General features: G+C 36.1%; 2 protein-coding genes and 1 pseudogene across 8 annotated transcripts; 1 reads left to right on the forward strand and 2 right to left on the reverse strand.

Moving 5' to 3' along the window:
* Positions 1-78,957: 78,957 nt before the first annotated feature.
* LOC150104805 (TBC domain-containing protein kinase-like protein) lies at positions 78,958-638,797 on the reverse strand. 7 transcript variants are annotated; one of them, XM_090395364.1, is made up of 24 exons: positions 638,701-638,797; positions 627,838-628,039; positions 609,746-609,818; positions 586,928-587,042; positions 549,950-550,023; positions 526,540-526,681; positions 489,862-489,931; positions 484,107-484,168; positions 464,262-464,323; positions 445,431-445,579; positions 393,441-393,570; positions 382,316-382,415; positions 351,765-351,814; positions 320,089-320,182; positions 284,408-284,470; positions 275,829-276,006; positions 266,156-266,239; positions 207,722-207,807; positions 184,066-184,102; positions 163,483-163,644; positions 135,858-136,015; positions 108,756-108,925; positions 89,604-89,766; positions 78,958-79,289 (listed from the first exon to the last, which is right to left on the reverse strand). In XM_090395364.1, exons 2-24 carry the CDS (start codon positions 628,031-628,033, stop codon positions 79,179-79,181), a joined length of 2,529 nt encoding a protein of 842 aa, XP_090251490.1. In that variant the 5' UTR covers positions 628,034-628,039; positions 638,701-638,797; the 3' UTR covers positions 78,958-79,178. The 7 variants fall into 7 exon arrangements, with proteins under 7 accessions (XP_090251490.1, XP_090251493.1, XP_090251488.1 ...); XM_090395367.1 differs by having other exon boundaries at positions 320,089-320,155; positions 638,726-638,766; XM_090395362.1 differs by having other exon boundaries at positions 638,726-638,765.
* On the reverse strand, positions 570,314-571,434 carry LOC150104806 (small subunit ribosomal RNA; annotated as a pseudogene).
* Positions 638,798-651,063: 12,266 nt separating the features above from the next.
* LOC150104807 (NF-X1-type zinc finger protein NFXL1-like) lies at positions 651,064-958,063 on the forward strand. Its single transcript, XM_090395984.1, has 18 exons — positions 651,064-651,697; positions 660,613-660,774; positions 688,419-688,511; positions 701,571-701,686; positions 707,462-707,592; positions 737,266-737,444; positions 767,633-767,794; positions 804,492-804,592; positions 828,621-828,735; positions 845,604-845,719; positions 852,081-852,212; positions 853,345-853,435; positions 877,680-877,800; positions 891,861-892,023; positions 898,670-898,780; positions 927,411-927,542; positions 932,364-932,600; positions 957,603-958,063. The coding sequence occupies exons 2-18, from the start codon at positions 660,624-660,626 to the stop codon at positions 958,026-958,028; spliced, it is 2,577 nt and encodes an 858-aa protein (XP_090252110.1). The 5' UTR covers positions 651,064-651,697; positions 660,613-660,623; the 3' UTR covers positions 958,029-958,063.
* The last annotated feature ends 32,160 nt before the right edge of the window (positions 958,064-990,223 follow it).

A 990,223-nucleotide genomic window follows, 5' to 3' on the forward strand; every position in this document is an offset into this window, starting at 1 on the left:
AGAAACAGAGGTGTATCAGATGTTGGTTGGGTTAGATGTGAATAAGGCTGTGGGAATGGATGACATATCACCACTTATTCTTAAGGAATGTAACGTGCACCACATTGGCTATGCCCTTGACCTGGTTATTTAATGAAAGTTAAATAAGTTAAACGAGTAATCAGTTAAACCTCCTGCAAAATTAAAAAGTTACTCAACTCATCCAAAGAACCACTCCCTCTGCTGGCCCACCCTGTGTATACTGTGTTTATTGCACCTGTAACATACCATATATAGGGGAAACAGGATGCACAATTCCTATCAGACAAAAAGAACATAAACAACACATTAAATATAATAACCATGGTGAAGCTGGCCTTTCTGATCATGCCCTGAACACCTTACATGGAATTGACTGGAAAAGCACCAGTTGTTTACATCACACCAAAACATTATGAACGCAAATTTAAGAAAGCCTATGAGATTATTCTCTGAGTAACTATAAACAGTACTGTAGATAATCCAGGATCCTAAATCAAAAATAACAATTGTAATGCCAAAATAAATTAATTTGTAATTTTTTTTTTCACTAGAGGTCATGCCAGTAGAATAACCTGTGATCAAATCATTGTTTCTCTAGCTTAATGTATGTAATGTAACTCAGCTTGTCCTGTATATGTGTATATGCTCCAGATGATGATCTTAATATGAAGATCAAAATGTCGGGAAATTAAAAGAGTTATTTTATAACACTGTTGTAAAGTCCATAATTTCTAAAGTGAATGCTGAACACCGTGCAACACTAAAAGAAAGGTAAAATGAATTAAATAACCAGGTCTCTTAAGAAACCACATATCTTGTTAAGGTTTCTAAAGGAGTGGAAAGAAGGCAAAAAATTACCACTCCATGAGCATGGTTCTAAGACAGAAGTCTCCAACTATAGGCCAGTCTGTATAACTGCAGTTGTGGTCAAGGTGTTGGAGAGATTGGTAAGGAATAGAATAGAATACAGAATTGGGTTGTTGGACACAGCATTCCTTATGATGGTCAGCATTGATTTGTAAAGGGTAGGTCCTGTTTTATCAATTTATTTGCATTTTATAAGGTAACAGGTGTGTTAGATAAGGGAGAATCATATACAGTGATATTCTTGGGCTTTGCAAAAGCATTTGATAGATTAACACATGAGAAGTTGGCATCCAAGCTGCAGAAGATGGGAGTAGATAGTATATTATCGGATATGGATAGTATAGAGTGTATGGATCAGAGATTGGCTCTCTGAACGATACCAGTGTCTCAAAAAAAGGAGAGTAACCAGTGGCATGCCCCAGGGTTCTGTTTTTAGGAAACTGCTGTTTAATTTGTTTGTAAACGATATATCATGTGGACTGACTGGGGATCTTCAGTTATTTGCTGATGATGCAAAGTTGGGAAGAATTATAAGTAACACTGCCGATGTTAAATCCCTTCAGGAAGATTTCAATAGACTTTTTACTTGGACAAAAGAGCGTGGTTGTAGTTTTAATATCATTAAGTGCAAGGTGTTGCATTTTGGAGGGCAGAAATATAAGGCTGTGTACTATATCAGTGGTGCTGTACTGCAGGAAGTGGATGAGATTTGAGAGTGAGTGTTGACAGTAAACTGAAGTTTAGCGGGCATATTGCTATTGTTGCCAAGGCTGTACATTGTAGTGCTGCTATGATAAGAAGTACTCTAACATGAAGTGGTTGTGCCACTATATAAGGCACTGGTCAGGCCACACTTGGACTATTGTGCTCAGATCTGGTCACCTGGTTTTCAATATGATGTGGAGACATTGGGGATGAGATGAGTGACGAAGACAATATCAGGAGTTTGGAATGCTGGCTATGGAGAGAATTTGAAAAAATGTGGATTGTAGAGTTTGGTGGATAGGAGGAAGAGAGGTGATATGATAGAGACATTTAAGTTAGTGAGAGGATTTTATGAAATTAAACCAGAGGATTAATTTCAAAAAATTAAGGGGAAGAGCCAGAGGTCATTCCTGAAATTTATGTAAAAGTGTGGTGAAGAGTTGTGTGAGGAGTAGATTTTTTAGATGGAGAACAGTCAGTTAATGGAACGCATTACCAGAGTGTGTTGTTAATGCAAGGAGTGTTAAGGATTTTAAGATTCTATATGATAAATATGTTGTCAGTTGAATGAACCTTCCACGATGAGTCTGTCAACTCCATGGAGGGTGTAATAATAATAATAAACTGGTCTATATATAAATTTCCAAGAGATTGATTTAATCTGCCATATTTCTGCAATATTCACCCATCTTAAATGGATACAATCATAATATCAAAAATCCTGAAGACTAGTGTAAAAAACCTGAAAGATTACAAAATAATTAAGAATATCTATCAGCAGTCAATTCTTTCACCATCTGGAGGTCAACCACCTATAAAAAGATTTGGTGAAATTTGTGTTCTTGCTCACTCTTATACATTTAATGCAGTCCAAGCCCACCTAACAAACTATGATCTTCTAGTCTACCTTTTATCCCTTGCATTTGCTTTACCAATTTCCTATATCTGATTGTTCACTGTGTCATGGTGGATAGCTTCCTGTTCTCAGTCTCAGGTGTCTCCATGTAATGCTACTGCTGGTGTATCATGGACTTACTTTGGCCAGTTCTTTTCATCCACATAAATGACATTCTCTTGCTGATGTCGTATACTTGGTGTAGTTTGCTGATAACACAGTGTGTTTCATTTTACCTCATTTAACACATCTTATAGGTTTAAAGAACACTGTAAGTTTAAGATCTGTACCATTCTGTAGTAGAATAAAAAATTGTCTTATCAGTTTTTAATACTATAAAACACTATCTTGTCTTATTTCTCACTAGAAATCTCATTTTCAGCTACTGTTATATATAATATCCACATCTCTGAACAATATCAGATTAAACCTCTGGAGATAACTTATACTTTTGCCTTTCATAGCACAAACACAGCTGTCCCCCCTTCCCCAAAAATCAAAAACTCACCATCTTTTTTTCCACTTTTGTGAAGCTATTAAATTTTTACAAATGTCAAATCTTTCTACCTTAAAATACTGTGTCAAATTTTGAGTAGTGCATCAAAATCCTCTAAAAATGCTCATTGCTATCCAGAAGAGAGCAATCTTGTTAATAGGTCCCTGCACTGAGGTGCAGAGACTAAGGATGGTAGTGAAGTTATTAGTATGCAGATAGGGAAAGCAAGAGTTAATTGTTTGGCAGCCATGATTTGAAAAGCAAAAAAAAAAAAAAAAAAAAAAAAAAATAGAGAAGATATGAAAAAGTTACTGGAAGAACTGAAAGTTGTGAGTTTAGTACCACATTATGAAAGGAGTGAATTAAGAAAGGGATGATTGCAAATTAATTAATTTCAAAGACTCTGCATGATGAATAGTGTACAATTTGTGGATGTTTGAAATAAGTTTAATGAATCAAAGGATGTGTATATGACTGATGAATTGCATTTCAATGGTTTAGAGTTTTTCGATGTTTGTAGAAAGTGTTTGTTCAGTGAGGTTGAAAGTGCAAAATCATGATAGCTCAGAGCAGTGTTTCTCAAACTTCAGATATCTGCATACCCCCTTCTTAAATTTTCATTATTACCAAGTACCCCCCTTATCAAACTAATAAATAAATAAATAAAAATAAATAAAGCATCTTTCATTGTAAATGTCTATTTTACTTAAATGTATATGTTCATGTAAACAAAAAATATGATCTATCTTTAATAGAACAAAATTTATAAAGATACTATAAATGTTTACTTAATTTAAAGAATTTATCATCAATGAGAGAAGTGAAATTGCTTATGGTGGGATAAAATTTCAGCAAAAATTGGCTCTGTGGTTGTTAATTTAAATCTCAGATGCGGTTTGACATCTATAATGTGGTTCCTCTTCTTTGTCTTAATATCTACAAGGGCTGAAATTCCAACTTTGCATAGACATGAACTTAGAAATGTAAAAATGAACCTTTTATCGCCAGGAAGTGAACGTCATGGCGATAGTAACTCACAATTTGAGTAGGAGAATTCATACATAATATATAATTTGAGAAATATATACGTTTAAAATAATTGTTTTTTTCTTAACGATTCCATGCGTTAATAATGCATAACCAAAAATTGCCACGTATCCCCTGAAGACCTTTCGCGTACCACACTTTGAGAAACACTGGCTTAGTGGTATGAGGGGAGACATGAGCATGTGTATAGCACCCCCCCCCCCTCTCAGGATAAATAAGTATGAGTACAGAAATTATATGGAATATTGAATACAGTTTCTCAGATCTTGAATCTGATTGGGTTGATAATTTTGGGACAAAAGCTTTGGATCCAAGGGAATATTGAAATTCATGTAGTATGAGGAACAAGTGCTGCTAAAACTCTTCACAAGGGTGAGGAGTTTTTAGCAGCACTTCAGCTTGGCCGCATTTTAATGACATCATTGACACAAGATCTCGTGATAGAATGTAAATGATATTGTATTTTCAGGGAGAAAATAGGGCTGGAGGGAGGAGTATTACTGATAATAGCCAAATAATTGCAATCAACAAAAGTAGAAGTTCAGAAGGAGGAATGCATAGCTGAGGGACACGGTTAATATGAGGCTATCTGGTGTGACAAAGATCAACAGGAAAAAAAATATATTGTTGGTTGCCACATTAGAACTAAGGGTGCACAGAAAGATGTGGATTAGCAGAGAGTGGCCCAAGCAGTTACAGTGGGGGGGCATTCAACTATTGGTATATAGATTGGAAACAGAGGAAAGGGATGGATGGCAGGATAGAAATAATATTAAGTTGTAATTACTTGAAACAACATGTGATTGGAGGTAATTGAAGGTTTGGGAGTGCCAGATCTAGTAATAACATCAGAAGATGTATTCATAACCAAAGTAGATACTCTGCCTCCATTCAGAGAGAGATATTGATCATATAGTCCTGTCCTGAGAAGCTACTAAACATGTGGAATTCTAGATAAGAAGTGGTATATGCAGAGCCAGTGATTTATGACAAACTTAGGAGGCAGCTCAGAATGGTACCATGACATAAGAAGCTACAAGGGAAAGATGCTAGTGGTGCATGGGATAAACAGGATAAAACATGTGAGAATTAAATGGATGAGAATATCAGGAACTGCAAAAAAAAATCTTGTGGAAAATATATATATAATGCATTCAGCATGCTCATGAGCAATACGGTACAGTCGTAGAAGAGGTGGCAAGGTGAGCAAAAGTAAGTTAGAAGATATTAGGAACACTATGCATTTATTTAGAGGAAGGATGATCATGTTAATGAATGCTAAAAATTAAAGATGCTAAGAAATTATATACTTGTTTTAATCCTATACCCAAATGTGATACACCTTTTTTTTTTCACTTGTAAATGGGAAATATATGACTTCTGCATTACTTCAATCATGGTATCTCTTCTAGTTCTGGCTTCCACTGAAGAGACCTTAATAAAGGGAAAAACTGGTCTGGTAGTGGCCCCTGCCAAAAATGTATAGCATTATACATGTCCAAAGGGGGGGGGGGGGGCTTTGCATTATGGGATACTAAAGCAATTGATGTGAAGTTGTTAGCCTGTATATACAAGTAGCCCAGTCATTAAGATACTTCACACACAAACTTTGTTTGTTTACACTTGGATATAAGATTAAACCAAGAATATAATTTCTTGGCATTTTCAATTTACAGTATAACCAAGTGAAAAAAACGTTAAACATTTAATGAATGCTAATAGTAGGAAAGTGACAGAAGCAGAAGAAATAGTGGAGTTATTAAGTGATCACTTTGCAAGAGTGTATTATCTAGAGGGGGGAGATATCACAGTTGCTGATGTGAGAATAGTGGCAGACAAACTGGAGTGCTCAGAATATTTAGAAATTTCATTGTGAATACGATAGTGGGATTGAATGGGATATTGGTCCATGTTTTAGGAGAATGGCAGTACCTCTGACTACACTGTTTAAGTCTCAACTCTGACAAGATTCTGAGGGAAGTGAAAACGAAGGTAAGATAGTTTCGTTACATAAAGGAAAATCCAAGACAGAAGTGGCAAATTGCTTCTGTCTTAGAAAAATTAAGTTATTGGAAAAGTAGAGAATCAGAAATGGGTTAGGAATATCGTCGTACTCTATGGCAGTGGAATGGATGTGAAACTGATGGCCTAAACAGGATGGTAGCTGACAGACAAGTACCAGAAAGTAGTATATAGCAGAGTAGAAACCAGTCATCCTTAATTATTAAGGATGACTGGTGGAGTGCTACAGAGCTCTGTAGTAGGGTCACTACTGTGTTAAAGTGTATATTTATGGTATAGGAAATTATTTGAGGAGTAAACAGCTGTTTTCTGATGATGCAAAATTGGTGAGGGCGATAGTAAATAAAGATGATGCAGAGATTTTGTAGACTGATGTCAACAGATTGGTAGTGTGGGGAAAAAATAATGGTTATTAGTTTAATATAACAGTGTAAGGTTATGTGGAATGAAAAGATTACATGCTGTGTCTTACACTGATGGCACTAGGTTAGAGCAAACTGGTGAGGCTATGGATTTTGGTGTGATGGTGGACATAGAGTTTAAACTCAGCAAGCATACTGAAAAAGTGGACAAAATAGTTCAATTGATTGCTTGTCGATTGAATTGTTGGTATGTTCAACATCCAAAAAGGACTTTGACATCTGTACCTTGACTACTGAGTATAGGTTTTGTAACTGGTTTCTTGAGGATAAGGAGGTGGCGAATAAATGGTGAATTAGATTCAGAAGCCAGTAAATAAGATGGTGACAGGTCTGGATGATCCCCGTGAACATGGACTGAGATGAAAAGTTTAGTTGATAGGATAACAGGGAACATGACAAAGTTACTAAAAGGATTTTATAAGATTGATGCAGAAGAAATTTTTCAATACATGACAAGTAGGGAAGGGGACAACAATGGATTGTCCATGGAGTTTGCATAAGCGTGTGATTTGTAAAGCTAAGACAAGATTTTGCTTAGGATTGAATGTTTAGAATGGATTTCCAGAGGTAGGCCTGATTGCTGTCAGTGAATGCATTTAAGGAGAAAGACAGTAGATATTGTGCGAAGAAAGGTTAGTATGGGCCTCTGTGATAACTCTTTGTATACAGTGTCGTGAAGATGATCCCTCTTAAGAGAAGACTCATCTATTATTATCAGACTCATTCCAATTGGTTTCTACATTATACCTTTTCTGTAGGTATTTTCATTGGGACAGTTTGGCTAAACTGACTTCAATCATTCTTCCATTTTCCTTTAAGCTTGTAAAAACATAAACAACTGCTGGTCAACAGCAGTCATTTACAGTTCAGCTTCACACCTGCTGAAATGACTTCCCTTTTATTCACCCAGCTTACTCTCGTACATGTCAAAAGTGGAAAGATGAAAAAGAAATACAAAAAATGAAAACAGAACAAAACATATATCAGGATGCAAAAAAAAAAAAAAGCTAGCCACCACCACCACACCTGCTCTGAGATCTTCATCTGCTGAGAAGGTAACAATTAAAAAAAATGCCAACAGCAACTTAAACTCGTATATCTATTCCACCATACCTGAACTTTATGATCACGAGTGCTTCTCTGTTGAGCACATCAATCACATGATCTGTGGCCTTACTCCAGAGAGTAAGGCCATAGATCATGTGATTGATGGTCTGATTGATCATGTGATTTTGGTCTATGGCCTTACTCTCTGGAGTAAGGCCATAGACCAAAAACATCAATGAGAACCCGTTGTCAAAAAAATTATGGCAAATATATCACTTAAAGATAAATCACCAGACATCCCCAAAGAAAAAATGGACACTTCGGCTGAAAGTAAATTAAACTTACCAACTGATCCTAACACATCATACATATTTACTTACCAAAAAGAATTAATAAATATAAACCTGACAAAAGTAACCCCTGAACATCTCAAAAACCAGACAAGTCTATAAAGCCAAAACAATAGGAAAATTTTTACAACGGAACTGTCGTGGGTTTTGCCAGAATATCGATGATATCAAGATTTTGTTGCAGAAACATACACCTTTCTGTTTTTGTCTACAGGAAATATACTTTCCCAATGAGGACCCTACCATTAGGAATTTCACTGTTGCATGCAAGGAAAGAACTGGAGGTGGTCCAGCTCATGGAGGAGTAGATATCCTGGCAGGCAGTTATACTTTTTTCCCTCCATCATGTCCAGCTTAATACTGCTCTGGGAGCAGTACTGGTTCGTGTGTCTGTGAGATTTTGTATTACAATATGTTCAGTTTATTTACCACCTGAGTTAAATGAAATTGATCTTAATTATTAATATATCTTGCAACTGCCTGAGCCCATACTTCTTATTGATGAATTTAATGGGCACAACACTGTGGAGTAGTGCCAACACAAATGGACAAGGTTGTATCATTGAATGAATTCTTGACAATAATGACCTCTCCTTTTTGAATAATAGATTCAATACTTTTTTTCTCTCTGACTACCTGCTCATATTCTGCAACCAATCTTTTAATCTGCTCCCCTGCCATTTTTTCACTGCTCATATGGGATATTAAGGACATTATTATTATTATCATTCAGGCCTCCATGGAGTCAAAAGACTCATCGTGGGAGGTCCTTCCTAAGAACATAAAGTCTGTCAAGACTCATTGAAGGGAGGTCCCCCCTAAGAAACACAAAGTCTATCATACCACTCCTTAAACTCATTGACCGTTCTCGCCCTCACCACTCTATCAGGCAATGCATTCCACAGCTCAACCACCCTCCATGCAAAGAAACCACTCCTCACCCTCTTGTTCACAGTTTCCTTTCGTAACTTCCAGGGATGGCCTCTTGTCATCACTCCTTCCTGCTGTTCAACCAAGTGAAAGAACTCCTCAGTGTCAACCCTGTAACCACCTCTCAACAGTTTAAAAGTCTCAATCATATCACCTCTCCTTCTTCTATCCGCCAAACTCTGCAGTCCACATTCCCTCAGCCGATTCTCATAACTATCCTTGTACAGTCCTGAGACCATCTTTGTCATCCGTCTTTGTATCTTTTCCGCAGTTAATTTATCCCCTTCAAATCCTGGGGTCCAAATCTGAGAACAATAATCCAAGTGAGGTCTGATCAGAGACTTATACAACGGAATGATAACCCTCTTATCTCTGCAGGTCATTGTCCTTCTCATAAGTGCAGCAATCCTCTGTGTTACCTTCACCACCTTTGCAATATGTCCCCTAAACTTCAGGTTTCTATCAATCATCAACCCCAGATCTCTTGTCTCCCCAACTTCCTCCAGTATAACTCCTCCCATAGAGTATGCAGCATCTCATCGATGTTTCCCACACCTCAAGACCTTACATTTTGCTGCGTTAAACTGATACCCCCATTCATTTGCCCATCTACCTAGCTTATTCAAATCCTCTTGCAGGGCTACCACATCTGCACTATTACTAATAATCCTTCCCAGCTTCGCATCATCCGCAAACAACTGAATATCCCCTTGCAATCCACTGGCAATGTCATTGATATAAAGGTTAAACAATATAGGTCCTAGTACTGAGCCCTGTGGGACCCCACTTGTAACCTTCTGTCTCCTTGAAACTGCTCCACCACACACACAACTCTCTGATACCTATCAGACAGCCAATCCTGAATCCAGTTGACCAATCTGATATCCAGACCCATGTGTTGCAACTTAAATATCAGCTTATTATGTGGCACCCTGTCACTTGCCTTTGCTAATTCTAAGAAAATTGCAGTATATGCCTTTCTCTCATCTAATGTTCTTGTAACTTTATTATAAAAGGCTAGCACATTGCTAAAACAAGAGCGCCCTTTCACAAATCCATGTTGACTCTCACAGATAATATTACCCTCATCTGCCCAGTGCTGTATACGGTCCCTCACTACTTTCTCCAAGATCTTAACAACTACTGATTATCTACAGACATTATCATTTTCCCGTTATTTGCACAGAGTCTTCACAGGAACTATGTTCACCCACATCGATACCCATATGGAAAATAGATCAGGCTGACTGGAACACTTTTTCTCATCTTGCAAAACTTAATGCTGATACATTAGTCAAGCACCTATTAATGAAGCAGTAAAGTATATAACAGAGTGCATTGTCCAGCCAGCAACAGCCTTAATCCTGAAAACATCATCTAGATTTCCACTCTATCCAAAAGCCTTTGTGGAACCTAGAATGGCAGACAGCCAAAAAAAGATCAACACAGAGCATTGGGTATATTTCATAGATACCCCACCACATCTAACCTAATAGCTTTTAAGCATGCTTGGGCCAAAGCATATTATGTCAGAGTCAAAAGCAATCATGGATCCAATTTATCACATCAATTAATCAAATGACCAGTACAAAAATTGTATGGGATTGTTTCCAGATTCTTGCCATAAGTCAGTTGTCACTGCTGTCCTACAACCAGGAAAGGATCTAACACAAGCAAATAATTATCAACCTATTGCTCTGATCAGCTGTCTTTGTAAGATAATAGAGAAAATGGTTAATGCCAGACTTCTCTGGTATTTAGAAAGCAACAATTTTCTCTCAAATACACAATGTGGGTTTTGTAGACATCGTTCAACTTTAGACCATTTGGTTTGTTTAGGAACTTGTATAAGAGATACATTTCTGAAGCTAGAACTGAAGGAAAAAACTTATAACACAGCCTAGAGATATGCATATTAAAAGACCTCTATAACCTGGGTCTCAAAAGACACCTTCCTATTTATTACAAATTTTCTGTCCAGAATGGGAAGTACGCTATCTTGACCATATCATCAAGAACAGGACATCCCCCCCCCCTCCTCAAGGCTCTATCTTATATGTGACACTTTTTGCTATTAAAGTTAACTCAGTCACTGAACAGCTTCCTTCCACTGTAGAGAATGCCCTATATTGATGACCTCACAATTTCCTGTCACTCTCAAAAATAGGAATAATTGAAAGACAACTTCAGCAAGCAATTGATCATGTTTCTCTGTGGGCTCTTAGTAATGGGTTCAGGTTTTCAACAGAAAAAAGTGTCTATGTACACTTCTATCAAAAGATTCACCCAGATCCTGAATTAAGAATGGGACAAATTGTTATGCCAGTAGCTACAGAAGTGAAGTTCTTGGGACTCATCTTTGATTTGATTTTTCTCATCGTTGAGAAAACTTGCATTCCTTGCACACATTTGTCAACTAAGAGAAAAGTGCAAGGAACCTTGAACCTCCTTTGCACTCTATCATTTACTGCATGTGGTGTTGATGGATCTTCATTGCTCCATCTTTATCATGCACTTATACATTCAAAGCTGGATTGTGGTTCTGCAAGACAGAGTAACCTGTGATGGTTGGATCCCATCCATCATCAGGTATATGATTAGCTGTTAGTGCCTTTTGCACATCATACACTCAGTCTTTATGTTGAAGCAAATGAACTAACTGTATCACTTAGATGGAAACAGTTGTCTCTTAATTATGCCCTAAAGATAAAGTCTCTCTCAGATCATCCTACATGGATTAGTCTTTTTTTCTCTACATTGGGGAGCTCAATATCACACACACTTTAGACTTCCATATGTCTTTTTTTGATATGTGTGTTAAAGAGACTGTGCAAGCTGTTGGTATGAATGTTGACAACATTGCCTACACTAAACATAACAGCATTCCCTCCATGGCAGGTTTGTATTCAATCCTGCAACATCTCACTCTGTCAGCTACAGAAGTCTCATTCTCCATCTGTCTACCTGCAATTGTTTAACCACGCTACCGGCCAAGATGTCTATAGACGTCAAAGTTATCATGGATGCGAAGTGCATATTAAAGTTATAATACCATTGATATTACATTGAAATATATGATGAATACGAAGCATACGAGGATGCGTATTTGATCCATAACGGCCGGTGAGGAGGTTAATACACACAGAGCAGCCCAATCTGATTTCTTGCCCATCTATACTAATGGTTCAAGAATCAAGGATCTCCAGCCAGATCCCACCTGATTGCAGCAATTGTACAGCAGCGTTGCATGCCATTCAGCTTGCACTTGTGCATATAAGCAAAAACCACTACCAAAAGTGTATAATTTATACAGACTGATTGAGCTCTTTACAGGCTATCTCCTCTCCCATGTATAATCCACATCCAGTGCTGTATGAGGTGTGTGAGGGAAATGAACTGTAGATGTAGCTACTAAATCAGCTTATACTTTCTCCACATACTGTTTGACAGTAGTACCATATACTGACTACAGACAGTTTATAAGATCAAAGCTAATTGCAGGAAGCATTTACGAATTATATGACATTAAGCATTAGCATTCTAGTCAACATATAAAGAGAAGAGAGGAAGTTATTTGTTCTTGCTAGGCTCCACATAGGTCACAGTCATCTTACGCATTGTTATTTACTGAAGGCTGGTGACCCTCCCATCTGTGAAAGATGCAATACACATCTCACTATTTGTCATATTCTGGTGGAGCACCAGCACTTTACACGAGAGAGGAATGAAATTTTTACCTATCTAGCCAAGCCATATACACTCAGGCAGATTGCATGATGTTTTTAATTTTCTATAAAGAATTAATTTGTACACACACATCTGACTGTAATTTTGTTTATATGGAGATACTGCATTGCTTAACTTAACCTTTTGTACATACATATTATTTACTACTTTATTTTTTGACTAATTATGTATTGCTGTTGTAATAGATTTAACGGTATTGATATGAACACAGATCGATAAGAAAATAACTATTAACTTAAAAGCTAATATTTCGCTGGCATTATATCCAGCATCTTCAGAGCACACAACACAAAGTTTGTTACAAATGCAAGACAACCATAATCCGATGTAACAACATCGGATTGTGGATGTGGGGCTAATATAAGTAATTGCAGCGTGCAACACAAGACTAAAGTCCTAATAGGGCGCCATCTAGGTTAAAAAAAAAAAAAAAAAAAGAAGAGTAGTTAAAAGTTTTGAAAGTAGTAGTCCAAATAATAGTCTTAGAAAGTTTGAAAAACAAAAATAAAATAAAAGTAATAATTATTAATTTGGTCTTAGGATAACTGTCTCCCAAATCTTTGGTAGATTTATACAGCCATACTTGTTAAGGTTTAGAGTATGTTTTAAAGCTTCTGTTGATTCCAGGAACAACCTTTCTGACTTGTAGAAGCTTCCGTGCATTACTTTTGTTTTTTTTCCAATTGATCCTGTGTGCTGGGGTAGCCAAAGCATGGTCTGCCAGACCCGACTTGCCATAGCAAAAGTGTCGGATATATTTTTTGTGTTCACTGAGGCAGATGTCCACAATTCTTCCTGTCTGTCCGTAGTAGGCTTGATGGTACTTCATAGACTCCTGGATGTGATAAAGGAGTGCATTTGTCCTTAGGTGAATGGATGAGAGTTGCTAATTTCACATAAGGTTTAAATACAGTCTACAGTTGGTGTTTATTAAGCACCCTAGATATCTTTTCAGATGTACCTTTAATGTATGGGATGGTGATAGTTTTGTTGTAGTCTTCTGTGGTAGATAGAGGGGATTTCTGGGTAGCATTTACTAGGATTATAACCATTAGTTAAGAAGGTGTGACGTAGGTGAGAAAGTTCAGCAGCAAGAACAATGTCATTGAAACAGATTGCTCTAGCTCTATGGGTTAGTGTTTTTAAGATACCATATTGTTGAGAAGGGTGATTGTTTGGGTAAGTACCTTCCTGTTTGTGTGGGTTTTCTATAAACCGAAAATGATAAGGAACCTTCTGGAAGACGTGTGATCAGTATGTCCAGGAAGGGCAGGCAGTCATTGGCTTCCAGTTCCATTGTAAAGTGGATTTTAGGGTGCTGGCTATTTAAATACACTAAAAATGTATTCAGTGGAGTCTGAGCCATGTGGCCAAATAGCAAACACATCATCAACATAGCATAGCCAGAGACTAGGTTTGAGAGTGGCTGTGTTGATAGCTAGTTTTTCCAGATGTTCTATGCAGAAGTTGGCTAAGGGGAAACCATAGCTGTCCCATCTAAGGGGTTTCCCCATAGCTGTCCCATCTAATTATACCATGGAAAGGGAAAATATAGATGTCCCATCTATATATTTTCCCTTTCCATGTAAAATAACCTGCCTGTACTGTGAATTTAAATAGCTGAAATATATCTGGGGGAAATTGTGAATTTAGTAAGTTAAGTGTTTCAATCAGTGGTACATTAGTGAATAATGAGGTAATATCAAAACTCACCATTAGTACTATTTAAGGTGTGGTTTTCCAAAATACTTTTTAGGTGGGTAGAATTTTTAACAAAAGAGGGAGAATTGTTTGTGTAAGTGGCTAGTAATTTGGCTAAATGTTTAGCTAGTTTATATGTAGGACTGTTTATACTATCTACAATAGGATGTAAAGGTGTACCTTGTTTGTGTATTTTAGGAGCACCATATATTCTGGGTGTTTTAACATGCAAGGGTTTGAGTTTTTTTGGCTGTTTCTTTTGGCCAAGAAGTGACTTTGTTCAGTAACTTGCACACCTTATTCTTTTGTGAGTCGGTGGGATCTCGATCTATGATTGATATGCAGACCGGTCTTGGAGCAGTGCATGCATTTTGCTTTCATATTCTGTTGTATCCATTACTACAGTACCAAATTAATAATTATTACTTTTTATTTTTTTCAAACTTTCTAAGACTATTATTTGGACTACTTTTTTTTTTTTTTTTTAACCTAGATGGCACCCTATTGGGACTTTAATCTTGTGTTGCACACTGCAATTACTTATACTAGCCCCACTGTTACACCGGATTGCGGTTGTCTTGCATTTGTAACGAACTTTGTGTTGTGTGCTCTGAAGATGCTGGATATAATACCAGCGAAATATTAGCTTTTAAGTTAATAGTTATTTTCTTATCGATATGTGTTCATATCAATACCGTTAAATCTATTACAACATGTCTGATGAACACATAAGCCTATCCACGCGTTTATGTATTGCTGTAGCCTTTGACCTTGTGTAACCTTTTTGTCATTTTATTTATATGTCGATACTGCATTGCTAAACTTAATTTTTATGCATGCATATTGTATAATAATTCCTTTTTGACTTTTATGTACTGCTGTAATAACATTTGCTGTAATTTTATCTATATGTAGATACTGAATTCCTTGGCTTGGTTTTGTACATGCATTTTGTTTATTAGTTTATAATGTTGACTATTTATGTACTGCTCCAACTTTTGACCTTGTGTGTTGCTGTGACCTCTGCAGTAGTTTTGTTTATATGTAGATGCTGCATTGTGGAACTTAATTTCTATATGACTGTATATGTGCTTCTGTAACCTATGTTGTAATTTTGTTTATATGCATATGCTGCACTGCTTCTTTTGGTTTTTATACATGCATATTGTTTACAATTTTTCTTTGACTCTTAATGTATTGCTGTAACTTTTACTATGGCACAGTATGACTTTTGTTGTTTATGTGGCAATAAACTATAAACCAACCAAATCCCTTTTACTCCTTGCCCTTCTGTAAGAATAGTTAAAGAAACACATCAGCAGGTTACCTTCTTTTTTTTATATGCTATAGATTTGTAATGACCTTGTGTGTTTGTGAAGTCAATACAATAATAGATGTAAATATCAAAACATAAGCAAATGACATAATGATAAAATGGTTATACAGTAACAGAATAACACTTATGTTAGGAAAATATTATTATTAAAATATTATCCTAAGACCGCAGAGAGTCACAGACTCATTTATGGGGGCCCTTTTGTCATATACACAACTCATTATACCATGCCTTAAACACATTCAAATTCTCTGCAAACACTATGCTCTCAGGTAATGCATTCCAATCATTTACAACTCTCCATGCAAAAACCTACTTCTCACTCCCTTGCTCACACATTCCTTATACAGCTTCCAAGGATGACCTCCTGTTCTCCACCATTTTATGAAAAACCTCTTCGACATTAATCCTATAACAACCCGTTATAGGATTAATGTAAGATCTCTATCATATTTTCAAGTTCTTATTTCCCTTCCTCCTATCCACTAGACTCTGCCAATTTCATCATCTCAACCTTTCTTCATATTCAACATTCTAGAGATCAGAAACTATTTTGGTCAGTTGCCTTTGGATTATATGCAGGATTTTCTGCTGGATTTTCTAGTTATTGTCAGTACAGTTGAAAGAGAAATAAGAACTTGAAAATATGCACTGCATTACATCTTTTCTGTAAATATTTTCATGGGCACAGTTTTGCTAAATTGATTTCAATCATTCTACAATTTTCCTTTAAGTTTGTAAAAACATAAGCAGCTGCTGGCTAACATTAATTTACAGTTCAGTTTCACACCCATTGTAATTTCCCTTTCATTCTATAATAAATTTAGTTTAATCCTTTATCCAAGTGTAGGCAAACAAAGTTTGCGCCTGAAGTATCTTCAGGACTGAGGCGACTCGTAGTAAAGGTAGACCAAGCTCTTATCACTCCTTGTCTCAGTATCTCCCATAATGCAAAGCTCATCTCTTTGCAGACATGTATACAAGGAGATGTGCTTTGCATTATGGGAGATACTCAGACAAGGAGTGATAAGAGCTTGGTCCACCTTTACTACGAGTTGCCTCAGTTCTGAAGATACTTCAGGCGCAAACTTTGTTTGCCTACACTTGGATCAAGTATTAAACTAAATTTATTATAGTCTAACCAAGTGGAAATTAAACTTCCAATTCCCTTTCATTCCTTGTCCAACTGCTTTTTTTTGTGTTATAGATTTTGCAATGGCCTTGTATGTATAAAGTTAATACACTAATGCAGTGTTTCTCCACCATTGTTTTCAAATTGCCCCACGTTGAGTGGGGCAATTTGAAAATGTACATATTTATATTATACTTTTTCAGAACTTGGCTGACTATTATGCTGGGGGGCTCAAAATCTTTGAGACATTGAGGTGGGGGCTTGACCCAAAAAAACGTTGAGAAACACTGCACTAATGGATATAAATACTGAAATATAAACAGATGACATAATGATAAAATAACACAACATTATGAAATTATTATATGTAGAATTTTTGGCTAGGTTTTGGCAAAATTATTTTTGTAGTATTATAACCATTAGAGATGAGTGTAGTTCGGATAAATGAGTTCATTATTTAAAAGAGAATCATCAGAACATAGCTTGAGTGCACAGTGAACTAAACTTTTAATCACACCATATTTTTGATAGGAGTTGATGATGAGAAGTAGCATTAATGTATTTACCAGTATGAGTTGGTTTCACACATACTTCCTAGAGAACTGTAGACTGCTATGAGGTTGACATAGAATAAGAACATGCAGAAAAGGGAGACAATTGTTATCATCTACTTAGATTGTAAATTTAATTCTTGGATTTAGTGAATTAATTTTCACAAAAAATTCATGAAGTTCACACAAGGAAGAGTTCCATATAGCAACATCATATCTATGCCAAATAGATGGCTTAGGATGATAATCGCAAATATGCTGTTCAAAATGTTAAATAAAAAATTTGCTAGATTAACAAACCCCATTGCATTTCCTTCTATCTGCTTGTACAATTGTTTAGTCAACTAGTTTTTTTCAACTGTCAACTGTTTTTTAGCTATGTGGCCAGTAGGAGAAGAAATGACTGTGGAAAAATGATATTGTGGGATAAAAATTGGAATAGAGTGACTGATGCAGAGGACATAGTGGAATTGTTCAACGAACACTTTATTGGAGTATTTCATCCTGGAAGAGTCAGTTTTAATACTAGAGGGATAGGGCAGTTCGAGGTTTAGAGGTACAGGAGGAGAGTGTGTTTCAAATACTGAGTACTCTGGATGTCAGCAAAGCTGTAGGATTGGATGGTATTTCACTACGAGTTTTGAGAGAATGTGCTAGGGAACTGACAGTGCCTTTGACCTGGCTTTTCAATGAAAGTCTAGCTGCAGGAAAGGTGCCCATGGAATGAAAGAAAGGTAAGATAGTGCCAATGCATAAGGGTGGTAGCAGACTGGAAGTATCTAATTATAGGCCAGTTTGTGTGTCATCAGTAGTTAAGATATTGGAGAAAGTAGTGAGGGACTGTATACAGCATTGGGCAGATGAGAGTAATATTATCTGTGAGAGTCGACATGGATTTGTGAAGGGGCGCTCTTGTTTTAGTAATATGCTAGCCTTTTATAATAAAGTTACAAGAACATTAGATGAGGGAAAGGCATATACTGCCATTTTCTTAGACTTAGCAAAGGCATTTGACAGGGTGCCACATGATAAGCTGATATTTAAATTGCACCAAATGGGGTCTGGATGTCAGATTGGTCAAATGGATTCAGGATTGGCTGTCCGATAGGTATCAGAGAGTTGTGTATGGTGGAAAAGTTTCAAGGAGGCAGAGGGTTACAAGTGGGGGTCCTACAGGGCTCAGTACTGGGACCTATATTGTTTAACCTTTATATCAATGACATTGTCAGTGGATTGCAAGGGGATATTCAGTTGTTTGCAGATGATGCGAAGCTGGGAAGGATTATTAGTAATAGTTCAGATGTGATAGCCCTGCAAGAGGATTTGAATAAGCTAGATAGGCAAATGAATCGGGGGGGGGGTGTCAGTTTGATGCAGCAAAATGTAAGGTCTTGAGGTTTGGGAAACATCGATGGGACGCTGCATACTCTATGGGAGGAGTTATACAAGGAAGTAGGGGAGACAAAAGATCTGGGGTTGATGATTGATAGAAACCTGAAATTTAGGGGACATATTGCAAAGGTGGTGAAGGTAACACAGAGGATTGCTGAAATAATGAGAAGGACACTGACCTGCAGAGATAAAAGGGTTATCATTCCATTGTATAAGTCTCTGATCAGACCACACTTAGACTATTGTTCTCAGATTTGGTCCCCAGGATTGGAAGGGGATAAATTAACTGTGGAAAGGGTACAAAGGCAGATAACAAAGATGGTTTCAGGACTGTACAATGTTAGTTATGAGGATCAGCTGAGGGAATGTGGACTGTAGAGTTTGGTGGATAGAAGAAGGAGAGGTGATATGATTGAGACTTTTAAACTATTGAGAGGTGGTTACAGGGTTGACACTGGGGAGTTCTTTCGCTTGGTTGAACAGCAGGAAGGAGTGATGACAAGAGGTCATCCCTGGAAGTTATGAAATAAAACTGTGAGAAAGAGGGTGAGGAGTGGTTTCTTTGACATGGAGGGCAGTTGAACCATGGAATGCATTGCCTGATGGAGTGGTGAGAGCGAGAACGGTCAATGAGTTTAAGGAGTAGTATGATAGACTTTGTGTTTCTTAGGAAGGACCTCCCACGATGAGTCTTTTGACTCCATGGAGGCCTGAATAATCATAATAATAACTAAAGTAATCTGAATTTATGACAAATTCGAATACTTTCTAATATCAGAAGACAAATCATTACATAATAAATCTATTGTATCAGTCAGCAGGATATTTGTTAAGAGCACAAAAATAATTAAAAGATCTCTGGGTTGCAAAGATAATCTTGTTATTTCATACTTAAAATTGAGTTTTTTTTTAATGAAAGAGAAAGAATTACCTGTAAATTTGGAGAGAAAATTTGACAGATATTTTCTGAGTTTATAGGTCAGACAATCTATACAATTTACAATAGGCCTTAGTAAAACATTTTCTTTGTGTATCTTGGGAAGATCATAAAGTCAGGGGAGTTCTAGCACAATGAACTTCATCTAGGATATTAAGTTTGCGGATTTGTGACTGAGTAGGATCTCTGGAAATACATCTATAGGTGGTGTGATCACAAAGTAAAAGGTTAAGCTTCCTAAAGTAGTTATTTTTATCATGAACCACAACTTCATTCCCTTTGTAGGCTTTGGTGACTAAGTTTGTAGGACAATCACAAATGTCCATGCCCGTGGCAAGATTCGAACCCACGGCCTCTTGGCTGGAGAGTGCACAAGCTAACCACTCGGCCAACTATTAGAATATCTTTTTTTTTTTTCAATAAGTTGCCATGACGTGTGAATTTATATATATGCTACTTGAAAACAAATTTTACTCACCAATGAGTAGGAAGTTATGAAGGCTTTTGTTAATACTAGACAAAGTCCATAACAGGAAAGGTTTTCAGAGCTACAGCATAATCTAATCCTTTTGACAACACTGAGATTTCTTCCTTTGATAAAGGACAGTATGAAATATTAATAGCAGTTCTTGAAGTGTCAGTTTAAGCCAAGTGGAACTTTTTTATTTAAAAATTATTGAAATTTATGCATATGACATTGTTTTAACAGTCATAAAATTTTTCATGCTGAGCCTGAAGATATTTTATAAACAATATTGTATTCTTCAACAGGGTAAAGTATTATTTTATCCAGCAGTAATATAGAAGCAACATAGTGATCAATAAAAATAAAAATAAAGCTATTTTTTAGCTTCATGAATCTGACTGATTAACAAGAAAAAACTTGCCTGCTAATAAATGTGGCATGGTTGAGTAGAATGAAAAACCTCTGATTTTACAGGCAAGTTGGAATTAACTGCACTGTCTTGCAGTGTTCTGTTTACACATTTACCTAATTTGACTAATTCTTTTCTCAAAATAATGTTGCTGTTTTTCTATGTTCTCTCCATAGAGTATATGAATAGATCTAAATATTGAAACATAAGCACACAACATAATGAAAAAAATGTTGTACAGTAATAGAATAACAGCTAGAAGGAACTGCAATGGGATCTATTTCTCCTGCACTGGCAAATTATTTTATGGAACATTTTGAAAGCATATTCTCAATGTTTTTTCTCCTAATTGCTTAGGAGAAAAAACATTGAGAATATGACCAAACAATTCCATTAATGCATGTTCTTATTCTATGTCGATGTAATGGCACCCTACAGTTATCAGAATACAGGAAACCAACTCATACTGGTAAATAAAGAGTGTCCCATAATATTTCAATAATCCTGTTATAAGTCTCAAAATATTTCAATAATTCATAAAAATCAGAAAAATTGGTATATTAGAGTGCACAAAAAGTGAATTGCAAGAAGGGAGATTTTTTTTTTTTTTTTTTTTTTTTTTGGTGGGGAGAAAAAATTTAGTTCAAATTTTCATTGATAGAGGGTACTGTACCACATGCCTCGTTTGCAAATGAGAGTTCTATAAAACACAGGATGTACTGCTGGCAGCTCGTAATGAATACGTGTGAATTCCCAGTCACTGGGGCAAACAGAATCATTTTTGTGAAAAAAAGAATTTGTTGCTGTGATGCTTACATTTGTGGATAATACATTGTTAATGAAGTTGTTTTATGTAAGTGGGGAATCAGTAATGGAAACTTTACAAAAGTTTTGAATGCAGAAGAGAATGAAGAAAGGTTGAGGTTCTATCATTCTTACCACACTACACTCTCTAATACGACATTTCGATAAAACTGGAAATTTGTCGGATTGCCCTTGCACTGGCAGACCAGTGTTATCCAAAGCCTGTACCAGTGTTGTGGTATCACAAATGAATGCCCTAGTGGCACAATGAAAATGTCCGTATTCTGCATCCTTCATGGTGTGTTAAACTTGTATCCATACAAGCTACAATCTCTTCACCAGCTGTTGCCAAGTGATATCATTATGAAGGAGGAATCTGCAGCATGGGCTTTGACAAAAGTCGCAGAAGATCCACAATGGCTGTACAACATCTGGACAGATGAAGTGCATTTTTCGACAGTTAACATGTATAACTGTCGAATTTGGGCGCAGGACGATCCACATGCCTACACAGAGTAGATGTTTTGCATTCACCGCACTTACTGTTTGGTGTGACTTCACTGCATCTGTCATTGTTAGTCCCTTTTTCTTTGAAGAGCCATGTGCAACAAGGGACTGGAAGACATGCTCAGTAAATGCACAGTGCTACTTGCAACTTCTATGTGAAAACATGTTGTGGGAAAAAAATGTTCTTTATACACTCACATTCATGCAGGACGGGGCACCACCTCATATCGCATATCCTGTGAAGCAGTTTCTCGTCAGAACATTTGGTGAAGAATGACTCATCAGCTGTAATTGCAACTCTGCATGGACCTTCGGTCTCCTGACTTGACATGTAGATTTTTTGGTTATGGGGCTATTTAAAGTCCCGAGTGTACCTGAGCAGCCCATCTTCCTTAGTGGATTTAAAAGATGCCATTTGTCGCTAAGTTGTTTGCATTTCGTCCGGATATGCTCCACACTTCTGTAAATGGTATTTGCACCCACTTGCAAAATTAATATAGCATCCTCTCTTTCCATACCGTGTCGTAGTAGTAAGGTCAACAAACACAACAGAGGTTTTCAAACATCTCTGGAAGCCTGCTTCGATATGAGTAGTAAGGCTTAGTACTTTGTACTTGGTCCATACAACTACGCTGAGTCCTAAAGCCTGCTTGCTCAACAGGGATAACTTCAGATATTTTTGGCCCAATTCTGTTAAGGAGGAGTCTCTTGAGGAGTGCAATTGGGCAATAGCTCTGTGCTTGATCTTGAAGCGGCTCGTTGGGTTTTAATATGGCTATTATTTTGGTTCTCTTGAAGGCTGTTGGAAGGTTTCCGGTCCTTAAAATCTGAGAAAAGAATCTTGATAGCCATTGACAGCAAAGCACCATCAAAGTCTGGTGCTTTGCCGGTTTTCACCTCCTTTAAGGCCTCAGTTATTTCGTCTGTGGTAAATTCTCTTGAAAATTGGGAACTGCCATCTGCACTTTGTCGTAAGTTTCTGAGTGTTTGTTTAACCTCCCGTGTGTGTTGATGATCTCGAGATAGCGAGGTTATTCGACAGGCAATTTGATCTGGAGTCACCAAAGGATCTTTACGAGTGATTGGGTTACTTCCACCTAACTTCTTTAATAGGCTCCATGCTTTTTTAAAGTCCAAGTCCTCTGTAGTTTTTATCCATTTTTCTCTGTGCTCATTATCAAGCTTCTGGAGTAATTCATCAGCTATGTCACAGTCGCCAGATTCTAAGTAGACTTGGTATAGCTCCTCACAGTCTTTATTCCAGCCAGGTATGTATTCCTTTCGGAAACTCCTTGAGATATACTTCTTCGCTGTTGATATGACTACTCCAATGAATCTGTTGTAGTTTTCACTCACAGGAGGTGTCCATCTTACTATTTTATCCAGTTCTTGTGAAAAATCTTCAAGGACTTGTCTTGTTGTGTTTATTGGCTGATTTTGCAAATTTTGGGTAACAAAGCAGAGGTCGGGGTTGTATTCCCTCTTCCATGCTGCAGCCTTAAATGTTCCTTTGTCCTTTGCATCAAATATTAAGCTAATTTTGTTTTGCTCAGCCCAGTTTGTTAATGCTTCACCATTTCCAACATTATTATTGTAACTCCATATGGTGTGATGGCTGTTAAAATCTCCTATGTAAATAGTAGGATGTGGAAATATGGGAATTAAATCAGGTGGCCATTCTACCAGGAGAGGCTTATAGATGTTAACCACTGTGAGATCTTTAAGTTTGGCTATGATAGTGTGTATATTCTGATTAATATATGCTGATATTAAGTGGGCATTCTCTATATTATTGCGTACGTAAGTTGCACAGTCATGAGCTTGGTGATGTGTAGCTCCTAGTATATCATACCCTGCAATATTTCCTCTAGATTTCAATTGTTGTTCATTAGCTGTGTGCATCTCTTGAAATGACAGCTATGTCTATATCATTTTCTCGAAGAATTGTTGAGAGATATTGACTTTTAGCAAAGCTGATTCCTTCAATGTTGAGTTGGCAAATCCAGAAATTAGCACCGTTTTCTTTTCTTGCGGTCCTGAAAAGGACCATTTGGTGATTGTATAGCTTGTAATTTCATGCGTCTATATCCAGGAGATCGTTAAGATAGGTCTGACTGCCAGCAGTCGCTCTATCTCATTTAGCATTACCCAGGGTGCACCACGTGGAGGCGAGCTAGGAATACACCCCCACTCTTATCAAACCCCACCCTTATCAAAAATATGGCATGATGATGTGCATGAACTAAAGTTCACCATGCACATAAGCTATGTTCTGCTGCCTCTCTTTTAAATAATGAACTCATTTATCAGAACTGCTTTCATCTCAAATGAAATACAAAAATAATTGATAAAATAATAATTATGGCCTTTATCCTAATCCTCCTCGAGAAGAAAGTTTCTAGAATTTCAATACCATATGTCAAAGGACTATCAGAGAAAATTGTAAGTCTTCTTCACCAGATTGACCTATGATTTTCTTTCCATCCAGTTTGTAAACTAAATTCTTTTCTAGCCTCTCTGAAAGACAAATATCCTGGAGGGAGGGATTTGTGTGGCCTTTATTATGGGCAGATGGGTTGTTCTGCTCAGATTCATCTAGAAGAACACAAAGAGAATATTTTACTTCAAGAATCTGATTTAGTTAACCATTGCCTTATCCACTAGGCATAGAATTCATTGGAACAAAACTAAAGTCCTACATAAAATTATTTCTTCTTGAAAGATTATATTAAAGGAAGTTGCACAGCTAACCTTCACAGTCCACGCCACAACAAAAACATTTGCCTTGAACTTTCCCAATTTTGGCAATCCCAAGTAACACCCCTCATTCCTTTGTTTCTTAATATTATAGTTATTTAAATTTATTTTTCTGAATTTAACAATTTGTAGATGAAGTTATCTTCCTACAGATGATAGCATATATTGTCATGTGTTTGCAAATTTAAGTGTTGTTCTTATTGTGTTTTTATTCTTTTTAGCTGTATTAATAATGGCTAGGAAACCTAACCAGAAATTCTACATATCAATATTTTCCCAACATAAGTGTTATCCCATTTCTGTATATATGACTGCTAATAATTTTATGATTAATACAGTAATATCCTGCCTTACGCTTATCCTCTCATAAGAAGTTTTCAATTATGAAGAGTGTCCATTTATATAATGCGGCATTCACTCATACAACAGTTTTAGTGACATGCACCCATGAATCAACTGATGCACAGGTTTCACAAACTTTTTATGATGTTTGTGAAAGTTTTAGTGACATGCGCCCATGAATCAACTGATGCACAACTTTCACAAACTCATTACATCTTTTTATTTTGGTATTTCACTACAAATTATAAACTGTTTATTACTATTATTTTATATTACTGTTGTTAAATAAAGACAAATACAATTCTTCACTAGACATTTATGATTAAGTAAGGGTGCTGTTGCTTCCATCGAAAAGAACATATGTAAACCTGTTACATTACATACTAAGATTAACCTCCCATACCGGCCGAGGTGGATGAAATAGTGAGACCAAACTGCACTTCTTTTCCATGTTATTCAATGGAATCATATCCAGATTTAGCTGGATGTCTATAGACATCATGGCCATTTGGGATGGGGGGGGGTTAATATTACTAAATTTAGTGATGTATCAAATACTGAGAGAGGCTGCAGACTAAACTTACCTCACACTGTTGTTGCTACAGTTGTTTAAAACAAAGATCAAGTTCTAAGTGAAATGAAAAGTGTTACACTAGTTAATAATTAGTTTTCCATAAATGTGGCAATCTTATTGTCAAAATGGAAAACTTTCAACTCTGACAACAACAGATTACTGGTTGGCATTTTGCCTTAAGCCAAGCTATTCAGAATAACTTTTTTGTATGCAAATGTGATGTAAATAAATGCTTTATTTATGTCAGTTATGCACATAATATACTATATATGACTGCTTTAAAATGTTATTAAACCATTACATGCATTTACAGGCGAGAGATCAAAAAAAAAAAAAAAAAAAAGGCAGTGATTCGCTATATGACAGTGGTCTCAAACATAATGTATCATATGATCCAGATATGCTTGTATCTTGTATATAATAAGGTGTAGATGGTTTATTTATCTTTAATTTTGGCATTTCATGGTAAGCTTACTGCTTATCTTTATTATTGCAGCAATAGATAAAATTCAACATATCTGTCATTTGTTTCAAAGCAACACACACGCATATGATGGTGTAGCAAAAAATAATGGAATACTTGTTTACAAACATCAGTAGGTGGACTACCTTTGTTTCTAATTAGAGATACTGTCCCACTAGGTGGATGTTCTGCTAAATATGGATAATGTATTTAAAATAACATAGTTACTTAAGTTAGATATGTAAATTCTTATTCTCAGTGTTCTGACGCTTACCAATCCAAATTATGTTGCAGACTAGTGTACTAATGGAATTATGGGTAAAGATATGAGGCAGTGTATTATGTTTGCAGATTGCATGTGTGAGATAAAGCCCCCAACTTCAAGGAGGAAAATTCCTTCCACATCTGTAAGAGACACTGCAGATTAGTAAAAAAATTGTTTAGGTATTATATAGTATTGTGGCCTGGTAATGCCAAGTGTTTCTCTGTAGGATTCAGATCAGAATTCCATGTTAGCCGTCTAATTTGCGATTCCCATTTCCTTCAAATAAATCATATATTTTGGCCCTTGAAGTCTGATGGTACATTACCGATACTGTACTGATTGTTTCCATAGAATAGCATAGGCAACACATATTGCCCAGAATATCAATATAACATTTGCAATTCTGTGAATGGTTTTATACAATTGCACTGTAACTTAGTCCTAGTATAAATGAGGAGAAACATTCCCACACCACTTCATAGTAACATAATTGATTATCACAGCAAAGGAAGCTAGACATTTATGATTATATTGAGTCATATATGAAGAATTTCACAACGTGAAGAAATGAAAAATTAAGAGAGAGTGGAAAGGTATGATCTTTTGTATGAAAAAGCAAGAAACATGAATCACAAGAGAAATGGAATTCGAGCTAGAGGCATAGAAAATAAAAATGTGAAAATCATAACGGAAGAAGATAAAATCATAATGAGATGGAAAGAATACATTGAAGATCTATATGACAAGGAAAATAGATCAAATGAGTTGCCATTAAAAGATATAAAGAAGGTAAATGAAGATGATCTAGGCCCAGAGATTTTGAAGACAAGTATAAATGGCCATTAAAGAACTAAAATGTGGAAAGGCAGAAGGAATAGATGAAATACCTGCAGAATTCCTGAAACAACTTAAGAAGAAAGGTTTATTCCTTTCTTCTGAAGAAATAACCAAAATAATAAATTTAATTTATAACAAAGGAGAATCACCAAAAGATTTTATGACCTTAATATTTATACCTATACCAAAAAAAAGTAATGCAGTGAACTGCAAGGATTTTAGAACAATAAGCCATTTCCCATACATCAAAAATACTAATGAGAATCCTTACATGGAGAATTGCATCTAAGGTGGAAGAATTTCTTGGAGAAGATCAGTTTGGTTTCAGGAAGAGTAGGGGAATAAGAGATGCGATTGGACTGTTAAGAATAAGTGAAAGAAGTCTGGAAGTGAACAAAGAGGTTAATATCTGTTATATAGATTTTGAAAAAGCTTTTGACTCTGTAAAATGGGATAAGATGATGGAAGTAATGGAAAAGATTGGTATAGATTAGAAAGAGACAGAAAACTAATTATTTCACTGTATATGGGACAAACTGCCATAGTGAGAGACATAAAATGGGATAAGATGATGGAAGTAATGGAAAAGATTGGTATAGATTAGAAAGAGACAGAAAGCTAATTATTTCACTGTATATGGGACAAACTGCCATAGTGAGAGACATATATGGTACAACATAACCAGGTATCATTGGACAACGCTGTTCTCTGTCAGTCACCAGTTTTGTTTAACATGTATTCTGAAGCAATGTTAAAAGAAGCACTGGAGAATTGGGAAGAAGGAATAAAGATTGGAGGTAGACAGATATTTGCAATAAGATATGCAGATGACAAGGCATTATTATCAAATACTGAAACAGGACTACAACATCTGTTGAACAGATTACTGGAAACCTGTATCAGTTATGGAATGAAAATTAACATAAGAAAAACAAAGGTAATGAAAATAGCAAAGAAAGAGGAAAATATGGATATCAGAATAAGTGGGGAAAAATTAAATCAAGTAAAGACATTTAAATATCTAGGAAGTGTGATTAGCAGTGATGGAAGATGTAAAAGTGACATAAAAGCAAGAATAGTGATGGAAAGAGATGCCTTTAATAGAAAATGGAATTTATTCAGAAGTAAAATGGACAGAAACCTAAAGAAAAGCCTAATAAAATGTTATATGTGGAGTTGTCCTCTATGCAGCTGAAAATTGGACATTGAAGAAAGAAGAAATGAAGATTTTGGAAAGCTTTGAGATGTGGATTTGGAGAAGGATGGAAAAAATCAAATGAACAGATAAAATAACTAATGAATAGGTCTTAAAAAGAGCAGAAGAAGAAAGAAGTCTATTAAAGAGGATAAAATGAAGAAAGGGAAATTGGATCGGACATATTCTGAGAGGAAATGGAATCATCAGGGATGCCATCAAAGGAAAAATAGACAGAAAAAGATCCAGAGGAAGAGTAAGGAAAACAATGCTAGATGACATGCTGAATGGAGACAGGTACACAACCTTGAAAGAAAAGGCTCAGAACAGGAGAGAGAGAGTGGAAGGAAATACTTTGCTGCTCAATTGCAGAATACTTAAGAAGAGTCATATCCTTGAGTTGTGTCACATCCATTCTCCAGTTCCAGATAGGTGTTGTAACTCAAATGTTCATATGTAAAAGCACTATGTTGAAGTTGGAATATTACTATTATTATGGGCAACTCCAGGGAGTCATTAGACTCATCGAGGGAGGCCCCAAATCATATTCATTACAACTATTCAACATTCATACAGTATCTATCATACCTCGCCTTAAACTCATTCACTGTCACAGCATCCACCACAGACTCAGGGAGCGCATTCCACTCATTCACTACTCTAAAAGTAAAGAACCCAGCTCTAACACCTTTACTAACCACACTTTTGCCCAGTTTCCATGAATGTCCCCTAGTCCTCCCACAACCAGCCCTGTTCTCAAAAATATCTTCTGAATTAATTTTATAGAAACCCTTCAGTAATTTGAATGTCTCAATCATATCCCCCCTCCTCTGCCTATCAACCAATTTTTGCAACCCACAAATCCTCAACCTGTTCTCATAAGGTTCATTCCACAGACCTGCTATCATCTTGGTCACTTGCCTCTGAATCCTCTCCACCTCCTCCCCATCAAGAAGAAACCTAGGCGACCAAATCTGGGCACAGTAGTCGAGATGGGGTCTTATCAAGGCTCAATACAGAGGAACAATAACCTGCTTGTCTCTGCTTGTCAACGTATTCTTCAGCAACCAAGTGATTTGATGAGCTGATTTGGCCACTTTTGCAATGTGTCCCCTAAATTTCAATTCCTTATCCACCAACACTCCTAAATCTCGTGCCTCATCAATTTCCTGGAGCACAGTTCCACCAATGCAGTAAACTGACGCCAATCTTTTCACCCCAAAATGCATAACCTTACATTTTGCCACATTAAATTGACATCCATTCTCCTCAGCCCAGACCTCCAATCTATCCAAATCATCCTGCAAAATTCTGACGTCATCTGCATTCACTATTGCCCTCCCCAACTTCGCATCATCCGCAAACAAATGAACTGTTCCTCTCAGATCCTTTCCTATATCATTAATGAACAAATTAAACAGCAGTGGTCCAAGAACAGATCCTTGTGGCACACCACTAGTCACAGGCCGTCTTGTGGACTCTACTCCTGAGTAAACCACTCTCTGATATCTCTCCGTCAACCACCCTCCTATCCATCTCACCAATCCTATGTCCATCCCCATATGCTGCAATTTACTGATTAGAATTCCATGTGGTATCCTGTCAAAGGCCTTAGCAAGGTCCAGTAGAATCACTGTAAACCCATTACCCTTATCCAGTTCAGCCGTCACTGTGTTATAATACGTGAGCAAGTTACTGAGGCATGACCTACCCTTCACAAAACCATGCTGTCCCCGATACAGTATCCCATTTTCTTCTATCCAATCTTGTATTTTCCTCTTGACTATTTTCTCTAAGACCTTGATAATGATTCCTGTTATGCTAATTAGCCGATAATTTTCAACAGCAGCCTTGGAACCACCTTTGTGCAGCAGAACTATTTTCCCCTCTTTCCACCATATTGGGACTGACCCAGACCCGAGGCTCAAGTTAAACAAAATGGTCAAGGGCACTGACAGTTCTTTAGCCGCTTCATGTACGACACGAGCTGGTATACCATCCAATCCCACAGATGTATTGACATTGAGGTTCTGTAATAGACTAGTTACCTCTACTTCATTAACCACAATTCCCGTATAATCTACTGGTTTATTCGTTTCTGCAAAGTCACCACCTGGATGATATACTCTTGCAAAGTGCTCGCTCAGTAATTCCACAATATCGACTGATTCGGTTACCTCCCTACCCTCAGCATTTTTTAAGATCATTCTACCATGAGCATTTTTCCTTTTACTTGCAACACATTGAAAAAACTGTTTGGGTTTCTCTTTAGCCTGCATGGCCAATTTTCTTTTGTAATCTGCTTTTGCTTTTCTTACCACCCTTGTTACCATCCTGGCCTGAGCTTTATACTGTTCCTGCGCCTGACGGTCACCTTTCTCCTTAAATTCCCTCCACAATTGTTTCTTTTTTTGCAGCTCAAGCTTAATAGTGTTATTCATCAATTTAACCCCTACTTGATTTATTATTTGGACTCTTGGTATACAGTCAACCATTGCCTCCTGCAAACAGTTCTTAACCACCTCCCATGCACTATCAACATCCAGCCCTTGCAGTTTTACATGCCATGGCACTGAGCCAAGCACACACCTAAGCTTGTCATACTTACCAGCCAGTTAATTCCACATGTACCCTGTCTTAATTGTAAATTCCACTCCTTTAGCCACCTCCCAACTCATGACCTTATGGTCACTCTCACCAAGTGGTGGCAACATGGTCATGTTCGTTACAGCCACATTCTCAGTTGCAATTACAAGGTCCAGCACTCTCTGCCCCCTGGTATTTTCCACTACATGTTGCCGTAGATAGTTGTCCCTTAATAACCGCATAAAATCCAATTCCTTCCTCCCATGTGCCCTCTCCTCTTTCCAGTCAATGTTACCATAATTGAAATCACCCATAATAATTACCCTCCTTCCACTCATTTTTTCTATTTGCCTATGCATACTATCCCCACCATCTATTCCATCACCTGGTCTATAGCAGCACCCAATTGTATATTTTGTTCTGCTAGATTCTATCTCACACCAAACAGCCTCAAATGTGCTCTTTTCTCTATCCTGCAGTTCAACTTCTATACTCCTTGGCTGCAGCTCATCAGCTATCATCAATAACACTCCTCCCCCCTTTTTATTCACCCTGTCACTTCTGAATACGCTATACCCGTCGCATTCAATCCCACTAGCGTTATCATCTTCTGTCAGCCATGTTTCACTAATACCAACAACCTGTGGCCGGGAAGTGCCAACCATGGCCAAAAACTCTTCCTTCTTGTTCCTAATACTCCTGGCATTAGTGTACATGAATTGCAGAAGCCCATTTGTCCTATCCCTACTTTGATGCCTTATACTAACTATCCCATTCTGATTTGTTGTCCTTCGTACTCGCTTGGGCATAATATACTCATTCATACACTCAACTGCCTCCCTAAAGTTTGCATATCTAGTTTCCCTGAGTCTGTACATCCACTTCCACATCATTCATCAACACTTTTTCAAGTCTCCGTACACCAACTTCATTCAAATGTAACCCATCCATCTTATATAAGTCCTTTCGCCCATCGAACTCATTCCACAAATTCCACACCACTCTCCATGCATAACCCACGCATAAAGTCATTGGCAATTATATCCCTCCTTCTAAACACTTCGCTGTCATACCGCGGTAAAATACTCACCATCCTAACTCTTTCACTCTTCTCTTTTGCTACCTCAAATAATTCCCTCAGATCCTCTATCATTTCCATTTTGTCCTCTTTCAAATCATTTGTTCCTGCCACGATTATCATCTCTTTCACCCTCTGTTTTTGCAGTCGAATAGATTCGCTGACGTCCTTTATGTTCGCACCCGGCTGGTACGACTTCGTTAAACTCTCAACTATTACGCCTCTTAATAGCGAATCCCCATACAGCACTTGCTCCTTCATTTTATTGACGTTTACAAACATTCTATTATTTGCCGTCACAGACTTTCGCCGGTTATTTGTCAGTACGTTCAGCACACATTTTTCGATATGCTCCAGTTGCCTTTTAGCTCTGTGTATCGCACCGTTCAAACGGATAATTTCACTACTTTCATTTATCTCACCATTTTCATTATCAATCAAATCATCCATTCGTTCTGTATTTCTACCCTCATTTACACTTTCAACGACGCTCTCACACCTATTTGGCACTACCACGCAATTCTCTAGCATACCGTTCTACATTCTGACTATCGTTAACGATATCACTCTCGCCACAGGAAACACGCTTGAAATCCTCATTCTCTTTACACTTTCTGCACATATTAACTCAACTATCACTTTCTAACCAGACTCCCACCGCTCTTCGCAAGGCATACATCTCACAGACAGCACATTGCATAAAATCATTTACATCAAAACTCTTAAACAAACATGGCGACCTGGCTGCCATTTTTTTCTTTATCGGTGCCATATGTATGCTATCTTATCTTAAAATTAATGGTGCAGTTATGACTGAAAAAAAAAATACCAAATAGTGTGAAAACTGGTTTATTGAATGAGTTTGCTGTGATGCCATCCGCTGTTGATTGAGCATAATGTAATAGCCTGATGACTTTTCTTTTCACTTTTATCTGCTATTATACTAAGTTTAATCACAACAAAAATAGTAGAATAAAGGTTAAAAACTGTTTAATATTCACACAATCATGATTGCAACACAAAGACGTGTGACACGAGCTGTGTCTGATACAGCAACAACTTTGAGTGGTAATGTTAAGGTACTAAAAGGTGGCATAAGTCAGGATATGCCTGTATTTATATTTATAAATCAGTTGTATCAAGCTATTAGAAATATGTGATTTTATACTGCATGCATGACTTGTTTTTTTATTTCTTCAAATACTGTAATGCATACATACAATACATTATTATAAAAAATCAAGTATGAAATATACATTGCTAGCCTGGTTGGCCGAGTAGTTAGCATATCCACTCTCAAGTCAAATGGCTGCAGGTTCGAATCCCACAGTGGGCATGGATGTTTATGATTGTCTGTGAAAATACTGGTGGTGGGCAGTAGATAGCATTGGTGTAAATGATGCAGCTCACTGTAGTTGGTGGATTGAGTTGATTGATGGAGACAGAGTTGTATGAGGGTGGTCTGAAAAGTTCTGAGCCTCAACCATAGATGGCAACACTATCAGCAAGATTTTTTTCTAAGTTGGTACGTCTGCCATAAGCATCCATGTGAAATTGCAAGTCATTCTATCAAGTAGTTTGTTTTATACAGCTGTCTGAAGTCTGTATCCCTTGAAATAGATAAAATTGAGTATCGTGCAGTTATAAAATTCTTTGTAAAAGAAGGTTTAACGCCAAAAGAAATTCATTCGACGTTCATAAAAGTTTATGGGCACTCTTCTCCTTTGTTTTCAACAATTAAGAAATTTTGCTTTGCATTTATTTTCATCAACATTGTTTTATTTTTATTTATCCTAAAACCAACTTTTTTGGCTGTTTCTACAAGTGTTGTTGTTTTTTGTTCTATATGTTGGTGCTTCTGTGAAAGTAAGCAGATATCATCTGCAAAATCTAGATCATGGATTTGGTTTTGAAGTAACCATTGTAATCCCGTATTTCCATGAGATACTTTACTCATCACCCAGTCTATGACAATTAAAAACACAGTAGAGGAAAGTGTACAACCTTGCCTTACTCCTGTCTTTGTTTTAAATGGTTCTGAGAAGGTATTTCCGTGTATTAATTTAATTTCAAAATCTTCATACAGTTTTTTAATTATTCTTATTATTTTTTCTGGACGTCCATAATGTCTAAGTAATTTCCATAGGGAAGATCTGTTTATACTGTCGAAAGCTTGTTCAAAATCAATAAAATTTAAATATAAGCTTGCCTGCCATTCCAATGATTGTTCTATGATAATTCGTAAAGTAGCAATGTGGTCAATGCATGATCTATTGGCTCTAAATCCTGCCTGTTCTGGTCTTAGTTGTTTTTCTATTTTGATTCTTTCTAGTATTATCCTTGCTAGTATTTTACTTATAACACTCAGCAATGTTATACCTCTCCAATTTTTGCATTCAGATAGGTTCCCTTTTCTGGGATAATTTAACCAGTATTCCATTCCATTCCTTAGGCCATCTTCTTTCTGCCATATCTCATTTAGTAAGGGATATAATATCTCTGCTATAAGTTTTGGATTTACTTTTAGTATATTGCCTGGTATGTTGTTTGCTCCCGGTGCTTTACCTGTTTTGATCAGAGTTAATGCTTTTGTAATTTCTATTTTTGTTATTTCATTCAAATTTATATCTAATGATGCATTTTGTTCATTTAATTCTAGGCTCTGGAAACCATCAGTCATTTCTTGAAATGACTGATGGTTTCCAGAGCAAATAATAGTTTTCCTTCTTTATTGTATATAGGAACTATCCATTTGTTTCTTTTTCCACTTAATTTCCTTGTAATATCGTACAACTTTCTAGTATCATTTATATATCCAGCATCCTATGCTTCTTGTGCTAGATTCTCTATGTATTTTCTTTTATCATTTCTTACACTTCTTTTTATTTCTTTGCTAATTGCTCTATATCTTTCTGCTTGTTCTTGTTCAACATTTTCAACAGTTCTCTTTTATTCTATCTCTCTCTTATATTTTTAATTTGATGTGCTTACTAGTATGTCTTTAATCTTAGTCCATTTCCCCTCTATGTTATTTCCTTCTCTTTTTTCGAGTTTATCACATTTATCCTGTAGAGTTGTTATAAATTTATTTCTAATCTCTTCGTTTTTGAGTTTTTCAATTCTAAACCTCTTCCTATTGTGCACTGTTTGTTTATTTTTAAATATGTTTACTTTTATAGTAGCTGTTAGCAGAAAGTGATCTGAATATGCCTTGGCTCCTCTTTCAACTCTGACATCTAGGAGTGATTTCCTCCAATTCCTTGATATAAGTACATGGTCTGTTTGGTTCTTTGTCTTTCTATCTGTTGCTATCCATGTCCATTTGTGTATTTTTTTATGTTGGAAGAGACTCCCTTCTATTACAAGCTGATTGAACATACGAAAGTTTATAAGTAACTCTTCATTTTCATTTATTTCCCCTTCTGCATACTTTCCCATAGCAGTTTCTTGGGCGGTCTTGTTCATGGGTGCTCGTTGTAGCAATATGCTAGCCTTTTATGATAAAGTTACAAGAGCAATAGATGAGGGAAAGGCATATACTGCAATTTTCCTAGACTTGAGCAAAGGCATTTGGCAGGGTGCCACATGATAAGCTGATATTCAAGTTGCAGCACATGGGTCTGGATGTCAGACTGGTTAACTGGATTCAGGATTGGCAGTCTAATAGGTATCAGAGAATTGTGTATGGTGGAGCAATATCAAAGAGGCAGACGGTTACAAGTGGGGTTCCACAGGGCTCGGTACTGGGACCTATATTGTTTAACCTTTATATCAATGACATTGTCCGTGGATTGCAAGGGGATATTCGGTTGTTTGCAGATGATGTGAAGCTGGGAAGGGTTATTAGTAACAGTGCAGATGTGGTAGCCCTGCAAGTGGATTTGAATAAGCTAGATAGATGGGCAAATGAATGGGGGGGGTGTCAGTTTGATGCAGCAAAATGTAAGGTCTTGAGGTTTGGGAAACATCGATGGGATGCTGCATACTCTATGGAAGGAGATAAACTGGAGGAAATAGAAGAGACAAGAGATCTGGGTTTGATGATTGATAGAAACCTGAAATTTAGGGGACATATTGCAAAGGTAGTGAAGGTAATGCAGAGGATTGCTGCAATAATGAGAAGGACACTGACCTGCATAGATAAAATGGTTATCATTCCGTTGTATAAGACTCTGTTCAGACCACACTTAGACTATTGTTCTCAGATCTGGTCCCCAGGATTTGAAAGGGATTAAATTAACTGTGGAAAGATACAAAGGCAGATAACAAAGATGGTGTCAGGACTGTAGAATGTTAGTTATGAGGAATTGGCTGAAGGAGTGTGGACTGCAGAGTTTGGTGGATAGAAGAAGGAGGGGTGATATGATTGAGACGTAAACTGTTGAGAGGTGGTTACAGAGTTGACACTGGGGAATTCTTTCGCTTGATTGAACAGCAGGGAGGAGTCATGACAAGGGGCCATCCCTGGAAGTTACAAAAGGAAACTGTGAAAAAGAGGGTGAGGAGTGATTTCTTTGCATGGAGGCTAGTTGAACCATGGAATGCATTGCCTGATGGAGTGGTGAGAGCAGGAACGGTCAATGAGTTTAAGGAGTGGTATGATAGACTTTGTGTTTCCTAGGAGGGACCTCCCTTGATGAGTCTTTTGACTCCATGGAGGCCTGAATAATAATAATAATAGTTTCTTTATTAGTATTATCATTTCAGTCTCCAATTATAAGTTCCATATCTTTTTTATTTGTTGTTTCTATACTTCTCTGTAGTATGTTATAAAAATTATCCTTTTCTTCCTGGAATGCATCATTTGTTGGTGCACATATAGAAGTTATTGTGATGTTCTGCTTGCCGGCTTTAAATCTAGCATTTAGTATTCTTTCGGATATTGGGTTCCACTATTAGTACACCATGAGCTTTCTTTGTCATTATTAGTGCAACTTCCTTTGTGTGGTCATTCGTATTTTGGTTCCCAGAGTAGATTAAGTAGTGACCAGAGTTTAATTTGATTTTTCCAGTTCCTATCCATCTTGTTTCGCTTAATTCCATTATTTCTAATCTGTATTTTTCTAGAACTCTTGAGACTTGGTATGTCTTCCCAGTTTCGAACATGGTTCTGACATTTCAACATTCCCAGTCTAAGCTTGTCTTTTGGTAAGGTGTCTGTCACTTTCTTCCACACCTCTGCTTCCCCAGAAGGGCTTTCACAGAGGTGCCTTATGTTTGTGGCAGATCGTGTTCTATTTTCTTCATCCGGTATCACATTTTGGAAGGTTTCAGTTTGCATAACAAAAATTTTTTTTGAGACTGGGTTGCTAGCCCTGCGCTCAACCTTCCCCATTTATCCGGGCTTGTGACCGGCTTGCCAAGTTTTCACTAAACATGGTAAACATGGTTGACTTTCTTTTAAAATGTGCATGCCTCCTTATGAGTCCATTAGTGTATGATCCGTTACATGAAATATGCTTTGGACAATAACTGCACTGAGCTGCATCCTCATTTTACATTTTTTTAAAGTGTTTCCAAACTTTAGATTGATTTATTTTCATTTTGAAGCTAAAGTGAAAATATTAAAATTTTAAAATGGGGATTTTATCTACCAGCAAGTTATCAAATGTGATTTAAATTTAAAACTAAAAACAAAAAATAACTTCACCATACATTACAGCATGAAGGTGCTGGTTTTGTTTCCATTTAATCTTTTGTTTTTGTTTAACTAATTTTGAGACCAAATTGACTTGGAGTGGCTAAATGTAATAAAAATGTTTATTTGTGTGTGGCATCTCATTGCACTTGATAACGAATAACATTTATTACAGTCATTAAACTTTCATTAAAAAATTTCATTAATTCATAATAAAATTTTAATTATGTATAGTATAATCTATATGATAGAACATTCATTTTAGTAAATTAAAAATTAAATGTATTTAACAGGTTTTTGTTTCAGATTTGTAAATTTATGGCTGGTCTCAAGTCAAGATAGATTAGGGAATTTTGTGCAATCAGAAACCCTAGTTACAAACTTAGTTATTATTATTATTATTATTCAGGCCTCCATGGAGTCAAAAGACTCATCGTGGGAGGTCCTTCCTAAGAACATAAAGTCTGTCAAGACTCATCGAGGGGAGGTCTTGACAGACTTTATGTCAAGACCTCCCCCCCAAGAAACACAAAGTCTATCATACCACTCCTTAAACTCATTGACCGTTCTTGCTCTCACCACTCCATCAGGCAATGCATTCCACGGTTCAACCACCCTCCATACAAAGAAACCACTCCTCACCCTCTTGCTCACAGTTTCCTTTCATAACTTCCAGGAATGGCCTCTTCTCATTACTCCTTCCTGCTGTTCAACCAAGCGAAAGAACTCCTCAGTGTCAACCCTGTAACCACCTCTCAACAGTTTAAAAGTCTCAATCATATCACCTCTCCTTCTGTCCGCCAAACTCTGTAGTCCACATTCCCTCAGCCGATTCTCATAACTTTCCTTGTACAGTCCTGAGACCATCTTTGTCATCTGTCTTTGTACCCTTTCCACAGTTAATTTATCCACTTCAAATCCTGGGGACCAAATCTGGGAACAGTAGGCTAAGTGTGGTCTGATCAGAGACTTATACAACGGAATGATAACCCTTTTATTTCTCAGGTCAGTGTCCTTCTCATAATTGCAGCAATCCTCTGTGTTACCTTCACCACCTTTGCAATATGTCCCCTAAATTTCAGGTTTCTATCAATCATCAACCCCAGATCTCTTGTCTCCCCTACTTCCTCCAGTATAACTCTTCCCATAGAGTATGCAGCATCCCATCGATGTTTCCTAAACCTCAAGACCTTACATTTTGCTGCGTTAAACTGATACCCCCATTCATTTGCCCATCTATCTAGCTTATTCAAATCCTCTTGCAGGGCTACCACATCTGCACTATTACTAATAATCCTTCCCAGCTTCGCATCATCTGCAAACAACTGAATATCCCCTTGCAATCCACTGGCAATGTCATTGATATAAAGGTTAAACAATATAGGTCCTAGTACTGAGCCCTGTGGGACCCCACTTGTAACCCTCTGCCTCCTTGAAACTGCTCCACCATACACAACTCTCTGATACCTATCAGACAGCCAATCCTGAATCCAGTTGACCAATCTGACATCCAGACCCATGTGCTGCAACTTAAATATCAGCTTATTATGTGGCACCCTGTCACTTGCCTTCGCTAAGTCTAAGAAAATTGCAGTATATGCCTTTCCCTCATCTAATGTTCTTGTAACTTTATTATAAAAGGCTAGCATATTGCTAAAACAAGAGCACCCTTTCACAAATCCATGTTGACTCTCACAGATAACATTACTCTCATCTGCCCAATGCTGTATAAGGTCCCTCACTACTTTCTCCAAGATCTTAACAACTACTGATGACACAAACTGGCCTATAATTAGACACTTCCAGTCTGTTACCACCCTTATGCAATGGCACTATCTTACCTTCCTTCCATTCCCTGGGCACCTTTCCCGCAGCCAGACTTTCATTGAAAAGCCAGGTTAAAGGCATTGTCAGTTCCCTAGCACATTCTCTCAAAACTCGTGGTGAAATACCATCCAGTCCCAAACCTTTACAGACATCCAGAGTACTCAGTATCTGAAATACACTCTCCTCCTGTACCTCTAAACCTCGAACCTGCCCTATCCCTCTAGCATTAAAACTGACTCCTCTAGGATGAAATACTCCAATAAAGTGTTCATTGAACAATTCCACTATGTCCTCTGCATCAGTTGCTCTATTCCTATTTTTATCACACAATATCATTCTTCCGCAGTCATTTCTCCTCTTACTGGCCACACAGACTGTGTATTTCTTTCAAACCAAAAAAGAACATCCATCATGTTTGTTTAATTAATCAATCATAATAAATTTTGAAATTATTCATTTTTACTGGCTTTGTATTAAGATAACTTATTTCAGAAACACATTAAAAATTTAACAATATAACTTATCAAAAAAATAAATTCAATTCATACCAAGAATACATTACGAAAAAATGAACTTGAAAAATACATTATGAACTTTTGAAAAAGTAGCAGATTGTCTTAAAAAAAATAATACTGATACTCCCGTTATGACTTGATCAAAAGCTATCTGTTCACTAAAAAATCCTTTTGTTTTGTCTATATTATCATCATATAAGTTTTTGTATACTATATCAAGCAAGCTGTGCTGGAAATGAAAATGTTATGAAGGATGTACAAGACAGTTGGTGGTGATCAGTTCCATGAAGAGTACAAAGTGCAGGCTAGAAAGGTGACAAGCGTGGTAGAGAAAGAAAAGATGCAGTATGAGAGGAGATTGGTTGGTTAGGCCAATGTTTACTCAAGGGAATTTCTCTGCTTCGTGGCAAGCAAGAGGAAGAATAATTATGGCAGATTAACATTGGTGGATAGTCATGTTAGCAGACTAACAGCTGCAAAAGATATGATGAGTGGAATTATTGAATGAGCACTTTATCAGCATATATCATACTGGTGTAAATGATCCGGTGCAATATATAGAAGTGGGGGAAAGTATTAGGAGAATTGGAAGTGAAAGAAACAGAGGTGTACCAGTTGGTTAGGTTAGATGTGAATAAGGCTGTGGGAATGGATGACATATCACCATGTATTCTTAAGAAATGTAATGTGCACCACATTGACTATGCCCTTGACCTGGTTATTTAGTGAAAGTCTTGCAGTGCGTAGATTTCCTAAGGAGCGGTAAGAAGGCAAAATAGTACCACTACATAAGCATGGTTCTAAGACAGACATCTCCAACTATAGGCTAGTCTGTATAACTGAAGTTGTCGTCAAGGTATTGGAGAGATTGGTAAGGAATAGAACAGAATACAGAACTGGGTTGTTGGACATAGCATTCCTTATGATGGTCAGCATTGATTTGTAAAGGGGTGGTCCTGTTTTATCAATTTACTTGCATTTTATGATAAGGTAACAAGTGTGTTAGATAAGGGAGAGTCATATACAGTGATATTCCTGGACTTTGCAAAAGCATTTCGTAGATTACCACATGATAAGTTTCGTACAAGCTGCAGAGGATGAGAATAGATAGTATATTATCTATTCTCATCCTCATTATCGGATATAGATAGTGAACGATACCAGTGTCTCAAAAAAAAAGGAGAGTAACCAGTGGCATGCCCCAGGGTTCTGGTTTAGGGACCCTGCTGTTTAACTTGTTTGTAAATAATATATCATGTGGACTGACTGGGGATCTTCAGTTATTTGCTGATGATGCAAAGTTGGAAAGAATTATAAGTAACTCTGCTGATGTCAAATCCTTTCTCACTAGAAATCTCATTTTCAGCTACTGTTATATATAATATCCACATCTCTAAACAATATCAGATTAAACCTCTGGAGATAACTTATACTTTTCACCTTTCATAGCACAAACACAGCTGTCCCCCTCCTCCAAAAATCAAAAACTCACCATCTTTTTTTCCACTTTTGTGAAGCTATTAAATTTTTACAAATGTCAGATCTTTGTACCTTAAAATACTGTGTCAAATTTTGAGTGGTGTATCAAAATCCTCTAAAAATGCTGATTGCTATCCAGAAGAGAGCAATCTTGTTAACAGGCCCCTCCACTGAGGTGCATAGACCAAGGATGGTAGTGAAACTATTAGTATGCAGAGAGGGGAAGTAAGAGTTAATTGTTTCTCAGCCATGATTTGAAAGGCAAAAAAAAAAAAAAAAAATAGAGAAGATATGAAAAAGTTACTGGATGAAGAACTGAAAGTTGTGAGTCTAGCACCACATTAAGGAGTGAATTAAGAAGAAAGGGCATGATTGCAAATTAGTTAATTTCAAAGACTGCATGATGAATAGTGTACAATTTGTGGATGTTTGAAATAAATTTAATGGATAAAAGGATGTGTATATGACTGATGAATCGCATTTCAATGGTTTAGAGTTCTTTGATGTTTGTAGAAAGTGTTGTCCAGTGAGGTTGAAAGTGCAAAATCATGATAGCTTAGAGGTATGAAGGGGGAAGTATAGAAATGATATGGAATATTGAATGCAGTTTCTCAGATTTTGAATCTGATTGGGTTGATAATTTCAGGACTAAAGCTTTGGATCCAAGGGAATATTGAAATTCATGTAGTATGAGGAACAAGTGCTGCTAAAACTCCTCACCCTTGTGAGTAGTTTTAGCAGCACTTCGACTTGGCTGCATTTTAATGACATCATTGACACAAGATCTAGTGTTAGATCTTGTGTAAAGTGCACAAGATTGCTGAGACTATAGGCATTTCAAATGAATGTGTAGGATATATTTTGCATGTAGAATTGCATACGAAAAAGCTTTGCGCAAGATTGGTGCCACACTTGCTCACAGCAGATCAAAAATGCACTCACATGAAAATCTCTGAACAGTGCTTGGAGCATTTTAACAAGAATAAAACTGATTTTGTGCTTTGATTTATTGCAATGAATGAGAATTGGATTCACTATTACACACCAGAATCCAAACAGCAGTCAAAACAGGGGAGAGAGAAGCCGGTTGTTCAGCACTAAAGAAAACAAGTCGGTTCCATCAGCAGGAAAGGTCATGATATCAGTGTTTTGGGATGCTAAAGGTATTTTGTTTATTAATTATCTTGAAAAGGGTAAAACAATAACCGGGGAATATTATTGCAATCTTTTAACCAAATTAGATGAAAAAATTCGTGAGAAAAGACCTGGTTTGCAGGGAAAAAAAATGATCTTTCATCAGGACAATGCACCTGCCCACAAAGGTGTTTTGGCAGTAGGAAAATTAAGGGATCTGCACTATGAGTTGTTTGAACATCCACCCTATTCCCCAGATTTGGCTCTCTGTCTGACTTCTATCTCTCCCCAAAACTAAAACTCTTCCTCGCTGGTCAGTGTATTTCTTTGAATCAAGAGGTGATTGCAGCAGTAGAGGGTTATTTCGCACATCTTACTGAGAACCACTACAGGGATGGGATAATGCGCTTAATCATCACTGGAATAAATGTATTAGTCTTAAGGGAGATTATGTTGAAAAATAAAAATAATTTTGAAATTATAAATTCGTTTTTTCATTGTTAGACTGAGAACTTTTCAGACCACTCTCGTAGAGTGGGTGCCCTTCCTCCACGAGTCTTTGGACTCCTGGGAGGTTCACGTAATAATAATAATATACGAGGTGTGGCTATTAAATAACGAGACTGGTTGCAAAAATGTGGTTTATTATTACAATCATACAACTTAATTGTTATCCCCTTCAAAATACTCCCCTCTCCTCTATGTATACATCGTTGCATACTAATTTTCCATTGTTGGAGGCAGTGCTGCAAGTCATCGGGTGCTATCTGCTGCAATAGTGCTGCCGGGTTCTCCTTTACCTCATGAAGGTAATGCTGATCGTTTTTCTCCTTTACCTCACGAAGGTAATTGTGATTGTTTTATATATATATATCAATGGCATGGTAATGGTTGAATGGGTACCAGATGGTCAGCCGGCTAACCAACATTATTACCTTGAGGTTCTGGCCAAGCTGAGCAAACGGGTGAGGAAGAAGAGACCCGATCTGTGGAAAAACAATGCTTGGATTTTTCATCAGGACAATGCTCCAGCCCACAATGCACTGTCTGTAAAGCAGTATCTGGCTGATAAAAAGATCCCAGTGTTGAACCATCCACCTTACTCTCCTGGACTTAGCTCCATGCGACATTTACCTTTTCCAAAGTTGAAATCTGCATTGAAGAGCACCCAGTTTCAGTCAGTGGATGAGGTAAAGGAGAAAACATTAGCACTACTGAAGCAGATAACACCTGATGACATGCAGCACTGCTTCCAACAATGGAAAATTCGTATGCAATGCTGTAGTATAGAGGAGGGGAGTGTGTTGAAAGGGATAACAATTAAGTTGTAATAATAAACCACATTTTTGCAACCAGTCTCTTTATTTAATAGCCACACCTCGTATATCATCATCAAGTTCCTGAACACCCACATTGGGTGAAAAGAATATTATGTTATTACTACATGAAAAGTTTACATTATTACCAGCTTCTTGTCGACAGTTTTTCTCCAAATTTATCTGTCAGGATATAAGACCTAATATCATTAAATCTTATATTTCAGTCTTCTAAGTCACCTTTTACTGCATCAGTCTACCTAGATCTGTCTTTTTTTGCTTAAATGTCTGATCCCATTCTGTTTAAGTGACTATATCACCTTAGCTCTGCACATACATTACTTCCTGAATGCTAACAACAGGTTAATTTCAAATATTATTATTCTCAGAAACCTCCAGAGATTTGGACTCATTGAAGGAGGCCAGATGCACTCACTACTTCAACAGGCAAACTGTTTTGCTTGCTCATTGCTGTGTGAGAGAAAAATCTAGCCCTCACCCCTTTCTTAACTGCACACCACAAACTTAATTTTCATGATGCTCTCTTGTACCCCCCCCCCCCATTCTATATAACAAAAAATTTCATCAGCCAGTATCTTACCCTTTTGGAATTTTATAGACCACTATCATATCACTCATCATTCTCCTGTTTACCAGTGTATGCAGCCCACATACTCTTAATATTTTCTCATAATCTACATTCCATAATCTCGATATCATCTCTGTAATTCTTCTATTCACCCTTTTCAGAGCTTCTATATCCATCAGAACCCGGAGATCGAATTTGCACAACAGTAGTTCCTGGAGAAGTTAAGCCACTATAAAGAGGAAAAATGATTTTCTTATCCTTACATGTGACTGTTTGTATCAGCATCACAATTATCCTGTAAGTTGTATTTCCAACTTTTGCTATAGGACCTTTTAACTTCAAATTCGTTTCTGCCATAACCCCAAGATCCCTAGTGTCATCAGTTTCTCTTAGCATAATTCCACATATAATGTGCCATCGGAAATCTCATTATGCCAAAGTGCATAACTTTCACAGTTACAAATACTGAATTCTCAGCCATTATCATTTGTATCATAGTGGATCCATTCCCTTTATTTCCATTTTTCCTACATCCATTTTTGTATGCAAGTTTGCACCATCTTCTCTAAAACTTTCACCACTCCAGAGATACTGATAGATCGATAGTTACTCATTATTTTCACCACCCTTGTATAACACAACTATCATACATTTTTTCCATTCTGCAGAACCTTTCCTGAGACTGAGACTCAAGTCACATAAGCATGTCAAAGGCCCAAGCCAGTTCAGACAAACATTCCTTTATCATACATGCTGATATCCCAACTGTTCTTATTCAGGTAATGCAACAGGCTCTTGAATCTCATTCATCTCTATCTCTTCATCAAATGTAGTGTTAGCACTGTATCCCATATTATATTACACGTGCTTGATAGATCTTAGCAAAGTGAGCACTCATTACTTGAACAGCCTCATCTGTTTCTGACACGAGTACCATCTGCATTTACAAAATTTCCACATTTTTTTTTCTCTCTTACTTGCAGCACAATAAAATTCTTTTGGGTTGCCTTTAGCCTGCAGAGTAAAGTTAATCTTAAGGATAATCTCCATGAGAAGAAGATGGATCTTATGGATCCTCATTTTTAATATGATCTGCCACTATCTCCCTAATTTTTCTCAGTACCCTGTGGTCTTCTTCCTTTGATCAACTCTTGTTTCTAACTCAGCTCTCAGATCCACATGTTAAAATTGGTTTGAGCACTGTCATGTATATAGCTATCTAGTGTTTTAATTAATTTTTCTCTTGTTCCATATAAATTTATTCAGATGACTCTCTACCATATGAGTTTTGCTGATTCTGTTGTCTGTTTCCAAATTTAGTTTGACATCTGGAAGTACAAGGCTACAGATTATGACAAGCTTAGGAGACAACTTGAAGCTATAGCATGGAATGATGAGTTAAGAAGTAAGGAAATAAATACTGGGAACTGACAAACAAATATATAATAGCATCAGTGTGTGAATGTATTCTGAAGAGCAAAAAGTTGAATAAGGTAGGTGTAAAATAGACAAATGAAAGGATTAAGCAGAACATCTGGAAGAAAAAGCCACTTTGGAGGCAGCACAAGATGAATAATGATAATAATCAGTTGCATGAAGGGTATAAAGAGCAGAACATAAGAATGACTCAATTGGTAAGGACAACAAAAGTGAGGACAAGCATAAATTAGCTATTTCTTAAGGATAAGAAAAACCCTCGTGTTTTTTCAATATATTGCAAGAAGAATTATGGCAAGGTAATGTTAATGGATTAAAGTGGGGGATTGGTAACTGCTGCAGAGGACATAGTTGTGGTGTTCAGTGAGCAGTTCATCGACATGTTTTATCCTCAGTGCAAAATCAGCAGTGTTGAGAGAGAATTTAATGAGCAAGCAAGAGTTATATGAGGAATTAATTAAGCTAAATGTCAATAAGGCAATAGGACTTGACAACATATCACAATGTGTTTTAAGAAAATGTTCCAAGGAGTCAGCATCAGCCTTGATCTACCTGTTAAACAAGTATTACAACAACATGCATCTCAAAGGAGTGGAAGGAAGGCAAAATTGTTCCACTTCACAAAGGTGATGATACGACAAAAGCTGAAATGTATATCTTGAGTTGTAGTTAGATGTTGATGAGAGATGAGATATAAAAATGGGCAATAACAGTGATATTCTTTGGGCTTATCAGCATGGGTTTGGTAAAGGGAAGTCATGTTTTACAAACTTGCTTATGTACTATAACAAAGTGATTAATGCATTGGACAAGGAGATTCATATATAGTAGTATACTTAGATTTTGCAAAGGCTTTTGATAGATTGCCACACCACAACTTGGTCACTAAACTGAAGCAGAAGGGATCAGATAGGTATCAGCAAGTTGTGTATGGGAGAGTGAACACTATTTTTGAAAGAGGAAAGTCACTATTGGTGTGCTGCAGGGGTAATTTTTGGGACCATTGTTATTTAATTTATATGTTACTGATATTAGGATGGATTTAATTGTGATATATAACTGTTTGCATATGATACAAAACTATGAAAAGTGATAAGAAATCAAGTAGATATTGTGGCCTTGTAAGGAGGACTTGAACAGATTGTATGAATGGACAACAGTATGGAAGTGTCAGTTTAGTGTTGCAAAGTGTAAGATTCTGAAATTTGGTATGCAACAACTGCATACAAAGTAAGCACAGCAGGAAAATTTCGGAGCAAGTTGAACAGATAACAGACCTTGGAGTGGTGGTGGACAAGGATCTGAAGTTCAGAGGTCACACTGCACAAGTTATGAAGACATCACATCAGATTATTGCAATGATGCAAAGAACATTAACTTGTAGAGATAGAGAGGTCTGGTTACATTGTATCTGGCCTAGTATGGATTATTGTGCACAGATTTGGTCCTCTAGTTTTCATGGTGATGAGGATTTACTGGAAAACGGAGAAGACTAACTAACATTGTAACTGTCTTTGAAATGTGCAATATGAGGGAATGCCATTTGTAAAACTTTGTGAATAGGAAGAAGAGAAGGATATGATTAAGGGTTGTTACCAGGTTGATATGGAAGAAATTTTTTGAAGAATGGGAGAAAGGAGAAGAACAAGGTGACGTACTTGGAAGCTGTATAAGAAGGGTGTGAGCAGGGGCATAAAGAGTAGGTTCTTTGCATGGAGAATGAGGTGAGAGGAATGCATTGCCTGAGATTGTGGTGAATGCTGATACATTGAATGAGTTTAAAGCACAGTTTGATGGGCTTTGTGTGTAACATTGTTTGCATCCGGCGATGAGTCTTTTGACTCCATGGAGGTCTGGTTAATTATTATTATTATTACATATACAGGTGTCTGTGCGGTTAGCTGAGTGGCTATATGCTTCGCAACCATATGCCTGGGAAAGGAGTCTCCTGGGTTCGATTCCCGTCGTCGACTTGAGGAGCTTAAGGATCTTTCTCAGACATAGCCAAGTTAGCCGGTCTTTGGCATGGATTGCAAGATTTTTCCTCCTGCAAGCAGACAAACCAGCCCCATGAACACACGAAGCTACAGACATAGGACACACCAGGAGGCATAGGGTTAACCGCCTTATTCTCGGGACGGGTACAGCTTAGAAGGGCTAAAGATAGCTCCGTAAAAGATAGCTTCAGGTATTAGGTCTAGTGGCCTAATACCTGAAGGGAAGAAGGTCAGAAGACTCACTCTATCCATTAACATGATACCTATCATACATCTCCTTAAGCTTATTCACCGATTGTGCACCTAACCACTACCTCTGGCAATCAATTCCGCTCATTCACCACTCTCCAAGTAAAGAACTTAGTCCACACACACACACACACACACACACTCTCTCTCTCTCTCTCTCTCTCTCTCTCTTAGTTGTATGTATAACTTTCAAGCATGACACCTTCTTTTCCTCCTACTCCCTATGTATTGAAAAATTTCTTTTATGTCATTCTTATAGAATCCCTTTAGTATCATATGTTTCTGTTATATCCTCTAAACCAGGGATTCTCAACCTATGGTATGCATACCACTGGTTGTACATGAGCCACTGCCGAGTGGTATGAAAATGGAGTATAAAATAAAAGGGTAAATTAACATTTTTTCACTCACAACATGAGTTGGAATTAAAAATGTATACACAAATATTTAACAGATCTACTTAAAATATTTCATGCAACTAAATTAAAACAATTAGATTTTACATTATCATTAAAATCTTTTGTATAATAATATACAAAAATAATATGGAAGTTCAATTTGAATTTAATAAGTATTAATCAAATGACAATGACAGAAAATAACTCTAATATATTTGATCAGACAACAATGGGAAACAGTTTGTCCATTGTCATTTGTTTAGCTGCGAGCCGAAGTTATTACAGTTAGGAAAGTAGAGATGTTAGATTATTGTCTTTCAGTGTCAGATTTTATTTGTGAAATTGTCATATTTACATGTAGTTTGTGCCAGAGGATAGAAACCGGAACATGAATAAGTGGTTAACGAGTGGGTCCTCAAAAAAAAAAAGATCAAAGGGAGAAATGAGTGTAAGCGGAGGGAAACAATTCTTCTCTGCCAGAAGCCATTACTTCGAATCCTAACCAACTGACGGAGGACATCATTGTACAAGAATGCAACAAAAAGCCCCATACAGCACAACGTAAATATAATCTTGGCTATTTATCATATGGTTTCACATATATTGGAGAAGGAACCGCACCTGTTCCCCCAGTGTGTGATTTGTTATGAAACGCTATCAAAACATTCAATTAAGCCTTCCCTTCTTAAATGTCATTTTGAAACCAAGCATTGCGATTTAAAACACAAACCTTTGGAATATTTCCAGAGAAAACTGTCTGATTTGTCAGCAAGGAAAAAACGAATATCCTCGTTTTCAGGATTTAACACGAAGGGTCTGGAGGCATCTTATGAAGTAAGTTTAAGAATAGCTAAGGCAGGAAAACCTCACATGATCAGAGAGTCATTAATATTACCTGCATCTATAGATATGGTTAGAATAATTTTTGGGGAAAAGACAGCAAAAAAAACTTGAAATGATTCCATTGTCCAATGACACCATATCATGAAGAATTCTGATTTGTCTTCAAATTTTAAGGAGCAGTTAATAGAAAAAGTTCAGGCTAGTAAATATTTTTCCACACAATTGGATGAAACTACTGACATTACCAGCATGGTCCATCTTCTTACGTATATAAGATTTATAGATGGAGAAAACAGTGAAGGAAGAGTTCTTGTTTTGTAAACCACTGCCTGCTCAAACAACCTCAAATTAAGTATTTTCAAAATTAGACCAATTTATGAAAATGAATGATATAGAATGGAATAAATGTATTGGTGTTTGTTCTGATGGAGCACGTACAATGGTTGGGAAACATGGTGGCGTTGTTGCAAAAATTAAAGAAGTCCACAAGCAAAATTTGTACATTGTAGCATTCATCGCGAGGCTTTAGCCGCAAAAAATATGCCTGTTGCTCTGAAGGTAGTTTTGAATGAAAGCATGAGCATCGTTAACTTCATTAAGTCCAGAGCTATGAATTCACGACTATTTTCCATTTTGTGCAATGAAATGAGTGCTGAACATGATGCTCTTTTACATCACACCGAAGTTAGGTGGCTGTCAAGGGGAAATGTATTGAGCTGTCTGTTTGAACTTCGTTGAGAAGTGCAGATTTTTCTCTCTGACAAATCCTCAGACTCAGACTTGAATTATTTCACTGAACTGTGGCTTGCCCAGTTGGCTTACCTGGCAGATTTATTTTGCCACACCTCAACCAGCTGAACACGAGCTTAAGAAAACTACCAAGAATAAGGAAGTACAGGATAAAATTGTGGATCCATCATTAAAGAAATCGATACTGGAAACACATGTTCCTTTCCATTGTTGGATGCTTTCTTAACTGAGAATGAAATATGAAATTCTTCTTCATAGTGAACTGGCAGTGAATATAAAGAAGCATCTTGGGAGTCTAATCACAGATTTCAAGGAATACTTCCCTGAAAACCTGGCTTCAGAATTTTGGATTAGAGAGCTGTTTTCCATTGATGACACCTTACCAGAAATGTTAACTCCTTCTGAGAAAGATGAACTGATCGAGCTCTCATGAGACGGAAATCTCAGGCAAACGATCAAGAGGATGGATTTAACAGACTTCTGGTTGGTAAGAAGAAATGAATATTCGATGATCTCAGAAAAAGCTGTAAAATTTCTGTTGGTGTTTGCAACTACTTACCTTTGTGAATGTGGGTTTTCTTCTCTCATTTATATCAAAAACAAGTACAGGAATAAGTTGAATGTTGAACCCGATTTAAGACTCAAATTAAGTCAATTGAAACCATACATTAAGAAGCTGTGTTTAGCAAAACAAGCACAACCTTCATTACTGAAACAAGAATGTGAGTTCTGTAATTAAAAATGTTACATTTATAGCTTGTACTGATTGTAAGTTTATTTGAGAACTGGAGTACCATTATCAGGAATACGTGTTTGTCAAAATTTGTTTATGTATTCACTCATTATTATTTTAATTTTTAAAAATTGAACATTTTATAGAACAATCCATTGAATAGATTCAAAGAGTATCTGTTTCTCCAATAAATAACTAAATAAATCACTAGTATTAGAGAAATGCTTATTTTGCCTTTGGGACCAACAAATCAAGCTTTTCCAGAATAAATTTGCTTACTAGTAAATCTAATATCCTGAATTAAATATAGTAGTATGCCACTGGAAAAGGTTGAGAAACTCTGCTCTAAACTCTGCAATCCAGACACTTTCAATCTATCCTTAAGGAACATTCTACAGACCTGTCAAAAGCTTGGTCACTCATCTCTGAATCCTCTCCACCACCTGGTGCCCTAGAAATGCAGGTGACCAAATTTGAGCATGGGTAGCTGAATGGCCTTAGGCATAATAACCTTGCTATCTTTGCTTGTGAATGTGTTCTTCACCATCCAAGTAATTTTCTGAGCTATTCTGCCAACCCTTGCAATATGCCCTCTGAATTTCAAATCTCTATCCACCATCACTCCCAAATCCCTAACCTCATCAATATAATATGAAGCATGAAATTCTTTCATTCCAAAGTGTGTTACCTTATATTTTACAACCATTGTCCTTTACCTACACTGCCAATTTATTTAAGTCATCCTGCAAGATATCTGTATCAAGTATTATCCTCCCAAGTTTTACATCATCAGCAAACTGAATATCCCCTACCTCAAATCTTCCACTGTATCATCATCAAATTCTTGACATGTACCCTCAAAGGGTGAACAGGATATTATGATAGTACTACTTGAAGAACTTACATCATTATTAACTTCCTATCTACAATTTTCCTCAAATCAATCTGTTATCTGTCAAGACTCCAACATTATCAGATCTTATATTTCTGTCTTCTAAGGCACTTTTTATTGTATTGTATCAATCCACCTAAATCTTGGTCTTTCTCTGGATCTTTTTCCGGCCAACCTGGCAGAGAACACTTGTTTTGTTAATCTTTCCTCTCTCATTCTGTTTAAGTGACCATACCACCTGAGATTAGCTCTGCTAATGCATTTCTGGATGCTGACAATGTCAAGTTCTTTCCCAATATCCTCGTTTTTAATATGATATTGCCATTGATGCCATCTGTTCATCTATCCATAATCTTTCTCAAGCTCTCATATCTGTGGTCTCTAGTATTTGGTCAAGTGTTTTATTTCTAAAACAGCTCTCAGATCCATAAGTTAAAATTGCTTTGAATACTGTCTTGTATACAGATGATTGACACCATATAATTGTGGCATTTTGAATAGCTTTTCTCTTGGCACCTTGTCATATGCCTTTTGCAGGTCTACAAAAACTTAAGCACAGATCTTTGTTATATTCCCATGATTTCTCAACTATTTGTTGTAAAGTGAAAATCTGATCCTGACAGCCTCTTGTCTCCCTTCTCAACCATTTCTCAAGTATACTTGCATAAATCTTACCAGGAAACCTCAGTAGACAAATACCTCTGCAATGCTCATATATATATATATATATTCAGTCTTATTTCTCTTTTTTTAGACATGGATACTATGAGAGCTCTGCTCCAATCATCTAGAATTCAACTCTCTGACTAGGCCGTCTGAACTATGCAGCATGGCCACTTGAAGACTTATACCTCCATACTTCAGCATTTCTAGTCAAATATCATATCTGACCAGAAATGCTGAAGCAGTTCCACATTTCAAGCTTTTGATGGCTTTTTCTACTTCAAATATGGATTTGTATTCCTGATTGCATGCCTGTTGATCATTTTTTACCACTGTGCTGTCACCGCTTGTTTCATTTAGCAATGTTTCAAAGCTCCATACATCAAGGATTTTCTCCAGTGTTCATGTCAGCTTTATCATCTCTAATTCCTTTTACAGCATTCTTTCTTCCATTTCTACCAACAGCCTCCAGAATATTTTGCCACCTTCTTGGTATTTATTTTCTATGTTCTTACCAAAGTATTCCCATGTCTTTTGTTTAGCTAGTTTTACAGTGTTTATCTTTCTTACATTTGTCTCTGTATTCTCTAAGAGCAAAAGCTGACTTATTTGCCAGGAACTTTTGATATTTTTTCTTATTTTCCTTTGCTGCCTCTTTAACTTCCTGTGTTCACCATATAGTTCTGATTTTTCTATCCTTGCAGACAATCTCACTACATGCCTCTTGACTGAATCAATCAGTTTTCTTCAGGGCTTGTGACTGAATCTCCAAGGTTTGTTTCCTGTTCTGAAACTCTTTCATTTTTACTTGAATAATTGTTGATATCTACAGTTGATATCTGAGAGCTGTGCAATTTTTTCCTATCCTTCCCACCCATCCCTTAGGATGGGTTGAGTCCCCCTCCTAATGAGGGGGGGGGGCTTATGACAAATTAATGCAGCTGGTTAGTTCACTCCTCTCTGTGCATCCCTTAAGAGATATTCATGACTATATTGAAAGTTTATTTTTCACTTGGTTAGACTATAATAAATTTAGTTTAATCCTTTATCCAAGTGTGAGCAAGCGTTTGCGCCTGAAAGTATCTTCAGGACTGGGGTAAGGTGGTACAACACCGGGAAACTCGTTGCAAAGGTGGAGCAAGCTAACATCACTCCTATCTCAGTATCTCCCATAATGCAAATCACATCTCCTTGTAGATATGTATAATGTTATGCATTAAGGGAAGGGCCACTACCCAGAATAGTTTCGACCTTTATTGAGGTCTCTTCAGTGGGAGCCAGGCCCAAATGGAGATGCCAGGCAGAAGCATTAGCAAGGTCATCTCTACCTATATTTTGCATTATGGGAGATACTGAGATAGGAGTGATGTTAGCTTGCTCCACCTTTGCAACGAGTTGCCCGGTGTTGTACCACCTTATCCCAGTCCTGAAGATACTTTCAGGCGCAAACGTTGTTTGCTCACACTTGGATAAAGGATTAAACTAAATTTATTATTATTCATGACTATAATCTGTGTGTGTGTGTTTTCATGGGGACAGTTTGTCTGTTCTGGGAGACGAAAAACCCAAGTTTCCAGGTGAATCCCACCCCCCAAAAAACCTCTGTATGAGACCAGATAAACATTCTTCCAGTCAGTGACGTGAATCAAGCCCAGGACAGGATTCGTCTATACTGACTGACTGAGCTACAGAGGCTCCGCTCAATTTTTATTTGCTTTAAAACTTTCTTACATATTTTTTTCAAAATGAAATTCAATTTTATTCTGCTTAAGACTAAATGGTGATGACTTCCAATTTCAAATCCTCTGTACACACGTGTCCTGCACCAGTGAGAAAACATCACTATGAACAACAATATAGTCAATGATATGTGATTATAGTTAACTGAGACGGCAGCTTGCGGCAGTGCCTTAGCAGGAGAAAATGCATGGGAATTTGCCAAAAGTAAGCCATATCTGAGAATTCTGATTACATTCATAGAGTTAAGAGAGTCACATTTTAAAGGAAGAATTGCATATCTGATATCAAATTATGAAAAGAATTTCGTCAATTAGGCCAAAGGAAATCCAAGAGAACTTTATTATTATGTAACAAATAAAAAGAGAATAAATAACTATTGTGAAGGCAAATGGTAGAAAAAGTGTCAAATACAACAGAAATAACTGAGTTGTTGAATGTTCACTTTATATATATATATATATATCTATTCGGCAGATTCATTAGCTTCTGATGCTAGAAAGGAACTGGAAGAAAAAATAGACATAGATGATTTAGAAGTATTAATGCTGTTAAGAGCTTTACTCAAATACAGCAGTTGGACTAGATAGGATATCAAAATGGATACTAAAGGAAGAATGAGGAAAACTGCATTGATCCTGGCCTGGTTATTTAACTTGAGTCTTAACACGTACAAGATTCCTTATGATTAGAAGGCAAGCAAGATATCATTATATAGAGGTAGAGCTAAGCCTGATGAAATCAGTTATATACCATTTTGTATCTCTAGTGTGGTTAACTAAGTAGTGAAAAGGTAAGTTGGGAATTGCATCTAAAGGTGGATAGATGACAGTGGGATCTTCTAAAGAACAGCATAGTTTTGTTAAAGGCAGATCTTCATTTAGCAATCTGCTCATGTTATATAATAGAGTGGCAGAAAAGTTGGATAAGGGAAATCTATATATATATATGTATGTTATGGTTAAAGTGATAAATCCGGTTATATTAATAATTACCGATTATTATTAATAATTACCGGTTAAAGTGAATAATTAGAATTAATCACTTGTTTAATTCTAATTAAACAAGTGATTAATTAGAATTAAACTGGTTCTAATTGAATAATTCCTAGAGGAGTCTGGTAAATGTAATAAAAACATGTTTATAGGTTTTCATTCTCAATAGAAATTATAACAGCTTAGGTTTGGTTAGGTTAGTTTATAATGAAAAAAGTAAGGAAAGTACTTCTTTTGCACTCAATGAAATCAGAAATCATTATAACCTAAACTAACCTAACCTTTATTGGTTATGTTAGTTTATAATGAAAAAAGTAAGGAAAGTACTTCTTTTGCACTCAGTGAAATCAGAAATCATTATAAACTAACCTAACTTAACCTAACCTGGATGTTGCATGTCGAACCAGAGTTAGTCGTAGTTTGTCGTGAGCAGATTAATGGGGATGAAAGATAAACATTGTTCTGGGCCGAGCTTAATGATTGTGGGCAGATAAATGGGGATAACAAATAAAAGTTGTTGTGGGCAGATGAATGGGGATAATAGATAAACGTCATTGCTGTACCTCTTTCCTCATCAATGGAGAAAAACACTGATCAGTTCCTCTCTGATTTATCTATTATCCCCATTTATCTGCCTGCAATCATTAAGCTCGGTACACAACAACGTTTATCTTTCATCCCCATTAATCTTCCCACGACAAACTACGACTACACTCTGGTTCGACATGCGACATCCAGGTTAGTTTATAATGATTTCTGATTTCATTGAGTGCAAAAGAAGTACTTTCTTACTTTTTTTTCTTTATAAACTAACCTAACCTAAGCTGTTATAATTTCTATTGAGAATGAAAACCTATGTATAAAACCTATAAACATGTTTTTATTACATTTACCAGACTCCTCTAGAAGTTAATCACTTTAACCGGTTAAAGTGATTAATTCTCGTAAATTATTCACTTTAACCGGTAATTATTAATAATATCCGGATTTATCACTTTAACCATAACATATATACCATAAAACTTGTCACTTTTGCCAAGGCATTTGACAAGGATTCCAAACTGGACGTTTTTATACAAACTCCAAGGAATGGATTTGCAAAATTGGTTTGCGGCATACATAGGACAATAGCTAACAAACATATATCAGAAAGTCGGTGAGGAGGAGGAGGGTAATCAGGAGTACCATGCATTCTCTATTTTTGGCCATTGTTGTTTAACACATATGTATTAATGAAAATGGGGGGGGGGGGAAGGACTTGAATGTGAAACCAGTCATTTGGGAGAGTGATAAGGAATGGAAATGATACAGAATCCCTGCACACTGATTTGAACAGTATAGTTATGAGGGGGGGGGGGGGGTCTGGAAAGTGCTGATAGATATCTAGACAAAAATTATATTAAATATTAAAGCAACTGATACAGCTATAAGAAAGAACATACTAGCAGCATAGTTATGAAGGTAATTTATGTTCTTATATCCTCGTATGTTCTTTTCTATTATATCATTTGCTTTCATATCAATTTTGTTCTAGGTGTTTATCAGAACTTTACAGAACCCCCCCCCCCCTTGTATATGTGAAAATAATTGTAAAATTATGCATTTTGGGCAGAGAACATTACAGGCACCCAATGAAGTTAGAAACTTGGAGTTTTTGTGGTTCGTGAGTTAAAGTTTAAGAGTCAAATGTTAAGTCATCACATTATTATACAGTAACTATCAATGTTTCAGAAAATAATGGATCCTGAAATATTAATTATAAAAGACTTTATTTAATACTGTTCATATATTTTGGCAATGTTACATTGCCATCATCAGGGACCACAAAACAGATCCCCCCCACCCCCAAGTGAGCTAAATTGGGTAGTCTTGACCATTGGGATGACGATCTTAGAATGTATGCTTCACAAATCTGGGGCAGTCGCACCCAAATTTGTTGAGGTTTGGAAAGTTTTTCAAGGCTGGGGCAGATTCAAGGAATAGTCTTTCATTACATAAGCAAAATGGATATTACATCCAGCATTATTTCAAAGCAAAATGTAGAAACTGTGAAAGTTTCATAAGTTGAACATTCCTCGGCATTCCTGAGTTGCCTTAGCGTGGACTACTTAAAAGACATAGGCACCTATATATACTGCTCAAAACAATTAGGGGATATTCTTGTTGTTATTCTTGTTAAAATCATTTCACACTAAAATGTATAATTTGTTAAATTTGTAATAAATATCAATTATTTAAATAATATCTCGTCAATTATACCCTATCCATAAGTAAGAAATATTCATGTATAAAGTACCCAATAGTTATAATTATCTGACAGAAACTAAAATATTCCCTAATTGTTTTGAGCAGTATATTTGCCTTTTATTAGTCCATTTTGATAAGTTTCACTGGCCTAACAACTGTTTTGAACTGGTAAGTTTTCTTCAAAGACCAGACGGAAACCTTAAGAGAGCAAAAACGAGTTTCTGCTTTCGTAAGTAGTACTAAGGAACTTCATAGTTTCTACATTATTTGAAATAATGATACTAATATCCACTTTGCTTATGTAATTTAACATCAACAAACCAAAGCCTTTTGGCTCTTTTCTTTAGTTTAGTAATTACTTTTATGCAACAACCAAGAGTCAGCTTGCAGAAAATACATTTCTCTGACATTTCAAGTTCCTTAGTACTGAACGAGAGTTTTTTTTTGCTCTCTTAAGGTTTCTGCCTGGTCTCTGGAGAAAACCGAATGAGAGTTTTTGCTTCAGAACATTTCTGCCTTGGGAGAACATTTTAAGCATCCAGGAGTTGGTGTTTTCTGGCTTGGTCTATCGGAGCAGTGTTGATGAATGCTTTTCTCTGGAATATGAGCAGTTCTGCTCCATGGTGGGGTGAGCCTGTCACTGAGTAGAACCATTGCTGAGTTAAAAGATCCTTTGGGTCACTCATTGAGTTAAGAGTGATCTGGGGATCACTTAGTTTTTGGAGCAGATCCTTTATTTATATAGTCATCTCTGAAGAGAACAAACCAATTCAAAGCAGCTGTCAGGCCGGTGAAACCATATCAAAATGGACTAATAAAAGACAAATATATAGATGCTTGGGCAGTGCCTCTGTCTTTTAAGTAGTCCACACTATGGCAACTCGGAAATGCCAAGGAATGTATTCCAGCAAGCTCTCGAGTCAACTTACAAAACTTTCATAGTTTCTACATCTGGCGTTGAAATAATTCTGGATCTAATATCCACTTTGCTTATGTAATTTTAGAATGCCGAACTGAAGCCTTTTGGCTCTTTACTTTAGTAATAGTCTTTCATATTTATATTTGCTACAGTGAAATACAACCTTACAACCACTTACAGAACACATAAGAAACTGGCATCTCTTATCTGCTTCACCAAAGACCAGCCACATCCCCAAGGAGAATACCAGGTCCCTTGCAGTTGCAAACTGTCCTATATGGCCAAACAGGCAAGACAGCCAATATCAGAATATCTGAACAAACAAGGACTACATCCAGTTCCACAAATACAGCCACTCAGGGTTTGCTGACCATGCTTTGGAAACCCACCACAAGATATGCTGAAGAAGAACACTTTATTACACTGCAGAGATGTTATTAGGAAGCATGTGTGGAACAAGTTAACAGATATTGTTGTAATTCTTCAGCAATGTGTTTGAAGAGAGAGAGAGATGATAGGTATTTATTTATATATGAAAGTAAACTATGTATTTATGAAAGCACTGCTGTTATATTTATTTGTAACTTTTGTTGATATAAGTTAAGGTATTGCATTTCGCGATGAGTAGATACTGCCATTGAACAGACAAACATCATGTGATGTAAAATTATAATATTGTAATAGCTAAACTGCTTGTCTTGTAAACATACACCTTTTAGACACATTGACCTTTTTTTTTTTTAATGAAAATCTGTTCTTTTTTTCTTATTGTTAATGTTACATTACTATGTATACTGATACTAGTCAAGTTATGACAATGTTTCATTATTGCATAGTGACAAGCATGTACACAATGGCTAAAATATCCAAAAATTGTTACTTTGATATGAAAAATGCTACACAGAATAAGAATTGAGAAGGAAAAATAGTTAACTCATAGGGAAATTCCAAAACCTTATTTTATAGATTTTCTACAATCTGTGAAAAAAAACAGAAACTGACAGCACATAAGTCCTTCATAATTCAGTTGGAGTAATTACATGCTCTGAATTAGTTGCAAACAGAATATATCTTCATTTAAAAAGTAGCAGCAAACCTATAAATGTTTTTTAATGGAAGGCATTGTAGGCATTTTGTAAGGAGGCATGATTTCAATTTTTGTAATAACATTCTCTAGGAAAATTGAGCTTGAAGTTTTTTCATAAAATATTATTATTATTACAGGAGACCTCCATGGAGTCAGGGACTCATCAAGGGAGGCAACATATCATTAACACCACCTGTCATACTTTTCCTTGAATTCATTCATGCTCTTTGTACTCAACCACTTTCAGAAGCAAACCTTTCCAATCACATGCCACTCTGAATGAAAAGTCTAGTTCCCCCTCTCGTCCTCTTCCCTGCCTCCATAAAATGAAAAATTCCATCTACTGGCATCAATCATGTATGACCTTTCAGAAGTTTATAGGTATCAATCCCTCTTTCTCCTGTTTGCTAGCATTGCAGCCCACAAATTCTCAATTTCTCCTCACAATCTACAATCCCAAGATTATCTTTAACACTCTTCTTTGCACCCTCTTGATTATATTTGTATCACCTTGGACACTAGGAGACCAGATTTGCATACAGTAGATGAGATAATATCAAAGCCTTGTAAAGAGACAAAATAATTTCTTTATCCTTACACGTCAATGCCATTTCAGCACTGAAGTTATCCTCTGAGTTATACTTACAAATCTTTGCTAATGGTCCCCGAACTTCAACTTCCTATCCACTAAAACTCCAAAATCTCTAGCCTAATCCTATCACCATAATATACCATTGGATATCTCATTACACCATAGTGCATAACGTTACATTTACTAACATTGAACTGACAGCCATTTTCACATTGTCCACAATTCCAGCCTTATTCAAATTATTCTGCAAGTATTGCCTATCAATCACATTCCTGATTACCTTATCACTGTTTGGTAAGGTTGGCTAAGATGATTTGATCTCTAATCTGCAGGTCACGTTAATCCTATTGTGACATGTATGTTTATAAATTGTTTTAGATTGTAGACACTTCTACTATCAAATGTCTATTCTATTGTCATTATTGTAAATATCGAATAACAATGGACCACGGACTAATCCTTGGGGGTCTACCACTAGTCACTTTAAATCTAGCACTCATACCCCCACCCATTCTCAACTTTTTGATATCTGTCAGTCAGCCATCCTCTTATACAAACTAACAGTTTATAATCCAGTCCCATATCCTCCAACTTATGCAACAGTTTATACTGATAGGTTGATGGTTAGATATGTCAGTTTTTGCACCACCCTTGTGCAATCTTCACTGTACCGAGACTCAAATTATAGTCAGATCAGAGCCAATTCAGCTGAAACTTTTTTAGCATCCATGCTGATTCCATCAGTCCTATTTTCAAATTCTTGTTCAATTTATGCAGCATACCTAGCATACCTCATCCTCCTACACCTGAATTTCTTCACATAGAAGTAACTTTATATTGCATACACCAGGTTTATAGCACTTAAAAGAATGGGTACTAAACATTTCTTCTTCATCTACCACCCACATGACATCTGCATTCAGGAGTGTTGCTCCTTTGCATTCATACTTTTTTTTCTATACTTGAAACATAATGATAGATATTTACTTCTCTAAATAAATATTAATTTTATTTAAAATAAAGAGCCAAGAGGCTTCAATTCGGCGACGTAAAAATTATTTAAATCAAGGGGATATTAAATCCCACATTATTTCAAAGCCGAATAAGGAACTCAAAGATGTTTGCAACGAGTTGCCCTGGCATTGCACTACCAGGTGTTGGCTTATGCTTGGACTCGCCGAACTTTATATAGTTTCTATAGTCGGCATGAAACTCTTAGATTAGATTTCTATCTTTGAGTTCCTTATTCGGCTTTGAAATAATCTGGGATTTAATATCCCCTCAATTTAAATAATTTTTATGCTGCCGAATTGAAACCTCTTGGCTCTTTATTTTAAATAATTTATTTGTACACCTTCTTAGCAATCTCGTACAGCAGAGTATATATGTAAGTTCTGTTCACTACCATCTTAGTATTATTCAGGTCTACCTACTCACTGATGACACCTCAAGAAAGGTCGAAACCAGTCTGGGTAGTGACCTTCTCTCATAATGTAGAACAGTAATACATCTCCTAGGAGCTGCTGTTTTACATTATGGGTAAATAATAAGAACAGTGATCGGAACTTGCTCCACCTTTGCAACAAATTGCCCTGGCATTGCACTACCAGGTGTTGGCTTACGCTTGGACTCGCCAAACTTTATATAGTTTCTATATTCACATGAAACTCTTAGATTAGATTTCTATCTTTGAGGTCCTTATTCGGCTTTGAAATAATGTGGGATTTAATATCCCCTTGATTTAAATAATTAATTTTTATGTTATTCCTTCCTTATATTCTTCGTATATATATATATATATGTATATCTTTAAAACATCAGTAATGCCCTAAAAATTGAATAATAAGCCAATGACATCATTAAAAGAGATACTCCTAAATAAAAATAGGCAAAATAGCCATAATAATTAATAATGATAGAATTCTTTTTGATTGTCCTTAGCTTGCAGAGCCTTTTTTTTTTTTTTTTTTAATATATATATACACACTTAACTTTCCATGTCTCTTCTAGCCTTTATCATTTTTATAACTAACATAATCCTAATGCACATGGTATTCTTTCCACATCATCTTTTTCTTAAGAATCTCTTGCTGAATAAGATTGCACATCCATTTCACTATTTATTCATCCCACCCTGTTTACTCTTCAAACTCTAAACACACATTCCAAAATTACATCATTAATGTATTATTTTAATGCTTCCCATCCAGCAACTCATACCATGTGATCAAACCTATCCTCCTCAGTTGGTTACAATTTCTGCTTTGTAGTTAAACAAGTAACTTTTTTGAGTGGAATATTCAGACACTTCCCATGCCTGTCACTAACTGGAGGTAGAACAGTGAGGTCTAGTACTCTTTGACCTCAAGCATGTAGAAAGGCTTATGTGTTCATCATGCATGTTGATTAATTTTAATGGTATATATTAGAACATAGACTGATAAGTAAATAATTAATTTATTGACTTATTGCTGATATTCTAACCAGTATCTTCAGAGCATAAAAAACAGTTTGTTACAGTGCGAAAGACAACAACAATTTGGTGTATCAATGGGACTAGAACAATTGTAGCTACAACACAAAGACTGAAGTCCTGATTAGGTGCCCTCTATGTTAAAAAAAATGCGAGAGATAACAGGTATTAGTTATGTCTTAAAATGACTTGTCTCCCATATCTTAGGCAAATTTATACAGCCATACTTGTTGAGGTTCAGAGTGTGTTTTAAGGCTTCTGTTAATTCTAAGAACAATCTCTCTGACTTGTAAAAGCTTTGTGCAGTTCTTTACTTTTCCTCCAGTTGATCCTGTGTGCAGGGGTATCCAAAGCAAATGTCTAGCTATGGGCTCCCCCTCCCTCTTAGCCAACTTCTACATATTCTATGTAGAAGTTGGCTAAGCTATCAATACAGCCACTCTCAAACCAATGCTTTGGCTATGTTATGTTGACAACATGCTTGCTATTTGGACACATGGCCCAGATACATTGGATACATTCTTAGGGCATTTAAATAGTCAACTCCCAAAAATCCACTTTACAATGGAACTGGATGCTAATAATTGTCTGCCTTTCCTGGATACACTAATCACACCCCAATGTGTCTGGACCATGTGGCCAAATAGCAAGTATGTTGTCAACATAACATAGCCAAAGCATTGGTTTGAGAGTGGCTATATTGATAGCTAGCTTTTCCAAGTTTTCTATGTAGAAGTTGGCTAAGGGGGGGGGGGTGCGATAGCTAGACATTTGCTTTGGATATCCCTTCACACATTTTCCAGATGGTTCCTTATCATTCTCAGTTTATAGAAAATCCACACAAACAATCACCCATCCCAACAATATGGTATCCTAAAAAAACGCTAACCAGAGCAAGAACAATTTATTCCAATGCTCTTACTGCTGAACTCGCTCACTTATGGCACACCTTCTTAGCCAATGGCTATAATCTTCACAGGATAGACAAAATACTAAAGCTCTCCATAAATATCCCCCACTGTCCACCACAGAGAACTACAGCAAAACAATCACCATCCCATAATTAAAGGCACATTGGAAAAGATATCTACAGTGCTCAATAAACATCAGCTACACACCGTATTTAGACCATATGTGAAATTGGCTACTCTCATCCGTTCACCCAAGGACAGCATCTCTCCCTTATTACATCCAGGAGTCTACGAGGCACCTTATTCGTGTGATCAAGCATACTATGGTCAAAGAGGAAGAACTGTGGACAAACCTCAGTAAACATAGAAAATACATCTGGCACTATTGCAAGTCAGGTCTAGCAGGCCATACTTTGGATACCCCCTGCACAGGATCAACTGTAAGAAAACTAAAGTACAGTACAGAAGCTTTTACAAGTCAGAGCGATTGTTCTTAGAATCAACAGCAGCCTTGACACATACTCCAAACCTCAACAAGTATGGCTGTATAAATTTGCCTAAGATTTGGGAGACAGTCATCTTAAGACAACTAATACCTGTTATCACTTGCATTTTTTTTTTTTTTTTTTTTTTTTTTAACATAGAAGATACCTAATCAGGACTTTAGTCTTTGTGTTGTAGCTACAATTGTTCTAACTACTCCCATTGTTACACCAGATTGTTGTTGTCTCGCACACTGTGACAAACTGTTTTTTGTGCTCTGAAGATGCTAGTTAGAATACCAGCGAAATATCAGCAAAAAAATCAGTAGATTAATTATTTACTTATCAGTTGTGTTCTAATATATACACCATCAAAATTAATCAACATCTTTGACCTCAAGTTCTTTTTTTGTCACATGCGGCTTAAGTTACAACTCATTAAATTTGGCTTCATTCTTCTCATGAGATTTCCTGTCATTCAATCAATGTTTGGATGTTTAAAGTTACCCATGTTGATTAAAAGATTGATATCATTAACATCTCTCTCTTCGCCCCTTTCCTATCTTGTCTATCCTTCGTAAAAATACCATATCCATTACACCCAATAAATGTTAGTTAGTACATTTGTTTCTGAGAGCCAAGTCTCACTAATGCCAGTAACCTGAGGCCACAATGTATTCACTAAGGGAGTAAACTCAACCCCTTTGTTCTTCATACTTCTGGTATTTGTGTAAAGCCATAAGTTATTATCCCCCATGCTTTTTCTGTACACACATCTCTGTAGTTTGCATGACTCGGTTGGACAACTTTAAGATTCCTGTTCATATTTTATGCTTCTCTTATACAGACATTTGTACATATACTTAATAAGTCCAAACTCAATGAACACTCAATCAACTTTTCGTTGTAATAATCTCCATTATTAAGCATTCTTATATATATCATTAATATACTGTAGTTGCATCACTTAGTCACTATTGTGCATATTTTCACCATTCCTCTCATCATAATCTAGTTTCCTTCACTCTTTATTAGGTCTCATACCAATAAATAATTTCTCCAGACCCCTGATACCAAGTGCAGGCTCTCTCTCATATAAATCCGCTCTCCCTTCTAACATCCAATCTACACATCCAAAAAACTTGCAATCATTCTTTTTACAAAGGCTACACATTGAATTGGTTGATATCATAGCCCTTCTTTTTAATTTCATGATATCTTATCTATACTATTTTCACTTTCACTCTCTCTTCACTCCAGCTGCTTCCAGCAATCCTTTCATTCTCATACTAAATTTATTACTGGTCCAATCATTTGTTCCAGAACCACCATCTCTTTTCTTTTCTGCAAGTATATTCGTCAAATTTTTTATTTTAGCTGGAAAAACTCAAAGTAGGAATACAGTCATGAATCATGTGTTTTATAATGAATCTCCATGCCATATAATATCCTTCTTTTTATGACTGACTTTAGCTATCTGATTATCATTATGCAGTGTCTCTCTGTTGTTGCTGCTTTATTGTTCTGGTGAGGGTTTGGCTCCATTTTTCAGTATTCAAGCTAAATATCAGACAATATCCCAAATACTATAAAGACATGAAAATCAGCAGTAATATACTGTAAAAAAACTAATTATTCAAAGAAATAAAAAAAAATAATAAAACAGGTAAAAGGCATGAATTTCACAGGTGCATCAAATAAATCAGCCTTCCACTATTTCTCAAATTAATATGTTTATTAATTTGAGAAATGAGAGAGAATTAACTCTCTTCATACCCTTCTTCTTAAAAGGAATAATCCTGAATGATATGTTCTACAGAAGAAATTTACATGTATATATTTTAAACAAAAGAGTTTTGTTGCATGCTGCAAGATTTATGAAGTGAATAATTCATATTCAGGGTAAAAGATTGAATAAGTAGAAATCAGAATAAAGACACGAAGACAGTGATTAAGAGCAACTTTAATGGGGGTTTTTTTTGGATGAACCATAAAATTGGATGTAACTTTTTTGGCTGAATGTTATTTGTAATGATCTAATGGAGGTGATTACATACAAAAAAAAAATAATAATTAAAAATAAAATTAAATGTCTGTTGTAATTATCAGATGAAGTTACCTTGTGAGAGTTAGAGAGTAAACACTGCCATTCCCTCTCTTAACACTTAAAGTTAAATATGAATAAATTTCAGTAGTGAGCTTAAATGACTTTGTAATTTAAGCTTAGTACTGAATCGGTCAGTAAAAAAAAATAAAATTAATGCTAGCTGCACTGTGGTAACTGTGCTGTTTTTAGAAGCCAATAATTGTAACAATATGATCTGATTTCTAATACTGCAAGAAGTACAAGGGAGCTTAAGTATGACTTATTATCTATTAATTTATTATTGTATATCTTCATTTTATTGACAATAAATATACTTTATTTTAAGATTTTGAAATTAGTGCACTACCAAGGATAGATATAAATTTGATTTATATCCTAAGATTTATCCTAACCAACTGTGAAATAAATTATTATTGTTAGCCTGTAAAAATCTCACATAATCATGATTTACTTATGTTCATTTTTTACATTATTATGCATGATCATCTGCCATTATCGATTGATTGCTGGATGAAGGCCTGTCCAAGTTGACTCCAAGATTGTCTATCAATGGCTTTTCTTCCCCATTTCACCCTTGTATCACAATTTTGGCCAGTGTCGTGGTCATTTTTTTTCTCTTGTGAAATTCAAACAAGTACTTCTTTTTGTCCATCGTTGCTCTTGTCTTCAAGCAATGTGCCCAGCCCATTATTGCTTCAAATGTTTCATCCTTTCTATAATGTCAGTGACCTTGGTTTGAGTTTGTATCCAAGTATTCCTTTTGTGATCCAATGCTGTGATGCCAAACATACATCAACACTAGTTAAACAAATTATTAAATAAATTATTAGTTCAAACATATTCTTTAGACACTCACTCTGTTGAAAAGTTATGAATTCACCATATATTTATGGCCTTCCTAAAATGCACATATCTGATTATCAGTTATATCCAATAGTTGATTTCATAAAACCTCCTCCTCATTATTTGGAAAAATAATCTTGAGTCTTCTGTGAAACTTCCCTGGCAAAACTACTACTTCTATCAAAAACAGTTTTGACTTAATAGAAAAAATTTAAGATCTTTGTCTTCAAGAGTCCGAAATGATAGTTTCTTTTAACATGGTTTCTATGTTTACAAACATACCACTCCAAGAAACCCTACAACTTTTACATGGAGATATCCCTGTTTAAACGAATCAAAAGTACCGCAATGGGCAATCTCCTATATCATCTGCTTTGGCTGATTTCTTTATGGAGCACGTAGAGAACTGAATTTTGAACACCAGTTCTCTTTGACTACATTTTGTTGATGATATCTCTGTGATCTGGTCTCACTCTGAAACAGCACTTCAGTTTTTGGACAAAATTAAATCCTTATTCACTTGCATTAAGTTCACTAGTGAGCATGAATCTAACAACGGTCTTCCCTTTCTGGATACCCTAGTACTTCATAACTCTATTGATAATATTGAATATTCCATTTAGAGAAAGCCATCTTCGCTAGCAGGTATATCCACACAGCTTCATATCATTCACAAAAAACAGGTATTAAAAGTCTTTTGTATCAAGCATGCATGCATGCATGCGCGTGTGCACACGCACAATCCATTCTTTCGACTCTCTTCTGTTAGAAATATTAAATAAAATAAAACTCACTCTGTCACTTAATGGATATAAAACTATGATAGAAAATAATTGATAGTTATCCTTCTGCCAGACTGCAATCTGATGTTTAAAGGATCTGCATACCCTACATTAAAGGTATTTCTGAACAAATAGTGAGGATTCTTCTCAAATATAATGTGTATGCCACATTCAAACTAGCTCAGAAGTTATTTCCTTTCCTACCACCTGTTAAGGATAAATTATCACCTCTGTCCTTGAAGTATTTATCAAATACCTTGTTCCTGTTGACATTGCTACTTTGGACAGACTGGCCATTCTGCTAACGTCAGAATCAAAGAACAAGATTATATAAGATTTCTGGAATCAGAAGGTTCAGGCCTTGGTTTTCATGCCATTGATAAGAGACAAAGTTCAGTGGAATGAAAGATCTTGCATTATAATAGTTTTAAATTTGACTGTCTATTTATTTCTTGAATGGTGTGAAGCCCTATGCCACCTCGTTAATCTTAATCAAACAGACTGTATGCCTATCTCTAAGCTTTGGGAAGTAATTGCAATGAATTGTTTATATATATATATTTTTTAAATTGCATAACTATACCTGATTTCCCTTGAACTTTAATAGTTATTCCTCCTACTTGTTCAGCTGTGACAAAGACATGTGGAGGTATACACATGCTGTATGATCATTCTTGTATTCATATTTTAAATGTAGCCAATTCTTCTTGAATGATGCTTATGTTACATTGAGGGAAATATCTATATAGAAGTATTTAATAAATTCTAGTTTTCACTACATGTGTGAAACTGTCATTTAAAAAAATAATATTATGCCAGTGATGATGAGATCAATTTATAATAGGAACTGCTCTCCTCAGGATGGCATCAAGAAATTTTAGGTACACCACCCCAAACATGTGAGCAGTATTTTAGGAATGGGCAGATTTGGGATTTGAATAGTTAGTAGTTGGGTAGGTGAAAAATAGTATCTTGAGTAAAAGACAATGCCAAGATTTTTAAATACCGGGAAGCTACTGATGTGATGTGTGTATGCCAAGAGAGACCAGAGACAAATGGCAGTTCAAGCAGAGAGATCTGATCCTGTTCAGTGATTTGAGTACTACTGAAAGTAGGTGAGCTGACATCTCTTTTGTGAGAGAAAATGCAAGACTTTGTTTTGTGGCGTAGAAGATCATCAGATTGCTCTTGCCCCATTGAAGGATAATACTGAACATTGTATGGTTTGTCAAATGAGTAGGATGAATGGAGAGTAGGTCATTTATGTATAGGAGAAAGAGAGGAGGTGATAACAGTCATAAGAACACTCCTGCATTTGTGACATTCGTGGTGCATACTATGCCATAGTATGAACGGTTGCAGTTGCAGGGTATCTGGTACACTCCAGGTAAATCCAGTGGCTGCAGTTGGTCTTTGGGAGAGTGGATAAGGGTTGTAAGCCTCCGTAGCTCACTCAATATAGACAAAGCCCTTTGGTCAGAAAGACCTGGGTTCGATTCCCATCAGTGGAATGAGGAACCTTTATCTGGTCTCTTTCGATGGTCTTATATAGAGGTAGAGGGTTTTTCCCCACCTGGAAACCCGGGTTTTTTGTCCCCCAAAGCATGCACACCAGTCCCATGAACACACGCATCTACAGACATAGGACCCACCGGGAGGCATAGGGCTAACCACCTTATCCTAGAGTTCTGGTTGCAAGTTCAAGAATAATTGGAAAAAACCTCAACACTGTAAAGTTAGAAGAGAGAGGATTAAGTAAAGTAAAAGAATAAGGGTAGCTAACTTTCTGTGCAATTTATAAGTAGTCACTAGATTGTGCTTCTTTGTAAGAGCTTGGCCAGGTTTTCTGAATTGCCAGAAATATAAGGGATGGTGATGGCTTTGTTGCAATCAATATTTGGAAAGGTGGAGATGTGGATATGTGGTGATAGAATTCTTTTTATCTGGTGGGAGGTATAGCCATTGGCCAAATGTCTTGATAACAGCCATTGGCTCTTATCCAAGGAGAATCTCCTCCCAATATCTCAGCTATTTTAGTTCACCATGAACTTAGACTATTTTCTTTGGCAAAGAAAATTCTACAAACAAATAGAGAGAACAACCATAGGCTCCCCTCTTTCTTCCTCCTTGGCTATTGAGACATTTGAAAAGAATGCCCTATGCCCTTAATTCTTCCCTCCTTAAACCGACTATTTGGCTATGCTATGTGGATGATGTGTTTACAATTTGGCCACATGGCCTGGACATGTGACACACTTTCCTATCCCATTTGAACAGACAACATCCAAGGATCTAATTCACAACAGAAATAGTAAATAACAACAGTCTGCCCTTCCTAGATGCCCTGGTTACAAGAAAATCAAATGGATCTCTGACCTTCACTGTCTAACAGGGAACCCCCCCCACACACACACACAACACAGAATTATAAAAACCTTAATTCATTGGGCAAAAGTAATTTGCGCTCACCACAGAACTCACCCATATAAAAACACTTTTTTTGGCCAATGGCTATATCTCCCACCAGATAAAAAGAATTCTATCACCATGTACCACCCACCCTCTTACAAACATAGCTTACCAGAAGTCAATCACTATCCCTTATATTCGTATTGTCTCAAAAAAGGTGGCCAAGATCTTAAAAAGCACAATCTGGTGACCACTTATAAACCCTTATCCACTCTTCCAAAGACCAGCTACAGTCACTGTATTTACGTAGAGTGTATCAGGTACCCTGCAGCTGCAAATCATTCATACTATGGCCAAACAGGCAGGACAGCCAACATCCATATATCAGAGCACCAGGACTACGTCCATTTCCATTACTATGACAGCTAAGGATTAGCAGGCCATGCCCTGGATACCCAGCATAAGATCCATTGGAAGAAAACCACTTTACTCCACCAAAGCTAATTTAAGTTTGAGAGACTTTTCCTCAAATCTGCTGCAGCTCTTACCAACTACCTCAACCTAAAAAGATATGGTTTATTAAAATGCCTCTTATATGGGAAACCATCATCAGCAGACATTCAGCCCAACAGCCAAGAACACCCACTAAAGCCAATAGGTGGTGTAATTGTAGGTCATCCTGTATCTCCCCTGTTGCATTTTTGTTACTGAAGTGTGCCTGCATGACCATGTTTGATACCAGTTATTTATCTCTGAAGTTGCTAATTAAACTTTGCCAAAATATAGGAAGTAATAATTAAAATAATTTAGTTATTATCTACTTTATCAATTTCCTGAGACAACACAGTGCATGAGAATCAATGTGTAAGCCTACACACCAGGATTACTATTATCCACAGAGATTTATTTGCACAAAAGTCCCACAAGTTCAGTAAGTAAAATTTAAAGCCAGCAAGAGAACTTAACAGGTCTTCTTTAAACATTGTAAGGAAAACAAAGTCATTCCCAATTGTGTTTGAATGTAACACCAGTTACATTCAAACAAGGCACTCCACATTTACAAGCAGACTAGCTTTGCCTTATTACAAGAATAAATTAGTATGAAGCACACTGTGCTTGCAGACATTAATGAAGCTATCCCTATGGTACAAGAGGTGCTCTTCCCCATGCTGAATGCAAACCTTTGGACAATCCTCTGAGAAGTCTCAAATACATCGGCTGCAAGGAATTCAAAAAAGTAAAAAGTAGCACATCTAAAAGTTGGGCAACCTAGCAAAAAATGTATCACTGCCTGCAAGACCAACTGAAAACAGCATTGTTAACCTATCCACCACTATCCTCAAAGCATACACCATTAACACTTAGTCATGGCCAAAACTCTGCATTGTGCCCAGACACATACTGGCCAATGATTTCATGATCCAAATCAGCGTTGTATATGGAAATATGACTTCTGCATTACTTCAACCTTGGCTACACTTCTGAATTTGGCTCCCACTGATGAGACCTCAATAAAGATCAAAACCAGTAGTGGCCCTTCCCATAATACACAGCATTATGTATGCCCATAAGGATATGTGCATTGCATCATGGGATACTAAGGCAATTGATGTGAAGTCATTAGCCTCTATATACAAGTAGCCCAGTCGTGAAGTTACTTCACTGGCAAACTTTTTTGCAAACTTTATCCTTTGGAGAAAGGATGAAACCAAGAATATAATTTTTTGGCATCTTTAATTTATGCTTGTGAAGTGCTTCTATAGAAATAGAGAAAATGCTGTAGCATCACTTTGCAAGTACAGACACCTAAAGGCTTTGCAAAAAGGCCCAACGACACCAAATGCAGTTAACTCAGTTGAATAGGCAGTTTGCCAATCCAACCAGGAAGAGGGTGTAAATCTGAAATTCCACAAATGACTAAAGATGTTGAGCAGTCAAATGAAAATGCTGTAGGGGGTCATGCAGTGCCCTTGCCATAGCAAGGCTATTATTATTATTATTTATATGGGCATTCCATGAAGTCAAAAGACTCATCAAAATCTTTTGACTTCAAAGATATATGACAGGTATTAACACAATACCTGTCATACATCTCCCTAAACCTATTCACTGTTGGGGCACTCACAACCTCTGACAATCCATTCCACTCAGTCACCACTCCAAGTAAAGAACCAAGTCAGCACTAGGTTCCGGAAAAGTCGCCCCCAGCACATTTTCGCCGCCGACACAATTCTCCCCCCCCCCTGTAGATAATGAGTAGGTTACAAAAATGTAACCCCTTTAGTGGAGATTCAATGTTAAACTTTGTTGATTACTCGAAGTGAATTTCAGATAACTAACTTTTCCAAACAAATTTTCAAAATTACATTCGTGTACAAATTGTCACATAGCTTTTAAACTAATTTCTCCCCTTTTGTATGTCTTCAGGGTTCTCTTTCCATTGTGAAAGTATTAACTGGAACTGTTAATCCTTTCACAATGGAAAGAATCCATACTCAACCACGAGGGCGATAGTCACGTAGTTAGTGACGGACATGGGGGAAGGGAACAGTGGACAGCGCTCGTTTGTAATTTTCGCTGCCTCATTACCGGTGGTGCATCGCGTGAACAAGTTGAGCGTCGCAGGCAGTGTAATATCTACATATTATTTTTCCATCTTGATTAATTAATCCTGTGTGTACAATGGTAAAAATTGTTCCATCATTAAGAGGCAAAAGAAAATTGGTAGATGATGACAACCACATTTACGTGTTTTCAAAGAGAACTGTAGATGAACAACATGGAATTTGGGTTTGTGAAAAACATTCCACCTGCAAAGGGCATGTTTGGACAGATGGTTTGGAAGGCCCAGTTGCGAAAGTCGTAACTAAACATAACCATGCAGCTCAAGCTGCAAGGTCGGAAGCATTGCAATTGATTGGTCAAATACAGCAACATGCAACAACCACGAATGAACGGCCACAGCAAATTTTGCATCGGTAATTGCAAAAGGCTCATGCCAATGTCACGGCATTACTTCCTAAAAAGGATTCACTTAAACCAGTGATTTTCAACCTTTTTCATAATATGGCACACCTAGACTAATTATTAAAATTCTGCAGCACACTAAAAATATATTCTTTTAATTTTTTGACGATCTGGTAAAAATTAGACATACTTTTGATTGATTTACATTCAGAAGATATTGATAATAGTAATTACTTATCCTTTTTGGGAGCTTCAAGGGAATAAATGTGCAAATTACGACATTATTTCTTTCAATTAATTTGTTTTCACAAGTCTCGCGGCACACCAGTTGAAAATCTCTGACTTAAACGAATCATTCGTCATGTTCGGTGCAACAATGGTACTCCTGCTTTACCAAGAAATCTCCAGGACCTAGTAATTCCATAAAATTATCAAGAAATTATTATCAATGGCAATGTACAACAGTTTTTGATGTATGATTCTCAGGACAAACTGCTCCCGGGTCGTATGCTTATTTTTTCCACTAGTAACAATCTTCAGTTATTGCCACATAGCCAGGAGTGGTTTTCTGATGCAACTTAACTTTTAGTTGATTCCGGCATTGGCATTTATTCCTCCTGCTAACGTTATTCAAGCATTTGAAGATTTGGTTGAAGCTTATGACTTCCCCATTGAAGCTATGGTGATTGCAAACTACTTTGAAGATACATATATTGGAAGAAGACAATGGAGAGGCCGGCAATTACCCATTTTTGCCATTGAATTGTGGAATGTTTACACATGAACGCTGAATGATCAGCAACGTACCAACAACAAAAACCTGAAATCCCCTGTGTGGGTGGCACAGGGGATTTCAGGAAACTTGTGCTACTTTATTCCCAAATATTTACCGATTCATTGATTTTTTAAAGAAACAACAAGGGCTGCACAATTTCAAAATTACACAACTAATTGTCGGTAATTCAGGCAATCAAAGAAACAAGAAGTATGCTGCAATTTCTGCTAGAATCAAAATAATAGTCCAAGATTTTCAAAGTCGTAATGTAATTGATTACCTTAAAGGCATTGCATACAACTTCGAGTTTTAAACAATAATAATGTGCATTTATTCTATTAAAATAAATTAGAATTATTAAAAAATTAGGTGTATTATTTACATTTTTATAGCTCACTCATTATCTACAGGGGGCGACTTTTCCATAAACCAGTCAGCACACCTTTACTAACCACACTCTTAGACAACTTCCAAGTGTGACCCCTTGTTTTCTCCCTACTCTCCATGTATTGAAAAATTTCTTCTGTGTCAATCTTATAAAAAAATCCCCATAAGTTTCTATCATATCTTGTTTCCTCTATCTGCCAACTAAATTCTGCAATCCTCACACCCTCATTCTATCCTTACAAGGGAATGTTTCACAGACCTCTCACAAGCTTGGTCACTCGTCTCTGAATCCCCCTCCAACACCTCACAATCCCCAAGAAACACAGGTGACCAAATTTGTGCACAGTAGTCAACATGTGCCTGAATCATAGCCTTAATGACAGCATCCAAGTACTCCTCTGAGCTATTTTGCCAACTCTTGCAATATGTCCTCTGAATTTCAATTCTCTATCCACCATCATCCCTAGATCCCTAGCCTCATCAATTTCCTGTAAACTAGTACCATTAATATGATATGATGTGTAATCTTTTCATCCCAAAGTGCATTACCGAATTACCCAAAGTTGTTGGAAGTTTTTCCACTTGGTTATACTGTCATTTAAAGATACCAAGAAATTATATACTTGGTTTAATCCTTTATCCAAGTGTAAGCAAACAAGTTTGCACTTGAACTATTTTCAGGACAAGGGCAACTTGTATACAGAAGTCATAAGCTTCAATATACCAGTTGCCCCAGTCCTGAAAATAGTTCAGGTGCAAACTTGTTTGCTTACACTTGGATAAAGGATTAAACCAAGTATATAATTTCTTGGTATCTTTAAATTACAATATAACTAAGTGAAAAAAACTTCCAACAACTATCTCTAATCCAGAGATAATAAGGTGTGACACCTTTTGACAACTCGTATATGAAAGTATGACTTCTGCTTTACTTCAACCTTGATATCACCTCAGGGTCTGCCTCCCATTGATGACACTTCAATAAAGGTTTAAACAGGTCTCCGTAAGGATGCTTTGCATCATTGGATACTAAGGCAAGTGAAGTCATAGGCTTCTATATATATATGAGTTGCCCCAGTCCTGAAAATAGTTCAGGTGCAAACTTGTTTGCTTACACTTGGATAAAGGATTAAACCAAATATATAATTTCTTGGTATCTTTAATTTACGGAATTACCCAAAGTGTTTTACAACATTGAATTAACAACCATTGTCCTTTACGCACACTGCAAATTTATTTAAATCATTCTGTAAGATATGTACATCAACTATTGCCCTCCCCAGTTTTGTATTATCGGCAAACAACTGAATATTCACTTTCAAATCTTCTGCTATCATTAATGTACAAATTAAAGAGGAGTAAACTTAGTACAGAGCCATGGGCCATTCCACTAGCCATAGTGGAATGGAGTGATTCCACTCCACTATGCACTACTCTCTGATGTCTATCACCCCCCCCCCCATCCATGCCACCAGACTCATATCCATCCCATTTGTTTCAACCGAAGTAATAGTTTTCCATGCGATATTCTGTCAAATGCCTCTGCAAAGTCCCACAGTATCATGGTGTAGCCATTTCCTTTATCCAATTCTACTATCACCTTATTATAAAATGTGAATAAATTACTGAGGCAGGACCTACCTTTTACAAAGCTGTGCTGCCCCTATAGAATCACACTCCTATCCACCCATTCTTGAATTTTATTTTTAACCAACTATTCCAATACTTTAACCACCACTCCAGAGATACTAATTGATCTGTAATTTGTTACTTGTCTTGGAGGCACCTTTATGTAATGGAACTATCTTATACTCTTCCCACTCCATTAGAATCAGAGACTTAGATCAAACAACTTTGTCAGAGGCACTGCCAGTTCACTTACACATTCTCGTAGCACACAAGCATCCAGGTCCACTGCTGTATTCACATTGATATTTTTCAACATACTGAGTACCTCCAGTTCATCTGCCTCAATGCTCACATCACTCTATCACCTCAGTAAATGCCAGGTCACCACCTGGATGATCATCTAGTAACTGAACTATTTTTTCTGCTTCTGTAACTTTCCTACCATCATCACTGAGTAACATTCTCTTTCCATAATCATTCTTTCTCTTGCTTGCTACGTAGCAAGTAAGACATAAAATCTCTTTCAGATTTACTTTGTCCTGCTTGGCTAATTTTCTCTCAAAATTGATTTTGCTTTCCTTAGTTATGCTTTTTTGCTTGTGCGCTCATGGGTATGCTGATAACCTTGTTTATATACCTTCCACAATGGTTTCTTTCTTTCTTTCTTTTTTTTTTTTTTTTGCAGTTCCTGATTTACATTATTAGTCATCCAGTTAATCCCTACCTCGGTTTATCTTCCTGACCCTGGGTATGCACTCTGATAATGCCTCACTCAAACTTCGTGACCACTTTCATTCCATGTAGTTTCTTATGCCATGGCACTGCTCCAAGTTGCTCAACATGTAGAAATTTCAATCAAGAAATGGTTTATGAATAAACCATTTCTTGATTGAAATTTCCACATGTTGAGCAACCTCCCAGGACAAGACTGCATGGTCACTTTCCCTGATTGGAGGTAGAGTTGCTACTGCAATTATAGATAGATCATCTGATGCTATTACCAGATCCAACACTTAGATTTGCTATACACAACGGTATGGAGAACTTTCCATGAAATGTTGCAATGCTACCCATGTAAACTCTGTCACAGCCATGAGTTGCAAAAAGGAGATGCCAGCATATGAAAAACGTTTGTATTGACACTGCTGGCATGCATAAGGTGCATGAGGATTGGCCTTGGAATATCCTATGGAGAGATGAAGCACATTTTCATGTTTGTGGAACAGTAGACACTCAAAACTGCCACAATCTGTACTACAGAAAATCTCAGTGCATTTCAACATGTTCCCTTATATTCACTAAAGGTCACAGTATGGATAGGATTTATGGTCAAGTTTGTTATCAGGCAATTTATCTTCAAAGAAATCCATGAAACCGGAGCTGTAACCGGCTTGGTCACAACTGCACGTTATCAGGACGTGTCAAGCAGCTTCATCATCTCACAACTTCAGCAAAGAACATGCCTGAACATAACAGTGTTGAAGCAAGATGGAATGCCTCCCAACATGGGACATGAAGTTGAATTATTTCATCAACATTTCACAGAGGACAGAGTAATCAGTTCTTCATTTTCTATGAAATGCCACCGTGTTCACCAGACTTTAACTCCTGAGATCTTTGGCTTTGGAGTTAAAAGCATAAGTACATCAGGGCAAAGTTCTTCACCTGGAATCTTAGATTTGAGAGAGAAAAATGTCACATCATGTATGAAACCTTTCAACAGATCAGTTGTGTTTTGCTGTGGACAATGATTGTATGGCAGTATCAACTATTGGTCCTGCACAACAGCCAACACACTGAACGTCATCTCCATTGATCATCTGCAGCTCCTTGCAGCATGTGAACTCTGTGTAATATATTTTTTGTATCACATAATTTTACGAAATTAGAAAAATAAACATCATGGAATAACTTTATTTTTCATTGACTCTAAATCATTTCTCAATCATATACCATCTAGTTCATATTAATGTAAATTTCTTCCACTAACAGCACCATATTTCCCCTTTTAATCATTTTGAACTTTTTTTTCTTTTTTTTTTTTTGTCAAAATCTCCTCTCCATGATCTGGTTTGGGTACCTACCAAGTTTGAGAGTTTACTGATTGCTCTCAATATGGGTACTTTAATTTGAAAAACCCTGTACTTAATACAGTTATTTTATTTGTTATTTATAATTCTGTAGAACATCAACAGCATCTTGTTCTAGCTTCACAGTGGCAACACAACTTAGTCACATAAGAAAATCAATTTTCTGAGTTAAATAGGTGTAATTACATTTCATATGTCAGTCCTGCTCAGGAAATGTTATAAACCTATAGTACATTAGTAACATTGGTAGGTAAAGGCTAGAGACAAGAACTTTTTCAAGATTCAGCATCCAATAAGTAGAGTGGTGGCCTTATAAGAGGTGATCTGCCATCTATAATAAATTTAGTTTAATCCTTTATCCAAGTGTGAGCAAACAAAGTTTGCACCTGAAAGTATCTTCAGGACTGGGGTAAGGTAGTACAACACCAGGCAACTCGTTGCAAAGGTGAAGCAAGCTAACATCACTCCTATCTCAATGAGATAGGAGTGATGTTAGCAGAGGTGGAGCAAGCTAACATCGCTCCTATCATCGCTCCTCGTTGCAACTCGTTGCAAAGGTGAAGCAAGCTAACATCACTCCTATCTCATTGAGATAGGAGTGATGTTAGCTTGCTTCACCTTTGCAATGAGTTGCCTGGTGTGGTACTACCTTAGGAGCAAGGTGGAGCAAGCTAACATCACTCCTATCTCAATGAGATAGGAGTGATGTTAGCTTGCTCCACCTTTGCAACGAGTTGCCTGGTGTTGTACCACCTTACCCCAGTCCTGAAGATACTTTCAGGCGCAAACTTTGTTTGCTCACACTTGGATAAAGGATTAAACTAAATTTATTATAGTCTAACCAACTGAAAAATAAACTTTCAAGATCTGCTATCTAAAAACATTCACAATCATCCAAACTGGCTGGCAAATTTTCATAATACTGTTCGTGTTGTGAGTTGATATACTAACCTATTTAGGGACCAGTAAATTGAAGGTTTTGGTTATTCCAAGTTACTGGATAATTGAGTAATCATTGCATTTATAAAAGTACTTGTGTAATTTCCTTCCTTTTATTATCATTGTATCTTTTCCTAGGTTGTTTCTCATTTAATTCTATTATTTTCTTTAAGAAATTTAAAAATACACAACTCTGTTCTACTCTATATGCAGTATACACATTATTGTAAACATTACCTTCATTTGTTTTCTTATATTAGATTTCTTTGGCCAATTTATTTTTCAAGTCTCTCAAAGAACAGTAACAATTTCTAATGTCCTATTGTACATAATACTAGACATTTATGTTTTCTTGTAATGCCATATTTTTGAAAATCCTGCACCTCAAGCCTGTCAAATGATAACATGAAGTCCTTTTGAATTGATCCCTGTGCATTTTGAATCCTACTTATAGCAGTGATTCAAATCATCGGTCTCCAGTTCTAACAACAAGTACACGTGTTGTTCTCAAAACATCAATTCCTCCATGAAGAGTACACACTCGCGGATAACCAAGTCGCACGATCTGGCTAGCAAACTGAAATGTAAAAAATAAAAAAAAGTTAAAGAAATTCACCTTCCTAAAGTGATGTAAAATAGTAATGTTGATTAAAGAGCTAAAATCATCAAAAAACTAGACTAAGTTAAGATTTTATATAGCTGTAATAACTGCAATACAATCATAATGATTTAAGTTACTGATTGATAATAGAAAATAAAATAATTTTATTTTGAATTTCACTGGAGTTATCCTGATACATCTAACTACATGTATAAAGCAGAATGAACAGACAGATCACAAATGCATACCACATCTGCGTGACAGGTGTAGCGTGCATTTTTACTTAAAGAAAACCTATTTGTAATCCATAAATTCAGACTTAAAAACTGCTGAGACCTTAGAAATTACTGCAATGAAGACTGAAATGATTTTATACTACTGGATATATGATGAACACACATTCCTCTTATCACTTCCAGGGTTATGTATTTGGGTATAGCAGTATAAAATTTTTACTATGCTCTTTTTTTATTATTGTTGTTTTGTAATACCACTAGTTTTTTTTTATATATATATGCATTTGCCATTTTATGTATCACCAAAAAAAAAGTTGCAATAGTACAAGTAACAGAAAATGGCATCCACATCAAAACCTTAATATAGAGATTGGAACTGATTTTAAAATTACTGAAAAAGAGAGCCAAAAGGCTACACTTCAGCAATGCAAAATTATTCATATTAAGTGGATACTGAATCCAACATTATTTCAAAGCCGAACAGAGAAACTACAAGAGTTGCAGAGAAACTAGAAGGGTTTCATGCTGAATATAGAAACTATAAAAGTTTCGGCAGATCGAAGCATAAGCAAACCTTTCATGACAGGAACAACTCATAGTAAAGGTGGAGTAAGCTCTGATCACTCTCCTTAGTATTTCCCATAATGTAAAACATATCTCCTAGTGGACATGTATGATGTTATACATTATGGGGGGGGGTCACTACCCAGACTGGTTTCAACCTTTATTGAGGTCTCATCCAGTGGGAGCCAGACCCCAAATGTAAATACAATACTCAGGTTGGAGTGATGCAGAACCGATACTTTACCATACAAGTTGCTAAAAAAGGTGTCACATGGTGCTAAAAAAGGTGAAGCCTTTTGGCTCTCTTTTTCAGTTATTCTTGGTGCATTTTGTGATGTGATACCTTTCTTAGCAACTCATATGCTAAAGTATAAGTTCCGAATCATTCCAACCTGAGTACTGTATTTACATTTGGGTCTGGCTCCCACTGATGAGACCTCAATAAAGGTCGAAACTGGTCTGGGTAGTGACCCCCACCCCATAATGTATAACATCATACATGTCTGCTAGGAGATGTATTTTACTTTATGGGAAATACTAAGGATAGTGATCAGGGCTTACTCCACCTTTACTACAAGTTGTCCCTGTCATGAAGGGTTTGCTTAAGCTTGGATCCTCCGAAACTTTTATAGTTTCTATATTCGGCATGAAACTCTTGTAGTTTCTCTATTTGACTTTGAAATAATGTCAGATTCAATATCCACTTAATTTGAATAATTTTATATCGCCGAAGTGAAGCCTTTTGGCTCTCTTTTTCAGTAATTCTTGGTGCCTTTTGTGATGTGATACCTTTTTTTAGAAACTCGTATGGTAAAGTATAAGTTCTACATCACTCCAACCTGAATATTGTATTTACATTTGGGTCTGGCTCCCACTGATGAGATCAATAAAGGTCGAAACCAGTCTGGGTAATGACTCCTCCCCCCTTCCCCATAATGTATAACATCATACATGTCTGCTAGGAGATGTGTTTTACATTATGGGAAATACTTAAGGATAGTGATCAGAGCTTACTCCACCTTTACAACGAGTTGCCCCTGTCATGAAAGATTTTAAAATGTTGTAGAATGCCAGTTCCTGTCTTATGAGTGTGTGTGTGCAAGGTCTGAAAAGCAGCTTCATAATCATTTTGTGAAAGTAAGAAATACTAGCTTACTTGACTGTGCAAGTGGAGAGAGCATTTCTGTCCTCCAACCAATAAGTCATGGGGTCAAATCCCACTATGGACATGGTTGCTTCTGAATGTCATTTTATATGAGAGATCACTGCCTTGCTTACTTTAAATGTGGAACTACATCAATTGCACCTTCACAGTCCTGTTAGCTTTAGGTTCTGTCCACTGGATCAGGATTTCTTGTGTTGGAGTTCTTCCATCGTGTTCTTCTGAATGCTATATGAGTTGCAGCCTTTCAAATTAATTGTGTGACAAGTTTGGAGTACATGGTCAGACAGGCCTGTTTTACCATAGTGAAGGAATTTAATGTGGCATTTGTTTTTCATCTTTTTTTATTTTAATTGTGCATTCTGTTTCCCCTATGTGGGGCAAGTTGCAGCTACACTGGATTTTGAATGAGCTAAACATGTTTTTTTAATTTTGTAGGAGATTAGAATGTTTCCTCAATATTGTATTTTGCAGTGTTCTATCTATTTTTTCTAATATTTCCCTAATGTATGGTATGGCTATGGTATTTTTGTAATCTTTTCATACCTTTTATGACATTATTGTAGGGAATCGTGTTAACCATTTTTTTTTTTTTACTGTACCCATTTTATTGTACCCATTTATAAAGGTTTCGCTAATAATTTCATTTTCATTCTTCAGCAACTGTTCCTTAGAGCAAATTGTTAGGGCCCTGTGTTTGAAGAATGATCCCTATTTTTTGTGTTGGATGGAGGTATGAATCTTTGTGTATATATTGGCCTGTGTATGTGTGTAGGTTTCCACTGTCTAAGTGGTGACTACTTGACCAGTAGAAACAGTTTAAAAGCTGTTACTGCATTTTGCTCGAGCTCGGGCAAAATGCAGAATTTATGGCTTGCCAAAAATACACAAATGGCGACACTCCAGGAGTTGTTAGGTCATTCCTCCTCCTACATAAAAAATATACATTTTATAAACAAAATTAAAAAAATCACACTTGACAATGAAGATTTATTATCAGCTTTGATGTCACTGCCCTTTTCACAACAACCTGATCAATTACATGATTCTTCTCCTATGGAACAAATTTCTGCCTGATATTATGGCCTCTTTGCCCATATACTTCACTCCAAGTATTTTATGTGGCAAAATAATTTCTACCTCTAAAAAGAGGTATGGCCATGGGCTCACCCCCCCCCCATAACGTTTACATTATTATTATTGTTCTGGACAACTCCAAGGAGTCAACAGACTCATCGAGGGAGGCCCTAACATCATGTCAAGAACAACTATTCGACATTGACACAGCATCTATCATACCTTGCCTTGAACTCATTCACGGTCGTAACACCCACAACAGACTCTGGAAGCTTATTCCACTCATTCACCACTCTCCAAGTAAAAAACCTAGCTCTAACTCCCTTGTCAACCACGCTCTTGCCCAGCTTCCATGCATGGCCCCTAGTCCTCCCACCACCAGTCATATTTTCAAAAATATCTTCTGGATCAATCTTATAGAAACCCTTCAGTAATTTGAATGTCTCAATCATATCACCCGTCCTTCGCCTATCGTCCAATCTCTGCAACCCACAAATCGTCAACCTATTTTCATAAGGTTCATTCCACAGACCTTCTATCATCTTGGTCACTCGTCTCTGGATCCTCTCCACTTCCTCCCCATCACGAAGAAACCCTGGTGCCCATAACTGGGCACAGTAGTCCAGATGGGGTCTTATCAAGGCTCGATACAGAGGAACAACAACTTGTTTGTCTCTGCATGTTAAAGTATTTTTCAGAAGCCAAGTGATTTGATGAGCTGATTTAGTCACTTTTGCAATGTGCCCCCTAAACATCAATTCCCTATCCACCAACACTCCCAAATCCCTGGCCTCATCAATCTCCTGGAGTACGGTTCCACCAATGCGATATACTGCTGCTATTCTTTTCGCCCCAAAGTGCATAACCTTACACTTTGCCACATTAAATTGACATCCATTTTTCCTAGCCCAGTCCTCCAAACTATCCAAATCATCCTGTAAAATTTTGACATCCTGTGCACTCACAATTGCTTTACCCAACTTTGCATCATCAGCAAACAAGTGAACACTTCCTCTCAAATCCTTTCCTATATCATTGATGAACAAATTGAAAAGCAGTGGTAAAAGAACAGACCCCTGCGGCACACCACTAGTCACAAGCAGTCTTTTAGACTCCACTCCTGCATAAACCACTCTCTGGTATCTCTCCTTCAACCACCCTCCTATCCATCTCACCAACCCTATATCTATTCCCATCTGCTCCAGTTTACTGATTAGGGTTCCATGTGGTATCCTGTCAAAGGCCTTGGCAAGGTCCAGTAGTATCACTGTAAACCCATTATCCCTATCCAGTTCAGCCGTCACTGTGTTATAAAACGTGAGCAAGTTACTGAGGCATGATCTACCCTTCACAAAACCATGTTGTCCCCATACAATATCCCATTTTCATCTATCCAATCCTGTATTCTTTTCTTGACTAATTTCTCTAAAACCTTGACAATGATTCCTGATATGCTAATCTGTCGGTAATTTACAACAACAGTCTTGGAACCACCTTTATGCAGTGGAACTATTTTCCCCTCTTTCCACCCCCTCGGGACTAACCCAGACCCGAGACTCAAATTAAACAAAATGGTCAAGGGTACTGACAATTCTTTAGCTGCTTCTCGTATGACACGAGCTGGTATACCATCCAATCCCACGGATGTATTGACATTGAGGTTATGCAATAGACTACTCACCTCCACTTCATTCACCACAATTCCCATATAATCTACTGGTTTATTCGTTTCTGCAATGTCACCAACTGGATGATATATACTTGCAAAGTGCTCACTCAGTAACTCAACTATATCAACTGATTCAGTTACCTCCCTACCATCAGCATTCTTTAAATTCATTCTGCCATGTACATTTTACCTTTTACTTGCCACATATCTAAAAAACTGTTTAGGATTTTCTTTAGCCTGCATGGCCAATGTTCTTTCGTAATCCTTTTTTGCTTTTCTTACCACACTCGTTACCCTTCTGGCCTGCGCTTTATACCGTTCATGTGCCTGCCGGTCACCTTTCTCCTTAAATTCTCTCCATAGTTGATTCTTTTTTTGCAGTTCAAGCTTAATGGTGTTATTCATCCATTTAACCCCTACTTGATTTATTATTCGAACTCTAGGTATACAGTCAGCCATTGCTTCATGCAAACACTTCTTAACTGCCTCCCATGCACTATCAACTTCTAGTCCTTGCAGTTGTACATGCCATGGCACTGAACCAATCAAACTCCTAAGTTTGTCATACTTTCCAGCCCGATAATTCCACATGTACCCTGTCTTAATTGAAAATTCCACACCTTTAACCACCTCCCTATGATCACTCTCACCAATTGGTGGCAATGTGGTCATATTTGTTACAGCCAAATCCTCAGATGCAATTACTAGGTCAAGCACTCTCTGACCCCTAGTATTTTCCATTACATGCTGTCACAGATAGTTATACCTTAATAACCGCATAAAATCCAATTCCTTCCTCCTGCTGTCCTCTCCTCACTCCAATCAATGCGACCATAGTTGAAATCTCCCATAATAATAATCCTCCTTCCACTCATTTCTTCTATTTGCTTGTGCATACTATCACCACCATCTTTTCCATCACCTGGTCTATAGCAGCACCCAATTGTATATTTAGTTCTGCTAGCCAGAATCTCACACCAAATGGCCTCAAATGTGCTCTTTTCTCTATCCTGTAATTCAACTTCTATTCTCCTTGGCTGTAGCTCATCAGCTATCATCAACAATACTCCTCCCCCCATTTTATTCTCCCTCTCGTTCCTGAACACACTATACCCATCACATTCAATCCCACTAGCTATATCATCTACAGTCAGCCATGATTCACTAATACCAATAACCTGTGGTCTGGAAGTGCCAACCATGGCCAAAAACTCTTCCTTCTTGTTCCTAATACTCCTAGCATTAGTTTACATGAATTTAAGACCCCCATTAGCCCCAACCCCACCTTGATGCCTTATATTAACTATCCCACTCTGATTTGTTGTCCTTATTCTCTCGGGCATATTATATTCATTCATACATTCAACTGCCTCCCTAAGGACTGTATATCTACCTCCCCCCCCCTAATAAATCTAGTTTCCCTGAATTTGCACTTCCATTACATTCAGCAACACTTTCTCAAGTCTCCTTACACCGTAACCATTCAAATGCAAGCCATCCATCTTATATATATCCTTTCGCCCATCGAACTCACTCCACACATCCACAAATTCCACACCACTCGTCATACATAACCACACATAAAGTCATTCGCAATTATGGCCCTCCTTTTAAACATTTCACTGTCATACCGTGTCAAAAGACTAATCATTCTAACTCTCTCACTCTTTTCTTTTGCTACCTCAAACAATTCATTCAGGTCTTCTATCATTTCTATTTTATCTCCTTTCAAATCATTCGTACCTGCCACAACAATCATTTCTTTCACCCTTTCCTTTTGCTCTCTAATAGACTCAGTTACATCCTTTATGATCGCACCAGGTTGGTACGATTTTGTCAAATCCTCTACTAACACACCTCGTACTAACGAGTCTTCATACAGCACTCTATCCTTCATTTTTGTTCATGTTCACACTCATACGCCTATTTTTCCTGTCATACTTTTTATTATTGGTTGGTTCATTCAGTCGACTTTTGCTCATACGCTCTAGCTGCTGTTTTGCCCTTTGTATCACACCATTTAACAACGCGATCTCACTCATTGCATCTCTCTCGTCTTTTTTATTCTCTGTAAAACCATTAATACTATCATTCACACTTTCTACATTCACACTCTCACAATTCTCTGGTACAACCTCGCCGTTTCTTGTCATATCCCTATTTTCTTCATTCTGAAGTTTGACAAAAATATCACACTCATGATCCGAAATACACTTCAATTCCTCATTCTCCCTACATTTTCTACACACATTCACTCCTTTATTATCATCTAACCACACTCTGACCGCACTCTGCAAAGCGTACATATCGCAGATAGTATACTGAATCATCTCCTTTGCATTACCATTCTTGAAAGAAGATGGCGAACCATCATTACTGGCCGCCATTTTCCTTCGTACTGGAGCCATACTTACTAGTAACGTATTTTATCAAATTATAAATTATAAACACCAAAAACACACAAACAGACACACTAAGATACACAAGGCAAACAAAACTACGCAATATTAAAGTAAATTTATCAACGATAACTGAAAATAGCGCTTATCTTATCTGGAGCTTTCACGAACACTACACACTATGAATCCCTCTAACGGGGACTTCAAAAAAGGCTTAGAAAAATTTCCTCTAGTCGCCGACTAGATTCAAAACAAAGTCTTCTTTCGTGCGGTTAAGCGCCGTGGTGTGCAAACACCACATCCACTGAGCTACACATTCCCCTTATATACATGCAAGACTTCAGGCAACGAGCTCTAGAATCAGCAATGTGAAGTGCAAAATTTGGCTCAGATATGTTGATGATATATTTGTCATTTGTCCCCAAGGCTTCCAAACCTTAAATGCATTCCTAAGCCACCTGAACAAACAACACAAATGTATCCAATTCACCATCCAGATTGAAAACAATAACTCTTCCTTTTCTAGACACACTTATCACACATCATCCCTCAGGCTTTCTCTCTCTCCTTCACAGTCTACTGTAAACCTACACATAGGCCACTATTTATGATTTTTCCATGTATAAGGAAAATGGCTAATGCATTTATTGTCATCATTATCATCATTAGTGTTCTGTCTCTTGACAGGTCGAATGGTATAACAGCAGATTCTCTTCCCCCAAGTTCCTCTGTCTCTTGCTTCCTCCTTCATTTCCTGATATCTTCTTGTTCCCATTATATCATCAAGCATCATTAGTCGTCTTCTTCCCCTTGGTAGCTTTCCTTCAATTTTCGCGTCTATCATTCTTTCCAGTAGGCTGTCTCCTCTTAATACATGTTCTATCCAGTTATGCTTTCTTCTTCTTATGGTCTTTAGTAAATTCCTTTCTTCTTCAACTCTTTGTAATACTTCTTCATTGGTGATTTTTTCAGTCCACTTTATTTTCTCCATTCTTCTCCATAACCACATTTCAAATGCCTCCAACATTTTAGCTTCTTTCTTCCTAATTGTGCATGTTTCTGACCCATATAAGGTCATACTCCAAATATAGCACTTAATCAGCCTTTTCTTTTGATTTATTTGTATTGTCTCACTTGCCCTACACTTTCTCCATTCATCATCACCTAGATACTTCCTGGTTTCCTGGAGCCTCTCATCACTTTTGTTTTCTTTGCGTTAATTTTCATACCATATTTCTTGCATATATTTCAAATTTTTTCATTAGGTGCTGTAGTTCATCTTCGGTATTAGCTAATATTGCTTGATCATCTGCAAATCTAATATTTTGTATTGTTCTTCCTCCAATAGTGATTCCTCTTCATAAAATGCTTCTTTTATAATTTCTTCTGCAAATATATTGAAGAGCGTCGGTGACAGGCAGCATCCCTGTCTTACGCCTCTGCCAATCACACATTTTTTTAGTTTTTCCTACTTTTGTCTTTATTATGGCCGTCTGGTTCATATATAATTCAGCTATTAATGTTCGGTCTCTCCAATCGTAATATTTCCATCAGATTTTCCCATTTCACCATGTCAAATGCTTTTTCAAGGTCGATGAAACAAATATAAACTTCATTATTTACTTCTATATTCCTTTCGCATATGGTCCTCATTACTCCAATTGCATCTCTAGTTCCTCTGTCTTTTCTAAATCCAAATTGATCATCCCCCAGAAAATACGCCACTCTATTATACAATCTTTGATTTAATATTCTTAGCAGTACTTTGTTGTAATAAACAATTATTGACACTTAAGTTTTTAAAACAAATCCATCATAATATATTTTTAAATCATTTGCAATGAAACTCATTTTTGATAGCAGATATGCTAAGTATCATGGCATGGAAGAATTATAGTCATTATTATGATTATAGAAATCTTGGAATTAATTGTCAGAGGCTGTCATTAATGGAATTGATGCATTTATTGTAATAAACAATTATTAACCCTTAAGTTTTTAAAACAAATCCATCATAATATATTTTTAAATCATTTGCAATGAAACTCATTTAGTAGTGTGCACTCCCACAATGAGTCCTTGGACTCATCATGGGAGGGCACACTACTCTACTAAATATATCTCTTCCTCTCCACTACTACTTAATTCTCCAATGACGACACCACTACCATCAATGCCATCTATTGCCCATCACCACCAACAGCAGTATTTTTTGTCTGTAAATTGCATGCATTCTGAAGGTTGATTTGTCTATATGCAGGATGAAAAATCTGAGTTTCCAGGAGAAAAACCTTGCTACCACCATATGAGATCAGCTAACTCACCTTCCACTGAAAAAGCCTATATAAGGATTCCCCTTGTTACGACAAGAATCGAATCCAGGTCTTTTCCAATTGAAGGGCATAGTGTTCCGCTATTCTTACAATTGCACTACGGCAGCCAAAGTAATTATAATGAACAGTTTATTCTCTTCTTCTTCCCTTCACGTATTAGGCCTAGTGGCTTGTTATGGAGCTATCCTTAGCCCTTCTAAGCCATACCCATCCCGAGGATAAGGTAGCTAGCCCTATGCCTCCCGGTGTGTCCTATGTCTGCAGATGCGTGTTCACGGGGCCGATTTGCCTGCTTGTGAGAGGAAAAATCCTGCAGTCCACGCCCAAGACCGGCTAACTTGGCTATGTCTGAGAAAGATCCTTAAGCTCCTGACATTGACAACAGGAATTGAACCCAGGACACTCCTTTCCCAGGTATGGTTATGAAGTGCATAGCCATTGGGCTAACCACGCATACTGAAAAATGTCTTTTGTCTCAACTTTAAATAAACTTCTTTTGTAACATATATTCCCATCATAACCCATTTACAATAGTATATATTTCATATAGTAGTGTAAACATAATAAAAAAAGATAATTGCACTTTTCAGTCAAGTATTAGTATGATAGTGTATTATCAAAGAGATGGTTGAATGTATTATAAATGCAAAAAATCATTTGCTGTCAAAAATAATGATTAGAGCAATCTGAATTATCTTGGAAATTGAGAATGCACTTAATTGACTATATATGCAGATATAAGTTGATATACTATTATTATAAACAACTAGGTATATGAGCTTTGAGTTGTTTAAGGAACAGATCATTGTATTTATTAGAAATAATAAATATTTTTATTCTGGATACTTACATCAGCAGCATTACTACTTTTGCTACTTCCAACTATAATTATCATTTTCCCTTTATGGGCTATGAGGGTACTGACTTCTGGAGTGAGAATTAAGGCACCATCTGGATTAAAGGCTGTCTGGAAAGGAATGTTGATGCTGTCTGGGATAGTACCACGAGCAAAACTGTATGTATATGGTAAAGGTCAAAAACACAGGCTCTTATACCAAAAAAAAATATATAACATTTATTACAAATAAGTAATAAACAGAATTCTAAAACAAATAAACAAATCATAAAATGCAGCAGAGCATTTTAGTATTATTATATTCTTAACATGTGGAGTCATAAGGCTCATTGTGGCTGATGCATGCTATTATACAAAAATCTTATCAAACTGTGCTTTACACTCATTCAATGTGTCTGCATTCACCATGCTCTCAGGCAATGCATTCCACTGACCACTCTGCATGAAAAGAATCTGATCTTTATGCCCATGGCTCCCTTGTTCTAGTCCCTTCTATTCCGTGAAAAATTTCTTCTTCATTATCCCGGTAACAACTCCTTACCAACTTAAACATCTCAATCACAATCCCTTTCTCCTTCCTAATCATGAGACTGGACAAATTGCATTTCCTCAATCTGTCTTCATATCCCACATTCCAAAGACCAGTCACCATGAAAACTAGAAAAGCAAACATATGCACAATAATCCATATTAGGCCTTATCACAATGGAATCATAACCTCTTCTTATCAATGGAATCATAACCTCTTCATTTCTACACATTAAGGTCCTCTGCATCATTGCCATACTCTGATGTGATGACTTCACAAGTTGTGCAGTAGTATCCCTGAACTTTAGGTTCTTGTCCACCACCACTATCCCTTCCAGGTCCTTTGTCTCCAGTTAATGCCAGTCCAATATCAATAATATACAAGTTAAACAACAATGGTCCCAAAACAGTACCCTGTAGCACACCACTAGTGACTTTCTTCATTTGGAATACCACACTATATACAACTTGCTGATACCTATCTGATAATCACTCACCTATTCAACACACTAATCATGCATCCAATCCCATTTTCTCAAATTTAGTTACCAACTTGTTACATGGTAATCTAGCAAACCTTTGCAAAATCTAAGTACTGCTGTATATGCATCTCCCTTGTCCAAAGCATTTGCCTTCTTATAGCACATGAGTTGGTTAAATATTACCTGCCTTTAACAAACCCATGTTGACAATTGCAGAGAATACTGTTGTTATCAGCACACTTCTGTATCCTGGCTCACTCCAACATCTTAACTACAACTACAGATATTTATTAAACATCAGCCTATAATTTGTAGCCTTATCATCACCTTTTGTGAACAATTTTAACTTCCTTCCACACCTTTGGGCCATGTGCTGTTGCAAGACTCTTATTGAAGCCAAGGATGATGCTAACTCCCTGGAACATTCCCTTAAGACACGTGGTAATATATCATAAAGTTCTATTGCCATATTGACATCAAGCTTATTTAATTCATATACCTCTTGCTCACTCACCATTGTCTTCTCCCATTTCCTATACATTTGAGTTTCTCATGATTTTACACTAATGAATACCTTGACTATGCTCTGCAACAGTTACCAATCCAGAATTTTCATCCATTAATATTATTATTATTATTACATGACACCTCCAGGGAGTCAAAAGACTCATCGAGGGAGGACACCAACTCCACAACTCTCCATCTCCACCACTCAATCCACCAACTACGCAAATATCCATGCCCACGACGGGATTCGAACCTGCAGCCTTTTGGCTGGAGAGCGGATACGCTAATCACTAGGCCAACCAGGCTGGCCTAGTGATAGAAGAATGATTATCTTGCCATAATTATTCTTCTTTCTACTCCCATATATCTACAAAACACCCTAGGATATTTCATGACCTCATTTATTAATTTCTGATTACTGCAGTTGTACTGCCCTTACCAAATCAGTCACCTTCTTGGCCTGTCCTTTATACTCAACTGATTATTACTGCTATTATTATTATATGGATATCTCCATGGAATCAAAAGATTCATCACATGAGACCCACACCAACCATTATTCACACAAAACTTATCATATCCCTCCTTAAACTTGTTCACTGTTGAGGTACCCATAACTACCTCTGGCAACACATTCCACTCGCTCACCAAGCAAAGAACCTAGTCTGCACAGCTTTGCTACTCACAATCTTGCACAACATCTAGGGAAGACCTATTGTTCTCACCCTATCACTCATGTGTTAAATTTTTTTTGTGTGTCAATCTTAAAGAATCCCTTTAGTAGTAACTTCTATCATGTCCCCTCTCCTCTGTCTGTCAACCAAACTCTACAACCTACACATCCTCAATCTGTCCTCATGGGGAAGCATTCCACAGACCTGTCACCAGCTTAGTGACTTCTCTCTGAATCCTCTCTGCCACCTCTTGATCTCCAAAACCCAGGTGACCAAATCTGTGCACAGTAGTCAAGATGTGCACAGATTTTTTGTGCACATCTTGACTAGGGAGTTTATTATCCCTCTTATAAAGAGGGATAATAAACTCCCTATCTTTACTCATCAATGTGTTCCTTAGCCTCTTTAAAGTAATCCTTTGGATTATTCTGTTGAAATTTTGATATATGTCCTCTGAACTTTAAATCTCTATCCACCATCACCACCAAATCCCTAGCCTCATCAATTTCTTATAATCCAGTATGATCAATATGATAAAAAGTATGCAATCGTTCATCCCAAAACACATTACCTTAAATTTTGCAAAATTAAATTAATAACCATTGTCGTTTTTCCACACCACTAATTTATGTAAATAATCCTCAAAATAACTACATCACCTTTATCAACTACTGCCCTCCACAGTTTTGCATCGTTGGCAAACAACTGAATATTATCTCTTAAATTTTCCGCTATAACATCACTATACAAATTAAATAGTTGCCCTAGTACTAAGCCCTGGGAGACTCCACTAGTCACCCTCATTTGCCTTGATTCCACTGCACCATACATCACCCTCTGATGTTTGTCTGTCAGCCACCACCTCCCCCATCCATATCACCCTGATGTTCATTCCCATTACTAGGGCATGTCAAATACCTTTGCGAAGTCCAACAATATCATAGTGTAGTCATTTCCGTTATCTAATTCCACTATCACCTCATAAAATGTGAATAAATTATTGAGGCAGGACCTACTTTTTACAAAACTGCTATCCCTTATATAGTATGTTATTCCTATCCACCCATTCCTGAATTTTCCAATTCTTTAACCACCACTCTAGAGACACCTAATTGGTCTATAATATGCTGCTTCTATCTGGGAGCCATCTTAATCTCTTTCTACTCCTTTGGAACCTTGCAAGCTGAGAATCAGAAACAACTTCGTTAGAAGGACTGCACTGTCAGTTCTCTTGCACATTCTTGTATACACAAGCTCATATACAGTCCAGTCCTACTTCTGTATTCACAGTGATATTTTTTAATATGCTGAGCACCTCCAGTTTGTCTACCTCAATTCTCACATCCGTAATTGCAAAGTCTCCACATGGATCACTTAGCAACTCAATTACTACTTCTGCATCTGTCACTTTCCTACCATCAGCACTGAGTAAAGGTATCCTTTCATAATCATTTTTTCTCTACTTGCTACATTGTAAAAAAAAAAAAAAAAATCCTTTGGGATTCGCTTTGACCTGCTTAGCTAATTTTCTCTCAATCTGATTTACTTTTCCTTACCATTCTAGTTACCTCTTCTTAACTGTGTTTTGTATTGCTCATGCACATGTTGACCACCTTTTTCTTTATATTCCTTCCAAAAAGCTTTCTTTTTTTCCAGATCCCGCTTTATATTTCTACTCATTCTCTTAATCTCTATATATTCCCATCACTACTGGCATTCATTTCTTGCAGCTTCTTATGCCATGGCACTGTTCCAAGCCACCACCTATGTTTGGCATTGTAACCAGCTTTATAGTTTTACATGAATCCTTTCTTGGGAGAGAATCCCACATGTTTAACAACCTCCCAGAACAAGACTACATGGTCACACTCCCTGATTGGAGGCAGTATTTACCTTAGTTATGGATACATCATCTGATACTATTACCAGATCCAACACTCTCAAACTCCTGGTCCCCTATATCAGTGGTCTCCAAACTTTTTTGTTCGCTTACTCCCAAGACAGAAAAAATAAATAGCATGTACCCCCAATTGATTGAGCAAAAATCTATTGTAATAAGTATTATAAAGGAGAAATATGCCTTGTATTATCATATAATAATTAAAAAAGCTAGATATTTTTACACATTATTTTTATTATTAACAGCTTACAAACATATTTATTACAATATTTAATGTGAACAATTGCCTTGCATTTCTTTCATAATTTCTTGAAATTCTGGTTTGATGGCGTCTGATACTACGATACAAAGGTCTGGTTCCAAGTTTAATTTATTTCGATATTTGGTTTTAATACCTGCCATTGCAGAAAATGATACCTCACATAAATAAGTAGAACCAAACGGTAGGAGTGAATCATTTGCTGTGTTTACTAAATTGCTATACTCGGACTTCAGTCCCATCCACCAATTGTGAAGAGATTTCTGTTGAAATTTGTTTTTCAAAGATGTGTTGTATCTAATGTCAATTAATTGCTCTTGAAAAATAATTGGAAGGTGGTCAATTTTTACATTTTCTGCAAATGGGTATAAAATCCATTTAAATTCTTCGCTAGGAAGATCTGTGAATAAGTTACAAAAATATGTCTCTAAACTTTTTAAATGTGCAGATATTAGACTTTTTGTTTGTTTTACATTATTTTCTGTAATGAAATCAGATAAAGATGGAAACATTTCTAAACATCACTTTTCAAATTTCTCTCTCCACAGCACCATTTTCTTTCGAAATGCAGTTATTTTCTCATTCATTGTTAAAATGTTACCTTTTCCTTGAAGAGACAAATTGAGCATGTTTACTTTTTCAAAAATATCAGCTAGGTAGCAGAGTATTAATAACCACTTATCATCATTGAAAAGATCTGCAAATTTTTTATCTTTATCCAGTGGGAAAATGTGTAACTCATCTTTTAGTTCTACAACTCTCTTAAGCACTTTTCCTCGAGATAACCAATGAACCTCCGTGTGGTATAGAAGATTTTCATGGATACTGCCCATCTCTTGACATAGTACCGTAAATATTTTACTATTCAAAGGCCTCGTTTTTATAAAATTAACTATATTGATAACATTCTGCAGTGTTTTGTGTATATCAGGCTGCATTTTTTTTGCTGCAGTAGCTTGCCTGTGGATAATACAATGAATGAATTTGACATGTGGTGCTATTTCAGTTACTTTTCCTTTGAATCCTTTCTTTGTACCAATTAAAGCAGCTGCTCCATCTCTAGTTATGCTTAAACAGTTTTTCCACAAAATATTGTTTTTAACAAAGAAGTTATTTACTGTTGAGAAGATAATTGCCCTGTACATCTTTCCTGAAGTGCCTCACAAAAAAGTAGTTCTTTGTGTCATTCATTATTAAAATAATATCTAGTAAATACCAATAATTGAGACATGTTGGCAACATCTGTGCTTTCATCAAGCTGTATAGCAAATTTCCCACATTAAGTCATTTGTTTTAAGTTGCTTCTTTAAATTATCTGCAATGATTTCTATACATCTACCAATAGTATTTGCTGATAAGGGAATACATTTTAGTTTATCTGCATATTCTTTTCCATGGATTATTTCTACCATTTTTATGGCAGTTGGGAGTACAAGTGTTTCCCCAATGGTGTGTGGCTTTTGGTCTTTTGCAATTAAGAATGCAACCTCAAGAGATGCTTCCAAATATTTATCGTTAATTTTAGTGAATTTTTTTAAGTTGTTGGATTGAGAATTACATGTCTTCAAACATCGTTCAAAGAATTGTAAAGATTTTTGTTCATGTTCAGGATGTTTAATTTGTAAGTGTCTTACTAATAATGATGGTTCCATACTTCCATTACATAGCATCTCATGACACAATACACATGTAGGACAAGGTTCATTGTTGACTATCGTTGATGTAAATCCCCATTTCAAGTAGTCTTCTTGATAATTTCGAACTTTCTTGGGTTTTGTTAAGTTTCAGATTACTGTTTTGTTAAGTTTCAGATTACTGTTTTTATCACTTAATTTGACTGATAACGAACTTGTTTGAATAGAAGAATCAATCCTATCTTTTCCTTGTTGTTCGTCTGATGTAGAAGTACTATCATAATTATTTTCAATTCGCGGTTTCTTTGGAGGAAATTTTTTTAACCATTTATCCATTTTGTGAGGGTTAATTTATAAAATTTAAATATAATTCACTATTTCTAGTGTAAACGTAAAAGTAAGCACAAAAAGGCGTTGGAATTGCACAGAAACAATATATACTCAAAATTGTTAAACTTACTACTAATAGTCAAATAATTAATACAACTGTGGTGTCATCTGTAAAGAGTAGGATAACTCAGCAATTTTCCTTCTCTAGTTGGGTTTGTCAACACTAGGATGCTCTACAAACAATGCAATGATAAGAAGTAAGAGATTTACCCTAGTTTTAAAATACGAGACAGCTTTGCCACGGACGATTATGTGTGCAAAGTCGCCCAATGTGCACTACTCGCAAATTTAAGTTTACAGGATCTTTATAACGTCTTTGTCTATATTAGATATATGTTTATATTTAATTGATTAAAGAAAGTAATATTCTTTATTTTTAATTAATTACTTAATTTTTTTCCTATCAGTATAAAACTTTTTTTGATGTACCCCCACATATTGACTCGCATACCCCACTTTGGAGACCACTGCCCTATATCACATGCTCTTTCAGGTAATTATCCCTTAGTAACTGTATAAATTTCATTTCCACCTTGTCATTGCCCATTCCAGTCTATATTCCCATAGCTGAAAACTGCCATGATAAAATTGCTTGGCCTGCAGACATTATGCTAGTCTATCAATGTATCACATCCATATTTCCCCCCATGTCTATACAGCAACCAACAATATATTTTGTCTTATGTGCCTCGATCTCACACCAGGCAGACTCAAATGAACCATCTCCGTCAGATCTACAATCTTCCTTAACCTCTGTTTTTGTTAGTTGTACTTATTCAGCTAACATTAAAATCCTCTTGTCCTATCCTCTATCTTCTCTGAAAATACAAATATACTTACATTCTATCCCTGTAACTACATCATTCTATGTCAACCAGATTTCACTGATGCCAATAATATTTGGCCAAGTCGATCTGACCAATGCCAAATACTACCCTCCTTTATTTCTGATACATCTAGCATTCATGTGCATACATTTCAGCATCCCCTTTGGCTCACAGTTACCCCTTGCATAATGTCCTTAACAGACTATTCAGATTCAAAACCTGGGAAACTGCAACCAATGGTGTTCACAGTCATTTTTGCACACACAAGTTCATTTATCCTGGGGGGTGGCTATTTCTTCATGGTCATTCCTGCACTCATTTGTCTCTGGAATTAGACAATGTTTGATTGCCCCCCCCCCCAAGTATATCTAGTTTATCTAGTTTTGTTGCACTTCCAAATTTTCACAGATACTTGTGCCACGTGAGTTTTTTTTTTTTTTAATTTGCACAAAAAACAAGGAAATAAGTCATAATATATATTTAAAGCCAAATATTTCAGTCTCAATATTTACAGGCCATCATCATTGGCAATGATTGTTAATTACAAGATAGAATGTGTGATGTTATGCCATTGCATTGTTTTATACATAAAACAATGCAATGGCATAACTGAGGAAACGTATTATTAATTATTAATTAACTGTATAAAAAAGTTAGATAGGGCTAAAAACGGCCTCGCCTACTCCCTATATATGGGAATAAAAAGGCATTAGCTGATTTTTTTTTTTTTAGCTGTAGCTTAGCTGTATAAAAAAAAAAAAAAAACTTTATTCGTTACAATGAGGCATAAAACTTTCCCATATCTTAGATAACAAGAGGCAGTTGGTTGTTATGATTTAAGTTCAGACAGCGAAGTAAGGTCTCAGTGCGTTCTTTAAACAAATGTTCAAATTTATAGCAACACAAATGAAGTAAGCATGTTTCAGACCATAGGATAGTGTGGTCTATATCTATTCCATGCTGTGCCAAGCCAGATTTCCCATTGCTAATGTAAGATTAGTGTTCTGGTATTCACTTTTCTGCTGACTGTCCAGTTTGTTGGAAGTAAGATCGATCACAAGGAACTTGGTAGAAAAAGCCAGAGGAGAATGTTTATCTTTGGAAGATGAAAATCATAATTATAATTTGTTGATAGCAAAAAAAGTAGCCACTAAATTGTATTTCCTAAGAATTCTGGAAATGGATTCTGAGATGCCAGAAACTGTACAGGATTGGGACTCAACATGCTGTTTTCTTGTTATCTGAGATAGGGTTATAGGAATTAAAAAACTGTTGTATGGTCCTTTCTAAGAAGACATTGAGTTTCGTATATCTTTTGATGTTTAAGAGTTCTTGCTGTAATTGTTGAGGAATAGAACATATACTGTAAGCACGCCATACTAGAGTTTTTATAATACCAGTCTCCTGTGAAAGATGGTGAAAAGATTGCTCATGAATTTAGTGCCCAGTAAAAGTAAGCTTTCAAATAAATGGAAGTAATTAATTCACCTGATGGTAAATGGAGGAGAGAATATCTAAAAAGGATAATTTGTTGTCTTTTTTTTTTCCCCTACTAAATTTAATTCATGGATGTAGATTGTTTATATTGGATAAAAACAAGTAGGTAATATTTCTTCATATTGGGCCCGATTGCAAAAACATCATATATATAACAAAACCAAAAACACCCTAATTCCAAAACCATTCAAATGTAGTCCATCAAGCATATACAAGTCCTTTAATCCATCAAATTCTCTCCATATATCTAGAAACTGCACAACATTACTTCTGCATAATCTTCATTGATTCATTAGCAATCATGGCCCTTCTCAATTCTGTCCTATCGTACTGAGGCAGCAGACTCACAATCTTTCCTTTCTTACTCTTCATTTTTGCTTCTTTCAAATCCTCTGTCATTGCATATTTCTTACCTTTCAAATTGTTTGTGCCTGCCAAAACATTCAACTCATTCGCTTCTTCCTTCTGCAAACAAAAAGCTTCACAAACATCCTTGATTTTCATACCTGGAAACATGCTTTCTCATTAACTACACCATTTCTCATCAAACTCCCATACAATACATGGTGTATCTGTTAAGTAATGAGACAATTATTATATCAAAACAAAGAACTATATTTGGAATTGTCAACTACATAGATTCAAAATAATCTCCCTCCAACTCCACACAACATTCACATCTGTCATACAACTGTTCGAAGGCACGATGGAAATCCTGAATGAACCTCCTTCAGTGTGTGGTGGTGGGGGGGATTACATGGCATTGGAGTTCCTCAATGTCATTGAAGCGCTCCCCTTTCAATACACACTTCATCTTTGGGAAGAGGAAAAGTCTGCAAGAACCAAATCTAGTGAACTGGAGGGGGGGGGGTCAATCACACAGACTGACTTCAAAGCCAGAAACTATTTCACAGGCAGCACACAGTGTGTGGGCATGTTGTCATGCAATAGAAACCAATTGTTGTTGTTGTGGAACAGTTCTTTCCTGATATATTGCATGTAGGCGGCATACAGACATTGCATTACCCTTAAATAATACTGACCATTCACTGTGGTGCCCTCAGAAACAAATTCAAGATGGATAATTCCAGCAGCATTGAAAAAAAACAAGGATTATTGTGTTGACATGTGATTTTTGCAATCTGACTTTCTTCTTCCAGGGAGAAGATGTTCCATGCCATTCCATGCTCTGGCATTTCGTTTCTGGATCAAACTGAAAAAGCCAACTTTCATCATTGGTGACAATTCTTTGCAACATATCACAATTTGGTCAACTGCTTGGATGAAATTTTGACACCATATAACCCAGTGCTCTCTCTGTGTGTCTACATGAGTGGCACAAACCTCGAACAAATCTTCCTCTTGTGCAGGTCTTTTCTAAGATTAATCTGGCCATTTCCTTACCAACACTAAGCTGTATGGCAAGTAGCCTAGTGGTTATTTTCCTGTCATGGGCAACAATTCCACTTGTTTTCATCACATTTTCATTTATTCATGCATAAACTCCAGAGACTCTGTCTCCACTTTAAACATCGAAAACCAGCAGAACACTTATGCATGGCTCAGCCAGTCATGTAAACTTTTTTTTTAATTATTGGTACATTTCTGTCATTTTTTCCTAATTTACAGTAAACTTTTATCAGCTCTTTGCCCCATGACACAACTTCTGACAATCTTCACTCACACTCTCTCGTACTTCAACGGTTTCCACATGAAAACTACTGCATCATCCGACTCAAAATATGAAGTGGATGAAAGCAATAATGTGGATGATGAGCTGACAGTGCTCAATACCATGCTTAGGTGAACTTCTTCACAGGACAAAACTACACACCAATCGATTCTCCAGTCATTTGAGCTCAAATGACTGGAGAATCGATTGGTGTGTAGGTACAACAGTAGGGAGAATGAAAGAGAAATGAATGGGAAAAGTATAAAAGTGTGCAAAACTGAGATTTAAGAGAAAGTACAGTGCTTCTTCATCTTGTGCTGCTCCACAGTGCCTTCTTCTTCTAGAGTTCATTCTTAATCCATTTGACACCCATCTTATTCAACCGTTTGATCTTCAGAATACTTTCATACATCGATGCAGTAAATTTCCCTTTGTCAATGACCAAGCAGTGTTTGTCTCTTTCCTGCTTAACTCCTAGCTTTCTTCTAATCTTTTCATAATCAGCAGCTTTGTATTTTCACATATACCTTGCCTGAAGTATTCATACAGCTAGCCGCCATCCAGTTGATCACTTCATGATCAATTATCAAATGAAGGGAAGTGTGCCACCCCAGTCACAATAGCATCATCAGATGAAATGCTCAGATCTAAGACCCTCAATCCTTGTGTGCTCTCCTTTACATACTGCTTAAGAGTTTTCTTTCAAGAACTCAAGAAATTCATTTTCCTTATTCCCCAATGCTATCTCTTCCTTCTAATCTGTACTTCCACAATTAAAATAATCTTTCCCTTGTTCACTTACCTAAGTTGTTTATACATTTCTTCATCACTACTCTCCATATTCACTGGCCTACAGAAATCTCTCTTTCTGTCAACTTCCATCTCACGGCTTACTGCCTCAAAACTGTTGCAACTATTTCCTTCTTACATTTTGACTTATGCAGACATAATACTCCTATTATCATCAACAGTCCTCCCCCTTTCCTGTCCTTTCTATTGTCATGAAAAACATCATATCCTTCCATTTCTATTCCTGTCAAGATATTATCCTCACCCAGCCATGTTTCACATATTCCAACAATTTGGACGAATAAACTCAATCAGCAAAACAATTTCATCTCCCTTATTTGTGATGCTCCTCACATTCGTAAATAAACACATCATTTCTTGTAGGTCTATAAAGTCCTACCCCATGCTACCCACTGGTTATCATTTCCCTCCACAAATGCCCATGCCCAATCACCCTTATCCACTTACCCCATATATTTCCTCAGACTCAACAACACCTCTTGCATGCCAGGCCATTCCATTCCTATACTGATCATCCCCATGCACACATTCACTAATAATTCATCATTCACTTTTCTTATGCTATGTCTCCATGTCCATTCCCAATTCATCATGTTTTCCTATGATTCTGCATTCCCATTCTCTCATCATCTCTCACTCCTAATATTTCCATTAACAACTACTTCAGTCTCATTCATTCCACTCTCCTGATCTTTCACTTCATTTCTTACTTCCTGATCTCTTGCTTGTATCACTCATTGCACTTCCTTCTAGCAAGTCTCTCCACAGTTGACTTAAACCAAGCCATTGAAATTCAACCATCACTTTTGCACAAATCCATTCTTCCCTCAAATACATGCCACATATCTACAAACTGCACTCCCTTCTTCACAAATCTGCCAGCATACCAATCATGATTCTCATTCTCTGTTCTCAACACATCATTGTTATATCTTTGCAACAAACTGACAACTTAACTACCACACTATTATCTTCCACTCTCCTCAATAACCTCCTAATATCCATCCTTATATTCTCCTTATGTCCAACCAGATTGTTTGTTCTTCGCTACTAACTCTCTTGCTCATTTACTTCTCACATTGAAAATATCAATTATCTTGCTCATACTTCCTCCTGGAAAACAGACCTTGTGTATCCTCTCATTAAACTAAACCTCTAATATAATGGAATCTCCATACACTGCTATTCTCCAACCATCCTTCACCACTTTTCTCCTCTTTTGCACTTTCTCATTCCTTTACACCAAATGTTTAATATCATACAAATTCCCATTTCATTTCTCATTCTAAACAACTTGTTTTTCAAATTTTGCATTCTGACAATTTCACTCACTGTTGCTCCCACAGTCTCGCTCCCTATTGTTCTGTCATTCCTTTCTTTTGCTTCCCTCACTTTCATTTCTTCATTCCTACCTTCTTTCACTTCAGTAATGTCACTTGCTTTCATTCCTTCATTCATATGTTCACTCCCACAGTCTCAATTGTTTTCATTTTACCATTCACAGTCTTTTAAACCAACATTTACACAGCTTTCCCTCAGTCAGTTTCACATAGAGCAAAAAATCATTTATGTTGCACAAAATAGATTCCGAGGAGTAATGATGCTGTGCAACAGAGATTCTAAAAATTGACACACACACAATAAAATAAAGAATTTACTATCTAAATTATTTATAAGCCAACATTTTGCCAGCTCAAGTTGGCATTATCAATGGCACTTTAGACACACACACACACAAATGAAGACTGAAAATGAAATAAACTCGAGAACAAGGACTATTCACATGTGCAGAGGCACATGTGACAGTAGCACTACTTATGGTGATCTTCTGTGGATATTACTGATGGGATGATAGAGTGGTTATGCCAAAATTTATATAGAATCACACCATACATTCTACTGCAGTTAAATGGATTCTCAGATCTTGAGTCGCTTCCAGGAACAGTATTTAACTGCAAGAGAACTAATGGTGTGATCCTACACAAATTCTGGTGTGCAACCCTATCTTCTCATCAGTAATAACTATAGAAGATCATCAAGAAGTGCACTACTATTGTCCTCCACACAACTGCCCTTGTTCTTAGGTCATTTCATTCTTAGTCATTGCTAAGTGTGCGTGTGTCTGTCTGTCTTTGATAATGCAGCCTAAGCTGGCAAAACATAAGCTTCTAAATAATCAATTTAGGTAGTAAATTATTTATTTTCATTCCAGTCTATATAGTGTTTTATTCCATAAACTTCGACATGTATCAAATTGTACCAAATTGGTCTATTATTTGTTAGGTCATTGATTTGATTATCCCTTAAATTTCAGTCTTCTAAATCATTTCCAACTACATTAACCTACCTATATCTTGTCCTTCATGCTGTTTTTACTTCAAACACTCACTCTGCTAATCTTTCTTCTCTCATTCTGTTTAACATCATATGATATTGCCATTTTAGTTATGATTACACATTCTGGTATGATTTAAATATCAAATTCTTTTCTGTTCATTCATAGAAAGGTTCTGCTTACACATTCTGAGATGGTAAAAATGTCAGATTCTTTTCCGCTATTTTTATCTCATATGCCACATCTAGCAGGAGCTCACTTGACCATGTAACATGTACTTTCAGAAATCAGGCAGTAAAATAATTGAAGCTCTTCATAAATGCATAACTAGTTTATAAGATGTGTAATTCATTCCCTATCACAGAATTTATTGCACTACCCATAACACCACAACTATAAATTTGATATTTATTTATCTGTAAAAAATCTGTTTGCATTCATGCTTAGCTTATTCTTTTTCTTAGACATGTTCATACACAAATGATTCATATGTGATAAAATCATGATTAAATATCATTATCAATACCTCTTAGAAATTTAAACATACCAACCAATTATAGAAATTATCTTAATTACCTGATACTTTAGGGATGGTGGTAGACAGAGAGTTAAAGTTTAGAGGACATATTGCTAAGGTAGCCCATAAGATTACTTGGCAATTGAAGAACACATTAACAGGTAGAGATAAGGAAGTTGTTATTCCTCTTTATAAGGCCTTGATACACCCACATCTGGATTACTGTGCTCAAGCCTGGTCCCCCAGGTTTTCTTGCAGATGAGGAAGTGGTAGAGAGGATTCAGAGGCAAGTGACAAAGATGGTGAATGGCCTGTGGAATGTTTTCTATGAGTATAGATTGAGGCTGTGTGGATTGCAGAAGTTGGTTGATAAGAGAAAAAAGAGGTGATATGATAGAAACATTTAAGTTGCTTAAAGGATTTTATAGGACAGTTGCAGGGGAAATGTTTCAGCACTTTGCTAGAGGGACCAGAACAAGGGGTCATCCCTAGAAGTTGAATAAAGGTGTGCTTAGTAGAGTGTGAGGACTAGATTTTTTGCTTGGAGAGTTGTGAATGAGTGGAATGGGTTGCCAGAGTCAGTAGTGAGTGCTTTATCTGTTAATGGGTTCAAGGAGAGGTATGATAAATGGTGTGGATAGATTGGGTCTCCTGCAATGAGTCTCTGAACTCCATAGAGGTGCCCCGTATAATAATAATAATAATAATAATAATATTTATATATCCTAAAAGCAGCAAATCATTGTCACATGCCTGCCAGAAGGCAAACTGGAAATACAAAATGAACTGTTGCATTCTACTCCACGGGTGAGTACTGAACTATACAATTTGTATGGCTGATTATCTAGAGAAACCTGTGGAGAATTCATGACTAAGTTTAACACACGTGAACCACAGTAGTAGGTTTTTTATTACATAAATATTTCGTCCTAGGTATCTTAGGACATCATCAGTACAGTAAGGCAATACTAAAGAAAGGGCGTGTACATTGTAAGGTGCCCATAATGACTGTATTAATACATGTATGGTGATGCAATTCTATTCATTGCCCATAATTTTGTATAGAATTCTCATATCTGATCTCCAGGTCTCTGAACAACTGTTGGATTTATAAGCCAGCATCTGATTCATATGGAAATATTGGTTTAAACACTGAATCCTGCTAGCTGGGGCTACTGGTTGATATTTCTTTAGCAACTGGCATCTCACTATACTAACCTTATTATTATTCAACTATTTGCCATCTTCATTAAAAATTGTACCTAAATGCTAAAGTGTTCACTGCTTAGAATACAACTGAAGTTTTCTGTTTCCCAGCCTGATTTCATCGTTTTAGTTTTTATTGCTCATTTTCATATCAGATTCGACAGCAGTTATAAATTTGGTTGGAGTCTCTTGAAGACTTGGAGCAGATTTATTATCTGTACAGAGTAAAGAACTAAGTTTAAAATCTACTATGCATATAAATAACAGTGGAAGTAGTGGACAACCCTGCCTTACACCCAAATTAACATCAAACCACCTTCCTGCATCCTTCAGTCCTAAGTGCTGATCTACAAGTCATCATCATTACTATTATTATTATACAGACAACTCCATGGAGACCACAGACCCATTCAGAAAGGCCCTAAACATTATGTCAAGCACTAATTAATATTTACAAACTATCAAAAATAGCATCCATAACAGCTCTGGCAACCCATTCAGCTCATTCACCACTTTCTGAGCAAAAAAATTCTACCCTTGCTTATCACACTCTTGTTCAATTTTCAGGGATGGTCCCTATTTCTCTTTTCTCCCCACCACCACCAATGTTCCCTCTAAGCTGTGCACATGCTCATAGTCAAAAAAGTAGCGCGCGTGCACACACACACACCTACTAACTGCATGCACAAAATTTTTGCTTTCAAAATTTTAATTTGCAGTCAATAATTTTTAATGCACTATATACCATATACCAATATATGGTAGTGGTGGTAGATGGCATTGGTGTAAATGATGAAAGTAGTTGCAGTTCGTTATAGTTGTGGAGTAGGTGCCCTCTCTCGATGAGTCTTTGGACCCCCTGGAGGTGTCTAATAATAATTATGTGGGTGAACTGATACTCATGTTAGTCAGTTGTAGATGCATATTTGTTTAGAGAGTCTACTGTCTAGACAGTACAATCACTTGAACTAATGTAAACAGTGATGGATTTTTGTAGCTACACAGATTAAGCAAAGTAATTTAGTGACTGCAATTTTATTGGTTATAGCTAAAAGAAAAAAGGTCAACATTAAAATGAGAAATATTACATTAGCAGTTTTGGTGCATTAAACCCTAGAATTTCCTATTTCTAGAACTTCACATAATTTGCTTATAAACTGCATGTATATGCAGCATCTAAGTAACAAAAGGATTTATTGCATGTATTGCACAAGATCTATTAACAAAGATGTTTCTTTTCCATTTGATTCTGTGCAAGGTAAAACAGATCAAAATCCCCCCCCCCTCAAAAATATTAATATTATTATGACCCCTCTAGGGAGTCCAAAGCTCATTGAGGGAGGGTACCTACTCTGTGACTGTCTTCACCACTCACATTAATATAATCAAAATCAAAAACTTTCAACATCCACCACTCACAATCCATCAACTGCAACTACACCAAGGCCATCTACCACCCACCACCACTAGTATTTCCACAGAAAATCACAAACATCCATGCCCATAGCAGGATTTGAACCTGCAGCCTTTTGGCTGGAGAATGGATACGCTAACCACTAGGCCAGCATGGTGTCAAAAACACTAATCCATAGAATTTATAACTTTTGTTCCAACGAGACCTCTCTTGCAACAGAACTCAATCATATACACATACTTTTTATCTAATAGTTATAGTTCCCACATTATCAAAAAAAATAATCATTCCTGCCAATTCACGACCTTCTCTTCAGAAAGATTTTAGTAATACTATCACCATCCCCTATGTTGGAGGCACATCAGAAAAAATATCCAGAATATTAAAGAAATACAATCTTTTCACCACTTTCAACCCCCCCCCCCCACTCAAAACTAGCTACCCTTATCTGCTTCCAAATTCCCTCTCTGTTTCAGGTGTATATCGAGTTCCCTGTTCCTGCAAGTTGGCTTACTATCGACAGATAGAAAGATCAGCTTCCATCCAAATGGAAGAACATAAAAAATACATCATACATCTGAAGTCATGACCATGGTCAATCTGGCCTGACAGACCATGCTTTGGATAAAGCTCATACAATCAATTGGAAAAAAAATCATCATGCTCCGTCACAGTAAATTTCAAAGAGAAAGACTATTTTTAGAATCAGCTGCTGCTCTTAAAAATCAGCCTAATTTAAATAAACAGGGTTGAATAAAACTTCCAAAAATTATGGGAAACACTAATACTTCAAGATCCCAGTTTACATCCTAGGCCATTGACAGGCATCCATAGAGGGTTCCCCACCTCCATGGACACCACTCTAGTCCTTCATTCATGTGTTTGAGTTAGTTTTGTGTGTGTGTGTGTGTGTGTGTGTGTGTGTGTGTGTGTGTGTGTGTGTGTGTGTGTGTGTGTGTGTGTGTGTGTGTGTGTGTGTGTGTGTGTGTTACAGGTCTCATTTTGTACTTCCTCACAATGTCTCTATAACAGATGAAATATTGGAAGCATTAAATACTACTTTTAATCATTTCCTAGTGCTGTTTCATTTCATTAAACTTTTATCATGAGCATTATGAACCCAATTCTGAATCCTAGCCCTCGGCAATTTCAACTACAACTCCAATGATGCACACATACACATGTTGGCTTATAATTCAAAGTTTCTGCCTGTCTTTATCACCTCCTTAAAGAGCAACTTCTGCACTATTTCTACTTCTTTTCAACCGTGCTCTGTTGCAAGATAAATAAGTTGGCCTGGGCTGCAATTAACTCACTGGAAGATTCCCTTAAAACATGCAGTGATATATCATCAAATTCTACTCCCTTATTAATATCAAGTTTATTTAATTCCTCATTCACCATCAGTTCCACATCTTCCATTCCCTCTGCACTCAAGCTCTGCATGATGTTCACACTTATGATGAAGAAATACCTAATGAACAGTTCATTACATATCTGATCTATACCCACCTCAGTGCCTACTATTTTTCACCAACTAATATCACTCTCCATAATCATTCTTTCTTCTACTGGGAACATATTGAAAGGATTCTCTGAGATTTTTCTTGGTAAGATGGGTTAATTTCTGCTCATGTTACACCTGGCTATCCTTAAAAATGAGTGTCACTTTCCTAGCATCACCATCCTGAAGATTTGCACTTCAGAGTTGACTCCTATTCTATGCTGCCTTTTTTATGCTCATTTATTTCATTGGAAATTAAGAAATAATGATATTTATGTCATATGATCTAAAGTTTGGATGAAATGACATAGATTTTAGATGAAACAAAGTTTCAAATAAGCCTTCATACTATCTGTATTTTTTTTTTTTTTTTAATGTGATCTCTAGACAGTCCAGATTTCAACAATCTCAGTAACAACACATTTTCATTTTTTTTTATATTTGTACAAAATTTACTTCTTTTTATATTTGGTCAGATGACACATTTAGACTGGTTCTGAGTCTGAGGTGTTCCTACATTTAGAAGGTAAGTTTACTGCAAATCCCAATAAGCAAGCAAACATGAATACTTACAAAACCTTTACAACTAACTTTAGGTGTTAGATGAATTTCACTGTTCATTGTCCAGTCTGAGAGCACCATGATGCTTATTAGATGCTTGAAGTGACTCAAACAAAAGTTCCACATTTGGTTCCTAGAGCAGAGTTTTGGGATTACATGACCCTTATCTCACTGACAGTATGGATGGAATCCAAATAGCCAACCAGTGTACTTTCTATAACAGGAAGTTCAACAAGTACCACAGAGAAGAGCTAGATATGACAAGTATTTCGTAAGTAAGCCAAAAGAGTCTAGACTCTTCAAATGTTCATACCTTTGGGATTAAATAAGAATGATGATAATATTTAGTTATCATATAAATTACACGTTAGTAACTTTAGGCTAATGGTTTTAATAACATGAAACTTAATATAATAAAAACAAGGATACTCCTCATGATTTCTGACATCTACTACCAATACTTTTGGTTTAGAAATCCTGATCTTTACTTTATTATCATTAACTTGAGGAAGAAGGTCAATTAATCCTAGAAGATCTTCTGCTGATATTCTTGGACACAATTCAGACTTCAGTATATTTAATGGAAGGGGTGATTTAGCCTGCAAATGAATACCATTAATCAAAAGTAAAAAACATATGATTATGCACATGTATACACATACAACCATCACATATAGCAGATAAAGTAATTTGAAACTTAGGAAATTAAAATCAGCATTCAATTAATTTGTTCATCTCTATTCCCACCCTTCCCCATTATTCCTATAACACTTAAAGAGCTGACCAAACCCTTGTAAAAACATTGATAAGGTGAGTGGGAGGAAATCAAGATTTATAATTGTGTATCTGTGTATTATGTAATGGACAATCTATATTCATTTTTCTTAATTTCATAATTATAAAAAAAAAATGACTATATAATTATATATCTTGTGTTAGTAAGAACAATTTACATTCATTATGTATTTTGTTATGGGCATTTTTTGCTCATTCAGATGGGAAAAAGACTACATTTTATCTCTATTAGATATAGATGAATAGTTAATACAGTACATATGGTTTATGACCATATTTGAACATAAAGAAATACATAAATATATATGATCAGCCAGAGAATGCAAGTCAATCATTGACCATTATCACAAATTTTAAATTAGTGATAATGTCACTATCACAAGTTAATCCTAAGAGCATATCAAGGCTTTGAATTAAACTCTGATCATTATATGGTATTGGCAAAAATTCGATTTAAACCAAAATGGCTAAAAGGTAGAAAATAACTATCAATCAAGTTAGAAAATTCATTATAAGATCCCGATACTAGGCAACAATATCACAAATGCACTGATTTAAAAACAGAAACCATACATGAATCAAATGAGAAAAGAGGAATGAGAAAATCTGAAACAAATCCAGACAAAGCAGCAACAGAAATCTTGGGAATAAAGAGTAAATTGAATGGGGAAAGAGGCCTACTAAACTGGGACAAAGAAATAGAAAACATAATTAAAAAAAAAAAAAAAAGAGAGAGTTACCAGAAATGGCTCAATTCCAAAACAGGGCAATTGTAAAATGAGAAGTATGGAAAAAAACATAGAAAAAGAGAGAGAGAGATGAAACAATTTTATAACAGAACTAGAAAAATATATATATCTAAGGCAGGGCTGTCCAAAAACACAGCCTGTGGGCTGCATGCAGACTGCAGTATGCATACAAAAAAACATCAAAATGAGACTATATAATGCCCTGTCTAAACCAACTTTATTATATGGAAGTGAAACATGGACCAAAAAAAAAGAAGAATGAAAAACGAATTCAAACAGCAGAAAGAAATTTCTCAGAAAAACAACTAGGTATACCAAATCAAGAAATTTTACAGTCCCTGCTAAAAATACTATATGGATATAAAATAAATGGAAAAAGAGGAATTGAAAGATCCTAGAAAGTGATGGCATGAAACTAGTACAAGCCATTTAACCTAAAATCCATGACAGGAAGAAGGTTTATGACTTAATTCTAAGAATTAAAAATTAACTACCTTGTATAAGAATATGATAATTTCTAGTCATTTGTAATAATTAATTATAATTAATAATACAAAAATTCATAGGCATCAGTTTATAAACTATCCACCACTGGTGAATAGTCATGGCAGTAGAATAACAGTTGCAAAGGATATAGTGGAATTATTGAACGAGCACTTGACCATCTTTACATCATACTGGTGTAAATGATACGGTGCAATATGTAGGAGAGGCAGCAAGCATTAGGAGAAATATAAGTGAAAGAATCACAAGTGTTGGTTGGGTTAGATGTTAATAAGGCTGTGGGAATGGATCACATATCACCACATATTCTTAAGAAAGTCTGCTTCTGAAAATAGTTTCCATAAAGAAATGTATACGTGTTGGATTTTTCACAGTGGATGAGTTACTATATGTATGCACCGAAAAATGTGAGAGATTTGTGGACTGTTTGTGGAATGCATAAAGGTGAGAATGATATAGGTAGGAATGGAAATCAGAGTAAGGATCAGTGAAACGGAAGTGGTTAGACCAAAGAGAGAGGGGTATAGTATAGCAGCCAGAATGGAGAATGTTGGTGCTTGTAGAATGGCCTCAATAGGATGTCCTATTCCCAACATCACATCCTCTTCAGACAAACATGGTTGTCTGAGGAGGATGTGGGAGTGCTGTTAATAATTGCAGAGGAATTGTGTCTGTGAAGTGTGGAAGTTGATAGTGCATGCACAGATTTTGAATCTGTGATGTGAAGTTGAAATAAACAGGTTAGTATATCTGATAGGATGCTGTTATAGGCCAGGGAATACAGAGAATACTGATTGTGAAATGGTTAGGCAAATTAGCTGGGCATGTAAAAAGAAGGTGATCCTGATGGGAGACTAACTATAGGAATATAGAATGGAAGAAGGAGATAGTGTATGGGAACAAGGAGAGTGAGTTTGTTGAATTTTTGAGAGATAAATATCTTAAGCAACATGTGACTGAAGCAAAATAGAGGCTTTTATGTTTTGGATTTGGTGATAACGTCACAAGATGTAGTTGTTAATGAGGTGTTGACACTACTGCCAGTTGGTGAGAGTGATCATGAGGTGCTTGTTGGGAAAGTGATGAAACAAGAAAAGGTTACTGTCAAAAATGGATATATGTGGAAAATGGAAGTTTAAAGTGAGTTATTGGGTAGGTGAGCTGAGCAGAAAATATACTGACAATGCATGGAGACTCACAAAGCAGTATCTGACAAAAGTAACGTATAACTGCTATGAGTTGCCCGGTGTTGTACTACCTTACCTGAAGATATTTTCAGGCGCAAACTTTGTTTGCTCACATTTGGATAAAGGATTAAACTAAATTTATTATTGCATACCAAGGGTAAATAGAGGAGTGAAATGGATGAACAGTAAAATCAAGAAAGCACTGCTGGAAAATAAAATGCTATGGAGGAGGTACAAGGGCTGTTGCTCTAGCCTGCAGCACAGGTTAGTTCAGGCTAGAAGAGTATAAAGTGCAGGCATGGTAAAGAAAAGAAAAGGTGCAGTATGAGAGGAGATTGGCTGATTAGGCAAAGGTTAACTCAAGGGAATTTTTCCGCTATATGGCAAGCAAGAGAAAGAATACTATTCTTGAGAGACACTTATGACATTAAATTAAGAATTATGGTAGGTTGACATTGGTGGATAGTCATGGCAGCAGAATAAGTTGCAAAGGATAATGCAACTATTGACAAGCACTTTATCAGTGTATATCATATCATATTGGTGTAAATGATGTGGTGCAATATATAGAAGAGAGGCGAGTACTAGGAGAATTGGAAGTGAAAGAATCAGAGGTGTTGGTTAGATGTTAATAAGGCTGTTGGAATGGATGACATATGACAATGCATTCTTAAGGAATGTACATCACAGTTGGTTATGCCCTTGACCTGATTATTTAATGAAAGTCTTGAAATGGGTAGGATTCCTAAGAAGTGGAAAGAAGGCAAAATAGTACCACTCCATAAGCATGGTTCTAAGACAGAAGTGTCCAACTATAGGCCAGTCTGTATAACTGCATTGTGGTCAAGGTGTTGGAGAGATTAGTTAAGAATAGAATACAGGATTGGGTCAATGGGCATAGCATTCTTTATGATGGTCAGTATGAATTTGTAATCGTTAGGTCCTGTTTTAGCAATTTACTTGCATTTTATGATTAAGGTAACAAGTGTGTTAGATAGGGGAGAATCATATACAGTGATATTCTTGGACTTTGCAAAAGCATTTGATAGATTACCACATGATAAGTTAGTGTACAAGCTGCAGAGTATCGAAATAGATAGTATATGCCGGCCTGGTTGGCCGAGTGGTTAGCATATCTGCTCTCCAGCCAAAAGGCTATGGGTTTGCCGTGGGCATGGATGTTTGTGATTGTCTGTGAAAATATTAGTGCTGGTGGTCGGCAGTAGATGGCGTTGGTGTGGATGACGAAGGTGGTTGGTGGCAGGGTGGAGATGGAGAATTGTAGAGCAGGTTCCCTCCCTCGATGAGTCTTTGGACTCCCTGGAGGTGTTACGTAATAATAATAATAATAATATTGGTTAGATGAATCAGAGATTGGCTCTCTCTGAACAATACCAGCAGGTTGTGTATGATGAAGCAGTTTCTCAAAAAAAAAAAGGTAACCAGTTGGCATGCCCCAGGGTTCTGTTCTTGGGCCCCCTGCTGTTTAACTTGTTTGTAAACGATATATCATGTAGACTGACTCAGGATCTTCAGTTGTTTGCTGATGATGCAAAGTTGAGTAAAATTAAAAGTAACACTGCTGATGTTACTTCCCTTTAGATTTGAATAGACTTTTACTACAACCTCCACTCTTGACCAAAGGAGTGGGGGTTGTAGTTTTAATATTAATAAGTGCAAGGTGTTGCATTTTGGAGTGCAGAAATACAAGGCTGTGTACTATACTGACAGTGCCATACTGCAGGAAGTGGATGAGATTTGAGATTTTGGAGTGATGGTTCACAGTAGACCTATGTTTAGAGGGCATACTGCTAATGTTGCAAAGGCTGCACATTGTAGTGCTGCTATGATAAAAAGTACTCTAACATGTATGGATAAGGAAGTGGTTGTGCCACTGTAAAAAGCATTGATCAGATCACACTTGGACTATTGTACTCAAGTGTGGTCAACTGGTTTTCAGTGTGATGTGGAAACACTGGAGAGGATCCAGCAACAAGTGACTAAGACAATATCAGAACGTTGGAATGCTGGCAATGGAGAGAGAGGTTGAAGAAATGTGGATTGCAGAGTCTGGTGATTAAGAGGAAAAGATGTGATATGATTGAGACATTTAAGTTAGTGAGAGAATTTTATTGGATTAATCTAGATGAGATAATAAAAAGATTAGAAGGTGAGAGGGGAAAAACTAGAGGTTATCCCTGGAAGTTATATAAGAGTGTGGTGAAAGGGTTGTGAGGAGTAGATTTTTTACATGGAGAATTGTCAGTGAATGGAATGCATTACCAGAATGTGTTGTTAATGCAATGAGTGTTAAGAATTTTAAGATACTGTGATAAATATGTTGTCAGTTGAATGAACCTCTCATGATGAGTTTGCCGACTCCATGGCGGTGGAATAATAATAATAGAGTGTAATGTATTCATAAATTTGAATATCTTTAGCTCAAAGCTGTCAACGAACTCATATAGCATCAGAGGCATCATGTATGATAGTAAGAAAGCTATTACACATTTCATACAATACCTATGTCACGAGTAAAAAGAAGGAATATAACAAACATAAGCTTCTTGAAAGTATTGCAGTTTTCTGATGATAGCAAAGGGTTAACTGCTACGAACAGTAAAATATGATTTTTCCGGTTAAGTTCATGCTATGCTTTATACTAATGCCAGGCATATCCGGAATAAGGGAGAGGAATTGGTGGTGCAGATAGCATCAGCCTGGCCAAAAATTATTGGGATCACTGAGACGTGGTTGACAGAAGGGGATATAATAACAGGAATAGAAGTCGCTGGGTATAGCATTTTTCGTCAGGATAGGAGGGGAAAGCGTGGTGGTGGGTTACTGCTTATGATAAGTGATGACCTATGTCCTCTAAGAGTGGAGACTTTGGAAGGAAGTGAGACAAATGATTTTGAGAGCATATGGTGTAAGGTAGAGGTAGGCAAGACAGGATATTTAGTGGAGTGTTGCTACAGACCCAGGAGCACGGAGGATGGGGGACCAGGAGATGTTTAGACAGTTAAGTTTGGCAAGTGCAAGAAGAATGATTGTTACGGGAGATTTTAACTACAGTAATATAAATTGGAGAGAGGAAGATGCATGTAGCAATAGTGGAATGGAATTTCTAGAATTCTTGAGGGACAAATGTCTTAGGCAACATGTAACAGAGGGAACAAGAGGTTCGAGAGTTTTAGATTTGGTTATAGCATCAGAAGAGTTGATAATAACTGAGATGACATCTCTCCCACCAGTTGGAGAGAGTGAGCATACGGTTTTGACTTGGAAAATGAATAGACATGCAGGAGTATCAAAGAGACGGGAATTTATGTGGAATTTTGCAGGTGATTATAATAGTCTTAGACGTCAACTTCGGGAAGTTTCATGGAGGGAGGAATTGGAAGGCCAGGATATCATTAGTGCATGGAAAATTGTGAAAGAATATTTGTTAGCAGCAATGGTAAGTTGTATACCATGAGTGAAGAAGAGGACACAATTTGGAGTAAAGTGGATGACAAACAATATTAAACAGGAATTGCATGTGAAAAAGAGGCTATGGAAGAGATATAAGGAGACAGGTGAAGAGAGGATGCGTGAAGAATATAAGACACAGGCCAGAAGAGTGAATAGTGTGGTAAGGAAAGCGAAACTGGAATATGAGAGGAGATTGGCCCTAAGATCAAAAGAAAATACTAGGGAATTTTTTAGCTATGTGGCTAGTAGGAGGAGAAATGACTGTGGAAGAATGATATTGTGGGATAAAAATGGGAATAGAGTGACTGATGCAGAGGACATAGTGGAATTGTTCAATGACCACTTTATTGGAGTATTTCATCCTGGAGGAGTCAGTTTTAATGCTAGACGGATATGGGCAGGTTCAAGGTTTAGAGGTACAGGAGGAGAGTGTGTTTCAGATACTGAGAACTCTGGATGTCAATAAAGCTTTGGGACTGGATGGTATTTCACCACGAGTTTTGAGAGCATGTGCTAGGGAACTGACAGTGCCTTTAACCTGGCTTTTCAATGAAAGTCTGGCTTCGGCAAAGGTGCCCAGGGAATGGAAGGAAGGTAAGATAGTGCCATTGCATAAGGGTGGTAACAGACTGGAAGTGTCTAATTATAGACCAGTCTGTGTATCATCAGTAGTTGTTAAGATCTTGGAGAAAGTAGTGAGGGACCGTATACAGCACTGGGCAGATGAGGGTAATGTTATCTGTGAGAGTCAACATGGATTTGTGAAAGGGCGCTCTTGTTTTAGCAATATGCTAGCCTTTTATAATAAAGTTACAAGAACATTAGATGAGGGAAAGGCATATACTGCAATTTTCTTAGACTTCGCAAAGGCATTTGACAGGGTGCCACATGATAAGCTGATATTTAAGTTGCAACACATGGTGCTGGAAGACAGATTGGTCAACTGGATTCAGGATTGGCTGTCTGATAGGTATCAGAGCGTTGTGCAGGGTAGAGCAGTTTCAAGGAGGCAGAGGGTTACAAGTGGGGTCCCACAGGGCTCAGTACTAGGACCTATATTGTTTAACTTTTATATCAATGACATTGCCAGTGGATTGCAAGGGGATATTCAGTTGTTACTGGATGATGCGAAGCTGGGAAGGATTATTAATAATAGTGCAGATGTGGTAGCCCTGCTAGAGGATTTGAATAAGCTAGATAGATGGGCAAATGAATGGGGGATGTCAGTTTAATGCAGCAAAATGTAAGGTCTTGAGGTTTGGGAAACATCGATGGGATGCTGCATACTCTATGGTAGGAGTTATACTGGAGGAAGTTGGGGAGACAAAAGATCTGGGGTTGATGATTGATAGAAACCTGAAGTTTAGGGGACATATTGCAAAGGTGGTGAAGGTAACACAGAGGATTGCTGCAATTATGAGAAGGACACTGACCTGCAGAGATAAGAGGGTTATCATTCCGTTGTATAAGTCTCTGATCAGACCACACTTGGATTATTGTTCTCAGATTTGGTCCCCAGGATTTGAAGGGGATAAATTAACTGTGGAAAAGATACAAAGACGGATGACAAAGATGGTCTCAGGACTGTACAAGGATAGTTATGAGAATCGGCTGAGGGAATGTGGACTGCAGAGTTTGGCAGATAGAAGTAGAGGTGATATGATTGAGACTTTTAAACTGTTGAGAGGTGGTTACAGGGTTGACACTGGGGAGTTCTTTCACTTGGTTGAACAGCGGGAAAGAGTGATGACCAGAGGCCATCCCTGGAAGTTACGAAAGGAAACTGTGAGCAAGAGGGTGAGGAGTGGTTTCTTTGCATGGAGGGTGGTTGAGCTGTGGAATGCATTGCCTGATAGAGTGGTGAGGGCGAGAACAGTCAATGAGTTTAAGGAGTGGTATGATAGACTTTGTGTTTCTTAGGGGGAACCTCCCTTCGATGAGTCTTGACAGACTTTATGTTCTTAGGAAGGACCTCCCACGATAAGTCTTTTGACTCCATGGAGGCCTGAATAATAATAATAATCTTTAGAATTTCAAAATCGTAGCTTTTCTCTAACTACAAAATTCATCAATTAGAATATTTTTCTTTTAAATAAAAATATATTTATGTGTCTACTGTAATTTCAGTATGAGCTTGCCAAACTGATACATTTTAGAAAGAAAACTTTCTTATCAAAAACATCAAAAAAAAGTACTATAAATTAATTTTCTTCTTTCAGAAAACGGAGTGTGACTTACTATCTTTTATGTAAAATTAGACTTTCATTCTTAGGAAAACAACTTACATTACAATTAATATGACTAATATGTTATTCTAAATTTCATATTGAGGTCATCATCTTGAGTAGATATAACAGCGTGCCTGGGCCAAACATTTTTGGAATCAGTAAAACTTGTTTGACACATGATGATATAATAGCTGATGGTAGCCAAAAAACTGCATCCAACAAACAAAGAAGTCAAGGTGAATTTTAGGTCTTGCATATAGGTGACTTATCAGTAAATGTGATAAAGACATGTAATATAAGTAAACATGTAACATACGCCATATATTCTGCTTTGTTTAGAATTAAAGTTCTGAACATATCAAGGTCACAATGACAAAACCTCAACCAAAATTATTATCAAAAGAAATTGTTATTTATAATTCTGTTTTAAGATTTAATCCCTAGTTGTTGTTTTTTTCATAGTTATTTTTAATGATAATAAAAGAAAAAAAATAGACACTACTATATAAATGACACTGCATTGAGTCAATGTAATTAAACTATTGGTATCTAAATCATAACTAAGCAGCTACTTTTAAACAGACATCCCCTGTGCAATCCAGAGGATGCAGGCATACAAGCTTAAATGCTGGATAGACATAGGCACACAATTTGTGTATAGGCATTAAAATAAATGTGCAAAAGGTTAGATCAGGGGTTCCCAACCTTTTTTTAATCAGACAACTCCTTCATAAAAGCATTTCTCCCTTACTGATCCTCCCCAACCCATTATTATATGTACAGATCTAACCAAATAAACTAAATAAACAAAACATGTCGGAATTCCTACAAAAACTTCACCAACATTCATGGCATAAACTTCAACTTCCAACATAAATGATATCCATAATCACTTACAGAGAATTCAGACAAGAGCCCCTACTTCTGATAGAAATCCAAATTGCAGCTAGATCAACCTATAACCCACCTTCAATGTCCAAATTACACATTTCATAATTTGTTTCATACCTGTGTCTTTGTGAGATCCAACACTGCCTACCACAGAATACCTAATTTAGAATCTCTCCTGCAATTGGCCAACTCTGGCTCAAAGTTTCCTTGTCCAGATCTACATTACTTACTGCTTTCCAAATTCCAAAACCACTCTGATCTCTTCACCTTCCTATCCATAAAGTTCAACCTCCTCATAGTGTAGTTATCTTCCTACATGATCTTAATGCCCACAACTACAAACAACCTTTACCAACATCAGAGACCAAGCTAGATGAGATGCAGAAGTTTTTGCTATGAGCCATGATCTAATACAAATCATACATCTACCTACCCAAATTCTTGATAACTTTTTTCCCTCTACCAATACCCTTTGATATCTGTTTTTAGCTAGTCCTCTTTCCATATACACTGTAGAGATCACTCTTCTTGACAACTCAGATCACAATTTTGTGCAAGTTTCCTTTCATATAGAATGCCTTATTCCCCCCCCCCCCCCTGCAAAAACCTATGTCCTTTGGCACTATAAAGTAGGATGACCTCCAGAATTTGTACTCCTCTTCCTTTCCATTGTTGGATTATTGCTTCTGCTCTAAGCAAGTCACAGCAGTTATCCTCACTGTCGTAAAGGTCGTTATATCCCATTCTACACAAAATTCTAATCTACTTTTCAGGCCCTACTTCAAAAGAAGATGGCTAAAGCTGTTAATAAATAAGAATAATTCACTTTATAAACATGAATAGCAAAAAACATACCTCCTGTCCAAATGAAGCCATGCTTTCCTATCCCTCTCCAATGGCCACTAGACCCAATTTCTGTCCACTTATGCTTCTACCCTTCTTTCTCTCTCTCTCTCACATCTTGATGGCCACTGTTTAACCTAACAGTGATAAAGCTAACCTCCTGGCATCACACTTTTCTATAACTCTTGCACAGCTCACCATAGCAAATCATCTTCTACTTGAACTTACAAAATGATTTCAATAGACTGGAAATTTGGGCAAATGAAAATGGCTGTCAAATTAATGTTAATAATGCAATTTGGTGTGATGAGATTTCCAGGAGCATATTATATTAGCAGGGTTATGCTACAAGAAACTGATAGGCTAGAGATCTTGGTGTAATAGTGGATAGCAATTTGAAGTTCAAAGGCCACATAGCAAAAGTTGCAAATACAACTGTGATGCTGAAACAAACCTTAACATTTAAGGATGAGGAAGTCATTTTGTCTCTTTATAAGGGCTTGATAATACCGCACCTGGATTATTGTGCACAGATGTGGTCTCCCAGGTTCCAATTGGATAAAGAAGCTGTGGAAAGGGTGCAAAAAAAGAGTTACAAAGATTATATCTAGATTATGGGATTTAGATGATAGAAGTCTATAAACTTCTGAATGGAAGTTATAGAATATCATCTGATGAAATTTTTTGTTATATGGAAGGTGGGGAGAGAACACTGGGGGCATCCATGGTTGCTAAGTTTGTTTGCCATCAAGAAAAGGATAAGAGCTAGGTTTTTCTCTCATAGAGGAGTGAGTGAGTGGGATTGTTTGCCTTTAGGGGTAGTGAGTGAATCTAGTGTGAATGAATTTGGGGGGGGGGGGGTATGACAGCTGGTTTGAGTGATGTATAGTGTCCCTCAATGAGTCCTTGACTCCTTGGAGATCTCAGATAATAATAATAACAATAACAAAAACTCCTTCATTGCAACATCCTTCAATGGGGCAAGAATAAACTGGTCGCTTCAATGCCACCAAAATGCAGCCTGGCTTTTTTCTCAAAAAAAAGGGATCTCAACTCACTGTCCCTTATCCTCGGTAACTTACAAATCACTAAATGATTAGATTTCTATCTCTCTCTCTCTCTCTCTCCTTGGACTTACAGCCCCATCACATCAATGGCTTCATTTTTCCTCCAAATCGATCTGTTACCTGTCAAGACAACAACATTATCAGTTCTTATACAGGGGGGGGGGGCGAAAAAACGAATTTATAATTTCAAAATTATTTTTATTTTTCAACATAATTTCCCTTAAGACTAATACATTTATTCCAGCAATGCTCCAGGGCCATTATCTCGTCCCTGTAGTGGTTCTCAGCAAGATCTGCAAAATACCCCTCTACAGCTGCAATCACATCTTAATTCGAAGAAAACCGCTGAGCAGCGAGGAAAACTTTAGTTTTGGGAAGAGATTGAAGTCAGGTGGAGTCAAATCTAAGGAATAGGGTGGATGTTCCAACAATTCATAGTGCAGATCCCTTAATTTTCCTGTTGCCAAACAGGAAAACACTTTTGTGGGCAGGTGCATTGTCCTGATGAAAGATGATTTTTTTCTTCTGCAAACCGGATCTTTTCTCATGAACTTTTTCATCTAGTCTGGTTAAAAGATAGGAGTAATGTTCCCTGATTATTGTTTTACGCTTTTCAAGAGAATTAATAAACAAAATGCCTTTAGCATCCCAAAACACTAATGCCATGACCTTTCCTGCTGATGGAACGGACTTTGTCTTCTATTTTTGTGCTGAACAACCGGCTTCTGACAGCAGTCTGTTTTGACTGCCATTTGAATTCTGGTATGTAATGGTGAATCCAAGTCTCATCCATAGTAATAAATCGATGCACAAAATCAGTTTTATTCTTGTTAAAATGCTCCAAGCACTGTTCCGAGATTTTCATGCAAGTGTGTTTTTGATCTGCTGTGAGCAAGCGTGGCCCCCATCTTGTGCAAAGCCTTTTTCATTTGCAATTCTTCATGCAAAATATATCCTACACATTCTTTTAAAATGCCTATAGTCTCAGCAGTTTCACACACTTTGACCTGTTGGTCATCCAATATCATATTATGCACTTGATCAATGATTTCTATTGTTGTTACACTTTTTTAGACGTCCTTCACATGGATCATTTTCAAGGTTGGTACGACCACGCTTAAACTCAGCAGCCCATTTCTTAATTGTCGAAAACTAAGGAGAAGAGTGCTCATGAACTTTTATGAAATTCGAATGAATTTCTTTTGGCATTAAACCTTCTTTTACAAAGAATTTTATAACCGCGCAATACTTAATTTTATCCATTTCAAGGGACACAGACAACATTTTTGCTTCGGACAGCTGTATAAAACAAACTATTGGTAGAATGACTTGCAATTTCACATGGATGCTTATGACAGATGTACCAACTTAAAAAAAAATCTTGCCGATAGTGTTGCCATCTATGGTCGAGGCCAAGAACTTTTCAGACCACCCTCGTAGTATAACCAACTGGAAAAACTTTCAAAATCTATCTCTAATCGAGGGTATTTTAGTAATAAGGTGTGACATCTTTTGGCTACTTGTATATGGAAATATGACTTCTGCATTACTTTAACCTTGGTTCTTGGTGTGGTTCCCAATGATGACATCTCAGATTTCAGCAAGATAAGTACTTCCATTTTCTTTCGTTTGTTTTTCACTTTGATTTCAGTTTACTGGTGCTAGTGGTGGCTTTTGCCCCCACTGGCACTGTTTTTTTTTTTTTTTTTTTTTTTTTTTAAAGATAGCTGGTAGTGCAGTTAATATCTGCATTACAAGATTACTTTTGGCGGTATCACAGCCGCCATTTTATAGTAGCTCAAACAGAGCATTTGCTGGTGGTGGTGGTGCAGAATTATTTCTATATCACAGGATTATTTAATTCTCAGTCTTATGTCTGAAATTTTTTTTTTTCCTCTCTTATAATCAATCACTGAGGTTTTAGTCTTTTTCTCCACCTGAGATAATGGTACCAATTCCTCTGGGTGCAAACTCTAGGAATTGAAATTCCAGGATACGAAGAAACAAGATGGGTGACTAAGGTTTTAAAAGAGATAGTTAGTGCTAATAAGATTTATTCTTTCACCCCTTATGGCAGAGGGAAGTATTTAATTGTAGTTAAAGATATGGAAACAAGGAACAAACTATTACAGGGTTTTACTTTTGAAGGCAGCACAGTTATTCCTGTAATGGTTGGGAGCCAGTTATGTCACTTTCAATAATGGATACGAAGACACCCATACCAAATTTTGTCAACATCGGTACAACCTAACTTATGTAAAACTATCCCAGAGTACAAAGGCAATGCTACCACCAAAAGTAATCTCGTAATGCAGATATTAGCTGCACTACCAGCTATCTAAGGTTTTAAAAGAGATAGTTGGTGCTAATAAGATTTATTCTTTCACCCCTTATGGCAGAGGGAAGTATTTAATTGTAGTTAAAGATATGGAAACAAGGGACAAACTATTACAGGGTTTTACTTTCGAAGGCAGCACAGTTATTCCTGTAATGGTTGGGAGCCAGTTATGTCACTTTCAATAATGGATACAAAGACACCCATACCAAATTTTGTCAACATCGGTACAACCTAACTTATGTAAAACTATCCCAGAGTACAAAGGCAGTGCCTGCATTGTGGTTCATATGATCACTTGGGTGGTAACTGCTCCAAATCTAAATGTTTCGACTGCATGGAGATCAGACATATTGCTAATCAGTGTCTCACACCCTGTTAGAAATGTAAAAGTTCTGAACACCATGTTACCATCTGTCATTTTAGTGGGAGCACTGGTAGAGCCAATTAGAACACCATATACATCAGTGAGCCATAATGAAAAGTTCCTGGATGTTGCAATTCAGTCTAGTAAAGATGGCGCTTTTAAAGAAACTACACTTGAAAAATCACAAAAAGTGCATGATCAAGTCATCTAGAAATTAGCTCCAAAATTCCAGAACCGCAGGAGCCACTTTCCGAGTTAAATATGGATGGAACACCATCAGTTGAAATTACCAATAATGAACCTAGTATAACAACTGAGCAGATACAAGAGGAAAAACATAACATTGTTCTACAAGGAGAAACTAGAGAAGAAACAGAAAAGCAAGTAAGACAACTAAAAGAACAATATGCAAACAAGATCATCAAAAAGGAAAGATGAATTAATAAATAAATAAATAAAAATATTAATAAATGGAACTAAATCTAAAAGAAAAAGAAATAATAAAAGATCTCAAGATGGAGAAGGTTGCAGATCATCAAATGAAAACTCTTCAGGGCTCAGAAGAGTTTATGGACTATGTTCATAAACCATCTCATGCTAATAAAGGGAAAGTGAGAAATACAGTTAAAGAAAAAATAATAAAGTTTACTGATTCAAAGTTTTCTCAGTATGATTATCATCTACATGAAAAGGAAATAACTAGATTCCAAATCAAGAACGATAGGCACAAAACTGAAAAAATAGAAAGCAACTGTAAAATACTGGAAAACAGTTTACAAGAAGCAGGCTACACAATTGCTCCTTCACAGATTGAAGACCTCACAAGTTTATCCAACATCTAGAAGTTAAAAACTTAACATTGACACTTCACTAATCATAGCATCTCCTTTCTACATTGCCTCATTAAATGTATGAGGATTCCACAGGCAAATTAAACAAGAAACTACATGGAAACTTATGCTACGGCATAATATCAGGTTTCTGTTTCTCCAAGAAACATACTTCTGCAAATATAAAGATATAAAAACTTTAACAGATAGATATCCATTTCTATTTTATTGGAGCTTTGGAAGATTTAACAGGGCTGGAGTAGGAGTTCTTATTCTTGCCCCCCCCCCCCCCCTCTTTGGTTATTCTGTAATATCCAAAGGGATTCAGAAGGGAGAATCTTGACAATAGATGGAAAATAGTGTGGATGTGCAATAATGTATATATATGTTTATGCTCCTCCAGGAATTGGAACCATATTTATATGGTGCAAACTACATCAAAGCAGCTGGACACTGAATTGTATTGAAAACCTTACATTTAAACAAATTAGGACACCCCAAGAAGAAAAATGGGATATGCACAGTTAAAAATGTCTTGACAATGCTCAACTGTAGACATATGGAGGATTCACAGTCCTAATCCCTAGGCTTACATGCACATGAATTAAAGTATTGGTACCCTTGTTGATTGAATTTATATCTCTTCTTTCTTTATAAATAGGATAATTCAGATAAAACATCTTAACATCAACATGTCAGATCAAGATCTAGTTCTATTTAAGTTCCACTGCATGGAAGAAGCAGAGATCAGGTCTGTACCATGGAGACTTCCACCAAATTTTCCATTGACCTTTTCAACCATATTCCAACCCTCTGTACAATTTGGAATTATGTTACCTGGAATTGGGATATGATATGTGGTTAAAATTCAAACAAGCAGTAAACAGAATATGATGGAATGGGGAAAGGAACAGGCTTTAATCAAAATAAAAAAAGTTTAAAGACCTGTATAAAGAGAGAAGTTGTTTGTAACAAGCCAAAGCAATGGTAATATACAATGTAGCAACATCATTAGAAATATTAACAGAGAGATAGAAGTGGAAAAGCAAAAACGAGTAGAAGAGAGAATATTTAGATAAGAATACAGCAGCATTTAGCAGAGACCTTTCAGCTGCATTTATCAATAGACAATTCACAAAATTCTGCAAAGAAAGAACTATCACTCAGGATTTAGAGAAAGATGTTGAAAGTTTATTTTTCACTTGGTTAGAGTATAATAAATTTAGAAATTTATTAAACTATCACTCAAATCTGAATTGATGGTAAAGATATGTCCACCACTCCTTTCAAACACACTACAAAAATATGTTTGAAGACAACAGTACTGTTGGAATTTATAACTCTTGGAACATTAATGGCTTTCCTCTTCATATCCAAGATGGGCTTGACAGACCAATTACGGCATCTGAAGTCACAGCCTATAAAGAATGCCAGACAAGAAAATCCCCAGGACCTGATGGTCTAGGGATATAACTTTACCACGAGGCCTGGGATTTTATTCTTACATTCTAGTTATACTATTTAATTCTTTTCTCTCATCAGGACACATATGAAGTGAATTTGTAGCAAGCCATACTGTCCTCATTCCAAAACCTAATAGAGATCACACCTTAATCAGCAGCTGGAGATCTATTTCTCTATCTAATAATGACTAGAAGATATTTTTCCACATTACCAATAACAGGCTCAAAGTGGAAATGAGATACATAACTAAAAGCACACAGGTGTATGGAGTTCCAGGCCAAGTAGTAGAATTTCTTTTTCTGCTATGTGATCTAATCCGCTTAGTTAATATGAAAAAGCAGTCAATGGCAGTACTATCAAGTAGACCTTACTCAAGCATTTGATAATGTCTGGCATCCCTTTCTGTTCCACATCTTCCAGTAAACTGTTGTAGGTAAAAAAAGCTGCTATCCATTATCAAAGGAGCTTATGCCAATTCAACCACCCGCCTCCTAGTAATGGGTTTCTGTCAAACCCGGTCAAAATTCAAAAGGAGTGAAGTAAGGTTGCCTTTTACTCCACTGCTCTTTGCATTGGTTCTTGAACCTTTCTTACAGAAAGTTGACAATAAACATGTTATACAAGGAATAACAGTTCCTTCAACTATGAAGGAAAATAAGGTATTAGCATGTGCTGATGATGTAATGGGCATTGAAGGATAATCATTCCATATATCTTTTTTTCATATTTTGGAAAAATTCAGCAAGATCTGTGATGCACACAAGACAAAATTAAAAGTTTAGAAAGTGGGATCTTGGAGGCATACCTTTTGGACTCCCCCCCCCCCCCAAGAGAGAACTCCTCACTACACTTGGAATTCTCTTCTCCACTTACCCAATTCAAGAATTCTCCACTTACCAGTTCAAGAACTTTGAAACATTAGAAGACTGAAAAATAGGGCCACTTTCCTTTTCTTCTAAAACCATAGTACTCAAAACTATAATCTTTCCTGCTCAGTTGTATAATCATAAATATTACAGACATTACAAAAGCTAAAGAAGAAAAGCAATTATATAATAAGCCTATGCAATTTTTTTGGTCCAGCCAATACCAAGAAGTTAAAAAGGAATTTCTTCAACTATCACAGAAGCATGGAAGATTTGGGCTTCCAGTCTTAAAATTCTGCTATTTAATCAATACAGCTTCAAAAATCCATAAAATATTGCACAATAATCACACATGTGCAGAACTTTTCCTGTACTACCTGGGTTTTCGTCTTTCCCTGTTTGGAGTAAATGATTATAAAGTTCAAAAATCTGAGATTGTTCCTGAATACTACAACACTCCGTTCTTAACTCTAAGACTGCTACAACACTCTGGCATTGACATTCTTTCCATTAAAAAAGTAATAACATAATTTTGCATAAAGAAATCTTTAATCTCTTTTGCCATGAAGTTCCACAGTTCAGTACTGACAACGACACTTTGTTTCATAACTTATTAAAGTTTCAAGGATACCCTAACAGGAGGGATCTTGCGTGTAGAATTGCATATGGCCACCTACCAGTCAATAACATCAAATGGAGGTACTTTAACACTAGAGATCCAATATGTGGATATCTGTTACTGATTGGAAACAGTCGAACATGCATTCTACAGCTGCCCTCTAGCACTGTGCATTTGGAACAGATTATGTAATGTTAAGAGGGAGATGTTAAATCCCGTTTTATTTTAATTAAACCTCTTAATTAACAAATTCGCCAGTTAGCCTTTTGGTTTATTATCATCATCATCATCATCATCATCAAATTCCTGCCATGTACCCTCAAGGGGTGTACAGGATATGACAGTACTACATGAAAAAATTACATCATTACTAACTTCCTATCTACAATTTTCCTCCAAATCAGTCTGTTACTTGTCAAGACTCCAACATTATCAGATCTTATATTTCTATCGTCTAAGGCACTTTGTACTGTATCAATCCACCTATATCTTGGTCTTCCTCTGGGTCGTTTTCCTGCCAACCTGGCAGAGAACACTTGTTTTGCTAATCTTTCCTCTCCCATTCTATTTAAGTGACCATACCATCTGAGATTAGCTCTGCTAACGCATTCCTGGATGCTGACAATGTCAAGTTCTTTCCTAATATCCTCATTTTTAATATGATATTGCCATTGATGCCATCTGTTCACACCTCTAATCTTTCTCAGGACTCTCATATCTGCGGTCTCTAGTCTTTGGTCAAGTGTTTTACTTCTGACCCAGCTCTCAGATCCATAAGTTAAAATTGGTTTGAACACAGTCTTGTATACAGCTAATTTAGTGTTCCGACTAATTTCTTTCTTATTCCATATGAATTTATTCAATTGACTTCCCACCATACCAGCTTTGCTGATTCTGTTGTCTATTTCTATATTTAGTTTACCATCTTCAGTAAAAATTGTGCCTAAGTAGCTGAAATGTTTTACTTGTTCCACAGGTTCTCCATTCACAACACAGTTGACATTTTCAATGATTCTGCCTATCTTCATTGTCTTTGTCTTTTTATTGCTGACCTTCATACCATATCTATTACAACAGCTATTCAATTTAGTCAGAGAATCTTGCAGACTTGTAGCGGATTTATTTAGAAGTATAACATCATCCGCATAAAGCAAAGAGCTGACATTAACATCTCCAATTTTGATATCAGGTTTAATACCACATTCCTTCATAAAGTGATCCATATAGATAATGAATAACAGAGGGGATAATGTACATCCTTGTCTCACACCAGATTTAACATTAAACCATCTTCCTGTACTTCCTTCAATTCTAACTGCTGACTCACAACTCAAATAAAGACTAAGTATTGCTTGATATAATGCCCCATTGACACCATATAACTGCAGCGTATTGAATAGCTTCTCTCTTGGCACCTTGTCATATGCCTTTTCCAAATCGACAAAACTTAAATACAGATCTTTGTTATATTCCCATGCTTTCTCGACTATTTGTCGTAAGGTGAAGATTTGATCCTGACAGCCTCTATTTGGCCTGAATCCAGATTGTTCTTCCACAATTCTTCTCAACCGTTTCTCAAGTATACTTGCATAGATCTTGCCAGGAACACTCAGTAGGGAAATACCTCTGTAATTCTCACATTCAGTTTTATTTCCCTTTTTATATATAGGTACTATGAGAGCTCTACTCCAATCATTGGGAATTCGTCCCTCTGTCCAGGCTTTCTGAACTATGCAGTGCAGCCACTGTAAGACTCTTATACCACCATACTTCAGCATTTCTGGTCGAATATCATCTACTCCTGCTGCCTTTCCACATTTCAAGCCTTTGATGGCTTTTTCTACTTCAAGTATGGATATGTATTCCTGACTGCATGCCTGGTCAGTGTTTTTTATCACTGTGCTGTCATCACTGCTTGTTTCATTTAGCAGTTTTTCAAAGTAATTACTCCATACTTCAAGGATATCTTTTTCTCCTGTTTTCATTTCACCTTTATCATCTCTAATTCCTTTTACAGCACTCTTTCCTCCATTCCTAAGCTTCTTCAACAACCTCCAGAATATTTTGCCACCTTCTTGATATTTATTTTCTATATTCTTGCCAAAGTCCTCCCATGACTTTTGTTTAGCTAGTTTTACACACTGTTTAGCTTTCTTACATTTGTCTCTGTATTCTGTAAGAGTAAAAGCTGACTTATTTGCCAGGAACTTTTGATATGCTTTCTTCTTTTCCTTCACTACCTCTTTAACTTCCTGTGTCCACCAGGGAGTTCTGATTTTTTTATCCTTGCACACAACCTCACCACATGCCTCTCTGGCAGAATCAATCAATGTTTCCTTCAGAGTTTGCCACTGAATCTCCAAGGTTTGATTCCTGTTCTCAAACTCTTTCATTTTCTTTTCAATAATATTTCTGTATTTTAGTCTACAGTTCACATCTGAGAGCTGCTCAACTTTTATTCGCTTTAAAACTTTCTTACATGTTATTCTTTTCAATATGAAATTCAATTTTATCCTGCTCAAGACTAAATAGTGATCACTTCCAATTTCAAATCCTCTGTACACTCTGGTGTCCTGCACCAGGGAGAAAACATCACTATCAACAATAACATAGTCAATGAGACTTTTCTTATTCCTAGCCTCTTCTCTCCATGTGAATTTGTGCACATTTTTATGTTGGAACATGGTGTTAGTAATAACCAGTCCATGTCCTGAGCAGAAATCCAACAGATATTTGCCATTATTATTAGCTTTGCTCTTTTCTCCAAATTTTCCCAAAATATTTTTGTATGTCTCACAATCATTTCCTACTCTACTATTTAGATCCCCAACAAGGACCAACTTTTCCTTTTTCATTGTGTCAGTTGCTTTTTCTAAAGCCTCAAAAAATTTCTCCACTTCTACCTTAGTAGAACCTTCTGTGGGACCATAGGCACAAATAAGTCTCATTGTCCAGTTCCCCATTCTCATTCTGGTTTATTATCTTATATAGATTATGTAATGTGTTGAGCATTCCATTACTTACAACAGAACAGGTTATTTTTTTTGCAGTTCCCACCACTTGTCAGCAATGAGAAGAGAATTTTGATTTTTATAATTAATGAATTAATATATATCATTTATGAAAGAAACATAAATTTGAAAACCAGCAATATGACATCCAAATGCTTTATAATATTGTACTGTGGAAATTTTACTGTTCAGTTAGACAATTTTTGTATTTAAAAAGAAGCATTCTCGGAGATATCAAATTTTTGATTAGATGGTGTAGACCACCCACATTATGCAATATTCACTGGGGGAGAGGGGAGGATAAAATTCTGTCTATTTTAGCTATGAGAGGTTTTTTAAATGGTTCCATCCTTAAATCAATGTGGTCTTATAGTCAAATTTTGCTGATGATGATGCAAAGTTGTGTAGTGCAATAAAAAATCAAGCTGATGTTGAAAGTTTGCAGGAGGATTTAAATAAGCTGGTAAAATGGGCAAAAGAAAATGGATGTCAGTTCAATGTGGAAAAGTGTAAAGTCTTGCATTTTGGGATTAAAAGATTACCAGCTGTGTACTACATCGATGGAAAGGTACTCCAAGAGATTGATGAGGCTAGGGACTTAGGGGTATTGGTAGATAAGGAGATGAAGTTCAGAGGACACATTGCTAAGGTGTCCAAGATTGCACATAGGATTACTTGGTTGTTGAGGAACACACTGACATCCAGAGATAAAGAGGTTATTATTCCCCTTTATAAAGCATTGATACTTCCACATTTGGATTACTGTGCTCAGGTCTGGTCACCTGGATTCCTTGGAGATGAGAAGGCTGTGGAGAGGGTTCAGAGAAGAGTGACCAAGTTGGTGAGTGATATAAAAAATGCTCCCTACATTGATAGATTGAGAGCTTGTGGATTGCAGAGATTGGTTGATAGGCGAAGAAGAGGGGATATGATAGAAACATTCAAATTACTAAAAGGTTTTTATAGGATTGATGCAGGGGAAATGTTTCAGCTGTGTGGTAGTGATGGAAGAACAAGAGGTCATCTCTGGAAATTAAAGAAGAGTGTGGTTAACAAAGGTGTCAGAACAAGGTTTTTTGCCTGGAGGGTGGTGAATGAGTGGAATTCATTGCCTGACTTTGTTGTGAGCTCTTCATCTGTAAATGAATTCAAGAAGAGATATGACAGATATTGTTTTGCTAGCTTGGGTCTCCCGCGATGAGTCTACTGACTCCATGGAGATACCCGTAATAATAATAATAATAATAATAATAATAATAATAATAATAATTGGAGGAATGACTGGAGAGCAATCCCAGGCAGAGAAGGCCAACTCAAGGCAATTAACTCAGATAAGACTAATCACCTGAGTATGTGCTTTGTGCTTTAGTTTCAATTGATCTTTCAGTTGTTAATTTATATGAGATTAGTGAAAAAGGAAAACTGATATCCTTTGGTTATATGATAATATAAAAGAGCTGAGACCTTTTTTCTCTCTCATATTATCTATCTGTCTTTTCTTTTGCTTAATACTATCAGGCTTTCTTGCACCTCTATTCTAACTACTCTAGAATAGAGGTGCATCTCTTTACTTTTCATCTCAATAAAGGTCGAAACCAATCTAAGCAGTGGCCCTTCCCATAATGCATAGCATTATACATGTCTATAACGATATGTTTTGCATTATGGGATAGTAAGACAAGTGATGTGAAGTCATGAGCCTCTACATATATGAGTTGCCCAGTCTTGAAGTTACTTCACGTGTAAACTTTGTTTGCTTACACTTGGATAAAGGATTAAAACAAGAATATAATTTCTTGGCATATTTAGTTTATTTAATCACTGATATCATAAATATTTTCTAAAATAAAATCACTTATCTATATGACACACATTATCTGTAACATTTTGCTGACATTCTGTAAGAGAATTCCAATGAGCAATCTACTTTGGCCTACAAATCTTCCAGCTATTTCAATTAACTCTTCTTGTAAAAAAATTCAATTTTAGATACGTTACAATAAAAAAGTTATAGAATCCATTCTGGTAAAATCATGTTATGAACATCTTGAAATTGAATGTTAACTTTATTTTCGTACTAAATTGCCATAAATGCAAATCAACACACCAATATTCATACATAAACAATGATTCATGGTAAAGCAACATCAGAAGAAAATAATTAATTGAACCTACTGATAATTTTCCAGGATTCTTAACTAGTATCCTTATTACAAAATTAAAAATATGTTAGACACACAGCATTTAATTAGATAGTTGAAGAAACAATTCAAAGTGTAACTGAAAAATGAAGTAATCTTCTAATAATGTGCCAGATAAAGGTGAAGTTAATGCAGAAAAGCTTAATGTGGTCTTAATAACAGTCTCCCATATCTTTGGCAAATTAATGCAGCTGTATTTGTTGAGGTTAAGGGAGTGTTTCATGGTTGATGCTGATTCTTAAAATAGTCTCTCAAATCTACATGACTTCTATGCAGCACAGTTGTCTTTTTCCATTTAATTATGTCTGTAGGAAATCAGCAAAATGTTACAGATAATGTGTAACATTCTTAGTGCATTTAAATAGATATTACTAGATCAACCAGCATGTTCAAAGTTGCCTAAGTTACATGTGTGCAAAGAACTTTATATACTAAAGGATGTGTAAGAGGATGAAGGTTTCAAAACTGAATGTGTGGTTTACTTGTTATGAAAAGGAAAAATATCAAACTAGATGATAATGCAATGAATTCCTCTGTTTACTCCTCCTAGCCAATTTGTACATGAATTTTTAGCAAATTTCTAGAAAATCAGGCACACAACTCAGCTGCACATATATCAGCAGTTTATGTGCAATGACATGTTTCCTTTGGCTTCGTGGCCCAGATACATTAATACATTTTTACTACATTTAAAAGTCACCCTTCAAACATAGGCAAAAGAAACTAACTAGTGTGTCTTCTTAGACACACTAGTTACACAACTACCACATGGTTCATTATCCTTTTCTGTTTATACAAACTTAAACACAACCGAAGGTACTTACGTAAGGATCACTATTTCCATCAGTACTTAAACCATCACTCATCTCAACAGTATAGCATGCTCAAAACAGAACTTAAATCTAGTATAATTCACCATTTACTCCATTTAAATACAGTCTTCTTTCTCAGAAGAATTGTTTGTGAGAGTGGCTAGTTCCTCTTTTGTTAAAAACTCTCCTCTTTTGTTAAAAATTCTACCCACCTAAAAAGTATTTTAGAAAACCATACATTGAAAAGTTCAGACATAATGGTGAGTTTTGATATCACCTCACTATTCACAAATGTACCATTAATTGAAACCCTTGATTTACTAAAGTCACAATTTCCTCCTTGATATATTTGAACTATTTAAATTCATACAGGCAGGTTATTTTACATGGAAAGGGAAAATATACAAACAATTAGATGGAACAGTAATGGGCCCCTTCCCCCCCCCCCCCTTAGCCAATATCTACATTGAACACTTGGAAAAGCTAGCTATCAATACAGCCACACTTAAACCAAGGCTTTGGCTATGCTATGTTGATGATGTGCTTACTATTTGGCCACATGGCCCAGATACATTGGATACATTATTAGTGCATTTAAATAGCCAACACCAAAAATCCACTTTACAATGGAACCGGGAGCTAATGACTGTCTGCCCTTCCTGGATACACTGATCACACATCTTCTAGATGGTTCCTTATCATTCTCAGGTTATAGAAAACCCACATATACAGGGAGATATTTACACAAACAATCACATCATCACCCATCTCAACAATACGGTATCCTAAAAACACTAACCCACAGTTCACAGACAATTCATTGCAAAGAAAATTTATTGCAGGGAAAATTCATTGAAAGGAAAAATCATCACGGGGGAAAATTCATTGTAGGAAAAATTATCACAAAAAAAATTTGCTGAAACTGTTATTCACTAGAAAATTGAAGTCAGTTTGGTTTGACACATGTAGAGGTGTGTGATATTTGGTAGTAAATTGTATCTGAGAGATACTGCAAACTCTGATGTCAATATAGTATTGGTTTAGTTTTTTTTTTTTTTTTTTTATTTACCATTAAAAATGGCTGGAAAAATATATCAACAGGACAATCCATCAGATGTTGAAGAGTTTCAGTGAATGTTACTCGCATCTGATGGTGAGAATGATAGAGTTGAATGCGAAAGTGATATTTGATAGTAAATTGTATCTGAGAGATACTGCAAACTCCGATGTCAGTACAGTATTGTTTTTTTTTTATTATTTGTTTCTTTTTTTTCAATAATTTCTAGATTGTAACTGAAAATAAATAAACCATCATGTATTATATTTGTAGTGTTTTTTTTTTTAAAGTTTTATTGTATTTCAGCACATACTAGTAATGAATGTATCTCTCAGATACATGCAACCTAAGCTGCAATTTTTTCGACCGCGACCTCCGCAGGGTTAACCTCCCAACCAGCCAGGATATACATCCTGGCTGGTTGGGAGGTTGTATATATACATCCAGCAAATCCTGGATACGAGTCAGACCACCTGTTGAAAAAACATGGATATCAAGTGCATTTGATCGTCATATCCATTAGAAAGTGTGATAATCCTTCACGCTGATAAGAACACTTAATCATATTACCTTCATGCTGATGAGAACACTTAACCAGATACTGTGAACTCCGATGTCAATATAGTATTGGTTTAGGCTTTTTTATTTTATTTTTATTTTTTTTATTTACTGTTGAAAATAGTGGAAAAATATATCAACCATTTGCTCGGTAATTAGAATCTAAATTATATTACCTACATGTTAGATTTATTTTTTCTACTTGTTTTATCATATAATTACAGTTTTTAATGCCAGTGCAAATAAGAGATCCTTTCATATTTCTTCAATTAAGATTGTATCACAAAGTCACTATCATTTTTTTTGCTAATTATCTTAGTCGTCAATACATTTCATTCTCCCAGAACTTGATTCAAGATAATTATTTTATAAATTCATAAAAATCTGAATCTTAAAATAAATACAGCCTCCGATTGTTACAAATTGTTTACTTTATTTTAAAATGTTTTTTTTTTTTCACATATATCTGCGATGAATTTTTGTGCGATTAAATTTCCAGCAATGAATAATCTGTGTGATGAATAGTCTGCGCAATGAATTTTCCTCGTGATGAATAGTCTCCATGATGAACTGTCAGCAATGAACTCTTCGGACAAGCTAACCCACAGAGCTAGAGCAATTTGTTCTAATGACATTACTTTCACTTCTGAACTCACACAATTACATCACGCCTTCTTGGCCAATGGCTATAATCCCCATAAGATAGACAAAATACTAAATGCTCCCCAGAAATCCCCCACATACACAGAAGACTACAACAAAACTGTCAACATTCAATACATTAAAGGCACGTCTGAAAAGATATCTAGAGTGCTTAATAAACATCAACTATACACCGTATTTAAACCGTATGTGAAATTGGCAACTTCCATCCATTCACCCAAGGACAGAATCTCTCCTTTATCAAATCCAGGAGTTTATGAAATGCCATGTTCGTGTGATCGAGCTTACTATGGACAGACAGAAAGAACTGTGGACACCCCCCCCCTCTCAATGAACATAAAAAAATACATCTGGCACTATCACTATGGCAAGTCAGATCTAGCAGACCATACTTTAGATACCCTTACACACAGGATTGATTGGGAAAAAAAACAAAAGTCCTGCACAGAAGTTTTTATAAGTCAGAGAGGTTGTTCCTGGAATCAACAGAAGCCTTAAAACATACTCTAAACCTCAACAAGTATGGCTGTATAAATTTGCGAAGGATTAGGGAGACAGTCATCTTAAGATTAAATTAGTACCTACTTTTTTTTTTTACATAGATGCTGCCTAATTAGGGCTTTAGTCTTTGTAGATTATAATTGTTCAAACTAATCTCATTGTTATACTGGATTGTGGTTTTCTCATGTAATATGACAAACTGTTTTTGTGCCCTGAAGATGCTGGATAGAATGCCAGTGAAATATCAGCGATAAGTTAATAAATAGTTATTTTCTTATCAGTCTGTGTTCTCATCTATACGATTAAAATTAATCAACATGTACAACGAACATATTAGCCTTCCCACACATTTAATAGCAATAACAGTTTTCTTATCTTGTATATTCTCTTAATGTGAATTTTTGAAAAAGAAATAGAATGAATACAAAATGTGAATAAATACATTGCAGATACATATATATATGAAAACAAAAAATTAGGCTCTAAATTCAAAATCTAAAAGATACTACCAGTTCAGGATGTGAAGCATCTTCCTGCTGTGTCTCATTCCTATTTATTTTCCATAAAGGTTTAGTAATGGGATGCTCGTGTTGCCGAAAAGTAATGCTTTTGGGTGTGCTGCTAAATATGCTAACAGAATCTTGCACACAACGTTGTATGTCAATATCTGTCAAACATAGAACATATACATTTCCTTTAATAACATCCTCATTACAGAAAGATATGATATATTAATTAATATTTAGATATAAATAACAATTTATATAAAAATTATATAATAATATATGCATATATAATAATATATTTAGATCTGACTTCTGCAATACTTTTCTTGAATATATAAATATTTTATATTCTATATGTACATAGAATCAGTTAAGAGTCAAGCTACATAAATAGGAAGACATCTCCACACAGTCTTTAAGGAATGTGAAAAATGGATTTAAACTCTCTGACTTAACCAATCCTCACCTTTCAGCATACTCTGTTAATGGATATCAACTCAGGTGATGAAGGAATCAGAATGGGCTACCAATTTTGGACTTAGCTGACCAAACTCTATTCTGAGTTAGCTGAAACTAATATAGACATTACAACTGAAAACCATGATCAGATATCACAAAAGCTGAGTCATCACTGTTATACAGGGCCTCACTATTTCATCAGGGAACAGGGGAAAACAGTAAAAAGTGAGATGCTGGAACAATCTTAACTTCAGAAGATTTCAAGACATGTACCAGCAATAGTAAGAGGAGCTAACAGAAGAATTAGAAAAATGCCATATTGATATAATAAGAAAACCAAAATAAGTATGTTCCTTCTAAATAAGTTTATACTTATCTTAAACATATATAGTCAGTAAAGTTCACAAAAGGTGGGAGTAGCTACAATATTCAGCATGAAATATGAAGATTTTCTTGAAAAACGAGTCAATTTCACGTAGCGATGCAAACAAATTTCATAGTGGGCAATGAAATTTATCTGGGCCTATGGTCAACACGACCTAGAGAAGGAATCAAAGGAAATTCAAACTAAAAGAACATGTTCAAAATAAACATTTTATTGATATGTCATTGCTTAAAAGTTATGCTTTCCATCAACTAGTGTTGAACAGAATGAAAACAAGTACCCCATTAAAAACAAAAGTATTATTATTATTAACATTTGACCTCCATGGAGTCAGAGACTCATCGTGGGAGGTCACACTATTGCACACAACACTCATCCAACCGTGCCTTAAACTGATTCAATGTGACTACACCCACAACATACTCAGGCAATGCATTCCACTCACCAACCACCCTCCATGCAAAGAACCTACTCCTCTGTTCACGCCCTTCTTATACAGTTTTCAGTGATGGCTCTTGTTCTACTCCCCTCCCTCTCCCATTCTATGAAAAATTTCTTCCATGTCGACCCAATAACAACCCCTGACTAGCTTATATGTCTCAATCATACCCCCTCTCCTCTTCATTCCTCCTATTCATGAGGCTCTGCAACTTACATTCTCTCAATCTGTCCTCATACTCCACATTCCAAAGACCACTGACTACCTTTGTGAATCTTCTCTGGACCCTTTCCAACATATCCTCGTCACCATGAAAACTTGCTGACCAAATCTGAGCACTATAATCCATATGAGCCTGATCAAGGCCTTATACAATGGAATCATAACTTCTCTATTTCTGCATGTCAGGGTCCTCTGCATCATTGTTATCTGATGTGATGTCTTCACAACTTGTGCAATGTGGGTCTCTGAATTTTAGGTCCTTGTCCACCATCACTCCTAGAGCTCTCATCTCCTCTACTTCCGTTAAAGTTTCCCCACCAAGTGTATACTTTGCATCCCCATCGTTGCTTACCAAATCTCAAACCTTACACTATGAAACATTGACCTGACAGTTCCACTTACCTGCCCAATCATGCAATCTATTCAAGTCCTCTTGTAAGGCAATAGCATCTGCTTGACTCTGCATTGCTCTCCCCAGTTTTGTGTCATCTGCAAACAGCTGGATATCACTAGTTAAACCTATCCCAATATCATTAACATACAAATTGAACAACAATGGCCCCAAAACTGACCCCTGTGGCACACAGCTAGTTACCTTTCTTTTTCAGGATATCGCACCCATATACAACTTTCTGATACCTATCTGACAGCCAGTCAGTCACTGATCTAACTCAGAAGTCTGTTATCCAATTCCATCTGTTTCAATTTATTTCAGAGCTTATCATGTGGCAGTCTATCAAAAGCCTTTGCCAAATCAAAGTACACTACTGTATATGCATCTCCCCTGTCCAAAGTATTTGTCACTTTGTTATAGTACATAAGTAAGTTAGTGAAACATGATCTTCCCTTAACAAACCTGATAACCACAGAGAATACTGCTGTTATCAACCCATTTCTGTATCCTACTTCTCACCAATCTCTCCAGGATCTTCACCACAACTCCAGATATACAGACCAGCCTATAATTTGAAGCTACAGCCTTATCACCACCTTTAAGCAGTGGAACAATTTTATCCTCCTTCCACTCCCTTGGAAACTTGTGCTGTTTTAAGACTTTTATTAAACAGGCATGGCAATGCTACTGCCAATTCCCTGGAACATTCCCTTAAGATGCATCGATATCTCATCAAATCCTATTGCCTTATTGACATCAAGTTTATTTATTTCCTCAAATACCTCTTGCTCACTCACAATTAAGCCATCCTCTCCTGTGTCCTCTACACTTAAGTTCCTCATGATTCCACCCTGATCAGGATACTTTTATAAATTGTTCACTGATCTGCAGCAGTTACCATTTTACCACTTTCATCCTTTAACTTCATCTTACCATGATCATTCTTCCTTCTACTTGCCACATATCTAAAAACTCTCTAGGGTTTTTCTTTGCCTAATTTGCAAATTTCTGTTCATACTCTACTTTTGTTTTCCTTACTAACTGAGTCGCTCTCCTGGCTTGTTCTTTATATTCTTCATGTGGCTGATTATTACGATTATTCATCTTGTACTTCCTCCAAAGTACCTTCTTTTTCCAGATTTCATGTTTAAGATCCACATTCGTCCATTTTACACTTACCTTATTCAACCTTTTGGCCTTCAGAATACAGTTGTCCATTGATGCTGTTATGTATTTCTTTGTCACTTCCCATGCAGCATTTATTTCCTTACCACTCAACTCCTCGTTCCACGTTATAGCTCCAAGCTGTCTCCTAAGCTTACATAATTACCAGCCTTATAATTCCACATACATCCTTTCCTCACAAAAGTCTGCATGACTAGCCATAATGCAGGAGATTACTTCATGATCATTTTCACCAACTGGAGGAAACAATTACATCCTCTGATGAAATGATGAGATCTAGAACTCTGGATCCTCCCGTGCCCTTCTTTATGTGCTGCCTGAGATAGTTATCTCTCAAGAACTCGAGAAATTCAGTTTCCTTATTCCCAGATGCTATCTCTTCATTCCGATCTATCTATACCACCATAATTGAAATCACCCATAATAATTACCCTTTCTTTGTTCATTAATCCAAGTTGTTTATACATTTCTTTATCACCACCTTCCACATTCCCAGGCCTATAGCAACATCCAACTAAATATGTACTAAAGTCTATGTACAAAAAAGTATGTTCTAAAGTCTAGAAAAGAATCAAAGATATACAACCCACAGACATGAAATGCAGACACAGTCAACTATACAAATATTTTTGGGAAAGAAATAAGGAATTTCAAAAAAAACAAAACTTTATAAGAGATTAGAAAATCCAAACAAAACGTTAAATGATTCAACATGGTCAGATTATCTACAAAGATAGAAAAACATGATCTCTAGGGTCGACACAAGAAGAACACATTATATAAAAATGTTTTGGGCAAGTGAGTCAGCATGTGCTCTTAAAGAGTATATGGAAAAATATAGGAAAGCTAAGCTACATGTAAAAGCAGCTAAACAAGGGTCACCGAAAACTTGTAGAAATAACCAGGGGAAAGAGAAGAAATGAGAGAGAGAGAGTATAGCAAAAAGTGAGAGAGAGAGAGAGATAAAAGGAAGGCAGATGAAAGGATGTCAGCACTAGGTGGTAAAGAGAAAGCTGTATTTGTTGAAATTGCAGTGAATAGATGAGTTTAAATTTTCAAATTGCATGTGGTATTGGCAATAGTTAGTTTTTTAAATATTTGTATGATAATTGTGATTGGTAGGCAGTGTTCAGTGTAGTTATAATTCTGTATTATATTTATTGTGTTTCTTGTGTGCAGCACTGAGCTTGAGTGAAATGGCAGTGGAACATAAGATGGCTTGAAAGGCAAATATAAGTGGCATGGAGAGATGGGGAGGGGGGAAGAGAGAAAAAGAGAGAGAGAGAGAGAGAGATTGAAGATATTTATGAGGGGGTATGAAAGTTCTGATAAACATTATGACAAAAATTATATTAAAGCAACTGATATAACAACAAGAAAGAGCATACAAAGATATAAGAACATAAGATAACTTCATAACTCTGCTACTAGTATGTTTTTTTTTGTAGTTATATCAGTTGCTTTAATATTATTTTTGTCTAGGGATATGATATAGACATTGCCACAATGATATGAGATATCATTGTGGCAATGTGGTGGGGCAATGTTGGTGAATGTGGCAATGAGCAATGCCGATTGGTAAGACAGCAACCATAAATGACAGCGAGTTAGCAGTAGTAAGTGGTATGAGAGCCGGTGAGTTACCAGTGGTAACTGTGGACATGAAAGGTAGTGAAAATACGATATGCATAAATGAACACTAAAAACTAATTCAAGATATGAAAGTGGAGTTGGCAAAGATGAGGTAAGAGTTTAAATGTATGAGGAATGAACTGAGGAGAATTAAGTATTTGAATGGGAATGTGAGGAAGAATGGGAGGAAAGATTTAATAGAAATATAGAATGATTTGAGAATGGCAATGTATGGAGATTCAATAATAAGAGGTGTGGTGAATGAAAAGGTGCATCGGGTCTATTTTCTGGAAAGTAGAATTAGCAGAATGGTTTGAAGCATTGGATAAGAGGAGTATGCAAGCAAAAGAGTTGGTAGTAGTAGCTGGTATGAATGATATGCTATCATGAGAGATATCATGAGACTGTTAAGGAGAGTGAAAGATAACAGTGTGGTAGGTAAGGTAGTCAGCATGTTGCTTAGATATGATAATGATGAGTTGAGGAGGCGAGTGAAGATTTTGAATGGTATGCTAGCAGAATTATGTAAGGAGAAAGGAGTTTATTTTGTGAATGTGTGGGATGAGTTTGAGAGATGGATAGAGGTGTAGAAAAGAGATAGGCTACATTCAAATGGATTTCATGTGAGTCAGTTGGAGAAACTGATACTGCAAGAGAGAGAGAGAGAATGACTGAAGTGAATGTAAGACCTGAGGAAACAAGATGTGTTGTGGAAGAGCAGGAGAGTAAAGTAGGCAAGTTTGTCAATGAAGAGGTGAGTGGCATAAGTGAAGAAAATAAAAGAGAAGGAACACAGGGAAATGGGGGAGGTCAGGGTGGATGGGGGGGGGGGGCTGTGTGGAAAGTGCAGATGATGGTTTCAGGAGTAGACATGAGAGTTAGAAAGGATTGAGACAGTGAAGGATGTAGGGTGATATTTAGGTCTGGGGAAGGGTGTAGTATCAGTGTTATAGACAGGAATGGATAGGGGAAAGTTTAGAGGAGTCATGTCCAAGAAGTGGAGTTAGCGGGACTTGTTACAGAAGCAGAAATGAGATAGCGTGTATGTTTATGAATGCTAGAAGTAGTCAAAATAAGGGGAATAAAATTATAGCATTGATGGAGTTCATTTGCCCAAAAAATTGTTGGTATAAGTGCAATATGGTTGAACAAGGATGACATTCTGACAGGAATAGAGATGGAAGGATATGTAGTCTTTTGCAAAGACAGACAAAGCAAAAAGAAAGGAGGGATGTTATTAATGATGGCAGTGGAAGTGTGCCAATCTAGGGTAGAGATGCCAGGAGCAAATACTGACAGTGGTCAGTATTTGCTCTTGAGGTAAGGAATCCAAAGGTAAGGAATTAAATAAGGCAGGTGTAAAATGGATGACTGAAGAGGCAAAGCATGCAATCTGGAGAAAAAGGCATTGTGAAGGCGGCACAAGATAAGTGGAGATAATCAGTTACATGATAAGTATAAAGAGCAAGTAACAAGGTGACTCACTTAGTAAGGGTAGCAAACATGTAGTATGAGCAGTTAGTAAATGATGCTAAATGAAATTCTAAAGGTTTTTTTCGATATGTGTCCAGTAGAAGGAAGAATGATTATGGGAGGATGATGTTGATCAGTGATAATGGGAGAATGATAAATATTGAGGAGTATATAGCAGAGGTATTAAGTGAGCAGATCATTAAAGTGCTCCATCCTTGTGATTGTAACATAATGCAGAACTTGAGAGCAGTGGGAATGGGAGAAGGAACCACTGATGGTGAATGAGCAGGAGGTATATAAGGAATTGAGTAAACTTGATGTCAACAAGGCCATGGGACTTGATAGTATATCATTGCATGTCTTGAGGGAATGTTCCAGGAAGTCAATAGCACCTTTAATATACATTTTTAACATTACTCTTAGATTAGTCTATGTCCAAATGGAGTGGAATGATGGCAAAATTGTTCCACTTCATCAAGGGAAAAAGACTAAGACTTCAAATTATAGGCCAATCTGCTTGTCTAGAGTTGTGGTCTAGGTGTGAGAAACTAGTGAGGACAAGGATTCAGAAATGGGTGGACAGCAGCAGAATTCTCTTTAATGGACAGCATGAGTTTACTAAAGGATGATCATGTTTTAGCAATCTGCTTACATATTATAACAAGGTGACGAATGCACTGGACAGGGAGGATGAATATACAGTAGTATATTTTGATTTTGCAAAGGAATCCGATAGAAGCCACATGACAACTAGTAGTTAAATTAGTAGGAACAGATAGGATTGGATAGTAGATTAGTGCATTTGATTGGAATTGGCTGTCTGATAGGTATCAGCAAGTTGTGTATGGAGAGGATATCCCAAAAGAGGAAAGTCACTATTGGCATGCCCTAGGGATCTGTTTTGGGCCACTGTTGTTTAATTTGTATGTAAATGATATTGAAAATGGCTTAACCACCTTACCGGCCATTAAAGATCAAATATGCACCCTCAAAAGTTTCGTATCCATCATAAATTTCAATGTAATATCAATGGTATTACAATTTTAATATGCACTTCGCATCCATGGAAATGTGGACGTTATATACGTCCTGGCCGGTAGTGTGATTAAATGTGTTATATAGTTGTTTGCAGATGATGCAAAGTTGAGGAGAGTTACGAAATATAGATCAGATGTTGTAGCTTTGCAAGAGAACCTAAACAGACTGTCTGAATAGGCCAATGTGTGTGGGGATGTCAGTTTAATGTTGCAAAGTATAAGGTTTTAAAATCTAGGAAGCAAAGATATGATGCAAAGTATAGGATTGGTGGGAGAGGATTTGAGGGTTGTGGTGAATAGAGACTTGAAATATTGTGGACATTTTGTTAAAATTGTGATGACACAGCAGATTATGGGAATGATGCAGAGAACATAGAGGTCAGGATGTTATGATTCCATTGTACAAGACTTTGATCAGGCTGTATATGGATTACTATGCAGATTTGGTTGCCAGGTTTTCAAAAGGATGGTGAGATGTTGGAGAGGCTCCAGAGACAATTGAATAAGTTGGTTTCTTTTCTTTGGAGCATCTATGAGGACTGATTGAGAGAATGCAAATTGCAGAGGTTAGTGGATAGAAGGAAGAAGGGAAACATGATCGAGACATATAAGTTGATAAGGGGTAATTACCAGATCAATATGGATGAGATTTTTCATAGAATATCTGGAGACAGGGGGAGAATGAGAAGCCATTTATGAAACCTGTATAAGGTGGGTGCAAGCAAGGGGATAATGATTAGATTTTTTTATATGGAGAGTGGTGGGTTATTGGAATGCATTGCCTGAGAGTGTGGTGAGTGCAGGGACAGTGAATGCATTTAAGTCAAGGTATGATGAGCTATGCATGTGAGAGCAGGACCTCCCATAGTGAGTCTTTTGACTCCATAGGGGTCTGTTGATAATAATAGTAATAATAATAAGTGAGAGAACAAGGAGAGAGATTGTCAGAGGGGAGAGAGAGAGGGATACAGGTTAGCAAGAAATAAATGGATCTGTGAGAGGAGCATTTTATGGAGAATCAATGATTTGTGGTGTGCAGAATACAATGCAAGAAGAGTGCTTGCTTGGAGGAACTAATGAAGGGTATGACTATGCCAATAAAGTGAGGTGTGAATTGGGATAGCATGAGAGTGATGGTGGTACAAATGAAAAGACAGGTAGTATGAATTGAGTAGTGGGAGATCTGAGGTTAATGTAAGAGACTGTGCAGCAAAAAAGTGTGAGAGAAAAATAGCATACTACCCAGATATGATAATCGAGAATTGAGGAGAGCAGCAATAATGAATGGCATGATAGTGAGAGGGTGTGTTGAAAGAGAGGTCCAGAATTTGTGGATGATTGGAGTACATTTTGAGAACAGAAGAGAGCTGTATGTGAAAAATGAAATGTATCTGAACATGGAAGGATGTAGCCTAAATTAAAGTTGCCAAGAAATTATATTCCTCTTTAATACTTCACCCAATTCATACCTGTACACTAATGGCCAAGACTGTGGAAACCTTTTTGGAAAAAGTGTATTTTTGAGGTTTGATACTCATAACACCACTTTTTTTTGTGTAATACCATAAAATTATATATCAATGGAAAGATAATTTAACCAAGAATGTAATACAACAAAGATTGTTCAATTATTATTATTATTATTATTTTCGGGCTACTCCAGGGAGTCCTTAGACTCATCAAGGGAGGCCCTAAACATCATGTCCACACAACTATACAACATTCTCACAGTATCTATCATACCTTGCCTTGAACTCACTCACTGTCATAGCACCCATAAATGAGTGGAATAAGCTGCCAGAGTCTGTTGTGGGTGCTATGACAGTGAGTGAGTTCAAGGCAAGGTATGATAGATACTGTGAGAATGTTGTATAGTTGTGTGGACATGATGTTTAGGGCCTCCCTTGATGAGTCTACCACTCTAAAAGTAAAGAACCCAGCTCTAACACCACTGCTAACCACACTCTTGCCCAGCTTCCATAGGTGTCCCCTAGTTCTCCCACCACCAGTCCTGATCTCAAAAATATCCTCTGAATTAATCTTATAGAATCCTTTTAGCAATTTGAATGTCTTAATCATATCTCCCCTTTTTCCGCCTATCAACCAGTTTCTGCAACCCACAAATCTTCAACCTGTTCTCATATGGTTCATTCCATACACTTGCTATCATCTTAGTCACTCGCCTCTAGATCCTCTCCACCTCCTCCCCATCAAGAAGGAACCGAGGTGACCAAATCTGGGCACAGTAGTCAAGATGAGGTCTTATCAAGGCTCGGTACAGAGGTACAATAACTTGCCTGTCTCTGCTTGTTAAGGTATTTTTCAACAACCAAGTGAGTTGATGAGCTGATTTAGCTACTTTCGCAATGTTCCCCCTAAACTTCAACTCCCTATCCACCAACACTCCCAAGTCCCTGGCCTCATCAATCTCTTGGAGTACAGTTCCACCCATGTGGTATACTGCTGCTAATCTTTTCACCCCAAAATGCATAACCTTACATTTTGTCACATTAAATTGACATCCATTCTCCTTAGCCCAGAACTCCAATCTATCTAAGTCATCCTGCAAGACTTTGACATCTTCTGCAATCACTATCGCCCTCCCGAACTTTGCATCATCAGCGAACAAATGAACTGTTCCATTTAGATCCTTCCCTATATCGTTAATGAACAGATTAAACAGCAGTGGTCCAAGAACAGAACCCTGTGGCACACCACTAGTCACAGGCCGTCTTTTGGACTCTACTCCTGAATTAACTACTCTTTGATATCTCTCCATCAACCACCCAGCTATCCATCTCACCAACCCTACATCCATTCCCATATGTTGTAGTTTACGGATTAGAATTCCATGTGGTATCCTGTCAAATGCCTTTGCCAGGTCCAGCAGTATCACTGTAAACCCATTTCCCTTATCCAGTTCATCTGTCACATTGTTATAAAACTTGAGCAAGTTACTCAGGCATGATCTACCCTTTACAAAGCCATGCTGTCCCCTGTACAGTATCTCATTTTCATCAATCCATTCCTGTATTTTTCTCTTGACTACTTTCTCCAAGACCTTGACAACAATTCCTGATATGCTGATCGGTCGGTAATTTGCAACCGTAGTCTTGGATCCTCCTTTATGCAGTGAAACTATTTTCCCCTCTTTCCACACCTTCGGGACTAAACCAGACCCGAGACTCAGATTAAACAACATGGTCAAGGGCACTGATAATTCCTTAGCTGCTTCACGCAAGACCCGTGCTGGTATACCATCCAATCCCACAGATGTATTCACATTAAGGTTCTGTAATAGACTATTCACCTCCACTTCATTCATCACAATTCCCGTATAAACTAATGGCTCCTTCATTTTTTCAATGTCACCACCTGGATGATATACTTTTGCAAAGTGCGCACTCAGTAACTCCACTATATCGACTGGTTCAGTGACCTCCTTACCATCGTCATTCCTTAAAATCATTTTGCCATGTACAGTTTTTTTCTTGCTTTCAGCATATTGAAAGAACTGTTTGGGATTCTCTTTTGCTTGCATAGCTAGTTTCCTTTCATAATCGGCTTTTTCTGTTTTTACCACACTCGTTACCCTTCTGGCCTGCACTTTATACCGTTCGTGTGCCTGCAGGTCACCCCTTTCTTTAAATTCCCTCCACAGTTGCTTCTTTTTTTGCAGCTCAAGCTTAATAGTGTTATTCATCCATTTAACCCCTACTTGTTTTACTATTCGGACCCTAGGTATACAATCAGCCATAACCTCCTGTAAATGCTCCTTGACCACTTCCCATGCTCTATCGACGTCCAGCCCTTGCAGTTGTACATGCCATGGCACTGATCCAAGCAATCTCCCAAGCTTGTCATACTTGCCAGCACGGTAATTCCACATATACCCTGTCTTAATCAAAAATTCCACACCTTTAGCCACCTCCCAGGTGGCTAAAGGTGTGGAACCTTATGATCACTCTCACCAATAGGTGGCAACATGGTCATATTCATTACAGTCAAATTGTGACATGCTATTACCAGAGCAAGCACTCTCACACCCCTAGTATTTTCAATTACATGCTGTCTCAGATAGTTATCCCTTAATAATTGAATAAAATCCATTTCCTTCCTCACATGTGTCCTCTCCTCCTTCCAATCAATGTTACCATAATTAAAATCCCCCATAATAATTACCCTCCTTCCACTCATTTCATCAATTTGTTTATGCATACTATCTCCACCATCTATTCCATCACCTGGTCTATAGCAGCACCCAACTGTATATTTTATTCTGCCAGTGTCAATCTCACACCAAATAGCCTCAAATGAGCTCCTTTCACAATGAATTCCACACCACACCTTTCACGGTGTGGTGTGGAATTCATTCCACACGTCCATGAATTCCACACCACACCGTCTGCATAACCTGCGCATAATGTCATTTGCGATTATGGCCCTCCTTCTAAACTCCTCTCTATCATACCGCGGCAACAGACTCACCATTTTAACTCTGTCACTCTTTTCTTTCGCTACCTTTAACAATACTTTCAAGTCCTCTTAGCCAAATAACCAGAAAAAAGAAGCACAACTTGCTTAGGTTGATATGAAGTAGCTTTCCTTCATTTGAATGTAGCCAATGAGCATGAGTGTTTAGAGAGCCAATCAGGTGTCATCTTGTTTCAGCAATGAGCCAATAAGGTCACAGTAGGATTCAACTATTGATGTCATGTATTGGAGTGGAGAGGAGGACATCTGTCAGTGTGTTATGTGATTGCAATCAAGTTGGTTGGGTTTTTTTTTGTGTTATTTCATTTAGTGAGCTTGTAAAACAATAAAATTAAAGAAATGCCGCAAAGAGTTGATTGGTCACCCAGAAAGCGATGTAAAATAGTACTATTAAGTGAGCAAGGCTACAGTTATGAAGAAATTAGAAGAAAAATTGGTGGAAACTTAACCAAAGGTGGCATTTCTAAATTTTTGAAGAGGTATAAGGAGACTCAGTCACTACAAAACCAGACTGGTCAAGGCAGGAAAAGATGCACAACAGCAAGTGATGATAGAAGAATTGAGAGACTGTACCTATGTGATAGAAGAAAATCATCTGGGTGTATACAAGATGAAATGGCGCAATACAATGTGAAGTTGAGTGCAAGGACTGTTCGGCGCAGACTGCAGGAATTTGGTCTAAATGCTAGAATTCCACAAAAAAGCCATTTTTATTTCTCAAACAAAGGTTGAAAAGATTAAACTGGGCTAAAACCCATGTTAACTGGACAGTGGAACAATGGGACAGTATTATTTGGAGTGATGAGACCAAAATCTCCCTGTTTTGTAGTGATGGCATAAAATGCGTAAGGAGAAGAATCAGAGAAGATTTGCATCTTGATTGCATTACACCTACTGTGAAACATCCACTTAGTGTTATGATCTGGGGTTGTATGATATCAAAAGGTGTGGGCAGAATTTGTGTGATTGATGGGAAATAAATGCCCAAAAATACATAAAGAGCCCAAACTGAAGCCTTCTGCACATGATCTTTTCCAAGATAATGAAGCATTTATATTTCAACAGGATTCAGCTCCATGTCATGTTGCTGCTGTGTGCAAAAAGTGGTTTCAAGATAATCATATTCCACTACTTGAATGGCCTGGGAATAGCCCAGACCTTAACCCAATCGAAAATCTATGGTGCCGACTAAAGAAACTTGTTAGTCAGAAGCAACTCACCAATAAAACCCAATTAATAGAAGCAATAATTCAATCTTGGTTTCACATTATAACAGCTGCATGGGTAGGCATTGTAAGGCCATAATTAACTAAATGTTACCCAACTAAGTATTAACTCGCATTGTGAGAATTTTTGTATATCTCATTTTTTCTATGTGTTTCACTTTTCTTCTTTATAACTCCTGTTCTAATAAAAAAATACTTCATAAAAGTTATTGCATTACATTCTTGATTAAATTATCATTCCATTGATATATAATTTTATGGTATTACACCAAAAAAAGTGGTGTTATGAGCCATCAAACCTAAAAAATACACTTTTTCCAAAAGGTTTCCACAATTTTGGCCACTGATGTATATAGAGGCTAATGACTTGACATTAATTGCTTTAGTATTCTATAATGCAAAGCCATCTTTTCCCAGTCCCAACCAGTTTTGACCCTTACTAAAGTCACATCAGTGGGAGTCAGATCCAGAAGAAATACCACAGGTAAAGTAATGCAAAAGCCATATTCATTATACATACACCCAAAAGGATGTGCGCTTTGTATTATGGGATACTAAGGCAAATAATGTGAAATCATTAGTCTCTATATACAAGTAGCCTAGTCATGAAGATAAATCACATGCAAACTTTGTTTACACTTGGATAAAGGATTAAACAATATAATTTCTTGACAGCTTTAATTTAGTTTATAACCAAATAAAAAAAAACTTTCTACAAGGATGCAGTAGGGATTGTTTTCTGGACAAGTGAGAGTAGTAGGTCAGGAAAACTAGAGTTGCTAGGACGGAGGATGGCCACATTTGGGGATAGTTGCTTGGGGAATGTGAGAAGGAAGTATACTGCAGAGCCAAATGGAGTCTGGAGAGAATAATAACAGTTATAGAAATACTGGCAAAGCATTCACGTTTCTTCATAGAAATATCAAAAGTATCAGGAATAAAGAAAATGAATTGATGGAATTCATGATAGCCACAGCCTGTCCAGAGATTATTGGAATCAGTGAAATGTAGCCGAAGGAAGATGATACCCTGCCAGGAATAGAAGTAGAGGAGATGAGCATATTTCAGAAGATTAGGAAGGGTAATGGAGTTGGGAGTATTATTGATGACAACTGATGATGACTCATAATTTTTCTCATTTCCTTTCTCATTTCTCATTTCCTTCCTCATTCTTCATTGAAAATGAAGAATGAGGAAGGAAATGATATTGAGAATTCATGTTATCAAGTAAAGTGGGCAGGATAGAATATTTGGTGGGATGTTGCTAAAGGTTAACATATGCTTTTTTGCACATTTTTCACCCTAAACTACCCATGTTTATGAAGTTTAGGGTGAAAATGGGTGATCATTATGGGTTGGGGGAAGGCAGATTTTTCGTATAACAATATAAATTGTATAGGAGAACAGCAAGTAGTTAAGAGAACATAATATCTGGAATTCTTGAAGGACAAATACCTTAGGTAACATGTAGTGGAGGGAATACCAGGTTCAAGAGTTTACAATTTGGTCCTAGCGTCAGAGGATCTGATTATAACTGAGATGTCATCTTTGTCTCTCAGTTGGCAATAATAGCCATGTAGTCCTGACATGAAGAATGAATAGAGATGTAGAACCATCAAGAAGAGGGTAATTTATGTGGAATATAAAGGAGGTGTTATAATAATCTTAGAAATCTGCTTGGGACAGGTTCTATGGTTAGAAGAATTTTTAGGGTCATCCATACATCGGAGCTAGATAAAAAATATTACTTAATTAACAAACTTAAATAATGACTGACAAAATTAAATAGGAAATGCAAATGTAAAAGCATAAAAAGAGAGGTGGAAAGCAGTTGCATAAGGAATATAAAAGTCAAGCCAGGAAACTAATCAGTATACATAAAGAAGACAAAACTGGAATAAGAGAAGAGACTAGCACTGCACTCCAAGGAAAAATCTTATCATTAAAATTCTATCATTATGAGGCCAGTAAGAGGATAAATAGTTTTGGATGAATGGCAGTGCTACATAGAAATAGGGTTCAAGTGATCGATGTAGATGACATAATGGAGCTGTTTAATGATCATTTTATTAGGGTATTTTATCCCAGAAAAGCTGATTTTATTCCACTAAGAATGGGAAGGGTTGAGGACTTCGAATTGCATGAGGAGAATGCATTTTGAATATGAAGTACTCTGAAAATCAAGAAGGTAGTGGGACTTGATGGGAATTTGTCATGTATTTTAAGAGAATGTCCTAAGCAAATGATAGCTCTACTGATGTGGCTATTCAATGAGAGTCCCTAGCTACCAGGAAAGTGCCAAAGGAGTGGAAAATAGTGTCATTACATTATGGTGATGGTGGTGATAGAATGGAAGTATACAACTGTAGACTAATTGTATTTCTCTTGTAGTTTTTAAGATGCTGGAGAAATTAGTGGGAAATCATGTACAAAATTGGACAAATTAGGATAATATCTGTAATGGTCAGCATGGATTTGTGAAGGGAGCTCTTCTTAAGTAATCTGCTTACCTTTTATAACATAGCAACAAGAGAATTTGATGAGAAAAAGGCATATGCGTCTTATTTTTTGGATATTGCAAAGCATTTGACAAGAGGCCCACATGATAAGTTGATATTTAAGTTGCGATAAATGGGGTTAGATATAAAATTAATCAACTGGATTGGAACTTAGTTGTCTGATAGATATCAGAGAGCTTTGTATGGGAAAGAAGTATCCAGGAAAAATAAGGTTGCAAAGCGAGTTCCAGAGGCCTCAGTTACTGGAACCTTTACATCACAGATATTGTCCATGGATTGCAGCAAGATAATTAGTTGTTTGCAAATGACATGAAGGTTGGAAGGACTGTTAGTAATGGTGTAGATAGTGGATATGAATTTGCAGGACAGCTAAGAAAATAAATGGGGATGCTAGTTTAATACAACTAAATGAAGAGAAAGTGGAAAAGAAAAGGCATCTTGGAGTGCTATTTTTTTTTTTTTTTAAATAAATAAAAATATTGTATTGGGAAAGCAGTGAAGATAATCCATTGCTACAACACTAAGAAAGACTGAAAAGGATTCTACCCAGCAGAGATAAAAGAGTGGATATTTAAGTTTCAAAAAGCCCATCAGACCACATCTGGAATACTGTGCTCAGATCTGGTCATCAGGATTGAAGTAATCTTTGTAAGGGTACAGAGATAGATAACAAAAATGATATCAGGACTGTATAATGTCCAGTATAAAAGGATAGATTGAGAGTATGTATGCAAACTGCATAGTTTGGTGAATAGAAGTTGAAGGGGTAACATGACTGAGACAGTTAAACTATTGGGGTATTTACAGGATAAATGAGGAGGGGATTTTTCATATAGTAGAACAAATGAAGGTAACATGGATAAGGGGGGGGATAGAATTTGTGAAAGGAGGTAGTGAGTAAGAGGGTGAGAAGTGGCTATTTTGTATGGAGAAGTGGTTGGTTTGACAATGGAATATATTTCCTGATGGGGTTGAATGCTTAGATAGTAAACAGGTTTAATGTTGTCTAAGTGGGTCTGCTGCAATGAGTCATGTGAATTCATATGACTTAATAATAATATAGAAAATAAATGAACTACAAAATGCTACATGTCAAGAACAAGGAATGAATATTAGACAAAGAGGGAATTCAGTAAGAAGAATTAGACTGAGAATAGTATCAGTTAGAAGGGTGAGCAAGAGAGAATATGAATGCCAGAATGGCGGACCAGAATAGGCTGAAAGAGCAAACACAACTATAACTGCAAGAACAGAAGAGTGCCTGGCCAATGTAGCAACAGTGAGAGTGATGAGGGAACAAAAGTGACCATGAACGACAGAACAAAAGCAAGCATGACTACTGATAAGAAAGAGGACATGACTGTCAGAATGCAAGACGAACAAAGGTGTGAAAGATAGTGGAGAAAAAAGGTGTGGCAGATGAGGATGAACATAGTGAGTGATGCATTGAATATGAGAAGTAAGCATGTGAAGGAGTTAGTGGTGGTTGTGAGAACAAATGATTTGGTTGGGCACAGGGAGAATGTGAGGATGAATATCAGCAGACCATTGAAGAGAGTGAAAGACAACAGCATGTTCAGAAGAGTTTGTTAGTGTGTTGCCCAAGTATGAGCAGAAATTAATAGGATGTTAGTAGAACTATGAGAGGAGAAAGGAGTGTAGTTTATTGATGTGAGGAATACATTCAAAGGATGAATGGAATTGTATAAAGATACGGGTTGCATTGAAATAGTTTTGGTGTGAATGATTTGCAAAAGAATCACAGAAATCCTGCTCTTAAAAGAGCTGGAGAGTGGAAGGCATGTCTGAAGTGTTTACAAATGAAGAAGAGAGGAATAGTGTGAGAGATAAGAACATGAAAACATGAATGCAAAACGGACAGGGAAATTGGAGGAGTTGGGGTAAACAGGAAAACCCAGTCTAAAAACTCTGGAAGCAGTAATGAATATATGCATGAGGGATGATCAACATACGAAAGGGGTGGCCTTGGGGAGGTGCATAGGATAAGAGATTGGTTGTAAATATGAGTGGACTGACCAATTAAAAAAAAAAAAACGCCCTTTATAGTCAATATTTCACAGCCATATTCTTCTTATGAAAGAAGAGTTGTAGAAGAAAAAAAATCTTTAAAAAAATAGATTAAATAGGAAATATTCTAGCTCTTTTTAAAAGAAAAAAAAAATGCTAAAAGCATTAGAAGCAAATATTTCTCAATCCACAATTGAAAAAGATTATTTCTTTCTCCTCCATATATAAGCAATCTGTACTCTTTCTCTATTGGAACTGTTTAAAAATAAACAGAAATGCATTTAAACCCATTTATGCAATAACATCATTCTTACAAAAATATGTCATGCAAACAAACCTAAACATGATGTTTAATGATCTGGATTACATTATAAAATGTCCAAAATATTATATATATATGTGTTAGTTTCACGAACTGTGATAAATAAATTCAAAAAATAAAATAAATAAAATAATAATAATGCATACACATATACACTATCTACCAAACTTTTTCACACATCCCTTTTATTTGAAGTTATGCAACATTCCAGGTTTGTTAATAATATAAAATCCAGTGTACAGATAATATGAATCAGAATTTCATCATAGCAGTTAAATACAGATAGTATAGCAACACGACATGAACTCAGTGACTTTGAGAGAGAGAAAGAGAGATGTCACTGTGAGCTGTCACATTTGGTGGCATATCCACATGTGCCATTACCTCTCAACCTGGAGCATCCAAAATCAACAGTTGATGATGTGATCAACAAACAGAGACATTCTGGCATCACTAGTGCAGGAAAATACCTAGGGTGGCTGCCAAAAATGACTGACAAGGTGTTAAAATGGGTCGTATACAAACACCGGCTACAATAGCCACAGACCATCCGTGATGAGATCCAAAGTGCCAGTAACACCATGGTGAGCACTAATACTGCAGGAAAAGAATTCTATTTACTCGGTTTCCATGGAAGAGCAGTGCCACACAAGCAAAACATCATAACAACAAACAAGGCAGTTTGTCTGGCCTGGTGCAAAGAGCATTTGAACTGGACAATTGACTAGTGGAAAATGGTACTCTGGGGGTGATGAATCAACGTTCACTTGTTTCCAACGTGATGACAGGGTGTGGAGACAGCCTGGTGAACACTTGTTACCATAGTGTGTTGTACCCACAGTAAAGTTTGGTGGTAGTGGAGGAGTAATAGTGTGGGGGTGCATTCAGCTGGTTTGGAGTGGGACCACTGGTCGTTGTCCATGGTTTCACATAGGCGGCTCAGTACCTTGATATTCTGGATAATCAAGTGCTGCCTACACTGTACAGTTTTTATGGAACAGATCCATCTTTCTATCAAGACAACAATGCCCCATGCCACAAAGCTGCAGTTGTTATGGAATGGTATGAAGGGATGGGTGTTAAACGATTGTCCTGGCCTGTGCAGACCTACCCTCAACCCCATCGAACACCTGTGAGATGAATTGGAGCGGCAATTCAGAGTAGCACGTCCTTGATCTGTTGCTGAACTCAGTGCTGCTTTGATGGAAGAATGGAGATAAATTCCACCTGATGTCTCCTGCACATTGGTGGAAAACCTCTCTGAAATGGTGCAGGAGGTGATCAAAGCCAAAGGTGGACATACCCGATATTAAGATTTGCTGCTGGCATCAACTGTAAATTGCTAAAGTGTCCAGACAATTATTGGTAAATAGTGTGTGTGTGTCTGTGTGTGTGCATGCATATTCCCTTCCCCACTATAAACTCTAAGAATAAGATAGAAGAAAAACCTAAACTCTTACAAACATAACTGGATTCGTATCAGATGTTAGTGAAAAATAATATGATAGAGATTTTGCTCTATAGAACTTGAGTCAGCTATGAACTCAGGTCCCCATTATAGCATGAATATTTGTCAATATCTTTAGATGATAGATGAATTTTTCACCCAATATGAGACCACAACTCTATTTATTGGAGACCATAACTGGCTTGAAAGAAAGAAGCCCATATTTGTTGCTCTTTAGAGCATGATTTCAAAAATTTTTAATTTCAAGCCCAATCACAATATTAAAGTATTATAAGTTTTATAACCATTTGTGGATGGGACTCACCTTAAAATATGAATGTGACAGTGTCTTTGTCAGGCTACTCTGGTTCTTGAGAGTGATGGAAAGGATTCAGAAACAAGTAACCAAAATGGCAATAAGCCTGTGGAATATTTATGATAACACAATGCAAGTATTAAAAAATTTAGATGATATAAGGAAAGCAGGAATATGATAGAGACACATGTTACTTAGCAGGTTTTATAGGACAGATGCAGAAGAAAATTTTCAATACATGGAAGAAGGTAAAAGAATGCAAGTAGTGCAGGATTCTTACTAACTACACTCTTACTCAACATTCATTGGGTCATCCATGAAAGTTATGTTACAGTGCAGTTAGCAAAAATATAAGGATTAAATTTTTTGTTAGGATGAATGAGTAGAACAAACTGCTGGAAGGAGTTATGCAAGTGCATTGTCCACTAAATTATTTTGGATTTATGACCAAAGCAACTCAAGCTACAAGACCAGTGTATTATGTCCTTAAATTGTGCATGTTCTTATAGCCAGTTTGTCTGTTTTGTGGGAGAGAAAACCCTACCACTTCTGTATGAAGAAACAGAGGTGTGATAGGCATTGTGTGAATGACGGTTAGTGTAAGCCATAATCTCAAGTCTTAGAATTCTAAGGAGATGTCCAGATAATAATAATATTCCTTTGTCCAGCATATTCTTTTAAGAAAGCTTTACTTATATAATGTCTGTTTGTAAATCACAATACAAGATAATAGTTTTCAAAACTTGAGTATAGAAAAAAAAACTGTGAGCTTTAAAATAATTAAATTCTTTCCAAATTTAGAGATGCTAAAATAGAAACCATTATGTTAGAATAACTTAGTGCATAAAGCTAAATGTGAAACAAAAACAATTAATGCTTATATTTATAAATGCTACTGTTGAATTCAGAATAGTGCATTATCATTCTGTCAGAGCAGTAAGTCATGACCAAGAACACACTGGTACAGATGAATAAGATGCAATAAGTCATACTTTTCATAAACTTGTGCACTATTAATAAGGAGCTTCTATTACTATATAATTCTAGGCAGACTTGTGCTCTCCTAGCATTTCATAATGCAATGTATGTGTTAATAATAAAATCAATGAACTATAATTAAAAATGAATAAAAAATTGGGTTGAGTATTAAACATTGGACATCATGTAGGCTATAACAAGATTAATAAGTTGTAAATTTAATATCTAATTTGCAGATTTAGTGTTACTATGAGATATTTGAGTGTGGAACGCACTGCTTGATAAAATTTCTTAGGCAGTATTACTTTAAATTCATTATTTCTTCATTATTTAACAAAATGGCAGTGGAAAGTAATACATTGCATAGGTCAGCACAAAAGACAAGTAAAGTGAATGGCATGGAGTTTTCAAAAATGGTACAGTGTGTAAATGTAGTATGTATGTGTAGGAAGATATTGCAGTTGATTAAGTGGAGAGGCTGAATAAGAGAAAGGAACAAGTGTGGGTATGTAGGAAGTGCAATATTCTGATAGACTACAAGGCTTGTTTAAATATGAGTAGGAAACATAACTGAAGTAGCTGGTGAGGAAGATCGTGCAAATGTTCAGAAAGTGTGGAAGTGACTGAGAGGAAAAGATTGATTGATCTATAGTTTGATTGACGATAAAGCATGCAATAATGATTTTGAAAAGCAGAGTGCAATTAATGGTAAGATGGCAAAGAAACCTGTATGACTGATGATAAAATAGCAAGAGTGAATGATAGCAAAAAAATGATGCAAGATATGGATTAGTGAAGAAGACAAAAATGATGGGGGATTCAATTATTAGAGGTGTGGTAAATGACAAGATGCACAAATTTTGTTTTCTGGGAGGTAAAATGAATAGAGTGATTGAGAAGTTGGATATGAGGAGTAAGCGAGCAAAACAGCTGATAGTGGTACTAGAAACAAATGACTTGACTTGTACAGTTTTTTATGGAAAAAGGAGAGTGTAAGACTGGATATCAGGAAGTTGTTGAGAAGGTTAAAGATAATAGTGTGATAAGAAAGATAATCAATGTGTTGCCTGGGTATAACAGTGATGAGATGAAGCAGAGAACAAGGATTATGAATGATATGTTAGCAGAAATGTATGAAGAGAAAGGAGTGCAGTTTGTTAATGTGTGGAATGAGTTTGAAGAAAGAATTGAACTGCGTAAGTGATGGACTGCATATGAATAGTTCTGGTGCAAGTCATTGGAAAAACTGCTACTGGAAGGGAGAGTTGCAAGTGCAGAGAATGAATCTGAGTAAGTAAGAAACAATCTGAAAGAGCAAAACAGTAAGGAAGGAGGGACTAAAGTGGTGTTTATGAATGGAGAGGTCAGTATCGTGAGTGTAGAGAATGAGAGAACAAGTGTACAAAACAAACAGGGAAATGATGAGAGCATGTATAAACATGGGAACACAGCATGAGAAAAGTTGATACTCAAAGATGAGGTGAATGTGTGTGTGTATAGATAAGAAGGGGATGGAATGTAGGAGAAACAGGCAGGTTCAAGGAGAGTATAGGGATGGGTAATGAGAGAAAGGAATGGATCAGCGAAGGCAAAGAGAACTCACATCTAATAAGGGCAAAACTGTCCAGTGATGGAATGATTGAGCTCATATCAGCGTCAGGACCTTCTCGTGGAATGCCTCAGCTGTGCGGCATGCCAGATGGCCTGTCTGACACCACCGTTTCAGCCGGCAACTAACAGCTGACTCAGAACTGACACGGACCACGGGAACCCGACTGTCTATTTAAAGCAAAGCATATTGCGAATTGGGCTTTGAGAGGTGTTGCTGTCAATGTGATTTCTGCCCAGTGATCTGAATGTTTAAGTGAAAGAATATCAATCAAGATCACAGATAATTGGCAGGAGTAAATACGACTCTCCTTGAGGTAGACGTGTCAGATGGAGCCCTTGCTAGCTGGTGAGATTAATTACCATTTCTATTGAAATAATTCATCAGGGGAAGCCTGATATGTGTAGAAAGCACAACTGTTTGGTGAGAAATTTTTAAAGATATAACAAGATAATAATAAATAATTATGTAAGTTTTTCAGTAGCATACGTCATCAGAGGGAGCCTGTTGATAGCTACTGGAAATAATTCCCGGTGACTACTTTCGTTACACCAAGTCTGGGTGACCTTCAAGGATCCCGAAGAGATATGCTTGGCCCTGTTGTGGATCTGAGAAGGACCCAGCCTTCATGCTGTCTTTAACGTGGAGTTGGTTGCCCACACTGGCGTATCTGTGTGCCCATCATGGGGAATTAAGACCAAATGATGGCAATGTCATGTTGGGAAGAGGTGAGAGAGTGCTCTTAAAGACTCTCACTGTGCCCCTATGCACATACACCATAGGGAGTTTCTTTCTAACTCACAGGCATTGGTGTTCTCAGTGGATTGTAGATCGTGGGACTCGCTGAGTCAACATGCCTAATAATGAATTACTCTGAGTGATGAATATATTATTATTTGAAGTTCCCTGATAGGAGTAGGAGAAACCACTTAAAGACAGAGAAATGAGCTGTCATGTTTGCATATAAATGGTATCAGAAACAGGGGAAATATAATGGTTGCATTCATTAAGCTTGTTCACCCGAAAATTGTTGGAATAAGTGAATTATGTCCATACAAGATAAAGATGCAAAAGGGAAATAGTGGCAGTGGTTTGAGGCATTATGTTGTGAGACTGAGGTAAATAGAATGAAATACTAAGTCAGATGTTCTACATACCTGGTAATGTGGAGGATAGTGACTATGAAATGTATAAGCAAATTAGCCAAGCAAATAGGAAAAAGGTAATCATTATGGACAATTTTAATTATAGCAATATAGACTGGGATGATGAGATAGCAACTGGAAGTAAAGAAAATGAATTTGACTTTTTGAAGGACAACTAACTCAGGCAGTATGTAACAGAGGCACACAAGAATTGAGTGTCTTGGATTTGATCGTCTCATCAAAGGATGTTATTATAAATGAAGTATCAAATCTCACTCCATTTGGTGAAAATGATCATGAAGTGATTATCTGAGTGGTTGCCAGCTGTGTGAGGACTTCTGTGAGGAAAGGATGTGTGAGGAACTACAAGGCTGGTGATTGTGAGAAGCTCAGGAGCAGCTGTAACATGGAATGAGGAGTTGGATGGAAAGGAGATCAATGCTGCTTTGGTACTATTCAAGAACTATTTGGTAGAAGGAATGTTTAATGTATTCCAAGGGTCAGAAGGTTAAATAAGGTAGGTGTGAAATGGATGAATAAAAAGAAAGAAGGTATTATGGAGCAAACATAAGATGAGTGGTAATAATCAATTCCATGAGGAGTATGAAGAACATGCAAGAAGGGTGACTCAGTTGGTAAGGGTAACAAAATTTCAGTATGAGCAGCAGTTAACAAATGAAGCAAAAAAAAAAAAAAACCTAAGGGAGTTCTTTCGATATGCCAGCAATAAAAACAATGATTATGGAAAAAGGATAATGGTTGGAGAAAATGGTATAAGGATGACTGCAGACAATACAGTTGAGATATTTAATGAGAAGTTCATAATGGTCTTTTATCCTTGTGAGTGTGACAAAATAGAGAGTTTGAGAACAGTGGATGACAAGGAGGAGAAACTGATTGCAAGTGAGCAAGAACTATATAGGAGAATTGAGCAAACTTGATGTTAATAAAGATGTGGGATTTGAGGATATATCACCACATATTTTGAAGCAGTGCCAGAGAGTTGACATCTTCCTTGGAATATTTTTTTAATATGAATCTTACACTGGGCCAACCTCCAAAGAAGTGGAAGGAAGGCAAGACTGTACCTCTTCATTAGAGAGGTGAAAGAACTGAAGGATCAAATTAAATGAAAATCTGTGTGTAAGGTGTTGTGGTTAAAGTGCTGGGCAATGATCCATAATTGGATTGAGAACGGTGGTATTATCTTTGATGAACAGCATGAATTTGCTAAAGGAAGGTCATGTTTTAGTGTCTACTTATTACAATAAGGTGACAGTTACATTAGATGAGGAGAATGGATACACAGCAATATACTTAGATTCTGCAAAGGCTTTTGATAGATTACCACATCATAAGTTGATAGTCAAACTAGAATGGGTGGAGATTGGATATTCGATTAGTTCACTGGATTGGAGATTGGCTGTCACATAGATGTCAGTAAGTTGTGTATTGGAAAACAATATCCTAGAAGAGGAAAGTCATTAGTAAATTAAAGATACTAATAAATTATATTCTTGATTTAATCCTTTGTCAAGTCTAAGCAAAGAAAAAAAGAAAATAAAGTCATTAGTGGTGTACTTCAGAGGTCTGTTTTAGGAACATTGCTGTTTAACTTGTATGTTAATGATATTGGGGAAGATTTGAATGATGACATTCAGTTGGTGGCAGATGACGCAGTTTCTAAAAGCTATGAGAAGTAGAATGGATGTTGTGGCCTTACAAGAAGACTTGAATAGACCAAGTGAATGGGCATGAGAAGTGGGGATGCCAGGTCAATGATGTAAAATGTAAGGTTTTAAAATTTGGAAAACAAAGATGGGACGTACTTTCCTTCATGTTTACATGGTGATCAGAATTCATTATAAAAATTATGGAAACAACTAGTGTAAAACTTCAGTTTAACATAAGTCAAAATAATCACTCGTTTCAACCTTCACATTAAGGTCATCATCTGGAGCAGGGATTCCCAACCTTTTTGTTTCCAAGAGCACATTCTAAAATACCACTAGGGCGACGGGCACCATCTATTTTTTCAAGCAAATTTTTTTAATTCATTTGTTAAATGAATACATGAAAAGTTTACATTATAATCAAATGTTTTATTACTTAAGAGTTTACATTATATAAAAATTTAAATATATATATATGTAAGTTAGTGTGATCTTTGGCATTGCATTTCATTGGCCAGTGCTTCATAATTAGGAGAATATGATGATATTCCAGTTCTTAAACTGGAATGAACAACTTCGAATGCACGTCTACTTTACATTGTATGCGTTTAATACTCGTCATGTGTCATTAAGGCATGAGTCATATAGCATGCCATGAATTGTTGCGTGATTATTTCAAACTATACGACACACAGTTGAACAGCGGCGGGCACAGACAAATTGATTGATGGGCGCCATGGTGCCCGCGGGCATAGGGTTGGGAACCCCCTGATCTGGAGTATACACATACATATACAATGAAACAAGCTGCACTACAATCTACATGGTATGCTAAAGTTACACTGATTTAGTCAATTCTGGTGAAAAAAAAAAATCCCTATCCATAAAAACGAACAACACATTAAATTTAAAAATTTTGGTGAAGTAGGCCTCTGAGGTCACGCTCTTAACTTCCTACAGCAAATTGATTGGAAAATTATCGGTTTTTTCATCATCATCATCATCATCATCATCATACATATCAAGGATTTAGGCCTAGTATGGCCTGTTCCGGCCTTAGAAGTCATCGTTGAATCGTTTAAGAGGACGTCCTGGTTTTCTTTTTCCTAATGGCTTGTACTTTAAGGCTTGTTTTGGTAATCTTTCTGTTTTCATTCTTTGAACGTGTTCCATCCATCTATGTTTATATTTTTTAATTTTTTCAATTACTGGTTCTTGGTTTAATTCTTTCATAATATCTTCATTTCTTTTGTGATCAAACTGGTTTTTTACATCATACAAAAACCTGGTATGGAATGCAAATTTAAAGAAGCCTATGATTAACTATCCTAATCTTAACATCAAAAAAAAAAAAAATAAATAAAAATAAAAAAAAAAAATCCAAGAATTTGGATAGCACACATTCAGCCCACTTAGTTCTTCAAGTTTTCCAGCAAACCCTGACTTTATGACTGTAAGCAATTATTTCAGCTTTTATTTGATACCATCCATACTGTTTTAATTTATATGCATACTTATATGAGTAATTATGGGTGATCATGTTGCTTGCTAGCTTAATTTATTTTTTGTAACCAAATAGATAACAATAATAATAAGAGGACTCTAACATTGATGTTGTAAGTTTTTTTTTTTTCACCAGAGGTCAGGCCAATTGTTTTAACGGTTGGCTAAATCAATAACTTCAGCATACCATGTAGATTGTAGCACGTTTCTTTGTATATGCGTATACTCCAGATGATGCCCTTAATGTGAATGGCAAAAATAGTGATTATTTAGGTTTATTAAAATGAAGTTTTACTCTAACAAGGGAGTTGTTTCTATCATTTTTATAATATGAATTATAATGAAAGATAGGATGTGGAATTTACACTTGGTGGGGATATAATGTTGGAAGTGGAGGAAATAAGACATTAGAGCAATGGTGGATAAGGATCTAAAATTTAGAGGACCTTGACTTGTAGAAGTAAGGAGATCTGGTTCCATGTGTAAGGCCTTGATTGGGCCACATCCCAGATTTTGTCACCTGTTTATGGATCATGCACTAAAGGATGCATAGATACTGGAAAGGATCCAGAGGCAATTGGAGTAGTTTCTCATCTCTGGAATGGTGAATCAAGAAAATGCAATTTACAGCATCTAGTGGATAGCAAGAAGAGGAGCGATATGATAGACATACATTGATAATGGGTTGTTATATTAGTAATGTTAAAGAGGTTTTTCATAAAATAGCAGGAGATGGGGAGAGAATAAGAGGTCATTCCTGGATGCTGTAAAAGGAGGGTGTAAGTAAGAGAGTGAAAAATAGATTTTTTGAATGGAGAGTTGTGAAAGAATAGAATGCACTGCCTGAGAGTGTAGAGTCTGCAGAGAATTTGAATGCATTTAAGGTACGGTATGATGAGCTGTGTGTATGAAAATGGACCTTTCGTAATTAGTCTTTGACTCCATATGGGTCTTGAGAAAATAATAATAACAATAATCAATGTGTTAATAATAAAATCAATGAACCATACTATTCTGATTACAACATACTTAAAAAAAAAAAAGGAAAAAAGTGACAATATGGAAAGAATCATAATTTTAAAATAACAATTAATTTGATTTTTACATTTTTGCAAGTTTTTTTTTTTTTTTTTTTTACTTACCAGGCATGTCAGAAAACATAAGGATGCATTCATTGAACCCAAATGAGAGCAGATTTGTCCTAAGTTGTTGCAAGATTGCCACACCAATACATAAAGGAAAAGATGAATCCCCAAGAAGTAGAGTATCCCATAAGTGAAATATTTTGTGCAGAGGAAAAACATCTAAGGACAAAATAATTCTTATTAACTAGTAGCATTCCTATTTTTAATAAGTAATATGCTTATTTACAATATGCTATAAATTATTATCAGACCACCAGGTCTCTGGTAATAATAATTAACAGGCACTCATTAAGAGAGGCCACACTAGCTCTCATACCTTTCTTGAATTCATTCACATTACCTGCACTCACCACCTCCAAAAGCAAGCCATTCCAACCACAGAGAACGAGCATAGTGCAGAAGTAGTTTTTAAACTGTGTCAGTTAAAACTGTTACAGTTAAAATAAAACTGATACAGTTAAAAACCTACTATGCTCATTTCCCTGAGAAATTATAGTTTACCCAAGATTCACAACAGAAAAAACAGCTCCAGCTGACAGTTGAAGGTATAGACAGCACTAATTATCATTTCGTCAAGAAACTGGTGTCAGCACTCAAGGAGTTGGTAGGTCATTCCCCCTCCTATATTAAAACACACAACACTTTGTAAACAAAATTAAAGACATCACATGGGAAAAAAGTAATTTATTAGTCAGTTTTGATGTCTCTACCCTCTTCACAAATGTCCCAATCAATGACACAATTCTTCTCGAAACATCGGGAAATTAAAAGTAATTATTTCTAACACAGTTGTACTCTACATAATTTGTCTAAAATGAATTCTGCAAGTACAATATGCCAGTCACATTCTGGATTACCCTGATTTTTACATCATCATCCCCACCAGCAAACAAATGTATCAAATCCTTCCCAACATCATTAATATAAGGAATGAATAATAATAATAGCCAGAAGACTAATCCCTAAGGTATTCCACCATTGGTCACCTTAAAACTGGCACCCCAACACTATTTGACAACTGTCAGTCAGTCAACCTCTTATTCAAGCTGATAGTTTATAATTCCAATCCTATATTCTCCAACATATGCAACAGCCTTCCATGTCATATCCTGTCAAAATCCTTAGCAAAGTCCAAAAGTGTATCCACTCTCCTTATCTAACTCAACTGTAACATTATTATAGAATGTCAGCAGGTTACTCAAACACACCAACCTTTATTATTATGACCTTTTTCTTGACCACTAGTATTAATAAATTAAAGACTTAATTCTGTATGTTAGTCAAGTAAATAATAGTTTAATAATCCGACATGTTTCACTGACTAATATCTGTCAGCATTTTCAAGGTAGTATGGATATGGTTTGGATATGGTACTAACAATTTTTGGATTTGGTACACTGGTAAGCAATGGAAAGTAACAAAAACTAGGAAACTGACCGACAATTCTAAAAATCATATAAAGTTACCACTGTGCGTGATACAATACGCCTGTCGCAAGTGCAACGTTTTATTTGTTGAGATATTTATTTAATTTTTATGAAAGTTCATTTCTTTTTGGTTAAATGATCTGATTAGAGTTTTCCATATATCTGGTAGGATTAGGCCTTGATTCTTATTTAAATTACCTGTTGAACGGGCAACTGTAGCAGCTTCTTTGAATGTTCTGGAATGGTAGTTCTGTAGGGCATATGACTCATATCCCATTCAATATTATAGTTGGTAGAGGCGAAGTGGGAAGAAAGGCCTGATATATCTTGTCTGTTATTCCTTACATAGCCTATGTGTTCTTTCTTGTTTCAAAACTTCTAGATGTCTGTCCGATGTAATTGATACCGCATGAACAGGGTATGCTGTAAACTCCAGAGTATTTGTAGAAAGGATGACTATCTTTCGGGGAACTTATAAACTTTTGAATGGTCTCAATAGGTTTGAAGGTTACTCTTATATGGTTTTAGAAGAAGAGCTAATTTTTTGAATATGGTACTAACAAATGGAATTGTTATAGAGCTGTTGTATTGGGTTTCGTCTTGTTGTCTTTGTGGCATGTCATTAAAGAGAATCTTGTTGATGATTCTTGTAGGGTAGCCATTTAGGGATAGATCTCTGGATATTTTCATTAATTCTTCTTGTAAGTCACCAGGGTCTGTGGTACACTGTATAGCTCTTTTTTTGAGCATATGGATAATACTGAGTTTCTGGGATATGTGGTGAGACGAGTTGAAATGGAGGTAGCATCCAGTGCTAGTAGGTTTTCTATATACTGACAGGTTGATGCTATTGTCAGTTTGTTTCTTAATAAGGACGTCTAGGAATGGAAGTTTATTATCTTTTTCTAGTTCCAATGTGAACTTGATAGTGTTGTGGAAGCAATTAATTTTGTTTAGATAATCTATTAGTTCTTCTTTTTTGTGATTCCAAATGATGAAGATGTCGTCAACATACCTAAACCATGTGGTTGGTTTAGGGGTAATTTGGGATAAAATTTGAGTTTCCAAATTTTCTAAGAATAGGTCGGCACAAGAAGGAGAGAGAGAGGGCTAATGGCTAATCCAGTAAGTTGTTTGTAGTAGGTTTTTTGCCATGTAAAATAATTCAAAGTTAAACAATGCTTGAACAACTTGGTGATGTTTGGTGGGAATAAGTTTTCTAAGATGTCGATGACTTCTGAAACTGGGATATTTGTGAATAGAGATGTGACATCCAGGCTAGCCATAATATTATCTTCAGAGATACGGGTGTTTTTTAATTTCTCCAAGAAATGTTAGGAGTTCTTGATATAAGAATCTGGTTGTGAATGTGTTCTTGTAACATTTTGACTATATATTTTGATAGTTTGTAAGTAGGAGAATGGATACCATCTACTATTGGACGTAATGGTGTACCTTTATGGATTTTGGGAACACCATATAGTCTTGGAGTTAATGGATGCATAGATTTTAGTTTTTTGATTAAGTCCACAGGCCAGTTGGTCATATCACGTAACAGTTCATTGGTATCAAGATGGTTTTTGTGAGTAGGATCTGTGTTAAGAACATCATAGACAGATGTGTCTGATAATAGATTATTGATCTTTTCTTCATATTCCTTAGTATTTAAGATGACAGTATTGTTGACCTTGTCTGCTCTTAGTATAATGATTTCTTTGTCGTTCTTTAATTTCAGTAGTACTTTTCTTTCCATAGTGCTAGAGTTGGTGTGAGAATATAGAGCTAGAGGGAGCGGAGAGGATTAAGCTGCTTTTTTAATCGTAGGTCATTGGCTATTCTGTGTGGAAATAATGAGAAGGCTTTCTCTAAGTTGCAGATAAAGTCCATTTTTGGAATAGTAGTTGGTTTTAAGGCGAAATTGAATCCTTTTGTGAGAATAGAAATCTCTGGTTTTGTTAAGATGTGATTAGATTGGTTGTTGTCAATGACTATGTTGTCTGGTAGGGAAGGTTTAGAGTTGATGTGATTATCATATAGTGCGTTAAATTTTTTAATTTGTCTTTTTACTTTGATTGAAAGTAAAAAGAAAGAAAGAAAGAACACATAGGCTATGTAAGGAATAACAGACAAGATATATCAGGCCTTTCTTCCCACTTCGCCTCTACCAACCATAATATTGAATGAGATATGAGTCATATGCCCTACATAGATGAGAACTACCATTCCAGAACATTCAAAGAAGCTGCTACAGTTGCCCGTTCAACAGGTAACTTAAATAAGAATCAAGGCCTAATCCTACCAGATATATGGAAAACTCTAATCAGATCATTTAACCAAAAAGAAATGAACTTTCATAAAAATTACAATAAATATCTCAACAAATAAAACGTTGTACTTGCGACACACGTATTGTATCACGCACAGTGATAACTTTATATAATTTTTAGAATTGTCGGTTAGTTTCCTAGTTTTTGTTACTTTCCATTGCTTACCAGTGTATCCTTGAAAATGCTGACAGATATTAGTCAGTGAAGCATGTCGGATATTAAACTATTATTTACTTGACTAACATACAGAATTAAGTCTTTAATTTATTAACACCAACCTTTAGTAAATGCTGTTCATTACAGAGTACAGATTCTCTGTCAACCCACTACTATATGTGAGCTCTTACTTTTCCAAAATCTTCACTGCCACTCCAGAGAGATTAACAGGTCAATAGTTAGAGAAATCAGTCTTTGAACCATCCTTATGCAATGTGATTACCATACATTCATTCCACTGTACTGTGCTGAAATGGAGATTTCTTCACATGACTTCTTAGGAAAAATTCATAATTTTAAAATTGCTGATTACCAGGAGTAACTGAAATATTTCCTGAGAAATGCAAGATTTTTTTTTTTTTTTTTTGATAATCTCAGAACAAATTTGAGACTTTTTTTTTTACTCTTATCTGATCTCACTGTAATCCCAGTCACATCGTGCATCTATTCATATGCAGTGTGAAATCAATGCTGGTGAAATAATTATTTAATTTGTAAAATTATTTCTGAATAATTGTTTTGAAATAATAATAATTGCTTATAAAATGAGCAGCAGTAGGCTAATGAAGCCAAAAAGAATCCTAGGGAGTTATTTCGATATGTAGCCAGCAAAAAAAAAGAATTATTATGGAAAGATATTGATTGGAGAAAATGGTATAAGGACAACTACTGTGTTAGATATAGTGGAGATACTTAATGAGCAGTTCATAAAGGTCTTTCATTCTTGTGAATGTGACATCATGGAGAGATTGAGACCAGTTGATGATGGGGAGGAGAGGCTGACTGTAAATGAGCAGAAGAGTTGTATGAGGAATTGAGCAAGCTTGATAATACATCAGTATGTATTCTGAAGAAATGTGCCATGGAGTTGACATTTTTTTTTTTTTAATAGGAGTTTTGCACTGGGTCGAGTTCCAAAGGAGTGGAAGGAGGGCAAAATTGTGCTGCTTCATAAGGAAGTGATAGAACTCAGGCATCAAATTATAGGCCTATCTGTGTGTGTCAGGTGTTGTGGTTAAGTTGTTGGAGAAGCTGGTGAGAACTAGGATCCAGAATTGGGTTGACAACAATGGTATTATCTTTGATGGACAGCATCGATTTGCTAAAGAGAGGTCATGTTTTAGTAATCTACTTACTTATTATAATAAGGTGACTGCTTTCATGGAAAGAGGAGAAGGATACACTGTAATATACTTAGATTTCACAAAGGCTTTTGATTGATTACCACATGATAAGTTGATAGTCAAACTAGAGCGGATGGAGTTGGATATTAGATTGGTGCATTGGATTGGAGACTGGCTATCTGACAGGTATCAACAAGTTGTGGTGGGGGGGGGGGGGGGAGCAACATCCAGGAAAAGGAAAATTACTAGTGATGTGCCTCAGGGATCTGTTTTAGGGTCATTGTATGTTAATGATATGTTACTGGTATGTTAATGATATTGCTGAAGATTTGGATGGGGATATTCAGTTGTTTGCAGATGATGCAAAGTTGAGATGAACTATGAATAGAGAAGATGTTATGGCCTTACAAGAAGACTTGAATAAACTGAGTGAATGGACATGGAAATGGGGATGCGAGTTCAATGTTGCAAAATGTAAGGTTTTAAAATTTGGGAAACAAAGATGGGATGTAGAATTTATGCTTGGTGGGATATATTGTTGGAGGTGGAGGAGATAAGGGATCTTGGGGTGAAAGTGGATAAGGATCAAATTTAGGGGTTACATTGCCAAAATTATGAGGACAACACAAAGAATTCTGGGAATGATGCAGAGGACACTGACTTGTAGAAGTAAGAAGATTCTTGTTCCATTGTATAAGACTTTGATTAGGCCACACATGGATTACTGTGTGAAAAGCAGGTGACAGATTTGGTCACCTGCTTTTCAAAAGGACAAAGAGATGTTGGAAAGGGTCCAGAGGCAACTGAGTAAGGTAGTTTCTGATCTCTGGAATTTCGAATATGAGGAAAGGTTGAGAAGATGCAATTTGCAGAGTTTAGTGGCTAGGAGGAAAAGGAGAGTTGATATGCTAGAGACCTACAAGTTGGTAAGAGGTTGTTATAGGATCAATGTTGGAGTGGTTTTACAGAAAATGGTGGTGGGAGATCAGGGGAGAACCAGAGGTCATCCCTGGAAGTTGTATAAGCAGGGTGTGAGCAGGGGATGAGAAGCAGGTGTTTTGCAATCAGAGTTGTGAATGATTGGAATGCCTTGCCTGAGAGTGTAGTGTCTGCAAAGAATTTGAGCGTGTTTAAGGGGTGGTATGATGAGCTATGTGTATAATAAAAGGACCTCCTAGATGAGTCTTTGACCCCATGGGTATTGGAATAATAATAATAATAATTAGATTCTTCTGTGGAATATGCTTTACTAGACAATGTTTGTTACATACACTTCTGTGGTAAGGGAAGATAATGCAATTGTGTGCTGGTATTTTTACCATTTGGAACAAGTGGCAGGAAAATGGTTTATTAAAATGCTCAGCTAGTTTCAGGAAATTCCTGTGTTTCGCATCATTGTAAGGTAAAAGTGAATAAAGAAAACAAAATATTAAGTCACAAACATGAATTGAAATAAACTATTCGACAACTAAAACAACCATGGAATACTTGCATGCACTATGTAGAGGAGACATTTCATAACTATTAACATTCTGCACACTACTGGCATTTGCATGTGTTATACATATAATAAGAGAGAGAGAGAGAGGCACAGATGCAATATAGAATGATGTCCTGCCTAATTACTATATTTTATTTTGTTCAATTTTACCTCCTGATAATGTGAAACATGGGAATTTCACGAAACTAGGTGTCATAATCAACAATTTTCCTACTAGTTGTTCTATATGGTAAAAATAGAGGCAACACAACTTATTATTTACATGATGATGTTTGTGTTGCAATATCTAGCATAAGAAAAATTGTTAAATTGTTTAAATATTCTCCGACAAGAAATTCTGTTTGGCAAAAAGAAATAACAAAGAGTGAAAAATAGAGTTACAAATCATTTTAGACTGAAAAGTATGATTTTATTATTACAGAGTGTGATTGAGAGATTTCAAAAATTTTACAGTAATGATTGTCTTGCAAGAATTAAAGTCCTCTTATTTATAGAAGGATGAGCATACAAAAATTGTTAAAAATATACTGAATTATTTAAAACCTGTAGTTAAAGCATTTAAGTAATTATTATTTTATTATTATTATGATGATTATTTGACACCTCCAGGGAGTCCAAGGACTCATCGAGGGAGAGCACCTGCTCTAATTCCATCTCCACCACTCAATCACCAACTGACTGCAACTACACCAACATCATCTACTGCTGACCACCACCACCATAAATTTACTAACAAGAAAAGGAATTTTTAGATCCCTCTTTTGTAACTGGGAAAAAAGAAAATTTTGTTTTGAGTAATAAGCTTTTGAAACAAATTGGACAGCAACTTTTTAAATTTAGGGCTAAAGTCACTTATCAAGTACCTAAATAACTCAGAGATTAATTAATTTTTTCTTATGGAAAATAAAAATGAAATTATGTGATCTGTAAAATCGATAATGGAACAATTTTCAAAGAAAAGCATAATTCAGCAGAAGAGTTTCAAACAGAAAACAGTATAAACAACAAAAAAAATTATTATTATTATTATATCAGAATGGTATACCAGAGATGGAAAGAGAGCTACAGGAAGATGAAACACAGTAGGTGGATGAGATTAAAGAGATGACTGGAACTCAGTATCACAGAAAAGCTCAACATAGGACTGAATAGAGGACTTTTGGAGGAGGGGACCTTCATGCAGCAATGAACAGAAAATGGCTGAAGAAGAAGAATCATATCATCCATTTTCCCTTTCAACCAATTTTGATAACCCAAAAACCATCAGCTGACCCTCATAAGGTGCATTTCATAGACATGCCACAATTTAGTCACTTGACTCTGGATTCCCTCCACCTCATCCCCAAGAAATCTAAGTGACAAGATCTGTACGCAGTAATCAAGATGGGAGATTATCAATGCCCTATAATAACCTGCTATATGCTTGCCAGCATTTTCTTCAGTAACCAAGTATTCTGATGAGCTGCTTTTTGGCCACTTTTGCAATAGACCCTCTAAACTTCAACTCCCTATCCACTAACACCCCCCCCCCCCAAAAAAAAAATCCCTGGATTCCTCAAATACCTGGAGTACCTGTACCATATTTCTGTCAATATGATACACAGCTGGTATTCTTTTCATCCCAGAATTCATAGAGTTATACTTTGTCGTATTGAACTGATGTCCATTCTACTTTGCTGATACTTCCAGATTATTTAAATCATCCTGCAAAAATTTATCATTATCTATATTGCTTTACCCAATTTTGCATCATATTCCCTCTCAAATCATTTCCTATATCATTAATGTACAAATTAAATAGTAGTGGTCCAAGAACAGAGCCCAGTGTTGTGTGACCAGCCACAGGCCTTCAATTGGACTCTATTTCTGAATAAACTACTGTCTGGTATCTCTCCATCAACCACCCTTATATCCACTTCACCAATTTTATATCCATCTCCATGTGCTATAATTTATTGATTAGAATTCCCTGCAGACTCCTGTCAAGAGCCTTTACAAATTACAGCAGTATCACTGTAAGCCTTTATCCTACTCAGCTGTTACTGTATTATAAAAAGTAAGTAAGTGAGTGAGGAATGACCTGCCATTCACAAAACCATTGTGCCCCATATAGTATCCCATTTCTCTCCACTCATTCATGTATTTTTCTCTTCAGGAGTCATTGTCAAGTTATCTCCAATACCTTGACAATGACTCCTGAGATGCTGACTGATTTGGTAATCTGCTATCTTAGCCTGGAAGCCTCCTTTGTGCAATATAACTATTTTCCCCCTTGTAACCACAACCAAGAGACCAGACTTAAATTAAACAATATGGTCAAAGGCACTGCCAATTCCCTATCAGCTTCTCATAAAACTCGAACTGGTATACCATCTAATCCCTTAATTCACATCAAGGTTCAGTAATATCCCATACACCTCCAGTTCATCTACCTCTATTTCCATACCAGCCCTTTCCTCTCTTGATACTGAAATATCTCACCTTGATGATATACTCTCACAAAGTGTTCACTAAGCAAGTCGACTATTTCATTTGATTATCTCCCTACCACCGGCATTCATTAAAATTATTCTTCCATAATCATTCTTTTTTATTTGCTACATATTGAAAGAATCCTTTGGAATTACCTATGGCTTGCATTGCTGATTTCCTCTGATAACCTCATTTTGTCTTTCTTACCATGCTGGGCATCCTTCTGACCTGTACTTTTACTGCTACCATACCTACTGGGCCACCTTTCTCTGAATTCCCTACACTTTTTTTTTTTATTTTTATTTTTTTAGCTCCTGCTTAATTAATGATGCATCCATTTAACTCCCACTTTATTTATCTTCCTAATTCTGGGTATGCAGTCTGCTATTACTTCCCTTAAACACTCCTTTATCAACTCCGATGCACTATCAACATTTGGCTCTTGCAGTTTCTCATGGCATGGCATTGCTCAAAAAAATTTCCTAAGTTTGTCCTACTTACCAACCTTGTAATTCCACATATACCCCCCTTCTTAACGGAAAACTCCACACATTTAGACACTTCTCAGGTCAAGACCATATGATCATTCTCTCTCCATTTAGTGGCAATGTAGATTCTAAACAAATTCTCTGATGCAGTTACTATATCTAGCAGCTTCAAATCCCTAGTATATTCCATCACATGCTGCCTCAGGTAATTATTCCTTAGTAACTGCATAAATTCTATTTCCTTCCTCCCATTCATCCTTCTGACCTATGTTTCTATGGCTGGAAGGAGCAAAGTTCCCCCCCCCCCTTCACTCATTGAACTTATCTGTTGATGCATACTATCTGCATCATTCTTCACATTCCCTGGTATATAGCAGCAACCAACTGGATATTTTGTCCTGGAGGCCTCTATCTCACACCAGATGGCCTCAAATGCATTAATTTCACTGGCTTCCCCCAGTTGAACTCCTGTTGTCTTTGGTTGAATTCATCAGCTAACATCAACAATAACTTTCCCTATTCCTTTCTCTATATTCTCAATGAAAATTCTATACCCTTCACAATCTATCCACTACCTATATCATCTTCTATCAGCCATGTCCCACTAATGCCAATATTTGGCCAAGATAAACTAACCAATGCCAAAATATTCCTTCCCCTTGTTCTGAATGTTCCTGGCATTAGTGTACATAAAGTGCAAAAGTCTGATAGGCCCACTGTTTTATTTACGCTTTATACTAATTTTCCCATTCTGGTTTTACCAGCAGTCCCAACTTAGGCATTTTTTGCACTTTCTTATAATCACAGGAATAAAGGGAACAAGTTGGTGGCATTGACTGATCAGTCTCTCCAAAGACTGTTGGTATCAGTGAAACTTTGTTAACTGAGGATGATGTTCTAGGTTAGAAATCGAAGCATATAGCTGATTTCAGCAGTACAAGCAAATGAAACATGGTAGTGGAGTGTTACTCATGGTAAGAGATGAACTGTGCCCTCTCAGGGTGGAGAATCACAAGGAAAATAACACTAATTGCTTTGACAGTATGGTGTGAGATAGACAATTATAAGACAAAATATTGAGCGGGATGTTGCTATAGGCTAGGGCAGTGATTCTTAACCATGGGCTGCTTCTCCCTAAGGATCTGCAGAAAATTTATAGAAAGTTTTTAGTTTTTAAAATTTTGAAATCTCTTAAAATAATTATTTTTTTCTCTTTATTTTACATTGTTTCAAACATATCATTTTGTATTAGTAATCTGAATTATGCAGTTTAATGCAGTAGTTTCTTTTGTGGTGGCGCCACAAGTTGACTTTCCACTGCTGTCAACACTGCTAGTCGTGACATCTGCCTACTGGAAGTGTGATAGAAGTGATTCTCTGAAGTTTTAAACAATACTAGTACAAATGCATAGAATGTAATGCTGTTAAGTGCTACTTGAGTGCAATTACTTTTCGAAACTTTCAGTGCTGATTTGTTAATTCTTAAAATTTACCCCCCTTATAAAATGAGCAAAGAAAGAACATTATTTGATTTCCTAAATATAAATACACCTGGTAGTTCAAAAGAACAGATGAAAGGAGTGATAATTCCAATGCACGTGAAACAGAAAATAATAGCACTGAGTAACATAATTGAAGCAAGAATAGACAAATTAGTAAAAAGTGTTCAACAACAGAGGTCTAATTAAAACACATTTAAGTCAAGTTGAATTCTGTTTTCTTTTTTTTTTTTCCTTCTATTTTTTGTCATTATAATCAGTGAATAAAAACACTATTTTAAAAAAAAAGTTTAACATAATAATATAATTATTATTGTTATAATAATTGGCCCCCTAGTTACTACAAACTAGGGGGCCACGAAAATATTTTAGGATACTTAGGAGGCTGCAACTACTAAAAGGTTAAGAACCACTGGACTAAGGAATATAGATGATGATGAGCAGAAAATAGTTAGGCAAATTAATTTGGCAAAGTGCAAAGCAATTAATCATTATGGAGGACTTCAACTATAGCAATATAAACTATGAATCTTTGGATTTCTTAGGAACAACTGTCTCAGGCAATATGTGGTGGAGGGAACACGAGGATCAAAAGTTTTGAATTTGGTCAGAGCACCAAAGGATCTGATTGGGACTGAGATGTCATACTTGTCCCCAGTTGGTGAGAGTAACTGTGTTGTCCTGACTTAGAGAATGAATAGGCATGTAGTGGTATCGACAAAAGGAATTTGTATGGAATTATAAGGTAGGCGACTATCATATACTTAGAAACTAACTTATAGCAGTACTATGGACAAAAAAATGTGAAGGAAGAAGGGTCAGTAGTGCATGAAAGATACTTAAGAAAAAACTAACTATAGAATCACATGAATATAACAGTAAAAATTAAATTTATTGTACAGATATTTTATCTTACATATCGTAAGACATCATTAGTGCAAACAGTGAACAAACAGTAAAGAATTTGAATAAAAAAAAAGAGTAGAGCACATGCACTAAATTGGAATCTCTTTATGTATACAGTTGCATGTTCAGGGGCTATTGGGATGAAAATAATTAAAATAGATTAGTTAAAAATAAAATATAAGAGATTATAAATTTATTTAATACAGTTGAGAATAACAATTTGGTTGAGGTTAGGATGAAGAAGTAGGGCTTCAGCACTTTCTTTGTATACACATTCATATTTATATATGATGTGATTGTAGATAGAAATTTGAAGTTCAGAGTACATATTGCAAAGGTTGTGAAGACATCTCAGAGAACTGCTTCAATGTTGAGGAGGAAATTGACCATGAGAGATAAAAGTGTGATAGTCCCACACTTTTATATTTCATGTCAATGAGGGATAAAAAAATGTTGGTTTGATCAAACCACACCTGAATTTCTGTGCTCAGACCTGATCACCAGGATTTGAAGGAGATGAAGTAACCTTGGTGAGGTTGCAGAGATGAATAACAAAAATGATATCAAGACTGTACAATCTTCATTATGTGGATAGATTGAGGGTATGCAGACTGCAGAGTTTAGTGGATAAAAGACAAAGGGGAATAATAACAGCTTACAAAGACATGTAAGCTGTTAAAAGGTTTATTATTGTATTAACTGTGAGGAGGAGATTTTTCATGTGGTAAAAGGAGGGAAAGGAACAAGGACAAGGGGCCACCCCCTAGAAGTTACAAAAGGGGAGGTAGTGAGTAAAATTGTGAAAAGTAAGTTTTTTTTTTTGGATAGCAAGTGGTAGGAGCATGGAATACATTGTCTGAGAGGGTAGTGAAAATGTAAACAGCGTATGAGTTTAAGGAGTGGTACGATAGACTTCATTGACTAGTGTTGACCTTCCACAATAAGTTCTGTGACTCCATGGAGATCAACAAGATAATAATAATAATTATTAGCATACAATAAAAATTGACAAAAATCATCATCATCATCATCAAATTCCGGATACATACCCACAAGGGTGTACAGGATACGATAGTATTACATGAAAAATTTACATCATTACTAACTTCCTATCTACAATTTTCCTCCAAATCAGTTGTCAAGACTCGATTATTTTCAGGTCATATATTTCTGTCTACAAAGGCACTTTTTTACTGTATCAATCCACCTATATATTAGTCTTCCTCTGGGTTTTTTTCCTGCTAACCTGGCAGAGAACACTTGTTTTGCATCTTTTCTCTCCCAATTCTGCTTAAGTGACCATACCACCTTAGATTAGCTCTGCTAATGCATTACAGGATGCTGACAAAGTCAAGTTCTTTCCTAATATCCTCGTTTTTAATATGATATTGCCATTGATGCCATCTGTTCATGCCTCTAATCTTTCTCAGGACTCTCATATCTGTGGTCTCTAATCTTTAGTCAAGTGTTTTACTTCTAACCCAGCTCTCAGATCCATAAGTTAAAACTGGTTTAAACACTGTCTTGTATACAGCTAATTTAGTTGAAAGTTTATTTTTCACTTGGTTAGAGTATAATAAATTTAGTTTAATCCTTTATCCAAGTGTGAGCAAACAAAGTTTGCGCCTGAAAGTATCTTCAGGACTAGGGTAAGGTAGTACAACACCAGAGCATTCCTTGCAAAGGTGGAGCAAGCTACCAACACTCCTTACTCAGTATCTCCCATAATGCAAAACACATCTCCTTGCAGATATGTCTAATGTTATGCATTAGGGGAGGGGCCACAACCCAGACTAGTTTCGACCTTGATTGAGGTCTCTTCAGTGGGAGCCAGGCCCAAGTGGAGATACCAGGCAGAAGCATTAGCAGGTCAACTCTACCTATAGGAGTTGCCAAATGGTGTGCCACCCTTTTTTAATATATTACTCTGGATTTAGAGAAAGATGTTGAAAGTTTATTTTTCACTTGGTTAGAGTATAATAAATTTAGTTTAATCCTTTATCCAAGTGTGAGCAAACAAAGTTTGCGCCTGAAAGTATCTTCAGGACTAGGGTAAGGTGGTACAACACCAGGACACTCCTTGCAAAGGTGGAGCAAGCTACCAGCATTCCTTACTCAGTATCTCCCATAATGCAAAACACATCTCCTTGCTTTCAGGTGCAAACTTTGTTTGCTCACACTTGGATAAAGGATTAAACTAAATTTATTATAAGCTAATTTAGTGTTTTGGCTAATTTCTCTCTTATTCCATATAAATTGACTTCCTACCATACCAGCTTTGTTGATTCTATTGTCTATTTCCATCATTAACTTACCAACTTCACTAAAAATTATGCCTAAGTAGCTGAAATGTTTTACTTGTTCAATAAGATCTCCATTCACAATGCAGTTGGTATTTTCAATATTTCTGCCTTTTTCATTGTCTTTGTCTTTTTATTGCTGACCTTCATACCATATCTATTACAAAAGTTATTCAATTTAGTCAGGGAATCTTGCAGACTTGTAGCAGATTTATTTATTAGTATAACATCATCCTCATAAAGCAAAGAGCTGAGATTAACACCTCCAATTTTGATATCAGGTTTAATACCACTTTCCTTCATAATGCGATCCATATAGATAATGAATAAGACAGGGGATAATGTACATCCCTGTCTGATACCAGACAGGGTTGTACATTAAACCATCTTCCTGTATTTCCTTCAATTCTAATTGCTGACTTACAACTCAAATAAAGACTAAGTATTGCTTGACATAATGCCCCATTAACACCATATAACTGTAGCGTTTGGAATAGCTTCTCTCTTGGCACCTTGTTATATGCCTTTTCCAGATCTACAAAACTTAAATACAGATTATTTAAATTAAGGGGATATTAAATCCCATATTGTTTTAAAACCGAATAAGAAACTCAAAGGTTGGAATCAGAGAGTTTCATGCCGAATATAGTATAATAAACTATAAAAGTATTGGCGACTACTAGCATGAGCAAATGCACGTAGTCCTAGTACGTAGAACAAACTCAGGAAGCTCGTAGCAAAGGTGGCAAAGTTCTGATTGCTATTCTTGGTATTTTCCATAATGTAAAAACACATTTCCTAGGAAATGTATACTGTTATTACATTATGGTGGGAGGTCACTACCCAGACCGATTTCACCCTTTATTGAGGTTTCATCAGTGAGTAGCTAGGCCAAATTAATACCAAAGGGTATAGCGAAAAGAACTTATATATTCTGCTATACGAGTTGTCAAAAAGGTGCACCCATTAAGTTACTTAAATATAAAGAGCCATCGGCTTTATTTCGGCGATATAAACATTATTTAAATTAAGGGGATATTAAATCCCACATTGTTTTAAAACCGAATAAGAAACTCAAAGATTGGAATCAGAGAGTTTCATGCCGAATATAGTATAATAAACTATAAAAATATCGGCGACTACTAGCGTGAGCAAATGCACGTAGTCCTAGTACATAGTACAAACTTGGGCAGCTCGTAGCAAAGGTGGCAAGTTCTGATCGCTATTCTTGGTATTTTCCATAATGTAAAAACACGTTTCCTAGGAAATGTATGCTGTTATTACATTATGGTGGGAAGTCACTACCCAGACCGGTTTCACACTTTATTGAGGCTTCATTAGTGAGTAGCTAGACCAAATTAATACCAAAGGGTATAGCGAAAAGAACTTAATTACTCTGCTATATGTGCATTTGCTATACGTGCATTTGCTCACGCTAGCAGTTGCCGATACTTTTATAGTTTATTATACTATATTCGCCATGAAACTCTCTGATTCCAATCATTGAGTTTCTTATTCGGTTTTAAAACAATGTGGGATTTAATATCCCCTTAATTTAAATAATGTTTATATCGGCTAAACGAAGCCGACTGGCTCTTTATATTTAAGTAACTTAATGGGTGCACCTTTTTGACAACTCGTATAGCAGAGTATATAAGTTCTTTTCGCTATACCCTTTGGTATTAATTTGGTCTAGCTACTCACTGATGAAGTCTCAATAAAGGGTGAAACCGGTCTGGGTAGTGACCTCCCACCATAATGTAATAACAGCATACATTTCCTAGGAAATGTGTTTTTACATTATGAAAAATACCAAGAATAGCGATCAGAACTTGCCACCTTTGCTACGAGCTGACTGAGTTTGTACTACATACGAGGACTACGTGCATTTGCTCACGCTAGTAGTCGCCGATACTTTTATAGTTTATTATAGTATATTCGGCATGAAACTCTCTGATTCCAATCTTTGAGTTTCTTATTCAGTTTTAAAACAATGTGGGATTTAATATCCCCTTAATTTAAATAATGTTTATATCGCCGAAATGAAGCCAATTGGCTCTTTATATTTAAGTAACTTAAATAGAGATCTTTGTTATATTCCCATGATTTCTCAACTATCTGTCGTAAAGTGAAAATCTGATCCTGACAGGATCAGATTCTATTTGGCCTGAATCCAGCTCGTAATTCACCAAGCTTCTCTTCCACAACCTTTCTCAACCGTTTCTCAAGTATACTTGCATATATCTTACCAGGAACACTCAGTAATGAAATGTCTCTGTAATTCTCACATTCAGCTTTATTTCCCTTTTTATATATGGGTACTATGAGAGCTCTACTTCAATCATCTGGAATTCGTCCCTTCATCCAGGCCTTCTGAACTATGCAGTGCAGACACTGTAAGACTTTTATACCACCATACTTCAGCATTTCTGGTCGAATATCATCTACTCCTGCTACCTTTCCACATTTCAGGCTTTTTATGGCTTTTTCTACTTCAAGTATGGATATGTATTCCTGACTGAATGCCTGGTCAGTGTTTTTTACCACTATGCTGTCATCACTGCTTGTTTCATTTAGCAGTTTTTCAAAGTAATTACTCCATACTTCAAGGATCTTTTTTCTCCTGTTTTCATGACACCTTTATCACCTCTAATTCCTTTTACAGCACTCTGTCCCCCATTTCTGAGCTTCTTCAACAACCTCCAGAATATCTTGCCAACTTCTTGATATTTATTTTCTATATTCTTACCAAAGTCCTCCCATGACTTTTGTTTAGCCAGTTTTACACAGTGTTTAGCTTTCTTACATTTGTCTCTGTATTCTCTAAGAGCACAAGTTGACTTATTTGCCAGGAACTTTTGATATGCTTTCTTCTTTTCCTTCACTGCCTCTTTAACTTCCTGTGTCCACCATGGGGTTCTAATTTTTATATCCTTGCAGACAAGTTCACCACATGCCTCTCTAGCTGAATCAATCAGGGCTTTTTTCACGGCTTGCCACTGAATCTGCAAGGTTTGATTCCTGTTCTCAAACTCTTTCATTTTTTCTTCAATGATCTTTTGTACTTTAGTCTACAGGTCACATCTGAGAGCTGTTCAACTTTTATGTGCTTTAAAACTTTCTTACATGTTCTTCTTTTCAATATGAAATTCAATATTATCCTGCTCAAGACTAAATGGTGATCATTTCCAATTTCAAATCTTCTGTACACTCTGGTGTCCTGCACCAGTAGGAAAACATCACTATCAACAATAACATAGTCAATGAGAGTTTTCTTATTCCTTGCCTCTTCTCTCCATGTGAATTTGTGCACATTTTTATGTTGGAACATTGTGTTAGTAATAACCAGTCCATGTCCTGAGCAGAAATACAACAGGTATTTGCCATTATTATTAGCTTTGCTCTTTTCTCCATTTTCCCAAAATATTTTTGTATGCCTGACAATCATTTCCTACTCTGCTATTTAGATCCCCCAACAAGGACCAACTTTTCATTTTTCATTGTGTTAGTTGCTTTCTCTAAAGCCTGAAAACATTCCTCCACTTCTACCTTAGTAAAACCTTCTGTGGGACCATAGGCAAATAAGTCTCACTGTCCAGTTCCCCATTCTCATATTTGCCCACATCACTCTACTTGAGATTGCTTGCCATTCAAGAAGATTAGTCTCGTATTTAGTATTGAATACTATGGCTACTCCCTCTTTTCCTTGATTGTCATTGCCTGAATATAACATTTTGCATTTATTGCTCAGAAAGATCTCACCAGTTTTTGTCTTTTTTTGTTTCAGTCACTCCTATTATGTCGATGTGATACTTATCCAATTCCTCAGCTAGCTCCATTTCTTTGCCATTCTGGCTTCTTATGTTGATCTTACTGATCTTGGTGATGTTGAGTTGGGGTAAGTTTTAGGATTTGTTCCAGTAGCTGACTTTTTGCTGTTTGCCCTGGTTCCCTGATGAAAAAAAATGGGGGGGGGGGCCTTGTTTAACCGGGCGACGGCTTAGCCGGCATGAAATTCTGTCATGTTGTACCATCATTTGAAATTTTGGTTTAAGCCAATAAGAATACAATTTGGTTGGCTAAATCCCAAATTGCCAGCTCATCCTCGTTAGTTCAGTATCCAGGTAGATACCTAACAGAGTGCAACATGAGACAAAAATAATAGCATTCATAATTTAATACAGATTTAGTTCTGAAGAAGCATGCATGCTGCTCTAATATTTCTTCCATATGTCTGTGTGTGAAACTTTATAATCAGCATAGAGTGCTGTGTTTTTAGATGCAAATAATGCTAGAAAACTATTAACATATATTAATTTTTTTTAACAGATGAAGATAATGAAGCCACTAGTTTGAATTAAATAATAAAACAAACTGGGAAATGGTAGTTTCTGAAATATACAATAAAAATAAATAAATAAAACATGTTATAATTTTTCTCATCCAGTAATGATGAAACACTGGTGAAATGTTATATGAAAAAATTTTTGAGTTTGAATTTGTGAGATTATTAGTTTTAATCTGATGAATGCATGATTATAGTCTGGCTTTAATACTAGAAATGCCAAAGTTCTAGGTAGAATAGTTGTTTTTTTTTAAATAAGCAGGGACCTGGAGACCTTGAGACATTTGTCTATGAGAAGTATAATTAATTCTCTGTGCATAACTAACTATCGTACTCATAAGCAGCCTTTAATTTCAAATTACTCATCAGTTCAGTATCCAGGTAGATACCTAACAGGGTGCACCACGAGACAAAAATAATAACATTCATAATTTAATACAGATTTATTTCTGAAGAAGCATGTATGCTGCTCTGATATTTCTTCCATATGTCTGTGTGTGAAACTTTATAATCAGCATAGAGTACTGTGTTTTTAGATGTAAATAACACTAGAAAACTATTAACATATATTATTTTTTTTTAACAGATTAGGATAATGAAGCCACTATTTTGAATTAAATAATAAAACAAACTGGGAAATGGTAGTTTCTGAAATATACAATAAAAATAAATAAATAAAACATATGTTATAATTTTTCTCATCCAGTAATGATGAAACATTGGTGAAATGTTATATGAACAAATTTGTGAGTTTGAATTTGTGAGATTATTAGTTTTAATCTGATGAATGCATGATTATAGTCTGGATTTAATACTAGAAATGCCAAAGTTCTAGGTAGAATAAAGTTGTTGTTTTTTTAAATAAGCAGGGACCTGGAGACCTTGAGACATTTGTCCATGAGAAGTATAATTAATTCTCTGTGCATAACTAACTATCATTGTACTCATAAGCAGCCTTTAATTTCAAATTATTACTATCATTTATGAATACATTTGCATGAACCCTTAGAATTTACCTAATGGAAACTATATGTGAGCTGAGAGAGAGAGAGGAAGAAGATATGTTAAAAACAGCAGTCTGTCATTATTACTCAAGCTGTAAATGAGTCAGACACTCTTTGTGGTAGGTACATACTATCACACACAAAACTCATCCAAATGTGCTTTAAACTGATTCAATGTGTTTATATTCACAACTCAGGTAACGCATTCCACTCACCAACCAGTATCCTCACTCCTCTGCTCACATCCTCCTTATACAGTTTACCAGAATGGGCTCTTGTTCTGTACTCTCATCTCCCATTCTATGAAAAATTTCTTCCATGCCAACCTGATAACTCCTATCTTATATGTCTCAATAATATCCCTCCCCCTCTCCTCCTCCTCCTATTCATGAAGCTTTTGCAATTTACATTCTTTCAATGTCTTCATACTCCACATTCCAAAGACCACTGACCACCTTTGGGAATCTTCTGGACCCTTTCTAACATATCGAAAGCACTTCCCAGGACTCATTACATGAGGCCACTTCATAATACTATGCTCACTAACTGCCTTATTAATATATTTTTGTCTGTTAACTGTGTGTTCCCTAGCTGGAAATGCCTGTTTTGTAGGAGGAAAAACCCAAATTTCTAGGTAGAAAAAACACTGCTATATCTATATCAGACAGACGAATGCTTCTTCAGCTGGAAAACTCTTAAGGATTCTGTATATCCTGAATTCAAACTTGGGTCTTTCCAAGATTTAACATTATTTGGTTGGAAACAGCTGTTCAGATTTATATACTAATTTAGACATATTTTGTAAAAAATGTCGTTTTCTTCCAAATTGAGTTTGTCCAATGAACAACAATTCCAGTGTATACTGCTGATGATGCTGCTATAAATTTACTGCAATTTACTATAAATTTATAGTTATTTTTATTCAAAACAAAATCTTAAATAATTTAACATATACTGCCTGTTATACTTACGTGTATACATTGTAAGAAACCAAGGGATGGCATAAAGCTGTAATCAAAATAAAAACATGTATTATTAGAATTTTAAATGCTTAAGAGTCACAAACAATAGATAATTTATTAATATCTGTTCTTTTATTATGCTTTGCTCATTATCACCTCATCGTAGTAAGAAAAAATGTTTACATAAAATTTAAATTATTGATATCAAGCAAAGGTTATAAAAATTATCATTGTTTTGGGTAATGAAAAATTATAATCATTGATGCTAATATTTTAAATTAATGATTCCCCCCCACACACACCTTTAAGGTATTCCTTTTGGAAAATTAAAAATTCTTATGAGCAAGTTATTATTAATACAACCAGACTTCAATAGAGAACACATGGTGGATGGTCCATACTAAGTACTGAATCATCTACAATGATAAAATTATTATAGAGTAGCAGAATAACTTATTTTAGGAAAAAATATTTATTATTTGTAGAATTTTCAGCTAGGTTTCCTAAACATTGTAAGTACAGTTCTCAATACAGTCAATACATAAGAACAACACTTAAATTGCAAGCATGTGACAATATATGCTATCAACTTTAGGAAGATAATTCCACCTACAACTATTATACAACTGATAATATATTAAACAACTAAAGGAGAGATTGACTGATGATAAGGAGAAAATTGATATTATAAAGAAAGAGTCAGAGGATAGTCATATATCAGTGTATGTGGACTTGATCATTAGAGGTGTGATTACTAATAAAGTGCACAAAACATGCATTTCCTGGAACAATGAAGGACATAACTGATGCATTGCAGAAATGGAAATACCGGTTGTCAAAATTAGTGATAGTCATGAGCACAAATGACTTTCTTGGGGAGAAAAAAAATGTTGATAAAAACTTGACGAAGTTGTTCCAGCAGGTAAAGAAAAAAAAATGTTCATTTTTGTTTTGTATTTGGTCACTTAAGCTTTGAGCTTTTTCTTGTAACTACTTTCTTGGTTTTATTCGTTGACCAGATTGTAAATGATATGCACGAATTATCAACAAGTTTCACCAGCTATTCTGTCTAGCTTCTTCAGGTGTCACACCATGTTCCATGATTATGATATTATGCAACAGTTTTAATTTATTTGAATGTGTTACTCCATTCTTCTTTTTTACTAGTAAACATTAGTGTGTACTTTTTTGAAAATTATGGAGACAACTACCATGTTTGAATAAAAACTTTAGTTTAATATAACTAAAATCTGCATTCGACGTTTCAACCTTTATGTCAATGTCATCTTCTGGAGCATACAACTATACACAGGGAACAAGCTATACTACAATCAAACTGGTTTGTTAAAGATACTGACCAACCGCTACAACAATTGTTGGCCTGACCTCTGGTGAGAAAAAAATAAAAAATAAATAAATAAATAATATAAAAAAATAAAAAATAAAAAATTATACATCAATGCTAGAGTCCTATTATTAGTGTTGTCTACTATATACATATATTAACATCATTTCAGCCAGTTGGTATGGAATGGTTTCTAATACTAGCTAAGGATTGGCTAGAGTCCTGACTTATGCTGGATCTTTCATATTAGGTAGGCTGAATGTGTGCCATCCAGATCCTTGGAATTTTCATGCCATCTTTGTTATTGATATTTGGGTGGTTTATCAAGATTTCGCAGGATTCCTTAAATTTCCTTTCATACCAGGTTTTTGTGCGGTGTAAGGAGTAGGTGCTTTTCCAGTTGGTTTGGTGTAAGGTGTTGAGTGTGTGGTCTGAGAGGCCTGCTTCACCATAATGATTATATTTAATGTGTTCTTTCTTGTGTATAGGTATTGTCCGTCCTGTTTCACCAATGTACGGTAAGTTACAGGTGCAGCGGATGCAATAGACTCCAGGATGTGCTAATGGGAGGAGAGGATCCTTAGAGGAGTTGAATATGGTTTTAAGTTTAGTGGGTGGTTTAAAGGTGGCATTAAGGTTATAATGTTGTAGGATTCTGTTGATTTTTTCCGATAACCCTTTAATGTATGGGATGGCTATGATTTTACTGTAATCTAGATTCGTTTTTGTTGTAGTTTTATAGAGTATTATAGACAAACGCTAAACACATTCCTCAGCCACCTGAACAAACAACACGAACACATACAATTTACCATCGAAATCGAAAATCAAAATTCGCTCCCATTCCTAGACACACTAGTCACACGTCTTCCTTCAGGCAGTCTATCCTTCACGGTCTACCAAAAACCGACACACACTGGCCAATACATACATGCTAATTCATACCACCACCCATCACAAAAATATATTTGCTCTAACCAGCAAGCCCTGCAACAAGAACTAAAAATCAGTGACACATTCATAAATAATGGCTATAACAAAAATACTGTTAATAAAATACTCTATAAAACTACAACAAAAACGAATCTAGATTACAGTAAAATCATAGCCATCCCATACATTAAAGGGTTATCAGAAAAAGTCAACAGAATCCTACAACATTATAACCTCAATGCCACCTTTAAACCACTCACTAAACTTAAAACCATATTCCACAAAAACCTGGTACGAAAGAAAATTTAAGGAATCCTGCGAAATCCTGATAAACCACCCAAATATCAATAACAAAGATGGCATGAAAATTCCAAGGATCTGGATGGCACACATTCAGCCTACCTAATATGAAAGATCCAGGATAAGTCAGGACTCTAGCCAATCCTTAGCTAGTATTAGAAACCATTCCATACCAACTGGCTGAAATGATGTTAATATACGTATATAGTAGACAACACTAATAATAGGACTCTAGCATCGATGTATAATTTTTTATTTTTTTATATTATTTATTTATTTACTTTTTTTTTTAATTTTTTTTTTTCTCACCAGAGGTCAGGCCAACAATTGTTGTAGTGGTTGGTCAGTGTCTTTAACAAACCAGTTTGATTGTAGTATAGCTTGTTCCCTGTGTATAGTTGTATGCTCCAGAAAATGACATTCACATAAAGGTTGAAATGTCGAATGTAGATTTTAGTTATATTAAACTAAAGTTTTTATTCAAACACGGTAGTTGTCTCCATAATTTTCAAAAATGCATTCGGATCACCGTGTAAGCCTAAAAGAAAGGATTAGTGTGTACTGTTATACTTGTCCAGAAGAAGCCAGTCAGAATAGCTGGTGAAACTAGTTGACAATTCATGCATATCATTTATAGATATCTGGTCAATGAATAAAACCAAGAAAAAGCTCAAGTTTTAAGAAAAAATGTTGTTGGGAAAGGCAAAGGCGTGTTTCCCAAATATGATAACAGTGAATTGAGAAGGAGAGCGGAGATAATGAATAATAAGGTGGCTGAATTGTGTGAGGCAAAGGGGATTCACAATTTGTAAATCTGTGAAGTGAATTTGAAGGGAAGTTGGAATGATATAAGGCTAATGGATTACATTTCAATGAGTTTGGTGTTGGGCATTTAGAAAGGCTATTGTTTTCTGAGAAAGCACAGAGTCAAGAAGTTAATGTAGTATATGATCCTAGTCTACCTGTGAAACAGGATAGCACAAATCAACAGATTGTACTGAAGAAGGTGGAAGATGGATATGAGGTTGAAGATGTGGTTGCAGCAGCAGCACAAGATGATGGAATGCATAAAGGCGAGGATGAGGCAGGTAGGAATGGAAATCACAGTCAGGATCAGGGAAACTGAAGCGGTCAGACCAAAGAGAGAGGTGTATTATAGCAGCTAGAATAGAGAATGTTGTTACTGGTAGAATGGCCTCAAACACACAGCGATTGTTATGTTTAAACACAAATGGTAAGAGTATTCAAAACAAGAAAACTGAGTTTTTTGCATTGATTAATTGAGTCAGTATGTCCAAAAATAATTGAAATAAGTGAAATTTGGCTGTCTGAGGAGGATGTGATGTCTGGATTAGAATTAGAAGGATACATAATTTTCTGGAAGGATAGAAATGTGAAAAGAGGAGGGTGAGTGCTGTTAATGATTGCACAGGAATTGTGTCTGCAAAGTGTGGAAACTGGTAGTTCATGCACAGATTTTGAATCTGTGTGGTGTAAAGTTGAAATGAACAGGTTAGTATATCTGATAGAATGCTGTTATAGCCAGGGAATACAGAGAATACTGATTGTGAAATGTTTAGGTAAATTCGATAGGCATGTAAAAAGAAGATGATCTAATGGGAGACTTTAATTACAGGAATATAAACTGGAAGGAGATAGTATGTGGGAACAAGAAAAGCAAGTTTATGGAATTTCTGAGAGATAAGTATCTTAAGCAACATGTGATTGAAGCAACTAGAGGCTTTAATATTTTGGATTTGGTGATAACTTCAAAAGATGCAGTTGTTAATGAAATGTTCACACTGCTGCCGGTTGGTGAGAGTGATCATGAGCTCCTTGCTTGGGAAGTGATGAAACAAGAAAAGGCCAGTGCCAAAAATGGATACATGTGGAAGTATAAAGTAGATGATTATAGGAAGCTCAGTAATCACTTAGCATCATCAGTATGTTGGGCAGATGAGCTGAACAGAAAAGATGTTGACAATGCATGGAAACTCATAAGGCAGTATCTGACAAAAGCAGTGTATGACTGCAAACCGAAAGTCAAGTCAGTAAATAGAGTGGGAGTGAAATGGATAAGTGAAATCAATCAAGCTGTGCTGGAAAAGAAACTGTTATGGAGGAGGTGCAAGACATTTCTTGGTGATCAGATCCATGAAGAGTATAAGGCTTAGATCCCACTCATAAGGCCTCAATAAAGGTTGAACTTTACAATAATGCAAGACAATCTATATCTATGTGTGTTGTGCATTATGGAATACTGAAGTAATCTGATGAGAAGTCAATTGCCTCTGTACAAGTAGCCTAGCCATATGATCTTCACGTGCAAACTTTTGTTTGCTCTCATTTAGATAAAGGAGGAGAACAGGAATATAATTTCTTATCAAATATAAATTTTCTTAAAGGAATAGTGATGATGAAGAAGAGTCATGTGTCCCACTATCCCATGATCAGTGTATAAGGCACAGTCTTCTAGGCCTACTAGATCTGTTTGTCTGTAGTAAATAAGAGTGCAAGAACACGAGATCTGGTAAACACAAATACAATCAAGAATGATGGTTGATCTTTTAAAAGGGAAGGAGTGTAGATATTTTGTTGATGGAAGAAAATAATGCAGAGAACTCGCCAGTTCCCTTGCCTAAATTCCAGGGATAACTTTCTATCTGTGACCCTTTCCCTAGTTCTATCCTTTGAAAAATCTTTCCCAAGTCCATCTGGTGAATACCTCTCAACAACTTATGTCATAGTCATATCATCCCACCATATTCTACCTTCCAAACACCCTTTATATATCCACTCAGAAGATATTCTGCAGTCCTCCTGATATCACTTTTATTATCTTTTTTATACTCTCTTTCTCTCTCTCAACGTGCATCCTACCACAAAGGTTGTAAGTCTGTCAGAAATTAGTACAAATGGAGTTAACTGTTAGATAATCAAGAAACTCTGCTATAGAGACGAAACACAAAATCCTTTCAAGATACTGAAAGCCTAATAGGGTAATAGTTTTACAGTGGGCAATGATAGTCCATACCAACCAGGAGATGCTATTCTTTAGCTCAGTGTTTTTCAAACTTCAGATATCTGCATACCAATTCTTAAATTTTCATTATTACCAAATACCCCCTTATCAAATAATAAATAAATAAATAAATAAAGTATATATATTTAATATACTTTATTTATTTAATTATTAAATTTCCCCAAATTTTCCCCAAAGTATTTTTGATTGTCAGACATACAAAAAATTTTGGGAAATGGAGAAAAGAGCAAAGCTAATAATAATGGCAAATACCCATTGGATTTCTGCTCAGGACATGGACTGGTTATTATTAACACCATGTTCCAACATAAAAATGTGCACAAATTCACATGGAGAAAAGAGGCAAGGATTAAGAAAAATCTCATTGACTATGTTATTGTTGATAGTGATGTTTTCTCTCTGGTGCAGGACACCAGAGTGTACAGAGGATTTGAAATTGGAATTGATCACTATTTAGTCTTGAGCAGGATAAAATTGAATTTCATATGGAAAAGAATAACATGTAAGAAAGTTTTAAAGAGAATAAAAGTTGAGCAGCTCTCAGATGTGAACTGTAGACTAAAATACACAAAGATTATTGAAGAAAAAAATGAAAGAGTTTGAGAACAGCAACCAAACCTTGGAGATTCAGTGGCAAACTCTGAAGAAAACATTGATTGATTCTGCCAGAGAGGCATGTGGTGAGGTTGTCTGCAAAGACAGAAAAATCAGAACTCCATGGTGGACACAGGAAGTTAAAGAGGCAGTGAAGAAAAAGAAGAAAGCATATCAAAAGTTCCTAGCAAATAAGCCTGGAACTTTTGATATGCTTGTGCTTGTTCTGAGAAAATACAGAGACAAATGTAAGAAAGCTAAACACTGTGTAAAACTAGCTAAACAAAAGTCATTGGAGGACTTTGGCAAGACCATAGAAAATATATATCAAAAAAGGTGGTAAGATATTCTGGAGGTTGTTGAAGAAGCTTAGAAATGGAGGAAAGAGTGCTGTAAAAGGAGTTAGAGATGATAAAGCCGAAAACTGGAGAAAAAGATATCCTTGAAGTATGGAGTAATTACTTCAAAAAATTGCTAAATGACACAAGCAGGAGATAGCACAGTGGTAAAAAACACTCAACAGGCATACAGTCAGGAATACATATCTATACTTGAAACAGAAAAAGCCATTAAAGGCTTGAAATGTGGAAAGGCAGCAGGAGTAGATGATATTCGACCAGAAATGCTGAAGTATGGTGGTATAAGAGTCTTACAGTGGCTGCACTGCATAGTTCAGAAAGCCTGGACAGAGGGACAAATTCCCGATGATTGGAGTAGAGCTCTCATAGTACCCATATATAAAAAGGGAAATAAAACTGAATGTGAGAATTACAGAGGTATTTCCCTACTGAGTGTTCCTGGCAAGATCTATGCAAGTATACTTGAGAAACGGTTGAGAAGAATTGTGGAAGAAAAGCTTGGTGAAGAACAAGCTGGATTCAGGCCAAATAGAGGCTGTCAGGATCAGATCTTCACTTTACGACAAATAGTCGAGAAAGCATGGGAATATAACAAAGATCTGTATTTAAGTTTTGTCGATCTGGAAAAGGCATATGAGAAGGTGCCGAGAGAGAAGCTATTCCAAACGCTACAGTTATATGGTGTTAATGGGGCATTATATCAAGCAATACTCAGTCTTTATTTGAGTTGTAAGTCAGCAATTAGAATTGAAGGAAATACAGGAAGATGGTTTAATGTTACATCTGGTATCAGACAGTGATGTACATTAATCTCTGTCTTATTTATTATCTATATGGATCGCATTATGAAGGAAAGTGGTATTAAACCTGATATCAGAATTGGAGGTGTTAATCTCAGCTCTTTGCTCTATGTGGATGATGTTATACTAATAAACAAATCTGCTACAAGTCTGCAGGATTCCCTGACTAAATTGAATAACTTTTGTAATAGATATGGTATGAAGGTCAGCATTAAAAAGACAAAGATAATGAAAATAGGCAGAATCATTGAAAATGTCAGCTGCATTGTGAACGGAGAACTAACCTGTGGAACAAGTAAAACATTTCAGCTACTTAGGCACGATTTTTAGTGAAGATGGTAATTAAATATGAAAATAGACAATAGAATCAACAAAGCTGGAAGTAGGAAGTAACAAAGTAGGAAGTCAATTGAATAAATTCATATGGAATAAGAGAGAAATTAGTCAGAACACTAAATTAGCTGTATACAAGACAGTGTTCAAACCAATTTTAACTTATGGATCTGAGAGCTGGGTCAGAAGTAAAACATTTGACCAAAGACTAGAGACAACAGATATGAGAGTCCTGAGAAAGATTAGAGGCATGAACAGATGGCATCAATGGCAATATCATATTAAAAACAAGGATATTAGGAAAGAACTTGACATTGTTAGCATCCTGGAATGCATTAGCAGAGCTAATCTAAGATGGTATGGTCACTTAAACAGAATGGGTGAGGAAAGATTAGCAAAACAAGTGTTCTCTGCCAGGTTGGCAGGAAAACGACCCAGAGGAAGACCAAGATATAGGTGGATTGATACCGTACAAAATGCCTTAGACCACTGCTTCCCAAACTTCTGGATGTGATGGCCCCCTTCAGAAAAATTAAAATATTTCACGGCCCCTCGAAAAAAAATCATAATATAAACATATATTATTATAATATTTATTGTATTTATATTCAATACAAAACATACACAGCGAATATTGCAAAAATCAAATGCAAATATTACATTTTTAGCACCTTACATATACATTTGACATGGCACATTATCTCATATTTTAATATAGATAGATATATTGTTATTGTACATTTGCAGTACAAGCACATAAAACATAAAACGATTAGTAATAAAGAAAGAATTAAAAATATAAAAGAAGTTTAATAACAATTTAATGTGATGGATGTGTTTCAATACTGCTACACAAAAAGTCAATATCAAGTGAAATATTTGAAACTGCAATTCTTAGATTTCTGGTTTGAAATGTATGAACACGCATATATTTACTAATATTCATTAAGCGCCGAAATATGCAGGAAGCAAAATTTGTGAACCAATGTGTGATTTTTTTCCATTAAAATATAATAAATAATAAAAATTAAATATGTTTCTTTTAAAATAAAAATAGTCTGCTTAGTCTTAAAACATTTTAAATGTTTTCATTATTTCATGGCCCCCCCTCAGCAAAACCTATGACCTCCAATGGGGCCGCGGCCCACAGTTTGGGAAGCACTGCCTTAGACAATAGAAATATAAGATCTGAAAATGTTGGAGTCTTGACAAGTAACAGACTGATTTGGAGGAAAATTGTAGATAGGAATTTAGTAATGATGTAAATTTTTCATGTAGTACTATCATATCCTGTACACCCTTGAGGATACATGGTAGGAATTTGATGATGATGATGAAGTATATTTCATTGTAAATGTCTATTTTATTTGAATTTATATGTTCATGTAAACAAAAAATATGATTTATTTTTAATAGAAAAAAATTTGGAATAGGTTTCTCTTCATTTCCCGTCCATGAAAATCCACATTTCAAGTAATTCATATCATACTTACGAAGATTTTTCATCTTTTTCCTAGTTGGTTCTCTAGAGATGTCAGATGACATACTCTTATCAGTTTCATTTCATTTGATCCAGATGCAATATCAATTTTCTTGTTGTTTACAGCTACTCGTATTTGCAATATTGCTCTCTTTTGTGGGTTTTATAAATCCAATCTTTAACCAATGATATATACTTAAGAATTTTAAAGCTAAAAAATTACCGTGTTTACCCGAATATAACTCACACTTTTTTCCCAAAATTAAAGCTAAAAAATCGTGGTGCGAGATATATGCGGGGATTTTTGGAAACTAAAGTTTTCAGAAAAAAACTGCAAATGGTGTGACTTACCAAGAAGTTCCCACTCGCTATCACTACTTTTGGCATGGAGAACAGTTTCCTTGTGTGGAACGTCAAAGTCATCTACCTAAATAGCTTCATCTTCTTTCCCATTATTTCAAGCAAAAATTGCCAGTAATTTACAGGACTTGAGATATGTAAAGCAGCTATGAAGAAGTGCATATGATTGGTATGGTATTAACAAAAGATCACGCGAACTAAAGACAAATTAGCATTTCAGCAGTTGAGTTGAAATGCTAATGCTCTTCACCCGAATTCCATAATATCAGAAACACTATATATTTCTTAGTTTTAACATGTTCACGACGTTGGTGGTGTCAAGCAAAACCTTATGTTGCACCGGAAACGTATGGTTTTGCTTGAGTCTATACAGCAGTTTCTGTTGGAGGGGAAATGTGATTCATTAGTCAGTGCCATTTTTATCCAAGTTGTCTCTAATTGCACTATTTGTTGAGAAATATAATGATTCCATGCGTTAATGATGCATAGCCCAAAATTGCCATGTACCCCCCCCTCGAAGACTTTTCGCGTACCCCCGGGGGGTTTGCATACCACACTTTGAGCAACACTGCTTTAGCTGAACCAGGTCACAATGACAATGTAATTCTGCAAACTCATTTTCTCTTCAAGACATTCCTTACCCATCACTCAAATCAAGACTAGGTAATCCTTACTAACTGGAACAAGGATAGTATCTTATTTGACACAAGCAAATTCAAGATTCTTGATCCACATTTTTTCTCTAACACATGCTGTAAGAATTCCAGAAAAATGAGTCCTCTTATTCAAAGTAGGCTAAGGGCTAGATAATCCAGAAACTATGAGCACGTATACTATCTACTTTGTCAACAAGGCTAAGAAGTCAAGACTTATGCAACATATCTTCTGAACTGCAACTCTGTTTATCATTACTCTATGATTTCTTGCCAATGTCACTTACTACAATATGGTTCCACCAAAAGAAAATACAGCCATCCATCTTTGGATCCCAATGATGAAACCTGAAGTAGGCCTGGTTGGCCAAGTGGTTGAATCCTACCATCGGCATTTTTGTGATTGTGTGTAAGTTGAAGATGTATATCACTGCCCAGTGTGAGACCACTATCCCACTTACTGGAAGTCTGAATCAGGTTGAAAAAATTCCACATTTCATCTCTAATGGAAGGTTTCTATATTATGTAAAAATCTATATAAAATTGATAAAAACAGACAAAAAAAAATCCTTAGCTCACCCATAATACCAATGTACTATTATAAGTTTACAACTTTTCATGGGTGAAAGTCACATAAAAAATAAATAAATAAATAAAACATTAAAATATCAAACTGTTTCCAATCTATTCAAATCCTACTGAAAAGCCACTAGATCGTTGCACTATTTTTAATAATTATTCTCATGGTAATAGTCAATGGATTTTGGCAAAATATCACATATTAACAAAATAAGAGTGGAATTATAATGATCCCAATAAGACTCTCTAAAACTCACTTATAATCTTCCTTCTCATCCTCTTCCTCCTGGTTACCATATACAACTTTTCAATATCTGTCAGAAAGAAACATGCTAATCCAATCCACAATCCTAATATCTAATCTCGATTTCAAGAAATATTAAAACGATAAATAACTTGTCAAATGCTTTTGAAAAATCCAGAAAAATCACAGTACAAGCATTACCCTCATCAACTATGTTATTTCATCATAAGAGAAACACTGCTTTAGCTGAACCAGGTCACAATGACAATGTAATTCTGCATAACTCATTTTCTCTTCAAGACATTCCTAGAAGAGGAGAGGATGGAAACAGTAGAAGAGAGGGAATGAGAGAGAGAGGTACGGGAATGCTAGCAGATGAGAGGATGAAAACAGTAGGAGAGATGGAATGAGAGACAGATATGAAAGTGCTAGAAGAGGAGAGAATGGAAACAGTAGGAGAGATGGAATGAGAGAGAGAGATATGGGAATGCTAGAAGACGAGAGGATGGAAACAGTAGGAGAGACGGAATGAGAGAGATGTATGTGAGTGCTAGAAGAGGGGAGAATAGAAATAGTAGGGGAGAGAGCGGTATGGGAATGCTAGAAGAGAGAATAGCAGTAGAAGAGAGGGAATGAGAGAGACCTATGGGAATGAAAGAAGAGGAGAGAATGGAAACAATAGGAGAGAGAGAATAGTAAGAGGTATAATGTATGGCGACTCAATGATCTGTGGTGTTCAAGATAGGATGCGTGAGGAGTGTTTGCCAGGAGAAACAATAGAAAGGGTGGTTATGGCAATTAAGAGAGGTGAAAGGGTGGATGAGATGATTGTGAAGGTAGGAACAAATGATTCGAGTGGTAATATAAGTCGGGCAGCGAGAAATATGAGATTTTTGCTTGAGGCTGTACGGAAGAAGACAGAGAGAGGAAAAATAGTGTGCGTATTGCCTAAGTATGATAATGATGAACTGAGCAGAAGAGCAGTGATATTGAATGGCATAATAGCGAGAATGTGTGACAAGAGAGGACTGGTATATGTGGATGCTTGGAGTGCGTTTGAGGAAAGAGAGGAATTGTATGCGAGAGACTGCTTACATTTGAATGAGGAAGGATGTAGGCATCTGGAGAGATTGCTGTTCTGAACGAGTCAGTGTGTCCCAGGGAGGATGATGGCAGGGGTGGCCTCTTGTGGAATGGATACTTGGGAGAAGGGAGACGATGTCAGGTAGCACTGAGCCCAGTGGAGTCTAGAAGGGATAATGCTGGGTATAGAAACAATGGCATTTATATGTTTAATACTAATGCCAGGAGTATCCGGAATAAGGGAGAGGAATTGATGGCGAGATAGCATCCGCCTGGCCAAAAATTATTGGGATCACTGAGACGTGGTTGACAGAAGGGGATATAATAACAGGAATAGAAGTCGCTGGGTATAGCATTTTTCATCAGGATAGGAGGGGGAAAGCGTGGTGGTGGGGTACTGCTTATGATAAGTGATGACCTATGTCCTCTAAGAGTGGAGGCTTTGGAAGGAAGTGAGACAAATGATTTCGAGAGCATATGGTGTGAGGTAGAGGTAGGCAAGACAGGATATTTAGTGGGGTGTTGCTACAGACCCAGGAGCACAGAGGATGCGGACCATGAGATGTTTAGACAGCTAAGTTTGGCAAGTGCAAGAAGAATGATTGTTATGGGGGATTTTAACCACAGTAGTATAAATTGGAGAGAGGAAGATGCATGTAGCAATAGGGAATGGAATTTCTAGAATTCTTGAGGGACAAATGTCTTAGGCAACATGTAACAGAGGGAACAAGAGGTTCAAGAGTTTTGGATTTGGTTATAGCATCAGAAGAGTTGAATCTCTCCCACCAGTTGGAGAGAGTGACCATATGGTTTTGACTTGGAAAATGAATAGACATGCAGGAGTATCAAAGAGACGGGAACTTATGTGGAATTATAAAGCAGGTGATTATAATAGTCTTACACGTCAGTTTCGGTTAGTTTCATGGAGGGAGGAATTGGAAGGCCGGGATATCATTAGTGCGTGGGAAATTGTGAAAGAATATTTGTTAGCAGCAATGGTAAGTTGTATACCATGAGTGAAGAAGAGGACACAATTTGGAGTAAAGTGGATGACAAACAATATTAAACAGGAATTGCATGCGAAAAAGAGGCTATGGAAGAGATATAAGGAGACAGGTGAAGAGAGGATGCATGAAGAATATAAGACACAGACCAGAAGAGTGACTAGTGTGGTACGGAAAGCGAAACTGGAATATGAGAGGATGTTGGCCCTAAGATCCAAAGAAAATCCTAGAGAATTTTTTAGCTATGTGGAAAGTAGGAGGAGTAATGACTGTGGAAGAATGATATTGTGGGATAAAAATGGGAATAGAGTGACTGATGCAGAGGACATAGTGGAATTGTTCAATGAACACTTTATTGGAGTATTTCATTCTAGAGGAGTCAGTTTTAATGCTAGAGGGATAGAGCTGGTTCGAGGTTTAGAGGTACAGGAGCAGAGTGTGTTTCAGATACTGAGTACTCTGGATGTCATGTCAGTAAAGCTTTGGGACTGGATGGTATTTCACCACGAGTTTTGAGAGAATGTGCAAGGGAACTGACAGTGCCTTTAACCTGGTTTTTCAATGAAAGTCTGGCTTCGGCAAAGGTGCCTGGGGAATGGAAGGAAGGTAAGATAGTTCCATTGCATAAGGGTGGTAACAGACTGGAAGTGTCTAATTATAGGCCAGTTTGTGTGTCATCGGTAGTTGTTAAGATCTTGGAGAAAGTGGTGAGGGACCGTATACAACATTGGGCAGATGAGGGTAATGTTATCTGTGAGAGACAACATGGATTTGTGAAAGGGCACTCTTGTTTTAGCACTATGCTAGCCTTTTATAATAAAGTTACAAGAACATTAGATGAGGGAAAGGCATATACTGCAATTTTCTTAGACTTAGCAAAGGCATTTGACAGGGTGCCACATGATAAGCTGATATTTAAGTGGCAGCACATGGGTCTGGATGTCAGATTGGTCAACTAGATTCAGGATTGGCTGTCTGATAGGTATCAGAGAGTTGTGTATGGCGGAGCAGTTTCAAGGAGGCAGAGGGTTACAAGTGGGGTCCCACAGGGCTCAGTACTAGGTCCTATATTGTTTAACCTTTATATCAATGACATTGCCAGTGGATTGCAAGGGGATATTCAGTTGTTTGCAGATGATGCGAAGCTAGGAAGGATTATTAGTAATAGCGCAGATGTGGTAGCCCTGCAAGAGGATTTGAATAAGCTAGATAAATGGGCAAATGAATGGGGGTGTCAGTTTAATGCAGCAAAATGTAAGGTCTTGAGATTTGGGAAACATCGATGGAATGCAGCATGCTCTATGGGAGGAGTTATGCTGGAGGAAGTAGGGGAGACAACAGATCTGGGGTTGATAGTTGATAGAAACCTGAAGTTTAGGGGACATACTGCAAAGGTGGTGAAGGTAACACAGAGGATTGCTGCAATTATGAGAAGGACAATGACCTGCAGAGATAAGAGGGTTATCATTCCGTTGTATAAGTCTCTGATCAGACCAAATTTGGACTATTGTTCTCAGATTTGGTCTCCAGGATTTGAAGGGGATAAATTAACTGTGAAAAGGATACAAAGACGGATGACAAAGATGGTCTCAGTACTGTACAAGGATATTTACGAGGATCGCCTGAGGGAATGTGGACTGCAGAGTTTGGTGGATAGAAGAAGGAGAGGTGATATGATTGAGACTTTTAAACTGTTGAGAGGTGGTTACAGGGTTGACACTGGGGAGTTCTTTCACTTGGTTGAACAGCGGGAAGGAGTGATGACAAGAGGCCATCCCTGGAAGTTACGAAAGGAAACTGTGAGCAAGAGGGTGAGGAGTGGTTTCTTTGCATGGAGGGTGGTTGAACCGTGGAATGCATTGCCTGATGGAGTGGTGAGAGTGAGAATGGTCAATGAGTTTAAGGAGTGGTATGATAGACTTTGTGTTTCTTAGGGGGGATCTCCCCTCGATGAGTCTTGACAGACTTTATGTTCTTAGGAAGGACATCCCACGATGAGTCTTTCGACTCCATGGAGGCCTGAATAATAATAATAATAAAATACAACCACATTACTAAATAACAACACCTTTAACCAAATATAAGCCTGATCAAATATAATGAACATAAACCTGATATAACAAGTATATAAACTTAAACTGCTCCTATATTTATATAGGAGCAGTTTAAGTTCTGTGCTTAGCCAGCTATGATGGTTCAGTAACAGTTATAGCTGCCCTATTTGCTTTTGAGAAGACATTGTCGATATGAGTCGTGAAGCGAAGCTTTTTACTAGCTGTACCACCCTAAATATTTGGCTACTTGTTGCCCTGGAATAGGAGCACCAAACATTATTATTATTATGACTAGTTCATCCTCTGGGGACACTTGTCTTCATGTGAATAGCACTACGGTGCAGTGCTCGTCTACGTTAACATCATTTAGCCATATTTTGAACCACTATTTTGGTTCAGAGACTGCATTTTGCAGTTTTTCCATTTACTAACTCAGGTTGCAGGAAGTGAACCGTTGTAGTTGCTTATAGGGTTATATGGTTGCAAACATAATAATAATGTGATGTGTGTGGAATGTCAGCCACATACACAGCAAAAAGCAGAGGTTATAGCAGAGCCCTGGGAGACATCTGCTGTGATTTTGCATTCAGACCATTTGATTCTCTGTAGCTTCACTCAGAGTTTGATGATTTGGTAAATTGGACCAGTCCTAATGGAAGTTGGCCTGCGGGAATTTGAAAAAAAAGCCCACTGTGCCATATTTTGTTGAATGCTTTGGCAAGGTCCAGGAAGATCATACCTGTATACTGCTTTTAGTTAAATCCAATGCTGATGTTTCTTACAACCCTAAGAATGTGTTGTTCAGTGGAACGGTTCTCCTGGAATCTAAACTGCTCGTCAGGGATGATATTTAATTCTTTAGTGATTTTCTGCAGTCTTATTAGTATTAACCCTCTTGGCTATCTTTCCTAGGCAGGACAGTGGGCTGGGGTAATAGTTTTGGGAAGTAGTGATATCTTAATATTGCAATAACAGTAACAATGTGCATTGCAGCTTTATGTGGCAAGCATTTGATTATTTTATTAGAAATTCCATCTGGGCCTAGTGCTTTACTACATTTAAGTTTGGCGATGATTCCATATATCCCAGCAGGTGATGTCAGTTCGATGGGGTTTACATACTCTGTGCATTTTAGCATATAGTGTATTCTGATGTGTACTTTACCAATGAAGTCTAGATTCATGTGGGTGTGCTTTGGACTACACTGCTTCTCCAGAATAAACCATGTTCACCATGGATTAGTGGGAGGGGTCTGAAGTATGTGATTTTGGTTGGAGTTTGTGCAGGAGACATTTTTGGTGACAGCTGTTATTTGCTTTTCCAAGCTTAAAATTGATTTGTTGATTGTTTTCCTTTGAGATGATGATTGGAACTGGGCCAACAGATTCAGTTAGGTAGAGAAATCATTAGTTTTGTCTAGTTGATGGTTGAGACCTGATCTTCAATATTTTCATGATCAGTCAGTTGGAGTAAAACTTGATTGTGGTCAGAACTGAGGTCATCCATCGCACTTATTTAGTATTGATGCATGATATTTTGTAGCATCACTATGTCAAGGACATCAGGAAGTTCTGCTATACTACAGTGCGGCAGAACTTCCTGATGTCCTTGACATAGTGATGCTACAAAATATCATGCATCAATACTAAATGAGTGCGAGTTCTGGAGGTCCTATAATCATGGTGTTCCTGGCAGAACAACAAAGTCAATAGGCGTTCTGCCATTTCACTTTGTAGTTTTGCTGTTCCAGGCTTTGTGCTGCGTTCGGGTATCCTGCTACCAGCAGCTTCAGAACACAATCTTAGTTTTGTCTAGAATTTCAGTAACTGTTTGTTTGGAGAGTTATATATGGAGTATATTTCAGGAGACCCACATTAGCAGTTTGGGCTCCATCCCTGTGATTTCTATGTTGGTAGTAGCAAGATTTAAAATTTCAGTGTGTACTACATTGAGCTTGACAAATATGGCTGTTTCAGAACACAATCTGTAGACAATTCAGCTTTCTATGTTTACTAACCATCAACTAATGCAGTAAGGATTGTTTATGTATGTTCTCAAACTTTTTCTGTGGAGTCCTAGCTAAGATTTGCTTTGCTGAACTCGATTAACATTTTGCGCAGAGTGACTACTACAATTCCAGCTTTCTGGATTTGGTTGGGTGCTGGGGTTTGGCTTTTCCTGCCAGTTTTGAAGTCATAACCTCTGTGTACAAGTCATGTGCTTGGATAGTTTGTTGTGCCATTGGGGGTGTTATCATCATTTGCTGATGTGCTCTTTGGTATTCTTTTGTTGATTTTGGGGTAGCCAAGTATTGTTTGCATCCTCTGTAATTGGTGGGATGTAGTCCACTACAGTTGGTGCATTTCACTGACTCTGTTTTTGATTTTTTGTAGGTTTTCTCCACATTTAACACAGCAGAAATTGGCCTTGCAGCACAGCATTGCGAGTGGCTGAATTTCTGATAATGATGGAAATGTCTAGTTGATGTCTTCTGTCATAATGGTCTGGTGGTACAACTTGACAGAAGAGCTAGTGTTATTGTTAAAACTGCTGTTATGGTTCAGTACTCAGTTCCAAACATCAGTTAAGTAATAGTTAATTAATAACTAATCATAAGTAAATGCTGCTATTATTACTAATAAATTCTGAATGACAGCTATTATAATCTGAGGAGCTAGCATGGATGTTCAAAGAAAAGAATGATCAATAAATCACTTGATGATAATATGTAATTAGCACTGTTGAAAATAGTTAATATAATTTTTGTTGTATATGTATAAAAAAAGGAAAACAAAAAACAAAACAAACAAAAAAAGATTAGAGGGAATGCAAAGAGATGTTATGAATGTGAAATGTAAGCCATCTTATTCGAGGTGAGAATTTAGGAAGATAATTTTATACATTTCAGTATTGCAACAATGATGTTAGCAAGTATACAAGCTCAACTGTTGGTATTTCATGATCCACAATGAGTGAATTGTTATCAACAGTCCAGCTCTTCATTTATCTATGGATAATTTAATGCCATTGCTACTCTTAATAGACTTCGGTCTCCTGGTGGAAGGCTGAATTAATAACAGTACAAATTATTATTATCACAGTCTGATAGTAAGGCTGTTTGCTTGAAAACAAGGATCAGTAAAAAACAAAAAGTAATATCTATTTGATCACATACAGTACTTTATTAAGAATATAATTAACATATAAGGTAGTACAATGCATACTTAATGGCAAAGGATATATAAACATTATGTACTCTGCATCAATGCCCTTTATTTAATCTTTATTTCTAAACAAGAAAAAAAGCTTTGTCCAATATGATGAACAAGTTTGAATTCCAGATGTGCAATTATTTTGTGCTGTGTACATAAGCAATTATTATTCAAAGTGATTGAAAACCATTTATAAAGCACGATTACATAAATATACATGTATATAATTATATATTAATGATAGAGAAAATTTTTTCGCTGGATCTTACATTTCTTTTTTCTTTTCTTTCTACAGTTACTCTCTCAATATTTGTGATTCTTCTTCATCTATTGAACTCAAAGGGGTAAGTAATTATGTTATTCAAGAGCCTACACTGTGACTTTGTAAAGGTAACAGTACAACTCTGTGAGGCAACACATTTCAAGGGATGACAAACTGTATACCTGCTGGATCTTAGGAGCTTGAATCTATGGTCTAGTAGATTATTCTTTAAATGTACTCGTGACATAACTATAAATAATAACTTAACACGATAACCACAGTAATTAACTTTAATGAAATAAAGGTACAAATATTTCGTACTGTTATATATATTTATTTATATGATTTATATTTAAAGTGTTTGTTACTTGATTAAATCTTTTCTTATTCAAAACCTTACTCATTTAAAATCCTACCAGCTGCTCTATTGTTATCTCTTCCTATTCTATCTTTCTATCGCTATTTTACTTTTTCAGATATCAGGCCTAATATACTTATATCTAGGATTGGTTCCTCTTCGGATACTGGTAAATTTATATTATGCTGCACCAGCCAGTATCCTATAGTAGAAAAGGATTCCTACTCAGGGAGACAATACTAGATTCTGAGCCGTTCTTACACAATACTTTACTTTAATGCTGCTGTATAGATTCAGACTGCAGTCGTGACTTAAATCTATAATTATATACACTTTCTAATTCCTTCCCACCAAAATAGGTTCTATTTTTATAAGTGGTAGTTTGGAATCATAATCAGGCATGACTCAGGTTTAAGTAAATATGACATGTTTATTGGAATATCTAAACAGAATACACAAAAAATTCATACACTTAATTTGACTCAATACTAAATGAAAAGACTCGAGTTAAGAGGTTAAAATATTCTAAATTAAATCAAAGCCTATGAAACATCGTAAAACACAGTAATTGAAAATTCAGATAGATAGCAAATGATATGAAGTTAAACTAAAATTCCTTTCTGTAATGCTATTTATAAGATAATATACATTCTAATGTTACTCAGTTACTGAAATCCACAATTCTGATCTCATTAAGTTAATCCTATCACATACAATTGCTAAAGATCTTTTCCAAACAATTCTTCTTACTCTCTCAAAGGAGGTTAACTTTCTAATTAGAGACTGTCCACAGAGTTCTTTAGATTACTGTTCTTAATTTCACATTCACAAACAATCTTCTCTCTTCTAATGAATTTTATACACAAAAATAGAGTAATTTTACCTTACCGAACTTTTTCCACGTCTTTTAGCACCATGTGTACGTCTAGTTACTTCTTGTCTATTGGCTGTCCATACGGCAACGTAGGGGTTATGCTATCTTCATTATTTCTGCCGAAAATGGACTTACATCTTTGCGTTTCAGGAACAACTCGATGGGACTTCTCAGCAACGGCTTGATTCTGCTAGGACTGGAAATTTTTACCTTAAGCTCTGCATAGAATCCTTCTCCATTTTCAAGAAAGCCTGCTGTCCGACATCTTAGTACAGACGCTTCTTCCCCCCCTCCCTTTATGTGAACTCCCGCTAACTTCCGAGCCACCAAACAGGAAAAACGATACGACAAGAGACATCTCCGATATGGCACTCATCCCCTTATATTCCTCCTTAGAGCACCCTATTTTTCCTCAGTCCCCTTTGCACAAGACCCATATCTTTTCACCCCTTGGGTTCATCCCCTGCTTTTTCCCGACACTGTTATGCTCTTGTATTCCCAGAATTCGCATCAATAAATGTTCCGCTTAAGCAACTGCCACCAGCGTTACGCTGTACACGTGTAGTTTTAAACCTTCCAAGAATTATTATTTAGTAACTATTTGATGACTCACAGTTAATTTTACACAGATTAAGTGAGGCTTAAATTAAGTCAGATTATCCCTTTTTTAAGACATACTCTAATAAAATCTTAATATGAAAACAATAGATTAAATATATCGTACATGAAATAAGGAATGCAAATTTTATACATAAAGTGAAGAAGTTTCACTTTTAATTTTAGCTGATGTGCAGGTATTTCTCTTTTTTTTTTTTTGTAAGTTTAATATGTTGGATTCTGAATGAATGATTTCTTTGCAAGATTCCTTCATTCAGGATCTAACAGTACTGAAATTAGCAGTTCATCATCAGTGTAGAGCAAACAGTTAAAAGGAATGGAATACAAAGTACAGAACAGTCGGTGGGTTACCAATTAAAAATTGTCCGTGTGCTAGAAATTAATATTAATAAAATATTATTAAATAATTAATTCTGTGGAAAAAAGAATGAAGGAACATCAGTATTATATCAAATACATGAAACCTCAAAAGTCTGGTCTGGCACAACATAGTATTGACACTAAACACAATATCCAGTGGGATAAAGCTTGTTTTCTCCATAGATGCAAGTTTAAATACGAACGCCTTTTCAAAGAAAGTTGCAAAGCCCTTTTACATTGGCCAAATTTGAATCGAAATGATTGTCTCTCTCTCCAAAAAGTTTGGGAGATTCTTATTTTATGTAACCATCAAAGGAATAGTTTTAAGAATTATTTAATAATATTTTATTAATATTAATTTCTAGCACGCGGCAACAATTTTTAATTGGTAATCCAGCGACTGTTCTGTACTTTGTATTCCATTCCTTTTAACTGTCTGTTCTGCACTGATGGTGTACTGTTAATTTCAGTATGAAATATTTGTACCTTTATTTCATTAAAGTTAATTACTGTGGTTATCGTGTTAAGTTATTATTCTAATAGATTATTGTTGCAACTGTGTGTTAATATAACACACATCAGATCTTCATCTTCAAAAAAATATACTCACAAAACGACAATTATTATGAACAATCCAACCTCTTTTCTCCATCCCATCTGGCTTGAAACTGCTTGATTATCATATTGATCATTTCTATGTTCTTTTCTTACATAACAGTTTTTAATCTCATCTAAAACATACTTTCAACCACCCAGCATGACAAAAAAAATGTGTTGTAATGTCTTTTTAAGTGGCTGAAGGCTACAAAGCCAGTTGTAGCCTTCAGCCACTATGTCTCATATCTATTAATTGTGTGTGTTCTTCTGGCCAATTTTCCCCTGTTTTGCATAATGAAAAACTTTCATTGCAAAATTAAATGCTTTCCCCCTTCCACAGAAAGGGGAAGAAGCATTTAATTTTTCTATTAGTTCCCATTATCTCATGTAGTGGCCTCAACAAAGACCACATGTCAAGTTTAATGGTAACAATGCATTCTGGTTGAAAAGCCTGGGATCAAATCCTTTGACAAATATGAATAACATTCATAAGGTCTTTTTAATTGAAAGTGAGTTTTCCTAAATCACAGAGAGATGGCAAGGCTTTTTCCCTCCTGAAACTTGAGTTTTCCTCCTGAAAAACAGACAAACTGGACTAGGAAAGCATCCAACTGATTGACATAACAAATAGGATTAATAACCCTTTCATAGCATTATGTTTCTGAATTGCCAAAGTTAGTTAGCCATGAGAGGACACTAAGCCTAACATGTGGGGAAGTATCCATCCAAAACTGATATTGGTTCTTCGTTGGTCTTATAGAGGACCGTGTTTCATAATTTTTTGTTTGTTTGTTTGTTTATGTATTCCTAAGAGAAGCAAACAGTACAATCAATACAGGTGTGTATGGATACAGCCAGTGCTTTTTTGGAGGAATGGTACACAGTGGTATACTAGCACTTTAATTAACAGTGATGTGTGACATACGAATGCAGTACATTTAGAAATTTGTAATATTCAGTAATTTTTTACATTTTTACCTGGTATGGAAATAATCTTAGTTATTTCAGGAAATTTATTAAATTAAATCAGTTTAAGATATTTGCTAAGTAAAACTATTTTTTATATATTTACTGTGTAAACTTTTTATTAAAAATTATCTCACATATTTTACTTCTTTTATACTTTTACTGTGTGTTGTATTCTTATTCCAAAAACATTATTTCTTTTGTATCTATTTAATTTTCAATTTTTCTTGCTGAAAAGAATGACTGTCCCACACACACACACAAAATAAAAATAAGCTAATGCCTTTTATTCCTGTATAGGAATAAAAGGCAAGGCTGTTTTAGCCCTATCTAACTTTTGGAGACTGAGGGGACAGTTCAATCTCTACTGGTAGCCAATCAGAGATAGCAGGCCCAAGACTATCACCAATTATACTTGGTGTCCAGTGAAAAAAAAAAAAAAAAATCAGTTGATGCAAATAATTGAGAATTTTCACTATTGTTGTCAAGGCCCACCCCTCACCCACTGTTATCAGTCATCCAACATGTCCATTCTTACCAGTTTTTTCAGGTATGAATCCTATCTGTCATGGGCAGGTGGGCAAATTTAGGAAGACGAGGAAACTAGGCATCATTATATATGACAATTTTGCCAAGTTCATGCAGTAAGACAAGAAGTTCATTACATACACCATTCAAGAGATGCTGGTAAGTGCAATATGGATCTGAGTGTCCATGTGTTGGATGGATTAATTTTCCATTAAATGCATAATGGTGTCTGGTGAAAAGAGGCAACTTACAAGTGCTGCCATCTTGTGGTCCCTGATCCTAACACTATGTTTACTGTCTGAAAATAGTGTGGGTTCTATGGTCGATTTTCTTGAGTTTACAGGACAAAAAACCTGAGTTTCTAGGAGAAAAACCCCACTTGCCTGTTCCAGAGATCGACTAACTTGGGAACCAATCATAAGTTTGATTCTAGTCTCCAACTAATATAAGTTCCTCTAATTGGAGAGTAGAATCGAACTTATGACGCTCTCTCTTCGATTTAGTATCAGCAGTTCCACTGAGCTACAAAGGCTCTTATTGCCACATACTGTTTTACAAAAAGCAGCGCTTACAGCATAACTAGCCAACAGGAATGAATGAAACCCAACTTATTCAAGATATATAATGGAAGAGAATGACTAATTATCCTATTTGATACAAAATAGTATAATTTGTCATACAGTTGGTTTTCCACCAAAGTATACAATTTTGTGAAAATCTACTTACCTCAGGAAAGAATCCAATACTATCCAAGTGGTTTGTTAATTCTGGATCATGGAAAGCTATCAGATGTGAAAACACAGCAAGGTACTCTATAAATAAAAAATTAATATGAAAAACAAAATTATGGAAAATTTTCAAAACAAGAAAGCACTGTTTAATGATTAAATGAAAATGCTCTTGACAATAACACAGAAATGAATTTAATACATGTTCTTCATATTAATAAAAAAAAGAACTAGAAAAGAGATTACGTACTTATTTTCATCCTTATTTTACCAAGTGTAATCAAACAAAAATTTGCACATGAAATACATCCAAGATTACTGTATATAGAGCAGATGAGCTAACATCAAACTATCATGTATTCCATAATGCACAGAACACTCCCTTCTCATTCCTGTATATTGAGATGCATTTTGAGGTGGAAAATTTAAAACTCAAAACCTGCACTAAAAACTATCCAAGTTCAAAAGAACTTGAACAGTTTTAAGAACACGATGTTGGACCTTAGATCCCCAACAGTGATAGGCAGGAACATGTTCTCCACCAGAGTGATAACCATTTTGTAGATGACTTTCATTGCAGTCTCATCAGTGGAAGCTAGATCTACAGAAACAGCAGGAGCCATCTCAAAGGACAAAGTCATTTTTTTCCATATATTAGATGCAGAATAATGTATCACTATATTATTACAATATTCTAGGGAAATTATATTCTTTTCTCCTTAGTCTACAGAAGTGTAAGCAAAGAAATGTTTGCATGTGTAATATCTTCATAACTAGGTTATTTGTATATAGGGCAGCTGACTTCACATCACGTTGTTCTGTTCATCCCCTGATGTACAATCTTTTTGCAAGAATGTAGTCATGAATACATGTCATGTGTAAACATAAGTCTGCTGATATTTGGTTAAAAAAACATAAGGATGAAAACAATAATATAATTTCTTGTCAAGCATAACAGACTTTTCAGCCCATTGGAAAAACTTGCTGCAAAATAAATGTCATTTAATTTTTATTTTCAAACATTTTAACACACACTGACTCATTCAGTTTTAAGGAAGCATAAGATTCAAGAAGATTTCCAAAAGTGATGGAGATTTCAACAAGAATATTCAGTATTCACATGCCTAAGTGGTGAAGGTGGTGTCATGGTTTGGAGAGGCATCTCATTGGGTGGGTACACCAACCCCGCATGTGCTTCCTAGTGGAACCATGACTGCTACACCCCATGTAGACAAAGTCCTGGACCCTTATGTTTATCTGTATGTGACTGCAATGGGGGGGGGGGAGACATTTATCCTACAAGATGATAATACTCGTTCTTATCAAACAAAGTTCGTGAACCAATATCTTCAAAAAGATGTTATCGTATATATGGACTGGCCAGCAGGTCTCTGACCTTAATCCAACTAAACATATCTGGAATGGTCTAGGTAGACGTGCTGCTGCAGTCAACCTCCCTCCTCAAAACCTTGAGGGATTTAGGAGAGTTTTGCAGGAGCAGTGGTTATTATTACCAACTAATCTCCTTGACACTTTTATAAACAGTATGAAATATGACTTGGAGCACTGTAAGCTGTCAGGGATGACAACATTCCTTACTAAGACACTTCAACAATCTCATTTTAACCTCTTGTTTTGATCATTTCTTCATGTATCCATTTGTTACTCAATTAAACTATTTATTTACAATTTTTGTGGGTGTTTCTTTCACATCTCATGTCATATCATACCAAACTGCTTTTCACTGAATTGCATTCATCATGTTGTTTTTGAGTTATCATGACTTTTCTCTTTCCTCCTCAATTTATGGAAACCAGTGTATTATCATATATTTTTGTTTATTATATAATCCAGACACCCTTCTCTAAAGACCACATTAAACTTTTTCAAGCCACTTCAAGTTACCAATAAGATGTGCAGTGCAGTGGGAGGAAATGGAATTCATCTGTGATCTTTAAATGTCTATACTGTTCATCTGATCAGAACTGCAGGTTTGAACATCTCTGTAACAGGCATATAGAGAGAAGAATGCAAAACCTACAGTCTGTTGGTTGAATAGCAGGTACACTATCCACTGAGCCAATTAATGCTAGTAAACTTAACATAATTAGTGATATACATAAAACAGTTAAAAAAAACTCAAGCTGGTGTGTTACATTACTACTCAATTAGCATGGTAGTAATAATGATTTCGGAGCATACTAGAAAATCCCTGAATTATATCTCATCTCATCTTCCTTTCACCCTCTTTTATCTTGCGGTGTCGAGGGTTTATTAATCATCGGACCTCAAACTGTTCACATGATAAGGTCGTCAGCCCTACGACTCAGTGTATCCTATGTCCTGTAGTGTAGTTCTCAAGGCCGGTTTGTCTGCCTTGCAAGATGAAAAACCTCAGGATAAACTGGGGAAAAAACCCTACTGACCACGCTCAAGACCGGCTAACTTGGCTATGGCTGAGGAAGATCCTTCAGCTCCTCACGTCACTGATGGGAATCAAACCTAGGATACTCCTTCCCCAGGTATATGGTTGCAAAGCATAGCCACTAGGCTAACCGCACGGACCCTTGAATTATATAGTGAAGAAAAATTTAGTGCATTTAGGCCACCATTACTCTCTTTTATCATAATTAGGAAGAACTGAACTTGAGAACAATCATTACTTGGTATGAATGGCCGGATGTAGCAGAGTGGAAGTGAAATTAGTTCTTATTGGAGATCTTTGTTCCTAAAACATCTTTGTGCTTTTAGGACCATCTTTGTTCATAAAAGTTTCTATTGGAAATCTTTCATAATTTCCAAGAAAGAAAACATTAGCAATATAGAACTTAAGACATTGTTAGAACAGCTTTGATTTTGACTAATGGTCAAAGTATATTTCAGAAATTTTTTTTTCATTATTATATTTATTTCCATGGTTAGGTTTCTGTGAGAAAGAAAGTAACTATACAGTATTTATATGCTGTACCAATATAATATCAACAAAGGGGATGATACATGGTTAGTGGGAACAAATTCATTAATTCAGATAATGATAAATTTTAGAAAATATGGGTTTATTATTATTATTATTACCCCAACACCTCATGGAGTCAAAGACTCATCTGGGAGGTCCTTTTATCACACACATAGCTCATCATACCGTGCCTTGAACACATTCAAACACCTTGCAGACACCACACTCTCAGGCAAGGCATTCCAATCATTTACAACTCTGCACGAAAAAAACCTGCCTCTCACTCCCCTACTCACACCCTCTTTATACAGTTTCCAGGGATGACCTCTGGTTTTCCCCCGATCTCCCACTATTTTCTGTAGAACTTCTCCAGCATTGATCCTATAACAACCCCTTACCAACTTATAGGTCTCTATCATATCTCCCCTCTCTTCCTCCTGTCCACCAGACTCTGCAAATTACATCTTCTCAATCTTTCCTCATACTCAACATTCCAGAGGTCAGAAACTACCTTAGTCAATCCCCTTCGGACCCTTTCCAACATCTCTTCATCCTTCTGAAAACCAGGTGACAAATCTGGGTACAATAGTCCATGTGTGGCCTAATCAAAGCCTCACACAACAGAACAAGAATCTCCCTACAACCTGTTTAACCTGTGGTGAGCTCAGCTCTCTCTCTCTCTCGCAAAAAAAGAATACAGGATTTTTTTTAAACAGCACTGAAGTTCACAAGTCTTCCCTGCTGCAGACTAAAGTCTTACACACTAAAGAATGTCAAAGGAGATCAGTGTTTTAGGTAATGACAATGGAAGAACTCAAAGCTTTCTTTTTTTCTTTTTTTTTTTAATACTACGAAGTTTGAAAAAGTAAAATGAGGAATAAGTGTACCGTCATGCAAAAGGGATGGACAGAAGATGAGGTCTGTTAGATAAGATAACATTTACATAATTTATAATGATGTAACAGAAAAAGTATGAACAGAAGTACAAATCCTTCAAGCACTGACCCAGTGACAGAGAAATCCGAAGAGAGGAAATCCTCCACCATGATATATACGATGAGCAACCAGATATGGAAATGCAAAGACCCAAATGCAAAGTGCGGAAGGAAAACCACAAGACAGTATTCCAATAAGTAGGTCTCAAATGACCTGGAAATTTCAAAAGAAAAACTGGTAAGTTAGCCAGTTTCCATTAAAATTAGTTTTGAAAGTGGTCAAAAGCTGGACTGTTTCAAAACTTATAGCATATCAGTTCCATGTGTATGTGGGCAGGTAGTTAAGGAAAAATAAAGTACCAGTTGATATTCTTGTTGAACAGCTGACAGTTGCAGTCATTAGAAAACAAACACAGTGAGGAAGGATGTAACAAAAAAGATATAAATCTCTCTAGTATTAGCAATACTGAAGGTAAGTTAGCTAATCTCATATGGAGGTAGTTTGAGATTTCCCTCCCACCAGAAACTCGAGTTTTTTTTATCCTGCTTAAAGGTATACTGGCCAGAGAACACACACAATTTAAAAACAAAAAATACTGTTGGTGGGGGGGGAGGGGTGTAGATGATCGAAAACAGTGTTGTGTGTAGATGGAGAATTAAGTAGCATATACTAGGTTATGTGAGCTAGAGATGATTCTTGCAATGAGTCCTTCTACTCCTTGGAGGTATAAAGTAATAATAATAAATACTGTTAACTTTAGAAAGATTTCATTCAAGGAGAGAATCAGGTAAGAGATGTATGGAAACCTTATTATGTTAATCGGTAAGCTTAGGAATATTTTATCCTAACAGCCAAGGTTACTGCTTGGTAGTGAAAGAAGGAGAAAACATGCAATTCTACAATTTCTACAACTGTTTTGCATTTTTATACCTGCACTGAGAGTTTATTAGTTTCTTTTGGCAATATAAAATTAAGACTTTGGCAATTTGAAACTAAATTAGTTTCAAACCAGTTTCTTAAATGCTGTTTTATTTTTAAACGTTTCACTATGTTTGGGTTGAATACAAAAAATCTTTGCAAGAATATTGTTACTATTGAAATTTATATCAATCAATTTAGAAAATCAAAGACATGCTTTCTTTTTTTATCATGTTCATTTCTTATCAGATATTCTCAAGGAAATATGCAAAATGCAGTGAGCAATATAGATTTTTCGAAGATGGTTCATTATTATTATTATAATAACGAACGTTGGTTTAGTCCCGAAGGCGTGGAAAGAGGGGAAAATACTTTCACTGGATAAAGGAGGATCCAAGACTATGGTAACAAATTACCAACCTATCAGCATATCAGGAGTCGTTGTCAAGGTCTTGGAGAAAGTAGTCAAGGGAAAAATACAGGAATGGATTAATGAAAATGAGATACTGTACAGAGGACAGCATGGCTTTGTGAAGGGTAGATCATGCCTCAGTAACTTACTCAAGTTTTATAACAAGGTGACGGCAGAACTGGATAAGGGAAATGGGTTTACAGTGATACTGCTGGACCTGGCAAAAGCATTTGACAGGATACCACATGGAATTCTAATCTGTAAACTACAACATATGGGAATGGATATAGGGTTGGTGAGATGGATAGGTGGGTGGTTGATGGAGGATATCAAAGAGTAGTTTATTCAGGAGTAGAGTCCAAAAGACGGCCTGTGACTAGTGGTGTGCTGCAGGGTTCTGTTCTTGGACCACTGCTGTTTAATCTGTTCATTAACGATTATAGGGAAGGATCGAAGTGGAACAGTTCATTTGTTCGCTGATGATGCAAAGTTGGATAGATTGGAGTTCTGGGCTAAGGAGAATGGATGTCAATTTAATGTGACAAAATGTAAGGTTATGCATTTTGGGATGAAAAGATTGGCAGCAGTATACCACATTGGTGGAACTGTACTCCAAGAGATTGATGAGGCCAGGGACTTGGGAGTGTTGGTGGATAGGGAGTTGAAGTTTAGGGGGCACATTGCGAAAGTAGCTAAATCGATATCAAAGAGTAGTTTATTCAGGAGTAGAGTCCAAAAGACGGCCTGTGACTAGTGGTGTGCCGCAGGGTTCTGTTCTTGGAACACTGCTGTTTAATCTGTTCATTAACGATTATAGGGAAGGATCGAAGTGGAACAGTTCATTTGTTCGCTGATGATGCAAAGTTGGATAGATTGGAGTTCTGGGCTAAGGAGAATGGATGTCAATTTAATGTGACAAAATGTAAGGTTATGCATTTTGGGATGAAAAGATTGGCAGCAGTATACCACATTGGTGGAACTGTACTCCAAGAGATTGATGAGGCCAGGGACTTGGGAGTGTTGGTGGATAGGGAGTTGAAGTTTAGGGGGCACATTGCGAAAGTAGCTAAATCAGCTCATCAACTCACTTGGTTGTTGAAAAATACCTTAACGAGCAGAGACAGGCAAGTTATTGTACCTCTGTACCGAGACCTGATAAGACCTCATCTCGACTACTGTGCCCAGATTTGGTCACTCGGTTCCTTCTTGATGGGGAGGAGGTGGAGAGGATCCAGAGGCGAGTGACTAAGATGATAACAGGTCTATGGAATGAACCATATGAGAACAGGTTGAAGATTTGTGGGTTGCAGAAACTAGTTGATAGGCGGAAAAGGGGAGATATGATTGAGACATTCAAATTGCTAAAAGGATTCTATAGGATTAATTCAGAGGATATTTTTGAGATCAGGACTGGTGGTGGGAGAACTAGGGGACACCTATGGAAGCTTGGCAAGAGTGTGGTTAGCAGGGGTGTTAGAGCTGGGTTCTTTACTTTTAGAGTGGTAAATGAGTGGAATAAGCTGCCAGAGTCTGTTGTGGGTGCTATGACAGTGAGCGAGTTCAAGGCAAGGTATGATAGATACTGTGAGAATGTCGAATAGTTGTGTGGACATGATGTTTAGGGTCTCCCTCAATGAGTCTAAGGACTCCCTGGAGTAGCCCGAAATAATAATAATAATAATAATTATTATTATTATTATTATTGAAGATCCCCATGGAGTCAAAGACTCATCTAGACTCATCATACCACCTCCAAAACACACTCAAATTCTCTGCAGACACCACACTCTCAGACAAGGCATTCGAATCATTCACAACTCTGCATTAAAAAAAAAAAAACTTGCTTCTCACTCCCCCTACTCACACTCTCTTTATACAGTTTCCAGAGATGACCTCTAGTTTTCCCCTAATCTCCCACTATTTTCTGTAGAACCTCTCCAGCATTGATCCTATAACAACCCCTTACTAACTTGTAGGTCTCTATCATATCCCCCCCCCCCACTCTTCCTCCTGTCCACCAAACTCTGCAAGTTGCATCTTCTCAATCTTTCCTCATACTCAACATTCCAGAAGTTAGAAACTACCTTAGTCAGTCGCCTCTGGACACTTCCCAACATCTCTTCGTCCTTCTGAAAACCAGGTGACCAAATCTGGGCACAATAGTCCATGTGTGGCCTAATCAAAGCCTTATACAATGGAACAAGAATCTCCCTACTTCTACAAGTCAGTGTCCTCCGCATCATTCCCATAAGCCTTTGTGCTGTCTTCACAATTTTGGCTATGTGTCCCCCTAAATTTCAGATCCTTACTCACTATCACCCCCCCAGATCTCTTATTTCCTCCACCTCCGAGAATATATCCTCAACAAGCATATCCCATTTTTGTTTTCCAAATTTTAAAAACCTTACATTTTGCAACATTGAACTCACACCCCCATTCCCGTGCCCAATCACTCAATTTATTCAAGTCTTCTTGTAAGGCCATAACATCTTCTCTACTCTTCGTGATTCATCCTAACTTTGCATCATCTGCAAACAACTGAATATCTCCATCCAAATCTTTTCCAACATCATTAATATAAAAGTTAAACAGCAATGAGCCTAAAACAGACCCCTGAGGCACACACACTAGTAACTTTCCTTTTCCTGGATATTGCTCTCCCATACACAACCTGTTGATACCTATCAGATAGCCAGTCTCCAATCCAATGCAATGCACCAATCTGATATCCGACCCCCATCCACTCTAGTTTGACTATCAACTTATCATGCAGTAATCTATCAAAAGCCTTTGCAAAATCTAAGTATGTTACTGTGTATCCTTCTCCTCTGTCCATGGAAGCAGTCACCTTATTATAATAAGTAAGTAGATTACTAAACCATGACCTCCCTTTAGCAAATCCATGTTCTCCATCAAAGATAATACCATTGTTGTCAACCCAATTCTGGAACCTAGTTCTCACAAGCTTCTCCAACAACTTAACTACAACCTGGCACACAGATAGGCCTATAGTTTGATGCTTGAGTTCTATCACTCCTTTATGAAGTGGCACAATCTTGCCCTCCTTAGGAACTTGACCCAGTGCAAGACTTGTATTCAAAAAGTATGTCAAGGCCAGCGTCATCTCCCTGGCACATTCCTTCAGAATATGTGGTGATATATTATCAAGTCCCACAGCCTTATTTACATTAGTTTGCTCAACTCCCCATATACCTCTTGCTCACTTACAGTCACTCTTTCTTCTCCATCATCAACTGCTCTCAATCTCTCCATGAAGTCACATTCACAAGATTGGAAGACCTTTATGAACTGCTCATTAAGTATCTCTGCCTTGCCTGGTCTTTGTAGTCCTCATGGAATTGGTTATTTCCACTTCTCCTATGCTGTCTCCATAATGCCCTTTTTCTCTATATCGCATGCTTAATCTCTTTATTCATCCATTTCAAACCTACCTTATTTAACGTTCTCACCCTTGGAATACAGTTAGACATTGCATCTACTAGATAGTTTTTGAAAATCCCCCAAGCTGCATTGATCTCTTTTCCAGCTAACTCCTCATTCCATGCTACATGGGGAAATGTGGAAGATTTTGTTTGTTAAGAGATTGAACAAGAGAAATGAGAGAGCATAAATCTGCAAAAAAGTGTGATATTTTGGTTGACTGCAAGATAATAAATGAGAGTTGGGAACAGGGAAAGGGGAGAAGGCAGTTAGGAGCATAAAACTGAGAAGGATAAGTGAGAGAATGTGAGTGCTGAGTCACATTCTCTCACTTATCCACAATTCTTATTCACTTCTGTATCAACAATCACTTATAATGTGATTGTGGATACAGAAGGGATGGAAATGGCAAAAGTTAGTGTGGTTGCAGAAAAGGAAGAGAACATGAACTGACAGAGCCAAAGCAAAAGTGTCTATGAGAATGGAAGGAAACATGATTCAAGGTGCAAAAGCAAGATTGATTGTGGTGAAAGAAAAGCTAGCATGACTGTTAACATGACTGCCAGAATGAAAGACTGGAAGAGTAAAATGTTTCAGATGAGTAATCAGATGAGGTGTATGTGTAACTCATCTTGTACTCTATATAGTTTTGTTATTCATTGTTATTCACATGTTATTCATTGGCATGACCTCTAATGAAAAAAAAAAAAATTACAAATTACATTAAGCTAAATTCTATTTACAATGACAGGAATAAACATTCTTTCAGATCGTTTTCTTTCAGAAACAACGATGTCCTATTTTTAGTATTACAATTCTTATTTTTGCTTTTAAGATACTGGATTTTTTTTTGTCCTGCTTATAGTTGTTCTTAGTGAGGAACGTTCCATGGGTCGAATATATACTTTCCATATGTTTGGGATTTTTAGACCATCATTATTGTTCAGGTTGGGGTGGTTGATAATAATCTCACATGCTTCCTTAAATTTCCATTCATACCATTATTAAAGAGGTGGAAGATGACAGAGTACACAAGGGTTCCTTTACAAAAGGTAGGATGAACAGGATGATTGATGCTTGGAATAGGAGAAAAAAAAAATGTGTGAGTGATTTAATGGTAGTAGTAGGAACAAATTATTTGGCGGGGCATATAAAGAATGTGAGAATGGATATCAGATTACTGGGGAGAATAAAAGAAAAGAATGCAGTAAGAAGGAGAGTTCATGTGTTGCCAAAGTACGGAAATGAAGAGTTGAAACGGTGATAAAAAAGCGACAAATGGTATGCAAGCAGAAAGGGTTGCAGTTTGTTGATATGTAGCATTTGAATACAGTGAATGCTTTCATTTTAAAAATTTATGGAATTTACAACCGTGTTAAAAAACTTTTTTATTATCCCAACATTTCAATCTTCACGTCAAGATCATCATCTCAAGCATGCATCAATATACAAGACAAGCTGAGTTACATTATTAACTGTAAGCTAAAAAAACAATGCTTTGATCACATGTTATTCATTGGCATGACCTCTAATGAAAAAAAAAAAAATTCCCTACATTAAAGGAACATCAGACACAAAATAAACAGAGTACTACGAAAATACAACCTCAAAGCCACCTTTAAATCCCCTGCAAAATTAAAAAGCTTACTCAACTCATCCAAAGACCCACTCCCTCCACTAGCCCACCCTAGAGTATACCGGATTTATTGTACTTGCAATATACCATACATAGGAGAAACAGGACTCATAATTCCCATTAGACAAAAAGAACATAAACGACACATTAAATATAATAATTATGGTGAAGCTGGCCTTTCTGATCATGCCTTAAATACCTTACACAGAATTGACTGGAAAAGCACTAGCTGTCTACAACGCACTAAAACATGGTATGAACGGAAATTTAAGGAAGCATGTTAGATTATTATCAACCACCCCAATCTGAACAATAATGATCGTCTAAAAATCCCAAACATATGGAAAATATATATTCGACCCACGGAACGTTCCTCACTAAGAACAACTATAAGCAGGACAAAAAAAAAAAAAAATCCAGTATCTTAAAAGCAAAAATAAGAATTGTAATACTAAAAATAGGACATCATTGTTTCTGAAAGAAAACCATCTGAAAGAATGTTTATTTCTGTCATTGCAACTAGAATTTAGCTTAATGTAATTTGTAATTTTTTTTTTTCACTAGAGGTCATGCCAGTAGAATAACATGTGATCAAAGCATTGTTTCTTACAGCTTACAGTTAATATGTATGCTCCAGATGATGATCTTGATGTGAAGATTGAAACGTCGGGATACTAAAAAAGTTTTTTAACAAGTTGTAAATTCCATAAATTTTTAAAATGAATGCTGATCACTGTGTAACTCTAAAAGAAAGGAATACAGTGCATGAAACTCTACAAAACAGAATATTGTATGAAAACTGGATGAAATCTGAATGCAAAGAATTAAATTTATAAAATTTAATCTGTCACAGAGTGCATTTAAGTATCGTAGACAGGCTTATACGTTGGTTATGCATTATTAAATCACTTAAGGAATTGAACAACATAGATATGAATATAAATTAAATTACACTTTAATAAATATTTCCGATATTTTGGCAACATTACGTTGCCATCTTCAAAAGGAACTTACAAAAAAAGGCACGTGCACGTAGGCACTACAACACAGTAACTGAGAATGAAGAGATGAAGCTATTGTTCTCCTAAAAGTCCTGATGATGCCCTCTAGCGGGCTAAGTAGGTGTTCTTGGCCGTTGGGGCTGAAGGTCTGCTGATGTAAGCCTCCCAAATTTGGGGCAGTCACATACATCCAAATTTGTTGAGGTTTGGAGAGTTTCTTAGGGCTGAGGCTGATTCCATAAATAGTCTTTCGAATTTGTATTTGCTACGGTGTATTACTGTAGCTTTCTTCCACCGTATTCTGTGGCGTGTATCCAGAGCATGGTCTGGATACACGCCACAGAGTACGTTTTCACAAGTACAGAATGGCTGTACTTGTGAAAACGGATGTAGTCCTTATGTTCAGAAAATCTGATATTCGCTGTCCTGCCTGTTTGGCCAAAGTAGGACAATTTACAGCTGCAAGGGACCTGGTATACACCAGTTAGGTCTAGGGGAAGTGGTTGGTCTTTAGTGGAGCGGATAAGGGATGCCAATTTTCTGTATGGCCTGTAACAGGAGGTCAGGTCATGTTTTTTTTAAGATTTTGGTAATTTTTTCCGAGGTGCCTCAGATGTAAGGAATGGTGACGGATTTAGAGTAATCCTTGTTGTGGAGGGGGGGGGGTAACTGTGGTTTGTAGGTTTTAATATTTGGGGGGGGGGGGGTAGCCATTGGCTGAGAAAGTGTTGAGGATGTGATTTAGTTCAGTGTTTAGGACCATGTCGTTAGAACAGATTAGTTTAGCCCTGTTGTTAGTGTTTTCACCACTCCATATTGTTGTGGGGGGGGGGGGAATTGTTGGTGAATGTATCTGCCTGTATGGGTGGGTTTTCTATAAACTGAGAAAACCAAAGTTCCATCAGGCTGGCAGGTGACTAGTGTGTCTAGAAAAGGGAGGCTGTTGTTTTCATCTTTTTCCAGGGTGAACTTAAGACGAAATAAGTAAATATTTCATCTTAAGTATCATAGGACATCTTCAGTACAGTTAATTCAAACAATACTAGGAATCACATACAGTTAGGGTGCATGCTTACAATGGAATCCCTTTATGCGTGCAGTAGCGTGTTATAGAAAAAGTGTGTTATAGTTTGGAAAAAGATGAAACTTCTACATAGATCTTTATATAAACATGAACATTTATATAAAGAAAGTGATGAAGCTGTACATCACAGACCCAATTTGAACCGTAATGACGTTCTTATTATCCCTAAAGCCTGGGAATTGTCATTCTAAACTGTGTAAAATAATGTTATATGTTATCTCATTTTAATGTAATCTTTTTGATAGGGGTTTTTTTTTTTTTTTTTTCAGATATGTTTTTTTCAGATGTGAGATAATGAGATTCTTACTATCCCCAAAGTCTGGGAAATTGTCATTCTAAATTGTGTAAAATATTTTTATATAACATGCTACTGCATGCATAGAGGGATTCAATTGTAAGCATTTGCCCTAACTGTATGTGATAGCTAGTATTGTTTGAATTAACTGTACTGAAGATATCCTATGATACTTAGGATGAAATATTTACTTATTAAAAAATCATATTACTGTGGTTACATGTGTATTTTTAGTCAGAAGTATATTTCATTATGTCACAGTGCATAACTTTAGTAATATATAAACCTAATTCCACATCCTAGTCAAAAGGACATGTTTTAGGTTGTAGTAGAATTAGTAGGGGAATGCCTGATGATGAAAATTCGTTAGGATTCATGAACATTCCGACTCTTGGGACTCTGGTGATGCTAGTCTCAGCAAGCTGACAGTGGATTTATATATTGCTAAAGTTATGCACTTTGATGTAATGAGATATGCTTGCATTCGCTTATATCTTCTCTCCTTCTATTCACAAGATTCTGGAAATTGTGTTCACTCAATTTGTCTGCATATCTTACATTCCATTCATTTGACAGTGAATTAGTGAATCTTTGGTGGACCCTCTCTGCAATATCCTCATCTCCTTGAAAACCAAAAGACCAGATTTGTGCACAGTAGGCAATATGCAGTCTGATCAAGAGCTTACACAAGAGAACATAATCTCTTTACTTCTGCATGTCAAAGTGTTATTTATCATTACCTTAAAACATTTTGATGTTGTCATAGTTTTAGAATGTGACCTTTAAACTTGATTTTCTGTGCACCATCACTCCTGGATCTTTCATCTTTTCCACTTGCTTCAAAATTTCCATATTAATTGCATATTCTACATAATTGTATAATTCTCCTCTTAGTTCTTTCCAACTTTGTCATCTACAGATAGCTACATATCTCCAGTTAAGGCTGTGCTGATATTATTTACATACAAGCTAACCAATAGTGTCCTTAAAACAGACTCCTGCAGTACTTCACTAGTGACCTTCCTCTTTTTGGGATGCCACTTCCCAGTACATAATTCGCTGATAACTGATGCCAGATATCTAACTCACTAGTCCCTTATTCAATTCCACTTATTTCAGTTTAGTTACCAGCCTGCTGTGTGGCAATCTATTGAGGTTATAGACTTCTCTCCAAAATGCATCCTGCTGTTCAGCATTTCTGATTTCATTAGAACTGCACTGTTCTGAAGTAAGGTCCTTGATGGATGTGAAGATGAAATAACAGGATTGATATCTATATCCTTTTTCTCAGTAGGATCAACCATGTTTTGATGATGGCCTAGGAGAAAATCGCATGGTTCTGCTATGGAAAGGTGATTAGCAACATAATTCTTAGCACCTGAGATATAAGAAATATCAATATCAAACAGCTGAACTTCCAAGACCATCTTATAATGTGTTATTTTTTATTCTTCATATTACTCAAGAATGAAAGAGGCTTGTAGTCACAGTGAATTTTTATCTTCTGGCCATAAAGAAGATACCCGAGTTTTTGAAGTGGGTAGATTCTCACCTGCTTCTGTATTATTGAGTAGTTCCTTTCAGAACCACTCAGCTTTCTACTCAGAAATGCTATTGGTTTCAAATAACCACTATCCTGTTGTTCCACAATAGCTGCAATGCAGTTATGAAAATGTATTAGGATAGGTGCATTTATCAGAACAGTTTTAAAATGATCAGTCCTTTTGTCCTTATCTCAAATAAATTTGACACCCTTTGTCAGATTTGTGAGGTTAGGCAAATGAAAGTAACAAAATGGTAAAGTCATCTCTAAAAATTTTCCAGGCTAACAAACTGATGGTTTGATGAAGGAAGTTTGATGTTCCCCTCATCAGAAAATATTCCCATTTGAGAAATTCACTGTTCTAGATACAGAACTGTTTGATAGCTTTAGTTTAAGATTCGTCTCATAAAATCTCTTCAGAACTTTATTTCAGAGTTTACAGTGTGAATCTATATCAGGAGAGTAAAAAAAGCACATCATCTTGAAAACAAATCACACCCTCACCTAATAAATCCTTCAATATCAACATTCATTAAGGCTTAAAATGACTGAGGTGAATGTTTTGCACCTTGTGGAAGGCATGTTATAATTCAAATTCAGGTTTAGTTGAGAAGGCAAAATAGTGAGTATGTTCCTTCTTCAGAGGAATTTGGTAATACCCACTATTTAAATCTAGACTTGACAGTCTTGTAGATATAAAAGCAAATATCTAGGCTCAGTAGCTTTATTTAGAAGCAAAAGCAGAATTGTAGTGAGAATCTGAATATTTAATTACTATTATTATATGGTATCTCCATGGAGTCTGGAGACTCATCGTGGGAGATCTGAACTAAAAGGTTTTACACAGAAAATCTATCAAACCTCTCCTTAAACTCATTCACCATCAGGGAACTCAAAACTAATTCTGGTAATCCATTCCACTTATTCACCACTCTCCTCACAAAAAATCTAGTCCACACATCTTTGTTAACCACACTCTTACACAATTTCCACACATGATCTCTAGTTCTCTGATTGTTTGTCATATATTCAAAAATTTCCTTTGCATAATTTTTATAAAACCCCTTTAATATCTTATAAGTTTCTGTCATGTCCCCTTTTTTCTGTTTATCAACCAAACTTTGTAACCCAAACACCTTCCACCTATCCTCATAGGAAGCATTCCACAAACCTGTCACTAACTTAGTCACTTGTCTCTAAATCCTCTCTACTCAGCATTATTCCATCATTATTTTTGTAAATTCTGCTTTGATTTCTTGGTATGTTTTAAGCAGTCTAATATTTTACACACACACACACTGGTTTATTAGACTTCATCAGTATAGATGTCTTCAACAAAATAATATACTTTTCAAGAGCATCATTAAGGTATTTGCAAAAACTTCAGGTCTTTTTCCATTGGAGGAAATCTTTGCAGAGTTTTGATCATAACATCTAACACGGAGTTTAACTTAAAGAATCTTTGCAGTAATGAACTTCTGCTGTCTCAAGTACATGCCTCAAAAGATGGGGGAGACTTTCTCGACAAAAACATGAAAATTAGACATGAATTAGAAATTATACAGCTCATAACTGCATGTATAACTATGAAGTGACAAGAATTATTCTCCCACAATCAACTAAAAAGACATATCATTAATTACCTTGAAAGGTTGAAATCTGGAAGATACAATGTAACATATGAGGGTAGTCTGAAAAGTTCTTGGCCTCGACCATAGATGGCAACACTATCGACAAGATTTTTTTTCTAAGTTGGTACATCTGTCATAAGCATCCATGTGAAATTGGAAGTCATTCTATCAAGTAGTTTGTTTTATACAGCTGTCTGAAGCAAAAGTGTTGTCTGTATCCCTTGAAATGGATAAAATTGAGCATTGTGTAGTTATAAAATTCTTTGTAAAAGAAGGTTTAACACCAAAAGAAATTCATTCAAAGTTCATAAAAGTTTATGGGCACTCTTCTCCTCCATTTTCGACAATTAAGAAATGGGCTGCCAAGTTTAAACGTGGCCGTACCAGCCTTGAAGATGATCCACATGAAGGATGTCCAAAAAGTGTAACAACAACAGAAATCATTCATCAAGTGTATGATATGGTATTGGATGACCGGCAAGTCAAAGTGTGTGAAATTGCTGAGACTATAGGCATTTCAAAAGTAGGAAAGTAGGATATATTTCGCATATGAAAAAGCTTTGCGCAAGATGGGCAATGTGAGCAAGCGCAGCACAGCAGATTAAAAAACGCACTCGCACAAAAATCTCTGAACAGTGCTTGGAGCATTTTAACAAGAATAAAACTGATTTTGTGTGTCAATTTATTACTATGGATGAGACTTGGATTCACCATTACACACCAGAATTCAAACAGCAGTCAAAACAGTGGACAGAAACTGGTTGTTCAGCACCAAAGAAGACAAAGTCAGTTCCATCAGGAAAGGTCATGACATCAGTGTTTTGGGATGCTAAAGGCATTTTGTTTATTAATTATCTTGAAAAGGGTAAAACAATAACTGGGGAATATTATTCCGATCTATTAACCAGATTAGATGAAAAAATTCGTGAGAAAAGACCTGGTTTGCAGAAGAAAAAATCATCTTTCATCAGGACAATGCACCTGCCCACAAAGGTGTTTTGGCAATGGGAAAATTAAGGGATGCGCACTATGAATTGTTGGAACATCCACCCTATTCCCCAGATTTGGCTCCCTCTGACTTCTATCTCTTCCCAAAACTAAAACTCTTCCTCGCTGGTCAGCGTTTTTCTTCGAATCAAGAGATTATTGCAGCTGTAGAGAGATATTTTGCAGATCTTACTGAGAACCACTATAGGGACGGGATAATGGCACTGGAGCATTGCTGGAATAAATGTATTAGTCTTAAGGGAGATTATGTTGAAAAATAAAAATAATTTTGAAATTATAATTCGTTTTTTCATTGTTAGGCTGAGAACTTTTCAGACCACTGTCATATATGGCTCTCTTTACTAATATTTACTGACTGAAAATCCCTCGTAATTTTGCATTTTGGTCTAAATCCCTTGTATCACACTGTAACTGATCCTTTGTACCATGAAAGAAATCCTATGTGATTACAGAAATGAATGCTTCAGTATGAAAGAGTACTTTGTCTGGAGCACCAGATATTGAAACATTTAATGAATTCAAAGGTTCAGCATAACATGAATTTAATGCAAGTTTCTGTGTAACATTTTTTGATGTTCAAGAGAGACGGTTTCCCTCTTGAAAAATCTACTTGAATAGATTTTGTGAAAACAGTATATTGAATAACATTAAGAGACGATTTAGTAGTATTCTGACCAGTAGCACACTCAGGAATTAATCTTGGGAGGGGGGGGGGGGGGGAGAGTTGAGTAGATGATTTGAGAATACACACTACACATCACATACCTATGACTGAGCAATGATCGCTAATTCATAAGTAGTATAGAAATAGAAGACACGACACGACATAAATAAAAAAATGAATTTTAATTAGGAAAAGATTTTTGGAAAAAAATTTTCAAGGTTTTTTTCTGGGGGGGGAATCAGGGCCCCTTGGTCCCCACTCTGGGTGCACCACTGATTCTGACTTAATCTATCCACACTATGATTATCTCTAAAATAAATTTTATTACAGGCAGAAGAACTTTGAGAAGTGAGAGTATCACTATCAATATTTCTGTGTGAGAATTCTTCCCTTATCGACTCTCTTTCAACTTTGAGATCCTTAAGAGAAGTAAGCTACTCTTCCAATCTAGTTAATTATTATTATTAACATCTGACCTCCGTGAAGACAGAGACTCATTGTGGAAGTTAAGGTACACACTACTGCACACCCAACCATGCTTTAAACTGATTCAATGTGTCCACATTCACAGCACCACACTTAAGCAATGCATTCCGCTCACTGACCATTCTCCGTGCAAAGAACCTACTCCTCTGCTCACACACCCTCCTTATAGTTTCCAGCGATGGCCTCTTGTTCTACTCCCCCCCCCTCCCATTCTATGAAAAATCTCTTCCATATGTTAGATCTTGAATAAGCACCTTTTCATCAAAAGGATCATTCATTCAAGATTTAACAAGAATACATAATAACCAAGAAATACTTGTACTGCTAGTAAAGAAACAAATTGTTAATAGAGAACATAAATGAAGTACAAAAAAGGAGGACTTTGTCTGTTTAGATAGAAATATTGTTGTTTGAAAACACTAGTAAGAAAAAAATACTCTATGCAAAATGTATGTCAATGCAAACAAAAGTCCAAAGGTTGCGTGTGAGTTACCCACGATAAGCATAGCACCCGAAGCAAAGGCATTCATGGAAAGTGAATTGAACTCACGTTCCCCGAAAAGAGCGCTCTTGAGGAGAAGAGTTGTGACTAAACAACTTAAGGACCAATAGGAAAGTGCCGTGAGAAAACTTGTGCAGCGAAAAGAGGGCGCAACAAGGTATAATAAATGCGGGTTCACTCGGGTTTCAGCCTGAGGTTTTTCCTGTTCCTGTTTTCATTCAGACCCACAATGCTGACCAGCAGAAGGGAATTCTATGGCATCGGATGGCAAGTTTCTCCCCGTTGCTGACTGGCGAGTATCAGGCGAGCTGTACGTGAGATGACGGCATCCACCGACCCTGGAGGAAGACGGGCAGTCAGACAATAGTGACCAGCGAGATGAGCATTTGCCCAGCAGAGTGCAGACAACGGTTGTATGTAATGAGCGAAGTGACCTCCATGTGGACGCAACCCACTGAAGCAGTAAAGTATCTAACAGTAAAAGATCGGACAAAGGAGACACAGTAACCTCATGCGGCGGTGGTAATGTACAGAATTTTCTTATTTATTAGCAATTAGCATTAGAGGAAAAGTGTGAATCAATTTCTAGTTGGAAGAAGAATGGACAATTGCCTAGAGAATTTTTTTGAATGACTTATATGCATTGTAACTTAGCTCCATTGGACTGGTAATCAGAGGACTTAAATTCTTGTGTGAGACCTAATTAACGTAGTGGGGTCTGTGTTAGCATTTGAAGTTAAAATTGCTAAGTGTGTTTTAATTGACCAGAGGATATGAGTTATATGTTCATTAACTAGAGTGTTCATTTATGATTGTCAGTTGATTTAGTATAGGTATTGTGATAAGCTTTTGATATTTTTAAACCTAATTGTAAACTCGTTAGATCTTTAATAAACATGTTTTACTATGTAAGCCTGAGTTTTGCTTGAGCATGAGACTAATTTACCACTCATAAAAGTTTGAACCTATTTAAAATTATAAATTTATAAAATTATAAAATTATAAATTTATAATTATAAAGGATAGGGCCATGACTGCAAACTGAGATCTCTACAGACGCTATATATATTTAACGAATTAAGATAGCTGTTAGAACTCTGGGAAAGTTTCTCTGAGCAATAATTCTTCTGTCCTAGGACTCTGACTGGTGCAGCTGGAACAAACAAATTTGTCAGAGTTGGAAAAGGAGATGGCCCCAGATAGATAGACTGGAGATCTCATTCTTAGTTGGCACAAGAGGGGATAATAATAACATAGATTTAAACAAAAACCACGACGTAACACATGTCAACCTGATAAAAAACCCTGACTAGCTTATGTCTCAATCATATCCCCCCACCTTCCTCCTATTCATGAGGCTCTGCAACTTACATTCTCTAAATCTGTCCTCATACTCCACTTTCCAAAGACCACTAATCACCTTTGTGAATCTTCTCTAGATCCTTTCCAACATATCCTCATCACCATTAAAACCCAGCAATCATATCTGTGCACAATAATCCATATGAGGCCTGATCAAGGCCTTACACAATAGCATCGTGACCTCTATTTCTGTATGCCAGGGTCCTCTGTATCATTACCATTATCTGATGTGACATCTTCACAACTTGTAAAATGTGGTCCCTGAATTTCAGGTATTTGTCCACCATTGCTCCTAGATCTCTCATCTCCTCTACTTCCTTTAAAGTTTCCCCACCAAATGTATACTTCACATCTCATCATTGTTTACCAAATCTCAAAACCTTACACTTTGAAACATTGAACTGATGTACCACTTCCCTTCTCATCTGTGCAATCTACAAGAGGACTTGAAAGGCCATAACATCTGCTTGACTCTGCATTGCTCTCCCCAGTTTTGAATCATAACAGCTGGGTATCATGAGTTAAACCCAACCCAATATCATTAACATACAAATTGAACAACTATGGCCCCAAAACTGACCCCTGCAGCACACCGCTAGTTACTTTTCTTTTTCGGGATACTGCACACCCATATACAACTTTCTGATACCTATCTGATAGCCAGTCACTGATCCAACTCAGAAGTCTGTTATCCAATCCCATCTGTTTCAATTTATTTACCAGCTTGTCATGTGACAGTCTATCAAAAGCTTTTGCAAAATCCAAGTACATTACTGTATATGCATCTTCCCTGTCCAAGGGCTATCAAAAGCTTTTGCAAAATTCAAGTACATTACTGTATATGCATCTTCCCTGTCCAAGATATTTGTAACCTTGTTACAAATAAGTACATTAGTGAAACATGATCTCCCCTTAACAAACCCATGCCGATAACCACAGGAATACTGCTGTTATCAACCCATTTCCATATCCTACTTCTCAACTGAGAAAGTTTTTTATTTGTTTTAGCAGTGAATTCTTCTTTTAAGGAATTCAGTTCCTGAACAAAATGCTTTGATACTGAATTACCAGAATCCAAATCCTTTATCTTTTTCTTGTTACTTGATGTCAGTTTAGTGATATGAGGTTCAGCTAAGCTGACGATGTCCTTAACTGAAGAAGGATTCATACTTTGTAATAATCTCCCCTCATTTTGAGCCATTTGTAATATCTGGCCAATGTTTAGTACTTCTTTCCCCATATACAGATTTCTTTACTCTTCATATACAAATACTTCTTTCCCTCTTAAGTTCTATTTTCAATCTATTCTTAAACTGAAAAAATATAATTCTATCAACAAAATCTGAAACTGAAAGTTTCATCTGAAAATGAAATTCTTGTATCAAAATGATACGAATTTACCTACAGTTTCAAAGAAAATACTTACCTTAGATTTCCTCCATACAATGTATTCACTCGCTCCAGTATGGATGCCACCAAACTCCATCTGGGAGGTTCCTTCTACTGAAAGTTGAATTTCCTCCTTCAAACATTCCTTTAAGCAGAAAAAATTAATACTCTACAGTTGCTAGTCGTCTATTACAAAAGTAGACAAAGAGGAAGCTACTGCTGTTATGGACTCTGCAGAATACAAAAGGAAAATATCTCTCTCGCTATGTGACAGATCATCTACTTACCAGGAAATTGACCATGGATGACCAACAGCCAACTTACAAAACTGAACTCACTAATAAATGAAGTCACCAGTCTTCATGGAGATATAGCAGACAAACTTAAAACTTATTTTCCTCGGTCCCATGCCTCTGTGGTTTGCCTAAGACCCACTAGGAAGACATTCCTCTTTGTCTCTTCATGGATATGCCATAGACAAACTTAAAACTTATTTCACTAGGATCCCATGCTTCTGTGGTTTGCCTAAGACCCACTAGGAAGGCATTCCACTTCATCTAGTTGGGAATGGTATAGATTCTCTGACATATCATATAACTAAGAATTTTTAGACTGTTTATTAAAATCTCAAATTGGTAACTCCCATTCTTTCATAAAAAAATTCTTCTAATTTCCTAGATAAAGTGAGAAATTTATCCCTTCAACTTATTGACTTAATAGTCAGTTTTCAATATTAAATCCCCATTCGCCAATGTGCCTCTGAAATATTCCATTCATCTACTCTCACAAGATTTTGGTTTTGACCTTTACTGGGTAGTGGCCCCCCCTCCCATAATGCATAACATTATACATGTTCATAAGGATATGTACATTGCATTATGGGATACTAATGCAATTAATATGATGTCAACAGCCTCTATATATAAGTAGTCTGGTCGTTAAGTGACTTCACATGCAAACTGTGTTTGCTTACGCTTGGATAAAGGATGAAACCAAGAATATAATTTCTTAGCATCTTTAATTTATTTTAATTCAACAAAAATGTCTACAAAGAACTGCACCCTTTTCGATTTTTTTTAATGCTAATTTCAAAGTGATCTAATTTCTTTCATTATTCAGAAATTATGTTTCAAATATTCTAAGAATTGACCTGTTGAATACCTCTGGCAAATAAACATAGAAGAGCATACAGTAATATGTAACTATCTTAAGCAGTATGTAATGGAGGACATATGGTGGTTGAATCTCAAATCTGATTATATTATCACATGATAGGATTAAGAATGGATATTGCATTTTCCTTCAGCTAGAGAGAATGATAATGAAGTGATCACCTGGATGGTGGTGATCTTTACAGAAGTCTTCGTGTAGAATAGAAATGAAAGAGCTTACAAAACAGCCTGGAGTTATAGCATGCAATAAGAAGTATACAGAAAGAAGGCAAATACTTCTTGAGCACTGATCAAGAACTACTTAACAGTATCAATGTGTAAATGTAATCCAAAGGTCAAAAGCTTTGATAAAGTACATATGGATGACTGAAGGGATTAAGGATGAAATCTGGAAGAAGGCAATATGGAAGCACCACAAAATGAATAATGGCAGTAAACATTACTTTTATGGCTATTTAGCCTATTTTTGTTTAGGAGTACTCCTTTTTTTAATAATGTCATTGGCTTTTACTTAGATTTTAGGGCATTACTGATATTTTATATGGACAGATATATGAAGAATATATAGGAAGAAAAAACTGGACATACCTTTGTGGGATGTTGCTGGCTGTCTTCTTTTTCAGTGGCATCCCAGCATATGGCGATATACATTCATGTTGAAGGAAGGTAGTATGATTGAATGGGGGGGGGGGGGGGGTTTGGAAAAGTGGCATTGCATTTGAGAGATGTGAGAGAATTATTGGTGAGGCAAGAGGAATGCAAACGTTTTTGAAAAACCCAATTTTTTTTTATATTTTTTGAATTATTAAAGGTGGGCAGAGAATACTTTGGAATGAAGGTGAACATAGAAATTTTTGGGGAAGGAGAATGATATTATGGGATAAGATCAGGAGTGGTAGAAGGAGTGTCAGCTGTTTCGACAGTGCATCGTCTTTGGAGCTCGTGGGGAAAGTGGAAGCTATACACAGATAATGTCATGAATACAACAGAGATACACCAAAAACAGAAACAACAAGCTGGAATGACATAGCTTCCACTTCCCTCATGAGCTCCGAAGACGATGCACTGTTGAAACAGCTCACACCCCGTTCTCCCATCCCAGATCTTATCCCATAATATCCTTCTCCTTCCCCAAAAATTTCTATGTTCACCCCCATCCCAAAGTATTCTCTTCCCACCTTTAAAAATTTTTTAAATATTTTAAAAAAAAAGTTCAAAAAAGTTTGCATACCTCTTGCCCCACCAATAATTCTCCCACATCTCTCAAACCCCACTTTTCCAACCCTCCCTTCCATTCAGTCATACTTCCTTCCTTCAACAATGAATGTATATCACCATACGCTGAGATGCCACTGAAAAAGAAGACAGCCAGCAACATCTCACAAAGGTATATCTGGTTTTTTCTTCCTATATATTCTTCATATATCTGTCCATATAAAACATCAGTAATGCCCTAAAATTTGAGCAAAAGCCAATGACATTATAAAAAAAGGGGTACTCCTAAACAAAAATAGGGTAAATAGCCATAAAAATAATATTTACTTAGAGGAGTAACATGGGAATTTTCCCAGAAATAATACCTATATATGGCAGTAAACAGTTACATGAATAATACAAAAGGGCAGGCCAGGAAGGCAACTCATTTAGTAAGGGAAGCAAAAGTGGAATGATGTGCAGAAATTAGCCAGTCAGGTTAAGAAAAATCTTGAAGTTCTTTTGATAGTATAAAAAAAAAGAAAGTATAAAAAACAATGATTATGGTAACATGTGATGCAAATGGGTGGAAAAGGTAGATTATTAACTACTGTAGAGGACATAATCAACAAATTCTGTGAGTAATTCATCAGCATGACATCAAGAGAAACTCAAGTACAGAGGGAATGGGAAGGGTGGATTATTGGGAGTGAGTAAGAGGCTTGTTGATGTCAATAAGGCTAAAAGACTTGATGATATATCTCCACATGTCTAAAGGAATGTTTCAGAAAATTAATACCAGCTAGTGCACCTGTTTAAAAAGAATTACAACAGCACACATCTCAAAGGAGTAAAAAAGAGAGTAAAATTGTTTCACTTAAAAAAAAAAAGTTTGTAATAATGCTTATGCTACAAATCGCAGCCAATCTCTGTACCTGAAGATGTGTTGAAGGTGTTGTAGAATATAAAAAGAGCTGAGATACAGAACTGGATTTATAACAGCACTATTCTTTGGGATCAACACGAGTCTGTTTAAAGGCAGTCAATGAGTTTTACTAATTTACTTATGTACTAAAACAATGTAACAAATGTATTGGACAAGGGAGATGCATATATATAATACAATTTTTTTTTTTTTAAATAATGGTTTCATACACATGAGGGGAAACTAGAATTTTTTAAATATTTGTATACACTTGAGACTAAAAAGCCACTTCACCTATGAGAAGTGGCTTTTTTGCATGGATCGTGATTAGTCCTTGGAATGTGTTCCTTGATAAAGTGATGAGAGAGTGAAAAGTGAATATAATAATATATGCAACTCCAAGTTGTTTAATGGAAACATGTGTGGCAGACATAATGCTATTTTTTAAATACGGGTTTCACACACGTAAAGCAATTTATCAAATACTCCTATATATTTCACTCAATGTAACATGAGCCTCATTCAAGGAAAAAGCAGAATTGCCTACAACATTTAAAATATAAACATACGAATGAGTAATATAATATAATATTATATTACTCATTACTGTATGACATATTACTGTATGACTTGGTTTTGAGCGAATAGAAGGCAACATTGTTCAAGTTCCAGGGGAAACAGGTATAGTTATATAATTAAAAAAAGTGTGTGTGTGTGTGTGTGTGTGTGTGTGTGTGTATAAATTAGTTTAAATGACTGATACCGAGAGCTAAAGAGGTGACATGATTTATTTAAAAAGATACTACTAGTTTACTAGTTTCGTTGAATGGATCAACTTCTTCAGGTATCACAATCAAAGAAATATACAAAAAATAACAGAGACTTAAAAATTGCATTAACAGTACTAGCACAAAAGACAGTAGTACAATTTTAAAAACAGTAATGCAAGCTTGAGTTCCAAATAAAAGTTGACTACGTGCTGTCACGAGTGTGCCAGTATTGAACAGAGGCAATGTGTGCGTCAGAGAGATTGAAACTTAGGCTGTTGTTGATATGGGAAGAATCTAAGGTAATTTCTCTAGATTCAACAATCTTTCTTTCAAGTTCATCATAGCACACAAGGATATTATAAGTTTGTGTCCAGTCCACAATGTGTTGGCGGCCTTCATCTGAGTTAACAGAAAAAAGAACACGGCTAGAGAGAGCGCTGGCTCTAGCCCTGTTGTAGGAAATATCTCTATGGTGTTCTTCCATACATAAAGGATGCATTTAGCAGTCTGGCCATAGTATGGCTTTCCACAATCACATAAAATCTGGTAGACTCCTGGAAACTGAGTGGGAAGATGTTTCTCTTTAGGTTTACTAAGTATGGAGTGAAGTTTTGGGAGCATACTGAAGCAAGTTCTGAAGTTAAATTTCTTGAGAATTTTAGCCAGTTTTGGTGAAAGAGAGCTGATGTAAGGCAAAGAAATAAAGGCTCTGGGGGAAGAGGGATCTTCAGAAGCAGTTGAGTGACAGAGAGAAAGAAATTTGTCAATCTTATTAGGAGGGAAACCATTATTAATAAAAGTCTTTTTAAGAAAAAGGAGTTCATTTTAAATTTCTGTTTCTTCTGTTAGTAAAGATTTGGCCCGGTGTGCTAAGGTGGAAATAATACCAAATTTTTGCAGAGGGTAGTGATGGGAAGAAGAAGTATGAAGGTATCTGTCAGTATGAGTAGGTTTTCTAAAAATTGAGATTTTAATACTTTCAGAACATCTGGTAAGCTTCAGATCTAGAAAGGGGAGGCAGTCATCAGATTCCAGTTCAAAAGTAAAAGAGATTTTTTCATGAAACTTGTTCAGGTGGTCCAAAAATAAATTGAGGTTGTTGACACCATCTTCCCAGACGAGGAATATATCGTCTATATAATGATACCAAAATTTTGGTTTAAGGGGGAAGGAATTAATAGCTTTTTCTTCAAAATCGTTAAGAAATATATCTGCGAGAATCGGAGAGAGTGGGCTGCCCATGGCCAGACCTGAGTTTTGTAAGTAGATCTTATTGTCATATTTGAAGTATCCTGACTTTATGCAATGGGAGAGTAAAGCAAAGGGTTTTTTGGATAATTTGTTCTTGAGAAGACTGAGGACTTCTTGGGCAAGCACATTTGTGAAGAGAGAGAGACAATATTATTATTATTATTATTATTATTATTATTCAGGCCTCCAAGGAGTCAAAAGACTCATCGAGGGAGGTCCTTTCTAAGACATAAAGTCTGTCAAGACTCATCGAGGGGAGGTCCCCCCCTGAGAAACACAAAGTTTATCATACCACTCCTTAAACCCACTGACCGTTCTCGCTCCCACCACTCCATCAGGCAATGCATTCCACGGCTCAACCACCCTCCACACAAAGAAACCACTCCTTACCCTCTTGCTCACAGTTTCCTTTCGTAACTTCCAGGGATGGCCTCTTGTCATCACTCCTTCCCGCTGATCAACCAAGCAAAAGAACTCCCCAGTGTCAACCCTGTAACCACCTCTCAACAGTTTAAAAGTCTCAATCATATCACCTCTCCTTCTTCTATCCACCAAACTCTGCAGTCCACATTCTCTCAGCCGATCCTCATAACTATCCTTGTACAGTCCTGAAACCATCTTTGTCATCCGTCTTTGTATCCTTTCCACAGTTAATTTATCCCCTTCAAATCCTGGGGACCAAATCTGAGAACAATAGTCCAAGTGTGGTCTGATCAGAGACTTATACAACGGAATGATAACCCTCTTATCTCTGCAGGTCAGTGTCCTTCTCATAATTGCAGCAATCCTCTGTGTTACCTTCACCACCTTTGCAATATGTCCCCTAAACTTCAGGTTTCTATCAATCATCAACCCCAGATCTTTTGTCTCCCCAACTTCCTCCAGTATAACTCCTACCATAGAGTATGCAGCATCCCATCGATGTTTCCCAAACCTCAAGACCTTACATTTTGCTGCATTAAACTGACATCCCCCATTCATTTGCCCATCTATCTAGCTTATTTAAATCCTCTTGCAGGGCTACCACATCTGCACTATTACTAATAATCCTTCCAAACTTCGCATCATCCGCAAACAACTGAATATCCCCGTGCAATCCACTGGCTATGTCATTGATATAAAGGTTAAACAATATAGGTCCTAGTACTGAGCCCTGTGGGACCCCACTTGTAACCCTCTGCCTCCTGGAAACTGCTCCACCATACACAACTCTCTGATACCTATCAGACAGCCAATCCTGAATCCAGTTGACCAATCTGACATCCAGACCCATGTGCTGCAACTTAAATATCAGCTTATCATGTGGCACCCTGTCAAATGCCTTCGCCAAGTCTAAGAAAATTGCAGTATATGCCTTTCCCTCATCTAATGCTCTTGTAACTTTATTATAAAAGGCTAGCATATTGCTAAAACAAGAGCGTCCTTTCACAAATCCATGTTGATTCTCACAGATAACATTACCCTCATCTGCCCAATGCTGTACACGGTTCCTCACTACTTTCTCCAAGATCTTAACAACTACTGATGACACACAGACTGGCCTATAATTAGACACTTCCAGTCTGTTACCACCCTTATGCAATGGCACTATCTTACCTTCCTTCCATTCCCTGGGCACCTTTGCCAAAGCCAGACTTTCATTGAAAAGCCACGTTAAAGGTATTGTCAATTCCCTAGCACATTCTCTCAAAACTTGTGGTGAAATACCATCCAGTCCCACAGCTTTACTGACATCCAGAGTACTCAGTATCTGAAACACACTCTCCTCCTGTACCTCCAGACCTCGTACCAGTCCTATCCTTCTAGCATTAAAACTGACTCCTCTAGGATGAAATACTCCAATAAAGTGTTCATTGAACAATTCCACTATGTCCTCTGCATCAGTCACTCTGTTCCCATTTTTATCCCACAATATCATTCTTCCACAGTCATTTCTCCTCCTACTGGCCACATAGCTAAAAAATTCCCTAGGATTTTCTTTGGATCTTAGGGCCAATCTCCTCTCATATTCCAGTTTCGCTTTCCTTACCACACGAGTCACTCTTCTGGCCTGTGTCTTATATTCCTCATGCATCTCTTCACCTGTCTCCTTATATCTCTTCCATAGCCTCTTTTTCGCATGCAATTCCTGTTTAATATTGTTTGTCATCCACTTTACTCCAAATTGCGCCCTCTTCTTCACTCGTGGTATACAACTTACCATTGCTGCTAACAAATATTCTTTCACAATTTCCCACACACTGGTGATATCCCTGCCTTCCAATTCCTCCCTCCATGAAACTTCCCGAAGTTGACGTCTAAGACTATTATAATCACCTGCCTTATAATTCCACATAAGTTCCCGTCTCTTTGATACTCCTGCATGTCTATTCATTTTCCAAGTCAAAACCATATGGTCACTCTCTCCAACTGGTGGGAGAGACATCAACTCAGTTATTATCAACTCTTCTGATGCTATAACCAAATCCAAAATTTTTGAACCTCTTGTTCCCTCTGTTACATGTTGCCTAAGACATTTGTCCCTCAAGAATTCTAGAAATTCCATTCCCCTATTGTTACATGCATCTTCCTCTCTCCAATTTATACTACTGAAGTTAAAATCTCCCATAACAATCATTCTTCTTGCACTTGCCAAACTTAGCTGTCTAAACATCTCCTGGTCCCCATCCTCTGTGCTCCTGGGTCTGTAGCAACACCCCACTAAATATCCTGTCTTGCCTACCTCTACCTCACACCATATGCTCTCAAAATCATTTGTCTCACTACCTTCCAAATTCTCCACTCTTAGAGGACATAGGTCATCACTTATCATAAGCAGCACCCCACCACCACGCTTTCCCCTCCTATCCTGGCGAAAAATGCTATACCCAGCGACTTCTATTTCTGTTTTTATATTCCCTTCTGTCAACCACGTCTCAGTGATCGCAATAATTTTTGGCCAGGCTGATGATATCTGCGCCACCAATTCCTCTCCCTTATTCCGGATACTCCTGGCATTAGTATACAATATCGAAACTAGCCATTAAATTTGTTTTTTTTTAAGTTTGATGTCCTAGATTTTTGATACAAAATCAGCAGAGTTTTTAATATGATAAGAGGAAATTCCGGAAAGATTTCTTAAAAAAGTTGCGAGGTATTTAGAAAGGTTGTAGATAGGTGAGTGTATATCTTCAACTATTGGTCTGAGCAGGCAGTTTGCCTTGAGTATCTTGAGGAGACCATATAATCGTGGGATTAAAGGATGAAGTGACCTAAGTGAAAGATGGATGTATGGAGGTAGGAGCAGTGACAAAATTGAGACGTTTAGCAAGTATACTTTCTTCTGCCGAAGACAGTTGATGGGAAGAATTATTGATAAAAACTTTTTTCAAAAAGGTAGAGTCAAAATGAGAAGTTTAGCGATCTTGCATATATTTAAGAGAATCAAATTTTCTGATTAGGTTAATTTTATTTGAATTCTGGATTTTAGAAACTTTAAGAGTGCTAATTTCTTTTAAATAGTACCAAGATGAACTGTCTAGAGAATGAGATAAACGGGTTTCAAGATAGGACTTCTTTGAGAAATAAGCAAGACAACGTTTGGTTTCAAAAATGCGTTCCGATAAAGTTTCAGTTTGGTTCTGCAGTAAATTCTTTCAGCTTTAGCGGTTTTTATGGATTCCTTAATATTAATGAAGTGTGGAATAATAGAATTGCACTTACATCTTTTGAGAAACACAAGTCTGTTAATACCCTGATAACTTAGAATGTCATGATTCTACTTATCATTGTATAACAGAGTATAAACTATATACAATGCTTACTGAAAAATACTTGTTATCTGGGTAATAATAATGTGTACTTTAAATACCAAGTGTATTAACAAGAAAAAGAAAGGAAGAAATTGTAAAATATCTGAAGGAAAGGTTATGTACTAGTGTAAAAAGAAAAAAATGTGTTTACTTTAAGAAATGGAAAGAATATTTAAGAATATATGCTAATGTTGTATTGATAGTAATGCTTAAATTTTGGTTAAATTGTTTTTCATTTTTATAAAACAACAAAAAAAAGGAAAACAATCAAGAAAATTCTATGCTTATGTATACTCCAAGAGAAGAAAGGGGGAAAGCAAACCATTATCCCATACTGTCCCATGCTGGCGAGAGCGAGTAGCGGGAGAATCGGACACTGTGACATCACAAGCATGTTCGTGCCTCGGGTGAACGGCCAAGTTTACGATAGCGGCCGATAGGAGAGTGGTGTAAAAGGGTTGGAATCCCCCCCCCCCAGAGGTCTTTTGGTTTTCTGGTCATAGTCCTTGTGTTCCTGAGATCCTCGTGGATGTCCCAGTTTTTTTTTACCTCGTGGTCGGCCACGTATCTAGGTGCCGATTCCCTCACTAGCATGCGGAAGGAACAGTTGTCGGCGAAGATCCTGATTCCAAACTTCCACCAAATAGTAGCAGGCTATACAGCATGAAGTGCTAATAAATTAGAGGTCCATAAAGAAGATTGCGTTGGCATATCGTCGATTGGAGGGAAAAAAGACAAAGCATATAGATAAGTAAAATTTTGTTCTCTGATTTGTGTGTGAAAGCAGAATCTAAGAATTGTAAAAGAATTAATCAGCAAAGAACTCTAAGAATAGTTAAAAGTAAGGACTGTAGGAAAGTGATTAATTTGGTTTAAAGAAAGTATTAAATGAATAGGCACTGTGTGGTTGAAAATTGTCAAACTTGTCCAAGAATATTATAATAGAAATTTGATCTTTGGAGTGAATGCTTAAAGAAAAAAATTGTTAATTCTAAAATTTGTAATGTATAAAGGATATTTTGTATGGAATAACTAAGATTAATTGAATGGTGCCTGTATGATCCTTTGTGACTAAGAGTGTACGATTTTCCCATAGCACGTGTATGAATAAGAGCTTAATCTCACATAGAATTATTGTAACAAAGAAAATTATTAGGAGGCAATTATTATGAGGACTTTAGGACAAAGGGAAACAAGTGTGTGGAATATTATGAGTAATCTGATGAAATGTGTATTAGATTAATGTCTGCTTATAAAAGGAATTATAAGATTGTGTCTAGAGTGAGGATATAAAATTAGGGATTGTTTAATTAAGGTTCATAGTGTTAAATAGTTGTATCAGGAGAGATATATATAAGGCTTATTGAAACTTAGTGTGAATTTCATTTGAGTGACTTAATACTGTTAGACTTGATTTAATTCTTAACCCTTATTGGATGAAAAACTTTCTTTGTGTAAATAGTATTGTATGTATTATGTTAAATAAATGTTTGCTATTCTTTAACTAAATCCTGTGTCTGTATGGAATTTAATGCACCACCTGTGAAATAATACAGATCTAAGCGGGGAACTCATTCAGTGTAAATTTTCAGTCATGATTGCAATTATTTGTGATACTTTGGCGAAGCTCTCTACCAACCTCTTGATTAATATTTTAATTAATCTAAGGATCCTAAGTGGCGCAGTAAAAAATAAATATCCTTAGGCTTAACGAGAGGTTGGTTAGGAAGAATCATCCACATAGGTTTTGGCTCGACCCTTGGGCTATTCCTTTGTGAACCAGAGATATCACGTGTCACACGTAAGGAGATCCCTTTGATATAAATAACTAAAATATATGGAAGAAGGGGACATAACAATGACATATTTATTTTTAATTAAGTAATTTAAGGAAATTACAATGTCACTAGGATATACATTAAAATAAATTTTAATATACTTCAATATTTCGGCAACATCACGTTGCCATTTTCAAGAAACTTAAGAACAAGACACATTAAAATTTATTTTAATGTATATCCTAGTGACGTTGTAATTTCCTTAAATTACTTAGTTAAAAATGCATGACCAACGTCTAAGCCTTTCCTTTCCATGAGAATGACATATTTAATAATATTGAATGACTTGAACCAAGGTTAAAATAAAAACTTTATTTGCACTACTAGTTTCCTCTAAGACTAGATTTCTTCAGGTGCATAACCAATAAATACCATCAAAACTGAATAGGAACCGGTATTTTAAAAAACAAAGTCAGTTTGTTTGCTATGTCTCTTAGCTTTGTTTTTAAAATACTGGTTCCTTTTCAGTTTTGATGGTATTTATTGGTTATGCAGCTGAAGAAGTCTAGTCTTAGAAGAAACTACAAGTGCAAATAAAGTTTTTATTTCAATCTCAGTTCAAGTCATTGAATATTATTAAATATATATACATATATACAGTAATCAACTGTTTATCTGACCTCCAAAACAGCAATCCTTCAAAGATTGTACCTCAGGTGCAATTTCAGGGGTCAACTCACCCTTGAAATTGCACTTTCCTGATACATTATTGCTCCTGTGCAGTCAGCCGAGTCTGACAAAAAAGAATAAATATCGATATTTATTCTTTTTTGTCAATTTATTAATTTACAGTGCAGAGTCTCACATTTGCTTTTAGATGACTAAGAAAATTAATGTTTATTCTGACTTCCTAAATCTAGCAAGGAGAAAGATTACCACTATTTATGATATTGAGCCCTATTTCTTTCCCATTGCTGGGTAAAGGCCCTCCTTACTTCTCCCATGGCAACCCACTCCATATTGGGTGAGTGTATATATGGTATGGTGCAAAAAAAAAAAAAAAAAACCAGTACTGAATAACTACAACGATGTATGTAATGGAGTAAACAGGTTTATTAACAAAGAAACATATGTTTATGTTTCTTTGTTAATGAACCCAACTGAATAATAAATATAACTGAAGCATTAACGATAGTAGATTACATGCACGAAATTGACACCTTGTCTTTCAAGATAGGTTTCATAGTGCATGAAAGGGTTCCCTGTCATCTTGGAGGATGATAACAGTTGGTACATCTGCTGGACATATGTAATTTTATCCCTTTATTATGGTTTGAAGGCAGATCATGGTGAAATACCCATTAATTCTCGTAGACAGGCTTATACGTTGGTTATGCATTTCTAAATAACTTAGAGAATTGAAACAACGTAGATCCGAATATAAATTAAATTATACTTTAATAGATATTTCCGATATTTCGGCAATGTCACATTGCCATTTTCTAAAGGAACTTACAAAAAGGCAGGTGCACACAGGCAATAACAATACAGTAACTAAGAATGAAGATATGAAGCTATCGTTCTCCTAGAAGTCCTGATGGTGCCCTCTGGTGGGCTAAGTAGGCGTTCTTGGCCGTTGGGCTGAAGGTCTGCTGATGTATGCCTCCCAAATTTGGGGCAGTCGCATACAACCAAATTTGTTGAGGTTTGGAGAATTTCTTATGGCAGAGGCTGATTCCATAAATAATCTTTCGAATTTATATTTGCTCCGGTGTATTATTGTTGCTTTCTTCCACTGTATTCTGTGGTGAGTATCCAGAGCATAGTCTGCAAGACCAGAATGGCTATACTTGTAAAACCGGATGTAGTCCTTGTGTTCAGAAATTCTGATATTTGCTTTCCTGCCTGTTTGGCCAAAGTACGACAGTTTACAACTGCAAGGGACCTGGTATACACCAGGTAGGTCTAGGGGAAGTGGTTGGTCTTTGGTAGAGCGGATAAGGGATGCCAATTTTCTGTAAGGCCTGTAGCAGGAGGTGAGGTCATGTTTTTTTAGAATTTTGGTGATTTTTTCTGAGGTGCCTCGGATGTAGGGAATGGTGATGGATTTAGAGTAATCTTTTTTGTGGAGGGGGGAAGGAGGGGGCTGTGGTTTGTAGGTTTTAATATTTTTTGGATTTTTTTTGGGGGGGGGTAGCCATTGGCAGAGAAAGTGTTGAGGATGTGATTTAGTTCAGTATTAAGGGCTATGTCGTTAGAACAGATTTGTTTAGCCCTGTTGTATAGTGTTGATTCATTGGCACTGATTCCCCCACATACAAATTAGCTAAACATTTGGCCAAAGAGCTCACACACTATACTGGCAACACACCATCACACATAAAAAACTCAGCCCACTTCAAAGCCAGCATAGAAAACCTTACACTCCAACACGTCTCCTCCTTATTCACAAATGTCCCACTCAAGGAAACTTTAGAGCTAATCCAAGCTAAATTTTCCCCCGATATCTCAGCCCTATTTCAGTTCACAATGAACTCAGGCTATTTCGTTTGGCAGGGAAAATTCTACAAACAAATAGAGGGGACAGCCATGGGCTCACCACTCTCCCCACCCTTGGCCAATTTCTTTATGGAGACCTTTGAGGAAAAAGCCTTAGCCTCTGCCCCACAAAAACCAAGCATATGGCTTCGCTATGTTGATGATGTGTTCGCTATTTGGCCACATGGCTCTGAAACACTCCTCTCCTTCCTTACACACTTAAACAACCAACATGCCAGAATCAAGTTCACCCTGGAAAAAGAAGAAAACAACTGCCTCCCTTTCCTAGACACACTAGTCACCCGCCAGCCTGATGGAACTTTGGTTTTCTCAGTTTACAGAAAACCCACCCATACAGGCAGATACATCCACCAACAATCCCTCCCCCCCCCCCCCCTCACAACAATATGGAGTGGTAAAAACACTATACAACAGGGCTAAACAAATCTGTTCTAACGACATAGCCCTTAACACTGAACTAAATCACATACTCAACACTTTCTCAGCCAATGGCTACCCCCCAAAAAAATCCAAAAAATATTAAAACCTACAAACCACAGCCCCCCTCCTCCTCCCCTCCACAAAAAAGATTACTCTAAATCCATCACCATTCCCTACATCCGAGGCACCTCAGAAAAAATCACCAAAATTCTAAAAAAACATGACCTCACCTCCTGCTACAGGCCTTACAGAAAATTGGTATCCCTTATCCGCTCTACCAAAGACCAACCACTTCCCCTAGACCTACCTGGTGTATACCAGGTCCCTTGCAGTTGTAAACTGTCGTACTTTGGCCAAACAGGCAGGACAGCGAATATCAGAATTTCTGAACACAAGGACTACATCCGGTTTTACAAGTATAGCCATTCTGGTCTTGCAGACCATGCTCTGGATACTCGCCACAGAATACGGTGGAAGAAAGCAACAATAATACACCGGAGCAAATATAAATTCGAAAGATTATTTATGGAATCAGCCTCTGCCATAAGAAACTCTCCAAACCTCAACAAATTTGGTTGTATGCGACTGCCCCGAATTTGGGAGGCATACATCAGCAGACCTTCAGCCCAACGGCCAAGAACGCCTACTTAGCCCACCAGAGGGCACCATCAGGACTTCTAGGAGAACGATAGCTTCATATCTTCATTCTTAGTTACTGTATTGTTATTGCCTGTGTGCACCTGCCTTTTTGTAAGTTCCTTTAGAAAATGGCAATGTGACATTGCCGAAATATCGGAAATATCTATTAAAGTATAATTTAATTTATATTCGGATCTACGTTGTTTCAATTCCCTAAGTTATTTAGAAATACCCATTAAATAAATAAATAATAAATTAATGATAACCACAGTAATTAACTTTTAATGAAATGAAAGTACAGATATTTCGTACTGAAAATAACAGTACAGTAATCCCTTGATTAATGTGCCTCTGATTAGTGCATCATTTTTTTTCCTATACCCAAATTCGATTAGTGTGCCTATATACATCTTAAAAATAAATGTTACAGATTTTAAAAATTTTCTATCTATACATTTTTTATAGCTAGCTATTTTAAAAAATCACTGACCAGGATGAAATAATTTAGTTACCGATTTAAAACATTTTACAAAGTTATTTTTAATGGCATACTACACTATTTCCATGTATACTATGTTCCAAATTTAATGCCAAAATTTATATCGTCTGCTAATTACATAACATTTTGATGATCATATCTCGTGCCTCCTTTGCAATTTTTTTCCTTACTTTTTTTTATTTTAAAGTATTTTCCCATGAGTAAAAGAATTAGTGAGCAAAAAAGTGGAAGTATGAAAATGATTCAAAAAGTAATCTCATTGGATGAAAAACTTGAAATAATAAAGTAAAATGAACAAGGTGAGTCCACAGCAAAGATAGGGCAAGAACTCAAAAATGGGTGAATCAATTATAAGAGCAATTTTAAGCAAAGCTGCTGAATACAAAGGTACAGCTGCTTCAAGTCCATCATGCATGCACTCGAAATCAAAGTATTATAATGATTGAATTAGAGAGACTTCTTTCTACGTGGATTGAAGGTTGTAACCAAAAACGGATCCCGCTAAGCACTGACCTTATTAAATCAAAAGCATTAAGTCTCTTTGCAATCTTGAAAGAAAGGGCTATCAGTGATGGAAAAGAAGAAGAATTCCATGCTAGTGCTTGGTGGTTTGAGCATTTCAGAAAGAGAAAGAGCCTACATAATGTTCTAATCACAGGCAAAGCTGAAAGTGCAGATAAGGAGGTGGCTGCAAATTATCCAGAGATTTTGAAGACAATTGTGGAAGAAGGGATGCTATTGTGACCAACAAATATTTAATGTCAATGAAACTGGCCTTTTTTGGAAGCGAATGCCTACCAAGACTTTTCTGGTCAAATCAGAGAAATCTCAGCCTGCTTATAAAGTCTCAAAGTCGAATGAAATTATTGCTAGCAAAATGCCAGCCATTTAGAAGCACATTCTTCCACACTGTGCAAATGATTTTAGAGGCTTTTCAAATGAATCTAAGTTAATTAAATCTCATTCTGAAAAAGTGAGTGATTCTGATCTGATAAATTTATATGCACAGCAGGAAAATCCTGAAGAATATGAAGAAACTTTAATCACTGATAAACCCAAAGTGATTTCACAGAAGAAAGTTAGTTAACAGTAAAACAGAGGAGAAAAAAAAAGCAGTATAAAGACTTGAGTAGGGAGATACAAAGACAGATAAGAAAGAAAAAGGAAGAGTGGTTAGATGAAATAAGTAAAGATACAACAACAAAGGCAGAAAGAAATGACATAAAAGGTGTTTATAAAAACATTAATATGATGACAGGAAGGACAAAGATGCAAAGGAGAAAAAAAAGCAGTATAAAGACTTGAGTAGGGAGATACAAAGACAGATAAGAAAGAAAAAGGAAGAGCGGTTAGATGAAATAAGTAAAGATACAACAACAAAGGCAGAAAGAAATGACATAAAAGGTGTTTATAAAAACATTAATATGATGACAGGAAGGACAAAGATGCAAAGAACTGGAGCAGTCAAGAATGAAAGAGGTGAAATTCTGATAGAAAAAGAGAAGATATTACAGAGATGGGAAAAATATGTAAGTAAACTTTATGAAGACAGAGGAAGAGGAGAAAATCAAATGAAAGAGCATAGTGGGAAGAGGCTGTACATCATGAGGGAGGAAATGAATCTAGCAATTCAAAAGATGAAAGAAGGAAAATCCCCTGGAATAGATGGTATACAGATAAAACTTATAAGGAATATAGGTGAAAAAGGTATGGAAGGGTTATGGCAAATTATTAACGGAATTTATGAGGGACAAGAATTACCAGAGGAGTTTAGAAAATCAATTTTTATTCCCATTCCAAAAAAGATGGGAGTTTTAGACTGTAACAATTTTAGAACGATAAGTCTTATAACTCACACAGCAAAAATTCTGGCACAAATAATTTTAGAGAGAATTAAGAATAAAATAGAAAAAGAAATGAATGAGGAACAATTTGGATTCCGAACCAACAGAGGAACTAGAGAAGCTATAACTTGACTAAGAATTATTGGGGAGAAACCACTAAACCATGGTGGAAAGTTGTTTTTGGGATTTCTAGATTTTGAAAAGGCATTTGATACAGTGAAACATAAAAGGCTTTTTGACATTCTAGAAAGTATTGATATTGAACCTTATGGCTTGGAAATTTTAAAGAGATTATATTGGTCACAAACAGCATCAGTATGCGTAAATGGAGAGGAAACAGGAGAATTCCTGGTGGAGAGAGAGGAGTTAGACAAGGATGCAAGTTATCACCATTACTGTTTAACCTTTATAGTGAACAGATGCTTCAAGAGGCACTTGAGGAAGGAATAAAAATAAATGGAAGAATCATTAATAACTTACGATATGTGGATGATGTAGTGGTGATGGCAGAAAGTGAAAATGGATTACAACAAATTGTTCAAAGAATTGAAAACTCTTGTAAAGAATATGGACTAAGGATTAACACAAAGAAGACCAAGATAACCAAGAAGACCAATGATGAGGAGGACACTGACATGTAGAAGTAGGGAGATTCTTGTTCCATTGTATAAGGCTTTGATTAGGCCACACATGGACTATTGTGCCCAGATTTGGTCACCTGGTTTTCAGAAGGATGAAGAGATGTTGGAAAGGGTCCAAAGGCGACTGACTAAGGTAGTTTCTGACCTCTGGAATGTCGAGTATGAGGAAAGATTGAAAAGATGTAATTTGCAGAGACTAGTGGAGAGAAGGAAGAGGGGAGATATGATAGAGACCTACAAGTTGGTAAGGGGTTGCTATAGGATCAATGGTGGAGAAGTTCTACAGCGAATAGTGGGAGATCAGGGGAGAACCAGAGGTCATCCCTGGAAACTGTATAAAGAGGGTGTGAGTAGGGGAGTGAGAGGCAGGTTTTTTTCGTACAGAGTTGTGAATGATTGGAATGCCTTGCCTGAGAGTGTGGTGTCTGCAGGGAGTTTGAATGTGTTTAAGACCCGGTATGATGAGATGTGTGTGAGATAAAAGGACCTCCTAGATGAGTCTTTGACTCCATGAGGTCTTGTTTAATAATAATAATAATAATAATAATAATAATAATAATAATGATAATGGGCAAAAAAAAAAAAAAAGGATATAATGTAAAGATAAGATCTGGAGGCAAGATTTTAGAAGTGGAAAGATTTCAGTATTTAGGTAGCTGGATCTCAGAGAAAAAAACTTCAGAGTTGGATTAGAAATAGAATAGGCAAAGCTAAATCTGCATTTATGGAAATGAAGAGAATTTTAATAAACAAGAATATTAAAATAGGTGTTAGAATTGGAATAGTTAAAGCAACAGTTTGGAGTATTGCAAATTATGGAAGTGAGTCATGGACACTCAGAAAGAGAGATATGGAAAGAATTAATGCATTGGAAATGTGGTGTTATAGATAACTAATATTTAAGGAATTGACAGCGTATACTAGAAATATAAATTAAATAAACTTTAATATATACTTTCCGATATTTCGGCAAACGTCACGTTGCCATCTTCTTGGGAACTTAATATAAAGACACGTGCACACAAGTACTAATAACAGCAAATGAGACTAAGCTAGGAAGCTAACGTTTTCCTAAAGTCCTGATGGTGTCCCCTGGCAGGCTATATTGGTAGTTCTTGGCCTTTGGGCTGAAGTACTTCTGATAAAAGTTTCCCAAATTTGGGGCAGTCTCATGCATCCAAATTTGTTGAGGTTTGGCATGTTCCTAAGGGCCGAGGCTGATTCCATGAATAGTCTTTATGAATATACTTGAACTTGCTGCGGTGTATTACTGTGGCTTTCTTCCATCTTATTCTGTGGCGAGTATCCAGAGCGTGGTCTGCAAGCCCAGAGTGGCTGTACTGGTGAAATCGGATGTAATCCTTGTGTTCTGAGATTCTGATATTTGCTGTCCTGCCTGTTTGGCCAAAGTAGGACAATTTACAGCTGCAAGGGACCTGGTATACACCAGGTAGGTCTAGGGGAAGTGGTTGATCTTTAGTGGAGCGGATAAGGGATGCCAGTTTTCTATGTGGTCTGTAACAAGTGGTCAAGTCATGTTTTTTAAGATTTTATTGATTTTTTCCGAGGTGCCTCGGATGTAGGGAATGGTGATGGATTTAGAGTAATCTTTTTTGTGAAGGGGAGGGGGTGGTGGGTTGTGGATAACTGGGTTAAGTATTTTTTGGATTTTTTGGAGGGGATAACCATTGGCTGAGAAAGTGTTACGGATGTGATTTAGTTCAGTGGTTAGGGCTAGATCATTTGAACAGATTATTTTTGCCCTGTTGAATAATGTCTTAATAACTCCATATTGTTGTGAGGGGGGGGGGGGTGATGGGATTGTTGGTGAATGCATCTGCCTGTATGGGTGGGTTTTCTATAAACTGAGAAAACCAAGGTTCCATCAGGTTGGCGGGTGACTAGTGTGTCTAGGAAGGGGAGGTTATTGTTTTCCTCTTTTTCCAGGGTGAACTTGATTCTAGGGTGTTGGTTGTTTAAGTGTGTTAGGAAGGAGAGGAGTGAATCCGGGCCATGTGGCCAAATAGCGAAAACATCATCAAGGTAGCGAAGCCATATGGTAGGTTTTTGTGGGGCTGAGTTTAAGGCTTTCTCTTCAAACGTCTCCATGAAGAAGTTGGCCAAGGGTGGGGGAGAGTGGTGAACCCATGGCTGACCCCTCTATCTGTTTGTAGAATTTTTCCTGTCAAACGAAATAGCCTGAGTTCATTGTAAACTGAAATAAGGCTGAGATATCGGGAGGAAATTTAGCTTGGATTAGCTCTAAGGTTTCTTTGAGGGGGACATTCGTGAATAGGGAGGAGACATCAGAACTGACCATTATGTCATTATGTTGGAGTGTAAGGTTTTCTATACTGGCTTTGAAGTGGGCTGAGTTTTTTATGTGTGATGGTGTGTTGCCAGTATAGTGTGAGAGCGCTTTGGCTAAATGCTTGGCTAGTTTGTAAGTGGGGGAATCAATGCCATCCACTAAGGGACGTAATGGCACATTTTCTTTGTGTATTTTTGGGAGCCCATATATGCGGGGGTCTAGAGTTATAGGGTTTTAGTCTGTTGGTAATCTCCACAGGCCAGGAAGTGACCTTCTTAATTTGCTCCCGAAGAATTTGCTCCACAGGCCAAGAAGTGACCTTCAAAATTTGCTCCACAGGCCAAGAAGTGACCTTCAAAATTTGCTCCCGAAGTAATGCCTGGCTCGCCCGGTTGTAAATACAGAGAGCTTTCTGTGAGACGAAGCAGTGTTTAAATTTTACACAGTTCGGGATGACTTGATTATCCCGGCAGCGTTTTAGGAATGCCAGACAGTCAAATTGTCTGGATAACTTCAGCTTTAGTTTGCCATAATGGCGGGCCTTGCATGCAAAGGAATCTCCGTGGATGATCATTATTCTTGTTGAGAGGCTTATACGCTGGTTAAACATGATAACTAATATTTAAGGAATTGACAGTGTATTCTAGAAATATAAATTAAATAAAATTTAATATATACTTTCCGATATTTCGGCAAACGTCACGTTTCCATCTTCTTGGGAACTTAATACAAAGACACATGCACACAAGTACTAATACAGCCATGGGTTCACCAATTTCCCCACCCTTGGCCAACTTCTTCATGGAGACGTTTGAAGCGAAAGCCTTAAACTCAGCCCCACAAAAACCTACCATATGGCTTCGCTACGTTGATGATGTTTTTGCTATTTGGCCACATGACCTGGATTCACTCCTCTCCTTCCTAACACACTTAAACAACCAACACCCTAGAATCAAGTTCACCCTGGAAAAATAGGAAAACAATAACCTCCCCTTCCTAGACACACTAGTCACCTGCCAACCTGATGGAACCTTGGTTTTCTCAGTTTATAGAAAACCCACCCATACAGGCAGATACATTCACCAACAATCCCATCACCCCCCCTCACAACAATATGGAGTTATTAAGACATTATTCAACAGGGCAAAAATAATCTGTTCAAATGATCTAGCCCTAACCACTGAACTAAATCACATGCGTGACACTTTCTCAGTCAATGGCTACCCCCTCCAAAAAATACTTACCCCAGTTATCCACAACCCACCACCCCCTCTCCTTCACAAAAAAGATTACTCTAAATCCATCATCATTCCCTACATCCGAGGCACCTCGGAAAAAAATCACAAAAATCTTAAAAAAACATAACTTAACTTCTTGTTACAGACCATATAAAAAATTGGCATCCCTTATCTGCTCTACTAAAGACCAACCTCCCCCCCCCCCAGACCTACCTGGTGTATACCAGGTCCCTTGCAGCTGTAAATGGTCCTACTTTGGCCAAACAGGCAGGACAGCAAATATCAGAATCTCAGAACACAAGGATTACATCCGATTTCACCAGTACAGCCACTCTGGGCTTGCAGATCACGCTCTGGATATTCGCCACAGAATAAGATGGAAGAAAGCCACAGTAATACACCGCAGCAAGTTCAAGTATGAAAGACTATTCATGGAATCAGCCTCGGCCCTTAGGAACATGCCAAACCTCAACAAATTTGGATGCATGAGACTGCCCCAAATTTGGGAAACTTTTATCAGAAGAACTTCAGCCCAAAGGCCAAGAACTACCAATATAGCCCGCCAGGGGGCACCATCAGGACTTTAGGAAAACGTTAGCTTCCTAGCTTCAGTCTCATTTGCTGTTATTAGACTTGTGTGCACGTGTCTTTGTATTAAGTTCCCAAGAAGATGGCAACGTGACGTTTGCCGAAATATCGGAAAGTATATATTAAAGTTTATTTAATTTATATTTCTAGTATACGCTGTCAATTCCTTAAATATTAGTTATCATGTTTAACCAGCGTATAAGCCTCTCAACAAGAATAGTGGTGCTATAGAAAGATGGAAAAGATTAACTATACAGAAAGAATATCAAATCAAGAAGTTTTAAGAAGAGTTGGAAATGGGAAGAACACTGTTCAAGAATATTATGCAAAGAAAGACCAGATTTGCAGGAAATCTTCTGAGAGGTTCTTCAGGACATCTCACAAGAACTATATTACAAGGGAAAGTTGAGGGGAAGAGAAGACGTGGAAGACCAACTAGAGAGTGGTTCAATGACATTGTGGAATGGACTGGTTTAAGAATGATGGAGGCAACAGACAGAGAGAAAAGGAGAAGAGCTGCTCATCTACTGCAAACCTCTTGCTAGAGGATGCTACCGGACGACGACGATGATGTCACAGAAACAATTTGAAAATATTTTTCATACAATCGAAGTTTTTAAGCAGCAATGCTTAGAGGCTGACCCTGATGAAGAGAGAAAAATAGTAAAATTTACAGAAGTAGTAAAAGAGGCAAATTTTGAAGAATGCATTAGGTGCATTAATTGAGGGATTGCTGTACATCATCAGTGTGTAGAAACAAGCAATCAAAGGAACTGGATTACAAAGTACATACAGCAGTCGGTAGTTTACCAATTAAAAACTGTTGCAGCATGCTAGAAATTACTATTAATAAATAATATTATTAAGAATATTATTAAACAACTATATATGAGACATTTTCTTTGGATTTTATTGGACCATGATTCTTTATAAATATATGTATATAATCGTCTACCAGTTTTGCCAGCTTGAGTCTGTCTGGCTTCTTCAGGACGAGAATGGTTTCACTAACATTAAATGCTACAACAGAAGAATGCAGTAACGACCTTAAAATCAGTTAAAAAAATTGAAAAGGACATGTGACATTAAGAACATAAAGTGTGGAGACTTAATCATTGTTATAGTTCGCCCACCATTTGTAGATCTCTCCTTGGCATTTTGCCAAGAATAGTCAATTCATGCTGAAGGGGAGAAAGAAATGAAGGATGTACGAATTGGTACATCCAATTCGTACATCAAATTGGATGTACGAATTGGTACATCCAATTCGTACATCCAACATGCGAAATTACGTACTTTCTTGTCTATCGCTGTACTAGTACTAGCTTGATTTTTGTTGTTGCTTTTTTGCATTATTTTTTTATTATTAATTTGTATGATAGATCCAGTACAGTCAACAAGTTCTGTTGTTAAACGTTTCAGTAGCTCTTGCAAAAGAATATTGAATAATGTGCTGACATTCTGCGAAAAAGAATAGTCTCCTTGTTCCCCTTTCTCAAGTCATAAAACGTGCAAGTGCAATTGTGGGTGTATCGGAGTCGACTGTTAAAAGAATTCGTAAGGGAATCAAAAGGTGAAGGTAAGCCAAAATATAAATCTCTTAAAAAAAAGTGCCAGAGTAAAGAAAACCATCGAAAAACCATAGCTTTGAATGATTTTGATGTAGACGCTATAAGAAGAACTATTCACGAATTTTACGTGGTCGAGAAATGAGTGCCAACTGTTCCAAAATTGATTCCTGTGCTTAAAGAAAAAATTAATTTTCCTTGGAAAAGAGTAACTTTAAGGAAAATACTTCATGAAATCGGATTTTGTTTTAAAAAGTCCCAGAATAAAAGGAAACTTATCATGGAGCAAAGTGACATTGTTTTATCTAGAACGCAGTATTTGAGAACAATAAGACATTTCAGGGAGGAGAAAAAACAGATTGTGTATCTAGATGAAACTTGGATTGATAGTAATTTAACTTATGGAAAATGTTGGCAGTCTAAAGAAGAATGTGGAGTGCTACAAACTGGAAATGCCTCATGGCGCATAATAATTTTGTGTGTGGGTGAAGAAATGGGTTTTTTACCGAATTCAAACTTACTATACAAAGCCAATTCAACTACTGGAGATTACCATGGGCAAATGAATTCTATGATCTTCGAAAAGTGGGCAGAAGAAAATCTGATTCCAAACATTCCTAAAAATGCTGTTGTTATAATTGATAACACTTCATATCACTCTATTCGTTTTCACTATAATATTTAAGGAAATTACAACGTACTAGGATATACATTAAAATAAATTTTAATATATTTCAATATTTCGGCAACGTCATGTTGCCATTTTCAAGAACTTAGTACAAGACACGTGCACGCAGGCACAACAAAACAAGTAAGTGAGGAAGAAGTAGGAAGCTATTATTTCTCCTAAAGTCCTGATTGTGCCCTCTAGCAGGCAATGTTGGTATTCTTGGGCAATTGGGCTGAAGGTCTTCTGATGTAGGTTTCCCAAATTTGAGGAAGTCTCATGCAGCTAAATTTGTTGAGGTTTGGATCGTTTCTTAGGGCTGAAGCTGATTCTATGAAAAGCCTTTCATATCTGTATTTGCTATGGTGTATTATCCTGGCTTTCTTCCACCATATTCTATGGCATGTATCCAGCGCATGGTCAGCAAGACCAGAGTGGCTGTATTGGTGAAAACAGATGTAGTCCTTGTGTTCTAAAATTCTGATAATTGCTGTCCTGCCTGTTTGGCCAAAGTAGGACAGCTTACAGCTGCAAGGGACCTGGTATACACCAGGTAGGTCTTGGGGGGGGGAGGTTGGTCTTTAGTAGAGCAGATAAGGGATGCCAATTTTTTATATGGTCTGTAACAAGAAGTTAAGTTATGTTTTTTTAAGATTTTTGTGATTTTTTTCCGAGGTGCCTCGGATGTAGGGTATGGTGATGGATTTAGAGTAATCCTTGTTGTGTGTGTGTGGGGGGGGGTTGTGGTTTACTGGTTTCATTTTTTGTATTTTTTGTATTTTTTGGGGGGGGGGGTAGCCATTGGCTGACAAAGTGTTGAGAATGTGGTTTAGTTCTGTGGTTAGGGCATTGTCATTCGAGCAGATAAGTTTAGCCCTGTTGTGTAGTGTCTTAATGACTCCATATTGTTGTGAGGAGGGGTGGTGGGATTGTTGGTGAATGTATCTGCCTGTATGGGTGGATTTTCTATATACCGAGAAAACCAAGGTTCCATCAGGCTGGCGGGTGACTAGCTAAAAAAGGAATGCAGTTGTTTTTTTCTCTTCCAGGGTGAATTTGATTCTGGGGTGTTGGTTGTTTAAGTGTGTTAAGAAGGAGAGGAGTGCATCAGAGCCATGTGGCCAAATAGCAAATACATCATCTACATAGCGAAGCCAAACGGTTGGTTTTTGTGGGGCAGAGTTTAAGGCTTTCTCTTCAAAAGTCTCCATATAAAAGTTGGCCAAGGGTGGGGAGAGTGGAGAACCCATGGCTATCCCCCTCTATTTGTTTGTAGAATTTTCCTTGCCAAACAAAATAGCCTGAGTTCACTGTGAACTGAAATAGGGCTGTGATATCGGGAGGAAATTTAGGTTTGATTAGCTCTAAGGATTCTTTGAGTGGGACATTTGTGAATAAGGAGGAGACATCAAAACTGACCATTATGTCAGTGTGTTTGAGTGTAAGGTTTTCTATGCTGGCTTTGAAGTGGGCTGAGTTTTTTATGTATGAAGGTGTGTTGCCAGTATAGTGTGAGAGAGCTTTGGCCAAATGTTTAGCTAGTTTGTATGTGGAGGAATCAATGCCATCCACTGTGGGACATAATGGCACATTTTCCTTGTGAATTTTTGGGAGTCCATAAATACGGGGGGGGGGGGTGATGGAGTTATATGGTTTTCATTTGTTAGTGATTTCCACAGGCCAAGAAGTGACCTTCTTAAGGAGCCTGTGGGGTTTTCTAATTTGTCAGTTGGTGGGATTGTACTCGATAGGGAGGTAAGTGGCCCGATCTAACAATAGAGATTTCAGCTTACCTGTGTAATCTTTTTGGTTAAGCAATACTGTGGCATTCCCTTTGTCAGCTTTGGTGAAAATGCATAACCAACGTCTAAGCCTTTCCACGAGAATCACTCTATTCGATTAAACAAAGTTCCAAATTTGTCTAATAAGAAGCAAGTTCTCATGGATTGGCTCTCTGCAAATAACATTTCTCATTCCCCAGATATGCGAAAAATTGAATTCCTTAATTTGGTCAAAAGAAACTTACCCAGAACTAAACTATTTAAATTCGACATGATGATCAAAGAGCATGGATTTCTAGCTTTGAGGCTACCACCATATCATTGCGATATTAATGCTATTGAGTATGTTTGGGCAGAAGTGAAAAGTTTCATTCAGCATCGCAACGTAATGGAGATATTGACATGTCGAAACTTTTTAAGCTTTCAGAACAGGTGATTGAAAGTATTACAGTTCCAAACTGGGGGAAATATTGCTCTCATGTCACCTCATTGAAAAATATATATGTATTGGGACAAAGACGGAATTATCGAAGAATTATGCGAACCTTTGGTGATCGGTTTAAGTGAAAGTGATGGCGATTCGGACACCGATTCAGATGACTCTGAAGATTAAAAGGATTTGATAATGGTATTTTTTTACAACTTTTTTTGCATGGGTTTGTTAAAAAGAGACACAACAAGTCATAAATAATTAATCGGTTTAGGACATTAAAGTGTCTCAGTTCTCTCAACTGTAAGTTTAGAATATAATTGTTTTATGCTATACCTTTTTAATTTTGTTAATACTCTACGTACATTTTTCCAACTGTTATACAAGCAAAATAGTTACACTTTAAAAACTACAATGTTCATAAAAGAAAAGCTAAATTTTCCGACCTGTAATAATAAACAAACTCATCCCAGAAGACAGATTGATTACCCTATTATCGGAATGGATTCTCCTTTTTCTGACATGCACAGAAGTGTCGAGAGATCTTTAATCGGTGGGCGAACTATAGTAAATCGTGTTTTATAGTTTTTCGTGTAATTCAGACATTAACAAAGACATTATCTTCCTTAAAGCAGACAAAGGCAACTCAACAGTTATTATGAATACCAAAGATTACATAGTGAAGATCGATGCTTTAGTTTCTGACTCGTCTACCTATCATATATTAGATGTAGATTCAACCATGAAAAACCACAGAGACCAATCTCTTAATATGCAATATGACTAGATGGCCTCAAGAATTACAAAGAAATTTAAAATCTCTACATCCATTACCACCACACCTACATGGTGTACCAAAAGTCCATAAAGTCAGAGTTCCGCTTTGCCCGATCGTGGACAGCAGAAATTCTCCTACATACCTACTAGCCAAACACCTAGCCAGTCTGTTGAAAGAGAAGATAAAGAAATCGACCTCATTCATAAAAAATTCTCAGCATTTTGTTGAAAAAACTAAAAAGTATCAAATACAGATAATTTTTATACATTATGCAACTTTTCCACCATTGTCTAAAATCAAACTATTTTAAAGTAAACAACTTATTGTATCAACAACTGGAAGGCTTAGCCATGTGCAGTCGCCTGTCATTACCGTGCATGGATCTGTTCATGGAAAAACTAGAAAATGATATCCTATCAAAAATAACTCCGAAACCATCAGTCTGGTGGAGATATGCAGATGATGTGTTCATCGTTTGGAAAGACACTGAAAATGCCTTACACGAGTTCCTTCAAAAAGTAAATTCTTTCCACCAAAAAATTAAGTTCACACTAGAGTTAGAAAACAACCATCAATTACCTTTTTTGGATGTATTAGTAAAAAAACAGGATAATGGACAAATCAAGCTCACAATCTACCACAAACCTACAGACACTGGACGTTATCTTCATTTTTAATCTACTCATCATTATGCACAAAAACTTAGCATCATACATATGCTCAAAAACAGAGCAATAAATATCATCACGGAAGAAAAAGATCTACTTGATGAGCTCTCACTCATATCAAAAACTATATCCAAAAATGGTTATCCACAAAATATAATTCAAAAGATTCTCTATAGAAACAGCCCACAGCGACAACCTCAAGTGACACAGTACACATTGTCCATCGTCATACCTTATGCAGACTCAGTCTCCACCAAAATAGCAAAAATCATGAAGTCTTTCAACATCAGGGTTGCCTTCAAACCTATTTTAACTACACAGCACATGTTAAGATATCCTAAGGACAGCATCGCTTTCTACAAATACACAGGAGTATACAACATCCCATGTTGTTGGGGACTGAATTATGTAGGCCAAACATCACGAAGCCTAAAAATCCGAAAAAAAGAACATATCGGAGATGTCAACAACAACAGATCAGACACCTCAGGATTAGCCCATCAATTTCAAACCTTTCCATTGATTGGGACAACAGCTCCATGCTGTACATTGAAGAAGATTTCAAAACTCTAAAAGAAACTTTAAAGAAGCTGCAGTGGTACTCCGGACAGGAGACAATCTCAATAGAAATCAAGGCATGATATTAAAAGACATTTGGAAAAGCTTAATAAATTCACTATGTTTAGCAGAACTGAATTACGTGAAAAACTATAAAGTGTGATCTACTAACAATGATTAAGTCTCCATGCTTTATGGTCTTAATGTCACGTGTCCTTTTTCAATTTTTGTAACTGATTTTAAGGTCGTTACTGCATTCTTCTGTTGTAGCATTTAATTTCAGTGTAACCATTCTTGTCCTGATGAAGCCAGACAGACTTATCATCATCGTGCATATCAAGGATTTAGGCCTAGCATGGCCTGTTCCAGCCTTAGAGGTCATCGTTGAATCGTTTAAGAGGACGTCCTGGTTTTCTTTTACCTACTTGAGCTAGACAGACTCAAGTTGGCAAAACTGGTAGACGATTATATACATATATTTATAAAGAATCATGGTCCAATAAAATTGAAAGAAAAGGGTTCATGTTTAGTATAGAAAAGAACCAAATATTAACTACCCAATCGGCCAAGACGTATATATACATCCAGATTACCATGGATGCGAAGTGCATATTAAAATTGGAATACCATTGATATCATATTGAAAAATATGTGATGGATACAAAGTGTAGAGGAGTGGTGTATTTTATCCACATTGACAGCGACGTGGTTAATAATCAAAATTAAACAACTATTTTTGATGGTTACATAAGATCTCCCAAACTTTTGGGGAAGAGAGAGAGAGAGAGAGAGACAATCATTCCGATTCAGATTTGGCCAATGTAAAAGAACTTCACAACTTTCTTTGAAAAGGCATTCATATTTAAACCTGTACCTATGGAGAAAACGAGCTTTATCCCACTGGATATTGTGTTTAGTGTCAAAACTATGTTGTTTTGATAACCAGACCACACTCTTGGGGTTTTTTTGTATTTGATATAATATTGATGTTCTTTAATTCTTTTTTCTACAGAATGGCCTGTTTATCCAAAGTATGTTAGATTATATTCACACAGTATCTAGTAAACGCCAACTAATGATAGAGGTGCCAGTTTGTCTTTTGTAAATGGTAACAGATAAGAAATTTTGTTGATCGGAAAATATGTGGGAATGAGATGATACTTCTTCAAAATTCTACCAATCGGTTCTGAGATGCCACTTATTTATAATCATGCCACAGGTACCTTTAAAGATTAGAAATATCCATTTGTTTAACATACAACTAATGAAGGCATCAAGTGAGCCTCCCAGGGAAGTGTTATGATAAATAGGCTCTACAAGGAAGGGGGGACTGAAAAGTTCTGATAAACACCTATAAACATGGTTCTACTTCAATTCCTTCATGGTGATTATCAGCACACACACCTGCATAGAACCCCCATGATGTGTGACAGGTTGCTCCCTCCCATTAGAATATCTGTGCATGAAATAGAATGATTTTTTTCTGCACAACACATCCTATGCAAATCCTGGATGAATGGAACCAACACATTCCTGATGTAGCATTCAGTATTCAAGATCATGGTCACACCACTCTCTTCAATGAAGTAGTGCCCAATTATGCCATTACCGGAAACTGGACACCAAGCAGTACCTTCTCACTGTAAAGCCCTACACCACTATTCTAATCTTAATTAGAACAGTGGTGTAGGGCTTGTGTGAATTTTGAGAAGTAATTGCAATTAATTGCAATTTATATATATGTGTGTGTGTTTTAAATTACATAACTATACCTGTTTCCTTTGAATAAAAAAATAAAATAAAAAAACAGTAGTACACAAAGATAAATAGACAGATAAAACACTCTAAACACTAAAACACCTCCAAAAGCAAACTTTCCTCATTCTGTCAACCTAGACAAGATGCACTCTAAATTTAGAATAAATACTCTGATAATTAATTTAAAAGTTACCTTTTTTTTCTTTCCACTTCACTGTCATCAACACTATAATGTATGCTCCTGAGCAGTAATCGCAGTGGTATAGAGTGATATACTTAGATTCTGTCAAGATTTTTAATAAAATGCTGCATGACAAGATTAGGGATTAGATACTAGATTGCAAGATGAATAGGTGATCGGCTTTAGAAAGATATCTGTTAGTTGTGTATGGGGCATGGTATCCTAAAAGAAACGTCACTAGTGGTGTTGATCTATTGGGGGAGATCTGTTTTGAGACATTGTTGTTGTTTAAATTGTATATTAATAATATTGGGTGGCTTTAGCTTGAGATATGCAGCTGTTTGCAAATGATGCATGGAGAAAATGATGGAAGTCAAGCAGACGTGTGTCTGCTTGACACGTTTTTTTGTTTTAAATCCTCTAAGCAATCTGTTTGAATCCTCCTGTAAAGAGGATTCAAACAGATTGCTTAAGTGGGGAAGTCAGCAGTACTGCCAGTTCAATGTTCCAAAGGGTAAGGTTCTGAAATTTGTAGGTAATGGGATGCAAAGTATACAAGTGATGGGGAAATTCTGAAGTAAAGGAGATGAGAGATCTGGAATGTTGGCAAACAGGAACTCGAAATTTAGGGATCACACTGCATAAGTTCTAAAGTCATTATGCCAGATTATGGCAACAATGCAGAGAACCTTGATATGCAGAAACAAAGAGGTTATAGTTTCCATCATATAAGGTCTTGATCAAGCCTCATATGAATTTTTTGCAGATTTGATCCCTTGGTTTTTACGTGATCATAATATACTCTTATATAATAATTTAAATAAATTATTATATACTTCATGGAGATGAAAAATCATGAGAGGATTGACTTAAGTGATATGTGGGCTCGGAATGGGGGACACGATGACAGATTGAGGGAATGCAATTTGCAAAGCCTTGTAAATAAGAGGAGGTGGAGGAGAGGCTCTGTGATTGAGACACATATGTTGGTACCAGGTTAATATGGAAGAAAATTTTGTTAATGTGGAAGACAAGTGTAAAACAACAAACCAATTCCTGGAAATGTATAATGAGGGCATAAGAAAGGAATTAGAAAGCTGGTTCTTTGAATGGAAAGTAGTTGGTGAGTAGAATGCATTGCCTAAGAGTGTAGTGAATGCAGACACATTGAGCTTTAAAGTGAATTTAAAGCTCAGTATGATGAGCTTTGTGCGTGTGATGTATACCTCCCACGGTGAGTTTTATTTGTTAGTAATAAATAACTAGCAATAATAATCATAACCACATATAGTTAAATGTCAGTGAAATTCAATATGGCAGAATCATGTTAATATAAACTCAATTTATAAAAAATTTTAATTTATACAAAGTACATTAGTCTCCTGTTGAGAAACAATCTTTTCTAAGAAAGCATTAAACATTTAATACAAAATTTAATTACTGCATTTCATAAATTCTACTTTTATCCTGTGAGAAATATATTATGTTATCCTGTATGATCAACACAAAATTTGGTATAATTCTATTAATAGCCTTATTGACATGCATGACAGCCAATTCAAAAATGATACAGTCACATAATGAAACAATCAACAACAAATTTCATTAAGGTTAGTTCAATTGTTATATGAGTTCAAAGACTGCAAAATCTCATTGTGATGCCATTTTAAAAATATTATATTACTGTGAAAATTTTTTATTACTTATATTATAATATTATTATCATCATTATTACACCCTCCATGGAGTCAACACACTCATAGTGGGAGTTCATTCAAATCCAAAACATTAAAGCCTCTAGTTGCTTCAATCACACACACTGCTATTAAGATATAATCTCTCAGAAATTCAACAAACTCTCACTCTTCTTGTTCCCATACACTATCTCCTCCTTCCATTCTATATTCCTGTAATTAAAGTCTCCTATCAGGATCACCTTTTTTTTTTTACATGCCCAACTAATTTGCCTAAATATTTCACAATCGGCATTCTCTGCATTCCCTGGCATATAACAGCATCCTATCAGATATACATCATCATCAAATTCCTGCCATGTATACCCTCAAGGGGTGTACAGGATATGACAGTACTACATAAAAAATTACATCATTACTAACTTCCTATCTACAATATTCCTCCAAATCAGTCTGTTACTTGTCAAGACTCCAACATTATCAGATCTTATATTTCTATCGTCTAAGGCACTTTGTACCGTATCAATCCACCTATATCTTGGTCTTCCTCTGGGTCGTTTTCCTGGCAGAGAACACTTGTTTTGCTAATCTTTCCTCTCCCATTCTATTTAAGTGACCATACCACCTGAGATTAGCTCTGCTAACACATTCCTGGATGCAGACAATGTCAAGTTCTTTCCTAATATCCTCATTTTTAATATGATATTGCCATTGATGCCATCTGTTCACACCTCTAATCTTTCTCAGGACTCTCATATCTGCGGTCTCTAGTCTTTGGTCAAGTGTTTTACTTCTGATCCAGCTCTCAGATCCATAAGTTAAAACTGGTTTGAACACTGTCTTGTATGCAGCTAATTTAGTGTTCCGACTAATTTCTCTCTTATTCCATATGAATTTATTCAATTGACTTCCTACCATACCAGCTTTGTTAATTCTGTTGTCTATTTCCATATTTAATTTACCATTTTCAGTAAAAATTGTGCCTAAGTAGCTGAAATGTTTTACTTGTTCCACAGGTTCTCCATTCACAACACAGTCGACATTTTCAACAACTCTACCTATTTTCATTGTCTTTGTCTTTTTAATGCTGACCTTCATACCATATCTATTACAACAGTTATTCAATTTAGTCAGGGAACCTTGCAAACTTGTAGTGGATTTATTTAGAAGTATAACATCATCCGCATAAAGCAAAGAGCTGACATTAACATCTCCAATTTTGATATCAGGTTTAATACCACTTTCCTTCATAATGTGATCCATATAGATAATGAATAACAGAGGAGATAATGTACATCCTTGTCTAACACCAGATTTAACATTAAACCATCTTCTTGTACTTCCTTCAATTCTAAATGCTGACTTACAACTCAAATAAAGACTAAGTATTGCTTGATATAATGCCCCATTGACACCATATAACTGCAGCATATTGAATAGTTTCTCTCTCTTGGCACCTTGTCATATGCCTTTTCCAGATCGACAAAACTTAAATACAGATCTTTGTTATATTCCCATGCTTTCTCAACTATTTGTCGTAAAGTGAAGATCTGATATCCTGACAGCCTCTATTTGGCCTGAATTCAACTTGTTCTTCACCAGGCATTTCTTCCACAATCTTCTCAATCGTTTCTCAAGTATACATGCATAGATCTTGCCAGGAACACTCAGTAGGGAAATACCTCTGTAATTCTCACATGCAGTTTTATTTCCCTTTTTATATATGGGTACTATGAGAGCTCTACTCCAATCATCAGGAATTCGTCCCTCTGTCCATGCTTTCTGAACTATGCAGTGCAGCCACTGTAAGACTTTTATACCACCATACTTCAGCATTTCTGGTCGAATATCATCTACTCCTGCTGCCTTTCCACATTTCAAGCCTTTGATGGCTTTTTCTACTTCAAGTATGGATATGTATTCTTGACTGCATGCCTGGTCAGTGTTTTTTATCACTGTGCTGTCATCATTGCTTGTTTCATTTAAAAGTTTTTCAAAGTAATTACTCCATACTTCAAGGATATCTTTTTCTCCTGTTTTCATGTCACCTTTATCATCTCTAACCTCCTTTTACAGCACTCTTTCCTCCATTCCTAAGCTTCTTCAACAACCTCCAGAATATTTTGCCACCTTCTTGATATTTATTTTCTATATTCTTGCCAAAGTCCTCCCATGACTTTTGTTTAGCTCGTTTTACACACTATTTAGTTTTCTTACATTTGTGTCTGTATTCTGTAAGAGTAAAAGCTGACTTATTTGCCAGGAACTTTTGATATGCTTTCTTCTTTTCCTTCACTGCCTCTTTAACTTCCTGTGTCCACCAGGGAGTTCTGACTTTTTTATCCTTGCACACAACCTCACCACATGCCTCTCTGGCAGAATCAATCAATGTTTTCTTCAGAGTTTGCCACCGAATCTCCAAGGTTTGATTCCTGTTCTCAAACTCTTTCATTTTCTTTTCAATAATCTTTCTGTATTTTAGTCTACAGTTCACATCTGAGAGCTGTTCAACTTTTATTCACTTTAAAACTTTCTTGCATGTTATTCTTTTCAATATGAAATTCAATTTTATCCTGCTCAAGACTAAATAGTGATCACTTCCAATTTCAAATCCTCTGTACACTCTGGTGTCCTGCACCAGGGAGAAAACATCACTATCAACAATAACATAGTCAATGAGACTTTTCTTATTCCTAGCCTTTTCTCTCCATGAGTGAATTTGTGCACATTTTTATGTTGGAACATGGTGTTAGTAATAACCAGTCCATGTCCTGAGCAGAAATCCAACAGATATTTGCCATTATTATTAGCTTTGCTCTTTTCTCCAAATTTTCTCAAAATATTTTTGTATGTCTCACAATCATTTCCTACTCTGCTATTTAGATGTCCAACAAGGACCAACTTTTCCTTTTTCATTGCTTTTTCTAAAGCGTCAAAAAATTCATCCACTTCTACCTTAATAGAACCTTCTGTGGGACCATAGGCACAAATAAGTCTCATTTTCCAGTTCCCCATTCTCATATTTGCCCACATTACTCTACTTGAGACTGACTGCCATTCAAGAAGATTAGCCTCATCTTTTGTGTTGAATACTATAGCTACTCCTTCTTTTCCTTGATTGTCATTGCCTGAATATAACATTTTGTATTTATTGCTCAGAAAGATTTCACCAGTTTTGGTCTTTTTTGTTTCAGTCACCCCTATTATGTCGATCTGGTACTTATCTAATTCCTCAGCTAGCTCCATTTCTTTGTCATTCAGGCTTCTTACATTGATAGTACCGATCTTTAACTCTGGTGATGTTGAGTTGGGGTTTGTTTTCAGATTTGTTCCAGTAGCTGACTTTTTGCTGTTCGCCCTGGTTCCCTGGCGAAAACAAAGGGGGCCTTGTTTAACCAGGCAACGCCCCAGCCGGTATGAAATTTTGTCATGTTGTACCATCATTTTTTATTTTGGTTTAACCAATAAGAATACAATTTGGTCGTCTAAATCCCAAATTGCCAGCCCATCCTCGTTCGTTCAGTATCAAAGTAGATACCCCCAACAGGGTGCACCATGAGAAGGTGAGGATTGGACATTAGGTCAGAAGCCCTGGTCGGTTCTCCGCATTCCTTTAAAGGCTATGTGGAGGTCTCCTCTCAGTTATACAGCTTTGACCCTTAAGCACCCCTATCAGATATACTAACCTGCTTATTTCAACTTCACACTAAAGAGATTCAAAATCTGTGCTTGCACTATCAACTTCCACACTTTGCTTAAACAATTCCTCTGCAATAATGAACAGTACTTCTTTCCCCCCTCCCCTGTTTTCACATTTCTATTCTTCTCGAAAATTATATATCCATATATATTATATATCCATATATATTTATATATATCTATCCTTTATATATATCCTTTATATATATATACAATTATATATCCATATATATATATGAAGCAGGCAAAATAGCTGTAATTATAATAATTATATATCCTTCTATTTCTATTCCCAACACCACATCCTCCCAAGACAACTATGTTTCTCTTATTCCAATTATCTTTGGGCATACTGACTCAATCAATGCAACAAACTCAGATGTTTTGTTTCAAATACTCCATACATTTGTATACAAACATAACAATCCTTGTGTGTTTGAGGCCATTCTACCAGCACCAACATTTTCTATTCTAGCTGCTATACCACACCTCTCTTCCTCTCTTACATTGGTCTGACCATTCCCATTTCCGTAATTCTGACTCTGGTTTCCATTCCTACCTGTCTCATCCTCACCTTTATCGTCTTGTGCTGCTGTAAACCACATCTTCAACCTCATATCTATCTTTCTCCTGTCGTACAATCCGTTTATTTGTTCTATCCTGCTTCACAAGTAGACTCTGTTCATTTAGTACATTAATTTCTTGACTCTGTGCCTTCTCAGAAAACAACAGCCTTTCTAAATGCACAGCACCAAACTCATTCAAAGGTAATCCATCAGCCTTATACCATTTCAAATTCACTCCACAGATTTACAAATTGAACCTCCCTTTGCTTCACACAACTCAGCCATTTTACTATTCATTATCTCTGCTCCCCTTGATGCACTGTTTTCATATATGGGCAACATGCCTACAACTTTCCCAACAACACTATTCTTCTTTATCTTCTGCAACAACTTTCTCAAGTCTCTATAAACATTCTTTATTTCCCAAAACTAAGTCATTTGTGCCCATGAATACCACTAATTTTGATGTCTGGTCTTTCATTTTCTGCAACCCATCAGTTATTTGCTTCATTGTTCCACTACGAAAGAATGTTTTGTGCACTTTATTTGTCATCACCCCCCTAATGATTGAGTCCCCATACAATAATATACAACTATGCTTTGTTTGACTCTTTCTTCATAATACTAACTTCCTCCTTCTCATTATCATCAGCCAATCTCTTCTTTAGATGTTTAATATCCTCATCCAGACGTCTCATTTCTGTTTTCATTTTCACTAACTCCTGCCTAAGCTCTTCTACTATGGTCCCAACACTTGCTTAGATTATAAAGAAGATTATATTACTATAAAAATTATATACTCTATATATAAAAAAGCACTAGTGAATATAAGACTCTTTAATATGACATTAATTAAATAGTTAACTGGTTTTCATGTTTTCTTTAATATTAATACTATGATTCTTCTTTTATTAGGGCATATGTGAATTTTAATTTCATTATGTTGTTTCTTTTCTGGTTATTTCTTTAATAAATAAAAAAAAAAAAAGTATTATTTTCTTATTCTTATTAGATGAGGCTTAAGTGATTAAAAGAAAAAAAAAGAAAAGAAACTGGTGACATTTTGACTCATTATTTCAAACATGCCAAAATATCCCAAAATTTCTCTCTCTTTAACTGAATGTTAATGAGATTCTACTATATTCAGCTTCATAAAATTTATATAGAAAAGTTGGAAGAATGTACAAACATTATAAATACCTCGGATTACAGGAGAGTTGTCCTTTAAGAAAAAATTGTTCAAATACTTTGGTATAAATGCAGATAGACAGGCATAACCCAAAGCTGAAAAAAAAAGAAAGATAATAATATATAATGGTTACAGAAATAAAAATAAATAAATAAATAAAAATTCAGAAACCAGGCATCTGGAAATTCAATTATCTGTAGTAATGACACAAACACAGATGAAATAGCAAAACAATAATTAAGACATATTTTATAATGATTATGTTTGTGTTTTGTATTTGTGACTATTTATGTCATCATTTTTGAATTTTTTTAAAAATGTTTTCTCTTTTTAAAAGAAAGCAACCATAGTAAAATTTACCAACTAATCCATTCAATTAAACTCTAATACAAATTTTGCATTAAAATAAATATAAATTGATGGCAAGAAATTCATTTGAGAAGGCAGCGAGCAAAGGATTTGGTACTGGTAGTAGGGACAAATACAAATCACTTGACTGGGGACAAGGACAATGTAATATTGGTTATAGGAGGTTTATTTATTTAATTAGCATATGGCATAATAAAGACACATGACATCAGAATATATAAATACATATTTGTTCAGACAATAAAAATGAGACAAATAATGCACATATACAAATATCAGGTAAAAAAAAAAAAGTCTAAAATTTTAAGTCTAGTTGAGATAGCCAATCAAGAGCTGAAGGATCCGCCTCAAAAAAGTCTCTCAAGTCACCATGATAGGCTCTTATGCTGCAGTCCTCCACAATGTGCCGGATGGTTTGGTTTATGGCCCCCACAGTCGCATTGAGGTGTAAGTGATCTTCCCCACTTGTGTAAGCTGTCTGCGCAGATACCATGTCCTGTGCATATCCTATTTAGGCTTTTCCATAGATGACGCGGAAGCTCAATCCCTTTTGGATTTTGGTTGGGAAGGATATACTTGTTTAAGTCTGGTGATGATTTTTCTTTCCAAGTTTCTAGCCATTTCGAATTAACATTGAAATTGCCATTTACTAGTTCTGCAGCAAGTATTAGCAGAGGCCATCAGGATTTAAGGTGATTCATATTTATATATGGAAGGTCTTCATGTATCGGCAACAGGGAATTGTTGTTTATTTTTTTGTATTCTTTTACTAGAGCATTTTGTCTGCACAGATTTTGTAGTGCAATAATGCTCAAAGTTGGAAGCCAGTAGAGGGGAGTGGATTTAACACAACCTGTTATTGTCCTCATCGCTGCATTTATTTGCATGTTGATTTTCTTGATATGAGGACTGTTTAGCCATACTGGTGAACAATATTCTGCCGCAGAGTAGACTAAGGCTAACGTGGAGTATCGCAGTGTAAAAGCACTGAAGAACTCCATGTAGAACCACACAGTTTTTGTATGATGTTATTACGGGTTCTGATCTTTAACCACCTTATCGGCCATTAAAGATCAAATATGCATCCTCAAAAGCTTCGTATTCATAATAAATTTCAATGTAATATCAAATGGTATTACAATTTTAATATGCACTTTGCATCCATGGTAATGTGGACGTGTATATATACGTCCTGGACAGTAGCATGGTTAAAGAGAGATTCTCCAGATGTCTTTTGAAAGATAGTGCTCTATCCAAGTATAGGAGGTTATTAAGAAGGATAAAAGATAATAGTGTGATAGGAAAGGTAGTCAGTGTGTTGCTCAGGTATGATAGTGATAAGGCTGAGAGCAATAATTTTTATTATGTTATTATTTGGTAACCTCCATGGAGTCAACAGACTCATCATGGGAGAACCACTCAACCAGCAACATGTCTATCATAATGAGCTTTGAAGTTCTGTTATGAACACCACCTGCACTCAGGCAATGCATTCCACTCACTAACAACTTTCCACATAAAAAATCTACTCCTCACTCCCTTCTTCATCACATCTCTATACAATGTCCAGGAATGGCCTCTCATTGCTTCCCATCATAACATCCACTCTTTTTATAATTTCTTCTGTATTAATATGATAGAATCCCTTAAATAACGTGAAGGTCACTATCAGATTTCCTCTTTTCCTCCTATCTACCAAGCTCTGTAATCCACATTCTCACAATTACTCTTCATAACCAACATTCCGGAGTTCTGATGTCACTTTGGTTATTCGTCTTTTGACACTCTATAGTGTTTCCACATCACGATGAAAACTAGGTGACCAAATCTGAGCACAATAGTCCATATGTGGTCTGCTAATGCCTTATATAGATGCACCACCACCACCACCTCCTCATCACATGTCAATGTACTTTTTTATCATAGCAGCAATACAATGTGCAGTCTTTGCAATATGTATAATGTGCCTTCAGAACTTCAGTTCACTGTCCACTATCACTCCAAGATCCTGAGGCTCATCCATTTCTTGAAATACAGTATGCAGCCTTATGTCTCTGTATCTCAAAGTGTAATAATACCTTGCATTTATTGACATTAAAACTGCAACCCCCACTCATTTGTCCAAGATAAAATTCTATTCAAACCTAACTGGAGAGAGAATTAATATCAGCACTCCTCCTAATAATTTTCCTAACTTTGCATCATTGGCAAACTTTTGAAGATCTCCAGTCAATCCACATAAGTTAAACAATAGGGCCCAAGAACAGAATTCTGAGGCACACACCACTGGTTACCTTCCTGTTCTGAAACATGGCTCCATCATACATAACCTGCTGATATCACTCAAAGAGCCAATCTCTGATCCATCTAACCAATATATTATCTATTCCTATCCTCTGCAGCTTGTACACCAACTTATCACGAGGTAATCTATCAAATGCTTTTGCAAAATCCAAGAATATCACTGTATATGATTCTCCCTTATTCAACACATTCGTCACCTTATCATAAAACATAATCAGATTGCTAAAACAAGACCTACCCTTGAACAAACCCATGCTGACCATCATAGAGAATTTTATGTTCATCAAACCACTCCACATTCTATTCCTAAGCAATTTTTCCAAAACTGATCACAAATGCAGATGTACAGACTGGTTTATAATTGGAAACTTCTATTCTCGAACCATGCTTGTGGAGAGATATTACTTTGCCTTCTTTCCATTCCTTAGGAACCTTCCCTACTGCAAGACTTTCAATAATTATCCAGGACAAGGGCATGGCTAACTCTTTTGAACATTCTTTAAAAATATGTGGTGATATCTCATCAATTCCCACAGCTTTATTAACATCTAACCAAAGCAACACTTGATACACCTCCGTACCTTTAATTCTCCTAATTCTTGCCTCCCTTCTACATGTTGCACAGCATCATTCACACCACTATGATCTACACTGATGAAATGTTCGTTAAATAATTCCACTATATCATTTACATTATGAATGATATGTTAAGAGAAAGGAGTGCAATTTGTTAATGTGTGGAATGAGTTTGAAGGAAGAATTGAACTGTGTAAGAATGATGGACTGCATTTCACTAGTTTCTTGCAAGTAATTCAAAGAGATTGCTGCTGGAAGAGAGAATAAAGAGAGAGTACAGAGAATGAATCTCAGCAAGTAAGAAGTAATGTGAAAGAGACAAAGAGTAAGAAAGGAGAGATTGAAGTGGTGCTTATGAATGAAGAAGTAGACACCATACCGTGAATGTAGAGAATGAGAGAACAAGTGTGCAAGGGTAACAGGAAGACTTAGGGTGGACAGGAGAACACAGCATGAAAAAGGTTGATGCTACAAGAGAATGTGTAATAAAAAAAAGGGAAGGGGATGACCTGGGATGTAGGGAAAACAGTTGGATTTGAAGAAGGTTCTGGGATGAATAAGGAGAAAAAGAAATGGCTTGAGGAAAGTATGGAGAAGTACATCTCATAAGTGATATCAGTGAAACTTGTTATAGATCCAGGAATGAGCTATTATGTTTGTATACAAATGCTAAAAGTAGCAGAAAAAAGGGAAATCAAATGACTGCAGTGATCGAGTTTGTTTACCCAAAAATTGCTTGGAATAAGTGAGACATGGTTTGATGAGGATGACATCTTGACAGGAACAAAGATGGAAGGATATGATGTATTTTGTGAAGACAGAAAGGGTAAAAAGGGAGGTGGAGGGCTACTGATGATGACCAGGAAACATATAAGCAAGGGTAATCATTACAGGTGATTTTAATTATGACAAAATAGATTGAGATGACAAGATAGCAACTGGAAGTAAAGAAAATGACTTTCTTGTTTGTAGGACAACTACCTCAGGCAGTATGTAACAGAGGGTACATACTGCCTGAGGATGTCATTATAAATAAGGTGTCATACAGAGGATGTCATTATAAATAAGGTGTCAATCCTCCATCCAGTTGGTAAGAGTGACCATGAAGTGATTACCAGGGTGGTTGCCAACAATGTGAGGACTTCCGTAAGGAAAGGGTATATGTGGAACTACAAGGATGGTAATTATGAGAAGCTCAGGAGACAGCTTGCAGCTATAGCAAAGAATGAGGAGTTGAGTGAAAAGGAGATCAATGCCATTTGGGTGATATTCAAGCACTATCGCATAGAAGCAATATCTAAATGTATTCCAAAGGTCAGAAAATTAAATAAGGTGTGTGTGTGTGTGTGTGTGTGTGTGTGAAATGGATGAATGAAAAGATTAAGCATGCAATACAGAGAAAAGAGGCATTATGGAGATAACATAAGAGGAATGGTAATAATCAATTCCATGAGGAATACAAAGAACAAACAAGAAGAGTGACTCAGTTGTTAAGGTTAGCAAAAGTTCAACATGAGCAGCAGTCAGCTAATGAAGCCAAAAAATCTTAGGGAGTTCTATCAAGATATAGCCCAGCAATAATAAAAAAAAAAAAGAATGATTATGTTGGATGGCAATGATTGAAGAATATGGTATAAGGACAACTCTTGCAGAGAATATAGTTGAGATATTTAATGAGCAGTTCCTAAATGTCTTTCATCCTTGCAAATGTGACATTATGGAAAGTTTGAGAGCAGCAGATGATGAGGAGGAGAGACTAATTGTGAGTAAGGAAGAGGTATATGGGAAATTAAGCAAACTTGATATTAATAAGGCTGAAGGACTTCATGATATATCACCACATATTTTAAGGAGTGTGTCAGAGAGTTGACATCTTTCTTGGAATATTTTTTTAATATGAGACTTACATTGGTTCAAGTTCCAAAGAAGTGGAAGGAAAGCAAGATTTTATCGCTTCATAAATGAGGTGAGAATTCTGAAGAAGAGCCTGAAGGATGAAGAGGAGAATGAAGAGGTTATGCAGGAGTTTCTCAGAAAGAGGATGTTATGAAAGAGATATCAAGAACACGGTACTCTCGATATCAAGAGGAGTATAAGGTACAGGCTAGGGAGATGATGAGTATAGTGTGGAAAGAGAAATAGATATATGAAAAGGAGACTGGTTGAAGTAGGAAGGCAAAATCTTACAGAATTATACAGTATGTCACTAGTAGAAGAAATGAAAATATGGAAGACTGACTTTAGTTGCTGGAGACAGAACATGGATTGCAGCTGTTGAAGAGGTAGTGGAAATGCTCAATGAATATTCTGTAAGGCATTTCATTTAGGGGTAGAGTTAGGATTAGGGCTGAATAACAATAGAGAGGAGGAACAAAAACCACATTTCAAGAACAGAAAGTGTTTAGAATATTATGTAACTTTCATGTTAATAAGGCTGCGGAACTGGATGGAATATCACCTCATATATTAAGGGAATGAGCCTCCTCTTCCATAGCTCAGTTGATACAGACAAGCCCTTTGTAAATGATGTGAGGAACCTTTATCAGATCTTTTCAATCAAATGGTGAGTTCAAGTTTCACATGGAGGTTTGGTCGTTTTCTCTCCTGGAAACTCAGATTTTTCATTGTTCAAAACAGGTAAACCAGATCCATACACACAGATCTTCAGACATACTTACCTTTACAGAATGCAGCAGGGGAGTGGCAAGCCAGCTGCATTATCTGCCTAAAAACTCTTAATTAGGGAATTCAATCTGATTAGAATGGATGATTGGATATTAAGGGAACATGCAAAAAAAAAAAAGTTGGCAGTGCCTTGACTTGGTTGTTCACCAAGAGTTCTAACAACAGGAACAGTCCCAAAACAGTTGAAAGATAAAGAGAATCCAAGGCAATTGTGTCCAACTACAGGCCAGTGTGTATATCCAGTGAAGTCATGAAGGTGTTAGAGAGGTTGGTTAAAAACAGAATACACCCCCCCCCCTGGATTGATGAGAATGGAAATCTTTAAGAAGAGCAACATGAATTTGTTAAGGGAGGGCTTACTTCAATAACTTACATTTTATAACAGGATGACTTATAACTAGTGCATTAGACAGAGGAGATGCTTATACTGTAATTTATCTGCATTTTGTTAAAGCATTTGATTGAGTACCATATGACACTCTACTGTTGAAACCGAATATAATGGAGGATGGTTAGACAATTGGTAGCATGAGTAGTTATAGAGATCATCAAGTAATAGGAGTCAGCTGGTTGTGTGCAGGGGTGTAGTGTCCCAAAATGGACAGTGATGAGTGGAGTACTGTTCTGGGACCACTTTTTATATAAATCCTGCCAATGAAATGAGTACCAAGTGGCCTAAGGATTTTTTTTCTATTTTTTGTTAATGTTTATAGTTTTGTATTTTTATTTATTTTTTATACAGTCTGGAAACCCTTTTCCAAAGACCAAACATAGAACTTTTCAAGCCACTCTGGGACTCCAATAAGCAAGGTGGTGGGTCTTGCACTGGACAATGAAATTATCTACCACCTAAAGATAATAAGAAACATCCTTGCCCATGGGGAGATTTGAATGTGCAGCCTGTTGATTAGAGAGCAGAAACACTTACTACTCTGCAAACCAGCCCAGCATTTAATATATATATATCAAAAGGTTTGAGAGGAGACATTCAGATGTTTGCTGATGATGCTAAATTATTAAAAGCAATGTTAGGAAGTCCTGACATGATGTTGCAAAAGGATTTGAATAGGGTAGTGCTTTGAATGTGAAGAACTTTGAATGATGTGAAGAACTCTGACAAGCAGGGATAAGGAGGTGATAGTTCCACTATATAAAGATCTAATTAAACCACATTTGGTGATAAGGAAACACTGGAGGGAGTGTAGAGGCAAATAGTTAACTCACTTTGAACTCTGGATTGTTGGTAAGAGAAATTAAGTAAATGTGACTTGCAGCACTGGGTAGACAAGAGGAGAGGTGATATCACTGAAACATGTTATATAAGTTGGATTATGGAGGATCATAAACTACTAGCTTGGATAAGAATATCTTGATAACTGACGGACTAAAAAGTGGTGTATGGAAATTGTGGCTGAAAAATTTAAAGTGACCAGTGGTGTACCTCAGAGATTGGCCCAACTGTTGTCATTAGGATGGATTTGACAGGAAAAAACGTACAGATACTTGCTGCTTATGATGCAAGGATAGGCAGGATAATCAGGAATGTAAATTGCAGTACTTTCATAATGATTTGAATAGGCTGGAATTTGGGGAAAATGATTATTATTTCAATGTTAATACAGGCATACCAAACTTAATGGCACTTCAATTTACAATGCTTCACACACAGACATTTTTGAAGTGCCACTTACTCTGAAGTTATGGCTCCTTAGTGACATGCCAAAGGTGTCACTGTCAGACACAACTCATATCACGCATCTTTTGTGTTGTTGTTGTGCTCTGTGACTGTATGAATATTAAACAGTTTTAACTTTTATTTTACTATTTTTTGGTGATCTCATCTCATCTTCCTTTTACCCTCTTTTACCTTGCAGTGTCAAAGGTTAATTAATCATCAGACCTCAAACCGTTCGCAGGATAAGGTGGTCAGCCTTACACCCCGGTGTATCCTATGTCCTGTAGTGTTGAGTTCTCAAGGCCAGTTTGCCTGCTTTGTGGGATGAAAACCCCCAGGATAAACTGGGGAAAAAACCCTGCTGTCCACGCCCAAGACCGTCTAACTTGGTTATGGCTGAGGAAGATCCTTCAGCTCCTCACGTCACTGACTGGAATCAAACCTAGGACACTCTTTCCTCAGGCATATGGTTGCGAAGCACACAGCCACTAGACTAACCACACAGACATTTTTGTGATTAAACTTAATATAATGGCAGATAAAAGTGAAAAGAAAAGTCAAAGTTATTACACTAGATTCAAAGATTAAAACGATCAAACTTAGTGATGAAGGTGTATGGCAATGTAAGATAGGCCAAAGACTAGGCTTCCCTTGCACTACTGTTAACAATGAATAAAAATAAACAAATTCTTGGTGAAGTTAAAAGTGCTACGTTAGTGAATGCTATTATAATTAGGAAAAGAGAAAGCCTTGTTGCTGATATGGAGAAACTCTTAACAGTCTGGATAGATGATCAATATGTTTCCTTAAACCAGGCTATTAAGAGTTTTTCTTAGTCTTCATGTTAATGAAAAGTCCGAAGCCTTTTCATTAACATGAAGACTAAGAAAAATGAGGAAGTGAAAAATGAAACATGCTAAATTGGAGCAAGCCATGGATGGTTTGATAGGTTCAAGAAGAGGTCAAACTTGCATAACATCAAAGTGCAAGGAGAGGCAGCTTCTGCAGGTACTATTGCTGCAGAAAACTTTCCACAGGGAACTTAGCAAAAATCATTGATGATGGCTATACAAAAGATCAAATTTTTAATGTAAATGAAACAGGGCTGTACTGGAAGAAGATGCCATCAAGAATATTCAATGTAAAAGAGAAGAAAACCATGCTAGGCTTCAAGCCAGTTAAAGAGTCTAACCTTTCTGTTGGGTGCCAATGATTCTGGTACCTTAAAGCTAAAGTCTATGTTAATTTACTATTCAGAAAACCTCAGCACTTTGAAAAACTATGTTAAAACTATGCTGTCAGGGCAATGGAGGCCTAATGCGACAGCATGGATAACATGGATAACTGTAGCACTTATTGAAAAATGGTTTGACAGTTGCTTTGTATCAGAGATAAAAGGCTATTGTAAGGAGAACATCTCTTTCAAAATTTTATTCCTTGTAGACAATTTTGAATGCTTATAAAGTTGAAGTTTAAGGGTCACACATCAAAGAGTGCAAATACAACTCAGAGCATAAATGCAATAATAAAATGAACATTGATATGTAAAGATAAGGAAATCACTTTTCCTTTTACAAAGCCTTGATACAATCTCACCTGGACAATTAGTGTACAGATTTGTTCTCCCTCGTTTCAAAGTACATTATGAGAACAGATGAGAATTTGTGGACTACAAACCATAGCAAACAGGAGAAAGAGGGAGTGATATGACAGAGACCTACAAATGTCTGAAAAAGATCATACAGTATAATAGGTGGAATTTTTTTCAATTTTATGGAAGGTGGGGAGAGGATAAGAATGAAAGTTGAGAATGAATGCAGTCAAGAAATGGGTGAGAGCCACAGAGCAGTTCATGACTGGAATGGTTTGCCTTTAGAGGTGATATGCACAGACAGTGTAAATGAATTTAAGAAAAGATATGGTAGCTGGTGTGAGATATGTGACCTCTTTCGATGGGTCTTTGACTTCCTGGAAGTGTCTCTGGTAATAATAATGAGGAACAAAATGAAGAAACTATATAAAAAAACTATGATATTTTCAATGAAAGGTGATATTTTCATATAATAAATAATTACCTTCATCATTAAAATTTAAATACAAAAATGGAGCACACAGAGAATCTAATCCTTGCCAGTACACATACTGAGGATGACTTACTACCCATGCCTTCAGAAGTCTCTTAAATTTTGTATGGCCAGTAGGAGAAGACAGCAGTTCATCATATTGATGACATCGAGGAATGTCAACTTCAATCTATGAAAAACAAATATTTAAAAACAGATGCTGAACATTTCTCATTTGTGTACTGCTAAACAGAAAATTTCAAAAATCATTATGCTACTTCTCTTATGTTGATGTTTAGGAGAAAAAAACACATGTCTAGAAACAGTAATTATCAACTAAATTTATTTAGCTACTAAATTAGTATACCAATAATTTTGCCAAGGCATCTTCTTAAGCATAAAGAAATGCATTAAGCACATGTACACAGATACATTAGCAGGAATACAAACACAGATTGAATGTGAGAGGTGCACAGTCCTAACTGGTGCCCTCTATGAGTGTGGTGGTGAAAGGTTGCTGAAAAATCTCACAATCAGATCCTAGATTTCTGGTAAAGTGAGGCAGTCAAATTTGTTAAGAGTTGGAAAATGTTATAATGCTGTAGCAAATTCTAGAAAGTCCATCAGATTTATATATGTTTTTGTATAATAGAGAGGGATTGTTCTACTGGATCCATGATATTGTCTACTATTCCAGAACAACTGTAGTGCAGGTAATAAACATACTTTGTGTTCCTCCAAATGGATATTAGCTGTTCTTCCTTCTCAATGATGGAGAGGATCTTCTAGTGAGCAGATAAAGGTAGCTAATTTTTGGTATAGCTGGAAGGAGGTCTGTATGTCATACTTTTTTTTTTAGAACATGAATTTTTTTTCTGAGGTGCCCTAGGTTTGGCTAAAGGTTTAATAGCATAAAGTATCTTTCTGGACCTGGCTCCCGCTGATGATACCTCAGTAAAGGTCAGAACTGGTCTGGCTAGTGCCACTTCCCACAATGCACATCAATATATACATCTGAAATGAAGTGCGCTTTGCATTTTGGATACCGAGGCAATTGATGTGAAGTCAACATTTTTATATACAAGTAGCCTAATTGTGAAGATACTTCAAGTGCAAACTTTATTTCCTTACACATGGTAAACAATTAAACAAGAATATACTTTCTTGGAAAATACAATTTAATTTAACAAAATGAAAAAAACTTACCATAATATTCAGTTTATATTTTTAGTGCTAACTGCATCCTGTATCAATGTGGAGTACCTCAAGATTCTATAGTCTCTATCATCCACCACTCTTCCTCCTCTCTCTGATTTCAAATTCTATTCATAGTTTTGCTGATGAAAGTGCTCTTCATTCCTCTTCTTCCTTCAAGAAACTTTGTAGTATACAAATGACTGAAGCCTCAAGATCTTCCATAACCAATGACTTAAATACTGATCTCCTCATTTGTTAAGTGGGGATGAAGGCAACTTCGTGAATTTTAAAGCTATTAAAATTCAGTTCTGTAAACAGAAGAGGGCAAGCTGCTTAATAGATAATCCCCCCCCCCCTCAGAGACTCCCTTCAGTCATGTCTCACATAGGTACCTCTGTTTTGCATTATGCTTTTCATTGGCATAGCTCTGCTGAAATGGCCATTACCATTCCTCTACTTTCTTCTAAACATGTAAGAACTAGCAGGCTAGAGAAGTTGCATTATAAGTCTTGTGAACTTTCATGTGCAAGGTCATTATAAAAAATAAATAAATACATTAAATCATTGTGAAATGCAGCCATTTTAGGAACATATGATAGGTTTAACAAGTTACTTATACTGTATTTAGGGGAGATCATTTATACTGGTTTACCAACAGTGTGAAACTTTTGCAGGGAAATATTTACTAAAAGATTTTTGATATGACATTTATTTCATCTCATTATCAAGTGATCTTTGTACTGGAACTCTCAAGAATTTAAACATAACCACCAAAATTGTAGAAGCATGAAAGCCCTTCCATTTTTCATGGAAAGTTGTTACTAAATGTATGCTTGTTTTGGAAAAGTTCTGCAACTCTAAATGTGTTATTTATTTATTCTCTCTCACTCACTCACTCACACACACACACACACACACACACAGCATCATATGTGGAAATTCATTTAAATGCCACTTCTGGAATATGTGGCCATTTCAGCTTTAGGAGAAAATGCCAACATTTACTTTCCAATGTTGATTATTGGAAATAACTTGTGTATTAATCTAGCTTAGTGTATCCTTGTGGTATGCTTTTAAGTGGAATAACTAGGAATTAGCAATTTTTGATTTTTTTTTCTTTTTTTAAATCAGGGTGCAATATGTAAAGAGTTTTTTTTTGTCAAATTATCCATTTTAAATACTTTAGAAAGGAAGCACAGATGGATTATCATCTTTGAGATGCAAAAAGTTTGCATTATAAGTCTTACATTACACAAATTTGCAAAATATTTAATTAATAAGGAAAAAGGATAAATATTGACCTCTGAGCCAAATAATTTTCATTTGTAGTTATTTTGTTTAGCACGCACGCACGTGCACACACACACACACACACACACAAGCACACAGTTACTGCACACTGCAGATTTAACTTTTTTTTTCTTTTTTTAATGGCAGTTCAGCTTTCTGTTGACAAAAAACTAAATTACTAGATATCTGGGTACTCTCACCATTCATTAATTATAATTTATCCTTCCAATAGCCTTTAAAATTATTGACAATTTTTTTTTTTAATCTTTAGAAGCCATCATTGGTTTAGTGAAAATTTTAAAGCGAAGGTGCCAAAAATGGATTAGAAATATAAATTTTTAAAGCAAAATGGGTTAGAAATCTCTAATTAATTGAAAGGTAGTAATTATAAATAATTCAAGAAAACAACAGCTTTTTATTAGAAACTGAAAGCAAAAGTATATATACAGGGTGTTCGGGATAAATTTGACATATTTATAATTAATTATATTTTTCCGTAAGTTACATGTATTAACACACACTTCTCTTCATTTAAAAGTTTGGACCCTTCTTCATTCATATACAAGATGTCAGAAAGGATGGATAGCTGGAACCCACCTGAATCATGGAAGAGAATAACTTGTATCATGATGATTCGTGCCCGCCATCAAAATAAGGATATTACGACTGCTGCCCAATGCTCCCTGAATACAGTAAAAACAATCAGGCATGAACTAGAGACTTGCAATGGTGACTACGAGGATGTAGCAAGAAGAAAGATCCCTAGCAGACGATCTGATTGCGTTCGTACAGCAGAATTCCTCGCAAATCTGCAGGAACAGGTGTTGAAGAACCCTGGCATTGGAATTCGGGCTTCGTTCGTGGAGTTGCTAACTGTAGTCAAGCCCTGGATAACAAGGGTAGCCAATGGTAGGCCGTATGTATGGCAGCAGGATTCGGCCCCTTGCCACACCTCTGGGAAAAGTCAAAAATGGTTGTCTGAAAATTTCTACGACTTCACCAGTCCAAATGTTTGGCCTCCAAACTCCCCAGACCTTAACCCCATGGATTATTTTGTATGGGGCGCAGTTGAAAAAGACACCAATCGCACTTCCAGTAATACAAAAGCCCAGTTAATGGATAAAATTAAAACAGTTTTTGCGGCCCTTCCCAGGGAGACTGTAGCATCAGCTTGTTCGAGGTTCCGAAGCAGAATTGAAGCTGTGATCGATGCTAATGGTGGTTATTTTGAGTAAATCTTGTTGATAGTATTGTAATTAACTCTGCCTGTAATGTTTTTTTGTCAATTCATTAAATTTAATAGATACAAAGAAGATTTTCTTTTTCCTTACGAAACTGTCAAATTTATCCCGAACACCCTGTATATAGCAAGTGAAAGTAAATGTTTTTTGTAAACACGTTGTTGTGATTAACTCTTTCTCTACCTCACCAATTTGAAATTCAGAATGAGTTACTCATATATGAGATAACCCAAAGAATTTCTGCAATACTAGAAATATTCACCAGCAGAGATAAAGTAGCAGTGGTGAGTCCATTGAATAATATCCTAATGAAATCACATCTGGATTACTATACTCAGATTTCATGAGCAAGACTGCATGGAATAAAAATACCTTAGGAACAGCATAAAGGCAGGTAATAAAAAATGATTTCAGAATCATGTAATGTCAGCTATGAAGACAGACTGAAGTCATATCCTCTACAAATTATGGCTGGATTATATGGAACTACAGCCAAAGCAACAAAGGCTATGAGACTGGTGTATTATGTCTGTTCAACTGCGTATACTCTTCAGAACCATTTCTCAGTTTTGTGGGATGAAAAACAAACTTCCCCCTTTCCAAGCAAGGGGAAGTTTGTTACAACATAGTTATCTAGGTTAAAAATGAAATCAAATAATAATAATTAAAAAAGTGGAATTCATTACTAGAATGTGTTCCAAATGCTAGGAGTATGTAAGTTTAAGGTTTCTTTAATTTGGTATTTCATATAGTTGCTTTTCACTGATTTAATCAAAGACTATCACTCCAATATGTTTCTTATATTGCTAGCTGGGTAGGATTTCTACAATGAGTATGGGGATTCCATGGAGGTTTGTTGTAAAGTTATAAATAGTAAAAAGCATTCTAACCCATCCATGGCCAGGAGAGGTAGGAAGAATGTACTTAATCAGGATAATGCAGCTCCTTTATATCACTACACTGGAATGCCAATGATTTTCAACAGCTGGGATTTGTTGGGGGGGGGGGGGTGCAAGCTATTTCTTGTGAGAGATCAGAAAGAACTGAGTTTTGGTGGAATTGAAGTTTGCAAGGTTGTCCTTGCCACGTTGGGATATGCCTAGGAGATCTGAGTTCAGGTCCCTGGTTGTGTTGAAGATTCTAATACTTGAGCACTAACAGATTTGTTGAATGAAAAGGAGAAATGGAGTGTACTGTTCAGGTCATTTATATACAAGAGGAAGAGAGTGGGTGAAAGAACAGAACCCTGGGGTACTCCTGCATTTTTGAGAAATCTGAGGAGTGTAAGCCACCCTCCATGACACATAGTGAGCGACCAGTGAGAAAGCTGCAGAGTGAGGAAGTCAGACCAAAGGACGGCAGTTTGGTGAGTAGGCCCCTCTGCCAAACCCGATCAAATTCCTTTGAGATGTTGAAGGCAACCATATGAGTTTCTCCATTGCCTGGGTTCATAGGTGGGTAGTGAAAGAAAAGAGATCAGCTGTAGACTGCGAGTGGCGTAATCCATACTACGTCACTGATTAGTTAGTATGTCTCTAGGTGGTTCATGAGTTGGTCGTTGATGACCTTCTCCATAATATTTGAGAGAACAGAAACGAGAGCAATTGGACAGCAGTTCAATGGATGACTTTTATCACCTTTCTTTGGGATAAGCTGAATGTGGACTTGTTTCCATGTTGTCAGGTAGATACCAGTTTGAACAGGATATATTGAAAAGACGATACAGAATAGGTGTTAATTCTGAGGCACAATTTGTTAATGATACCATCAGGACCATATGCCTTGTTTGTGTTCAGGTTATTCGGGATTCTTCATATTTCGTTTTGTCGAAAGACCATGGGAGACATGAAGGGAGCCATTCTTTGTGGGGGTGGGGACTTTGTGGAGAGTGATGGAAACCTGGACAGGCAGAAGTTGCCCCCAGTGGCCTTGGCAATGGACCAGAAGAAGTTGCTGCCATTTGGGAAGGAGACCAGTTTGCAGCATTTGGCCCTTTCAAAGTCTGACTTGAACTTGGTGATGATTCTTTTGCTACTTGCTACTGTTGCAGGCTACAGTATAAGTAGAGAGGGCAGCTGGAGTTTTGGTCTTGAGACAATTGTAGTAAGCAGAGGTTTTTTTTTTCTTTTACAGCATTGGCACACTTTTTTGAGAACCAAGGCATGGCTGAGAATTTGGAGTCGAATAGGGGATGAAAGCCTTCATTCCTGTGAGGATGATTTCTGTTATTCGGTCTGAGCAGGTGTTTGGATCAGAAGAACTGAAGCAGTCGTCGAACCAAGGGAAGGAAAAATGGAAGCCACAGAGGTTGTCCTAATTGGCACCCTTGTAGTGCCAAAGGACACAAACTGTGAACTGGTGGGTGTAGGTTGTTCTGCAGCAAAAGAGACTTGGATGAGTTTGTGGTCCAAGTTTCCAAGAGGAGAACCGACAACCACAGTATACCTTCAGGGGGGAGTTTGTTAGAAAGAAGTCAAGTGTGTTGCAAATTGGAGGGGGTTGTCTGGTACTCTGGTGGGAAGTTTGATGATCTGAGATAGGTTATTGCTGATGATGAATGCCTCAGCATCCATGTCTGCTTGATCAGCAAAACTGTAGAAGAGGAGTCAATATGAGTTGTGGATATTGCAGTCCCCCTCAAGAAGGATGATCTCACTAGTGGGGTACTTAGACTGTAAGAAGTCGAGCTTTAGAGAAAGAAAGTTGAAGAAGTAAGAGTGGTTGACAGAGTTTAGAGAGCGATAAAGATAGCATAAGAAAATCGCAGATTAAGTTGGTAGAGAAATGTTGAGCCAAAGTAGATCAAACAGTGGGGGATTCAAAGATTTGTAGTCTCCTGCATGGTATGTTAGTTCTCATGAATGTACAAGTGCCACTGACCATGAATATTTCTGCCTCTTCTGGAGGAAAGAGCTGTGTAATATGTAGTATGGGCAGCTGTACAGTGGACGACGAGGATGTCAGTTGGGGTTCTGAAAGCAATAGTTTTAGATGTCTTTAGGTGGTGGCACACACCGTTTATATTGCTGTTTAGGAAATGAATGTTGGTGAAGTGGATGTGGAAACTTTTTTTTTTTTTTTGGTAAGAATTAGTGTTGATAGGTTCTTTGGTTGGATTTCTGTTGTCTTTTATAATTTTCTGGAAGGATTTTTGATGTTTTTTATGGTTTTTTTTTTTAAACTATTTTGTGTGGGAGACTTTTTGAGATCCGCAGTAAAAATGCAGTTCTTTCAGTTGTGATTCATTGTGTTTGATGAGGAAGAGATAAAAAGGAAATGGAGCATGCAGTGAGAGGTGACAGACTTGCAAACACACTATCCAAGAAGGATGATCTCACTATTGGGATACTTAGACTGTTGGTCTCCTGTCCATACATGGCCTTGATAGTTCCCCTTGCAGCCACAGTATTTGGTCTCCTACCAGTCGTAAACTGGCAAAGTATGTGGCTGCAGGATTTTTTGCTAGCTGATTAGGAAGCCTCCAGGTTCGTTACTACCTGATTTGGTCCCACGTACTCGCAAGTGGTCGGCCTGAGGAACCATTTTACTGCTGTACCCTTGAATGGGGAAGGGTCTGGGCCCCCTACAATGAGATTGGTATGTCTTTGAGAGTATCACTTTCACTGCATGTGGGGAAGGGGACAGAAACCAGAACCCTTGCTCTAGCGACCAAACATGGCTGCAGCCACTTCAGGTCTCTAATAAGCAAGGTGGTGATATTTCAGCAGGTGATGAAAGACAGCTACCACCTAGAGGTTAAACTGGCATTTCCTCCAACTAGGGAAGATATGTCTTTGTGGCGCTATACACTATAGCTCTGTTTGTGGAAACAGGCTATACCAATGGAAGGTGGGGATGACTTGACAAGAAGCTATATATTGTGCATCAACAGCCCTTCAGTAGTCCATCAGAACAAATGAAAAGACAAACCATCACAACCAATATTTTTACCAAGACACCTCTGGTAGAGAAACACTGCATTAGACAGCTCTGAAAATCAGTTACTGAACAATGCAGAAATCACTGTGTGGTATATGTGCATGCACAGTGTTACCCCTATCAGGTTCAGGAGAACATAAAAAAAAAAAATGAAATAAATGAGACTGGTTGACTGATTGATTTGTAGTTTATTGGCACAAGGAAAATAATGAGCTCAAACTAATTAACACGTTCGCTGCCACGCTACTTCGGCATAGTCTGTTTCCGTACGCCGAGCAATTTAACTTCTTCAAGGTCAGTACGGTAATCTCGTTGCTGGCGGTAAGCATCATACGAGTATACTCGTAGTTAGCTTGTGTAGAGCATATACTATCTGTGAGTATACACAGTTTTGCTGCTAGCTCCACAAGCCAAGCATTTTCACTTCTTCAAGGTCAGTATGGTAATCTCGTTGCCGCAGGTAAGCATCATACAAGTATACTCGTAGCTGGCTTGTGTAGCTCATATACCAACTACGAGTATACTCGTAGTTGCAGCAAACGTGTTAAATATATAATTACCTTTGACATGTGAGTTGTGTACATTTTAGCTTAAGTGATTACTTCATCTTTTTGTCTCAAGCCACTTGTGATATATCACTCTTTCCTCTGGAATGCCTTGGCATAATCAAGGATCAAGGCTTGGACAGTTGACAGGATTTTAAGTGGAAGGATAAAAACTTTTATTGCAATAAAAATCAGTTCAGTAATTCAGTGAGAGCAAATATTTTGATCAGGAGAAAGTGCAAACAGGAATCTGATCATGAATAGCAAATTCTTACTATATTACTATAAAATTGAAAATTCACATTGCTAGGATTTATCTAAATGTCACAGTTCATTCTTTCAAATAACATACATTTTTGATGACGGTTAAAACACTCACCTGCCTATCTGTTGCAGTAGGTGTTTCCTTATCAATTGCATCATACTGTGATTGTATATCTCCCTTAAAAAATAAAACTATTAAATATGCTTATTAATCAAAATGAAACAATGGTTGAATGAAAAGTAATATATTAAATATCTTTCTTAAAAATAAAAGCAATAAATATGTTTATATCAAAATATACAAACTGGCTGGGAAGGTAACACACACACACACACACAATGTAATAAAACAAAAACTTATTTTCCTAACATGGATTTTAGGCCAGATGGCCTGTTCCAGTCTCATGCCATCTCTTTCTTGGTCTTCCGATTCTTCTTTTTCCACTTATTTTATATTTGTATAATATTTTTGGTAGTCTGCTGTTGTCCATTCGATTCAAATGTTCTAATCCATTTTTCTTCATACTGTCTTATGTAGTAATTAATTGGTTTTCAGGGGTTGTAAAATTTCTTCATTTGTTTTATGGTCCCGCTTGGTATATCCAGCTGGTTTTCTGAGAAATTTCATTTCTGCTGTTTGAATTCGTTTTTTATCTTTCCTTTTTATGGTCCATGTTTCGCTTCCGTATAGTAGAGTTGGTTTTGACAAGACATTATATAGTTTGATTCAAGTGTGTTTTTGTACTAGGGATGGCTTAAATATATTATTTATTATGCCATTTACTTTGACAGAGTTTGATATTTTAGTGTATGTCTTTTTCTTCTTTGTATGATAAATATTTTCTTCTTTTTTGATAAATCTTTATCTTCCTTATGATAAATCACATCCCAAGTATTTGAAAGTATTTACTTGTTATAATATTTTATTATCTATCACTATTTTACTTCTTATCGGGTTTTCTCTTTTGAATGCCATTATTTTTGAGATATCATTTAATGATTTTAATGATCTTTGTAAATCATCTTCTGATGTATCTAATACTATTTGATCATCTGCAAATAGTAGTGTATCTATTTTCATTTGTGGGGTTATTTGTATACCAAATGGGTTATACTGTTTCCAGATTGTTATAATTTTATTTATATATATATTGAAAAGCAGAGGTGACAGTGAGAAGTGCTCTAATTTAACTGCTATTTCATTTCCTGTATATATTTCTTGAATGGATTGTAAAAGTTGGTTTGGTATATTTAACACGTTCGCTGCCATGCTCCTCAGGCATAGTTTGTTTTGTTACTGCACGCCAAGCACTTTCACTTCCATAAGGTCAGTACAACTTATCTCGTAGCTAGCTTATCAGACAGAATTTTGTTTCATACGCCAACCACGACTAACTCGCATCATCTCCACCTATGTCTTACATGCGCTGACAACTGTATAACTTGAGTTCAGAATCAGTGACATTCAGCATTCAGCGCAGTAAGGTTTACTGCGTCTAGTTTTACAATTATTTAAAATTATCTAAATAAAAACCTTCAATTACATCATGGCCAATGGAATGAATTATTTGGTTCCGATTCCAAAGATGATCATAATCCTACAGACGACTCTGATGATTATATATAGTATATAAATATATGTATATGTTGAAAAAAAAAAACTACAAAAAAAGTGTTTTATTTGCATAATACACAGTTTATGCAACAATACCTCTCATAATATACTATACTTTTGCTGAAATTATTTTCCTTCTACCAGGGCCCCCAGACATGCTCTCTGCTTTATTCACAAGCCAAGGGTCCAAATTAACATGATTATACTACGGCTTAACTCGTGCTTGGCATAGGAGGTCAGTAATTGATACGAGTATATTCGTAGTTCGCTTGTGAGGCTCATATACCAACTACGAGTATACTCGTAGTTGGCAGATTATAACAATCTGTTTCCAGATTGTTATAATAAAATTATAACAATCTGGAAACAGTATAACCCATTTGGTATACAAATAACCCCACAAATGAAGATAGATACACTACTATTTGCAGATGATCAAATAGTATTAGATACATCAGAAGATGATTTACAGAGATCATTAAAATCATTAAATGATATCTCAAAATGTTAAATCAGTTAATATTTTAAACAATTTTTGTCTACTAATTTCGTCAAAGGCTTTTTCATAATCAATAAAGGTCACTAGAAGAACAAAACGGTTTCCTTTTCGGAAACTGTTTTGTTCTTCTCGTAGTTTGTCCTCTACAATACTGTTGAGCTTCTCTTTTAATATTACTGTATTTAGCAGACTAATTCCCCTATAGTTATTGCAAGTCTTTATTTACTTTTTTATAGATTGGGATAACCAGTGCTTATATCGGTTTCTGGTTGTGTCAATATATCATCTGAAAGGTTAAAAATTACTTTTTCATCAGGGAGGTTCGTTCTGGAGTTGTAACAGTTTTCATATAGCGTATTTTATGTAGTGTAACAGAAGGGATAATTTATATCCTTGTCTGACACCAGATTTAACATCTATCTTCTTGTACTTCTTTCAATTCTAACTGCTGACTTACAACTCAAATAAAGACTAAGTAATGCTTGATATAATTCCCCATTGACATCATATAACTGTAGCATTTTGAATAGCGTTTCTCTTAGCACTTTGTCATAAGTCTTTTGCAGGCCTACAAAACTTAAATACAGATCTTAGTTATATTCCCACGATTTGTCAACTATTTGTCGTAAAGTGAAAATATGATCCTGACAGCCACTATTCGGCTTAATCCAGCATCTTCACCAAGCTTCTCTTCCACAACCCTTCTCAACAGTTTCTCAAGTATATACTTGCATAAATCTTACCAGGAACACTCAGTAGAAAAATACCTCTGCAATGCTCATATATATATATATATATATATATATATATATAGTTTTATTTCCCTTTTCTATACATGGTACTATGAGAGCTCTGCTCCAATCATCCAGAATTCAACTCTCTGACCCAGCCTTCTGAACTATGAAGTGCAGCCACTGCAAAATTTTTATACCTCATACTTCAGCATCCTTTCAGACTTTTTGATGGCTTCTTTTTCTACTTCAAATATGGATATGCATTCCTGACTGCATGCCTGGTGAGCATTTTTTTACCACTGTGCTGTCGCTGCATGTTTCATTTAGCAATTTTTCAAAGTAACTACTCCATTCCATATATATCAAGGATATTTTTATCTCCAGTTTTCATGTCACCTTTATTATCTCTAATTCCTTTTACAGCACTCTTTCCTCCATTTCTGAGCTTTTGCAACAGCCTCCAGAATATTTTGCCACCTTCCTGATATTCATTTTTGTTTAGCTAGCTTTGCACAGTGTTTAGTTTTCTTACATTTGTCTCTGTATTCTGTAAGAGCACAAGCTAACTTATTTGCCAGAAGCTTTTGATATGCTTTCTTCTTTTTCTTCACTGTCTCTTTAACTTCCTGTGTCCACCATGGAGTTCTCATGTTTCTATCCTTTGCAGACAATCTCAACAAATGTCTCTCTCTCTCTCTCTCTCTCTCTCTCTCTCTCTCTCTCTGGCTGAATCAATCAATGTTTTCTTCAGGGCTTGCCACTGAATCTCCAAGGTTTGATTCCTGTACTGAAGCTCTTTATTTTTTCTTCAATAATATTTATGAGCCTACAGTTCACATCAGAGAGCTGCTCAACTTTTATTTGCTTTAAAACTATCTTACATATTTTTCTTTTCAATGTGAAATTCAATTTTATCCTGCTCAAGTCTAAATGATGATCACTTGAAATTTGAAATCCTCTGTACACTCCAGTGTAATGCACCAGTGAGAAAACATCACTTTCAATAATAACATAGTAAATGAGACTTTTCTTATTCCTTGCATCTCCTTTCATCTGAATTTGTGCACATTTTATGTTGGAACATTGTGTTAGTAATAACCAGTCCATGAACTAAACAGAAATCCAACAGGTATTTGCCATTATTATTAGCTTGGCTCTTTTCTCCAAATTTTCCTATACGTCTGATAATCATTTCCTACTCTGCTATTTAGATCTCCAACAAGGAACAAGCTTCTTTTTTTTCCTTGTGTCAGCTGCTTTCTCTAAATCCTAAAAAAATTCCTCCACTTCTACCTTAGTAAAACCTTCTGTGAAACCATAAGCACAAATAGGTCTCATTGTCCAGTTCCCATTCTGATATTTGTCCACACCACTCTATATCAGGAGTCTTCAACCTTTCGGACAGTGCAGGCTGCATTAAAAATTTCAATGAAGCCTGTGGGCCACTAAGCTATACTGCGGTATTTAGAATTGTAAGATGCTTTCCAGATTCACAAGGAATGCTGTGCATTTGATACTTTACATATCCTATAAAAATAAACAAACTCAGTTTTAAGAGCATAGGTAGGAGTCGGGTTCATGATAAGTAAATATAATCAATACTTGAAAAAAGATAATTTAATGAAGAAAACATTCATTTTTTACAATGTCAATGGGCAACTTGGCAATATTTTTCCTTGACCAGCTTGTTGATGGTGGCATCAATGTTGGAAGTCACTATGTGCAGAGTATTCTTGAGATGTTGGTCAGTAATCTGAATTCTTGTCTTGGACTTCACATGCTTCATTCTGGAGAAGAACAGCTCACATAAGTATCTGCTTCCTAACAAAGCGCACATCTTCAAAGCATGCCAGTTAAGATTAGGGAATGCATCCTCAGAAATGTAGTCTTTGTAAAATGTAAGTAAGGGCACATTGAATAATTTTTTCTGTCAAAGAAGAGTGTTTTGGAGTTCAAGCAGCTCCATTTGTACTGAGCCTGGCATTTCGGCAGCATTGACACTGAATGGCACTGAAAATAAATCTAAAGAAGACTGTTAGTTACGAAAATCACTAAATCTCTCTTCAAACTCACTTCTCAACACGGCTAATTTTGTACTGTATTCATCAAGAGACGAAGCAGTTGAACTCAGCAAGAAGCTGAAAATGAGTTAAGTCATTTTTTTGCAAGTTGTGCCTCCTAAAGTTTGAGCTTGGCCACAAAAGCTTTGATGTGATCAAACAGAGTATGCACCAGTTGATCTTTGGATTGTAGCTGCGTATTTAGGGCATTCATATGGAATGAGATGTCGGTCACAAAGACAAAGTCTGTCATTCATTTCGGATCATTAAATTCTGCAATCGAATCCCCCCCCTCCCCGGTTGCATGAACTGCTGTATTTCGCTCCTTAAGTCAAAGACTTTTAAGAACCTTCCCTCTGCTCAACCACTGCACATCACTGTAATAAACCACATTGCCATGATCCGCTTCACACTCTCGGATCAAAAACTCTTGGAATTGACGATGATTTAATCCTCTTGCCATAATAATGTTGACGACAGTCATAATAACTTTCATGACATTCTCAAATCCAATAGTTTTCATGCACAAATTCTCCTGGTAGATTAAACAGTGGTAATGGACAAAAGTTCCAGTTCTTTCCGTAGCAGCGCAATAAAGCCCTTCGTTCTTGGGCACCATCAGTTACCACACTATGGTGGAAAGAATGAAGGGTTTGTTGTGCTGCTATAGAAAGAACTGGAACTAGAAGGAAAAGATTTTGTCCATTACCACTGTTTAATCTACCAGGAGAATTTGTGCATGAAAACTATTGGATTTGAGAATGTCATGAAAGTTAAGCTGAGGTCAAAACGCTGGAGCGTTTTCTTGGCAGCTTCAAGAATATCAGTGCCTTTCATCGTTCCCTTCATAGGTATGAGCGTTAGCAGTTCTTCTGTCACACTGAATTGTTGATCAATGCCACAGACAAAGATAGCCAGTAGTGCTGTATCCTTCACATCTGTGCTCTCATCTAAAGCAAGTGAATATGATGTAAATTCGGACAACCGTTTTTTTAAAGTTCCTTCAATGTCACTGGCAAGTTCTTCGACACGTCATGCTACAGTTACTCCAGATAAATGCAGTTTTTTAAACACTTCCTCATTATTTAGACACAGAATATCCCCAGTAGCGATGAGACACTCTTTCACAAACTCACCGTCCTAGAAGGCTTTTGATTTTTAGCAATTTTTTTCAGCTATTACATAACTTACTTTGACACACGCTTCGCTCTCTTCCCTCTGCCTTTTAAACATACCCTGCTGGCATTTTAAATCAATTTGGAGACGGTTCATCACTTTGTCCACATGAAGCCGCCCTTGAAGGTGATTGAAATTGGACACATGCTTTGTCTCATAGTGTCATTTTATATGGTATTCTTTTGATACTGACACTGACTCACGACAAATTAAACACACTGGCTTATCGTCGATTGGCACAAAAAAGTAAAAATTGGTCCACTTTTCATTAAAAACCCAACAAGAATCACTTGATTTATGCTTTTTACTTGTAGACAAAGGTGAACCCAAAAAATGATCCAAAATGGCCGTGCAACGATTATTATCCACTGAATATGTCTCACACTAATGAAAAAAAAAGTCTCGCAATATAAAACCACAATAGGCTATGGCTAACACGAGAAACCTGCATATGCTTATACACAAATATCACACTGTTCATGACTGACTGAGGATAAGATCCTCTTTTATTTATATGAAAATAATGAGGTATTGAGAACCTTCGAGATGTATCTGCTGAATAAGCAGATAAATGCAGTTTTTTAAACACTTCCTCATTATTTAGACACAGAATATCCCCAGTAGCGATGAGACACTCTTTCACAAACTCACCGTCCTAGAAGGCTTTTGATTTTTAGCAATTTTTTTCAGCTATTACATAACTTACTTTGACACACGCTTCGCTCTCTTCCCTCTGCCTTTTAAACGTACCCTGCTGGCATTTTAAATCAATTTGGAGACGGTTCATCACTTTGTCCACATGAAGCCGCCCTTGAAGGTGATTGAAATTGGACAAATGCTTTGTCTCATAGTGTCATTTTATATGGTATTCTTTTGATACTGACACTGACTCACGACAAATTAAACACACTGGCTTATCGTCGATTGGCACAAAAAAGTAAAAATTGGTCCACTTTTCATTAAAAACCCAACAAGAATCACTTGATTTATGCTTTTTACTTGTAGACAAAGGTGAACCCAAAAAATGATCCAAAATGGCCGTGCAACGATTATTATCCACTGAATATGTCTCACACTAATGAAAAAAAAAGTCTCGCAATATAAAACCACAATAGGCTACGGCTGACACGAGAAACCTGCATATGCTTATACACAAATATCACACTGTTCATGACTGACTGAGGATAAGATCCTCTTTTATTTATATGAAAATAATGAGGTATTGAGAACCTTCAAGATGTATCTGGAAGGCGCTAGACAGCGCACTCGAATGAGCTACTGCTTCAGCCATCTACCTGTGACGTTAATACTAGTACTTAAGTACTGCTTGGCAATGGTAGATGGCTGAATAAGCATGTCTATTTAATATTTATTTTTATAGGATTTTATGTAAAGTATCAAATGCACAGCGTTCCTTGTGAATCTGGAAAGCATCTTACAATTCTAAATACCGCAGTATAGCTTAGTGGCCCGCGGACTTCATTGAAATTATTTTTTATTTAATTGCGTTTTAATGTTATGCTTATTAAATAACTTAAGGAAATTGCAACGTACAAAGGATATAAATTAAATTAAACTTTAATCTATATTTCCAATATTTCGGCAACGTCACATTGCCATCTTCACAGGAATTTAAAATAAAGACACGTGCACGCAGGCACTACACACAGTAAATGAGGACGAAGCAGGAAGCTATTGTTTCTCCTAAAAGTCCTGATGGTGCCCCCCCCCCCCAGTGGGCTATGTAGGTATTCTTGGCCGTTGGGCTGAAGGTCTTCCTGTAAGTCTCCCAAATTTGGTGCAGTCTCATGCAACTGTTAAATCTTGAATGAAAAAGAATTTATAATGTATTACCTTTCATTCAGATTTAACAAGTATCTAAATCAGAGCTTTCCAAACTGTGTGTTGCGACATTTTAGTGTGTCGGCTGCAGTGTGAAGGTGTGTCGCGCGAATGTAAAGCGTTAAACAGAATAATCGCTGAAAATTTCCACAGCAGAATCCATTTCGCAAAGTACCGGTACAACTTTTAGATAGCGGCATTAAAGAAGATATTTGGTCAACCGCTCGGAATCCCCCTCCCTGAGTCTATACCGACTTGCATGCAACCATCACCATCAGTTTTGTTTTCGTTGGGGTTTTTCTATAGTTCATTCAAGTATGAGTGAGTGAATGTAAACAAAAGCTATATTGTGCAGAGTCGCACTAAGAAGTCCCAAAAATACTTTACTTTAAATAGAATGTAATTGCAAGATGTTTTACGTTCTAGAATTTAAATTTCACTTTCAAAATTATATATACAAACTATCTTTTAATTATTTTTAACCTTTAAGAATATCTCATATCAATATATTTCAATAAATAATGGAGAATAAATGCAGCCGAATTCATCCCTGTGGTTTTATCACGTAGTAGTCACTCGGTTTTATTATCGTTCAACCAATAAAAATAAAGCGCCCCACTTATTCATACAAATGTTATTATTGATATTTATTCCAACTGCAACATGAATAAATGAAGAGCTGGTGCTTTTATTTTATGTTTAGTTACTGTTAAAGCTTTACAATAAATTTGCACAGTTTTATTTATCAAATTGGTGTTGAATTACCCGTAAAATGGATAAATTTCTAATTAATAAAAGAAAAGCTGAAGGTGACGTTTGTGATGAACAAACTGTATCAACTATAGAGGAAACTACGCAAGAATCAACTGAAGAAGAATCAACTTTAGCTGAAGTAACTAGAACAGGATTACATATGGGTGAGTCTTTGGTGAATGATTCAGTAATAAATAGTATGGGAGTGATTGGGAGTCAACATAATAAAACCACAAGTGGCCAAGAAGAAATGAGATGTAGTGAGAGTGGGGGGGTAAGTAATAGAGAGTTGAGTAATGAAGCTGGGAGAGTCATGCTGAATAGTGTAGAGAATGAGTCCATGAGTGTGAACTTGAATGAAGTTAATAGTGGTAAAATATATGGTGATTCTATGATTAAGGGTATGGAGAGTGGTATGCATGAGGAGTGCTTGGCTGATGGTACAATAGAAAGAGTGGCTTTAGCAATAAAGAGAGGGCATGAAACAGACAAGATGATAGTTATGGTGGGTACGAATGACCTGAGAGGTAGTATAAATCGGGTAGGAAAAGATTTAAGAACATTATTAGATATTGTGAAGAGGAAAAGTGTCAATGGGAGAATAGTGTGTGTGCTGCCTCGTTTTGACAATTACGAGTTAAGTAGACGAGCAATTATAATGAATGATATGATTGCAAGAATGTGCAGAAAAAGAGGTCTGGAGTTTGTTGATGTTTGGAGTGTGTTTGAAGGAAAAAGGCAGTTGTATGCCAGAGATGGACTGCATCTTAACATGGAAGGACATAAGAGATTGAAGAAGTTATTGTTTTCTGAACAGGTTGAAGTTATTGGGCAGGGAAACTAATATTGAAAAGGTTGAGTGTAAGAGAGAGAAACTTTAGCACTGATTGTGTATTTATTGATCCTTATAGGCAGAATAAATTGCAGAAGAGAGGGGAAAAAAATCGGCATAGGACTACGGTAGTTAGTGACTTATATATCAGTTCTAAAGCCGGTACAAGATCTAGAGGGAATCTGCAATTTTTGTATACCAATGCTAGAAGCATTAGAAATAAGAGAGAAGAATTTTTGGCATTAGTCAGTGAAATCTCACCAAAAGTTGTAGGCATTAGTGAAACTTGGCTGTCAGCAGAAGATGTGGTCACTGGAATTGAATGTGATGGGTACAGTATTTTCAGGGAGGATAGAGAAGATAGAACAGGAGGAGGAGTACTGTTGATGATAGCTGATGTGTTGCAGCCAAAGAAAGTAGTATATCATGATGATAGACATGTGAATGAGAGTTCATTTGAGGCAGTCTGGTGCGAAATAGTGACCAACGCAACCAAATATACAGTTGGATGCTGCTATAGGCCAGGGAGTACAGGGGGAGATATTGAATTCATGCATCAGCAACTTAGTGCAATGAGTGAAGGCTTAGTGATTATTATGGGGGATTTTAATTATGGTGATATCAATTGGAAGGAGGAAATATCACGTAGCAAAAAGGAAATGGAGTTCATACATCTGCTACGAGATAATTACTTGAAACAGCACGTAACTGAAGGGACACGTGGTGTGAGAGTGTTGGACCTGGTTATTGGTTCAGAGGTTATATGCATAAGTAAGGTGACCTCGTTACCTCCAGTTGGTGAAAGCGATCATGTGGTATTGACTTGGGAGGTTGCAAAATCTGTGGATTTTTCTATTAAGAAGGGGTATGTACGAAACTACAGGTTAGGCAATTATAACAAGCTTCGGAGTGAGCTTGCAGCCATCCCATGGCAGAACATATTGCAAGGGAAAGATGTTAGCAGTGCTTGGGATAAAATCAGTGGGTATCTGAGGAAAGCAATATCAGATTGTGTCCCCATGGTCAGGAGGTCAAACAAGGCAGGCATTAGATGGATGAGCAGTAGTATCAAGCTTGAACTACAAAAAAAGAAAATGTTATGTAGAATTTACAAGGAGAAGGGCGATCAGGACACCCATGAGCAGTACAAGGCTCAAGCTAGGAAGGTTACCAGCATAGTAAGAAAAGCTAAATCAGATTATGAGAAGACCTTAGCCAAAGAGATCAAGGGTAATCCCAAAGAGTTCTTCCGCTATGTGGCAAGTAAGAGGAAGAATGACTTCGGAAGGATAACCTTAGTGGGTGTTGATGGTATTGAGGTGACAAAATCAGATGTAATAGTCGAGTTACTGAGTGATCACTTCTCAAAAGTCTATCACCCAAGTGAGGATATCTCTATACCTATAGCAATACCTAATGTGACAATTGAAGCTAAAGAATCAGAGGTATTAAATATATTGCGAAACTTAAATGCAAACACTGCGGTAGGCTTAGATGGAATATCAGCTCGGGTGTTGCGTGAATGTGCAAATGAATTGTCAACCCCTCTTACCTGGATATTTAATTTAAGTTTGAACTCTGGTATGGTCCCTAGGGAGTGGAAGTTAGGCAAAGTGGTTCCTTTGCATAAGGGTGGCTCTAAAACTGCAGTATTGAATTACAGACCAATCACCATCTCAGGAGTAGTGGTAAAAGTATTGGAAAAGTTGGTTAAAGACAAAATTCAAGAATGGGTGGATCAGGATATGATACTCTATAGAGGCCAACATGGTTTTGTTAAAGGGAGATCCTGCCTTAGCAATCTATTAACTATCCATAATAGAATAACATCAGAGTTGGACAAAGGAACTGGCTACACAGTGGTACTTCTGGATTTTGCTAAGGCTTTTGACAGGATACCCCATAGAACACTGTTACGCAAATTGGAGCAGATGGGAATGGATATTAAATTGGTGATATGGATAGGAGAATGGCTCAGGGAGAGATACCATAAGGTGGTGTATGGAGGAGCCGAGTCCAGAATGAGGCAGGTGACCAGTGGTGTGCCTCAGGGCTCTGTGCTTGGGCCAATGTTGTTTAATTTGTATATAAATGATATAGGAAACGGCTTAAAGGGAGATATTCAGTTGTTTGCTGATGATGCAAAGTTGTGTAGTGCAATAAAAAATCAAGCTGATGTTGAAAGTTTGCAGGAGGATTTAAATAAGCTGGTAAAATGGGCAAAAGAAAATGGATGTCAGTTCAATGTGGAAAAGTGTAAAGTCTTGCATTTTGGGATTAAAAGATTACCAGCTGTGTACTACATAGATGGAAAGGTACTCCAAGAGATTGATGAGGCTAGGGACTTAGGGGTATTGGTAGATAAGGAGATGAAGTTCAGAGGACACATTGCTAAGGTGTCCAAGATTGCACATAGGATTACTTGGTTGTTGAGGAACACACTGACATCCAGAGATAAAGAGGTTATTATTCCCCTTTATAAAGCATTGATACTTCCACATTTGGATTACTGTGCTCAGGTCTGGTCACCTGGATTCCTTGGAGATGAGGAGGCTGTGGAGAGGGTTCAGAGAAGAGTGACCAAGTTGGTGAGTGATATAAAAAATGCTCCCTACATTGATAGATTGAGAGCTTGTGGATTGCAGAGATTGGCTGATAGGCGAAGAAGAGGGGATATGATAGAAACATTCAAATTACTAAAAGGTTTTTATAGGATTGATGCAGGGGAAATGTTTCAGCTGTGTGATAGTGATGGAAGAACAAGAGGTCATCTCTGGAAATTAAAGAAGAGTGTGGTTAACAAAGGTGTCAGAACAAGGTTTTTTGCCTGGAGGGTGGTGAATGAGTGGAATTCATTGCCTGACTTTGTTGTGAGCTCTTCATCTGTAAATGAATTCAAGAAGAGATATGACAGATATTGTTTTGCTAGTTTGGGTCTCCCGCGATGAGTCTACTGACTCCATGGAGATACCCGTAATAATAATAATAATAATAATAATAAAAGAAGTTGAAAATACGGAAGAAGTGTAAAGGAAAATTTTCCATGCCTCGTTTATACAATAAAGATCATATGAAACTGGGGTTCACATTTTCTGGTAATGAAAACCATCCTTGTCCCCAGTGTTTAGTTTGTGGGGTGATACTTACAAATGAAAGTATGGTACCAAACAAATTAAAGCACCATTTTACCTCAAAACACAGTCATTTGTCAGAAAAGCCAGTAGAATACTTTATTGAACTGTCAAAATCTATAAAGAAGCAGTCTACATCGTTCACCAAGAGAATGAAGACAGCAGAGAAAGCTCAAAAGGCGAGTTAATTGGTTGCTCAAATAATTGCCAAAAACAAGGAGCCACACACTATTGCCGAAACCACTATAAAGGAATCTTGCTGTGCTATTGTTCGAACAATGTTTGGGCCCGAATTTGAGATAGAAGTTAATAAAATCCCTTTGGCAGATTACAAGATTGGAAGACATATTCAAGACATGTCTGCTGATAAAGCTGCAAATAAAAGATATTTTTCAAGACAATAGTATGATTTTTACATTGTAGTTAGATGAATGAAGAGATGTCAGTGGGTTAACGCAATTACTTGTTTTTATACATTTTATTCATACTAACAGAATTATTGAGCAATTCTTGTGTTGTCCAGAACTTCCAATGAAAACTAGAGGTGAAGATATATTTAAAACAGTAGATTGCTTCATGAAGGAAAATAATTTGCTATGGTTAAATTTTGTAGGAATATGCACAGATGGTGCTCCTTCAACAAAAGGTTTCACAGCTTTAGCAAAGAAAGAGAATGAAAATATTATAATTACTCGTTGCTTTTTACATCGCGAAGCACTAGTCGTGCAAACCACTGGTAATGAATTAAAAAAGTTATGGACAAAGTTGTTCAAATGGTCAATTACATTAAAGTAGACCTCTTAAATCAAGATTATTTGCTAAAATTTGTGAAGATATGAGGGCAAAATTTAAAAAACTTACACTACACTCAGAAGTTCATTGACTGTCAAGAGGTCGAGTGCTTTGTCATGTATATGAATTGAGGGAAATGATGCTTAAACTTTTTGAGGAAAATCAACAAAATGAATTCTGTGATCTAATTCAAAACAAATTATGGTGCACAAAATTGGCATATCTTGCTGACATATTTGAACACTTGAATAAAATAAACACCAGTATGCAAGGAAAAGGAGAAAATATCTTAACAGCGGTGGATAAAATTTGTGCTATGAGAGACAAGATAGAAATTTGGAAAAGGAAAGTGAAAGAAGGAAATTTTGAAATGTTTTCCAAAACTGCAGACTGCGAACTAAAGTGTGATATCAGCCCGCTAATTGCTGACCATTTAACAACGCTCGGAGAGAAAATTCATCACTACTTCCCAAATATTGAAATACAAGACTATGATTGGATAAGAAATCCCTTTTTTTCAATGGCAACGATTAACTTGTCACTTATTGAAGAAGAAGAAGAATCAGCTGAAATAAAAAATGATCGAAGTCTGTTAATGATGTATGAAGAGGGTGATTTAGACAACTTTTGGATTTGTGTTTCAAAAATGCATCCAAACATAGGTAAAAAAGCATTAAAAATTCTTTTGCAGTTTTCCACTACATATGTGTGAAGTATCCTTTTCAACGATGGCAAACTTGAAGACATTGAAATGTGGAAGCTTAAGAATGCTTGATGATGAAATGCGAGTGTCTTTATCTACTATTCCACCAAATATTGAAAAGCTGTGTTCATCCCATTAAGCTCATATATCTCATTAAAATTCTATTATTATATATTTCTTTCTTTTCTTTCTATTTCTTATAACAATGACATTAATCTTGGAAATAAATATAAATTATATATTTTTATTTTCTATATATTTTATTATATATAAAAATACAGTGATCGAAAAAACTCAACAAGCGAGCTATGAAATCTGTTTTCCCTATATTAAATACATTGAAAAATTAAGAAGAGAGAATCATTTCAGCTCACTTGATGTGTTTTTTATTCGATCATACTGTATTATATATTTTTAATAAAAATGAAAGGTTTTCATGAGAAAGGATGTGTCAGGAAACAAGTTTAACCTCTGGTTTGCTAATAGACTGTGTCGTGCCCTCAAGACAAGAGTATAGTCTAACTATATCATACAACCTTTAAAGGAGTTATATGATATTTGATTTTATCAAATATCAAAAGGAGTTGCTTGTTATAGTAATGATGGGATCGAGGTGCTTGGTGAGACATCTGGAAAGATTAGGGAGCAGAAGGAGGGTTGTTGGTGGTGGAATAATAATGTACAAGAAGCAGAGATGGCTAAGAGGAAGGCAAAGCAGAAGGGGGATGAGTCAGGAGTGGAAGAGGACAGAGAGGTGTACAGAGAGAGAAAGCAACAAGCCAAGAGAGTTGTGGTGCAGATGAAGGCCATGGCATATCAAGATTTGTATGATCAATTAGAAACAAAGGAAGGACAGAGAAAAATTTATCAACTAACAAAATGTAGAAATAAAGCAGCAAAGGACATCTTACATGTGAGGCAGATCAAAGATGCTGAAGGAAGAGTATTATGGAGGGATGTGGATATAAGAAACAGATGGAAAATATACTTTGAAGGACTTCTGAATGAGGAAAATGCGAGGACTCACAGAGAAGATGGGCAGGGGCAGCCTTCTGAGGGGATGGTGCAGAACATCAGCAGAGTGGAAGTGAAGGAGGCCATGAAGAGAATGAAGAATAGAAAATTGGTGGGCCCTGACAGGATTCCAGTGGAGGCATGGAAGGCACTAGGGGAAGAGGGAATTGACCTGATGTGGGACCTGTTCATGAAAGTTTGCCAAACTGAAAATATACTGAGGAATGAAGGGAAAGTACTCTTGTCCCCCATCTACAAGGTTAGAGGGGATGCACAAGACTAAGAATTACAGAGGAATAAAGTTGATGTCCCACACAATGAAAATCCCAGAAAGGGTTCTTGATGGAAGATCGAGGAAGGAGGTGGAGATTGCAAAGGAACAATTTGGCTTCATGCCTGGTCGATCAACGACAGATGCTATCTATGGGTTACGGCAGATGGTGGAAAAGTTTCGAGAGAAACAACGGAAGCTACATCTGGTGTTTATTGATCTCAAGAAAGCATACGATAGAGTGCCAAGGCAAGAAGTCTGGAGTCTGAGGGAGAAGAAGGTACCAGAGAAATATGTCAGGCTGGTGCAGGAGATGTACAGAAATGTGAAGACAAGAGTCCACCCCCCCCCCCCCCCACCCCCCCCCCCCCCCACCCCCCCCCCCCCCCACCCCCCCCCCCCCCCACCCCCCCCCCCCCCCACCCCCCCCCCCCCCCACCCCCCCCCCCCCCCACCCCCCCCCCCCCCCACCCCCCCCCCCCCCCACCCCCCCCCCCCCCCACCCCCCCCCCCCCCCACCCCCCCCCCCCCCCACCCCCCCCCCCCCCCACCCCCCCCCCCCCCCACCCCCCCCCCCCCCCACCCCCCCCCCCCCCCACCCCCCCCCCCCCCCACCCCCCCCCCCCCCCACCCCCCCCCCCCCCCACCCCCCCCCCCCCCCACCCCCCCCCCCCCCCACCCCCCCCCCCCCCCACCCCCCCCCCCCCCCACCCCCCCCCCCCCCCACCCCCCCCCCCCCCCACCCCCCCCCCCCCCCACCCCCCCCCCCCCCCACCCCCCCCCCCCCCCACCCCCCCCCCCCCCCACCCCCCCCCCCCCCCACCCCCCCCCCCCCCCAAACTACCATTATGCCTGAAGAGAAAAGCTTTTAACCAATGTATTCTTCCTATATTGACTGTGAAACATGGACACTAAATGCAAAGGAAATTCAAAAATTAAGAACAACACAATTTAGTATGGAAAGAAATATGTTTGGTATCACAAGACTGGATCACAAAATAAATATGCAGATAAGAAATTAAACCAAAGTCTCTGACATCATAGGAAGAGTGAAATATCTCAAGTGACAATGGGCTGGGCATATTGCTCGAGGACAAGATCAACAATGGACAAAAGAAGTACTGGACTGGATTCCACAAGAGGAAAATCAACTATGACGCCGACCTAAATCATAGGGATTGATTATATCATCAGATTTGTAGGAGTGACATGGGAAAGGAGAGCTGTGAAAAGACAGTTTAGGAGTAATCTTGGAAAGGTTTTCATCCAGTAGTGGATTGACAATGGCTGCTGCTGCTTATGATGATATATATATATACATGAAGTGTGACAATTTAATTCCCAGAATGCACCTGTAAAAAAAACCTACGTTCAGAACTATACATTAGTGACTACTGTCACCTTCGAAGTAGTTCCCTTGTGCATTTATACACTGGTTTAGACAGTGTTCCCATTTTTAGAAACAAGCCTGGAACTCTTTTTCCAGAATACTCTTAAGTTCCTTTATCACATTATGTTAGATATTAGTGATGTCAGAAAATCTTCGTCCTTTTAGCACATCTTTAATTTTGGAAATAGCCAGAAATCACAGGGAGCTAAGTCAGGTGAATAAGCAGAATGATTAAATTTGGTCAGAAACCACTGCTGCTTCTGTTCGTCTGTCAAGATCCGAGGTATACAAACTCTGCAGAAATCTTTCACATACCCAATTCTTCAGTTAAAATTATCCTGACTGTTTCTCGATTCGTTTGCAATTCATCAGCTATTAATCACACACTTATTTGTCTATCAGAATACCAAATCTTGCACTCTGTTCACATTTGCATCCATCATTTTTGTTTTTGGCTGCCCACTTCTGGGGTCGTCATTCACATCTTCTCGCCCACCTTTGAATCTCTTATGCCACTCATAGACACTTGACTTTTTCAGAGCACCCACACCATATGCCACTTTCAACAGCTCCAGTGTTTCAGTAGCAGTTTTGCCGATTTTCACACAAAATTTGATGTCAAAACACTGCTCCAAATTTCAATCACACATTTTTATGCCAGTTTATATGCAGATCTCTATTGTGTTCGCAATAGCCAACTAGCAAATGGCTCTATCGACTTGAAGTTTGCAAACGCATTAGTTAAAAGATGTACAAAGACAATTACTCATGTGACTCCAACCAAATCACCAGACGGGCAACACTACGCACCATTTCGGGAATTAAATTGCCACACCTCGCATATTATTTTTTTCTTTAATAAGTTACAAATTATTGATCTTATTTAGTTATCTTACATTAGCTATTCAGATGGTGCTTTCCCAAATTGTCTGTTGGCCATTGCTGTTTAACCTATATGTTAATGATGTTGAGGAAGATATGAATGGGAATATACAGTTATTTGTAGATGATGCAAAGTTGGGACAAACTATTAGGAGTAGAGAAGCTGTTGTGGCCTTACAAGAAAACTTGAATAGACTAAGTGAATGGGCATGGAAGTGGGAATATCAGTTCAATGTTGCAAAATGTAAGGTTTTAAAATTTGGAAAACAAGGATGAGGTGTAGTATTTACTCTTGGTGGGGATATATTGCTAGAGGTGGAGAAAAATAACGAGATCTTGGGATAATAGCAGATAAGGATCTAAAATTTAGAGGACATATTGCCAAAATTATCAGGACAACACAATGAATTCTGGCAATGATGTGGAGGTCACTGACTATTTTTTTTAATTTGATTTTTATGGGACAAAAACATCAAAGGTCATACTGCAGCAGGACACAGGTCACAGCGATACATATAGTAATTGGTTAGTAGGACAATCACAAACATCCATGCCCTTGGCAAGATTTGTACCCTCATCCTCTCGGCTGGAGAGCGGATACGCTAACCACTTGGCCAACTAGGCCAGCATTGCATATGAAGAAAGGTTAAGATGATGCAATTTGCAGAGTATAGTGGATAGGAGAAAGATGGGTGATATAACAGAGATGTACAAATTGGGAAGGGGTTATTATAGAATTAATATTGAAGAGGTGTTTCATAAAATGGTAAGAGATTAGGTAAGAACAAGCGGTCATTCCTGGAAGATGTATAAGGAGAGTATAAGCAGGTTTTTTTGCATAGAGAGTTGTGATTGATTGGAATGCAATGACTGAGAGCAGTATCTGCAGAGAATTTGAATGTGTTTAATGCATGGTATGATGCAATGTGTGTGTATGACAAAAGGGACCTTGTAGATAAGTCTGTAACTCCATGTGGTCTTAGGATAATAATAATAATAATTGTCATTCTGTGATCCTGTATTGACTATGCCTATGATACTTAGGTAAAAATTCTACATTGATAAAGCTTTTTATGTGAGCTTTCCTCTCTCCTCATCTGGTTTAGTGAAGACTGTAATATACCTTGGATGGTCAAAATACTTTACTCTGGCAGTTGGATCAGGAATAGTGATATTAAAGTTAGCGGTATGTTTCTGTCAGTACAGCATTTCCACAACTCTTCTCCAGGTAGGTTGTCTAGATTTCAGTATCTGAGTGGCTGTGTAGGAGATGTCTTCGCGTATGGGCAAGTTACTGTCCTCAATAATTTTATTCTATAGGTTGCCTAAAGCACTTCTTCTCTGTAATGGAAGAGGAGTAATATGTCTAAGTGTTGGAAGCCAGCAAATTGGTGTTTATCTTATTGTACCAGAGATAAATCTTATGGCTTGGTTGAAATAGACATCAATCTGTGAGGTGTAAGCACTGTAAAGCCACACTGAAGAACAGTATTCTGCTGTGAGAAATGTTAATGCTGTTGTCAGTATTAAATTGTGATAGATTGAGAATTTAGGATTTCCAATCTCATCATAGTTTAACAAACAAGACCCAATGAAAGGGGTATAAATACATATGTTTGTCTCTAAGTGTGTTATAATACAACCTGTAAATATATCAAGTGTTCCAAAACTTAGAGAAAGGAGTAGTTTATCAAATAATTCAAGTAAAGATCACTCACTTGTTTGTGTATTTAACAGTGTGATGTGTAAATATTCAATAATTGTTAGAGCTATAAATATTTAGAGTTGTTACATGACGTGCATAAAATTCTGAGTGGATTGTAAGTCCAAAGCTCACAGAGCAGTAATGCGAGGGTAGCGGTTTGCCCCAGGCAGTCGCATACCTTCAGTGCACGCGAGAGGTAACGGAGAAGGTGGTCGCTGTGACGTTGACCCACATGACAAAATGTTCCAAGCGCTAGGTGGACATCGTAGAGTGCAGGAATCATCGAGATGAAGGGTGAAATAAAAGGGTCAAGAACCCCCAATAGGGCTTTTTCGTTTCTGGATCTCCTAATGTTGGTCGCTTGGGTGTCGTGAGCTGGACAGTGGTGACATCGCCTCCATTCCGGAGCGCTTGGACAATGCATCGAAAGAAATTCTAGATCCGTAGTCCGGAGGAGCTAGAATAGGTCCAGCCATCCATAGAAGGAAGGGTTACGTGCTCATCATACAGAGATTGTTAAGACCCATCGATAGCCCAGAGAGCCACGTACCTTAAAGCCTGTTGAGGAAATCAAAGGAACATTTGAATGAGGAGAGGAAATTTCCAACGGATCAGCAAGTGTGATGAACTTCGAGTATAGATAAGTAGAATTTACTATTTGCCTAGCTATGGTTGAAAGGAATTTGTGTTGTGTAGTGATTCAGAAGAAAGAACTAGAGTAATATCATAAACTGAACTGAACTGATCTAAAGTTGTATATCATAACATTATAGCTTTGCGGTAATGAGTTATTGTGTGTGCTTAAAGAATGTTAAGATAATTCAGAGTGAAGATTGATGTTAGTAATGAGTTATAATTGACATTATTGCTACCTAGAATGGCCTGCTTGTGACTAATTTAGAGTAATTATTGCTATAAGTATCGTACCTAGGTAGAGTACTTATTAACTGATTGAATTGATAGTGATAACATAGAATAATCACTTTGAGTAAGTGTCCAGTTAGAGTATTTTATGTATAACCTAATTGTCATTAACCTTCTTAGAATGAGAATTGTAATATCATATTCTGTACATTTATATAGTGTTCCATAAACCTTTGTTTTTTGAATCCAAACAAGATTGTCTGTAATTTTGAATCTGATGCACCTCTTGCAAAAATTTAACACGAACCTCAGCGGGAAATTAGTGAGTAAGAATTTTGGCCACGTCTGCAAAGATAAGGTATCACTTGAGTACATTCTAGGGATCGCCTCTTGATTAATATAGTTTGTTTAATCTAAGGGCCCTAAGTGATGCAGCAATATTAATATAAATTTCTTAGGGCTTTACGAGAGGTTGATCTCGGAAACTCTGATAGACTGGCACTGGCTCGACCCTGAGGCAATTCCTTTGTTATCCAGAGGTACCAAATGATATCTGAAAAGGATTCTTACTTGTATTGATGTGTTAGACAAAAAAAATACGTAATATAGAGAAAATCGATACAACATAAATGGCGTAGCCGGTAGGATGTGGTTTGTATGACTAAATAAGAACTATATACAAATCACAGTAAGCTTTTTTCGGATTCCAACCAGAAATTCTTAACATCAGGGGAGGAAACAGATGATGTTATAGCATTCTTTAGTTATATAGAGGAATTAAGGAAGGTCGGAGCATGGTCCGAATTTCAATTACTAGTCCTACTTCGAAATAGTTTAGAGGGGAAGGCTAAGGATTTCTTGTACTCCCCCCCCCCCCAAGAAAAGCTACTGATTACAAAAAATTTAAGGAAATACTGACCGACAAATTCTCTAAGAAAAAAGGGAGTCTGCAGGCTCTGAAGGAACTATACAGTTGCACACAAGGGGACAATAAAGAAGTAACTAGTTTCTTCAACAGGGTATTATCCATCTCAAATTCTATGAGAGTATCGAACCCAGAGGAGAGTGCCCATCTAAAGTGGCTGGCCTTTCAGCAATTCAAGATGGGATTAAGAGACAACTCAAAAGGGGTGATGTTTAAAAAAGGAGCCAAGGAAATTGATGGGTGTTTTAAACTGGCCCTAGAACAGGTAAGGACACAAAAGGAAATAACCCAAGCCTCTTGTTTGAGATCTGTGTTGGAAAGGGAATCAGGTGCACAAAATCCCTTACTTGTAGATCACTAACAGTCGATCAATTCCATTAAGAGCTCACCTCCCATACCAAGCATGGTGAGAAGGGAACCCAAAGTGACAAGAGGTTATAGGATGCAAATGGTTTCCTTGGCAGAGGCTGGAGGGAGACTGCCATTGTCCCTAGTAAAGGGTAATGTCGAAGGGGGTCCTCTGGAAGTCTCTGCTTGACACCGGAGCGCACATATCTGTAATTCCTATGAAACTGATATTAAGGCCCTGAGGACCACTATGCCTGACATCTTCACAGACTTACATAAACCCATAAGAATCATGGGGATAGAAAGGGTGGAACTTTCTTTAGCACTGAAAGCCAAGGTAATGATCTCCTTGCCATGCTTCCTGGTCAACACAATGCATGATATGTTTGGTCTCCCCAAGTTGGCAGACACTGGTGATCAGGTCATACTGGGCCTTGATTTTCTGGAAAGAAACAAGTTCGCATGTGACTTTGAGAACAGAACACTGTCCCTATGTGGTGTGAGATACAAGCCTGACTGCGGAGCAGGGATTACCAGTGAGCTAAATGAAACCATGGAAATTGGAGTGCGGGATTGTCGGGAGGACACTAACCAATGGAGGGAAAAACTAACCCAGAATGCCACAAGACATATTAGATCAAATCAGGAAAGAAAACACATTGAGCATTTCTTTGAAACCCTATTCCACCACTTCCCTAGACTGTTCACTGAAGAAATCAGCTCACTCTCCTGCACCAACAAGGTCCAACACTCCGTTCAGGTCACTTTGGATGCACCCATATACGTGAAGCAATACCAAACGCCACTCAAGCACATGGATGGACTTAAGAGATTACTGGTCGAGTATGAAAAAGCAAGCATCATAGAGAGATCTAATTCAAGGTGGAATAGTCCATTCATTTTGGGTTGAGAAGCCAAATGGAGGTTTGAGATTTGTACTAGATCTGAGAGAGGTGAATAAAGTCACCAAGCCTATAGACTTTCCCATGTGTAGGATAGAGGACTTGCTGATTGGTCTGGGGGAGGCCAAGTTCTTCTCCGAGCTTGATTTAAACTCTGGTTACTTTCAGATTCCACTGAGGAAGGAGGACAGAAAGTACTTTGCCTTTACCACAAGGTGGCAAAAAGTACCAAATGTGCCGACTCCCTCAGGGAGCCAGGAACTCAGCAATGAGCTTCCAGTGTTTAATGAATTCAGTCCTATCTGAAATGCTTGAAGTGGGAGTGATCTGCTTCCAGGACGATCTCCTGGTCTATTCGTCCTGGAACAACAGCCTACAGTGTTCCCTAATTTGCATTAGGGAACACTGTAGGCTGTTGACAAAGGTGATGGAAAGATTAGGCAAAGCTCAACTCTCCCTAAAATATTCAAAGTGTCAGTTTTTTCTCAGTGAAGTGGAGTACTTGAGCCATGTGGTGAGTGAGAGTGGAATTAATCCCACTGAGACAAATGTAACAGCTATCTTGAATGCGAAGGTTCCCACTGCCATCCGACAGGTCAGGAGGTACTTGGGTATGATAAATTTCTAACGGGAATTCATACCTGAGTGCTCGAGCCTGATGGGGCCAATAGTTAAATCGACTAAGAAGGAAAGAAAGTTTGAATGGGGGGTGGAAGAATAGCAACGAGCACATCGCATGTTGAACTTAGCTTTGACCCGATCACTTGTATTGACCTATCCAAAATTAGGTCATGTGTTTTACATCTCGGCAGATGCCTCTAAGGACACAATTGCTTCAGTCGTGGAGCAGAAGGAAGGAGAAGGATTCAGGCCTATAGCGTTCATCAGCCGCAAACTCTCCTCTTCTGAGGTTAACTACTCAGTAATCGAAAAGGTGTGGCGCTTGCCATCATCTACTCTCTAAGAAAATTTAAATACATGTTGTTGGGTCAACGTATCATCTTGTGCTCTGATCACAAGCCTCTGTCCTTGAATTATCCGGTGGGCACTAGAGATCCAAGAATTTAATGCAGAGGTAGAATTCATCCCAGGCTCTACCAACATTGTCACGGACTATTTGTCGCGGTCACTCAACTCAACACTTGGGGACAATTCTAACTCTGAAGGTGAGGAAATTTTTTTCTTGTCCATGGCAGATAAACCAACCAAAAAGGGGGTCACGGCCCTAGAGCATCAGATCTGGGAAAAGCCCCACATCATAGAGGAGCAGAAGAGAGATATATGAAGAATATATCATTTCATATATTCTTCCCCAGTATGGGGAAGAATATATGAAATGATCCAAAAAGGGGAGGAGTCCCCAGATAACAATTTCATCCAGCACACCCTACACCTCGATCAAGATGGGCTCTTACTCTCCAGACAGGATCCCACAGGAAGGTGGAGGGACAAAATTGTGGTCCCATTCCTTATGATTCCCTGGGTCCTCTACACCTTTCACGACTCCAAACTGGCAGGTCACCAAGGAGCACATAGAACCTGGTAAGAAATAAATACATTTGGAAAGGAATGAGGGGTGACATTGAGGCTTACGTGTCCTCCTGTCACCAATGCCTAAAGAAGGCCAGCGTCCCGGTTGAAGTCCCCCTTCAAATGACCCCGGTCCCATCTCGTCCATTCCAGGCTGTAGCCATGGATATTGTGGGACCTCTCCCTGTCACCAAGAAGGGAAACAGATTCATACTGGTGACTGTGGACATGTTCTACCGATATCCAGAGGCTGTAGCAATAAAGGATCAAACAGCCCAGACGGTGGCCAACAAGTTTTTCAAGCTGGTAACCTCCCGGTATGGAACACCTCAAACACTCCTTTCAGATCAGGGTTCCAACTTAACAGCAGTAGTCATGCTACAGCTGTGTAAGTTGTTAAAAATAAAGAAGCTGTTCACCACACCATACCACTCTGAAGGAAACGGTATGTGTGAATGGCTAAATAGAACCTTGAAACTCACCTTATCAAAATTAGCCGATTATCACATCTCGAATTGGGATGTCTTTCTAGAGCACACTCTGTTTGCATGCAGGACTGCCTTGCATACCACCATAAAAGAAGCCCCTGCTGTCTTCCTTTATGGGTTTGAGCCTGCATTCCCCAGTGAATTCAGAAATAACCATGTGGACTCTGGATTTCCTGACATAGACACCTACCTAAAAGATCTAATAAGTAACAACAAGATAGCGTATTAAATGGTAGCCAGATCCAGTGAGTCATGTTCCCAATGGGCTAGGAATTATGTGAACAGGCTAAGGAGGTAAAAGGACCTGAACTCTGGCAATCTCGTATTACTAGAGCACGGCTCTGTTAACAAGAAAGGAGGCAAATTTGGAAGGAGTGCTACCGGGCCTTTCGTGATCAAAGAGAAATTATCCCCAGTGACATTTAAGATAAAGGAAACATCCAAAAGAGCAAGGACCTGGATAGTTCACTCAGACCAACTAAAGCTATATAGAACTCGGTCAGAAAGACTGGTCTGTCAAGGAGACTCCCTGGAGAAGGTGTATGAGGAGAAGAAAAACACCCTACAAAGTAAAATGAGACCCAGTGAGAGGTCCAAAGCAAAGAGGAGTAAGGATGAGTACAGTAGGGATGAAGAAAATCCCGCTGGAAGCAACTACCTATACAGATATTATAAACACAGAGAGTACCAACAGGAAGAAGGATTGGATGAAAGACCTCTTTCATCCAGGCTCCTCTCACTCGGACGAAGTTTGAAGTGAGAGGAGCCGACTGTAATACCGGAAATGAAAAGGAAACATCCAAGCAGACTGGATACAACCTCAGACCCTGGCGAAATGGCAAGGTCGACCAGAAAACAAGGGTTTACCCTTTGCAGGAACAAGCCTCTGAAAGAGGGATTTCTGGAAGAGATAGCCCAAGCTTCAATGAGCCGTGATCTGTTGTGCCAAGGGTGGATGGGGGATGGAACTGGGACAAATAAGAAAGGGGAGTCAGGAGAAAGGAATCACCATCATAACAAAGTGCTAGGCAGGACCCAATGTCAAGGTTTACCAGGCAGTTCTTTAACAGCCTCAAACAAACACTACAATTTATAAAGCAAAGCCGTTCACATTTAGAAAGAAGGGAAAGGAACAAGGAGTCATTAAATGAGAGCCCCTCCCCCTAGAACAGACAGGAGGAACACTTGGAAAAAAAAAAGGAAAAAAAAATTTTTTTTTTAGAAATATTTTAATTAGAAGGGTAATTTGTGATAGATTGAGAATTTAGGATTTCCAATCTCATCATAGTTTAACAAACAAAACCCAATGAAAGGAGTATAAATACATATGTTTGTCTCTAAGTGTGTTATAATACAACCTGTAAATATATCAAGTGTTCCAAAACTTAGAGAAAGGAGTAGTTTATCAAATAATTCAAGTAAAGATCACTCACTTGTTTGTGTATTTAACAGTGCGATGTGTAAATATTCAATACTTGTTAGAGCTATAAATATTTAGAGTTGTTACATGACGTGCATAAAATTCTGAGTGGAATGTAAGTCCAAAGTTCACAGAGCAGTAATGCGAGGGTAGTGGTTTGCCCCAGGCAGTTGCATACCTTCAGCGCACAGGAGAGGTAATGGAGAAGGTGGTCGCTGTGACGTTGACCCACATGACAAAATGTTCCAAGCGCTAGGTGGACATCGTAGAGTGCAGGAATCATCGAGATGAAGGGTGAAATAAAAGGGTCAAGAACCCCCAATAGGGCTTTTTCGTTTCTGGATCTCCTAATGTTGGTCGCTTGGGTGTCGTGAGCTGGACAGTGGTGACATCGCCTCCATTCCGGAGTGCTTGGACAATGCATCAAAAGAAATTCTAGATCCGTAGTCCGGAGGAGCTAGAATAGGTGCAGCCATCCATAGAAGGAAGGGTTACGCGCTCATCATACGGAGATTGTTAAGACTCATCGATAGCCCAGAGAGCCACGTACCTTAAAGCCTGTTGCAGAAATCAAAGGAACATTCGAATGAGGAGAGGAAATTTCCAACGGATCAGCAAGTGTGATGAACTTCGAGTATAGATAAGTAGAATTTACTATTTGCTAGCTATGGTTGAAAGGAATTTGTGTTGTATAGTGATTCAGAAGAAAGAACTAGAGTAGTATCATAAACTGAACTGAACTGATCTAAAGTTGTATATCATAACATTACAGCTTTGTGGTAATGAGTTATTGTGTGTGCTTAAAGAATGTTAAGATAATTCAGAGTGAAGATTGATGTTAGTAATGAGTTATAATTGACATTATTGCTACCTAGAATGGCCTGCTTGTGACTAATTTAGGGTAATTATTGCTATAAGTATCGTACCTAGGTAGAGTACTTATTAACTGATTGAATTGATAGTGATAACATAGAATAATCACTTTGAGTAAGTGTCCAGTTAGAGTATTTTATGTATAACCTAATTGTCATTAACCTTCTTAGAATGAGAATTGTAATATCATATTCTGTACATTTATATAGTGTTCCATAAACCTTTGTTTTTTGAATCCAAACAAGATTGTCTGTAATTTTGAATCTGATGCACCTCTTGCAAAAATTTAACACGAACCTCAGCGGGAAATTAGTGAGTAAGAATTTTGGCCACGTCTGCAAAGATAAGGTATCACTTGAGTACATTCTAGGGATCGCCTCTTGATTAATATAGTTTGTTTAATCTAAGGGCCCTAAGTGATGCAGCAATATTAATATAAAGTTCTTAGAGCTTTACGAGCGGTTGATCTCGGAAACTCTGATACACTGGCATTGGCTCGACCCTCAGGCAATTCCTTTGTTATCCAGAGATACCACGTGATATCTGAAAAGGGTTCTTACTTGTGTTGATGTATTAGACAAAAAAAAATACGTAATATAGAGAAAAATCGATACAATATCAGTGATATATTAGCATCGGCACCCATTAAGAGTCTGTAAGATCTTGCAGCATGTTTTTAATTTGCCAGCAATTTTTGTCAAGTGACCTTTGAAAGTCAAGTATATGTCAAGAGACACTCCAAGATACTTTGGGGTTATATTGTATTTTACCATGCTATTTCTAAAGTACACTTTAGGAACATAGTTTGGTTGGCTGTTATTTAAATGGAAAGCAATGACTTCAGTTTTCTTCAGATTTGGTTGCAAATTTCACTGTTTAAAGCAGCTGTCAAGTTTTGATAAGTTCTCGTTTATGCATTCTCTGCAACTTGAAAGGAGGAGTTGCAATTGCAATGTCATCTGCATATATGAATTTCTATGAGACAGTGATGGAGACATCATAGGTATAGAGACTGGAAAGCAATGGAGCTAGCACAGATCCTGGTGAAAGAACATTTCTTAGCTTATAAAATTTAATTTTAGAGTCATTAGAATATACTGTCAGGTATATTCTAATTATAGTCTATCTATTTGACAGTATATTGTTTACAAAATTAGCAATCATGGAAGAATTCCTTTAGGAATTTCAGAATTAGACCCTCTCACTAAAATGTCATAAGCAGTTGATGAAAGATCCACAAAAACAGAGATTGTCTTTAGGTATTTGTCAAAACTATTTTCAATATAGGTGGCTAAGGCCAGTACCTGATTACAGTAACTTCTGTTTGGCCTAAATCCAACTTGTTCTGTGGATATCTTGTTGTAGATTGGAGAAATCCTATACAGCAATCTTTCAAGATGGTTCAGACAGATGACTAACAAAGCAATGGGTTAATAGCTTAATGGCAATGTTCCTTTCTCTAAGATGTCATTATACATATTAATCAGCTATTTAATGCCATTTGGGCCACAGTTCTTTATTAATTCTCGATAGATGCTATTCTAGTTTTCAGAGTTTCAATAATCTGCACAAGTTCTAGAGATCTGACAAGTGATGGAGTGCATTTCTCTTGGATTTCAGCCTTGCCTTCATCTCTCTTGTAGCACATTTGTCACATGGGTGAGATATTAAGGAGACAATATATTTTGCAATGTCATTAATATTCATGAAGTAATGTTTTTTTTTTAAATAATGCTGGAAACAAGTTTTCTTCTTAAAGAACAGTTTTTTTGTGTGCTGGAATGTATGCTGCTGGTGTTATTTAAAGCTGTGATCCATTTGTCCTTCTTAGCCTTGTCAAGAGAGTGCAACAATTCAGAAGTTCTGGAATTATTGAAATCGTCCTGTAATTTTTGAAATAATCTTTCACATTGATCATTCCATCCACGGATGTATTCTTTTTGATGATCTGTTGGAACTGTCCTTTTCACAACTCCCACAACAACTCAGTTGCTACCAATGGGTTTGACTCACCTCAATTTGGGATCAACTTGCTTAGCAAAGAATCTCCAATTGGCTCAAGGAAACATCCATCCAGGTTAGGCAAAAGATTTGGAAATAGGAATACAAATTCCTACTGTATGGATGATAGGACAATGTTCGATATTTGGGAAGCCATCAAGTATTTTTCTATTGATAGGGAGTTGACTATGATCATCATCAAAGGTAGTGAAGCAAAGATCAGGTTTGTACCCTCTTTTCCACTGAGATGAGTGAAAGCTTATGTTGCTTTAGCATCAAAAACTAAATATAGGTTCTGATTTTTCATCCAGTTAACGAAAATGCATCCATCAGGGTGATTAATGTCATCCTAAATACATTCTTTGTATGAGTTTCTTGCAGCCACAAGAATACCAGTTTGGTGATCATTTAAAATTGTTGTTAGGTAGTCACATTTGCATCTGGAAATGCCTTCTATGTTAAGCTGATATATCTTCAGGATGGGGTTAGCATACTTGACATTAGTCTTCAAGAGCACTATTATAAGTTCTATGATGTGGCCTATTATTATGATTCCAGCAAAGGAATTGTGATACCATCATAACAACTAACTTCTTTGATAAATGAATACAAGCATTCTGACGTCTTTAAATAAGATATCAAGATTGTCTCCTAATATAAATATTAATGCTGGTTGTTCAGATTGGTCTTCAACAGACGAGAGAACACATATCAGGTTCACACACACACACAATAAAGATAACAGTCTTGCATGGCAAATAAAATAAAACAAATTGGTTTAATGCCTGTTACATGCATAACAGTTTGGCATAAGCACCTTAATCCATCTTTGGCTTAGAGAGTTGAGCTATAATTTACCATCGTGAAAATATGCTTCAGAATAACTAACATGTAAATATTAGATTTCTTGGAAAAGAATAACAGCAACCTATTTATGCAGAGAAAATTTATATTACATAGGTATCGCCATGGAGTCAGAAGATTCATCTTGTGAGAGCCATTATTCACATAATACCTATCATATCTCTCCTTAAACTCACCATCACCTCTGGCAATCCATTCACCACCCTCTGAGCAAAATATCTAGTTCTAACACCCTTGTTAACCACCCTCTTAAACAGTTTTCATGGGTGATCATGGGTGAAAAGGCTTCAGTATTAATCTTATAAACCCTTTTAATAACTTGTATCATGTCCTCTCTTTTTTCACCTAACAGCTAGTTTTTGAAGCCACAACCTTCTATTCTCATAGGCACATTTCCACCACTTCATCCCCACAGTATACAGTTGACCACACTGTGTGCAGTAATCCAGATGTGGCCTTAATAAATCTCCTTCTACAGGAGAACAATCCATGCATCTTAAGGGAATGTTCCAGGGAACTGGCAGAGGCATCGGCATGCCTGTTTAATAAAAGTCTTGCAACAGCACAGGTTCCAAGGGAATGGAAGGAGGGTAAAATTGTTCCACTGCTTAAAGGTAGTGATAAGACTGTAGCTTCAAATTATAGGCCTGTCTGTATAGCTGGAGTTGTAGTGAGAAGTAGGATACAGAAATGAGTTGATAACAGCAGTTCTCTCTGTGGTTAAAAGCATGGGTTCACTAACTTACTTATGTACAATAACAAGGTGACAAATACCTTGGACAGGGGAGATGCATATACAGTGGTGTACTTAGATTTTGCAAAGGCTTTTGATAGACTGCCACACGACAAGCTCTTAAATAAATGGAAACAGATGGGACTGGATAACAGACTTCTGAGTTCGATCAGTGACTGGCTGTTGGATAGGTCTCAGAAAGTTGTATATGAGGGTGCGGTATCCCTTTCTCTTTTGGGATACCATAGGGGTCAGTTTTGAGACCATTGTTGTTCCATTTGTATGTTAATGATATTGGGATAGGTTTAACTAGTGATATGCAGCTGTTTTCAGATGATGCAAAACTGGGGAGAGCAATGCAGTCAAGCGGATGTTATGGCCTTACAAGAGGACTTGAATAGATTGGATGAATAGGCAGTTCCACTTGGTAAGTGGAACTGTCAGTTCAATGTTGCAAAGTGTAAGGTTTTGAGATTTGGTAAGCAACAATGGGATGCAAAGTATACACTTGGTGGGGAAGCTTTAAAGGAAGTAGAGGAGATGAAAGATCTGGGAGTGATAGTGGACAAGGACCTGAAATTCAAGGACCACACTGCACAAGTTGTGAAGACATTACATCGGATAACAGCAATGATGCAGAGGATCCTGACATGCAGAAATAGAGATGTTATGATGCCATTGTATAAGGCCTTGATCAGGGCCTCATATGGATTACTGTGCACAGTAATCCATATGAGTACAGTTATCTTTCCACAATCATTCTTTTTCTTACTTGCTACATAGCAAAAAAAAAACTCTTTTGAATTTACTTAGTCACCGGGTTTTCATGGTTACGAGGATATGTTTAACCATCTAGGTCCACTGCTGTATTCATATTGATATTTTTCAATATACTGAGCACCTTCAATTTATCTAGCTCAATTCTAACATCAGTGTCTGTCATATTAGTAACTGCAAAGTCACCATTTGGATGATGACAGATCCTTGCAAAGTGATCCCTTAGTAACCGAACTATTTATTTTTTTGCTTCTGTCACTTTCCTACCATCAGCACTGAGTACAGTTATCTTTCCATAATCATTCTTTTTCTTACTTGCTACATAGCAAAAAAAACTCTTTTGGATTTACTTTGGCCTGTTTATCTAATTTTCTCTCAATATCTTATTTAGCCTTCTTTACCATACTTGCTACCCTTCTTGCTTGTGCTTTATATTGCCCACAACTAGCCTTACATAAAGTCATTACCTGCCCATTCAGATTCAAAACCTAGGAAACTCTACCCAGCTCTTCACAGTCATTACTGCACTCATATCCATCTATCCCAGAGGTGGCTATTTCCTCAGAATTATCATTCATGCACTCATTTTTCCCAGGGGTAGCTAGACATATGCTTGATTGCTTCCCCTCTAATTTCTCTAGCTTCCCTGATTTTGCACTTCCAAACTCTCACTGAACAACACTTTCCCAAGCATAACTCCAAAACCATTCAAGTGCAGTCCATCAGGCATATACATCCTTTAATCCATCAAATTCATTCCACACACACATCTATAAACTGCACACTATTCCCCCACAATCTTCTCACTGACAATCATGGCCCTTCTTCAATTCTGTCCTATCTGTTCAGAGGAAAATACAGAAAACTTTTTCCAAGAATCTGCCTTTGCCTTAAGGAACTACCCAAACCTAAACAAATTTGGTTGTATGAAACTACTTGAAATCTAGGAAGCACTCATCCTTAGAGCTTCAGCCCAACAACCAAGAACACCCAACCCAACAACCCAACCTACTAGAGGGAACTGTTTAAGACTTTAGGCTTGTCTTTGTTTTTCTGTTTCAGGCATACTTACTTTATGTAATGCCCTGTGTACACATCAGTTTGTTCATTTGTCCCTGTGCCAAAATACTGGAAATATCAATTAAAAGTCATTATAATTAATATATAATGAATATTTTAACTTCCTTAAGTAATATCATTATGAATAACCAACTCGTATAAGCCATGTTATGAGAATTACTGTCATATTAATTTGTACATTAATGATATAGGAAAAAATTTGAAAGGAACTATTCAGTTGTTTGCAAATGATGCAAAATTGGGTAGAGCAATAGTTAATGCAGATGATATTAATATTTTGCAGGATGATTTGGGAAGCCTGGCCAAAGAAGAATGGATGTCAGTTTAAAGTGGCAAAGTGTATGGTTATGCACTTTGGGGGCAAATAAGATTATCAGCTGTGTACCATATTGATGGAACTGTACTCCAGGAAATTGATGAAGTCAGGAATTAATTTGGGGTGTGTTAATGGATAGGGAATTAAAGCTTGGAGGACATAAAAGTGCTAAGGCAACTCATTTAATTACTTAGTTACAGAAGAATACCCTGAGTAGAGATAAGCAGGTTTATTAGACTTCTTTATAGAGCCTTGGTAAGAATCATCTTGACTACTGTGCATAGATCTGGTCACCTGGGGGCAAAACAGATTAATTTTTTGAAGATGAGGAAGAGATGAAGAGGATCCAGAAGCAAGTGACCAAGATGGCACAACAACATGTTGAAGATTTGTGGGTTACAAATTGGTTGACAGGCAGGAAAGGGACGATTTGATTGAGACATACAAATTACTGAAGAGTTTTTACAAGATTAATACAGAGGAAATTTTTCAGAACAGGAATGGTGGTGGGAAAACTAGAGGGGGCCATCCTTGGAAACTGAGCAGCAGTGTAATTAGAAGGGGTGTCAGGACCAGATTTTTTGCTTGGAGAGTAGTTTATTTATTTATTCATATGGAGTCACCCCCCCCCAATTCCTCATTCATCCCACATTACTGATTGATTCCTAATGAGGGATTAAGTATATATTATGATGTAAATCTGTATATGTTCATGGGCCAGTTTGCCTGTTCTGAGGGACAAAAAACCTGAGTTTCATGTGAAAAAACCTTCTACCTTTGTATAAGACTAGCTAACTCACCTTTACTCAAACAAGGCCAGTAAAGGTTTCTCAAGTCATAGACGGAAATCAAACCCAGGTCTTTTCGACCAAAGGGCTTCATCTATACTGACTGAGCTATGAAGAGTTTAGGAACTATGGAGAGCTATGGCATGATGTTTAGGGCCTCTCTCAATGAATCTAATAATAATAATAATTAATATTTCAAAGGTGAAACAAAAGAGCAAGAGACCAGTAAAGGTTCTTCACATCATGGACGGGAATCAAACCCAGGTCTTTCTGACCAAAGGGCTTCATCTGTACCATACTGTGGGAGGAAATAGCCTCTTAGACTTGTTGTCCATACAGAGAGTATCCAATCTCCATGTTATAACATGGTAGTAACAATGCCTCTTGCATGCCATTACATGCTATCTCTCATGACCTTGCACAGTGAATATGCCAGATTCAGGAAGCTTCCTCAATAAATTGCCATTTGATTATTCAGTCCTGCACACTATCTGGCAGCCAGCCTGTAGAACTGCTTTACAAAGCAGTTACACTGCCCTCAAAGATGGTGATTGGGGGGGGGGGGTTCAATTACCTCAGTATGTTTGACATGCCCTTGATGGATATCATTCAGTCAGATTGTTAGAAAATTGTGGTGATGGGGGACCAAAACTCCTGTTCTAGGAATCAAACATGGGCCACTTCAGTATACCAATAAGTGGTGGTGGTGTTTCACTAGGCAGTGAGGTTCATCTACTTAATGTAGGTCTAGTGGCATTTCCTCCAACTAGGAGTGTATCCTTTTACAGCAAGAATGTTTGCTGAAGTTGCAAGAACCCCTTTGATGAAAAAGATCACACCTTGCAATGCTGACAGAGAAATGCTGTATATTGCACATTACTAGTCCCTAGTGATCCAAATATACACAGATTATTTGGTTCATAAAAGTAGATATGTCCCTGCGCTACTCTTCTTCTTCTTCTAGCATATGCAAGCACACAAACAGAGGGAAAAGCCTGAACAAGAGCATGTTTATCAGTCTGTGTATTAATATTTCTTAGAATGGTAATTTAGTAATGTAACTTCTCATTATCATTTTTTAGACTGTACATACACCCCAGGAAAATGAGAAAAAGTCATGGCTACTATAAACCAAAACTGCAGTTAATTGAAAAATTTGAAAAGGAGAAATATGCAACAAAGCTTAACAGGAAAAAATATGGCACTTGGGTTTTACAACCGTTCACCATCTAAACAAAAACCAAAAGGAAGATGGAGGAATTCACAAAAGAGTATGATAATGATTCAGATCTTTCTACAATAAAGAGCATGAAAAATTCATCCTATATAAAAACTTGAGATTTAGCCCTGCTTTAGTGGTTCCATCAAAAATAATTGAACCACTACATTTATAAAAATCTCATTTCGTTGTAGAGGTTTTTTTTTTTTTTTACTGAAAGCTTACCATCTAAAGGTACATCTAAAAATCACATTAATGCTGACTGTATTTTCTGAAATTCACATAGCTCCTAAATGAATGGTTAAATGCTACATAAAAAAGCAAAAGTTTACTGTCAATGAAGCAGTCCCTGTTTGTTTATAACAGCTAAGTTTAAATACATAAAATTATATGAAGTTTTTAATTAAAGGATATCGATTTGACATACCTGTGTGAAATTTCTAAAGGGAAAGATGATGAATAACTTGGTACAAGACTTAATTAGAGCTGAGATGGTAAATAATTAAAAGTGCTGAGCATAAGGTACCAATTTCAGTATAGAAATACATATCAGATAGCCAAAAAAAAAAAAAGTGAATAAAACTGATAACGAAAATATAGATACAAAAAAGATAAATTATGTAAACTATGAATTTAAAAGAACTGAAAATAAAGGAAAAGGAATTAATACATTCATTATACATTAATCTGAATTTTTTAGAAATCTCCATTTTGACTGGCACATGCTGGTTTTTGACAATAAAAATTGTGCTTTACAACATCAAACTTATAAGGGAAGCATAAAATAATGAAGCATAAGATACTATCTGTGTTCATAATAATTAATAAAAAAAAAAAATTAAAATGAAATGGAAAGTTTAATTTGAAAAGCTAAAATCACTAAACTTTTCATGCTATCAAATAAAACTTAAGCTTAACACGTTCGCTGTCACGCTACTCAGGCAAAGTTTGTTCCCGTACACCAAGCAATTTCACTTCTTCAAGGTCAGTACGGGTAACCTCGTTGCTGGCGGTAATCGACATACGAGTATATTCATAGTTGGCTTGTGTGGCTTATATACCATATACGAGTACACACACTTTTGCTGCTAGCTCACAAGCCAAGCATTTTCACTTCTTCAAGGTCAGTATGGATAATCTTGTTGCCAGCAGCAAGCGTCATATGAGTATATTAATAGCTGGCTTGTGAGGCTCATATACCAACTACGAGTATGCTCATAGTTGGCAGCGAACATGTTTAACTTTCTTTCTTTAAGAAGAAAAACGTACCTGATATTCAATATCCTTTTCTTTAATTACAAGTGGTAAATTTGCAGCCTCTTTAAAACTGGAATTACTGGAAGAATTAGAAAGACTGCTGAAACTATAAAAAAAAAAAGGAAAAAAATAATAACAATTTTTATGAAATAATAATTTTTAGCTTTATATACAGTATATATTTTTGTGTTTGTAACATATTATCTCTGGGCTCCTTTGTTTTTGGATTCTTATTTTAAGTATTGACAAGGAAATAATAAAACTAAAGAAACTTAAAAAATTTTTATAAAAATCAAGTGGATATTAGATCCAGCATTATTTCAAAGACGAATGTAGAAACTATGAAAGTTTCATAGAAATAAGTTGACCAGAGAGTTTATGGGAACACACTTGTCGGTATTTACGAGTTGCTCTAGTGTGGACCAGGCGTCCATATATTCACTTTCTAAATTGGTCCATTTTTCGATAAGGTTTCACTGGCCTGACAGCTGTTTAAATTGGTTGGTTCTCCTCAGAGACCAGGCAGAAGCATTAAGAGAGCAAAAACCCTCTTTCGATACAAAGGAACTTGAAATGTCGGAGAGGCGTATTTTTCATAAGCGAACTCTTGGTCAGTGCATAAAAGTATTTACTAAAATAAAGAGCCAAAAGGCTTCAAGTTCAGAGATGCAAAAATTATAAAAATCAAGTGGATATTAGAACCATCATTATTTCAAACCTGAATGTAGAAACTATGAAAGCTTCGTAAAAATAAGATGACCAGAGAGCTTACTGGAATACACCCACCAGCATTTACGAACACCCTAGCGCGGACCACTTTAGAAAACATGAACGCTGCCCAGGCATCCATATATTCACTTTCTAAATTGGTCCATTTTTTGATAAGGTTTCAGTGGCCTGACAGTTTCAAACTGGTTGGTTCTCCTCAGAAACCAGGCAGAAACCTCAAGAGAGCAAAATTTCTCTCTTTCAATTCTAAGGAACTTGAAACATCGGAGAGGTGTATTTTTCGTAAAAGTGAAACCTTATCAAAAAATGGACCAATTTAGAAAGGGAATATATGGATGCCTGGGTAGTGTTCATATTTTCTAAAGTGGTCCATGCTAGGGCGACTTGTAAATGTCAGTGGGTGTATTTCCGTAAGCTCTCTGATCAACTTATTTTTACGAAACTTAATTAAAGACTAAATTAATATATGTATATAGATAGATACATGTTGTTGTGCCCAACGTATTTCTACAACCAACAGATAATACTAATAATAGGACTCTAGCGTTGAAGTATAATTTTTTGACCAACCGCTACAACAATTGTTGGTCAAGCCAACAATTGTTGTAGTGGTTGGTCAGTATCATTAACAAACCAGTTTGATTGTAGCGTAGCTTGTTTTCTGTGTATAGTTGTATGCTCCAGAAGATGACCTTGACATAAAGGTCGAAACGTCGAATGCAGATTTTAGTTATATTAAACTATTTTTATTCAAACACGGTAGTTGCCTCCATAATTTTCAAAGATAGCCTTCATTCCTCTAAGCAGGACATCCACATTTTTACATTAAATTTAATCTATCTTTAGAGATAAAGCAGTACTAAAGGAAGATTGTTATCAATGTTTGGCAATATCACATATATTTGAGGTTGAAATTAGTTTTTTATAATAGCTGGGATTCAATATGCAATTTTGGTTGAGGTTCACAGATAGATTTTTAAAGCTTCATGCATTCTAGTATCTTATGGCAACAGTAAACAAAGTCATCCATTGCATTGGTCAGCTCAAATGTAGTGTAATGTAAGTCAAATGTAGTGAGCAATGTAAATTTCTCTAGGATTGTTCATTGTTGGAAGTACAATATGTGTGAGGGATGCAGATGTGTATCTTGAGATAGTTCATCAGGGCATAAGGAGAATAAATTTCTAGAGTTGTTAAAGGACAATAATCTTATGCGATATTATATGAGAGTAACTATGGAGTGATCACCTAGATTGTAGCCAGTCATGTGAGAACTTCTGTGGAGAAGGTATATATGTCAAACTATATCGACGGTGATTATGAAAAGTATAAGAGACAATTAGGAATAGAAGCTACGCATGGAGAGAGAGGAGTCAAGCAGAAGGATGCTGCTTGGCTTTGATCAAGAGTCATTTTACAACAGCAGCAGCAATGTCTGAGTATATTCCAAAAAAGTAAGTAAGGTAGGAGTAAAATGGATGAAGGAAGGGATTAAACACAAGATATGGAAGAAGGTGCACAGTGCAAGCAACACAAGATAAATGGTGGTAATAATCAGTTGCATGAAGAGTAGAAAGAACAGGCCAGAAAAGTGACTGAGTTGGTAAAGACAGCAAAACTGCAGCTAATTTCTTAGCTAATCAAGCTAAGAAAAATCCTAGTAAGATCTTTCGATATATGGCTAGGAGAAGAAACAGTGACTGTGGGAAGATGATGTTAGTTGATTACAATGGCAGAGTGGTAACTGATGCAGATAATGCAGTTGAAGTGTTCCATGAGTAGTTTATTACGATATTTCATCCTTATGAAAGTGACATCAAGAAATTATGTAGTGCAGAGGGTATGGTGGAGGAAAGACTGATGGCAAGTAAGCAAGAAATATACAAGAAAATAAGTAAACTTGATGTTAATAAGGTAGTAAAACTTGACAATATATATCACTATATGCTTTGAAGGAATGTTCTAGAGAATTAACAACACTCTTATCTCACCCGTTCACCATGACTCTTGCAACTGGGTAAGTCCCAAAGTTCTAGAAAGTGAAAACAATTGTTTCAGTTCAGAAGGGAAAGAGAGAGAGAGGCTGCAATCTGGTTACAAGAGTATGAAATAAAGATAGCCTTCATTCCTCTAAGCAGGACATCCACATTTTTACATTTAATTTAATCTATCTTTACAGATGGATTAAATTTATTAAATTTAATCTATCATTTACAGATAGATTAAATGTATTACAACAAGGTGACAAATTCACTGGATAAGGGTGATGCATATAAAGTGATATACTTGGATTTTATTAAAGACCTTTGATAGACTGCTACATGACAAGGTGATAATTAAATTGCAACAGATGAAACTGGATAAGAGATTAGTGAGTTAGATAGTGATGAGCTGTCAAATAGGTATCAGCAGGTTGTTTATAGGAAAGTGTCCCAAAATATGAAGATCACTAGCAGAGTTCTGCAGGAGAGTGCATGGGGCCATTACTGTTTAACTTATATGTTAAGGGGTGCTTAAGGGTCAAAGCTGTATAACTGAGAGGAGACCTCCACATAGCCTTTAAAGGAATGCAGAGAACGACCAGGGCTTCTGACCTAATGTCCAATCCTCACCTTCTCATGGTGCACCCTGTTGGGTATCTACCTGGATACTGAACGAACGAGGATGGGCTGGCAATTTGGGATTTAACCGACCAAATTGTATTCCTATTGGCTTAAACCAATATAGAAAATGATGACAAAATTTCATGCCGGCTGGGGCGTCGCCTGGTTAAACAAGGCCCCCCCCCCCATTGTTTTCGCCAGGGAACCAGGGCAAACAGCAAAATGTCAGCTACTGGAACAAATCTGAAAACACACCCCAACTCAACATCACCAGAGTTAAAGATCAGTACTATCAACATAAGAAGCCTGAATGGCAAAGAAATGGAGCTAGCTGAAGAATTAGATAAGTACCAGATTGACATAATAGGGGTAACTGAAACAAAAAAGACAAAAACTGGTGAGATCTTTCTAAGCAATAAATACAAAATGTTATATTCAGGAAATCACAATCAAGGAAAAGAAGGAGTAGCCATAGTATTCAACACAAAATACAAGGCTAATCTTCTTGAATGGCAGGCAGTCTCAAGTAGAGTGATGTGGGCAAATATCAGAATGGGGAATTGGACAATGAGACTTATTTGTGCCTATGGTCCCACAGAAGGTTCTACTAAAGTAGAAGTGGAGGAATTTGTTGATGCTTTAGAAAAAGCAACTGGCACAATGAAAAAGGAAAAGTTGGTCCTTGTTGGGGATCTAAATAGCAGAGTAGGAAATGACTGTCAGACATACAAAAATATTTTGGGAAAATTTGGAGAAAAGAGCAAAGCCAATAATAATGGCAAATACTTGTTGGATTTCTACTCAGGACATGGACTGGTTATTACTAACACAATGTTCCAACATAAAAATGTGCACAAATTCACATGGAGGGAAGAGGCAAGGAATAAGAAAAGTCTCATTGACTATGTTATTGCTGATAGTGATGTTTTCTCCATGGTGCAGAACACCAGAGTGTACAGAGGATTTGAAATTGGAAGTGATCACCATTTAGTCTTCAGCAGAATGAAAGTGAATTTCATATTGAAAAGAATGACATGTAAGAAAGTTTTAAAGCAAATAAAAGTTGAACAGCTCTCAGATGTGAACTGTAGACTAAAATACACAAAGATTATTGAAGAAAAAATGAAAGAGTTTGAGAACAGGAACCAAACCTTGGAGATTCAGTGGCAAGCCTTGAAGAAAATCCTGATTGATTCAGCTAGAGAGGCATGTGGTGAGGTTGTCTGCAAGGATAGAAAAATCAGAACTCCATGGTGGACATAGGAAGTTAAAGAGGCAGTGAAGGAAAAGAAGAAAGCATATCAAAGTTCCTGGCAAATAAGTCAGCTTTTGCTCTTAGAGAATACAGAAACAAATGTAAGAAAGCGAAACACTGTGTAAAACTAGCTAAACAAAAGTCATTGGAGGACTTTGGCAAGAACATAGAAAATAAATATCAAAAAAGGTGGTAAGATATTCTGGAGTGGGTGAGTGACTGAAGATTTTTTTTTTTTTTAAACGTGGTTTTCACCCATGAAAGAGCCTCCATAGCTCATTCAGCATAGACAAAATCCTCCGGTCGAAAAAACCTGGGTTCGATTCCCACCAGTGACATGAGGATTTATCTGGTCTCTTTCGATGAAAGATGAGTTAGCCAGTCTCATAGGAGGTAGGGAGTTTTTTCACCCAGAAACTCGGGTTTTTTTCTTCCCCAAAATAGCCGGTCCTGTGAGCAACATGGATTACAGTCATGAATATTGCCCTTGCAGGGGGGGGGGGGGGGAAGCAAGGAGTTATGAACCAGCCACATTAAATTTGTTGTAAATTCCTCATTAGGGGACTACCCATCCTAAAGGGATGGATGAGATCAATCACCCATGGAAATGCTTATTTATTTGTAAACCTATAATACATTCATACAGTGGCAGGCTAAGGAGTTTTTTTTTTATTGCTTTTCTATATTTTTTGCATTTTTACTTATTTTTTTACATAGTCCAGAAACGCTGCTCTAGAGACGAAACATGGAACTTTTTCAAGCTAATTCAGGCCTTCAATAAGCAGGACAGTGGTCTCACAGTGGGTGATAAAATTCATCTTCCACCTAAAGACAATCACAAGCATCCATGCCCACAGTGGGATTTGGATCTGCAGTCTGTTGGTTGGAGAGCAGATACACTGACCACTCAGCCAACTAGGCCAGCAAATGTCAGCCAGATATGTCAGTTTAATGTTGTAAAATGCAAAGCCTTGAAATTATGACAATGATAACCATCTTGATATTCAGAAGCAAGGAGTTTAATGGTTACCTTGTATGAGGAACAGGGAGACAAGAGTAGAATAAGAAACCATCTCTGGAACCTGTATAAATGAAGTGTGATCAAGGGGATGAGGAGCAGGTTCTATGCATGGTGAGTGGAATGCATTGCCTGAAAGTGTAGTGAGTGTAGTAACTGTGAATGGGTTCAAGGTACAGTCCAATGATCTTTTTCATGAGTGTGTGGACATCCCATGACAAGTCTTTTAACTACACAGAGGTTAATAACAATAATATTAATAATAATAATAATAATAATAATAATAATAAACATCAGCATGTAGATGGAGAACTATGTATTGTGTGGAGTAGAGTGTCTTCACAAAATGAGACCTTTGACTCCCTGAATGTATCACATAATAACAGTAGCCTTTAAAGGATCATATTTGAACCTAGAAGTATTAGAAGACTTCAAGTTCCACTCCTGTCAGCTAAAAAACAATTACAGAAGACAATGAAATGCTGTAAATGGACACTTGCACATTGAATAAAAAAAATGTTGTCCATACTGTTCAAGGTGGCAATAGTGTATGGTGAGAGTTTTTATGGTGCATGTTATATCCCCAAACAGGAATAATAAGTTTACATCTTTTTATGCTACATTCCTAACAATATGACAATCATACATGATATAGAAAAGAAAGTTATTATTACAGTGCCTTAGAGAGGATAAGATTTATAACTACCTATGATGTTCAACTGTATGTCAGAGTAAGCATTTAAAATAGTTGAAATTAGCATGTTTACATTCATATTCTTATATGAATATAACGCAGTTATAATGGTCATATCAATTAAATTATCTCATTGATATTTTATGTGAGATACAGTTTATCCAAAGTATTTTAGCAAAGGTGAGAAATTTGTGTCTGGAAAATGAGAATGGAGAGAGAGAGAGTCTACCTAATGTAAATGTATTCTGAGAGTGACAGAGGTGTAGGTCACAAAAGAATCATGACAGCATGTTTGACAGATATCAAAGAGTAATATATGGGGGAGGAGTAGAATAATCAAGGAAAAGATGGGTAATCAGTGGTATGTCAAAAGGCCCAAGAGCCTTATTGATGACAATTTGATGGGGAATATCCAGTTTGTTTGCTGATAATGCTAAATTCGGAAGGGTAATGATTAATAAAGGGGGATTACAGATGTTGAAGGAGGATTTAAATTAATAGTGGGAAGAAAGGGTGATGACTGACAATTCAATGTGACAAGTAATCTTTTTCATTCCAAATACACTTTGCCATGAAAAATTATTACAAGATATGAATTCCATTTTAGAATTAACGTATGGTACTCTTACCACATCGAACCTGTTGGATGAATAAAATTACAATATTTTATTTAAAATCTTGACTAGTTTCATGTGTATTATAGTACGCTTCTGAAAAGTGAAATAAAGATACTTGAAAGTGCAGTCAGTGGGTTACAATAAAAAAAGTAAGGGACATTTAAAGTAGATTAGTGGTGCTGCATAGAAGATTCACAATATTATACAAGACAAGAAATGATATTTCTGTTTCAATCCTTTATCCAAGCATCTACAAAAATATTGCACATGAAGTAACTTCACAACAAGCCTACTAGTATATACAAGCTGTTGACTTCACATCAACTGCCTCAGTATCCAACAGTGCAAAAACATTATAGGTCACTACACAGACTGGTTTCAATCTTTATTCACCTTTCATCAGTTCAAAGTAAACATATCAAAGAAAGCATACAAAAAACCCACAGCTGGGTTTGTTGCTAACTGCCTATTCTCATAGTGCAGAGAATAGGCAGTTAGCACCAGAGTCCCCTGAAAGTGACCATTCATCCCTGAAAAAACTTATTTCTAGATGTAAAAATCTAATAACCAAAGCAAATGTGCTTTGCCACTTCTGTAGACATTGCTGATATTAGTTACTTTTTCCTTGCACTGCACTTTCCGAAAGTTGTATTTGATTCCAATGAACAAAAAAGTGTATGTAGATTTCTGTGTTTTGCTTGGACTGATATTAAATTGGAGGTAAAAGACCTCAATCAAGTGTGAAGACTGGAATTTAAAGCTTAGCATGAGTAAAACAGGTATTCAACTATTACACTTTTTTTATATAATCTTTGTCAAGTAGCTTTATTTTATCCTCCTACATGTTTCGCCAATTTTTCTATCGGCATCCTCAGGGAATACAAACTAGTAAGCTAAAATGAAGGTTACAGACTAGGTTATAACTGATGGTTCTAATTCATACAAAAAATTGGTATTGTGCGTGACAATGTGCGTGTCTCGTTAACGTGATTTATTTGTTATGGCTCATGACGTAATTGTTATGAAAGTTCATTTCTTTGATGTTTAATGATCTGATAAAAGTTTTCCAAATTTCTGGTAAAATTAGACCTTGATTCTTATTTAGGTTTTCAGTTTTATGGGCAACTGTAGCTGCTTCTTTAAAGGTTCTTGAATGGTAGTTATCTTCTATGTATGGCATAAGGCTCTTATCCCACTCAATGTGATGGTTAGTAGAGGCAAAGTGGCATGAAAGGCCTGAAATGTCTTGTCTGTTATTTCTGACATATCCTATGTGTTCTTTCTTTCTCGTTTCAAAGCTTCTAGAGGTCTGACCTACGTAACTAATACCACATGAGCAAGATATATTATATACTCCAGAGTACTTGTAGAATGAGTGAGGATCTTTCGGTGATCTTAAAAATTTCCGAATAATGTTGATTGGTTTGAATGCCATTCTGATCTTATGTGGTTTTAAAAGGTTAGCTAAATTTTTGGAAATGTTGCTGACAAAAGGAATCGTAATTGTACTGATGTATTGGACGTCATCACGTTGTCGATGTGGTATATCAGTAAAGAGAATCTTGTTATAGAGTCTTTTTGGGTAACCATTTAAAGAAAGTTCTCTGGATATTGTGGTTAATTCCGTTAGTAGGTCATCCTTGTCTGTCGTATACTATATAGCTCTTTTCTTGAGACTATGGATAATGCTAAGTTTCTGAGCTATGTGATGAGCTGAGTTGAAATGGAGGTAACGTCCAGTATTTGTAGGTTTTTTGTATACAGATAGGTTGATACTATTATTGGTTTGTTTCTTTATTAAAATGTAAAGGAATGGCAGTTTTTTTATCTTTTTCCATTTCTAATGTGAATTTGATGGTATTGTGGAAACTATTGATTTGGTTGAGGTAATTCATTAGTTCTTCTTTCGTATGATCCCAAATGATAAAGATGTCATCTCATATCTGTACCAAATTTTTGGTTTTGGAATGATCTGGGATAAGATTTTTTTCTCTAGATCTTCCATGAATAAGTCAGCACAAGGAGGTGAGAGGGGGCTACCCATAGCTAATCCAGTGAGTTGTTTGTAGATCGTTTTTTGCCAAATAAAATAGAAGTTAAACAGTGATTGAACAAAGTAGTGATGTTTCTTGGGAACAAGTTGTCTAAGATGTTGATGACTTCAACCACTGGAATGTTAGTAAACAGAGATGTAATGTCCAGGCTTGCTAGTATATCCTCTTCAAAGATAGGGATGTTTTTTATTTTATCTATAAAATGTTTTGAGTTTTTAATATAAGTATCCAAGACGTGAATGTGTTGTTGTAAAATCTTTGCAAGATACTTGGACAGTTGGTAAGTGGGAGAATAGATTCCATCAACTATTGGACATAATGGTATACCTTCTTTATGAATTTTTGGAAGGCCATACAATCTAGGAGTTAGTGGGTGCATTGATTTTAGTTTTTTTATAATTTCTATAGGCCAATTATTCATTCCACGTAATAATTCATTGGTGTCATTATGATTTTTAGTGGTAGGATCTCTACTGAGAACTTCATATACAGACCTGTCAGATAATAGATTTTTAATTTTTTCTTCATAATCTTTAGTATTTAATATAACTGTATTATTACCTATGTCGGCTTTGAGTATGGTGATATCTTTATTATTCCTTAATTTGAGAAGTGTTCTTCTTTCCATTTGGTTAGAGTTGGTGTTAGGAGATCTTGACTGAGCTGAAAGGATTATGCAGCTTTTTAATCGTAAGTCATTAGCTATTGGAAATGGTAGTAATGAGAAGGCTTTTTCTAAGTTGCAGATGAACTCTATTTTAGGAATGACAGTGGGTTTTAAAGCAAAATTGAATCCTTTTTTGAGGATAGAGATCTCAGGTTTACTTAAAACATGTTTAGATAGGTTAATTATCACTTGGTTATCTGGTAGAGACGGTCTGTAGTCGCTATGATTATCATACAGCATATTGAATTTATCAATTTGTGTCTTTTTGCTGTGATTAAATGTTTTGGTAAAACTGTTGCTAATCATATTGTCTAATAGTTGCCATGTCTCAGCGTCAAGATTATTAGAGATATCTGTAAATAAATTATAGCACTGTGAGTCTATTTTGCTAAGCATGAATCTCATATGGTGAATTCTTTCTCTAAGAAGAAGCATACGAAGCTCGTTGGTAAATCAAGTTGGCTTGTCTAGTTTTATAATATTGTTTCAAAACGAAGAAATTTTGGGATCACGCTATTGTCTCTACATCTTTTTAAAAAAATCAGATGGTTTAAATACCTAGCTTTTTTGCATTTTAAACCATCGAGATTGCGTATTTTTTGTTTGGTGATCTCGTTGATCCTGTTCATTATGTTGAATTTTTTCTTGACAATTATTCATAAGACTATTACACTTTTTTTATATAATCTTTGTCAAGTAGCTTTATTTTATCCTCCTACATGTTTCGCCAATTTTTCTATCGGCATCCTCAGGGAATACAAACTAGTAAGCTAAAATGAAGGTTACAGACTAGGTTATAACTGATGGTTCTAATTCATACAAAAAATTGGTATTGTGCGTGACAATGTGCGTGTCTCGTTAACGTGATTTATTTGTTATGGCTCATGACGTAATTGTTATGAAAGTTCATTTCTTTGATGTTTAATGATCTGATAAAAGTTTTCCAAATTTCTGGTAAAATTAGACCTTGATTCTTGTTTAGGTTTTCAGTTTTACGGGCAACTGTAGCTGCTTCTTTAAAGGTTCTTGAATGGTAGTTATTCAAGTATTCAACTGTTTTGACACAATGGCATACACTGCAAAGTAGGTTGCAATCTAGAGACTTGAATCAATTTACTGGGAGGAAACCATGCATGACTCTCTCTTTGTTGAGTCACAACCACATTGGGTATCCATTATGTTGTTGAGATTTTTGAAGGCAGTTTTTATATTTGTCCTTATCTTCAGAAGAGCTTGGTGAAAGAGGCTGAACAAACACCAATAAATTTGTGGTTTATACATTTGTGCTGCAGATATTCTGGTACTGTGCAGGTGCCTAATGGTGTTCCACAGTTGGTTGTATGGTATGACTTCTGTCATAAAATCCATGTGACAATTGTTGCCTCCAAACAAAAGGCAAAAAAAAACCCTAGGAAGCATCTGATTAACATACAAAGATGTACAAATGCTAACACTTTGCAGATAAGTTGCTGAGTTTTGGCAGATGCTTAACCTTCAAAATATGCAGGACAAAACTAAGAGATCTTTATCAATCACTTGCATTGGAAAATTTCAGTAGTCAGGAATCTTCTATAGATTACTGTCTTTTGTTCTTCATCAATGTCTGTAATGTTGAAAATATATGGTATTGAGGAAGAAATTATGGTTTTCACAACTGCAGCTCTGCTACTGGAGGATGTAGGTCCCACTTTCTGTGGTCAGAGAGATTCCCCATTTTCACAAATCATCTGATGTATTTGCAGCATAAAGTATTCTTTGAATCCTTTAACCAGCATCCTGGAACTTTAATGAGGCTATCTGCCTGTGTAACCCTTTGCACTTACACAAGTAGACCTTAGAATTTTTTGGACATTCAATCCCACAAACTTGCCAAAGAGCAGGTTTGTGGAATGAAATGTTCCAAAAATTCCAAGAGTTTAGTGTTTTCAGGGAAACACACAGGTAGCTGATGTTACTAAACTCTTCCGCTAGTTTGAAGAAACAATGTACAAGGTTTGGATTTTTTTAATGTTAAAACAATGCCATCAGTACATATTTTAATAGTGTGTAACATGAGAGGAACCATAATTCCTCTAATAGCAGAGTATTCTGGAACCTTCTGCATCAAGGATTCTACTACCAATGTGAAGAGCAGGGGACTTAAAGGACATCTGATCTTTCTGTCTGACTAAAATTTTTGTTGCTGCTCTTTTATAAATTTTGATTATGACCTCATTAAGGAGTGTCCTATACTTCACAACAATAAGATATGATGGAGGAACTTCTCTCTCTCTCTCTCTCACACACACAATCTGCTTTGATTTATATCTATTGAAAGTAGTTTGCATGTGAATTTCACTTATTTACTAGACACATTATAAGGAATAAGCCAACTGCTCTTCCTGGAAATCCATAGATCTTCAGAACTTAATAGAATTTTATAATCTGTAGTGGTTAGAGCCAGTGGAGCTTTCCAGCTTTGTTGTACTTGATAAGTCTCTACCCCGTTTTGGGGATGAGTATGATGTAGCTTTTCATGAACTTCTCTGAGATGTTTCTATGTGTTAGGATGTTGTTATTAAAAAAGCATGCCTAGGACTGCAGAAAGGCTTTTAATAATCAGCATGAAACACATTAAGTCTTCAGTGTTTGTAAGGTCTTGGTTGTTATCAGTGATTTTCCTTATCACTTTCTCTCTTTGTGATTTTGTCCTTTACCTGCTGTAGAAGGCAGCAGAAGGGGTGTCTGCAGCTATCAAAATGCAGTCTGGTTTTCAAGTTGTTTTCTCTGACTTTCCTTCAACATTTAACTTCTATTTCTGTGGTGCTTCTGTGTTAACGAACCTATAGCTCTCGATGCAATTCATATAGGTGTTGCCATTGTTTGTAAACCCTTTCCTTCTCACACTGAATGAGACACTGAGCCCTTTGGACTCACACAGCCTGGAAAAACATGCTGTGTAAACCTAAAGGACTTACTCGGCCAGTTTCCCCAATTCCAGCTAGTGAAAATCCACATTGTACATATTTTATCTAGTTGGCAATATAAAAGGAAATGTGCTAAGCAATTTTTGGCAATGGAGCAGGTCCTTTTTTAACAAAGCTTAAGAGTTAAATTTACTAGGGTTTGAAAAGAAGACTATTAATTAATATGCTTGTTAATTAATATGTCTTGAAGATATCAGTGCTGACAACTTGACTAAAGACTTCATTAGAGCTGAGACAGTATGCAATTTAGAGTGGTAGGTACCAAATAGTAACAAATGAATGCACGAAAAACATGAAGATGAAACAAGGATTTAAAACCAATATAAACCAAAAAAAAAGTTAAAGCCAAAAAGATGAATTTGTAACCTTTAAAGAACTGATAACAAAACTTATTATATATATAGTAAGGCAGAAACAAACAGCAGGTGCTGGCCATTTCATTACATTGAAAACATCATCAGATGAATAAAGCAGAAAAACTGACTGTGAGCTAGTTGCATGGTCATTTTTACAGTGTTAGAAGTTTAGTGGGCTCAAGAGTATTTGAGAATTGGACTAGTTTGAGAGTACGGGGAGTAATTTATTTTGTTTAATTGCCATGAAGGAGATAGACAATATGATCTTTTGGTGTTTATAGCACATTGTATGGTTCTTATTTCTAGTAATTCAGAACAGCATAATTTAGTTTCATTTTCCTGGAAATCGATAATGATAATCTTTTCGATTTTAGAGTTATGTTTAGATTAGGGTTCCCATAAGGTTTTACTAAAATCTGGGACATTCTAAAATTTTTACTTAAAAAACCCGGGACATTTTGTAAAAAAACAGGACATGTTAAAATTTAAGAAAATAAAAAATAAAACTATTATATATGTTACACTTTAAATTAAATACTGCTATAAACATACATTAACATTAAATCTGCTTTAAAAAAGGATTATTAATCACAAACATATTTAATTAGAAAAATATTTATCAGATTTATGGACCTGTTCAGGAATTTTTTTTTCTTTTGATATTTGATCATAAAACTCAGCACAAGAGAAATTCTTAAAATATGTCTTTACAATGATTAAAGCTTTTAGTGTCTCAATTTTAAGTCTGTTTTTTTCATCTGTCCAGAGCGCATTTATTAATGAAAAAACACGTTCAACAGCAGCATTAGTTCCTGGCAGTGCTGAACAAAAACTACCTAAGCATTTAATACTCCCAGAATTTATACCCTGCTTTGTAAAATGAGCAAATATTTCACACTATTTATCACTGACACTTTGATCCTTTTGTTCACTCCACACTTAAAATTTGCTTTCACAATATTTTTTCCCACATACAAACTCATCAAATAAGTCCTCTTCATTCACAGTAAAACTTACTGACACTGTCTGCATGAATATGTAGCTTTCTTGTATGTTCTTTCTAGTCACATGATACTTTCCCTTTAAATTAATCCAATCCACAGACTGAAGAGGTTGAGAAATGGTGTATACCACTCCTGAATATATTCAATACAGGTACAGTAAAAATCTACTGCATAGCTTTCAAACTTTTCAACTGTTATGTGTCCTTTTTCTAATTCTCAACTGTTTTCTCACAGTAGTTGTAAGAAACTTTCTGCCTTCCTACAATTTAACCTTCCACCAGTTTATTTGTTTCATCCTTCACTTCAACTACTGATATATCTTGCTTTTCAATACATTTATTGGTATCATAAAAGGTTTTTAACTGGCTGGAAAGGAAATGCAGGAGTGTAATGGAAAGTGGAAAGAAATTTTTGAGACTGATAGGACATTTGTCAATAGAAAGAAAATATGACTTCAATGAAGGGAACATATCAATAAATCTCTGGATTGCAGGCAAAAGAAAGAGCCATCTTGTCTTGCTGCTACCCAAAACAGTTTTATACTCTGTGTTTGTGAATTCATAAAATGATTTAAGTTCCTCAACTCATACACAATATATGTGGAAATGCCACATATATCTTGTTAATTATTAACTGAAGATCGATAGTTAAGCAATCTGAAGCAGTCTGCACAGCATTATGTCTCACATGTGCAAGGCAACCAATAACAAATAAATTGTTCACAGTGTTTTCTTGCATTTTGAAGTACAGATTATCTTTCCCTTTCTCTTCTTTCCACCAAAGTTTGTATTTGTATTATCTGCTAATATAGCAATAACCTTTTTCAGGAGATCTAACTTATATAACACTTCCAACACATAAGAAAATAAAAGTTCTGAAGTTTCACCACCTAAATTAACTAACTCCAACACATTCACCTTCACACCTTTTTCTGGATGATAGTATCTAATGACCAGAGCCACTAATTTCATGTCAAAGTGGTTTGATGAATTGATTAGTACTGATATAAAATGAACTTCTTTCAGCTCTTCCTCAATCTGCTTTGTCGCTAATGGCGCAATAACATTGGTTATTATTGCCTTGCACTTTGTTTTCGAACACCTGAATTTATCGTTGAAAATTTTTTTCACGATGGTTGTTGTGCAGTCCATAGAGTTAAAGCTGTGGTTATGCACTGCTGTGTGATATGCGAAGGTTGCTTCCTGCGCTATCAGTGATAACTCTTTTTCCCTTTCACTCTTGGTTTTCACAATTCAAAAATTACTTATACTGCAGTTGGAAGTCTTACTTCGAATGGCAGCTTTATGTTTATTCGTATTCACGTGGTTGACTATGTCTGATCGACCACCATGCAAAATGCAAAATTTATAGTTACATAAAGTACATTCCACATTTTTATTTACACCTTTAATGAAAGGAAATTCTCTTCTAATATTATCATTAATATTGCACTTACATTTCAGCATAGGGTAGAAAACGATAAAAATTATACACGCAAAGTATTGATCAAATAAGATATTGTTATAACAGAAGCACGGGAAAAAATAACATCGCCATTAAAAATAACTTCTTCTTTCGCTATGCTTTATCTCATGTTAAACGGGGTCAGCATTCCCATCTTTAATCTTCTTCTTCTTCCAGATTCTCCGGTCCAGGGCATCTTTCTGACTCCATCCTTTCTCCCTAAGATCCTCTGCCACCTTATCCCTCCTCATCCATCTCAACATCCGCATCTCCGCCACCTCCATCTTCCTCTCCTGTGCCTTTGTTACAGGACACATCTCCACACCATGGAGCATCGCTGGCCTCACCACCATCTTATACAGCTTTCCTTTCATCTTACAACTCACTCTCTTGTCGCACAGGACCCCGCTCATCTTCCTCCAGCTGCATGTTATTCGGTGCTGTATTTCCTCATCCAGGTCACCATTCCTCTCAACGACCGACCCAAGGTATTTGAATTTCTTCCCTGAAGTTAACCTTTCACCCTGGATTCGTATGATCATATCCTCGTCACTCCCTGTTGACATACATTCGGTCTTTACTCGGTTAATTTTCATGCCTCTCTCCTCCAATACCTTTCTCCACTCTTCCAGGGTCTTTTCAAGCTTCTCTCGGGATGATTTGCAGAGAACAATATCATTGGCAAACATTTGTTTGTGTTTTTTCTTTGTTGTGGAAAGAACCTTTATCCACTCTTTCTCCAATAACTTTCTCTACTCTTCCAGGGCCTTTTCAAGCTTCTCTCAGGATGATTCGCAGAGAACAATATCATTGGCAAGCATTTGTTTGTGTTTTTTTCTTTGTTGTGGAAAGTAGGTAGTCAAGTATGTTAATATTACAGTCTTGAAAGTGTTCAATTAAGCAAGACTTGATCCTAACTCATAAACTATATTATGCATAGTAACATGTCAGTCTGAGTTATTGCTGTTCTATGTTTTAATAAATTTTGTAGTTTGTTGTTTGTAGTGAAGAAATTCTGTAATTTGAATATCTGAATATTTGTTTTATGGCTTTATAAAACATTTCCCACAAATCCAAAAAATATTTTTAGACATGTGGTATTTTTAAGGTTACATGTGGTGTTGATATTCAGCTTTGAGAAGATGACACATGATTTAGGGCAGAGTGAATAGTGTAGTCTATAAGTTGCTTGTGATATTGTCAAGAATTGAAGATATCTTTCAGAGGAGTAATTTCTTGGTTTAAAGTAATGTCAGAAGATGAATATTTGCAAGCATTAACATGACAGATTTTTGAACACAGTAAGGGTGATAGGAAGTGAAATGCAAATAATTTCCAATTTGTAGATTTGTGGTATACTTTGGTACTGATATGATGATCAAACCTAATGAGGGTCAAATTCAAGAAGTTTATAGTTTTATTTTCTTCGTATTCAACTGAGAATTTCAATCTGGGGCTGAGGGTATTGAATGAACACCCTCAGCCCCATATGGAATAAATATGGGGCTGAGGGTGTTCATTCAATACCCTCAGCCCCAGATTGAAATTCTTTTTTTTCCAATTTTACAAACAGAATTTTGGTCTTCCCATGGGCCAGAACATTAGCAGTATACTCACTTAACCTTCAATGTTAATCTCTGCAGATTAACATCGCTTATTGTGGTGTAGACAATGTACTTATTGCATATGTAGATGGTGTGTCACGGATGCTAATCTGCAGAAAGGGGAGTAAGAACTGTCTTTACATATGGGCAAGAAAAGGTTAAGTGAGTATACTGCTAATGTTCTGGCCCATGGGAAGACCAAAATTCTGTTTGTAAAATTGGAAATACTTGCTGAAATTATTAGTCTTATTAAAAAGAGGATATCTGTAGGAGAAAAGTTTGTAGGTTCCAAAAGGATTAGTCATTTATAAGTAGGATACAGAAAATTTCAAGAGTAGGTTTTAGGCACATCAACATTAGTTTATAAAGATGAAGCATCTAAAGAAGAAAGAATATTAATGGAAGATATGGTAGTTTGCTTGATATGTTGGAAGAGTTAAACAGTATTTTTTAGGGAATTTGTTTTAAGAATGGTTTGTACGAGGTAATTTTTTTAGCAATGTACTGTATATTTATCTAAGTTGTGTTCTTCTTCTTTGAGTTGGTGTAAACATTTATCTAGAAAGCTCAGGAAAGTTTCCTGGCATAATCTAGGCCCTAAGCAGCTTATCTCCTCATCTTTGATATTTTGATGGTTGGTGATACTGGCTTCCTGGATTAAGTTGATATATTGTACTTGACATCGCTCTGCAGACTAATAGTTATGTAAAAAGGATCAAAGCAAGTTTGTGCCATTGGACCAAGCCAGATGACTTCTCTATTGCTAGAGTTTTTCTTTTACCATATAAAGTTCAAATTTCAGCAGCAGATTTTTAATTTTCTCATCCCAATGTTTTTTATATGGGGACTTCCTCCATTATAGTACTGAAATTCTTTTCAGTACTATAATGGAGGAAGTATTTTATTAAATAACTATTTTAATTTCCCGACGTTTTGAGAAATTAAAACGGTCATCATCTGGAGTATATACATATATACAAGGGCAAGCTGAGTGACATTTCACACAGTATGCTAAAGAGACAATGATTTGATCAAACGGTTATTCTACTGGCATAACCTCTAGTGAAAAAAAAAAAAATACTGATAAAATTAGTAGATATAATATAAAAATAAAATCATTAATACTCTAAAAAACAGAGCTTTGAAGATTTGCTCCAATGAACAAGCACTTAAAGAAGAATTTAAAGTTATCAGCAATACTTTCCTAAAAAATGGTTACAGCCAAAACACTATTAACAAAATTCTCTACAAGACCTCAATAAAAAACAAAGATAAACCAGACTACACTAAAACTATAACTATTCTTTACATTAAAGGCACATCAGATAAAATAAACAGAATACTACAGAAATACAACCTCAAAGCCACCTTTAAATCTCCTGCAAAATTATAAAGCTTACTCAACTCATCTCCAAAGATCCACTCCCTCTGCTGGCCCACCTTGCAGTATACCATATTTATTGGACCTGTAATCTACCATATATAGGGGAAACAGGATGCACAATTCCTATAAGACAAAAGGAACATAAACGACACATTAAATATAATAGCTATGGTGAAGCTGGCCTTTCTGATCACCCTAAACACTTTACATAGAATTGACTGGAAAAGCAACAGTTGTTTACATCACACCAAAACATGGTATGAATGCAAATTTAAGGAAGCCTGTGAGATTCTTATCAACCACCCCAATCTGAACAATAATAATGGCCTAAAAATCCCAAGCATATGGAAGGCACATATTCTACCCACGAAACCTATCTCCCTAAGAGTTAACTATAAACAGGACTGTAGATAATCCAGAATCTTAAATCTAATATAATAATTGTCATGTTAAAGTAGGACATCATTGTTACTGTAAGAAAACTATCTATATGAAAGAATGTTCTCTTATGTTATCTTAAATAGAATTTAGCTTTTGATGTATTTTCTAAATAACTAATTTTATCTGTATTTTTTTTTCACTAGAGGTTATACCAGTAGAATAACCGTTGATCAAATCATTGATTATTTAGCATGCTGTGTCAAATGTAACTCAGCTTGTCCTTGTATATTTGTATATACTCCAGATGATGACCTTAATATGAAGGTCGAAACATCAGGAAATTAAAATAGTTATTTATAACACGGTTGTAAAGTCCATAATTTCTAAAATGAGTACTGAAATTCTATCCCAATCTTCTGCCATAATGATATTTTATACACCATGCATATAGGGCTCTATAGATGAGTGGAAAGTTATTTTATCCCTCAAGTTATTGGACAAGAAAATCTCTATGAGCCAAATAGTTTTTCCTCTTTCATCTCCAATCAATGGTGGCAATATGTCCGTCTGCATCTTACCATACATTGCAAAAGGCACCTAGAACTGGGAGACAAATTAGGATGGCAATATCCATTGGGTTATTCTGTCCAAACAACAAAAAAAGGTGGCTTGGACACATTTCTTTGAAAAACTATTAACACATTAGTAACAGGGAAAGAAGATAGTCTCTTGGATAAAAAGGAAGTTAATGTTAAAATAGCATTAAATTCCATACATAGTGCTGTTTCATGCTGGATTTAAATCCTCTGATATTGAGATTTCCAACTGAACATTATAAACTTGTGCTTGCAATAGTAATTTCCTGTATAATTTTATGCAAAGTAGTATCGGCATCTCTTTGTTAGACAGCTTTCTGCTGATATCTTTAAATGCAATTTGAAAATATAACACCATTGTGTTGAGGTCTGCATTGGATTTTTGAAAATCTTATCTTTGCAATATGTTATACAAAACTGTGGATTTCCTATTTATTCCTTTAGGATAGCTATTTTCTAGTTGACAAGTTTTTCACCCAGTTCTTTCAGGGTCTTTAAAGTCTTGGAGTTGATGCCAGGTGGCATATTTTTTGTTTGTTTTTGTGTGTGTGTGTGTGTGTGTAGAGTGAAATTAATGCTACTGATGGATAAGCAACTTTTTTTTGTATTTTATTTGAGAAAATTAGGTTAACTTATTGTAGTTTGTTTTCTAAACAGGTGTGGGATTGACTGAGCTAGTTAGATTGCAAGTAAATGTTGTGTTTTAAATATGATATTGTCAACATGGCACCAATGCGTGGATGAACAATGGTGGCAAAGACCATGTTGTTGGGTGATTTGAATTTGCAAGATTTTATTCAGTGCAGTATGTGTGAAATGTATTCATTGAGAAAATTAAAAGATATTTGGAAGGGAACTGGAGAGAGAGAGAGAGAGAGAGAGAGAGAGAATATTAAGCATTTGAAAAGTGAGTGTCTGTTAGGTAATGAGAACACAGCAAATATTAGTAGAGTGGACAGTACCAATGTCAGGATGGAAAATGATGCTATTAATGTCGAATGTGTGCCATGGAAATAGAGGAGAATGAAATGGACATTCATAAAGAAATTGTGTACTTGAATGTTATCCTTCACAGGACAAATCGCAAAATTGAAAAATTGCAGAAGTGGCAGGAGATTAGTGGGACCTAAAACAGAAAGAAACAAGCAGGCTGAAGGAAAAATAAAGACCGACTGAACAAACAAACAAGAAAAACAAGTTAAGTAAAAAATTATGTACAGAGACTTAATAATCCGTGGAGTACTTAAAAAAGTATGCAAAATCCTCTTTTCTGCAAAAATTCACGATATTAGCCACACTATCCAGATGCAAAAAAAGTAAGTCAAAGGCAATAATTGTCTTGGTTGGTACAAATGATTTGAGAGGTGAGAAGTATTCTATGAAGGAGGATGTAAAGGAGTTGTTAGAGGAAGCAAAACTGAAGAGCAAGAAGGTGAAGACTGTAAGTCTCCTTCCACATTATGATAGAAAGAAAGATATAGGATTTGTGGATCTGTGGTCTGTGTTTAACAGAAAGAAAAATTTGTACAATGCTGATGGACTGCATCTAAACGGTTTTGGTTAGGTGTCTAGAGAGAGCTTTGTTCACCAAGCATGTTAAATGCAAATTTAGGGAAACTTAAGCAATTAGCGTGGAAGCAAGTGAGTTAGTGAGAAGGCACCCATGAAGAGAATGAGTACGAGAATAACCAAGTGAGAAATCGTCTCAAAAATTCAAAAATATTGAATAGCATAGTCAATTCATGAATCAAGGTGGGTGGAGCCTAAAGGGATGCAGCAGTTTCTATATACTAATGCCAGACGTATCAGAAACAAGAGGGAGGAGTTTTTGGCATTGGTTAGTGAAACCTTGCAAAAAGTTATAGGCATTAGTGAGACTTGGCTAACAGCAGATGATGTAGTTACAGGGAGAGAATGTAAAGGGTTTAGTATTTTCAGGAAAGATAGGATGGAGGAGGGGTACTGCTGATGATAGTGGATGAATTGCAGCCAAAAAGAATAGGAGACAGGCAGAAGAGTGCTCTTCATTTGAAACAGTGTGGTGTGAGATTAAGGCAAGTAAGGCAAAATATACAGTCAGTTGTTGCTACAGGCCAGTGAGTTCCACAGATGATCTGGAAGACGTGCCGCCAAATTAGTACAATAAGTACAGGTCGAGTAATTATTATGGGGTACTTCAACTATAGAGATATAGAATAGAATGGCAGAAAGAAAGATCACATGGCAGGAAGGAAACAGAATTTATACACCTACTAAGAGAAAATTAACTTAAGGCAGCATGTGATGGAAAGGAACTAGGTTCAATACTCTTCCAACTAGTGTTGGAAGAGTATTGAACCTAGTTACAGGATCAGAAGAGCTATCTATAACCAAGGTCACCTTGGTTATAGATAACTCTGTTAGTGATAACTTTCACCAATCAGAAACAATGCCTCCAATTGGTGAAAAGTGACCATGCATTCTTGACTTTGAAGATTGTGAAATATGAGGAATATTCTATCAGGAAGGGGTATACGTGGAACTACATGCAGGTGATTATGACAAGCTTAGGAAGAAGATTAAATCTGTGCCATGGCATAAAATACTGCAGGGTAAGGATGTTAGTAGTGCATGGGATGGCATATATGAGGATGATCTGAAACGTTCTCGGCCTCGACCATAGATAGCAACACTATCAGCAAGATTTATCTGTCATAAGCATCCATGTGAAATTTCAAATTATTTTATCAAGTAGCTTGTTTTATACAGCTGTCTGAAGCAAAAGTGTTGAAATGGATAAAATTGAGTATCGTGCAGTTATAAAATTCTTTGAAGGTTTAACGGCAAAAGAAATTCATTCGAAGTTGATAAAAGTTTATGGGCACTCTACTCCTTCGTTTTCGACAATTAAGAAATGGGCTGCCAAGTTTAAACATGGCCGTATCAGCCTTAAAAATGATCAACGTGAAGGACGTCCAAAAAATGTAACAACACCAGAAATCATTGATTGAATGCACGATCTGGTATCGGATGACCGGCAAGTCAAAGTGAGTGAAATTTCTGAGACTATAAGCATTTCAAAAGAACGCGTAGGATATAATTTGCATGAAGAGTTGCATATGAAAAAGCTTTGCATGAGATGGGTGCTGTGCACTTGCTCACAACAGATCAAAAATGCACTTGCATGAAAATCTCTGAACAATGCTTGGGGCATTTTAACAAGAATAAAACTGATTTTGTGTGTTGATTTATTACTATGGATGAGACTTGGATTCACCATTACACGCCAGAATCCAAACAGCAGTCAAAACAGTGGACAGAAACCGGTTGTTCAGCGCCAAAGAAGACAAAGTCAGTTCCATCAGGAAAGGTCATGGCATCGGTGTTTTGGGATGCTAAAGACATTTTGTTTATTAATTATCTTGAAAAGGGTAAAACCATAACCGGGGAATATTATTCCGATCTTTTAACCAGATTAGATGAAAAATTCGTGAGAAAAGACCCGGTTTGCAGAAGAAAAAATCCTCTTTCATCAGGACAATGCCTGCCCACAAAAGTGTTTTGGCAATGGGAAAATTAAGGGATGTGCAATATGAATTGTTGGAACATCCACCCTATTCCCCAGATTTGGCTCCCCCTGACTTCTATCTCTTCCCAAAACTAAAACTCTTCCTCGCTGATCAACGTTTTTCTTTGAATCAAGAGGTGATTGCAACTGTAGAGGGGTATTTTGCAGATCTTAATGAGAACCACTATAGGGATGGGATAATGGCACTGGAGCATTGCCGGAATAAATGTATTAGTCTTAAGGGAGATTATGTTGTAAAATAAAAATAATTTGGAAATTATAAATTCGTTTTTTTTTCAGACCACCCTCGTAGTTAAAGGTCATCTAGAGGAAGCAATAAAATTGTATATCTAAGGAAGGTTAATCAGATAGGAGTTAGATGGATGAGTAATATCATTAAGAATGAGCTGCAGAAGAAGAAAATGTTATGGAGGGTATAGAAAGAGAAAAGTGACCAGCAAACTCATGAACAGTACAAGGCTCAGACAAGAAAAGTAACCAGAATGGGAAGGAAGTCAAAATCAAATTATGAGAAGAATTTAGCCAAGCAGACCAAAGAAAATCCTAAAGAGTTCTTTCATTATATGGCAAGTAAGAGGAAGAATGAATGAATATGGAAGATTAACCGTAATGAGTGATGATGGTCATGAGGAGACAAAAAGCAGAGAAAATAGCTGAGTTACTGAGTGACCACTTTGTAATGATACATCATCCTAGTGAGCTTACTACTTAAACATATGTGACAGACACTGAATGCGGGAACAAAGGTGGATGAATTGGAGCTTCTTAGGATATTGCAGAATCTCAATGCAAATATGGCTGTGGGATTAGATGGGATATCAGCTACGGTTTTGCAAGAATATGCAAGGAAACTGGCAATGCCTCTGACTATACTCTTTAATTTAAGTCTCAGCTCTAGTAGAGTTCAAAGTGAGTGGAAAGTGGGCAAAATAATTCCCTTCCATAAGGGAGGTTCTAAGACTACAGTAGCAAATTATAGATCAATCAGTATCTCAGGGGCGGTGGTAAAAGTACTAGAAAAAATTAGTCAAAAAGAGAATTCGTGAATGGATAGATAAAAATATGATACTGTAAGAAAGTCGTCATGACTTTGTGAAAGCGGTCATGCCTTAATAATTTACTAACTTTTTATAGTAGAATAACAGCTGAGTTGGATAAAGGAAATGACTACATGATGATTTTGCAGAGGCATCTGAAACTCTGTTACATGGAACTCTGTTACATAAATTAGAACAAATGGGGATGAACATGACACTAGCTAAGTGGATAAGAGGATAGCTGCTGCTGGACAGATATCAAAAAGTAGTATATGGAGGGGCAGAATCGAGGTGAAAAAGGTGATTAGTATTGTGCTACAAGGTTCAGTGCTGGGGCCATTGCTGTTTAATTTGTACATGAATGATATAAGAAATAAATTGAAAGGAAATATTCAGTTCTTAGCTGATGATGTGAAATTAGGTACGTAATAGTTAATCAAAGCGATGTGGAGAGCTTGGAGGACGATTTAAATAGGATGTCATTGTAGGCAAAAGATAATGGATGTCAGTTTAATGTGAAAAAATGTAAAGCTATGCATTTTAGGAAATATAGATTACAAGCCATGTACCACATTGATAGCACTGTCTGTACTCCAGGAAATATATAGATGAAGCTAGAGATTAGGAGTGGTGGTAGACAGAGAGTTAAAGCTTAGAGGACATATTGCTAAGGTATCCCATAAGATTACTTGGCTATTGAAGAACACATTAACATGTAGAGATAAGGAAGTTATTATTTCTCATTATAAAGCCTTGATACACCCACATTTGGATTACTGTGCTGAAATCTGGTCACTTGGGTTTCTTGGGAGATGAGGAAACAGTGAAGAGGATTCAGAGGGAAGTGACCAAGATGGTGAGTGGCCTGTGTAATATTCCCAATGAGGATAGATTGAGAGTATGTGGATTGCAGAAGTTGGTTGAGAGGAGAAAAAGAGGGAATATGATAGAAACATTTAACTTGCTTACAAGATAGGATTGATGCAGTGGAAATGTTTCAGCTCTTGGCTAGAGGGACCAGAACAAGGGGGAGGGGTCATCCCTGGAAGTTGAAGAAAGGTGTGGTTAGTACGGGTGTGAGGACTAGATTTTTTGATTGGAGAGTTGTGAATGAGCGGAATGGGTTGCAGGAGTCAGTTTTGAGTGCTTTGTCTGTTAATGCGTTCAAGAAGAGGTATGACAGATTGTGTGGATAGAACGGGTCTCCCGCGATGAGTCTTAGGACTTCTTGCAGGTGCCCATATAACAATAATGGGTGCACAGTCTTTGTAGTGTTATCTTTAGTATCTGCTCAGTAGGCTCAGTATAGCTGCATTCTTGATCTTCCTGATGCTGCAGAGCTTGTCTTTTTCATTTTTTGTTTCATCAGCTTCTCTTTCTGTAGAACTACTTATAAAGTCCATTTCTTCTGCCTTCATGTTTCTTTCATTTTTTTAATGCTTTCTGCCAACTTAGTTTTAATTTGGTTTGATGGAGCTGAGCCAATTAAAACTTAAGGGCTACCTGATTGGTAGTGTTGTTAACTGGGGGTTTTCTTTTTTTTAATATTCTCTAAAGAAGTCCTCTGGAAGTGGTTTTTATTTTGTTATTATTATTTTATTTATTTTTTCTTTTCTTTTTTTTTTTTTTGCGGTTGTCTTCCTAGCTCTGTCAGCAACAGTTGCTATCATTAGGTGTGGAGATGGGTTCAACAGAACCACCAACCTTTTTCTGCAATAAGTCCTATGCAGACAAGTGTTGATTTTAAGTGCACTTGATCTGCATTTACTACAACATCGTGCACTGTCCTGAAATATACCCCCCCCCCACACACACACACCAGCAATTAACATATTTAGTTTTAGGGTACACACCTAAAACTAAATGTGTCAGCTACAGGTGCTGCATCATAGATATTGCCAAGACTCCTAGATAGTTCACTATTACTCCCACTGCCCTTTGAAGGCAAGTTGGGAACCTGTTGATTAACCTCCATGGTAAAATAAATGCTGCCTGATTTCTATTCCTTCTTTTTGAGACTTTCTTCCTTACATATGTCCTCGAATGTTCCCCATTTAGAAAACACTATACATTATATCATCCAAATTTTTAATGTACTCTAGCAGGAATATCTTGATTTTGAAATTTTGAAACCTAATAGCAGCTTGTCTCTGATAGACCACCATCAAAAGGTGTAAAAGCATATTATATGCTGACTGCTCTAGCTAATGTTATGTTATGATGATCTCTCTTACTTAATGTGATTCATTTATTTCAAACCAGAGAGTTTCAACTCTAGATAGAAGACAACTCATATTAAATTTTACACTGTATTAGAAAAAAATCTACTGGTCTGATAAAGATCCTGTGGTGAGTCCTTAAAATTCACCACTAGATAATGAGGCATGAAACCTGTAAAAAATTCTATGCTCGTAAATAGCATTTGTAGAAAGGAAATCCTACATTGAAGAACCAGTGCCTATGAACAACAAAAGCTCCTACGCTGAAAAGATAGTGCCTGCACCAAACAGCAAAGTCTAAAAAAAAAAAAAAAAAAAAAAAAAAGCAATCCAACACCTGCAAAAAATAAGAAAAAATGTCCCTTGATAATGAATCTGTACAGAAGGAAAAACAGAGAAAAAGCCAACTAAGAAGATTTCCAAATACACAGAATGAGAGTGAATGTGAAGGCAACATGCAACCTCGAGGAAGGGGGGGGGGGAGAGATGTGCCTTTTGCCAAAGTAGGAGTGAGGGCACAAAGAGAAAGAGTCAAGAGATTTATGCTGTCAGTGATGCAGAATTATTGCAGAAGTTGAATATTTTTTCCACACACAAATAGTAAAATGGTGTATCACCATATTGTTAAAATACTCTAGCTCAGAGATAGTTGTAGAAAGTTTCTGTTTGGTTACAAATTTATTACACTCAACAAGAAATTATATTTCTAATACTTTACCCAAGTATAAGCAAAGTTTACATGTGATATATTTTCATCATAATATAACATTTTACTATTTGTATACAGATAATATATAACTTATGGATTGATTTTACCTTAGTGTCTTATTGGATCTAGCTCCCACTGATGAGACCTGAATACAGGTCAAAACAGGTCTGAGTGTCTATTGTACCATAATGTTTTTGCATTATAGGATACAAGACAACTGATGTGAAATCAACAGCCTCTATATACAAGTAGACTAGTTGTGAAGAAGATACTTTACCTGTAAACTGTCAGCCTATGCTAAGGTAAAGAATTTACAACAATATAATTTCTTTTCAAGCATAATGCACTTTGTAAACCAGCAAAAAAAACTTTCTGTGATTCATGATATATTATTATGTCCTGCACTGTAATGAATACAATTGTAAAACTCGATGTAGCTTGGAATTTTACAAGCACCTTGCATTGACTTTTACAGAGGTCACATCTCAAAAGGTTGTAATATAAAAAGAACGTTTGTAAAAAGAATATATTTAATCCTATGATAAATTTAACCTGGCCAAGATATAGTAAACAAAGAATGAGTGAAGTTTGCAAGAAACAAAAGAAAATGCTATGTCACTCCAACCTATATGTTATTGTTTAACTAAGTGCTTTTGAAACTATTGTTTACAAGTTCTGAGTATGCCCACCGTCAAGGTCATTCTTAAAAGGGACAGCACAATTCACAAGTAGTTCCGGTGTTCGTCTAATTAGATTTGTGTAGTATACCAGGAGAAGAAAGAACGGGTCAGTTGAAACAGAAGATCAAAGAATCGTGCCATATTCTTCGGGGGGGTCTCAACACTTCACGCAAGACCCCGAAGATGGTGAAATAAAAAGGCATTGAAGATCGACAGAAAATCATCGGCAGAAATATTGGCAGTCGGAAGCAGGACACAACCATAGGGCCAGATGTCGGGGACAAATGGAAGCCTATCCACCTGAGGCTATTTCGATCCTGGATATGGTTGTGGAAGATTACCAGAAGTTAATAATCAAGGAGCAAACTTCAATGCCCAGAAGAGAATGCATTGCCTTCTGAGCGAGACTGCATAAGTTCCACAAGCCGGACCCCTCGGCCGAAGCCCAACAGTACCGGAGATCAGCATTCCAAAGTCCCACCAAAAATCCTTGATGAAGCACGGGTGAAGTAAGACACTGCAGAAAGAAAATCTAAGACCCGAGATGGAAGAAGGGTCTAGGACTCTAGTGAAAAATCCTTGATACAGTGCAAGACCCAGAAGACAGAGCATATGTGAGTGTATTCCTATTTTTTTCCATATTTCTTTTATATAATATAGGAAAAATAGTTTAGATGGACTGTTAAGAGATAAGGTACTAAAAATAAGCAGTGTATATAAGAGAGTTCTTCTGATTTGTTATTAATTGGAATATAATTTGTGAGATAACTTGGCATAGCTAGCTAACCTCTTTGTGAGTAAATTAGAGTTTCAATAATTTGATTTAATAAGCAGAGAAGTAAACGAGTAATTATATTGTATAGTTATTTAGTATTGAAAAGTGAAATTTTGTTTCATTATGCTAAAAGTCTAACAAATAGGTAGAGAGAGTAACCTCCCTATCCTTTAATTAATGTACTTTGGTATTAATATAAATAAATATGTTTTATTTATATGTCAATAGAGTGCTGCCTGATCTTTTAATTCACAATGCACTGTTCCTAAATAAACTCAGACCTGCGAGCGGAAAACAACTAAGGCATTAAAAGTGTAGTTTAAGTACTTGAGAACCATGACTATTTATGTAAACTTTATTGAAGGAATTTATGCTAGTAAGAGAGAGAGAGATCTACCGGACATATTATGAGTCTTATGCCGATATAGAAATACTGGTGCTGCAATCTTAACAAATAAATTTTCCAGTATTCACAGGCATACAACTAGTAAATGCGAAAGGTGGATAAACATAGTATGCAATAGTAAGATAGAATAAGAAAGGAATATAAGAGGAAAACTTATTATAATATAATAAAGATATTACAAAGGCACAGCCAGCCTCATTATTACAATAACGGCAACAAGCATCATTATTACAATAGCGGCAATTAATAGCCTCCATATTTCACTGGCACAGCATCGATAGGATAAAAAGAATAAGAAAGAAAGGTTACGAAAGCAAAGCCCACTGCTAATTAGAATAAAGTAGATAATACACATCTATTTACACAATTATAAAAAGGATGTCCGTGTGAGAGGAATCATCAATTAACAAATTGCCCTCTTTTGGAGAGCATTAATAACTTTTAAGAGATTATAATGCACCAACCAAAACATGAAAATAATAGATTCTACAGAAATATTTGGAATTATGTCAGAGTTAGGAGCTAGATAAGTGAAAAGTGGCATATCCAGAGAAAAGGATCCAAATTTTTTTAGGGGGTAAGGAAGCTATTGATGAGTGTGTTTCTGCATGAAAGGCTAAATATCAGAGATAAATATCAGCCCAGGAAGAGAGATTTGATCTATTGTTCAGCAAGTTGGGTATGGGTATTATCAAACAGGATAAGGGAAGGTGAATTTTTTTTTTTGCAAGAAAAAAAGACAGGATATTATGAAGATCTGTTTAAGGTAATGGTTGAAGAATTTTCAAGGATCTTGAAGCCTGGAATATCTGTGCAAGGTTTATCAAATGAACAGACAGAATATTATGTACTCTCATATTATTTTGAAGAAAAACTAGAAAAGGCTTCATTTTAATAATCATGCAAAGGCAAAAATTTAAGAAAGTGAAGCTACTGATAAGCATATGGGTACATCTATTGGATCACACTATGCACAAAAATAGTAGAGCAGTCTAGAAGAATTTAAAAATCAAGAAAAATGCAAACCAACCTTTGATAAAATGAAAAAGATATTTCTGATATCAACATAGGCATACTCGTTATATTAGAAATGACCAACAATCCCACTAATGAAATCATTCAATGGGGGAGTGGCCTCAAGTCCTATTTAAATAACATCAAAAGTAACATGTATTTGTAAACAGCTGTTCTCAGATCCTAAAATCTTGTATTTACTGACAATGAAAAGTATTCTTAAAATTTATCAGAAGACAGGAAGGAGCTGACTTTATTATTATTATAAATGCCTCCATGGAGTCAAACGACTCATCGTGGGAGGTCCTTCCTAGGAAACACAAAGTCTATCATACCACTCCTTGAACTCATTGACCATTCTTGCTCTCACCATTCTACAGGCAATGCAGTCCATGGTTCAACCACTCTCCATGAAAAGAAACCACTCCTCACCCTCTTCCTCACAGCTTCCTTTTGTAACTTACAGGAATGGCCCCTAGTCCTCGCTCCCCCCCCCCATTCTAGCAAGTGAAAGAAATCCCCAGTGTCAATCCTCTAACTACCTCTCAACAATTTAAAAGTCTCAATCATATCACCTCTCCTTCTTCTATCTACCAAACTCTGCAGTCCACATTCTCTCAGCCAATCCTCATAACCAACATTGTACAGTCCTGAAACCATCTTTGTTATCCGCCTCTGTACCCTTTCCACAGTTAATTTATCCCCTTTAAATCCTGGGGACCAAATTTGAGAACAGTAATCTAGGTGTGGTCTGATCAGGATCTTATACAATGGAACAATAACTCTTTTATATCTGCAGGTCAGCGTCCTTCTCAGTATTGCAGCAATCTCTGGGTTACCATTACACTTAGCCCACCATCATAGTCATCTCATCCATTCTTTCACCCCACTTAATTGCCATACCCACACTTTCTATCTTTCCTCCAAGCAAACACTCTTTTGGCATCCTATCTTGCACACCACGGATTGAGTATCAATACAACATACCTCATACCACTCTGTTCCTTGATTGCTCACCTGCATCCCTCACTTCCTCTCCTCAAACTCTTTCTCTCTGTGATCCCCTACTTACCTGGTGTCCTGGCATCACTCTATCCCTGGTTCCAGCACTAGCTCACATTCTTCTCATTCCCTCTCTCCGACTGTGTCCATTCTCTCCTCTTCTGTCATTCCCATAACTCTCTCTCACTTCTATCATTACGATAACTCTCTCATTCCCTCTCTTCTACAGTTTCTATTCTCTCCTCTTCTATCATTCCTATAACTCTCTCTCTCACTCCTACTCTGATTTGCCTGGCATTATCTCTTCCATTCACCTAATTTCATTTTCATACTTCTCATCTCATTCCCAAGACATTCTACCTCCTTTTTAAGTGCAAGTTAGCCACTCTTGCTTAGCATTCATCCTCCCAATCAAGAGAATCTCCAAAAATTTACAATCATTCAAGCCTTCCACACTCCCCATTCTTATTTTTTTATTCATATTCTGCTCATTATTCTCCCCCTCTATCACACTACTCGTCTCTCTAGGTTGAGATTCTCCCACCCCTGATAATGAGGTCAGTTATTGTAATATCTAACTCACTAAGTTCCTCCCACCCATTGCCTACATTTTGCACATATATGCATTCCCCCTTTCTCTCACCTGCCACATATCTAAATGCCAGGAAGCACACATACCACAAGATATTCATACCACATTGTCTTATGCCAGCCATTTTGTGAAGGAATCAGGGTAATCATAATCATCAATCGAAATTTTTTCTTTTTTTTAAAAAGAATAAAATTGGATTACTGTTGCTCACATATGGTCATTGATCAATAATCAATCAATTATTACAGAAATGAAGATACTACTTGAAAAAAAGACTGAAATCATATTACTCACCCATTTTCAATAAGAGGATAATATACTACAGGATCTACATCTTTTAACCTCTGAAATGGAATATAAAATTAGTTAAACTTCTAACTATATGTAGCATTCAATAAAATTTTCATTTTTATGGCAACGTTTTTATTACATACGTTCCCATTGGTATGAGAAGAAACTTCTAGGAGTCCTTGATCAACAATGAGATATTTCTTCTTGCATAGACATAATTCACATTGAATATTGGCAATAGCATCACATATTGTGATGGATTTTTCAATTACAACCAAATCTGCATGGGGGGGCATGTTTGTCTCAGGATGTATTAGAAACCAATAATCCTATATTTAGTTGGTATACTAAAATCACTGAAAGGTGTAAATATGTGAACATTAATGTAAATATTAATGAGACATTAGCCATCCGAGAATGATTTGCAAATATCAGGAAGAGAAAGAAAGGTGTGAATAGAAATACTTCATTAGAGGCAAATGAATTAATAATAATTTACAGGTATAGTATTAAGTGCGTGCGTGCGTGCGTGTCTGTGTGTGTCTGTCTGTCTGTCTGTCTGTCTAATAAATTATTCCACTGCAACAAATTACATATGATCCTATAACCTGTCTAGAGACTAGACAGGTTATAGATATGCAGATGCATTTTTGGAAGTAGAGAGCACAAACTGTGTACTATATTGATGAAACCGAACTGCAGGAAACTGATGAGGCCAGGAACCTGGATATGGTAGTGGACATAGTGGGCAAGAAGTTGAAGTTTAGAGTTCGTATCGCAAAAATAGCCAAAACAGCATGCCAAATTATGTGGTTGTTGAAGAATACACTAACAAGGAATAGAGAAATTATTGTTTCCCTATATAAGGATTTAATAAGGCCACATTTGAACTACTATGTGCAGTTCTGGATTCAGTACAGATGAAGAAGTGGTGGAAAGGATCTAGAAGTGAATGAGTGACAAAGATGTAGCAGGTGTATAGAATGCTTCCCCATGAACAGACTGCAAGTCTGTGAGCTTAGAAAACTAGCTGACAGCTGATAGGTAAAAAGAGGAGACATGATAGAAGCATATCATATCTCCTCTTTTTACCTATCAGAGGAGATATGATAGAAACATATAAGTTATTCAAAGAGTTTTATATACTGAAGACTTTTTTTCAGTACATGGCAAGAAGCAAGAGAATGAGAGGTTACCCATAGAAATTGTGTAAGACCATGATTAACAAGAGTAATTAGGAGTAGACTTTTGACTACTAAACGGGTGGAGTGGGTTGCCAGAGGCAGTTGCCAATGCTTCATCAAGTGAACGAGTTTAAGGAGAGGTATAAATAGGTATTGTGTGAATAAGGCCACATATTCACACAATAGCCTGAGATGAATCTTCTGACCATGGAGATCCTGTATTATAATAATAATGATAACAATATTACACCTTTCATGGAGTAGGCAGACTCATCTTGGGAGGTTTATTCACTGACAACATATTTATCATACTGAATCTTAAAATCCTTAACACAACCTGCATTAACAACATATTCTGGTAATGCATTCCATTCACTCACAATTCTCCAAGTAAAAAATCTACTCCTCGCACCCCTCTTCACAACACTCTTACATAACTTCCAGGGATGACCTCTGTTTCTTGCCCCTCTCACCTTCTACTATTCTCATAATCCCCTTTGGATTAATCTGATAAAATCCCCTCACTAACTTAAATGACTATCATATCATCGCTTTTCCTCCTATCCACAAAACTCTGCAATCCACATTTCTTCAACCTCTCTCCATAGCCAGCATTCCAAATTCCTGATATTGTCTTGGTCACTCATTGCCAGAGATGAGTGGCCAAGACAATGTTCCCACATCACACTGAAAACCAGGTGACCAAATCTGAGCACAATAATCCAAGTGTGGTCTGAACGTTGTTTTATACAGTGGCACAACCATCTCCTTATACGTATACGAGGGTGTTCTGAAAAGATTTTGGCCTCGACCATAGATGCAACACTATCGGCAGGATTTTTTTTTCTAAGTTGGTACATCTGTCATAAGCATCCATGTAATATTGCAAGTCATTCTATCAAGTAGTTTGTTTTATAGAGCTGTCTGAATCCCTTGAAATGGATAAAAATGAGTATCGTGCAGTTAAAAAATTCTTTGTAAAAGAAGGTTTGACGCCAAAAGAAATTCATTCGAAGTTCATGAAAGTTTATAGGCACTCTTAATCTTTGTTTTCGATAATTAAGAAATGGACTGCAGAGTTTAAATATGGCCATACCATCCTTGAAGATGATCCACGTGAAGGACGTTCAAAAAGTGTAACGTCACCAGAAATCATTGATCAAGTGCACGGTATGGCATTGGATGACCAGCAAGTAAAAGTGCATGAAATTGCTGAGCCTACAGGCATTTCAAAAGAACATGTACAATATATTTTGCATCAAGAATTGCATATGAAAAAGCTTTGCGCAAGATGAGTGCCATGCTTGCTCACAGCAGATCAAAAATGCACTCACATGAAAATCTCTGAACAGTGCTTGGAGCATTTTAACAAGAATAAAACTAATTTTGTGCATTGATTTATTACCATGGATGAGACTTGGATTCACCATTACACACCAGAATCCAAACAGCGGTCAAGTGGACAGAAGCTGGTTGTTCAGAGCCAAAGAAGAGAAAGCCAGTTCCATCAGCAGGAAAGATCATGGCATCGGTGTTTTGGGATGCTAAAGGCATTTTGTTTATTAATTATCTTGAAAAGGGTAAAACAATAACTGGGGAATATTATTCTGATCTTTTAACCAGACTAGATGATGGGATTTTGGCAATGGGAAAATTAAGGGATCTGCACTATGAATTGTTGGAATATCCACCCTATTCACCAGATGTGGCTCCCTCTGAATTCTATCTCTTCCCAAAACTAAACTTCCTTGATGGTCAGCATTTTTCTTCGAATCAAGAAGTGATTGCAGCTGTAGAGAGGTATTTTGCAGATTTTACTGAGAACCACTACAGAGAAGAGATAATGGTGCTGGAGTCGCTGGAATAAATGTATTAGTCTTAATGGAGATTATGTTGAAATAAAAATAATTTTGAAATTATAAATTCATTTTTTCATTGTTAGGCCAAGAACTCTTCAGATCACCCCTCGTACTTCTTCTTATAGTGGCACTTCGGTTTCCAGTCTCTGCAACACTTGCAAAGTTGCCTCAAACTTCAGTCTGCTGTCAACCATCCCTCCCAAACTGTCAATCTCATTCACTTCCCACAGTACAGCGCCATCAATATAGTACACAGCCTTGTATTTCTGCACTCCAAAATGCAACACCTTGCACTTATTAACATTAAAACTACAATCCCCACTCCTTTGTCCAAGTCATAAAGTATATTCAAAACTTCCTGAAGAGATTTAACATCAGCAGTGTTACTTATAATTCTTCCCAACTTTGCATCATCATATCACATCCACCATAGTCAACCACATGATATATCTTAACATTTTCTAAGATTATTTCTTCTTCTTGTTCTAGGTTATACCTTACATTTGGTTTAAGTAAAATCTTATGTTTTGATAGATTACCACATGATAAGTTGGCGTACAAGCTGCAGAGGACGGGAATAGATAGTATTCCCATAGATAGAAGAAATAATCTTCGGAAATGTTAAAACTTTCTTCATTCAGAAAATAGATCAGGACAAACATAATGATTCTGGATCAGAAACTGGATCTGAATCAATGCTTTTACTTAATGAGATTTTACTTAAACCAAATGTAAGGTATAACCTAGAAGAAGAAATAATCTTCAGAAATGTTAAAACTTTCTTCATTCAGAAAATAGATCAGGACAAACATAATGATTCTGGATCAGAAACTGGATCTGAATCAATGCTTTTACTTAATGAGATTTTACTTAAATCACATGATATATCATTTACAAACAAGTTAAACAGCAGGAGCCCAAAAACAGAACCCTGGAGCATGCCACTAGTTTCCCTCCTTTTTTGAAACACTGGTATCGTTCAGAGAGCCAATCTCTGATCCATATACTATCTATATCCAATATACTATCTATTCCCATCCTCTGCAACTTGTACACCAACTTATTATGTGGTAATCTATCAAATGCTTTTGCAAAGTCTAAGAATATGACAGTATATGATTCTCCCTTATCTAACACACTTGTCATCTTATCATAATATGCAAGTAAATTACTAAAACAGGACCTACCCTTTACAAATCAATGCTGACCATCATAAAGAATGTTATGTCCATCAACCCAATTATTTATTCTATTCCCTACCAATCTCTCCAACACCTTGACCACAACCGCAGTTATACAGACTGGCCTATAGCTGAAGACTTCTGTCTTAGAACCATGCTTGTGAAGTGGCACTATTTTTCCTTCTTTCCACTCCTTAGGAAACCTACCCACTGCAAGAGTTTCATTAAATAACCAGGTCAAGGGCACAGCAAAATGTGGTGCACATTACATTTCTTAAGAATACATGGTGATATGGCATCCATTCCCACAGCCTTATTCACATCTAACCCAACCAACATCTGATACAAATTCTTTTTTACAAAGAATTTAATATATCATTTACAAAGAAGTTAAACAGCAGGGGCTCAAGAACAGAACTCTGTGGAATGCCATTGGTTACCTTTTTTTTTGAGACACTGCTCATCATAGACAACTTCAGAAAACCAATCACCAATCCCACTAATCGATATACTATTCTACTCCCATCTTCCGCAGCTTGTACAACAACTTCTGATGTGAGAATCTATTAAATGCTTTTTCAAAGGGTAAGAATATCACTGTATATGATTCTCACTTATCTAGCTGATGCATTACATTTTCATAAAATGCAAGTAAATTACTAAAACAAGACCTACCCTATACAAATCCATGCTGACAGTCATAAAGAATTCTATGTCCATCAACCCAATCTCGTATTCTATTCCTGACCAATCTCTCCAACACCTTGATCATGCAGTTATATGAACTGGTTTATAATTGGAAACTTCTGTCCTAGAACCATGCTTGTGGAGTGTAAATTTTTGCCTTCTTTTCACTCCATAGAAACCTTACCCAACCGCACAACTTTCACTAAATAACCAGGTCAAGGGTACAGCTAACTAGTGTGCACATTCCTTAAAAATATGTGTCAATATGTCATGCATTCTCATAGCCTTATTAACATCTAACCCAATCAACACCTGATACAACTCTGATTCTTTCACTTCTGATCCTCATGATAACTGTCGTTATCATGAGGATCAAAAGTGTCTCCCTTCTACATGTTGCACGGCATCATTTATATCAGTATGTTATATGCTGATATAGTGGTTATTCAATAATTTCACTATTATCCTTCTCAATGGTCACTTGCTGCCATGACTATTCCCCAGAGTCAACTGGCCATAATTATTCTTTCTGTTGCTTGCATATTATTATATGTTGGCTATTCATAACTATATTTTTTAAAGCCTCATGAATAGGAAGAAGAGGAGTGGATGTGATTGAGACATTAAGCTAGTCAGGGGAGTTGTATTAAGAGAACTGACAGACAGAATGAGAGTAAGGTGTTTTCACTAGTCACAAAACCTGTTTAACATGTTCATGCTGGGTGGTGTTTCACTTCATGCACCCCCTTTACCATATATTATGTCCCTTCCTCATCACATGGGCACATTTTTATAAAGTTATCCTTAATTGTACTATTTAAGGATTTTACAGCATAGACCAGTATACTGACTAAAATTAATTTAATTAATACTTCCAATATTTTGGCAAAGTCAAATTGTAAATTTATTTTAGTTTATTATTAATATCTGACCTCCATGGAGTCAGAGACTCATCGTGGAAGGTAAATGCTATTACACACAATGCTCATCCAACCATATTTTAACAGATTCAATGGAGCTACATTCACAACACACTCAGGCTATGCATTCCACTCACCAACCACTCTCCATGCAAAGAAACTTCTCACTCTGTTGCTCACACCCTCCTTATACAGCTGCCAGTGATAGCCTCTTGTTCTATCCCACTCTCCCACTCTATGAAAAATCTCTTCCATATCTGCAATTATATTAAAAAAGTTGAAAAGAAGACTGCTAACAAAACTGAAAAGAAAGTTCAAAAAACTAAAACAAGGAAAAAAAAAAAAGAAAAGACTGCAAAGATAATAAAAAAATAATAATCGTGGTGCATTCTTTTTAAAATGGTTTGCTGTATGTGCTTATTCCAGACATAGTTCAATGCATTTTAAGACTTTTAAAGCAGTACAAAATTTGTCTTTCTGAATCAAGAAGAGTAATTTTATAACCAACAGCATGAAATTGTTTTCAATCATAATAAATTGTATTAATGGTATTCTTTAAAGTAATACCTCAGCACATTCTTCAAACTAAAAAAAAAAAAAAATGAAGCCTAATTATGGAAAAAGGAGATATAGAAATGCAATCCCAAAATCACATGATTTTCTTGCTGTTGCATGGTCCATGTGTGCCTCAAGTTTGTATCAAGTGGATGCAAAATATGTTAGTGTGAATACTGATTATGGAAATTATAAACTACAGATCTAGCAAAGAATTTTCAAAGCAAAATTCTCATATATGCCTTTAAATATTTTCAAAAAAAGAAATTATTATTATTATTATTATTCAGGCCTCCATGGAGTCAAGAGACTCATCATGGGAAGTTCTTCCTAGGAAACACAGTCTATCATACCACTGTTTGAACTCATCGACTATTCTTGCTCTCACCACTCTATCAGACAATGCATTCCACGGTTCCAACACACCCCATGCAAAAAAACACTCCTCGTTCTCTTACTGACGACTGCTTTTCGTACTTTGCAGGGATGGCCCCTTGTCATCGCTCCTTCCCGCTGCTCCACCAAGTGAAAGAACTCCCCAGTGTCCACCCTTAACTGCCTCTCAACAGTTTAAAAGTCTTCAACATATCACCTCTCCTTCTTCTATCCACCAAACTCTGCAGTCCACATTCCCTCAGCCGATCCTCTTAATTAACATTGTACAGTCCTTAGACCATCTTTGTTATCTGCCTCTGCACCATTTCCACAGTTAATTTATCCCCTTCATATCCTGGGGACCAAATTTGAGAACAACAGTCTGACTGTAGTCTGATCAGGGTCTTATACAACAGAATGATAACTCTTCTATCTGTAGGTCAGCATCCTTCTCAGTATTGCAGCAATCCTCTGGGTAACCTTAACCACCTTTGCAATATGCCCCTAAATTTCAGTTTTCTATCGATCATCACCTCCAGATCTCTTGTCTCCCCTACTTCCTCCAATCAAGTATGCAGCCTCCCATTGATATATCCCAAACTTCAAGACTTTACATTCAAGACTGACACCCCCCCAATCATTTGCCAATCTAGTTTACTCAAATCCTCTTGCAGGGCAGCCACATCTGTACTTTACTAACAACCCTTCCCAGTTTCACATCATCTGAAAACAACTGAATATCCCCTTGCAATCCATTGACAATGTCATTGATAAACAATATACAGGTCCAAGTATTAAGCCCTGTGGAACCCTACTTATAACCTTCTGCTTCACTGATATTGCCCCACCATACACAACTCTCTGTATATGGTGGGGCAATATCAATCAGACCTATCAGACAGTCAATCCTGAATCCAGTTGACCAACCCGACATCTTAACCCACGTGCTGTAACTTAAATATCAGTTTATCGTGTGGCACCCTGTCAAATGCCTGTGCAAAATCCAAAAAATGGCAGTGTATGCCTTTCCCTCATCAACTACTCTTGTCACTTTATTATAAAAGGCAATCATATTATTTAAGCAAGAGCGCCCCTTAACAAATCCTGTTGATTCTCACAGATAACGTTACCTTCATCTGCCCATTGCTGTATATAGTCCCCCACTAATTTCTCCAAAACCTTAACAACTACTGATGACACACAAACTGGCCTATAATTAGACACTTCCAGTCTGTTACTGCCCTTATGCAATGGCACTATCTTACCTTCCTTCCATTCTTTTCCATGGGTACCTTTCTCATAGCCAGACTTTCATTCAAAAGTCAGGTCAAAGCAGCTGTCAGTTCTTTGGCACATTCTCTCAAAACCCATGGTGAAATACCATCCAGGCCCACTGATTTACTGACATCAAGAATACTCAGTATTTGGAACACACTCTCCTCTTGCACCTCTAAACCTGCCCTACTCCTCTGGTATTAAAACCCTCTTCTCCAGGATGAAATACTCCAATAAAGTGCTCATTGAACAACTCCACTATGTCTTCTGCATCATTACTCTATTCCCATTTTTATCCCACAATGTCATTCTTCCACAATCATTTCTCCTCCTACTGGCCACATAGCTAAAAAAATGCCCTAGCATTTTCTTTGGATCTTAGGGCCAATCTCTGCTCATATTCCAGTTTTGCCTTCCTTACCATATTACTCACTCTCCTGGCCTGAGTCATATTCTTCGTGCATCGGCTCATGGATACCACCTCTCTCTCCTTATATCTCTTCCATAAACTCTTTTTCACCTGCAGTTCCTGTTTGATATTGTTTGTCATCCACTTTACACCAAATTGTGTCCTCTTCTTCACTCATAGAATACAGCTTACTATTGCTGCTAACAAATATTCCTTCACACTTTCCCAAGCTCTAATGATATCCTGGCTTTCCAATTCTGCTCTCCCTCGAACTGCCCCAAGTTGATATCTGAGACGATTATAATCACCCACCTTATAAATCCACATATGTTCCCTTTTCTTTGATACTCATGCATGTCTATTCATCTTCCATGTCAAAACCACATAGTCACTCTCTCCAACTGGGGGGGGGGGGGGAGCGATGTCATCTCAGTTATTATCAGCTCTTTTGATGCTATAACCAAATCCAAAACTCTTGAACCTCTTGTTCCCGCTATTAAATGTTGTCTAAGGCATTTGTCACTCAAGAATTCTAGAAATTCCATTCCCTAATTACGACATGAAGTTTCCTCTTCCCAATTTATATTGCTGTAGTTAAAATCTCCCATAACAATCATTCTTCTTGCACTTGCCAAGCTCAACTGCCTAAACCTCTCCTGCTTCCCACTCTCTGCACTCCCTGACTTGTAACAACACCCTACTAAATATCCTGTCTTGCCCACCTCTACCTCACACCATATGCTTTCAAAACTATTGTCCGAGACTAGCAGATTCATTTTTTCTAAATAAGTGGTTTGGTTTAGAATAACGGTGGCACTTTCTTTATGCTCTAGTTATTACGATGTTCGGATTTGCTTTTAATGATTTCACCGGTGTTAATTCATGTTTCGTTCAGTTGCTTGTTATTGTTTTCTTATATATATTTAAAATGTTGGCGGTTTCTAAACGTATTTTATCTGCTATGTTATTTGGGATGAATCTTAAGCCTCTTTCAATGTTACAAATAAAATCCAGTTTGTTCATTGATCTGGGTGCTACGGCAAAATTTACATGGCCCAAAAGATATGGGTCAAAAAATTACTTCCGCACTGCACTCGTTCTCTGAGAATTTACGATCTATCAAAAATACTATACTACCAAAATAAAACTATAACTATTCCTTACATTAAAGGCACATCAGATAAAATAAACAGAATACTACAGAAATACAACTCAAAGCCACCTTTAAATCTCCTGCAAAATTATAAAGCTTACTCAACTCATCTCCAAAGATCCACTCCCTCTGCTGGCCCACCTTGCAGTATACCATATTTATTGGACCTGTAATCTACCATATATAGGGGAAACAGGATGCACATTTCCTATAAGACAAAAGGATCATAAACGACACATTAAATATAATAGCTATGGTGAAGCTGGCCTTTCTGATCACCCTAAACACTTTACATAGAATTGACTGGAAAAGCACCAGTCGTTTACTTCACACCAAAACATGGTATGAATGCAAATTTAAGGAAGCCTGTGAGATTCTTATCAACCACCCCAATCTGAACAATAATAATGGCCTAAAAATCCCAAGCATATGGAAGGCACGTATTCTACCCACGAAACCTTTCTCCCCAAGAGTTAACCATAAACAGAACTGTAGATAATCCTAAATCCTAAATCTAATATAACAATTGTAATGTTAAAAATAAGACATCATTGTTACTGTAAGAAAACTATCTATAAGAAAGAATGTTTCTCTCATGTCATCTTAAATAGAATTTAGCTTTGATGTAGTTTCTAAATAATTAATTAATTTGTAATTTTATCTGTATTTTTTATTTATTTTTATTTTTTTTTTCACCAGAAGTCATGCCAGTAGAATAACCGGTGATCAAATCATTCATTATTTAGCTTACTGTGTGAAATGTAACTCAGCTTGTCCTTGTATATTTGTATACTCCAGATGATGACCTTATTAAGAAGGTCGAAACGTAGGGGAATTAAAACAGTTATTTATAACACGGTTGTAAAGTCCATAATTTCTAAAATGAATGCTGATCACTGTGCAACACTAAAAGAAAGGGTTATTCTACTGTCCTAAGAGATGTTCTATGTCTATCCTCTTTATGGGAGATAGTGCTTTTAAATATGCTAATCTTTCATAATCATATATATATATATATACTGAATATTCCGGCGTATAAGTCGACTTTTCAGCATGGATAACAAGTACTAAATTTTTTAGGTTGACTTATACGCCAGGTCAAAAGTTGATTGCTTTCCAAGAAAAGAACAAGTACGTATCATACTCTCTGTCAAATTTATTAGCAATATACAAAAAAGGGTGCTTAACAGTCAAAAGCTGTATAACTGAGAGGAGACCTCCACATAGCCTTTAAAGGAATGCGGAGAACCGACCAGGGCTTCTGACCTAATGTCCAATCCTCACCTTCACGTAGTGCACCCTGTTGGATATCTACTTGGATACTGAACGAACAAGGATGGGCTGGCAATTTGGAATTTATCCGACCAAATTATATTCTTATTGATTAAACCAAAATAAAAAAATGATGGTACAACATGACAAAATTTCATGCCAGCTGGGTCGTCGCCCAGTTAAACAAGGCCCCGGTTGTTTTCGCCAGGGAACCATGGCAAACAGCGAAAAGTCGGCTACTGGAACAAATCTGAAAGCACACCCGAACTCAACATCACCAGAGTTAAAGATCGATACTATCAACATAAGCAGCCCGAATGGCAAAGAAATGGAGCTAGCTGAAGAATTAGATAAGTACCAGATCGACATAATAGGGGTGAATGAAATAAAAAAGACAAAAACTGGTGAGATCTTTCTGAGCAATAAATACAAAATGTTATATTCAGGAAATGACAATCAAGGAAAAGAAGGAGTACCCATAGTATTCAAAACAAAATACGAGGCTAATCTTCTTGAATGGCAGGCAGTCTCAAGTAGAGTGATGTGGGCAAATATCAGAATTGAGATTTGGACAATGGGACTTATTTGTGCCTATGGTCCCACCGAAGGCTCTACTAAGGTAGAAGTGGAAGAATTTTTTGAAGTCTAGAGAAAGGTACTGACACAATGAAAGAGGAAAAGTTGGTCCTTGTTGGGGTTCTAAATAGCAGAGTAGGAAGTGATTGTGAGACATACAAAAATATTTTGGGAAAATTTGGAGAAAAGAGCAAAGCCAATAATAATGGCAAATACCTGTTGGATTTCTACTCAGGACATGGACTGGTTATTATTAACACAATGTTCCAACATAAAAAAAAAGTGCACAAATTCACATGGAGAGAAGAGGCAAGGAATAAGAAAAGTCTCATTGACTATGTTATTGTTGATAGTGATGTTTTCTCCCTGGTGCAGGACACCAGAGTGTACAGAGGATTTGAAATTGGAAGTGATCACTATTTAGTCTTGAGCAGGATAAAATTGAATTTCATATTGAAAATAATAACATGTAAGAATGTTTTAAAGCAAATAAAGGTTGAGCAGCTCTCAGATGTGAACTGTAGGCTAAAATACACAACTATTATTGAAATAAAATAGTACCCATGCAGGAGTTTGAGAACAGGAACCAAACCTTGGAGATTCAGTGAAAAGCGTTGAAGAAAAACCTGATTGATTCAGCTAGAGAGGCATGTGGTGAGGTTGTTTGCAAGGATAGCAAAATCAGAACTCCATGGTGGACACAGGAAGTTAAAGAGGCAGTGAAGGAAAAGAAAAAAGCATATCAAAAGTTCCTCTCAAATAAGTCAGCTTGTGCTCATAGAGAATATAGAGACAAATGCAAGAATGCCAAACACTGTGTAAAACTAGCTAAACAAAAGTCATGGGAGGACTTTGGCAAGAAAATAGAAAATAAATATCAAGAAAGTGGTAAGATATTCTGGAGGTTGTTGAAGAAGCTTAGAAATGGAGGAAAGTGTGCTGTAAAAGGAGTTAGAGTTGATAAAGGTGACATGAAAACAGGAGAAAAAGATATCCTCGAAATATGGAGTAATTACTTCAAAAAATTGCTAAATGAAACAAGCAGTGATAGCACAGTGGTAAAAAACACTCAACAGGCATACAGTCACGAATACATATCCATACTTGAAGTAGAAAAAGCCATCAAAGGCTTGAAATGTGGAAAGGCAGCAGGAGTAGATGAAATTCGACCAGAAATGCTGAAGTATGGTGGTATAAAAGTCTTACAGTGGCTGCACTGCATAGTTCAGAAAGCCTGGACAGAGGGACGAATTCCCGATGATTGGAGTAAAGCTCTCATAGCACCCATATATAAAAAGGGAAATAAAACTGAATGTGAGAATTACAGAGGTATTTCCCTACTGAGTGTTCCTGGCAAGATCTATGCACATATACTTGAGAAACGATTGAGTAGATTGTGGAAAAAACGCCTGGTGAAGAACAAGCTGAATTCAGGCCAAATAGAGGCTGTCAGGATATCAGATCTTCACTTTACGACAAATAGTTGAGAAAGCATGGGAATATAACAAAGATCTGTATTTAAGTTTTGTCGATCTGGAAAAGGCATATGACAAGGTGCCAAGAGAGAGAAGCTATTCAATATGCTGCAGTTATATGGTGTCAATGGGACATTATATCAAGCAATACTTAGTCTTTATTTGAGTTGTAAGTCAGCATTTAGAATTGAAGGAAGTACAAGAAGATGGTTTAATGTTAAATCTGGTGTGAGACAAGGATGTACATTATCTCCTCTGTTATTCATTATCTATATGGATCACATTATGAAGGAAAGTGGTATTAACCTGATATCAAAATTGGAGATGTTAATGTCAGCTCTTTGCTTTATGCGGATGATGTTATACTTCTAAATAAATCCACTACAAGTTTGCAAGGTTCCCTGACTAAATTGAATAACTGTTGTAATAGATATGGTATGAAGGTCAGCATTAAAAAGACAAAGACAATGAAAATAGGTAGAGTTGTTGAAAATGTCGACTGTGTTGTGAATGGAGAACCTGTGGAACAAGTAAAACATTTCAGCTACTTAGGCACGATTTTTACTGAAAATGGTAAATTAAATATGGAAATAGACAACAGAATTAACAAAGCTGGTATGGTAGGAAGTCAATTGAATAAATTCATATGGAATAAGAGAGAAATTAGTCGGAACACTAAATTAGCTGTATACAAGACAGTGTTCAAACCAGTTTTAACTTATGGATCTGAGAGCTGGGTCAGAAGTAAAACACTTGACCAAAGACTAGAGACCGCAGATATGAGAGTCCTGAGAAAGATTAGAGGCGTGAACAGATGGCATCAATGGCAATATCATATTAAAAATGAGGATATTAGGAAAGAACTTGACATTGTCAGCATCCAGGAATGCATTAGCAGAGCTAATCTCAGGTGGTATGGTCACTTAAATAGAATGGGAGAGGAAAGATTAGCAAAACAAATGTTCTTTGCCAGGTTGGCAGGAAAACGACCCAGAGGAAGACCAAGATATCGGTGGATTGATATGGTGCAAAGCGCCTTAGACAATAGAAATATAACATCTGATAATGTTGGAGTCTTGACAAATAACAGACTGATTTGGAGGAAAATTGTAGATAGGAAGTTAGTAATGATGTAAATCTTTCATGTAGTACTATCATATCCTGTACACCCCATTGAGGGTACATGTCAGAAATTTGATGATGATGATATACAAAAAGGGTAAATAAGTAAAAATATTTCAACTTATATCAAATTTATTTACAGAAAAAATTATTTACATGTTATAACTGAGAGGAGACCTCCACATAGCCTTTAAAGGAATGCGAAGAACCGACCAGGGCTTCTGACCTAATGTCCAATCCTCACCTTCTCGTGGTGCACCCTGTTGGGTATCTACTTGGATACTGAACGAACGAGGATGGGCTGGCAATTTGGGATTTAGCCGACCAAATTGTATTCTTATTGGTTAAACCAAAATAAAAAAATGATGGTACAACATGACAAAATTTCATGCCGGCTGGGTCGTCGCCCAGTTAAACAAGGCCCCCGTTGTTTTCGCCAGGGAACCAGGGAAAACAGCAAAAAGTCAGCTACTGGAACAAATCTGAAAACAAACCCCAACTCAACATCACCAGAGTTACAGATCGGTACTATCAACATAAGAAGCCTGAATGGCAAAGAAATGGAGCTAGCTGAGGAATTAGATAAGCCAGATTGACATAATAGGGGTGACTGAAACAAAAAAGACCAAAACTGGTGAGATCTTTCTGAGCAATAAATACAAAATGTTATATTCAGGCAATGACAATCTAGGAAAGGAAGGAGTAGCCATAGTATTGAAAACAAAATACGAGGCTAATCTTCTTGAATGGCAGTCAGTCTCGAGTAGAGTAATGTGGGCAAATATCAGAATGGGGATTTGGACAATGGGACTTATTTGTGCCTATGGTCCCACCGAAGGCTCTACTAAGGTAGAAGTGGAGGAATTTGTTGATGCTTTAGAAAAAGCAACTGACACAATGAAAGAGGAAAAGTTGATCCTTGTTGGGGTTCTAAATAACAGAGTAGGAAGTGATTGTGAGACATAAAAAAATATTTTGGGAAAATTTGGAGAAAAGAGCAAAGCCAATAATAATGGCAAATACCTGTTGAATTTCTACTCAGGACATGGACTGGTTATTATTAACACCATGTTCCAATATAAAAAAAAGTGCACAAATTCACATGGAGAGAAGAGGCTAGGAATAAGAAAAGTCTCATTGACTATGTTATTGTTGATAGTGATGTTTTCTCCCTGGTGCAGGACACCAGAGTGTACAGAGGATTTGAAATTGGAAGTGATCACTATCTAGTCTTGAGCAAGATAAAATTGAATTTCATATTGAAAAGAATAACATGTTAGAAAGTTTTAAAGCAAATAAAAGTTGAGCAGCTCTCAGATGTGAAGTGTAGACTAAAATACACAAAGATTATTGAAGAAAAAATTAAAGAGTTTGAGAACAGGAATCAAATCTTGGAGATTCAGTGGCAAACTCTGAAGAAAACACTGATTGATTCTGCCAGAGAGGCATGTGGTGAGGTTGTCTGTAAGGATAAAAAAATCAGAACTCCCTGGTGGACACAGGAAGTTAAAGAGGCAGTGAAGGAAAAGAAAAAAGCATATCAAAAGTTCCTCTCAAATAAGTCAGCTTGTGCTCATAAATAATATAGAGACAAATGCAAGAATGCTAAACACTGTGTAAAACTAGCTAAACAAAAGTCATGGGAGGACTTTGGCAAGAATATAGAAAATAAATATCAAGAAGGTGGCAAAATATTCTGGAGGTTGTTGAAGAAGCTTAGGAAAGGAGGAAAGAGTGCTGTAAAAGGAGTTAGAGATGTAAAGGTGACATGAAAACGGGAGAAAAAGATATCCTTGAAGTATGGAGCAATTACTTTGAAAAACTTCTAAATGAAACAAGCAGTGATGACAGCATAGTGGTAAAAAACACTGACCAGGCATGCAGGCAGGAATACATATCCATACTTGAAGTAGAAAAAGCCATCAAAGGCTTGAAATGTGGAAAGGCAGCTGGAGTAGATGATATTCGACCAGAAATGCTGAAGTATGGTGGGATAAGAGTCTTACAGTGGCTGCACTGCATAGTTCAGAAGGCCTGGACAAAGGGACGAATTCCCGATGATTGAAGTAGAGCTCTCATAGTACCCATATATAAAAAGGGAAATAAAACTGCATGTGAGAATTACAGAGGTATTTCCCTACTGAGTGTTCCAGACAAGATCTATGCAAGTATACTTGAGAAACGGATGAGAAGAGTTGTGGAAGAAAAGCTTGGTGAACAACAAGCTGGATTCAGGCCAAATAGAGGCTGTCAGGATCATATTTTCACTTTACGACAAATAGTCGAGAAAGCATGGGAATATAACAAAGATCTGTATTTAAGTTTTGTCAATTTGGAAAAGGCATATGACAAGGTGCCTAGAGAGAAGCTATTCAATACGCTGCAGTTATATGGTGTCAATGGGGCATTATATCAAGCAATACTTAGTCTTTATTTGAGTTGTAAGTCAGCAGTTAGAATTGAAGGAAGTACAGGAAGATGGTTTAATGTTAAATCTGGTTTGAGACAAGGATGTACATTATCCCCTCTGTTATTCATTATCTATATGGATCACATTATGAAGGAAAGTGGTATTAAACATGATATCAAAATTGGAGATGGTAATGTCAGCTTTTTGCTTTATGCGGATGATGTTATACTTCTAAATAAATCTGCTACAAGTCTGCAAGATTCTCTGACTAAATTGAATAGCTGTTGTAATAGATATGGTATGAAGGTCAGCAATAAAAAGACAAAGACAATGAAAATAGGCAGAATCATTGAAAATGTCAACTGTGTTGTGAATGGAGAACCTGTGGAACAAGTAAAACATTTCAACTATTTAGGCACGATGTTTACTGAAGATGGTAAATTAAATATAGAAATAGACAACAGAATCAGCAAAGCTGGTATGGTGGGAAGTCAATTGAATAAATTCATATGGAATAAGTCAGAAATTAGTCGGAACAGTAAATCAGCTGTATACAAGACAGTGTTCAAACCAGTTTTAACTTATGGATCTGAGAGCTGGGTCAGAAGTAAAACACTTGACCAAAGACTAGAGACCACAGATATGAAATCCTGAGAAAGATTATAGGCGTGAAACAGATGGCATCAATGGCAATATTATATTAAAAATGAGGATATTAGGAAAGAACTGACATTGTCAGCATCCAGGAATGCGTTAGCAGAGCTAATCTCAGGTGGTATGGTCACTTAAATAGAATGGACGAGGAAAGATTAGCAAAACAAGTGTTCTCTGCCAGGTTGGCAGGAAAACGACCCAGAGGAAGACCAAGATATAGGTGGATTGATACGGTACAAAGTGCCTTAGACGATAGAAATATAACATCTGATAATGTTGGAGTCTTGACAAATAACAGACTGATTTGGAGGAAAATTGTAGATAGGAAATTAATAATGATGTAATTTTTTTCATGTAGTACTATCATATCCTGTACACCCCTTGAGGGTACATAGCAGGAATTTGATGATGATGATGATGATGATAATTATTTATTTACAAAAGAAAATAAGTAACTACATAATTAAAAATTAATTTTCACTGTCTGAATGTATGAAAAGTTCACTGTACTCTGGTTCTGTAATTTCTTCTGGTATATCGTCATATAAATTGTATTCGTTTTCTCCATCAGATTTAGTATCAATTTCGTCATCATTATAAACAAAATCATCTTCCGAGCCAACTAATTTGTTAGATATAGCACATTTTTTAAAAGATTTTATTACTGTATCTGGTTTTATTACATCCTATGCTTTCGCTACCTATTCATACATAGTCACCAAAGACGCATGTCACATTTGTCCTCCTTCTGTGTAACTTTTCAATCCTTCTTGCATCCATGCATTCCACTGTTTTCATAAACTGTCTTTAAATGGCTTGTTTATACAAACATCCAACGGATGTACTAGTGAAGTTAACCCACTTGGAATCACTGCCATATTGGTATTATTCTCTCTTAATAAAGATTTTGTGCTCTCCGTTAAATGGGATTTGAACATGTCCCACACTAAAAAACTGTTTGGATTTTTTAATGCACCTTGTCATGTATTCCAAATATTTTTTATCCACAGCTTAACTCCTGCTTCGTCCATCTAACCATTTTCATGAACATGGACAAAAACGTTTCTTGGAATTTTGATCTTTGGCATTGTTTTTCTTTTAAAAATTATCATAGGTTTTAATTTAGTACCATCACAGCCATACAAGCAAGTACAACTGTGAAATGGCTTTTTTCGTGTCCAGTTGTTATTAAAGAAATAGTTTTACTTACTATGAATTCTACTGTTCTATTCCCGATCATGTCAAACATAACTGGAGTTTCATCCATATTTCTGATTTGAGGCAATAAATGTTTTTTTTGCTTTCTTTTAGCAATTATAAATCTTTGAAAGCTTAATAACTTATCAACCAAATCCTTTGGCAGCTTCTGTGCAATTTTTGTTTTTAGTTTAAGCATTAAATTTTTCCTTTCCATAAACCAGCTACACTAACCCACTGTAGCTTTGAAGTTTTCACTCTCCTTTTTATTTGCTTTGCCCCACTTCAAAGCAAATAAACGAATATTATTTCTTGTTATAATGAGTCCATTCTGGCGATTTTCTCAAACCCAATCCACAACATTATTTTCCAGAATAGGCCACTTAAATTCCTTTCCGTAATGCACACTTATTTTTTGGCATTTTCATTATTAAAGTTTCATTTTTTTTCCAATTGCGAACTAGTTTTTCGTTTACTCCGAACTGACATGCAGCAACACAGTTAGTATTTTCTTTTGCAAATTTAATCACTTTGCACTTAAAAATCAAGTCATATTTCATTCTTTTAAAAGGAGCCATTGCACTTTAGTTCACTATTAGTCAACAGGTCAATACAAAAATGAAATTTTTCGAGTCGACTCATACGACGAATATACTATAAAAACTCAAATAAACTCAAAAAATTCCAATATCGACTTATACGCCAGGTCGACTTGTATGCCGGAATATACGGTATATATATATATATATATATATTTCAGGAAATTATTCACCTTTTAATTATCTTACATTAGCTACTAATGTGGTGACTTTTATAATTTCTGTTATTATCTGATTGCTGCTCCGTAATTCTGTACTGGCATAGGATCTTCAGTACAGAAGAAGCCTATGAAAATTAGGCAAAAATTTTACAAATAAATGTTTTAATGTGTTTTTCTTCATTTTTATAGTTTGTTATTATCGTGTGAGTGTGTGTTCTCTGAATACAGCAGACTTGTCACCTATTCTGTAAGAATATCCTCTTCTGTAATTCAGGTCTCCCTAATGCCAATAATTTTGGATCCCACTACATATGCTAGTAATTACTTCTTTATTCCTAATGTTTCTAGAAGTAATGTATATCCATGACAGCAACCACTAGACCGAGGAAATAATCTGTTAACTCTAAAAACATGACCAGTTCAAATAGAAAGTTGGATATGATTCTTCAAAGAAAACCACCAATACATTTCCAGAATCTTCACTTTTTTTTCCTTGACAAAACTACTCCCACCAGTCTTAGGGTACCCAGATGATCAACATGATCCTTATGTCACACTCAATGTCATTATCATCACAATTCTGACCACTTAATTTAAATGCACGCATCCATGCTTTCATGCAACCACCCACAGACATCTAGTTTCCCTGACTAGATGTCTGTGGGTTGTACTGAATGTGACATCTAGATATTTAGATGTCACATTCACACTCTTTCACTGAACAATGATTTCTCTAAGCAGCTAATGCCAAGTTAATACAAATGTTATCCATCTTGCATGAACAAATTCCAGTTTATCTCTTCTGTTGTGAAGAGTCTGGATGCCTCTCTTCCTTTACCCCCAATTTTTTTTTACCTCCTATCTCTTCAAAAAATAACAGGATACAGTCATTTAATTAGACTTATTTTTTTGCTTCAGCATCTGTAATAAGCATCTGGGCCTAAAATAGGGTTAATATCCTTCTTCTCTTGAAAATGCCAAGATAATTGACAGCAGTGACTTGGATTAAATAACCCACAAGTCCAAAGAACAGATGAAATTAATGTTCTGGCCACCACATTTCAAAACAATATGGAATCTGCCAAACTTCAATGAAGTTTAGCAGATTCCACAACCAAATCTTCTGACCAGTTTAGAAGCTCTCGATATATTCCCTAGCTACATCCTGTGATATACTAGATGCCAGTAGAAGTTTCACTGCATGGTGTAATACTGGTAGTTTGCTTACTTGAACACAAATCAACAAAACTTTCAGAATATGACTTAAACCCTAATTTTGTTCACTAAACTTATTTTTTTGAAGTATTTATTATTATTATTATTATTGTTCCGGGCAACTCCAAGGAGTCGACAGACTCATCAAGGGAGGCCCTAAATATCATGTCCATCACAACTATTCGACATTCACACAGTATCTATCATACCTCGCATTGAACTCATTCACAGTCATAGCACCCACAACAGACTCTGGAAGCTTATTCCACTCATTCACCACTCTCCTAGTAAAAAATCTAGCTCTAACTCCCTTGTCAACCATGCTCTCGCCCAGCTTCCATGCATGGCCCCTAGTCCTCCCACCACCAGTCATATTTTCAAAAATATCTTCTGGATCAATCTTATAGAAACCCTTCAGTAATTTGAATGTCTCAATCATATCACCCCTCCTTTGCCTATCGTCCAATCTCTGCAACCCACAAATCTTCAACTTAATCTCATAAGGTTCATTCCACAGACCTTCTATCATCTTGATCACTCGTCTCTGGATCCTCTCCACTTCTTCCCCATCACGAAGAAACCCTGGTGCCCATATCTGGTCACAGTAGTCTAGATGGGGTCTTATCAAGGCTATACAGAGGAACAATAACCTGTTTGTCTCTGCTTATTAAAGTAATTTTCAGAAGCCAAGTGATTTGATGAGCTGATTTAGTGACTTTTGCAATGTGCCCCCTAAACTTCAATTCCCTATCCACCAACACTCCCAAATCCCTGGCCTCATCAATCTCCTGGAGTACGGTTCCACCAATGCGATATACTGCTGCTATTCTTTCCACACCAAAGTGCATAACCTTACACTTTGCACATTAAATTGACATCCATTTTTTCCTAGCCCAGTCCTCCAAACTATCAAAATCATCCTGTAAAATTTTGACATCCTGTGCACTCACAATTGCTCTACCCAACTTTGCATCATCAGCAAACAAGTGAACACTTCCTCTCAAATCCTTTCCTATATCATTGATGAACAAATTAAAAAGCAGTGGTCCAAGAACAGAGCCCTGCAGCACACCACTAGTCACAAGCCATCTTTTAGACTCCACTCCTGCATAAACCACTCTCTAGTATCTCTCCTTCAACCACCCTCCTATCCATCTCACCAACCCCATATCTATCCCCATCTGCTCCAGTTTACTGATCAGGGTTCCATGTGGTATCCTGTCAAAGGCCTTGGCAAGGTCCAGTAGTATCACTGTAAACCCATTACCCCTATCCAGTTCAGCCGTCACTGTGTTATAAAACGTGAGCAAGTTACTGAGGAATGATCTACCCTTCACAAAACCATGTTGTCCCCCATACAATATTCCATTTTCATCTATCCAATCCTGTATTCTTTTCTTGACTAATTTCTCTAAGACCTTGACAATGATTCCTGATATGCTAATCGGTCGGTAATTTACAACAGCAGTCTTGGAACCACCTTTATGCAGTGGAACTATTTCCCCCTCTTTCCACCCCTTCGGGACTAACCCAGACCCAAGACTCAAATTAAACAAAATGGTCAAAGGTACTTACAATTCTTTAGCTGCTTCTCGTATGACATGAGCTGGTATACCATCCAATCCCACGGATGTATTGACATTGAGGTTATGCAATAGACTACTCACCTCCACTTCATTCACCACAATTCCCGTATAATCTACTGGTTTATTCGTTTCTGCAATGTCACCACCTGGATGATATATACTTGCAAAGTGCTCACTCAGTAACTCAACTATATCAACTGATTCAGTTACCTCCCTACCATCGGCATTCTTTAAAATCATTCTGCCATGTACATTTTTCCTTTTACTTGCTACATATCTAAAAAACTGTTTAGGATTCTCTTTAGCCTGCATGGCCAATGTTCTTTCGTAATCCTTTTTTGCTTTTCTTACCACACTCGTTACCCTTCTGGCCTGCGCTTTATACCATTCATGTGCCTGTCGGTCACCTTTCTCCTTAAATTCCCTCCATAGTTGTTTCTTTTTTTGCAGCTCAAGCTTAATGGTGTTATTCATCTATTTAACCCCTACTTGATTTATTATTCAGACTCTAGGTATACAGTCAGCCATTGCTTCATGCAAACACTACTTAACTGCCTCCCATGCACTATCAACTTCTAGTCCTTGCAGTTGTACTGAACCATGGCACTGAACCAATCAAATTCCTAAGCTTGTCATACTTTCCAGCCCGATAATTCCACATGTACCCTGTCTTAATTGAAAATTCCACACCTTTAACCACCTCCCTATGATCACTCTCACCAATTGGTGGCAATGTGGTCATATTTGTTACAGCCAAATCCTCAGATGTAATTACTAGGTCAAGCACTCTCTGACCCCTAGTATTTTCCATTACATGCTGTCGCAGATAGTTATCCCTTAATAACCGCATAAAATCCAATTCCTTCCTCCCGTGTGTCCTCTCCTCACTCCAATCAATGTGCGACCATAGTTGAAATCTCCCATAATAATTACCCTCCTTCCACTCATTTCTTCTAATTTGACCAATAAAATCACACAAGTACAAAATAAATCTGATTTATTCCATTTCTGTTTTAATGAATTTCAAACCAGCATTATTGGAGTACAAATAGCACTTGTCACAGCACATATAGCAACTGTAATCAAGTAACTTTCAGAAACAATTCAAATTGTAAAGGAAGAAAAAGAACTAAATTCCTCCTCATCATAAAACTAATTTCTCACTTTTTGATATTAAATTTGATATCAAGCGGTATTTAAGAAGATTCACACACTGCTTCACTAGAAATGATGACTCCAAAAATAGTCTCTTAGAATTGCAATGGCTTCAATGCAGTACAGTTGTTTTCTTCCACTGTGAAGGGGGAGTATCCAAATGCATGTAGTCTGTTGGTCTGACTTCATCCATTTCAATTATGATTATATCATAAGCGTTTTTTATATGCTCATGTATCTGGAATGGTTTAGCATAGTGAAGTTTCAGCTTGTTAATACTTCAGACCAAATAAGCACCTTTTTATAGTAATTTGTGAATATTTTCCTTATAACAGGATCACTATAATTCAACATGTGATCTGAAAAGTTATGCATTTTCCTAGTTATATTTCAGTAGCTTTAACTATACTTTAGTTATAACAATCTTCTCATCACTGTATAAATTTTAAAGGGTTACTCTTTTTTGTAGAATACTGCCTTTATGGGATTAATTTAAGTAAGGATGTTGGCTATATTGCAACAAACATTGTAGCACCTGTGGAGGTAGAGCATAGATCACATATTCAAGGTTCACCATGCTTTCTAATTTAGGAACTTGTCTGAATGCAATGATAAAGATATGACCTTGAGAATTATAGAAGAAACTATAGTATTACACAGAAACCATTACAAGTCTAAAAGACTATTAATTTTGGAATCATTATCAGCAATGATGCATTCTCCATATCTCAACAAGTATGATCGCATTAATTGATTCAAGCTTTTGAAAAATTGTCATTTTAAGATCACATTCAGTCCAACAGTCATAAACCACTTACATTCAGCCCTCAAGTATCACATGAAATTCTTTTTTTCAGTTACAGTTTGCATGTTTCCATATTTATTTGATAGCTCATGGTGGATGAAATCAACCAACCAGTCATGACACATTTGGCCATTATATTTTGCATAATTATTATTAGTATACCCTCCAAGGAGTCGACAGACTCATCATGGGAGATTCATTCAACTGACAACATATTTCTCGTAGAAAGGCTTATATGTTGGTTGCACATGATTACTAAATAACTTAAAGAATTCACAATTTATACTCTTTGACCTCATTTGCTGTTTTTAGTGCCTGCGTGCATGTATCTTAATCTTATGTTCCAATGAAGATGGCAACGTGATGTTGCCAAAATATAGGAAGTACATATTAAAGTTTATTTTAATTTATATTCCAGTGTGCACAACTGCTTAGATTAGCACAAGAGCGCAGTTTGTTCACCAAGATGGTCGCTGACCTTCGATAGAAGATAGCACAATAATAAGAAGAAGACACGTTGTGAATTCCTTAAGTTATTTAGCAATCATGACAACATATTTATCATATAGAATCTTAAAATCCTTAACACTCCTTGCATTAACAATCCATTCTGGTAATGAGTTCCATTCACTGACAATTCCCATGTAAAAAATCTACTCCTCATATCTTTCTTCACCACACTTTTAAATAACTTCCAGGAATGACCCCCTCTCATCTACTCTTTTCATAATCCCCTCTGGATTAATCTGATAAAATCCTCTCACTAACTTAAATGTCTCTATCATATCACCTCTCTCTGTCCTATCCACAAAACTCTACAATCCACATTTCTTCAACCTCTCCCCATAGCCAGCATTCCAAAGTCCTGACACTATCTTAGTCACTCACCTCTAGACCCTCTCCAATGCCTCTACAGCAAATTGAAAACCAGGTGACCAGATCTGAGCATAATAGTCCAAGTATGGTCTGACCAGTGCCTTATACAGTGACACAACCACTTCCTTATACTTGCATGTTAGAGTACTCTTTATCATAGCTGCACTATGATGTGCAACCTTTGCAACGCTAGCAATATGTCCTCCTTCAGTCTATTGTCAACACTCACTCCCAAATCTCAAATCTCATCCACTTCCTGCAGTAAGGCACCATCGATATAGAGCGCAGCCTTATATTTCTGCACTCCAAAATGCAACCCCTTGCACTTATCGATATTAAAACTACAACCCCCCCCCCACTCTTTTGTCCAAGTAAAAAAGTCTATTCAAATATTGCTCAAGGGATTCAGCATCAGCAGTGCCACTTATAATTCTTCCCGACTTTGCATCATCATCATCAGCATCAAATAACTGAAGATCCCCAGTCAGTCCACATGATATATCGTTTACAAACAAGTTAAACTGCAAGGGCCCAAGAACAGAACCCTGGGGCACGCCACTGGTTACTCTTCTTTTTTGAGACACTACGCCATCATACACAACCTGCTGGTATCGTTCAGAGAGTCGATGTCTGATCCACCTAACCAATATACTATCTCTTCAAATCCTCTGAAGCTTGTACACCAACTTATCATGTGGTAATCTATCAAACGCTTTTGCAAAGTCTAAGAATATCACTGCATATGATTCTCCCTTATCTAACATACTCGTCACCTTATCATAAAATGCAGGTAAATTACTAAAACAGTTATACAGATAGGCCTATAGTTGGAGACTTCTGTCTTAGAACCATGCTTGTGGAGTGGTACTATTTTGTCTTCTTTCCACTCCTTAGGAACTCTACCCACTGTAAGACTTTCATTGAATAACCAGGTCAAGAGCATAACCAACTGGTGTGCACATTCCTTAAGAATACGTGGTGACATATCATCCATTCCCACAGCCTTATTCACATCTAACCCAACCAACATCTGATAAATGTCTTTTTTTCTCTTTCACTTCCAGTTCTCCTAATACTTGTCTCTCTTCTATATATTGCAACGGATCATTTATCCAGTATGATATACTGATAAAGTGCTCATTCAATAATTCCACTATATCCTTTGCAGCTGTTAATCTGCTGCCATGACTATCCACAAATGTTAGTCTGCCATATTTCTTCTTCTTCTTGCTTGCCATGTAGTGGAAAAATTCCTTTGAGTTGGCTTCACCAGCCAATCTCCTCTCTTACTGCACCTTTTCTTTCTTTACCATGCACGTCACCTTTCTAGCCTGCACTTTATACTCTTCATGGATCTGATCACCACCAACTGTCTTGTACCTCCTCCATAACATTTTCTTTTCCAGCATAGCTTGCTTGATTTCGCTGTTCGTCCATTTCACTCCCACTCTATTTACGCGCTTCACCCTCAGTATGCAGTCATACAGCAACACACCCAGTTTGGGGGGGGGGGATACAAGGGGCTCTTCCCCAAAAAAAGAAAAAGGAAAAAAAAAAAAACACTAGAAAATTTCCAAAAACTTTACCTAATTAAAATTCATTTTTTTATTTATGTTGTGTCGTGTTTTCTATTTCTATACTATTTATGAATTAACGATCATTGCAGATGCTCAGTCATAGGTTATATGCAATGCATAGTGTATTCTCAAATCATCTACTCAACTTTCCCCCCCCCCCCCCAAGATTGTGTGTGCTACTGCAGTCATACATTGCTTTTGTCAGATACTACCTATTGAATTTCCATGCATTGTCAACATCTTTTCTGCTCAGCTCATCTACCCAAAGTACTGATGCTAACTGACTACAGAGCTTCCTATAATCATATGCTTTATACTTCCACATGTATCCATTTTTGGCAGTGACCTTTTCTTGTTTCATCACATCCCAAACAAGTACCTCATGATCACTCTCACCAATCTGTGTCAACACTTCATTAACAACTACATCTTGTGAAGTGATCATCAAATCCAAAACATTAAAGCCTCTAGTCGCTTCAATCACATGCTGCTTAAGATATTATCTCTCAGAAATTCCACAAACTCACTCTCCTTGTTCCCATACACTATCCACTATCTCCTCCTTCCAGTGTATATTCCTGTAATTAAATCTCCCATCGGGATTACCTTCTTTTTACATGCCCAACTAATTTGCCTAAAGATTTCACAATCAGTATTCTCTGCATATTCCCTGGCATCTTATCCTGACAGCATCCAATCAGATATCTTATATATATATATATATATATATATATATATATATATATATATATATATATATATATATATATATATATATATATATATATATATATATATATACTATTTAGTATATTTATATATATATATATATACTATTTAGTATATTTATATATATATATATATATACTATTTAGTATATATATATACTAAACTGTTTATTTTAACTTCGCACCACACAGATTCAAAATCTGTGCATGCACTATCAACTTCCACACTTTGCAGACACAATTCCTCTGCAATCATTAACAGCACTCCCCCACCTCTTTTTACATCTCTATCCTTCCGGAAAAGTATATATCCTTCTAATTCTATTCCCGACATCACATCCTCCTCAGACAACCAAGTTTCACTTATTCCAATTACTTTTGGGCATACTGTCTAAATCAATGCCACACGCTCAGCTCTCTTGTTACAAATACATAACAATCGCTGTGTGTTTGAGGTCATTCTACCATTAACATTCTCTTCAGTTTGCCCAATACCATTTCCCTGATGCTGAATGTGATTTCCATTCTTACCTGTCTCATCCTTGCCTTTATGCATTCCATCACCCTGTGCTGCTGCAACCACATCTTCAACGTCATATGCATCTTCCTCCTGCTGTACAATCTGTTGATTTGTGCTATCCTGTTTCCCAGGTAGACTATGATCATTTGCTACATTAACTTCTTGGCTCTATGCCTTCTGAGAAAACAATAGTCTTTCTAAATGCCCAACACCAACCCATTCAAATGTAATCCATCAGCTTTATACCATTTATTTATTTATTTATTTAGCATATGGCATAATAAAACACATGATATCAGAATATATAAATACATATTTGTGCAGACAAGAAAAATGAGACAAGTATTGCACATATACAAATATCAGGTAAAAAAAAAAAGTCTAAAATTTTAAGTCTAGTTCAGATAGCCAATCAAAAGCTGAAGGATCTACCTCAAAAAAATCTCTCAGGTCACCAGGGTAGGCTCTTATGCTGCAGTTCTCCACAATGTGCCGGATAGTTTGATTTATGGCCCCACAGTCACATTGGGGGTGTAGGTGATCTTCCACACTTGTATAATCTGTCTGCACAGATACCATGTCCTGTGTGCATCCTATTTAGGCTTTCTCATAGGTGATGTGGAAGCTCAATCCCTTTCGGATTTTGGTTGGGAAGGATATACTTGTTTAAGTCTGGTGACGATTTTTCTTTCCAAGTTTCTAGCCATTTTGAATTAACATTGAAATTGCTATTGACTAGTTCTTCAGCCAGTATTAGTGGAGATGTCGGGATTTAAGGCAATTCATGTTTATATATCGGAGGTCTTATGGAAGTAGCAGAGATGAGAATGCTTAGGTGGATGTGCGGTGTGACCAGAAAGGATCATCTGAGAAATGACTATGTCAGGGGAACAGTGAAAGTTACGAACTTAGGAGCGAAAATACAGGAGGCAAGGTTGAGATGGTTTGGTCATGTGATGAGGAGGGAGGACGAATATGTGGGAAGAAGGGTCATGCAGATGGATGTGCAAGGAAGGCGGAAGCGTGGGTGGCCAAAGAAGAGATGGAGGGAGCTGGTAGAAGAGGACTTGAAGATGAAGAACTTGGATGTGGTGACAGCCCAAGACAGGAAGGTGTGGAGGAGACTCATAACAAACAGTGACCCCACTTAAGTGGGAGAAGCTGCAGAAGAAGAAGATATGGGAGGTCTTCATGTATAGGCAACAGGGGATTGCTGTTTATTTTTTTTGTATTCTTTTACTAGAGCATTTTGTCTGCGTAAGTTCGGTGGTGCAATATTGCTCAAAGTTGGAAGCCAGTAGAGGGGGGGGGGGATTTGACACAACCTGTTATTGTCCTCATCGCTGCATTTATTTGTGTGTCGATTTTCTTGATATGAGAATGTTTTGCCATACTGGTGAACAATATTCTGCCACAGAGTAGACTAAGGCCAACGTGGAGTATCGTAGTGTAATAGCAGAAGAACCCCATGTAGAACTACACAGTTTTTGTGTGATGTTATTATGGGTTCTGGTCTTTAAAGAGAGATTCTCCAGATGGCTTTTGAAAGATAGTGTTCTGTCCAAGGTAACACCCAGATATTTATGGAAATCTTGGTGCTGCAGCATTGTGTTGTTAAAGCTGACCTGAAGTTTTCTATTTGCCAATTTGGTGTTTAGGTGAAAAGAGCTAACCTCGGTCTTATTGAGGTTTGGTGTTAGTCTCCATTTATGAAAGTATTCCCCAATGGTTCTAAGGTCATTTGTGAGAATATCTTCTGTTACTTCAACACCAACCCATTCAAATGTAATCCATCAGCTTTATACCATTTAAACTTCCCTTCAAATTCACTCTGCAGATTTACAAATTGAACCCCCCCCCTTGCCGCACACAACTCAGCCATCTTACTATTCATTATCGGCGCTCTCCTTCTCAATTCACTTTTATCATATCTTGGCAATATGCCCACGAGTTTCCCAACAACACTATTCTTCGTTATCTGCTGAATCAACTTCCTCAAGTAACTATGTTTCTATCAACATTCTGCATCTCCCTAACTCAGGGTCGGTTTTACCATTAGGCAACCCTAGGCAATCTTACAAATTACAACCTTCAAAAAAAATTAGTAAAACCTTGATTAATAATAAAAAACTGAAATAAGTCAAGCATCCTGGTGCTCGCTGATGATATGTATACAAATGTATTGGTTTTGATTAATAAATTTTTTAATGTTCATAATATTATTTTTATAAATATCCACGTGTGTTGGTGTACGTGTGCTTGTGTGAGTACAGAGACAATGTATAGGGGTGCCTATATTTTCTTTGCCTAGAGGCATCAGATACTCTCGGACCAGCCCTGCCCTAACTAAGTCATAAATTTATGCCCACAACGAGTTTGACACCCAGTATTTCCTTCTCTGCAAGGCATCAGTTATTTGCTTTATTGTTCCACCAGGAAAGCATGTTTTGTGCGGTTTATTAGTAATCACATCTCTAACGATCAAGTCCCCATACACTGACATATGACTATCCTTTGATTCTTTCTTTATAAGATTATCTTCCTCCCTCTCCTTATCAGCCAATCTCTCCTTTAGCTGTTTAATATCCTCTTCCAGATGCTTCATTTCTTAATGGCTAAACATGTCATGACTGGTTGGGTGGTTCATTAATTTTCATATTTATTTTGTTCATGTGGAATGATAATGAGAGTTAATATAGTTAACATGAAATTTAACAGAATGGAATCTGTGAGGTTTAGTAAACAAAAGGAGGGAGGGGATAATTTGATTAAGACATATAAGTTGTTGAGAGGTGGTGACCAGATAGCCACTCAGAAATTTTTCCAAGGAGCAGAAAGAGGGAGGGACAAGGAAGCTATTCCTAAAATTTTCACAGCTGCGCAAGGAGTAAGTTTTCTTTGTATGGAATGGGGTAGGTGAATGGAATATGTCCCTAAAGAAGGCTTCCTACTTAGGACACCTCCATGGAGTCAAGGCCTTATAAACAATAATAATAAAGATCAGTATCAATAGAAAAATCAGACTTACGTGTCTCAACTGTTCCAATGATAATACCACAATCGTGTCGTTAAAAAGAAATGCTCTATCTTTTTTCTCTCCAAATTCTTCACCTTCTTCAACAACCAAACTAAAAGAAAAAAAAAAAGGTAACATGCAAATAAATTATTCAGAAGAAAAGTAGCACCTTTACATACACGAGAAAAAATTTTTCAATTATGAAGCAAGACTGTATTTTTCTGTGTATAAGACACCCCCATGTATAAGATAAACCCTACTTTTTCGAACCCAAAATTAAGAAATCAATATTTTAAAGCAACATAAAACAGAACGCATTTGATATTTTTTTAAATATTCAAAGTATATTTAGTAATTAGGTAATATATTTAAGATACATACTAAGATGCATTTTAGGGATGCATTTAAGATTCATTTTCTGGGTTAACTTGGTTCGTGTTCTCATGGTCAACCCTTCTCTCCTCATGAAGTTGAAACACCATTTTGCCTTTCCATGTAAAATCAACAATGTTCATTTCCCTTTCAAATCTTTTTGCCTCATATTGAATAAGCTTGGTTGACACACATATCCCACTCTGGTGCTGCTCCATAATCCAAGTCTTTAGTCTCTGCTCCAAGTTTGGCCATTTTGCTGGTTTTCCTCTTAAAGCCCTCTTCTTTTTTGGCATCTTGAGTAGTTGTTCTTCCTATTTTCTCCACTGTCTAATCATACACTCAGTGGGAGGAGGTCCAAACTATCTCTCTGAAGCTTTATTTCCGTGTTCTTTTGTGTAATTGATGACTTTTAACTTGAATTTTGAAGACTACGACAATCGTTTTTTTATTTTCAGACATTTTTATGGACTATTGGTCAAAATATTGTTAATGCATTAACTTACCCCACCAATGAGTAGCAGATGAATGAATGCTTTCAGAGTTCTGATTGGTTTATTCAGAATCAGCCATTAATGACGTCAATTAACGTCATTAACAAATGACAGAGTTAACAAAGACTAGTGATTGGCAGAAGCCTGTTTGCAGAGACAAGGTACCAGCAGGTTCACCACGGCAACCGCGGGTCTCTCAACCGGATACTCCCCCATGTATAAGATGACCCCCAATTTTTGGTCTAAAAACTTTAGAAAAAGTATCGTCTTATACATGGAAAAATACAGTATATAAACATATATATAAAAGAAAGAAAGAAATGGTTCCAATAATTAGTGTGTAACATTATCTCAGACATAGTATAAGAATGGTAATAATGCATGCATGCACGCACACGCACGCACGCACACACACACACACACACACACACACACACACACACACACACACACACACACACACACACACACACAAAATAAATAAGTGGAAAATAGACTGAAAGCCTGTAGTCGTGGGGGGGGTACCCCTTTCTGAGCAATGGTAGGTAGTCTAAGAATTAGATACCCAAATCTTGGGAAGTTTCAAACAGCTATAATTTCATAAGATTTCATTGTTTTTTAGATCACTTAAGTGCCAAAGCCAAATAACTGGAAGAAGAATATACATTGCCTTTAAGGAATGCAGTGAAATAATTCAGGCTTCTGACATAATGTCTAATCCTAACCTGATGTGGTGTGCCCTGTTAATAAGATATCCACTGGGTACTGAACGAATGAGGATGAAATATCAATTTGAGCCTTTGCCAACTAAACTGGAATGAGGATGAAATAGCAATTTGAGACTTTGCCAACTAAACTGTAATATTTATTGGCATAAACCACAAATAATGTGATGGTGTAGAATGATAAGATTTTATGCTGGCTGGGGAGTTGCTTGTTTTCGTCAGGGAACTAGGGTGAGCAGTAAAAAGTCAGCTCCTGAAACAAACTCAACATCAACAAAAAGAACAAACCAAATGTCAGAAGAACTGAAGATAGCAACTATCAATATAAAGAGTATTAATGGAAAGGAAATCAAGCTTACAGAAGAACTGGAAAAGTATCATGTGAACATAATTGGCATCATTGAAAGAAGACAAAAAAAGGTGAGATCTTACTATATAATAAGTATAGGATGTTATATTCAATAATGATCAAGGAAAGGAAGGAGCAGTGATAGCAATACTAAACATGAATATAAACACTTCTTGATCAGAAGGAAGTTGAACTAGTTATGAAAACTCTGAAATGGATAATGAAACTTATTTGTTCCTATGGTCCCACAGACGGTTCTCCCAAGGAAGAAGTTGAGGAATTTTTTGAGTCACTAGAGTATGCAGCTAACAAAGAAAATGGAAAAAGTGGTACTTGTTGGAGATTTAAACAGCAGAGTGAGAGGTGAATCCCAATAGGCACAAAGAAATGTTTTGGGAATATTTGGAGAAAAGGGCAAGGCTAATAACAATGGTAAGTATCAGCTGGATTCTCAAGATATGGAGTAGTCATTACTACCATGTTCCAACATAAAGAAGTGCACAAGTTAACATGGAGAGAAGACACAAGAAATAAGAAAAGCCTCACTGACTATGTCATTGTTGATAGTGGTTCATGCTGGTTCAGCATAAAAGTGTACAGAGGATATGAAACTGGAAGTGATTATCACTTAGTTTTACATAGGCTAAAACTAAATATCGCATTGAAAATAACAATATGTAAAAAAAAGGTTTAAAAATAATTAAGGTTCAGCATCTTTTAGATGTAAACTGAAGACTCAACTATACAAACATTATTGAATAAAGAATGAAACCGTTCAAAAACAAGCCAAACCTTGGAGTCTCAGTGGCAAACTCAGAAGAAAACACTGATTCAGCTAGGGGGAAGCATATAGTGAAGCTGTTTGCAAGAACAGAAAAATTAAGAATACCATGATGGACACAAGTTAAAGTAGCTAAACAAAATTCATGGGAAGACTTTGGTAAGAATTTAGAAGATAAATAACAAAAAATTAGCAAAATATTCTACAGTCTATTGAAAAAGCTTAGAAATGGAGGAAAGAGTACTGTAAAAGGAATCACAAATGATAAAGGTGACATAAAAACTGTCTAAATGTCTAGAGTAATTACTTTGAAAGACTGTTAAATGAAACAAGCAGTGATAAAATGTAGAAGAAAATGTTCAAGAAATACAAACAGGAGTACATATCAATACTTGAGGTAGAAAAGCCATCAAAAACTTGAAATATATAAAGGCCACTTAAATAAATGATAATTGACCAGAATTGCTCAAATATGGAAGAAACAAAGTTTTGCAGTGGCTGCACTGCATAATTATGAAATTAGGAAAGGATATTAGGAAAGAACTTAACAATATCAAGTTCTTTCCTAATATCCTCATTTTTAATATGATATTGCCATTGATGCCATCTGTTCATGCCCCTAATCTTTCTCAGGACACTCATACCCACGATCTCTAGTCTTTGGTAAAGTGTTTTATTCCTAACCTAGCTCTCAGATCCATAAGTTAAAATTGGCTTGAACACTGTCTTGTATAAAGCTAATTTAGTGTTTTGACTAATTTCTTTCTTATTCCATATAAATTTATTCAGTTGACTTCCAACCACACCAGCTTTGTTGATTCTGTTGTCTCTTTCAATATTTATAAATTAAAGATAGCAAGAAATTATATACTTGATTTAATCCTTTATCCAAGTGTCAGCAAACAAGTTTCACCTGAACTATTTTCAGGACTGGGGCAACTTGTATATAGAGGCTAATGACTTCACATCACTTGCCTTAGTATCCCATAATGCCAAGCACATCTCCTTGTGGACATGCATTATGGAAAGGGTCACTACCCAGACCATTTTCGACCTTTATTGAAGTCTCATCAGTTGGAGTCAGGTCCAGAGGTGGTACTAAGGTTGAAGTAATACAGGAGTCATATTTCATGTACAAACAGCCAAAAGCACCTTATTATTAAAATACTCTGAACTCTGAATATTAGAGAAAGTTGTTGGAAGTTTTTCCATTTGGTGGTACTATAAATTAAAGATAGCAAGAAATTATATACTTGGTGTAATCGTTTAACCAGGTGTAAGCAAACAAGTTTGTGCCTAAACTATTTTCATGACTGGGGCAACTCGTATATGAAAATATGACTTCTGCATTACTTCAACCTTAGTATCACCTCTGGGTCTGGCTCCCACTGAGGAGACCTCAATAAAGGTTGAAATCGGTCTGGATAGTGACCCATCCCATAATGAATAGCATATACATACTCATAAGGATATGTATACGAAATATAAAAATACATATTCTGGCAACTTTGAAATCAAAAAAGGAGTAAGGCAAGGATGTGTCTTATCACCCTTACTGTACAATATATATAGTGAGCAAGTTTTTAAAAATATTTCACAACTGAAGGGTGTAAAAGTCGGAGGTAGGAACTTCAACAACTTCAGGTATGCAGATGACACAGTTCTTATAGCTGAATCTGAAGATGATCTTCAAAACTTAATCACAGAAATTTACAACAGAAGCTTTGACATGGGACTAATTATTAACCTAAAGAAAATGAAGTGCATGATTATATCAAAAGAACCAATAAATAAGAAACTGAACATAACTGTTAAGGGGTGCTTAAGGGTCAAAGCTGTATAACTGAGAGGAGACCTCCACATAGCCTTTAAAGGAATGCGGAGAACCGACCAGGGCTTCTGACCTAATGTCCAATCCTCACCTTCTCGTGGTGCACCCTGTTGGGTATCTACTTTGATACTGAACGAACGAGGATGGGCTGGCAATTTGGGATTTAGCCGACCAAATTGTATTCTTATTGGTTAAACCAAAATAAAAAAATGATGGTACAACATGACAAAATTTCATGCCGGCTGGGGCGTCGCCCGGTTAAACAAGGCCCCCGTTGTTTTCGCCAGGGAACCAGGGTGAACAGCGAAAAGTCAGCTACTGGAACAAATCTGAAAACAAACCCCAACTCAACATCACCAGAGTTGAAGATCGGTACTATCAACGTAAGAAGCCTGAATGGCAAAGAAATGGAGCTAGCTGAGGAATTAGATAAGTACCAGATCGACATAATAGGGGTGACTGAAACAAAAAAGACCAAAACTGGTGAGATCTTTCTGAGCAATAAATACAAAATGTTATATTCAGGCAATAACAATCAAGGAAAAGAAGGAGTAGCCATAGTATTCAACACAAAATACGAGGCTAATCTTCTTGAATGGCAGTCAGTCTCAAGTAGAGTAATGTGGGCAAATATGAGAATGGGGAACTGGACAATGAGACTTATTTGTGCCTATGGTCCCACAGAAGGTTCTACTAAGGTAGAAGTGGAGGAATTTTTTGAGGCTTTAGAAAAAGCAACTGACACAATGAAAAAGGAAAAGTTGGTCCTTGTTGGGGATCTAAATAGTAGAGTAGGAAATGATTGTGAGACATACAAAAATATTTTGGGAAAATTTGGAGAAAAGAGCAAAGCTAATAATAATGGCAAATATCTGTTGGATTTCTGCTCAGGACATGGACTGTTTATTACTAACACCATGTTCCAACATAAAAATGTGCACAAATTCACATGGAGAGAAGAGGCTAGGAATAAGAAAAGTCTCATTGACTATGTTATTGTTGATAGTGATGTTTTCTCCCTGGTGCAGGACACCAGAGTGTACAGAGGATTTGAAATTGGAAGTGATCACTATTTAGTCTTGAGCAGGATAAAATTGAATTTCATATTGAAAAGAATAACATGTAAGAAAGTTTTAAAGCGAATAAAAGTTGAGCAGCTCTCAGATGTAAACTGTAGACTAAAATACAGAAATATTATTGAAAAGAAAATGAAAGAGTTTGAGAACAGGAATCAAACCTTGGAGATTCAGTGGCAAACTCTGAAGGAAACATTGATTGATTCTGCCAGAGAGGCATGTGGTGAGGTTGTGTGCAAAGATAAAAAAATCAGAACTCCCTGGTGGACACAGGAAGTTAAAGAGGCAGTGAAGGAAAAGAAGAAAGCATATCAAAAGTTCCTGGCAAATAAGTCAGCTTTTACTCTTACAGAATACAGAGACAAATGTAAGAAAGCTAAACAGTGTGTAAAACTAGCTAAACAAAAGTCATGGGAGGACTTTGGCAAGAATATAGAAAATAAATATCAAGAAGGTGGCAAAATATTCTGGAGGTTGTTGAAGAAGCTTAGGAATGGAGGAAAGAGTGCTGTAAAAGGAATTAGAGATGATAAAGGTGAAATGAAAACAGGAGAAAAAGATATCCTTGAAGTATGGAGTAATTACTTTGAAAAACTGCTAAATGAAACAAGCAGTGATGACAGCACAGTGATAAAAAACACTGACCAGGCATACAGTCAGGAATACATATCCATACTTGAAGTAGAAAAAGCCATCAAAGGCTTGAAATGTGGAAAGGCAGCAGGAGTAGATGATATTCGACCAGAAATGCTGAAGTATGGTGGTATAAGAGTCTTACAGTGGCTGCACTGCATAGTTCAGAAAGCCTGGACAGAGGGACGAATTCCCGATGATTGGAGTAGAGCTCTCATAGTACCCATATATAAAAAGGGAAATAAAACTGAATGTGAGAATTACAGAGGTATTTCCCTACTGAGTGTTCCTGGCAAGATCTATGCAAGTATACTTGAGAAACGGTTGAGAAGAATTGTGGAAGAAAAGCTTGGTGAAGAACAAGCTGGATTCAGGCCAAATAGAGGCTGCCAGGATCAGATCTTCACTTTACGACAAATAGTCGAGAAAGCATGGGAATATAACAAAGATCTGTATTTAAGTTTTGTCGATTTGGAAAAGGCATATGACAAGGTGCCAAGAGAGAAGCTATTCAATACGCTGCAGTTATATGGTGTCAATGGGGCATTATATCAAGCAATACTTAGTCTTTATTTGAGTTTGAGTCAGCAGTTAGAATTGAAGGAAGTACAGGAAGATGGTTTAATGTTAAATCTGGTGTGAGACAAGGATGTACATTATCCCCTCTGTTATTCATTATCTATATGGATCACATTATGAAGGAATGTGGTATTAAACCTGATATCAAAATTGGAGATGTTAATGTCAGCTCTTTGCTTTATGCGGATGATGTTATACTTCTAAATAAATCCGCTACAAGTCTGCAAGATTCTCTGACTAAATTGAATAGCTGTTGTAATAGATATGGTATGAAGGTCAGCAATAAAAAGACAAAGACAATGAAAATAGGCAGAATCATTGAAAATGTCAACTGTGTTGTGAATGGAGAACCTGTGGAACAAGTAAAACATTTCAGCTACTTAGGCACAATTTTTACTGAAGATGGTAAACTAAATATAGAAATAGACAACAGAATCAGCAAAGCTGGTATCGTGGGAAGTCAATTGAATAAATTCATATGGAATAAGAAAGAAATTAGTCGGAACACTAAATTAGCTGTATACAAGACTGTGTTCAAACCAATTTTAACTTATGGATCTGAGAGCTGGGTCAGAAGTAAAACACTTGACCAAAGACTAGAGACCGCAGATATGAGAGTCCTGAGAAAGATTAGAGGCGTGAACAGATGGCATCAATGGCAATATCATATTAAAAATGAGGATATTAGGAAAGAACTTGACATTGTCAGCATCCAGGAATGCGTTAGCAGAGCTAATCTCAGATGGTATGGTCACTTAAATAGAATGGGAGAGGAAAGATTAGCAAAACAAGTGTTCTCTGCCAGGTTGGCAGGAAAACGACCCAGAGGAAGACCAAGATATAGGTGGATTGATACGGTACAAAGTGCCTTAGACGATAGAAATATAAGATCTGATAATGTTGGAGTCTTGACAAGTAACAGACTGATTTGGAGGAAAATTGTAGATAGGAAGTTAGTAATGATGTAATTTTTTCATGTAGTACTGTCATATCCTGTACACCCCTTGAGGGTACATGGCAGGAATTTGATGATGATGATGATGATGACATAACTGTTAACAGAAAGAAAATTTAACAGGTTCAGTCTTTTATATATTTGGGACAAATGTTTACAGACAAAGGAAATTCCCTTAAAGAAATAAAAAGAAGAATAGAGATAGCAAGAAAAGCCTTTACTGATATGAAAACTGTTCTAACATCCAGAGACATTAATATAGACACAAGAAAAAGATTAATAAAATGCTATATCTGGTCAAGCCTTCTCTACAACAGTAAAACTTGAACTCTAAATAAAGAAGCAGAGAAAAAAATTAGAAGCTTTCGAAATGTGGACCATCAGAAGAATGTTGAAAATACCATGGACAGAGAAAATGAAAAACGAAGATGTTTTAAAGAAAGCAAAAATGAAAAGAACATTAATGAAAATAATTAAAGAGCAAAAACTAAAATATTTTGGACATCTAACCAGACAAGAAGGCATTCAGAAATTAATATTAGAAGGGAAATTGGATGAAAAAAGAGGGAGAGGTAGACCCAGGAGAATGTGGTTCGAAGACATTAAGGACTGGACTGGCTTGAATTACCAAAAATGTTCCAGAGCAGCAAAAGAAAGAAAAAGGTTCCATGACATGGTTGCCAACCTCCTTCTAGGAGATGACACTTGAAGAAGAAGAAGGATATGTGCTTTGCATTATGGGTACTAAGGCAAGTAATGTGAAGTCATCAGCTTCTGTATACAAGTTTCCTCACTCCTGAAAATAGGTCACGTGCAAACTTGTTTGCTTACACCTGGATAAAGGATTAAACGAAGTATATAATTTCTTGGTATCTTTAATTTATAGTACAACCAAGTGGAAAAAGTTCCAACAAATTTCAATATTTAATTTACCATCTTCACTAAAAATTGTGCCTAAGTAGCTGAAACGTTTTATTTGTTCTATAGATTCTCCATTCACAATGCAGTTGAAATTTTCAATGTTTCTGCTGATTTTTTATTATTATTATTACATGACACCTCCAGGGAGTCCAAGGATTCATCGTGGAGGGCATACTACTCTACTTCGCTAAATACATCTCATCCTCTCCACTACTACTTAATTCTCCAACTACGACACTACTACCATCAATGCCATCTATCACCATCATCACGAACAACAGTATTTTTTGTCTGTAAATTGCATGTGTTCTGAAGGCCGATTTGTCTCTGTACACAGGATGAAAAGCGCAAGTTTCCGTGAGAAAAAAACCATGCTACGACCATATGAGATCGACTAACTCACCTTGAACTGAAAAAGCACATATAAGGATTCCCCTCGTCATGATGAGAATCGAACCCAGGTCTTTTCCAGTTGAAGGGCGGAATGTTCCGCTGTTCTTCCAATTGCGCTACGGTAGCTGTAGTGCAAATTTCATTGTCTTTGTCTTTTTATTCAATATATAGTCTATACCGAAGTTGGAAATCAGCAGTTAGAAACGGTCTTCCTGTATTTGAAGTAAATACAGAAAAACTGTTTGACAAGGTGTAAGACAAGGATGCATATTATCTCAACTCTTATTCATCATCTATATGGATCACATTATGAAAGAAAGCAGCTGGAGACATGAAGCTTAGCTCTTTGCTTTATGCAGATGATGATGTACTCCTAAAGACATCCATTGCAAATCTCCAGGATTCTCTAACTTAGTGAATAACAGCTGTAAGAAATTTGGCATTAAAATGGGCAGGAACATAGAAACTTCACCTTAATTTTCAGTGGAGAACCTATAGAACAAGTATTTGAGCTATTTAGGCACAGATTTAAGAAAAATGGCAAGTTACATCTAGAAACAGACAACAGAATAAGCAAAGCTGATGTAGTGCAGAGAGCCAGTTGAATAAATTTATATGGAACAAGAGCAAAATTAGCCAAAACACTAAACTAGCAGTATACAAGACAGTGTTTAAATGAAATTTAAGTTATGGATCTGAGAAGCAGGTTAGAAATAATGCACTTTATCAAAGATTATAAACCACAGATTAAGAGTTCTTAAAAGAATGAGGGGCCTGAACAAATGGCATCAATGGCAGATTCATATTAAACATGAAGACATTAGGAAAGGAACTTTTGTTTGAATTCAAGCATGTGTGATATGGTGGTATGGTCACTTAAATAGAATGGAAGAGGAAAGATTAGTAATGCTGACAAGTACTAGGTTAATTTGGAGGAAAATTGTCGATAGGAGATTAATCATGTAGTGCTCTCATAGTAGCCTGAACACCCCTTTATCAGGAAATTGATGATGATTTTTTTCTTTGGACTCCCTGGGGTTGTCACATAATAATAAAGTATTGGATCTTTATGTTTATTGTGGTGAAGTGCAGCAGTTTTCATTTGATTCTGTGCAAGATATGGTTAGCTAGACTTGACAGACCATAACTGTGGTTTGCAAACATGTATTCTTCAAGTCATATCTGCAAGAACAAGGCAATTTGTGAAAAAAAGGAGGTGATCATTAAGAGAGGAGATAAGGGCAAACAGCTTCTTATGAAGAAAGTTTTTTACCTTGGGTATAATATATGTTAAAGATGTCAAGCTATTTTAAACCTGGTTTTACTCCATTTCCCTTGGGAAATGGAGTAAAACCAGGTTTAAAATAGCTTGGCATCTTTAACATAGCTTCTTATGAAGTTTGAAAGCCATGCAGGAATTATATTTCTTTAAAGTTCTTGGTTATTTCCTAAATTTTTTTTGGCACTGTAGCCACTAGATATGAAGTCATAATGAATAAAGGAGAGTTCAGCTGTCAAGGAAGCCTAGCTGGAACAATGACTGGTGAGGAAGAATGAGTCTAATAATGTATGTGAGCAAAGTGACCTAAATGGAGAGTATATCGTCAATGTATCTTAACCACATAGAAGGTCTGAGAATGACAGTATCAAGAATATGTTTTACAAAATGCTGCATATGGAAATTGGCTAGGGAAGGAGAGCCCAATGCTGTACTCTCTATTTGTTAAATAACTGGTATTCTATCTTATAAAGAGGTCCATTAGAGGGTGACTCCTCTTGGAACTTTACATTTCAACTTTACATTTTCCATCCTTTTTGTTTTCTTTTGGATTATGTGCACTATTACAATTCTTATACCATATCCCTGATCATGTCTCTGTGACAAAGAAGAAATACTGAAACCATTCAACTTGTGTTTAATTATTCTTTAATCATACCATTTTCATTCCATTAAGTGCCTCAAGCTGGCTCCTAAGCATAAATACAAGATCACAAATCAAAATTGGACAAAATGTCTGTTCTGCTTACTGTGGAAGAGTACAAATTGGTGGCTTTGCTTTTATTAGTCCTTGTCTCCTTAATTCTGCTTCTACATCACCTCCTGCTAGCTGCCATAAATAATACACTTCTGACAGAGGACGTTCAGCTAAGTGATCAACTAAAAAAAAAATTAACATATACATTCAACTGATTTCATGATTTTATTGAAAAGTTTTATCTGTTTATCATCTGTAATGTCTGTTTTTTTTTTAATATTCTGTGTGTGTGCACATACACACACATTAAATATTACACTATCAAGACATTATATACATTACTCTTTCAGTTTAAACAAACGTTTCTTCTTTTAATAATTTACTGTGCAAAATCTATTATTTAATCCTTTACCAAGTGCCAAATCAAACTCAGTATATTTATTTATCGTAATAAATGTTGCAATGTATATTATGCTTGACAAGAAATTATATTCTTGTTTTAATCTTATACAAAAGCAAAATGTATCCTCACAACTGGTCCACTTGTATATGGAGGCTGCTGACTTTGTATCCCATAATGCAAAAACATTCTGGTCCAATGTTAAAATCAATGCAGAAGTCATACCTTTTCCATATACACGTAGAAAAAAAGGTGCATCACCTTATTATTAAATACTCTGGATGAAAGATAGTTGTGGAATGTTTTTTACAGTTGGTTATAATGTATATTATAGAAAAGAAATTATATTCTCATTTTAATCATATACTGAGTGTAAGCAAAAGCATAGAAGCAGTTGACTTCATATCAGTTACTTTAGTATCTCATAATGCAAAAAACATTATGAGAAGGGTCACCTACCCAGACAGGTTCTGACCTTTACTGAAGTCCCATTGGTGGAAGCCAGATCTCAGAAGATTGATTTAACCTTGGTATTTTCTTTAGGCTGAAAAATTACCATCTTCATTTTTTTTTTTTTTTTTTTTGCTTATAATGATGCTCAAAATAAGTTACTTGCAAATTATGAAAAATGTTTTAATGGCACATAATGAAATAATAAGTTCATAGTGTAAATTCTTTTAATGTAACAATATTTTGACTGTCGTTTTCAAAATGAAAATTATTATGGCAGTTAAAGAAGATTCATTCAATTAACAGAACTCCACAAACCAATAGCAGTAAGCACATGACAGCATATGTACTAACATAGTTTAAGAAGTGTAAAAGCTTAAAAGCCAGTAAATACTTATGGTCGTAATCAATTTACATAAAAATTAAATATGCAGTGATAAACAGTACTACTCAAAAGTACATCCCAGAAATGCGGAAGTTTTATACAGCCCTGCCTATTAAGATTAGGTGAGTGGAGGACTTCAGAGCATTCTTCAAAAAAAATCCATCATCTAAAAATTTGTTTCTAGAGAAAAAATTAAAATCTTTTCCATAATATTTTGTTTATGTGCCACTGTCAACAGAATGTCCTGCCAGAAGGCTTGACATTCTGAGTGATGACAGTAAATATAGTGTTTATACTTTTACTCAACAAAATTTCTGAAGATCTTCCACTCTGACCAAAATAAGATGGAATGGAGTAAACACCTGGATTAGACAGCAGGTGATATGTCTTCAACAGGTGCAAGAAGTGAAGATAAATTTAATATTAGTTGTAATTAGTAATTTGGTATTTTATAGAATTTTAGAGATATGTTTAGGGATGCCATAAACATTAGGAATTAAGATATGTTAGATATTCTCTTGGTATTGCTGAATACTTAGAGTCTGTAAGAAATTTAAAATCTTGGTAAAATTTGATAAAAAGCTCAAATTTATAAACATTGAGGAGAAAAGTATATTTTAATCAAAGTTCTTTCAAATGAGAGAGAGATAGAAAAAAAGTTTCATGATTGGTCTCTAGAGATCGGTTCTGAATTATGTAAAAAATAAATAAAAATACAAAAAAAAAGTATGAAATTAGATATAAGGGTGAAAAAAAAATTTAAAAAATCCTTTATCCACCCACATTATTACTGTACATTAGGTTGACAACCTGTCATGAGTTAGAGTCACATTAAAAAAAAAAAAAGTGCGAAAACTAAAATTTTCCATAAACCATTAACATCTCTTTTACTATATCATTATAAAGCTAACTTCAGAGCATTCTATGTTAATAATGTTTTGACCACCAGTGATCCAGATGAACTATAATATGTCTGTGTAGGGAACTATGCTGATTATATTTCATTAGTTTTTATCTATTAGAACGATACGCCATGCTATTTTAAACAATTTAATTTCTTCTATAAAGAATTTGTAAATAAGCTTAATCTCAAGTGGGAGAAGAAAAAACTAGCATGTAGCTGTCAAGATAACTTGATCATTCCTTTTTTGAGAGTCAAACACATTTATGAAAAGGCTGTCTGAGAAAGGATTCAACAACCATGATTTATACTGCTCTTTAGCCAATAACACAGATATTTGGAAGATCAGAGAAAATATGATCATTTGCAGTTCAGATTTAAACCATAGAACCTGTGAACTAAATCTGAACTGCAAATGATCATATTTAGATAGTTATGTGGATTACACATGTAGAAACAATATAGAATTTTATTCAAACACTGATATATTTCATTCAATGTAATATGAACACATCAGGAAGAAAGACTGGTAACTACATTCAAAATATGAACTATAAGAATGAGCCATGTAGCATTCTTATAATTCATGTTTTGAATGAAGTTAACTTACCAGACTCCGATGATGTTCATGTTTCATTGAATAAAATACACTGAAATTTTTGAATAAAATTCTATGTTTTCTACATTTGTAAGCTGTATAAATATGTCTAGCACATGTTCCCTTAAAACGTTTGATTGCAAGTGGTTAATGATTATATTTACTATTACATTTATTAAAAATGCAATTATCTTTTAGGGGAAAAAAAAAGTTATCAATCTATCAAATCGTCCATTAACATGATTTTTGTTAAATCATGTTAATGGATGATTTGATAGATAAAAGATAAAATTATCTATTCTGGCAAATGGCTAGTGTGAAAAACAAAAAGGATACTTATTAAAGAATAATGCAAATTCAAAATGGCTTCTCTACTGTTAAATGTTTGCTACACTAAAAAAAGTAATATAATATGGATATTATTTCTGGGAAAACTCCCATGTTACTCCTCTTAACAAACTATTATATTTATGGCTATTTTCCTGCTGCTGTTTAGGAGTGCCCCAGTTTAAATGCCATTGGCTGTTTTCTCACGGATTCTTAGGGTATTGTAGATGTATATTTATCAATAAATATATGTTGCATAGAGGACAAGAAATTTGCACATACCTTTTTCTGGGTGTTGTGGCTCTTCTTCTTTCGCGTTGTCCAAACTACTGTGTGTGTGTGGGAGGGGGGGATTTTGGCAAGTGGGAGATTTGAAATAACAAATGGAAAAAACCCGGGTTTTTTTCCATTTGTTATTTCAAATCTCCCACTTGCCAAAATCCCCCCCCCCCCCACACACACACACAGTAGTTTGGACAACGCGAAAGAAGAAGAGCCACAACACCCAGAAAAAGGTATGTGCAAATTTCTTGTCCTCTATGCAACATATATTTATTGATAAATATACATCTACAATACCCTAAGAATCCGTGAGAAAACAGCCAATGGCATTTAAACTGGGGCACTCCTAAACAGAAGCAGGCAAATAGCCGTAAATATAATAGTAATATAATAGCTTTAGAAAAGAAAGTCTTTGACTAAGAAATAACAACATAATTTTGAAAGCTGATGAAGGACATGCAACTGTTCTCATGAATATAGCTGATTATGACATCTAATGCACATATTTATTCTTTACTCACTTAGTCTTAGACAGTGAGCAACCCAAAAAAAAACATGATCTAATTAAATGCATGCTTGCTTGGGCAAAGATTTATAAAAATTTCTGAATCCTTGATATCCTTTAATTCCATATCAATCAGTTATGTCAATTCCAATGATGACACTATTGCAGCCAACTTCGGTTGTTTGGAATTAAGGCTAAAGCAGTAAAGGCTACAAAGTCAGTATTATTTTGTCAGTTAACTCTCTCTCTCTCTCTCTCTGTGTGTGTGTGTGTGTGTGTGTGTGTGTGTGTGTGTGTGTGTGCGTGCGTGCGTGCGTGCGTGCGTGCGTGTTCTTTGAACCAATTTGCCTCAGAAATGTGTGAAAAAACACAAGTTTCTAAGAGGGAACCTACACCTCCTTCGGATGAAGTGTTCTTTTGTAACCTAGACAGGATTTGAACCTATTGTGGATGGAATGAATTTCCAAATACCTGTCATCTAAATATTTTGTTTAAAGAACCTGATTTTGCATACTATTTCGTGTATCAAATATACTTTGCATTCAGCCAAAAGTTTTCAGAATTATGTATCTCTCTTAATCACACAATCTGCTAGGTATTGCTTCCTTATTTCTTTATGCTATCTAATAGACAAAATATATATTTTGTCTTATGCTATAAATAAAGTTCTTTTTAACACAAAAAATATATTTGCACCAGAAATAACAGAATAATATAAACACTCATTCCAATGTGTTCAAACTGAAAGCTCAGATTTATAATCTACAGCACTTAGCAATGTGTGATTCATTTTCTTCACCAGTTGTCAATCTGCATATGAAAAGATTTGAAGAAGAAACTATCTTATGCTAACATAAATCCCATTTGGTGGTGAGAGGTGGATGAGATATTTATCAACTGAACCTCATCAAGATCATACAAGTAAACAGATAATACAGAATATAAAATAATAATAATAAAATTTAAATGTAACTGCAAAGAACTAATAAAATGGCATTTTCAGAAGTCCTGCCCAACAAAAATCTACAAGGACATACATTTCCAGTTCTTCATCATAAACTTGCCCACACAGGCCTATTATCTTCATGTTAAATCTTTAAAGATAATATCTCCATAGTGCATCTGGAAGAATGACAGAACATTGCATCCTTTACCTTAAAAAGATTTGAGTTTGACTCTCATCATAAAGAACTTTCTGTGATATAACAGATCTCATAAAGCAGCAGCAGAGATTTTCCAACCAGAAACTCTGATTTTTCATTCTATACACCAGTAAAGTAACCAGAGAACAGAAGCAATTTACAGATAAAAACATTATTTGTCAATGGAGATGGTGTTGTGTATTCATGGAGGATAGTGCATCTTGTGTAGATAGAGGACAGTGGCATTATGTGTAGATGGAGAATTAAGTAGTGGTGATGGTAGGTTGTGTAGAGTAGAGTGCTCTTTGGGCTCCTTGAAGGCATTTAATAATAAGCTTGAGAAAAACACAATAACAAGACTTAAACTGATGACCTACAATTCATTTATAATAATGAATTGTAGGAAACAATACTGAAATTATATATATAACCCTTAGAAGTGTATACAATGAACTAGTTGCACAACAATGCCACTGTATTTTAAACTATAAGAGGTAAAGTTATTTTAGAACTGCACTTGTAACTGTCACCTTAAATGGACCAAACATAAAATATCTGAACACACACACGCACACAAATCCACATCACTGTTACAAAATTCTTCCAAACAAAAGAAACACACGAGCATGTATACACACACATGCACACAAAATCATCTCACATAGAACTTGAGAATCAGTATTCAGATATGCTCCACACACTACAAACAGTTATCTATGAAATTAAAAGAAAATTATACAGAAATCTTTCAATAAGACCTAGATGCATGATATACATCAGCCAATAACTATACCTCTTATAGTCTGCATCCAAAATTCAACACTTTTCAAGTGTTTCAAAAGTTAGGAAAGAATGGACTGAAGCAAGTAAATGTCACAAATGACATGAAACAGTAACAAATGACATGAAAGTATATGCTTCATAGTAAAGGCAGGAATGCAAATACCAGAAAAAATGAAAGTGAAATAAATCCAAATGACAAGTGTGTATAGGGAAAAAAAAAGTGTTATGTATGAAATGGTGGATGAAGAGATGACACAGAGGCTAACAGGACAAAATAAAGTTGGTTGCTGTTATAGGTCAAGGGATGATGTAGAAGATGTGCATCAGCAAATAGTAAGAGTGCAGGGTGAGTAGTTATTATGGTAATGACTTCAACTATAATGACATGGATTAGAAGGAAAAAAGATTAAATAGCTGGAGGGAAATGAAATTTATTCACCTACTAAGAGATATTTACTTGAAATAGCATATGATAGTGAAAACTTAAGGTTTGAGAGTGCTGATAACTGGTAACAGGATCAGAAGATCTGGCCATAACCGTGTATTAATCTCATTGCCTCTAGTTGAGGAGAGTGACATCTAGTATCTAGTCTTCACTTGGGAGGTTGCCAAATGTGGAATTTTCAGTTAAGTGGGGGAATATACATGGAATTACAGGATAGTTGGTTATGACAAACTTAGAAGACAGCTATTTGCAGGTTCTTATGCCATGGCACTGCTAAATAGTTGTTGAAGGGGGGGGGGGGATATATCTGAAAGAAGCAATATCGGACTGTAAACCCAAGAGCAGAAAGATAAATCAGATAGGAATTAGATGGATGAGTAGTATCAATAAGCAGGAGTTGTAAAAAAAACATTGTGGTGCATATACAAGTAGAAGTGATCAACAAACACATGAGCAATGCATGATGCAGCAAAAAAGGTGACCAGTATTATAAGGAATGCAAATTCGTTTCCTTACAATGCTGGTCTAAAAAAGAAATTAGCTGAGTAGGCCAAAGAATCATCCTAAAAATTTCTTTCAATACATGTGAGGTAAAATGGAGAATGTTTATTAAAGGATAAATTTAATGAAAGCTAACGGCACTAAAGTGATGCAAGCAGATAAAACAGTAGAGTTACTGAGTGACCAGTTGGAAAAGGGATATCATCTGAGTGAAGGGATAAATTTGAGGCTCTATAAATTTTCTGTTGACTGATTCAATTTATTTAAATTTGTGTGTTGCATGTGTCAGCTTTGCCATTTTTGTTAAAATGTGTGTGTGTGAGAGAGAGTGGGTGATTTGCCAGTAGCTATAAAATTACACAGGTTAGTTTCATACCAAGAGTATCATTTAAGTATTTCTGCTTTCTTTCCGATATATTAATCTACAATATCTTGAAATACCTTGAAAACAATTCTAGTTTTTCCCAAACCATTAAAACTTCATATATTACATTCACTTATCTCTTAAATACATCAAGAGAATTATAATACAAAAGAAACAATGTTTAATTGAATAACTATAAAAATATAATTATTTACATTTTAAAAAATAAATAAACCATTAAGAGATATACTTTCTCTCACACGCACATATTTAATTTCAAAAATAAAAGAACGGTCTAACAAAAAACAAAGAAAATAAACAACCATAGCTTTTCAATGCAGTCAGTAAATTACAAATAAATGAAACAAATTCCTTTATTAGTCCTCTCTAACATTAAACAAGTATAGCATTAAAATACAATCTGTTCCAATCTGTAATCTTCACACTCTGGCTCAAAATTAACACTCTTTGCAAATGAAGAAACTCATCCTTCAGTACAAATAATTCTCAGGAAAATAACCCTACTCTAGAAAATTAAGCACAAAGATAAAATACATAGAGTAAACTGTTTGTTTTGCATTTCTATAAACCAAATCTTCATTACATGAGTTTAGTTTCCTTCTCAGTCTGAATAATAGTTTTCCACATGTTATCAGTATTCTGTAATATACACACCATTGTGAAGAATACTGCATTTCTATAAACCAAATCTTCATTACATGAGTTTAGTTTCCTTCTCAGTCTGAATAATAGTTTTCCACATGTTATCAGTATTCTGTAATATACACACCATTGTGAAGAATACTGTTTAGACAAAAAACACAACTTTTATTATTATTATTATTACGCCCTCCATGGAGTCGACAGACTAATCATGGGAGGTTCATTAACTAACAACATATCTATCATACAGACTTAACGACACATTCTGGTAATGCATTCTATTCACTGACAATTCTCCATGTAAAAAATCTACTCCTCACACCTTTCTTCACCACACTTTTAAATAACTTCCAGGAATGACCTCTGGTTCTTCCCCCTCTCATCTACTCTTTTCATAATCTCCTCTGGATTAATCTGATAAAATCCTCTCACTAACTTAAATGTCTCTATCATATCTCCTCTCTTCCTCATATCCACCATACTCTGCAATTCACATCTCTTCAACCACTCTCCATAACCAGCATTCCAAAGTCCTGATATTGTCTAAGTCACTCACCTCTGGACCCTCTCCAATGTCTCCACATCACATTGAAAGCCAGGTGACCAGATCTGAGCACAATAGTCCAAGTATGGTCTGACCAGTGCCTTATACAGTGACAAAACCACTTCCTTATCCTTGCATGTTAGAGTACTTCTTATCATAGCAGCACTACGACGTGCAACCTTCGCAACTAGCAATATGCCCTCTAAACTTCGGTTTACTGTCAACCATCACTCCCAAATCTCTAATCCCATCCACTTCCTGCAGTAGGCACCATCAATATAGTGCACAGCCTTATATCTCTGCACGCCAAAATGCAGCACCTTGCACTTATTGATATTAAAACTACAATCCCAATCTTTTGAAATAAAAAGTCTATTCAACTCTTCCTGAAGGGATTTAACATCAGTAGTGTTACTTATTATTCCTCCCAACTTTGTATCATCAGCAAATAACTGAAGATCCCCAGTCAGTGCACACGATATATCATTTACAAACAAGTTAAACAGCAGGGGCCCAAGAATAGAACCCTGGGGCATGCCACTGGTTATCCTTCTTTTTTGAGACACTGCTCCATCATACACAACCTGCTGGTATTGTTCAGAGGGCCGACTGTGATCCATCTAACCAATATACTATCTATTCCCATCATCTGCAACTTGTACACCAACTCATGTGGTAATCTATCACACTTTTGCAAATTCCAAGAATATCACTGTATATGATTCTCTCTTATCTAACACACTAGTTATCCTATCATAGAATGGAAGTAAATTGCATAAACATACCCTTTGCAATTCCATGCTGATCAAAATAAAAAAATGCTATGGCCATCAACACAATCCTGCATTCTATTCCTAACGAATCTCTCCAACAGCTTGACCACAACTGCAGTTATACAGATTGACCTATAGTTGGAGACTCCTGTCTTAGAACCATGCTTGTGGAGTGGTACTATTTTGCCTTCTTTCCACTCCTTAGGAACTCTACCCACTGCAAGACTTTCATTATATAACCAGGTCAAGGGCATAACCAACTGTGGGGCACATTCCTGAAGCATACGTGGTGACATGTTATCCATTCCACACAACCAACATCTGATACACCTCTGTTTCTTTCACTTCCAAATCTCCTAATACTTGCCTCTCTTCTATATATTGTACCTAGTGGTGAAGTGACTATTTGTATCTGTATACAAATAGCCCAGTCATGAAGTGACCTCATGTGAAAACTTTGTTTGCTTACACTTGAATAAAGAATGAAACCAAGAATATATATCTTCTTGGCATCTTTAACTTATAGTATAACCAAGTGAAAAAACTTTCAACATCTATCTAATCCTGAATATTTTAGTAATAAGGTGTGACACCTTTTGATTACTTGTATATAGAAATATGACTTCTGCATTACTTCAACCTTGGCATCACTTATGGGTCTGACTACCACTGATGAGGCCTCAATAAAGGTTGAAACTGTTTTCTGGGTAGTGGTCCTTCCCATAATGCATAGCATTATACATGTCGTCTGTAAGGATATGTGTGTTGCATTATGGGATACTAAGGCAATTAATGAGATGTTTAGTCTCTATATACAAGTAGCCTAGTGGTGAAGTGACTTCACTTGCAAACTTTGTTTGCTTACACTTGGATAAAGGATGAAACCAAGAATATAACTTCTTGGCATCCTTAATTTATCCTTATGACAACAGACTGGGGGCTTATGAGTTGCTAATGTTGGTTGATGGTTAGAAAAAAGAGAGTGTGATAGAAACATTTAAGTTACTAAACAGATTTCATAGAACCGATGCAGACGAAATATTGCAGCATATGCAAAGAAAGTCATAATTCATTAAAAGAGTAATTTTTTTATAAATTATTGTTTTTAAGTTTTCAATAACTATAACCAACATTACCTGAGATGTAGACATGTATGTGGTACTATAAATTAAGGATACCAAGAAATCATATACTGGTTTAATCTTTTATCCAAGTGTAAGCAAACAAAGTTTGCACCTGAAGTATTTTCAGGACTGAGGCAACTCGTATATAGAGGCTAATGACTTTACATCACTTGTCTTAGTATCCCATAATGCAAAGTACATATCCTTGAAGACACGTATAATGCTATGCATTATGGGAAGGGTCATTACTCAGTTTCGACCTTTATTGAGGTGGAAAGTAAAGAGTTGCTCATTATAGGCCTAGAGTAGTTAATATAGGGGGTGCAAGAGAGCATGATAGCATTAGGAGAAAGAAAGACAGATAGATAGCATGACAGAGAGAAAAAAGGCCTCAGCCTTTTATATCAAGAGGCTGAGGCCTTTTGATATAAAAGGCCTCAGCTCTTTTATATCATCATATAGCCAAAGGCTATCAGTTTTCCTATTTCATCAATCTCATATAGATGAAAAACCAAAAGACCAATTGAAACTAAAGCGCAAAGATGACTGATACCCAGGTGGTTAGCCCCATCTGGGTTAACTACCTTCAGTTGGCCTTCTCTGCCTAAGATTGCTCTCCAGTCATCCCTGCAATTGACTATAAGATCACACTGAATTAAGAGAATGGAATTATTTAAAAAACCTCTCATAGCAAGAACAGACAGAATTTTATCTCACCCTGGTGAATATTGCATAATGTGGGTGGTCTACGCTAACTAGTGATAAATTTAATATCTCCTAGAATGCTTCTTTCTAAATACAAAAATCGTCTGACTGAACAATAAAATTTCCACAATACAATATTATAAAGTTTTCAAATCCATGTTTCTTTCTAATCTTCCATAAATGGTATATTAATTCATTAATAATAAAAATCAAAATTCTCTTCCCATTGCTAACAGGTGGCAGGTATTGTAAAAAAATAACCTGTTCTGTTGTAAGTAATGGAATGTCCAACATATTACATAATCTGTTCCAAATAGGGCAAGAGGGCAGCTGTAGAATGCATGTTCTACTGTTTCCAATCGGTAACAGATGTCACAGATTAGATCTCCAATGTTAAAGTACCTTCATTTGATGGTATTCACTGGAGGGTGGCCATATGCAATTCTCCAAGTAAGATCCCTCCAGTTAGAGTACCCTTGTACCCTTCAAGTTATGAAATAAAATATTGTTGTCCATACCTAACTGTAGTAACAAGCGTTCACTAGGCTACCCCCACACCCACACCTTGCCATCACACTGGAAACAAATGAACTTTGATTCATCACTACAGAGTACTGTTTCCCCACTAGTCAATTATCCAGTTCACATGCTCTTTGCACAAGGCCAGAAGAACTGCCTTCTTTGTTGTTGCGATGTTTTGCTTGTGTGCCACTGTTCTTCCATGGAAATCGAGTAAATATAATTTTTTTCCTACAGTATTAGTGCTCACCATGGTGTTACTGGTACTTTGGAATGCATCATGGATGGTCTGTGCCGATTGTAGCCGGTGTTTGTGTACGACCCATTTTAACACCCTCCTATCCCTGTCACTCATTTTTAGCAGCCGCCCTGGGTGTTTTTCCTTTCACCAGTAATGTCAGAACATCTCCATTTGTTGATCACATTGCCAACCGTTGATATTGGATGCTCCAGTTGAGAGACAATGGCGGCACATATGGACATACCACCAATGTGACAGCCCACAATGACACCTCTCTTGAAATTATCGAGTTCACATCGTGTTACCACACCACCTGTATTCAACTGCTACGATGAAATACTGCTTCCTACTATCTGTACACCAGTTTCTATGTTATTATCAAACTTGAAATGTTCCATAAATTCAAATAACAAGGGGTGTAGACAATTATTGGTAGGTAGTGTAATTAAAGATGCAAAGAAATTATATTCTCTGTTTCATCCTTTATCCAAGTGTAAGCAAACAAAGTTTATATATGAAGTCACATCATGACTGGGCTACTTGTATACAGAGGCTAATGACTTCACATCACTTGCCTTAGTATCCCATAATGTAATGCACATATCCCTACAGACATGTATAATGCTATGCATTATGGGAAGGGCCACTACATGGACTCGTTTCAACCTTTATTGAGATGAAAAAGTAAAGGGGTGCTCATCATAAGCCTATAGTAGTTAGTATAGGGGGGTGTAAGAAAGCCTGATAGTATTAGGAGAAAGAAAAGACAGATAGATAGTATGAGAGAGAGAGAAAAGGCCTCAGTTTTTTACATCATCATATAGCCAAAGGCTATCGGTTTTCCATTTTCACCAATATCATATAAACAAACAACCAAATCATCAATTGAAACTAAAACGCAAAGATGACTAATACCCAAATTGTGAGTTAATGCCTTGAGTTGGTTCTCTCTGCCTGGGATTGCTCTCCAGTCATCCTTGCAAATGAATATAAGACCACATTGAATTACGAGGGTGGACCTATTTAAAAACCTCTCATAGCAAGAATAGACAAAATTTTATCTCCCCTCCCTGGTGAACATTGCATAATGTGGGTGGACTACGCCATCTAGTAAAATATTTGATATCCCCTAGAATGCTTCTCTAAATACAAAAATCATCTGACTGAACAATAAAATTTCTGCAATACAATATTATAAAGCATTTGGATGTAATATTGTTGTGTTTCAAATCCATGTTTCTTCCATAAATGTTATATTAATTCATTAATTATAAAAATGAAAATTCTCTTCCCATTGCTGATAGGTGGTGGGAACTGCAAAAAAATAACCTGTTCTGTTGTAAGCAATGGAATGCTCAATACATTGCATAATCTGTTCCAAATACACAGTGCAATCTGTAGAATGTATGATTTCTAAGAAAATTACCATGTTATTTCTCTAAAAATAAACTATTATTTTAATGGCTAATATAGCCTACTTTTGATTAGCAGTGTCCCTTTTTTTACAATGTCATTGGCTGTTTACCCAAAATTCTAGGGCATTACTGAAGTGTTATAAAACTAATATATGAAAAATAAAAATAGGAGAAATTTTGGACATACCTTTTTTGGATGTTGTTTTCTGTCTCCTTATTCTGGCGATGTGCCTTCATATGCTGTTAAAGGAAGAGGGTTTTTTTTTTTGGGGGGGGGGTTAAAGTAATGTGGGGAATTATTTGAAAAAAACTGGGTTTTTTAATGTATATATATGTAGAAAGTTTTTTACCTTGGGTATAATATATGTTAAAGATGCCAAGCTATTTTAAAACTGGTTTTACTCCATTTCCCAAATAAGCAAACAGACAAATAAGTCAAGTTTGCACCTGCACGTAGTGCAAGTCTAGATGACCCGCAAAGTAGTGCAAGTCTAGGCAACTCGTGGTAAAGGTGGAATAAGCTCTGATCAATATTCTTAATATTTACCCTTAATGCAAAGCCCATCTCCTTGAGGAGAAACTGGTCTGGGTAGTGGCCCCATGCCTTTAATGCATAGCATCATACATCTCTTCAAGGAGATGGGCTTTGCATTAAGGGTAAATATTAAGAATGGTGATCAGAGCTTATTCCACCTTTACCACGAGTTGCACTACTTTGTGGGTCTAGACTTGCACTACGTGCAGGTGAAAACTTGACTTATTTGTCTGTTTGCTTACTTGGGAAATGGAGTAAAACCAGGTTTAAAATAGCTTGGCATATTTAACATGTATGTGTATATATATATATATATATATATATAATATTATTATTATTAAGGGTAGGTAGAGAGCGTTTTGGGAGGGGGTGGTTCCCGCCCCTCCCAAAACAGTCTATTATTTGAAAAAACCCGGGTTTTTTTAAAATAATTCCCCCACATAACTTTAACCCCCCCCCAAAAAAAATAAAACCTTCCTTTAACAGCTTAACAGCAGATGAAGGCACATCGCCAGAATAAGGAGACAGATAACAACATCCAAAAAAGGTATGTCCAAATTTTCTCCTATTTTTATTCTTCATATATTAGTTTTATAACACTTCAGTAATGCCCTAGAATTTTGGGTAAAGAGCCAATGACATTGTAAAAAAAGGGGCACTCATAAACAAAAGTAGCTAATATTAGCAATTAAAATAATAGTGTGTTCTACTGTTTCCAATCGGTAACAGATCTCACAGACTGGATCTCTGATGTTAAAGTACTTCAATTTGATGGTATTGACTGGAAGGTGGCCATATGCAATTCTCAAAGTAAGATCCCTCCTGTTAGGGTATCTTTGGAACTTCAATATGTTATGAAACAAAGTGTTGTTGTCGGTACCCAACTGTAGAAGTTCACGCCGAAAGAGATCAAAGATTTCTTTATACCAAATTTTACTTTATTTTAATGGAAAGAATGTCAATGTCAGAGTGTTATAGCACTCTTAGAGTTAGCTAATCAAGATTACTCATTATTATTATTATTTTTTTTTTTATATCATGTCTCTACTTCAAAATATTCCGTTTCATACTTAGTGATATAACATCACGTGGCTTGTTCTATTTTAAACAATATATTGTTAATATTCTAGCTTGTATTTTTTATAACTGTTCTTGTAATACCACTGAGGATGATCTGCTATTTCCAGACCAAAATATCTGGTTAATTAAATATCTTTCTTATGTTTACGTGCATTTATCATTCAGTCTTAGAGTTAAGCACAGAGTGTTGTAGTATTAAGGAACAATCTCAAGCTTTTGGACCTTTATAATCATTTACTCCAAACAGGGGAAGATGAAAACTCAGGTAGTACTGGAGAAGTTCTGCACATGTGTGATTGGTCTGCAATATTTTATGTATTTTTGAAGCTGTATTGATTAAATAGCAGAATTTTAAGACTGGAAGTCCAAATCCTCCATGCTTCTTTGATAGTTGAAGAAATTCCTTTTTAACTTCTTGGTATTGCTAGACCAAGAAAAGCAATTATGTAGTAATTGCTTTTCTTCAGGTTCTGTGATGTCTGTAATATTTATAATGTTCTATTGTAAGTAATGGAATGCTCAATACATTGCATAATCTGTTCCAAATACACAGTGCAATCTGTAGAATGTATGATTTCTGGGAAAATTACCATGTTATTTCTCTAAAAATAAACTATTATGTTAATGGCTAATATAGCCTACTTTTGATTAGGAGTGTCCTTTTTTTTTACAATGTCATTGGCTCTTTACCCAAAATTATAGGGCATTACTGAAGTGTTATAAAACTAATATATGAAGAATAAAAATAGGAGAAATTTTCGACATACCTTTTTTGGATGTTGTTTTCTGTCTCCTTATTCTGGCGATTTCAAAGCAGGAAAGATTGTGGTTTTGAGTATTATGGCTTTCAAAAAAAAAAAAAAAGGAATGTGGCCCTATTTTCCAGCCTTCTAAGATTTCAATGTTCTTGTATATAAGTTCTTGAACTGGTAATACTGGGTAAGTGGAGAAGGGAATTCCAAGTATAATGAGGGATTCTCTCTTAGGGGTTAGTCCAAAAGGAATGCCTCCAAGATCCCACTTTCCAAAAATTTTACATTTTGTCTTGTCTGCATTAGTAGTTAATCCACTGATCTTACTGAATTTTTCCAAAATACCAAAAAAGATATATATGGAATCATTATCTTTCAAAGTGCCCACTACATCATCAGCATATGCTAATATCTTATTTTCCTTCATAGTTGAAGGAACTGTTATTCCTCATACAGCATGGGTATTGTTGACTTCCAGTAAGAAAAGTAAGAAAAGAACCAATGCAAAGAGCAGTGGAGTAAAAGGGGCAACCTTGATTGGCTCCTTTTTGAATTCTGACTGGATTTGACAGGAACCCATTAACTAGAAAGTGGGTAGTTGAATTGACATAGGCTCCTTTGATAATGGACAGCACCTTTTTACCTACACCAATTTGCTGGAGGATGTGGAACAGAAAGGGATGCCGGACATTACCAAATGCTTGAGTAAGTCTACTGATAGTACTGCCATCGACTGCTATTTTGTATTAAATAAGTGGATTAGATCATGCAGCAGAAATAGATGAAATTCTTCTGCTTAGCCTGGAACTCCATATACCTGTGTGCTTTTAATTATATATTTCATTCCTACTTTGAGCCTGCTATAGATAATGCAGAAAAATATCTTGTAGTTAGTATTAGACAGAGAACTAAGTCTCCAGCTGCTGATTAAGATGTGATCTCTATTAGGTTTTGGAATGAGGACAGTACGGCTTGCTACAAATTCACTTCGTATGAGTCCTGATGAGAGAAAAGAATGAAATAGTATTACTAGAATGGGAAGAATAAAATCCCAGGCCTCGTGGTAAAGTTATATCCCTAGACCATCAGGTCCTGGGGATTTTCTTGTCTGGCATTCTTTATAGGATGTAACTTCAGATGCTGTAATCGGTCTATCAAGCCCATCTTGGATATGAACAGGAAAGCCATTAATGTTCCAAGAGTTATCAATTCCAACAATACTATTGTCTTGAAACATATCTGTGTAGTGTTTTTGAAAAGAGTGGTGGACATGCCTTCACCATCAATGCAGATTTGAGTGATAGTCCTTCCTTCCTTTCTTTGTGGAATTTTGTGAATTGTCTATTGAAGAATGCAGCTCAATGGAGTGCTGCTGTATTCTTATCTTAATATTTCTTTCTTCTACTTATTTCTGCCTTTCCACTTCTATCTCTAGGTTAATATTTCTAATGATGTTGCAACATCCTATACTACCTTTGCATTGACTTGTTATAAACCAGCTTCTCTCTTTATAAAGGTCTTTAAACTTTTTTTCTTTTGAGGAAAGCCTGTTCCTTTCCCCATTCCATGGGGAAAGGAACAGGCTTAATCAGATCATAATCCAGTCAGATCATAATCCAGTTCTACTTGTTCCATGCAGTGGAACTTAAGTAGAACTGGATTATGATCTGACATGTTAATGATGTCAAGATGTTTTATCTGAATTATCCTATTTATAAGAGAAAAGGAGATACAAATTTGATCAAGATGGGTACCAATACCTTGATTCATGTATGCCTGGAGATTAGGATTGCAAATCCTCCATACGTCTACTAGCTGAGCATTGTCGAGACATGTTTTTAATTGTGGATATCCCACTTTTCCACTCCTCAGGAAGGGGTCTCCTATTTTGTCTAATGTGAGGTTTTCGATACTGTAAACCTCACATTAGTGAAGTTCTCACCATGTAATGGGCACCGAATAAACATGGCTCCAATTCCTGGAAGAATTTTCATTTAACTGTTTCAATGGATGGAGCATAAATATTTATAAACCTTAAGACTATAACACTTTTTTATAAAATCTTTATCAAGTAGCTTTATTTTTATCCTCCTACATGTTTCGCCAATCTGTTTCTATTGGCATCCTCAGGGAATACAAATCAGTAAGCACAAAATGAAGGTTACAGACTAGGTTATAACCGATGGTTCTAAATCATACAAAAATTGGTATTGTGCGTGACAATGTGCGTGTCTCGTTAACGTGATTTATTCGTGATGACTCATGACGTAATTGTTATGAAAGTTCATTTCTTTGATGTTTAATGATCTGACAAAAGTTTTCCAAATTTCTGGTAAAATTAGACCTTGATTCTTGTTTAGGTTTTCAGTTATACGGGCGACTGTAGCTGCTTCTTTAAAGGTTCTTGAATAGTAGTTATCTTCTATGTATGGCATAAGGCTCTTATCCCACTCAATGTGATGGTTAGTAGAGGCAAAGTGGCATGAAAGGCCTGAAATGTCTTGTCTGTTATTTCTGACATATCCTATGTGTTCTTTCTTTCTCGTTTCGAAGCTTCTAGATGTCTGACCTACGTAACTAATACCAAATGAGCAAGGAATATTATATACTCCAGAGTATTTGTAGAATGGGTGAGGATCTTTCGGTGATCTTAAAAATTTCCGAATAGTATTGATTGGTTTGAATGCCACTCTGATCTTGTATGGTTTTAAAAGGTTAGCTAATTTTTTGGAAAGGTTGTTGACAAAAGGAATTGTAATTCTACTGATGTATTGGACGTCATCACGTTGTCGTGTGGTATATCAGTAAATAGAATCTTGTTATAGAGTCTTTTAGGGTAACCATTTAAAGAAAGTTCTCTGGATATTGTGGTTAATTCTGTTAGTAGGTCATCCTTGTCTGTCGTATACTGTATAGCTCTTTTCTTGAGACTATGGATAATGCTAAGTTTCTGAGCTATGTGATGAGCTGAGTTGAAATGGAGGTAACGTCCAGTATTTGTAGGTTTTCTGTATACAGATAGGTTGATACTATTATTGGATTGTTTCTTTATTAAAATGTCAAGGAATGGCAGTTTTTTATCTTTTTCCATTTCTAATGTGAATTTGATGGTATTGTGGAAACTATTGATTTGGTTGAGGTAATTCATTAGTTCTTCTTTTGTATGATCCCAAATGATAAAGATGTCATCTACATATCTGTACCAAATTTTCGGTTTTGGAAAGATCTGGGTTAAGATTTTTTTCTCTAGATCTTCCATGAATAAGTCAGCACAAGGAGGTGAGAGGGGACTACCCATAGCTAATCCAGTGAGTTGTTTGTAGATCGTTTCTTGCCAAATGAAATAGTTAGAAGTTAAACAGTGATTGAACAAAGTAGTGATGTTTCTTGGGAACAATTTGTCTAAGATGTTGATGACTTCAACCACTGGAATGTTAGTAAACAGAGATGTGATGTCCAGGCTTGCTAGTATATCCTCTTCAAAAATAGGGATGTTTTTTATTTTATCTATAAAATGTTTTGAGTTTTTAATATAAGTATCCGAGACGTGAATGTGTTGTTGTAAAATCTTCGCAAGATACTTGGATAGTTGGTAAGTGGGAGAATAGATTCCATCAACTATTGGACGTAATGGAATACCTTCTTTGTGAATTTTTGGAAGACCATACAATCTAGGAGTAAGTGGGTGCATAGATTTTAATTTTTTTATAATTTCTATAGGCCAATTATTCATTCCACGTAATAATTCATTGGTGTCATTATGATTTTTAGTGGTAGGATCTCTACTGAGAACTTCATATACAGACCTATCAGATAATAGATTTTTAATTTTTTCTTTATAATCTGAAGTATTTAATATAACTGTATTATTACCTTTGTCGGCTTTGAGTACGATGATATCTTTATTATTCCTTAATTTGAGAAGCGTTCTTCTTTCCATTTGGTTAGAGTTGGTGTTAGGAGATCTTGACTGAGCTGAAAGGATTATGCTGCTTTTTAATCGCAAATCATTAGCTGTGGGAGCTGGTAGTAATGAGAAGGCTTTTTCTAAGTTGCAGATGAACTCTATTTTAGGAATGACAGTGGGTTTTAAAGCAAAGTTGAAACCTTTTTTGAGGATAGAGATCTCAGGTTTACTTAAAACGTGTTTAGATAGGTTAATTATCACTTGCTTATCTGGTAGAGAAGGTTTGCAGTTCACAGCAAAAAGACACAAATTGATAAATTTAATTTACTGTATGATAATCATAACAACTGCAAACCTTCTCTACCAGATAAGCAAGTGATAATTAACCTATCTAAACACGTTTTAAGTAAACCTGAGATCTCTATCCTCAAAAAAGGTTTCAACTTTGCTTTAAAACCCACTGTCATTCCTAAAATAGAGTTCATCTGCAACTTAGAAAAAGCCTTCTCATTACTACCAGCTCCCACAGCTAATGATTTGCGATTAAAAAGCAGCATAATCCTTTCAGCTCAGTCAAGATCTCCTAACACCAACTCTAACCAAATGGAAAGAAGAACGCTTCTCAAATTAAGGAATAATAAAGATATCATCATACTCAAAGCCGACAAAGGTAATAATACAGTTATAGTAAATACTTCAGATTATAAAGAAAAAATTAAAAATCTATTATCTGATAGGTCTGTATATGAAGTTCTCAGTAGAGATCCTACCACTAAAAATCATAATGACACCAATGAATTATTACGTGGAATGAATAATTGGCCTATAGAAATTATAAAAAAATTAAAATCTATGCACCCACTTACTCCTAGATTGTATGGTCTTTCAAAAATTCACAAAGAAGGTATTCCATTATGTCCAATAGTTGATGGAATCTATTCTCCCACTTACCAACTATCCAAGTATCTTGCGAAGATTTTACAACAACACATTCACGTCTCGGATACTTATATTAAAAACTCAAAACATTTTATAGATAAAATAAAAAACATCCCTATTTTTGAAGAGGATATACTAGCAAGCCTGGACATCACATCTCTGTTTACTAACATTCCAGTGGTTGAAGTCATCAACATCTTAGACAAATTGTTCCCAAGAAACATCACTACTTTGTTCAATCACTGTTTAACTTCTAACTATTTCATTTGACAAGAAACGATCTACAAACAACTCACTGGATTAGCTATGGGTAGTCCCCTCTCACCTCCTTGTGCTGACTTATTCATGGAAGATCTAGAGAAAAAAATCTTAACCCAGATCTTTCCAAAACCGAAAATTTGGTACAGATATGTAGATGACATCTTTATCATTTGGGATCATACAAAAGAAGAACTAATGAATTACCTCAACCAAATCAATAGTTTCCACAATACCATCAAATTCACATTAGAAATGGAAAAAGATAAAAAACTGCCATTCCTTGACATTTTAATAAAGAAACAATCCAATAATAGTATCAACCTATCTGTATACAGAAAACCTACAAATACTGGACGTTACCTCCATTTCAACTCAGCTCATCACATAGCTCAGAAACTTAGCATTATCCATAGTCTCAAGAAAAGAGCTATACAGTATACGACAGACAAGGATGACCTACTAACAGAATTAACCACAATATCCAGAGAACTTTCTTTAAATGGTTACCCTAAAAGACTCTATAACAAGATTCTATTTACTGATATACCACATCGACAACGTGATGACGTCCAATACATCAGTACAATTACAATTCCTTTTGTCAACAACCTTTCCAAAAAATTAGCTAACCTTTTAAAACCATACAAGATCAGAGTGGCATTCAAACCAATCAATACTATTCGGAAATTTTTAAGATCACCGAAAGATCCTCACCCATTCTACAAATACTCTGGAGTATATAATATTCCTTGCTCATGTGGTATTAGTTACGTAGGTCAGACATCTAGAAGCTTCGAAATGAGAAAGAAAGAACACATAGGATATGTCAGAAATAACAGACAAGACATTTCAGGCCTTTCATGCCACTTTGCCTCTACTAACCATCACATTGAGTGGGATAAGAGCCTTATGCCATACATAGAAGATAACTACTATTCAAGAACCTTTAAAGAAGCAGCTACAGTCGCCCGTATAACTGAAAACCTAAACAAGAATCAAGGTCTAATTTTACCAGAAATTTGGAAAACTTTTGTCAGATCATTAAACATCAAAGAAATGAACTTTCATAACAATTACGTCATGAGTCATCACGAATAAATCACGTTAACGAGACACGCACATTGTCACGCACAATACCAATTTTTGTATGATTTAGAACCATCGGTTATAACCTAGTCTGTAACCTTCATTTTGTGCTTACTGATTTGTATTCCCTGAGGATGCCAATAGAAACAGATTGGCGAAACACGTAGGAGGATAAAAATAAAGCTACTTGATAAAGATTTTATAAAAAAGTGTTATAGTCTTAAGGTTTATAAATATTTATGCTCCATCCATTGAAACAGTTAAATGAAAATTCTTCCAGGAATTGGAGCCATGTTTATTCGGTGCCCATTACATGGTGAGAACTTCACTAATGTGAGGTACACGAATAAGAACTGCTAAATTCAACCCTGTTAAATCTTCCAAAGCTCCAATTGATCAGTAATCTGAGGTATGCTGATGATACAATACTCTTTTGTAATGACATGGAAGAACTAGGACGAATTCTTGACAAAAGTAACAAGATCTGTAATATCAGAGGACTTCAACTAAATCCTAACAAGACAAAGATTATGTTTCTCAAAGGAAATACAAACAGAGAAGCTCTTGAGAAACAAGTTTACCTTAATGAGAAAAAATTTAAGGAAGTCAGCAAGTTTGAGTACCTGGGATCCATTATTAATGTGAAGAATTGCTGTTCAGAAGACATCAGAAGAATCCATCCTTCCAGATTTCAGACAAGTCTCTGACTTATCTGAAATCTGGAAGGATGGATCTATCTCCATGGGAACAAAGTTGAGGATTTTGGATGCAGCTGTTTTTCCAAAAGTGACTTATGGATATGACACTTGGAACCTAAAGAAGTCAGATAAGAAAAGGATATCTGCTTTTGAGATTTCAGGATATCATATACTGAAAGGCATACAAATTAAGGGGTGTTAGAAAAGATCAGTAGAACTTTAAAGCTACTTAAGGATATTGATAAAAGAAAGTTAAAATATTTTGGACACATTTAAAGAATGGAAGGTGGACTTCTCAGAACAGTAATAGAAGGTAAAGTTCCTGGAAAAAGAGGAAAGGGTAGACCAGGGGTGGCCAACCTTTTATAGGTCATGCATCAATTTTTTCATTTTTTAGTTAAGATGCGCCATACAAACTTATACCACTTTTCAGGCCTTTTAAAATATGGTATATGGATATATTTAACAGTTATGCATAAAATGATTTATTATATATATGGTAATATAGACACTTTTAGCAGTTTTAAATAAAAGGATTTCATATAAAGACAAGATAAACATTATTTTATTGACTTTTGAAATTGCTTTGCTTTTGCTAAGCTTGCAGTGTTTGGAGTTAAATCAGTTACAGAAAGCATCAAACAGTTTTTCAAATTTGAATCAGTCAGTCGTGACCGTAGTTTATTCTTAATCATTCTCATTCATGAAAATGCTTGTTCGCATCTGTATGTAGTTCCAAAATGACAGATATAACTCTGAGCAAATTTTCTCAGTTCTGGAAAATGTTCACAGGGCAACGATCGCCAGAAATTAATTATATCAGAAGCATCTGGGAGTGATGGAAGTTCATTATATTTCATTTTCAATAAAGAATTGGTTTTGAGATCAATAAATTCCATTTGTATGTTACTAGGCATCGTCAAGATTTTTTGTTCAGTAAGCGAAAAGGGATTTATAAATGCAAGTATGCAGTATTTTTCGGCAAAATTGCTAAAACGACTGTTAAAGGACTCTTGCAATAATCTGAGTTTCTCAGTATATTCTGTAAAGTTGCCATTATCTTCAACAGATTCACTATGTTCTTTTAAATGTGGAAATCGACTTAAACCCCTGTTTTCTAACTGGTGGATGAACAGTTTTAATTTCATTCTGAATGCACTGATGTCATTTACTAAGCTAGGAAACTATTTGTTCTTGCTCTGCAGTTTCAAATTTAGATCATTGAGGTGAATGGTAACATCAACTAAAAATGCTACATCAAATAGCCATTTGCCATCACACAACAGGGCTTTTTCCTCATGCAGCTTATCCTTCTCTTCCAGAAAATTACAAACACTTTCTTTCAGCTTCCAAAATCTACTGAGAACTTGTCCTTTAGAAAGCCAGCGCACCTCACAATGAAGGATGAGATCACCATATTCTATATCCAGCAGTTCACAATATTCTCTGAATTCTCTTCTGTTTAACCCTCTTTCTCTAATTTTATTCACACACTTTACAACTGGTATCATACCATGCTTCAAATTTAGAGTTTTTCCACACAGAGATTCTTCATGTATAATACAGTGATACTTTAGTAGAGAACGACCTAAAAACCTTTCAAGTAAAGTTACAGTCCCAGAAACTCTACCTACCATTGACGGTGCTCCATCAGTGCAAACACTGATGAGCTTACTAGAATCTAGTTGTTGATTTTCTAGACATGACTTTACTATGTCAAATATGTCTGACCCTCTGGATTTTCCATGAAGTGACTCAAGACCGATAGGTTCTTCAAAGATGTTAAAATTACCATCAATTCCTCTTATAAAAATGTTTAATTGGGCTACATCACATATGTCAGGGGATTCGTCCAAGGCTAAAGAAAAGAAAGAACAAGCATGAACATGGTCTTTCAATTGCTCAGTAACACATGGGAAAGTTCTTCAATGCATCTTGTAATTGTTTGCTTGGACAGAGCAATTTGATTTACTTTTCTTTCAACATTCTTATCACCGAGACATTTTGCAAATTTTTCGAGACAGGGCTTAACAACTTCCTCTCCATCAGAGAAAGGCTTGTGTTTTTTAGCCAACACAAAGGCAATTTCATAAGACGCCTCCAGCATTGCCACACTTTCACAACTTCGTTTCACAAATATATTTCGTCTCTTCAGTTTTTCTTCTAATTCAGCTTGATGTTTTCTATAGTGTCTGTTAAGATCATGTCTTCTATTATCTGAGAGAGTGTTTTCACAAACAATGCACACGGTTTTCCTGAATTCTCGTAGACAATAGTATTGTCTACGAGACAATCGTACTTCAGGTTTTCCTGAAGTACCCTCAATAAATAAGAACTCATTTTCCCACAGCTCATTAAACTGGTGCTTGCTACCACCTTCTGCTTTTCTTCTGCTCATTTTCTTTTGCAAAGTAATCGGTAACTGACTGTAAAAAAAATTATTTAAAAAGTAAAGCTTATTATTAAATAATTTATTTAAATTATTTTATCATTTTAAACATTATGAACATTCAAAAACAGTTCTACAAGTTAAGATAAGATTCCTGTTTTCATGAAGGCCTAATACAGTTCTATAAGTTTAAAAATCATATATATATTTTTTTTCATGGAGAATTTCGTCTCTCTCTCGTAATATATTATGTCCAATGAAATACGAGATCGTTTCCTGCCATAAAAAAGTTGAGCAGCTGGCAATCCCACACACAACCCAAACATCCTCGTTACGAAAGCTTTGCTGATGATCAGTTAAATTTTAGGAATAAACCTACCATACGTAAATAAAAAGTAAACATATTGTATAAAAAAAACATAAAAACACACACATACAAATACAAAGAATAATTGCAGGTTTCAGTATTCAGCAAATTAGGGGAGCGGGCAAGAACTTGACATACGTGTTCAAATTGAAAAAATTTATTTTTAAATTTACAGAACTATATTAAGCCTTTATGAAAACAGAAATCTTATCTTAAATTTAAAGAACTGTTAATAAAAACATATAAGTTCGAAAACACAGTTGTTCACTCACGTTGAACGTTATGACACGAGAGTCAGCTGTAAACTGATTGAGTAACTGTTGACGCATGTCAGCATTTGCCGGTGCCTGTTGCTTCAAGATCAAACAAGTATAATAAGTGCACATTCTAGAATTCAGTGGTAGGTTAATTGTGTTTATATATATATATAAATCGTATACAATCTTTTTTTAAATTTTTCTCTGGGGTTCAGTGTGCCACTTCTAATCATGCAATGCACCGCTTTTGGCGCATGCGCCACAGGTTGGCCACCCCTGGGGTAGACCATCAATATGATGGATTGATAGTGTATGTGGAGCAACTAATCTTCAGAGAGTTGAAGTCTCCAGAAAAGCAAACAACAGGACTACATGATGAGGCCTGGTGTGGCACATCACTGAGCATCGGAGTGACCATACGGCATCTGTGGATGTCCAGTGAACATCCATAGATATAGAATGTTTAATATGGAATGTTTACTTTGCCTGTGGAATCCTGATACATTTAATGAGGCAATGTAGAAAGAAGATGCTATGATTAATGAAGTGTCACTGGTAAGTCTTTAACTTCTAAATTTTGGATGAACCTGATGAGGTCTTCAATCTGTGAAGGAGCAATTGTGTAATCTGTAGCCTGCTTCTTGTAAACTGTTTTCCAGTTTTTTCCAGTTGCTTTCCATTATTTCAATTTCATGATTATCGATCTTGATTTGGAAACTAGTTATTTTCTTTTCATGAAGATGATAATAGTACTAAGAAAACTTTGAATCGGTAAACTTTATTATGTTTTCTTTAATTTTATCTCTTGCTTTCCCTTTATTAGCATAAGATGGTTCTTCATAGTCCATAAACTCTTCTGAGGCTGAAGAGTTTTCATTTGATGATCCATAACCTTCTCCATCTGCACATTTTTTATTTCTTCTTTTCTTTTAGATATAGTTCCCTTTTTTAATTTTTTTTTGTTTATGGTCAATTTTTTTTTATTAATCCATCTTTTCTTTTTGATGATCTTGTCTGTATATTCTTTCAGTTGTCCTACTTGCTTTTCTGTTTCTTCTACAGTTTCTCTTTGTAGAACACTTTCATTTTCAGTTGTTATACTAGGTTCATTATTCGTAATTTCAGCTGATGTTGTTCTATCTATATTTGACTTGGAAAATGCCTCATGCAGGTCTGGAATTTTGGGGCTAATTTCTAACTGATTTGGTTGTGCACTTTTTGTGATTTTACCAAGTGTAGTTTGTTTAAAAGCACTGTCTTCTAGACTGAATTTGAAGATCCAGAAACTCTTCATTAAACCTCTCTGATATATCTGGTGTTCTACTTGGTTCTACCAGTGCTCCTACTCTTTCAGTGAAAGTTCTAAAAGGACAGGTGTTAACACAGTGTTCAGATCTTTTGCATTTTTGACAGGGTTTGAGTTGCTGATTAACGATATGTCTGAACTCCATGCACTTGAAAAATTTACATTTGGAGCAGTTACCACCCAAGTGATTGTATTAACTACAACGTAGGCACTGCCTTTGTACTCCGGGGTAGTTTATCCTAGCTCGGGTTGTACTGATGTTGACAAAATTTCGTATTTTGTTTGGAAAATACGAAAAGAAAACCAGTTTGGATCTTCACTGGATAAGTCCTTTTCTATGTTACTAATCTTACCCCATTTCAAGAATGTCTGCTATAAGTATTTCATTACTGTTCTCTATATATTCCATAGTCATAAGGAAATTTCTCAATCTTTACTGTTTTTACATGGCTCCCGACCATTACAGGAATAACTGTATTGCCGCCTTCAAAAGTAAAAAAAAAAAACTTGTGATAGTTTGTCCCTTGTTTCCACATCTTTAACTACAATTAAATATTTCCATCTGTCACACAAGGTGAAAGAGTATATCTTATTAGTATCAACTATCTCTTTTAAAACCTTAGTAGCCCATCTTGCTTCTTCACATCCTGGAATTTCAATTCCTAGAATTTGCACCCTTGGAGGAAATGGTACCATTATCTCAGTTGGGGAAAAAGACTAAAACCTCTGCATTTGATTGTAAAAGAGAGAGATAGAGAAAAAAAAATCCTTTGCATAAGACTGAGAATTAAATAATCCCATGATATAGAAATAATTCTACACCACCAGCAAATCGTCTATTTGAGCTATTATAAAATTGCATCCACGATGCATTATAGTAGCTCATAATCTCTTAATAATGCAGATATTAACAATACCAGCAATCTTAATATTTACTTTAAAAAAAACAGTGCTAGTGGGGGTGGGGGCAAAACCACCACTGGCACCAATAAAATAATAACTCAAAGTGAATAACTAACGAAAGAAAACCAAAGTACTTATCTTGCTGAAAACTGAGATATCATCATGGGGAGCAGACACAGAAGTGATACCAAGATTGAAGTAATGTAGAAGTCATATTTCCATATATAAATAGTCAAAAGGAGTCACACTTTATTACTAAAATACTCTGGATTAGAGACAGATGTTGAAAGTATTTTTCATTATAGTATAAATTAAAGTTGCCAAAAAATTATATTCTTGGTTTCATCCTTTATTCAAACATACCAATCAAGGAATCTGTAATTTCTCACTCAACATTACCAGTATCTTTTATGACTGCAGATTACCTGAACTTTCACATATGACAATATGCATGATGTCTTCAATAAGAAGAACCTAACATGTGCTTCTGTGAGGCCTGATATACCATTTCAAAGATTTTCAGGATGTGGAATCTCCTTTATATAAACTTCTTTTGGCTGAAGATTCCTGCGCTTTTCACTGTTGCTTTCACCACTTTCCTAATTCAGATGACCATGTTGAATGCTTTAATAATCTCTGAAATTTGATCACATGCAGTCTAAATACCCAAACAGTGAATTTTTTTCTTGGTAACATCAACATTCATAATTCAATTGGGCTCCTGTTCTCTAACTTCACAGACCAAGCTGCAAGGAAAGCTGATTGTTTGCTATTAGTAATGATCTAACACAAATTGCTGACCTATCTAACACAAATTGCTGACCTATCTAACAAAATACCAGATAATCCTCATCATTCTTCCCAACACCCTTTAACCTTTTCTTAACCAGCTCTCTCTCTCTCTCAAAATATGCCATTGATCTTAGCTCTCCTCTTGCCAACTTTAATCCATAATCTTGCTCTTTTCCTACAGATCATCCTTCTCCCAGCCAAACACAGCCTCATATCCTATTTACTACAATGGTCCCAACTGGGATTTCTATGGTCTGATCTCATTTCCATAGTCTGATCCTGATTCAAGCACTTGTTCAGATCAAATATTTGAAATTATTCTTACTGGAATGAATGCCTTTATTCTCTACTTCACTCAATCCCTATCGAAGTCTTGGTTCTCCAACAAATTTGCCAAAGCATCCAGGCAAAAAAATTTAGTATACATTAAAATGTATACTAAATTTTTATAAATTATAAATTATTAGAGGTCATAACAAGTGTAATAAAACTGTCAAGAATTCCAAAGCAGACTTCTTAAGGACCAAATGCAATAACAGGCTTCCTGCTCAATTGCCAGTTGAAGCTTCTGGTTCCTCACCAAGGCTGCTAGACACACAACTTCTGCCTTTCCATGTTTCTGCCTCTCTCTTCCTCATCCTGATGGTAACATCTAAAGTAATGCTGATCAAGATACCTTTTTTTTTTTTTTTCCCTGTAGTCTTATCCTCCAACTGTGTTTAGTAGAAGGCCAAGGCAAATTGTCTTCAACTATTTCACAAACTATCGACAGCATGCCTCTTCTGATCTTTTTACCAGAAGGACATCAGAAAAATAATTAACACTACTGATTTTATTTAAATTAAGGGGATATTAAATCCCACATTGTTTCAAAACCGAATAAGAAACTCAAAGATTGGAATCAAAGAGTCTCATGCCGAATATAGTAAACCATAGAAGTATCGGCAGACACCAGCGCAATGTGGAATTTAATATCCCCTTAATTTAAATAATGCTACATCGCCGAAATGAAGCCTATTGGCTCTTTATTTAAGTAACACTACTGATATTAATAAGAATCTAGATGGCAACTCTCATTTTACTCAAAGCTTGTTCTAACATCCATTTTGTATCACATTTATGAGCCATCCTAATCCTAATACTCTTACAGTATGGCAAAAAAACCTGTGCTGAATTTCGACACCTCCTCCCTTTAGTACATGTGCTATGAGATATGCCATTCAACTACATGCACATTAATAGAAGAGCATATGTAGAGTCTATGTCATTACATTTAGCTGTAGCAATGGTGTTGGGAAAAAAGACATTTATTGTTGAAAGTTTTTCCACTAGTTATACTATAAATTAACAATACCAAGAAATTATATACTTGGATTAATCCTTTATCCAAGTGTAAGCAAACAAAGTTTGCCCCTGAAGTATTTTCAGGACTGGAGTAACTAGTATATAGAAGCTAATGACTTGCCTTAGTATCCCATAATGCAAAGCACATATCCTTATGGACATGTATAATTCTATGCATTATGGGAAGGGTCACTACTCAAACTGATTTCAGCCTTTATTGAGGTCTCATCAGTGAGAGAGCTAGACCGAGGTGATACTAAGGTTGAAGTAATGCTGAAATCATATTTTTATGTATTAGTAGCCAAAAGGTGTCATACCTTATTATTAAAATACTCTGGATTAGAGATAGTTGTTGAAAGTTTTTCCACTTGGTTATACTATAAATTAGCAATACCAAGAAATTATATACTTGGTTTAATCCTTGATCCAAGTGTAAGTAAACAAAGTTTGCACCTGAAGTATTTTCAGGACTGGGGCAACTGCATTACTTCAACAGTAGTATTACCTCGATCTGGCTCCCACTGATAAGACCTCAATAAAGGTCGAAACCGGTCTGGATAGTGACCCTTCCCATAATGCATAGCATTATACATGTCCATAAGTATATGTGCTTTGCATTATGGGATACTAAGGTAAGTGATGTGAAGTCATTAGCTTCTAATATACGAGTTGACCCAGTCCTGAAAATACTTCAGGCGCAAACCTTGTTTGCTTACACTTGGATAATGGTTAAACCAAGTATATAATTTCTTGGCATTGTTAATTTATTTAAAGATGTTTATTGTTGAGCATTATCTTCGTTCATATGGATTTGGCGGATGGTTCAAGTCTATGACATGTTTGTAAGCAGTTTGTTTGTGATTTCCATAAATGTGCCCCAAGCAATAGTGTCATTGTTGCCTTAACCAAGAGGTTCCAACATATCATGAGTGTTCTGCTGCTGCAAAGTGCATTAGGAGAGATGATGAACTGCTAACACAAATGAGAATCACAGGCTTGTGCTGTAGCAAGTATTGCAGTCTTCGAAATGCAGTCAACACTGAACAGTAGTAAAACTTCGGATACCGAAGCAGAGAAGACTACAGAGAATCCATAAGGAGTTAGGTGCCTTTTCGTATGTTATTCAGGTGAGTCAGTGTTTAACAGCAACTGATTATACTCCATGGCACACATGGTGGCCAATGTCTTAAAATCTGTCCTACCTCCATAATGTCTGGTTCTCAGAAAAAGTGTATTGCCATCTAAGTGGTCATGTAAAAGATGAATCTACAGGTTTCTTGGCTCATTTCGAGGTTCACAGAATTCCCATATCCTTCATGTTCTTCTGATCTCACATCCATGTGTTAAGGCTTAAGTGCTGGGAGGACATCATGTTGGAGGTTAAATGGAATATTGACAGCACAAGGAAAGGATTAAAAACTAATTTTAATGCTTCAAATATTTTTTCTCAGTCACTGAGGTATTTTCAGGGAGTACAAATAACACTTGTAATGCACAAGCAAAGACAACACAATACTTAATGAAACACATGGGTGGCTAAAGTCCTACCTAGGCAGTGTGCCCTCTATGAGCATTTGTAAGTGGCCTATGATGTATTGTTTCCCAAATTTTGGGAAGTTTTATGCATCCGTATCTGTTTAAATTAGGCTGATTTCTAAACCTCCAACATAATGTCCTCACAGCACTTAACCTTCCTACCGGCTAGGACGTCTATAGACGTCCAACTAAATCTGGATGAGATTCAGCCCACCTGTTTAAAGAACCTGGATAAGAAGTGCAATTTGACTGTCATGTCCATTAGAAGGTGTGATAAACCCTCACGCTGAAGAGAAAGGTTAATCGGATTATCTCCCGTTCGTAGCTGCCTCTCAGTTGCCTATAACAAGAAACGGACTTTCTTGTTCCATGCTGGTGAACTGGATTTTAGTTATATATGATAAACTAAAAATAGAGAAATTATTTATATTTGTTTTCTCTTTTTATTGTACAATACAATTTTAATTTCTGGACAAAATAAAGGTCTTGCATAATTTCTTCACTTAACTAATTTAATTTTTTATTTTTTTGTGCTAATTTTTTTCTAATCGCTACTAGACAAAAGATTTTTCTTTGTTCTCGAAGAAATTAATTCACGATAATTATTTGGAATATTCTTTTAAAAAAAGAAAAGAAAACCGGCTGCCGACATTCCAGGTTATATTAATTTTATTTTTGTACAAAACCATCGAAATCGAATAATCCTTAACAGATTTCCTTTAGGACACGCTTGAGCAACTTTGCTTTATAGAGAATAACATGAAATTCTTTAATCATATTACTAAATTTTTTCTTCACGTTGTATAGTAATCTGTACTTTCACTTTCTTGGTTTCCTTGTATAATTGGTCGTTACAAAATGAAATTAACAGTTATGATTTAAATTTATATTTTCTGCATAATTCAGATATTTTATTCTCCAATTTTTAAACTAAGCGATACATTTGCTTATTTTTATCATTCAAAATATGTATATCAAATGTGAAATTTCATTTCCATACTTTTACAATAGAACTGAACTTTATTTCGCCTCTGATAGTTTAACCCCCCCCCCCCCGTTGCATTACTATCACACACCCGAAAACTGTTATGAAACATAGGTACAGTTTTTATTTAATTCGTTATTTTTCTCTAGTAATTGTTCCACATAACTTTAATTTTTCGATACTGAAACTATGTGATGATTATTATAAATTAGCAAATTATAAATCAGACAATATACATATTACCTGATTATTATAAATCAGGAAATTATGTGATATTCGGATACAGGTGAAATTAATATTTAAAATCACTGTCATCCTTCAAATGCAATATCAGAATAAAGAAAGTGAAAAACCCGAAGTTTCGAAATACATTTCGAAAGCCCGCTCTCGAAATGTATTGGTCTACAGACTGGATTCTGAACACGCCAATGTTTCGTGATGTTATGACTGAAAAACAATTCAGTCTCATCATGAAGTATTTGCATTTTCAGAATAATGAAGAATACGATCAGGCAACACATCCTTGCCCAGTCTTCAACAAAATTTATGATTTTCTGATGAAAATCCGTCAAAAATGTAGATCACTCTACATTCCTGAGAGAGCCTTGAGTATCGATGAAAGCCTTATGCCATTCAAAGGTGGAGTGAAATGTAAGCAGTATATTCCCAAAAAGAAAGCGAAGTATGGAGTAAAATTTATGCTTTGCGAATCGGAAAGTGGATATCTTTGGGATTTCAAACCTTATACGGGAAAGCAAACTGTAATCGAGCACAATAAATATTCGGATCTCCCCTTGTCGATGCGTGCAGTAATGCAGTTACTAAACCCTTTACTGGGGAAAGGTTACTGTATTATAATGGATAATTACTATATATGTGTCCTGAACTCGCTGATTTGCTTTGACAGCATCTTACAGATAGTTATGGTACTGTAAATGCAAAAAGGCGAGATATGCCTCCAGATCTGGCTTCAGGAAAGCTATCGAAGAGGGAAATCCGAACTTATCAGCGAGGGAAAGTCTTTGCACTACGTTGGAAAGACAAAAAAGATGTTTTTCTGCTATCTTCCCTGCACAATCCATCAGCGGAATCCGTGGAGAAGCATGGTTTGAAGAAAGAAAAACCCATTGCTGTGTGTGCATACAACAACACTATGGGTTGAGTCGACAAGTGCGATCAGCAGCTATCATTCTACTCTGTAATGAGGAAACAGCATCAAAAATATTACAAAAAAGTGTTTGGACATGTTATTTGAATTTTGAAGTGTTTGGATTTTGTTATTTGGAACAGTTTCCTCCTATACAAGAAAAAATGTTTGTCTACCATAACATATCTGGAATACAGAATAGAAATTGCGAAAGCATTGCTGCATGCACATGCACCTTCTTCAGCAAGCAGAAAAAAAGGAAATCCTGTCAGACATCTGAGGTTGAACGCTACTAACTCCAACCATTATCCCGAAAATCTATCACCAACGGCTAATAAAAAAAAAACCTCCACGCAAATATTATGTATGTAATAAAAAAAATATCAGAAAGGAAACAAAAATCTGGTGCCCTGAGTGTAAAACTGCTTTGTGTGTTTACCCTTGCTTCAAGGTGTTCCACGCTGTTCAAGAATTTTAAATTCTGAACAGTATGAAATAAAAAATGTTTTGTTTTCAAGGCCATCAAAACAGTCCTTTTCAGGACTACAAATATTGATAGAGGGATACCCGAATGCACTGTTTCTTTTTCATCTTGAAGGCTAAATTTTAAGTTCTTTTTATGACACAGAGAAATTGGAAGGAGTATTCCAGGTAAAGTATTTCATCAAAACAATAAAAAATAATGAAATAAAATCTACCCTATATATATATAAAATGATAAGCTTTTTTATGTCATGTTTATCGAAACCTTTTGAAACTCAGGGCTACCCTGAGTGTCGAGTCTTCAAAATTCGAGTCATCAGAATTCAGGGGCTGAACCCCCTTTCGAATTATCACAATTGAAGGAGAACTGGTCTACCATACCGGAACATGGGGGGTTGGGCATAGCTCCCCTAGTTAATAAATGAAATATATAAATAATAACGGGAACATTTTCACCTTGCCAACACTCAACATTGATGTGATATGGGTTCCAAATTTCTTGTTTAGGAGATATATATTACAAAGTTTTGTAATAAAAATTTCTGCTACAATGAAGTTTGGCAGAATCAACAATATTATTACCACCTTATTTCTGTTTCTCGTGTGGGAGAAAAACGGTAAAATGTCACTCTTATAATTATATGAGATGTTATAATGGCAAAAATAGTAAGAAAAAAGTCATTTGCAGTTTCTCTTCAAAACACAAAGAATGAACATTGTAAATTCAGCCAGTGGAAAAGAAAATACTACATATTTTTCTCCTGTTATCTGATTTTTTTTTCTTATAGTTCAAAGAAGAAATCACTGCATATAACATGAAGTCTGCAGGAGGGAAAAAATCTGGAAATTGGTTACATTATAACGAATAGAGAAATCATGTCAGAAAAATTATTCACGTATGATTCTAATCTCAGCAGACATAATATAGCATATTATTTCAGCAGACAGTAGAACATTTTCTTCAAGATTACATATCTAAAGTAACTGAACCTTTGCTACTATTTTACACTAAAATGAATGGGTATGTTCCCCAAGTAATTTACGTTTGTAACAGCTGTCTTGCGAACGATTTATGAAATAAATTATCTGAAATATCCGCAGATTGCTTAGGTCTATATCCCCCCCCCCAAAAAAAAAGAAGATTATGAAACGCATATGCACCTTTTCTTTGAAAATAATTCAAATCCTCTTTTTCAAGATAATTGTATGATTTAATTTCTAATTTTTGATAATAAAAGTGAAACTGATCATTATAAATTAAGCAATTATTTTGGCATAAATAATGTATAAGCATGTAAACGAAATATCAGTATTTCTGTTAGAATATAGGTAATCAACATTCGAAAAGGAAACAAGACATTCTTGACATATTCTGCACTACAGCCTGGGGCACTTTATTGTTCTCCCCTTTCTTCTCAATAGCACTGAGAGTAATAAGCCTTCAACTTTTCCTCCAGATAAGAGGAGATTACCAAGTATTTGGAAGACGTAGATTATTTCAGAAATAGCTTCCAGCAGCAGAAGTAATATTTAGATTTTTTTAAAGAAAAACAAACAAAAATAATACTACTGAACTTTCTTTTGTGTGGTATGCATATAAACAATTTTGCATGGTGAAAATATAGCATATTATTTCTAAAATTTCACATAATTTCAGCGGGCAGTAGAACAGCTGGTTTTAGATTGCAAATAAATAGAACAGAATTAGAAGTTTCACAATACAATCTGATTGCCGTATATCTTTTGTCAAAATGGTAAAATGAAGTAATTGATTTTGAATGCTGTCTAGAAAAGTTTTCAAACCTGTGAGTTCTAAGAGAGGATGAGGGGGGGGGGGGGAAAGCATTAGAAAATCTTCAAAATGAAAAAGAATTTTGAATCATTCCGTATATGATATTTTTCCCATTATATTTTCAACATATCTACGAGGATGTGCACTAGATATTATCGTAATATGCATAATACAAATAAATAAATAAATAAATGACGAAGGCGAAGAATCACTGCTAAAATATCATTGGATATAAATTTGTGATACCAAAAAGACACACAATCGGAAACCGAGTAATGCAATGTAGCATTTTAACATTTTTTTTTCTTTTGTCTTTATGAATAACAAAAAATCGTTTCTAAAACTGAAATGTGATGATCCATCTAATGCTATTTCGCTAGAAACGAAAGAAAAAGGACATATTTATTTCAAGAAATATTGTTTAAAAATATAAATATTTGACATAATATTTTCAAATAAAACATTTGAAAATTCTGAAATTCGAAAAAAAATTATTCAATTATTATACGTAAAGTGAAAGATCAATCAGTGCAACTCTTCCAGTGCACTGATTTGTAGAATTACCAAGTATTTATAAGACGTAGATTATTTCAGAAATAGCTTCCAGCAGCAGAAGTAATATTTAGATTTTTTTAAAAGAAAAACAAACACAAATAATTCTACTGAACTTTCTTTTGTGTGGTATGCATATAAACAATTTTGCATGGTGAAAATATAGCATATTATTTCTAAAATTTCACATAATTTCAGCGGGCAATAGAACAGCTGGTTTTAGATTGCAAATAAATAGAACAGATTTAGAAGCTTCACGATACAATCTGATTGCCGTATATCTTTTGTCAAAATGGTATCTTTTGTCAAAATGGTAAAATTAAGTAACTGATTTTGAATGCTGTCTAGAAAAGCTTTCAAACCTGTATAGAAATTTAGAGTAGTTATGCAATTCAGTTCCAGGAGAGAATAAGGAGGGGGGGGGGGGGAAGCATTAGAAAATCTTCAAAATGAGCAAAAATGTTGAATCATTCCATATATGATATTTTTCACATTATATTTTCAACATATCTACGAGGTTATGCACTAGATATTATCGTAATATGCATAATACAAATAAATAAATAAATGACGAAGGGGAAGAATCACTGCTAAAAATATCATTGGATATAAATTTTTGATACCAAAAAGACAATCGGAAACCGAGTAAGGCAATTTAGCATTTTGACATTTTTTTTTGTTTTGTCTTTATGAATAACAAAACATCGTTTCTAAATCTGAAATGTGATGATCCATATAATGCTATTTCGCTAGAAACGAAAGAAAATGGACATATTCATTTCAATAAATATTATTTAAAAATATAAATATTTGACATAATATTTTCAAAGCAAACATTTGACAATTTTAAAATTCGAAAAAAATTATTCAATTATTATACTTAAAGTGAAAGAACAATCAGTGCATCTCTTCCGGTGCACTGATTTGTAGAATAAAATACACCAAATTCACTATCACTAAATAGATTCGTTACAAAAGCTGATCAGTGGGCATTTCTGGATTGATTTTTTTTTCGCATATGTGAAATTGGTTTCAATTTTTGGGAAGAGACACAATAAATCATTTTAGAGGCAAGAAAGGTCAAATAACTTAGGACAGTAAATGAAATTCTAAGCAACACAATAGACGTAAAGACAGGGGGAGGGGACACAAAGGTCACTCAGCAAAAGTTAATCCACTAATGCTATAGAATAGCTGTAACGAGATTAACGGCGGAGAAAGGTAATGGCATGATAAAAGGTAGAATGCCAACGAAGTTTTGATCCATGAAAAAAGCTAGGGAGAGCTGAATATATCATCCACACCGGCCGGTTGGGAGGTTAAGTCTCAACACACAGATACTAATCATTCATGGTGAAGAAATAGCACATAAAGCAAGACAATACGTAAGCTGAAACTACATTTACTTAGGCAATTAAATCGGCTGGGCTTCTAAAAAGATATCAGGATACAAGAGTGATACCTAACTGTATCAAACTAAAAATCAAATTCCAGTCAAAAAAAGCCCTCTATACATACAAATTTACCAGTCTTGCACTACTACAAGAACAGATCACTACAATGAGCACCAGCTACTCTGCAACAAATGCCACCATCAGCTCGTTACAGTCTGAGAGCTCAGCGATCCTCAACTTTGTTCCATTCTCTTGGACATCTCAGAAGCATCTGCATAAAAAAAGAATTTCTAAAAATAAAAAATAAGCACATCAAATCTATATCTCAACTGAAAATTCAACTGCTCCATATAGTACAGTACTGAATCTATCTTCAAAAAGTCTCAATGTAAATGCCATCAGTGCACTGATGCCTGAGCCACCATTTTGCCATCGCACTGAAAGAAATGCCATTGCTAGACCTAATGCAAAACACAGAACATGGAATATGTCACTTAGCTCTGGAAATAGCAAACAACATCAGACTTGATATTGTGTTCAGGAGTGACAAGGAGAATAAAATGGGGGGGAGGAGTGTTACTGATGATAGCTGATGAGCTACAGCCAAAGAGAATAGAAGTTGAATTGCAGGATGGAGAAAAGAGCACATTTGAGGCCATTTGGTGTGAGATTGAGGCTAGCATAACAAAATATACAATTGGGTGCTTCTATAGACAGGTGATGGAATAGATGGTGGAGATAGTATGCATAAGCAAATAGAAGAAATGAGTGGAAGGAGGGTAATTATTATGGGAGATTTCAACTATGGTAACATTGATTGGAAGGAGGAGAGGACACATGGGAGGAAGGAATTGGATTTTATGCGGTTATAAAGGGATAACTATCTGCGACAGCATGTAATGGAAAATACTAGGGGTCAGAGAGTGCTTGACCTAGTAATTGCATCTGAGGATCTGACTGTAACGAATATGACCACATTGCCACAAATTGGTGAGTGTGACCATAGGGTCTTGACTTGGGAGGTGGCTAAAGGTGTGGAATTTACAATTACGACAGGGTACATGTGGAATTATCGGGCTGGTAAGTATGACAAGCTTAGGAGTTTGATTAGTTCAGTGCCATGGCATGTAAAACTGCAAGGGTTGTTGCAGTTTTACATGCCATGTTGATAGTGCATGGGAGGCGGTTAGGAAGTGTTTGCATGAGACAATGGCTGACTGTATACCTAGAGTCCGAATAATAAATCAAGTAGGGGTTAAATGGATGAATAACACCATTAAGCTTGAGCTGCAAAAAAAAAAAAAAAAAAAAAGAAACAACTATGGAGGGAATTTAAGGAGAAAGGTGACCAGCAGGCACATGAACAGTATAAGGCACAGGCCCGAAGGGTAATGAGTGTGGTAAGAAAAGCAAAAACGGATTATGAAAGAACATTAGCCATGCAGGCTAAAGAGAATCCCAAACAGTTTTTTTGATATGTTGCAAGTAAAAGAAAAAATGTATATGGAAGAATGATTTTAAAGAATGCCGATGGTAGGGAGGTAACCGAATCAGTTGATATAGTTGAATTACTGAGCGAGCACTTTGCAAGAATATATCATCCAGGTGGCGACATTGCAGGAATGAATGAACCAATAGATTATACGGGAATTGTGGTGAATGAAGTGGAGGTGAGTAGTCTATTACAAAACCTCAATGTCAATACATCTGTGGGATTGGGATTGGATGGTATACCAGCTCGTGTCGTAGGAATACATTGCAGGAATGAATGAACCAATAGATTATACGGGAATTGTGGTGAATGAAGTGGAGGTGAGTAGTCTATTACAAAACCTCAATGTCAATACATCTGTGAGATTGGGATTGGATGGTATACCAGCTCGTGTCGTAAGTGAAGCAACTAAAGAATTGTCAGTGCCCTTGACCATTTTGTTTCATTTGAGTCTCAGGTCTGGGTTAGTCCCGAGGGGAGTGGAAAGAGGGGGGGAATAGGAGAGAGGGGAAAATTGAAACCTCCTTTATGCAGTTCCACTGCATAAAGGAGGTTCCAAGACTGCTGTTGTAAATTACTGACCGATTAGCATATCAGGAATTGTTGTCAAGGTCTTGGAGAAATTAGTCAAGAGAAAAATACAGGATTTGATAGATGAAAATGGGATACTGTATGGGGGACAACATGGTTTTGTGAAGGGTAGATCATGCCTCAGTAACCTGCTCACGTTTTATAACACGGTGATGGTTGAACTGGATAAGGGTAATGGATTTACAGTGATTCTATTGGACCTTGCTAAGCCCTTTGACAGGATACCACACGGAATTCTAATCAGTAAACTGTAGCATGTGGGGATGGATTTGGGGTTGGTAAGATGGATAGGAGGGTGGTTGATGGAGAGATATCAGAGAGTGGATTATTCAGGAGTAGATTCCAAAAGATGGCTTGTGACTAGTGGTGTGCCACAGGGTTCTGTTCTTGTGGCACTACTTTTTAATTTGTTCATTAACGATATAGAAAAGGATCTGAGAGGAAGTGTTCATTTGTTTGCTGATGATGCAAATTGGGTAGAGCAATAGTGAATGCACAGGATGTCAAAATTTTACAGGATGATTTGGATAGTTTGGAGGACTGGGCTAGGAAAAAATGGATGTCAATTTAATGTGCAAAGTGTAAGGTTATGCACTTTGGGGTGGAAAGAATAGCAGCAGTATATTGCATTGGTGGAACTGTACTCCAGGAGATTGATGAGGCCAGGGATTTGGGAGTGTTGGTGGATAGGGAGTTGAAGTTTAGGGGGCACATCGCAAAAGTGGCTAAATCAGCTCATCAAATCACTCGGTTGCTGAAAAATACTTTAACAAGCAGAGACAAACAAGTTAATGTTCCTCTGTATCGAGCCTTGATAAGACCCCATCTAGACTACTGTGCCTAGATATGGGTGCCAGGTGGAGATGGGGAGGAGGTGGAGAGGATCCAGAGACGAGTGACCAAGATGATAGCAGGTCTATGGAATGAATCCTATGAGAACAGGTTGAAGATTTGTTGGTTGCAAAAATTGGTTGATAGGCAGAAAAGGGACAATATGATTGAGACATTCAAATTACTGAAGGGTTTCTATAAGATTAATTCAGAAGATATTTTTGAGAATAGGACTGGTGGTGGGAGGACTAGGGGCCATACATGGAAGCTGGGCAAGAATGTGGTTAGCAAGGGTGTTAGAGCTAGGTTTTTTACTTGGAGAGTGGTGAATGAGTGGAATAAGCTGCCAGAGTCTGTTGTGGGTGCTATGACTGTGAATGAGTTCAAGGCGAGGTATGATAGATACTGCGTGAATGTCGAATAGTTGTGATGGACATGATATTTAGGGCCTCCCTCGATGAGTCTGTCGACTCCTTGGAGTTGCCCGAAATAATAATAATAATATCACCAATATCCTCTCCCAGTTGTCACCTCCAAAATGTAATCAACCTTCTAGTCAACTCACGGCTCTCAGAAAGTTAGGGAAAGATAAGAGTATTGTCATCACCACAGGGTAATGTCACAGAATATAATTGAAAAATGGATATTATTCTCTGAATTCACGCTATCTACATCCCACTAAATCATGATCCTACAAAAAAAGAAAGAAAAAAAAGAAAAAGAAATTTAAAATATTAAAAAACTTATTTAAAAAACTATCTTCCTGGCAGCTGGACATTACAAAAAAAAAGTCAAGAACTTCAGTTCTCATCCCCCCTCCAGATATATAGTTTACCTAAAATCCACAAACTTAATTCCCCCTAAGAACTATAGTAGATGTCACTGATGTTCCATGCTATTAATTGTCAAAACAGCTGACAAACTCTCTTACCCAAAATCAATGGACTTACCACATCCTATATAAAAAAACTCTACCCCTTTTAAAACCTTGATTGAAAATTTAACTTGAAATAATACAAATATATTGGTAAGCTTTGACATCACCTCACTGGTTACCAATTTATATTTCTTGGAAGAAGAAAATTTACAAACAGAGAGAGGGAACTGCTATGGGTTCCCCCCCCCCTGCCCCTCTTGACAAGTTTTACATGGAAAATTTTGAAAAATGAGCCATAGACTCGGCTTTCGCAAACCTTCTATCTGGCTAAGATACCTAGATGATATGTTCACTAGGAAGGAGTCTAATGTACCCGGACACATTAGACTCCTTCCTCAGTCACCTCAATGGTCTACATCCAAGAATCCAGTTTACAATGGAAAAGGAAAATAACAATAGTTTACCCTTCCTAGACACCTTAGTATCATACCTTCTGAATAGTAACCTATCCTTCACCGTATATAGAAAACCCACTCACACAGACAGACAGACACATTCGCAAACTTTCCCATCACCACTCATCTCGACAACATGGCATCATTAAAACTCTAACCAACAGAGCCTATAATCCTTGTTATAGCCTATCCAATGGCTACTGTGATTACAGAATTTAAAAAAAAAATAATCAGTGCCTCCCCAATTCCTCAGCTATCTCTTCAAAAGGATTTCAGAAATGCCATCCAATCTCCTACGTCCATGGCACATCAGAAAAAATAGCCAGGTCTTTAAAAAAGTACAATTTCTACACAACTTTTAAGCCCCACTGGAAACTTGCTACTTATCTACCATTGGAAACTTATCTGCTCTACCAAAGATCAGTTCCCTCCTCTCTCAGTGCCTGGAGTATATAAAGTACCCTGCAAGTTTGCTCACTTCAGACAGACAGGGTAGATCAGCCACTATCCATTTAGATGAACACAAATCTTACATCTACAATCATGACTATGGTCAATCTGGCCTTGCAGACCATTTATTGGACACAACTCAGAGAATCTTCTGGAAAAAACCACCATGCCCCACCATAGTAAATTTAAAAAAGAAAGACTGTTTTTTGAATCCGCAAAGGCACTCAGAAATCAGCCTAATTTAAACAAATATGGATGCATAAAACTTCCCAAAATTTAGGAAAACAATAATCATCAGAACTACCAGTTTATATCCTAGGCTACCTACAAACATCCATAGAGGGTGCACCACCTAGATAGGACTTCAGAGTCACCCGCATGTTTCGTTAAGTATCGTGTTGTCTTTGCGTGTGTATTACAAGTGTTATTTGTACTCCCTGAAGACCTCTCAGTGACTGGTATGAAATATTGTAATCATTAAAATTAGTTTTTAATCCTTTTCTAGTGCTGTCAATATTCCATTAAACCTCCAACATGATCTCACATCATGAAGGAATGGGAATTTCACCATGCCACCATTTTATTCCACCATTCTACCTTCAAACTTTGATGAACTAAGGGATAAAATTTACACAATATGTCCAGCAGATGCCCCAACCTAGTTTTACAAGTGACACAGAACCTTCGCATGCACTACGAAATCTTCTGGAAAAGGAAAATAACAATAGTTTACCCTTCCTAGACACCTTAGTCATCAGATATTTGACATCTGTCATCAATGCTTTATTTGACCAAGATTCCACCGATAGTTGTGGATGCACATATCATCATGTGTATACATGTATATTTCTTTGTTAATAAACCCATTTACTCCACAACATATATTGATGTAGTTATTCAGTACTGTTTTTTTGTTTTGTCTTGTATTTTGTGCCATACTGTAGCATCTATCCAGAACAACAGAAACCAGCTTTTATAGAGTCTTATTTCCTTTTATCTAAAAAAAAGGAAATAAGTCGACCATCAAATTTTCACCCTAATATTCTCACTTCAACACTCTCAAGAATAATCAAACAGTCAGTAATAACTATTTCACTACTTGGAGACCCACCAATTAATTAGTGATCACCAACATGGATTCTGTCACTTTAGTCCATAGCAGATTTTCTGGCTACTCTTATCTAGCTTTGGACATGACCAAAAGAAATGTTTGGAGAAACTCACAGTCACTCTTGATATTTCCAAGGCATTTGATCAAGTCTGCCATTGTAGTATTCTTACCAAGCTACCATTTTATGGTCACTATCCTATCCTACGTAAGTGGATTGTCAGCTTCCTCTCAGATAATTCACTGTGTATATCGTGATGGATGGTTTCTGCTCAGCAGATTTTTTCATCAATGCTGGAGCAGGGCTCTGTGCTTTAACCTGCACTCTTTCTGCTATACATCCATGACCCTCTCTCATTATCATCTAATCCCAATCATAGTTTTTCTGATGATGGTACCTCCACACATCTCCAGCTGCATATTTAGTTTATGCTCAATCATGGAATAAATGCAAAACAAAAATCAACAAATTCAAATCAAACTTCATTAAGGGCCAATATCAGAAACTCGTCTCTTGTCCAAATGGCAGCCATGTCTTCTGGTCCCTTACAAAGGCCACTGGATACAACTTCTGCTCACCTACACTTCCATCCCTCTCTCAGTCTAGATGACACCACTTACACTTAAAAATAAAGCTGACCTATCATCAGTCTTCTCCTCTGAATCCTGCACAGACAACCAAGGCAAACTGCCTTCTACTTTACAAGAAACTGAGAACCACATGATTTGAGTAATTTTTTTTTTTTTTTGGCTATGAAAAAGTTGTCAGAAGAATACTAAAACAATGTAGAGACTAAAAAGTTTTCCAGTCCTGATGGCATCTCTCCAGTTGTACTCAGACATTATGCTCCAGAGCTAACATCTGTTCTATATCATCTCTACAATCTTTTATACTCAACTAGCATTTACCCAACTGCAAGGAAGCAAGCATACATCCAACCTATTCCAAACAAAATGGAGATAAAAGTCTGCTATAAAACTACCATTCTAATGTCACCTAAATCCTATCCAAAATAATGATTATTAAATGAGAACTCCAGGGAGTCAAGGTAGTGAGTGCACACTAGATGCACTCACTACCCTTAAGGACAAATTATTCCACTCACTCACTGCTCTCTAGAAGAAAAACCTAGCTCTTACTTTACTTTTCTTGACTATAAACAAACTTAACTTCCATGGATCCCCTTCTCCAACTTTCCAATACCTAGAAGCCTACCACTTATTCAATGATCACCAGAATAGATTCTGCTGAACTAAATCAACAGCAGCCCTCTTAGCCTACCTCACCCACCACTGAACACATTACATGGAAAGGTCTGGAAAAACATACTATTGGTCTAGACATTTCCAGAGCATCTGATTGTGCCTGGTATTGAAACCTACTCAGTAAACCGCCATCCTAAGCAATTGGGTAGCACGTTTTCTCTCTAGTCATTCAATTCACGTCATTGAGAAGGCTTGCTCTCTTCAAGCTTTGCCAATACAAGAGTGCCTTGGGCTTTGTTCAATCACCTATCTTCTTTCTCCTACACATAAATGACAATCCAATTCATAACTTTCCTGATAACAAAACTCTCTATTCATCTCACATATTTGACAAACCATGCAGTGCTCAGACATCCTAAGCTTCAAGATCATCTGCAACCATTACCTTAAACAATATCACTATACCATCCTTCAATGAGGCAAGGACAACCTGGTCAATGCCATCAAAATGCAGTCTTGCCTTTTATCTTGCAAAATGGATCTCAGCTAACTTATCCTTACCCACAGTACATAAACTGCCAGATAGGATCATATCTCTCTTCCTGGCTGATATTTATCTCCAGCCTCTCCTAGTACACATTGCATCAACAGCTCCTCATTTGTTAAAAAACAGGAATTATTTTTTTTCTGCTCTAGATATGTTTCATCCATGAAGCTACTAATAAAAATCCCAAATCTGCATGTTCTTAGAATACTGTTCACCTATATGGGTGGTGAACCTAAAACCTCCTTAAAAATTATTGACACTGTCTTGCAATTCAACTGACAGATGGTTCATCTCTCACTTCAATCGCTATTTGACTGATGCACTCTTTCAGCTCTGTGTCTTTTCTACAGGTACTTCCATGTACATTGTTCCACTGAACTACCAACCATCAACTACATAACATTCCTTTCCAGTACAACTGCAAACACACCAAATATGCTTCTTCTCTTTTATTCCATTGACCTTTGTCCACTTGAAGTTCCATCCTTGAGGAAAAACATCAATAGATTTCTTCATTCTCAATTCTCACCTGCACCCCATACATGACACTGATGCACCACGGACTCTTCTACCTCTCATGACTGTGATCAATAAAAAAAAAAAATCACAAGATTCACTGTGTGTGTGTGGGAGGCCCATCTTAAACAAATACAAATTTTATCATACCACTGCTTAAACTTATTTGCTGTCTTCATTCTCACCACACTATTAGACAATGCATTTCATAGCCCAATCACCCTCATCCCCCCCCCATACAAAAAATACCATTTTTCCTCCTCTTGCTTACTTACCACTTCCTTTTACAACTTATAGTGTAGTTACTTGTGCTAGCTCCTTTCTCTTGTTCTACCATATGAAAAATCTCTTTATTTTTGTTATCCACCACTGTACACCTTCTCCAAGATTACTCCATCCATTCAAATTGCCATAACCAGATCTGCACACTGTAATTCAGATATCTGATCAGAACTTTATACAATCAAATCACCACTCTTATCTCTGCTGTTGATTAATCTCAGTATTGCAGCAGTCCTTTGGGTTACCTTTACACTTTCATGATATCCTCTAGACTTCGAATTTGTACTGACCATCATTCCAAGATCCCTTGTCCCCTCCACCTCTGCTGGTATAGTTCCACTAATACTGGATGCAACCCCCCCCATCAGTGGATCAGAAATTTCAAGACCTTAGATTTAGTTGTATTTAAATAACATCCTCATTCATTTGCCCACTTGTTTAGCTTACTGAGAATTCCAAACAGCCAACTTCCAATCTAATTCTTACTTGATATCCCAACCCAGGTGCTGCAGCTTAAATATATACTTATTATGTGGCATCCTACCAAATGCCTTTGCAAAATCAAAAAAATTGGCAGCATATGCCTTTCCCTCATTAACTGTTCTTGTTTACTTTATTATAAAAGGCAGTTGGATTACCTTTAACAACAGTACTTGGTTAACAAATCCATGCTGACACACAGATAATATTACTCTTATCTGCCAATTTTTTAATATGATTTTTTTCTAATTTCTCCAAATCTTAACAATCAAAGAAGAAACTTTCAACCAAGTCAATGGAGCTGTCAGGTACTTAGCATATTCTCTTAAATATGTGGCAAAATCCCATCAAGTCCCAATGCCTTACTGACTTCTAGAGTATTTAGTACATTCTCATCATGCATTTCTAAACCTTCAATCCTTCCTATCCCTCTAGGAATAAAACTTGCTTTTCCAGACTGAAATATCCAATAAAGTGATCACTAAACAAATTGACAATGGTCACTTGATTTGAATAATTTCTCCATTTCCATTTAACAAGGTCATTCATTCACAATCATTTATCTTCCTAGTGCCCATATTCCTTACAATTATCCTTGTTAAATGGAAATTTTATCAAATAGAAATATTGGATAATAGAGCTTTTGGTATTCCAATTTGTCTCTCTTATCATGCTATTCACTTTCCTGGTGAATTGTATATTCCTCATTCAACTGTTCTCTACCTCCTCTCACTTGACACTTTTGTTTTCCAGAACCTCATTATTTTCATCTGAAGTTTTGATTTCATAAGTTATCCACTCTACACCAAATTATGTTATCTTTTTCACTTGAGATATACAACTTACCATTACTGCTAATAAATATTTCTCAATTAGCTCCCATCCACTGCTGATATCTCTCACTTCCAATTCCTCCATCCATGGAACCACTCCAAGCTGACTTCTAGGATCATTATAATCACCTGCCTTATAATTCCATATAACTTCCTTTCTCCCTAGATGCTTCTTCATGTCTGTATATTCTCCAGGTCAAGATTACATGGTCACTCTTACTAAGGCAAGGACAACATCTCAATTCAAATCTGATTCGAAACTTTTCATTTGCACATTCTCTCTCTCTCTCTCTACTACATGTTGTCTAAGACACTTCCTCCTCATCATCCTCTGTTTCCCATTTATAGCAACATTACTAAATATCCTGCTAGAGGGCAGGATATTTAGTAATGTTGAACATTACTAAGAACATTACTAAATATCCTGCTAGAGGGCAATGATTGAGCTATTATTGATGACAAGACAACAGGGGGGGGGGGGAATAAATATTATTAGGAATTTTATCATGAATTTATAGCAAATCTAGCCTAAGTCAGTCATGGTTGAATATGTGGAGCTTGCATTTTGAAATTTCTCAAGTCCGAAGTATTTTTTCTGATATATCGTGTCTGTGTTATCCCATTCAAATATTATTTAAAATAATGTAAAATGACATTTATTCATAACAATAGAAATATTACATCCATTACACAAAAGGAGAACAAACACACTTTGTGTGTGTGTGTGTGTCATTTTCAATTATCTCAGCATGTAATAAAATATAACTTCCATTGCATATTGAATAAATGTGGATTACTATACAGTTGAGCCTTAATAACGTGGAAGTTAGGGGCAATGACCTTCCACGTTGTTTGAAAATCAGTGTATAACTTTTGACTCCCCGAAAGACTTAACTACTAATAGCCTACTGGTGACCAGAAGCCTTACTGATAACATAAACAGCCGATTAACACATATTTTATATACTTATATATATATATATTTTTACAATAAAGTAAGCTAGAAAAAAAGAAAATGTTATTAAAGAAAATCATAAGGAAGTGAAAATACATTTACAGTACTGTATTTATCAAATCGTAAGTTTACATCATCTGTTTACAAGATGAATCATCTATCTGTCAGTACCTGCATCAATATTGACTTATATGATATAACACATTGTAGATGTTATACGTATTACTAACAAACTAGACATCAAAAATGAAAATGTAATGTGAAAATGGAATTCAGCTAGGGCGTCACCCGGTTAAACAAGGCCCCCGCTTTGTTTTCGCCAAGGAACCAGGGCGAACAGCGAAAAGTCAGCTACTGGAACAAATCTGAAAACAAACCCCAAATCAACATCACCAGAGTTACAGATCGGTACCATCAACATAAGAAGCCTAAAAGGCAAAGAAATGGAGCTAGCTGAGGAATTACATAAGTACCAGATCGACATAATAGGGGTGACTGAAACAAAAAAGACCAAAACTGGTGAGATCTTTCTGAGCAATAAATACAAAATGTTATATTCAGGGAATGACAATCAAGGAAAAGAAGGAGTAGCCATAATATTCAACACAAAGTACGAGGCTAATCTTCTTGAATGGCAGTCAGTCTCAAGTAGAGTAATGTGGGCAAATATGAGAATGGGGAACTGGACAATGAGACTTATTTGTGCCTATAGTCCCACAGAAGGTTCTATTAAGGTAGAAGTGGATGAATTTTTTGAGGCTTTAGAAAAAGCAACTGACACAATGAAAAAGGAAAGTTGGTCCTTGTTGGGTATCTAAATAGCAGAGTGGGAAATGATTGTGAGACATACAAAAATATTTTGAGAAAATTTGGAGAAAAGAGCAAAGCTAATAATAATGGCAAATATCTGTTGGATTTCTGCTCAGGACATGGACTGGTTATTACTAACACCATGTTCCAACATAAAAATGTGCACAAATTCACATGGAGAGAAGAGGCAAGGAATAAGAAAAGTCTCATTGACTATGTTATTGTTGATAGTAATGTTTTCTCCCTGGTGCAGGTCACCAGAGTGTACAGAGAATTTGAAATTGGAAGTGATCACTATTTAGTCTTGAGCAGGATAAAATTGATTTTCATATTGAAAAGAATAACATGTAAGAAAGTTTTAAAGCACATAAAAGTTGAGCAGCTCTCAGATGTGAACTGTAGACTGAAGTACAAAAGATCATTGAAGAAAAAATGAAAGGGTTTGAGAACAGGAATCAAACCTTGCAGATTCAGTGGCAAGCCGTGAAAAAAGTCCTGATTGATTCAGCTAGAGAGGTATGTGGTGAACTTGTCTGCAAGGATAGAAAAATTAGAACTCCATGGTGGACACAGGAAGTTAAAGAGGCAGTGAAGGAAAAGAAGAAAACATATCAAAAGTTCCTTGCAAATAAGTCAGCTTGTGTTAGAGAATACAGAGACAAATGCAAGAATGCTAAACACTGTGTAAAACTAGCTAAACAAAAGTCATGGGAGGACTTTGGCAAGAATATAGAAAATAAATATCAAGAAGGTGGCTAAATATTCTGGAGGTTGTTGAAGAAGCTTAGGAATGGAGGAAAGAGTGCTGTAAAAGGAGTTAGAGATGATAAAGGTGACATGAAAACAGGAGAAAAAGATATCCTTGAAGAATGGAGTAATTACTTTGAAAAACTGCTAAATGAAACAAGCAGTGATGACAGCACAGTGGTAAAAAACACTGACCAGGCATGGAGTCAGGAATATATATCCATACTTGAAGTAGAAAAAGCCATCAAAGGCTTGAAATGTGGAAAGGCAGCAGGAGTAGATGATATTCGACCAGAAATGCTGAAGAATGGTTGTATAAGAGTCTTACAGTAGCTGCACTGCATAGTTCGGAAAGCCTGGACAGAGGGACAAATTCCCGATGATTGGAGTGGAGCTCTCATAGTACCTATATATAAAAAAGGGAAATAAAACTGAATGTGAGAATTACAGAGGTATTTCCCTAAGGTTGAGAAGAATTGTGGAAGAAAAGCTTGGTGAAGAACAAGCTGGATTCAGGCCAAACAGAGGCTGTCAGGATCAGATTTTCACTTTACGACAAATAGTCGAGAAAGCATGGGAATATAACAGAGATCCGTATTTAAGTTTTGTCGATTTGGAAAAGGCATATGACAAAGTGCCAAGAGAGAAGCTATTCAATACGCTACAGTTATATGGTGTCAATGGGGCATTATATCAAGCAATACTTAGTCTTTATTTGAGTTGTAAGTCAGCAGTTAGAAATGAAGGAAGTACAGGAAGATGGTTTAATGTTAAATCTGGTGTGAGACAAGGATGTACATTATCCCCTCTGTTATTCATTATCTATATGGATCACATTATGAAGGAAAGTGGTATTAAACATGATATCAAAATTGGAGATGTTAATGTCAGCTCTTTGCTTTATGCGGATGATGTTATACTTCTAAATAAATCCGCTACAAGTATGTAAGATTCTCTGACTAAACTGAATAGCTGTTGTAATAGATATGGTATGAAGCTCAGCAATAAAAAGACAAAGATAATGAAAATAGGCAGAATCATTGAAAATGTCAACTGTGTTGTGAATGGAGAACCTGTGGAACAAGTGAAACATTTCAGCTACTTAGGCACAATTTTTACTGAAGATGGTAAATTAAATATAGAAATAGACAACAGAATCAGCAAAGCTGGTATGGTAGGAAGTCAATTGAATAAATTCATATGGAATAAGAGAGAAATTAGTCAGAACACTAAATTAGCTGTATACAAGACAGTGTTCAAACCAGTTTTAACTTATGGATCTGAGAGCTGGGTCAGAAGTAAAACACTTGACCAAAGACTAGAGATCGCAGATATGAGACTCTTGAGAAAGATTATAGGCGTGAACAGATGGCATCAATGGGAATATCATATTAAAAACGAGGATATTAGGAAAAAACTTGACATTGTCAACATCCAGGAATGTGTTAGTAGAGCTAATCTCAGGTGGTATGGTCACTTAAACAGAATGGGCAAAGAAAGATTAGCAAAACAAGTGTTCTCTGCTAGATTGGCAGCAAAACGACCCAGAGGAAGACCAAGGTATGGGTGGATTGATATGGTACATGCCTTAGACGATAGAAATATAAGATCTGATAATGTTGGAGTCTTGACAAGTAACAGACTGATTTGGAGGAAAATTGTAGATAGGAAGTTAGTAATGATGTAATTTTTTTCATGTAGTACTATCATATCCTGTACACCCCTTGAGGGTATATGACAGGAATTTGATGATGATGATAGTGCAATCGATATGATTGCTTTGCAGTAGCTTAGCCTGCACACTATTGAATGAATCATTATAAAACATTTTATTTTATGCTAATTAATTAATTTTACTAATTAATAACAGTTACTTTTATGCAATTATGATTTAAAACTGCATATTTACATTTGTTTACATTTCTCTCAACTGCAAATGGCCATGTATGGTCTATAAGTTTGTTTGCATAAGTTTTGATAAATTTTAACTTTTTATAATAGATTTGTGCATATTTTATGGTAATAAATAAAATATACTAGCATCTACATATATTTTATGCATTCATGACATATCTAACTTTTTCTTGATTATTTCCGAAATTATAGACTATGCCTTTCCTTTGTAAGTTTCTTTAAATTGTCAAAAATCTCCAAAAAATTTTCCAATATATTTATTCATAAAAAACAGCATATAAATGGATCCGTGCCTGTTCAAACCAGTGTTCTTCAAGGGTCAGCTGTAATTAATAATTGTTCATAATAATTAAGCTAATTTTTATCATTAACTTACTAATAATGGGAGGAGATTTTGGTAGCTCCAGATTAACACATCGAAGTTCTGTAGATAAAAAAGTATCAGGTACCATCAAAGCCCTATGCGATTTATTCCAGCCATGTTCCTTAAACAAGTTGTACTCTAATAGTTCTTCTACATCAGGCCTAACAATGGAGGAAACAAATGTGTTTCACTAAATTTCTTCTTATCAGAATATTTTAATTATTTATTAAAAGCAGGGCATTTTTTTTCAAAATATTTTTATTTAAAATGATCTAATATCCTATATCCTTCAATGGTAAATCATGCCTTATTTATCTGAAAACAGCAATCACAAATATAAAGTATTTATTCTTATTCTAGAAATAAAAACAGTTTGAAATTAATGATTAGTTAAGTGCAATACAGTCCGCGAGGTTAGCCTAGTGGCTTTGAGCTTCGCAACCATATGCCTGGGGAAGGAGTGTCCTGGATTCGATTCCCGTCACCGACGTGAGGAGCTTAAGGATCTTCCTCAGCCATATCCGAGTTAGCCGGTCTTGGGCGTGGACAGCAGGGTTTTTTCCCCTCAGTTTATCTGGGGTTTTTCATCCTGCAAGCAGGCAAACCGGCCCCTGAACACACACACGGATGTACAGCCATAAATACTTAACCCCCCAGGGGGTGGGGGCTCAACTCACCTCGATAGGGACTGGGGAGAAAAGGGAGGAAACTCCATATAATAAATAAATAAAAAAGTGCAATACAAAGCAACTACAAATTACTTCCAGGAAAAGAAGAAATGATATCAAAAGTTCCTGGCAAATAAGTCAGCATGTGCCCTGCCAGAATACAGAGAAAAATGAGATATCTAAACTATGTGCAAAAGTGGCTAAATAAAAATCATGAAGGTGGCAAAATACTCAGAAGATTCGGAAATTATCAGACATGGAGTGGAAAATATTGTGAAAGGAATCAGAGGTGATAAAGGAAACATAAAAACTGAAGATAAATATATTATTCCGGAGTAACTGCTTTGAATGATTTCTAATATTTTTGAACGATAGGTTATACCATAAATTAAAGATACCAAGAAATTATATTCTTGGTTTAATTCAAGTGCAAGCAAACAAAGTTTGCAATGCGAAGTAACTTCACATACACATACAATAAATAAATTAAGTACGCAAAGTTTGCAAGTGCAAACGTTGTTTGCTTACATTTATTTATTCATTTATTTATCAATACTTCTGACACATGAGGTAACTTTTCATGCACACTTTGTTTGCTTACACTTTTATAAAGAATTAAACCAAGAATATAATTTCTTGGCATCTTTAATTTATTGCATAACCAAGTGGAAAAACCTTCAACATCTATCTCTAATCCAGAGTCTTTTAGTAATAAGATGTGACACCTTTAGGCTACTTGTATATGGAAATATGACTACTGCATTACTTTGATCTTGGTATTACTCTAAACATTACTCTAAACAGAACATCCTCAGATTACAAACAATACAGAACAAATGCCTTAGAATGGCATTTAATGCTCTTTGGTTCATCAGAAACCTGTAATTATACCACACAGCCAATCTTCCAGATATCAAGACCTACATGACAGGCATTGCAGAAAAATTCTTCACAATCACAAATAATCACCAAAATCAACTAATTTGACAGGCAGCAGACTATAACCCTCAGATCGTTTCAAATATAAAAAATCGAAATCTACCATCGCAAGAGAAAGCTAATACAGCTTATGATGCTCACAATGAGCAGGTAAATTACCCGCAATAATCCCCTCACACTCAAGCTAAAATCAGATGAAGGGATGAAGAATCAAGGATGTGGTCCATCTCCCAAAGAAGTTTCAAGTTCTTGGTCTGGTGATTTTCTCAATAAAGGTCAAAAGAGGTCTGGGAAGTGACCCCTTCCCATAATGCATAGCATGTCCTAACAAGCTGATCCTGATGATCCCATTTAGTCTGAATCCAACTTGTTCTTCTCTAAGTTTCTCGTTCACAATTTTTCTTAGTCTCTTCTTAAGCATATATTTTTTATATACTTTTTAATCTGGAACACTCAGTAGGGAAATTCTCCTGTAATTCCAATTATTTGGAATTTCATATGCTGACTAGACCTCCTGAATTAAGTAATGCAATCACTGTAAAACTTCTCTACCATTCTTGAACATTTCTTATCAGATATCACATACTCACCATATTTTTGGCTTATGATGGCTTTTTTTTTTTTTTTTTTACTTCTAGTATTGATATCTAGTTATAATTGAATTCCTCTCAAATGTTTTCTCTGTTCTGCAACTTTCCTTTGTTAAATTAAAGACACCAAGAAATTATATTCTCAGTTTCATCCAAGTGTAAGCAAACAAAGTTTTGCAAGTGAAGTAACTTCACAACTGGGCAATTCATATAAAGTGATGTTTAGTCATCAGCCTCTATATATGAATTGCATAGTCATGAAGTTACTTCACGTGCAAACTTTATTTGCTTATACTTGGATATAGGATGAAACTGAGAATATAATTTCTTGGCATCTTTAATTTAACAAAGGAAAGCTGCAGAACAGAGAAAATATTTGAGAGGAATTCAATCATAAGTAGATATCAATACTAGAAATCAAAAAAAAAAAAAAAAAGCCATCATAAGCCAAAAATATAGTGAGTATGTGATATCTGTTCAGAAATGTTCAAAAATGGTAGAGAAGTTTTACAGCGATTGCACTACTTAATTCAGAAGGTCTAGGCAGCATATCAAATTCCAGATAATTGGAATTACAGGAGAATTTCCCTACTGAGTGTTCCAGATTAAAAAGTATATAAAAAATATATACTTAAGAAGAGACTAAGAAAAATTCTGAATGAGAAACTCAGAGAAGAATAAGTTGGGTTCAGACTAAATGGGATCATCAGAATCAGATTTTTACTCTTCAGATAAGCAGTTGAGAAACCATGGGGAAATAACAAGGATCTATATTTAAATTTTGTAGATTCAGAAAGTGCATATGACAAGGTGCAGAGGGAAAAAAATCTGTTCCAAACTCTACAAGCATATGTTATAAAGAGATATAGAGAGCAATATATAACATATATATACAACTAATAACTTTATTTTAATGAGACCATGAGTTTTTTAATAAAGATCATACAATAGTCAACTAGTTTTCTCAAGGCTGTAACTGTGCTAATACAAATGCAAAAAATTAAATGAATATAGAAACGTTAGTATCTGTCAAGCAGCTCCATTTGATATTTCATGTGGTGCAGCGTGCATGCGTTCGAATGCTTCAGTCAGTATCAAGTACATGACTACGCATCACACATTTATTCGCTAATTGTAGTTCTGTTGAGCTGAGAGAAGAGATGAGGTTTTTTCCATATATCTTTAAGGATAATACCCTCATTTCTAATTAAATTATTGCCTGTGCGTAGTACTACTGCTGCTTCTTTGAAAGTTCGGTGTCTATAGTCATCGTCGATGTAAGGCATAGAGCTGTTTTTCCAGTCTATAACATGGTTGGAAGTTGAAAAATGATGAGCTAAACCTGATGTAATGATTCTGTTGTGATTGACATCCCCCACGTGTTCTTTCTGTCTTATTTCAAGACTTCTAGAAGTCTGTCCAATATAAGAAAGGACACACGTGCATGGAATTTCATACACTCCTGGATATTTAAAAAATGGGACCTTATCTTTAGGTGATCTTAAGATTTGTCTGATCGTGGTAGTTGGTTTTGAAACCACTCTGATGTTATGATCCTTTAACATTCTTGCTAATTTCTTGGACACTGTACTCACATATGGTATGACTGCTGTGGACACGTGTTGGGGCACCGTTTCACGTTGTTGAAGGTTATTTTTAAACAGCAATTTCTTTAAAATGTTTGTAGGGTAACTCTATCTCATTAAGATATGAAATATGTAGGGTAACTCTATCGCAAATACTCTATCTCATTAAGAGTATTTGCGATTTGAGTCAGTTCTAACTGTACATCTTCTTTTGAAATAAACTTTTGGGCTCTGTTTTTTTGCATTTGTATTAGCACAGTTACAGCCTTGAGAAAGCTAGTCAGAAGCTAGCGAAACTAATTGGCTATTGTATGATCTTTATTAAAAAACTTATGGTCTCATTAAAATAAAGTTATTAGTTGTAATATATTTAGACCAAATATGAACAATTTAAATATCATATATATGTATAAATAGGCTTAGGTGTTGGTAGTTATTTATAACAGACTGTATAAACATCATCAATAGAAAAATATATAATTAATTTAATGAACTTGCTAATATTTCAGTGGTTTTCAAGCACAAATTACACAAATGTGACAGCACTCAACCAAATAGCTGTCAAACTGTAACTGAAAAAGTATTAATGTCCTAACAAGCTGTACTCTATGGATCAGAAAACCATCAAGTTAATTTGGAGAAGTCAGGTTATATCTACTCTCAGAATGACTGTTCCCCCAGATCTTTGGTGGATCTTGGAGAAAGTCATTTAATGTTTGTCAATTAATGCAGCCATACTTGTTGAGGTTAGGGGAGGGATACTTTATGGGCAATGCCAATTTGAGAGACTATAAAACATTTAGGATGCCTTGTCAGGACATAGTTCTTTTTCAGTTACAGTCTGAACTGTTTCTAACAACTATTTGGTTGAGTGTTGTGTGCTTGCAACAGATGTAATTTGTAGTTTGATGATTCTGCAAAAACTAATATTCTGCTGGTTCGAAAACCAGCAAAATATTAGTTCTTGTCAGATTATTGTTATTATGTTTTTCGCTTAGTGTTGTTTATACCATGAAGAACTCTTATGAATACAGATAAGATGTAAATCAGCTATTAGAATTGAAAGAGTAAGAGAAAGATGGTTTGATGTAAAATGTTGTATGACAAAGAAGGGCTATAGATCCACTTCATCTATATGGATCACATTATGAAAGAAAGTAGCATTAAACCAACTTCATTACAAATATCATAGAGACAATAGAAAGAAGAGGGAGGGGAGGGGATATGATTGAAACTTAAGTTGATAAGGAGTTTTTCATAGGTTTTCATCATGACAATGGGGACATTCCACTATGAGTCATTTGACATGATGAAAACCTATGAAAAACTCCTTATCAACTTAAGTTTCAATCATATCCCCTCCCCTCCCTCTTCTTTCTGTTCACTAGATTCGGAAAACTGCATTTTCTCAATTGTTCTACATGTCCAACATTCCAAAGACTACAAACTACCTTAGATAACCTTCTGTTAGTTAATAAATAACATAAAATGGATTTAACTCATGTATATATTTTTATTAGTATAAAATTTTTGCCCTAGTATCAAGGGCATCTTCAGTGTGACTTTCAAATTAAGAAAAGGAAACTGGTATATTCAATAATTACATGTGCAAACTCCACATACATGATGTATAACATCATAGTCTAATAATAATAATTATTATTATTATTATGACACCTCCAAGGAGTCCAACAGCTCATTGAGGGAGTGCACCTGCTCTACAACTCTACAACTACGTTTTGTCTCCACCACTCAATTCACCAACTACGGTGAACCGCAACTACCATCATCATCATCTACACCAGTGCCATCTACTGCTCACCACCAGTATTTTCACAGATAATCACAAGCATCCATGCCCATGGCAGGATTTGAACCTGCAGCCTTTTGGCTGCAGAACGGATATGCCAACTAAGGTTATAATAACAATAACTTTAACAAGATTTAATAATAAATAAAAATAATAATAATAATAATAATAATTAAATTTTAGTTAATTCTGGAATTTGTGAAGAACTATTTCCCATAAGAGGAATAATTTTAAGTCCATTTCTATTTAGATTTGGTTGATATAGCAAGGTAGTACAACTGTCTTTGTGTAAGTGTTCCAAGGAGAACCTTAATTTTCTTCTAAAGAACTCGGTGTCTGGTGGTGATAGCATGCTCTGCAAGGTCTGATTGCTCTGGCTCATCAAACTTAACATAGTCGAAATGTTATTCACTTCGAAATGTTCATGGCCGCAGTTCTACCTGTTTGGCCAAAATATAACCCAAACTGTAAGGACTTTGATACACTCTAGGGTGGACTAAAGGCAGTAATTTATCTTTAGCTGAGTCTAGAAAAGTACATTTCGTTTTGACAGATGGAAGAAAAATTGTAAGTCAATGGATCTAAGTAGTTTGGCTATACCTTTTGAGATGCATTTAACATGAGGAATGGTGACACAACAGACCATCTATGTATCACTATTTCGTAGGAAGGTGGAGTTGATGCGATTTATATCTTGGGAGAGCAACAATTCAGTGGAGCAAAGAGAGTGTGCTCAATGTCATTCTCTGCCAGGTTACTTAAGGCTTTTCCACTTTTCTCTTGGGATCCATTCAGTATGTGTCCAATCCATTTCCATCTCCATTTTTTTATTTCATCAATGATGTTTTTTGTGCAGTCAACTTATATAAGTCATATGTTGTTATTATTACCTCCTATGTTGTTATTATTATTATTATTACCTCCGGAGAGTCAGAGACTCATCGAGGGAGGCCACATATTACACACACACCAGCTATCATACTTATTCTTGAATTCATTCACACTGCTTGCACTCACAACATCCAATGGCAATCCATTCCAATTACGCACCATCCTCGGAGAGAAAAATCTAGCCCTCATCCCCTTCTTAGTGGCCTTCATTTTCAGCTTCCAAGGATGTCCTTTCCCCACCCTCCATAAATTGAAAAATTCCATCAATTGAAATCCTGTATGACCCTTTCAGAAGTTTGTAAGTCTCAATCATATTACTCCTCTTTCTCCTGTTTGCTAGTGTCTGCAATCTACAAATTCTCAATCTGTCTTCACACTCAGTATTCCACAATCCTGATATCATTTTTAATCATTTTTAACACTCCTTTGCACTCTCTCCAATATGTCAGAATCACAACGGAAACCAGGAGACCAGATCTGCGCACAATAGTCCAAGTGAGGTCTTATCAAGGCCTTGTGAAGAGGCAAAATAACAATCTTATCTTTACATGTGAACATTTGTTTCAGAATTACAATTATCTTTTGAGTTGTGTTTGCAATCTTTGCTACATGGCCCCTGAACTTCAACTTCCTATCTATTAATACTCCAAGATCCCTAGCCTCATCATTTTCTTCTAGTCTAATCCCACCAATATAATACAACACTGGATATCTAATCATGCCAAAGTGAATGACTTTACATTTACTGACATTGAACTGACACCCATTTTTCCATGCCCACAATTCCAGCCTATTCAAATCATTCTGCAAGTACTGCATATCAGCTGCATTTCTGATTACCGTACCCATCTTTTCATCATCAGCAAACAGCTGTATGTTGCTTGTCAAAAATCCTTCCCAATATCATTAATATACAGATTGAATAACAGAAGTCCAAGCACTAGTCCTTGTGGTACACCACTTGTTACCTTACTTGCACACTCACATCCCCCGTATACCACTTTTTGATATCTGTCAGTCAGCCATCCTCTTATCCATGCTAATATTCTATAATCCAAACCCATATTCTCTAATTTATGCAACAGCAGTCTATTATGAGGCATTCTGTCAAAAGCCTTAGCAAAATCCAAAAGTATCATGGTGTATCCATTCCCCTTGTCTAGCTCAATGATGACATTGTTATAGAATGTGAGCAAGTTGCTAAAACATGACTTTCCCTTAGTAAACCCATGTTGTTCATTGCAAAGTAGAGATTCACTGTCAACCCATTTCTGAATGTAAGCCCTAACAAATTTTTCCGAAATCTTCACCACCACTCCTGAGATACTAATTGGTCAATAGTTGGATACATCGGTCTTGCACCATTCTTGTGCAATGGAATTACCATATATTCCTTCCATTCCTGCAGAATCTTCCCTGTTGTGAGACTCATATTAAACAGTCTGGTCAAAGGAATGGCCAGTTCAGCTGAACACTCTTTTAAGCACACGTGCTGATATCCCATCAGTCCCTATTGCTGAATTCTTATTCAATTTTTACAAGACCTCTAATACCTCATCCTCAAACACTTGCGTTTCTTCATCTAGTGAAGAGGTAAGAGTGAGCTCAATGTTGCATACACCAGGTTGATAGCTTTTAAAAATGGGCACTCATTAGCTGAACAACCTCTTCTGCATCTGTAATCCTCATGCCATGAGGATTTAGAAGAGTTATTCTTTCATATTTATTCTTTCTTTTACTTGCAGCATATCAATAGAATTCTTGTGGGTTATCTTTAGCACACACAGAGCCTGCTTCTTTTCATACTCAGACTTTGCTATCCATACAACATTTGTGATATTCTAGGCTGCTGCTTACAACGTTCATAACGGACATCATCCTTATGCACACAGTATTCCTTCCACATCGTCCTTTTCTTACAAATTTCTTGCTTAGTAAGATTACACATCCATTTGACCCCTACTCTATTTATTCTTCAAACTCTCTGGACATATTCTGATATCGCATCATTTAAGTATTGTTTAAATGCTTCCCATGCACTGTCGATATTCTTCCCATCCAGCAATCAATCTCATTCCACTGAACTCAGCATACTCCTCAGTTGGTCATAATTTCCTACTTTGTAGTTCAACATGCAACATTTTCTGAATGGAATATTCATAAACTTAGTCACTCCAAGTGAGTACCACATGATCACTGTCACCAACCTGAGGCAGAATAGTTACATCTTTAACTGAAATGTCCTCTGACACTATAATCAAATCTAACACTCTTTGACTCGAGTTCCTTTTGTCACATGCTTGAGGAAGTTGTCCAGCAGCTCAATAAATGCATTTTCATTCTTATCATGAGATTCTACTGCTACCTAATCAATATTTGGATAATTAAAGTCTACCATTATGATTGCTCTTGTCATGCTCATCATCTCTATTTGGTGATGCATTTCTTCATCACTAGCTACCAATCCACCAGGTCTGTAACAACACTCCACTATGTAATTGATCATGTTAGATTCTACCTCACACCAGATGGCTTCAAACTCACTGCCACATGAAATATTGTTAGTAGTAGTACTACAATCATAGGTCTCGACTCTAACTGCATTCAATCATCCTATAATCTCTCTATCCTTGGCAAAAATACTGTACCCTTGACACTCGATACCAGTTATCAGATTCTGATAGCTAGGTCTCACTAATACCTACAATCTGAGGTTGCAACATATTGACTAAGGCAGTGGTGACAAACCTTTTTATGTAGGAGTGCCAAAAATTTACAAATTGAGTTGCTGATGTGCCGGGCAGTTTTTAATAGGGGAAAAATTAATAGAAAATTAATTTTAATTAATTAATTAATTTAACAAATATAAAAGTACGTTTAAATTAGTTATCAATCACTGGAATAATGAAATCTTGTAGCATATTGTAATTTCCTGAGGCCAATATCATTAAATTAATTTGTGCTAATTTTCATTGACATATCCCATTCTGATTATCATAATTTATATTATTCAGTGTAAAATTGATTATTGTATTATTAAATTGATTTTAATGATGTTGGTTTAGGGAAAAAAAAAAAAAAAACGGTATTGAGAAAAATATTTATGTATGTCACCTGAGCAGAGGAAGCAGTAGAAGGATGTCAACTTGTCGGCGAAACGCTCACCATATTTATTACTCGAATATAACTTGCCTTCGTGTATAACTCACAGCCCTGATTTTACTTTAGGAAAAAAAGACATCAAAAAGTTTTGCATACACCTCGCGCACGAAAAATGTTTAAACAAGTTCACGTCGAGGTGATAATAACTCGTTCCCTGGGGTTAATAACATGCCCACCCCAACAGCCATTATACTGCAGATGCAAGAAAAACAAGTAGTTTTATTGTATCTCTGAATAAGGTAAAAAGGATTTTGCAGTTTTGTGTAATATATTTCTCAACAAATAGCACAATTAGAGACAGGTGGAATAAAAATGGTGCTAACTAATGAATCACATGAACCCTCTCACAGAAACTATGCTGTATAGACTCAAGCAAAACCATATGTTGCACCGGAAACACAGTATCTAACTAAAAACTATTGTACAATTTTTCAATTACATGAAATAAGTGTTTGTTTTATTGCATTTGAAATTCTCAATGTCATTATAACAGATCACAAGGCTAACTTCAAATAAAATTCTACCACGAATTGAAACATGCCATATAATGTTTATGCGAGTTTGCCTGCCAGCTCAAACGCAAACCAGCAGCAATAAAAATCAACCAAGGGTTGAAACTTTGTGTGAGTTGAGCCCGCCTGTAATGAGAGGCTCCATCCTGTAATGAGAAATGACACCCCATCGTGAATGTGTTAAAACTAAGAAATATATATAGTGAATGTTGTTATGACAGTTTCAGATGTTATGGAATTCGGTTGAAGAGAATTAGCATTTCAATTGATGGTGCCTTTGTCTTTGGGTCATGCGATCTTTTGTTAATACTATACCAATCATATGTACATCTTCATAGCTGCTCTCTTGTGAAAAACGAAATTTAACTTGTACATATTATAACAATTAAAAAAAAAAGGTTGAATAATTTATAAGTGTATAAAAGGATATAACCTGTAAATCATTGACGTGCCAGCAAAATTCTCGGATGTGCCACCTCGCACGCGTACCATAGGTTCATCATCTAGGGACTAAGGCAACAAACTCTATCCCTTTGTTTCTGATACTCCTAGTATTCGTGTACAGACATAATAATCTACTTGTTTGTTCTTTTGTATTGTATTGTCTGCACTCTGCGTGACACAATTGGGCAACTTGCAAATCTCTATTCTTCTCTAGTGCCTTATACATGCAGACATCTTTGCACAAATTTGATAGGTCTGAACTGGACAAACACAAATCTGAAATTGTTCTCTCCTCGTCGACATTTCCATGATAAAGCCCATTCCTGTCATTAATATATAACATTGTCGCTCTAACACTCGCATTCACACCATTCATACCTTTATAATTTAGTTTCTGACTCTGTGTTAGGTCCCATACCAGTTATCAATTTTTCTAGACTCCTGATACCAAACGCATTCAGGTGTATGCCATCTCTCTTATACAGATGCAATCTTCCCTCAAACTCACTCCACACATCCAAAAACTCGCATCCATTCCTTTTACACAGCCTATGCATCGAATCGTATGCCATCATAGCCCTTCTTCTTAATTAATTTTTATCACAGCGAGATAAAACACTGACAATTTTCACTTTATCGCTCTTCACGCTCGCCTCTTCCAACAACCCTTTCATGTTCTCTCTCATACTGAACTTATCGCCAGTTAAGTCGCTAGTAACTACTACAACTATGATTTCATTTACTTTTCTTTTCTGTATTTGAATTGCTTCCTTTATATTCTTAATTTTTGCTCCAGGAAAACTCAATGTTATAACTTGCTCATCTATAGCATGTTTTATTATAGCCTCACCATACCATGTTACGGCAAAAATATTTTTAATATTTTACACAGACATTTAGTTTGAAAACTATTTAATTTAGCTTCCTGTTTTTTTTGGGCAGCTTCTATGTATCTGATCCATATAATAATACAGCCTTAACACTGCTATTGAAGATCTTTATTTTGGTTTTATTAATGTATTTTGAAGATTTCCATATATTATTTAATTTTCTGAAAGCAGTATTAACTTGTCAGGCATTATATCCCTGTCAGTTTTCCACCTTGAGTATCTACATTTGCTTCCAAGTATGTAAAATTCCTAACTTCTTCTATAACATACACAGTACTAATGTACTATAGGTTGATTAACCAACCTCTCGTGTATATGCACAACAAAAAAAAAAAAAATAGCATGCTGATTGATTTTGATCTCTTTGTGGCATTTGCTGTTTAGTTTAAGCACTTTTGTTTTAGTCTTATTTATTTTAAGACCAATCATTTCAGCTGTTTTATACAAGTCTTCCAATTTTGTTTGCATATCATTGTATTTTGATGATATCAAAACTAAGTCATCAGCATAATCTAGATCTTCTAACTGTGACAGAGAATTCCATTTAATTCCTCTTCTTGCACTTGTTCACTTTTCTCATAATCCAGTCAATGAATATGTTAAACAGTAAACCAGACACTACACAACCCTGCCTCACACCAGTCTTTATCTCAAACCAACCATACATTATTTGCTGTACAGTAACACAACTTTTACTTCCTTCATACATTTCTTTAATTATTCTTGCATATTTGTTGGAATTCCAACTTAGAAGTCCATCATACTTAAAATTTAAGTGTAATGGACTTCTAAGTTCTATGTTTTGTTCAATGATGTTCTTTAAAGTAAAGATGAAATGAAATACTCCCATCTATTCTAAACCCAACTGTTCATGCCTTAATGTCTTCTTTATTTCATTTTTAATCCTGTTTATCAATATCTTACAGAAGATTTCTGCAGATACTGACAGACTAATTTCCCTCCAATTTTCACATCTCATGAGATCTCCTTTCTTAGGATTATAATTAGTTGCTTCTTTCCACTTTGGTATCTTTTCAGTCTCTAACACACTGTTAAAGATCATTTGCAGATCAATGACTATATTAAACAATAACCCAGACATTACACAAACTTACCTTACACCAGATCTTATCTCAAATCATCTGGATGTCGTTCACTGTGCAATAACGTAACTTTTACTTTCCTTATACATTTTTTTTTATTATTATTCTCACATAATTATCAGGAATTCCGTAACTTTTAATAATTAACCATACTGTTTCTCTATCAATACTGTAAATTGCTTTAGCAAAATCTACAAACTGAGGTATAATGAGCTACTGAATTCTATGATTTGTTCACTGGTGTTTTTTAAAGTAAAAATGTGATGCACAGCTCCCACCTGCTCTAAAACCAAGAACAGTATTCTCACATGCCTTACTTCTTCTACTTCATTTTTAATCCTATTTATCAATATTTTATAGAAAAATTTTGCAGGTACTGACAGTAGGCTAATTACTCCAATTCTCACATCTAGTGAGATCTCTTTTCTTAGGAATTAAAAATTATTCTTTCCACTGTTTAGTTATCTTTTCAGTTTCTAGCACACTGTTAAAGATCAGTTGCAGTTTATCAACAGCAGTTTCTTTATAAGCTTTTCTATTGCTATATTATTACTACCCAAAGCCTGTCCACTTTTACATTCTATTATATTCGTTATTTCATTTTAGATATGGGTTCTGATGCTCACAAATTTTGCATATGTGAACCTCCATAGCTCAGCTGGTAACCATGATGCTCTTTGATTGGAAAGACTTGGGTTTGAATCTCTTTCAGGATGTGAAGAGCCTTTACAGGAACTTTTCAGTTAAATGTGAATTAAATGGTCTCATAATGGAAGTACAGAATATTCCTACTGGAAACTCAAGATTTTCATCCTGCAAAATCAAACTACACAGAGAACACGTGCTCTGATACAGCAGGCTATGTAAATATAATTAACCCCAACATAATAGTATTAGTTTCATATGATGCTTGTCATGACAAGTCCTTAAGCCTAATATGGGGGAAAATGAAGATAAAGAATAATTTGGGAAATATTGAATAATAAATTCTAAATCAAAAATTTTATTTATTTTTTTTTTTTAATTATCCCATGGTATTATTACACTAGATCATAGAGTTCGAGTTCATGTACTTTATACAGCACCTTTTCTGGGTTGTTATAGAGTTAACATTTGAAAATATTCATACAGTTTAGCAAATGCATTGGTGATGCTTCCTCGATGTTACAGATTTTGCAGTTGGGGAAAACTTTTATACCATTGCTAAACTTAATTGGTCTTGTGTGGCCGGTCTTGAGGCAAGAGATCATGGTAGTGGCACTGCGATTAAACTTGGAGTTGATGGTAGCTCCTGGATTTTCTGTGTACTAGTGGTGAGTCATGTCCTGAAGAATTGTTCTTTTTATGTTTACTTTTTGGGTGGTTTTAAAAAGATTAAAATCTATGGTATCACTTGATGTTGCGGCCATTTTTGCTACTTCATCTGCAGTTTCGTTTCCCTTTAATCCCACATGGGATGGGATCCATTGGAAAATTATTTCGGAATCCTTATGTAGTTTGTTTATGTTTTTTGCTATGTCTCTAAGTATTCTTGATGGCTAGTGTAGCAGTTCTTAATAGCTTGAAGGGCTACTAAGGAATCTGTGCACCCGAAGGACAAACTCCTTCGGGTTTTGTTTGTCCAAATATTGCAGTGCTGTGTTAATGGCTATTAATTCTGCATGGTATGAGTTGCATCCAATACTGTTAGTTGTTTTTAGTTCTATATTATGAGAGCCATAGATGAGTACGCCACTCCCAGAATTGCCATTTGAATTTTTGGAGCCATCTATGTAGGTAGATCTTTATTGAGTCAGGTCCATATTACATTATTTTTGAAAGAGCTAGTGAGCTCAAGATTTCAGGGTTTTCTAGGCTTTTTTTCTCATGTTTCCCTATTTGAGAGTTGATAACTATATTTTTCCTGTCTTTATTTGGAGGAAATGCTGGGTAATCGGCTATTTTATTTGGACAATCCAAGGGAATTTTATTTTCTATGATTTCATGCATTGTTGATTTTTTCTTTATTCTGTTTGTTGGTTTCCAGTTTTTAAAAAGTTCACTTGTTCTATGATGTGCAAGGCTGGCTCTTTTTTCTACAAATTTGGTAAGATTTTCTTGCCACCTAATTTTTAAAGGAACAAAGTTGGATTCGAATTCTGCTATTTTTCCAGGAGTTGTATTCCTTAGTCCACATATGATTTTAGCTGCATTTTTCTGAATTTTTATAAGCTTGTCTAAACTGGTTCATGATGTTTGCATCCAGATAGGTGAAGCATATTCCATTATGGAATGGATAATAGAGGTATATGTGACTTTTAAGGTTTTAGCATTGGCTCCCCACTCTTTACCTGAGATACTCTTCATGATATTTAGTCTTCTTTTTGCTCTGACTGCAACATTGTTAATATGTTTATTGAAGCTTAGCGATAGATCCAGAGTAACTCCAAGGTATTTGGGGTTTTCATTAAATGTAATTAGTTGACTGTTTCAAAATCAAAATTAGATGATTGAAGTGGGTGCATTTTATGTTTAAATTAAAAATTAAAATAAGCAAACTAAACAAGAACATGAAAAGCCCATATTTACCTAGGCAGCTATAATAGGTATGAGCCTCCATAGCTCACAACAACATTTACTCCCACTTTACCGTATTCATTTAATTTTGTTAATAGCAATCCAACACACGGAGAGTCATGAGATCATACAGTACCTGATCATCAGAAAGTTTACAACCAAAGAATTCATACTAACTTGTTGAAAATGACAACTTGTTAAAAAATCATTAGATTGACAAACTTGTAAAACAGTATGAAGTATTTACAGAACAAAAAAAATCAAGAGATTAAAATAGAAACACTATTTTATTTTAAATAAAATAGTGTTTCTATTTTTATCTCTTGGCCTCTAAGTCATTTAATCTGCTTCAAAATTATGTCTCTCAGCCAACTCAATCAGTTATCTCTCTCTCTCTCTCTCTCTCTCTCTCTCTCTCTCTCACACACACACACACACACACACACACACACACAGGGAGAGCCTCTGTAGCTCAGTCAGTATAGACGAAGTCCTTTGGTCAGAAAGATCTGGGGTTGATTCCCATCCATGACATGAGGAACCTTTATCTGGTCTCTTTCAACTAAAGGTGAGTTCGCCAGTCTCATACATAGGGAGAGGGTTTTTTCTCCCAGAAATTCGGGTTTTTTTGTCCTTCAGAACAAGCAAACTGGCCAGTAGAACACAAGCAATTTACAGACAAGAATGCTTGGGGACATAGGGATAACCGCCTTATCCTCGTTTTATGGTTAGGAAATCCAAGGATACTTGGAAGACCATGGGCGCTTAAGTGCCTGTCAGAGCTACTGATGGATGACAGATATACAAAGGGTGTCCCATAAATTTGTAAATACTTTGATAATTCATAAAAATCAGAAAAATTGGTATATTAGAGTGCAGTTTGCATAAAAATTAAAAGCAGGAGGATTTTTTTGGTGGGTGAAAAATTTGTTCAAATTTTCACTGGTAGAGGGCAACAACAGTAATGACAGTCAGAATGCTATTTTCATATGCAGCAAATTATTTTATAAAATTATTTATTAGCAAATAAAATTATTTATTCACATGCAGCAAACCCATTAAATATCACTACAGTAATTGTTAAATGTGTCTGCTGGCACAAGCAATTACATGCTGAAAATGAGTGAGAACACCATTTACAGAAGCATGCAGCAAACCCATTAAATATCACTACAGTAATTGTTAAATGTGTCTGCTGGCACAAGCAATTACATGCTGAAAATGAGTGAGAACACCATTTACAGAAGCATGGAGAATATCTGGATGGATGGATGCAAGCAACTTCCTGGCAAATGGAAGAAAGATGGGCTGCTCAGATACACCCAGGACTTTAAATAGCCATATAACCAAAAATCTACTGGTGTCAAGTCCAGGAACAGAGGGACCCATGCCAAGTTCAATTGCAACTGATGAATTATTCTTCACCAAATGTGCTGGTGAGAAACTGCTTCACGGGATATGAGATGGCACCCCCATCCTGCATGAATGTGACTGTGTGAAGAATATTTTTTTTTCCCTGCAAGAATGGTACCATGTTTTCACGTAGCAGTTGCAAGTAGAGCTGTGCATTTATTGAACATGTCATCCAGTCCCTTATTGAACATGGCTCTTCAAAGAAAAATAAAAGAAGAGACCAACAGTGACGAATGCACTAAAGCCACACCAAACAGCAAGTTGTGGTGAATGCAATTGCTCCTCTGTGTAGCGTGTGGATTGTCCTGTGCCTAAATTTGACAGTTATGCATATTAATTGTCCCATGCAACAAAAAATGCTTTGTCTGTCCAGAGGTTTGATAACTTTTGTCAAAGCCCATATTGCAAATTCTTCCTGCTTAGCGGCATCATTTCTTTGTAACAGCTGGTGAAGACATTGCAGCTTGTATGGATACAAGTTTAACGCACCATAAAGGATGAGGAATATGAACATTTCGCTATTTGTCCACACTGCTCGTTGATTGTACTGCTAGGGAATTCGTTTACGATACCACAGTGCTGGTATGTGCTTCTGATAGAACTGGTCTGCCAGTGTGAGGGCGATCTGACAAATTTCCAGTTTCCTTGAAACATCATATTAGAGACTGTACTCCAGCAGGAGTGATAGAATCTTGATCTTTCTTCATTCTTTTCTGATTTCAAAAATTTCGTAAAGCTTCCGCTGCTCATTCCCCACTTGTGTAAAACAACTTCACTAACAATGCATTATCCACCAATGTTAGCATCACAGCAACAAACCTTTCTTTTCACTAAACAATTCTGTTCATTTCGCACATGCTCATTACAAGCTTCCAGTGGTAAACCGTGCATTTTATAGGACTCTCATTTGCAAGTATCTCACAAATGAGGCATGTGGTATACTGCCCTCTATCAGTGAAAATTTGAACTAAATTTGTTCCCTGCCAAAAATCCCCCTCCTTGTCATTCACTTTCGTGCAAATCGCACTCTAATATACCAATTTTTCTGAATTATTCATATATTTACAAATTTATGGGTGGGTGGGTGTGTGAGAGAGAGAGAGAGAGAGAGAGAACTTCAAATTAATCAAAACAATAAAGTACAAGAATGCAGTTAATGTTCAAATTAAAAATGAAGCACATTTCAAGAGCTGAAACCAAATTTGCAAGCATGGAAGAATCCACTTTTGAATAAAATTATCTCTGGAGAAAAGTTCAGTATGGCCCACAGTATAATACACACACACACACATGCAATATATATAAATTTATTTTTTTCCCTAAAAGTATTAAAGAGGATATAATAATTATTGAAACATGTTTATCTGACTCATTTGCTTGATATTTTCTGACTGATACAAAAGCATTTCAATCACATGTTCTTGATAAGATTTAAGATAAGAGAAAAGAAATTAAATTCACAGCTTAAGAAGTAACATTATTCTCTAATTTTGAATTCTGTGCAACTATTCCGTCAAACATTTTAAAATACAATTAATCATTTGTACTAATGAAATACAGCAATAACTAAATAGTGGGGGTAATGCATGCCAAAAATCTTAAGTACAAACTGAAACTGAGCAGAAATTAACATAATGGATTTCAGGGTAATGTGTTCAAACAGACAATTACTGTATAACTTCCCTGCCAAACTGTACTGTGGCTAGATATTTCAATGCATTGAATTTGAAATAGAAAGTTCAACAAATTTTTTGGAACACTTGGAAACACAGAATGCTCAAAAATGTTTTTATAATGTTCAGGGAATGCCTGCTTTGAATAAATCAGTTTTAATAACTAATATTTAAATGATCTATAGATATTTCATATGGTGTATCGTATACATCATCATCATTATGGTAAGATGGACAAAGTTGAAGCGCATCACAATATAGAACCTGTTTAACAATCAGCTTGCATTCCAAGGTAGTGCTGATAGTGCTTGCATGCAAGGAATGTGGAAAAATTAAGATTCTTTACAGAAAGAGCTAAAAACAAGAGACATGAAATTACAAAAAAATGACACAATCAGATTAAGATTAGGCCAATGAAAAAGAAGATCTTCAAACTTTAAAAAGGCTTTTTGAATTTTAAATTTCAATGCCTTTGGAAGTTAACTGACAAAATCAAATGCTAAGTTGCTGTCAGTCTTTCACATAATGCACAAAGAAAAGTAAATCGTGAAGTTCTTTCATTTCAGAAATTAATCAGTATTTTTTTATTACTAAATCTTTCCTCACCTTTGAAAAGGATTTATATTTAATGATACTTCAATGAGTGACCTCAGGATACCAGGCATCTCCTAAAATAAAAATAACAATTATAGTATATTATATATACATATATATATTATATTATATTATATATTATTATATACAGGTAAAGCTCATATAACGCGGATGTTAGGTTCCATAGAAATGCAGTGTTATATAAATCGCATTATGCAAGACTCAGATCACATACAAAAAGTATGGTTAGGTTCTGAAATAATTTTTTTTGAAAATTATATAAACAACAGTGACATACCCAATAAAAATATTTTTTTATTTAATTCATGTAAGTTAAGAAAACATATAAACTATGAAACAAATATATAGTATAAAAATTACAAATTGTACGTAAACATCATTGCACATAATAAAGTGCATATTTCAATCGTCATCATCGTCTTCAAAATGAACATTTTGTATATATTACAAGTAATCAGAATTTCTTTATTTAAGAGTGGCCAGAAGTCGTCATCACTTGAAATCTCTTGGACATCATTTGTATAATTCTCATTGCATACTTCAGCTGGTTTAGTTATCAAGAAGTCAGTAATAAGACCTTGCTTACCACTATGCTGCCATTTTTTATTAAGTTCATAATACAGAGCTAAACAAATATCCAATTGTCTCGTGAATTTTCTAGAGTCCTCTGTTGAGGGATCTTTATCCATAAAAGAGCTTCCTAACTTTCTTGTCAAGTCCAATCCTTTTAATTTCTTTAAACTGAATTTTTTAACGGATTCATCGCAATCAGAATCTTCGACAGAACTTTCCATGCCATTTGGTTCGACGTCATCTATTAATTGTACCAGTTTCTCCTAATTTAAATTAATTTCCTTATCAATTAATTCACTAATTTCGTTTTCAACCATATCGCAAAAGCCCTTTAAGTGGCCATTACTATAGAAATAATTTTTTTACATAAAAAAAAAAAAAAACATTACATATTGTCACCAGAAAATAAACTGCTCACCTTGAGATTAACACACTTATGATTTTTAATGCGTTTTCCTGGCAGAAAACGAAGACAACTTTCAACAATAATTAACATTTTATACAGTAAACAGTTGACATACATGTGTGCTAAAGGGTATTTCCCCTAAAATTCGCTACTTATAACTACATGGCGATACAGGCATACACAAATTTAATGAAAAAATTTGATTTTTAAGTTACGCAGTGAAAAATATATGAAAAGATGAAGGATTACTGCAATTTGTAGACCGCGTTATATCGAAACTGCATTGTATAAGTACCGCGTTGAACAAGGGTTGCTACAATTTGTAGACCGTGTTATAGTGAAACCGAGTTGTATAATTACCGCGTTATATGAGGGTTACCTGTATATATATTATATAGTATATTATATAGTATAGTAAATAATAATAGTATACTTAAATGTTTTGTTGTAATTGTTTGTACTTTTACTTATATAGTTATACTCCCTTATACTTATTTAGCATTTAGTTGCAGCACTATTTTTGATACTAATTAGCGATACTATTTTGAATAATGGCGACAGCGGCAGTTGAAATTGCAAATGGCGTATCACCAAGTCCCCCAACACACACACACACACACACACATTTAAGGACTCCATTTTGCATAATATCATATGGGATTTTGTAGCATGCAGGACTTGCGGAATGTATGCTTACCGGCGGTTGAGAGAAGGGGGGGGAATACGTACATGTGCAAAATGCAGGCAATGGGAGGAATGTGGTGAGTTAGAGATGACTATAACTGACCTCATTGAGTAAGAGACAGGAGATTCTCCATGTAAAGAGATGAGTGGTATGATAGAGGGTGAGAGAAATCTGAATAAAATAATGAAAGTGGGGGGGGATGGAAAGGTTGAATGATAGTGAAGTTTTCGTTGATGGTCTCAATTGGGAGGATGAATGGCAAATAAGAGTGGCTGACTTGCACACACACACAGAGAGAGAGAGAGAGAGAGAGAGAGAGAGATGAGCTGAAAGAGCAGGTGAAATTCTAGGGAATGAGATGAGAAGTGTGAAAGATGAGATTAGGCGAATGGAAGAGACGAATGCAAAGCGAATCAGAGCAGGAGTGAGAGAGAGTTATGGGAATGATAGAAGAGGAGAGAATAGCAACAGTAGAAGAGTAAGAATGAGAGAGAGTTATGAGAATGTTAGAAGAGGTGAGAATAAGAACAGTAGAAGAGAGGAGAATGAGAGAGAGTTATGTGACAGAAGAGGAGAGAATGGAAACAGTAGGAGAGAGGGAATGAGAGGAATGCAAGGGAGCACAGGAACCGTAAGGGATGCAGGTAAGCAATCGAGGAATAGGGTGGTAAGAGGTGTAATGTATGGGGATGCAATGAACTGTGGTTCAAGATAGGATGCGTGAAGATTTTTTGCCTAGAGGAATGATAGTAAGTGTGGCTATGGCAATTAAGAGGGGGTGAAAGGGTGGATGAGATGATAGTGATGGTAGGAACAAATGACTCGAGAGGTAATGTAAATTGGGCAGCGAGAGATATGAGATTCTTGCTTGAGGTTGTACGAAAGAAGCCGCAGAGAGGAAAGATAGTGTGTGTGTTGCCTAGGTATGATTGTGAAAAGCTGAGCAAAAGAGCAGATATTGAATAACATAATAGCTAGAATGTGTCAAAAGAGAGCATTCAAATATGTGAATGCTTGGAGTGCATTTGAGAGCAGAGAGGAACTGTACACGAGAGACCACTTGCATTTGAATGAGGAAGGACATAGGCATCTGGAGAGATTGCTGTTCTGAACGAATTGGTGTGTTCCAGGGTGGATGGCAGCAGGAGTGGTCTCTTTGGGAATGGGCACTTGGGAGAAGGGGGACGACATCAGGTAACGCTGAGCCTAGTGGAGTCTAGAGGGGGATAATGCTGGGTATAGAAACAATGGCATTTTTATGCTTTATACTAATGCCAGGAGTATGCAGAATAAAGGAGAGGAATTGGTGGCAATGATGGCATCAGACTGGTCAAAGATTATTGAAATCACAGAAACGTGGTTGACAGAAGAGGATATAATAACAGGAATAGAAGTAGCAGGGTACAGCATTTTTTGGCAGGATAGGAGGGGAAAGTGTGTGGTGAAGTCCTACTTATAAGTGACAACTTATGTCCTCTAAGAGTGGAGGCTTTGGAAGGCGGTGACACTAATGATTTTGAAAGAATATGGTGTGAGGTAGAGGTGGCAAGACAGGATATTTAGTGGGGTATCGCTACAGACTAAAGAGCAGAGAGGGTGGGGACCAGGAGATGTTTAGACAGCTAAGTTTGGCAAGTGCAAGAAGAATGATTGTTATGGGAGATTTTAACTACAGCAATATAAATTGGGAAGAGGAAACTTCAGGTAGTAATAAGGGAATGGAATTTCTAGAATTCTTGAGTCACAAATGTCGTAGGCAACAAGAGGTTCAAGAGTTCTGGATTTCGTCATAGCATCAGAAAAGCTGATAATAACTGAGATGACATCTCTCCCACCAGCTGAAGAGAGTGACCATATGGTTTTGATTTTGAAGATGAATAGACATGCAGGAGTATCAAAGAAAAAAAAATGCATGTGGAATTATAAGGCAGGTGATTGTAAGAGTCTTAGACGTCAACTTGGGGAAGTTTCATGGAGGAAGGAATTGGAAGGACAGGATATCATTAGTGCTTGAGAAATTGTGAAGGAATATTTGTTAGCAGCAATAGTAAGCTGTATTCCACGAGTGAAGAAGGGGACACAATTTGGAGTAAAGTGGATGACAAACAATATTAAACAGGAACTGCATGCGAAAAAGAGGCTATGGAAGAGATATAAGGAGACAGGTGAAGAGATGATGCATGAAGAATATAAGACATAGGCCAGGAGAGTGACTAGTATGGTAAGGAAGGCGAAACTGGAATATTAGAAGAGATTAGCCCTAAGATCCAAAGAAAATCCTATGGAATTTTTTCAGCTATATGGCCAGTAGGAGGAGAAATGACTGTGGAAAAATAACATTGTGGGATAAAAATGGGAATGACTGATGCAGAGGACACAGTGGAGTTGTTCAATGAACACTTTAATGGAGTATTTAATCCTGGAGGAGTAAATTTTAATACTAGAGGGATAGGGCAAGTTTGAGGTTTAAAGGTGCAGGAGGAGAGTGTGTTCCAAATACTGAGTACTCTGGATGTCAGTAAAGCTGTGGGACTGGATGGTATTTCACCATGAGTGTTGAGAGAATGTGCTAAAGAACTGACAGATCCTTTGACCTGGCTTTTCAATGAAAGTCTAGCTATGGGAAAAGTGCCCAGGGAATGGAAGGAAGGTAAGATAGCCATTGCATAAGGGTGGTAACAGACTGGAAGTGTCTAATTATAGGCCAGTTTGTGTGTCATCAGTAGTTGTTAAGATCTTGGAGAAATTAGTCAGCGACCGTATACAGTTGGGCGGATGAGGGTAATATTATCTGTGAGAGTCAACATGGATTTGTGAAGGGGCACTCTTGTTTTAGTAATATGATAGCCTTTTATAATAAAGTTACAAGAGCAGTAGATGAGAGGAAAGGCATATACTGCCATTTTCTTGGACTTAGCAAAGGCATTTGAAAGGGTACCACATGATAAGCTGATATTTAAGTTGCAACACATGGATCTGGATGTCAGGTTGGTCAACTGGATTCAGGATTGGCTGTCTGATAGGTATCAGAGAATTGTGTATGGTCGGACAGTTTCAAGGAGGCAGAGGGTTACAAGTGGAGTCCCACAGGGCTCAGTACTGGGACTTATATTGTTTAACCTTTATATCAATGACATTGTCAGTAGATTGCAGGGGGGGATATTCAGTTGTTTGCGGATGATGCGAAGCTGGGAAGGATTATTAGTAATAGCGCAGATGTGGTAGCCCTGCAAGAGGATTTGAATAAGCTAGACAGATTAGTAAATGAATGGGGGTGTCAGTTTAATGCAGCAAAATGTAATGGCTTGAGGTTTGGGACGCTGCATACTCTATTGGAGGAGCTATACTGGAGGAAGTAGGGGGAGACAAGAGATCTGGGGGTTGATGATTGATAGAAACCTGAAATTCAAGGGACATATTGCAAAGGTGGTGAAGGGAACATAAAGGATTGCTGCAATAATGAGAAAGACGCTGACCTGCAGAGATAAAAGAGTTATCATTCCGTTGTATAAGACCCTGATCAGACTACACTTAGACTATTGTTCTCAGATTTGGTCCCCAGGATTTGAAGGGAATAAATTAACTTTGGAAAGGGTACAGAGGCAGAGAACAAAGACAGTTTCAGGACTGTACAATGTTAGTTATGAGGATCAGCTGAGGGAATGTGGACTGCAAAGTTTGGTAGATAGAAGGAGAGGTGATAAGATGGAGACTTTCAAACTGTTGAGAGGTGGTTACAGGGATGACACTGGGGAGGTTGGTTGAACAGCGGGAAGGAGTGATGACAAGGGGCCATCCCTGGAAGTTACGAAAGGAAACTGTGAGCAAGAGGATGAGGAGTGGTTTCTTTGCATGGAGGGTGGTTGAACTATGGAATGCATTGCCTGATAGTGGTGAGAGTGAGAACGGTCGATGAGTTTAAGGAGTAGTATGATAGACATTGTGTTTCCTAGGAGGGACCTCCCACGATGAGTCTTGATAGACTTTGTGTTTCTTAGGAAGGACCTTCTGCAATGAGTCTTTTGACTCCATGGAGGCCTGAATAATAATAATAATAATAATAATAATGTAATATAACAAGTTGACAGTAGATTATTATTATTACTTGACACCTCTAGGGAGTCCAAGGACTCATCATGGGAGGGCACTCTACACACATCTCACAGTCTCCCCAACTACTTAATTCTCCAAATACACACAAACAACAACTTTACTACTACTACTACCATCAATGCCAATATTGTTTGTCTGTAAATTGTGTGTTCTTATAGCTGATTTGCCTGCACGCATGAGGAAAAACCTGAGTTTCCAGGAGGAAAAAACCCTACTACCTCTGTATGATTGACATCCATCTTCAATTGAAAAAGCCCATATAAAGATTCCTCTAGTCATGACAAGAATCAAACTCAGTTCTTTTTCTCAAAGGGCACAATGTATTGCTGTTCTTCTAACTGCACTATGAAGACAATGTTGAAACATTGCCTTTCAACCTAACATGCCAATGTTGAAAAGAAAAAAAAAAAATGAATTGCATATGTGATTTTGTAAAAAAATCTATTGCCTAATCTATCCTATAAAAACAAAAGAAAAGAAAAACCAAACATGATTTGAGACTGTAGGTTAATTCTTCAATTACAGAAATGTGTTCTTTTAATGTTTCAGTATTTATTTTTCTTTTATTAAAAATTCATGAAAAGGCCGGAAACCTTTCACGGGTAGAATAGAAAATCAGTACCATGGGATATTTATCAGGATATATACAATTCTGTTGTTTATACTTTATGCTAATCTTTTCTAATGCTTTTAAAGTTATTTCAGCTGACAGGCTAAATTTCCCTTTCATGACATCTTATTGTGTCCATTTCTATACTATCTGTAAAGTATTCCACCAATACTAGCTGATTAATTCAACTTAAGAAAATTTTAAATGCCAGGAGTTAAATTAGAAATCATTGACAGTGGATGTTCAATGATTTTTAACTTAACTCCTGGAATGAAAGAAGAAAAAAAAAGCTGTTTTGGCAATAAAATAAAAGTATCAGATTACAGGGGAGAAAGTGAGAACCTCAATTAAATAACATATGTATATTATCAGCCTAACTGGTCAAGAGATTAGCATCATCTCCCACCCAAAGACTTTCACAAAACAATCATGCTACCATGGGTTTCAAACTCACAGTCTGTTTGTTGAAGAGCGGCTATGCTATTCTCAAAGACTTTCACAAAACATCCAAGCTACCATGGGTTTCAAACTCACAGTCTGTTTGTTGGAGAGTGGCTATGCTATTCTCTTGACCAATTAGGCCGGTAATATACATCTGTTGCTAATTTAATTGAGGTTATAAATTCTCCCATGTTGCACAGCAGAGGCTGGAGTAGCTTAAAAAAGTACTATGTTTTGCCTCTAGAGCAAAGTTTTCAAATTATCTATTGCCTATGCATTGCAATTGAAAGAACGAGAGGGATACTACACCCTGTGACTGAAAAATGCCAGAGTTATATTCTCATCATGATGACAAGAATCTTATGTGGGCTTTTCAATTGAAGGCGAGTCACCAGATAAATATAGAGAAATAAGGGTTTTCCCCCCCGACAGTAACTAGTTAGTTTACACATTAACTAACTAGTTAACTAAACTAACTCGTTATCATTAGATAAAGTTCGAATTTTATCTCAAACACATAATCTCAAACAGAAGAAGATAATAAGTACTCAAACTAATGAGTACCCATCTTCTTCTCATGTGATGTATTTTACATGTGCAATTTGTATCTTATATCAACAAGATATAACAAGTTATATCTTGTTTGTGTAATGTTTGGTAGCAATTTATACGTGCAATATGTGGCTATAAAGGGGGGGGGGGGTTAATCACAAAATTTATTGAAATACCTATGATATTCTGAAAGGTTAGGTTAGGTTAGGTTATTTTAATGGTTTTTTAGACATATACTATGCTCTATCTGTTAATTTGAACATTAACTAGTTAAAGTGAGAAATGGTATTTTTTTTTCATACTTTAACTAGGGAATGTTAACATTAATGATTTTCGAACATTAGCAGTAACATATATATATTAGTGAAGATAACATAGATAGATATATATAGCAGTCATGTGTGTCAATGTGTATAGTTAAAGAGAAAATACTGTAACATGCAACATACTTTTCAGATATAGTGGATGTTACAGTATGTGATCTTAAATGGAATGGAAAATGACATTAAAATTATTTAAAAAAAAAAAAAAATCCTTAGCACAGTAATCAGAGAGTGTTAAGTAGGATAACTTACCTAACTTAAGTAGAATAATTTTTATTAAAGAAATAAAAAGAAGAAATAAAACAGTTAACACTTTTCCCACTATACTATTACAAGACAACAGATATGAGAGTTCTGAAAAAAATTAACATGAACATATAGCATCACTAACAAAATCATATTATTATTATTATTATTATTATATTATTATGTAACACCTCCAGGGAGTCCAAAGCACTGAGGGAGGGCATCTACTCTACAACTCTGTCTCCACCACTCCACTAACCTCAACTACCTTCATCTACAACAATGCCATCTACTGCCAACAATCACCACTATTTTCACAGACAATCACAAACATCCATGCTCACGGTTTCGAACCCGCAGCCTTTTGGCTGGAGAATGGATATGCTAACCACTCGGCCAACCAATTAAAAATATTCAAAATAAAGATATCAAAAAGGAACATGACAATGTTGACATTCAAGAATATGTAAGCATAGTGAATCTATTTGGTGGGTCACTTAATAGAATAGAATATGAAAGACTAGCAAAGGTGTTTTTAATGCCAGGATAGAAAGAAAAAGACTTAAAGAATGACCAACATCAAGGGCAGTGGTCAGTAACCTAGTTCTCAGAGAAATTTTTTCAGCTGTTCAGAGAATATTTCTTTTTTTTTTTTTTTTTTTTTTTTTATGAAAAGAACTGGAAGACAGTCAATACATAATTTCATTAAAAAAAAGACTTTCATTTCAAAGTAAAACACAGATATAATCAAATATAAATCAGAAGTATCAGAGATTTATTTCTATTATTGTGGACTTTTCAGGGGCACTTCTATAAATATTCAAGTGAATATAATTTTCACCAAAATGGCTATTCAGTGAAAAAAAGGTTACTGACCGCTAATCTAAGCAGACTGATGAATTTAAAAGTGCTTTAGAAAAACAAGATATGAGATGTGACCAAACTGAATATCTCAAAAATTACACATCAGTTTGGAAGAAAATGGTTAATATAAAGATAGTAATAATGTAAACTTAATTATATAGTGTTATTATAGCATTCTGAACACCCCTTGTAGGCATATATCATGAATTTGATGAAGCTTATGGCTTTATCTTAAAAACTTCATAATCCTTGGTGACTCTGTTGAAAGAGCAGCAGATATGTTGTTCAAATTTCTTCCATTCCTCAATGATGCTATCATATTCATTTGCATTAATCAGAAAAAGAACAACTTATTTTCTGTAAAATAAAAATGAATTTTATAATAAATAAATTAAAGATACCAAGAAATTATATATTTGGTTTAATCCTTTATCCAAGTGGAAGCAAACAAAGTTTGCGCCTGAAGTATTTTCAGGACTGAGGCAACTTGTGGTAAAGGTGGTATGACTTCACATCACTTGCCTTAGTATCCCATAATGCAAAGCACATCTCCTTGCAGACATGTATAATGCAATCATTATGGGAAGGGTCACCACCCAGACCAGGTTCAACCTTTATTGAGGTGAAAAAGTAAAGGATTGCTCATCATAGGCCTAGAGTAGTTAGTATAGGGAAGCAAGAGAGCCTAAAGTATTAGGTTAAAAAAAAAAAGACAGATAGATAGCATGAGAGATAGAGAAAAAAGGCCTCAGCTCTTTAATATCATCATATAGCCAAAGGCTATCAGTTTTCCTTTTTCACCAATCTCATATAGATGAACAATCAAAAGACCAATTGAAACTTAAGTGCAAAGATGACTGATATCCATGTGGTTAGCCACATGGGTATCAGTCATCACTGCCTTGAGTTGGCCTTCTCTGCCTGGGATTGCTCTCCGGTCATCCCTGCTATTGACTATAAGACTACATTGAATTAAGAGGATGGAACTATTTAAAAAACCTCTCATAGCAAGAATAGACAAAATTTTCTCTCTCCCTGGTGAATATTGCATAATGTGGGTGGTCTACACCATTTAGTGATAAATTTGATATCTCTTAGAATGATTCTTTCTAAATACAAAAAATGGTTGAAACTGGTCTGGGTAGTGATCCTTCCCATAATTATTGCATTATACATGTCCACAAGGAGATGTGCTTTGCATTATGAGCTACTAAGGCAAGTGATGTGAAGTCATACCACCTTTACCACAAGTTCTGACTGAACAATAAAATTTCCACAATACAATATTATAAAACATTTTAATGTCATTTGCTGGTTTTCAAATCGCAGGCAATATCAAGTAGTGATGTGGGATAATATCAGAATGGGGAACTGGACAATGAGACTTATTTATGCTTATGGTCCCACAAAAGTTTCTACTAAGAAAGAACTGGAGGAATTTTTCAAGTCATTAGAGAAGGTAGGTGACACAATGAAAAAGGAAAAGTTGGTCCTTGTTGGAGATCTAAACTACAGAGTAAAAAATTATTACCAGACATATAAGAATGTTTTGGGAAAATTTGGAAAAAAGAGAAAAGCACTAATAATAATATTAAGTACCTGCTAGATTTCTGCTCAGGACATGGACTAGTTATTACTAACACCATGCTCCAACATAAAAATGTGTAAAATTCACATGGAGAGAAGATGCAAGGAATAAGAAAAGTCTCATTGATTATGCCATCGTCAACAGTGATACTTTCCCACTGGTTCAGGACACAAGCATATCTAGATAATTTGAAATAGGAAGCAATCACTATTTAGTGTTGAGCAAAATAAAATTGATAGATAGTTAGTTGGCCTCCATACCTCAGTCGATATAGACAAAGCCCATTGGTCAAAAAGACCTGGGTTTGATTCCCATCAGTGACATGAGGAACCTTTATCTGGTCTCTTTTGATGAAAGGTGAGTTAGTTGGTCTCATGGGGTAGGGGGGGTTTCACCTGGAAACTCGAGTTTTTCATCCTACAGAACAGACAAACTGACCCTGTGATCACACATGCAGATTAGTCATGAATATTGCCCTTAAGGGATGCAGCAGAGGAGTGACGAAACAGCTGCATTAATTAATCGTAAGCCCCTCTTGGGGGGGGATTCAACCCATCCTAAGGAACAGCTGAAAAGGATAGGATAGGAAAATAAAATTGAACTTCATATGGAAAAGAAGGGTGTATAACAAATAAATGAAAGTTGAACAGCTATCAGAAGTGAACTATAAACTCAAATACGCAAACATTATTCAAGAAAAACTGAAAGAGTTTGAAAACAAGAACCAAACCTAGGAAATACAGTGGCAAACCCTAAAGAAAACTTTGAGTGATTCCCTGATTCGCATGTGGTGAGGTAATCATAAGGATAGAAAAATCAGAACATCATGGCGAACTCAGGCAGTCAAGGAAAAGAAAAAAAGCATATCGAAAGTTCCTGGCAAATAAGTCAGCTTGTGCTCTTAGGGAATACAAAGAAAAATGTAAGAAAGAAAAGCATTATGTAAAATTAGCTAAACAAAAGTCATGAGAAGACTTTGGTGAGAGCATAGAATATAAATATCAGGAAGGTGGTAAAGTATTCTGGAGGCTATTCTCCTCAGAAATGGAGGAGAGAGTACTGAAAAAGGAATTAGAGATGATAAAGGAGACATGAAAACTGAAGATAAATATATTTTTGATGTATATAGTAATTACATTGAAATATAAATTAAAGATACCAAGAAATTATATACTTGGTTTAAACCTTTATCCGAGTGTAAGTTGCCCGAGTCCTGAAAATATTTCAGGTGCAAACTTTGTTGCTTACACTTGGATAAACAATTAAACACCAGGTATATAATTTCTTGATATCTTTAATTTATAGTATAACCAAGTGGAAAAACTTCCAACATCTATCTCTAATCCAGAATATTTTAATAATAAGGTGTGACACCTTTTGGCTACTCACATAAGAAATTATGACTTTGGCATTACTTCAACCTTAGAATCAACTCTGGGTCTGGCTCCCACTGACAAGACCTCAATAAAGGTCAAAACTGGCGTGGGTAGTGACCCTTCTCATAATGCATAGCATATATACATACTCATAATGATATGTATTTTGCATTATGGGATACTAAGGCAAGTAATGTGACATCATCAGCTTTTGTATACATGTTTCCCTAGTCCTGAAAATATTTCAGGTGCAAACTTTGTTTGCTTACACTTGGATAAAGGATTAAACCTAAATGAAACAGGTAGTGACAGCATGGTGGTGGTGGTGGAAAAACACTCAGCAAGAATGCCATCTGGAATATTTATCTGTACTTTAAGTAGAAAAAGTTATCACACCTGAAATATGGAAAAGCAGCTGGAATAGATGATATTATTATTATCTTAAGGATCCCACATCATCAAAAACCCATCTAGGAGGTCCTTTTGTCATACACACAGCTTATCATATCTTGCCTTAAATACATTACAATTCTCTGCTAACATCACACAAGGCATTCCAATCATTCACAACTCTGCATGCAAAAAATCTGCTTCTCACTCCCTTGTTCACATCCTCCAGGTTATCCCTGGAGACTGTACTCTTGTTATCCCCTGATCTCCCACCATTTTATGAAAAACCACTTCAACATTGATCCTATAACAATCCCTTACCAACACAGTGATTACACTGCACTGCATAGTTCAGAAGGCCTGGTCAGAGGGTCAAATTTCAGATAATTGGAGTTGAGCATTCATAGCACCCATCTATAAAAAATGGGAATAAAACTGAATGTGAGAATTATACAGGAATTTCTCTACTGAGTATTCCTGGTAAGACTGATGCAAGTATTATTATTACGGGCGACTCCAAGGAGTCCTTAGACTCAACGAGGGAGGCCCTAAACATCATGTCCATCATAACTATTCGACATTCACACAGTGCCTATCATACTTTGCCTTGAACTCATTCACTGTCACAGCACCCACAACAGACTCTGGCAGCTTATTCCACTTATTCACCACTCTAAAAGTAAAAAACCCAGTTCTAACACACTCTCTTGCTCAGCTTCCATGGATATCCCCTAGTCCTCCCACCACCAGTCCTGTTCTCAAAAATATCCTCTGAATTAATCCTATAAAAACTCTTCAGCAATTTGAATGTCTCAATCATATCTCCCCTTTTCCACCTATCAACCTATTTCTGCAACCCACAAATCTTCAACCTGTTCTCATGAGGTTCATTCCATAGACTTGCTATCATCTAGGTCACTCGCCTCTGGATCGTCTCAACCTCCTCCCCATCAAGAACAAACCTAGGTGACCAGATCTGGACACAGTAGTCGAGATGGGGTCTTATCAAGGCTCGATACAGAGGAACAATAACTTGCTTATCTCTGCTCGTCAAAGTATTCTTCAGCATCCAAGTGATTTGATGAGCTGATTTAGCCACTTTTCCGATGTGCCCCCTAAACCTCAACTCCCTAATCACCAACACTCCCAAGTCCCTGGCCTCATCAATCCCCTGGAGTACAGTTCCACCAATGTGATATACTGCTGCTAATCTTTTCACCCCAAAATGCATAACCTTACATTTTGCCACATTAAATTGACATCCATTCTCCTTAGCCCATACCTTCAATCTATCCAAATCATCCTGCAAAATTTTGACGTCATCTGCATTCACTATTGCCCTACCCAACTTAGCATCATCAGCAAACAAATGAACCGTTCCTCTCAGATCCTTCCCTATATCGTTAATGAATAAATTAAACATCAGTGGTCCAAGAATAGAACCCTGTGGCACACCACTAGTCACAGGCCGTCTTTTGGACTCTACTCCTAAGTAAACTACTCTCTGGTATCTCTCCATCAATTACCCTCCTATCCATCTCACCAACCCTATATCCATTCCCATATGTTGCAGTTTACAGATTAAACTTCCATGTGGTATCCTGTCAAAGGCCTTAGCCAGGTCCAGCAGTATCACTGTAAACCCATTACCCTTATCCAGTTCAGCTCACTGTGTTATAAAACCTGAGCAAGTTACTGAGACATGATCTACTCTTCACAAAACCATGCTGTCCCCCATACAGTATCTCATTTTCATCAGTCCATTCCTGTATTTTACCCTTGACTACTTTCTCCAAGACCTTAGCAACGACTCCTGATATGCTGATCAGTCGGTAATTTGCAACAGTAGTCTTGGATCCTCCTTTATGCAGTGGAACTATTTTCCTCTCTTTCCACCCCTTTCAGGACTAAACCAGACCCGAGACTCAGATTAAAAATAAGGTCAAGGGCACTGACAATTCTTTAGCTGCTTCACGTAAGACCTGTGCTGATATACCATCCAATCCCACAGATGTATTCACATTAAGGTTCTGTAATAGACTATTCACCTCCACTTCATTCATCACAATTCCCATATAAACTAATGGTTCCTTCATTCCTTCCACGTCACCACCTGGATGATATACTCTTGAAAAGTGCTCACTCAGCAATTCCACTATATCGACTAATTCAGTGACCTCCTTACAATCAGCGTTCCTTAAAATCATTCTGCCGTGTACAGTTTTTCTTTTACTAGCGGCATATTGAAAGAACTGTTTGGGATTCTCTTTAGCTTGCATGGCTAATTTCTTTTCATAATCCATTTTTGCCTTTCTCACCACACTCGTTTCCCTTCTGGCCTGTGCTTTATACCGTTCATATGCCTGCAGGTCACCTTTCTCTTTATATTCCTTCCACGGTTGTTTCTTTTTTTGCAACTCAAGTTTGGTGTTATTCATCCATTTAACCCCTGATTTACTATTTGGACTCTACTTATACAGTCCGCCATAACCTTCTGCAAATGCTCCTTGACCACGTCCCATGCCCTATCAACATCCAGCCCTTGCAGTTTTACATGCCATGGCACTGAACCAAGCAATCTCCTAAACTTGTCATACTTGCCAGCAAGGTAATTCCACATGTACCCTGTCTTAATCGAAAATTTCACACATTTAGCCACCTCCCAGGTCAAGACCTTATGATCACTCTCACCAATAGGTGGCAAAATGGTCATATTCATTACAGTCAAATTCTCAGATGCTATTACTAGGTCAAGCGCCCTCGAACCCCTAGTATTTTCCATTACATGCTGTCTCAGATAGTTATCCCTCAGTAACTGAATAAAATCCAGTTCCTCTCTCACACGTGTCTTCTCCTCCTTCCAATCAATGTTACTTTAGTTGAAATCCCCCATAATAATTACTCTCCTTCCATTCATTTCATCAATTTGCCTATGCATACTATCTGCACCATCTATTCCATCACCTGGTCTATAGCAGCACCCAACTGTACATTTTGTTCTGTTAGTCTCAATCTCACACCAAATAGCCACAAATGAGCTCCTTTCACTATCCTGCAATACAACTTCTATTCTCCTTGGTTGCAGTTCATCAGCTATCATCAATAACACTCCTCCCCCATTTTATTCTCTCTGTCCCTCCTGAACACACTATAACCTACACATTCTATCCCACTAATTATATCATCTTCTGTCAGCCATGTTTCACTAATGCCAATAACCCATGGCCAGGATGAGCCAACCAAGGCCAAAAATTCTTCCTTCTTGTTCCTAATACTCCTGGCATTAGTATACATGAAATGCAGAGATCCATTTGTCCCACCCCTATCTTGATGCGTTATACCAACTATCCAATTCTGATTTCTTGTCCTTCGTACTGGCTCGGGCACATTATTAACATTCTTACACTCAAATGCCTCACTGATGTCTGCACATCCACTTTCTCCCCTCCTTAATAGTTCTAGTTTCCCTGATTTTGCACATCCACTCTCACTTCACTCAGCAACACTTTTTCCAGTCTTCGCACACCAAATCCATTCAAATGTAAGCCATCCATCTTGTACAAATCCTTTCCCCCATCAAACTCACTCCACACATCCACAAATTCCATACCATCTGCATAGTCTGCGCATAAAGTCATTTGCGATTATGGCCCTCCTAAACTCTTCTCTGTCATACCACAGCAACAGACTCACTATCCTAACTGCAACTCTTTTCTTCTCTACCTCTAATAATTCCTTCACGTCCTCTCTCATATCAAATTTATCTCCTTTCAAATCATTCGTTCCCACTACAACTATCATTTCTTTCACCCTCAGCTTCTGCACACTAATACTCTCACTTACATCCTTAATTTTTGCACCCGGTAAGTACGATTTAGTCAAATTCTCATCTCTTACGAGTCACTGTACAAAACTCTTTCCTTCATTTCTGAAACACTCCCAATCATATGCTTATTATTCCTTTCATACACTTGCTTATTTCCTCAGGAAAGAGTTTTGCAGTCTCTCCAACTGCCGCTTCGCCCTATGTATTACTCCTCATAACCATGCGATCTCACTCATTACAGCTAAATTCTTATTCTTTTCATCATTCAAACCATTTTCCCTCTCTGTATAATTACTTCCACTTTCTCTTTCATCACCGCTCTCATTGCTATCTCGTACAACATCACAATTACTGTCAAATCACTATTTGCTCTCTCATTCTGGCTTTCTTATACAACAAATATCTCACGACCTGACCCACACTTCAATTCCTCACTTTCCTTACACTTTCGGCACAGTCTCCCACCACTATCATTATCTATCCAAACTCCAGCCTCTTTCAGGAATGCATACATACCACATATGTCACACTAGACGAATTCCCTTACATTAAAGTTTTTGAACAAAGACGGCGAAGTCTTGGTCACCATTATTTTTCGTCGCATTGGCACCATGTGCTATCAATCGTATCTTTAAACTACTAGTTTAATAAAAGTGAAAATCACACCAAAAATCACACAGACACAGCAAGCTACCAAAAACTAACAATACCACGTTAAGATTAAATCAATACTGCCAATTTATTCTCAAAATACTACTTATCTTTTCGGGAGCTCTCTGCAAACACTACACACTGTGTAGTCCTCTAGTGGACACTATTCTAATTCCAAGTATAATTCTAATTCTCAAGTATACTTGAGAAACAGTTAAGAAAAATTGTGGAAAGGAAGCTTGGTTAAGAACAAGCTGGATTCAGGCCAAATAGAGGTTGTCAGGATCAAATATTCACTTTAAGACAAATAGTTGAGAACTCTTGGGAATATAACACAGATTTCTATTTAAGTTTTGTTCATCTGGAAAAGGCATATGACAAGGTGCCAAGAGGGAAGCTATTCAAAATGCTACAGTTATATGGTGTCAATGGGGCAGTATATCAAGCAATACTTAGTCTTTATTTAAGATGTAAGTCAGCAGTTAGGATTGAAGGAAGCATAGGAAGATGGTTTGATGTTAAATCTAATGTCAGACAAGGATGTCCATTATCCCCTCTGTTATTATCTATATGGATCACATTATGAAGGAAAGTGGATATCAAAATTGGAGATGTTAATCTCTGTTACTTTATGCACATGATGTTATACTTTTAAATAAATCCAGGAGAATTATGCATGTTTCCTTGACCAAATTGAATAACTGATATAATAAATTTGGAAAGAAAATCAGAATTAAAAAGACAAAAACAATGAAAATAGGTAGAAATATTGAAAACATCAACTGTATCCTGAATGGAAAACCTATAGAACAATTAAAACATTTCAGTTATTTAGGCACAATTTTTAGTGAAGATGGTAAATTATTGGAAATGGACAGCAGAATTAGCAAACTTGGTATGGTAGGAAGTCAAATGAATAAATTTATATGGAATAAGAGAGAGATTAGTCAAAACACTAAACTAAATATATACAAGACAGGATTCAAATCAATTTTAACTTATGGATCTGACAGCCGAGTTAGAAATAAAACACTTGACTAAAGACAAGCCTAGAGACCACAGATATGAGACTCCTGAGAAAGATCAGGAGCATGAACAGATGGCAACCATCTTAATATCACATTAAAAACGATATTAGGAAAAAACTTGACATTGTGAGCATCCAGGAATGTGTTAGCAGAGCTAATCTCAGGTGGTATGGTCACTTAAATAGAATGGGAGAGGAAAGATAAGCAAAATAAGTGTTCTCTGCCAGGTTGGTAGGAAAAAGACAAAGAGGAAGGCCAAGATATAAGTGTATTGACACAGTAAAAAGTGCCTCAGAAGATAGAAATATAAGTTCTGATAATGTTGGAGTCTTGACAGATAACAAGACTCCTAATCTTTCTCAAGAGTATCATAATATTCTATACACCCCTTGAGGATACAGGTCAGGAATTTGATGATGATATAATCCCCCCCCCCTAAAGACATGTACTAATTCAAGCCAAATATTATATTCATGTTTCAAATAAATTTCATTTTGATGCAATTTAATAGACCCCACATTCAACTGCATAAAATAGAATTCTTTTATTATTGTGATGGTTTGCAAGAATGAAGATGTAAAAATGCAAACTTTTTTTTAAGAGATTCTCATTCAAAGGTTGTAAACTTATATATACTACTTACAAGCCATTTCATTATTACCATGCACTAAAAAACAAGAAGATAGGTTGTGTGTTGTCCAAAGAGCCTTGGAGAGACGAATGCTCCACATAATAAAAAGAGATAGGATAAGAAATACTAGAATTAGAGAGAGAGATGACTGGAGTAAAAGATATTGTGAAGTGTTGTAAAGATGTAAGAGGAGATGGATTGGCCATATTAGTAGACTGCCAGATGAAAGGTGGACAAAATTAAACAAAGAGTGAATATCAAGAGAAGGAAAGGTCATCAAAGAACAACATGGCAGGATGATCTACATAGATTTTACATGATATGTTGAGCACTGGCTAAGACAGAACTGGAAAGTTAAGTGGAGGCCTATATCCAAGGATGAATGGAAACAGACTAAAGAAGAAGAACCACAGGGAGGCTAAGAGTTTTTTTTTTATTTATCATTTTTTCTTTTAATATTTTATTTATTTTTAATTTTTACATAGTCTCAAACCCTGCTCTAGAAAGATCAAATGGAACTTTTTCAAGCCACTTCAAGCTTTCAATGCAATGGTCTCATATCAGGCAATGAAAGTAATTTCCAATCTAAAAACATTCACAAACATCCACATTAATTTGAACCTGCAATATTTTCTTGGCAAGCAGGTACACTATCCAGTCATCCAGCTGGGAGACAGCAATTTCTTACCAATATCAATATTGTAATATCAATACTGCACATGCAATTAGATTGCAATTTAGGGTTAAGTAATTGAATACATTGTTTTTATTGTCATTTATTAATGTCATAAAAATACTAAAATAAGTATGAGTTTTTTTTTTTTCCTATGGTTGTCAGAATTGTTTAATTATAATATATGATGTATGGATTATTATGGAAATTCAAAAATAATTCATGCATCATATATTAAAGGTGATTTATAATTTATATTAATCTCATATGACACCTTATGTAATATAACCACACTGCACATGACATATCAACATAGCTTAGGTGTGGAATAACAGCAAGGGGCAGTTGGTTTGCTTTATTAATAGAAAATCAAGTCCTCTTTTGAATACTAGCATACATATCTCCATTGCTAAGGTTTTCAGACAGTACTATGGTCCTGCCTGACTATAGTCCAAGATTGATCCTGGATGGAGATGAGAGAGATTTTTTTTCATATCAGCAAGTCAGGATTAACCTCAGTTGCCATAAGTTACTGAGAATTGTGAAATAGACAACCCAATAAAAAAAACAGTCAAAGAAAAAATTAACTGACTGACTCACACCAACAAGACAGCAGGAAGAAAAATACAGACTACTAAATTCAGTTGTTTCACATAAAATATAAATAACTTCAGGACAGATAATTCACTTATATCTAAAGCAATACTCTTTTAATTTTCAAGTCTTTCTCCCCTTCTTCCCATTTTTATACATAAAAACACTGATCCTGCCCCCACTTCAAATATGTTTGTTAAAAATCTACATGAAAGAAGAAATATATGTAAAAAAAAAAACACTCAAACCATTATATCTTTACTGACCTCTAATGTTTGGATGGCATCATGATCTTCTGCAATTGACATTAGCACTCTCTGTCCTGAATCTATGATTAAAATATTATTTTCTTATTATATAAATTTATATAAATATTATATAAATATATTCATTAATAGATAATAAAATAATAATAATAATCAGGTGTACCATGTATTATTTTCCCTGAAAAAAAAATGTTACAAACATTTCTTTTTTTTTTTTTTTTTTCAAAGTAAAAACCAATGGGAATGGGTTTTCCTCAACACACTATCAGGTTGATAGCCAACTTGTACAGGGAGCAAGAAGCCACAGTAAGAACAGGTGTTGGATTGATAGACTGGCTTCAAGTTGGAAAAGGAGTTGGGCAAGGATGTTTACTTTCTCCTCACTCTTGTTTAGTATATATGCGGAGGACATCATGCGTGAAGCATTGGATGAGCTCAAGACAGGAATTAGGATAGGAGATAGATTGATCATTTTTTTTTGAAAGTTTATTTTTCACTTGGTCAGACTATAATAAATTTAGTTTAATCCTTTATCCAAGCGTGTGCAAACAAAGTTTGCACCTGAAAATATCTTTGGGACTGGGGTAAAGTGGTACAACACCAGGCGACTCCTTGCAAAGGGGGAGCAAGCTGCCAACACTCCTATCTCAGTATCTCCCATAATGCAAAACACATCTCCTTGCGGATATGTATAATGTTATGCATTAAGGGAAGGGCCACTACCCATCACCCCCCCCCCCCCCCACCCCCCCCCCCCCCCACCCCCCCCCCCCCCCACCCCCCCCCCCCCCCACCCCCCCCCCCCCCCACCCCCCCCCCCCCCCACCCCCCCCCCCCCCCACCCCCCCCCCCCCCCACCCCCCCCCCCCCCCACCCCCCCCCCCCCCCACCCCCCCCCCCCCCCACCCCCCCCCCCCCCCACCCCCCCCCCCCCCCACCCCCCCCCCCCCCCACCCCCCCCCCCCCCCACCCCCCCCCCCCCCCACCCCCCCCCCCCCCCACCCCCCCCCCCCCCCACCCCCCCCCCCCCCCACCCCCCCCCCCCCCCACCCCCCCCCCCCCCCACCCCCCCCCCCCCCCACCCCCCCCCCCCCCCACCCCCCCCCCCCCCCACCCCCCCCCCCCCCCACCCCCCCCCCCCCCCACCCCCCCCCCCCCCCACCCCCCCCCCCCCCCACCCCCCCCCCCCCCCACCCCCCCCCCCCCCCACCCCCCCCCCCCCCCACAATCCCCATATACCACTTTTTGATATGTCAGTCAGCCATCCTCTTATCCATTGCAATATTTTACACTCCAAATCCATATTCTCCAAGTTATGTAATGGTCTTCCATACTATATTATGTCAAAAGGCTTGGCAAAATCCAAAAGTATGATGATGTATCCCTTCCCCTTGTCTAACTCAACAGTAACATTATTATAGAATCTGAGCAAGTTGTACAAACATGACCTTCCCTTAATAAACCCAAGTTGTTCCTTAAAAAAGTATAGAACCTCTGTCAACACATTTGTGAGCCCTGACCAACTTTTCCAAAATCTTCTCCAGCACTCCAGAGATATTGATAGGTTGATAGTTGGATGCATCAGTCTTTGCACCACATGGGATTACCATACATTCTTTCCACTCATGGCATCTTTCCTGTTCTGAAAATTAAATAATATAACCTGGCCAAAAGATGACCGTTCAATTGAACATTCTTGGCATCTGTGCTGATATTTTATCAGTCCCTATTGCCAAATTCTTATTTAGTTTATGCAAAAATTCTAATACCTCCTCTTCTTACACCTGAGTTTCTTCATCCAGTGCAGAGGTAGCAGGGAGGGCCAATGTTGCATATGCCAGGTTGACAGCTTTTAGTAAAATGAGCATTCATTAGCTGAACAATCTCTTCTGCATCTACCACCCACATATATCATCTGCAGAGTTATTCACAGTAGAGTTATTCTTTCATATTTATTCTTTCTTTTATTTGCAGTATAACGATAGAATTCTTTTGGAGCATTTTGAGCTTCTATAACCAGTTTCTTTTCATACTTGGATTTATGTGATGGTATTTCCTCCACAACATCTTTTACTTACAAATCTCTTGCTTAATAAGACTACACATTCATTTTATAACTATCCTATTTATTCTTCAAAACTCTAGGGACACATTCTGATATAACATCATTTAATTTTTTTTAAGTGCTTCCTATGCACTGTCAAAATCCTTCCCTTCTATGATAGATGTCTTTCAATGCCTGGTGAAACACCACCACTACCACCCTGCTTTTTTGAAGGTGTGAAGTGACTTCTGCAATGTTGCAGCTTCCCTTCCAGCTTGATCTGTGAAGTAGGGGAGCCAGTTTGTGTTAAAGACATTAACATTTTTAATCACAATTTTTAGTGAAAATGTCAAATTAAAATAGACAACAGAATAAGCAAAGCTGGCATGATAGGTAGTCAACAGAATCAATTTATATGGAATAAGACAATAACTAGTCAAAATGCTAAACTAGCTATATACAAGATGGTGTTCATGCAATTTTAACTTACAGATATCAGACATGAGTAAGAAGTACAACAATTGACCAAAGACCATAGATATGAGATTTCTGATAAAATCATGAGAACAAACAGATAGCATCAATTGCAGAATCATATTAAAAATGAAGATATCAGGAAGGAACCAAGGGACTGGAAAGATGGCAAAATAATTCCCTTGCATAGGGAAGGATCTAAGACTGAGGTAGAAAATTAAAGACCAAACGGTATTTCAGATGGGGTGGTATAAGTACTGGAAGAATTGGTCAAAAAAAGAATTCAGGAATAGGTGGATAAGAACATGATACTCTATGAGGGGGCAACATGGCTTTGTGAATAGTTAGTCATGTCTTAGTAATTTACTAACTTTTTATAATAGTGTGACAGCACAGCTGAGTTGGATAAAGGAAATGGGTACACGATGATTCCACTGGATTTTGTAAAGGCATCTGACAGAATGCTACATGAAACTCTGTTATGTAAATTAGAACAAATGGAGATGGATATGACACTGGTTATGTGAATAAGATGGTAAAGTGATGGTAAGATATCAAAAAGTGGTATATGGAGGGAAAGAATCAAGGAAAAAAAAGGTGACTAGAGGTGTTCTGCAAGGTTCAGTGCTGGAACCATTGCTGTTTAATTTGTACATAAATGATACAGGAAATAACCTGAAAGAAAATATTCTGTGGTCTGTTGATGATGCAAAATTAGGTACAATAACAGTTGAGCACAACCATGTGGAGCGCTTGCAGGATAGCTTAAATAAGCTGATGCTATGAGTAAAAAATAATGGGTATTGGTGTAATGTGGAGAAATGCGAATTTATGCATTTGGGAATAAATTGATTATAAGCTGTGTACTACATTGATGGAAATGTACTCCAGGAAAGAGATGAAGCTAAGGATTTGGTAGTGGTAGACAGAGAGTTGACGTTTAGAGGACATATTGCTAAGGTTTCTAAGATAGCTCAAATGATTACTTGGCTATTGAAGACCACATTGACAAGTAGAAATAAGGAAATTGTTATTCCTCTTTATAAGGACTTGATATGTCCACATCTAAACTGCTATGCTCAGGTCTGATCTCCTGGGTTTCTTGAGGGACGAGAAAGTGGTTGAGAAGATTCAGAGGCAACTGACTAAGATGGTGAGTGGTTTGTGAAATGCTTTTTATGAGGATAGATTGAGGGTGTGTGGATTGTAAAAGCTGGTTAATAGGGGGAAAAAAAGGGTTACTTAAACATTTAGGTTACTTAAAGGGTTTTAAAGGACTGATACATGGGAAATGTTTCAGAACTTGGCTAGAGGGTGCAGAACAAGAGGTCATACCTAGAAGTTGAGTAAAGGTGTGGTTAGTAGGGGTGTAAGGAATTGACTTAGAGAATTCGCTTAGAGTGGTGAATGAATTTGAATGAGTTGCCAGTGTGTCAGTTGTAAGCACTTTGTCTATTATTCAGTTCAAGGAGATCATGATGATTTGTGGTTTTAATGATGTAAGGACAGCAAACGTCATACTGTGCCATATCAAAGGTTATAGCAATACATAAGGTAAGACAATCACAAACATCACTTCTTGTAGTGGAATTCAAATCCACAACCTGTTGGTTCGAAAGTCGGTATACTAATCACTTGGCCAACCAGGCTGGCATCAAGGAGAGGCATAATTGATTGCATGGATAGTTTGGATCTCTTGCAATGAGTTATTGGACTCCATGGAGATGCCAGTATAATAATAATATCTACTGCAGTTATGATGGATTTCTGCCTGGCCAACAAATTGTATTACTTTAAGAAATTTAATTTCTTAATGCAGTTCAGAATTTGGATATCTGTTTATGCTCATTATAAACATAACTTCCACTGTTCCAGATTTTGATATAACTTTATTAAAATAAACCAACATGTTTGCAATGGAGAGGGGGGGGGGAGAAAGAAAGAAATATGAAAACAGTGTAAGTTTTATTGTATATTTGGTTTAATCCTTTATCCAAGTGTAAGCAAACAAAGTTTGAGCCTGAAGTATTTTCAGGACTGGAGCAACTCATGGCAAAGGTGGTATAACTTCTCATCACTTGCCTTAGTATCCCATAATGCAAAGCACATCTCCTTGCAGACATGTATAATGCTATGCATTAAGGAAAGGGTCACTACCCAGACCAGTTTCGAACTTTACTGAAGTCTCATCAGTGGGAACCAGACCTAGAGGTGGCAATACTAAGGTGGAAGTAGTGGAGAAGCCATATTTCCACATACCAGTTGCCAAAAGGTGCATACCTTATTATTAAAATTCTCTGGATTAGATGGAAGTTTTTATACTTGGCTATGTTACCAATTATATATTTGGCTTAATCCTTTATCCAAGTGTAAGCAAACAAAGTTTGTGCCTGAAGTATTTTCAGGACTGGGGAAACTCACGGCAAAGGTGATATTTGTTTGCTTACACTTGGATAAAGAATTAAACCAAATATATAATTGGTAGCATAGATAAGTGAAAAAACTTCCATCAACTTATCTCTAATCCAGAGAATTTTAATAATAAGTGCGACACCTTTTGGCAACTGGTATATGGAAATATGACTTCTCCATTACTTCCACCTTAGTATCACCAACTCTGGGTCTGGCTCCCACTGATGAGAACTCAATAATGGTCAAAACCAGTCTGGGTAGCGACCCTTCCCTTAATACATAACATTATACATGTCGGCAAGGAGATATGTACTTTGCATTATGGGATACTAAGGCAAGTGATGAGAAGTTATACCACCTTTGCCATGAGTTGACCGAGTCCTGAAAATACTTAAGGCACAAACTTTGTTTGCTTACACTTGGATCAAGGATTAAACCAAATATATTATTGGTAGCATTGCCAAGTGAAAAAACTTCCATCAGTGTAAGTTTTATAATTCCAAAATTTTTACTAGCTGAGTCTCTTACATGCCTTATGGATGAGCAATACTGATCTAAGATACTTCATTCCTATATATATTTTAGATAATGACTCTATGGAACATTTTTGACTAAAAGACTGCCCTATGTGCAGTCTTTTTTTGAAATAGGCTATCAATAAAGCAGCCAACAATATTGGACTTAAAAGAGCAAAATGCCTATTTGAAGACATATCTCAGCATTAAGAACCTATCTCAAAAAAATGATATACTACACCCGTTAGGAGAAAAAAAATCAAACTACAACCAGTTAAAATGGAATAAATAGGCATAATGCTCTACTTACCAAGCTCAATCAACAGCAATATTTTTCTAAAAATATCTTCTAATGTATAGTTCTTCCAGAGTTCAATTTTCTATTAAAAAAATAAATAAATAAATTTTATTTATTTATTTATTTTAGTAAATCTCAAATTAAAGACAGCTCTTTCACTTGGTTATATTATAAATTGAAGATACCAAGAAATTATATTATTGGTTTCATCCTTTATCCAAGTGTAAGCAAAGAAAGTTTGCATGTGAAGTCACTTCATGACTGGGCTACTTGTATATAGAGGCTAATGACTTTACATCAATTGTCTTATCAATTATCAATTGCGATCAATATGACTTCTACATTACTTCAACCTTAGTATCACTTCTAGATCTGGCTCCCACTGATGAGATCTCAATAAAGGTCAAAACCGATCTGGGTAGTGGCCCTTCCCATACTGCAGAGCATTATACATGTCTATAAGGATGTGTGTATTGCATTATGAGATACTAAGGCAATTGATGTGAAGTCATTAGCCTCTATATACAAGTAGCCCAGTCACAAAGTGACTTCACACTCAAACTTTGTGTGCTTACACTTGGATAAAGGATGAAACCAAGAATATAACTTTTTGGCATCTTTAATTTAAAGAGAGTTCCTCTTATTGCAATCACAGCTGATTCCACATAAATGGAAAATATTAAACATCTACTAATAATAAGCAACAACTTAGAAAATAAGCCTACTTTTCATGCTTCAATTTTGCACCTCGCAACTTCTCTCAACTGACATGTTAATTTTAGTAAAAGAAGAGGTGTATGAAATAAGGAGATGAGAGCACTCTGATGGCCTGATATTGATGCAAACTCTCATGAAAATGGAGTTAAGTGTTCAGTAGTTATGGGGGAGAGATGTGACTCCAGAAGTCTATTTTCGTTTTAGAATAAGCAAAGTAAGCTAAAAATAAATAAATAAATAAATATATATATATATATATATTAATGCTTACATTAAATATGCCATCCTGGTTGGTATGACTATTTGAAAGAATAGTCATGACCACAAGAAAAAAATTTGAAAGAGTGAATGACAGCAAAAATGTGTCGCAAAATTCGAAAGACCAGTTGGTTAAGATGAGGCAAGAGATGAAATGGATGTGGAATGAAGTTAAGAGAATTTGAGATATATATGGAAGAGTGAAAATGAGGAAAACAAATAATGTAGTTATAAAACAGGTAATGAAAGACCCATGAGTGGCATTGTATGATTCAATTATTAAACGTGTGCTACATGAGAGGATGCATAAAGCATATTTTACTGGGGGTAGAATGAGTAGAGTGATTGAGGCATTAGATATGAGTAGTAAGCGAGCAAAAGAGTTGGTAGTTGCAATAGGTACAAATGACTTGACTGCAAACAAAGAACAAGTCAGATTGGATATCAGGAGGTTGTTGAGACAGATAAAAGAGAATAGTGTGATAGGAAAGGTAGTAAGCATGTTGCCCAGTTATGACAGTGGTGAGATGAGGCATAGAACAAGGATTATGAATGATATGTTAGCAGAATTGTGGAAGGAGAAAAGAGTGCAGTTCGTTAATGTGTGGAATGAGTTTGAAGGACGAAGTGAACTGTATAGAAGCGATGGACTGCATTTGAGTGGTTTTGGTGTGAGTTGCTTGGAGAGAATGCTGAGGGAAGGTAGAGAAGTGAGTGTAGAGAATGAATCTGATCAAGTGGTAAGTGATGTGGAAGAACGAGAGAGAGTAAGACAGGAGAGATTGAAGAGGTGGTTGCAAATGGCATGAGTATAGAGAATGAGAGAACAGGTGTGCAAGACAGATATGGAAACAGGAATGCTCAAGGTGGGTGGAGGAACACAGCGTAAGAAAGGTAGATGCTCCAAGAGGATGTGAATGCATGTGTAGACAAAAAGGGAAAGGATTGACCTGGGATCAACAGAAAACAGTTGGATCTGAAGAAGGTTAGAAGATGAATAAGGAGAAAAAGAAATGACTCGAGATAAGCATGGAGAAGGCACATTAAATAAGAGTTGTCAGTCGAACTAGCTATAGATCCAGGAATAAGCTGCTATGTTTGTATACAAATGCTAGAAGTGTAAGAAAGTAAAAATGGCTGCATTAATTGAGTCTGTTCACCCAAAAAAAATTGTAATAAGTGAGACATGGATTGATGAGGATGACATCAGGAATAGAGATGGAAGGGTATGGTGTGTTTTGTGAGGATAGAAAGAGTAAAAAGGGGATGGGGAATGCTACTGATGATAGAGAAAGAATTACGAGGGTGGTCTGAAAAGTTCACGGCCTCGACCATAGATGGCAACACTATTGGCGGGATTTTTTCTTTCCATCTGTCATAAGCATCCATCTGAAATTGCAAGTCATTCTATCAAGGTTTGTTTTATACAGCTGTCTGAAGCAAAAGTGTTGTCTGTATCCCTTGAAATGGATAAAACTGAGTATCGTGCAGTTATAAAATTCTTTGTAAAAGAAGGTTTAATTCCAAAAGAAATTCATTCGAAGTTCATAAAAGTTTATGGGCACTCTTCTCCTTCATTTTCAACAATTAAGAAATGGGCTGCCTAGTTAAAACATGGCCGTACCAGCCTTGAAGATGATCCACATTTCAAATAGACTATAGGCATTTCAAAAGAACGCATAGGATATAATTTGCATGAAGAGTTGCATATGAAAAAGCTTTGCACAAGATGGGTGCCGCATTTGCTCCCAGTAGATCGTAAACATATGTATGAAAATCTCTAAACAATGCTTGGAGCATTTTAACAAGAATAAAACTGATTTTGTGTGTCGATTTATTACTATGGATGAGATTTGGATTCACCATTACACACACACAGAATCTAAACAGCAGTCAAAACAGTGGACAGAAGCTGGTTGTTCAGCACCAAAGAAGACAAAGTCGGTTCCATCAGCAGGAAAGGTCATGGCATCAGGGTTTTGGAATGCTTTGTTTATTAATTATCTTGAAAATGGTCATAAAGGTCTTTCATTCTTGTGAATGTGACATCATTGAGAGATTGAGAGCAGTTGATGATTAGTTGGAGAGACTGACTGTAAGTGAGCAAGAGGTGTATGGGAGGGAAGGAATTGAGCAAACTTGATGTTAATAAGGCTGTTGGACTTGATAATATATCACCACATACTCTGAAGGAATGTGCCAAGGAGTTGACATCTGCCTTGACATACTTTTTTAATATGAATCTTGCACTGGGTTGAGTTCCAAAGGAGTAGGAGGGCAAGATTGTACCACTTCATAAGGGAGGTGATAGAACTCAGGCATCAAATTATAGGCCTATCTCTGTGTCAGGTGTTGTGGTTAAGTTGTTGGAGAAGCTGGTGAGAACTAGGATCCAGAATTGGGTTGACAACAATGGGATCATCTTTGATGGACAGCATGATTTGCTAAAGGGAGGTCATGTTTTAGTAATCTACTTATTTATTACAATAAGGTGACAGCTTCCTTGTACAGAGGAGAGAAAGAGAGATATACAAAGTAGTATACTTAGATTTTGCAAAGGCTTTTGATAGATTACCCCATGATAAGTTGATAGTCAAACTAGAGAAGATGGGATAGATTAGTGCATTGGATCAGAGACTGGCTATCTGATACGTATCAGCAAGTTGTGTATGGGGGGGGAGCAATATCCTAGAAGAGGAAAATCACTAGTGGTGCCTCACGGGGTATGTTTTAGGACCATTGCTGTTTAACTTGTATGTTAATGATATTGACAAAGATTTGGATGGAAATATTCAGTTGTTTACAGATGATGCAAAGTTGGGACGAATCATGAAGAGCAGAGATGATGTTGTGGCCTTACAAGAAGACTTGAATAAATTGAGTGAATGGGCACAGAAATGGTGATGCGAGTTCAATGTTGCAAAATGTAAGATTTTAAAATTTGGGAAACAAAGATGGTATGTAGAATTTATGCTTGGTGGGGATATATTGTTGGAGGTGGAGGAAATAAGGGATCTTGGGGTGATAGTAGATAAGGATCTGAAATTTAGATGACACACTGCCAAAATTGTGAGGACAACACAAAGAATTCTGGGAATGATGCAGAGGACACTGACTTGTAGAAGGAGATTCTTGTTCCAATGTATAAGGCTTTGATTAGGCCACATATGGACTTCTGGGCCCAGATTTGGTCACCTGGTTTTCAAAAGGACGAAGAGATGTTGGAAAGAGTTCAGAGATGATGTACTAAGGTAGTTTCTGATCTCTGGAATGTCGAATATGAGGAAAGGTTGAGAAGATGCAATCTACAGTCTAGTGGATAGGAGGAAGAGGGATTATATGATAGCGACCTACAAGTTAGTAAAGGGTTGTTATAGGATCAATATTGGAGGGGTTTTATAGCAAACGGTGGGCGATCAGGGGAGAACCAGAGGACATCCCTGGAAGCTGTATAAGGAGGGTGTGAGCAGGGGAGTGAGAAGATGGTTTTTTGCATGCAGAATTGTGAATGATTGGAATGCCTTGCCTGAGCATGTCGTGTCTGCAGAGAATTTGAGTGTGTTTAAGGCACAGTATGATGAGCTGTATGTATGACAAAAAGACCTCCTAAATGAGTCTTTGACTCCATGGGGGGTCTTGAGATAATAATATTTGTAGCTTTCATTAGGCAGGTGATGAATTTCAATGCCCCGTTGTGAGACTACTGTCCTGATTAATGGAAGCCTGAAGTGGCTTAAAAAGTTACATGTTTGGTCTATACAATAGGATTTCTGGATTATGTGAACAAATAAGAATATAAATATTAAAAAACATATATTAAGCAATAAATAAAAGAACCCTTGGCCCATCACAGTAGTAATGTACTATAGGTTTACGACCTTTTGCAGATGCGAATCACATAAAAAAATAAAATAATAAATAATTACTAACAGAAAAATGACACACAGTGTATTATCTACCAAATACTATTTCAAATAACACTTCTTTTGTAATTTTTTATTTTTTTAAAGTTACCTATATTTTTCTGTAGCACTGCATAGAAAATATTATTTATTTTGTATGTTTGGCAAAAATACTCTGAGTGTCCCTACTACCTCCTCTCCTGTAAGTTCTAATGTAACGCATTGTGCAATATATGATGATCATTGCTTCTTTATGGAATAACTTGCAGAAGATGTAAAGTTTGGGGAGAGCTATGAGAAGTGAAATAGATGATGATGACTTTCTACTGTGGCAGGAGTATTTGAACAGATACTGTTAAATTTAGAATGAAAGGTTTAATTTATTATTAAGCAATTCATTCGGGATTTAACTAAGATGCCAAAATTCCCCAAAAGAAATGCTTGTACAAAGGTGTAAGTGATTTTGTAAATAATGTAATAATACTTTCTTAATGAAATTTTGTATGTTGTTACGTGCTTGCTTCCCCTTTTATTTCTCTTCTATATCTTACACTGCTAGTCTTTATCTTTAATTTCATCTCATATATTACTTTATTCTTACTTATTTATCTCTATTTGTCTAAGTCACTTGATATAACGTTCTTTCTCCCCTTTTCTCTACTATATACCCTTAAACAAAATATTTACTTATTAATATTTGCATAGCTATCTTAATTTTTTCACACATGCAAATAAAACATTTATTTCCTACCAAGTATTCTTTCCATTAGTTCTTTGCAGTCTCATTGGCCTCTTTATATCTTATGTTTTATCTAATCACACAACAATCTAATAGAGTTCACCCGATAAGTATTAACAAAATTTATTTTTTTTGCTGCGCCAGCTAATACCTTGGATAGACGGGATTCTTACCCAGGGCGACCCTCTCAGAGTGATACATGAAAATTAGATCGAATTTAATCCTGTCCCTCCGTTTTCTTATTTCTTCCTCACAGTTGTGGCTCGCTTTAGGAGTTTATATACAAGGGTTTAACCCGCTTAGTTCGTTAGTATTTTATGAGCGGTTGTTTTGAATTCATAAGACAAAAGCAGATCAGGCAGGTACTTGAATGAAACATTTTAATAAGCTTGAGGAATTATGCAAATATACATTATAGATATATTATTAGGAATGCTCTCGAGGTAAATCAAGGGCTCAAATTTCAATACACTAGACATACATACAAACTTGCATTGACCATTATTATTACAAGCATCTTTAGCATAAATCCATAGGCTAATATCATACCATCTTAATACATGTGGTCATAAATTAACACAATAACACACTCCGTACATTAAGTTTAGCTCGTTCAGAGATATTCTCATCCTCGTAGGGCAAACAAATCTTAACACAATCTTGGCCCATACTAAGTCATAGGCTATTCTTACCATTCCTAAATTTTAGTCCATTACAAAATACTTTCTTAGGGATCACACTCTTCTATAGCTGGAAATAGGAATTCAAAAGTCTACCTTACTGTCTCTGATCTAAATTTCTTTGACCTGCTTCCTGCCTTGCCTGGTCATCAAGGCCTTCTGTTTTAGTTTTCTATGAGGATATCTCCAGTCGGACTGTACGAGTGGAATCTCAGCGAGAAAGATTGGAGGTGGCACGGTAACATCGCCTTGACCGGACGGCATCCATTTGGTTCCCTCTGTCGCACGACAACGCACCGCTATCCTAATCCAAGGATATAGCTTGGCCCATTCCTAACGCTGCGACAGATGAACCAAATGCCTTCCACGACTAGCCAAGAACTTCTGCGAACTCGACCACTGTCCGCAAGATCTGGAACCAGGAATCAAAAAAAAAACAGCCTGGAATGGTGCTTGCATGGCCTTTTTGTTTAATTTTCTCCTCTTGGTATTTCTCGATCTTCGCGATGCGCGCCAACGCGGTCATGTGTGTTCACGTCAATCTCCTTAGCTCTCTCTATTTAGTCACACGTGTACCTAATTTCTCTTCCTGGAAGGTGCTTTGGCTTTTCTTTCCAGTACTTCTTTCCCTCCCTTCTTATTCATAATACAGGACGGCAAAGGTGACCCTTGAACCCTGGCTCACAGGCACAGCTATTTTAGTACAAGAGACAGGGTTTTTAAGTGGATTTGCCAGCTTACATTGATCTCTACATCTGGCCCTCGCTTAATACAGATTATTTTTAACAGCTCTTTATACAATTTCATACTATTCCTAAATTTTTAATTGATTTGCATTTACAAACAGCTTACACTTATTCTGTTGCCAACGTTTCATATTCTCTGCCTAACTTGTATTAAAGTTGTGACCTGAATATTTTATAATAAACATTTCTTAGCCTTTTCAGGACACAACAATGTGTTATATTGTAAACTGTCCTGTAAATAACAGACAAGAATCATGAAAGTCTTTGTAAAGGTTACATTGGAACAAGAAAATTAGAGCAAAGTTCACGTTAGTTTAATCGGCTTATAGACATAACCCCAGGCAGCTGCGATGCGAAGTCCGAGGCCCGTGGGAGACATATCGGAGAGAAGATAGCACAGAGTGCAAAAAGCTTAGGTACCGTCAGCAATCGGTGACATAGTGGGGAGAGTAGCCGCGAGTGATATAAAAGATTTGGCGGCGTGAGCTTGGGGCTTTTTTCTTGGTTAGTGCCTCTCTCCCCTTGGTTCGGGTTCCGGTAGAAGTCGTTCATGCGGACGGGAAGAACGATGGTCAACGACGGCCATGCAATCAGATAGCGGTCCGATCCAGGCATAGCAGTGGCACAGCTAAACAGCCAGTGAAGACTGCAGCTTTATGCAGAACCATGCACACCCATCCTTCAGAGTAGTATCTCAATCATCGGCACATGAGTGATTCATGAACATAATCACTACTTGGCAAAATCGGAGGACAACAGGTAGCAGATCGAGGAAACTAGCTGAGAGGAGTCAGCAAAGATTAATCAAGAGGAAATTCCTGCTTATATCATTTAGTCCTGCTGCATTTCCACATTTCAGCTTTTGATGGCTTTTTCTTCTTATTATTATTATTCAAGTATTGATATATATTCCTGATTGAATGCCTGTTGTGTGTGTGTTTTTCCCCACTGTGCTATCACTGCTTATTTTATTAGGAATTTTTCAAAGTAATTACTCCATACATAAGGATATCTTTTTCTCCAGTTTTTCACCTTTATTATCTCTAATTCCTTTTACAGCACTCTTTCTTCCATTTCTGATCTTTTTCAGCAGTGTCCAGAATATTTTGCCTCTTCCTGATATTTGTTTTCTATGTTCTTACCAAAATCTTCCCATGAGTTTTGTTTACCTAGTTTTACACATTGGGTAGTTTTCTTACATTTGTCTCTGTATTCTCTACGAGCAAAAGCTTGCTTACTTATTTGCCAGTTTTCGATATGCTTTCTTCTTCTTTTTCTTCACTGCATCATCTTTAACTTCCTTTAACTTCCACCATGGAGTTCTGATTTTTTTATCCTTGCAGACAGTCTCAATACATGCTTCTATGGCTGAATCAGTGTTTTCTTCAGGGCTTGTGACTGAATCCCACAGTTTGGTTTCTGTTCTCAAACTCTTTCATTTTTTTTTTTTTTTTTGAATAGTGTTTGTGTATTTTAGTCTACAGTTTACATCTGAGAGCTTCTGAACTTTTATCTGCTTTAAAACTTTCTGACATGTTGTTCTCTTCAGTATGAAATTCAGTTTTATCCTGCTCAAAACTAAATGGTGATCCTTTCCAATTACAAATTCTTTGTATACTCTAGTATCCTGTACCAGTGAGAAAACATCACTGTTGAAATTAACAGTCAATGAGAATTTTCTTATTCCTTGCTTCTTCTCTCCATGTGAATTTGTGCACATTTTTTATGTTGGATCACTGTGTTAGTACTAATCAGTCCATGTCCTGAGCAGAAATTTAACAGATATTTGCCATTATTATTAGCTTTGCTCTTTTCTCAATTTTTCAAAATATATCTGTATGTCTGACAAACATTTCCTACTCTGCTATTTATTTAGATCTCCAACAAGGACCAATGTTTCCTTTTTCATTGGTCAGTTGCTTTCTCTAAAGACTCAAAAACATTCCTCCACTTCTATTATTATTATTATTATTATTATTATTGGTCCGGACAACTCCAAGGAGTCGACAGACTCACCGAGTTGCCTGGAGGCCCTAACATCATGTCAAGAACAACTATTCAACATTCATACCTTGCCTTGAACTCATTCACGGTCGTAGCACCCACAACAGACTCTGGAAGCTTATTCCACTCATTCGCTACTCTCCAAGTAAAAAACCTAGCTCTAACACCCTTGTCAACCACGCTCTTGCCCAGCTTCCATTCATGGCCCCTAGTCCTCCCACCACCAGTCATATTTTCAAAAATATCTTCTGGATCAATCTTATAGAAACCCTTCAGTAATTTGAATGTCTCAATCATATCACCCCTCCTTTGCCTATCGACCAATTTCTGCAACCCACAAATCTTCAACTTATTCTCATAAGGTTCATTCCACAGACCTGCTATCATCTTGGTCACTCGTCTCTGGATCCTCTCCACTTCCTACCCATCACGAAGAAACCCTGGTGCCCATAACTGGGCACAGTAATCCAGATGGGGTCTTATCAAGGCTCGATACAGAGGAACAACAACTTGTTTGTCTCTGCATGTTAAAGTATTTTTCAGAAGCCAAATGATTTGGTGAGCTGTTTTAGTCACTTTTGCAATGTGCCCCCTAAACTTCAATTCCCTATCCACCAACACTCCCAAATCCCTGGCCTCATCAATCTCCTGGAGTACGGTTCCACCAAAGCGATATACTGCTGCTATTCTTTTCACCCCAAAGTGCATAACCTTACACTTTGGCACATTAAATTGACATCCATTTTTCCTAGCCCAGTTCTATCTTAGAGGAATTGTGAGACCATAGAGTTGGACCTTCTGTGAGATCATAGAGGCCTGCCATTCAAGAAGATTAGCCACATATTTAGTGTTGAATACTATAGCTACTCCTTCTTTTTCCTGATTGTTGTTTCCTGAATATAACATTTTGTATTTATTGCTTAGAAAGATCTCACCAGTTTTTGTCTTTTTTGTTTCATTCACCCTTATTATGTTGATCTGGTACTTAACCAATTCTGTTTGTTCCATTTCTTTGCCATTCAGGCTTCTTATGTTGATAGTGCCAATCTTGAACTCTGTGGTGATATTGAGTTAGGATATGTTTCATGATTTTCTCCAGTAGCTGACTTTTTGCTGTTCGCCTTGGTTCCCTGGAGAAAACAACGGGGGGGGGGGGGGGGGGGCTTGTTTAACCAGCTGGCATGAAATTCTGTCATGTTGTACCATCATTTTAAATTGTGGTTTTAGCCAGTAATAATACAATTGGTCAGCTAAATTCTAAACTGCCAGCCCATCCTTGTTCGTTCGGTGTCTAGGTAGATAACTAACAGGGTGCACCACAAGAAGGTGAGGATTGAACATTAGGTCAGAAGCCTTGGTTGGTTCTCCACATTCCTTTAAAGGCTATGTGGAGGTCTCCTCTTAGTTGACCCTTAAGCACAACAATGTAAATACAAATCCTTGTTATATTCCCAAGATTTCTGACCTGTTTGTCTTAAAGCGAAAATCTGATCCTGACAACCTTCACTTGACCTGAATGCAGCTTGTTCTTGCAAGCTTTCTTTTCACAATTTTTCTTATTTCTCAAGTATACTTTGATAAAGTTTACCATGAACACACAGAGTGACATATCTCTGTAATTTTCACATTCAGTTTCATTTCCCTTTTTATAGATGGGTACTATGAGAGCTCTACTCCAGTCATCTGGAATTCAACCACTGACTAGGCCTTTTGAATTATGCAATAAGCCACTGTTAAACTTTTATACCTTCAAATTTGAGCATTTCTGGTCAAATTTTTCATTTACTCCTGCTGCCTTTACACATTTTGATGACTGTTTCTACTTTCAGTGTGGATATATTTTCTGGCTGCATTCCTGTTGGGAATTTTCTATCATTATGCTGACATCACTTGTGTCATTTAGCAGCCTTTCAAAATAATTACTTGAGACATCTAGAATATCTTTATTTTCAGTTTTCTTGTCACCTTTAAATTCTAAACTGCCAGCCCATCCTCGTTCATTCAGTATCTAGGCAGATAACTAACATAAATCTGATTCCTTTTACAGTACTTTTTCCTCCATTTCTAACTTTTTCAATTGTCTCCAGAATATTTTGCCACTTTCTGATATTTATTTTTTATATTCTTACCAAAATCTTCCCATGACTTTTGTTTAGCTAGTTGTATGCAGTGCTTCCCTTTCTTACATTTTTATCCGTATTCTCTAAGAGCACAAATTGACTTACTTTCGATATGCGTTTTTTTCTTTTCCTTGACTGCCTCTTTAACTTCCTGAGTTCACCATGGAGTTCTGATTTTTCTATCCTTTAGACAACCTCACAACATGCTTCTTTGGCTGAATCAATCAATGTTTTCTTCAGGGCTTGTGACTGAATCCCCAAGGTTTGGTTCCTGTTCTCAAACTCTTTCATTTTTTCTTGAATAATGCGTGTGCATTTTAGTCTACAGTTTACATATGAGAGCTGCTCAACTTTTATCTGCTTTAAGGCTTTCTAACATATTCTTCTTTTCAATTAAATTTTATTCTGTTCAAAACTAAATGGTGATCCCTTACAATTTCAAATTCTTTGTACACTCTAGTGTCCTGTACCAGTGAGAAAACATCACTGTTGAAAATAACAGAGTCAATGAGAATTTTCTCATTCCTTGCTTCTTCTCTCCATGTGAATTTGTTCACATTTTTATGTTGGAATGTAGTGTTAGTAATAACTAATTCATGTCTTGAACAGAAATCCAAGTCATTTTCTATTATTATTAGCTTTGTGCTTTTCTCTCTGCTTTTTTTTTTTTTTGCATTGCTGCACCAAAGGTTGAAAAAAAAAAAAAAAGGCATTTCTAAACATTTCAAACATTTCTATGTCTGGTAATCATATTATTAATAATTTTATGTCTTGAGCAGCTTTCTGATGTGATCTGTATAATGAAATACACAAAACATAATTGAAAAAAAAAAAAGAATGAAGGAGTTTGAAAACAAAAACCGAACCTTGGAGATTCAGTGGCAAATCCTGAATCCTGCTTTAAGTATTTTTTAAACACTTTCCATGCATTGTCGATATCCTTTGCATCCAACAACTGATATCATAGCAATGAACCCAGCATTCTCCTTAGATGGTCATCATTTCCTGCTTTGTAGTTCAGCATGTAACCTTTTCTGAATGCAGCATTCATAAACTTAGCCACTTTCCAAGTGAGTACTGCATGATTGCAATTATGTCTTTAACTGCAACTAACTCTGACACTATTATCAGATCTAACACTCTTTGACCACAAATTCCTTCTGTCACATGTTGCTTGAGGAAGTTGTCTCATAACAGCTCAATAAATTCAGTTTCATTCTTCTTTTTCTTATATGATTTCACATCTATCCAATCAATCTTTAGATAATTAGTCTCCCATTGTTTATCTTACCCATTGTCTTTATTTTCAATAAATTCAGTTTCATTCTTCTTTTTCTTATGTGATTTCACAGCTATCCAATCAATATTTAGATAATTAAAGTCTCCCATTATGATTACTCTTTTCTTACCCATTGTCTTTATTTGGTGATGCATTTCTTTGTCACACTAGCAACTAGCAATCTTAGATAATTAAAGTCTCCCATTATGATTACTCTTTTTTTACCTTGTCTTTATTTGGTGATGCATTTCTTTGTCACCAGCAACCGATCCACCAGGTATATAACAACATCCAACTCTATATTTGGCCTCACCCCAGATGGCTTCAAACTTGCTGCTACATGAAAAACTGTTACTAGTATTGCGGTCATAGATCTAAACTCTAACTGGATTCAAGTCATCTGATATCATTAGCAGCACCCCTCCCCCCTTCTCTCCTATCATTTCTAAAACACTATATCCTTTGCAGTCAATACCAGTTAGCATGTCTGCTTTTGATAGCCAGGTCTAACTAATGTGTACAATATTGAGGTCCCAATATATTAACCAAGGCAACAAACTCCACTCCTTTGTTTCTGATACTCCTACAAACAAAATAAGTTACATTTCTCTTCTCTGTAGTCTGCATGACACAGTTTGGAACTCTGCAGATCTCTGTTCTTATCTAGTTCCTTATTTATGCAGACATCTTTACACATGCTTCAAGATGCTGCTGCAGTGCTCTTGACCTAGTTGCTCAACTTGAGTTTCAGCACATGCACGAGTCATAATGAGTGGAAGAAAATCAAGACATGGTCATCATGCAGTTGTGGAGATGAGACTGAAGTGAATTATAGACCAGTTACTATCTCTGGTGTGGACATTAATGTTGGGAATTGAATCCAGAGGTTGGTAAAGGATCCTCTAATAAAGGACAGGATAATTTTGTTAAAGGTAGTCATGCTTTAGCAATCTGCTCATATTCTATATTAAAGTGACATCAGAGTTGGATAAGGGGAAACTTCTGGATTTTGCTAAGGCTTTTGACAGGATTTTACATTGGAGGTTGATATACAATTCAAAGTGATGGGTTTGCAAAATTAAATTAAAAAGGGTAAAAATCTACCTAAGAAGTATGATGTCAGAAGAAAGGTTAAACAGTATGGTGCTGTTGTATATGGAAAAAGAAGTATTAAATAACATTGATACTTCGAAAATAATTGATGAATTTGCTAGAGAAAAATCGAGGAAAAAATTTATTTCACTTTTTACTCCAACTTAAATATATTTCTTTCTTTTTTTAAAAAAAATATTTTATTATTTTGTTGTAATTTTAATTTTTATATTTTATATATATTTTTTATGCCTGAGGTTATTATAAAGAAAAATTTATTGCAATGCTTTAAAATAAAAATATTAAATGACATATTATGTGGGTTTAATTTTTTGTTATAGTGAAGTCCTAGTCTCTTTGTAGCATATGCATATATATATATATATATATATATATATATATATATATTTACGAGAGTGGTCTGAAAAGTTCTTGGCCTAACAATGAAAAAACGAATTTATAATTTCAAAATTATTTTTATTTTTCAACATAATCTCCCTTAAGACTAATACAGCGATGCTCCAGCACCATTATCTTGTCACAGCAGTGGTTCTCAGTAAGATCTGCAAAATACTCCTCTACAGCTGAAATCATCTCTTGATTCGAAGAAAAACGCTGAGTAGCAAGGAAGAGTTTTAGTTTTGGGAAGATCGTAGAAGACAGAGGGAGCCAAATCTGAGGAATAGGTTGGATGGTCGAACAATTCATAGTGCAGATCCCTTAATTTTCCCATTGGCAAAACACTTTTGTGGGCAGGTGCATTGTACTGATGAAAAATTTTTTTTCTTCTGCAAACTGGGTCTTTTCTCACAAATTTTTTCGTTTAGTCTGGTTAAAAGATCAGAATAATATTCCCCGGTTATTGTTTTACCCTTTTCAAGGTAATTAATAAACAAAATGCCTTTAGCATCCCAAAACACCAATGCCATGACCTTTCCTGCTGATGGAACCGACTTTGTCTTTTTTGGTGCTGAACAACCGGCTTCTGTTCGCTGTTTTGACTGCTGTTTGAATTCTGGTGTGTAATGGTGAATCCAAGTCTCATCCATAGTAATAAATCGACATACAAAATCAGTTTTATTCTTGTTAAAATGCTCCAAGCATTGTTCAGAGATTTTCATGCATTTTTGATCTGTTGTGAGCAAGCGTGTACCCATCTTACACAAAGCTTTTTCATATGCAATTCTTCATGCAAAATATATTCTACACATTCTTTTGAAATGCCTATAGTCTCAGCAATTTCATGCACTTTGACTTGCCAGTCATCCAATACCAGATCGTGTACTTGATGAAGATTTCTGTTGTTGTTACACTTTTTGGATGTCCTTCATGTATATCATCTTCAAGGCTGGTACGGCTATGTTTAAACTCAACAGCCCATTTCTTAATTGTCTAATATGAAGGTGAAGAGTGCTTTTATGAACTCGGAATGAATTTCTTTTCGTGTTAAACCTTCTTTTACAAAGAATTTTATAACCGTACGATACTCAATTTTATCCATTTCAAGAGATACAGACAACACTTGCAATTTCACATGGATGCTTATGACATTTTATAAATTTAGTTTAATCCTTTATCCAAGTGTGAGCAAACAAAGTTTGCGCCTGAAAGTATCTTCAGGACTGGGGTAAGGTGGTACAACACGGGGCAACTCATTGCAAAAGGTGGAGCAAGCTCACAACACTCCTATCTTGGTATCTCCCATAATGCAAAACACATCTCCTTGTGGATATGTATAATGTTATGCATTAAAGGGAGGGCCTCTACCATACTAGTTTTGACCTTTATTGAGGTCTCTTCAGTGGGTGCTAGGCCTGAGTGGAGATACCAGGCAGAAGCATTAGCAAGGTCATCTCCACCTATAGGAGTTGCCAAACGGTGTGCCACCTTTTTATTAAATTACTCTGGATTTAGAGAAAGATGTTGAAAGTTTATTTTTCACTTGGTTAGACTATAATAAATTTAGTTTAATCCTTTATCCAAGTATGAGCAAACAAAGTTTGTGCCTGAAAGTATCTTCAGGACACTTGGATAGAGGATTAAACTAAATTTATTATAGTCTAACCAAGTGAAAAATAAACTTTCAACAGCTTATGACAGATGTACCAACTTAGAAAAAAAAAAATTCCTGCCGATAGTGTTGCCATCTATGGTCGAGACTGAGAACTTTTCAGACCATCCTCATAAACACTTTTTTTAGGGATCCTGTAAATTTTGCTGGCAGAGGCCCCCAGCCGGCTTAATCTGCAAATGGATGTATAGGTACTAAGTTTATAAGGAAGTGGGAACCAGTGGTGTGCTTGATCCATTGTTGTGTATTAATGATACTAAGGAAGCGTGGATAGGCTTATGTGTTCGTCAGACATGTTGTAATAGGTTTCACGATATAATAAGAACACAGATGGTTAAGAAAATAACTATTTATTAACTTAAAAGCTAATATTTCGCTGGTATTATATCCGGCATCTTCAGAGCACACAATACAAAGTTTGTTACAAAGGCAAGACAACCACAATCCGGTGTAACAGCGGGGCTAGTAAAAGTGATTGCAGCGTGCAACACAAGACTAAAGTCCTAATATGGCGCCATCTAGGTTAAAAATAAATAAAAAATAAAAAAATAAAAAAATAAAAAAAAATTCAAAGTTTTGAAATAGTACCAAATGATAGTCTTAAAAAGTTTGAAAAGTATAAATTAAAAAATAAAAGTAATAAATATTAATTTGGTCTTAGGATGACTATCTACCAAATCTACCAAAGATTTGGGAGACAGTCATCCTAAGACCAAATTAATATTTATTACTTTTATTTTTTAATTTATACTTTTCAAACTTTTTAAGACTATCATTTGGTACTATTTCAAAACTTTGAATTTTTTTTTATTTTTTTATTTTTTATTTATTTTTAACCTAGATGGCGCCATATTAGGACTTCAGTCTTGTGTTGCACGCTGCAATCACTTTTACTAGCCCCGCTGTTACACTGGATTGTGGTTGTCTTGCCTTTGTAACAAACTTTGTGTTGTGTGCTCTGAAGATGCCGGATATAATACCAGCGAAATATTAGCTTTTAAGTTAATAAATAGTTATTTTCTTAACCATCTGTGTTCTTATTATATCGTGAAACCTATTACAACGATACTAAGGAAGGTCTTGATTGTGATATTCAGTTATGTGCTGCTGATGCTAAGTTAGGGAGAGTGATGAGGAATGCAAGTGATGATATCATGGCATGCTAATTTAAACAGATTGGTTATGTGGGCAGATGACAATGAATATCAGTTCAGTGTTACCAAATTCTCCTCTTCTTCCTACATTCCATCTACCTCTTTATTTTGAATGGCCTTCCTCATACTGTTTTCTCCAATGAGTATAGCCCCTGCTTTTCAATAAATTTTTTAATAGATTCTTTATCCTTAATCCTTTGGTTGTAATTCTTAATCATTTACCACTTGCTTACACATGGCACTGTTGTATTATAGGCCTTGTAACCTCTTGTCTGTGTGAAGTCAGTATTAAAGAAATAATAAAATAAAGTTATGCATTTTTGGATGGAGAACAAGTAGTGTTATATATTAATGAGAATTTGTTGGGCATGGTCAGAAGCTAGAGAGTTGGGGATTATTGTGGACAGTTAAAGTTCAGATGTCACTTTGCAAAGTTGGTTAATTTATTGCATCAAATTGTTAAAGAGAGAGCACTGACTTGTATAAATTAAGAAGTTATTTCTACAAGACTTTACAAGTCTTTGATAAGACTGCATCTGAATGTACAGATATGGTTACCTGGGTTCTAAGGAGAGAGAAGACAGTTTAAAAGATTTCTATGGTGAGTAACCAAGATGATAATTTGCCTATAGAATTGTGCTTATGATTACAGATCGAGGAAATGTGGTCTTTCAAGTTTGAGGAATAGATGGAGGAAAAGAATATGATAGAAACATGTGGGGAAGGGTTAACACAAAATTAACCATCTGTAAGCTGTGAAAATTTACAGCTTATAGATGGTGGAGGTAGAACTAGGGTCATATCTGATAGCTGGCTAAGGGAGTTTTAAGAAAGCATGCAAGGTCAAAGTTCTTCTCATGTCTTATGTATGTTTGTGTTCATGTGTGGAATGGGATACTTAGATGTTATTAATAGGGATACACCGAACATTTTGTTTTGCTTCAGTATTTGAATGTTTTTCAAATATTCAAAAATCAGTAGCAAGATTTTCAGTCATTGGGAAGAATTTTGGTAGAATAGAAAATAGAAGATAAATATCTTGAAGGTAATAGTGTTCTGGAGGCTTTTGAAACAGCTTAGTAAAGGAGAGAGAGAGTACTTTAAAAGTAATCAGGGATAATAAATGTTAAACAAAAATCGGTGATTGAGATATGATTGAAGTAATTACTTTTGAAGATTGTTACAGTTGACAAGTGAGCTCTTAGAAACCTGAAAGGCATCTAAATTAGTAGATGATATCGATATTCAACAGAAGTGTTCAGATATGGAAATATGAAAGTTGCACATTGCTGGTCAGAAGTAGTAGAGCTCTATAAATAAAAATAAAAGGGGAATGTGGAATAAAACTTAATTTTTAGACTTGTAGAAGATTTCAACCCTGAGTGTTCCAGATAAGATTTATGAAAGAGGCCAAGAAAAATTGTGGAAGAGAAGAAACCTGGGCTTAACACTAAATAGAGGTTGTCAAGAAATCATGGGTATATATATACCAAGGATCTGTATTTAAGTTTTGTAGATCTGGAAAAGGCATATAATAAGTTGCTAAGAGAAAAACTATGACTGCTATCATGCTATCACCTTGATCTGGTAACTTTGACATGGCTATTCACTTCAGGCTGACCTGCAAGTTGTCAACAAATGATGTGAAATCAAAATATCTATAGAGGCAGATATATGATGATTGTTTGATAGGAGACCTTCAACCAATGAAGGTTGAAGTAAGAGATTAAGTAAGTTTTACCTAGATGGCTTGCAATGGTAGAACTATTAGTAGATCAGTTCATCTCTATGGTTATTTTGCAACCAATAAAACCCAGTTCTCTACATGATGATACTGAAGTTATAAAATTATCATTATCATTAGACCTCCATGGAAAGAATAAAATACAAAAAATGGAAATCTCACATGGAAAATGTTTATTGGTAAAATTTTTTGCCTATGTTTCACAGGCATCTTCAATACAAAAATGGTATAATAAATAAAGAGTAACAGAAATTTTCAAGCACTTTTGAGAATTTTCTATTATTGTTTGAAAGCCAATATTTTCCTAACTTAAAAAAAAATTATATATAATTAAAAGTTGGAAAGAAAGTTGAACAAGTGATTTAAAAAGTACCTCCCATAAAGGCTAGTACAGGAGATCAATGTTTCACAAGTTTCTTTATTATTATTATTATTATTATTATTATTATTATTATTATTATTTGTGACATCTCCAAGGAGTCCGAAGACTCATTGCGGGAGGACACCTACAACTATCTCAACTACTACACCGAACCTCTACTACGAATCATCTCCATCAACGCCATCTATCGCCCACCTCCACCACTACCACAACTAGTATTTTTTGTCTGTAAATTGCATGTGTTCTGAAGGGCCGATTTGTCTGTATGCGGGATGAAAAACCCGAGTTTCCGGGAGAAAAAACTCTGCTACCTCTATTCTTATAGAACATCTTTATAAAGATGTTCTATAAGAATTGACTTATATGAAGGATTCTTGTCTTATTCGAGTTCATTTTCAGAAAGTTCAGTTCCAGACTGTTCAGGATTATGATATTTGATACATGACTTATGCTCTTTGCATCAAATAAAAGCAGATCTTCCAGTTTTTCTATAATATAATAAGCCAGAAGAATAAGGAATCTGGTAAATACTTGAAAAGTCATGAAGAATAAGTTTGTCTTTAGGAGATGCAAGGAAAACTAGAAGACTGCTTTTATTCGTTGCAGAGAACATAAGTCATATGTCAAATATTTGAACTTGCTGAGCATGTGATCTCTGCCAGGCATAAAGTTCACCGGAGTAAGACAAGAGTCCTTCATAAAAGTCCATTTCTTATAGAACTTTATAAAGAAACTTGTGAAACATTACTCAATTATCCTACCCTCAATAGATTTAATAGGTTATTTATCTCTGGGAGATAATAGTTTTTAAATTGCCTGATCTTTCTTAACTTTTTTTTACTAAATTACTTTTTTCTTAATTAGGAAAAAAATGATTACTATTATCTTACACCAGCTGCTAAGATGGTGCTTTTTAGAATTTTCTGTTATTGCTTAATTGCTATTCCATTTTTGTATTGAAGATGCCTGTGAAATATACAAATATTTTCAAATAAACATCTGCTTCCAAGCCAGTTTTCTGTTTTTTTTTTTTTTTTGCATTTTATTCTTAGTATGCCCCCCTCTCTCTCTCTCTCTCTCTCTCTCTCTCACACACACACACACACAGTTCAACAAACCCTGCCTTAAATTCGTTTTTTCTTTTGACACTGACTACATACTCATGTAGTGCATTTCATTCACCAACCACTCAAAATATAAAAATTCTGCTTATTACATCTCTGCTCACACTGACACAGTTTCTTGAAAACAGCATCTTATTCTACTACTGTTTCATCCATTTCTATGCAGATCTCTTCCATATCAGTTTGGTAACCAACTTGTATGTCTCAGTCATGTCTCCCTTCTCCCTCCTTTTCTTATCAGCTAGGCTCCGTAACTTGTACTTTTTCATTCTTTCTTCACTCCTAATCCTTCAGAGACTGAAAACAGCCTCAGTTAATCATTGCTGGTTCAGTTCCAGTATATCCATGTTAATTGCTTTTCCATTTTTATACTGAAGATGCTTGTGAAACATAGGCAAATATTTTACAAATAAACATCTGTTTTCAAGTGAGTTTTCTGTTTTTTAGCATTTTTTTCTTAGTATGCCTACACTCTCTCTCTCTCACTCACTCACACAGAGTTCAATACACCTGCCTGAAACTCATTTTTTCTCTTGACATTGACTATATACTCATGTAGTGCATTTCTTTCACCAACCACTCAATATATAAAACTTCTGCTTACTACATTATTTCTGCTCACACTGACACAGCTTCCTGGAAAAACAGTGTCTTATTCTACCACTGTTTCCTCCCATTCTATGCAAATCTCTTCCACATCAGTTTGGTAACCAACTTATATGTCTCAGTCATGTCTTCCTCCTTTCTTATGAGCTAGGCTCTGTACTTCTTCATTCTTTCTTTACACCTAATACTCCAGAGACTGAAAACATCCTCAGTTAATCATTGCTGGTTCATTTCCAAGACTCCAATATGCGACAATATCACTCCAATATCACTCCAAGACTATATGGGACACCTAAAATACATAAACAGGATATACCTCTCCGTCCAATCGTTGATGGAAGATCATCACCCTACCTTTTGGCTAAGCATCTTGCAAACTTATTAAATAATAAAATAAGATCAACAGAATCCTATATCAAGAATAGTCAACATTTTGTAAATAAACTCCAAGCCATTAAGATTGCACCAACAGAAATGCTAGCCAGTCTAGATGTTGTATCCCTTTTCACCATTGTATCAGTAGAAGAGGTAATAAACATCATCCAAGATCTTTTTCCTCTAGACATCACACAGATGTTTAGACACTGCCTTCAATCTAATTTCTTCAAGGTTAACATCATATACCAACAATTAGAAGGCCTAGCAATGGGAAGCCCACTATCACCATCTTGTGCAGACCTTTTCATGGAAAAACTTGAAAAAGAAATTCTCTCCACAATCCCCCCCAGACCATCTACATGGTGGAGATATGTTGACGATATCTTCATTATATGGTAGGACAGCTTAGAAAACCTAAAATCGTTTGTGGATAAAATCAACTCAATACATAACAAGATAAAATTCACTCTGGAAGTGGAAAACAACAATCAACTGCATTTTTTAGACATCTTGATAAAGAAACAATCAGTGTCAAATTATCTATTTACAGAAAGCCCACAGATACTGGAAGATATCTTCATTATACTTCAAACCATCACAAGACACACAAAAACTGAGCATTATCCACATGATGAAATATAGGGCCAGAAAGTTTATATCAGAAAAGGAGGATACTCAGACTGAACTCTCACTAATAGCCAACACATTATCACAAAATGGATATCCTCAAAACATCATAAAAAAATATCTATACAGTGACAACCCCAGACAAGAAGAATCACACTCCCAGAACATTTCTACTGTAGCGATCCCTTTCATCAAGTCAATTTCTTATCAAATAGCAAGAATACTAAGAGCCTACAACATCAGAGTGGTCTTCAAACCAACCACCAGCATCAGACAAGTTTTAGGATCCTCAAAAGATAAGGTACCTTTCTACAAATATCCAGGAGTATATTACATTCCCTGCTTCTGTGGTCTTGCCTACATCGGACAAACTTCACGGAGTTTAGAAATCAGACAAAAAGAACATGTTGGTGATGTAAACCACAACAGAAGTATCTCTTCCGGCTTAGCACATCATTTCTGTACGTCTAATCACACGATAGAGTGGCAAAACAGCCCCATGCCATATCTCGATAACGACTACAGACATCATTTATTCAAGGATGCCACAATAGTGTCAATAACCGGCAGAAACCTCAACAGAAATGAAGGTGTAATTCTAAACTGTTCGTGGAAAAACCTTATCCTCTCTCTTAATCAAGCTGAACTACAGCTAGCCAGTAATCACATTACACATTTACAACAAACACGCATGCGTGATAATGAATAAGAACAATAAGTCCTCTCTGTCACGCGAACGTGTAACCTTAGCTACTAGTTGGTTTACAATGTTTTTTATGTACCTTTCAATTTGCATTTACTAGTTTTTACGTCTTTCCATAAACACCTTGATAAAGCCAGACAGTCTGCTGGCGAAACTGGTAGGCTATAATATAAGTTTGTTTTTATGGTCAGCATTAATAAAATTGTATTTTAATTATAAATGACCAAATATGTTTAGTTTAAATTTTCTAGCTCTGTTCACAGTTCAATGGACAAATAAAAGGTTTTACATTACCAACCAATTCCTGTTATTCAATCTGTGCATTAATGAAATTGGGAATAATTTGACATGTGACATACAGCTATTTGTTGATGATGCAAATATTGGTAGGGTAATCAGGAATGCTGCTGATGTGCAGTACTTGCAGAATAATTTGAATAGGCTGGAAATGTGGCCATGTGAAAATTGCTCAATGTTAGTAAGTGTAAGATGTATCTAACTACAGTGGATATCTAATCACATCATGCCAAAGTGTGATTTGATATCCAATTTCATATTATATTGGTGGAATTATACTAGAAAAAATTGACCAGGCTAGCAATCTTGGAGTTTTAGTAGACAAAAAATTGAAGTTCAAGAGTCATATAACAAAAATTATAAATAAACTTGGAGCATAATTGCAATTCTGAAACGAACCTTGACATGTAAAGATGAGGAAGTCAGTTTACTTTTTTACAAGGCCTTGATAAGACCTCACTTGGACTACTGCATGTAGGTCTGGTCTCTTGATTTCCATGGGAATTCTGATTCGGTGGGGAGAGAGAGAGAGCGCAAAGGGGGGGGGGGGTCAAAAATGATATCAGGACTGTGGAATACTGATTATGAAGAAAGACTGAGAATTTGTAGACTGCAGACACTAACAAACAAGTGAAAGAAGGGATGATATGATATGATTGATACTTACAAACTTCTGAAAGAGTTATACAGAATCTCAGTAGATGGAATTTTCATTTTATGGAAGTTGGGTAAGGGATGTGAGGGCATCTTTGGAATTTGAGAATGAATGCTGTCAAGAAGGGGATGAGGGCTAGATTTTTCTCTCATAGTGTTGCATGATTGGAATGGATTGCTGTTGGATGTTGTGTGTAAGTAGTGTGAATGAATTCAAGAACAGGTATGACAGCTGGTGCAAATAGTATGGCCTCCCTTAATGAGTTCCTGACTCCCTGGAGGTCTCTCTTAATAATAATAATAATAACAACAACAAGAACATTGCTTCAGCATCCACGCTAATATCCTATCTGGTCCAACTGCTAATATCCCATCTTGTCAGCCTGGTTGGCCGAGTGGTTAGCGTATCCACTCTCCAGCCAAAAGGCTGCGGGTTCGAATTCTGCTGTGAGCATGGATGTTTATCTGTGAAAATACTAGTAGTGGTGGTCAGTTGTAGATGGCGTTGGTGTAGATGATGAAGGTAGTTGTGGTTTGTGGAGTGGTGGAGACGGAGAGTTGTAGGGTAGGTACCCTCCCTCAACGAGTCTTTGGACACCCTGGAGGTGTTATGTAATAATAATAATAACTGCTGAATTTCACTGCTAATCTTTTGTCTGGTTCTCCCCCAGCATTCCAAAGAGCTAATGGATCTATCTGGAATATGTAGTTTACTCAAGTGATCACTTAAAACTCAGCTATTTCTTGTTCTGCCATTTGTATTCACTAAGTTATTCAGCTGTGATCATTATTTCTTTTTTTTTTTTAATGCGGCTCCCAGCTATGAAAAGTTTATTTGTAAAAACTATAGTACATTCATACCCTGGGTAGGCTAGGGATTTTTTTTCTATTTTTATTGATTTTATATATATATTTTTTATTTACTTTTTACATAGTCCAGAAACTTTGCTGGAGAGACCAAACATGGAATTTTTTCAAGCCACTTCAAGCTTTCGATAAGCGGGGCAGTCACCAGGCGATGAAATTCATCTCCCACTAAATTTTTACTTGCTACATAGCAATAAATTTCTTTCAGATTTCCTTTGGTCTAGTCAGTTAACTTCTTTTCATAATCTGATTTTGCTCTCATCCTCATGACTGTTACTCTCCTAGCCTGTTCTTTAAGAGTACTCCAGAGTCTCGGCAATATCTTTTCACAATAACAGTCCCAAATATTTTTATGCAAGTCTTGCTTTAAAGTTTCATTCATTCATTTAACTCCATATGATTAATTATTGTAACTTTGAAGAAGAAATCAGAAATAGCTTCCTTTAGGCACCTTCTAACTAATTCCCATGTACTGGTGATTTCTCTACTATGCAGTTTCGCATGTCCTTGCACTCCTTCAAGGTACCTACTCAAATTATCATAATCATAAAAATTTTAATTCCACATATATCCCTTCCTAGAACTCTCACATGCATTGTCACCTCCTAAGTCAAGGTTGCATGATCATTCTCACTAACCAGAGGCTTAACAATCAAAGCATTTATAGATAAATTCTCAAACACTATTACTAGATCCAATTTTCTTGCACTGCAAGTCTTCCATCAGAGGCTGCTTAGAGTTGTGATCACTAAGTAATGCTATACATTCATTCTCCCTCAATCTTGCTTGCCTTCCTTGCCCTCATCTGTATCCCTGTAGCTGAAGTTACCCATAAGTAGTCCTCCTTATATCCATCAGATTTATCTGTCTATGCAATACACCAGTGATGTCCAGTTGATCATGTAAAAAGTTTTACTCAATCGCCAAGAATATATTCATATATTCCTCTTAAGATAACAGTTATCAAGACTGCACCTTTCTAAAATTTATGTGGTAGAATTCAAAGCAAGATGTTGCTAATATTCTAATAACATAACCAAAAGTCCAATGCATTAGTCAAAGATTTGCATCCATTTTCAGAAATAATTTTGGCTGAATAACTCCACTTGATGGATTCCTAACTCACATACCAATGTAATATAATGCATGCTGTATGCAACCCTATTCCATTCCTATTATTTAACATTTATGAAAGAAATAAAAGGTACACATATTCCAGTTACTAGTGGGTAGTGTTAAGTTCTGAATGAAACTGAAATTTAATACATTTTATGTTTCCTTCAGACTTAACATGCATTAACATTTCCAGGGCCAATACTGCTATATCAGATGAATAAAGCTAAATGTAATTTATCAGCAACACTAATAATTTGAGAAAATACTTATCTGTATATCGTGTTGTAAATAATTAATGTAAATTTTCTAATGTTTAAGCTATGTTAACTTTGTTTAAATTCTTGTGTATTGCTGGGAGAAAGATAATCGGATTAGATACTGATGGCCAGAAGCTAAACACGTGCACCAAGTAGGAAGTGCACGCAGGCCCCCCCCCATAAAGCTCACTAGAGGAGAGAGTGGTGCTAGGTGCTGGGAGAAGTAAGGTGTCGTGGGCAAAGGGAGAGAGAATGATGACGTAGAAAAGAACCATCGGGCACGAGATTTAAAAGGCGTTGCAGAGCCAGCTCGAGATCTTTTTTTCTTCCCCCTGCATTGGAGAGGTCTTCGAGATAGAGGTCCTTCGAAGAGCGTTGGAGCATGCTGAAGTGTCTATGGGCAGTTCGCCGGTCAACAAATAGCCCAGCGGAGTGGAGTTCCCGATCGCCACAGAGATCGCTAAGCCATGCCAAGCCAGTCAACCAGAGAGCAGCGATTATTTACCTTCTTCGGCAGAGATATGTCTAGTCCGGACCTATCATTAGAATAATGCAGATAAAGTCAACTGAAGAAGGAACCAAGAATCGGAAGTTCTGTCGAGATGTATGTGAAGGTCAATTAGTTCCCCAACCTTTGGTAATGTAGAAACTTTGATTTGTTAAGTAATTGTGTTAAAGAAGAAAATCTGTAATTGTAAAAGGGACATTAGGTTTTGAAAGCAACAATTAATGAAAGGACTTTAGAGATTGTGTTTAAGAATGTAGTGGAACTATAAGTTTTGAATGAAGGAATTTGTGTGAAAGCACATAGAGCTAACTTTGTTGTTGATAAGTGAATAACCTTTAGCATTGAAGTGTATAAAATGCATGATTGACCTTAAATAGAATTTCCTATGTGAATTGATGTCTTTACACGTTATGGGAGAATTAGAAAAGTTGAATAATTATACTCATTCCTTAAAGTTAGTGCAGTTATATGTCAGTATTTGTTCGTAATGTGTAAACTGTCTGATTTGTGATTAAATGTTTTTCTTTAAGTTTAATTGATGACTTGCCTGATTTCTTTTCTATTGCACCGCTCATTAAATTTGAACCACGGCGGGAGGTAAATTACTAGGGAGGCTACGACTGCGAATTAAGTTTTAGTTGTTTGATAAGGTTTAGAATTTATCAAAAGTGTTTAAGAGATTTAAGACAGTGTACTAAACTGAGTTCTGATTCCTTGATTTTGCACTGTTCAACAATCTAGGATTCAGGGTGGCACAGTATAATAGAAATTTTCCCTGAATCTGAGAAAGGAATCAGCGCCAGTACTGAAACAAAGGAATTGGTGTTGTCCAACGACAATCCCTTTGTCTTCTATCCACATACACTACTCTTAAGAATGGTTAACGGCCGAGATTGAATATTGAGACTGCTTAAGAATTTAGGTATATTAACTTGATGCACCGAGCAAGGTATTTAATTGAAGTTTGGATAAGGAATTTACATGAGGGAATAAGTCAGGAAAAGATCATAAAAACGACATATATACTTATAGAGAAAGTAAGGGGGATATTACAGTAATCATAACAGTAACACAAACATGTGGTAACTTGTATTTTTCATTTGCCTATTAGCAAAGCACAGTATATATTGGTTATGTGAATAAATTAATATTTTCTTAAAATAATTAATTGTTTTATATCATGGACAACACCAAAAAGAAGAAAACATATCGCTAATATGAAGAATGGGAACAAGTCTTGCTTTGTTATGATAAATGAAAAGTTTTTCTGTTTAAGTTGTAGTGTTACATTAAGAAAGGAACCTGAAACAACACTTTTACACAGTATGACAAACAGTACTAACTATCTAGTAACAGTACTAAAATAATGATTTTCAGAAGGCTAAACTTAAAGAACTGAAAAACAAATCCTTTTAGCTTAACAATAAATTTTTATTATTGAAACATTGAAGTCAAAGGTGGCTACCATTGCATTCTTCTGAGAATATCATGTTCTTGCTAATAATAAGAAACCATTTAGTGATGGCTCAATTTTCTAAAAAGCATTTAGAAGCCATTGATTCCTTGTTTTGCACCTTCAGAAATAAGTCCAAAAGTGTTTCTGTCATCAACAACATGCAGTTATCTTGCAATACAGTGGTGCAATGAGTGCATGAAATAGCTTCTAATTTTGAACAGCAATTACTGCAAGACATTAGACAATTTTAATTCAGTTGGATGAACCTACTGATATAGTTGATGTATCCTAAATGAATATTTTTATTAGAAAGATTTATGAAGACATTTACATTAAAAAAAAATGACAATAATTCTGTCTAAAGGAAGAACAAGAGATAAAGATTTATTATTATATCTTAATACTCGTTGATAGAATTGAAGGAAGTACGGGAAGATGGTTTAATGTTAAATCTGGTGTGAGACAAGGATGTACATTATCCCCTCTGTTATTCATTATCTATATGGATCACATTATGAAGGAATGTGGTATTAAAGCTGATATCAAAATTGGAGATGTTAATGTCAGCTCTTTGCTTTATGCGGATGATGTTATACTTCTAAATAAATCCGCTACAAGTCTGCAAGATTCTCTGACTAAATTGAATAGCTGTTGTAATAGATATGGTATGAAGGTCAGCAATAAAAAGACAAAGACAATGAAAATAGGCAGAATCATTGAAAATGTCAACTGTGTTGTGAATGGAGAACTTGTGGAACAAGTAAAACATTTCAGCTACTTAGGCACAATTTTTACTGAAGATGGTAAACTAAATATAGAAATAGACAACAGAATCAGCAAAGCTGGTATCGTGGGAAGTCAATTGAATAAATTCATATGGAATAAGAAAGAAATTAGTCGGAACACTAAATTAGCTGTATACAAGACTGTGTTCAAACCAATTTTAACTTATGGATCTGAGAGCTGGGTCAGAAGTAAAACACTTGACCAAAGACTAGAGACCGCAGATATGAGAGTCCTGAGAAAGATTAGAGGCGTGAACAGATGGCATCAATGACAATATCATATTAAAAATGAGGATATTAGGAAAGAACTTGACATTGTCAGCATCCAGGAATGCGTTAGCAGAGCTAATCTCAGATGGTATGGTCACTTAAATAGAATGGGAGAGGAAAGATTAGCAAAACAAGTGTTCTCTGCCAGGTTGGCAGGAAAACGACCCAGAGGAAGACCAAGATATAGGTGGATTGATACGGTACAAAGTGCCTTAGACGATAGAAATATAAGATCTGATAATGTTGGAGTCTTGACAAGTAACAGACTGATTTGGAGGAAAGTTGTAGATAGGAAGTTAGTAATGATGTAATTTTTTCATGTAGTACTGTCATATCCTGTACACCCCTTGAGGGTACATGGCAGGAATTTGATGATGATGATGATGATGATAATACTCGTTGAAAAAAAAATCCTGGTTGTAAATTTTATTTTTTAATGCATATATAAATGAACTGATAAGAAATTTGCTCAACTTATCTCAGGAGTACAAAAATAAAATCCAATTTTACTTTATTTAAAAGTAACAATTCCTCTGTGACAGGTTAAGAAAACTTTTTTTCCTTTTGCATTTCCTGTAGAAGGAATAGTTTCTTTTAAATGACAAACAGTAAGCCTAAAAGGAATTGGACAACTGATTGCAGGATGGTGAGCATTCACAAATGATTTGCATTTTTCAACAAGAAGGCTTATTAGTTCCATTCTGAAATCAATGGGCTTTTTTGACTAGCCTGAATTTCTATATATAATGTATGAATTTCTTATAGCTACCTCCAAAAGAATGAAAAATATTTTCTTGTAATATTATTATAATTTCTTTCTATTATAATCAGCTAAACTGTGAAGAATGACAACAGCTTTGTTCTTATGTCGGCATCTTCATCTGAGATGAATGACCTCTTTAAAGTACAGGGGGTCCTCGACTTACGTCGTTTCGACTTAACGGCAGTAATCCCATAAATAATTTAAAAAATAAATTTTCACTTGAAGCAGCACGACGTAAAATTCAAACGTCATGAGCGAACTTGTTTGTGAGCATGGCGGAAGAATACGCCATTACACGGCGTTTGTTTGGGAGAGGTAGCATCGCTTGGGTCCCAGCATACACTCTTTGGGTACCACGTGCTTTGTTTACATCCACTCTCTCACTTTTGTCTACATCCGCTCTCTCACTTTTGTCTTTGTGTTTTTTTTGTGACTTTTTTTTTTTTTTACCCTTCAGTATGGCTCCCAAACGTAAGGCAGACTCTTCCGATGGCAGTGTGTCGAAGAAAAGGAAAGTCATTACATTAGAAGTGAAATTAGACATTATTAAAAGGGCAAAAAATGGAGAAACGCCAATGAACATCGGCCATGCATTGAACTTAAGTCGTACCACTGTACCACATCGCTTGGGTCCCAGCATACACTCTTTGGGTACCACGTGCTTTGTTTACATCCGCTCTCTCACTTTTGTCTTTGTGTTTTTTTTGTGACTTTTTTTTTTTTACCCTTCAGTATGGCTCCCAAACGTAAGGCAGACTCTTCCGATGGCAGTGTGTCGAAGAAAAGGAAAGCCATTACATTAGAAGTGAAATTAGACATTATTAAAAGGGAGAAACGCCAATGAACATCGGCCACGCATTGAACTTAAGTCGTACCACAGTCGGGACTATTATCAAGGATAAAGTTCTTATGAAGTTCTTACTATTATCAAGGATAAAGGGGTTATGGATTGCCTGCAGTGTTATAGGGAGATATACAAGGAGAAGAGGATGGTATCATTCCAGACTAGCCTGGAACGTTTTTTCACGAAGGTAGAGAGGCCTGCAGCAGGTGCTGGTACCTCAACTGTCTCTTCAGTTCCTCTTCCAGCCTCTCCATCTTCTTCAGTTGCACCAGCAGTATCTCCTGCACCTTCTGCAGCCTGTCCTGACTCTCCTGCCTCTCCAGCCTCCTTCCATTAAGTCAGTCTCTCCTTCCTTGCAATGCCCCTTCCAGTGTGCAAGCCAACCACAGGATAAAAGGTAAAGAATTGTTTTCATTTTTGTTTCTTGTTTTTTTTTAATCACCTGTACAGAATGTACAGTTTCATTTGTCATTTTGGGGATTGTTCTCATTTTTATGTTTGTTTTTTTATTACAGTTTCATTTTTGTCATTTTTCTGTACTACACAGTAATTATGTTCTCCCTTTCATTTTCCTATGGCCTAGTACTGTTTCTTGATATATATGTATCACTTTAGGGTGTTTTAGGTTAGGTAAATAACTTAGGTTATGGTAATTCCGACTTGCATCGAAAATCGCCTTACGTCAGTCCGTAGGAACGGATCTCCGATGTAACTCGAGGACCCCCTGTATAGTCACATTATGTTTATCTTTCCATTTCATTTCAAATCACAAGGAAATAACTATAACCACCCTCTCTCTCTCTCTCTCTCTCTCTCTCTCTCTCTCTACAATAAGAATCTAAATTCAATCTTAACCTATACCTAAAGAACAAAATAAACAAACAGGAATGGCCACACAGGAAATTGGTTTAAATCCTTAAAATTAGGAAAGAAGACAATACACATCAGTAAAGTAGAAAAAAAAAAAGTCATTTGGTCTTATGAGCAAACCCAAATATTATTATAATTATTATTAACAAATATTATCAACAGACCTCCATGGAGTCAAGAGACTCATCACAGGAGGTCCTACTCTAACATTAATAGCTCATCATACCTTGACTTAAATGCATTCACTGTCCCTACACCCATCACATTCCCAGGCAATGCATTTCAATCACCCACTACTCTCCATACAAAAAATCTCTGCCTCACATACCATATACAGCTTCCAGGGATGATCTCTCATTCTCCTTATATCTCCAGATCTATGAAAAATCTCATCTATGTTAATCTGGTACTTACCTCTTACCAACTTATATGTCTCAATCATGTCTACCCTCTTCTTTCTATCCACTAGACTCTGTAATTTGCATTCTCTCAATCTGTCCTCATATTCCACATTCCAGAGACCAGAAGCCAACTTAGTTAATCATCTCTGAATCCTCTCCAACATCTCATCATCCTTATGAAAATCAGGCGACCAAATCTGCGCACGGTAATCCGTATGTGACCTGATCAAAGCCTTGTACAATGGAATCAAAATGTCCTTACTTCTACACATCACTGTTCTCTGCATTATTCCCATAATCAATGTGTTATTCTCACAATTTTAGCAAAATGTCCACAAAATTTCAAGTCTCTATCTGCCATTACTTCCAGATCTTTCATCTCCACCTCCTCTAAAATATCCCCACCAATCCTATACTCTGCACCCTATCTTTGCTTCCCAAATTTTAAAACCTTACACTTTGCAACATTAAACTGACATCCTCCCCCATTCAGACAGTCTATTTAGATCCTCTTGAGAAGTTACAAATCTGCTCTACTTCCCATAATTCTTCCCAACTTTGCATCATCTATAAACAACTGTATATTCACCATTTAAGTCCTTTCCAATGTCATTTACATACAAATTAAGCAACACTGGCCCCAAAACAGACCCCCCCAGGGCATGCCACTAAGGACTTTCCTTTTCTGGGATATCGCCTTCTGCTACACAATCTGCTAATACCCATCAGTTCTAAATTTGTTCTAAATTAACTGCTAGTTTGTCATGTGGCAATCTATCAAAACCCTTTGCAAAATCTAAATATACTACTGTATGTGCATCCCAACCCCTTGTCCAATGTATTCATCACCTTTGTTTCAATAAGTAAAAAAATTGCTAAAACACAATCTTCCTTTAGCAAACCTATGCTGTCCATTTTTAAAGAGAATCAATAGGAAACTCTGTTAACACCCATTTCAGAGAACAAAAGAAATACATTCAGAGAGCAAAAGAAATACATCATCATGGCAAGTCAGGGCCAGCAGACCATGCTTGGACATCCCTTCGCACAGAATTTGGTGGAATAAAACACAAATGCTACACAGAAGTCATTACATGTCAGAGAGAAACTATTTTAGGAATCAGCAGCTGCTTTGAAACATTCCACAAACCTCAACAAATATGGCTGTATGAATTTACCAAAAATCTAGGAGAGGAGACAGTCATTTTAAATTTGAATTAATACTTCTCAACCTCTCTGTATCCAACAATGGGTGGTGAAAAGTTCATTATGTTCATTTATTTAGTTCTTTATATGTCAATATTTTAAGCTGTTTCTACTATTAACTAATTGTTACTGTTTGGATACTGTGACAAACTGTTCAGTGATATGAAGTTACTAGGTATCTTCAGCAACTAAGTATATAAATTTATGATTTATTTTCTTATTAATGCTATGTGTTGGGAATTAAACTGTGATAAAAACTCAGCATGAACTACCAACACATTAGCCTTTCTACTCACTCTAACTATTGTTTGCATAATACCTATAGCTGAACTCATTCAACAAAGCACTGAAAACCATCTCTGGCAATGCATTACATCTATTACCCCCCTCCAAAGAAAAAAAACTAAACCACCCTTGCTAACCACACACTCATATAATTTCCAGGGGAAACCCTTGTTCTCTCACTTTCTGCCATATACTGAAAAAAGTCTTCAGTATCAATCCTATAAAACTCCTTTAATGACTTATATGCTTGCTTCTAACATATTCCCTTTTATTCACCTATCAACTAGTTTTTGAAGCCTACAGATCTTTATTCTTATAGAGAGCATTCCATAGACCTGCAATAACCTTGGTCACTGAAGCTCTGGATCCTCTCCACAGAATCCAGGCAACCAGATCTACACACACTATCCCAGTTATGGCTTTATTAAAGGGGAATAATAACCTCATCCCTGCTTGTCAGTGCATTCTTCAACAGCCACATAATCTCATGTGCTGTTTAGGCCACCTCCTTTGCAATATATCCTATAAACTTCAGATCCCTACCCTCATAAATTTCCTGCAGTTCCACCAATATAGTACACAGCTCACAATCTCTTGATTGTATATGACTTTACACTCGGCAGGATATCTATAGCATCTTCATTGACCACTGCTCTTTCCAGATTTGCATCATCAGCCAACAACTGAATATTTCCTTTTAAATCCTTTCCTGTATCACTGATATAGAAATTAAGAAGCAGAGGATTAAATACAGAGTTTTCGGAGTACCTCATCATTGAGCTGACTTCTCCTGGACTCAACTCCCCCATAATATAATACTCATTGTTATCTATCCATCAATTATCCTCTTGTCCAAACAGGCTTCATATCTATTTATTTTTTCCTCCAATTTATGCAACAAAATTCCATGTGGAATCCTGTAGAATGCCTTTTCAAAGTCCAGCAGTATCACTGGGTAGCTATTTCTTTTATGCAGTTGAATTGTTAATATTATAAAAAAAAAGTAAACAACTTACTTATACAAGACCTCAAAATCATCATCATCAAATTCCTGATGTTCCCTCAAGGAGTGTAAAGAATATGATAGCACTACATGAAAAACTTAGATCATTACTAACTTCCTATCTACAATTTTCCTCCAAATCAATCTATTACTGTCAAGACTCCAACATTATCAGATCTTATATTTCATTCTTCTAAGGCACTTTTTCTGTATCAATTCACCTATATTTTGGTGTTCCTCTGGTATTTTTCCTGCCAACCTGGCAGAGAACACTCACTTTGCTAATCTTTCCTCTCCCATTCTGTTTAAATAACCATACCACCTGAGATTAGCTCTGCCAACACATTCCTGGGTGCTAATAATGTCAAGTTCTTTCCTAATATCCTCATTTTTAATATGATATTGCCATTGATGACATCTATTCATATCCCTAATCTTTCTCAGGACTGTCATATCTGTGGTCTCTAGTCTTTTGTCAAGTGTTTTATTTCTAACCCTGCTCTCAGATTCATAAGTTAAAATGGGTTTGAACACTGTCTTGTATACAACTAATTTAGTGTTCTGACTAATTTCTCTCTTATTCCATATAAATTTATTCAGTTCACTTTCTACCATACCAGCTTTGCTGATTCTGTTGTCTATTTCCATATTTAATTTACCATCTTCATTAAAAATCATATTTAAGTAGCTGAATGTTTTACTTCTTCTATAAGTTCTCCATTCACAATGCAGTTGATATTTTCAATGCTTTGCCTATTTTCATTGTCTTTGTTATTGCTGATCATACCATATCTATTACAACAATTATTCAATTTAGTAAGAGAATCTTGCAGACTTCTAGCGGATTTATTTAGAAGTATAACATCATCCGCATAAATCAAAGAGCTGAGATTAACATGTCCAATTTTTGATATCAGGTTTAATACCACTTTCCTTCATAATGTGATCCATATAGTTAATGAATAATAGAGGAGATAATGTATATCCTTGTCTCACACCAGATTTAACATTAAACCACCGTCCTGTACTTTCTTCAATTCTAACTGCTGACTTACAACTCAAATAAAGACTAACCATTGCTTGATATACTGCCCCATTGACACCATACAAGTGTAGCATTTTGAATAGCTTCTCTCTTGGCACCTTATCGTATGCCTTTTCCAGATCTACAAAACTAAAATACAAATTTTTGTTATATTCCCATGATTTCTCAACTATTTGTCGCAAAGTGAAAATCTGATCCTGGCAGCCTCTATTTAGCCTGAATCCAGCTTGTTCTTCAACAAGCTTCCCTTCCACAACTTTCCTCAACTGTTTTTGAAGTATATTTGAATAAATCTTACCAGGAACACTCAGCAGAGTAATACCTCTGTAATTCCCTGTAATTCTTCTGTAATTAGCCGGCCTAGTTGGTCGAGTGGTTAGCGTATCAGCTCTCCAACCAAAAGGCTGTGGGTTCGAATCCTGCCATGAGCATGGATGTTGGTGATTGTCTGTGAAAATACTAGGGGTGGTGGTCGGCGGTAGATGCCGTTGGTGTATATGATGAAAGTAGTTGCGATTGGTGGAGTGGCAGAGACCGGGAGTTGTAAAATAGGTGCCCTCCCTCGATGAGTCTTAGAACTCCCTGGAGATGTTACCTAATAATAATAATAATAATAAAATTCTCACATTCAGTTTTATTTCCCTTTTTATATATGGGTACTATGAGAGCTCTACTCCAATCATCTGGAATTCGTCCCCTCTGTCCAGGCTTTCAGAACCATGCCACTGTAAGACTTTTATACCTTAACACTTGAGCATTTCTGGTCGAATATCGTCTACTCCTGCTGCCTTTCTACATTTCAGGCTTTTGATGGCTTTTTCTACTTCAAATATGAATATGTATTCCTGATTGGAGAAGTTGGCATGCCTGTTGAGTGTTTTTTTACTACTGTGCTGTCACTGATTGTTTCATTTAGCAATTTTTCGAAGTAATTACTCGATGCATCAAGGATATCTTTTTTTTTGTATGCAAGACCTACACTTCACAAAACTGTGTCGCCCCCTATAAAGTATCATATTTCTGTCCACCCGGTCCTGACTTCTATTCTTGACCAACCTTTCCAATACCTTAACCACCACTCCTAAGATATTGATTGTCTTATAATTTATGACTTCTGCCTTCAGGCCTCCCTTATATAGTGAAACTATTCTGCTCCCTTACCACTTTCCCAGAACTGAGAATCAAATTAAGCAGTCTAGTCTACACATTCTTATAACACACAGGATGATATATTATCCAATCCTATGCTTCGTTCGTATTATAGTTCTGCAATATTGTAAGCACATATCTCTATTCTCCCATCAGTCAATATCACATTTGCTACTGGAATATCTCCGCCTAGATGGTGCATCACCCTCTGATGCAATATTTTATTTGCTTCTTTACCTCCCTGCCACCGGTATTAATTAAAGCCATTTCCTCCTTTTACTTTCCACACAGTGAAAGAACTCTTTGCAATTTCTTTTAGCCTCATCAGTTAGCTTGCTATCATAATTAGCTTTGGTCTTCCTTAGAATACAAGTCAACCTTCTTGAGAAAAAAAAATAATACTATATATGTGTATGTGAAATTCATATAATATAATACAATATTGAAAATTATGCAAAAAATCTCTCATGGCACAGTATAAAAACCATAATATGACCATAGAGACCACAATGTGATATGGATGCTACACTTCTAGCCTACATGACCTAATGAAGAACTGAATTAATTAAATATAAGAGTTGTACATACCAAGGCCAACTCAAGAAGAATTATACCAAATGACCAAACATCACTTTTGGGACCTGATGGAGCCAGAGCAGGAGGCGGATTATACTCATTTCTTCCAGGAGGATCCCCTACAAGAACTTCTGGTGCTAAGTATTTTGGAACACTGAAAAAAAAAAAAAAAAAAAAAAAAAAATGAATACAAACAAGAAAAGAAAATCACAAACTGAAAATGAACAATTCCCAAATTTGTAATGGGGCTTATAATGCTATTTCATTATGTTTGTCATTAAATAAAAGAAAAAAAAAATTATTTATAGATGCAATAAATATGAAAAATAAATATATGTGAAAAACCATGTATAATATACAGTAATCTATTATTTATCTGACTGCAGAGGGAATGCAGTTTTCCATTCTGATAACTGCAGTACAATTACACAGTACTCTACCAAAGAAGTCAGGTAACATAAACAAGTTAGTTAATTCAGATCGGATAAATGGTAGATTACTGTATATATGTGTGTGTGTGTGTGTGTGTAATATTCCTATATGATACAGAAAGGGAAGTTTAATAGGTAAGATTTCACATAGGTGTAGTGGTAATCACATTTCACAGTGAAAGCATGAATCTTTTTTGTTTTTTGTTCTTTGTTTAGATCTTCATTTTCTCTCTCTCTCTCTCTCTCTCTCTCTCTCTCGAACATTGTTTCTGATTATTTGAGTTTTCAATTGCCTTTAATACTGTGTAACCACTAATAATGAGAAATCTTAATATCTCATCAAATTTTAATATGAGAAAGTATTTTGCCATCTGTTTCAGATGTACTTTGTTCTTTTTTTTTTATCTGTAATATACTCAAATTTTTCCAATTGTTATTGCAGAGACAAGATGGAGACATTTTTATCAGTGGATTAAAATTAATGTATTAATTAGATTAATTATACAATGTGCAGTCATTAATGTTCAAAAATCAGCATTTTTATCTGTTCATCTGAGGTTGAAACAAGACCAATATCTGAAATACCTTAAAAAAATATAACTTCAGATACACTATAGCAGCAGATGAAATAAGTCAGAAATGGGTGAGTGCTGAAATATAGATAGGAGTAGCATGTTATAGGATGAAGAGCATGTGCAAGAGGTATCAATGGATTTACCTTGAACAGGGTAACAGAGGGAGATGTTTTAACAAATAGATATAATTCTGTAAGTGAATGTTGGACAAAGTTAGGATGTGTGGAAAGAGAAACAGAACTGCTGAGAAAAGAGACTACAAAGTCTTAAGAGACTCTGTATTAAGAGACTACAAAGATAGCCTCTGTAGCCTCTTAATGGGACTACAGAGGCTATCTTTGCTCTCTCTCTCTCTCTCTCTCTCTCTCTCAGTGAGAAAGAGAGAGCAAAGGAGAGAAGAAGAAGACAAGAAACTGGAAGAGACAAAAAAAAAAAAGAGAGGAAATTGGAGAAAGTTAAGAGAGTAGAAGCAGAGAGAGAGAGAGAGAGACAATGAGAAAGAGTGAAAGCAGAAAGAAAATCAGGTATACCAGTGAGAGAAGAATGAATGGAGATGTAAGAAGTGTGATGTACTGAAATTCTATGATTCAAGATATACAGAGTAGAGCATTAGAGGAGTGCTTGCCTAGAGGAATAAACAGAGTATGACTATGAAGAATAAGTGGATGACAGTGATGATTGGTACAAATGACATGAGCAGTACTGTGAATCATGTGGCAAGAGATTGATGTTAGACACTGTGCGGCAGAAAAGTGTGAGACAAGATGAGTGTATTGCCTTGGTATTATTATTGTTATTATTATTATGTGACACCTCCAGGGAGTCCAAAGACACATCAGGGAAGGGCATCTACTCTACTAATACTCTGTCTCCATCACTCATTCAATCCACCAACTATAACGAACCACAACTGCACCAATGCCATCTAATGCCCACCATCACCACTTTCACAAACATCATGTGCCCACGGCAGGATTTGAACCTACAGCCTTTAGACTGTTGGCTGGAGAGCGGATACGCTAACCACTCAGCCAACCAGGTCGGCATATGATGATGATGTAGAGAAGTATGATACGATATGATAATGCAGAGAAGGAAAAGAACAGTGATATGAATGCTATGGTAGCAAGAATGTGTAGAAAAAGAGGTCTGGAATAAGTAGACTTGAAGTGCATTTGAGGATAGAAGGGGGTGCATGAAAAGGATTGCATTTGAACAGGGATATAGAATTTTGAAGAGAGTGTCATCTTCTGGGCAAGTTAGTTAAGGCATGGAAGTTGGAGTTGCAAAGGTGAAAGGTAGTAGGGATGGCCTCAAGAAACCAGAATTGCAAAGGTGAAAGGTTGCCAGAATGGAGATAGCAGCTGGAAAAATAAACTATATTGCATAGTCAAGCAGAGTTCTGTAGCCATCCTGGTTAGCCGAGTAGTTAGTATATCTACTCTCTAGCCAAAAAGCTACCAGGTTCGAATCCTGCTATGGGCACGAATGTTTGTGATTGTCTTTCAACTTCATACACCTATATATATACACTCTCTCTCTCCTAAGATGGGTCACCATGGGAGAAGTCGACCATCCCTCCCACAATGGAATTTCAGTGGACCATGCACCAAGAGGGACGTAATGCTAGGAAGAAGAAGAATTCTGTAGAGAGTAATAAAAGCCATGTGAATACTGACAATGCACTGGTTTTTCTGTATACAAATATCAGGCACATTAAGAATAACGAAATGAGTTTGTCACATTGACTGACTCAGTCTCTCTCTGAAAATTATTGGTATCAGTAAAAAGTAATTCATAGAGGAGGATGCTATGGCAGGGATAGAAATTGAAGTGTATATCATATTTCAGCAAGACAGGGGAAAGTAAACAGGTTATGGAGTAACTTATGGTAAGAGGTGAAATGAGTCCTCTACAGGTAGAAAATCAGAGAGAAATTGACATTATTGACTTTAAGAATATATGGTGTAAGGCAGAAGCAGAAAGGACAGCATATTTAGTGTCAAGCATCATCTGTATTTCCTAGTCTGTAGCTACAGACTAGGAAATACAGATGATGATGAGTAGGAAATGTTTAGGCAGATTAGTTTGGCAAGAGAAAAGCTGATGATTGTTATGAAAGTCTTTTACTATAGCAATGTAAACTGAGCAGAAGCAGCAGCATATGCAGGGGTGTCATCATGTGCTCATTTGTGGCATGTCCATACATGCCACTTCCACTCAACTGGAGCATCCAAAATCAATGGTTAGCGATGTGATCAACAAATGGAGACGCTCTGGCATCACTAGTGCAGGAAAACACCTAGGGCAGCTGCTAAAAATGGGTGACAGGGATAGGAGAGCATTAAAACGTGTAGCACATAAACACTGCTACAATCGACACAGACCATCCATGGTGTTATTAGCCCTTTGGAACTCATCACGGATGGTCTGAGCACTAATACTGTATGAAAAGACCTCCATTTACTGGGTTTCGACGGAAGAGCAGCAGCAGCACCCAAGCTGAACATTACAACAACGAACAAAGCGACTCGTCTGGCCTGATACGAAGAGCATGTGAACCAGACAACTGACCAGTGGAAAACAGTACTCTGGAGCAATGAATCAAGGTTCACCTGTTTCAGTCTGATGGTAGGGTGTGGAGGCTGCCTGGTAAACGCTTGTTACCACATTGTGTTGTACTCCACAGTAAAGTTTGGTGGTGGAGGAGTAATGGTGTGAGGTGCATTCAGCTGGTTTGGAGTGAGATCACTGGTCATTGTCCATGGTTCCATGTAGGCAGCTCAGTACCTTGATATTGTGGATAATCAGGTGCTGCCTACACTGTGGAGTCTTTATGGAATAGACGCATGTTATTATCAAGACAACAATGTCACAAAGCTGCAGCTGTTATGGAATGGTAGAAGAGATGGATGTTAAACGACTGCCCTGGCCTATGCAAAGTCCTGACCTCAACCCCCATTGAATACATGTGGGATGAATTGGAGCAGCGATTGAGTTCCAGAGCAGCACGTCCTCGATCTGTCGCTGAACTCGATGCTGGTTTGATGGAGGAATGGAGACAAATTCCACCTGATGTCTGTCGCACATTGGTGGAAAGGGTGGAGGAGGTGATTAAAGCCAAAGGTGGACATACCCAATATTAGGATTCACCTGCTAGTATCAATTTTAAATTGCTAGTGTCCAGACAATAATTGGTAGATACTGTATCTCATTTAATGGATGAGTTTCTACTCATTTGAAATATCTGTAGAAATCAAGAAGGAGACTGGAGTCTTTGATTTCCTTAATATCTGTTTAACTACAGGGTGTTTTTCACTCATAGGAGGCTCTGAGTTATCGTTTATTACAGACATAATATACAAACAAGACGGTTGTAACTACAGGAGTACCAACATGGATAGAGATATGTTTAAATACAACATGGCTCCAGCATGTTTTTGCCTGCTTTGAACTGCATTGCGGCAGCCATAGGAACTATCATCAATTTCTGACATTGAGTTCCCCACACCCTGATAAGCTCAGTTTGCGACCAGTCTCGGTGTGCAATAAACATGTACATGATTGAGCAGAAAGTGTTCTTGGTCAAATCATATTGAACTACGGGTTCATTCAAGGTTTCACGCTCAAATTTCAGAAAAGGGTTTAATTGTTGCAGCACTATCAAAAAGTGTGATACAGAATATGATGAAGAAACTGGAGACAACATGCATGTTGGTGAATGTACACAGAGGTGGCTGTCCCGCAATGACCAAGGAAATAGTGCAGGATGTGCATAGCAGGTTGCTTAACTCACCAAGCAAGTCCTTACAGCAACTGTTCCAAGAAATTGGCTTGTCGCCTTTGACTTGCCACAGAGCAGCAAAAAAGGGAGCACTCACACTGCAACTGATTTCAAAACCTTCATGGCTGAAAACGATGACATCCTGAACACAGCATTTTTCTCAGATGAAGTGTAATTCCACCTGTGTGAGTACGTCAATTCACAGAATATGCACTTGTGGGCCAAAGCGAATCCACATGCAATTTATGGACATCTGCTGCATGGCCTCAAGACTGGAGTGTGGTGCACTCTGTCGTGCACATGCATCATAGGGCCCATATTCTTTGAAACGACAGTGAACACAGACATGTACTGCAAAACTATCAACACATTTGTTAATCATTTGGACAACACTGAGTTACAATGTGGTTACCTCCAGCAAGATAGGAGTGACCTGTCACACATCCAAAAGATCTATATAAGTTGTAACCAGCTTCTTCAAAGATTCCATAATCTCCTAAGGAAAATGGCCACGAGATCTCCATATCTCAGTCCTCCTTCAGACTTCTTGTAAGGCATGTTGAAGGGCCTATTCCAGTAAACCACACACACATACCAAGCAGTTGAAAGCGAACATCACCACTGCAATTGACAACATCAGTCACACTCAGCTAACTGAGACATTCGCAAACATGGAGCACAGGATGCCAGCTGCCTGCAGCAAGGAGGCGGCCACTTCCAGCATTTGTTGCGATGCAATATGTTAGACATCTCTCAATGTATGTACTACCACAATTATTATGACTGTAAAAAACGATAACTCAGGGCTTCCTACGAGTGAAACACCCTGTTTATCAGCAGTAAGCAAAAAAAAATCTTTACGTTTCGTTCATTTTGATACTGTTCTACTAATGCCTAAGAAGTTTCTGAAGTCAGTAAACAGTTTATTTAAATTCAGCTAATCCTGAATCTAATCCTGGCTTTATAATAGCCAGGATTAAAAAGGCACCTTCAGGTTTATAAATATTATAAAATCCATCTTTCTCTGGAAAACAGTTAAATGCATGTTTCCTAGGCAATTTATGGCTAAGTCTATGCACAGCATTTTTTTTTTATGAAAACTGAACATCTCGTGAAACCTAAATGTCTCCACTTCAAAAAGGTCTGAAGAGCCCAGTAGTAATCTAGAGTTTCTCTCAACAGTCCCAGGACTTTATATATTACAGAAATGCAACTTCATCTTAGCAACATCACCACTTGAATTCTTTGAGCCATTTGTCTTGAAAGCACATCTTGATTGTTTTTAGTTGATGACACAGCAGATCTCTTTTCTCCAATGTTTTTAATATTTTCTGATCCTTACATTTGCCTTGAGTTTTGCACTTTACACAACTAAAAAGGTAGTTTGCATTTCCTTTCATTTACAGTTCATAATGAAGGATGAATATATATAAATTATCTATTAAAATAATTCAATTCAGGAAAAAGACAAATAATAGTTTAAGAAAAAAAAAAAAAAAAAAAGGTCAAAACTAACAGTGGAGTCAGACTAACTTTTCACAATGTAACATCAGTAACGAGATCAGGTCTCCAACTTGTCTTTGCAAGATTATTGTGCTTTTTAAATAACACTAGTAAAAAGTCTTTTCATCATGTATGTTCGAGTATATAATTACGTTAAGCTAACTCATGTTGTGAATTGTGAAAATAAGTAATCAACTTAGGAAGAATCCTAAGTTTTTCACTTTGTAGCCAATAGGAGTAAAAATGTCTTAAAAAGGTTAGATGATGATGCTAGTCAAGTGACCAAACATGACATAAGAGTTATTTAATGATCACTTTACTATTGTGTTCCATCCTGGTAAAGCAAGCTTCATTCTTTGAGGAATAAGGGGGGGGATAAAAGAATAGAAGTAAATGAGAAGGATATATTCTGAATACTAAGAATTCTGGATATCAGTAAGGCAGTAAGATTAGATGGGATTTTACCATATGTTTTAAGAGAATGTGCTAAGAAAATAACTGTGCTATTAACTTGGCTGTTTAATGAAATTTCTTGCAACAGTCCAAGTTCTTGATAAATAGAAGGATACTGCCATTGCAAAGAGCATTCATAACATGGAGGTATCAAATTATAGATTGGTTTGTATTTCTTTTGTGGTTGCTAAAATTTCAGAAAAACTGGTAAGAGCTTTTTAGATGTGGCAGATGAAGACAATATTATTGTCTTCATCTGCCACATCTAAAATGCCACAGAAGACCACCATGGATTCGGCCAACATGGATTTGTTAAGAGGTACTTATGTTTTGGTAATTGGGTTGCATTTTCTAATAGAGTAAAAAGAGCAGTAGATGAGGTAAGGCATAAACTGTCATCCTTTTAGAGTTTATAAAGGCATTTGACAGAGTGAAACATGATAAGTTGTTATTTAAGCTGCAGCATATGGCTTCAGATATCAAGTTAGTGGATTGTCCTAGTAATCAGAAATGATTCATACTTACTTGGAGATATACTGTAAGAAGTGAAGGAAGCAAGAAATCTTGGGGGTGAGTATAGACAGAAATCTGAAGCTCAAAAAACATGGTAGATAGGTTGTGAAGACAACTCATAGAATTGCAGCAATGCTGAAAAAGGACATTGTCAAGCAGAAATAAAAGGGAGTAGTTCCATTGTATAAAGTTCTGATCGCAATCTGGATTACTGTGCTCAGATCTGGTCATCAGAACTTCAAAGGAACGAAATAACTTTGGAGAGCACGCAAAGGTCGATAATTATTATAATTATTATTATTACGGGCAAAGTCAAGGAGTCCTTAGACTCATTGGAAGGACCTAAACATCATAACAAGAACTATTCAGCATTTGAACAGAAACTATCGTGCTTTGCTTTGAATTCATTCATAGTCATGGCACCCACAACAGACTCTGGCTACCTATTCCACTCATTTACCACTCTCCAAGCAAAAAACCTAGTTCTAACACCCTTGCTAACTATACTCCTACTGTTTCCATTGATGGGCTCCTAGTTCTCCCACCAACACACCTATTCTGAAAACTGTGCTCTGAATTAATCTTGTAAAAACCCCTCAGTAATTTGTGTCTCTCAATCACATCAACCCTTTTCTGCTTTTCAACCAGTTTCTGTAACCCACAAATTTTCAACTGTTCTTGTAACCTGTTCCATAGACCTGCTACCATCCTGGTCACTCGCCTCTGGATCCTCTCCACCTCTTCCTCATCACCAAGAAACTCTGGTGCCCAGATGCAAGTAATCAAGATGGGGTCTTATCAAGGCTTCATAAAAAGGAACAATAACCTGCTTGTCAGAGTATTCTTCAGTAACCAAGTAATATGATGAGCTGCTTTAGCCATTTTTGCTATGTGCACACTAAACTTTAACTCTCTATCCACTGACACTCCCATTTCAGTGGTTTCATCAAGTGCCTTGAATACTGTTCCACCAATGTGGTATACAGCTGGTGATCTTTTCACCCCAAAATGCATAACCTTACAATTTGCCACATTAACCATGACATCCATTCTCCATTGCCAAGTCTGCTAATCTATCCAAATCATCCTGCAAAATTTTGACATCATCTGTATTAAATATTGCTCTACCCAACTTTGCATCATTGTCATCATCAACTTTGCAAATAACTGAACAGTTTCTCTCAGATCCTTTCCTATATCATTAATGAACAAATTAAACAGCAGCAGTCCAAGAACAGAACCCTGCAGTACACCACTAGTTACACGTCTTCTTTTGGACTCTACTCCTGAATAAACTATTCTCTGATATCTCTCCATCAACCACCCTCCTATCCATCTCACCAACCCTATATCCATCCCCATGTGTTGCAGTTTACTAATTACAATTCCATGTTGTATCCTGTCAAAGGCCTTTGCAAAGTCCAGCAGTATCACTGTAAACCCATTACCTTTATCCAACTCAGCTATCACTGTATTATAAAACATGAGCAAGTTACTGAGGCATGACCTACCTTTCACAAAACCATGCCCCCGGCCAATACATTATCCCATTTTCATGTATCCATTCCTATATTTTGCTCTTGACCAACTTCTCCAATACTTTGACAACAACTTCTGATATGCTGATCACCTGGTAACTGCTACATCAGTCTTGGAACCTCCTTAATGCAAAGGAATTATTTTCCATTCTTTCCATCCACTCGGGACTAACCCAGAGTGAGACTGGGATTAAACAATATGATCAAGAGCACTGACAATTCCCTCACCACTTCATGAAAAACTCGAGCTGGTATACCATCCAATCCCACAGCTGTATTGACATTAAGGTTCTGTAATATGATAATGTACCTCCATTTCATTTACCTCAGTTCCCATGAAATAGTAGAATTATTAAGTGTTCACTTAATAATTCTACTATTTTGACTGATTCAGTTACCTCGTGACCATCGGTATTCCTTAAAATCATTCTGCCATATACATTCTTTCTTTTACTTGCACCATATCGAAAGAAGAACTATTTGGATTCTCTTTGGCCTGCATTGTTAACTTTCTTTCATAATCTGGGGTGCTAAAGGGTCAAAGCTGTATAACTGAGAGGAGACCTCCACATAGCCTTTAAAGGAATGTGGAGAACCGACCAGGGCTTCTGACCTAATGTCCAATCCTAACCTTCTCGTGGAGCACCGTGTTGGGTATCTACTTGGATACTGAACAAACGAGGGTGGGCTGGCAATTTGGGATTTAGCCAACCAAATTGTATTCTTATTGGTTAAAACAAAATAAAAAATGATGGTACAACATGACAAAATTTCATGCCGGCTGGGGTGTCTCCCGGTTAAACAAGGCCGCCATTGTTTTCGCCAGGGAACCAGGGCGAACAGCGAAAAGTCAGCTACTGGAACAAATCTGAAAACACACCCCAACTCAACATCACCAGAGTTAAAGATCGGTACTATCAACATAAGAAGCCTGAATGGCAAAGAAATGGAGCTAGCTGAGGAATTAGATAAGTACGAGATCGACATAATACGGGTGACTGAAACAAAAAAGACAAAAACTGGTGAGATCTTTTTGAGCAATAAATACAAAATGTTATATTCAGGAAATGACAATCAAGGAAAAGAAGAAGTAGCCATAGTATTCAACACAAAATACGATGCTAATCTTCTTGAAGGGCAGTCAGTCTCAAGTAGAGTAATGTGGACAAATATGAGAATGGAGAACTGGACAATGAGACTTATTTGTGGCTATGGCCCTACAGAAGGTTCTACTAAGGTAGAAGTGGAGGAATTTTTTGAAGCTTTAGAAAAAGCAACTGACACAATGAAAAAGGAAAAGTTGGTCCTTGTTGGGGATCTAAATAGCAGAGTAGGAAATGATTGTGAGACATACAAAAATATTTTGAGAAAATTTGGAGAAAATAGCAAAGCTAATAATAATGGCAAATATCTGTTGGATTTCTGCTCAGGACATGGACTGGTTATTACTAACACCATGTTCCAACATAAAAATGTGCACAAATTCACATGGAGAGAAGAGGCAAGGAATAAGAAAAGTCTCATTGACTATGTTATTGTTGATAGTGATGTTTTCTCCCTGGTGCAGGTCACCAGAGTGTACAGAGGATTTGAAATTGGAAGTGATCACTATTTAGTCTTGAGCAGGATAAAATTGATTTTCATATTGAAAAGAATAACATGTAAGAAAGTTTTAAAGCACATAAAAGTTGAGAAGCTCTCACATGTGAACTGTAGACTGAAGTACAAAAGATCATTGAAGAAAAAATGAAAGAGTTTGAGAACAGGAATCAAACCTTGCAGATTCAGTGGCAAACCGTGAAAAAAGCCCTGATTGATTCAGCTAGAGAGGCATGTGGTGAACTTGTCTGCAAGGATAGAAAAATTAGAACTCCATGGTGGACACAGGAAGTTAAAGAAGAAGTGAAGGAAAAGAAGAAAGCATATCAAAAGTTCCTGGCAAATAAGTCAGCTTGTGTTCTTAGAGAATACAGAGACAAATGCAAGAATGCTAAACACTGTGTAAAACTAGCTAAACAAAAGTCATGGGAGGACTTTGGCAAGAATATAGAAAATAAATATCAAGAAGGTGGCTAAATATTTTGGAGGTTGTTGAAGCTTAGGAATGGAGGAAAGAGTGCTGTAAAAGGAGTTAGAGATGATAAAGGTGACATGAAAACAGGAGAAAAAGATATCCTTGAAGAATGGAGTAATTACTTTGAAAAACTGCTAAATGAAACAAGCAATGATAACAGCACAGTGGTAAAAAACATTGACCACGCATGCAGTCAGGAATACATATCCACACTTGAAGTAGAAAAAGCCATCAAAGGCTTGAAATGTGGAAAGGCAGCAGGAGTAGATGATATTCGACCAGAAATGCTGAAGTATGGTGGTATAAAAGTCTTACAGTGGCTGCACTGCATAGTTCAGAAGGCCTGGACAGAGGGACGAATTCCCGATGACTGGAGTAGAGCTCTCATAGTACTCATATATAAAAAGGGAAATAAAACTGAATCTGAGAATTACAAAGGTAGTTCCCTACTGAGTGTTCATGGCAAGATCTATGCAAGTATACTTGAGAAACGGTTGAGAAGAATTGTGGAAGAAAAGCTGGGTGAAGAACAAGCTGGATTCAGACCAAATAGAGGCTGTCAGGATCAGATCTTCACTTTACGACAAATAGTCTAGAAAGCATGGGAATATAACAAAGATCTGTATTTAAGTTTTGTCGATTTGGAAAAGGCATATGACAAGGTGCCAAGAGAGAAGCTATTCGATACGCTACAGTTATATGGTGTTAATGGGGCATTATATCAAGCAATACTTAGTCTTTATTTGAGTTGTAAGTCAACAGTTAGAATTGAAGGAAGTACAGGAAGATGGTTTAATGTTAAATCTGGTGTGAGACAAGGATGTACATTATCCCCTCTGTTATTCATTATCTATATGGATCACATTATGAAGGAAAGTGGTATTAAACATGATATCAAAATTGGATATGTTAATATCAGCTCTTTGCTTTATGCGGATGATGTTATACTTCTAAATAAATCCGCTAGAAGTCTGCAAGATTGTCTGACTAAATTGAATAATTGTTGTAATAGATATGGTATGAAGGTCAGCAATAAAAAGACAAAGACAATGAAAATAGGCAGAATCATTGAAAATGTAAACTGTGTTGTGAATGGAGAACCTGTGGAACAAGTAAAACATTTCAGCTACTTAGGCACGATTTTTAGTGAAGATGGTAAATTCAACATAGAAATAGACAACAGAATCAGCAAAGCTGGTATGGTGGGAAGACAATTGAATAAATTCATATGGAATAAGAGAGCAATTAGTCGGAACACTAAATTAGTTGTATACAAGACAGTGTTCAAACCAGTTTTAACTTATGGATCTGAGAGCTGGGTCAGACGTAAAACACTTGACCAAAGACTAGAGACCGCAGATATGAGAGTCCTGAGAAAGATTAGAGGCGTGAACAGATGGCATCAATGACAATATCATATTAAAAATGAGGATATTAGGAAAGAACTTGACATTGTCAGCATCCAGGAATGCGTTAGCAGAGCTAATCTCAGGTGGTATGGTCACTTAAACAGAATGGGTGAAGAAAGATTAGCAAAACAAGTGTTCTCTGCCAGGTTGGCAGCAAAACGATCCAGAGGAAGACCAAGATATAGGTGGATTGATACGGTACAAAGTGCCTTAGACGATAGAAATATAAGATCTGATAATGTTGGAGTCTTGACAAGTTACAGACTGATTTGGAGGAAAATTGTAGATAGGAAGTTAATAATGATGTAATTTTTTTCATGTAGTACTATCATATCCTGTACACTCTTTGAGAGTACATGGCAGGAATTTGATGATGATGACCTCCATTTCATTTACCTCAGTTCCTGTGAAATAGTAGAATTATTAAGTGCTCACTTATTAATTCAACTATTTCGACTGATTCAGTTACCTCCCTACCATCGGCATGCCTGAAAATCATTCTGACATATACATTCTTTCTTTTACTTGCACCATATCGAAAGAAGAACTATTTGGATTCTCTTTGGCCTGCATTGCTAACTTCCTTTCATAATCTGCTTTTGCCTTTCTTATCACACTAGTTATCCTTCTGGTTGTGCCTTTTAATGTTCATCTGCCTGCAGGTCGCCTTTCTCCTTAAATTCACCTCCACAATTGTTTCTTTTTTTGCAGCTCCGGCTTGATGATATTCATCCATTTAACTCCAACCTGATTTACTCTCCTGACAGTAGGTATGCAGTCTGCCATTACCTCCCTCAAACAGTCCTTTATCATTTTCTATACACCAGTCCTTGCAGTTTTGAATGCCACGACACCGATCAAAGCAATCTCATAAGCTTGTCATACTTACCAGCCCTGTAATTCCACATATACCCTGTCTTAAATGAAAATTCCACACATTTTACCACTTCCCAGGTCAAGACCATATGATCACTCTCCCCAAATGGTGGCAACATGGCCATATTCATTATAGGCAAATTCTCGGATGCAATTACTAGATCGAGCATTCTGAAATCCCTTGTATATTCCATTACAAGCTATCGCAGGTAATTATCTGTTAGTAACTGCATAAAAATCCATTTTCTTCTTCCCATGTTCCTCTCCTCCTTCCAACCTACGTTCCCATAGTTGAAATTCTGAATAATAATTACCTATCCTCCACTCAATGAGTATATTTGTGAATGCATACTATCTCCATCATCTTTTCCATCCCCTGGTCTATAGCAACATCCAACTGTATATTTTGTTCTGCTGGCCTCAATCTCACACCAGATAGCTTCAAATGTGCCATTTTCACTAGCCTGCAGTTGAACTTCTACTCTTTTTGGTTGCAGTTCATCGGCTATCACAGTTTTCATCAATAACACTCATCTCCCCCCATTCTTTTCTCTCTATCCTCCCTGAACACACTATACCCTTTACATTCTATCCCATTAACTATATCATCTTCTGTTAACCATGTCTCACTAATGCCAATAACCTTTGTCTAGGATGAGCCAACCAATGCCATAAATTCCTCCTCCTCGTTCTGAATGCTCCTGGTATTAGTGTACGTACGAGGGTGGTCTGAAAAGTTCTTGGCCTAACAATGAGAAAACGAATTTATAATTTCAAAATTATTTTTATTTTTCAACATAATCTCCCTTAAGACTAATACATTTATTCCAGCAATGCTCCAGTGCCATTATCCCTTCCCTGTAGCGATTCTCAGTAAGATCTGCAAAATACCCCTCTACAGCTGCAATCACCTCTTGATTTGAAGAAAAATGCTGACCAGCGAGGAAGAGTTTTAGTTTTGGGAAGATCGTATTTTTTTCGTCTAGTCTGGTTAAAAGATTGGAATAATATTCCCCAGTTATTTTTTACCCCTTTCAAAATAATTAATAAACAAAATGCCTTTAGCATCCCAAACACCGATGCCATGGCCTTTCCTGCTGATGGAACTGACTTTGTCTTCTTTGGTGCTAAACAACCGGCTTCTGTCCACTATTTTGACTGCTGTTTGGATTCTGGTTGGTAATGGTGATGTAAAATTCGATGTGATAAAATTTTGTAAAAGTTTTTGACTTCGATTTTACAGAGGTCACAAATCATGTGAAAGGAACAAAACTGTACATTACTGTATATTAACGGTGAAATACTGATTGTAAACTTGTATAAGTAACTGACAAAAAGAATGACATAGAACTGTTCATAAATTATAAAATATTGTAAAGGTTCAAATTGTACATTATGTTGATATTTTATTAAGTTTTGATGCAAAACTGTAAGAGTAACAGAATGTTAAAAGTATTTCTGCCTCAAGTTAAGAGGATTATATTATGTTTAGGGCAAGATTATGTTGGTGACTTGAAAGTGAACAAAGGTAATGAAGGTCATTCAGATGTGGAGATTTTGCCACCAAAACTGAAGGTCAAGACAACAGTGACATCAGTTATTTACAGAGGATTCAGAGGTCTCCGATCCTAAAGCATGGAACTTCGGAATTGTATAAAAGAGGTCTTGAGAACCTCTAAAAGGAGACTGAGAGTTTTTTCGTCTTCCTGCAGTTCGTTGATCTGTTCGGACTTCCGAGACTTCATCGGAACGTGACCCCTAGGCACCAGAAAACCAGGCGAGGCAGATTATTCTATGCAGATGTATTTTTCAGTAACAGAACGTGCCACATGGTACTAGATACATGCCGACTACAGTAGATCCAGAAGTGATGGTGAGCTACGCCATAATTCCCAGAAGAGGACTACAGCAGGATGATCGCCAAAAAGCTGTTCAGTGAAGGCTAGTATATAGGACAGAGGAATGCAGTTAGCAGGACCACCACACTAATCTTCAAAAGCTGGTAGGACTGTATATGATACTGCGAATTTGTGAGTAGATTCTATTGTATAAAAACACTATAACAGATAATTGAGGCTGAAAATTAACTAGTATATGTTAGGAAGAATGTTAGCCAACGATGTAAATTGTAACAGCCAGTAAATGGCTGGATTTTGTAAAGGAAGTTATTTAAGCATTGTGAATAGCAGGTCTAAATTGTAAGGTTATGATTTTAGTTTAAATAGGCATCAGAGAGAAATTGTTCAATTGTATATTACGTTGTACAGTTGCTTAAGGTAAAATAAACGTTTTTGTTTGTTTAAAACTATCGCCTGATCTTTGACCAATGCACTGTCTCATAAAAACAGCCGAAATTGTGTGCTTAAATTAGAGAAATTGCCACGACTGACTATTTAAGGAATTATTTTAGTAAGTGACCTATTCTATAAGTGTTATAACTAATCTTCTCATGCTATAAAATTAATTCAGGATGGCGCAGTCAACAAACAATATAAATTTTTCTTGAGTTAGATAGCGTGGGAGATAGTTAACTGTAACCATGAATTGCCTATTTCAGAGGTCCTTTCACTAAACGGCGCTAACAATTGTAGAAAGTATAAAGGATTGCAAGACGGGAATATATTAATCGGATTAGATTAGAATAATATAAACATTACTTAACAGAGAGTTTGAAGTTAAAGTAGACATAGGAAGGATAACGACAAAAGAAAAAAAAATAACACAAAAGGCGCGACATAGATATAGAAGAAAATAATTAACAGAAATAACAACTAACCCAAAATATTATAATGGCACAACCAACAATTAATTTTACAGTGAATCCAAGTCTCATCCATAGTAATAAACTGATGCACAAAATCAGTTTTATTCTTGTTAAAACGTTCCAAGCACTGTTCAGATATTTTCATGCGAGTGCGTTTTTGATCTGCTATGAGCAACCGCAGCACCCATCTTGCACAAAGCTTTTTCATATGCAATTCTTCATTCAAAATATATCCTACATGTTCTCTTGAAATGCCTATAGTCTCAGCAATTTCATGCACTCTGACTCGCCGGTCATCCAATACCATATCATGCACTTGATCAATGATTTCTGGTGTTGTTAGACTTTTTGGATGTCCTTCACATGGATCATCTTCAAGGCTGGTACGGCCACATTTAAACTCGGCAACCCATTTCTTAATTGTCGAAATTGAAGGAAAAGAGTGCCCATAAACTTTTATGAACTTCGAATGAATTTCTTTTAGCGTTAAACCTTCTTTTACAAAGAATTTTATAACTGCTTGATACTCAAATTTATCCATTTCAAGGGATACAGGCAACACTTTTGCTTCAGACAGCTGTATAAAACAAACTACTTGATAGAATGACTTGCAATTTCACATGGATGCTTATGACAGCTGTACCAACTTAAAAAAAAAAATAAAAAATCTTGCCAATAGTATTGCGATCTATGGTTGAGGCCAAGAACTTTTCAGACCACCCTCGTAAAGTGCAAAAGTCCCTTAAGCCCACCGCTATCCTCACACGTTATACTAACTATACCATTCTGGTTTGTTATCAGTGGTAGTGACACGCATATTATACGCATTCTTACACTCAACTTCCTCAATGATGTCTGCATATCCACTCAACAGCTTATCCCTCTCTTAAACATTGTAGTTTCCCTGATTCTGCACATCCACTTTCACTTCATTCAACAACGCTTTTTTCCAGTCTCCAAACACCAAATCCATTCAGATGCAAACCATTCTTCTTGTATAAGTTCTTTCGCCCATCAAATTCACACCACACATCCACAAACTCCACACTACTCCTCCTGAATAATGTATGCATTGAGTCATTCGCTATATTAGCCCTCCTTCTCAGCTCTTCTCTGTCATACCTCAACAACTGACTCACTATTTTAACTCTCTCTCTCTCTCTCTCTCTCACACTCTTTTCTTTTGCTACTTCCAGTAATTCTTTCATGTCCTCTCTCTCGCACAATACATTTCTCCTTTTAAATAGAAATATACAGAGTTGTTTATGAGATCAGACTGAGGGAATATAAACTACATAGTTTAGACAGACAGAAGATGGGAGGGACACAAAATATTTATTATTAACCACCTTACTGGCCATTAAAGATCAAATATGCTCCCTCAAAAGCTTCGTATCCATTATAAATTTCAATGTAATATCAACGGTATTACAATTTTAATATGCACTTCGCATCCATGGAAATGTGGACGTATATATACATCCTGGCCAGTAGCATGGTTAACATCTGCCCTCCATGGAGTCAAAGGACTCACCATAGGAGGTCAATAATTTTCATACAAATGATCATCAATCTGTGCCTTAAACGCATTCACAGTTTCTTCTGCTTCACCTTGTTTTAAGCCAATACATTCCACTCATCGATCAAGTTCCATGTAAAAACCTGCTTCGCACTCCCCTGCTCATATCCTACTTATAAAGCTTCCAAGAAATGCCTCTAGTTCTACCCTTGCCATCCTTTATGAAAAATCTCCTCCACATTAATCTGGTAGCAACATCCACTAACTTCTGTCTCAATCATATCCCCCCCCCCACTTCTTCTTCTTCTTCTTCTTCTTCTATTCACAAGGCTCTGTTGCATTCCCTCAATCTCTCCTCATATTTGACATTCCATAGGCCATAATGTCCATCACCACTCCCAAATCTTTCATCTCTACCACCTCCCCTCACAATTTTCCCATTAATTAATACTCTGTATCCCAACCATGCCTACCAAATTTCCAGACCATGCACTTGACAACATTAAATTGAAAACTCTATTCATTTGTCCACTGACATAGTCAATTCAGCTCATCTTGCAAGGCTAAATCTGCCCTACTTCTCATAGTTCTTTCCAACTTTACACAATCAGCAACAGTTGCACATCTCCAGTTAAGCCAGTCCCAATATCACTAACTTACTAGTTAAATAATAATGGTCCTAAAACAGATCCCTGTGGTACTCCACAAATGATCCCTCTTTTGGAAGGTCAACTCACTTGTCTGTTTTTCAAAAACACTAGACAAAAAAAATCTTTCAATAGTCATGTCTGATTAAGACTTTACAAGACTGAAATAACAATCTCAATGTCAATAAACGTGTGGAAAGGCTAATGTATTCGTCGTACATGTTGATTAATTTTAACAGTATAGATGAGAATACAGACTGATAAGGAAATAACTATTTATTAACTTATTGCTGATATTTCGCTGGCATTCTATCCAGCATCTTCAGAGCAATGGGCAGCAATGGGCTCTCCCCCCCCCCCCACAGCCAACTTCTACATAGAACACTTGAAAAAGCTAGCTATCAATACAGCCACACTCAAACCAAGGCTTTGGCTGAGCTATGTTGGTGATGTATCTGGAAGACATTTGATACACTAATCAAATGTCTTCCAGATGGTTCCTTATCATTCTTGGTTTATAGAAAACCCACACATGCAGGGAGATATTTACACAAAACAATCACACCATCACCCATTTGAACAGTATGGTATCCTAAAAACACTAACCCACAGAACTAGAGCAATTTGTTCCAATCACAATGCTCTCACTGTTGAACTCACTCATTTACATCACACCTTCTTAGCCAATGGCTGTAATCCCCATAAAATGGACAAAATACTAAATGCTCCCCCAGAAATCTCCCTCACTGTCTACTACAGAATCCTAAAAAATCTAACAATTTTTAGGATTCTGTTAAATTTTAAAAATTTAACAGAATCCTAAAGGTATCCTAAAAACACTAACCCACAGAACTAGAGCAATTTGTTCCAATAACAATGCTCTCACTGTTGAACTCACTCATTTACATCACACCTTCTTAGCCAATGGCTGTAATCCCCATAAAATGGACAAAATACTCAATGCTCCCCCAGAAATCTCCCTCACTGTCTACTACAGAAGACTACAACAAAACTGTCACCATCCCATACATTAAAGGCACATCTAAAAAGATATCAAGAGTGCTTAATACACATCGACTATGCACCGTATTTAAATCGTATGTCAAATTGGCAGCTCTCGTTCAAGGAAAGAATCTCTTCCTCAACATCTATGTGATCCCATGAACAGTGCCCTGTTCACGTGATCGAGCTTACTACGGACAGGCAGGAAGAATTGTGGACATCTACCTCAGTGAACATAAAAAATACATCAGGCACTATCGCTATGGCAAGTCAGGTCTAGCAGACCATAGACCATGCTTTGGATATCCTGTCCACAGGATCAATTGGAAGAAAACAAGTGCTGCACAGAAGCTTTTATAAGTCACAGAGATAGTTCTTGGAATCAACAGAAGCCTTGACACATACTCCAAACCGCAACAAGTATGGCTGTACAAATTTGCCAACGATTTGGAAGACAGTCATCTTATCCTATCCTATTCCCTCAGCCATACAGCTAGTGGGGGTAGCTATATGCTATCATACTAGGAAGATGATTATGAACAAGGTGATTTCCCATTGCCTTCCTTGCCGTAGTAAACCTAAACCACTTTTTATGCGATAGATACGTTCCTAAAAATTACGCGTAAATAGAATTCGCGTAAAAAGAACTACTGACTCCATAGAAAAAGTGAAGATTGGTTCCAAACCTGAAATATAAGCAAAAAAATGAAAAAAACAAACAATAAATTCATTAGGATCATAAGATTTTTATTTACATTTCATGGAGAACACACATACATATAATGAATTTTAATAACTTTAAAAAAAACATATTCATTTCAGTTGTTTGCTAAGGATTCTATAAAAAATTATATTATTCGTTATCAGTTTCTGACAATAAACGTGAAAGCTTTTGTTTTCATGAGACTGTAATAATGGTATTATCGTCATCGACTTCTGCCTCAACTTGTGGAATTCTTCTTGTCGTGTCTTGAACAAAAGTACCACTGGTTGTTTCAATAGTTTTGCGCATGAACTCAGTTATTAATCGCTGTGTTGATGCGTTCAGGAATCTCAGAAACAATCTCCACTATTTCGTCTTCGCTAAGAGGTTTATCAATTAACAATTCTTCAATATCTGCTGACGTAAGATCATCGAATCCTTCTCTGCCAATTTCACATGCCAAACTTATTATATTAGGGAATTCTGCAGTATGATTGGAGGGAACAGGAGTATTCTCTTTAATACATGCAGGCCAAATAGCTTTCCAACATGCATTCATAGTTTCTGGTCTCAATTCAGATAACAATAATTGAACCTGATCAAAAAAGTCCATAATTGAAAATTTTTTCCACACATCCATAACTGACAGTGTTTCATCATTTAGCTTGTTCAAAATGTACTGAAATGTTTGTCTGACATAATATGTTTTAAAAGTCTCAATTATACCCTGATCTAGAGGTTGTAGCAATGATGTGGTATTGGGCGGCAGAAAAAAAAATTGCACATGTGGGTGTTCTATGGCAGGATGACTGGGTGCATTATGAAGAATCAAAAGCACTTTAAATTCAAGACCCTTGTCATTCAAATAACGTCTAACTTCTGGCACAAAATGTTTGTGGAACCACTCAGTGAAAATATCAATGGTCACCCAAGCTTTTTTGTTGGCCATTCAACGAACTGGCAATTTTTGAAAATCTACGCCTTTCATTGGCCGTGGTCTTAATGATCGATTTATGAGCAGTGGTTTTAACATCCGATTTCCTAAAGTGTTTGAACAAAATAGGAGTGTTATGGTGGATTCAAAGCAGCAAAAAATCCTTTGCTGCTTTGAACCCACCAAGAGTTTTTTGCATTTTTGATACATAAGTTCTGTTTGGAATTTTTCCAGAAAATGCCGGTTTCATCCATATTCCAAACTTGTTCACAAGTGTAACCTCCATCTTCAATTATTTTAGCAAGTTTTTGTGGAAATGCTTTAGCAGCTGTTTCATCAGCAGAAGCCGTTTCACCTTTAATTTTTATATTACGAAGAGCATATCTTTTAATAAACTTAGCCAGCCAACCATTACTTGCATGAAATTCATATTTTTTCCTCGATTGAGATAAAGTATCTGGCTGCAGTTTTTTAATCTGTTCATAAAATCTCAATGCTGATTGCTTGATGTAATTTCGGTCAACTGGCATTCTTTTTTGTACATTATCTTCTATCCACATCACTAAAGCTTTTTTGGCCTTTTCTAGAACAACATCTCTTGTGTATGATGATAATTTCGCACTTGATTTTGTACCAGAACATACCTCTTTTCTAATAGCCTCTTCATTTTTCTTTAAAGATCTCACAGTTGATTCATGGACTCCAAAATGCTTACCCACAGCCGTCGCACCTTTCCCAGTTTGAAAACGATCTAACATTTGAATTTTTATATCCAAGGAAACGGCTTTCCTTTTTTTTTTTTTTTTTTTGGTTATCAGCAACATCGTGTGAGGGCTGGATTAAAATCTTCGGTTAATGAAATGAAAGTTTGACAATTACATATAGCTTACCATTTATTATTTCTTGGCAAAATTATTAATTTTATAACGCGATTTTTATTTTGATTTCACTTAAAAAATGCGGTAACTGTGTTGTCTACTCAAACACCAAATTCAAACTGCAAAGAACTGCTTTTTTATCCACAGTCAGTTATGTAATTCATGGAATTCCCAATAAATGAAATTCGTAAGAATTTAGAATTTTCTTAATTGAAACAAGAATGCAATTCTACAAAATTCTCAGAATTTTCTTGAATTACAGATTTTTTCCTAACTTAGGCTTTAGGTTGGTCGTGTAAAAGTGAATAAAAATCGCGTAAAAAAAATTATTTTTGATATCCCAATTCGCGTAAAAAAAATTCGCATAAAAAGAGGTTTAGGTGTATATATTTTATGACTGTAACCATGTGTGTTCACAGGACCGGTTTGCCTGTTAATAGATTATTAACAGGCAAATTATTATTAATAGATTGTTAATAAGTTAATAAATAGTTATTTTCTTATCAGTCTGTGTTCTCATCTATACTGCTAAAAATAATCAACACTCCATATCAATACTCAATTGATCTCCATAGTGCAACTGGAAGAATGACAGTATATCACACCATTAAATTGGAAAAGGCCTGAGTTCAATTCTCATCATGATGTCCACAGGAATCTTTATATGGACTTTGTCAATTGAAGGTAAGTTAGCTGATCTCATACAGGGGTAGCAGGGTTTTTTCTCCTGGAAACTCAGGTTTTTCATCACGCATACATGCAAATCAGCCATCAAAACATAAGCAATTTACAGACAAAAAATACTGTTGACAGTAGTGATGGGCAGTAGATTGCACTGATGGTAGTTGTGTGTAGTACGAGAATTAAGTAGTAGGGAAGACAGTGAGTGTGTGTGTGTGTAGCAGAGTACCCTCCTGCAATGAGTCTTTGGACTGCTTAGAGATGTCACGTAATAATAATAATATTACTGTGTGGGCTTTACAACCATGTGAAATTGAAGAAAATAAAAGAATTTTATGACTGATATCATCTGGTTGATCATTGTCCAAATGTATGTTTTAACTATGCTTTTATACTTATTCAGAAATAAGGCAAACAATGTTCTTTGCATTACTTAAGAGACACCTGAGTAATCATTTAAAATCTCTTGCATTATCTCTATTATCTTCACAGTTTGCTACAGCTTGCATTATCTCGAACATACATTCAACTCTCAGTCTCTGTAGCCCAATCAGTTTTGACCATGCCCTTTAATTAGAAATACTTGAGTTTGAATCCTGTGTAGGATATGAAGAATCTTTATCAGAGCTTTTCAGCTGAAGGTAAGTCAGCCAGTCTTGTTTGGATATGGCTGGGTTTTTCCCTCCTGGAAACTTGGGGTTCTTTATTGTGCAAAATCAAATCAGCCAGAAAACATACACAATTGACAGCAGCCATAATATACTATGCAGATAATATTATGTGCCCTATCAGATCATTAATCACATTGCAAAGAAGCAAAGTCACATGGCTGTACCTGGAACTGGGTAATGGGATAATTAACTCTCACAATAGCAAACTTATAAAAACCACAGAAACAGTTTGCTATAGCGAATTTCCATTAGGATAGTAATGTACCCATGGGACTTTTTCAGTAGTATTATTATAGTAAATGGGTCTGTTTTAACTGTAGCAAGTTATAACTGTATTGTGAGTTTGCAATGATTGTAGGTGTTTACTGAAGCAAGAATCAACTATCTGTATTTTCACATTCATTTTAAAATCATATATAAATTAAAAAAAAAAAAAAAAAGCTAAGATTTTTAAGAAGTCTATTTACCCAATTGGAAATGATATACAAGTACCGCCTTCTGTCATGTGATAAAGACCATAGTTAGTCAACTTAACATGATCCTAAAAAAATAAATAAATAAATAAATAAATTATATAGTAGAATTTTGATTGGGGAAAAATGTAAAAATAACTAAATAAAATAATAACAAACTTCCAACTATTCTAAACTAGGAAAACCCAAGCTATACCTCCAAAGCAATGTTCCACTGATAATTTCAGTACTGAGTTAAAAATCAAATTCAGCTTTTAATCTAAACGAAATAAGAAATTTTATACTATAATAAAGAGCATTAAAGTCTTCATTCTGGAATAAAGTTATTATAAAAAGGATATTATATATCCCTTCATTTATTACAGCCAGATTCAAATTTATCAGAGCTTAAGAAAATATAACTTTCAACATTGGAGTTGCCTTGGTTTCACCACCTCAAAGACATGAATTCCACCCATATCTGTGCTTTTGTACTGCTTTTAGATTTCACTAACCCAACAGCTTCTTCAAGCTGTTGGATAAACACAACATATAGAGCCTTGGGGAACACCCTGTTGAACAGGGTGTTCCCCAAGGCTCTGTCCTAATTTTGACCCTTTTTGCTATTAAAATTAACTCAATCACTGAACAGCTTCCTTCCATTGTAAACAATGCTCTATATGTTGATGACTTCACAATTTACTGTCATTCACGTAATATGAAAGTAATTGAAAGACAACTTCAGCAAGCAATTGATCATGTCTCTCTGTGGGCTCTTAATAATGGATTTAGGTTTTCAACAGAAAAAAAAGTGTTTGTGTACACGTCTGTCGAAAATGCACTCATCACCCAGATCCTGAACTAAGAATGGGACATACTGTTATTCCAGTAGCTGCAGAAATCAAGTTCTTGGTTTCTGTAGCTACTGGATCTACAGAAACCAAGAAACTAACTAGCACACATTCGTCAACTAAGAGAAAAGTGCAAAAGAACTTTGAACCTCCTTCACACTCTATCCTCTACTGAGACAGGTACTGATCGAGCTTCATTGCTCCATCTTTATCATGCACTTATACGTTCAAAGCTGGATTATGGGTCCCAAGTCTATGGTTCTGCAAGACAGAGTAACCTATGATGGTTGGATTCCATCCATCATTAGGGTATATGGATAGCTACTGGTGCCTTCTGTACATCACCCACTCAAAGTCTCTATGTTGAAGCATAGAGACTTTGAGTCTCTATGCTTCAACAAATGAACCAGCTCTATCACTTCAACAGAAACAGTTATCTCTTAATTACGGCCTCAAAATAAAATCTCTCCCAGATCATCCCACATGGAATAGTATCTTCTCTCTGCATTGGGAAGCTCAATATCACACACATCAAACTGCTATACATCCTTTTGGTATGCATGTTAAAGAAACTGTGCAAGTTGTTGGTATAAATGTTGACAACATTAGCTACACTAAACATAACAGCATTCCTCCATGGCAGGTTTGCAACACCATCCTGCAACCTCTCACTTTGTCAGCTACAGAAATCTTATACTCCATCATCCATCTACCTGCAATTGTAAAGAACTAATACCTCTGTTGGCTGTGCTGCTGTTGTGTCCCCTTTTATGATTTTTATTCTAACTAGTAATTTCCTCTCATCTATGTTCTACTATTATCTATGCTCGAGATATCACCAAAAATTTTACTAATACTTAAGTTATTTCTCCCCTTAGTACCCCTAATATTTGTATTATACTGCGCCTTTTGGGATATTTAGTTTGAGATATTATATACAAAAACAAGGAGAAAGAACTAAAATATGTCTGAAAGTGAAACAATGTTGCAGTCGTGACACTTTATCTCGTTTCTTAACACATTAATTTCCCGCGTGATTAGGTTCGTAATTTTTCAAGTGGTGCATTGGACAGCAATTTCAGACAACTGTTTTATCATTGGACAAAAGGTTTATTAAATTCCTTAACATGGTACAATTCAAATTTTAGTTATTACTCAATTCAATGCTATACTAAATATTTACAAACTGACATTAGCTTATCATAAATAATTAAGCTATGAGCCTATAATGGGTATTATGATCATGCCGCCATACACATTCAACACATAACTTCATATGACATGGACATATAAGATTAATTCACACTATTTAACTATCCAAACTTAAGTAGTTTAACTAAACCATTTACTGCACTAACACATAACTATGACATTTAAACTTTCTTATTCAATATAATAGATATGCAAAATTCTCAGGACACTTAATTACTCATATAACATTAACACTAGCCAGCTTACTTTCAATATATTCTGTCAGATACTAAAGTCCTAGTATTGTTTTCTTGGTCACCTCAACAGTTCAGTATTAGAATAATGATAACTAATACAGACGAATCTTAGTTAACATGAGATATAATTTACAGTACCTTTCTTTCCTGAGTTTTCCATATGGGCCTCTATCTTTTTCTGATTGAAGTATCCTGATATAACCTCTCCGATAATCTGCTTCTCCTATGTTCCCTTTTGAATTGAACTATGCCTACGCGGTCTTTACCTTTCGTTATTCAGGACACACTTTGAATCATCTAAATAACGGCTGTGCAACTCGCGACATGGATATCGATTTCTTTACAGCTTTCCCTTTTTCGTGGTTGTCACTGAAGTTGAAACACAAAGAATATGCTTTCTTTTCCTCGACTATATGGCATTCTTCACTTCTTACATAAGAAATACGGAACCGAAATTCCGCTCACTTTTGTTTCCGTGTTGTGACGACAGAAATATAATTCCAATCTCGCCACTCAGGAAAACACCGTGAAACCCATACGAAGGAGCTCGCGAAGAACTCTCCTGCAACAGAACCAAAACCAAAAGCCCAAAGTCTAAAAAAAGTGTTGTGGGGGGGGTTCTAACCCTTTTATACCCTCTCTACTAACGGCACCTTCTCTAACTTCTTTTCTCCGCCCTCCTCCGTGACTTGACTTTACCGACCAATTAGGGTGGCATTTTTCTGTCAAATGTCCTTTGATCGGCGAGCCCGTAATGAAGTCTCAATCCGGGAATTGACCCTAAGCGATTTTCTGTTGTTTTTCTTGTGATAGCCTCTAACTTAATCCCCTTTCCAAAATTTCTCTATGAACTCACTTAATATTTTAATCTCTAGCCTCTCACATACCATTTCCCATGACTAATCCTTTTCTGTATTATTTAGTTAAATTTTCTCTTTTGTATCATATTACAACATTAATATATTCTTTCTTTTTGTTAGTTAGTTCAACCAAACACCTTTATATTTTATTGGATGCTAGAATATTTCCTTTTCTTTTAAATAATTCATTTAAATTAGCTATTAGCTTTTATGCGGGGTTTTTAATTTATTTCTCTTCATGTTACACCATGATAACTGAGAATTCTACATTCTTAAGATATCAGGGTGTAACACTGCTGTATTTCCTGACATTATTATCTCAAATCAGATCCCACCTGACTGCAGTAATTATACAGCAGAGTTACATGCCATTCAGCTTGCACTTGTGCATATAAAAGAAAACTGCTACCAAAAGTGTATAATTTATACAGACTCATTGAGCTCTTTACAGGCTATCTCTTCTCCTATGTATAATCCTCATCCAGTACTTTATGAAGTGCTACACCTGCTTCACAAAATGAAAATCCTTAATTTCGATGTTCAGTTCTGCTGGATTCCCAGCCACATCGGAATTAAGGGAAATGAGGCTGCAGATACAGCTGCTAAATCAGCTCATGCCTTCTCCACATACTGTTTGACAGTTCCATATACAGACTACAGACAGCTTATAAGATCAAAGCTAATTGCTCAGTGGGAGTCAACATGGCAGGAAGCATTAACAAATAAATTATATGACATTAAACCTGAAATTAAACACTGGCATTCTAGTCAACATACAAAGAGAAGAGATAAGGTTGTTCTTGCTAGGTCACAGTCACCTTATGCATTCTTATTTACTGAGAGCTGATAACCCTCCCATATGTGAAAAATGCAACACACATCTCACTATTTATCATATTCTGGTAGAGTGTCAACAATTTACACAGGAGAGGAATGAAATTTTCACCTATCTAACCAAGCCATATACACCCAGGGAAATGCTAGCAGACTCAGGCAAATTGCATGACGTTTTTAATTTTTTAGAAAGAATTAATTTGTACAAACACATTTGACTGTAAATTTGTTTATATGTAAATACTGTTTTGCTTAACTTAGCTTTTATACATACATATTATTCGTTAGGTTAAATTTGACCAATTATGTATTACTGTAGGTCTTGATCTTGTATATTTGTTTCACCCGATTGTAATTTTGTTAATATGTAAATGCCATAATGCTAAACTTAAATTTTATGCATATATGCTGTATAATAATTCCTTTCTGACTCTTTAAGTATTAGAATAATAATGTTTGTTGTAATCTTACTATATGTAGATATTGCTTTCCTTGACTTGTTTTGTATATGTATAACCTGTACTGTTATCTAATTATGTACTGCTGAAACCTCTGCAGTAATTTTGTTTATATGTAGATACTGCATTGCTTAACATAAATTTTGTGTATGCATTTTATTTACTACTTTATTTTTAGACTAATTATGTAGTGCTGTAGGACACCTTGTCTATTTGTGTACCTTCTAGTAATTCTGTTTATATGTATTGCTAAATTCTATACTATTTATACTACATTGCTAAATTTAATTTTCATCCATGCATATTGTATAATAATTCCTTTTTGTCTATTTTTATACTGCTGTAAAACCATCTGTTATAATTTTACATATATGTAGATACTGCATTCCTTGGCTTAGTGTTGTGTATTTTGTGTATTAACTTATATTGTTAACTATTTTTGCACTACTGTAATAACCTCTGATTTTGTGTGTTGCTGTGCCCTCTGCAGCAGTTCTGTTTATCTGTAGATGCTGCTTTGTGAAACTAGATTCTTGTACAGACATATTGTTTACAATTTCTGTAACTGCTTATATATAGTTATAACCTTAAGTATGGCACAGTATGACCTGTGTTGTCTTTGTGCCAAATAAACTATAAACCAACCAACCAAATCCAACTTCTCTTCAAATTCATTCTACAGATTCACAAACTGAATCCCCTTTACCTCACACAACTCAGCCATCTTGTTACTCATTATCTCTTCTCTATTTCTCCCATTCAACAACTTTTCCAACAACACTATTATCCTTTACCTCCTACAACAATTTCCTCCGAGTCTCTATTAACATTCCTTTTTTTTGTCATCTAAAACATTCATGATCACAACTACTACCACTAATTCTAATGCTAACTCTTTCCATTTTTGCAAAGCATCAGTTATTCGTTTCAATGTTCCACCAGGAAAGAATGTTTTGTGTACTTTATTTTTCATCACACCTCTAACTGATTGATGACTCTTCATTTCACTTTTCATTTTCGTCAACTTTTGCCTAAGTTCTTTCCTTGGTTCCCTTTGTTATCATGATTAACACTTCATCAGATTTCTGTTCACTACCAGTGACAAGGGCACCCATTTCAAAATGCACTAACTTATCATTAACACTTTATTTAACCTATATTAATATTTTCCTTCTTTAGTTCACCCTAACAGTCCACAAACCTTTCACATTTTTCAGTGCATATAAATAAAATAATTCTTGCAATACATCCATTGAGAAAAATTCAGGGCAAAAGTCTATCTTTATGCTGAAACTTTCCAAGCTGCAGCAAACTCCGACAACTCTCCGTGGTCAACAAAGGGTTGTCTGCATTTTCAGAAAACAATAGGAACACAAACAAGTAGCAAGAATGCAAACAAACAAAATTACAAACAAACACTACTGAAGAACACTTGCATCCTGCATGAAAAAGATAAAGCACTATTATATGAAAAAAAACAACATTATACACTATTTAAACACTGTTTTCTTAGTATAGCTCAAATATACTGCAGTTCACTTGCAACACTCTACTTACAAAATATCTTTACTCTACATCAAAGGTACAACAGATAAATTGGACTTCTTCCTAAAACACGTACCATCAGAACAATATATAAACCATTGAAATGTTTCCACCTTCCTCAGACAAATCAAGGACTGCCAGGATTCTCACTCTCTCTCTCTCCCCTTCCCAGTTATCTACAGCACCCCCTGTCTATGTAGGACCCAGTATTTCAGATAGATAGGATGGAACATCTTGGCAAGAAAAAATAAATAAATAAAATATTCAATATAGATTGAATATTTTATTCAATCTATATTGAATAAAGATTAGCATAACATGCCTTGGAAGAAAGCCAGGCTACTTAATAGATCCCAATTTAAATGAGGGGGGGGGAGAGAGAGAGAGAGAGACAGAGAGAGAGAGAGAGAGAGAGGGTGTTACTGAAAGTGGCACAAGTTCTGAAAAACCCAGGTAACTGCAGTACAACAGATGGTTATCTTGAACAGGTTGGTACACTACTCTAGTCTCAGCTCTGGAAAATTCCCAAAAGAGTTGAAAGCAAAATAATTCCTTTGCATAAAGGAGGATCTACGTCTGCTATAGCAAAGATTAATCAGTTTCTAAAGAGTGGTGGTAAAAGTACTGGAAAAATTGGTCAAAAATAGAATTCAAGAATGGGTGAATAATAATATGATATGCTATGAGGAGCAGCACGATTCTGTGATGGATCGGTCATGCCTTAGTGATCTACTAACTTTTTTATTATAATACAGTGGCAGCTGAGATGGATAAAAGAAATGTTTATGCAATGATACTGTTGAATTTTAAAATGCCATTCAACAGGATACCACATGGAACTCTGTTATGCAAACTGCAACACATATCCATCCTCATGTGTTGCAGTTTGCATAACAGAGTTCCATGTAGTATCCTGTTGAATGGCATTGCAAAATTCTACAGTATCATTGCATAACCATTTATTTTATCCATCTCAGCTGCCACTGTATTATAAAAAAAAAGTTAGTAGATCACTAAGGCATGACCGACCCATCACAGAAACTGGTGATATGGATAAAAGGGTGGCTGATGAACAGATATCAAACAGTAGTATATGGAGGAGCAGAATCCAGAAGGCAGGTGATTAGTGGTGTGCTGCAGGACTCTATGATCAGAACACTGCTTTTTACTTTGTACATAAATGATAAATGATACAAGCCATTAGGAAAAAGAAAACCAGGACATCCGCTTAAACGATTCAACAATGACTTTTAAGGCCAGAACAGGCCATGCTAGGCCTAAATCCTTGATATGCATGATGATGATGATGATGACATAAATGATATAGGAAATATTTTGAAGGGAGATAATCAGTTGTTTGGTGATGATGCAAAGTTGGGTAGGGTAATGATTAATCAAGGTGAGGTAGAGAGCTTGTAGGATAATTTAAATAGGCTGAAAAGAAGGATGTCAACTTAATGTAGAAAAAGTGTAAAGTTGTGCATTTTGGGATACAAAGATTACAAGCTGTGTACCACATTGAGGGAAGTGTACTCCAAGAAATTGACGAAACCAAGGATCTGGTGGTAGTAATAGTAGATAGAAAGTTGAAATTTAGAGGGCAAATTGCTCAAGTAACCAGGGTAGCTCACAGGATTACTTGGTTATAGAAGAAAATAAGTATAGATAAGAGATAAAGTGACCAAGATGATGAGTGGGCTGTGGAATGATTTCTTTGAGAACAGGTTGAAGGTTTGTGGGATGCAAAACTTGGTTGATAAGCAAAAACATGTGACACGATAAAAATATTGAAGTTACTTCATATTTCTTGCATCATAGGAATGATGCAAGGGAAATGTTTCAGCACTTGACTAGGGGGGGGGGTGAATAAGAGGTCATCCCTGGAAGTTGGTTAAGATTGTGGTTGGCAAGAATGTGAGGACTAGATTGTTTGCTTGGAGAATGGTAAATGAATGGAATACGTTGCCTGAATCAGCTTTGAGTGCTTTACCTCTTAATGGTTTCAAAGAAAGGTATGATAGATATTATGCTTGTTTGGGTCTCCCATGATAAGTCTTAGGACTCCAGGGAAGTGAGCATGCAATAATAATAATAAAATATTTTCACTACTAGGCTACATTTATCTAATGTCTGTTGACATCAGTTGCCTCATCAATTGCCTCAGTATTCCATAATGCAAAGCACACTTCCTTTCAGATGTGTGTATTACTATGCACTGGTCACTAATATTAGCATTGCAATATACATAATTCACATCACATTCACATAAATTTCACATTAAAAAATTAAGATATTAGAAAGGACTTTGACATTGATAACATTTGGGAATGTGTGAGAAGAGTTGCTCTTTTATGATATTTTCACTTAAACCAAATGAGAAAGAAAAGGTTAGAAAAACAGATGCACAATAAGACTGAGGACAGATGTTAAGATTGATTAATTTGAATGACTGTTAAATGAGACATTAAAAGCAAGAACAGTGATACAAAATATTCATGAGGAATACAATCAGGAGTACATACCAATACTTGAAGGAGAAATGCTATTTAAAAAAAAACTACAATTACACTATGTAAATGAAGCATTTACTCACAAAATTAAGCATTTCTCAGGGGACCCTGTAACCCCTAGAGAGCGTGTCCCCTGGGTGGCGGATAGGGGAGCCCACCGTGTGTGTGTGTGTGTGTGTGGTGGGGTGGTCCGAATATACTGAATAAGGACTCGTGGACCAACAGGGCCATAAGGAGCAATCATCTTGATTGTAAGGGAAGTGGCACTCCCATGGACCCCTAGCTGGATCTATCCTCTCCTTCTTCTACTTTGAGGAAGACCCACTTACTTTAATCTTTCCTTAAGGCCTTATCAGCCAACTCTTCTTACTTTATGACCCTTGTGCTATTAGAGTACTCGAGGGCCATGGGGTCTTTTCATTTCTGGCCTTACAACTATGTCCTCTCTATAAACCTTACTATATTTCTTCTATAATCTACCCTTTCCCCTTCAATATACCCTATTCCTCCTATGGGTTTAAATTCAGAAGAAGGCGAGTTCAGAAGCCTTAAGGTAGCAGCCCTACCACTGAACTATTCCATCGTCAGGCTAGTCCCCTGACATGGAGAACATAACCATACTTGTAAGCTGACAGAAAAAGATAATCGGATTGAATCTATGGGAAACGACCCTGGAATGGAAAAAGGAAAACGAAAATGGAAACGACAAAATATAATACACATAGCAAACTGGAATGTAAGATGAATAGCATATAAAGAAATAGAATTAGACCAGTTATTAAATGAAAGAAATTTTAAAATAGCAGTAATTACTGAAACAAAAAAGAAATTAAAAGGAACTATGAGAACTGAAAATTTTAATGTGATATACAGTGGAGTCGACAGAGACCAAAGAGCACAAGCAGGAGTCATGATTTGGATTCATAACTCCCTTTCAAAACAGTTAAAACATTATAAATTATGGAATGAAAGAATAATAGAAGCTAGAATAAAAATAGATAGAGGCTACTTAACAATAATTGGTTTATATGCCCCAGAAAAAGGAAGAGAACAGGATAATATTGATTTTTATAATCAGCTACAAAACATATATAATAAAATAAATAAAAATGATTACATAATTTTAGCAGGAGACTTAAATGCAAGAATTGGAAACACGAAAATTAATAATAATATAGGAATACATGGAGAACACACTCTAAACAGAAATGGTAAAAAATTGATTGACTTTGTAGTTTATAATAATCTAAAAATAATGAATTCCTTCTATAAACATAAAGACATACATAAATATACTTGGGCAGCAAGAGGATGGAAATCAATATTAGATTACTTCATATTAAATGAAAAGACATCAAAATTTTCACTAGATGTTAGAGTTCACAGAGGATATGAAATAAGCAGTGACCACTTCCTTGTTAAAATAAAATTAAGATTACCACCTAAATGGTTACAAGTAACAAGAACAGAAAGAAAAATTGAAACATTTGTTTATAAAACTAGACAATTGAATGACACAAATGTACAATGGCTATATGAACAAAGAATTAACCAGTATCTAGATAAAATAAAACAAAATGAAGAAATAGAAATAGAATAGCTTAATATAAAAACGATACTAAATGCAGCAGCAAATGAAAGCTTAGGAAAGACCAAAAAATTCAATAAAAGAAAAAAACTGAAGATCTGGGATGATACAATCAAAGAAATAATCAAAAAGAAAAAAGAAGCCTATCACAAATGGTTAAGCAGTAAAAGATTAGAAGATGAAATAGAATATAAAAGAATAAGAGCCATAGCTAAAAGAGAAGTCAGAAAAAGACAGAGAATCATGGAATAAATTTGTTTCTAATTTAGAACATGATTTATATAAAATAAGACCCAATGTATATAAGATTTTGAAACACCTAAATGCAGATACCAAAGAAAACATAAAATTAAACACTGAATTGAAATTAGAAGAATTTCTAAATTACTACACAGAACTGTGCACAGACAAATATTTTAAAAGAGACAACTGGCAAACAATTAACGAAAATGAAAAGGAAATAACTGAAGAAGAATTAGAAATCAGCCTGAAAGAAACAAGAAACGGAAAATCACCTGGAGAAGATAAGCTAGGTTCAGAACTATATAAATAGGCAGGAACAAGATTCAAAGGAAGACTCTTATTATTTTTAAATAAAATTTACTCAACTGGTATCCCCCCAATAGAATGGAAAAAAGCAATTGTGATTCCTATCTTTAAGAAAGGTAACAGAGATGACCCTAAAAACTATAGAGGTATCAGTATGCTAAATTCATGTTACAAAATATATAGCAGAATCTTAAATAACAAACTAATGAAATATTCCGAAAACTTTATTCTAGAGGTACAAAATGGATTTAGAAAAGGATGATCATGTATAGACCCAGCCTTCTGCCTAAAATTAATAATGGAGAAAAGAAGAGAATATAATTTAGAAACACATATTGCATTTATTGACTTTGAAAAAGCATTTGACAAAGTTAAAAGAAACATATTATTTAACATATTAAAAGAAAGACAAATACCAAATAATATCCTAAAAGCTGTCACAAGTATATATGAAAATAATCAAATACAAATAAGATTAAATCACGAGCTATCATATACAAGAGAGATAAACCAAGGGGTCCGACAGGGATGTCCCCTCTCAGCAACTCTTTTTAATATCTACTTAAATGAAATAATAATAAAATGGAGTAAAAATTTACATCAAGGAATTAAACTTTCACCTACAGTTAACTTAAACACTCTCCTCTTTGCAGACGACCAAATAATAATTACAAATTCTGAAGATAACTTACAGAAAGCTATTTTAAATCTAAATGAGATATCCAAAGATTATAGTATGATAATATCAATGGAAAAATCAAAAACTATGGCCTTTAAAGGACAAGATCCAGCAAGAATTAAAATAGTATTAGATAACAAGATCTTAGAACAGGTGAATTCATTTAACTACCTAGGATGTATGATCACTTATGAAAATGAAAAAGATATAAACATAAAAATTGCAAAATATTTAAAAATAACAGGAGTAATTAACTCTATATTTAAACCAAACCTAGTTCAAAAACAAACCAGGCTAAAAGTATACAATACATTAGCCCTACCGGTCTTAATGTATGGAAGCGAAATCTGGACAATAAAACAAAAAGACAAACAAAGATTAACAACAGCAGAAATGAAGTTTATGAGAAAAACTGCAAAGTATACCCTATTTGATCACAAAAGAAACGAAGATATTATGAAAGAATTAAACCAAGAACCAGTAATTGAAAAAATTAAAAAATATAAACATAAATCGATGGAACACGTTCAAAGAATGAAAACAGAAAGATTGCCAAAACAAGCCTTAAAGTACAAGCCATTAGGAAAAAGAAAACCAGGACGTCCTCTTAAACGATTCAACGATGACGTCTAAGGCCGGAACAGGCCATACTAGGCCTAAATCCTTGATACGTATGATGATGATGATGATGATGAAATGAAGCATTATATAGCTCAATATAATGTCCCATTTAAAGACTGTTTGCATGATGCAGACATATTTGAATGTAGAGGCTGTTGACATCACATCAACAGCTGCAGCATCCCATAATGCAAAGCATACTTCCTATTATGTATACACTGCTTGGAAAAAAATTCCATGGACATGCCCATAGGCAAGATGTATGGTGCCATGCAATGAGTCATGTGTTTGTGGCTAGTGTAAATTGAAGGTATATGATGCTCCCAAGTCAGTGCAACTGTGTCCTGGTGAAATGGCTGCAGGAAGGGAACTGATGGAATTTGAAAGAGGCATTGTGATAGGATGCCACAGTGCAGGCCTATCTGTTTGGCAAATTGCTGACAAACTTGGCCATTCCAGGTCAATAATCAATGATCTCATACTGAGATAGAAGTGCAAGGAGTCATCTGCAAGAGCTACCTGTAGTGATGACCCACTATAGTCACTGAACATGATCATAAGTTGCTACGAGGTGGTATCAAAAAGTTTCGAGACTAGTTTTGTAACACGCCAACAGATTGCAGCACAAGGCTGCAAGCACAGTCACAGGGAGCACCGAACTTCATAAGTCAGTGTGCCAAAAGACATCGTCCTGTGTACATCAGGAGCTGTGCAACTGGTGCTATTCAGACCACATGCGTTACTACGTCTGCGATTTCATCATGGACAGCAAGTTAGAACAAAGAGCAAACGTGAAATTCTGCGTGGAAAATCTGCCACAGAGATGCTTGACATGATTCGGCAAGTTTACGGCAATGCTGCAATGAGTTGTTCGAGGTGTTTTGAGTGGCATACACGTTTCAAGAGCGGAAGAACATCACTGGAAGATAACAAGAGATCAGGAAGACCTCTAACGAGCTCAACCGCTGAAAATGTCGAAACCATTCGGCAACTTGTGCATGAGGATCATCGGAGAACACTCAACAACACTGCTGTCATTGTCAGTGTGTCATACGGAACAGTCCAGGCAATCTTCACGTGTGATTTGAACATGCACTGTATTGCTGCCAAGTTCATCCCCAGGCTGCTGACCCAAGAGCAGAAGAAACACCACGTCGAAGTCTGCCAAGAACTCCATCAGCATGCTGTGGAGGACCCGTCCTTCATGTCAAGGATCATTACCGGTGAACGAAACTTGGGTGTATAGGTACAACCCCGAGACGAAGCAACAGTCTTCACAGTGGAAGAGCCCATCATCTCCATGACTCAAAAAGGCGAGGCAGGTCCGCAGCTCGACCAAGTGCATGCTCGTTGTCTTTTTAGACATTCGCGGCATTGTGCATCGAGAATTCGTCCCCAGGGGCCAGATCATAAATAGCAAGTTCTACTGCTAGGTTTTAAGGCGTCTGAGGGATGACATTCGGCAAAAGCGACCGGATCTGTGGCACGCGAAAAACTGGATGCTCCACAACGACAATGCACCCTGTCACCGAGCTCTTCTCACATGCGAGTTTTTCACCAGAAACAACATGATCATCTCACTTCCGCACCCACCCACCCTAATCGCCAGATTTGGCTCCTGTGGACTTCGCTCTTCCCGAAGATGAAGATCCAGCTCAAAGGTCTCCGTTTTGACACCACTGCGGAGATCCAGCACGAATCACAGAAGGTGCTTGACACGCTTTGAAAAGAATACTTCCAGCACACATTCAAGAAGTGGAAGGAACGCTGGGAATGCTGTATTACTATGCAAGGGGAAACTATTTTGAAGGTGATAGTGTGTAAACGTAGATAAATAAAGAAATTTCTCATAAACAGAGCTGGTCTCGAAACTTTTTGATACCACCTTGTACAAAGGTTAATTTGCAAAAACCGTCATTTGTCAGTTGACACTTTGAATATGGAGTTCCGAGCACAGCTTAGAACATTCAGAACCAAGGCTCACAACATGGATTTTCCAAGACAGAACTGCAATATGCAAGCCCCATGTGCCTCATTACCCAAACCAACATGCAGCATCGTCTTCGGTGGTGCAAAGAGCACATTCAATGGGATGTGGAAGTTTGGAAACTGTGTTATGGAGTGATGAATCATGATGCTACACCCTCTACAGAACAGTGGTGGACAGCTGTGGCAGATGTCCAGTGAACATCTCTTATCAGAATGCGTAACCCCAACTATGAAATTCAGAGGTGGTGGTGTCCCGTTTTTATAGTATGCTCCCGTTTTTTCCTGGTTTGGCCTCAGATCTCTGTTTGTGGTGCCACAAACACTGAATTCTGAAATATATCTGAACGAAATATATCTGAAGAAGAATGCAATGCTTCTTGCTTTCTGGCATTTCTATGGAACTGACCACTGTCTCTTTCAGCAAGAAAATGCACTGTGCCATAAGGCTGCTGCAACTGCATGGTTTGTGGATGTGAACATCACTACACTTGACTGGCCTCCATAGAGTCCTGATCTCAGCTCTAATGAACATCTGTGGGATGAACTGGAGTGTCGGGTGAGGTCAAGGATGTGAGTACAGGACCTCATTACATGCCTACAAGAAGATGGTACAAAATTCCCATTGATCACTATCGGACACTTGTGGAAAGTATGCCCTGTAGGAGTGCTGCAGTCATCGAAGTGAAAAGAGGCCCTACATCTTATTAAAGTGGGTGCCATGACCGTTGTACCTCACACTATGGTGTCCTGACTTATTTCCAAGTATGTATATTGCTATAAACATAATAATAAACATATCTGAAACAGAAGTCATATATTTTCTATATACAAGTAAAGATGTTTCACCAATAGGTTATAAAGTAAATTATACATGATAAGAACTATATTCATGTTTTAATCCTTTACCTAAGTGTTTATTTCACAACTGGTCTATATACAGAGGTGTTGACTTCACATCAATTGTCTAAATATCCCATAATGCAAAGCACACTTCCCTTTGCTTTATTGGAGATGCTTTATATTATGGGATACTGAGGCAAATGATGTGAAGGAAACAACCACTGTATGAACATAAACCAGTCATGAAGATACTTCCTGCACAAACTTTGGTTTGCATATGCTTGGGTAAAAGATTAAAACAACAATAGAATTTCTTGTCGATTATAATTTACATTATATTCCAGCTGTAAATCAGCAATTAGAATTGAAGGCAGTACAAAAAGATGGTTTGATGTAAAATTAGGTGTAAGACAATGGCAAATACACTATACAGGGTGTTCGGGATAAATTTGACATATTTATAATTAATTATATTTTTCCGTAAGTTACATGTATTAACACACACTTCTCTTCATTTAAAAGTTTGGACCCTTCTTCATTCATATACAAGATGTCAGAAAGGATGGATAGCTGGAACCCACCTGAATCATGGAAGAGAATAACTTGTATCATGATGATTCGTGCCCGCCATCAAAATAAGGATATTACGACTGCTGCCCAATGCTCCCTGAATACAGTAAAAACAATCAGGCATGAACTAGAGACTTGCAATGGTGACTACAAGGATGTAGCAAGAAGAAAGATCCCTAGCAGACGATCTGATTGCGTTCGTACAGCAGAATTCCTCGCAAATCTGCAGGAACAGGTGTTGAAGAACCCTGGCATTGGAATTCGGGCTTTGTTCGTGGAGTTGCTAACTGTAGTCAAGCCCTGGATAACAAGGGTAGCCAATGGTAGGCTGTATGTATGGCAGCAGGATTCGGCCCCTTGCCACACCTCTGGGAAAAGTCAAAAATGGTTGTCTGAAAATTTCTACGACTTCACCAGTCCAAATGTTTGGCCTCCAAACTCCCCAGACCTTAACCCCATGGATTATTTTGTATGGGGCGCAGTTGAAAAAGACACCAATCGCACTTCCAGTAATACAAAAGCCCAGTTAATGGATAAAATTAAAACAGTTTTTGCGGCCCTTCCCAGGGAGACTGTAGCATCAGCTTGTTTGAGGTTCCGAAGCAGAATTGAAGCTGTGATCGATGCTAATGGTGGTTATTTTGAGTAAATCTTGTTGATAGTATTGTAATTAACTCTGCCTGTAATGTTTTTTTGTCAATTCATTAAATTTAATAGATACAAAGAAGATTTTCTTTTTCCTTACGAAACTGTCAAATTTATCCCGAACACCCTGTATGTCCACTGCTGTTCATCATTTATGTGGATTATAATAAGAAAAACAATACCATTAAAGGTGATATCAAAGTTAGAGCTTTAATCTCAGCTCATTACTTTATGCAAATGATATTATTATTATTATTATTACTACGGGCTACTCCAGGGAGTCCTTAGACTCATCGAGGGAGGCCCTAAACATCATGTTCACACAACTGTTCAACATTCTCACAGTATCTATCATACCTTGCCTTGAACTCGCTCACTGTCATAGCACCCACAACAGACTCTGGCAGCTTATTCCACTCATTTACCACTCTAAAAGTAAAGAACCCAGCTCTAACACCCCTGCTAACCACGCTCTTGACCAGCTTCCATGGGTGTCCCCTAGTTCTCCCACCACCAGTCCTGATCTCCAAAATATCCTCTGAATTAATCCTATAGAATCCTTTTAGCAATTTGAATGTCTCAATCATATCTCCCCTTTTCCGCCGATCAACTAGTTTCTGCAAATCTTCAACCTGTTCTCATATGGTTCATTCCATAGACCTGCTATTATCTTAGTCACTCGCCTCTGGATCCTCTCCACCTCCTCCCCATCAAGAAGGAACCGAGGTGACCAAATCTGGGCACAGTAGTCGAGATGAGGTCTTATCAGGGCTCGGTACAGAGGTACAATAACTTGCTTGTCTCTGCTCGTCAAGGTATTTTTCAACAACCAAGTGAGTTGATGAGCTGATTTAGCTACTTTCGCAATGTGCCCCCTAAACTTCATCTCCCTATCCACCAACACTCCCAAGTCCCTGGCCTCATCAATCTCTTGGAGTACAGTTCCACCAATGTGGTATACTGCTGCTAATCTTTTCACTCCGAAATACATAACCTTACATTTTGTCACATTAAATTGACATCCATTCTCCTTAGTCCAGAACTCCAATCTATCTAAGTCATCTTGCAAGACTTTGACATCTTCTGCATTCACTATCGCGCTACCCAACTTTGCATCATCAGCAAACAGATGAACTGTCCCACTTAGACTGTTCCCTATATCGTTAATGAACAGATTAAACAGCAGTGGTCCAAAAACAGAACCCTGTGGCACACCACTAGTCACAGGCCGTCTTTTGGACTCTACTCCTGAATTAACTACTCTTTGATATCTCTCCATCAACCACCCAGCTATCCATCTCACCAACCCTATATCCATTCCCATATGTTGTAGTTTACGGATTAGAATTCCATGTGGTATCCTGTCAAACGCCTTTGCCAGGTCCAGCAGTATCACTGTAAACCCATTTCCCTTATCCAGTTAAGCCATCACCTTGTTATAAAACTTGAGCAAGTTACTGAGGCATGATCTACCCTTCACAAAGCCATGCTGTCCTCTGTACAGTATCTCATTTTCATCAATCCATTCCTGTATTTTTCCCTTTACTACTTTCTCCAAGACCTTGACAACGACTCCTGATATGCTGATCGGTCGGTAATTTGCAACCATAGTCTTGGATCCTTCTTTATGCAGTGAAACTATTTTCCCCGCTTTCCACGCCTTCGGGACTAAGCCAGACCCGAGACTCAGATTAAACAACATGGTCAAGGGCACTGATAATTCCTTAGCCGCTTCATGCAAGACCCGTGCCGGTATACCATCCAATCCCACAGATGTATTCACATTAAGGTTCTGTAATAGACTATTCACCTCCACTTCATTCATCACAATTCCCGTATAAACTAATGGTTCCTTCATTTTTTCAACGTCACCACCTGGATGATATACTTTTGCAAAGTGCGCGCTCAGTAACTCCACTATATCAACTGGTTCAGTGAACTCTTTACCATCGTCATTCCTTAAAATCATTTTGCCATGTACAGTTTTTTTCTTGCTTGCAGCATATTGAAAGAACTGTTTGGGATTCTCTTTTGCTTGCATAGCTAGTTTCCTTTCATAATCAGCTTTTGCTGTTTTTACCACACTCGTTACCCTTCTGGCCTGCACTTTATACCGTTCGTGTGCCTGCAGGTCACCCCTTTCTTTAAATTCCCTCCATAGTTGTTTCTTTTTTTGCAGCTCAAGCTTAATGGTGTTATTCATCCATTTAACCCCTACTTGTTTCACTATTCGGACCTTAGGTATACAGGCAGCCATAACCTCCTGTAAATGCTCTTTGACCACTTCCCATGCTCTATCAACGTCCAGCCCTTGCAGTTGTACATGCCATGGCACTGATCCAAGCAATCTCCTAAGCTTATCATACTTGCCAGCACGGTAATTCCACATATACCCTGTCTTAATCACAAATTGCACACCTTTAGCCACCTCCCAGGTCAAGACCTTATGATCACTCTCACCAATAGGTGGCAACATGGTCATATTCATTACAGTCAAATTTTGAGATGCAATTACCAGGTCAAGCACTCTCACACCCCTAGTATTTTCAATTACATGCTGTTTCAGATAGTTATCCGTTAATAATTGAATAAAATCCATTTCCTTCCTCACATGTGTCCTCTCCTCCTTCCAATCAATGTTACCATAGTTGAAATCCCCCATAATAATTACCCTCCTTCCACTCATTTCATCAATTTGTTTATGCATACCATCTCCACCATCTATTCCATCACCTGGTCTATAGCAGCACCCAACTGTATATTTTATTCTGCCAGTGTCAATCTCACACCAAATAGCCTCAAATGAGCTCCTTTCACTATCCTGCAATACAACTTCAATTCTCCTTGGCTGCAGTTCGTCAGCTATCATCAATAACATCCCTCCCCCAATTTTATTCTCTCTGTCCCTCCTAAACATACTATAACCTACACATTCTATCCCACTAACTATATCATCTTCCGTCAGCCATGTTTCACTAATGCCAATAACCTGTGGCCAGGAAGAGCCAATCAAGGCCAAAAATTCTTCCTTCTTGTTCCTAATACTCCTGGCATTAGTATACATGAATTGCAGTGATCCCTTTGTCCCACCCCTATCTTGATGCGTTATTCTAAATGTCCCATTCCCATTTTTTGTCCTTAGTGCTGGCTCAGGTACATTATATACATTTTTACACTCAACTGTCTCACTGATGTCTGGATATCCACTTCCCCCCCTCCTTGGTAGTTCTAGTTTCCCTGGTTCTACACATCCATTTTCACTTCATTCAGCAACACTTTTTCCAGTCTCCGCACACCAAGTCCATTCAAATGCAGGCCATCCATCTTGTATAAGTCCTTTCGCCCATCAAACTCATTCCACACGTCCACGAATTCCACACCACACCGTCCGCATAACCTGCGCATAATGTCATTTGCGATTATGGCCCTCCTTCTAAACTCCTCTCTGTCATACCGCAGTAACAGACTCACCATTCTAACTCTGTCACTCTTTTCTTTTGCTACCTTTAACAATACTTTCAAGTCCTCTCTCATAAAAAAAATTTTATCACCTTTCAATTCATTCGTACCCGCCACAATTATTAATTCTTTCACCCTCTGTTTTTGCACTCTAATACTCTCACTTACATCCTTAAATTTCGCACCCAGTAAGTACGATTTTGTTACACTCCCATCTATTACTCCTCTTAATAACGAGTCACCATACAACACTTTTTCCTTCATTTCGGAAACTCTCCCACGCTGTTTATTTACGTTAGCCAAGTTATATTCTTAAGCTGATCAGGACTCTTTAACTAAACTGAATAACTGCTGTAGCAAATTTGGTATGAAAATTAGTAATAAAAATACAAAAGCCATAAGTTGGCAGGAACATGGAAACATCATCTGCATTCTCAATGGAGAACCTATAGAACAAGTAAATCATTTCAGCTATTTAGGCACAACCACTTTAAATGAAGAAGGCAAATTCAATATAAAGTAGACAACAGAATAGGTAAAGATCACATGATGGAGATGAATAAATTATATGGAATAAGAGAAGAATTAGTCAAAACATTAAACTAGTAGTATACAAGAGTGTTCGAACTAGTCTTAACTTATGGATCGAAGAACTGTGTTTAAAAAAAAAAAACAGCTGATCAAAGACTAGAGATCATAGATATGAGTTCTGCAAAAATTTATAGGCATGAACATATGGCATCTATGGCAGAATCATATTATTATTATTATTATTATTATTTGACACCTCCAGGGTGTCTTAAGACTCATCGAGGGAGGGCACCTACTCTACAATTCTCCATCGCCACCACTCAATCTCATCCGCCAACCACATCATCTACACCAATGCTATCTACTGTCCACCACCGCCACTTGTATTTTCATAGACAATCACAAACATCCATGCCCATGGCGGGATTCGAACCCACAGCCTTTTGGCTGGATACTCTAACCACTCGGCCAACCAAGCCGGCATAACGTTTATGGTTAGAACTAGGGTGGTATCCGATTGCCTTCGAACCTCTAACTTTTGTTCTTGATTAATGAAAACATTCATGACAAATGCATTCGCAGTAGTTTGTCTTGCGATGTCCCTCTTAATCATTACCTCGTGTTCCGAAAACCAACAAAACATAATCGAGGTCCTATTCCATTATTCCGTGCACCATTATTCTGGTGCATGGAATAATGCACCAGAATAATGGTGCATGGAAATTAGAGTGCTTAAAGCAGGCATTATGCCTGCTTTAAGCACTCTAATTTTTTCAAAGTAAACGTGCCCGTCACCCAAGACACTTGGTGAAGAGAATCAAGGAAAACCAGCAAGATTTTTTAGGCCGGGCAGACCACCCATCTGGAACTGAGATCCAACTAAGATCTTTTTAACCGCAACAACTTTAATATACACTATTGGAGCAGGAATTACCACGGCTGGTGGCACCAGACTTGCCCTTCAATAGATCCTCATCAAAGGATCTAGAGTGTACTCATTCCAATTACGAGACCTCAATAGAGTCCTGTATTGTTATTTTTCGTCACTAGTGCCAGTGCCAGTGCCAGGAGTGGGTAATTTGCATGCCTGCTGCATGTGGTAGGATGTGGTAGATGTTTCTCAGGCTCCCTCTCCGGAATTAAATCCTGATTCCCCATTACCCATTACGACAATGGTAGGTGCATAACCTACCATCGACAGCTGATAAGGCAGACACTTGAAAGATGCGTTGCCAGTACAAGACCATGCGATCTGCTCAAAGTTATTCAGAGTCACCAGGAGTTTCAGACCGAAGCGCGATTGGTCTTGGTCTAATAAAAGTGCTCGTCCCCGAAGGTCGGAGCTCTGCTGCATGTATTAGCTCTAGAATTACCACAGTTATCCGAGTGAAAAGGTACAATCTAAGAAACCATAACTAATTTAATGAGCCATTCACGGTTTCACCTTGCTTAGGCATGTACTTAGACATGCATGGCTTAATCTTTGAGGCAAGCATATGACTACTGGCAGGATCAACCAGGTAGCATTCAATCAACGAATGCAACGCGCCATCACCACAGTCCGTAAAGTTTTGACTGCATCACAGTCAGGGTGCTCTGTCTTGCGGAGCACCACGGTACTATATGTCATAGGTACCAAATTTGTTCTGAGGAGCAGTACGCCTCAATCTCATCCCATGCAGCAGATCAACCACGCAGGAATCGGCTTAGGCTTCGTTAGAAATCTTCACGCTCGGTCGCAGAGGCAGCAAACTTGTTCATTAGAAATGGAACCCCCAGAAGGCTGCTCGATCAGGGCTAATTCTCGCACCGAACATTGCTACGAGAGTTGTGTTGTAGATCAATGGACCATACCTGAGAAACGTTACAGAGAGACTGGAGGAAACCAAAACTGATGTGACTGTGACGACACCACAATGCACTCCCATCACTCTCTTACTAGTATTAATATTAATAATGAAGACATTAGGAACTTGCCAGTATTAGCATTCAGGAATGTGAGAGAAGTGCTAATCTAAGATGGCATGGCATGGTTACGTAAACCATGCCATGCCATCTTAGATTTATTCTCTTTGTTCTCTTTTAGATTTGTTCTCTTTGTTCATTTTAGATTTGTTTTCTTTGTTCTCCTCTGAGAACAAAGAGAACCAAAATATAAATCTGACAATGCTGGAGTCATCCTGGTAAATAGTAGACTAATTTGGAGAAAAAATTTCAATAGGAAGTTAGCAATCAATAATATAAATGAATCATGTAGTAACACAGTATTCTGTACACCCTTGATAAATGTCAGGAATTTCATTATGTCAAATTACATGACATCAATATTCTTAATTAGATTAACAAATGATTCCGTTAAGTTGTAGTCATCTCAAGTGTACAAAAATGCTTAAAATTTCCAGTTTAGTACAGGTTTTTCATCCATGGTTTTATTTATTTATTTTTCTTGCCTGTAGAGATGCCACTTTTTAGTTGAATAAGAAAAAAAAAATAGTTTACAATTAAATTTTTAGACATCACATAATCCACATATCCTTAGCTATGATAAAAAATAAATTTTAGAAAACATCAAAATAAATATAATGAACAATATTTAAAATTTTAAGGCATTTAAATTAAAAAAAAAAAAATCAAGTTTATTTTTTTGAATTAAAGAATCAATTTTCCTTCAAGAAGTTCCAAAATATATTTGGTGCAAAGAAGACTCCCGGTTCAGATAAGTTTTTTTTTTGTTTTTGACTAATTAATTGTAAACAAGTGTGTATTTATGTTAAGAGTTGTGGTAGAAGTTGTGTGTTTGCAGAGCTGTGTGGGATTGTTTAAGAGTGTTTACAAAATTGTTAAACTTAGAGCAGAGTATAGCAATGGTGAAGGAAAGCTGGTGGCAGGCTTGTCTTTGTAAGAGTTTAATTTTGATTTTAATCATTTTGCGAAATGTGAGGCGTGCTATATGTGTTTGTTAGATTATGTTGATAAATTATGGATATTTAAGGCTTATAGAAGCAGGGTGTGTGCAAAGTATGATCGAAATGCAGACGATGGTCAGTAATGTATTGTTAACTGAAAGTGTTAGTAGCAAGAATGTCACGAGAAGGATGAATGCTTGTCTGATAGTAAAGAGAGAGACTGAGAAAGAGCAGCAAAATATTGGTAAAAAAAGTTTTGAAAAAGTGATCAAGCGATCTGCTTAACGAAACAATTAATGATAGTAAGAATGAAGAAAGTGATACAAATGTAGCAGAAGTTGAAAAACAGAGTGTTATCAATGGTAAGGTGGTGAGCAGCATTGATGGTGAACAAGCATGTATGACTGATGATAAAATAGAGAGAGTGAATGATAGTGAAAAAATGATGCAAGATTTGAAAGCTGACTTGGTGAAGATGAGACAAGAGATGAAATGGAAGCAAAGTGAAAAGAAGAGAATTATAGATATGTATGGAATTGTGACGAAGGTGATGTCATTATGACAGAGGTAACAAAAGACCTATGAGTGGCATTGTATGGGGATTCGATCATAGTCATAGGAGGTGTGGTAAATGAGAGGATGCATGAGGTTTGTTTTCCTGCTGGTAAAATGAATACAGTGATTGAGGAGTTGGATATGAAGAGTAAGCAAGCAAAAGAGTTGGTAATGGTAACAGGGACAAATGATTGACTGGGAACAAGGAAAGTGTAAGATTGGATATCAGGAGGTTGTTGAGAAGAATAAAAGATAATAGAGTGATAGTGGTCAGTGTATTTGCCAGGTATGACAGTGATGAGATGAGGCAGAGAGCAAGGATAGTGAATATTAGCAGAAATGTGTAAGGAGAAAGGAGTGCAGTTTGTTAATGTGTGGAATGAGTTTGAAGGAAGAATTGAATTGTTTAAGAGTGATGAACTGCATTTGAATGGTTCTAGTGTCAGTCATTTGGAGACACTGCTGCTGAAGAGAGAGAGAGAGAGAGAGAGAGTAATGAGTGCAGAGAATGAATCTGAGCAAGTAAGAAGTGATGTGAAAGAGTGGGAGAGTAAGGAAGGAGAGATTGAAGTGGTGCTTATGAATGAAGACATAAGTAACATGAGTGTAGAGAATGAGAGAATAACAGAGAAGAAACTGGGAGACTCAGGATGGACAGGGGAACACAGCGTGAGAAAGGCTGATACTTCAAGAGGATGTGAATCATGTGTAGACAGAAAAGGAAGGGGGTAACCTGGAATGTAAGGGAAAACAGTTAGATTTGAAGGTTCTGAGATGAATAAGAAGAAAAACAAATGGCTTGAGGAAAGTATGGAGAAGTCACATGTAATAAGTGGTGTAAGTGAAACTTGTTAAAGATCCATGAATTAGCTGCTATGTTTATATACAAATGCTAGAAGTATAAGAAACAAGGCAAATGAAATGATTGTGCTGATCGAGTCTGTTCATCCAAAATTGTTGGAATAAGTGAGACATGGTTGGATACCCTTCTATCCCTATTCCTGTCAGGACGACATCCTGACAGGAATAGGGAAAGAAGGGTGTGATGTGTTTTATAAAGAGAGAAAGGATAAAAAGGGAAGGGGGAGTGCTATTGATGACAGAAAAAGAGTTATGTCCATACAAGGTAGAGGGTGCAAGAGGGAAAAAGCAGTGGTGGTTTTGAGATAGTATGGCATGAGATAGAGGTGAACAGAATGAAATACTTAGTTGGATGATGCTATAGCCCTGGTAATGTGGATGGTAGTGACCATGAAATGTATAATCAAATTAGCCCAGCAAATAAGAAAAGGGTGATCATTATCATTATCACAAACCATGGACTCACTGCCCACTGGTGTCTAATGCCTTCTTCACTATCTTCTTCTTCCACCTTTTTTTTTGTCCAGTGCACAGCATTGAAGTTTCTGTAAACCCATTCCACTCCAGTCCTTTATGTCACTTATCCATTCTCTATATGGTCTACCTCTTCTGTTTACACCATCCATAATACCAAACATGAATGTCTCAATCTTCCGGTCTTCACTCATTCTGCAGATGTGTCCAAATAATTGCAGCTTCCATTGTATAATCTTCTGCATTAGATTCCTCTTCAGTTTATCTTCCAATAGAACTCTTCATTGATTTTCTGTAGAATCTTCCTGTAACAGGTTCTTTCAAATGTCAAAATTCTTTTTCTTGATTCCTTATTTATTACCCACGTTTCAGATCCATACAGTACACCACTGAAGATGCATGTTTTCAGTACTCTTAGTTTTGCTTGCAGGCTGATCACTGATAACTTCCAGATGTTATCCATGGCCTTCAGATTTGTTCTTCCCTTTGCAATCTTGATTTTTATTTCTTTTTTACAGTCCAAATCATATGTCATTTTACTTCCCAAATATGTGAATTGTGCTACATTTTCTATATCAATTCCATCCACTCATATCATTTGTTTCGTGTTCTTCTCACCAAATGCCATTGTCTTTGTTTTTTCCAAGTTCATAACAAGTATAAATGTTGTCTCTTCCTCATTTAACAGTTACAATATTTTTTGTAGTTCTCTTTCATCTTCTTCAATAATAACAATATCATCTGCAAATCTCAGATTCTCATCCCATATACTGATATTCCTTTTGCATCTTCCTTCATTTTATCCATTACTCTTTCTAAATGTGCAATGAAAATGCTTGGTGATATTGGGTCCCCCCCCCCCCATCTAGTACCTCTGCTTGTTCTAAACCATTTCCCCAAATCATCACCTATTCCAATTGCTGCAACTGCATTTTTATACACATCTTTTAATATAGCTATTTTCTTTTAATCTTTTAATATAGCTATTTTCTATCAATTCCACAGGATTCTAGCACTGCTAATGTCACTTCTGGTCGATACTGTCAAATGCCTTCTGAAAATCAACAAAGCAAGTATATATGTTTTTCGTTTTTTTTCCTAGCTTGCTCCTATTAACCGCATTGTCAAAATCTGTTGAATTGTAGTTCTATCTTTCCTAAATCCTGCTTGCTCATCTGCAAGATATGCTTCCACCTGTGTTCATTATGGATGATTTTAATTATGCCAATATAGACTGGGATGATGATAGTAACCAGAAGTAAAGAATATGATTACTAAAAGAAAGAGCCATAAGGCTTCATTTCAGCAATATAAAATTACATAGGCAAAGAAGATACTAGATCCAACATTATCTCAAAGCCTAATGTTTGTAGAAACTATGAAAGTTTCGTAAGTTGACCTAAGAACTTACGAGAATACAATCCTCAAACCCCGAATTGTCTTAGCTTGCACTACTTAAAAGACATGGGCACTACCCAAGTGTCATTATATTCGCCTTTTATTAGTGCATTTTTGATAAAAGTTTCACTGGCCTGACAGCTGTTTCAAACTGGTTGGTTCTCTTCAGAGACTAGGCAGAACCCTAAAGAGAGCAAAAAGTCTCATTCGGTACTAACTAAGGAAATCAAAATGTCATAAGTGAACTCTTCTAAGTAAGCTCTCAGGTAAACTTATGAAGCTTTAACCTGTTTAACCTGTATGTTAATGATATTGGAGAAGATATGGATGGGGATATGCAATTGTTTGCAGATGATGCAAAGTTAAGACGAACTATTGAGCAGATGTTCTAGCCTCACAAGAAGAAGTGAAGAGACTGAGTGAATGGGCACGGTAGTGGGTATGCCAGTGTTGCAAAATGTAAGGTTCTAAAATTTGGGAAACAAAGATGGGATGTAGAATTTACCCTTGGTGGAGATATATTGTTGGAGGTGGAAGAAATAAGAGATCTTGGCATGATGGTGGATAAAGATCTAAAATTTGGAGGACACATTGCAAAAATTGTGAGGACAACACAACAAATTCTGGGAATGATGCAGAGAATGCTGACTTGTAGAAGTAAGGAGATTCTGGTTCCATTTATAAAGCCTTGATTAGGCCACATATGAACTACTGTGTACAGATTTGGTCACCTAGAAGGACATAGAGAGAGAGAGAGAGAGATGTTGGAAAGGGTTCAGAGACTATTCACTAGTAGTTTCTGATCTCTGGGATGCTGAATATGAAGAAATGTTGAGAAGATGCAATTTACAGAGTTCTAGTAGATAGGAGGAGTGATATGATGGAGACGTATAAGTTAGTAAGAGATTGCTATAGGATTAATAATGAAGAGGTTTTTCATAAAATGGTGAGAGATCAGGGAAGAATAAGAGGTCATACCTGGAAGCTGTATAAGGAAGATGTAAGCAAGGGAGTGAGAAGCAAGTTTATTGCATGGAGAGAGTTGTGAATAATTGGAATTCATTGCCTGAGAGTGTCATGCCTGCAGAGAATTTGATTGTGTCTATAGAGAATTTGAATTTGTTTAAGGCAAGGTATGATAAGCTGTCTGTATGACATAGGGACCTCCTAGATGAGTCTCGGACTCCATGGGGTCTTAGGAAAATAATAATAACAGCTGTAGTTACTAGTGGGGAAAAACACAATAAATCAAATGGACAAAGATGTTCATAAAAGTAAGTAAACCATTAATAAACAAAGCATATACACCTTCAGAAAGAATTACCTTTTTATTGTGTTACTTAAGACAGTGATCTCTGAAGTCTCAAACCTTTTAACCTTTTACTGATTATTTGATTAAAAGTTAAAATGACTTGACAATATTATTCTGAACTTGCTGCTCAAATCAAACTCAGAAATAAAACTCTATTAGTTTCTGAATAGAAACCTGGATGACCATGTAAAAATCTCCAAATTATATTACTTATTATGTTCGTTTTTTATGGTATTGTATATACTGAGCAAAAACTTCATAAATACTAAGGCTCATTAAATATAAGATAATCTTAAAAAAAAAATATATATATATATATATATATATATATATATATATATACACAGTGGTGCCTTGGTTAACAACGGTCTCAGATAACGACGTACATGGATAACGACGAGTGGCTGTAAGAAAAAAATCTCTTGGTTAACGACACAGGCTTTGGGTAATGACTCTCGATTATGTGAACCTCTATCCGATCTAAAAAACCAGAATTTTCTGATCGCACTCAGCCACGCGCGGGAAGATGTTGTCGAATAGAGAACAGCCACGCGGCACAGCTGTGAAACTCAGATATGTTTGACCCATCATAGCCAGCTGTTTACACGTTTTCCGTTTATTGTTTCTTTTCTTGTAGTGTACTGTGCTTTATTTTAAAATTTGTGGTTATAAATGCGTTTTATGAAGAAAATGAGTATTTAAGCATTTATTTTTTATGTGTTGGTTCATACAGACAACAAATCGACGGGTGCGTGTCACTGTTCGTTCGCCATCAAAAGGCAAAATCAAATCTCATCTGTATAATAATCGTTGTATCTATAAGCTGCTAATCAATGTATGTTACGGGTAAGTACTGTATCTAATATCGTCACCTTACAAGCAAAATGTACTAAGTCAAAAATTGCAGGTTTCGAATTTAACTGTTAACTTTTATTTCAAAAAGTTTTTTTTTTTGAACTTTTACTTTTATTTTCAGGTGATGATATGTTCTTTGTATCCCTTGTCTTAGTGTTGTACAATTTGTAATAATACCGTATTTGCGTATTTTTTTTTTATAGAGTGAATTTATTTACAGTGTGACAAAATGGGTCCCAAAAAGAAAGCTAGTGAGGGAAAAAAAAAAAGAAAAATTTTCTCTATTGAACAGAAGAAAGAAATAATAGCAAAACATCATGGAGGTGTGAAAGTTATGCAGCTAGCTCGAATATATGAAACCAGTCATTCTACAATATCAACCATTTTGGCTAAGAAAGAACTACTTATGGTAGCTAAGGTTGCTAACGGAACTTCAAGGTTGAATGTCAGAGGGCTTCTTTTTGAGCAAATGGAAAATCTATTACTAATTTGGATCAAAGAAAGAGAAATGGCAGATGATACTACATCTCAAAATGCAATCTGTCAGAAAGCTAAACAGATTTATCAAGATTGAAAAAGAAGACTTCGGGAATAAGTTCTGAGGTAGATGATGATTTCAAAGGTAGCAGAGATTGGTTTGACAACTTTAAAAAAAGAACAGGAATTCATAGTGTGGTCAGACATGGAGAGGCAGCTAGTGCTGACAAAGCAGCAGCAGATAAATTTGTCAATAGCTTAACATGAATTATAGAAGGAGAATACCTACCTCAACAAGTATTCAATTGTGATGATAGTGGGTTATTTTGGAAGAAAATACTTAACAGGACATTTATCACAAAAGAAGAAAAAACACTTCCTGGGCATAAACCAATCAATGATAGGTTAACATTGCTTTTAGCAGTAAATGCAAGTGGAGACTGCAAGGTAAAACCAATGTTAATCTACCACTCAGAGAATCCCCAAGCATTCAAAAAGTTCAATGTCTCTAAATCCAATCTCGGTGTTTTGTGGAAGTCTAACAGCAAAGCCTGGGTCACAAGAATAGAATTTAGAGACTGGATTCGCGAGGTGTTTGGACCAACTGTCAAAGTCTATCTTGAGCAAAACAATCTGCCTCTAAAAGCCATTTTAACCTTGGATAACGCACCTGGCCATCCAACAGGCATACAAGAAGAGCTACCAGAGGAATTAGATTTTATCAAGGTGATTTTTCTTCCTCCCAAGACTACATCTCTGATTCAACCTATGGATCAGCTGATAATTGCAAATTTTAAAAAACGTTACACAAGGGCACTTTTTAATAGGTGCTTTGAAATGTGTGAGGCTACCAACATAACCCTAAGAAAATTTTGGAAGGAAGAATTCAACATTGTCATAGCAATTAGGCTAATTGTAAAGGCTTGGCAAGAAGTAACAATGAAATGTCTCAAGGCAGCATGGAGGAAACTGTGTCCTTCCTTTGGTAATGAAGAAACTTCAGATGAAGGACATAAATTGGTAAAAGATATTGTGGCAACTGCTCATGATCTTAACTTGGAAGTAGAGGAAGAAGATGTTGAAGAATTATTGGAGATGCATGACCGAGAACTGACTACTGACGAGCTAAAAGAACTTTTCAAGCAGCAATGTGAAGAAAAGGAAATGGAAATTTCATCTGAAGATGAGGATGGAGAGAAAGAACAAATTACGACTGCTGAAATCAAAAATGTTTTGGCAAAGTGGGAGGAAGTTCAAAATGTTGCTATGAAATGGAATCCAAACAAATCTGAGATTATCAGAACTTCAGATCTATTTAATAAAAAGTCCATGCAGTTTTTCAGAAACATTTTAAAAAAGAGGCAGAAGCAAACAACCCTAGACATGTTTTTTACAGGTCCATTTGTCAAATAAACTCCGAAGTGAGCCCAATTGTCCTTCTGGTGAAGATTGATAATTAAAAACTGTTTTCATGAACAATTCATTTTATTAATGTTAATTTTTTTGTAGCAAATACATATACTGTATAATAAATAAATGATATTTACCCTATTTTTATGACATTTTAAATGAGTTTTATCTGCATTTTTAATATGTATTATGGTTGTGGGGAGGAGCCAGAACAAATTAATCGATTTTCAATTAAATCTTATGGGGAAATCGCACCTTGGATAACAACAGTTTTGGTTAACGACTGTAATCCTGGAATGGATTACCATTGTTAACCAAGGCACCACTGTACATATAATATATTTGTTCACTTTTATTAATGCAGTTGTATGCTTAATATTACCAGAACTGCCTTGTGGTGTCTAAGTGGCAGTGTAACAAAGGAAGCTGATATATACTTAAGTAGTAAATTTGTTTACTATATATTGTAATCCTTGAGAATTCACACAGAAATAATACTGTACATATGTTATTGTATGTTTACAGTAATGTTCTATGCAAACATTTGTGGATGCAGACGTTTTACAGCAACCATGTTGTCACTTGAGTTTCTCTTTGAATTGTGGTAACAGACATGCACATTAGTTGTGAGTTTTTAGAAGAGCTGTAGCGGGATAACAAGAATTCGAGTAAGTAAACAAGAAGGGGAGAAATAGAAAGGAAGAAAAACTACCAATTAAGTTCTGTGAGCTCAGAAAAGTTTTTATATGCATCTTTATCTACTTTCTAAGGAGGCACTTGAAGTTAATATTGAAGGACAGCATAATATATCAAGCCTTTGTATATTAGTGAGAAGGTTATGTGGTTAATGAGAAGCAAGTTGTATATATCTAAGGAGCAAGATAGAAGTGCATTTGAACTGCTCAATTAAATGTATTCCTATTTGTCTGAGCAATTATTCCTTATGCTTACTTCAGCAAAATAAAGGAAGGCTGTGTTAAGGAAACTTATTTACTAGAAGAAGACATATGCAAGTAGATTAGTTCAAGTGAGATCTTTAATTTTTATAATATTCTAAGGAATCTGAGAGATAAGACAGAATGAATGAATAAAAACAATAAAATAAAACAAATTCGCTTATAGTGCTATATTCAATTTGTTTTGTATAGTATTTGATGCTATCCCTCGGAAATGAATTTTAACTGGGGGAATCCGGGAGTGAAAGATAATGTTTTCTTTGAGCTCATGTTCAATTCTAATCAATAAAAAACTCAACATACAATATTCTTGTGACCAAGTACTTCTTTGTATGTATTAAGAAGTTAGATATATAGGGTAGTAGAAATTAATTTACTAATTATAATTTAATGAAATGAATGTTACATCTCCTTACAGAGATAAAGAGAATCACTTAATATACAGAATTGAATCTATTTGTATATATTCATAATTATAATAAGTATTCGAATTTTTTTTATGTTTGAGCTTCATTCCTTGAATAAACACAACACCGATTTTGATGTCACTACACCATCATTGGTACAAATCCGAAACATTCTAACCAACCACTAAATATAAAATTATATATAAATATTGTTATCTTACTCTCCATGACTGAATATAACTAAAAGGTTGGATAAACATAAGGTGAGATTTAACACTGATGACACAGTTGACAGGAATAACAAAACTGGCACAGTACACAGCATAACAACAATCACAGAGCACAGATGTGATTTAACTAAAGCCTCAAAAAAGGAAGAATGACTTCCTTGATTTTAACATCACAATTATCTCTTGTGATGACTATATCACCTTAGTAATGTGGCCTTGCCACTAACCTGAAATCTCTTAACTGTTACTTCCAAGTCTCTCTACCCTCATTAATAACTTGCAATAAATTCCAATCAATAAAATACTCAACACAATATTCTTGTGACCAAGATCTATAACCTTGAACTTGGCAACATTAAACTGACACCAGGTCTATTCATGTCCCCATAGAAATATCATATCAGATATATTACATATTATCCTTTTCAACCTGGCATCATCATAAAACAACTATATATCACTCTGAAGCCATTCTCAATATACAAATTTAACAGTAACAACCAAAGGATAGAGTCCTGAAATAAGCCACTAGTCACCTTCATTCTGTTACTCTATTCCTCCATGCACTGCTTTCTTTCTCAGTTGGCCAATCACCTATCCAAATAACGAGTATTTTTCATTTCCTCTATTCCAATTTTCATGTGAACCTTCTGTCTGATATTCTGTCAAGTCCTTTACAAAATCTAGTAAACCATATATCTTTGTTCAAATCAGTCATCACTTTGTCATAAAATATAAGCATATAATACAATACAATCTAACCTTAATGAATCCATGCTGTCATATACAGAAGATCAAATTTCTATCCAACTATTTCAGAACATGTAGCCTCACCAGCATATTGTTCTTTACTCTAAAGATATTAACTGGTTTATAATTCTACCACCATCATCATACAATAGACCTACTTTCCCTTCCATTCCTTGGGAATAATATACGAGTCAAACCACAAATCAGGGAATTTGACATTCCCCCCCCCACCTCTCCTGAATTTGCTGGCTACCTAATACATGCCCACAAATGGCACCAATCTGCAACAGGTTCAGAAACCACTCATGTGAGGTGGTTGATTTAAGAAAAGCCTTCTCTGCTCCTGAAATGAAATCAAAATCTCATCATCATCAATTTCGTGATGTGTACCCTCAAGGGGTGTTCAGGCTACTATGATAGCACTACATGATTAATCTTCTAGCAAAAATTTTACTACAAATTAATCTATTACTTCAATATAGTTATTCAGATTTTGTGACCACATGTTTATTAAAGAAAACTATTTTTAAAACTAAACAAGTACTAAAATCAACACCCGACAAGTTTTGTTAGTTGTCAGACTAACATCTTCAGGAGTAAAGAAAATTAAAAGTTTAAAGCACAAACTACTAGAAATTACAAAAATTAGTTCATTTGTTGGTATCGTTAAAAAACCGAATAACAGATCTATACAACCGTTAATGCGTGTTAGCTGGAGACAATGCTCTTTGTTATCGCGTTTTGTGGTTCACACTCACTCTGTCTGAGGTCTGAAATTGGTAAATTTTTAATAAACGATGACCAAATTTGATTTAAAATCAAACCTTGGTTTTTTGTTGCATTGCGTAGGAATTTTAACCATATTTGCTGCCTCTCTGAATTTTCTTGTGAAACAATTCTTATCTATATAGGACATGTTTGTTCTATCCCAGAGTATATCATGACTGGTAGAGGTTGTGTGAAATGCCAATCCCGATTTATGTTCTCTCTTATTCTGTACATCCTTTTGATAATGTAATAGATAAATAAAATATCCAAAATAAAATTAGCCAAACTTCTCTACAAATACAACATAAAATTGCCTTTCCTGCCACTTGAAAAAAATCAAGATCTCTTCATCCTCCGAAACCTGCACATCACCCAATGAAAAAAAAAAGGGTTTATAATATTCACTGTTCCTGTAACATCTGCTATGTGAGCCAGACGGGGAGATCGGGAGAAACCTGCATGAGCGAACATCAAAAGGACGTACAAAATAAGAGAGAACATAAATCGGGATTGGCATTTCACACAACCTCTACCAGTCATGATGTACTCTGGGATAGAACAAACATGTCCTATATAGATGAGAATTGTTTCACAAGAAAATTCAAACAGGCAGCAAATATGACTAAAGTTCCTACGCAATGCAACAAAAACCAAGGTTTGATTTTAAATCAAGTTTGGTCATCGTTTATTAAAAATATACCAATTTCATACTTCGGACAGAGTGAGTGTATAGATCTGTTATTCAATTTTTTAACGAACTGTTTAGATCTTCACAATACCAAAAATGAACTAATTTTCGTAATTTCTAGTAGTTTGTGCTTTAAACTTTTAGTTCTCTTTAACCCTGAAGATGTTAGTCTGATGACTAACGAAACTTGTCGGCTGTTGTTTTTAGTACGTGTTTAGTTTTAAAAACAGTTTTCTTTAATAAACATGTGGTCACAAAACCGGAATAACTATATTGAACTGCTTAACCACAGAAACCTCCGCAGGAATAATCTATTACTTGTCAGCACTCCAATACTGATATATTTAACATTTCGTTCTTCTAAAGCACATCTGACTGAATCAATCCAGCCAGACCTTGGTCTTCCTCTGGGTCTCTTTCCTACTATTTTGACATCAAATACCTGTTTTGCTAACCTTTCCTCATCCATTCTATTTAAGTAGTCATATCACCTTACATTAGCTCTGTTCACACATTCTTGAATGCTAACAATGTCCAGTTCATTTCTAATATCTTCATTTTTAATGTGATTCTGCCATTGATGCCATCTGCCACTTCCCAGTTTTTCTCAGAACTCTCATATCTGTAGACTCTAGTCTTTGATCAAGTGCTTTATTTCTAACCCAACTCTCAGATCCATAACGTAAAACTAGTTTAACACTGTCTTGTATACTGCTAGTTTGGTGTTTTGTCTAATTTTTCTCTTATTCAATATTAATTTATTTAACTGGATTCTCATTAAACCAACTTTTCTTATTCTGGTGTCTATTTCCAAATTAAATTTGGATCTTCACTAAAAAGTGTGCCTAAACAGCTGAAATATTTTACTTGTTCTATAAGCTCTCCATTCAGAATGCAACTGAAGTTTTCTATGCTCCTGCACTATTTTCATAGTTTTGGTCTTTTTATTGCTGATTTTCATGCCAAATTTGTTATAGCTGTTATTCAATTTATTTTGAGAATCTTGGAGATTTGCACTAGATGTGTTTAGGAGTTCAACATTATCTGCATAAAGCAAAGAGCTATGTTTGACATTTGTCCAATTCTAATATCAGGCCTAATACCACTTTCTTCATAATGTAATCCATATAGATAATGAATAAGAGCAGAGATAATGTGCATCCTTGCCTTACCCCTGATTTTATATCAAACTATCTTCCTGTATTTCTTTCAATTCTAACTGATGACTTACAACTTAAATATTGACTACGTATTGCTCTGTATAATGTTCCATTCATCCCATTACAATTAAAGCATTTTGAAAAGCTTTTTCTGGACACCTTGTCATATGCTTTTTCCAAATCTTGAAAACCTAATTACAGATCCTTGTTATATTCCCATGATTTCTCAATGATCTGTCATAAAGTAAAAATCTGATTTTGACAACTCCTCTTTGATATGAACCAGCTTGTTCTCCTCCAAGTCTCTCTTCCACAATATTTCTCAACCGCTTTTCAAGTATGTTTGCATAAATCTTACCTGAGACACTAAGTAGAGAAATTGCTTTATATATATTTATATATAAATATATAAATATATATATATATATTTATATATAAATGGAGACTTCAAGAGCTCTACTCCAATCATCTGGAATTTGAACCTCTGACCAGGTCCTCTGAAATATGCAGTGTGGCCACTGAACCTTTTGACTCCATATTTAAGCATTTCTGCTTAAATATCATGTACACCAGCTGCCTTTCACATTTTAGGTTTTTGATGGCTTTTTCTATCTCAAGTATTGATATGTAATCTTGCTCGCATTCCTCTTGAAAATTTTGTACTACTGTACTGCCACTGCTTGTTTTGTTTAAAAATAATTACTCCAGGCATCCAGGGCATCTTCAGTTTTTATGTCACCTTTATTATTTTCGATTCCTTTTACAATACTCTTTACTCTATTTCTAAGCTTTTTCAATAGCCTCCAGCCCATTTTTATTATTATTATTATTTGACACCTCCAGGGAGTCCAAAGACTCATCGAGGGAGAGTGTGCCAATAGCATTGAACGATTGAACCCCTTCCAACTACTAACTGCACTCAAACTTGCTTAACTTTTTGCATGAGCCATTAGTAGCAGAGGCTCTACCAATCGACCAACTCCTGATGTTTATTTTCTGTATTCTTACCAAAATCTTCCCATGATTTTTGTTTAGCTACTGTTACACACACCTTAGCCCTCTTACATTTTCTCTATGTTATTTTAGTTCAACTGCTGACATTCACTAGGAACTTTCAGTATGCTTTCTTTTTTTTTCTCTATCCTTGCAGACAACTTCACCACATATCCCACTCCCATCTGTAGCTGAATCAATGAATAGTTTCTGCAGAATTTGCCATTGAGACTCCAAGGTTTGGTTCTTGTTTTTAACCATTTCATTTTTTCTTCAATAATGGTCCTTGTTCAAGTAAACAGCAGAGTAGGAAATGAATCACATCAGGCATGTAAGAACATTTTCGAAAAATTTGGAGAAAAGGAAAGAGCTAATAATAACAGTAAATATCTATTAGATTTCTGTTCAGGATACAGATTTGTCATTACTAATGCCATGTTCCAATATAAAGATGTGCACAAGCTCACGTGGAGAGAAGACAAGAAATAAGAAAAGCCGTATTGACTATGTCATTGTTGATAGTGATATCTTCATGCTGGTTAAGGATGTAAAAGCGTATAGAGAATTTTAAAAAGTGACATCACTTAGTGGTAAGATAAAAATGAATATCACACTGAAAAGAACAGTACGTATGAAAGTTTTACAAAGAATTAAAGTTGAACAACTTTTACAGATAAATTGTAGACTCAACTATACAAACCTCAGTGAAGAAAATGAATCAAAATATATAACTATGATATCTTAAACAAACTTGATATTCTAACAACAAATTTCCCAATAAAAAGCAGTTACTTAGTAAAGCAGGAAAAAATTTACCTGTAAATCTAGAAGGATACATGATGGAGATAAGCAACGATGAAAAATACCTTGACTGTGAAGATATGCTAAGCCATCCAAAACCTCAAATGCCAAGTGTGTTAGCTTCTCATAACTAAAATAAAATGTGTAAATATTGCATGTAAATTTAGAAAAATATTAGGACATACTGAATAAATTTAAAAAAAAAAAAACGATTTTTTTCCACTGCAACAAAAATGTGTTTACAATAAAATCAAATATACTGTTTAAAAATATTTATTGTGTGGAAAATTGGGCCATCTACCAGTGTTCAGAGAAATATTCATTGATATTCAAATAAGCCGATAAAATACTGCATTATTTATAATGCAGTATTTTATTTACTCTTTTGAATATAAATTTTTTACAAATGTTTTTATTTACTGAATTTGTACACAACATGCCTTAAATCATTCCTGATTAAAGCCCATTCTGTAATTTGCCTGATGATAATTCTCCTATAATGATTTGCCAGTACCTGATAACGTCTGATGAAATCTTTTGCCATACATACAAAATGCACCAAAGTTAATCAAAAACATGTTTAAATTGGAGTTCAGACCCTATTTTTCAAGACATATCATCACACTATCATTTAAGCTTTCAATAAGTTTCAAGAAGAGACCACCATGCAGTCTATAAAGGAATACAAGTGGGCTTTTAAACAAATATTCAAACCTCACCTTCTTATGCACATCCATTACTAGGTATTACCTGGATGTGAATTTGATCAGCTAAGTAAATACAATTTACTTAGCTGATTAAACTGTATTCTATAATAGCTGAAACAAGATATACGTTATGATAATGCAACACACTTAAATATCATACAAACAGGATATCATCTAGATAAGGCCCACTGTTTTCCATAAGAAATCAAAAAATGTCAGCTACCAGAAAGAATGTTGCCTTTCATAAAAATAAAAAAATTAAAAAATACCCTCTCATTTTTTCACTCATGTTAAAAAAACTTTTCATATTTCCTGCTGAAAAAGTGACTCACTTTATAGAGAAGAGTGGGTGAAATATAAACAGCAAAGGAATATATTCAAAACATCCATTTTTGCACTGACTTTTTTTTTTTAATTTTAGGTTTCAATTTACTTCATATAGTGTGAAATCACTATATGAAGTATCTGGTCTGTCCAATTTGTCTGCAAGTACACCTTCATTCCCATGATTAATTAATATATAATCTTTGCACTTGCCTCTCTCTCTCTCTCTCTCTTCTTCTGGATATCGATCCACCCATAAAATTCTTGAGAGAATGGATAAGTAAAGCAAAGAAACATAAGTTTGCATGAGCTAACATAACATTCTAATATATTTTTATAGTACATTTTTAGTATTAGCATTGTGCTAATAAATTGATTGATTATTAATTGATTATGGATTATGGAGCATCCCAAAATACCGATGCCATGACCTTTCCTGCTGATGGAACCGACTTTGTCTTGGTAATTGATTATGGATTAAAAACTACTACAGACCAACCATGAAAACTTTTTTTCAAGATGCTTTATGCCTCCAATAAGCAGAGAAGTGGTCTTACAATAAGCAAAAAAATTCATCTTTTACCTAATGACATTCACAAATGTCCATGTCTACAGTGGGATTCAAACCCCCATAGCTTGGTCATGTAGCCAACCAGGCTAGAAAGTATTATTTTATTCGTATTTGCCCAAATCACTGGTTTGGAATGATTTCCAATTTCATTCATTGAGTTAGTTGTTTTAGGGTTTATTCATTATCATCATCAGCAATTTTGGTTATATACCCTCAGCATTTGTACAGTATACTATGATAGTATTACATGACTAAATTGTCTTTATTATAACCATACACTACACAGTACCGCAGGTGATTGTTTAGAGAAGTCAACATATTGAAAAAAAAATCATCATCAAATTCCAGATATATATACCTTAAAGGAGGATAGTACAGCTATATTAAAGAATTAAATTTAGATTATCACCAGCTTCCTATATTTTCTTCAAAATTAGCCTATTATTTGTGAAGAATCCAAAACTGTTTGATAATTTCTTGGGTTCTTGTGAGAGAACTATCTTTGTTAGTATGTAATGATCGAGAGTTTTAGATGTGATCATTTTGTCAAAGGGAGTGATTATTAAAAGTGATTATTATGTCGCATCTTCATCCAGATGATGACAGTGATCATGAAATGATCATCTGGGTTGATAGCCATATGAAGACTTCTGTGAGGAAACTATATACGAGGGTGGTATGAAAAGTTCTCAGCCTAACAATGAAAAAAGGAATTTAGAATTTCAAAATTAATTTTATTTTTCAACATAATCTTCCTTAAGACTAATACATTAATTACAGCAATGATCCAGTGCCATTATCCTGTCCCTGTAGTGGTTCGCAGTAAGTTCGGCAAAATACCACTCTACAGCTGCAAACACCGCTTGATTTGAAGAAAAACGCTGAAGGAAGAGTTTTAGTTTTGGGAAGAGATAGAAGTCAGAGGGAGCCAAATCTAGGGAATAGGGTGGATGTTCCAACAATTCGTAGTGCAGATCCCTTAATTTTTCCATTGCCATTTTTGCAACTTTTGTGGGCAGTTGCATTGTCCTGATGAAAGATTATTTTTTTCTTCTGCAAACCGGGTCTTTTCTCACGAATTTTTTCATCTAGTCTGGTTAAAAGATAGGAATAATATTCCCCGGTTATTGTTTTACCCTTTTCAAGATAATTAATAAACAAAATGCCTTTAGCATCCCAAAATACCGATGCCATGACCTTTCCTGCTGATGGAACCGACTTTGTCTTCTTTGGTGCTGAAGCACCAGCTTCTGTCCACTGTTTTGACTGCTGTTTGGATTCTGGTGTGTAATGGTGAATCCAAGTTTCATCCATAGTAATTAATCAATGGACAAAATCAGATTTGTTCTTCTTAAAACACTCCAAGCACTGTTCAGAGATTTTCATGCAAGTGCAGCACCCATCTTGTGCAAAGCTTTTTCATATGCAATTCTTCATGCAAAATATATCCTACACGTCCTTTTGAAATGCCTAGTCTCACCAATTTCACGCACTTTGACTCACCAGTCATCTAATATCATATCGTGCACTTGATCAATGATTTCTGGTGTTGTTACACTTTTTGGACGTCCTTCACGTGGATCATATTTAATGCTGGTACGGCCACATTTAAACTCGGCAGTCCATTTCTTAATTGTCGAAATTGAAGGAAAAGAGTGCCCATAAACTTTTATGAACTTCGAATGAATTTCTTTTAGCGTTAAACCTTCTTTTACAAAGAATTTTATAACTGCTTGATACTCAAATTTATCCATTTCAAGGGATACAGGCAACACTTTTGCTTCAGACAGCTATATAAAACAAACTACTTGATAGAATGACTTGCAATTGCACATGGATGCTTATGACAGATGTACCAACTTAAAAAAAATAAAAAATCTTGCCGATAGTGTTGCCATCTATGATTGAGGCTGACAACTTTTCAGATCACCCTCGTATGTTAAACTATAGAGCTGGTGATTATGAAAAGCTTAGGAGGCAGCTTGGTGTTATATCATGGAATGAGGAGTTAAGCAGAAAGAAGATAAATGCTGCTTGGGCACTGACAAAGAGACATTTAACTGTATCAGTGTATGAATGTATTCTGAGGGTCAAAAGGCTGAATAAATTTAGTAGGTACAAAATGAATGAATGGAGGGATTAAGCATGACATCTGGAAGAAGAAGGCACTATGAGGGCAGCACAAGATGATTAATGTAATAATCAGTTGCATAAAAAGTATAAAGAGCAGTCCAGCAAGGTGACTCATTTGGTAAAGACCAGAAAATGGTACAAGCAAAACCTTTGGAAAAGGTTATCAACAATCAGCTTTTGAAAGTACTGACATGAGAACAATGAAATGTTAGTTCGATGGCTGACTTTTGTCTCCCTTTTTTTTTTTTTTTGGTGGTGGTGGTAGTGGGGTGGATGTGGGCTTGCTTCCATGCTGTTGGGTAGATGCCAGTAGAATATGAAAGTTTATATAGACAATACAGGACGGATGCCAATTCTAGAGCACAATTGGAGGAACACCATCTGGATCAGGAGCCTTATTAGTATCAAGATTAATGAGGGTTTTTCTGATGATCCATTGACAAAAGTTCAGAGGAGACATGCAATAGGCAACTTGTGGAAGTAAGAGAGGTGATCTGCTTTGGTTGTCCAGACAGGAAACAGAGGGAAAAATGGATGCCAAGAGGGCCAACTTTTCCTTGAGTGAAGTTACTGTAATGCCATCAGGATGCAAGAGTGGTGGCAACATGGAAGGTACACCCAACAGTCTTATCAAGAGACCAGAAGGTTCAACTGCTAATTCAGTAAATGAGTTTATTGCATTTCATTCTTACGAAGTCTACTTTGGAATCATTGATAACTTTTTTGACATGTTTCTAGATGTTGTGTAAGTTGAATGAGAAGCTGGAGTTTTTTAATTTAAGCAATTGAACATAAGCTGCATTTTTATCATGGATGGCAGAAACACATTTCTTTGAGAACTGGGGCTTGGATACAGGTCAGAGGTTTGCAGTGGAGTGGAGAATGAAAGCACTTATTCCAGTGAGGATTACTAGATCAGAGCAGGTGTTTGGATCATGAAAGTGAAATCAGCAATCTGACCACAGAAAAGCAGCATAAAAATTCCAGAGGTTCATCCCAATTGGCACAATTATAGTGCCATAGGGTATGAGGCAGAGAGTGGCTGGGCAGAGGAAAAACTGTAGAGAAGGAGATGTGAATAAGATTGTGGTCAGGATTACCAAGGGAAGAACAATCATCCACAATATATTTGGAGGGAGAATTGGTTACAAAAAAAGGTCAAGAACATTGGTGGATTGCCTGGTATTCTGGTTAGTAGACTGACTATTTGTGTCAGGTCATGACTGATTGCAAATGATTCAGCTTCCCTACCAGGTTCCCAGAGGATTCTCACAATTCGGGTAATTAGTTGATAAGATATCAATTTTTAGTGATATGTAGTAATAGCAAGTTGTCAGAGTAAGGAAAGCAGTAAAGGCAGCAAATGAAGGCTGTAAAATGAGGTAAGGAGGAGCAAATCAAAAAGTGGGGGATTCTAAGTTGGATAGCCTTTGATAGGGAATATTAAATTTCACAAAAGCATATTCCATCCTTTTTTTATGCTAAATGCATCATGTAGGATGTAGCTGAGATAGTTGAAGTGGACTGTGGTCATGGAAGATGCCAATTGAGGTTCAGTTAGAAAAAAGAAATCAGGTTTTGATGTCTGTAAGTGATGATGTATGTCATTAATGTTTCACTAATGTTTATATTAATCTTTTGAATGTTGATGAAATGAATATGGAAGTGTTTCTTATTGGAAAAAGTTTTGGTATTATTTTGAGTGGGTTGGGGTGTATTTTTATTATTTATTCCAATTTTTTTGTTATATTTTTCATATTTAAAAAAAATTTTGTTACTTTTTATGGAAGATTTTTTTTATATCCACAGTTAAAACTCTAGTATTTTTATGGTGTACTTTCATGTGTAAGGTGGATGATTCAGAAAAAGAGAAGGGGCATGCAGCCAGGACGAGGAACTTGTGTACATAACTCACAAGCCGAGAGTGCCCAGACTCCAGTCTGGACCTGAGTGTGGCCTCAGACAGTGTCCTCTGCATACCATTGACTCAGTCTCCCTCCAAGCACGACCCAGCAGGGTAAGCAGCATTAGAATTATTCACCAGCTGTTCAGGAAGCCTCTAACTGATGCATTTCCATTTGGTTTAGTCCCATGCACTATCTGGTAGCCATCCTGCAGAAAACTGTTTTACTGCTGTACCCTCAAATGGAGTAGAAACTGCCTCCCTGAAAATGATAACAGTGTAATGAGCATGTCCAACAAGGTCATCACCCAAACTGCATGTGAGAAGAAAGGGAGAACAGAAACCAGAGACCCTACTCTGGGGATGAAACATTTCAGAAGCCATTTCACATCTCCAAAAAAGCAGGGAGGTGGTGTTTCACTGGGCGAGCAATGGAAGACATTTACCACCTAGAGGTCTATTGTTGGCATTTTCTCCAACGAGGGAAGATAAATATTTAAGGTGGCAATACTTGTACCACCAGAGCCCTGTTTGTGAAACAGGCCATTACCATGGGAAGGTGGGAATGACTGGATTGGGGAGGTTTTATATTGCACGATCACCAGCCCACAATGGCTTGATGTACACATGCTCTAACTTTTTTTTTCCATCACATGCACCCACACTTCTACTGATCCTAATAGAATCAGTTTTCTACCTGGCTGTCTCATGACTGCGTATAAGGAGAGATTTCATTCTCAATAGACCTTCACTGTTGTTTAATTTTTTGAATTCCAACTGTATTATGCCGACAATGATCTAACATATGTGTGAATCGAAATCTCTGTAATTAATCTATTTTAAATATTTTTGAATTGTGTCCACATGTAACTTATATAGAATCCAATTGTTCTGCCTTATATTTTGTCCTTTGTGTGACTCCACAAAAGCATGCTATCTCTTTCATTATCATCTTATCATTCTTATCACTTCTGGCACTTGCTCTCAAAGCACTTACTGAAATGCTTGCTCATCGAGTTTCTTCTTTTTACACAAATCTTTCCTCCTTCAAAGCAAAAAAATTTGCTCATGCTACCAAACAAAATCCTACATTCTGAATTTTCTACCCCCCCCCCTGCATGCCACTGTGATATTATTATTATTATTATTTGTTTAAGTTAAGGGATATTACATCCCATATTGTTTCTTAGCCGAATAAGAAACTCAAAAGAGTTTCATGCCGAATATAGAAATTATATAAAGTTCGGCGATTCCAAGCGTAAGCAAATACCTGGATAGCAGTAACTGATCCTTAAGGTAGTGCAAGCTGAGGCAACTCATAGCAAAGGTGGAGCAAGCTCTGATCACTATTCTTGATATTTACCCATAATGTGAACTTAGCTCCTAGGAGCTGTATTACTGTTCAACATTATGAGAGAACGTCACTACCCAGACCGGTTTCAACCTTTATTGAGGTCTCATCAGTGAGTAGGTAGACCTAATTAATACCAAGTTTGTAGCGAACAGAACTTACATCCCTTCTATGAGAATTGCCAAGTGGTGTCCTAATAAACTACTAAATATATGAAGAGCCAAAGGCTTCAATTCGGTGACATATAACTTGTTTAAGTTAAGGGATATTACATCCCATATTGTTTCTTAGCCGAATAAGAAACTCAAAAGAGTTTCATGCCGAATATAGAAATTATATAAAGTTCGGCGATTCCAAGCATAAGCAAATACCTGGATAGCAGCAACTGACCCTTAAGGTAGTGCTAAAATAGTGCTTAAGGTAGAGCTAAGTTCACATTATGGGTAAATATCAAGAATAGTGATCGGAACTTGCTCCACCTTTGCTATGAGTTGCCTCAGTTTGCACTACCATAAGAGTCAGTTGCTGCTATCCAGGTATTTGCTTACGCTTGGAATCACCGAACTTTATATAATTTCTATATTCGACATGAAACTCTTTTGAGTTTCTTATTCGGCTAAGAAACAATATGGAATGTAATATCCCTTAACTTAAACAAGTTATATGTCGCTGAATTGAAGCCTTTGGCTCTTCATATATTTAGTATTATTATTATTATTATTATTACATGGGCACCTCCATGGAGTCCTAAGACTAATCATGGGCAGTGCCAGATTACCAAATAGGCAGAGTAGGCACCGGCGTATGAGCCCCATGCTGTTTAGGGCCTTCCGACAACGGATCAAAATGATATTGATTTGATCTTGAAAGAAAATTACAATCAAGCTTTCTTAAATTGTTTAAAAAAGATAGAAAAAATGAATCAACTCAAAGAAATGAAAGCTTTGCATTAAAGACTATCTATAGAGAAAATACTGTATTAATGTAATGTACCCAATAACAACTTAAAGTACATAAACCATAGACATCAGGTTCACATTATAGTTTGTCTCTTAAAAGCTCATTTTCTGTCAGCTCTTCTGAACCCTGCTTGTTCTATTGGAACACGTTCCAAAATTTTATCACTGATCCTATTCAATATTAGTCTCTCCAACAATTTGTAGGTTGCACTTAAAAGGGCTATGGAGCTATAGCTTTCAGTTCTGTCTGCTGGCTTACCTGGTTTTAACACAGCAATGATTTTTGTCCTTTTAAATTCTTTAGAAATGCAGCCACTTTCAAGTATATCATTAAAGAACTTAGCCAGCCATGATCTGGCATAAGGTCCACAGTGCATCAGGAATTCATTATGAATATTGTCAAATCCAGGAGCCTTCCCCATTTTGATATTTTGAAACGGCGAGGATATTTCCTCACGGGAAATAAGGCAAATAGAATTGTTGATTCTATTGAGTTTGCTATAAATTAGAGATACCAAGAAATTATATTATATACTTGGTTTAATAAATTATCCAAGTGTAAGCAAACAAGTTTGTGCCTGAACTATTTTCAGACTGTGGCAACGCATATAAAGAAGCTAATGACTTCAATCACTTGCCTTAATATTCCATAACGCAAAGCACATCTCTTTGCAGGCATGTATAATGCTATCCATTATGGGAAGGGTGACTACCCAGACCAGTTTCGACCTTTATTAAGGTCTCATCGGTGGGAGCCAGACCCGGAGGTGATAATAAGGTTGAAGTAATGCAGAAGTCATAATTTTATATACGAGTAGCCAAAAAGTGTCACACCTTATTATTAAAATACTATGGATTAAAGAAAATTGTTGGAAGACTACTCATAATCTCGGTCACTCACCTCTAGATCCTCTCAAATTACTGGATCCTCTGGATTACTGAGCACAGTAATCCAGATATAGTCATATCAAGGCTTTATAAAGAGGAATGATAACTCCTTTATCTCTGCTTGTTAGTGTATTCTTCAATGACCAAGTAATCCTGTAAACTACTCTGGCTGCTTCATCAATATGCCCTCTAAACTTCAACTCTCTATCTACTACTATCTCCAAATCCATGGGTTCATTAATTTCCTGGAGTACAGTTCCCTCAACATGGTATGCAGCTTGTAATCTTTATATCCCAAAATGCATAACTTGGCACTTTTACATTAAATTGAGATGCATGAAATTTTACATTAAATTGAGATGCTATAAAATGTCGTCTACTGGAAATATTCTAAACAGCTATTTTTCTGATGGCACATCATGATATGCCATTTTCAGATATATGAAACTTAACAGAGATTGTTGTTGTATTCCCAAGATCCTTGTTGAATTCCCATGATTTCTTGAATATCTATCTTCAAGTAAAGTCTAATCCCTACAACCTTTATTTTGGTTGAATGCAGCTCGTTCTTCCCCAAGTTTCACTTCTGCAATTTTTCTTGTCCTTTTCAAGTATGCTTGCATAAAGCTTATTAGGAAAACTCCTCTAATTCTCTCACTCAGTTTTATTTCCCTTTTTATAAATGGGTACTATAAGAGCTCTGCTTTAATCTTCTGGTAGAATTCAACTCTCTAAAGAGGCCTTCTGAATTATGCAGAGTAACCAGTAAAACTTTTATAACTTCATTTATGTGCATTTCTGGTGAAACATGATCTGCTTCAATTATCTCTTCATATGTGATCCTGATTGCATTCCTCTTGACTTTTATCACTGTTCTATCGCTACTTATCTCATTTAGCAATCCTTATAAATTATTTCAGATCCAGAATATATTTATCTTCAAAGTTATGTTGGCTTTATTATCTGATTCCTTTTTTATTCACATCTAAACTTTTTCAACAGCCTGAGAAATATTTCACCACCAACCTGATATTTATCTTCTATATTTCTACCAAAGTCTTCCCATGACTTTGTTTAGCTATTGTTGCATATAGTTTAGCTGTTTTACATCTCACTTTCTCTCTCTCTCAATCCTCTCTCTCTCTCTCCATTCTCTTGTGGCACGTGAAGACTTACTCACAGGCACTTTCAATGATTTATTTTTTTTCTAGGACTACCTTTAACTTGAGTTTTACCACGAAGCAGTGATTTTCTAATCCATCCAAACAACCTCACTACATACATTCATATACAGGGTGTTCGGGATAAATTTGACAGTTTCGTAAGGAAAAAGAAAATCTTCTTTGTATCTATTAAATTTAATGAATTGACAAAAAAACATTACAGGCAGAGTTAATTACAATACTATCAACAAGATTTACTCAAAATAACCACCATTAGCATCGATCACAGCTTCAATTCTGCTTCGGAACCTCGAACAAGCTGATGCTACAGTCTCCCTGGGAAGGGCCGCAAAAACTGTTTTAATTTTATCCATTAACTGGGCTTTTGTATTACTGGAAGTGCGATTGGTGTCTTTTTCAACTGCGCCCCATACAAAATAATCCATGGGGTTAAGGTCTGGGGAGTTTGGAGGCCAAACATTTGGACTGGTGAAGTCGTAGAAATTTTCAGACAACCATTTTTGACTTTTCCCAGAGGTGTGGCAAGGGGCCGAATCCTGCTGCCATACATACGGCCTACCATTGGCTACCCTTGTTATCCAGGGCTTGACTACAGTTAGCAACTCCATGAACAAAGCCCGAATTCCAATGCCAGGGTTCTTCAACACCTGTTCCTGCAGATTTGCGAGGAATTCTGCTGTACGAACGCAATCAGATCGTCTGCTAGGGATCTTTCTTCTTGCTACATCCTCGTAGTCACCATTGCAAGTCTCTAGTTCATGCCTGATTGTTTTTACTGTATTCAGGGAGCATTGGGCAGCAGTCGTAATATCCTTATTTTGATGGCGGGCACGAATCATCATGATACAAGTTATTCTCTTCCATGATTCAGGTGGGTTCCAGCTATCCATCCTTTCTGACATCTTGTATATGAATGAAGAAGGGTCCAAACTTTTAAATGAAGAGAAGTGTGTGTTAATACATGTAACTTACAGAAAAATATAATTAATTATAAATATGTCAAATTTATCCCGAACACCCTGTATGAATCGATCAACATTTTTTTTTTTCAAATTCAGCAAATGAATCTCCAAGGTTTGTATATATTTGTATATTTCAGTATATAGTTCATTTCTGAAAGCTACTTGACTTTGACACATGTTTTACTTTTCAATCTGATATACATTTTTATCATCATCATCAAATTCCTGACATGTACCCTCAAGGGGTTTACAGGATATGACAGTACTACATGAAAAATTTACATCATTACTAATTTCCTATCTACAATTTTCCTCCAAATCAGTCTGTTACTTGTCAATACTCCAACATGATCAGATCTTATATTTCTATCGTCTAAGGCACTTTGTACCATATCAATCCACCTATATCTAGGTCTTCCTCTGGGTCGTTTTCCTGCTAACCTGGCAGAGAACACTTGTTTTGCTAATCTTTCCTTGCCCATTCTGTTCAAGTGACCATACCACCTGAGATTAGCTCTGCTAATGCATTCCTGGATGCTGACAATGTCAAGTTCTTTCCTAATATCCTCGTTTTTAATATGATATTGCCATTGATGCCATCTGTTCACGTCTCTAATCCTTCTCAAGACTCTCATATCTGCGGTCTCTAATCTTTGGTCAAGTGTTTTACTTCTTACCCAGCTCTCAGATCCATAAGTTAAAACTGGTTTGAACACTGTCTTGTATACAACTAACTTAGTGTTCTGACTAATTTCTCTCTTATTCCATATGAATTTATTCAATTGAATTCCTACCATACCAGCTTTGTTGATTCTGTAGTCTATTTCCATATTTAATTTACCATCTTCACTAAAAATCATGCGTAAGTAGCTGAAATGTTTTACTTTTTCCACAGGTTCTCCATTCAAAACACAGTTGACATTTTCAAAGATTCTATCTATTTTCATTGTCTTTGTCTTTTTATTGCTGACCTTCATACCATATCTATTACAACAGTTATTCAATTTAGTCAGGGAATCTTGCAAACTTGTACCGAATTTATTTAGAAGTATAACATCACATAAAGCAAAGAGCTGACATTAACATCTCCAATTCTGATATCATGTTTAATACCACTTTCTTTCATAATGTGATCCATATAGATAATGAATAACAGAAGGGATAATGTACAACCTTGTCTCACACCAGATTTAACAAATAAAGACTAAGTATTGCTTGATATAATGCCCCATTGACACCATATAACTGTAATGTATTAAATAGCTTCTCTCTTGGCACCTTGTCGTATGCTTTTTCCAGATCGACAAAGCTTAAATACAGATCTTTGTTATATTCCGATGCTTTCTCAACTAATTGTCGTAAAGTGAAGATCTGATCCTGACAGCCTTTATTTGGCCTAAATCCAGCTTGTTCTTAACCAAGTTTTTCTTCCACAATTCTTCTCAACCGTTTCTCAAGTATACTGGCATAAATCTTGCCTGGAACACTCAGTAGCGAAATATCTCTGTAATTTTCACCAATCATCAGGAATTCGTCACTCTGTCCAGGCCTTATGAACTATGCAGTGCAGCCACTGTAAGACTTTTATACCACCATACTTCAGCATTTCTGGTTGAATATCATCTACTCCTGCTACCTTTCTACATTTCAAGCCTTTGATAATTTTTTCTACTTCAAGTATGGATATGTAATCCTGACTGAATGCCTGTTGAGTGTTTTTTACCACTGTGCTATCAGTGCTTGTTTCGTTTAGCAATTTTTCAAAGTAATTACTCCAGATATCTTTTTCTCCTGTTTTCATGTCACCTTTATCATCTCTAACTCCTTTTAAAACACTCTTTCCTCCATTTCTAAGCTTCTTCAACAATCTCCAGAATATCCTACCACCTTCTTGATATTTATTTTCTATGTTCTTGCCAAAGTCCTCCCATGACTTTTGTTTAGCTAGTATTACACAGTGTTTAGCTTTCTTACATTTGTCTCTGTATTCTCTAAAAGCACAAGCTGACTTATTTGCCAGATACTTTTGATATGCTTTCTTCTTTTCCTTCACTGCCTCTTTAAATTCCTGCATCCACCATGGAGTTCTGACTTTTCTATCCTTGCAGACAACTTCACCACATGCCTCTCTGGCTGAATCAATCAGGGTTTTCGTCAAGGTTTGGCACTGAATCTCCAAGGTTTGGTTCTTGTTCTCAAACTCTTTCATTTTTTTTTCAATAATTTTGTGTATTTTAGTCTAAAGTTCACATCTGATCGCTTCTCAACTTTTATTCACTTTTAAAACTTTCTTACACGTCATTCTTTTCAATATGAAATTCAATTTTATCCTGGTCAAGACTAAATAGTGATCGCTTCCAATTTTAAATCCTCTGTACACGCTGGTGTCCTGCACCAGGGAGAAAACATCACTATCAACAATAACATAGTCGATGAGACTTTTCTTATTCCTTGCCTCTTCTCTCCATGTGAATTTGTGCACATTTTTATGTTGGAACATGATGTTAGTAATAACCATGTCCATGTCCTGAGCAGAAATCCAACAGGTACTTGCCATTATTATTAGCTTTGTTCTTTTCTCCAAATTTTTCCAAAATATTTTTGTATGTCTGACAATCATTTCCTACTCTGCTATTTAGATTCCCAACAAGGACCAACTTTTCCTTTTTCATTGTGTCAGTAGCTTTCTCTAGCGCCTCAAAAAATTCCTCCACTTCTACTTTAGTAGAGCCTTCTGTGGATCTGACAATAGGCACAAATAAGTCTCATTGTCCAGTTCTCCATTCTGATATTTGCCCACATCACTCTACTTGAGACTGCCTGCCATTCAAGAAGATTAGCCTCGTATTTAGTATTGAATACTATGGTTACACCTTCTTTTCCTTGATTGTCATTGCCTGAATATAACATTTTGAATTTATTGCTCAGAAAGATCTCACCAGTTTTTGTCTTTTTTGTTTCAGTCACCCCTATTATGTCGATCTGGTACTTATCTAATTCCTTAGCTAGCTCCATTTCTTTGCAATTCAGGCTTCTTATGTTGATAGTACCGATCTTTAACTCTGGTGATGTTGAGTTGGGGTTTGTTTTCAGATTTGTTCCAGTAGCTGACTTTTCACTGTTCGCCCTGGTTCCCTGGTGAAAACAAAGGGGGCCTTGTTTAACCAGGCGATGCCCCAGCTGGAATGAAATTTTGTAATGTTGTACCATCATTTTGTATATTGGTTTAAGCCAATAAGAACACAATTTGGCCGCTAAATCCCAAATTGCCAGCCCATCCTCGTTCGTTCAGTATCCAGGTATAGATACCCAACAGGGTGCACCACGAGAAGGTGAGGATTGGACATTAGGTCAGAAGCCCTGGTCGGTTCTCCTCATTCCTATCAGTTATACAGCTTTGACCTTTAAGCACCCCTATACATTTTTATAATATCCAAAACTAAATGGTCATCACTTGCTCACTGAAATCCTCTGTATAGTTTTGCTTGCTGAACGAGCATGAATATATCACTCTCAAAACTTGTCAGCATAACATTTCTTTTCTTTGTGTGTTCTCTATTCATGTGAATTTATGGAAATCTTCATGTTGGAACATGGTGATAGTAATGACTAGTTCATTTCCTGAAAAAAAAAATCCAGCAGAGTAAGGGAGTTGCAGGAGATTTAAACAAGATTTCAAATCCCCCCCCCCCCACAACTCCCTTACTTAAACAAGATTTCAAGAATGCAAAGACGTTGCCCTACATCAAGAATGTCCCAGACAAAGTGGCTGCATTGCTCCATGAGTACAACGTAAAAGTGACTTTTTTTTTTACCTTTAAACAAAATATCGAGATTCCTACATCCACCAAAACCTCCACATCACCGCCATAAAAAATCCAGTCATCTATGAGATTCATTGCTCTTGTAGCATTTGTTATGTAGGCCAGACAGGAAGGTCGGGAGAGATTTGCATATCTGAACACGTAAAAGACGTTGTAAAAAGAAGAGCGAATAAATCAGGCCTGCCATTCCATACAACCACTACTAGCAACAAAAAAAATGTTATATATTGATCGTAACTGTTTTACAAGAAAGTTTAAAGAAGAGCCTCACAAATGCTTAGGGGATTCCTGCACAATGCAATAAAAATTGAGGCTTCATTTTACATTAAAAGCAATTTTAATTCAAAAGCAATTCTAAGCTGTGCAATTGAGGTGCTTAGTGAAACATCCAGAAAGATTAGAGAGCAGAAGGAGGGTTGTTGGTGGTGGAATAATAATGTACAAGAAGCAGAGATGGCTAAGAGGAAGGCAAAGCAGAAGTTGGACGAATCAAGAGTGGAAGAGGACAGAGAGGAGTACAGAGAGAAGCGAGAAACCAAGAGAGTTGTTGCACAGGCGAAGGCCATGGCATATCAAGACCTTTATGATCAATTAGAAACAAAGGAAGGACAGAGAAAGATTTATCAATTGGCAAAATGTAAAAATAAGGCATCAAAGGACATCATACATGTGAGGCAGATCAAAGACTCTGGAGGAAGGGTATTAAGGAGGGATGTGGATATAAGAAATAGATGGAGAATATACTTTGAAGGGCTTCTGAATGAAGAAAATGCAAAGACTCACAGAGAAAATGGGGAGCCTTAAGAGGGGGATGGTGCAGAACATTAGTAGAGAGGAAATGAAGGAGACCATAAAGAGGATGAAGAATGGAAAATCTGTGCCCCTCCCCTGACAGGATCCTAATGGAGGCATGGAAGGCACTGGGGGGGGGGGGATTGACCTGCTGTGGGACCTGTTATTAAAATGTGGCCAACAGGAAAATATACTTGAGGAATGGAGGGAAAGTACTCGTCCCCATCTATAAGAGTAAAGGGGATGCACAAGACTAAGAATTACAGAGGAATAAAGTTGATGTCCCACACAATGAAAATCCTCGAGAGGGTCCTTGATGAAAGACTGAGGAAGGAGGTGGAGATTGCAAAGGAGAATTTGGATTCATGCCTGGTCGATCAACGACAGATGCTATCTTTGGGTTACGGCAGATGATGGAAAAGTTTCAAGAGAAGCAACGGGAGCCACATTTGGTATTTATTGATCTGGAGAAAGCGTATGATAGAATGCCAAGGCAAGAAATCTGGAGGTGTCTGAGGGAGAAGAAGGTACGGGAGAAATATGTCAGGCTGGTGCAGGAGATGTACAGAAATGTGAAGACAAGAGTTCGGACCTGTCTAGGACAGACAGAAAGTTTTCAAGTAACAGTTGGCTTGCATCAAGGGTCAGCATGCTGTGTGCAGAATCAAGAGAAGAAGTGGCAGCTAAACTGGAAAGTTGGAGGAAAGTACTGGAAGAGAGAGGTATGAGACTGAGCAGAAGTAAGACAGAGTATATGTGTTGCAAAGTGAATGGCAGCCAGGAGATAGATCTAGAGCTGGAGAGAGAGATGGCTGGAGTGCTATGCGATAAGAGGGTGCCGATCAATCTAAAAGGCAAAATCTACAGGACAGTAGTGAGACCAGCTATGACGAATGCTATGGAAACTGTGGCCCTGAGAAAAAATAACATCAGCAGGATGGAGGTAGCAGAGATGAGAATGCTTAGGTGGATGTGCGGTGAGAATCGGAAGGAATCGTCTGAGAAATGACTATGTAAAGGGAATGGTGAAAGTTATGAGCTTAGGAGCAAAGATACAGGAGGCAAGGTTGAGATGGTTTGGTCATGTGATGAGGAGGGAGAAAGAGTGTGTGGGAAGAAAGGCATGCAGACGGATGTGCAGGGGTGGAGGAGGAAGCACGGGTGGCCAAAGAAGAGATGGAGGGAGATGGTGGAGGAGGACTTGAGGATGAAGAACTTGGATGTGGCTACAGCCCAAGACAGGAGGTTGTGGACGAGACTCACTACAAACAGCAACCCCACTTAAGTGGGAAAAGCTGAAGAAGAAGAAGAAGAAGATAGTCTGCTTTCATCAAAAATTTAACTGCCATGAACCTAGGATATAACACGCATGATACCATAGAATGTGATAGCAACAACTAGCAATGTTCCAACACGGACATAGTAACGAATTTGCCATTTGTATTCTGTTTATCAATTATATGTTACAGTTGTGAAGTTATCAAAAATCAAATTCCACATCTAATATGTGGAATTACCGGATTTGCCGGCATATAAGACGCACTTTCTTCTTTGAAAATAGGTCTGAAAAACAGGGTGCATCTTACAAGCCAATACTCAGTTTTTTATTACTTTCATTCCTGGAAATTTTCTCTGTTCCAAGTTACATGATTTCTTTCTTGCTTCCTTGCAGTGTGTGAGAACATTCTAGTTAAGTAAAGTTCAGTGGATGCGGTTGTTGTGAACGGTGATAAATTTCTGCTGTTAAATTTTCTCTAAATTTCTTGGCATATTATAGCTGAAAAACGTTGGCATTGCTACAATATTGCATACAAGCTACGTGTGATTGCATACGCTAAAGAACATAGAAACAGGGCTGCAGAGAGGCATTTTGGGCCACCCCAATTTTATTCCTGTTCTCAAACTCTTGTTTGAGAACAGGAACCAAACCCTGGAGATTGAGTGGCAAGCCCTGAAGAACTCACTGATTGATTCAGCCGGAGAGGCATGTGGTGAGGTTTTTCACTTTATGACAAATAGTTGAGAAATCGTAGGAATATAACAAAGATCTGTCTTGCAGACCTGCAAAAGGCATATGACAAGGTGCAAAGAGAAGAGCTACTCAAAAAGGTCACAGTTATATGGTGTAAATGGGGCATTACATCAAACAATATTTAGTCTTTATTTGAGTTGTAAGTCAGCAGTTAGAATTGAAGTACAAGAAGATGGTTTGATGTTAAATCTGGTGTCTGACAAGGATGTACATTATCCCCTCAGTTACTCATTATCTATATGGATCACATTATGAAGGAAAGCAGTATTAAACCTGATATCAAAATTGGAAATGTTAATCTCAGCTCTTTACTTTATACAGATGATGTAATACTTTTAAATAAATCCAGTACAAGTCTGCAAGAATTCCTGACTAAATTGAATAACTGTTGTAATAAATTTGGTATGAAAATCAGCAATAACAAGACAAAGACAATGAAAATAGGCAGAAGCATTAAAAATATCAACTGCATTGTGAATGGAGAACCTATAGAACAAGTAAAACATTTTAGCTAGTGAAGATGTTAAATTAAATATGGAAATAGACAACAGAATCCACAAAGCCAGTATGGTTGGAAGTCAACTGAATAAATTATATGGAATAAGAGAGAAATTAGTTAAAACACTAAATTAGCTGTATATATACAAGACAGTGTTCAAACCAATTTTAACTTATGGATCTGAGAGCTGGGTAAGAAATAAAACACTTGACCAAAGACTAGAGACCACTGATATGAGTCCTTGAGAAAGATTAGGGGATGTCAACAAATGGTATCAATGGCAATATCATATGAAAAACGAGGATATTAGCAAAGAACTTGACATTATTAGCATCCAGGAATGCATTAGCAGAGCTAATCTCAGGTGGTATGGTCACTTAAATAGAATGGGAGAGAAAAGATTAGCAAAACAAGTGTTCTCTGCCAGGTTGATAGGAAAACGACCCAGAGGAAGACCAAGATATAGGTGGTTTGATACGGTACAAAGTGCCTTAGATGATAGAAATATAAGATCTGATAATGTTGGAGTCTTGACAAATAACAGATTGATTTGAAGGATTTGATAGGAAGTTAGTAATGATCTAAGTTTTTCATGTAGTACTATTATATCCTGTACACCCCTTGAGGGTACATATAAGAAATTTAATGATGATGATGAGGGGACAAATGATTTAAGTGGTCATAAGGGGCATGCAAGGGTGAATTTCAGGAGATTATTGAGAAGAGTGAAATATAACAATGTAGTGGGAAAGGTTGTCGAGTTGACAATGATGAGCTGAGACAGAGAGCCAGAATCACGAATGGTATGTTAGTGGAGCTGTGTGATAAGAAGAGAGTACAATTTGTGGATGTATGGCATGTGTTTGAGGGGAGGGAAGAACGGAATTATGCAGGTGTGATGGGTTACATTTGAACGGAGTACTCTGGAGAAAAAACTGCTAGATGGAAGTACAGTCTGTGTGATGCAAGCAAGAGATCAGAAGTAAGAGATGACGTGAACGATCAGAGAGAGGTATTGAAGAAGCAAAAGTGCTTGGCAGTGGAAACTGTAGTAGTGTGAGAGACGAAGAGAGAGAACGGGAATACAAGCAGAACAGGGAAATGGGTGGGAGGGCATGGAGACATGGCATAGAGAGAGAATGTTGAAACTGGAGTATATCGAGATGTGGGTGGGGAAGTTGAAACTGAACGGATATATGTGGTGAGTGTGGTAAAGGTGATTGGGCAATGGTAGGTGTGGTGAGGAAATCACAACCAACAAGTGGCTTGAATAGGACTGGTTATAGACCTAAAAATGAACTGCTGTGTCTGTTCACAATGCCAGAAGTATCAGAAATAAGGGAGATGAAATGGTTTCAATGATTGAGTTTTTTTGCCCCAAAATCACTGGAATAAGTGAAATGTTGAATGAAGATGATATCCTAACGGGAATAGAAATGGAAGGATACAGTATTTTTCATGATGATAGAAAGGACAAGAAGGAAGAAAGAGTGCTGCTGGTGATAGCAGGTGAATTATGTTGAGATAAGGTAGACATGAAAGAAGGAAATAGTGGCAATGGCTATGAGGCAGTGTGGTGTAAAGTGGAGGTTGACAGGAAGACATATTTAGTCAGATGTTACTATAGGCCAGGGAAATGTGGAGGGTGATGATGAAGAAATGTATAAATAACTTGGATTAGTGAACAAGGGAAGGGTAATTATTATAAATGATTTTAATTATAACGGTGTAGATTGGAATGAAGAGATAGCATTTGGGAATAAGGAAAATGAATTTCTCAAAAGATAACTCTCAAGAACTCGAGGAAAGGAGGACACGCAAGGATTGAGAGTTTTAGATCTGATCATTTCATCAGAGGTTGTAATTGTGAGTGAGGTTTTGCACTTTCCTCCAGTTGGTGAAAGTGATCATGAAGTGATCACCTGGGTTGTGGCTAGCCATATGAAGACTTCTGTGAGGAAAGGATATATGTGAAAGTACAAGGCTGGTTATTATGACAAGCTTAGGAGACAGCTTGGAGCTATAGCATGGAGTGAGAAGTTGAGTGCTAAGGAAATAGATGCCGCTTGGGAACTGACAAAGAAGTACATAACAGCACCAATGTGTGAATGTATTCCAAAAGCCAAAAGGCTGAATAAGGTAGCAGGTGGTGTAAGGTAGGTGTAAACTGGATGAACAAAGGGCTTAATAATGAAATCTGGAAGAAGGTACTTTGGAGGCAGTAAAGAAAAATAAAGATAATAATCAGTTACATGAAAAGTATAAAGAATAAGACACGAAAGTATTTCACTTAATAAGGGAAAATAAAGTGGAGTTGAACAGAAATTGGCAAATCAGGTGAAGAAAAACCCTAGAGAGTTTTTTTTTTTTTTGGATAAGTGGCAAATAGAAGGGAAAACGATTATGGTAAGATGATGTTAATGGACGAAAATGGTAGAATGGTAACTGCTGAAGAAGACATTGTTGAGGTATTCAGTGATCAATTTATAAGGGTGTTTTATCCTCATTGGGGTGGAATCATGAGCAATTTAAGTGTAGAGAACATAAGAGAGGATGGCTTAATTGTGAGTGAGCAGGAGGTATTTGAGGAAATAAATAACCTTGATGTCAATAAGGATTTGATGACATATCACTATGTATCTTAAGGGAATGCTCCAGGGAATTGTCAGTAGCATTAACATGCCTGTTTAATAAGTTTTACAACAGCACAGGTTCCAAGAGAGTGGAAAGAAGGTAAAATTATTCCACTGCATAAAGGTGGTGATAAGGCTGTGGCTTCAAATTATAGGCCAATCTGTATATTAGGAGTTGTAGTGACGGTACTAGAGATTGGTGAGAAGTAGGATACAGAAATAGGTTGATAACAGCAGTTATTCTCTGAGGTTATCAGCATAGGTTTGTTAAAAGGAGATCATGTTTTACTAACTTGCTTGTGTACTATAACAAGGTGATAAATACTTTGGACAGGGGAGATGTATATAGAGTAATGTACTTGGATTAAGCAAAAGATTTTGATAGACTACCACATGATAAGCTGTTAAATAAATTGAAACAAATGGGATTGGATAACAGACTTCTTAGTTGGATCAGTGACTGGCTGTCAGATAGGTATCGGAAAGTTGTATGTGGCGATAAAGTATCCCGAAGGGATCAGTTCGGGACAATTGTTGTTCAATTTGTATATTAATGATATTGGGATGGGTTAACTAGTGATATGCAGCTGTTTGCAGATGATGCAAAATTGGGAAGAGCAATGCAGACTCAAGCATATGGTCTTACAGAAGGGCTTGAATATACTGCATGAATGGGAAGGTAAGTGGAACTATTAGTTCAGTGTTGCAAAGTGAAGAGTTTTGAAATTTGGTAAGAAGCACTTGGTAGGGAAACTTTAAAGGAGGTAGAGGAGATAAAAGATCTGGGAGTGGTGGTGGTGGTGGACAAGGACCTGAAATTCAGGAGCCACATTGCACAAGTTGTGAAGACCTCACATCGGATAACGGCAGTGATGTGGAGGGTCGTGACATGCAGAAACAAAGTGGTTATGATGCCATTGTATAAGGCCTCGATCAGGCCTCATATGAATTATTGTGTACAGATTTAATCACTGGGTTTTCGTAGCGATGAGGATATATTAGAAAGGGTCGACTGAAGATTCACAAAGATGGTCAGTGGTCTTTGGAATGTGGAGTATGAAGACAGATTGAGAAAACGCAAATTGCAAAGCCTTGTGAATAGGATGAGGAGGGAGGATATGATTGAGACATATAAGCTAGTCAGTGGTTGTTATCAGGTTGACATAGAGGAGATTTTTCATAGAATGGGAGAGGGAGGTAGAACAAGAGGCCATTACTGGAAATTGTATAAGGAGGGTGTGAGCTGAGGAGTGGGAAGCAGGTTCTTTACATGGAGAGTGGTTGGTGAGCGAAATGCACTGCCTGAGTGTGTTGTGAATGTAGACACATTGAATTAGTTTAAGGCACGGTTGTATGAGCATTGTGTGTACCTCCCACGATGAGTCTCTGACTACATTTTTTTTAACACATATCCATACACGGTACATTAGTACCATGTATGGGTGGTCAGATGTTAGTAATAATAATAATAACTTCCTAACTGTCACCTGCACTCATTCATACTGATAAGGTTTATACTATGGCTCACCTCTTCATCTCCAATACCTCAAATGACAATGATCTTTTTTCACTTGCAACTTGAATAATTTCTTTCAAGAACCTACAAGTTATAGGATCATGATCACCTTTTGATGTCAATAGCATACAGATTCACATTCTTATTGGAGGATTACCATCACACAGAGGATGCTTGTGTGATGGTAATGCTTGGTTTCCTGATAAGGGTTCCTGAATTAACTTATTCTTAACTAACAATACTAATGTACTACAGATTTGGGTAAAAATGCCACAAAAAAAAAAAAAAATCAATATATCTTGAAACAAAGAGCCTAAAAACAGATTCATGAGTACAGTGATACTCATCATTATCCTTTGTATTCAGAAACATAACACATAAAATAAAAATTTTTAAAAATATCAAGAAATCTAATCTATTAACACATAAAATAACTGAACTCCCATTCCACAAACTCATAAAATAATGAAATCTGTCAAACAACTTTCTGAACAAATAACATATACTTAAAAACATATGATAATAACTTACTAAATAAAAAGAGAAATTGCTCACCTTGAAAATTTTGATCTACACTTCTCATGCTGAATACTTCCAAGATAATGTTCGCAGACAACCATCACACGTTCTATCCAAAATAAAAAACGATATAAATTATAACTACAGAATATTTTTATAATGTTTTTTTTTTTTTTGACAAATGATGCAAACTGAGGCAGATAGTTCCTAACCAGCAAACTATATATAAGCAAGTACGTAGTACAATAGGAAATATTTTTATAACCTTATTAACATAACACTGGAAATCTATATCAAATCAGGCATCCTGCCTGAGAGGTCAGACATGATCTTCATGCCACTTAAGCATTTCAATAAACAAAGTAACGATGATAGCATTCTCAGCCTCAAACAATATTGACATCCTGTTTTTCATTAGACATTATTTTTCACCTGTCCACCACTACATCTGTACAAATCTCAAATCCTCCCAGTCCTTAGATTATTGCTCATGCATTGAGGTGAGATAATGCAACAAAAACCTCTCAAAAATTCTTGATGCTGTAAAACATAAGAGCAGTTTATTTAATTACCGTATTTTTTCGACGATAAGACGCACCCCAAATTTATGAGAGGATTTTTAGAAAAAAAACATTTTATTATATAAAGATATTTACAAATTCTTACTTAATTTTTAATTATTGTTACAATCATTTGTATTAGCAATATTCAGTTCATCTTCACTCTCGGTACTATTACTAGTCTCATTAATGTCACCGTTTGTGTTACTTTCGTCTGAACTATTGTTGTCACTCCCTTCAGAAACTGCGCCATCTTCGGTACCATTCATCGCATTACTTATCCTGCATTTCTTAAATGACTTTATAATCGTCTCTTCTTTCACAGCTTCCCATGAATTTTTCACCCAGGTACATACTTCTGAAATTGTTGGCCGTTTCATACGTCCTTTTGCTGTAACATCATGATTTGGCTTTGCCATCCATTTGTTCCACTCTTTCCGCATAAAATGTTTGAATGGTTTATTAATAGATCCATCCAAGGGTTGTAATTGACTTGTAACACCTCCAGGAATGACAGCTAATTCTGTATTCATTTCTTTTAGAAGCTTCTTGGTTGATTCTGTTTTATGCACTCTGAATTGATCCCACACTAACATCGCAGGCTTTTTAAACAATGCACCTGGACATTTTGCCCATATCTTCTGTTTCGTCCATCCAGCTTTTATCTTGAACATGGATAATAATGCCACGAGGAATTTCATCTCTCGGTAATGTTTTTCTCTTGAAGATTAACATGGGGGGGGGTAGTTTTATTCTGTTCACGCAACAAGCTAAAACTACAGTGTAGTGAGTGTTTTCGTGATCTGTTGTTTTGATCACTATTGATTTGGTGCCTTTTGAATCTACTGTCCGATTTGAAGGAACATCAAAAGTTAGAGGCACTTCATCCATGTTCGCAATTTGATTAAGCTCAAAGTTAAATTTCTTTCTCGCTGATATGACAAATCTATAGAATTCTATAATTTTAGCTTCATAGTCAGCCGGCATTTTTTGGGCTAGAGTGGTTTTTGTACGCATGCATAACCCGTGTCTTTTCATAAATCTAAAACACCAAGACGGTGATCCAGTAAAATCTAAAATTCCATTAGCAGTTGCCCATCGTTTCGCTTCAAAAATTACCATTTTCGTAGAAACAGATATTCCCATGTTTCGATGATTTGTTACCCAATTTTTCATTTGTACTTCTAATTCTGCCCATTTTTCTAGGTGCAAATGGAATGTTTTCTTGTGTTTACATAGCAGTTTTAATTGTTCTTCTTGTTTTCTCCACTCGTGAACCATTTTTTCTGTTGGTAGTAGACCAAAATGTCTTTCTGCTGCTCTGTTTCCATATTGTTTTGCATAACTTATCACATTTAATTCATAACTCACGTTATATGAAAGTCTTTTTTGTTTTACACTCATTTTTTCTAATTTTAAGATAAAAATTTTAACAACTTATAAAAAATAATTCAAATGAACTGTACAAAAGCACATATGTTAACACACTAAATTGGTGATTCACCCACATGCAGCAAAATAACTTAGGTACCTACCTTCAGTGGCGTACTTGCTAATTTTATTAACATATTGCGCCAGTAATTGAACTTCGCTAACAGCTTCGGTACAGTGTAAAGATTTGTATTTTAATATTACCTTCGGACCATAAGAGGCACCCCAATTTTAAGTCAATTTTTCTATGTAAAAAGATACGTCTTATGGTCCGAAAAATACGGTAAGTTTAGTTAAGTTAATTACTCATGAATACTCTCTCTGCCCACTGTGTTAGAGATGGATAGTTTCTGAAGTGAATCTTTTCTACAAATATTTCCATCTTCATTCACAAAAGAAATAGCATCCATCATTCTCTCCATTTCTGCTAATCCTACAATAATGCAAGCCACAGCTATTCAACATCCCAATTATTACTTAATAGTTAACCCACTTAATCACTTACTCCTATTCTCTGGAAATGGAATTAGTGATTCAGTGTTTCCAGAGAATCGCTGTTCTCTAACAGATTTTCCAATGAAGTATTTCTACAAAAGATTACAATCTCTAATTCTTCAAGAAGAACCTCAATTGATTATTTTTTCTTAACACTCTTACCCATATATGCCATCAATTTTCTACAGGTTTTGAAGCTCCTCTCTCTCTCTCTCTCTCTCTGTGTGTGTGTGTGTGTGTGTGTGTGTGTGTGTGTGTGTGTGTGTGTGTGTGTGTGTGTGTGTGTGTGTGTGTGTGTGTGTGTGTGTGTGTGTGTGTGTTGAGAGTAATATAGATATATTACTCTCAACACAAGCATCCGTTGATAATCAATATATGGATTCACAAGGAATAAGGAAGATGATACCACCATCTTTCTTACTACATGCTTGAAGTAGCATGAATTAACAGGTCATCGGAGAAAACTCTGAAGATTGGCATAACTGGCCCTTTATCCATAATACTAATGTGCAATAATCAAGCATGCATGCAATCCACTTGGGCATCCATTCTGGTCAGGTGGCTCTGTGCACTCTGCATAATGTAGCCACATTATTCACAGTACAGTACTCTTCCATAGCAGAGTTATATTCAGAAGACAATGAAGTAGTTATGTCAGGAAAATAATTTTTCTGTATGATACATGTGAAAAAAACATTTAAGCTTTACTTGATAACTTACATGCTTTTCCATATATTTCTATTTCAATTGTCTCCACAGTGAAATTGGAAGCAGGAAATTGAGCCCTTTAATTGGAAAAGACTGAGTTTGATTCTGGTCTTGATGAGAAGAAACTTTATTAGGGACTTTGTTTAATTCAAGTGAGATAGCTAATCTCATACAAAGGTAGAAGGGTTTTTCTTCCAGAAACTCAGTTTTTCATCCTGTGTCTAGTGCTCTTTACATAAAATACTGACGAAAGAATGCATAACTAGGATCTCATCTTTTACAACAGAAATATCCTGTAAAAATGAGTAAATTAAATATGATAATAAATCAAATCATATCACATGCAAGTGTAATAATTAAGATGCTAACAGACTAAACATTTACTTTAATGTTACATGGTGAGCATTCTGATAAATTATAGAGACCAGAATCGTGTTTAAGAATATTCCTTTAAATTCCTGATGTTTCGACCTTCATATTAAGGTCAGCATCTGGAATACAAACACTCACACATATATATATATATGTATACATCAATCGGTATACCAAAATGATCAACCTTTATTCTACTGGCCTGACCTCTAGTGAGAAAAACAAACTATATTATTATTATTATTATTATCCAGCCCTGCATGGAGTCAAAACTCATCATGGGAGGTCCTTCCTAAGAAACACAAAGTCTATCATACCACTCCTTCAACTCATTGACCGTTCTCACTCTCACCACTCCATCAGGCAATGCACTGCATGGTTCAACCACCCTCCATGCAAAGAAAACACTCCTCACCCTCTTGCTCACGGTTTCCTTCGTAACTTCCAGTGATGGCCTCTTGTCATCAACTTCCCTCTGTTCAACCAAGCGAAAGAACTCCCCAGTGTCAACCCTGTAACCACCTTTCAACAGTTTAAAAGTCTCAATCATATCACATCTCTTTCTTCTATCCACCAAATTCTGCAGTTCACATTCCCTCAGCCGATCCTCATAACTAACATTGTACATGTTGAAAGTTTATTTTCCACTTGGTTAGAGTATAATAAATTTAGTTTAATCCTTTATCCAAGTGTGAGCAAACAAAGTTTGCGCCTGAAAGTATCTTCAGGACTGGGTTAAGGTGGTACACGCCCTGGTGTGTACCACCTTAACCCAGTCCTGAAGATACTTTCAGGCGCAAACTTTGTTTGCTCACACTTGGATAAAGGATTAAACTAAATTTATTATAACATTGTACAGTCGTGAAACCATCTTTGTTATCCGCCTTTGTAACCTTTCCACAGTTAATTTATCCTCTTCAAATCCTGGGGACCAAATCTGAGAACAATAGTCTAAGTGTGGTCTGATCAGAGTCTTATACAACAGAATGATAACCCTTTTATCTCTGCAGGTCAGTGTCCTTCTCATTATTGCAGCAATCCTCTGTGTTACCTTCACCACCTTTGCAATATGTCCCCTAAATTTCAGGTTTCTACCAATCATCAACCCCAGATCTCGTCTCCCTTACTTCCTCCAGTATAACTCCTCCCATAGAGTATGCAGTGTCCCATCGATGTTTCCCAAACCTCAAGACCTTACATTTTGCTGCATTAAATCGACACCCCCCATTCATTTCCCCATCTATCTAGCTTATTCAAATCCTCTTGCAGAGCTACCACATCTGCACTATTAATAATAATCCTTCCCAGCTTTGCATCATCCGCAAACAACTGAATATCCCCTTGCAATTCACTGACAATGTCACTGATATAAAGGTTATACAATATAGGTCCCAGTACTAAGCCCTGTCGGACCCCACTTGCAACCGTCTGCCTCCTTGAAACTACCCCACCGTACACAACTCTCTGATACCTATCAGACAGCCAATCCTGAATCCAGTTGACCAATCTGACATCCAGATCCATGTGCTGCAACTTAAATATCAGCTTATCATGCGGCACCCTTTCAAATGCCTTCGCTAAGTCTAGGAAAATGGCAGTATATGCCTTTCCCTCATCTAATGCTCTTGTAACTTTATTATAAAAGGCTAGCTTATTGCTAAACAAAGAGCGCCCCTTCACAAATACATGTTGACTCTCACAGATAACATTAACCTCATCTGCCCAATGTTGTATACGGTCCCTCACTACTTTCTCCAAGATCTTAACAACTACTGATGACACACAAACTGATCTATAATTAGATACTTCCAGTCTGCTACTGCCCTTATGCAATGGTACTATCTTACCTTCCTTCCATTCCATGGGCACCTTTCCTGCAGCTAGACTTCCATTGAAAAATCAATTCAAAGGCACTGTCAGTTTGCTAGCACATTCTCTTAAAACTCGTGGTGAAATACCATCCAGTCCCACAGCTTTACTGACATCCAGAGTACTCAGTATTTGAAACACACTCTCCTCCTGTATCTCTAAACCTCGAACCTGCCCTATCCCTCTAGTATTAAAATTGACTCCTCCAGGATGAAATACTCCAATAAAGTGTTCATTGAACAATTCCACTATGTCCTCTGCATCAGTCACTCTATTCCCATTTTTATCCCACAATATCATTCTTCCACAGTCATTTCTCCTCCTACTGGCCACATAGCTAAAAAGTTCCCTCGGATTTTCTTTGGATCTTAGAGCCAATCTCTAAGATCCAAAGGAAACTTTGGATCTTAGAGATTGGCTTACAAATCTCCTCTCATATTCCAGTTTCACCTTCCTTACAATACTAGTCACTCTTCTGGCCTGTGTCCTATATTCTTCATGCAGCTTCTCTTCACCTGTCTCCTTATATTTCTTCTATAGCCTCTTTTTCACATGCAATTCCTGTTTAATATTGTTTGTCATCCACTTTACTCTAAATTGTGTCCTCTTCTTCACTCATGGTATACAACTTACTATTGCTGCTAACAAATATTCTTTCACAATTTCCCATGCATTAATGATATCCCGGCCTTCCAATTCCTCCCTCCATGAAACTTCCCCAAGTTGACGTCTTAGACTATTATAATCACCTGCCTTATAATTCCACATACGTTCCCATCTCTTTGATACTCCTGCATGTCTATTCATTTTCCAAGTCAAAACCATATGGTCACTCTCTCTCTAACTGGTGGGAGAGATGTCATCTCAGTTATCATCAACTCTTCTGATGCTATAACCAAATCCAAAACTCTTGAACTTCTTGTTCCCTCTATTACATGTTGCCTAAGACATTTGTCCCTCAAGAATTCTAGAAACTCCATTCCCTTATTGCTACATGCATCTTCCTCTCCCCAATTTATACTACTGTAGTTAAAATCTCCCATAACAATCATTCTTCTTGCACTTGACAAACTCAACTGTCTAAACATCTCCTGGTCCCCACCCTCTGTACTCCTGGGTCTGTAGCAACACTCCACTAAATATCCTGTCTTGCTCACTTCTACCTCACACCATATGCTTTCAAAATCATTAGTGTTATTTATTTTATAACACAGTCAGAGAACAAATTCATATTAATACTTTTAATACAGCAATAGCAGTGAACTAATCAATAATTTCACAAAAGAGTTTGTAATGTTAGAACTAAGATCCTCCATTACTACAGTCCCAATTATAAATGATAATGAACTCTTACAATAAAAGGTTAGGTGGGCAGAATATGTGCCATATTCTTGGGATTTTTAGACCATCAATAATGTTAAGATTAGGTTGATTGATTAAAATTCACAGGCTTCTTTAAATTTGCGCTCATACCATGTTTTCATGTGATGCACTGAACAGGTGCCTTTTGAATCAATTCCATGTAGAGTATTCTATGTAGAGAATCGATTCTATGCAAATGGCAGTCGCTCCTTCTGGTCCCTAGCCAAGACCATTAGAAACAACTTCTGCTCACCCAGGTTTCCACCACTCTCTCACAACCAGATGGCATGGTAGTTACCTCACCTCAAGACAGAGCCAACTTACTGGCATCACTTTTCTTTTCAAATTATTGCACTGATGACCTAGGCAAAGTTCCCTCCACGCTACCAACAATGGATTCTTTCATGTCGTCCATAGTCTTCCAACAAAAAAAAATCCGAAAAATCTTCAATAACCTGAACACAAACAAGGCATCTGGTCCTGATGATATCCCACATATTGTGTTAAAAAATTGTGTCCCAAAACTAACACCTATCCTGTATCGCCTCTTCAATCTATCATATTCAACTGGCATCTACCCTACAACATGGAAGCAGGTCTACATCCAGCCCATCCCAAAGAAAGGTGATAAAACGAACTACTGTCCAATTGCTCTCACCTCCGTTATCTCTAAAATTATGGAGGTCATCAACAACCAACTTTTGAACCACACGGAGTCATGCCAATTAATCAGTAACCAGCAGTATGGATTCCACCACTCTCAATCTACAGCTGATCTTCTTGCTATTGCCACCCACCTCTGGACTCAAGCCATGGAGAAATTCGGAGAAATTCATGTGGTTCCCATCAACATTTCAAAAACATCTGATCAGGCTTGGCACAGGGGCCTAACAAACTGCCATCCTATAGCCTTCCTCACTCTGTAAAGGGATCACCAACTTTCTCACTGGTTGCTTACTACATGTCATGATAGACCAGTGGTTCTTAACCTTTTCAAAGTCACGGGCCACTTTTGATTACAAGAAAAATTTGGGGAACACAAAAAGGCTTAAGGGTCATAAAACTAACAATAAACATATGCATGGACTTGCCTTTTATAAAAATGGAACTTATTTTAATGCGATACTTGAGCTTGTTGGCTTTTGCAGATTTCAGCAATATCAGGTCTAATATGTGATATAGCTACCCTCATCTCTTTATCTATATTAGTAAATCTTTCACGCTTTTGTTTCTTATTTGGGTTAATATTGAGAAACCGAGCTCACAAAAATATGATGTTGAAAACCATAACAAAATTTTCAGTGCCCTTGTGGAGAGAGAGAGAGAGAGAGAGAGAGAGCTGGGTGTTCGACTTGGACAAAAATCCAAAATTCTTCAAGAGTTATTTCAGAGAATTTCATTTTTTAGAGTACGATCCGTTGACAAGATAACTAATTGTTCTTCTTGTAATGAAAATTCACAATTGGATGTATTAACTGTGCCCAATGGATTTCATATCCAGTCATAATTGTGTGTATTTAAGGAAGGAAAGTAACTTGAAATCTTTTCTTCCAATATTATTAATTGTTCTGTTATAACGGAAATAATTCCCTGGACATTTTTATTCAGAGTAGCCAATTACACTCAGAACTGTGTCATGTGACATCTTTCACCGACGTAACCAGTCACTTGTAACCTGTAACCAGTTCGCGGAACACAAGTGTTCCGGAGAACACCGATTAAGAACCACTGATAGACTGTCTACTCTCCTCAGATTTCCCCACCAATGCAGGAGTACCTCAGGGTTCTGTTCTTTCACCCACTCTCTTCCTCTTGTATATAAATGAACTGCTCTCTCACACTTCCAATCATATCCATAGCTTTGTCAATGACAGTACACTCCATTCCTCCTTTTCATTACACAAACCTGGTAGTGCTCAAGTATTACAATCTTCAAGATCTACCATGATCGGTGACCTGAACTCAGATCTCCTAGCTATATCCCAGTGGGGCAAAGACAACCTTGTAAACTTTAATGCTACCAAAACTCAGTCCTGTATGATCTCGCAAGAAAGAGCTCACATCCCTCTCCCTTACCTTCAGTAATACTGAGATATCCAAACATGATCAGATTTCTCTACTTGGACTGAGGGTTGCTACTTAACCTGCACCTCTGATCTCTCCTGGCAAAACCAGATTCCAACTATACCTTCCACAACCGCCAAAAATCTTGGTGTGTACTTTTTCACACAAGACACTACTTCACACCTGCTAACTCTATACAAAGCCCAAATCTGCCCAGTCATGGAATATTGCTCCCATATTTCAGGGTGAAGCACCAAAATCCTCTTTAAGATTGCTCAGTTCTATCCAGAAGAGGGCCATCTGGCTAATTAATGATCCCTCTCTCACAGATGTTCAGTTTCTACCATGTGATACTTTCAGATCTTCAACAGATACTTTCATGGACAGTGCTCTGCAGAATTGGCCGCTATTATTATTCCACATTCCTCCAAAATCAATAAAACAAGAGCCACTGCTAACCAACATCCTTTAACAGTCCATCTTGAAATACAGTGAACCAACTTTACTGCCTCTTCTTTCATTCCATCTACTTCTGTTCTTTGGAACAATCTTCCGCACTCTGCCTTCCCCAAGGATTACAACCCTGAGTTGTTCAAGCAAAATGTGAAGATATTCCTCCTTTCTTCTATTCCTCTTGCCCATTCATGGCACTAATATGCTATAGGTTTTGTGGCCTGCCTTTCATGTGTGGATTATATATATATATAAAAACATGGGCAAAGACTGTTGTGATATTATCAGGTGGGAATTTGTCCAGTAAAAAAGAATGGTGTCATTCATTGAGACATGCTTGAAAAATGCAGAGACATCAAAACTAACTAATAATTTACTTTATTCAAGCGTGATGTCCTTATGTCCTTAATAATCCTTCAGTGCAGAGACATCAAAACTAACGAATAATTTACTTCAATAAATTACTTTAATCAAGTGTAATGTCCTTATGTCCTTAATAATCCTTCAACTATCAACCACTTGGGTTGATAGTTGAAGGTATCGACAGCCTCAAATATCATCTAACTAGAAACTAGCATCAACGCTCAATGATTTGGTAGTGTTGATGCTAGTTTCTTGGCTAGATGATAATTGATGCTGTCGATACCTTCAACTATCAACCAAAGTGGTATATTCTGCTTATGAAATCAAACCATAAAATCTTGAAGAATGGGCATAGTGAGAAAGTAATGTTTTAACTGTATCTGCAGGCTAACTGTAATTCTACTGTTTGCTTCTTAATCCAATTAACTGGGTTATGTTTCACAAGTTGATAGGTGCTGTTGTCCGAGACTAACTAATTCATTTTTTCAAGGTAAATTATTCGATTTAAAATAACCATGGCACTGCCTTTATCAGCTCTTGTAATTATTATCATCATCATCATCAAATTCCTGCTATGTACCCTCAAGGGGTGTACAGGCTATGATAGTACTACCTGAAAAAAAATTACATCATTACTAACTTCCTATCTATAATTTTCCTCCAAATCAGTCTGTTACTTGTCAAGAACTTCAACATTATCAGATCTTATATGTCTATTATCTAAGGCACTTTGTACCTTATCAATCCACCTATATCTTGGTCTTCCTCTGGGTCGTTTTGCTGCCAACCTGGCAGAGAACACTTGTTTTGCTAATCTTGTAATTATTATTATTACCCCAAGACCTCATGGAGTCAATCTGAGTGGTCCTTTTATCACACACACAGCTCATCATACCATATCTTAAACACACTCAAACTCCTTGCAGACACCACACTCTCAGGCAAGGCATTCCAATCATTTACAACTCTGCACGAAAAAAAACCTGCCTCTTACTCCCCTACTTACACCCTCTTCATACAGTTTTCCAGGGATGACCTCTGGTTCTCCCCTGATCTCCCACTATTTTCTGTAGAACTTCTCCAGCATTGATCCTATAACAACCCCTTAATAACTTGTAGGTCTCTATCATATCTCCCCTCTTCCTCCTGTCCGCCAGACTCTGCAAATTACATCTTCTCAATCGTTCCTCATACTCGATTTCCTCATACATATTCCAGCGGTCAGAAACTACCTTAGTCAGTCACCTTGGGACCCTTTCCAACATCTCTTCATCCTTCTGAAAACCAGGTGAACAAATCTGGTCACTGACACAAGTTAGGATATTGACAATCAATATCCTAACTTGTTTTTAAAGATTTCAAGGCTGCTGATTCACTTTTGATGAGCTGGCTAGTTATTGCTTTAGTTCTATTAAAAATGTTAGCAGTTCCTAATTGTATTTTATCAGCTATGATAGTTGGTAGAAATCTTATGCTTCTTTCTTTATGGTATATAAAATCCAATTTGTTAACTGTTCTAAGCTGGGAGAAATCAGAGTTTAGGCCTTTACTAAGTAGTGAGAATTCACCACTGTTCAGGGCATGGCTTGAAAGATTAATTGCATGACTGTTCATTGAAGGCAGTTGGTTGCTCTTGTGTTCATTTATTTCTAGTTGGTTTACTATCATCCTCTCCTGTTATCACTGGCTTGTGGTTGCAGAGTAATGAGCAAGCACTTAAGTATGAATTAAAGGTTATCAGAAATACCTTCCTAAAAAATGGCTTCAGCAAAAATACTATCAACAAAATTCTTCACAAGACTGCATCTAATATAAAAAAAAAAAACTAGATTACAATAAAACTAAAGCCATTCCATACATTAAATGGATATCAGATAAAAATATCCAAATCAGCAGATATCCGAACATGATCAGATGTGTCTACTTCGACTGCCCTGCACAACCACATTTCAACTACAGCATCTGCAACCAGCAAAAAACTTGGTGTACTTTTTCACACAAGACACTACTTCATACCTCTACAGCCGCTAACTCTATACAAATTTGAAATCCACCCAGCCATGGAACACTGCTCCCATATTTGAGGTGGTGCACCAAAACCATCTCTAGGATTGCTCGATTCTATCCAGAAGAGGGCAATCCAGCTAATTAATGATCACATACCCACGGCAATCCCTCTGTCACAGACATTCAGTTTCTGCTTTGTGTCTCTTCTACAGATACTTTCATAGACAGTGCTCTGCAGAATTGGCCACTATTATTCCTCTACTCCTCCAAACAAGAGCCACTGTTAACCAACATCCTTTTACAGTTCCTCTTGAAACTCATTGAACCAACTTCACTGCCTCCTCCTTCATCCCATCTACTTCTGTCCTTTGGAACAGTTTCCCCACACTCTGCCTTCCCCAAAAATTAAAATCCTCACCTGTTCAAGCAAAATGCGAACAGATTCCTCCTTTATTCTATTCCTCTTGCCCCACACACACACACACACACACACACACACACACACACACACACACACACACACACACACAGCACTAATGTGCAAGAGGTCTTGTGGCCTTTCATGTGTGGATGAGATATAAAAAAATTATAAACAGAATACTTCAGAAATACAACCTTAATGCTGCCTTTAAACCTCTTTCAAAATTAAAGAACTTATCTACTCCTCTCAGGATCCACTTCCTCCCTTCACCCACCCTGGAGTATACCATATTCAGTGCACCTGTAATTTTGTGCTCTGCTTTCAAGGCACACTTCATCTTTGGGAAGAGAAAAAAAGTCTGCAGGAGCCAAATCTGGCAAATGGGAGGGGGGGGGTTCAATCACACCGATTGACTTTGAAGCCAGAAACTGTTTCACAGGCAGCACACAGTGTGCACATGCATTGTTGTGCAACAGAAACCAATTGTTGTTGTGAATCAGTTCCTTCCTGGCACAGGTACCAGACACATTACTCCTAAATAATACTAACTATTCACTGTGGTGCCCTCAGGAACAAATTTGCTGTGGATACTTCCAGCAGTGTCGAAAAAAAAACAATGACCATTGTCTTGACACATGATTTTTGCAACCCAACTTTCTTTTGCCGGGGAGAAAATGTTCCACACCATTACATGCTCTGGTGTTTTGATTCTGGATCAAACTGAAAACACCAACTTTCATCACCAGTGACAATTCTTTGCAACATGTCGTGATTTTGATCAACTGTATGGATGAAATTTTACAACATGCAACCCTTTGCTCTCTTTGTTCATGTGTCAACCATGTGTGGCACAAACTTCGAACAAATCTTCCTCTTGTGCAAATCTCCCTCTAAGATTAATCTGGCTGTTTCCTTACTAACACCAAGCTGTACAGTGAGTAGCATAGTGGTTATTTGCCTATCATGGGCAACAATTTCCCTAGGGAATGGCCTCTTGTTCTCCCCATCTCCAGATATTCTATGAAAAATCTCATCCACATTAATCTAGTTTTACCCCTTACCCCTTAATTAAAATGACCCTTACCAACTTATATGTCTCAATCATGTCTCCACTTTTCCTTCTATCTACTGTAATTCGCATTCTCTCAATCTGTCCTCATATTCCACATTCCAGAGAACAGAAACCAACTTAGACAATTATCTCTGAATCCTCTCCAACATCTCATCATCCTTTTGAAAACCTGAAGCCCAAATCTATACACAAAAGTAATAAAAGTAATCCATATGCAGCTTGATCAAAGGCTTGTACAATGGAATCAAAACATCCTTACTTTTATATATCAGTGTTCTTCACATTATTCCCAAAATCTGCTGTGTTGTCCTCACAATTTTAGCAAAATACCCATGAAATTTCAAATCCCTATCCACCATCACCTCCAAATCTTTCATCTGCTCCACCTTCTTTAAAATATCCCCACAGTCCTATATTTTGCATTCTATCTTTGCTTCCCAAATTTTAAAACCTTACACTTTGCAACATTAAACTGATATTCCCACACATTCGCTCATTCAGTCTATTTAGGTCCTCTTGCAAAGCGCCACCATCCACTCTACTTCACATAACGTTCCCCAACTGCATTATCTGCAAACAACTGTATATTCACCATTTAAACCCTTTCCAATGTCATTTACATACAAAATAAACAACAATGGCCCACTAGTCACTTTTCTCTTCTAGGATATCACTCCCACATACACAACCTACTGATACCTATCAGATAGCTAATCTCCAATCTAGCTCGCTAATCTACTATCCAACCCCATTTGTACCAATTTAACTACTAGCCTGTCATGTGGCAATCTATCAAAAGCCTTTGCAAAATCTAAATATGCTACTGTATATATATCTCCCTTGTCCAATGTATTTATCATCTTATTATAAGCAAGCAGAATGCTAAAACACGACCCTCCTTTAGCAAACCTATACTGTCCATTAAAGAGAATTCTACTACTGTTAACTCAGTTTTGAATCCTTGTCCTCACTAGCTTCTCCAACATCTTGACCACAATTCCAGACAAGCAAAATGGTCTATAATTCAAAGTCTTAGTCTTATCACCTCCTTTATGAAGTGGAACAATTTTGCCATCTTTTCACTCCTTTGGAAGCTAATCTAAGACTCATGTTAAAAATGTATAAAGATATTTAAAGTTATTAGCATTAATATCTTCAGAGTGATTCAGAATAAAAGAGTGTACAGGGGATTTGAAAGAGGACATGACAACGACCTAATGTTAAAATTGATTAAAATGACCATCTCATTGAAAAGAAGTCATTCGATAAGTCCGTGCAAAAATGAAGAAAACATAATTTTTTTGGGATAAACATTTTTTATTTTTCAACATAGTCTCCTTTGAGGTCTATACACTTAGTCCAACGATGTTCGAGTTTTCTTTCTGATCCCATCCATATAGTATGATTTGTCCAATTCTTCAAAATAGGCAGTTGTTTCGGCAATCACCTCATCATTTGATGAAAATCTCTTTCCTGCCAGCCATTTTTTCATGTTTGGAAAACAATCCAGCAAAGACGCATAATACACTCCAGTAATTGTTTTGCCCTTTTCCAAGAAGTCTATGAAGATCGTGCCACGAGCATCCCAGAAGACGGTGACCATAACCTTTCCTGCTGAAGGAACGGTTTTTGCTTTCTTTGGTGTAGATTCTCCACTTGCAACCCATTGTTTTGACTGTTCCTTGGTCTCAGGCTGGTAGTGATGAATCCATGTTTTGTCCACTGTTACGAAACTATGTAAAAATTATTCCCCTTGATTCTGTTGAAACAGCTTCAAGCTGTCCTTGCAACAGTTCCCACATTGACGCTTTTGATCCAGTGTGAGCAAACGCTGCACCCACCAATCTTGCAGATAGTTTTCTCTTATGTAAATGTTCATGTAAAATATTATGTATGCAGTCATTTGAGATACCCACAGCCTTAACAATTTCACACACCTTCACTCTTCTATCATCCATCACCATATCATGGATTTTTTCAATAATTTCTGGAGTAGTGACCTCAACAGGGTGTCCAGAACGTTCAGCGTCACTTGTGCTCATATGACCACTTCAAAAGTTACTAAACCACTTATAAACCGTCCTAATCGAAGGTGCAGACTCACCATAATATTTATCAAACTTAGCTTTGGTTTCCTGAGCTGTTTTGCCTTTTAAAAAGTAATGTTTAATCACTACACGAAATTCTTTCTCATCCATTTTTTCACAAATCACAGTACTTGATCGATTCAAATGAACGGCAAACACAGAATAATCGATCTATCTGAGTTTGTGATCCTCCAACAGTTGCCAGCAACTAAAAATAACCTCGATACGTACTGGTGGCACCATCTCTTTGTACAGACTTATCGAACAGCCCTCATATACTAAGTGTTGATAAGAAAGAATCATAGTTGAATGTTTTTAGTTTCCTCTGTCCAACATGTTTTTTTTATTTTTTTATCTTTGCACACAATTTCATTACATGCTTCCTGCCAAAGTCAACCAACAATTGCTCGATTTTTCCACTCAGTCTCTAAGGTTTGTAGCTTGACTTCCCACTCCTTTACTTTTGCCAAAAAAAATATTTGCATATCTGAGCTTACAGTGCATATCTCGGGGTTATATGACTATGATTCTTTCTTTTTTTTTTTTCAATACTTTAGTATGCATTCTTCTTTTCAATAGGATGGTCATTTTAATCCATTTTAACATTAGGTCATTATCATGTCCAGTACCGTCTTAACAGTATTGTAGGCCCCTGGGCAAAGCAATGCACTACCCACCCACCTACAGGAATAAAAATGTAAACAGTCAATAAAATTAAGCCTATAGATTTATTGGTACTTTTAACAAAATCAATATTTAAACATAAAAAACATGCTGTAAAGCAAGGATTAATCAACACAAACTTTTGTGAAATTTCTTTGTAAGAGAATTGATTTATAATTTTTTTTTAACTTTATTTATAGTATAGTATGAAAAATATTTAATTATTGACATATTGTGCTTCATCCCCGGTTTTTCTCTTTCTTAGCTCAGTGTTCCAGCAAGAGATCGAGTAATTTATACACTCTGCCAAGAGATCTCTCATGAACAATATGGCAGCATGGGGCCCCTGGGCAACTGCCCAGTGTGTCCATCATGCCTTAAGATGGCCCTGGTCATGTCTCTTTCAAATTCCCTGTATATTCTTTTATCCTGAACCACTCTGAATGTCAAAACTTTCATATTTTATGTTTCCTCCATGCTAATTTATGCATATCTATAAAATAAATAAATTTGCTAACATTTCATTCACCAAAGGAAGAGGTGAAGCTGTTTTTAGCCCTAAACTAACTTTGTGAAGACGGCGAATCTGCAATCTTAGCCAATCACTGCCAGCTGGTCCAACGCTATCAATAATTTTAATAGAAATCAGGGAGGAGAGAATGCATACAACTGCCACCATCTCATGGTTTCTAATCCTAACACTATATATTAATGTCTGAAGTAGTGAGACTTCTATGGTAAATTTTCTTGAATTGTGTGATTAAAAACCCAAGTTTCAAGATGAAAAAAATTCTACTTTGTGCCAGAGCTCGACTAACTTGCAAACCAGTTAAAAGAAGGCTTAGAAAAGTTCCTCTAGTTGAAGACTAGAATCAAACTTACAATGGGTTTTCTTTGGCTGTCTTAATACTATGGATGCAAATGCCATTTCCTTACATTTTCCATCTATTTCCTCCAGATTTTCCCAAAACATTTCTATACTGTCTGGAATTTATTTCCTACTGTGCTGTTTAAGATCGACTTTTTTTTTCTTAATATTAGCTGTCCTTTTTAGTAAGTTAAAAATTTTCTCTGCTTCTTTCCTATGTGAATCTACTTTGGAACCATAATAAAAGTTTCATTCCAATTTCCATAGTTGACATTTTACCACATTGCTCTACTTGAAATGTGATTCCAATTCAAGATTTCTTCATATATATATATATATATAGTGCTGAATACCACAGCTACTCCCAATTCCTAGTACTTTAAATAATTATTTCAAAGTTATTATTAGAAAGATCTTGCCAATTTTAATCTTTTTAGTATCAGTAACACTATTTTTGCAATTTTTGACTGGTTCTACCTCTTTTACAATGATGTTTCTTACATTTATGGTGCCTATCATCAATTTCATTGAGGTGAAAATTGTTTCAGTTTGATTTTTCACTTCCTGATGAAAACAGGAAGGCTTAGATAGCTAGATAGCGCCCTGATCATGTTATACTATCATAACCTATGTGCAGTCTAAGCCAATAAAATACAATCTGGCTGCAAACTCAACTTGTCAGTCCATCCACATTCATTCAGCACTCACAGACACCCAGTAACATGGTGCAACAGGAATTTACATGATTTAAAATGTCTAAAATTTTAATTTAATCTTGATTAAGATTCCAATTACAACACATTTCTGTTATCAGCCATACCATTGCTAGCATATGACCGATTTTCAAGAATTGAATTTTGCTGCAGTATACTTTACCGTCTCTATGGAATAATAATATCAGTCCATCAGGATCATTTTCAATTTAGGAAAGAAATAGAATGCAAATTGAAAGACAAAGGTTCCCATTTCACTGAGCTACTGACTTCATATGTAACACACACACATATGCATGCATACAAATTATGCATGCATATGTGTGCGTGCATATTTACTATAACATCTAGCAGGTTATATTTACATATAACATACAGTGTCCTTCCACGATGAGTCTTCTGACTCCTTGGAGGTGTCACGAATAAAAATAATAACTACTAGAAATATCTGAACTGACTTAGGTGCTGGAGATGTGAAAAAAAAAAAAAAGGTTAATTTTGCTTCAGCTACCAAATGTGATTTAATCAATAAAATTTTTTCATTACATTTTTTAAAAAAACTTGCTTATCATTGCAAAATTTTTATTCAAGTTTTCAATTTTAAGATTAAATATACATACCATGTTTTCCACGCAGAACATCAAGATATGAACATAAACGGCCATGTGCAAGTGTCTTTAACTTTTGAAAATGTCCCAATATACGTATAGAATTTGGAGTAAGGGGTAATCCATTAATACCACAAACATCAACTGCATGTGGTGATGCAAAAAATGTCCACGCTCCCAGTTCAGCTGATCCCAACTTTTGACTCATTGTTTTCTAAAAATGAAGGTGGTTAATATAACTTTTAAAATAAACTTAACTTTAAAATTCTTAATCCAAATATAAATGATTTATATAAATCAATGCCTTTAAAACAACTAATAAAGAATGCTGTATTTTATGATATGTTGTAAAGTTCAATTTTGATCACTCCACATCTTGATGGGGACATCAAATTTCAGGTATGTCACCTAAAAAAACTGAAACATAAGAGAGCTTCTCTACTAAACCATCTGAACTTTTGTTTTAAAAAAATAAGTAAATTATTCTTAGGTTTTTGATAATTAAGGAGAATATTAAATCAAGAAAGGCTAAATGCATTCACAAAGCTTCCCTAGTTTGCCTTTAAGAATTTGAAGAATTTGTTCCATTAAATTTGCTATTGACAGGATGAATTCTTTATACTGATTTGTATTATTCTCTTGCCATCATAATTAATGCTAATCTATGAAACTGTACTGTCAATATACTTAACTGTTCATTCAACTAGACTTTGCTCTTATATAGAAACCATTTAAATGGTTTGATTTCTTCATGGTTTCTACACATGTGATGGTTCTGTTCTTAGGCCCCTACTATTCAACTTATTTGATAATGATATTTCACGTGGGTTGACTGGAATCTTCAAATATTTGCTGATTATGTTAGGCAGAAATATCAGGAGTATTGCTTATGTTAATTCTCTATAAGAAAATTTGAATAAATTTTTTAGCAGGGACAAATGAATGGGATTGTAGTTTTAATATAACTGGTATTACACACTTTGGGAAACATAGATATAAGGCTACATACTATACTATACTGGTGAAGTTGTGCTTCAGGAAACGGACAAGATTCGGGATCTTGAGATGATGTTAGACAATGGACTAAAGTTCTGAAGGTACATTGCGAGTGATGCGAAAGCTACACATCATATTGCTGCTACGATAAATACAATGACATCTAGGAATAAGAAGGTGGTGGTGGTGCCTCTATATAAGGCATTGGTCTGATCACACATGGACTACTGTGCTCAAATTTGGTTGCCTAGTTTTCATTGTGATGTGGAAGCATATCACATGAGAATCCAAAGATGAATGACCAAACCAACATTTGGACATCTGGAGTATTGGTTATGCAGAGCAGTTGAGGGAATGGATTACAATTTTGTGGACAGAAGGAAAAGAGGAGATATGTCAGAGACCTTCAAGTTGGTTAAGGGATTCTTGCAAATTAATAGAAGGAATTATAAAATGAGTGGGCATTAAGATAGGAAGAATAAGAGACCACCCCTGGAAGTTGTAGGTGAAGAAGGTTGTGAGGAGTAGTTTTTTTACGTGCAGAGTTGTTGGTGAGTGGAGTACATTGCCAGAGTGCATTGTGAATGCAGGGAGTGTAAATAACTTCAAAGTTCATTATGATAGACATTGCTGGTTGAGTGGGCCTCCACACAATGAGCCTATTAACTCCATGGAGGTTACTGAAATAATAATAATATCATCTATATAATATGAAATTAAACTCTCAGATTACCCATTAAAATATACTGAAAATACAATCTTAAAAAAAAAAAAAAAAAAGTTATGCTATCATTCTCCGTTTTGTACTAAACACTAACATTTTATACAGCATATAAAACAAATTCACTTTAGGATGATTTTGAATTAAAATAAGGATAGAAATCCTTTTTTGTTGTAAGCTACATAAAACAAAAAATAACTGTCACTAAGCCTTATCCACAGTTTACATTTATACACTATTCTGCTTTCTATATACTAATAGCCAGCAATGGGCAATAGAGACTATTTTATGTAGCCTACAAAAGATCTTTTTATGGTTAAAAATGTATTTATCTTTATGGTTAAAAATGTATTTATCTTTATGGTTAAAAATGTATTTATCATTTTTAATCACTTTTTATTACCTTTAATAGAGATAAGACAAGTTACAAATTATATGCTAATCTGTGTGTCTGAGTGGGGTGGCGGGGTTGTTAAGGTGATAGAGAAGTTAGTTAAGGACTAGGATTCAGAAATGGGTTGATAATAGTATTCTATTATCACATGACAAGCTTGTGGTTAAATTGAAACAAATGAGATTAGATAATAGAATAATCAGTTAGAAATGAGTCTTCAGACTCCTTGGAGGTGTCAGGAATAATAATAATAATATATAATTGGCTGTCAGATAGGTATTAGCAGGGTGTGTGTGTGTGAGAGAGAATGGTATCCCAAAAGAGGAAGGTCACTAATGGAGTGACAGGGATCTATTTTGGGCCATTACTGCTTAACTTGTATGTTAATGACAATAGGATCAGCTTAACTTAAGATGTGCAGCTGTTTGTCAATGATTCAAAGTTGGAAAGTACTATAATAAGTACAGCAGATGTTGTTGCCTTGCAAGGCATAAATATGTTGCAATATATATTTAAATTTAACTTTGCAACATCAGTTAAATATTGCAAAGTGCAAGGTCTTGAAATTTGGTGGGATTGGGATGCAGAGTATACAATTAATGGAGAAATTTTAAAGGAAGTGGAAGAAATAAGAGATCTATGAGTGATGATGGCTCCGTTCACCTGGATTTTCAATGAAAGTCTGGCCAAAGAAAAGGTGCCCAAGGAGTGGAAGGAGGGTAAGATAGTGCTATTGCATAAGAAATGTCCAATTATAGACTAATTGTGTTTCATTGGTAGTTGTTAAGATCTTGGAGAAATTAGTGAGGAACCATATACAGTACTGGGAAGACGAGGGTAACATTATCTGTGAGAGTCAACTAAGGGGTTCTCTTGCTTTAGTAATATGACTGCTTTTTATAATAAAGTAACAAGAGCGGTTGATAAGGGAAAGGCATATTCTGCCATTTGTTTGAATTTTACAAAGGCATGACAGTGTACCACATGATAAGCTGATATTTAAATTGCAGCACATGAGTTTAGATGTCAGCTTACTGAACTAGATTCAGGATTGTCTATCAGCAACAATATCAAGGAGGCAGAAGGTTACAAGTGGGGTCCCAGGGCTCAGTAATAGGACCTGTATTGTTTAACCTTTATATCAATGACACTGTCAATGGACTGCAGAGGGATATTCAGTTGTTTGCAAATGATATGAAGTTGGAAAGGGTTATTAGTAATAGTGCAGATATGGCAGCCCTTCAAAAGTATTTGAATAAACTGGACAGATGGGCAAATGAATGGGAGTTTCACTTCAGTTCAGCTACATGTAAAATCTTGAAGTATGAGATACATCAATCGGAAGCTGCATACTTTGCTGGAGGAACTGTACTGGAGGAAGTAGGGGGGAGGCAAGGGATCTCAGGGGTGATGATTCATAAAAACCTGAAATTCATGGACATATTGCGATGGTGGTGATGGTAACCCAGAGGATTGCTGGAATACTAAGAAGGATGCTGACCTGCAAAGATAAAATTGTTGTCATTCCATTGTATAAAGCTCTGATCAGACCACACATGGACTTATGATCTCAAATTTGGTTCTCAGAATTTGAAGGGGATAAATTAACTGTGGATAGAGTGCAGAAGCAGATAACAAAGATAATATCAGGTACAATGTTAGTTATGAAAACAGGCTGAGAGAATGTGAACTGCAGAGTTTGGAAGATAGAAGAAGGAGAAGTGATATGATTTAAACTGTTGAAAGGTAGTTACAGGTTGACACTGGAGAATTCTTTCACTTGGTAGAAGTGGGGGGGGGGGAGGAAGGATAGAGTTTTAGGTCTGATCATTTCATCAGAGGATGTAATTGTGAATGGGATTTTGCACTTCTCTCCAGTTCATGAGAGTGATCATGAAGATCACAAGGGGCCATCCCTGGAAGTTACAAAAGGAAACAGTGAGCAAGAGGGTGAGGAGTGGTTTCTTTGCATGGAAGGTGATTGAACCATGGAATACATTGCTTGGTAGAATGGTAAGAGCATGAACGGTCAATGAGTTCAAGGAATGATATGATAGACTGGGTTTTCTAGGATGGGCCTCCCACAATGAATCTTTTGACTCTATGGAGGTCTAAATCATAATAATAATAATAATAATAATGATAATAATAAAATTCCTTGAACTCATTCATTATTTGCACTCTCACTATCCTCTTAGGTAATCATTCCATGCTCCTACCAATCTCAAAGCAAAAAAAAAAAACTGACTTCTTACTACTTCCTTTTGCAACTTTCAAGGATGTCCCTTGTCCTTGTTCCATCTCCTCATTCTACCACATGAAAAATATCCCCAGTGTCAATCCAGTAAATCCCTCTCAACATTCTATACTGAGGCATACAAACTCTGTAGTTTGTATGCCTCAGTCTGTCCACATAACAACATTGTACAGTCCTAATATCATTTTCATTATCTACCTCTACATCATCTTCAAGATTACTTCATACCCTTCAAATTCTGGTGACTAGAATCTGAATGAAGTAATCTAGATGTCTAATTGGGGATTTATACAACAGCACCACTACCCTTTTATTTCTGCTGGTCAACGACCTCTCAATACTGCAGCAATCCTCTAAAATACCTTCACAACCATTTAAAATATGCCCTCCAAACTTCAAATTTCTATCAAACAACAAGCCCAAGCTTTCTTACTTCCTCCTACTTCATCCAACATAACTAAACCAAGTGGGTATGAAGCTTCCCAATTGTAGATTCCAAATTTCAAACCTTACATTTAACTGTATTAAAGTAACATCCCATTGCAGCTTATTCAAGTCCTCCTGACAAGACAACATCAGCACTGTTACTAATAATCCTCCCAAGTGACACATCATCATCTGCAAACAGTTGAATGTCTCCCTGTAATCCACAATATCATTGCCATAAAGATTGAACAGTAATGGTACTAGTACTGAACCCTGTGGAACTCCTCTTATAACCTTCTTACCCTGATATGGCTGCCATTTTTAGCAGTATAGATTCAAATGAGAGAGAGATAGCATTTGGGAATAAGGAAAATGGATTTCTCAAGTTCTTGAGAAACAACTATCTCAGGCAGTATGTAAAGGAGGACACACGAGGATAAAGAGTTTTAGATATAATCATTTCATCAGAGGATGTAATTTTGAATGGGATTTTGCACCCCTCTCCAGTTGGTGAGAGTAATCATGAAGATTATCTGGGTTGTGGCTAGCCAAATGAAGACTTCTGTGAGAAAAGGATATACATGTGAAAGTACAAGGGTTGCTTAAGAGACATCTTGGAGCTATAGCATGGAATGCAGAGTTGAGTGATAAAGAAATAAATGCTGCTTGGGAACTAACAAAAATATACACAACAGCATCAATGTGTGAATGTATTTCGAAGTTCAAAAGACTAAATAAGATAGATGCAAAATGGATGAATGAGGAGATTAAGCAGCATGAAATCTAAAAGAAGAAGGCACTCTAGAAACAACACAGATGAATAATGGTAATAATCAGTTGAACAAAGAGTATAAAGAACAGGCCAGGAGAGAGCGACTCAGTTGGTAAGGACAATAAAAGTAAGTCGAGCAGAAATTAGCAAATCAGGCCAAGTAAAAAACCTCATGAGTTTTTTTTCTTCTTTGATATGTGGCAAGTAGAAAGAAGAGGAATTATGGTAACATGATGTTAATGGATGAAAATGGGAGATTGGTAATAGCTGCAGAGGACACAGTCGAAGTATTCGGTAAGCAGTTTATCAGGGTGTTTCACCTTCAGTGTGAAATTGGTAACTCAAGTGTAGAAAATTAAATGAGAGAAGACTTAATGGTGAGCGAGCAAGAGATATGCGAGAAATTAAGTAAGCTAGATATTAATAACACAATAGGACTTGATGACATATCACCACGTCTTAAGGGAATGTTCCAAGGAGTTAGCATCAGCTTTGGCCTACCTGCATAACAAGAGTTTTGCAACAGCACAAATCCCCAAGGAGTGTAAGGAAGGCAAAATTGTTCCACTTCACAAGTGGTGAAAAAGCTAACACAAATTATAGTCCAATCTGTATATCTGGAGTTATAGTTAAGGTATTGGAGAGTTGGTGAGAGATAGGATAAGCGGAGTGATAACAGTGGTACTCTTTACCACTGTTATTTACCAAAGTGTGAATGCATAGGTTTGTTAAAGGGAAGTCATGTTTTACCAACTTGTTTGCGTACTATAAGGTGACCTATACATTGGACAAGGGTGATGCATATACAGTGGTATACTTTTGCAAAGGCTTTCGACAGATTCCCACAGTTTAGTTACAGGTTGGTAACTAAACTGAAGCAGATGGGATTGGATGATAGACTAGTGAGTAGGATAGATTACTGGTTATCAGATAAGTATCAGCAAGTTGTGTATGGCTGAGGGAACACTTTCTCAAAACAGGAAAGTCACTAGTAGAGTGCCACAGGGGGTCTGTGTTTGGGACTATTGTTATTTAATTTGTATATTAATGATACTGAAATGGGTTTTAACAGGTGATATACAACTGTCTGCAGATGATACAAGACTGGGTAGTAGAGTGATGATGAAATCAGCAGATGTTGTGGTCTTATAAGAGGACTTGAATAGGATGTATGAGCAACAGTATGAAATTGTCAATTCAATGTTTCAAAGTGTAAGGTTCTGAAATTTGGTAGGTAACAACCAGATGCAAAGTAAACACCTGGTAGGGAAATTTTGGTTCTGGGAGTGGGTACACAAGAACCTAAAGTTCGGGAGTCATGCAGCACAAGTTATAAAGTCTTCACATCAGATTATGGCAGTGATGAATAAGATCTTGACATCCAGAAATATAGGTTCTGGTTCCATTGTATAAGGCCTTGACAAGGCCTCATATGGATTATTGTGCACAGATTTAGTCCCCTGGATTTCATGGTAATGAAGATATATTGGAAAGGGTCAACAGGAGACTGACTAAGGTCATAACTGGTCCTTAGGATGTGGGATATGAGGAAAAATTGATGGATTGAAGTTTGCAAAGCCTTGCAAATAAGAGGAAGAGATAACATATGTTTGAGACATTTATGTTAGTAAAGGGTTATTACTAAGTTAATGTGGAATTTTTCATAGAATGGGAGAAGGGTAGAACAAAGGGACATCCCTGGAAGCTGTACAAGGAGGGTGTGAGCAGGGGTATAAGCATATCCCATGGAGAGTAGTTGGCAAGTGGAATGCATTGCATGACATTGTGGTGAATGCAGATACATTGAATGAGTTTAAAGTATGATTTGATAGGCTTTTTTGTGTGTATCAGTGTCTGCATCCTGTGATGAGTCTTTTGACTCCGTGGAGGTTTGGTGTTAACAATAATAATAATAATGCCCAAGTTTCTACTGTGCTCAAATGCAATCCATTCCCTGCATACAACTCCCTTCTATCCTCAAATGCACTCCAAGAATCCACATATTCCAGACCTCTCTTCATATACACATTCTCACTATCATCTAACACACATCCAAAATCATCGAATATCCATAACTCCATCCCTCACAGCTCCATTCATTCTTCTCTCACTAGCATCCCTATTCCTTTTTGTTTTCCTCTCTCTCTCTTTTTTCCACCTCCCACTCTCTCTCTCTCTCTCTCTCTCTCTCTCTCTCTCTCTCATATACACACTGAATTTCTTCCCATCTCTTTTTTCACTTTCATTCTCTTGCCTTCTTCTTCCCATTACCCTCTCACCCTCATATTCTTCTCTCAATCTCTTCTTAATTCCTCTTCATTCTTAATCTCCCTCATCCTCTTCATTCTTAATCTCTTCATATCTTCCATTTCCTTTCTCAGCATCTCTCTCTCCCCTCACATCCTGCATTCACCCAACATTTGCTCACATGTTGAATTCTATGAAATATCTCACTCTGGCAATACTGTCCAAAGTTAAATCCACTGATACCACTTTCACATTCCCTTTGCTATCTTCCATTTCCTTTCTCAGCATCTCTCTCTCCCCTCACATCCTGCATTCACCCAACATTCGCTCACATAATAATGGACAGTGCTGAAATATCTCACTCTGGCCATACTGTCTAAAGTCAAATTCACTGATACTACTTTCACATTCCCTTTGCCCTCTAACACACTACTAATATCTGCAGTGTCATCACTCACCTTTTTCCAGCTCACCACATCCACTACTTTCATAGCCCAAGATAGTATCTTAAGATTTCTGACAAACTCATTAATCTATTGAGATTCTATCCTAGGTTTTGGGAGTTCTCTATTTGTACTTGTAGTTTTTTAGGGGGTATGTAAATAGGGATGTGACATGTTTATGCCAGGTGATACTGGAGGTGAATGTCAGTCCAAGGAAGCACATCTAATCCTGTCTGATGCATTACTGAGGATAAGAGATGGTGAGCTGTGATCCCTTTTTGAAACAGAAAAAGCTGGACTGCATTATGGTGGCATTAAAGGTGATAAGGTTATCCTTGTCCTACTGAAGAATGGTATTATTATTATTATTATTATGTGACATCTCCAGGGAGTCCAAAAACTCATTGAGAGAGAGTGTGTCAATTATTATTATTATGTGACATCTCCAGGGAGTCCAAAAACTCATTGAGGGAGAGTGTGTCAACAGCATCAAACGATTGATCCCTTTCCAACTACTAACTGCGCTCAAACTTGCTTAACGTTTTGCTGAGCCATTAGTAGCAGAGGCTCTACCAATCGACCAACCTTTGCTGGTATGGAGATCAGTGCTTAAGGAACTGGTTGCAAATACTTGGTACTTGGAATGTCTGAGAATTACATGGATTGTCGGATGAATAGAGCGTGTGCTGTCCATTCATATAGGATAGGATTGATGGTGATTGAGAGTAGGTCATTTATGTAGAAGAGATAGAGGACAGGTGAGGTGATGGAACAGAGCCCTAAGGCACTTCTGCATCAGTGGCAAAGTGAGAAATGGGGCCACCCACCATAACACATGAACAACCAGAGAGAAAGCTAGCAATCCAGTTACAAAGGGTAGCAGCCATGGAAATGTCAAAGGCGATAGTGTACGTTTCTTCAAACTGTTCCATGGCATATGTCCATTGGTAGAATGATGTAGGCCAAGAGATCAGTCATGGATCTGGATGGCCAAAATTCATACTGGTAGTCAATGATTAACTAACCAATTGTTTTGAAGAGGACTGAGAGGATGACAATTGGTCACTAAAAGCATTGCAACAGACGATTTCTTTTGCTACTTGAAAAATCATGATAAAAAAGTTTTAATGAAAAATCACAGTAATACATGTGTAACAGCAAGCAGTCACATCTGCAAATGTACCAACAAGAGGTCACTTATGGTAGTTTCACTGGTTGTAAAGGAAAATATTGCATATTTAACCATCATGCATTGAGTAGCTGCAACTGCTAGAAAATATAAACAAGATATTTAACATCCTTTTTGTTCTTCTAATGTAAAAATTATACAGTATGTACAACGAAAGGTAAAGGATTTGGTCTTGTGTGAGAGATGGCCCAGGCACCCATTATATTGCAATAACATATCGCACGTGGCAAGGAATAGGTGGGAGAAAAAAAGTTCTGAAAATTAGAAAAACAATATGCAATTCATGGAGAGTCCTTGCTTGAATTTCATATGTAAGTGGCAAACCCTCCTAAACATAGGGGAGGGCTCTACAGCTATCCATTTAATCAACTACTGTTCTTAACTTACTTAAAATAAGTATCCTCATCCAGTCAAACTATACTTAATGATTACCATACATCATAATGTAAAGACTGGGATAAATGGACCAGGGATGCGATATGCGATAATTCATTTTAACAATATTTTATATAAATAATATTTATAAATAATAGTATAAATAATAGTAATTATAAATGGTATTTATTAAATGCGATTTCAACTGTTTAAAATGATGGATGAATACCTAATGATTACATCACCTCCCTGTAAAAAGTTGATGTTAGAAAATAAGCTGTAAGGGTTACAAATAAATAGAAAAATTATTTTTCACTTTTGTTCCATTTATTTGATGGAAAACATCTTAATTACATATGACCACAAACACATTTACGATTTATATTTCGCTTCTTTGAATTTACTCGACTAGATGAGTCTAAATTTGTGCAGTTGATTAAAAAGGTATAATAGATGACACACAGCACATATAAATACAGCCAGCTTACGATGTCTGAAAAAACATGAACTACGAAAGTAGTGATTACTGCATGTTACTTTGTGTCAAATACAGCTTAACAGATAAGCACATCAAGACAGAAAAAAACATTCAGATGGACGTTGTTATATTCAACTATCATGTCAGTTAATTAACACCAAGTATATATAAAACATGTGCAGGATGAGATTTCCCTTCCTCCCTGCTTCGATCGGAGTGTGACATAAAATAAATAAATAAAAAAACAGAATATTATATATATAAAAAAAAAAATAGGCATTTCGATCGTGAGGAAAGTCTGAAAGCATAAAATATTCATCGTTTATAATTAAATCCTATCCTATCCTTCTCATCCGTCTCTCTCTTAGAACGGGTTGAGACCCCCCACACACACACCTCTAATGAGGGGTTTACGACGAATTAATGCAGCCGGTTCGTCACTCTCCTCTGCTGCCGCATCCCCAAAGCCAATATTCACGACTATAATCCGTGTGTGTGTTCAGGGATTCAGTTTGCCTGGTTTGGTGGACGAAAAACCAGAGTTTCCGGATGAAATAATAATAATAATAAAACCTACTGCCGCATGAGACTGGCTAACACACCATTCGTCGAAAGAGACCAAATAAAGATTCCTCACGTCAATCGAAACCAGGTCCTTCCGATCAAATGGCTTCGTCTATATCGACTGAACAACTGAGGTTTTATAATTGAATATGACGACACATTAAGGAACGATTCGTGGGGAATGGATTTGGATAATATAAATAATAAATTAATTTAACTAGTTTCTCATTTTAATATGAGTCAGCCATCTCATACAGCAGAAGCAGGATGTTTCACCCGGAAACTCGGGTTATTCATCCAACATACAGGTAAATTGGCCATAAGAACACACAATTATAGCAATTTAAAAACAAACAATGCTTTGGGTTGGGAGATAGGCTTTATATGGCATTGTGTGACCGCGCGGTTAGCCTAGTGGCTATGCGCTTCGCAACCATATGCCTGGGGAAGGAATGTCCTAGGTTCGATTCCCGTCGGTGACGTGAGGAGCTGAAGGATTTTCCTCAGCCATAGCCAAGTTAGCCAGTCTTGGGCCTGGACAGCAGGGTTTTTTCCCCCAGTTTATTCTGGGGTTTTTCATCCCGCAAAGCAGGCAAACTCAACACTACAGGCCATAGCATACACCGGAGCATAAGGCTGACCACCTTATCCTGTAAACGGAGTGAGGTCCGATGATCAATAGACCCTCGACACCGCAAGGTAAAAGAGGGTATAAGGAAGATGATGATGATGGCATTGTGTGTTCATGGTAGTCGTATTGTTCTGCACAGTGGAAGGAGATAGTAGGGGAGACAATGAGATGTGAGTAGTGTGGCCTTTCACGATGAGTACTTGGACTCGTTGGAACGTCACGTAATAATAGTAATAGTAAAAACATTGATATATTCATAGTTTTGCGTTTTGATCTCTAAAGAGTTACCATACTATGGTAATTATATCTGTAAAATTTATACTGCCATACAATCTTCACTTCATACCATTTAAAATTAGTGATATTCTTGAGCCAGATATCTGTGATATACTACCGGTGGAGTTTGACTGCCTCCTCCTTCTCCAAAAGTTAGAACAGCCTCGCCTGTTCCCTATGTTGAATAAAAGACGTTGGCAGATTTTTCTTTTTAATACTTATGGAGGGTTAGTACACGGTAATAGATCGATAATGCATGGCTATTATTTTGTACGTAACTTTGTTACGTACGAAAAAATATCCACCACTCACATAAACCTTATTTTAAAAAAGCAAGGATATCAAATAAAATAGACAAGAAATTATATCCTTGTTTTAATGCTATATCCAAGTGTAAGCAAACAAACTTTGTGCATGATGAAACATTATAACCAGGTAAATTTAATCATTTACCCAGATATGTGAACACCATAGTTTGAGCAAAAAGTACTTTCACGTTAGGCTCTTGTATACAGAGGCTGTTGCCTTCGCATCAATTGCCGCAGCATCACATAATGCAAAGTGCACTTCCTTTCAAAAGTGAATATTGCCAAATAGTATGACAAGGATTACTACACCAGACTGTTGTTCTGTACAAGTATAGGAATGGTCTCCAAAAATTACTGTAACCTAAGAGTGACTCGAAAGAACCATTCCAACTCATTGCTTTTGATCACTCCAAGATAACATGTGGTTCTGACAACACCGACAAAAGCATCGGATTCATGCAGTGATAGGCAAAAATTATGACAAACACTAACCTCTGCAAGCAGCCAGAAAGACTGCTTATTTTCACTGGCAAGCACTAACCAAAGTGTCTTGATAAAAACCAAATCAGTAGATGTGCCATTGAGAAGCATGACATGAAATGCACTCATCTAGATCATTTCAGGGAAACCCTGTTGTGTTAACATGACAGGTTTCAAAACATCTGGGTGATTTATAACATCACTCCATATATCCATCCATCAGTGGTTCTAACAGGCACTTAAGAGCCCACAACCTTCCAATTATTCTTGGACTTCTTAACCGTAACTCAGGGATAAAGTGGTTAGCCCTATGCCTCCGAAAATGTCCTATATGTCTGTAGATGCATGTGTTCACGGGGCGGGTTTCTAAGGGACGAAAAACCGAATTTCCGAGTTAAAAAACCTATCACCGTATGAGACCGCCTAACTCACCTTTTGTCGAAAGAGACTAGATCGAACCTAGATCTTTCCGACCAAGGTCGGCAACCTGCGGCTCGCGAGCCACATGCGGCTCTTTGGATGTGAAGCTGCGGCTCTTTAGTTCCATACGCAAATATTATTTATTTTATCAAAAAAAAAAAATTTTAAATCGTTCTGAATCGATTAACGAGGATTAGGCACCGATTCTATCTCTCAGCCACTTGTACTCGCTTTTCACCGCACCCCCTCCCCCGTGACACGCATCGTCACTGTCGTCAGTCCGTCGGAAGTTTATATGTTTGGCAATTTTCATTGATTTCGGCATAGCTGGGCATAACACCTTTACTCGTAAACTAAGTATCTAATATTTGCCAAAATTAAAAAAAAAAACTAAAATGTGCAGACTGCGCCGTGATAAACACGTTCTGACAAGTCCGTTCGTGCCAGTCGGCGATCACCGCACACGGGAGGCGACCACAGATGCGACGAAACTATGTACTTATAGTCAATCAGTACGTGAGAGAGTGAGACAAACAGTGTTTCGTGTCTAAATTATTTATTTTAATAATTAAATTATTAGAGAATTATTTATTTTATTTAGGTAGGTATTTTTAATTGGGAAATATCGTTGTAAAATGTTTTTTGATAAATTATATTTCATTATGCCCAGCTTCTCGTATCCGCTAAAACAGTACAAGATAGAATAGCTAAAAATGTCTTCAAATGTAACATATTTGCAGGTGGAAGATATTCAACCTTCTTCTGCCTTATCACTTGCTATAGAAGAGTCTTGCGACATAAAAGACACGGCACAAGTTGCCCTTTTTGTCAGGTATATGTCTTCCCAAGGTCCAAAAGAAGAACTTCTAGGATTGCTACCGCTCTCGGGACAAACTAGAGGGGAAGATATAGCGAATGCCGTGCAAAAATGCCTTGAAGACAATAAGATCTTGTGGCTCTTTAAAAACTTTTTAAAATTTTGTGGCTCTTTAAAAACTTTGAAATTTTGTAAATTGTAATTTTTGACTCTTCCGACTCAAAAGGTTGCCGACCCCGGGTCTATACCGACTAAGTTACGGAAGCTCAAAACATCACTCACACCTCACTACATGACCCTAATGAATCATTAAACACATCAGGATATCCTGCAATAGTTCTAATCAGTGACCAACAAAAATCTACCACTAAACAGAACCAACCATTGACTAGAGTCAATACTGACTGGCAGAGGAATGACATTATTATTATTATCATTATTTTTATTATCATAGATTTATTATTTAAATAATAAAATTATTATTAATATTTTATTCACATAATTGATACACAGTCAAAACAAGATATCATTTGACTGGTGATACAGAACAATTCAGATTCTACCCAAGAATCTAAGAATAGTCCGTCAGGCAGGGTCGTAAAATATGAACTGTTCCAAGTAACGCTCTTTCTTGTAGCCCATATGGGTCACTTCGTCGATGTCTAATTGTTGTAAATAGTTGGATAGCTTCTTTGAAATTGCACCAAGTGCACCGTCAACTATTGGGATGACTTTGATGTGTTTAAGCCACACCGCCAACTTGGATTGCTAGATCTCGATATTTAGTCATTTTTTCCAGTACTCTGTTTTTAATGTTGTTATCACTAGGTACTGCGATATCGATAATCCAAACCTGTCGATGTTCGATAATTGCGATATCAGGTCTATTGTCTTCCAAATGCCAATCAGCTTGTATTCTAAAGTTCCAGAGAATTTTTGCTGTCGTTTTCCTGTACAGTCTCTATTTTATGCTGCCAGGAGTAGTTATCAAAAGTAGGAAATCCATATTTTTTGCATATATGCCAATGAATTCTTTTGGTTACTTGATCATGGCGGTATTTATACTTAGTTTAACCTATCTTGCTGCAGGAACTGATTAGATGTTCTACAGTCTCATCTTTTTGATCGCATAATCTGGATTTGCTGTTATTAATTGATGTTCAAAACTTTTGCTTTCATTGTATTACTTTGTAATGCCTTTTCTTGAGCTGCTAGAATAAATCCTTTTGTTTCTTTTTTAATATATCCATATAGTAGTTAGATAGGGCTAAAAAACGGCCTCGCCTACTCCCTATACGGAAACAAAAAGGCGATAGCTGATTTTTTTTTTTTTAATATATAGTAGCCATTGCCACATCTTGTTCACGTCAATTTTTTCCTCAGCATCTCGAAAAAATTGGCCATGCAAGGGTTTATTTTTTTTTAGTGTGCATATCGGTTATTTTGTTGTTCCTTTTTGTAATCGGATTTGTTTCCTGTTGCTTTTAGAAGGCCTTCTTCTGTAATTGCTTGAAGCATTGGTACAGAGCTATTGTCAATGTAACTTCTTAAACTAATTTCTTCTTCTTCTTCCACAGTCTATCTCACTTGTAGCAGATCCTGTCCAACTATTCTCCTTGGTAGATCCAACCGGTCAACATCCCTTCGTTGATCTAATGCATGATGCATAGTCATCACTTTTCTAGTTTTGTTTTGCGGTCCAATTTGTCCAGGTGTTCTTTTGTCCAATCTATAATGCAAGCTGTTTATCGGATCACTGGTATAGTCCAGGAATTAATTGCTCTGATTGTGTTTAATCCATTTAGTTTTGTTTTAAGAATATTTCTAACTCTTTTGGGATATTCTGCTGATGCCTGTTGTTTACCTTTTGAGTGGAAAATATCACTGGCTTCTAATATTCCTAGGTATTTATAGTGTTCGTCAGCTGAAATTGCTTTTATATATTTCTCTTGATCAAAATTAAAATTGCAAATGTCATTAATTTTTCCTCATTTAATAGATAAAATTGTGCATTTATCTGAACCAAATTCCATTCTGATGTCCTGAGTGAAAATACCAACTGTGTTCAGTAAAAAGTTTATTTGCTAGGCCGATTTTCCATAAAACTTCAAATCATTCATATACAACAGATGGGAAAGTTTAATATTATATTTAGGAATTTCATATCCAATTTCATTTCTTCAGAATCATAGACAAAGGCATCAAAGATATGTTGAGCAAATATGACAAGGAATCACCTTGGAAAATTCCACTTTTAATGCTAATATCTCCGAATCGTTCAATATTCACTATTAAAGTTGTTTTCAATGATTTCATAGCAGCAGTAGCCAGAAAGGAACATATAATTTTGCTCATTACAAATATTTGTAGTGATTTTAGGATCCAGAAGAGTGGGATGAAATTTCATGCCATGTTTAAGTTAGTTTTTAGTCTTTTTGAATTTCTGAGAATCATTTTATTAATAAGGATCTGGTGTTTTGTTCCTCTAGATTTTTGAAAATTGCCTTTTTTGTTCAGTCGGATAAATCTGATAAGTAGTGGATTATTACTATTATTTAGAATTATTATTATTATTATTATTATTTTGGACTCTCCAAGGAGTCCTTGCACTCATCGAGGGTAGCCGTAAACATTGTGTTAAGAACGTTACAACATTTGCGCAGTATCTATCATACGTCGCTATGAACTCATTCACAGTCATGCCACCCACAACAAACTCTGGCAACCTTCCACTCATTCACTACTCTCCAAGAAAAAAATCTGGCACTGTCACTCTTGTTAACTACACTCTTACTCAGTTTCCATGGATTCCTCCTACTCCTCCCACCACCACATCTGTTCTGATAACATTCCTCTGAATTAATCTTGTAAAAAAACACAGCAATTTGTATCTCTCAATCATATCACGCCTTTTCCTCCTATCAGCAAGTTTCTGTAACCCACAAATCTTCAACCTGTTATAGTAAGATTCATTCCATAGACCTCTACCATCCTCATCACTTGCTACTGGATCCTCCACACCTCCTCCTCAATACCAAGAAACTCTATAACCGAGATGTGAGCGCACTTACTAAACAAGACGAGGTCCTTTTGGAGGGTTGACAAAGCGAAGCAATAACCCTTTTCTATGCTCATCAAAGTATCCTTCAGTAACCAAGTAAATGGAGAAGCTGATTTAGCCACTATGTTCTCATTAAACTTTAACTCCCTATCGACTAACACGCCCAAGTGTCAGGCTTCATCAAATTCCTGGAGTACAATTCCACCAATGGGGAATACAGTTGGTAATCTTCACCCCAAAATCTATAACCTTACAGTTTGCCACATTAAACTGACACCATTCTCCTTTACCCAGTCTGCCAATCTATCCAAATAATCCTGCAAATTTTGACATCATCGGTATTAACCATTGCTCTACCCAACTTTGCATCATTGACAAAGAACTGAACAGTTCCTCTCAGGTCCTTTCCTTGTACAAAATAAACAGTAGCGGTCCCGGTATAGAACTCTGTAGTATGTCACTATTAACAGGACTGTGCTCCTGAATAAAATACTCTCTGATATTTGTCCATGTGCCACAGTATACTGATTAGAATTCGATGTGGTATCCTGTAAAGGCCTTTGTAAAGTCTAGCAGTATCACCGTAAAGTCATTACAGTGATACTTCTAGCATCACTGCAAAGTCATTACCTTTATTCTACTCTGCTGTCACTGTATTAAAACACGTGAGCAAGTTACTGAGGCATGACATACCATTAACAATACCATGCTTCCTCCCATACAGTATCCCATTTCCATCCACCCATTCCTGTATTTTGCTCCTTACCAACTACTCTAGTACCTTGACAACAACTCCTGATATGCTGATCGGCCAGAAATTGCTACACCAGTCTTGGAGGCTCTCCTTTATTCAATGGAACTATTTTCTCCTCTTTCCACCCTCTCAGGACTAATCCAGAGCTGACACTTAGATTAAACAATATGGTCAAGGGCACTGGCAATTCTCTAGCCGGTTCACGTAAAATTCGAGCTGATATACCCAATACGACAGGTGTATTGATATTAAGGTTCTGTAATATGCTATGCAACACCATTTCATTTATCTTAGTTCCCATATAAGCCTTTGGCTCTCTCGTTCCTGCAATATCACCACTTGGATGATATACTCTTACAATATCGTAAACTAGAATTCAGTGGAACGCAGTGAGTAACATCACTTCGCTAGGTTATTAACAGAAATCTCTTCGTAATCTAAAAGATCACTCGAAGTCTCACTAACTAACTCAAAATGATCACAAATGTCATAAGGATTCTTAGTTGTAGTTCCACACAGTGACAGGCAAAATCCAATCACCCAACAGAACCTCATCTCCTCACAACCGCCTGGCAAAAAAAATCTATCAAGGCCATTCCAATATGATGATATCTTAAAGAAGAACCCGATTGAACACCACTTCAGTGAGCAACAACTCCAGTCGAAAAAAATCACAATGGTGGGAGTCTTCACCAAGAAAACAACAAACTGAAATTAATGTTGAAAATTTATTTCCTATATACAAGAAGTAAAGTGGCGTTTCACAATATTGTTCAGTACTGTGGAGCAGAGTTAGATTACGAACGTTTTACGACTTGTTTATCGCATAAATCATGAATGACAAGAAATTATATTATTTTTAATGCTTTACCCAAGCGCATATACAAAACAGAATTATTATTATTATTATTACTCTTATTATTATTATTCGTGACACCTCCAAGTAGTCTGAAGACTCATCGTCTTAGTAGTATTCCTGATATAGGGATTATCGAGTTCTCTTCAATTCCTAAGTACCCTATAATGTTATCTACACTTCCTTTTGAAAGTATATATATTCTTATGCATCTTAGTAAGGGTCGCTATCCAGACAGTTTCAACCTCTATTTCGACTTTGACCTTTATTAAAAAATAATAATAAATGAGCTAACGCCTTTTATTTCGTTATAGGGAGTAGGTGAGACTTTTATACCCTATCTAGCTTTTGGAGACTGAGTGGGTAGTTCAATCTCCACCGGTAGCCAATCATAGATATCTGGCCCATGTCTATCACTAATTGAAGCAGCAACCGATGAAGGGGCTGGCAAACAAGTGCTGCCATCTACTGGAACCTAACTGTAACAAGATATGTTAATATCTGAAATAATGAATTTCTTGAGTTTACGTGATGAAAAACCCAAGTTTCCGGGAGGAAAACCCGCTTGTGCCTGTTAGAGATCGACTAACTCGGGAACCGGCCGAGAAATGCATAGAAAAAGTTTCTCCATTTGGCGACTAGACTTGAACTTAAGTCAAACATCACGCTACCAAGCCAGAGGATGTAAGTGCCACTTCCACAGAGATACACACGCCTCTTTGACCTTTATTATGTTGATACTCTACAGATGGACACAATTGAAATAAACGATAAACACTCTTCCCCTTTTAACAGACGAATTATCACTATCTTTCAAAATATTTGTTTTTGCGTTATGTCCAGCGTTTGTTTTGTTATCCGATGGATATGTTATTACCCATGGGAACAATCAAAGGGTTTTTCACTGCCCGAGTTAAGATAAACGAACATCCATATTGCTGTGCTTCACATTAAGCTGCTGTTACTCCTCCTTCATCCATCCATTCTTATTCTTCGGATAAATCTTTCTCAGTCAGTATTTCCTAAGGAAAACAACTCCCAGTTATTCCAAAGATAACATCAACAGGTTGTTTCTTCTTTCTAAATTCGTGGATAGGCATGATACTATTGTGCAATAGGTTCTGCCACTCTTTGTGGATTAATATTATAAAAGAAACTAAAAGAGTTATTGCAAGTAGTGCAATTTATCTTTACAATTTATAATACTTATAAACTGCTGAATATTCTCCAAATCAAATGATTTCGTGCAATCGACCTATATATTCAGCAGTTTATAAGTATTATAAATTGTAAAAATAAATTGCACTACTTGCAGTGACTGTTTTAGTTTCTTTTATAATAACATTCCACAAAGAGTAGCAGAACCTCTTGCACAATAAACATTTAATTGATGCAATTGAGCACATCTGGTCAGGATCCAATTTAAACCATTCGTCAGCGACTGATATTCTGAAGTAACTGACGTAAAAAAAGCCATATAGTTTTTCAACCCAAGTAAAAAATGTTCCACCGTACACTTTTTACTTGGGTTGAAAATTTGTATTAATTTGCAAATTAATACAAATACTAATTTGAAATTGCAAGAATTCATCAGAATTTTTTTGACCGAGGGTGACATGGTCAAAGAAATAGAATGGAAAGGATATGAGAGGAAAGAATGAGCAGGATAAGGTACCGATTTTAATAAAAACAGCATATTATCATGAAAGATCAAAAGTGTTACAATAAGCATCTGATTTTTTATAATGATCTGGCGATTGATTGATTAGAGGAGTCCTTTAGAAGAGTATGGTGAAATCCTGTTTCCTGATCCAGAGATTAAGGATGTTAATCATGCAGTATGGATGCAAAGAGTGAACGTGAAAGAAATGTATACTTATGCTTATTCAAATGATTTAGCAGTCGATAATAGTATTATGCGACGAATATGAAAGAGTTGCTGGTGCGATTGAAAAGAAAGAGTGAGAAAATAAAAGTTTTGAGTTTATTTCTATGGTATGATAGAGGCCAGCTAAGGTAGAATTATGATCATGAAAGAGTCGGTGCGCAGATTTTGCAGTAGAAATGGTATCCAGTGAGTTTGGTGGAATGCAGGAATTATATTAGTGTATAGCTTATAACAGAAGAACTAAGAATCAAAAACAGACTTTAAGCGCACTGTGAGGAATTGAAAAGCAGAGAGGATAAAGATAATTTGAAAAAGCCCTCTCAATAGGAAAATTCAATTTCGTCCTTATACGAGTAGATAAGCATGAGGTTGAAAAGAAGTTAAATACAAAAAATGAACATAAACTGGGTTGTATATTGGCCTAAGAATTTTAATAATAGAAATAAAGTAAAATGCACCACCAAGTTTCGCCAACTTGGCTGTCTGGCTTCTTCAGGACGTATAAAAGTGATACAAAACAAACTGTCTGTGAAGGAATAAAGTGAATGCAAATGTACTTTTTTACAAATTCAGAAGAACGCGTACATCAAACGCATGGAGTGTGTATAATATCAACTGTTTTATGCAGGAACATTCTGTAATTAGCAGTGAAATTAAACTCTGTCTTATATAATGATCTTATGAAGGTTTTCTAAATACCAGCTAGAATTAATCCTGGACTTCTATTGAGGCTGTGTTTAGAACGAATGACTACTATAGCTTCTTTGATGTTTCGGGAGCGGACGTCTTTCTCTAGATACGGCATGGAGCTTTTGTCCCATTCGATGGTATGGTTCGTACTCGAGAAATGAAGGGATAATCCAGAGCTGTCGTCTCTGTTGTTGTTGTTGTTTACATTTCCAACGTGCTCTCTTTTCCTTATTTCCAAACTTCTTGAGGTCTGACCGATGTAGTTTAATCTGAACAGGGGATGTTATAGACACCGGCGTATTTGAAGAAGGCATTACTGTCTATGGTCATTTCTAAAATGAACATAAACTATAGTTTATGTTCATTTCTTGCATTCAATTAATGGTCAAAAATAATATAGATTCGCTAAGAATTTAAATAATTTAACAGCAATAAGGTCCCGCGTACAGATGGAATCACAGCAGAGTAAATTAAGGCTATAAGAAATGGAGGGATAAAGTGTTTCATAGATTGATTACATGGATATGTGAGACAGGATCATGGCCTAGAGACAGGAAGAACTCGTTTTTATACCACTGCATATGAAGGGAGATATGAAGGATTGGAAGGACTATAGAACTATTAGTTTAATATCTCACGCAAGCAATATTTTATTAGAGATGATTTTAAATAAGATTGACGCCAAAGTTGAGCAAGTGATGCCTCAGGAACAAGTGGGTTTTAGGAAAATTAAGGGTACCATAGATCAGATCATTTGCCTTAGATCACAGAAAAGTATAAAGACTCCCTATGGTAATATGTTTAATAAACTACTCTAAAGCTTTTCACTGTGTTCTGCATGTGAAACTGTGGGAAGTAATGAAAATAATGAGTCTTTCCTCAACACATTATATCAAGCCGATAGCTAACCTGTACAGGGAACAAGAAGCCACAGTAAAAAGAGGTGTTGGATTAACTGACTTGCTTCAGGATGGAAAGGGAGTTAGTCAAGGATCTCTACTTTCTCCTCACCTGTTTAGAATCCACGCTGAGGACATCATGCGTATAGCATTGGATGAGCATAAGACAGAAATTAGGATAGGCAGTATATTGATCAGTAATATGAGACACATAGATGACACAGTATTCACACAGTACAAACAAAAAGTAGGGCGAATCCGTGAAAAAATATTAACAAGATCAGTAATAACAGAGGACTTCGTGTCAATTAACGCAAAACAAAGATTATGGTTCTCAAAGGAAATAGAGATAAGGATGATCCTGAGAAACAAGTGTACCTTAATGGAGAAAGTATTGAAAAAGTCAGCAAGTTCGAGTACCTTGGATCCAATATTAATATTAAAATTGTTAGTCAGAAGAAGATTAGGTATGGCTAAAAGAACAGTGGGAGACGTCTAAAATCCGAAAGAATAGATGTGCTAATCTTAGGATCAAAGTTGAGGATTTTGGATGCAGCTGTTTTTCGAACAGACTTATGAATGTTAGATTTGTAATAGAGATAAGGATAATCCTGAGAAACAAGTGTACCTCAATGGAGAAAGTATTGAAAAAGTCAGCAATTTCGAGTACCTTGGATCCATTATTAATATTAAAATTGTTATTCAGAAGACATCAGAAGAAGATTAGGTATGGCTAAAAGAACAGTGAAAGACGTCTAAAATCCGTAAGAATGGATGTGCTTTCTTAGGATCAAAGTTGAGGATTTTGGATGCAGCTGTTTTTCGAACAGACTTATGGATGTTAGACTTGTAACCCAAAGAAGTCTGATAAGAAAAATCATAGCCGCTTTTGAGATGTGGTGTTACACAAGGCTGTTGAGGATGTCATATACTGAAAAGCAGATGTTGCACTTATATATATAATTTCGCTAGCTCCCATGTGCTAGTGACATCTCTCTCTCTCTCTCTCTCTCTCTCTCTCTTTACTCTGCGATATACCACACAAGAAGTTATCTCTTGCCATCCCCAACTCCCCATCTAGCAACTGTAGTTTCTCTACCCTGACATTCATTAAAGTGGAGAATGGTTAATACACGTTATTATTTTATATCAAGTACATGGGCGCTGTTTGGGAATTAATATTTAAAAGTTGCTAAAGTGATCGAGAGCTGAAAAAAAAAAAAAAAAAGGCACATACCTCTGTACCTTCCATGTCAGTCGTGTGTAGTAGGAGAATTAAGTAGTTGGGGAGGCAGTTAGTGTGTGTGTAGCGGTGTAGAATGCCCTCCCGTGATGAGTCCTTTAACTCTTTGGAGGTGTCATGTAATAATAATAATACCACTTTGCACTTATTAGTAAAATATTATTTTTTAACTTTACCATCGGTGCTGCGTTCCTTACATTTTTTTTGCATTATTGGTGTATATTTACATCAATCGATGGCGTGTCATGTGTTGCCGGTTATTATGCACCGACTACTTCTAATGTGGACAGTGTCGATGGTGTACTGCTAATGTTAGAATAATAATACGGATGGTGTATATAATTTTGCATGGATTTCAGAATCAATTTTTAATTTTAAGACTTTAAACGTCCCTTTTCTAGTATTCTGTGAACGTACAATACTGGCTGTCGTCGGCTGGGTGGTGGTAATAATAGTAATATTAATAATACTATTAATATAATATATAATAATATATTATGTAATAATATAATAATAATAGTAAAGAAGGGAAATACTCGAATAAAAAAAAATAAAATAAAACGAACTAACTGTATTTATGAAAGTAGTTTCGTGATTTACAGATTCATTGACTGTCAGTAAAAATAAAATGATAATAATAAACTCTCTTGTCTATGCGTTATACACGTGGTGAAAGATTCCCTAAAGGTAAGCTATATTCTGTACCACTATATCTTAAATATCAGTTTAAAAAAAGGTATTAAAAAAAAAGATTTCTGAAAAGGAATCAGGCATAAGCACTACCATAGTAAACCGAATTGCCAATACAAAACAGACTACAGATTATATTCTAACTCTGACAGTTTGGAGATCAGATAAGATTATTCATGAACATTTTTGATAATAATGTGTATGTGTGTATATCAATATATACACATACACAGCCTAACCTAGGTATTCATAGTGCAGCTGAAAGGATTGCATATGTACTGTGTGGTTAGACAAAGGTAGATTCATATGTCATTATTTTCAATCTTTACTGTTTTAGGAGTGTCAGCCAGTTTTATATAAAAGGTAATAAGGGATTAGGGATTTTTCCATATCAGCAGAAAAACGCATGATAGGTAAAGATACATTAATGTATGACTTAAGAGTTTGGATCATTTGTGCAGTGGCCTTCTGTTATGACTGTTGTATATTTGTTGAAAGTATCAGTTAATAAACACGTAAATTTGGGACAAGACTGTTAACATATTAATTTTTTGGATAGCACTATATTTTAAAATCCCCATTCATCTGGCGGTAGTAGGGTTTTCATCCCGCATAAAGATAAATTGGCCCTCACAATGCACACGTAGTTTACAGACAAAAAAATACTAGTGGTGGTGGGCAGTACATGGCATTGGTATGGATGATGATGATAATAGTAGAGTTCAGTGCAGTTTGTGGATTAAGTGGTGGAGAGACGAAGAGTTGTAGAATAGGTGCTCTCCCTCAATGAGTCTTTAGACTTCTCGGAGAGGTCACAAAATAATAATTATAATAATCTTCAGGACTATGTAATGTTATCTTAGATATGTTTATGCATGAATCTGGTTAAATTTTTCATTTTTAACCTTTCTTGATTGATCTTGTATTTTCTTATAAATACTATTTTGAAACTATAGTTCACCCACAGATTCGAGACCCTTCGACACACTTCTGCGCATGCCAACAGGAGAAGAATCCATTTCGATAATAGGGTAATCAGTCCATATTGTGGGATGAGTTGTTCATTATTGCATGTCGGAAAATTAACTTCTCTTTTATGATCATTATAGTTAACTATGTTGCTTGTATAACAGTTGGAAAATTTTACCTATAAAGCACGTGATTTCACGTGTTGGTGACCAATTCGTACGTCCTTCATTTCTTTCTCCCCTTCAGCATGAATCAACTATTCTTGGCAGGATGCCAAGCAGAGACCTACAAACTGTGGGCAAACTATAGTAGCTAAATGATGACCTAATTTTCAAATAATGAAATTGAGATTATTCTGCAATTTAAATAATGAGAGTGGAATACTTCCAACTTTTTTTTTTTTTTAATGTTACAAAGTAACTAGTTTCAAATGTAACAGCATTATGTGATATCTCTTATTTATTTGTAGAAATCCCGATGAGATATTTACAATTTGTAGATGGCTTTTCTACACTTTCAATGTTGTTTTGCTTGACTGATGATCAGTTTTACATGAGTGAAATTACAGACAAATCATCTGAGGCTATGATGCCAGTATGTTATACCTGTTGCACGTGTGTGCTTTCTAGCCCTCAAGTTTCTGGTGAAAGAAGTCCTGCTGTCTCTCTCTCTATGAGACTAGCTAATACATTTTCATTTGAAAATTCCTCAGACTCTTTGCATCCTAGATAGGATTCATATTAAGGTTTTCCCAACAAAATGACAAATGGCAACATCATCCTTGTGAATTATGTTATAAAGGCACGTATACAATAGAAGAAGTACAGCACCTAAGATGTTTATTATGAGATAAAACAACCAACTAACCAACAGGCTACTTGTGATCATTAGGCATTACATTAACACTGGTGAGAGCTCATAAAATAATTTTGGTCTGAACCCCAGTTGAGAAGAACTCTAGGAGCCTAATAACTATTACTATAGATATATAAAAGTCTATAAACTATATAAACAATGTATATGAAAGCGAAAAAAAAAAATTTATTTTGGTAACCTCCATGATGGCCAGCCTGGCTGGCCGAGTGGCTAGCGTATCTGCTCTCCAGCCAAAAGGCTGCGGGTTCAAATCCCGCCGTGGGCATGGATGTTTGTGATAGTCTGTGGAAATACTAGTGGTGATCGGCTGTAGATGGACTTGGTAGTAGTGGTCAGTTGGAGTATTGAGTGGCGGAGACAGAGCTGTAGAGTAGATCCCCCTCCCCGATGAGTCTTTGAACCCCTGGAGGTGTCAAATAATAATAATGTCAGTAGACTCATCAGAGAAGCCCCCCCCCCCAACCCAGCAACATGTTTGTCATAATGAACTTGGAAGTTATTTACACTCCCTGTATTCACAATGCACTCTGGCAATGCATTCCACTCCCAACAACTCTCCATGTAAAAAAAACTTCTCCTCACACCCTTATTCCCCACATTTTTATATAACCTTCAGTAATGGCCTATTGTTCTTCCTATCTTAAGATCCACTCTTTTCATAATTCATTCTGTATTAATCTGGTAGAATCCCTTAACTAACTTGAAGGGCTCTATCATATCTCTTCTTTTCCTTCTATCCACCAAACTCTGTAATCCACATTCCCTCAAATGCTCTTTATAACCAACACTTCAGATTCCCAATGTCACTTTGGTCATATGTCTTTGGACCTTTTCTAGTGTTCTCACATCGCAATGAAAACCAGGTAATCAAATCTGAGCACAATAATCAGACCAGTATGTTATATAGAGGCACCACCACCACCTCCTTATTCCAACATCTCAGTGTATATTTTATCATAGCATCAATACGACATGCAACACTTGCAACATGCCCTCAGACCTCGAGTCTGCCATTTACCATTACCCCAAGATTGTGAATCTCCTCCACTTCCTGAAGTACTGCTCCATCAATACAGTATGTAGTCATATCTTTGTCACCCCCCCCCAAAAAAAAAACACCTTGCATTTATTAATATTAAAACTACAATGCACTCTTCTGTTCAAGCAAAAAAGCTATTCACATTTTCCTGTAGATGTGATCACTCAAGATTAGGCTTCTTCCTGTGAAAATCTTCACTAAGATAACACCAATATACTTCTTTTATAATGGCTTCATCATGCTCCTGATGATGTTCACATAATCCAGCATCAATGTCTGAGGAAAAGATGACCAGTGGCATGCTTCAGGGTTCTGTTCTTCGGCCCTACTGTTTAATTTATTTGTTAATGATATTTCATGTGGATTGACTGGAGATCTTCAAATATTTGCTGATGCAAAATTATGTAGAATTAGACACTGTGCTGGAACTTGTGGTATGACCCATGAACAATACTTTGTTTCACTGTAGGCAGTGTACCTTCCAATAGGACTCAGCCCCTGCACAAAAGATGAGGACCACACAACAGTGATTGGCGACAAATGCGCTCGATCACATATCACCATCTGATTTGGTGTGTGGAAGTGGCGATCTGAATCTGTTGGACTTCAAATTGTGAGGACCAACAATATGAAACAGCTGTCAGGCCAATTAAACCTCAATCAAAAGAGCTAATAAAATGCAAATATACAGATGACTTGACATCATGTATCTTTTAAGTAGTCGAGTTAAGGCATCTCCGATGCTGAAGATTGAAATTGTATTTTGATAAACTCTCTGGTCAGCTTTGAACTTTCAAAGTTTCTATAAATAAATTATATATATATATATATATATATATATATATATATAATTTTTTTATATAGTCACATGATTAGGAAGTGCCAAATATTTGGTCGAAGCATAATTCATAATTAATTATATTTTAAACATTGTAAATTAAATTTCATAAACATGTTTTTAACAAAAAAAAATATGCTCATTAAAATTTTTAATGAGTGTATTTTTAAAAAAATGTATACAGTCATCCTTCGACTTATGTCCAGGTTCTGTTCCATCCAGCAAGACATAATTCGAGTCAGATGTAAGTCGATACATTAAATCAATTAATTTGGTCATTCAATAAATTAGGGACTTAACTGTAATAAGTGTACTGTCATTTTAATTTTTAAACCTTATTATAAAAGTGTACTGTATGTTATTGCCACTATAAAATAGGAGAATAATCACCTAAATCTTCCTCCACAATCACATTTTCATTACCTTCTCTGTGTGAATGATCAGGCTGTGGCTCTTCTGGTGTAACCTTTGTTTTTTTGATGAAAATGTCCAATGTGCTTTGCTTATTCTTCTTCTTCTTTTCATCATAAATTTGTTCATAGCAAGCAAATGCATCATGTACTTTTGTTTCTATTATTAAGTAGCGTTCAACATTGGGAGTGCATGTTTTCAGCCATTTTGAGAACATCGCTAACTGTATAGAACATTTCCGCAAGACCCCTTCATTGTAAATTGTTTAACTACCTCTCCTTGTTTCTCTTTTTTCCTCTTCCTTTTCTCATTCTTCCTCTTCTGTAACACATTGTTCCTCCAGTTCAACCACTTCTTCGTTGATCAACTCTTCAGGGGTTTCTATGAGTTGAATTATGTCATCATCATTCACTTCGAGATTCAGATTGCTTGCTAGGCCCAATATTACAAACTTCCAAAATCATTCAGAAACCTTTTTAATGTCTTTTCCCATATACCACTCATACATTGAGAGGTCACTTCATCCCAAGCCACAGCAATATTTTTAATAGCATGATAAATATTGAATTCCCTGATCCATTGGTTGGATCAATGAAGTAATGTTTGGTGGGAGAAACATGACCTTGAACTTGGTGAAGATCACAGCTATGAGACAGATGACCTGGAGCATTATCTAGAATTAATAAAATTTTAAATTCTACGTTTTCTTTCACACAATAACTTTTTATTTCACTCACATAACAGTTGATTACAGCATCCCCAAACAGTTTTTGAGTCATCCATGACTACTTATTGCTCCGATAATGAACTGGGATATGCTTCCTAATGTTTTTGAAGATTTGTGAATTCTCATTGTGCCATACCACAAATGGTTTCAGTTTATATCCAGCCACGTGTAACAGAATCGCAATACGGGCATTAAGAGCTTTGAAACTAGGCATGGATTTTAGCTTTTTGTTGGTGAATGTCTGCTCGGACATTTTTTTCCCAAACAAGGATGTCTCATTCATGTTAAATATTTGCTGTGGCAAATAATTTTCCTCCATAATAATTTTATCCAATTTTCCCACAAACTTCTTGGCTGCCTTCTCTGCACTTGCAGATTCCCATACATTTTAACATTATGCAGCGCAAAATGCTGCCTGAATCTCATGAACCAACTGGAAGAAACATTGAATTTGTAGTAATAATCGGGTTCTGCTTTCTCCTTCAACATGTTGAGGAGACTTAGTGCCTTAGCTGTTATAGTCACAGTGCTAAGGAGTATGTGCTTTTAGTTCAGGTCCTCTATCCATGATGCAAGTAGCTTTTCCATATCACCGATAGGAACTTGTTGTTGCTTCATCACTATCGTCGATTTAATGGAAGCAGATCCTTTCACAGCTTCTACAATTTTATCCTTATTTTTCAAAATGGTCGTCACTGTAGAATGAGACCATTCGAAGTCATGTGCGATCACATTGACGGGCTTTCCAGCTTCATGTTGCTTTATAACTCGCAACTTCATTTCAAGATCAATTGCTCGTCCCTTTCTCTGTGATTCTTCACTGCGTTTTTTGATTGTGTGTGTAGGGGCCATGTTGCACAAAACATCGCAAAATATTTAATGACAAATACACAAATAACCCATTTCTCAAACACAAAATCAACAGAGGAACTGTTGAAGACATGTGCCGACTGCTGAGGGAGGTTGCCACTGTGCATGCTTTACCTCACGCTCGCTTGCTGTGAAAGTATAGCCAAAAATGTTATCTATTCCCTTATGAGATCAAGTACGTATCTTCAAGAGGATGTAACTTGAATGGACATAAGTCGAGGGATGATTGTATATATAAAATTTAATTCAGTATGCTTCTGCCAAATTTCAAACCAAATGTTCCGTATTCGGTGCTTCACCAAATCCAGCTTCCCAAATCCCGCTTTGCATCCCTAATTTTAATTATGGTAATATAGATTGAATAAAGAAATTGGGAATAAGGAATGAATTTCTCAAAAGACAACTATCTAGGATAACATGTAAGGGAGGGTATGCAAGGATCAAGAGTCTTGGATCTAATAATTTCACTGGAAGACATTATCACATGTGACATCTCATTCTTTCCATTTTGTGAGAGTGACCATGAGGTAATCACCTGAATGGTGTCCACATGAAGACTTCTTTAAGGAAAAGGTATGTGGAACTACAAGACCAACGATTATAAGAAGCTTAAGAGACAGCCTGGAACTATTGCATGGAATAAGGAGTTAAGCAAGAAAGAGATAAATGCTATTTAGGCACTAACCAAGAGATAATTAACATCATCAGTGTGTAAACATATTCTGAAGGTCGAAGGATGGAACTTCATTCATTCAAATGGATGAATGAAGGGGCAAAGCACAAAATCTGGAAGAAGGTGCTATGGAGGTAGCACAGCATTAATAATTATAATAATCTGTTGCATGCAGAATATAAAAGAGTAGGCCAGGATGGTTACTCAATTAGTAAGCACAGCAGACAGTTGCAGTATGAACAAAAATTAGGAAATCAGGCCAAGAAAAATCCTAGTGGTTTTTTTGTGATATGTGACATGGTAAGATGATGTTAATGAATGAAAATGGAGACTGGTAACTGTTGCTGAGGATGTAGTTGATGTATTCAGTGAACAATTCATTGGGGGTGTTTCATCTTCATCGATATGAAATCATGAGAAGTTCAAGTGTACAGGAAATGAGAGAGGATAGCTTACTGGTGAGCAAGCAGAAAGTATATGAGAAATTAAGTAAGCTTGATGTCAACAAAGCAATAGGATTTGATGACATATTACCTCATGTCTTAAGAAAATTTTCCAGGGAGTTGGCAGAAGCAAGATGGGATGCAAAGCATACACTTGGTTGGAGAAATTTTGGAGGAGGTAGAGGAGATGACATATCTGGGAGTGGTGGCAGACAAGTAGTGAAGTTCATGAGTCACACAGCACAAGTTGTGAAGTCTTGACATCAGATTATGGCAGTAATGCAGAATACCTTGGCATGTAGAGATAAAGAGGTGATGAGGATATATTAGAAAGGGTCCAGAGAAGATTCATTAAGATGGTAACTGGAATGTGGGGGTATTTGATTGAGGGAATGCTATTTGCAAAGCCTTGTGAATAGGTGGAAGAGAGTGGATTTGATTGAGACTTATAAGTTGGTCAAGAGTTGTTATCAGGTTAATTGGAAGAAATTTTTCATAGAATATAGAGTAGAATAGAACTGGAGGCTATCCCTGGGAACTGTATAAGGAGGATGTGAGCCAGGGAATGAGGAACATGTTTGCATGGAGAGTGAAATGGTAATTTATTTAACAGTATTAATTCACAACTCAAGAATAATAAGAAAATAATTAACATTTATTTAAGTTATTTGCTGATATTTCACTGGTATTAAATCCAGCATCTTTAGAGGACAAAATCAATTTGTCACAGTACACAAATAGCAACAATTTAGTTGATTAGTGGGACTAGTTAAAAAATAACAGACTGAACAAGGAACTGAAGTCCTAATTGGCACTATCTGTTGTTAGATAAAGAGAGAGAAAACAAATATTAATTTGATCTGAAAATGACCGTCTCCCAAATTTTTGGTAAATTATTATTATTATTATCATCTGACCTCCATGGAGTCAGAGTCTCATCGTGGGAGGTACACACTATTGCACACAATGCTCATCCATTCATCAACCACTTTCCATGCAAAGAACCTTCTCCTTACTCTGTGCACACCCTCCTTATACAGTTTCCAGTGATGGCCTCTTATTCTACCCCCCCCTCTCTCCCATTCTATAAAAAATCTCTTCCATGTCAACCTGATAACAACCCCTGACTAGCTTATATGTCTCAATCATATCCCCCCCTTCCTCCTCTTCACGAGGCTTTGCAACTTACATCCTCTTAATCTGCTCTCATACTCCAGAGACCACTGAATACCTTTGTAAATCTTCTTTGGACCCTTTCCAATATATCCTCGTCACCAATTGATACAGCCATACTTGTCAAGGATTGACAAATGTTTTAAAACTGCTGCTGATTCAAAAAAAAAAAAAATAATAATTACTCTGACTTATGACGACTTCTGTTTAGCACTTTTGTTTTCTTCCTTTGGATATTGTGTCAAGGGGTATCCAAGGCATGGTCCTCTTCTCCTAACTTGCTATAACGGTAAGGTTGAATGTATTTTCATTCTTCAAGACAAATGTCAACAGTTCTTTCTGTGTTTGTTTGTAGTAAGCCAGGCCACCCAGGTTATGGTTTAAGTGTGGGAAGGAGCTGATATTTATTAAGCATTCTAGATATCTTTTTGGATGTGTATGGAATGATAAGTTTTGCTGTAGTCTTGTAGATGAGGGGGATTTTTGGGGATCATTTAATTTGTCTATTTTTTGGGGATTATGCTATTATCCAAAAAATGTGATTCAAATGTGTTCAGTGGTGAGAGTATTATCATCAGAACAGTTGGCTCTGTGAGTTAGTGTTGTAGGATACCATGTCGTACAGCTTGATGATCAGGTGACTGCATGTGCAAATATCTCCCACTGTGTAGGTTTTTAGTGAATGAAATGAGTGAAATGCAATTGCCCTAGATTTAAAAAAAAAATTTTTTTTTTGTTGTTGTTGTCAAGGTGGTAAGTAAAGTAAGTTATGTTTTGGTTTGTGTGCATTATTGCCTTCGAAGATGTAAATAATTATCAAAATCAAGTATTCATTATATTATCAGTTATAATTTTTTTAATATATATATGTATATATATTTATACACACTTAGATATTTGCTGAATGGAGGAACTTTCATTTGATAATAATCGTCCCTATGGAAGGGGAAGAGGAAGGGGTAGGAGGAGATGTCAAGATGCTGTACCTGGTTCCCAGCCAAAAACTCCTAAATTTGAAGAAAATTATAAGGCAAACTGTAAAACCAATGTGAAAGGTTTGTTTGTGTGTGCATGTGTATGTTTGTTAAATATATTTGTTAAAATTTAGTTTATATAAATTTGATTACTTTTTTTTTTGTATTATGTTTTAATTTTTTTTATTTTATTTTGCGCTTTTCATCATCAAGTCTTTTATTGCATTAATCCACAGCAAACTAAATATATAATCATAATTGGGTATATTTAAAACCATATTATACCAGCATACAATAATATAGAGATTTTTTTCCCCCCTTTTCTAGCTCAGTCTGTAAACACAGTTCCCTTTGGTTGGAAAGACCTGGGTTTAATCATGTCTAGAAGATGAAGAAAGGCTACCAAAAGACCTTTTAAGTTGAAGGTAGAGTTAGCTAATCTCATATGGAGATGAAGTTGGTAAGGTTTTTATCTTGGAAAACAGAACAACTGGCCACATTATGCGCACACTTGTGGATTGAATAAACTGCCCTTTCATATCATCAGGTTTCTATAAATGCAAAACTGCTTGTCTGTGACAGCTGTTGGGCCTAATACATTGAGGAAAGGTGAAGATATAAATTGAAATTTTGTGAGTTACTTCTGCTATAGATCACTATTTCATATTTTAAATTAGAGCAAGCGTATGCACTTCTGAGCAAGAAAGTGACATTTTGAATGTACCTTGAAGATAATGTAGTAACAATTTGTTTTATAATTGTGTTACTTACATAAGAGGGGGGGAACAAAAGTTCTTTATTGTTATAATTTATTTTCTTTGTTCTGTAAGAGTATATACACATAGGCCAGTTTAAATGATTTAACAAGAATGCAAGTCTTTTTTAAAGACACCTGTAGAGCTTCCATATTTAAACAAAACATGGATGCCACAGTAAACAAATATTATTTATTATGCAAAAATATTTTTTTGCTTTATATATTGTTAGACATCATCAGTGTGAGTTGAAGAAGAGTACAGGAAATTCTCGTTTAATACAATTAATTAATCCATCAGTTAATGTGTGCTAAGCAAAATCACATTAAGTGAATACAATAAGCAATAGGAATTATTATAAGTCATCCATCAGTTAGCATAAATTTGGAAAAAAATTACAGTATAAGCTATATTAGAGGATAAAATCATCATAGTTAACAAAAAATTAATTGATTAAATTTTTATTTAATGTCTAAACAGTTGATTGAGCTACATTTTTACAAAATAATTAAGTAAAGATGTTTGAATCGTGCTCAACTTTTTCATCTTGTCATGCAATTTGCAATACCTAGCGATCGCTTTATCAATGGCTGACTTCGAAGCTTCATTCCATATCAGGTCAGTCAAACAAATTGAATGATATAATCATGTAATCACAAGAAAGATATTTATTTAACCAAATATTTCGGTCTGGAAATAGCAGACCATCATCAGTGGTATTACAAGAACAGTTTAAAAAATACATGCTAGAATACTAACAATAGATCGTTAAAATTAGAACACTCCGCGTGATGTTATATCACTAAGTATGAAACAGAATATTTTGAAGTAGAAACACTGACGATGGTCTGCTATTTCCAGACCGAAATATTTGGTTAAATAAATATCTTTCTTGTGATTACGTGATTATATCATTCAATCTTATGTCGCAAGTATCCTTGAAACAACAGTCAAACAAAATTTCCTTAGCATACTCAATGTGATTGAAAACTAGCTCACATTCATTTGCAATTAGCTTCTTAGTAGTGGCAGTTTTTTCTTGTTTGCACTCCTTATCTTCTTCATATGCACGCTGTTCTTCTCGTTGAAGGAGATCACGCTCGTTTAACTGTTCTAAATGGGAATTGAGCAAGTTTCCCACATCTTTATTATCCTGTTCATTACATCCAAGTTCTTTTCCAGTTGTGCTGATTTCTTCAATAATGTTAGATCTTGGATTTTGCGCATGATAAACTAACACATGTTTGAGTTTAAAGTCGCCTTCTGCATTTCCTCCTAATAAAAGGGTAAGACAATCTTTGGATACTTTGTATCTTGGTTGAGATACTTCAGTTTTAGCTAGGAAAAAATTTTTGGTTATACCTCAATTCAGAGTAATAGAAGATACTCCATCTCAATCATTAAATGGCATCTGTTTCAGGTGAACCGTGTGCTTAAAGAAGCAGTAGCAACTTTTCCTTCTTCTTTGTATTCTTTGCTCTTATTTAATATAGTCCAAACTGTAGATGCACTATATCCCAGATCTTGCACAATCATTGTATCACTAGCGCTACTTTCATGTTTCTTAATGACATCCAGCTTTTCTGCTCGCTGCAGATTGGTGACAAAAAATTTCGCATAACATAAAAAAAAGTGTTAACTGATTAATCACTCGTTTAAAGCAGGAAATAGTATCATTTCACTCAGTCACACTAACTGATTATTGCGCATATCGAATTCGCGTTAAGTGAGATTTTCCTGTAACAGAAATTTGAATACAAAAGAATGCAACATGTACACCCTCTGCCCAAAAAAGAAACCGAACTTTTGATAGAAAATAAAACACAGGCCAATTATAATTATTCAAATCATTTATGTCACTCAATATACTCTCCCTCAGCTTCGAAAAAGCATTTGGCACGGTCAGTTAATTCATTAAATGAGTTTTTTATATCTGTTTTTGGGATACTGTTGAGGGTCGTGGTTACTGCCGCTTGAACGTTTTCAGTGGTGTTGTATTGCTTTCCTTCCATCGGCAAATGAAGTCGGGGAAAGAGAAAGAAGTCACAGAGTGCTAAATCAGGTGAATACGGCGAGTGATTCAACACACAAACTTGGTTTTTGCTCAAAAACTGTCTCACAATGTTCGAACGATGAGATGGTGCATTATCGTGCAAAAGTGACCAGCTGCCTGCATCACGATATTCATGCCGTATGCGACAAATTTTTGCTATCAATTGCTTCAAAACTTTGAGATAAAACTCACCATTAACTGTTTGGCCAGGCGGAACGAATTCTTTGTGGATAATGCCCTTTTGACTTCTCCAAGCAACTTTTTTTCGGATGCCCCTCTTCTGGTGGTCTCCACTCAGCATTCTGGCACTTTGTTTTGGCTCATACTCAAAACACCACATTGTCACCAGTAATGATCGTTTCAAGGAAACGATCATTTCCTTGAAATGATCTGTTTTATGAGGTCCTTGCAGTGTTTAATTCAATACATTTTTTGGTCATCGGTCAACTTGTGGGGAACAAATCATGAATTCATTTACTAAGGCCTAAACTCTCAGTCAAAATTGTGCACAGTTGATTTTGGAATCCCCAATTCATCTTCAATCAATCTCACAGACGATTTTGGGTTTTCTTTCATGAAATCACGCACTTTTTGGATGTTAACTGTGCTCAGTCCAGATTTTGGATGACCCGGCTTTTTGTCGTCCTCAAGCATCTCATGACCACTTTGAAATTGCTGAAACCACTCGTAAACTTGAGTATGGGATAAGTATTCATCACCGTATGCTTACGGTGACACACCACTGTATACGGTTGATGTGTCACTTCAAAAAGCATACGGTGATGTGTCTTTTTGTGTTAAACTCGGTAAAACTTTTACCAAGTTTAACACAAAAGTCAATCACAGCTCTCTGTTTGAAACTCATTTTCTGACCATTCGTCAAAACACACTGTCACTCTTGGCAATATAATTCGGTTTCTAATGAAACAAATGTCATAAACAGTTGACACAACACTAGTGAAGGTTATAGCTTTTGACAACAAATAGATACAACAGGTGGCGCCGATAGTTTCTTCTATTTTCGAAAAGTTTGGTTTCTTTTTGGATAAAAGGTGTACATTGTGATAAAATTCTTCTAGACATGTAGCTAGGTTAAAATGCTGTTGGGATATGTGTGTGTGTGTGTTAATAAAAAAAAATATTTAATACAGTTGTGGATAACAATTTCCTAAATTTTTGGAATACAAGGGCAGTCATTATAATTTAAACTGGCCCAATAAAGGACTTTCTTTAAATAAAGCTTTCTTTTTTTTTTTTTAATTCAATTTACTTTACAATTCACTTTCTTTGAATAAAAATTCAATGTGACATATTGCAGATTTAGTTGATGGATTTGAAGATGGTGATGAGTAGAATTTCTTCAAAATCTCTGCTACACATTTAGAAAATGCTTTTAATACTTTGATATAAGAAATATGACTTCTATAGAATCCTTCTTTTGTACGACGAGGGAAGAAATTCTTCCCTCAAAGAGATTTTGAAGAAATTCAACTCATCATCTTCAAGCCCATCAACTAAATCTGCAATATGTCACATTGTCCAAAAGATTAACTGTCAACATTGTTACTACTTTGTATTTACAAAGTTCCATGTTAAAAGTTTATTTTTCACTTGGTTAGAGTATAATAAAATTAGTTTAATCCTTTTTCCAAGTGTGAGCAAACAAAGTTTGCGCCTGAAAGTATCTTCAGGACTGGGGTAAGGTGGTACAACACCAGGGCAACTCGTTGCAAAGGTGGAGCAAGATACCAACACTCCTATCTCAGTATCTCCTATAATGCAAAACACATCTCCTTGCAGATATGTCTAATGTTATGCATTAAGGGAAGGGCCACTACCCAGTCTAGTTTCGACCTTTATTGAGGTCTCTTCAGTGGGAGCCAGGCCCAAGTGGAGATACCAGGCAGAAGCATTAGCAGGTCATCTCTACCTATAGGAGTTGCCAAATGGTGTGCCACCCTTTTTTAATAAATTACTCTGGATTTAGAGAAAGATGTTGAAAGTTTATTTTTCACTTGGTTAGAGTATAATAAAATTAGTTTAATCCTTTTTCCAAGTGTGCAACGAGTTGCCCTGGTGTTATACCACCTTACCCCAGTCCTGAAGATACTTTCAGGCGCAAACTTTGTTTGCTCACACTGAGAAAAAAAAAAGAGTGAAAAAAAAGTATGTATGTGCTATAACAAAATCCATGGAACCAAGATAGTGCTGGTTTTTTTTACATGAATAATGGTGTATATGCATGTGTGTGTGTCTTCTGTAAAGCAGAATTTAAAGGTTGTCTGATAGGCAAAGAATGAGGAGAAATGAGTTAATCTCAAGTTGCACTTAGGACCATTTAGCAAGGGTTACAGACAAAAAAAAATAAAAAAAAACGTGTTACTGAAAAGTAACAGTGTTATATGCTATACTTATCCTCATGGAAGGAAATAACATTTGAGAGAGTTATTTTCAGTTTCAAAGGTAAACTTGAATGAATGGAATTAATTTTTCTACAAACTCTTAATGCTCTATTAATGAACCCTGCTATATTGCAAAAATACCATTCATGAATGCATATAACCTTAAAAATTTCAGATCAGTATTGTGAAAGGGAGACATTTAAATTCTGAATGGAATAGGTTTATCCTGCAACATTTATCCAGAGAATGCTGTTGGAGGATAAGCTACTTCTGCTAGCATTTCCTGGTGTTTATGTTTCTTGTGTCTATGGTTTGTCTGAATTTGGTCAATCAAGGAGATCTGCCATGGAGTGCTGTGTAAAGAACATAATAAAGATATTAAATATCGTGAACCAGAACAATCTTAACTAGTGGACCATGTGGTCACTTTCATGCACAGGATTTATGGTCTTCCATGTTGCAAAACATCACACTATGTTGTCCACATATGTACATATATGATATGCTACACTTATTCTCATGAAGGAAAATAACACTCATAATAACTCCTCATCAGAGTTAATCCCAGTTTCTTTGTCATTAGCCCTTGCAAATTGGTCTAAGTTATTATTATGACTATGCTGAACTTCTTCAATCTGTGATGCCTCATCTACACACACACTGTTTATTTTTCTGTCATTTACAGTTGTGCTATTGCTCTATCATAAAATTCAGTTATTTTTTCTTTTTACATGAGTAATCTGTTTTGTAAAACAGTTTCCCACTATCAGCTTACAAGTAATTAAAAAAAGTAGTCATATCTTTTGACACTGACAAAGTCTTATAACATGCTTTAAATATACTTACTGACAAACCTGTGCAGTATATAATGGAAGAATTTCTTTAAAAAGTTTTTAGTTGTCATTATAAAGAGTAATACTAGAATAGTGGATTATATATTGTATGAGAAATTTAACTCTTAAACGTTTTTTTTTTTTTTTTAATAAATAAAATAATTTTAAAGTTCTTATTGAGAAAAATAAATAAATCAAATGTACTATAAAGCTCAGGCCAAATGGAAGCTGTCAGGAGCAAATTTGTATTTTAAGACATATTGCACTCCCATCAATTTCTCTAGTATTTATGAATTATCTAGACCTTGAAAACCATACAGTATGATATCAGAAGAATAATGTTTAAAACATTTTCTTGTTCTCGTGAATATGTCATAAATGGAACTATTTACAGAACAATATATTTAACTTATATATGTAATACAGATATTGTGTAGTCTTCTAGATTGCTGGTGTCTTTTATATATACTTTATTTATTATTGATATTGATGATTTTTGATAATTGTCCATAATGTCTCTTTACTTGTAATGAACATCTTTTAATTTTTTTTTTTCTTTTTTAATTTGAGAGAGATGACCCTGAATCCAAAATTTTAAAAAGGACCTATTTTATTGTATTACATTAAGTATATTTTTAAAATGTCTGCATTTATATAAAAGATTTGCATCATATAATTTGGCTTTTTTTGTGAAGAGAAATTTGAGCAATCAGAAAGTCTTCTAGAAAGAAAAATAATTCCTACAAATTCAGATTAGAGAGAGAGAGAATGCAGATTACCAAAAAAAAAAAAAAAAAACATGGTTGACCTTAGGTAAAATTAAGTGTGGTGTTATCTGTTGTTATGTGCATGGGAGATGATCGGGGGGGGGGGGGGAGTGTTTGAAGAAAGCATTATTATACTGTATACCCAGGGAAGGCAAAACCATATTACAAGAAGAAATTAGCTGAGCAGGCTAAATGAAATCCCAAACAGTTCTTTTACTATTTGGCAAGTAAAAGAATAATAATTATAGAAGAATAGGTATCTTTCATGAATGCTTATGGTAGTGACGTCACACATTCAGGCAAAATGGTTGTTACTGAGTGACCACTTTGGTAAAGGTCTGTTATCCAAGTGATAGTGTTGCTGAAGGAAAGATGTGACAGGAACTGATGGAATAGAGATTGATGAAATGGAAATTCTCAAAATATTGCAGAATCTCAACTGTACTGACCATGGAATTAAATGGGATATCAAATCATGTATTGCTACAATTGGCAAAGGAATTGGCATTGCATCTGCTAGGTATTTAACTTAATTCTCAGCTTAGGTAAATCCTAAGGAAGTTGAAGGAAGGAAGGCAAAATAGTTCCATTGCATAAAAGAGATTGGCAATGGTCAAAAACAGAATTCAGATATTTTATAGTTGATATTAGCAATTTATTCTTTTTATAATTGCATGACATTTGAGATGGGGCAAGGAAATGGCTTTACAATGATATTATTATTTTTTATGAAGGCATTTGACAGCATATCACATGGAATGCTTATGTAAATTAGAATGAATGGAATGGATATGAACCTGGTGATACAATGGCTGAATGATAGATACCAAAGAGTAGTATATGAACGAGCAAAATTTAGGAGAAAGCAGGTGACTGGCAGTGTACCTCAAGGCTCTCTGCTTGGACTATTGCTGTTTAATTTGTACATAGATGATATAGGAAATGATTTGAAGGGAATTATTCAGTTGTTTGCTGACGATGAAAAATTAATTTTCATCAATTTCCTGATATATACCCTCAAAGGGTGTTCAGGCTACTATGGCAACACTACATGATTAAGTTTATATTATTATAGTATGCCCACAGATTCAAGACCTTTCGACACCTCTGCGCATGTCAACTGGAGGAGAATCCATTCCGATAATAGGGTAATCAGTCCGTATTGTGGGATGAGTTGTTTATTATTACACGTTGGAAAATTAACTTCTCTTTTATGATCATTGTAGTTAACTATGTTGCTTGTATAACTGGTGGAAAATTTTACCTATAAAGCATGTGATTTCGCATGTTGGCGACCAATTCGTACATCCTTCATTTCTTTCTCCCCTTTAGCATGAATTGACTATTCTTAGCAAGTCACCAAGCAGAGATCTACAAACTGTGGGCGTACTATATTAATCTATTATCAACAGTTTTCTTCCAAATTATTCTGTTACTTGTCTTTACTCGAATATTGTCATATCTAAAGTTTCGTTCTTCTAAGCCACTTCTGACTCGTGACTAAATAAACACATGTAAAACCACAATAATAGGTTTTTTTAATACGTAAATATTCCTAAGTGTCTTAGGACATTGTCAGTACAGTTGAGAACAATACTAGGAATAACATACAGATAGGGGCGCATGAATGCAATGGAATCCAAATGCGTGCAGCAGCGCTTTCTAGCGTAAAAATAAATAAATAAATAATACATTAGATTATTTAGATTAAATTAAAATTAAAATTTAATTATTTTACACAATTTTGTATGACAGTTTCCCAAACTTTAGGAATGGCAAGAACATCATTGCGGTTTAGATTGTGTCTGTGAAGTAGAGCTTCAGCACTTTCTTTATATAAACGTTCATGCTTGTATGAAGATCTGTGTAGAAGTATATATGGTTTACCTAAACTTCACAAGAACAATGTCCCACTCAGACCCTTCGTTGATTCTATTAGCAGCCCAACTTACAAGTTAGCAAAATTCTTATCTAACCTTCTCTGTCCCCACATTGGCCACTCAGCCTCATCAATTAAAAATTCCATAGAGTTTCACGCTAAAATAAAAGATACCCAAATGTTGGAAACCGACATGCTAATTAGCTTCAACATTGTCTCCCTCTTCACTAATATCTCCCATAAGGAAACAGTGGACCTGTTAACTCAAAATTTCTGTCTGATATTGTTGAACTATTCAAATTTACAATTACTTCCGGTTACTTCACTTGGAAAGAACAAATCTACAAGCAAGAGGAGGGAACAGCTATGGGGTCCCCCTTATCACCTAACTTGGCAGACCTGTTTATAGAAGATCTTGAGGAAAAAATTTTCGCGTTTCAACCCAAACCAAAAATCTGGCTACATTATGTCGATGACGTCTTTGCAGTCTGGGGTCATTTTGAACAAGAGCTACATCTGTTTCTAGATAAAATAAACCTTCTTCACCCCCCACATCAAATTTATGTTAGAAAAAGAATCTCCACAAGGTATCTCTTTCCTGGATTTACACATCCAAAGAAAAGAAGATGCTTCCATCTCCACTTCTGTCTATCATAAGCTGACATTTTCAGGTCGCTACATTCACAATTCTTCTGCTCATCATCCATCTCAAAAATTTGGCATCATTAAATCATTAGTAACCAGAGCACACAGATTCTGCTCCTCTGAAGAATCTCTAAACCAAGAATTGAAAATAATCAAAAATATAGCCATACTAAATGGATACAATCTTAAAACAACTCAAAAAATTCATAAGTCACTTCCCCCACACATCAACCTAGACAAGAACAAGCCCATAGGATTCCCATACCTTATGTCAAAGGCATCTCAGAGCGACTTTCAAAAATTATGAAAAAATACAATCTTACTGCAACCTGTAAACCCATCAACCAGATCTACAACTTGTTACCTTCGCCTAAAGACAAACTCCCACCTCTGTTACTACCTGGTGTGTACAAGGTACCATGCTCGTACACACCAGGCATGTGTGTGTACGAGCATGGTACCTCATGATTTTATATAAACATGAACGTTTATATAAAGAAAGTGCTGAAGCTCTACTTCACAGACCCAATCTAAACCGCACTGATGTTCTTGCCATTCCTAAAGTTTGGGAAATTGCCATACAAAATTGTGTAAAATAATTTAATTTTAATTTTAATTTAATCTAAATAATCTAATGTATTTTTTATTTTTTTTTATGCTAGAAAGTACTGCTGTACGAATTTGGATTCCATTGTATTCATGCGCCCTATCTGTATGTTATTCCTAGTATTGTTCTCAACTGTACTGACGATGTCCTAAGACACTTAGGTCGAAATATTTACGTATTAAAAAAAAAACCTGCTACTGTGGTTTTACTTGTGTTTATTTAGTCATGAATTCTCCACAGGTTTCTTTATATAATCAAAACTTCTGACTCAATCAGTCTACCTAGATCTTGTTCTTCCTCTGTCCCTTTCCTACCATCAAACACCTGTTTTGCTAACCTTCCCCTCCCATTCTGTTTAAGTGGTCATATCAACTTAGTTAGCTCTGCTCACACATCCTTGAATGTTAACAATGTCAAGTTCCTTTCTGGTATCTGCATTTTAAATAAGATTCTTCCATTGATGCCATCAATTCGCTTCCTTAATTTTTCTCAGAACTCGAACTCATATCTGTGGTCTCTGGTCTTTGATCAAGTACTTTATTTCTAACCCAACTCTCAAATACAAAGCTTAAAACTGGTTTGAACACTGTTTTGTATACTGCTAGTTTCACGTTTTGGCTAATTTCTCTTGTATTTCATATAAATTTACTCAACTGTCACCCTACCTTACCAGCTTTGCTTATTCTTATTTGTTTATTTCCAAACTTAATTTGCCACCTTCACTAAAAATTGTGCATAAATAGCTGAAATATTTTACTTGTTCTATAGGTTTTCCATTGAGAATGATCTTGAATTTTTCTATGTTCCTGCCTATTTCATAGTTTTGGTCTTTTTTTTTATTGCTGATTTTCAGGACAAATTTGTTACAGCTGTTATTGGGTTTAGTTAGAGAATCCTGGAGACATGTACTAGATGTATTTAGGAGTACAACATCATCTGCATAACACAAATGGCTAAGTTTGATATTTCCAGGTTTAATGCTGCTTTTTTTTCATAATGTGACTTATGTAGATGATGAATAGGAGTGGAGATAACATTCATCCTTATCTTAACCATGATTTTACATCAAACCATTCTAACAGATAAGCTTAGGTATTGAAGGTTATTCACAACTTATTTTTAAAAGTATTAACAACAACAAATGAACTATTTTATATATTAAAAAAAAAAGTTTTATTAACTTGCTTATATTTCACTGAATTTCAATCAGCATCATCAGAGCACAACACAGCATGTATATGTACCAGTTAGAAGTGAAACAATACAATTGTAACTGACAAAAGATCTAAAGTCCTAATTAGGCACCCTCTAATGTTAAAAAAAAATCAGCTATGTGGGAGTCGCTCTTAAGAAGCAGTTTTCAAATTTTTGGCATATTAATGCAATTATTAATTAATCATTTATCCCATATAATTAACAATTATATGGGGTTAATGGAACATTATACAGAGCAATATATAGCCTATATTTAAGTTGTAAATCAGCAGTTAGAATTAAAGGAAATACAGGATAGTGGTTTCATCATGACTTATTTTTAACGGTATTAACAACACCAAAGTATTTTATAAAAAAAAAAAATTAGGAAAAAAAAAATTATGTTTCATTAGCTTTCTTATATTTCGCTGAATATCAAATCAGCATCATCAGGGCACAACACAGCATATATACATGACAGTGAGTAAGTGAAACAATACAATTGTAGCTAACAAAAGATCATCATCAAATTCCTGGTATATACCCTCAAGGGGGTATACAGGATATGATAGTACTACATGAAAAATTTACAACGTTACTTACTTCCTATCTACAATTTTCCTCCAAATCAGGCTGTTACCTGTCAAGATTCCAATATTATCCGATTATATTTCTGTCTTCTAAGGCACTTTTTACTGTATCAATCCACCTATGTCTTGGTCTTCCTCTGGGTATTTTTCCTGCCAACCTGGCAAAGAACACTTGTTTTGCTAATCTTTCCTCTCCCATTCTGTTTAAGTGACCATACCACTTGAGATTAGCTCTGCTAACACATTCCTGGATGCCAACAATGTTAAGTTCTTTTCTAATATCCTCGTTTTTAATATGACATTGCCACTGATGCCACCTGTTCACCCCTCTAATCTTTCTCAGGACTCTCATATCTGTGGTCTCTAGTCTTTGGTTAAGTGTTTCATTTCTAACCCAGCTCTCAGATCCATAAGTTAAAATTGGTTTGAACACTGTCTTGTATACAGCTAATTTAGTGTTTTGGCTAGATTATTCCATATAAATTTATTCAGTTGACTTCCTACCATACCAGCTTTGTTGATTCTGTTATCTATTTCCATATTTAATTTGCCATCTTCACTAAGAATCATTCCTAATTATCTGAAATGTTTTACTTGTACTATAGGTTCTCATTCACAATACAGTTGATATTTTCAATGTTTCTGCCAGTTTTCATTGTCTTTGTCTTTTTAATGCTGACCTTCATACCATATCTATTACAACAGTTATTCAGTTTAGACTGACAAAAGATCTAAAGTCCTAATTTGACATCCTCTAATGTTGTAAAAAATATAATAATAATAATAATAATAAATAAATAAATAAAAATCAGCTATTAACAGTCTTCCAAATTTTTGGTAAATTAATGCAACCATATTTGTTCAGGTTAGGAGAATTCTTCATAGCCATCACCGACTCAAAAAAATAACATTTCGGATCTATAATGACATCTGAATAGCACATTAGTTTATTTTCCATCTAATCCTGTGTGAAGTGTTTGCCATTTGGCCCCATGGACAAGACACTGGATGCTTTTGTCACCTACCTTAATAGCAAATACCCCAAAATCCAGTTCACAGTTGAAAAAGAATCTAATAACTGTGTACTTTTTCTTGACACATTAGTCAAGTGGTATTTTAAAAACACTTACACACAGAGCAAGAGCCATTTGTTCTAATGATACAGCTCAGTCCACAGAACTCAAATATCTGTGCCATACTTTCTTGGCCAACAGCTACAATTCCTACAAAATAGATAAAATACTAAATAACCCCATTACTTCTCCTTCCTCTAATACACAGGAACACAACATTACCATTCCTATTCGCTATGTTAGAAGTACATCAGAAAAGATAGCCAAAGTACTAATGAAACATGGCCTTCACACCACAATTAAACCTTGTGTTAAACTAGCAACTCTGATCCACTCTCCTAAGGATAAACTTCACCCTCTAGCATACCCTTGAGTGTATGAAGTTCCTTGTGACTTGGCCTACTATGGGCAGACAGGAAGATCTGTTAACATCCACCTGGAAGAACAAAAAATACCTTCTCTACCATTATTATGACAAGTCAGGACTGCAGACCATGCTTTGGACACTCCTTCACACAGGATTAGATGGAAGAAAACTAATGTGCTATTTAGAAGTCATTACAAAAGATTGTTTTTTGAGTCAACTATGGCTGTGAAGAATTCTCCTAACCTGAACAAATATGGTTGCATTAATTTACAAAAAATTTGGAAGACTATTATCTTAAGAGCAACTCCCACATAGCTGAATTTTTTTTTACAGCATTAGAGAGCATCAAATTAGGATTTTAGATCTTTTGTCAGTTACAATTGTATTATTTCACTTACTCATTGTTGCGTATAAATGCTGTATTGTGCTCTGATGATGCAGATTTGAAATTCAATGAAATATAAACAAGTTAATAAAACATCTTTTTTATAAAATAGTTTGTTTGGTGGTGTTAATACTGTTCTGTATTTCCTTTAATTCTAACCGCTGATTTACAACTTAAATATAGGCTATGTATTGCTCTATAAAATGTTCAATTTATCCCATATAATTGTATCATTTTGAAAAGTTTTACTCTGAGCACCTTGTATGCTTTTTCCAGATCTATAAAACTTAATTACAGATCCATGTCCTATTTCCATGATTTCTCAACTATTTGTTGTAAAGTGAAAATCTGATCTCGATGACCTCTCTTTGGGCTGAAGCCAAATTCTTTTCTTGAAGTTTTTCTTCCACAATTTTTTTCAACTTCTTTTTAGGAATGCTTGTATAAATCTTACCAGAAACCCTTATTAGAGAAATACCTCTGTAATTCTCACATTCAGCTTTAATCCCTTTTTTATAGTCCCTTTTTTTTTATCCATTCTTGTGTAGAGGCTTAAGTGCTGTGAGGACATTATGTTGGAGGTTTAATGGATTTTTTACAACACTCAAAAAGAATTAAAATAGAATTTAATACTTCCTATATTTCGTCCTAGTCACTAGGACATCTACGGGGATTACAAAAACAATTAATGTAACATGCACACAAAAACTTACAATACTAAGCCCAACCACGTGGGTGACAATAAAGTCCTATCTAGGTGGAGCGCCCTCTAAGGGTGGTAGTAGGTGGCCTGGAATGTAAGGTGGGACCTCTGGTGATGAGTGTTTCCCAAATCTTCGGAAGCTTAATGCAACCGTATTTATTAAGATTTGGTTGGTTTCTGAGAACTGCTGCTGCTTCTAAGAAAAGTCTCTCTTTCTTGAATTTGCTGTGGTGGAGCATGGTGGTTTTCTTCCATGATACTCTGTGGGTGGTGTCCAAAACATGGTCAGCCAAGCCTGAATGGCCATAGTTGTGTTTAACGATGTACGACTTGTGTTCCTCCAGCTGGATGGATGCTGATCTGCCTGTCTGTCCAAAGTACGCAAGCTTACAAGAGCAGGGTACTTTATAAACTCCAGGCAGTGAGAGAGGAGGGAGCTGATCTTTCGTAGAACGGATAAGGGTAGCAAGTTTGCGGTAGGGCTTATATGCTGTGTGTAGGTTATACTTTTTTAGTATCTTGGCTATTTTTTCCGAAGTGCCACGGATGTAGGGTATGGTGATGGCATTTTTAAAATCTTGTTGATGAGAGGGATGGGGAATGGGGGAGGAATTGATTATTTTTTTGATACTGTGTTCGCTGTAGCCATTGGAGAGGAAAGTTCTGTGTATGTGGTTATGCTCAGTAGTGAGGGCGGTTCCACTGGAACAAAGATTGTGGGCTCTCTTGGTAAGAGTTTTAATGATGCCATATTGTTGTGAGGGGTGGTGGTGGTGGGAGAGTTTGTGAATGTATCTGCCTGTGTGTGTGTGTGTTTTCTGTATACAGTGAAGGCAAGTGTATCATTAGGCAGGTGTGTGACTAAGGTGTCTAGGAAGGGTAAACAATTGTTCTTTTCCTTTTCCATAGTAAACTGGATTCTTGGATGTAGGCTATTGAGATGACTGAGGAAGGAGTCTAACGTGTCTGGGCCATGAGGCCAAATAGAGAACACATCATCTACATATCTTAGCCAGATAGAAGGTTTGAGCAGGGCTGAGTCTATGGCTCGTCTTTCGAAATCTTCCATACAGAAATTGGCAAGGGGGGAGTGAGAGGGGGGGGGAACCCATGGTGGTTCCCTCTATTTGCTTGTAGATTTTTTTCTTCCAAGAGAAATACCCAGAGTTGATGGCAAAGGAAAAGAGATCTAAGATGTCAGAGGGAAAAACGTTTTCTAAGAGAGATAAAGTGTCAGTTAAGGGATTATTGGTAAACAAAGAGGAGATATCAAATCTTACTAATATGTCTGTATTATTCAAGGTTAAATTTTCTATGAGGGCTTTAAAGTGGGTCGAGTTTTTTATATAGGAAGCGGAATTTCCGGTGAGGGGGGTCAGAGAGTTGGCCAGCTGTTTAGACAGTCTGTAACAAGGTGCATTGGTGGCATCTGCTATAGGCCTGAGTGGGGAATTACACAAACAAACTAGGGCAACTCATTGCAAAGGTGAAGAAAGTTCTGATCACTATTCTTAGTATTTTCCATAGGAAATGGGTTTTGGGAGATAGGTTTTACATTATGGAAAATATTAAGAATAACGATCAGAACTTTCTCCACCTTTGCAACGAGTTGCCCTAGTTTGTACTATGTACTTCTACGTGCTTTAGCTTATGCTAGTAGTCGCCGATACATTTATAGTTACTATATTCGGCATGAACTCTTTGATTCCGATCTTTGAGTTTCTTGTTCGGTTTTAAAACAATGTGGGATTTAATATCCCCTTAATTTAAATAATGTTATCATTCCTTTTTATTAAGCTGTGATACCCACATCTGGATTACTGTGACAGGTCTGGAGAGGAAGAATTATCAAAACAAATGTTGCCAGGTTGGCAGGAAAAAGATCTGAAGGAAAACCAAGATATAGATTGATTGATACAGTAAAAAGTGCCTTAAAAGACAGAAATATAAGATCTCATATTGGAATTTTGATAGAACAGATTAATTTGGAGGAAGATTTTAATCGGAAGTTAGTAATGGTGTAATTCTGATGTATGTGAAAGTTACTAATTTTCACGTAGTACATCAGAATTACCCCCCCACACACACCAAAGTTACATATCAGGAATTTAATGATGGTGTCTAGTCACTGAGTTTCTTTGGGATGAGGAAGTGATGGAGAGGATATAGGCAGAAAATGAGTAAGAAGGTGAGTGGCATATGGAGTGCTCAGGTGTTTGTGGATTAAGAGTCTGTTGGTTGAAACTCAGAAAGGATTAGATATAAAAGAAGAGATATGATAGAAACATTTAAGTTGCAAAAATAGTTTTCTATATGGTATTGATGTAGAAGCAATTTTGTGTGGATAGTGTAGGTCTCCTATGATGAATATCTGGACTCTATGGAGGTTCCATGTAATAATAATGTTTGCAATAAACTTCCTCTTGCCATGTGCATAATCTGCAGGAATATCATCAACATAGTCTCAAACTATAGGTGAGGTCACTACTAAATCTTATATGCAGTGCATCGAAGTGAATTTTTAATGAATAGTTATTCAAATAACACAAAGAATCTTAAAAATAAAAATTTTACAAAAGCACTCGTTATATACATATTTTTTTGCATTATCATTTTGAATAGCAGTGATCTGCTTTCACTTTCATTTGCTAAGCAGTATGATTGTATTTTCATTTGCTATGCATCATGATAGTACAGTAATCATAATACAATATGTTTCTTATTTATATTATAAATTTTTGTATGGACCTTTTTTAGACAAAGATAAAATCTAATTTAATTCCATTTGTGTGCAGATTTTATTATAATAAGTAAATGATTTTACAGATTAGTATCCACTTCCAGCATGTTTCGTAACAAACAAATTTTAAAGATTTATGCATTATTAAATATCATTGAGCATTTTACACACTAGTAATTGTACTCTCATTTGAGGTAAATATTACAAAGGCATTGTGAAACCTTGAAACTTGTTTTGGATTTCATAATGATTGTGTTTTTCCTTGTGTAAAGTTTTCAAAAAAATAAATGTTTCACTGTACTGATTTTTGCATTTTCTTTGTCTTTCGTTAAAAAAAAAAATTGACTTTCTAATTCAATTTTCATACTTCTGTTGGTAAATTTCAGATTCATAGATTCATATTGGATTTCTAAATAAATCAGCACAAATCTAATTATAGGACTAATTCATCTCTAATAATCTAAGTATATAAATCATTTTTAGATGAATTTTCAACATGAAGATGTGCACAAGTTCACATAGAGAAAAGATGCAACAAATAAGAAAATCCTCATTGATTACATCACTGTTAATAGTCATATCATTATGCTGGTTCAGCATATACAGGAGTATACAGAGGATTTTAAATTGGAAGTGACCATTACTTGCTACTAAGCAGAATGAAAATGGATCTCACACTGAAAAGAACAGTATTTGTAAGAAAGTTTTAAAGAGAATTAAAGCTGAGTAGCTTTTACAGGTAAAGTGTAGACTCGACTATACAAACATTATTGAAGAAATAACTGAAATAATTGAAAACAAGAACCAAATCTTTTAGTCGTAGTGGCCAACTCTAAAGAAGACATTGGTTGATTCAGGTAGGGTATCTGCCTGTGAAGTTGTCTGCAAAGATATTGGAGGCTTAGTGGATTATATACAGCACTCAGAAAGGATTAAAACAGAATTTAATACTTCCTATATTTCGTCTCAGTCACTGAGACATCTTCAGGGATTACAAAAAAACTAATGTAACATATACACAAATACCACACAATATTAAGCCAACCACGTGGGTGACTCTAAAGTCCTATCTAGGTGGAGCATCATCTATGGGCAGTTGTAGGTGGCCTGGAATGTAAGGTGGGGTCTCTGATAATTAGTATTTCCCAAATCTTAGGAAGCTTACTGCAACCGTATTTATTTAGATTTGGTTGATTTCTGAGAGCGGCTACAGATTCTGAAAATAGTCTCTCTTTTTTGAATTTACCGTGGTGGAGCATGGTGGTTTTTTCCAAGAGATCCTGTGGGTTGTATCCAAAACATGGTCAGCCAGGCCTGTCTGACCATAGTCATGGTTGCAGATGTATGACTTGTGTTCTTCTAGACAGATGGTTGCTGAACTGCCTGTCTGTCCAAAGTATGGCAGCTTACAGGAACAGGGTACTTTATAAACTCCAGGCACTGAAAGAGAAAGTAGCTGATCTTTTGTAGAACAGATAAGGGTAGCAAGTTTGCGGTGAGGCTTAAATGCTATGTGTAGGTTATACTTATTTAAAATCTTGGCTATTTTTTCCGATGTGCTACGGATGTAGGGGGTATGGTGATGGCATTTCTAAATTCTTTCTGAAGATATGACCGGGGAATGGTGGAGGAACTGATTATTTTTTTAATACTATGATCGCTGTAGTCATTGGAGAGGAAGGTGTTGTCTATGTGGTTGAGCTCAATTGCAAGGGCTGTTCCACTGGAACAACGATTGTGGGCTCTCTTGGTTAGAGTTTAATAATGCGATAATTTTGAGGGTGGTGATGGGAGAGTCTGTGAATGTATCTGCCTGTGTGCGTAGGTTTTCTGTATACAGTGAAGGAAAGTGTTGTTAAATTGTGAATGAATGCAATTCACTAAGGAATATTTCATTCATAATTTGACAAGTTAAAACCCTTGAAAAGGATACGCTTGTATTTTTGTATAAGCTGTATATAGCCTGACAAATATTGGATACCGTAATTAGTTTAAAACTTGTGAATATTCCCATGTAAAATACCTACTAAATTGTATGTTAGACAATGAATTTTGTTATATACATATTTTCTGTTAGAATTTATATAAAAGAATTACTGTGTAAATTGCATATAACCAAATGAGAATATAAGGTCAAAGTACGCGGGCAAGAACACCAGATTAGTAAGTTGCCTCAAGCGGTCACGTGCACATACAGCACGTGGCGACCTAAGTTTCTGAAAAGACGCTACGAAAAGGCAAGACCCACGAGTGCAAAGGAATAACGTGTCGGGTGAAAATTTAGGGTTACAAGGAGTCCCGGTAGGGGTTGATATAAAAGGATGAGAAACCCCCCCCCCCCCCCCCAAAATGACTTTTTGTCTGGAGTCTCTGTTATCTCTCGGTGGTAGAAGTCAGAGGTGTCGGATCGTGATTAGAGGGATCGCAGATTCCAAGCCCTACGATGAACGAATAGAGGATTTTCAAAGCAACGGGCAACTCTCGGAAAAGATAGTGGCTGGGTAGCATGCCTTATGGATGCAGAATCACCTCGTGCTAAGAATATTCTAGGCATAGATGATCGGTATGCAGACTCCGTGAGGACCAGCCCAAGCTGACAGGAATTTTAGCCTTAACATAGAGGGAAGAAACTGTTTGAAAGGAATCCAAGAATCGAAAGGACAAGCATGAGGAATCCTCGAGTTCGGTATAGTAAACCTTTAATCAAGTAATGTGTGAGAGGAAGGTAATTGTAACTTAAGAATCATAGACCTTCATAAAGTTTTGAGACTATCTAAAATTAAGACAGAACTGTGATATTTTAATCGTAGTCGGTGAGCAATATGTGCTATGTATTATAATTGTACTTGTGTTGATTGCTAGCTATGTTTAAGAGCTGTAGAGATGTCTAATCCAGACAGCATGATTAACACCTAAAAGTCATTATTGGTTTCATAATATAAGAATGCGAGCTTTGAATCTTTGAACATAATGTTTTTGTAGTATTAATTACTGTGTGATGTATATTGATTAATTTTACTTTGTAATCTAGTAGTACAGTGATAATTGAAAGTTCTTTATTCTGTACGATGATCATTATGTTAAATAAACCTTTTGCTCTTATTAATTTGGTTGCCTGTGTCTAAGAATCCAATGCACCACTCATAAATTATTTGGATCTAAGTAGGAGATAATTGTTAATTAAGTCCACGACTGCAAACATGGTTGATTATAGAAGGTATTGTTAACTTAGTATAGAAATAGATTAGATTAACCACGTGCATATCTGAAGGTTCACTTCTTGACTGAGAAGTTTTTCCAATCTAAGGGTTCTGGGTGGTGCAGCGGAACAAATAAATTTTCCCAGAACCTTAAAGAGAAGTTAACTTCAGAAGCTTTGTTACCAAGGAGTTGGCTTAACCTTGAGACAATCCCTTTGTAGATCAGACTCGCGCACGTGATAATCTAAGGGAAATATATAATAGTAAGACAAAGACAGACACATTATAGGCACTGCTGAGATAGGACAACTTATTCAAGAGATAGTTAAGTAAAGGAGTCAAGCCATATTAAGTAAATATTACCTACTACGACGACACGTTATAACAGTGTACCATTAGGAAGGCATGTAACTTAGGTGTCTAGGAGGGGTAAACTATGGTTCTTTTCCTTTTCCATCGTAAACTGGATTCTTGGATGTAGGCTGTTCAGGTGACTGAGGAAGGAGTCTAATATGTCTGGGCCATGAAGCCAAATCATGGCCCAGACAAAGAGAACACATCATCTACATATCTTAGCCAGATAAAAGGTTTGAGAGGGACTGAGTCTATATCTCCTTTTTCAAAATTTTCCATATAAAAATTGACAAGGTGGGGTGGGGAACCCATGGCGGTTTCCTCTGCCTGCTTGTGGATTCCAAGAAAAATAACCAGAATTGATGGCAAAGGAAAAGAGATGTAAGATGTCAGAAGGAAAAACATTTTCTAAGAGTGTTGAGGTATCAGTTAAAGGAATATGATCCAACAAGGCATACATCTATAACCATGACTATGGTCAGTCAGGCCTGGCTGACCATGTCTTGGATACAACCCACAGGATCTCTTGGAAAAAACCACCATGCTCTACCACAGTAAATTCAAAAAAGAGAGACTATTTTCAGAATCTGTAGCCACTCTCAGAAATCAACCAAATCTAAATAAATACAGTTGCATTAAGCTTCCTAAGATTTGGGTAACACTAATTATCAGAGATCTCACCTTACATTCCAGGCCACCTACAACCGCCCATAGATGACGCTCTACCAAGATAGGACTTTAGAATCACCCACGTGGTTGGCTTAATATTGTGTGGTATTTGTGTATATGTTACATTAGTTTTTTTGTAATCCCTGAAGATGTCTCATTGACTGAGATGAAATATAGGAAGTATTAAATTCTGTTTTAATCCTTTCTGAGTGCTATATACAAAAACATCAAGCCTCCAACATGAGGTCCTCACAGCACTTAAGCCTCAACACATGGTCTGCAAGGATAGAAAAATAAGAACCCCCATGGTGAACACAAGAAGTTAACACTTTGAATCCTAGCCCTACTGGGACTTAAAGAACCCTTTATCCTGACCATTTTTAGCTCTATTTAAAAAAATGCTGTGCAGTATTTCTTTTGAATATCCAAATAATTATTTTTTTATCTTTTAGTTAGCATCTTTGACAATTAATTGGAACAAAAATTTTAGTTATACATGTGGTATGGGCTCCAGAAACAGGTTGCAAAAAATCAAGATTTTTATAAAAAATAAAAAGTTAATTTTTTATTAACTACTTATATTTACTTCTTTAGTGTTCAAAATTCAACAAATTCAGTCAAAATATTGCTTAAATGTTACATAAATAATGAAAATTATAAATAAAATTTATGTGTCTTATTATTATGATGAAAATATCATTTTACATAGGGGTGTACATCACTATAATTGTCCACTATTGGACACAAAAGTTGAGTGGTAAATTATTGAATTAGGCCATTCAGTTTTTGAAATGCCACAATGTTCCGTACGATTGCAAACATGACTCGCTGGATGGCCTCGAATTTGGCCACCCCCTCATTCAAAGTTCTGTGTCACTGTTGCTTGACTCGGAGCTCATATTTGTGGGGAGATCTGCTTCCTCTTGTTCTGGATCACCGTCTGCCCAATCATCTAATTCAGATCCTCCATTATTGAGTATTTCCTCAAGTATTTGTTCTAATTTGCGTTCACTTGAGATTCGTTTAACACCCTTGCTTTGGGCACCACTGGCTCCTGGTTTATCCATGGTGACAGAAAAATTCAAACTGATCTCTAGATTGGAGCAGCCATAGTTATGACAGCACGATGTAATATAAACTTGAACACATGTGATCGTATGTGATGCAGCCAATGGGCAGACGTTATGATGTACTAATATAATTTCCCTTTTTTATTGATAAAAGTCAACCATCCTCATGAATAATGAAGCTGAAGGTTCAAATTTAACTACAGTACAGTCTAATAATGAACTTCAAGTACATATTATTATTCGGAATTTTTAATTTAGCAATGTAAATATACATCGATAGGATTCTGGGTTCACGTGCGATCAGTGTATATTTACATCAGTGGGACTCAAAGTGTTAAGGAAGCAGTTCTGGAAAAGAAGAAAGCATACGTAAAGTTCCTAGAAAATAAGTTGGCAGATGCCCTAAAGGAATATAGGGCAAAATGTAAGAGAGCTAAGCTATGTGTAACATTAGCTAAACAAAAGTCATGGGAAGACTTTGGTAAGAGTATGGAAAATAAATATCAGGAAGGTGGCAAAATGTTCTGGAGGCTATTGAAGAAGCTAACAAATGGAGAAAAAGAATACTGTAAAAGGAATCAAAGATGATAATAGTGACATGCAAAACTGAAGATAAGGATATAATAGATGGCTGGAGTAATTACTTTGAAAGACTGTTAAACGAACCAAGCAGCAGAACCATACTAGAAAATTTTCAAGAGGAATGCAAAGAGGATTATACATTTTCAACACTTGATGTAGACAAAGCCATCAAAAACTTTAAATGTAGATAGGCAGTTGGAGTTTTTTTTTTTTTTTTGCTGTATTGCGTAAGAAGTTCAAATTCCAGATGGAGTAGAGCTGTCATAGTTCCCATCTATAAAAAAAAAAAAAAAAGGAATAAAGCTGAATGTGAGAATTATAGAGTAATTTCTCTATTAAGTGTTCCAGGTACAATTTATGCTAGCATACTTGAAAAGAGGATGAGAACGATTGTGAGGAGAAACTTGGAGAAGATCAAGCTGGGTTCAAGCCAAATAGAAGTTGTCAAGATTAGATCTTCACTTTATAGATAGATATTTGAGAAATCATGAGCACATGACAAGGATCTGTACTTCAGTTTTGTAGATTTAGAAAATGCATATAACAAAGTGCCCAGAGAAAAGCTTTTCAAAATGCTTTAATTGTATGGGGTGAATGGAACATTATACAGAGCAATACTTAAATATTTAAATAGTCATTATTTAAATTGTAAGTCAGCAGTTAAAATTGAAGGAAACACAGGAAGATAGTTTGATATAAAATCAGGTGTAAGACAAGGATACACATTATCTCTGCTCTTATTCATTATCTATATGGATTACATTATGAAAGGTAGTGGCATTAGGCCTGGAATTGGAGATGTCAAACTTAGCTCTTTGCTTTATGCAGATGATGTTTTACTCCTAAACACATCTAGTGCAAGTCTCAGCATTCTCAAAGTAAATTGAATAACAGCTGTAACATATTTGGCATGAAAATCAGCAATAAAAAATACCAAAACTATGAAAATAATGCAAGAGCATAAAAAACTTCAGTTGCATTCTGAATGGAGCTGAAGCTTATAGAACAAGTACAATATTTCAGCTATTTAGACACAGTTTTTTGCAAAGATTGCAGGTTAAATAAACAACAGAATAAGGAAAAAGTGGTTTAGAAGCATGAAATGTTAGACATGACAATATTGGAGTGCTCACAAGTGATAGACTGATTTGGAGGAAAATTGTTGATAGGAAATAAATTATTATTATTATTATTATTATTATTACGGGCAACTCCAGGGAGTCATTAGACTCATCGAGGGAGGCCCCAAATCATTTTCATCACAACTATTCGACATTCATACAGTATCTATCATACCTCGCCTTAAACTCATTCACTGTCACAGCATCCACCACAGACTCAGGGAGCGCATTCCACTCATTCACTACTCTAAAAGTAAAGAACCCAGCTCTAACACCTTTACTAACCACACTTTTGCCCAGTTTCCATGGATGTCCCCTAGTCCTCCCACAACCAGCCCTGTTCTCAAAAATATCTTCTGAATTAATTTTATAGAAACCCTTCAGTAATTTGAATGTCTCAAAATTATAGTATCCTGTTTTTTATAGTAAACCCTATTATAGTAAAATTATAGTAACCTGAATAAGCAAAGCTGGTATGATGTGGGTAGAATAAGAATAAGCAAAGCTTTTATGTTGTGTGTAGCCAGCTGAATAAATTTATATGGAATAAGACAGAAGTTAGCCACAACACCAAACTATCAGTATACAAGAGAGTGTTCAAGCCAGTTTAAAGTTGGGGATCTGAGAGTTGGATTAAAACTAAAGCACTTGAATCCACAGATATGAGGGTTCTGAGAAAATTAGAGGAGCCGATGGCATGAATGGCAGAATTACATTAAAAATAAAGACATTAGAAAGGAACTTAAAATTATTACCATTCAGCATTCAAGAATGTGTCAGCATAGCTAAATTAAGGTGGTATGGCCACTTACTAACATGAGGAATGGTTAGTAAAATTGGTGGTTGATGCCAAGATGGCTGGAAAGAGAACCAGTGGAAGACCAAGGTCTAGGATTGATTCAGTCAGAAGTAGCTTAGAAGCATGAACTATTAGACATGACAATACTGGAGTGCTCACAAGTGATAGACTGATTTGGAGGAAAATTGTTGATAGGAGATAAATAATAATGTATACTCAATCATGTAGTGCTGTCATAGTAACCTGAACACCTTGAGGGTACATAGCAGAAAAATGATGATGAGCATAAATGGTTTTACCGATTATTACCTATATTTACTTCCAGTATGCACGTGATAAAAATAATTTTTAAAGATTTATTCATACCGAAATACAGTCATCCCTTGGCTTATGTCCATTCAAAGATGTGTCCGTGATCCCATAAGGGAATATATAACAATTTCGACAATACGACGAACAAGACGCAGGTGAGCATAAAGTAAAAAGATTTCTATTTAGCAACAATGTATCATGCGCATTGGCAACAATGCATTCAGTGGCAACCTCCCTCAGCAATCTGCACCTGCCTTCAACAGTTCCTTTGTTGATTTTGTGTTTGAGAAATAGGTTATTTGTGTATTTATCATTAAATATTTTGCGATATTTTGTGCAACTAAATATCGCAAAAAAAAACCTTGTGAAGAATCACAGAAAAAGAAGTAAGCAATTGATTTTGAAACGGATGATCGCACATGACTTTGAATGGTCTCATTCTGCGAAGACAATTTTGAAAAATAAGGATAAAATTGTAGAGGCTGTGAAAGGATCTGCTTCCATTAAATTGACGATAGTGATGAAGCAACGACAAGGTCCTATCGGTGATATGGAAAAGCTACTTGCATCATGGATAGAGGACCTGAACCAAAAGCGCATACCCCTTAGCACTATTGACCATAACCGCTAAGGCACTAAGTCTCTTCAACATGTTGAAGGAGAAAGCAGGACCCAATTACAACTATGAATTCAACACTTTTTTCCGGTTGGTTCATGAGATTTAAACATCGTTTTGCACTACATAATGTGAAAATGTATGGTGAATCTGCAAGTGCCGATGAGAAGGCTGCCTGGAGAAAGTACATAAAATTATTACGGAGGAAAATCATTTGCCATAGCAAATATTTAATATGGATGAGACCTCCTTGTGTCGGACAAAAAAATATCTGAGCGGACATTCATCCACAAAAAGCTAAAATCTATTCCTGGTTTCAAAACCAGGCATAGATTTAAAAACTGTATTACGATTTTGTTGGGGGGGGGGGGGTAATGTGACTGGATATAAACTGAAACCATTTATGATATGGCACAGTGAGAATCCACAAGCCTTCAAAAACATCAGTAAGCATACTCTTCAAGTTCATTATCAGGGCAATAAGAAGTTGTGGAAAAATTGTTTGAGGATACCTTAATCATCTGTTATTCAAGTGAAATGGAAAGCTATTGTGTGAAAGAAAATGTAGAATTTAAGATTTTAATTCTAGATAATGCTCCAGGTCATCCATCTTGTATCTGTGATCTTCACAGTTCAAGGTCATGTTTCTCCTTCCAAACACTACTTCATTGATCCAACCAATGGATCAGGGAGTTCTTGCAATGTGTTTAAAGCATATTATCTACACAGAACTTTTTCATAAGTCATTTCTGCTACTGAAGGAAATGATCAGACTCTCATGCAATTCTGGAAAGCATTCAATATTTATCATGCTATTAAAAATATTGCTGTGGCTTGGGATGAAGTGACCTCTCAATGTATGAGTGGCATATGGAAATAGACAGTAAAAAGGTTTGTGCACGATTTTGGAAGTTTTGAAAAAAAATGAAAACCTTTGTAAATTGAGTGAAGAAATAATGCGCCTAGCAAACAATCTGAATCTCGAAGTGAATGATGTTGAAAATAGTTCAACTCATAGAAAGTGTGCCCCCCCCCCCCCGAAGAGTTAACCAACAAAGAATTGGTCGAACTGGAAGAACAATGTGTTGCAGAAGAGGAAGAACGAGAAAAGAAAGAGGGACAAGAGAAACAAGAAGAGGTAGTTAAACAATTTACAGTGAAAGGGTCTTGCAGAAATGTTCTCTGCAGTTAGCAATGTTCTCAAAATGGCTGAAGACATGGACCCCAATGTTAAACGCCACTTATTAGTAAAAATGAAATTACATGATGCGTTTGCTTGCTACAAACAAATTTATGATGAAAAGAAGAAGAGGAATAAGCAAAGCACATTGGACATTTTTATCAAAAACAAAACAAAACAAAGGTTACACCAGAAGAGCTACAGCCACCTGGTCTTTCACATAGAGAAGGTAATGAAGATATTGTGGAGGAAGATTTGGGTGATTATTCTCCTGTTTTATAGTAGCAGTAACATACAGTTTTTTATAAGGTTTAAAAATTAAAATGACAGTATACTTATTACGGTTAAGTCCCTAACCCTTATAACTCTGTTGATTTAATGTATTGACTTACGTCTTTCCGGATGGAACGGAACCCAAACATAAGCCAAGGGATGACTATATATTTATTTTTAAATGCATAAATGTATTAATATGTATTATTAATAATGCATAATATAAAATATCATTGAGGATTCTATACACTAATAATTGTACTCTCATTTGAGGTAAAGATTACAACATTATTAGGAAACTTTGAAACTTGTTTTGGATTTAATAGTGATTGTGTTTTTCTCTAAAGTTTTCAAAAAAAATTAATGTTTTAATGTACTGATTTTTGCATTTTCTTTGTCTTTTGTTAAAAAAAATTGACTTTTTAATTCAGTTTTTATACTTTTGTTGTAAATTTCAGATTCATAGATTATTATTGGATTTCTAAATAAATCAGCATAAATATAATTATAGGACTAATTCATTTTTAATAATCTACGTATATAAATGATTTTTTAGATGAAGAAACAGCAATGTCCCTAAATGAAAATAATTCATCTGATGAAGAAAAGGATATGAACATTTTGCAAAATGTTTTTAATTCTTATTCAGGTTTGTTGAATTTTTTTGTGTGTTTCCTCAGTAATTTTTGTTTTTTATTAGAAAATCATCCCTATTCAAAACTAAATTAACATATTTTGAATATTCTGAAACATAAGTTCCATGTATCTCCTTAGATGTAAGATAATAAGTAAAAGATTTATGTTAATGGAATTAATGCCTCTTTCACAATCGTCAGGTCTTACATTAATAGGTTATTTATTAATTTAAATTTGAAATTTGAAAAAGTAATAAATCAGACATACTTGGATAATATGAAGATCAAAATGATGGTGAGATGAATTTTTTTTTTTTTACAAATAAGCCAACAGAGTTACTTGTATATAGAAGCTAATGACTTCACATCGATTGCCTTTATGGTATGTATCCCATAATGCAAAGCACACACACACACACACACACACACACCCTTTCGGATGTGTATAATGCTATGCATAATGGGAAGGCCACTACCTAGACTGGTTTCTACCCTTATTGAAGTCTCATCAGTGGGAGCCAGACCCTGAAGAGATATCATGGTTGAAGTAATGCAGAAGTCATATATTTCTCATATACAAGTAGTCAAAAGGCATCAGACTTTATTAACAGATGCTGTACAATTAGGAAGACACCGTGGAAAGTGAAAACCAAGTACATAAGCAAACTGTATATAAAAAACTATGAAACAGATTCTGGAAGGCAATGGATTTAAGGATTATGAAATTTAAAAATTTTTTTTTTATGTTGCTTTCATTCACAAAAGGTTATTTGCAAAAACCTATAGTACATTTTGGTACTGTGGCTGGGCTAAGGATTTTTTTTTATAAATTATTTTTTTTTGTGTTTTTTACATAATCTGTAAATCCTGCTCTAGAGACTAAACATGGAACTTTTTTAAGCCATTTCAGACCTCCAGTAAGCAAAATTGAATTTGCTCTAATACGAGCTAACCAAACACAGAAACTTATAATAAAGAATACCATCCATCATTGTGATAGCGTGCTGGCTGTTTCAGGCAGGGCCGGCTCTACTGACAGTGCAAGACGTGCATTTGCACGGGGCGGCAAGTTGTTTTGGGGTTGGCAAAGTTGGCATAAACTATACAAAAAATAAGGGGAGAAGGGGCGGCCCTGGTTTCAGGATGACGATCCACTTAATTGTTTATCTACATAGGAATAACTCATTAGATATGTGATATCTAATGAGTTATTCTGTATTCTGTCATATCCCTATAACTTTATAAAACTATAATTCATAATGAGGGTAAGATAGATCCATTACATAAAGTGGTTCCAAGACAGAAGGAGCAAATTAGAGACCAATTAATATCTCAGGAGTGGTAATTAAAGGTAAAATCCAGTAGCAGGTGGATAGGAATACAATAATCTCAGCATGGCTTTGTAAAAGGTAGGTCCTGCCTTAGTAATTTACTCACATTTCAATTAGATAAGGAAAATAGCTACACTATAATACTGCTGGACTTTGCAAAGGCATTGACAGAATACTGCATGGAGAACTATTACAGAAGTTGCAGTAAATGGGAATGATGTGAAGCTGATAACATGGATAGGAGGAGGTGGCTGACAGACACCTGAGAATACACCTCCAAATCAAAAAATTTGAATAATCAAAGAAATTGTGTTGAATGATTTGCAATTCTAATTTATTGTATAGAAAATAATTATTACCAAACATGAATTAGCATCATCTAAATCTACGTACTTTGTAGATTATATAACCATGTAAACACATCCATGGTTTACATGGTTTACATAATCAGACATGGTTTACATCCATCAGTGGTTCTAACAAGCACTTAGGTGCTTACAACCTTCCAATCATTCTTGGACTTCTCAACCATAACTCGAGAATAAGGTGGTTAGCCCTATTCCTCCCAGAGTGTCCAATGTCTGTAAACGCGTGTGTTCACAGGGCCAGTTTGCCTGTTCTGGGGGACGAAAAACCCAAGTTTCCAGGTGAAAAAATCCTGTACCTCTGTATGAGATTGGCTAACTCACCTAATCAAAAGAGACCAGATAAAGGTTCCTCATGTCATGGGTGGGAATCGGACACTCATTTAAACACAATGTAATTAAAATTATAAGAAAACTGTTATTTGAAAACATTCACAAAATTAGAATAATTTTTAACTTGGTTCAAAATATTAGAATGCAAAAATAAATGCACAAAAATTACAGTCAACATGATAATTAGTATTTTGTTGCATACCTTTATATAGTTAGGCACATTATTTACTAGTGATTTGCAGTCTTTTTTTTTTTTTTTTTTTTTTTTTAATCGAAACATGCCCATGTGGTCTGCAGACTAGAAACAAGTTCATTTGTGTTTTTTGAGGCAACTTCTTGAAGACGTTAATTCATAATTCCTCACAAATTTTCAGTGGAGTTTAAAACTGTGAGTTTACCAGCCAAGGAATTACATTGATTTGCCTTTATTTGAGCCATCTAGTAGTGGTTTTGGAAGTGTGACAAGAAGCTGAATCTTGCTAAAAAAAAAGGAAATCGCTATCACATAAATTTTCTGATGCCGGTAACATAAAGTGCTTAAGAATTTATTGGTACACATGGTACACATACACAATACACAGCCTACCTGGACCTCTGTCATGCAAGCCCTTACCATGACAGAAGTTGCAAATTTCACCAAATGTTTCATACATTCTTTATCAAATGCTTCTTGTTTATGATGCCAAACAGGTATCCCTTGAACATGGGACACATAAAACATACTTTCATCATTAAAAAGTACCTTTTTCCAGTCCTCTTCACCAAAAAAAAAGTCTTTGCTTACACCATCATACTCTAGCTGCTTTTTGCTTGGAAGTCATAAGCGGCTTCATCTTAGGCACATGTGGTGATTTAAAACCCAATTTGTGAAGTCGTCTCAGCATTGTAGATTTAGACACATTCACCTAGTTCTTTCCATCTCCTTGAAAATACCTTACACTTTGGAAGCAGTTTTTCTTCATGATATTCTTCAATCTCCTCACATCTCTTGATGTAGTTATTACTTTTCGAGTGCTGCAGTGATTATTTTGAAAACTGGTTATTAGAATACTGTCTCAATACTCTGCTCATGCTTGCTTGAGAACATTTCAATTCCTTAGCTATAAATAGTTGAGTTTGGCCTTCTTTGTGTAGCGACACCATACAAAATTTCTTAGCTTCTGATATGCCACTTGTTAGACCAATGTTTAGCAAATGATTAACTAAAATCCATGTGTAAATGATTCCTCACACGAGTCAGTTCTGCAGATACTGAAATATATGCTATTTCTATGCTCTCCTCAAACCAATCAGGAAAATTTGGAATATTCTAATATTTTGAACTGTGTTAAAAATTATTCTAATTTTGTGAATGTTTTCTTATAATTTATATTACATTTTTATTGTTTACATGGTTATATTATCTACAAAGTACATGGATTTATATTATGCTAATTCATATTTGGTAATAATTATTTTCTATGCAATAAATTAGAATTGCAAATCATTCAACACATTTTCTTTGATTATTTTAATTATTTGATTTAGAGGTATAGTATATGGTGAATTGGAATCTAGGACAATGAGGGTGACTAGTGGAGTACCTCAAGGTCGTGTACTAGGGCCACTACTCCTTAATTTGTAAATTAATGGCATAGGGAAAGATATAAGGGGAATATTCAATTGTTTACTGATGGGGCAAAACCAGAGGGCATTAATTGATGTAGATATCCTGTAGGATTATCTACATCACGTTATTTAAATAAATTGATGATTTAAATAAATTGGAATTGTAGGCAAAGGATAGTGATTGTCAATTTAATGTTGCAAAATTTAAAATTATACACTTCAAATTTAAAAGGTTACATACTGTCTATCGCATTGATGGTGCTGGATAGCAGGAAATTGATGAGGCTAGGGACTTGGGTGTAAAGGTGGACAGAGAACTGAAGTTCAGAGGACATTTAGCAAAAGTTAGTAAAATAGCTGAAAAGATTATTTAGATGTTAAAAAACATGCTAACAACTAAAGATATGGAAGTTATTGTCACTCTTTATAAGGGTGACAATAATCCAAGTGTATACCAGATTCCTTGCTCTTGTGGCTCTTTGTTATATTTGAAGCTTGATTGCTCTGGTTATGTTATTTCTCCATGTATATATTAAAGCCAGTTGTGGATAAAATAACAATGTTTTATATATTTTTGTTTTCATAAGTTCGATTTTTTCAGATTCATATCCATGGTGGTGCATTGACTTCAAAGACCAATATGTTATGTTCATCCAAATAATGAAGCTAAAATATATAAAAGAATTAAAATATTTACTGTAAACATATAAATATATACAAATCCTGCATATTAAGTAATTCACTTTATCTCTCTAAGGAGATCTGACATTCCTTATAGAATTAAAAGTAGTAATACATACAAATAATAATTAAATGGCCATTCTAAGAGTTACTCACTATGAGCTCAATAAAATTATTCCACTTTCTGACTTCAACAGTTAAATTCTTTTCGAAGGAAATAACATCAGATACTTTACAAAACAAAGTGAGCATAGCATTCAGCCTGATTCAACTTGGCCATCTGAAAACGTCCTTTGCAGCATTTGTTTTACTCATTCATTCATTCTGCCTTATATTTCAAACTCCTTAGAATGCAATCATAATTTTATATATTTATTCATATGGAATTTCCTCCCTTTTCTCCCCCGTCCCTATTGGGCGAGTTGAGCCCCCTCATGAGGGGTTAAGTATTTATGGCTGTAGATCCGTGTGTTCAGGGGGCTGGTTTTCCAGCTTGCGGGATGAAAAAACCCTGCTGTCCACGCCCAAGACCGGCTAACTTGGCTATGGCTGAGGAAGATCCTTAAGCTCCTCACGTCGGTGACGGGAATCAAACCCAGAACACTCCTTCCCCAGGCATATGGTTGTGAAGCACAAAGCCACTAGGCTAACCACGTGGACAAAGTCATAATTATTAAAAGGCTTCACTTAACTATTATACATGCATATGTCTTCTTTCAGTAAGCAAGTTTCCTTAAACACATCTTTCTTCATTTTTGCACTTCGACGAAAACAGTTGTCTCTTAATTACACCCTAAAAATAAAATCTCTCCCAGATCACCCTACATGGAATAGTATCTTCTCTCTGCATTGGGAAGTTCAATATCACACACATCAAACTGCTATACATCCTTTTGGTATGCGTATTAAAGAAACTGTGCAAGCTGTTAGTATAAATGTTGACAACATTAGCTACACTAAACATAACAGCATTCCTCCATGGCAGGTTTGCACACCATCCTGCAACCTCTCACTTTATCAGCTACAGAAATCTTATACCCCATCATCCACCTACCTGCAATTGTTTAATGCACACAGAGCAGCATACACTGATTTCTTCTTGAACCCATCTATACCGATGGTTCAAGAACTAACACCTCTGTTGGCTGTGCTGCTGTGTTTCCTGACATTATTATCTCAAATCAGATCCCACCTGACTGCAGTAATTATACAGCAGAGTTATATGCCATTCAGCTTGCACTTGTGCATATAAAAGAAAACTGCTACCAAAAGTGTATAATTTATACAGACTCATTGAGCTCTTTACAGGCTATCTCTTCTCCTATGTATAATCCTCATCCAGTACTTTATGAAGTGCTACACCTGCTTCACAAAATAAAAATCCTTAATTTCGATGTTCAGTTCTGCTGGATTCCCAGCCACATCGGAATTAAGGGAAATGAGGCCTCAGATGCAGCTGCTAAATCAGCTCATACCTTCTCCACATACTGTTTGACAGTTCCATATACAGACTACAGACAGCTTATAAGATCAAAGCTAATTGCTCAATGGGAGTCAACATGGCAGGAAGCATTAACAAATAAATTATATGACATTAAACCTGAAATTAAACACTGGCATTCTAGTCAACATACAAAGAGAAGGGAGGAGGTTGTCCTTGCTAGGCTCTGCATAGGTCACAGTCACCTTATGCATTCTCATTTACTGAGAGCTGATGACCCTCCCATATGTGAAAAATGCAACACACATCTCACTATTCATCATATTCTGGTAGATTATCAAAAATATACTTGAGAGAGGAATGAAATTTTCACCTATCTAACCAAGCCATATACGCTCAGGGAAATGCTAGCAGACTCTGACAAATTGCATGATGTTTTTAATTTTTTAGAAAGAATTAATTTGTACAAACACGTTTGACCATAAATTTGTTTATATGTAAATACTTTTTTTGCTTAACTTAACTTTTATACATACATATTATTCATTATGTTAAATCTGACTAATTATGTATTACCATAGATAGGCCTTGATCTTGTATGTTTGTATCACCCTGCTGTAATTTTGTTAATATGTAAATACCATAATGCTAAACTTAAATTTTATGCATCAATGCTGTATAATAAATCCTTTCTGACTCTTTAAGTATTAGTATAATAATGTTTGTTGTAATCTTACTAGATGTAGACACTCTGCTTTCCTTGACTTGTTTTGTATACATATGTTAACCTATAGTTATCTATATACTGCTGAAACCTCTGCAGTAATTTTGTTTATATGTAGATACTGCATCACTTAACATGCATTTTGTGTATGCATCTTATTTACTACTTTATTTTTCGAATAATTGTGTAGTGCTGTAGGACATCTTACCTATTTGTGTACTTTCTAGTAATTCTGTTTATATGTATTCTAAATTCTGTTTCTACTGCATTGCTAAATTTAATTTTCATCCATGCATATTGTATAATAATCCCTTTTTGCCTATTTTTGTACTGCTCTAAAGGCATCTATTATAATCTTACATATATGTAGATACTGCATTCCTTGGCTTAGTGTTTCATATATTATGTATTAACTTATATTGTTAACTATTTTTGCACTACTGTAATAACCTCTGTCCTTGTGTGTTGCTGTGCCCTCTGCAGCATTTCTGTTTACCTAGAGATGCTGCTTTGTGAAACTATTTTTCTGTAAATGCTAATGTTGTAACCTTTAGTATGGCACAGTATGACCTTTGTAGTTTTCATGCCAAATAAACTATAAACCAACCAACCAAATCTTCATTTTTGCTGAAATAGGTATGAAGAATGAGCAGTCAAACAATAGGAACACATTAATTGAGAGCATCAAATGCATTTCCAATAAAAGGAACATTACTGCAGATTTCATCTTCGAACATCTATCACTTGCTTCTGATATATTATGGCTTGATACATTATACTGTCCTTCATTATTACTTTCATAGTTCCTCCTTTGAGAATAATTAAAGATGCATATAAAAGCTTCTCCAAGATCACAAAACTTGCTAGTTTATTTCACCTTTTTGGCTCCCCTTCCTTGCTTGCCTACTCATGTTTAGCCAGTGTTCTTGTTACCCAGTAACAATTGTTCTGAAAACAACATGCATATACTTGTTACCAAGATTCAAAGCAAAAGTCAAGTGAGAAAATGGATGTCGTTATTATTATTACAGCATTTGCACGTCGTAATAGTGCATAGTATATGAAAACCACTATGAATAACATATATATGCAGTATTATTTCCATATAAATCCTTAAGGATTGCAACATACAATAAGCAAGTTTACTACTTATAACTATATTTCATCATCGTGTGTTGTCTCCATCCACTGAGGTTGACTACTATGATGTGACTTGACTGTGGGCATAAGGATAATGTGGTGAGGAACCTATCTCTTCCACATAGTTATAAGTATTCATGGCTGTAAATCTGTCTGTGTGTGTTCACAGGACCGGTTTGCCTGTTCTGAGGGATGGAAAACCCGAGTTTCGAAGTGAAAAAAACCCCTCTACCTCCGTATAAGACTGGCTATCTCACCTTTAGTCAAAAGAGACTAGATAAAGGACAGAAATCGAACGAAAGTTTTTCTAACCAAAGGGCTTCATCTACACTGAGCTATGGAGGCTCTATAACTATATTTAAATCTCCTTTATTATGTTAATGCTTTATTACATGGCAGTTCCAATAACACTAACATATGTTATATAAGTAAAGTGGATATTTGATCCAGCATTATTTCAAAGCCGAACATAGAAACTATGAAAGTTTCATAAAGTAAGTTGACCAGAAAGCTTACGGGAATACACACTCCATCATTCACAAGTTGCCTTAGCATGGACGGCTTAGAAGATACAGACGCCACCGAAGCATCTATATATTCACCTTTTATTGGTCCATTTTTGATGAGGTTTCACTCACCTGATAGCTGTTTCGAACTAGTTGGCTCTCCTCAGAGACCAGGCAGAAACCTTAAGAGAGCAAAAACACTCGTTCAGTACTAAGGAATTGACTGACAATTGATATAAATGACTTTAGGGGTGAAGCAAGATGCTTTTCATATTCCCCGCTATCTGTTATGGCTACAGTGTGATTAAAAACTTTTGAGCAGTTTGCTCACCCTGAATGGGCATGGAGATTATGCATCTCTACAGGAAGTTAAAATGGCTTTTGGTCTTTTATGTTTGAATATATCCGTTGCCTCGTAGGCTACAGCTTGCTGAACTAGATTGTTGGGGTGTATGGACGTTTTTTGGGAAAACTTTATTACTAAAGATTGTAGGAAAGAGAAGAGATAAGGAATATTTGTATCTCAATGAAGTTGATTGTTTCTGGTGAACCATGGGACGTTTAGAATCATTCGCAAGTACTAAGGAACTTGAAATGTCAGAGAAATGTATTTTTTGTAAGTGAACTCTCAGTCGGTGGGTAAAAGTATTTACTAAAATAAAGAGCCAAAAGGCTTCGGCAATGCAAAATTATATAAGTAAAGTGGATATTAGATCCAGCATTATTTCAAAGCCAAATGTAGAAACTATGAAAGTTTCATAAAGTAAGTATTCCTGTAAGCTCTCTGGTCAACTTACTTTATGAAACTTTCATAGTTTCTACATTTGACTTTGAAATAATGCCGGATCTAATATCCACTTTACTTTACCCTAGTGGTAAATAAATTGAACATGCTGTAATAAGAAATGTAAATGTCATGACAGTATGTCTACAGATTTGTTTGTTTTCTCTAGAGAAAAACCATAAAAGTGCAGAAATTGAGCATTCATTCTGTGATCTAAGATTATGAATAAACACAAAACTTGATTGAGAACAAATAGCAAACTTTTTAAAACTTGAACAAATGTGATCAATTTGGGCCAAACAATAATTGTTGAACACAGCTGAAAATACTACTCAGTTTGACCCTGTGTGAGTCTGTGATTACAACTTAAAAATTGCAGCTGTTTTAAAAATACCTATGCTAACATGGAACAGATTTATATCTTACTTGACTGTAAAATACTGCGGTGGGAAAAAAACAAATTGCTTTTGATTTTTTATTTTCAATAATGAAGACATTCTGAGAAGTTATGTTTCATTAAAACTAGCTTGATTTTAAAACTCTAATTACATGTTAGAGAATTATGTTTCTGTGAACACAAAAACTGTGATGCAGAAAAATCATTTGAATATGTACATGCAACTTGTAATTAAGCAGCAGTTACTATTAGTGAGGCTTGCTAATGCTGTGATCTCACAAGCAAATGGCAAAATAATTATCACTATAACCAAATAACACATTAAATAAAACTTTCTTCTCTTATTAGTGAATAAAAGCAAAGTACAGTGTACATTGTTTAATTCTAAAACAGTTGTAGGCAGAAAATGAATTAGATGTTTGGGTGTTGTCAAGACTGGCTGGTTGTTTATATGAGGAGAATCACACACTGGACCAAACTATAAACAGTAATGTCTAGATCTTTAAGCAGATCCATAAGCGAATACCTTATGATGTACAATGAGCAGTTTTACTAAAAGTGAAAAACACATATTTCCAAAACATACAGCTAAATGTTCTTTTATTATAATTTTGTGTGCTAAAAACAGACAGTTCTTGGTAATTTTTGTTTGCTATATATGTAAACTGACAACATTACAAAAAAAAGTACTTCAGCTTATCAAAATATTAATTGCCCATTGAACTGTACAAGGCATTCAGCCCTTTGGCATTTTTATGAAAGGATGGTGAAAGTGATGGTAAAAAAAAAGGTATTAAAAATAGAAAATAGAACTCTATATTGGTAATACAATTCAGTTTTGTCTGGAAAAAAAGAATGGAAAGATCTGACAAATAATAGTACAACAAAGCAGGTGAATTAATTATTTGTTTTTTTACTCTTTCTTCCCATATATTTAAGAATATATTCATTCCATGTAAATGATATTTTTTAACTATTTATGATAAATAAGTGAAGGGATATATTTTGAAGTGGATAGGGGAAAAACAGATTGAAAAGCCCCAAAAAATTATATCAAATTAATGATGCTGTGATTGTTTATTACATACATACATGTTGTTTCTTTTGTATTCTTTCTATAGGCACTCTCACACACATAATGTTTGAATTGTCAGTTTTTTAATGTTATGAAAGGTTTAAATTCATATCAAAATCTTAAAAGAGAGCAGCAGGCAACATACATGCACAAAAAAAAACTTCACTGTAACTTATTTTTTAGTATAATAAGTGCATCTTCCCTGAATTTTTTTAAAGAATGATATGATAGATATTTAGCCATTATATGATCTGGAAGAGGCCCTCTTTTTATGAGCTCTTGATTCTGTGAAGAAGCCTGCATAATAATAATATTAAAAATGAAGATATGCAAAAAGATCTAGACATTACTAACATTTAAGACCATTTCAGGAGATGATGTGGTTACTTAGAATAGAAGATGAATGATTTGCAAACCAGATATTTAAAGCAAACATGACAGGAAAAGAGACCCAGTGTAGTTATGATTCTAATCCTTTAGAAGATAGAAACTAATTCAAATCAGAGACCTGATTAATAATATCCCAGTTTGAAAGAAAACTATTGATAGACCATTTAGAATATTAGAATATCATTATATCACTGTATCTGTAAATATAAATGCAATAAATATAAGTTGTTATATTTGGGCAATAGCAATCAAGGAAAGGAAGGACCAGCTGTAGCATTTAACACTATGAAGATCATTGGCAAGTATGTTCATGTAGTTAGTTGATGGGAGCATATTTCAAAATATGCAATCATACAATAAAACTTAGTTGTGCGTATTGGTTCAACAAAAGGGCTCAACATAGGGAAAGAAAGGAGGAATTTTTCAAGTTATTAGAGAAAGCAGCTGACATAAAGAAAAAAGGAATGGATGTAAACATCAGGGTAGCAAATGAATCCCAGACATATAGAAATATTTTAGAAAAATTTGGAGAAAAGGGTAACACTAATAATAGTAGGAAGTACCTGCTGAATTGCTGTAGAACACTGACTAGTCATTAATAATGACTAGTAATATACAGTTATATATAGAGGCTAATGACTTCACATCAGTTTCCTTAGTATCCCATAATTCAATGCACATATCCTTATGAACATGTGTAATATCCATATGGACATTATGGGAAAGACCACTATCCTTACCAGTTTTGACCTTTATTGAGGCTCATCAGTAGGAGGTAGACCCAGAAGTGATACCAAGGTTGAAGTAATGCAGAAGTCATATTTCCATATACAAGTAGCCCAGTTGTGAAGTGACTTAACGCACAAACTTTGTTTGCTTAAACTTGGATAGAGGATGAAACTAAGAATATAATTTCAGTATGTATTAATTAATTTTTAAAAAAAATTTTTTTTTGTTCAGTTTTGTTTAAACTGGATTCTCAGTTGAAGTACCATATTTGTCGGTGTATAAGACTCACTTTTTTTTCTTTGAAAATAGGTCTGAAAAACAGGGTGCGTCTTATACTCCAATACTCAGTGTTTTATTACTTTCATTTCTGAAATTTTTCTCTGTTTTGAGTTACGCGATTTCTTTCTTGCTTCCTTGCGATGTGTGAAAGCATTCCAGTTACGTTAGTTATGTATTCCAGTTATGGATAGATAACATTTGGTCTAGGCGCTCTGGCAGACTGTTGAAGAAGCCTGCCCTGCTAGTATGGGATCAGCATCGTTCTCACAGAACAGATGTTAAAAATAAACTCAAGGAATTGAAATCTCATTTAGCTGTAATTCCAGGAGGTCTAACTAGTCAGCTTCAACCTTTAGATGTCTGTATTAATAAACCATTTAAGGGATTTATGAAGGGGAAGTGGAACACTGCATCCAGAAGACTGCTGGATGCAGTCTTCAGATTTTGAGGTTTACGCCATCAGGAAGAAGGAAGAGACCTAGCATTTTGCAAGTGTGTGAGTTGGTCAAAGCTTCATGGGATGCTGTGAAAACTGAGACAGTGGTTAAATCGTTTAAGAAGTGTGGCATTAGTAATGCACTGGATAGTACAGAGGGCAATTTGTTGTATGAGGACTCAGATTCTGATTTAGAAGAGGTCTTAAGTGTCTCTTGATTTAGCTCTGTGGATGAATTTCTGGGTTTTGACGAAGAAGATTAAAAGGTAGGTACGCTTTCCTAGTTAGATTAGGTATTTGTTGAAAGTAGACCTACTTATTACTTTATATTTGAAATACTGTAAATTTATTATAATATTCAGTGATCAAGTTTTTTTTCCTAAAAATGTGTACAAAAAAGAGGGTGCGTCTTATACACCGGCAAATACGGTAATTATTGCAGTTAGTGGAATGAAGTTTAAACAGTAATTATTTAACAGTATTAAATTCATGCTTAAAATGGATTTGGTCATCATTAGATGCTCTTGTAAACTGAAAAATTTTAGCAGTTGCATTTTTTTGCTTTCGCTATGAAAGACATTTTTAGTAATTGTATACAAATTTATAGTGAATTGCACTTTGGAGATATTTTTGGAGCATCCAATATATTGTAATTCTGTTTCTAATGTAGTTGAATTAACAAATATGAAAGCAAATCTACTTTGATTAAAAAAAAAAAAGCTGATTTATTTGAAACTGATAATGAAAATATTTTTGGGAATAAAGTAGTTTCAAGAGTAGTTAAATAGCAAAGAAATACTAATTTCTCATTTTAATGAATCTCAACTAAATTAACATTCTTATTCTTATTTTAGCTGACTGCAATGCATCATGTGACCTAGAAAGAACCCAACAGTTGATCCAGGACTCCATGAAGGCAGATTCAAATACTTGTTTGATATGTATAGAGTCTGTTGGTAAAAAAGAACCTGTAAGTATATAAGCAAGTTTCGAATTATTAGTACTCCGACACATTTAGTAGTATAGTAGCAAGACAAGCAAAACAATATTTCTGATGTTGTAACTTAAGACAGTGAATTTTCACTGTAGAAACTCTTAGCAATCTTAGGAATAGTTTGCTGTAGTAGATATATATATATATATATATATATATATATATATATATATATATATATATATATATATATTATAATTGACAAGAAATTAAATTATTTTTTAATCCTATACCCTAGCATAAACTGGAAGTATCTTCATGACTAGTTTTACTTGTATATACTGTTAACTTCACATCAGTTGTCTTGGTTTCCCATAATTTAAAAACATCTTGAAAGGGATCACTACATCTGGGTAGTGATCCTTCATTTTGTTGGAAGTTTATTTCCACTTGGTTAGACTATAATAAATTTAGTTTAATCCTTTATCCAAGTGTAAGCAAACAAAGTTTGTGCTTGAAGTATCTTCAGAACTGAGGGAACTCGTGGTAAAGGTGGACTAAATTCTCATCACTTGTCTTAGTTTAGTATCTCCATAATGCAAAACACATCTCCTTGTGGACATATATAATGCTATGCATTAAGGGAAGGGCTGCTATCCAGACCAGTTTCGAACTTTATTGAGGTTTCATCAGTGGGAGCCAGACTCATAGGTGGTTATACTAAGGTAGAAGTAATGGAAACGTCATATTTACCTATACGAGTTGCCAAAAGGTATCTCACCTTATTATTAAATTACTCTGGATTAGAGAAAGATGTTGGAAGTTTTTTTCCCACTTGGTTAAACTATAATGAATTTAGTTTAATCCTTTATCCAAGTGTAAGCAAACAAAGTTTGTGCCTGAAGTACCTTCAGGACTGAGGCAACTCGTGGTAAAGGTGGACCAAGCTCTCATCACTCCTTGTCTCAGTATCTCCCATAATTCAAAGCATATCTCCTTGTGGACATGTATAATGCTATGCATTAAGGGAAAGGGCCACTATCCAGACCGGTTTCGACCTTTATCGAGGTCTCGTCAGTGGGAACCAGACCCCCGACTTCCAACGTCTTTCTCTAATCCAGAGTAATTTAATAATAAGGTGACACCTTTTAGCAACTTGTATAGGCAAATATGACTTCTCCGTTACTTCCACTTTAGTATCACCACCTCTGGGTCTGGCTCCCACTGATGTGCTTTTGCGCAAAAGTGTCCCTTTCCTTGAGGTATGAGAGGCTCTGCTTGGTGTAGGTTTTTGCCTGTCTCTGAGTGGAGCCACCGCTGAGATTATGGTTCTGTCTGGTGGTGGTGGGTAGAGCCAATGCTGAGAAGTTATTTTCGGTGACAGGGTGAGCCTGTCACTGAGTGGAACAATGCTGAGTTGGACAGTCCTTCAGTCACTCGTAGGGCTTGGTCTGGGGGACTGCCTAATTTTTAGACAGGTCTTTACTTAAACAGCACCTCAATAAAGGTCAAAACCGGTCTGAGTAGTGGCCCTTCCCTTAATGCATAGCATTATACATGTCTGCATGGAGATGTGCTTTGCATTATGGAAATCCTGAAGATACTTCAGGCACAAACTTTGTTTGCTTACAATTGGATAAAGGATTAAACTAAATTTATTATAGTCTAACCAAGTGGGAATAAACTTCCAACATCTTTCTTTAATCCAGAGTAATTTAATAATAAGATGAGACACCTTTTGGCAACTCGTATAGGCAAATATGACTTCTCCATTACTTCCACCTTAGTATCACCACCTCTGGGTCTGGCTCCCACTGATGAGACCTCAATAAAGGTCGGGGTAGTGGCTCTTCCCTTAATGCATATCATTATACATGTCCGCAAGGAGATGTGCTTTGCATTATGGGAGATACTAAGACAAATGATGAGAGCTTAGTCCACCTTTACTATGAGTTGCCTCAGTCCTGAAGATACTTCAGATTACACTTGGATAAAGGATTAAACTAAATTTATTATACCCTTCATTTTGATACTTTTAAGACACATCTCAAGAGTATCTGTTTTGGAAATGATTATCAAGTCAAAGTAGAGATAAGAAAGAAAACACGTCCAAAAACAACATAATGAATTTTTTTTATGATAGAAAAATTTGTTACATGATAGAGGAAACATAGAGAGGAAGAGAAAATATGTTGGGAAAATTAAAATTAGAGATCAAACTACCTTTTTATTGACATATCTCTTTTGGGTCGAAAGCTATCACAATAGAGGCATCACTTTTGGAACAGCCCTCTTATAAAGTGGGAAGTAGGGAAAGATTATTTAGAAATGTTATTTATAAAAAAAATCATGCCTTCCTGATTTTTTTTTGCTCTTCCTCCTTAAAACAGTATTATAGTGGTTTGTGTATTTGATTTTAATATTTAAATGCCATTCTTTAACTTTAAACATGGAATTAAATCTATTTATTTGAAACAAATGAACATCAGAATTCTAATTATAAAATTGAAGTTATAAAATCACGAGTTACAGGAATCTCTTAGTTATTTGGCCTTCATATAACCAAACCTCAGGTAACCAGTCCGTTCCTGATCTTGCCAGTCTTGGTTTGATACATCTTAATCACAGGAAATTTGATATATGTTTGTTTTCATAACTTTCAACGAACAATGATCTCTCAATTAACCAGTCACACTGCAAAATCAATTTGTTGGTTAATTAACTGAATCCATAGTTATCACAGATTAAGAGTCAAGTGATGACATGCTAATTCATCAAAAGGTATATTAAATAAGAAACTTGTTAGACATGACTTAGCATCCATCATTATCATAATCAAATTCCTGATATGTATGCACTCTCAATCTGTATACAGGATACTGTGGTAGTATTACGTGAAAAGTTTTTACATTATTACTAATTTCTAATCAACAGTTTTTCCTCCAAATTAGTCTGTTATCTGTCATGACTCCAATAATTTCAGGCTTCTATGACACTGCTAACTGCATCAATCCTTCTAGATCCTGGTCTTCTATTTATTTTTCTTGACATTCCTGTATCAAACACCTGTTTTGCTAACCTTTACATTCCCACTGTGTTTATGTACCATCTGAGATTAGCTTTGCTTACATGTTTCTGAATGAATGCAAAGGGCATCAGGGTTCTTTCTAATATCATCATTTTTAATATGATTCTGCCATTAATGCCATCATCTGTTCAATCCCTTAATTTTTCTCAGAACTCTCGCATGTCTCCACAGATATGTAATTCTGCATATCTGGAATAAATGAAACAGAAACCAATTTCAGGAATAATGCGATCAGGAGTATCATTATCATAATCATGTCAATACTTGAAATTTGAAAAAAAAAAAAAAAAAAGGCATCAGAAATGAAATATGCAGAGGCAGCAGATTAGGTGATATTCTACCAAAAAAGCTCAAATATGGAGATATGAATGTTTCATTTCACATTGGCTGCAATGCATCATGATGATGTTGAATTCTGGGAGAATTAGAGGATTTCCCTATTTAGTGAGTGTTCTAGCACAAATTGTAAATAAAACTAAATTGTATATAGCACAAATTGTAAATACAACTCAGAGGATAATTGGAATGCTGAAAAAAACACAATAAGAATATCAAAATATGACATATTAAAAATCAGATGCATTTGATGCATCAATAGCAGCTATTGATAATAGCAAATATAGAAGTAAGAAAATCATCAATTTCCTTATATAAATACTCAAGGGCTATTCAGGCTACTATGACATCACTACAAAATTAAGTTTACATTATTATTAATCTCTTGTCAACAATTTTCCACCACATTAGTCTATTGCTTGTCAGCACTCCAATATTGTCATATTTAACATTTCGTTCTTCTAAGGCATTTCTGACTGAATTAATCAACTTAGGTCTTGATCTTCCTCTGGGTCTTTTCTCTACCATATTGTCATCAAACATCTATTTTGCTAACTTTTCCTTTCCCATTCTATTTAAGTGACCATATGACCTTAGATTAGCCCTTCTCATACATTCTTGAATGCAAACAATGTCAAGTTCCTTCCTAATGTCTTTGTTTTTAATATAATTCTGCCTTTGATACCATCTGTTCAGGCCTAATTTTTCTAAGAAATCTAATCTTTGAACAAGGATTTATTTCTAACCCAACTCTCCAATCCATAATTAAAACTGGTTTGACCACTGTCTTGTATACTGCATAGTTTCATGTTTTGAATAATTTCTCTCTTATTCCTTATAAATGTATTCAGCTGGCTACCCATCATACCAGCATTGCTTATTCTGTTGTCTGTTTCCAAATTTAACTTGCCATCTTCACTAAAAACTGTGTCTGAATAGCTGAAATATTTTATTTTATAGGTTCTCCATTGAGAACTGCAGCTGAAGTTTTTATATTCCTGCCTCTTTTCGGTTTTGGTCTTTAGTTTTATTGCTAATTTTCATGCCAAATCTGTTACAGCTGTTATTCAGTTTAGTTTAAAGAATGCTAGAGACTTGCACTGATGTGTTTAGGAGTACATCATCTTCATAAAGCAAAGAGCTAAGTTTGATATCTCCAATTCTAATATCAGGTTCAAAATATCCCTTCTTTCTAACCATGCTGTGGTTAGAGAAAGAGGGGATATCTAACCATACCCATCACAGAATTCCATGCAAAAGAGTCATTTTGCTTCACAGAAAAAATATAGAAAACACTTTTCTTGAATTCCGTTTTTCTTTGAAGAACTATCCTTAAATTGGATACATACTACCATATATCTGGCAAATTCTTATCTTTAGACCTTTAGTCCAACTGCCAGGAATACCTAGTCATGCATATTGGCAGATTATTATTTTTAAAACTGTAGGTGCAGGCTTCCTATTTTTCCTTGTTTCACTTGCTTATTTGCGTGTGCCTGCATACATATATCAGTCCCTGAATGTGCCACTTTGATTAGGCAATATATAGGAAGTAATAATTAAATTCCTTTGATTATTATGGTATCAAAATTGTCATCTTTCAAAAAATACTGGTATGTGTGATTATCAATGTATGTGCTTGTATACAGGTTTTGTCCATTTTAGTTTTACAAACAGGTATTGCAGTGAGAAGTGCTTTGTGACATGAATATTACTGTCCTGCTTTAGTAGCAGCAACAGTAGTGAGAATTGGAAAAGAGTGTGTGTGTTGACATATAGATATGAATTAGCATGCTTGAGGGGGAGGAGAATAGAAAAGAGGTGTCGGTGGATCTGATCTTAATTAATGTGTTAGACAGATGATTTGGCAGATGGATTTGGTTATGTGAGTGAATGTCAGGTGAAAGCCAGATGTGGAGAGAGAGAGAGAGAAGAAATGGAAGATGACTGAATTGAGGAGCATGACTGGAGAGATTGTAAGACTTGAGAGGTTAACTGATTCAAAGGCGAACAAGAGTAGGTGTGGGAGAAAAGCGTGACAGCGAGAGAATGGAAAAGACAGGATAGGGAGGAAGTTGACGGTGCTGAAGTGGAAAGAGTTAGGAATGCTGAAATAAGAATGAATGGTACATTGATAGATAGGTATTTGATTATTCTGGATGTGTAGAATGCAGTGTTAGAGGAGTGTTTGTCTGGAGAGATGACGTTTGAAACATTTGTATGATTATTATTTTCCACTTCAATTATAGTTTAAATGGATTCATTGTTGCAATTTAAGATTATATTCATTAATCTTTGGTAAATACAGAATTTGCAATAAATATTTAAATTACCATTAAGAAATAAATCATTATTAAAAAAAACTTCTTGCATTTATTGTAATATAGGTATGGTCTTGCCTGGAATGCTTTTGTATGTTTCATTTATTCTGCATTAAGAAGTGGTCCAAAGACACTGTATATCACCAGAGTTTATCATTAGGTGAAGGGAAATCAAAAGGTGAAATAACATGGAGTTGGTAAGTGAAATTAAATGCTGTCAGAATTTCTTATAAATGGTTACATGTAAAATAAGTTGGCTAATATTATTATTATTATTATACAGGCACCTCCATGGAGTCCGAAGACTCATCATGGGGGGAGGGGCCCAATCTATCCACACAATCTATCATACCTTTCCTTCAACCCATTAACACACAAAGGCTCATAACTTACTCTGGCAACCTATTCTACCCATTCACAACTTTCCCAAGCAAAAAATCAAGTCCTCACACCCCTACTAAACCACACCTTTATTCAACTTCCAGGGATGACTCTTTGTTTTGGTCACTCTAGCCAAGTGCTGAAACATTTCCTCTGCATCTATCCTATAAAACCCTTCAGCAACTTAAATGTTTCTATCATACCTCCTATTTTTCTCCTATCAACCAACTTCTGCAATCCACACATCTTCAATCTATCTTCATAGGGAGCAGACCACTCACCATCTTAGTCACTCACCTCTGAATTTTCTCCATCACTTCTTCATCCCCAAGAAACCCAGGGGATTAGACCTGAGCACATTAATCAGATGTGATCATATCAAGGCCTTATAAAGAGAATAACAACTTCCTTATCTCTACTTGTTATGTGTTCTTCAATAGTCAAGTAATCTTATGGGCTACCTTAGCAATATGCCCTCTAAATTTTAACTCTTTGTCTAGAGTTAAATCTTTAGACTTTGCCCTTAAATCTCTAACTTCATCTGTTTCCTGGAGTACAGACATCACTGACACGCTTGTAATCTCTTTATTCCATAATACATAACTTTACATTTCTCGACATTAAACTGACACCCATTAACTTTTACCCATACTGACAGCCTATTTAAATCATCCTGCAAGCTCTCCACATCGTCTTAACTTACTCTACCTAATTTTGCATCTTCTGCAAACAACTGAATATTTCCTTTTAAGTTATTTCCTATCTCATTTATGTACACATTAAACAGCAATGGTTCCAGCACTGAACCTTGTGGCACACCACTTGTCACCTGTTTTTGCCTCAATTCTGCTCCTCCATATACTACTTTTTGATATCTTTCCGGCAGCCACCCTCTTATTCACTTAACCAGTGTCATATCCATCCCCATTTGTTCTAATTTGCGTAATAGAGTTCCATGTAGTATTCTGTCAAATGCGTTTGCAAAATCAGTGTGTTTGCAAGGTTCAAAATTACAAGTTTAATATTACAGGTTTAAAAAAAGGAAAACAAAAGCCTTAATGTCATATAAATTTACTAGTAAAATTAGCAACATTTTGCAATATTTTTATTGTTGCTGCTTATCACTTACATAATTTTATCCATTTTCTTGTTCACAGATATTTTTGGCTTTGGGACATGAATAAATGTCACTTTGAGATAACTTTCCAAAAAATAATGGTATATTGTAATGTCTGTGGCCATTAAATTTGCAGTTTTTGGTAGATATAGATATTGAAGAAATAGTAAGAGACATATTTTCTCTTACTGGTCTGGTAGCTGTTTCAGACTGTCCTATTGGATTTTTGTGTAGTGTCTGAGAATCTGAAAACAGCTGTCATGTCAGTGAATCTGAACTATGTATTGGTTACATTTCTTGTAGTTATATTTTTAAAATTGTATCTGATAGTATATTGTTTTTACTTAAGTTTTATATGTTTTGTTTTACTGGAAATTTTGTTTTACTCAAAATTATCTCTATCAGATATCCTCTGGTAAATCTATGCAAATTTTTTTAAATACAGTGGCCATTTTTATGAACAAGCTTTCGACCTTTTCATGGGCCAAAACATTAATGATCTGGTGGCTGAACTTTTTCTTGCCCATATGGAAACACAATTCCTATCTTCTTCTCTACCTACCAACATCTTTTACTATGCAGATATATGGACGATGTACTATGTATCAGGAATACAAATGGCGTACAGCAGCTATTTCACTCTTTCAACACATTTAGCCAAAGATTAAAATTATCCATTGAATACAATGAAAATAAATCCATAAATTTTTTAAACCTGACCCTCATTAGATCCAGTTATCACATAAGTATGAAAGTATATTACAAATCCACTACCATTGGAAATTATTTACTTTTCACCTCTTATCACCCTTATTTTATCAAAAAATCTGAATACTGAGAATGACATTAACAGTATACTGTTAATGATATCAAATTCAAGTTAACAATATCAAATTGACATCTTTCTTCGCTTCATCTTTTCTTCCAAGGAACAATATCACAAATTCGTAAAGGAGAGCACTTCATATTTGAGAAAGAACAGGGAAATCATCATCCTCAAGGCAGACAAGGGCAATGCTGCAGTTATCACGGAACACAGCCGACTACAATAAATGGAGTTCTGAAAATTCACAAGGCTAGTATACACTTACAACTGATAGTGGATGGAATTAGTTCACCTTTTATCTAGTCACTTTTCTACTTTGTTAAAGAGTCTGACTCCTTCATCAAGAACTCTTTACATTTTGTCCAGAAACTAACATTTTCATCACAACAACAACAGACATTCTTGCCAGTCTAGACATTGTTTCATTCATTAATATCCCTGTAGACAAAGTTCTAGAGCTTATTGATAATCTGTTCTCTCCTGATGTCACTAAGTTATTCAAAAATTGCCTCAACTCAAATTACTCTAAATGAAATGGCCAAATTTTTCAAACATGTATAAACATGCATGTTTATCTGTGCTGTAACTAACTATGTAACTATCATCATGACCTGGTTATCAGCATCTTAGGTCTTTACATAGGCCAACTGCAGTTACTTTAAAATAATACTTTGATTTTTATTATACTGTTTTGGACATATAATGTCAATTCAAAGACTTCTTTGAACTGAATATAGCTCTTAAATCATTATCCAATAGACATATCAGCGAGTTTAGAAGTAACGAGTCTCTTTACCAATAATACGAAGACTTGTTATTGCTACTAGTAAAGCTATTTCCATCAGAAACTATCACTATCAGCTTTTTTTCTTTATTATTATTTTTTTTTAAAGCATTGTCTAGATGCACCTTCTGATTCAAAGCACTTGCTGTGAATAAAATGTCTAACAATGAGAGTGTATTGTCTTTTTACTGGTTATATATACATCTCTAAAATTAACTTTTTAGTTAATAACACAGATTCAGATCTGAGATATTATTATTATGATAAGTTAACTTAAGAGATTGAGTGAGAGAAAAAGAAAATTCAAAAACATTATCTTCATTTACAAACAATTAATATTAGTGTAAATTTATGGTATTGCTTTAACAGGGTGTGTAAAATGTTTATGTTTCACAAGTGCTATATACAATTTTGCATTATATATAAAAACTTACCTCCTAAGATAAAAGGGTCCACAAACTTACTATCAGACTTAAAAAACATAAACATTACACATGATTTCTTTTCTCTTCTCTTCAAGATCACAAGGATTCTCAACAAGGAGTTGTTGAGAATATACAAACTTAAAACTTGTAGGGCACAGTTTCTTCCACTCTAAACAGTCACCATAAAAATCTAATTAGCTCATACCTGTTTTTCTTTAAAAGCAAAAAGATAATTAGCATGCTACTTTTCTTAAGAAGAAACGTATTTTTCTTTCATATCTTCTCTGCAATATCAGTTCCTTTTCTATATCCTTTAAATAATACAAAGATAATTTTAAAGTTCTCTTTTTCCTTGTGGAAGCTTTTCCTTATCCTTGAAAACACAAAAAGTTTATTACGTTCAGGTTCACAATGTTTAACTAGAATGCATTTGCTGCATAACATACGAAGAGGATCTGTTACTTTGGGAGAAACTATATATATCACTTTTATCTAACTACAGCTTAGCTTCCTTTGAAAGAAATTCATCCATTAATTTTAGGATAAGTGTTTGTTTCCCTCATAACATGCTTGTCCTCCTTTTTTTGGCTTAAGAATCCTTTAAACTATATTTCTCCTCTAAACTTCCAACTTTTCAGAATGTCCTTTCTGTTCTAATCAATGCACTGCCATTCTGTTATTCTCTCTCACTAATTCAACTTCCTCTTTGGAAGTGCAAACTTCATGCAAGTGCAATACTAGCTGGCATGACAATGTGATGAAACTAAAACAATCACTGGTTGTAAACAAGACTATAGTTCTTTAATAAAGTCATCGCAAAGTTTGATATTTTCTTCTCCAAGGTTTTTTTTTTTTTTTATGTTAAAGAAATATAAGCTAAATTAGAGGTCACTCCTTTTTACAAATAAATATTGCAGTTAAACAGTTTGTGACAGGCTGTAACTATACAAAGATTTCTCTTATATGTAATATTAGTAAAGAAATTTCTGATTACAAGAAATGATGCATTTTTGCTATATGTTTTGGCCATGTTTATATACAGCAATCCCTCGATTAATATTAGCGCCTAATGCATTCTTTAAAACAGGCACATTAATCAAATATAATAACCTATGGGAAAATGTATAATTCATTCCTCAGATTTCTTTTTTGACCCTTATTTTTTTTATAAAAGAATTAGGATATATCTCAGGACCTAGTTAAAGGAAAACCATGAAGCTGAAAGACAATAAAACATATTCAGAATATAAATTTATTATTTTGCTTCTTAACAAAGAATTGAGCTAATGTAATTTGGCAGGCATTCTATTTCGGTTTTTCATAAAACTGACAGTATGGCCCTATTGCCTCTTCTGCAAATTTTACTGTTCTCTCTTCACCAGGGTCGGTCTCTAAGCATTGCTGCTTAAAAACTTCGATTGTACGAAAACTATTTTCAAATTGTTTCTTTGAAACCTTTTTGGACTTGTCAGTGATTAAATTTTCTTCATATTCTTTAGGATCTTCCCACTGTGTATCTAAATTTAGCAGGTCGGAATCACTCAACTTCTCAGAATGAGATTTAATTAACTTAGATTCATTTGAAAAGCCTCTAAAATCATTTGCACAATGTGCAAGAATGTGCTTTCAAACAGCTCTCATATTGCTAGCAGTAATTTCATTCGACTTTGCGACTTTATAACCAGGCTGAGATTTCTCTGATTTGGCTAGAAAAGTCCTGGAAGGCATTCACTTCCAAAAAATGGCCTGTTTCATCGACATTAAATATTTGTTGATCACAATAGTCCCCTTCTTACACAATTTCTTCAAAATCTCTGGATTGCAGCTTCGCCTGTGATTAGAACGTTATGTAGGCTATTTCTCTTTTTGAAACACTCAAATCACCCAGCACTAACGTGGAATTCTTCTTCTTTTCCATCATTGATAGCCCTTTCTTTCCATGTTACAAAGAGACAATGCTTTTGATTTAATAAGGCCAGTGTTTAGCAGGATCCATTTTTGGTTACAATCTTTGATCCATGTAAAAAGAAGTCTCTCTAATTCAGTCATTATAATACTTTGATTTCAAGTGCATGCATGATGAACTTGAAGCAGCCTTACCTTTCTCTTTGTATTCAGTTGATTCACCCATTTTTGTGTTCTTGTCCTATCTTTGCTCTGGACTCCTCTTGTTCATTTTTCTTTATTACCGTATATTCCAGCGTACAAGCTGACTTTTCAGCATTGAAAAAAGTACTAAATTTTTTAGGTTGACTTATATGCCGGGTCAAAAATTGATTGCTTTCCAAGAAAAAACTAGTATGTATCATACTCTATGTATCACCTAAATTATTAGCAATATACAAAAAGGGTAAATAAGTAAAAATATTTCAACTTATATCAAATTTATTTACAGAAAAAATTATTTAATGTTATATAATTATTTATTTACAAAATAAAATAAGTAGGTAACTACATAATTAAAATTTAATTTTCACTGTCTGAATGTATGAAAAGTTCATTGTACTCTGGTTCTGTAATTTCTTCGGGTATATCGTCATATAAATTGTATTAGTTTTCTCCATCAGATTTAGCATCAATTTCGTCATCATTGTAAACAAAATCATCTTCCGAGCCTCTAATTTGTTAGATATAGCACATTTTTTAAAAGATTTTATTACTGTATCTGGTTTTATTTCATCCCATGCTTTCGCTACCCCATTCACACATAGTTACCAAAAATGCATGTCACATTTGTCCTCCTTTTGTGTAACTTTTCTCTCCTTCTTGCATCCACGCATTCCACCATTTTCGTAAACTGTCTTTAAATGGTTTATTTATACAAACATCCAACGGTTGCACTAGTGAAGTTAACCCACTTGGAATCACTGCCATATTGGTATTATTCTCTCTTAATAAAAATTTTGTGCTCTCCGTTAAATGGGATCTGAACATGTCCCACACTAAAAGCCTGTTTGGATTTTTTAATGCACCTTGTCGTGTATTCCAAATATTTTTTATCCACAGATTGACTCCTGCTTCGTCCATCCAACCATTCTCATGAACATGGACAAAAACGTTTCTTGGAATTTTGATCTTTGGTATTGTTTTTCTTTTAAAATTATCATATGTTTTAATTTAGTACCATCAGCCATACAAGCAAGTACAACTGTGAAACGGCTTTTTCATGTCCAGTTGTTTTTAAAGAAATAGTTTTACTTCCTTTCAATTCTACTGTTCTATTCCCGATCATGTCAAACATAACTGGAGTTTCATCCATATTTCCGATTTGAGACAATAAATAATTTTTTGCTTTCTTTTAGCAATTATAAATCTTTGAAAACTTAATAACTTATCATCCAAATCCTTTGGCAGCTTCTGTGTGATTTTCGTTTTTAGTCGAAGCACTAAATTTTTCCTTTCCATAAACCGGCTACATCAACTCACTGTAGCTTTGAAGTTTTCGCTCTCCTTTTTATTTGCTTTGACCCACTTCAAAGCAAATAAACGAATATTATTTCTATTTATAATGAGTCCATTTTGGTGATTTTCTCAAACCCAATCCGCAACATTATTTTCCAGAATAAGCCACTTACAAATTCCTTTCCGTAATGTGCACTTATATTTTGGCATTTTCATTATTAAAGTTACATTTTTTCTCCAATCGCAAACTAGTTTTTCATTTACTCCGAACTGATGTGCAGCAACACAGTTAGGATTTTCTTTTGCAAATTTAATCACTTTGCATTTAAAACTCGCGTCATATTTCATTCTTTTAAAAGGAGCCATTGCACTTTAGTTCACTATTGGTCAACTGGTCAATATGAAAAAGAAATTTTTCGAGTCGACTTATACAACGAGTATACTATAAAAACTCAAATAAACTTAAAAAATTCCAATATCGACTTGTATGCTGGAATATATGGTATTTCAAGTTTTTCTTCCAATCAGATTACTTTTCGAATCATTTTCACACTTCTATTGTTTGCTCACCAATTCTTTTACTCATGATTAAAGGTTAGGAAAATAATTTAAAATAAAAAAGTAAGGAAAACAATTGCATGAGATACGATGAGAAAATGCTATGTAAAGCAGACAACATAAATTTTGGCAGTAAATTTGGAACATAGTGTACATGGAAATAATGTAGTATGCCATTAAAAAATAACTTTGTAAAATGTTTCAAATCTGTAACTAAATTATTTCATCCTGGTGAGTGATTTTTTAAACTAGTTAGCCATAAAAAATGTATAGATCAAAAATTTTAAAATCTGTAACATTTATTTTTAAGATGTATATAGGCGCACTAATCGAATTTGGGTATCAAAAAAAATGATGCACTAATCAAAAACACACTAATCGGGGATGCATTAATCGAGGGATTGCTGTATATGATAAAACTAAAAGTTATTCTTTCTCTTTTTTTTTTAATTTATTCAAAATCAGCTGTTGCTAAAAAAAAATAATGTAAGATAATTTGCTATCACTAAATAACATCCTACAGGAGCATCAGTTTCCTCTTTCTAAGCAAATATGCATGTGAATCTTTTGAAAAGATGGCCATAAATATATTACAGCCAACAATACAGCTACATTGTCATATTTCCCTTATTTTATGGGCCATCAAAATGCAACTCATTTTGATGGCCCATAAGTCACGAAGGGGGTTTAAACATTTAATAACTTCTTTCTTTATTTATTTTTATTCTTCTTTTTTGTTATAATGAAATACAGAACCTGGAGATTTTTTTTAATTAGTTATGAAAAACCCACATTATGTAAATACCTTCCATTTTCAGCTTCACAAAGACAAGCTCTTTCTATGTCATGTTCCATGACAGCTGTTAATGTTTCTGGCCACAGCATCCTAATTTCTGTATGACTTCTTTTTCAGCTGTTGAATTGTCTGGGAGCTTGTTCACATACACCTTTACCTTCAAGTAACCCCCACAAGAAGAAGTCAAGAGTAGATCTGGAGAATGTGATGGCCAATTAATTGCAGGTCTTCTTGAAATTTTTTGCTCACCAAAAGTGTGCCTTAGGAGTTCCAATGTGGCTCTTGCACTGTGGGCAGTGGATCCATCTTGCTGAAACCACATCTCAGGTCTGTCATCTACCACAGAGCATACAAAATTTTCAATCATGGTCCACTATCACTCCCCAGTGACCATTGTTGCATTACCGCCATCATCTTGAAAGAAGTAAGGCCTGATATTTCCCTTTGATGTTACATTGCACTAGACCACAAATTTGAGTGGGGGGGGGGGGTGCAGTTCATTCTGGTGAACAACTCTTGGATTCTCCAAACCCCAAATACTGTAGTTTTACTTGTTTATGAAACCATTGAGGTGGAAAGGGCTTGTCTCATCGCACAGTGCCATAATGAGGGCGTGGCGAAAGAGGTGCCCGCCACAGGCACAACTAGGTTTGGGGCGCAAAATGTAAAAAATAAAAATAAATGGATATAAAAGTCGGTTATTTTATATTGTATTTTTAAATTTCGGCAATATGCCGCTTTAGACACACAAATTCTGCAACACAATGCAACTCATTTTGATGGGGTTAATAGTAATTATTTAACATATTGCATTTAGTAAATTTAACTTGTTACATTTAAATTTTTCAAAATTTTTGTCATTTTTGGGTTAGGGGGACACAAGTTAGACACTTGCCACAGGCGCTTCATACCCTCGTTACTGTACTGTCATCGGACATAATCAGATGGTGGATAAAGTTGTTTTCTTCTCTAGCTAATTGTTGAATGTGGACTGCAAAATTTACTTTTCTGATTAATTTTCATGATTAATCTTCCAAATGTTCCTTAAAATACCTTAATAAAATAAAATGAAAAAATTAATAATCAAAAAAGTTATTCACAGTTTAAACCTCTTCTACATGCCATCCTGTAGCTGAGATCTAAAGAAACACTGCATAGTTTTAACAACATCCTTAAACAGTTTATTTATTCTTATGGCAAAAGGAATACAAAGCAGCTAGAGGTCAATGTCCAGTCCAGAAAGCCAATCCAATATGTCACCTCGTGGATGTCCTGGAGGCCACCACCATGAAATTGGCACCCTGGCAGTCATTCACAATATGAGTGATCGTCTGGGTCATGGGGGAAACAGTAACAATAAGGATGGTCTGACAGTCTCTATTTATATAGTAGGTAGCTACATCTACCCTGGTTGGTTAGTTCTGATCCTGTTGATAGATGACCAAATCTTCCTAGGAAGAGCAAAACCAGGCAGCAGAGCACAGGGATCTTTAAACCAGGAAGTCATTTGTTGGAAGATTGTTGGATCAATGTTCTCTTCACATGTTAGGGGTTGATGGTAAGGCAGCTGAAGAGAGTTCGTCCATGGACCAGAAAGGGTTTCTTGATTTTAGGTGAAGACTAGGTGGATTTATGAGAGTCTGATGCAGAGGCAGGAGCAGGTTGCTCATTACTTTATTAAATTCTTTAATCGAGGCTTGTCTTCTCAGTATATTTGGTGGAGCAATGTTAGATAGAACAGGCAGCCAGGGGAGAGGGGGGGGGGTGCTTCTCTGTGTCCCCTAATTGTGCACATGGTAGAGTTTAGCTGGGTGTTTATAATGTTAGTGTGCACACTTTTTTTTTCCCAGATGGGGGCACAGTATTCTGCTGCAGGGAATGCGTGGGCTAGTGCAGATGACCTTAGGACGTCTGCACCACAACCCCAGCTTGTTCCAGCAAGCCTTGAAATGATATTATTTCTTGTTTAAAATTTTGTTGGACAGGTTGGTGATGTGCCTTTTATGGGTTAGGCTTCTGTCCAGGCTCACTCCAAGGTATTTCAGGTGAGGCTCATGTTTTACCATTTTGCAACAGAAAGAGAGGTTGAGGTGTCGATTCACCTCTATATTGTTTAAGTGGAATGCTATGGACACAGTTTTTATTGGATTTGGCTTTATATACTACCACTCCTTGAAGTACTCCTCCAGGATATTCAAGGTTGTTTCCAGGTTGGCAAAGGAGGTAGATTGGTGTAGTATCTCTAGATCATCGGCATATATATATTTGCTTGAGCTGGTATGTGGTAAGTCACATACCAGCTCAAGCAAATATATATTAAAGAGTAAAGGGGCTAACACAGTGTCCTGTGGGAGACTGTTGTGGAGGAATCTGGACCTGCTCATTTTTTAAACCAATATGGACCCAGATCTTTCTGTTGGAGAAAATGGATTCAAAAAGCTGGAAAGTTGTTTTGCATCTTATGATACTCTCTAGCTTTAGGAGGAGACCCCTGATCCAGACAGTGTCATATGCTGATGTTAGGTCATCAGCATATGACAGGTCCTGGTCTTGACAACAGACTGAAGCAGGACCAGGACCTGGTCACAGCAACTTCTTCCTAGCCTGAAGCCAGCTTGTTCAATCGGGAGTGCACTTTCGATGAGTGGTGAAATTCCTTGAAAGAGAATTCTTTCAAAGAGCTTAAAAGTGGAGCAAAGCAAGGAGATAGGTCGTAGATTTTTGACATTTGGTTTGAGCACAGCAATCCTTAAACAGTAAATTCCATTTACAAGCAGTAATTGAAGAAAACATAACACTTCTGAGTTATGTTTTATGTTTCTGAGTATACAGGAAAAATTCAATCCTACCAGATATTTACTTCTCACCCTGTCCAGAAGAGAAGTGTCATTAAAAATCCTAGTGGCATGGCAAAAAACAGAAAAGAGGTAATCAATGAGTTAACTGATAGAAGTGTTAGCGAATGTCTGCAGTACAAAAACTGCAGATATTCTTTATAAGCACTTACAGCATTTTACAAAAAACCACCAAATACACCCATTCAAGAAAACATGAACTATAATTCATTTCAGACAAATTATGGAGACTACAACATGTTAGAAATAATTATTTTAATTTCAAACCTTTTGACCTTCATATTAAGGTCTTCATCTGGAGTATACACACACACACACACACACACACACACACACATATATATATATATATATATATATATATATATGGAGACAAGCTGTATTACATTTCACATAGCATGCTAATATGAAGTATATTAATATGAAGATCGAAATGTTGGGAAATTAAAATAATTATTTCTAAAATGGTTGTAGTCTTTATAATTTGTCTGAAATGAATGCTGATTATCGTGTAAAACTAAAGGAAAGGAAAGAAATTTCTCCACAGTGAACAAAAACAGCCAACCACATTTCATGGAGATTCAGTGCACAAGTGATGCAATCACTGTGGTAAGCTAAAGATGCATGTTTCTGTTTTGAATAATCGACTGGCATTTTTAAAACGTTGTAGAGACAGCAATATTATCCCACACTGCATCAAATTGAAAAGAAAATTCACCTTGGCAAAGGCACTACGAATATACCACCATGTGGAGAAAGCATTGCTCAGAGAGCAGATTCAAACCACTCGAAAAAACTTGGCTTTTGCTCAAAATCTGAACTTTTAAGTTGTTTGAATCCAGATATTTGGGATATCCTTGAGAGGATTACACTAATCATATCCTTGAAACAAAGAAAGTAAAACTCGTATCCAAATTTCTTAGGCTTAATGATCGACACTATTCGGAAAGCCAACAGACAAATTTGAATTTCTCCGAAGTGAACGAAAACAGCGAACCACAAGCCACTGATAACAACAGCCAGCCAGAAGTAAGAGAGAACAGGAGCCACCAATGGCCTTCAGTGAACAGTCATGTGATCAACCTATCTAACCATGCCCTGAACAATGGTGAACTCTCGCTACTTAGCAAAGGCTTAAACTTTGCTGTGGTACCCAGGATGATTAACAAACTAGATTTTATTTACCATATCGAAAGAAGCTTAAGATTTCTCCCAACCACCATAGTTGATAAAAATATGTTTGGAAATCTCGAACATTTTAAATTTAAATTATACGAGAACAATAACTAGCAACCTAACCAAATCTGAATTGGCAGTTGTGAAATCGCTAAAATCAAATCCAGACATCATAATCACTAAAGCTGATAAAGGCAGTGCCACAGTTATTTTAAACTAAACAACATATTTAGAAAAAAATAATCTAATAGTCTCAGACAACAGCACATATCAACTTGTTAAATATTATTATTATTATTATTTGACACCTCCAGGGAGTCCAAAGACTCATCGAGGGAGAGTGCTCCAACTACTAACCCTGCTCAAACTTGCTTAATAAATAAATATAACCCAACTAATCACATAAAAAAAGAAAATGGAAAAGCTACTTACCTCAGTCACTTCTTGGCCCAAAGAAGTTAAAAAATTACTTCTGCTCCACGCTTGTTCCCCGAGAATTTATGGTTTACCAAAGATTCACAAACAGAATGTACCACTCCAGCCGATAGTCGAAGGTATAGACATCCCCCAATTATCACCTAGCCAAGAAACTAGCATCAAACTCAAGGAGTTGGTAGGTCATTCCCTCCCTCCTCCTATATTAAAAACACGCAACACTTTGTAAACAAAATCAAAGACATCACACATGTCAGTTTTGACATCTCTGCCTTCTTCACAAATGTCCCAATCAGTGACACAATCCTTCTATTACAGGACAAATTACCTCCCAATATCACAGCGCTCTTTGCACATGTACTATGTTCTGGATATTTTGTGTTGCAAAACACTTTCTACCTGCAAAAAGAAGGCACAGCCATGGGCTCACCATTATCCCCCCATTTGCTAACTTTTATATGGAATATTTTGAGCAACATGCTCTGGATTCCTCTCCTTTAAAACCCAAAGTCTGTCTTAGATACGTTGACAATGTTTTCACTATCAGGTCCCATGGCTGCCATTAGACACTTCTGTCATCTACCTAAACAAACAACACAAACGCTTACAATTGAGATTGAAGAGCAGAACACACACACACACACACACACACACCTCCTTTTCTAGATACAATTGTCACACGTTTTCCTTCTGGCAGTCTTTTCTTCACTGTTTACTGGAAACTCACACGTACTGGCCAATATATACATAAAAACTCCTACCACCACCACCCTACATAAAAACTAGGTGTCGTTAACATGCTAAAAAACAGGGCTTTTAAGATTTGCTCCAATGAACAAGCACTTAATGATGAATTAAATATCAGCAATACTTTCTTAAAAAATGGCTACAGCCAAAATACTATCAACAAAATTCTTCACAAGACCTCACTTAGAAACAAAAATAAACTACACTACAATAAAACTGTGACCATTCCATACATTAAAGGGATATCATATAAAATAAACAAAATACTACAGAAATACAACCTCAAAGCCACCTTTAAATCTCCTGCAAAATTAAAGAACTTACTCAACCCATCCAAGGATTCACTTCCTCTGCTGGCCCACCCTGGAGTATACCATATTCCTTGCACCTGTAATTTGCCCTATATAGGGGAAACAGGACACACAATTACTGTCAGAAAAAAGGAACATAAACAGCACATTAAATTTAATAACTATGGTAAAGTTTGCCTTTCTTATCATGCCCTGAATACTTTATGGAATTGACTGGAAAAGCATCTGTTATTTACATCGCATCAAAACATGGTATGAACGTAAATTTAAGGAGGCCTGTGAAATTCTTATCAACCACCCTAATCTCATCATCATCAAATTCCTGACATGCACCCTCAAGGGGTGTACAGGATATGATAGTACTACATGAAAAATTTACATCATTACTAACTTCCTATCTACAATTTTCCTCCAAATCAGTCTGTTACTTGTCAAGACTCCAATATTATCATTATCAGATCTTATATTTCTATCTTCTAAGGCACATTGTACCGTATCAATCCACCTATATCTTGGTCTTCCTCTGGTTGTTTTCCTGCCAACCTGGCAGAGAACACTTGTTTTGCTAATCTTTCCTCGCCCATTCTGTTTAAGTGACCATACCACCTGAGATTAGCTCTGCTAACACATTCCTGGATGCTGACAATGTCAAGTTCTTTCCTAATATCCTCGTTTTTAATATGATATTGCCATTGATGCCATCTGTTCACGCCGATAATCTTTTTCAGGACACTCATATCTGCAGTCTCTAGTCTTTGGTCAAGTGTTTTACTTCTGACCCAGCTCTCAGATCCATAAGTTAAAACTGGTTTGAACACTGTTTTGTATACAACTAATTTAGTGTTCCGACTAATTTCTCTCTTATTCCGTATGAATTTATTCAGTTGTCTTCCCACCATACCAGCTTTGCTGATTCTGTTGTCTATTTCCATATTTAATTTACCATCTTCAGTAAAAATCGTGCCTAAGTAGCTGAAATGTTTTACTTGTTCCACAGGTTCCTCGTTCACAACACGGTTGACATTTTCAACAATTCTACCTATTTTCATTGTCTTTGTCTTTTTAATGCTGACTTTCATACCATATCTATTACAACAGTTATTCAATTTAGTCAGGGAATCTTACAAACTTGCAGCGGATTTATTTAGAAGTATAACATCGTCCGCATAAAGCAAAGAGCTGACATTAACATCTCCAATTCTGATATCATGTTTAATACCACTTTCCTTCATAATGTGATCCATATAGATAATGAATAACAGAGGGGATAATGTACATCCTTGTCTCACACCAGATTTAACATTAAACCATCTTCCCGTACTTCCTTCAATTCTAACTGCTGACTTACAACTCAAATACAGACTAAGTATTGCTTGATATAATGCCCCATTGACACCATATAACTGTAGCGTATTGAATAGCTTCTCTCTTGGCACCTTATCATATGCCTTTTCCAAATCGACAAAACTTAAATACAGATCTCTGTTATATTCCCATGCTTTCTCGACTATTTGTCGTAAAGTGAAGATCTGATCCTGACAGCCTCTATTTGGCCTGAATCCAGCTTGTTCTTCACCAAGCTTTTCTTCCACAATTCTTCTCAACCGTTTCTCAAGTATACTTGCATAGATCTTGCCAGGAACACTCAGTAGGGAATTACTTCTATAATTCTCAACTTCAGTTTTATTTCCCTTTTTATATATGGGTACTATAAGAGCTCTACTGCAATCATCTTGAATTCGTCCCTCTGTCCAGTCTTTCTGAAGTATGCAGTGCAGCCACTGTAAGACTTTTACACCACCGTACTTCAGAATTTCTGGTCGAATATCATCTACTCCTGCTGCTTTTCCACATTTCAAGCATTTGATGGCTTTTTCTACTTCAAGTATGGATATGTATTCCTGATTGTATGCCTGTTGAGTGTTTTTTACCACTATGCTATCACTGCTTGTTTCATTTAGTAATTTTTCGAAGTAATTACTCCATACTTCAAGGATATCTTTTTCTCCTGTTTTTTGATGTCACCTTTATCATCTCTAACTTCTTTTACAGCACTCTTTCCTTCATTTCTAAACTTCTTCAACAACCTCCAGAATATTTTACTACCTTCTGGATATTTATTTTCTATGTTCTTGCCAAAGTCCTCCCATGAATTTTGTTTAGCTAGTTTTACACAGTGTTTTGCTTTCTTACATTTGTCTCTGTATTCTCTAAGAGCAAAAGCTGACTTATTTGCCAGGAACTTTTGATATGCTTTCTTCTTTTCCTTCACTGCCTCTTTAACTTCCTGTGTCCACCATAGAGTTCTAATTTTTCTATCCTTGCAGACAACTTCACTACATGCCTCTCTAGCTGAATCAATCAGGGTTTTCTTCAAGGCTTGCCACTGAATCTCCAAGGTTTGGTTCCTGTTCTCAAACTCTTTCATTTTTTCTTCAATAAGCTTTGTGTATTTTAGTCTACAGTTCACATCTGAGAGCTTCTCAACTTTTATTCACTTTTTCCTACATGGTATTCTTTTCAATATGAAATTCAATTTTATCCTACTCAAGACTAAATAGTGATCACTTCCAATTTCAAATCCTCTGTACACTCTGGTGACCTGCACCAGGGAGAAAACATCACTATCAATAATAACATAGTCAATGAGACTTTTCTTATTCCTTGCCTCTTCTCTCCATGTGAATTTGTGCACATTTTTATGTTGGAACATGGTGTTAGTAATAACCAGTCCATGTCCTGAACAGAAATCCAACAGTTATTTGCCATTATTATTAGCTTTGCTCTTTTCTCCAAATTTTCTCAAAATATTTTTGTATGTCTCACAATCATTTCCTACTTTGCTATTTAGATCCCCAACAAGGACCAACTTTTCCTTTTTAATTGTGTCAGTTGCTTTTTCTAAAGCATAAAAAAATTCCTCCACTTCTACCTTAGTATAACCTTCTGTGGGACCATAGGCACAAATAAGTCTCATTGTCCAATTCCCCATTCTGATATTTGCCCACTCTACTTAGACTGCCTGCCATTCAAGAAGATTAGTCTCGTATTTTGTGTTGAATACTATGGCTACTCCGTCTTTTCCTTGATTGTCATTTCCTGAATATAACATTTCGTATTTATTGCTCAGAAAGATCTCAACAGTTTTGGTCTTTTTTGTTTCAGTCACCCCTATTATGTCGATCTCGTACTTATCTAATTCCTCAGCTAGCTCCATTTCTTTGCCATTCAGGCTTCTTATGTTGATAATACCGATCTTTAACTCTGGTGATGTTGAGTTGGGATGTGCTTTCAGATTTGTTCAAGTAGCTGACTTTTCGCTGTTCGCCCTGGTTCCCTGACGAAAACAACGCCTTTTTTACCCGGCGACACCCCAGCTGGCATGAAATTTTGTCATGTTGTACCATCATTTTCTATATTGGTTTAAGCCAATAAGAATGCAATTTGGTTGACTAAATCCCAAATTGCCAGCCCATCCTCGTTCGTTCAGTATCCAGGTAGATGCCCAACAGGGTGCACCACGAGAAGGTGAGGATTGGACATTAGGTCAGAAGCCCTGGTCAGTTCTCCACATTCCTTTAAAGGCTATGTGGAGATCTCCTCTCAGTTATACAGCTTTGACCCTTAACAATAATAATGATCTAAAAATCCCAAAAATATGGTAGGCACATAATCTGCCCACTTAAACTTTCTCCCTAGGAGTTAATTTTAAATAGGACTATAGTTAATCCAGGATCTTAAATCTAATATAATAATTCTCATTTTAAATTAGGACATCACTTTTGCAGTAATAAAATTATCTATATGAAAAAAAAAAATTTTTTTTTTCTCTGATGTTGTCATACACAGAATATAGCTTTGATGTAGTTATTTTATTTTATTTTATTTCATTTATTTTATTTTTATTTTATTTTAATTTTTCACTAGAGGTCAGGTCAGTAGAATAACCATTGATCAAATCATTGTCTCTTTAACATACTATGTGAAATGTAATATAGCTTATCACTGTATATATAGGGTATATGTGTATACTCCAGATGATGACCTTAATATGAAAGTCGAAACGTCGGGAAATTAAAATTATTATTTCTAACACGGTTGTGGTCTCCATAATTTGTCCGAAATGAATGCTGATCACTGTGTAACATTAAAGGAAAAGCATGAACTATAAAGTGCTATTACTTTACCATACTTCACAGACATCACTGATATAATAGCTAGTGTCTTGAAACCGTATGATCAGTGTTGCCTTCATTCACACTTATGACAAAAATCTCCATAATGCTTAGGTCACACAAACAGACCTCTATTTATTCATCACTTAACAGGCTAGGTGATTATCAGATATTCTATACATGTGCTGTCTGTTATGTTAGACATTGTATTGGGCAAATGGAATGTCTGAGAGAAATTCTCATAAAAGTACTTATTAAAGATGTAGATAAAAAGAGAATGCATAAATCAGACTGTTTTTATATTACTAATGAACGCCATCACACGATTTGGGAACTGACAAGAATTCTGTACATTGAATAGAGAATTTTTTAAAGATGCCTCTAAAATCATGTTTAAACACTGTAATAAAAATCAAAGCCTTATCTTAAACCAGCAGTGGTTGGCTTATATAAAGGACCTAAGATATTTGGAAGTTTTCTATAATAGAGATTACACAGCACAGATGAACAGTGAAAATCAACAGTGAAGCATCTGTATATCTCAACAGTTTTATCATTGTCAGTTTATGTATTGAAAATCATTCTGTTACTGTATGTTTTCAAATTAGAAATAAGTTGATTCATGATGTGTACCATAGTACGAAACTAATAGAATAATCAAAAACAATTTTTTATTTCATAGATTTTATTGTGGTTATACTGCCATGATTGCAGTCCTAGCATTTCATTTTAAAAATTTCCAGTACTACAAATGAATAAGTAAAAAAATAAAATAACAAATTAATGTAGCAAAATTTTAGAGCAGCTTTCTCTTATCAGTCAGCCTTAATTTACCTTAATTTATTAATAATGATGTTTTATGTACAATTATTTATTTAGACATCTTTTTGAGAGAACAAAAATTAACAAGAAGAAATTGTTCAGATTTTAGTCCTTAGAACCTTGTAAATATATGTGAAAAGATTGAAGAGGATCTACAAAGAAACAAACCTATAGATGTTTTACAAATGATAAAGAGATTAACAGAACCCTTCACTAATACTAATTGAAGTAGCCTTAATAATCACAACCTTGAAGACATAATGCAGATGACATTGGATGAAGGAGACTTCTGTATTTTAAGAGAGGAGATAGAAGCAGCAGTTAATTTTTTGAAGATGGGAAAATCACCAGGCATAGGTGGAACTATTGAAAGCAGGGGAGAGAACTTATCATAGATGCCCTGCTCAAAATTTGTCATGATGTGTGGAACAGTGAATCATGGCCTAAAGATTGGGGTACGTCTATTATGATTCCTATTACCCCCCCCCTCCAAAAAAAAAAAAAAGGAAATAGCGATAAAAGTAGCAGTTATAGAACTATCAGTTTAATCAGTCATCTAAGAAAAATTTTCCTAAAAAATCTTACTCTCTAGGATTGAGAGGAAAATAGAAAATATACTTTCAGAGAACTTAGCAGGATTCTTCTATAAAAACAAGAGTATGATAGATCACTTATTTACAATACATCTCACTGGAGAAAAATATATTTAACATAATTAAATACTATATCATAATTTTATAGATATACAGAAGGCCTTCAATTCAGTATGGCATGAGGCATTGTGGAAAATACTGAACCAGTATGGAATAGATAATAAAATAGTATTTATTAAATAATTTAAATAGTATGCCTAATTAAAACTTTACTGTTCCACAGAAATGCTAATAGAAATCAATCGCAAGTATAGCAAGCCTTTCAAATTGGAAAAATCAGTACAAGAATTAATAGACCAGTTTCTAAGGCACTTAGTAATTATGGTTTAAAGATCATCATTCACAAATCAAAAATGATGTCTTCAGGCAATAAGCCTATGAACATCTCAATTAATAATGAAAAATTGGAAGAAGGAGAAAGATTCACCTACTTGGAAGCATACAACACAGAGATGGCTGGTCTAAAGATGATATTAAAGAATGCATTGCTGAAGCAACTATTGCCTTTCAGATGTTACAGCCACTTTGGAAGGACAGTAAAATACAACTAGCTACTACACTGTCTCATTGATACCCTTGTTAACTTTATCTTACTATATGGTTGTGAGAGTTGGACATTGCTAAAGAAAGATGATAAAAATACTGTTGGCCTTTGAGATAAAGTACTACAAAAAACTTTTGAAGATATCATACACGGCACATGTAACAAATGACAAGAATAGAAGAAAAATCCACTACATTGCCAGAACACAAGAAAATATCATTACTAAAATATATCAGAAACAGCTACGGTGGCTAGATCAGATAGTTTATCCTATAAAGCACTGGAAGGCTTGACTTCTGGTAACAAAAAATGCGAGGAGTGACCTAGAATCATCTTGATAGGTAATATTAGAAAATGGACTAATTCTTTATTCTTCACCTTATTTAAGCAGATTCCAAGACAGAAACATCTAGAGAGAGAGAGAGAGCATGTTAGGACTGTCACCTTTATAGTACCCCAATGATCTACATAGATTATGGATGAAGAAGAAATATATCTGAATGAATCAAATAATTTTAGATTGGCTTTTGTACCATCATACCATACTATTAACACATTCATGCCAGGCAACAAACCAGTTTCGTGCTTTCTGTTTTGCACAGTGCATGAGCATGCAGTACATGTTCTTTTCAGTTAAAGAAGCTAGTTTTTGGATATATAAGTAACAGATTATCAAGATAAATTATTTATTTGGGAAGTATATCTAAATATACTACTCAGTGTGTAATGAATTATATTTCTACCTATATCAGTGAGGCATGACCTCATTTGTGTATACTTGGCTTGTTGGGGAGAGGGAAAATAGGAATGAATATAGATTTGTTACAGACAAATATATATCCAGTAATTTATGGTTTGGTATTATAGATGATGCAGGATGGTATGGAACAGATTACATGTTATCTTATAATCTAGCCATGAATGAGTACGTAATAATGTTTGTACACACTGTTAGTATATGATTGCAGGAATGAGCATATTCATCCTAGTTGTAATATATATGATCACATGATTCATCTGGGTGTCGCACAAATTATGTATGTTGAGCCAGTGGCGTATTTAGGTATTTCCTACCCCTAGGCCCACAGAAAGTGCCGCTCCCCATATTTAATGAACAAGTTGATTTACATGCATAACCTATTTATATCGTAAATTCGTAATATAAATATAATTACAAAAATGAGAGCCTGGAAATTTCTGCCGTCCCTCAAAATTTGCTGCTCTAGGCCGGGCCTATACCTAAATACGCCACTGTGTTGAGCACTTAGTGACAAATAAAATTGTACAATTTTACTTGTCGTGTATCTGTTTTATTTATTTATTTTATTTATTTTTTTTTTTGTTGTTGTTTTCTGCTAAATATTATTTTATTCAGGTGATAGTTATAATTAGCATACATTTCTTCCATTGTGATATAATATCTTTTGCTTTTCATATATCTGTAGTTTTACAAAGACTGGAATGAAACTGCATATAGTGAATGCCTCCCTCCCCCACTGCATATAGTGAATGCCTCCCTCCCTACAATAAAACTTCTACATTGGTTTTGCACAGCAAAACCAATGTAGAAGTTTTATTGTAGCCATAAGGACATTGCAATCTCTTAACACTGAATTTGAAAATAACTGATAAGGAAGATTAATTCTAAGAATTTTTGTTGACTATTTTTCTTTTCCTAAGAAGGAAAGGAAAGGATCTTATCTTTCAGTGTCAAACATTCTTTTAATCCTTGCTAATTCTTTAATATTTTCTTGGTTATCAAATAATCATCTGTACCAAATAGTAACTGATGAATACAAAAAAAAAATGTTTAATTTTTTTTTTTGTATTATATATTTAATGATACTTGACTCGCACAAAAAAAAAAAAAAAATAGAATTTATTAACTCCATTAGATTTCTTCCAAGTTATAAGGGCATCATCATGGAGTGAAGAGAAAATTAGTTGACATCATAGATTGACACGAAAAGGGCACTAAGCAAAAGAGAGGGGTGGTAACACGTGGTTAGTGGATGGTAGAGAAGATTTTCCAAACTTGTTTAAAAGTTGCATATAGATTATACTTGTGAAGAACCAGTGCTATTTGTTCAAATGTTCCTTTAAGGCAGAGCAGTGTTTTCCACCCAGGATGTCAAGACTTGGTGGTGGTGGGGGAGTTGTTGCAAAATTTATAGTTTAAATATTAACAGTTAATGGATAATATTCATTTTTCAAATGAATAACAAGGAAGTATTTTTCATTCTGCAAAGTTCAGTCATTATTAAGGAAGGATGCACTCTTTAGAACTGCAAATTGCATAGCAAGTTAAATCATACTAATGCATGTATTTAACAATAGCAGGGCTACAATGTAATTGCTTATTAGTAACTTATGGGAAGAAAGAATGTACCAGTTGTAAATCTGGTGTGCAAGCAGACTACAGATGATTGTGGTGAATGCACTAATTGAGTTCATACAGTATTCATTTTACATTTGTCACAATTAACAAATGTATTATAGACAGCTGTGGTTTGTAAAAAAAAACAAAATATATTTCTTTAAATAGGAGTTGTTTGTTCAGGTGAGTTTTTTTCAATTGTTTTTTATAGTTTTAAAAATCGTTTTTAACAGATATAATAAAATTTTATGAAATTCAAATTTTCATTTTTTTTTTATCAGCAAGATTTATATTTTGTGATTATGTATTTATAAAATTACAGAAATACAAGTTTTAATATCTTGTATTTCAGTAATTTTCATTAAATAAAGTTTAAAATATTTCCTTTCTAATAATAGTAATAGTAAGTCTAATTTAATATATTTTAGTTTTACTTTCTTTTTTATTTTTAGTTAATAAACATTTTGAAAGATATTTACAAGAAACCAGTGTTTCTGCTGCATCTAAATTTGCAAAAAACAGGTGTATACAGGGTGTTCGGGATAAATTTGACAGTTTCGTAAGGAAAAAGAAAATCTTCTTTGTATCTATTAAATTTAATGAATTGACAAAAAAACATTACAGGCAGAGTTAATTACAATACTATCAACAAGATTTACTCAAAATAACCACCATTAGCATCGATCACAGCTTCAATTCTGCTTCGGAACCTCGAACAAGCTGATGCTACAGTCTCCCTGGGAAGGGCCGCAAAAACTGTTTTAATTTTATCCATTAACTGGGCTTTTGTATTACTGGAAGTGCGATTGGTGTCTTTTTCAACTGCGCCCCATACAAAATAATCCATGGGGTTAAGGTCTGGGGAGTTTGGAGGCCAAACATTTGGACTGGTGAAGTCGTAGAAATTTTCAGACAACCATTTTTGACTTTTCCCAGAGGTGTGGCAAGGGGCCGAATCCTGCTGCCATACATACGGCCTACCATTGGCTACCCTTGTTATCCAGGGCTTGACTACAGTTAGCAACTCCACGAACAAAGCCCGAATTCCAATGCCAGGGTTCTTCAACACCTGTTCCGGCAGATTTGCGAGGAATTCTGCTGTACGAACGCAATCAGATCATCTGCTAGGGATCTTTCTTCTTGCTACATCCTCGTAGTCACCATTGCAAGTCTCTAGTTCATGCCTGATTGTTTTTTCTGTATTCAGGGAGCATTGGGCAGCAGTCGTAATATCCTTATTTTGATGGCGGGCACGAATCATCATGATACAAGTTATTCTCTTCCATGATTCAGGTGGGTTCCAGCTATCCATCCTGTCTGACATCTTGTATATGAATGAAGAAGGGTCCAAACTTTTAAATGAAGAGAAGTGTGTGTTAATACATGTAACTTACGGAAAAATATAATTAATTATAAATATGTCAAATTTATCCCGAACACCCTGTATAATTTAATGGCAACAGAAACTAACTCCTTAAGGGTCAAAACTATATAACTGAGAGGAGACCTCCACACAGCCTTTAAAGGAATGCAGAGAACCGACCAGGATTTCTGACCTAATGTCCAGTCCTCACCTTCTTGTGGTACACCCTGTTAGGTATCTACCTGGATACTGAACGAACGAGGATGGATTGGCAATTTGGAATTTAACTGACCAAATTGTATTCTTATTGGCTTAAACCACAATGTAAAATGATGGTACAACATGACAGAATTTCATGCCAGCTGGGGGCATCGCCAAGTTAAACAAAGTGTTGGTTTCGCCAAGGAACCAGAGTGAACATCGAAAAGTCAGCTACTGGAACAAATCCTGAAACACATCCCAACTCAACATCACCAGAGTTCAAGATTGGTATTATCAACATAAGAAATCTGAATGGCAAAGAAATGGAGCTGGCTGAGGAATTGAATAATTACCATATTGAAATAACTATAGTATTCATTACTAAATACGAGGCTAATCTTCTTAAATGGCAGGCAGTTTCAAGTAGAGTGATATGGGCAAATATCAGAATGGGGAACTGAACAATAAGACTTATTTGTGTGTATGGTCCCATCCCACAGAAGGTTCTAGTAAGGTAGAAGTGGAGGAATTTTTTGAGGCTTTAGAGAAGCAACTGACAAAATGAAAAAAGAAAAGTTTGTCCTTGTTGGAGATCTAAATTGCAGAGTAGGAAATGATTATCAGACATGCAGAAATATTTTGGGAAAATTTGGAGAAAACAACAAAGCTAATAATAATTGCAAATATCTGTTGGATTCTTGCTCAGGACATGGACTGGTTATTACTAACACAGTGTTCCAACATAAACAATGTGCACAAATTTGCATGGAGAGAAAAGGCAAGGAATAAGAAAAGTCTCATTATTGTTATTGTTGATAGTGATGTTTTCTCCCTGGTGCAGGTCACCAGAGTGTACAGAGGATTTGAAATTGGAAGTGATCACTATTTAGCCTTGAGTAGGATAAAATTGAATTTTATTTTGAAAAGAAAAACATGTAAGAAAGTTTTAAAGCAAATAAAAGTTGAGCAGTTTTCAGATGTGAACTGTAGACTAAAATACACCAACATCATTGAAGAAAAAAAATGAAAGAGTTTGTGAACAGGAACCAAACTTTGATGATTCAGTGGCTAACCCCAAAGAAAAATTCATCGATTCAGCCAGAGAGGCATGTGGTGAGGTTGTCTGCAAGGATAGAAAAATCAGAACTACATGGTGGACACAGGCAGTTAAAGAGGCAGTGAAGGAAAAGAAGAAAGCATGTCAAGTTCCTGACAGATAAGTCTGCTTGTGCTCTTAGAGAATACAGAGACAAATGTAAAGAAGCTAAACACTGTGTAAAACTAGCTGAAAACAGTCATGGGAAGACTTTAGTAAGAACATAGAAAATAAATATCAGGAAGGTGACAAGATATTTTGGATGCTGTTGAAAAAGCCCAGAAATGGAGGAAAGAATTAAAGATGTTAATCTCAGCTCTTTACTTTATGCAGATGATGTTATATCTTTAAATAAATCCCATATAAGTCTGCAAGATTCCTTGACTAAATTGAATGACTGTTGTAATAAATTTGGTATGAAAATCAACAATTATAAGAAAAGGACAATGAAAATAGGCAAAACATTTAAAATATCCACTTCATCTTGAATGGAGAACCTGTAGAACAATTAAAATATTTCATTACTTTGACACAACTTTTAGTGAAAATGGTAAGTTATATATGAAAATAGACAACAGAATCAACAAAACCAGTATGGTAAAAAAGTCAACTGAATAAATTTATATGGAATAAGAGAGAAATTAGTCAAAACAGTAAATTAGCTGTATACAAGATAGTGTCCAAACCAATTTTAACTTATCGATCTGAGAGCAGGGTTAGAAATACATGGGTGGTATCAGAAATGGGTTGGTGTGTTAATAAAGAAGAGTGGTGAACAATAGATCTGTACAAGGGTGGTTTGAAAGGTTCTCAGCCTCGACCATAGATGGCAATACTATCGGCAAGATTTTTTTTTTTCTAAGTTGGTACATCTGTTGTAAGCATTGATGTGATTTACAAGTTATTCTATCAAGTAGTTTTTTTTATACAGCTGCCAGAAGCCACATTGTCTGCATCCCTTGAAATGGATAAAATTGAGTATCATGCAGTTATAAAATTCTTTGTAAAAGAAATTCATTCAAAGTTCATAAAAGTTTATGGGCACTTTTCTCCTTCATTTTTGACAATTAAGAAATGGGCTGCTGAGTTTAAACATGCCGTACCAGCCTTGAAGATGATACAGGTGAAGGAGACATCCAAAAAGTATAACAACAACAGAAATCATTGATCAGTGCACGATATGGTATTGAATGACCGGCGAGTCAAAGTGCATGAAATTCTTGAGACTATAGGCATTTCAAAAGAATGTGTAATATATATATTGCATGAAGAATTGCAAATGAAAAAGCTTTGCTCAAAATGGGTGCCACGCAGATCAAAAATGCTCTCATATGAAAATCTCTGAATAGTGGTTGGAGTGTTTTAACAAGAATAAAACTTATTTCCTGTGTCGATTTATTACTATGGATGAGACTTGGATTTACCAGTACACACCAGAATCCAAACAGCAGTCAAAACAGTGAACAGAAGCCAGTTGTTCAGTGCCAAAGAAGACAAGGTCTTGGCATTGGTGTTTTGGGATACTAAAGGCATTTTGTTTATTAATTATCTTGAGAAGGATAAAACAATAACCGGGGAATATTATCCGAATCTTTTAACCAGACTAGACGAAATAATTCCTGAGAAAAGACCTGTTTTGCAGAAGGAAAAAATCATCTTCCATCAGGACAATGCACCTGCCCACAAAGGTGTTTTGGCAATGGAAAAATTAAGGGATCTGCACTATGAATTGTTGGAACATCCACCCTGTTCCCCAGATTTGGCTCCCTCTGACTTCTATCTCTTCCCAAAACTAAAACTCTTCGTCATTGGTCAGCATTTTTCTTCGAATCAAGAGATGATTGCAGCTGTAGAGGGATATTTTGCAGATCTTACTGAGAGCCATTGCAGGGATGGGGTAATGGCACTGGAGCCTCGCTGGAAAATAAACGTATTAGTCTTAAGGAAGATTATGTTGAAAAATAAAAATAACTTTGAAATTATAAATTCGTTTTTTCATTGTTAGGCCGAGAACTTTTCAGACCACCCACGTAAAGCACTTGACTGAAGATTTTTGGCATCAACGACAACATCATATTAAAAACGAGGATATTAGGAAAGAACTTGACGTTGTTAGCATCCAAGAATGTGTTAGCAGAGCTAATCTCAAGTGGTATGGTCACTTAAACAGAATGGGAGAGAAATGATTAGCAAAACAAGCGTTCTTCTCTGCTAGATTGGCAAGAAAAAAGACCCATAGAACACCAAGATTTAGGTGAATTTGTACAGTAAAAAGTGCCTTAGAAGACAGAACTATAAGATCTGATAATGTTGGAGTCTCGACAGTTAACAGAGTGATTTAGAGGAAAAATGTTCATAGGAAGTTAGTAATGAGTAAGTTTTTCGTGTAGTACTATCAAAATATTCTGTACACCCCTTGAGGGCATGTCAGGAATTTAATGATGATAATGATGATGAACTCTAGTTAGAAAAATGAAAAAAAATAAAAAATTAATGATTATATAGGCAAGACCACTTGAAAATAGAATTCACTTGTTCTGGTGATTAGTTGTGTCCAAAACCATAGTGTTTAATTTGTGACTGTATTTTAGCAAATGAAAGTATCTTCCCCCAATAAATTATTCCATTGCTTTTCAGTAAAATGCAGGAAAATCTGCAGGGGAAATTCATGCAATACTTGCAGGGAATTGCAGAAGGCTAAAAAGAAACAATATGAAAATTTCCTGAAATGATTTCAAACTTCTAAAAATTCTGCTTGGTCAGTTATTTAATATCTGAAATTATAGCCCAAAATATGCAGTCACATTCTGTTTATGAAAAATAGTGCCAACTTCATGTTGTGCTATAGTTTGCACTCTTTGGTCTTGAATACAAAGATGAAATTAAAAAAAAAAAAAAGTTACTTTAGTTTTTTTTACTACTGGGCCTGGCTCCCACTGACGAGACCTTAATAAAGGTTGAAACCGGTCTGGGTAGTGGCCCTTGCCTTAATGCATAGCATTACACATATCCGCAAGGAGATGTGCTTTGCATTATGGGAGATACTGAGATAGGAGTGATGATAGCTTTCTCCACCTTTGCCATGAGTTGCCTTGGTGTTGCACCACCTTAACTCAGTCCTGAAGATACTTTCAGGTGCAAACTTTGTTTGCTCACACTTGGATAAAGGATTAAATTAAACTTATTATAGTCTAACCAAGTGAATAATAAACTCTTCACTTCACATGTCCCTCTGGTTGAATCAATCAATCAGTCATTATTTCTTCAGGATTTGCCACTGAATCTGAAGTTTGATTCTTGATTTCAAACTCTTTAAATTTTTCTGGAATCATTTTTGTATATTTTAGTCTGCTATTCACATCTGAAAGCTGCTCAACTTTGATTCATTTAAAAAAAAATTTCTTATATGCCAAACTTTTCAGTATGACATTCAATTTTGTTCTACTCAAGATTAAATGGTTAATCTTGAGTAGAACAAAATGATTACTCACAATTTCAAATCCTCTGTATACACTTGTGTCCTGAACTAGCAGGAAAACATCACTATCAAAAGTAACATAGTCAACAAGATTATTTCTTGCACTGCTCTCCATATGAATTTGTGTACATTTTTATGTTGGAACATGGTATTAGTAATAACTATTCCATGTTCCAGCAGAAATCCAATGGGTACTTGCCTTTACTATTAGCTTTGCTCTTCTCTCCAAATTTTCCCAAAGCATTTCTGTGAGTCTGGTAATAATTTTCTACTCTTTTGTTTAGATCTTCCACAGGGACCAACTTTTCCTTTTTCATTATGTCAGTTGCTTTCTCTAATGCCTCAAAAAATTCCTCCACTTCTTCCTTAGTAGAACTTTTTGCAGGATCATAAGCACAAATAAATCTCATTGTCCAGTTCCCCAATCTGATATTTGCCCACAACACTGTATGTATATGTATAAGTAATATGTGTACTTGATGTTGCTTGCCATTCGAGAAGATTTTCTTTGTATTTAGTGTTGAATACTATAGCTACTCCTTCTTTTCCGTGATTTTTATTGCCTTAATATAACAATTTGTATTTGTTGTTTAGAGAAAAGATTTTACCAGTTTTTGACTTCTCTGTTTGAATAACACTTGTTATGTTGATCTGGTACTTATCCAATTCTTCAGTTAGTTTCATTTCTTTCCTATTGATGCTTCTGATATTGATAGTACAATATTGAACTTTGTTGATATTCAGTTGGGTTCAGTTTTGAGATTTGTTCCAGTAGCTGACTTTTCACTGTTTGCCCTGGTTCCCTGATGAAAAGTGGGTGCCTTGTTTAATAAGGCAGCACCCCAGCTGTCATGAAATGTTGTTATATTTTACCATCATTTTGCACAATGGGTTAAGCCAGTAAGAATACAATTTGGTCAGCTAAATCACAAATTGCCAGCCCATCCTCATTCGTTCAGTATCTAGTTAGATACCTAATGGGGTGAACCACGAGAAATTGAGGATTGGACATTATGCCCAGTCCTCAATTTCTTGTGGTTGGTTGGTTGGTTCTTTGCATTCCTTAAAAGGTTATCCCAATTATACAACTTTGATCCTTAAGCACTATATATAATTATATTAATTGCATAATTTTTATTTTATTTTTTTGTTACTATAGTAAGAAAATTATTTTGCAGTGCATTATCCTAAAATCTCTATTAATGAAAATGATGTGCAGTAATGGATTCACTATTCTGCATAATATGAAATTGTTGCATCTGTTAATAAATAGAATTTTCCAATGTTCACTTATCAGTAATATGATTTTAATACTCAATAAATGTTTTTTTTTTTTTTTAATTTATAGTCCCAAATGTCGAAGAGAATATAATCAACAGGAACAACCCACTACTTATTTTTGCTTTTGTGGAAAAGTTGATGAGCCACCATACGATCCATGGTTAGTACCACATTCATGTGGACAGATTTGTGGTAAAAAATTAAAGCCTGATTGTGGCCATAAGTGCTTACTACTGTGTCATCCAGGTATGATTATTTTGTCTTAATGTATTTGGTTTGTTTTTTTTAAGGCAACCTCAACCCAGTACACCGGGTTGAGGTTGTCTCAGCCTGTAGCATGCTAGTATAATGAATGAGTCAAGGATACTCACTATAGATAGCAAGAATCTTGTCCGAGAACAAAACATTGTTTATGCTACATGGGGCATTCAGAAATCCATTCTGAATTCTAAATTTTGAAAACTATTCTCTGGAAGTATTTTATACTAAATCAGTTAAATAAAGCAAAATGCACATAAACACAGTAAAGATATTTTGATAAAATTACACTATTAAAATATAGATATTTTTGTGAAGCACAAACCATGTAGAACATGGTTTGTGTTTGATAGATAGTTGTAGAAAGTTTTTCTATTTGGCTAGAAATTAAACTTTCCAAGAAACTATATTCTTGTTTAATCCTTTATCAAAGTGTAAGCACTTTATAGTGTAATCCTTTATCAAAGTTTGCTAGTGAAGTATCTTCATCCTTGGTATCTCTTCTGGGTCTGGCTCTAATCAGACCTGAATGATCATTAATAGGACCTCAGTAAATGTTGAAATTGGTCTGGCTGGTGACCTTCCCATAATGCTTAGCAATATGCATTTCTGAAAGGAAGTGTGCTTTGCATTATGGGATACTAAGGCAATTGATGTGAAGTTATCTGACTATATTAAAAGTGGCCTAGTTGTGAAAATACTATCTCTAATCCAGAGTATTTTAATAAAGATGTAATAAGATGATACATATTTTTACTACTTGTATATGAGAAATATGTGACTTCTACATTAATTAAACTTTGGTATCTCTCTTGAGTCTGCCTCCCACTGATGAGACCTCAACAAAGATTGAAACCCATAAAGTATAGCAATATATATTTCTGAAAGGAAGTTGCTTCACAATATGAGATACTAAGACAGTTGATGTGAAGTTATCATCCTCTATGTACAATTAGCATAGTCACAAAGATACTTCACATTCAGACTTGGTTTGCATACACTTGGATAAAGGATTGTCCAAAAAAAAAAAAAAATTTTGAATGCCACAAAAACTCAGTTGAGCAGATTTAACTATGATTTTTTTATATATTCCAAAAGAAATATAATTCAAGCACACAGTAAGCATTATCATGATACTCAAATATCTACTGTATTATGTTTTCTGCAAAAGTTTCTTTGCTGATATACTTCATGTCTCTGCAGTTAATTGATGCATTTCTTTCATTATTTACCTAAGTAGGAGAAATTTTATGAAATCTTAACATGGTTTATAACACTTTTTTATGCAAATCTCATATGTGAATGTTATACTTTACAACATTTGTTGTTATACTTTAGTACCAAATGTTGTTATACATTTGGTACTAAAGGTAGGGTAAGATTAGATCGTCCAGTTTCCATACTCTGAATACTAAACATTTGTACATTCTTTTTCAAGCCATTTCAGCATTCAGTTAATCTTGCACTGGTTAATGAAACTGATCTACTAATTAAAAGCATTCACAAATATTCACATACACAATGAACTTTGAACCCATAACCTGTTGAGCAGAAAGTAGATAAGCTATTCACCCCCATTCAATAAGTTTGGCAAATTGCAGAGATATTACATATTTTACAGTGCTCTGTGTTTTATTGTTATTTCACTCATCTACCAGGGTACATTAGACTCTCTAGAATGTCAGTGGATATAATCTTCACAAATTACCTGGTTATTGCTGTGTATATTATATTCTATTCAATGTAATGGTCCAAAAATGTGTTTGAAACCAATGGATCCAGTTTTTACTTTTTTTAAAAGAGGAAACTGGAGCACCACAGCCTGAGACTGGCAAACTTTATCTGGTTTAAAAAAAAAAAAAAATATATCATCAGTGCACTCTCATCGATATGATTAAAAATTCTCCATCTCATGTAGATTATCATAATCATCATCATCATCATCATCATCAAATTCCTGCCATGTACCCTCAATGGGTGTACAGGATATGATAGTACTACATGGAAAAAATTACATCATTATTAATTTCCTATCTACAATTTTCCTACAAATCAGTCTGTTACTTGTCAAGACTCCAACATTATCAGATCTTATATTTCTATCGTCTAAAGCACTTTGTACCGTATCAATCCACCTATATCTTGGTCTTCCTCTGGGTCGTTTTGCTGCCAACCTGGCAGAGAACACTTGTTTTGCTAATCTTTCCTTGCCCATTCTGTTTAAGTGACCATACCACCTGAGATTAGCACTGCTAACACATTCCTGGATGCTGACAATGTCAAGTTCTTTCCTAATATCCTCGTTTTTAATATGATATTGCCATTGATGCCATCTGTTCATGCCGATAATCTTTCTCAGGACTCTCATATCTGTGGTCTCTAGTCTTTGGTCAAGTGTTTTACTTCTGACCCAGCTCTCAGATCCATAAGTTAAAACTGGTTTGAACACTGTCTTGTATACAGCTAATTTAGTGTTCCGACTAATTTCTCTCTTATTCCATATGAATTTATTCAATTGACTTCCCACCATACCAGCTTTGCTGATTCTGTTGTCTATTTCTATATTTAATTTACCATCTTCAGTACAAATCGTGCCTAAATAGCTGAAATGTTTTACTTGTTCCACAGGTTCTCCATTCACAACACAGTTTACATTTTCAATGATTCTGCCTATTTTCATTGTCTTTGTCTTTTTATTGCTGACCTTCATACCATATCTATTACAACAGCTATTCAATTTAGTCAGAGAATCTTGCAGACTTGTAGCAGATTTATTTAGAAGTATAACATCGTCTGCATAAAGCAAAGAGCTGACATTAACATCTCCAATTTTGATATCGTATTTAATACCACTTTCCTTCATAATGTGATCCATATAGATAATGAATAACAGAGGGGATAATGTACATCCTTGTCTCACACCAGATTTAACATTAAACCATCTTCCTGTACTTCCTTCAATTCTAACTGCTGACTTACAACTCAAATAAAGACTAAGTATTGCTTGATATAATGCCCCATTGACACCATATAACTGCAGCGTATTGAATAGCTTCTCTCTTGGCACCTTGTCATATGCCTTTTCCAAATCGACAAAACTTAAATACAGATCTTTGTTATATTCCCATGCTTTCTCGACTATTTGTCGTAAAGTGAAGATCTGATCCTGACAGCCTCTATTTGGCCTGAATCCAGCTTTTTCTTCACCAAGCTTTTCTTCCACAATTCTTCTCAACTGTTTCTCAAGTATACTTGCATAGATCTTGCCAGGAACACTCAGTAGGGAAATACCTCTGTAATTCTCACATGCAGTTTTATTTCCCTTTTTATATATGGGTACTATGAGAGCCCTACTCCAATCATCGGGAATTCGTCCCTCTGTCCAGGCTTTCTGAACTATGCAGTGCAGCTACTGTAAGACTCTTATACCACCATACTTCAGCATTTCTGGTCGAATATCATCTACTCCTGCTGCCTTTCCACATTTCAAGCCTTTAATGGTTTTTTCTACTTCAAGTATGGATATGTATTACTGACTGCATGCCTGGTCAGTGTTTTTTACCACTGTGCTGTCATCACTGCTTGTTTCATTTAGCAGTTTTTCAAAGTAATTACTCCATACTTCAAGGATGTCTTTTTCTCCCGTTTTCATGTCACCTTTATCATCTCTAATTCCTTTTACAGCACTCTTTCCTCCATTCTTAAGCTTCTTCAACAACCTCCAGAATATTTTGCCACCTTCTTGATATTTATTTTCTATATTCTTGCCAAAGTCCTCCCATGACCTTTGTTTAGCTAGTTTTACACAGTGTTTAGCATTCTTGCATTTGTCTCTGTATTCTCTAAGAGCACAAGCTGACTTATTTGACAGGAACTTTTGATATGCTTTCTTCTTTTCCTTCACTTCTTCTTTAACTTCCTGTGTCCACCAGGGAGTTCTGATTTTTTTATCCTTACAGACAACCTCACCACATGCCTCTCTGGCAGAATCAATCAATGTTTTCTTCAGAGTTTGCCACTGAATCTCCAAGGTTTGATTCCAGTTCTCAAACTCTTTCATTTTTTCTTCAATAATCTTTGTGTATTTTAGTCTACAGTTCACATCTGAGAGCTGCTCAACTTTTATTCTCTTTAAAAGTTGAGCTTCAATATGAAATTCAATTTTATCCTGCTCAAGACTAAATAGTGATCACTTCCAATTTCAAATCCTCTGTACACTCTGATGTCCTGCACCAGGGAGAAAACATCACTATCAATAATAATATAGTCGATGAGAATTTTCTTATTCCTAGCCTCTTCTCTCCATGTGAATTTGTGCACATTTTTATGTTGGAACATGGTGTTAGTAATAATCAGTCCATGTCCTGAGCAGAAATCTAACAGATATTTGCCATTACTATTAGCTTTCCTCTTTTCTCCAAATTTTCCCAAAATATTTTTGTATGTCTCACAATCATTTCCTACTCTGCTATTTAGATCCCCAACAAGGACCAACTTTTCATTTTTCATTGTGTCAGTTGCTTTTTCTAAGGCCTCGAAAAACTCCTCTACTTCTACCATAGTAGAACCTTCTGTGGGACCATAGGCACAAATAAGTCTCATTGTCCAGTTCCCCATTCTCATATTTGCCCACATTACTCTACTTGAGACTGACTGCCATTCAAGTAGATTAGCCTTGTATTTTGTGTTGAATACTATGGCTACTCCTTCTTTTCATTGATTGTCATTGCCTGAATGTAACATTTTGTATTTATTGCTCAGAAAGATCTCGCCAGTTTTGGTCTTTTTTGTTTCAGTCACCCCTATTATGTCGATCTGGTACTTATCTAATTCCTCAGCTAGCTCCATTTCTTTGCCATTCAGGCTTCTTACGTTGATAGTACCGATCTTTAACTCTGGTGATGTTGAGTTGGGGTTTGTTTTAAGATTTGTTCCAGTAGCTGACTTTTCGCTGTTCGCTTGTTCCCTGGCAAAAACAACGGGGGCCTTGTTTAACCGGGCGACGCCCCAGCCGGCATGAAATTCTGTCATGTTGTATCATCATTTTTTATTTTGGTTTAACCAATAAGAATACAATTTGGTCGGCTAAATCCCAAATTGCCAGCCCATCCTCGTTCGTTCAGTATCTAAGTAGATACCCAACAGGGTGCACCACGAGAAGGTGAGGATTGGACATTAGGTCAGAAGCCCTGGTCGGTTCTCCGCATTCCTTTAAAGGCTATGTGGAGGTCTCCTCTCAGTTATGCAGCTTTGACCCTTAAGCACCCCTGACCCTTAAGCACCCCTCTCATGTAGATTAACATGTACTTATTCCTTTTTACATCATTCACATTTTCCTTTCATTTTCATCCGTTTTATTTATTGATTTATTTTTCCTTTTTTTCTTATTAATATTTTACATATGCCCAAATGAGTACCATTTATTAAATTTTAAAAATGGCATCGTTAAATTAAAAATGACTCATTTAGCATCCACAGCTGCTTTTAATAACTTGTTCACCAAGCCTAACATTTATTTGTTAGGCTTGGTGAACAAGCAACACTCTTTCACAACTTCCAGAGACAATCCCTGGAAGAATATCTTCCAGAATATAGAATATCTTCTATACAATCATATCATATCCTCTCTTTTCCACAAAAATTTGCTCTATACTCTTAGGGAGACCTCCAATGCTGAAATAGCACTGTCACCTTGTCACTCACCTCTTGAATCCTTTCCAGCATTTCCACAATCCCAAGAAACCCAGACAACCAAATCTGTTCAGATGATGTGTATCAAAGCCCTTATAATGAGAGATAATAACCTCCTTAATCCTACCGTGTTCTTCATCATCCAAGTTATTCTTTGAGCTATTTTACCCACTTTTGCAATATGTCCTCTGAATCTGAACTCTAGTCACTTCCAAATTCCTAGTCTCATCACTTTTCTGCATTATAGATCCATTGGTGTAAATACACAGTTTGGAAACGTTTGATTCCAAAATGCGCAATAAACTTGCAACCATTATTCATTATTGCTTGCTTTCCCATACTATCATTTAGTTTAAATCATCTTGCAGCATCGCTACATCACCTTTATTAATTGTTGTCTTCTTCAGTTTTACATCATTTGTAACAGTTTGATTATTTCATGCCAAATCATTGCCATTATCCACATTAATGTAAAAATTAAATAGCATTCCATGTGGCACACTATACTATGCCATATATATTACTCTTTGATGTCTGTATGCTCACCCTGCTCTCCATGTCACTTCATATCCATCCCTTTTAGGTTCAGTTTTAAGAGAGACCTTCAGGAAGTCAGGAACTCATCGAGAGAGGCTGTACTATTCACACCAGCTGTCATACCTGCTTTGAATTCATTCACACTACTTGCATACAAATGGCATGAAACGGCAGTACATTCCAATCATGCACCACTCTATGAGAGAAAAATCTGGTCCTAACCCCCTTCTTGACAGAATTCATTCTCAACTTCCAAGGATGACCTCGCGTCCTTTCCCCACCCTCCATAAATGAAAAATTCCGTATAATACTTTCAGAAGTCTCAATCACATCATCCCTCTTTCTCCTGTTTCCAAGTGTCCACAGCCCACAAAGTTTAAATCTATCCTCATAATCAGTATTCTACAATCAATCCTGATATCATTTTTGACTTCTCCTTTGCACTCTCTCTCTCTCTCTCCACTGTATCAAGTGAGGTCTTAACAAGGCCCTTCAAAGAGGCAAAATGACTTTCTTATCTTTACATGTTAAGATTTGTTTCAGCATTGCAATTCTCTGAGTTGCATTTATGATTCCTGCTATATGATCCTTGAACTTCAACTTCCCATCTACTAAAACTCCAAGATCCCTAGCCTGATCAGTTTACTCTAGCACAATTCCACCAATATAATATGACATTGGATATCTAATCTCATCAAAGTGCATGACTTGACATTTATTAACATTGAACTGACAGTCATTTTTACATGCTCACAATTCCAACCTATTCAAATCATTCTGCAAGTGCTGCCTATCAGCATACCTATCTTCGCATGATCAGCAAATAGCTGTATGTTGCATGTCAAATTCTTCCCAATTACATTAATGTACAGATTGAATAACAATGAATCAAGGACTGATCCTTGAGGCATATCACTAGTTACCTTGAATCATGCAGATTCACTCCTCCCATATACAACTTTTGATATCTGTCAGTCAACTATCCTCTTATCGATGCCAATAGTTTATAATTCAGTCCCGTATTCTCCAATTTATGCAACAATCTTCCATGCTGTATTCTGTCAAAAGTCTTAGAAAAATCCAAACATAGCATGGTGTATCCATTCCCCCTTGTCTAACTCAGTGGTAACATTATTATAGAATGTGAGCAAGTTGCTAAAACATGACCTTCCCTTAGTAAACCATGCTGTTCATTGCAAAGTAGAGATTCTCTGTCACCCCATTTCTGAATGCAAGCCCTATCCAACTTTTCCAAAATCTTCACTGCCATTCCTGAGATACTGATTGGTCAATAGTTGGATACATCAGTCTTTGCACAACCCTTGTGCAATGGGATTACCATACATTCTTTCCACTCCTGTGGAATTTTCCCTGTTCTGAGACTCAAATTAATATAGCCTGGTCAAAGGAATAGCCAGTTCAGTTGAATACTTTTAGCATCCATGCCGATATCCCATCAGTTCCTATAGCAGAATTCTTATTCAGTTTGTGTATCAGCTCTAGTACTTCAATCTCATACACTGAAGAGGTAGCAGTGAGTCCATTGTTGCATATACCAGGTTGATAGCTCTTTGCAAAATGGCTACTCATTAGTTGAACAATCACTTCTGCATCATTCATCTGCATGCCATCTGCATTCAGTAGAGTTATTCTTTCAAATTTATTCTTTCTTTTACTTGCACATATCTATAGAATTCTTTTGGGTTGTCTTTAACTTGCAGAGCCAGTTTCTTTTCATACTCAGACAGCTTTCCATACAACATTTGTGAGTTTTCTGGCCTGCTGCTTTTAATTATCATAACTGACAGTATTCCTTCCATATAATATTTTTCTTATGAATCTCTTGCTTAAATTAGATTATACATTAATTTCACTCTTGCTCTATTTATTCTTTGAAATCTAGGGACACATTCTGATATTGTATCATTTAAGTATTTTTTAAACACTTCTCATGCAGAGTCAATATCCTTCCCGTCCAATAACTGATACCATGGTGCAGAACCCATGCTACTCCTCAGGTGGTCATAATTTCCTGCTTTGTTCAGCATGTAAACATTTCTGAATGGAACATTCATAAACTTAGCCACTTTGCAAGTGAATACTGTGTCATTACTGTCACCAACTGGAGGTATATGTCTTTAACTGAACCCCCCCCCCCCCTCAGACACTAATCAAATCTAACACTCTTTGACCATGAGCTCCTTCTCTTACAAGCTGCGCTGCTTGAGGAAGTTGTCTCGCAACAACTCTAATTCACTTTCATTCTTCTCATGCAATTTCACAGCTACCAAATCAATGTTCTGATAATTAAAGTCCTCCATTATGGTTACTCTTTTTGCTCCCATTGTCTTTATTTGGTGATGCATTTCTCTGTCACTAACAACTGATCCACCAGGTTTGTAACAACATCCTACTATGTTGAAAGTTTATTTTTCACTTGGTTAGACTATAATAAATTTAGTTTAATCCTTTATCCAAGTGTGAGCAAACAAAGTTTGCACCTGAAAGTATCTTCAGGACTAGGGTAAGGTGGTACAACACCAGGCAACTCGTTGCACAGTTAATGTTAGCTTGCTCCACCTTTGCAATGAGTTGCCTGGTGTTGTACCACCTTACCCCAGTCCTGAAGATACCTTCAGGTGCAAACTTTGTTTGCTCACACTTGGATAAAGGATTAAACTAAATTTATTATAGTCTAACCAAGTGAAAAATAAACTTTCAACATCTTTCTCTAAATCCAGAGTAATTTAATAAAAAGGTGGCACACCATTTGGCAACTCCTATAGGTAGAGATGACCTTGCTAATGCTTCTGCCTGGTATCTCCACTTGGGCCTGGCTCCCACTGAAGAGACCTCAATAAAGGTCGAAACTAGTCTGGGTAGTGGCCCTTCCCTTAATGCATAACATTATACATATCCGCAAGCAGGTGTGTTTTGCATTATGGGAGATACTGAGATAGGAGTGATGTTAGCTTGTTCCACCTTTTGCAGCGAGTTGCCTGGTGTTGTACCACCTTACCCAAGTCCTGAAGATACTTTCAGGTGCAAGCTTTGTTTGCTCACACTTGGATAAAGGATTAAACTAAATTTATTATCCTACTATGTATTTAATCTTGTTAGACTTCATCTCACATCAGATGGCTTCAAACTCACTGCCACATGAAAAACTGTTACCAGTATTGCAGTCATAGGTCTCAACCATTATGATATCAGATGACATGAATAGTGGATTCATGTTATCTGATATTATTAACAGCATACTAAAAATACCGTACCCTTTTCACTCAGTACCAGTTGGTATGTCTGCTTCTGATAGCCAGGTATTACAAATGTCTATAGCATGAGATCCCAATATATTAGGCACACACACACACACACATATATACAGTAAAACCCCGAAGTTACGCGGTAGGTGGGACCAACAAAAAGCGCGTAAGTCGAATTTGCGTAACTCGGGGTATAATTTTAATATATACAAACCTTTATTACAGGTTTGTATATATTAAAATTAACATTATATATAAATTACAGGTATTTTAATATATACCTGTAATTTATATATACAAACATACAATTGGGACCAAAAGTTTACAAAAAAAACTAAAATTTTTAAGAAATATAATCATAATTGTAGTTTTTCGTACATAAAAAAAAAAAGTTATTTCAATGTCGATTGAAATCCTGCTCAAGAAGTCCTCGATCTTCTCAAGAACAAATTATCAAAAAAACTCTTTGCTCTTCTCTCCCATTGCATAAAGTCAGGATACTTCAAATATGATAACAAGATCTACTTACAAAACTCAGGTCTGGCTATGGGCAGCCCACTCTCTTCGATTCTTGCGGATATATTTCTCAACGAATTTGAAGGAAAAGCTATTAACTCCTTTCACTTTAAACCAAAAGTCTGGTACCGCTATATTGATGATATTTTCCTCATCTGGGAAGACGGCGTCAATAACCTCTATTTATTTTTAGACCACCTAAACAAGTGCCATGAAAAAATCTCTTTCACCCTCGAACTGGAATCAGATGACTGCCTTCCCTTTTTAGACCTCAAACTTACCAGATGTGCTGAGAGCATTAAAATCTCAAATTTTAGAAAGCCTACTCATACTGACAGATACCTTCATGCTTCCTCCCATCATTATACCCCACAAAAATGTGGTATTATTTCCACTTTAGCTCACCGAGCCAAATCATTACTTACAGAAGAAACAGAAATTGAAAATGAACTCTGTTTTCTTAAAAAAACGTTTATTAACAATGGTTTCTCTCCAAAGAAAATTGACAAATTTCTTTCCCCCAGGCACTCAACTACTTCTGAAGATCCTTCTTCCCCAAGAGCCTTCATCTCCTTGCCCTACATCAGCTCTCTTTCACCAAAACTGGCAAAGATTCTCAAGAAATTCAACTTCAAAACGTGCTTCACTACGCTTCCAAAACTTCGTTCATTACTTTGCAAACATAAACAGAAACATCTTCCTACTCAGTTTCCAGGAGTATACAAGATTTTGTCTGATTGCGGAAAGCCATACTATGGACAGACTGCTAAATCCATCCTTCTACGTTTGGATGAACACCGTAGAGATATCTCCTATAACAGGACTAGAGCTAGTGCTCTCTCTAGCCACGTTCTCTTTTCAGCTAACTCAGACGAAGGCCACCAACACATTGTAAACTGGACTCAAACTGCTAACATCCATGTGTGCTACGATGAACTCGAAAGAAAGATTGTTGAATCTAGGGAAATTTCTCTAGATTCCTCTCATATCAACAACAGCCTGAGTTACAATCTCTCTGATGCACACGTTGCTTCTGTTCAGTACTGGCGCACTCGCGACAGCGCGTAGTATTCGTTTGTTTGGAACTCATACTTGCATTTTTTTCAAACACGCTACTGTTTTTTATACTTGTTCTGTTAGTACAATTTTAAGTCTCTAATTTTTTATATACTTCTTTGATTATGATACCTGAGGATGTTCATGTAACGAAACTAGTCAACTAGTAGTATCTTGTTAAATATATCTTGTCATCTTTTCTCTCGGTAATAGTCATTAAACCTTTTTTTTAATAATATATATATATATATATATTATGAGGTCCTAAGGCAACAAACTACTCATTTGTTTCTGATACTCTAGCATTCATGTATAGACATGATAATTTATCTGCATGTGGTTTGCATGACACAGTTCGACAACTTGTAAATCTCTGTTCTTTTCTAGGTCCTTACATATGCAGACATCTTATTAGGAGATAGAATTGTTCTGTCTCCATAATCATTTTCATAATAATAACCATTCCCATCATTAATGCAGTTACCTAATATTGTTACCCTTACACACAGATTCTCACGATTCCTCCCATCAGAATTCAGTTTCCCTGACTCTCTGGGTTAGGTCTCATATCAGTAATTTTTCAAGACTCCTGATGCCAGATGCATTCAAGTGTAAGCTGTCCTTCATATACAAATCCAGTCTTCTCTCAGATTCACCGCCCACATCCTGTAACTTACATGCATTCCTTCTATACAGCTTACTCATCAAATCATTTGCCATCATAGCCCTTCTTTGTAATTCATTTCCATCATAGTTAGATAATATACTAGCAATTTTTACTTTCTCACTCTTCATTCTCACTTCTTCCAACGACCTTTTCATATCCTCTCTCATACTAAATTTATCACTAGTTAAGTCATTGATACCTACCAGAATTACGACCTTGTTTGCTTTGCTTTTCTGTTTTTCAATTGCTCGCATTATATTTTTAATTTTAGCTCTGGGAAAACTTTGTTATAACCCACTCATCAATTGCATGTTTTATGATACCAAATAACATCCTTCTTTTTACAATCAACTTTATTTACCAAATTTTCGTTAGGCACCAGCTTTCTTGATATCATGCTTTGTTGTTTTCCATTTTGCTGCTGAACTTTTTTAATCTTCCTGTGCTCCTCTAAATGCTGCTCTGCTTTCTGTAATTCCCTCATCGTCTGTGTAATAATCTGCTTTAACCTAGTAATTTTGGAGGTTAAATTATTTTCAATATCATCTTGTTAGATCCTGAATGAAGAAATCTTGCAAAGAAATCATTCATTCAGGGTCTAACATATTAAACTACACAGACAAAGAGAAATACCTGCACATCAGCTGAAATTAAAGTGAAACTTCTTCACATATGTAGAAAATTGCATTAAATTTATGTATCATTTACTTTATTGTGATCATACCAAGATCGAATTAGAGAATGTCTTAAAAGAGGAATTTGTTAATATTATTTAAGCCTCACTTTAGCTGTATAGAATGATTGCGAGTCACCGGGTAGATATTAAGTAACAATTCATAGAAAGTATACACCTACACGTGTCCAGCGTAAGGCAGGAGCTTATGCGGAAGGTACGTCAACGTGAATTCCATGAATACAGAGTATAACAGCAAAGGGGAGAGCAAGGGATGAACCCAAGGGGAGAAAAGATATAGGTTGTGTGCAAAAGGGACTCAGAAAAAGGGGGTGCTCAAACGAAGAATATAAGGGAATGAGCAGCGTATCGGCTCTCTCTTGTCTTATCGTTTTCCTGGTTCCTGGTTCAGAAGTTAGCCTGTGGTTCGAGTAAGGGGGGGGGGATGAAGCATCATTGCTATGATGTCGGATGGCGAGCTTTCCTGAGAATGAGGTAGGATTCCATGCAGAGCTGAAGGTGAAAATTCCCATCGAGAGGAATAGAGATGTTTCCTGAGACGCAAAGAATCGAGTCCGTGTTCGGCAGTAATTATGAAGATAGCGTAGCCCCTACGCTGGCATAAGGACAGCCAGTAGACAAGAGGTAACCAGACGTACACGTGGTGTTGAAAAATGTCGGAAAAAGTTCGGTAAAGTAGAATTACTCTATTTTGTGTTTAGAATTCCTTAGAAGAGAGAAAATTATTTGTGAGTGTAAATTATGAATATTATTCTAAAGGACTTTATGGACAGACTCTAATTAGATAGTTAGCCTCTTTTTGAGAATAAGAAGAATTGTTTGGAAGAGATCTTTTGTGTTGTATGTGATTGATTTAACATAATGAGACTGGGATTGTAGATTTATAAACTGAATAACATTAGAATGTTTTGTTATATTATCTTATGAATTGCTTGCAGAAAGAACGTTTGGTTAAACACCATATCATTTGCTATCTATCCCAATTATCAGTTACTGTTTTTTTACATGTTTTATAATCTTTGATTTAAACTTAAAGTGTGTTGATCTTTTAACTTGAGTTTCCTTATTTAGTATTGAGATGAATTGAATGTATGAAATTCTTTAGTGTATTTTGCTTCGATATTCCAATAAACATGGTTTATTTGCCTAAACCTGGGTCATGTCTGACTACGATTCCGAATTACCACTTATAAAAATAGAACCTCTTTTGCCGGGAAGGAAGAAGAAAGTGTATATAATCATAGATTTAGGTCACAACTGCAGTCTGAACCTATCCAGTCATATTATAGTAAAACATTATGTAAGAGCACCTCAGAATCTAGTATTGTCTCCCTGAGTAATCATCTTTTCTGCTATAGGATACTGGTTGGCACAGCATAATATAAATTTGCCAGTATCTGAAGAGGAAACAATCCTAGATGTAAATATATTAGGCCCGATATCTGAAGAAGTAAAATAGCAATTGAAAGATAGAAAGGGAAGATATAAATAAGAAAAACAATGACATAACACTCTTCAATATTGTCTTTAGCAGAGAAAACCTTCTTGTTAGCATTCTGTTTCATTTCTTCTTTTGGTGTTTCTACTTTTTTTTTTAATTTTGGCACCATTTTACAGCTGTATTTAATATTATAATATCACAATAAAAAAATGTTATAAAGACATTAAATACTCTAAAAACATAAAAACCAATTTTGATACACTATAAAAAAAAACTAATTTTCTAAGGAAAAAATAATAAAACAGATAAAAATCGCCAAATTTACACGAGCACTAAATTACACTGACCACTCACAATATAACCCCCAGCCCAATAATCAGCTGATACCAGTATTGGTAGCAGCTTATTATTATATACCTGAGGCACTGAACAATTTTTAATTTGCCACATCTGTCATGGAATCTCTTCTGTGTAATAGAACTCTTTCTTTTCTCATTTTGCTTTTTGTGGCCCTCCCAAAACAGGCTTAAATTAAATAGCCTGGTCAGAGGCAATACCAACTTTCTTGCCTCTTCTCATAACACACTGACTAATATTTCATCCACTCCATGATGCTATACACATTCATATTTTGTAATATCCTAAGCACCTCTAGTTCATTTTCCATTTACACATAGTATTTGTCACCCTGATATCTCCACCTGGATGACAATAGAATTGCAAATTGGAGTAATACAACTGTTCCTTCTCCATTCATTAATATTATCCTTCCATGTTTGTTTTTCCTTTTGCTTACTATGTAGCAAAAATACTTTTTGAGATTTCTGTTGGTTCACTCAGCTGATTTCCTCTCATGATTCGATTTTGTCTTCCTTACTATGCTGGTCACCCCCCTTCTTGCCTGTGCTTTAGTTTTCTCATGAGCTTTCTTATCACCTTTCTTTTTGTATTCCTATCGCAACATTTTTTTCTAGTTCCAGTTTATTGATGTTACTAATCCATTTAATTACCACCTAATTTATCCTCCTAACCCTAAGTGTACAGTTTGTTAATTTCCTGAAATAATCCTGAAATAATTCATGTTAACTTCCTTTCCTTGCAGCTTCCTATGTCATGCAATGTTCCAAGTTGCTGCCTAAGTTTGTCATAATCACCAGCTCTGTAGTTCTGCATGTACTCCTTTAATTGAAATCCCATGTGTTTAGCCACTGCAGAGGTCAGGAATGCATGATCATGCATTCCAGTAAATCCAGTAAATCTTTCATATCTTCTCTGATAGCATACTTGACATCTTTGATATCATTCACATGCACCATAACAACCCTTGTACTTTCGTTCATTGCATTCTGACTGCATCATTAATATTCTCCATCTGTGCAATTGAAAAACATAATTTTGTGACACACTGAAATACAGTAAAACCCCGAAGTTACGCTGTAGGTGGGACCAACAAAAAGCGCGTAAGTCGAATTCGCGTAACTCGGGGTATAATTTTGCATGTAATTTATATATGCAAACATACAATTGGGACCAAAGGTTTACAAAAACATCTATATTTTTTAAGAAATATAATCATAATTGTAGTTTTTCGTACATAAAAAAAAGAAAGCTATTTCGATGTCGATGGTTTCATAAAATCTAATAGATTCGTCTGACAGCATAATGTCTTTTTCTTGTCACGCAAAATTTCTTCATAGCAAGCTAATGATTTTTTTATTCCTTGCCTTGTGGCTACAATTCGTTTCCCCATTAGAATCTATGTCCTCCAAAATCTGTAAACCTTTCTTTTATGATTGTTCTTGCTGTGGATTCCTGTAGATCGAACTTCTTTGCTAGCTCACAAATTTTCATTCCACCTTCAAAATCCTTAATAATGTTGAGTTTTGTTTCCAAAGTCAAAGTTTTTCTTTTCTTGCTAGCAGTAGAAGAATCAGACTTGCTTCTTTTGGATGACATTATTATTTTTTATGTGATAAAATTTTTATCAAGAACATAACATTAAACAATCGCAAGGTTTGTAGTTGTGTATGAATGTAGACCACGCGAAACACGTCAGTGCTTGTTCACAGCATGTGCGACACTGGCGAATGCGACCGGCGCCTGAAAGATCCGACTGGTGGTAAGGCGTGAAGCAGGACGGGAATACGTACATATAAGAAACCGCATAACTCCAGATTCGCGTTAGTCGGGGTATGACTGTACTCCTCTTATCATATCACCATACAGTAACCCCCACCCCCTTTCTCTCTCTCTCTCTCGACAGAAGTGGCAGGTAAGTCATGCCACTTACCTAGCACTTCTCCAATCTCTAATTACTCAAGAATTTTTTATTAGGATGGTCATGATTTTGTAATGTCAACTTAAATTTCACTTATAATTTCTGCATAATTTTGATTTTTATTATTTATTTATTTATTATGTGATTTATTGTGATAATTCTAAGAAACTTATATCTACATTTCATCAGTTTTATGCTATAGGCTTTCAGTTATCCAGTCACTTTGAGAAATTTATTTGCTAGTCGGTGCACTGAGAATGCAGTTACCTGAACATGTCTGTTACATATCACTACTAGAAGTCATTTGGCATGCTAACTTGTTCAAGGATTGGTTAACCTAAGAGTATGGTTATTTGTAAGTTGGATAATTGGGATAATAATTGGGATGTAAGTTGGATAATAACTGTAAAAATTGCTATTATCAGGAAAAGGGACAACTTATCTGAAAAGAAATACACATACAGCTGTAATTCATTTGATATCATCATTAAACTCATAGTAATGTATATTTTTTAGGGAACCCAATAAATTAACCATCATAAGGTCTTAAGTAAATAACCATATGCACTCATAGTGAGATTGTCATTATGGTTGAGAAACCTGTGACTCCCTTTCATGAGCATTTTTTAATTCCTTCTTCAGATTGCATAATTGAATCCAATATTAGTGTTTTTCTTCCTGCTATGTTTAGTGTTGGCTTGATGCTGTTTTTTTTTTTTTTTTTTTTTTTTGATTTTAAATGGCTTATCTTACTAAAATAAAGAATATGGCACTATCCTTACCATCTATGCAATAAAGAATATGGATTTTATTTGATTTATATTTAAAGATTATGGCTTATTATATGATATTCTTGTCTCAATCCTTATGGCATTAGGCTTTTCTTTTATAGTATGAATTATTAATCTCATATACTCTTTTTTTATTTGTTCTTTTTGCTAATTTCTTCCAGCTACCTACATAACCACTGCTGCATATATATATGTATATTCCCATTTTATTGATTGTTGGATGCAGTGCCTTTAGTGATCTGAGTATGGATGTGATCTTTTGTAGTGGACTGAAAGTGACTTTTGATATTGTTAGCTTTGAACATGTATCCTTACTTCGTCTGTAAACCTTAGCATATTGGAGATAGACTGCATTTTTGTCAGTCTTATTGATATACATCCTTAATATCTTGCTTACTGTTTCCTTGATCATTACTCTGTTGCATAGAACATGTTGAATGCAATGACTATAGTTATAATGAGATATTTTCCTACTTCACAATCAAACATATTAACAGAAAGATATAACTCTGGGCTTCCCATTCTCATTCCATCTACACCAGTTTTTATTTAGAGCATTTAGAAGAGTATAGCATGTCTTAGGAGTATTTATCGAACCAAGAAAATGGGTATGTTGATTATATTGGCATATTCATATATAACAAATCCATATCATGTATAACAAATTCACATTGTCATAATGTGACTTGGCAGTAGAACTACACACAAGTTCATTCAATTTATTCCTGGATTAAAAGTAGACAGATCTCTTTCGTGCATAATGTTTTAGTGATAATTCCTGTAGGTGTCTGTCTATAAGAGGGTACTTTTTATGCTACATTACTGTTTCCAAAAATGGGGCATCATCAACCTCTCTCTGGGATAGGGACTATGCTATCTGTTTCAAATGATTGAGAAAAGAGAGGAATGTGAATTATAGACACCATGATTAATCACAACCATCATGTCAACCAGTGAAAAGTGTCATCAAACTAATCAACAATGCCATGTCACTCACCAGTGAGTGGCATATAGTATATTACAGAACAGCCTAGCTGAGTGCATTATAAGGATCATTTAATATTATTATTATTACGGGCAACTCCAAGGAGTCCTTAGACTCATCAAGGGAGGCCCTAAACATCATATCAAGAACAAGTATTTGGCATTGGCTATCATACTTTGCTTTGAATTCATTTACAGTCATGGCACCCACAACCAACTCCGGCGGCTTATTCCACTCATTCACCACTCTTCAAGTAAAAAACCTAGTTTTAACACCCTTGCTAACTACACTCTTGCTGAGTTTCCATGGATGGCCCCTAGTTCTCCCATCACCAGACTTGTTCTGAAAAATTTCCTCTGAATTAATCTTGTAAAAACCCTTCAGTAATTTGAATGTCTCAATCATATCACCCCTTTTCCGCCTATCAACCAATTTCTGACCCACAGATCTTCAACCTATTCTCGTAAGGTTCATTCCATAGACCAGCTATCATCTTGGTCACTTGCCTCTGGATCCTCTCTACCTCCTCCCCATCTAGAAGAAACCCAGGAACCCAGATCTGAGCACAGTAGTCAAGATGGGGTCTTATCAAGGCTTGATAAAGATGAACAATAACTTGCTTGTCTCTGTTTGTCAAAGTATTCTTCAGTAACCAAGTGATCTGATTAGCTGATTTAACCACTTTTGCTATGTGCTCTCTAAACTTCAACTCCCTATCCACCAACACACCCAAATCTCTGGCTTCGTCAACCTCCTGGAGTATAGTTCCACCAATGTGATATACTGCTGCTAATTTTTTCACTCCAAAATGCAAAATATGTTTTCATTGCATTTTGGATGCATTTTAGCAGATATCTTTACCCTTATGGCATTTATCATGTTAACAATGGTTATAATCCAGGATATCACTATACAAGAAAATGGGAACTAAGACGTGTGATTAACAGCAAAAAAGACTGGAATTTCAAAAAGGCAATCTTTCTCGTGTATTTTGAAGGTTTACAGTCATATGTTAACCTGATGTACATGTGCTATACCTGTGGCATCATGATCTTTTTAAACAAAGTCAAAGATGGGGAAAAAAAAGAGAGGGAGAACTAGAAACATCTTTCTTCAGCTTTCCTATATTACAAAAAAAAGACAAAATGTCAATAGAAAGGCAGTGTGAACAAGCAGAGATCTAATTCGATTTATGTATTTGAAGATAATTTTCCGATAGTATTCTTGAAGGACAACAGACAGCAAAAATATCTGTGTAAAGCAGAATAACTTTGTATTCAAGGAGCAGTCATTGCTTTGTGTGAATAAAATAGCTCTGCAGATTTCTGTCCTCTTCTGTGAATTCAATCTCAATCACCTTAACCCCTAAATTCTTGTTCTGATTGCTGATGATTTCCTATCCATGGAAGCACATCACTGTTTATAAAATCAGATGCTACTACCACATTCCTTTTTTATTTTGATCAAACTGGCCATTTATCTGAAGTAGTGGTGGAGAAAATTCCATTCCAACATCAAACATGATAAATGTGAAAAATCAGATCTGAGAACATGTTGCTAGCTCATGTGATAAGTGCTTCTGCTTTTCACCAAAATGAACATGAATTCTCAAATTGCACTATAGGCATGAATGTTGTGAATCTGTAGGTAGTAGGTGAATTTCACTGCCTGCTGTAAGACCACACTGCTTACTGGAGGCCTGAAGTGACTTCATAAAGTTTCTTGTTTGCTCTCATGTTACAACCTTAATGGAATAAAACAGCACTAGGAAAGGATTAAAAACACTGCTTAATTCTTCCAGTATTTCATCTCAGTCATAGAGACATCTTCAGGGAGTACAGTAGAAACTTGCAACACAGATCTAAGTTGTGTGGTAGAGATAAAAAGGAAGAACAATTCTGACAGTACATCATTAAATTCTGAACACTAAAAATTGAAGAACCAAGAAATATTTATATCCTTGCTCAGGACAGCATGGTATGGCCAGTAATCCTAATACAAAGTTTGTATTAATCACATTGAAATTATATTATAATTGGAGTCGGATTCGTGTCTACATTGTAATTGGTCAGTGAATTTGGAGCTCATGTAAAGTGGTGGTTTTTATCTGTTTTATTCTGTTTTTCTCTTAGAAAATTAGTGTTTTATAGTATATTAGTTAAATTTTCATGTTTTTAATGTATTTAGTATTTTAGGGGTGCTTAAGGGTCAAAGCTGTATAACTGAGAGGAGACCTCCACATAGCCTTTAAAGGAATGCGCAGAACCAACCAGGGCTTCTGACCTAATGTCCAATCCTCACCTTCTCGTCATGCACCCTGTTGGGTATCGACTTTGATACTGAACAAACGAGGATGGGCTGGCAATTTGGGATTTAGCCGACCAAATTGTATTCTTATTGGTTAAACCAAAATAAAAAATGATGGTACAACATGACAAAATTTCATGCCGGCTGGGGCGTTGCCCGGTTAAACAAGGCCCCCGTTGTTTTCTCCAGGGAACCAGGGCGAACATCGAAAAGTCAGCTACTGGAACAAATCTGAAAACAAACCCCAACTCAACATCACCAGAGTTAAAGATCGGTACTATCAACGTAAGAAGCCTGAATGGCAAAGAAATGGAGCTAGCTGAGGAATTAGATAAGTACCAGATCGACATAATAGGGGTGACTGAAACAAAAAAGACCAAAACTGGTGAGATCTTTCTGAGCAATAAATACAAAATGTTATATTCAGGCAATAACAATCAAGGAAAAGAAGGAGTAGCCATAGTATTCAACACAAAATACGAGGCTAATCTTCTTGAATGGCAGTCAGTCTCAAGTAGAGTAATGTGGGCAAATATGAGAATGGGGAACTGGACAATGAGACTTATTTGTGCCTATGGTCCCACAGAAGGTTCTACTAAGGTAAAAGTGGAGGAATTTTTTGATGCTTTAGAAAAAGCAACTGACACAATGAAAAAGGAAAAGTTGGTCCTTGTTGGGGATCTAAATAGTAGAGTAGGAAATGATTGTGAGACATACAAAAATATTTTGGGAAAATTTGGAGAAAAGAGCAAAGCTAATAATAATGGCAAATATCTGTTGGATTTCTGCTCAGGACATGGACTGGTTATTACTAACACCATGTTCCAACATAAAAATGTGCACAAATTCACATGGAGAGAAGAGGCTAGGAATAAGAAAAATCTCATTGACTATGTTATTGTTGATAGTGATGTTTTCTCCCTGGTGCAGGACACCAGAGTGTACAGAGGATTTGAAATTGGAAGTGATAACTATTTAGTCTTGAGCAGGATAAAATTGAATTTCATATTGAAAAGAATAACATGTAAGAAAGTTTTAAAGCGAATAAAAGTTGAGCAGCTCTCAGATGTAAACTGTAGACTAAAATACAGAAATATTATTGAAAAGAAAATGAAAGAGTTTGAGAACAGGAATCAAACCTTGGAGATTCAGTGGCAAACTCTGAAGGAAACATTGATTGATTCTGCCAGAGAGGCATGTGGTGAGGTGGTGTGCAAAGATAAAAAAATCAGAACTCCCTGGTGGACACTGGAAGTTAAAGAGGCAGTGAAGGAAAAGAAGAAAGCATATCAAAAGTTCCTGGCAAATAAGTCAGCTTTTACTCTTACAGAATACAGAGACAAATGTAAGAAAGCTAAACAGTGTGTAAAACTAGCTAAACAAAAGTCATGGGAGGACTTTGGCAAGAATATAGAAAATAAATATCAAGAAGGTGGCAAAATATTCTGGAGGTTGTTGAAGAAGCTTAGGAATGGAGGAAAGAGTGCTGTAAAAGGAATTAGAGATGATAAAGGTGAAATGAAAACAGGAGAAAAAGATATCCTTGAAGTATGGAGTAATTACTTTGAAAAACTGCTAAATGAAACAAGCAGTGATGACAGCACAGTGATAAAAAACACTGACCAGGCATGCAGTCAGGAATACATATCCATACTTGAAGTAGAAAAAGCCATCAAAGGCTTGAAATGTGGAAAGGCAGCAGGAGTAGATGATATTCGACCAGAAATGCTGAAGTATGGTGGTATAAGAGTCTTACAGTGGCTGCACTGCATAGTTCAGAAAGCCTGGACAGAGGGACGATTTCCCGATGATTGGAGTAGAGCTCTCATAGTACCCATATATAAAAAGGGAAATAAAACTGAATGTGAGAATTACAGAGGTATTTCCCTACTGAGTGTTCCTGGCAAGATCTATGCAAGTATACTTGAGAAACGGTTGAGAAGAATTGTGGAAGAAAAGCTTGGTGAAGAACAAGCTGGATTCAGGCCAAATAGAGGCTGTCAGGATCAGATCTTCACTTTACGACAAATAGTCGAGAAAGCATAGGAATATAACAAAGATCTGTATTTAAGTTTTGTCGATTTGGAAAAGGCATATGACAAGGTGCCAAGAGAGAAGCTATTCAATACGCTGCAGTTATATGGTGTCAATGGGGCATTATATCAAGCAATACTTAGTCTTTATTTGAGTTGTGAGTCAGCAGTTAGAATTAAAGGAAGTACAGGAAGATGATTTAATGTTAAATCTGGTGTGAGACAAGGATGTACATTATCCCCTCTGTTATTCATTATCTATATGGATCACATTATGAAGGAATGTGGTATTAAAGCTGATATCAAAATTGGAGATGTTAATGTCAGCTCTTTGCTTTATGCGGATGATGTTATACTTCTAAATAAATCCGCTACAAGTCTGCAAGATTCTCTGACTAAATTGAATAGCTGTTGTAATAGATATGGTATGAAGGTCAGCAATAAAAAGACAATGAAAATAGGCAGAATCATTGAAAATGTCAACTGTGTTGTGAATGGAGAACCTGTGGAACAAGTAAAACATCTCAGCTGCTTAGGCACGATTTTTAGTGAAGATGGTAAATTCAATATAGAAATAGACAACAGAATCAGCATAGCTGGTATGGTGGGAAGTCAATTGAATAAATTCATATGGAATAAGAGAGAAATTAGTCGGAACTCTAAATTAGCTGTATACAAGACAGTATTCAAACCAGTTTTAATTTATGGATCTGAGAGCTGGGTCAGAAGTAAAATACTTGACCAAAGACGAGAGACCACAGATATGAGAATCCTGAGAAAGATTAGAGGCATGAACAGATGGCATCAATGGCAATATCATATTAAAAACGAGGATATTAAGAAAGAACTTGACATTGTCAGCATCCAGGAATGCGTTAGTAGAGCTAATCTCAGGTGGTATGGTCACTTAAATAGAATGGGAGAGACAAGATTAGCAAAACAAGTGTTCTCTGCCAGGTTGGCAGGAAAATGATCCAGAGGAAGACCAAGATATAGGTGGATTGATATGGTACAATATGCCTTAGACGATAGAAATATAAGATCTGATAATGATAATATTGGAGTCCTGACAAGTAACAGACTGATTTGGAGGAAAATTGTAGATAGGAAGTTAGTAATGGTGTAATTTTTTCATGTAGTTCTATCATATCCTGTACACCCCTTGAGGGTACATGGCAGGAATTTGATGATGATGATGATGATAATGATAGTATTTTATAACATAATTTTTGTTAAGATGGTGCTATTATAAATATAGCTCAAACTGGCACCAAAAATGCACAAGAAACTTTCTTGACCTTGCTGCTCCAAGAAGAGCAGCGGTGTCAAGAGCAAGAAGGCTTGCCCTGCTAAGGAGATTATTAAAGATGTTGAGGTGGTTATTGAAAATGGATTGATCTCCAAAATAGCAAAATTAAAGCAGAGAGATGCTGCATTAATTACAGAAAGTCGAGAGGTGTTTGAATGCACATAGGGAGGAAAAGAAAATTAAGAAGCAAAATAAGAAACAACAAAGCATGGAATCAGGTAAGTAATGTTCTCTGTAAAAAGAAGGATGTTAATTGGTATAGCGACTCTATCATAAAACTTGCTGTTGATGAGAAGGTTATAACGTCAAGTTTTCCAGCAGCTAAATTTAAAATATAGCACATAAAATTCAAAAGCAGAAAAGAAAAGTAAACAAGATCATAATTGTAGTAGGTATTAATGACTTAACTAGTGATAAGTTCAGTATGGGAGAGGACATGAAAGGGTTGTTAGAAGAGGTTAGAGTGAAGAGTGAGAAAGTGAAAATAGTAAGTATATTACCTCGATAGATAATTAAGATGTGAAGGGGCCTATGCATTGAATGATATGTCATCATTCAATGCATAGGCTGTGTAGAAGGAATAGATTCAAGTTTTTAGATGTGTGGAATAAGTTGAGGGAAGATTAGTTTTGTATAAGAGGGACGGCCTACACCTGAATTCATTTGGTATCAGGAGTCTTGAAAAACTAATAGTTGGTATGAGATCTAACAAAGAAAGTCAGGGAAACTAAATTATAATGGGAGGAATTGTGAGAATATGAGTGTTATATATTATATATGTTATATAATTGTGCTAATGACAGGAATGGACATTATCATGGAAATGATTATGGAGAAAGAATGATTTTGACTTTATGTTCGTCCAGTTCGGATTCATCAAACATGTGCAAAGATGTCTATAAGGATAGAACTAATATACTATTAAGTTGTCCAACTGTGTCAGATGCTAAGAGTATCAGAAACAAAGTGGGAGAGTTTGTTGCCTTGGTCAGTATGTTGGAACCTCAGATTGTAGGCATTAATGAGATCTGGCTATCAGAATCAGATACTAACTGGTATTGAGTGTAAAGGACACAGTATTTTTTGAATGGATAGACAGGATAGGAGAGGGTGGGGGGGTGCTGCTAATGATATCAGATGATTTCAATCCAGTTAGTGTTGATAACTATGATTGTAGTACTAGTGACAGTATTTCATGTGGCACTGAATTTGAAACCATCTGGTGTAAGGTGGAATCTGATCAATTACATAGTGGGGGTGTTGTTACAGACCTGATGGATCTGTTTCTTGTGATGAAGGAATACACCGTCAAATAGAGATGATGGGCATGAAAAGAATAATCATAATTGGAGACTTGTTTAATCCAAATATTGATTGGAGAGCAGTAAAATCTCATGAGAAGAATGAAACTGAATTTATTGAGCTGTTGGGACAACTTCCTTAAGCAGCATGAGTCCCTGACTGCATGGAGGTCTCTCTCTTAATAATGATAATAATAATATACGTGTGTGTGTGTGTGTGTGTGTGTGTGTACACACACACACGCGCGCGCGCACCATATATGTTGGCATATAAGACGAGGCCTAAATTTTAGGCTCTTTTTAGGTTTTAACTGATGTTGGTTGTATAACCCTCAATTTCTTCATTCTTTCTTTTATTAATGCAATGTTAGGTATTGTTGTTATATCCGTTATTTTTATATCTATGCGTATCCATTATTTTTTTTTGCATAGTATAGATTTAGTATTTACGCGAATTACCCTAATGAATAGTAATTAATAGGGTAATTGTTAAATTGTTAATTATTAAATTTGCACTTTTTTCAATTTTAGGATTATTAAAATTGTTATCATTTGAACCAGCAACAAAACAAAGAAAATATGGAGCTCGATTTAAAATAAGGGTAATTGAAATGGCATAGCAAACTAATACTTGTTTGCTGCTGCAAGAAAGTTTGACATAACTGAGAAGATGGTAAGAGAATGGAGGAAGAAAGAAGGTATTTTAAAAAAATTGCCAAAGAAAAAATGTGCGATGAGAATGGGGATCACCCAATGGCTGCAACTGGAAAATCACGTTGCAGAATGGATATTCGAACAAAGTCAGAATGGTTATCATGTTACAAGAAATATAATTAGAGCATATGCACTAAAATGGTCAAGATTGAATTCGGATGAAAGTATAGAATTTCAAGCTACTTCAGGCTACGATTTCAAGCTACGATTACACAGTATATATATATATATCTATATATATATATAGATAGATAGATAGATATACACACTGTGTAATCGTTTTAAGAACAGACAAAATCTGGTAATATGACAAAAAAGGAAAATTGCTCAAAAATTACCAGCAGATCTTGACCACAAACTTACCAGTTGTCATAAATTTATTATTCAGTTGAGACAAGAACATAAATTTCTATTGTCAAATATTGGAAATATGGATGAAACTCCTATGAGCTTTGATATGAAAGCAATAAAGTAGCAACAAAAATTTGATAAGCAACAAAAAAGTAGAGACTGTAATAAAATCATTTAAAAAAGTGTGGTATCTCTAATCTTATGAATGGTACAGAAGATGATCTGTTGTGGGTCACTGATGACGATGAAAGTGAAATCAATTCACCGGATTTGAACTGGGATCCATATGACGATCATATAAAAAATGAATCTGAAGAACTATTTTCAACAGATGATGAAGAAAATTAACATGAAAATTGAGGTTAATAATTATTATTTGTTTTTTAAGACTTACATCTATTGTAATATTTTAAATAAATTTATGTAACAAAAAATTAATCTGATTTGTTTATAAACACTGCCTATTTTCTTATATAACGATGTATTGTAACTACCTGAATGTTCATCCAAGAAATTAAGCTTCTATTTTTATACTCGCCGTATAAGACAACTCATAATTTCAAGGAGTTTTCTGTAGTATTTGAGAGTCGTCTTATACGCCAACATATATGGTGTGTGTGTGTGTGTATATATATATATATATATATATATATATTTATAAAAATAAATTTAACTGACTTGAACCCGAGAAAGTATAACAAAAACCTTTAATACATCACAACTAGTTTCATCGGTGATCCGACTTCTTCAGGTGAGAAATAAAAACATAAGACATAAAATAACACGGTAAAAAATGAACTTTACAGCTTAATAAAAAGCAGAATAATAACAGTCATATTTGAATAGGTGACCGCGTGCTACCGTTGGCATGAGTAGAATGTGTGCGACAGCTAATTTTTGAGCGCCAGTACTGGATTACTGCGCTATGGGAATCGGGTAAATTGTAGCTAAGATTATTGTTTAAATGTGAAGGGTCCAGAACTATTTCTTTTGATTCGATGATTCTTCTTTCGAATTCATCCTTGCAAATATATAAATTAGTAGTGCGTTCCCAATCAACTTGATGTGGCTGTTCTTCAAGGTTAGAGTTTGCCGAGAAAAGGACATGACTGGAAAGGGCGCTCGCTCGTGCTCTACTGTAGGAGATGTCACGTCTATGTTCCTCAAGACGAAGTGAAACAGATTTGTCTGTCTGGCCAAAATAAGGTCGACCACAGTTGCACAAAACTTTATAAACACCAGGAAAATGCAGATGGTTGTGTTTTGGTTTTGGTCGACTCAGAAAAGAACGAAGTTTTGGCAGCGTAGTATAGTCGGTCTTTATGTTGAATTTTTTCAGAATCTTAGCTAGTTTTGGGGTAAGAGTGCTGATAAAAGGCAACTGTATATGAGTGATAGGGTTGGAGTCATCTTCTTGTCGAGGATGTTGGCGTGGTCTCAAGCATTTAGTGATGTTACGAGACGAATATCCATTATTTAAGAAGGTGTTTTTCAGGAAGTTAAGCTCTGTTTGAAGGTCTTCTTCTGTGGAAATGAGACATCTTGCTCGATGGGCGAGGGTGGAGATGATGCCCAGTTTCTGAGGTGGGAAGTGATGAGAAGAACCATGTAAATATCTATCAGTGTGGGTGGTTTTTCGAAAAATTGAAAATTTAAGACAGTCAGGAAATCTACTGATCTTTAGATCCAGCCACATCAAGTTGATTGGGAACGCACTACTAATTTATATATTTGCAAGGATGAATTCGAAAGAAGAATCATCGAATCAAAAGAAATAGTTCTGGACCCTTCACATTTAAACAATAATCTTAGCTACAATTTACCCGATTCCCATAGCGCAGTAATCCAGTACTGGCGCTCAAAAATTAGCTGTCGCACACATTCTACTCATGCCAACGGTAGCACGCGGTCACCTATTCAAATATGACTGTTATTATTCTGCTTTTTATTAAGCTGTAAAGTTCATTTTTTACCGTGTTATTTTATGTCTTATGTTTTTATTTCTCACCTGAAGAAGTCGGATCACCGATGAAACTAGTTGTGATGTATTAAAGGTTTTTGTTATACTTTCTCGGGTTCTAGTCAGTTAAATTTATTTTTATAAATGTATACATCCCGAGTAAATCCTAATTTCAACAATATATATATATATATATATATATATATATATCGATTTGCTGTGTTGTGCTATGTTTCCTATTTACAAGGGATAATGATAAAGACATTACTTCAACAATCTACCAATGTCAGGAGAAAAAAAAATGAATGTAGAAGATATATAAAACAAACAATATAAAAGCAAAACAATATAAAATTTTTTCACCTCATAATGGTTAATAGTGATTGCCAAATTGTAGTCTTGTTCTCCAATTGATAATAAATAATAATAATGTGAAACCAACTAGAAGTATTTTTATATCTATATCAACTTGCAAAAGTGTCTTCATTATCATTAAATGTCATTACTAACCAGTGGAAAATTTTTTATGATAATCCCACTCCTGAAAGAAACTTTGAGCACATTAGTTCTGTTCAAAAGCTTTGGGTTGACATGAAAATAATGAGACATGGTCATTTTCATGTCACTTTCAGTGTCCACTGAGTGAGGTGGTTTCTCACAATGAAAATCACTTACCATGGAAAAACTTTCAAAAATAAATTTGTAAGATATTTATCCTGTTTCTAAACAGAACTTATTGCATTTTTGTATTTTGCTACATTGAGATTTGAAATGACACCCTGTTAATAACAGAACAGTGACTCTATCTGCTTCTCCACCCAGGTCAGCAAGTAAGTAATGATTATCTAATATTTTGATCCCACAGGATCAGGATTTCATATATAATGAGAAAGTTGTAAGTAAAAAAAAATGTGTGTGAAATTTGTTGATTTTTTAATATATATATATATATATATCAAAAGGGTGATCAAAATTAAAGTATTCTTGTTTAAGTCCTTGTGAAGCATCATTCAGTGATCTAAATGCTGCTGTGAAACTTTGCAGGAATACATTGTGCATCATGCAGAAGTGATATCTGAGGGGGGGGGGAAATAAAAGAGTTCCAGAATTCACAACCAGGGGTACTATATGATATACCAAATGTAGATGTAGTAATTTTTCTGTGTATTTAAGAAGGAGAAAAGCAACACAAGCATAAATAGCATATTTTTATTCATTTCCATTATGCATTCACAGACTGTACTGTTCAGTGTGCTGCCCTTCCTGATATGTCACAAACTGCATCCTTTGCACAGTTTGTTCGGTGGCAAAATGCAGCTGGTTGGGACTGAGATTGCACACATGCTGCATTATGCTGTCTTTCAGCACTGGCAAGTTATCAGGATAATGCTGGTAAACCCTGTCTTTAAGAAATCTCCCGAGCCAGAAACCACAAGGGGGGGATCAGATCAGGTAAACTAGGTGGCCATGCAGTGGGAAACACACAGCTGATCACTCTGGTTTCCTTGAAATGTTCTCAAAGATCCTCCTGTATCAATAGACCGATGTGTATAGGGACCCTCCATCCTGCATGAAAATGATGGAATCCATGCACAGGTACATGTACATGTCAGCCGACTTTCAAAGTCCTGCAGTGCAACTCGTGTATCAGGGTTATTTTGAATGGGTAGAAATGCAGAATCCTCCATAGAAATTTCCATACAGTTGTGTAAGACATCTGTGTGTCTTGATACAGCACATGCGCTGTAAGAACCAATACTATTTTTCATGGCCTGCTCCACAATAGCAGTAACAACTTCATTCACTTGTTGTGAACTGATTGGTTTGTGACCTCTTCCAGGTCTAACTCCCAATGATCCCGTTTCTTCAAAACAACTAATCATTCATTGCAGCGCACATGCAGATAGTGGACCTTATTGGCATTTGTTCAGGCGACAAAATTCGCAGAATACAGCAACAGCATTGCAATTGTTTGAGTAGCTCAGCTTCACGAGCAAAGCACATCAGGCCAAGGTTATTCCATCACTGTGGACAGTATTAACAACCAGAATGAAGGAGAAAAAAATCCCTTATTTTTTTAAACCCTCCTGGCACCTGCTGAGTTGCATGATATGCAAATTCCATCTCTATTTAGTGGTTGCAAATCCCCTGGTGGTGAATTTTATCAAATATCACTTCTGCATGATGCACAATGTATTCCTGCAAAGTATTTTATTTTATTATTTTAATTGTATTTTCTTTTTGCTGTTTTGTTTATTTTTTATTTTTTTATGACATAGGACCTTGTCCTCTCTGTCCAAAAACTGTTCAGTCATCATGCTATTGTAAGAAAGGAAAACCTTCAACACGCCGTTGTAGTGCCCGAGAATGGTCATGTGGGCAAAAGTGTAGTCGTTTTCTATCCTGTGGAGAGCACAGGTGTAACCAACCTTGCCATGGAGGTATTTCAGAATTTTTTTTTTTTTAAAGTAATTTATAAAATTGAATACAATGCTGTAAAAGTATAAGTAAAATCTGAAGACATAATTTTTTTTGCTCTAAGTATTGGAACTATTCAGAATAAGAAATTACTATCTATAGGAACAAAATGGAATGATTTTTATATTTCACTTCTTGGGACATTTGAACTCCATCAGCTATTAATTCAAATAAATATATATATTAATACTTTGACAATCACAAGTGACATATATCATCTAAGTGGTTGCAAGTAATATATATGGCCAATGATAAAGGACATGTTTAGATGATTTGGGAATAAAAGTAGTGCCAGTAAGAGTTGTGTTTTCTTACTCTACTTTTGATGACTCTAGGCTTCAGCTATCACCTGTAGGAATATTTCAATTATTTCAGTCAGCAATTTTTCTAAAAGAAAATTGTGTCTTTCAACAGCAACAGTACTATGTTTATGGGAGCACTACTGGTATTGTTGCCATTGGTAACATCAGTGCCATTACCATTGTCATGTCATGTCAATTACATGATATCACTAATGTAAACTTAATTCATGTATTGCCAGAATGCCTCTTGAGGGTACATATCAGGAAACTGATGATCAGGATGAGGAGACAACAGAGGCTAACTTTATAAAACAAGGTTTTTGATTAAAACAACACACATTCTCAGAAAAACACCTGTTTCTTGATGATAGTATGCTGAAATGGAAAGGATGGTTGAGGTTCAAGTTTATAAATCTGACAAACTGAGATAAATATGGAATTAAACCATATGTTACTGCAGAATTAACCCGCTTAGATTGATTTATATTTTAAATGTTTTATGACTGCTAGTCATGCTGATATATGTGTATAACAATAATCAAATTTTGTATAGTGGCTTGTCAGGATAAATCAGAATTTGTATCCTTAATGGTGTGTCTTGACTTCAAAATCCATATGAAAAAAAACAAACAAAGAAAATGACATTAAAAAAAAGGAGGAGAAGAAGTTTTCTATGTTCTGGCCTATTTTCATAGTTTTGGTTTATTATTGCTGTTTTTCATGCCAAATTTGTTACAGTTGTTATGCAACCTAAAGACTTGCACTGGATGTGTTTAGGAGTACAACATCATCTGCAGAAAATAAAGAACTAAGTTTGATATCACCGGTTTTAATATCAGGTTTAATGCCACTTTCCTTCATGATGCAATCCATATAGATGATGAATAAGAGTGGAGATAATGTGCACCCATGTTTTACCCCTGATTTTTACATCAAACGATCTTCCTGTATTTCCCTCAATTCTAATTGCTGCCTTACAACTTACATATAGATTATGTGTTGCTCTGTATAATGTTCGATTTACCCCACATAATTGCAGTGGTTTGAAAAGCTTTTCTCTGGGCACCTTGTCATATGCCTTTTCCAGATCTATAAAACGTAAGTACACATCTTTGTCATATTCTCATGATTTCTCAACTGTTTGTCATAAAGTAAACATCTGATCTTCACAACCTCTATTTGGCCTGAATGTTATGAGAACCCAACTTGTTCTTCATCCAGTTTCTCTTTTGCAATTTTTCTCAACCTCTTTTCAAGTATGCTTGCATAAATCTTACCAGGAACACTTGGTAGAGAAATTACTCTGTGATTATCACATTCAGCTTTATTCCCTTTTTTTTTTTTATGTATGGGAACCATGAGAGCTATACTCCCATCATCTGGAATTCCACCTTCTGACCAAGTCCTCTGATTATGCAGTGTAGCCACTGCAAAACTTTTACACCTCTATGCTTAAGCATTTCTGATCAAATATCATATACTTCACATATATTTCAGTTCCCTTTCCACATTTCAAGTTTTTGATGGCTTTTTCACTTCAAGTATTAATATGTACTCTTGTTTGCATTCTCTTGAAAATTTCTACTACTTTTTCTCTCACTGCTTGTTTCATTTAACAGTCTTTCAAAGTTATTATTCCAGACATTTAGGATATCCTTATCTTCAGTTTTCACATCACCTTCATCATCTTTGATTCCTTTATTACTTTACAGAACTCTTTTCTCCATTTCTAAGCTTTTTCAATAACCTCCAGAACATTTTCTTACTAAAATGTTCCTGTGACTTTTGTTTACTTACATTTTACACATAGCTTAACTCTTTTACATTTTTCTTTGTATTATTTTAGGGCATCTGCCGACTTATTTGCTAGGAACTTTCAGCATGCTTTCTTCTTATCCAGGACTGCTTCTTTAAGTTCTTGTGTCCACCATGTGGTTCTTATTTATCTATCCTTGCAGACAACTTCACCACATCTCTCCATAGCTGAATCATTATTATTATTATCATAATCAGACCTCCATGAAGTCAAGAGGCTCATTCTGGGAGGTCTCGCTCTCATATGCACATCTCATCATACCTTGAGTTAAATGCTTTCACTGTCCCTGCACTCACCATACTCTCAGGCAATGCATCCCATTCGCCACCACTCTCCATGCATGAAACCTACTTCTCACCTCCTTGCTCACACTTTTCTTATACAGTTTCCAGTAATGGTCTCTTGTTCTTCCTTTATCTCCAGCCATTCTTTGAAAAATCTCATGCACATTAATCTGGTAATTAGTCCTTACCAACTTGTGTCTCAATCATACCCCCTCCCTTTCTTTTTCTCTCCACTAGGCGCTGCAATTTACTCACTCTGTCCTAATACTCCACATTCCAGAGACCTGAAACCAACTTAGCCATCTGAACCCTTTCCAACAATTCGTTATCTTTTGAAAACCAGGTGATCAAAGACTTGTGCAATGCATTCATAACATCCTTACTTCATATCAGTGTTCTCCACATCATTGCTATAATATGCTGGGCTATCCTTGCAGTTTTAGCAAAATGTCTCCGAAATTTGAAGTCCCTACCCACCATTACGTTCAGATCTTCCATCTCCTCTAAGATATCCCCCATCAGTTTTATCCCATCTTTGCTTTCAAACTTTTAAAACCTTACACTTTGCAAAATTGAATTGATATCCACTCTGTTAGATCTTGAATGATGGTTCTATCAAGAATAGAACTGCTCCATTCAAGATTTAACAAGAACAACCATATCAAGCAAAAGCACACTTGTGTTCTTGGCAAAACAGACATAATATGTAAAAATGCAGATGTTAACTTTGCTTAAGAAGGGAATTAAAATATAAAGGAAGAAATTGAATCCTAAATTAAAATGAAATTGAAGAAGGAAATAAGTATTAGATTGTACTATGTTTAAAGTATTGTCTAAAATAGATGGAAATCTTAAACTTTCAAAAGCACCAATATTAAACTATGCATGTATAAAATCGCATATTGTCGTGCGAACGAAAGTACAAAGGTTGCTGTGTGACCACCAAGTACAGGTTACAGGCTCGTAGTTCCGAAGTGGGTCAGCGCACGGCTGATATCTGATGAGATGGCAGGGCAGCAGCAAGTTTATGGTTCATAATTCCGAGGCGGGTCATCATGGCTGATATCTGATAAGACGGCATGGCGGCAACGTGTTTCTAGTTGCTGAGTGGCGAAAATCGAAGAAGTTGAGCACGAGATGACGACATTGTTTCGAGTTTCGGCCATCGGTCTGGTTCTAACCGATGAGAAGGCAGCAAAGGATTCCCTTTGAAGATAATTTGTGTTAAAAGCAGCGTTGCAAAAAGTTCGTAAGCCCAGAGGAAACAAAGGAAATAAATCGGGATGAGCATGTGACTCCATGTGGTGGCAGATCACCGTAAAAGGGGACAATTCCTAACAAAGAACAGACGGAAGGATCGAGAAATCGTCTAACAAGGTGGTAACGTACAAAATCTTCATTTTTTGTATTATCTATTAGTGATGAGTGTAAAAAAATGGACAGAGATTAGAAAAGAAGATAGTGAGAATTTAGAGAAAGTTTCATGTGTTAAGTTGATTGAATTGGACTGGTAGTATACGTTCTTAGATTGTCTAAACCCTAGTTAATGTGTATGGGTCATTAGTAGCACTAATTTATTTTGATATCGGGAACCATGTGTGTGATTTAGATGAATCATGAGAGTGTATAAATAACTTGCCTGTTTGATTACCACCGCCTTGCTTTACCTGTTTTTTAGTATTGATCTTGATTAGCTTTGAATATACGTGTTAGTCATATTGATCTAGTAGTCTGAAAGCATGAGAGCATGCAACACTTAGTTGAATGTGAATTGGTCTTTGTTAGCAAGTTTTATTTAGAATTTGAACTAGTGTTTTATGATGAATGTGTACTTATTTAACCTAGAGATGTAAGATTGAGTGTTTTGATAATTAATGTGTTCCTTATAGCTCAGCTAATGAATTAGAATTCTGATATGACATACCTTGATATGTAAAAGTTTATTGTATGAAATTTTGATAATTAACATGTTTTTTCTATATAAGTCTGAGCTTGTCTGAGCATGAGATTGAAATTACCACTCGCTAAAGTTCGAACCTGTGAATAAGGGGAAATTAAAGAAAGTTTAGGCCATGACTGCAATGTTGAAGTTTCTATAGGCACTTAATAAGATTAGGTAATACTTAAACTCTGGGAAGGTTTCTTTGTACAAGAACTCTTCTGTACTAGGACTCTGACTGGTGCAGCTAAAATAAATAAATTTTGTCAGAGTTCCGAATAGAGAAACAGCCCCAGAGAGATAGGTTAGAGATTTCAGGCTTAGTTGGTACGACAAGGATTTAAGATAGAAAATTAACAAGAAAGCGACGACCATGCAAAGATAAATTAACAAGAAGAAGAAGAAGTTATAACAACTCGCATTCACCCATTCATCCAGTCTATTCAAGTCCTCTTGGAAGGCTATGATGTCCATTCTACTCATCCTCAGAGCTCTTCCCAGCTTTGCATCATCTGCAAGTAACTGTACATCACCAGTCAAGCCCTTTCCAATGTCATTTATGTACAAATTAAATAACAGTGATCCTAAAACAATCCCTTGGTTATCTGTAGTGACTTTCCTCTTTTGTGCTATCACTCTCCCATACACAGCCTGCTGATATCTAACAGACATCCAATCTTCAATCCAGTGCACTATTCTGCTATCCAGCCCCATCAGTTTCAATTTAATTACCAGCATGTCATGTGGCAATCTATCACAGGCCTTTGCAAAATATAAATATACTGCTGGGTATGCTTAACCCCCTTTTCCAATGCATTTTTAACCTTGTTATAATAAGTAAGCAGATTTCTAAAACACGATCATCCTTTAGCAGAACCATGCTGTCCATCAAACAGAACTCTGCTGCTGCTGTCATCCCAATTCTGAATCCTGTCCTCATTAACCTCTCTAATAACTTGATCACAACTATAGACAAGCAGATTGGTCTGTAATTCCAAGCCTTAGTTTTATCATCCCCTTTATGAAGTGGAATAATTTTGCCTTCTTCCCACTCCTTTGGAACTTGGGCCAGTATAAGACTCATATTAAAAAAAAGGTAAGTTAAAACTGTTGTTTGCTCTGGAATATTCCCTCAAGGCATGTGGTGATATAACATCAAGTCCTATGGCCTTATTTGACATCACATTTACTCAGTTCCTCATATACCTTCTGCTCACTCGACAACCTGTGGTTCATCCTCTCTTCCCACTGCTCTCAAGTTCTGCATTATGTTACTTACATTCACAAAGATGAAGTGCCTTTATCAACTGCTCATTTAACATATCTACTATATTCTCTTCAGTTTTTATCACTCTGCAATTATCACTGACCAACTCCCATTATCATTCTTCCTTCTATTGGCCACATACGAAAAAAAAAACTCCTTAGGATTGCTTTTATCCTTGTTTACTAACTGCTGCTCATACTGCACTTTTGCTACCTTTATCTAGCAAGTCACCTACCTTGTAATTGCTATTTGTACTCCTTATGTAACTAATTTTTGCCACTCATCTTGTGCTATCTCTACAATTCCTCTTTCTTCCAGATTGCATACTTCACCTCTTTAATCATTCATTTTAGACCAATCGTATTTGATCTCCTGACCTTTGAAATACACTCAGTAATTGCTTCTGCCAGATGTTTCCTGAGTATTGACCAAGCAGCACTGATTTCCTTCCCATACAATTGCTTATTTCATGATACAAGTGCAAGCAGCCTTATGAGGTTGCTATAATCACCCATGTTATAGTTCCACATATAACATTTTCTCATAAGAGTCCTGATATGTCTGGCCATCACCCAAGTATCATCCATCCTGTGGGACACCTGTTCTTGATGGAGGTGGCGGGGGGGGGGGGAGGATCTCCCAGTGATGGCCTTTTTCATTGCTTTTCTTCCCATATTCTTCACTATTGCTCCTGAGTCTGTTTTACTATCCTATCTTCCAGCCCACCATCATTGGGATCCAATGTCCTGCTGCTGTGTTTGCCGTGGTGTGACCTGTGGACATCCGGAAAGGGAGAGAAATCTTGGTAGTCTTACATTACTTTGGCCTCGGCAAGACCGACAGTAGTGGATGGCATGGCCAGTGTTATGTCGTTGTTTTCTTAAATATTTTACCTCTATTGTTCTCCTTGTGCCTATTGAGATCTCACTTCTAAACTGACTTTCTGGGGCTGTTTCTCTCTTTGAGCTCTGACGAAATTTATTTGTTAATGCTGCACCAGTCAGAACTCTAGGACAGAAATTCTTACACTCTGGCTTCTAACACGCTACCGCTTTGCCATCTTCACACGTCTTGTCGGGTATCAGGCATGCTGATCCGCACGGGAACTTCGAGCAGGAGACCCACGGGGAGGGCACATGCAACCGGGGAACACCACAGGAATCAGGAGAAAAACATAAAAAGAAACTAAAAGGAGCCTCTTTTAATGATGTGAATCCATTTTAAACCCCATTATAGCACCCTCTTTCTGCACTCCAAACTTATCTACAACGCTCTGCCATTTGCTGTACACGCATCGCTTTTTTCGGGGAACGCGAATTTCTTGCGCCTTCCACGAATGCCTACTCATCGCTCGTTACATCATCTTTGGTGGTCAAACTGCAACCTTTGAACTTTCATTCGCACGATGATATACGACTTTATACATGGCATATTTTAACATTGATGTTTTTGACAAATTAAGATTCCATCTATTTTAGACAATAACTTTAAACATAGTACAATTTAATATTTATTTCCTCCTTCGATTTCATTTTAATTTAAGATTCAGCCTCTTCTTTTATATTTAAATTCCTTTTTAAGCAAAGTTAATATCTGCATCTTCACATATTATGTCTGTTTTGCCAAGAGTACAAGTGTGCTTTTGCTTGATATTGTTCTCTTGTTGAATCTTGAATGTTGCAGTTCTATTCTTGATAGAGCCATCATTCGAGATCTAACAAAGGCCCCTTCCTTTTTCTAATAATTTTTTAGAAAAAGGAAGGGGGCCCCTTTTCCCTCTGACCCCTCTGAATTGGTTCATCCCTGCGATTTATGTCCAAGGTTTCTCTGTACCTGATATTTCTGGGAAGATATTCATCTGAGGGGTTTTGTTCCTCTTCTCCGTTGTTGCTTCCTCTCTTGAGTGAGTGTGCTCTGGGGTGGGTTCTGATTTTGTTCTCTTGGGGACTTCTTCCTTCTGTTAATCTCCCCCGTTTTCCCCAGATGTTTTCGAGTGAATCTCCTAGACAAACCAACCTATCAGATCTACATTTGTATAATTTCAGACGGTCTGAATGAACGATCAAGGTTTTTCCTTGACGTGTCGTTTCTCTAATCCTGTATGTTACTGGGGACATTTTTTCTATTATTTCAAAGGGTCCAGCCCTCCCCTTCCAAATTTTCCTCTCTTTTTTCTTCCAGAGTTCTGCTCCAGTAGGATCAAGTTTCCTAGTTTCAAATCTTTGTACTTCCTTAACTTGTTGGCATATGACCTGCCACGTTGGGAGCACGTTACTGGATTCGGCTACTAGTTCGTGTGCCAATCTGTTTTCCTTGATGAGGTGGTTTAGATATTCATCAATATCTGGGAAACCAGTGTTTACCGTAGAACCTCTGAAGTCGTTGGGGAATAAAGGCTCAAACCTGTGCCCTGCAGTTGTGCTTTGTGGCAGCATGGAGAGCAGTCCTACAAGCAAAAAGGGTGTGTGCAAGGTGAGTGTCCCTCTGTTAGCTTGGAGAGTGAGTTTCAGAGTCCGGTTCATTCTTTCACACATCCCATTTCCTTGGGAGTGGTAAACAGCTTCTTTATCCCCAACAACTTGCAGAGTTGCAGCATCACCTCGCCAGTGAAGTTGGTGCCTTGGTCTGATAAAAGGGTCTCGGGCTTTCCATGCCGTGAGAAGACCAGCTTGAAAAGCTTGTTCGCTACAAGCTTTTGCTGTAGCGAACAAGGAGGTGGTGGGAAGAGGTCCCACAATGTCCATAGCCACAGCCTAAAAGGGGTGTGAGGGGAGCAGGAACGGTTGGAGTGGGGTCTTGCCAGTGATGGTAGATTTTTGTTGGCATGAAGACACATAAGCCTCAACATCATCTCTCATCCCCTTCCATAAGTACCTCTTCCAGGTTCTATGAATGCCCTGATGTCCAGCTAGATCCGCATCATGAAGAGTGTACAGCACCCAAGGAATCATGACTTTTGGAACTAAGATCTTTTCCTTCCACCTTCCCATGATGCCTTGTTTCGACAACAGAAGGCAGTCTTTATCTAGGTGTAGGGCATCATAGAACATCTGTTTGTGTTAGAAACCATCCCCATCTGATAACCTTTTGTGTACCCCCCCCCCCCCCCCCCATTGGATCCAATTTCTGGACGTCAATGATTTCTTGCTTTCCCCAGGTCCGAAGTTGGTGGAGCAGGGGCTTTTTCTCTTTCTCCTTACTCCCTTTGATCACTAATACCGGGTTGATGTTTTCCTCATCAGCATAGGAGTCCTCCTCCAGGTAGGGTTCTAGTGACCTAGATTGGTAGTCGGCCCCAACGTTTGATTTCCCAGGAATATAGTTTACCTCCACATTAAACTCCTGCATCTCTAGGGACCAGTGCAAAATTCTTTGATTCTTATCCTTCATCGATGAAATGAAGGATAAGGGCTTGTGGTCAGACCTGAGGATAATGTTTTGTCCTAGTAACATGTATCGAAACTTTCTAAGGCTGTATATGATTGCCAGGGTCTCTTTCTCAATTACAGAGTAGTTCCATTCAGAGGGAGACAGTCTTCTGCTTATGAAGGCAATTGGCCTGAAAGTTTCTCCCTCTGCTTGCTCCAGTACCGCAGCAATGGTGTCCTTAGAGGCATCAGCGGCAAGGAAGAATGTCTGTCCGAGCTTTGGATAGGTGAGTACAGGCGACATGGTCAAAGCCTGATTCAAAACTTGATGTGCTCTCTGCTGCTCCCTCTCCCATGCAAACTTGATCCCCTATTTTGTAAGTCTCACTATGGGATCCATTAGCCTGGAGCACTCGGGGGAATAAACTTCCTGTAAAAGTTTACCATTCCCAGGTATCTCCTGACTTGTCTCACTGTGGAGGGAGGCTTTGCTCTTAGTATGGCACTCAAATTTTCCCTGGAGGGTTTTATCCCTGTATCATTTACTACATGTCCCAGGTATTCCACTTCCTTCAAAAAAATCTACATTTTGAGCATTTAAGTGACAGACGGGCCCTGCTCAGTCTGTACAGAACCTTCAGTAGGATTTCCTTGTGCTCTCTTACAGTGGATGAGTAAATTAGCAGGTCATCCTGGAAGCACAAGACTCCCTTGCCTAATACGTCAGCTAACACGGTGTTCATGAGGCTCTGAAAACTCATGGCTGAGTTCCTTGCTCCCTGGGGAAGTCGGCACAGTTGATATTTTTGCCACTTTGTGGTGAAGGCAAAATACTGTCTGTCTTCTTCCAGAGGGAGATTTGGTAGTAGCCAGAGTTCAGATCTAATTTCGAGAATATTCTTGCTCACTCCAGGCCGACCAGTAATTCCTCTATCGTGCACACAGGGAGTCAATAGGCTGGGTAACCTTGTTGACTTCCCTCAGGTCTAGCATGAATCTCAGATCTCCGTTTGATTTCTCCACAAGTATGAAAGGGCTGTTCCAACGAGAGCTCGACCTTTCAATAATTCCTGCCTTCTCATATTCTGTCAGGAGTTTCTACAACATGCCCTGGTGTTTCAGGGGAATTTGATATTGTTTTGTATATATTGGTGTTTCTGAGGTGACCTGCACTGTGTGCTCTACCACATTCGTACACGGGAGGGAAGTGATTCCTTCTGTGAATACCTTGGGGTATTGCCTGTATGCTATCTGGAAAAATTCCCAAAGCGCCTCTTTAACAAGATTGGAGTCATGCAATTCCATGGCATGTGCGCAAGCCTTTCCTTCCATTCATCATGATTCTCCTCTAACCCACTCGCATCAATCTGCATGGTTTCACTTGTTTTGCTCCCATTATTAAGGGCGTGTCTAGGTTGGACGGTTCTTCCACAAAGGGACAGAGATTGTTTTCCAAAATCACACGTGAACCGATTTTTTTCTAAAAAATCCAGACCCAGAACAACCTGATTGCTCAGGTCTGATATTTCAGGGAGAACTATTAATTCGTGCATAAGGTTTACAGGGAAACAAGGTATGGATATCCATACCTTTATTTTTATAGTGGAAGAAAGCTCAATTCTGGCAATACCTACTAGTCTGTGGGGTTGCTGAAGCTCGATGAGGTTCTCGTCACTCAGAGTTAAGCCTCTTGAACAGTGAATAAGGAATAACCGAAACTTGGGCTCCTGTATCTAGTAGGAAATTGCACGGGGTTCCTTCAACAAATCCTTCCACTAGGGTGAAGTTTCTTTCACCATGTACTTCCGGCAGTGTCACGCTTTGCATCCTATAGAGCTTGCCTTCATTGTCTGCACTTGGAGCCAACCGGCTCTTGCCCCTCTGAAAAGTCCCTTCCCCTGATTCCCCCCAATACCATATTTCTCAAGTTAAGGACCTGAGCCATATCCTTCAACACTGTCTCCTTTTCTCTAGCTGCTTCATAACACTCGTAAAGACTTCACCCCTTTCATGTAGACACTCTCTTGCAACTTATAGGAGAGTCCTGACCGGAATTGTTGGAGTGCCAACCACTCAAGGTGGGCTCCCTCCTTGGGTGAGGCTCTCAATCCTCGGGTGAGTGTTAATATTCTATTCAGAAAACTAGTTAACCCTTCCCCTTTTCCCTGCAGGCATTTGTACAGCTTCCTAAGTGTTTGAACAATCCCTCCTTTTCTGGAAAATTCAGAGATGAGTATCTCTTTAAAGTCCTCATAACACAGCGTCCCTCTTAAGATAGGGCGCGAGTAGAAAAATTTCCTTGCCTTCCTTATTAGCCTGCCATGTAACAGTGGTAGGAGCTGTAATTTGCTCCAGAGAACTGAGGAAAAAATCTGCTGGGGGTTTATGCTTTTAAAAAATTCTGGATTGCTCAGATCCGAACTAGATGGAAGAGACATTCTTGTATGCTTGACTTATACTCTTATATAAAGATTAAACTTCAAAGTTCCCTCCCTTTTTTCTTTTTCCAAAATTTTCAAAATGTCCTGATTAACAAGTATGAGATTGAAGACCAACTCACGGTATTTGATCCAGTTTTATTTCTTTGGATCAAACACATCCTGTCGGCTGTGCCATTGTTATGTCATTGTTTTCTTAAATATTTTACCTCTATTGTTCTCCTTGTGCCTACTGAGATCTGGCTTCTAAACTGACTTTCTCTCTTCGAGCTCTGACGACATTTATTTGTTAATGCTGTGCCAGTCAGAACTCGAGGACAGAAATTCTTATCCGAAGAAACTTTCCCAAAATTCAAGTAATACCTTATATAGATTAAGTAGTTAGGTAGATTGAGTTCTCAGTATACAGTCATGGCCTTGACAAACTTAAATTCCCCTTTTTTCCTCTAAACTTAGGTTCGATATTTTCGTGAGTAGTAAAATTCAATCTCTTACTCAGACAAACTCAGGTATACATGGGAAAAACACATTTATTATTTATCTAAGAACATTACAATTCAAACAAAACATATAATCAAGCAAATCAAGGTGGTTAATACTAAAATACAAGTAAAGCAGGGTAATAATAATCAAACAGACAGGCTATTCGAATCCACTCATGAGAATCTTATGTTCATCTATATCACAAATATGGATGTCAGTATTAGACTAGATTCCTGCTACTAACGATCCATACACATTAAACTTTGTCTAGAAAACTTATGAACGTAGACTACCAATCCAATTCGATTAACATAACACAGGAAATTGTCTCAAGATTTTCTCTCTCTTCTTTTCTAAACTCTGTCCATTTTACACCTTCGTCACCAATACATAACACATAAAAAGCAAGATTTGTACATTACCAGTTAGATGATTTCTCAATCCTTCCGTCTGTTCTTTGTTATAGATTGTCCCTCTGTACGATGGATTGCCACCACGTGCGAGTCATGTGCTCGTCCCGAATTCGCTACTTGTTTCTTCTGGGCTTACGAACTTTTTGCGTCACCACTTCTAACACGATTTTCTTCAAAGGAATCCTTTGCTGCTTTCTCATCAGTTAGATCCACACTGATGGTCTTAAACTCGAACACTGACGTCATCTCGTGCTGTATTTTCTTCGATTTGTGTCACTCAGCAATGGGTAACACGCTGCCGCTTTGTCATCTTCACACGTCTTGTCGGGAATCAGGCATGCTGATCCGCTCGGGAACTTTGAGTAGGAGACCCACGAGGAGGGCACACACAACTGGGAAACACCACAGGAACCAGGAGAGAAACGTAAAAAGAAACCAAAAAGAGCCTCTCTCAATGATGTGAATCCATTTTAAATCCCATTATAGTGCCCTCTTTCCGCACTCCGAACTTGTCTACGACGCTCTCCCATTTGCTGTCTCCGAGTGACATCACCTCCTAGCTGTATGCACATCGCTTTTTTCGGGGAACGCGAATTTCTTGTGCCTTCCACGAATGCCTACTCAACGCTCGTTACGTCATCTTTGGTGATCAAACTGCAACCTTTGAACTTTCGTTCGCATGATGATATACGACTTTATACATGGCATATTTTAACATCGATGTTTTTGACAAATTAAGATTCCATCTATTTTAGACAATAACTTTAAACATAGTACAATTTAATATTTATTTCCTCCTTCGATTTCATTTTAATTTAAGATTCAGCCTCTTCTTTTATATTTAAATTCCTTTTTAAGCAAAGTTAATATCTGCATCTTCACATATTATGTCTGTTTTGCCAAGAGTACAAGTGTGCTTTTGCTTGATATTGTTCTCTTGTTAAATCTTGAATGGAGCAGTTCTATTCTTGATAGAGGTGACTTCACTTGGAGACAGCAAATGGGAGAGCGTCGTAGACAAGTTTGGAGTGCGGAAAGAGGGCACTATAATGGGGTTTAAAACGGATTCATATCGTTGAGAGAAGCTCCTTTTGGTTTTTTTTTTTACGTTTTTCTCCTGGTTCCTGTGGTGTTTCCTGGTCACGTGTGTGCCCTCCTCGTGGGTCTCCTGCTCAAAGTTCCCGAGCAGATCAGCATGCCTGATTCCTGACAAGGCGTGTGAAGATGACAAAGCGGCAACGTGTTACCCGTTGCTGAGCGACACGAATCGAAGAAAATATAGCACGAGATGACGGCAGTGTTCGAGTTTTAGACCATTGGTGTGGATCTAACTGATGAGAAAGCGGCAAAGGATTCCTTGAAGAAAATCGTGCTAGAAGCGGCGACGCGAAAAGTTCGTAAGCCCAGAAGAAACAAGCAGCGAATTTGGAACGAGCACATGACTCGCACGTGGTGGCAATCCATCGTACAGAGGGACAATCTATAACAAAGAACAGATGGAAGGATCGAGAAATCATCTAACAAGGTGGTAATGTACAAATCTTCCTTTTTATATGTTATCTATTGGTGACGAAGGTGTAAAATGGACAGAGTTTAGAAAAGAAGAGAGAGATTTTTGAGACAGTTTCCTGTGTTATGTTAATCGAATTGGACTGGTATTCTACGTTAATAAGTTGTCTAGACCAAGTTTAATGTGTATGGGTCGTTAGTAGTAGTAATCTGGTTTAATACCGACATCCATGTTTGTGATATAGATGAACATAAGATTCTCATGAGCGTGTTTGAATAGTCTGTCTGTTTGATTATTATTACCCTGCTTTACTTGTATTTTAGTATTAACCTTGATTTGCTTGATTATATGTGTTGTTTAAATTGTAATGTTCTTAGATAAATAATAAATATGTTTTCCCCTGTATACCTGAGTTTGTCTGAGTAAGAGATTGAATTTTACCACTCACGAAAATATTAAACCTATGTTTAGAGAAAAAAAGGGAATTTAAGATTGTCAAGGCCATGACTGTATACTGAGAACTCAATCTACCTAATTAAATCTATATAAGGTATTACTCGAATTCTGGGAAAGTTTCTTCAGATAAGAATTTCTATCCTAGAGTTCTGACTGGTGCACATTAACAAATAAATTTCGCCAGAGCTCGAAGGGAGAAACGCCCCCAGAAAGTCAGTTTAGAAGCCAGATCTCAGTAGGCACAAAGACAACAATAGAGGTAAAATATTTAAGAAAACAAACACATAACAATGGTGCAGCCAGCTAGTGGACTTGCTTGCAAGGGCATTGCAGTAAGTCTCTCAACCCCTGGTCTGTGATTGGGAACCAGGGTTTGCTATGGTGCTGGTATAGCATTTGGGATAGTCCTGGCATTTCCACTCCTGAGTGCAGTCATTGCTTGCTGGTCAGTGGGCTTCTGTGTGTGGCTCCATGGTGGGTGGAAAGTTTTTGGCACTGAACAAAAAAAAAAAAAATCCTTGAGCATGAAGCCTTCATCATCAAATGTTTCAGGGGGCTGAACAAGGTCCCAACCAAGAACTGATACTGAAGATACATGATTTTTATAACAGAAGAAAGAAACAAATGACATGTGATACTAGTATAAATGTACCAGTGTTTCTGATCATTCATGAATAGGTGTAAAGCCAATATGGAGAATGTTACCCTTCTTTATTCAAAAGGGTTCATTAGGACTGGCTGGCTCTCTTAAAAAGAAAAAAAAAATTAGGAAACTACATTCTGGTGATATCCACTAATACTGTCCTGAGTAGTTCTTCAGAATTTTGTTGAAATATCCTTGTAGAAATATCATGTCAACAAAATTCTGAAAAACTACTCAGGACAGTATTAGTGGGTAGAATACTGATTACACCTTGTAACACACTCAACTCTTCTTGAGGAGTGATTCAGAATGGGATCTCCTTGATTTCCTGATGAAGAGATATGTTCCAAATTTAGACCAGGAAGTGACAAGTATGAGGCACATTCTGATCTATAGGAATGGTCATTTGGTTCCAATCAGCAACATCATCCTTTCTTTTGATTCACCTAAGCCTCCACCATCTGTAAAAGCAAGGCATCTCAACTGTCTTGTTAGACTCTACATCCCTAATCCACTAAGGTGCTTCAAATGTCAGAAATATGGACATGCCCAAACTGCCTTTCATGGCTATCATCAGTGCCTGATGTGTAGTAAAGGGCATGATAACAAATCTTTATCTGTAAAGAAAGCTGCATGAGTCAACTGGCAGAGGGATCATTCAACTTATTCCTGTACATGTCAGAAGTGGAAAGATGAAAAAGAAATACAAAATATTAAATCAGAACAAAATATATCGTATCAGGATGCAAAAATGAAGTTGGTCACCACCACACCTATCCTAAGATCCTTTTATTGAGAAGGTGGCAGTTAGGAAAATGTTAACAGCAATTCAAACTCATATATCTATCTCACCATACCTGAACTTTATGACTTGCATGAGTACTTTTCTGTTGAATGCATTGATCTTGTGATATATGGTCTTTCTCCAGAAACAACTCCAGAAATGGTTCCATTTGATGAGTACATCACTTAAAGATAAACCACCAGTGTCCATGTCTTCCAGAGGAAGACATGGACACTGGCCAACCGCACTTCCTGAAATCAGTTGATAAATATAAACCTGATAAAGGTAAGCCATCAACCTCCTGAAAATTGGACCAGTCTATAAAATCAAAACAATATGAAAATTTTTACAATGGAATTGTTGTGAGTTTTTCCAGAATATCAGTGATATTAAGCCTTTCTGTTTCTGTCTATAGGAAACATTTAAAACCTAGTGAGAACCCTGCCTTAAGAAATTTTGCTGTTGTATGCAAGGACAGAACTGGAGATCTTCCTGCTAATGGTGATTGTCCTATTACTAGATCAGCCATTCTCCTTTCCATCATGTCCAGCTTAATACTGCTCTAGAAGCAATATTTGCTAATGTGTGGGATTTTTAGTATGTTCAATTTATTCACCACTCTGTTATAAGATAAATGAGATGGAATTTGATACTTTTGTATTGTGACTACCTTCGCCCATACTTCTTATGGGTGACTGTAATGGGCACTACACTCTGTGGGTAGTGCCAGCACAAGTGGATGAAGTTGTATCAGTGAATGAATCCTTGACAATAATGACCTCTCTCTCTCTCTTGAATAACAGACTCAAAACTTTGTTCCGTATACCTATTTGCTCATATTTTGGAATAGATCTTACAATCTGCTCTCCTGTCATTTTTCCACTGCTCACAACGAGATGTCGAACACAACATATGTGGAAGCGGTCGTTTTCCTGTTCTTTGGACAAAAAAACTGATAATTTCCCTGTTCTTTGCACAAAAAAACTGATAATTTCCCTGTTCTTTGCACAAAAAAAGCAATAATTTTTCTTGTTCTTTGCAAAAAAAAAAAAAAAAAGCAATTATTTTCATGTTCTTTGCCCAGTGTCTTCACAAGAACCATGCTTTCCTACATGGATCCTTCATGTGGAAAATGGATCAATCTGAGTGGAATGCATTTTACCATCTTGCCAAATTTAATGCTGATACAGTCATTCAAACACCTATCAATGAAAGAGTATATGTAACAGATTATATTGTCCAGGCAGCAACAGCTGCAATTTCAAAAACATCATCTCAATTCCCACTCTATGCAAAAGCTTTGGTGGAACCTAGAATTTTGTAGATATTCCATTATATCAAACTTAATAGCTTTTAAACATGCTTAGCCCAAAGCACATTATGTGAGACATCAGATTAAAAAACAATCTTGGATCCATTTTAGCTATTGAAACCACTGAAAAAATTGTATAGGATAAAATCTGGAAAATGAAAGGTAGATACAGAACCCACTATATCTACCTTTCATTTTACCTTACACCATATGGATGTGTTGTTACTGATCTCAAAGCTGTTGCAGACTCTTTGGGAGAACATTTTGTCAGAAACTCAGCAACAGGTTCATATTCCCCTGAATTTTTAATATTGAAAGAGCAACAAGCGAAATAGCAGCAGTTAAATTTTCCTACCAAAGGGTTAGAACCACAATCAGCCATTTGTTAGGGAGGAACTCTTTTTTTTTTCATTCCAGTGCAGCATGTCCATTATGAAATGATGAAACATCTGCCGTCATCTTCTATGGATCACCTTCTCTTAATACATAACAGAATACTTACACAGGAAGAGTTTCTGGATTCTTGGGATAAGTCAGTTGTCATTGCTATCCCAAAACCAGGAAAGGATCCAACACAAACAAACAATTATTAGCCTATAGAGAAAATGGTTAATGCCATACTTTGTTATTTAGAAAGCAACAATCTTTTCTCTAATACAATGTCGCTTTCATAGACATTGTTTAATTTTGAACTGTTTGGTCCGTTTAGAAACTTGTATACAAGATGCATTCCTGAAACAAGAACATCTGGTTTCAGTATTCTTTGATGTGGAAAAAGCTTATCACCAAGGCCCTGTCTTAAGTGTGAGACACATTTTTGCTATCAAAGTTAACTCAGTCAGTAAATAGCTTCCTCCCTCTGTAGGTAGTATTCAATATGTTGATGACTTCACCGTTTACTGTCACTCATGTAACATGAGGGTAATTGAAAGACAACTTCAACAATCGATCAATCATATCTCTTCATGGGCTTTTAGTAATGGGTTCAGATTTTCAGCAGGAATGCCTCTTCACCCAGATCCTTTATTAAGAATGAGATGAAATGTTTTTCCAGTAGCAACAGAAACCAAGCTCTTGGGACTCATCTTGAACAGAAAACTTCAGCTAAAGGAAAAGTGCAACAGAGCATTGAATCGTCTTCTTCACACTCTATCTTCTACTGATTGGGATGCAGATTGATCTTCATTGCTTCATCTTTATCATGTGCTTATATGTTCAGAGCTAGATTATGGGTTTGAAGCCTATGGTTTGGCAAGGCAGAGTAACCTGCGATGGTTTGGTCCCCATCCATCATCAGGGTATGCAGATACCTACTGTGCCTTTCCCACTGGCCACTCAAAGCCTTTATGTTGAAGCAAATGAATCAACTTTATCACTTAGATGGAAGCAGTTGTCTCTTAATTATGCCCTAAAAATAAGTAGAGACTTTGGTTAATGGGATAAAAATCCCTTATTGTTTTTCAGCCAGTAAGCGAAACAACGATCGAAAACTACGATCTGAACGTTTCATGCCGACGAACTGTCAGCGTATCCAAGCGTAAGTGACCACTTGGTAGTGCCACACCAAAAAAAAAAAACAATAAGGGATTTTTATCCCATTAACTGATCAACTTCGCCAGAAAAAAAATAGCCGTTTGGCTTTTCATCTTAGTTATAAGTAGAGACTTTATTTTTAGTATATTTCTGGTAGAGACTTTACTATCTGGTAAAGTCTCTACCAGAGCATCCAGATGATTCAAGATCAGAGATCTCTGTTGGCTGTGCTGCTGTGTTTTCTGATTTTACTATCTCCAACCAGAGCCCACTCGATTGCAGAAATTATATAGCAGAGTTGCATGCCATTCAGTTTGCACTTGTGCATATAAAAGAGACCCACTACCAAAAGTGTGTAATTTATGCAGACTCTTTGAGTTCTTTACAGACTATCTCCTCTCCTGTGTATAATCTACATCTAGTGCTTTGTGAGGTGTTACAACTGTTGTACAAAATGAACATCTTCACATTCGATGTTTGGTTGTTCTGGATTGCCATCCACATTGGAATTAAGGGAAATAAAACTGCAGATGCTATTGCTAAATCAGCTCATACTTTTCAACAGTTCCCTATACATACTACAGGCATTTCATAAGATCAAAGCTAATTGCCCAGTGGCAGTCATCATGGCAGGAAGCACTTACAAGGAAATTGCATGATATTAAGCATTGGCAGGCTAGTCAACATAGAAACAGAACAGAGGAAGTTGTTCTTGCTAAGCTCTGCATAGGTCACACTCATCTTCAGATTATTATTTACTAACAGATAATGAGCAGCTGTGTGTGTGAGTGAATGAGAAAAATGCAGCATATATCTTACCATTTGTCATATTCTGGTGGAGTGTCAGCATTTCACATGAGAGAAGAATGAAATTTTTACTTATCTGGCTGAGCCATATATGCTTTAAGAGATGCTATCAGACTCAGACAATTTACATGATGCTTTTAACTTTTTACAAAGAATTAATTTATATAAACATGCTTGATTATAAATTCCATTTATATGTAGACATTGCATTGCTTAACTTAATTTTTTGTACATACATATTATTTACTAATTTATCCCTTTATGACTATTTATTAACACCTTTGTACTGCTGTAACCTTTGCTTTGGTGCAGTATGACCTTTGCTGTCCTTGCACCAATAAAACTGAAATCAACCAACTAACTAATTCATGTGATCACTTCATGTTCACTTTCACTATGAAGTGATCATTTGGTGAAATATCAGAGGTTTAGAAGTCAGGCTAAGGTAAATGATTAACAAAACATTTACTTTTATCTTACTTTTGTGTAGTGTCATGTAGCTTGTGTCCTGTGTATATGTATGTTTTCCTGATGATGACCTTGATACAGAGGTCGAAACATCAAGTATTATTTTCATAATTATAAGTAATTGCTCCAACACATATGTATTTGTCTTCATAGATTCTTCACTATGAATTACCAGTCACTGATCCTAATCACTGTAAATTATAACATTTGGAATTCATACAAGAATCCTCTACTTTTCCATTTTCATTCATTTTTGCACTTCAGCAGCCAAGCATTCACCATCATTTGACTGCTTATGTACATTGTTGTGGTATGTAATAAAATAATGCAGTAAGTTGTATTGAAAAATATTCAAGGTTTTGTTGAAAAGCTCTTCAAGGATATTAAAAATTACAAATGAACAGTTGTTAGTCATGGATAATTTAAATTTAAAATAATAAAAAAATTTAAATATAATAAATTTTGTTATATTTTTATAACAAAATATAAAAATAAAATTTAAATTCAGAACAAGATTTACTATTTTAATATCTAATTAAACTATCTCTGATAGTTGATCACATATAGTCTAATAACCTAAACAGTGAGTAAATCTTTCTTGGAAGATTTCAACAATTTCAACATGCATAATTCACACTGGCTTCCCTTCTCTAACTTTACTGACCAAGCTGTTAGAGAAGTAGAATTGTTTGCTGTCAATAATGATATAACACAAATTGTCCACAACATCTCCGAACACCTAGGACCATTTCTTAACCACTTTTCCTCCAAATACATCATTGTTGTTAGCTCTCCTCTTGGCATCTCTGACCATAACCTTGCCCACATTTCGTTATCTAGAAATCATCCTTCTCCCAGCCAATCTCAGTCTTTTATTCTATGGCACAACATTGGCTAATAGGATGATCTTCAAGATTTCTTTGCCTCTTCCATGGTCTTCCAATTTGCTTCGATCAAACAACTGATATTATTCTTACTGGAATGAGCCTTTATTTTCCACTGCACTTTAAATCCCATGATCCTTATTTAGTTTTAGAACAAATGTGCCAAAGCAGTCCACATTAAAAATTCAGTGTACATTCAGTGGCTGAAGTTAAAAATTCCAGCATCTTACTTACCTTGCATTCTATAACAGCTGTAAAAATAAATCATCAACAAATCTTAATCAGACTATTCAAGGGCCAGCTGCCCACTAAGCTTTCCCTCTGCTCAAATGGCACTCGAGGCCTTCTAGTCTCTTGCAGATACTGTTAGGTAAAGCTTCCCCTACTGCATTTCCATTTCTCTCTTATTGTAATGGAAAATGCCAACATCTAAAGATAAGAGACCTATTGACATTAGCCTTTCCAAACTCTTGTATAGACAATCAAAGCATATCTTTCCTGTTATTCTATGAAACTATCCCCCCTCCCACATCATGCCTCCTCTGATCTCTTGACAGAAGGAAATCAAAAAAAAAAAAAAAAAAAAAATGCTAAGTATCCTCAATATTAATAAGTTTCTGGCCCAGATAATATTCTTCCATTTCTACTAAGAGCTTGTGCACCAGAACTAACACCCATCCTGTATCACCTTTTCAAGCTGTCCTACTCATCTGACATCACAACAGCACAGAAGCAAGCACTTATCCAGCTTATCTGTTAAAAGGGAGATGAAAACTCTACCACTGAACTTCTTGTCCTATTGTCCTCATGTCATTACTTTCTGAAATGCTGGACAAGATGGTCATCAATAACCAGTTTCTTTTTTGACTGGAGACCCATTGCTTAGTGATCACAATACAGATTTCATTGTTCTCATTTTACAGTAGATCTCCTCACTGACCTTACCCACCTTAGGAGATAGACCATGGAAAGATTTGGAGAAACTCATGTTGTCATCATTTTTGATACTTCTAAGGCATTTGGCTAAGTTTGGTATCACAGCCTTTTTGCCAAGCTTCCAGCTTATGGTCTCACTCCTGCCATTGAGTCAATTGCTAGCTTCCTCTTTGTCATTTATGTCATGTTGGATGATTCCCTTTTATCTGATTTTTATATCAATGCCAGAATATCCCAAAGCTCTGAGTTATCTACACTGCCTCCTTATTTATCAGTGATCTCTCAGTAATATCCAATCATATCCATAGCTTTCGCTGATGACAATACACTCCATTCTTATTCTTTATTCACAAACTTTGCAGTGTTCAGATGACTCAAGCTTCAAGATTTTCTAAGGCCAATGCTTTAAATACTGATCTTCTTGTCATTCTCAAGTGAAGATAATTTTGTGAATTTTAAAAGTGCCAAAACACAGTCTTGCTTATTATCCAAAAGAAAGACCATAGCTCACCATTCCTCACTTTTGATAATAATTCACTTGAACACTTCAGCCTCCAAAAAAAAAAAAAAGATTTGTATTCTTTTTCATTCTAAATCTGCCCAACCTTAGAATATTGTTCTTACATTTAGGGTGGTAGTATACCAAAAACCTCTCTCAGAATGCTTAATAGTATCCATTTGCTTTCCCTTAAATGCTATGTTTCTGCATTATACTTTTCTATAAGTATTTCCATGGACACTACTTTGCTGAATTGGCCATCACTATTCCTTCACTTTCCCCTAATCATGTATGAATGCACACAGCTCCTGATAAACATCAATGTACCATTTGGCTCCAAACTCTCTTCTCATCCTCTTCCTTCATTTCATATGCATCTGTTCTTTGGAAACCTCCCATACTTTTCCCCCAATTAATACAACTCCTGACTCTTCAAAAATCACAATAATGGATTCCTTTCTTCTCTGTAATCACTTGTCCACACATGGCACCTATCATGTTGTGTTATGTTATGTCTTGAGTCCTCTTGTGTGTGGAGTTGATATTAAAATAAATAAATAAAAGGATAATAATGTAATAATTGTAATACTGTAAAAACTGAACATACTGAACATATAAGAAGTCATCATCATCATCAAATTCCTGCCATGTACCCTCAAGGGGTGTACAGGATATGACAGTACTACATGAAAAAATTACATCATTACTAACTTCCTATCTACAATTTTCCTCCAAATCAGTCTGTTACTTGTCAAGACTCCAACATTATCAGATCTTATATTTCTATCGTCTAAGGCACTTTGTACCGTATCAATCCACCTATATCTTGGTCTTCCTCTGGGTCGTTTTCCTGCCAACCTGGCAGAGAACACTTGTTTTGCTAATCTTTCCTCTCCCATTCTATTTAAGTGACCATACCATCTGAGATTAGCTCTGCTAACGCATTCCTGGATGCTGATAATGTCAAGTTCTTTCCTAATATCCTCATTTTTAATATGATATTGCCATTGATGCCATCTGTTCACGCCTCTAATCTTTCTCAGGACTCTCATATCTGCGGTCTCTAGTCTTTGGTCAAATGTTTTACTTCTGACCCAGCTCTCAGATCCATAAGTTAAAATTGGTTTGAACACAGTCTTGTATACAGCTAATTTAGTGTTCCGACTAATTTCTTTCTTATTCCATATGAATTTATTCAATTGACTTCCCACGATACCAGCTTTGCTGATTCTGTTGTCTATTTCTATATTTAGTTTACCATCTTCAGTAAAAATTGTGCCTAAGTAGCTGAAATGTTTTACTTGTTCCACAGGTTCTCCATTCACAACACAGTTGACATTTTCAATGATTCTGCCTATTTTCATTGTCTTTGTCTTTTTATTGCTGACCTTCATACCATATCTATTACAACAGCTATTCAATTTAGTCAGAGAATCTTGCAGACTTGTAGCGGATTTATTTAGAAGTATAACATCATCCGCATAAAGCAAAGAGCTGACATTAACATCTCCAATTTTGATATCAGCTTTAATACCACATTCCTTCATAATGTGATCCATATAGATAATGAATAACAGAGGGGATAATGTACATCCTTGTCTCACACCAGATTTAACATTAAATCATCTTCCTGTACTTCCTTCAATTCTAACTGCTGACTCACAACTCAAATAAAGACTAAGTATTGCTTGATATAATGCCCCATTGACACCATATAACTGCAGCGTATTGAATAGCTTCTCTCTTGGCACCTTGTCATATGCCTTTTCCAAATCGACAAAACTTAAATACAGATCTTTGTTATATTCCTATGCTTTCTCGACTATTTGTCGTAAAGTGAAGATCTGATCCTGACAGCCTCTATTTGGCCTGAATCCAGCTTGTTCTTCACCAAGCTTTTCTTCCACAATTCTTCTCAACCGTTTCTCAAGTATACTTGCATAGATCTTGCCAGGAACACTCAGTAGGGAAATACCTCTGTAATTCTCACATTCAGTTTTATTTCCCTTTTTATATATGGGTACTATGAGAGCTCTACTCCAATCATCGGGAAATCGTCCCTCTGTCCAGGCTTTCTGAACTATGCAGTGCAGCCACTGTAAGACTCTTATACCACCATACTTCAGCATTTCTGGTCGAATATCATCTACTCCTGCTGCCTTTCCACATTTCAAGCCTTTGATGGCTTTTTCTACTTCAAGTATGGATATGTATTCCTGACTGCATGCCTGGTCAGTGTTTTTTATCACTGTGCTGTCATCACTGCTTGTTTCATTTAGCAGTTTTTCAAAGTAATTACTCCATACTTCAAGGATATCTTTTTCTCCTGTTTTCATTTCACCTTTATCATCTCTAATTCCTTTTACAGCACTCTTTCCTCCATTCCTAAGCTTCTTCAACAACCTCCAGAATATTTTGCCACCTTCTTGATATTTATTTTCTATATTCTTGCCAAAGTCCTCCCATGACTTTTGTTTAGCTAGTTTTACACACTGTTTAGCTTTCTTACATTTGTCTCTGTATTCTGTAAGAGTAAAAGCTGACTTATTTGCCAGGAACTTTTGATATGCTTTCTTCTTTTCCTTCACTGCCTCTTTAACTTCCCGTGTCCACCAGGGAGTTCTGATTTTTTTATCTTTGCACACCACCTCACCACATGCCTCTCTGGCAGAATCAATCAATGTTTCCTTCAGAGTTTGCCACTGAATCTCCAAGGTTTGATTCCTGTTCTCAAACTCTTTCATTTTCTTTTCAATAATATTTCTGTATTTTAGTCTACAGTTTACATCTGAGAGCTGCTCAACTTTTATTCGCTTTAAAACTTTCTTACATGTTATTCTTTTCAATATGAAATTCAATTTTATCCTGCTCAAGACTAAATAGTTATCACTTCCAATTTCAAATCCTCTGTACACTCTGGTGTCCTGCACCAGGGAGAAAACATCACTATCAACAATAACATAGTCAATGAGATTTTTCTTATTCCTAGCCTCTTCTCTCCATGTGAATTTGTGCACATTTTTATGTTGGAACATGGTGTTAGTAATAACCAGTCCATGTCCTGAGCAGAAATCCAACCGATATTTGCCATTATTATTAGCTTTGCTCTTTTCTCCAAATTTTCCCAAAATATTTTTGTATGTCTCACAATCATTTCCTACTCTACTATTTAGATCCCCAACAAGGACCAACTTTTCCTTTTTCATTGTGTCAGTTGCTTTTTCTAAAGCATCAAAAAATTCCTCCACTTTTACCTTAGTAGAACCTTCTGTGGGACCATAGGCTCAAATAAGTCTCATTGTCCAGTTCCCCATTCTCATATTTGCCCACATTACTCTACTTGAGACTGACTGCCATTCAAGAAGATTAGCCTCGTATTTTGTGTTGAATACTATGGCTACTCCTTCTTTTCCTTGATTGTTATTGCCTGAATATAACATTTTGTATTTATTGCTCAGAAAGATCTCACCAGTTTTGGTCTTTTTTGTTTCAGTCACCCCTATTATGTCGATCTGGTACTTATCTAATTCCTCAGCTAGCTCCATTTCTTTGCCATTCAGGCTTCTTACATTGATAGTACCGATCTTTAACTCTGGTGATGTTGAGTTGGGGTTTGTTTTCAGATTTGTTCCAGTAGCTGACTTTTCGATGTTCGCCCTGGTTCCCTAGCGAAAACAACGGGGGCCTTGTTTAACCGGGCGACGCCCCAGCCGGCATGAAATTTTGTCATGTTGTACCATCATTTTTTATTTTGGTTTAACCAATAAGAATACAATTTGGTCGGCTAAATCCCAAATTGCCAGCCCATCCTCGTTCGTTCAGTATCAAAGTAGATACCCAACAGGGTGCACCACGAGAAGGTGAGGATTGGACATTAGGTCAGAAGCCTTGGTCGGTTCTCCGCATTCCTTTAAAGGCTATGTGGAGGTCTCCTCTCAGTTATACAGCTTTGACCCTTAAGCACCCCCATATAAGAAGTAAGTTCCATTTATATGAAGGTTTTTCAAATATATGTTTTTCCTTTTCATTGCATCTATTTTATTGTAATAAATTAAAAAAATAAATAAATTGTACTTGATCAGCATATACTCACAGCTGAATTATCACCTTCTTTCAGGTGATTACTGCCTCTTTGATATTGTTAGTAGTTTGTTTTACAAAATATTCTCACCTGGATATATTTTGACCCTCATATAGCAAACACTTGATGAGAGTTGACAGGCATTTTTTTTTCCTTCTTGGAAACTTATTAGATAATTATCCATGAACAGCTTAGAATTTGTTTAGTATATGACCACTACATAGATTTTTGGCATATACAAATGACTTGACACTTTTCTTATGTTACTTTTCTGTAAACAGTATTCATATTTTTTAATTAATGTCAGGGATAGTTTGAAATAAAACTGAATTTTCATGCAGACGAGTCTTTAAACTGCTGTGCTCTTTTAAAGTTTTGCTTATTTAAAGAGAATTATTTTTCTTCTCCTTTGGGATGTTAATCCGAAAATTTGTTGTTGGCAGCAGTACGTCATAGGCATCCTATCATGTACTCTCCTTTTATTTCTTGAATAGCTTTTATTATTAAGTTCTTTATATAGGAGATTCTTGGTCTGCCTCTTGGTTTCTTTCCTTGTACTGTCCCCTCCACCATTTCTCTAAGCAGTCCTCATGCCTCAGGTGGGGTCCAATTAGGCTTTTTCTTCTCTTACTATTGAACCACATTGTTTGAGTTCAATAGTAACTGCTCTTCTTGGACCATTTTTTAGGATTTCTTCATTAGTCTTTCTTTCTATCCAATTAATTCTCATCATCCTTCTCCAGTACCAAAGTTCAAATGTCTCCAACTTTTGTTGTCCTTGTTTTTTTTTAAAGTTCAAGCCTCACAACCATGTGATGCTCTGTTCCTTACATATGTTTTCACCAGTCTCATTTTTTAGTTGAATGCTGAGTCCTTTACTAGTAAAAATGCTTCTTATATTGTAGAATGCCTTTTTTTTAACAAGCTTATTTTTGCTTGTTCTTCCATCTTCTGTGATGAGACTCCCAAAGATATTAGGAAGTTACCTGTTGTATTGTGTTGTTATTTATTTCCAAGTTTATTTTCATTCAATTCCCTTTACTTGTGATTAGTAGTTTAGTTTTCTTTTAATTGATTTGTAGGTTGTACTGTGATAAAATTTCTTCCATCTTTTTTCAGGGTGGATTTGAGTTTGTCTTCATTATCAGTAATCAGTGCTGTATCATCAGCAAATCATAGCCAGTTAATTTCAGTTCCATTTATTTTAATTTAATTCCTCTTTCTATTAGTTCTGTTAATTTGTTATTTGCTTCTTCAATGTAGAGATTAAATAGTATTGGAGAAAGAAAACGCCTTGTCTTACACCTCTACATATCCTTGCTTTTTATCGTTTCTATTTTGGCTTTTTGGTGCTTGTAGAGATTAAATGAGTCTTCTATCTCTCCAATCTACCTTTATTCTTTTTAAGACATGACACATTTGGTTCCAGTCAAGACTATCTAAGGCTTTCTCAGGTCGAGGTAAACTACAGAGTATTTTTATCTTCTGAAATCTTCTTTCTATAATTGTTCTAAGAGCTAGGATTGCATCTCTTGTTTTTTGTTGTTTTTCGAACTTAAACTAGTCATTACTGATAATCTTTGGCCTTATTTGTTAATCTTTTTTTGTATAACTTTTAGTGATATTTGTGAAGCATGTAATATTATCTGAATATCAATGATTTTCAGACTTGTTTTCATTATTTATTTTAAGAATGGGAAAGACAGAGCATTATGTAAAGTCTTTGAGAATGATTCCAGTTTCATATATATCCTTTATGATCTTGAATAAGTACAATTTAGTTACTTCCTGAAGATTTTATTAATTCTGAGGGAATGTTATCAACACCTGGTGCCTTTTTAAAAGACAGTTCATTTAACATCATTCAGATTCATCTTGTAATATCTTCTTCTTTTTCTTCTGCAGCTTGTCCCACTTATATAGAATCGCTGTTCTCAGTGATGACATCGTGCATACAACATTGTCCAAGTGCATCTTCTCTCACCACCTCCATCACAATATTAAACAGGAATGGACTTAATGCTGACCCTTGATGCAATCCAACTGTCACTTGAAAACTTTTACTCTCTCCCAAGCAGGTCCGAACTCTTGTCTTCACATTTCTGTACGTCTCCTGCACCAGCTTGACATATTTCTCCGGTACCTTCTTCTCCCTCAGACACCTCTAGACTTCCTGCCTTGGCACTCTATCGTATGCTTTCTCCAGATCAATAAACACCAGATGTAGCTCCCATTGTTTCTCTCAAAACTTTTCCATCATCTGCCGTAACCCAAAGATAGCATCTGTCATCGATCACTCAGGCATGTAGCCAAATTGCTGTTGAAGCCAATATGGTTATGCCAATTTCTTCTGCATTAAGCCTTGATTCATCTTTATGGCCTCATTTGTCTAGAAATTTTCCTTTTTAGAGTTCTTCTAGGCACTTCTTTCCATCCTCAAAAAATTTCTTCCTTATCTATAAGAATGCTCTCATTTTTATTTTTCATAATTATGCTTTTGTTTTGTTCTACTGGCTCATTCCTTTTATAATGTTATATTATTATTATTATTATTACTATTATTGTACAGGCACTTCCATGGAATCTGAAGACTCATCACAGGAGATCTAAACTATCCACATAATCTATCATACCTCTCCTTGAACCCATTAACAGACAAAGCACTCACAACTGACTGGCAATAGATTCCACTCATTCAAAATTCTCTAAGCAAAAAATCTAGTCCTCACCCCTACTAACCACACCTTTATTCAACTTCCAGGGATGACTTCTTGTTCTGGCCCCTCTAGGCAAGAGCTGAAACATTTCCCCTGCATCAATCCTATAGAACTCTTTAAGCAACATAAATGTTGCTATCATATTCCCTCTTTTTCTCCTATGCATCAATTTCTGCAGTCCACACACCCTCAATCTATCCTCATAGGGAACATTCCATAGACCATTCACCATCTTGGTTACTCATCTCAGAATCGTCTCCACTGCTTTCTCATCCCCAGGAAACCAGATCTGAGCATGAAATCCAGATGTGAACATATCAAGGCCTTATAAAGAGGAATAACAAATTCTGTATCTCTACATGTTAGTGTGTTCTAGAGTAGCCATAGTAATCTTAAGGGTCACCTTAGCAATATGTCCTCTAACTTTAACTTTCTGTCTACCACCTTCCCTAAATCTCTGGCTTCATCTGTTTCCTGGAGTACAGTTCCATCAATGTGGTGCCTGTAATCTATTTATCCCAAAATGCATAACTTTACATTTCTCCACATTAAACTGATACCCATTATATTTTGTCCATACTGACAGCCTATTTAAATTATCCTGCAAGCTCTCCAAATTGCCTTGTATAACTATTACTCTAATTTCACATCATTACCAAACAACAGAATATTTCCTTTCCAGTTATTTCCTGTATCATTTATGTACAAAATAAACAGTGGTGGTTCTATCATTGAACCTTGCAGCACATCACTAGTCACCAGCTTTCACCTGGATTCTGCTTCTCCATCTACCGCTTTCTGATATCTGTCCAGCAGCCATTCTCTTATCCACATAACCAGTGCCATATCCATCACTATTTGTTCTGATTTGTGTAAAAGAGTTTCATGTGGCATTAGGTCAAATGCCTTTGCAGAATCATCATGTAGCCATTTCCTCTATCTAACTCAGCTGTCACTCATTATAAAAAGTTAGTAAATCACTAAAGCATGACCAATCCTTCATAAAGCCATGTTGCACCTCATACAGCATCATATTCTTATCCACCTCTTTTTGAATTCTCTTTTTGGCCAATTTTTTCAGTACTTTTATCACCACACCTGAGATACTGATTGGTCTATAATTTACTATTGCTGTCTTAGAACCTCCCTTATGTGAGGGAATTATTTTGCTCTCTTTCCACACTTCTTAAAATTCTACCAGAACTGAGATTTAAAGACCCTACTCAGTGGCATTACAATTTCCCCTGCACATTCTTGCAAAACTCAAGCTGATATCCAATCTAATCTCACAGCTGTATTTACATTGAAATTCTGCATTATCCTAAGAACCTCCAGTTCATCCACCTCCATTTCCACATTAGTGTCTCTCGCATATGTTGCATCAGTAATCTCACTTAAATGATATACTCATGCAAAGTGGTCACTCATAACTCAACTATTTTATCTGCTTCTGTCACCTTGTGATTATCATCACTCGTAACCAACATCACATAACAAAAGAACTCTTTGGGATTTCCTTTGGCCTGCTTGGCTAGTTTCTTCTCGTAATCTGATTTTATCTTTCTCGCCATGCTGGTCACCTTTCTTGCCTGAGTCTTGTACTGTTCATGAATTTGCTGGTCACTCTTCTCCTTATGTACCCTCCACAGCATTTTCTTCTTCTGCAGTTCACACTTAATCATATTACTCATCCATATAACTCCTACTTGATTAACCCTCCTTACCTTGGTTCTACAATTTAATAATGCTTCCTCTAGATCAGGGGACTCCAAACTATGGCCTGCGATATGATTTTATATGGCCCGCCAGTTGGACTAATTTTTCAATATGAATCCACAAAAAAAAACATGGGGTGTTGATAGATTTCAAATGCATTAATTAAACTTGTGTTAAAAATATATTCCCGAATAGCAAAAAGTAACCGTAATCCAAGTTATGGTCTTTTTGACTGTAAAAGGTCGGTTAAAATGGACTAACAAAGAAAAAAAATTTTAAAGAATTCAAAACGAAATAAAAAAAGTTACATTCGAATAAACTTTTTTATCAACAAAAAAAATTTATGTCGCACGAAATAACAACACTTAAAAAAGTCAATAAAAATACGGTTAAAATGAACTAACGAGCAAAAAACAAAATAAAAACAAAATTTCCCGATCTGTATTCATTGACAAAAAACTCGAAGTTATACGAAATTAAAACAAAGTTACATGTAAATTGTCGGTATATATTCGGTTGAAAAACTAACGACTTGCAAAAATTTAAACAAATTGTTTCCCGAATGGAAAAAAATGAATTCAGCTATTTCAAAAAAAAGTATCAGTTTAGGTATAGAAATTGTCATGATAAGATTTTTTTTGGTATTTTTTACAAAAAATTTTTTTTAAATAAATAAAAAATTTTATAATTATTTATAAATTTATTCTGCAAGGCCCTGGCGACAGGGAAATAAAAGGGCATCGAAGATGGGAAAAAAAGGATTGGCAGCTGAAAATTTTTTATAATTATTTATAAATTTATTCTCTTTTATAGGGTTAACATGGATGAGAAAAAGAAAAGTTGATCATGAATGCCGTGTGTTTAATGAAGAATGTGGCGTAAAGTACTTCTTCATACAATCGAACTCAAAGGATAAAGCTGTATGTCTCATTTGTAAAGACACTGTTGCTATGTTGAAAGAATACAATATACGCCGCCACTATGAAACAAAACACACTTCAACGTTTTCGCAATTTAGAGAAAAAGGAGCGTTCAGATAAATTTGAATCATTATGTCATTGTTTGCGTTCTTAGCAAGGCTTATTTACGAAAGAAACTCAGAAAATGAAGCCTTAGCCTTGGTAAGCTACAAGGTTGCTTATGTGTTGGCCAAAAAAGGAAAACCATTCATCGATGGCAATATCATCGAAGAATGTATGATGGAAGCAGTGACCGAGTTATGCCCAGAAAAACTTAATATTTTTAAAATAATAAGTCTTTTGTCAAATACTATTGCTCGTCGGGTCGAAAATATGGGAAATAATATTATCCAGCAAGTTGTAGGCAAAGCACAATGTTTTAGTCGGTATTCTCTTATGCTGGATGAATGAACTGATGTTTTTAATACCTCGCAACTCGTAGTATTTTTACGTGGCATTGACGATGAACTTAATGTCACACAGGAATTAGCGTAATTTCGCAGCATGCATGGTACTACAACAGGAGAAGATATCTTCAAAGAAATTCAAAAAACACTAACAAAATATAATTTGGGACTGGAATCGTCTGCAATGTGTGACAGTTGATGGAGGAAAAAACATGTCTGGTATAAAAATGGGGTTGGTTGGGCAAATCACAAAAGCTTGTGAGGATGCAGAAATATCAAAACCAACGTTTTTTCACTGTGTTATCCACCAATGTATATTCTTATATCAATGTATATTCCTTTGTGGAAAATACATTGATATGAGCTGTGTCTTGAAACCTGTTATTTCTATGGTAAATTTCATTCGCTCTCATGCACTTAATCATCACCAGTTTAGGTGTTTTCTCGAGGAATGTGATTCTGAGTGTGTTGACTTGACATATTATACTGCAGTTTGCTGGCTTAGCTGTGGAAAGGTTTTCCATCTCAGGAATGAAATTGATATATTTCTTACCAAGAAAAACCGTTACAAACCACTTTTATCAGATACCGAGTGGGTTTGGAAATTGGCATTTTTTGTAGATCTGGTGAACTACATAAATAATTTGAATTTAAAGTTGCAGGGTGAAAATAACTTAGTTTGTGATTTATTATCTCATATCAAGGCATTCAGAGCAAAGTTGATACTTCTGAAAGCCAGGCGAAAAATTGTAACTTTGCTCATATGCCATACTATGCAGAATTGCATAAAAAGTGTGAAGCAGAATTTCCTTTCTCGTTCGCAAATTTAGTTATTTCAGATCTTAAACAACAATTTCAGAAGCGATTTGCTGATTTGGATGCCAATGCTAGGGAAATAAGATTGTTTCAAAATCCATTTGACTGTGTTGTTACTGATGTCCCAAGTCAACTTCAAATGGAAATTATTGAACTTCAGGCAAATGAACATATTAAAGATAAATACAAGGAAGGAAACTTGATTGATTTTTATAAATTTTTGAACTCTGAGTAGTTCCCAAATTTGAAGAAATTTGCTTGTAAATTTACGTGTGTAGAGGCTTAAGTACTGTGAGGACATCATGTTGGAGGCTTAATAGAATTTTTACAACACTCAAAAAGAATTAAAATAGAATTTAATACTTCCTATATTTCGTCCTAGTCACTAGGACATCTACGGGGATTACAAAAACAATTAATGTAACATATACACAAATAACAAACAATACTAAGCCCAACCACGTGGGTGACACTAAAGTCCTATCTAGGTAGAGCGCCCTCTAAGGGCAGTAGTAGGTGGCCTGGAATGTAAGGTGGGAACTCTGGTGATGAGTGTTTCCCAAATCTTCGGAAGCTTAATGCAACCGCATTTATTGAGATTTGGTTGGTTTTTGAGAGCTGCTGCTGCTTCTAAGAAAAGTCTCTCTTTCTTGAATTTGCTGTGGTGGAGCATGGTGGTTTTCTTCCATGATACCCTGTGGGTGGTGTCCAAAACATGGTCAGCCAAGCCTGAATGGCCATGGTTGTGTTTGAAGATGTAAGACTTGTGTTCCTCTAGACGGATGGATGCTGATCTGCATGTCTGTCCAAAGTACGCTGATCTGCCTGTCTGTCCAGCGTACTTTGGACAGACAGGCAGATCAGCATCCATCCGTCTAGAGGAACACAAGTCTTACATCTTCAAACACAACTATGGCCATTCAGGCTTGGCTGACCATGTTTTGGACACCACCCACAGGGTATCATGGAAGAAAACCACCATGCTCCACCACAGCAAATTCAAGAAAGAGAGACTTTTCTTAGAAGCAGCAGCAGCTCTCAAAAACCAACTAAATCTCAATAAATACGGTTGCATTAAGCTTCCGAAGATTTGGGAAACACTCATCACCAGAGTTCCCACCTTACATTCCAGGCTACCTACTACTGCCCTTAGAGGGCGCTCTACCTAGATAGGACTTTAGTGTCACCCACGTGGTTGGGCTTAGTATTGTTTGTTATTTGTGTATATGTTACATTAATGGTTTTTGTAATCCCCGTAGATGTCCTAGTGACTAGGACGAAATATAGGAAGTATTAAATTCTATTTTAATTCTTTTTGAGTGTTGTAAAAAAATCCATTAAGCCTCCAACTTGTAAATTTAAATTTATCTTGTAAATAAATCTCCAGCTTAAAAATAGAGATAAATTGTAAATTTATCTCTATTTTTGGGACAACGTATCTTTGCGAACAAACTTTTTCCTGAATGAAATATATCAGGTCAAAATACAGGGCAAATTTATCTGATGAACATTTGAAATTGCTACTTGTAATTAGCATTTCAAAATTTGAACCTGAGTTTAATAAGATTTTAAAAACACAGTTACATCATTCACATTAATGGCTTTATTATAATTTGTCATAAAAATATGAGAATTTGCTGATAGTGTTCATTGTCATTAATATACGATAATTTAATCTCACATACTCTGTAATCAGTTTTTATCTGCTTTCAATAAAACTCATATATCTAGTTCTAGAGTTTTTTATTACTACGGCCCACTGAACAGTGCTGCAGTACCCAATGTGGCCCCTCACGGCCAAACGTTTGGACACTACTGCTCTAGATGACCATTAACTATCTCCCATGAATATGCTTTATCAATTCTCCCAGCCTTGATTAAATCTATTTCTTTGCACTTCTCTGTATACCTTTGTTCTTGCTTCTTGGCATCTTCTATTTATCATATTGTTGAGTTGTTTATATTTTTCCTTAGTTTCTTCATATAAAGAGGTTTTGTATTTTCTTGTTTTATCTATTAGGTTTAGAATGTCTTGGGTGATCCAAAGTTTTTTTAACCTGTTTTTTTTACTCTTATGCAATCATTGGCTGCTCTGATGATTATATCCTTAAAATAGGCCCACTTTCTACTCTCTTCTGACAGTTTTTTGAATTTCAAATTATATTTCAATAAAACCAAATTGGGATCACTGTCTACATCAGCTCCAGGGTAACCTTTGCATGATTTTACTTTATTTTTATATCCATTTCTTGTTATAATCTAGTTGATGCCTTCTGATATCCCCTTGCATTTATTATTATTATGTGATACCTCCAGGGAGTCTAAAGACTCATCGAGGGAGGGCACCTACTCCACAACTCTGTCTCCACCGACTAAACAAACACCATCTACTGCCCCACCACCACTAGTATTTTCATAGACAATCACAAACATCAATGCCCACAGTGGGACTCGCACCTGCAGTCTGCTGGCTAGAGAGCAGATACCTCAGCCAATCAGGCCGGCCATTTTCCAAGTATACCTTCTTTTTTTTGGTACTTTAAATCAAGTATTAGTGATTATCAGATGAAATTGGTGGCAGAACTCTGGAAGCCTATTGCCTTTGTCATTTCACTATCCAAGTCCATATTTTCCTACCTCTCTTCCATCTTTTCCTTCTTCAGTGACTGCATTCCAATCACTTATGACAATGAGATTGTCTTCACCTTTGGCAAGATTTATCAAATACTCAGTATCTGCATATATTCTTTCAACTTCGTCATTACTCTGGTTGCTGGTAGGCATGTGCACTTGTATTACTATTATATTTCTTAGTTTTGCTTCAAGTTTTACCATTATCAGTATGCTGCTTTATTTTACTCACTTGATTACTCTTTTCTCCATTCCTTATTGAGGATTATTGCAACTCCATTTTTTGCTATGTAACAATAAAAACATTCTTTCTTTCTTTCTTTAATAATTCAATATGGCCAGAAGTATACATTATTATCAAATTGTAATTAGCATGCACTAATTCAAGAAATGTAAACTACATACATTAACACATGAATTGTCTGAATAATATCACTTAATAAAAATCATATTTGATTGTGTGATGTTTAACATTAATTCGAAAGCTTGTAGTATATGGGAGTATCCAGAATACCAGTGTTCATATTTAGCTTCAAGATGAGTTATTGGTCAGAAGTTACCACTTACTAGCCAGTGGCCAGTGCAGACTACCATCATTTCACGAAGTATTCTGTCTGTAGATATGTGTGGTCATTAGCTGGAAAGGTGATAGTACACTAATTCAACGTTAATTATATGATTTGATGTTACTTAAAATCATTATTTGAATTTTGTGGGAGTGAAAAAAAAAATATATATATACCTTTTTCCTTTATGTATTAGGCCTTTGTGGCCTATTATGAATTTGAAGCCAGAAATTCCACAGAATAGATAATTCAATCCTATTCCAGGAGTGTCCTGTGACTGTGGGCCAGTTTGCCTGTTCTGGGGGAGAAAAACCCCTACCTATGTATGAGACTGGCTAACTTATCTTTTGTCCAAAGAGACCAGATGAAGGTTCCTCACGTCACTGACGGGAATCGAACCCAGGTCTTTCCAACCAAAGGGCTTCGTCTATACCAACTGAGCTGTGAAGGCTCATATATATATATATATATATATATATATATATTTTTTTTTTTTTTTTTTTTTGAATTGTGGACTTTTATTTGGTTAAAACATAAATTGTATATATTTAAGTATCCTTATTAACTGTAAGTTGATTTAATTACTTAAAACTGCAAAATTACTAATGACATATTTATTTTCTAGGAAAATGTCCACCTTGTAATAAGCAGAGTAAGCAGAAATGTCAGTGTGGAAAACAGAGTGAAATTCGTCAGTGTGATGATCTTCTCTGGCAGTGTAATGAGGTAATTATAATATAGCAATATCTAACACACATATAGAAGCAAAACATGTGCTGAGCTATTTGCAGTGTGTTTTATCCTTTTCCCATGTACTTGTTGAGCTAGCATGTTTTTTGCCACATTTTAATCTTATCCACACTTACCACCGGGATTATAGTAGCAGGTACTGTATATTATTCCTATAGATTTTTGTATCAACTAGCTGGCTTTAATAGCCTTAGTTGACCTTTGATCATAATTCTAACCACACCAAATCACAAGAAGTTTGTTTGTTTGCAAAAGGGATAAAAACTTTGCTACCTCTGTAAGGCTTAACTCACTTTTAGTTGAAAAAGCACTTAAATTTTCTTCTCATGCAGTGGGAATTAAACTAATTTCTTTCCAGTCAAAGGGTGCCATCAGTGATGACTAAGTTATGAAGGCTCTTTGCATTGCTTCTCACATGCATGCGTAGTTGTGCACTACTTGTTAAAATGAGCAGTCACGAGGATGTGCAACATTTGCCCTTCATAATTCCAATCTGAAATTGCATTCTCTTTACCACTTTAATGCCTCCAGCTACAGTAGATGTTCACTATAGTGAACCCCTAGAGACCATTGAAATAGCTTGAAATAACAAAGGAAATGGTAGAAATAGAATGAAAGAAATTGTGAAAATAGAACAAAGAAAATTGTGGGAAATAATAAAGTAAATTGTTATTTCCTTTGTTCTTTTTCCTGCCATTATTCAAAGGAAAAAGAACAAAGGAAATGGCAGGAAATCATACATTGAGATAAAAAAATAGATTGGCAGGAACCATAAAGAACATAAAACAACATGAAAACGTGCAAATGCAAACAATAATGGCAAACATAAAAGAAAGAGCTAGAAGAGTATGAAATTATACAAATGAACATGTGGAATTATGTTTACATTTCAAAATGTTTCATTAGCTTAATATCACTTATCTGAAATCTTCATAACAAACTAAATAGGTGCAGTCCAAACCATTAAAATCAAAAATAGCCTGAAAACCAGCAGTCAGTCAACTTGATGATTTGTCATCTCCAATTACAATGAGAGAAAGGATATATGTTATGAACATTAATCATCTTAAGGGCGGGAATTCATTGGCACAGCTGGTATGAACAAGTTAGCTTCCTAATTATAGACCTAATGATCATTATTCTACTTTTAAGCCAACAGAGAAAGTTAATTGGAATGAATCTATGGAAAATGACCCTGGAATGGAAAAGGCAAAACGAAAAAGGAAACGACAAAATAATACATATAGGAAATTGGAACATAAGAGGAATAGCATATAAAGAAATAGAATTAGACCAAATATTAAATGAAATAAAATTTCAAATAGCAGTAATCACTGAAACAAAAAAGAAATTAAAAGGAACCTTGAGAACTGAAAATTTTAATGTAATTTATAGTGGAGTTGAGAAAGACCAAAGAGCACAAGCAGGTGTTATGATTTGGATTCATAATTCCCTTCCAAAACATAAATTATGGAATGAAAAAATAATAGAAACTAGAATAAAAATAGATAGAGGTATTTAACAATAATTGGTTTATATGCCGAAGAAGAAGAAAGAGAACAGGATAATATTGAATTTTATAATTAGTTACAAAATATATATAATAAAATAAATAAAAATAATTATGTAATATTAGCAGGAGACTTAAATGCAAGAATTGGAAACACAAAAATTAATAATAATATGAAATATATGGAGAACATACTCTAAACAGGAATGGTAAAAAATTGATTGACTTTGTAGTTTATAATAACCTTAAAATAATGAATTATTTCTATAAACATAAAGATAAATATAATAAATTTAGTTTAATCTTTATCCAAGTGTGACCAAACAAAGTTTGCACCTGAAAGTATCTTCAGGACTGGGGTAAGGTGGTACAACACCGGGCAACTCGTTTGGCAACTCCTATAGGTAGAGATTACCTTGCTGATGCTTCTGCCTGGTATCTCTACTCGGGCCTGGCTCCCACTGAAGAGACCGCAATAAAGGTCGAAACTAGTCTGGGTAGTGGCCCTCCCCTTAATGCATAACATTATACATATCTGCAAGGAGATGTTTTGCATTATGGGAGATTACTGAGATAGGAGTGTTGTGAACTTGCTCCACCTTTGCAACGAGTTGCCCGGTGTTGTGCCACCTTACCCCAGTCATGAAGATACTTTCAGGTGCAAACTTTGTTTGCTCACACTTGGATAAAGGATTCAACTAAATTTATTATAGTCTAACCAAGTGAAAAATAAACTTTCAATAAAGATAAATATACTTGGGCAGCGAGAGGATGGAAATCAATATTAGACAATTTTATCTTAAATGAAAAGACATGAAAGTTCTCTTTAGATGGTAGAGTTCACAGAGGATATGAAATAAGTAGTGACCACTTCCTCATTTAAAATAAAATTAAGATTACCACCTAAATTGACTACAAATAACAAGAACAGAAAGAAAATTTAAAACATTTGTTGATAAAACTAGATTATTAAATGACACAAATATACAATGGCTATGTGACCAAAGAATTAACCAATATTTAGATAAAATAAAACAAAATGAAGAAATCAAAATAGAATGGCTTAATATAAAAACAATACTAAACACAGCATCAAATGAAAGCTTAGGAAGGACCAAAAAATTCAATAAAAGGAAAAAACTGAAGACATAGGATGATTACAATCAAAGAAATAATCAAAATGAAAAAAGAAGCCTATCATAAATGGTTAAGCAGTAAAAGATTAGAAGATGAAATAGAATATAAAAGAATAAGAGCCATAGCTAAAAGAGAAGTCAGAAAAAGACATAGAGAATCGTGGAACAAATTTGTTTCTAAATTAGAACATGATTTATATAAAATAAGACCTAATGTATATAAATGATTTTGAAACACTTAAGTACAGATACTAAAGAAAACATAAAATTAAACACTGAATTGAAATTAGAAGAATTTCTATACAGAATTGTGGTCAGATAAATATTTTAAAAAAGATAACTGGCAAACATTTAATGAAAATAAAAATGAAATAAATAAAGAAGAATTAGAAATCAGCCTGAAAGAAACAAGAAACGGAAAATCACCTCGAGAAGATGAGTTAGGTTCAGAATTATATAAATATGCAGGAATAAGGTTCAAAGAAAGACATATTATTTTTGAATAAAATTTGTTCAACTAGTAACCCACCAATAGAATTTTAAAGATAGGGATCACAATCGCTTGAAAAAAGAAATTGTGATCCTTATCTTTAAAAAAGGTAGGAGAGATGACCCTAAAAATTATACAGGTATAAGTATACTAAATTCCTGTTACCAATTATATAGCAGAATTTTAAATAAACTAATAAAATATTCTGAAAACTCTATGTTAGAAGCACAGAATGGAGTTAGAAAAGGGTGATCATGTATAGACCTGTCTTTTGCCTAATATTAATAATAGAGAAAAGAAGAGAATACAATTTAGAAACACATATTACATTTATTGATTTTGAAAAAGCATTTTACAAAGTTAAAAGAAGCATTTTATTTAACATATTAAAAGAAAGACAAATACCAAATAATATTCTAAAAGCCATCATAAGTATATATGAAAATAATCAAATGCAAATAAGATTAAATCATGAGCTATCATATACGAGAGAGAGATAAACCAAGGATTCCGACAGGGATGTCCCCTTTCGGCAACTCTTTTTAATATTTATCTAAACGAAATAATAATAAAATGGAACAAAAATTTCCATCAAGGTATTAAACTTTCTCCTACTGTGAACACTCTCCTTTTTGCCGATGACCAAATAATAATTACAAATTCTGAAGATAATTTACAGAAAGATATTGTAAATTTAAATGAGATAGCCAAAGATTATGGAATGATAATATCAACAGGAAAAATCAAAAACGATGGCCTTTAAAGGACAAGATCCAGTAAGAACTAAAATAGTTATAGATAAAAATTTATTTACTAAAATAAAGAGCCAAAAGGCTTCAGTTCGGTGATGCAAAATTTATAAAAATCATGGAAAATACATTATGGAAAATACCTAAGAATAGCGATCAGAACTTCACCACCTTTGCTACAAGTTGTCCGGTATTGTACTACGTACTAGGGTCACTTGCATTTGCTAACGCTAGTGTCGCCGATACTTATAGTTTTCTATATCGGCATGAAACTCTCTGATTCCAATCTTTGAGTTTCTTATTCGGTTTTAAAACAGTGTGGGATTTAATATCCCCTTAATTTAAATAATAAAAATCATATTAGATCCAGCATTAGTTGCTGCTATGACGACTCATAAACCTCTTTATTTTAGTAAATACTTTTACGCACCAACCAAGAGTTTGCTTATAAAAAATACACCTCTCCAATGTTTCAAGTTCCTTAGTATTGAAAGAGAGTTTTTGCTCTCTTAAGGTTTCTGCCTGGTCTCTGATGAAAACCAACCAGTTTGAAGCAGCGGTCAGGCTAGTGAAATCTCAAAAAAATGAACCAAATTAGAAAGCTTACATACTGACACCTGGGCAGCATGCGTGTTTTCTAAAGTGGTCTGCACTAGGGCGACTCTTAAATGCCAGCAGGCTTATTCCCATAAGCTCTCTGGTCTTTTTTAACTTATTTGTAAGAAACTTTCATAGTTTCTACATTCGGCTTTGAAATAATGCTGGATCTAATATCCACTTGATTTTTTATTAAAAAAAAAAAAAAAAAGTAATAGATAACAAGATTTTAGAACAGGTGAATTCATTTAACTACATAGGATGTATGATTATATATGAAAAAGATATAAACCTAAAAATTGCAAAATATTTAAAAACAGGTGTAATTAACTCTATATTTAAACCAAACCTAGTACCAAAAAAAAAAAAAAAAAAAAACAGACTAAAAGTATATAATGCATTAGCCCTATCAGTCCTATAGTATGAAAGTGAAATCTGGACAATTAAACAAAAAGACAAACAAAGATTGATGGAAGTTTTTTCACTTGGCTATGCTACCAATTATATATTTGGTTTAATTCTTTATCCAAGTGTAAGCAAACAAGTTACACCACCTGTGCCACGAGTTTCCTCAGTCCTGAAAATACTTGGGTGCAAACTTTGTTTGCTTACACTTGGATAAAGGATTAAACCAAATATATAATTGGTAGCATAGCCAAGTGAAAAAACTTCCATCAACTTATCTCTAATCCAGAGAATTTTAATAATAAGGTGTGACACCTTTTGGCAACTGGTATATGGAAATATGACTTCTCCATTACTTCCACCTTAGTATCACCACCTCTGGATCTGGCTCCCACTGATGAGACCTCAATAAAGGTCGAAACCGGTCTGGGTAGTGACCCCCCATTCCCTTAATGCATAGCATTATACATGTCCGCAAGGAGATGTGCTTTGCATTGCGTGATACTAAGGCAAGTGATGAGAAGTTATACCACCTTTGCCACAAGTTTCCCCAGTTCTGAAAATACTTCTGGCACAAACCTTTGTTTGCTTACACTTGGATGAAGGATTAAACCAAATATATAATTGGTGACAAACAAAGATTAATAATAAAAAATGAAGTTTATGAGAAAAACTGCAAAGTATGCTCTATTTGATCACAAAAGAAATGAAGAAATTATGAAACAATTAAACCAGGAATCAGTAATAGAAAAATTTTAAAAATATAAACATAAATGGATGGAACACATTGAAAGAATGAAAACAGAAAGATTACCAAAACAAGCCTTAAATTTCAAATCATTAGGAAAAAGAAAACCAGGATGTCCTCTTAAGAGATTCAACAATGACTTCTAAGGCTGGAACATGCCACTCTAGATCCTTGCCTAAATCCTTGACAGGCATCATGATGATTGACAGCTGGCACAAATGCAGTATTTCTTTAATTCAAAATTTGATTTAAAATTTATGAATTTTGTGAGTATCAGCTCACTCTCTGTTTGAAAGAGTCTTTATCCAAAACTATTCCAATAATTTTTTTTTTTTTTTTAAGTTAAATTTTTTTTTATTTTAATGGAGCAAACAGTATTTCTACAGTAGTATAAATGTAGACTGTTTACTTTGTAATAGTGAGCTAAAAATAGCATCTTTTATTGGACTGGAGACAATTCTAACATGGAGACACAACACACATGTTAGAATAATTTCTTTACTTAACATTAAGCAAGTAACAATCGAATTTCGACCTCTGTATTGAGGTCAGCATCAGGAAAAATGCCTATGTACAAGATACAAACTACATGATGCTGCAGTATACAAAAGTAATATGAATCTAAATGTTTGTTAATTATTTATCCTAGCCTGACCTCTGGTGAGAAAAAAAAAACAGAACTACGTTAAAGAATTTCTGAAGTCCTTTCATATTCAGATTTTCTTCTGTCTGGGGGTTGTTTTGATTGCTATATGGGTTGAAGATGGGTCTTCCACATTCTTGGAATAATTAATCCATCATTTTTGTTCAGATTTGGATGATGTTTCAGCATTTTGCAAGCTTCATTGAATTTTCTTTCAAACCAGGTTTTGGTGCGTTGCTGGGACTTAGTGCCTTTCCAGTCAATTCTGTGGCATGTTTGGAGTGCATGGTCTGATAGGCCTGTTTTACCATAGTGGTCTGAAAAGTTCTTGACCTCCACCATAGATAGCAACACTATTGGCAAGAATTTTTTTTTTTCTAAGTTGGTACATCTGCCATAAGCATCCATCTGAAATTGCAAGTCATTCTATCAAGTAGTTTGTTTTATGCAGCTGTCTGGTGCAAAAGTGTTGTCTGTATCCCTTGAAATGGATAAAACTGGGTATCATGCAGTTATAAAATTCTTTGTAAAAGAAGGTTTAACTCCAAAAGAAATTCATTCGAAGTTCATAAAAGTTTATGGGCACTCTTCATTTTTGACAATTAAGAAACAGACTGCCGAATTTAAACATGGTCGTATCAGCCTTGAAGATGATCCACGTGAAGGACATCCGAAAAGTGTAACAACATCAGAAATCTTTGATCAGTTGCACGATATGGTATTGGATGACAGGTGAGTCAAAGTGCATGAAATTGCTGAGACTATTGGCATTTCAAAAGAACGTGTAGGATATATTTTGCATGAAGAATTGCATGTGAAAAAGCTTTGTGCAAGATGGGTGCTGCTTGCTCACAGCAGATCAAAAATGCACTCGCATGAAAATCTCTGAACAGTGCTTGGAGTGATTTAACAAGAATACAACTGATTTTGTGTGTCGATTTATTACTATGGATGAGACTTGGATTCACCATTACACACCAGAATCCAAACAGCAATCAAAACAGTGGACAGGAGCTGCTTGTTCAGAACCAAAGAAGACAAAGTTGGTTCCATCAGTAGGAAAGGTCATCGCATCGGTGTTTTGGGATGCTTGTTTATTAATTATCTTGAAAAGGGTAAAACAATAATTGGGGAATATGATTCCGATCTTTTAACCAGACTAGACAAAAAAATTCGTGAAAGAAGACCTGGTTTTCAGGAGAAAAAAATCATCTTTCATCAGGACAGTGCACCTGCCCATAAAAGTGGTTTGGCAGTGGGAAAATGAGGGGATCTGCCCTATGAATTGTTGGAACATCCAACTTATTCTCCAGATTTGGTTCCCTCTGACTTCTATCTCTTCCCAGAACTAAAACTCTTCCTCGCTGGTCAGCATTTTTCTTCGAATCAAGAGGTGATTGCAGCTGTAGGGGGGTATTTTGCAGATCTTACTGAGAACCACACAGGGATGGGATAATGGTGCTGGAGCATCGCTGGAATAAATGTATTAGTCTGACTAAGGCAGATTATGTTGAGAAATAAAAATAATTTTGAAATTATAAATTTGTTTTTTCTATGTTAGGCTGAGAACTTTTCAGACCACCCTCGTAATGTGGCATTTTTGTTCATCTTTTCTGATTGGGATAGGCCCCTGTAGGGCATGGGTTTGGCATTTTTGTAATATTTTTTGCTTTTAATGACATTTTTATGGAGGATCTTGTGAACTGTTTTTTTTATTGTAGCCATTTTTTACAAATGGCTGGTTAATAATTTCAAATTCTTGGTTCAGAACTTGTTCATTGGAGCAAATTGTTAGAGCTCTGTGTTTGAGGGTGCTGATAACTCCTAGTTTTTGTGTTGGATGGTAGTATGAATTTTTGTGTATGTATTGGCTTGTATGTGTAGGTTTGCAGTAGACAACAAAGAAGAGGCAGCCTGAGGGAAGACGTGTGACAAGTATGTCTAGAAAAGGAAGGGAGTTGTTTTTTTTTATTTCGGTGGTGAATTGGATACATTTATGTTGTTTGTTCAGGTGACTTAGGAATGTATTTAATGTTTTGCAGTTGTGGGGCCAAATGGTGAAAATATCATCAACATATCTGAGCCAGACTTTGAGTTTTAGGCTGGGCAAATCTCGAATGTAAAAAAATGTAAAAGTTAGCTATTGGGGAAGGAGGGGGGAGAGTGGTGAGCCCATGGCTGTACCTTCTTTTTGTAGTTAAAAATTATTTTGCCATACAAAATACATAGAGCAGAGTACATGGGAAAAGAGGGCCATGATATCGCTGAAATATGTTTTTGTAAGAGAAGAATAGTATCATTGATTGGGACATTAGTGAAAAGGGCAGTTATGTCAAAGCTGACTAATAAATCTTCATCATTGAGTGCAAATTGTGTATTTTTTTATGTAGGAGAGGGAATGACCTACCAACTCCTTGAGTGTGGCCGCTAATTTCTTGGCTAGGTGATAATTAGGTGTCAATTCCTTCATCGTCATCATCCGTATCAAGGATTTAGGCCTAGTATGGCCTGTTCCGGCCTTAGAAGTCATCGTTGAATCGTTTAAGAGGACATCCTGGTTTTCTTTTTCCTAATGGCTTGTACTTTAAGGCTTGTTTTGGTAATCTTTCTGTCTTCATTCTTTGAACGTGTTCCATCCATCTATGTTTATATTTTTTAATTTTTTCAATTACTGGTTCTTGGTTTAATTCTTTCATAATATCTTCGTTTCTTTTGTGATCAAATAGGGTATACTTTGCAGTTTTTCTCATTAACTTCATTTCTGCTGTTGTTAATCTTTGTTTTTTTGTTTTATTGTCCAGATTTCGCTTCCATACATTAAGACCGGTAGGGCTAATGTATTGTATACTTTTAGCCTGGTTTGTTTTTGAACTAGGTTTGGTTTAAATATAGAGTTAATTACTCCTGTTATTTTTAAATATTTTGCAATTTTTATGTTTATATCTTTTTCATTTTCATAAGTGATCATATATCCTAGGTAGTTAAATGAATTCACCTGTTCTAAGATCTTGTTATCTAATACTATTTTAGTTCTTGTTGGATCTTGTCCTTTAAAGGCCATAGTTTTTGATTTTTCCGTTGATATTATCATACCATAATCTTTGGATATCTCATTTAGATTTAAAATAGCTTTCTGTAAGTTATCTTCAGAATTTGTAATTATTATTTGGTCGTCTGCAAAGAGGAGAGTGTTTAAGTTAACTGTAGGTGAGAGTTTAATTCCTTGATGTAAATTTTTACTCCATTTTATTATTATTTCATTTAAGTAGATATTAAAAAGGGTTGCTGAGAGGGGACATCCCTGTCGGACCCCTTGGTTTATCTCTCTTGTATATGATAGCTCATGATTTAATCTTATTTGTATTTGATTATTTTCATATATACTTATGACAGTTTTTAGGATATTATTTGGTATTTGTCTCTCTTTTAATATGTTGAATAATATGTTTCTTTTAACTTTGTCAAATGCTTTTTCAAAGTCAATAAATGCAATATGTGTTTCTAAATTATATTCTCTTCTTTTCTCTATTATTAATTTTAGGCAGAAGGCTGGGTCTATACATGATCGTCCTTTTCTAAATCCATTTTGTACCTCTGGAATAAAGTTTTCGGAATATTTCATTAGTTTGTTATTTAAGATTCTGCTGTATATTTTGTAACATGAATTTAGTATACTGATACCTCTATAGTTTTTAGGGTCATCTCTATTACCTTTCTTAAAGATAGGAATCACAATTGCTTTTTTCCATTCTATTGGGGGGATACCAGTTGAGTAAATTTTATTTAAAAATAATAAGAGTCTTCCTTTGAATCTTGTTCCTGCGTATTTATATAGTTCTGAACCTAGCTTATCTTCTCCAGGTGATTTTCTGTTTCTTGTTTCTTTCAGGCTGATTTCTAATTCTTCTTTAGTTATTTCCTTTTCATTTTCGTTAATTGTTTGCCAGTTGTCTTTTTTAAAATATTTGTCTGTCCACAGTTCTGTGTAGTAATTTAGAAATTCTTCTAATTTCAATTCAGTGTTTAATTTTATGTTTTCTTTGGTATCTGCATTTAGGTGTTTCAAAATCTTATATGCATTGGGTCTTATTTTATATAAATCATGTTCTAAATTAGAAACAAATTTATTCCATGATTCTCTATGTCTTTTTCTGACTTCTCTTTTAGCTATGGCTCTTATTCTTTTATATTCTATTTCATCTTCTAATCTTTTACTGCTTAACCATTTGTGATAGGCTTCTTTTTTCTTTTTGATTATTTCTTTGATTGTATCATCCCAGATCTTCAGTTTTTTTCTTTTATTGAATTTTTTGGTCTTTCCTAAGCTTTCATTTGTTGCTGCATTTAGTATCGTTTTTATATTAAGCCATTCTATTTCTATTTCTTCATTTTGTTTTATTTTATCTAGATACTGGTTAATTCTTTGTTCATATAGCCATTGTACATTTGTGTCATTCAATAGTCTAGTTTTATAAACAAATGTTTCAATTTTTCTTTCTGTTCTTGTTACTTGTAGCCATTTAGGTGGTAATCTTAATTTTATTTTAACAAGGAAGTGGTCACTGCTTATTTCATATCCTCTGTGAACTCTAACATCTAGTGAAAATTTTGATGTCTTTTCATTTAATATGAAGTAATCTAATATGATTTCCATCCTCTTGCTGCCCAAGTATATTTATGTATGTCTTTATGTTTATAGAAGGAATTCATTATTTTTAGGTTATTATAAACTACTAAGTCAATCAATTTTTTACCATTTCTGTTTAGAGTGTGTTCTCCATGTATTCCTATATTATTATTAATTTTCGTGTTTCCAGTTCTTGCATTTAAGTCTCCTGCTAAAATTATGTAATCATTTTTATTTATTTTATTATATATGTTTTGTAGCTGATTATAAAAATCAATATTATCCTGTTCTCTTCCTTCTTCTGGGGCATATAAACCAATTATTGTTAAGTAGCCTCTATCTATTTTTATTCTAGCTTCTATTATTCTTTCATTCCATAATTTATAATGTTTTAACTGTTTTGAAAGGGAGTTATGAATCCAAATCATGACTCCTGCTTGTGCTCTTTGGTCTCTGTCGACTCCACTGTATATCACGACTCCACTGTCAATTCCTTCAACTATTGTAAATTTGGGGGAGCACAGACAACGTGCATTTTTAGTTTTTTTTTGGTTGTTTCCTTTGCCCACATGATCACCGATTTGATTAATTCTGTTGTCTTCTTTTTGATGGCCTACTTTTGTAGGATTGTAATTCACCATTTGGTTTTTGTTGTGGTTAGATACCAATTGGTTCATTTTTTCCAGGTTTGCTGTCTGATAAAAGACAATGGTAGCATTACCTTTATTGCTTTTTTAATCAAGATGTCTGGGTTATTTTTTTTAAGGATTTAAGGGCCAATTTTTCTGTTCTGGTTAGGTTGCAATTTAGTTGCTTATTAACATTTAATATATACAAGGTTTCCATTCGTATTTTGTCGGCTAAATTTGAGGGGAGGGATTTTAGACATCTTTCAATGCGATAATTAAAATATAGTTCGTTAATTGACCTTGATGCAATGATGTAGGCCTTTCTGAAGAAGAAAGTTTCCCTGCATTAAGGTTGTAGCTGAATTTGTGGATCACTTGGCTGTGGTCTGTTGGTGGTTGGTTGCACCTAACTTCGCTCATAGGTGATAGACCACATGGAATTTTTTTATGAAGTACTTTTCAACTGGAGGTAAGTCTCATATGGAGTTGGCATAGTTTTTCTTCAGAAACTTAAATTTTTCATCACACAGAGAATGCATAAAATTAACAGACAAAGTTATCTTATATATGTGTTTTTATAACTAAAATAAATGAGAATAATTAAACTTTTTGTTAGTTGTTCTGAATAGTTGAAACTTATATCATCTAGTTTCACTCATACACAACTGGTAGATCATCAGAGTTATAAAAAGCATATAAAAATAAATAACTACAGAGTTGTTGAATGCTAAAAAATCATTATGATAAAAATTATTAAAAAATTCAATCTAACGAGAATGTAAAGTCTTGTGACGTGTTAGCTTCATCCAATACAGATTGAAGATAAATTTTTGAAATATTGAAATTTATTCTAAAAGATCTAATGAGAGATTTCCAGATGTCATTTAATATAAGTTTTTGGTTTCTATTTAGAGACCTATGTGAATGGACAATTGCCATACCTTCTTTGAGAAGTCTAGAATGGCATGGTGAAAATATCCCAGTGAACTGCATAGCTTGTAGTTGAATTTTAGTGGACTAGACTAGATCTTTCTTTTCTTTTGTGTTCAACATCTCCAACATATTCCTTCTTCTCACCTCAAAACTATGACTTGTCTGCCCTGTGCAAGCCAAATCATTATTAGGTTTAATGGAATGAATACAGCATAGAGAAACAAACACATGTTTAATGGATCCTATATTTCATTTCTGTCACAGAGACATCACTGAGGATAAAATATTAAAATTGTAAAAACGCACATAGAAACTCAGTTTCTCAGTTTCAGAAAAAAAAAAGTTAGACTACATACCTAATGTCCTATGAGGGGTGCTCTCTATAAATGCTGTTGGCTAGCCTTAGCTGTTTACTTGGAGGTCTAAGAATTAAAGTTTCTGAATCTTGGGAAATTAAACAGAATTATATTTATTAAGATTAGGTAGGTTTTTCAAATCTGCTGCTGACTCTAAGAAAAGTCTTTCAAGTTTATATTTGTTATGGTGAAGCATAGTAGTTTTTTTTTTTGTTTTTTTTTTTCAATTTGATTCAGTGCAAGCTATCCAAGGCATGGTCAGCTATACCTGGCTATTCATTCCATTAAACCTAATAACGAGTCTAAACCAGCATAAAAGCCTAAATACTCAACTGTAAGCCAAACTACTTGAGCATGGTATTGTATAGATTCAGATGTTTGTGAAGTGGGAATGCTGTCTTTAGGAGATCTAAGAAGGCTGTGAATTATTTGAATTCATTTTTTTTGCTATGATTCTTGAAGAGAGCAGTAATCCTAATAGATATATTATCGATGTACAGAATAGAAATCAAATCTCTATATGGGATGTTCTGATTATGGAGAATGGATATTCTAAAAATAAAATCTTTTTTATTGTTATAATCTAACTTTTTTTTTTTTGCAACATCCATTAAGAACAAAGAAATCAGAAAGGGTTTCTTGAGTTGGTCTTCATTTTGTGAAATAGAAGCTACTCAGTTCTTGAGGGTGTGGATAATGCCTAGCTTTTGAGAAGAATAGCAACAGGATAAATCATGAAGATAGCATCCAGTGTGAGTAGGCTTACAATATACCTCCAAAGTGACACCATTGTAAGGTTTTTTTTATGGTAAGGACATCTAGGTAAGGGAGTTATGCAGGATGTTTTTTTGCTCAAACTACTTTCAAACCAGCCATCTTTTTCTAGTTTTAGTGTGATATTACTTGTGAATTTAAATGAATTGAGAGAGTGAAGAAATAGTTTTAAATTTGGAAGTCATGTTTTCAAATATCATCCACGTAGCCCCACCAGATGGCTGGTTTGAAAGTAGTTTGAGCAAGAAAATATCCTTCATAATTCTTCATGAAGAGATCAATTGAAAGAGGAGAAGGGAGTTTTTGAAAACCTACATTCCAGGAGAAAAATATCCTGACACTTGCATCCTAGATGGAATCTGATGGCTAGGTCTTTCCAGCCAAACAATATCATGATTAACTGAACATTAACATTAATAACATTAACTGAACTGAACTGTGAACATCCTTGACATCATAAAGAGAAGTCGTCATCATCAGAGCACAGATTACAAAATAAATACTGTTGTAATTATTAAGAGATTGTTCTTACACTTTCCATTAGCTCTACTTAATGGGCAAATGAAGTGTAAAGTACAATTGATATATTTTATGCAAAATACAGTATCTACTTGTGGATTATTGTTGAATCTTAAAATTGAAAATTTGTGTTTAGCATCTGTGTAAAAATGAAAACTAGTGACTTGATAGTAATGTCATAGTGGCATGCTGTGTAGCAGTTTAACTTGTCTTTCAACATTTCATAATGAACTTTTTTTCTAGACTAGAACAGTTAATTCCATTTCCATAGTCTTCTGTGTCCGCGCAGTTAGCCTAGTGGCTTTGCGCTTCGCAACCATATGCCTGGGGAAGGAGTGTCCTAGGTTCGATTCCCGTCGGACACGTGAGGAGTTGAAGGATCTTCCTCAGCCATAGCCAAGTTAGCCGGTCTTGGGCGCGGGCAGTAGGGTTTTTTCCGCCAGTTTATCTGGTGTTTTTCATCCCGCAAGCAGGCAAACCGGCCCCGTGAACACACAGTGATACAGCCAAGAATACTTTGAGGCATAGGAGTGACCATTCTATCCTCGTATTTCGGTTACGAAATCCAAGCATACTTGGAAGATTTTGGGCCTTAAAGGCCTGTTAAAGCCATTGGGATAGATAGTCTTCTGTGTTAATGAAGTGCATATATATGTTTGTGAATGTTCAAAGGTTGATTTGCTGTTTCTGAGAATTTCTGATTGTTATTAGAATCAACTTTTTGAGTAGTTAGTGACAGGGGTGTAGTCGGGCCAGGGCGCTCCTTTTTTTAAAACTATCAAAATTTTTAAATTCATTATAATAAATTATAAGAATTATAATAATGAGACTTATAATGCATTTCCAGCTTTCGGTCCAAAAATAGCAGCTTGCACTCTTGTCATTTTCGTTTCAGAAAACAAGACAGTCTCTCTGCTATATGGCCGTCGCATATCACAATAATAATAATAATAATAATAATGCCGCACTTCGTGCGCTGGATTTTTGTTTCCAAAGTAGAGCCCTGGCACTATTTCTTTTAAGACTACACCTCTGGTTAGTGAATCTTCTGAATGCTTGCAAATGAATTGCAAGATATATATGCACAGGGAGGTTTATTGATGATATGAAATTAACCTAAAATTTATCAGACATTTCTGATTGAATCTAACTAGAGTTATAACAGCAGTGAAGCAAGCAAGATACCAGTCTTGGATGCACAAGATGGGAGGCGGGGGTGTTTGTAGAAAGATAAGTTTTATACTTTTTGTTATTGCATTAAAAATAATAATAAAATTAAACCTTATTTGGGGATGTAATGCTCTGGGCACAAAAAGCACTAGTTACATCTCTGAAGCTAACAACTATCATTAGCAAGACAATAAGCAAATTTTTAATGGAACTTGTGTCATTATAACATTTATTCACAAGAATATAGTAATTTATTACTGAAAATATTTCAACCAGAAACTAACTAGCCATCATCAGTGGATCAGCATAATCACAAGGGTGAAGCTACAACAAAGAATATTAATCCTATTTACAGAACTGAAACTATTTACAGAAATAAAATAAAATTTAATTCCATAATGAAGTGAAACAGCATTATAATTAAAATGGGGGTGGGGAAAACATTATTATATGCCATTTATGAGAATGAGACTCTCCCAAATCTTGGCAATAGAGAGAGAGAGAGAGAGAGTCATTGGTTGCCATCCACAAAAAATAAACAACCTCCTCCCCCCTAGTGTTTACCAAGTTCAATGCGAGTGCCCCCACTTGTACTTTAGACAAACAGGACATCGTGTTGAAAAATGACTACAAGAACACCAATCTTATATCATCATCAAATTCCTGATATGTACCCTCAGGGAGTCTGACCTTGCTCAGCATTGAGTCGATACTAACCACGATATTCTGTTGTCCAGTACTCACCTTTTACATCAATGCAGGTTTAGAGGAGGAACTTTGCTTGTCATTTATGACAAGCAAAGTTCCTCCTCTAAATCTGCATTTTAACCTGAATGTACAGAAATTCCTCCTCTGCCCATTTTAATTATTATATTTTTATATTTTTAAATATTATATTAAATTTAATTTAATATAATGCTGTTTTACTTAATGATGTATTTAAATTTTATTTTATTTCAAATAATTTTAAATTTGGGTATTAATTGTAATTTTATTTTATTGTAACCATCCATTAGGTGGCATCCAGCATGTGGCCCAGCTCTGTAAATAGGATTAACATTGTTTGTTGTAGCTTCACCTTGTGATTATACTGATTTACTGATGATGATGATCAGTAAGTTTCTGGTTGAAATATTTGCTGTAATAAAATTACTATATTCTTGTGAATATGTGTGTGTGTGTGTAATGAAAGACAATAAGCAAATTCAAAAGGCAGAACATACAATAATGAATTTCACTTCAGGACAAGAGCTGTGAGTTAAGAGATAACATCTGAAAATCAACAATGTTTTTTTTTTAACTTATTTAACAATTACAAAGATTCAAATCTCCAAGACTTTTGATAAGGAGAAACAGTCATTCTGTTTAAAGCAGATTAATACAATGAGACCTTGGAACTTTCTTTAAATAAATCTTTGTATATGAAATGTACAGAAATGCTATTGAACGCATCTGCTGCCTTAGAAAGCTGCTATGCTATAAGGAGTAAAAGATAACAACCTTCCTTTAATCTTAACTCCATGTATTTCAACAAAGTCTTTGATTAAATCTGGAAACATAAAGGATGTTCAAAATCCTGAGTGATAATGGTATAACCTTGCAAATAATTAAACCAACTGCAGAACCTTACTAGAACTACCATGTAAGAGTAATGATTAATGGAAAGAAAGAATTTTCTTATTTCAATTAGAGTTCTTTTAGGAGATCTTTGGCATCATATTGATTTAATAAGAATAAACACTGAAACACATAGACACAAGAGGTTTAATGTCTTTAAAATATATTTATTTATTTATCTGAATGTAACAGATCATCATCATCATCAGTGAACAGACAGTTTAAACAGGGTAGAATAACAGTGGATTTCAGAAAAATACAAGCAGTGCACTAGTGTAATACATTACAGTAGATAGGAAGGTGTGATACAAAACATTAAAAAAAGTAAATTGCATCTTGCAACCAATAAAGATAACACTCTGTCAAATTTCTCATATAACTACAGTTAAACGTTGAGTTCCCCCCCCTCCTACATCTCTGGTTGTTGTTATGTGCCATAAAGTTGTTTTTGACTCTTGGTGATTTTGTGAACAAAGGCTCTGGTATCTACTACTAAACAAAACACTTAAATTTTAAAGAAGTATAATCTTACCCCTGTGTATTTTCTAATCAACAAACCATGTTTTAAGCCTCATTTCCTTGATTGGATCATTGCTTTCAATGTTCTGATCCAAATACTTGTATGGATGTATCACAAAAACAATTCTTATTGGTATGGAAATGTTTCTTCTCCATTTCACTTCAAATTCTTGTCTCTTATCTGAGCCTTGGTTCTCCAAGAGGTCTCAGGACCTTACAAGAAGAATCAAACATCTCACAATTAGTTCTCATTGAAATTTTCATCTTACTTTTCTGTTAATATGAAAACTTGAACTAGCTGTTATTAAATTATCTGTGAATATCTAAAACTGATTTGAAAGATAAATGGCAGTAAAACTTGCATCTTCCAAGTGGCATTTATGTTTTATGGTCTCTTGTGAAAGATGGTCATAATTTTTATCTAGCCTTGCTTCCACCTCTTTTGCATTTAGATACTTACATTGCCCACAGAGTAAAAAAAAAAAAAAAAAAAAAAAAAATCTCCTGACTTCTCTCTTTTCTTCTAATTCTCACATAGATTTTGATAAATGGTTTCCTTCCATTCAATATGTGCACAATCAATGTCTCCATTTGATTTTTCACTAGAAAGAAATTAGAAGATTCGTGTCCAAACTTGAATACCAAAAAATCTCCTGATCAAATAGCAATTTTCTGATTATAGTGAAGATGTGTGCTCCAGAGTTTAATCCTGTTTTATCTAACTTTATTTCTCTCTGTTCCACTGGTGTTTATTTTTTAGTCATCTCAATAAAGAGATTTTTACCCCAAGTGTTTATTAATTACACAAGGGTTCAATTCTGATTGGTGTAATGACTTTTAACTATTTCTTTCAGAATCCGGAAAATTATTCACTTGAAACCAAATAAAAAAATATATACATTTAATGAAACAAAAAAATATCATCATCATCATCATCAAATTCCTGCCATGTACCCTCAAGGGGTGTGCAGGATATGATAGTACTACATGAAAAAATTACATCATTAATAACTTCCTATCTACAATTTTCCTCCAAATCAGTCTGTTACTTGTCAAGACTCCAACATTATCAGATCTTACATTTCTATCATCTAAGGCAATTTGTACCGTATCAATCCACCTATTTCTTGGTCTTCCTCTGGGTCGTTTTCCTGCTAACCTGGCAGAGAACACTTGTTTTGCTAATCTTTCCTCGCCCATTCTGTTTAAGTGATCATACCACCTGAGATTAGCTCTGCTAACGCATTCCTGGATGCTGACAACATCAAGTTCTTTCCTAATATCCTCGTTTTTAATATGATATTGCTATTGATGCCATCTGTTCACACCTCTAATCTTTCTCAAGACTCTCATATCTGCAGTCTCTAGTCTTTGGTCAAGTGTTTTACTTCTGACCCAGCTCTCAGATCCATAAGTTTAAACTGGTTTGAACACTTGTGGACAGACTTATGTGTTCGTCGAACATGTTGTTTATTATTTTAACGGTATAATAGAACACAGAAACTAAGTAAATAATTGATTTATTAACTTGATGCTGATATTTCGCTGGTATTATAACCAGCATCTTCAGAGCACAAAAACATTGTTTGTCACAATACGCGAGACTAAAACAACATGGTGTACATTAACAAAATTGTAGCAGCAACACAAAGACTAGAGTCCTGATTTTGGCGCCCTCTATCTGGAAAAAAAAAAAAAAAAAAAAAAAAAAAACGCTATCATATATTGCTAGAGTCCTAGAAAAGTGCTAGTTTTTCCTTAATATGACTGTCTCCCAGATCTTCGGCAAGTTAATACAGCCATATTTGTTGAGATTTGGAGTGTGTTTTAGGGCTTCTGTCGCCTCTAAGAACAATCTCTCTGATTTATATGGGTTTCTGTGTAGTACTTTTGTGTTTTTCCAGTTGATCCTGTGTGCAGGGGTATCCAGAGCATGGTCTGCTAGGCCCGACTTCCCATAATGATATTTCCGGACGTATCGTTTATGTTCGCTGATGCGGATATTCACAGTTCTTCCTGTTTGACCGTAGTAGGCTTGATTGCATGAGCAGGGTACTTGGTAGACTCCTGGATGTGATAAAGGAGGAATGCTGTCCTTGGGTGAGCGGATGAGGGTGGCTAATTTGCTACATGGTCTGAATGTAGTGCGTAGTTTATGTTTAATGAGAATTCTTGAGATCTTTTCGGATGTGCCTTTAATGTAAGGGATGGTGACTGTTTTGTTGTAGTTCTCTGTGGTGGATGGTGGGAGGGGTTTCTTAGGAGTGTTTAGTATTTTGTTTATTTTTTGTGGATTGTAGCCGTTGGCCAAGAAGGTGTGGCATAAGTGAGTCAGTTCAGCAGTAAGAGCCTTGTCATTTGAACAGAACATACGCCACACCTTCTTGGCCAACGGCTACAATCCACAAAAAATAAACAAAATACTAAACACTCCTAAGAAACCCCTCCCACCATCCACCACAGAGAACTACAACAAAACAGTCACCATCCCTTACATTAAAGGCACATCCGAAAAGATCTCAAGAATTCTCATTAAACATAAACTACGCACTACATTCAGACCATGTAGCAAATTAGCCACCCTCATCCGCTCACCCAAGGACAGCATTCCTCCTTTATCACATCCAGGAGTCTACCAAGTACCCTGCTCATGCAATCAAGCCTACTACGGTCAAACAGGAAGAACTGTGAATATCCGCATCAGCGAACATAAACGATACGTCCGGAAATATCATTATGGGAAGTCGGGCCTAGCAGACCATGCTCTGGATACCCCTGCACACAGGATCAACTGGAAAAACACAAAAGTACTACACAGAAACCCATATAAATCAGAGAGATTGTTCTTAGAGGCGACAGAAGCCCTAAAACACACTCCAAATCTCAACAAATATGGCTGTATTAACTTGCCGAAGATCTGGGAGACAGTCATATTAAGGAAAAACTAGCACTTTTCTAGGACTCTAGCAATATATGATAGCGTTTTTTTTTTTTTTTTTTTTTTTTTTTTCCCAGATAGAGGGCGCCAAAATCAGGACTCTAGTCTTTGTGTTGCTGCTACAATTTTGTTAATGTACACCATGTTGTTTTAGTCTCGCGTATTGTGACAAACAGTGTTTTTGTGCTCTGAAGATGCTGGTTATAATACCAGCGAAATATCAGCATCAAGTTAATAAATCAATTATTTACTTAGTTTCTGTGTTCTATTATACCGTTAAAATAATAAACAACATGGTTTGAACACTGTATACAGCTAATTTAGTGTTCTGACTAATTTCTCTCTTATTCCATATGAATTTATTCAATTGACTTCCTACCATACCAGCTTTGTTGATTCTGTTGTCTATTTCTATATTTAATTTACCATCTTCACTAAAAATCGTGCCTAAGTAGCTGAAATGTTTTACTTGTTCCACAGGTTCTCCATTCACAACACAGTTGACATTTTCAATGATTCTGCCTATTTTCATTGTCTTTGTCTTTTTATTGCTGACCTTCATACCATATGTATTACAACAGTTATTCAATTTAGTCAGTGAATCTTGCAAACTAGTAGCAGATTTATTTAGAAGTATAACATCGTCTGCATAAAGCAAAGAGCTGACATGTGTACACTTTAAATAAAATTACATAACTACAAAAATAACTGGATCCAAGCCCTTCTAAAATAAATGTGCACTTTAGAGATTTTCTTATCCAAAATTATTAAAATCATTCATTCTCTGACTCATTCTATTATTGAAATTGTTTGATATGTACTTAATCACATCTACCAGACTAAATACCTTGTTTTTACAACATAAATGTTCATCAGAACCAGTTTCTTTGTTAGGGCCTTTTCTGAAAATATAAAAATTTCTTCTTCTTTTCCATACGATCGTATCTCCCTTATGTAGCATACAGTATTATTCTCCTGTCCCACGGAAGTATAAATATGCTTACCTCTTGCAGTTCTATTTGATGCACGATTTACTAATTTTTGTACCAGAGAAAAAAGTTTCTTCTAATACTTCATAAACAACATATCTAAGTTGAGCTCTTCCTTTAAGCCACTTAACAGTTTCAATTTTCACCAATTGCTTTTTCCATAGTAATCCAGTATTCTTAAGACAGAAGATGAAACTTTCCATTCAGCATTTCCTCGAACATTCAATTAGAATGTTGACTGCAATATCTTCTTTTATTTACCAATTACTTGTTGACAGTCTCAACTCCTCCAGTTTAAAGACTCATAGTTCTACGATTCATTTTCGGAATCTTCTATTAATATTCTCCTGACTGTCATGTAAAACTAAAAACTTCCTAAGAACAAAATTTCTCCGGTCTGTGTTCTTAAACTTCCATTATCTCTCTCTCTCTCTCTCTCTCTCTTGTTTTTCTTTTGTTACCTCGATACCGAACGCTCTATCTGTCAGCTGTTAATCATGCATCAAATTCGTTTGATGCATGATTAACATATTATAAAATATTAATATTCTCCTGACTGTCATGTACAACTAAAAACTTCCTAAGAACAAAATTTCTCCGGTCTGTGTTCTTAAACTTCCATTAGCTCTCTCTTTCTCTCTTGTTTTTCTTTTGTTACCTCGATACCGAACGCTCTATCTGTCAGCTGTTAATCATGCATAAAATTCGTTGGCGAGTATGCGCACTGCACGTAAATGGCAAGCGAGAAGCTAAGTATAAGGGCTGACACATTGTATCTGTTAGCATAACGAGAATGTCTTTACAAAACATAACAAATATTTAACAAATTATTAATATATTAAACATAACAAATTATCTCAACACTTAACAATTTATATCGCAATAAAGAAGATTAAAAATTATCATAACCTGTCAGAATCTAATAAGTACATCAATTTCAAATGATTTACATTTAATTTTGACAATAATAATATCAGTAACGGGCACATCGCAAGTGCTGATGTATGTGTTATGAAACCAAAACTAATAATATACTGTACTAACATAAGCAATTGTAAAAATATTCATAATTTTAAATTAAGATTATTTTTACACTGGTATTATTCAAAATTCTAGAAATTGATCCATATTCAATCCATTCTTAAGAATGGTGAAAAATAATTACTGCTCAATTTAAATCACTTCAATTCTTTCTTAAGTAATGAAGAAAACTATTATCACTCAACTTCTACACTACCTTGAAGCCTCCCAACTAATAAACAATTACCAGTATGGATTTTACCACTGTTGAAGTAGAGGGGGGGGGTCTCATTGCTTATGTTACACACCTTTAGACAGATGTCATAGAAAAGTTTGAGATTTCCCAAAACCTTGATATCTCCCAAAACATTTGATTGGGTTTGGTGCAAAGACTTATTTAGCATGTTTGCACTAGGCAGTGTCTGCATGTGCATAAACTGCTGACAAGAATTACCTTTAGCATGTGTATGCCACTTCCACATTGGGGAGTCGCATTTTCACAAAACTTAGACGGCATGTTAATTGCGACTTTTTCACTAGAATTTTATTTGTAAAATTATCATTTGTGAAGTGATAATATTGAATATATCAAACGTAATTCAAACTGATTTCATGTTATATATATTCTCATGTGGATCTTTTTGCTTTACATAAATTTTGTGCTGAATTATAAGCACTGTTATATGTATTTTCTGGAAGTGAAAATTTGAAAGAGGATGTTAGGACGAATGCGTAGTTAGTTGCTATGTTTAGTGCAATTCCAGTATGAGTGTCATTCCAGCTGTCTCTATTTGCACAAATTGTTGCTAAATATAGTACATAGATTGTAAATGTCTCTGTTCTGTATTTAGTGATAAATAAAGCTACTTTGTTTTCCTGATTCTGCAGTACCATCTGTTGAGGAATGTTTTTCATAGTATTGGAACATTTTTTATGGCACTCTTCAGAAACAACATAGTAAAAATGTATCTATTTCTGAATAAAAATGAATACTTCTATGCGTTATAAGTTGTTGACATACAACAAAATACTAACATGTGTGAAGTATCTATTATTCATAAGACAGGAGAGCCACTAACAACAACAACAAAAAAAAGTAATGAATGTAGGATTTGGAAAAGGATGGATAATTCCAATGATCGGAAATTATCCTATTACTGTATAAAATATATACTGATCCTCAGTAAACAAAAGAAAATTCTTAGAAAACAAAGCAAAATGTAAATAAAACAGAGAAATAAATACACATAAGCACAACAAATTTTGCAAGATTTCTATCGCAGCATGATGAACATCATGCTGTGATATCCAACAGTTTATGTTTTAGGTATCAATCTGTTAATATAATTTTTTGTCAGTTTGCATTTTATTCTTGATGATGTATGCCATAGAGCATAGGAAACTGTCTGAATAAATAAGTATTCTTAATATCTTCTCTGTTTGGTTCATACTTGAAATATAATGGATAGTTCATACCACAGAAGTGTAACGTCAAAAAATTGGTTGTTAAATTACATTTAGTAAGTTATATTTGCTTTGGTCTACATAACTGGAAAATGATTTGTGATGAAATAATGAGAACTGTACTATATTTTAAAAAATATTTAAAATTTATAAGCTCTTTACTTCTTATAGGTATGCAAAAAGCTTTTAACTTGTGGAAATCACTCATGTACTCTTTTGTGTCATAGTGGAGAGTGCTCTCCTTGTTCAAAACAGGGACCAAGACAGTGCCCTTGTGGAAAAACTGGTATGCTTATTGAAATTAAACTAATCTTCTTACCATATGTATATATATATATATATATATCTTTGTCTCTCATTAAATTGCAAAATTTGAACTACAACAAATACCATTAAAAACTGAATAATCATCTCGCATATCTGTCCTTAATAAAATAAATTGTGTCTTATAATACAAGGACAAAACATTAAATAATTAATGCAGGTTTTTAACAAACCATCTAAATAAACAGTTATTAGTGAACTTTTAATGTTAATTTCATATGCATACCTGCTAACTCTGCTCCCAGTTATTGATCCAATTTCTTGCTTTATGCATCATCATTTTTTTGGGGGAGGTCGCTTAAGGGTTACAGCCAAATAACTGGGAAGAGATCTCCAAATCATCTTTCAGGAATGCAGAGAACCAACTGGAGCTTTTGACCTAATGTTTAGTCCTCACATTCATATGGATACCTGCTAACTTTCCCAGTTATTGACCTGCTCTTTTGCTTTTTGCATCATCATCTTTTTTTTGGAGGGGAAGGGTCGCTTAAGGGTCACAGACAAACAACTGGGAGGAGATCTCCACATCATTTTCAGGAATGTGGAGAAAACCGACTGGAACTTTTGGCTTAATGTCTAATCCTTACATTCACTTGATGCACCCCATTAGTATCCGCTGGGTACTGAACAAACAAGTACAGGCTGGCAATTTGGGACTTAAACATCCAAATTATACTCTATGTCTTAAACCACAAAATGCACATGGTACAACATGATGAGATTTCATGCTGGATGGTGTGTTATCCAGTTAAACAAGATTGCTGCTGTTTTCACCAGGAAACCCAGGTGAGCAGTAAAAAGTCAGCTACTGGATCAAGCTTCAACTCAACATCTAGAAGAAGAATAAGCTCAATGACAGAAGAAGTGAAGATAGGAACCATCAATATAAGAGTATTAATTGAAAAGAAATCGAACCTCTAGAAGAATTGGATAAGTACCATGTGAACATAATTAGCATAACTGAGTAAAAGAAGACAAAAACCAGATGAAATCTACTAAATAATAAGTAAAGGATGCTATATTCAGGAAATAATGATCAAGGAAAGGAAGGAGTAGTGATAGCATTCAACTCCAAACATGAAAATAAACATATTGATTGGAAGGCAGTTTCAATGATGTGGGCACATTTCAAAATGGGAAAATGGACAATAAAACTTATTTGTGCCTATGATCCTATAGAATGTTCTTCTAAGGAATTGAAGAATTTTTTGAGTTATTAGAACAGGCAGCTGCATAAAGAAAATGGAAAGAGTGGTCCCTGTTAGAGATCTCAACAGCAAAGTTGTAAATGAATCACACTAGCCACATAGGAACGTTTTTGGAAAATTTGGAGAAAAGGGCTAAACTAATAATAATGGTATGTATTTGCTAGATTTCTGCTCAGGACACGGAGTATTCATTACTAACACTATGTTTCAACATAAAGATGTACACATTTACATGGAGAGAAGACACGAGAAATAAGAAAGCCCCATTGACTACGTTATTGTTGATAGTGATATCTTCATGCTTGTTCTGGATGCAAGAGGGTACAAAGGATTTGAAATTTGAAGTGACCATTACTTAATACTAAGCAGGATAAAAATGGATATCACATTGAAAAGAACAGCATGTAAGAAAGTTTTAACAAGAATTAGAATTATGCATCTTTTACAGGTAAACTCTAGATTCGACTATACAAACATTATTGAAGAAAAAATGAAACAAATTGAAAACAAGAACCAAAACTTGGAGTCTCTTTGGCAAACTCTAAAGAAGAAATTGATTAATTCAGCTTGGGAGGTATGCGGTTAAGTTGTCTATAAGGACAGAAAATAAGAACCCATTATGGACACAAGAAATTAAAGAAGCAGTTCTGGAAAAGAAGAAAGCATACCAAAAATTCCTAGCAAATAAGTCAGCGATGCTCTAAAAGAATAGAGAAAATTGTAAGAGAGCTGAGCTATATGTAAAAGTAGCTAAACAAAAGTCATGGGAAGACTTTCGTAAGAATATAGAAAATAAATAATATCAGGAAGGTGGGAAAATGTTCTGGAGGCTATTGAAAAATCTTAGAAATGGAGGAAAAAATACTGTAAAAGGAATCAAAAACTTGAAATGTGGATAAGCAGATGGAGTAGATTATGTACAACCAGAATTGCTAAAGTAACAGAGGTGTAAAAGTTTTCAGTAACATTTGATGATCAGACCATTTGATGTAAAATCAGGGATGTAAGACGTGGTTGCACATTATCTCTACTCTTATTTATCGCCTATATGGATTACATTGTGAAAGAAAGTGGCATTAGACCTGATATTAGAATAATTGGAGATGTTAACCACGTCGCCGTCAATATGGATAAAATACATCACTCCTCTACACTTCGTTTCCATCATATATTTCAATTTAATATCAATGGTATTACAATTTTAATATGCACTTCACATCCATGGTGACCTGGACGTATATATACATCTTGGCTGGTTGGGTGGTTAAACTTAGCTCTGTGCTTTATGCAGATGATGTTGTACTCCTAAACTAAACTGAATAAAGCTGTAATAAATTTGGCATCAAAATCAGCATTATAAAGACCAAATGAAAAATAGGCAGAAACATTGAAACTTCAACTGCATTCTGCAGCTTATAGAACAAGTAAAATATTTCAACTATGTTTGCCACAGTTTTTAGTGAAGATGTCAAGTTAAATCTGGAAATATACAATGGAATAAGCAAAGCTTGTGTTGTGGATAGCAAGCTGAATAAATTTATATGGAATAAGAGAGAAATTAACCAAAACATGGAACTAGCAGTATACAAGACAGTGTTCAAACCAAATTTAAGTTATAAATCTGAGAGTTGGATTAAAAATAAAGCACTCGATCAAAAACTGGAGACCACAAATTTGAGAAAAATTAGAATAGTGAACAGATGCCAGCAATGGCAGAATCACATTAAAAATGAAGATATTTGAAAGGATCTTGACATTGTTAGCATTCAAGAATGTGTAAGCAGAGCTAATCTAAGGTGGTATGGCCACTTAAATAGAATGGGTGAGGAAAGGTTAGCAAAACATGTATTTGATGCCAAGATGGCAGACTCTTTAATTTGTACATAAATAATATAGGAAATAACCTGTAAGGAAACATTCAGTTATTTGTTGAGGATGTAAAATTGTAATAGTGAATCAAAGCGATGTGGAGAGCTTGCAGGATGATTTAAATAAGTTGTCAGAATGGACAAAAAAGATAATGGGTATCAGTTTAATGTGGAGGAATGTGAAGTTACGCATTTTGGGATAAATAGATTACAAGCAAGCTGTTTACCATATTGAAGTAACTGTACTTCAGGAAATAGATGAAGCTAGAAATTTAGGGGTGGTTGTAGACAGAGAGTTGAAGTTTAGAAGACATATTGCTAATGTTGCTAAGATAACTCATAAAATTACTTGACTACTGAAGAAAACACTAACAAGTAGAGATTAGGAAGTTTTTATTCCTCTTTATAAGGCCTTGATACATGTGCATCTGGATTACTGTGCTCAGGTCTAGTCTCCTGGTTTTGTTGGGGTTGAGGAAGTGGTGGAGGGGATTCAGTGGCAAGTGACCAAGATGGTGAGTGGTCTGTGAAACATTCCCTGTCGATAGGAAAAAAAGAACAGGATATGATAAAAACATTTAAGTTACTGAAAGGATTTTATATGATTGATGCAAGATAATGTTTCAGCACTTGGCTAAAGAAGGCAGAACAAGAGGACATCCTTGGGAGTTTAGTAAAAGTGTGGTTAGTAGGAGTGTGAGGACTAGATTTTTTGCTTAGAGAGTTGTGAATGAATGGAAATTTTGCCAGAGTTAGTTGTTAGCACTTTGTTAATGGATTCAAGGAGAGGTATAATAGATTATGCAAATAGTGTGGGTCTCCAAAATGAGTCATTGGACTCCATGGAGGTGCCTGCATAATAATAATAACTTACTATGGATACTAGTCTTAAATTTGATAGTAACATCAGAGAGGAACAAAAAATTAGTTACTTAGAGCCTCTGTGTGATAGTGATTATTTAACCTAGGCAAGAGAAATTAAAATTAAGCTGAGAAGTTGTGATAAAGATGTAGCAAGGCTTGGAATTTAAAAATCTCAAAATTATTTTGAGGGTATAATAAGGAATTAGAACATACATTGGGAATTGGAATTTAATGGATTGAATGTTAATAGTAAATGGAGAAGTTGTAGAAAAGTTTTTCATTTAGTTATAAACACAAGTTGCCAAGAAATTATATTCTTGATTAATCCTTTAATCCAAGTGTAAGCAAACATTTACATGTGAAGTTCTTCACACTAGGTTATTTGTATAACTTCACATTAATTGCTTTAGTATCCCATAATGCAAAGCACATATCCTCTCATGTGTGTCAGGTCAGTTGCACAAATGAAAAATTTAGAATAATTTTTGCAAACGTAAAAATTATTCTGAATAGATTGACTTAAGGGAATGCTTTAGCTAGTTTGGTCATCAATCTACACCATTTGAGAATTTATGGGAGCGTTATGTTACTAAAACTATCATATGAATGAATGCAGCATCATTTAAATAGACATTGGTCATAATTGAAAAGCATTATATGAGCTGATTGTTGTAAAGCAGATCTTCATAAGACAGGGTATTACTGTATATCCTTGACAGAAATCACTCATTGAGCAGCATGGTTTTGTAAAAGTTTATCAATCTTTCCAAATTTGTTGTACACGTATTGTTCAGATAAATCCTTATGTTTAGTAAATATTAGTGACGTTGTTAAACATTAATGGTGGTGTTTTCTTTATTTTTGACTGTTTTGTTTAATTAAGACTATTATTACACGATATTGTTTTAAGCAAGTTCTATGTTTATAGTACCAATACATACGACAAAAATGACGGTCAAGACATCAATATTGAATGATATTAATATTATTTGGAGAGTGCGTGTATGTGTTGGAAATGTTTCATGAGTGAATGCAAGTCATGTTGTAAGGAGAAAAATTAAATGACTTAGCTTAAAGATATAAGGCCAGATGGAAATAGAATTTATCTAATTACTAAGGGATAATTACCTGAAACAGCACATAATGGATGGGACCAGGAGTTTGAGAGTGCATTGGATCTGGTAATAGCACCAGAAGATCTATCTATCTATGAGTACAGCAGCAACTTTGCCTCTGATTGGAGAAAGTGACCATGCAGTTTTGTTCTGGGAGTTTGCTTAACATGTGGAATTTTCAGTCAAGAAAGGGTTTATGTGTAACTACAAAGCTGGCAATTATGACAAACTGAGGTGGCAACTTGGATCAGTGCCATGGCATAAGAAGCTACATACCGTATTTCCCTGAAAATAAGACCTGGTCTTATATTAATTTTTGCTCCAAAAGACATTAGGGCTTATTTTCAGGGGATGTCTCATTTTTTCATGTACGACAATCTACATTTATTCATTTATTCATGCACAAAAATCTGCAATTTTGGACCATTCGGAGATCCAACTTCTTCTCTTTGCAGAAAGCCGTAAGATTCTTGCCCTGGGAGTCCTCCACGATTCCTTTCTTGTCCTCGACGGAATAGGTCTTTATTTTTGCACTCATCTTGTCTGAGGGTCAAAATATTATTCCCTTTAAAACTACCATTAAATCAAGTGTTAATTGAAGACTTACAAGACAGGAGTGGCAACAAAAATGATGACAGTTAAGAATGATGGTCCACACAAAAGCGATGAAAAATTGCAGGCACCAAAATTCAGAAAACGTTTCTTTATTTCACGAGTACATTAAGTACATCCGTTACAACACACGACGTATCGAATTATGAAGATTCATATTAGACACAACCATGTCCATTCGTTATCAAGTGCATACGTTATTCGTGCATTGTGTACTGTACTCCGATTGGTCATTCGGCAATAAGTCTCGAGTTCATCTGTTTACATAGGTGTTTACCTCTCATCCAAAGGCACCTGCTTGGGTATTTACAAATACTTAATTATAATTTATATTATCATTTATTTTAAGTATTAATGTCAATAATATTATTTATTTATATTTAATTACATATTAATATTATTATTTATAATTCAATACGTCCGTCGTGTGTTGCAATAGACATACTAAATGTGTCCATCTGGCTGACGATCTTAACTAGGGCTTATTTTTGGGTAGGACTTATATTACGAGCATCCTGAAAAATCATGCTAGAGCTTATTTTCCGGTTAGGTCTTATTTTCGGGGAAATACAGTAGAATGAATGTCATCAGTGCATGGGAAGTGGTCAGGGATTATTTGAGTGAGGCAGTATCAGACCGCATAGCGAGGATCAGGAGGATAAACAAAGTTGGGATTAAGTGAATGGGCAGCAATATAAAGTAGGAGCTGTTAAAAAAGAAAGTGTTGTGGAAGGAATATAAACAAAAAGGTGATCAGCATGCTCATGAGCAATATGAAGCAAAAACAAGAAGGGATAACTAGTATGATGAGGAAGGTTATAGCAGATTTTGAGAGGAAAACTAGCTAACCAAGCCAAAGTAAATCCAAAAGAGTTTTTTTTGCTACATAGTAAGTAAGAGAAAGAATTATTATGGAAAGATAATTTCACTCAGTGCTGATGGGAGAAAAGTGACAGAAGCAGAAGAAATAGTTCAGATACTAAGTGATCACTTTATAAGGGTATATCATCCAGGAGATGACTTTGTAGTTACTGATGTGAAAATTAAGATAGATAAACTGGAGATACTCGGTATATTGAGGAATATCAATGTAAAGACAGCAGTGAGCCTGGACAGTATGTCAGCTTATTTGCTACGTGAACGTGCAAGAGATCTGTCCGTGCCGCTGACGAATTGTTTAATCTGAGTCTCAGCTCTGGCAAGATTCCAAGGGAGTGGAAAGGGTAAGATATTTCTATTATATAAAGGTAGCTCCAAGACAGAATTAGCAAATTATGGACCAATTAGTATCTCTAGAGTGGTGACTAAAAGTATTGTAAAAGTTGATTGAAAGTAAAATTCAGGAATGAGTGGATAGGAATATGATACTCTATAGGGGCAGCACAGCTTTGTAAAAGGTAGGTCCTGCCTCAAGAAATGGCTACACCATGATATTGCTAGACTTTGCAAAGGCATTTGACAGAATACTGCATAGAAAACTATTACATAAGTTGGAGCATGGATATGGGGGTGACTGATAGTCAGGCATCAGAGGGGTGGTGTGTGGTGGAGTGGAATCAAGGTAAATGAGGGGAATAGTGGAGTGCCCCAGGGCTCTGTACTAGAACCACTACTCTTTACTTTGTACATTAATGATATAGCAGAATATTTGAAGGGATGGGAGGATATTCAATTGTTTGCCGATGATGCAAAACTGGGGAGGGCAGTGGTTGATAAAGGTAATGTTGATTTCCTGCAGGGCGATTTAAATAAACTAGCAGTGTTTGCAAACCACAATGGTTGTCAATTTAATGTTGCAAAATGTAAGGTAATGTACTTTGGCATGAATGATTACATACTGTCTATTATACTGATGGTATTAGATTAATGACTTTTGATTTTGTTTTGACTAATTTCTCTCTTATTCCATATAAATTTATTCATTTGGCTTCCTATCATACCAGCTTTGTTGATTCTGTTGTCTATTTCCATATTTAATTTACCATCTTCACTAAAAATCGTGCCTAAGTAGATGAAATGTTTTACTTGTTCTATAGGTTCTCCATTCACAATGCAGTTGATATTTTCAATACTATTTTCATTGTCTTTGGCTTGTTATTGCTGACCTTCATACCATATCTATTACAACAGTTATTCAATTTAGTCAGGGAATCATGCAGACTTGTACCGGATTTATTTAGAAGTATAACATCATCCACATAAAGCAAAGAGCTGACAATTAACATCTCCAATTTTGATATCAGGTTTAATACCACTTTCCTTCATAATGTGATCCATATTGATAATGAATAACAGAGGGGATAATGTACATCCTTGTCTGACACCAGATTTAACATTTGGTGTCAGACAAATGTTAAATCTGGTGTCAGCTCTTTGCTGACACCAGATTTAACCGCTGACTTACAACTCAAATAAAGACTAAGTATTGCTTGATATAATGCCCCATTGACACCATATAACTGTAGTGTATTGAATAGCTTCTCCCTTGGCACCTTGTCATATGCCTTTTCCAGTTCGATTCCACCTGAATTGAACAAAACTTAAATACAGACCTTTGTTATATTTCCATGATTTTTCAACTATTTCTCGTAAAGTGAAGATTTGATCCTGACAGCCTCTATTTGGCCTGAATCTAGCTTGTTCTTCACCAAGCTTTTCTTCCTCAATTTTTTTCAACCACTTCTCAAGTATACTTGCATGAATCTTACCAGGCACACTCAGTAGGGAAATACCTCTGTAATTCTCACATTCAGTTTTATTTCCCTTTTTATATATGGGTACTATGAGAGTTCTACTCTAATCATCGGGAATTCGTCCCTCTGTCCAAGCATTCTGAACTATGCAGTGCAGCCACTGTAAGACTTTTATACCACCATACTTCAGCATTTCTGATTGAATCATCTATTCCTGCTGCCTTTCTACATTTCAAGCCTTTGATAGCTTTTTCTACTTCAAGTATGGATATGTATTCCTGACTGTATGCGTGTTGAGTGTTTTTTTACCACTTTGCTATCACTACTTGTTTCATTTTGCAATTCTTCGAAGTAATTACTCCATACTTCAAGGATGTCTTTTTCTCCCGTTTTCATGTCACTTTTATCATCTCTAAGTTCTTTTACAGCACTCTTTTCTCCATTTCTAAGCTTCTTCAACAACCTCCAGAATATTTTGCCACCTTCTTGGTATTTATTTTCTCTGTTCTTGCCAAAGTCCTCTCATGACTTTTGTTTAGCCAGTTTTACACAGTGTTTAGCTTTCTTACATTTGTCTCTGTATTCTCTAAGAGCACAAGCAGACTTATTTGCCAGGAACGTTTGATATGCTTTCTTCTTTTCCTTCACTGCCTCTTTAACTTCCTATGTCCACCACGGAGTTCTGATTTTTCTATCCTTGCAGACAACCTCACCACATGCCTCTTTGGCTGAATCAATCAGGGTTTTCTTCAAGGCTTGCCACTGAATCTCCAGGGTTTGGTTCATGTTCTCAAACTCTTTCATTTTTTCTTCAATAATCTTTGTGTATTTTAGTCTACAGTTCACATCTGAAATCTGCTCAACTTTTATTCGCTTTAAAACTTTTTTACGTGTTATTCTTTTCAATATGAAATTTAATTTTATCCTGCTCAAGACTAAATAGTGATCACTTCCAATTTCAAATTCTCTGTACACTCTGGTGTCCTGCACCAGAGAGAAAACATCACTATTAACAATAGCATAGTCGATGAGACATTTCTTTTACCTTGCCTCTTCTCTCCATGTGAATTTGTGCACATTTTTACGTTGGAACATGGTGTTAGTAATAACCAGTCCATGTTCTGAGCAGAAATCCATCAGGTATTTGCCATTATTATTGGCTTTGCTCTTTTCTCCAAATTTTTCCAAAATATTTTGGTTGGATAGAGATTTGAAATTCAGAGGACATATTGCAAAAGTTGGCAAAATAACTCAAAGGATTACTTGGATTATTAAAGAAAGAACACATTGACAAATAAAGATAAGAGATTAGCCGGCAAAGGTTGGTCGATTTTTAGAGCCTCTGCTACTAATGGTTTAGTTAAGTAAGTTTGGACACGGTTAGTGGTTGAAAGAGGACCAATCGTTCGATGCTGTTGGCACGCTCTCCCTCGATGAGTCTTTGGACTCCCTGGAGGTGTTAAATAATAATAATAATTATTATTATTATCTCTCTTTATAAGGCTATGATTAAGCTGCATTGTGACTACTGTGTGCTGATTTGGTTGCTGAGTTTCTTGGGAACCAGGAGGTAAAGTTTATTCAGAGACAAATAACCAAGTTTGTGACAGGCCTGTGGAATGCTTCCTATGAGAATGGATTGAAGGTGATTGCCTGGTTTAGTTGACAGGCCGAGGAGAGGGATCATAATAGAATTCTATAATTTTTCAATAAATGACAGTAGGAAGAGTGGTTTGTTTCTGGAAGTTTTGTAGGAGTGTAGGCAGTAAGGGTATGCAGACTAGACTTTTTGCTTGGACAGTGGTGAATGATGGAATCCATTTCCAGAGGTAGTTGTGATTGCCCTAACAGTGAATAAGCCTATGAAGAGGTAAGATTGGTGTTGTATGAATAATGGTTAGCATCGGGATCTCTTACAGTGTCTTTTGACTCCATGGAGATACCTGTATAATAGTAATAATTAAGAAGTAAGAAGGTTTTTCTGTTATTTGTCATGCTTCTGCTGGTTTCTGGAGACTTCCTCTTAAACCATGTTGTTAGCTACTACCTGTTTTGTGCTATCTGAATGTTGTATAGTTACTTGTACTATATTTTTATCTTGTATTTGTGAAGCATGTATAAATTGTTAATTTTGTTCAAGTACTTGGATAATCTCTTTGAGTTCATCTAGTCAACTAGAATTATTATTCACAAATTCATTTCTTTATTTTCCTGACCACACATGCTAGGTTGTTGTTATTTAATCTGGAAAATGTAGAGGCATCTGAGGTGTAAGGGATGGAAATAGTTTTGTTGTGATTCCTAATATGTTTGAGATACATCTTTAAATATAACTGAAGTTTATTCAATAATCTCCATGCCACTTAAATTTAAACCACACATTCAGCCAGAAACATTCATTCATTCTAAGGAGAATAAATGTTCGGCCAGTTTAGCCTGTTTTATCCACCTAAAAAAACTAAATTAGCTGTCATCATTATGGTAAGTTAAGATGCAGGTTATGCTCTGGATACTTTGTTACAGAATATCCAGAGCTGCTATGCTCCACAAGCATTAGTACAAGTCTGAAAGACTGTCGTTGGAATCAACATCAATGGGAACACTACCCTAACCCTTGTAAGTATTGCTGCACTAATTTGCAAAGATTTGAGAAACAGTCATTTTAAGACCTTTCCCTTCATGTGTCATCTCCTATCCAGGAGGTTGGCTACCATGATGCGACTTATGGCCGACTATGAGCGTAACGACATGTGGTGAGGACACTATCTCTTCCACATATTGTCATAAGTATTCATGGCTGTAAATCCGTGGGTGTTCACGGGGCCAGTTTGCCTGCTTGCGGGATGAAAAACCCCAGATAAACTGCGGAGAAAAACTCTGCTGTCCACGCCCAAGACCAGCTAACTTGGTTATGACTGAGGAAGATCCTTGAGCTCCTCACGTCATCAATAGGAATCGAACCTAGGACACTTCTTCCCCAGGCATATGGTTGCGAAGCACATAGCCACTAGGCTAACCATGCAGACTCATTTTAAGACCACATCTAGCCTAACATCTCTAAATTAACTTATTTTTTTCAGCCCACAATAGGACTGTAGTTCTGTTTTTCTTTTTTTTTCCAGTTACAAGTTGCATTGTTGCCACAACTACCTTGTTTGAGTTCTCTGGTTTTATAACAAATGTTTGTGCTATGAAATTCACCAAAATATTATCCACTTAATAAATGATGTACTATATTTATTTTGTTCCTCTAGTGGTGTTTATATTGTGAAACACTGCTATGAATAATCACCAACAGCTAAGGATTTCATTATATATTAAACTTAACAAGAATTTATATTCTTCTTTTAATCCTATACCCAAGTATTAGCATAAGCATGAAATAACTTCATGGCTAGTATACCTTATATAGAGATGCTATTGACTTCCCATCAATTGCTCTACCATCCCATAATACAAAAACATGGGAAGAGTCATTGCTCTGACCAGTTTCGACCTTTATTGAGGTTTCATCAGTCAAACCCAAGAAGATATCAGTATAGAAATCTAAAAAATAGAAAATGAAAACAGAAAAGATATTTCAAACATCATCAGTTTGAAAATGTATGACTTCTGTTTTAATTTAATCTTGTTATCTACTTTGGTCAGATGACATATCAACAAAGGTCAGAATCAGTCTGGATGATAATCCTTCCCATAACGTTTTTGCATTATGGGATGCTACAGGAACTGATGTGAAATCATGCTCATCAAATTCCTGATATGTACCCTCAGGGAGTGTGCAGAAGATTATGATAGTATTACATGAAAGGTTACATCATTAATGACTTCCTATCTACAATTTTTTGACATATTAATCTGTTATCTGTCAGGACACCAATATTTTCATTTCTTATATTTTGGTCTTCAAAACCACTGCTTATTGTATCAGTCCACCTATGTTGGTCTTTTTCTGCCATCCTGGCAAAAAAAAAAAAAAAAAGTTTTGCTAATCTTACCTCATTCTATTTAAGTAACCACACCACCTGAATCTGTTCACTCCCCCTAATCTTTCTCAGAACTCTCATATCTCTGGTCTCCAGTCTTTGATCAAATGTTTCATTTCTAACCCAGTTCTCAGATCTGTCTGGATGAAACTTTTATTCAGTTGACATCATATAACATCTTTATTCTGTTGTCTCTTTTCTATATATAATATGCAGTCTTCACTAAAAATGTATAATAGTTGAACGACTTTACTTGGTTCTCCTTTCAGGATGCAGATGAGGATTTCTATGTTCCTGCCTATTTTCATAATCTTTCTTTTTATTGCTGTCCACACAGAACTTATTGCATCAGTTATTCAATTTAGCTATGAAATCCTGCAGACCTGTACTAGATTTATTTAGGAGTATAACATCATTTGCATAAAATAAAAGCAGAGATTAGCATTCCCAATTTTGATATCAAATTTAATTAATTCTATTCTCCTTCAAATGTGATCCATGTAGATGATGAATAACATTTAAGATAATGTGCACTCTTGTCTCACCAATATCAAATTATCTTCCTGTACCTCCTTCAGTTCTAACTACTGAAAAACAACTCAGATATAGACTATATATTTCTCAATATAATATCGCATTTACATCATATAATTATAGAATTTTGAACAGCTTTTATCTTGGCAGCTTATCACATACCTTTTCCAGGTGTACATAAGTTAGATTCCCATGATTTCTCAACTGTTTGTCTTAAAATAAACATCTGATCCTGACATCTTCTGCTGGCCTGAATCCAATTTGTTCTTCCCCAAGTTTCCTTTCCACACTTTTCCTTAGCCTTTTCTCAAGTATGCTTGTGTAAATCTTACCTGGAACACTCATTAGGGAAATTCCTCTATAATTTTCACATTCATTTTTATTTCCTTTTTTTTAATGGGTACTGTGAGAACCCTACTCCAATCATCTGGGATTCAACCCTCTGACCAGGTCTTCTGAATTGTGCATTGTTTTGAGCATTTTCTGCTTGGTATTATTCCCTATTCCAGCTACTTTTCCACATTTAAGGTTTTTGATGGTTTTTGTTAACCCGAATATTGATATGTATTCCTGATTGTATTCCTCTTGAATGTTTTTTACCTTAGTGCCATTACTAAATGAAATGAAGTAACTGGTAAATGAAATGTTTGTTTCTTTTACTAGTCTTTCAAAGTAATTACTCCAGACATCTAAAATATCTTTATCATCAGTTTTTCATGTCACCTCTAACATCTTTGATTCCTTTTGCAGTACTCTTTCCTCCATTTCTAAACTTTTTCAAGGAATATTTGCTCTAGAATATTTTGCCAACTTCCTAATATTTATTTCCTATATACTTAACAAAGTTTGATGCTGCTCTAGACCTGGTAATACCCATAGACAGTATGGATTTGCTAAAGGAAGATCATGTTTTAGCAATCTGCTTAACTTATTATAACAAAGTGATATATTCAAGGGGAATGCTATCTTAGTAGCATATTTAGATTTTGCTAAAGCCTTTGATAAATCGCCAAATGACAAGCTGATAATTAAATTACAATGGAGGGGATTGGATAGCAGATAGTGCTCTGGATCAAAATTGGCTATCTGATAGATATTAGTAAGTTGTATATGGGGAGCAGTATCCCAGAAGAGGAAACATATGTGTTTGTTTTGGGCCATTATTGCTTAATTTTTATGACAATATGAACTGATTGGCTTGAATAGTGATATACAGTTATTTGCAGATGATGAAAAGTTGGGAAGAATTGTGAGAAGTAGAATGGATGGGATAGCCAGTTCAGTATAGCAAAGTGTAAGGTTTCAAAATTTGGGAAGCACAGATGGGATGCAGAGTATAAAATTGATGCAGATTTCTTAGAGAAGATATATGAGGGATCTGATGGTGTTGGTGGATAGGGACCTGAAATTTTAGTGACATTTTGCTAAAATTGTTAGGATAGCACAGCATATTATAGTAATAATGAAGGGAAAACACTGACATAAGAGTAAAGATGATATATAAAGCCTTGATCAGACTGCATATAGATTATTGTGCACAGATTTGGTCACCTGGATTTCAAAAGGTTGAAGAGATTTTGGAAAGGATTCAGAGATAATTGACAAGGGGCTTCTGGTATTTGGAATTGTGAATGTGAAGACAGATTGAAGAAATGCAATTGGCAGAATCTAAGTGGATAGGAGGAGTGGAGAGACACGATCAAGACTTATAAGTTGGTAAGGGGTTATTACTAGATTAATTTTTATTATTGCTCCACTAAACACATCTCTCTGTCTCCCCTATTACTTAATTCTCCATCTACATACAACGACACTACTATCATCACCATCAATGACAACCATATTTTTTGTCTGTAAATCATGTGTGTTCTCATGGCTGATTTACCTATATGTGTGATAAAAAAACCCAAGTTTCCAGAAGAAAAAACCCTGCTACCTCTGTGTGAGATCGGCTAACTCACCTTCAATTGAAAAATCCCATATAAAGATTCCTTTCATCAAGTGAAGAATCGAACCCAGGCCTTTTCCAATCAAGTAGAACGATGGAACATTGCACTCTTTGATTGGAAAAGGCCTGGGTTCGATTCTGGGTGAGATTTTTCATAGAATAAATGGAGATGGGGGGGAGAACAAGAGGTCGTCCCTGAAAGCTCACCTAGTTTTGTCTTCTTTATTTCACCTATTATCTTGATCTGGTAACACCTGTTATACTAGAGGTAACACCTATATCGATCTGGTACTTATCCAGTTTTTCTGCTAGTTCCGTTTCTTTTTTGACCGATGCTTTTTATGTTGTTAGTACCAATCTTGAACTCTCTGATGTTGAGTTGGAGTTCATTCCAGTCACTGACTTCATCCTGGTTTCCTTATTAAAAACAACTGGGACTCTATTTAATGAAGCGATGCTCCAACTGGCATCACTTTTCATCTTGTACTATCATTGTTGTTTGGTTTTAATCCAGTAAAGAATGGATTTTGTTTGGCTATATCCCAAATTGCCAGCCCACCACCACCATTCATTTAGTATTCAGTACCTACTAATGGAGTGCACAAGTAATGAACCATTATTGCAGATATTTGTTGATAACAGTAATCAACTGTTTTTACTGTTCAAGTTCATCATAGAATCAGCAACATCGACAATACAAACATCTCTCATCCAGAAAGACAAGGATTCAGATATTATCTGGGATACCTGAATGTGAGGAACTGTATCCTGATCTTTTAAATCAAGGCCAAGTTAACCTTGAAGAAACAACAATAACAAAAAAAAAAGAATAAATTCCTTAAGGAACTTCCCCATTTTTCCATGCCTTTTAGTAATCTATACACAGTACTTATTCTTAGGATGGCAATTTATACTAACCCCACATAATTGTTGGCTGTTAATACAGGCTACCCACATACTTCATTCAGGATTTTATTATTATTATTATTATGGGCAACTTCAAGGAGTCCTTAGACTCATCGAGGGAGGCCCTAAACATCATGTCCATCACAACTATTTGACATTCACACAGTATCTATCATACTTCGCCTTGAACTCATTCACTGTCATAGCACCCACAGCAGACTCTGGCAGCTTATTCCACTCATTCACTACTCTAAAAGTAAAAAAAAAAACCTAGCTCTAACACCCTTACTAACCACACTCTTGCCCAGCTTCCATGGATGGCCCCTAGTCCTCCCACCATCAGTCCTGTTCTCAAAAATATCCTCTGAATTAATCCTATAGAAACCCTTCAGCAATTTGAATGTCTCAATCATATCTCCCCTTTTCAGTCTATCAACCAATTTTTGCAACCCACAAATCTTCAACCTGTTCTCATAAGGTTCATTCCATAGACCTGCTATCATCTTAGTCACTCGCCTCTGGATCCTCTCCTCTGGATCATCTCGACTACTGTACCCAGATTTGGTCACCGTAGTCGAGATGGGGTCTTATCAAGGCTCGATACAGAGGAACAATAACTTGCTTGTCTCTGCTCGTCAGAGTATTCTTCAGCATCCAAGTGATTTGATGAGCTGTTTTAGCCACTTTTGCAATGTGCCCCCTAAATTTCAACTCCCTATCCACCAACACTCCCAAGTCCCTGGCCTCATCAATCTCCTGGAATACAGTTCCACCAATGTGATATACTGCTGCTAATCTTTTAACCCCAAAATGTATAACCTTACATTTTGCCACATTAAATTGACATCCATTCTCCTTTATTTATTATTCCTTTTATTGCTTTGTTTATTCAGATACATACACACACACACACACATGATGGTTGAAGAATTAGTCTCTTAAAAGCCAGAAGGAGGAAAATAGTTCAAGCATGATTTATACTGTATTATATATATAAGATCTATGTGAAAACTATTTTTAAGATTTAGGAAAAAATATTATTTGTAATGTTGAATTATGATTCAATTTTCCGATACATGCTTTCTTTATTTAAAAGTTGTGAAGCTGCCTTGCACAGAAGAAGTTTCGCCTTGTGGTGATACATGTGATAAAATTTTAGAATGTGGCTTTCATAGATGTAGCCAGCGTTGTCACAGTGGAGAGTGTAGTTCTGTAAGTATATATGCATGTATTAATAAACAATAATATAAGTATGTAAACAGGGTTATTTTAACTAGAGCAAGAGGAAACTGTAGCGACATGCTCATTCACCAGGCTTAATGTTCAACAAATAAATTTCATGGAATAATGACTGAAAAGTCTTCTAAAATTATGTTAGAAATATTTTAAATAAAATTAGATTCTTACTATCCAATTCTTATTTAATCAGATTGTATGTTTGTATTGTATAATGTATTGGATTGGATTGTATAATGTATGTTGTTCAACTAATGAGTGCCCATTTTGCTAAAAGCTATCAACCTGGTGTATGCAACATTGAGGTGCTACCTCTTCTGAACAAACTTAGGTGTATGAAGAGGAGGTAATTAGAGCAGTTGAGGTCTCATCAGTGGGAGACCTCAATAAAGGTCAAAACCAGGTAGTGGCCCTTCCCATAATGCACAGCATTATACATGCCCATAAGGATATGTGCGTTGCATTATGGGATATTAAGGCAATTGATGTGAAGTCATGAGCCTCTATATACAAGTAGCCTAGTCGTGAAATGACTTTACATGCAAACTTTATTTGCTTACAGTTGGATAAAGGATTAAACCAAGGATATAATTTCTTGGCATATTTAACTTACAGTATAACCAGGTGAAAAACCTTTCAACATCTATCTCTAATTCAGAGTATTTTAGTAATAAGGTATGACACCTTTTGACTTCCTGTATATGGAAATATGACTTTGCATTACTCTTCGACCTTGGCATCACTTCTGGGTCTGGCTCCCACTGATGAGGCTTCAATAAAGCTTCAAAAATCCATAAAATATTGCAGACCAATCACACATATGCAGACCTTCTCCTGTACTACTTGGAGTTTTCATTCTCCCCTGTGTGGAGTAAATGATTATAAAGGTCCAAAATATGAGATTGTTCCTAAATACTACAACATTCTGTGCTTAAGTCTAAGACTGCTACAACACTCTGGCATTGACATTCTTTCTATTGAAAAAACAAAATTTGGTATAAAGGAATCTTTAATTTCTTTCACCCTGAACTTCTGCCGTTGGGTAGTGACAACAACTCTACCCAACAACTTTGGGTAGTGGATATTGACAACAACTTTGTTTCATAACTTATTAAAGTTCCAAGGATATCCTAATAGGAGGGATTTTGCTTGGATACTGCATATCAGATGCATTCTTGATTACTTTGCTTATCTTTACATCAACAAATAGTTCTCTGATATCTTCATTTTTTTATATGATTGTGCCATTTATACCATCAGTTCATTCCCCCTAATTTTTCTTAGAATCCACATATCTGTGTTCTCTATTCAAACAGAGATCAAATAGAATTTCTTACTTTAAATGAACTATTTTAGTTTGTAATAATTAAAAATAGTCTATATTTCCTTTTTGCTAAAATTTTTGTTATTGATGATAGCTGATGAACTGCAGCCAAGGAGAATTGAAGTTGAACTGCAGGACAGTGAAGAGAGCACATTTGTGGCTATTTGGTGTGAGATTGAAACTAGCAGAACAAAATATACAGTTGGGTGCTGCTATAGATCAGGTGATGGAATAGATGGTGGAGATAGTATGCATAGACAGATAAACAATGAGTGGAAGGAGGGTGATTATTATGGGGGATTGCAACTATGGTAACATTGATTGGGAGGAGAGGACACATGGGAGGAAGGAATTGGATTTTATGCAGTTATTCAGGGATAACTACCTGAGACAGTATGTAATGGAATATACTAGGGGTTCAAGAGTGCTTGACCTAGTAATTGCATCTGAGCCATTTATATGTTATGGTATATGTGTTATGGCTAAATGTGTGGCATTTTCAATTAAGAAAGGACACATGTGGAATTACCCGGCTGGTAAGTATGACAAGCTTAGAAGATTGCTTGGTTCAGTGCCATGGCATGTAAAACTGCAAGGGCTGGAGGTTGATAGTGCATGGGAAGCGGTAAAGGAGCATTTGAAGGAGGTAATGGCTGACTGTATACCTAAAGTCCGGATAGTAAATCAAGTAGGAGTTAAATGGATGAATAACACCATTAAGCTTGAGCTGCAAAAAAAAGAAACAACTGGAAGGAATTTAAAGATAAAGGTGACCTTCAGGCCCATGAACTGTATAAAGCACAGGCCAGAAGGGTAACGAGTATGGTAAGAAAAGCAAAAGCGGATTATGAAAGGAAATTAGCCACGCAAGCTAAAGAGAATCTCAAACAGCTTTTTCGATAAGTAGTAAAAGAAAAAATGTATATGGCAGAATGATTTTAAGGAATGCCAATGGTAGGGAGGTAACTGAATCAGTTGATATGGTGGAATTACTGAGCGTGCACTTTGTAAGAGTATATCATCCAGGTGGTGATATTGCAAGAATAAAGGAACCAATAGCTCATACGGGAATTGAGGTGAATGAAATGGAGGTGAATAGTATATTACAAAACCTTAATGTCAATACATATGTGGGATTGGATGGTATACCAGCTCAGGTCTTATGTGAAGCAGCTAAAGAATTGTCAGTGCCCTTGACCATTTTGTTTAATTTGTGTCTCAGGTCTGGTTTAGTCCCGAGGGGTGGAAAGAGGGGAAAATAGTTCCACTGCATAAAGGAGGTTCCAAGACTGCTGTTGCAAATTACCGAGCGATCAGCATATCAGGAGTCATTGTCAAGGTTTTGGAGAAAGTAGTCAAGAGAAAAATACAGGAATGGATAGATGAAAATGGGATATTGTATGGGGGACAGCATGGTTTTGTGAAGGGTAGATAATGCTTCAGTAACTTGCTCACATTTTATAACACAGTGATGGCTGAACTGGATAAGGGTAATGGGTTTACAGTGATACTGCTGGACCTTGCCAAGGCCTTTGACAGGATACCACATGGAATTTTAATCAGTAAACTGCAGCATATGGGGATGGATATATGGTTGGTGAGATGGATAGGAGGAGTGGTTGATGGAGAGATATCAGAGAGTAGGTTATTAAGGAGTAGAGTCCAAAAGACGACCTGTGACTAGTGGTGTGCCACAGGGTTCTGTTCTTGGACCACTACTGTTTAATTTGTTCATTAACGATATAGGAAAGGATCTGAGAGGAACTATTCATTTGTTTGCTGATGATGAAAAGTTGGGTAGAGCAATAGTGAATGCATATGATGTCAAAATTTTACAGAATGATTTGGATAGATTGGAGGACTGGGCTAAGGAGAATAGATGCCAATTTAATGTGGCAAAGTGTAAGGTTATGCATTTTGGGGTGAAAAGATTAGCAGCAGTATACCACATTGGTGGAACTGTACTCCAGGATATTGACGAGGCCAGGGATTTGGGAGTGTTGGTGGATAGGGAGTTGAGGTTTAGGGGGCACATTGCAAAAGTGGCTAAATCAGCTGATCAAATCACTTGGTTACTGAAGAACACTTTGACGAGCATAGACAAGCAAGTTATTATTTTCTCTGTATCGTGCCTTGATAAGACCCCATCTCGACTACTGTGCCCAGATCTGGGCACCACGGCTTCTTCTTGATGGGGAGGAGGTGGAGAGGATCCAGAGGCGAGTGACCAAGATGATAGCAGGTCTATGGAATGAATCTTATGAGAACAGGTTGAAGATTTGTGGGTTGCAAAAATTGGTTGATAGGCAGAAAAGGGGTGATATGATTGAGACATTCAAATTACTGAAGGGTTTCTATAAGATTAATTTGGAGGATATTTTTTGAGAACAGGACTGGTGGTGGGAGGACTAGGGGCCATCCATGGAAACTGGGCAAGAGCATGGTTAGCAAGGGTGTTAGAGCTAGGTTTTTTTTTTTACTTTTAGAGTGGTGAATGAGTGGAATAAACTGCCAGAGTCTGTTGCGGGTGCCATGACTGTGAATGAGTTTAAAGCAAAGTATGATAGATACTGTGTGGATGTTGAATAGTTGTTCTTGACATGATGTTTAGGACCTCCCTCGATGAGTCTAAGGATTCCTTGGAGTTGCCCGTAATAATGATAATAATAAAAACAATAATTATTCCGACACTATCATAAAATTTCTATGAATTACCACAGGAGACCCAGCACCAACCTTCCAAATGGCTGTCTTATCTTTCCAAAATCCTTAAATGATAGTGCACCCACCATCCCACCAAGGAAACTTCCAGTAATTCACCAGGAAAGAATCTAGTCCTCATACTTTTGCTAAACAAATTCTTACTTAATTTCCAGGAATGACTCCCTGTTCATCTCCCCCCCCCCCCACCACCACCACCAAAAAAAAAAAAAAAAGAAGCTGTGTTGTGTTGGAAAATTATTCCTGCATCTGTTATTAAAATTAGTAATTTGTTTCTCTCATATCACTTCTTTTCTGCCTGTTTAAACTTTGTACTTTAAAAACCTCAATCTGTCCTTATAATAAGCATTTCAAAAAACCTTATGATACTCTCTTGGTTTTCTGCCTCTGAATCCTCTCTGCTCTATCTTTGCACAAACTTAACTAATGAAATCTATGCAGGTGTCATATCAAGGCATTATAAAGAAGGACACTGATTTTCTTTATTTCTTCTCATAAACATGCTTCTCAAACTAGCAATTCTTTGTACTGGTTTGCAATCCTCTGAATTCCCAATCCTTATCATTCCCCTGTCAAATCAGTTTCTTGATAGCAGTTTCATCATTGGAATCAAAATTAGATTCCAGAACATGTTTGGCTTAATATTGTAACACACACAAACATGCTGGCCTGGTTGACCGAGTAGTTAGCGTATCTGCTTTCCAGCCAAAAGGCTGCGGATTCAAATCCCACTGTGGGCATGGATTGTGGTGATTGTCTGTAGAAATACTAGTGGTGGTGGTGGGTGGTAAATGGCATTGGTGTAGTTGCAGATGGTGGAGAAGTCGCAGAGTAGTGCCCTCCCTCAATGAGTCCTTAGACTCCCTGGAGGTGCCACGTAATAATAATAATAATTATCACGTAGAAAGTTTTTACCTTGGGTTTATTATACGTTAACAAAACCAAGAAATTATATACTTGGTTTTTAATTTTTTTCCCAAGGAATCAAAACAATGTTTTGCACATGAAATATATTCATATCTAAGCTACTTGTATATAGAGGCTAAGTGACTTCAAATCACTTGCCTTAGGTATCCCATAATGCAAAGCACACCTCCTTTCAGACATGTATAATGGCATACATAATGGGAAAGCCACTGCATAGACCAGTTTCGACCTTTATTGAGCTTTTATCAGTGGGAGCCAGACCAGGAGAGATACCAAGGTTGAAGTTATGCAGAAGTCATATATATCTCATATGCAAGTAGCCAAAAGGTGCTCGACCTTGTTAATAAAAATCTCTGGATGAGAGAAAGATGTAGAAAGTTTTTTACCTCATCCAGAGATTTCTGTTAACAAGGTTGAGCACCTTTTGGCTACTTGAATATGAGATATATATGACTTCTGCATTACAGTACTTCAACCTTGGTATCTCTCTCTCAGGTCTGGCTCCCACTGATGAAACCTCAATAAAGGTCGAAACTAGTCTAGGCAGTGGTGGCCTTTCCCATTATGCATGCCATTATACATGTCTGAAAGGAGTGGGGGGGGGGGGTTGCTTTGCGTTATGGGATACATACTAAGGCAAGTGATTGGAAATCATTAGCCTCTATATACAAGTAGCTTAGATGTAAATATATTTCACGTGCCAAATTGTTTTGCTTCCTTGGGAAAAGGATGATTAAAACCAAGTATATAATTTCTTGGTATTTTTAATGCTGGCATCATTGCCATTATTGTTAAACTGAATAATACTAGTCAAGTTCCAAAAGAAAGTACCCTGCTAGCAAAGTAATATTTTAACACATATTTCAGATTAATGATTGACATGTATCAGTCAGTAGTTTTGTATTATCCATAAAGTGATGCCTGTCATTTGTCTTGTTTTTTGCCCATCCAAAATTCTGCAAATGCAATCGTTGCGCATGTTCAATTTCATTCTGTTTTAAACTGAATATGTTCAAAAGAGTATACCCAGTTTAAAAGTCAATAATTATAATTATTTAAAAGGTAGTAATTATAATTATTCATATCATTTTCTTTGATTTTCTAGGTTGCTTTGTTTGATTTGTTTATAAATGATACTTAGAATAACACTCTGCTAATAAAATATATTAGTAATAATTTCAAATTTGTATTGGTTAGTCCATTGTGTTTATTAGTTATAAAAGGGAAAACCATTTAAATTTTTTTTTTCTGCAGTGCAGTTTCCTTAAATTTGAAAGATAGTCATTTTTTTTCTCTAATTGTTACAATGTCTTTGTCCATGATGATTTAGCTTTTTATGATTAAAGTCTACATTTTATTATCTAGTGTTTGCAGATGAGGATTATGAAATGTAGATGTGGACAACGAGAAAAATCAATGCCCTGTAACAAAGAGTACACTTGTGAAACTAAGTGTAAGCGTATTCGTGACTGTGGAAGGCATACATGTAACCGCAAGGTACTGATAACTGTTTTTTTTGTTGTTGTTGTTATTGTTACTGTTTTTAATAGGACATAATTAAAAAATGTACATTTTTATTCTTTAAATCAGGGCTGTCCAAAACACTGCCCACGGGCTGGATGCGGCCCATGCCTTGATTTTATGTGACCCGCCTGTGGGTTTTGATTTTCATGAGGGAAAAAAAACAAAAAAACAATTTGAATCAAATGCATATTAGATATTTCAGTTCTATTACTATTCAATAATCTCGATGTTGGTAATTTTATTTGGTGTTTTTACATCTATATACCCATGTGCTCTTCAAATACAAAGAAGCGTTCTTACACTATTTTATTGCAACGCGCAATTAGTGTTGTTCATTTGTTCAGCTTTTGAGTTGTCTCCTGCTGTTCACCAAATTACTAGATACGCATTGTGATGCGGTCCTCAGATAATTTTTTTTTTAATGCTGCCCTTGGATTACCTAAGGTTGGACAGCCCTGCTTTAAATAATGTATGATCTTTTGATTAAAAATGAAAGGTATGCATCTGTTGCACTAAAAGACAGTTGCCGGTCCTGCAAGGAAATATCCATCATCAGAATGTAATTAATTACTTAATTTACTTGCTGTTAGCAGATTTCCAATATTACTAACAATAAATGAAAAAAAAAAAGTTTACCCATTATCAGAATATAATTAGTTACTTATTTTTCTTGCTGTTTAGCAGACTCCCAATAAATGGAAAAAAAAAAAACTTCTTTAAATGATGCTTTCCTTTGTATCATAACAGAAAACAGGTATTGGTTACCTCACAAATAGAACTTATTATCATGGTGTAATATATTATTCAGATCAAAAAAAGAAGAGGAAAATGCTCTATAAATATAGTGTATGCTATGTAAGCAAATAAAATACCATGTGGAAGTGAGTCAAATTTTAATATCCAAACATTGTTCTCTACATTCTCTCAAGTGAACAAGGCAGCCATATAAAATTTGCTTTCACTAATACCTGTGATCCTAAATACAGACTTTTTGCTGTATATATTATATTCTATATATGTATAATTTTATAAAATAAGTACTGTATTTAACTTATCCTTATGTTATTATTCACAAGAAGTGCTCTTCTCTCTTTTAATGATTTAGTGCTGTGATGGGAATTGCCCACCTTGTGAAATTCCCTGTGGTCGCCAGTTAGGATGTGGCAATCATAAATGCAAAAGTCGTTGTCACCAAGGTAAATCTGTATCATAAGAAAAAATTTTTTTTGATTAATTGTTTAGTATTTTAATTTATCATTGTGAAAATAGTTCTCCGAAAATGTTTAATGAAATTTAATTTTTTCAAAGTAAAACACTGTAGTATTTGTGCTGCCTTTACATGTGTAATAATAGCCTTTCACAAATCACTCTTTTATTGATAAAGATGTTTTAAAATGCGAGTATGATGCAAAGTTATGGAGAATTATAAGTAGTGCTGCTGATGATAATTCCCTTGAGGAAGATTTGAATAAACTTTTGATTTGGATGAAGGAGTGAAGTTATGGTCTTAATATTAATAAGTGTAAGGTATTGCGTTTTGGATTGCCGAAATATAAGCCCGTGTGCTATATCGATGGTGCTGTGCTACAGGAAATGGATGAGATACAAGATATGGGATTGATGGTTGACAGTAGACTAAAGTTTAGAGCGCATATTGCAAGTGTTGCAAAGATTGCACCACCATGACAAGAAGCACACTAATGTACAGGGATAAGGAGGTGGTTGTTCCACTGTATAAAGCACTGGTCAGACCACACTTGGACTATTTTGCTCAGATTTGATCACCTGCATTGTGCATTGTGATATGCAAACATTGGAGAGGGTCCAGAGATGAGTGACTAAGACAATATAAGGACTCTGGAATATTAATTATGGAAAGAGGTTCAAGGAACGTGGATTGTAGAGTTTGGTGGATAAGAGAAAAACAGGTGATATGATAGAGACGTTTAAGTTAGTGAGGAGATTTTATCAGGTTATCATCATCATCATCAATTTCCTGCCATGTACCCTCAAGGGGTGTACAGGATATGATAGTACTACATGAAAAATTTACATCATTATTAACTTCCTATCTACAATTTTCCTCCAAATCAGCCTGTTATTTGTCAAGACTTCAACATTATCAGATCTTATATTTCTATCTTCTAAGGCACTTTGTACCGTATCAATCCACCTATATCTTGGTCTTCCTCTGGGTCGTTTTCCTGCCAACCTGGCAGAGAACACTTGTTTTGCTAATCTTTTCTTGCCCATTCTGTTTAAGTGACCATACCACCTGAGATTAGCTCTGCTGACGCATCTCTCGATGCTGACAATGTCAAGTTCTTTCCTAATATCCTCGTTTTTAATATGATATTGCCATTGATTCCATCTGCTCACACCTCTAATCTTTCTCAGGACTCTCATATCTGGTCTCTAGTCAAGTGTTTTATTTCTAACTTAGCTCTTAGATCTATAAGTTAATATTGGCTTAAACACTGTCTTGTATACAGCTAATAAGGTGTTCTGACTAATTTTTCTTTTATTCCATATAAATTTATTCAGTTGACTTCCTACCATACCAGCTTTATTGATTCTATTGTCTATTTCCATATTTAATTTACCATCTTCACTAAAAATCGTGCCTAAGTAGCTGAAATGTTTACTTGTTCTATAGGTTCTCCATTCGCAATGCAGTTGATATTTTCAATGCTTTTGCCTATTTTCATTGTTTTTGGCTTGTTATTGCTTACCTTTATGCCATGTCTATTACAACAGTTATTCAATTTACTCAGAGATTCTTGCAGACTTGTAGTGAATTTATTTCGAAGTATAACATCGTCCACATAAAGCAAAAGGGATGACATTAACATCTCCAATTTTGATATCTTGTTTAATACCACTTTCCTTCATAATGTGATCCATATAGATAATGAATAACAGAGAGAATAATGTACATCCTTATCTAACACCAGTTTTAACATTAAACCATCTTCCTTCAAATCTAATTACTGGCTTACAACTCAAATAAGACTAAGTATTGCTTGATATAATGCCCCATTGACACCATATAACTGTAGCGTATTGAATAGCTTCTCTCTTGGCACCTTGTCATATGCCTTTTCCAAATTGACAAAACTTAAATACAGGTCTTTGTTATATTCCCATGCTTTCTCGACTATTTATTGTAAAGTGAAGATCTGATCCTGACAGCCTCTATTTGTCCTGAATCCAGCTTGTTCTTCACCAAGCTTTTCTTCCACAATTCTTCTGAACCGTTTCTCAAATATACTTGCATATATCTTACCAGGAACACTCAGTAGGGATATATACCTCTGTAATTCTCACATTCAGTTTTATTTCCCTTTTTATATATGGGTACAATGAGAGCTCTACTCCAATCATCGGGAATTCGTCCCTCTGTCCAGGCATTCTGAACTATGCAGTGCAGCTACTGTAAGACTTATATACCACCATACTTCAGCATTTCTGGTTGAATATCATCTACTCCTGCTGCCTTTCTACATTTCAAGCTTTTGATGGCTTTTTCTACTTCAAGTATGGATATATATTCCTGACTGCATGGCTGGTCAGTGTTTTTTTATTTATCACTGTGCTGTCATCACTGCTTGTTGATGATAGCCATCCTCCCATGACTTTTGTTTAGCTAGTTTTACACACTGTTTAGCTTTCTTACATTTGTCTCTGTATTCTCTAAGAGCACAAGCTGACTTATTTGCCAGGAACTTTTGATACGCTTTCTTCTTTTCCTTCACAGCCTCTTTTAACTTCCTGTGTCCACCATGGAGTTCTAATTTTTCCATCCTTGCAGACAACTTCACCACATGCCTCTCTAGCTGAATCAATCAGGGTTTTCTTCAAGGCTTGCCACTGTATCTCCAAGGTTTGGTTCCTGTTCTCAAACTCTTTAATTTTTTCTTTAATCATCTTTGTGCATTTTTGTCTAAAGTTCACATCTGAGAGATGCTAAACTTTTATTCGCTTTAAAACTTTCTTACATGTTATTCTTTTCAATATATGAAATTCAATTTTATCCTGCTCAAGACTAAATAGTGATCACTTCCAATTTCAAATCCTCTGTACACTCTGGTGTCCTGCACCAGGGAGAAAACATCACTATCAGCAATAACATAGTCAATAACAATGAGACTTTTCTTATTCCTTTCCTTGCTTCTTCTCTCCATGTGAATTTGTGCACATTTTTATGTTGGAACATGGTATTAGTAATAACTAATCCATGTCCTGAGCAGAAATCCAACAGAAATTTGCCATTATTATTAGCTTTGCTCTTTTCTCCATATTTTCCCAAAATATTTTTGTATGTCTGACAGACAGTCATTTCCTACTCAGCTATTTAAATTCTCGACAAGGACCAACTTTTCCTTTTTCATTTTGTCAGTTGCTTTCTCTAAAGACTCAAAACATTCCTCCACTTCTACCTTAGTAGAACCTTCTGTGGGACCATAGGCACAAATAAGTTCATTGTCCAGTTCCCCATTCTCATATTTGCCCACGTTACTCTACTTGAGACTGCCTGCCATTCAAGAAGATTAGCCTTGTATTTTTTGTTGAGTACTATGGCTACTCCTTCTTGTCCTTGATTGTCATTGCCTGAATATAACATTTTGTATTTATTGCTCAAAAAGATCTCACCAGTTTTTTTTTTTTGTTTCAGTCACCTCTATTATGTCAACCTGTACATATCTTATTCCTCATCTAGCTCCATTTCTTTGCCATTCGGGCTTCTTATGTTGATAGTACCGATCTTTAACTCCGGTGATGTTGAGTTGGGGTGTGTTTTCAATCTAGATTAATCTGATTATGATTACTTACATATAATTTTATCAGATTAATATAGATAAAATCTAGATTAATCTGATTATATTGTTATAAAAGGAGTAGAAGGCAATAGAGAAAGAATCGGAGACCATCCCTTGAAGTTATGTAAAAGTGTGGTGAAAAAGGGTGTGAGGAATAGATTTTTTACTTGGAGAACTGGAACACATCACCAGAATATGTTGTTAATGCAGAGTGTGTTAAGGTTTTTAAGATTGAGTACGATAAATATTAACCTCCCTCGATGGGTCTGCCAACTCCATGGAGGGTGTAATAATAATAATAATAAATTTTGTACAAGAATTGGTAAATGTTCTTTACCTTAAGTGGTATAGTTGTTAGTAGTAAGAACAGATTATATTTATTCACACAACGTATACACTATGTAACAAAAATTTCATTTTTGTTACATAGTGTATGTGTTCTGCATTCTCCATTTTTCTCATATTTTTCATAGCACTGACAAGCTAACTGATTTAGCACGGGATGACTCTAAATATGTACAATCATGCACAAAATGGAAATGGAACATGATTTGATTTATAGCTTGCCAACTTTTAATGAGATGTTATCATGGTTCCCATATTAGTCTAATAATGTGACTGCCGTACAATTAGAGCATCCAAGATTGACTTGGCCAACATCATTAAAATATGGAAATATCACAGTTGAAAGAAATAGGTAGACCACATAAACTGACAGAAAGAGACAGAAGTTCTGAAAAGTATTGTGCATTCCAGCAGTTTCTCATTGGATTCTCTGAACCAAAAGCTTATAGCCATAGTTGTCAATCATTTATGCTGTAAGCAATTCACTCCCAATTCATTTGTTCTGATTTTGTTTGTAACCTACTGACTTTTCCTCATATAATTAATAATGTTCTAATGCTCTTATATGGCTAATGAGAAAAATCTGATTATTAGTTTGTTTTCCGTCATTAATCTTAAGTAAGACTGTTGATAATTGCTATGAAAAGCTGTTCAGAAGACTACAACTATATGTGGTAAAGGAAATATTATACACAACAATACATAGTCTCTGTTTAAGTTATAAGTCAGAAGTATCTTTTCTTCTTATTTAATTCTATTCCTTAATGAATAGAATTAAAGGTGATTTGATAGCTAGAAGGTGGTTTGATGTAAAATCAGATGTAATACAATTTACAGTCTATAACCACTGTTACTCATCATCTGTATGAGCCACATTATCAAGGAAAGTGGCATTAAACCTGATATCAAAATTGAAAATGTTAATCTCTGCTCTTTACTTTACGCAGATGATATTGTTCTCCTAAATAAATCCAGTACTGAATGGAGAACATATAGAACAAGTAAAACATTTCAACTTTTTAGGCACAATTTTTAATGAACATCACAAATTAAATATGAAATACCGTATACAATAGAATAAGAAAAACTGGTATGGTGGGAAGTCAACTAAATAAATTTATATTTAATAAGAGAGATGTTAGTCTGAACACTAAAATAACTTTATACAAGACAGTGCTCAAACCAATATATAACTTATGGATTTTAAAGCTGGGGTAGAAGTAAAACAGTTAATCAAAGAATAGATACCACAAATATGTGAATTCTGAGGAGGAGGGGGAGAGTACACAGATGGCATCAATGGCAGAATCATATTAAAAAATCAAGATATTAGGAAGGAACTTGACATTATCATCATCAGGAATGTGTGAGCAAAACTAATTTCAGGTGGTATCACTTAAACAGAATGGAGGATAATTGATTAGAAAAAACATATTTTGAATGCTGGGATGGCATATCAGGAATGTGATGATGATTACCTACACATCAAAAATAATTGGAAAGAATAATTCAATCCGTCTTCAGTGAAGCTAGAACTATAAAATAGTTTAAACATACAAAGAAAGAATGTATAACATTTGGCTTACTACTTGAGGATGTGATGCATGCCTCAGATAACACTTCATTCTGTTTCATTTCTATGATAGAAATGAAACAGAATGAAGATTAACCACTCTAATGGTCAAATGGATGAGATATATGAAATAATTTATGCTATATATATATATCTCATCTCATCTCATCTTCCTATTTCCCTCTTTTACCTTGCGGTGTCGAGAGTTTATTAATCATCGGACCTCAAACCATTCACAGGATAAGGTGGTCAGCCCTATGCCCCAGTGTATCCTATGTCCGTAGTGTTGAGTTCTCAAGGCCAGTTTGCCTGCTATATATATATATATAATTAGGTCAATGTTATAGAACCTCAAAACTTTCCATGAATAAGAATACATACCAAAATGGCTTGTGTGGGCATTTTCATCTTTCCAAAGATTCCTGTATGCAGTGTTGATGCCATGGTCAGCCATGGATGTTTCCATTGGCCGTAACAGATATAGTGTTGTCGTAAACAGTTTAGTTCACTAATCCTCTTCTCAGTGATATGGCTACTTTCCTCGGAATACAAGAGGTCTTGATATATGCCAAATAAAAAAAGAGGACTAGTAGTAGCTGGCTTGCTTTATTTAGGTATTGGTTTTAGAGTTGACAGTCACAGGGGACCTGATACACACTACATAAAGAAAGTTGATTTAGCCTCTTGGCTTTAACTGGAATGTAGTGTACATTTCTGGATAAGATTGTAGTTTAAGGTTTTGATGCTATCAAAATACTATATTATGTACAAATCTTCTGAGAAGTCTCATTCAGACTTTAATTATGGTGGCTTAATTTCTTTATACAGGTATCCCTCGATTAACATGGTTAATTAATCCCTCAATGTTATCGTGTATATTAAAATCGCGTTAATCAAATCTAATAATCAATGGTAAAAAGTACAATTCGTCCCTGATCGATTATTGTACTAATAATTCGTTTTATATGGTACTCTTTTAGGAAAGATAAAAAAATGAGTGCAAAGTAAATGTTTAATAAATACTTGTACCTACATTATTTAGTGCAATTTTTTTATCAAAAGAAGTTATCAAGAGTCGTTTGAACAGTTTTATTTTTTTTCTTATCGACATAAATTCTACGATAACAAGCAAAATGACTCTGCAGACCTCGGCAAACAAGCATTCTTTGATTAACATCTGGATCCATATCCATTACTTGCTGCTTAAGCTATTCGAAACTGCGAAATATTCCATCCAGTTCTTTGACTGTTATCTCCTTTGGAATCTCATCTTCAAATTCCATTTGTTCGTTGTCTTCATATGTGCATTGTTCAATTCCAAGAAGATTGTTGTCACTGAAATCTTTTGAATTTGAATCCAATAATTCTTTAACATCTTCTGCATCAATACCATCAAAACCAAGGTCTTCACCAATTGCAGCGATTTCTTTGACCACGTTGTTCACAGGATTTTGAAAACAACCTAAGTCATTAGCACATTCTGGCAGAAGGTTTTCCAAACAGCTTTCATGCAACTAGAAGACACTTGCTCCCATGAGTCACGAATGTTCTCAATAGCGTGTTTAATGTTAAATTTTTTCCAAAATTCGTGGAGCTTAATCACATTTTCTCCTGTTGTTGTTTCTACTGCCTTTGAGAATGTCTTTTTAAGAAAATAGACTTTGAAAGTTGCAATGATGCCCATGTCCATGGGTTGTAGCAATGATGTCGTATTTGGTGGGAAAAATAAAACTTTCACATTCTCACACAGATCATTAAGAGAATTTGGATGACCATGTGCATTGTCTAAAAGCAAAAGTGCTTTGAAAGCTAAGTTATTTCTCTTGCAATAAGTTTCAATTGCCTGGCAAAAATAAGACTTAAACCAATCTTCGAATAGACTTTGGTTAACCCAAGCTTTCTGATTCGCCCACCAAATTACAGGTGAAGAGGTCTTGTTACATCCTTTTAAAGCCCTTGGGTTCTCAGTTCGATATTCAAAATCGAACAAACATCCATGCCCACAAATCCTGTCGTGGGCATGGATGTTTGTGTTTGTCTTTGAAAATACTAGTAGTGATGGTCAGCAGTAGATGCTGTTGGTGTATGTGATGAAAGTAGTTGTGGTTCGTTGTAGTTGGTGAATTGAGTAGTGGAGATGGAGAGTTGTGAAGTAGCTGCCCTCCCTCGATGAGTCTTTGGACTTCCTGGAGGTGTCATGTAATAATAATAATAATAATAAGATGTGATACCTTTTGACTACTTATATATGGAAATATGACTTCTGCATTACTTCAACCTCGGTATCACTTCCAGGTCTGGTTCCCACTGGCGAAAACTCGATAAAGGTCAAAACCAGTCTGGGTAGTGCCCCTTCCCATAATGCATAGCATTATACATGTCCATAAGGATATGTGCATTGCATTGTGGGATACTAAGGCAATCAATGTGAAGTCATTAGCCTCTAGAATCTTCTCGTATGGCTTGCAACTTGGAAGTAGTTGCAAGCCATAAATACGAACTTCAATTTAAAATCTCCATTAGCATTCCCTTCCAAGCATAACAGTTAAGCAATCTTTTTATACTTTATAGCCAGGCTGTTTCTTTTTTTGATATAAAAGTTCTAGATGACATTTTTTTCCAATAGAGGTCAGTTTCATCTACATTGAAAATTTGGTGGTAATCGTAATCATAATCATTTTCTTCGATAATTTTCTGCAGCTCAGCAAGAAATGTGGATGCAGCATCTTCATTGGCAGTTACAGCTTCACCTGTTATTTTCACATTCTTTAGTCCAGCTCTAGATTTAAAATTTTCAAGCCAGCCTTTGCTAGCTGTGAATTCTGAATTGTCTTTATATTTGGTCTCTTTAAGTCTTGAAAACAGGCTTAGAGCTTTGCCTGTGATATTATAGGCACTAATTGGAATTCTCTTTTGATTGCAGTCTTCCAGCCAAATAATCAACAGATCTTCTATTTCAACCATTATAGCACTCCGGTTACGTGTGCATTGCATACTTGCACATGTAGATGCCACTTTACCTTGCCTCTAATGCTCATCAGCTTTGGATAAGATATTCCGTATTGTAGACTGGTTAAAACCAAATTCGAATCCGATCTTACTTTTACTTTCACCATGTTTAAATCTTTTAATTATATCAAGTTTTGTATCTAAGGTAATTACTTCCTCTTCTTTTTTTCACTTAATGACCCGGTTGTGGGATTGCTCTTATTCTTCGACATGATCAATGGGCTGTAAAATTTACGAAGAACGTAATTTGTAAATATGTACAGCAGAACAACTGGAGGTTGTAATGCACCCACTCTTAATGCTAGCAGTGAAGTAACTGGCTGGCACTCAGCCTCATGGCGTGATTTTCATTATTTTAAACTGCCTTTGAGAATGTCTTTTTAAGAAAATAGGCTTTGAAAGTAGCAATGACTCTCCCATGTCCATAGATTGTAACGATGTTGTATTTGGTGGGGAAAATAAAACTTTCACATTCTCACACAGATCATTAAAAGAATTTGGATGACCACGAGGCTAGCAGCCTCGTGCCGTGAGCATGATTTTGCGTGGTAAATTTAAAGGCGCATTAATCAAAACTCTTGCTGCGATATCAAGGGATTGCCACAATTAATTTCGCTGCAATAATCAAATCCACGTTAAGCAAGGGATACCTGTATTATATTAAAGATAAATCAAAAAACTTAAGAATACATTATTCAGTACAGTTTACTCTTACACTTTCCTTAAACTATGAGCCAAAAAAATTATATCCATCATTATTTTATACCAAGTAAGAAAAATATATGACTGAAATTAAGAAGCTTATAACTGGTCAGGAACTCATGGAAATGCAAATACTTCATCAATCTGATATTGCACTACTTAACACATACACACACACACACCACACACACACACACACACACACCCAAGCACATGTGTGCACATACTGTCTGCCCAGTAACTGTGTAATTGTCTGTTATACATAAATTTCAAGCAGGAAAAGATGGTAAGGTACATTAGAATTACAGAAACCAGATCGAATGAGAAGGACATTTCAGAAAGCAGGTCAGTGAGATAGTTATTTACTTTGGTTGAGGGTAGGTGGGGGGAAGGGGAAAGTATGTCTGCATTGTCCTCACCTGTTCAGCATCTGTGCTGAGAACATCATACATATAACACTGGATGAGCTAATAAGATTGGCAATCTATTTGCCACAATAAGTGACAAATAGGTCAGAAACCTTTTAGATATGCTGATGATACAGTATTCCCCGTAATGACAGGGAGGAACTAGCATGATTCCTGGGCAAAGTTAATACGATCAGTGAGAGCAGAGGATTATGGTTCATGAAGGAAGTATATATAAAGAAGGATCTCAGAAATAATTGAGGAAGTCAGCAAATTTAGATATTCTGAACAGCAATTCTTTCCATCAATGATGGGATCCATCATCGATGTCAAGAATTGCTATGAGAGTAGGCACGGCTAGAAAATAGTCAGGAACCTAGTATAAAAGGATAGATTCATTGCTACAGAAGCAAAGCTGACGATTCTGGATGCAGCTATTTTTTTTTTAAGTATGGATTTTTTATGCATGTGAAACTTGAACCTAAAAAAAAAAGAGTGATAGGAAAAGAAGAGTTGCTTTTCAGATGAGGTGTTACAGGAGACAGCAGACAGAGATGGATTCTAGATAGGATTGGTAGGACTTTAAGACTCCTTAAGAGCATTGACAGAAGAAATTTGAAATATTTTAGATAGAGAAAATGAAAGAGTCTGAGAACAGGAACCAAACTTTGGAGATTCATTGGCAAACCCTGAAGAAACATCGATTGATTCAGTCAGAGAAGCATGTGGTAAGGTTGTCTGCAAGGATAGAAAAATTAGAACTCCATGGTGGACACAAGAAGTTAAAGAGGCAGTGAAGGAAAAGAAGAAAGCATATCAAAAGATCCTGGCAAATAAGTCAGCTTGTGCTCTTAGAGAATACAAAGACAAATGTAAGAAAGCTAAACACTGTGCAAAACTAGCTAAACAAAAGTCATGGGAGGACTTTGGCAAGAACATAGAAAAAAATTTCAAGAAGGTGGCAAAATATTCTGGAGATTGTTGAAGAAGCTTAGAAATGGAGGCAAGAGTGCTGTAAAAGGAGTTAGAGATGATAAAGGTGTAAACGGTTCTGTATTAGTTCGTTTTTTGCATTTATTATTTTTTGTTCATGTTTTTAGTCTTGAGTAGGATAAAATTGAATTTCATATTGAAAAGAATAACATGTAGGAAAGTTTTAAAGCTAAAAAAATCTTTGCAGTTCTCAGATGTGAACTGTAAAAGTTCACATCTGAGAACTTTTATTTGCTTTTATTTGTTGGTACTTTAGACTAAAATACACCAACATCATTGAAGAAAAAATGAAAGGGTTTGTGAACAGGAACCAAACTTTTATGATTCAGTGGCTAATCATTCATTGATTCAGCCATAGAGGCATGTGGTGAGGTTGTCTGCAAGGATAGAAAAATCAGAACTCTATGGTGGACACAGGAAGTTAAAGAGGCAGTGAAGGAAAAGAAGAAAGCATGTCAAAAGTTCCTGACAAATAAGTCAGCTTGTGCTTTTAGAGAATACAGAGACAAATGTAAAGAAGCTAAACACTGTGTAAAACTAGCTTAAAAAAAAGTCATGGGAAGACTTTGGTAAGAACATAGAAAATAAATATCAAGAAGGTGCCAGGATATTCTGGAGGTTGTTGAAAAATGCTCAAAAATGGAGGAAAGTGTGCTGTATAAGGAATTAGTAACGGTAACATGAAAACTGGAGAAAAAGATATCGATGTATGGAGAAATTACTTCGAAAAATTGCTAAATGAAACAATCGTTGACAGCACAGTGATAAAAAACACTCAACAGGCATGCAGTCAGGAATACATATCCATACCTGAAGTAGAAAAAGCCATCAAAAGCATCATCATCATCATCAAATTCCTGCTATGTACCCACAAGGGTACATAGCAGGATATGACAGTACTACATGAAAAAATTACATCATTACTAACTTCCTATCTACAATTTTCCTCCAAATCAGTCTGTTACTTGTCAAGACTCCAACATTATCAGATCTTATATTTCTATCGTCTAAGGCACTTTGTACCGTATCAATCCACCTATATCTTGGTCTTCCTCTGGGTCGTTTTCCTGCCAACCTGGCAGAGAACACTTGTTTTGCTAATCTTTCCTCTCCCATTCTATTTAAGTGACCATACCACCTGAGATTAGCTCTGCTAATGCATTCCTGGATGCTGACAATGTCAAGTTCTTTCCTAATATCCTCATTATTAATATGATATTGCCATTGATGCCATCTGTTCACGCCTCTAATCTTTCTCAGGACTCTCATATCTGCGGTCTCTAGTCTTTGGTCAAGTGTTTTACTTCTGACCCAGCTCTCAGATCCATAAGTTAAAACTGGTTTGAACACTGTCTTGTATACAGCCAAAATAAAAAATGATGGTACAACATCAAAAGCCTGAAATGTGGAAAAGCAGTTGGAATAGATATTCGACAGGAAATGCTCTCAAGTATGGAGGTATAATCCTTTCCTTTAGTGTTACATGATGATCAGCATTCATTTTACACAAATTATTGACTCTACATTTATAACATGGTCGTAGAGTCCATAATTTGTGTAAAATGAATGGAGGTATAATTGTCTTACAGTGGCTGCACTGTATAGCTCAGAAAGCCTGGACAAAGGGACGAATTCCAGATGATTGGAGAAGAGCTCTCATATTACCCATATATATAAAAAGGGAAATACAACTGAATGTGAGAATTACAGAAGTATTTCCTTACTGAGTTTTCCTGGTAAGATTTACGCAAATATACTTGAGAAACAGTTGAGAAGAATTGTGGAAGAAAAGCTTGGTGAAGAACAAGCAGGATTCAGGCCAAATAGAAGCTGTCAGGATCAGATTTTCACTTTACAACAAATAGTTGAGAAATCATTGGAATATAACAAAGATCTGTATTTAAGTTTTGTAGATCTGGAAAAGGCATTTCAAATCGCTACACTTATATGGTGTCAATGAGACATTATATCAAGCAATACCTATTCGTTATTTGAGTTGTAAGTCAGCAATTAGAATTGAAAGAAGTACACAAAGATGGTTTTGATGTTAAATCTGGTGTCAGACAAGGATATACATTATCCCCTCTGTTATTCAATATCTATATGGATCACATTATGAAGGAAAGTGGTATTAAACAAGATATCAAAATTGGAGATGTTAATCTCAGCTCTTTATTTTATACAGATGATGTTATACTTTTAAATAAATCTGGTACGAGTCTGCTGGTTCCTGATGAAATTGAATAACTGTTGTAATAGATGTGGTATTAAAGTTAGCAATAACAAGGCAAAGACATAGGCGGCAGCAGCATATCAACTGCATTGTGAATGGAGAACCTATATAACAAGTAAAACATTTCAGCTACCTAGGTGCAATTTTTATTGAAGATGGTAAATTAAATATACAAATAGACAACAGAATCAACAAAGCTAGTATGCTAGGAAGTCAATTGAATAAATTTATATGGAATAAGAAAGAAATTAGTCAAAACATTAAATTAACTGTATACAAGACAGTGTTAACACCAATTTTGACTTATGGATCTTGAGAATGGGTTAAAAATAAAACACTTGACTGAAGACTAGAGACCACAGATATGAGAGTTCTGGGAAAGATTAGGGACATGAACATATGGCAATCAGTGGCAATATCATATTAAAAACAAGGATATTAGAAAAGATAACTTGACATTGTTAGCATCCAGGAATGTTAGTAGAGCTAAACTCAGGTAGTATGGTCACTTAAATAGAATGGGAGTGGAAAGATTAGCAAATCAAGTGTTCTCTGCCAGGTTGGCAGGAAAAAGACTTAGAGGAAGACTAAGATGTAAGTGAATTGATACAGTAAAAAGTGCCTTAGAAGACAGAAATATAAAATCTGATAATGTTGGAGATTTGACAGGTAATAGATTGATTTGGAGGAAAATTATATATAGGAAGTTAGTAATGACGTAAATTTTGCATGTAGTACTATCATGTCCTGTACATCCTCAAGGGGTGTGCCTCAAACGTGTGAGGAATTCGATGATGATGATGATAGAAAAATATAGAACTAAATGGAAATAGCATCTAGAACAAATGGATGGCATATGATAGAATATCCAGGAAGTAGTTCGTTATGTGCAAAACAAAAAACAGGCTATCTGGCCTGGATTCATGAAAAAAAGAAGTACGACTAAAGATGATTTCATTCTTTTTTTTTCTGTTATTCATGTTATCTTTAATCCACACAAAACAGAAGTAGTTTTACTGCTTATGCAAGGTTGATATACTATTTAAATATATGTAGATGCTAAAGTCATTAGCATCTATATATGGAATTTTAGCCTCTATACATGTGCAAACTTTGTTTGCTTACACTTGGATAAAGAATGAAACTAAGAATGTAATTTCTTGGCATTTTTAATTTATAGTACCAAGTGAAAAAACTTTCAACATCTATCTCTAATCCAGACTCTTTCAGTAATAATAAGCCGGCCTGGTTGGCCAAGTGGTTAGTGTATCTGCTCTCTAGCCAAAGGGCTGCGGGTTCGAATCCTGTCGTGGGCATGGATGTTTGTGTTTGTCTTTTAAAATACTAGTAGTGATGGTCAGCAGTAGATGCTGTTGGTGTATGTGATGAAAGTAGTTGTGGTTCGTTGTAGTTGGTTAAGTGAGTAGTGGAGATGGAGAATTGTGAAGTAGCTGCCCTCCCTCGATGAGTCTTTGGACTTCCTGGAGGTGTCATGTAATAATAATAATAATAATAAGATGTGATACCTTTTGACTACTTATATATGGAAATATGACTTCTGCATTACTTCAACCTCGGTATCACTTCCAGGTCTGGTTCCCACTGGCGAAAACTCGATAAAGGTCAAAACCAGTCTGAGTAATGCCCCTTCCCATAATGCGTAGCGTTATACATGTCCATAAGGATATGTGCATTGCATTGTGGGATACTAAGGCAATCAATGTGAAGTCATTAGCCTCTAGAATCTTCTCTTATGGCTTGCAACTTGGAATGTAACGACCTTATATGAAGCTGGGAAGTTAGATAATCTTATACAAGAACTTGAAGCAATGAAAATTGACATTGCTTGTATCAGTGAAGTCAAATGGACTAATAGTGGAAAAATAAACAGAAAGAGCCATTCAATTATATACTCATGTGGAGATAGTCATAGGAATGGAGTAGCATTTGTACTAAAAAATAAGATTGTGCAATCCTTACGTGGATTTTGGCCCATAAGTGACAGGATAATTGCATTAAAAATTGCAGCTCAACCTTTTAATATTTTTATTGTCCAAATATATGTACCTACTTCTGATTACCCAGATGAAGATGTAGAATGTTTCTATGAAGTCATTCAAAATGCACTAAACAATGCTAAATCAAATGACATAACTATCATTATGGGAGATCTAAATGCTAAAGTAGGCTCAGAAAAGATCTCTTCCTGCATGGAAAACCAAGGCCTGGGATATAGAAATCCAAGAGGAGAAAGATTAATACAGTTCTGTGAAGAAAACAATCTGGTAATAGCAAATACTTTATTTAGCCACCCTCCTAGAAGACTTTACACATGAAAAAGTCCCAGAGACAGCTGTATGAACCAGATTGACTATATAATGATTAAAAAAAGATTTAGAATGACATCTTACAAGCCAAAACATACCCAGGGGCTGATATTGGATCAGACCACAACCCTGTGGTCATTAAAGCAGCAATAAAATTAAAGAAAACAAAGAAACCTATAAACATAGAAAAATATGCTTTCTTTTAAGCTTACACGGTGATCCGAATGCATTTTTGAAAATTATGGAGACAACTACCGTGTTTGAATAAAAACTTTAGTTTAATATAACTAAAATCTACATTCGACGTTTCGACCTTTATGTCAAGGTCATCTTCTGGAGCATACAACTATACACAGAAAACAAGCTACACTACAATCAAACTGGTTTGTTAAAGACACTGACCAACCGCTACAACAATTGTTGGCCTGACCTCTGGTGAAAAAAATAATAATAATAAATAAATAAAATAGAAAAAAAAAATGTAGATTTTAGTTATATTAAACTAAAGTTTTTATTCAAACACAGTAGTTCTCCATAATTTTCAAAAATGCATAGAAAAATATGATCTTGGCTCCCTTAAAAATGAAGAAATACAAGATAATTTTTAATGGAACTGGCACAATCCACTGCTGTTAATGTTCCTGATCTGACCAAGTATCCTTATTCTAAAGATGAGATTGAGGATAGATGGCAGAAATTTAAAGAGGGCATAAAAAAGGCAGTAAAACAAACAAACAAATATGAGAAGAAAATGAGTAAACCCTGGATGAATGACAAGATATTGAAAATGATGGAGGAAAGAAAAACACAAAAATTGTCCCGAATTCAAGAACTTAAAGAAGGAGATCAGGAAAGAATGTAGGATTGCAAAAGAACTATGGCTCAACAACAAATGCAAGTAATTGAACTTCTGGAGAAAAAGCACAAAACCAGAGAACTTCATGAAAAAGTTAGAGAGTTAACTAGCAAATCTTGCAAAAGGGGAGGCTCTCATTGCATTGAAGATACCAGTGGAAACATCCTAATGGAGAAAGACAAAATAAGGGATAGATGGGTAGAGTATTCAAAGGAACTCTACAATCATGATAGAATAGATAAACCAATGCAAGAAGATTTGGAGGGGCCTACTATTCTTACATGGGAAGTAACAAATGCCATTAGGAAACTGAAACCAGGAAAAGCTCCTGAATGGTTGGAATTATGGCAGAATATCTAAAGGCTTTAGATGATAAGGCTATGAGATCACTGACTGACATATGTAACAAAATATACAAAACTGGACACCTGCTAAATTATTTTAAGCACTCAACGTTCCTACCAATACCTAAAAAATCGAAGACAATCAAATGTGAAGAGTGTAGAACAATCACTCAGATGGCAAAAGTTATGTTATATATCATCCTAGAAAGAAATAAACATAAAATCAAAATGGAAATTAATGAAACATAATCTGGTTTATAGGAAAATAAAGGAACTAGAGAAAGACTCTTCAACATTAGAACTATTATAGAAGGATATCTGGAGAAGAAATCTACTTATGTTTTATTGACTACACAAAGGATTTTGACAATATACAACATGAACAACTAATCAAATGCATCAGAAATTTAGGAGTAGATGGTAAAGATACCAGATTACTGATAAATCTATATTGGGAGCAAACTGCCTCAATAAAAATATCAGGAGAAATCCTGAGGAATTCCCAGTAAAGAAGGGTGTCAGACAAGGCTGTGTTCTTTCTCCTATATTGTTTAACCTCTATACTGAAAATATCTTCCAGCAATTAGAAGAATTTAAAGGAGTTAGCATATAAGGCAGGAATATAAACAACTTAAGATGTGCAGATGATACAGTACTGCTAGCTGAAAATAAAAAAGATCTTCAAAACCTACTAGAAGAGATGCTGAAGCTAAGTGAAAAATTTGGACTTAATTTCAACTTCAAAAAAAAACAAAACCATGCTGGTAACAAGAAAAAAAGGGAAAATGCCCGATATAAATATTAAGATCAGAGGAAATACTTTAGATCAAGTAGAGAGTTATATATATTGGGTCAACTAATTACAGAGAATGGAAAGTGTGATAAGGAAATATTAAGAAGAATAGAAATTGTTAGATCAACCCTCATTAGCATGAAAAACATTCTGACCTCAAGGGAAATTCACACAAAAACAAGAATTAGTCTGTCCAAATGCTACATATGATCAACACTGCTGTATGGAGCAGAAACCTGGATAATATCAAAATATTGTGAAAATAAACTAAGCCTTTAAGATGTGGATCCTCAGAAGAATTCTTAGAGTCCCATGGTCTGCCAAAAAAACTAATTTAGAAATATTAGAGATGATTGGAGAAGATAGGAATCTGTTGAAAAACCATTAAGAAAAGGAAGACCACCTACCTTGGTCGCATACTAAGGCATGAATCTCTACAAAAAGAACACTTCTAGAAGGAATGATGCAAGGAAAAAGAAGAAGAGGAAGACAAAGAACAGATTGGATGGGAAATATTAAGTCCTATGAAGAATGCCAAAGAGAAGCACAAAAACCATACATGGTGGAAGTCCATGGTAGTCAATCTCCTGGAAGGAGATGACATCTGACAAGACATTAGCCTCTATATACAAGAAGCCCAGTTGTGAAGTTACTTCATTTGCAAACTTTCTTTGCTTACACTTAGATAAAGGATGAAACCAAGAATTTCTTGGCATCTTTAATTTAGAGCATTCAGGATGTTTTGATAGTCCTACCTGATTAAGTTTACTCTATGACTAATGTTCCCTTAACACTTTTCTTCCAAATAAGTATTATTTCTCTGGACTTGGTATTGTCAGATCTTATATTTTGGTCTTCTAGCACATTTCTAATTGTATCATTCCACCTAGACATTGTTTTTTTTATATCTGTCAGCAAACACCCATTTTGCTAACCCTGCCTCTCCTGTTCTGTTTGAGTGACTATTCTACACATAATAGCACTTCACTGTATAAATGATACCAAGAGAGAAAAACATAATTTATCGAACTTACTAATATTTTGCTGGTATTTTACCCAGCATCTTGAGAGCAAAAATTATAACTGTAACAAGCACACAGCATTCAATTTGTAATTGAAAAAGAACAAATATCCTAAAATGAGATACTAAGGCAGTTGATGGGCCAGATGGCCATAAAGTTAATTTGAAGAAGTCAGGTTATCTGCTTTCAGAATGACTGTCTACCAGATCTTTAGCAAATTAATTCATCCAAACATGTTGATGGTTGGTAGAGTGCATAGCTGATTCAGATTCAAAAAATAGTCTCTTGGACACCTGCAGTGACTTATGGTATTACACTAGTATTACAGTGTCTTCGCCCATCTGATCCTATGTGAGGAGTATCCAGAGCATAATCTGCCAGTTCTGACTTACAATACAGATGATTGTGGGTGTAATTTTTATGTTTTTCAAGGCAGATGCTTACTGATTTACCAATCTGTCCAAAATAGGCTGAACTGCAGGCACAAGGAACCTTATGCACTCTAGGATGTGCAAAAGGATGAAGTTGATCTCTGGGAGAAAGGATGAAGATAGCCAAATGAGGTAGGTTGAAAGTGGCATGTTGATCATATTCACAGAGAACTTTAGCTGTCTTTTCTGTTGTACCTTTAATATGTGGGATGGGAATAGTTTTGCTATGATCGTGTGTGTTGGTTGCAAGAGGGATAGGTACATGCAGAATGTCTATTTTATAGGAATTGTAGCCATTGGCTAAGAAGGTGTTGCAAAAAGTACCTGAGGTGAGTTTCAAGGGCTGTATCATTTGAAACCTTTACTTTTTCTATTGTGAAATTTATTTTAGAATGACTGTTAAGATGTGGTAAAAATGTGTCCAAGCCATGAGGCCAAATAGCAAAACACATTGTCAACATAGCATAGCCAAACTATTGGTTTAACTGTGTTGAGTGCTTGGTTTTCAAAATGTTCCATATAGAAGTTAGCTAGTTGAATGGAGGGGGGGGGTGGAACAGAATCCATTCCATTCTAGTCCCATCCAACCATTTATATATTTTTCCTTTCCATAAAAAATAACCAGAATATATGGTGAATTTGAATAGTTCAGTTATCTCAGTGGTAAAATGTGACTGTATGCATCTCTGTCAAAAGTACATTAGTGAACAGTGAAGTATGAATGTCAAAGTCGACCATAATTGATGGAGAAGGGATTTTGATGAATGATGAAATTGTAATGACAGTATCAAACCACATAGAATAACTTGATAGCAATAAATGTTCATTCAGACACTCAACTAGTTTTGTGAAATAACTGCTTCACATCAGGAGATACAGCAAATTAAATAAAAAATTAAGCTACAAACAGGTAATGATTACAATATTAATTTTTGAAAAAGAGAGAGACTAACGATGGATTTCTTGTTGTATTATGTCTTCAAGGGTGTCTTCCAATATTGTACTTAAAAGCTAGGATCCTGAAGTAACACCCATCCCATCCTATATCATCTCTACACTCTGTTATACACTGGCTGGTCTGCCCCATGACATAGAAGCAAGCTCATATTCATCTAATAAGAAAGAAAGAAAAAAAGAAGAGAGAAATAAGTTGCCCTCATTTCAGTCCTTTAAAAAATAATGGGAAGATTATTAACTGTTTACTAATTCACCACTGAATCTTGCTTACATCACCCATCTCTGCATCTAAGATGTATGATAAGGTCTTTCATAAATAGTAACTCAGCAAATTGCTATCTTTGAGTAGCCAGTTTTCTCTGTTGTCACTCACTGCATATAATAGTGGACATCTTTCTCTCTTCAAATTTCTTTAATGTTGCCTCAGGTCTCTGTTCTACCTACTTTCTCCTGTATATCAATGACCATTTCTCACTGACCTGAAACCTCATCTAGAGCTTTGATGGTAATACTATAATGTGGCAGTCTAGTCAGCTTATGTAGTTAAAACAGTTCTGTTGTTTCTTTCTTTTCTTTCCTCACACACACACACAAAAAAAAAAAATCTTAGCTCATCTCTTATTTTTAATAACACCTGGCTTACTAGGCAAGATCGGATATCTCTTTTTGGGCTGATATTTATGTTTAGCCTTTCCTGAGAAGCAAATCGCATCTGTACTTTTGCAGCCTCCAAAAAATTGGTATCCTTTTCCAATCAAGATATTAATTTTCCCATGTCCCTCTACTAACCAGTACAAATTTGAGATCTGTCCAACCTTAAAATACCAGTCTCACATTTGGGATGGTGCACCAAAAAACTTCTCTAAAAATTCTTTATGCTGTTCAAAAAATGGTAATTCAGTTAATCAGTGATCCATCTCTCTCACACCACTCCAGCTACTGTCCCATAAATTGTCTGTTTCTGCTTGGTGCCTTTTCTGTAGGTATTTCCAATGGCTCTAACCACTGAACTGGAATCCATCCATTCATCCACCTTCAACATTCTGCTAAGCCTACAGTAACAACAGCTTTTTTTTTTCCCATATCTGATCCACACATGAAAGGCCACAAGGCCTATAACACATTAGTGCCATGTGTGGGCAAGAGGAATAGAAGAAAGGAGGAATCTGTTCACATTTTGCTTGAACAGCTGAGGGTTGTAATCTTTGGAGAAGGCAGAATAGGGTGGACTGTTCCAAAAGACAGAAGTAGATGGGATGAAGGAGGCAGTGAAGTTGGTTCAATTTGTTTCAAGGATATTGGTTAGTAGTAGCTCTTGTTTTAATGATTTTGGAAGAGTGCTACTCACTGTCCATTTGCAATTCAATCTCTTACCTGCCAAATCTGCTTCATTTCATCTACCACCATTCTTTTGAACAGCTTCTCTCATGAAGCTTTTCCCATGGACTACAACCTCCAACTATCCAACAACATGAACCTCCAACAGTGTTACCACACCTCTATCATACAGTTTAAAGACATAGTCTACATCTCAGAACCAATAAACATGGGAGCTGGAAACTGGCATTTCCAAACATCCCTTTATAGCTACAGTAGAATATCAGCTACAAACAAAGCAAATGCACGGTTTGATGAATCACATCATTGTCAGCATGGACTGCAACCTCCAACTATCCAACAACATGAACCTCCAACAGTGTGACCACACCTCTATCATACAATTTAAAGACATAGTCTACATCTCAGAACCAATAAACATGGGAGCTGGAAACTGGCATTTCCAAACATCCCTTTATAGCTACAGTAGAATATCAGCTACAAACAAAGCAGATGCACAGTTTGATGAATCACATCATTGTTAGCATCCAGAATCTCATGCAAGATATGCCTGAAGTTGCATAGTCTAATTGATTCTCTCAGAGCAAGTAATAGTTTTTTTCTCGGTTATATATGTTTTGCACTGAAAGATAGTTCATATTGACTGAATTCGCTAAGTTGAATATATGGACCAATTCATCTTTACTGAATTGGCCAATCTGCACTTTGAATTTGCCATTAGACATGCACATGTTGGCTTTATCACATGAAGCACATTGGCTTCATTCCCATCCTTCATTTCTGTACATGAAATGAAGGACTGAGATCAAGAACTGTGAGCATATCAGAAACTGCAGAAAGCAAAGCATACTGCATCTAATGGCACTGAATTGACATTAGCATGCAAAGGGTTTCAGTGAAAGAGAGCAGCTTTTAGTAGGCCATTCAAGAAGAACTGAAAGGTGCTTTGCTTCATTGCTGACCAACTGCTGCCCTAAAAACAGATGAGATCCATTATGAGATGATTAAACATCTGTCACCATCCTCGAGATCAACTGCTCTACTTATTCAACATAATTTTCTATGAGAATGAATTTCTGGAATCCTGAAAAAAAAAAAAAGAAAAAAAGCAGTTGTTATTGCCTTCCCAAGCCAGGTAAGGATCCCAAATCTCAGCAAATTACAGTCCAGTTTCTCTGACAGGATTTTTTGTGGAAGGAGGGGGGTTAAACCTATAGTGCATTAGTATCCTCTGATTTTTTTTCTGTTTTTTATTAACTTTATAATTTTATTTTATTTTTTGATATAATCCAGAAACCCTGTTAGACAATACATGGAACTTATTCAAGCCACTTCAGACTTCTCTTAATCTCACAGTTCATGAAATTCACCTCCACCCTAAATACAATCACAAACATCCATGCCCACAGCTGGATTCAAACCTATAGCTTCCTGGTGTGGAAAGTAGGTACACTAATCACTTAGCCAACTTTCTGGTGGTTTCTGGAGAGTAACAACCTTTTTTTTCCAAGACAGAGTTTGGCTTCCAAAAATGTTATTCTACATTAGTTCATACTGAAAGTTGTTGTTTGGTCCTTTTTCATTAAAATTGAAACATACTATTTCATTTTTAAGACCATGGATTTAATAAACATTTATACATAATCGTCTACTAGTTTTGCTAGCTGTAACTGTCTAGCTTTGTCAAGACAAGAAAGGTTATGCTAGTATCAAATGCAAAAAACAAAAGAATGAAGTAACGGTTTAAAAACAGTTAGACAAATTGGACAGCACGTGCATAAGGGTTTTACATCTAAAATCCTCTTCGATATATGGCATGGAACTGTTATCCCAATGTATTGAATGGTTTGAAGTTGAGAAATGATGTACTAACCCTAAGGTGTCTGTTCTATTATGATTGACATCTCTGACATGTTCCTTCTTTCGAATTTCTAGGCTTCTTGAAGTTTGGCCTATGTAGGTATATATTTGTAGAAAGTGACGCTATCCTTAGGGGATCTTAATAACTGTCTTGTAGTTGTGGTAGGTTTAAAAACAACTCTGATATTAACAGGTCTTATGATTCTTGCTATTTTGGTGGAAACTGATCCAGCATAGGGTATAACGATGGATGATACATACTGGGTCATCCTAGGTTGTTTCTATAGATAATTTTGTTGATTAATTTTGAGGATAACCATTTTGTGATAGAGTTTTTGATATAAGGGAAAGCTCAGCAAGTATGTCTTTTTCCTCTGTGATGATATTTTTGCCTCTGTTTTTTAGCATATGTATAATGCTAAAAATCAGTTTCTGTGCATAGTGATGATTGGATGTATAATGGACATAACGTCCAGTATCTGTAGGTTTACAATATATTGTAAGTTTGATATTTCCATTATCTTGTTTTTTAACTAGTACATCTAAAAAGGGTAATAATTGATGATTGTTTTCCAATTCTAATGTGAATTTAATTTTATGATGGAAGGAGTTAATTTTTTGGAGGAATTCATGTAATGTATCTTCCTTATCTTTCCAGATAATGAACACGTCATCAACATATCTCCACCAGACTGATGGTTTTGTATTTATTTTTGCTAGGATGTCATTGTCTAATTTTTCCATGAACAGGTCTGCATACGGTGGTGACAGGGGACTGCCCTTGGCTAAGCCTTCTAGTTGTTGGTATACTAAGTTGTTTACTTTAAAGTAGTTGGACTTGAGATTGTAAACCTACAGATACTGGATGTTATATCCATTATACATCCAATCATCACTATGCACAGAAACAGATATCTGGTCTCATAACTGGAGGGGGGATACCTTTTTTTTCCTTCTGCTGGACACTCAGGTTTTCTATGTATATAGCATGTTTTCTGTAAGCCAGCATGTGTATGCTGGTTTCTACAGACCATCATGTCAGAGTATTAACCACCCAAATAGCCAGGCAATGACAAGCAATTTAGCTTACATGTTAAAAGAAAGGTGAAGATGGTGCTCTGCCAAAGAAAGTTCAGCTATGTTTATATACTAATGTACAACATCATATTTGTTGTCATTGGGCATTACATCAGAAATAAAACAATATATATTTATCTGTTTATTATAATGAACTTATGATTGATGGTTTCATTACTGATGTTTAAATTTGCTGCTTGGAAAAAAAGTACAGTATAACGTATAGGTAAAAAATATGAGGTTTTTATTTTCCCAGTTACTTTTTTATACACCATGATCATCTTGCAAAATGTTACATCTATTTTTGCAATTAGTTTTATATTTATTTTTATTTTTTTTTTAAATTCTAATAGGACCATGTTTTCCTTGTCAAGAGACGGTTGTTACTGCTTGTTTCTGTGGGTCTACAAAAATTACTGTACCTTGTGGAAGAAAAAAGAATACAGATCCACCAGCTTGCAAAGTTCCTTGCAAGTAAGTCATGAAAAGAATTGATATATAAGAATCTGCCTATTGTAACTGCCTAGTAATAGTTCATTATAGTGGAAATTACCATCTCATTGTTTTCTATTAAAATTAACATTAGTATGAAGTTTTTGGCTTTCAATTTTTGCTACATGCTATCCTAATGCTATATATATCAAAAATGTTCCAGAAAACTAAAATATGAACCTGATCAAAATGACAGATTCTGTATTGGATCACCAGAGGATAGTCTGTAATAATTATGAGTTCTTTATTTACAAACTTCACTGTTGTTTGGTAGTTATAACAGTTCAAAATATTATAATTATTACATTATACTTCCATCTCTAACTTATGTTAAGATCACCCTTATGTTTGAAATGAGAAAAAATGCAGCCTACCATTATCATCATCAAATTCCTGCCATATACCCTCAAGGGGTGTACAGGATATGATAGTACTGCATGAAAAATTTACATCATTACTAACTTCCTATCTACAATTTTCCCCCAAATCAATCTATAACCTGTCAAGACTCCAACATTATTGGATCTTATATTTCTATCTTCTAAAACTTTTTACTGTATCACACCTATATCTTGGTCTTCCTCTGGGGTCTTTTTCCTGCCAACCTGGCAGAGAACACTTGTTTTGCTAATCTTTCCTCTCCAATTCTGTTTCACCACTCCAGCTCAGATTAGCTCTACTAACACATTTCTGGATGCTACCGATGTCAAGTTCTTTCCTAATATCCTTGTTTTTAATATGATATTGCCATTGATGCCATCTTATCACACGCCTAATGTTTCTCAGGACTCTCATGTCTGCAGTCTCTAGTCTTTGGTCGAGTGTTTTATTTTTAACCCATCCCTTAGATCCATAAGTTAAAATTGGCTTAAACACTGTCTTGTATACAGCTAATAAGGTGTTCTGACTAATTTTTCTTTTATTCCATATAAATTTATTCAGTTGACTTCCTACCATACCAGCTTTATTGATTCTGTTGTCTATTTCCATATTTAATTTACCATCTTCACTAAAAATCGTGCCTAAGTAGCTGAAATGTTTACTTGTTCTATAGGTTCTCCATTCACAATGCAGTTGATATTTTCAATGCTTCTGCCTATTTTCATTGTTTTTGGCTTGTTATTGCTTACCTTTATGCCATGTCTATTACAACAGTTATTCAATTTAGTCAGAGATTCTTGCAGACTTGTAGTGGATTTATTTAGAAGTATAACATTGTCCACATAAAGCAAAAGAGATGACATTAACATCTCCAATTTTGATATCTTGTTTAATACCACTTTCCTTCATAATGTGATCCATATAGATAATGAATAACAGAGAGAATAATGTACATCCTTATCTCATACCAGTTTTAACATTAAACCATCTTCCTGTACTTCCTTCAAATCTAATTGCTGACTTACAACTCAAATAAAGACTAAGTATTGCTTGATATAATGCCCCATTGACACCATATAACTGTAGCGTATTGAATAGCTTCTCTCTTGGCACCTTGTCATATGCCTTTTCCAACTCGACAAAACTTAAATATAGATCTTTGTTATATTCCCATGCTTTCTCGACTATTTGTTGTAAAGTACTCAAAGTTTTGTGTTTATAAAATATACAAAGACCAAATATGAATAATCTTAATAACATTGTCAATGAGACTTTTCTTATTCCTTGCCTCTTCTCTCCATGTGAATTTGTGCACATTTTTATGTTGGAAAATGGTGTTAGTAATAACCAGTCCATGTCCTGAGCAGAAATCCAACAGATATTTGCCATTATTATTAGCTTTGCTCTTTTCTCCACATTTTCCCAAAATATTTTTGTATGTCTGACAATCATTTCCTACTCTGCTATTTACATCCCCAACAAGGACCAACGTTTCCTTTTTCATTGTGTCAGTTGCTTTCTCTAAAGCATCAAAAAATTCCTCCACTTCTACCTTAGTAGAACCTTCTGTGGGACCATAGGCACTAATAAGTCTCATTTTCCAGTTCCCCATTCTCATAGTTGCCCACATCACTCTACTTGAGACTGCCTGCCATTCAAGATTAGCCTCATATTTTGTGTTGAATACTATTGCTACTCCTTCTTTTCCTTGATTGTCATTGCCTGAATATAACATCTTGTATTTATTGCTTAGAAAGATCTCACCAGTTTTTGTGTTTCAGTCACCCCATGTTATGTCGATCTGGTACTTATCTAATTCCTCAGCTAGCTCCATTTCTTTGCCAGTCAGGTTTCTTATGGTGATATTACCAATCTTTAACTCTGGTGATTTTGAGTTGGGGTGTGTTTTCAGATTTGTTCCAGTAGCTGACTTTTCGCTGTTTGGAAACAACGGGGGCCTTGTTTAACCAGGTAACGCCCCAGCCGGCATGAAATTTTGTCATGTTGTACTATCATTTTGTATTTTGGTTTAAGCCAATAGCAGTGCAATTTGGTCAGCTAAATCCCAAATTGCCAGCCCATCCTCATTTGTTCAGTCTCCAGGTAGATACCCAACAGGGTGCACCATGAGAAGGTTAGGATTGGACATTAGGTCAGAAGCCCTGGTCGATTCTCCGCATTCCTTTAAAGGCTATGTGGAGGTCTCCTCTCAGTTATACAGCTTTGACCCTTAAGCACCACCTGCAGCCTACCAAGCATTATTAAAATGAATGGAATGGGGACTGATGTGAAATATCTGCAGCAAAATCGTTTAGACTTTGATATCAAAGTACTGTAATATTCTGATGATTTCAGTTGTGTTGAGTAACATTTTGTTAAAGAATAAAACCTTTTATTTTTCAGTTTTTGCGCCTGTTGAATGTTCTATTTGGTTTTTTCCCTGAGTTGCAGGGTTAAGAGCATTTGCATCATTAGAAAAATCTTTCTGCACCAAATGACTGTCTCAAGAATTAACTCAAAAAAAGTATGGCAAAGTGCCTATATTTGGTGACTACAATCAAATTTATAAGCCTTTATTTGCTGAACTAGTATCACAAAAGTTATAATAAGGTTATGCAAGCACATCTAAGTGTAATTTATATATAGTACTAAATCTACAGTGGTATGCATGTTAGCAGCTTTAGAAAAGTTGTGTTGATTTTAAATGTGGATAAATAAAAACTAGCAAGTTTTATTTTTGAAATAAATGTTAAATGCAATATTTTAAAATTTTTATTAGTATTATATTCAATCCCTGACATTTGTTTAAACATTTTGAGATAATTTTAACCCATCAGATGACATTGTGACAATAGCTGTAACAATGTCATCTGATATCTTTTAAATATTATCAAGTCATTTCTAACAATGTTTTTTAAGGGGAGAAATACATTTAAACATACAAATAGAGCACCATTTTATGTTAATTACTTGTTATCTTACATTAATTCCATCACAAATTAAGCCATTTTGAAATAAATATTCCACCCCTCCCTTGTTTTTTTTTTAATTAATCAGACAGGTTCTTTCTCCTGGCCCTGTGTATTTGATACCTCACTTATGACATACACATAAAACTTTGGATGAATTACATATTCTGTTGAATCAGACTAAAATGTATCTTGCAGCATTTTATTACCAAAGTACATATATATGTATTATGTATATATAAAAATACATATATATGTATTATGTATATATGGAAGTTTCCCAAGAGAAATAGAAAACAGCAGCAGCAGATGTTCTTGCACACAGTTACATTACACAAGAATAAAATACAACCCATTCTGTTCCGTAACAAGTTGTGCCTTACTGCAAATTATGCCTTACACGTGTGTTATTGCTGCAATAAAACACATGTTCTATGGCTACCCTGCCGTGGGCTGAAACAAGCCAACTCATAATAAAATTTTAAGACAGACAATTCATTCCCAGGGTCGAGGGTGTAACATTGCATATCTCAATCAATTTTACGATTATAATTTGTGGAATTTTTTAATCGATCCTGGGGAAGTGTTTCCCCCCCCCTGCAGACGCCCATGACCATGTGATTGCATTTTATCAGTGTATGAAAGTTTTGAGAGGGCATAGTGCATCAGCGCTCATCTTAATTGGTCCAATGCAATTAATTGCAGGATAACTTTGAATACTTCTGTGTAAATTGAAGGAACAATCTGTTTTAGGATTTATTAGAAAACAACAATGAAGGAGAATACTATATTTGGTTGGTATATTTGAAATACTGAAAGATGAAAATATGCGAACCATCCTTTATAAGACATGTGAGAATAGGAAAGAATAAGTGAGAGTAGAAACACTTTCATTAATGGTAAAGAATAATTAATAATTATCATTTGTGATATGTGTGTCCTATAAGTTGCTGGGTAGAACAAATAGCACAATCCTATAAATTCTAAACATGAATAAGTGAATTTATGATGGCATAATTAAAAAAAAAAAAACTTATAAAGAGAGAGAGAGAGTATTGCAGGAATAAATATGGTTTGATGGAGCAGCAAATCATCTCATAAAATTTGTTGCACATGTTATGTGTATTTCTCTGGTTTGTATATATTTCGCTCCATTTTCCAAGAATTTTATTTTGTTTACTGAGACTCAGTATACATAGCGTATCCGATCATTACTGGAATTATCCACACTTTCGGGAATCCTAAATTCATTAGTGTTTTTTTTTTTTTTTTTTTTTTTTAGTATCAGCGGTTTTTATCAATCTCACATATGCTGGTATTTTGTTGTAGATCAACAACTTACTCTGCTTATAATAAACAGAGTATTCATTTTTATTCAGGAATAGATATTTTTTACTGTCTGTTGTTTCCAAAGACTAGAATAAAAATGTCTCTATATACCGTTAAAAAACTTTGCAACCTCAACAGATGCTATACTGCACAAGCAAAAGAATAAACAATTATCATTTTTCTCCTAACATCCACTTTCAAATTTTCAGTTCCAGAAAAACATGCTTAACAACTGTTTGTAATATACATCGGATACGAAAAGCGCTCAACTCATGACAAGTGACAACGTTCAATTGGATTGGTTGACACAATAACCAATCACAGGCGCTAGATGCTGAGTGAGCTCAAAATTTTAGCTCACTCAGCCCCGCCTTCTTAGCAGTTTAAAAATATTAGAAAGCTAAGAATTTGACCCACTGTGCCCTCTTTACATCTTTTTGAATGGCTCAAAGGTGTATGCATTTCGAAATCACACCCAGGCTATTAATGTGAATGTAATGCAATGTTTACTCGGCAAAAAGTACCTTCTTCATGAAGCACTAATGCTTTATTACCCTCCTGAAGAGAAGACAATGAAGCATTAGTACAGTATATTGTACTAATGCTTCATTCAATTTTAGGAATCGCGTGAAGTCTGCAAACAATTGGGGGAGTCTTTAACGGGAATAAATGCAAAAATATAATATGGGTAATACTGATATTTCGTGGATGAGCACCGCACACCTAGCACACCCAGAATACTCACCCCTGATAAAGATATATTATATATATATCCTCAAGATGACAGAATTATTCTCAAGTATCACTTTCTAATTACACAGGCACAAATGAGTGTACACGAAGCAATTACTATGGGGGATTTCAACTACAGGAATATAGATCAGGGGTTGAAATAAATATTATTGTTATTATCATTATCATCAGATTGGTTCGAGAATACGTTGTGGTTGGTCAGTGAATTTAGCGCTTGTATAAAATTGGTGATTTTTGGTCAATTTTATTATGTTTTCCCATAGACAATTAGTGTTTTATAGTATATTAATGTAGATTTTTACTGTATTTAGTATTTTATAATATTTTATTAGGACACTTCAATAATAAGTATAATTTTAAAATGGTGCCGAAAACACACAAGAAATGTAATGCTAAGAAGAACACCACATGAGAACAGGTAGGCTAGCAACACTACCGAGGTTATGGGAGATGTGGAGGAGGTTAATGAAACTGAATTAATCTCCAAAATAGCAAAATTAAAGCAAATCATCAGAGAGTCGATGTGGGAATTACAAAATGTCAAGAGGCATTTAAATGAGCATAGGGAGAAAAAGAAAATTAAGCAGCAAAATAAGAAACAACAAAGCACGGAAACAGGTAAGTCAGGAAGTAACGGAAATCAGGTAAGTGGCATTGCTCGTAAAAAGAAAGATGCTATTTGGTATAGTGACTCTATAATAAAACATGCTATTGATGAGCGAGTTATAACTTCGAGTTTTCCCAGAGCAGAAATTAAGAATATAAAGGAAGCAATTCGAAAACAGAAAAGAGAAGTAAATGAGATCATAATTGTAGTAGGAACTAATGACTTAACTAGCAATAAGTTCGGTATGAGAAAAAACATGAAAGGGTTGTTGGAAGAGTGAGAAAGTGAAAATCGTCAGTATTTTACCTCAATATAAAAAATGAATTAAGAAGGGCTATGGTGGCAACCTCTTCGATGCATAGGCTATGCAGAATTAATGGATGTGAGTTTTTGGAAGTGTGGAGTGAGTTTGAGGGAAAATTGGATTTGTATAAGAGGGATGGCCTACACCTGAATTCACTTGGTATCAGGAGTTCAGAAAAACTAATAACTGGTATGAGACCTAACACACAGAGTCAGGGAAACTAAATTACAAAGGGAGGAATGGGAGAATGTGAATGTAAGAGCAAGAGTGTTATATAACTGCGTTAATGATGGGAATGGACTTTGTCATGGAAATGTTGACGAGGAGAGAACGATTTCGACTTTGTGTTAATCCGGTTCGGACCCATCAAATGTGTGCAAAAATGTCTACATGTATAAGACACTAGAGATGAGTAGAGATCTGCAAGTTGTCCAACTGTGTTATGCAGACTATAGAGAAGAGTATACAGAAGAACATGCAAGTAGATTATAATGTCTGTACATGAATGCTAGGAGTATTAGAAACAAAGGGGTAGAATTTGTTGCCTTAGTCAATATGTTGGAACCTCAGATTGTAGGCTATCTGAATCAGACGTACTAACTGGTATCGAGTGTAAAAGATACAGTATTTTTAGGAAGGATAGAGAGAATAGCAGAGGAGAGGATGTACTGCTAATAGTATTGGATGACTTGAATCCAGTTAGAGTTGAGATCTATGATTGTAGTACTACTATTAACAGTATTTCATGTGGCAGTGAGTTTGAAGCTGTCTGGTGTGAGGTGGAATCTAAGAAGATCAATTACATAGTGGGGTGTTGTTACAGACTTGGTGGATCTGTTGCTAGTGATAAAGAAATGCATCACCAAATAGAAAAGATGAGCGTGAAAATTTAATTATCCAAATATTGATTGGGTAGCAGTAGAATCTCATGAGAAGATTGAAAATGCATTTATGAGCTGTTGCAGGACAACTTCCTCAAGCAGCATGTGACAAAAGGAACTCGTGGTCAAAGAGTGTTGGATTTGATTATAGTGTCAGAGGGCATTTCAGTTACAGATGTAACTATTCTGCCTCCAGTTGGTTGACAGTGATCATGTGGTATGCACTTGGAAAGTGACAAAGTTTATGAAAGTTCCATTCAGAAAAGCTACAAAAGCAGGAATTTATGATCAACTGAGGAGTATACTAAGTTCAGTGGAATGGGATCGGTTGCTGGATTGGAAGATTATTCACAATACATGAGAAGCATTTAAACAGTACTTAAATGATGTAATATCAGAATGAGTCCCGAGAATTAGAAGAATAAATAAGGTAGGAGTCAAATGGATGTGTAATAAGTAAGAGATTTGTAAGAAAAGGTTGATGTCGAAGGAATACAGTGTGCATAAGGATGATGTCCATTATAAAAATTATAAGCAGCAGGCAGGCTAGAATAGTCACAACTTGTATGGAAAGCAAAGTCTGAGTATGAAAGAAACTGGCTCTGCATGCTAAAGACAACCCACAAGAATTCTGTCAATATGCTGCAAGGTAAAAGAAAGAATGAATATGAAAGAATTACTCTGCTAAATATAGATGGGGTGAGGGTTACAGATGCAGAAGAAGTTGTTCAACTGATGAGTGCCCATTTTGTTAAAAGCTATCGACCTAATGTTACTGACATTGAGCTCACTGCTACCTCTTCACTGGATGAAGAAATGCATAAACTGAATAGGAATTTAGCAATAGGGACTGATGGGATATCAGCATGTGTGCTAAAAGAGTGTTCAGCTGAACTGGCTATTCCTTTGACCAGGCTGTTGCATATGAGTCTCAGAATAGGGAAGATTCCATAGGAATGGAAAGAATGTACAGTAATTCCATTGTACAAAAGTGGTTCAAAAACTGATGTATCCAATTATCGAACAATTAGTATCTTGGGCATGGTGGTGAAGATTTTGGAACAACTGGTTAGGGCTTGCATTCAGAAATGGGTTGACAGTGAATCTCTACTTTGCAATGAGCAACGTGGGTTTATTAAGGGAAGGTCATCTTTTAGCAACTTGCTCACATTCTATAACAATGTTACCATTGAACTAGACAAGGAGAATGGATACACCATGATACTTATGGATTTTGCTTAGGCTTTTGATAGAATACAGCATGGTAAACTGTTGCATAAATTGGAGAATATGAGTTTGGGTTATAGATTATTAGCATGGATAAGAGGATGGCTGACTGACAGATATCAAAAATATGGTATATGGGGGATGCAAGTCTGCAAGATTTAAGGTAACCAGTGGTGTACCATAAGGATCAGTGCTTAGTCCACCGTTATTCAATCTATACATTAATGATATTGGAAGGGTTTGACAAGCGACATAAGGTTTTTGTTGATGATGCAAAGATAGGTAAAGTAATCAGGAATGCTGCTGATATGCAGTACTTGCAGAATGATTTGAATAAGCTGGAATTGGGGGAATGGGAAAATGGATGTCAGTAAATGTAAAGTCATTCATATTGGTGGGATTATCTAGATTCTAGAAGAAAGTGATGAGGCTAGGGATCTTGGAGTGTTTGTAGATAGGAAGTTGAAGGCCGTGTAGCAAAGATTGCAAATACAACTCAAAAGATAATTACAATGCTGAAGAAAACATTTACAAGTAAAGATAAGGATGTTATTGAAAGTTTGTTTTTCACTTGGTTAGACTATAATAAATTTAGTTTAATCCTTTATCCAAGTGTGAGCAAACAAAGTTTGTGCCTGAAAATATCTTCAGGACTGAATATTGTGTTGTACTACCTTACTGGGGTAAGGTAGTACAACACCAGGCAACTCGTAGCAAAGGTGGACCAAGCTAACAACATTCCTATCCCAGTATCTCCCATAATGCAAAACACATCTCCTTGCAGATATGTATAATGTTATGCATTAAGGGATTGGCCACTACCCAGACTAGTTTCGACCTTTATTGAGGTCTCTTCAATGGGAGCCAGCCCCAGAGGTGGAGATACCAGGCAGAAGTAATAGCAAGGTCATCTTTACCTATAGGAGTTGCCAAAAGGTGTGCCACCCTTTTTATTAAATTACTTTCTCTAAAGGATTTAGAGAAAGATGTTGAAAGTTTGTTTTTCATTTGGTTAGACATATTATAAATTTAGCTTAATCCTTTATCGAAGTGTGAGCAAACAAAGTTTGTGCCTGAAGATATTTTCACCTTTGCTACGAGTTGCCCAGTGTTGTACTACCTTACCCCAATAAGGTAGTACAACACCATATTCAGTCCTGAAGATATTTTCAGGCACTAACTTTGTTTGCTCACACTTGGATAAAGGATTAAACTAAATTTATTAGTCTAACCAAGTGAAAAACAAACTTTCAACATCTTTCTCTAAATCCAGAGTAATTTAATAAAAAAGGTGGCACACTTTTTGGCAACTCCTATAGGTGAAGATGACCTCGCTATTACTTCTGCCTGGTATCTCCACCTCTGGGCCTGGCTCCCACTGAAGAGACCTCAATAAAGGTCGAAACTAATCTGGGTAGTGGCCAATCCCTTAATGTATAACATTATACATATCTGCAAGGAGATGTGTTTTGCATTATGGGAAATACTGGGATAGGAGTGTTGTTAGCTTGGTCCACCTTTGCTATGAGTTGCCCGGTGTTGTACTACCTTACTGGGGTAAGGTAGTACAACACCATATTCAGTCCTGAAGATATTTTCAGGCGCAAACTTTGTTTGCTCACACTTGGATAAAGGATTAAACTAAATTTTTTTTATAAGGATAATTAAAAGAAACACACATATTAACCACAGTGAAAATTATTTAATTGTAAATATTTCATCCTAAGTATCTTAGGACATCATCAGTACAGTAGTTTAAACAATAATAGGAATAACATACAGTTAGAGTGCATGATTACAATAGAATCTCATTAAACGTGCGTAACGTGTTACAGAAGTAAAAAAAAAAAAAAAAACTAATAATAATTATTTTACACAATTTTGTATGACAATTTCCCATACTTTAGGAATAGTAAGAACGTCGTTGCGGTTTAAATTTGTTCTGTGTAGTAGGGCTTCAGAACTTTCTTTATATAAACGTTCATGTTTATATAAAGATCTATGTAAAAGTTTAGACTTTTTCCAATGGATCCTATGGCTTTTCAATTCCGTGTTGAGAGAGGCCAGATTTCTGCAGTTTAAAAAGACGAATGTGGTCTTGATGTTCCGAGATGAGTTTCTGAACAGACCTACCTGTCTGTCCAAAGTAAAACAATTTGCATGAGCATGGAATCTCATAAACGCCGGGCAACATCAAAAGTAAGAGTTTGTCTGCAGAAATCTGGCCTCTCTCAACACGGAATTGAAAAGCCATTGTTGTTTTGCCTCATTACAGGGCCTTGATAAGACTTCACTTGGACTACTGTGGTCTGGTCTCCTGGTTTCCATTGTGATTCTGATATTGGAGAGAGAGAGAGTGCAAAGTAGAGTGTTAAAAATGATATCATGATTGTGGAATACTGATTATGAAGACAGATTTAGAATTTGTAGACTGCAGATACTAGCAAGCATGAGAAAGAGTGGTGATATGATTGAGACTTACAAACTTCTGAAAGGGTCATACAGGATTTCAGTTGATGGAATTTTTCAATTTATGGAGGGTTGGGAAATGACAAGAGGGTATCCTTGGACGCTGAGAATGAATGCCACTAAGAAGGGGGGGGGTCTAGATTTTTCTCTTATAGGGTGGTGGTGTGGTGATTGGAATGGATTGCCATTTGATGTTGTGAGTGCAGTCAGTGTGAATGAATTCAAGAATAAGTATGATAGCTGGTGCATGCAGTATGTGGCCTCCCTCAATGAGTCCCTGACTCCCTAGAGGTTTCTCTTAATAATAATAATAATCTAAGACCCCCAGGGAGTCAAGGACTTATTGTGGGAGGTTATAAATCACCCAAACCAGCTGTCATACCATACTTTAAATTCATTCACACTTGATGCACTCACTATCCCTAAAGGCAATGTAATCCACTCACTCATTGCTCTCTGGGAGAAAAACCTAGCTCTTACCCCTTTCTTGACTGTGAACAAATTTAACTTCTATGGATACCCCATGTTCTCTCCCCACCTTCCACATAACGTAAAATTTCATCAGATGCTATCCTATAACAGCCCTTCAAAATTTTATAGACCTCTGTCATATCACCCCTCTTTCTCCTGTTAACCAGAGTCTGTAATCCACATACTCGCAATATCCGACAAGTGAATATTTTTTGAATCTCAGACAATTATTCTGGAGTGGAATAACATATTTATTTGTAAATATATTTATCCTACTGGAACAACTGATGTTTAGGTTCTAGGATATCTGTCTTTCAGGATTTAATCCAGAAGAGTAAATTTTTTTTTTTTCTTTAGTAAATCATTCCGGATCGGAGCAAAAAATTTCACTCAGAAAATAATGCTCTATCTGAATAACAACACACTGCTTATGTTTTCTCAATAAATAAAATTTTTCTTTTATTTCAATAAATTTAAATTATCAATATTTTTTCCTTTAATAGTAAACAATCTTCTTCCTTTTACATATTAGGCCTAGTGGCCTGTTACAGAGCTGTTCTTAGCCCTTCCAAACCTTACCCATCCCAAGGATAAGGTGGTTAGACCTATGCCTCCTGGTGTGTCCTATGTCTGTAAATGCACGTGTGTGTTCACAGGGGCCGGTTTGTCTGTTCTGGGGGACGAAAAACCCGAGTTTCCAGGTGGAATAAAAAACCCTAGGCTAACTCACCTTTCGTTGAAAGGGACCAGATAAAGATTCCTCGTGTCACTTCTTGGGAATCAAACCCAGGTCTTTCTGACCAAAGGGCTACGGAGGCTCTAGTAAACAATAAATAAATGAATATAATTTTTTTTTCTATTCATTTTTTTCCTATCATAATTAAACCTGAATAGTTGATAACTAAATAGATAAATATAAACAGATATATAAATTTATATAAATAAATAAATTATTATTATTATATAATTCCTCCCCCCCCCCAGGTGGAGAATTGTTTTCTGGGAGTAAAATTTTTTTCTCCAACCGAGAAATACATCTTCCAGAGGAACAAATAAATTGTTCTAATCTGGATAGATTGGAACAGTGCCTGTGCATGCATTCATTTATTTTCATGCAGGATGGTATCCCTCCACACATTAGTCGATCCATACAGGAAGTCTTTGAGAACGCTTCACAGAAGCCAGAGTAATCAGCTGTGGGAAGTGTGTTTCCCACTGCATGGCTGCCTCATTCACCTGATCTGACCCCTTGTATCTTCTTGTTCTGGGAATTTCTCAAAGACAGGGTTTTTGGAATCATTCTGATAATTTGCCAGTGCTGAAAGACAGCATAACGCAGCATGCGTGCAATGTTATTCCCAACCAGATGCATTGAATGCACTGTGCAGAGGATGCAGTTTGTGGCATACCAGGAAGAGCAGCACATTGAACAATACAGCCCACGAATGTATAATGGAAGTGTTATTTATGCTTGTATTGCTTTTCTCCTACTTACATACATAGAAAAATTACTACATCTATATTCAGTACATCATATAACACCCCTGGCGGTGAATTTTGGAACTCCTTTTTTATTTTTTCCCTCAGATATCACTTCCGCATGATGTACGATGCGGAAGTGATATCTGAGGATAATGCAGCATTTGGAGCACTGAATGATGCTCCCCATTCCAATTAATGAAAGTAGTCTCTCTCTCTCTGTCTGTTGTCCTTTCTTACTCCCTTTCCCCTCAATCCAACAAAGATTATTTAGATAATTTTTTATCCCATTCAAGAGCATTGACAAAAGCATAACAAAATATAGGATAGGCAGATCAGATCATATTGCAACCATAAGATTTCTGCAGCAAGAGAAGTAGTCAGGCCACTATTAATATTCATTACATGACAAAGTTATTTAAATTTCATCAAATATAAATATATAAAATTATTTGATTACATTTCAAAAAATCAGCAGCAGCTCTTATCGGCTTATCGACTATTAATAAAAGTGACTGCCTCTACACCTTCCTGAATCACATCATCAGGTTGATACTATTAATCTGAAATCGTCATCAATCATCAATAATTCAGCCTATTCATAGCAGTAATTATACTTGACATTCCTGAAGATAATGGAAGTTTATTTTCCACATCCTGAAGATATGCTAATAACAAGGATGAAATGCTGAATGATTTTTAGTAATACAAATGTTTAGTTACAAATGGCTTCTTTATTAATGTGACCAACAAGAGTTCCTAAAAATCTTCTAGTTTCAGTTCTTTACTGTAGTTTTCAGTTTAGAAACTGAATTCTAGAATTTCTAAATTAATGACCAAAAAAATCCAAACATTCTTGATTATGTTTAAAATATAAGATTTTATTGTATTAATGAAATGTTTATCATAAATACTAACCAATAGTAACTGCTGTGAAGCTTCCATTTACTTTCTATTGTTTAGAATGACCTGTTTTCTCGAAATTTAACAGATTTATTAGTTTTTAATTCAGTAAATCGCCTCTTTGATTCTCTAGAGAATTTCTATAATTCCCAATGGGAATTTTGAATTGTATAGGGAAAATTTAATAGACATTTCTGTTTTCTTTGAAAATTTTTACATTTAAAAAAACAATTAGTGATATAAATATATCTTTCTTTTTTCCTTATTAGAATTTCTCCTTCATGCCATCACCTCAAACAAGTAAAGCATCCATGTCATTTTGATTCCTGTCCACCTTGTCGTCAAATATGTAAGAAAGAGTTACCAAATTGCAAACATCTGTGTCCAGCTTCTTGTCATACAGCTGTATTAGTTAAAATTGTGTCCACACAGGTAAGATTATCTAGATTTATTCCTGAACTTTCTGAGTTATGAAGATCTTCATGTATGTGAAGGTCTTTCTTTTTGATAGTTTATTTTAGAATGATGAGTCAAATACAGATTCATCATTATCCTTTAACAGGATCATATTTGGCAGATCTTTTAAATGACTAAAATTCTCAATCTCTGGAATAGAAATAATTTGGTGTCTGGAACTCCAATTTAGTGAATATGGAAGGTGTTGTAATCTAAATTAGCATATTACTGCTTTGTTATTATTATTCACGATCACTTAAAGGTCCATTGCCTATCAAGGTATGTGGAGAATTGGGGCTTTTGACTCGGTGTCCAATCCTCATTTTCACAAGTGTGCCCTATTATTGGGCTGGCAATTTTACTTAGTGTCAGCAAAATTATTATTATTATTATTATTTGACACCTCCAGGGAGTCCTAAGACTCATCAAGGGAGGGCACCTACTCTACAACTCTCCATCTCCATTACTCAACCTCATCCACAAACTGCCTCATCTACACCAATGCCATCTACTGTCCACAATCACCACTGTTATTTTCACAGACAATCACAAACATCCATGCCCGCGTTTGGATTCAAACCCGCAGCCTTTTGGCTGGAGAGCAGATACGCTAACCACTCGGCCAACCAGGCCGGCTTATTGACTTATATATATTGACTTAAATCTCACACAAATATGATACTGAAACATGATGTATGTGATGCCAACTGGAGCAACACTTGATTAAATAAGGTCCCTGCTGTTTTCATCATTGGAATCTGGATGAACAGCAAAAATGAAAAAGAAGTGAAGGTAAGATTATAAGAAGCATAAATAGACATACAGAACAGCAGAAGATTTATGGAAAGATTGTTTTGTTTCACAGAGTTTTTGCCAAGTATCAGGGAGACCATCAGTATAAAATTTAAATTAAACAAGTATAAAGCAACAAAGACACCATGTTGATGTAATTGTTATTATGGAGATGAAGAAAAGGAGTAGCTATAGTGCTCAATATTAAACCCAAAGATAAATTTCTTGAATGTTAAATAGTTTCAAGTAACATATAAATGAATTCCAGAATACAACATTGGAAATTAAATTTATTTGTAAATTTGCCCCTCACAGAATGATTGCTCTAATAGCAAAGAAACTGAATTTTTTTTTTAATCATTTGAAAGGGAAACTGACATAAAGAAAGGACTGCTATGTAATACATTAATGCAAAGGCTGTTGCACATAATGTGCTGGTATATCCATGAAGAACCCATTCGTTTCTGCAAAATGTTATTGCAAGTTTTTCATTTACCAGCAGTTTTTGTCAAGTTATCTATGAAAATCAAGGATCTATTTGGTTACTGTATAATACTATGGAATTCTCTTATATTTCTCCATGCTGTTTCTAAAGTTGGCTTCAGGAGCATAGTATGATTAGTTATTTAAATAAAAAGCATTGACCTCAATTTTATTCAAATGGGATTAAAAGTGCCATTGTTTAAAGTAGTTATCAAGTCCTGACAAGTCTTTTGTTAGTGTATTCAGTGCAACTTGAAAAGGAGGTGCTCTGAGTTGTACTTGCAATGATATCATCCGCATACATAAATTTATGTGAAACATTAATAGAGATGTCATAGATGTAGACTGAAAAGCCATGAAGCTAGCATGATTCTTGTGGAAGATTTATAGTCTTAGACCATCATGCCTACTAATGGCCCATATTACTATAAAATATGTAAAATATTTAAAGACTTGAAAACTAAAGATGGCATATATGATAATTGTATACACAAATATTATACATATAGTAAGAAGAACAGCAGAATATTATTTTGTTTCATAGAATTTTTGTCCAAGTACCAAGGCCACCATCTGTCATCATCATCAAATTCATGACATGTACCTCAAGAGATGTATAGGATATGATAATACTACATGAAAAAACTTACATCACCACTAACTTCCTATCTACAATTTTCCTCCAAATTAATCTGTTACCTGTCAAGACTGCAACATTATCAGATCTTATATTTTGATCTTCTAAGGCTTTTTACTGTATCACAACTATATCTTGGTCTTCCTCTGGGGTCTTTTTCCTGCCAACCTGGCAGAGAACACTTGTTTTGCTAATCTTTCCTCTCCAATTCTGTTTCACCACTCCAGCTCAGATTAGCTCTACTAACACATTTCTGGATGCTAACGATGTCAAGTTCTTTCCTAATATCCTTGTTTTTAATATGATATTGCCATTGATGCTATCTCATCACACGCCTAATGTTTCTCAGGACTCTCATATCTGCAGTCTCTAGTCTTTGGTCAAGTGTTTTATTTTTAACCCAGCTCTTAGATCCATAAGTTAAAATTGGCTTAAACACTGTCTTGTATACAGCTAATAAGGTGTTCGGACTAATTTTTCTATTATTCCATATAAATTTATCCAGTTGACTTCCTACCATACCAGCTTTATTGATTTTATTCTCTATTTCCATATTTAATTTACCATCTTCACTAAAAATCATGCTTAAGTAGCTGGAATGTTTACTTGTTCTGTAGGTTCTCCATTCACAATGCAGTTGATATTTTCAGTGCTCCTGCCTATTTTCATTGTTTTTGGCTTGTTATTGCTGACCTTATGCCATATCTATTACAACAGTTATTCAATTTTGTCAGGGAATCTTGCAGACTTGTACTGGATTTATTTAGAAGTATAACATCATCTGCATAAAGTAATGAGCTGAGATTAACATCTCCAATTTTGATATCAGGTTCAATGTGATCCATATAAATAATGAATAACAGAGGGGATAATGTACATCCTTGTCTGACAATGAGCTTCCGTAGATCAGTCAGTATAGACGAAGACCTTTGGTCGGAAAGACCTGGGTTCGATTCCTGTCGGTGATATGAGGAAATTATGTTGTCTCTTTCAACAAAAGGTATGTTATTTGGTCTCATACAGAGGTAGGATTTTTTTTTTTTTTTCACCTGCAAACTCAAGTTTTTCTTCTCCCAGAACAGGCAAACCAGCCACATGAACACACATGGATTGCAGTCATGAATACGTCTCAGCAATATGCCAGTGCCGAGCCCATATAAAATTGGGGGGGGGGGGGATGTGGAAAGCAATGGTGAACTATCCTTTGTGAGCAATGCCTACAAAGTCACCTACAGTCGGAAACAACTGAACAGGAAAACCAGGAACCAGGTCTGGCACCAGATTTAACATTAAACCATCTTCCTGTACTTCCTTCATTTCTAACTGCTGACTTACAACTCAAATAAAGACTAAGTTTTGCTTGATATAATGTCCCATTGACACCATACAACTGTAGCATTTTGAATAGCTTTTCTCTTGGTACTTTGTCATATGCCTTTTCCAGATCTACAAAACTTAAATACAGATCTTTGTTATATTCCCATGATTTTGGAATATAACAAAGGAAGTTAGACCTTCCTGATCCTGACAGGCTCTATTTGGCCTGAATCTAGCCTCTTCTTCCCCAAGCTTCTTTTCCACAATCCTTCTGAACCGTTTCTCAAGAATACTTGCAAAAATCTTACCAGGAACACTCAATAGTGAAACACATCTGTAATTCTCACATTCAGTTTTATTTCTCTTTTTATATATGGGTATTATGAGAGCTTTACTCCAATCATCTGGAATTTGTCCCTCTGTTCAGCCATTCTGAACTATGCAGTGCAGCCACTGTAAGACTTTTATACCTCCATATGCATTTCTGGTTGAATATCTATTCCAGTTGCCTTTCTGCATTTCAGGCTTTTGATGGCTTTTTCTACTTCAGGTATGGATATATATTCCTGTCTGCATGCCTTTTGAGTGTTTTTTGAAACAATCACTGTGCAGTCAGCGATTGTTTCAATTAGCAATTTTTTGAAGTAATTACTCCATACTTCAAGGATATCTTTTTCTCCAGTTTTCATATCACCTTTATCATCTCTAATTCCTTTTACCACACTCTTTCCTCCATTTCTGATCTTTTTTTTTTGAGCTGATAGTTATTTTCTATGTTCTTACCAAAGTCTTCCTATGACTTTTGTTTAGCTAGTTTTACACAGTGTTTAACTTTCTTATATTTGTCTCTGTATTCTTTAAGAGCACAAGCTGACTTATTTGCCAGGAAGTTTTGATAAGCTTTCCTCTTTCCCCTTCACTGCCTCTTTAACTTCATGCGTCCACCATGGGGTTCTGATTTTTCTATCCTTGCAGATAACCTCACCACATGCCTCTCTGGCTGAATCAATCAATGTTTTCTTTGGGGTTTGTCACTGTACCTCCAAGGTTTGGTTCCTGTTCTCAAACGCTTTCATTTTTTCTTAAATAATGTTTGTGTATTTTAGTCTACAGTTCACATCTGAGAGCTACTCAACTTTTATTCGCTTTAAAACTTTCTTACATGTTATTCTTTTCGATATGAAATTCAACTTTATGCTGCTCAAGACTAAATGGTGATCACTTCCGATTTCAAATCCTCTGTACACTCTAGTGTCCTGCACCAGAGAGAAAAGATCACTATCAACAATAACATAGTCAATGAGACATTTCTTATACCTTGCCTCTTCTCTCCATGTGAATTTGTGCACATTTTTATGTTGAAACATTGTGTTAGTAATAACCAGTCCATGTCCTGAGCAGAAATCTAACAGGCATTCACCATTATTATTAGCTTTGCTCTTTTCTCCAAATTTTCCCAAAATATTTTTGTATGTCTGACAATCATTTCCTACTCTACTATTTAGATCCCCAACAAGGACCAACGTTTTCTTTTTCATTGTGTCAGTTGCCTTCTCTAAAGCCTCAAAAAATTCTTCCACTTCTACCTTAGTAGAACCTTCTGTGGGACCATAGGTACAAATAAGTCGCATTGTCCAATTCCCCATTCTGATGTTTGTACACATCACTCTACTTTATATTGCCTACCATTCAAGAAGAGGTCACCATCAGTATAAAATTTAAATTAAATAAGCATAAGCAACAAAACAATGACTCAACAGAAGCATGTTAGCTACTCTTACATGATGTAAGCATATTTTAATTTTTTTGATAACTTTAACAATAACTTTAAACAAATTGCTTAAGGGAGATTGTTCTTCTTTAGGCCATTATTTATGTTCAGATTGGGATGATGGATTAGTGTTTCACTGCTTTCTTTGCTAATCATTCTAAAAGAATATAGCTTTTGTGTAGGACTTTGTTTTCTTCCACGGGATCTGATGTTTGGTAGAGATGCCAGTTTCACTGAAGTAAGATAGCTCACAAGTGTAGGATATTTGATAAACCCCAGGATAGACTAGAGGTAGAACCTTATTCTTTGTGATCCAAGAAAGAAATAAAGAAAGTAAGATTGATTAATCAGACAAAAAAAAATCACATTAAGTTCCAAATCTAAGTAGTTAAGTGATTCTTTCAAAAATACTCTTGATGTAAAGAATGGCAACACAGTTGATAATTTCCTGAAAGGCAGGTATCTTAGGAACTCCATAACCATTAATGGCCTTGTTAACAAATCACTCATTGAAGCTGTTAGACAAAAAGGCTGTCTTAATAAATTTATTTTTGTGATTAGTAGAGTATAAGCCAACCAGATGAGATATATATTGGTACCAGATTTTTGTCAAGAACTGTGATGTGATAGCATGGATATAAAATCTGGTGTGGATTTTCTTCTGAAAGATAGAAGCCTGAAGGCTTCCACATGGCTGAAGAAGGATAAGGAGGTGCCTATAAAAGAAATGCAATAATCCTTTTTTCACTTCAAGAGTAAATTGTATTTGAAGATGAACAACAGCATTAATGTTTGTAATGAAATCTTGAAGTTGGAGGGAACCCTGCATACTGTAAAAACATCACACACATATCAGTTCATCCTCAAATACAGTTTACTCTTGAAGTGGAAAAGGATCATCACGTTTCTTATTAGAACCTCTTATTCTTTGCCAGCCAGTTAGGTTTCTTCTGAACAACAGAAGCCCTCACTCTTCTGTCTTTCAGAAGAAAACTACACCAGACTTTATGTCCATGCTCAGTCACATCACCATTATCAATGATTTGTCATCATTAAGTCTGATTTGTATATAAAGTCTTATTAGGAACTAAAAAGTAGTTGAGACTCTGCCATTTATACATAGCTCACATGTTCTCATTGTTGAGTCCTCATTTTTTTACTTATGCATATTTAGTTTAAATATTTTACTGATGATGGTACACAGCTTTGATATATAGTTGAAAATTTTGTCAAATAGAAATCTCTCACATAAGTGTTTTGTTGTGTATAATGTTTAACACAATAATAAATAAGCAAGTAAGCCAGTGGTAGTCTAAATGCTAGGTGCTGAAAATCATATACCACAAATATCCATATCATATTGGAATTTGAACCCACAGCTTTTTAGCCAAACAGATTCATCTGCTGCTGCTGCCAGGCTTTCCATTACTAGCAACAAAATCTTGTCTTGAACTATCATATTATTCTGTATACAGAGTTCTTGAATGTATATAACAGAATATATTGCATGATTATAATATAATACTAGTAAGTGATAATACATATTTCTTTTCATTTGCAAATAGTGATACCATTTTCCACTAATTTTAAATTTCAGTTTTTTTGTTTTGTTTTGTTTTCAGAAAAGGGCAGGACCATGGGAACCACTTCCTTCTCCCACCACAAAAATCGTTTGTCATCCATGTCCACCATGCAATGTACCAGTTCCTGTAATGTGTTTAGGAAAACATGAGGTATCTCTGACATTTGTATTCTGTTTATATTGACATTTTATAGAAATGTGTGATCGACATAGTAATATATATTTTAAAAATGGTGTACACATGTAAAGGAAATTAGTATTTAATATACAAGCCTATAAATATATTTTGTCCATGGGAACAGAGCATCATTCAAGGAGAGCATCTGGTTACAGCATTCAAAATATGAATAACAAAAATGAGTTGCCTAGCATGAGTATAAGTTTCAATATACTTCCCTCATATATTGAAAATAGTATTCATTTCCAAAAGAAAATTAGATCTTCATTTGCTTGTCAGCAAAATTATGGTTTCCTTCAATGTAGGTTCCTTCTTCACAAATATACCATTCCTCCATGAAACTATTCAATTTTGTGAGATGACATTCCTGAGGATGTTAACTCGTTTAAATTTACCATCAGTGCAGGATACTTCACATGGAAGAATAACTCTTACAAACAAATAGAGGGAACAACCATGGACAATCTTATCAGCTTTGATTACTTCATGCAACTTCTGGAAAACCAACTTTTCAATACCAGTTTTTTCTCAACTTAGTATTTGGTTTGTTTCATGGGTGATCATCACAATTTAGTTCCATTCTGAAGCAGAATTACTTCAATTTCTAGAGACAAAATTAATTCTGTGTACTCCCACATCAAGTTCACTATTGAATGCAAAACCAATAACAGTCTTCCCTTTCTGAATACTTTAATAATCTGTACCTCTACAGGCAGTTGAGTTTTCCATTTATAGAAACCATTCTTCACTACAGATACATCGACCCCACTTCACACCACCATCCATCCCAAAAGGCAGATATCATCAAAAGTCTTGTTTACAGAGTGTGCACAATTTGTTCTTTGGATTTCCTTCTATTAGAAGCATTAAATAAAATAATAATCTCTTTGATATCACGATCACATTGAAACCACCATTCTGAAAATAATCAGTGAATATCATCCTACAGCCAGACTATAGTCTGATGTAAAAAGGATTTCCATACCTTGTCATAAAAGGACTTAAAATTCTTTGCAAATACAATCTAGCTGTTCTACTACATTAGAATCCAAGAACATCAAGACTGCATCAAATTTTGAGAATCAGAAAGTTCTGGCCTCATTTCCTATACCATAGACACTAGACATAGTTTTTATGCAATCAAACCAAGATTTTGCACTACAATAGATTTAAATTTGATTGTCTATTCCTTGAAACTTACAAAACACTTTGTTCTTTGCCCTGATCTTAACTAATTTTTTTAAGTGGAAGATGAATTTCATCACCCAGTGTGAGACCATCGCTCCACTTACTGAAGGCCTGAAGTGGCTGAAAGCATTCCATGTTTGGTTCTCTAGAGCAGGGTTTCTAGACAATGTAAAAATAAATTAAAAATAATTACGAAAAATATATATAAGATTGATAAAAATGAGAAAAAAAAATCCCTAGGCCACCCACAGTACAAATGTACATAGGTTTAGTAATAAACTTTTGTGGATGGTAACCACATAAATATATATATATATATATATATATATATTAAATAAATAACATTTGGATTGTACACGTTTCAAAGTTCTGGGAAGTAAATGTTATAAACTATCCATTTTTTTTTTTAAAATCAATTATTTAGTTAACTTTGACAGAGAACTATACTTAATAGTTATACTTCACTCTTATTTAAACTGTAATAGTGCACTCTCCTGTTCACTCACCTGTAATTGAGACATGTTGGAATGGACAAAATATATAGGAGTTTATATTAAATTCTAATTTCCTTTACATGTATAGACTGCTTTAAAATATGTAGTACTCTTTTGAGAACTTTATATAAGTGGAATTGATACTTTTTATGGTCTTATTTGAAAACTCACATAGTTGAAAATTTAAAAATGATGATAGATAAGTCGTAACTATACAACAAAAAATTTTCAAATTGAATCCCTGGTTTAGGAATTTATATGTTCAGATTTAAAATGCTTTCATGTTCTGCTCTTAGGAAAGAAGTGCAGTAAAGATTCGTAAATCTCGATTGTGAGGTAATTAGTTTCATTTAGTTGTAAATTTGATACATTGCTTGAAAAGAGCCTCTGTATCTCAGTTGGTATAGACGAAGCCTTTTGGTTAGATTCCTGAGTTAAAGACCTGGGTTAGATTCCTGTCCATGATGTGAGGAACCTTTATCTGGTCTGTTTTGACTAAAGGTGAGTTAGCCAGTCTCATATGGAGGTAGAGGATTTTTCGTCCCTCAGAACAGGCAAACCGGCCCATGAACACACACACACACACACACACACATGGATCTATAGTCATAAAATATATACTTAATCCCTTATTAGAAGAGCTACTAGCCTTAAGGGATGGTTCAGGAAAGGGGGGGGGTGTCCCACATGAATAAATAAATTGCTTGAAAAACAATCTTTTCATGCTTCCCCTCCATCCAGCATTTAATTCAGTTCATTTTGAGAAAAAATTGTATTTCTCTGTGTTTAAATGTTAATTGAAATTAATTTAAATTAATCATGTTCTAAGAGAAATTTAACTGTTATCTTTATCTCTTCTTTGTGTAGTCATGCATATTCATTTAATTTTTTTTTTTTTTTTAAATTAGTATAATACTATTTCTTGGAGGCTAATTTTAGTCTTCAAATTATAGGCCGGTCTGTATATCTGGAGTTGTGGTGAAGGTACTAGAGTGATTGGTGAGAAGTAGGATATAGAAATGGGTTGATAACAGCAGTATTCTCTGTGGTTATCAGCATGGGTTTGTTAAGGGGAAATCATGTTTCACTAACTTACTTATGTACTATAACAAGGTGACAAATACCTTGGACAGGGGAGCTGCATATACAGTGGTGTACTTAGATTTTACAAAGGCTTTTGATAGACTGCCACACAACAAGCCTTTATATAAATTGAAATAGATGGGATTGGATAACAGACTTCTGAGTTGGATCAGTGACTAGCTGTCAGATAGGTATCAGAAAGTTGTATATGGGGGTGCAATATCCCAGAAGAGAAAAGTCACTAGTGGTGTGCCACAGGGATCAGTTTTGGGGGGCATTGTTGTTCAATTTGTATGTTAATGATATTGGGATGGGTTTAACTAGTGATATGCAGCTGTTTGCAGATGACACAAAACTGGGAGAGTAATGCAGAGTTGGACTTGAATAGATTGCATGAATGGGCAGGTAAGTGGAACTGTCAGTTCAATGTTGCAAAGTATAAGGTTTTGAGATTTGGTAAGCAACAATAGGATGCAAAGTATACACTTGGTGGGAAAACTTTAATGGAAGTAGAGGAGATGAGAGAGAGAGATCAGGAAGTAATGGTGGACAAGGACCTGAAATTCAGGGGCCACATTGCACAAGTTGTGAAGATGTCACATCAGATAATGGCAATGATGCATAGGATCCTGACGTGCAGAAATAGAGATATTATGATACCATTGTATAAGGCCTTGATCAGGCCTCATGTGGAGATTATTGTGCACAGATTTGGTCGCCTTGTTTTCATGGTGACAAGGACACGTTGGAAAAGGTCCAGAGAAGATTCACAAAGGTGGTCAGTGGTCTTCAGAATGTGGAGTATGAGGACAGATTTAGAGAATGTAAGTTGCAGAGCCTCATGAATAGGAGGAAGGGGGGGGGGGGTATGATTGAGACATATAAACTAGTCAGAGGTTGTTCGTGTCAACATGGAGGAGATTTTTCATATAATGAGAGGGGGGGGCTAGGACAAGAGGTCATCCCTGGAAACTGTATAAGGAGGGGATGTATTTTTTAGCTATTTCTACGTGGTGCACTCTGGGTAGTGCTAAATGCGCTAGTATGACTGCTGGCAGCCAAGCCTATCTTAACAATCTCCTGGCTATAGACACAAGCTGTACAATCACCAAATGGTCCTTTTCAGGACCACAACTGGGTGCCAACTTAACATTGAAGTAATTAGCTTTGCTAAAAGTCAGTATCTCTCAAAAATCCTTCGAGAAAATGATATAGACATGGCTGTCCTTCAGGAGACTCACACAGATAATGAACAATAATTGAAATGTAGAGGAAAAATTGCAGGGTACTATATACCGGGAGCTACACATCACCAAGCTCGTGGCTGTGCAACTTATGTATGCAATACTATAGAGAATGCTCACTTAATATCAGCACATATTAATCAGGATATACACACTATCATAGCTGAAATTGAAGATCTCACAGTGGTTAACATCTGTAAGCTTCCCCTGGTAGAATGGCCACCTGAAGTAATTCCCATATTTCCACATCCTACTATTTACATAGGAGATTTTAACAGCCATCACACCATGTGGAATTACAATAACAATGATGGAAATGGTGAAGCATTAACAAACTGGGCTGAGCAAAACACTCTTAGCTTAATATTTGATGCAAAGGAACCTTTAAGGCTACAGCATGGCAGAGGGAATACAACCCAGACCTCTGCTTTGTTAGCCAAAATTTGCAAAATCAGCCAATAAACACAACAAGACGAATCCTTGAAGATTTTCCACACAGCCAACATCGCCCAGTGGTGCTAAAAGTAGGAATTCAAATACCAATAATATAGTCCATTCCACAACCAGGATGGAATTTTAGAAAAGCGAACTGGCAGTTTCACAAGAACTGGATAAAATAGTAAGATGGATACCACCTGTGAGTAAAGACTACAACAGATTCATTGGAACAGTCATCAGTGAAGAAATATATTCCTGGGGTTTCCGAAAGGAATATATACCTGGCTGGAATAAAGACTGTGAAGAGCCACGAAGTCTATTTAGAATCTGGCAACTGCGACATAGTTGATGAATTACTCCAGAAGCTTGATAATGAGCACAGAGAAAATGGATAAAAACTACAGTTGTAGTTTTTATCCATAGAGGACTTAGACGTTAAAAAATCAAGGGAAAAAACATGGAGCCTATTAAAGAAGTTAGGTGGAAGTAACCCTAAAAAATGCTCGTCAATGGCTAACAAGATTCTTTTCTCACATTTTAAGGACGGGAAACCTTCCAACAGCCTTTAAGAAAACCAAAATAATAGCCATATTAAAACCGAACAAGCCCAAGATCAAGCAGAGAGCTATTGCCCAATTGCACTCCTCAGTTGCTGTTATAAGCTCCTCGAGAGACTCCTCCTTAACAGAATTAGGCCAAAAATATCTGAAGTTATCCCTGATGAGCAAGCAGGCTTTAGGGCTCAAAGTAGTTGTATGGACGAAGTACTATGCCCTACTACCCATAATCAAAGCAGGCTTTCAGAGATGTTTGAAATCGTCTGTTGTTTGTTGACCTTACTACCGCATACAACATGGTATGGAAAGAGGGGTTGCTATACAAGCTGATACAAGTAATACCATACCAATCCATCATACGACTTATTGGTATCATGCTTTCTGACAAGTTCTTTCATGTGGTACTTGGAACAAACTGAGAAAGCTGAACAATGGGCTCCTGCAGGGCTCAGTATTAGATCGGTCTTATTCAACTTATATACATCCGATCTACCGACAACTAGGTCAAGAAAATTTGCTTATGCTGATGATATAGCTCTCGCCACCCAACACATGAACATCGAAGCAACTGAAGATATTCTCACAAATGACCTTAGAACCATTGGGAATACTTTCATAAATGGAGACTAACACCAAACCTCAGTAAGACCGAGATTAGCTCTTTTTACCTAAACACCAAATTGGAAAATAGGAAACCTCAGGTCAACTTTAACAACACAATGCTGCAGAACCAAGATTTCCCTAAATATCTGGGTGTTACCTTGGATAGAACACTATCTTTCAAAAGACATCTGGAGAATATCTCTTTAAAGATCAGAACCCATAATAACATCATACAAAAACTGTCTGGTTCTACATGGGTTCTTCTGCTATTACGCTGCAATCCTCCATATTGGGCTTAGTCTACTTTGCAGCAGAATATTGTTCACCAGCAGGGCTAAACAGTCCTCATATCAAGAAAATCGATACACAAATAAATCCAGTGATGAGGACAGTAACTGTATCAAATCCACTCCCTTCTACTGGCTTCCAACTTTGAGCAATATCGCACCACTGAACCTGCGCAGACGAGCTGCTGCTTGAGAAGACTCTAGTAAAAGAGTAAAAATAAATAAACAGCAATCCCCTGTTACCAATACATGAAGACCTCCTATATATATAAATATAAATCGCCTTAAATCCTGATGGCCTCCACTAATACTGGCTGAAGTACTAGTAAATAGCAATTTCAACATTAATTCAAAATGGCTAGAAACTTGGAAAGAAAAATCGCCACCAGACTTAAACAAGTATATCCTTCCCAACCAAAATCCAAAAGGGATTGAGCTTCCACATCACTATGGAAAAGCTTAAATAGGATATGCACAGGACATGGTATCTAGTTGTTGAAAGTTATACTACTTGGTTATACTATATATTAAAGATTCCAAGAAATTATATACTTGGTTTAATCCTTTGTCCAAGTGTAAGCAAACAAGGTTTGCACCTGAAGTATTTTCAGGAATTGGGAAACTCGTGTTATGACTTTACATCACTTGCCTTAGTATCCCATAATGCAAAGCACATCTTGCAGATATGTATATAAATGTATATAATGCTATGCATTATGGGAAGGGTCACTACCCAGACCAGTTTCAACCTTATTGACATCTCATCAGTGGGAGCCAGACCCAGAGATGATACCAAGGTTGGAGTAATGTAGAAGTCATATTTTCATATATGAGTTGCCAAAAAGTATCACAGCTTATTATTATAATACTCTGGATTAGAAATAGTTAGTTGTTGAAAGTTTTTCTTTTCCACTTGGTTATACTATAAATTAAAGATACCAAGAAATTATATATTTGGTTTAATCCTTTATCCAAGTGTAAGCAAACAAAGTTTGCACCTGAAGTATTTTCAGGACTGGAGCAACTCGTGGTAAAGGTGGTCTGGGTAGTGACCCTTCCCATAATGCATAGCATATACATGTCCACAAGGAGATGTATATGCTATATCCAAGTACAAGGAGATGTAGATGTATATGCTTTATCCAAGTATAAGCAAACTTTGTTTGCTTACACTTGGATAAAGATTTAAACCAAGTATATAATTTCTTGGTATCTTTAATTTATAGTATAACCAAGTGGGGGAAACTTTCAACAACTAACTATCTCTAATCCAGTATATTATAATAATAAGGTGTGACACCTTTTGGCAACTCATATATGAAAATATGACTTCTGCATTACTTCTTCCTTGGTATGAAGTAATCTGGCTCCCACTGATGAGACCTCAATAAAAGTTGAAACCAGTCTGGATAGTGACCCTTCCCATAATGCATAGCATTATACGTGCAAGGAGATGTGCTTTGCATTATTGGATACTAAGGCAAGTGATGTGAAGTCATACTACCTTTACCACGAGTTGCCCTAGTCCTGAAAATACTTCAGGCATTAACTTCATTTGCTTACACTTGGATAAAGGATTAAACCATCTGCGCAGACAGCTTACACAAGTGGGGAAGATCACTTACACCTCATTGTAATTGTGGGGCCATAAACCAAATCATCCAGTGCATTGTGGAGGACTGCAGCATAAGAGCCTACCCTGGTCACCCGAGAGACTTTTTTGAGGCAGATCCTTCAGCTCTTGAATGGCTAGCTGAACTAGACTTAAAATTTCAGTGACTTTTTTTTACCTGATATTTATATATGTACATTACTTGTCTCATTTTTATTGTTCGCACAAATATGTATTTATATATTTTGATGTCATGTGTTTTTATTATGCCATATGTATAAGGAAATGTATGAGCAGAAGAGTGTAATAAATTTAGTTTAATCCTTTATCCTTGGGCCTGGCTCCCACTGAAGAGACCTCAATAAAGGTCAAAACTAGTCTGGGTAGTGGCCCTTCCCTTAATGCATAACATTATACATATCCGCAAGGAGATGTGTTTTGCATTATGGGAGATACTGAGATAGGAGTGTTAGTATCTTGCTCCACCTTTGCAAGGAGTCGCCCGGTGTTGTACCACTTTACCCCAGTCCTGAAGATACTTTCAGGCGCAAACTTTGTTTGCACACACTTGGATAAAGGATTAAACTAAATTTATTATAGTCTGACCAAGTGAAAAATAAACTTTCAACGAGCAGAAGAGTGAGGAGTAGGTTCTTTTCCATGGAGAGTGGTTGGTGACTGAAATGCATTCCCTGAGTGTGTTGTGGGTGTAGAGATGCATTGAATCACTTTAAGGTATGGTTGGATGAGCATTGTGTGCAATAGTGCATACCTCCCATGATGGGTCTCTGACTCCATGTAGGTCAAATATTAATAATAATAATAATTTTCGAAATTTTTATTTACAAAACTAAAAGCACAGAGAGAGATGAATAAAGAAATAAATAGCTTATATTTTTGTGAAGGGACATAAATTGTGGTATATAAAATCTGTGGAGAAGAGTACCATTAAATTGCACTGAAACTGATATGAGACTAGAACCATATCTTTTCTCAACAAAGTTCAAGTATGTCTACTGATGCACTGTTCTGCCAGCCACTATATAACTGATCTGAGTAAAACTTAATTCAAGAGGTTGACAGCAAGCAACTTGTTGGTAGTAATGGATATGTGCTGTGACTTCCCAACCAACCATATCTTACTTCAATCAACAACAGCCATGGCTTCAATATCCATAGGTGTCTTGATGCCATCTTGATATGATTCCTCCATTGCATTTTATTTTGTGCTAGATGACTCAGTTTGTGTACAGAGTTTTCGCACCATTTGACGATGTCATCACCCATTTTCTGTTTGATCTTTCTCTTTTGTTCTTTCCTTCAATCATCCCAAACAGCAGCGTTTTTAATTTCCTCTCATCATTCATTCTACATATATGGCCAAATAGACATAGTTTCCTTTTGATTATTTTCTGCATCAGGTTTTCTTTTGGTTGTATTCGTGTATAGATTTCCTCATTGTTCACTTTCTGGATCCAGCTTATTCTCAAGCTCTTTCTATAGCACTTCCTCTCAAATGCTAATATCCTCCTCTCAGATTCTCTCTCAGGAGTACCCAGGCCTCACATCCATAGAGCACTGCAGAAGATACAGGTTTCCACAATATGCAGTTCAGTGTGTATTTTTATAGCTCGATTCTCCATATTTTGTCCATGGCTTTTAAGATAGCTGTTGCTCTGGCTATTCTAATTTTTTCTCCAAGTCACGCAGCATCCAAGATATTTGAAGTGTTCCACATTTTCCAGTTGAAATACTTCTATGGTAACTTTGTTCATTAGCTCCTGTTGTCCGAATATCATTGTTTTAGGTTTTTCAAAATTGACATTTAGTCCATATCTTCTTCCTTCTGTGTATAGTGTTTGCTGTGTCTGTTCCAGCCTTGCTGTGTCTTCCTCAATCAGGATGATGTCATCTGAAAAGCAGAGATAGTTTATTCTCATTCCATTTATTGAAATGTCTCCACCATCTTCTTTAATCTTATCTAGTGTTCTTCCCAGATGGGTGATGAAGATGATTGGTGATATTGGGTCCCCTTGTCTCATGCCTTGACTAGTGGCAAATCAATGTGGTCCAGTCGCACCTGCTATCCTGGCTGTTGCTTGTGCTTGGCTGTTTATTTCTTTCAACAGGCAGATCATTTTATTGTCCACACCATAGGATTCCAAAACTGCCCATGTTATATTTTGCTCAACATTATCAAATGCTTTTTTGAAAGTCCACGAAACAGCAGTATATTTTTTTGTTCTTTCTTTGAGCTTTCTCTACTATTAGTCTTAGCACGAGTATTTGTTGCACTGTACTTCAATCTTTTCGAAATTCAGCTTGCTCATCAGGAAGATGTGCCTCCATATGATCCTTCAGGCGTTCTGTAAGTATTTTCATCAGCACTTTGCCAAGATGACTCATTAGTGCAATAGTTCTGTAATTGGTACATTCTAAAACACTGCCTTTCTTATGAAAAACAACCAAGACCAATTTTTTTCCACTCTTCAGGGGCATACCCTGATCTCCATATTTCATTACATAGCTTATGCATTTCCTTTACAACCAATTCTCCCCCATATTTTAGTATCTCATCTATTATGTTGTCATTTCCAGGACCCTTGTTTTTGAGAAGTTTTATAGCCTTACTCGTCTCCTCTTCCAAGATGTCATTTTCAAAGATCTCTGCTAGTGGAGAGATTGCTTTTAGTTATATTTTAGTTATATTAAACTAAAGTTTTTATTCAAACACGGTAGTTGTCTCCATAATTTTTGAAAATGCATTCGGATCACCGTGTAAGCTTAAAAGAAAGAATTGCTTTTAGTTCTTTGATTACTTCTATTGCAGTATTATTTAGTTGATTTTTATATAATTTGCTGCAATATCTTGTCCATCTGTGTATGATTTTGGTCTTGTCCATCAGTACTCTATCATCTTCATATTTGACTGCTATTAATCTTGTTTGCCACTTCCTATTGACATTTCTTATAAGTTTATAGACCTCTCTAGTTTTGTGTTCTCCATAGTACTGTTCAATGTCTTTGCATTGGTCCTCCAGTCATTTGGCTTTATCAGATCTTGCTGCTTTCCGTACTTCATTGCATTTTCGATGGTATAGCTCATCTACTGCCTCTGAATTATCTCTTTTAAGTTTCATATCTTACTTACTGCACCCATTGGATGGTTATTTGGATTGTTGTACATCCCTAAGACAAGTTATGACAATGCCATCATCACTCCTAATGGCTCTGACCAGTCTGAATTTTTTATTTCCTTTCTTTAAATATTGGTACATTTCTCCAGCCAGACTTTGCTAATAGTAAGGTCATCTTCCTTAAAGATTTTAATGTTTTCAACTCCACCTGTACTGATCCAGCTGGCAGAGATAAGACACATGTTATCACTAGTGATTGTGCACAAATTGTTCTTGAGCCTGCTAGAATACCAGATAATTCAGCTACCCAGCCTTCAAACACTCTTGATCTCTTTCTTACCAGAGAACTTAAATATACTTGTGGATGTGGTTTCTTCTCTAGGCAGTTCATAGATCACAACCTCAAGTTAATTTCTTCTCCACACCACATCACAGCTACTCAGATCCTCATTTTTTTGTATTATAAGATTGCCATTTGGGATGTTCTGGAGTTTTGTACTTCATTTACTTGATTAGATTGTTTGTTTTTAGTCTTCTGATCCCAGTAATGCATTCACTAAAACAATGCTTGTAAGTGTGAAATATTCGTTCTCCATACCATTATAAGTTCCCTTATTTAAGCTGTTTTTTTTTTTTTTACCCAAGAAATATGCCAAGGTTGTTCAAGAGCAGAATCAAGCATATCACAATGGGCATTCATCAGAATCTCCACTTTCTTCTTCCTATTATTATTGCATGGGTACCTCCATGGAGTCTGAGGACTCATCATGGAAGACCCAAATTATCCACACAAAATCTATTGTACCTTTTCTTGAACTCGTTAACAGATAAAGCACTCACAGCTAAATCTGGCAACCCATTTCACTCTTTCACACTCTGAGTAAAAAATCTAGTCCTCACACTCTTACTAACTGCACTCTTACACAATTTCCAGGGATGACCTTGTGCTATTCTCTCTAGCCAAGTGATGAAACATTTCCCCCTGCATCAGCCTATAAAATCCTTTAAGTAACTGATAGCTGTTAAATGTTTCTATCATACATCTATCTTATTTTGCTTGCCTATCAACCAACTTCTGCAATCCAGACACCCTCAAACTATCCTCATGGACCACTCATCATTTTGGTCACAGGCCTCTGAATCCTCTCTGCCACTACTTCATTGCCAAGAAACCTAGGAGATCACACCTAAGCACAGTAATCCATATATGGACATATGAAAGCCTTATAAAGAGGATTAACAACTTTCTTATCTCTACTTGTTAGTGTATTCTTCAATAGCCAAGTCATCTTATGAGCTACCTCTGTTATGCCTTCTGAACTTACTCTTCATCTACCACTATCCCCTAATACATAGTTTTATCTGTTTCCTGGAGGTACAGTGCAGTACATGGCTTGTAATCTTTTCATCTCAAAGCACATAACTTTGCACTTTTCAACATTAAACTGATGTCCATTATCTTTTGCCCATACTGTTAAACATCCACCTTGATTAACTGTTATCCTACCCAATTTTGCATCATTACCAAACAACTGAATATTTCTTTTCAAATCATTTCCTGTATACAAATTGAAAAGTAATGGTCCGAGAAGAGAGCCTTGCATCACTTTGCTAGTCACCTGCTGTCTCTATTCTGATCCTCCGTATATTACTTTTTGATGATGATGCATTAGTATATGTTGTAATTTCCTGAAATAAAATAGTTATGAATAGCCAATGCATAAGTCACAAATAGCTGCAAGCAATATCAGCTTATTTACATTTTTTTTTTAAATTTTTTTTTTTTAAATATTAAAAACAGGAATCTTGAATTATAGAAGGGATGGATATGGTTTTTTTTGGATGCATGGAGTGAGTTTGATGAAAAAATGGATTTGTATTTAAGAGGGATGGCCTGCACTTGAATGCATTTGGTATCAGGAGTCTGGAAAAACTATTAATATGAGACTTAATACAGAGAGAGTCAGAGAAACTAGATAATAATGGGAGAAGTGGTGAGAATCTGTGCATAAGAGTGACTGCATTATGTAGCTGTGTTAATGATAGGAATGATTATGAGGAAAGAATGGGTGTGTGTGTGTTTGTCTGGTTTGGACTTAAGCGTGTATAAGGATGTCTGCATGAGTAAGGCATTAGATAAGAATAGAGATCTGCAAGTTGTTCAACTGAGTCATGCAGGCTACAGAAGTGAGTATACAAAAAATGATGCAGGTAAGTTATTATGTCTGTACATGAATGCCAGGAGTATCAGAAACAGAATGGTAGAGTTTGTTGCCTTGGTGAATACATTGAGGCCTTGGATTGTAGGCAGTGAGATCTGGCTATCAGAGGCAGATATGCTAACTGGTATCGATTGTAAGGGTTACATTATTTTTAGGAAAGATAGACAGGATAGGAGAGGGAGGTGCTAATAATACTAGATGATTTGAGTTCAACAAAGTAGAAAGCTATGACTGCAATAATTCTGGTAGAAAGACTTATGCATTGGCTATTCATAACTATTTTTATTTCAGGAAATTACAATATATACTAAATATTAATTATAATAACATTAATTAATATTTCTGATATTTTTGGCACCATTATATTGCATTACATTCTACAAACAGATAGAAAGGGACAGCCATAGGTTCTCCACTTTCTCCACCCCTGGCCATCTTCTCCATAGAGACCTTTGAAGCAAAAAGCCTTAAACTATGCCTAAATGTCTGGCTATGCTATGTAGATGATGTGTTCTCCATTTGGCCACATGGCCTGGATACTCTAAGCATTTTCTTAACTGGTAGATACATTCACCAGCAGTTAGCCCCCCCCCCCCCCCACTAATGTGGGATTATAAAAACCCCATATAATAGAACAGAATTAATCAGTACTAATAGCAGTGCCCTAACTACTGAACTTGACCATATTCTTAACACATTCTTATCCACTGGCTACAACTCCTAAAAAGAGAGGCAGGGTAATCGGGAATGCAATTGACATCTGGTACAGAATGATTTATATGAGTTAGAATTGTGGGCATATGAAAATAGCTGTCAGTTCAATGTTAGTAAATGTCAAGTTGTGCACTTTGGTGTAATGAGATATCCAATGTAATATTATATTGGTGGGATTATGCTAGAAGAAACTGATCAGGATCAGTTTCTTCTAGCATAGATAGAAACTGATCTTGGCATTTTTGTAGAGAGGAAGTTGCAGTTCACGTTCCATATAGCAAAGATTGCAAATGCAAATAAGAAGATAATTGCAATGCTGAACTGAACTTTGACATGTAAGGATGAGGACATCATTTTGTTTCTTTTCCAAGGGCTTGATACAACTCCACTTGGAATATTGTGTTCAGGTCTGGTTTTTATGGTGATTCTGATACAGTGGAGAAAGTGCAAAGTAGAGTGTTAAAGATGATATTAGGATTGTGGAAAACAGGTTGAGAATTTTGGGGTTGCAGATGCTAACAAACTGGAGAGGGAGGGGAGATATGAATGAGACATACAAACTTCTGAAAGTAATAAATTTAGTTTAATCCTTTACCCAAGTGTAGGCAAACAAAGTTTGCACCTGAAGTAGTTCAGGACTGAGGCCTACACTTGGGTAAAGGATTAAACTAAATTTATTATAGTCTAACCAAGTGGAAAATAAACTTCCACCAAACTTCTGAAAGATTCATGTAGGATGGAATTTTATATTTCATGTTTCATATAGGATGGAATTCATGTAGATGGAATTTTTCATTTTATAGAGGGTGGAGAGGGAACGAGGGGGGGGGGGGGCATCCATAGAAATTGAGAATGAATGCAATCAAGAAGGGAATGAGAACTAGATTTTTTTCTCATAGAGTGGTTTGGAATTGAAATGGATTGCTTTTGGAGGGTGCATGTAGTATGAATGAATTCAAGAAAAAGGTATGACAGCTGATGTTGGTGATATGTGGCCTCTCTTGATGAGCCCTTGACTCCCTAGTGGTTCCAATTAATAATAATATCCTCATTCTTTTTGGTCCTTTATGTTGTGATTGGACCACCCATTGCATGTAATGATGAATAGATGGAGTTTTATAATCAATGAACTTTGTTCTTTCACCTGCCCTCTTCCTTCTCTACACCAGTGATATTCACTGGCTAACTGTAAATCGAATTTATAGTTTTGCATATCACAACGCATTGCATTCCTCTTTCTTATTTGAAACCATACAGTAACAGTACTTGTAGAATCGTTGCTTCCACAACATTACATTATGATAGTCAATTTGGTTACTGGAGTTCTAATAATTTAAACTGCTAGCAGATCTCTTTCCTGTCATATTTTTTCACAAGAAAGAACCCCTTTCTTCCACTCTTACTTTTGATAATACCATAATTTATTGAATTTTAGTTTACTGATGAAATATATCAGAAATATCACAAATGAAGGCAAGTTACAGAATGATTTATATGAGCTAGAATTGTGGGCATATGAAAATGGCTATCAGTTCAATGTTAGCAAATGTCAAGTTATGTACTTTGGTGTAATGAGATATCCAATATAATATTATTGGTGTGATTATGCTAGAAGAAACTGATACAGATACTGATGTAGACTTGATTGGCCAAGTGAATAGCATACCTGCTCTCCAATCAACAGGCTGCAGATTCAGATATCTCACTTGACATGGATGTTTGTGAATGTCTTTAGGCAGGAAATGAATTTCAATGCCTGTTGTGTAACCATTGCTGTACATATTGCAGATCTGAAGTGGTGTGAAAAAGTTCCCTGTATAGGAACTTTTTCACACCACTGAAAGACTCCAGAACAGGGTTTCCAGATTATGGTTAAAAAAAAAATATATATATATATATACATATATATATATATATATAAAATCTATTTTTAATTATTAAAAATATAAGCAAAACCTTAGCTCGCCCATGGTACTTATAAAGTAATGTTGGTTTACAACCTTTCCCAAGTGGAATCACATAAAAGTAGTGGACTGGTGATATGCATTACATAACCTCTTTCCATTCAAGCCAACCCCACCTTTCTCTAGCTTGATCAATTTCTACAGAAGGTGTTCTGACAACCCTGATGACTATTTTGCTATCATAAAACCGTACCATCCCTAACTAGAGAAAAATACCAACTAGGTCCTTATGTGGTAGATAACTTACATTATCCATTGGAGCATCATCATCATGCTTATTTGAGACCTATAGCCATTTCCATGGTTAGTCACCAGCAGGAGGTCTTCAATTTCTTCCTCTTCCCATCTTGTACTCGGTATAGTCAATACTCTTCCAAGTGCATGCCAAACACTGTAGGAACCTCTCCATTTCAGGGTACAGCAATAAGATGATTCCACAGGCCAGCCACCAGATAACACACAGAACTCATTCTGATGGTGATACCTTATAATTAAAGGTGTAACAGTATGTGAGGGAGTGCTGAGACATCTATGAATCATTCATGTCTGCACTGCATGCTCTTACTCTTTAATTAACTCTTTTCCAACACTAACTATGAAGGATATTATAAATAAATATAACCCTTCCAAAAAAAAACACTTTTTCATCCATTTCACCAACATTCCTGACCTTACATAAATATATATGATGTGCACTACCACTTGCATCTAGACCAGACATATTATTTCTAACAAAACTTCAACAATAATCATCCATCTCAACTATCCAAACTATACTCTGCATGATTCTTTCCATCACAAGGGTGGTATTTATGCATTCATCAGCTCAGACATCTCATGTAAGAGAATACCAAACTTGGAATCCCATCTCTTTGATCTACTGTGGCTCTAAATTTTTTACCACATTTTGTTGCATTTGTTTGCTGTATTTGTCGTTCTCCAAATTCTGATAATCACTCGCATTGTGTTTGTTTATATCTGAAGGTTGAGTTTCTGTCTCTAATCATCAACATCTCTCTCTAATCCAGAGTATAGTTGTATCTCGCTAATCCGAACCTCTTTAGTCCGAACCCTCCAGTAATCAGAACTGCGGTTTGAAAGAAAAAAAAAAGTTTTGCTTATTAGTATTATTATTTTGTGTACTATTATTTTTATTTAATAATTATTATTATTTATTTTATTATTATTACAGTATAGTATTTTTTTTTCATGCTGTCGATTGTACAGTTATACTGTAGGCCTATTTTGATTTATTGTGTGTTCACTATTGCTTTTTTATACTGTATTGTCAGCATGAATCACTGCTGTCGTTAATGAACTGATTAGTCACCACCATTGCACAATGTTTGTGTATCTTTACGTTCCTTCACCACCAACAACAACGACTTAGCCTAAAGCCTGGTTGTATATAACACTCAGTTTTTCTTTGGTTATTGAAATGAAACGTTGTCTGAACTGTTGTTTATTGTTTTGTGTTTTCATAAGTTTTCAGTGAATGATTATCAATTGTTTTAGTAAGTACAATTTTATTTTTTATTTTTAAATTTTAAAATTTAATTTAATTTTTATTTAATTTTAAATTTTAAAAGTGACAGTTTTATTGTTTATTAACTTCATTTTTTATTTTGTTTTTAACACTAAAATTTATTTTGTTAAAATGGCTACCGGGTCGAAGCCTACCAAAAGAAAACACATAACATTATCATTGTCGGATAAGTGCAAAATAATTCAGCATCTAGAAAAGGGTGAAGCGGCCGTACAACTTGCTACTGAATACAATGTCTGCAAATCTGCAATCAGCATAAAAAAAAAACAAAGACAGGATTTTAACTTATGTTTCAACCATAGAAGAAGGACCTACCAGGATTTACACAAGGATTTACCAGGCAAGAAACAAACTCTGAAAACAAGTGATTTTTCTTTACTTGATTCTGCTGTTTACACATGGTTTCTTCAATTTGTCATACCCCCATCTCTGGAGACATTTTAAAGCAGAAAGCTAAGCATTTCCATTCACAAATTTACCGGATCAGAAATTCAAAGAAAGTGATGGTTGGCCAGAAAAATTTAAGAAATACCACGGTATTCGGTATCTAGCAATATCAGCAATAAAACTGTCTAGTAATGTTTCTGCCATAGAACCATTCCAAAAAGTTTTTTTAGAAAAAAATTCTTGAATTAAATTTAACTGATGATGAAATTTATAATGCGGACAAAAGTGGTCTTTGCTCAAGGTCATTACCAGAGAAAACTCTAGTTCACAGAAATGAAGCCTCGGTGCTCGGTCGAAAAATGTCCAAAGAGCATGTCACAATAATGCATTGAAAATTTCAAGGTCATAACTGAATAATATCAGATACTAAGTGTCAACGCAAATTATTGTACTGTTCAGTAGATTTCCATTTTATGGTTACCACCCCTTACTATTACAGTTAGTATGAATTTTCTATTATAACTATGAAATGCCAGGCAATAGAAGTGAGGTGATCAAGATACATATTCTTTAATGGCAGTTTTCCTACTGACTGAGACCACAGCATACAACCAAGCCAAGAATAAAATATTTTAACTAGTAATAATTTATGATGACCGAACAGTATGGTTTATTTTTTATCCAGTAACTAAGTTTTACCTCACAAAGTATTGTATACATATTTGCATTTAAGTCTGCACGGTTAGCCTAGTGGCTATGCGCTTTCCAACCATATGCCTGAGGAAGGAGTGTCCTAACCTCGATTCTCGTCAACAACATGAGGAGCTTAAGGATCTTCCTCAGCTATAGCCAAGTTAGCCAGTCTTGGGTGTAGAAGCAGGGTTTCACCCCCCCCACACACACACACACCACCTCCACCACCAGGGGGAGGTTTCATCCTGCAAGCAGGCAAACTGACCCGTGAACACACACTGATTACGGTCATGAAAATCACCCTTAGGGGATGTAGCGAAGGAGTAGCAAACTGGCTGCATTAATATGCCAGTATCCAATCATTAAGATGTTGAAAGTTTATTTTTCACTTGGTTAGAGTATAATAAAATTAGTTTAATCCTTTATCCAAGTGTGAGCAAACAAAGTTTGCACCTGAAAGTATCTTCAGGACTGAGGTAAGGTGGTACAACACCAAGCAACTCGTTGCAAAGGTGGAGCAAGCTACCAGCACTCCCATCTCTGAGTGTTGGTAGCTTGCTCCACCTGGTGTTGTACCACCTTACCTCAGTCCTGAAGATACTTTCAGGCGCAAACTTTGTTTGCTCACACTTGGATAAAGGATTAAACTAATTTTATTATACTCTAACCAAGTGAAAAATAAACTTTCAACATCTTTCTCTAAATCCAGAGTAATTTATTAAAAAAGGGTGGCACACCATTTGGCAACTCCTATAGGTAGAGATGACGTGCTAATGCTTCTGCCTGGTATCTCCACTTGGGCCTGGCTCCCACTGAAGAGACCTCAATAAAGGTCGAAACTAGTCTGGGTAGTGGCCCTTCCCTTAATGCATAACATTAGACATATCCGCAAGGAGATGTGTTTTGCATTATAGGAGATACTGAGATGGGAGTGTTGGTATCTTGCTCCACCTTTGCAACGAGTTGCCCTGGTGTTGTACCACCTTACCTCAGTCCTGAAGATACTTTCAGGCGCAAACTTTGTTTGCTCACACTTGGATAAAGGATTAAACTAATTTTATCATTATCCCCTCATTAAGAGGAGACTCAACCCATCCTAAGACGGACAAGAAGGATAGGATAGGATTTGCATTTAAAAAATGACATTGCTGTGAGTCACTGTGTTTGGATAAAGGCAGTCATTGAGGAAGATAGTCCCACAATCCAAGAGTTTTGATGAAAATCCAGCATTTGGATGTTATAAAAATGAACTTGCCAAATCCATTCCAAAGAGAGTTTGAAAAAACGCTGCTCACAGTTAATTGAAGATTTTGAAGGTTTGAATCTCTTCTGGAAAAGGCAACTTCTGTCATTGAGATAACAAATTGGTTTTGGTCTAGAATTTCTGTTGAAAATGTAAATGATTGCTGAACTAGCTTTGTGGAACCTATCAAAATGGCAGAGGCAAGGAACTACCAAAGAAAACAATATTGAAGAATCTTATCTTACAAAAACTTAGAGGCTTTTGAAAAAAAATTACTCCCGTTTTTTTTTTTTTTTTTTTTTTTTTTTTTTTTTTTTTTATGTTGAGCCCATACACAAGAGGTTGGTAAATCAACCTATAGTACATTAATATTGTGTATGGGTGGGAAAGAAGGTACTTGTTCACATTGGATTTGAATGACTGTATATTGTATTCCTTAGGGAACACATCAAGGGGAAGACTGTTCTATAGTATAGCAGTTGCAGGGATGAAAGAGGAGGAGAAGAAACATGTTTTATAGGTTTCAAGGTGCACTGTGTAGGATGTTGAACAACAGCTGCATGTTTTCCAACGAGCTTAGTACTAAGTGGAGGAATTATTGATGCTGTTTTGGGTGAACATTTTCCATGGAAATAGGAGACTGATCGTCTGTGTGAAAGTGAAGGGGGGGTGAGTTGGTAAGAGATGGGTCATTAATATCTGATTGCTCTCCTCTGTATTGAGTGGAGCTTTTGGGAGCCCCCACCCATATGTAGGAGCAGTATTCAATGGTTGGGCAGATTTGTAATTTGTATAAGGTTAACAGCTGTCCAGGGGTGAAGTAACATCTTGAGCAAAAGAGAAATACTAGTTTTTTAGAAGCTGAGGATGCAATGGTTGTTATGTGCTTATGCCAGGATAGGCTTGATGTCAGGGTAATTCCAAGAAGAGAAATCTCAGATTGTCTGGAAATTTGGGTGTTGTCAAAAAGTTAGAATGCCTTTAATGCTACAACAAAATTTATTGGGGTTAAAAAAAAAAAAAAAAATTTTTTTTTAATTCAAAAAAAAATTAACACTAAAACAGTCAATCTGTGACATTTAACTTTTGTATGCTTAATTAAATGTGTTTCTTTATTTTATTCTTGAAGTCATTTTAGCATATTATTATGTAGTTTAAACTGTATTTCCAAAGAACATAACATTGATTCTTGTGAGAAATTAGGGCTTGCTTAACAACAGTTTTACAAGTATTAATTAAGTCATAAAAGTGGAATCTTTATTCCATAAAAACCAAAGGATATTCTGGTTGTCTGAAGTAATTATTTTGAAAAATTATTAACTAGGATAAGCAATAACAGAGTAGTGGGAGAAAATATCCAGTAGGAATGCAGCCATAAGTACCTTTTGGTACTGGAGGTAAAGGTAAAAGAAAGAAAATAATAGCTTAAATGTTCAAATATGTAGGTATAGAAATTCAGAAGATCAAATTCCAGATGTTTTGAAGTGGAGCTCTTGTATTCATCTGTAAAAAAAAAAAAAAAAAAAAAAAGAGAATTTAATTAGAATTATAGGGGATTTCCTTACATGTTCCAGGTATGATTTGTATAAGCATACTTCAGAAGAGACTAAGAAAAAAATTTAAAGAGATGTGAGAGTCCCTCTCCCTATATGAGGATAGTCCAAAAGTTCAGCTGGAAGAACACTATCTGGACCTTTTGGTCCAGATAGTGTTCTTCCAGTTGAACTTAAAATTTTATTCCAGAATTAACATCCACCCTGTATCACTCATATAAACTGTCATACTCAGATATCTGACATCTACCCACAGCACAAGCCTTTATCAGCTTGTCAGCTAAAAAGGAAGATAAAAAGCCTCACTTCTAAAAAGTGATGGAGAGGATCAACAACCAGCTTCTCTACCTAGAGACCCATCAGTTAATTATTGCTCAGTATGGATTCTGCCATTCTCATTCTTCAGCAGTCCACACTAACCTTACCCACCTTTGGATGCAGACCATAGAAAAATTTGAAGCAACTCCTGTGGTCAGTGTTGATATTTCCAAAGCATTGGATCAAGGCTGGCATTAACATTAAGGTCTTCTTACTAAGTTTCTATTTTATGGCTTCCTTCCTGCCCATTGTGTGATTGAATGGGCAGGAGGGAAGCCAATTCAATCACACAATGGTTACCACTAGTTACCATAAATAGTGGTACACCATTATTTAAGGTAACTAGTGGTGTACCACTAGGATCAGTCCTTGGTTCACTGTTATTCAATCTGTACATTAATGATATTGGGTGGTATTTGACAGGAGACATACAGCTATTTACTGATGATGCAAAGAAAGGTAGGGTAATCAAGAATTCTGCTGATATGCAGCACTTGCAGAATGATTTGAATAGGCTGGAATTGTGGGCATGGGAAAATGGATGTGAGTTCAATGTCCTCCTGCCCATTGTGCGATTGAATTATCAGTTTTCTCTTTGGTTGCCCACTACATGTCATAGGCAATGGCTGTTTCTCATCAGATTTCTTTATCAATGCTGGAGTTCTCCAGCATTGATAAAGTTCTATGCTCCCACCCACACTCTGCTTCCTATGCATCAGTGATCTTCTCTCTCTTTTTCAATATATATATATAACTTTGAATCCTATTCATACTTTGCTGGTGGCAGTACTCTCCATTCTTCTTCTTCATCATTCAAGAAACCTTGTAGTATTCAAATGATTCAAGCTTCAAGATCTTCCATAACCTAGGAAGATAACCTAGTAAATTTCAATGCTATCAAAACAGTCCTTATTACCCAAAAGAACACCCCTTCACTCCTCATACTTTTCATAAAATTCCGATTTCCAGTAACATCAGTTTTTTTCATCTTCTAACTTTCACATGTAGCTTATTCACATAAACATATCACATCCATAGTCTTCTCAGTCTTCAAAAAAAGCTTGTGTACTTTTTTGTTCAAAACACTACTTTTCTTCTCTTCAACATCTTACACTTTATTGTATCCCAAATTTAGTTGACCTTAAACTACTGTTCTTATATTTGGGGCAGTGTCCCCAAAACCTCCCTAAGAATTCTTGATTGTATACAGAAGAGATAGGAGACTACTCACAGACTCCCTCCAGACACTTTCTAATAGGTGCTGCTCTGTTTTTGCCTTTTGTATAAGTATTTTCATTAGCTTTGCTCCACTGAACTGGCTGCTACTCTTCCTACTATGCTTTCCTGTAATCATGTACAAGCAGCCACTAGTGAATATCCATAATTCAACTTGAGACATATGCAGCTGAAAAAAGTTCAACTTCTTTCTTCATTCCATCTATCTCTTTACTTTGTGACAGGCTTTCCCATACTCTTTTCCCATCGAGTGCAATTATCAGCTTTTTAAGAAACTTAATAATCCTAACTACTTGCCCATGAATAGCACTGTTATGTTATGTCTTGTGACCTTGTGTGTGTGGAGTTAAAAGGTGTGTTAACTTATACATGGGTGGGAAGGGAATCTTTTATATGTATTGGATCAGACCAGTGGAAATTGTTCTAGGTTTTATGATGATTAACTGTTCTCAGACTGTGGATGTAATAAGTTCATTTGTGTAAAGAGAGAAAGAAGGACTTAGGTAATTCATGAAGTTCATGCTGTTGATGCCCAGTGAACTTATTTCCATTTGAAATTTTGTTCTTTGTGATATGGTCAGATGTTGATTATCATTTATGCTAAAGCAAATGGATATTAACAACAAACACTTTTTCGATAATCACTAACTTTTAATTAGCTCATTTTGTTGTTCAATATTTTAAGACCGAGATTAGTGTTATCTTTTGCCATGTGATGGCACATTGAGGTGTTATTACCGCTGCTGAAAGATAAGTCATTTTTTCATGTTCTAGTTAATAATATCAAGTTAACTTATAGTTTTTGTTTTATATGGGTGTGATTGACTGAGTTGTTTAATTTGCAAGTAAATGTTGTATCTTTTGTTTAAGTCGAATATTGTCAGTATGGTGCCAGTACATGGTAGAACAACAGTAGCAAAGATGTCATTGTTGGATGGCTTGAATTTACATACTTTTGTACAATGCAGTGTGTGTGTGTGTGTGAGAGAGAGAGAGAGAGAGAGAGAGAGAGAGATGTATTTGTTGTGAAAAATAAAGAAATTTTGGAAGGAAAGTGAAACACAGGTGAACAAGTTTGTTTTTAAGTGTTTTTACAGTCAGTGTCAGATAGGTGGTGAAAACAAAGAGAATGTTAATAGAATAGATAGTATTGATGGTAAAATGAAAAATGATAATGTCAGAATTAATATTGATCCTTATCTAGAAGATTCTTTATCTTCTGAGTCCTGCTAATCTCTTGCTGCAGAAGCAGCAAGAGATTAGCAGGACTCAGAAGATAAAGAAGCAGATGGTTCAAGGCAAACAAGAAAATTATGTATGGGTGCTCAATGATCAGAGGAGTGTTAAGAAATAAGCACTCCTCTAATCATTGAAGATAACAAAATCATGTTTCCATAGCGCAAAAATTAATAATATTATCATTCCATCCGGATGCAGAAAGGTAAGGTGAAAGAACTAATTGTCTTGGTTGTCATTAATGCTCTCAGAGGTAAGAGGTATTCTGTGAGGAAGGATGTGAAGAAGTTGTTGGACAAAGCAAAAATGAAGAACAAGAAGGTTAAAATTGTAAATCACCTGCCATACTATGATAGAAACGAATTAAGGAGTAGGGCATTAATAGCAAATGAATTGATACAGACATTGTGATGAAGGAATGATATGGAGTTTGTACAAGGGTGGTCTGAGAAGTTCTCAGCCTAACAATGAAAAAACGAATTTATAATTTCAAAATTATTTTTATTTTTTAACATAATCTCCGTTAAGACTAATACATTTATTCCAGCGATGCTCCAGCACCATCATCCCGTCCATATAGTGGTCTCAGTAAGATCTGCAAAATACCCCTCTACAGCTCAATCACCTCTTGATTTGAAGAAAAACGCTGACCAGCGAGGAAGAGTTTTAGTTTTGGCAACAGATAAAAGTCAGAGGGAGTCAAATCTGGGGAATAGGGTGGATCTTCCAACAAGTGAAGATCCCTTAATTTTACCATTGCCAAAACACCTTTGTGGTCAGGTGCATTGTCCTGACGAAAGATGATTTTTTTTCTTCTGCAACTCGGTCTTTTCTCATGAATTTTCTCATCTAGTTTGGTTAAAAGATCGGAATAATATTCCCCAGTTATTGTTTTGCCCTTTTCAAGATAATTAATAAACCAAATATGTTTAGCATCCCAAAACACCAATGCCATGACCTTTCCTGCTGATGGAGCTGACTTTGTCTTCTTTGGCGCTGAACAACCGGCTTCTGTTCATTCTGTTGACTGCTGTTTGGATTCTGGTGTATAATGATGAATTCAAGTCTCATCCATAGTAATAAATCGATGCACAAAATCAGTTTTATTCTTGTTAAAACGCTCGAAGAATTGTTCAGAGATTTTCATGCGAGTGCGTTTTTGATCTGCTCTAGCAAATGTGGCACCCATCTTGTGCAAACCACAACTGTTTAATTTGTACATAAATGATGTAGGAAATAACCTGAAAGGAAATATTCAGTTGTGTGCTGACGATGCAAAATTAAGTAGAGTAATAGTGAATCAAGGCAGTGTTGGAGAGCTTGCAAGGTGATTTAAATATAGGCAAAGGATAATGGGTGTCGGTTTAAAGTGGATAAATGTAAAGTTGTGTATTTTGGGATATACAGATTACAAGCTGCCTACCACATTGATGGAACTGTACCCCATGAAATAGACGAAGCTAGGGATTTATGGGTGGTAATAGAGAGTTGAAGTTTAGAGGACATATTGCTAAGATAGCTCATAAGATTACTTTGCTATTGAAGAACATGCTAATACTTAGAGATAGGAAGTTTTCCTTCTTATAATGCTTTGATACATTCAAATCTGGATTACTATGCTGAGGTCTGGTCTCCTGTATTTCTTGGGGATGAGAAGTGGTGGAGAGGATTCAGAGGCCAGCAATAAAGATGGCTAATGGGTTGGACCATTCCCTATCAGGGGAGATTAAGGGTGTATTGACCGCAGAAGTTAGTTGATAGGCGAAAAAAAGAGAGGATGTGATAGAAAAATTTCTGATCTGATTTTCCCTTTCAGTCATTTCCAACCGTAGGTGACTTTGTAGGCATTGCCCACAAGGTATTCCTGGTGACATTTTTACAGGGTAGTTCACCATTGCTTTCCCCCAACCCCCCAATTTTATCCGGGCTCAGGACCGGCATATGGCTGGGACATATTCATGACTGTAATCCAGTGTATATTCACGAGAACAGTTTGCCTGTTCTGGGGGGAACAAAAAACCCAAGTTTCCGGGTGAAAAAAAAATCCTACCTCTGTATGAGACTGGCTAACTCACCTTTAGTCGAAAGAGACCAGATAAAGGTTCCCAACGTCACTGACGGGAATTGTACCCAGGTCTTTCTGACCAAAGGGCTTCTTCTATACTGACTGAGCTACGGAGGCTCTATAGAAACATTTAAGTTACTTAAAGAGTTTATAGGATTGATGCTGGGGAAATGTTTTAGCACTTAGCTAGAGGGGCTGAACAAGAGGTTATCTGTGGAAGTCAAGTAAAATTATGGTTAGTAGGTGCGTGAGGACTAGATTTTTCACTTGGAGAGTTATGAATGGATGTAATGGTTTGCCAGACTCAGTTGTCTGTTAATGGGTTCAAGGAGAGGCATGATTGATTGTGTGGATAAATTGGGTCTCCTTAGTCAGTCTTCATACTCCATTGAGCTGCCCATGAACAACAGCAATAATAATCTTCAGAAGCCAGTATACATTAATCTGCATTATTAGTCATTGGCACTGACACTCAAATATTATTGATAGAAATTAAAAACATGTTTGTCTTACCTTTGATCATAACTGCATTAGTTATGTTTTAAAGGAGATGGTCCACTAATGAAGAGGACCATCTCTAATCATTTTGGGGTGTGCTGGCCACTGCAGTATTTCAGTGTTATTTTCATCAAACTATTACTTTGTGATATGGAGCATTATCATACTGGAAGGAGTAAGGACTGGTATAATAAAGATGTCCATAGTGTAGGCACTGCATTTGTGCATAATCACAATGTACGACTGCAGTTGTACAGAACCTGAATAGTACATAGCAGTCATGATTCCACATAAGTACATCTAATCCATACCACAAGAAGCAGAATCCACCATCATTATAAAGGTGACATACCTTTAAACTTCATTGTCAGGACAATGCACTCAATTGAATAACTTTCTGCAGTTATCCTCCATATTCAAATATGACCATCAGACTGATGTCTGTAATATAACTTGTTGTTCACACAGGACTGATTTCTATTGCTCCATGGTCCAGGTCCTATACATCTTAGAAAACTGAAACTGTTTATTCGTTGTTATTAACAAAGATTTGTGGATTGCAGCATTTCTATGAAAATTCATGGCATCTCTCTCTCTGTCATGTGGAAACACTTATACAGTTGCTTATGGTTGCTTGCATTTCCAAACACAGATTCTCTAGGATCTGATAATGAGATAATGTTATCAGTTCCATCTTCAGCTCCCAATAGTATAGTACAGTAGTACTGTCAGAAGCTGAAGCCTATGAATTCTATTTCTTCAGCACACTTGCAACTATGAGCTTGGCAAAACTTCATTGCTACACAATAGCATTCTACAGACTTTACTTAAATGGCATCTAAGCATAATTTCCATCAGAATGCTTTTATTGCTTTCTGTGTACTCATCATTCACCATTAGGGGGTTCAAAATAATTCAGTGCAAGCTACTGATCTTTATAGGTCAGAAAATTTACATATTGCATAACCTTATCAATTTTCTTGCCGTCAGAGTGGAGTCACTTCTGGTGACTCCATAACTTTTAGTACTATATAACTCAGAGCACCATAAAACTATAACATTGCACAAGCAGTGAAAATTAAGGGTACAAATTAAATAACTTGGTATTGCTGTGACATCTAATGTTAAAATAATGTTACTATCCACGATTAATTTCACTCTGGGAGGGTGAAAGTAAATAAAATATTTAAAAAGAGCACAAGAGGTAAATATCAGAAAGTAAAACCTGTTTTCAATATGTCAAAACCTTACTGCACTTGTTTAAATGTGTCTTTCCACTTACCAGTGCTTATTGTACCGATAGTGAATAACATGCTGTAATCAGATTTTTTTGTGGTCAGAAGGGGTCATCCCCTTCAAGATTTACAAAGAATGTTACCAAAGAAAATTCCATCCATCCATCAACTTTTCACAGTATTGTGAAAAGTAGATGGATGAAATGGTTCAAAAGACAGTGAAACCTGTTTCTCACTGTAAATGCAGAGGATTTACTGTCACTGTGTGTTTTTGCATTACATCAGTGCTTGATCTTATTCAGTCAATGAAACCATTGAAACATTTTTTAAGAATTAAATTTGAAATTCCTCACTTTCCCTACGGTTTCAACCTTGCTTGAAGTAATTATAACTATTTTGGTATTTTTCAAAAATTATAAAAGCTGAATAAGCACTACGTACTTAGCTGCAAAAACAAATTGCACCATTCTTTCCATACAATATTAAAAGTATGTGGCCTATTTGAACAGGTATTTTAGAAAAGCAGAAAAAATAATACTGAAAAATAATAATGAATGTTACCTTTCTTGATTTAATGGGAGGTGGAACTTATAACTTCATGGAGTTCATCACTAGGATTGTAAGCTTTCATAAAAATTTCTGTAAATTACTAGGTTGATGGATGTGGAGCAGATCAACTCGTATATGTAATATCCTGAACTTTTGCTTTAAATCAATTCCATCTTTGAAAGGTTTTAAACTGATAGCACGTTAGTATTGTGAATGGGCAAATGGTTAAATAATCCTGAAAATCATGCTCCAGAGACTTAATGTGCAGTCACTTCAGGCCTTCAATGAGTGGGTTGGAAAGGCAGTTTGAAGATGCTATCCACTCAGCTAGTGAAGACAGCAAATTAGTATTATTCTTTACAGTGGAGAGCATGCTCATTTAGAAATTTCTAGTTATTGATCCTAAGACAAGTATTAATATCCATGAACCTTAACATAAATAAAGTTTGATTGTAACAACAAGCTTTTTGATCTGATATATTTGTGTGCATCTCATTTCAGGTGCATAACCTTCCGTGTTCAGAATCAAATCCTAGATCATGTGGACGACCATGTGGACGACGTCTTCAATGTACTAACCACACATGTACTCTGGAGTGTCATATTGTAAACAGTAGTTCTAGTGCCTTTGAGGTAAAATTAATTTTTTTTTAAATTTAAATTAATGATTATAATAAACAGAACTAGTTTGGATATCATTAGAACCCTGATAATATACTAGACTCAGAGGAAATTGAATGTTATTTCAAAAAATATTGTCTGTTGTCAGTGAGTTGGCAATGGAATGTAATGGTAAATATATCCAGTTCATCTCTTAAATATTGCACTGGACTAAAGTTTGATTTGGATTTCGGTTTGATGTATGGTCATGAAACCAAAAATTACAATTTTTGCACACTGAAAAATAGCATATCGGGTGGAGTTGATCATAATGCTGTTTTTCAATAAAACACTTCAGAAATATACTCCAGACTATTCATTCATAATTCTTTCTTCAGTACTCTACTATTAATACAATTCAGTTACAGTTTCTTCAGATTTTAATTTTTCTATCTTTTACAGAAAAGTGAAACATTGTTCATCACACCATATGTCTGTAAAGCATTAAAACATCTTTTTTTTTTTAAATTCCCAACGTTAGTATTTTTCATATTCACTGAAAGAAATATTCTCTTAAAACATTGGTGAAATTTATCCAATCCCACCGTCTTGTTGATATTCAGAGTACTTAATAGTCCATATTCTGCAACAGTCCTGCAACCTGTCTCTTCCCTCTGGAAATGTACTCTGTTGTGGAGTGGGTGCCCTCCCTCGATGTCTTTGGATTCCTTGGAGGTGTCGCGTAATAATAATAATGATGATAAATAAAATCTGTTCCACCTGAATGAAATATTATTACTTATTCATATCTCCATGGAATTCAAAGACTCATCACGGGAACCCCACGCTTACCATTATTGATGCAATGGCTGTCATTACCTTGATGGACCTGTCGCAAAGATGCCTCCAATGATCTTGATCTCCATGTTATGCCCATTAGATTTCACTAATGGGTCTTCCCATTTTGTAGGTGGTCTTCTTGGTTTTCTCTTTATTCTCAGTTGCCAATTCTGTATTCTATATGTCCAGCTGTTATCCTTTTAGTCTTGCTATGTGGCCTGCTCATCTCATCTTGTTTTCATATACTGCAGTTACCACATCTTTTACACCTGACCTCTCTCTCTCTTAGTCCCATATTTCTAACATGTTCCATTTTTCATTCAAGATACCAAGTAATTTTATATATATAAACTTGATTTTTAATCCTATTTCCTAAGTAAGCAAACAGACAAGTATATGTCAAGTTTGCGCCTGCACGTAGTGCAGGACCGAGGCAACTCGTGGTAAAGGTAGATTAAGCTCCGATCACTTTCCTTTGTATTTTTCCCCTAATGCAAAGCACATCCCCTTGCGGAGATGTATGATGCTATGCATTAAAGGCAATGGTCACTACCCAGACCGGTTTCGACCTTTATTGAGGTCTCATCAGTGGGAGCCAGACCTGAAATATGAAGGTTGAAGTAATGCAGAGCTTATATGAATTTTACCTGAACAAGTTGCAACAAAGTGCTTTGACCTTATTAAATAAATTATTAAATATTAAATTAAATTAAATATTTATTTATTTATTTATTTATTCGTATGGAGTTTCCTCCCTTTTTCTCCCCCATCCCTATTGGGGTGAGTTGAGCCCCCTCATAGGGGGTTACGTATTTATGGCTGTAGATCTGTGTGTGTTCACAGGGCCGGTTTGCCTGCTTGTGGGATGAAAAACCCAGATAAACTTGAAACTTGGGGGGAAAGCCCTGCTATCCACACCCAAGACCGGCTAACTTGGCTATGGCTGAGGAAGATCCTTAAGCTCCTCACGTCGGCGACAGGAATCGAACCTAGGACACTCCTTCCCCAGGCATGTTGTTGCGAAGCGCATAGCCACTAGGCTAATCGCGCGAACAAATTAAATAATAAACAAGTTGCACTGGTATGTACCCTCAAGGGATGTAAAGGATATGATAGTACTACATGAAAAAATTTACATCATTACTAACTTCCTATCTACAATTTTCCACCAAATCAATCTGTTACCTGTCAAGCTCCAACATTATCACATATCATATTTCTATCTTCTAAGGCGCTTTTTACTGTATCACACTTATATCTTGGTCTTTCTCTGGGTCTTTTTCCTGCCAACCTGGCAGAGAACACTTGTTTTGCTAATCTTTCCTCTCCAATTCTGTTTAAGTCACCATTCCAGCTGAGATTAGCTCTACTAACACATTTCTGGATGCTAACGATGTCAAGTTCTTTCCTAATATCCTCGTTTTTAATATGATATTGCCATTGATGCCATCTATTCACGTCCCTAATCTTTCTCAGGGCTCTCATATCTGCGGTTTCCAGTCTTTGGTCAAGTGTTTTATTTCTAACTCAGCTCTGAGATCCATAACTTAAAATTGGTTTGAACACTGTCTTGTATACAGCTAATTTAGTGTTTTGACTAATTTCTCTCTTATTCCATATAAATTTATTCATTTGGCTTCCTATCATACCAGCTTTGTTGATTCTATTGTCTATTTCCATATTTAATTTACCATCTTCACTAAAAATCGTGCCTAAGTAGCTGAAATGTTTTACTTGTTCTATAGGTTCTCCATTCACAATGCAGTTGATATTTTCAATACTTCTGCCTATTTTCATTGTCTTTGGCTTGTTATTGCTGACCTTCATACCATATCTATTACAACAGTTATTCAATTTAGTCAGGGAATCTTGCAGACTTGTATCAGATTTATTTAGAAGTATAACATCATCCACATAAAGGAAAGACCTGACATTAACATCACCAATTTTGATATCAGATTTATTACCACTTTCCTTCATAATGCAGTCCATATAGATAATGAATAAAAGCGGGGATAATGTACATCCTTGTCTGACACCAGATTTAACATTAAACCATCTTCCTGTACTTCCTTCATTTCTAATTGCTGACTTACAACTCAAATGCCCCACTGACACCATAGAACCGCAGCAATTTGAATACCTTCTCTCTTGGCACTTGTTATATGCTTTTTCCAAATCTACAAAACTTAAATACAGATCTTTGTTATATTTTTACATTTATTGTCATATTTGCATTTGTATATATGTGTATACTCCAGATGATGACCTTAATATGAAGGTCAAAATGTCGGGAAATTAAATTAGTTATTTATAACACGGTTGTAGAGTCCATAATTTGTCTAAAAAAAAATATCTCTATCTTCAGTGTTCATGTCACCCGTATCATCTCTGATTCCTTTTTACTCTTTGCTTCATCTCTAAGCATTTTCAGTAGTCTCTAGAACATTTTGTCACTTGACTCTTGTTTAGCTGCTTTTACACATTTGCTTCACTTTCTTACATTTTTTTTTACCTATATTCTATGAGAGAACATGCTGACTTTCTGGCCAGGAACTTTCAGTATACTTTTTTCTTTTCCCTGACTGCCTATTTAACTTCATAAGTCCACCATTTGTTCTGATTTTTCTATCCTTGCAGGTAACCTCATCACATGCCTATCAGGCTGAATCAGTTCTAATCTTACCAGTAGTGTAAATAAGAAAAGTGAATTAGTTGGTTGCTTTGAATTTATTTATGAGCAAAGGGACTAAGACTATGAGGCCAGTGTATTATGAAGTCTAGCAGAAAAGTAATGAGATTTTTTTATTGCAAAAGTTGGCAGCACTGTCAAACCAATGATGATGTAGTATGTTAGTGATTCCTGCTCTTTTCATCGGTACTAGTTTCTCATCGGTAGGGTAAACACCTATTGAGTTATTGTGTTTTCAGTTAGCCTATGTCTGGTGCGTTCATAATGAAAATGGAGAAGTAAAATCTTGAACAACATTGTGTGATTAAATTTTGTGTTAAACTGAACAACAGTACCAAAATGTTGTTATTGAACAAGAATGAGCATCTGCCAATCAAATTTACTACAAAGAAATCCTTGAATGGTGCAAAAATGCATCTTATGGACACATCCAAAGATTGCAAAGGATTGAAAACCAAATGAAAGGTGCTCATTTTGAGACTGTAGAAAACCAAAGAGTCATGACAGGAACCATAAACAAGCTAACAGAAGAGAGACTTCCAATCCTGTTATACTGCATGGAAGGAGCCAGTGCAAGAGATTACTTTGACCACGATGTATCAGACAGTTAATTGAATACATGATTTTATACAAATTTTGTGTGATTATCTTTCTGCTAGATCTCATATGTCTATAAATTGCATGTGGCCTTCTGGCCAATTGGCTGATTTACAGGGTGAAATACCTAAACTTCCAGGAGGAAAGGGGAAGGGGGGGGAAACAGTGTGCCTATTTGTTGAGGTGATTCTGCAAGCACTGAAGTAATAGAAACTAGATAGTGAGGATGAACTTACTTTCAAGCATATCTGTGTAAATTTTGTTTTCTTTTGTCCATGTCATTCCCTCACATGTGAGGTTGCAAAACCTGTAGTGTATCAGTGCTTCATGAAGCACTGACACACCATTTTCTGCAAATAAATTGGTAGTAAATGTTTTTCTCCAGTTGTAGAGCTCCCATATTGCAAAAAACCTGGAACTGCATGAGGGGTAGGGAAGCAGTTGGAGTTTTGCTAGAATTTTGCCCATAATTTCTTAACAGAACCAGAAATGGATTTTTTTTTTTTACAAAGAAATACGTTAATCAAGTGTATTTTTTCCCCCAAAAAAACAATCAAATAACCGATTTGTGTGTTTGACATGTGCATTTTAAAGGTTTGCAGTGGTATTAATCATTTTGAAAAAATATTAAATGAATCACAGATCTTAGAGATTAAAATTAATGTTTTGTTAAATATTTAAATATATGTAATTGATGATATTATTTGAATTAATACCAATTATAGGCAGGTGACTCATGCTTAGCCTGTGAGGAGCTATGTACCAAATTGCGTCCAGATGGCTGTACTCATACGTGTATTCAGCCATGTCATCCAGGCAGTTGCCTATCTTGTCAACAAAGATTACGCCTTCAGTGCCACTGTCAGTTGAATACATTATACATTCCTTGTAATGAATGGACAAAAGCAGATGATAAAGAGAAAGAAAATATGATATCCTGCCAAAATAGGTGTCCTAAAGAGGTAACATAAGATGCTGCTTTAAAATTATTTGTTTTTATTAATCACACTCTGTTAATATCATTGAGTTTCTTTAAAAATTATACCACATGTTCATATTCGATCATAGTACTTGATTATTCAGACACCTATTTGACAAATAAAGCAAACGCCAAGGTAGCATCCATTATCCTATTTCCAAATGCCAGGGTGTATCGTGGTACAACTGTTTGGAGAGCTCCGAAAGCTAAGTTGTTCAGTTTTAAAAAACAGCATTATCAGTTAAAAAATTATGTTAGAATTAGACTGTATTATGGAGTTAATTTTGATATAAGTTAAAAGTTTTGTTTTAAATATTGTTAATTTTGTCTTGCACAGTAAGTTACATAGCATAGTGCATGGCACTAATGCAAAGCAGAACAATAGCATCCAAGGCATTTGGTTTAAAGAATTTAATCAAAAGAAATGTATACATTACCGAAGGCAACTGGAATTTGGTTTGAAAGCGATAGTGGTGGAAAGTGTACCGAAAATGCTATGGGAGCAACCATCAAAAGTGTGGCTCGGGTCACGAGATTGGAGTAGTGGATGGAACTCAAAATATGATTAAAAATGCATGTAATATAATGCCAAATAGGATTGAGAGTGAGATTAAATGTGACACAATTGAGAGGGAGGGTAAAAGTATTAAACAAAACAATGGTATAATTGATGTAAAGAATGAAGAGTTGGCCTCAATGAGGGAGATACGGAGTAACACAGGGCAAAGCAGCAGGAGCAAATGCAGAAATGTCTGCCAAGTGGGTCAGTCAATGACAGAAAGAAGTGCGAGATAAGAGAAATGAGGGCTTGACCAAAGAAATGATCATAGTGGCTGGAACGAATAATTTAAAAGGAGAAAATGTTTTGACAGAGTAGAGCTGAGAAAGAGGGCCATAATAGCAAATAACTCCACATTACTCTTCCTGCATAGGTTATGCAGGAAGACTAGTGTGTGGAGTAAGTTTGACAGACGAAAGGACTTAAGGATGGTTTGCATCTGAATGGATTTGGTGTTCTGAGACTGGAAAAAGTGAAAAAGTGTTGTTTGAATGAAGTGAAACTGGATGATGTGCAGAATCAGGAAACTAGAGCTTTGGTGGGTGGGGGGATATTTGAGTGGATATGCAGGCATCAATAAGGCAGTTGAGTGTAAGAATGTGTATAATATGTCTAACTTAGTTCCACTGGTAACAAACCAGAATGGGACAGTTAGTGTAAAGCGTCAGGATGTGGGCCTAAAGGGCTCACCACTATCCTGGTGTACATAAAGTGTACTTTTGCATTTTATGTACACTAATGCCAGGAGCATTGGTGTACATAAAAATTCCTCCAAGCTGGAGGAATTTTTGTTATTGGTAGACTTATCCTAACCAAAGGTTATTGGCATTGAGACATGGCTAACAGGAGATGATATAGTTAGTGAGATAGAATGTGAAGGATATAGTGTGTTCAGGGAGGATAGTGATAAAAGAATGGGAGAAGTATTATTGATGATAGCCAATGATTTGCAACCAAAGTGAGTAGAATTCAACTACAGGCCAGTGAAAATAGCAGCACATCTGAGGCCATCTGGTATGAGATAGTGGCTACCAGAACAAAATATGCAGTTGGATGCTGCTATAGACCAGAGGATCAAAAAGATAATGAAGATATTATGCAAATAGACTCAATAAGTGGAGGACAGGTAATTATTATGGGTGATTTCAACTATGGGAACATAGATTGTAAGGAGTAGAGAACACATGGGAGGAAGGAAATGGAATTTATGCAGTTACTAAGAGATAATTACCTGAGACAGCATGTGATGGAATATACTAGGCATTCGAGAGTGCTTGATCTAGTAATTGCATCTGAGAATTTGTCTATAACAAATATAACTACATTGCCAAAAGTTAATGAGTGATCATATGATCTTGATCTGGAAGGTAGTTAAATGTGGAATTTTGTTCCGACAGAATATATGTCAAATTACAGGGTTGGTATGTATGACAAGCTTCGGAGATTGCTTGGATCAGTGCCATGGCATGTAAAACTGCAAGAGCTGGATGTCGATAGTGCATGGAAAGTGATAAAGGAGTGTTTGAAGGAAGTAATGACAGACTGCATACATACCTAGCATCACATTCTATCATCCATTTAAATCCAGTGAGAGTTATATGGATGAATATCATCATTAAGCTGGAGCTGCAAAAAAAGAAATAAACTTTGGATGAAATTTAAGGAGAAAGATGACCTGCAGGCACATGAACAGTACAATGCACAGGCTAGAAGGGTAACTAGTGTGGTAAGAAAGGCAAAAGCAGAATATGAAAGGAAGTTAGCGATACATGCTAAAGAGAATCCCAAACTTTTCTTTCGATATGCTGCAAGTAAAAGGAAGAATGTATATGGCAGAATAATTTTAAAGAATACCAATGGTAAGGAGATAACTAAATCAGTCAAAATAATAGAATTACTATTAAATTGATGTTCATGAAGTTAAAGAAAAAGAGAAAAATGAGAGGCCATTACTGCTAATTGTATAAGAGTATGGTGAGAAAAAGGAGGGAAGAGTAGATTTTTTACATAAAGAGTAGCAGATAAGTGGATGTGTTTACTAACGGAAGAATATGAATAGACTTATTGTACAATGCAAACATATTAGTGATCGAGATTGCCCATGATGACTAGATGGCCCCCCTCTTGGATATCTAATAATAATAAATCTATATATTGGATGCATACTTTTGTTCATTTTTGCTTGAAATGAAGATAAAGTGTATTAATTTGCCCAAAATTCTAAAAATTCACAAAGGTTTTATCTAAAAGGTGTAGGAAGTTTGGTTCAATGTATTTTTCCTCTGAGGACTTCAGTAGGGAAAAATAGGTAATCGTTAATTAATTGTAGTTGACTTGGTTAGGTAACGGTTTATACAGAAGGACATAACTTTGGGTCCCCCACAGGGAGTTCTTCCTCATGAATTCAACATAATTAATTCAGTGGTAATATAAACATGTCCAGCTCATTTTGGAATGGAATGACACTTATCATTAAAACCCTAAAAGCTTAGACTTGGACGTGATCAGTATATAAAAAAATAGAAATACGAGGGTGGTCTGAAAAGTTCTCGGCCTAACAATGAAAAAATGGATTTATAATTTCAAAATTATTTTTATTTTTCAACATAATCTCCGTTAAGACTAATACATTTATTCCAGTGGTGCTCCAGTGCCATTATCCCATCCCTGTAGTGGTTCTCGGTAAGATCTGCAAAATACCCCTCAATAGCTGCAATCACCTCTTGATTCAAAGAAATATGCTGACCAGTGAGGATGAGATTTAGCTTTGGGAAGAGATAGAAGTCAGAGGGAGCCAAATCTGGGGAATAGTTTGGATGTTCCAACGATTCATAGTGCAGATCCCTTCATTTTCCCACTGCCAAAACACTTTTGTGGGCAGATGCACTGTCCTGATGAAATATGATTTTTTTCTCCTGCAAACCGGGTCTTTTCTCGGAATTTTTTCGTTTAGTCTGGTTAAAAGATCGGAATAATATTCCCCGGTTATTGTTTTACCCTTTTCAAGATAATTAATGAACAAAATGCCTTTAGCATCCCAAAACACCGATGCCATGACCTTTCCTGCTGATGGAACCTACTTTGTCTTCTTTGGTGTTGAACAAGCAGCTTCTGTCCACTGTTTTGATTGCTGTTTGGATTCTGGTGTGTAATGGTTAATCCAAGTCTCATCCATAGTAATTAATCGAAGCACAAAATCAGTTTTATTCTTGTTAAATCACTCCAAGCACTGTTCAGAGATTTTCATGCGAGTGCGTTTTTGATCTGCTGTGAGCAAGCATGGCACCCATCTTGCCCAAAGCTTTTTTTTTTTCATATGCAATTCTTCATGCAAAATATATCCTATACGTTTTTTTTGAAATACCTATAGTCCCAGCAATTTCATGCACTTTGACTCCCAGTCATCCAATACCATATCATGCACTTGATCAATGATTTCTGGTTGTTACACCTTTTGGACGTCCTTCATGTGGTTCATCTTCAAGGCTGGTATGGCCACTTTCAAACTCGGCAGCCCATTTCTTAATTGTTGAAAATGAAGGAGAAGAGTGCCCATAAACTTTTATGAACTTTGAATGAATTTCTTTTGGCGTTAAACCTTCTTTTACAAAGAATTTTATAACTGCACGATACTCAATTTTATCCATTTCAAGGGATACAGACAACACTTTTACTTCAGACAGTTGTATAAAATAAACTACTTGATAGAATGACTTGCAATTTCACATAGATGCTTATGTAGAAAAAAAAAATCTTGCCAATAGTGTTGCCATCTATCGTCGAGACCGAGAACCTTTCAGACCACCCTTGTACAGATCTATTGTTCATCACTGTTCTTTATTAAAGCACCAACCATTTCTGATATGCAAGTAGCATTCTCCTAAATCTCCAGAGCAGACAATGGGAATTTACTTGGTAAAATTATTTTTACACATGTGCATCTCTATATGGTGCTTTCCCAGTTTCCTTAGAAAATGTAAAACTGAAATTACAAGGTAGAAACAGAGGAATGTAAAAACACTACTTAAGGCAGTCCTATCGTACTACACTTGTTATATTTGTGTGAAATTTCTGAAACCTACAGGGAATCAAGGTCTAATCAGGAGAAGCAATATGTCACCCAAACCAGCTGTCATACCTTCCTTAAACTCATTCACACTAGATGCACTCACTACCCCTAAAGGCAAACTATTTCACTCGCCCCCAATGCTCTGGAAGAGAAAAATTCTAGCCCTTGTCCCTTTCTTAACCATGAACAAACTTAACTTCCATCGATGTCCAACTCCCCCCCCCCAATGTTCTCTCCCCACCTTCCATATAACAAAAAATTTCATCAGATGATATCCTATGACACCTATTCAAAGTTTAATAGACCTCTATCATATCACCCTTCTTTCTACTATTAACCAGAGTCTGTGCCCCACATACTTATAATCTGTCCTCATAACCTAAATTCCATAATCTTGATATAATCTTTGTAACTCTTCTTTTCATTCTTTTCACAGCTCATTCTCCCCTCCCCCTGAATCCAGAAGAGCAAATCTGCACACGGTAGTCCAGGTACTGTCTTATCAAGGCCTTGTAAAGAGGAAAAATAACTTCCTTATTGTTACATGGCCAGATTTGCTTAAACATCACAGTTATCCATTGAGTTAAATTTGCAATTTTTTTATGTGACCTTTGAACTTAAAAATTCCTACCCACCATTAGAAGCTTATGCGAAAGTTGCAGTGGAGAAAATTCAGGAGGACTTCCTCCACCTGAATAAAGCTTGCATGTAACCCTTCACAGGACAAAGTGTGAGGCTGAAAGGCTGCAGAAACAGCAAGAGATTATTCAAACTGAAAACAGAAAAAAAAGCAACAGGTCTGAAGTCAAAAAGAAAATTGTAAGAATAAATAAAAGAAAGAGTGTAAGCAGATAATTTTTTGCAGTAATTACATAATAAGGATTTACTTCACAAAAGTGCTACAAAATCTGTTTACCTGGTGTCAAAATTAATAATATTAGTAATGCTATCGAATGCAGAAAGGGAAGGTGAAAGTACGGATTGTTTTGGCTAGAGCCAATGAGGGTGAAGTTTGTGTACTCATGGCCTGAATTTGAAGGACATAAAGATTTGTACAATGCTGATGGAGTGCATTTAAATAGATTTGGAGTTAGGTCTCTAGAGAGAGCTTTTATCACTGAGAGTGTGGAAGCACAAAGTCAGGAAAACTAAAGAAATTAGAGTGGACCCAGATGAGTGTGTGTGTGTATAATGGTACCCTGGAGGAAGATGAGTGAGAATAACCAACAAGTACAGAATCTAGTTGCTCAAGGAAAAATATTGAATACAGTAGTCAGTTCAGGAAGTAAAAGTGGTTGGAGGCCTAAAGGGATGCTGCAGTTTCTGTGTACTAATGCCACAAGGGACAGAAAGAAGAATATAAGAAATTGGATAAGCAAATTAAAGATGAATCTAAAAGACTAAAACAAGAATGGATAAATCAAAAATGTAAAGAAAGAGAAGAATTAGGCCAAGAAAATAAAATCACAGAGAAATATAACAAAATTAAAGAACTCAACAGTAAGAAAATCAGGTTAAAGGATCAATCAAAGGAAAAGATGGGAAAATTATTGTCAAGCCCGAAGATATTAATAATAGGTTGGAAAAAATACATTGCAAACCTATAAGATGACAGAAGCAGATCAGAAATCCCTAAAATTGAAAAAGGGAATGAAGGACCAGAACTGCTTGATGAAGAGATAGAAAATGCAATAGATAGTTGTGGAAAATGTAGGAAATGAGAAGAACTTTGTGAGTTACAGATTACCATAACCGACCTCGGCAGCGTTGCGTCAGAGGCAGGAGAATATTGACCTAGAGAGACGAATAGGAGGACGAGATTTGAGATTCATGCTTGAGGTTGTACAGAAGAAAACTCAGAGAGAGGGAAGACAGTGTGTGTTGCTCAGATGTGATAATGACGAGATGAGTAGAAGAGCATTAATAATGAATAGCATGATAGCCAGAATGTGTCAGAAGAGGGGACTTGGAATACGTGGATGCTTGGAGGACATTTGAGGACAGAAAGGAACTGTATGCAAGAGACAATTTGCATTTGAATGAGGAAGGACGTAGGCATCTGGAAAGATTGTCAGTGTATCAATGCAGGGAAACTAGAAGTACCAGGACGGTAGCAGGGGTGGCCTCTGGTAGGAACAAGTGCTTCGGAGAAGGGGGGGGGGTTACATCGGGTAACACTGAATCCAGTGGAGTCAGGAGGGGATAAGGATAGGTATAGAAACAGTGACATTTTATGCTTTATACTAATGCAGAGGTCTCTGGAATAAAGGAGATGTGGTGGCGCTGATAGCATCAGCCTGTCCAAAGATTATTGAGATCTCTGAGACGTGGTTGACAGAAGATGATATACTAACAGGAATAGAAGTAGCAGGATATAGCATTTTTCGAAAGGATAAGAAGAGAAAATGCAGTGGTGGAGTACTGGTTATGATAAGTGATGACTTATGTCCTCTCAGAGTGGAGGCTTTGAAGAGCAGTGACACTAATGGTTTTGAAAGCATATGGTTTGAGGTAGAGGTGTGCAAGACAATATATTTAGTAGGGTGTTGTTACAAGTCGAGGAGCACAGAGGGTGAGGAGTGGGAGATGTTTAGGCAGTTGAGCATGGCAAGTGCAAGAAGAATGATTGTTATGGAAAATTTTAACTATGGCAGTATAAATTGGGAAGAGGAAAATGCATCTAGTAATAAGGGAATGGAATTTCTAGAATTCTTGAGGAACAAATGTCTTAGGCAACATGTAATAGAGGGAACAAGAGGTTCAAGAGTTTTGGATTTGGTCATAGCATCAGAAGAACTGATAAGTTAGATGATATCTCTCCCATCAGTTGGAGAGAGTGACCATGTGGTTTTGACTTGGAAGATGAATACACATGCAGGAGTATCAAAGAGAAGGGAATATATGTGGAATTATAAGGTGGTTATCATAATAGTCTTAGATATCAACTTGGGGAAGTTCCATGGAGGGAAGAATTGGAAGGGCAAGATATCATTAGTGCTTGGGAAATTGTGAAGGAATATTTGTTAGCAGCAATAGTAAGCTGTATTCCATGAGCGAAGAAGAAGAGTACACAATTTGGTCTAAAGTGGATGACAAACAATATCAAACAGGAACTGCAGGTGAGAAAGAGGTTATGGAAGAGAGATATGAGGAGACAGGGTGGAGAACAGATGTATGAAGAATATAACTCAGGCCATAATAAATTTAGTTTAATCCTTTATCCAAGTGTGAGCAAACAAAGTTTGTGCCTGAAAGTATCTTCAGGACTGGGGTAAGGTGGTGCAACACCAGGACGACTCCTTGCAAAGGTGGAGCAAGCTACTAACACTCCTATCTCAGTATCTCCCATAATGCAAAACACATCTCCTTGCAGATATGTTTAATGTTATGCATTAAGGGAAGGGCCACTACCCAGACTAGTTTCGACCTTTATTGAGGTCTCTTCAGTGGGAGCCAGGCCCAAGTGGAGATACCAGCCGGAAGCATTAGCAAGGTCATCTCTACCTATAGGAGTTGCCGAATGGTTTGCCACCTTTTTAATAAATTACTCTGGATTTAGAGAAAGATGTTGAAAGTTTATTTTTCACTTGGTTAGAATATAATAAATTTAGTTTAATCCTTAGCATAACATTAGACATATCTGCAAGGAGATGTGTTTTGCATTATGGGAGATACTGAGATAGGAGTGTTAGTAGCTTGCTCCACCTTTGCAAGGAGTCGCCCTGGTATTGCACCACCTTACCCCAGTCCTGAAGATACTTTCAGGTGCAAACTTTGTTTGCTCACACTTGGATAAAGGATTAAACTAAATTTATTATATTCTAACTAAGTGAAAAATAAACTTTCAATAACTCAGGCCAGGAGAGTGACTATTATGGTAAGGAAGGCAAAACTGGAATATGAGATGAGATTGGCCCTGAGATCCAAAAGAAAAACCTAGGGAATTTTTTAGCTATGTGGCCAGTAGAAGGAGAAATGATTGTGGAAGAATGACATTGTGGGATGTCAATGGGAATAGAGTGACTGATGCAGAGGACATAGTGGAGTTGTTCAATGAACGCTTTATTGAAGCATTTCATCCTGGAGAAGTAGGTTTTAATACTAGAGAGATAGGGCAGGTTCGAGGTTTAGAGGTGGAAGAAGAGTGTGTTTCAAATACTGAGTACTCTGGATGCCAGTAAAGCTGTGGGACTGGATGGAATTTTGCCACAGATTTTGAGAGAATATGCTGAACTGACAGCTCCATTTACCTGGCTTTTTAACGAAAGTCTTGCTACGGGAAAGTACCCAAGGAATGGAAGGAAGGTAAGATAGTGCCATTGCATAAGGGTGTTGGCAGACTGGAAGTGTCTAATATAGGGCAGTTTGTGTTTCATCAGTAATTCTTAAGATGTTGGAGAAATTAGTGAGGAACTGTATACAGCATTGGGCAAATGAGGGTAATGTTATCTGTGAGAGGCAATATGGATTTGTTAAGGAGGGGGGGGTGCTCTTGCTTTAGTAATATGATTGCCTTTTATAATAAAGTGACAAGAGCATTTGATGAGGGAAAGGCATATACTGCCATTTTTTTGGATTTTGCAAAAGCATTTGACAGAGTGCCACATGATAAGCTGATATTTAAGTTGTAGCACATCGGTTTGGATGTCAGGTTGGTCAACTGGATTCAGGATTGGCTGTCTGATAGATATCAGAGAGTTGTGTGTGGTGGGGCAGTTTCAATGATGCAGAAGGTTACAAGTGGGGTCCCACAGGGCTCAGTACTGAGACCTGTATTGTTTAACCTTTATATCAGTGACATTTCAGTGGATTGCAGAGGGATATTCAGTTGTTTGCAGATGATGTGAAGCTAGGAAGGGTTATTAGTAATAGTGCAGATGTGGCAGCCCTACAAGTGGATTTGAATAAACTGGACATGTGGGCAAATGAATTTGGGGATATAAGTTTAATGCAGCAAAATGTAAAGTCTTGAAGTTTGGGATACATCAATGGGAGGCAGCATACTCTGTTGGAGGAGCTGTACTGCAAGAAGTGGGGGGGGGGAGACAGGAGATCTGGGAAGTGATGATTGATAGAAACCTGAAATTCAGGGAACATATTGCAAAGGTGGTTAAGGTAACCCAGAGGATTGCTGCAGTACTGAGAATGACACTGACCAGCAGAGATAAAAGAGTTGTCGTTCCATTGTATAAAGCCCTGATCACACCACACTTGGATTATTGTTCTCATATTTGTTCCCCCAGGATACGAAGGGGATAAATTAACTGTGGAAATGGTATAAAGGTGGATAAAAAGATAGTTTCAGGACTATATAATGTTGGTTATGAATATTGGCTGAGGGAATGTGGACTGCAGAGTTTGGTAGATAGAAGAAGGAGAGGTGATATGATTGAGACTTTTAAACTGTTGAGAGGTAGTTACGAGGTTGACACTGGGGAGTTCTTTCGCTTGGTGGAACAGCGGGAAGGAGCGAGGACAATGGGCCATCCCTGGAAATTATGAAAGGAAGCTGTGAGCAAGAGGGTGAGGAGTAATTTCATTGCATGGAGGGTGGTTGAACCATAGAATGCATTGCCTGATAGGGTGGTGAGAGCACGAGTGGTCAATGAGTTCAAGGAGTGGCATGATGGAGTTTGTGTTTTCTAGGATTGACCTCCCACGATGAGTCTTTTTACTCAGTGGAGGCCTGAATCGTAATAATAATAATAATAGTTTGCCAAATGGGAAAACATCAGGAGATGATAATATACTGGCAGAAATAATTAATAATTGGAAAAGATGAAAGGAATTGTTTGAGAGACATTATAAAGAATATATACAACACAGGGAAGATACCAGAGGATTTCAAGAAGAAATCAATCTCCATCCCAATCTCCCAAAAAGTAACAACACATATAGATGTGAAGAGTATAAAACTTTAAGTCTGATCTCGCACACATCTAAGATTATACTGAAGATAATAAAATATCGAATACGTGCAAAAATAAAGAACCAAATTAGTGAAACACAGAATGGTTTTGTGGAAGGAAAAGGCACAATAAATGCCATCTGGAAGAACAGTTGAATTTGGTAGATCGATGTCTGTGCTTTATTGACTTCCAGAAGGCATTTGACAGAGTCAAACACAATAAATTATTTCAAATCCTTAAAGAGTATGATATTGACAATAAAGACTAGAAAATAATCTCACAACTATACTGGGGACAGAAAGCTGGCTTGCAAGGAGATGAAAAGACTGTGACATTAAAAGAGGAGTAAGACGGGTGTGTAATCTCCCCAATACGATTTAAATCTATAGTGAACACCTAATGAAGAATATGAGGAAATGGAAATAAGAATCAAGATCAATGGAAAATACATAAATAATATAAGATATGCTGATGATACTGTGTTCATAGCTGATTCGAATACAGGATTGGGAGAAATGCTAACCAAGATAATCCAAAATGGAAAGGAGTATGGAATAGAATTAAACCTTAAAAGGACCAAACACATGATAAGAAATAAAGGAAGTACAGTAAAAAGCAAACTAGAAGTGTTAGATCATAACATACAACAAGCGGAAACATACAGTTACCTCACATGCATATTCACAGAGACTGGGGAAAAGGAAAGAAGAAATATAAACCAAATCCAAAAGACAAAAGCAGCCTTCCGAAATAATGGATATTGACATCAAAGCAACAATATTGACAGCAAAACAAAACTAAGAATAATTAAAACATACATGTGTCATTCTTAAATTACAGATGCGAAAACTGGATATTGGATAAATGGATAATGAGAAGAATATGAGCATTCTAGTTGTGGTGATATAGAAGAGCCCTCAAAATTTCATAGAGAGAGAGAGAGATAAAATAACAAATGCAGAGGTGCTACGAATGATTAACACGAAGAACCAAAGACAGCGACATCATGAATAGGAAGATGAGAATGGCCAGACATATAATTGAGAGGGTCAGCTGGAGAATTAAGTAAAGTAATTCTAGAAGGAAAGATAGAGAGAACAAGAATAAGGGAAAGGAGGAGAAGATGGATAGATGATGTTCTGGAATGGACGAAAACTAAATTATATGGCAACATCAAAGGAGTGGCAGAAAATAGAGCAATGTGGAAATCCATAAATGTGAACCTTCAATACGAAGATGCCACCTAAGAAGAATGCCAGAAGGAACACGAGGGAGGAATATTTGGCATTGGTTAGTGCAACCTCGCCAAACGTTACAGACTTTAGTGAAACTCGGCTAACAGCAGATGATGTAGTTACAGGGATAGAATGTGATGGATATAGTATTATTAGGGCAGATAGAGTAGACAGGATAGGAAATAAAGTACTGTAGATGATAGCAGATGAATTGCACCCAACAAGAGTAGGAGTCAGTCAGACAGATGGCAGTCCTTTTGAGGTCAATAGGACAATTGGTTGTTGCTATAGGGATGATGTGGAAGACAGATTAGTACTGTGAGTGCAAATTGAGTAATTATTGTGGGGGGACTTCAACTTGGGAGACATAGATTGGAATGAGGAAAGATTTATCCTTGGTGGAAAGTAACAAAGAAGAGAGTTAATTGATAGGAGAAATTGTGGGCACTAAATTATATTTCTTGAGGATCTTCAAAATAAATTCAGAGAATTCAGCAAAACAGTGAACTGAACCTGCTATATAGGTTTAGGGTTCTTATGAATAGTCTTGCAAAAGTCCAGGATGCACTGAATCTTCCATGGAAAGAAGTCATTCTGCTGTGTAATGTGTTTGATGTTGTTAAGTTCAAGTTTATGCTCACATGAATGGAGACATACAAGACAAGCTCCATTCAAAAAAGTTTTGATGATGCTCATTTTTGGATATGTTATGTAGATGATGTTTTGCCACCTAGTGATGGTCTATTCTTATTTCTAACCTAAATCAACCATGAAGATAGAAGAGGATCGAAAATGGACATCTTCCTCTCTTAATCTACTTCTGTCTAAATTTTGCTGAATAGAGTTCATGTTTGTGCCAACTTGACAACATCCAGTGTATAATGCAGCAGAATGGCTTCTCATGAGAGATTCAGCACACCCTGCACTCTTAAAATCCTATTCTTAACCCCCCCCCCCCTGTACAAATGGTTTTAGTTTCTTGTGTTGCTGGATTGTCTCATCCTATTTCAAAGATCCTCAAAAAATATAATTTAGTGCCCACATTTTCTTCCACTTACTAATGCTCCCTTGCTACCTTCCACCAAGAAAAAAAGTTTCTTCTGTCCCTCTAGGTGTTTACTAAGTGTCTGCCTTTCTTACCTTGGACAAACAGGTGAAAAAACATCTGGGAACATCAGTCTTATACCATCTATAAAAATCATGTTTGATCTAGCACAACATAGAGTTGATGCTGACCTCAGATCTTCCCTGACTCCTTTATTAATCGTTGCTATTTTAAATTTGAGCATTTGTTCAAAGAGAATACTGAAGCACTACTTCTCATCCCCAACCATAATGACTATCTTTTTTTTACCTCAAATTTGGGAGAGTTATCCTTATTAGTTGCAACCAATAGTTCTTTTTATGTTTTGTACTATATTATGCAGCACATATCTTTTGAAATCGATTCTTATTATTCTACCTTGTTGTTGAATTGTCTGTTCACTAAAAATTATTAATTATATTCCGATTGAAATATTTGATTTAATAATGTGTTATTAAGTCTCTTTGTCCAGTCTTCAGTATTATCTGAACTTCCATTTATCAGGGGAAAAAAAATAGTGAGGTCTGGGTTATGATTAAATCTAGAAAAATATACAAATTATTTAATTAAAATGAAATATATATTGATCTTTAATTGACCATGATTTATAAACATCTAATACCAACAAGTTTCGCAAACGGGTTGTCCGGCTTCTTCGGGGCTTGTAACGGTAAGAGGAAAAAACTCAAGTGGCTAGTACAGAGAAAATGGAGTAACACTATCGTATAAATTAAACATTAAAACAGAACACGTAACATTACACGTGTGGAGCGTGTTGTGTTAGTCACTATTATGAGAGCGTGTTCTGTAGTTTTTAGCGAAATTTTTTCCCTTCTATAAATTGTGTCTGCCCTCAAGGCCAATTTGTCTGTATGCAGGTATGTTGCTAAATGTAAAACTCTACATTTAGCAACATTGAACTCATATCCCCATTTCCTTGCCCAATCACTCAATTTATTCAAGTCTTCTTGTAAGGCCACAATATTTTCACTACTCTTCATGGTTCGTCCCAACTTTGCATCATCAGCAAACAACTGAATATCTCCATCCAAATCTTCACCAATATCATTAATATACAAGTTAAACAGTAATGGCCCTAAAACAGACCCCTGAGGCACTCCACTAGTCACCTTCCTTTTCCTGGATATCACTTCCCCATACACAACTTGTTGATATCTATCAGAAAGCCAGTCTCCAATCCAATGCACTAGTCCAATATCCAACCCCATCTGCTCTTGTTTGACTGTCAACTTATCATGAGGTACTCTATCAAAAGTCTTTGGGAAATCCAAGTATATTACTGTGTATCCTTCTCTGTCCAAGGAAGCAGTCACTTTATTGTAATAAGTAAGTAGATTACTAAAACATGACCTCCCTTTAGCAAATCCATGCTGTCCATAAAAGATAATACCATTGTCAACCCAACTCTGGATTCTAGTTCTCACAAGCTTCTCCAACAACTTAACCACAACACCTGTCACACAGATAGGCCTATAGTTTCATGCTTGAGTTCGATCACCTCATTCATGAAGTGCCACAATCTTGCCCTCCTTAGGAACTTGACCGAGTGCAAGACTCATTAAAAAAATCTGTCAATTTCCCAGCACATTCCTTCAGAATACATGATGATATGTTATTAAGTCCCACAGCCTCATTAACATCTAGTTTACCCAACTCATCATACACCTCTTGCTCAACAGTCAGTCTTTCCTCCCCATCATCAACTGCTCTCAATCTCTCCATGAAGTCACATTCACAAGATTGAAAAACCTGAATTGCCAGGGAGAAAAAACATATGCTACCTCTATATGAGATCAGCTAACTCACCTTCAATTTAAAAAATATATATTATTATTATTATTGTTCCGGGAAACTCCAAGGAGTCGACAGACTCATCGAGGGAGGCCCTAACATCATGTCATGAACAACTATTCAACATTCACACAGTATCTATCATACCTTGCCTTGAACTCATTCACGGTCGTAGCACCCACAACAGACTCTGGAAGCTTATTCCACTCATTTACCACTCTCCAAGTAAAGAACCTAGCTCTAACACCCTTGTCAACCACACTCTTGCCCAGCTTCCATGCATGGCCCCTAGTCCTCCCACCACCAGTCATATTTTCAAAAATATCTTCTGGATCAATCTTATAAAAACCCTTCAGTAATTTGAATGTCTCAATCATATCACCCCTCCTTCGCCTATCGTCCAATTTCTGCAACCCACAAATCTTCAACCTATTCTCATAAGGTTCATTCCACAGACTTGCTATCATCTTGGTCACTCGTCTCTGGACCCTCTCCACTTCCTCCCCATCACGAAGAAACCCTGGTGTCCATAGCTGGGCACAGAAGTCCAGATGGGGTCTTATCAAGGCTCGATACAGAGGAACAACAACTTGTTCGTCTCTGCATGTTAAGGTATTTTTCAGAAGCCAAGTGATTTGGTGAGCTGTTTTAGTTACTTTTGCAATGTGCCCCCTAAACTTCAATTCCCTATCCACCAACACTCCCAAATCCCTGGCCTCATCAATCTCCTGGAGTATGGTTCCACCAATGCGATATACTGCTGCTATTCTTTTCATCCCAAAGTGCATAACCTTACACTCTGCCACATTAAATTGACATCCATTTTTCCTAGCCCAGTCCTCCAAACTATCCAAATCATCCTGTAAAATTTTGACATCCTGTGCACTCACAATTGCTCTACCCAACTTTGCATCATCAGCAAACAAGTGAACACTTCCTCTCAGATCCTTTCCAATATCATTGATGAACAAATTGAAAAGCAGTGGTCCAAGAACAGAGCCCTGTGGCACTCCACTAGTCACAAGACGTCTTTTAGACTCCACTCCTGAATAAACCACTCTTTGATATCTCTCCTTCAACCACCCTCTTATCCATCTCACCAACCCTATATCTATACCCATCTGCTCCAGTTTACTGATTAGGGTTCCATGTGGTATCCTATCAAAAGCCTTGGCAAGGTCCAGTAGTATCACTGTAAACCCATTACCCCTATCCAGTTCAGCCGTCACTGTGTTATAAAACTTGAGCAAGTTACTGAGGCATGATCTACCCTTCACAAAACCATGTTGTCCCCCATACAATATCCCATTTTCATCTATCCAATCCTGTATTCTTTTCTTGACTAATTTCTCTAAGACCTTGACAATGATTCCTGATATGCTAATCGGTCGGTAATTTACAACAGCAGTCTTGGAACCACCTTTATGCAGTGGAACTATTTTCCCCTCTTTCCACCCGCTCGGGACTAACCCAGACCCGAGACTCAAATTAAACAAAATGGTCAAGGGTACTGACAATTCTTTAGCTGCTTCTCGTACAACACGAGCTGGTATACCATCCAATCCCACAGATGTATTGACATTGAGGTTATGCAATAGACTACTCACCTCCACTTCATTAACCACAATTCCCGTATAATCTACTGGTTTATTCGTTTCTGCAATGTCACCACCTGGATGATATACTTTTGCAAAGTGCTCACTCAGTAACTCAACTATCTCAACTGATTCAGTTACCTCCCTACCATCGGCATTCTTTAAAATCAATCTGCCATGTACATTTTTCCTTTTACTTGCTACATATCTAAAAAACTGTTTAGGATTCTCTTTAGCCTGCATGGCCAATGTTCTTTCGTAATCCTTTTTTGCTTTTCTTACCACACTCGTCACCCTTCTGGCCTGCGCTTTATACCGTTCATGTGCCTGCCGGTCACCCTTCTCCTTAAATTCCCTCCATAGTTGTTTCTTTTTTTGCAGCTCAAGCTTAATGGTGTTATTCATCCATTTAACCCCTACTTGATTTATTATTCGGACTCTAGGTATACAGTCAGCCATTGCTTCATGCAAGCACTTCTTAACTACCTCCCATGCACTATCAACTTCTAGTCCTTGCAGTTTCACATGCCATGGCACTGAACCAATCAAACTCCTAAGCTTGTCATACTTTCCAGACCGATAATTCCACATGTACCCTGTCTTAATTGAAAATTCTACAACTTTAGCCACCTCCCAAGTTAAGACCCTATGATCACTCTCACCGATTGGTGGCAATGTGGTCATATTTGTTACAGCCAAATCCTCAGATGTAATTACTAGGTCAAGCACTCTCTGACCCCTAGTATTTTCCATTACATGCTGTCGCAGATAGTTATCCCTTAATAACCGCATAAAATCCAGTTCCTTCCTCCCGTGTGTCCTCTCCTCACCCCAATCAATGCGACCATAGTTGAAATCTCCCATAATAATCACCCTCCTTCCACCCATTTCTTCTATTTGCTTGTGCATACTGTCACCACCATCTTTTCCATCACCTGGTCTATAGCAGCACCCAATTGTATATTTAGTTCTGCTAGCCACAATCTCACACCAAATGGCCTCAAATGTGCTCTTTTCTCTATCCTGCAATTCAACTTCTATTCTCCTTGGCTGGAGCTCATCAGCTATCATCAACAATACTCCTCCCCCCATTTTATTCTCTCTGTCATTCCTGAACACACTATACCCATCACATTCAATCCCACTAGTTATATCATCTACAGTCAACCATGTTTCACTAATACCTATAACCTGTGGTCTGGAAGTGCCAACCATGGCCAAAAACTCTTCCTTCTTGTTCCTAATACTCCTAGTATTAGTGTACATGAATTTAAGACCCCCATTAGCCCCAACCCTACCTTGATGCCTTATATTAACTATCCCACTCAGATTTGTTGTCCTTATTTGCTCTGGCATATTATATTCATTCTTACATTCAACTGCCTCTATAAGGACTATATCTCTACTCCCCCCCCCTTAACAAATCTAGTTTCCCTGAATTTGCACATCCACTACATTCAGCAACACTTTCTCAAGTCTTCTTACACCGTAACCATTCAAATGCAAGCCATCCATCTTATATAGATCCTTTCGCCCATCAAACTCCCTCCACACATCCACAAATTCCACACCACGCGTCATACATAACCCACGCATAAAGTCATTCGCAATTATAGCCCTCCTTTTAAACATTTCACTATCATACCGTGGCAAAAGACTAATCATTCTAACTCTCTCACTCTTTTCTTTTGCTACCTCAAACAATTCATTCAGGTCTTCTATCATTTCCATTTTATCTCCTTTCAAATCATTCGTACCTGCCACAATAATCATTTCTTTCACCCTTTCCTTTTGCTCTCTAATAGACTCAGTTACGTCCTTTATGGTTGCACCAGGTTGGTACGATTTTGTCAAATCCTCTACTAACACACCTCGTACTAACGAGTCTCCATACAGCATTCTATCCTTCATTTTGTTCATGTTCACATTCATACGTCTATTTTTCCTGTCATACCTTTTATTATTGGTTGGTTCATTCAGTCTACTTTTGTTCATGCACTCTAGCTGCTGTTTTGCTCTTTCTATCGCACTATTCAACAACGCGATCTCACTCAATGCATCTATCTCATCTTTTTTGTTCTCTGAGAAACCATTTATACTATCATTCACACTTTCTACATTCACATTCTCACAATTTTCATGTACAACCTTGCCGTTTCTTGTCATATCCCTATTTCCTTCGTTCTGAAGGTTGACAAAAATATCACACTCACGATCCGAAATACACTTCAATTCCTCATTCTCCCTACATTTTCTACACACATTCAATCCTTTATTATCATCTAACCGCACTCCGCAAAGCGTACATTTCACAGCTAGTACACTGACTCGTTTCTTTTATGCTACCGTTCTTTGATAACGATGGCGAACCTTCATTACTGGCCGCCATTTTCCTTCGCACACTTTATATATATATATAAAGATTCCGTTTGCCACTACAAGAATTGAACTTAAGCCTTTTCCAATCAAAGGATGCAACATACCGTCATTCTTCCAATTGTACTACCAAAGTGCCTTAAACAATCACAAAACAATCTGCAATTCAAACCCACAGCCTTTTGGCTGAAGAGCAGATATGCTAACCACTCTGCGAACCAGGTTTGTTTCTATTCAGATGATTTATTTAGTTTTAACATCATCTGCTATTATTTATTTCTTTATGTAAAAGCCTTAAAGAAGCCATCAGTTTGGGTGTTTGGATGTGGGCAAAACTAGTTGGGATTGTTTTAAAATTTTCTAAACAACTAATAAAGTCCTTACCAGTTAACAGTTATCTTATTTGGAAATATTTTGTCCATATTTTTTATTTCAATATAACACTTTTTATCCTATTTAAAACTAAAATTCATCAAATCCATTGATGAATGCCCTTGTTCACTTGATGTGAATTTATGCATATCTTTATGTTGAAATATGGAGTTAATAATGGCTAGTCTATTTTCTGAATAGAAGCCCAATTGATACTTACTGTTGTTTATTAGCTTTGCTCTTTTTTTTTTCTTCTTTTTTTTTCAAATTTTCCAAAAATATTTATATATGTCAAGTATTCATTTCCTGCTCTATTGCATAGCTCTTCAATCAAGAACCTGCATCTCCTTTTCTTTCCTTTATGTCAGCTGTTCTGTGTAATGGTTCAGAAAATTTCTCTACTTCTGTATTATCATGGAAATAACCATCATTGTGCAGTTCTTCCTTATGCTCTATACTAACTCTCCCCTTCTGGTTTGTTATCAGCATTACTGGCTTAGGCATTTTTTGCACCTTCTCACATTCAATTGCCTCGTTGGTATCTGTGGACTTAATAGTTTCCTCCATAACAGTTAGTTTCCTTGATTTTGTACCTCCAATCGCACTTCATTCAGCAACACTTTTTCCAGACTCTGAGCACCAAACCATTCAAGTGCAAACCATCCACCTTGTATAAGTTGTTTCATCCATCAAACTCACTCCACACATCCACAAGCTCCACATCATTTCTCCTGAATAATCTATTCATTGACTCATGCACTATCATTGTCCTCTGCAAGTCATCTGTGTCATACCATTGCAACAGCTTTGCTATCTTAACTCTCGTTCTTCTGTTTTGCTATTTTCAGTAATTCTTTCATGTCCACAATATAAACTTATTTAATAATGCTGTATGTATTCTCCTAATTTAGGAATGTAGTCTGGCATTGTTCTTTTCACAGATCAGGTGAAAAGACTCTGCATTACCAATCTCTTTCCTTCTAGTTCCATGTTCCAGGCTATGAGCCATTAGTTTATACACCTTCAGGGTTATGCTGTTCTCATTGAAATCCTAAAATCAGATTTCTAAAGCAAAAACATTAAAAAAAATACATTTGATTATAAGACAGAAAATAAAGCAAGAATCTAAGACCCAGTAAGCATGTTATAAATAAAAGGAGCTATCAGGAACCATATATTTTAAAAATTAAAATGCACATCAAAATTAAGAGAAAAAGTACATCAATTCATGCTTCATATGACAAATAAGACATTATGAAATTTTGTACTTAAGATTTATTTCTTATATCAAACCTACTTGAGATAAGAGAAAGAGTGCAGGAAATGATTAATATGGTACAAATAAAGCATCATGAAAGTTTACAGAACAAAATATTCCATTTTTAAAATGGAAATGAAGGGGAGAAAAAAAAATTCAAATGAATTAATAAAGTTCCTTTGAAACAGCTTAAAAGAGCAATCCCTCATTAAAGTCACAACACTCAAAAGTCTTACATATTTGATAACCTGCAGTTATCAGATCTTTATAATGTAAATTATAGGTAATGTAACTATAACTAAAATTTTCATTAAATATTTTGTTAATTGCTGGTGAAAATCACATAAAAAGTAAAGCACTTTAATAATTTAATTACTAGTTTTATACAACACCATTATGTACTTCTTCAGATTGGGACAGAACATAAAAAAAAAGCAGCATTTACAAAGAGATTTTTGAATTAATAACTGTCATTTTTTTTTAATACATACAACATGAGACAGTTGTTAAATGTAGGAACAAGATATCAGACATGCAGTTCGTTGTTACAAGATATAGCATAGCTTCTCTCATAGCCTAATTCATTAATGTGCAAACTCATTATTTATGCACACTACCCAGAGATGATTTAAGATTAGACCTTGATTTTTATTACATTGGTTCAAACATCTTATCTCACTTGCCTCCTTAAATTTATATACATAATTATTAAATGATGTGTACAGTTTTTGTGAGTTGCCAATTAACTTGATGATTTTCGTTGGCAGTGTATTGGCAAAGTTAATCCAGATTTATGTGCCCATTTTTCTCCACATTTCTGATGTGTTCTTTTTGAGAGATTTCTCCATCTGTTCAATGTAACAAATGCCACAATCACAAAACATTTGGTATACGCCTGGTCTCTTCATAGGTAGATGATGTAGTTCAGTAATCTTAACATTATGGATACTGTTCATAGCAATCGAAATGCAACTTTTAAGTTATATTGTTGTAGGATATTTGCTATTTTGTCTGTAACATTGCTGATATAAGGTAAAGAAACTGTGTCTTTGTAGTTGTCTGTTTGTTGTCTTGGTGCACATGATGGTTCATTCAAGATGCTATTGATAGTTTTGATGTTGTAACCATTTTTTAGGAGAATGTCTTTAATATAAGTTATTCCTTTGTTTTCTTATAATCATAATTTCTTATAATGCTTCTCTTCTGCGCTAGATGGTGGTGGTTGAAATTATCATATAGATACCACTCTGTATTGAACTTCTTTCTGTATACTTCAAAAGTATGATCTTCAACTGAGATGAGAATATCTAGAAAGGAAATAGGTCTATCTCTTTCTACTTCTGATGTGAATTAGGTTTTGTGGTTTAAACTGCTAAGGAAGTCAGTGAAGTTATGGAGGATTTCTTCTAAGCCTGACTAAATGATAAAAACATCATCTACATATCTTACCCAAAATCTTGGTTTGGTAGTATCTCTTAATAGCTGTTTGTTCAGATCTTTCCATAAATTAGCTAAGTGTAGAGAAATTACTGTGCCTTCAGACTGTTCAAAATAGCAGTCCTGAAATTTGCAGAAAGTGTTCTCTAGATGACGCTTATCTGTGGGACTGAGTTTAATGTCTTTTGTTTTGCTTTTGAAATCCTTGGAGGGTTTTTTTATATACAATGATGCTTTTCCCTACATGTGGAGCTAGTTATTTATTTAGCATATGATGATACAATGGCTGTTGAGGCCCTTTTTATAGGGAAGTATGGCACCATCTCAATCCCCCCCCCCCCCCCCAATTTTATCTGGGCTCGGGACCAGCATAGCTGACAAATGGCTGGGTCTTCGGTATTCCTGACTGTAATCCATGTGTTCACAGGGCTGGTTTACCTGTTCTGGGGGATGAAAAACCTGAGTTTCTGGGTGAGAAAAAACCCTACCTCTGTATGAGACCAGCTAACTCATCTTTCGTTGAAAGAGACCAGATAAAGGTTCCTCAAGTCATGGACAGGAGTCGAATCCAGGTCTTTCTGACAAAAGGGCTTCATCTATACCAGGCATGGCTAACTTCATTCTATACGAGGGCCAATATATGATGAGTGGTAGCGTTACGGGCTGCACACTTTTAGACAGAACTTAAATAAAAATCTCTGCATTTTTTCGAGGCAATAGTTATGTGTATTGAATTACTATATTTGTTAAATCATTTTACTACTGGGAGAACAATATAAAATACTTGAAACTGAAGTTCTGAAACTGATCACCAGAGCAGAGCAAGTGACTTTCAATGATGCGTTACTCTGGAGCGCATAGAAATCTACCACTCCCACTACTACAACTCGCACAGAGAAGCAGTAAATTTTATAAATTGAGTAATCTTTTTAAAGCAATTTTGATTCCGTGTTGAGAATATAAATTGTTTCCGTTATCTGAAATAATTAAAATAACTGGTATATCAATCAGAAAATCTGTGGTCAAAACTAATAGCTAAATTGATAATACATATAATTTAATATAGTGTTTATCTTGCTGCGGATCACACAAAATCACGTTGTGGGCCGCATTCAGCCCGCTGGCCTGCTGTTGGCCACCTATGATCTATACCAACTGAGCTACAGAGGCTCATATGGAGGTAGTAGAGTGGATAGACATTTACAAATTACTCTGCTGGAGAATGCCTGGGATCCATTGTAGTTCTAATCAGAAAGGCCACATTGTGAATTTTTGGTGCACCATATATGTGCGTGCATGTGTGTGTGTGTGTGTGTGTGTGTGTGTGTGTGGAATAATTTCAAAACATCTGGTTATTCCACATATATATATATGAGTCATAAATCTGGACTAACTTTTCACGCCATGAACAAAAAATATCAAGTTAATCAGCAACTCACAAAAATGCTGTACATGGAATTATGTACATAAATTTATGGATGTAAGTAGGATGATAAGATGCCTGTAATAGAAACAAAGGTCTAATCTTAAATCAGCTCTGGGTAGCTTACATAGAGGATCTATATTAATGAATTAGGCTTTGAGACAAAGTATTCTATATTTTGTTCCTATGTTCAACATCTGTCTCATGTTGAATGAATTTTTAAAAAATTGACAGTTATTAATTCAGAAATTTCCTTATAAATACCACTTTTTATTTATGTTCTGTTCCAATCTCCAGAAGTACACAATAGTGGTGTATAGGCACCTCCGAATGTTGTATAGCTAGTCTGAAGACACATTGTGGGAGACCCAAATTATCCACACAGTCTATCGTACCTCTCCTTGAATCCATTGACAGACATAGTGCTTACAACTAACACTGGTATTCCATTCTATTTATTCACCACTCTCCAAGCGAAAAGTCTAGTCCTCACACCCCTAATTACCACCCCTTTACTCAACTTCTAGGTATGACCTCTTGTTCTGCATTCTCTAGCCAAGTTCTGAAATATTTCCCCTGCATCAATCCTATAAAACCCTTTAAGCAACTTAAATGTTTCTACCATATCCCTCTTTTTCTCCTATCAACCAACTTCTGCAATCCACACACCTTCAGCCTATCCTCATAGGGAACATTCCACAGACCACCCACCATCTTGGTCACTTGCCTCTGAATCCTCTCCACCACTTCCTCATCCTCAAGAAACCCAAACCCAAGCACAGTAATCCAGAAGTGTATGTATCAAGACCTTATAAAGAGGAACAACAACTTCCTTATCTCTACTTCTTAATGTATTCTTCAATAGCCAAGTAATCTTATAGGCTCCTTACCAATATGTCCTCTAAACTTTAACTCGTTGTCTACCACCACCCCCTAAATCTCTAGCTTCATCTATTTCCTGGAGTAAAGTTCTATCAATGTGGTGCAGTGCACAGCTTGTAATCTATTTATCCCAAAATGCATAACTTTAAATTTCTCCACATTAAACTGACACCTATTATCTTTTGTCCATACTGACAGCCTGTTTAAATCATCCTGCAAGCTCTCCAAATCACCTTGTATAACTATTACTCTACCTAATTTCACATCATTATCAAACATCAGAATATTTCCTTCCAGGTTATTTCCTATATCATTTATGTACAAATTAAACAGTAGTGGTCCTATCACTGATGCAGTACATCACTAGTCACCAGCTTTCACCTGGATTCTGCTCCTCCATATACCCACTTGCTGATATCTGTCCAGCAGCCATTCTTTTATCAACATAATCAGTGTTATATTCATGCCTCATTTGTTCTAATTTGCATAACAGAGTTCCATGTGGTATTCTGTCAAATGCCTTTGCAAAATCCGGCAGAATCATCATGTAGCCATTTCCTTGATCGAACTCAGCTGTTACTCTATTATAAAAAGTTAGTAAATTACTAACACATGACCTACCTTTCGCAAAGCCATGTTGCCACTATACAGAATCATATTTTAATCTATCCATTCTTGAATTCTCTTTTTGACCAATTTTTTCCAGTACTTTTACCACTGCACCTGAGATGCTGATTGGTCTATAATGGAGAATTATTTTGTCCTCTTTTCACTCCCTTAGAAATAATTTATTAAAGAGCTTTACTTTTTACATGGTTTCACCAGTATTTAACAAAACATGGATACAACAAGCCATGAAAGTTTAAACTTTTCATCGAATACCTTAAAATTGTGATAAAACTTGCATATTATTTGCATACAAAAAGCAATCTCTCATGAAAAAAAAAAAATTAATTACACTTTTTCTCTGTTAGATGTTGTGCAACCATCGATGTCCATTAAAATGCCATTCTGGAAATTGTGCTAGTGCAGATACATGTAAAAAGCGTGTTACAGTTCGCTGCCCTTGTAAACGACTAAAAAAGGAATTTCTGTGTCAGGTGAAGATGCAAGGAGAAGCAGTTGTTGAATGTGATGAATTATGTCAGAAGATTCAAGAAAAGGAAAAAGAAATGCAATTAGCAGAAGAATTAAAGAAGAAACAAGAAGCATTGCAACAGCAGCAAAAAGAATTAGATGAGTTCCAAAGAAAAATGGAAGGTAAAAAGAAAAGACATAGAAAAACTAAAACAACTGCAGAAAATTCAAATTGGTACCAGAATTACACATATAGTATTTTCATACCAGTGATTGTTGGCACTATTTGTATGTTGTTTTACTACTTTTGTTTACACATATAAATTATAGATTTCAAGAATAAAAGCTAATAATTATATTTTGAGTGATTATTTTGAGCTTTTTTAAATTTTAAAAAATTAAAATAGTCCATCTTTTTAATGTTTTTATTGAGTTGCTTATGTCAAGGAATAAGGTTCAATAATCCTTATTAATGTTTACTTTATATTGATTAGAAAGTCATTTACTTTCCTGAAATTATACTAAAGTATACAAACAAGGTAAATTTTTATACTCTGAAATTGTTTAGTTTGATATAGGAAATGTGATTTTTATGATATCACAACCAATTGAAAAGTATGACTATAATGTCTAATGTTTGATATGATCTTATTATTTAAATAATTGTGTAATTCTCTGCATAATCCACATATCTGAAGAATTTAGATATTCAAATTGATATCATATGCAAAATATATTTAAAAATAACAAAGCTTAGTAGGTAATGGAGCTACTACCCCTGTATCTTTAACCAGAGGCTAAGTTAAAAGACATAAAAATTTAATTAATACTGAAAAATAATTTAAAAGACATGCCTGGTTATATATTTTTGGTAGGCGAGGATGACAAAATATTTGGAGCCAAACTTGATTTGCCAAGAACATGTGGTAAGAGAATGGTGTTGACAATGATGCAACACAACTAAATTATAAATGTTTCTGCTACCAACATAGAAAACACAGGCGTGGCGACCCAAACCACAAATGAAAATGTATTCCATATATAATTCTCCAAACAGTTACTGAAAGCAGACTTAATTGAAATTCTAGACACAAACCAAGCAGTGTTAGTAGCAAGAGACCAGAACACTAAGCACACAGCTGGCACAACACAGAACTACAAATCAAGATGATAGATCCCCTTGATGACTGCTGCTTCCAGGAACACCATCATTATAGGATCTCCAGCACCCACGTACATTATCGCAGGACTTCCTGATGTCCGTGGCATAGCAATAGTACAAAATATCATGCATCAATTCCAAATAAGTGCAATGGATGACCTTAGCTCTAACCACAACCCAGTTTTACTCCAGCTGGGCTCGCAACATGAAAACATCCCAGATCACATTCCATCCATCAGCTGAACAGAAGTAATGACTGCTCTACACTAATCTGTTGGCCCAGTTTCAACGACGCAATTTCAAGCTTGGAAAAGCACATAACTGCATTAACAGCTGCCACCACAGAAAAACTCGAACCTACTTCCAAATGAAAAACCTGATCCATGAAAAAGAACAGAGACCAATACTACAGAAATCCCCCCCCCCCCAGAACACTAACAAGCACTCAACAGGCTACTATAAAGAAAGTTCGATATGCACTTAAAAACTATCAAAATCAACAGTGGGAACTAAAATTTCACTCCTTAAACACAGAGGACCAGATGCTCTGGAAAATAACCAAAGTTCTATGCACAGGCTGCATACCCTCCCACCAATCCATGTGAATAGGATCTTGTTTACCATGACGTCGATAGAGTTGAAACTTTTGGTGATAGCTTAGAGAAGCAGTATAGTCCAAACTACACTAATGCAGATCTAGACTTCATCAATAAAAGTACACACCTGGGCATGCTAAAATGCACAGAGTATGTAAATTCCATCCAACCGACATCACCAAACTTAAAAATAAGAAAGCACAGGCCCAGATGGGATTTCTAACAAAATTATCGAATACCTACCACATAAAGCCATAATGCACATTGTTGCTATTATTAATGCAATTTTAGGATATCACTATTTTCCTGTACAATGGAAAGTAGCAGATGCAATCTTAATCCCAAAACCAGGAAAAGCAGCACACCTTCCACATAACTATCACCCAATCAGCCTGTTTTGCTGCCTAGGGAAAATAGCTGAAAGAGTAATACTAAGAAGACTACAGAAAGTTGCTAAAGAATCAAATCTCATCCCCAGTAAGCAATTTGGATTCCAAGAGAACCATTCCAAAACAAGTTCTCATAGTCATGAAAAACATTTGTGAATGGTTCAACTGGAATCGGTACACAGGGGCATTGCCAAGGCATTTAACAAAATATGGCACATTGGGCTTCTTTTCGAACTCCTGCAGGACAGGTTCTTACTAGGATTGGTCAACCTTATCACAATCACAAGCTATAGGGCAGGGGTCGGGAACCGGCGGCTCTTGGCTGAACAAAGTGCAGCTCTTTTATATTGAATTAAAAGATACATAATTAATACAAACAGCTAAATATTGTTTTTTGATATGGCCTGTTCGTGGCACTAGATACTATGCATGTGACATGTGTTATGCATGCCTAAGGTAACTAGGCCTTGAAATAGCAAAAGTGGGAAAACCTTTTACCGATGGTGAATTTCTAAAAAATTGCATGTATAATGTCTCTGTGATTCTATTTAAGGATATGAAAAATAAGGACGAGATACGTAAATAAATTAAAGCTTTACCTCTTTCAGCTAGAACTGTCAAGGAACGGATTGTAACAATTTCTGCAGAAGTTTCAAATATGCAAATTATGGATATTAATTCTGCCGATTTTATATCTATTGAGGTTGATGAATCAAATGATATTTCTGATATGGCATAATGCTGCGTGATGTTAAATATATCACATCGTCCGGTATTCGAGAAGAACTTCTTGATCTGTTAACACTTAAAGGACACACTACAGGTCAAGATATTTCAGAAAAACCTTCTTAACAAGTTTACAGTTAATAATATAGTATGCATTGCGACCGATGGCATGTACTCTATGATTGCGAAAAATTTTGTTAAATTATTCTCCACTCATATTCCACATGGAGTTATTTCATTTCATTGCATTTTGCATCAAGATGCTTTAGTTGCAAATTCTTTGGGATTATTATCACAACTAAAAAGAGTGATGGATGTTATGCCAATGAAATTGATCATTGGCATAACAACATCCGATTTCAGGCGTTGAATCACAGACTTTTTTTGGCACATTTTTAGAGGAACTAGGTAGTCAATATAAAGAATTAGTGACATTTACATCTATACAATGGTTATCAAGAGGGAAAGCATTAAAACGTTTTTTCAGTGCTTAAAATCCCCCCACCCCCCCCCCCCCCCACCCCCCCCCCCCCCCACCCCCCCCCCCCCCCACCCCCCCCCCCCCCCACCCCCCCCCCCCCCCACCCCCCCCCCCCCCCACCCCCCCCCCCCCCCACCCCCCCCCCCCCCCACCCCCCCCCCCCCCCACCCCCCCCCCCCCCCACCCCCCCCCCCCCCCACCCCCCCCCCCCCCCACCCCCCCCCCCCCCCACCCCCCCCCCCCCCCACCCCCCCCCCCCCCCACCCCCCCCCCCCCCCACCCCCCCCCCCCCCCACCCCCCCCCCCCCCCACCCCCCCCCCCCCCCACCCCCCCCCCCCCCCACCCCCCCCCCCCCCCACCCCCCCCCCCCCCCACCCCCCCCCCCCCCCACCCCCCCCCCCCCCCACCCCCCCCCCCCCCCACCCCCCCCCCCCCCCACCCCCCCCCCCCCCCACCCCCCCCCCCCCCCACCCCCCCCCCCCCCCACCCCCCCCCCCCCCCACCCCCCCCCCCCATTTTTTGTTGCTTGGAGAGTTGTGAATGAGTGAAATTGGTTGCCAGAGTCAGTTGTGAGTGCTTTGTCTGTTAATGGGTTCAAGGAGAGGTATGATAGATTGGGTCTCCCATGATGAGTCTTCAGACTCCATGGAAGTAACCTGTATAATAATTATAAGGCAATTTAATGACCCTTTCTTTCACAGTCCCTGTCTCATAGGTGGCCAGTTACCACATTGTGTCTCTTCTATAGACATTTCCATGGATATTGTTCACTGGCACTAGCATCCATCATGCCAGTATTTCAACCTACAGTAACAAAAGCAGGAGCTGCTCAACACCCTTTTACAGTTGAATTCAGAATTACTGAACCTGCTACTCCCATTCATCTTTCATTTCATTAACATCAATTCTGTGAAACAGCCTTCCCTTGACGTGTTTCCCAAAGAATTCCTCCTGCAGCTCTTAAAAACAAATACCAATAGATTATTTTTATATTTACTCCTTGTCTACATGACAATGATTGGCAATAGGCTTCACATCCCTCTGGGTGTGGGAGTGATTAAAAAAATTGATTTTCATGTGGATGGGTTTGGGCTCATTTCCGCACACCAAAACATTAGCATTTTGTGAAGATGCATTTCGTCTCCACAATGTGCATATACTGCATTGAATCCGAGCAAACTAATGAGGTTAACATGCTTATTATTAGCATTATGACAATTTATTTAATAACAATGAGACTTGTGTTAAAGTTAATAAAGCATATAGTTAATGATTTATGATACCCCCCCCCCAAAAAAAGAATCCAAAAAATACTTAAACCAGTTATCCACAACCCACCTTCCCCCTCCCCCTTCACAAAAAAGATTACTCTAAATCCATCACCATTTCCTACGTCCGAGGCACCTCGGAAAAAATCAAATCTTAAAAAACATGACTTGACCACTTGTTACAGACCACACAGAAAATTGGCATCCCTTATCTGCTCCACTAAAGACCAACCACTTCCCCCTAGACCTACCTGGTGTATACCAGGTCCCTTGCAGCTGTAAATTGTCCTACTTTGGCCAAACAGGCAGGACAGCAAATATCAGAATCTCAGAACACAAGGATTACATCCGATTTCACCAGTACAGCCATTCTGGGCTTGCAGACCATGCTCTGGATATCACGCTTCAGAATAAGATGGAAGAAAGCCACAGTAATACACTGCAGCAAGTTCAAATATGAAAGACTGTTCATGGAATCAGCCTCAGCCCTTAGGAACATGCCAAACCTCAACAAATTTGGATGCATGAGACTGCCCCAAATTTGGGAAACATTTATCAGAACTTCAGCCCAAAGGCCAAGAACTACCAATATAGCCTGCTAGGGGGCACCATCAGGACTTTAGGAAAACGTTAGCTTCCTAGCTTCGGTTCTCATTTGCTGTTATGTAGTACTTGTGTGCACGTGTCTTTGTATTAAGTTCCCAAGAAGATGGCAACGTGATGTTTGCCGAAATATCGGAAAGTATATATTAAAGTTTATTTAATTTATATTTCTAGTGTATGCTGTCAATTCCTTAATTATTAGTTATCATGTTTAACCAGCGTATAAGCCCCTCTACAAGAGTTAATGATTTAAAACAACTGGAGTAGGACATTGCAGAGTCTTAGTCATTACCTTTTGTATTTGGTATTGTAATTGATTTTGTGATGACCAAAACTCTGCAATGGAAGAATTAGAGATTAAAGTAGTCTAAGAATCTTTGAATATCTGACATAGATTATGTTGCTCTGCTGATTGGACTTTATATAATCACAAATAATGTGGGAGAAATGAGCACCTTTATTGCTGCTGTTGAGATACTGTGAAACAAGTAGGTCCAATTATCAGTATTCAGAAAACAAAGGTAATGAAATCAGGTGATAAAGACGAGTCTGCTGTCTTTCTTAAAAAATGTACTATAAAGAAAATCACTCACTTCAGTTACCATAGTAACTCTAACAAATATTGATGAAGTGAGGACTGAAGTTGGTAGAGATTAGAAGGATAGTTTCAAGATTATTCAAAAATTATGTAAAGCTTTGAAAGACAGAAATATATCAGTAAAACAAAACTTAAAATCTACAGTCTAACTCTCATGGAACTCAGACATGGACGTTGGGAGAATGTTGGACCATGCACTATCCTTCAATCAGAAAAGGCCTGAATTCATTTCTCAACATGAGAGGTACCTGTATAGGACTTTTCAAATGATGGTGAGTGTGATCTCATATGGAGGTAGCAAAGATTTTCTTCTGGACAAACATGCTAATCGACCAAAGAACACACTATGATGGATAGGCTGGTGTAGTACAGACAATGGATTGTGTACAGTGGCCTCCTGTGATAAGTCCATGCACTTCATGGTGGTTCTTCTGTAATAATATAAATACTGCAACATTCCTTCTACCTAAATTCACAGCTAACAGAAAATTTTATGTGATGGTTCAGATCCCTCCAAAAAATATTGCTCCCTCTTATTACTTTTTAAAACGCATTGAAAAGAAACTGAAAGAAATGTCATTTCATAAAGATGCACACCACAAAAGATACGTTTAAATCTATGTGGTATATAAGGACACCATGTGATGTCCTTAAAAATTAATATAAAAATGCCAGTTTTATGTCTTTTTATGTAGGTTTCTTGGGGTGTATGGGGTGTCGAGGAGAAATAGTACCTCTCCACTTGGACGGTCGCACATATTGTGGTTCAAATAGATTGATTCTCACTGGAGACCCAACTCTCACTTATGGCTCCAAGAAGCTACTGTAAACTGGTAGCGGCCACACCCCAGTAAACTGTGTCGACCCACAGGCTAAACTAAGTGAGGGTAGCCAGATATGGCAATCTCAAGCAGCGTATGTATTCGGTGAATCGGCTGCAAACAGCATCTGTACTCCATGTTAGGAACAGCTGAATTCAAGTCAAGGAGTGGTGGTTGACACTTGACGAAACTTAACCATTGAAACCGAATGAACTCTAACCAAGCTAAAAGATACATGCTGGCTCGACTGTCACCCGGTCAAACAAGGGTCGTACCCACTATTAGGGAACCAAGATAGTGAGGGCAAAAAATATGCTATTGGAACAAAACATCACTTAGGACAGGAAAAAACGTAAGCATAGGAACATGGAATGTAAGAACTCTTCACCAGGAAGGAGCATTGGAAATACTACTGCATGAATTAGACACTACTGGTGGGAAGTGATTGGACTCTGCGAAACCAGATGGACTGGAAAAGGAGAATTCTACCATGGATAGTACAAAATCTTAACTTCAGGCAGGGAGGATAACAAACACCAAGGAGTAGCACTTATATTAAAACCAAAGGCTCAAAATTCTCTATTGTCTTACAATCCTATCTTACCTAGGATAACTAAAGCAAGATTTAAAACATCAATCGGATCGCTGACTATTATTCAAGTATACTCACCAACTTTGACATCATCAGAAGAAGACATTGAGGAGTTCTATATAGATTTGCAAAAAGCAGTACAGACATCAAGTCAAGATCTCCTAATTGTAATTGTAAACGCAAAAGTAGCAAAGACTGGGATACCTGACCAAGAGTAATCGGAAAGTTCGGGTATGGAGAAAGCAATGAACATGGCGAACGACTGCTAAACTTCTGCTCAAATAATAGACTAACAATAACCAACACTCTCTTTAAACATCCAAAACTCCAAATAAAATGGACATGGGTATCACCAGACAGACAAACCAAGAATATGACAGACTATATTATTGTAAACCAAAGATGGAAATCAAATATCCTAAATTGCAGATCCTTTTCTGTAGATTGTGGATCAGACCATAAGCTAGTATTAGTGTTGTGTCAGGAAAAGAGCTGACTCACTATTTGTGGGCCATCTTGTTTCCGACCCAAAACACAGTGACGATCAGACCTAAGGATAAGGACATGCTTATGCCTCCAGAGACAGGGCTAAGAGAGTATTGTATATATGTTCACTTAAAAGTATATCAAACCGACTGAGATTGCTAATATTAAATAAACTTAAGAAATTTGTATTTAGAATTAATAATGTCTGTGTAAAATAAGCAAAGGGAAATTGTGTCTCAGGACCGAAATTGTTATTGTTAAATGTGTTTAAGAGATATATGTATTAGAATCATGTCAAAACAGTTCGGAGTTGCGGTGACCAATCGGCCGCGGCTAAGAGTATGATGTAGTCACCGAGAGAGGGCGCTCACATTTGTAATATAAGGCGTGGCGAGAGACTCAAACGCGCTCCAAAAATGGACAGATACTACAGAACTATGCTGATTTCAACAACCTTCACATAATAGGCCCTGCTGATCCCACCCATCACAACACCTATGGTAAGGCCGATGTATTGGACATAGCCATACTGCAGCACATCAGACTCCAATACAATTTAATGACAATCAATGATTTATCATCAGATAATCCAATACGGTTAAAATTAGGAAATCTTGAAAAATTATCCCCACCCTCTCACTCATTTATTCCTTGGGAAAGGCTCTCCAAGGTGCTTCCAAAATATATTGGTCCTGTTCCCATCATTAAATCAAAAGAGGAAATTGACATAGCTGTCAAAAATCTAACAGAACAGATTACAGCAGCCTGTGCAGCAGTTACTACCCCTGCAACCACCCACAAATCCAACCACCTGCCTGAAGATACTATGAATCTGATTAGGGAAAAAAATAAGGCTAGAAAAAGATACCATAACACTAGGGCGCCACAAGATAAACGGATCTTAAATAGGTTAAATTATGCAGTGAGAGATGCACTCGCAGCTCATAGAACTCAACTCTGGGAAGAAAAACTGACCTTCATCTCCACTGACAGCCACTCTGTGTGGAATCTTATCCGAAAGATCAAGAACAAAAATAAACCTCTTCCCCCTCTGCAAACAGATTCAGGTCTCATCCACACTGATGCTGATAAAGCTGAGGCAATAGCGAATCATCTTGAAAATCAATGCAAACCTGCATACGGTCACCTTGACATTAGTCATATCTACAAGATACACCGTAATGTCAGATATTCCCTCAAGTCTGCTCCCACACATTCTACTCAAATTACACCCACCTCACCTGCTGAAATATATACTATCATTCAGAAATTCAAAAATAAAAAGGCTCCTGGACCCGACGGTATCTCCAACAAAGTTATAAAACTTCTACCTCGCAAAGCTATTGTTCATTTGGCAAACATAATCAACTCCATACTTCACTACAAGTATTTCCCTTCCTACTGGAAATTGGCGTACATTGTTCCAATTCATAAACCTGGAAAGGATCCCACTTTGCCACAGAACTACAGACCAATCAGTCTCATCTCTAATCTCGGAAAAATTGCTGAGAAGGTAATTCTTACTAGACTTCAAGATTCTGTACTCTGGTTAAACATCCTGCCTGAGGAGCAGTTTGGTTTCAGACAGTTGCATAGTACCACACAACAAATACACAGATTGGTGGAACATATCATTACAGGTTTTAACTGGCGTCAATGCACTGGGGCTGTTTTCCTAGACTTAGCCAGTGCATTTGACAAGGTTTGGCATTATGGTTTACTATACAAGCTTATATCATCGGGTGTCCCAATCGGAATCATTCAACTCATCAAGACGTACCTCTGCGATAGGCGCATGCAAGTGAGATTAAGTGGAGTAGTGTCCTCACAGAAACACATCTTGGCTGGAGTTCCACAAGGGTCCTTACTAGCACCAATCCTATTCTCCTTATACCTGCATGATATACCACACAACCCATTATCTTCAATTAAAGCTCTTTACGCTGATGACACAGCGATATTGGCCAGATCATTAAAGCCTCACTTCGCCATCAAGAAACTGCAAGAAAACCTACTGCAAATAGAACAATATTTTACCAAATGGCGACTCCAGGTGAATCCTCAGAAGAGCGTAGCCGTCTTATTCTCTAGAAGATCAGTGCTTCCCAAAGAAGATATTCTCCTCTTTAACACAAAAATTCAGTGGAAAACAGAGATCAAGTATCTCGGTGTAGTAATGGACAGTAAACTGACTTTCAACTCCCATATCAAGACTCTCTGTGCAAACACATCCAAAACCATAGCCCAGCTCTATCCGCTAATAAACAGAAACGTGCTCTCATTTTCTGTTCCTGTGTTCTCGTCCAATCCTGGATAGCTACGGAAGCTTGTTGCCGGTGCCCAGCAACAATCTCCCGGCTGCTGTTGTACCGAGTCGAATAAAGCCACCAAAGGAAGGAAGTCAGAATTCCAGTAGCGAGCCATTGGTAAGCTATGTGGAAGTAAGACGCTGATGCCACAGAAACACGTGGTGAGAAAATACGGAAGTCTTGCATATTGGAAGTGAAAGCGTGGAGGGAAGTCACGGAAACCCCATAAAAAGAACAAGATGGTAATGTAACAATTTTTCATACTCATTATAGAATTGTAATCGTAAAAGGAATAGGAGCCAAGGATTTAAGGAGCTCCACACATTAACTTACCCATAGTGTCTAAAAGACTGCTTGGACTGATCTGTCTGTGTCGAAATAAGCTGGTGCCACTCTTAGCTTGTGCTGAGAAAGGAACCTAACCTCTGAACTGTTTGCCAGGAAGAAGCTATATGATATGATGTTAGATATTAGCCTGAATTTTAATTAAGTTGTGGGGGGATAGAGCTTGAGCACGAATTAGTACACACAAATTATGTACAAGCTTTACAATTATGTAAAGCTTGTACATAATTGTGCTTAGAAAATGAGCACTGAATAACCCTGTATGGAATAATCGAGTCTGAACATAATAATATAACAGAGATATAGGATTGTTTCATTTAGACATAAGAATTGAAATTTTGGATATCTTAACCCAAAGAGGGGGGGGGGGGAGTTCAGACTCTCTAGCTTTGAAATTATTACTTAAAGTGTATCTATGCAAGTGTTTATAATAAATGTATTTCTTTATGTCAAAGTTCATGAGTCTGTTGTTTCTGAGATTGAATTACCACTTATAAAACTTTCGGACCTGTATGAGTGAAGGGGGAAGCAACTTACGTAAGAAAGAAAAGGGGGGAGACACGACTGCACATCACGTGATCCCTTTGTTGTTTAGCGTTATATATTTGAGTATCAGAATTTAGTTGCCGGCTGGCGCAGTCGTTCTAAACAAAATATAAATTTGTCGGCAATGAAAATAAAAAAACTACAATACAACAATATTCTAAGAAAATATCAACTAGAACTAGATAAAAACCTGAAGGAACTACCAAAACCATATAAACATCGAAGAACACTGGTGCAATTAAAGGAAATGATATTAAAATCGGCAGAAAATACAAAAGGTTACACAGAAAGAGAAAGTAAAAAGGATTGGATCTCGAATGAAGTAAAAACGTTAAGCGATCAAAGGAAAAGCATGAAACTAAAACAGAACTATAACAGAGATGAATATAATCGATTAACCAGAGAAATTAGAAAACTAGTTAAAAGAGACAAGAATAACTGGTTAGAAGAAAAATGCAAAATGGCAGAGAAGCTATCAAAAGAAAATAACCTTCATGGATTATATAAACAAATAGACCAAATTAGTAAGACACGGACAACAAAAATTATAATAATCAAAAACAAAGAGGGACAACTAATTGAAAGGAAAACAAAAAGAATGGCCAGATGGGAAGAATACTTCAAAGATTTATATAATAAAAACAGCTCCTGGGATATTACTATTCCAGCCACTGAAATGGAAGAGGAACCAAATATCTTTTCCAAAGTAATAATAGCACACAGCATAGAAAAACTCAAAACTAGGAAAGCACCTGGCATTGATCAAATACATGCAGAACTCTTAAAAGCAGGAAAGGAACAACTTTTGGAACCATTAAAAACATTATTTGAAAGGATCTACAAAAACGAAGCAGTGCCTACTGATTGGACCAAATCAGCTATAACTCCTATATACAAAAAAAGGAGATAAAACAATGCAATAATTACAGAGGCATTAGCCTCCTCAGTATTCCAAGTAAGGTTTTTACGAAAGTACTCCAAAAACAAATTAAGCCATATATAGAACTAGCACTAGGAGAAGAACAAGCAGGTTTCAGACCAAGACGCACAATTGATCAACTATTCACCTCCAGAGATACTAGAGTACAACCAAAGTTGCTACATAAATTTCATATAGACTTTCGTCAGGCATTTGATTCAATCCGTAGAATAGAACAATGGAAGAATTTGGAATTCCCAACAAAACAATAAGAATAATAAAGAATCTGAGCCTGTGTAGCTCAGTGGATGTGGCGTTTGCACACCATCGCGCTAGGCCGCACGAAGGAAGTCTTGGTTTCGAGTCTAGTCGGCGACTAGAGGAAATTTTTCTAAGCCTTTTTTCGACCGGTTCCCGAGTTAGTCGATCTCTGGCACGGGCAAGCAGGTTTTTCCTCCCGGAAACTCGGGTTTTTCGTCCTGTAAACTCAAGAAAATCGACCGTAGAACCCACATTATTTCAGACATTAAATATATTGTGTTAGGGTTAGAGACCACGAGATGGCGGCACATTTCAGCCGTCTCTCTTCACTGCGTACCGCTTAATTAGTGATAGCCTTGGGCCATCTGTCTCTGATTGGGTACCAGTGGAGATTGAACTGCCCACTCAGTCTCCAAAAGTTAGATAGGGCTAAATGGCCTCGCCTACTCCCGTATATACGGGAATAAAAAGGCGTTAGCTGATTTTTTTTTTTTTTTAATAAAGAATCTGTATGAGAAATCTGAAAATGCAGTACGAATGAAGGACATCATAACCAACTGGTTCCAGACCTGTTCAATCTTACACTGGAAGAAGCAACCAATAAGGCCTTAAACAATGAAGACTCCAGAATCAAAATATATGGGGAAAATGTAACAAATTTAAAATTTGCAGACGACATTGCATTACTTGCAAGCACAGAAGAAAATCTACAGCGAATTTCTGATAAAATAAAGGAGTGTATAAAATCTGGATTAAACATAAATATAGACAAAAGAAAAACTATGTAAATAGGAAAAAGAAGCACCAATCTGAAAATTGAAATTGATAGTAAAAATCTAGAGCAGGCAGAAAACTTCGCCTACCTTGGAGGAGTTATTGAGTACAATGGTGAAATTACAAAAGATATAAACAGACGAATTAGTCAAGAATCCCAAACTTTTGGACGAATTAATAAAATATGGAAGTCAAGAGACATCAAACAAGTAAAAGTAAGTATCTATGAAACAATGGTCCTCCCAATACTCCTCTATGGAAATGAATGCTGGAATCTCAAAAAGGCTGAAGAGAAAAAATTATTAGTTACTGAAATGGATTGACTAAGAAGATTACTTGGAGTATCTCTGCTGGATCGACTAAGAAACGAAGACATAAGGAAACGACTTAAACAAGAAATAACAATAATAGACAAAATCAAAGAAAGAAGGCTGTGATGGTTTGGCCATGTGACCAGAATGGGAACAGAAAGACTACCATCTAAAGTCCTAATTACAACGATGGAAGGTAAAAGATCCAAAGGACTGCCCAGAATTAGAATAGACAAAATAAAGGAGGACCTGAAAACCAAATCACAACACGCAAAACCAAACTGGACAGAATTGTTCGGACTCTCTCGGGACAGACAGTAGTGGAAAGAGTTCATTCGGCCTCATCATCATCCACGTAGAAGAGAGAAGAAGAATGTAGGTCTCACCCACAAAACCATGCACCTTTTTCGATCTATAAGTGGGCTAGATTACATAGAAACCATGGTCAACATAAGCCATTTTGAACCACATTTACGTCTCAAACAAGGAAGGTGATGATGCACATCAGGCAGCCAAACATCACCTGTCATCTAAATATGTTCTCTCTCTCTCTTATTTCTCCCCTCTCTTTCTGTCAAGAATGTAATGGAGCTTGACCACTGTCCTTTTATTGTTTCTAATTTATGGCTAAGTGCCACATGAATAAAAAAAATTGTATTGAAAATATACTAGTGTCAATAATATTGACACTACCATGTTTTCAAATCATAAGATAACTGGATTCAAATTCTGTAGTTTTTTAATTATATTTAAATTTAAGTAATATTTAAATTGTAATATATATATATATATATATATATATATATATATATATATATATATATATATATATATATATATATATATACAGGGTGTTCGGGATAAATTTGACATATTTATAATTAATTATATTTTTCCGTAAGTTACATGTATTAACACACACTTCTCTTCATTTAAAAGTTTGGACCCTTCTTCATTCATATACAAGATGTCAGAAAGGATGGATAGCTGGAACCCACCTGAATCATGGAAGAGAATAACTTGTATCATGATGATTCGTGCCCGCCATCAAAATAAGGATATTACGACTGCTGCCCAATGCTCCCTGAATACAGTAAAAACAATCAGGCATGAACTAGAGACTTGCAATGGTGACTACGAGGATGTAGCAAGAAGAAAGATCCCTAGCAGACGATCTGATTGCGTTCGTACAGCAGAATTCCTCGCAAATCTGCAGGAACAGGTGTTGAAGAACCCTGGCATTGGAATTCGGGCTTTGTTCGTGGAGTTGCTAACTGTAGTCAAGCCCTGGATAACAAGGGTAGCCAATGGTAGGCCGTATGTATGGCAGCAGGATTCGGCCCCTTGCCACACCTCTGGGAAAAGTCAAAAATGGTTGTCTGAAAATTTCTACGACTTCACCAGTCCAAATGTTTGGCCTCCAAACTCCCCAGACCTTAACCCCATGGATTATTTTGTAGGGGGCGCAGTTGAAAAAGACACCAATCGCACTTCCAGTAATACAAAAGCCCAGTTAATGGATAAAATTAAAACAGTTTTTGCGGCCCTTCCCAGGGAGACTGTAGCATCCGCTTGTTCGAGGTTCCGAAGCAGAATTGAAGCTGCGATCGATGCTAATGGTGGTTATTTTGAGTAAATCTTGTTGATAGTATTGTAATTAACTCTGCCTGTAATGTTTTTTTGTCAATTCATTAAATTTAATAGATACAAAGAAGATTTTCTTTTTCCTTACGAAACTGTCAAATTTATCCCGAACACCCTGTATATATATATATATATATATAATATCAGCAATATGTTTGCAAATTAATTTATAGCTGCTTGCCTGTAATGTATATTTTTTGCATTTCTCTTTTCATGTTATGCACCCAATGAAGTCTTCTAAGAAGAAGACAAAACTAGTTGTGTGCTCAAATAATAAATAGTATTTTTTCCATTTTGATATCTCTCGGCTTCTAGTCATTAAATTTTTTTATCATATATATATATATATATTATTATTATTACATGATACCTCCAAAGACTCAGCGAGAGAGGGCACCTACAACTCTATTTTCAACTCTCCATCTCCACCACTTAATCCACCAAATACAGCTAATAGCAACTATCATCTATACCAATGCTATCTCCTGCCTACTACCACTACTAGTATTTTTTGTGTGTAAACTGCATGTGTACTCAAGTCCGATTTGTCTGTATGCGGGATGAAAAACCCAAGTTTTCGGGATTCAATTGAAAAAAAAAAAAAAAACATATATAAAGATTCTTCTCGTAATGACGAGAATCAAACGTCGGCCTTTTCCAATGGAATGGTACAACGTACCGTCGATCTTCCAATTGCGTTAACATACATGTTAGAAAGTTACATTTCTGGAAATGAAAAAAATAATAATTTTTTAAAAAAATAACTGTTTACTCTCTAAAGAACCTCACGGTCAAAAATATCACAAATCCCCCCCCCCCACACACACACATACATACACATGCACATACGCCCTCCATAAAGATAACTCAAATATGTATACAAACATATTTCACTCGCTCATATGACCGATACTTGGGATTATGAAAATGTTCAACTACAAGAAAAATATGTAGTATTTTCTTTTTCATTGGGTGAATTTACTCAAATATGTATACAAACATATTTCACTCGCTCATATGACCGATACTTGGGATTATGAAAATGTTCAACTACAAGAAAAATATGTAGTATTTTCTTTTTCATTGGGTGAATTTACAATGTTCTTTCTTTGTGTTTTGAAAAGAAAGTACAAATGATATTTTTCTTACTATTTTTGCCATTATAACATGTGATACAATTATAAGAGTGATATTTTACCGTTTTTCTCCCACACGAGAAAAAGAAATATGACAATAATATTGTTGATTCTGTCGACGATGAAAACGTATATATTAACAAATGCTGAAATTTAATTGGCATAACTTTTGCAGTCCTCTTTTTTGGCAAATGCTATGTTAATAGTATTTTAATTACTATGTAATGCTCATATTTTATAACAATGTTACGGCCAAGTTGGATAAAGGGAATGGATTACACTATGATAACGTTGGATTTTTCTAAGGCATGTGATAGGATACCATACGAAAGGCTGTTGCATAAACTGGAGAATTATGGGATTGGAATATAAACTCTTGACTTGGATCAGGGGATGGCTGACAGACAGATATCAAAAAGTGGTATGCATTTGTTGTGAATCTGACAGATTTAAGGTGACCGGTGGTGTACCTTAGGGTTCAGTCCTTGGGGCCATTATTGTTCAATCTGTACATTAATGACATCAGCCAGGGTCTAACATCTGATGTTCAATTGTTTGCCGATGATGCAAAGAAAGGCAGGGCAATCAGGGATGCTACTGATATTCAGCACTTACAAAATGATTTGAATAGGCTGGAAATTTGGGCAAACGAAAATGGCTCAGTTTAATGTTAGTAAGTATAAAGTTATGCACTTTGGCATGATTAGAGTTCCAGCAGCATATATTATATTAGCGGGGTGTTATGCTACAAGAAACTGAAGAGGCCAGGGATCTTGGCATCTTGATGGATACGAATTTGAAGTTCAAAGGTCACATAGCAAAAGTTGCAAATACAACTCAGAGGATAATTGCGATGTTGAACCGAACCTTGGCATGTAAGAATAAGGAAGTCGTTTTGCCTCTTTATAAAACTTTGATTTTTTATTGTGCGCAAATTTGGTCTCCTGGGTTCAAAAGGGATAAAGAAGCTGTGGAAAGGGTGCAAAGAAGAGTTATACCCAGATTATGAGGACAGATTGCGAGTATGTGGATTGCAGATGCTGGTTAACAGGAGAAAGAAGGGGGTGATATCATAGAGGTTTATAAACGTTTGAATGGGTGTTATAGGACATCATCTGATTTCAAATCTTTCGTTATATGGAAGGTAGGGAGAGAACACGGGGACATCCATGAAAGTTAACTTTATTTGCAGTCAAGAAAGGGGCAAGAGCTAGGTTTTTCTCCCAGAGCGCAGTGATTGAATGGAATAGTTCGTCTTTAGGGGTAGTGAGTGCATCTAGTGTGAATGAATTTAAGGGAAGATATGACAGCTGGTTTGGGTGATTTATAGCCTCCTTCAATGAGTCCTTGACTCCCTGGAGGTCTCAGATAATAATAATAATAATAATTAAATGCAATAGGCAATTATAATCCAAATATATGCACCAGACAGTGACCACTCAGAGGAAGAAATAGAAACTTTCTATGAAGAATTACAACAGGAAATAGATAATCCCAAAAATAGAGAACTCATTATAGTGATGGGAGATTTTAATGCTAAAATATGACAGTTCACAACAGACAAAAAATATGTGATGGGGAAATTTGGATACGGAGAGCTTAACGACAGAGTAGAACAATTACTTCACTTCTGTAAAGCAAACGATCTAATGATTACAAACACATTGTTCTATCAACGCCCTAATAATAAGTATACATGGACATCCCCAGATGGTAATATAAAGAACTGCATAAATTATCATCATAAACAAACAATAGAAGAGATCAGTAAATAATGTATGAACATTAAGAAGTTTTGATTTCGACACTGACCACGAAATATTAACTGCCAAAGTGAAGATAATATTCAACAGGAAAAACAATATCAGAAAAGAAGAACCTATCAACCTATCAAAACTAAAAGATAGCTCAAGCAGAAGTCGATTTTTAGAACAGATGTGCTTGAAATTAAAACCCTCCATCTTCTTGAACAGCGGAAAATACTGGGAAGAAGGAAAAGAAACAGTGTTATCAATTGCAAAAAACACTCTAGGTACCAAACCCAAAATAAACAAACAGTGGATAACCCAAGAAATCGTAGCTACAACAGAAGAGAAAAGAGAGGCCAAGATACTTGTAAACCAACAAAACAATGAAGAGAATAAAGAAAAATACAGAGCACTAAAAAAATAAAGTTGATAACCTATGCAAAAAAGCCAAAGAAAATCCAAGAAGCATACCAACAAAACAACCTAAAAGTCTTCCATGATACTGTAAGAGAAATTACAAAGGAATTCTCAGCAAAAGCAGTGACAATGAAAAACAACAAGATGACTGAAACCGGGAATATTGAAGATATAAGAAAAATCTGGTCAAACCATTTTAAGACTATCTTCCACTAAGGAAACAAAACTACAATGCCAACAATAGAAGAAAATAATGACCACCCAAAAATTTTACAAGAAGTTAGATACGCAATAAAACAGATGAGAGACAATAAACAACCAGGCATTGATACTATACCTACTAAACTGTGGTCATATGGAGGCAGCATATCAATAGAATATTTAACAACCCTATTCAATAAAATACTACAAACAGGAGGGATCCCAGATGACTGGAGAACTGGAAAGATCATCCCAATATACAAGAAAGGAGACAAAAGAGACTGCAGAAATTACAGACTAATCAATTTACTCTCCAACACCTATAAAATATTCGTAAGAATTATACAAAATAGATTAAAAAAACACCTATGAAGAAATGATAGGCATAGAACAAGCTGGTTTCCGAGGAAACTATTCAACAATAGACCAAATTTTCACATTGCACCAATTATACAGAGTTCAGCTGGGAAGACCATAAAGAACTATATTGTTGTTTTGTGGACTTTAAACAAGCTTTCGATAGCATCAACAGAGAAATCCTTCTTAAAATTCTACTAGAAAAAGCAATAGACAAATATATAATACAGTTTCTGATAAAATATTACTCTAAGACAAATGCAATAATTAAAATGGACACACTCACAACAGAACCCATAAAGATCCAAAAAGGAGTAATGCAAGGATGCCCATTATCCCCATGCCTATTCAACATATATCTAGAAGAAGTTGTAAAGAAGGCAATAGACAATGAGCCTGGAATCAATGTCAATGGTTTAAACATAAATAATATCAAATATGCGGATGATCTCGTCCTTATTGCAAGAACCCCAAATAAACTACAAAAGTTGATCAACAAGCTAAACGAAACCTGTAAAACATATGACATGACAATAAATATACAAAAGACAAAAGTGATGAAAATAGGGAGGAACGGAACTACCATCTCAGTCACCCTAAATGGAGAACAAGTAGACAACTTCATATATCTTGGATCGAAACTAACAGAAACAATAGATGAACTCAAAACAATCAAATACAGAATAGCGATAGGATGGACCACCATGGAAAAATTACAGAAAATCTGGAAAACAAACAAGATATCTAAGCAAGCCAAAATCAAATTATATGAATCAATAATTATACCAACAGTCATCTATGGAGCAGAAGCGTGGACAGTTAAGAAAAGAGAGGAGAAAAAACTGCTGGCATTTGAAATGAAATGCTTAAGAAAAATAAATAGAACAAGTTGGATAGAAAAGAAAACAAACATCACAGTCAGACAAGAATTATTGTATAAAAAGACAATCATAGAAAAAATTAGAAAACAACAACTGAGATGGTTTGGCCACACTGTATGCATGGATGCAGACAGACCTCCTAACGTCTTAATCAATACTTTTGCAACTGAAAAAAGAAGACCTGGAAGACCAAGAATTACCTGGCTGAAATTAATAAAGAATATCTCGGGATGCAGCACATATAAGGAACTTTTTCGAACAGCAAGGAATAGAGAAGACTGGAAGATCCTGCTCAAGAGAAGACTCAACCCGTCTTAGACGGAAGAGAAGAAGAGAATAGGCAATTTCAGATAAATGGCAAATGGCTGAACTTCCTTTGCCCTACTCTGGAGAATGATATTAATTTCTATTATTAGTATTTACTAATATAAAGAGCCAAAAGGCTTCAGTTCGGCGACGCAAAAATTATAAAATTCAAGTGGATATTAGATCCAAAGTTTCATAAAAATAAGTTGACCAGAGAGCTTCGGGGAATACACCCTCCAGCATTTACGAGTCGCCCTAGCACGGACCACTTTAGAAAACATGAAACGCTCCCCAGGCGTGATCAAACTTCTGCCCCGAAAAGCAGTAGTGCACCTGACCAGTATAATAAATGCAATTTTAAGATTTCACTATTTTCCTTCCACCTGGAAATTGGCTGATGTAATTCCTATACATAAACCAGGCAAACACCCACACCTACCGCAAAATTATCGTCCAGTCAGTCTCATCTCCAATCTGGGTAAGGTTGCGGAGAAGGTCATCCTCTCTCGATTCCAAACCTCAGTAAATGACCTAAACATCCTCCCTAAAGAACAGTTTGGTTTTCGGTAACACCATAGTACTACTCAGCAAATCCACAGAATTGTCGAATACATCACCACCAGCTACAACTGCGCCAGTGTACAGGAGCTGTTTTCCTAGACCTATCTAAAGTATTTGACAAAATCTGGCATTTTTAACTCCTGCACAAACTTATCTTAGCCGTACTTCACTACAAATGGTTCATCTAATCCACTCATATCTTCAGAATAGATCAATGCAAGTTAAAATCAACGGTTCTACATCGTCCCAGCTCCATATCTTTGCTGGAGTGCCACAGGGATCTCTACTGGCTCCATTGCTGTTTTCCGTATACATGTCAGACATCCGCACAATCCGATGATTTCCATTTTGGCCCTGTGTGCGGACGATACGGTAATACTAACCAGATCTCTCAGACCCCGTTTCATTACCAGAAAGCTTCAAGAAAACCTTCTAAAGCTGGAGGGTTGGTTCTCCAAGTGGAGATTGGAAGTCAACCCCCAGAAAAGCTCAGCCGTTTCTTTTCTCAAAAAGGCCAACGTCTCCTGTAGGAGATGTGTTACTATTCAATACTAAAATTCCCTGGCAGACCGAAACAAATTACCTGGGTGTAACTCTCGACAAAAAACTATCTTTAAACCAACACATCAAGTCTGCGTGCGCAAAGACATCTAAAGCCATAGCTCAGATCTATCCGCTAATTAATAGAAATAGCAAGCTCAGCAACAGAATCAACAGATGACGATTCGTCCTATAATCATGCCTCTCCAGCCTGGAGCCACACCCCTAATACTAACTTTATCAAGATACAACGAGTGCTGAGCAAGTGCTTGAGAATGATTCTGAACGCCCCGTGGTATGTTAGAAACAATCAACTTCATAGAGATACAAATATTCCCTATATTTTCTCTTTTCTACAATCCTTAGCATCCAAGTTTTTCCTAAAGACGTCCACACACCCCAACGATTTGGTTCAGCAAGCTGCAGCATACGAGGCAACGGACATATTCAAATATAGAAGACCAAAAGCTATATTAGCCTCCTATAGCGATGCATAATCTTCATGCCTATTCAGGACGAGCAAACTGCTCATAAATTTTACCCTCACTGTAACCACAACAGATAGCGGGGAATATGAAAAGCATCTTGCTTCACCCCTAAAGACATAAATGTCAATTGTCAACCTTGGTATTTAGGGTCTAACTACTCACTGAGGAGACCTCAAAAAAGGTTGAAACCGGTTTGGGTAGTGACCCCACCCATAATGTATTGCAGTATACATCTCTTAGTGAGATGTGCTTTACATTATGGAAAAATACTAAGAATAGTGATCAGAGCTTTACCCACCTTTACAATGAGTTGTCCTGGTGTTGCACCACCTTTAGATTTGAACTACGTTCAGGCGCAAACTTAACTGTTTGCTTACTTGGGATTAGGAGTAAAATAACCAAGTTTATAAAATTACTTGGTAACCCTAATATACATTATTCCCAAGGTGAAAAAACTTATTTATATATATATATATATATATAAAGATAAGCCGAAATTTGAAACGTTTTTTGTCTTACCGGCTTACCAGCCCTGAATTCGGGGGAGTTGGGCGCCAGGGATCCCCCCCTAGTATGTATATATATATATTTACACACACACACACACACACACACACACACACACACACACACACACACACACACACACACACACACACACACACACACACAAATACATATAAGCAGTTAAATCGACATCTGGCTTGTCGTGAAACGATAGCCAACCAATATCTTCCTCAGATACGATCAGCACAGCTTCAAGGAAGGCAGCAGAAACACCACAAAAAAAAAAAAAAAAAAAAAAAAAAAAAAATCGGTGCAGCAGTGACAAAAACAGTAATGGATAGTAATCAAACAATAATGTGTTCTCGGTATCCTATATTGAACAGTAAGCGTAATAATAAAGTTTAAACTGTAAAAATAAATAAATAAATATTATTTATTAAAAATGAATGGACCGAGTATTTTATATACTGAATTTTCGTAGTAATAAAAATGTAATAATAATGTTTTAATTGTATATATGTAAATATGCTGTATAATAATAAACTGATATTGAAAAAAAAAACATTATATGATACCTCCAAAAATAATTATTAAAAATTTATGCTTATACGCTTTAGAAAAGATTCTTATAGATTATACTTTAATGCATATTAAAGATGGAAGATCTCGTGTAGTAATTAAATGCTTATTTTTACTTTCATTATTCATCACTAAACAACGCTATTTATTTCTGCATAAGGGATCGTCCCCTCTCTAATTTCGTGATGCTTATTTTTTTTCCATTTAAGTACAGTATAATGTCTCTGCTTTTGGCAATATGTTATTTTTTTTATAGAATAAAACAAAGGTGTTTTTTTAATATATAAATTTTATTTGTCACTTTCTTAAAATTAAAGTCCTACGAAATACTAAATCACAGTGAAATTTTGTAATAACCATGATCATTTGTTTATAATTTAAAAGGATAAATAAAAACATGTAACATAATTTATTGTCATTTGCGTGCTATTTTTATATGAATGTATGCAGCAAAATATTTATATTTGATTTACTAGTACTTTTGTTTAAAATGACAAATTTGCACACGTTCATTTAGTCCACATAAAACAGTAAAAAAAAAAAAAAATGAAATAAAATAAAAAATATAATTTTGAAACAAAAACGGATTAAATCACACCGAATGCTATTTTCTACCTTTCTTGGCTGACTTCTTTACGTTTTTCTTTAATTGCTTTTTTTTCTGAACTTTCTTCGCATTTTTAGTATTCTTAGCTTTTATTACTTTCGCAGATGTCTTGGCGGTAGCATTTTTCTTTGTCGGCTTAGCAGTAGTTTTTTTCATTGTCTTTTTAACAGCAGCCTGTTTTTTCGGTTGAATCGTTTTTTTGCTTGGTGCATTACGAACTGTAGTCTTCTTAGCAGTTGTTTTCTTTTTTACTGTCGTTTTTCCTTTTGATGTCTTGGCAGCAGCGGTCTTCTTAGCAGCTGTAGTCATTTTCTTTGTTTTACTTGGTTCTTTAGGAACAATTGTCTTCCGAATGGTTGTACTCTTTTTTTTTGATGCAGTATTCAGTTCGATTTTAAAGCCAGTCTTCGTTTTCGAAACCTTTCCGTCTCTCAGAGCAATTGCCAAGAATTTCCTGATAGCATTTGTTATGTCATCACCGTAGAGTTCATAAGTAGATGAAATGTATTCGTTGATGTTCTCGATGCTGGAACCTTCTCTATCCTGAAGCCATATTAAGGCGTTTGTTACCAGCGTTTTGATACTGGACGACGAGGTTGCAATACTTAGGTCACAGCTTTTATCAGCTTGCGGTTTTACTTGAGGAGAGCTCGACATACAGGAAGGCCCTGGATTTAGAGATGTAGCTGGCATTTCGACAAGAATTACTCCAAGTTTTCTATTTTGTAGATGGTATTAGACTAATTATAATTCCTAACCAAATCGCCGAACAGAATATCAACGTTTGAGGTTTGAAATGCTGACCAGTTTCAATCGAATTGTTTGAAGGCATAAATCTGCTTCCACTCTATTCACGAGAATGTAAATGCAAGCGTACGTTCTTTTTTTTTTTTTTTGTTATTGTTGTTGTTGAAAACATAGCTTGTATAAAAAAAAATTATTTCAAATTAATGCGCAAATAACAGATAATATAAACGGTATGAGATTTTTAAAAAAAATGCAAAAAGTCGAGGCATTGAAAAGGTCGTTGTCATTTTCAATGACATTCCAAGGCATTGAAAGTGTTGTCACAACGCGAATGCGCGTATGCAACGTATGCATTCTTTTATCACTTCAATCTCACATGGAGATGGTATGGCTTTTTCTACCGGAAGCTGATTTTTCAAAAATAAACAAACAAATAAACCAGCCAGAAGAACGTAGGCAATTTACAGACATAATACACTGGCCTTTTCACAGTAGTTGCTTCTATCTTCTTTCCAAATGAGCAACAATCGACAAGTAGACTGTTAGTGATGCTAAAAATTATAAGCAAAACCAACAAAACTATAATGCGGATTGGAGTGATTTATCGAAATGCAAGGTCGTGAAGTACAATCTAAAGAGTTTTAACTAATAATGATCTGATCAGCGTTTAGCAGGTGAGTTGCAGAATCTATCATAGAAACACAAGTTTAATATTAATAAGGGCTGAAATTAGAGTTGAGATTATTATTTGAAACCGTTAAACTATTATTGTGCATATCTTATTAATATGTATTTTTTTTAAAAAAATAGAGAGAACCTTAACTAGATATTTTTCAAGAAAATGCTTATTATGAGCTCCGCTAAATGAAGCATACCTGAGTTGTTGGGATTTTATTTTATTTTATGTTTTATTTTTTTACATAGGGATTGTTTCTTCAAAAACAATGCAATAATAAGTTTTAACATGTAAAAGAAACTGCTATTCTTTTATTATTATTATAAAAGAATAGCAGTTTCTTTTGCTGGGCCTTGGACCATTGCCTTACTCGCTGTGTCCTATTTTCAACTTGCACCTAAATATACGTGTTTCTTTCTTCTTATTATTTATTTATTTATTATATTAGCCATGCGTTTCACTTTTTTTTTCGTTATCCCAGAACGGTGTGTAGATTAGAGATCTATCTTATTGCTTGATATTTGTTTGTATATCTTACTGTTTGTTTTTTATGCCATTTTTAACTGAATAGTGCATTGACATAATAACTATATGGTATCTTAAGCAAAACCAAACTTACAAAACGTAACGAACCCACAATATTAGGTTACTTCCTTTTAAAACCTATTGATCATTTCAAAAGGATTAACAAGTAATCACGCTTAATGACGCATGCATCGAAACGACCTTGTGAGTTTGTAAACAGTCCTCGAACTGAAGGACAAAAACTGGATGAGTTGGCAGACACAATTATAAGACAGGCTTCGTTATTTATATTTATTTTTTAATTCTCTCTCACTGAAGAGAAAGCTTTTCGCACGTTGTTATTAGGTTCAAAAGTAATTTTTATTTTCTAAGCATTGCGCTCTTATTAACAAAGAAAAATTACTGGAAATAAGTTTTAATTCGAAACCGCTTTGTAAATATAACTGAATCTAGATGTAAGACTTGACCGCTGAATAGCACCCTCCCTTTCCATATTGCTTAACGACTCGCTAATAACGAATTTGCATAAAATATATTCATACCACAAAACAACAATACATAATAATCATCATTATCATGCGTGTCGAGGATTTAGGCCTAGCGTGGCCTGTTCCGGCCTTAGAAGTCATCGTTGAATCTTTTAAGAGGACGTCCAGGTTTTCTTTTTCCTAATGGCTTGTACTTTAAGGCTTGTTTTGGTAATCTTTCTGTTTCCATTCTTTGAACGTGTTCCATCCATTTATGTTTGTATTTTTTAATTTTTTCTATTACTGATTCTTGGTTTAATTCTTTCATAATTTCTTCGTTTCTTTTATGATCAAATAGAGTATACTGTACTTTGCAGTTTTTCTCATAAACTTCATTTCTGCTGTTATTAACCTTCGTTTGTCTTTTTGTTTTATTGTCCAGATTTCACTTCCATACAATAAGACTGGTAGGGCTAATGTATTGTATACTTTTAGTCTGGTTTGTTTTTGAATTAGGTTTGTTTTAAATATAGAGTTAATTACACCTGTTATTTTTAAATATTTTGCAATTTTTACATTTATATCTTTTCCATTTTCATATGTGATCATACATCCTAGGTAGTTAAATGAATTCACCTGTTCTAAGATCGTGTTATCTGTTACTATCTTAGTTCTTGCTGGATCTTGTCCTTTAGAGGCCATAGTTTTTGATTTTTCTGTTGATATTATCATACCATAATCTTTGGCTATCTCATTTAGATCTAAAATAGCTTTCTGTAAGTTATCTTCCGAATTTGTAATTATTATTTGGTCGTCGGCAAAAAGAAGAGTGTTAAAGTTCACAGCAGGAGAAAGTTTAATACCTTGATGGAAATTTTTATTCCGTTTTATTATTATTTCATTTAGGTAAATATTAAAAAGAGTTGCTGAGAGGGGACATCCCTGTCGGACCCGTTGGTTTATCTCTCTCGTATATGATAACTCATGATTTTATCTTATTTGTAATTGATTATTTTCATATATACTTATGATAGCTTTTAGGATATTATTTGGTATTTGTCTTTCATTTAATATGTTAAATAAAATGCTTCTTTTAACTTTGCCAAATGCTTTTTCAAAGTCAATAAATGCAATATGTGTTTCTAAATTGTATTCTCTTCTTTTCTCTATTATTAATTTTAGGCAAAAGGCTGGGTCTATACATGATCGTCCCTTTCTAAACCCATTCTGTACTTCTAAAATAAAGTTTTCGGAATATTTCATTAGTTTGCTATTTAAGATTCTGCTATATATTTTGTAACAGGAATTTAGTATACTGATACCTCTATAGTTTTTAGGGTCATCTCTATTACCTTTTTTAAAGATAGGAATCACAATTGCTTTTTTTCCATTCTATTGGGGGGGGGGGTTACCAGTTGTATAAATTTTATTTAAAAATAGTAGGAGTCTTTCTTTGAATCTTGTTCCTGTATATTTATACAGTTCTGAACCTAGCTTATCTTCTCCAGGTGAATTTCGGTTTCTTGTTTCTTTCAGGCTGATTTCTAATTCTTCTTTAGTTATTTCCTTTTCATTTTCATTAAGTGTTTGTCAGTTGTATTTTTTAAAATATTTATCTGTCCACAATTCTGTGTAGAAATTCTTCTAATTTCAATTCGGTGTTTAATTTTATGTTTACTTTAGTATCTGCATTTAGGCGTTTCAAAATCTTATACACATTGGGTCTTATTTTATATAAATCATATCTGTTATATATATATATTCTGTTATATATATATTTATTTATATATCTATTATTTATAACAGATACATATAACTGTTATATATATATATATCTGTTATAAATTTAATTTAATCCTTTATCCAAGTGTAAGCAAACAAGGTTTGTGTCTGAAGTATCTTCAGGCCTGAGGCAACTCGTAGTAAAGGTGGACCAAGTTCTCATCACTCCTTGTTTCAATATCTCCCATAATGCAAAGCACATCTCCTTGAGGACATGTATAATGCTATGCATTAAGGTAAGAACCACTATCCAGACCAGTTTCGACCTTTATTGAGGTCTCGTCAGTGGGAGCCAGACCCAGAAGAGGTGATAATAAGGCAGAAGCAATGAAGAAGTCATATTTACCTATACGAGTTGCCAAAAGGCGTACCACCTTGTTATTAAATTACTCTGGATTTAGAGAAAGATGTTAGAAGTTTTTTTCCACTTGGTTGGACTATAATAAATTTAATTCAATCCTTTATCCAAGTATAAGCAAACAAAGTTTGAGCCTGAAGTATCTTCAGGACTGAGGCAACTCGTGGGTCTGGCTCCCACTGATGAGACCTCAATTAAGGTTGAAACTGTTTGGGTAGTGGCCTTTCCCTTAATGCATAGTATTATACATGTCCGCAAGGAGATGTGCTTTACATTATGGGAGATACTGAGACAAGGAGTGATGAGAGCTTGGTCCACCCTTTCCACGAGTTGCCTGAGTGCAGAATATACTTCAGGCGCAAACTTTGTTTGCTTCAAGGGCGAATTCTCCATGCTTGTCATGCTTACTGCCAAGTTAATTGAGAAATAAGTAATATTTATTTATTAATAAATGCATGCATTTATAAGCATTCCATTTAGACTTTTATTTTAGACAGAAGACGTCTTAAGCTTGCGCAGCAATAATTGAGCTTTGCGTTGTGTATCGAAGGCCGATGTTCGCTCGTCTAGTCAAAGCTACCTTGGCTTGCTCGGTTGTAGGAGCTTCGGGTCCTCGCTGCAGCACTGTGATTTCACGCGCACGCATAGTCATTTCCGCTCACTTCACGTCGTCTTAAACACAAGACCATATGCAGTCAAAGTAGCTCTAGCCATTGAGCTTCAGCCAGCCTTTACAAGTGTGCGTGTTGCTTGGGAAAATTAAGTTACAACCAACTTTTTATGACGATATTATTGACCAGTTCATAAAGGAGAACCGTAGGGTAGAATTTGTATTCAAGTAGCTAAATTGAAAAAGATAGAATATCATTTGTAAAATAAATGTTGCATTTGTATGATTAAATGTACGTAAATTTCTAAATATATAGTTTTAAATGGTCAGTAATTCATTATTCCGCTAATCAGACTTCAATCACACCTCTCACTCCCTGAATGATAACAAGAACAAGCGTGAATTTCAAGACCAGCATTCGCCCCTGGTTTGCTTACACTTGGATTAAATTAAATTTACTATAGTCTAACCAAGTGGGAAAAAACTTCCAATAATATCTGTTAACAACTTGATAATAATGAATTCGCATAAAAAATCTATATACTATAAAACACAAATAAAAATTCTATATACTATAAAACACAAATAAAATCACAACCATCACACAGGTGAAAACAACACGCTATCTTGGACTTCACTTCGATGTTGATCAAAGTTGGAATAGCCATACAAACTACCTACATACCAAGCTTAGGATAATAGCAAGCAAACTATACAGATTAAAAGACATTGCCCCAACCCACATAAAAATACTAATCTATAAAGCATTATGTGAAAACATTTTAAGATATGCAATCACATCATACGCATTCTGCGCAGACTACAGACTTAACAGGCTACAATGGTTGCAAGATAAAATGATAAAACTGATATTCTGGGAACAACCCACTCTTATGCAGGAAGCACGGACAAAACACAAAATATTTAAGGTGAAACACTTATGCCACTACACAGTCATGTTAAAACACTACTACAGCCCAACATATAGAGTAACCAGAACAACATATCAAATAACAAGACCACATTCAACAAACTACATAACATATAAGTACAACAATCACCACGGCAAAGCCACCCGAAACTTCTACGTACCTGCCATGATAAACAAACTGCCGTTTGACAACAGAAACCTAGGAACATACAGAGAGCTGAAACAGGCACTATATAAATATTATAGCGAGAATGAAAATTAGAGCAATTCCTGTTTCTCTCTCCCTCACCACACATGCACACACACACACACAAACCTATGACAACCCCCCCTCTCAAAAACTATCACTACAAGAACACAAAGAAACAAACACACCATGTCTAAATCCAACCCTATTTGCACAAAAAAAGAAAAAAAAAAGTTAAACTGTAATAGCAGTCGAAGTCTTCCAAGCACGTACCAACAAACAGTAAAATCAACACCTGGCTTGTGACCAGTATAGGAACACAACCATGAAACCACCACCCTCTGTCATCTATTATCTTCCTCAGATAAGCTCAGCTAAGCTTCGAGGAAGAAAATTACTAACTTGCAAGTATCTGTTATACACACTTGCAATGCGTTATGAATATTATATATATATATATAATTACTACAGCAACTATGTATGCAATTCATCTGAGACATAAAAAAAATAATAATAAATAAATAAATAAAATAAATAAATTATTATTATTATTATTATTATTATTATAATTATGTGTATTCTAAATTCAAAAATTCTGTATAATCCTTATTGTAAATATTGTAAATATTATTATTGTATGTAATTTATACTGAGACATAATAAAATGTTTTTTTTTTTTTTTAAATTATTATTATTACTTTATTCGCACAAATGAACCACAGTCAGAACAAGATATCATCCTCTCTTAGAGAAGGTTACAGCTGATTATTAGGGAGATAATGTCGCAAGGTGGTTTCCCATTGCCTTCCTTGCCGTATTTTTTTTTTTTTTTATGACTGTAGCCTGTGTATTCACGGGTCCGGTTTGCCTGCATGCGGGATGAAAAACCCCAGATAAACTGGCGAAAAATCGCTGCTGTCCACACCCAACCAAGGCCGGCTAACTTGTCTATGGCTGAGGAAGATCCTTAAGCTCCTCACGTCGTCGACGGGAATCGAACCTAGGACACTCCTTCCCCCAGGCATATGGTTGCAAAGCGCAAAGCCACTAGGCTAACCGCGCGGATCACTGTTTACTACAATGTCAATAATCCATTACTTATCGATGTTCAATAATTGCGATGTTGGTCTGTTGTGTTCTAAAGGTCGACCAGTCTAAAGTCCTAGAAAATTTTTGCCGTTTCGTTTTCCAATGCTGCCTCTATTTCATGCTACCACCAATAACCAGGAGCTGGAAACCATATTTTTCGCATACATGTGAATGAATTATTTTGGCTACTTGATCATGGCGGTATTATAGTCAATTTGAGCTATCTTGCTGCAGGCACTGATTAGATGTTCTACAGTCTCATCTTTCCAATCGCATAATCTGCATTTGCTGTTATTATCGATGTTCAAATTTTTTGCTTTCATTGCATTAGTTTGTAATGCCTATTCTTGAGCTGCTAGAATAAATCCTTCTTTTTCTTTTTTAATATATCCATATTATAGCCATTGCCACATCTTGTTCACATAAATTTTTTCCTCAGTATCTCGAAGAAATTGGCCATGCAAGGGTTTATTTTTCCAGTGCACATATCAGTTATTTTGTTGTTCTTTTTGTAATCGGATTTGTTTCCCGTGGCTTTTAGAAGGCCCTCTTGTGTAACTGCTTGAAATATTGGATTAGAGCTATTGTCAATGTAACTTCTTAAACTAATTTCCTCTTCTTCCACAGTCTGTCTCACTTGCAGTTGATACTGCCTCCTTGGTAGGTAAAACCAGTCAATATCACATTATTATTATTATTGTGTTAGTTAGGGACCAAAAGATGGCAACATTTGTCAGTCATCTCTTCATCGGATGTGAAGTATTGGTAGCCAGTTAGATATAGCTGCTCTGGTTAACACCAGAGTAGCTATATCTAACTGGCTACCAATGGAGGCTTAGCTGTCTCTCCCTCCCCCAGCCTCCAAAATATACATAGGGCTCAAATGGCCTCACCTACTCCCTACCCTATATGGGAATAAAAAGGGTTAGCTGATTTTGAATATTTTATTATTATTATTATTATTATTATTATTATTATTATTATTATTATTATTATCAGAAAATCCAGGGAGTCACAGATTCACCAAAGAACGCTATGTATCACCCACACCATCTGATATACATTCTCTTAAACTCATTCACAATACATTTATGCACCATTTCAACAGGCACTTACTGTTCTGGGAAAGAGAGAGAGAGAGATAGATTGAGAGAGAGAGAGATCTAGTTCTAGCCACTTTGTTAACCACACACAAACTTAATTTCCATAGAGTACCCATGTTCTCCCTTCACCTTCCATATAATGAAAAATATCAGCAGACAATATTCAATAACCAAGGCGTCACCAGATTAGATCGCGCCCTGAGGCAAACAATTAAATATCTCTCCTGATGGATTATAAGATAAAAATATAAGAAAATCTCCAATTTCAATTTTGTTTTTATTACAAGAGAAACATTAATGCAAAACGATTACGTAATAATATTAATTAAATGTTTGCTCTACAGTGATATTGCACAATAAAACTGTTTAAAAGCACTTCTAAATTTAAAGTATAAGCTATGTCTGCCTCTATCGATATAGTTGCTAGACCACCCAATCTTTCTTGGGTCATTGCTGTTCGCAAATAATTTTTAATCAGTTTAAGCTTGGAAAAACCTCTTTCCGCACTTGCTACGCAACAGGAATTGTTAGCGTAGCAATGGCGCCTACCGCAATATGGCTGAACGAGCGCCCTTATTAAGCCGCGCCGTAAGGCAGGCTGCCTCTATGCTACACCCTATCGATGGTACTGCCAATAACATCTATTCGGAAGTTTATAGACCTTCCTTATATCACCCTCTTTCTCCTATTTCGCGGTGTCTGCAGTCTGCTTACTCAGGGGTACGAAAAAGAGGTACAAAGATTATATCAGGATTATGGAATGCTGATATAATCTTTGTAACTCTTTTTCGTACCCTTTCGACAGCTTCTTCATCCCCTCTGAACCCAGGAGGAAAAAAATCTGAACGTAACTGAACAATTGTAACTGAACACTGTAGTCCAG

This window comes from Typopeltis vanoorti, chromosome 7 (genome assembly GCF_054136105.1).
Source record: "Typopeltis vanoorti isolate ZY-2024b chromosome 7, IOZ_Tvanoo_1.0, whole genome shotgun sequence".
In the NCBI taxonomy this organism is placed as follows: Eukaryota; Metazoa; Arthropoda; class Arachnida; order Uropygi; family Thelyphonidae; genus Typopeltis; species Typopeltis vanoorti.

Bases quoted from the DNA above. Each gene is read 5' to 3' on its own strand.
- LOC150104807 (XM_090395984.1), top strand. From the start codon at position 660,624: ATGGAGGAACTTTCATTTGATAATAATCGTCCCTATGGAAGGGGAAGA. The intron at 767,795-804,491 runs GTATTTCAGAAT...TTTATTTTCTAG, and splicing joins TAACCAACCTTGCCATGGAG to GAAAATGTCCACCTTGTAAT. The intron at 877,801-891,860 runs GTAAGTCATGAA...TTTCCTTATTAG, and splicing joins GCTTGCAAAGTTCCTTGCAA to AATTTCTCCTTCATGCCATC.
- LOC150104805 (XM_090395362.1), bottom strand. The intron at 609,819-627,837 runs GTATGTATATTT...TATTTTGGATAG, and splicing joins TGTTCTGCGTGGAAAACATG to AACGTGTGATGGTTGTCTGC. The intron at 550,024-586,927 runs GTAAATTTTTTC...TTATTTTTTTAG, and splicing joins GTATCCTTCTAGATTTACAG to GATCATGTTAAGTTGACTAA.